This window comes from Lethenteron reissneri, chromosome 44 (assembly GCF_015708825.2).
Source record: "Lethenteron reissneri isolate LAM-NWPU_2019-01 chromosome 44, ASM1570882v1, whole genome shotgun sequence".
NCBI lineage: Eukaryota > Metazoa > Chordata > Hyperoartia > Petromyzontiformes > Petromyzontidae > Lethenteron > Lethenteron reissneri.
In genome coordinates this window covers 8,331,200-9,484,632 of record NC_083822.1, presented here as the reverse complement: position 1 = coordinate 9,484,632, position 1,153,433 = coordinate 8,331,200, and the positions used below count along the sequence as shown (strand labels likewise).

General features: G+C 49.6%; 15 protein-coding genes across 23 annotated transcripts; 3 read left to right on the top strand and 12 right to left on the bottom strand.

Annotated features, from left to right (window-relative positions):
* Positions 1-5,835: 5,835 nt before the first annotated feature.
* On the bottom strand, positions 5,836-48,588 carry LOC133353518 (rab11 family-interacting protein 4A-like). Its single transcript, XM_061569821.1, is given in 17 exon segments — positions 5,836-7,696; positions 9,359-9,502; positions 10,407-10,583; positions 11,384-11,521; positions 12,119-12,200; positions 12,542-12,682; positions 14,486-14,589; positions 15,906-16,005; positions 19,705-19,740; positions 20,085-20,228; positions 21,010-21,606; positions 25,573-25,913; positions 26,965-27,021; positions 27,023-27,106; positions 29,878-29,996; positions 40,139-40,229; positions 48,276-48,588. Coding segments are annotated over 17 exon segments (2,598 nt in total). The 5' UTR covers positions 48,402-48,588; the 3' UTR covers positions 5,836-7,579.
* A 184-nt stretch (positions 48,589-48,772) lies between these two features.
* On the top strand, positions 48,773-66,301 carry SCPEP1 (serine carboxypeptidase 1). Its single transcript, XM_061569768.1, has 13 exons — positions 48,773-49,010; positions 52,238-52,365; positions 53,063-53,152; positions 54,267-54,422; positions 55,717-55,791; positions 56,383-56,455; positions 57,164-57,201; positions 58,678-58,806; positions 60,653-60,749; positions 62,389-62,502; positions 63,764-63,901; positions 64,495-64,652; positions 65,213-66,301. Exons 1-13 carry the CDS (start codon positions 48,902-48,904, stop codon positions 65,291-65,293), a joined length of 1,386 nt encoding a protein of 461 aa, XP_061425752.1. The 5' UTR covers positions 48,773-48,901; the 3' UTR covers positions 65,294-66,301.
* Positions 66,302-68,436: 2,135 nt separating this feature from the next.
* ZNF207 (zinc finger protein 207) lies at positions 68,437-76,057 on the bottom strand. Of its 2 annotated transcripts, XM_061569716.1 has the most exons (11): positions 75,887-76,057; positions 74,676-74,802; positions 74,165-74,303; positions 73,513-73,662; positions 72,830-72,893; positions 72,602-72,681; positions 71,989-72,104; positions 71,315-71,401; positions 70,487-70,756; positions 69,982-70,096; positions 68,437-69,745 (listed from the first exon to the last, which is right to left on the bottom strand). In XM_061569716.1, the coding sequence occupies exons 1-11, from the start codon at positions 75,925-75,927 to the stop codon at positions 69,555-69,557; spliced, it is 1,380 nt and encodes a 459-aa protein (XP_061425700.1). In that variant the 5' UTR covers positions 75,928-76,057; the 3' UTR covers positions 68,437-69,554. The 2 variants fall into 2 exon arrangements, with proteins under 2 accessions (XP_061425700.1, XP_061425701.1); XM_061569717.1 differs by lacking the exon at positions 71,315-71,401.
* Positions 76,058-79,730: 3,673 nt separating this feature from the next.
* On the bottom strand, positions 79,731-110,515 carry RHBDL1 (rhomboid like 1). 2 transcript variants are annotated; one of them, XM_061569943.1, is made up of 8 exons: positions 109,539-110,515; positions 93,827-93,985; positions 93,100-93,345; positions 92,288-92,436; positions 90,939-91,051; positions 88,113-88,213; positions 82,051-82,111; positions 79,731-80,961 (listed from the first exon to the last, which is right to left on the bottom strand). In XM_061569943.1, exons 1-8 carry the CDS (start codon positions 109,734-109,736, stop codon positions 80,669-80,671), a joined length of 1,320 nt encoding a protein of 439 aa, XP_061425927.1. In that variant the 5' UTR covers positions 109,737-110,515; the 3' UTR covers positions 79,731-80,668. The 2 variants fall into 2 exon arrangements, with proteins under 2 accessions (XP_061425927.1, XP_061425928.1); XM_061569944.1 differs by lacking the exon at positions 90,939-91,051.
* Positions 110,516-114,938: 4,423 nt separating this feature from the next.
* On the bottom strand, positions 114,939-123,558 carry LOC133353450 (uncharacterized). Its single transcript, XM_061569713.1, has 7 exons — positions 123,519-123,558; positions 122,953-123,324; positions 120,974-121,072; positions 120,622-120,737; positions 119,160-119,362; positions 118,588-118,620; positions 114,939-117,545 (listed from the first exon to the last, which is right to left on the bottom strand). The coding sequence occupies exons 1-5, from the start codon at positions 123,556-123,558 to the stop codon at positions 119,189-119,191; spliced, it is 801 nt and encodes a 266-aa protein (XP_061425697.1). The 3' UTR covers positions 114,939-117,545; positions 118,588-118,620; positions 119,160-119,188.
* Positions 123,559-124,092: 534 nt separating this feature from the next.
* On the bottom strand, positions 124,093-135,679 carry LOC133353554 (differentially expressed in FDCP 6-like). 2 transcript variants are annotated; one of them, XM_061569876.1, is made up of 6 exons: positions 135,065-135,679; positions 131,784-131,813; positions 126,999-127,076; positions 125,347-125,373; positions 124,559-124,642; positions 124,093-124,233 (listed from the first exon to the last, which is right to left on the bottom strand). In XM_061569876.1, the coding sequence occupies exons 1-6, from the start codon at positions 135,131-135,133 to the stop codon at positions 124,108-124,110; spliced, it is 414 nt and encodes a 137-aa protein (XP_061425860.1). In that variant the 5' UTR covers positions 135,134-135,679; the 3' UTR covers positions 124,093-124,107. The 2 variants fall into 2 exon arrangements, with proteins under 2 accessions (XP_061425860.1, XP_061425861.1); XM_061569877.1 differs by lacking the exon at positions 131,784-131,813.
* An 8,872-nt stretch (positions 135,680-144,551) lies between these two features.
* LOC133353602 (mitochondrial Rho GTPase 1-like) lies at positions 144,552-182,995 on the bottom strand. 4 transcript variants are annotated; one of them, XM_061569972.1, is made up of 19 exons: positions 182,761-182,995; positions 181,191-181,249; positions 180,884-180,965; positions 180,722-180,765; positions 179,858-179,911; positions 179,630-179,682; positions 178,386-178,494; positions 177,067-177,168; positions 175,631-175,729; positions 174,594-174,702; positions 174,008-174,128; positions 173,111-173,195; positions 172,850-172,995; positions 171,641-171,741; positions 170,875-171,005; positions 167,554-167,634; positions 163,573-163,695; positions 160,749-160,957; positions 144,552-147,735 (listed from the first exon to the last, which is right to left on the bottom strand). In XM_061569972.1, the coding sequence occupies exons 1-19, from the start codon at positions 182,795-182,797 to the stop codon at positions 147,618-147,620; spliced, it is 1,863 nt and encodes a 620-aa protein (XP_061425956.1). In that variant the 5' UTR covers positions 182,798-182,995; the 3' UTR covers positions 144,552-147,617. The 4 variants fall into 4 exon arrangements, with proteins under 4 accessions (XP_061425956.1, XP_061425955.1, XP_061425954.1 ...); XM_061569971.1 differs by having other exon boundaries at positions 167,554-167,637; positions 182,761-182,994; XM_061569970.1 differs by lacking the exon at positions 182,761-182,995 and adding an exon at positions 181,443-181,580.
* Positions 182,996-185,074: 2,079 nt separating this feature from the next.
* Positions 185,075-191,853, bottom strand: POLR3H (RNA polymerase III subunit H). The gene is made up of 6 exons (XM_061569967.1): positions 191,430-191,853; positions 189,517-189,613; positions 189,183-189,269; positions 188,144-188,207; positions 187,111-187,351; positions 185,075-185,318 (listed from the first exon to the last, which is right to left on the bottom strand). The coding sequence occupies exons 1-6, from the start codon at positions 191,538-191,540 to the stop codon at positions 185,265-185,267; spliced, it is 654 nt and encodes a 217-aa protein (XP_061425951.1). The 5' UTR covers positions 191,541-191,853; the 3' UTR covers positions 185,075-185,264.
* Positions 191,854-192,503: 650 nt separating this feature from the next.
* LOC133353528 (DCN1-like protein 3) lies at positions 192,504-200,846 on the top strand. Its single transcript, XM_061569837.1, has 5 exons — positions 192,504-192,638; positions 195,073-195,436; positions 196,704-196,921; positions 197,953-198,107; positions 198,395-200,846. Exons 2-5 carry the CDS (start codon positions 195,170-195,172, stop codon positions 198,793-198,795), a joined length of 1,041 nt encoding a protein of 346 aa, XP_061425821.1. The 5' UTR covers positions 192,504-192,638; positions 195,073-195,169; the 3' UTR covers positions 198,796-200,846.
* Positions 200,847-202,007: 1,161 nt separating this feature from the next.
* LOC133353583 (alpha-1,6-mannosylglycoprotein 6-beta-N-acetylglucosaminyltransferase B-like) lies at positions 202,008-224,861 on the bottom strand. Its single transcript, XM_061569945.1, has 16 exons — positions 224,500-224,861; positions 221,088-221,197; positions 218,676-218,802; positions 216,884-216,975; positions 213,370-213,431; positions 211,744-211,914; positions 210,705-210,875; positions 210,344-210,513; positions 208,617-208,748; positions 207,414-207,547; positions 206,124-206,248; positions 204,813-204,959; positions 203,953-204,099; positions 203,274-203,468; positions 202,719-202,879; positions 202,008-202,311 (listed from the first exon to the last, which is right to left on the bottom strand). Exons 1-16 carry the CDS (start codon positions 224,529-224,531, stop codon positions 202,119-202,121), a joined length of 2,169 nt encoding a protein of 722 aa, XP_061425929.1. The 5' UTR covers positions 224,532-224,861; the 3' UTR covers positions 202,008-202,118.
* Positions 224,862-227,378: 2,517 nt separating this feature from the next.
* STX8 (syntaxin 8) lies at positions 227,379-239,179 on the bottom strand. Of its 2 annotated transcripts, none has more exons than XM_061569862.1 (8): positions 239,051-239,179; positions 237,167-237,266; positions 235,465-235,559; positions 232,822-232,935; positions 231,682-231,800; positions 231,498-231,590; positions 230,507-230,608; positions 227,379-229,072 (listed from the first exon to the last, which is right to left on the bottom strand). In XM_061569862.1, exons 1-8 carry the CDS (start codon positions 239,065-239,067, stop codon positions 229,008-229,010), a joined length of 705 nt encoding a protein of 234 aa, XP_061425846.1. In that variant the 5' UTR covers positions 239,068-239,179; the 3' UTR covers positions 227,379-229,007. The 2 variants fall into 2 exon arrangements, with proteins under 2 accessions (XP_061425846.1, XP_061425847.1); XM_061569863.1 differs by lacking the exon at positions 239,051-239,179 and adding an exon at positions 238,698-238,876.
* Positions 239,180-245,262: 6,083 nt separating this feature from the next.
* LOC133353561 (TBC1 domain family member 24-like) lies at positions 245,263-262,315 on the top strand. 2 transcript variants are annotated; one of them, XM_061569886.1, is made up of 10 exons: positions 245,263-245,672; positions 255,278-255,676; positions 256,072-256,310; positions 257,402-257,609; positions 257,748-258,087; positions 258,527-258,685; positions 259,302-259,365; positions 260,442-260,540; positions 260,948-261,806; positions 262,106-262,315. In XM_061569886.1, exons 1-10 carry the CDS (start codon positions 245,651-245,653, stop codon positions 262,264-262,266), a joined length of 2,550 nt encoding a protein of 849 aa, XP_061425870.1. In that variant the 5' UTR covers positions 245,263-245,650; the 3' UTR covers positions 262,267-262,315. The 2 variants fall into 2 exon arrangements, with proteins under 2 accessions (XP_061425870.1, XP_061425871.1); XM_061569887.1 differs by lacking the exon at positions 245,263-245,672 and adding an exon at positions 251,550-251,726.
* Positions 262,316-276,866: 14,551 nt separating this feature from the next.
* LOC133353685 (protein tweety homolog 1-A-like) lies at positions 276,867-305,488 on the bottom strand. The gene is made up of 14 exons (XM_061570119.1): positions 304,925-305,488; positions 300,215-300,378; positions 298,108-298,219; positions 295,952-296,178; positions 295,189-295,284; positions 292,159-292,231; positions 288,721-288,796; positions 287,962-288,017; positions 285,655-285,747; positions 284,769-284,861; positions 284,241-284,383; positions 283,224-283,418; positions 281,858-281,939; positions 276,867-281,348 (listed from the first exon to the last, which is right to left on the bottom strand). Exons 1-14 carry the CDS (start codon positions 305,045-305,047, stop codon positions 281,274-281,276), a joined length of 1,608 nt encoding a protein of 535 aa, XP_061426103.1. The 5' UTR covers positions 305,048-305,488; the 3' UTR covers positions 276,867-281,273.
* A 7,951-nt stretch (positions 305,489-313,439) lies between these two features.
* Positions 313,440-331,065, bottom strand: LOC133353466 (cdc42 effector protein 4-like). Its single transcript, XM_061569731.1, has 3 exons — positions 330,420-331,065; positions 321,001-322,211; positions 313,440-319,710 (listed from the first exon to the last, which is right to left on the bottom strand). The coding sequence occupies exons 2-3, from the start codon at positions 321,442-321,444 to the stop codon at positions 319,075-319,077; spliced, it is 1,080 nt and encodes a 359-aa protein (XP_061425715.1). The 5' UTR covers positions 321,445-322,211; positions 330,420-331,065; the 3' UTR covers positions 313,440-319,074.
* Positions 331,066-337,559: 6,494 nt separating this feature from the next.
* On the bottom strand, positions 337,560-811,523 carry LOC133353638 (protein sidekick-2-like). The gene is given in 46 exon segments (XM_061570031.1): positions 337,560-341,033; positions 357,710-357,842; positions 378,163-378,301; positions 379,852-379,992; positions 382,050-382,214; positions 391,345-391,470; positions 395,186-395,347; positions 398,722-398,859; positions 401,456-401,657; positions 410,623-410,738; positions 412,971-413,072; positions 414,214-414,270; positions 416,375-416,534; positions 417,057-417,127; positions 418,154-418,257; positions 420,395-420,596; positions 421,176-421,370; positions 423,618-423,716; positions 425,140-425,344; positions 428,873-428,988; positions 429,768-430,008; positions 432,602-432,752; positions 435,386-435,498; positions 438,745-438,866; positions 440,574-440,765; positions 448,796-448,894; positions 454,893-455,112; positions 456,353-456,468; positions 464,926-465,107; positions 467,070-467,210; positions 469,476-469,549; positions 469,551-469,624; positions 473,330-473,466; positions 477,482-477,658; positions 479,511-479,613; positions 485,153-485,311; positions 486,589-486,705; positions 490,960-491,154; positions 492,243-492,326; positions 498,341-498,579; positions 501,608-501,719; positions 522,719-522,852; positions 565,927-566,077; positions 570,719-570,825; positions 639,937-640,096; positions 809,647-811,523. Coding segments are annotated over 46 exon segments (6,702 nt in total). The 5' UTR covers positions 809,726-811,523; the 3' UTR covers positions 337,560-340,643.
* Positions 811,524-1,153,433: the final 341,910 nt, after the last annotated feature.

Below are 1,153,433 nucleotides of genomic sequence, written 5' to 3'. Positions count from 1 at the left end.
TCAGTTTATTTTGAAATGCCGCGTGAGCCAAGAAGCTCATTAATCGGATTTCATCAACAAAAACAACACCGCCGCTTCTGCAACAAACGCAACAAGTTACAGTAAAGAAAAACAATATTAATCAATGACAGATAGGAGAAAAAATATCTAGAAAGTCAATCGCAATATAACAATTATTAAAAAGAAATAAATTAAGTTAAGTATAGATTATCACCAAAATGCCATGTTTTATCTCTAAAATATAAACTTCAATAATACAGCAGGCCAGAACAACGAATGCTCCACGGCGTCGCATCATCCTGGACTCGGTCGTGGGTGTTGCAATTCCTGTGTGCAGAGGGAGAGTGAGCGGGGAGTGGGGGGGGAAGGGTAGCGGTTAGGAACTGGTAAAGAGAAGTGGCAATACTCGTGTTACTACGAGTCCAAGTGGAGTCAAAGCACGTTCAGAGTTCAGTGACTCATATCGAACATCATTCGTGGAACTTCAGACTAAAGTGGAGGGGCGTAGAGGTCAAGGTGCAATAGGGAGATCATATGACAACGATACTTATTGTGTGGCTCCATTGTTCCAAAGACGTTAAGCAGAACGTATTTTGGGTCCCGAAATCCGTAGAAGTCAGGCGGTGGTAGCTGTGCACGCCTTGCAATCCAGCCCTGTGGGGGGCGGCGAGGAGTGGTGGATCACAAACACTTTACGAAACTCTCTGTGGGAGTCGAGGATGTGGCCATGCCCTGGCTTGGCAGGAGGATGCGGCACAGCCAAAAAGTTGAACGAACATGTGTCCCTTCTGTGTGGGATGCAGTGTTCCCGCTCGAAAGCGTTGGTTTTCTCGGGTTACTCCGGCTTGCTCCCAATATGTATAAACACTCCACAACTTCAAGGACAGTGCATATCATTATCAGAGTTGTTTCTTTTGTTTCTTTTTGTTTGCATTTTGACTGCTTGTGTTGTGGTTATTGCAAACATGATGCCTTGTATAAATGTGTCAGTTTTTGTACCAGTTGAAAGGGTAAAAACATATTACTATGTATAAACACTCATTAATTGGCTGAAAACATCTTGATATGTAGAGGACTGCGGAGCTCGGGCAATCGTTGGTCGCGCCTGCTCACCGCATGGCTGCTGGCTTCCGGTCCGTCGGTGGTTCCTGAGCGAATGCGAGACGTAATTTACACGAACGACAAAGCAACATATAAAACTAAACAGTGCAGCGTTATTGGATTACCGGTGTAATTGTCTGTAATTTGACGGATTCATAGAAATTTCATGTAATAAAAAAGACGCAAATTTAAAGATTGTGTTGAATTTATTGAATTAAAAAATCCCCCAATACATCACATTGGCTCTAAATTGATAATCATCTCCCAAACGTTTTCCTTGAGAGGAAGTTTGTTGAATCGGCACTTTGATGTTGATTGGATTTTTGCATCTTGACAAAGAAACAAAATAAGGTTGTCCATGGAAATAAAAACAGGTTCGTTAAGATAAAGGCCAACACGCTCAAAATGTTTGTCCTTGCGACTTATTTACAGCGATAGCAAATGCAGGAATGATTGGAAACTGTCTTTGCGTCAAAATAAATGATAAATTCACATCAGACGGTGCCAGATCAATTCTGGGAATGAAGACATTCTCCACGAATGGATTCTGAAATGATTTCAGCCACAACAAAAATCACGGTGCATTTCACGAATTACCACACTGTGTACCATTGCAAAATCATTGTTTTTGAGGGGGTTGAGATTTCGAATCGGCGATTACAATGGTTCCTTTTTTTCAAAACCAATGTATGAGGTGGCCATTCCCAGATGGTGTTAGCGGCGTGGTGCAAGAAAGTCTACTGATTTGTGACGTCACTCGGATCCACGTAGCCCTACCCAGCGTTACACACAGCGAACAGTGTCAGGCGTGAGACACAGATCACCAACAGGACATGGACAATATAAAATGGGCCCCCGTTTTTTCATCCATGCTGATGAGCGAGTCGAGCTCTCGAAGTGACAAAATGCAGGAGGTATGGGGGGGGGGGGGTCCCTTACCGCACGTGACCTTAACGTGCACATAGCCTGGCACAAGTGCCGTGGTGGCTACGTCATAGACACTCAGTGGCGAATGGCGGTTGTTGTTTTCATGGCGTGTATATATTTTCCACGACCAGAATAACTGAATGATTGAAAAAAAGTACCGTAGAACATTTTAAAACTGCCATTCAAAAAAATGTACCGAGAGAACACTACAAAAGTTATTATTTGGTGAAACTACGTCGGCAGTGGTGCACAAGCACAAATAGCAAAAACTGCACAACGCATTCGTGGTAGTGGAGTGAGTTCATAGGTCATAAGCCAGGTTCGTAGCGCAGTCAGCAAACCGCTGCGCTACCGTTCCCCCTAAAGCAAACGTTATTACAGGTTAAGCATATTCTAAATCACTTATTAAATAGCTATACATCTTCTTGGTTCTTTCGGTAAAGTCACGTAGAAGGGAAATAATAAAATAATAAATGTAAAAACATTTAAAATTCTCACGACGTTTCGGCCACAACACAAGCAGCCGTCCTCAGGTGAAGAAACAGAGCTGTCGGAAAGACATCTTTAAATATTGATGTTTTCTTGGGAAATCCTCCACAATACCGTACAAAGAAATTCATCATTGGGTGATTCTGCGTTGGCAGTCGCGTACATACCCAACACTATAGACAAAGATCCCCCGTATAGCCTTAACAGACTGCTGGGGCGAGTGCTGTTAGCGAGCCAGCACGGCACACGAGGGGGGTGGGCGGCCAGCACCACGCCCGGCCGCCTTTGTCTCTCTAGTAGCGATATTTACACACCGCACCAGGTACTCATTTGATGCTGCGTCGACCTTGGGGAGGCCCAGGACCGGGTCAGATAATAATCATTACCGGTGTTGGCCGTGAGCGAGCATCGGATGACCGTGTTCGTAGCGCGTCGTGCTAACCACTGCGCCACTGCTCCCCACAGAGATAACCACCACCACACACACACATAGGCAGCAGGTGAATGGGGAAGACTGCCGTTGTATATCGGAGCACTGTTGTTGTGCGAATCTCTTTTAAACGCTGCAGTCCCCAACCCTCTGTGCGACCTCGGTCACTGCTTTGTAACATCAAAAGGAATAAAATAAGTATAACCCGTAAAAACAAAGTTTTTCACTATAAATCCTTTATATGCGTGGCGGCTAGAGTCCTCTCGTCCTCTGGCTTGAGATGGCTGCCACCTATGGGTCAGATGATTGTCTGGCAGCATTAAGCAATTGGTAATTAAATATTTAATATTTTTTCCTTAAACAGTGTAACATTTTGGAAAAAAAAATTTTCACGAAAATTAATTGTCACGCACAACGAGTCTGTGTGCAAAATGTCAGCTCGATTGGATCACGGGAAGTGGGTTAAAAAACGACCGAAAGATTTGCACGGTCGTAAGCAAGCAAGCAAGCACGCAAGCAAGTGAACTTAATATAAAGGATTTAAAAAGGCACCCTGCGTGTAATCACTCTGGCGGTCTGCAACCTCTGAGCGGGATCAGTGGAGGGAAGGGATCAGTGGAGGGCAGGGATCAGCAAACATGCGCCTGCGGGAGCCGCATGCGGCTCTTTAATGACTGCTTCGTGACGTTACTTAGAAAGCATCGTCTCGTATTCACACGCATTGCGGCTCTTAACTTTTACTGCAGCGCTGCACCCCTTTGGTTCACAATCGTAAACACATTTCTATAATATTAATACATACATAGGAGTTTGTTGTTCTTCTTGGTTCTTTGGTTCTTTCGGTAAAGTCACGTAGAATGGAGATAATAAAATAATAATAAAACATAATACAATTATAATGTTAAATTTTTATAAAAAATAAAACATGATTAAATTATTATGTTTTAATAAATAATTAAAAGTTTACTTTATTATTTGATTATCTCCATTCTACGTGACTTTACCGAAAGAACCAAGAAGATGAATCCCTGCAATCACGAAAGCTTTAAATCGAAAAATAAAAGTAGTTGTTGTACTTACGTGCCCGTGCTAAGTTTGTGTTTCGATGATTTACCTGCTGAACAAAACCTCGCCTTGTCTCGCATCCCCCCCACCCCGGAAAAGGAATCCGAAAAAAAAGTATCTTGTTGTTATTTTGCTTGGCAACCCCTGGTGTAGGGGAAGGGCTGGGCGTGGGGGGGGTATATTATTTTGTTCTCCCCCCCCCTCCCCACCCACAATTGTATTCCAGCTGTTCCACTACCACTGACGTCAACAAATGTCCCTCCACCCTCCACCCCTCCTCGTGAGCGCCGCTCTTTGAAGCCGTCTGGCCCACCGGCGGCCGGGGACCACGACAATCGGTGGGATTTCTGCCACGTCTCTGACCGCAGGTTGCAGTCTCTGCAGTCGCGTAACTGGTGTGGGGACTGGGGATGCCTTCCCCCCCCCCCCCCCCCAAGGTGCGACCGTGCGAGACAAATTAAATGTTGTGGCCCAACCTGACCAATTACCGCCCCCCCCCACCCCCGAGTTGATAATATAGTTACTACGCCTCTGATTCTCCATCTTACATTCCGAGAGGTTCACCTCTTTTGATCATTCTCTACCCGAACCTTCTCACCAGGGCTGTCTTTCCGACAGCCCTGTTCTTCACCTGAGGACGGCTGCTTGCGTTGTGGCCGAAACGTCGTGAGAATTGTATTTTATTATGTTTGATTTTTATTATTTTATTATTTCCCTTCTACGTGACTTTACCAAAAGAACCAAGAAGACTTCCCACCATCCTTCAACTTCCAACTCTGTCGGTCTGACCGTCCGCCAAAACCAAACCTCGCGCCCGACTACTCTGCTAGCGTCACCTCGGCACCCGGTCTCTCCACGCTCAACATTCTGCCCGAGGCGACTTACGCCAAGGGGAGGCTACGATTTCACATCGATTGATGTTGGTGGAGTTGTGTTTGTCCCGATGTCTACTCGCTTCAATGCTGCCCTTTATTTTGCTTGCTTTGATTTTGACATTTTCGTAACCCAGGTGACTCTGCTAAATAAGACAAAAAAACTTCATCACATGCATCGATAACACTGCCAAAAAATATAAAAAGCGACGTTTCGGGCATAGCCCTTTTTCGTAGAATATAGTCGAGGCCAAAGAAGTGAGGCCAGAATGAGGAATATACTCACCTTTCTCTTTCTGCTGTAAACCATTGCCATAAACGTCGCCTCGTATATATATTTTTCCCATTTTAAGACCACAGTGCTATTGACAAATGTGGTGACGTGCCCCTGCTGGACATCTGTGAAAAAGAGCTTTATAGCTCATCGGATTGGGGGGGGGGTGGGGGAGCGGTGGGTGGGGGGTGTTGGGGGGATGGTGGGTGTTGGGGGGGGGATGGTGGGTGGTGGGGATGGGGGTTGGGTGGTGGGTGGTTGGTGGCGGGTGGTGGTGGGGTGGGGGGTCTTGGGGGGGTGGTGGGTGGGGGGCGGTGGGGGGTGTTGGGGGGGTGGTAGTGGTGGGTGGTGCTTTTCCTGCATTGCGTTGTTTTTCGCGAGTGGTTTTGCTTCGTGTGGAAGGAAACGCGGAGCACGCCGAGAAAAGGCACCGCCCACACAGGGGGGGGGGGGCGGATAACAACTCCCGAAGGTGCACACAGAGCCCACTTGCCGTGCTGCCCTCTGCTGGCCACCGCACAGAGACAGCACGAACGGGGAGTTTCATTCATAAGGCAGCTCCTAAAGCAGCGGTTCTTTCTTAACCCGGGGTGCACGCAACCCCTTGGGGGTGCGAGACATGGCCAGGTTTTTTTCAGCAAGTAATTCATACAAACACAAATTAAGCACGGGCAGGTAAGTACAACTACTTTGTTTAATCAAACCCCGATGTGTTTATTAACATTATACAATTGTTTTACGATTGGAACAAAGGGGTGCAAGGCTGCAGTAAAAGGCAAGAACCACTGCTCTCAAGTGAAAACTCAACACAGGCTCGAATGTGGAAAGTGTCGGGTTTATTCTGACTCCCCACCCCCCTCCTTTGGAGTCTCAAGGTGATGGGGAGGGGGGCTCAGTGGTATGGAAAGGGTAGGTGTGGGATTGGGGGGGGGGGTCGTGCACCCCAACACATTTGTAGTCCATCTACGCCCCCCCCACACACACACAAGACGATCCCTTTTAAAAATATCTGCAATTCCGCAACGACAAAATCCCGACATTTTACAAAAACAAAATGTACATTCCTTGAACCACGTGTCCGAAGTGCACAGCTACCCGTAACGCAGTGCATTAGCCTAACATGACTGGCGAGTGATTTGATATTTATTTACTTGTTTGCCCCCACTCATTTTGCCGTCATACCGACCTCGTTAATCTCATTCGCGCTTCCATTTCCACGAGGGTCGGTGAACCGGCGAGAAAAATATGCAGGGCACCGCACTGCAAAGTTTTTACGTACAACTCTCCCCCCACCCCCCGCTCGCCGCCCCCCCTCTCCCCCCACCGAAATACAGCATCTTGCGTCGGTCTTCCAGACACGACCGCAAGTGTCGAGGAGTGGAAGAGACTCAATCCCTGTAAGCACCAGCAGCAGCAGCAGCCGCATCCAACGCAAACACAAGTCCGCCCGCTCGCTCACGTTCCTGAACGTTGGGTGTCCGTGGTTCGGGCTTCGGGCTGGTGCCTTGGTTTTGACCGCTTGAGCCGCCCATCCGACAGCCCAGGCCGCAGGTGTCTCGCCGCGCTGTTGGTCGTCCATCGTCCACGCGGCCGCCGGGAATGCCGTCGGCACTCAACGGGAGCCACGCGTGACGTCACGCGACTCCAGGGGATTGCACCGGTGACGTTAAAGTGACCGTCGCTACCTCCAGCGCTGAAGGGAAGACGCAGCCTCCCCCACCCCACCCGAACTCCTCCCTTCCCAAAACACAAACCGCTCCGATCTTGTGGATGGACACCTGTGCTGCGCGTCCAGGGCTGTCCCACACGCGGATTGAAACTTTGTTTTAATTGGATAAAAAATAAACTATAAAGTTACTATCAAGAGAACCATCGTGGTGCTCCGTTCAACGTCACGGTAATATCACTTTCGTACATTGTAAGTCGGCAAGTACCATTCAGTTCAATTCAACGATGGATTCATTCTGTCTGGAGGGTCCTCTCTCATTTGTATTGTTTGTGGTTTGCTCCCTCTCGGTTTTAAAGTTTTGTTCACACCATAAAAGCACACATAATATCGGCAGGTAGTGCAGACGCACAATTTGCGTGAATAGCAAACGATTAATGAGGACGAACGCTTCGACGAGGACGAACGTCAGTTTGCGAATCGATTCCAATGCACGAATCGTCACACGCCTGGGTCTCAACTCCCCAGAGCGGAGACGTCATCACTGCACTCGGGTGGAACGCCCGGCCCCCCATTTTAAAAGTCGTCGCGTCTCCCCCCCCGCCACCCCCCGCCACCCACGAAACTCCAAGCTCGTGCCACGCAGCACGGGACGCACGGACGGAGTGCGTCGACAAGAGCCGGTCGTGACCTCGGACTCCCATGTTCGACTCCAGGTCGGCGGTGCCGGAGTGGCCACCCGGCGCGCCGCGCGCTCAGGGCTTGATCTCCAGGATGGAGGGGTTGGTCTCAAGGATGGCGAGGATGACGCGGTCCATGTACTGCCGCAGCTGGTCGTTGATCTCCTCGACTTCGTGCAGTGCCGCCACCACCTGCGGGAGACGGGGGTGGTGGTGGTGGTGGTGGGTAACAGCCGCGCATCTCACCGTGAGCGGTGGGACAGCTTTGATCTATTCATAATCAACGTTTTTGGGATTAGATCGCGTTATTTATAAATGTGTCGTAACCCTCCACCACCCGACACGGCCAATCAGTAAAAAAGTGTCACGTTGACAAAAGACAAATAGTTCACTGCTTTAGCCCACCGGTGTGTTGAAGCGTGAAACCACAACATTTACAATTGGAGTATGACGTGTCGCTGGTAATTGCATCCAGCATCATCGGGCAATTCGCCAGAATGGTGAGGCTCTGCTCTGTCTCCCGTTCTTATATAGAGCAGCAGCAGGGTGACGTCATCATTAACTCATTAACTCATCTGGTGCAAAGATTTGAGGGGGGGGTTATTGTAATGATATACTAGATTGGTAATCAGGCTATTGTTACGATGCGAGTTGTAGATTAGTAATCATTTGGAATGTGTTTTATTGTGATTATGCTACATTAGTAATCAGTTAGTGTTAAACTGAGCTTTGATCTACTCGCAGACTCAGTCTAGTCGACGAAGGCCTGTGGAATTTCAGTCGAGGCCGAGTCTATGCATTTCACGTCGTTATTCTCTTAGTCTCGTCGTCGAACGCTCTTAGTTGGTAATTACTGGTGTGTGAGATGCAACATTTTACCAACAAGTTGTATCAGGTCAGCCAATCGGTAAATTCAGTACAGTATATATATTGTGTGTGTGTATATATAGGCAATTATAATTTTGGTCTTCCTCAGTGTACTGTAGTGTCTAATAAAATGATGAAATTATCTTAGTCTGTGTCTTCATTCAGGTTCTTACATTTCATATCACCATGGTTAGTCATGCTCTGATCTTTGGTGGCGAGTTACAATCATTGCCAGGATGATGAGGCAGTTAATGGGCAAACGACAATCGTTTAACGAGTTTTCGCTTACCGATCAGTTTTCTCGGAAAGCATCTCGCTCGTCAAGCGAGATACGCCTGTAAGATGTTATGTTTGGCTGAAAGGAGATGATGCGGTTAGCGAGTGCTGTCCATGGTTCTGAATCTCTGTAAGCGAGCGCTGTTATTGTTTCTGCCTATAGGAGGACACTGTACTTGGTGCTGAATCTATATAGGATGGCATTGTCCATGGTGCTGAATCTTACTGGTAGAAACCTCCTGGTTACACCAGCCCACAGGGGATTATTGTGTCCGTCCGTCCGCTGTGCATCCAAAAATGTGGAGGGGTGGGACTGGGTGGAGAGGGGAGGGGCTGGGTGGGGAGGGGAGGGTGGGCAGGGGCTGGGTGGGGAGGGGCTGGTCACCCCGTGGTGCCCTTATAAAACTCAACGTTTAACCTACTCACGCCGGCTTGTGCCCGCCCTCACAGTCGGCCATATTTGCGGAATACACCACGCCGCCGTTGACCCTGGTCATTGAACGAGCAACCCAACGTTCCTACCAGCTCCCTCCGCAGGAATGTGTTTATATGAGGTCGTTGTCCTTGGTGCTGAATCTCTATTGGCCGGCGTTGTCCTTCGTGTTTGCTGCTTGGAACAGAGTGTGTGCCATCAAGGTGCTGTGAATGTTGGTGTAGCTATTCAATTGTGCGCTGTGCTTGTGCCAGCGCACTGCGCTGGTGCTCGCTCGCCTCTTCGTGAGTGGCGCCGTCAGGGTTGCTCGCCAGCGCCTGTGAGCGCGTGGGCACCGACAAGAGGCTCTTGGCACCCTGCAGACTCGTGCTGATGATTTGTCCGCTCAGGTCCTCGTTCTGCTCCTGCAGACGCTGGCGTTCCTGTCACGTGTGCCACAGGATGCCAACAATGATGCACGGGGGGGGGGGGGGGGGGGGTGGGTGGGTGGGTGGGTGGGTGGGTGAGAGGGTGGGTGGGTGGGTGAGAGGGTGGGTGGGTGAGAGGGTGAGTGGGTGAGAGGGTTGAGAGGGTGGGTGGGTGGATGGATGAGAGGGTGGGTGGGTGGGTGAGAGGGTGGGTGGGCGGGTGGGTGAGAGGGTGGGTGGGTGAGAGGGTGAGTGGGTGGGTGGGTGGGTGAGAGGGTGGGTGGGTGGATGAGAGGGTGGGTGGGTGGGTAAGAGGGTGGGTGGGTGAGAGGGTGGGTGGGTGGATGAGAGGGTGGGATGATGATAGAGAGAGATCGAGAACATAGGTGGGTGAGACGGTGGGTTGGCAGGAAGGTGAGTGGGTACAGGTGGATGGGCCAATGAGTGTGTTGGTGTTTGTGTGATTGAGTCAGGGAACAATTGGAGGTTGGGTGAGGGGGTGGGCTGGTGAATGAGTGAGTGGGTGAGAGTGTTGTAGGCAATTTAGTGGGTGAGAGGGTGGTTAATTTATCAGGATGGGAAGTTGAGCGAGTGACATGGTAGGTAGTTTGGCGGGTAAGAGGCACGTTCAGTAGCTCGGAGGTAAGACGTGTTTTGGTGGCAAGGCGTGTGGGTAAGTGTATGGGCAGTTTGGTGGGTTGATAAGGTGGGTAGGTGGTCTAGTGGATGACAGGGTGGGTGATAAGGTAGATGAGTGGGTGTGTGAGAGAGTACGTGGGTGAGCGAGTGGGTGAGAGGGTGGATGAGAGTTGAGGTGGGCGACAGCGTGGGTTGGCGGTCGAGTTGGTGACGACGTAGGCAGTGGTGTGAGAGGGTGGCCATGCCAGGCGAGGAATCCCATCGCCGGCGGGGGTCTCACCTGCCGAAGGCGCCGTACTTCGTGTTCCAGCTCCACCTCGCGGGTGCGCGCCTGGTACTCCTGCAGGCCCGTGCTGGATCCGAGCCTCCTGCGCGCTCCTCCCAGCGCCGGGCCCCGCTCCGCCTCCAGCCGCAGCAACTGCAGCCCCTCCAGCTCCCGCCGCAGCTCCTCGATCAGCTGCGCGGACGCGGGCACGAGCGGGGTGAGACGCGCGAGTGGGCGTGCGTCGTCAGCGCGTGCGGCTGTTGCGTCGAGAACGCGCACGCGCGGCAGAGGTCGCAAACGGGTTTTGATTCCTTACCCGTACCCGTACCCAGCCGCACCAGGGTTGCAAACGGCTACCCGTACCAGGCCGGGTACGGGTAGCCGGGTATCGGGTAGGGTATGGGTATCGGGTACCTGGTTGCGACCTCTGGCGCGCGGTCACTCGTCGCTTTGGATAACAGCTGCGATGGGCGAAACTCGCTCCGCCACGTGTGTCCCAGTTAACCTTGCCATTAATGCTCAACCCTCCGAATCCTTACGCTGACGCTGATCCTCATGATAACGATGGTTCTAACTCTAACCTTACGACTCTCCCTTTGATGCTCGCCGTAATCCTGACCCTAACCCTCCTGATCTTCACCCTGGATGCTCACCTTAACCCAGACCCAAACCTGACTTCAAACCCAGATCTCAATAGGGAACATGATTTTAGCCGTAAATATGAATCTGACCATAACTCTGATCTCAACCCAAACACTGACCTTAGCCCTGATCTTCACCCAGACCCATATTCTTACATTTTTGTCACGAACCTTCCTCTGACTTGAACCCTATCCTTGACCCATACCTGTGCCCATGCCCTACTGGTGCCCGTGCCCTACTGGCACCCTACTGGTTTCCGCACCCTACCGCTGCATGCACCCTACCGTTGCCCGTGCCCTACTGGTGTCTGTGCCCTACTGATGCCCGTGCCCAAATGGTGCGCTGCGTGCCTCGTGTGTGGCCACGTGCTCGTGCTGGAAGCGCTGCTCGTCCTGCCGCAGTTTGTCGGTGAGCGTGCGGCTGAGCGTCACCTCCTCGGACAGACGGCACACGGACTCCTCCAGCCGCTCCGCCAGTGCCTCCTTCTCCTGCACGGAGCAAGAAGAGCATTTGGTGTGTTCAGGCCAGGCTGTGCTCACTTATGTGTACGTGCATGAGTGCGTACGAGTGAGTGCGAGTGTGCACGTGAGCACATGTGTGCATGTGCATAATTGCATGTGAGTGTGTGTGGGGGGAGCGGTAGTGAAGCGGTTAGCATGCTGTGCTACGAACTCAGCGACCTGAGTTCGATTTCCGCTCATGGCAAATGCCGGTGACGATTATCTGAACCGGTCCGTGGGCCACCCCTAGGTCGACTCAGCCTCAAATGAGTACCTGGTGCAATGTATAAACATTTTTTTTGAGAGACAAAGGCGGTTGGGAGTGGTGCTGGCCATCCACCCGCTCGTGTGCCGTGCTGGCTTTCATGTGTGCTCGCGAACAGCACTTGCCCGAACAGTTTGTTAAGGCTATACAGGGGACCTTTGTCTTTTTGTATGAGTGCTTGTATATGTGTTCATGTTTGTTCATTAGTAAGCCTTAGTGTGTGTGTTCATGTGAATGTGTGCATTGGTGTTCGTACATGCGATAGTGCGTGCATGTGGTCACGTGTGTGAACTTGCGTGCGTGCGTGAGTGCGTGCTCACCTCCGTCAGTCTGTGTGCCAGTGTTTTCAGATGTGCGACGGTCGCCTTCAGAGCAGAACCCTCTTCTTCCACCTGCAGCAGCCTGGGGTAGCAAGGCGAGGGCGAGGCTGAGTCAGTGCGTGAGTCACCATCATTGTCAGCTGCTGTAGGCTTAGCGTAAGGGTGAGCGAGAGAGGGAGTGTGCCATCATCCTCAACGACTGCCTTAGCCTGGAAGGACGATGTATATATGCATGTTGAACTTCTTTCGCACTCTACGTAGCCAACCGTGCTCATCAGAGGTGCCGGGGAAGGAGGGTGAGCGAGATCGTGAAATAGTGAATCATCATCATCATCCTCATCATTATTGTCTTCAACTGCTGTAGCATAGGACAGCGGTGAGGATGAGTTAGCGAGCGAGTGAGTGAGCGAGCGAGCCACGCACCGCGCCCGCAGTGCCTCCAGCTCCGACAGCTTGTGGCGCTCCACCCTGGCGAGCACCTCCTGGTGGCGTTGTGACACCTCGTGCGAACGCAGCTCCGAGCGGACCTCCGTCTCCCGCAGACGATCCTCCAGCTCGTTTATCCTGCGCATGCACGCGAGCAACGGGGGCGCGCACACCGCTAGAGGGGACCCGCCGCAACCTACGCAACAAAAAAGACGTTCTTCTCCCGACGCTCTCCGACCGCGTGTTCGAGGTGTGCCGCGGCGACTCGTACAGGGCGGTAGCGCCGTTGAAGCTTTGTCGCGGAGGTTCGCGGTTCAAGCTCTGCGGCCGCCCTGGTTAATATGGTACATCCCCGTTCAATACGCTATGCTTTATCGCTTGAACGCGTTTTTTATTTTATGGAATTTTTTCGCCTGACAGGCACCGCGCCCGCTATACAGTGAGTATAGCGCGTGACGGACTACTCACTACAACGCGATTCTAGCGCGTGACGAACTACTCACTATACCGTGAGTCTAGCGCGTGACGGACTACTCACTACAATACGAGTCTAGCATGTGACGGACTACTCACTACAATACGAGTCTAGCATGTGATGGACAACTTTTTTGAGCGGCGTGGGTGTTGGCAGCGTTGTTCGTTGATGCTGGGAGCTGGCACTGCAGTACTTTAGTCCTGATGCGCGCTGTGATACACGGAGTATCTTCCTCTTCCCCAGTCTGTGTTCTGGCAGCATCTTTGTGTGCGTAACGTCATCTCACTCCCTCATCTCTATCACTCGCCACATCTCTCTCTCAAACACTTTATACTTAAATAAACGACCGTAGCATATGAATAGAAATACCGTATAAACACAACACAGTTAAAAAGTAACATGCAAAACAGTGTACCGTTCTGTCAAATTGAAACGAAAATAAAATTACGAGCTGGAATGGCAACCCCCCCCCCACCTTCACCATTATTACTCACGGGAAAATCACTCCCCGCTCAACGCGGATTCACTTCACGCGGCGATTTACAGGAACGCAACCCCCGCGTTGGGCGAAGACTTGCCGTAGTTGCAGGTGTACCAACCCGTAAATATCGCGACCAACGTAACCACAGTTGTCACTAACATCCGCACTGTTTCACGTGTGCAGCGTCGCTGGACTCCCACGGAATAGAGCCCAGCGGGTTATTGTGTCCTTCCTGGTGAAATAAGTAATGATCTGTCATTGCCATCATCTTGATACTGGCAGAAAGGAGGCCCGTAGATAAATATATAATCTATCTAAATCTATCTGAAAACGTGCTTTTGCAGTGGGCGTTCGAGAGCCCGTGATGTGGTTTTCGGAAGAGAGGAGGCCACTTTGTGCCGGCGGTGTCAAGGTTCCTACTTACAAAAAAAAACCTAGGCCGGAAAATTTTCCGAATTGGGAAAATTCTTAACGATCGTCGCTCCCGAGACCGAGCAGAACTCTCCCGGGTAAATACATCTTAACTGAGCACTCGATGTCCGACGTTTCGCTTCCCACACTTGCAGCTTCTTCAAGAGCTCGACGGAGCTGCTTCACGTTCTCTCAATTTCACACCAAGTTGCCGGCCACCGCCGCCCGTGTCCCACGTAGTTCAAGAGCACGCGCTGCCCGACACGAACCCACGTGAGTCACAGAGGTGACACGGCACGGCCACGACAACCAACGCAACAGCGTCATCTCTTCTCGCCACGAGGTCAACTCATCCTCGAACGCGTGCCCGCCACGACGTACGTACGTCAGTGCCGGGGAGAGGAGGGGCGGTCAAGGCACATGCTGGAAAATCATCCCGCCCCGCCTCCCCCCGCACCACCACCACCGCGTGTCATGCAGGCCCCCTCGTAGGCGCTCGCCCCAACAGCCTGTGTAGGCCTTTACAAGTGATCTTTGCGTTCCGTCTCTCTGTGCTTAACCGCCCCTTCCTTACCTGTGGATGAGAGTCGTGTTCTCTTGCTTGATCTGCGTCTGCAGGTCGCACGTGATGACCGAGTCGCTCTCCAGCTCCAGCACCTTGCTCTCCAGCAAGCTCATCTGCGCAACGCGGGGAAGCGAGCAGGGATCGTATATCAGACGGGGTCTGCCCGGGTTCCCGGCACACCACGTCCAGTGGCAGCTGCTGGTCACGCGCCCGCTTGCTCCAGTCTACCAGTCACCCGGAAAATATGTCTGCACCCGGTACACGAGATCAAGTTTGCCACCGCTGAATGTGGGGAGAATATAAAAACTTAACGCGATGGATTTCGCTGCACCCTGCCCTACAAGCCCACAGCTTGGGCCCTTGCGGCGGCCTTTAGCGCACACGGTGGTCGCCCTTCCGAGCAAAATCCAGGCTCCAACCTACTTAGCTTGCGAGACCTGACGTGATTGGGTGCATCAGGGTGATTCGGTTCGACAACGTAACGATGGTATGAAGTCGTGGTGGTGTTGGTGGTGGTGTTAATGACAGTGACTTCTTCTTCTTAAGTTTGCCATCAAAGGCCTTTTTCATCCGAGCCACGTGACCACTTGGTCATCACAAACTCCATCCAGTCCAATCGGAATTCTCACTTTCCCCGTCTGTCCGTCACAAGGGGACAACCCTCAACAACACGGAGGGACGGCTCTTTGCTGCGTGGCTCCGCAGTCCCACGTGGTAGCGGTGGCACGCACACCAAGTCGGTGCCACATCACGGTGCCAAGACGTTCATAGCCACCACACCAGCATGTTGAGCCTGGTGCATAGCTGGTGCCCACATGCTCGTGTGGCTGACCATGGGCTGTCGAGATGTAAAACCGAGTCCAAAACTATGGACCATGTAAACTAAACTAAAATATACATGTTTTTTTTACCAGGTAAGGCCCACTGAGCTATGTAGCTCTTTTTTAGAAGCAACCTGGCCACAAATGATAGCTCAACTAAGTGGCTCTTGTGGACATTAACAGTGGCCAAATAATCTAAACTCACGTAGATTCTAAATGTGAAGGGAAAAACCGGAGGGCCCAGAGAGAAATCCACGCGACCACGGAGAGACACGCAAGCTCCAAATATACAGCAGGCGTCAGGGTCGAGATCGAACCCACAACCTCCTATATTCCAGGCGAGGTAGTTAACATCTCGCCACCGTGGGACCCTTTAGTAAACCGCTGCTGTCTGCGCCCCGTCAACCGAGAAGGAACGGCAAAATCGACACGAACTCCTGAAGCCCTCTCGTCGTAGCCAGCAGCAGCAGCAGACCTCCACATTGGCATTTATCTCCCGAACCACAGTGCCACCATGCGCAAGAATGGAAATGGAATCTTGAGTCCCACACAGTGGTGACGATAGTGACGATGCTGCTGCTGCCGCCGCCGCTGATCACTCCACTCACCCTTTGGTTGACTTCACTCCCCGTGTCTGGGCTTTCCCCAAAGAAGTCCTCCTGATTGCTGCAGCTCGCCGACTTCCTGTGTCCCCCGGGCAGCAGACGCCTGCACGGAGAAGACAACGAGAGAACGTGTGGCAGCGTCGCCGGGGGCATGAGCCAAAGGTCAGCGGCGCAAAAGTCTTCGGGACGCCTGGGTCAGATCCGCACGTCGTGAAAGAAACGGGCGACAATGTTGCCCCGTCGATGCCGGGAAGTGACGATGTTGCTGGCTGGTTTCGCTTTGTTGCTACGAAGCGAAGGGGTCCGATGTGCAGGAGCGTTCGCCATAGAAAAAAAAGGGAATCGCGTCGCACTCATCGGTTCGTGAAGAAGCCAGGCTACGCTGTTTGAAAAACAGTCGTTAACAGTGGCAGTCAGAAGCAACACCATCAAAGACAAAGACTGCTGGGGCAAGTGCTGTTAGCGAGTAGCGCCTATGAAGGGGGTGGGTGACCACCAGCACGCCCGGCCGCCTATGTCTCCCCCGGTGATGTTTTACACACCGCAACCATCACATACACCATCACACACACACACACACCACTAAACCACACGCGTAGCCGAACCATCGCATCTTCTCATGCAGTCGATCCGACACAGCGATCACGCACGGCTCAATCAGATCCCTCCCCCGTGTTCTCACGCAGTAGCCCCCCAAGAGCCACTTTGTGCACGGAACAAAAGCCAAGGCGGAGACCTCAACCACAGCCCCCCCCCCTCCCTGCCCAGACCCAACAGCCCTAACCAAAATCCCACGCCTCTCAACCTGAGATGCGCTGTCCCCCCAACCCACCCACCCATCAACCCCCTTCGGATCGCCGTCGTTACCCAGGGGGGTATCCCAGCTCGAACGCGCATCACCACGGCCCTAGCCCGTCTAATTGCTTAAGTGCTCACGGCTCTGGCAAAGGCATAAACCACAGCAGTCATCCTGTACTGAGAGCACCGCGCCAGCGCGCGTGTATGTGCGTGCGTGTGTTTCTGTATGTGTGTGTGTGTGCGTGTGTGTGCGTGTGTGTGTGCGTGCGTGTTTCTGTATGGGTGTGTATGTGTTTTCTGTCTGTGTGTCTATATATATGTGCGTTCATGTGTCTGTGTTTCTGTATGTGTGTCTGTAAATGTGGGTCTGTAAATGTGTGTGCGTGTGTGTCTGTCTGCATATATGTGTGCATGTGTGTGTATGCGTGTCTGTGTGTCTGCATATATGTGTGTGTGTCTGCATATATGTGTATGTGTGCATGTGTGTGTATGCATGTGTGTGTCTGCATATATGTGTGTGTGTGTATCTATATGTGTGTGTGTGTATGTACGTGATAAGGAGCTGATCAGCAGAGGCAAGGCCGTCTTTGTTTCATCCCATCCGCGGCACCACGAGGCCACTGCCCGTCCTCTCCCTGCCCGTGTCGCCGGCTCCCCCGGCCCCTCTGTTCTCCCTGCTCCCGGCGCTGGGCATCGCAGCCTCGGCCGCTGAGGTGTGGCGGAGACGACGGGGGGTGGTGGAGGGGGAGGAGGATGATGATGATGGTGGTGGTGATGGGGGAGGGAGGATGGCGATGGGGAGGGCATGCGGAGCCCCGTGGCCCGTGAGAGGCCCTCTCTGGGCGAGTCGCGGTACTGCAGCGAGTCAGCGACTTTTGGCTGTTTTCGCGACCAAAATCATCCACCAATATCATCCATGATACAGGTTTTTTTTGGGTTAGATCGCGTCAATATATAAACCCGCCATCACCCGACACAGACAACTAGTAAGGGTTGTCACGTAAACAGACCGTGGCTAATTCGTTACTAGTACAGCACACCGGTTGTGTGTTGGAGAGCCAAGCCACAACTGTAAATGTTGTGGCTTTGCTGTCCAACACGCCGGTGTGCTGTACTAGTACATAATTGGCATGATTCTGTTTACGGGACAACCCTGATTAATTGGCTGTATCGGGTGGTGGCGGGTTTAACGACACATTAATATATATACGCGATCTTACCCAAAGATCATCTAATACCAACGCTGGTTTCATTCATCCATTGTATGGCGAGACTCGTCCTCGCCATGCGAATGTGGAGTTTCCAACACTGGCTCGCTCGTGTACAGCCTTGCCTCTTGGGTGGAGCAGTAGCGCAGTGATTCGCGTCTATGCTGTGAAGCATCACCACGGTGGTGCGATGTTAACTACCTCGCCTGGTATACAGGAGGTTGCGGATTCGATCCCGACCCTGACTGCCTGCTGCTGTATATTTGGAGTCTGCGGTGTCTCTCTCCCTGTGGTCGTGTGGATTTGTCTCTGGGTCCTCCGGTTTTTCCCTCCAAATTTGGAATCAACATTGCGCGTTTAAGGGTCCAGTAAAACCTTGGATTGCGAGTAACTTGGTCTGCGAGTGTTTTGCAAGACGAGCAAATTTTTTAAATAAATATAAATTTGATAAACCGAGCGAGGTCTTGCAATACGAGTAGTACGTGTATACGCTTTGTTTGCCGAGCGTCATGTGATCACAACTGATATACTAGTGCTTTTATATACGAGTGCTTTGGATTACAAACACGTTTTCGGAACGAATTATGCTCGCAATCCAAGGTTTTATTGTATTTGGTTGCATTACATTTTCACATGACGACAATCCACTTCTTTGAGCTATCAATTGTGATAGGTCAGGTCGCTTATAAAAACACATTCCTGCGGAGGGAGCTGGTAGGAACGTTGGGTTGCTCGGTCAATGGCCAGGGTCAACGGCGGCGTGGTGAATTCCGCAAATATGCCCGACTGTGAGGGTGGGCACAAGCCGGCGTGAGTAGGTTAAACGTTGAGTTTTATAAGGGCACCACGGGGTAACAAGCCCCTCCCCACCCCTCCCCACCCAGCCCCTCCCTGCACGACGGACGGACGGACACAATAATCCCCTGTGGGCTGGTGTAACCAGGAGGTTCCTACCAGTAAAATATCTACGTACCTCAGTGGGCCGTACACCTGGTAAAAGTAAAAATAGCTGCGTGTTGATAGTCTCCTCCCACATGCAGAATCAACACGCGTTTACAGTATTCGGCTGCTGCTGCTGCTGCTATAAATATCCACGTGGGCGATGAGTCACTTGGTTGAGCTATCATTTGTGATAGCCAGGTCGCGTTTGACAAAAAAAAAACAACAGCGACAGTGTGTGGCTCAGTGGGCCTTTACCTGATAAAATAAAAACATTTCGGTGACGCGATGACGAGGTGGAATAGCTCACAGCGTCCTCGTGCGGTGGGCGAGTGTACTCAGCGCCGCAGGGTGAACAACACCGCGAGATTCCCATCCTGGTGCGGGTTACGGGGGTTGGGGTCGGGAGCCATGCTCACAAACAAGCCATCTGCTCACATTTGACTCGACACCCTTGGTGCGTTTCCTTTTTAAATCCTTTATATTAAGTTCACTTGCTTGCTTGCTTGCGCGCTTACGACCGTGCAAATCTTTCGGTCGTGTTTTAACCCACTTCCCGTGATCCAATGGAGCTGACATTTTGCACACAGACTCGTTGTGCGTGACAATTTATTTTCGTGAAAATTATTTTCCAAAATTTTACCCTTTTTAGGAAAAATAAAATTATATTTAATTACCAATTGCTTAATGATGGCAGGCAATCATCTGACCCATAGGTGGCAGCCATCTCAAGCCAGAGGACGAGAGGACTCTTGCCGCCACGCATATAAAGGATTTATAGTGAAAAACTTAGTTTTTACGGGTTAATTTTTTTTCAATAAAATAAGCTGTAAAAAAATAAACAAATTGTCATTTACCTCGCAAACGCTTTCGTGGATATCCTCCGCCTCGGTCTGAAAACAAACAAACAAAACGTGAATTGGCGTAAACTGTGTCGGTAGTAAACCCGTGAGCAACAGTCAGTAAGCAGCAGTAGCTGGGTGTCTACTTCCAAAGGGTGAAAACATTAAGGGCTCTCACCCGCCTCGCAGGAACAAATCTCACCGGAGCGCTGACCAAGCCTTCTAAAGCCCCCCTCCGCATCACCGCCCCCCCCACGACACATTCCCCTTGATCGCCCTTTCTGAAATCCGCTCCGGGATTAGACCCCGAGAGCGCGCGTCTGGAACGGCCTTGCGCGTCGCTTGGAGATGGCCGAGCCACGGCCCACTCCTCAGTCTCTCTCTCGCCCTCTCACCCGGTGAGGTGCAGCTGGGTGAGTCTCCTATCGAGCTCCTTGAGCCGAGCGATCCTCTGTCGGCAGCAGAGGCAGTAGGAGCCCTCGCCGCCGACGTCGCCATCCTCGCCCCTCGCCTCCTCCCTCCCGCCCGGCTCCCCCGCGCTGGGGAGACAACGGGGGGCCGCCGTTCGATCGTTCGCTTGTGATGAGCAGTGATGGTGGTGATGATGGCTGGCGATGGCTGATGATGGTGGATATAAGCCGTCCATCCTATCGCCGAATGCATTAGGGGAGATTTGTGGCATACTTGGTGTGCCAGAGCGAGACTCAACCCATTCGGTGGAGACTCACATAGACACCACGAGACTCACATAGACAGTAATAGACTCACATAGAGACCACGAGACTCACAAAGAGACCAATATGATGCACATCATCGAGTGTGCATCATATTGACGATGACATCTCCCAGCTACCTTGAAACCCAGCGGGTTTTGGAGGTTTGCAAATCTCTATGTAATCCGTCAACCCTTTCCTCCAAAGCGCTGCATCGCAGGTGTGCAATCAGACAAAGATCCCCCATATAGCCTTAACAGACTAATGGGGCAAGTGCTGTTCACGAACGTCCTATGAAGGCCAGCACAGTACACGTAGGGATTGGTGGCCAGCGACACGCCCGACCACCTTTGTCTCCCCAGTGGCGAAGTTGACACACCGCACCAGGTACTCATTTGAGGTGTGCCCAAAAACAAACCGTGCACAAACCATTCATTGTAACCTACGGATGCTAACGCGCAAAATTATACGCGCGTAGAATTTTGCTCGTTAGCATCCATCGATTAATAATTCGTCACATCCGTCGCGAGCAGCCAAAGTGTCTCGGCGTAGCGCGGTGGCACAATCGGCGCGGCGCTCTCTCGCTCTCTCTCTCCATGCCTCTCACCTGGCCGGGCTGGAGGTGGAGAACCGCGAGCCGTAGGACGGCGCCCGGAGCGACCAGGTGTCGCTGGCGGAGAGGTCGTGTCTCCGAGGTGCCCTCACCGCCGCCGCCGTCGCCTCCTCACCGTCGCCGCTATCCTCAAACTCCTCCACTCCGTTCACCGCCGGTTTCGGCTCCGGGCCGGTCCTGTTGGGCCTCCCCCACCCTTGGTCCTCCTCGCGATGCCCCAGCACCGCGTGGTGGTCATGGCGGTGGTGGTCGCTTGAGTGATTGAGACCGCGTGTTTCAGAGGGTGCAGTCCCCGCGCCAACTTCAGAAAAGTCGCCGACGCCAGTCCAGTTGTCTCCCGCCACGAAGGTTCGTTCCACCCCTATGGCGCTGGCGCCTCCGTCCTGGGCACCGTCCAGGTGCCGTCCTCTGCCGGACGTCCGCGGCTGACCTCCATCGCCAATAAGGTGCGAGTTCCGGGACCCAGACTCGAACCCGGCCTCCGGGGGGTCACCGCGACCGACGGCTCTCCGAGACTCCTCTCCTTTGCCCAAATCTCCCGTAGCGTCTCGCTGGCGGCGATCGCTGCTGCCCGTGGGTTCGGCCAATTGACTGAAATAAATAGAAAGGTTTTTTCGTTTGTAAGCTCAGCGATTTCCAGAGATGAATATGTTCGCTACGATAATGCATTTCATTCACTCATAGGCTGGTTTCGCTTTAGTTATAATCATAATAAATACAATTATTTACCCAAGAAAACCTCATACTCTTTGGTTCTTTCGGTAAAGTCCGTCCCACCTGATGATGACGGACGCTTGTGTTATAATAATAGTAGAAATACTATTATTATTTTTATTATTTATTTTTCTTTTCTACCTATGTGACTTTACCGAAAGAACCAAAAAGTATGGATTCCGGCAGTCACGAAAGCTTCAAATCAACAGGAAAACCTCGTCAAGTCTAAATAATTTTTTTGTTTTGTTTCAGGAGGGTCCTCCTACATTGGGATATTTGGTCAAATTCCATTCACGATTGCGTTTGGCTTCACATGCGAGTAAACTAAAGAACCCCGGGGGGAAAAGCCATTCATGCGAAAGGGGTGATGCTCCAACGATCCTAGCTCCTGGCAATCGTTCAGCACCGTGCCGCCAATGCCTGGCAAGCCTCCCAGGTGGTCATCCGTCTGCGTAGCAACCAAGCCGTCTGGTGCAGTGAGGCTATGTGTAATGTCACGGATCACCGTGCGGAGTCATTCCGTTCGACCTCAGAGCCACCGGGGGCTGGGTTGCCCATGGAGGTTCATGGTGGGGGTGCGTCAGGGACGCCGACTCAGGACCGCTGAGATGCTGGCCTCAAATCTGAGTCTCAGAAGCACTCAGAAAGAGAGCATGTAGGATTTTCACAATTCCACGAACGCCCTTCGCGTTAACCTTGTGAATTTAGTGGCTGATGAAAGTAACGTAAGAAGTAGTTCTTTCAGGGTCCGCAGCCATCTTCTGGGGCCATTCCTTACGACAAGGTAGTGCACTGCTCACTGCGATTGTTTCAAATGGACGTGTCTTCGTGCTACGTGACATGACCACTGGTTGTACAATGGAGATATAAAGAGAGAGAAACTAAATTCGATCGTTATGTTTAAGGAGCCGTCGGTGAGAATGTATGCAAAGAAACCGCACAGCACAGGTTGTGATGTCGACACGTGCAATACAAAACACATAAGTACAGAACATGCAGCCCACTGCTGGAAGTTGTATGACCATACTTCACCAGGACCGGTCCAGGTATCCCTCTTCAATTATGTTTGTTCACGGTGACCTACAATCGTAAAGCCTCGGCTCGCCGGGGTTCATGGCGCGGTGCGCTCACCGCTGCGCCACCACTCTCCACGTTGAATCCCGCCTGTGTTTCTTGCCCCTGTCACCGTCACGGGCTCAGCGTGTGTTGGTCACGCGCCTGAAATCCGATCACCGACGGCTCTGGTCGGCGAAATCCCGATTAATCTCGGGCACGCTCGCTCGTGAAGGCGGCGTGGAGGAGGTGACAAGCTGACAAGCCAGCCTATTAAGGGAGGCTCCGTTGTGCTACGGGATTTCAAGTTCAAGTTAATTTATTAGGTATAGCCCTGTGAGCCATTCGGCTCTTAAATCGGGTGCAACCGCAACAAACAAAAAACAAAAACATGAACAAAAAACAAATTAAAGTGAATAGAGTGCAAACAGAAAATCCAAGAAAAGACAGCAAAATATTGCCGAAAAAAAACACCGTACACTAACGCTGTGTGCAAAAATCCCAGTGGGATGCAAGTCAAACAACAACAACAAGACAACTTAGATTAAGGCCATCAGTCTAACTCTGTACTACAACAAACAAACATGGCTAAACCAATTTCACCGCGCGAAGAATCGCGTGCTGCTACGCGCGCGCAAAATGCGCGTGAGTGCGTGCGTGCATTCTAACACATGCTCCCCTCGTGTTCCAATACCCACGCAATCCTTTGGACGGACACACGCACGTACGCGCGCGCTGATGGACATGATGTTCCTCAGGCACAGCTTCTAGTACACGACCGGCTCAGAATAAAAATATAGAACCACACTGCAGCTCACAACAAGACACTCACTCACTCACCACATTGCAGGTCACAACAAGACACTCACTCACTCACCACACTGCAGCTCACAACAAGACACTCACTCACCACACTGCAGGTCACAACAAGACACTCACTCACCACACTGCAGCTCACAACAAGACACTCACTCACCACACTTGCAGGTCATCCACTCATTTACCCACTCATTCACTCACCCACTCACTTACCCACTCACTCACCACACTGCAGGTCGCAACAATATTCTCACTCACCACACTGCAGGTCTCCCACGCATTCACCCACCCACTCACCCACTCGCCCACCCACTCACTCACCCACTCACTCACCCACTCACTCACTCACCGACTCACTCTCCCACCCACTCATCACACTGCAGTTCACAACAATATACTCACTCACCACGCTGCAGGTCACCCACGCATTCACCCACCCACTCACCGCTCGCAACAATATACTCACTCACCACACTGCAGGTCATCCACGCATTCACCCACCCACTCACCCGCTCACTCACCCACTCACTCACTTACCCACCCACTCACTCACTCACCCGCCCACCCACTCACTGACTCACTCGCCCACTCACTCACCTACCCACCCACCGACTCACCACACTTCAGATCACCCACTCATTCACCCACCCACCCACTCACCAACCCACCCACCCACTCACCACACTGCAGGTCACAACAATACAGCCACTCACCATACTGCAGGTCACCCACCCACATACTTACCCACCCACTCACTTACCCACTCACTCACTCGCTTACACACCCACCCACTCACACACCCACCCACTCACTCACCGACTCACTCACCCACTCACTCACCTACCCACCCACTCACTCACCCACCCACTCACCAAACTGCAGGTAACAATGCAAATTGCTCTGCTTCTTCCCTCGACCTGCTCCACTTTGGAATTCCCTCCCATCATTTTCTCCGATAATAACTTTGCTCCATTCAAGAAACGCCTTAAGCCTGATACGTCTTACAACTTCAATCGCGCTGCTTGTTTCTGGCCGCTTCGCTATTGGGGGCCTATGGGCTCCTGAGCTCAGTAATAATTAAAAAATAGAGAACAATAAAGGCAGCGGAGCTTGGGATCGGTCACTCGTTCCCAGCCCCCATGGTGACCCCACTTCGGCAACCCCTCCAGCTGCAAAGCCGCTGTCTGCTGTCACTGCAGCAGCCACGAGGTCACGCCAAAGTCACGGTGTTGTTCGCCAAACAATCGCCGTGCTTGTGACAACACACTCGCGCGTGCGTGTGCGCGTGTGCGCGCGTGCGTGTGCCCAACTATTTTGTCGAGTCAGCCCCGAAAGGTGACCTCCACTCGTGGCTTGAGAAGCGTTCAAGTTAATACAATAGGCCGAATTCATTTAATATACAAAATTCACGCCACGGTGAACTCACCGAATAAACAACAGTTCGATTTGCACTATATATAGCGGTGGTTTTCTAAAGTCAGTGAGAAGTCTTTGTAAATAATGAATGGGCCTGTCTCTCTTCACCAATCAGCACTGAATGACACGGAGGAACCGGTCGAATTGAGGAGCTGCCGGAACGGGACGATCGCGGAGCGCGCCACAGCACCGCCATCAAAGACAGAGACAAAGATCCCCCGTTGAGCCTCAACACACTGTTGGGGCAAGTGCTGATAGCGAGCACCTATGAAGGCCGGCACGGCACACAAAGGGGTGGGTGGCTAGCACCACGCCCGGCCGCCTTTGTCTCCCCAGTGGCGATGTTTACACACCGCACCAGGTACTCAATTGAGGCTGAGTCGACCTATGGGATGCCCAGAGCCGGTTCAGAAAACGTCACCAGAGTTGGCCGTGAGCGGGAAATCGAACTCGGGTCGCCGGGTTCGTAGTGCAGCGTAGCGCCGACCGCGACACCACCACCACCGCCACCATGAAAACCTCGCCGCAGAAATAAAATTTAAAAACAAAACTCGCCTTGCATCAGAGGGGAGCGGCACCTTGCCCCCCACGCTGCGCCCGCGGCTGCCATCGGCCGCGGCGGACGGCGCCCTCGACAAGTAACCTGCGTCCGGCGCGTGGCGGTGCGGGAGGTCGCCGCGACCGACGTGGCTGGAGGCGGTCGCGTTGGGCCCGGGCGCTCCACCGTCTCGGGGCCGGTCCCCGCGGACGGGGCCCGCGTCCTCCTCTGCCCCCGGGAGTCCAACCATCTGCAGGTAGCCGAAGGCGTCTCCCAGGTCGGTGGGGGCTCCGAGCTCGGCGCTCGCCGCCTTACGACTGTGCCCGGGACGGCGGTTGTGATCCTTCGGATGCTCCTCCTGACAACAATCATACGTGCAATTATTATTGTTATAGCTATTATTTAGATTTACGAGGCCGTGAGATATCCACGACTGGTCGAATGACTCGCGAAGCCATCGCGATGTACTTTGCACGAGTTTCACTTTCTCTTCAGTGCTGTCAATGCTCATCAAGACGTTGTTCAGCTCGAGCAAACGTGAACGGAATGTGCAAAGTGAACAATTAATAACGACAAAACACGAGTTGGGCAGACTGAGCCGTGTTCAGCAAGCCGCCTCAACCACCGTCACAGCGCACGGGAAGACGGTTTTATTTGGCTACACGTTTCTGTGTACATGTGTGTGTACATGTGGGGAGCGGTAGTGTGCTATGAATCCATTGACCCGAGTTCCGATTCCCGCTCATGGCCAATACCAGTGACGGTCGTGGGTCTCCCCAAGGTCTACTCATCCTCAAATGAGTACTTGGCGTGGTGTGTAAATGTCACCACTATGGAGACAAATGCGGCCGGGCGTGGTGCTGGCTACCTATCCCCTATTGTGCTGTGCCGGCCTTCATAGGTGCTCACTAACAGCATTTGCCCAAACAGTCTGTTAAGGCTATACGGGCGATGTGTGTATTTGTATGTATGCGTACGTGTGTACGTGTGTAAGTGTGTATGTATGTAAGTGTGTATGTATGTATGCGTGGCCTTAAAGTGCACCTGGCCTGGCACAGGCCGCCGTGGTGACTGTCACCATCACTTAGTGGCGAAATGGCGGGTGTTGGCATTGGTGTGTATGCATGCGTGTGTGACACGTGTGTGTCTACGTGCGTACGTGCGTACGTGTGTAACGACTAATGTAACACAACATCTCTGATTCACGCGACAAAGGGAAGAAGGGGGAGGGCGACAACTGGGACGGGGGTGGAAGGGGTCAAGGATGTGGGGACAATCACGCCGAGAGTGGCTGGGACGTAACTCGTCATCCGCAGAGGAGAGCAGGAAGGTCTGAAGTCTGGAGGCAAAGAGGAGGAGGAGGATGAGGAGGAGGAGAGAATCGGCAGTCGGAGAAAAAGGAGCTGCACAGGAGAGGGAGCGACCTCCCACTGCTGCCACTGCTGGTGCTGCTCCGGAGTGGTGACAGCTCGTCTCCTCGTCGGGAAGCGTCTCCGTCTCGCTGGGCGCACTCTCCGAGCCCAGGTACGCGCTGTCCGTGACTTCCCCCACCTGTGCAAGGGGGGTGGAGGGGGGTGTGGACGAGGAGTCAGTAGGAGGACACGGGCTCACAGAGACAAACCGAGTTAAAGAGACACACGGGGACACAGAGACACATGGGGACACAGAGACACACGAGGTATTGGGGACACACAGGGACACAGAGACACACGGGGACACAGAGACACACCGAGTTAAAGAAACACAAGAGGACACAGAGACACACAAGGTATCGGGGACACACGGGAACACAGAGACACACGGGGACACAGAGACACACCGAGTTAAAGAGACACAAGAGGACACAGAGACACACAAGGTATCGGGGACACACGGGAACACAGAGACACACGGGGACACAGAGACACACCGAGTTAAAGAGACACACGGGGACACAGAGACACACGGGGTATTGGGGACACACAGGGTATTGGGGACATACGGGGGCACAGAGACACACGAGGTCTCGGTGACACAGAAGGACTCATAGACACTGGGGGTCACGGAGAGACGAGTTGAGGTCACATCCTCACACGGAGTCACTTAGCCACGGTGCTGGATGTGGTTCTCGGCCACTGACGTCAGCTGTGGCCAGGAACGAAAATTAGGTTTCATAAGCAGAATGCGCTAACCACTGCGCCACCGCTCCACCCCTACTGACATTCGTGTTATTGTTGATGAATATTATTTTGTACACAAGCCGGCCTGTGAGCGGCATCGCTGCACTGGGAAAGCACAATGCGATCCTCTGAGCAAGGCGAACCTGAACCGCCGGATCGTGTTTAACATCGTGAATTGTGTATGAGAAGTCACGTTGGCGGATTCACGGGGAGGGATGGAGAGACACTGCAATGTGGGCAGTGTGTTCGTAACGGTCTCATCAACATTAACATTCGGGATGATGCCACTTGTTTACCTAGGAGAGCCTCGACGAGTCTTTAGACTCCCGTACTCTGGGGCGGCAGGGTGGCGCAACATTCACTGCAAGAAGGACATGCGTCCGATTGCCGAATCAGGTGCCTTGCTATGATGTGGAGCTTGCGTGTTCTTCACCTGTTCCGCGTGGGCTTTCTCGGGCCTCTGCGGTGCTTCCCATTAGCTAAAAGCACATCCGAGCATCATCGGTGTTGGCCAAACATCTCAACGCGGCATCACCCTCCTGATAAAGACTCATTGTATGCAATGTACGTGTGTGTGTGTGTGCCGTATGTTCAACTGCTTTCGCACCGTACGTAGCCAATCGCGCTAATCGGAGGTGCGGGGAAGGGACAACACACTAAACACAAAAAGCAGTTCTACATAAATGAGTTTCCTGGGTAACTAAGCAGTTACAGTATGAATATTTTATTCTCAATTGAAAACTCATTTCTAAATTGAAGACGAATTTCTTTGGAACCAGCGTTTTACTGTTCATTTTGTTGTCCTTCCCCCTCACCTCCGATTAGCACGATTGGATACGTACGGTACAAAAAAAGTTCAACATACACACAAACATTTAGAGTCCTACTCGATTGGAATGTTTGGCCAAATTATGAAATAAAGTTTTGCTTTCTTGTAGAAGGAAAGTGGAGAAACCTGGACACAAAACAGCATGTGTACGAGGGAGTGAACACTCAGAGTTCTACAAAGGCAGATTCATGAACCCACTTGCTGTACTGCTGCTACCTCCTTGCCACCTTACAAGCCCGGCGGTGATATTTTGAGGTTTCAAAAATATATGCCACGTGTGTGAAATCTCCCTGACTTTATACTATGCAGCCCCCTGACAACGCATGGAACGACACTAGCATAACAATCCATTTGCTGTACCTCTATATTCGTGCACGTTGCACGTAGCGTACGCCGAGAAGTGGGGGCTATACATGTCTGTAATCCTACCACTGTGGAGGCAGCAAAGTGTGGACCCATATCAACTGTCCCTTCTGTATGGGATAGAGTGTTGCCCCCTTGCATAACTAATGACGACTTGACACACTTCTCTTGAGATGGCACTTTACTGAAGACACATTCACTTGACATCGGGCAGAGATCCCCACCGCACCTGCCCGTTTCTCCCGCGCATCTCCCCCTTATATACCAACCAAGGCCACGTCTCCCTTCCCGAACCTTCTCTCTGAATCTGGACGCTCGCTCTAGCGGCAGACTCTATCATCCTCTTCCGTCACCTGACCACGCTCCCTTCTCGAACATTCCCGTAGCCACCGGTCCCTTCGCACTCACAACTGACTCCCCGTTCAATACCTCCCGTGGCCACTAGTCCACTCGTACTGTCGGCTGACTCCCCTGTCATTACTTCCCGTGGCCACTAGTGCACTCACACCGCATGCAGGCTCTATTGTCATTACACATGCGTGGGTTGTCTCTGAATGCTCCGGTTTCCTCCCACACGCATAAAAAACACTCAACCATCGACTGAAAAAACCTTAACATATGGAGGACTGCAGAGCTCCGGCTATTGCTGGTAGTGGCGGGTCACTACTGTCTTTCGGCTTGCCTGTCGTTCCTTGTCGATTGTGACCCCGCGATTTGCACGAACCAAGACGCGGCACATAAAACTCGACGCGATGAAACTAAACATTATTCACAAGATTCCTGCACACGCCAGTGGCCACTACACTCACCTCGACGTGAAAACAACTCATAGACTCTCGAATCGAATCGAGACCACGAATGGCAACGTGATATTGCACCGAATCGCTGAGGTTCGTGGCTTAGGCGAGGGGGGGACTAGTCTGTGCCAATCGTTCAAGCGCTAACAGGCGATGCAATAACAAGGTGGTTACCTCATCCCAGTCCGGACCGAGGCCCCCGTTGAAGCCATCACGTCGACCATCATCATCATCGCCATCATCACAATCCTCGTCATCCCCATCCTTCTCTGCCAGATGTGCGGTTCCACCTGCTGCAGAGAAACCACACCACGGGATTATTCCTCACCACCACGTGGGAAACCACCCCACGGCATCACTCCTCACCACCACGTGGGAAACTACACCACTAAATAAACTCATTCGTACTAAAGGTATCTGCTTAAAATGTTGTCGGCGCATTGCGTTATGGGTTGAACCGTGGGAGGGAGGTCATTAAACCCGTAATTAAAAATATCGACTTCGTGATGCATTCCTCTGGGCCAGTTATCTTACGCCCAGGAATGCATAACAAAGATCACCCCATCATGGGGTAAGCAATACGACACCACTGCACGTGGTCATAGAAACCCCAGCACGGTGCAGGTAATACAACCACACAACTACTCCACCTGGTTATACCACTCCACCACGTGGTAGGTAATATGACCACACCACTACGACACGTGGTTATACCCAGGGGCGGTTTCTTCATTAGGGCGATTGGGCGACGCACCACCAATGTCATTGAACCACAGAGTCACGCTAGCCGTCACTGTGCAGCCTCTAGATATAGTCCAATCAGCGTCATGTCACGTTCTGTGGAGTACCGCCTCTTTTTGGGCGATTTCACTCCGGCTGAGAATCGCCCCGAGTGGCCCCATAGACTTACATTCAAAGATGTTTTTTTTCGAACGGGGGCGCTGCAATGCATTCTCTATGGCTTCCGGGAGGGCAAGCCCTAACGTGCTTACGTCATCATGCGTGCTAACGTCATCATACGTAAGCACGTTTCATCCAACAATATAATTTATCGCCACCTAGTGGAATCTTTAATAAAATAAACTTGAGTGGTTTGTTTTAATAGTGAGTATAGAAACAAACAAGATGTATTGTAAGAGTCACTTTATTTAAGTTGCCTTTACATGCTTAAGCTGTTAATTTATCCATTGCATGGGTGGACCTTATCCTTATCAATCATCCAGACATTTGCCCCCCCTGAGAGATTTTGCAGGAGCCGCCACTGGTTATACCACACCAAGCACGCGCATGTTTGTGAAGGCAGTGCCGGATTAAGTTAGTGCAGGCCTGTAGCATATGTTATAAAGGAGCCCTAAATAAAAAAAACACGTAAATATTAAAACACAAATTGTTAACATGCACAGTAAAGTAATTGTATTTTTTCATTTGCCATACAGCCAGATAATACGACAAATCGCTAACCTTAAACGCCCGGTCGTTCATAAAAGTTGAAGGCGGTATAGTACTATAGTAATAGAGGAAGTGCATAACCACTGCTCCGGAATTGATAGCTTGAAAAAAATTTGCGCGGGGCCCTTGAAAGTGCGAGGCCCGTAGCTACTACATATGTAGCTACTACATATGTAGCTGCTACATATGTAGCTACTACATATATGGGTGGTGGGGGGGGGGGTACCCAGGACAGCTTCACACCACGTTCACCACCGTTGTTAGCCGTGAGTCAATCATTGAGCCCAGCGAAAGCAGAGTGTTAAAGCGGAGTGCGCTAACCACTGCGCCACTGGTCCGCTCCAATTGTTGTTAAGGTTTCGCATAAATTCACGTCACGCAGATTCCACGGAGCGAGCTGTCTGTGACATTTGCTGAGATTTCACATCGAGTACCCCGCAGCCTTGCTTGGCACACACACAAACACGCAGCCACGGAAAGACAAAGATCTCCCGTATAGCCTTGAGTAGACTGTTCGGGCAAGTGATGTTAGCGAGCGCCTATTAAGGTGTGATGCTGTGGTCTCCACCACGCCCAAGCCGCATCCATAGGGGCCATCCATAAATGACGTCACGCGATTTTGGACGATTTTTGACCCCCAAAAAGTCAGACCCCCCCTCAAATATGACGTCACAAAGATCTGCCCCCCCCCCCCCCCACAAAAAAAATTAAAACATGCTTCAAATCGCTTTCAACTATTGTCATTGTAGTGCGTATTTAATGTGGCGCCACACTCTGATGTTGTAGGAGAAAACATTTATACAAAAGTATATTTAATCAAGTAGAACGCGTTGTCTATATTTATTTCAAGTTGCGCATTTTGATGTGACGTCACATTTCTCACCCCCCCCCCCCCCCCCCAGGTGCGTGACGTAATTTATGGACGGCCCCGTACCCTGTGCCTACCGATGTTTACACATCACACCGGGTGCTCATTTAAAGTTGAATGAACCGACGCTCATCATCATCATTATGTTAGTCGCTGCCGGGAATCAAACTCAGGACGCCGGGTTAACATCGCACAGTGCACGAACCACTGCGTCAACCACTGCGCCACCGCTCCCATTTAAATGTACATGTTTGCGTGTGTATATATACACACACAAACACGCACACAATGCTTTAAAGGTCATCTGTGTGCGTTATGCAATCGTATCGCCTGGAGACGGCTCGAATCGCAGCCTCCGGGGTTGAGGAGACACGAACTGCGGCGAGCGAGAGAACTCATTTCACGAAATTTCAACCAATTCTTCCTCCCACGTGCCCCAGGTGGCCGCCTTGCTGCCCCCCTCTGGGCGTGACAAGAGTGGCCGCGCTGCTGGGCAGTCGAGGGGCAGTCGATGGGCAGCCCAAGGGGGTGGGGGGGGGGGGTTTCGCCCAGCAACAACAAAAAAAACGCGAAATAGAAAAACATGAAGAGGGCTCTTGGGGTGAGGAGTAGGAGGAGGGTGGGGGGGGTTAATGCTGGGTGGGGGCATCGTGAGAGTGCCGAGTTTGTCGGTGAGGTTGAGTGCCCGCGTGTGATGGTTCGTCAGGGTTGAGGAGCAGCCGTATGGCGAGGGTTGCTGGTGATTGTTCGTCGAATACTCAAGGTATTTTGTCAAACTGCGTTTTTTTTTTACCAGGTCAGGCCCCAACTGAGCTCTGTCGCTCTTTTTTTTCAGAAGCGACCTGGCCACAGATGATAGCCCATCGCAGTTGGCTGATCGTGTGGAGATTCACAGCAGCCAACGCATGTTTCTGAATGCGGAGGGGATAAAACTGGAGGACCGGCAAAAGCCCATATATACGCTGCCAAGCCTGGTGGTGCCCATTCAGACGCTGTCTTTCCGACATACCTGTTCTTCACCTGAGGACGGCTGCTTGCGTTGTGGCCGAAACGTCGTGAGAATTATTTTATTATGTTTTATTTCTATTATTTTATTATTTCCCTTCTACGTGACTTTACCGAAAGAACCAAGAAGATGAATTGCCTGATTACCAATCTAGTATATAATTACAATAACCCCTCCGCCACAAATCGTTGCACCTGATGAGTTAAATGATGACGTAACCCTGCTGCTGCTCTATTTAAGACCGGGAGACAGAGCAGAGCCTCACTATTCTGGCGAATTGCCTGATGATGCTGGATGCAATTACCAGCGAAACGTCGTACTACTCAAAAATTGTAAACGTCGTGGTTTCACGCTTCAACACACCGGTGGGCTAAAGTAGAGAACTATTTGTCTTTTGTCAACGTGACACTTTTTTGCTGATTGGCCGTGTCGGGTGGTGGAGGGTTACGACACATTTATAAATAACGCGATCTAACCCAAAAACGTTGATTATGAATAATATTGGTCGCGAAAGCCTACGTGGTTAAACTCCTGTATACTTGGCGAGGTGGTTAACATTTCGCCACCGTGGCGCTCTAAGGCTATACGGGGGATCTTTGCTTTTATTGTGATACCTCAACTGCATAAACACGGTCATCTCAACAGCTGAAGGCGTCTTGCTGCTCACGCTCACAGCCACTGTTCATCACGGCGGGGCCCAGTCCGCCCATACCACAACCAACTGATAACTTCCCACAAAGTAGCACTGTACCCATTATAGCGACCACGGAATGAGCCCTGCACAGTTAAAACGTGTCTCGGTCGTAATAATAATCATGATGGTGTCATAGGCCGAGCTGTCACGCCTGGCATTTTACGTATTTATTTTTAGTGATTTTCTCTCTCCTAATCTTTCCCTTCTGATAGGTGTTTTTTAAATCTATGGTTTGTTGTTGTAACTTTATGACCCGCCCCCCCATTGTAAGATCTGTGGCAAAGAGCTTCATAGCTCATCGGATTTCTCCAGGATAAATGTACGTTTCTGACAACAACAACAACAAATCTTCTGATTCTGAGAAGGGGAGAGAGAGAGAGGGGCGAGACTGGAGCGTCCAGGGCCCCGTAGCTGTCCTGACGAGCGAGCGAGGCAAGCACCCGCGCCACGCGTTCAAACAAGCACGTCGGTGAGAGAGAAAGAGAGAAAGAAAGAGCGAGATAGCCGACGGTCGAGATGGTTAATCTTGCACCAATGAAACCACACGACGTCACTGAACGGCGCCTAGAAATAAAACCGCCGTGAGCGATTCGTGGGTAAGAATTTCCGTGGGCATCCTTATCGACGGGATGCATTGGGCACAAGAGGTGGAATATTTTGCCCAACGATTGCTGCTTCGTTGGGAAATGCTTTCACGATGCAGCGTCAAGCGACGTCTTCGCTTGCATTTGGCTCTGCCACAGCATAAGCATCAGAGGTCTCTCCGTTTAAGAACACAGCCAACTGTGTGTATAATTTACACACTGGTATGCCATACACTTTATTTAGCTATGACGCATGCCACTTTTGAACTAAACTGCCGAGACATAATATATATTTCCCCCCCCCCCCCACACACCTCCGATTAGCAGGGTTGGCCATGCACGGTGCGAAAGACGTTCAACATACATACATTGGGGGAATACTAAATAAACAAATCTTTTTGGATATTTTTCCCCCGAAGTGATGGAAGGGGTAATTTCCGAGAAAAGTTGCAGGTTTATTTATAAAATTCCGTGTGCACTCTGCTCTTGTTGGGAATGTGACTTGAACGGTTTCTCACTGCTGTTGTATACATAAACAAACAGGTAGCAGAAGTTGGTGAGTGAACACACACGTGACCACATGCACGCGCTATCGCATGTACGAACACCAATGCACACATTCACGTGGACACACACTAATGAACACACACTAAGGCTTACTAATGAACAAACATGAACACATACAAGCACTCATACAAGAGAGAAAGATCCCCCGTATAGCCTGTAACAGACTGTTGGGGCGAGTCATATTAGCGAGTACTTCAACTTGTTTTGTATTGAGTCTCCAACAGCAACAACAACCGCCATTCACCACGAAGTGGCTTGTGCCAGGCGATGTGCACTTTGAGGCTACGTTAAGTATCGAAGGCTCGCTGAAAGGAGGTCACGGGGAAGACCAAGGTGCCATGGGTTGACTGACTGAGATCACTGGCAGATGCACCACCTGTGCCCCCCACTGTGCTAACTTGCTCTATTTTACCTGCCCGGCGCTCTGCTCATTGTTGTTTGCGTCGCTCCTCTGCCTCCAACTGTCCAGTAGCATCCTTCACAAGCCTCCTGCACAGAGGCCTATCTTGACACCGCTTGTATCAGTCTTTGGGAAGTCCACTCAGCTCCATATCCCCCTGTACAGCATCAGTCCACCTCTTCTCCAGCCGATCTGCCCATGTTTAGCTATCTCTATTCGGCCTAAAAGAAGCTGCTTGAGCACGTGATGGCTGGGCATGCGGGCCTCATGACCAAGCCAACGCAGCCTTGTCTGCAGGAGGAGCTCACTCATGGAAATGTGTCCAGATATTTCAAGGATTTGTGAGCTCACACAATCCAGCCTGGTTAAACCCAGGATGGATCGTAGGAAGGCCAGCCTAAAAGTTTCAAATTGGGGTAGATGTTCCATTCGAGGGGTCCACGTTTCACAAGCAAAGAGAAGAGAAAGCATGACTGTGGCGACAGATAAGATATCTTCTACACAAGATTACGCAGCTCACGAAAAGATAATGATGCTCGACTGATTCGGAGTGAAACCTCTGCTGCCAAACTAGAGCTGGGGCTGATAATAAGGCTCCACCTCTTAGTGGCACGCTCCAGGTTCAGCAGCAGAACTTCCAACTCTTTATCAGAGTGAGCAGCAACCACCAGATCATCAGCATATGTAACATGGTGAACCAGCAGGGAGCCATCCCCCGACCACACCCGGGCATCGATCAGCCTTCCATTGTATATGTACCAGATAGAAATCCCACTGGTAGAGCTATGGAAAACTACGTGGTTGAAGATGATGTTAAATAATGTGGGAGCCAGAGGACACCCCTGACGCATCCTAATGTGAACAGAGAATGGCTCTGACTCCCGGCCACACAACTTTTAACCGGGCCTACCCACCATCATGAAGGTCATTAATGATCGTGGGCATAGGCTCAGGGACTCCAAAAGCATGAAGAACAACCCATATCCCTTGTCTACAGCATAGGCCTTGACGAGGTCAATAAGTGAGAGATATAGGTCCCTTTGAAATTCCATCTGCTGTAGTAGCCGGACAAAAAATATGGCATCCGCGTAAGACCGCCAAGGCCTCAGCGAGTCTGGCAAGGCGATGGGGAATATTCCTTTGCCAAGGCCTTTCCCAGCACACTGAGGAAGATGCCCTGGTAGTTGTTACAATCTGTGCACACGTACACACACCAATTGTACACACAAGACACTAACGCACATATGCATACACGGTACAAATAATATGCACGGATGTAAAATGCTCGCGCACACACACACACACACGTAGGAGTGCTGCACAAATAGAGACTCAGATTGTGTGCCATTTCCTGGCTGCGCGGTATGAAAGGGCACGTGTTTGCCCAGTTCACGACGCCACTGACTTCTACACGAAGAGAGCCCGGAGTTGTTGCTACCTGTCGCAACGTTCACGCCTCAATCACCTGGGCTGCCAGATTCATGTGTTTGGTAAATAATGCCCAAACCTCGAGACTAGCCAAGTGTGGCAGGATATATCGAAACAGCCCGTATCAGCAACAGCCCTCCGACATCAACACCTAACGTCCCTCCTCGCAAAGCCCCCTGGTGAGCTCCCTTTCCCAGGGCTCCCTCCGACTCCCGAGTTTCGTTGGAAGCCCCTTGCCAGGGGTCCCTCCTGGGAAAGCTCCCGAGGGAGCTCTTGCCGATCTCCAAGTCTCGACAGTCACGGCCGCTCCGTGCAGACACGAGGCCTACGAGGGTCTCTAGATCCAAGACAAGTTTCAAGTTCATTTATTTGGTGTAGCCATGTGAGCCATTCGGCTCTTGAATCGGGTGCAACCGCAACAAGCAAAAAACTAAAGCATGAATAATATGAACAAGACCAAGGCGACCACGGCAAACAGGGTCAAACCCAGGGTAAGCGAGGAGCCACGTGGCCACAGAGCCCTAGTTGGCGTTCCCCGTATCGTGCCAGTAGCAGCCCATGTTGAGACTCCAAATCACCTAATCGATAAGTACCCCAAGAGTCGTGCGATAGGAGGGCCAGACGTTCATTCTGTGACGAAAAAATAAGCAGACATCACGCCTAGTCCCATATTTGTCTCTACGCATATATATACAAAAAATACGCGTCATATTGGGCGCACGGCCTCCTGGGTGTACATCTCTTCAGCAGCATCGGTTGAATGCAAACACACTCTGGACCGGTTTCGACATGCATTGTCTCATCAGCAGTCAGCCTTGCTTAAGGCAATTGCTGGTGAACTGCACATTGATTAAAAGGAACCGTTTGTGTTGGAAAAAGATGGTAATAAACTAAACAATTTTTATTTAACCAGGTAAGGCCCACTGAGCTATGTAGCTCTTTATCAGATCGAATCTGGCCAAAGATGATAGCTCAACGAAGTGGCTCATCATGTGGAAAATTATAGCAGCCAAATATTGATTCTAAAGTTGGAGAGAAAAACCCGGAGGACCCAGAGAAAAGTACACGTGACCATGGGGAGAGAGAGACACGTTAACTCCAAATATACTAGCGTCAGGTGCGGGATCGAAACCATGATCTCCTGTATAACAGGCGAGGTAGTTAACATCGCAGCACACGTAAAAATAATAATACATAACACGTAATAAATCATTGCCTCTGTGCCTAATCGTCCGCCACTGCAGACACGAAGACTACTCATTGCTGTAGCCGGAATCCACCGTCAGTGGCCACGCGGGTGTCAGACTCAGCTGAGCTGTACATGAAAAGGTGGTGAATGCGAATTGATTTTAAAGACGCATCAATTCACAACCGATTAATATTGGTCCTCGAAGCTTCGCGACGCTTGCACGCGTGGATGCGACCACGTGTGTAGGAATCACCACAGTGGTGTGTTCTTTTCACCACGTCTCTGTGTTCGTCCCCACGTATTTCTCCGTGTCTGGCCGCAGCTTCACATCTATCGCAGTCATCCGTGTCTGCGTTCCCGTGTGTCTCTCCCTCTCTGCGTCGCTGTGTCTCCATGGCTCCTCTTCCCCCAACTCCACATGCACCCCCCAACCCCACTTCATGTTGACACGGCTCTATAGTAACCACCCTGCCCCCTGCCCTTCCTCTGTAGTAACCACCCTGCCCCCCCCTACATTAACCACCCTGCCCCCCTGCCCTTCCTCTGTAGTAACCACCCTGCCCCCCCCTACATTAACCACCCTGCCCCCTGCCCTTCCTCTGTAGTAACCACCCTGCCCCCCCCCTACATTAACCACCCTGCCCCCCTGCCCTTCCTCTGTAGTAACCACCCTGCCCCCCCCTACATTAACCACCCTGCTCCCTGCCCTTCCTCTGTAGTAACCACCCTGCCCCCCCCCTCTACATTAACCACCCTGCCCCCCCCCCCTCTACATTAACCACCCTGCCCCGCTGCCCTTCCTCCGCTCTCCCATCCCCCATCCCCCATCTCCTCCTGCCTCTCTAAAATGATTTGTTGCTCCGCCCCTCTGGCCGGTCACATGGCCCACACGTACGAACGTTTGATGACACGTGTTGATGAAGGGGGTGCCCAGGATCGGTTCCGATATCACTCGCCAACGATGTTGGCCAGGGCCGGGAATCGACCGGGTTCATAGGGTAGGGGCAGTGTGTTAACCACTGCACCATCGCTCCATCTCTGGAAAGACTCACGGAGCCTCAAGACTCAGTTGATGGAGGTTGCTGCCATTGGGGATACTTCGAACCCGCAGGATCTAGAGAATAAGATATCATGAACACTCGAAATCTCCACACAGATGGATCCCAGAATCCACTCGCTATACTACTGCCATCTCCTGGCCACCTCGCAGCCAGGCGGGTGTTGGAACAGTAGTGGAGCAGATTTCCCTTTGTGATGCGCGGATGCAAAGGTGCGTATAGAGATGCGCAGAGGGGCACAGAGACACACAAATTTGCAAAGAGACACACAGAGGCGCACGGTTTTAATGGGCCTCTCCAGCTCTGCGTGATCGGGGTTGCTGAGCGAGCTCCCCCACCCACCCCACCGTGTCTCGCCGCTGTTTCCCAAATCCCCCCCCCCCCCCCCCCGGCGTGCCTCGCTTATACTCACAGGAGCGCGGACTTAATCCGCACGCGGTGAGCATCCTAAACTCGCGAAGGAGGAGGCCTGGGCCAGAGGCAGAGCTGGGGGAGGCGGCTACATCGGACCGTCGTGTCAATTACGGACGCACGTCCGATGAGCACGGTTGGCTACGTGCGGTGCGAAAGAAGTTTGACGTGCGTACAGGTGTTCCCTCGCTTTGCGGTAAATTGAAACCGCACGAGACAGCTGCCTGCCGAGTAAGTGAAGAGGTGGGAGGGCGAGTTTAGGGGTCAGGAGGTCAGTGAAGAAGTGGGAGGGCGAGTGTAGAGGTCAGGAGGTCAGTGAAGAGGTGGGAGGGCGAGTGTCGGGGTCAGGAGGTCAGTGAAGAGGTGGGAGGGTGAGTGTCGGGGTCAGGAGGTCAGTGAAGAGGTGGGAGGGCGAGTTTAGGGGTCAGGAGGTGAGTGACGAGGTGGGAGGGCGAGTTTAGGGGTCAGGAGGTCAGTGAAGAGGTGGAAGGGCGAGTGTAGGGGTCAGGGGGTGAGTGACGAGGTGGGAGGGCGAGTTTAGGAGTCAGGAGGTGAGTGAAGAGGTGGGAGGGCGAGTTTAGGGGTCAGGAGGTGAGTGAAGAGGTGGGAGGGCGAGTTTAGGGGTCAGGAGGTCAGTGAAGAGGTGGGAGGGCGAGTTTAGGGGTCAGCAGTTGAGTGACGAGGTGGGAGGGCGAGTGACTAGGTAGGAGGGTGAGTGCAGAGGAGAGAAGGGGAGTGAAGAGGTGGAAGTTCTGAGTGAAGAGGCGAGTCGCTCCTCTACCTCCTCCGAACGCGGAGACCCCGCGGCAGAAGGCGTCGAAGTCGATCAGGCCCAGCCCCTTGGGGTCCAGCAGCCTCCCCAGGGCAACCGCCTGCAGTCACACAAAGACAAAGATCACCCTATAGCCTTGCGAGACGTTTGGGGCAAGTGCTGTTTTCGAGGACACGCAGACACATCGAGTATGCATAGAGAGACACACGCGCGTTCGTAGACATGCACGTGTAATAAAAACAAAGACACCCCCCTACCCCTTCCAGGCTTTAGCAGACTGTTTGAGCAAGTGCTGTTAGCGAGCACCTATTTGCCCTGCGCGTTACACGAGGGAATGAGCTATGGGTTCCCAGCCACGGCTAACATCAGTGGCGAGCGATACCAGCTGGGGGAAATGGTGGCGCACGGGCCTTGTAAATCCAGCGCTGTGCAAGGCGCGGGTTGATGGATCGAACACGAATGTTGTGAAACTCCCTTCCCGTGGATGTCGAGGATGGTGCCGTACCCTGGCTCGCCCGTGAGAAGGCAGTACGGCAAGTGGACTAATCGCCAGCTGTTGCCATCTGTACGGGGGCTGGAGTGTTGCCTGCCTCGTGCAAGGCATGGGTTTTTACCCGGGTGCTCCGGTTTCTTTCCCACGTGGTGTGGATAACACGCAAACTCATCGTTAATTGGCTTCAAGCATCTTACAAATGAAGCAAAAACAACCCAATGTAGCAGCGGGTCTCTCCTGAAAAAGAGTCCTACGACTCTTCTGGATAAATAAGTCAATTATTGGTTCTTTCGGTAAAGTCACGTAGAAGGGGAATAATAAAATAATATTTTTGTTTTATTTCGATTTAAAGCTTTCGTGACTGCAGGGATTCATCTTCTTGGTTCATTCGGTAAAGTCACGTAGAAGGGAAGTAATAAAATAATAAAAATAAAACATAATAAAATAATTCTCACGACGTTTCGGCCACAACACAAGCAGCCGTCCTCAGGTGAAGACCAGGTCTGTCGAGGCGCTGTCGCCTGTTACCGAAAGAACCAAGAAGATTTTTGTTTTATATTAATAGTATTTTATTATTTCCCTTCTACGTGACTTTACCGAAAGAACCAATAATATGAATCCCTGCAGCCACGAAAGCTTTAAGTCAAGATTTAAGTAAATTATTATTATATCTGAACCTGTCCTGGGGCTGACCAATCCTTCAGAGCAACCCGCGCTGAGCGGCGTGGCGCAGTGCAGGGCAATGATCAAACAAGCACCACCAGCAGCAGCGTGGTTGTGGTGGAGAGGCAATCATAGTCGCCCATCAGTGGGATTGAGAACAGAGGGGCCGTATCGTGTTCAACTGCACGAGCAGAACAACCAACCCGTCCGAATGTGCAGAACCAACAACGCGAACAACCCGAACCGAGAAGACACACGGACACCATGAAAGTGCGGGACAAGGCGAATCGCATTCCTTCGGGAATGCCGGCTGGTGGGGGGAGAGGCTTAGACGAACCCTAAGCCCACCCTGACCCCTCTCCCTCCCCCCTTTCCCCTTCATCCTTTATTTTCTCTGCCATCCGAGCGCATTTCATCCCATCCCCCAGACCTCCCACCCCAACACCCCTCCCCCAGATCGCCCCACCACCACCACCACTCCCCAAATCTGCCACCCTACCCCAGGTCGGCTCGTTACGCTCCAGTGCTCGCGGTGAGCGAGAACAAAAGCGACCGATGGAGCGGAACCGCCCCGAACTTTTTTTTGGGCTGAAGCGAGCGCCACAGCAGCAGAGCACTCGTGAGAGACAGAGAACATTCACATGGAGTTGAGGGACAGAGAACATCCACATGGAGTTGAGAGACAGAGAACATCCACATGGAGTTGAGAGACAGAGAGAGAAGTTAGGAGGACAGGGACAGATAGTGCCGGGCAAAAGCCACCGCCGCCCCTCTCCTCCACCCTCTCGTTCTCTCCCAGCCCTTGTGCTCTTTAGTTGACCTTGGGGTGACGTCCGAAATCTCCGCTGAAGAAGTCCTTTAAAGGGCGATAAGGTTTCCGAGGGCACGATCGAGGAGAATTGGAATAAGATGGCGAGAGACGGCCAGTGGTAGGAAAGAGAGTGGCAGAGAGGAGGAGAGTGACGAACAGAAAACAATGGCAGGGGGAAGAGTCAGGAGAGTTTAAGGTGAGACGGGAGAGGAGAGGCTATGTGATGGAAGAGAGAGGTTGGAGAGCAGTGGCGTAGCTGGCGAGTGTGCAGGCGCTGCAACTGCACGGGGGCCCATGGGCCCAGCGGGGCCACCACGAGGAGAGCCCCCCACTCCATCGGCTGCGCCCAGGGGCCCGTGCCAACGGGCCGCGTTACGCGACTGTCCGAGCGTAAAATCGGACCGTGCGTCGAGGTCTTTAAGACCCTACGGAGTCCAGTAACCCCCCCGCCCCATCCCCCACAAGCAATCTATCCGTAATTCGCTCGTTAACAACGAGACGAGCTATAGCTTGGCCACGTAAACATAAACTTTCGAACAAAATGTTTCAGTCCATCAGCCTTCCGAGCCAGCGTTTTGCAGCCGCGTTTCTTTTAAGCCGCAGGCAACATTCCTGGAACAGTTTCAACTTCGCCGGGTTTCATCAGCGAGGGTGTGGGCAGTTGAGCATCTGCCGCCAGAAAGTAATGGCTCAGGAATGAACCAAATTCCATCCGACACGCAACACCAACAACAGCAATAAAAAATATTAAACGTATTCTCATACACCAAGCAAGTGGCGGGGACGTCGCCCCGGCGCACGTGCCAGGCTAGGTGCACATTTGAGGCCACGTGGAGTGGCGTAGGCTCGCTGGCTGACAGGAGGGCACGGGACACACGCACGGATGTTGTGAGTTCACTGGCTAGAGTGACTGGAAATGCACCAACGCAAGACTAAGATCTACCGTATCGTCTCAAAAGACTGGTGGGGCAAGTGCTGTTGGCGAGCACCTATTAAGGCACACGAGGTGTGGCCAAAACCACGCCCGGTCGCCTTTGTCTCCCCAGTGCCGATGTTTATCCACTGTTCATCGTACCAAGTTCTCATTTGAGGCTGAGTCGACCGTGGGGAGGCCTCGGACCGGTTCAACTATTCGCCACTGTTATTTTGGCTGTGATTGGGAATCGAACTCTGGTTGGCGGCCGAGTTGGAAGCGCAGTGCACACACACAAGCGCGTAGACACAAAAAGACACGCAAAACAGAGACACTCAAGGACAAAATAAAAAGAAACACACACACAAAGACAAGCACGCAGACACACGCACACAAAGATACACGCACAATACTCACAAGAACACAAACACACAGCGCACACGTCTTACAAGTGCGATCAGCTGCTTCATATGGCAGTCGGGCTCGCTTCGTGTCTCAATATTGAAGCCTCCTAAAGGGCGGTAACGACCCAAAACACCACTCAGACGGCCACTCGACGTGCCCTGCTGCGCATTCTCTCACTCAAACACTCATCACGCCCGCTGGGCCTAAGGTTTCTGTTTGAGTGTCTTCACGGGTGTGGAGCGGTCGGTAGCTGCTGCTCGACAGCCCGAGTTCGACTCCCGCTCACGGCCAACAGCCCAGCGACGATTTTCTGAACCGGTCATGAGCACCGCCCAGGTCGACTCAGCCTCAAATGAGTACCTGGTGCGGTGTGTAAAAGCATCGCCACTGGGGAGACAAAGGCGGTCTTCGTAGGTGCTTGCTAACAGCACTTGCCCCAGCAGTCTGTTAAGGCTACACGGGGAATATTTGTCTTTATGTGTTCGTGCATGTGTGTCTCTGTGTTTTTCTGTGTCTGTGTGACTCAATGCGTACTGTATGTCTCTGTGCCTACGTGTGTCTTTGTGTGTGGCAGTTGTCTTTGTGTGTACACATGAGTCGTTGTCTTTGTGTGTACACATCAGTTGATGTCTTTGTGTGTTACTGACAGTGCGTGTGTGATGAGTACTTTCTTTGTAAGAGAGGTATCCACGTACATGTGCAATGGCCACAGGCGTTAGCACGTCATTCGTTGCTCGAGAAACAGGTTCTGTGCTTCGTTTACTTCCGGCAAGAGGCCCAGCCCCTCGCTCACCTGTGCCTACCTATGCCCACCTTTGCCCACCTGTGCTTACCTGTGCCCACCTATGCCTACATGGGCCAACCACTCGCAGCGTCAACACGACACTGGCGACTCGAATACTTCAGCTACCGACAGACCGTGTCTCTGTGTGCTAGTCCCAATCCACTGATGGATGAAGGACCCGTCTGTCGCCAGGACTGCGTGACCAAATTCATCATGCTGGGTCTGTGCGGGTTTGTCAAGGTCGCGTGGGACAAGAACCGGTTCTGACATCATGAGCCACTGATGTTCGCTGCGGCCGGGAATTGAACTCAGGTCGGGCGGGTGTTTTAGTCAAGAGTGCAGTGCGCTAACAACTGCGCCACAGCTCCACCCAAATGCTGTTGTTACTATATTATTGGTATGAGCACTGTACTATTAATAGAATTGCAAAAAAAACCCGACAAATTCGTCATAACTGTGGCCTTTACAGTAAAAAACAACAGGTGACGTTTCGGGCAATGTCCCTTGGCAGTGGTGGTGCTCGTTCACCACTGCCAACGCAACAGCAGCATCACCAAACCATTTGTCTTCTATTCATATTTGATGTTATTGCTCATTCAACTTCTGTGATGACTTCAACTGCCATCACTGGATCTGCTACTCATGGTTAGGTCCAGAAAGCAGGCCAACATCAAACCTCAGTAAACCTTTCGGCACCATCCCAATAAGACGATTTGGGCGTCGATTTGAAGGCGATTATCTTTACGGTTTGGTTTAGATTTTTTTTAAATGTGGCATATTTGTAGAATCGGTTAGAATGGGTTTGACACCTCCAGGAATCACTGAACGTACCATGAATTGACGTCGCAGCGTAGGATGGAAACGAGCCGACACGTCGGGATTTGCATGAGCATTTATCTCTCTAGCAACGGAAGAGGACCCATTGTTTCTAGATTTGAAGTTTTCGTGACTGCAAGGATTCATACTCTTTGGTTTTTTCGGTAAAGTCACGTAGGTAATTTTTTTAAAATAAATTCAATCACGACGTTTCGGAGGCAACACAAGCTTCCGTCTTCAGGTGGAACCGTCACAGCAAAATTTACCTACGTGACTTTACCGAAAAACCAAAGAGTAGGACACATTGTTTATGTTGTATATGATTCACGGTGCTAATTGGTTGACATAGTACTTCGGCCAAGAATAAAAAAAAAAACAAAAGACACTTCAATCCACGACCAGATGAAGGCTTCCCAAAAGTCAAATGTACAATTGGTCATAACGCGTAACACAAATTATACATTTCGATTTAAAGCTTTCGTGACTGCAGGGATTCATCTTCTTGGTTCTTTCGGTAAAGTCACGTAGACAGACCTGGTCTTCACCTGAGGACGGCTGCTTGCGTTGTGGCCGAAACGTCGTGAGAATTATTTTATTATGTTTTATTTTTATTATTTTATTATTTCCCTTCTACGTGACTTTACCGAAAGAACCAAGAAAACAAATTAATCACTTAAATAAGCCCACAAACAGTCTGCTTCATACATCGATCCGTCAACATAGAACAAAAAAACGTATTTATATGTTTACACTTCCCTTCAACTACACAACATTTGTCTTGGAGTGCTGAATAATTTGGGCAGCATTGCATCCATCCATGGGAGCAACACTCTGCTCCGGTTTCCACAGACAGCGTCTCATCAGCAGTGTCAGCCTTGCTTCAACCACTGTCAGCGTAGTGCCAGATGTTATCGGCAAGGGTCATTTCCACCCTTACGTAATGGGGATCCCGGTTCGTATCTATGTTGAACTTTTTTTCGCACCGTACGTCGCCGACCGTGCTAATCGGAGGTGCGGAAAATGTAAACATTAATGCCTAACAGAAGGTCATCACGTGCGTCTTTAACAAAAAAACTAAGTTAAAATTATATCACTATGATGATTCGTTGTTCAAATGACACACTGTGTCTCGACATCTGGGCGTGTATTGGTCGCTTCTGAAAAAAAAACAAGCACTGTACAGGTGTACAGCTCAGTGAGCATTACCTGGTCAAATAAAAGTAGCACTGCAGTAGTATTCGTTGTGTGTGCGGGCGGTACCGGTTGCTGAGTTTTGTAAAAAAATTATAGAAAGAAGAGACTTGCAAAAACACAGAGGAATGAACCCGCACGGGCAATACCAGAGAGCGTTCCTCTCTACCTTCTAGGGTTCCCACGCGACACCGGACCCTGACTGTCGTGACACAGCGAGCAAAGTGATACACAGTGCACACACAATGAGCGTGCATACACAATACAAAGATGCCCCCGATAGCCTCTAACAGACTGCTGGGGCAAGTGCTGCATAGCGAGCAACTCTGAACGCCAACCTGGCAGATGAGGGAGGTGGTTGGCTACGTACGGGTACATGTGGCAGTGCCAATGTTTACACACCGTGCCAGGGATTGTGTTTAAGGCTCAGTCGACCGGGGGGAGGCCCAGAACCGGTTCAAATATTTGTCACTGATGTTGGGAACGAGTAGGAATCGAACTTGGCTCGCGAGGGTTTGGTTAACGCAGTGGACCAATCGCTGCACTGTCACTCCCCCCATACAAAACAAAGACAAAGAGCCCCCGTATAGCCTCACCAAACTGTTGGGGCAAGTGTTGTTAGCGAGCACCTATGAAGGCCGGCACGGCACTCGAGGGGGTGGGTGGCCAGCAGCACGCCCGGCCGCCTTTGTCCCCCCAGTGCTGATATTTCACACACCGCACCAGGTACTCATTTGAGGCTGAGTCGACCTAGGGGAGGCCCAGGACCGGTTCAGATAATCGTCACCGGTGTTGGCCGTGAGCAGGAATCGAACCCGGGTCGCCGGGTTCGTAGCGCAGCGCGCTAACCGCTACACCACCGCTCCCCACACACAGACACGGAATGAACACACATACACTTAACACACACATAAAATGATCCGCATTATAGCCTGTTACAGACTACCGGGGCAGGTGTATGAATGTGTAAAGTGTGTGAACTCTTGTGTGTGTGTGTGTGCACGGATATGTCTGCAGGGACGTATTAAGGTCGCGATGGCACACAAGGGAGCGGCGTGGACAGGACCCCGGGCCGGCCGCCTTTGTCTCCCCAGTACTGATGTTCACACACCGCAACATGTACACACATAGGGACACAGTGTCCATACAAAAAGCATACACCACAGAGGAATATGGACGCACAGGGTGTTAGTTACCGAAGTCGACACCAAACACTGAACGCCACACCTGACGGCAGCGCGCGTGGGTCTACGAACTTCGCTGGCCAGGTAAATCACCTGTGAGGTGAGGTCGTCAGGGTTTGGTCCCTGTACCAGGTGCGATCACCTGTTCACTGGCCAGGTGAGTGGCTAACCAGGGGAGCGGCTGGCTATGTGAGTCACCGGTAAAGGTGAGGGCGTCAGGGTTTGGTCCCTGTACCAGGTGCGATCACCTGTTCACTGGCCAGGTGAGTGGCTAACCAGGTGAGCGGCTGGCTATGTGAGTCACCGGTAAAGGTGAGGGCGTCAGGGTTTGATCCCTGTACCAGGTGCGCTCACCTGTTCACTGGCCAGGTGGGTAGCTAACCAGGTGAACGGCTGGCTATGTGAGTCACCGGTAAAGGTGAGGATATCAGGGTTTGATCCCTGTACCAGGTGCGCTCACCTGTTCACTGGCCAGGTGAGTGGCTAACCAGGTGAGCGGCTGGCTATGTGAGTCACCGGTAAAGGTGAGGATGTCAGGGATTGATCCCCGTACCAGGTACGCTCACCTGTTCACTGGGCAGGTGATTGGCTAACCAGGTGAGCGGCTGGCTATGTGAGTCACCGGTAAAGGTGATGGCGTCAGGGTTTGATCCCTGTACCAAGTGCGCTCACCTGTTCACTGGCCAGGTGAGTGGCTAAGCAGGTGAGCAGCTGGCTATGTGAGTCACCGGTAAAGGTGAGGGCGTTAGGGTTTGACCCCCTGTACCAGGTGCGCTCACCTGTTCACTGGCCAGGTGAGTGGCTAAGCAGGTGAGCAGCTGGCTATGTGAGTCACCGGTAAAGGTGAGGATGTCAGGGTTTGACCCCCTGTACCAGGTGCGCTCACCTCCTGTTCGCTGGGCAGGTGAGACGCCGCGAGTCTCACGAAGTGCCCCACGTCCACCCAGCCATCTCCGTCTTCGTCGCACGCGGAGAACACGTCCCAGAGAGCGCCCCGCGGCCCCACCTCCATCCCTGCCGGCCGGAGGCAACAGCAGTGGCGGCGGCGGCGGTAGCAGGGAGAGCAACAGGAGGACGAGGATGGAGAAGAGAAGGGGGAGGAGGATAATGAGGAGCGAAAACTCGCTCACTCCCTCCCGCCATGCGCGCTCGCTGTCTCAAGCTTGAACTCTCTCTCTCACTCTGTCTCTCTCCACCTCTCTCCACGCACCCTACGCGACTCTTCCCCCCCTCCCACCAGTCACCCCCACAGCCGATCAGACCCCGTGCCGTCCCACGCCTCCCCTCCATCAGCGGCAGCACCGCCCCAAACTCCAACACCGCCCCAAACTCCAACATCGCCGCCGTCATCACGCACCGACGTGCTGAGGTCACTCGCTTGGTCTTCCCCCCACCACCACCACGTGCCGCCTCCTTCCTTCTTCCGCACGTTCCTCGTGACAAGCAGCTGATCGGCGCTTTTTGCTCCCTCCGCCGAGGACGGAGCGCACGACCCGAGTGAGCGCAGCAGCGATGGAGCGCACCGCGCCTCGGACCCCCCGTCTCCTCCTCCTCCTCGTGGTGCCACCGCTGCTCGCCACGCTCCTCGCGGTGCTGCTCGGGCCGGTGCGGCCATGTGCGGGTCAGTGCGGCTCACAAACCAAACCAAACACAACAAGATCCACCGGGTGGCTGTAAACATACTTGGTTTTTCGGTGCTCTTTGCTTGCGCCGATCGAAAGTCCGGCACGGCACAACGAGGAAGCGTGCGCACGGTCCGGCCGGCACCGCCACGCGCGGCCGCCTTTGTCTCCCCAGTGGCGATGTTTAACAACATTTGAGGCCGAGTCGACCCCCGGGGGGGGGGGGGGAGGCGCAGCAGAAACGGTCCAGACGAGACGAATCGTCACCGGTGTTCGGGGGGACGCGTGCGGGGATTGAATTCGGGAGGCCCGTGGGTTGTAGCGCAGCGCGGCTTAACCACGACACTACCCTCCCCCACCCCAGTCTCGTATCCTATACATACGCGTTCATCACACGCTCGTCGGCTATGTCATAATCCTATAACAAAAGGACAAAGCTCTCCTCCCGTTTCGCTGTAACGGACTTTTTTGGGGCAATTGCAGTCAGCGAGCGCCTATTATTGCCCGCACGGCACACGAATGGGGGTTGGGTGGCCGATAGCACCGCGCCCGGCCGCCTTCTTATCGCATCAGGCACTCATTTGAGGCTGAGTCGACCTAGGGAGGGCCCAAGACCCGGTTCAAACTTTCGTCACGCGGGTCGGTGCGTTCGTAACGCAGCATCACAACCACATCAGTACCGCTGCCAACCCTCTCCCCCCCCCCCCAAGCAAAAGTCTGGCTAAATCTAAATTACATTTTAAAATATATATATATACTTTGATGTTTTCCAGAAAAAAATCCTCCATTGCATTGTGCAACTTAAGCGAATTATTTGGTGATGCTGCGTTGGGAGTGGTGCATGAGCAACCTCTCTTGACCGTCGTGTGTGATGTGAAGAAGGTTCATTGCCCGAAACGTCACCTATTATATTCTCTTGATATATTTTTTTAAAGGCGGTGGTGTTATTTACGAGTGTGTTCCGCTTTTTTTGTCAAAAGCTCTTGCCGATCATTGCCTGTGCGTTGGTGGATACGTACGTGGCCGCCCATAATCCAGCCCTGTGGTGATCCACCAGCAGTTTCGACTGCATGGGATCGAGTGTTTCCCCCTCGCACGTGTTGGTTTTCTCCGGGTGCTCCGGTTTCCTCCCCCATTAAACGGCCGCTAACACCTTAACCCATAGAGGACCGCAGAGCTTGGACAATTGTCGGCGCCGGCTCACCACGTGGCTACTGTCCGCATCTCTGTGGTCGGAAGAGTCGTCCTGTCTCTCCGCACGAAAGCGAGCGAATCTCGTGGGATGACTTACACATTTAAATCACGATAATTTTTTTAAAACATGTTGGATCAACTTTTCACCCCCACATCTAGGAGGGAGATGGGGGGGGGTCCTACTTTCATGTAACTTTTTGATTCAGGCCTTCTGAAAGGCTCTTGTAATTTATATTCTTAGGTTTTTTTCGGTAAAGTCACCATATAGGTAAAAAATTAAAATTAATAAAAGTAAAATTAAAATGAGATAAAAATCACGACAGTTTCGGAGGCAACACAAGCTTCCGTCTTCAGGTGGAACTGTCACAGCACGATTGCTGTATCACTTAACGGAAGCTTGTGTTGCCTCCGAAACGTCGTGATTTTTATTTTACTTTTATTTAATTTTACTTTTATTAATTTAAATGTTTTACCTACGTGACTTTACCGAAAAAACCTAAGAATATGAATCCTTGCAGTCACGAAAGATTCAAATCTAGAATCTTGTAATTTAGTTGACGGACAAACGGAACGCCGGGCTTTTATAATAGATTTTTGTTTGTATCGTCATCATGACAATAATTATTTGACCATGCTTCACCACTCACTCGTCAGTGCGCGAGCAAAGGCAGGGAATGAATTCGCCGTGGGAGCATAGTGGAGTCGAATGAATGAATTTTGCTGCACCACCCTCTGCTGCCGATACCAACCTGTTTCTAAGCATTGTTGGTCACCCAATCCAAGCACTTTCCAGTCTCGCCCCCGCTTAGCTTCGGTCATGTACAGCGGCAGGTATGGATGCATGTTGAACTTCTTTCGCACCGTACGTAGCCAACCGTGCTAATCGGAGGTGCTGTGAGGCTACGTTGCATGCAATCGGAGGGCAGCGCAGCAAACATCCATTGTTGTACCGTACGTCTATGCTCCCACGTACATCTATGCCTCCTTCACCAAATCCGCGACGGCCAGCCTGGTGAAGTTATGGTCAGAATAACCCCTTGCACGTGGCGTGGGATGGAACTCATCCAGCAGTGGATTGAGAAAAGGCTGTATAGGTGCATTTAACATTTAGCAGACTTTCGATGATTCATAATTGATTCATAATTGATTTTGCGGATCAAATCGCCGTGTGAGTAAAGTGTGTGTCGTACACCGTCCTCCACCCGGCACAGCAAACCAATGAATAAAGGTGTCACGTGGGCAAACGTGCCAATTGATTACTAATTAACTCGCATTTTGTTTTGAGCTGAACCAAACAAGCTGCCGAGTCGTGCATTCTGTTAATAATACAACTCGGTAACAAGCGCCCACGGTCTGTGCTGATGGCTGTCATAAACAATGCAATCACCTGATCTGGGCCTCCGTAACGCACCCAATGCAACTCATTACCCCTCTACCCATCTACCCGTCGCCTCGGCTTTACTCTTTCTCCGCTGAGCCCACGTGAGTGAGCGACACGCGTGTACTTTACTATTATTGGGGCACACTCGCACCGTAAACGTTGTCCAAAAGGTCTCAGAAAGGGCCCCCGTCATAGCAACGAGGAATTTCCACCACCCCTGTCATAAGACCGCTCGCGTGGGTATAATTGTATTCGACGATGAGGTCAGAGATGATGGGGCACGGTGGCCAAAGGAGGGAACCCGTCCGAGAGGACGTCCTCCATGGAGATGGAGCTTTGCAGTTGGAACTTTTGTTCATTAACATCTCCCCTAACGAGGGAGCACACGCGTAATCTGTTGAGTCGTTGTTATTTGTGCCCGTGCACTGCTGCTGGTGCAGCATCGCAAGTCTTGTTATTTCTGCGTGAAATCATCTCGAACGCAGGAGCCAGATTGGATCGTCGCGCCGCATGGCCGTCGGAAACGGCTTGGGGAGGCCTTTGTCCAGTTGAGGACACACGATTGATGATGACCGCTGCATCTCTATTGATACTATAAACATGAACCTGACCTTAATGCTTGACCTCCACCCTGACCCCGACCCACCGCAGGAGCCCCGGCGATGAGCAGTGGCGAGGAAAAATGGGGCTATGTGGCGATCCGCCCCCAGGCCAAGATGTTCTGGTGGCTGTACCCATCGAAGAAGGCCAGTGTCCAGCCCCTGGTCCTGTGGCTGCAGGTATCACATCTTGTCCACTCCGTCTCCACAGACACGCACGCTACAAAACTATGAACTCTTAATACTCTTTGTGGTTGCTGCAGTTGTTTCTTGCTGTGGTTGTCCCACCTGATAACGGATGACGATTGCTTGCGTTGCTCCCGAAACGTCGTGATTTGATTTATTTTATTTTATACCTACGTGACTTTACCGAAAGAACCAAAGAGTATGGATCCCTGCAGTCACGAAAACTTCAAATCTCGATATAAACAATTTTTTATTTGACCAGGTAAGGTCCACTGAGCTATGTAGCTCTTTTTCAGAAGCGACCTGTCCATACATGATATCTCAACGAAGTGGCTTATGAGGTGTAAATGTATAGCCGCCAAATACTCTAAACACACGTTCCTAAATGTGGAGGGAAAACCGGAGGACTCGGAGAAAAATCCACGCGACCACGGGGAGAACATGCAAACTCCAAATATGCAGGTGTCTGGGTTGCGATTGAACCCACGGTCTGTATACCAGGCGAGGCAGTTTGCATCTCGTCACTGTGGTGCCCTAAACGTGACATGCAGAGGGATGATTGGCATTGCCTAGGGACATCGGGTGTTTTTATGATCATGCTGCAGCAGTGGGTTGAATCCATCTGTCTGGAGCTGTGAGCGTCACAGCCCCTTGCCCGTGTGTGCCGTGTCGATATCTCCGCTCACCCCAGGGTGGACCCGGGGCCTCCGGCACTGGCTTCGGGAACTTTGAGGAGATCGGGCCGCTGGATATTAACTTACAGCCACGGAACACCACATGGGTGAGGATAAAAGCACGCAAATCAATGAAACACTTTTACTCGGCTTTGCTCAGCGCGGTCTGTCAAGTTGGTTGGCTTTTTTCTGCTCAGAAGAAGGGGCATTGTTTGCTGCATTTACTGGTCTGGCACCACTGAAACCCCAACTTCGAGTCTGATTTTCAACCACCTGTGACGACATGGATTGAGTTAATGGGTCTCGGTCACATTATTCGCGTAAATTTGAGTATTCTCGGACCTCCTGACGCCCTGCCCCCAAACCACCACCAGAACTCCCCGTAGCTCTGTCCAGGAGTTACTCTCGACACCGAGAGTCGGGACCACGATCGCCACGCATCGTTTCTCTGTTCTCGGCGCCTCCACCTGGAACGCCGCCATCCCCCTCCACTTCCGCAGCGCTGATTCCTTACCTACCCCTAAGCGCCTTCTCAAACAACATCTCTCTGTTATTGGACTTTTACGAAACGGGTCTCTGAGCTGGGCTCCGCGTCTCAGGGTCTCTGCCATTCGGGCAAGTGAAAGTCGTGCGCATTACAAATTAGCATTATTATTATTATTTTCTTAACACGAAGGGATGACACTGCTCTGCCATACATCAAAAATAATTCTCCACCATGTGACTTGGCAGCAGCAGCAGCACCCTCAAGATAAACTTTGCTGGTGCAGACAATGCTCATTTTTAGTGCAAATCTTCCACAGAGCATCTTTTTTACGAGACCCATCCGTCACACAAAGCAAAGCTGACTTTATTTCGAGGGCCATACAATCGCCCATTTGGCAACGGGCTGCCGCAAATTTAACTGCGGCGGCTCGTCAAGCGTAAATCTCAGGGTCACGTCTCTCATACCCCCACTGCCCCCTCTCCCCATGGTCGTGAAGCCATGGTAGTGACGCCCTGTGCCGTGACGCCTTTGTGCTGTGACGCCGTGGTCATGATGCCGTGCACCGTGACGCCGTGGTCGTGATGCCGTGCGCCATGAGGCCGTGGCCGTGCTGCCGTTGTCGTGACACCATGGTCGTGATGCCGTGCACTGTGACGCCGTGGTTATGATGCCGTGCGCCATGAGGCCGTGGTCGTGATGCCGTGTGCCGTTCTGCCGCGCGTGCTCTGGCACAGCTGGCGGCGGCCAGCCTGCTGTTTGTGGACAACCCCGTGGGCACGGGCTACAGCTACGTCACCTACCAGGACGCGTACGCGCACAACATCTCCACCGTGGCCACCGACATGCGCGTGCTGCTCGCCGGGTTCTTCGCCGAGGCCAAAGAGTTCCAGGTGAGGGGGGCCGCGGTCGGACGCGCGACCCGCCGCCGTCTTCCCGACAGGTTCACGCTTTCAAGCAGCGCCTTCACGCGTGACTGATAGTGGCCAAAGAGTGCCTAAAGAGTCTCTGATTGTGACTGAAGTCACTGAGTCTGAAGAGTGACTGTTCAGAGGTCGGAGCATTAAGTCGGCAGCATTTGAGACCCCGAGTGAGTTTGATTCTGGCTTTCAGCCACCCGTGACTAAACCAGGTTCTCAGCCCAGTCACCAAAAACCATCCCATGAAATGTGGTTCTATGCTTAATTTGACACAAGGAGATGTGAACCGGTCTGGATTTCACTTCCTTAAACAATTGCCTCTGGATAGTATTGGTTCTCGAAAGATTATATTGGTCTGAAAAGCCAATGGGCTGATGGCACTCAACAAATAATGAACACAAGATTTAGCAGTCTCTTGAAATACGTGGTCAACCAGGTTGGTGTCTCACTGTGTTGTTGGCCGACTGGTTTGCATTCGCATTATATTTCTAAGGTTTGCTGAGTTCGCGTCTCCGATCTTCTTTATGTATTTGCCTCCAAGCAGTTTGCCGTTCTCGGTGTGCTCTCTGTGTGATGTCCCTCTGTGTGTTCGCTCGCTGTGTGGTTTACGCCATTTTCACCTGAGGACGAGCGCTTGTGTTGTGTTCCAAACGTCGTCATCTATTTAAATTGTATTTTATTTTATTTCTACATACGTGACTTTCCCGAAAGAACCAATGAGTATAGTAATTCCTGCAGTCACGAAAGCTTCAATCCTAGATTAAATAATGTATTTGTTAGTGGAGACACGGAGGCCAAGGTTCAGCTTGTGGATGTTTACTTGCTCATCTTCCGCGACCGATTTCTCGTGATCACGCAATACGTGTAGCCAGGTGAGAGCGCAAGAGACCAGGCCAAAGTTTCTCTTGCAGGAGTGACCTGCGCCATTTATTCTACCAACTGAGTTAACCCTCTCCCGTTCCGATTATGTACGTGTATGTCATCGGAACGGGATCGAATGGAATCAGAAGTAAAAAGCCACGCGGGAGGATGCGTGCGGCACAGTTTGGTGTCAGCTATCGCAGAGTGCGGTCGTGTCGCTACAGTTCTCTGCGGTGAGTGTGCAGTAAAATGTCTTTTAAAAACGGCAGCGCTACTCCTCTCTAAACAAAATGGACGCTGAACCGCTTGCGTGTTCCGAGATCCAGCTGGTGAACGGGACCCCGACGCTTCAACTTGCAGATGTCTCAAGAGTGACCCCGGGGGGTTTTCTTGCCCTTCTTTGCAGACGGTCCCCTTCTACATCTTCTCCGAGTCCTACGGAGGGAAGATGGCCGCCGCCATTTCGCTGGAGCTGCTGAAGGTGAGGGCCGAAGTTCGCCCGTTGGATTTGTTGCCGCTTCGAAAACGGAGGCGGCCGTGGGTTTTCGGGTTGTTAAGGGGTTGTTGGGGAGGAAGAAATGGAATTGAGGGGCAGTGGCGATGTGCCCTGGCCACTGGCGAGTGTATTCCGAGCAATATGAATAACCATACGTTAATCTCAAGCAAATTTGTATAAGAAAACATGTCCGTGAATCGGTTGCTCAGTTTGCTTTCAGTAGAGTTTTACACTTTCATAACTGTCTGTTTGGTCCGAACTTTATCGTAACCATTGTAGCACATATCCCTTGATCCAAACCCGAAACTTTATTCCTTTACCATAACCCTAATCTATGGGTTTAGATAGGTAGGAGGCGATGAATGTTTTCTGGTGGAAACGAATATTAATTCCCCTCTAGGGGAACAAACATTTTACAAACCAATGCGGCACTTAACTCTGACCCCTTAACCCCCAAACCACTACCGCTGACCCTCCCCTTCTGGGCATCGTGAAAAAGAGCTTCATAGCTCATCGGATTCCTCCACCAGTCTAAATACAGATTCTGATAACGCCCTCACTGACCCCCTTCCGCAGGCCATCAACAACAAGGAGATCACGTGCGCCTTCAAGGGAGTGGCGTTGGGAGACTCGTGGATTTCCCCGCTCGGTATTTGTCTCCCGTTGCCTTCATCGAGGCCAAAAGTGGTGTCAGTGTGGAGAGAATATGCGTCAGATTTGTTTCCCTCCTCTCCCCTCCCCCCCATAACTAATTGGATGGCACGAAGATGGTTGGGAGAACGGTTTAGCCCCTGTTCCCACGAGTGACAATGGTTTGGTGACATCCCCATCGGCCGTTGTCACGCTGCTTGTGGGTTGCACTTGAATTTCTCCAATTCGGTGGAAAAATAAAAAAATAGTCACTATTTTTACACAGAGATTTTTCCCCCCCTGATTTTATGCTTCCGAGCATCAAGTCACGGGATGCAGAATCCGTTTGGAGCTCTCGCAGAGCAGCAGCGTATCACCTCGTGTTGAGGTAGCGGTCCGTGGAAGGAGACATTACAGAACTACTTTTGAGAATGCCGCGAAGTGACCTCTTATCCACAACAAAAGTGTGGAACTTTTCCCCACGTACGCCCTGCTGCACCGGGTAACGCTCATCGCGTGACGGTCGAGCCGATATACCTGATATCTTCAGACGCAATATTTTTATTGCCAAACTAAGCGAAAACACTCATCCAAAATCAACTCATGACCGCATGAGAACTCATTTTAATCGAGCCGAGCGATCCGGTGGTGCCCTCTGACACCAATGAGCCACCAACGATGCTCGTTCAGCTCCGGTTTCAACGCTCGTGTCTTCTCGTTTTCGCAGACTCCGTGCTGACCTGGGGACCCTATCTGCACGCTACCGTAAGGTTCGCCTCGTTCGCGCTCAATTGGGGCGTTCGTGCCACAGTGTCCGCAAGAACTGACGAGGGTTTATGAACGGCTTCGATGCCTTACAATTGACAACGCACAAGTTGCGGGGGGATCCTTTGATCTTGCTTCACCACGCTGGCCAATATGGGTTTGTGAATTCGTGTAGCATTGAGGTGGAAACGTAGAAGCACAGTACAACGGTGGATTTTTTTTTGCACTGTCCTCTGCTGCCCACCGCATAGCCCCACAGTCTGTAACACAAGTTATGGGTACGGTGGTTGCCCATCCTGGCACTATCCAAAGGTAATATCTGATGAGATTGGACCCATTCCTGTTGGATTTGCTCTTTGGTATACACATTAACACCAGTTTTAAAAATGTAGACATAAGCACAGTTATGCGGGGCATTAACTTTAGTTCATTAATAATTAAGAACCTAAACTGTAGTAATCATTATTCAAGCTAATCAGGGACTTGAAAGCTCCCGTATATTTTTGAAGCCACGTGTTTAGATTCATGATTGCAGCATCAAATGATCTTTTCTGAAATCAGTTTCTTTGTCTGATTTAACATCGGCAACCCCGTGGACTATTTTTAGGACAAACTGTCGTGGAACGGGCGATGACGATCGGGTTGTTATTGCGTCACGTGCTAACGCGTACAAACGTGAGCTGTTTTAAAAATTGGCAGCCATGGTCACTGGTCAGGGATTTCACATGGACGTCCCTATCGTGGGTGCGTCTGCTGTGCCAAGTGATGACTCGCATGCATGCATGTGTGCGTGTCGACTCAGCCTCAAATGAGTACCTGGTGCGGTGTGTAAGCATCGTGGTTGGGGAGACAAAGGCGGCCGGGCGTGGTGCTGGCCACCCACCCCCTCGTGTGCCGTCCCAGCCTTCATAGGTGCTAGTGAATCGGTAGTGGTCAGTGCACTGCACTACGAACCCGGCGAACCGAGTTCGACTCCGGCTTGCAGCCAACACCAGTGCAGTGACGATTATCTAAACCAGTCTTGAGCCTCCCCGAGGTCGACAAGCCGGCCTTAAAATGAGAACCTGGTGCAAGGTGTCAACATCAGCAGTGGGGGGGACAGAGTCGGCCAAGCGGATATCATCTTCTTAGGTTTTTTCGGTAAAGTCACGTAGGTAAAAAAATTTAATAAAAGTTAAATAAAAATAAAATAATATAATAATATAATATTATTTTTATTTTACTTTTATACATTTTAATATAATAATATAATATAATTTTATTTTACTTTTATTAATTTAAATTATTTTTACCTACGTGACTGTACCGAAAAAACCTAAAAATATGAATCCTTGCAGTCACGAAAGCTTCAAATCTAGAACGGATATCATCTGCCCTGATAATCTGTTGTCGGATATACACGGGGTAGTGGGGCGGGGCGAATGGGTCTTTGTGTCTACGTGTTACATATACGTTTACATGTGTGCGCGTACGCAGTCTCTGCTGGACAAGCCGGGCCTCAAGCTGGTGATGGAGGCAGCCAACGCCGTGAAGGAGGCCTACGACGCGGGGCAGTATGCCAACGCCACGCGACTCTGGTCCTTGGCGGAGGACGTGATCTCTAGCGTGAGCGTTTCCCCGCCCCCCACCACCTCACGCTTGCTGCTCCTTGCAAACCACGAGTGGACACGGGGGAGGTTTTGTGCTCGTTTCTTTTAACCGTGCGAGAGCTCGAGAGGCGACGGGAAGAGTCTCCATTGGAACCTCATTTGCCAGTAAAAAATTATTATAATTGGTTTTTTACCCTTCTATCTGGCAACAAAACTGACACTTTTTTTTTTAAGTCTCGTTTGCAAGAGCGACTCTGGGGCATTCGGCTGTCAGCAGGGGGCGATGGTTGCTGCTGTGGGCATGAATACGAATTGAGTAATTTTCGCAGTGTCATTTTTAAAAAGTTGGCAAAAGTTTGGACCCCGATGCCGCCGGCACGTGATGGCCACAACAACTCTTCACGAATGACAACTGCCAAATTTGACCATATTTCATCGCGCCGGTCATGGTATAGGTTAACAATAATACTTTTATTTTATACAGCGTCATTCGTGCCAACAGCATCCCACAAAGCTGTACATTCATTATATATATCAGGATCAAATCCCACATTCGCGCAGTGGGCTACATACGGCTTGAAAGAAGCCCAACAAACACACACAAAGATCCTACATATAGCCTTAACATAATGTTGGGGCAAGTGCTGTTAGCGAGCACCTATGAAGGCCGTCACGGCACACAAGGGGGTGGGTGGCCAACAACACGCCCGGCCGACTTTGTCTCCCCAGCGGCGATGTTTTTACACACCGCACCAGGTACTCATTTGAGGCTGAGTGGATCTAGGGGAGGCGCAGGACCGGTTCAGATAATCGTCACCGGTGTTGGCCGTGAGCGGAAATCGAACTCAGGTCCCCGGGTTCGTAGCGCAGCGTAGCGCTAACCGCTACACCACCGCTCCCCTTCACACGTACGCACGCGTGCCAAGCAAAATATAAAAAAAACGCGCCAAAGCAAAAGGCACACGCAACAGCAAAAAAAGTTACCAAAAACAAATAAATCAGTGAAGACGGCGAGACGAGTAGGATGGTGGCAGAGCGGAGATTGCTGCTGCCACCGCATAGCACTGTCTGTGACAGCCTGTTTGCGTCAAGTCCATTGTTTACTTTTGTGTTTGTTTTAAACACGTGGCGCCCTTCTGGCCGCAAATTGGCTGCCAAAATAAAGCGCCCATCATCGCACTCATTCCTCAACACGTAAACACTCGACAATTCTGTGCAGTGGGAGAGAAAACGTGACGCTACATGCGGCAGGTTCAAATATGAAAATGAAAGCGAGTTGCGGCTGTGAAGTTAGTTGTTGTTGTGTGCAAGTACAAAGAGCGGAGTTATTGAGTTGTTACTGTGTAGTGACGTGTGTAATGCCAGAGGCGTGCGTGGTGGTCACCCATCGGGGCACTATGCAGCCTCAAACCTGCTTAGCTTCTGAGATCTGATGAGACTTGACGCATTTCCAGGTGATTCTGTCTAAGTGCATTTATTTATATCTGCAACAATAAATGTAATAAATCCATCCACTTAATCCACATGTATCCACCTAGTCGTACAAAAAAATGCATACTTTCTGGACACAGAGCTTTTGTGATCCGGTTATCAAGTTTGCTTCTGTCCCTAGGAAAATACTGAATTTACACACAGTAGACTGCCTTAAACGTCAACGTGACTTGATGGTTCTTTTGGAGAAAAATATTACGCGTAGAAGATTCCACTAATGCGTTTAAATAAACTGGAACTAATGCGTCGCAGTTCAATGAACCAGTGCCTCTATTCAAATAATAACCTCCAGCTTGCTCCGAATTAAAATTATGTTTTACCAGTGTGTGCACTACACTTAATGCCAGACTGCGTTGTTGTTGTTGCTGCAGTACACCAACGGAGTGAACTTCTACAACATTCTCACGCAAGACTCAACCAATCACTATGTGGACACCTCTGCTACAAAACCACGGAAAAAAACACTTGGTATGTGTATACATGGGGCAAAGTGGGGTGGGGTGAAAAAAAAAACACTGATAAAGTTTCCCCCACCCCCAATAGCCTACTCAGGCTGTTGGGGCAAGTGCTGATAGCACCAAGCAAGGCAAGCACAGCAAACCAAGAGGCACCCGACTGCATTTGTTTACCCGCTGCTGATGTGTACAGAGGCCTGAGTCAATGTAGGGGACGTCCAAGACAGGTCTTGATATCGCTCGTCACTGGCGATAGCCGTACCCGGGAATTTGAATCGGGTCACTTGGTATGTAGTGGAGTGCACAAAGAGCTACACCACTGCGCCCCACAATGCACTTGTGCAAAACAATGCTCGCATTCGATTCGATGCGAAGTGGTGGTGACATCACTATGGCACACGATACAAGCCCAGGGTGTTGTGGCTTAACTGAGATGAGAGATGCCCCACCTGTGCTGCCTACTCTTGTCAACTTGCTGCGTTTTAGCCACCTGGCGCTCAGCTCGTTGTTGTGAGCTTCGCTCCACTGCCTTCTGTTGTTGCTGGGGGAGGGAGGGGGGCGGTAGCCTCCATATCAACTACCCAGTAGCGCTCTTCACGAGCCTCCACAGATGCCCATCATCGTACACACACAGGCATATGCACAACACATTTTCAAACATTTTACACAACATGGGACAAATAACAACCGTCCACCAAACTTCTGAACCATGTGATAAACAGGCTGCCTTCGCCGCAGGGAAACGGGCCATGGGATGAAGAGTTTTTTCTTGGCGCTGTGTTCATAAGTGGCCAGCAGCGAGCAAGCCGCAAGATCTGTGCCATCACGGACCCATATGAAGATGGTCACCGTGACCTCTGCCATGTGTGCAACCCGAGCTTAGCCAAGTCGAACCGAATGCTCACGTGGCCAGGACTACACATTGCAATGTTCATTATCATCATCAGCAGCCATCGTCTTATCCACCGCTGAAGGCCTGCCAAATCCATCATCGTGTCTTTATAATTGTGAAATGTAGGCTAATGGAATGAGCAAAACTGTACCAGCGATGTAGAAGAAAATGGGGGAAAAAAACGAGACTTGGTTTAAATTACTGAAATGAATTGTGATCTCGATTCGTGACAGTTGCTGGGGTGACAGGTCAATCCGTTCTATGGCTAATTGAGTGGTGTCTTGGAAAACCTTGACATCTGGGCAAATTACTTAATTTTCACGGACATCTGATCTCCTGAGCTCAATTCCCACTAACAGCCAACATCGATGATGATAGTCTGCACCGGTCCTGGACCTCCCCAATGTCGGCTCAGCCTTCAAACAGAACCTGGTGCGGTGCGAGACCATCAACATTGGAGAGACAAAGGTTCTAGATTTGAATTCTATATTTGAAGCTTTCGTGACTGCAAGGATTAATATTCTTAGTTTTTTTCGGTAAAGTCACGTAGGTAAAAAATTTATATTAATAAAAGACAAAGGTTGCCGGGCACGGTGCCGGCCACACCAACTCATCGTGTGTGCGGTGCTGGCCTTTATAAGCACCCGCTGAGAGCACATGCCCCCGCAGTCTGTTACAGGCTACATAGGGGATCTTTGTCGTGATGTCACTCTTGCAAATGAGACTCATCCTGACTTGTGCGTCGTCTTTACTGCTGCAGCCAAACTCTACCAGACTCACGTTGGACGCTTGCAGCAGGAGGCGCTCAGCCAGCTCATGAACGGAGCCATCCGGAAGAAGCTGGCAATCATCCCGGAGGACGTACGGTGGGGAGGTATGAAAACAAAGGTCCCCCATATAGCCTGAATAGACTGGTGGGGTAAGTACTGTTAGCGAGCACCCATGAAGGCTGGCACAGAACACGAGGGTGGGTGGGTGGCCAGCACCAGGCCTGGCCGCCTTTATTCACACACAGCACCAGATACTCATTTGAGGCAGAGTCGACCTAGGGCAGGCCCAGGACGGATTCAGATTATCGTTGCTGGTGTTGGCCGTGAGCGGGAATCGAACTCGGGTCGCCGGGTTTATCGTGCAACACGCGAACCGCTACCCTTCCGCTCCCCACTGGAGATGCACCTACACCCCAGCACCCACACACCGCTCCTGTTTAGTTCATAAAAGCCAAGAGGTCATCACCATTTAGTCGAGGTGGCCAGATTCAATTTTAAGTTTCGAATATATTTTATTTAATCAGGTGAGAACTCAAGAGACCACGATGAGTATCTTTAACACGTAGCATTTCGGACAAAGGTGGCTTTACATTTGCGCGATTTCACCCAAGAGTGACCACGAGCATTAGTCTACTCGCAGGAAGCCATGAATGTCATGTATAGAGTAGTCCCAATTGATTTATTTAAGTTTCTATTTCGATAAATTTGGACGATGACACTGACATACTCTGGCCTACACTTGCGAATTACGTCAGGGGAAATGTTTTATATTTGCAACATGCGGGGCCCAGCAAACGACACCGGGAGATTCCAACAACGGGATACAACAAAAATCTGCAAGCATCCACATTCCGGCGCGCCGGGACCACATGGAAGGGGCGGAACGCAGGAGACGTCGGGGGATCTTTAATGTCCACTCTATTGAACAGGACGGCCGCCGAATTCGAACCGTGAATCTCTGCAACATGCGGGAATGTCAAGAGGGCCGAGCCGGTGCCGCCGAGATCTTGGGTTTGAATTGGTCTAGTCGCCCGTGCTTGGGCCACACACGGCCGTGACTTCGTTTCACACGGCCCAAGGCCACGTGAAGCCAACCACATCCAAAATAATAGCCGTCGCCGCAAGCATCTTGGCTGCGCTAATCAGGTTCTATAAGTGAATATTGACTTCCTGATAGAGGAAAGGAGGCAGATATCGGGATAAAGCCATAATAACATTATTCTTTGATAACGTGCACTTACGTGCAGGTCCACTGAAAGTATAACAAAGTTATGTTCTGCCCTCGGGAAGGAGCAAGACTCCGCACTCCTGCTTGAAGCGACGGCCTTCGGTGGCCACTCATTCGACCCGACCGTGTCCCCGCAGGCCAGTCGGAAGATGTGTTCACGAACATGGCAGCGGACTTCATGAAGCCGGTCATCGACATGGTCGACGAGCTGCTGTCGAGCGGGGTTAAGGTCACCGTCTACAATGGGCAGCTCGACCTCATCGTGGACACGCTGGGTAAACACTGCCGGCAATCGGGAAAAACCGGCATGGACACAGGCACATCGACGCGCGGTTACAAGGGGTGGGGAACCGTTGACCCCCACAGCCCAGCTACAACCCCGCAAACTTCATTTCATCACATGGCCCCCGGACAACCGAGGCCTGTCACTTTGAAACGACTCTCGCCATCGATGTTTTACCGATTGGGTGATAGAAGGGGATATATTGCTTTTATACTGTGTGCTCGGTAACGGCAAGCCCTAATTATAGCTATTGTTATTGAACGCTAAGATGTGTGAAAGGCATTTCAAAGTCTAATTCTACCCTCTGCAGGGGTAATGCAGATCTGTGCTGACAGGTGTATTCCAGCATGGAGCCTGCCATTCATGACAAATTCCATCTACGAGACGTCATACTAGATATATGAACAATCTCCTAACAATTTTATGTTAAAGTCACGAGTTGTGCGACTGCAGTTGAGCGCGCTGGTCTTAAAAATTCGGCACTGCCGTAGTGTCTTTAACACGTTGCCTGGAGCAGTTACATCGCACGCACGGTCCGATCACGGTCAGGTTGTGACACTGCACGCTGATCTCATGCTCCTACAGGGCAGGAGTCTTGGGTGCAGAAGATGAAGTGGCCAGGCCTCGATGCGTTCAACGAGCTCAAGTGGAGCCCCCTGTCCCTCGTCTCAAGCGACAACGTGGCCTACCACAAGAGCTACGGCAACTTCACCTTCTACTGGATTCTCAAGGCCGGACACATGGTGAGGCGAGAGGCAGTTTTACATGTCTAGAATCAAAACATCTACGTTTTATTTTCTGCTCCAAGTTAGCTGTGGGGGTTGAACTCATCTCAAGTTTATACTCAAAGATGGTGTAAATTCCACAACCCTTTGGCAGGGGCAAGCCTTCCAGTGGAGCTTATTGAGCGGGTAGGTCAGTGCACTGCATTAAAACCAGTTGTACTGTTTCTATGCTCCCCACCTTCTGCAAAACCGCACTGGTCAAGTATGAGAATAGGTTTTTCCCCTTTTTTCTGGCAACAAAAATCTATCATCAGTGTGTTTTTTGTTTGCATTCTGACCACAAGTATTGTGGTTAATGCAGACATGATTCCTTGTAAAAAGGTTTCAGTTATGTTGCCAGAAAAAAAGGGGAAATACCTATTGTTATATTTTGGTACTGGAAAAGGTCTCACGATGGTAAAGTATGGTCAAATAAACCCCACCGGAATGGGTATGCCCTCATCCAGCAAATCGATTGCCAAGATAGCTGAACACGTTCACATGTACTGTAGACGTGTCAATGTGTCATGTCCTTTCAGGTTCCGTTGGATCAGGGCGACACAGCCCTGGAGCTGCTCCGCAGGGTTACGGGTCAGGAGTCTCTTCTCCGCGAGCATTAAACGCCGCCAATAAAACACCCCAAATGGGGTTACGTTTGTGCACTGCAAAACTATGCAATAACCACATTTCACTATGCAGTCAAATTCTTGCTCCGATGCGTTTTCAGATTGTACTGCACGTGTAGTTTGGCACGTGTCGTTCCACGTGCTGGAGGAGCTTCGTCAGCATCTTTAAGTTCAGTAACTTCAGTTGAAGCAGGAAGCTTCTCAAACTTATTCTCAGAACTCCAGTTCCGAAAGCTCCCCAAAACGTGAAACTAAAGTCAAGACGTGGCACCAAATACGATGCAGTACAACCTGGAAGCACTTCGGACAGCAATAGAGAACTGGGAAAGCTGATGTAGTGTTGCTTCCCTGACAAAATATTTTTTATTTTGTAGATGTATCGTTTTAAAGCCATTTTTTAAATCATTGTACAAACACGTAATTTGCAGAGACAATGGTTCCACTTGTATTAAGTTTACACAATAAAAAAATTAAACAAGACAAATCGATCTATTAAGCTTTTATTCTCAAGTTGTAACAGACTAACAAAAACACGGATGTCCAAAATGTATTATCTTGCAAGGTAGTAGTTTTAAACCGCTTCAAGCCCTCTGCAAGGTCTAAACTATAACGTGTACGACTACAAAGCATACTATGTAAGGGTACACTCAAAAATCTGGACTGATAGGAGGCAAATATTGGCAGTTTTTTAACTTTCATTGCAAAGCAATTGTCGTTATATACCAGTTTCCTAGAGATTCCACCTGGCTGAACTGATACGCCTCACTCTGAAACGCAAGAGGAATTCAAATTGTTTACCTTCAATTGTAGACATGGGTTCATAAACACCAACACTCATGCACGGGGGAATAATAAAACAATCAAAGCACACATTGTACCCGAGTGAACTGTGAACACCGTCCAATTTTATGTTAAAGAAAAACATTTAGAAAACGTGCAAACAGGTACACTTTGTTTGATTTTGAGAATGTGCATTTTTGTGTAATTAAAAATAAAATTTTGCATTCTGTGAATAATTGTCTTTTGTGGGCTCACAGTGGCTTTAAAGAGTCATGTTGCCTTTTGGGTCCCTTCTACAATTTACATGAGCGTACTTTCTGCAACAAATAAAGTTGACTGTGGTTCACCTCAAGAGAAGTGCAATTACGTCTCTGCTCCACAAAACATTAGCCATGTGCTACGTACTTACAGCCTGTACAAACCTGCAAGGCAAAACTTCATTTGTTCTTCCATCTGCCACCACACTAAGTTATGGCTCAGACAAATATGAAAACCTTAAAGACAATGAGAGACAAGACAACAAACGAGCTCAAGCATCCAAACACGCCACACAATTTACAAGCCCAGACACGTTTTCTTCAACATGCAAAGGTAGACTGCAGCCAAATTTAGTTTTAAACGCACATTTCTATGTGAGGAGCTAATTGTCTTTAATAGTTGCTACCGAGCGAGGATGCAAAGTCAAGTTTGCTGTAAAGACTTTGGAACCTGGAAAGAGCGTTAACGAGTTCACGCAGACGCTCGCACGATTCTCTGCTGCCGAGAACAGCAGGAGGGTGGGGAAAGGAAGAAAGTTAAACTTGCCTCAAAGAGGGCAGCCCTGTGACTGCGCGCTCCAACGGCAGGACTACAAAAAACGAGAAGAGAAGCGCCACGTTACCCTGCAGATCAGCCCCCCCTCAACTCCCCCCCCCCCCCCGCCCACCCCATCCTAACCCACCACGCACCAGACTGCAAAAGCATATATAACCATAACTGATTAATCCCCCATATATAAAATACATGTTTTTTTAAAGTCCAACAGCCGATTGGCTTTCCAAGACAAATACTAACCAATATTGAAGCAAACTGCAATGTTTTCGACACTGATCTGGTGACAAGGCTCCGGTCGAAATCTGTGCAGTTTGCCTACTTAAAATGTTGCTGGGAACATGGGTCTGGAAAGCCAATGTTGGGACAAAATTTTTGTTTTTAAGTGTCGACAGGGTTTTGTTTATATTTGCTTTCGCCCATAACGTTTCACAACAAAGGACAGAGTTTGTTCATCATGCAACAGCTCAAATCAATGTTGATAACAAATCAGAGGCGATTAAGCTGTCGGGAATCGAGAGAAAATGCCCATGTTAACATGGTGAATGCAACAGCCTCCAACGTCTGCACGCAAATTGTATCGTTACACCCCTCGTAACAATGCCTACAATAAACAGCTGTAATGGCATTGACTTAAGGCTTTCGTGACCGCAGGAATTCATATTCTTTGGGTCTTTCGGTAAGTCACGTAGATAGAAATTTAAATATCATGACGTTTTGATCGCAACGCAAGCAATCGTCATCAGGCCTGAAATTTGTATTTCTATCTACGTGACTTTACCGAAAGACCCAAAGAATAGCTGTAATGGCAGTGAAGAAATCGCTGGATTTAAACCAGAAGTTGACCGACTTGTACCTGAAAACCCCAAGTTGTAATATTTCCCAATTTTTCCCAAGGGAATTCGTTAGTGATCAGAAATGCTTCATTTTCCAACAATGTCCTCACTTCCACATGAAGAAAAAACATCAACGTACACATTTTCACTTTCGCCCATTTCAAATCAGACCTCACAAACCATTTTCTGGCTTAAACACCAACTCTCCAGCAGGAAAACAGTACAAATATAACTTTACGCTGTTAAACACAACACTTACGGCACATGAACGTGATGACACCAGGGACATTAAAACTTTTAAGTCGTCAGGGTCCCAATGCAAATTCAAGTGCGGCTGTAGATTACAATCAACAAACTCCAACGTATTCCCTTTTTGACATGTATATTCGCACGTGCAGATGCATTGGTTGTTATAAATGTACTGCTTTTGCAATTATTTCCGGAGCGAAATGTGCATTACCAAAAACGTACAGGCGGGACCGCCAATCTTTTTTTGCTGGGAGGTCAGGCATCACGTTACGTAGCAACCTCATCCACACAAGTGATGGCGCAGTCACACACGTGTTACCTTCGAGCAATGTAGAACTTACTCGTTGTGGGGGGTGGCGGGATCAAGGGAAGAGCGGATAAAACTCGTGGGAAGGGGCGGAATTATTTTTTTTGCTAACCCAAGTGCAGGTGCGGTACAAACCAGTTACACGTAGCAGCGTGTTCCTCAGGCCAACGACTTTATTGGTGTAAGAACAGAATACACAACTACAGCAAGAACAGCAAGAATCGAGGTCACAAACCTGCATCCACAAACCTTTTTGCTGGTTCCCGTCAAGAGGGAGGGGGGGCAAAAGCAGTGCTTATTTACATTCTGCCATGTCTATGGGCTCTAATGTAAAACAAATCAAACTTGTTAAGTGTTTATTGTTAAAACTAGGGCTGGGTACTATACCTTTTGTTTCCTGAACAGAGGCTCACATCCGGACATACTACAACTTGGCAGTAGCGGAGAGACAGCTCGAATGTGAAAGGGGATTTTGTGCTTGGCTCTGAAGGAACAATTATGTAACCGCTATGAGCATATTCTCACCAAAATGTTTTTAAACTAGGCTAAAGAGTTCTTATAAGACAACAATCCGAGATAACAATATCAATGCACCTCGTGCCGACAAAGTTGTGTGGACCAATAACAAGTTCTCCAATTAAAACGTTGACAGCTGTCTCTCCGCTGCACACGGCAATCAGTGTAACAGAGAAAGGCCCTCGCCAAACTGTGTTTGGGGACTCTATTGATAAGAGTCCAACAGCGAGTATCGCTGTGAAAGACCTTCCCACTCTATATCGATCATCTGACTGGAGTTGCGGTATTAAAAGTTCCACTTGCCTTGGCACAACTACAAGACTGCAGCGTGTCCTTTACACAAGGCAAGTGAAGTGACTCCATCTCAGCCTAAAAACTAAACAGAAATAAGTCCAAGGGTAAACAGATGTGCTGTGTATTAGGAGAAGTTATGTTCAAGTACACAAGTACACAACCAGGTTAAATTCAAAAAGTCAACGCCAACATCGTCAAATGACAAACACAAAAATGAACAACCGACATCTAACCATATATATTCAAAAATTATGCTTTCCTTCAGATGTCTACCTACCCTGGTATTTTAAATGGCAACTTTTATGAATTGTAGAGAAATTCTGGTAGGCTGCATGCAAATGTGTCCTGGGATCAAAACACAAGCATATATTAACTTCTGTACGGGTGGGTCACATTGGTGCGATGCCACATTCTACTTAGCTGCTCCTGGCTCTGGTCGGGGACAGCTGGATGGATGGATGCCTCAGTAGCGCCCGCCATGACCCATCATGTGAGGTCTCATTCCCGGCATGCCCATGGGGGGCCGAGGAGGCCCAGGGTTATATGGCTGCATCCTGTGTGGCCCAGGAGGTGGGTGGCCCTGGCCATAAGGGGCCATGCCCCCAGGGTGATGTGGGTACCTGGGCATGCCCTGTGGACCGGGACCGTAAGGACCTGCCACACACACAAGCAACAGACACAAATCGCAATGAGCTACACTGTCAATTAAAACATCAACAGTCGTCTCCATTGACCAATCAAGTGAGGGTGGCTTTTTAAGTGTATTTTTCCAACATTCCTTGTACATCAAATGATGCTTACTGTGTGTGGAAAATGTGGAAGCCCATTTGGCGTGAGAGCAGCATGTACTGTGACACCAGGCCACTGTCGCCACAAATGTTGTTTGTTACCTTGCGGAGGGCCAGGTGGCCTCATACCAGGCATTCCAGCCATGTTCCCCATCCCGGTCTGGCCATACATGGGTACCTTACACTGGTACTTTGGTATCTGCGCCCTTTTCTCCTCCTGTAAAAGTAACTCAAATTAAATCCAAGCAAATAAGGCAATCGGATCAAAGCATTTAAGCAAATGTCTTTTATCACATCACAACATTTAAACTACAAGAGTATAGGTTTGTGAACAATAATGTGCAGCTCAAGAACACCAATCCTAAAGGAAAATGCTGTGGGGATGGAGCATGTTGGGCACACAACTCTTACCCGAGGGGGAATATCATTTCTTAATTCTTACTGCGCACTATCTCTGAAGGGGGTGGTGGGGGAAGGGGTAGGCCGCAGCACAAGTAACTGTAAGTTCACACTAGAGGACAAACGCACCAACCGTTTTTTTTTGCCAGCGCGACAATTCATCGCGACCGGGCCACGCTGCTCGTCAGCGGTGGCTGCGCCCACTGACCAGCGAGATGTCCTCGTCCGGGTGGATGAGCCGGCACGTGGCGCTGTTGACGTTCAGAGCGGCAGGCTTACTGGCCGCGAGCGTAGGCGCCTTGCACGCCGCCTCCCCAGCGTGGGCCGACGTGCTGGCGCCCGCTGTGGACGGCGCGGCGTGGTGTTGCTGCTGGGAGTACGCCGGGAAGGTGGGACGGGGCGACCCGGCTGTCGACGGTGAAATTCCGCCCAGCGGCTTAAAGTCTGTGCCCACGGGCGCAGACGATGTCGTGGTGGGCTGCGGGGGCAAAACGAGGTTGAGGTAGGTCTGGTGTCAACAATGCTCAAGTGTCGTCACACTCGTAGACAAGAGGCATTACAAATGAGGCACTGATGAAGAACACACAGATGCAAATGGAAAATGTAATCTGCACTAATTTAATCGTCAATATCACATATTAATCTAAGGCAAAGTCTACTGAAATGGAATCAAAAACTTCAGCGACCAGTTGCATAAACACATTTAGTGAATATCTAAATAGCTCAGGGAATTGTAATTCAATTTTTTTATTCAATAAACCCAAGGTAACAGAAGAGTAGTTATTTATCAACTTATTTATTGGCATTTAAGGTGAACAGTTATAAGCAATTTAGTGTAAACTTACAGTTTCTAGAATCCAATTCAGAAAAAACAGAGGTACAATGTTAGTACACAACAGTTTTATTGTGGATGGCAGGGACTTCTACACTATTTATTGCAGCGAGAACAAATCCAAACCGCAACGTTTACGATGAACATGTAACGGTTAAACTGCATGCACCACTTAGGGCTCTTCCGAGCGTGCACAAAGCTTACTTGTGATGCTGTAGGGAGGGATTTAGAGGGAGAGGCCGAAGAGGACGTAATAGAAGAAGAGACAGCGGTGGACAGGTGGGAAGAAATCTACCAGAGAGGTAGGAAAGAACAGGAAAACCTTAATTTAAAGAGGATAAGGTTCTTTTCTAGTATATAAGATACAAATTGCCTATGACCAAATCACCCAGAATGTTGCCCGACCTCATCACAGCAGCTCTTTTTCATTCCACTGCGGGGTTGAGTCTGGATGGTGCTTGGATGAGTGACCAGCTTGTACAACAGGTTGCTAAAGGCAGCTAGGCTACATGGTCGGCATAGGTCAGTGCATACAATGTCTTTGTTGTCACGGATTTCCATCATCTCGTATCTGCACTGCCCACCTTTACAACCTACAATGACCAGTATGAAGTTCAGTCGAATCAGCCCTATGATCACCACAATTGGGGGGGGGGGGGGGGGGGAGACCCTAATACAGCAGTTGGCTGAAAAATTGGCTATACATGTACAAGCTACACATTGTGCACAAGATATAATGGGAGTATTTTAAACAAATGATGCTTGATTGCTTTATGAAACGGGCCAATTCTTCAACGTTAATAAAGCCAAGGAACACAAGGCAGCATAGTCGGTCCTGAATTGACCCGGTCTTGTTGTATGCACCACTGTTCACACACCTGCCCAGCACTCGGGAAGAGAGGCTTGGTGACAGGCGGCTGCTGCAGGACCGGTCGTTGAGGCATCCCGTTGTGCTGCCCGGGAATAGGCATCAACCCTGGACGTGGTGCGTAGCCTATCGCAGACAAAAAAACAATTATTGAAGCCGACAGGGTAACCGCATCCCCAAGTGTGGATGTGCAAAAGGATGTTTTGCTAGAACACGGCGTGCTCACGTGAAAGGTGATTCACTGGATGTGACAGGGGGTGGCAACTGGGACTGAGGCAAAAGGAGTGGGTGGCAATGAATGCATGAGAAGACCAACATATAAGATTATTGTATGGGAGCATGTTGAAAAGTTCTGACTGCATGTCACAGTGCAAGTGGTATTAGTGTCATGTGATTAAGTACTCATCCGTTTGAAATATTCAAAAAAATGCACAAATTTATGTTAAAATATCAGCTGTGGGTAAAGATGAAGGGATTACATCACAAATCTCTGAAAGTGACCTCAAATGTCTCAGAAGCCCTGCTACAAAGATTGCAGTCCAACTGATTGTTTTTACTCTCAAGAGATAGAATATGGCCAAAACAAACATGCCCAATGTGATCTGAGGGTTTGGTTCACTCACCTGGAGGGGCCTGCGGCATTCCAGGCACCATCGGATGCATTCCATGCGCATGAGGCATCATCCCACCCATAGGCATCATGCTTTGAAGACCACAACAAATGCAAATACATTAGTAAACAATAGACCAAATCTTGAGCCCAATTACTCTGACCCATATGGTTGGCTTTCCATCTTGGCATTCAGATCTATTAAAGCTCAAGTTGCATTGCATGGTGATTTGTTACATACCCTGGCATCATCGGTGGCATCCCTGGCATCATGGGTGGCATTCCTTGCATCATTGCTGGCATCCCTAAACAATACAGAACACATTAGCTTTTGAAGGTGCAAAAACTAAAATATATATACATATTTAAACGACAATGTGAAAATTGTGCGAATGTCAAAGGCTGCTGCATGTATCAGGCAGTAACGCAATTTATCTTGACACAGGACACAAAACTACAAAAAAAAACAACAATTATTATTTGACTATAAGTTTAAAGTTTTGAGGCTTTGGTAATAAGAAAAACAGGATTTTTAAATCGGCTCAAAGACACTGGTGATGCAGATAGTGATTTAATAAATACAGAAAACGAATGTTTCTTGAAAGTCAGTTTACATAGAACTACCTTTACAACCATTATAAAAGCCCAATGAGACCAGATGTCTCTCTTTTGTTCAACAAAAGACATGTTAAAACAGATATCCATCTGGTTTACAAGTAGCTTCAAACTCATTCTAGATTTGAAGCTTTCGTGACTGCAAGGATTAATATTCTTAGGTTTTTTCCAGTAAAGTTTTACCTACTTGACTTCAAACTCATGTTAGCCAGCCTGGGAGACACAGCCGAGTTTAAAACGTGCAAGCGCTATTTGTTTTTAGAGTCACGCCTCAATTCTACTGAAAGAGACCAGAACAAAGTTCTTCACCTGGCATCATGTTGGGCATGGGAGCCATGGTGGGTATGGCAGGTGCGGCTTGGGGTACGGCCTCTGTTTGCCCAGAGAAGGTGCTGGGCTCTTCATCCTCGCTCTCTTCAGAGTTCTCCTGGCTGGTTTGGTTCTGCTTCTTCTTGGCCTCTGTAAGAACAAAGATAAATTGTGTCAATCCTCAAACTGGGAACCACGGAGGTCATGATTGAACTCCTTTCTTACCAGGTCTCTTTACAGAATATTGGAGAACCGATGAGATCACTTTGTGTCTAACCATAGGCTACCCCTGAAAACTAAGTGATGGCTTGCCATACACATGACACAGGAAAACCAACTAGCGCACCACTTTGGATATATGGCTTGCTTCCAATTGGTTGACCCTGCCCAGTCGGTGATCTGTGCTAGAGAACCTTGTGTTGAGGAAGAGACTGGGCCTCGAGGCTGCATCAGATCGGTCACCACTGTTGAGATTAGGGAATCGAAAAAGAGCTCGCTTGGGGATTTGGGAGCAGGGGGGATTCAATGTGTTGGTGCTGGAGGGTGTATGCTGTTGAACTTCGTTCGGACCGCACGTAGCTAACCATCGAATTGCACTTTCTGGCTGTATTTACAATGTGACACCAACACGCACGTGGCACTCTACGCTTACCCAGCGACTTCTGCTCCATCATACGCCGTCTCTCCTCCACGTCTTTATCAGGGATACCTTCCATGCCGTATATTTCCAACTCGATGTCGGTCCTCCCAGGAATAGCATTTGGCACTGCATCAACAGTTTCCTTGTGAACCTGTAAGAACCATTAGAGAAAAAATAACTACTTTTTCGTCCAGCTGCATTGTACTCCGTTATATAAAGAAGTGTTTTAATAATTATGAATGTAACAATTGATACATTCCGAATACAATTCTTGGGCCAGGACTACATACATTGTGAGAATTTAGCAAAATTAGTTACATTTGCACTTATGGGACTAAGTATTAAAATGAGACAAGATAACTAAATGATCTAATTCAATCCGGACCTCACTTTGTAACAATCCATCGAATTGCTGACAGGTTGAATAATTATACAAGACAGATTCATTTAAAGTATAATAAATAAAAAATATCTCCAAATGCAGTGCATAAAAACCGGCAAAAACAGCGCACCAAAAACATACCTGCATACAGTGAATGACCAGACCTGGCCCGGTGTAAAGCTTCTTGTGACATATGTGACACTTGAAATGCTTGGCTTTCTGATGTTGAATCAAAATCTTCTCATCGTCAAACTCTCTGTTGCAGTACCTGGGTAAGACGTGCAGTTGAGGAAAACCCCTCGCAGCATGCAACACGCCACGCATACTACCGCCCATGAAAATACTTATTCTCTTCTGAAAATTCGACATGGTCTCAAAACAGTTTGTGAATAACGCAGTGTGTGAACGTTGACTGATCGAGACCATACAATTCCTAAGATGTTGCAGGTGCATTTTGAATTGTTCATCAATGTACATATTGTACCGAGTAAATGACATACCGTTATTGGTGACAAAATGACCCACATTCTTTGTTCAATAGCCACATTCCCCTCAATCTGAACTTCCTTCACCTCATCATCCATATCTTCATACTTTTCCGCATTTCATCGGGTATCACAATCACCCTATTTAACCCCCACTGCATTCTTGTCATACCACATCACCTCATTATCCGTATTCTCCATACCAACGCCAATTGCTCTCGACCCTCCTCCATTCATCTCTCCCATTTCACCCAAATGACCCTAATCACCTCCCTCCTTCATATCTCTCAACATCCTTTATCTTTCTCCCTCATCAAACTCATTGTCCACATCGCCAGCAATCGCGCCATAGGTTCCCATTCGTCATGATGCATTATCCCCCCCCCCATCACTCTTCTTTCCACCTTCCATCCCCCTGATCATCTTCTGCCGCTTACTATCCTCCAAAACCATCTTACATGTCAGCATCCCCTGCTCATCATCACGTCCCTCCAACACAAATACGAACACTAAACTAATTCCCCTCAAACCTCCCTCGCCATCCCATGACAACACCCCCACCCCAAACAGCTCCAATCGGTAAACTCCAAAGACTCCACGTATCGCACCACGGCGCGAAAAAGACCTGCCAAGTCACCGTTAAACGCCGATACACGCGCGCGTGACACACCTTAGACAAGTGGTTAAAGTAAAAACAAAACATTAACGCGTGAGGAGTTTATTGTAGCTGCCGACGTCGCCTAGTTGCTCCCGAGGCCTCAGCCTACACGAGGCCTCAGCGGGCCCAACCCAGGAGTTGGCAACCTCCGCGTCTCAAGACTCCCCCTCCCCACCCCACGCGCCGCCACCAGAAGTCGCAAAGGATACCAGCACCAGGGCTTCACGTTCTTCTTTTTCTTCCTCCCCATGGCAAGGCGGCGAGAGAGCCCGAGGAAGCTGCGCAGACGAAGCCTCGCGATTCGTGCTAGGGGTAGCCTCGCGAAATGGCGGCGTCCCGTTCCCAGCGTGCACCGCGCGCCGGGGCCCCAACTTGACCAATCACAGAGCAGAGAGAGAGACTTTGCTGTCCGACCAATCGGAGCCGGAGAGAGAAGTGACCACGCCCCTTTTGGTTACAAGGCTCTGATTGGTCAGATGTCGGCTTGTGGGCGGAGATCAGTCGAACCGTAAGCCACACCCCCTCGAACCCCTCCGCAACCCCCCACTGCCCCCCCCCCCACAACCCTCCACATCCCCCCGCTCCCACCACACCCCCGCACCCCCCGCACCTCCCTCACCCCCCACCGCATCCCCCCCGCACCCACCCCACCCTCGCACCCCCCCCGCTCCTCACCCCACCCTCGCACCCCCCCCGCTCCTCACCCCACCCTCGCACCCCCCCGCACCCACCCCACCCCCGCACCCCCCCCGCACCTCCCTCACCCCACCCCCGCACCCCCCCCCGCACCTCCCTCACCCCACCCTCGCACCCCCCCGCACCCCCCCGCACCCACCCCACCCCCGCACCCCCCGCACCTCCCTCACCCCCCACCACATCCCCCCCGCACCCACCCCCGCACCCCCCCCGCTCCTCCCTCACCCCACCCCCGCACCCCACCCCCGCACCCCCCCGCACCCCACCCCCGCACCCCCCCGCACCCACCCCACCCCCGCACCCCCCCCCCCGCACCTCCCTCACCCCACCCCCGCACCCCCCCGCACCCACCCCACCCCTGCACCCCCCCGCACCCACCCCACCCCCGCACCCCCCCGCACCTCCCTCACCCCACCCCCGCACCCCCCCCCCGCACCTCCCTCACCCCACCCTCGCATCCCCCCGCACCCACCCCACCCCCGCACCCCCCCGCACCCACCCCACCCCCGCACCCCCCCCGCACCTCCCTCACCCCACCCCCGCACCCCCCCCGCACCTCCCTCACCCCACCCTCGCACCCCCCCGCACCCACCCCACCCCCGCACCCCCCCGCACCCACCCCACCCCCGCACCCACCCCGCACCTCCCTCACCCCACCCCCGCACCCCCCCCGCACCTCCCTCACCCCCCACCGCACCCCCCCGCACCCACCCGCACCCCCCCCCGCACCTCCCTCACCCCACCCCCGCACCCCCCCGCACCTCCCTCACCCCCCACCGCACCCCCCCGCAACCACCCGCACCCCCCCCGCACCCACCCCACCCCACCCCCGCACCCCCCCCCCCGCACCTCCCTCACCCCACCCTCGCACCCCCCCGCACCCACCCCACCCCCGCACCCCCCCACCCCCGCACCCCCCCCCGCACCTCCCTCACCCCACCCCCGCACCCCACCCCCGTCCCTCACCCCACCCCCGCACCCCACCCCCGCACCCCCCCGCACCCCACCCCCGCACCCCCCCGCACCCACCCACCCCGCACCCCCCCCCCCCGCATCCCCTGCACCTCTGCCCACGTCCTCCTCTCAATCAACGCCAACTCCCGGCAGTATTTCCATCACAGAGTCTTTTTTGGGGGGGGGGGGGGTTGTATCGCATAACTATAAATGTTGTGTCGTTAAACCCGCCACCACCCGACACAGCCAGTAAGGTTTGTCACGTAAACAAAAACTAGTTCTACACGCCGGTTGTGTTGGAGAGTTCACCCACAACACGTTAACAATTCGGGTAACGTGACGTTTTGCCAGTAAGGGGCCGTCCATAAATGACGTCACGCAACTATGGGGGGGGGGGGGTCAGACATTTGTGACGATGTGTGACGAGGGGGGGGGGGGGGTGAGAAATGTGACGTCACATCAAAATGTGCAAGAAAATTTTCTTTTGCAGGTGTGAAATCCACAGCAAGAGAAAATTTTATTTTGCAAGAAAATTTTCTTGCTGTGGATTTCACACCTGATGATGATTGCTTGTGTTGCAGTCGAAACGTCGTGAGAATTTTTTTATTGTTTTATATATATATATTATTTTATTATTTCCCTTCTACGTGACTCTACCGAAAGAACCAAGAATATGAATCCCTGCAGTCACGAAAGCTTTAAATCAAAATTTAGGTCAAAGATAGTTATGATAATTCATTTGATTGTACGCCATCTCTCAAATAGCGCTTCACAGACTGATGTCATGCTTAGGAATAGTTAAATTAATAGTGTATGAAGCTAAACAATTTTAATTTAAAAATTCAGTTCACAAAAACTATTGCAGACCACTTCAAAGATGATCATTTCTGTTCTGTGTGTGTGTTGGATACACTTCGCTGGCGCCACGACGGGATTTGTAGGCTTCTTTATAAATACTGTATATCCTCGCAGAGGGTGGAGGATTACATTAAACAAGTCCTCACCATGAGCCCTGAGTGTGAAAACTGGTGGCACGGCAGGTGGATTGGCACAACACAATTTTATATTTGTATTCAGAGGAACATAGGCATGATGTTATAAACCTGCTATAAGCTAATGTTGCGTGCCTTACGGTACAAGCAAATAAAATTACATGTTCCCATTGATGGAGTGACAGCCGAATGATTATCACACCGAAGATATCCACCGCAGAGATGGAGCGATAATTCAGCTTGTGTGCACGTAGTGGATGGATTGTTGCATCGCATGACCATGAGGTATGGCAATGGCTTGGGGAGGCCTTCAGACCGTTGTCATTCCACGGCTGAATGACAGCCTTCAAATGTCCTGTCATCCATGGGGGTTGTCTGACCATACCTTCACCACGCTGGTCACTGAATGGTGGAGAGAGATTTCACTCACCACTGACATTCGCCACGGCTAGGAATCAAACTCGGGTTTTCTGGACTCAATGTGAAATCATCCAGAGTAATGGTGCACTGGTAAAGGCATCCATGGAATGGGGCACTTAAATAAGGGCGTTAAATGAGGTCACATGGGAATTGTTTATCAGCGTATGTAAAAGTCACTTTTATGGAAATTGATGAAACTGTAAAAATGAAATAGTGGTCCAGGGGGCTGTCCTGCATTCCTTATTGCATTCGTGGGCTCCACTCTGCTCAGCGTGGCTTTTGCAACCTAACAAAGGACCGACCGACTGGCTTAACCATTTCATCGCAAACAGCCCCTTCGGAAAATCTATTGCTGTCTGGCCCTCCGATGTCTTTTCAAGTTGTACCATGGGTTGTCTGGCATGATGCCCGATGTTTCATACCAAATGCCGGTGGCTTCTACTGGAAATGAATTGGATATTGAACGCGTGGTAAAACACGAAAACGTCAAGGTTGCTCTAAAACATAACCACGCAAAACAACCTAATCGGTATTCAGCATCTGGCAATCATGTTCAAATTACAAGGGTGCTCTTTAAGCTTTTCCATGCGTTTAAATGTGTGTGTGTGTAACTTTGGGGTGCAGTGGTGGTATTTAATGTACTGCACTACGAACCTGGAAACCCGAGTTCAATACCCAGCCACAACTTCCATCATAGTCGAGTTATATCTGAGCAGGTCCTAGTCACTCACCTTCACCAGCTTGGTGAAAACAACATCTCACGATCAAAATGTGCTGTTCATCCAGTATTGTGGTGACAAAGGGTGTTAACAACAGTTTTACATTATTTAGGAATGTGTGCTAAAATGCAGTTTCAAAAATGTGGCGTATTGTATACGTCAAGGACATCAACGTTTTGCCAAAATATGCAAAACATCAAATCTCTCTGGCAGCAAAATCGTTAATTTCCCAGCACATGTGTCAAAATGTGTTTATTTTCCAAAATGGCAGTATCATGTACTTGTATAAAAACGACAACGCTGATGAAAATATATATCACACAACGAAAGCAAATAAGAACGTCAACATTTAAATATCTATATGAAAAAAAATCACTTTCATTAAATAAAACAACCATACGAAAAATAACACTATCGCAAGTATAAATTATTTAGCTTCATTAAATACCACCTCGTTTTCCACACGCCATTGTCTTTGCATCCCTTTTTAGGTAAACGTGTCGTGTGATCATCGTTCGCTCACCCACTGCTCGTAGAAGGGCCTCCACTAGAGGGAGCTCCAGGAAGCCCATCTCGAGGGTAGTTGAGTCCCAACCTCAAAGACAATTTTCTACGTTCACTGCGGGCTCACGCCACCCGCCCGTCCGCCCGTCCGAAAAGAGGCCCTCTTAATAATATCGACACGGGGCCTAGGGTTGCCACCTGTCCCGGTTTTCCCAGGATCGTCCTTCTTTTTGAGGTAGCTATTGCTAGGAAATCTGTAAAGTCTTCCTAGGACATTAAAAGTCTTAGCTTTCTTTACATATCATTTACATGTAGTTTTCCCCTCATATTGTTGCGAAATATTCTTCGTCCCATGATATGTTCTGGATAATTTTGTACCTCGGGTGGTTCGAGCGAGCAAGCAGCTTGCAATTAGAAACTTCCAGTTCTAATCCCGTTTGGGGGGGGGGGGGTTGAGTCAACTGATCCTCTCTCTCGGGTTGATAAACTAAGTACCATTTTGTAGAGGACTCCACGGTGGTTTTCCTATGGATAGACTCACCCCCGCCATATCAATGTGGAATTTCCACAACTGGCTCATCAGGGCTGTAAACATTTGAGCAGAAAATCACTCTCAATTTTCTACCGTTGTTTTCTTCCAGAGGGTGGCAACCCGAGCCGGGCCCCATCACACCCACGCGGGGATCTCACGGCCAAAAAGCAACGGTCAGTGGCCCCCTGCCGCCGCCACCTCTGCCGCCGGTGGTGGCGTGTCGGCTGACCCCGGGTCACCCATCGCCACGTTGCACGCGACGGCGAGCAGCACGGATGCGGCGTACGCCAGCGACGCGACGCGCCAGCAGCACTGGTCGCGCAGCCGCTGCTCGTAGCCACGCAGCACGGCCAGACCGAGCGTGAGGCCCACCCACACCCCGGCCAGGTGGGGCACGAAGCTGGGCTGGGCAGGCGACGGCCTCGGGGAGAGACGGAGCCACACCGCGCGGCCCAATTCGGCGCTCACTGCGACGGGGGAGGCAGCGGCAAGAGTGAGACGGTGAGTCGGGTGACAGGCCATGTGTGGTATCGACGTCAGGGTCCACATTTTAGATTTTTTTAAATACCTGGACCCGACTCGCAAATGACTCCGCTCTGTTACTGGCAGACTGATGACCACCCGTTTAACACGTAGGCTTTCGCGACCAAAATTATTCGTAATAAATGTTTTTGGGTTAGATCGCGTAAGTATAGATGTGTCGAAACCCTCCACCACCCGACACGGCCAATCAGCAAGGGATTTGTCACGTAAACAAGACAAATAGTTACTACTTCAGCCCGCCGGCGTGTTGAAGAGTGAATCCACAACATTTACAATTTGAGTACCAGCGAAACGTCGTAGCTCACTCAGCCTGTACCGCACAGGGACAAGCTGTCATCGGGAGGTCCCCTTGGCAAAACAAAAAAACTGCACTCCGAGATGTTTTGTTACATTCGTGAAGCAATTGAAATGCAAGTTGTATTACGTATCATCATCAGTATTATTAAAAAGTGTGGCAAGAGAATGAGGCACCGAGATCCGGTCCTCAGATCTAAGGTGGCATCAGAAGGAGCCAAGGCTGGATTCGACCCACGATATTTAACCATCACTGCAAACATCCTTGGGGCCGTCCATAAATGACGTCACGCACCTAGGTGGGGGTCAGACATTTGTGACTATGTGTGACGAGGGGGGGGGGGGTTTGAGAAATGTGACATCACATCAAAATGCGCAACTTGAAATAAATATAGACAACACGTTCTACTTCATTAAATAGACTTTGAAATACATGTTTTCTCCTACAACATCAGAGTGCAGCGGCACATTAAATACGCACTACAATGACAATAGTTTTAAGCGATTTGAAGCATGTTTTATTTGGGGGGGGGGGGCAGAGCTTTGTGACGTCATATTTGAGGGAGGGGGGTCTGACATTTTGTGACGCCATGTGACGATGGGGGGGGTGGGGAAAAAATTGTCCAAAATCGCGTGACCTCATTAATGGACGGCCCCTTAGCCGTACTCATCGGGTACTAGAGTGAGCGGGGCTTAACTCGAGGTGCAACGTCACTTACTGAGCAGCAGGAGGAAGGCCATCCTCAACACTCTGAAGGAACCTTTCATCCTCGACCAGTTCTAGCAAAACAAATGAGAGGGGGGGGGGGGGGCGGGGAGATTGACGGAGGAACAACTATGAAGTTTTTTTAAAGTCAGTGCTGTATCGTCAACAAACAATTCTGGTGATTTTCTTTTGAAAGTGTGTAGTACACGCGATGACAGCTGAGCTTTTGCCAACGCCTGATGATGCTGGATGTAATCTCCAGCGACACGTCGGACAAGTTTGTCAACAAATTGGGCTTGCTTTTTAACGTTCCTCCAGTTTGCTGAAAAAAACAAATCAATTGGCACATTTGCCCACGTGACGACTTTATTTGATTAGCTCTGTCGGCTGCTGGAGGTTGATACGTTAATTTCAAACATTGCATTAAACCTACAAGCCGAAATAAACGAATTATGACTTATATTGGTAGTGAAAGAATATGTATAACAGCGTACAACACAACGATCAAAATTATCTTGCTGTTCACCCAGGAAAGGTTATCTTGAGTGTTATGATTTTTACATGAGTGTCATTCTGGGATATTTGTCTTATATATTTGGGCAATTCATTTTAAAGCAGTTGCATTCAGTTCATTACGTGGCATAATAAATGAGTATTAGTTGCGTTTACCTTGGCACGCATCCACAATCAAATACTCACCACATCTGTGATGAACGCTGCCTTATGACAGAAATGTATACAAGAGGCTTGCCCTTCAGGCAATGGCTATATATCAATGCTCAAGGAATGTATAGTCCACTGGTAGATGAAGGGCTTCCAATTCCGTGTCAGTCTTGTGGGTTGTTTGATCATACTTTACCACCGCAGTTTGTCAGGGTTTTTGTGGGGTGATGTCCCAGGACCGGTTCAGATATCACTCACCACTAGCATAGTCATAGCTGGGAGTCGAAGATGATGTTACCATGTGTTGCAAGATAACACATTAAAGCAAATTCGAACATAATAACAAATGTGGCAAGCTTATATGGCACATGGCTTCAAAGTTGATCTGAAATTAAAGTCCAAGCACAACATTACATTGAGGTACTGTATGTGTATGTCAATCGCTGTTACACCCCACCACCCACCCCGATAAAAAAACACACACAAAGGACCTATTCGCAGCGTTGCCTGCCAATGGCGTAGCGATCGAGTGTGCAGGTGCTGCAACTGCACCGGCTACAAAAAGAGAGAGAGATGGAAATTTGACAGGGGGCCCTCGTTTTAAGATGCGGCAAACACACGCTAATGCCAGTGGAGTCTACCACAACAATTCAAAAATGGCAAAAGGCAATGTGCCGTTGTTGCCGGAAAGGCTGTTTCGCGTATCGTCCGCACCAAAGTGTTTTACCGAACAACCGCAAACCACGCCATTTGTATTTTATTCCGCATTGAGCAGCGCAGCACTTTCATCAACAAAGCCAACGCCCCCCCCCCCCAACCCCAACCTCATCGCTGCCGAGCCATGGACCACAAAAACACCAAGGCCACGCCACCACAAGAGTAGCACATTTAACTGTCGGTCCCAAGTGGCCCGATTAATGGCCATGAAGCAGGGCCTTGGGCCAGCTGGGCAGCATTTATAGCTGGGCCCTGCTCGCTCGCCCGCCCGCCCGCCCGTCCGCTCGTCTCTCTTTATTTCTGACACTTTTGAGAGCTTGATGGGTGGCGGTGGTGAGGGGGAGGGGATGATCCATACAATGCATGGGTGGGGGCAGGGGGGGGCAGATGGATGGCGGGGGGGGGCAGCTGAGAAGTGAGTTTTGCATGCTAATGATCGCGAGGCTCAGCGGTTGTTGCAGGCCATATAACCTTTTGTTGGCCGCTCCATACTCTCATTTTCTCTCCTTTATTGTGTGGTAATTTTCACTCTCAATTCACCAACGTAGTTTTGCATTCAAATGCATTTCATTGGGGTTTCATTGTTCCATCGTTAGCGGTGCAATAATTAAAATTAACGGCCCTTTTGTCAATTATGTGGTGGATGAAGGTGCCTTCCCACGCCATTTCGGTCATAGGAGTCGTTTGACCATACTTCACCACGCTGGTCAATTCGGGTTGGTGCAAGAAGGTGGAGGCCCGGCACCTGATCCAGACATCACTCGCCGCTGATGTAAGCCACGGCTGCAACCTGAACTCGGGTCACTTGGTTCATAGCGCGGAGCGTGCTAACTGCTGCGCCACTGCTCCACGTCATTCAGAGAAGTCATGACAATCCACGTCACTTCTTTGTGCCACGGCGATGGAATAAAGAGTAAAACGCGAGTGACAAAAATGCACTTCAGCAACCGAGGCCCATCCAGTATGTTGGGCCAATGTACGTTGGAACGTTGGGCCAACGTTGAGCCAACGGTTCCAACCACATGCCGACGTTGACCTAACATTGCACATTCACTGGGCTTCTGTCCGAGCTCCCAGTGAGAAAGATGAATCCCGACCTTGTGGCCAACCATTTACTTTCACCTGATCAATTCCATTCACCCCAAGTATCAAATGTATTGAGCAGCAATGAATTTACGTTCTGTTTTCCGTTCACGTTAAAAACAAAAAAATGTCTATTGAGCTGTCTCTCCCCATAAATCTAATAAAACGCACGTCCTGTTTTTTCTCATCGCAATCTCATTTAAAGACTTTATTCATTAAGATAGTTTTTTTTTAACTACAAGCTTTCATTCAACTGTCATGTTCTTCCATTGAGAGAGCATTTTTCCAATTATTGTAGACACATACGCGTCCATAAATAAGTTTAAGCAATTAAACGCGTCTGCGCCCAGTGAAAGGGCTTACGCACACTTTCATGAAGCTGTCTTAATAGTTTTTTTTTCCTTTCTTGAGAAATAGACTGCGGATGCTTCTCATATTTAATTGCACGTTTCCGTGAGATGCTCTTGTATCACATGCTTCAAAATTTAAGATTCGTACATCGTTATTGCCATGAATAACTATGCTCCATTGCCCCCACAGCGTGTCCCTAGTTCATGCGCTCCAATCACGAGTACCTTGAGATGTTCTAGTTTACAGATGATTTATAACTTAACCTTATCATTACTAATCTTATTTACAAGAGTGCATCTCTCTAATTGCAAGTGCTGGTTATAGTAATTGACGAATGGGTTTGTTTGTGGAGGTGCTACAGTTAACAAGTAGTAGTCGGCTTTAGCGACCAGAATGAGAATTCACATTTGGGATTTTTGGCCAGATCGCCGAAGTAAGGGAGATGGGGTGGGGGGGGGGGGGCATTTTCCAAAATTCTGGAATATTTCTTGATGATGCTGATTGTACCCCCGGCAAAACGTTGGACGAAATTGTCACCAATTTTCTTGCTTTTCAACGTTCCTCCAGTTTGCTGAAAAATCAAACCAATTGGCACATTTTCCCACGTGACAATTTGACTTGATTAGCTCTGTCGGCTGCTGGAGGTTGATACGGTAATTTTAAACATTGCAATAAACCTACAAGCTAAAAATGTGTGTGGATTGCTCCGTGCTAAAGCACAACGGTATGGAACAAACTGCCCCCTGCATGCCAAAACAATCAGCTTCACTGTCCATTGTCCTTTGTTCCCTTACGAACTCCTCTTCCCCCTGCCTTCCTCATTATTGACACCGTTGTGCCCTTTCCCAGCTTGCCTACCCGATCGTCACACTCACTCATCGTTAACCGTTCATTGTCACTTTCATCATCTTTGTTTTTTTCACGCATCATCACATCCATGTGCTGTCGTCCTTCTCATAAACTCATCTCATCACGCGCAAATGATTAATTCTTTGTTCAGCGCCTTGGTGAAGGCGCCATGTAAATTAAAATATAAGATAAAAATTGTGCACGTTTGTCCGCGTGACGACTTTACGAATCGGCCGTGTCGGGTGGAGGAGGGTGTACAGCACAAATTTTACTCACACGGCGATCTGACCCAAACATAAATATGAATATCGAGATGCTATTGTATCTCTTTAGGCGTTGTAAATGTTGTGGATTTGCTCTCCAAAACACTGGTGTGCTGTACTAGTAACGGATTGGCATGTTCTGTTTACGTGACACATCTTACTAATTGGCTGTGTCAGATGGTGGCGGGTTTAACGACACATTAATATTTACGCGATCTAACCCCCCAAAAAAAACCTGTATTATGGATCTCTATAGGCTTCATTAGTACAATTTCTCGATATTATCGTTATCAATAATAACAACAATCGTCATCACCGTGTCGCTCACACACAACGAGTGCCGGCCAGAGCATTTGAATTGTTTTTTTTATCACGTTGTGGATTCATTGGATTCTGCGTGAAATTCCCCATCCCGCCTCCTCTTAAGACAGAGAGGGCCTTGCCACAGTGGCTGTTACTACTATAATAGAACTCCCGCTATTGACGAGAGGGCGAGGCGGAGATTAACAGCTCCGCTCCACTGCTGTCACTGTCGCTGCTGCCGCTACTGCTGTCCCACGTACTTGGTGGGAGCTCCATCCTGGACCCCCCCCCACCAACCATTCCTTCCCCATCTCACATTGTCACCACCACCACCACGTGTGATCGCTATGGATACAGGCGCAGCGGCAGTCGCGCCGGCCCACACAGGCGCAGCTCAATGCCTCCCCGCTAATCCTCCGGCATTCGCGACGTCCTTCACCCCCTGGCGCCGTCGGGTATCACTCGGCGGAATGTAAAGGGCGCGCAATTCTCTCTTTCTGCCTCTCTCTGTCTCTCTCTGTCTGTCTGTCGTGCGAGCGCGCGTGTGCGTGGATCAGTCAGGTAACCCATGGCACCTGCTGGGTCTGTCCCGTGACCTCCTGCCAGCGCGCGTTCCACACTTCACGTGGCCTTAACGTGCACCTAGCCTGGCACGAGCGACGTGGTGATGTCACCGCCACTTCATGGCGAATGGCGGTTGTTGTTGATATGGGGGGGGGGGGGGCGGTAGAGTAGCAGTTAGAGCGCGCTGCGCTACGAACCCGGCGACCCGAGTTCGATTCCCTGCTCACGGCCAGCACCGGCGACGATTTATGTGAACAGGTCCTCGGCCTCCCCTAGGTCGACTCAGCCTCAAATGAGTGCCTGGTGCAGTGTGTAAAAAACATCGCCACTAGGGAGACAAAGGCGGTCCGGGCGTGGTGTTGACCGCCCACCCACTCGTGCGCCGTGCCGACCTTCATAGGTGGTACTCGCTAACGCCACTTGCCCCCAAGAGTCTGCAAAGGCTCCACGGGGGGGGGGGGGGATCTTTGCATCTTGATATGAATTGAGTTGCAACTCCAATCCCACGTCCACGTTTGGGCATTTGGAGCATCACTCCCCGATCCAAACTTCTCCGCCCGCCCTATTTCGAAGCCTGGTGCCTTGGCTCCACACCGAGCCGTGGGTCACAGCGTGCAGTTGCACCGCCTGCGCACTCGATAACGACACCGCTGGGTAATCGAGGTAGGCTGGGGCAATAAGGCATGGAGCACCCACCTCACACTCCTCCTGTTTTAAAATTACTTTTGGCAAATTATATTTCGTCTTGTTTTTACCATGTGGGTTTTTTTTATTTGTTTGTCATTGCGTTTCGGTTCATGCCGTTAGCCTGACTATAACGTAAACCGTCAGTAACCAATTAATTGCGTGTATCGTGAGTGCGAGCGTCGATTTTTTTTTACTATATAACAGATGAAATCGATGCACCAATTTCACTTTTTTTTACTTTTATCCACTAGGGGTTTTAATGCCGGTGGGACGCAGAGCCAATCATAACGCTGCCACTCAGCCACAATCTCTAAGATTGTGGCTGACCAATCTCAAGATTGTGCCTGAGCAATCTCTAGATTGTGCCTGAACATAAAGAGATGAATTATCTTTTCACGTAAAAAAAACAAGACGAGAAAAATGAACCGTCTACGGGAAGGCACCGATGGGCTCCTAGGTCAAGGCACGTCGGGCCGAGACGCGGCACTCGTGGTGCTTATAAAACAATAGGATCAGATGCGGTGGTGGTAGTGGTAGTGGGGGGCAGGCTGCAGCCAGGATTATTCATGAGTGTGGGTTCGCGCGGGGTCGTTACCATGGCGATGTTGGCCAGGTGGGCGGAGAGAAGAGCGTAGACCCCTCCCGAGGACCCCAAGAGGGGGGCCCTCCTGTCCGCCACCGAGCCCGCCAGGGAGCCTGAGCCGACACAATTCAAACGTTGGCGGATCACAACGCGAGCGACACTGAGCACAACGAGCTCGAACATCGTAAGGTTCAGGCGCCACTGCTGGACAGAGAGGGCTGATGAGAGGAGGGAATGGAAGGGAATGGGGGAGGTGTATGCACAGCAGTGGGAAGTTATAGGCTGACCACAACAACAACAATAATTTCAAATTCCACTTTTTAAGCTTCTAAAGGCCTGCTTTTTGAGCACAAGCCAGCACTCAAAATCCTACTATTGCTTTACACGATCCAAACGCCTGGTCTCGCACTACCTGCATGCTGGCCAATTCAGGCCCCAGGAGGTGGCAGTGCAGCGATGCATTGCATCCATCTGTGCAGTGTTTTTGAGTGTTTAGCCTGTTATCTACATGGCTTGTATTGTTTTCCACGGTTCTCTGTTTTACTCCTACTCAAAAGCCAGGACCGTCCTGAAAAATAGAGTCTTGAGACTCATTGAAGCCTCCCTAAGCAAATAAAAGCCACTCTTGTCACAACACCCAAACTTTGGTGGCGTAGCATAGTTTGGTTTGGGCTCTGGTGCAGGGAATGGAATTGAGCCCCCCCCCCCGATCCCTCCCCTCTGTCCGTAGCCCTTCGCTTGAGTCTCTCCAGCCGGTGGGCTCCGGTGCAGTCGCACCCCGACTGGAGCTTAACGAGGATCTGGTCATCGGTTAACCACGTACATGCAGGCTGCGTTGGCGTTGGAGTTAAAGAGGCATTTAGAGGAGATGTGATTGTTTGCTCGGTCTTTGCGAATGTAATTGCTTTTGAACTCGACCCTCTTCCACAGCTGAAATGCATCGTACCGGAAATCAAGTTATATAATCTTACCCTTAGGTTTTTTTGGTAAAGTCACGTAGGTAAAAAAGTAAAAATTAAAACAATAGAAATAATAATAGAAATAAAATGATAAATCACGACGTTTCGGAGGCAACACAAGTCTCCGTCATCAGGTGGGACCGTCACAGCTAAATTTACTGTATCAAGTGAGGAAAAATCCAAGAGACAAGCTCTTAAATACAAGTTAAGGGGGAGGGGGGAGGGGCTTATCTGAATGTGGTGACTTTACCGAAAAAACCTAAGAGTATGAATATTTGCAGTCACGAAAGCTTCAAATCTAGAATCAACCAGTCTACACAACAAAGACTCATTCCTAGCAGCGGTTTCAGCCGCACCACCTCTACATAACAAAAGGCTCAGTTCCATTTACACGCACCTTTACATCAGCCGCACCTTAACAACTCTTGGAACCTCCGAGTTCAACCAGTCTACACAATAAAGGCTCATTCCTAACAGCGTGCTTCAGCCGCACCGAACCTCACAATAATAATATCCAGGGCCTACCTTGGCTCCTCCCACCCTCAACCAGTATATATACAAGGACTGTTTTCTTGGAATTTCTCTTACTTGATACAGCTATCGTGCTGTGACGGTTCCACCTGAAGACGGAAGCTTGTGTTACCTCCGAAACGTCGTGATTTTTATTTTATTTTTATTAATTTTAATTTAAAAATTTTACCTACGTGACTTTACCGAAAAAACTTAAGAATAGAATTATATAATCTTACAATGAACTCTGCATTCTTGTTTCTTCATCAATATCTCAGCTACCAATCGCACATGGGCCGTCGCCCACCCTTGTAGGCTTTGCGATGCCACAATCCATCTCGCTGCTGCACGCAGAACTATTAAACTAAACTTTTATTTTTCCAGATAAGGCTCACTGAGCTGTATACTGTAACTCTTTTTCAGAAGTGACCTGGTCACAAATGATAGCTCAACGAAGTGGCTTATCACGTGGAAATGTATAGCAGCCAAATACTTTAAACGCATGTTTCTAAATCCACATGACCACGGGTAGAACATGCAAACTCCAAATATACAGGCGTCAGGGTCGAACCCACGACTTCCTGCGTGCCAGGCGAGGGAGATAACATCTCGCTGCTGCACACTAGCTGACGAGTCATCCCTTGAAAAATAGCTTCTCGGCTTGACGATCTTTTTTTGGGAAATACAACTTCTGATTCTGATCTTGTTGCTCTCCATACTATCAGCTCTTTATTCTTAATTTAAAAACTTATTTCTGAATGTTAAATTGCGATCACCTGCTAATTCGTTGTCCATTGTGTAAATGTTCATTGACGATGAACGTACGTGTTGCCATCGTGCACACGATGCGAGATATTTTGACCGTTGACGTTTTCTCTGGTGGTGAAGTGATTCAACCGGCACGATGATTCGATTACTCTTCATGATCCCGGTTCGATCCAAGTTTATTTTTTATTTAAACGTTGCGGTGAACGTACATCTATGTATCGGAATCAGCTCAAGCCTCCTGTAAAACACGTGACGCCTGTGTGGCCACCCCCCTATCTGAATCCGGCCCCTCTCCCCGCCCCCTATGAAAACAGATGCTGCTCCGTGCAGCAGCACCGAGCTCCTCATGCAGCCCATTCCTCCCTCATCCTCACCTCTCCTGACCCTTTGCTCCCGTTTCTCCATTACTGTTCCATCCTACTCCCCCTCATTTCTCATCCTTTTCTCTCTTCCCTTTACCGTTCCATTTTCTTTTTCCACCCTCTACTCCCCTTTCCCGCGATGTGCCACGGGTAAAAAAGTGCATACATTTAGAGAGGCGACTCAGGTGTGAGTGTCGAGGTAGTGGCTGTGAGATGGGAGCACGCGAGTCCCAGGGTACCTGCTAGAACACCGGCCATGTAAACCGCCCCTATCCGCAGAGAGCCATGGGCCATCTCCAGAGGCAGCCCCACGCTCAGCTGGGCCAGGAGGGCCAGTCCCAACTGCTCTGCGCTGTCTCGCACAGAGACACACGGTTACATAGACAACACACTTAGCTATGGATGGATGTACACAAAGATAAAGAACCCCAATTCTAGATTTGAAGCTTTCGTGACTGCAAGGATTCATATTCTTAGGTTTTTTCGGTAAAGTCACGTAGGTAAAAAAGTAAAATAAAAAAAAAATCACGACGTTTCAGAGGCAACACAAGCTTCCGTCTTCAGGTGGGACCGTCACAGCACGATAGCTACGTGACTTTACCGAAACAACCTAAGAATACAAAGAACCCCCTTGTGGAGAAAAGTGCCGTCAGTGAACGCTTGTTAACACCAACACGGCACACAAAGGGCTAGGTGGCCAGTGCCACGCGCAGGTCACCTTTGTCTCCCTAGTGCTGATATTTACACACCGCACCAGGTACTCGTTTTTGAGTCTGAGTCAGCCTAGGGGAAACCCAAAACCGGTTCAGATAATCGTCACTAATGTTGGTCTTGGGCAGGAATCGAACGAGGGTTGTCGGGTTTGTAGCACGGACACATACATGCACATGGACACACGCAGACATAAAACACTGCGGACACAAATAGATATTGACACGTGCGCGCACGTAGACACACACACATATACTCACAAATATACACACAGACAAATATCCTTCGAGAGAGGGAGACACGCGGAGATAGACGAGGGAGTGACAACGGGAGTTTATACTAGTAGTATTACTACGCTTGTTTACCCAGAAAAGCCTCGCTGAGTCTTAACTCGTTTTTAGGAGGGTCCTGCAAAGTCTTCTGCAGTGGTGGGGTTTTGGCCAACACCAGTTACATTGTGTAAAGTGGGTTGTTGTTGTTTGTTTTGCTATGGCAGGAAACCGAAGGTCCCAGAGGATACCCACGCAGAACGGGGGGGGGGGTGGGGGAGGCATAAACACTTCACACATAAAGGCACCTGAGTCGGGACTCGAACCCAGACAATTATCGCCGAATTGGCATCCACGTATTGCCAAGCGCATTCCATCCATAGATCCCCAATTCGGGAAATAAACAGAACCTGCAGGGTAAACGGCCAGAACTATGGCTGTGGGTGAAAGCCAATGTTTAAAAGGTGAGATCTCAAGACAGACTTAAATACACAGAACTGCTTTGCCTTAGATCAAGCGTAATACAACCGCGCCACCCTGGCCAATGAGAGAGAGAGAGACAGAGAGCGACGCGTGGAGAGATGGGGGAGAGCGACGTGTGAGTTTACCCGGCGTGCGTGAGCGCGTAGCTGATGAACCTCCACGCCTCGTGGCGCGTCGTGGGGGAGTAGAGAAGCGACCCATTCATGAAGTCGGCGTCGTAAGTGGGCAGAAGCCACGTGCCCAGCGTCAGCCCGTACAGCACAAACACAACGACCTGTGGCCAAAGATTCCCCAACACCCCCCCCCCAACCCCGTAGAGTCTTTAACAGATTGTTGGGGCAGGGCACTGTTAGTGAGCACCTTTTAAGGCTGGCACGGCGCACGTGCGTTGTGATGCGCCCAATACCACGCCCATCCGCCTTTGTCTATCTGGTGCTTAGCTTTATACAGCGCACAAGGCACACGCATGGTCAAGTAGATATAAATTTGGCTCTATATGTACTGTATCATATATAGGCCACGAGGATGGAATGGTGGCGCAGTGGTCTTGCCACTGATAAGAACCTGGCGAGCTGAATTTAATTCGGGCGTCGCAGTGGCAAGGACATGTTAACCACCTCGCCTGGTATACATGAGTCCGTGGGTCCGTTCATCGCCCCTGACGCCTGCTGTAAATTTCCACACGATAAGCCCCCCTTCTTTGGGCTATCATTTGTGCCCAGGTCGCTTCTGACAAAGAGCTGTATAGCTAAGTGGGCCTTACGTGGTAAAATAAAAAAAATAGTCGTTTTAATTCCTGGCTACGGCTAAAATCAGTGGCACTTGACATCCGAACCTTAATAATAATAATACTTTCATTGCATACAGCGTCATTCACGCCAACGGCATCGCACGACCTTCGTACGTCAATGCCCCCCGAGGTGGAACCCCCTTTCACCTGCGCGAGAGAGATGCTCGGCATGAGAAGGGGGGGCGGGCACCCCGAGTACATGTGCAGGAACCAGCGGCGCTCCGAGTCACGGGGCAGCGTCTCTCGCGCCACGCTCAGCAGACAGCGGTCCCCCACTCCGGCCGAGCCCCCCACAACGCCAACGCTGCTCCCCGCGATGCCCCCTTCTAACACGTCCGACCGCAGGCCTTGCGACACCGCGCACCTGAAGCTCGCTCGCCGCTTGTTGCTGAGCTGCGCGGGGTCACATCACATCCAGTATACATGCAGACGAGCGCTTGGGTGAGCGTTTCATTGCCACGTGGTGTCTAGAAATGACGTGTTACGCGTATTCAGAAAGCTCTTGATTTGAAGCTTTCGTGGCTGTAGGAATTCATACTCTTTGTTTTTTTCGGTCAAGTCACGTATGATGGACGGATTGCGTGCGGTGTGGCAAAGTGTGGTGGGGTAAACTGTGGGCCAACAGTCGGCTAAGATCTTGATTTCAGCTGGGTCTCGGAAGAAAAATACATTTCCCGGCACATCACATCCAGTACACATCTCGATTTATCTGTGGCTATTCGCCAAGCCACGTGCCGCCTTGCTCCGGTCCTGCCAGCGACGCTGCAAATATTCAGTGATACATTTAGCCTTGGTGCGGCTTCGTGAATGCGTTAGTCACGGGGGAGGGAGGAGGAGGAGGGGAGGGGGTGGGACGGTGCGGTGATGCCCTCACCGCCTCCACGAAGAGCCGATAGGAGACGGCCCCGTGCTCCTCTCGATGCAGCAGTGCGCTCAGAGCCTCGCGCCCCGCGGGACCCAGTTCCTCCCCGCGCGTCTGCAGCAGCGCACGCAGCGCCTCCTCGCTCAGGGAGCCCGGGAGTTCTGGCTCCAGCTGAGAGGGAGAGGGGGAATGGACGAGGTGACCGAGGGACAGAGGAGGGAACCCCGAGGGGACCGACCTCTCCCCGCTCGTCCAACGGACTCACCTCCACGTATTCTCCTACCTCTCACCCCACTCTACTTCTCCTCCACGCACTCTCCTCCACAACGCAACAGGTGCTATGGGGCCGTCCATAAATGACGTCACGCGATTTTGGACGATTTTTTTACCCCCCCCTCCCTCGTCACAAATATGACGTCACAAAGCTCTGCCCCCCCCCCCCCCCACAAAACCATATTTCCATTTTGAAAATAAAACATGCTTCAAATCGTATTTAATGTGGCGCTGCACTCTGATGTTGTAGGAGAGTTGTTAGTGTTGTTATAACAATTATATATTTATTTAAAGTTGCGCATTTTGATGTGACGTCACACATCGTCACAAATATCTGACACCCCCCCAGGTGCGTGACGTCATTTATGGACGGCCCCTAAGTAAGACTAATGGGAGGCACGGGACAGGTTCGTCTACCCCATGGTGCCACTTTGTATTGGATGCGACCGGGAATGGAACTCAAGCCCTCTGGGTTGTCGTGCAGGAGCATTCAAATTCACCACAAACACAAAAAGACAAGTGAAGAACATCCCCCGTATAGACTTAACAGACTGTTGGGGCAAGTGCTGTTTGTGAGCACCTGTGAAAGCCAGAACGGCACACGAGGGGGTGGGTGGCCAGGACCGCCTTTGTCTCCCTGACGGCGATGGTTACACACCGCACTAGGTCCTCAATTGAGACTGAGTCGACCTAGGGGAGGCCCAGGACCGGCTCAGATAATCGTCACTGGTGATGGCCGTGAGCGGGAATCGAACTAAGGTCGCCGGGTTCGTAGCGCAGCGCGCTGACCGCTGACCACTACATTACCGCTCCTCCCCCCAACACACTGCGTGACACACTCATTAACAGCAGCGCGCTACACACACACACTCTCTCTCACACTCACACACACACTCTCACACACACACTCTCACACACACACTCTCGCACACATACATACACACTCTCTCTCACACACTCACGCACTCACACACACACACTCTCACACACACACTCTCGCACACATACACACACACTCTCTCTCACACACTCTCTTGCACACACACATACACACTCTCACACACTCTCACACACACACTCACACACACACTCTCTCTCTCACACTCTCACACACACACTCACACACACACTCTCTCTCACACACACACACTCTCTCTCTCTCACAATCGTACACACACACTCAAACACACACTCTCACACACACACTCTCTCTCACACACACACTCTCACACTCGCACACACACACACTCTCATACACACTCACACACTCTCACACACACACTCTCTCTCTCTCTCACATTCGCACACACACACACTCACACACACATACTCTCACACACACACACTCTCGCACACATACACACTCTCTCTGACACACTCACACACTCACACACACACTCTCTCTCTCTCTCACACACACTCTCACACATACACTCTCACACACACACTCTCACACACACTCACACACACTCTCACACACACTCACACACACACACTCTCAAACACACACACACTCACACACACACTCTCTCTCTCTCTCTCACACACACTCTCACACATACACTCTCACACACACACTCTCACACACACTCACACACACTCTCACACACACTCACACACACACACTCTCAAACACACACACACTCACACACACACTCTCTCTCTCTCTCTCACACACACTCTCACACATACACTCTCACACACACACTCTCACACACACTCACACACACTCTCACACACACTCACACACACACACTCTCAAACACACACACACTCACACACACACTCTCTCTCTCTCTCACACACACTCTCACACATACACTCTCACACACACACTCTCACACCACTCACACACACTCTCACACACACTCACACACACACACTCTCAAACACACACACACTCACACACACACTCTCTCTCTCTCTCTCACACACACTCTCACACATACACTCTCACACACACACTCTCACACACACTCACACACACTCTCACACACACTCACACACACACACTCTCAAACACACACACACTCACACACACACATCATCCTTCTCCGCTCTCTCTCTCACTCGGGCCGGCATTCCTCAGCCTATTCACCTGCTGCTGCCAGAAGTAAGTATGAGATTAATCAACGTTGACGTCCTGAGCGAGATCCCAGTGCATGTCGGAGCGCTTCAACAAAAGCGGTTTTTGTTGATCAGTTCCATCCGCCGCGTGGAAGATTTGTCGCCGTGCACGCGCTTTGTCTGGCCGTCTGTGCGCGCTCGAGTGAGGAGGGTGGGTGGTGGGGTGGTCAGGGTGAGGGTGTGGTGAGGAGGGTGAGGTGGGGTGGTGAGGGAGGAGTGGGGTGGTGAGCAAGGGGGAAGTTGGTGAGGGTGGGGTGGTGAGTGTGGGGTGGGGTTGTGAGGTTTGTATGGGGTGGGGAGTGTGGGGTGTGGTTGTGAGGTTTGTATGGGATGGTGAGTGTGGGGTGGGGTTGTGAGGTTTGTATGGGGTGGTGAGTGTGGGGTCGGGTGGTGAGTGTGGGGTGGTGAGTGTGGGGTGGGGTTGTGAGGTTTGTATGGGGTGGGGAGTGTGGGGTGGTGAGGTTTGTATGGGGTGATGAGTGTGGGGTGGGGTTGTGAGGTTTGTATGGGGTGGGGTTGTGAGGTTTGTATGGGGTGGTGAGTGTGGGGTGGTGAGTGTGGGGTGGTGAGTGTGAGGTGGGGTGGTGAGTGTGGGGTGGTGAGTGTGGGGTGGTGAGTCTGGCGTAGTGAGTGTGGGGTGGTGAGTGTGGGGTGGTGAATGTGGGGTGGTGAGTGTGGGGTGGTGAGTGTGGGGTGGTGAATGTGGGGTGGTGAATGTGGGGTGGTGAGTGTGGGGTGGGGTGGTGAGTGTTGGGTGATGAGTGTGGGGTGGTGAGTGTGGGGTGGTGAGTCTGGCGTAGTGAGTGTGGGGTGGTGAGTGTGGGGTGGTGAGTGTGGGGTGGTGAGTGTGGGGTGGTGAGTGTGGGGTGGTGAGTGTTGGGTGATGAGTGTGGGGTGGTGAGTGTGGGGTGGTGAATGTGGGGTGGTGAGTGTGGGGTGGGGTGGTGAGTGTTGGGTGATGAGTGTGGGGTGGTGAGTGTGGGGTGGTGAGTCTGGCGTAGTGAGTGTGGGGTGGTGAGTGTGGGGTGGTGAGTGTGGGGTGGTGAGTGTTGGGTGATGAGTGTGGGGTGGTGAGTGTGGGGTGGTGAGTGTGGGGTGGTGAGCGTGTACCCCACACCACGCTGGCACTGCGGGTTCTTTGACCATATTTCGCCATGCTCGGTGAGAATTGATGAATGCCCAGTGCATATATGTAGGAGCGTGGAAGTACAGTACAACAATGGGTTGATCCACACTGCTGCCCACATCGTAGTTACAGCCCCGAGCAGCAGCCGCAACCTATACCACCTGTTACACGCACGGTGGCCATCCAGAGGTTACCCTCTCACCGAATAAGTTTCTGTGTTGGCTGGAAGATTGGAGGAGTTGACATGGCACGTGACGAGTGACCTCAAGCCACGGTGAGAGAACGACAGTCGACCCTTACACATCGCGGGGTTAGGGGCGTATGCCCTGGAAAAACCGCGTAAAATGTTTTGTTAGTATAGTTTAGGGCACTAAAACGGCACAAAAAGAAACGAGAAATGCGAGAGACAAAGCTCACTGCGAGATCGCTGCGAGATATCCCGTGAGAGGCTGCCGTGAACACGCTTGGCGTCCTGCAAACCAGCGCCTAGAACACACAGTTCTTTTCGCAAACGAACTTTTTTTACAAAATGTAACTTTACAAAAAAGTGTATATTTACGGTATTAAAAGATAAAACACTGTACATTAATATTATACAGTACTGTACATATATTTTATGCATTTATTGAGTGACTAAACTTTTTGTGTGTCGTCTGCTGCTTTCAGCAAAACTCCCAAATACTCCCCAAAAATTCCAATTTAATTTCCTCTGCCGACCCCGTGATATCTCGAAACCGCGATGGGGAAAGTCGCGGTGCAGAAGGGTCGACTGTGTACCCGGGAGATGTGCCGTGCCGGGTGAGATCCATGTTTGCCGGGTCTCTGACCCGGACAGACCAGTTTAAAATGAAAGCCCCTGGGAGACGGCCCGGACAGAGCACCGCTATCCAAGCTCGACGCCTTCGTAGTTTGCGAGGTCTGACGGGATGCGGCGGCGCTTTCTGGTGATTTGGTCAAAGGCCGTTTGTGGAGAGTGAAACGAACTAACGTTGATTTACAGCCAAGAGTATTGATGACAAGCGGTGACAGATGATGCTGGCATACATGACGCCGCGCTACAGCGATACGACAACTATCTTTGAAAATATCGGCTTTTGTTGCATCGTTTGACGCTGTAAGTCGCTGACCCCAATACTGGGCATCTGTGCAAAAGCGCTTCATAGCTCATCGGATTCCTCTTGCACTCTAAGTAAACATATTGATTCTGACATTTGTACAATCGTGGAAGCGGGGTTCTGGCTGAGGGGCATCCTCCCATGGGGCTTGGTGGTGGGGGGGGGGCGTGGGGGGTCTCTGTGGCCGTCTTTATCCAGATAGATTTATTTTTTCCTGCCTCTGTGACCCTTCACTGCCCCTGACACGACCCCTGCATTTTCTAAGCAAAGCTTCGGGTGTCAGGGCCTTGAGTGTGCCCCTCTCCGCGTCGCGCGCCTGCGTGCGCGTGCGTGCGCGCGACGCGAACGCGCACGCCTGTCAGCCCTGCCACACCCCCCCTCCTCCTCCACCACCCCCATGATGGGCAGAGGGTTTTGTGTCCGGACGTTTAACAACAACAAAAAAACACTGAGTGAGCTTCGGTCCTAAGAGAGATCAAAGAGTGGCTTAGATGCGAAGTCGTGGTCGTTGTGTGTGTGTGTGTGTGGATCGAGAACGCAGATCAACTCAGCCAGGATGTTGGTCGTGGCATTTTAGAATCGCGTACCGTTGTTATCTTTGCCGTGACCATGTTTTAACTGCGTTGTTATGTCTTGCGCAAAAAAAATTGCCGCCACAGTCTATTTATTTTATCTCCCTCGACTAAAGAGACCTCAAGTCCCTAATGGACCATTCATGGTCATCACCGGCCGTGATCTATCCACTGCCGGATGTATGCCTACCAAATCCGTTAACCATCCCTCGCGGTGCCGTGATACAACGATCCGTATAGCTGCTTCGAACAGACGGGTCGCATTGCTCCATCTCCATGCTTCAGTGTTCCGCTCTTTTGGCCGCCTCTCCATCATGAGCCTAGGCCATTGGCCATCCTTCCGTCCGTCCGGTAAAGTTTCCTGTCCACGGCCACTTCCATTTATTGATTAAATTTTGGCGTAACAAAAAACAAAACTCGCGCGTATTCTCTGATCCATGCGATAATCTTCCTACCTCTCAGAATAATCCCAAGTGTGCACCCTCTCGATGCGTCTTTGCAACATTTTCTGCTTTTGATCAATTTTTATTTGTCAATGTACCTGATGATGATTGCTTGCTTGGCAGTCGAAACGCGTGAGAATTTTAGTCTTTATATTTTTATTATTTCCCTTCTACGTGACTTTACCGAAAGAACCAATAATATGAATCCCTGCAGTCACGAAAGCTTTAAATAAATTTTTTATATACATGTTGATTGAAAAACGCATTGGTTTTGATGATTTTCGGTAAGTTAATTTTCTCAAAAGCACTCAAATCGGCTTTCATCTGCCTCTTCATGTCATGATTTGAATCCCCGTCCGTTAACCCTTGTCCTGCTCGAGACACAGACGTCATTCTCCATGGTGTGTTCCTCCGACGGATATCTTTATTTGGTGAATGAACTTATTGGAAATATTCTTTGTTCATAGCTATCTCGAGCCCTTCATGACAGCCTTCTTTGTAAAGATGTTCAAGCATGTCCTCTTACATATAGGAAGCAAGATAATGGAGTCTACAGACATCCTCACATTCACGCGCGCGCACACAGATGTGCGTGCATACCCACACACCAAGACACAAATGCCCCGTGTAGCCTTAACAGACCGTTGGGGCAAGTGCTGTCAGCGAACACCTATGAAGGCCGACACTGCACACGAGGGGGTGGGTGGCCAGACCCACACACTCGCGCACACGTAGCCCATCAGAAGCACTCACAATGAGTGCTTTTGTCTTTGAGAACCCAGGGTAGGAGCACTCCCTCCGCCACCCATGCGGAACCTAAAGGCTCTTTAAGGGGGTCGGGTTAATGGATGAGCAAGATAATCGGGGAAACCGTTGGATGGTGATGGAAAAATGAGGTGGCTAGGCAAGGGCATGAATTATGATTATGTGAGAACGTGAGCGGTGGTGCAGTTGTTAACGCACTGCCTTATCAACCCGGCCACCGCAGTTAGATTCCCGGCAACGGCTGAAATCAGTGGCGAACGCTCTCTGAACCGGGCTTATCCAAACGCATCCCCCAACTCGCTTCAGCAACCCGCACTGACCAGCCTTTGTTACAGTATACAATATAGTCAAACAGAAACGCCTGTGAATCCACACGTTGTGGCGAGGAGGCCTTCATCTCGCAGCGGATTCTTGACAAAAGCCTGCGAACTGCAGAGTTAGGACGACGTGGCGATGCCTTAGAGTAGTGGTTGTTCTTCTTACCCTGGGCTGCACGCACCCCCTGGGGGTGCGAAATGTCCCTTCTGGGGGTGCGAGACATGGCCAGATTTTTTTTTTAAGAAGGTAAATAATCGAAAACACAAAATAACTACTTTGTTGCATCAACCCCCCTATGTATTTATTAACATCATAAACAAAGTGTTCACGATTGAGAACCAAGTGGGTGCAAGGCTGCAGTAAAGGTCAAGATCCGCTGCCTTGAGCAAGGCGGATCAACAACAACAACAACCTCAAAACCCCTTTAAGCGGGTTCCCAGAGCTCTATGGAAGCGCCCATCGAGTCGCGTTTCAAGCAAAGAAAGTTTGATCAAACGCGGCGATTAGAAACGGAGGGTGACTCCCTCCTTCCCTCCCATAGAGCAGATTAAGGAGGCCGCGTGAGAAACTGGGCAGGCTAAGCTCCAACCACCGCACCGGGGAGGCAGCCGGGGGGGGCAGTCACACGCACGCGCACGGGAGATGAACGCGCGCGCGTGCAAGTGCGTAACCACGTGTCTGTTAATTCTAGATTTGAAGCTTTCGTGACTGCAAGGATTCATATTCTTAGGTTTTTTTCGGTAAAGTCACGTAGGTAAAAAATTAAAATTAAAATTAATAAAAGTAAAATTTAAATAAATTATTTTTTTCAATTTTATTTTTTTACCTACGTGACTTTACCGAAAAAACCTAAGAATACGTGTCTGTTACATTGCCTTCCCCACACAGTCACACACCAGCTCCTCCGTTAAGGCGATTTGAGAGCGCGAACTCACAGCCCTCTCGGCCTGTTCGCATTGCGCATGCGGACCCTTTTGCATCGTGACCGAGCCCGTGGGAATTAATTTGATGGTGAAACCACCGCCTGCCTCCTTCCTTAATCTCGGGGACATCTGCTCCTGGGTGCCGGCTGCTACAGCAGCTGAAATGGACACAATCAGTCACGGCTGACACGGCCCTCTCCTCCCGCCCCCCCCACCATGTGCGCGTGGCAAGCGTGCGGTGTGTGTCAGTGTGTGTGGTGGTGGTTAGCGCGCTGCGTTTACGAACCCGACGACCCGAGTTCGATTTGCGCTCACGGCCAACACCAGTGACGATTAATTGAACGTGTCCTGGGCCTCCCCTAGGTCGACTCAGCCTCAAATGAGTACCTGGTGCGATGTGTAAACATCGTCACGAGGGAGACAAATGCAGCCGGGGGTGGTGTTGGCCACCCACTCCCTCGTGTACCGTTGCGGTCGTCATAGGTGCTCGCTAACCGCACTTGCCCCAACCGTGTGTCAAGGCTATACGGGACATCTTTGTGTGTTGTTTGTTGTGATGTGTTTGTGCAGAGCTTGAACGCTGTGAAACAGTGGCGCAGTGATTAGCGCCACTGGTGCTACGTCCAAACCCACGGCCAACGTCAATGCTACGTTGAAGGTGTCCTGGAATCACCTCCCCAACCGCGCGCACCTCCCAGTGTCGTGAATCTCGATCGCCAGGCATGATGCCCTCCCAGCGACTCTCCTGCCCAATCCCGCTTACTTTCCTTCACACGTCAAACCAATGCCTCTGACGTCGTTTTCGCATTGTCCTCCAATCCACGTTTTTTTCTCCCCTTCCCGTCTCTCAGTCTAATTCCAAGCGTGCGTCCCTCCCTACTTCTGTGGGCGCTTGCCAGTTATTAGCGCCAATAATTACTTTTTGTTTGCCCAATGCCCGTGTTTCTCACCCACGTGTCACGGGCAGGCGATAGGCACGAGGTATAAACAACGTTCCTCCATCGGCGGGTTGGCATGTTTGCTTTTCATAACGCGGGATAAACATTACCCCCTAGTGGGTTGTGGCCAGGTCCTGGATGTTATTGGTCTCGCAGAGAGCACCCCCCCCCCCCACGCTCCAATACTCATCCCTTGTTCCACCCCCTTCCGACCCCCCCCCCCCTCCTCCCCACCCGCATCATTCTGTGTGGCCCTGCCGCAGCGTCGACCCCCACGGGAATACGGGGGCCGAGACGGAGAAAGATCAGCCGAGGAGGTGCAGATGGCGAGACCCCGGAGGAATCAGCGATGGCACTAAGAGCAGTCGGTGTGTTTGCGGGCAGGTAAAGTGGTCACGGGAAGAAAAATCCAATCGGGGATTGAGTCTCGGGTGAGGCCAGTGACACCGATACGGGCAAGGCCCCCCCCCCCCCCCATCACCAAGACAGACTGCAGGAGTCTCAAAGCCCCCGTGTGTGCAGTGTGGGCTGGTGAGCGCTGGCCACAGCGGCGCTGGGATGCTTGTAACTGCAGGGACGTGAGGTTGTGACTGGGCTCTCGGCAGCCACGTGGCTCAGCGGTAGAGCAAACGGCCCTCAATGGGAAGGTTGCGAGTTCAAATCTTGGTTGGTGCTTAACCCGACCCCTCGTCTCACCTTGGTCAATGAAACAGGTACCACTTTGTCGGGGGAAGTGAACAGTAGCTTCCCGATGGATACACTCGCCCCGCCCTAGAAATGTAGAATTTCCACCACCGGCTCAGGGCCGTGAACAGGAACTGGGCACAGCCTCAAAGCTAATTTGAGTAGAACAAAGCTGTGAGTCTTCAGACTTTTTGTACGACAGGGCGAACAATTAGTGGTGAGTCACATCTCAATTGGTCCTGCCCCCTCCTCAATACCCAGTGTGCCCACCGGCACTGACAAAACGTGGGGAAGTATGGTTAAAAACACGCACACGCGACCGGCATGACATGGGGAGGCCTTAATCCCACTGGTGGATTGAGAATGTCTGTAGTAAAAAAAATTACATACAAAATATTTGTAAAAATACAACGGTTAATGATTCTACCTGATGGTGGATGTTGTTATTTTACTGAGATAGCCGCGGCTGTGAAACGCGACCCTAATCGCGAGAAGCTGAGTGCCCTGGACACACGAGACCACTGGCTCGCAGACCTAACGGGAAATGCAACCGAGATAAACCCCCACCGGTGACCCGCAGCAGAACCTGGTACCACAGCTTACGTGTTCAGTCAGTGGATGCTATACACCCACGGTGACGTGCGGAGCTAAGACACGTATGTATGTATGTATGTTGAACTTCTTTCGCACCGTGCGTAGCCCACCGTGCTAATTGGAGGGGCGGGGCAAGGACAACAACGCTAAACACAAGAAAAGCAGTTCTCAAGAAATGAGTTTTCAATTTAGATTTAACAATGGCGAACAAAGTGAAACAAAAACTGAAAGGTGCACAAATAAGGGTTAGTTCTGGAGTTGAGTTTAAGGTTACGGGTTATATTTAGGACTGATTATGGGTTATGTATAGGATTAGGGTCAGCGCTTACGATTGAGATTATGTTTAGGACCGATGTTAGGTTAGGAGATATGTTAGGGCTAGGAATGGGCTTTCATTTAGAGTTAGATTTAACTTTAAAATTACGACTGGGGTTAGGGTTAGATATAAAATTTGGTTTAAAATTAAGACTACGGTTAGGTGTAGGGTTAGCGTTTACTTGAGGCTTAGAGTTAGGTTTAAATGGTGGGGTTAGGATGGGGTTAGGGTTACGTTTAGAGTTAGGTTTAAATGTTGGGGTTAAGATCGGGGTTAGGGTTAGGTTTAGAGTTAGGTTTACTGGTTGGGGGTAGGGTCGGGGTTAGGGTTAGTTTTAGAGTTAGGGTGAGGTTTAGAGTTAGGTTTAATGGTTGGGGTTAGGGTCGGGTTTGGTACTGGGGCAAGAGTCGGGGCAATGGCTGCAGCTGGCCACTCTCTGTCCCTGTCGCTAATTCTGACTCAACTCAGTCCGCACCCCGCGCTTAAGATCGCCACAATCCAAACGACCACCACCACGACCACCACCACCCGCCCTCTCCGCTTCTCCCCTGCACCCCCTCGGTCCGCTCCCACCCCCGCTCCCCAAATCCTGTCCGTACAGGGGGTTCCCCTCGCCCCAGCCAATGCTGCCCCCACCCCACCACCCCCATCGGAGGGGTTGTGTTTTGTGTGAACTACAATCACGGGCTGCGGGATTTTTGCCCGGACAATGACGGAGGGGGATGAGGTGGGAGGCTTCTTTTTTTTTACCAGCGACAAAGACAATGTCGGCTTCTTTAATCAGAGCGAGCACGGGCCCCGTACCCTCTGTGCTTGTCGGTCTGTCCCTCATTTAAACTGCGTCACCCCGTCTGCGTGTGTGTGTGTGGTACTGACCCACGCCACCTCCATCCATCCCTCCCTCCCTCCGTCTCTCCATTCCTCCCTCTCTCCCTCCCCTCTCTCCCTCCCTCCCTCCTCGCTCCTTCCCTCGTGCGCTGTGCTAACCTTTTTTTTTACGATCAGTGGAAACAAGAAGATGCTCGTGCACGCTAACCGCACTTGCCCCAGCAGTCCGCTAAGACTGTACGGGGGAGTTTTGTCTTTGTTATGTGTGTGTGTCTCTTCGAGGGGGGGGGGGGCGGTAGGAGAAACGCCGCTGCGCTAGGAACCCCGCGGCCAGAGTTAGATTCCCGCCCACGGCAAACGCGTGTAACGATTATCATCTGAACCTTACTGCGCCTCCCCTTGTATGAGCACCTCGTGCGATGTATAAACATCGCCACTAGGGAGACAAAGGCGGCCCGGCGTGGTACTGGCGATCCACCCCTTTCGGGTGCCGTGCAGGCCTTCATAGGTGCTCGCTAACAGCACTTGCCCCAACAGCCTGTGAGAGGCTATACGGGGGACATTTGTCTTTGCACTCGTATGAATGAGTGACCCTTGTGTGGGTGCGCTCATATGAATGAGTGAATGAGTGCGTGCCCTGAATGGAGTAGCCGGGTCACACTTTGCGGTCGAGGAGGAGGAGGTCTTGACATTCTTGTGCCGGGGGTCTCGACCCAATTCCCACACAGCCCCCCCCCCTCCTCCTCTGAATCCAACTTCAAAACCCTCCCGCCTCCTTCACCTGCCCCACCTCCCACCTGTCCACCATCTCAAACAATCCCCAACTACCTCCTACACCACCACCACCACGCCAGCTTCGTCTCCCTGCCGGCTCTGCCGATACGTGGGGAACTCCGTAAAGTCCCAGGGAGAAAGGGGTTGCTTCGATTCGATGACAGGCCAGCCTTCGTGTCAGGAGGTTACATGACAGACGTTTGTTGGATGTCACGGCGGTGGGTGGGTTATAGCGCGTAAATATATAAATGTGTCGTTAAAACCCGACTCAGCCAACTAGTAAGGGTTGTCACGTAAACAGAACGTGGCCAATTCGTCACTAGTACAGCACACCGGTGTGTTGGGGAGCCAAGCCACAACATTTACAATCTGAGTACGACGTTTCGCCAGTAATTACAACTAGCTTCATCAGGCGACAGACAGATTTGTGGAGAAGTCCACCTGTTTCGTTCCTTATATAAAGGCGTAGATGTAGTGACCACGCTTCTGTGTTCTTCTCGCCACCACCTGACACAGCCAATTGTCACGTCGACTTAAAGTGCGAATTAAGTTACTACTTCACACAGGTGTGTTGCAGAGTAAACCCGCAACGTTTACAATTCGAGTACGAAGTTTCGCTGGTGATTTCAATCAGCTTCATCAGGCTAATTACCAGCGAAACGTCCCGACTCAAATTGTAAACGTTGTGGGTTTACTCTCCAACACACCGGAGTGCTGAAGTAGTATCTAAATTGGCTGCAGGTTTAACGACACATTTATATTTAATAAAAAAAACCCCTTCTAGATAAGATTGATCGCAAAAACCTGCTCGGTGTTAAACTGTCTATTCTTTACAACTTTACTCTCCAATCGCTTTTGACGAACAGTTAAGGTTATTATGTTTATTTTAACAAATGGCCTTCGGGTTATCTTATTAAATGTTTATACACGTTTATATTAACTTACTTTTAAATTAATGCGCGCATGAATTATCTTTTGAAATTAATTTAGATTTGATTTTTTTAAAGACTTGCAGAGGTGTTACCTTTGAACGATCATAAATTCGGTTTCGTCTCAATTCATTTGGATTGAGGTAATCTAACGGGAAGAAGAAAAATTGGTATTAGGAATGATAATAGATTAAATATCAACTTAAAAAATAAACAATACATTTTTTATAATGCCGGTGTTAAAATAAAATGAAATAACCATATGTGTGCCCGGATTTTTGGGCCACCCTTCTCTAGTCAACCTCTACCTGTTTACGTGTTCGTGTAGCTTAGCTTCATGATTTGTGCTGTGATCTGGACGTTATCAGCCAGAGCCGATTTTTTGCTGCGGGGATTTGAATATTAAACTTTTTTTTTCACTTAGTTTTTCGTTTACGTTTGTGCAATATTTCGATATCTCATGCGCGACAGCGTTGTTGTTGTTGCTGTTGTTATTTGTTCTGATTGCTCTTCGCTTCATAGCTGTACTTTCTTTTATTTGTTTTTAGCTTTTGTCATTTTTTTGGAGCGACCCGGGTCACGGCAGGCTATCATGGTCGCTTAAGTTCTCACCTGGTTCAACAAGATACACTTGAAACTTGAAACCCGGAGCGAGACACTTGGCAATGCTCACCTCTGCCGTGCACACGACCACAACAGCCAAAAGGCTTCCACGTGGTATCACCGAGTTTCCGTGGGACGGCCAAATCGAGTCAACAATAGTGGAAATATGCGTGGAGTGTGTGTGCGTGGTTGTGATCGTGTGCGTACGTGCTAGTGGTGGCGTAGCGGTTAGCGCGCTGACATCCGATTATCTGAAACGGTCCTGGGCCTCCCCTAGGTCGACTCAGCCTCAATTGAGGACCTGTTGTGGTGTGCAAACATCGCCGCTAGGGAGACAAAGGCGGCCGGGCGTGGTCCTGGCCACCCACCCCCTCGTGTGCCGTTCTGGCCTTCATAGGTGCTTGCTAACAGCGCTTGCTCCAACAGTTTGTTAAGGCTATACGGGGGATTTTTGTCTTTGTGTCGGCTCAATGTAGAGTGGTGGTGTAGCGGTTAGCGCTACGCTGCCCTACGAACCCGGCAAACCAAGTTCTATTCCCGGCTCACGACCAACATCAATGACGATTAATCTGAACCGGTGGTGGGCCTCCCCTAGGTCGACTCAACCTGAAATCAGTACCCGTTGCTGATATGTAAACATCAGCAACGGGGAGACAAAGGCGGCCGGGCGTGGTCCTGACCACCCACCCCCTCGTGTGCCGTGCCGGCCTGCATAGGTGATAGAGAGACACACACGCACACAGGCATCGTGCACAAAATTACACACAACACAGAGAGATACACAGACACACGCACATTCACGAACACGTTCACACCGTCACGTATGCACAAACATGTGCACGTGCACAAAGACTTACACAGACACACACACACGGAGAGATGCAGACGCGCGGCCACGTGGGAGACAAACGCGCGCACAAAAACAGACACACACATCGCGGAAGAACATACACAAAGCACACACACACACATCCACACACTAGCAGACACGCATAAACGCGCACACACAGATATCGCGTACACACACATACCCACACATGAACACATAGGCACAGAAATACAGTGAGACTCACATAAACACACATACACACACACACAGATACGCATAAAACACACACGAACACATAGGGACAGATATATACAGTGAGACCCACATAAACACACATACACACAGAGAGACACACACAGACACACAGAGAGACACACACATACACACACACAGAGACACACACAGATACAGATACACACAAACACACACAGATACCCACACACGAACACATAGGCACATATATACACAGTGAGACCCGTATAAACACACACACACACGGAGAGACACACACAGGCACACGAACACATTAGCGGCGAATCAAAGGAGCTCCTCCGTTAACACAACAAGCAAAATAAACGTGACAGCAACAAGGGGCCCGGATCCAGAATAGCAACCACAGCAGCTGGACAGGTGTAGCCTCGCTCCTACAGGTGCGCCTCCCCCCCACTGCCCCCTATGGAGGCAATGCGCATATCTTCTCAACTCCTACGAGATGCTACGGGTCGCAACCGATAACAGTGAGCGGAATTCCACGCGTGCAACGCGTTTACGATAAGGGATGATGGGTAACGAAATGACAGCCCCCTTTGTCGACCCGCTACTGGATGAAGGCGTTCCTCCACTCGTCGTGTCAGTGGTGGGAGCGGTGGAGTGGGGTTGGACTGAATTTCAGCACGCTGGTCAGGGCATGCGGATATCTGCGTGAGAGAAAAATTAACCCGTAAAAACAAAGTTTTTCACTATAAATCCTTTATATGCGTGACGGCTAGAGTCCTCTCGTCCTCTGGCTTGAGATGGCTGCCACCTACGGGTCAGATGATTGCCTGCCACCATTAAGCAATTGGTAATTAAACATTTTTTTTCCTAAAAAGTGTAAAATTTTGGATTTTTTTTCACGAAAATAAATTGTCACGCACAATGAGTCCGTGTGCAAAATGTCAACTCGATTGGATCACGGGAAGTGGGTTAAAAACGACCGAAAGATTTGCACGGTCGTAAGCGCGCAAGCAAGCAAGTGAACTTAATATAAAGGATTTTAAAAGAGCTTAATAGCTCATCGGATTCCTCCAGTATGAATAAAGATTCTGATTCTGACTTTGTCAGAGAGGGCGCGGGCAACCCTTGTATTAATTTGACCTCTTTTCTGTAGGAAGAAATTCCCCAAATTCCAACATAAGTGTATACTCAAGTTTCGTTCACATCGGGGGTCATCTTCACGAGACTTATCGTAAACGCCACGTTGCAGACAGACGACAGACGGACGCACTGGCAGCGGTAACCCATCGACGCCTGTCAATACAACTACAGAGGGAGCAGCGTGAGAGAGCGGCGCGAAAAAGCGACTCACGTCCTCCACGGATATTGGGAGCTGGGTCTCCTCCACCGTCACCGCCTCCAATCGTGACTCTCCCAGATCTTCCTCCTCCCGTTCATTCTCCTTCTCCGGATCCCCGAGGAGGCTGGTCTCTATCGCGGCCATGCGTGCGACGTAAACCGGCAGCCAAACCGACCCTCTTCGATCGTCACACTCGGAGCGAGATCTCATTCATACGCGCCGCGCTCTGTGCGCCACTGGAGTCCCTCGCCTTCTCCCCGACCCCATCGTCTCCTCCTCCTCCCTCCTCCTCTTCCTCTCGGCCACTCGGCAGCTCCAGCAGAACAGGGCCGTTCAGCGTGCTCACGCACCTGGGCAGCGAAGCGCACAGCTGCCCAGGGACGAGCACTCCGCCGCCTCCTCCTCTTACAATCGGCTCAAGCAGAACGGCTCTCGCGTGGAGATGATTGTCAAAGAAGACACCCACGCCTGTACCGAGACGCTTACGCCTGTCCAGGAACGCGCGCGCCTATGCAGTAGAGCGCACCACCTAGTCGGTGACACACACGCCTCTTCCGGCTCGGCCACTTAACGACATCAGAATGGTGGACTACACACTCGTCCAAGAAAGCTGGCCCTTCTGCTTAGAGGCTCACCCCTGTCTCTGTGCACACACCTGCCCAGGAAACGCTCTCACCCGTCCACGCACCGGGCACATCCAGCTGCGGCTCTCAGCTGCTCCGCACGCTCGAGTCGCGGAGCTGACGAATCTCACGTGTCCCCCTCCACCGTACGCGCGCGCGCACGCACGTGTGCGACACGCGGTGTCCTTTCACCCTCGCGGGTCACCCTGGCCGCGAGGATTGTCCACCCAGCGTTACCCTGGCGCGCTCCACCGCCAGCTCCGCGAGCCACCGAAGATGATGATAAAAAAACGACGACGCTGCTGCTGCTGCTGCTGCCTCTGCCGCCGCCGCTGTTGATGCGTAGATGAAGTGCGCGCGTCTTTGTGGCGCAGCGCGCGTGTGCGCGTGGGTGGGCCTCTCCTCCATCTCTTAAGAGAGACGCAACTCCCCTCCCACTCCCAACCCCCCACGCTGCAACGTCGCTCCCTCTCTCAGCCCGCGTGCCATAGTCCCCCCCCACCACCACCACACCATCTTATAGGCAGGGTGCGATCACCCACCCACTCCAAGCAATCACCGTATTAGATTGTCAGTGCATCACGACATTATTACACTGCCTATAATAGCGTACGTGACATTGTTCGTTTTACTCCCCCCCAGTTGTAATTCAATTGTGATCTCAGCCTTGCGTAAATGGGATGAGGTGTAAGCGCTGACGCCCGCCGAGCAAGCCCCCCCCCCCCCCCCCGCGTTGGAGCCCGTGGAAGGAGATATAACGGAACTACCTTTGAGATTCAATGCGCTACAACTGGGACTTCTCCTCCAGTCGAAATGTTTCTGATTCTGCCACTCGAGAACCTGGAACGATCACGGGCGGCCGAGACCCGAATTGAACACAAGATACAGTGCCGGATTATCCTCGTAGCAAAAGTAGCTACATATGCTACGGGCCCCCCCACTTTCAAGGGCCCCGCGCTAAATGCTTTCAAGCTATCAATTGCGTTCTAGATTTGAAGCTTTCGTGACTGCAAAGATTCATACTCTTAGGTTTTTTTCGGTAAAGTCACGTAGGTAAAAAAATAAACAATAAATAAATAATAAACCTAATAGAAATATTTTCAATTTTATTTTTCCTACGTGACTTTATCGAAAAAACCTAAGACTATCAATTCCGGTTCAGTGATTCTGCACTTGCTCTATTACTATAGTAATATACTGCCTTCAACTTTTATGAACGACCGGGTATTTAAGGTTAGCGATTTGTTGTATTATCTGGCTGTATAGCAAATGAAAAAATAAAAATGTACTTTGTAAGTAAAACAATTGTTTTCATATTTGAGTGTTTTTAGGGCCCCTTGATAACATATGCAACAGGCCCTGCACTGCCCAGATACTGTATCTGCCTTACCGCAACACCTCAATGCGCTGACCTCTTAACTACCTCCGTACCTTACAGATATAATCAATCTCGACCCGCAGCATGGCCATTATAATACTCGCTCTATTGCATACCCTGTAATGGCAACAATACTAACATTGCTCTCACGATGTATCCAGAACAATATTCATTATCATCAAGACTCTCGTTTCGGATTGGCCCTGTAGTGAGACGTTTGGCCAATATTTGTCTTCATAACGAACGCTTCGGCTTCATCTGGGTGGACAGCAGAGTCACCGGGGAGAACCAACCACCACGTGAAGGGACCATTCCAAAAATCCCGCATAAGTACTTTCGCGAACCCGCTTGCTGTACTGCCACCCCTCGGTCACCCCCGCACCTCAACCCAGCGGGGGGCTTTTGTTTGCTTGTTTGAGTTTCTAAAATCTTTGCGTGATCCATCAACCCCTTTCACTGCACGCCGGCCGGATCGCAGGCGTGGGCCAACCACGCACACCTTCGCATTGGATGAGCAATGTTCACACGCGGGACGATGCAACGCGAGTTGATCTGAGAGGGCATCACAGCGTGGTGGGACGCTCCGCCGCCTGGCGGTGGAGGGGAGAATTGCAGCGCTGCACCCCATCGCCCTCGCTCAGCGTTCTGCATCGCAAGACCCACCAGCTACTTGGCGGCCCCCTGGTAGCCTTGAGTGCCCCCCCCTCTCATCCCTCGGCAATACACAAGGAGTGACCCCCCCCCCCCCACCCTCGTCATCATCATCGTGCTGCTGTCAAACACCCCCCCAACCCCCCAATGGTTCATCTTCTTGGTTCTTTCGGTAAAGTCACGTAGAAGGGAAGTAATAAAATAATAAAAATAAAACATAATAATATATAAAACATAATAAAACATATATAAAACATAATAATATATAAAAATAAAACATAATAAAATAAAATAAAATATTTTATTATTTTATTTTATTATGTTTTATTTTTATTATTTTATTACTTCCCTTCTACGTGACTTTACCGAAAGAACCAAGAAGATGAATCCCTGCAGTCACGAAAGCTTTAAATCGAAATAAAATCCCCCAATGGTTTCAAATGTGGCGGCACCGCGCACACAACAACCGATTGACGTCGTATCGGCGAATTGTGGGGACTCCCCCGCCGCCGTCACCGCCCAGCCTCTGAACATGAGCCAAGGAAACTCGGCGCCCCTTGGCTCGAGCAGTGTCGCCTCATGGTGGAGGTGCTCGGGAGGGATGCGGGGCTCGCTGAACCGCGAGGTCAACACGACGTGACCCGCTGCGCGTTCACGGCCCAATGTCTCTCCATCTCCCTCCATCTCTCTCTCTCTCTGGGAGCGCGCACGATCGGCGGACGCACACGTACGGGCACGTGGCTCTGGCAGCAGCGGGGTTGCGATGTTGGCGCTCGGCGGGACCGAGCGATTTTGCGGGAGATCGTTTTTGTCTCCCTCTCGTCCACATGTGGGACCCACGACGCCGAACGCAACGAGCTGCAGCGCGGCGTGCGATACGAGAAGACGCGTTCGCCCCCTTGGTGGAAATGCAACGGGAGAGTGTTTGTGTCGAGACGTTCCAACGCCAAACGGATTGCCCCTTTTGCAAAGAATGCATGTGACTGCGTTAACCACCACACGCAGCACCTGTGGTGAACATGCAAACCAAACATCCATTAGGGTTTTTGGGGGTTAGATCGCGTAAATAAATGTGTCGTTAAAACCCGCCACCACCCGACAAAGCCAACTAGTCAGGGTTGTCACGTAAACGGAACGTGCCAATTCGTCACGAGTGCAGCACACCGGTGTGCTGGATGATATTGGTCGCGAAAGCATGCTCTGATGTGTGCATCGTCTTTGAAACCGATTGGCCTAGACCAGAGACGGCCTTTTTATGGCCTAGTCTCACCGGTGTCAAACCAGAGGACAACGCCAAAGTGCGAACAGTACAAAGACGATGCACCCATCAGAACATTCGTAGCAGTGCCGTACTCCCGTCAGGATATCTTTAACGACTACGGTGAAGCAGACAGCGCGTAGTAGTCCGAGTTAGCATCAGGGTGCACGGTTAATACACAGCGCAGTAATAACCAGGACGGCCCTTGGGGCGCGAACCGCGACCCTCTTTCTCGGCAACGAGCAGCGAAGGCGCTGTCGCTGGGCCACTCCGAGCGCTCACCTGTCACGCTTCTCAAAGCTGTTAGTCTGCTCACCTGTGCGGCTGCTCACTGCAATCGATTTCGCCCGAGTCCAAGCGCTCACCTGTTCGCGCGCTCGCCTGACTGCACCCTCAGCTACCAGCTTCCCTATACTCTTTGGTTCTCTCGGCAAAGTTCACGTAGGTAGAAAAATAATAGATCACGACGTTTCGATCGCAACACAAGCAATCGTCATCAGGTGGGACAACCACAGCAAGAAAAAACTGCAAGAAAAACTGCAAGAAAAACTGTAGTTTTTTCTACGCGACTTTACCGAAAAGAAAAAAACTTGTTTTTTGCTGTGGTTGTCCCACCTGATGACGATTGCTTGTGTTGCCATCGAAACGTCGTGATCTATAATTTTTCTACCTTCGTGACTTTACCGAAATAACCAAAGAGTATGGATTCCTGCAGTCACGAAAGCTTCAAATTAAGATTGTACCAGCTGACCTGTCAAGCCTCTCATGTTAACCCGCTCACCTGTTAGCCTGCTCGCACTCTCCGCCGCATGCCCTCTCGCTAAATAACTATCTCACCTGTCAGTCGGCTTACCCGTCCCTATTATGGCCAATTAGCCCACTCCATTGTTTAACCTCTCACCTGTCACCAATCATACCACCCACTTGCCAAGCCACTCACAGATGTCCCAACTCACCTATATCGACACACCTGTCAGCACCGTCAACCTGTCAACACCCATCACCCCCCTCCCCGCTCAACTCGCCAGCCCTCACCTGTCCGTGGTCTCACCTATCGTCTGATCGTCGTCACTACCGCCGCGAGGTGAAACGGAGAACGAGCAGCCTCAACCACGTGCCCGATATTGATCAGAGATCAGCGAGACGAAACACTCGCCACTACCCCCCCCCCCCCCCAATCATCGCTCCACACGCACTCCTCTCCCACCCACAAGCATAACAGAGAGATGGGCGGAGACACGAACGCGATTGATGACGCATGAATACGAGACCGGCGATGAACGTGCTGTTGGAGGCGATGGAACGAGGACCGATGACACCTTGACAACCCAGGACTTGTGTTTTCAATTAAATCGATCCCCCCCTCCCCCACTTCTCCCACCCCCTCCATGGACCCGTGTCCATTTCCAGAGCTCAGCCCCGGACAGCTCCGTCCGAAATAAAACCTCGATGACAATCCTAGACCCGGCGTCATCAATTTTTTTAACCCCCATCACGAGACGTTTTCGTTTCCAGTTTATTGGAGGGTTTCGTTTGAAATCACGAGATTCGTCCATGTGAAAGTAGACCACGCGTCACAATTCCGTCGCATGGGCCCTCGTCATGTTCACAACCTTGTTCACGGCGAAAGAGAAATAGTCCCATACAAGGCTGCATAATAAGTTAATACAATAAAAACTTTGATTACAAAATACAGGCACAGCATTTTTTTTTCTTTATCATGAAACACATTTAATCATGCAGTGGGAGCTGCTGGTTCGTTGGCTCCAGGGTTGAGGAGGCTACAAAAAACGCCACCTCGTGGCTTCCACTCTCAAGTTGATAACACCACGGCGCGCGTGGATTCATTGACAAGTGACACGCAAAAGGCAACGTTCGGTGGCGATGATGATGACGACGATGCCCCAAGTGCTGGGCTCGGGTCAGACCGGTTCCCCATGGGAAGCTGCGTGCACACGTCTGTGGCTCTCCGTGTTCAACGACGGAGCCGATGGGTGGTACATGTGCCAGTCTATGGCTCGAGATTTGAATACTGTGTATGGCTCTAGATTTGTGCGAGTATGGATCTCTGTGGGTCCGCGTGCGACTCTAGCGGGGAGCGGTAGTTGCAGTGGTGAGCACGTCGCGTTCCGAACCTGGCGACCGGGATCGATTTCCACTCGTGGCCAGCAATGGCGATTATCCGAACCGGTCCTTGGTATCCCCTAGAGCAGTGGTTCTTAACCTGGGGTGCAGAGATGCCCTTTCTGGGAGTGTGAGACGTGTCCAGATTTTGTTAGAAGGTAAATAATCGAAAACACAAATTAAGCACGAGCACATAAGAACAACAACTACTTTGTTTCATCAAATCCCTATGTATTAATATTATATATATTTGTGTTTACGATTGAGAACCAAAGGGATGTAAGGCTGCAGTAAAGGTTAAGCACCACTGCCCTAGGCCGACCGTCTTAAATTAGTACCTGGTGCAGTGTGTAAACATCACCGCTAGGGAGACAAAGGCGGCCGAGAATGAATCGTGCTGGCCACCCACCACCTCGTGTGCTGTGCCAGCCTTCACAGGTTCTTGCTAACAGTGTGTGAAGGCTGTCGGGGTGGGATCTGTGAGCTTCTATGGGTCTCCATTTCAGTCTGTGTGGGGCTTCCCAATGTGATAGAAACCACTGCCCAGGTGTCCACCCCTCCACACACGAGCCAGCCTGGCTGGAACACTGGGGGCGGCCTCTGCATTCCCTTTAAAACCTGGAGTGACGAACCACCGCAGTGAAAACCCACGGCAGAGGAATATGGCTTTAGGAAGAGTGACACACGGGTCCCCGCCCCCCCCTTACACGGTAAATGCGGTCCAAAAAAACAAAGGGTGCGCACAAAGCAAAACCACACTGCCATTCTCAGTGCAGCGCATGCACTGCGCACGCACACACAATATTGTCCCACGTCCGAACGCACCATGTACAGTGATTTCCAACCGCATAGTCCAGCACATTTTTTGGTAGGAGTAGGTTCGCCGCAGGCAAGTGAAATCGCACAAAAACGAAACCCTCATACGGCGGCGCCGCAAGTTGCAGGAAGAGGAAAGGGAGCGTAACAGATTTTTTTCGAAGCTCTGGTTTGAAAGAAGTCATCCCCCCCCCACCACCCACCCACCCACCCACCAACCCGAAACATCATTAACAAGTTTACCGTACTGCATAACGACCAAAAACTAAAAAAATCCCCTAAAATTCCCCCACACCATAAACACTTTCTTCATTCCAGCGGTCGACATTCAGGACTCAGAAAGCACAGTTTGTGTTCAGTCAATGGCGTCCAGGGCTTTACATCTCTCAATGAATTATTTTCCCGGGTCACTAGTAGACTGGAGCCTGTGGCACGTGACCAGTCGTACCCGCACTGCCATAGCGAGGAGGTACAACTGGATGTGGTGTGCCGGTTTGTGGAAAATATTTTCCAAGTTGCTGGAAGACTTGAGTAGGTGGGGTATTGATGTCACGTGTATAGCCGCAGCCACAACGGGAGGTATACTGGGTGTGGTGTGCCGGGCATACATTAATTTCTCCGACAGCGTCCATGCCTCGTTTGGTGAACACTGGCCACTCTGGCACGAACATTTTATAAAATCACAGCTCCTTTCTCTTGTTTCAACTATAAAAAAAAACTTAAAAACAAGAGTCTCCGATTAAAAATGTATCAACACCGTTTGTGAATTTGTTTTAAAATAATTATTTCGTAAAAACAAAAAGTCATGGATTGAAATGACCGACTACTGTCCACGTTGTCCAATCTCGTCTCCGCCATCATGGTTTGTGTCTCGGTCACCGGTACGTTCCAAAAAAATAAAAAAAGAGACCACTTGCAGGATCGAGACACAACGTGGGCGCGGGGATTGTTCCATCTTCGCCGTGAAGTGCCGCTCACTCGCTCGCGTCCACATCCCCGCTTCACGTTGTCCATCCCGGGCGATTAAAACCAGTTTAATAGAAAAAAACACCATCAAGTCCACCGTAGCCGTACGAAGCGTCGTGATGAACAGCGAGGGCGCCAGAAGATGGTGGCGGTGGTACCGGTGAAGCCGTCACCTCGTGGCACCACAGGAAGCTGTCCCAGGCCTGCAGAAGTGAAGAACACAGCAGCAATGAGCACAAGCACAAGTAGACCCAGCCGTCTCTCCTATTACCACGTGACGTGGCAGTTGGCATGGCGTCCAAATGCGACCGCCATCTCAAGCAGCGGTTACAGGCTACGTACGATGCGAAAGTTCAATATACATGCATATAAAACACACGTGGTGACGCATTGGCACCTACGAAGCCACGGGGGCGGGCGGGGCGGGGGATCTCTATATCCTGACACGGATAGTAGAGGGAGGAGTGTCCCTTTGTGAAGTTGTTGCAGTCTCTCTCACAGGGTCCCTTTAAGGGTGCAGTGCGATTGGTGTTCATCACCATTGTCATTATCGTCAGAGATCTCCCAAATGTTTTATCCCAGCCTGAAATAATTATTTGTCTGTTAACGGGACCTTTTGCTCGCTTGTCACGGACCTCTCCTCCTATGTCAGGACACAGACATTCCCATCATCCCCCCCCCCCTCGTGCGTGCGTACGCGCATGCTCGATTGCAAAGCTGCATGCACCGAAATGCAAGGAATTGACAAATCCATCCCAAGTTCCACCGCAGTAAACTTAATGCAAACGAAATGCAGAGTTCACCAAACTCAAACCCTGGTCGCTTCAGGTCTGCTCCCCAGCGTCAAGCCTTTCATGCCCACCCATCTTTATTAATTTTATACAAAACGAATAAAGAAAGACCCATATAATAGTTTTATACAATTGCCTCCATGGATAAGATGCGATTCGAGTGCACACTACACACCGGGGAGATGCATATATATATATATACACACACACACCTCGTGGAGGCCCAGGACCGGATCAGATAATCGTCACTGGCGTTGGCCGCGTGCGGGAATCTAACTCGAGTTGCCGGGTTCGTAGCGCAGCATGCTAACCGCTACACTACCGCCACAACAACCACCGCTACCCAACTTCACCACCACTGTAGCGACCACAACCAGCAGCAGCACCAGCACCACCACCACCACCACAAGCCGCAAGCATGAGAGAGGAGCAACGGGGATCGACAGCCACTGACCTGTCCTCGCTACTTCATCGCCTCGCACAGCACCTACAGGGTAAGCAGCAAGCACAACACCTCGGTGAGATTCATCGCGACGCGACACGGCGACCAATTTTTATAGCGGCGACTGCACTTGACGGGAGTCTTGGCGACGCCCGGGAGAGGCGGGAGACATCGTTACACGATCGCCCGCGACGCTGAATCAACGGTTCAGAGCGCGGACTGCCTGCAACCAACTCCGTACCAGCCTATGTGGTCAGCTACAGCCGATCTATATTTAATCACATTAATCATGTACAGGATCTCATCGGATCATTAAAGACCTTCAATAAACTTTTGTTACGACAACAAAAGTGTCAAAATTTTGCTCGCTTTACAACGTTCCTCCACCTGCTCCAGTTTTGCAAAAAAAATCAAATCAATGATCACATTTTCCCATGACGTGCCAGGTGGTGGAGAGGTTAAATAAAAAAATTGAGACAACACGATCAAAACCAAATTCAACTAATTACGATTCAAAACGCTGGCGACCTGAAAGCTGACGTTTACAATTATCTGTACGACGCAGTACGACGAACGCCACTGACCTCTTCCAGGTCGCGCGAATCCCTCGCGTTCAACCCCACGATGACCTCGCAGCCGTGACCCCAGGCTGCGTCGACGGAGACCCCCTCGGGGGGGTCAGGGACCTCCCCCCCGCCCAGGGAGGCGGGGGCCCCGCTCGCGGCCTCGGCGTCCGTGGTGGCGCAGAGCGTCCCGCTGCTGCCGTCCGTCTCCACGCAGCCCGGCGCTGGCGAACACACGCAGAGCGCGAGCGTCAACTCTTGTATATTTAGTATACTGATGATACTATGTAGTTTATACTATAGTTGTTTACGTGGTGGTTTAGTTACTGCAGCTACATACTAGTAACATTCCTTCCCTTTATAAATGTTACCCCTATCCCCTCCCTTTGATGCTGCTAATCCTGCATAATGCACGGGCATAATGACATTAAACCCCCCACCAAACCTCCTACGCATTTCACAAGTAGTACTAATCGCATATCTGCATTTGCCATGAATATGCTAAATTACTCTTGATATGCAAATTATTTTGTCAAGGCGCTCTTCTCCCCCCTCCATCCCAGCTTAAATAGTCGCTCCAAGCCTGGGGTGTGTCATTCAGATTCTGTCTACTCGACAGACCTGTTATCCACCTGAGGACGGCTGCTTGCGTTGTGGCCGAAACGTCGTGAGAATTATTTTATTATGTTTTATTTGTACTATTTTATCATTTCCATTCTACGTGACTTTACCGAAAGAACCAATAAGACGTCAACTCTCCGTTCGCCAGGCGAGCGAGCCCGCTCTGGCGCCCGGGGTCGTGCGGTGGGGGGGGGGGGGCCCGTTCTGCCGGGGGTCGAGCTTCTTCGGTTTCCTCAATTTCACGCTCGTGACGAAGCTCTCGGCGCACGTTGGAGCGAAACGGACATCTCGCGCCGGGCAACAAACTCGCAAAAACTCGATCGGAGTAGAGAGCCATACGGCGCAACCGTGAAAAACCTTACGCGGTGAAATCGTTGATTCTCTACCACCCTCGAAATGTTAAAGGCTCATCACAGTTTGGGGGAGTCATAGTATGATGCGAGGATCTTTCTTTTGCCACTGTGTTGTGAAGATGAATCTACCCAGACACTGGAGGGGGGGGGGGGGAGGTGGGGTTCGCCTGAGCCAACCTCGTATGACACTCCTCCATTTTATAGATCCTCGGCAAAGAATATTCAATAAAAGCATAAAAATCGCTTCTCACACAGAATTTTACGCATTTATCAGAAGTGTACAAATCAATATTAACTGATGAATCGATGCACAATCACACATCTAATAAAGAGTCGCCCCTACCTTGAGAGATGGACACAGACAGTAATACTGTCTATCCATCCGTCACCTGTTTACATGTCTGCTTATCTCCCCAATATGTCTACCTAGTCCACCTGTTCACCTGTCCACCTGTGCACCTGTCCACCTGCACAGGCAGTGCCCCCTCCCGCGCCGCGCCGCCTCGTACCTGCGGTGCCGGAGCGAGGTGCCGCGTGAATCTGTCCGTGCGTCTCCTCCTCGGCCTGCGCGTCTCGGCTCCCTGGGCGCCTCCAGGAGGCTGTCCTGGCCGCTCCCACGCGGCGTCTGAAGAGAGAGCGCGAGCAGCCAGCGCCGGCGCATGGAACGCGGTCACGCGATGCACGCGACGCACACGACGGATCTCCACACACGCAGTACCCACGGAACGTTAGCGCAGCGGACACGGAACAAGGTGACGCCTGCCGACGAACGCAACGGAACGCGTGCGCGATTTTTAAAATGTATTGTTGTTTGGGGGGCAACTCTTCTGCCGAGGCGAGGAGGGGAAAGAGGCCCGGTACCTTTTGCTCCCCGACTGCCGAGAGTCAGCCCCTCAGAGCCCTGCTCCGCCATGTCCGAGAGTCCAGAGTCCAGGCTGTCTCTCTTCGTCTGAGAGTCACCTGTGAGCGAGAGAGAGCGAGAGAGTGCATGAGAGTGAGTGAGTGTGAGAGAGAGAGTGAGCGAGTGTGAGAGAGAGAGTGAGCGAGTGTGAGAGAGAGAGTGAGCGAGTGTGAGAGAGAGAGTGAGCGAGTGTGAGAGAGAGAGTGAGCGAGTGTGAGAGAGAGAGCGAGCGAGTGTGAGAGAGCGAGCGAGTGTGAGAGAGCGAGCGAGTGTGAGAGAGCGAGCGAGTGTGAGAGAGCGAGCGAGTGTGAGAGAGCGAGCGAGCGTGAGAGAGAGAGCGAGCGAGCGAGAGAGAGAGAGCGAGCGAGCGTGAGAGAGAGCGAGCGAGCGTGAGAGAGAGAGCGAGCGAGCGTGAGAGAGAGAGCGAGCGAGCGTGAGAGAGAGAGCGAGCGAGCGTGAGAAGAGAGCGAGCGAGCGTGAGAGAGAGCGAGCGAGCGTGAGAGAGAGCGCGCGAGCGTGAGAGAGCGAGCGAGCGAGCGTGAGAGAGAGAGCGAGCGAGCGTGAGAGAGAGAGCGAGCGAGCGTGAGAGAGAGAGCGAGCGAGCGTGAGAGAGAGCGAGCGAGCGTGAGAGAGAGAGCGAGCGAGCGTGAGAGAGAGAGCGAGCGAGCGTAGAGAGAGAGCGAGCGAGCGTGAGAGAGAGAGCGAGCGAGCGTGAGAGAGAGAGCGAGCGAGCGTGAGAGAGAGAGCGAGCGAGCGTGAGAGAGAGAGAGCGAGCGAGCGTGAGAGAGAGAGAGAGCGAGCGAGCGTGAGAGAGAGCGGAGAGCGAGCGAGCGTGAGAGAGAGAGCGAGCGAGCGTGAGAGAGAGAGCGAGCGTGAGAGAGAGAGCGAGCGAGCGAGAGAGAGCGAGCGAGCGTGAGAGAGAGAGCGAGCGAGCGTGAGAGAGCGAGCGAGAGAGAGCGAGCGTGAGAGAGCGAGCGTGAGAGAGCGAGCGTGAGAGAGCGAGCGTGAGAGAGCGAGCGTGAGAGAGCGAGCGTGAGAGAGCGAGCGTGAGAGAGCGAGCGTGAGAGAGCGAGCGTGAGAGAGCGAGCGAGTAAGAGTGTAAGTGGGGGAGTGTAAAATGTGTAAGAGTGTGTGCGAGTGTAAGAGTGCATGTAAGCATGAGCAAGTAGAGTGGGCGAGTGTGTAAGAGGGCGATTGAGGGGGGAAGTATGCCAATCAGTGAGCATGAGTTTGAGTGAGAGAGCGCGAGTGCGGAAGATTCTGAGCGAGTGGAATGGTGTGGTGAGCACAAGGGAGTGCGCATATCTGTGCGCGAGTGTGCATGCGTATTTTAAGGACAAAATTAGGTAAATGACGATTCTGACATTAGCATCGTCATTACGGTGAAACATTCCTGTGAAGAATGTTGATGGTCATCATAATTTAGATACTATTTAGCGATGACGACGATATTAGTAACGATGCAATGATGATGGTGATATCGATGCCGAATGATGGTCCTCATCTACGATAGAGCGTGCTGCTGACAATGACGATCATAACTTACATTGTAGCAATCACAATGACTGCTACAATGTCAATAATTATCAGGGGCGTATCAATGGTGATGTTGACGATAAAGTTCATTGTGATGACGAAGAACATTTTGACGATGGCGAGGATGATGGTGATCATGATGATAGTTACATTGTTACTGTTTACGATGACCATGATGATGACAGCTGCACGAATGGTGACCACAAAACGATGCCGAGGAATAACAGCGCCGACGATGACGATGTTGTTGTTGTTGCTGCTTCATTGTTCATTGCTACGAGATGCTCATGTCAACAGTGGGGGTTAGCACCGATGACGATGTCGCCAATAAACGATGGTGACAACGATCGTGATGACGATCGTGATGATGCGAAATGGCGGCGACGACGCTGATGGCACCTACTGTCAGACGAGGCGGTGGAGGAGGAGGAGGCGCCGCTGCAGCGGTACCCGGGCTTGATGAAGGACAGCACGTCGGCCAGGCTCTGCGTGACCGTCACACCGACGCGCGAGCCGCGTGAGCGACACCGGCCGCCTGACGACTTCATTCCCGACAAACGCGCGTCGCGTCGGGCGCTGCCGGGGGTGACGGCCGGGGCGGTGGCGGATCTGACCAGGCCCGCCGAGCCGCGCCCTCCGCCGTCTCCGGACTCGATGCCCGAGGATCGGCAGGAGCCTCCGGCCGTGCGCTCCGAGAGGCTCTTCTCCAGGCCGCGCTCCTCCTCCTCCTCCCGCAGCCTCGTGGCCTTCTCCAGGAGCTCTGGGATGTCAGTGCCTGGGGGGGGGGGGGGCACGCGAGAGCCGCGCGTCCGTTTGATCCTCGGTCCGTACAGGCGGCGCTCCTACCCCCTCCTGCTTAGGGCTCCCCCGCTGTGACAAAAAGCTTCATGGCTCATCGGATTCCTCCAGTATGAATTAAATATTCGGATTCCGATTCAGTTGGCCCGGTCTCCTTCCTCCACCTCTCACTCCGGCGGCAACTGGTCAAGTCCCCGTCTCTCCAGCTCATCTCCGCTCTTCCCCATGTTCCTGTAATCTCGGTTTGTAACACTCCGTTTGCAACGATTCCCCCCCTCATTGCGCACCACAAGACCATAACGTCTCAGTCTCGCTTTGGTCGACGATACTTCGTACCACTGGTTCCCCACCGCCGATGCCCTTTCACCTCTATTTTCTATTTCTCATTATTCCACTCACTCGTTCGTACAGGCAACGGGTGAAACGATACAGCCGGGAGGGTGCCATGTTTGTGTCTAGAATGAGTCCTGGCTGCTACGCACCTCTGATGAGCACGGTTAGCTACGTACAGTGCGAATTAAGTTCAACATCCCGTACAATTCTGGCAAAAATCGCCCGATGAAGCTGGTTGTAATTACCAACTTCATGGTTTTCTCAAATTGTAAATGTTTTGTATTTACTCTCCAACACATCGGTGGGTGCCGAAGTAGTAACTAAATTGGGCTGTGTTGGGTGGCGGTGGGGCAAATGACACATTTACGCTTATGCGATCTAACCCCCCAAAAAAAAGTAATTACGAATACACACGCACGCACCGCCGCTACGAACCGCCGCTGCCGCGTACGTACCAGGCGCACGCCGACACGCTGCGGCCAGGCCCTGGCAGCTGCATGCATTTCCACAGGAACTGGATCCAGACAGCGCGCTGCTCACCCGACGCGGCGGCCTGCACGCACGGCACACGGAGAGACGCCCTCGTCATCGTTTTCGTAAACACACCTCGCGGTAATCGTTGCCATCAAACGCACACACACACACAAGGTGATGATGTAATGCGATTGGGGTGACGCAAAGGTGACGGTACGAGGATGGCGCAATGGTGATGACACGTGTGATAGTAATAATGGTGCGGTGATGATAACAGGTATGATGATGATGACAGGTTTAACGATGACGATGATAGGCGTGATGTCGTGATGACGGCTGTGATGTCGATAATGATGTCGATGATGATGGCGATGACACAGTCGAAGGTGGTGTCCCTCTCGTACCAAGATGATGACCTTGCCAGAGCTGAGCACCACCTGAAACACGTGCTCGCGGTTCAGCGTGTTGAGTTCCCGCACCGACTGCACCTGCACGGCACGGAACCAGCGTCCGGATCAGAACAAAGCTCCCAGAGCACGGTCCCTTGGCATCGCCGGCAACCAGCGATGGGTCCAATTTACAAGTAGCTTGACCTTGCCTCGCCACTCGTGGTGGCCAAGAATCGGGTAATCGTTTTTTTAATGAATCGATCTACAATTCTCGAAAGTCAGGAATCAGCAATCGAATCACAGCGATAAATGAATGCACCGATTCGGCACACGCAAAAGGGTACACACCACACGGCGGCAGGCCCAAGTCACCGGGGTGCTACTTTTGCTCTCGTTCAGTTAAAAGGTCAAATAGGTACGGCCCTGAAATGTCTCGCTCACGCTTACTGCTGGCAGACGTGCCCCCACGATAGTGATCCCGTCAGGTGTGACAGGAGAATACCCACAGCTCACCCCACCACGTGCGGCATCCCCATCGACTGGCTGTGGCTGTACCCATTTACACCACTGCCGGGCGGACGGGGCTGGCGGGGGGAAGGGGACAGAGCGCTGTGCGCAGGGCTTCGCCTGCCACGCCGGGAGATTGAACCGGTTAGCGGCCGCTGGCCTGCAAGGCCGGTGTGTGGTGACGTTGACGCAACCACCATGGCCGGCGCCGCCTCTACGGTGCAAGCGCGCGAACGCACGGCGGGCTCCCGTCCCACACAGACACATGCGCGAGCTCTCACACACACACCACTTACCGAATGAACGTCCACTCTCCCTCGGGGCTGAAGGGAGGTGAGAGAGGGTGGATGGGGGGGGGGGGGTTGGAAAAATGGGCAGGGGTGGCAGAACGAGGAGATTAATTGCCGGAGTAATAAATCACATCACATCGTCGTCCTTGTCACCACCAGGCACGTGAACAAGGGGACGTGAGCTGCATCGTGTTGGCTCACTGAGCGACCGCACCCCCCCCCCCCCCTCGAGCGGAGCCTGCAGAGGCAACGCCTGCAAAGCTGCAGTGCCCCGCCGGTACTGGGACTGGGAACTGCAGCAGCGAGCGCCAAGGGCAAGGGGGGGGCAGCGACGGAGAAGGGAACGAAGCGGCATGTTCTAACGTGGGAGAGGGAGGCGGGGTATTAGGGGGGGGGGGGTGCAACTCGCCAAATGGCGCAGCGAGCAAACCACCACCCCCCCCCCCCCAACTCGAACGAGTCAACTGGTCACCAACATTATTCCTCCCAGATTTGAAGCTTTCGTGACTGCAAGGATTCACACTCGTAGTTTTTTCGGTAAAGTCACGTAGGTAAAATGTTTAAATTAAAATTAATAAAAATAAAATAATAAAAAAGCACGACGTTTCGGAGGCAACACAAGTCTCCGTCATCAGGTGGGACCGTCACAGCCAGATTTGATATAGCAAATCTGGCTGTGACGGTCCCACCTGATGACGGAGACTTGTGTTGCCTCTGAAACGTCGTGATTTTTTATTCTTTTATTTTTATTTCAATTTTTTACCTATGTGACTTTACCGAAAAAACTAAGAGTATTTTTCCTCCCGTTTGACCCGAACCGTAATCGCCGAGCCAAGCGGCCACTGGTAGCGGTCACAACAAAAAGGTAGCCTCTAGCTGCTCACCGCGAGCTATAAATGCTCCGATGCGTGTGGCATTGCCCTTGTACTGTTCGCGTTTTGGCGTTGGTTCTCTGGTCTGACATTGGTGAGACGAAGCCATAGAAAAGGCAGTCGCTGGTGGTATAGGTCAATCAGTTTCAAAGACAATGCCCATATATTATCAGAGCATCTTTTGTTTGCATGCTCACTGCAAGGACTGTGCGTGGTTAATGTAGATTTGATTTCTCGCAAAAGGTTTCTCTATTTGGCGTTTAAACATCTGAACACGACTCCTGTTTTATTGCCAGAAAGGGTTCAGTCTCATTTTTCATAGCAGTCATTTAATTTGGCTGAAGTAGCCAGAACACAGTTTAGAGATCTCTGAAGCAATGGTGGTGTTATTAATGATGATGGCGGTGGAATTAATATTGGTAGTGGTGGTGGTGGTGTTCGTTCTTTCTTTGTGTAAGTTGGTGCTGTTGTTGATAGTGTTGTTGTTGGTGATAGTGGTTGTGGGGAGCAGTAGTGTAGTGGTTAGCGCACTGCGCTACGAACTGATGATTATCAGGTCCTGGGCCTCCGCCCTAGATCGACTCAGCCTGAAAGGAGTAGCTGGTGCGGTGTGTAAAAACATCGCCGCTGGGGAGAAAAAGGCGGTCAAACGTGGCGTTGGCCACCCACCCCTTCGTATGCCCGTGCCGGCCTTCATTAGGTGCTCGCGAACAGCACTTGCCACAACTGGTCTGTTTAGGCTATACGGGGGGAATCGTTGTCTTTGGTGTTGTTGTGTTCACTCACCATGGGGCTGTCTCTGCTGGGGTAGTAACACAACGAGCTGTTCCTCAGCACGAACCAGTAGCGCCGCCAGTGGAAACGCTGAGGTCAGAGGGGGAGGGAAGGGGGGGACAAGGTCCACACATACGGGTAAGCGATCCGATAACTGTGACAATCACCAGCAGCAACACCATCCATACTCCTATTGTGCCGGTCACATCAGAGCCTGTGAATATGAACCTGTTCAGCCTCTTTCTTGCCAATCCAGTCATGGACAAGTGCCCCACACCACCCCATAAGATGGGTCATGCGGGTTATTTGACCATACTTCACCACGCTGGTTCATGCGAGCTGGTGAAAGCGGGGAGTGTGGATGTCGGGGACATGGAAGCAGGCCCGCAGCAGCCTATAGCAACCGGTTTGTGTGCGGCGGTCACGCACCCATCTAACGATCTATCCAGGCTCAATCCTGTTTTAGTTTCGGGGATCTTACGGGGTCTGGTGAGAAATCTGGAGCATGCCTGGATGGATTTGGTCATTTGTGATCAGAAAGGAACCCCGGAACTGACCGTCATTCAAAATGTTGCCACTTGCAACACTGACACATGACATCCACTGGATGATGATGATGCCATGTGGTTATAAATGTCCACTCAAAATACACACACACACACAGTGCCGCCCTACAGACTGTTTGGGCAAGTTTTGTTGCGTGAGCGTGCTCGTCAAGGCCGGCGCGGCGCACTGGGTATAGATAGCAGTGGTCCATCATCACACCAGGCCGCCTTTGTCTCACCTAGTGCGGACAATCACGGCCCCCGCAAGAGATGCTCGTCAAGGGCCGGCTGAATCAACCCAGAGGCCGACTCGCTGACAGACTTGGTTCAGGTCATCACTTGCCACGGACGTTGGCCTTGTCCGGTGAATCGAACTCGGGTTGCATGCTTCGCATACCTCTGCGCACAGTAGGAGGGTAGCGCATACCTGGGGCCATGCAGGTGCTTTGGATGTTCCTCTTGCATCACCACGACTAACTTCCTCATTTGAGGGACTTGCTGGAAACAAATTGTATGGCCTACATTATAAGTGTGTTAGTATAACCCATGCTAGGTGTGTGTGTGTATATACGTGAAGGGTAGTGGAGCGGTTGGCGTGCTGCGCTTACAAACCCAGCGAACAGAGTTCGATTCCCACCTTAGAAACAAAACCACGTGACGATTATTTGAACTGGTCCTGCGCCTGCCCTCGGTCGACACAGCCTCAAATGAGTACCTGGTGCGGTTTGTAAAATCATCACCACTGGGGTTTTTCAATTATACAAAATCTTCACCTCGCAATTAGCCAAACCTTGAACCTTTTAATAGACAGATTTATTTTAAAAATGTACTCATCCACTTAATCTGCATAGGTCTCAACAGAAGGCCTAATTTAGGCAAATTAAATGCTGCGGGTTGTCCAGTGTGCGTTTCCCAATGTCCCATCATTGGGATCGTTGCTGTTCAAGTCACCTCGTACTACAAATGCGAAGATGACAAATACATACATAAACAAATTCGGGGTTCTTTTACTGTAATCAACAGCAAAGCATATATGTGTAGTGGCATAGCACTGGCTGCTGGCAGAAAAGGGGATCTGCGGGGTACTGAAGCCCTGACGTCAGCAGGCCAGGATATACACGAGAGGGGGATCTAGGGGAAAGGTCACGGAAGGGGCCCACCAGAAACCCGCCGGTAGGTTCCAGAAAGGGGGCGTGACCGGAGCGAGGCCACGCAGACGGTGGAAGAGGGGCCCCCTGTGGGGGACCTCGGGACTGCTGTTGTGCTGCTAAAGTCCTTTTTAAATCCTTTATATTAAGTTCACTTGCTTGCTTGCGCGCTTACGACCGTGCAAATCTTTCGGTCGTTTATTTACCCACTTCCCGTGATCCAATCGAGCTGACATTTTGCACAGACTCGTTGTGCGTGACAATTAATTTTCGTGAATTTTTTTTTCTAAAATTTTACACTTTTTAGGATTTTTTTTTTATATGTAAGTACCAATTGCTTAATGGTGGCAAGCAATCATCTGACCCATAGGTGGCAGCCATCTCAAGCCAGAGGACGAGAGGACTCTAGCCGCCACGCGTATAAAGGATTTATAGTGAAAAACTTTGTTTTTACGGGTTAATTTTTTCTCGTCGTCTTCACCGTTCTTTTCCTCACCGTCGTCCCTACCATCTCGGGGAGCCACCAGTCAGGCGGCCTACCGACTGGCCTGAGTAACGTTGCCGGCAATAGACGGCCTAATTATTCAGAGCGTTAGCCCCGATGGTGCTTGTTAATAAAGAAGTGCCTCCAAGTCTTATCGTCTCTGAGATAGTCACGACAAATGTATTTGAAGTTTGTTTTGGTAGAACGGCATTCTTCAGAAAATAATCTCCAGTCTATTATGAGCCAGCAGTCAAACCCGCCACTCCGCTTAGCTCCGTCCGTCTTTGTCCCTCTGTATCTCTTTGTCTCCGTGATTCTGTGTTCACGATTGTGCGCGTGTCTGATGGTCCATCTCTATATTTCTCTCTCCCACCTCAGCAGGTGTTGTGACACCCCTCAGCTACACACATATACACACACAAAGATAAAGATCCCCCGTATAGCCTTAACAGACTGTAGGGGCAAGTGCTGTTAGTGAGCACCTATGAAGGCCGGCACGGCACACGAGGGGGTGGGTGGCCAACACCACGCCCGGCCGCCTTTGTCTCCCTAGCAGCGATGTTTACACATCGCACCAGGTACTCATTTTAGGCTGAGTCGACCTAGGGGAGGCCCGGGACCGGTTCAGATAATCGTCACTGGTGTTGGCCGTGAGCGGGAATCGAACTCGGGTCGCCGGGTTCGTAGCGCAGCGCGCTAACCGCTACACTACCGCTCCCCACACACACAGTCAGTCACACAGCTCCGGCTTTAGCCATCCTGGCATCCGACCCACCGAATCCAGCCTTGCCGGTTTGACACCCGCTCAGGGCCACCATGGACCCAGGCCCGCACACGGAACAGCCACGGGCAGGAGGATGACTCGAGAAGTATAATTATCAGTGGCATAACAAACATGCGGTGCGTGTGGTGTGCGCGCCTTGATTAGGATTCCCCCTTTCAAATCGGGGGAGGGCAGCGGGGGTGGTGCGGTAAATCACAGGGCGCGAGCGTTGGCGATAGCGTCACGTCAGACATGCACACAGCACGAACGGCTGTGGCGCTGCAATTATTTAAGAAGAAAAAAAACGCAGAATAAATCTATTAATAACACTGCGGCATGAAAAGGAAAAAATACATTACACCCTTCTGCATAGCACATGACAGCGGACCAGTGAAGCGCCATGTGCCGTGATGAAGGGCAATTGCCCGAAACGTCGCCTCGTGTATTAACATTTCCTTTAAAGGCCAGAGTCTTGTTGTTGACGAAAGCATCGAGGTTGGGTTTTTTTTTGGGTTAGTTGTGCTCGCATACACCACTGCCCGCATACACCACTGCCAAGGCAATAGCAGCAGCAGCAGCATCGCCACCAAATATAATCTGCAAATGCATCAATCACGCTCGGTGTCGTGTCACGCTTTGTTTTCGTCAAGTCGTCAAATACCTTTATTTTATGCGCACGCTGAACTTCTTTCACGCCGTATGTAGCCAACCGTGCTAATCGGAGGTGCGGGAAATACCGTCAATGGGAGGGTACAATTTACTCAAGAAAATGTACCGATGATAAAAACAAACTAAAAAATAATATTTTTCAGGCGTGTCCTGCCATGTAATGTCTGCCTATTTTCACGTGTTTTTTTCTGAGATAAAAATGGTGTGTTTTGGTAGGAGCACGGATGCCTGGAGAAACCCCCACGCACTCAAACTCCTCACCAAGGAAGGGGCCTTCCACTCGAGGGAGCTCTAGAGAGCCCCGCTAGAGGGTATGTAAAATAAAAATTATTTTTTTTATTTTACCAGGTAAGGCCCACCCCCGCGCTATATAGCTCTTTTGCAGAAGCGACCTGGCCACACATAATAGCTCAATTTAGTGGCTTAGTACGTGGAAATGTCTAGCAGCCAAATACTCTCAACGCGTATTTCTAAGTGTGGAGGGAAAAACCGGAGGACCCGGGAGAAACATCCACGCGACCACGGGGAGAACAGGCAAACTCCGAATATACAGGAACCAGGGTCGGGATCGAACCCACGGAACCCCTGAATACCAGGCGAGGGAGTTAACATCCCGTCCACCGTGGCAGGCACCCAATGTAGCAGGAGACTGATGGGAAAAACATACTGTAGATTAAAATGAGGCGTTAATGGCTAAACTAAAATGTTTTTTTCTTCTTGGTTCTTTTGGTAAAGTCACGTAGAAGGGAAATAATAAAATAATAAAAATAAAACATTATATTATTTCCCTTCTACGTGACTTTACCGAAAGAACCAAGAAGATGAATCCCTGCAGTCACGAAAGCTTTAAATCGAAAAATAAAATGTGTTTAATAGACATTTCTTAATCCCTTCTATTCCCTTTCGGTGAAGCGTGTGGCAGAAAGACGAAGGTCACCCATATAGCCTTGACAGGGTTTTGGAGCAAGTGCCATCGAGAGCACTTCAAGGCCGGCATGGTACACGAGGGTTTGTGGGTGGACAGCACCACGCCCAGACCCTGTGGCGATGTTTACTACACACCACACCAGGTACTCGTTTGAGGAGGCCACGTGACACACGGCACACAAGCGCACGCACGCACACACAAGCGTGGTACGAGCACACACACGCGCATGGCACGGGCAGCTGGACAAATGGGGTACCTACCCGAGACACGAGGTAATTTAAACGGCTTTGCTGTAGGAAAAACACAAAGATGGGCAAAAGGATAAAACGACAACAAACCACAAAGATTACCAGGTGTTCGTATACACCTCTGTGAATATACGTGGGGCACGCGGTCACGCAGTTCCCCTCCCTAGCCCTGACACCAAGCAGAATCTCTTATCCAAATGTCACCCCCCCCCCCATCCAAACCCTGCCCCTTATCTAATCTATAGGCCATTGTCAATCCATGGCTGGATGAAGGTCTCCACGCGCCGTGTGAGTCGTGAGGGTTGTTTGACCACACTTTAGCAAGCTGGTCAGTGCTGGTGGAAGGAGAGCCAAGAACCAACCGGTTTAGATATCACTTGCCACCGATGTTAGCCATTGCCTGGAATTGAACTCAGGACGGAGTGATAGCGCAGTGCAGGGACCACTCCACTCTTCACCCTCACCAACGCTAACCCCGACCTTCATTGCAATCCTAGCTCCTCTAATCAATAACTATCCCAAACCTAACACAAATATTATCCCCCCAATCAATTCCTCGTTCTCACCTCAAACCCCTGACACCAACCCTCATCCAAACTACATCATCCATTAACACCTTGCTCAAACATGGATATTAAACTTTAACACGTAATGTGAACCTCAATTTTAAAAACACTAAAACCCCAAAACTCCCCAACCACAATCCAAACCCCAGCACCAACCCAAACTCTCCCTAACCCCAACCCAGTGGCATAGTTAGAGTGTGTAGCTGCTGAGATTGCACCGGGGGCTAGGTGCCAGTCTACAGCGAGGGCCCCAAATGTATTCCTTGCAACCGGGGGGGGGGGGGGGCTCTTGTGAACCACGCTACGCTTCCTGGCACAACACCAAACCAATCCCTTCCTAATGCTAACCCCAAACCTTCCTTCACCTAACCCAAACAACCTCACCCAAACTATAACCACAGGACAAAACCTCGCCTGGGATTCGAACCTTCGCCAAAAATTGGGTTCCATTCCCGCTCACGGCCAACATCAGTGACGAGTATCTGAACCGGTCCTGGGCCTTCCCTAGGTCGACTCGGCCTCAAAACGAGTACCCAGTGCGCTGTGTAAACATCGCCACTAGGGAGACAAAGTCGGCCGGGCGTGGTGCTGGCCACCCACCCCCTCCGTGTGCCGTGCTGACCTTCATAGGTGCTGCTCGCTAACAGAACTTACCCCTACAGTATGTTAAGGCTATACGGTGGGGGGGGGGGGGGGGGGGGGGCTGTCTTATTTGTTGTATAACAGGCACACACACACACGCATGCGACAGGCTAAGCACGCGGTGCGCGTGGACCCTCCCCCCCCACCGCGTGCGCTCCACGCGAGGGGTGGGGGGGGGTCTACGCGCACCGCGTAGACCCCCCCCCCACCACCGCGTGCGCTCCACGCGGGGGGTGGGGGGGGGGTCTACGCGCACCGCGTAGACCCCCCCCCCCCCACCACCGCGTGCGCTCCACGCGGGGGGGGGGGGGGCGCGCATGACCGCGCACGCCGCCTGCGACTCGGGGCACGAATTGCGACACGCGCCGTCGCATCACACAAGGGTACAGCAAGACGAAGATGCCCCCCCCCCCCCCGTGGGGCATGGGGGAGGCGCAATTGCTTTTCGTCAACAGATATTTTTAAAAGGCACGCGCCACGTGGTGGTGCCACTTGCGCCTCGCAGCGCCGACGTTGACGCAACGTACCAGGTACCCATTTGAGGCCGAGTCGACCGAAGAGGGTCCCAATCCCCCCCGAGACCGGTTCGCACACTCGCCGCCCTCGCCGCTGTTGGCCGGCATCGGAGCGCGGTGTGCTAACCGCTGCGCCACCGCTCCCTTAAAAAACCCACAACAGCCGCTCAGCCCACCGCACGAACCCCACACCCCGCCGTCATCCCACACGACGTAACCACAATAGACAAAGGACCCCCCCCCGTGTAGCCTTAACAGACTGTAGGGGCAAGTGCTGTTAGCGAGCACCTATGAAGGCTGGAACAATACACGAGGGGGTGGGTGGGCAGCGCCACGTCCGGCCGCCTTTGTCTCCCCAGTGGCGATGTTGACTCCACACCGAACCGCGTACTCATTTAAGGCTGGGTCGACCTAGGCGAGGCCCAGGACCGGTTTAGATAATTGTCACTGGTGTTGATTGTGAGCGGGAATTGAACTCGGGTCGCCGGGTTTGTAGCGCCGTGCGCTAACCACTACAACTACCACTCCCCGCACACACACACACCACTACACGCACCCACACACACACACCACCGTATCACAACCCTCCCATCTCACACACCATACACAGCACGTACCACGCCAACACGTACACACACTATACAAACCACGCACCAAAAACACACCCCCCCACACACCCACCCCCCCACACACACACCCCCCTCCCCACACCCCCCCACACACACACCATACACGCCACGCGAGCTCTCGAGCGACGGATGAATGGGGATGCACGAGGCAGCGACGTTGATCGCGACGCGTGGGGGATTGTGCGCGAGGTCTCCTCGCTTCACAAGGCACAGAGAGGACCCCCCCCCCCCCCACGCAGCCACACCGACAGCGTTACGCAGTGAACCCTGCACGAGCACTCGCCATATAGAGCGCGTCGCTGTAGGAACAATAGCCCACATCCCCCCAGACCAGTAAAGCCATGCCGCTAGCATCACACAGCAATGCACAGCCAGTCCCGACAGAATTGTAGAGCACCGCACAAGCATCCCGATAACATCACCTTCTTAATGGCTCTCCGACAGCCGTAACGATTTAGGAATACACAGCACCAATAAGCATGTGCGGCATTGCACAACCACATCGCCACACAGCCGTAACAAAAGCCTTATTCGGCCACGCAGTCATCCTTCCAGCATCACACAGCCAAACCACTCGTGTCTTCAAGTAGAACCGCCTCCATGCCCCAACGCCTCTTCTCGTATTACACACCTGCCCACCCCAACCGCATCGCACCGCACGCGCCGTCCACGCTGCGGGTTCCGTGATGGTTCCGTTGAAGGTCCTTGGCCCCCATCCACCGTTTCACTCATTTCAACCTCCCACCTACTCGGCCATGCACTCGTCTACCCACCCACCAATTCACTCACTCACCGACGCACCCGACTATCAACGCACGCACACATTTCACTCACCTGCTCACCACCCATCACCCCTCGTCCACCTACTCGCTCACTAAAAACACACACCCACATCAACCCCCGCTCACCCACCTACCACCCCACTCCATCCATCTACTCACCAGTTTCTCCCTCTGCTTCTCCAGGTAGCCCTCTAAATGGAGATCCGGCAGGGAGAGGATGTCAGTCATGGTGCACGGTGCGGTCGGTCTCTGTCCTTGCTTTGCTCGAGTCGCAGGACGCCGAGGTTATCCGAGAGCGAGGGAGCGAGCGTCACGGCCCGATATCGAATACCCCCCTCCCTATACAGTACGAGAGTGTGTCTTCTTCTCCTCCTCTCTATATATATCGGCGCGTGGGGCACAGTGGCTCTGGTTTCACTCGCAGGCGTCGCACCTCGCCTCTTGCTCTTCCGTTCCACCTCGCGCGTCTCCTCCTCCGCCTTCTGCTTCTTCCTCGCTTCTTCCTCGCCCCTTCCTCTCAAGACGAAACGACGCCGAACTGAAACCCGAGCGTCGTCGGGAGTTGCTCACCACCACCACCACCACCAAAGCAGCCCGATGATCAGAGCGAGATCGCTGTTGTCAGCCGAACCCTCGTCCTCCGCAGCGCGTACGCGCGAGCGTCGATATTATTACTAACCACGTCCGTCCGTTCACACTCCCCCCTCCACCGCCGGTTCGGATTGACGACCTCGGTGTCGCCTCAACTGTGAGCGCTGTGGGGCAGCGGCAAGCGCTTTTGTGTCATCGCTCCTCCCCCCAACTCCCCCTTTCAATCCCCCCCCCCACCCCCAATCCTCCAGCTCCCCCATCACCAATTCGCCCCCAATCGCCTCTCTTCCCCTCCCGTACCCCTCCTCACCCCCTCCACCCCTCCTCACCCACCCACCCCGATGCATCCACGGACAGACGCCATAATGAGCAAATTGCTGCTCGGCTCGGAGATCCAGTCGTGCCGGTTTTTCTTGCATGAAGTCATATCGGTGACGACTCTCGCCCTCGTCGCTCTGGGCGTCGCACAACTAAATCCCTCGAGTTATCGCTGCTTGGTCTTGTGAATATGATCACGCGTCCCGATCTCTCGTGAAACAAAGCGGAGGCGATCCTCGGGGGGGCGGGGTAGAGGAGGAGGAGGGGGGGCTGTCACGAGGTAATGTCACGGTGTCAGTATGAATTGTCGTTCAATCAGAAATAAACCAATTACCTTCGTGCGCACATGTTCGTTTTTGTTTCATGACGATCTGCATTTTGTTTCGGAATATGCTCGACAGCAAGAGTCGCGATTTCAGGAGGGGTTTCTTTAAAAAATCTTTATCTCTCTCTATCTTTTGGACGCTGCCAAAGTGGTGGCCATGGTGAGCCGGCCGGGTTAGACTCCAGCTGCCGGCGAATAGAACGGGGCCAAGTTTCTTAAATCCACCCACCGACCCCCACCCCATGTCCTCCACCCAGAAGTCGAAATGTTTTACGGGAGTCTTTGGTTCTTTCGGTAAAGTCACGTAGGTATAAAATAAACTAAATTAAATCACGACGTTTCGGGCGCAACACAAGCGTCCGTCATCAGGTGGGACAACCACAGCAAGAAACCATTGCTGAAGTTTCTTGCTGTGGCTGTCTCACCTGATGACGGACGCTTGTGTTGCGCCCGAAACGTGGTGATTTGATTTATTTTATACCTACGTGACTTTACCGAAAGAACCAAAGAGTATGAATCCCTGCAGTCACGAAAATTTCAAATCTAGATTGGGTTTACCGGAGTTCATCAAACGTCAGGTCGCCTGCGATGGGGCACCACGTGGTTGACTCCCACCTCTTCCGAGACGTCCGGCCAGCGTGGAAGAGTAGGCCAAAATACCCTCTGAGCAGGCCTCTCCACATCTCGCTCGATCACGTGAGCAGTGGCGCGAGCAAGCGCTTACAGGGCTGCACATTTGCCTGTTTAAATTAAAACATTTATACCAAAAATAGAGACCAGCGTGCGTTTCTCGTCTGCCAATTAAACGTGATTTGCGGTCTCGAAGTCCCAGCAGCACCGCAACGTGGATACACGCCACATGGGGAGGGTGTGGGGGAGGGTGTGGGGGGGATGCTTTGCTCGGTTCGCAAACGCGACAGAGAAGAAGGGTGTGAGTGTGGCGGCGTCTATTTCGATTTAAAGCTTTCATGACTGCAGGGATTCATCTTCTTGGTTCTTTCGGTAAAGTCACGTAGAAGGGAAGTAATAAAATAATAAAAATAAAACATAATAAAATAATTCTCACGACCTTTCGGCCACAAAGCAAGCAGCCGTCCTCAGGTAAAGAATGAAACACCACCAAGCTTGGAGCGTATATTTAAGCCAGCACACCATACATGACTTTACCGAAAGAACCAAGAAGGCGTCTATTTCATTTCGCACGTGCGCGCACCACGCACGTGCGCGCACCACGCACGATCAGTGAACTTTGTTCGCGCGCGAAACGTATCGGGATTTTTTTTGGTTTAAGAAAAAAAAACCCTCGCCCATTATCAAATGTTGTTGGCCGAGTGTCGCTTTCTTCCCAAAGGTCCCGGGGGGGGGGGGCAGCGAAGTGGTGAGCGCACTGCGTTACCAAAATCCCCAGCTACGTTTGAGCGTAATTCCCGACCACGGCTACCATCAGTGGCATGGGAATTTGTGAACCGGTCCTGCGTGCACCCTCTCCCTCTCACCCCTACCCCCTTCCTCCTCCACCAACCCAGCATGTAGAAAGAGATAGATACAACATGCTTACATATATTCAATTTCAACTGCATCGTCTGAAGATCGAATCAAACCGGCGACCTGGAGTGCAAGTCCAGTTGCGCTATTACCACAACCACCACCACCACGGTAGCATCTACTTCTATACGTGTATGCTTTTAGACTTGAGAAGGGGGGTTACATTCGCGTGAGCTCTGATGACCACTGGTGGAGCCATAAACTGCGTTATGTAATGCTGCGTTACCACTCACGCACATGCCACGCATTCCTCAACACTCAAGTTCGTCTGTGTGTGTCTGTGTGTCTACGCACTGTGCTGCAGTTTCGCCCACCGTGAAAGGTTGAGCGGCGTGCGATTAAGGCACCACGGAAGACGCCAAAGTCCAGAATAAAAATAAAAACCTCATTCTAGACCCAACCATCGCACACCACCGGGCTTTGCCATTCCTCGAAGACGCCGGGAGAACCGTCGAACGCATCAGAACATCATTGAACGGGCCGATGCGCGCGTCTTCATGAATGGAAAATGAAAGAGAGGCCGGAGTAGCGAAATTGTGGCCATGCGACCAAATATATGGACCAGAGAGTAATCCCACAGACACGTATAGAGAGAGCTACAAAGCGATACATTAGTTGGACATGAGCATTTAGCTCATGCACATATTTCCATACGGAAGAATATAACTCCGGAATGCACCCGATCTTGTCAGATGTCAAAAGCTATTAAAGATTTTGCATTTTACCACAAATCATGGCTCAACTAAGTGGTTTATCATGTGGAAATGTAGAGTTGATAAATACTCTAAACGCGTGTTTCTAAATGTGGAAGAAAAACCCGTGACCACGAGGAGAGAGCATGCAAATTTAAAATACACAGCAGGCGTAAGGATGGGAGAATCGAACCAATGACCTGCTGTATACCAGGCGAGGTAGTTAACATCTCGCCACCGAACTACCAGGCGAGGTAGTTAGCTAAGCAAGGGGTGAGCCCTGTATAGTGTTAGCACAGATGGGTGATCATCTTAGGTATTGTAGGTTGCTGCTGGAACTACGTTGGTATAGCAGAGGGCAGTGTAACAACATGTTGTTGTACTGCACACCTATGATCTTTGCCTTCATCATCCGGCACCAACAACTCAACCTGCGTGGACAAGTACGATCCAATAACTCTCACGATCCGCACGACGCGAGGAGGCCCTCATCCAGCAGTGGATTAACAAAGGGCTGGATCAAAGACAAAGACCCCCCGTATAACCATAACAGATTGTTGGGGCAAGTGCTCATAGCGAGCACCTATGAAGGCTGGAACGGTACACGAGGGGGGTCGGTGACCGGCACCACTCCCGGTCGCCTTTGGCTCCCTAGTGGCGATGTCTACACACCGTACCAGGTACTCATTTGAGGCTGAGTCGACCTAGGGTAAATTATTACACACATGCTTGTTGGAAAACATTGATACGCCGTTTGGCCGCTGGCCTTGTGGACTTGCATTTCGAGCTGGGATATGTGATTAGTTAAGAAATTGATTGCCCTACCGATTATCGGTTCGATATCCCGACTAATCGGAAAGCACGAAATAATTGTAACACGTCTTACCCCCCGTTCCTACGGGTGCTGCGGGACGGGAGGTGATTGGCTGGGCTCAATGGCGGAGTCAGGATTTTCAGGTAGAGGGGGCAACCCCTCCAGTAATGAAAATTATAGAGGAGTTGTTAGTGAGTAAGGAGTTGTCCCTTCGCTTTTTATTCGACGCGTGTGCGGCGATGGCGCAGCCATCGATCGAGGGTCGAATTCGAACCGCGTTGTGTGATCGGCATCGCGCTCGCTGAAGGTGAATGTCTTCAGGCAAGTCGTGGACTGTATACGCAACTGCGCACAATTATGTGAGTCACTTATAACTGCTTTGCCGTTACTTATTGCCAATTGTGGACTCAGACTATTGTCCGATCATCTCATAGAGTCCCTGACACGTAATAATATGCTACACAGTGGCAGTGGGGGTCGCAAAATGCCGATGTATTACTAATAAACCCCAATGATCCGATCGAAATTAGAGATTTCGATCGGATCATTGGGGGAGGGGAGGGGGCACGTGCCACCCCACCCCCCCCACTGGCTCCGCCAGTGGCTGGGCTTTGTGACGTCATTGACACGATCATCAACTGCGTGACGCTGTTGCGTGGCACGATGTGGAGGGCGGTGTCGTTATTTTTTAAATGGGTTCCAGCGATCGATTTACAATGTTTCATTTCAATTAATTAACTTAATCGACCAATAGTCCCAGGTCAAATCTCAGAATAACTCAATATTATTATTATATGTTCTATGAAGAAGGGTAATTGCTAGAAACGTTACTCATTAAATATTTTTTTAATGCCACAATGTTCTTCACGAATGTGTTGATCTTTGTTATTTGTGCACCACTGCCAATGCAGCAGCGCTATAATCTGTCGAACATAATTGTTTTGGTCTTAAAGCAAAGCCTAATTGATGCATCTATACCGAGGTCTGTCCGTCTCTCAGCAGCCACTGGCCGAAGATGATGATCACACGTGCGGTGTCTGGGAACTGCGGGTGAAGCTAATTGGAGGGGGTCACACGTAGGCACCACGTGCCACGCGACGAGAGGTGATTTGCGCGCGGGCTGGCGTCGAGTCGCGCACCGCTGCTGCGTGCTGCGTGCAACGAGGGCTATTTAAGGATAATCTCACACCGAAACAAAACTAAAACACCTACATCGAATTGGTCCCTCCGCGATGGCCTTTCGAGGAGCGTGTGTGTGTTTGTGGGAGCGGTGGTGTAGCGGTTAGCGCGCTGCACTCCTCAACCAAGCCACCCCGAGTTCGATTCCCTGCTCACGGCCAACACCGGTGACGATTATCGGAACCAGTCCTGGGCGTGCCCTTAAATCGACTTCGCTTCAAATGAGTGCACGGTGCGATGTGTAAACATCGCCACTCGGGAGACAAAGGCAGCCGGGCGTGATGCTAACCGTGCACCCCCCCCCCCTCGTGCGTCGTGTCGGCCTTCATAGGTGCTGAATAAAGGCAATTGGCCCAATAGTCTATCAAGGATATCAGGAGGGTAGTGGTGGGGTGGGGGCGATCTTTGTCTTTGCGAAGATCGGTTGGGGGTGCGGGACTTGTGAATCCAGCCTCTTAGAGGCGATATCAATCACACCGCATCAACCGCAGCCGTAAACATAACCACAACGTAACCACACCGCAACCACCAACTTGCACCGCGACTAAATAACCCCATTTAAAAACCATAACGACAGCCAGCAAGCAAGCAAGCAGCAGGACATCCCGACGCGGAGATAGACGTTGCCAGCGCGCAGTGATTTGGCGCTCATCGTTTAAGACGAGACGCATTCTCCCGGGGGCAGGGTACCGTACGCATTGTGCGACGACAGAAGGGCTCCCAAAAGCCAGACTTCACAGAACTGCATGTGAGATGCCTTCGAGTGACCTTTTAATACGCACGCACGTACGTACGCTTGAATCGAGTGACTCGTGTGACTCACTGCCACCCCTCCCCTCCTCCTCCGGGTCGATGTTGTGAGTCGATTATCTTTCGTGACTCATTATTGGAAACCTCCGACGTCTCGTTTGTGTCGTTTCTCGATTAATTTCGGTCTCCTTTGTACATCTTTGTTCACGACCATTAGTCGAACATCATAATGTAACCTTTTGCATGCTCTTCTCACACGCGTGATAGCGTGGGAGTCTTAAGAATCGACGTTTAACAGTTATATACGATTTAAACGTATAACGCGCACAGAGCTGCGGTCGTACTTAGAGGCTGTGCGATTCCAAGTGTTATTGTACATTTCCACTCGGACAGACTGATGACAGTCTCTCTATAAGTTAAATAAGCAAAATGTACCCGCACAGCGTCCTGACATGCGGTTCCACGTAGTATATTCTAAACACAGCCACATGGTTCCGTACGGTAGAGACGCACATTTAGGTTGTGTAACATAACTACGCTGCTCACGAGACGCCATGCAAGTCCACATTTCAGGACATTGACTCACACAGACTCGGACTCACAGATTCAGACTCACCGACTTGGCCGAGAAAATAAATTTCCCAACATTTTCCTGTACAGCGTGTTGATGAGATCGCAATCGGACGCTTTGTAAACCAACATAGTATTGCATTGAATAGCAAGACAACACCCAATCGGGACATCTGAATACTGCATTTTTAAAATCCACATCGGCATTGTGCTGTGCACTGCGTTCATGGGGAAAAAAAACCCTTTATATTTCGAGCGACCAAGTGCAACGAGAAACGAATCCCTCAATTTTTTTTTCGATTTAAAGCTTTCGTGACTGCAGGGATTCATCTTCTTGTTTCTTTCGGTAAAGTCACGTAGAAGGGAAGTAATAAAATAATAAAAATAAAACATAATAAAACAATTCTCACGACGTTTCGGCTACAACGCAAGCAGCCGTCTTCAGACGGCTGCTTGCGTTGTAGCCGAAACGTCGTGAGAATTGTTTTATTATGTTTTATTTTTATTATTTTATTACTTCCCTTCTACGTGACTTTACCGAAAGAAACAAGAAGATGAATCCCTCAATGTTACTCCTCCCCGGTCCCCACGTGAACCAACACCGTGTCGCAGAGACGGATAATAATAATAATCCGGGTTGTAATAATTCTAAGAATAATCCGCCTCCAATGGTGCGTGTGCACGGTGAGCGCGTGGAGTTCACGGCGGGACGGCCGCTGTAACCACACAGCGGGGCTCATCAATCACCGACGCCGCCGATGAGTTCATTTATCCTGCCGAGTCCGGAGATATCCAGCTCCTTACACAATGACACACACGCACAATTATTCGTGCAGGAAACCGAGCAGACGGTGCGTAAACTAGACAGCGCGCCCTGGGTCTGAGATGCGTATCTGCGGTGACACACCCGGATCGCGCCCTCGACGGATGTCCGTGGAGGTGTCATGGGAGGCGGTGGCGTTCTGCGCCAAGAACCCGGCCACCCGAGTTCGATGCCCGATCACGTTCGACATCAGTGACGATATGAGATGATTATATTAGCCGACGATTGTGCAATACGCGTGTGCTTGTATCAGCATGTGTGATATTCCAGACTCCCCAGTATGTGCACGTGTGTGTGTGTGGGAAGCGGTATTGTAGCGGTTAGTGCGCTGCGCTAAAACCCCAGCGACCCGAGTTCGATTCCCACTCACGCCCAACATCAGTGACGATTACCTGAAACGGTCCTGGACCTCCCCTAGGTGGACTCAACCTCAAAAGAGTACCTGGTGCGGGTGTGTAAAATCATCTCCACTGGGGGAGACAAAGACGGTCGGGTGTGGTGCTGGCCACCCACCCTTTCGTGTACCGTACCGGCCTTCATAGATGCTCGCATAATGCACTTGCTCCAAAAGTTTGTACCGTGGGTATTTTATTTTTTCTCTGTAATGCATTTCTGTGCCATGTAATTTATCAAATACGTCAGTGATCGTGGCCTTCCATTTAGCGCTATGACTCAAGAGCTTTGCATCAGATATTCCCAGTCGCATCCAATAGTTCAAATGGATTCTTGACTTAATTCGCTGCCTTCCCCCGCCATCTTCTAACAAACAATTTCAATCATTCGACCCATAACACATGGACCTGTCCCACAACTACCTGCCAGCAAGCCTCAGGCATTTCTCATGGCCTCAAAGTGTACCTCGCAGTGGTCCGTGCACTGTGAACCCACAGATGCAGAGTTCAATTCCTGGCCATGGCTAACATCAGAACCTGGCCTCCCCGAGGACGGCTCAGCCTTAAATGAACATCTGCTACATTGTGTAAACGTCGGTAATGGAGCGACAAGGTGATTCTGGCCAGTCCGTCATAATTGTCGCTCTAAGAGGCCCTTTGCAGTGAGATGTGAGCAGGCAGACTAACAACCAGAAAGGGGGACCATATATATACAAAGTTAAAAATAATCGTACCCACTTAGTGCAGTGAAGATGCGTGCAATTATTTTGGTAAATATTTCGTATGCGGGCCCAGTCAGAAGTGGTAAGTCTCATCTGGCCGCGGGGCCGTATGAAATAGTCGCGGGCAGCTTCCGGCCCAAGGACTGTGGGTTCCCCCACCCCTCTTTCAACAGCGATCGCGTCTTCGTAGAATGGGGAGGAGCTCGCTTAATCACCGAGTGAGGGATTGCGAGATCAGGAGATGAACCAGCGACCTCTGTGACTCACTGCAGACGATGTCAGTCACGCCACAACAAAGAGACGACTCCACGACTCCCGGACTCGGTTAGGTTTTCTTCGGGTGTCATTCACGCATAAACAAATGGTCGAGATTGCGTTGGCAATAGTTTTTGCATATGTGCATGCACATACACCTTTTGTCAATCCACTGCCAGACAGGGCACTCTCCAGAGCGTGCGGCTCGTGCGGGTTATTTGACCGTACTTCACCGCACTTGCCATGGGTTGGCGGTGCAGAGGGCGGCGCGGGCATCAATGTGGCAGCATCGAAATACAGTACAACCCCCGTGAGCCGCGCAGCCTGGGGAGGACCTCATCCAGCAGTGGATACACAAAAGGGCTTGCACATGTACCAGCCACACACACACACTCCGCTCCTGTCGCGCACGTTGAACATCTCCTTTCAAGGCATGTGGGAATCAATGTAAACATTCGAGAGCAAGGGCCCAGAGAGCCATGTTTGCCAAGGGGACCCATAAAGGACGTTGAGGGAGGGGGGGGTCACAGTATATGATTTGCATCACTGCTTAATCATGGGATGGGGAGGCGCAGATCAGATGCCCCCTCCCCCCGGAGCAGTCCGCATGTTCCCACGTCCATGCTCGTGTGATGCGGGGGTTGTGAATAAAATAGACGGGAGTCACGAACAAAAGAAGAGACGTTTTTTGTATTTTTGCTCACTTCTTCGAGACATCGCAGGGCACGTCTCACCCGGGTGTGCGGTGGGCTGCTCGCGCGACAGGGGGGGCGTAATCAAGACAGCGTTCGCCAAATAAACGAGAAGAGGGAAAGACAAAATCAAGCCCAAGTCAATACCAGCGATCTGCATAAATAAACGGCCTACATTCACAAAGGTGCAATTTCAGAACTGCTCGAGGTGAGACGATTCACAGCAACTTAACAGCGTCCGGTGGCTGTGACCAGGAGAACGTTTGTTATGTACAGACAGAAGGCGCGAGAGAGCGACGTGAAATTACAGCAAACATTCTCAAGGTTTCCACATTTGATTTAAAAGCAATCAAATATGCCCCCCCCCCCCGCCCGCCAATCCCAGCATTCCATCTTCAAATGGTGAGAATTCTAAGCATAGAAAAAGCCACACGTATGGGAAAATAAGAATTTATCTTTAAAACCTAGCGCACATGTTAGCACCTCGCGCTCCCTTTCAATGGTTGTGCGCCGTACAGATTGCTTCGCTCCTCCAATATACCTATTTCCACTGGCCCATCCGAGCCGTGCCAGCGAGGGGGCCTTCGCGGTACAAGTAGTTTCCATTGGGCGACTTGCCACGCCGAACCCAGGGGCTAAGCCATGAAGCTGACCTCACAACTATTTCTCAATCTGGATCCCATCTGCATCTGGCTCGAGGGCCAAGACTGGCCAGGGGCAGTGTCAATCATTTAATTCACTGCGTGCGACATCAGTTAGTAAATTACTGGAACACAGCATCGCCACGTCACATATGCACACCGCTTGACTCGTTCATCGTGTGTTAACGTCAGCGGTCCGGCTTGTGTGCTGCTGTAGAAAAAACCTGGCGCATCCTGGGGCCGGCTCGGACATGGCTCGGTTGTACAGTGGAAAAAAAAAACTGGTATAGGTAACTGAATGCCATAGATCCTGGAAAATCTATACACGTACACTCAATATGTACAGACATCTCATTATGGCACCCGGGACTAATAGAACATTATACAGAAATTGGAGGGCAGTGTTTTTTTTTTTTAAAGAGACGTTGTAAAATTCGCACGCCCATGCGCTCGGCATAAAATAAATGGGAAAATTATTTGGTTACTGCCGGACAGGTGTGTTAAGAGGACTGATGATAACATGCATATTAACCTTGCTAAATAAAATTCTCAGCTTTACCCACCCACTCCCTACCACCACAAATTAACAGGGGTCCATCCATCGTGACCGGTTTGCATGGCGTGTTATTGTTAAAGTGTTTGCGAGATTAGCAAGCGGCCGGTTCCCGGGGGGTGGGGGGCGATATTCAGGCAATTTTAGCACTCAGGATTTAGTCTGCCTACATTTACGCGGGTAATCCAGTTCGCGGAGGGGTACCTTCACCGACTTAAATATGGCTGATGATCGTCGGTGCGTTGTGCACCTTGTGTTGTATTCAGGCTGCACTCGGCAAAAGTGAATGCGCGTTTCTCGCATTCGGAAAAAAAAACGCCGAGCCCTTCAGCGGAGTTGTGAACACCGGGGTATGTTTTTGTGCGCAACAGACAAAAAAGACTGCCGGGTGATCCTGACCTGGGCTTGGGCAGGGCTTGGCACAGCAATGGGAGTGTCTGCTGCATGCAGATATCTGTGTTTACACCAGAGCATCGGTTCACATCAGACCTGGATAGAACTTAACTGCTTTGGATCAGAGTCCAACTGGATCCTGTTGACAAGAACTACACAAAGGTCTTGATTAAGTCCGACCTCTGAAGTCGCCACTGGCGACGCCCAGCCGAACTTCTTTTATGTTTATTACTGCGCGAGTTACAAACTTGACAACAAGCCCGTGTTCGTTTCTCTTTAAACTACCTCCCGTTGTGTATGCATGTCACGATGCATCTCTTTATCGAAAGCAATCGATTCTTAGGCTCGCGACACGTGTGTAGAATCGCGTGCATAAGAATCGTTTGTTGACTACTGGTACAAGTTATGCGGGATTGGTTCACGTGACACGAGCAGCCACCAGAGTACGGTTGTCCAAACTACAGCCCACGGGCTAAAATCGGTCATTTAACATGGCTTGCTGTGGCCTTAACGTGAAATTAATACTAGAAACATTTTGAGAAATAATTAAGTGAACTGTCTTGGTCAGCATGTTGGATCTGTGGCTATGGGGTGGTGGATGGTTGCGGGTCTGGTCATGGGGAGTGAAAACATAAGTATCAATATATTCCTCTCCAATCTCTCTCCTTTCTATTCTCACATCTTCTCTGAAGGTATCTCTTTTCCTATCTCAAATCTATTCAGAGTACATCTCTCATATATCTCCCTTATGGACCTCTGCTCAATGTCTCATATCGCTGTTTTATCTCTGCTGAATACACATCTATATTCTACCACTCATGAAGACATATCTCCCTTCTCATGAATACAAATCATTTCCCTACCTCTCCTGAACAAATACATCTCTCCCATCTTCCTCACATCTCCTGTGAATACTTCTCTCTCCTATCAGCCTGTCTCAAAATATATCTGATCTCATGTTTGTGTTTGTTTAGTTTATGTCTGTGGCCTACAGCCCTCAGCAATGTCAGTCAATCCGGCCCTAAATGCACAAAAGCCGGGACACCCTTGCACTCGAGGCTCGACATTCATAAGCGGCAAAAATTCAATAATCGAGTCGTTAAACGAGCCACAACCCTGATTCGCGACCATTCATCAAATCGCGATGGAGTTGAATCATTGCATGAACAAGCCCCTTTTCCTTAAGCTTTCTTCACAGGACTAATGTTTTGTGTCTGTGCGATCACACCAAACCAACTTGTGCAAGCGCAACATTTGTTTTCGAGTCTTGGCTGTGGACTGCAACGTCATGTGTGTGTCTGCTGTGGCAAGCGTGCTAGGCCAGCCGGCTGGCCGGCCAATCGGGCGGTCGGCCAGCTGCCCAGCCGGTCGGCCGGTGGAGGGTTTGTTGGAATTCGCTCGCCAGGAAAACAGACGAGGGCACCCCCCCCCCTCACTCGCGTGAAGGCTGGGGGGCATCACCGCACCCGCGTCAGTGCCTTGTAGATCGTGATGCCCAGCACGGTGATGATGGTGGCGCCCAAGCTCACGCGCAGCCAGAACGAAGAGCTCTTGAGGTCAGAATCGTTCAGGTGTCTGTGGGGGGTGGGTGGGGGTAGGAAGGGAGGGGGGGGTTGGGCAGGGGGGTGGGAATCAAAGCGTTAAAATGTTTCTTTAATCGAGCAAAGTTGTAAAAACTTAATAAGATGATGTTTCCGAGCGGAGAAGTGCGAGGGAAGAAGCAGAAAGAGAAGTGTTGTAACCTGCAGTGTGGCGAGTGAGTGAGTGGGTGACTGGGCAAGTGAGTGAGTGTGTGGTGACCATAATTATGGTAGTTGGGACACAGCATGGTTGACAAAACAGTCTAGTTGACCCTACTCCATATGGGTGGAAGAATTAGGAATCTAGTCTGCCAGGGCAGGCTCGTGCTGGTTTTCAATGCAGCACCAACATGTTGAAGCCCGACAGCTCGATGCCTTCAACCTCGTGACCTCATCCCCTACCTATTACACCTTTAGTCGAGATGTTTGCTGCTGCTGGTCGCTTGGCGTTTTGGGCCTGCGCTTAACAACTGCGACTTTAAGAAGGTTAATTAATCAGGTGCACCATGCTATTGGAGTGAACTCTTGATTATTCACGCGTGGATTATATGGTTAAAATACCTTCAAGTGCACCCGGTTTAATTATTAGTTGCTCCTTGAGTGACCCCGCTACCCATTCAACTATAAACACGTCGCCCAAGTAAACCAATCACTTTAAGAAACAACATAAAGAGAGGACATGCTCTACACCCACGCGACATAGGAAATCAATAAAAGCAAGATACACGTGCTATAGTCTAATAAATGTTTTGCACGATCCAAATTTTTTTTTTATCCAGGCCACTAATCCCCTCCCCCATTACCCTGCAGAATATAATCAAGAGCTGACTGTAAATGTAATTTCACACTTCATTAAATATTTTAGCACCGAGGGGCCCAGTAGAACCCTATGCAATCGCGCGCAATGATTTTTAGAGGTAGGGATATCAGCTGGACGCAGTTGTCGTTCTCAAGAGGGTTTAGCTAAATAAATAATTTACCCACATAATAAATAACTAAGCGGGGGAACACACAGGGACCGACCGACCTTACAAGACGGCGCTCCAGCGGGCAGCCATTGAGCACGAGTCAGCAGAATTACACAGGAACCAGGGGACCGCCCGTCAATCAAAGCATTGACCAAAATCATTTTTACTCTCTACGGTGGGTTTGCCGACATCGCCTTGTTACATTACGTTGCGTGGGGTTCAGCGTATTGGAGAGGAATGGCAGAAGGTTGGAAAGATAAAGGACACATTTTATTGAATGACAACAGAGTAAACAACCCCGTCTGAGAGAGGCACGTGGAATGCTTCGCTGAAAACGTAGACACCCACATGATAGTTTGGAAGAGTGATGGATTAAGATGTGAATTAAAATCATAACAATATCCAGCCTGTCAATCCACTGCTGGTGCAGGTCTCCATCATAGGGGGGTTATTTGATCACACACTTCACCACATGAGTTGGTGTGGGTTAGTATGTATGTAGAACTTGTTTCGCACCGTACGTAGCCAACCATCCTAATAGGAGGTAAGGGGAATGGTGCTATGATTTGAGACTCCCCGAGTCTCGAAACATATATCCAGGAGAGCCCTGCATATTTTCAAAGTACAGGGGGGCAATGGTTGCCAATGCGCTTCCCAATTAAGTATTTTGCGAGTGATTAAAAACATTTCAGGCGTTTGGACCGTGAAATGACACTTTCTTCAAATGACATCACGGGGTATTTAACACCCACTGTGAATTGGGCGGCACGTACCAGGCCAGGTTCAGATATCGCTCGGCAGTTGCATTAGTCGTGGCCAGGAATGAAACTCAGGTGGCTGTGGTTATTAAGCAGTGCCCTTACCACTACGCGACCACTCCACAACATGTCACCTTTGATAAAAATGAATAAAAGGTCATTCATCAACTTGGTTTTAAATGAAATTACATATGCTGAAGCTGATTGTTTGTTTGTTGTGTAACTGGTAATGTAAGTTACATTCAAGAGGTTTCAAAAACGAGTAATTAGTCACGCTGACCTCATTCACGGGATTAGGATGAGTACCCGTATTCATACAGCACTCACGTAATATTGCATTTTATTAAACATTGAAATGAATGCAGGCCTCTGTGTACGTTGTAAATGCCGCTTGAAAAACTTCATTTCTGCCGTGTGTTTTGGTGTGTGGCTATAAGAAAAAAAACTGTTAAAGCCTCACACTCACATCATGTGTACGTGTACAGCCCCTTTTGCCAATCCACTGCTGGATGATGGCCTCATCACTCCGTTTAGGTTACAGGGGTTATTTAAGCGTACTTCACCACGATGGCAAGGGCAGACTGAAAGCGGGCAGCAGACGCGACAGCATAGAAATGGAGTACAACATTGTATTTTGCTGCACTGCCATATGCTGCCCACCGTGCAGCCCTGCAGCCTATAACTTCAAATCTAGATTATAACAACCTATTTGTGCATAGTGGTCACCCATCGAAGCACGTTCCAGACTCAACACCCTGCTTAACTTCCGAGCTCTCATGAGATCGGGTGCATCGAGGTAGATTTGATTACAGACCGGCCTTAATTTCAACCCCAAGTTGTCCGGGGCTGAGCTCCGGAAAATATTTCCACACCTGCGCATACCACATCCAACATACCCCTCTCTACATTGCTGTTGCAACCAGTTATGTGCCACCTCCCGGTCTACCAACACCCTGGAAAGTACTCTGAGAACTCAAGCTCCTGATTGAGGCATTCTGGCATATTGATGGTCATGATGTGCCGAGCCCGATGCCGCTGAGCGCTTGCAAAATTGATTTAATGAACCAATCCCCGACTGACGGGCAAAGTCACCCTTTGACTGTTGTTGTTTAGCACATCAAGCGCGGCGACACGAAAATACGAGCCCACAATGACTTATTGATGTTACTGACGCAGCACCTGCTGAGTGCACAAGGAGGGGACAGAGGAAAGGTGAGGATCAGCCCAAGCAGGCGGGGAAAAAAACAAAAACCCGAGACGCTGCAACTGCGGCAGCCGCACGGGCGCGGTGACACTGGCCGCACGGGTGCAGAGTCACGCGAAGATAAAAATACACGCGGCGGCGGGGAGCCATCGAAAGCTTCGGTCGCCAAAGAAGTGGAAAGCACGCGTCGTCTTGAGGCCCAGCCGTGAGACGGAATGTCAGTGATGGCCCACAAGTCGCCGAGCAGCAGCTGTGAAAGGCCGACCATACCCCGTCCCGTTTCAGATGGCACAGGCTAAGGCGAGCGCTCGTATGCCCACACGGTATCATAGACGACCCGCCTGGTCAACCCCGTCACTAAACACACAGTTGAATGTCAACTTACAAGTCCCCTTTGGTTTGATTTACTTCTGCTACATTATTTTTCTTGACGGTAGTTTTTTTTGCTTGTGTCATTTGGGTGACCCAAATCACTTTTGCAAAAACTGAGACTAACTTGGTCTCTTGATTTCTCACCTGGTTAAACAATTAAACTTGGCTTCAAACTTGACCCATTTCTTTTAAAGCCAGATAGGGATGGGGGGAAGCGGAGTGTCTGTAGAGTGTGTAGGCTACGTGTAATGCAACTGCACCAGGCCCCATGGGGCTGGAGGTACCCAGGCACAGGCCTACGAAGGGGGGCGGCGGACGGAGGGAGGGAGGAAAAAATTGGGACTGGTCAGGCCCCCATTTCATTCCATGTACCAGGGCGCATGCAAACCATGCACGTTACAGGTTGAGGGTGGTGGAAGTCGTAGTAGAGATCAATGTGTAGCTAAGAGTGTGGTGCGAGCAACGTGACATGAAAGAAGTGTCTAGAAGGTTTGTTCAAGCAGCATAGCGACACACCGCCGCGGAGGCCTCACAGGCTCTATCAGGATGCAGCAACGTGTCCGGGGGATTTCCCCTCCCACAATAACATCAACACACCTAAGCCGAAACTCACCCTTTACCTTTCAAAGAAGAGGGTCCTCCTTCCCCCCCCTATTTATTCACTGTAACCGGGCCAGGCAAATACTGACAGGAGTGATTATTAAGCTAAGCTGAAATTTACACAATTGCAAGACATTTCCAAAACACGGGACTTCGTCCTATTTTACAACAAGACGCAGTCCGTTTATGCAGCCAACCCGCCATTTACATGTTGCAATGGCACAATGTTTTTTTTTATCTAACACTTGCTATGGTCTTAATGAGATTCATTGGTATTTTACTTGTGAAATGTATCTACTGAATGGGAGATTCAGTATATTTAACGAGGACGTCATGCCAAAATGTTCGCTCTCAATTCTACATGCAAATGTGATTTTGCCCGAGCATAAACAACTTGTGAACGACCAGTCCTGACTCGCAGCACCCGACACTTGATGTTGTCATTCAAATGACTGCTCACACTTCGACACAAAGGAGATGTCATCAGTTCAAAGTGGTGCGACGTCTTAAACCGGTTTAAGCAACACCCTCCCCCTCCCCCCGTATTTCTTTTCACTTGGCAAAACTCACAAGAAGAACCACACTCCCCCCCCCCATGGCACTCGGAAAATAAAAAAAGCCTCTTACGAACACACACACGGTCAAACATTTTCAAGTACCAGTATACTACGCGAAACATTGAAACGTACGAAGGTGTGCGAGCGACGGCTGGTGCAGTGGTGGGTTTACAGGAAGCTTTTACGCCTGGCTCGAGAATGGTGATAAGAGAAAGTCTTCCGAGGACTTGCTCAGAAGAAACGAAATGGCTCCAAGCTACTTGGCCCAGTCAGCTGCTCGATTTCATGCGACAGACTCCTTCACGTCCTTAACTCCTCCTGCCTTGCTGCTGGCCATACCGCCAAGGTCTGTGCGTGCCAAAGCCAGCAAGAGTAGGCAATGAGTTTGAGAAGCAACGTGACATGACAGCCAAAGTAGGTGGGCGAAAATAAGTTATTTATAGACGCAGCAAAATAGGCGTCATATCATCATCGTCATAAGTCACATGTCTGTAGAATGGTATAAACTAATGGATCACATGTCAGATATGTTGTCGAGTTGTACCACATGTTTTACGGATTGAAAGCACATTGCAGAGCTGTACAGCTCAACCGTGAAAACCTACGCAGTGAACTATACATTTCTTAAACAAGCAGCATCATCGGCCAAGATCAATCCACTGCTGGATAAAGACTCAGCCAAGCAGACAGGAACACAATAAATCCCAGCACCTACACACATTTATTTGACATTTAAAATCAGAGCTTTTGTGTGCTTGTGTGTGTGCTCTCGGTTGAACTCAACCAGGAGCTGGTAGAAACTCCCCGTGAATTATGCCCGAGGAAGAATTATCTCACGATAGAGTAGAGTACACCCCCCCTCCATCATAAAAAAACCACCTCAATGAAAGACAACACAAAGCCCTGGTTAAACCGAAACCTGCCATTAGGATCAACTGAAATGAGATCACTGCACTGTGTGGCCGCGAGCACCGCAGGCGCTTGTTGCACGGACATGCGATTTCCTAAAATAGCCCAAAACCAAACGCCCCAACCCTGAAACCGAGATGCTCGGAACTTCACTTCAATTGTTCTTCAATATTGGAACGACGCACTTGCCCTTCAACAGCAATAAATCTGCCATCCATCAACACGCGCTGCTTTAACTTGAAAGACCGGCCGGACAACGACTGCTGCAGAGTTGGTGGGCGCTTACGTACACACACATACACACCCGCGTAGCCGCAAGGAGAATTACAACCCAAACGTGCAGGTGACATTGTATCTCATTTGCTCTCCCGCTGCGGTTTACAAAATATGGGATCTACCCCCTTGCACCCCCCCCCCACCGCCAACCACCCCCCCACCACCATCTTGGACACAGCCTCTTGAGAGTGACCTCGGGCTGAGACCCGCTGAAAGGGCAGCAACACGTCGCCCGCCCACGATCGCCCGATGACGTCGGCCAAAGACTTGCAGCTCTCCTCTCTGCAACATTGCGCCGCCACCGCGTGCAACCGTCGGCCGCAAAGCTGTAGCCGGTGACGTTGGGAGTGTGTGCTTGAGCTCGGTTAGGTGTCCCCCCGGGGTTCCACTGGACCTTTGAAAAAGCTTCACCCTTTAAAATGGATTACAGGACAATGCGTTGTGTCCGGCTGACCCAGGGGTCCGCAACCTGTGGCTTCAGCCGCATGTGGCTCTTTAAGGGCTGCTTCGTGACATTGTTTATTCAGGACCACCGTCTCGTAATCACATGCATTGCGGCTCTTTAAAGAGTGAGCTTTTTTTACCCAAAAAAAACTAATGGCTCTCCTAATTATGGTTGCCGACCCCTGGGTTAACCATTACTAACTCAAAAAACGAACTATTATTTTATTTTACGAGGTAAGGCCCACTGAGCTGTATATCTATTTTTCAGAAGCGACCTGGCCACAAATGATAGCCCAGTGAAGTGGCTTATGTGGAAATGTATAACAGCCAAATAATCTAAACACATGTACACAGTATGAAGGGAACATATACAACAACCGTTTTGCCAATCCACTGCTGTATTAAGGATTTCCCCACAGGTCAGTGTGGGAAGCATAGATGTAAAGTACAACAATGCATATTAATAATTACGCGATCTAACCCAAAAAAAATATATTATGGATGATATTGGTCGCGTACGCCTACGTATTAAACCTACAACAATGGATATTACTGAACTGCCCTTTGCTGCCCACAACGAAGCCCAGCCACAGCCTCTAACATCTGTTTAATGAATTGGGAAGGCCCATCCAAGCAACTATCCAGGTTCATCGCTGCTTAGCTTCCGAGGTACGAGTATATCAAACGTATACCGGGCGATGTCGGTAATACGCCACTACCGTAAGTGAATGCTGCACGTGAATTCCAAGATGATTGTAATCAAGTGCCTGCCTCAAAACTAGTGAGCCACGCAGGTTTGTTGTGTGATATCACCCTCCTGGGAGTATCATAGCCCCGTTCGGCAATCTGAAGTCACGCACAGACAAACGTGCACGACTTGAAAAGCCACACCTGCTACACCTGCCCAAATTGTTCCCCTTCCATGGCCACTGGCTGTGACGCAATGCCCTATGATGTGCTGCGTCCAAACCCCTTTCGCAAATTATTAATTAGGCTGAATAACTACATTAAAGGTTCATCAATAATGCATGGCTTCCATTTAACAAACAGCCACCTGCATGCCCCTGCTCTGCTTCAAGGCACCTGAATGGACTACCAGTGGCAGGCACACACACGTGCAATGGTTTTTATTTCAAAGTCAGAAAAAAAAATGATGAACAGAGTTGGAGTCACAGTCACTGCTACCATCAGCGGCTGAGTGATATCTGTACCTGGTTATGGCACTCTCCCCTTTGGTGACCTGCATGGCCAACAACCCCATGACTTGTTGGGAGGAGGGGAAATATTTTATGTGGAGGTGAATCTAAAGGAACCCCTTTCACTGTACCCTACAAGGCTCCGACAGTATATGCGCTTCCTCCTTCACAAAGCTGCCCGAACCAGTGTGGGGTAATGCATGTTCAAACAATCCCCTTGACCCACAACGGTGTGGGGGAGACCTTGCTCCAGCAGTGGATTAACGAAGCACGAAACAACAATTATAAAAAAGCTATCATTTAACAAGTAAAGCGAATGTAATTACTCCACCAGGTGACTTTTCAACTCGAACGCAACCTACTGCAAATCTGTGTCGCAAGCCACCTGATTTGACCGCAACACAAACTTGAATGGCTACTGTGGGCAGTACGACTCAACCCGTAATGGGCACACCATGGCGGCTTTAGCACCCCCCACCCAGCCCCACATCTGAAGCTTCTCTGGCATACCCCCAGCCTCAACCCAAAACCTCACCCCAACAAACAAGTCTGAGCAGGCTGCTGAAGAACAAAAACTAAAGATTTTCACTTGTGCGTGCAAAAGGAAAAATCTAAACACAGAGTGAAGCAGTGGCCAAACTGGTCTGCAGGAGTGAAAAAACACACCGACACAAACAACCAACTCCATTGTTTGGCATCCACCTTTAGCAATAAAGGATACTTGAGTGAACATTGCCTAAATCAGTCAGCACTGGGTAAGACGACGTTTTGTAAAGCATTTATTGAGCAAGCAAGCAAAGCAAGGGCTGATGGCTGGCAGCAATGTAAAAAGACAAACAGAGCCAACAAATAGCACGGGGCGGGAATGAGCCTTAATTTAAAAGCTACGAGTGTGCGTAGGGAGGCCGGATGGCTAAGAGTTTAGATCGCTGGGCTGGCACCGTTGTGATCCTACATTCGCAAACCAGACAGCCAACCGTAATTAATCTGGCTTCTCAACTTGTAGAGAATTCATGGATTTCAGCCTGGATGCCAATGACTCTAAAACAAACCTCGTCTTACCAAGTTTGGTTCCCCACTCAATTTGGCTAAATTACAGCACTGATGATTAAGAATATCGGTTTTTACTCTTATGTGATAAAACATTACTCTGTGGTAGGGTGGGTGATTAAATGCTGCCCCCTACTGTGGTGACCAGATGTCACTACTGTATAGTTATCTTAGAAAGTAGCTCTATGATAACCACTTCCATGGGCTAGTCTCTTATAAATGGGGTTGTACTCCACTGTGAGAGCTACGTATGGATTCCTCGTCTCTTGACGCAACGCCGATAACGTAATCGAGATAAAATTGCGGAAAAAGTCAAAACATTTATTTTTAACATGTCAGCGCATGACGTCAGCATCTCCATTTAGGATCTTCCCAGAGTCGCAGATGTGGAGTAAAATATCTGGAGAGAGACCGAGAGAAGGCCTCAATAGCAGCTGCAAAGAGCACAGCGCTGGCAGATATCAAACAGCACAGGGTGGCATAACTACTAGAAACACGCAGGTACAATGCCACCATTAGCACCACCACACCCATAGAATACTGCCACTATTATACTACCCCTACACACACAGATGCAATCAAGGTCAACAGGTGAACACAGCCACTTATGTTGATGCCAGCACACCTCACCACGTCTTCCATTCTTCTGTTAAGATCCACCAGTTGTTAAACATTCACCATCTCCAAGGGCTGCTCTTAGAGTATTCCACAATCTGGCTTCAGTTCTTTCCCTTCGTTGCTCAATAACCTGCCCTCATCCACCCTGCACACGTGTCCCAGACATCACAACATCAACTTCCCGACAACACCTACATGTTATCACATTCTAATTAACTAAACTAATTTTATTTTACCAGGTAAGGGCCCACTGAACTACATAGCTCTTTTTCTGAAGCGACCTGGCCACAATTAATCGCTCAACGAAGTGGCTTATCATATGGAAATGTATAGCAGCCAAATACAGATAGACCCCGAGTTACGATGGTCCGACTTACAATATTTCGATCTTACGATGGCGATAGCGATACGACAAATTGTAAAATATTTGAAATTTTGCGCGGCAGGCAAACGCAGCAGCGTACGAGGTACGATGCTGTACGTTGGGACGCTGCCGGGATGTACGCATCTCCCGCCTTGTGCGATGCAGATAGGATTGTTTCCTGAAAAAACTTTCTATTAAATTGCAGAATTTACCTTTTTTTTTCTTAACATTTTACTGTGCAATACAGTATTGTCATTAATAAATACATAATGTATATAGTTTATACAGTACGGTACTGTAAATTGCTCTGTTTTGCTAAATTATCACCATTCTTTAAGATTCCTGGGTAGGCTAGGCCATCTTCGACTTACGATATTTTTGACTTACGATGGGGTCGTCCTAACGCATCTCCATCGTAAGCAGAGGACTACCTAAACGCATGTTTCTAAATGTGAAAAACGACTAATGTACACTTTTTTTACCCTATTCTGCCATGAACGGATACATTGATTAAGCGAACCAGGTACTCCAAAACAACGTCAAAGATGCTACTGGACACAGTACAAATAAAGACAAGAAGTGCTGATACAAAACCGGAAAAGGTAGAATAAATCCTGTTGGGCCCTAACAAAAATCCAACCCCTTTGTGTCATTTATTATTTATTTTACAAGAGTGCTGCTCTATCTCCTGTTAACAACTGGTTTTTATCTGTCCTGAGTGACATGGATGACTGGACCTTCCTGGAGTCGGTTTTGTGGACATTTCAGATTAATAAACAGTCACCCCTCTGGACTGAAATGCAAACTCAACATGAAAGGCTTTGACTGTGTAAGTACACAAACATACACACACAAGTTCACGCAATGTGAAGCACCGTGTTGGAAAACTGGTGCAAGCCAGTCCAATGAATGAGTCCCCTCTTTCAATAACTAAATCCATGTGGGATGGATGTGCAATACTTATACAGCTCTGAGCAAATCCACTGCTAAACCAGGGCCTCCGCCACGATTGTGCAGGTCGCGGGGGTTGTTTGACCATACTTCAATTCGCTGGTCAATCCACGTTGGAAGTGGGGAGCATAGACATAGGAATATAACAGTAGTACAACAATATATTGTGGCCCACAACAAAGCCCTTGCTATGCATGGTGGTCAAGCATCCAAGCACTAATCAGGCTCAAATCTTCAGGATCTGACATCCAACGAGATCAGGGTGCATTCTTGATGATCTGGTCATAGGCTTCGTTATTAGCCCTGTATATTCATGGATTCTAATGTGGCATTGACATGTCAAGGTCTTGTGTTAAATTCGGCATGCAAATTCATCTTCAGGACACTTAATATCCTGAGGTCATATGGCTGTCCATGAAGGGAAAATGAAGCTGCCAATTTGGATTTATTTCAGTGATAATCGCATCTTACCAACAACTTATTAGTGGAAGCCACCTTAAAAATAAATGTAAATTGTTATTATTATCAAGTTTTGGAAAACATACGTTGACATTTATTGTTTTTGTCTGGCTTACGACAAGTGCGTCATCCATTACCACGAGCTACGCTGGGGCAAATGCACTGCACATCTCATCCCGTGCCGAGTTTCTCTGGGAGACGTCAAATGTCACGCGTTAAAACGGGACGGGTCCCACGTTTTACACGGAGGCTCATTTACACAGAGGCTTATTGCCTCTGTGTAATATTTCCAGGACATGCAGCCAGGCGCTGCTTGCACAACCACGTTCACGTGGGCACCACAAAGCCCCCAAGACCAGCAACACTGCAACCACTGCAGACAACACTGCATTGCCTGGCGCAAGCACCCACCTCTACAAAACAAAGGCTCCAAGAATGCTATCTCGCCATCTGGGAGTTGGTCAACATCTCATACAATGGAGTATTATGATAAGCTTCTATCAGTGCTGACCCGAGTGAGGACTGAGTGCAGCGTGTACATACAAATGAGGTGACTAAGGCTGCTTGTTTAAGAAAAGGATTGCTATCAGAAGGCAAACTTTCTAAACCATCTCGTAGCTAACAAATAATAATATTTTTCGATTTAAAGCTTTTGTGACTGCAGGGATTCATCTTCTTGGCTCTTTCGGTAAGACAGACTCTGTCTTCTCGACAGACCTGTTCTTCACCTGAGGACGGCTGCTTGCGTTGTGGCCGAAACGTCGTGAGAATCATTTTATTATATTATATTTTTATTATTTTATTATTTCCATTCTACGTGACTTTACCGAAAGAACCAAGAAAATAATAATATGTAGCCATTTGGCAAGCCACTCCTGGATGAAGGCCTCACCACTCCACGTTGGGAGTGGGCGTTGTTTGACCATACTTTACCGTTCTGGTCAATGAAGATTACACCACTGCTTCACCGCATAATCACCTGTTGGACTCAAAATGACTTCACCTTCCACCACCAAATATAAAAACAGTTAACAGCCTTATTAAGCTATTTCACGAAAAATAATAATCATTTCATGACAGGAGTCATAAATAATCAGCACTGCTGAAATCTCGGATTCAGCCACCTGTGATTAAAAGTGGTCGTCACGAGTTGGGAGTTGTTTCAACCCGGGTCATTTGGATGCCAACAAAAACACCAAGAAACACCCCAAGATATAAACGTTATTTATAGATGCGTTTTAAAGTTATAGATGCTAAGGGCTGAGATAGTTTATGCAAAGCGCTGTCATGCCATGTGTGAATGGAATTGCATAAAATCGAGTTTTTGCAAGTTTAGTTTTTCACTGAATTTTACTCATGACCGATATGCAATGAGCACTCTTTTGAAACCACAGCATGGGAGAGGGTTCTATTAAATTCAGAAGTAGCAGTATGAAATCATCTTCCGGGGTCATTCTTTAACACAAGGCTACAAACTGCTCGCCATGGGAGTTCCAAATGAAAATGCCGTCATCTCCTTACTTTGAAAAATCGACCTTTCAATGGGTTATAACCATGTTATAAAGGTCACCTGTGTATCGATCTACATGTAACCAATAAAACAAGACCTTTTTCCCTCTGCCAATGAAATCCTGCTTCTCTCTAGAAAATAAATATGCCCGCTATTTATTTCTGCACAGCGTCGAGATGTGGTCGCCTTTAAACAGTATGTACACGTACGTACACGTGCAGCCTTATTTGTCAATCCACTGCTGGATGAAGGCCTTCCCAGGCCATGCGGCTCATGAGGGCTATTTGTTCACAATGCTGGCCAGTGTGCGTTGGTGAAGGCGGACAGCGTTGACGTAGGAGAATAGAGAGCACAGTACAGTGCAGCAACTGATTTTTCAGCACTGCCCTCTGTTGCGCACAACATAGTCCCATAGATGCCGATCAAAAATAAGAAAACAAAAAACAAGTGCTGTGAGCGAGCATCTATGAAAGCCGGCTAGGCGTGCCAGAGGGTGGTGTGGTTCGCACCACGCCCGGCCACCCTTGTCTCCCCAGTGCCGATGTTGACACACCGTGCCAAGAACTCATCTAAGATCAAGTCGATTACAAAGGCTACAGCCCACTAACTCATTGTGGGCTTTGACAGGTGCTGACATCAGGGGTGCGGACATTGCTTACCGAGCAGCAAGGGTGAGTGCATTCTCATGAATAAATGGCAAACAACATTAGAACGAGACAAAAAAATCAACCCCAAGGGCGCTCGCGGAGCGACGAGCACGGGTGGTACGCACGGGTAAGCGGCGAGCGTGGCGAGCTTGATGAAGATGTCTCTGGCGGGGCTGTTGCCCGTGCTGCACGTGAAGGACATCGGCGGCGGCAGCCGGTGCTTGCGGCAGAACTCGGCGGGGCTCTGCAGGAAGGAGGCGCCCGAGAGCGAGTCGCGCAGGTCCGCCTTGTTGGCCAACACCAGGCACGGCACGCGTCGCTCCGCAAAGTGCTGCTGCTCCGGCGCGCGGGCACAGTTGGGGGACGGTGGTGGAAACACGAACGTCGTTAAGTGGAGGCAGGACAGGCGGCGCCACCCGAGACCTCGGGTCTCAGGCAAACGGCCGCTTTGCAAAGAGTGTATAGCACAAACTGCAAAACGTTCATTTCGCAGGAACAGGCCAAACACCCCGCATTGCCGGACCCTCCTCTGAGTGGGTCTTTAGATTGTGAAGCTTTCCTGGCTAAGTTAATGACATTTCAAAATATACGTGAACAAGTTAAATTACTCCAAAAACAAAAAAAAACATCGTATTGATTCCTAATTTCTGGCATTCTGTAAAAAAAATACATTTTATTATCATATATGCTATATTTACAGATAGGTTAAGAATGCACTCAGATATTTCTTTTACAAGGCTAATGTGGGACAAAAATACAGCAACAGCCTTTGCTGCATTTTGAAAAAAATTCACCCATAAATTTGAAAGTGAAAAACAGCGTTCCAAATTGTAAAAACTTTTGAAACAACATACAGACCCGCAAGTGCGAGTTAACTCGCAGATCGAAAACAAAGGTCGACATTCGGCAAACCAAACGGCAAAGGGACGCACATGGACACAGCCGCAGCATTCAATGCACCCCTCTGGCTCTCAGCTGTTGCTTTTAAAAAGCATTCGTTGTTTGAAAATAAAATATGCCACATGTGCAACTAAACATGCCACATGCTCAAAAGCCTTCCTAAGTCCCAGGTCACACGTGCATGGATACTTCAAATTGTTTCATGTGGAAACGAATATGGGAAGGAGGCAATATTTATTTCGTTAGCATTCTCCACAATGGCACTTAATGATTACTTTGTGTTGCGTTGTACAGCTTTCCATAAAACTAGGACCAATTTCTTACATTAAGGGTCCTTTGCTATAATGGGTAGAAGTTTTAAACAAGACAAGAGGACCACAATGCACTTCTACAGGAAGTACTGTTTTTTTTGCAAATATACAACAGCAGCACAGTGCCCTTCACATATTCCAGCCTGCACTTATAATTTTCATATGATGGGTTTTATCGTCATCCACAGGTAAGAAACATCAGGCAGTTCATCAGTATTGGTTCAAGCAGGTCTAACTCTGCTGATGAGACGGTGATGTCAAAACCAGTCCAGCATTTGCTTGTATTGGAACTAATGCAGCTGAAAAGATGCACTCCCAGAAGGCTGTGCAGCCAATAGGTTGTGCAATCTACTTATTTTATGTTGAGATACAAACGAGTTATTTGCTGTGCATGGATCTAGGATTGGTCTGTCAATTAACATAAATAAAAGGCAATCGTGACTTGGGTTAACAATGCCCCTTCACTACAAAGCTCCAATCATTTTCTTTTAAAAATATTTCAATGAGTTCCCATCTCAAAACAAGTTAGGCTGACCACACATTGCATTGTCCGAGACCGAAGGTGACTCATTCATTGTTTAACACAATGTCGGAGGTTACACGACACACGTAAGCAGCGGGGATGAAGAGATGACAATGAAGTTCTGGAGGAGATGCACAAGGGCGTACAGTGTGAGCGGTGCCAGACAATCCAGTTTCGTCCCCACCCACCCCCCCCAAACTCTCGAGTATGGAGACATTACCATCCAACATCGTGGCAGGGGTTCTTGTTAATTCATCACCTTTGACTTATTCATGAGCCTTACACAAATACCTGGATCATACAAGGAGGCAATTTTATGACACCAAGTAAAGTCCAAACAAGCTATATTATAGCCCCAGCTATATTTTAACAAAGGCACAGTAAGTGAGAGATGTCACTGACAAACACCACAACAGGGAGGTCCTTTTTATCAACATTCCCCACGCTGTTTGCCACTGCTGCATCAGGACAACCAACGTCATATCAGCAATAAGTCACCAGGCATGCTGGTTGGCTCAAGGGCAAGGGAACACGCACACATGCACAAATACGTACACACACATACGTACAGACACACACAAACACAGCCTCATCTACATGTGCCCTGAAGGACACATTGTAATTAGGGCTTGGCAACGTGCAAGCCAAGCATTTCCAAACAGCTATGCACACATATAATTGGCAAGTGTCGGGTTGACATTAAGGCCGTGGCTATGTTCTATTTGTGCCAAGACGAATCTAAGGGTCGAGTTTACGTTGAAGTTTCTTTTATGGCCAATTCTCCAACGGGGTCAACTGATCGGCAATCCGAGTCATTGCCATGCGTGGGCTTTTTGCGTCATTAATTCCCTACGAGCAATTGCTGCCAAGGCGTTATTGAAGGGATATGAGCTTGAGACCTCCAAAACACTGGATGGCTGTATGGCGTCGAGAATATTTAGAGGGGGAAAAACTGGAAACGCTGAAGGAAAAATACCTTCACCATGAGAACTGGAAAAAAAAATCTGCCAGAGGCACCACTATAAAGATCAATCAAGACATCCAACACAAAGAACAAACTCTCCGCAATTTGTTTGCACCGAGTTTTGTTCGGCAAAAATGTCCGACATTTCGCTCGACAAGCTGAGAGCTTGTTCAGGAAAGGCATTCCCGGTTCGTACAACATGGCGCAACGGCAAAAACTGGCAATGGGAGTGAAGCGAATGAGCACCCTACCTTGAAGACGGTCGCGCAGTACTCGAAGGACTTGGGGTTGTGTGCGTCGTACAGGAGGCAGGCCACATCGCACGCCGTGTCGGCTGAGGTCAGCAGATCGGACTCCGTATCGATCTCATGCAGCTTCACGGCAATATTTTCAGAATTTTATTGCATCGGGAAGGGGGGGGGGGGGGAGAGGGGGTAGAGGGGGTTTGGAGTGAGTGGCAAGGGAATCGTAGGGTAGAGGTGAAAGGGGCAGTGAAGGGCATTCGTTTGGATTGTGGCATTGCATGACAAGTGTGTGCGAGTATGCGGTTGTTTGTGTGCGCGGGGGAGGAGGAGGAAAGAAGATTAAATGTGTTACATTTCTATAAATATACTCGCGAGTTCTTTTTTGTAAAACGCGAGCATGCTGCAGAGGACAAGGCTTTCCAATCAAGTACACATTACATGTGTATAACATTCAACAAAGAGTCACTGAGTAGTTGGCAGATTTAAATTGAGCTATTCATGCATTTTCTCCACGGGGGAGGGGGTCAAACCACATTGTGCCATGACGGGGAAGTGAAGTCCATAAACACAATAGTATTTTTCCACATGTACATTTTGCAACCAAACGTGTTAAAGTAAAAACAAACATAGTTGTTTAAAAACCTGGCTAATCTCTCGCGCTAATCTAATCTACCGTGTGCGCCACCTTCCTCGTAGAGCAATGCAAGGCAATGCCCTTGAGATGTTGGCGCCTAGTGACGGATATGTTCACTAAATCAATCAAACGATAGAGAACTCGAGCGAGGCGATGCGCGGGTGACATTTCATCACCACAGCGCAGCAAACACATTTTAATTCCCTTTTAGACCCCCCCCCAATCTGCTGGCTCAAAATAAAAATAAGTATGAGCAGAACTGTGTGACGTAGGCAACTGTGCTCCCTAGATAAAACTAAGCTTTTTATAAATTCAGCTGGAACAATTTTATACCGATACCCACAGAAGCAAGAGCTCAGCTTGATGGGATGACGCTTGCTAAACGCTCGATGATGACATGGTTTATGTTGAGGCCAGTTTCGTCCCGACTTGCCCGGGGAGTTACAAAACCGTCACACCGCAGAGGGCTGTCACCGCCACTGCAAACAATAGCAGTGGTTAGATTGTCGGCCAAGTCCTGCCTTTAATCAGGACTTGAAATAATCCCCTGGGTTCGAATGACACGTATGTTTGACAACTGCCAGCCAAGTGAGGCCCTAAACTTCGTAACAGCTGGTTGTCTATTCGTAGAGATTTTAATGCTACTGACGAGCTTGACCACTACTACTAAGCATTCACAGGAACCGCGTTTGTTCGGTTTGCGTGTTTTTGATCTCTCAAGCTTGTTTCTCTCCTGCTCATTTCAAGAACAAGATGGCATCGTGGCCAAAGCCGTTGATGCCACCACACCTCGCCAACGCTCTCAACCCTCTAGCCAGATCCCGCAGCTGCTGCACCGCAGACACGGAACCTCCCCGATCTGCCCTCACAGTAGACCACAATCTGCCCTTAGGTCTTCCCCTTGGCCGCCGGATACATGGAGATCACTCCAATGCCGGTCTCGGAAACCGTGCCCTTTTCCATCCTGCTCTTTTCACATGATGCACACAGTGGGTTTTAGCATGCGACACCGGTGATCTGGTGCAAATTTCACCCACGTAAAACATTGGCGCCAGCATTTAAGAGTTATGAGCGCGAGATGTCGAATACCATAACCTTATCTAAAGGCATGTTATTACACGTTAAATACCTCCCTACACGCGTAAAATGCAAAAAACGTGAAGTGAGGCAAGATAAAGTGTGTATTTTAGACAGATATATTTAGAATTCTGAAGGTGTTGTCTATTGTGTGAGCTCAGCAGTGCATATCTTAAAATAGTACACATCCAGTTCATCAACATATTCCAGTAAAAATAAAAGGCTCAATGTCATGTATTAGAAGTAAAGAGACAGATAAAACTGTGTCTTATGTAAAGACACTCTTGTCAAAATGTTTTCATCGTGTGATCTACAAGAGCACTGCTGGATGAAGGCCTCTCTGCAGCCTTTCGGTCATGCGGGGGTTGTTTGAGCATACTTCACCACGCTGGTCTGTGCGAGTCAAAATAAAGTGAAAAGAACCGGCTCGGCAATCACTCGCCACCGATGTTGACCGTGGTCGAGAATCCAACTTAGGATGCCGGGATCACAGCACAGCTTCAGTACCACCGCACCATCCCATTGTTTTAAAGTATTTCTTAATACTCTTTGGTTCTTTCGGTAAAGTCACGTAGGTATAAAATCAAATAAATCACGACGTTTCGATCGCAACACAAGCGACCGTCATGAGGTGGAACAGATACAGCAGGAGAACTGCTGTATCGAAATGTCGTGATTTATTTTATTTTATACCTAAGTGACTTTACCGAAAGAACCTAAGAGTATGGATTCCTGCAGTCACGAAAGCTTCTAATCAAGTATTTATTAAATCCAATTTTTTTTAAATGTCCCCACATCTAAGCATTCACCATCTATTTCTCACAAAAGCCCAGCATTCAAAAGTACAATGAAAATGCTGCTCATTAAAGTATGCATTTTTTTCAAATGTGGCATATTTAGATTAAAGACCATCACAGTCATCCAACCGATGACTGTGATGGTCTTTAACATCCGCTCTTTGTCAACAGATGGCACGCTTTGCTAAAGCCCAGCAGAAATGACTCAGCTACTGCTGAAGCTACTCCTGTTGGGCCGAGGCCAAGCAAGCCAGTATGAACTGGCTCAGTGATGAGTGCAAGATCTACCCCTTTTTCCGGCTTTGCTACATCATTTATCTCTCTCTCCTAGTGGCACCGCGCCCACCCATTACACACAAATCTCTCTCTCCGTCTAAAGGCAGACAAGCCGGTTACACGAGTGAGCCATCAGACGTGTGCGAACTGACGTTTTTTTTTTCATAATTTAAACGCGTCCAGCCAGGCACGTTGTCAGTGCGGTAATGGCATCAGTGGTGATTATGTCCCAAAAGTCAATGTTATTTTCAAAAAACTTTTCCTCGGTTTATACAGAAACGAACAAGTCGATCTGCAGTGAATGGGAATCGATAGTGGAGTGTTCAATACACACAGCGATCAATGACTCCGGTCTTGGGGAACTTTACAGTGCGAGGCACGTTCAAACTCGGCTGCTAACGCCACGTGCCATTTTTTGTATCCATTCGTCACCATCATAAGCCAAGATTAATCCAATGAGCGAAGAACGCCTCTTCAGGCCATCTCTCTCACAATCCAGCCATGTAACAATCTCGCTGGCACCTGCAAATGAGCGCGCTTTACCTCTCCATAACCTCAGTGGACGTCCTCTCGGATGCGTTCCATTCAAGATGAATGATAGATTGCCTGCCCATCTCTTGTTACAGTATTCTGAAACATCGGCCAAAATCCTATGCCAACTAACTTTTTAACAGTTAGAATGGCTTTAATGTACTGATGTTCTCTAATCCACATGCTCCTCTCATCTACCTGCATCCAGCACCCTAAAATCCAACCATCAACATCTTTCCCTGTGCATTTTATCTCCCAGAATCACATTTTTTGTACGTTGGTCTCGTGGATAATTGAATCCCAGGTTACCAGCTGTTCCAAATGGGAGTGAATGCCGAGGACGTGAGGCATGACGTGGCTCTAGGTGCTGCGATCCACACAGGCTTGACTGATGCATGACTCCGGGTTCCTCTCTGAAGGTCCTGCAGCACGCGCGTCACGTGCCGTTGGCACACTATCACCTTCGTCATTACTCAAAGCATCCGGCGATGATTAAGCAGGTGCACACACGGGTCACCAGTGCAATCTCTACGCCCGACGCAGCTTGCATGAATCACCCCGGAAAGGTGTTTGGGAAGGAGGGACGGACAGATGGAAGAGGGAGTGGAAGAGGGAGAGAACGCGGTGGGAAGGGAAGAAACTTTCACCCGGGCGAGAACAACCATTACTCACCAGCAGGTACTTTTCCTGTCCGTACACTTGCACCGAGTTTATGGCATAGAAAGAACAGTGATCGCTTCTCAGTTGTTTCTGCTTCTGCACGGTAAACACACGCAGAAACAAACATGGAGGAAAACAGTAAATTCATGCATCGTGATAAAAACCAGCACAAAGTTCCCTGTCGTTGAACTGAACACCGCAGTTGCAGGACGCGCTCAGGAATTTGTGTGGTCAAATAAAAAAAGCCTCACTGAAAAAAGCACACGTCAAAATCACCGGGAATGTACCCGATCTCATCAGATCTCGGAAGATGAGCAGCGATGGAGCCTGGTTAGTGCCTGGACAGGTGGCCGCAACGCACAGCAGGTTATTATACGCTGCGGGGCTACGTTGTTGTGCTTTATTGATATGCTCCCACATCAATGCTCCTCATCTTCACAACCCGGGGAGGCCCTCATTCGGCAGTGGACAAATGGTTTGTACTTGTACAATGTAAGAAGACATTGGCATACTGGCTTCACATTGGATGCAATACTCTGTAACAAAAAGCTCTATAAGATAGTTAAATGGTGCTCCGTATACATGTGGTGACGGGATAATGCTGACTTCATATGCGTTAATGAAACTACTGTACACACACAGGTGTATTACCTCATCGCATCTTTGAATGGATTAGGAAAGCATGCCAAGCCTAAACTGCTTTACAAATGCAAACCATATATATATGCACACACACATAGACCATTAGATCATTCCCCAGCCAATGTTTTGTATGAGGTCAAATAACACCCATGCAACATTTCAGTGCATATGCATTTGTACATCGCAATTTTAGATAATAGCACAGCTTCTCAATTAGGCCATTATACCCAAAGCATGACGCTCATCAGTGTTACAAATAAAAAAACTTAATTTTATGACGCAGAAAAACACCCCACCGCTTTGGATTTTCGACTTGGTGGTGAGATGTTAACTGCCTCGCCTGGTATACAGGAGGTTGTGGGTTCGATCCTGTCCCTGACATCTGTACTTTTGGAGTTAACATGATCTCCCTGTGGATTTTCTCTGGGTCCACTGGCTTTTTCCTCCACATTTATAAACATGTGTTTAGAGTATTTGGCTACTATAAATTTCCACAAAATAAGCCACTTCGTTCAGCTATAATTTGTGGCCATGTTGCTTCTAAAAAAGAGCTACACAGCTCAGTGGGCCTTTAGAACAAATTAGTTAAAAACGAACTTGTTCGGTAGCTCACTCTATAATAGTGGTGGCTAGAGAGGCGCTGTGCATTACGTAAGCTGGCGTCACTCGCCACATTGCGCGCGTGTCCCCAGGCGCGCTGGCAAGTGAGCAGAGGGCGGGATGAAAGCCGGACGCCCTGGGCATGCGAGCTTTATTTGTTTGCGTCATCGTCGCCGGCTGCATTCGTTCAGCAACCCCCGCCCCAGTGCTCACAAGTCACAAACACCACTCAACATACTACAAACAAGTACTGCAAAGAGACACTGCAAACAAAATGCAAAATCATATATAGACCAGAAAATTGCAGAAGGCAAATGAAAAAAACGGGATTAGCCATTTACCGCACACATCAATAATACAAATCTAAGTCCCGTTCTGCGTGTATGTGCACGCTTCTGTGTCTTTGCAAGCGATCCACGTAGTGACTGATAAGGCCAACTGCTGGTGCCTGATGGTTGCCACCAACTAAACAAATATTAACGCACCGTGTGATTTGAACGTTCGTTCACTTATACCGAGTGGTTCGATCGCGAGTGAAATTCAACTTGATTCAATTATAGATTCCATGACTTTAGGAATCAATAATCGATTCTAACATCGATAAATAATACATTACAAAAAACGATGAACACCCCTAACCAGGACACATGAGCAGAGGGTTTCTGGGTCATTTCAACGTGTCTCTCCATTTGGGAGACACAAACAAGGGTTTTTACGAGCAAGCTGTTTTAACAGTGCGAGGAACACAACTGAACAATCCAAAACAGAGGACTTGTAGCGCACCCTGCTGTGAGAGGCAAGAACTTGCACTGTTACCCTCAAAATACTGCGCTAATTCAGCTTTTATCATTAGTTGCTTTATATATATAAATATTCGTATAGAAATAAAAAAGGTGAAAGAAAAGAGCACTGAAACCACCAAAAAGCAGAAGCCAGTTCTTGAGTTCACAATTAACTCCTGCCTGGTGCGTGATATTTCTGCACATTGTGAAAAACATACCAAGCAACAACAATATAGCATTGCTTTGAGCTTTGTTCAGAGTTTGAGCTTCAGAGAATTTGATTTGGAATTGTTTCCATTTATAAAAAAATATATAGGGTTTCCGCTCGATAAAATGTCGTTATATGCAGGCCATGGAAAATCCACCCAAGTTATTTTTAGTAAACACAGTAAAGCCGCTCAAAGCCTTCTCACGTATGATGGGGGAGTCGATCTGGAGCATTTATAAATTCACATCGATGTTGGCGAGTGAACCAGTGGATGGGTAGTGGTGGCGCAAGCCTGTAATCCAGCACTGCAGAGGCGAGAGTTGGCAGATCGCACAGTATGTTTTGAAGCTCCCCTTCCTGTGGGGATTGAGGCACCATACCCTGGGTCACCAGGAGAAGGCAGTACAGCAAGTGGACTAACTGGCATCTGTTTCCATCTGTACGCCGATAGAGTATTGCCCCCTGGCACGCGTGGGGAATTTTCTCTGGGTGCTCTGGTTTCCTCCACTTGTATCCAACACTCATTAACCGTTTCCCGTTCTTCCGATTCCGTTCCGATTAACGTACGTCTAAGAATCAAAAGTAAAAGGCCATGCGGGAGGGTGTGTGGCAAAGTTTGGCGCCAGCTATCATCGGGTGCGGTGGTGTCGCAACAGTTCTCTGCGGCGAGTACAATGTCTTTAATAACAACGGCGCTATGCCTCTCTAAATAAAATTAAGGCTGAGCGGCTTGCGCGTTCCGAGATTCAGCTGTGAACGGGACCCGCCCTCCAACTTGCAGACATCTCGGAACGGGAAAGGGTTCATTGGCTGAAAACATCTTAAAATTTAAATGCAATGCAGGACTCTCCTAAAAATAAAGTCCTACGAGTCAGTGTGGCAAAATATCGAGATGGTAAGTGGCGTTACCATGTCATACGGAAGGCGCTATTTGCAACTACAATTAGCACGGTTGGCTATGTACGGTGCGAAAGAGGTTCAACAAACATACATGTCATTAATTGTCCATGAGCTACTCACGATGACTGAACGGATCAAGAACAACAACGGCAGAGGCAAGGGCCACTCTCTAACGAGGGACGGGTGAACACAGGGACTCACGGCCATGTTCCTGCCCAGGGAGGCCTGAAGGAAAGCGCTCTTTCCTGATCCGCGGGCGCCGATGACGTGGCACAGAAACACGCTGCGCTGAGTCTGCCTCTTCTGCAGGTCAATCTTCTTATCCCTCATCACTGTAAATAGGATAACGCACAAATTCAAGGCCTTTAAAAAAATTGGGTAACACACATGGTAAAAACAAGTTACTAAATTTTTTGTCTCAGCTAATTACTTTTTTCTCCAAAGTGCTATTGAATGGCTACTCCTAGATGAGATAAACTTATGGTGTGCTTTATACCATTCCGAAGACATTTATGGACATATGAAAAGGCTGTAATAAATCCATCACAGGATGAGGGCCTATCTATGCCATGCCAGTTATGGGGCTTATTTGAACATGCTGGGTCAATGCAGGTTGAAGGCGGGAGACAGGAAAACCACATCAGAAGAAGGGTGATGAACATGGAAGCCCAAGGAAGGGTAGAGGCTGAGATGCAGGCCTAGGAAAATGTAGTTTAAAGTGGTGATCCAGGATATCAAAGACTGTGGAGTGGATGTGGCAATGGCCCAGGACAGGAATGAGTGGACCAGGCATGCAAACCCCACGAGTGGGGAGAAATTTCAGGAATAAAAAAATAAACATAGGAGCATAGTATAGTACAACATAACCTATTGTCAATTAATGTATTTATGAAGCTAGAAATCTACAATGATGATGCTGATAATAAAAATCTACGGCACCAAACCAACCCAAAGCGGAGCAGCTCACCCACAATGGCAGATGTCTGCGTCTCCTGCTCAGTGAGCAACGGGTAGCCCAGGTACCCCAGGTACTCCAGGCAGTGACGGACATCCAGGTAGGCAGTCAGCCTGCCACAGACAGCCTCGAGTTGCATTATATGACAAAACCACCAGAAGCATAACATTTGCTACGTCGGAGATATATATATATATATTGGAGGAACACAAGTAAAACAAACCATGACATACTATGTGCACCTTGGACGTTTATTGAAAGTAGACCGGGATTAATGTTATTAAATAAAAGCTGGGCAAGAGCAGGTTGGAGTCCTTTTGGAAAGCTGACGGTGATAAATCAACATAACTAAGCGTTGAAATGTTTTTAATCAGTGCGTCGTACCAATGTAATAATTCAGAAACATGTAACAACCTAAATGAACGTGATGATGTGGCATTAAGGTGGACAAGTGATTTGAACATCAACCTGCGAGAGGAAATTAAAGAAAAACATAACCATATTCTTGGTTCTTTCGGTAAAGTCAAGTGACTTTACCGAAAGAACCAAAAATATGAATCCCTGCAGTCACGAAAGCTTTAAATAAAAAAAACCATAACCCTAAAATATTTCTAGATTTGAAGCTTTCGTGACTGCAAGGATTCATACTCTTAGTTCTTTCGGTAAAGTCACGTAGGTAAAAAATGAAATTAAAATTAATGAAAATAAAATAAAAAAATAAAAACAATAAAATCACGACGTTTCGGAGGCAACACAAATATTGGACACAACTAAGACACATTAACGTTAGCCCTCGGGAGTGTCCAGATTTCTTAACGCATCCAACGGTGCCACCTGCAGGATGAGCCATGCTGCTTCAATGCCGGGTGAGTCAGCGTGCGAGTTCACACACACGTGCACACACGCGTGCACAAAAGATCCCCCGTATAGCCTTAACAGACTGTAGGGACAAGTGCTGTTAGCGAGCACCTATGAAGGCCGGAACGGTACACGAGGGGGTCGGTGGCCAGCACCACGCCCGACTGCCTTTGTCTCCCCAGTGGCGATATTCACACACCGCATCAGGTACTCATTTCAGGCTGAGTCGACCTAGGGGAGGCCCAGGACCGGTTCAGATAATCGTCACTGGTGTTGGCCGTGAGCGGGAATCGAACCCGGGTCGCCAGGTTCATAGCGCAGCGCGCTAACCGCTACACTACACACGCGTGCACACACACTCACGTCCACTGCGCCATGTATCCGTGCTGGGTGATCCAGCCCTTGTCGTTGGTGGGGACCGTGCTGTTGACGTCGGGACCCCAGGGCATGTACGGGAAGACGCCGAACAAATCCTTCAGCTCTTCGGGGCTCAGCGCGCCGTCGCCATCCTGGCCACAGACCGCGAGAGTGCGTCGTCCATGTAAAATATGTGATAGTTAGGCACGTGACAACGTGTCGTCTCGCCGAATAAAATCGATTTCCGCAGGCTGCGCTGTGCCTTACCAGGTCGTGCTTCTCAAAGATGCTCTGCAGGAAGAGGTAGGCGCTGTGGTTCAGCTCTGTCGTGCAGTCGTGGGGCACTTTAAGCCTATCATGGGGAGAGACACTCGCTTGACTCTGCTTATAAAACAACTTGAGACTGCTGAGGCTCTCGGAGCCAAGGGCTTAGAGCCACGAGCAAGCAGTTCGCAATTGTCTAAGAATATCAGTTCACGTTAATGCGGGGGAAGGACTAATGCAGCAGCAAGTTGGGCCTCTGTACCTTACCAAGGACCAAATAGGACTCAAATACATTTACTGGGCCAAACAAGGACAATAACGGCAAAAATAATGAGTGTCGACCAAGCATTAAGAGGCCCATACAGTGATAGAATTGACTAAATGCACTGTAATGATAAAAAAAACAATCTTTCCAAGTCAAACACAATCCCTTCGAGTACACAATCCCTCGAGTACCCGATCAGTGCAGCTAAGATGCTCGCAGTGATAGATAAATATCGTTTGTGGGCCGTTTCGCAGTGGTATGCCTCAGTGGCCATCGGCTTGATGAAATTATGTTGTGATCTCAGCCTGTGTACCGTAGGTTCTCCACCCCTCACGTGTGTTTGCGCTTCTGTAGAGTGAGCAACAGGTTCATGGAGGTCTCATTGGAGGCCCCTGCGGAACCGGTGACCACACCATACGCCGTGTGCGCCGTGTCGGCCTAAATAGCACTTTCCCTGACATTCTGTGTGGGCCGTAGGTTACCCACCCATGCCCTAATTAAATTTTAAACTCACGTGAAAGCTTTCAAGCGAGATCAAGTTACGTTTGCGAGGGTTGTCCGCTGTCGGGCAGGCTACCTTGTGGCTTTGAGTTTGTGACAGCAAGCCCAGGGGCTGTGTAAAAACTAAAACTCACAGTGGGTGCAAGTAGTCGTCCGTGAGCTCAAGGTCGTCATCGTAGCCAAACCGTCGCAAAACCGTCCACGTGGTCTCGTGCCGCCCACGCTGGATGAACAGCGTGTGCAAAAACAGGAACCCTGTTGTCGGCAATTTCAAGGGTTAATGTTCACAATGTATGAAATTATAACAACAGAATAATGACGATTCTAAAGCGCTCCAACATGGCAAGCCATTATAGGGCTGCTGTAATAAACATTAACGTGGTCCAACCAATGGTGCAAACAAGAAGATTGGAAAAAAAGCATGCATATGCCAGATTATGTAACGCTCTCCAATGTGTGCTGACTTTGTAACAACTTGATTAACAGTATCGAACATTTGCTGAGTCCCTTTCGCTATGCTTATAATACAAATAGTTGGGCAACCCTTACATAAATTTAGTAACTTTATCCTTAAGTTTGATTCATATTGGTTCAACGTTACAAGAGTTATCATACCCCCCCCACCCGCCACCCTAATTAAGGAGAAACAGAGCAAACACAATCACTTTTAACCGAATTTGGAAAGCGTTAAGGATGATGGCGTGGTGAAAGGCATCTCACCCATGAGCGTCAGACCGTTCTCTGCCACCCCGTCCGTCGTGTTTTTGCGCACCACGTTTTTGACGTCCTCCAGGGCCTGAGGCGCCAGCGGCGTGTTGAAGCATGTCCTCTGAGTGGGTCGGTTTCCAAATGTATAAACAAAAAAAAATATTAGGAGTGAGAAACTTATTTCTATATCTAAAGCAGTTCAAGCCTTCCAAAAATCACTTGACTTCTGTGTGGCCACCAACACTCCGAATCACTCTCCCCACTCCCTGTGAAAACAGACGCTGCTCTGTGGAGCGTCGTGGCCCTCATACAGCCTCATCTTTTCCATTCTTTCTCTTCTCTCTTCCAGTAGCTTTTTTATTTTTTCCATGCCATATATTCTTGAATCTACACCCCTTCCCATCGTGTCCCAGGGGTACAAAGTTGCAAGTATGAGTCCAATCGCAGATTTGATTTGTAAGGCACGTGTCACGACGCCTGAAGATATTATAAACTGAAGATATTATAAAATAATATACATTCCATACATTGAGGATAATCTACACCCTTTTGTCAATTCAATGCTGGATGAAGGCTTCCATAAGACGTTTTGGTCATGAGGATTGCTGATCATACTTCACCACACTAACATTTCATGAATTCATATTTATTCTTATGCTGACCATATACACATCAACATGAATGTATAATAATAAACTACATTCATAATTCATGCCAATTCTTTGATAAATATTGGCTGCAACATTGAGGCCAATGCAGCGCATGACCGCACAAACAGGACAATAAATTATTCACAACGCAAGTACAAATGTAATTGAATCACGACTACAAATCTCATTGAATTGTTGGACAGGCAAGGATAGATCATGACATTCGTATATTACTGTGAATGATTCAATGTTGATCATGGGTCAAGTTAATTTACTTAACGTGAAAACTGACAATGATAATTTGACCATCAAGCCTATGCTGCCACTTGCCTCGACAGGCCACCAAACTTGCACACCTGAGCTTCCTATTACTATATCGCACATTACATCGACGAGCACCTGGAAAAAGTTGAGTTCGGTGTCATTCAGGACTCCGTCGTTGTCCTGGTCCGAGATTCTGAAAATTCGTGTCAGGGCCTTGATGCATGCTGGTTTCAGCTGTGGATGGAAGCGATGCATACAAAATTCAGACAAGATTTTGTCAGTAACTGTTCTACACTGTCATTAACTGCCACGTGTATACAGGTAGTTCTCTACTTACGATGGAGATGCGTTACGACGACCCCATCGTAAGTCAAAAATATCGTAAGTCGAGGATGGCCTCGCCTACCCAGGAGTCTTAAAGAATGGTCATAATTTATCAAAACAGAGCAATTTACATTACCGTACTGTATAAACTGTATGTATTTATTAATTACAATACTGTTTTGCACAGTAAAATGTTAAGTAAAAAAAAACAAGGTAAATTCTTAGCCTACCTATATGAACTGCAATTAACTAGAAAGTTTTTTCAGGAAACAATCCTATCTGCATCACACAAGGCGGGAGATGCGTACATCCCGGCAGTGTCCCAACGTACAGCATCGTACCGCGTACGCTGCTGCGTTTGCCTGCCGTGCGAAATGTAAAATATTTCACAATTTTGTCGTATCGCTATCGCCATCGTGATCGAAATATCGTAAGTCGGGGACTATCTGGATATATATTGCTGCACTGCCATCTCCTGCTTACAATATAGCCCTGCAGCCCAAAGCAAACTTTAATCTGCTACTTAGCTTCCTAGACTTGATGAAAGGCACATTTTGGGCGACTTGGACATAGATATTGCGCAAGATAAAAAATAAATAAAACAAGGTTTTATATAAATAGAACATTGGCTTCGACCATAGACTACATTAAGACGTATTTTTCTGCATGTCATTCATTGTTAAAATACATATTTTACAATAAAACAGGACTCGTATTTAAGGCACGGGCTAAAAAAGTTCACGCATTCCACTACGAAAAGCACTACCTGTTAAAATATTCTGGCACAAAACACAATTAGCGTTGCTGTCAAGAGTTACAAATCACAACTGTGCTAAGGAGAGAAAACTATTTCAGTGTGAGACAACTTTCAGTGTAGAGCTGTAAAAATGTATCACAGACTTATTTTTTGTACCAGAATAGATAGGAAGACAACGTCTCCTCTTTTTGCGGTCGAATACTCGGGCTCATTAAATGGCAGCCGCTTCTACAAGCCCCGGCCAAGTGTAACACGCTCGATGAAGCTGTTAAAATCATCAAAAACGCTGTCCATCACCTCCCGTCCAGCGTCACACTTGAAAACATAGCTTAGACTCTCCCCCCTGCCCCACTATTTTTTGTCTTTTACAATTAGTCCAGCAATGGAACCAATATAAGTCAGTGTTTGATTACTTAAATAATCAGACAGCTTAGCTGAAGAAACCATGTGCGGTGCCGAAGGCAAAGAGAGGAATTGGGAACTGTCAGACCTCCTTGTCCTCGGTGCAGTAGAGTGGGGCGGTAGGATGCAGTACGGCTTTCTGGGCGTAATAGAAGACCTCAGAGATGTTCTTCAGCGTCTTGGCTGAGCACTAATGAAGCAAGAACAATGCGCCTGGTTCAACATCCATTCAACCTCATCGGTCATTTAGCCAAAAACTGCATACTCACATTCATCGCATCTTATTTTTATATTTATAGAGCGCCTTAGCTCAAGGAGTTTTACATCATTGAAAAACTGTAACAACAATACAGTCATTTAGATAGCGCGATAAAGGAAATTGCATCTCAAAAGACTTTACGAAAATGAACAAAAACTACAGGAAGGTAGTAAGATGGTGGTGGGAAGAATCAGGGCAGACAACATAGGAAAGATGAGAAAGCAACACCGCAGCACATGCCGGAAGAAAGCAACTGGGGCCCAACAACAATGGGTCCTGGCAACAGCAATGGGCACCAGTCCCCAGGCCACCCCCCCAAGGGGCCTCAAACCCAATAAGTCCCAGTCCCAGGGCAATGCCCTCTACAGTCCAGCGGTCCACAACATTGGGTCTTTCCCCCTTTTCAAAGAAGCTCTCCAGCGACGTTTATTTTTTACTCATTTTGGCTAGGGTTAGTTTGTAAGCTTACCAACAGTGTGACTGAGACAAGTGCGCATTGCGGGAAAGAGGCGTGGACGGAAGTGGTAAATAAAATAATGGGGGCGGGCCACGCGCAGACTCACCGCTCACCTCCTGCTGTGCGGCCTGGTTCCTAACAGACCACGGACCGGTACCGGTCCGCGGCACGGGGGTTGGGGACCCCTGCTCTACGCAATGTGTGATGTTTGCAATATTTTTTGTGATGTCTCTAAAGGTGCTCTGACTGAGCGACTGACTTAATTTTTTGTTCTCACTCACGTTAACAAAGCTGAAAATGTATGTTAAAAAAAACACATCTATATATCTAAAAAGATAGTATTTATTTAAACAAACACGTGCATTTCTGTGGGTGCCAACACACACGTGGTTACATGGGACGCAGGGGTCATAATCTCAGTGTAATTGTTTGAGAAAATTGTGATAGGCAAAGCACTTTGCTCGTAAGGAGAATACGGCAGCCAAAGGAGAGAATGCATATTAAGAGAAAATCTACAGTGGAAATGGAGAGATAAAATAAATCGGAGGTGGTGGACCAGTTGCTACATTGACGGACCATCAAACATAAGCTCATCTTGAGGAGGCTTTCATTCAGAAGTTGATTGCTGATAATACCGAGAGCTAGAGTGATGGACGCGTGGGTAGTGTCGGAGACGGGGTGTATGCGTTACCTCCACGCAGGTCTCAATCTCCGTGTACTGGTTCATGATAGGCAGGATGGCCTCCATGGTGCTGTGGTCCACCACGTCAGACTTGTTACCAACCAGAATGATGGGAATCCTGTGGAATTAAGTCACGGCCCGGCAGGCAAAAAATATGATCAATACCTTTAGAATTGGTAAAAAAAAAATCAAGCGATTTACATTGGCAGTAATGCAGACCCAATTTGTGTAAAACATTTTCTTTAACAAATAATGTATACCTATAACAATGCTTCAGGTGTGGGGAGGTCCTCATGCAGCAATGGACTAACAATAATAGTTTCTGCCCCTGTCTCCCTGCGCTCAATTTAAGCCTACTATATACATATGGATAGTTTTATTTCTCCAAAGCAGCATTGATGACAAACGCGGTTATCGATGCATTGTTGTGCCTTTGCACATTGGTAGCAATCATATTTTAGAAGAGACAATTTTTTTATGGTACGTTAAAAGGCAGGAAGGACAGTTTTGATGACAGAATGATTGGCTATATTGTACTTTGGACTGCAATTAGTTCCATAATCTATCTTTACAATGATGTATATCTGAAATTTCAGTGTTACCCCTCATACATGTTTTTTTTTTCCAGGAACATTGCTTTCTTCCAACATTCCAAATAGCAACAAGCTAAACTTGAGTGAATTTCAATAAAGTGCATACATTCACAAAGTATGACATTCACAATATACTAATTTTCAAAACATCTCAATGCAGGAACCTTCTGAAAAGTATCTGAGTGACACCATTCTTGGTTCATGAAGGGCATTATTATTGTAGGAAGGAAATGCAAGTCAATACTTTAAATTATATTGTGCAAACAAAGGCTGCGATGAGTCATTATATAATGGCAAGTGCATTTGTGGGTCAAGTCTGAGAATAGGTGCCAATCACAATGTAGAACACCTTATGCACATAAATACAAACACCAGTAATTAAGCAAGCAACATTTTCCGGACCACAAGAAACGTAGAGAAATGTCACACAAGCGGAATAACACTTTGCAATGATGCATAGCAGACAAGAAAATCACAGTAGTAAACCATGCAACATTGCATTCCACTACAGTAACACAATTATTTTCCTGGAATGTTTTTTTTTTACAACTTCGAACATGTGGTGTCAATCAGCATATTATAAATAAAGGGGTATTTTCAATTTATTATGATACCACAAGGGCATATTCACAGCTGGGCTCATATGCATTTGTGTCTCACCGCTCATCTTTCTCAATAGTTTCATTGATGAGAGGAACCCATTTACTTGTGATCTAAAAGAAGAACAAAGATTTCATTATATTTACTTACTAAAACGCATGATATAAATTCAGTGCAGGCTTAGCAAAAAACAAATATCAAAGCAAACCAAATAATGAATTGGGTGTACAGTAAACACGAAACAATATAAATGATTAAAGAAAAAACATTACGGAAAATTGCACTTGCCTTTTCAATGGAACGTTCATTGTCAACTGCATACACAATACAGATTACATGTGCCTGCAAGAAGCAATACAAACAACATTGTTTTGGCCTTGCAACCTTTTTACAAATACACACATAGCAGTGGTGATTCTGATGATATCCAAATATTCGTGCTCGTTTTGAGGTTGAATGCTTTAACTCCATTTAAAATAAAGTAACACTTTGAGATAAAATCTGCAGTTCTAAACAACACCAATTTTAACAATGTGCAATGCTACCGACAAATTAACCCACACGTTACTCCACTAGGATTATACATAACAACCATCACTCCAGGTCACTCTTGCAATTGAGACTATGCTGGTCTCTTGGGTTCTCACCCAGTTAAACAAAATAAATGTTTTACTTTTGTATAGAGTGTTGGCAACGTCAGAATACACTTCACAGTACATGGTGATATAAAACACATCGTTTGTATCGCTTTTCGCTTCCTAATTCCAACCGTGTTGCACAGATTAAGCGAGTGAACAAGGTGGGGGGTTCAGCTCAGCTGTGACCATGACCGAATTAACAGACATCCTCACAATGGAGTGTGTCTGGCAGGTGCTGGAAACTGTATTTGGACTTTGCAAAGTCTGTACATAACCTTCAAGTTACATAATAACCAGGTCAGATGCTCATCATCAGCAATAGCAGAAGACTTAAGAAGTTATTTATATGAAGGACATTAAGAGCTAATGCTATCCTAATCAGTCACATGATCCAATCTTGGACTAATCCTCCCAAGAAAAAAGTAACTCAATCGACTGTGTTCTCTACAAGTAAATGCTAACTTTGGCAACGGATAACTAAATCATGCAGCATAACACATTGAAGATAGCTTACCCTTAAAATTTCATCTTGCAAATCATCATCTGTCTGTTCTGCAGCTGCCAGAGAAAAAGGAAAACACATTAACTTTTTTGACAGAAGCAGTGTAATTAGTTTCACAACTTTGCGAGAAAAGTCGTCAACTTGACAACACGATCTCAATATAGCCCCACCTACCGGAATAGTCAACAATGTGTGTGGGCACTTTTTCTGGCGTAACGTCGGCTGGAATAGTTATCTCTTCAGCGCGGGCCGGCACCTGAAAAACAAAACAAATCAGGCCAGAAGTCAGCGTTTGAAGGTTATTGTCACCACATCTTTGGTCGCATACCACACGCAGCCAAACCAGTAAAATCTGGACTCAACTACGAAAATAACTTCAACGGAAAGAGATATTTCTAAGAAAGGTAACGTATTGTAGGTATGTGTACGTAAATTACGAGTAAAGTGCTCGGAAATGTTTAGCCGTTCGTGTTCATCTCACCTCTTCTGGAAACTCTTCACTCACAAGGGACATAATGAGTGAGGTCTTGCCCACCTTGGCTGTACCACGCATGCGACAAATGACAAACATGCAACAATGAATTACTGGGGGAGTCAATATAGACGTGCACGTAGAGCTATTGTGTGTCCACTGCTGGATGAGGGCCTTCCCACGCCATGTGGATCGTGGTGATAATGTAAAGTACACGAATACAGTACAATAGATTTTGCTGCACCACCCTCTGCTGCTCACCACGTAGCCCCCGCAGAAGCCTACAACGCCTGTCTGATTTATGCATGGTCGCTCATCCAAGTCCACTCAACCCTTTGAAGCTTTCAAGACCGGGCGAGAACGGACGCATTCCAGATCAGTTGGTCATTGGGCATGGCAGTTAATGTTCGTTACTGGACGCAGGACGAACGACTACCTAAAAATGTAATTTCATTCATTACATGCGACAATTACACAACTTATCTGTCCGTAAAAACACGGCGTTCCAAGTTTTTCCACACCAATATCACAGCGACGTAAATGATTGTGCTTCAACGCGTGCATTACAAAGTGTAAAGCCAACGATGCACTGCATCGATAACATCACGTGCGTGCACCGTGTAAGTACAATAAAGCTTGTTCAGACATGCAGACAGACGATGGCTCATCTTCGACTTATCTTGGCTTTAACGTAACAAGCGTTTAGGCCGAGTCAATTGGGTTTTAAATGGCATCTCAGGCCGCAGTAACAACCGCTTCTTAGCTGTGTGCGTATTCTTTATATAAAAATAACTTTTTATCACGGGCCATGATCTATCCACTGTTGAAAGAAGGCCTTCCCCACGAACTCCGCGTGCATGTCCTATGGAACACGTAGCATTCCTCAGAAGTCAATCCCGTCGTTTATTTATGACCATTAGCCATCAATCATCCCTTTCCGCCCGACTTACCTAACTCACAGCATATATCAGACCTACGTAAACTGTAAAGGATAGACCACGGTATACACGATATGCTTTACAATAATTGCTATATTCCCTAAATACATAAAGGAATAAGTGGACGGTATCATATTCAGGCACAATGTAACTGTTTAAGACACTGCACAAAGTTTGTTTCCAATCGATAGAATAGTGCTAAAGACAATATAGCAAAGGGGGTGAGCCGAAACGTCTACGTTGATTTTACTCTCAACTAAAAAATATTTTGATTCGTTACATGGGCAACGTAAACTCACAAAAGCGGGTCCAGCGAGTTCAAATGTAAATATTTGTACAACCGACTCGACGCATTGTGGGTGCATGAATACTGCAAAGTATGGGCACAAACGCGTTAAACCTTCCATCGTATAGAAAGGCAACCGCGTCACACAGCACGCAATTAAACTGTTCGCGGGGCAATAAAGTTCACGAGCCAGTCAGTACACGTTTCCACGAGTGGGACAGGCTGCTACGCCCCACCCTGCTCAGCCGGGGACACCGACTCCAAACCCCGCCGCTCAACTAGGCCACAACGGAGGCTGCAAAATTACGACCGCGAGGCCTACCGCCAAACGGCCCGACTCGCGACGGTCACTCACGCTCTCCCACGAGCAGGATTCGCACATCCTTCTTCATGGCTCCCGGTCGCTTTGCTGGGGGGGGAGGGTGGTGTGGGGACACGCCGTGCGGGAGCAGAGTTGGTTGGAGGGGGAGATTTCGCGATCGTCTCCCCAACCGCGCGCTTCAACGGAGCCCGCGCTGCGCGACCTCCATGTCTCCGCCGCCGAGACGAGGTTGCCGGCCAATGGGAGCGCGCCGTTGTCGTGACGTCACGGTGTCTCGCGCGGGGTCACGACCTCCCCCCGCCCCTCCCCCCCGTGGCCCCTCCCCCACCGGTCAGGGTGGTGCTTACGAGCGCCGCGACACGTGCGTGGTTGAGGCTGAGCGCGTGCCGTGCAGCACGTGTCTCACCACCCCTACCCCCCCCTGCACAGCTGTTCCCGCTCCTCGACTTACGAACAAATACGTCACCCCTTGTTCGTAAGTCGAATTGTTCGCGAGTGCAACTCGACTCTAAACACGGGGAATTGCTTTAAAGGTTGTGTAACCTCCTCTGGATGCCACTGGTTCGTCACGTTCTGCATATTTAGATGCCACCACGGACATCTATTGTACGGCGGTTGAACTTACAACTCTCGGTCAAAATAGGCAACTGTACATATGGACAGGTTTATTGGTATCTATGAATGTTCGTAAAAAGAGTCAATGTAGTGGAAGGACAGGCCCCGACTTACGAACGGGGTTACATTCCTGGGCCCTGTTCGTAAGTCGAGTCGTTCTGGAACTCAGCGTTTAATAATTTAATTGTACTGTACGTAACGTTCAGTGTTATAAAGTGTGTTATATTCCAACTAAAAATGTATTGTTAAACTTTTAAACTATAAAAAAAATTGTACATTTGCATGTGATATTGTAATGATTACTATATAGTAAATAAAACGTATTTTCACTTACAGTATCTTGAGTTCTGATGCTGGCTTTCTTGTGGGGAGCATTTCTAGAAGATTCATTACATCTCACAGAGCCGAACAAAACACATTCCTGCGGAGGGAGCTGGTAGGAACGTTGGGTTGCTCGGTCAATGGCCAGGGTCAACGGCGGCGTGGTGTATTCCGCGAATATGCCCGACTGTGAGGGTGGGCACAAGCCGGCGTGAGTAGGTTAAACGTTGAGTTTTATAAGGGCACCACGGGGTGACCAGCCCCTCCCCACCCAGCCCCACCTTCCCCACCCTCCCCTCCCAAATGGTTGTTTGTGCTGGGTGTATTGAGAACCAGTCAGAGGCGAATCTAGAAACCTCCCAAGAGGTGGAGGCAGACCCAAAATGCCAATATATAGAAATACGGCCCATTCTAATTTTAATACTCCATCGTGAACACCCCCCTTCTCCGCTCTATCCGGATCCACCAGTCGTGATGCATGGGTGATGGTGAAACAGGCATTGCAGACCAAAGAGCAGATGAGCAGATGGCGAGATGGTGGGAGACTGTCAGGGCAAACCTTGAAGGTTGCGGGGGTCTCCTGTTGCAGCAGCTGCGGGATCTGACAGAGGGTAGAACAATTATTGCCGAGGTGTGGTGGTGGTGGCATAAGTGGTTTTGGCCACAACTTCCTTGATCTAGTAGAATTGTGATCAGAGGGGTAACGTGGAAAATAATATAATCGTTTTTTTATAGAAATATAAGCTACAAGACACACCCCAAACTTCTGCCCATTACAAAGATGAAAGATCCCCCCATAAAGCCTAACCGAGATTTTGCACAAGTGCTGCTAGCGGGCACCTATGAAGGCCAGCACGATACACGAGGTGGATGGTCAGCACTACGCCCGGTCGCCTTTTTATCCCCAGTGACAGGCTTACACATTATACCAGGTACTCATTGGAGGAAGATTAGATCCAGGGAAGGCCCAGGAACGGTTTAGATTATCGTCACTGGTTTTGGCCAGGAGTGGGAATCGAACTGGGGTTGCCAGGTTCATCCTGCAGCACACTAACCACTGCTCCACCAGTGGTAAGCGCACGTGTGCCCAGTACGCATCTGGTCACACACACTTACACCGGATTAAAGACAAACCTATAGGGGTGCCTCTTATCCAAATAGGCAATTTATAGGCATATAACTTCACTGCCGTATTCATACATCACCCGGTTGGTGGAGGTTGAAGCATACACGTAGGACCATCGTGCAATACAAACGTTCCTTTTGCTGCACTGCCCTCTGTTTGCAATGAAACCCCACAGACGCCTATAACACCTGTTTTATGCATGGTGATCACTAAATAAAGCACGATCCAAGCTCAACCCAGCTTCAACTTTCTGTTTATAAAACATTTATTACTGCCAGATTTTCACTCCAGAACGTGCTGTTTATTTTTTATATAGAGTTGTTACTCAGTAGATGTTACCGTGTTATCTAACAGGTGCAAGTTAACTCAACACAGCCAAGAGAATTGAGTAAAAAAAATACTTTAATCATACAACAAAGTTAACTGCATTCGCAAATATATCGTATGTACACATTCCGTATGTTGATGAAGCACATCAGCTGTTGTTCCACCAAGACAGCAACCCGAGCCCTGGCTCACTGATGGAAGCCTGCACACAGTCAATGTGAACGCAAACATGTTACTGCACCCACCACGGGTGCCATGAATAGCACACGTGTTTAAAACCACAATACAGTATTCCCTCGTTATTCGCTAGGGATATGTGTTCTGGAGATGCTCGTGAAGAGTAATTTTTTTTGCTGATGATTTTAAATTACCTGGAATACAAAAGCTATTAAGTAGATTTTAAAAATCATTAAACATTTTTTCTAATAAAAAGTAAATACAGATATGAAAGTATTAAATAATTCTTTATGCATCAACTTACCTAAAAAGCATAATGCTGCGCTATTACACCACTTTATCTCATCACATTCTCTCTCGTCACTTAATCTCCTCACTTTCTTCCTCTCTCTTTCGATGCAGTGAATAGCGTTCCAGATGCGATTCGCGGATAGCCAAAATTGCGGATAGCAAGCTGGTGAATAACGAGGGAATACAGTACACGTGCAAAAAACATCCACAGGTATTCAAGCCCGTTCCAGTTTGCAGCACACAATCGACACGAATAGTCGTTTGTTAATCTGCTTCTGAATGAAGCCACAAATCCACACTGATCAGCAAATAGGGTCAAATAACCTGCATGGCCCATGCACAATCTGCATCAGAAAAAAACATTTCTTCGAGACCATGTGGACCACATTTTATATAATCTTGTGCTTTTTTGTATTCATTTAGCTTACACGAAAAAATAGTTTTCTATTCAATGCACTCTTTCCCTCTTTCCGTTATAAAGCATGTCAATGATTCATAACACAATCATCTGAAAACTTGTTTTTGGAGGTTATGCAATGACACACGTGTTGTCAATTGTACTTTAATAATGGTCACGGGTAGCTTGTGTTGCAGCGAACAATCGAGGAAGCCATCCAATAAACACTTAAGGCCCTGGTATGATGAAAAACATTGTCCGGAAAGGCCTATTGGACAAGGGAAATGTTACTTTATTTCAGTTTGCGGTGGACAGGTGGCTCAGAGGTCAGAGAGTTGAACCGGCACAGCTGAGATCATTGGCTTGAAGCCGTGACTAAACTGGGTTTTCAAGTGTCGTGCGTTGATGGTCTCAGCCAGATCACCAATGACTGCACAAAAATCACATTACATTGGTGTTTCACTCAATTGGCTAATGACCGTCGTGCGATAAACATTACGCTGGGTGGCACGGCGGGTTGGAAATGCTGTTCCCTACGGTGTGGATCAGAGTTCACTTGAAGGGTTCTTGAGAGGAGCTGCATAAGATCAGCTTTCACAAATCATTCTTATACACAAAGGGTTGCACTGATCTACGAGTTCTGAATACATACTTAATTTAATGACTTGATGTCAATTAGGAGAAAATAATGTTCATATATATAATTAGTTTATTCTTTTATTGACACTTCGACCACTCAGCCAATGCCACCCACCACTTACTTGTCACCACTTTCCCATCTCTAAAATAGGTTGAAGACCAAGGCATTGCCCAGCCGAAACAAGGTGTATTTTAAATTTCGATTTAAAGCATTCGTGACTGCAGGAATTCATCTTCTTGGTTCTTTCGGTAAAGTCACGTAGAAGGGAAATAATAAAATAATAAAAATAAACATAATAAAATACAATTCTTCAGACGCTGTCTTCAGACTCTGTCTTTCCGACAGCCCTGTTCTTCACCTGACGGCTGCTTGCGTTGTGGCCGAAACGTCGTGAGAATTGTATTAAATGTTTAATTTTAATTATTTTATTATTTCCCTTCTACGCGACTTTAACGAAAGAATCAAAAAGGAGGTGTATTTTGTCCGTACCGTCAGCGAGTACGGTGCTTGCTTCTTCTGGAAGTCCTCGGCCGGCACGGAAGCCGCACCGGACCCCGACGTTGCCGCCGCCGCCGTGCCGTCTGCGGCGGCCTCGGGGCCCGACGGTGTCGTGTCCACGAAGGTCTCGTCCATGACGCGGAAGCGAACGTCCTCCCCAACGTCCATGAAGAGGTCGTGGGTGCCCTCCTCCGTCTCGTACTCCCACACCCACACCTGCTCGCCGTCATCGCTGCGAGCGTGCGTCAAGGCAAACGTGCGGCGGGAACGTGTCCGTGTGTGTGTGTCTACAGTCAAATCTTAATTATCTGGGTGAATTAGTCGGTGAGAAGTGGCCCGGATAAAATAAAAAAACATGTATATTAATCTAACTGTGTAGGATTTCACAGTTGTGCTGTACAACTGTCCAATACGTGTTCAGCTCATACCATGTGTTTTTCATCACCATGTCCGATGTTTCGCTCCACGTGTTGGGAGCTTCTTCAGCAACAAAATTATTCCAAAACTGAATTATGCAGTTTGTTCTGTCCTGAGACGTCAGACATCATCCTGAACAACATGGGGTACAATCCAAAAACACCGAACAGCTATAAGGCTATAACAATGTAGAAATATTTACTTGCGTAGAATGGGGTGAGGTGATAGGATGTAATTTGTTCTTGTTGATGTCACGTAGGCTCTGAGTCACAATCCCCAGATCAGCGAGGAACAGTTCATGAGCCAGTAGCGTGTGCGTGCGAGGACATCTTATTTATTTATTTACTCTACAATACTCCGTTTGGTAATAATGGTTGTTTGCAATTTCAGCACAATTGCCAATGGTTGCTATGAATTAACGCGACTTCCATTTGCGTCGCTAATTATGCTACTGTACACGGTTACAAAAGTCCCTTGCAGGATATTACCAGGATTACACAATTATAAAAACTAGCTCATACAAGTTGTATTGAGCTGGTTGGCAAGGGTGAAAGACGAGATACCAGAATTTCAGTTGGCTTCAAGAATGACGTCTCGAGAAGGATACAACTTGGACGGTTGCTGCAACGACTCTGGGGGGATGCGAATGTCATCGAAAAAACCCAGCGACACTGAAAACAGAACAAATTCACATATGAAATTAGAAAAATCACGATAAGGAATCAACCTAACTCTAAACGTAGGCTTTCTCGACCAATATTATGATTGATAATTAGTCACTCTTGACTCGAGATCTGAGCTGTTAACCTACGGATGCTTGGATGCAATCTCCAGCGAAGCGTCATTCACCATTTTAAAGTTGTGAGATAGCTTTTCATCAACAACACCGGTGCTGCTGCCAAAGCCGTAATAAATGTGGCCCGTTTGATTCACGTGACACTTTAAAAAAATATATGAATCAATCTTTCTGTTGAAAGATGTCCAATTAAATGTACTCGAATTGCACACCTCTGTACAAGCAGCAATGGACAAACAGTACGCCAGTAAACCATAGCTGTTATATTTGGAATACACCCGACATGAGGATTTCTCAACTCGAGTTCTTGCAACCAATTATGGTACGGCTTTCCAAGTTTACAAAGTCACCTCCGTTCAAATGCAAATTAAGTATTTATCGGAATCAAATGTAGGGTGATTTAATCATGCTCCTGTCTATTTCTGCACTCTCACCTCACTCTATTCTCCTCTCATCTCCCTACTCCCTTCCATGCCCTCTCTCTTACCTGTCCCTTCTCATCTTACTCTACTACTCCCCTTCACGCAACATCCACTCCATCAACAAAAACCTTGTAAAATCCCGCAGTCAACCTTCGCCCAGTGAGGTCACTCATTCTCTTATGCTGCCGCCACATTCTAGAATTTCCTTCTCCCAGCTGTCAACTCCCAGGCAGCATCCATAAAAAACAAATCTTCTGCCTACGATTGCCTTCATAAAATAAATATCCCCACCGTTTCTGTCCAGCGCCTTGAGATGTGTTCACTTTTATATGCTGTTTAAATTGCAGTTAGATTATACTACAGGTGTAAATGCCGGGTGACCAGGACTGGGCATGCGAATGTGAAGACATGAAGTTGTTCAGACTCACCCTGAACCCCCTCTTGACTGCAACACTTGATCTTGCCGATGATGATCTCATCCAGAAATGGGCGGAACACCACGAACCGGAAGTGAACTGAGGGACACATAGCGGCAGTGTTCACATCAAGGGGCAAATGTTAGCCTTGGTGCATGTGTGTGTACTTTGAAAGTCTCCAAGTGTACCTAGTCTGGCACAAGCGCCATGGGGACACCACCACCACTTAAGAGGCGAACGCCGATTTTTGTTGATGTATGTTGAACTTCTTTCGCACCGTACGTAGCCGTGCTAATCGGTGGTGCAGGAAATCGGAGGTGCGATAAATGTGTGCGTGAAACGGCACCTTTGGTGTGTGATGCGCCATCGCCAGGGAACACGAAGGAGTCTTCCATCTTCGTAATGTCGTACAGGCAGACGCACAGCCCCACGTTGTAAACAACCTGCCGGAACAGCAATATCTGCTCATCTCCAATCGCTCCTGCAAGATTGTCTGCCTAAACAAATGCTGATAGAAAACAGTGGGTCAGTAGACCTCCTGAGCCTGTGTTCTTCATTTGCAAGGCCCGCGGGCCACTGGGGGCCCCTGGTGGCCTTTAGTACGGTCCCCAACAATACACAAATGGGAAAACACTCCCCATGATCATCATCATCGTGCTGTCAATCCCCAATGGTGTCAAAAATGTGGCGGTCCTCACAATGATGATGCCTTATCGGCGAAACTGCCCCCCCCCCTCTGAAAATTAGTGAAGAACACTGTCCCTCGGCTCATGGACCGTGATTTATATTGGTGATCACCAATAATTTACCAGACAGGAGATGGCAGTGTCGAGTGTCGCCACTTCGAATATTGTGCACGCAATTCACGGGGCAGACATTCCAGTGAAGACCCTCAAGACCAAGCGAGGCTGGCTCCTTGGTAAATAATGTCAATCATGAGCATTCGATACAAAATGCGCCCATGGTTTCCGATTCACGGGTCGCACACAGTACGCGATACGGCAACGTTTGACAGCGACGATTATCATGGAACCGAAAGATCCAACACGGATTCATATTCTTAGGTTTTTTCGGTAAAGTCACGTAGGTAAAACATTCATCTCTTGAGGAAGGCCAGCGTCTCGAGAAGCTGTGATTTCTTGTCTCGTTGTCTGTTAAAAACTCTAACAGATAGGTGGAATTCCTCCCCGTAGAGGGCATTAATTCTAGATTTGAAACCTAAGAATAAGAATCCTTGCAGTCACGAAAGCTTCAAATCTAGAATCCAACACGGATGCAGCGCCCTGGCGATTTATTTTTGGAATTGCGTGGACGACAACTCGCATAATTAACAGTGCGCTTGGGAAACAACCACTACAGCTAGAAGGGATGATGGCCAATGACGGAATGGCAGTCCAAGGATGGAACGCGTCCACCAGGGGGTAACACATACCGTGGGGATGGAGCAATGAGAATCTGCTGGTGGGCAGGTTTCTACGTGAAGCGTCCACATCGCAGGATGGCGAGAGAGATTGCGACGGCTTTGGGGTGAACCTTCATCCAGCAGTGGCTCGAGCATGAATGCCGATGAGTGGATTTGGCCAAATACGATACCCCCCCCCCCCCCCCAAAATGAGGATCTTCTCTAAAAAGTCTCGAGACTGTCAGGGTTAATAAAGTCCTGTATTTAGTGCTACAGTGTTTATTATGATTATTATTATTAAGTGGGGTGGAGCGTTGCCGATGCCCCCATGCCACGTGGCGGATTTGGGCCCCATCCTGCACCGACACCCCCCCCCCCACACAACTGTGACCAACACAACACACAAATACCCCCCCCCCCGTGACCAACACAACACACAAACACCCCCCCCCGTGACCAACACAACACACAAATACCCCCCCCCCCGTGACCAACACAACACACAAACACCCCCCCCCGTGACCAACACAACACACAAATACCCCCCCCGTATAACCTTATATCATACTGTTGGGGCAAGTGCTGTGAGCGAACACCTTTGAAGGCTGGCACGGTACACAAAAGGATCGGGTGGCAAGCACCACGCCCGACCGCCTTTGTCTCCCCAGTGGCGATGTTTTTTTTATTTTACACACACCGCACCAATGAGTCATTTGAGGCCGAGCCGACCTTGGGGTGGCCCAGGACCGGATCAGCTTATATCGACACCGGTCGCGGATTGAGCAGTTGTGCAATTGTAGCCGCCGCAACAATATAACAAAGTCTACGCGTGGCAGCGCCATCATCATCCTCCTCACCTTGTTGGCGAGCTTTTTATTGAGCTCCGAAGTCACGGCCTCGTTCAGTTTCACCCCGAAGTTCCATGGCGGGATGCGGACAGTGTCGCTCATCTCTACCAGCAGGAACATGGCCAAAGCAAAGGACACGCACGCAGCAGCAGCAGCAGCAATCGCGAAACAAACGCCGGCCTCAGTCAACCAGGGCCTGCAACTAACAACGCCACCACCACCGCCACCACCGCCGCTAACCCGACTATGACCAGGCACGGGGCTGTTACGGGAGTCTCATCTGGCACGAGAGTGAAAATGAAACCCTCCGCGTCGGCTTGTCAAGTAAGAGAAGATACACCGCGGCTCGATTGATAATTCTCTTAACACGTGCGGAGAGCGGGAAGGGGGGAGAAGTGGGTCTTACGAGCGGCCCAAACACGTGGGAGGTGGGGGGAGGGGGTGGGGGGAGGAGGTGGGGGGAGGTGGTGGGGGGAAGAGGTGGGGGGAGAGGGAAGGTGGGGGGAGGGGGTGGGGGGAGGAGGTGGGGGGAGGTGGTGGGGGGAAGAGGTGGGGGGAGAGGGAAGGTGGGGGGAGGGGGTGGGGGGAGGTGGAGGGGATGGTGGGGGGTGGAGGGAGGAGGTGGTGGGGGGAAGAGGTGGGGGGAGGAGGTGAGGGGAGGGGGGAGGTGGGGGGGTGGAGGGAGGGGGTGGGGGGAAGAGGTGGGGGGAGAGGGAAGGTGGGGGGTGGAGGTGGGGGGTGGAGGGAGGAGGTTGGAGGTGGAGGGAGGAGGTGGGGGGTGGAGGAGGTGGGGGGTGGAGGAGGTGGGGGGTGGAGGAGGTGGGGGGAGGAGGAGGTGGGGGGTGGAGGAGGTGGGGGGAGGAGGAGGTGGGGGGAGGAGGAGGTGGGGGGACGAGGGAGGAGGTGGGGGGTGGAGGGAGGAGGTGGGGGGTGGAGGGAGGAGGTGGGGGTCGCGAGCTCACCACCCCCCACCCCGATATCCGGTGACGTCACGCCGCCCCGGCCGATGACGTCAGAGGGGGACCGCGGATCTCCGCCCCGGCGTTGTTGGTGAGGCCGCCTCCTCCTCCTCTTCGTCGCGACCCCTCTCCGCCTCCTCCTCGCCCTCCTCCTCGCCCTCCTCCTCATCCTCCTCGCCGCGCCGCCGCGTCTCCCGGCACTCTTCGTCGTCTCCCGCACGCTCCGTCGTCCCGCGTGTGGCCTCGGGTCGTGGCACAGGTGAGGGATCTGCGGCCGACTCTCGGGGGTGGTGGTTGGGCCGAGCCGGGTTCCCCTACCGGAAACGGTGCGCCTATCGCGGCAGAGCTCGCTAGCACCACGGCGTGTTGCGCGTCCGACTAGGCCGCATTCGCCGGCGTTCTCGGCGGCTCTCCGCTGGGGTTCGCCTCGCGTTGAGCGGCGTCCGGAGAGACTGTCGGGGGGTCAGGGCTTGTGAATCGCGGGCTCGTGGATGGATGGTTTGAGCCCGGCTGAGCCGAGCCGGCTACCCCTACCACGACCAACACGCGCTGGCGACAAAGCGCTTTGTCTGCCCTGAGCCTCTTGTGCTGAACAATAGGGGGGCACCCGAGGGCGCGTGGACGGTCACTTTGCCGTGCGTGCTGTTGTGTGCGTCCTGTGTGTGTGTGGCCGAGTATGACCCGGAGCTTCGCATGGAGCGATAGGCAAAGGTAGCTTCCAACTGCGTTACGCAGCTGACGAAATTTAAAAAGCTGCTTGTTTGGTCGGATAGAGTGGGCTTAACAGGCGCGGCGCGGACTAGGGGAGAGGTGGGCTGATGTGGCATGGGGGATATGGAGGTGAGAGGACTTGGCGATGAACTGGTACCAGCGGTGTGAAGATCGATCTCTGCGGAGGAGGTTCGTGCGGGACGCTGCTGAGCAGTTGAGAAGCTACAGCCCTCAACAAGGGAGGGCGGTAAAAGTGTAGCAAATTGGCACAGTGAGAAGCACAGATGGTGCATCTGTAATCTCGGCCGGTCATCCCATAAAACCTGGGTCTGCTCCGTGGCCTGCCAGCGGGCCTTCGACACTTCATGTGGATCTAAAGTGCACCTAGCCTGGCACGAGTTTTGTGGTGATGCCCCCGTCACTTCGTGGCGAATGGCGGCTGGTCTGGTTGTCTGTACCGGTCCGCGCGAGTTTTATTTTGTCGTCTTTGTGTGCTTGTTTATACGGCTGTGTGCATGTGTGAATTTGTGTTGTCTTTTTATGTCTTGCTGTGTCAATTTGTCGTCTGTTTTTCGTCTTTTGTATGTACGAGTGTCTTTGTTTTTCTGTGTGCATGCGTGTGTATTGGCTTTTGTGTGGTTCTCTGTGAACGTGTCTTTTGTACGTATAAGTGCCTTTGTCTTATGTTTGCGTCTTAAGTTGTTTTCGGTGCGCGTGTAAATTGTCCTTTTGTATGTTTGAGTGTCTTCTCGTAGACATTACTGCATGTGTATTGTATCTGAGTGTGAATTTGTTGTTTGGGTGCATGTCTTTTTTGTATGTGTATTTGTGTGGCGTTATGGCTGCAAGTGTGCGGGGGTTGTCTTTGTATCCGGTCTATTGTGTACGTTTGAAGTCATGTGGGTGTGTATTAAAGTACATAGGTGTTGTATTAACATATGCGTCTCACGGCTGTAACAGGAGCTCGCTCACAATATTTGCCCCCACTGTGTCTGGCTTTTATGGGGCAGCTTTGACCGTATGCAGATGTCTGGAGAGTTGTTGGCACACTGCTCTGTGATCTTCGCTTCCCCAGGTTCGAGTCGCGGGCTTGTGTTGGCATCACTACGCCGGTGGTATTAAAATATGTTCTGGGTTTGCCCGAGTTCCACTCAGCCATAAATACGAATCTGGTGTGGTGTGTCCATTTATTTTCAGGGAGGAGACAAAAAGGTGGCCAAATGTAGTTGTCACACCACCACAGCCTCGTGAGCCGTGGCCAATTTATTAGATGCTCGCTAGCAGCGCTTGACTCAAAAGTTAAAATGGATTGAGCTGGGATCTGTGCAAGTGTGTTTATACAAGTCTGTCTCAGCGCTCATTAATCTGTGAAGTTCACTCAGGGGAGAGCAAAGCTGGCAACGTGGCACCCTCTCCAACATTGTATAGAGCACACAAACGTACACTACGTTTAATTTCTTCCAATGCGGTAAACATTGCTTGTACAGTATATGTATATATGGTTGCATTGCATAATGTTAAACAGGTTATTTTAGTTTTGATGACTTTTAATATTGCTTGTGAGCGTAGTCACCGGTGTTTGTGCTACTACTACTACATGGGTATTTACAGTTGCGCTGTATAGCTCGGATGTGTGTTTGGGTTGTGCTGTGTTATTCGGCATGAAGTCTTGACGTTACTCTCCACGTGCTCGAGACCTTGACGCTTTGAAAGCTGCCACCATTCGAGTAAGACGTCAGACATGCTGGGAGCTTGAAGATGCTAACATCACACGAAACTAAACGTCTGACATACTGCGCCTACAACCAGAAAACTCATCGGAGAGCTATATAATTGTTTTGTGTTAGATGGCATAACCTAGGTCTGTTTTATACCCTTCATTAAGATGCATTGTTTTTTTACCACTCTTTTAAAGGCAGGATGTGTCCACACCACCCGTTGGCGAGTACCCCCTCTCATTGTTCTGTTGCGCGCGATTGCAGGAAACCGATGCCGCACGGAAAACCTTAAGCGGCGCCAGCCCGACAGCTCGGGACGGAGGGAGGTGGAGGAGGTGGTGGAGGACGGGGAGAGAGCGGCATGGGGCAGTGCGTGGAGCGGTGCAGGCGGGACTCCCGTGATTCTCCACAGACGCGAGACAAAAATGGCAAGGGCGTTGGTGGTGGCGCGGTGTCGGGAGGCAAGCTGGCGTCACAGGGTGGTGGCGCTGCCAGCCCGGCGGAACGAGCGCCGTGCCCTGACAGAGGCGTGGGCACGGCGCCCTCGCGTGGAGTTCCGTCATGTAAAGATCCCGGAGAATATCCGACAACGGACACCAAAGATGGAGCAGAAAGCGTGGGGATTAAGGTATAACAATTGTTAGCAGTGATGATTTCATGATTGCGATAGTGTTGAATATTATGGTAAGCATGTTATCGTCCCTGAAGAAATAATGTAAACATGTAGCCATTTTGTCAATCCACTGCTGGATGATGGCTTGCCGACGCCTGTGTGGGTCGTGATAGTTATTTTACGACACTTCACATTGCTCAATACGGGTTGGAAGCCCTGCAACCCAACCCTGTGTGCATCGTGGTTGAATGGGTTGAGCAGATTCAGTATTTAGTAATTTCCTTCATCATGGATGGCCTAATTGAGTCTACATTCTCCTTTCTGAGGATTTAATGGGGTGAGGCAAATTCCATTTTTAATATTTTACATGCGAACGCAATCTAAAGTATCCTGAAAAAAATCCACAGCACGGATGTATCACAAACCCATTTCCTAAATTGCCATCTGGTAACCTTGCACCCGAGCAGGTGGAAGTGAGAGCACTTGATGAAATTTGCATGATCCACAAACCCTGCCTCCAGACAAAACCCTCTTGTGTCTTTTCCAAACACAAAGATCCCCTGTGTAGCCTTGAACAGACTGCTGGAGCAAGTGTTGTTACTATGTATGTTGAACTTCTTTCGCACCGTACATAGCCAACTGTGCTCATCGGAGGTGTTGGAAGTAAGCACCTACTGATGCCTGCACGGCGCAAGAGGAAGGGGTGGTGTGGCCAACACCACATGCAGTTGTCTTCGTCTATTACCATACCTTGTGCCATGCTAGGTGCATTGTATGCCAAGTGAAGGCATAGACCAAGATGTTATGACAAAAACAACCCATATTTCCTCGAAGTGTCAAATGTTAATACAGTGGTGTGTTGTGCTCACATCTACCACAGTGGCAAATGGAGGCTTTACTCTTGTGCGAGGTGTTCTTACATTTTACGACTAAAACATGGCAGGAAAAATATTTACAGATGCATACAAAGCCTCGAGCGACCATCATGTCGAAACAGGTTGTTATATATATAGTCAACTCGGAATCAGAATTTTTATCCTGGAGAAATCCAATGAGCTATGAAGCCCTTTTTTTACAGATGTCCAGTAGGAGTGGGCTTTGCAGCAAAATCAATCAATTTGATTGTACTTTTTTTGCTTCCGTGTCTGTGCTCCCTACCCCTTTAAAGTATTGTATTTCAGGCATGTGCCAACAGGACCAGCGATACAAGCCCACCCCCACCACATGATATTGGCCTTCATAAATACCCAGTTTCATTGCACATTCACTTGGTTTCGCGCAGGTCGAGTCGGGCGTTCTCATCTCTGCGCTGGAGGAGCAGGAGTACTCGGAGCAACGCATCGCCGAGATGTTCCTGCGCTACCGCGACGCCCGGGAGGACGCCGTGCTCGCCGATGGCATGGAGCGGTTCCTTGCCGATCTCCACGTGGAGCCCGCAGACTTCGTAGTGCTGGCGCTCGCGTGGAAGTTCCAGGCCGCCACCATGTGCCGCTTCTCCAGGTGCCGGCGCTGCCCAGCCATTGCCCTCCAGGCACTCGCAGTGACCTTTAAAGCTATGATGCTCTAGAGCAGTGGTTCTTAACCTGGGGTGCACGCACCCACGGGGGGTGCGAGACATGCCAAATTTTTTTAGGAGGTAAATAATAGAAACACAAATGAAGCACAGGGCACGTATGTTACATTAACATGCTAATTTTTACTTGGCAGCCCTTATTGGTGAACAACCCACCACCGCCACAGTCGCTGCCCATAACTTACATTATCATTGGCTGCTGACATTTGGGCTACGCCAATTTCAAACCTTTATAAACAGTTGTCTTTTGAAGCTAACCTCCCTTTTCCTGATGATGACCGCTTGTGTTGCGATCGAAACGTCGTAGTTTTTTTTAATTTTTTTATTTTCTTTGAACCTATCTATGTGACTTATTCTATTGTGTTTGCTGACACGCCAGATAATGGGTTTATTGCAGAGGTCGACAACCTGCAGCTCCGGAGCCACATGAGGCTTTTTAATGACTTCTTGGTGACATTATTTATTAAGCACCATCTCGTATTCACGTACATTGCGGCTCTTGAAATATCGATTTATTTTTTTCCCTTTACGGAATTTGAAAAAAACGACTCGTTATTTTGGTTGTCGATCCCTGGGTTCGCCTGTCTGCGGGGCCAAGTGACATTTTGTGACGGGTACGAACGTTTAATCACGCGGCGTCGTGGGGGTTATTTCACCGTACTGCACCCCACTGGTAGGTGCAGATTGGAGAAGGGGTGGGGATGGGCATGACTGGTTAAGATTTCGCTTGCTCACAGGTGTTAGCTATGGACGGAAATTGAACTAGTGTCACTGGGTTTGGAGCACGATGCGCGAACCGCTGCACCACTACTCCACTGCACTTTTGTATTTGTCATTGCATAATAGACCAAAGGTACAGATTAAATTAGTAACAGTGCAGTGGTCTTGAAAATGAGGTGTGCCTGTGCTCTTGTTTTCTCTCTAATCATCCTGCCCCCCCCCCCACCTCGGATCTCAGGGAGGAATTCGTGGGAGGTTGCCGAGCACTGCGTGCCGACAACACCAAAGCCATACAGACTCGCTTTCCCGAGCTCATGTCCGAGGTGCAGACGGAGGAGAACTTCAAGGAGCTCTACCGCTTCACCTTCAACTTTGGCTTGGATGCCGAGGAGGGTAATGACTGCACAACGCAAAATGTGAAACTTTGCTGTCGGGCAGTGCCGCGTCGTCCTGTGCCAGAATGGTCCTGGCAGGTGATGGCACAGAACTTCTGCTGAAGTCACTTTATTAGAACTCTGTATCCGCACTTGGAACGCACCTCTGAATGTACAACCTAAAGCACCACATTGGAGGGCTATACAGCACAATTCCAAAGACGTATGCATTCGTACCCCATTGGCTTTGTTTGTGCATGCCATGCAGTGGCTAACGAGCTTTTCTGCATGGTTGATGCGTTCCAGGACAGCGTGCGCTGCCATGCGAGATGGCGATCGCGCTGTGGCGGCTGGTGTTCTCCCAGGATCCACCTCACATCCTGAGCCGCTGGCTCGAGTTTCTGTCGGAGAACCCAGCGGGCATTCGTGGAGTGTCGCGCGACACGTGGAACATGTTCCTCAACCTGGCGCAGACCGTCGGCTCGGACCTGAGCTCCTACAGCGAGGACGAGGCGTGGCCCAGCCTCTTCGACGCCTTTGTCGAGTGGGAGCTGGAGAGGAGGCGGCGAGAAGAGAGCGGCGGCGGGACGTTGCCCGGCGGGCTTGACGATGGGGGTGGCGATGACGAAGGCGACGACGAAAAGCGGGAAGATTGTGTCGTGGGCGGAAAAGCCGACCCTTCAGGCATTGGCCTGCAGCAGGGATGAGCTGCATCAGGGAAGGTCTGTTATTCCATTGGTTGTCCTCGATTGCGGAAATTACACGCGGAGGAGAGGAAGTTAAAAACAACCGTCCCTTTACACAAACGTGGCGCTGTCGCACAGGTTACACTACACACGGTGGGTTTTCAGTGGCGACGGTACCATCGGGGCAAGGCGTAAGGCCGCCCCTTTGGCACCGCCGGGTTCCCCCGTGTGTCCTTGCACTGCCCATGTGGCCACGATGTCCGAATTCCCGGGTAGACGCCCTTCACCGCAGAAGCGCAGACGTGTCTCGTCCCTGTGCTCACAAATGCAGTTCCACCACTTGGTGCTAAGTGACCAATTTGGACAAAGGCATGAGGATAATACAAACGAAATTGTCCTTTGTAATTCTTTAACGAGACGTCCGGCTTGCAATGGCAGCCGCAGGCGCAGACCGCATGTCTGTATAAGTAACAAACATTTTGCGAAGAACCGTTTGATTTTTATTTTTACTGTGTTGCGAGACGATGTTGCATCGGAGTTAATTTTTCTTGAAACCTCAAAATACCAAAAGTGGCCATCAGGAACTAAAAGTGCTCGCCGAAAGGAATCTGTCCACAAATCACTTGCGTTTGATGGAATTTGAACGCAGTAAAGTGACATGCAGTTGATTGCAATTTTTCCCCTTTCCTTTTAAAAAACACTTGGCTTGTGGCATTTTTGCCGAAGCCACGCACTAGAGTGGGGGACATTTTTACCCACGAGTGATTCTCTCTCACTGCAAATGTGAAGTTGCACATATGCCTTCGAAGGTATGCAGGTTGACAGCTTTTGTTTTTCGTAGCATAAATGTACATTGGCTGGATGTTGATAGTGCACATTGGAGGAGAGTTTGTGCTTCGCAGTTGGCGCATGGTGGCGAGTGTTAAGGGTTTTTGACCGTTTTTTGCTGGATTTTGTTGTGCACGCCACGAGTGGCGATCTGGGCTTGCAGAGTGTGGCCGGGGCTGGGTGCCGAATCGGCCACACAGTTTACGATTTTTATGTCCCCAGGTGCGTTTCTAAACCTGAATGCACATGTTTTGTATGCGAGACTGTTTTGCTGTTGCTGGTGTGTTGGTGGCGGCGGATGCTGCCGTGTTAAACTTGAACTTTGTATTGACGTTAAGCATTCTTTTTTTTTGTGTCGCTTAACGTCGCTGTTGGCTTGTGTAGAATTCACGTCCCAAATTGAGTTCGAGAATTAAACAAGAAAAAAAAAAAAAACCTTGAGTAAAAGTCCAGCCGCACTGTTCTTTCATAGGTTTTTGTATTTATATTTATTTTTTAATATATTTCACGTTGTTTGAAATTCTGATTGACCTAACGAGTCCATTGTCTTTCTTGCCTCTGCAAAAAAAACCATCAGCACATTTGTACTTTCCCTACTTGTAGCTCTGAGGCTTCCACAGAGGCAGGTTTGAGGTCAGGTTAAAATTCCTCATGCGATTTTGTTAAGCGATTTTTGTTGTTGTTGTTGACAACACATTATAGTGGGGTCGGCAATGTCCTCAGTTGGTCTCCCTCTGACTTGATGTTCAGTGCTTCTCACGAACATCCGATTGCAGAACCAACAAATTAACTGCAAAAGTAATTGAGTACCACTCACTGTGCTGTCCAAGAGGACTTCTAATTTGCCCAGTTCTCTCCTAGATGCTGCTAGCCTCTCACTGACCCTGCCTTTGTCCAGCCTTTTCCCCTCTTACTCTCCTTTTATTTTTCAAGCAATACTTTGTGTCCTGTGGGCCCTTTCTTTTATTGCCTGTCCAGTGACCTCAGCGGTTCATGCCCAGTTGTGTTTTTTTGGCTTCTGTTCCATCGTGCGTCACGGACGAGATGGGGGCATGATATGAAGGGATTGCGCAGTTTTTTTGTACAGATGATATTTTGTTGCCAAGGAAGATCACTTTATACCATTAAATGTTTGTATTTTATATACCTGTTTCTCGTGTGGATTCTTTCATCGTTCCAAATGTGTTTTTGGTGGTATTTGCCACAGGGGTGCACCTCCATGCTGAGACATCTGTCCTGTCAGCTTCTTTTATCAGCCTTTTACAGATATTATTTTTCCACTTTGTCTTATTCACATTTTATCCTACTTGTGTTGCCATTTTCATGTCAGTGAGACAGAGTACGTTCGAATCTCTTGAGTGCATCGCACCAAATTGGAGGACCGTTGGACCTATCTCTGAGATCAATTCAAGTGACTTCTGGTCCATGACGTAGGGAGGGCAGCACTTTCTCACCTGCCCTGCCATCGGGAATAGGCTTCATTGCACGACCATAAACATAGAAATTATTATAGCTGGAATGTAATAGTCAGTTGGTGACGACCTATCTCCGCTTGAGAACCCTTTTAAATCGCAGGTCGCTGTCCGGATGTGAAATCATGATTTCAGTGGTGCCAGCTCCATTGCGGTGACCTCTTGCGACGAGTAAAGGGATTTTAACATCGGCAAACACTCGGTAAATCGCAGGGTTCATTTTTCCAGACACGGTCTTAAAAAATAATTTGAGTCCATAACGGTGGATACTGTTTTATTTAGGTTCTGTATTCCATAGAACCAACATTCAAATGCTTTTGTAAAAAAAAAAACTGCATAATGTTCGGGGCTCTGGTGTGCAGCTCTCCAATGTGTTTTTGGGTTGATCAGCAGGCGGTAAAACCCAAAAACACTTCGCTTATGTATGCATTTTTCGATTTTAAGCTTTCGTGACTGCAGGGATTCATCTTCTTAGGTTCTTTTGGTAAAGTCACGTAGAATAGGAATAATAAAATAATAAAAATAAAACATAATAAAATAATTCTCACGACGTTTTGGCCACAACGCAAGCAGCCGTCCTCAGGTGAAGAACAGGTCTGTCGAGAAGACAGACTCTGTCATCAGACTCTATCACAGAGTCTCTGTTTTCTCGACAGACCTGTTCTTCACCTGAGGACGGCTGCTTGCGTTGTGGCCGAAACGTCGTGAGAATTATTTTATTATGTTTTATTTTATTATGTATGTATGTTGAACTTCTTTCACACCATACATAGCCAACCATGATAACAGCAGGTGCGGAGGAAGGACAAACTAAAACAACAAAAAAGCATTTCTAAAAAAATGCGTTTTCAATCTAGATTAAAAGTGCATAGCTCCAGTGGCTTCCTAATATCTGAAGGAAGAGCGTTACAGACGGCCGCAGAACCGCATCTCTCCCACGGAATTGGCGACACGATTAAATACAGCGCGCGGGGGGGTTAAAATTGCAAGGGTTAAATCTTCGATTGTCGATGCTCGGCCCGCTTCGTGCCGCCACGCAGCCTGTCACAAGCAGTCCCGGCACAGCGCTACCTGGCCCCGTCGAAAGTCGCGGCAGGGGCACACCCGGGTCTCACCGGCACCGGCGCAGCTGAAGAGGAGCGTCTCCTCCTGGAGCAGGCAGTGGCTCCCGTTGCGGGTGAATGCGGGCACCAGGTGGCTCGCTCGCCTCTCCACCGTGCCGCACCGCAGGCCCAACCTGTGTGCACGCGCGTCGCAAGTGGCATGCTGTTGCCGTGGCAAGTTGCCACGTGCTTAGCAGCATCGCGGATGGTGTAACGGTGAGAGCGCTGCATTTGCAATGCAGAGGTCTGCCGGTTACATTTGATCGCCTGCTGTGGCAGTTGAAGCAATCTGCAAGGTTTTGTTGTTGAATAATTGGACACAAGTGCCTTTTGGTGATCGGCAGGTATGGTGGGGTAAAGTGCAGGCACCGCTCACCCCCTTTACATGACGTCTATCTTGGGGGAAGAGTAGGCCAAATACCCTCCAGAGCGCTCGCTTTATTTGGAGGCCCTTCTGCCAGCAGTGGTGTAACCAAGCACTTGCAGGTCTTCATACCTTTACCTCTCCTTTAACAGGAAGTATTTTGATGCGGTCTCCCACCTGGTAAAGACCTCCTGCGTGTTGACGAGGGGGAAGAAGGACGGCTCGCAAACGAGGCCACGTGCCCAGCACGCGTCCTGGCACGAGACGCCGCCCTCCGACGCCACCGCTTGCATCGCGCTGCTGGGAGGCCATCTCCGTGGCCCCGGCGAGCAGAAGTCCTTCACGAACAAACGACAATAGTTGGACGTGTCGCGGCTTGATTTAAACCCGGTGATTTAAACTAAATTTAATTATTCCATTAGGTAAATTTTAATGTAGCTGTGTGTGTCTGTGTGTTTTTTTTTCTGTTTGTGCAGTCATTTGTGGCAATCACTTTCTAAGTGAGCAGAGACCATCAACTCGCTCCACCACGGGCGGTTGAAACCTGGATTGGAGCTCAGAGTTCAGAGATGCAGAGCTTGTGCCATCTCAGTTTTTCTGACCTCTGACTTCCGTGCCACCTTGTTCGTGAGCCAGTTCAGCTCACGAGCACGTGAGTTAGTGGGCAGGTTAACGAGTGACAGAGCGATTGCCCAAGGGAGCGAGTACGAGCGAGTGAGCGAGCAGTCCCACCTGGTGAGTGAGGTAAGCGTACACCCTCTCGAGCATCCCTTGGGCTGTGAACTCGTACGGGAGGAACGGCTCCATGGCCGGCAACGATTTGATGGCGATCACGGCCGCCTCCACCTCCGACAGGTTTCGCACGTCCACCGTCCACACGTGTGGTCTACCGATGAAGCGCTCCGCGTACGGGTGCTGCGACGTTACCTGCGCCAGCGTGCCCAGCACACCACATCAGGTATACGAGAAAGATTTTCTTTTTCCACTCAATCGGTGACCCGGAGAATATTCGACGAGGAGATAAACCCTGAAAACAGTCCACAGACTCACACAGAACCCACAAGCTGTGAATAGAGACCCATAGACTTGCACAGAGATGTACACGGTTACATTCAGTGAGAACCTATGGACTGGCATTGATTCTCGGACTCATAAACCAGTCATAATTTTTTCCACCTAACTCATCGAGGCCACAATGGCTCCACGAGGAACTATGCGACAGAGCGCAGTGGACTAGCTATCGAGTGTGCAGGCGGTGCAACCGCACCGGAACCCAACGGGGCTGAATGGGGCCCTAGCTGGTGGCTATTGCTCCGGAGCCCGCAGCGACCACGCTACGCCACGTTACGGGAGAAGAAATCTCGTCTCGCGACGATGGCTGTGCCGCAAGCCTCCGAGCCGCCTCGCTCACCAGGCGAGACGTGGGCTTGCCCTTGAAGAAGGCGGTGCTGTGGGATGAGTGCGGCGGGTCGAAGCGCGGCATCAGGAAGACGCAACCGCTGGCGATGGCCTCCAGCGGCGCCGGACCCTCGTACGGGAAGCCCAGCCCCACAAACATCTGCGGCCATCATCGATCACACGGTGGGGGGGATGGGGCGGAGGGGGGTTATAAAGCCTAGGTTACATGGTTAAAGCGACTACATTTCTGGGCAGGCTCAACCGGGGCACGTGGTGTACCTGGCAGCCCCCCCTCTCTCCGTCAGCTCCGCCAACTATTGCATAGCCGTGCCCACTCAACCGCTAGAATTTCCTGACCTGTTGCTCAACTCGTGATATGGGGCAAAGGGCAGGACTACCTGAGTCGTGGGCAGGGTTGGCAGAGGAATTGGCAGGGCTACCTGATGAGCAGGTGGGGGGGGTCTTTGAGAAGTTGGTGGGGCCAATGTCAGAGCACGGAGGCCGCCACTCACTGATTTGGGTGGTGCATGCGGTTGAGTGGCTTCAGCTATCCAAAAGTGGACACAGGGCTGCCTGATGTGACAGCTGCCAGCTCATCCTGTGTCCCGGTTGAGCCTTGGGGCCGTCCATAAATGACGTCACGCGATATTTAATTAAGTAGAGCGTGTTGTCTATATTTATTTAAAGTTGCGCATTTTTAAGTGAGGTCACATTTCTCAAATCCCACCCGCCCCGCCCTTGTCACACATCGTCAAAATTGTCTGACCCCCCCCCCCCCAGGTGCGTGACGTCATTTATGGACGGCCCGCTCCCAGAAGTTTGGTAAACTTTAGATCCATACCCCCTGGCGACCTGCGGGATTGCAGCAAGCACCTTGGCCCTGCGGAGGAGGAGTTGGATGTCACGCTGGGAGAGGAGGCCATGGTTGAGCACAAAATTCGGTAATGATGTCAGGCTGCCCCCCACCGTGCCGTGCACGGCCATGTGGCGAGAGATCACCTTCAGGTACTGCTCCTTTCCCTGTGCCAGAAAAGCACACGTGATCATCGTTATAACATGACGAGGGCACTTCATTCACGATGTGTTTGTGGCTCGGCGGTAGAGCGAGAGGCTCGCAATCACAAGGTCGTGAGTTCAATTCCTGGTGGGGTGCTGATTCAACCCCATCGTTCCCTTCAGGGTAAATAAAATAGGTACCACTTTGTGTCCGATGGAGAGACTCGTCCCTGCCATAGGATGATGGAATTTCTACCACTGGCTCAAGGCTTTAAGCCTCAATGCCCAGGATGTCTGACGTCCTCCACGTGCTGGGGGCTTTTTGAGTGGTGATGCAGCCAAGAGGGTAGCACGTTCACCACGTGTTACGGAGGTTCACGTGTTCGAATCCAGTGGGCACCCTGGAAATTTAACACGTAGGCGAATCATCAAATAATACATTATTTAAATGCATGCATAGGGCAGCGTAGTTCAATAGGGTTTACCGTTGGTAGGGCTATTTTAATAAACACAATAGATAGGAAGGACAAGTTCAAAGTGCTCGCATAATGTACATTACCTTAGTAATCCCCCCCCCCTCCCACATTGTGCAAGAGCGCAGAAGGGTGGTCAACACATCTACGCCTCTATATAAGGAACAAAACAGTTAGACTTCTCCACAAATCTGGCTGTCGCCTGATGAAGCTAGTTGTAATTACTGGCGAAATGTCGTACTCCGATTGTAAATGTTGTGACTTGGCTCTCCAACACACTGGTGTGCTGTTCTCGTGACGAATTGGCCACGTTTTGTTTACGTGACAACCCTTACTAGTTGGCCGTGTTGGGTGGTGGCGGGTTTTAACGACACATTTATATATTTAAGCGATCTAACCCAAAAACCTCCATTATGGACCCTGATAATTATTACTGCCGATGTAACAACTACAACACTATACTCTTTGTTTTTTTTGGTAAAGTCACGTAGGTATAAAATAAAATAAATCACGACGTTTTTGTTATTTATGGGTCCTATTACAATGCATAGGTCTTGTGCCCATTGGTTGGACAGGACGCCTGAGTTAAAACCGCAGTGTAGACAAATGGTACAAAGCACCTTAACGATGGAGCATTTTTGAAACAATTTCCCTGCAGGAGGTCAGCCTGCGTCACTCGATGTCGCGACGCAACGCTTCGCCCCTACTCAACTACCTTCCACATCTCCTCTTTCTTGCCGTACACCATCGCCATGCGTTCGTCCTTGGGGATCGTGACCTTTTGCTTCTCGCTGATGACTTCGCTCATGAAGCCCAGGAACGAGTTGTCCGGAGTGTGCGCTGCCGATCCACAAACATCGTCACCACCACCAGCCGTTATTTAACCTCCACCGCTGGGGATTTGTGCCCACCACCTTTGTCCCCTCGGTGCTAATGTTTACACGCCGCACCAGCTGCTTATTGTTAAGCTGAGTTGACCTAGGTGAGGCACAGGACCGGTTGGGATATCACTCGGCACTGATGTTAGCTGTGGCCGAGGAACAACTTGATTGCCAGTTCGATAGCGCTGTGCGCTAACTGCTGCGCCACTATAGAACATTTGTTTAATGCAGAAAAGTGCATAAACCAAGCAGCACTGCATGTATTTACTGTACAGTAAATCCCCGTTTAACGTGCGGTCACACTACGCGTTTTCACTTTAACGCGGTTTTTCGTTTATGGAACGTTTTTCACTTAACGCGCACCACGCCCGCTGTAACACGAGCCTACCGCGTCATGGACTACTCGCTATAAGGCAAGTCTAGCATGTGACGGACGACTCGCTATAACAGAGTCTAGCGCATGACGGACTACCTGCTATAACGCGGACACATCTGACCAATGTCGGATATGGGAACATCTATAGAAAATTAACAGTTACACGTTAGACAAATAGATTACTGGGGGAAAAAAACTTAAACACAAACAATTGTACAGTATTTCAAATATCAGAATATGATGGTCGTGTTCTGCCGAGTCTTGAGGCCCCAGTTAACACATCAACCCTTCTTGCACCTCGCTGGCTCTAATAGGTGCTCGTGAACAGCAATTGCCCCAGGCGAAACGGGGGATATTTTGTCCTTTTTTAGATAATATTCGTGATGTGTTCCTGATTTTCGGATGAATCTGACAAAAAAAATCCGAAAATTTATCCGAGACTCTAAATTTTGGACGATTGGAAAAGAAAAAAAGTTTGTTTCGTATTGAATCCAAAAGTATGACCTCGTGGCAAATGACGTCACTTGTTTGGCATCACTCCTTGCTTTTCCCGAGAAAACTGGTGTCACGTGGCATCAGGTGACGCCACTTTTGTTCGCACAAATGCATGTTGAATTATGGCAAAATTTTAACGCTACGAAAACTTGACTAAAAGATTTTCGGTCTTGTCCTTGAAAACACAAAAAATGGCAAAAAATGTTGAACCAGAAACTCATGCCCGGATGAAGTGTGTCGAGCGAGGACGTACGGAACATGGTCATGTACTGCTGGGGCTGCAGGTTCCAGTGGCCCCATCCGGACTTGAAGCCGTTCTTGGTGGCGTAGGCCTCGTGGTTGAAAGCCGGCTCCGTGCCGAAAGTGTCCACCACGCGGTAGCGACACCTGCACCGCCACAGATGGACAACACAGGGTGATTAATACATGTGTTGAGTTTGTATTACGTATGCCTATTAATAATACAAATTTTAATTATCCATTTATACTCTTTGGTTCTGTCGGTAAAGTCACGTAGGTATAATTTTATTGTATACCTACGTGACTTTACCGAAAGAACAAAAGAGTATGGATTCCTGCAGTCGCGAAAGCTTCAAATATCCATTCATAATCTGTGTTTAATATTATCCCCCTTGTCAAGTCCTTGATGAACAAAGCCTTCCACCCATACCATGTCGGTCATAGGGGTTGTTTGACCATACTGTACTTGACTACAATGATCAGTGCGGGTTGGTGAAGTCGTGGAGTAGCATCCAGGACCACTTCAGATAACGCTCGCCACTCGGCTGGGTGTCGAACTCGGGTTTTGATGGGTTCATAGCAGTGTGTCCCTCCACTCCAATCAGCATTACTAGTGTTTGCATTTATCAATTACACTGGTCAACAACAAAAAAACTTTTTTTCTGGCCTGGACTTTTGCAGCTGTTCTAGACTAATTTCAGGGTGCTGATTCCAAATCTGATCTCAGATTTGCTCTATCACATCTCATTTTTATGCTATCGGCATACCCCATTTTCATTGATTTTACCCGAAATTAACTCTGTCACTTATGATTACAAGTTGTTGCGAGTCAGTGACTGCTTTAATGTTAAAATATGGTGCTGTATTTTTAGGATAGTGTGTTTATAATATCATTTTATGTAGATATCCACATTTATTTAATATTTTTCTTCTGCAGTTTTTATTGAAAATGCAATATTTGATATCTCAAAAACCCTGATGTGATAGACAAAAACTGATGCCAGATTTGGAATCAGCACCCCAAAATTACCGTAAAGCCGTTGGAATAACTTATGCCAGAAAAAGTGTATTGACCAGTGTTATTAGTTAGTGCTATCTGTGAAATTAAGAATTAATCAGTGCTGTTAGTGGTATCAATTATTACATAGTGTTATGAATTACTAATGAGCGCTATTAGTGTTACTAATTAGTGTTATTTCGACTGCATTCGACTCACGCGTACTCCCGGAAAGACAAGCCCATGCTCTTGCTCATTTGCTCGATGCCCAAGTAGTCGGTGAAGATGAGGTCAAAGGGCAAAGCCTTCTCGATGGGACAGGCACCATTGCCTGGGGGCACGCCGAGCAACCTGGAGGGCACAGAATGGGTCCGAGTTCACTCAGAGAAACATGGCACTTTTTGGGGCTCAAGGAGATTCTGATAAGGCGACCAAATTCATGGGGGGCTCAGCCTGGGCACGTGGGTGTGACTGACAGCTCCCCCCTCTGTCAGGCCGCTCACTTTGCATAGCGAGGGGAGGCTGAGCTCGTCGCTGCCTCACCTCTCGTCTCTTCCTGTATTTGCAGCCGAGCTCCGCAAATTCGGCGATTTTGACTATAAAAATTATTGGAATCGTACAGAAATTACATTTATAACACAAAATCTTTAAATTTATTTGATTCGATTATTCTTTTTTATTTATTTTCGTAACAGCTATTTTCATTGGAGCATGATAGATGAGGCTCTGCCTCCCCTGCCTCCCTGCTACATACAATAGAGTCAGTAGTATCGATATGCCTACACACCCTACATACAATAGTCAGTAGTACCTGTACACATGGGGGGGGGGAGAAGAGGACATCAGTGGGGACGACGGGCGAGGCAGGCCGCCGAAATTCTGGCTTCGCGAATTGCGTTGTTGAAAGCCCTCGTTGTTAACTATGAAATAAAGGTCTCACCCAGTGCCGGATTCTCCTAGTAGCAAACATATGCTACGGGCCCCGCACTTTCAAGGGCCCCGCGCTAAATGCTTTCAAGCTATCAAGTCCGGTTCAGTGATTCTGCACTTGCTCTATTACTATAGCACTATACTGCCTTCAACTTTTATGAACGACTTGGTATTTAAGGTAAGCGATTTGTCGTATTATTTGGCTGCATAGCAAATGAAAAATACAATTACTTTGCTATGCAAGTTAAAAAGTTGTTTTTTAATATTTACGTGTTTTTATTTATTTAGGGCCCCGTTATGGCATATGCTACAGGCCCTGCACTAGCTTAATCCGGCATTGGTCTCACCTCCCTCTCTTTCTACACCTCGTCGGAGCTCCTTTATACAACGACTCGCACAGTGTCAGCGCCCTTGCCAAGGAAAATGGGATCGATGAAAACTATCTGGCTTTGACTAGTTTAACACGTAGCAATATTATTCATATTAAAGGTTTGTGGGTTAGATCGCGTAAGTATAAATGTGTCGTAATCCTCCACCACCCCACACAGCCAATTAGTAAGGGGTTTGTCACGTAAACAAAACGCCAATTAGTTACTACTTCTGCACACCGGTGTGTTGGAGAGTAAATCTACAACATTTACAATTTGAGTAGTCCGACGTTTCGCTGGCTTTGACCACCCGAATGTGAAATTGTAGTTGTCGCTCTGCGTCTACATCAGCTGTACGAAAAAAGAGGAACAGCAAGCGTTGTACATCAACTGGTCCTGGCTTCTCCTAAGTCAACTCGGGAAAAATGTTGCCAGACGTGGCATGCTCGCCACACGGGGCTTACCTCCCAACGGGTGCCTCGGAGGGGTGATGTGGGGGGGGGCGGAATTGAAGAGGGGATAGGGCCCCATTTAATTCCTTGCTTGGGGGGCCCATGCCAACCGTGAGCATTGCGCAACCGTTGTTTATTTTGTCCCCCCCCCTTCCGCGTACGCGAGGGAGGCAGGGTGAGAGGCCCCGGCGGTCACCTGTGCAGGTCGGGCAGCGTGGCGGCGATCGAGAGCGAGTGGCCGAGGGCGTGCAGGGCGGCCAGCGCGTCGGCCCACTGCACCAGCTCCCCGAGGGGACCGCCCCGACCCGTGCCCGAGTTGAACCACCGCCCGCTGGCCCCAGTCAGCAGGCCCAGGTGCACGAGGATCTGTTGAGGGGCGATCGATGGTGGGAGATCAGAGCAGCCTCCGAAACGTTTGTCAAGAAAGGTGGGTAAGATTGCGTGTTTATGAATCACGGTCCCCAATTGGTTGACTCGCTATGCCCAAGCGTAGCGAGTCCAAGCGTAGCGAGTTAACCGATACTTGGGCATTTATTGAGCGGAGCGGGCGCGCGTGCCTTCATGCGGGCACGCGAAGTCCCGTTCGTCCGAGCCGCGAGGTCGTGCGCCGCAGTCGACCACGTCCGCTCGGTCTGCTGGAGCCGCCGCTCCATGAAGCGCACCGCTTCCATGGCTCTGTACCGCTCCGTGAGCGCGAGCAGAGCGCTCACGCTGCGTCGCATCGCCGCCTGCAGACGCCACTGACGCGGGGCAGAGCGCACGCACGGGATGAGGACGACGAGGATGGAACAAAGAGGAGACAGGTGGGTGGGGTGGGTAGATGGATGGACAGAGAGTGGGGACAGAGGGACAAAGAGACAGACAAGTAGAGAGACAGAGAAGCAGACATCCAGATGGACAGGAGATCGATAAAGATATGATCTTAAAACCGGATAAGAGTATAAGCATGCATCTCTTTGACAGGGAACGCCGTTTTTACATATACTGTATCTAAAAAATTCCCCCAAATATATTCCGTTTATTTTCTAAATATTGTATTCTGAAGTCATAGTTTAAGCTCGTGCGAGGTAGCTCCATTTGTGACGGCTACGACTTGGGGCGCCGCATCAAGCAGTGTATTGACTCTGGCTGATGTCCGCAACCATGATGATGGACGGACGAAAACAGGTTAGAGCTATACTCTCAGTTTTTTCAGTAAAGTCACGTAGGTAAAAAATGAAATTAAAATTAATAAAAATAAAATAATAATAAATAAAAAATCACGACGTTTCGGAGGCAACACAAGTCTCCGTCATCAGGTGGGACCGTCACAGCCATATTTGCTGCATCAAGTGACGGAGACTTGTGTTGCCTCCGAAACGTCGTGATTTTTTATTTTTTATTATTTAATTTTTATTAATTTTAATTTCATATTTTACCTACGTGACTTTACCGAAAAAACTAAGAGTATGAATCCTTGCAGTCACGAAAGTTTCAAATCTAGAACAGGTTGGAGCCCTTTTGGAAAGCTGAACATCTTTGTTGAACTTCTTTCGCCCTCGACGTAGCCAAACGCGGTAATCGGAGGTGCTGTGGTGGTGAGAGCTGAGACAGAACCTCTGTGTCCTTCGGGGGCTTGGGGGGAATCCCAGTTGTGTTGGGTCCTGCTTGACGACGAGGAGGGCAGAAGCTCTCCACCTGGCCCAGGTAGGAGATGATGGAGCACGTGGAGCCGTTCACTCCGTAGTGCGAGTAGCACGGGTCGCTGGTCCACCTGTTCTGCAGGTACTGGTGGACAATAACGACGACGACGATGATGATGGCACACATCATGATGGTGATGACACACATTATCATCAATATTTATCGTCACTTGGCAGTTACCATACAATATATAAACATGTTGTTATCATCAGCAATTCATCATCATCACCACCACCTATTCACATCATGGCATTCTGTGTCATAGTCATAATCGTTAAGTTATTGTCAATTTTGACATCGTCACAATTATCACTTACGATCGTTAAAGATCACACGTTTGTTGATAACACTGCCCAAAACAGAAAGGTTGATTGTTCTTTTGTGCACCACTGCCAACGCAGCATCATATTTAAAATATAAATATATTTAATTATTATCATCAAGTCATTCCCATCAGCATTATCAAAACCATAACTTCTCCGCACCATTAGCATCCAATAAAGTTGTTTTCATCCGGCTATAATCATCACTATCATCATCGTCATCATGTTGAGGATCATAACCATCGTTATTCCTCGTTATCATCATCATCATGGCAGTAATCACCACGAGACTTGTAATCATCGTTGCCTTGACGATATTAATAGTAATCCTCGAGTTTTTAAAGCCTTGCATGGGCTGGCACCACCATATATTGACGAGTCAATTCATCCGTACGTCCCCTCAAGGTCGTTAAGATCTGCAGACTCCGTCCTTCTCTGCGTACCTCGATCCCGGCTGCGTTCCTGGGGTGAGCGGGCAGCTTGCCGTGGTTGTGCCGCCACGGTTGTGGAATTCCAGACCGATGGAAATTCGTTTTTCCGACAATGTAGACACTTCTAAATCTCGTCTAAAAACACATCTTCTTAAGTCCGTTTATTCTATTTATCTTCTCTGTCTATCTTGGCCTTTCCTTATTCTTAGAAGGCGCCTTGAGACATTAGTGGAATTTCGATTTAAAGCTTTCGTGACTGCAGGGATTCATCTTCTTGGTTCTTTCGGTAAAGTCACGTAGAAGGGAAATAATAAAATAATAAAAATAAAACATAATAAAATACAATTCTCACGACGTTTCGGCTACAACACGGCTGCTTGCGTTGTGGCCGAAACGTCGTGAGAATTGTATTTTATTATTTTATTTTATTATTTCCCTTCTATGTGACTGTACCGAAAAAACCAAGAACATTAGTGGAAGGCGCCTTACAAATAAATGTAAATGATTATTATATTATAATTATTCTCATAATTTCAACAACATTCTACCGGCAAACATTTTCAACGCAGCCTTGTTTAAAAAAAAAAAACACGATCACAAGCGTCACGAACGTTTTCTAACGAGCGCCGTTGGCGACGTACGGCGCGAAAGAAGTTCACCATGCACGTGCACAGCGAATACGCGTCGATGCGTCCTGACCCACGTGGCACACCTCCGCCCGCCGGCGTGAAACCTGAAGCCCGTGGCGGGCGGGCGGGCGAAGCGAAGACGCGAGACGGACGCACCTTCACTTTCTCGCCGCACAGCGGGAAGCCGGGGTCCCGTGGAACTTCGCAGTCCTGTGAAGCTACAGGACACATTGCGACTTTCATGGCTTTTTGTTGCTGTTGTTGTTTTACAATGAGCCAGGAGACTCAACATATTATTCATTTAGCAGAAATCTGCATTTGTCTTTCTTTCATGCAAAAAACAGCGTACCAATGCACTAAAATGTCTTAACAGTTAAGTTGTGTCTGGACTACGTATTGGTTTGCTTCGAGGGTTAATTGTCTGATCTTGCAACTGGGGGGAGGGGGTCAGTTTAAGGCAGTGTCCTTCACTCATTTTCAGAGGGGGGGGGGGCACTTTCGCCGATAAGACATGATCAGTGTGAGGTGCTGTCACACATTTGACACCAATTGGGGGTTTGACAGCAGCACGGCAATGATGATGTTGGGATGTTTTCACATTTGTGTATTGTCGGCGGCCGCGCTAAAGGCCACAAGGGGGCCGTCAGTGGCCCGCGGGCCTTACAATGACGAGCAATGGCTTAAGGGGACGGGTGTTCCCTCCCCTGTGCAGAGAGCTCTTGTCCTAGGCCCTATAATTATTTACGATTTGGGGGGGGGGGGCGGGGTCGGGGAGGTGAATTTGACAGGGTGAGAGGGTTGCCTCTGAAGGGATGCCGGAGATTTTGGACGTCCAGTTTGTATCCGAGGTACTCCAAGTAGGCTCGTCGAACTTAACTCATACTTCGGGAGTCTCTTTGAAGGCCTTGAGAGATCCGGTGACCTACGAGCACTTTCCGCCGTGATTGTCCCAATCGGGATTCCAAATTTGCCGTGAGGTGACGTGATTTCTATTCAGAGCTGCCGCGGGTAAGCAGTGCACTGCCGTGTGTAGGAGAACGACTTCCGAAACGTGACATCACAAAGCGACTTACATAAATTTGAAATGGCTAGTAGAGTCTATCCGCGGTGTGAGTGGACTAGTGGCCACGGGAGGTACTGGCAGGGGAGTCAGCCGACAGTATGAGTGCACTAGTGGCTACGGGAGGTACTGACAGGGGAGTCAGTCGACAGTATGAGTGCACTAGTGGCCACGGGATGTAATGACAGGGGAGTCAGCCTGCAGTACAAGTGCACTAGTGGCCACGGGAAGTAATGACAGGGGAGTCAGCCGACAGTTCGAGTGGACTAGTGGCCACGGGAGGTAATGAACGGGGAGTCAGCTGTGAGTGCGAAGGGACTGATGGCTACGGGAATGATCGAGAAGGGAGCGTGGTCAGGCGACGGAAGAGGACGGTGGAGTCTGCCGGTGGAGCGAGCGTCCAGAGTCAGCGAGAAGGTTCGGGAAGGGGGGCGTGGCCTCGGTCGGTATATAAGGGGGAGATGCGCGGGAGACTCGGGGCCGTTGCAGTGGAGTCTCCGCCTGTTCAAGTGAACGTGTCTTCAATAAAGAAATTGTCTCAAGAAAAGTGTGTCAAGTCGTGTTAACAAATGTAATCGGATGTTGTGATATTTTGCGTCATTCAAATCGTATTTGTTGCACATCTGTGTCAAATTAACAACATACTCATCTTTCAGAGGTGGGATAAGCTGAACTTCACAATCGTGCTATCGGTGTCGTGCCAAGAGACAAATACTTAATTCGGATCTATTGCAGAAAATTTTAACCATGCTAGGGAATGCCCGTGAAAGTGGATATCAAAGAACTACTTCTGATCTATGCTCAGCACTTTCCCATCCACCATGCTTCAGACTGTGACTATCACATGTCAGTCAAACTCATCTGCTTCATTCTCAGAGTTATAAGTGTGCCGAATTAAGCGCAGAATCGTACGCACTGAGATTGTTTCTTTTACAGCCATCGGTGACCAGGCTGAAGCCATCAACTCGCTATACTTGAGAACCCGGTTTAAGCACAGGTGGCTGAAACCCAGACTTGAACCCAGGCACTCAATGGTGCCGGCTCAGTGTTCAGACCTCTGAGCCATATGACCACCTCTAACCTGGCAGTGCTCTCATTTGTCAGATTTTTACTTTCCACAGTGCTCAACTCCTCCCACCTCAACCCAAGAATCGATGACTGTGTATCGGTCCAAGGAATAATCCACATTCACTTGATCGGGAATTGGTAGCAGTAGACACCAGCACAAAGAGCTGACCAGGCCTGCTCGTGTCTGTCAGGCGCTCCTCCATAATAGCCCACTACGCGTACAGCCTTCTGCCGATCCACTGCTGGATGAGGGCCTCCCCCATCCTGTGCGCGTCATTTGATCGAACTCCACCACGTGTAGTCAGTGCGGGTTGGGTGAAGGCTGTGGAGCGTAGACACGGGAGCATAGAGGTACAGTACAACAGGTTGAATTTGCTGCACTGCCCTCCGCCGACAACGTAAACCCCGCGGGCGCCTGCAACAGCTGTTGCGTGCATGGTAATCGACCATCCAAGCTCTATCCAGGCTCAAGCCTGCTTAGCTTCCGAGATCTGAGCAGATCCGGTGCATTCTGTGTGATTTGTTCGAAGGGCGCTCCCTCGAGGCACAGACACAAATGGAGAGACACGGACTCCGCAGACTCTTGTCACTTTATTAGAACTCGAATATTTGTTTCGAGGTTCTAATGACGACCCGGCTCATTTTCCAAGCCACTACCCACCCTGGTGATGTTAGTGACGTCACCGGAGCACTCATGATGATTTTTTTTACGTTGTGATTCATAAAATCTTTGTTCTCACAGATCAAGCAGCCTGGGACGCACAAGTGTAGCTTTAAGTGGCGTTTGTTTTTGGGTTGGGCCATACCTTAAGTTTTTTATCGACTGCGATGAAATGTTACTATCTAGCTCGTGTCTTTACTTCAATGGGAACCAGTTTATTACATGCTGGCGTGACCACACTACATTATTTATTATAACTGTGTAGTGCTTTATGTTTTCCACGGTTCTGCTGCGCAGCGTTCCAACGTGTTTTCAGGTCAAACAGCGTGTTGTTCAGCGCCAAGTCCGACGTTTCGCTCCGCGTTCTGGGAGCTTGGACAGAGGCCAGGGGATTTCTGAATTCTGAAAAATCTTCCGGTACGCGGAGCAGCGAAATATCGGACAATGAGGGACAGCAGTGCTGAATTCAGTTCCCGAAGGAGCTCCCCAGCATATGGAGCAAAATGTCGGAAATCATGCTGAACAACACTTGGTACATCCTGAAAACGCATCGAACTGCTCAACAGTTTTTATGATTTGATAAACCCGGGGACTGTGTTCACGTTGTTATATTCGTCCCGTTTGTTGCAGCCGCGAATGTCCATGTCACTGTTTTCAGCTTGAATGTTGCTACCCCTATTGTGTTGCCATCCAACCATCAATTCAATTGCGGAGATCTCGTCTATTCACGAAACCGTGGCCACGTGATTCGTCCGCACCAACCTCTTCATGTGCCGCTCCGGCCGTAATAGGTCCCCACTAACAGAACTCGCCCCCAAGAGTCTATAAGGCGACACGAGGGTTATCTTTGTTCAGCGCGTGGTGTGGCTGTGTGGTCTCACCGCGAGGCACCTCTGCAGGCTGTTTCAGTGGCAGCTGAGGCGCTAATTGGACCGGGGCCTCCGGCCGTTGATCTGGCTGACAGGGGCGGCACCTGGTGGCACAGAGATCGCATCAGCACCAAGGCTTTAGATTGGGCCAGGTAAGCGCTAGCATGCCCACCGGCGGTGAATGATTTTAATCAATCTTGAAATATCACTGTGTGAGGGTTGCGTTCGGGTTTATCGCGTCTCAAAGGTGAAATTGCAAAAAAACTCAATGTCCCGAAACCCAAACGTCCTCGAAAGAAGGTCCACGGCTGCAAACAACTCAACCCCCCCCCCCCCCCCCCCCCCCGCTGAACACCAGACGGGCTATGGTCACGTCGTGGTTTTCTCGACATTTATCCTCACCTTCCAATTTGGTCAAGGTCCAATATGCAAAACAAACCGCAGTGCAAATGACACAAACTGTCGCAATTATAACGTCTCAGTAAATGTTTTATTGTTGTCTAGAACGACAGGCCGAACCGGATAACTCCATTCCATGAACAAGGGTTAAGAGAAAGTAGGACACAACCGCGTTGCCGGATTATCCTAGTAGCAAAAGTAGCTACTACATATGTAGTAGCTACATATGTAGTAGCTACATATGCTACTGGCCCCGCACTTTCAAGGGCCCCGCGCTAAATACTTTCAAGCTATCAATTCCGGTTCAGTAATTCTGCGCTTGCTCTATTACTATAGTACTATACCGCCTTCAACTTTTATGAACGACTGGGTGTTTAAGGTTAGCGATTTGTTGTATTATATGGCTGTATAGCAAATGAAAAAATATAATTACTTTACTATGCAAGTTAAAAATTTGTCTTCAAGCTTTCGTGACTACAGGAGTTCATATTCTTTGGGTCTTTTGGTAAAGCCACGTAGATATAACAAATAATAAAAATAATACAAAAATATTCTCAGCAGCTCTCCCGCGATAGTTTTCACCTGATGACGATTGCTTGTGTTGCAATAGAAACGTCGTGATATTGTTATTATTTGTTCTATCTACGTCACTTTACCGAAAGACCCAAATAATTTAGAAAAATGTGTGTTGAAATATTTAGGTTTTTTTATACTTAAGGCCCCTTTATAACATATGCTACAGGCCCCGCACAAGCTTAATTCGGCACTGCACAACCGGTGTTTGTAGAGAACAACGCCGCGAAATGTATAGGGATTTCCGTGGGTTAGAGGGATACGACACAATGCAGGTCACATAAACAAGAACGACGTCAACGGCAGGAGAAAGTACTTGGCATATTACAAACGTGATCAACACGGTCCTAATAGCTGTTGATGCCAGACTCAAGGTGCTCGGCCAAGAAATGGGGAGTGTGAGCCTTAGCTCACGAGCCTCACAGTGTCGTAGAAGGCGCGGGTTGCAAGCTCGCGGGGGGGGTGGGGGGAGCTGCCAAAGGTCTTGGGAACAAACCGAGCGGCAGGGTGCCACAGATCGCCGGGTTTGAATACGAAGCGAGCAGAGGTGCTGCGGTGTGCAAGGTTGAAAAGCAAAGAGTTGCACTGGGGGTAAACTCGCAGGTGTCTCCTGCCCATGTGTAACTCTGTACCACTGAACAGATCTCAGCCATCTCCCGTCACCGACACTGCAACATGCTGCTGAGATCGATTCTCAGGGCATTTTTCAGTCACTGACGCGGTAACGTTGTACCGAGATTTCGTCTTCGCCATTTACAATCATGGCACTGTTGTCCACTACCGAGAGGCATTTTCCAGCATTTGAACCCCCTCCTCCCCACCCTGCCCTCACCTGTCGAGCGATCCGTTGAGGTCACGCAAGGATTGTACGATGCTCTCCAGCCCGTCCAGTCTCTGCAGCTTCGTATCCATAGATGCCAAGAGATTCTTCAGGCTGCTTAGACTGGAGTCTAGGCTCTCTAAAAGATGAAGACACAAACAGGGAAAGACAATGAAGCCACACGCAGAAAGTCAAACAGGCAGGTAAACGGACATAGTACATAGCCACATATGCTTGCACATACAGGTTAGATGCACACACATACTTACAAAGACAAACATCCTCATTGTAGCCTTTTACAGGCTTGGGGAAGTGCTGTGAGCGAGCGCCTGTAAAGTTCGGCACGGCGCATGAGTTGGTGGTGTGGCGAAGACAACGCCTGGCCCTCCGTCTCCCCAGTGATTGTGTCTACACACCACACCAGGAACTCATTTAAGGCTATGTTGACCGGGGGGATGCCCAGGATCGGTTCAGATGCATTCATCACCGATGTTGGCTGTGAGTGGTAATCAACCTCAGGTGTCATTGGGTTCAAAACGTGATCACCCCCATCGCCCCTGCCTCCTTGTATCTGCCACTGCCTCCACGCAACTACAAATTGCAGAGAACACCCAAATGCACGGAAATACGTATACAAACACTTGATGGGTTGATTACTGTTGATCGCATTGTACAAACCCTTTGTCAAAAGTGATAAGTCGTCATTTGCTTTTGTGTTCATGAGATCTTAAGCACCAGGTGGGCAGGTGGAGCATTTGTGGGAGCATTGGCGCCACCGCCGCTGAGGTCAAGGGTTTTAATACCACGGGTTTCAGCCGCGAACGATTAAACCAGGTTCTCAACTGTAGCTGCTCAGCCCGGTCACCAATTATTGACCAAAAATAATAATCAATGATTGTGAAATTGAAGTGTGGTGTTCTAGTTTGGGGTGCGTGTTCAGGATTTTTGGGGAAAAAACATGTGTGGAATTCAAGCGGCTGTGAAAATGTACGAGTTAATATGGTCAAACAGTTGTTTGATTTTAAATTAGGATAATTCCTAGCTCTGAGAATTACAAATCCTTAGTTTGACATGCCATTAACATTTCTCAGTTGCAGGCATGTGGAAAAGTGCAGCCCTCACGAGTGGATATAAAAGGTCAAGCTCGAAGGGATTTTGGAAGTAGATCTGTTATGTCTACTTCTGCGGACCCTACTCTTATACAGGGTGATACGAGACAAGGTGAGGTTGTGTACTCGAGCCAGATGTATAGTTGCAAATGGCTTGGGAGGTATTTATTCAGCAGGGGACACATCACAGTTGATGCTGATAAATATAGACAACGCTCTAAAATGAACTGCACTATGATCATCCATGTTAAGGTCAGACTTGTGTAAATATACATTGTGGATTTTATAATGAAAATAAATGCACGAATGGCGTCATCCGATTGACTCTCAGCTTCGTAACGGTCACGGGTTTTTAAAAGAGCAAGCCCGTAAAGCCAACATCGTACGTGAAGGCTGCTGCCGAGAAACACATCACGTTTGAAGGAATGGAACCTTCATGACTCATCAAGGGGCTGCTGTCTGCATCAACGATACAATACTTAAAGCAGCAGATGTCCACTCAGTTCTATGTAGGTGTCCATCAGTCATATTGACTTGCATCCCACTGGGATATTTGCACAGGGTTGGTGTACGGTGATTTTTCTGCAATATTTTGCTGTCTTTTCTTGGATTTTCTGTTTGCACATAGTCACTTTAAGATGTTTTCTTGTTCATGTTTTTGTTTTGTGTTTGTTGCGGTTGCACCCGATGCAAGAGCCGATTGGCTCACAGGGCTATACCTAATAAATAAACTTTGAACTTTGAACTTTATATGGAGTTGTCCACCTGTCCAATGGAGGTGTATGTTTGTAAGTGTCCACCTAAACCTATACAGGTTCAATACAGGTGTCCTATACAGGTGTACTTGTCAGATGTCTACCTGTCTTACGCAGGCTTCCACCTATCCTGTACAGGTGTCTGCCTAAACCTATACAGTTGAGCACCTGGTCAACACAGCTGCCTACTAGTATTATCAAGTTATTGGCTGTTCAAGTTAATTCGGATATTAAATCAACGCGATATTTGGTGTGTCCCTTTTTTCAGTTTCAGTTTAATTTATTGGGTATAACCCTGTGAGCCGTGCGGCTCTTGACTCGGGTGCAACCGCAACAAAACAAAAACATGAACAAGAAACGTCTTAAAGTGACTACACACAACAGAAAAATCCTGGAAAAAACAGCAAAGTCTTCCAGAAAAAACACCGCATTTAATGAAACTGAGGCCTCTTGGGCTCCTTGGAGTCCTAAGATTTGGCATTGTGAACCACGTGAGCAACCATCTCACCTGGGTCACGTGAGCAACCATCTCACCTGGGTCACGTGAGCAACCATCTCACCTGGACCAGGCACGGCCGTTCTCGCCGCCCGCTCTATTAGATGAGCCTGCAGGAGCAGCAGCACCAGACCCGCAGACATGAAGACGGCAAGGCAGAGCCGCAGGCTTATCCTGATGGGGTTTGGGTGCGAAGGAATGAAAATTACACGAGGATTTCAATGTAGACGTTGCTTAAACGCTTCAGGAGCTCCAAGCACCGTACAAAACACCTCATCTCAACCGTTCCTGCAATGCCCTGCCACAGTCTAGTAGAGTCGAGGATCTGTGGAACAAGGTGTACTCACCACCGGGCCTGTGAATGGGCATGAGTGTACCCATTTTCGGCCCAGTTTTGTGCATGCTTTTTTTGTATGGGCGTTCATATTTTTTTGATAATTTTCGGCAATTTCAAAAATGTCATCAGTTTGAATGAAGGCACATCAACCAGTATGATGCCAGTGGAAGATCTTACAACGCTGTTAATTAACACACCACTTTAAAAAATAATAATTTACACTTATAAAGCGCCATTAAACAACCGTTATGATGGTGCTGACATCCTTTTGAAATGTACTGGATACAATTGTAATACGATGCATATTGTATGGGTAAGCTTATTAAGATAATATTAGAGAGCAGCCCGTGCTATCTTTCCCATCGGCTCAGTCCACTTCTCTCAACGACTCTGCCCTTACTGGTTTCTCCACCATCTGCTCCACCCCGCCTGTGTTGACGACTCCCGACACGACCCACGAGATAACCACCCTGGCCTATCATGGGATCTCCTTTGCCAGTACCAAAATATACTAATAGGGTTTATCCCCTTTTTTTCTGGCAACAAAACTGACACCTTTTGCAAGGAATCATGTTTACATTAACCACAATACTTGCAGTCAAATGCAAACAAAAAACAATACTAACTTATGCATTGTCCTTGAAACAGATGACGCCGAAAGGCGCCTTTTGGTGTCATCTGGTCGAACACCATATGAGACTAGGCTCTAAAGAAAGCTGTCTCTGGTGTGGACCAATCAGTTTCAAGGACAATGCATAAATTATCAGAGTATTGTTTTTTGTTTGCACTTGACTTCCTCTTATTCATTCACATTACCTAATTCAATCACACATTCCCATATTAAAGCAGTGCACTAATTGTATTATTGATGCTGTCTAGTTATTTCGTGCCTATATAAAGCCACAACATCAGATCATTCTTTCTCAATTGATAACGGACGCTTGTGTTGCGACCAAAACGTCGTGTTCTTTTATTTATTTTTTTATACTTATGTAATAAAAGGGACTCAGACGCTTCTCTCTGACTCCGTGTCCTTTATTTGGGGTTCGCGTTCTCCTTCCCACACGGCACTCCTCCTGAGACTCTCTCCCTGGCAGCCCCACATCTGCCTTCGCTCCCGTAGCCTTCCACGCTCCTGCAGCTCCGCTGCAGGCTCTTGGTGCAGCCCTCTGGCTGCTCTCACAGCAGCTCCATCGCTGCTCCCTGTTCCTCCGTGCGTGGCGATCTCGCCACCTCCCAACGTCAGCCCTTCGTGGCCTCTGTGGCTATCTCGCCATCTCCTACCTCAGCCCTTCGTGGCCTCTGTGACTATCTCGCCATCTCCTACCTCAGCCCTTCGTGGCCTCTGTGGCTATCTCGCCATCTCCAACCTCAATCCTCCACTCTCTCTTCCACCCCGCTGGCTGGCGCCGTCATGAGCCCCTCAGCCACCAGGCTGAGGCACGGCGACCACCCAACGTGTTCACCACCCTTCACTCCCCCGACTGACCCAGATAGCTTCCTGTCTCCCCGCTATAACTTCTCCCCCACGTGACCCTGACTCCTCCCTCTCGGATCGTCATATCCGCCCCGCCCATTTACGCCCGCATTACACTTACATGACTTTACCGAAAGAACCAAAGAGTATGGATTCCTGCAGTCACGAAAGCTTCAAATCAAGATTGTATTATTCATTCTCATCCTTACCTCATTCAATCAATCATTCCTTCCAGTACCAGAAACCATGCTCCCTGTGATGCTCTGCCTGGTCCAGTAGTTGCTAGGGACACCGTTGCTATGGATGCCTGTTGCTAGGCTGACTCCTGGTACTGGCGGACAGCAGATAAACATTTTATTTTTCTGAGTTTTGTGGTTTTTGTTTTGTATTTTATAGTCCACATACGGCGTTGTTTTTGTCTTTCGCACATTCTCAGGCGACGTTCTTTCAAATCTATTATAAAAGTCCGGCGTTCCGTTTGTCTGCTCGACTAAATTATAAGAGCCTTTCAGAAGAAAGTTATAGAAAGTGGACCCCCGTCCCCCGAGATGTGGGGGTACAAAGTTGATAGAACATACTCAGTATCTACATGCCTACACACCCTACACACAATAGTCAGTAGTATCTACATGCCTACACACCCTACACACAATAGAGTAAGTAGTATCTGCACACATGGGGGGGGGGGGGGAGAGGACATCAGTGGGGGCAATGGGAGAGGTGCGTTGCATTGAGAAGCCTTCCGCAAGAATTAGAATTTCGGTGGCCGTCAGCAAGCCGCCGAAATCCCAGCGATACCAAATTTGTGCAGGTAGCTATACAATTGCGGATTTGTAAAACGCTTTAAGAAAAGTTCGTGCGAACAGAAAAACAAACAGGGTAAAGTTGTGGACAAACGAGAAGGCAACCATCGAACAAAGACGGTGGCCACCTGCATCGCGCGCTTTAACAGACGCGCTTCTGCGGCCGTCTGGAACGTTCTTTGTTCCGATATGAGGAAGCCACTGGAGCCATGCACTTCTAAATCATCACCGAGATTGAAAAACAAGTATAACCCGTAAAAACTAAGTTTTTCACTATAAATCCTTTATATGTGTGGCGGCTAGAGTCCTCTCGTCCTCTGGCTTGAGATGGCTGCCACCTATGGGTCAGATGATTGTCTGCCAGTATTAAGCAATTGGTAATTAAATATTTAATTTGTTTTCCCTAAACAGTGTAAAATTTAGGAAAAAATTTTTCACGAACATTAATTGTCTCGCACGAGTCTGTGTGCAAAATGTCAGCTCGATTGGATCACGGGAAGTGGGTTAAAAAACGACCGAAAGATTTGCACGGTCGTAAGCAAGCAAGCAAGCACACAAGCACGCAAGCAAGCAAGCAAACGAACCTAATATAAAGGATTTAATAACCCAACGCTGCCGATAACATATGCACTCCAGCAAGGAAGCGCAGCCAACGGATTGTGTAAAATATGCTTTGATTGAGTTCACGTGGAGACACAAACATTGGATGGAGACGGGTTATTCATGTATTACATCTATAATCTTATTTTATAGGACGCAAAGAAAAGACTTCACTGTAATGGGACATCCAGTTGAGCGATCCACTCAATGCGAAATAGAGTAATACATACTGTGATGTCGAAAAGTGTTTGATACTCACTTCATGTAGCAGGGTGGTCTGCAGACACGCATGGTGTGTGCCCTGACGTGGAGATGGAGTCGCGGGCAGCTCGACACGAATTAATATTCGCTCTGAATTCGCTCCATCGGCGTGTCTTCTCTTCCGATGGCTATCTCAAGATCCTCGCTCACGGATGTTGATGATGAGTCTCGATCTGTTCGCACCTGGATGAAGAGGCTACCTGCTCACACCCACAACGCCTCGATGCCCTTTGTCACGTGCGGCGACTGATTTCTTAGAGCAGAACTTGTCCCGAATCAAGTGTCTCTCGCCTGCGAAACTGACACCTGTTGCAACGAATGTCAACACGAACGCTTCTCCTCCTCCACCAAACAGGCAAGTCCGCCCACTACCTTCCACCTGTTCTACCCGGACCACTGCCACTTGCGCCCCTCCCCTTTCCATTGTTCCCCCCCGACTTGACTACCAGAACGTCACCCCCCCCCCATCCTTTGTGCTCTTCGCCGTTGCTCTCCCAACTCGCCTGTGCCCTTCTCTCCCGCCCCCTTCTCTCAACTGCGGTTTGCCACGTGTGCCTCGCCCACTATTCTGCTCCTAACCGATGCCCACCTCACTCACCTATGCCCAGTTCACTCACCCATGCCACGCATCTTTCCCACATGTGACCTCTCTCCCCTCAATGATGTCCCGTCATCTCTCAAGTGACACCATGCTCACTGACCAATGCCACGAACACCTATATCCCGCCTCCTCGTTTCGAACGGGCGCTTGGATTTAACATCGAGAACTTCATCATTGATTCGAGCAAGCCCGACTCTGACGATGAGACACCGCATGTCGAAATCTGTCCAGTTTGTTCGTGCCGATTCAGATCCTGCAACAACAAAAAAATCTGCACGAAAAAAGGCAGCGCGGCCGATGGGTTGGAAAGAGATCAAGGGGCACATTGTCTTCTTGATCTGTTTTATTCTCTGCCCACTCAAATGTGCACCTTACTGTTGCCTCGCTCAATCAATGCCATCACCTGTCCACGTGTGCTCCTAGCCCTCACCTGCGCCCCGCCCACCGGCTCATAAATCCGCGTCACTCCCTCAATGAAATCCTGAGTTTCAACTCTTTTTTTTCAAGAGGCTACTACATTCAGATGTTTGGCCGGTTCCGTTAATGTTCGACTTTGGTAGGAAACCGGGAGTACGCAAAGCAAATCCATCACGCATGATGCCATCAAAATGGACATTCCGTACAATCGGGGTTAACGAACCAACGACCAATATCCTGACCACCTCGTAGCAGGCGGGTTTGGGAAGATTCACAAATCTGTGTGACCCACCATCCCTTGCTGCCATAGCCATGATCACTGGTGTGCCACCACTCCGTGACCTTATGCCATTAAGCTGTCGCATAACATTTGAACATCTGTGATCAATGATGCCAGCCCACGCCCGCTGACGCTGTCTATCACAGGATTATAACAAATGTACCGTGTCTTGCTGGGTCTGGATGCAGTCAACCAAGCTGCCGAAGGCGTACAGTCGGAGACACAACTTTGCGAAGCGAAGATACACGTGAAAAAGTTGTGCGTTCAGCACACGTGGTTTTCAACTACACTTGACTTGCATTGATGATGAGGATGTATATAATACACACGTCCTTTGATTTTGCAATTGACACGTGCTTCTTCAGCCTCATTTACTGGGAGTGTCGTGCTGCCAGCTATGGCTGCAGGTTTGGTCGTACGTGCTATGTACTATTGTTAAATTTTAAATCAGTTCTTATGATTACTGTTGTTACATTGTTTTTATAGCTTTATTTTGGTGATTCGAAAACATTTGGTTAATCTAAATTGTCTTATGGTTGTTGTTGTTGGTTTGCACCACTGATTTTTGCACACAGCGTTATAATACTTTTTTTTGGAATATTTGCTGGTTTATTCCAGAATGTTTCTGTTGGGCGTCGTCGTTTTAAGATGTTCTGTGTTCACATTGTTTGTTGCGGTTGCACCCGACTCAAGAGCCGCATGGCTCACAGGGTTATACCTAATAAATGAAACTTGAACTTCACAGCAAATAATCAAGTGACCACGTTAACAATCTGCGAGTGATGGCTGAACTACTGAGGGCCATAGTGGGCTTTGTGGTTTTGTACATGTTGAGCGCATCACCAATTCACAGATTCGAATTCTAATCTTGAAGCCATCATGTATCGTATTGGTTCGTTGGGAACGTCTGAACGTCGAGATCGTCCACGATGCACCAGGAAAGGGGCCGTCCATAAATGACGTCACGCGATTTTGGACGATTTTTGACCCCCCCCCCCCCGTCACAAAAAGTCAGAACCCCCCCTCAAATATGACATCAGAAAACTCTGACACCCTCCCCAAAAAAAGTAAACATGCTTCAAATCGCTTTAAACTATTTTCATTGTAGTGCGTATTTAACGTGGCGCTGCACTCTGATGTTGTAGGAGAAAACATTTAAAAGTATATTTAATTAAGTAGAACGTGTTGTCTATATTTAAAGTTGCGCATTTTGATGTGACGTCACATTTCTAACCCCCCCCTCGTCACAAATGTCTGACCCCCCCCCCTTTAGGTGCGTGACGTCATTTATGGACGGCCCCAAAGGTCGCACTCGAAATATGTGCCCAGTGTGCCCAACCAAGTAACAAACTGGTCACACGTACCCACCGGATAATTTACACACTTTTACTTTAAAATACAGGGGTAAAAAAAAAAGTTTATTATAATCCGAAGAATATGGTGCATGACCCAAGAAGCTCAAATGGTTATATCCATACCTGTCTACATACACTACAGTACATCACAATATAAACTGAAAAATCACAATTCAAGGAAGCTCTGAAAACCATCACTTTAAGAACATTTCATGACAACGACGGCCTCTTCCGCAATTCCTTTATTTTGAAAGAGATGGGAGCGCCCTATAGGAAGCAATGGGCTACATTCTGTGGGCCAGCTATGTACAAAACATTGGAAGTCAGATTTTTCAGTTTCACCACATATACATCAGACATTCAGAAAACAACAGCGAACACACCGCCGCTTTACCTTATTGGTAAGATGCGAATTCTTTGCAGCATGTGCAGCTTGTGCACATGCTGCACACAACACTGGTACACGGCTAGGAAGCATGTACGAAAAATGTAACTTACTTTCCTTGTGTGTTGCAAAGGGTGGCGTATATAATGTGCACACATCTATGTGGTGGTTATTATCTAGGAACATGTTGTACATGGGTCAGGTGGGCTAACAGCACAGCAGAAGCCCTGGGTTTGAATTAAAGCCACCACCCATGAATAAACTTGTTTCTAAAGTGTATTGCCTCAGCTAAGTCACCGATAGCTAACTGCACACACTATGTCATATCATAAGTTCAGTTTTCCATGATATTCCAGCTCTGAAAGGTAAAACAAGTTTTCACATGTCATGAACATTATTTGCAGAGCATTAAGAGGCCTATTGAAGTGATTCAGAAGGAGTTGTGACATCTTCTGGGGCTGTTGTGGAGTTACGAATGAAAATGTCTCTTAGCGATAATCGCTTTTTGCATATAATTGTACAAAAATTAAGCAAATAAAATTTGGTACTATTTCCGTAGCTCGATGTCTTGTCACACTACTGTTGTTTAGGGCTTGCGCGCTTTGGTTTTCACAACCACAGCTGAAGAGCCACGTGGAATGAAATACATTGTACTGAATACCTGCGATATTGAGTGCAGATAATTATCACCAATATCGATGCAAAAAAGTGTACACGTTAAATTGAATCTGAAATACTTAAAAAGGAAATAAAAATCACTTGCTTTCACACATTTCCATTATCCATCTGCTCTAAGTTCAAGTGGTATTAACTTTAAATATCATGTTGAATACATAGTCTGTTGTAGATGCACTGTGTGCATTGCCAACTCTTTGTCTGAAGTAATGTGGATGTAGGGGTGGGCCAGATACAAAAAAGCACGGATGCTACAAAACATACCTAAGTTATGCCAAACATGTATTTATTGCTTACCTGTGTAGAATGGGGGGCAAAGGTGTAACATGTGTTTTCTGCTTTTCATTGTTTAAGGTTATTGATTTACTTGCCAACAAATTTGGGGGGGGCACCGAGATACGATTGAGGAGCAGCTAGCAAATAAACCAGCGGTGCACGAGAAACATTTCATTTATTTATTCACAAGCGCGGTTAATCCATAACCCACCGATGGGATAATCGAGATAACTGTACAATTGTCTGGGCGCTATTGAATGCGTGTGCACTCTGTCATGTACAAGTTTTGAGGATTTTTTTCACTCACGCAAAATGCACTTTGCGAACACAATCATGAATGCGCCATGTATCCACGTTTAGTGAATGCTCTTAACAGACAACCGTGGCATGTGTAGCCCTTCATCATCTGATCCAATACCCAACTCATCTTCCGATCAGCCAGACAAACCGGCCAATCTTAAGTGCACGAAGCCCTGCAGTGAGACGCTAAAGATCCTCCTTACTTGGTCCGGCGGCCTCATTTGGGCCACACGGCCACCACTATGATGGCAATGAGTAGCAGCACGATGACCACCAGCATACCTGTCCAGTGACACACACAAAGTCACCGCACAAGGTCAATGTCAGCACCAGCATGTAAGTCCAGGCAACACCAAGGCACAATGACCACCTGCATGTGTGTCCACAGCTACACAGTCAACCACACACACATATTGGTATTCAGACGCTGTCTCCCCAACAGACCTGGTCTTCACCTGAGGACGGCTGCTTGCGTTGTGGCCGAAACGTCGTGAGAATTATTTTATTATGTTTTATTTTTATTATTTTATTATTTCCCTTCTACGTGACTTTACCGAAAGAACCAAGAAGATGAATCCCTGCAGTCACGAAAGCTTTAAATCGAAACATATTGGTAGTTGCAATCCTGTCATGCCCCTGGGGCAGTACAGCTATGGTGACATCACAGACTAGGGTATTTTAGGGCTGGAAAGGTGAGTCGATTAATTGACAAAATACTATAATCGATTACTTTTTTTTTAACCGATTACTCAGACCCCTTTAAAAATGTCCACCACCCGACCGACATCCTGTGTCTCAAAGGCTGGAAACCCTCTCCAAATCACACCAAACGTGACGTGCCCGATTATGTCAATGACGTCACCAAGCCCCGCCCAACACCTCCCATCGAGCAGGACAAGTGGGAAGACATTTATTTCCCAACTATATTGTCGTTGTCCGATTGAGTAATCTAAACAATAATCGGTAGAGGAATATGTTACTTAAATAATTGGACAGCCCAGCTCTAAGGCAAAACGGTGCCGAGATGTTAACTACATTGCCTGGTATACAGGAGGTCATGGATTAGATCCCAACCCCTGTACATTTGTAGTTTGCATGTTATCCCCGTGGTCACGTGGATTTTCCTCCAGGTCCTCCGGTTTTTCCCTCCACATTTAGAAACATGCGTTTAAAGAGTAATTGGCTGCTATATAATTTTCACGTGATAAGCCACTTCGTTGAGCTATCATTTGTGGCCAGGTCACTTCTGAAAAAAGAGCTACATGAATTTCGATTTAAAGCTTTCGTGACTGCAGGGATTCATCTTCTTGGTTCTTTCGGTAAAGTCACGTAGAAGGGAATTAATAAAATGATAAAAATAAAACATAATAAAATACAATTCTCACGACGTTTCGACCACAACGCAAGCAAGACAGCGTCTGAAATTCAGACACTGTCTTTCCAACAGACCTGTTCTTCACCTGAGGACGGCTGCTTGCGTTGTGGCTAAAACGTCGTGAGAATTGTATTTTATTATGTTTATTTTTATTATTTTATTATTTCCCTTCTACGTGAATTTACTGAAAGAACCAAGAAGAAGAGCTACATAGTCCAGTGGGCCTGACCTGATCAAATAAAAAATACTTTTAGTCAGTAGTTTTTACTGCAGATGTACAAGGCTGCTAGTAAATTCACGATGTTGGTCACCGCGTAACATTATCACTTGTTGGCTCTTACCGCAGTTCGCTGACTTTGTTTGCACAACAGAGACGCTTTTGGTGGTTCGACGAATCCGCCCATCGGTATCTTCCACCAGGTTGGTCAAATCGTCGATGATCTCTGCAGCACAGGGGACAGCTCGATATTTAAAAGCCATTTCAATTCATAACACGTGTCTTTCTTGAATAATAATTAATAATTATATAATGCAGCGCTTTTCATCAAGTATCTTAAAGCGCTGTACAGGATACAACAGCAGCAGACACTCAGCATAAAAACAATATTATAAATACATATTAAAATAATTTACTAAATTAACTAAACGTTTAATAAGCGGAAGCATATACATAGGTATTAAGGCGCATTTTAAAAATGTCCACAGACTCAGAGATCCTGATATCTCGTGGAAGAGCGTTCCATAGCCTGGGTCAGCCTACACGGGAAAAAGCTCGGTCACCCATAGACCGAAGCCTCGACCTGGGAATGCAGATATCTGCATCCCCAGATCTTAGCAACCTTGAGGGGACATATGGGCGCAGCATGTCAATGACGTAGGCTGGGGCAAGATGGTTCACTGCTTTGTAAGGTACCAATAAGGATGTTAAACTGTATTCTATGTGAAACTGGAAGCCAATGCAGGGAGGTCAAGACGAGTGTAATATGATGTGAAGGTGGTGTTCCGGTTATTTTTGAACCAGAAAAGTGCCACATGTTTAATCAAACATACAATTTACTTGACTTTACGATTATAAGTCTCATTAACAGGGATGCTCACCCCCCCAAAAACTAAAATGTGTTATTCTTGCCTAATTATAACATCCAGGTTCATACATTTTCAGTAGCTACACTTGGGCACACTGGATCTGCTCCAGCAAAACACGTAATTTTACGTAGATGGTGCAGGTTTGCTAATTCTCCTGCACAAATCACCATGCAGCTGTAGGAATCAAATGACACATTTGCAAAATATCAAAAAATACAACTAATATAAAAAAGACTGAATACTTACCATTCTGTGTTTCCAGCTCATTTCCAATGGCATGGCCCATCTGCTTTTGCCTCGCTATGATGGAAGAGAGCACCTCCAGCCCAGCATCCTGCTCTGTTCCACGCACGATCTGGGTTAGCAGAGCAAGCACAGGATTTTAAACATCAGACTTGCTGTTGTTACTGATTGGGTGACGCTGCCTTACCCTGGATGATGCTTTTCTGTTGCTGTCGCAGATCGGCAAAGCTGCGCCCCCTAGTGTCCTCTGGCTCCTCCTCCAGCCAGGAGCTGGCTCCAGTGGCACCACCACCCAAGAGCCCCATCCTGGGAGCACCCACACAGGCAAAAATGGTGATGAAACGAACTTAATCAGGCGAATTTGCGAATGCAACCAAATTAGCAATGTACTCTTTGCTACGATATATCATAATAATCCTAACAAGTATGGTGTGTGGTCATACATAAGTTAATAGATCGCAATGAATTGAAAATTTTGAGGCTAAACTGGTTCATGTGTGACTGCTTAGCAGCCAACCTATAGATTAAGAAATCATACGGTATTCAACATAATACCATCTCCGTCCCCAAATTCTCACCAACCTCCTCTCCCCTCCAATATTTATTCCTCCATCACCGCTACCAGTATAAATAAATGTTTGATTTACATTCGTGCTGCCTGTAACTGGTGAGTGAAGGACTCTCCACAAGGAGGCATGCTCTACCAGCTATGCCACACACCAGTATTTTTCATTGCAAGGCCCTCGGGCCACTGGGGGCCCCTGGTGGCCTTTAGTGCAGTCCCTGACGTGCTGCTCCCAACAATACACAAATGTAAAAGAAACCTTAATGAAGGTTTTTGGGTTAGATCGCGTAAATATATAAATGTGTCGTCAATATCCGCCACCACCCGACACAGCCAACTAGTAAGGGTTGTCACGTAAACAGAACATGCCAATTTGTCACTAGTACAGCACTAGTGTATAGTGTAGTGTATAGTGGAGTATACTAGTACAACACACCGGTGTGTTGGAGAGCCAAGCCACATTTACAAACCGAGTACGACGTTTCACTAGCCTACGTGTTAAACTAAAAAGACCCTCATCATCGTGCTGTCAAACCCAAACTCCAATGGTTTCCAATGTGTTGCGGCCCTCATACTGATGATGTCTTATTGGCGAAAGTGCTCCCCCCTCCTCTGAAAATTAGTGAAGAACACTGCCATAAACCAAACTTCAAACGGTGGGCTATGAGCCACAAGGCATTGCTGAACTATTAATCGACCTAATTGACTAATAGTCCCCCCTGTCTTTCGTGAGATTTCCCTTTGTTGCACTTGAGCCGGTACCTGGCAGAGTCGGTGGTGCCTCCTCCGTTGCCACTGAACATGGTGTGCAGCTGCCGATCCTTGGTCTCAAGTTCGTCCAATAAGCTTTGCCTGCGCTCAGCCTCGCGCTGGGTACTGTTGATGATGACAACAATGAATCAAATTGGGAAAATTCAACACCTATAAATGAACACGTCTAAATTACTTTCTCAGATGCCACAAAAGAACAATGAACATCATTATAACACAGGGGAAAAAACAAACGCTTAAATAGTCTCAAGGAAACAGAAATGGCAGGGATTAATTTTTTAAAAGGGCTATGTGATGAGCAGCAGAGGGTAGTGCAGCAAATTCAATTTTTAACTGTACTTCTGTTCCCGCATATATGTTCCCCGCCTACACCAAACATGCACTGGGCAGTGTGTGCCAAAGTGTGGTCAAACACCCCCCATGACCCACATTGCGTGTGGAGACCCTCATCCAAGTCGTGGATTAACTAAATGCATCTACATGCGTTTCATAATTGCCCCTATTTCTCTCAACTAGACCACTTAAACATACATCACATAGGCAAGAACATGAGAACACAAAAAAAAACCCCAAGCATGCTATAGCCAAACACTGTGTACAGGATGAAACGTCTGCTAACCGGCTCAAACCAACGCACTTCAAAAATGACACCTAAATAAACTATTACACTGGAAAAATACTGCTCTGTTTGTAGACAGTTTATTTCTGTTTATTAAACAAGCGTAACCTCACCATCACGTGTCATTCAAGTCCTGACATTACATCTTCCTGGAATCAGCCCAGTGAAAAGAAATTAGATGAAACGTTGCGTTTCAGCGCGAGCTATCACAAGCACAAAGCAATCTCGGTGAATCCACGGGGAGCGCCTCTATACACACCAATTTAAGCCAATGTAAAAAAAAAAATGAATGTAATGTAATGACAAATTATTAAACACAGGACAAATCTAAACCCTCGCCCTGACATCGTATCTAGGCCCGACTCTTTTACCCAGTTCAAGCGCAGAATCGATACATGTCGAGATGTCAAATTGGCAACACCCAGCTGCCCATAAAGTCTAGGAAATATATCTGTACCCATGCCATGATGCTTTTGTTATCTGTGTTTGTGGCCGCAATGTTGGAGGACGTGTTTTTTCGTGTCACTGACAGCGAGAAGTGTTGTCAGCTAGCAATTCCCCTAACAAGTCACTTATTGAAGATCAAATTAAACAACTGCCTGGCTTTTTCTCATCTCAAAGACACTCGACTGCAGTTAACCGTGTTAAGTGAAGTACATGAGAGGAGCGAACACCTCCTCTATAAATGGAGATTCAAGGAGTTTCCTAATTGTGACTGCGATGAAGTCCGATCCATTACTCACATCACATTGTGTTGTATAGTATAGGTCTACATGCCAGTATGATGATCTCTAGGAGTCTCTATGTAAGTTTATGGGCCTTGATTCGAGTCTCCTCCATAAGTAGGGAATTAAGGTATTGCCTAATTGTGACTGTGGTGAAGTCCAATCCTTCACTCACATCACCAATCATTGCCACACACATGCTGTTGCAGGAGGTACAAACGGAATCCATCTGGTGGCCCCGGCCAGACACCATAGAATGCCTTCTCTAAACTCCACACAAAAAATTATAAACATGGTTCGTTTCTTTTCAAATGCCAAACAATAGAGAAAACTATTAAATTCAGACTCACGACGCTCATTCTCTTCTATGTCTATGACTTTCTCCTCGAGAATTACATTAAAAAACACCTTCTTAAAATGCCACCAGCTTCCTTATCTCGCCTTACCCCACCCCCCGATTGCCTCCTCCACCCCATAAACAAATCTATTCCCTGTTCCCCTTATTATGCAGGTCAGTCTTTTATTGTAACGCATTCTGATGTGCGACTGACTGCATTAGACGCTCTTTAAACACAAGCTGTAATTATAATTGCAACAATGCAGCAAATTGCTTGGTTAGTTATTTAGGAAGTAGCAGCACCAACGGTGCCAGTACCCCCTCTCTATAGTGGTCATCTCTTTCATAGACAGTATAAAGATGCAACAATTGCATTCTCTAGCAGTGCACGTGAGCACACCCTGGTGTACGAAAAAATAATCAAAATTGCACGCTTTGCAATCACAAAGTCATACGAGTCAGTGTTTGGCAGATATCAAACACAAGTTGGTCTCAGCCAGTTGAGGCGTTGTATCACTAAATGTTTTGTACTAAACGGTGGGGCTTTATCTTCTCTTTTAGACCATTACATTGCAATAACAAGGTGCTTTATCCAAGACAAACAACAGTGATTTTTTTTATTTCCATGTAAAGTTCTCCAATTCTTAAACGAGATGTCAGTCAAGGTTCTCTATCCGTATGCAGTTAATTGAGTACTCACTCATTTTTTCGGTAAAGTCACATAGGTAATTTTTTTTATATTTAATTTAATTAATTAAAATGAAAAATTTGTACCTACATGATTTTACCGAAAAAAACAAAGAGTATAAATCTTTGCAGTCACGAAAGCTTCAAATCTAGAGTGAATTGAGAATTTTTTTACGATAAAAACACATCTTGCTGTGGTTTTGTGAGCATGTGACTTCCATTGTTTAGAGTTCAGACCAACAACAGACACTCAGCGGGTGGCGTACATGAAGTTTGACGATGCGGCTCGAAGCAGACCGTCTCTCAGGCGCCCGATGTCTCGATTCAAGTTTTGCAGGGACAATCGGATGGTCACACTAACCTGCGAAACGTTAGAAAGAAAATCCACGCAAGTTATGAGCATAGCAAGGTGTCAAATAGAGGCTACACTTGCATCAAGGTGCAGTTGCATCTACACTCAATATAAAAGCAAATCATACCGTATTGGACAGCATTTGCCAACATTGCACTTAAGCTCTGGCAACCAAGAGCATATCACGCACCATGAAGATAACATTGATACGTACATAATTTCCTCAGCAAAAGGGACAGGAAGATAACGCTCAAGTTATGAGACTCGGCTTAAACTCGACATGAAAGCATGCAGATGCAATGACAATATTTCACCGAGTGACTTTTAATATCCAGTAAAACCTTGGATTGCAAGTAACTTGGTCTGCGAGTGTTTTGCAAGACGAGCAAATTTTTTTAATAAATATTAATTTGATAAACGAGCGAGGTCTTGCAATACGAGTAGTACGTACATGCTTTGTCTGCCGAGCGTCACGTGATCACAACTGATATACGAGTGCTTTGGATTACAAACACGTTTCCGGAACGAATTATTATCGCAATCCAAGGTTTTACTGTATATGATAAAAATGAAGCCTCGCAAAAGATATAAGTAAATTCAGACGGTTCCAGCTGAAGACGGAAGCTTGTGTGGCCTCCGAAACGTCGTGATTTTTATTTTATCTTACTTTTATTAATTTTTATGTTTTACCTACATGCCTTTACCGAAAAAACCTAAGAATATGAATCCTTGCAGTCACGAAATCTTCAAATCTAGAATTAAATTCAGAAGTTTGCCTTTAACAGTTAATAAAAAACACTCCCATTCACCCATATCTAAAAATACAATGCACAGAACATTAGTTTTTTTTTCCTTTCTGAAAACTATTTACACAATAATCATCCAGTGACATGGGCTGGAATAGCTTGTTGCCCCAAACTCTGTTAGGCTTAAAGGCATAATACAAAGCAACATTTTCCATTAAATCACCACAAACACAAGTTGACCTTTAATGTTAAGTGAAAAACTAAATGTTTAAGACAAACACGTGAGAGGGTTAATATTCATTGGGCCTTACTTAAAACTTGAAATCACATGCATAAACAATGGTAAGGGGTATGCAAATTACTTTTTTGGAACTTTAATTGCGTGGAGTTTGACCTCTAAGCCACCCAGCCACATCTAAAATACTTGCTAGAGTGCTGTGCTGGCACAGCTGAGAACCTGGATTCAACACCAGGCCACTGCCTGTGATTAAACTGGACTTTCATGTGTAGCGAGTTTATGGTCTCTGCCACGTTATCAAATAATTTCACAACAAAAAAACAAATCAAATAAATTTGGTTCTTCACTGGATTTTCCCAATGCTTTGAGAATTGAAACATCGGTTTGATGGGTGATGAGACAAAAATTACCATCATGGGGCATGGTGGAAAATGCTGTACCTGCTGTGTCGACCAGAGTTTTCTTAAAAATATCTTAAAGAGGTGGATTTGTGACATCAAATGATGTGGACAATTCTAGCTATGTTCTGCGATTGATCCCAATGTATACATTTACTTCTTTCTGATACCGATTACAAATTCTGGATAGACTTTAACAGTTAATCAAAAACAGTATGGTGCTAGCACATGTACCTTGGCAGGATTGCCTCCTGTTCTCTGCTGCCGGTTTCTCTCCTGTATATTCTCTGCGATGTCCTGGGTCATACGGCACGTGGCCTCATGCTGAGCCAACCTAACAGAGAATTGAAATGCATCACTTGTTTGTATGCGTAAAGTAACAACGCACGTATGAAGAAGATAAGTCAAACAAAACTACAATGACATAAAAAAAAGTTGGATTCGAATAATTTTTCTTAACAGATAAACAGTAAACATTACGGGGCCATGTTATTACAAAAAAAGAACGCATCACCCGCCCACCGACTCTTGTGACACGTAAGTCGTGGTGCGTAAACAGTTGCTTGCCTAAACTATTTCAAATAGTCTCTAGAAAACAAGACCATATCATACCTCATAATAAGAGAGCCTCACAATTCTGGCAAGTCGCCCGATAAAGCTGGATGTAATTACCAGCGAAACGTCGTACTTAAATTTTAAATGATTCGCTCTTCAACACACCGGTGGGCTAAAGAAGTGAATTATTTTGTCCTTTGTAAACGTGACATTTTTTTTACTGTTTAGCCGTGTCGGGTGGTGGAGGGTTACGACACATTTAAGAATAACGCGATCTAACCCAAAAACCTTTATTATGAATACTATTGGTCGCGAAAGCCTACGTGTTAAACCATGTCATACCTGTCAATCCCTTATCGGTGCCCTACCTTATTACAGACCAATTCAGACCATATTGATTATCCCGTGACCTTATAAATCGAAACGCTCATATCCTACAAAGTCCCATCACAAGGGATAAATACAAAGAAAGTGTTTGCCCGTCTTGAAACGGCTGTACTCCGTATGGACTTAAAACTAGATTTCCCTGTACAAGAATACGGGTAAACCGTATGGGTTGACAGGCACACCATATCGAGAAGTGACAAGGGTGTACAGGTGTACTGTAGTATACAATTGTAATTCTGGTGGCAATGGCTTTGTCGGCAGTGTATCCACTGCCAACGCTGAGCAATATTGAGAAGAGTTCTCCATGCAGGTACATAATACGTACAAATACTGTCACGTGCAGAACTGTACTTAACTCTATTTTAAATGAGACAGGCAAATGTTGTAAATTCCACATTCCGATGACAAGAACCAGTCTATCCACAGGGCCAAGCTTGAGTTACTTCCCACAGAGTGGTTGCCGATTGTATCGATCCTGCATGGACATGCAGAAGGGTTCTCCTAACCGTGGGATTTAACCTATCTGTTGTTTGGTAACGTGGTACTTTTAAACATCGGCGTTATAATTCATTAGCGCACTTACTTTTAACAAAAAAACACCCCGACCGTGGATTTACTTTCCTGTTCAGGATATTCTGTTTACGTCAAGCGTTTCATACTTGGCGTATGTTGTTGTGTTTTTTGTTTGTTAGTAGTTGACGCTTTAACTCGAGTTCTAGGCCTCAAGTTTCCCCGTTCCTTGTTCCGCATCGAATCGCGAAGGCCGCGTGTGGTGGTGGTGGTGGGGGCAATAGAAGTACGGTACAATAATTATACTACTTACCACTCCCCCCCGGCTGCTGTCCGCAACGTAAGCCCCCGGTAAGCCTATAAACAACTTTGCTATGCCCCGTGGCTATCCATGGCAAGGACCAAGCCAGCCTCGATCCCCCTTAGCCTGCCGATAACCTGACGCCGACATGCAAACGACACGAAACCCAATCGGAATCGATTCCAAGCGCCTCGGCACGACGTCGATTCCTGTGTGGTGCCAGATAGGAATCGATTCCGAACCGTTAATATTTGTTGTTGTTGAATCGATGCGAGCCGAGCAACTACAAGCGATGTCGCCACGATAATTCGTCTCGCAAGAGTTTCCTCGCGGGGAGCGGGCAGGGGGGGGGGCGACTCCCTTACCAACTGTCCGACGCCATCCTCGTCCTCAAAGCGTGGACATTTCCTTCTCAGAGAATCAAACGGAGCGGCTCTTCGCCTCCACCAAACCCCTTGCGGCCACACAGAACCGAGACGAAATCGAGATTAGAATTGGTGCCACGGATAAGCGCGGGGTGGGGGAGGGACGTCTCACTCGGGTTGTCGCTGATTGGTCGGGGGGTTGATCACGAGGTGTGTTGTTTTCGGTGGACCCGCGGGGGCGGTGCTTATACAGACTGGGGAATGTAACGCGTGGTGGCACGTGACTTTTTGTGACACCCACCCCCTCCTCCCCGTCTCGCCCCTTGGGTCTCCTAGCAACAAGGTCACGTGATTCGAGTCACATTTGTTTTTGTTGCGGATTATAAGACGCAGGGCCCATGAATAAAGTTGTACTGCACACGCACCGGATTATAAGACGCAGGGCCCATGAATAAAGTTGTACTGCACACGCACCGGATTATAAGACGCAGGGCCCATGAATAAAGTTGTACTGCACTCGCACCGGATTATAAGACGCAGTGCCCATGAATAAAGTTGTACTGCACAAGCACCGGATTATAAGACGCAGGGCACATGCATAAAGTTGTACTGCACATACACCGCATTATAAGACGCAGTGCCCATCAATGAAGTTGTACTGCACATACACCGGATTATAAGACGCAGTGCCCATCAATGAAGTTGTACTGCACATACACCGGATTATAAGACGCAGTGCCCATCAATGAAGTTGTACTGCACATACACCGGATTATAAGACGCAGTGCCTATGAATAAAGTTGTACTGCACATACACCGGATTATAAGACGCGAGGCCCATGAATAAACTTGTACTGCACATACACCGGATTATAAGACGCAGTACCTATGAATAAAGTTGTACTGCACATACACCGGATTATAAGAGGCAAGGCCCATGAATAAACTTGTACTGCACTCGCACCCGATTATAAGACGCAGTGCCCATGAATAAAGTTGTACTGCACTCGCACCGGATTATAAGACGCAGGGCCCATGAATAAAGTTGTACTGCACAAGCACCGGATTATAAGACGCAGTGCCCATTAATAAACTTGTACTGCACTAGCACCGGATTATAAGACGCAGTGCCCATTAATAAAGTTGTACTGCACATGCACCGGACTATAAATACTGTACGCACCAAACTGCGTAAAACGTGTTAGAATCTGACCATATCGACGATCTCCACATTTATTTTTTTTTATACAGGTGGGGGAAGTGCGTCTTATAATCTGGAAAATATGTCATTAGTGTGGGAGTATACAATAAACATTCATGATAGTGACTTCGGTAGTGGGTAATCCATACTTCAGATTTCTAAAGTTTGTATTCGTGCCGTCTGGAACGCTCTTTCGATATTAAGAAGCCACTGGAGCTAATGTACTTTTCAATCTAGATCCAAAACTCGTTTCTTTAGAACTGCTTTTGTGCGTGTTTAATTTGTTGTCCTACGATAAGCACGGTTTGGCCACGTACGGGGCGAAAGAAGTTCAACGTACATATATTTCATATCTAGGTTAGGCTACTGGAACGTCGGATCTCGGAAAAGCTAAGCAGGCAGCTGAGCCTGGACAGTGCTTGAATGGGCGACCTTCATGCCGAACGGATCGTTGCTCCATTGTTGCACTGTGCATCTATGCTCCCACGTCTGTGTTGCCCGCCTTCAACAAAACTGCACTGACCAGCGTGGTGAGGTATGGTCAAAGAGCCCCCACGTGGATGTCTTATTAATTCCGCGTCTTCATTCAGCAGAGCAAAGCGATTTCATGCATACAAATGACCCGGGTACACGAGACAAGCCTGTATTGTGCAGGCGCGTAGCAACGTGGAGAGGTTGTACTGGCAAGTTATACGGCTAATTAGAAGGATCCAGAAAAGGCAAATATGTTCATTAGGCACATTTCTCAATAGGTTCTAGTTCAGGTATATTTTCTTTGACCATGTGAAAACTCACGGGATCAGTCCCATTTAGAGAATGGTCTAAGCTAAGCAAACAAGAAATCAGAGCTAAAGCTAAAACATCTGTGCCACATGTGGAATTGAAAATATTGCAAACATATGAAAGTTTGGGAGGGTTAAGGATGTTGGGAAAGAGGGTGCGGTGACATACTGAAATTGGGATGTATCAATGAAGTGTGGAAGGAGTTTGAGCCAAAGAACTGCCATCGGGCAAGAACTTAAGGGAAAATATCCCTGGGGGGGTAATGTCAGATAGCCAAGAAAGCCCTTTAATGATATCGATTGAAGGGGGCAAAGAATGTGGCAAGCAGTCAATTTGCATGAATTCGGCGGGGGGGGAGGGGGGCAGTGCCCTTCGATAGCCACACGTGCATGTCATTTTGCGACCGCTCATGAGTGTTGGAGGTGTAATTACTGAACGAGTCAATGAATCGATCGGTAATTGCTCTTAAGCTCATGCCACGTGAATTGCTATGCGGTGTGAGTATGGATTGCTTTTTTTCCCGATTTGTGTATGTTGTACGTGCTGGAGTTGGTTCACGTGAACCTTCTCACATCTAGTGGCCGCGACGTTCACGGAAATGTAAATAAAAGTAATATACGTACATCTAACTGCAACGCTGAATCGTGACAATTCACTGAATCGCTACACTCTTAATGAGCCGAGTTATGACAACGCATTCCTATAGCAGGGCATCACCTATGTCAGGACGCTAGTAAAAAAACACATTGACACAATTAGTGACCCATTTAAGACCCGAATAAGAACAACAGCATAGGTACAATAATTAAAATAGGCAGGTGAGAGGCGACCGAGATCACATACTGCTTTGCAAGGGTAACCATGTGGTGAGGTTCATTAAACAACCAGACGTTCTACAGACAACACAACTCAACATATTCGTCAATAACACTGCCTAAAAGGGAACTATATATAGAACACGAATATACGACAAAGAAAGACCATTGCCAAAAACGTCACCTATTTTATACGTTCCCTTTTGAGGTCACAGTGTCATTGACGAATGTTTTAGGGTTTTCGTTGTTTGTGCCTGAGCCATTGCCAACGTCAGAAGCATTGCCATCATATTTGTTTACATTGGACAGCTTTAAATGGCAACGTGGAAAATTCCACCAGACATGTTCCAGACAACTGACAGCAGAATTTAAAATACATAAAAGTATGCAAAACCGTGTAATTTGAGACAAAAAATCAACTCCATCTTAACACGTATACACACCCAAACAACAACACATTAGCACAGATGATAAAAAAAGTAAAATAGCCGTATCTCGACAAAAAAATATGAAACGATTTGTGAAAAACAAAAGCCACACACGTTACGGATGCACGATAAGCCGTCACGTAAATATCACTTGAATTTATCAGTGTGACTCGGTGGATGTCTCACTGATCCGGCCCTGTCCAAACGCAGCTGGTCGGCACTCGGTAACCCCGACTTTTTTTCTTATAGAAATCAGTGACACCCGCATTTGCTTTAGCAGCTTACTAAGTGGCCCTGCAACTGAGCTCATCGTCGCCTCTGTTAAGGCAGTCAGCTTAGCGAGATGCATGCGAAGTATGGGCAACGATTGGATAAATGCACCGCGTGATCTGTTGTGCTTACTTATTATGGTCTAAGATTCTAATTTCTGGTAAGGACCATCACGTAATCCATGATATGCCACATTCTTGTTTTCGTCTTAATCTAGGCCACCAGGTTTCACGAACATTTTTTACTTGTTGTATATTACATGAAAACAGTGCACGTGACAAATACAGTTTTGATATATTTTGATAGAGGTTTAAAAAGAATGCTTTTATTTTTATACAAAACTTACATTTTTTTACTATGTCGCATTACACACCTGAGGAAACCTCACAAACTAATCAATGAAACCTCCAACGATTGGATAAACGTTGACTGTATTTTATTATTAGTGACAATACCGTCCTATCTTGTCATGTTTATCTCCCCAACTATTTTCATGTTGTCCAATTTAGTCGAATACTGCTATGGAACCGATGCACATATCAGCTTGGCGCCCTGCTGGTCGACGAAATCCGTCTGCGTTTCTTTTAAAAAATTTTATATTATTTTTGATTCCACATCTTCCCACACATCATACAGTGCCACATCCTGACGATCTGGATGGCATTACCAGGGGCATCGACGGTATCGGAGGCACGCCGGACTCATCAGAGCAGGCTGTGGGGGAGGCGATAAAGAAATGTTCTTTGGGGGAGGTTGGGGAGTTGGCCATGTCATTGCCGTTCCTGGACTCAGGTGTTTTAGACGGCGTATTCTTCTTCATTGTCTCTGAGCTTATAGCTTAGATGCTACGGTGCTGAGGTTGGGCCGAATTAATTCAGCCATTGAGTATGGGAGCGGGGGGGTTCGTGATTTTTTAACGCACTCAATATGGCTTTTCCTGGCCGCTATATTGAAAGTCCTTAACGAAACGTTGTCCGTCTGCCTTTCTAATTTTAGCGCACTCGCAATCACTTCTGTCGCTGCAATGGGCCTCATTTCCAGTCGTGCGACAAGGGACGAAGCTGTGTGTGTGTGTTAAAGTCTGACAACTATATTCTTAGGTTTTTTCGGTAAAGTCACGTAGGTAAAAAATTAAAATTTAAATTAATAAAAGTAAAATAAAAATCACGACGTTTCGGAGGCAACACAAGCTTCCGTCTTCAGTCACCTACGTGACTTTACAGAAAAAACCTAAGAATATGAATACTTGCAGTCACGAAAGCTTCAAATCTAGTCTGACAACTACTTGGCTTCCCAACATAGTAGTGCGCAGATACAATGAAAGTGTAGGGGAGCGGGGGTGCAGTGGTTAGCGCACTGCAGTGCGAACCCAGTGACCCGAGTTTCATTCCCTCTCGCAGGTAATATCGCTGACGAATATCTCAACCAGTCCCGGGCCACCCCTGGGTTGGCTCAGCACTAAATAGGTACCTGCAGGTGGGGTTGTGTAAACCTCAGCACCGAGGGGACAAAAGCGGCCTGGCGTGGTATTTGCCACGCACCTCTGTGTCCCATGCGGGCCTTAAAAGGTGCTCGCTCACAGTAATTCCCCCAACAGTCTGTTGAGGCTACTTAGATGATCATTGTCTTTATTTTGTGTTAAAGTGTGGACCGCCAAGTGTATTTGAATGGCCCTATATGGCCATCGTTCAGGCAAAGGTTCTTCCACACATCAGAATCGCAATATTTGTTTACACTGGAGGAATCCGATGAGCTATAAAGCTCATTTGTCGCACTGTTCCGATGCACCTCATTTTTCTCTCTCTCTCTCACGCGTTTACTAAACAATACAAAAAAAACACACCGTGTAAAAATGCCAACGTTACCGCACAGAACGCTACGCCTTGTCTAGCTCGCTTGGGTGTCAGTCAACCCGTGCAAGCCAGATTTGAGTGGGGGGGTCATGTCACGTCGCGGCCAGGGCGCCACAAACTCGCCCCGACGAGTCGAAGGTGGTTTCATGTTTAATAGACGTCCACGCGAATGAAGAGGAAATGCGGAGGTGACAGGTGGGGCCACGAGGGAGATTCGGCGATGTCATCCCGACTGTTTTTGCGTTCAATCTTGAATCTGAAGCTTTCGTGACTGCAAGGATCCATACTCTTTGGTTCTTTCGGTAAAGTCACGTAGGTAGTTTTTTTTCTTGCTGTGGTTGTCCCACCTGATGACGATTGTTTGTGTTGCGAACGAAACGTCGTGATGTATTATTTTTCTACCCACGTGACTTTACCGAAAGAACCAAAGAGTATGTTTTTGCGTTCTCTGATAATTATTTATGTAAATCGATTACCCTGTAAGATTGATCGGTTCGATGACTCGAACAATCGAGACCACGTGAAAATAATTAAAGGAACGGGGGGGGGGGGATAATTGTAAAGCGTTTTGTTAAAATGACACTGCTGCTGAAAACAACACATTTCGATGGTAGTGATGATTGATGGAGGCTGATGATGTAATTGTTAATATTAAACGATGCCGATGATTTGATTTATGATGATGGCTGGATGATGAACATGGATGACGACATTGATGACCGTCCAAAAGTGTGATCGTTGAACGATGGTGGCTTGAAGAGTATTTAATGATGATGACCTCATGTTGAAGATGGATGTGGATGATGATGGTAATCGATGACAGGGGAAAGGTACGGAATGAGGTCTGCTCACGACGTGCCGCGAGTGAACATCCCACAAGCCGTAGCAGCTATGATGAAAAGCGTGTTTGTGAGCAGACTCTGTTTGTGGCTGACAGCACGTCCACTGGAGGCGCGTTCCGATTGGCTGATGCTGCTGCTCTTGATCCGATTTGATTGGTCTCGGTGATGGTTAGTGATGGTGACAGCTGAGGTTTGGCCGGCCCGCATGCGGTGCTGGGGAGAAGGAGGGGAGTTTCGTCGAGGACATATATAAGACCCACTATCGCTTCGCGTGGGGTCTCAGAATAATCACGGCGCCACGTGAAGAGGGCACTCCAACCGCACCCTGCCCCTCCTGCAAGGCTCCCGCAGCGTCGAGGAAGATAAAGGAGTCGGCTGGACTTGGGAGAGCAGGGAGCGTGAGACGAAATGTCATCAAGCACCATGGACGGTGAGTCGATGCTTTCGCCGAGTCGGTCACGAGTAATTGCCAGCACTGGATACGAATTTCACAAACGCATCGTTTATTGTTCCACTGAGTAGTTTTTTTTTTGGGTTGGTGAATAAATGGGGCGAATTCTGATATTGTGTCTGCGCAATGCTATATGTTGTGCGGGCAGTGTCGGTTATTCCACGTGTCAGATTTTAACATGAATTTAGTTAAACTATCTACCGTATAAAGTAAACAATCTTTACGGACTCGTAGTTGAGTGATATATAATTTACACTCCGTATCCGTGACCGTGTGACACGACTGATCCTGACGTTTGAGCCTTTCGAGCTACAGAGAGTTTACGCAAAATCATTTACAATTCCAGAGTCGGGGTGTGGTAGCGCAACAAATGGATTTCTGACCCGTCCGTGGGGCCCTCTGAGCGCGCTTTCCTCGAATGTTATGTGCGGTGGGATGTCTTCAGGTTCCCCGATTTTGACCCTCCACGCGAAGAAAAAAAGAATATCCCCTGCAACAAGTCCCCAATGGTGACGAAGCATTCATAGTAAATCAATGTCGATATGGGATCACGCTCACGAGGATTATCGTGACAGACGGACCGAGCTAACAACGTGGATTCTTTCAACCGTAGTCGAGAAAGTAACAATGATGATCATCATCATTTACAGCCCTTTGTCAATGCACTGCGTATTGATCACGGGGGGTTGTTTAGCTATACTCCGCCAAGATGATTAGTTCGGCGAAGTCGTCGAAAATATATTAACCTGATTATCGGAACTTGTCACAAAACACGTTCACTCACCTCCCGCCCATCCAACTTGTATCGGTTGTTTGAATTGCTAAAAAGCCAACGCAATATGAGACAGTTCAATTAATGCGCGAACGCGTCAAACCTTGCTCCTGTAAACCGGCGGGGTTTGCCTGCTGCTGTGGGTATAATTAGGCCTCGGCAAGGTAAGGTAAAAGTTAAAAGGTAAAAACAACGAGCCTACTTTTACCCTACCTTTTACCCTTACCCCATACTAATGACCCGATTACAGGGTAATTACTAGGGAACTGCACATCAACAAGGTTTATAACGGTAAATGCCAGGTAGAGCGCTTTATTAATATAGAATACTTGCGATGATTCCAATTTTACACGCTTTCTATTAACTCACTGTCTGTCGTTGTCGTATCCTCAAATCTTGCAACTCAATTTTTACCCACTTCCTAATGTGGTATCGACTGCAAACTTCGTATACTTATACTGATGACAATACTATATTCTATCATTAAACAAATATATATTTCTTAACATTCTTTTTTATTTGTTATGTTTCGGCTTGGGTCTAATTGTCCACGGTCAACTTACGTTGGCTGTAAATCACCACGGCCCCCTTACGTTATGGCAAGATTCGGGGCCACTTCCTGGAGTCGTGGAGTTCTGCCATTACTAGTACATTTCATAAAAGCGTAGTTTTTTTTAAGTAAGTTTTTAAATATTACTTATTAGATGGAGGCCACGGACTGCGCCACGGAGCTTTTAGCGGTAAACAAGGAACCGTATTTACCGGGTAATACTTCGCGCTACCTTTACCCTACCCTTTACCTTACCCCTTGGCATGTCGACACCTTTACCCTTTTACCCGGTAAAAAGGGTAAATTACCTTACCTTGCCGAGGCCTAGGTATAATGGTAAGCAGACTGGGCGCGCGACCCAGCGCTCTTCGATTCGACCTCCTGTCGCACACATCTTCCAAGAAGTCTGGCCAGCGTGGAAGAGGAGGCCAAATACACCCTCCAGAGGCATAGGAGCTTTGTCTTGAGCTCACGCACGTGGAGAGGAAGGACCCTTCCGCCAGCAGTGGCATGAGTCGCTAACTGTGGAGCTGCACATTTACCTGCGTAAACAAGTACACGTACTGACGGGATTTACGCAATGCACCGGGAAAACTGCCAACCCACGTTTCGCACTATGAGCGGATCATATAATGATGATGATTACAACACCTGTATGCCGTTAATCCACTGCTGGATGAAGGCCTCCCCAAGGGATGGGAATTGTTTGACCGTACATCACACCCACGCTGGTCAGTGTGAGTTGGTGAAGACTGGGGGTGGGGGGCAAGGGAAATGTTTACGACCACTTCCAATATCCTACGGTCTACGCCAATGGTTTCAACCGTGAGCGGGACTCAAACTCAGGTTGCCAGGTTCGTAGCGCAATGTGCGAACCACTGCGCCACCGCTGCGCCCCATTTAAGCAGCGTGCTACAACCACAGCTCGTTCATTAGCCGAACAGAAAATCCATTAATCATTACACATTCTCTTCTTATGAACCTTTGGTCGAAATAGCCGTGTGGCCCAGTGCTGGGAGCGCACGGCTCAGCCCATCATCCCTCTGGGTTCGGTAAAGTGCATATCAATTTTGTGACACATCGACAGCAGGCCTCTATAGCTGTTGCTGCTGTATAGCGAGCATTCATTGCCGTGGTGGGAATGTGGAATTGCCACCGCTGCAGGAATGCCAACGAAGGCGAGCGACGCGACGTCGTTCTTTTGAGGAGTGAGAAACTCTCAGTTTTTTGACTCTCGACTCTCCACGGCACAATCCTCGCTGCTCTACCTGCTTGGCAATGAAATCATTGTGCCGTGTATATAGTCTACACGGCTGTGCGTATAATAAATCCAGGTGTGTACGCACACAGGTGTGTGTACACATACTGCCATAAATGTGTGGCTGCAGTGTAATGGCCATTATCGCGTTACACAAGTGAACTTGTATAGCCCTTTACCGATCCACTGCTGGATTAAGGCCTCCCCACACCGTGCGGGTCGCGGGGGCTGTTTGACCATGCTTCACACCACGTGCGTCAATGCGGGTGGGTGAAGGCGCGGAGCATAGATGTGGGAGCATGGAAGTGCATTACAACGGTGGGTCTCGCCGCACTGCCATCTGCTGCTTGAAACGAATACCGACGTGTTTTACGCATGGTGGGTCGCCCATCCAAGCACTATCCAGGCTCAATCCTGCTTAGCTTCCGAGTTCATTGCATTGACGAAAAAGGGGGCTGTATGCGTGTACACACAGGGGGGGGGGGGGGGGGGAGCGCAGTCACCATCAAAGCTCAATTCGTTGTGAGCACAGGGAGGCGTTGAAGGCGTCACAACGGCTCTCTGATCCACGATTAATGGCGATTTGACAAGCTGCCTTTCTGGGTGGCGTGACGAGTCGCTGTTATTATGCACGCACACCGAGGTCGAGTAGAGGTTCATAAGCTGAGAGTTGAGGCAGCAGAGGATCCAAGAGGGGGAGCGGTGAGAGGACATCAACGCCCCCCACCCCCCCTGGAATTATTAGCTTAGAGTTAGATTTAGAGCTTCAATGTTAATTCGACACGAGCAAAACTGATACACTGCGTTGGCTGTAGTGCATTAGCACAAAAAACAACACAGCCCTCAAGGAAGAACATTTATTTTAGACGAAGTTTCTGGGAATTGCCCTCCTCTCTGCTAAAAAAAAGGGTCATTGTCCAAAATTTTGCTTCAGGAGAAACATTTCAGCAGGCGATGTATTGGGAAACTTTCTTCTATCTGCCATGAATAAGAATCATTGCCCAAAATGTCGTCCTATTGTATATATCTGTTCGGGCAGTGTTATTGACAAGTTGTATTGACAAATGCGTTGCGCTTATGCTCATTTCATTGGGTGCTCTCTACGCCAGGGTCACACACACACACGATGAAATCAGCTCGTGCGGGAGCGAGACAGTACTGTGAGGGTTGGCGACGGTTTGCGGAATGCCTTCACCCAGCAGTGGATAGATCATGGCTGATGAAGATGCTGATGAAAAATGTAGAAGAAATAGGCTTGTGTCTTGCATAGAACCGTGGCCCTAAACCCCGAGTAATCATCGAGTCGCCGGGTTTGGGAGATGGAATGGTTTGTGTGCGTGCGTGAATTGTTATTCGTCCGCTGGGCATGGCGGTTTTGAGTTATGCGTGACCTCCAATAATTCTATAACACGGCTTATCGCAGCGTAGATCTCAAAACTATGCCAGTTGTACGAGGTAACTAAGATAAAGTTGCAACCCTGAAATTGCTTGCTCACGCCACTGCTGTCAGAAGGGCCTCCTCTAATGCGAGCACGAAGAGAGAGCCCCTTTATATCTAGCGGATGCTTTTGGCCGACCCTTCAATACTGGTCCAGCCGTCTTGGAAGTGGTTGGAGTACCCACGCTTTACCCCACCACACGCGATCTGACCGATCAATTAACTGTGCTGTACCCATTTAAATCAAAGGCAGGGGGGATGTTTTATTCTTGGTCAAAGGCGGGGCGGGGAGGGAGTATTTAATACATGCCGCGTCGGGAGATTGAATCGAACCAGCGTGCTAACCATTACACCACTGATGCGTCCGGTGTGTAAAGTACAGCGTTCGTGATTCTAAGTTCAGTGATACGAGGCCGCTGCTGAAAAAAGAATCAGATATTGGTGCGTGGCGGGATTAAAAGTCGTCAGGTGGTGGTGATGTTGTTTTAGTTCTATCTACGTGACTTTACCGAAAGAACCATCGAGAATAGAGGCGTGGAATTTTTGTTCTCTGTCGTCGCAGAAACGTGAAGTACGGTGGAGTGAACCCCCAGCGGGGTGGGGAGGCCTTCACTCAGCATTGGATTTTGTCAAGAAATGAGCAGTTTTTTTTGGGGGGGGGGTCAGAGGGGCACGGACCTGCCATTGCGTAGAAACACTAAAGAGGAGCGACTTAAAGCAGCAACAACAACATGAATTGACTCATTGGCAACTTAATGACCAACGGGGTGGGCCGGGTGGTCATAGACCCGTTAAATAATAATAACCACCCCCCGCCGCCAGCCCAAATATCCCGTTGCGCTCCGCTTGTTATTGCAAAAAAAAAACCCCAACAACCCACGAGAGTCGCTATGTTCATGATTTACCGACAATTTGGTGAAACATTTACCAATCGTAATGACGGGGCGAGCTTGGGAGGGCTGTGATATCCGTCTCGGGTTATTTTTGTTGTTTAATCGTTTTAGATGTATGACCCGGACTCGGCGGGACCGCTGGGGAGGAACCACGGCACTGTTTCACAATCCAGTCCGCATTGTCAACATTGACCTCGTCCGATATCGTCGTCATCATCATCGTCTGTGCCGTCGGCATTGCGGCTCAGATGGTTTGAGGAGCGCACTGATCGAGCTTGTGCCCCATTTTCAATAAAGTTGTACACATTCTGGTCACAATAACAACAACGAAAGACAAATAAGCAATCCGTCTGTGGGCAGACCGTCTCACCTTGATCACACGGACCGCTTTAGTGACCACCTGGGTGTTTTAAGTGCAGGACTTTACGAACCCCCTTAAGAAAAGTGGTTCTTGGCAAGGACGCGTCGCTGGGAGGGATGGTGGCCTGGATTGACAGGCAAGCCCGGCTACAGCGTGGGCCCCACCGGCACTGTGCAGTTGCACCGCCTGCACCCTCGATGGCAACGTCACGACGTTTCGGGCGCAACACAAGCGTCCGTCATCAGGTGGGACAACCACAGCAAGAAACGTAATGGCCTGCACTTAATTTATTTCATTTTATACCTACGTGACTTTACCGAAAGAACTAAAGAGTATGCATCCCTGCAGTCACGAAAACTTCAAATCTAGATTGAACGTCACAACAGTCTACCCCCACTCCACACTCTCCCCTCATCCCTACCCAAACTCTTCTCTCCGCACGCTGCTTCCTACCTCTCTCCGCTCCAAACCTTCCTCCAATCCACGCAACTCTCTCTCTCCCACACACACGCCTGCTTCAACCACCCCCCTGCCAAAGCCTCCCTCTCCCATCCCTCTCCCGCACCCTTGCATCTCTCTCTCTCTCTCCCTCCCGCACCCATCTCATTCCATCTCGCGTGAGTGCGCGTGTGTGGACGCGCTCCCACCCCTCCTCCTCCTACCTTTTTCCTTTCGCTCTCACGGAGGAGGCGACAGACACCCTCGGCCTCTCTCTCTCTCCTCCGCAACGGCACGGAGAGTTTCCCCGTCTCTCTCGCCAGGTGAGTTGATGGTGGTTCCTCCTGCAACTCGCAAACCTCGGCACACGCACACGCGCACACAAACGTTGCCGATCTGATATCCGCCACGTGGAACAAGTTGCACGTTCGAGAAAGACGAAAGCGAGGTGGTCTCGTCATACTGGATGTTGCTGGAGAGTGTTGCGGAAATATTCTATTGGGTCTGCCGGCCCGGAGAGCACCGTCTGAAGTTAAAGGCGAGGCCAATTGTGATTCGTGAGTATTATTATTTGGTAATGCATCGCAGAGTCTCGCGGCTGGCTTTTCCAGGAAGGTCCTGCCAAGTTTTCGAAGCAGGGGGCGATGTTTGCTTCTTAATGAACCCCAGTCGAGTTGTTAGCGATGGTGGTTGCGTTAGGGGGTGCTCTCTGATATTCTTATGTTTTTTCTGTAAAGTCACGTAGATAAAAAAATTTAAATTTATAAAAGTAAAATAAAAATAAAAATCACGACGTTTCGGAGGCAACACAAGCTTCCGTCTTCAGGTGGAACCGTCACAGCACTTGATACAGCCCCCCCACCCCCAACGTCAACCCCAGCGTGTCTCGAAGCTTGTGGGTCAAAAATTTACAGCTGCGTGTCGAACGGGTTTGTGAGAAGCCGGTAGAGACATGCGTGACTTTGTCGTGTATACATTACATACGTACGCGCGTGTGTGTGTGTGTACGTAAACAACTGTGAGCACAGCACACACCACACACAGATGCCCTTAGCCCACCGTCGTGTCGGTCATCGGGGTTATCTGACCATACTTCACCACGCTGGTCACTGCGGCATGGGTGTTAGTGGTGGTCAGATATTACTCGCTACTGATGTCTTCCATGGGGTGGAATTGGAACACCGAGTTTACCGCTTGCCAACTTAATCTCTACTATATTCCTATATTTAGCATTCTTATCTAATGTTAATTAAAATAGGTGTTTTTTTGCTGTCACTGGGACCAGAGGAAATGAGTAAATTAATAATATCTTCTATCAGTCATTGCAAATAACCCTGGCAGTGTTATTCCTCGTCTGCGTTTACTCAAGCAATATTTGCATATAATTTGTTAAATTATTTTACAATGACCGCATGTGTTTTTATTTTACCTATGACGTGGGTGTGGGAAGCTAAACGGTGTTGTACCTGGATGATGGTGCTCGGAGTGGCGGCCACAAGACGTAACAGGTGTTATAGGCTGCGGGCACTACGTTTGTGTGCTGCAGTTTTCCAGTATGAAAAAGAAAAACACTTCTTACCCTTTCTGGCAATACAACAGGAGGTGTTGAGATGTTGAAAACACCAAATAGAAATTTTGCAAGGGATCAACTCTGCATTGAACACACGTACTTGTAGTGAACATGCAAACAAACATGCTCTGATAATATATGCAGTGTTTGAACATCTTAACACCTCTTGTATTGCCAAGAAAGGGTAAAACCTAATATTTTTCATGTTTTTATACCGGGGAAAAAAGGTCCTATGATATAGAGCAGTTTTCCAGTTAAGCAAAAAACACCCGTGTACTGTACATCTGTGTTGCAACGTCTACACTGCTCGACTTCAAGCCACACTAACGCAGAGGGGGCCCTCATCCAGCAGTGAATTGACGCGTGCACGCACATTTTTGGGGTGCGTCTTACTACCCATTGATCTGAATTTTTTTTTATTCCGGTACAGGAACCTCGTTGAACATAAACAATCACGATTGAACAACTGATCATTATTTACGTTGGTACACAAATAAAACACCCCCCACTGGTTTCATTTACCGAATTGTTAAAATTCCAACTTCCAAGTGTCAAGGACGCGATTATTAATGAAATGCAGTTGTAAAAAAATATATATACTTCTCGTTACACAATAACTCGACAATGCCAGCACAGACAGCCCCGGACCAGCTCTGGGACTCGACATTTGTTTTTGGTGCAAGCACTGCAGTCACGCTTTGGTTTCGGTCCAAGTGTGTCCACTGCGATTCTCAGAGTTGGCAACAAGTTCGCCCCAAGCGGATTGCATGGATAAGGAACAAACACCCATTAATCCGGTGGAGCGAGTGGCGCGCAATGTGAGGGTTTTAAGTTAACACATTCCTGCGGAGGGAGCTGGTAGGAACGTTGGGTTGCTCGGTCAATGGACAGAGTCAACGGCGGCGTGGTGTATTCCGCAAATATGCCCGACTGTGAGGGTGGGCACAAGCCGGCGTGAGTAGGTTTAACGTTGAGTTTTATAAGGGCACCACGGGGTGACTAGCCCCTCTCCACCCAGCCCACCCCACACCCAGCCCCTCCCCACCCAGCCCCTCTCCACCCTCCCCTCCCCACCCAGCCCCTCCCCACTTTCCCCTCCCCACCCAGCCCCTCCCTCCCCAGCCAGCCCCTCCCTGCACGACGGACGGACACAATAATCCCCTGTGGGCTGGTTTAACCAGGAGGTTCCTACCAGTAAAATCCTGGTGTTGGGGGTTTACTCGGCCAAATCACGTGTCCACCAGGGTTAGTTGAGAGGAGTACAACTTTGCGTGGAAGGCAATCAATGGTGCTCGTCTTATGGAGTGACTCGGCTCAGTCGTAGAAATCCCTGGTCGACTGGGACGCCGTGGGATTTCTACCACTGGCTCAGAGCTGTTTAACAAGAGATGAGTGCCAGTCACCTCAACACAGTACTCATTTGAAAAGGGAATAACTGATTCTTAGTGTGAAATACGTATTAGAGGGAATGGCTAAACATTTCAATGCAGGTCACTCTTGAAAAAGTGTTCAAGACTCCTGGGTGAATCGTTGACATTATTGTTGTGTATTTGCAGCGGGGAGCGGTAGTGTAGCGGTTAGTGTGCTGCGCTACAAGCCGGGCGAACCGAGTTCTATTCCTGCTCACGGCCAACACAGTGAAGATTATCTGAACCGGTCCTGGGCCTCCCTTGGGTCGACTTATCCTCAAATGAGTACCTGGTACAGTGTGGTAACATCGCCACTGGGGAGACAAAGGCGGCCGGGCGTGGTGCTGGCCACCCACCCCATCGTGTACCATGCTGGCCTTCATAGGCGCTCACTAACAGAACTTGCCCTAACAGTCTGTTAAAGGCTATAGGGGGATCTTTGTCTGTTTTGTGTATGTGCATATACTGTAGTTGTTTATAAATGTGCTTGTGTTTATGTTTTAAGAGTCTACATGTAGAGGGTGGGTGGAGGGGAGTAATGTGAGATGGGAAAGGTATTGGTGAAACAATAAACATTTTAATTTTCCCATGTAAGGCTCAGAGCTATATAGCTATTATTCAGAAACGACCTGACCAAACATGATGTGGCTTATGTAGAAATATATAGTAGCCAAATACTCTAAACCCATGTTTCTAAATGTGGAGGAAAATCCACGCGAACACGGGGAGAACGTGCAAACTCCGAATATACAGGCGTATATTGACATGAGAGGGGAGAGGTAGGAGAGTGCATGGAGGGGATGCGGAGTGAGAGGAGACTCCACGCAGGATCCCAACGATGACGAGCGCAATCTCTCCACACGCTCGCACGCCCCACCCCTCCTTCGGCTCGCAGTGCAAGATACGGTGGTGCCCGTGCTGGTGGTGTCGGAGCCCGGCATGTCCCGGCACGCGGACGACCCCTCCACGTGGGGTGCCGAGGAGGCCACCGATTGGACGCCGAGCTCCCTGGTCGACTGGGACGCCGTCCTGTCGGAGGAACCGCCGCCGGACCCGGACGACGACGCCGGTGCCGCCGGTGCCATCTCCGCCGCCGCGGGGTTGATCGGCGCGCTGCCCTGGGACCCCACCGAGCTGAAGCGGCTGGCCCGGCGCGGCGCGTGGGCCGGCCGGCACGGGGCGCGGGCGCGTGTCTACGCGGCCGTGCTGGACAGGCTGCCGTGCCGGCCAGGGCTCCCGGACGAGGACTCGTACCGCGGGACGCTGGACGAGGCGGGCGGCGGTCTGGACGCAGGTGGGTGCGGTGCGGTGGCTCCGTGCGTGTGGCGCCCTGTGTGTGCGTGACCCCTGTGAATGTGACCCCTGTGCGTGTGGCCCCGAGCTTCTGATTGCGAGCTATACCGCTGAACCCTCCGGCTAGTTAGCTCCCCTCTCCCCTGCCTCCGATGGTGCATCTCTGCCCGCACCTCCGATTAGCGCGGTTGGCTACGTGCGGTTGAGAAAGAAGGTCAACACACATACATGCACCCACTTTATTTCAAGGACACGCACGCTACTACTGTGTACATTCCCTTTGCCGTGAAATCGCGACCCCATGACATTTATGCGCTCTCTCTCTGGCGCGCGTCGTCGCTTCCCCCCTCCAACTGCCCCCCCACCTCCACCGCCCCCCCCCCCCCCCCACCACAGAAAAGCTGCCGCTGTTCGCGCAGGGAATGCCGTGCCCCGTGTACCACCTCAACGCGAGCGGGCAGGCGGCGCTGTGCCGCGTGCTGGCCGCCACGGGCCGGCTCTTCCCGGCGCTCACGCACTGCCCCGCGCTGCCCGCCGTCACAGCCCTGCTGCTGCACTACGCGCGCGACGAAGCTCGCTGCTTCGCCGGGGTGGCGCGCCTCCTCTCCTGCTGCTCGGGGTCGGCGCGGTGCAACGTGAGCGACGCGCGCCGCTCGCGGTCGGTAGCCGGCGGTGACGGTGCCACCGCAAACGCAAACAGTGAAACCGCGGTTGAACAAGTGACGTCGTGTGCGGTCGGTGCAGGCCCTGGCGCAGGAAATTTTTAAGCTTCTTACTTTCTTTAACCTTTTGCATGCACGTATGTTGAACTTCTCTCGCACCGTACGCAGCCGACCGTGCTAATGGGAGGTTGAGAAACCAAGACTTCAAAGAAAACAGGATAGTCTCATTGGGCCCGCGTCACCAAAGTGACGAAAGAAATAATCTCATTTGGCCCGCGTCACCAAAGTGACGAAAGAAATGGCCGACGCCTTGTGTTCACCACGCCTCTTCCTCTCGCTGTCGGAATTGCACTCCGTTGCCCAACCCAGCAGCTCGAAGTGCTGGCCTGCTTCCCAGCTCGTTCCGGCTCTCCGTTTGTGACTTTCAAAGTCTAAATGTCCAATACTGGCTCATGACGCTCGTATCTGCGTCGCCGGTGGCGGTGGACATGTTTCGCGCCGATGTCTCTCTTTGTGTCTCAGTGTTTTCTGGATTTGAATGAAACCGATATTAACTGATAACTGAATAGAAATGAAGTGAAAAAAAGGAAAGTGGTGAAGTTTTACGCGATCTCAGTGATTTTAAAACGAAGGCCGTGATTGTCCCTGCTGATTCTTAATGCCAAACCCCTAAACCCTAACACACGACACTAAACAATATTCCTAACCAAAAAACCCAAACCCCTCGCCCTAAGCCATCACTCTGTACCCTAAACCACTAACCCTACGTAAAAAGTCAATAAGCAGAGTCCCTTCATATTTCTTAAACTGAATGCGAACGAAGCGGGACTTGGAAAGGAGTGCTGATGGGCAACCCAGGGAAGGTCTGGACAAAACCTGGCCTATGATTGGATAAGCGAAAGGAAATGTGGGGACAACAGTCATGAGCACAAGAGACCGGATTTCCCTCTCCCCATTTGCACGGACGGTGGTCACCCCCCTGCCAAGAGCGACGGCTACACCGCCCTCTCACCACGTCCGTTCGTCTCCCTCTCCCCTCTGCCACCCTTCCCCGCTCCCTTCAGAAGCACTTCCTGGACCAGACGCACGTGGCGAGCACCGCATCGGCGCTCACGTTCGGCGACCTGGCACGCCGGCACGCCCCCGGCGCGCACGCCCTGCTGTCGGCTCGCGGGAGCCCCTACGCCGATTGGCTGCACTGGCTGCTGGGCGACCTGCCCTTCCCCTACGCCGTGCGCCTGCTCGACAGCTACCTGCTCGAGGGAGACAAGGGTACAGCGGCGCACGTACCCGAGGAGTGGGGGGGGGGGGGGGCACGCCACGGTTTGGGGTCAGCGCCACAAAAAAACCTCCGTCGCGGGAGATTGCTCTTCGCTCGACCTTCAACTTCCGCTCTCGCTCTCTCCCCAGTGCTGTATCGTGCCTCGCTGGGCCTCCTCAAAGAGTACAAGTCGTGGCGAGCGTCCGCCGCGGCCGCAGCCGCGACCGCCGTTTCCGACCTCCCGGCGTGGTACGGAAGCGACGGCGGCGGCGGACCCGGGCCGGATCCGGACGGCGAGGACGCGACGGAGGCGCGGGCCGAGGTGCACACGTTTGCGCGCGGCCTCGCGGCCCACGGCTGCCCCCCTGAGCGCCTCATGGAGCGCGCCTTCAACATCCGCCTCTTCTCGCGCCGCGAGATGCGGCTCCTGCACGACGCCAACGAGCGGGTGCTGCGCGAGAGAGGAGTGCAGCGCATCAGCACCGGCCGGTGAGAGCCGGGCACCCATCCAGTGCCCCCCCTCCCCATCCCGTCCCCCCCCTCCCCTTCCCCCACGGACACATTAATGTGGGGGGCATTCAGGGCTGCAGCCTGGGGGCATGGGATTTTGAGGACACGTATCGCGCCCTCGAAATAAAATTCTCGCTTGGCTGACCAGATCCATCGATCATCGGTGGTTGTTTCGCCTGATTCAATCAGGATCATCCCAGAACAGCGATCAGCCCAATGGGTAACTTCCAGTGGCCAATTCAAATGGCTAACCCGATCACGTTTTGCTTCTGGTAATGAAATCAAACGCCTAAAATTAATTCGGTAATTTGTGTTCTACAGCACATCACGTTGCTCCACTAATTTCTAATTTAAATGCGTGCCTCTCCACCTCTTGCTGGCGTGCGCTTCTCCGCGTGTGCTGCGCCTCCGCTCACAGCGAGGAGCTGCCCGGCACCGTAGACGTGTCGAGCTTCTGCTCGGCAGTGGTGACGGCGGCTGAGATGCGCTCCGTGTGGTCGTGGATCCCCGAGCGCCACGCCCTCTACTCCCCGCGCCTCCTCTTCAGCACGCTCGAGCACGGCTGCTCGCTCACGCGGTGAGGCTACACAAGCATGGAGACAAGCGATCTCCACCCACCTCCAACCCACCCACCCACCCACTGCATAGCACTTGAACAGACTGTTGAGGCAAGTGCCAAACAGCGAACTCCCAACATCAACATCATCACCACCATCAACATCACCACCAACAACATCGCCAACATCACCCCCAAAATAATCAACATCATCAACATGACCAACATCACCATCATCAACATGACCAACATCACCATCATCAACATCGCTATCACGATCGTCGCAAGTCATCATCGTTGAATCACTGACACTTAGAAAAACAGGACAATTTGTTACAATGCCGCATCATTCGTCGTCATCAAATCATCATCACTCACACCCAGGCACAATGGCATCGCCATTGCCTTCGACTAATCATCACCACTCGCACAGAGGCATAATTCACCGTTGTTAGCTCCGGCTGTGAGTGAAATTCAGGTTTCTGGGTTCGCAGTGTGCTCACTGCTGCGCCACTCCTCCCCACAATGATGTTGCATCCAGGTACAGTAATTCAGACCAGACCTTTGTGGATTTTAAAATGCAATTATTGCGCCCTTAATCGTGGTCGCGTGTTTTTTGTTTTCATCCGGGATGCAGGTTTTACGCCAACTGCAAAGAGCACGAGCCGACGATTATACTCATCAAGACGATGGACAATGAGGTGTGCATCGTTTATGTCGTTTTTCACAGATGTCCAGTTGGGGCACGGGTCAGAACGTTACAACAATCAGTATAAAAACACGATCAGAGTGCAAAAACACTAAACTATTTTATATTTACACAGATAAAGGCCCACTGAGCTACTAGCTTCTTTTTCAGAGGCGACCTGACCACAAATGATAGCTCAAGGAAGTTGCTTATCACGTGGAAATTTATAGCAGCCAAATACTCTAAAGCGCACGTTAATAAATGTGGAGGAAAAAACTGGAGGACATTGATGACAAAAATCCACGCGATCACGGGGAGAACATGCAAACTCCAAATATACAGGTGTCAATGTCAGGGTCGACGCCCACGATTTACAGGCAAAGAAGATAACATCTTGCTCCAAATGTCCCGGCTGACCCAGTGCCCTGAATACATTTTTCGTAGTTCAAGATTTTGACCCGGTTTAGAAATGTTTTGATCTCATATTTGACGTACGATACGCTCACTTTTAGCATAGCCGCACCCACGTTGATGTTGCTGTAAGAGGCCCGAGCAGCGGTTGAAGCGACTGAGGGCACCACAGTTTAGAAACACAGGTGTTCGTTCAAGAGTATTCCCCCCCTAGTGCCCGATCAGTGCGGCCAAGATGCTTGCAGTGATGCGTTTAATGTCGTTCGCGAGTCGCTTCTCAGACGCAGGCCTCGCGTTGCCGTGGGCCACATGAAATTACGTTGTGAACTCTGTTAGGTTCCCCTGCTGCTGTTTACAGCGCCTGTTATGATTCGCACATTTATGATTGAAAAAAAAAATGCCCCGAGCTTATTCAAATGCAAAAAGTGTCATCTTCAATTTTTAAATTAACTAGCAATACCCGGCCTGTGGGCCGTAGTTGACCTCCATTTGTAACAGGAAGATCGGCGCAAGCAGGGACCGCACCAATGCACTGATACTCATGCAGGTACAAACTCTACTTTTAGCACCTCTCGTGTCTGCCCGATGATGTCACCACCATCCTTATTCCCCCCCACCACTCCCCTCACCCACATTCACCCATTCCCCCGGCCCCCTCCCCCCGGCCCCCCCTTTCAGGTGCTGGGAGCGTTTTTGAGCTCCGCCTGGTCGGAGCGTAACCGCGCGACAATGAAGGCCGGCTCGTTCTTTGGAACTGGGGAGTGCTTCGTCTTCACCGTGAGTCCGTCGCCCATCGTCGTCGTCGCCCGTCCGCCGCTGGCGGGCGGCCGTGTTAATTCATTCATCAGCGATGGCATGGGTTATTGTTATTTCTCCTTTTTTCTCTTATTTTCCCAACACATTTGTTTGGCGTAGGCCCAAGGCCCAAAAATGTAAAGCGGCCGCGGGCAACAAATGTTGTAAGTTGTAAGAGTTGAGAGTTGATATCTTTGCCTGAATTAAGAGAGAGGTTGCAAGTGCTTGGGAAAGGGGAACGTTGAATGCGCACTCGAAATAAAATTAGTAGTATGCATTGTTTAATTATACATACTGCAAATTAATTACGTGTGAAAAAGAGCTCATCGGATTCCTCCGGTAAAAATGACGATTCTAACTCTGACGTGTTTTTCCTCTTGCGTGCAAAGGTCCGCCCGGAGATACGGCGTCACCAGTGGGTCGTCATCCGCTCTCCGCAGGGCGGACTCGACTCTCCGCTCGCCTCTCCGATGCCGTCCCCTTACCCGTCCCCCCAGCCCTCTCCCTACCCGACGCCCCCCTCCACCCCTCCCTCCTCGCCCGTTCCTCCGCGCCGGCGCCTCTCCGACATGATGGAGGGCAATGCGTGCAGCGGCACCGGCGGCGCCGTCGTCGCTTCCTCCTCCTCCTCCCACGAGCGCTCGCTGCACCAGCGCGTCTCGCAGGCCTTCGCCAACTGCAGGCCGCGCTCCGGCTCCACCCGGGAGGTGGCGTCCCAGCCGGGAGACGGCTCCCCTAAGTCGTCCCGCCGCTCCATTGGCGACGCCCTGCGCCTCTCGCTGTCCGCGCTCGTCGGCTCGCCCGGCCGCTCGCCCGCCGCTTCACCCAACTTGCCCCGGCGCGGCCTCGGCGGCAACGGCGGCGGCAACGGCGGCGGCAACGGCGGCGTTGGTGACACCGCCGGCGCCTTGGCCTCTCAAGTCGCGTTCGCCAGCGCAGTCTCCTCCTCGCTGCTCTTCCCTCCAGCCGCCACCTCGAGGCCACGGTCGTTGTCCACCCCGACTCCGCTGTGCGCCCACGTCCCTTCTCGTCACCACCACCACCATCACGGCGGGAAGATCCGATTCAACCCGACGCCGTCGCCGCCCGCTCTGCTCTGCGTGCCGTCGCACTCCTCCTTCGCCCAGGAGATGCAAGCACGCGGCCTGGGCCCCAGCGCCGCGCCGCTGCAGGCCTCGCAGTCCTTCCAGATGCCGGCCAAGGCGGCCTCCATGTTCATGGCCGGCACGCCGGACTCCATCGTGATTGGTGAGCGCAGGTTGCGGACGATGTGCGTCATGGGAATACACACGCGCGCGTCCCCCGCGCACTCGCGCGTATGTACGTGCGAGCATGGGGAGCGGTCGCGTATTGGTTAGCGCGCTAAGATTCCCACAAAGGTGGCTGGGCACGGTACTACCCCCCCTCCTACTGAACATGAGTCCAATGCAGTTTGGATGACAGGTCGAGTTTTGAGTCGTGTTTTTTAATGTACGCTCCTACGCATGTGTGTGCGCATGTGTGTCCATGTGCGCATGTGCGTGCGTGTGCGTGTGCATCTCCACCAGGCGGGGGAGGGGGGTTCGCCCTGTGCCTGGACGCGGAGCTGCTGCACGGGCGCAGCGAGGCGTGCGACACGTTCGCCAACCCGCCGCTCAGCTCCACGCAGGACTTCATCGTGCAGGTGCTCGAGGTGTGGGCGCTGCAGCAGGAGGACGACCAACCCTGAGCGTACCGCCGCCGCCGCCGCCACCGCCACCGGAGATGGACAGACGGAACCCCCCCCCCTCGCACACCCACCCACCCTGCCGCAGTCGGCATGGGCGACTCTCGAGTCAAGCGAATCGTTGGGGGGGGGGGGGGGGCGGCAATATCGGAGACTGGGAGCAACCACGTTGGGATTAGACCAACGTGATTAGAGGGATCGCGTGTCAACTGTGCAGCTGCCGTGGAATCTGGCAGAGTGAGTGGCATCGGTGGCATTCCCTTGAACATTACTTCTACCCCAGCCTAGCGCAGAAAAGTGCCTTTGAATTGGGGGACACACAAAGCGGAACGGGGGGGGGGGGGGGGGGGGGGTACATGGGGGAAGCGGGACACTGGTAGGGAGAGTTTTTGACTAAAGAATAGCGTAAAGAATAGCAGGGGGAACACGGGGGGGGGGGGTGGGATCTGGCAGAAGGAGGAAGCGATGAGGAGGCGTGGTGGCCACCAAATGACACTGGCCGTGGTCACCCCCTCAACTTGAACGCGAGCGTCTCTCCAGTCACCCTGATGAGCGGCGCACCTGGGGTGTGGTGGGCACAGACCCAATCGTCACTCGGTCTCTACTGCTGGATGGCCACTCCCGTCGCACCGCACTCTGAGCTCATGGGCGCGTGGGGACTCGGGCGACGTTCCATACCCAGGCGATGGCTCACCCGGCGACGCAACCTGAGGCTTCGTCCGCCCGGGTGTGGAAGAGAAGGTTGTGGCAGGGGCAGAGCGCTGGCCTAAGGTCGGCTACCTACGGTGCAAAAGAAGTTCAACATACATACGTACATACGCAAGTGCGAGCACTGTCGCGCGCAATGTCACGGCAATCGAGAGGAGAGCCCGTGGCGTTGGACAACCACAGCTGTGAACGCTCGTCCGAGTTTGTCACACATTCACCTCCAGCACGCGTGGATTCCGATGGAATGTTCCTCGACGAAGAGAGAGGGGTGCGCATCCAGAGTTCAGATTGCAAACGCAATGTGCGCGGCTCCTGTCGGATGTCGAGTGTCGCTGGATGCATGCAACGTGCTGATCGGGTCCAGCGAGAGCGTCGTGAACTTTGCATTATCACCTATGTGGAGAGCTCCGTAGTGGTCAGTGGAGGACAATGCAGCGAAATCCATTGTTGTACAGTGCCAACATCTATGATGTCCACCGTCACGAACCTGTGCCTATCAAAGTGGTGAAGTCCGGTCAAAGGACCCCAACTACTCGCCCGGCACAGGGAGGCCATCGTCCAGCGGTGGATTGTGAAAGTACATTCCACCCGGCCCTCTGTTGTCAATGTTTATCAGCATCCTGGCTTTTAAGCACAGCGGATGTCTGGACAGATGCTTTGGATGGGGTGCAAAAGGTCACCAATGTGTTGGTGGCTGTTAACGCTTTCCTGTCCTGTTCACCGCTGAATCTCAGATTAATTTTATTTAGAGAAGCGTTGCGCCGTTGTTTTTAAAGACATTGTTCTCACCGCAGGGAACTGTAGGGACACGACCGTACTCTACGAAAGCTGTCGCCAAACTGTGCCACACGATACCGATAAAGTTATTTTATTTTTGAGTTTTTCCTTCCGGTTTTGTTTTGATGATGTACACGTACGTCATCGGAACGGGAAACGTTTAACAATAGTCAGTATGTATGCACCTCCGCTTTATTAGCGTCACAGCAATTACAAGGGCCAATTAAACTGCTATAACTACTAACTACAGCCGTGCGTGTACAGCTACTGATCTCTGGGATTGGCGAGTGGCACCATGGGGTGGGGGGGCGGTCCGTTAATTGAACACCGAGTACACGCTCACTCTGGCTGTGCAACTCCAAGATGGTATTTAAAAAATAAACATTGCCACCGAGATGAAAAATAACTGCTGGGGTAAAACCACAAAGCAACAACGCCTCCGCCTGGCAGACTGTGTACCCTTACGTGAAACTGCGGTGGCTTCACCGATATCCCCGTGCTTTAATAACGGCGTGGACACTGAATGGATCAACTGGGCGGTAGCACAGTGGTGCCACACGTGCCTCGCAGCCAGAAGGAACTGGGTGCAATTCCCGACTTGGGTGCCTTTCTGTGTTGATTTTGTATGTTCTCTCCCTGTTCTGCATGGGTTTCCTCATGCAGAACAGGGGTTTTGTTTCACTGCTTAGATAAAACCATACAATGTAGCTGGTATTGGCCAAAACATCTGATTGAGAAAAAAACTACCTGCAAATTACTCAATTGGGATTACACACTACTGTGAAAACTTGGCCAGGACCCTTCTGAAAAATTGTCTTGACTCTGCGAGGATTTCCTGCAGGATAAAAGAGCAATACACACAACCACCATTATTGCTGTGCTTTGTCATTTGACGTGGACAATTAGGTCCAATTGATTTCATTTGGGCCCATACGGTTGTTTTTTTTGGGTAATGTTAAAGTGTAATGGCATCAGTTGCATCAACGCATATCAGTTTTATCTTAAAAAAAAACATCGAGTGCCTTAATTAAACACCAAGCACCTGGACCTTAACTGAGAGGGCGAGCAGGCGGATGTAAACTTGAAATTGCACGCCATGTTCCATTTCATGAGCACAATAAAGTATTTTGAAGTGGCTATTGTCTTGAGAGTATATGCGCATGCCACCATTGAAAGGTCAACCGATCGATTCCGAGGGCCAATGTAATCGCCCGTGAACCCAGAGCAGAGACCACCACCTGCCGTTACCAGCTGGGGAGGTGGCGTAACAAACTTGCTTCGTTCCATTGTCTCTCTGCGCGGCCAGAGAACCACCTTTTTGTGATAACCGTTTGAAATGACGGCTTATGAACCGATTGACTCGTGTCGGGCATAGGAATCAATTGGTACTCAAGTTGTGTTGCTTTAGGGTGGCACGACTAATGTATGCTCTGGCGCATGGGCCGATTCAAGTGACCTCTCGTCCATGTGGGCAAGGGGGAGCACTTTTACACCCGCACTGCTACAGGGAGCCGTGGCCACCACGCAACTGTCACAGTGCTAGTCAATACAGAGCTGGAGTTTACCCAGATAAAATAAGTAGTATTTTAAAAACTTTCTTAAAAATACGCTTTTATGAAATGTACTAGTAATGGCAGAACTCCACGACTCCAGGAAGTGGTCCCGATGCTTGCCGCAACGTAAGGGACCGTGGCCAATTACAGCCAACGTCAGTTGACCGCGGACAATTAGACCCAAGCCGAAACGTCACATATAAAAAGAATGTACATTTTTTATTCTATTTTTTTCTGATAGAATATAGTATTGTCATCAGTATGACATAAGTATACCAAGTTTGCAGTCGATACCATATCGCGAAGTGGATTAAAATTGAGTTGCAAGATTTGAGGATACAACGACGACGACAACAACAGACAGAGTGAGTTAAAAGAAAGCGTGTAAAACAGAGGTGTGCTACCACATTTATTGTCATGGAGTTTTCTACTTTTTCTCGCCTTCATTTATTTTGCAATTGGTCTGGACCTCCGTCTTGCCGAAGTGGATATCTGACGTGCCCGATGTGTTGCCACTGCCGTTTCGCAAGACTGCGCAAGCACGAGTCGACAAGAGTGACGGCCAGCCACAACTGCAAGCGCCCATCTGATAACGCCGTCGGGGTAGCAAAACGACCGCGGGTTTTCAGGGGGTTGGTACTTCACCTCGGGGCAGACGCGGCATTTGAAAATACATCTCTGGAAACGCTGAATTTCAGCGAGTGACAACTCGTGTGTACTTGAGCTGCCACCCTCCCCCGGCGTTCTTTCCAATAGGTCACTTGGCCAGCCATGGGGCTAAACCTGTGTCATCACCGTCTCAAAAAGGTCCAAAAATGCCACAATGACTCCCAACATTGGGCTGTAGCCCCAAGTTCTCTGGGGACAATTTTACTTTAGGGGCTGTCCCTCATTCCCTAGGTTGTGGATGGCAGACAGTATTAATTATTATTAAACCTTTTTTTTACTCTTAAATATTTCTAGGAAAGTCCGAGACTTCTTGGAGAGACCTGCCAAACTTACATAATATCTTCAGAAACTCATAAAATCGTGGACTCACTATAACAACAGTTATTAAACCCAAGTTTTCGGCAACTCGCCAACTGACGTGTAGGAGTTGGCTCAGTAGAGCAGGACTCGGTTTCTACCTTGCTTAAAACAAGCAACGTGGTGCCGATCTGGTGTGGATTCACCATGGCATGTCATCAATAGAACCACGTTTACACTAATGCTACTTTATAGCAAATATCCCTTGAGCCAGGAAATTGACCATCTCATTTTTGGGCCGTTCTGCCTAAGGATATTTGGACAAATTCATTCACGGGCAGTTTTGGATGTGGGTGGAAAACTGGCTACCTCACAAAAAACCATCGCGCATGCTAAGGGAGCTAATGCAAATTTGCGGCGATTATTCAATCTCTGACTGTACTTCATCCTTGGCCACATTGGTTTAGTGGATTGAGTTTCATAAATTTATTCTGCCAACCCTGATTAGAAAGCCACAATCGTAACCCATTATTTTAAAAGTTATTTTAAACAAAGTTGAATCCATGGCACTTTTTACGTAAGACTGCACTTAGTAAAAAAATTGGACACGCCCTACAGTACTTATGTAGAACTTCTTTCGCACCGTACGTAGCCAACCGTGCTAATCGGAGGTGTGGGAAAGTATTGACGTCAACGTATGAACTTCAGAAACGCCCTTGCATGTTCAGCGCAAGTGTAAACATTGTAAAAAAAATGTTTATGGATCCGACTGGGAACATTTAGCTCCACTTGCATGCATGGCAATAAAACCCACGGGTTATCATGAGCAGGCGACTAAGGCCCCCATCGTGCCAACCGGTGTCCATGTTTCACCACAGAGAGGGAAGCTTGCTGCAAGGTCAGGCTGGTGTCGCGATAGATCGGAAGGACCCACGGGTCTGGAAGGTGCACTGATGGGAGGAAAGCAGAGATCTGCAATGCAAGGTGTGCGGGAGGAGAGTCGTCCTCTATTCTTGCAATGTGGAATGTGGCAAAACAGCTGGAGCACCCAACTGGGTCAGAAAATGCCCCCTCGGTCAATTCCATCTCAAGTTATATATGGTGGTCGCCTTGGAGTTGTGACATTGCCCTGGTAAAATTGTGAAGCTCTTGCATCTTGGGCAACCCAACCAGAGAGATGCACAGTTCTCGTCGACCTAATAAAACTTGGTTCCTGTTAAACGCTAGCGTCAGAGCCACATGCAGATACACACGGCGCAGATTACCAATGTACAGCGCGTTGGGGAGGTTGGCACATGCAGAGAAGCTGAGGAGAAGCGCGCTCATTACTTGCCACATTGGTGAAAGACAAACGAGGAAATTGTTACTTCATCGGTCATGGCATTGGCTGCTTGAACATCTCAATTCTCCATGTCAGGTTAAACCAGGTGCAAAGTTGGCTGCACACAGGAGGCACGTGAAGTCCCAGGATTGTCCATCACAAAAACACAGGGCTCTGGATAAGGATCAAAATGCATTTTAGGTTTTGTCAGGAAATCACACACAAAAAACGTGTAGCAATGTCGTGAAGCAACACGCAAACAACGTTGAGATAACCACTGCACAAAAAGAAGCCATTATTTTGTCGTCTTGAAGATACGTAAAAAAACACGAAACACTCGTTTTTATTTACCAGGTAAAGCCCACCCAGCTATGAGTTGTTTTTTTCCCGAGGCAACCTGGCCACACGTCACGATAGCTCATTGTAGTACTGGAATATTTTCGCAATAGCCACAAAATATTAAACGCATGTCTCTAAAATGTTGAGGGCAAACATCGGAGGAAGACCCGGAGAAAAATCCACCCGAGAACACATCTACTCAAAATCCAGGTATGGTCAGGGTCGGGATCGGGATCGAACCTATGCCCTCCTGCATAGCAGGCAAAGAAGAGAAGATATTTCCCCCGCAGTTCCCCCCACCAAATTCCATCCCAGCTCTCCGTTCAGATAAAAGTTTTAAATCTGCAGGTCGACCTCTGATGCTGTAGAACATTTACATCTGAAGGCCATGTAACAAAGTGCCGTTATGGGTTCGCTAAGACTACAACCACCACTCCACCGAATATCACGGACTGCCTGGCCAAATCCTCGCAAAAAAAAAACCACGATGAAAAAGGCGAACCAATTTGAACTTCCTGTAGCGTAGCAGGCACAGCCTTGCCATCAACAGTGCTTCTCGTGGACGTTCATAAAAACCAAGAGGTCACGTGCAGGCAGGTCATTTTGTCTAGACGGCGCGTTTTCAGTTTCAGTTTTCATTTATTAGGTATAGCCCTGTGAGCCATTCGGCTCTTGAATCGGGTGCAACCGCAACAAACAAAAACATGAACAAGAAACATCTTAAAGTGACTGCAAACAGAAAAATCCAGGAAAAAACAGCAACATATTCCAGAAAAAGCACCGCATATCAATGCTGTTTGCAAAAATCCCAGAGGGATGCAAGTCAAACAATAACAACCATAAGACAGTGTAGATGAAAGTTATCAGTCTAACTCTGTACTACAAGGAACAAATATGGCTCAACCAAAACGCCTAAAGCCCTCTCGTCGTGGCGAGTCGCAGACCTCGACAGCAGCATTTAGCTGCTGAACATTTAGCGCCTGAACATGTTCCTGTCATCGAGCGCGTGGGGCAAGACAGGGCCCCCTAACGCACCGCGACGTGCGGCACAAACCCACGGCAGACCCCGGTACAAGACCACCACCACCAACAACATCAGCATCACGAGCTCCGTCTCCAAGGACAATGGCCTCTCTTGCACCTGGAGTTGGTAATCCTTGGGCATCTTTACACGGTTGTTACGTGTGGTTTCCTGCGAGCTCGTTTGTGGACTTGGCAAGGCCGGCGTTTGAACGACACTTCACACCCTTCCACAGCATAGGTCACACGCATAGTAGGTGGAGGGCAACTCCTGAGATCCAGTTTCACCGTTCGACGCAGTGAACCACCACTTCTAGCCCTCGTCTCCTGATTCACGTCTCAGTGTCTTCAAGATGCCGTCTCTCAAGTAATCGAGTAGCCTGAGCCAAGTCTGCGCGCCAATGCAGCCTGTCTTTAGCGAGTTTTGTCACGAATCTCCAGACCAATCACTCGCTGTAGATGCTGCACGAGCCATTTCCCCTGTATGTGGATGCATTGCAACAGCTCCTAACTTCATCTGGCCTGCTGCTTCGCTCCTCATCCCTCGCGAGAGGACGTTTGTCGAAAATATGAAGAGATATAAGACACCCACACATATGCGAGGGGTGCATGCGCACGGATTTCTTAAAGTTGTTGCTGCTTAGCCTCCTCCCGCAGGTTGTGTTGCTGTTGGTGGTGTTCTTCTTGGCACAGTGGAGGGCACAGGTGGTGCATCGGCCAGTAATCTCAGTCAGTCGACCCATGGCACCTGCAAGGTCTGTCCCGTGGCCTGCTGCCAGCGGGCGTTCGACACTTCACGTGGCCTTAACGTGCTCGTCGCGAATGGCGGTTGTTGTTGTTGGTGTTGTTCTTCTTAGGCCGAGAGAACTCAGCTCGGCGACGTCCCAGGTGGCGGTCGCTGTGGATGCTTTGGTCATCTCCTTCGCAGCCGATGAATCTATCACCACTTCAGGAGCCACCAAAACATCCGAAAGCTCCTAGTTGGGAGGGCTCTTCGAGGGCCTTTTCCATCAGGAGCTTCTCCACATAGGCAACCGCAGCCTTTCTGAGCTTGTCATGACCAAGAGCCCACGACATATCCAAGTCCACTTCCACTCCATTTGGCCGCACCAGCACTCCCGTGGCCCAGCCTTTGGCGAGGGCACTTCTTGAGCTGGCGATTTTAGCAATTATCCCCATCTGTGATCACCACCGCGCCTGCTGGGTTCTGCACAAAAAGAACCATCTGAGGAATATTGATGATTAGGTGTCGTGTACACGTGTTAACTACAGAGAAAACACCTGGGAGCCAAGTTAAGAACAGGAGGCAATTCGTGGACAAAGAGCTGGTCAAGGCGACCGTAACGAGGAAGTAGAAACCATCGGATTAACACGATACTATCATTGCAACCTAAACAGAATAGACATTCCGTTTCGATGGTAAATTCTTACAAAGTTCAGAATTCTTCGATCTTGTCACGTGGAGATGTCCAAGTGTTATTTTTTATTATTTTCTTTGAACCTATCTACGTGACTTTACCGAAAGACCCAAAGAATATGTCCAAGTACTCGGGTTTGAGATTATTATATATTTTTTACGCGAGCGGTAGGTTTATTGGATAAGATACATCTTGCATTCCGCGATGTATCAGTAGCAAAACATGACAATAAAAAACACGCGCACATTCTTGCTCACTCGTGTGTCACGAGCTTTATTTGTTTGTATACGAACAGATAACACAAAAAACGCGGCACATTTAATGATTTCCTATTTTATCCATTTTGCACACCGCGGGGCGTTGGTACCAACACTTTAAACAAGACGACACGCCGTGTTCAATGGAAACCCTCTCACCACCCCTCTTCCCACCCCTCCCCTCTCACCACCCTTCTCACCACCCCGCCTCTCACCCCACCCCCTCTTCCCACCCCTCCCCTCTCCCCACTCCTCTCACCACCCCTCCCCTCTCACCCCCCCTCTTACCACCCCTCCCCTCTCACCACCCTTCTCACCCCCCCTCCCCTCTCACCACCCCCTCTTACCACCCCTCCCCTCTCACCACCCTTCTCACCCCCCCTCCCCTCTCACCACTCCCTCTTCCCACTCCTCCCCTCTCACCACCCTTCTCACCACCCCGCCCTCTCACCCCACCCCCTCTTCCCACCCCTCCCCTCTCCCCACTCCTCTCACCACCCCTCCCCTCTCACCCCCCCTCTTCCCACCCCTCCCCTCTCACCACTCCTCTCACCCCCCCTCCCCTCTCACCCCCCCTCTTCCCACCCCTCCCCTCTCACCACCCTTCTCACCATCCCGCCTCTCACCCCCCCCTCTTCCCACCCCTCCCCTCTGCCCACTCCTCTCACCCCCCCTCCCCTCTCACCCCCCCTCTTACCACCCCTCCCCTCTCACCACCCTTCTCACCCCCCCTCCCCTCTCACCACCCTTCTCATCACCCCTCCCCTCTCACCACCCTTCTCACCCCCCCTCCCCTCTCACCCCCCCTCTTACCACCCCTCCCCTCTCACCACCCTTCTCACCCCCCCTCCCCTCTCACCCCCCCTCTTCCCACCCCTCCCCTCTCACCACCCTTCTCATCACCCCGCCTCTCACCCCCCCCCCTCTTCCCACTCCTCCCCTCTCACCACCCTTCTCATCACCCCGCCTCTCACCACCCCCTCTTCCCACCCCTCCCCTCTCCCCACTCCTCTCACCATCCCTCCCCTCACCCCCCCTCTTCCCACCCCTCCCCACTCCTCTCACCCCCCCCTCTTCCCACCCCTCCCCTCTCACCACCCCGCCTCTCACCACCCCTCCCCTCTCATCCCCCTCTTCCCACCCCTCCCCTCTCACCACCCTTCTCATCACCCCGCCTCTCACCACCCCCTCTTCCCACCCCTCCCCTCTCCCCACTCCTCTCACCCCCCCTCTTACCACCCCTCCCCTCTCACCACCCTTCTCACCACCCCGCCTCTCACCCCACCCCCTCTCCCCACTCCTCTCACCACACCTCCCCTCTCACTCCCCCCTCTCGCCACCTACTCTGTGCGCAGTCGTGCATTTCGTCTCCAGGGAAGAATATATTATATTGCCGACTTTGGAGGAATTTCGGGGTTTTATGCATTACTTTCCATTGTGAAGCAATTGATTCTCCCCTCCCCAGGAGCGTACGCGGGTGGAAATCGCTTGCAAGCGTTCATGCATCGTGTGCCTCGTTTTGCCCAACGCCTTTTTGCGTTAAGCTCTCGGTTTTTTTTGCGCAATTTTTTTTTTCATTTTCCGCCCATTTTAGGGTTCGCAACCCAAAGTTCACAGACGGAGATCCATTCGATTTGGCTTCCTCAAAAAAAAAAACGGTGCGGTTAGAAAAAAAAAATCCTCTGCAAACCCTTGAACCAAAACACATCACAAACACTTAACGTTGTAGAGAATCGCCTTGGTGGTAAACCACGGGCATTACATCGAACGATCTTAGACCATTTGACCGGCACGGGAAGACAACCACGTGGCGAAAAGTTGTTGTCACATTCGTACTGGAAGGTGGAACAAAGTCAGTTCTATTTACACCACAATTGAGAAATCAGACCCCTTTTCCAAAAAAAAAAAAACTCTTACCTTGTGCAGCCACAAACAAACGACAAAGATCCCCCGTATAGCCTAAACATAATTTACACGAAGGTAAGTCCGACCTATAGAATCAAGACGCGTATAAAATATGAAAATGAGAGGACATACTCAAAGAAAAGCTAAAAGGAAAAATGAAAAAACGAGTCTTGCAGAGTTTCCTGAACTGTTCTGTGACTCGGAGCCAATCTGAGGGTCCGGTGTAGAGAGGTCCACATCTTAGTTGCACCCACACTCTGCTATCGCCCAGCGTACAATGAAACATTCTCTGGTAAGCGAGCAGGGCTTGCCATCAGGAGCACGAGGTTATGTTTCTGCCAGACGTCTGGGGGGCCAGACGGGACTGCAGGTACTGAGGATCAAGGCCGTTTTGAGCTTTGTAAGTCAATACAGCTCACTCAAACCTGTCAACCCATTACACTGGTCAACACACTTTTTCTGGCATAAGGTATTCGAAAGGTTTTAAGGTAATTTTGGGGTGCTGATTCCAAATCTGGCATCAGTTTGTGTCTATCACATCAGGTTTTTGAGATATAAAATATAGCATTTTCAATAAAAACTGCAGAAGAAAAATATTAAATAAATGTGGATATCTACATAAAATTATATTATAAACACACTATCATAAAAATACAGCACCATATTTTAACACTAAAGCAGTCACTGACTCGCAACAACTTGCAATCATAAGTGACAGAGTTAATTTCGGGTAAAATCAATGAAAATGGGGTATGCCGATAGCATCAAAATGATGTGATAGAGCAAATCTGAGATCAGATTTGGAATCAGCACCCTGAAATTAGTCTAAAACAACTGCAAAAGTCCAGGCCAGAAAAAAAGTTTTTTTTGTTGACCATTGTTATCAGTGCCGACCTTATTACAGACCAATTCAGACCTTATTGATCACCCCGTGCCCCTGAAAAGTCGCAACTTTCATCCTGCAAAGTCCCATCACAAGGAAGAAACACAAATATACAAACAACATTTTTGCCCGTATTGAAACGTCTGTACGCCATATGAACCTGACTACTCAATTTCTCTGGACAAGAATACGGGGTAAACCGTATGGTGTGACACGGTTATGCTTATTCGTCTTAATTCTAGATTTGAAGCTTTCGTGACTGCAAGGATTCATACTGTTAGGTTTTTTCGGTAAAGTCACGTAGGTAAAAAATAAAATTAAAAGTTAATAAAAGTAATAATGAAAATATGATGCAGTAATTTTAGCTGTGACGGTCCCACCTGATGACGGAGACTTGTGTTGCCTCCGAAACGTCGTGATTAATTATTTTATTTCCATTATTACTTTTATTAACTTTTAATTTTATGTTTTACCTACGTGACTTTACCGAAAAAACCTAACAGTATTTATTCGTCTTCTCGTCGACGAGGAAAATCGATGAATTCTTTTCGGGGCCTCTGGGAAGATTGTCGGTGGCCATGGCGCCTCGCCTGAGTTTGTGCAGCAACAACAGCAGGGGGCGTACAGCCACCGCCGACCCGGGGACTTCTCCCAACACCCCCAAGTCCCTCGCGACTCACCCACGCACCTTCCTCCTAGAGCCGCCTCCTCCTCCTGTCTTTGACATTCCTCCTGCGCGAAGGCATCGGCGGTGGAGCCATCGACAGCATCAGAACGTCAACAGGCTGGTGCGTAGCCACTCAAGTGGACAAAATGTTCATAGGGGCCGTCCATAAATGACGTCACGCGATTTTGTACGATTTTTGACCCCCCCCCCCCCATCGTCACGCGGCGTCACAAAAAGTCAGACCCCCCCTCAAATATGACGTCACAAAGCTCTGCCCCCCCTCCCCAAAAATAAAACATGCTTCAAATCGCTTTAAACTATTGTCATTGTAGTGCGTATTTAATGTGGCGCTGCACTCTGATGTCGTAGGAGAAAACATTCATTAAAAAGTATATTTAATTAAGTAGAACGTGTTGTCTATATTTATTTAAAGTTGCGCATTTTGATGTGACGTCACATTTCTAACCCCCCCCTTCTATGTGCGTGACGTCATTTATGGACGGTCCCATATACTATCCTCATGAAATGGCCATCATCCGCCAGTGGATATTAAAATACGGAGCTTTCAAGTGAAACACTGCCAGCGAAAGTGTAATTTGCTAGTGGTGCTTTGTATGAACTAGAAAATTCTACATTTACCGTACTGTATACATTTATTATTTAGGAGGCTATTCCTGCAGATTTCTAATATGGGGTTTAAGAAATCCACTTGTGAAGGTGTTTTACCGGCGTGACATTTTCCCATCTCAATAAGATCATCGTTTCTCTCCCCCCCTCCCTCTACCCGGGTCGTCTGCACCCCCCCCCCCCATCTCCTCCATCAACCAAGGGCGCGTTGGATCCACGCACCTGGTGGAACATCCACGTGCGGTTGTTTTTTTTTTGTCGCCCAACGTTTCGCAGCGAAAATAGAGCGATATATATATAAACTTACTAGTTTTACTACCCCGGCTTCGCCCGAGACTTGGATTCCTGTCTTGGATTAATAGGCGGCCTACGCGGAGGGTTGCGGGGGGGTGCGTGACGACAGGCACACTGCGTGACACTGCCGCATGCAGGGTGACATCACAGATGGGACGTCACCGCTCACCTGGCGTGCAAAATATATCCATTATTGCGCCTCCCCCCGAAAAAATACAAAAGTATATTATTTTATACTTTTTGCATTGTGTACAGTCTGGAAGCTACCCACATGGCAATTTTCAAGTTTGTTGCTTGTCGGGAAGTATGCGAAACATTTCGAACAGACACACATTCACAAATTTCCCTTTAAAAAATGCATTAACCACAATGCAGCGAGTGTGGCCACGCGAGCCAAAACACGATGGGTCCCACCGTAGCCTGCGCTCCTTTAACGACGAAGCAGCACCCACAAACTCCACGAACACTCTCCCTTGGAGCCGCGTGGAGCCCGTTCGAGCACGTGGTCGTGACAGGAACCGCTCGCTGCAAGACGCGAGTCACAGTCCATCCCAGCGCTCAGAGCTCCGTCGATTTCCACATCAACAAGGTCGCACTCGTTAACGCTCAGGGGCTTGCTCGCCACAAATGAATCGTGTTGACCTCGGTGATTTCAAGGAGCATAAGCCGTCACGCGAACTCCCGCTTATCCTCGCAGCAAGCTGCGGGTTTCTGGCTGAAACGTCGAACAAAAGACGGCAGTCACCGCATCGCGCGCTTTCAGATGCGCTTTCACGGCCGTCTGGAACGTTCTCCCATCCGATATTAGGACGCCACTGGAGCTATGCACTTTTAAATCTAGATTGAGAACTTATTTCTTTACAAGTGCTTTTTGTGTTTCGTTGTTTTGTCCTTCCCCCGCACCTCCGATTCGCACGGTTGGCTAAGCACCGCGTGAAAGAAGTTCAACATACACAAACCAGTCTAAATTTCGATTTAAAGCTTTCGTGACTGCAGGTCTGTCGAGAAGACAGACCTATTCTTCACCTGAGGACAGCTGCTTGCGTTGTGGCCGAAACGTCGTGAGAATTATTTAATGATGTTAGATTTTTATTATTTAATTATTTCCATTCTACGTGACTTTACCGAAAGAACCAAGACGATGAATCCCTGCAGTCACGAAAACTTTAAATCGAAATAAACCAGTCTAATCTACACGGGGGGGATCTATCTTGTATACGTGTTTACCGCAATGCTGACAGCGTTCATTGCTTAGCGCGTCGCGTGGGACGTGTTTAACAATCATCGGGCACGTGCAGCGTGCAGCGTGGAGCGACTTGCTGTATGGCAATTTGAATGGGAGTAAATTGTTAACCGCGGAATGACGTCGTGGCGTGGTGATGGGTCAGGGGGACTGGGGCTGCTGGGAAACCCTGGGCATAAACAACGATTACAAACATCACCATCACCAATAAATCGCAAACACTCATTCATAATTCTACATTTGAAGCTTTCGTGACTGCAATGATTCATATTCTTAGGTTTTTTCGGTAAAGTCGCGTAGGTAAAAAATTAAAATTAATAAAAGTAAAATAAAATAAAAATCACGACGTTTCGGAGGCAACACAAGCTTCCGTCTTCAGGTGTAACCGTCACAGCACGACTGCTGATTTTTATTTTATTTGATTAATTTTTTACCTACGTTACTTTACCGAAAACACCTAAGAATATGAACTCATTCATAAGTATAAATCAACACCCGGCACCACCGTCATCACGACCAACAGCAATTGAAGGCACTATATGTTGGACGTCTTTCGTACGTAGCCAACCGTGCTAATCGGACCAGACGAGCTCACGACCGTACTTGGAAATACATAACTAGGATGTTTAATTAAAGATTTTATTGAAAAGTTTTTGCATATATCAAAACAAAGCGTGTACACATGCACCCACTTCAGAACTGCAAAACGAATTCACAACACGCAGGTAAGTATTTGACAAAAACAGACGTAGTAAGCACACTCGCATCGCATCCGACCACACCGTGTGTGGCTTTGTCGGTGCGAATTCAAGATCAGTGCTTGGGGCCTGGCCGTCACTGCAAGCGCCCGAGGCGCACTAATCGGATACCAGAGTGGCGATAAGTTTCAACCCGGCAACACAGTGTCGACCGAACTTGAACGCGATCAGTCACCCGCGCTGGCGAGCCGTGATCACGTTCTCGAGTTACGAACGCGAAGTCGGCCAGCCAGAATGCATCCGAAGGTCCTCTTCGGCTGTCGGCGAGGTCAATCTTCCCGAGCCCTGAGTTAATACCACGCTGCGGTGCTTGGAATCAAGGCACTTAAGTTTGGGGGGCCAGTCTCCCCCAGAAGGATGTTTCACCCCACACCTCCTGCCCACCCCCACCCAAAACAAAATTTAGGACAATTAACTCCTTCAAAAGAGACACAAAAAGGGGTCCACGTTGTCTCAACCGCTCAAAGCGAGCAACGGGGAAGCGCGCTCATCTCGGTCGAGCCAGCGGTGACAATTCCACACTCGCATGGCAGAGACAGTCCATCCAAGCGTTGCATTGTATTTTATATTTCAGTTATATCATGGCACTTTGCATAACTTGATTAGGTGACCGCCATGCAGAGAAACACGTGGTGTACGGTTGATGCGGGCATACGTTATCGGCAGAGGGCAGATCAGCAAGTAGACTCCACCTGGACTCTACTGATGTTCTTCGAACACTCCGTCTGTGCTTCTCTGCCTTCACCGAACAGCACCGACTGACCAGCGTGATGAAATAACCCCCCTCCCCCAACGATCCCGTACGGTGTACGTAGGTCCTCATCCAGTCGTCGATTGACAAAAGACCACTGGGGGTTTATGTACACACGGAATATACCGCAAAATATCAGAAGCCCTGGAGTTTTAAAGTCTAGAGGCGTTAGACGAACACGCCGTTTGAAACCAAACCGTACATTTCACACGGGTAAAAGAAAACGACGCTGGTGGAATTAGCTCTAGGAGTGTATTTGGCCTACTCTTCCACGCTGGGCAGACGTCTTTGGAAGGTGTGCCCACACGTATCCCCCACCACCACAACGCGCGACTTGCCCATCGACTTTCCCATCGACTTCACTGCGATTAACCCAATTACACCCCTGGGTTGGAAACGAGGCGGGGGGTTGGCGGATTTAAGAAACTTGCACCTTTATTTCAGCTGCCGTGCCGGGAGATCGAAATTTGGACCTCTAGACTTCCGGTCTGGCGTCCTAAACAATGACACCGCGGCAGCAGCATCTTCTTATTTCCACAGTGCTGGCACGAGTATAATATAAAGTAACAAACTGTGCTGCATTCTTGCGGTTTCAAGCCTCATCTCACAGCGGAGGGTTCGAATTTCAAGGCCATTTTAAAATGTATTAATGCTCCACTGTGCCAATGGGGGCGACCAAAAAGCTGTGACGACAAAAAAAACTCAAAACAGAATGGTCCCGGGATTATTCACGCCCGAGGAGTGGGGGAGGGGGGCACGTGGGGAACGGTGGCGCAGTGGTTGGCGCACGCTCCGCGATATGAACCTGCCGACCTGAGTTTGACTCCTGGGCCACGGTTGGCATCCGTCAGTGGTGAGTGAAATGCTAACCGGTTCTGGCCCCTGCCCCCCCCCCACATGCTTCTTTCACTAAAGCCTCGCTGTGACCAGCGTGGTGAAGTATGGCAAAACCACAATCCACCATGACGGGTGGCGAGGCCTGAGACCTTCATCCAACAGTGGATTGATAAAGGGCTCGACGTTATGTGAATCAAACAACATAATTTTTTTTTTTTACACATGCGGGGGCTTGAATCCATTTAAATTGTGCGTCAAAGAATCGATATTACCGCATTCTCCAGATGATGAGCCACTCCGGGAAGAAAGAATCCCAAAGCTACACTTGAGTGTTAATAAAGTTATACAAGTATCTGTCAAACAAACACACACACACATAGGATACAGAATTATAAGACGCACTCCCAACTTTTGATTTACAATACGGTGGTGGAGGGAATGCATCTTATCTGGAGAATCCGGTCATCGACCATGAATCTATCTACGCAGTTACATCTCTACTGCACAGCACTTGGTCTTTGTTAACAGTGTAATACAAGTGGAGATAAGAGGGTCACATGTGTTAGACCCTCCTCTTAAGTAATGAGGATTGAGGGAGGGGGGCATTAGAAAACGGATTCTCCCCACCCACCTCCATCACGTGCAAATATGAAACGGCAAAAGGACAATAACAATACGTACAAGGGATTATTTCATAACACAATATCAAAATCACTGAAAAAGGCCAAACCAGCACGCGCGACTATATTATTGTTCCCTGTCCATGTAGGCGGCGGCGGCTGCTTCTGCCGCTGTGCGCGCTCCGGAGGCACCGTTTTAAAGCCACCGCACATTCTGGGGTGTCTCACCGGGGGGAGGACCACACGGGCGAGCCGGGAAACGCCTCCCTCCGTCAGCCCCACGCACGTCTGCACAGCTAACGTCCAACTCGACCGCTTTCGCCACGCACATCAGCGAGCTTCCTCGTCCTCCTCTTGGCTTCTTTCCGACACCGGCCCTGCCCCCGCCCCTGCTCAGGCAGCCCCGCCCCCCTTCGCCCCATATCACGAGTCGAGGAACCGATTGTGAATTTCGCAAAAAAAGCTTCGGAAACGGTCGCGATGGACCCGCCCGGAATGTACGTCAGCTTTAACGTAATTTTGCTGCGGTGGTGGCAGTTAGCTACCAAGGGCGTCTGTGTGAAGTGACGATGGTATGGGCAGGGAGGAAGGGCAGGGATCCGACAGCACGGAAGTCTGGGGGATTTCCGGGTTCCATACCATTGGAGTAGCGGACAAGAATGAACGACATCCAGCAGCACTTGTTACTCTTGAAATCAAGGCAATTTTGACTCACCCCCTGAATTCCATCGACTGAGGGGGGGGGGGGGGGGTATCACCAATGTCTGCATCCATGACCCAGGGTGCATTCGTGTGACCCCCAGGACCCCGACAGAGCAGTCGTTTGGGGGGCGAAGTGGGAGGTGGGTGCATGGACAAATACAGCGATTGTCCCTTCCACACAGACGCTGCTCAGTTCCAGTGACGAGGAATTTTCTCCCTAGCAGGAACAAAAATCGCCACGGCCAGCAGGGCGGTGTGGAGGCGGTGGCCTCAAACGCTTTAGCGTGACGAGGGGGAGCTCAAAAACTCGGTCGTAGAAATGTAGAGCATTGAAAACAAACCCCCCCGCGTGTCTGCGTAAATCGCACATAGTTGGCGGAATAGTATAAGAATTAAAGTCATAAAAAAATATCTCAGCACTAATGTTTTTTGGTTTGATATTTGTAAACACTGATGTCGGGCAGCTTCCGGAGGCCTTCATCCAGCAGTGGACCGATTATGGCTGCGGTGATGACGTTACCGCTACTTAGTGGCGAATGGCATCTTTTGTTGTTATTGTTGTGGTTGTCGGTAGTGCAAATAGGTTGTGGTATGTGGATTTCAATGGTGCAAATATGTGTTGGTAGCACGTGCATGTGTGTGGGTGTAATTGTAGTGCATGCATGTACGTACATTGTGGTGCGCGTGTGTCATTAGTGCATATCTGTGTCAGCAGTGCACATGTGTGTTGACAGTGCGAGTTATAATAAGTACACATGCGTGTCGGTTAGTGTGTACGAGTGTTTGGAGTGCAAATGAGTTGGTAGCATGCGATGTCAGCAATGCATGCACGCATACATACATTTGTGTTGCTCATGTACGTTAGTGTGGGGAGTTCCAGATCAGCGTGGCGGTGCGAGCGAGCGTTTGAAGTTGGATGCAGCTGCCCCAGCGCTCGTTGGTGCTGCCGTATAATTATCAGAAATGTCAACGACGGCGGTGTGCGTGTGTCAGCATTGGGGAGTCGTAGTGCAACGGTTAGCGCGCTTCGCTACGAACTCGGTGACCATAATTCGATTCACCTTTACGGCCAACACCGGTGACGATTATCCAAATCGGTTCTGGGCCTCCCCTTGGTCGACTCTGCCTCAAAAGATTACCCGGTGTGATGTAAAAAACATCGCCACTGGGGAGACAAAGGCGGCCGGGCATGGTGCTGGCCACCCACCCCCGTCGTGTGCAGTGCAGGCTTTCATTAGGTGCTCGCTAACAGCACTTGCCCTGACAGTCTGTTGAGGCTATAGGGGGGGACCTTTGTCTTTGTTAGCAGTTGTCAGTCCGTGTGTTGGTGTGTGCGGATTGCGGTGACGAAGCTGCCCCGGTCCTCATGACACGTAGACTCGAGCGGAGTTCTCCCTGGGGTTTTCGAAGGGGTCGAAGTGCCTCGTGGCCGCGGCGTACTGAGCATGACAAAGAGAGACGAGGAGCAGGGTTACACGCACGCCAAAAATGAGCACGCTGGCTCGATTTTCGTCGCCAAATATACGCATATTTTCCATCATCCGTTTCGTCAGGGCCGCTCATCTACTCTTCGAAAGCTTTCCAACTAGGGTGGGAAGCGCTGTTTGTTAGCTCTGTCCATCTGCGTGGAACACCGAGATCGCGACCACTCTCATAAAGGTCATCAAATATGAACAAAACTTTATTGTAACCATGTGTTGCTTCTTAGGAACTTATCCAAGAGAAAACTGGCCAAACTAAAAATACAAGGATTCATGCCCAAAACTTGTAGACAGAAACCAGAGGAAAAAAATAACTACGTGAGAATATACAAATGCTTTTTGGCCCGGCAGCTACCCGTCGGCTTGCCTCCCGCACTATTTCTGAAAACAACAGCACCTTGCACAGAGCGCTGCATAAACCCTCCGGACTGTGCGTAAAAATGCCAGGCCAACGCGATTCGACTCACGGAGGGAGGTGGCGAGTAGCGGGAGAGCAGCGGGGCGTCCTCCATCCTGGGGGCGGGCGGGCTGAAGGAGGACGGGCGGTTCCTGCGGAGACACAGTAGCAAAGTCATCATCAGCCGTCATATATCCACTGCTGGGCGACAGCCTTCCCGCGGGCTCTCAAGGCGAACAATCCATCGAACTCCTGCACACGAGTTGGTTCATCGCTCCGTTTGTGGTGGAAGTGCTCTGGGGCGAGTTTCCCTCCTTCTGCTGCCACTCCATCGTTAGTCTCGACCACCGGCCATCGTTTATTCCCAGCCACGATGTGTGCTGCTGCCCCAGCCCGCTTACTCTTCTTCACCACGGTGGTGAGATGTTATCCACCTTACCTGGTATAAAGGGGGTCGTGAGTTCGATCCAGACCCCGACACCTGTTATTATTTGGAGTTTGCATGTTCTCCCCGTGGTCGTGTGGACATTTCTCCGGGTCCTCAGGTTTTTCCCTCCATATTTAGAATCAACGTGCGTTTAGAGTAGTTGGCTGCTCTATATTTCCGCGTGATAAGCCACTTCCCATTGAGCTATCGTCTGTGGCCAGGTAGCTTCTAAAAAAATAGCTGTACAGCTCAGTGGGCCTTACCTGCTGAAATAAAATAAAAATGCACGTTTTTTTTGTTTCCCATTCACTCTGTCCCTTAATTTCCACGTGTTCCTCTTCCAATGTCCCAGCGTAGATCCAAGCATGTTCCTCTTCGCGTGTCTCAGTGAAGTTCTGGGTTGCTGTAGACTGGCACACTAAAATAGCCAGCCATATGGTATACTGGGTGTGGTGTGCCAGGTGTGGAAATATTTTTCCCAGGTTGCCGATGCAAACAAACCCAGCTAAAATAAACCCCTGGGACACATACACTCACACAGGACTCGTTGACTCAATACAGCACTCAGACCTATACAGGACCTGATGATTTCGATTTAAAGCTTTCGTGACTGCAGGGATTCATCTTCTTGGTTCTTTCGGTAAAGTCACGTAGAAGGAAAATAATAAAATAATAAAAATAAAACATAATAAAATAATTCTCAGCCGTTGTGGCCGAAACGTCGTGAGAATTATTTTATTATGTTTTATTTTTATTATTTTATTATTTTCCTTCTACGTGACTTTACTGAAAGAACCAAGAAGAGGACCTGATGACTCAATACAGCACTCAGACCTACACAGAACATGATCACTCAATACAGCACTTAACAGGCCTACACGGGACCTGTAGCCTGGATTTAAATCAGATCTCAAACATTTAAATTGCCAATCGCCGTGCTTTACACTTGAGCATGAGAGGTCAAGGGTGGGGGGGGGGGGGGGGTGTGGTGGTGGGGGGGGGTACCCACCCATGGTGGAGGGCGGGCGACGTGGGTCGCACGAGGGCTGTTGTTCCACTGCCCCCCACACCTTGCAGGCTGCTCTGGCTCCCAAAGGGGAAGGGGTTGGTGAAGGGGGGGCTCCGTGCCCTTGCGGGCCCCCCAACGCGACTTGAGGTGGGGCTGAACGGATCTTCATCATCCACCTGGGAGTACCGCTTTCTCCTGCAGTGGCCAGGGGTCACAGGCATGGTCATGGTCAGATTGAGGGTCAGTTATTGCAAGGTCAGGTGGTCATGGTCGACATTCAGGTCGTGCTTCTTGTTATGATCTATGGAGCATTGGGGATTCGGGTTAATAATGAGTGATGGGAGGAAGAGCAAGGCTTTAGAGAAGAGGGTTGTGGGGGTGAGGATATTTGCAAACAGGCAGGGAAAATTTAACGATTCGTCACAATTCACGGTCACGATTCAATTACCTCTATTTTTTTTGTGAGATTTTTACGGTCTCATTCTTTCGTCCCGGTTGTACACTCGTCTGTGCTGTTAGTGGAAATGTAATTGGAGCAAATTATTTGCACATGCTTTTGCGTGAACTATACATAATGGATTACTTGCACGCAAAATCCAATGCATCTATCATGTGAGTACTCATATCTGTCATGGGAAGGTCAGTGTATGGTTCAGGGTTTGGTTTACGCTTCAGAGTTGAGGTTAGTTTTTGGGGTCAGGGTTAGATTTAGGGTTATGGTCAAAGTCAGAGTTCGATTCAAGGTTAGGTTCAAGGTTAGAGTTAGGGACTTATACATTGTAGTCACACTAGGTATGGGAGATTAAGAGTCAAGGTGACCTTCAGGGTCCGGGTTATGCATGTATGTTGAACTTCTTTCGCACTTTACATAGCCAACAGCGCTAATCGGAGGAGCGGGAAGGGTTAGGTATAAGAGTTAAGAGTCGGTGTGGGATTGCGGTGGTCATGTCAGCTGCGGAAGGACTGGGGTTAGAGGTTGGGACCCCGCGTGCTTGTGTGTGCGTGTGCGAGTGGTACCTGCTGCGAGAGGGCTGGCTCGTGTGCGGGATGATGGCGATGAGCACGGTGAGTGAGCAGGCGCTCACGATGGAGAACACGCACAGCCACAGCACGCCCCTCACCCCGTCGTAGCAAACACCCTGCAGCGCCTCCAACAGGTCCTAGGGGTCCACAGCGCACAAAGGTCGCGCTCTAAATGCCGGCGAGCCGGATTGTCGTCGTCGGATGGCTTCAGCAGTCTCGTTGCCGAGCTGGCAACGCCAATATCCTGGATTTGAGTTGCGGCTGTCAGCAAAACGGCGATTAAAACCTGTCCCGCAAGCGGAGATGGTTGACGGTCTTAGTCGGGTACATGACCGCACGAAAGATAACTGTGGAAAATTCCCGACTGTGGTTGCGCGATGAACGTTAATGTCTGCACCTGAGAGGTAGCTCTGTGGTATCCGTGCTCTAACACGAAGGCTTGCGTCGCTTTGTGAGATATCCGAACATGTGCTTGTATAATGGTACCCACCCATCCCCCCTCCCACACCCCCCGCCCTCCACCTGGTGTATGTTGTGGCAATCGACGAGCGCGGAGAGCTTCTGCAGTGTGAGGTCGGTCGAGTTGAGGTCATGCTGCAGCGCCAGCAGCTGGTCCTGCGCGCATTCACCAAGGGGTTAGCAGCATTCACCGTCTCCATCGTCGTCATCAACATCGTCGGCGATGATCTATCCACTGCTGCATGAAGGGTCTCCTTCACCGAGCTGTGGTCGTCGCTCTCGCCGTCCTGCGATGTGACGCTCCGTCGGGAGCGGTGGAGGCGTACTCTCTCGCGCATTTCCACCCTTGGCTGCCACTTCGTCGTTAAGCCTCGACGTCATCCCTTCTCGCCATGACCGCGTGCTGCCCATGCCCACTTAACCCTTTCCCATTCTGATGACGTACGTGTAAGTCATCCGAAAAACTCAAATAAAATAACTTTATCGGTACGTCTGTCGACCTGAAGATGTACCGAGGCTTCCACAAGGACATGCGGGAGGGTGTGTGGCAGTTTGGCACCAGCTATGCTAGAGTGCGGTCGTGTCGCTACAGTTCTCTGCGGTGATAAAAATGTTTTTCAAAACAACGGCGCTACGCTTCTCTAAATAAAATTAACGCTAAACCGCTCGCGCGTTTCCGAGATTCAGCGGTGAACGGGACACCCACCCTGCAACTTGCAGACGTCTCAGAACGGGAACGAGTAAGTTTACTTAATCATCGTGATTACAGGAAGAGGAACAAGTGGATTCGAGAGACATCACTTCCTCCACCCCCAAGAATATTACCGCAGGACTTAAAGCGTCCCCTTCCTTGTGTGGCGCACGTCGAATGTCAATTCCTTGGCGTGTGGCGGTTGCATCTCCCTTCCCGTCAAGGACAATGGTTTGCGATCTTCGGTTGTCACTTCACCTTAATGGACGGCATGATGAAGCGGGAAATCTGCAGCATCTTCTGGACGATGGACTGCATGTCGGAAATGGCACGCACGCTGGCCGTGACTTTCTGAAATGAAAATTTGGAAAGGAGAATTCAAGCAATTGTGAGGAAATTAGTTCTTATATATATATACACACCTCCATGTCTCTTCACATATAAATAATGTAATTTAGTCCATTAGCTAATCCGCTTTACGAGACCAAAATTATCAAGCAGGAAAACACTCGACTGGTTTCGACCCTCGGTCTCATCAGCATCGCTCAAACAGGTTTGAGCAGTGGCACAGGCATTAGCGCGCTATGCGACGGACTGGGCGCCCCAAGTTACATTCCTTGTCAAGGTTATGATCGATGGCAAGATCTGAAACTGGTCCTGGGCCTCACCAAAGTAAACAGCACAGCGTGGCGAAGTATGGTCAAACAGTCCCTTCCACTAACATGGCATGGGGAGACAATCACTACAGCAGTGGAATGACAAAGAGGCGGTAAAATATTATCAGGACCTTTATAAATAAAACTGTTATGTTTTGTGCTTTTCATGTACTCCCAGTTGGCCCAACGTTGCATATTTACTGGGTTGTTGATGTGTTTGTGGATTGGACCGCGCGGTGTTGTTCGGCACGATGTCCGACGTTTTGTTCCCATGGCACAACCCGAAAACACACTGGAGAGCTTGGACTGCACAACGGCAGAAAGCTACGTGGGAGTGCCGTGACGCCGTCACATTTCACAAGCTCGACTCAATGTTTTCATCGCGAGCCTCAGTGGCCAAGAGTTGCTAATTTCCAATGTTCCGAATGTTGCTGCAGTGGAAGTCACAACGCCGCTGATATTTTTGGTTCTGGCAGTGGCGAGACAGCATCCTCACCGCCCCCCCCACCCACCCACCTCACCACCCCCTGTCACAAACCCAGCGTCTCAGTGTGGCACAACGGGCCCCTTTTTTTGGAGTGTGAGAACAATTTGCGGTCCAGCTGTGCCTGGACGTTTTCCAATTATGCGTGGCAGGTAGGCAAGTCTTGTGACCGTATTTACATTTTTTTTCAAGAATTAATTAAGGCCATTTTCAGTCGACACTGTCTCTGCCGAGATAAGACGAAGCGGTACGTTTTGAGTGTCAGCGTCTTGTAGAAAAACCGAGACAGGAACTTCGTTTAAATGTTGTGGGCGCCATGGTGGCGAGTTGCTCACTCCCTCGCTTGGTAGAGGTCATAGGTTCGATCCCGACCCTGTCACCTATATATTTGCATGTTTTCTCTGCATGTTTTCTCTGCTAAAAATGTTCACGTGATAAGCCGCTTCATTGCACAATCATTTGTGATATCCAGGCCACTTTTGAAACAGAGCTATATAGCTCAGTGGGCCTTATCTGGTAAAATTAAAATAGTTCATAGTTTAATTCATAGTTTAACACACCACTGAATGTGGTGAGATGGGCAGCAGGGGCTCTGCGGCACACCGCTCAGATGTGAAATGCTACGACATTTTTACAGTGCATGTTTTGTTTTGCAATCGCGTTTTCACAATGAGGAAGGGTAAACGGAGGTAGCCGTGGGGGTGTCGGCGGCATGGGAGAGTGGAATTGTACGGGGTGGAGTGGGGTGGGGGTTTCATACCTTGCACAAGGACCCTTGCCAACAACCACTCTATGCTACTAAACTTCACTGCAGCCTTGGTGGGGGCCCGGGGAATTAAGGAGTCGCCTAAATGTGATCATCCGCCACTCACGTGACATTGTATTGGAGAGTACAGATATTTGCATTCTATCTATGCGGGTCTGGGAGTCTCTATGCGAGCCTAACCGACTTCACGCACATCGCCGACCATTGCCCCACACATGCTTTTACAGGAGGTACAAATTTAATCCATCTGGCGAGTTCAGATGGCCATCGAACGGCCTCTCGAAATTCAACACGCAGTTATCGGTCGTCTCTCATCACGCTAACACCTCTACCTCTCGTCTACATCTCTTCTGTCATCTCGCTTGCCCTTACGCCTTCAACGGAGGATGGGCAAAAGTCCATGAAGTTTCTCCTGAAGACCTCTCGTCCTGGGCAGGAGACCTCAACATTGGCATTAGCTCCTGAACATGCTGCCAACAGCATCATGGGCAACAATAGAAACGAGGAGATACATGAAAAAGGGGGATGACCCGCCTCCCCACTCACCTCCCGTCTTCTGCCCCCCTCCGTCCCCATCCCCGTCAATAATTTACGTTCTCAGTGCTCCTGCTGGACCAGCACCACGGCAGGGGGGGGGAGGGGTGGGTTTTTAGGCATACCTCCTGCAAAGGGCCGGCCGAGGATGGCGGGCAGTAGACGTAGTACTCGACGACGTCTGGAGGAGACACGGCCACAGAGGGAGGGAGGCGGCGACGGTCAGCACTTTCAAGGGGGCGGGGGGGGTACGTGGCGGAGCTCAAATAGGGAAAATTCTGTTGTCAATTTCCACCGCAATTTGACTCAAATAAATGTTCAACGGAGGAGTAAGAAGAGACACGGCTCAAGTAAAATGCGCAATTTTACGGCGGGGATGCAAGTTCACCGTAATGCTGGCAACAAAACACAGGCGGACAGGACAGAAACAGCAACACTGAGGCACAGCCCAGGATGAAGCAACCGGGGAGCCCAGTACGAACAACAATCGCCACCACGACAAAAACAAAGAGCCCCAGGGACAGCCGGGGTGGCCGGAGCAGCACCACCGTTGAGTTCCAGGGCATAGTGTTGGCTCCTTCAGGCCAGGCCCATGGGTAGAGTTGCCACCTGTCCTGGTTTTCCCAGGATCGTGCTCTTGTTGTGGGCAGCTGCGGTCCTAGGAAATCTGTCAGTGTCCTCAAGATATTAAATATCCTGGTTTGTGACAGTTGTGTAAAAACATTGATACTCCTGCACCACTCGAGATGATGCATTCGCATGCAGTTCTCCCATGACATGTCCTGTTGTTTTTGAACCCCTGAGGTGGCATCCCTACCCATAGTTGCGGGCGGGGTGAGGGGGGGATGCATCCGGGGCCCCAAGAGCCTACCGAACAGGCTCACCTTTGGGTGCCCTTCTTGATTCCTCCGTCTTGTTCACGATGTACTCTTGTGGGGACATGCAAAAGTCACTTGCAGCCTGAATGATACAAATGACAAAGAAACACGCGACGATTAAATAAGTTGAGTATATGAGCGGATTCAAGTATTACGATAACAAAAAATATATTTTAAAAGTGGGTAAAAAAAAGCAGAGGGATTGGCCTCTGTCATAATATGGAATTTCCACCACTGGCTCTCGACTGACGATTGAGCGAGCACCACCACATGCTCGTTAGATGATGACGCTTTGGCTTGATGAGTGAACAAGTGAGTGAGATCACAGAAGCTTCTGATCAAATCACCTAGAATGCGGTGGACCTCAGGCGATATTGGAAAGCCAAGCAAAGGTTCAGCCCAGATACTGTTCGGATGGGCGACGACCGTACACTACAGACGTTATAGAGGTCAGGGTGTGGGGGGGGGGGTCTACATTGCGGGCAGCACGAGGCAGTGCAGGAAAAAAAATATCTATCTTGTAAATGCCTCTCCCACATCTATGCCCCCCCCGCCCACCTTCACAACACCTACACTGAGCAGCTTGACAAAGTTTCGCCAAATAAGGACCCACGACTTGCACATCGTAGTTACTAAGTACCGATCCATTGAATCGTCGGCCATCTTACGCTTTTATGCGAGTGACACGGAGGTTATACGAGACAAGTGGAAATTCGCTTATTTTTGTCACCCACAATCCTCGACGGCGCATTTTTTATACGGTGTCGGCTTGCTGCGCTGAACATTCTTGCAATGCGCTCCGCCCCACTCGCTTGCCATCACGTTGAACAAAGACGGTCACCGCACGGTGCGCTTTTTGATGTGCTTCTGTGGCCGTCTGGAACGCTCTTCCTTCCAATATTAGGAAGTCACTGACTGGGGCTTCGTAAATCTAGATTGAAAACCAATTTCATTAAAACTGCTTTTCGTGTTTAGTTTGTTGTCCTTCCCCCACAGCTCTTGATTAGCGCGGTTGGATACATACCATGCGAAGTTAATCAACATACATCCGTTCCCGTCACAGTCAACACGATGTCTCCCATACGCGCGTTTGTTCTGCAAGCCATGCGTTCCTCTTTCTCTCGCTGCAAATTTTCCAAGAAAGGCACAGAACACCTCTTCCACGTTCTTTTGCGCACTTCTGAACTTTCATCTTTCCGTGCCGATGCTCACGTCCGTGATCCACGTCACAGCAGATAGGCACCAATAAAAGATAAAATGGTTCGAGTGCTTCTGGAAAGCAAGCGGTTCTGGAAACCAAATGCTCGCAAGTTCCGCGTCTATACATGTAAAACTGGCTGCATGATGAAAACGTCGGCGTTATTTGCGGCGACGCAGAGGCGTGCCACCAGCGTAACTCGGAGAGAGAAACGAGTTTTCCTGTGCAAAGGAGAAGAGGGTCTGGAGCTCTGGCTCCCCAGCAAGATGCTTATCTCTACTCCAGGGCTGCAGCAGCAAGATAACTGGCCGTTATAAATATTTACATGTTTCAGCGATAAACACCCCCGAATTTGTTTTGCATTTCGGTAACTCTCTGCGAGTGAGACTATCCTCGTCTCTCTTGAGTTCTCACCTGGCTTTAAAAAATGTACTTGAAACTATAAACATGACACCTAGATAATGGGTTTTCATGGGCATTGCGCATTGGCTAACACAGGTTTTATTTCTAGATCAACTGCACTCATGAAAAGTAAAACTATGGCACGATGAACGTGTTCCATAAATATATTTTTTACAAGATCCTGGCTTGGGTGGGTTACTATAAACATCAATATTGACGTTCAAGAAATGTCAGCGCAAGGCTTGGGCAGGACACTTCACAAGGAGGAAATGATGGCCGGTGGCCGACAATAACGCCCAACGCGGAGCAATGAGATAGGCTCACGCGCGCAGGACGGATCGTTGCCGCGCGAGACCGTGAGAGATGGTGACGGCTTGGGGAGCAGGGGACATCATCCAGCAGTGGATAGATCAAGGCTGCTGCTGCTGATGGTGCCGCGTATTTTGCGCCAAGAGGTCAGACAATGTGGACGGGCTTGTCGCCAATTTGGGTGAACGCGAGTGAGGGTGTGCGGTATCTGGAGGAATGCCACCATCGTTGCCGCTTAGTCCCGCTTCTTTAACAGACACTTATTAGCGACACACGCTGGTCACGCCCGGCGGAATCTTAATTAAGACGCCTCTGGGAAAATTCCCGTCGCCACAATACGGTGGCGCGCACCCAGCTGTGCCCCGTCCCAACGACGTGTAACCTCGCTCTCGGGCCAACCCCCCCTCCCCAGGACACGGTGCTGGAGAGAGCTGCAGAGCAAGTGCAGCAGAGCAATAGACTTTGCCACAATGCCCACTGCAACGCACCGCATAGCCCTGTAGGCTCTATGACAACCTGTTGAGCATGGTGGTCGCCCATCCAAGCACTCTGTGTACCTTCCGGGTGATTTGGTCACCGTCTACCGAGTTTTACCCAGTACATATGAATGTACTTGTGTCGCCTGCAAAGCGATACTTCTTACAGAGTTCTCCTTTTAACAATTTTTTTTTGCGTGAATGCGTGACATGCATGGCTGGAGCAAAAACAAAATAAGATAACCTTGGAGAAGGTCACGCTCTCAGCGTTGTCAGGCTGGTGGCCGAACCGGGTTGCGCAGCCCTGTTAGCAATCTCAGTCGCTCTCGCTAGGCATTGTGGGTTGCTCCCAGTGGCGATGACCGATTGTGTGCAACGACGTTCATTAAGATGACAAGGACGATAACGATGGCTTCAGCAGAGCCTAGCTTGCCCGAGTGCTAACTCAGAAGCTAGAACTCAAGAGATTGGTATATTTGGGAGCACGAGTTTGCTAGGAGGGTGCAAAGACTGCCAAGTCGAATCCCAATTGAGTAATTTGCGGTGCAATTTTCGAATTTTGGGAAATATGGGCCGTGACGCCGGCCCACAATGGCGCTTACTCTTGCGACTGATGATGGGGGATCTTTAACGTCCACTGTGAAGCTGACGGCGCGTGGTATTATTGCGGCTATTACAACCGCGGTATTAATCAGGGCGCCCGCTGGAATCGAACCGTGAACCTCTGAAACAAGTGGCGAACGAGCTGCTGCTGGGCCGCGTAACCACTCCCCTCCTTTCTGTCCGTGTCTGATGTTGGCGAGGAAGTGGGCAGCTGCAAGCTAACGGCTCGATGAAACAGCCGCTCTTTCTGGCGTGCTCTCGGGTTTGTTGCCGCGCATCGTTCCGCACTACGGCCCGACGTTTCGCTCCACATGCTGGAAGCTTCTCCACGTCGAACACTGTGCCAAACGCCGCGCAGTAGCAACCCCAAAAACACATCGGCCAATGGTACGGCACAACCGCTAAACCAGACAATCACACGGGCAGGATGATGAACGCCAACGAGACGAGACTCACCACGGCGCTGCTCATCTGCAGGCCCAGGGATCCCCAGGCCACGATCAGCATCACCAACCCGGTGAGCACAAGTCTGCAAGAGACAAGGACAAAGATCCCCCATGTAGCCGACACAGAGTGCTGGGGCAAGTACTGTTTGCGAGCGACTATTAAGGCCGGAACAACGCACGAGGCGGTGGCATGACCAGCACCACGCCTGGTCACCTTCGGCTCCCCGGTGTTGATGCATTGCACACGGCCCAAGGTACTCGTTAAGACTCAGTCGACCTAGGGGATAGTGCTTGGATGGGTGACCACCATGCACATGCACGCCAGGTTACGATAGGTTGTGGCGGCGCTGGGCTATGTGGTGATCAGCAAAGGTCAGTGCAGCAAAATCCATTGTTGTACTGTGCTTCTATGCAACCATCACCTTTACCAAAAGTATTTTTTATTTTATTTTTCTACCTATGTGACTTTACCGAAAGAACCAAACACTATGTATAAAAGTAGCTTATCCAAACACTACAAATGGCCGTAGACACACACACGCAAAATTCAGTTGTCACCGGCATATGCTGAAACACCAAAACGTTTGCCAAGGTCAACACTATTGCTGCGCTGTAAGCAGGACTAAACCGCTCTGCATCTGAGACTACGGACAGACGGCGACACGCGGCGAGGTGTGCGAGGTGCTCAGAATGGAATAGCTGCCCGTCGTGTGGGGGGGGGGGGGGATGCGGGAAAAGGAGGTGGGCGTGTGGATTTCCTCTGCGAGTGCACGTCTCGAAATGTGACAACTCCCCGCACCGCACACGGCCTGTCGTTCGGGGCCTGAAATGGCTGGCCGATCAGATCGTCCGTTGTCGTCACTGGGGGCAAATCGTCTGCCCAGGGCAAAACCTCCGGCCTAGCTTCGCGGCACGAGCCGATTGGTTGTTTCTTTCTTGCAGCAGTGATTTTGCTGCACCGTCCACTGAGACCCCCACCGCATGGCCCCCGGTGGTTGCCAACCCCAGGGGTCCATCCCCCCAGAGGCGGCGTCTTATTAAGCGTTCCTTTACAGGCCCCATTGTCGTAGCGTTCCAATTGGTGCAATGTAAAGAGCGCGGCGCGGAAAGGAATGCAGTGAAGTTCACTCGTGACCATATGCTTTACAGCTCACGCCGAAATATGACCATTTGCAGCCCTTCATCAATCCACTGCTGGATGAAGGCCCGGAAAAGGGGGGGGGGTTGTTGTTTGGCCATACTTCACCACGCAGGTCAGTGCGTGTTGCTGTAGCTGTGACTCGGATTTAAAGTCGAGTTGCCAGATTCATCGCACGGGGTGTTCCCTCCGCTGCGCCGCCACTTCACCCCGCACCACTTCATTCACACGACTTAATTTAGTTCCTTGAATCATGCAAAGGGCAGCAGGGGAATTATTTGATTGTGACCTTTTGCACAACTGTGTTTTTTAAAGCAATAAATAATAACATAACATTTTTAAACAACACCTATGACTTGCTGATGCTCTGGGCACTTTTCGATGTTACTTCTTAAAAAAATAAAAATTTCATTTTGCTGGGTGGCTGAACCACAACTGTAATGAATTTGCAAAGCTTCACGGCAATAATCCCCCGTTTCACCCGCGGCGGCGGCGATGTCGTCGTGCTCACCGCGGTTGTCGTAGGTCGGCACAAATGTCCCTTGGGTCGAATCGGCGGTTTGTGCGGCCCCAAGACGGGGGAGACGCTTACGCACGCGAGTGGGCGGCCGACGCTTTATCTCCACTTCCCCTCGCCCGTGACCACGGCAACAGTAACCACAGAGTGGCCACATTCGGGAATCGATTTGCCGCACTGACGCGAGCGTTTTGAGCTCACTGCTCCGCGAACAGAAGCAAATTAAACTAGGGAAGGGGCGTTTTCTGTACATCCCCATGCAAACTATTAAAACTAAACCATTCTTATTTTACCAGGTAAGACTCACTGAGCTAAATAGCTCTCTTTCAGAAACGACCTGGTCACAAATGATAGCCCAATGAAGTGGCTTATCACGTGGAAATTTATAGCAGCCACATACTCTTTAAACGCATGTTTCTAAATGTAGAAGGAAAAACCGGAGGACCCGGAGAAAAATCCACACGACCACGGGGAGAGAGATGTGCAAACTCCAAATATACACGCGTCAGGGTCGGGATGAAACCCACGACCTCCTGTACGCGAGGCGAGGTAGTTAACATCTCGCCAGCGTGTGCCTGGGTCATCGCGTGCAGGACACGACTGTCGCTGTAAAACCTTGAGGGGGGGGGGCTGGAAATTCCCGCTCAGTGCCGACAAAGTGAAACGAAACTGTGGCACAGGCAGGCGCAAAACAAAGCAATGCAGAGTGACCACAGAGGAAGAGGGAAGATGCTGACTGCAAAAAAAAAAAACAAGGTGTATTGGTCCCCGAGACATGCACCACGTGGAAAATGGGTAAAGGTGCAGCCCTGCAAGTTGCTCGCTCACACACCACTGCTGGTGGAAGGGTATTTTAGCTAAACTTCCCACGCTGGCCACTACATCTTGGGAGGTGTAAAATTATGATACAGCTGCATATTAACACTCCGTGGGAGCAAGGCCATGTGCGCTTGTATCCAAAGTAGTGGGTTTATAGCAGACGTTCCCCCTTGCCTCCCCCTTTCAGGATAATTTAAGAATGGCGTTTCCTATATCAGAGTTGTGCTTACACAGATCGTCCCCGAGTTACAATGGTCCGGCTTACGATATTTTTACTTACGATGGGGTCCTCGTAACGCATCTCCATCGTAAGTAGAGGACTACCTGTATATAAGTTGTGCGTCAAAACAGCTTTTACTGTAATATATGGGTCTCTATGCGAGTCTATGGGTCTCTGCACGAGTGTGTACCGGCATATATATGCAGGGCAATCATTTCTCACCGAATAGTTTCTGTGTGGTCATTAGACCAGAGGGGGGGGGGGGGGGGGGGGGAATGTGACTAGCCTGCCAGAGCCACGGCCACGATGAGAGGTATACTGGATGTGGAGCGCCGGGCGCGCGTACCCGACAAGCAGGCAGCGCGAGCGCTTGGCCAGTCCCAGCAGCACGAGCAGGCAGAGCAGCAGCTGCACGATCAGCAGCAGCAGATACGCGAGCCACCTGCCACCGGCACGACATCACCACAAACATACGCATCGAAAAATCAGCTCAAGCCTCCCCGTAAATCACGTGACTTCGGTGTGGCGACACACATCCTCAATCGTTCCCCTCTCCCCGCCGCCCTCTGTGAAAACAGACGCTGCTCCTTCCGCAGCAGCTCACTTCTGCACGCTCATTCCTTCTCTCTCTTCCCTCCCCACTCATCATCACCCTTGCCTCCACGACATAATCGCCCGGTCATTCCTTCTCTCTTTCCTCCCACTCGGCACTCCTTCATTCCTGCTGCTCATCTTCAGCCGAGCATTCATTGTCTGTTGTGGGGACCTCCGTCACGGCATCCCTTCTCCGTTCCCTTTTCTTTTCCCATGAATCGCATCCTTGACTCTACTCCCGTTGCCACGGGTAAAAGGTTTTCTACGGTGTAAAATCATTGCACGTACACGGTGACATCTTGGTAATCGAATGCTCAAATGAATCGATCATCCCTGCTCCGATTTATAACTGGTTTGTTTGGGTGAGGTCGTGTAAGTAATGATCTAAACAGTTTTAACCATAACCCTCGACCACCCAACAGAGCCAAACATGCCAAACGATTTGGTTAAAGAAATTTCAACAATTTTCAACTCAGCTCTGCTAGCGTGATGGTACGAGAGCAACGACGACTCACCGGTAAAACTCGGCAGACACCACGAGATCGTGAAACTTCCGGATCTCCTTCGATCCCGCAGTCGGGTCGGTCCAGAAAGAGATTCCGACGAGCTGCGCCAGGGCCACCTTGAGCTGTTCCCTGGCCTGCACGACGAGCCCCGAGAGGTTGGCGTACGGGATGGCCCCCTCCAACGCGGCGAGGTCATCCGTCACGCTGCCGTCCAGCTGCCCCTCCGTGCCCTGCACCTGCGGACAGGACGTGGGCGGATGCGGGATTTGGCCGGACGGCACCACCGCAAAGGACGGTGGTGGTCGGGGGGTGGCGGCGGCGGCAGGCGTGCGGCGAGGAGGGCGGCGGTGGAGGCGTAAAAATGGGCACGGCAAGCGGGGTGGGCGCGGCAGCGGTAGTGCCGTCACATGCGGTGACAGCGCGATACGTAGCATGGGTACGTGGGCTTGTGATACGTAGCATGGATATGCGTGCGTGTGATATGTAGCACGGTTATAAGTGCATGTGTGATACGTAGCACGGATACGTGGGCTTGTGATACGAAGTATGGATATGTGTGCGTGTGATACGTAGCATGGATATGCGTGCATGTGATACATAGCACGGCTTTACGGGCGTGTGATATGTAGCACGGGTATAGGTGCATGTGTGATACGCAGCGCGGGTATATGGGAGTGTGATACGTAGCGCGGTTATATGGGCGTGTGATATGTAGCGCGGGTATATGGGCGTGTGATATGTAGCACGGGCATATGGGCGTGTGATACGTAGCACAGGTATATGAGCGTGTGTAATACATAAGCATGAAAACTATAAGCAGACCTCCTTTCTGTGTCTCCATGCATAAATAAGTTTTAGTCATTGGCCTATTGAATATTCAGATAATATTCATCTGGAAAGGCCAATGGCTATTAAATATTGTATTTACATGCAGAGACACAGAGCAGAGTTCTGCTTGTATGTGCATTTACACGTATAATAACGCTGCACAACGACACATCGTGATATTTAACAAAGGGGACTCAGTGCAACAAGGCTTCACAGTAAAGCCACGCTCTGTGCAAAGTGTACACAGGCGCACAAATTGCCGTACCTAAACAAGTTATCACGAGTTCTGGCACATGCTGCGTGCTGTGTTCAGCGGTAAGCCACATTCGCCACTGCCTGGTTGCGTAACACACACTGTGTGTGCTGTGTTTTTTTGTCCACGTTATTTACAGTTTTGAGTTACAAGCGAAGCAGGAAATTCAACTTGCGGTGGGTGGGTCTAGCAACCGGCCGCAGAATGCTGGGATACGTCTGAGTATGTCCTGGTGCATGGATGCATCGGTCAAAATACATTCTAGAAACTGCCCGACGATGCTGGTTGTAACCACCAGCGTAACGCTTGTACCCAATTGTTAAATGTGTGTGGATCGCAATCCAACATGAACTGCTGAAGTGGTAATAAATTGGCGAGTTTTATTGTGTTGTTGGTTTAGTTATATCCAACTCATGTGTGAAAAAGATGTAAGTTCAGACCTCCATTTTGTGCCTATATAAATACAAACATCTGTTTATTCCGTTGTCCTATTGGCATTCCAGACCAATAATATCCAGCGGCATTCATTTTAAACAAGTGAATCTCTGCACTGTTTTTGACCTTCTGGGTCCCATCAGTATAGTCAACTTTGAACAAATTTCTGCTGAATTACCATGTTATTGACAAGAGCCACTCCTTCTCAACAACGGGACACTGTTCATGGTGAAAAGCGACGCGAGAGATGCATTTTGTTCGACTGGCATCGGACAACAATGGCGTGATTTTCAATTTAAAGCTTTCGTGACTGCAGGGATTCATATTCTTGGTTCTTTCGGTAAAGTCTTTAACAATGGCGTGGTTCGGAATTTCGTACCTACGCAGAAATTAATTTGCTTACAAACTTCTGGTGAGACTTTACCGAAAGAACCAAGAATAATAATGGCGTGGTTCGGAATTTTGTAACTACTCAGAAATTAATTTGTTTACAAACTTCTGGTGAGAACACGGCCACCGAAAACCGAACGCATGCGCCGGCGCAAACTCTGTAGCGGAAGCACACGAAAGATTGAAGAGCGCTTAAAAAAGCGGACGGGGTACGGGAAGGAATTCAACGGATGCAACACACCGTTCTGTGCGCTCCTACCAGAAGGGTCACTTTGGAGATGGTCTGGTTGACCCGTGCCAGCGAGCCGGACAGCTGACTGACGCCGAAGTGCGCCTCTCCGTTCCCGTAAAACCCCACAGCGATGGCCGCGCTGCGTACGGCAAGACACACGCACACACACGCGTGCGCACACACACACGCGCACACACACACACGCGCGCACACACGCGTGCGCACACACGCGTGCGCACACACACACGTGCGCGCGAACACAGGTGCGCACGCAAACACGGAAGGTGGGGGACGGTTTCAAATATCATCAATAACGTGCGCGCATGGGCAAAGGCGAAGAGAGGGAGTGGGGATAGCAGGCCATTGTCATGTACCCGTAGCAGAGAACGGGAGTCAACCGTGGTCATGAGATGGCGTCAAAGTCATCTCCAATCTTCAAGTTAAATAACAGTGATAAGTAACCCTACGATTAGGGATAGTGAACCCACCCAGGCTTTTTGTAATCTTGGTCAAGACTAACACGCTAACTGCCAACATACTTACCAGGTATGAGAAAAGAAAAACGACCCACTGCCAGCTGGGTGGTTAAACTACTACAGGGTGAAGAGGGGTTAAAAAAAAATAGAATTCTGACCCCAGTACAGCATTCTCTGCCAGGGGGGGGGGGGGGGGGGGGGAGGCAAAACACTCTTACATTGGTGCACAGTGCAAAGCTAGCGTGCCCGCCAAAGGGTTTCTCTAGAGGCACCGGGTAAAACGTCAAATGAGGCCCTCATTGACACCCCATCGACTTTTATAAGGTCCTTCTCAGATCCGAGGTGCAGGGCAAAGCCACCCCCATCACTCGGCAGTCCTGGCGAGTGGAGACATTTATCTTGGCACCAGTCTCTAAGCTGGCTGAGCAACTATAGCTGGCATCGGCGCTGGCAATATTTACAGTCGCGCATACGGCCGCGGATAAAACATTTCTTTTTTAACTGGGGAAAATGACATCCCATAAAAAACGACTGCTCCTGTAAACACCACATTTACCACATCTAGAGTGACGGTAATTACACCGGGAAGTGAAATTCTACACGGGGCCTTGGCAGATTGTAAAGTTGAGCCCTGCGGTCTCTATTAAACGCCTGCATGCCAGAGAGCTTGTACCGAGTTAGCGGTCAGGTTTCCCTGTAATTCAGAAAGCTAATGTACCGTATTCTCCAGATTATGAAGCACCATTCCCCTCTGTATTTTAAAGTAAGTGTGGTGGGGTGTGTATTATAATCCAGTAGGTGTGCGTATGCACGTGACTAAAGTTGTATAACTTTATTGACATCGGGCATACATGTTTTTTTAATCCAGAGAATACGGTAGTCGTCACCAAATCCACCAAGTGCCCGGAAACCACATCACCACCATCGTCATCGTAACCATTTATTTATTTATTGTTGACACTGTACCCTGCACAAGCATAAAAACAATGCCCCAAACTGCCAACGGGGAATCACAACATAGCACAAGCAGGCAGAAGCACACATGAACGTAGAAACACAAACTTTGCATACAATTGATGCGGCAGGGATGTTAATGGTTAGGAAACTGCACTTGCGATCCATAGGTTGCCAGTTCGATTTCCAGGTGCAGCAGTAGAAACAATGGTGCAAGAATCTCAAATCCACCACCCTCTCGCCACCAACCCCATTCCACCTCTGGTATCTTTGTCCACCCAGAAGTATAGATGGGCATGCCAGTCAGTTGATAAGACAGGTCACGTGTGGTGGTGTTACAAGTGGGTACTCTCACCTCGTACAAGAAGTCTAGGCCGGCATTGAATATTAGGCCAAAATACCCTCTCTGGAGGGAGGGGCTCTGTAAATTAATTGCACGCTTGTCTGTCTGTATGACTGTCTGATTGTGCAACTATTTGCACAACTGTCTAATTGTGTCACCGTTTGATTTCGTCTTTGTCCGATTCGTTGAGCCCTCTTCCATTTCATGACAATCTCATTCCCCAATTGACCGGACGATTCACCGATTCTCCGATTGCATGACCATCCGATTCCCCGATTTGACTGGGCGATTCCCCGGTTCCCCGATCGTTCTATCGACGGGCCTGAGTGAGCGACAGATGACGCGACGCCGCCCCGCTCACCAGCAGATGATGGCGCAGGTGGTGACGCAGCACGTGGCTTTGCGCGACGGATCGCTCTTGAGGTGCGACGCCCCGCGGCAGCACAACACCATGAAGTGCACGGCGAGGAAGAGCAGCGTGAGCAGAAGGCAGCCGCCCGCCAGGCACAGCAGCAACAGCAGCGCCTGCCACAGCAAGCGCGCAACAGACGGAGAGAGTCAGCTGAAAGCGCAGTCAACGTTCCTCACGTCCCACAAGCCAATGTCCTCGACACCAGCACTTGCTGTCGTCATTGTCGTTTTTGTCATCATTGCAATCACCAAAACTATCATCACCAGTATATTAATCTAGCATCATCACCGTCATCGCCTATATTATTGTCGTCAATGTCATAACCACCATCATCATGATCGTCATATCACCGTGATCATTGTTAATGAGTACTGTCGTTATCAACGTAACCAACCAAATTACCATCAAATTCATCTTCACTATCATCATCTTCATCGATATCAGTCATTGCCACCACTGTTATAGTCATTGTTATCATTGTAGCCATCATCCTAATCATCGTCGCCATCATCCTAATCATCATAACCATTGTCATCATCACGGTCATCATCATAGGAGGGAGGTGGGGGGGGAGTGGGGACCCAGGAGGGGGTGTGAATTGTACACACCCACGACCCACACATCCAAGACATTCCATTCCACCACCAACAACAACCTCCAACACAACTGTCTAGGCTCTACTACTACCCAGACATCTCCACTGGGCACAAACCCTCAGGGATTAGCTAAACAAGATCCACGTAATGAATGATTCACCAGCCTACCACCTAGCAGAGACTCTCACGGTTCTGGCGGTTGAGTCGAGGTCGCAGAGCCAGTTTACTTGTGTTGTTTTTAACCTTATTTCGTGTTGTTTCACATTCATTGTGCTGTGTTTGGCCAAACTTAGTATTGTCACATTTGCACATGTACAGCCCTTGTCAGTCCACTGCTAGAGGGGGGGCCTCCTCACGCCGCGCAGGTCATTGCAGGTTATTTGACCATACTTCACCACGCAGGTCAGTGTGGGTTGGCGAAGGTGGAGGACATAAAAACGGTGGAGCATAAAAGTGCAGTCCAACAATAGATGTACCTGCCCTGCTGCCGAGCACTTGGCTCCAAGGCTGGCTGTATGCAACATCTTGTATTGTGCACGACGGTTACCTTCCAAAGTCTGACGACATGGGCGCATTCCAGGTTGCTCACTTCATTACGACAGGGCTACGCTACTGTTTTGAAACGGAACACTGTACAACATTGAAGTTGCAAGGTGGAGCGGTGGTTAGCACACTGTGCTAATGCACTCGGTGACCCAAATTCGGTTTCCGGCCACAGCTTACATCAGTGATAACTCAGAAAACATGGAACTTTTGGCCCAACGCTGGCCCAATGTTGGAATGTCTACTGGGGACCAGTATCTTAACTGTTCATGCAACTATATTTCCACCCCCTCCCCCTTCACTGACCAAACAACCCCGATTAAAACCGATACAAAGCAGAATAATTTTACAATCTACCAAGTAATTGACAAATCGCTGTAAATTATGAGTCCCGTAGTATGTGTGCCTCTGCTAAGTTCTCTTCCAAGAGCAGGTCCATGGCTAAGAATTCTCTCCATCTCACCACTCAACAAAACTCGACACTCGGAGTTCGAGTCGTGACGAGGTAGTGAGGTGGTTTCCCCTTTGCCTTAACTCAACAGTGTTGTGTTTTATAGCCGTCACCGTAGTTTCAGATGGCCTGTTCGCTTGTTAACATTGCACTGTCCGGCTACAATGGACGGAAAGCGCCCGAGGGGATGGATGCCGTGGAGATGGAGTGATGAGATTAGCTCCGGTGCAGATGGCATTGGCGAGCAGAGAGCCTCCATCCAGCAGTGGATAGATCACGACTGATGATTTCCGGATGCCCAGGACAAATATCATAAAAAGTATACATTGTTAAACTTTTAATTTAACATGTAAGCCCATTAAGCTATATGCAGTAGCTATTTTCAGAAGCGATCTGGCCACAAATGATAGCCGAACGCAGTTGCTTATCATGTGGAAATGTATAGCAGCCGAATACTCTAAACGCACGTTTCTAAATGTGGAGGGGAAAGACCGGAGGACCCGGAGAAAAATCACACGACCACGGAGAGAACCTGCAAACTCCAAATATACAGCAGGCGTCAAGGTCGGGATTGAACCCACAACCTCCTGTGGCCACTCTGCTGCTGGATCAGAGTCTCGTCCTCGACACCGTGCGGATCATAGGGGTTGTTTGTGACCATACATCACCGCTATGATCAGTATGGGTTGAAGGGAGTGGGGGACCCAAGATAGGTTCAGATACCACTCGCCACTGATGTGAGCCGTAGCCAGGACACGAATTCAGGTGGCAAAGTTCATAGAGCACCACCTCGCAGCACCACTGCGCCCCCACGTAACTACCAATGGACATCACACGCAGCAGACAGGTCATCTGTCCCCACTTAAGATTCGCATCTGCTGCTGACAATATTAATTACCACCAGAGAGGCTTTTAATCAAAACAGAGCCAAGCAGTGTCATATAAAATAGGCTGGTGGAAACAAATAACGATACAATTATGCATCATCAGCCATTCTCTATCCACTGCTGGATGAAGGCCTCCTCAAACCGGAGCCATCTCTCATAGCCATGCGATTTAGCAATTATCTACCGGGTAAAGCAGTTTAATAAAATGTCACTCGTGTGGCTTTAAAAAAAATTACGATGAAAGGATTGGTATTATTCTTTGGTTCTTTCGGTAAAGTCACGTAGAAAGAAAAAACAATTTAAATAATAGCATACGACCTGGTCAACACCCTACCGTTATGTTAGCCGACTCTGTGTTGTATTGCATTATATTTCTACATTTAGTAGGTTTGTTTTCTTTCATTTGTACCTGATGATGAATGGTTGTGTGGCAATCGAAACGTAGTAGGCTATTATTTAATCTATTTTTTCTTTCTACGTGACTTTACCGAAAGCTCCAAATCAAGTTTGAAAGAATTGGTGTTATTCAGGACATGACGTTACATGTTTCTTGAATTCATCCGCGCGGAGCTTTGAGTGCGTCATTCCTTCCTATCCGTGGTGGGTTTGGACAGACATCCCAATACAGCAAGACTCGAGACTCGAAGTGGGGTGCTTTAGAGACATGCGTTTAGTGCATTTGGCTGCTAGAGCTGTACACGTGAGAAGCCACTCCGTTGACCTATCATTGGTGATAGCCAGATCGCGTCTGACAAAGAGCTAACATAGCTCAGTGGGCCTTACCTGGTAAAGTAAAAAGTTAGTTCATAGTGAAATAGTTGTTCGTAGATACATGGCTTTTACTGCATTAATCTTGAAGGCGCCCATTCTCATCAGATATTGGAAGCGGAGCACAGGACTGCGCCCGGATAGTGATGGAATGGGCGATTGTCACCACGCACGAACACCAGTCGTTGTTGTTTTAGGTTGTGCAGCAGAGAGGGCAGTGAAAGGAAAATGATCCCCCGCCTTCACCAACCAGCGCCAATAACCTACGAGGTGAAGTATGGCCAAATGTTCGCGGGCGCTCTTCCAACAGCGGCATCTCGCGTCTCTTTACACAACGACCATTTTTCGGCAGCTTTTTAAAAAAATGGACAGTAATTGCGTACAGTGAATCGCGTTGGCACGGTGCTGTAGGATGATTGTTATTAGCAGCACGCCGCGCTATGAACTGGGCCATACACGAGTTTGGTTCCCGGGCCACGGCGAGTGATACCCGGACTGATTGTAGTTACCACCACCCACCCCACTACCACTACCACCACCACCCACACTACCACTACCACCCTCCCCACTACCACCCACACCACCACTACCACCCCACTACCACTACCACCACCCACCCCACTACCATAACCACACCACTACCACCACCCACCCCACTACCATAACCACACCACTACCACCACCCACCCCACTACCATAACCACACCACTACCACCAACACCACCACCCACACCACTACTACCACCACTACCACCCACACCACTACCACCACCACCCACCCACCCCACTACCACCACCGCCATCCACACACCCCACTACACCACCCACACCACTACCACCACCCACACCACTACCACCACCCACACCACTACCACCACCCACACCACTACCGCCACCCACACCACTACCACCACCGCCACCCACCCCACTACCACCACCCACACCACTACCACCACCCACACCACTACCGCCACCCACACCACTACCACCACCGCCACCCACCCCACTACCACCACCCACACCACTACCACCGCCATCCACACCACTACCACCACCACCCACCCACTTAAACCAACCCGCACGCAGCAGCGTGGGGGGAAGTATGGTCAACAACGCCCATGACCGAGACGAGATACACAGAGACAAAGAGAGAAGGGGGGGGGGGGCTTCATCCAGCAGTAGATCGACAATGACACCTGGCACAGCACTCGCTGTTGCGCGCTTGGGCCCCAAACATCGGGGGATGCGACCGGCAAATGTCTCTCCGTGCCCCGCACACCACATCCAGTCACTCAACCCCCTCTCGGCTAGCCGCGAGTTAACCACGGCCCAAACAACAACAAACATCGATCGAGACACGAAAGCTCCCCCCCAGACACCCCCCACCAAAACAAACACGAGAGCCGCACACAACCTGTTGGTAGTCGTGGCTGTCCGGAGCGAAGTCGGACGAGACGATGGCGAACTTGAAGCTCAGGTGGGGGAAGCCGTGGAGCCAGGAGACCCACCAGGGCACCACGTAGCCCGCGGAGGACATCCCGGCGGGCGGACGCAGGAGGAGATGGAGGAGATGGTGATGGAGGAGGTGGTGGTGGAGGAGATGGTGGTGGAGGTGGTTGTGGCAGGGCAACAACGATAGCCCACGACAGCCGTTACCAACAACGACGACAACGACGGACGAATTCGCAGGGCGGACGAACGCGGGCACATGGGCAGGGAGAGAGAAGACGAAGCCAAGGTGCGGGACACGGAGTGGGAAAATGGTGAACGACGAACGAATGGGGGTGGGGGGGTGTTGTCTCCGTGTGCTCGGCCGATGCCCGACGCGGTGCTGCTGGGCCTGGTGGTGTGGCGGTGGTGGCGGCTCGGACAGGGCCGCGGCTTTGTGCGGCTGCTGCTGCCCGAGGCGGATGTGAGACAGCGCGAGCCGCCCCGTGACGGCGCGAGCCGGAGATGTTTGTTTCGCTTCGCGCAAGAAAGTTCGCCTCGGCGAATGACGTCACCCCCCCCCTACACCCCCCCCCTACACCCCCCCCCTACACCCCCCCCCTACACCCCCCCCCTACACCCCCCCCTACACCCCCCCCTTACACCCCCCCCCTACACCCCCCCCCTACACCCCCCCCTACACCCCCCCCCTACACCCCCCCCCTACACCCCCCCCCTACACCCCCCCCTACACCCCCCCCCTACACCCCCCCCCTACACCCCCCCCCTACACCCCCCCCTACACCCCCCCCCCTACACCCCCCCCTACACCCCCCCCCTACACCCCCCCCCTACACCCCCCCCCTACACCCCCCCCCTACACCCCCCCCCTACACCCCCCCCCTACACCCCCCCCCTACACCCCCCCCTACACCCCCCCACCCCTACACTCCCCCACCCCTACACTCCCCCCCACCCCTACTCCCCCCCCACCCCTACTCCCCCCCACCCCTACTCCCCCCCACCCCTACTCCCCCCCACCCCTACTCCCCCCCACCCCTACTCCCCCCCCACCCCTACTCCCCCCCACCCCTACTCCCCCCCACCCCTACTCCCCCCCACCCTACATCCCCCACCCCTACACCCCCCCCTACCCCTACAAACCCTCCCGCCAACCCCCCCACCCCTCCCCTACACCCCTCCCTCCCACCCCTACACCCGTACCGCCCCCACCCCCTCCCCCCTACTCCCCTTCCCCTCCCTCCATCTCCCTCCCCCCCTATATCCCCCTCCACCCCTCCACCCCTCCACCCCCCCTCTCCGCCCCCTTTCCATCCCCCCTCCACCCCCCTCTACACCCCCTCTACACCCCCCTATCCACTCCCCCTCTACACCCACCTATCCACCCCCCTCCACCCTCCTCCACCCCCCTATCTACCCCCCCTCCACCCCCCCCTCTACACCCCCTCTACACCCCCCTATCCACTCCCCCTCTACACCTACCTATCCACCCCTCTACACCTCCCCTCCACTCCCGCTCCATCCCCCGTTCCTGGACTTCAACTCGCGCCTCCTGCTGGCCAGGGATCGGCGGCTTCCTCCGCAGCCAACTCGGCAAGCTGGTGACGTCCCGACTACCCCCCGAGTAATCCGATAACACCTAGCCTTAATACTCACCCCCCCACCAACCCACCCACCCAGCCTTAATACTCACCCCCCCACCAACCCACCCACCCAGCCTTAATCCCCCCCACCAACCCACCCACCCAGCCTTAATACTCACCCCCCCACCAAAAAGTGTATTGGTTTAGCCATGTTTGTGTTGTTGTAGTACAGAGTTAGACTGATGGCCTTAATCTAAGTTGTCTTGTGGTTGTTGTTTGACTTGCATCCCACTGGGATTTTTGCACACAGCGTTGGTGTACGGTGTTTTTTCTGCAATATTTTTGCTGTCTTTTCTTGGATTTTCTGTTTGCACTTAGTCACATATTCACTTTAAGATGTTTTTTGTTCATGTTTTTTGTTTTTTGTTTGTTGCGGTTGCACCCGATTCAAGAGCTGAATGGCTCACAGGGCTATACCTAATAAATGAACTTGAAACTTGAAACTTGAACCCACCCACCCAGCCTTAATACCCCCCCCCACCAACCCACCCACCCAGCCTTAATACTCACCCCCCCCACCAACCCACCCACCCATCCTTAATACTCACCCCCCCACCAACCCACCCACCCAGCCTTAATACCCCCCCACCAACCCACCCACCCAGCCTTAATACTCCGCACCAACCCACCCACCCAGCCTTAATACTCACCCCCCCACCAACCCACCCAGCCTTAATACCCCCCCACCAACCCACCCACCCAGCCTTAATACTCACCCCCCCACCAACCCACCCACCCAGCCTTAATACTCACCCCCCCACCAACCCACCCACCCAGCCTTAATACTCACCCCCCCCACCAACCCACCCACCCAGCCTTAATAGTCACCCTCCCCCCACCAACCCACCCACCAGCCTTAATACTCACCCCCCACCAACCCACCCACCCAGCCTTAATACTCACCCCCCCACCAACCCACCCACCCAGCCTTAATACCCCCCCCACCAACCCACCCAGCCTTAATACTCACCCCCCCCCACCAACCCACCCACCCAGCCTTAATACCCCCCCACCAACCCACCCACCCAGCCGTAATACTCACCCCCCCACCAACCCACCCACCCAGCCTTAATACTCACCCCCCCACCAACCCACCCACCCAGCCTTAATACCCCCCCCCCACCAACCCACCTACCCAGCCTTAATACCCCCCACCAACCCACCCACCCAGCCTTAATACCCCCCCCCCCACCAACCCACCCAGCCTTAATACCCCCCCACCAACCCACCCACCCACCCAGCCTTAACACTCACCCCCCCACCAACCCACCCACCTAGCCTTAATACTCACCCCCCCACCAACCCACCCACCCAGCCTTAATACCCCCCCACCAACCCACCCACCCAGCCTTAATACCCCCCCCCACCAACCCACCCACCCAGCCTTAATACTCACCCCCCCCACCAACCCACCCACCCAGCCTTAATACTCACCCCCCCACCAACCCACCCACCCAGCCTTAATACCCCCCCCCCACCAACCCACCCACCCAGCCTTAATACTCACCCCCCCACCAACCCACCCACCCAGTCTTGATACTCACCCCCCACCAACCACCCACCCAGCCTTAATACTCACCCCCCTACCAACCCACCCACCCAGCCTTAATACCCCCCCCCCCCCCACCAACCCACCCACCCAGCCTTAATACTCACCCCCCCACCAACCCACCCACCCAGTCCTTGATACTCACCCCCCACCAACCCACCCACCCAGCCTTAATACTCACCCCCCACCAACCCACCCACCCAGCCTTAATACTCACCCCCCCACCAACCCACCCACCCAGCCTTAATACTCACCCCCCCACCAACCCACCCACCCAGCCTTAATACTCACCCCCCCACCAACCCACCCACCCAGCCTTAATACTCACCCCCCCACCAACCCACCCACCCAGCCTTAATACTCACCCCCCCACCAACCCACCCACCCAACTTTTAACACTACGAACCAGCCCACCTCCCACACCGCAAATCCCACTCATGGCACTTAGACAACGCGATTGGCGTTCATGATTATTCGAACGTGTTGATCAAACTCAGAATATTTTTTTTTAGACGCGCGGAACCCGATGAGTTACGGTGAAGCTCGTTTTTTCACTGCAGTTGAGATTACGGGCCGTCCATAAATGACGTCACGCACCGAGGTTTGGGGGGGGGGTGGTCAGACATTTGTGACGATGTGTGACGAGGGGGGGGGGGTGAGAAATGTGACGTCACATCAAAATGCGCAACTTTAAATAAATATAGACACGTTCTACTTAATTTAATACGTTTAAATAAATGTTTTCTCCTTCAACATCAGAGTGCAGCGCCACATTAAATACGCACTACAATGACAATAGCTTAAAGCGATTTGAAGCATGTTTTATTTTTTTTTGGGGGGGGGGGCAGAGCTTTGGGACGTCATATTTGAGTGGGGGGTATGTCTTTTTGTGACGCTGTGTGACAAGGGGGGGGGGGGGGTCAAACATCGTCAAAAATCGCGTGACGTCATTTATGGACGGCCCCTTATCTCACTCGAGCGCATTTCCCCCCACTCCCCCTCCTTTGGCTGTCGCTCCGTTATTAGTCTCGGCCACTGGCCCATCGTCGCTTCCATCGACGGTGTCCTTTGCCAAGCACATCGTGGAGGCAAGGGGGGCGTCCATAAATGACGTCACGCGATTTTGGACGATTTTTGACCCCCCCCCCCCCTCGTCACACGGCGTCACAAAAAGTCAGACCCCCCCTCAAATATGACGTCATAAAGCTCAGCCCCCCCCAAAAAAAAACCCAACATGCTTCAAATCGCTTTAAACTATTGTCATTGTAGTGCGTATTTAATGTGCCGCTGCACTTTGATGTAGAAAAAAACATTTATTAAAAAGTATATTTAATTAAATAGAACGTGTTGTCAATATTTATTTAAAGTTTGCGAATTTTGATGTGACGTCACATTTCTCAACTCCCCCCCCCTCGTCACACATCGTCACAAATGTCTGACCCCCCCCCCTAGGTGCGTGACGTCATTTATGGACCGCCCAAGGGTCGGTGGATCACCGCACACACATTGTGAGACTCCTCGTGTGTGCATCGCGGTGCCATGCCCTGGCTCACCAGGAGAAAAGCGGCACAGCAAGTGGACTAATCGCCATCTGTTTCCATCCGTACGGGGATTGAGTGTTGCCCCCTCGCGCGTGTGGGTTTGTCCGCGGGTGCTCCGGTTTCCTTCCGCGTGTGTAAACACACTCGTCATTAGTTGGCTGAAAAATCTTAACCAAAAACCCAATGCAGAGCCCACCTAAGAAAAAGAGTCATACTCTTTGGTTCTTTCGGTAAAGTCACGTAGGTATAAAATAAATTAAATCACGACGTTTCAACCGCAGCGAGGAACAATTGCTGAAGTGGGCAAAAGGGCTGCTATGGCAGGAGGCTATATAGGTAAGAGAGGGGGGGGGGGCCCTTTTGCCTTTTCAGCAATTGTTTCTTGCTGTGGTTGTCCCACCTGATAACGGCCGCTTGTGTTGCGCCCGAAACGTCGTGATTTACTTTATTTTATTTTATACCTACGTGACTTTACCGAAAGAACCAAAGAGTATGGATCCCTGCAGTCACGAAAACTTCAAATCTAAAAAAAAGAGTCATCCCGACTCTGTGTGTGTGTGCACCCATCTAGCTTGAAAAACGCCATTCCAATTGTTGCACAGGCGATGTTAACTCTTGCAAGGAGGAATTACCTCCGTGCCAGTTATATTGCCTGGAGGCAGTTTTGGCCAAGAGCCAAACACCATCGTTAGCTGCAGCTACAAAACGGTGGCAGCTGCCGCCGCTGCCGCTGGGTTATTCGTAAGTCTACAGATGAGATCACGTGGTGCGACAGCGGCACTGGCTGCACCACAGGACCATGCGTGTTGGGGGGGTGCCACTGATACAATCCATGCGTTTCGCTGCTGAATCTTGATCGAGTTCACGGTGCAGTGTAGTGTGATGACACCATTAGCCCCGCCGGGAGACTGCTGAGCGCTTCGTTAGTAATTGTCCTACGGTCGTAGCACGGTCAGATAACGCCCCCTCTACGACCCGATACGGCGCGGGGGGGGGGGGGGCCTTCATCCAGGAGATGATTGGCACAAGGGCCGTACCAATTAATAACTCGATGCGGGTTAATTCGGCGTTGAGTGTTCAGGCTTCGTGAACGAGCGACTCTCAGGCGCTTTAGCTGGAGCGACTGTCAGTGTGAGTCATCGGCAGCCACGATCTCTATCCACTGCTGGATGGATGCCCCCTTCCCCCCCAAACATCCACATGGCGCTCACGCACCAGCTGCTGATTGCATCGCTCCATCACTGGCACGTGCGGACGTCTACTCAGGCGCGTTCCCTCAATTGAATCGTCTGTGCGGGCTCATGCATTCTCTGCGCGTCATTGTGGTAAACCTGTGGACATTGCAGGGTTGATTGAGCTCTCGCCCCTGTGGATATTGCAAGCTCTCGGCGTTACGTGTCATGTATGCACTGCATGTTGAACTTCTTTCGCACCGTACGTAGCCAGCCGTGCTAATTAGAGGTGCAGTGCTGAGTCTATGGGCAGTATTCATACTCTTAGGTTTTTTCGGTAAAGACTCGTAGGTAAAAAGTAAAATTAAAATTAATAAAAGTAAAATATCCAGGGGCCTACCTTGGCTCCTCCCCCCTCAACCAGTATATATACAAGGTCGGGTCTCTTGGAATGTATCTTTACTTGATACAGCAATCGGGCTGTGACGGTACCACCTGAAGACGGAAGCTTGTGTTGCCTCCGAAACGTTGTGATTTTTTCTTTTACTTTTATTAATTTTAATTTAATTTTTTACCTACGTGACTTTACCGAAAAAACCTAAGAGTATGAATCCTTGCAGTCACGAAAGCTTCAAATCTAGAATCTATGGGCAGTGTTGAGTCTATGGGCAGTGTTGAGTCTATGGGCAGTGTTGAGTCTATGGGCAGTGTTGAGTCTATGGGCAGTGTTGAGTCTATGGGCAGTGTTGAGTCTATGGGCAGTGTTGGTCTATGGGCAGTGTTGAGTCTATGGGCAGTGTTGAGTCTATGGGCAGTGTTGAGTCTATGGGCAGTGTTGGTCTATGGGCAGTGTTGAGTCTATGGGCAGTGTTGAGTCTATGGGCAGTGTTGAGTCTATGGGCAGTGTTGAGTCTATGGGCAGTGTTGAGTCTATGGGCAGTGTTGAGTCTATGGGCAGTGTTGAGTCTATGGGCAGTGTTGAGTCTATGGGCAGTGTTGAGTCTATGGGCAGTGTTGAGTCTATGGGCAGTGTTGAGTCTATGGGCAGTGTTGAGTCTATGGGCAGTGTTGAGTCTATGGGCAGTGTTGAGTCTATGGGCAGTGTTGAGTCTATGGGCAGTGTTGAGTCTATGGGTAGTGTTGAGTCTATGGGCAGTGTTGAGTCTATGGGCAGTGTTGAGTCTATGGGCAGTGTTAGTCTATGGGCAGTGTTGAGTCTATGGGCAGTGTTGAGTCTATGGGCAGTGTTGAGTCTATGGGCAGTGTTGAGTCTATGGGCAGTGTTGAGTCTATGGGCAGTGTTGAGTCTATGGGCAGTGTTGAGTCTATGGGCAGTGTTGAGTCTATGGGCAGTGTTGAGTCTATGGGCAGTGTTGAGTCTATGGGCAGTGTTGAGTCTATGGGCAGTGTTGAGTCTATGGGCAGTGTTGAGTCTATGGGCAGTGTTGAGTCTATGGGCAGTGTTGAGTCTATGGGCAGTGTTGAGTCTATGGGCAGTGTTGAGTCTATGGGCAGTGTTGAGTCTATGGGCAGTGTTGAGTCTATGGGCAGTGTTGAGTCTATGGGCAGTGTTGAGTCTATGGGCAGTGTTGAGTCTATGGGCAGTGTTGAGTCTATGGGCAGTGTTGGTCTATGGGCAGTGTTGAGTCTATGGGCAGTGTTGAGTCTATGGGCAGTGTTGAGTCTATGGGCAGTGTTGAGTCTATGGGCAGTAGGTATGTATGCTGAACTTCTTTCGCACCGTACGTAGCCAACCGTGCTAATCGGAGGTGCGGGGAAAGAACAACTTACACACTAAACACAAACATCTGCCATGCACAAGACGAAGGAATCCCCATGAAAACTCTACAGCTAGCAGTGAAACCTCCCTGTGTCAGACACTGGCACCGGGGTAATGAACAGAACGACTTCTGGAGTCACTGCGAAAGTCTTGCTCCCTGCATTGACCTTGAACTTGCATTGACCTTGCACAATAATTTTGTTAATCCACTCTGTTGCATGAGATCCCCCTCCTCATTACCCACCGTGCGAGTCGTGGGGGTTGTAGGGGTTGTTCGACCATATTTCACCATGATGGTTAGTGCACGTTGGTGAAGAAGGGTTCTTGGGACCGATTCAGATATCAATCACCACTGGTTTTGGTCTGTGGCCGAGGATCGAACTCAGGGCGCTCCATTTGTTAGCTACAAAGTGGTCCAGATGTCTCATGACCTCCCCAAATTGATTGACCCCTTAAACATGTTTTCCCTTTGCTTATTCATTTAAGTTTGCACACCCATTGGTATTTAAATAAATTACGTTTTCTAGAATTAAATGGGGGTGACAAGACATCTGGACAACCCTGTATATGAGGGCACACATTTTATATTTCCCGGAAAGGGTTTTCGTCCATTCCATTCAAATATATACAGTAATTCTCAGAACTGGGATTTATTCAATTTAGGTGAAAAATATCCCACAAATGTAATATGATGGATTTTGTGTGTGTGTGCAATCATTGTAACAGGGGTGAGAACATAAACTCGCGAGACGTGAGCACCCGGTTTAATGAGTGATACACAGACACACACACAACTGGGTACTCTGAGCAACATTGCCCTTTATTTAACCACGTGTATAAAATCCACATTCTTGTATTCAACGATTTACACATCAGTGCTTTTATAGTCTCACATACCGGGTATTGGTGAAAACAAGCTTCTTAAAACCACTTCATACAAAAGTACTAATTCATAATGGAAGCAAAAATAACCTCAATGAATATGCTTACAGTAATGTAGTGCGTAGTACCTACGCGCATATGATATGGTTACAACATAGTACGTTGATTAACATTGACGTAGTAAATACAAATTTAATAATACATATTTTTTTACACATATATAAACTACGTATGGAGGTCTGCCTGCAACCCAAGTTTCCCATTCCTGCTTGTCGTACACGTTTAAGCTAAGTTACAACCATTTATCTATCCACTGTTAGATGAAAGCGGTCATGGGCAGTGTTTGACCATACCATGGTTAGTGTGGGCTGGTTGGTGGTGCTTGGTTGGGACGTCGGGGAAATAGTGGATTGCCCAGGACCAGTTCAGGTATTGCTCGCCACTGATGTTAGCCTTGGCCCGGAATTGAACTCAAGTTCCCTGGGTTCGTAGCGTTCGGTCGTAACCACTATTGGAGTTATTGTAGTGGTATCAGGGAAGATTCTCTCCCCATGTACTGGATGATAACAATACAAATAATAATTCCGAAATAATCTTGAGAGTTTCAAGGGGTTGGGCCCTGCCATGGGATGTTTGGCTGAGTCCTGTTTGTTGATAATGTTTTGTTTCATTAATATAGTGGAGGGCATTTGGAAAGTTGACCTAAATAATCGACCGGGAATAGAAACCACGTGATCAGGTTCTCGGCCCGGTGCCGGAGTAATTGAGCCCCAGATTGAGGGTGCATACGTATAATTCAGTAATTAACCATGCTGTGGCTTTTGCAAGAAAATGTGTGGCATACTACCAATACAAAAATGCGTGTATACTTGCATGTGTATTTTTTGGAGTATATATGTATGAACGGGTGGAGCGGTGGCGCAGTGGTTAGCGTACTGCGCAACAAACCGGACGATCAGGAGTTCAATTCCCGGCCTCGGTTATAAAGCCAGTGGTGGCAAGTGGTATCTGGGACTGGACCTTGGCTCCTCCAGGTCGACTCAGCCTTAAATGAGTACCTGGTATGATGTGAAACGTCCGCACTGGGGAAAGAAAGACAACCGGAGCACGGTTCTGGCCACACCATCCCATCGTGGCGCCGTTCGGACCTTAATAGATGCTCGCCAGCAGCATTTGACCCAACAGTCTGCATGTCTATATGGGGAATCTTTGCGTATGTATTGTGTATATGAGGCTACAATGGGAGATAAATATACTGTATTGTTTAAAAATGATGACTAATGCCTGCCGTTAACCTGTCAACACACATATAGAGAGAGGGCATCACAAACATTTTGAGCAATTGCCTGAATCATTGTCATTATTTCTGCTTAAATATATATTCGATGCTTTAACAGATGGCATTCATCATAGTGAAAAAGCCATTTATATGGGCGAGAACTCATTTACGGGTAAACGTGTGTGCCCTTCACGAAGGAAAGTATGAGTACAGCAAAACAAAGTGGCCACGCGAAACCAATGACGAACTGCAATGCCATCCTCTAAACCAGCTGCAGGGTAACCTGCAGTCCACGGGCTGGAAGCGACCCACGACTTTGTATCATACGGCCCCGAGGCCCATACGAGCAGCGCCGCATTACGTTTAGGTGTTGTCGCAAAGGCAAGAGCCGAGTAACTTGGGGCTCTCCAATCACTTCCTCGTCTGGATGCCATTGCGTTACATTTTGGCCATGCTTGAACGTTGAACGGAGGCGTGGAGAAATATGATTGTGCAACTATTTGGCTTTTTTTTTCATTGCTAAATTTCAACAGAGTTAGGTGTGTGCTATTTCTCCCTGCACCCCCAATTAGCACGGTTGGCTACGTACGGTGCGAAGGATGTTCAACATGCATACATTCTCAGAGTGGGCCATCTTGGCGAATATTAATTAAGTTTGATAGGGGCGCAGGGCTGGTACAGTTATTGAGGGGGCCCTTCTTTGTATATTCAATTGCTTCCCTTGACTGTTTTACCAGCACACATGTGCAATGTCAAACACCCAATTGGTATTCACCGTGGGTATTTAAGTTCTGTGTTTTTTATGAGTTTTACGAATTGTTGTAAAGGTTTCAATGAAAGTTAAAAAAAATATGTTTATTCTGCCCGTAACCAGTCGTAATTCACATTGTTATTCTATGGCTTTAATTTACTTATTTACCTGTAGAATTTATCATGACATATGTCGTTTCAACCATCTTAAAGCAGTACTGTACAAAATATTTAGAGGGCCTCAAAATCGTAAGGTTCCACATTGCAACTCTTAAAGCCCCCTGCATTAATCCGGCCCTGTAGACGAGGCTTACCACTTCTATACAGCCCTCAAACCATGGTTATCCATCACTGCAAGAACCTAAGCCACACTAATTGGATACTAGAGGGGGGTTAATTTCAGCATCTCTGTGTGCCATGTCCTATCTCAAATACATTGACAATTGTAGCCTTCCATCCATCTAGTTCCCAGTATCAGATACTCCCAGTTGCATCCAATTATTGAAATTTCTTATCTACTTAATTTGATTTCTTCCCCAGCTTCGTGTACCTATAATTGTCCTAGTTTCGAACATCCTTCCAAACACTTTTGTTGTTCTTGTTGCTTATAGTTTTCTTCGTAGAGTCTTTGTAATTGTCTAGTTTACAGCATAGCATACATGGTCACTTCAGTCACTGTCGGGGCCTCTCCTCGTGACTGGAGTGACTGAGCATGTGTGTGTGTGCGTTAACGTGCGTCCCCACCAAGTCCTATTCGAGCCTCAATAAGTTAAATGTTTCCCCACCTCTGATGTACACACCGCTGATCAACACGTATACAGCACGCGCATGGTGTAAATAAGAATAAGTCAAAGTTTGCGGTGTGCTTAAGTCCTTGCGTTTGCTCGATACATTACTGATTTTGGTACCAACAAGGCACCCAGCATTTACAAAGAACAGAAATGTTGAGGCGCTTCTCATGCTGTGTCGGTCGTGGGGGTTGCTTGACCATAATTCGCCAGTAACGGGTTGGTGAGTCGCAGACGGGAATTGAACGCGGGCGGGCAGATTCACAGTGCAGTGCGCTAACCACTGCACCACCGCTCCTCAATAATACAATAATGAGAATAGAGACTCAGCTTCCTAAATACTTTCATGAATTAACAAAAAATACATATAAATACCTGTATTATGACTTGCTCATTGTAAATTGTTATGGCTATACACAATTTGGGCTCTTTACATATCAAGGACCGGAGTAATGGTTTGAGAAAAGCATACATTCTCAACCTTTGAGAATACCCATAAAGAAACCTGCTAATATACACGGTAGTGCAATATGATTTCGTTATGGTCTAAACAGTCATCATCATTATCATCAGCCATGATCTATCTGCTGCTGGATGAAGGCCTCCCCAAGCCATCACCATCTCTCACTGTGGCGTTCATCCTCTCAGGCGTTAAGTAGACGCGTGCGGATCCATATATTAATCGATTATTATATACTTATATACTCACGATATACACCGCATTGAAAACATTGTATGCGGGACAGACCAGTATCATGGTTATTTTTGTTCTATTTCATTTTCGATTCACGTGGTGATGCATGGCATGGGTTCACCTCACCGCCTATCGTCACTAAAAGCCGCTACATTCACAGCAATTTCACAAAAATAATCGATTGCTAAATCTAATCGCAACCCTGAATGACTAGAATTGTATTGCCTGGTGTGTGAATATTAAGGCGCTTGCTCTATAGTATTTCATTAACAACTCACATGTAGCTCGAATTCAATTAAACCAAAACGGAATGTAATTTTTTTTATCTCATCAGTAAAATAAAAGTTTAACCGCTACGCACATGCATGCAATACATCCTGTATATTTGAATCCACAAATTAATGATAATATTCATGACAAATAATAATTTCCATTACAACAATTTAAATTTGTAGTTCCATTCACCATACCGGTCAATATTTTAACGACACAACACACATGCAGCCTCGAATCGGCTTCGTCTTCACCGAGTCTCTTCAGCAAGGCATGGCCCTGCCAATAGATGCATTGCTTGCCAACACGAGCACACATGCTTTTCGGAAGTTTCAGTGAATTGAGTCGAGGTGTTTTAATCCCCCAAGATTCAGATCAGATATGGGGGGCAAACATCCGGGTCTCCAGCCCTCCGGGTCCTTCACAGCCGTGAGCCCGCAAGGCCAACTCCCTTCTCAGTCCCAGACCTTGGAGGTGATGATCAGCCTGTTGCTCCTGCAGCCATGAGGACACTGGCCTCCTCCCTTGGCCTCCTCTGCCAGCTGGGCATGAAGTCCTTGATGTTGTCCTTCTCCCGCAACTCCAATTAGTATGGTTAGCTACGTACGGTGCGAAAGAAGTTCAACATACATACAAATCCGATTCGGAGCAGCTACTCTGCTGGGTCGGGCCTCTGGGAAGCGAGCCGCGTGGCCACTAAACGGCCGCAGCTGGCGTCTCCCGCAACAGGCACAAGCGGCGTCTCAGCACGGTCTCCCGAAGCAGTCGACGATTTGATACAAAAATCATGAACCCGCCCGTAACCCCAGGATCCTGCGTGGGGAGAATTGTAATGATGGCGTTCAGCCTTTCGGTGCCTTATTTCGTGTCCATGACCTCCGCCACCGCACAGCAGCACGTGCAACACCAGGGCACTGAACACCCTGCACCTTTGTCCTTCTGCTCAGTAACATGCATTAAAAAGACTAAAACAGCTCTGATCTTGCGGCTCATACACCAAGACTGCATAACAAGCTTCCTGAGTGACAAAACCGGCCGTAAAGTTACGGGCAGCAGCGGCATGATGGCACCTGAGTGAAGTAACTTATTTTCAAATCAATTTAGGTCCATAATGATGGGCCCATCATTTACATTAAAGGAAGCTTTAAACTCTTGTGGGACAGCCTAAGGTGTACAGCTACAAGGTGAGAACTGTTTGTTTTAATTGGTGGCGGAGGATGTGGTCGAATCTCCATTTAATGTGGCACCTACGCCCTGTGTGCATATTGCACGCAGGCAGGGCTTAATTTCAGTCCTGGTTGGTGACTTGGTAGTGATGTTTTCTTTGCACCCGGGCACACAACATCCAGTTCACCGTACCTCGCTATGGCTGTGGCTATGATAATCAACGTGGCACCACGTCCAGTCTATTAGCGACTGGCTACGTGTTCAGTTGAGAAATTAAGCCGTGCTCACGTAGCTTCCACGGCAGGTGCAAGTGTCTTACATGCCTCATGAATTTGTCCACCCAGCAGCACAAATGGATACACCATGGATAGACGATCGGCAGGTCCCTGTGTGCTGTTGGGGTAAAGTGTGGATACGTTGAATTCTTGCAAGCCATCTGGGCAGCGTGAAAGAGTAGGCCAAATACCTCCTAAAGCCAAGGAGGGGGAGGGTGGGGGGGCGCTGTGGCTTTTTATCGTGCCCTCCTAGTGGAGGTCCTTCCACCAGCCAGCAGTGGCATGAGCAAGCGATCGCAAGATCTGCGCCGACAGGCTTCGCTCAAAAGGGCAGAATCTCGTCGTCCTCCAGGTAGGACCCAAACGGGTGATGGTGGTGGTGCAGGGAGGCAACGAACGGCATGGTTGGGAGCGCGGCAGGGAGCGCGGCCGGGCGTTTCTCGCTCGCCGCAGCGGCCCACGCGCCACCGTCACCCTCGCCGTCACCCTGGGACGCCGCGTCGTCGGCCAGCGTGGCGCTGCTGCCCCCGCTGCTGCTGGCGCTGGAACTCCGTGAGCCGCCCCGGCTGCTCCCGCCCCGCCCCGGCGTCGCGGCGGGGGCTGCGGCGGCGACGACCTCGAAGCCCGGAGCCGCCGCGCCTCCTTCTTCCGAGCCCATCACTCCGAGGACGTCACCCAACATGGAGGGCCCCAGGTCCACGTGGAACGACATGACGGACTCGGCGTGCTTGAGCACGGGGATGGAGTGCGCGAGCGCCTGGTCGCGGCGGTCAAACAGCGGTTCCTGGCCGTCCATGGCGCCGTTCGGACGAGCGATCGCGTTGCCGCCGCCGCCGCCGGAGTAAGGGCTGAACCCTGCCGTGACCCCGGCGATTGAGCCCACAGGGGCCAAAGGGGTCCGGACGGGTCCCGGAGAGCGGCTCGCCCGCTCTCCGCCAGGCGGCGCGATGCACTGCACCTGTAACGGAGCATACCGAGGCATTGGTTAGTGCATTCATATAGATGATTTGGTTTCAATTGTTTTTTTTCCCCCTCTTGATCACTGAGCCTCCTGAAGCTCACAGCAGTGGTGGGGGTCTTCACACCGATGATCGCGATCTTCTTGATATAATTACGTCTTTCCTCTCAAACGTATCATGATTATGCTGTCGGTGTCACGTGACTATGAATGCATTCGAAACTCTTCCCAGAGGAGTGAAAACTTCCTTGGTATATAACGGCACCACGGATGTGGATGTCACAGAGCTACCTCTGATATCCCTTCAAGTGACCTCTGGTCCACACGGAAGGGGGCAGCCCTCTCCCATCCACTCCGCTCCTGAGAGTAATGTTCATCGTATTGATAGTGAAACCGATATTTGAATTCACAGTGCTAGAATTTACCCAAATTCAGTGCTGAGACCATCAACTCACTACTATTCTTGATAACTTGGTTTAATCGCAGGTTGCTGCTTGGGTTCCAACCTTCAGCGGTGTTAGCTCAGAGGTCTGACCTCTGAGCCACCCATCCACCTCACCAATGCAGAACCTCTAACTGTATTTTATCAACAAGGCAGCAGCTTAAACTGCCAAGTGGCTCAATTACACGATACTCTCGAGTCTCAATGAGAAGAGGCTTGTGAACGAACCTTGCATTGCAGTGTCTGCCCAGGATTGTCTCTAGCTCCATTGTAGCAATTCCCTCACGGCCAGAAACAGTAACAAGTGTGCTCACACAACACAGCAGGAAGGCATGCCTCCCACAATGCCTTGTGTGCAGGTCATGTGGCCACCACGTTGCATGTAGAACGCTCTCAGCCTTGTCTGGACCTTCCAACTCAAAAGAGCTGAAAGTGTGGCCATGAGCCAACAGCCTGCTCCTGCAATATGGATTTTCAGCAGTCACCCGTGCCTTCACCGCACACTGGCAACTTCGCAAAGGGGTGCCCCAGCACAACAACAATGCGTCTGTGATTAAATCACGAGCTCGTGAAATCTCGGAGGCTAAGCAGGGTTGAGCCACGCCAGTGTTCCGAATGGATTAACAGTCAAACCCATATTTCAGCATATGACACGACACCGAGAGTGCAATCACGATTCAAATTTGACTAAAGCAAGAGACAAGGAAAACATTTACCCCTACTTTTAAGTGAACTTCTTCCATCTCGTATTTACCGCCATGAATGGCCCTGACAAAGAAGATATCACAGAACCACTTCTGAGATCCATTCAAGCGACCAGCTCCACCGCCACCGCCTGATCCGCCCACCTCCATCTCGCTCCGTGACAGCGGCTGCGAGACGCCGACGGGGGAGCTCGGCGTGGAGGCGGAGTACGAGGAGGCGGAGGCCGAGGAGGACGGTGACGAGGGGAGCGGAACGGCGACGAAAGACGAAGTCGACGTGGACGACAGGCGAGCCGAGCGTCCCACCGAGAGGCTGCGCTTGCTGGCGCGCAGCGTGCGGGCCAGGAGGCTCTCCCTGCCCGCCGGGGGCGGCGACTCCCCGCGGCGGTACCTGGGATTCTCGGGAGGGGGTCTCTCGCGCAGGAACGACGTGTCCCCGAACGCGTCGCCGCCGCGACCCACGTGCATCGTGTGACGGAAATCTCCGAGCGGGGCGCTGATCATTTCCCTCGTGATCTCCAGCCGAGGTCGCCTCCTGCCCATCCTCGAGTCGGGTGAGCCTGGGGAGAAGTGTTTGCTGATCGGCATTGTCCGGAAAGCCAGGGTTGACCGATTGGACGATAGATACGTTTAGGTGTGTACGTGGGCGCGCAAGGGAGGAGGAGGCTCCGCTTATACCGCGGGCATGGTGTTGTGGACACCCGAGTGGGGGAAGTTGACGACGCGGAGCGCTCACGAGAACGCACTTGCCCTAACAGCCCGTTGCGGGCTGCGCGGGAGGGAATCTCTGCCTCTGTGTGGACTGTGGAGGAGGGCTCGTGGAAGGCGCTCCTGTTTGACCGTTGAGTTCAGAAGCGGACCGGCGACGGCGGACCGGCGGAGTAGCGACGCTCACGCCAACGGGCGGAGCGCCGGGCGGCTAAAATGCAACGAGGTGGCACAGGCGGTGCATCTGCCAGTCATCTCAGTTCAAGTGTAATCTACTTAAAATTGCACGCTCATGTTTTTTTTTTGCTACCGATAATAAGGGTTTGATTTCAATTTACACATCCGTCCGGTTAATAATGGATTTGCACTTGCCGTTCAATTTATATTTAAGTTGTTTCTTCAACTTTAGTTGCTGAATCGCGTTCACAACGCGCATTCCTTTTTTTGTGGAGCAAACAACACAAACGGGTTCTCTTTAAACTTAAATAAGATGTCGTCTGTGACTTCGTCAAGGCAGAGAAGAGTCGGAAGAGGCGCTGGTCCAAGTTGCAGGGAACCTCCACAAGAGGGCGCTCCCGTGTCGCTTACAGGAGGTCGCAGGCGACGGGGTTTGAACGCAAATTCAGTCTCATCCACGGGCGAATTGTCTGTGAGCAACACCACAGCACACAAAGACAACAACGACAACAACACGAGTGAGATTACGTGGAGTCACGCGCCCTTGGCACCAGGCGTAGTTTCAGACACAGGTACAAAGACAAAGATCCCCCCCCCTGTGTAGCCTTAGCAGACTGCTGGGACAAGTGTTGTTAGCGAGCACCTATGAACGCTTCACGAATTTGCGTGCACCTATGAAGGCCGGCACGGTACACGAGGGTGGCCAGCACCACGCTCGACCGCCTTTGTCTCCCTAGTGGCGACGTTTACATACCTGCACCAGGAACTAATTTGAGGCTGAGTCGACCTAGGGGTTGCCCCAGGACCGGTTCAGGTAATCGTCACTGGTGTTGGACGTGAGATCGAACCCACGGCGCAATTCCGTCCGCACGTTCGTGTGTTGCCAATCGGTGCATCCATTCCTAACATTCCGCTGGAAACGGTTACCGGTTCTTGACTTTCATTACCGGTTCGTATTATTCTCTGTGTTGCCCATGACGAGCTCAATACCAACGGCAAAGTCTGCGAGTGACGAGAGGGCTTCATGAGAGTTCGTCGTTGTTTTGCTGCTCCTCAGTTCACAGCCGTTTGCTATATGTTCCACGTAAGCGGTTTATCAGTTAGGGTTTTTTTTGTTACCACTTATCGTTTACCAACCAGAGTTTGCTTTAAATTACGCGAATTGTGGTTGACAGCACAACTAACGAATGCACTTCGTCAACAACACCGTGGACTTAATAACAATACAATAAAAACCGTTAACAACAGGTACATTAAATTTCGATTTAAAGCTTTCGTGACTGCAGGGATTCATCTTCTTGGTTCTTTCGCTAAAGTCACGTAGAATGGAAATAATAAAATAATAAAAATAACACATAATAAAATAATTCTCACGACGTTTCGGCCACAACGCAAGCAGCCGTCCTCAGGTGTAGAACAGGTCTGTCTGTTCATCTGCAAACTAAGACAGAGTATTCTCGACAGAAGATGAACAGGTACATTTTCGAGTAACGGACCCTTCGTCGCAACACGTAGCGAGGCCACAGCGGGTTGGGTTTATATTAATCACCTGCAGTTGCCTGGATTAGAACCCGGTGTCTATTGACAGCGGTGGCAATTTCAGCGCTTTCTCTCTCTCTCTCTGTGGCCTCCGAGTCACTCGGCCACACGTTCAACATGTATACACGTACCTGTCAAACCCCTTATCAGTGCCCGACCTTATTACAGACCAATTCAGACCTCATCGGTCACCCCGTAGCCTTGTAAATCTCAACGTTCATCCCACAAAGTCTCACCACAAGGGAGAAACGCAAACAAATTGACGAAAAAAAAGTGTTTTTGCCCGTATTGAAACGGATGTACGCCGTATGGACCTACAAACTAAATTTCCCTGTACAGCAATACGGAGTAAACCGTATGGGTTGACAGGTATGTATACACTAAAATTATATATTCATCAAGGGTTGATCGCGGTATGTTCACGCTATGGCCACACACCCTTGTCGCCCAGCGCGTGGTGACTTTACCCCCCCCCCCCAGGTCATTAGCTCGAGTTGGGCTGGGGGGGCGGGGGGCTGTGTGATGTGTGTAATTAAAGGTGCAGGTGCGCTGCACATCGCGTGCTTAGTTCCAGCCAAGTGCCAGCCAACATACAGCGCGGACCTAGCGCGTGTCTATTGCGAGCGGGACCCCTTCACCTACCTAGCAAAGGGATGACATCAAAAGTGTAAGGGCCTACCTGGGTTACCTTTAATGGATGCGGCGTGCTGTCAATAGCTGGGGCGTTGGTAGCTATGCACGCGGCCCGTAAACCAGCGCTGTGGTGGCAACGCAAGGGGGTGGATCTCATCAATGTCGCGAAACTCTTTTCGCGTGTGCGAGGAGGTTTCCATAACCCTGAGTCGCCAGTAGGAGGCAGTACAGCGCACGTATGGGCTCCGTAATAGTGGCGTTTTGGGGCCAGATTAGGCCTCGGCAAGGTAAGTAATTTACCATTTTTACCGGGTAAAAGGGTAAAGGTAAAGGTGTCGACATGCCAAGGGGTAAGGTAAAGGGTAGGGTAAAGGTAGCGCGGAAGAATTACCCGGTAAATACCCTGTTTACCGCTCGCTAAAAGCTCCGTGGCCTCCAATTTAAAAATGGAATTATCGAGAGTATTCTATATGAATAAAGAGCTCTACCTAGCATGTATCTGTTATAAACATTTTTCATGTGTAGTACCCCAGTAATTACCCTGTACTCGGGTATTTTGTATGGGATCAAGGTAAAAGATAGGGTAGAAATAGGCTCGTTGCTTTTGACCTTTTACCTTACCTTGCTCAAGGGTAAAAGGTACGGGTAGAGTGATTGTATTGTGGTAAGGTAAAAGGGAGAGTAAAGGTAGGCTCGTTGTTTTTACCTTTTACCTTACCTTGCCGAGGCCAATTACTAAGGTTTGTCACATAAACAAAACACGCCAATTCGTTACTAGTACAGCAACACCGGCGCGTTGGGGAGTTAAAAACTCAATATTTACAATTGTCGGGTGGTAGCGGGTTTAACGACACATTTATATATTTACGCGATCTCACCCAAAAAAACTCCATTATTGATAATATTGGTCGCGAAAGCCTACGTGATAAACTGACTAACCTACATGGACTCCGCCTGGTTTCCAACAACAACAACCACCGCCGTTCGCCTACTAAGTGGCCGCAACGTCACCACGGCGCTTTTATGAGACTGTACGTTGAACTTCTTTCGCACCGCACGTAGCCAACCGCGCTAATCGGAGGTGCGGGGGGGAAGGACAACAACACTAAACACAAAAATAAATGAGTTTTCCTATCTAGATTCAAAAGTGCATAGCTCCAGTGGCTTCCTAATATCGGAAGGAAGAGCATTCCAGACAGCCGCAGAAGCACATCTGAAAGCGGGCGATGCAGTGATCGCCTTTGTTCGATGGCCAGTCAAAAGCCGCTGCCATGCCAGGTGCACTTTGAGGCCACGTGAAGTGTTGAAGGTCCCCCTGGCAAGGAGGTCACGGAACAGACTCATGTGCCCATGGGTTGACTCACTGAGATGACTGGCAGATGCACCAACAGCGCTCCACACTGTCAACTCTATGCGTTGTAATCTTCCCATATGTAACCACACATTAGTTGGCCGATAATCCCGTAACATATAGAGGACCGCAGAGCTTTGGTGATTGTTTGGCGCCGGCTGACCGCGCGGCTGCCTTGCTGCTTGTTCTGCGGTTGCCTCGCGCCTCTTGAGCAATTCTTTTACATAATTATTAATGCTACTTTTCCAAAAGGAAGAAAAAAAAACCCTGTATATACAATCGGAGACGTTTCGGGCCATGCCTCTTATTCATAGCAGAGAGAATGGAAAGCGGTGCGCAGAGCCGTGTGCAATTGTAAGGGCCATGACCTGCATCGTCGCCCATGATGTACGTTTTTAATTTTAGGGCGGTGTTATTGACGAATGTGTGGAGTTTGTTTGCTAGTTGTGCTTGTGCATCACTGCCAAGGCAGCGTCTCCACGTGTTTTTGTATCATTGTACTATCGCGTGGGGGTTATTATCTTTTTTGCGAAGGAGTTTGGGCTTTGCAGCTCTCCAAATGTGTTTTTCGGGTCGTAGCGCCTGTGGAGTTTTAGGCGGACCCGACGTTTCGCTCCACGTGCCGGAAGCGTCGTCCATTCCCTAAGTACATAAGTAAGCTCGCAAAGTTTGGAGTTTTTTTGTTGTTGTAAGTTCTCGAATAAGCTCCCGGCAAGTGAAACGAAACGTTCGGGCATCATACCGAACTTTACGCGGCACAACCCAAAAACGCACCAGAGAGCTGACGACCTTAATTGTGAATAAATCTACCCTACAAATGTAAACATAAAAAATCAATCCACTCTAGGATGAATGCCTCTCCCCCCTACGTCGTATCGATCAAAGGGGTTGTTTGCTAAAGAAAGGAGAAGGAAGAACGTGGTGGTGGTGGTGGTGGGGCAAGGACCGGTTCACATATCACTTCATCACTCGCCACTGATGTCAGCCGTGGCGTAGTTGCGCGTGGCGCGGCGCGCCAACCGCTGCACCACCGCTCCCTCCCTATACTGAATAGTAATGGGGCCGCAATCTGTTACGCTCCCTGCGCTCTCTCTCTCTCTCTCTGCATAGAGAGTAGCAGATTACACGCCGAGGCTGTTGGGGTTCTCGCAATCTCTCTCAACATCTTGTTTGGTACACACGTAACATTTTTCGCCCCCTATCAATGGCGCTAATCTACTCCCATCTCTCTCTCTATCGCTCTGCTTCATGCGTTGCCCGGCAGTGTCTTTGGTTAGAGCAGAGATTACAGAAGTTGTTGGTACATGGAGAGAGAGGAGATACGGGGGCGTGGGGGGGGGGGCATCACAGGGGGGGGGGGGGGGTGATGGGGGCGCAGCCATGGTGTAACGTTGGTTGTGACAGTGATATGACTTTGAAATGTCTTCCAACCAACACCAACAGATCGTGGCTGATGATCTAATAACTTTCACTCCACGGGACCACTGGTAGCGATTAATGGGTAAAAATCCATGCAGTTAACGTGATGTGAATCTAATTGACTATTTATGATGTATGCAACGATATTCTGGACGTTTACGACCAAATTATCCCTGAATGCGCCGGATCTCGGAAGCTAAGCAGGCTGCAACCTGCCGAGCGCTTGGATGGACGAAGCGTCGACCCGACAGGGGCTACCGGCTGCTGCGGCGATTCGTGGTTGATCAGCTATAGGGGGAGTGCAGCAAAGCGGTACACTAGTTGTACTGTAGTTGTATGCTCCCACGTGTGTGCTCCACAGCGCCCACGATCCGCACAGATACATACAATGGATAGATAGGTCGATGTATGTTGGACTTATTTCGAATCGTACGTAGCCAACCGTGTTGATTGGAGGTGCGATGGGGAAGGGCAGCCAGCGAATGGATGGTTAGATATGTGTATTGAAGGATATACGGATGGATGGGTAGATGTATGGGTAGATAGGTGGATGGGTAGATGCATGAGTAGATTTGTGGATGGGTAGATGTATGGGTACATAGGTGGATGGGTAGATGTATGAGTTGATAGGTGGATGGGTGAATGGGTAGATGTATGAGTAGATTGGTGGATGGGTGGATGGGTAGATGTATGAGTTGATAGGTGGATGGGTGGATGGGTAGATGTATGAGTTGATAGGTGGATGGGTGGATGGGTAGATGTATGAGTTGATAGGTGGATGGGTGGGTATGAGTTGATAGGTGGGATGGGTGGATGGGTATATGAGTTGATAGGTGGATGGGTGGATGGGTAGATGTATGAGTTGATAGGTGGATGGGTGGATGGGTAGATGTATGAGTTGATAGGTGGATGGGTGGATGGGTAGATGTATGAGTTGATAGGTGGATGGGTGGATGGGTAGATGTATGAGTTGATAGGTGGATGGGTGGATGGGTAGATGTATGAGTTGATAGGTGGATGGGTGGATGGGTAGATGTATGAGTTGATAGGTGGATGGGTGGATGGGTAGATGTATGAGTTGATAGGTGGATGGGTGGATGGGTAGATGTATGAGTTGATAGGTGGATGGGTGGATGGGTAGATGTATGAGTTGATAGGTGGATGGGTGGATGGGTAGATGTATGAGTTGATAGGTGGATGGGTGGATGGGTAGATGTATGAGTTGATAGGTGGATGGGTGGATGGGTAGATGTATGAGTTGATAGGTGGATGGGTGGATGGTAGATGTATGAGTTGATAGGTGGATGGGTGGATGGGTAGATGTATGAGTTGATAGGTGGATGGGTGGATGGGTAGATGTATGAGTTGATAGGTGGATGGGTGGATGGGTAGATGTATGAGTTGATAGGTGGATGGGTGGATGGGTAGATGTATGAGTTGATAGGTGGATGGGTGGATGGGTAGATGTATGAGTTGATAGGTGGATGGGTGGATGGGTAGATGTATGAGTTGATAGGTGGATGGGTGGATGGGTAGATGTATGAGTTGATAGGTGGATGGGTGGATGGGTAGATGTACGAGTAGATTGGTGGATGGGTGGATGGGTAGATGTATGAGTTGATAGGTGGATGGGTGGATGGGTAGATGTATGAGTTGATAGGTGGATGGGTGGATGGGTAGATGTATGAGTTGATAGGTGGATGGGTGGATGGGTAGATGTATGAGTTGATAGGTGGATGGGTGGATGGGTAGATGTATGAGTTGATAGGTGGATGGGTGGATGGGTAGATGTATGAGTTGATAGGTGGATGGGTGGATGGGTAGATGTATGAGTTGATAGGTGGATGGGTGGATGGGTAGATGTACGAGTAGATTGGTGGATGGGTAGATGTATGAGTTGATAGGTGGAGGGATGGATCGCTGTACACGCGGTGTTTGGGGAGGCCCCTCGCTCCAGCTCGTGGAGTGACATCGGGGCTGCACGTGCGCACGGGACGCTGCCGGGTGACGTGTAACTCATCTGAGGGCCCGCAGATGGAGCCACAGCCACACGGCTCTTTTTGCTTTCGGCTAAAGCGACTTGACGGCTGCTCGCGCAGGGGGGTGAGGGGGGGCATTTTGGCTTCGTGGGCAGTAAATTCCCGAGGGGTCTTGGGGGAGGAGGGGGAGCTAAGGCTACACATCTCATTTGCGTCTGTTAACGTTATTTCCCATTGCCTAATCCTACCGAGTTGGATGCTGCCGGGGTGGTAATGGCTAAGCACAATGGATTTGGAAATCCAGAGGTCGCCGGTTTGATCCGAATTGAAACAATGGTGCAAGTTTCTTAACCGCCGTAGCCACGCGCGGCTCTGACCACCGAGCGATTTGAATTGGCACCCCACAGACGGTCGGTCGTGCGTGGTGGGGTAGAATGTGGGTACTCCAACCTCCTGGAAAACGTCTGGCGATCGTTGGAGGGTAGGCCAAATAACCTCTGTAGAGATCCCTCTTCGTGGAGGCCCTTCATCCAGCAGGGGCGTGAGCCTGCAATTGCAGGCCTGCACCTTTACCTAAAACGGAGTTAGTTCCGATCCATTGGCATTCGAGACTCGACTTCCTGTTGTCATAAATTTCGATTTAAAGCTTTCGTGACTGCAGGGATTCATCTTCTTGGTTCTTTCGGTAAAGTCACGTAAAATGGAAATAATAAAATAATACAATAATAAAAATAAAACATAATAAAATAACGTCGTGAGAATTATTTGATCATGTTGTCAGTTACCAACTCGTGCCACGCCAAACCCCCCACTCTTCCGCAGTTGTTTTTTTGCCCTGGTTTATATTTGCTTCATTGCTGTATTTAAATCTATCTTATTCGTCTTGTTTGTCATGTTGGTGGCTCAGATCTCTCTTAATAAAGATACTCTCTCCTGGTCTCTTGACGTCTCCCCTGGATAAAACAAAATACGCTTGAGACTGCTCATACGAAACTTTGTCATTATCATCATCATCATCCATGGTTAATCCACTCCTGGATGGGGTAGGTCCTCCCCACGCTGGTCGCCGTGGTGGATACTTATTTGACAAAACACTTCGCCACGTTGCTCCGTACGGTTCATATGAAGATGGGAAACACGGACGCTGCAACGTAGAAGTAGAGTACAACACTTGTCGCACTGCCCCCTCCTGCTCCGCCCCACGCAGCACTCTTAGCTTTTAACGCGTTGCTAATGAAATCACTGCGGGCTCGTGATGTGTGTAAGTAGAAACGCACATGTTTGCAACAACCCACGCTGGAAAGTACATCAGCCCTTTGTCAAATGCAATGCAGGGTAAAGAGGGCTGCCCATTCCGCGTCGATCACGTGAGCTATTTGACCATACTTCCCCACGCTGGGCAGTGCGGGTTTGTTGAAGGAAGAAGACATCCCAGAACTTACTGGTTCGGGTTATCACTCGCCACGGATGTTAGTCGTGGTGAGGAATCAAACTTGGGTTGCCGGGTTCATAGCGCACGGCGCAAATCACTGCGCCACCGCTCCGTCCTCAATAGTAACAATTCAGTAAAATGAGTTTCAATCTTGATCTGATATGTCTACCTTTCTAAAGTACGTTAATCATATAAAAAATATTTTCCCCACATCAGCACCTTTTCAGACGTACTTTTTTCATATTCTTACACACACACAGACGTACGAATGAAAAGTTCTTGATAACAAAAACGCATGGCAAACTTTTTCTGGCATCTTACTCACGTGGTGGACGGGCGCCTTGTTCGTTGGTGTTGTTTTGCGTCGGTTGATGTGAGGCACGACAGTGCACAGTCCACCGCGTTTAACAACTCGGCATTCAAAGCTCAAGAGTCCGTGGCACAATCGCAAAGAGGAGCTGTCACGCGCGCAACGCAACGCGAGTTCGTGGCGTGCATCTCCGCTCACTCACGACCGAGTCGAGCCGGGGTTGATGTGCCGGGCCCGACCGGGCTGGGTTGGGTCGGGTCCGGTTCCAAGACCCTCCCTTTCTTTCTCGTCTACTTCTTCCTCCTCCTCCCGTGGTCTCGTCACCAACCCCGAGCCCACGGGGCCCGTGACGCACGCGGCGCTGCCTTAGTGAACCCGTGTGAACGCGCTGCCGGGAGACGCCGAATCGCGGCTCTGAGTGCGCGCGACTTCGATGCCTGGGATGCGTGGCGGTCGCAAAGCAAAGCGGTGTTCTCAGTTGAACACGTGGGAGGCTTTCGCGGCCAATATCATCCATAATAGAGGGGTTTTTTTAACACGACGTTTCGATCGCGACACAAGCGGTCGTCCGCTTGTGTTGCGATCGAAACGTCGTGGTTTTTGTTATTTTCTTCGAACCTAGCTACGTGACTTTACCGAAAGACCCAAAGAATATGAATTCCTGCAGTCATGAAAGCTTTAAGTCAAGAGGCTTTTTTGGGTTAGATCGCGTAAATATATCAGTGTGTCGTTAAAACCCGCCAACACCCGACACAGCCAACTAGTAAGGGTTGTCACGTAAACAAAACGTGGACAATTCGTGACTAGTTCAGCACACCGGTGTGTTGGAGAGCCAAGTCACAACATAATGCATAATGTACGTTGCCTCAGTAATCTACGCCTCTATATAAGGAACGAAACAGTAAGACTTCTCCACAAATCTGGCTGTCGCCTGATGAAGCTAGTTGTAATTACTGGCGAAACGTCGTACTCAGATTGTAAATGTCGTCGCTTGGCTCTCCAACACACCGGTTAGTGCTGTACTAGTATACTGCACTATACACTACACTATAAACTACACTATACACTAGTGCTGTTTTAGTGTACTACACTATACACTACACTATACACTAGTGCTGTACTCGTGACGAATTGGCCACGTTTTGTTTACGTGACAACCCTTACTAGTTGGCTGTGTCGGGTGGTGGCGGGTTTTAACGACACATTTATATATTTACGCGATCTTACCCAAACCAACCTCTGCTATGGATGGACGCAGTGTCTTCTCCCTGCTTGACTGAGCAATGAGTGCGGCGCCGCTCTTCTTAGGCGGCCGCGAGTGTTTACTGCAATGCTGGCGGAACAGCTTGAACGCATCGGATCGCCTTTGGCAGAATTGGTCCCTTGATGGCGTTGATGGAGATGTATCGGCACGTTCTCGCCGAAATAAATCGGATGAAATGTTACATTGGTCACCTTGTGAATCGCACCCTAGGTGTCACCATCAGACGCGATCAATCCTCCGCTGGATGAAGACCTTGGTGCATTTAATAATAATGGAATGTGTTTTATGCTAAAGGGGAGCAGTGGCGTAGTGGTCTGCGCACTGCGTTACGCATCCGTCGTGTTCGATTCCCGGTCACGGCTCAGCGTCAGCGGGGAGTGATTTCTGAACCAATTCTACGTGCTCCCGTTCACCAACCGGCACTGCTCAGCGTGGTGAAGTATGGCGAAACAACCCCACGACCGCGACACGGCGTGGGTACATGCCTTCGTTCGGCAGTCAAACGACAAAGTTGTCGTGCGTTGGGCACTGCGCGAGCGGTGGCGCAGCGGTTAGCGCAGCGCGCCATGAACCCGGCGGCCCTGAGATCGATTTTCGAGTCGGGGCCGGGTCGCGCGGGTACACAGCGCGCGGTGCGTTCACTGCGCGCGCCACCGCTCCCCCCGCAATTTAAATTCGGGATTCTCCAACTGCATCGCCCGCCTCTGTTCACCGCCCATCATCTGCTTGACCCCCGACCCAGTTTTTGATGTGTACGCTCGGGCTAATGACACTTAATTACACGGGCTCGGTGAGTGGCTCTTAGGTGGACGCGGGCCCTGGGGGAGTACCCACTCTACGCACCAAAGTAAAGATCCCCCACCCCCGTATAGCCTTAACAGACTCTAGGGGCAAGTGCTGTTAGCGAGCACCTATGAAGGTGCCCGAACGGCACACGAGCGGGTGGGTGGCCAGCACGACGCCCGGCCGCATTTGTCTCCCTAGTGGCAATTTTCTTTTTTTTACGCATCGCATTAGGTACTCAATTGAGGCTGAGTCGACCTAGGGCAGGCCCAGGGACTGGTTCAGATAGCCGGGTTTTGTAGCGCAGAGCGATAACTGCTAGAGCCCCCCCCCACCCCCACACGTATCTACAGTAATTGGCACATACCTAATTATAGTATGTGGCCAGTCATTTATAAATCCACTGCTGGATGAATGGTTTCTCCAATGCCCGTGCAGATCGTGGGGGGTTATTTGACTGCTTCACCTCGCTGGAACTGGCCAGTGTGGGTTGGTGAAGGCGGGGAGCATAGATGTACAGCACAACGGCGGTTCAGAATATAGCCAGCCCGGCAGCCTATAACGCCTGTTATGCGTGGTGGTCGACCAACCATGGCTGGGAAAGCGTCCCCTCTTTCAGCATAGTGGAAATCCCACGTTCCCGTGACGGTGGACCATTCGGGCAGCTTCGACATCTGCTGTTGACTTCCGACAACGTGTTTCTCATTCTCGCGACATCGGATGGATGAGTCCATCGTGCGTCCCCCCAGATTTTAATTTGACGGCATTGTTGATTTTCCCAGTAAGAAAAACAACCCAGCGAAGCCTCAACTGAGAAAAAGCATCAGGGAGGGCCCTCCTGCATTGGGATGTTGTGAATCGAATTCAGGTCTCACCGGGTTTCTCACGCTCCACCCATACAATCATACAAATACAAATATCCTCTCCGTATAGCCTTAATAGACTGTTGGGGCAAGTGCGAGCACCTATGAAGGCCGCAACGGTACACAAGGGGGTGGGTAGCTAGCACCACGCCTGACCGCATTTGGCTCACCAGTGAAGATGTTTACACAACGCACCAGGTACTGATTTGAGGCTGAGTCGACCTATGGGAGGCCCAGGACCGGTTCAGATAATCGTCACTGGTGTTCGCAGTGAGCAGGAATGGAAACGCTGGTGGCCGGGTTCGTAGCGCAGCGCGCTAACCGCTGCACCACCGCTCCCCCTACATACATACAACAACAGCAACCGCCGTTCGCAGCGAAGTGGCGGTGACGGAACCACGGCCCTTGTGCCAGGCTAGGTGCACTTAGAGGCCACGTGAAGTGGCCGAAGGCCCGCTGGCAAAGAGGTCACGGGACAGACCCAGGTGCCGTGGGTTGACTGAGATGACTGGCAGATGCACCGTACATACGAAGACACATACCCACAGATGACTATTCTATAAACAATATGTGTGTGGGGGAGGGGTGATTGATTCAAGGACCTGTGGCCAGATGCCATTCATCCGCTATGGGGAAGCAGGCCAGCTCTGCTTGCACTTTGCATGCAGGGCGGATTCGGGCGCTACGCAGGGTTTGATATCTCCCGCTGAATAGTTTCCGTGGTTGCTGCTTAACCGAAGTCGGTGAGGCGTGACGACAGCAGCCACAAGCCACAGCGTTCAGGTATACCGGATGTGGTGTGTAGGGTGAGAGTATTTTCCACCCGGGTCGTAGATTGCGGTAGGTGGGCACGTGATCAGAAGCGATAGCCACAAGGGGATAGCGAGTAGGTAGGTATACTGAATGTGGTGCGCCGGGTGAAGATATTTTTTCTCAGGGTCGCCAAACCATGACACAGACACGGCTGAAAATCATGAGCGTCTTGGCAAATTGTGTTTTTCAGCTGTATCAATCGGATATCTCAGCGAGCTTCTTGAGAATTACATTTCCCGCGGAGATGGAGCTATGCCATTAGATCGTGTGCAGGTGTAAGGTGGCCTTGTTAGATCGCTATGGGGAGTGGTAGTGCAGTGGACAAAGGCTATAGGGCCCGGTGCTGGCCAGCCACCCCCTCGTGTGCCGTGCCAGCCTTCATATAGTTGCTGCTAACAGCACTTTCTCCTACAGTCTGCTAAGGCTATACGGGGGATCTTCACCTTTGTTATATCGCAGTGGGCAGCGGTAGTGCAGTGGCTAGTGCGCTGTGCTTGGAACCCGGCGACCAGAGTTCAGTTCCCGCTCACGACCTACACCAGTCATGATTATCCGAATCAGTTGTGGGCCTCTCCTAATTAAACTCAGCCTCAAATGGGTACCTGATGTAGTGTGTAAACATCGCTAATAGGGAGACAAAGGCGGACGGGCATGGTGCTGGCCACCCACCCCCCCCCCATTTGTGCCGTGCCGGCCATCATAGGTGCTCGCAAACAGCACTTGCCCCAACAGTCTGTTAAGGCTATACGGGGGGTCTTTGTCTTTGTTATATTGCACGACCGTGATAGATTGCGAGATCTGGGGAAGGCCATCATCTAGCAGCGGATCGGTCATTGCTGACGAAGATGGATACGATCTCTGCTGAAATTTGTGACATAAAAAGCTGATGCGCCCAAGCCCGTTGTTAATGAGTATAAGGCCTGATCATCACCATCATCATAATCAACCATGATGAATCCTCACCAGGCCTCACCAAGCCGCCTCCATGTAATCCACCGAGCAACTGCCCACGAGCTAATTTCATCACTCCGTCTCCTCGGTGGACGTGCTGCAGTGCGTGTTCCCTCCTCCGTCCTTAATCTGGACCCAATGTCCATCATCCCTTCTAGCGACGTCTCCAATCTTCAAAACAAAACCCAAAAGACAATATAGAGACGCACGTAGATGCAATTAAAAATCACCCACACGTTTATTTATAAATAGAAAACCATCTTAATCATACATAACATGACCTGACCTCTGACCTGACCTGACCCCCGATGTCAAAGGCAGCTCAAGGCCATAACCAAGGGTCAAAGGTCATGTGCCGAATCAGCAAATTTTCCACCCAAAGGTACACACGAATGTACATTGCATACTGTACATATTGATATTTTTTCGTAATTATTATTTACTTAGTTGTGGGGGTTTATTTTCAATCACTTTTCTCATTTTTTTGGTACGATTTAAAAGAAAAAAAAATTGCTAGCAATGTACAGATTCGCCACGCTGAAATTAAATGTGGGGTTAACTTCTTCATTGCGGAACATCTGCCCGATGTGTTGTGCTGCGCGTCGTTCGGCACGACGTCCGACGTTTCGCTCCCCGCGCTGCCGGAAGCTTCTTCAGGCAACGTCAGGTAGGCGAAGAAGCTGCGGGGGACGTGGCGCGAAACGTCAGACGTCGTGCTGAACGGCAGCACGTGGGAACAACCCGATGGAGCTCATTATTTGGAGAGCTACGCAGCACGACTCGCGAAAACCCTACGCAGTGGCTCATTGCGAATTCAGAGTGCGACCGGAGATGGCGCGCGGGTTGTTATCAGACACGCTCATACGCGGACGGAAACATCATAGGTTATACGCATTTTGTTGGAGGGTGGGTGAAATGTTTACAAATAACTTATGCTTACATTACGTACGATTTTTTGTTCGAAAAAAAAAACACCCTTGAGTGTACAAATTCGTGTTTCGAGAAATGCAATGCTCCTCTCACCGTGTTTGGCTGAGAAATTTTAAATGACCAAAATGTATTTACAGGTAAGGGTTTAAGGAGCGTACTCAAACTCTCCCACCCAGTGGCTGACGGTGGAGACCAGGGCCGGGTTAACGCGGGTGATTCAGGGGGCTGCAGCTCCAGAGACTCGGATTTTGAGCCCCTCTCTCCCTCCCCCAAAATATATAAACAAGTAAAACAAGTTAAAGGTGCAGCTCTGCAATGTCTTGCTTCTGCCACTGTCAGACGTCTTGGAAGAGTGTGGGAGAGTCTTGATTACGGTTGAAACTCAAAACTAGCATTCTGACGAACCCTATCGATAATTTTGCAATGAAATCCATAGAATGCCTGCGTGTATTACCACGATTTAGGTTCCAAAGGTAATAGCGTATTTTTGTTCGTATTTTAATCTCATGTAGTTTCACAACAATTTAGAAATGCAAATAAAAGGAAACCTAACGAACCGATGTGAATGGCAATTGGCTGTTTGACATCGGGCATGGGTGATGGCAAAGCCGTCGGCGGGGGGGGAGGGGGGTAGGAAATGATTATACAAAGAAGTTCCCCCGAAGTAATAACAGCCCCTGGCCCCCATCAAACGTAATCCATCATCGTCAAAGAGAGTCCACCGAGAGCAACAGCATACGGCCCAACTCTGGCGAAACTGAGCCGTGGCGAATCGACACGCTGTTTCTCGTCCACTGACAACGCGCGGCCACTCAGATATGCGAGGCGATGGCGCCGTCTGCACGGGGAAGGGACTGGAGAGCCCCAAGTAACTCCATCATGTACGCGCACAACCCTTTTGTAATATCCACTGTTGGGCGAGGGCCTCCTCACGCCGTTGCGGGCTGTCGTGTTTATTTGGCCGTACTTTCACCACGCTGGAGGGGGCGGTCGGGCGGGCGGGCGGGGGGCGAAGGCTGGCAGCATGGGCACGGGAGCTTGGCAGTGCAGTGCAACAACGGTGCAGTGCTGCACTGAAATCTGTTCCGTCTATCACGTGGCCCAGCAGCATGTGACACTTGTTGCTGAATTTTGTGCATGGCTCTATAATGCGCCAAATAGAACTAACGTATCCTGGCTGTCACCGAAACAAAGAGGAAGATATAGAGGTTTTGGTGACTGGCTTTCTTTAGGAAATAGTTATTTTTGTCATTAATATATATTTAGATTTTTTACTATTTTATTTTTGTCATTAATATATATTTAGATTTTTTACTATTTTCATTAAAACCTCTTATTAACTGCAGGAGGATGGGAGCACTGGCCTAGGTAGCAGATCACGCACTGCGCCATGAACCCGGCGCCAAAAGTTCGATTCCCCATCACGGCTGACACCAGCGGCGGAGTGACATCCGAACCGGTTTTGATCCGCTACCCGCACGCCCCTCCAAAACCCTTGCATCATCCCGGATTGACGAGCGTGGTGAAGTATGGTCAAATGACCTCCATAACCGGCAAGCAGCGAACTGACATCAAGGCTCTAATGGGGGCTAGGGTGGCAGTGCCTGGCTGAAGTGAAGGGAGTGAATGTCTCTCGCGTAATTCCCAGAGCCCCGCAAACCAACTGGAGACGGTCTCTCCATAGGATTTAATAGAATTATTATTATATTCCCCCTCGCCCCCACCCGTTATAACATTTCTCTCCGTGATTCCAATTTCTCAAGGAAGGATGTAAATTGTCCTCTATTAAGATAAGTCGTGCTGATATTCCCACAATTACAATAACACTTGGACTCGTGCCGTTAATAGGCTATACGGACTTGAATGCGTGAGCAAGGTCGTGGCAAGTATTAAAAACCGGCGCGGTCTCAACGCTGTCTCACAGAGGAACGCGTGATGCGGCGGGGAAGCACTATTGAGAACACTCGCGCGGAAGAGGGGGGGGGGGGTGGGGGGAGACGTGGGGTGGGGGTGGGGGGGTGCTCGCCGGCCTGAGCAAGCTCCGAGTAACTTGGTAAGGCGCCGGGAACTCGCGGCGGCGACGACGCCGCCGCCGCCGCCGTCGAATAACGGCACGACGGACGCGACCGCGGCTGTGGTTAGAGATTATGCATGGGTTAGTGCGACAGGGGTCGGGGGGGGAGAGGGGGTTCTGTACACGGGGGGTCGTGCGGCTCAGGGCCGGTGGTGAATTGCTGCACTGCAATAACGCAGCCGTCGCGTAAAGGCGCCGCAATCGTTGCGCGCGTGAGCGCTCAATCGTTGCGCAACGACAAACAATCGTTGCATAACCCTTACCGATCATTGGGCGGCGATACACAATCCTTGCACTGCACGATCATTTGTGCACCGATGCACAATCGTGGCACAATCTTTGCGCAATCATCGCTGCGATGATTGCGCGTCGATGCGCGAACACCCCGCAACGCCTCTGCCGTCGAGCGATTCGCGCTCACGCAGCGACGGCTCGCTCCGCTTGGGATGGCTCGGCGTGCGGAGCGCGGCTCGGCAAAACTCGGCGTCACGTCGCGCAAAGTTGGTCAAATTCAGCCCCGGGATTCATCTGGCGTTCGAACCGCCTCTCGCCCGATGGCCACCCACCACCGTCAGAAACTTTACTCGGCAAAATGCATTCGACACCGTGGAAACCTCCCCCGCCCCTGCCGCAGAGGCGTTCCGCGCAAGGAGTGAGAGTTCACACGTAAACCTTGCTTGCATTTTCTTTTTAAAATAAGAACGCCCGGCCAAGCGATTCCATTGTCTCGTTTTTTTTTATTCTACTTGTGTTATTGCGAAACGCCATAAATAAAGTATGTATTTAAATCTTCCGAAGGAAGCGAAAAAACGTGCGGTTGCATAAATAATGCTGTGCACACAAGAGCGCCGTAAGCAAAAAATGCGCTCATCGCAGTAATAATAATAACAAAGCTGAAAAAAGGTGAACAAATGTCACTCGGCATCAGATCGCGTCGTTTAAAAAAATCCGCGGTGGCGGCGGCACTGCGCAGATTTCCACGCAAACGTGGCCGCGACTTTTTATCACGCTGGACCCCTACGCGGTGGGCTACCCGTTCACGCGCGTGTCATTACTCGGATATTATAGATTATTACCAACCTCGTGTCCCTTAAGCGTAATAAACGTGGAGTGGCCCTCGTGATGGGCCGAAGGGTCTGAACGACGGCGGAGGGCGGGTGTGAATGGCAAGGCCCACGTTAATGACGTAAGCCGAGCGGGTGATTATATCGAGTGCCTGTGTGTGGAGACGCTGCGGTGTCCGCCTCCGAACGAACATAATTGCACGACACAAGAAAATTAATCCGCAAGTATAGGTAATCTTGAAGCGTCGTGTTGCCGGATGACTGAGCCCCAGGAAACATCTGTAGAATACTGAGCACGTGTGAGCGTGTTTGTGTACGTGTGTGCACTATATATAGGTATCTGAAATTGACACGTTCTTTTTTTTTCTTATCGTTCCATCAACTGACACGCGTTGAGCTCCTCCTGGTAATCCATACCGGGATTTGTGAAATCGCAGGTGATGTTATTGTTGATTTCTGCTTCCAAGTGGAAGAATTTCGGATCTTTCCGACAGAGTTAATCGAGAAAGTTGACGACTGGATGAATGCAGTCTGCGAGATTGAAATCCCAGCGATGTACTTCATTTGATTGTCATGGTCTCCACTATGGTCATTTAAACGCAATACATTTTGTGAACCGTTCGCTCATCCAATTGTCTCTGTTCTTTGTGGAAGGTGCATTTGTACAAAATGCATTTTGTTTTAAACCACCGTGGAAATAATCGTTGTTATGCTTTCTACTTTCACGCTCTTCACGAATGAGAATTCACGAACAAAAAATAAACGGTGGAATTTAGGATCGCAATCGGATTGTGAAGCTTCGCAGTTATTCCAGAAAGCCGACGCGATTAACGGAGAGAAATTATGTAACCTTCGTAATAACCGTCATTATGGTTATTAGGAAAAAGTAAAGAAAACACTGGCAATGAAATGTAATATTTTTCCACGAACAAAAATGTATAATCGCAGTTTGATCACAGCAAAAGAAAACAAGAAATAAACCCGTTAAGTGAGGTGGGACGTGACCAGCAGAGAATCAGCAGCAGAGGGGACCAGCGCAGAAGGGCAATTCAAGTCCTGAAGCCTGGAGTATAGTGGCACGACCTGGTGTGTCAGAAGTCGGCTCCACGTGGTTAGCAATTCCTCGTGGTGGCATAGCTCCATGTAGTTGTGAGATGGTTTGTGGCTGGGACTTTGATGTGATCTACATCTCCATGTGGTTGAGAGCAACTTGTGGTTAGCAGCTCCATGTGGTCGGGAGTTCCATGTGGTTGAGAACTGCTTGTGGGAACTGCTTGTGGTTGAGAGCTCCATGTGGTTGAGAACTGCTTGTGGTTGGGACCTCCACGTGGTTGGGACCTCCATGTGGTTGGGACCTCCACGTGGTTGGATCCATATAATTGAGAGCTCCGCCCGTGGCTGAACCTTCTCTGCACTCGCGCAGCCACCCGATTCCCGTCCCCGCAATCCCCGCCGCGAGTCCCCGCGTCGCCCAGCCGCGACTCGCTCCGGCGTCGCTCAGACGAAGGAGGAGAACCCCGCGAGCGCCGGCCGGTACCCGGGGCCCTGCAGGCCGCCGAACTCGGGCTCGGTGAGTGGGTACGGCGCGCGGGCCGTGTGGTTGGCGCCCTCGGCCTCCCCGCGCTCGGCGCGCGTCACGTCCTTCTGCTGCCGCCGCCAAGAGTTGTAGTACGTGGGGTCGCTCATGTAGTGGTTCACGAACGAGTGCTGGGGCGCGGCGCCCACGGCCGCCCCCGCAGCGGCCACCGCGGACGACGACGTCGGCGTGGCCGGCGCGGCCGAGGTGCCCTTGGACGTCGTGGTGGTGGCCGTGCCGCCGACGGACGGCGGGGAGTCGCGGTCGGTCTCGTGCTCGTCCGAGTCAGCCTCCTCCTCCTCCACCTCGCTCTGCGGACACACGGACAGAGGGAGGGGGGAAGGGGGATTAGGGGCCGGGATGAGCGGCGGTGCAGAGCGGTTGGGATGGGCCAAGGTGCTCAGAATGAAATGCCCTCCCCCCCTACCCCCTGTCCAAGACCTCCCCCACCACCATCGCCTCTTTGTAAGTCGGCGCCTGGGCCTCTTCTGGTGCACGGACCTCTCTGGCGCGTGGGCCCTGGTGCAGCGGCACCACCTGTACATTCAATGGCAATGCCACTGGAGTTGGGCTGGTGTTGGTTAGGGAGTTAGCGTTAGGATCAGTCGTAGCAGGTGCAGGGGCCTCAACGTGTATCAAGGGGGGCCTCCAGTGATGGACCACTATTAATGCCCCGGCACCCTCTCCCCACCAGATGTTAAGAGTGATGGTTGGGGGGGGGGTCCTGTCTGTCTCGTATATGGATCCTTGCAATAATCCAAAATGTGAGGACCCCCTCACAGCCCAAACATCTTAGGTGGGGGGGCCCTAAAGAGCACGTTGCAACGAGGTCCCTTGACCCCTAAAACCAGAGGTGGCTAGAGACTCGGGGACCTCTCTTGCTGATTGCATGAACAAACGTGAAGTGATTTTCTTCCAGGCTTAACTTAAATTGCTGTAAAAAAGACAAACTGAGTGTGAAATTCCATTTAGGAGTGGTGAAAGCGGAAGGCAGGGACGGGGCGGTGCGGGGGTGTTCTGTGCAACCGGCCCACGAAATTCACAACGATAATGAAGATGGTCATCAGCGATGATTGCGTTTGTAATGTGCGATGAGCGACGCTTGGCGAGTGACGGAGCGAATGTGTCTCGCCGTGACGGCGCCGCATTCATCTGCCCGTCGGGCGCTCCAGCCGGCTTCAGGGTAGGGACAAATAAAAAACCCCGCAACATGTATGGCAAGTGAATTATAATCCACTCCGATCCAATTGATTATTATTTTCTTCTTTATGCGTCTACTTTATTTTTAATCAGCCCCACGGCGTTTGCAATTCCGTATTGATGAAAGTTTTTTTTTTTTAACAAAATTTGTTTTACGGAAGCAATGTTAATAGCACCGATGGTGAATCACGCCGTTAAGCACCAACGTCGCCGCATTCGCTCTTGTGTTTTTTTTGTAAACTTCCCCCTGTTTCACGAACCGTGATTATACCGTAAAAGTACAAAGCTAAAACAACAACAACAAGACTCGCAAATTAAATGTTTAGCGCGTTCAGTTCGCTGCTAATTGCAAGTCTCCGCATGACTTCACGTTAAACAAACACAGCTTTGCTCTTTTTCTCTCTCTTTCTCTCTCTCTCTCCAAATAAGAATTCATAACAGACCATGCGCCTGAGCAAAAACAACTCCCGAGCGAGCGTGAGCGTTCAGATAAACCACTCTTTAAGCCCTGATAGTTGAGTCCACTGAAAAGAATGAGTGGGGGGGGGGAGGCTGGGAGACAGCCTTCACAACGAGAACGGCGGTGGGATTGAGGATAAACAAAGAAGGGAGCGGCGATGTTGTGGAGTAATGCTTTGTAACAAGTCCTCGGTGGCTCACGCAACCCACACGCCGAACCACCCCCCCCCCCTCCTTGCGGACATCCGCGCACCGCTCCGATGTCAATTTAAGATTCGCGTCGCAGCGCGCCGCTGTCGGGGGCCGCGCACGGAGAATTTTCTGTTTGCACTCAGTCACATATTCACTTTAAGATGTTTTTTGTTCATGTTTTTGTTTGTTGCGGTTGCACCCGATTCAAGAGCCGAATGGCTCACAGGGCTATACCTAATAAATGAACTTGAACTTGAAATGGTTCTCGGTTTGACTCGACGTTGGGAGGATTCACCGCGATAGAGCCCCCGAGTAGCTTGATGAAGCCCCAAACGCTGCTTGGTTTAAAGGTCGGAGTTATGGCGCCGATTGTACATACGACAAACAAGCCGTGGGGGAGAGGAGGGGGGGGGGTCGGGTCGCCTCCCCCCCTCCTCCTCCTCAAGCCAAGCACAGAGGATGAGGGCGGCAGTAAATATGCCACCACCACCACCCCGAGTGTCGAGCAAGCGGCGGGCAGGTTCATTGCGCGGGGCGCACGCACCGGATTAGTTTGCACGTGGAATACGCGACCAAACAACGCGGTTCGGTCCGGGTGTTTAACGACGCACGGATGCATGAGATTCAGCACATCGGTTTGAAGAGCGATATGCACTGCAGTCGAATGCGCTACACGTGTTTGTGTTGTTTGACGCGCGTGGTTTCTTGTGATGCGTATATGACAGATTTGTAATTGGGTTAACTCTCACCTGCAGCTGCTAGAGGCTTGCTTACATTCGCTACAATACAAAAAAATATAGTCTTGAATTCAATCGCGAGTCTGAATCGCAATATTTCAATTGAATCACTGGGGAAGGGATGGGAGGAGGGGGTTTAGGGGTCACTGGGGGTGTGAATGATTACACCCCCAACCCCCCCCCCCCCCGAATCAATACTGCTTGGAAGTATACACTGCATTCTTTTAAGCGCGTGTAAATTTACTGCTGTTGACTGGGGCAGGAGGGCACAGTTGGTTAGTGCACTGTGCTATCAACCCGGTCACCTGAGTTCAATTCCCGGCCACAGCTCACATCAGTCGTTGGGGCGAGATCCGGTCACTGCTTATGCCCCCCACCGTGACCTCTTCACCAATGCTTCCCATCGTCACCGACCCACATTGAACAAAGTGGCGAAGCGTGGTCAAAGAAACCCCTGTGATCGGAGGCCATCATTCAGCAGTGAATTGACAAGGGGTGCCGTAAAGGATGAAAAAAAAATATATATATATACCGTGTACACGTACTTTGTAATATACTCTGCATGTAAAACATGTACGGACACGTGTTCATGCAAACTTACACTTAAAAAAAAATGTTTAATTCAACAAACTGGGTGAGGTTTCCCCCCCTCCCCCCCCCATAGTGCAATTTCAGGAGTGTCCAATAGCGTAACTGATTGATTAACAGTTATGCCGCAGCTTACATTAATTCAATTAGCCACACCTGACATCAGCACTCAACGAAATCCGGAGTGGCCACTCAACCTGATAAACAGCTGTTGGAGCTCAACACCTCTCAGTTTCTACATATCTCTGTCTCTCTCGCTGAAATATATGAACCGAAGACATCGTCCTGCCGTATAGCCATGTGAACTATTGGGGGAAAAGTCTGAAAGCAAGCCCCTAATTAAGGCTGGTACGGGGCATCAGGGGGTGGCAGGGCCAACACCATGTCTGGTCAGTTTCCAAATGCCACTGTTATTGGACCATGACCTGGAATCGAATGAGTCGCTGGGGTTTACAATGCAGTGTATTAATCGCTGTGCCTCTGCTCACTATGTATATAGAACAAAGACAAAGGTCCCCTGTATATCCTTAACAGATTGGCGAGGCAAGTACTGTTAGCGCCCGGTCTCCCGAGTGGCGAACTTTACACACTGCACTCGATACTCATTTGGGGCTGGATCGACCTAAGGGAGGCCCAGAACCGATTCAAATAATCGTCATTGGTGTTCGGAATCCAACTTGGGTCGCCGGGATCATAGCGCAGCGTGCTAACCACAACACTACCCCCCCCACCCACTATAGACACACACACACACACGCAGGAAGATGAACACATGGATCAGATAACATACACAAGTTAGAGATATATCGACTGTTAAAAAAGGTAAGTGTGCTGTCGCAGGGCATGTCGCCAGGAGGGAATGATGTCTGATGTTCAAGACCAATGACAGAGTGGCAGGCAAACACGCCCCGGTAGGAGGGAACACGCCTGAGAGAATGTCACCATAGAGCGAGATGGATCGTTGCATCGTGAAACCGTGAGAGATACCTACGGCCTTCATCCAGCAGTGGGTAGATCAAGGCTGATGATGACGATGCAAACACACAGACAAAGAACCCCCGTTTTGCCTTAACAGACTGTTGGGGCAAGTGCTGTTAGCGAGCACCTATGAAGGCCGGTAGTGGTACACGAGGGGGTGGGTGGGTGGATAACACCACCCCTGGTCGCCTTTGTCTCCCAAGTGGCGATGTTTACACACCGCACCAGGTACTCATTTGAGGCTGAGTCGACCCACCGGAGGCCCAGGACTGGTTCAGATAATTGTCACCGGTGTTGGCCGCGAGCAGGAATCGAACCCGGACCGCCGGGTTCATAGCACAGCGCTAACCGCTACACTACCGCTCCCCCCACACACACACAGACACACACAAACACAGACACACGCGTGCGTGTGTTTGTGTAATTGTTGGCTACTGTGTTCGTTTCTTTCTGTCTGAATTTCAGCAAAGCACGCCGACGTCCCGATCGCGTCTCGTTCTCTCTAATTTCAAGTTGCATGGAGAGAGCTGCCACCTACTGTGAGGACCAGAAGCCACTTGAAGGGATTTCAGAGGTAGCTCTGTGTCATCAACTTCCGGTGAACCGATCTCGAACATAGAGGATGGAATTCAGTGCTAAATTACATCCAGAAGGTTTTAAAACACTCTTCAGGGAATTATCTTGGTCACGCCACATCCATCTAAACTAATTTTACTTATTGTATTGTGTCGTCCAGATATTCTAGGAATATGAAGTTCAAATACGACAGGATTATTATGGACAGGCATAGCTTGTACTCTGGTGGTGGTGGTGCCTAAAGCCGATAAACCATATTCCCAAGCCAGTCTAGTGGTGTTCTGGAAATTATCGAGTGAGAAATGAAGCCCTGGTTTGCACTTTTGCTCTGTGAGGAATCCGAATGGGATGCATTGTCTTGTGACAGTGATAAAAAAAAAATCAGGATAAAGTTGGGGAAAATTACAAAAATTTGTGAAGTAGTGTAGAGAGGGTTGAGAATGCATCCCAATCCCTCTCATGGGATCGCTCCATCACCATCCCAGAATCTTCACCCAGATCCGGAAGAATGCTGGCGGTGGAACAGCACGGACGTTTGGAATAAACACGTCATATGAGACCAAAACATTGCACCTTCTGGATTTGACATTCCTCCTCGAAGGCACCGGCGGAACGCTCAACCGCATTGGAACCAACAACGAGCCGACGTGCATGTCTCCTTCACCAATGGGAAATTAAAGACACGAGCCAAATTCTAGATTTGAAGCTTTCGTGACTGCAAGGATTCATATTCTTAGGTTTTTTCTGGTTAAGTCACGTAGGTAAAAATTTTAAATTAATAAAAATAAAAGTAAAATAAAAATCACTACGTTTCGGAAGCAACACAAGCCTCCGTCTTCAGGTGGAACCGTCACAGCACGATAGCTGTATCAAGTAAGAGAAATTCCAAGAAAACAGTCCTTGTATATATACTGGTTGAGGGTGGGAGGAGCCAAGGTAGGCCCTGGATAACAGCGTGCTTCAGCCGCACCGAACCTCACAATAATTAATTGAAATTTAAAATTTTTACCTACGTGACTTTACCGAAAAAACCTAAGAACACAAGCCAAAGTAATGCAACCCAAACTATGGACCAAATAGTAAACCCATAGAGACACATAGCGATACACAGAGACTCCTAGGATACTTAGAAACCCATAGAGAAACATAGAGATCCATAGAGATACATAGAGATCACATTGAGATACATAGATATCCCATAGATATACATAAGGGGCCGTCCATAAATGACGTCACGCAATTTTGGACGATTTTTGACCCCCTCCCCCCTCGTCACACGGTGTCACAAAAAGTCAGACCCCCCCCCCTCAAATATGACGTCACAAAGCTCTGCCTCCCAAAAAAATAAAACATGCTTCAAATCGCTTTAAAGTAAACTATTGTCATTGTAATGCGTATTTAATGTGGCTCTGATGTTGTAGGAGAAAACATTTATTAAAAAGTCTCTTTAATTAAGTAAAACGTGTCGTCTATATTTTTTAAAGTTGCGCATTTTTATGTGACGTCACATTCCTCACCCCTCCCCCCCTCGTCACACATCGTCACAAATCTCTGACCCCCCCCCCCCCCCAGGTGCGTGACGTCATTTATGGATGGCCCCCAAGAAACCCCATAGAGATACATAGAGACCCCATAGAGATACATAGATACCCCATAGAGACAAAATAGAGACCCCATAGATACCCCATAGATATACACAGATACCCCATAGAGACAAAATACAGACCCCATAGATACCCCACAGAGACCCCACTGAGACCCCATTGAGACGCAATGAAGACACGCCACAGCCGTGCGATTGTGTCCACGCAGCCCAAACTGTGCTCGGCAAATCCCCTCGCTGCGAGCCCCGTGCCCTGCGGCCTCCCGCAGGGCACGGGGCTCGGCCCTTCCTCCACGCTAACGAGCGAGCCGCTGGGAGTCGTGGCGAAGCAAACAACCTCGGCCGGCGCCTGTAAATATTTACACACTGCGGAGGTTAGCGCAGCGGTTGTTAAGACCGAGGAAGGAAGTTTTGCGAGCGGCGGTGCGGGGCAGCGGCGGCGGCCTCCGCATTGCAAAAATTACTTTGGCCGAAAAATAAATAAGAGGCGCGTTTGTAGTGGTGAGTTGTGGAGGGGCGCGGCAGGGGGGGAGCTGGTATGGATGACCCCCGCCCCTCACTCGGTGAGGATATCCAGGCATTTCTCACTCAGCGGCTGCGGTGTGCATTTGTTGTATCAGCAGCGAGTGCAACGGCGGAGCAGTTTACGGGTGTGCAGGCGGTGCAGCCGCACCCTCGTATCCACGATCTGGAGAGGCCTATCTGTCGCCACACCACCCATTTCGCATCAGCCACGCGGCTGAGCGTGCGTAAGCGACGCCTCGAAACGTCTGTCGGAATCGACTGTCGTCCTCGCGCGCACATCAACATTGTGCAGGCCGGGCTCGATTAGTTTCGATTCGTTGCCGAAAATCTGAGGCCACTTCTCATTGGCGAAAAGTCCGCTCGCTTCGTGAAGACTCCAGCGCGAGTGGGCACCTCCGAAACCCTGACGTCACCCCGGCACTGAGCGCGTGGGACCTTGGAGTTGTCATCGAGCCCCGAGCTCTCTGCTCACGTATCTCGATTCTGCAGAATCTCACATCTCCGTCTCCACAACGTCGGCCACAACTGCCATTTCCTTATCGCGGCTTCCGCCGAGATCTCCATCCATGCCTTCATCATAACGACTTTCTTCTCCACGACCTCTAAAATGCCAGATTATCCAATAGTCCATTGGCAAACCGCTCAGCCGCACCCATAAACGAGACGACATCACCACAATATTATTATTATCGTCACTCCACTGGCTCCCAATACCATAGTGGATCATGCCCTCTCATTTCAACTCTACTCCCTTTGGCACACTTCCCAAGACCTCTCCTGTCATCTCACTGGATAAATCAACGTGCTAATTTGCGTTGACTCAGAGAGCCACGGACCCACGTGTGGATATCCAGAGCCTCACGCAGAGGTGCCCCCGGACCCGCACAGAGACCAACAAACTCGCATAGAGACTCGCGTGGACTTACAAATGCGACACATAGAGAGGATTGCGTAGAGACACAAAGCCTCCCTGCCTAGGTTCAGATCCAGGCTCAACGCCTTCTTACTCTGCTGCCTATGACCGACTCTCCCCACCGCCCCCACATACTGAAGTGATGTCAATCGCACCTTTGCTTTCAAATCGTAAACAGCCCTCCCTCTCGTCCCCGCGACGCCGCGTGTCAACGCTCTTTTTGCGGCGTCTTAAGATGCGCTTGCATTTAGACGCCATATAAATCTAAAATTGTGTTTTATTGTATCCCCACAACAGCCCTGGTTTACCGGCAGACGAGATGCAATATCTGGATGTGCAAGCGCACGGTTTATTTCCCCTGCTATGTGCTGCCAGCTTGGCCTGTGCTCTTACCCATATTTTATTTACGTGACAGCTGATTGATATTAAGTGGATGTTCACCGCATCTGTATTGTGGGTGCTTTATATATATATATCATGGTATTCATACACATTAACGTGGAGTATTTATTTTCTTTCCCCCCTGGTTCCCCTCCCCCCCACTTCCCCGTGTACCTGTCAGGGAGAGAGAAGAAATATTTACTTTTCACAAATTGTGAAACGTGTTTTGTGATGCGTCGCGTACGCACGCGCGTCTCTTATTGTGTCTGCCTGGCGGGGCACAGTCGTTGCCCTGCGGACGTAATGTCAGCACCGTGCGCGCAAGCTCTGTAACAAATATTTAATTAAATATTAAACATTCCCCACACACCGAGAGAATGAGACATCACAAATAGAGCACAATGTGAGATCACTTGGGCCGGGGTCAGGGGTCACATGAGCTGCCTTACATGCCCTACACTGCTGTTAGCGCTCGTCGCTTACTATGTGGGTGTTATGTGTGGAAGCAAGCGGGGAGCGGTAACGTGGTGGTCAACGCAAGCACTGAGCTACGAATACGGCGGCCCAAGTCTGATTCCTTCTCACAGACAACTTTGGTGGCGAATATCTGAACTGGTTCTGGAAATCCCCCGATGTCGAATTAAATTACTGCCTGGTGCGGAGTGTAAACATCAGTATTGGGGAGACAAAGGTGGCTGGGAGTGGTGCTGGCCACACGACCTAATAGTGTGCCGTTGCTCCCTTCACAGCCAACCGATTAGAACAGTTTTCGACGTACGATGGGAAAGAAGTTCAACATACACACATACAAGGCTGTATGGGGAATCTCTTGCCTTTTTGTCGTGACAGCAAGTACTGACCAGGACCAAAAGCCTGCTTGGCTGGCTTCTGAAATCTGACGAGATCGGGTACATTCCGGGCCGATTTTGTCAGAGTCGATTACTTGTGTTAAAATAAAAGGCGAGAGGTTTTCTATTTTTAACGAGCGGCAGCAACAGAGGTCAGCGCATCGCACTACGAACCCGGGGACCTCAGTTCGATTCCCGGCTCCGGCTAACGTCTGTGGCGATGGATCGAGAGATATCTGAACCGGTTTCTGGGCAAACAACACCCGCCACCGACCATCCGCACCCCTCGCAACTTCACTAATCCACACTGACCAGCACTGGTGAAGTATGATCAATCCCCCCCCCCAACCCCACCCCCTCCTTAATCGAGGTCGACAGCGTCCATCCGGCAGTGGGTTGACAAAGGTGGCATCTCTCTCTGCTGTCGCGCGTCGCTATATATATATATTTCTCTTCTTGGTTCTTTCGGTAAAGTCACGTAGAAGGGAAATAAAAAAATTATAAAAATAAAAACATTATCTTTTATTATAATATTTTATAATATTATTATATTCTTATATTGATATATTATTATATTATTATTTGTATTTTTATTATTTTATTATTTCCCTTCTACGTGACTTTACCGAAAGAACCAAGAAGATGAATCCCTGCAGTCACGAAAGCTTTAAATCGATATATATATTGTTTCGAACCCCCGTGCGACAACCACAACGCGCACGCGGTAAAGGCGCCGCTGCCTTCTGCGTCGAGAGCTTTGCAATGACCGCGATCGCGTTTCAGACACTGGCAGGGGAGGGGGGGGGGTGTCTCCGCAGGCTCTCGGGCTCGCCGGTATTTGCCGAGTGGCAAAGCGAGCGCGCCGTGCGGTCTGGCTCCGGCCACACCCGCACCAAGCACGCGCATTGTTCGTGCGCACGCTGAACTTCTTTCACGCCGTACGAGCCAAACGGAGGTGCGCGGGGTGGGTGGTGGGGGATGGACAACCAAAAGTAAACGCGACGACAAGCAGTTGTAAAGAGATGAGTTTTCAATATCGACACTGTTTGTGTATATGGGGTGGGTCAAGCTGCAAACGCACGTAATTGCTTCCTCATGCCACCGCTGGCGGAAGGGACTTCGCTTAAGAGCGAGGTCTACGCAAGAGTCCCTCTCAAGAAGGGTACTTTGGTCTACTCTTCCACACTGGCCCAGACGTCTTGAAAGAGGCGGGAGGACCCCAAACTTTACCACAGCGCACGCAACCTGCCCATCGACTAAAGTGCCTTATATTAAGTAAATTTGTATTTTTATTTTACCAGATAAGGCCCCACCGAGCTACGTAGCTCTTTTTCAGAAGCGACCTGGCCACAAATGATCGCTCAACGGAGTGGCTTACCGCGCGGAAATGTACGCACGTTGATTCTAAATGTGGAGTGGAAAAACGGGAGGACCCGGAGAAAAGATCCAAAATGCGCAAGTACAGTGCCCGTGTCGGTTCACTCACTGCAGGTTGAGAGCTTCCCCCAGGTACCACGTGGGTCGTGGTGAATTATAGTCACATGCTACATGGTGCCGGTCAGTGTCGATGAGCAAAGGCGAGGAGTAAAGATGCATGGAAGACGCATGGAAGTACAGCACAACAATTGATTTCACCGCACTGCTCTCTCCTGCCCAACCACGGCACACCTCAGCCTACCGTGAGCGGCGGTTACCCATCCAAGCACTGACCAGCCTCAAACCCTGCTTAGCATCCGAGATCTGATAAGGCTGGGCGCATTCCGGGCAATTTGATCATGGGCCCTTTACATACATATATATATAAACAACCCTCCTCCCCCCACCGTACATATATTAATGGCTCTGGAGTACTGCCAAACATTGCATTCTTTCATGTTTTGTTGACTAAAAAGCCAGGCAGTGGGGGAAAATAAATGAAAGAAAGCAATACCTCTCAGAAATTGCTTTTCTAGATGAAAGCGCCAAACAGCGCAAAGTAGGCGGTTTTAAGAATGTCAAACCGCACACCAACAGGTCTGGCTTCGTCTCTCTGGCCGCGAGCGCGGGAACGGAGCCGTTCGCGGCCACCCAACGAGCCGGCCGGCCTCTCTAATGAGGACGATATATTTAACGTTGAAGCTGCAGCACGTGGTGGTGGCGGGGGCGGGAGGCTTTGGGTGAGCACACGAGGCTGTGGGTGAGCACACGAAGCTGTGGGTGAGCACACGAGGCTGTGGGTGAGCACACGAGGCTTTGGGTGAGCACACGAAGCTGTGGGTGAGCACACGAGGCTTTGGGTGAGCACACGAAGCTGTGGGTGAGCACACGAGGCTTTGGGTGAGCACACGAGGCTGTGGGTGAGCACACGAGGCTTTGGGTGAGCACACGAAGCTGTGGGTGAGCACACGAGGCTGTGGGTGAGCACACGAGGCTGTGGGTGAGCACACGAGGCTGTGGGTGAGCACACGAGGCTGTGGGTGAGCACACGAGGCTGTGGGTGAGCACACGAGGCTGTGGGTGAGCACACGAGGCTGTGGGTGAGCACACGAGGCTGTGGGTGAGCACACGAGGCTGTGGGTGAGCACACGAGGCTTTGGGTGAGCACACGAGGCTGTGGGTGAGCACACGAGGCTGTGGGTGAGCACACGAAGCTGTGGGTGAGCACACGAAGCTGTGGGTGAGCACACGAGGCTGTGGGTGAGCACACGAGGCTGTGGGTGAGCACACAAGGCTGTGGGTGAGCACACGAAACTGTGGGTGAACACACGAGGCTGTGGGTGAGCACACAAGGCTGTGGGTGAGCACACGAAACTGTGGGTGAGCACACGAAGCTGTGGGTGAGCACACGAGGCTGTGGGTGAGCACACGAGGTGGCGCAGAACGCGGTTCGTGGTCGCCCGTTCAGAACCCCTGGCAGGGCCCAAGAAACAAAACGCTGCGGGGAAAAAAAAAAAAGTCGCGGCTCCACTCCGCAGCGATAGCCGCCGTCGTTGCGAAATATTATTTAAGGGCTGACGCACTGCGTCACCTACTTAAGGAGCATTACATCAACTTTGATATAAATAATAATATCCAGCGTAATAACCTCGATATCAATGTCTTTATTTGCTATGAAGCAGGGCCATTGCCCAAAACGTAGAGTTTGTGTTGATTTATTTTGACATACAACTATAATAATACAGTATTAATATCCGGAAAATCCTCCCTCCCTCCCTGAGTCTCGAGACTACGTGTTCTTTTTAAGGAGGGTCCTGCATTGGAATTAATTGTGTGTGGGAGAAGAAACAAAAAAGGCGGTGGGAGCAAACCGACACATTAACGGCGATTATAACACGGAGTCGCAAAGGTGGACAACCAACTTGGCTGCGCTTTGGCCGGGCACCTCGGGAACCCAGCTCTACGTGATCCACCAACCCTTGCAGTCAAAGTGTCGGACCGCAGGTTTGAGGCCCCCACACCACGGCTCAACGCATCTCACGCACGGGTGGAGCGGTGGTGCAAGCGATTAGCGTGCAGTGCTACGAACCAGGCGATTTGAGGCACAAGCTGAGTTCGAATGTAATATCAGTGATAACTGTTGTTGTTGCCTGAGCCAACATCTTCACCAACCCGTATTGACTATCTTGGTGAAGTATGGTCAAACTACCGTTCCATGTCTGTCATGGCATGGTTAGGACTTCATCCGGTAGGGGAGTGACATGGGGCCTAATCATTACTATTTTTATTCTTATACCTTTAAGCAGGGAAAGGTCTACATTTCCTATGACAGAAGGTTAACACGCTCTGCCAGTTGCATACACGTACTCACGATTTCACATTGATTTTATTGTTTCCAACAAATCCTGGTGACTTGTTAAGGGATGGCTCTGGGTCGCGACCTCTGCCCTCACTTAACATTTCAAGTTCAAAGTTCCAACATCAATGTTGTGATTACAGCCACTGCAGCTACCAGGTGTATGCCACCAACCCCCGTACGCCACCATGCAACCCAGATAATCTTCCCTTTTCTTGGTTCTTTCGGTAAAGTCACGTAGAAGGGAAGTAGTAAAATAATAAAAATAAAACATAATAAAATAATTCTCACGACGTTTCGGCCACTACGCAAGCAGCCGTCCTCAGGTGAAGAACACGTCTGTCGATAAGACAGAGTCTAAATGACACGTCCCTGCAGTCACGAAAGCTTTAAATCGAAAAATCTTCCCTTTGTTGAGGCAGCTGCTGGCCTGGGAAATCTGTGAATATTTCTAGAACATTAAAAGTCCTGGATTTTTCTCAGCTGCGTAATAATAAACCGCTCAAGACGACGCATTCACATGTTGTTCTCCTCTCTTGCGGTATTGAGAGATCTTATTCTTCTTCTGATATGTCACGGTTAGTTTTACCTTGGAGGTGGCTAACCATAACCACCGCCAACCACTGCTGCGATTGCCACCACCATCACCACTGTGACCACCACAACTACATAACCCCTACCTCCCAATCATCAACTAGGTATTCGTAAGGAAGACACACACTGTGAGAGCTGGGATTTCCTGCTAGGTCATCGGGTCAAGGGGTCAACGGCACAGCAGAGGCTGCGAGGGATGGGAGCGGCCTTCCAAGTAAAGAGACCCTCAGGGTCCAGAAGGAATCTGGACGCTTCCTGTGTAAGCGTCCTGGCTCTACAATTAATCACGGCACTGCGAGGGGCCCTTTCTGGAAACATGCTGCGGCTGTTTTTTTTTGCGACCAAATGGATCTTTTGGCTGCAAGTGGCTTTGGAGACGTGCTGAGAGGACGTGGTGAAACGGGGGACACGTGGGGGGGGGGGGGGGGGGGCTGCGCATGTTGTCGAGGCAGACGATGCGGTGGGAAGTCAAGGAATGTTCAGCTAAGTCTCCCTTCTTTACTTGGGGTTGCCACTTCTTGATGTGCGAAAAAAATAAAAGGAAAGCAGCGAGGCGTGTCTTGTTGAGGGAAATATCTCACAATGCCAGAAGAAAGGGGGGAACTGCATGTGTAGGCATTGTTTCAAGTGCTGCGTTACTCTTTTCTTAATGTCCCGGGAAACCTTACAGATTTCTTAGGCAAGCAGCAGCTACCTCAAAAAAGAGGAGTACTCGGAATGCTCCAGATATCATCAACTCTCGGAGGGTAAACGGGGTTTGGCCTGCGGCGTGCTTGGACGGGTGACGACCACGGGTGACACATCACGCAGGCTGTAAGAAACTAGATGAACAGAACAATACTGGTGCAAATATAAACGTACTTATTTACACGAGGAAAAAATATATGGATGCCATGGGTGATTATAGGCTGCTGCAGAGTGATGCCGTAGGCCGTGCTGTAAATCCGTCTTTGTAATGTACCACGCCCATGCTTGCCGCCGAGACTAAACCCGCCCTGACCAGCCTGGCGAAGTGAAGTCGAACAACCACCTCTCACCCCCGCCGCGGGAAGTCCCTCATCCAGCAGTGGATTGACAACGAAGAGCGTACAAGTACAGCACACTATGCTACAGTAGGCACATTAGCCCATTGAGAAACTGCCTCTGTCTCTCTCTCTCTCTCTCTTGCTCGCTCGCTCGCAACGGGGAGACCGTGCGGGAAATGGGAGGAATGGAAGATACTTCTCTGTCTATCTTCTAAACCCCAGGACGGTTGCACACAACTCAGACTGGGCTCTGGAGGACCGGCGAAAGCCACTCCCAACAGGAACAAAGCTTGTTTACGATCAGAAGGAATGAGAAGACCCTCTTTAAGGAAGACCATGCTGAATGTTAAAACGCGTCAGAATGAGATGGCATGCTGCGTTTTGCTAATTGCTCGTTGAAAACATCTCGCAACTCCATATATGGGGCTACAAAGCACTTTTGATTCCTTAGATTAAAAGGAAAATAAGTCAAACAAAAGTCAATTAATATTAAACAAAATTTGGTATGCGATTTTCCAACTGCAGGGCAGATGGGAAATCTGGATAAGCCACAGAGCACTCGGTTTCAATCACCAATTTATGCGCGCCAAATGTTAGCAGTGCCTGTGTAACAAGCTGCACTGATCAAATTAAAACTACATTGGCACTTTCTTATTAGGGTTTAAAATTAATCACCACACACACGCACACGCGCGCATATATGAACATATATATAAAATAAAATAAACAACACGCTGTCGTGGTGTAATGGTTAGCACATCGCACTAGCGCTTTAGATGACGCCAGTTCTATGCTATCGCCCGGCGTGGCAGTTCAAGAAATTGGGAAATTGGCCTAAATCTCCCACCCCCCCCCCCCGACACCGCCTCTATACACGCAGCAGGATAACAGAGTAAAGCAGTTGATTGGCAGGTTGCGTGAGGTTGCGTGAGGTTGGGTAAAGTGTGGGTAACTCTCCCACCTCTTCCGAGGCGTCTGGTCAGGGTAGAAGAGGAGGCCAAAAACACAACTTTCTCAAACTCCTTCGGGTCGAGGTTCTCCGCCAGCAGAGGCGTCAATCTTTCCAAAATTATATAGATATATCCATTCCATTTATTACAAATTACAATATATTTAACTAAAAAGTTACTTGATGAAAGGCATTGCTGTGGGTATTGAAAAAAAAATCTGTTTAATTTACTATTTAAAATACATACAGGGCAAAGTGCTTCACGAAAGTAGATCAGGCAGCCACAGTGGTTCATTGCAGCACACCTGTGACTCTTAATCGCTTTTCCTTTCAAATACTATTCGGCTCCCGTTGGGGAAAAAAGGGATGGTTTTCAATTTCTGCAGAACAAACTTTCTGGTAAGCACACATTCATGGCAAACATGTGGATTGTTGTTGTTGTTGTTGTTTGTGTGTTTTGCGTTCAAATGAAAGTCGAACATTTCACGTAAAACGTGTCCGGGCTCTCGACCGCAGAGCGTTTTTTGTAAAGCGGCGCTGCCGCTCGCATACACAAAACAACGTGAATTTAATTCCCGAAACTATTTGGATGGTTCACAAAGGAATTTTAATTTGTTTGGGGAACACGTGATCATTGGTCGCGACTATATTTGGTCACAGACGCCACGCTGGACTGGGCACAGACTGTTCGACCGCAATCGTTCAGGAAGCCACGAACCATGGCGGACTTGCCGCAATGGAAGCTCACAGTAATTAGCGACAACCTATAGACGGTGACGATTAATTAAATAAAACAAATGTTATTTCCGTAATAACAATTACGGACGTTTCCGTGTCAAGGGTAAAACTAAAGTTAAGCAATACATTTTAAAAAATGTAATTTTTTAGTGATAATTCACGAAGACATTAACGATACTTGTGATAATAGACTAAAATGACCGATAATGGGCAAGATTGTCCATATTAGATTGTCCATTAGACCGTTCATCGCTCTGTCTCAATTGAGGGCCCCTTAAGGCACGGGTTGTTCCGCACATGTCGGTAATGTAAGGAAGCAGAGCATGACGATGATGACCATGGCGGGAGCGCGGTTGGCATGCGCCCTGGTGCGAGGAATAAAATGGTGCCTCCCGACCAATTTCTCTCTCTCTTTGTAGCTGAGCACATCTGGCCTGTGGGACACGGTGTAGTTGCACTGCCTGCACGCCTGATAGCACTGTCTTCTCCATTGTACAACCAAGCCACGATGGGGCCACGGGGAGGCGGCTCGGTACGGGTCGGGAAGGTGCCAGCTTGTTTTTCCATTGCAGAACCCGAGCCATGCTGCTGACGTCACATGTAGGGTACGAGTTGAGATGGATTAAATGGCGTGGCAATGACGTGTCCTACCAGCCTATTGATTGACGTCAAATGCCATGCATGTGTCATTCGCTCCGCCCCTGGCCCTGCTTGCCACTGAGTCAGATTCAGATACATTGCGAGGCCAATGAAGCAAGGTTTGCTTCTGGCTCAGCTTGGCAAATAGCCAGTGGAAGACCACCCCAACTCTGAGGTCTCCAGACTAGCATGGCTCGGATGTGCCAATGGAAAAGAGGCGCAGGGAAACAACGGAAGGGCTTGTGAGTGCAGAGGTCCGGCGGACGGTACCGGAGACTCGGGGATCTCCGAGAGCTTCTCGTTGAGGCTGCCATTGGGCTCCGACTTGGTCACCTCGCCGTACTCGGAGGGCAGGTCCTCATCTGAGTAGCGAAGGCTGCCGGGGCTGGGCCGTGGAGGCGAGCTGCTTAATCACACGCACGCACACACACACGCGCACGCATATGAATACACACATGGCGCACATGTTCACGATTATCCACCGTGATCTGCTGGATTAGGGCCTCCACATGCCGCCGCTCGCATTCTCTCGCGATGCGCGAATCCATCTCGCTTTCGGATTGTCTGCGACAGACGTAACCTTGAGCGCGTCCCCCTCCTTTGGCTGCCACTCTGCCGTCCGTCTCGACCGCCGCCCATCGCCCCTAACAGTGACGCGTCCTGCCCAAACATTGTATTCTGCCCCGTGCCCAGTTATTTTTCTCAACAGTCAATACGACGTCTTTAACTTGATGTCTGGAACCTGCGGATGATCTGTGATCCATGTTGTCCTCTTTCCTGTCCATCCACTTACAAGCGTGCACTTCTCCACACTCCTTTGTGCCCATCGTAGCGTTTGCTCTGTTCTCTTTGTCAATGTCCATGTTCAAAGCCAGCCATGTGCACTTTAGGCATATCCACACGTTGCTTTTCTGTTGGTCTTTGGCAGTTAATACACAATGCTACATGAACACACACTTTATGGAAATATTATATATATTCAGCTTGTACTCAGGCAGCTATACGTGGAGTCGCACTTAAGCACAAACACACAGATCCCCCAATAGCCTTTAACAGACTGTTGGGGCAAGTGCTGCTCGTGAGGACCTATAGAGGCACACGAGGGGACGGGTGGCCAACACCACCCCCAGCAGCCTTTTTCTCCCCAGTTGCAGATCTGTACACACCACGCCAGGTCATAATTTAAGGCTGAGTCGACCTAGGGGAGGTCAAGCACATGTTCAATATTCGTCACTGTTGTTGGCCACGAACGAGAACCGAACTCGAGTTGCTGGCGTGCAGTGCGCTCACCACTACACTACCGCCCGCCTCTGCACTCACGTACACACTCGCACACACGCACGTGTCTGAGCAACATACACGCGAGGCCTGAAGCAACTCAAGGGGGTGGGGTTCGTCGCCGCACTGACGGTGCTTAACATGACAATCCCATTCCGCCGTGACTTTTTTTTTGTCTTGGCCGAAAATCAAACAATTACCGCTTTACTTATCCTCCCATAAATCCTGCGACGGCAAAACGTCCAAACGTGTCTCTTGCCATCCCCCGCACGATTTTTCACTCACGCCGCTTGACAGTGGCATTCTTAGAACGCTGGTGAAGGAAAAACTTAAACAAAAAATGTAAGCGTGTCGATGAATCATAAAATTGCCATTTTGTGGTTGTTGTTGTATATTCTTCATCCGTCGCACCCGGCTGTAATGAGGTATCGTTGTTTGTTGCGCGTAAATGTTGAATTTAAACAATCACATGGCACTAGCAATGTTACATGTTTGGGTGCTGAACTTAATTGCCAAATTGAGCTGATTACAAAGCAAATAAAAGTCGTTAATGTATGCAGAAACACGATCACGGCATTTTCGCTAAGAGAAAACGGCCGCAAAAAAATGATAAAACGGGCGTAAACACGATGGCGAATGAACACAACCTCCGCCAACAAACACTCGCATAAGCGGACAACGTCAGAAAGTAAAACAGTCTTCGGGTGAAGACACGTACAAAGACAAAGATCCCCCCTATAGCCTGTAGCAGACTGTTGGGGCAAGTGCTGTTCGCGGGCGCCTATGACGGCCGACACGGCACACGAGGGGGCGGGTGGCCAGCACCACGCCTGGACACCTTTGTCTTCTGAGTAGTGACCTTTCCTACACACCGCAGCAGGTACTCATTTGAGGCTGAGTTGACCTTGGGACGGCTTGAGACCGGTTCAAATAATCGTCACTGGTGTTCGCCTTGAGCGGGAATCGAACTCGGGTCGACCGGTTCACAGTGCAGCGCACTCACCGCTCCACTAACCGCTCGAATGGATTGTTAACCGAACATATTTAAAAGTTCATAGCTGAAATGTGCACCCCCTTTCGTCAATCCACTCCTGGATGAAGGTCTCCTCCCCATGCCGGATAGGTCACGGGCGTCGCTTTGACCATACTTGACCACGCTGGTCAGTGTGGGCTGGTGAAGGTTGGGTGCTGTTGGGGGAGGGGTTGGGGGCTCAGAACCGTTCAGATATCATTCGGCACTGTTTGCCACGGCTGGGAATCGAACTCGGCTCGCCATCGACTGCGCAACCGCTCCACTCCCAAGCCCATAATTACTTACACGTCACGTAACAAATATACAATACACCCACGGGAAGTCTGTTTCTCTACACAACATTCTTTTTCGTCTCTGAATAGTTTTGTCCTTCGGCCCATATGGCTTAGGGAACCAATGTCTTCCAGCAGCAGCAATTGCTTTTTGCAGTCAAGAATACGAAAGAGTTTGAATGACTGTCACACCGAAAAAAGTGCGGTTCGTTTCAGTGGTGGCTCCATAGTCGTCATGCAATCGTGTATGCTGAGAGACTGCGCGAGTAACATCAGCGGTGAGCAGATATCTGAACCCGGCCTCTGAAAGTGCGGTCAACAAAGCGGCACGGCTGACGCGGCGCGGGAAGGGAGGGTCTTCATCCAGCAGTGGACTGACAAAGGGCGAAAAGATTACGAACCAAATTTATAACGATCGGAGAGCGCGATGAGACACAGGTCCCTTCCGGAGGGATCTCCGATGGAGAGCAGGGCTCACGTCGCTGCGATGTCACCAGGGTTCAATTTCAGCCAGGCCAGCTTAGCCAGTGTCGGCGCTCCAGAATAACGTTTCCTCACTGGGCGCACGCACCGCACCCGGTATACATTTTGCGACGGCTGTAACTAATCGGCACGTGCCACTTACTTAAATCTACCAGCGACCCGGAACATTTTCAGCGAGGACTTAATCCCTGAATACGACGGTGCCCCGGTAGCCACCGAGCACGTGTGTGTGTGAGAGAGCGGTGGTGTTGTGGTTAGCGCGCTGCACTGCGAATTCGGCGACCCCAGATCGATTCCCGCTCATGGCCAACACCAGCGACGATTATCTGAACCGGTCCTGGGCGTCCTCTAGGTCGACTGAGCATCAAATGGTCTACCTGGGACAGTGTGTAAAAACATGGCCACTGGGGAGACAAAGGCGGTCGGGCGTGGTGTTGGCCACCATACCCCTTCGTGTTACCGTGCCGACCTTCATCGGTGCTGGCTAGCACAGCACTTTCCCCAACAGTCTGTTAAAGGCTATACGGGGGATCTTTGTCTAAGAGAGAGAGAGAGAGAAAATAGATATATTTTTTTTCTCCGAACGTTCAGCGCAAACGTCTCCGCTTGCTCTGACAAAGCTGAGCGCTGTTCGCCACCACCCCGCGTTTGTCCTCTCGGCTGTGTGAGCCACAAAAGCACGCGCGTGCGTGCGTGAGTGCAGTGTTCGCGTGCGTGCGTGTGTGCAGTGTGCGCGTGCGTGCGTGTGTGCAGCGGGTGCGTGCGTGTGTGCAGTGTTCGCGTGCGTGTGTGCAGCGGGTGCGTGCGTGTGTGCAGTGTTCGCGTGCGTGCGTGGGTGCAGTGTTCGCGTGCTTGCGTGTGTGCAGCGGGTGCGTGCGTGTGTGGAGTGTTCGCGTGCGTGCGTGTGTGCAGCGGGTGCGTGCGTGTGTGCAGTGTTCGCGTGCGTGCGTGTGTGCAGCGGGTGCGTGCGTGTGTGCAGTGGGCGCGTGCGTGCGTGTGTGCAGTGTTCGCGCGCGTGCGTGTGTGCAGCGGGTGCGTGCGTGCGTGTATGCAGTGTTCGCGTGCGTGCGTGGGTGCAGTGGGCGCGTGCTTGCGTGTGTCACAGCAAGCCCTGAAATCCTGCGATGCCGGGGAGCACGAGGACAAGGGATTGATTTCAGCCGGGTGTGTTTGGGTCGGTGACCCAGAAAATATTTCCGCGCCCGGCACACCACATCGGGGAGACATCTCGCTTGATGGCTGTGTGGCTACTTGCTCATCACGCAAGGCGCTGCCTTGTACCAGTAAGTAAGTAAGTCTAACCAGCAACCCAGGGGAGTATTCAGTGAGAAACAAAGCCCCCCCCCCCCCACCCCCGCGCTTCCCCCCCGGTAAGCACCGAGTGAGACAAACAGCACAGCATTTTGTTTCACAGCTGCGTTGGAACGAGGCAACACAAATAAAGGAAGGAAAATCACGGAACACTCCCCACCCTCGCTCACAAACTCCCCGTTCGCCCCTCCCTGGCTTCTGAATTGTTGGCAAAAAAAAAAGATTAAGGCCAGACCTACACCGCACGGGCCGTCCTCTCCCCCCATAACACACGAGGAGGAAGGGTGAGGGGACTTGGGGAGGAACGCGGGGCAATGCAATCAGACGGAAACCATTCCCCTGCCCCCGTCGATCGCCCTTTCAGAAAGTGGCACTAATCAGATCGCCCCGTGGCAAGTCCAGAGGAGGCAGCGAGTAACAGCGTCAGTAGCTGCAGGAGTGGAATAGGAGAGGCGGTAGCAGCAGTAGCAGCGGTAGATATAAGGAGCAGCAGGAGGACGTGGGAGCAGCAGTTCCAACAGCAAGAGCAACAGCAGCAAAGAGTAAACAGGAATACTAGAAGCAGCAGCAGCAGTCGTCGTAAAATTAAGAAAAGCAGTAATAGCAATAGCATAAGTAGTAGCAGCAGCAGTAAGGAGCAGTCCACTGGGTAAATTTAAAAGTAAAACATAATTAATTTCATTTTTAAAAAAGAATGCGTTCTTAAATTGTTCATGATGTAACCCAGGTTGTCCTCGCAAAAGAGGCAGCGTTGTTATTACGCGTCTCAGTGGGTTTATTTCAGCTCGTGGTGAAATAAATAAGTAGCAGAAACATCAGTAGAAGAAGCAGCAGCAGCATCATTAGCAGGAGCAGCAGAATCAGGAGTACTTTCAGAAGCGGCATCGGTATAGCAGCTACATTAGCATCAGCAGTAGCAACAGTCGTCGCAGCAATACAATACAAACATGATATTCTGATACAGCATTGATTTATTGCGCGTGTGTGTGTGCATTCGCCGCAGTGCTCAAGCAGGCGGAGTGCGTTGCGACGTTGTACATTGCCGATGGGGAAAATGAATGTGACGCAGGAAATTTTGGGCTAAACAACATCGCAGAGTCTGAAGGAGTTCTCTATTCGTATAAACATGCGCTTGCTTGTTCATATACTCGCCGTACTTAAATTCATGTATATATTTATAGAAAAATGTGAGAACTCTGCTTTTGGCCGTTTGGGAGAAAGATTGTCTCAACCAGAATTGTGCCGGCTACAGAAAAGACCAGGAGCAGATAATAGTGAGCAAACGGAGTGGTGCAAACAAAGATAAAGACGAAGATCCCCCATATAGCCTCTAACAGACTGTTGGGCCAAGTGACCCTGGGAAGAACCTATGAAGGCTGGTATGGCACACGAGGGGTTGGGTGGTCAGCACCACGCCCGGCCGCCTTTGTCTCTCCAGTGCAGATTTTTTACTACACACTGCACCGGGGCCTCAATTAAGTCTGCATCGACCTTGTGTAGGCCAAGGAATTGATTCAAATAGTCACCACTGTTATTGGCTGTGAGCTCGGGTAGCTGGATTCGTAGCGGAGTGCACTCACCACTAAACGAGACAATTTTTTCTAAATTTTACCAGCTAAGGCCCACTGAGCTACATAGCTCTTTTTCAGAAACGATCTGGCCACAAATGATGGCCCAACCAAGTGACTTGTCACGTGCAAATGTATAGCAGCCAATTACTCTAAACGTGTGTTGATTCTAAATGTGGAGGGAAACACTGGAGGACCCGGAGAAAAATCCCCGTGACCACGATGAGGACTTGCAAACTCCAAATTTACAGGCGTCAAGGTCGTGGGTCGGGATCGAACCCACAACTTCTTGTATGGCAGGTGAGGTAGTTTACATCTCGCGACCGCGGTTCCGCATTCGTACATACAAAAGACAAAGATCCCCCGTATAGCCTCAACAGACACTTGGGGCAAGTGCTTTTAGCGAGCACCTTTGAAGGCCGGCACGGCACACGAGGGGGTGGGTGGCCAACACCATGCCCGGCCGCTTTTATTTCCCCAGTGGCGATGTTTTACACACTGGACCAGGTATTCATTCGAGGCTGAGTCGACCTAGGGGAGGCCCAGGACCCATTCAAATAAAGCGTGCTCACCGCTACCCTACCGCTCCCCATTCGTACGTACAGACACACACGCACACAAATGTAAAACAACTACATTAATCGAAAGATGCCAAATGTTTTTTTTCGTTCCCCCACCAAAAAGACGATGAAAATAAACGTATCACGTTTCAAAATAAACATGAAAAATCTCGTGCTCAAAGTGTTTTACGATAACATGCGATTGTGTTAAGATATTGGATGCCTAGCCAGGCAGTAGCACAGGATGAAATCATTACAATGATAGTGTAGTGACATCGCGGATGTCACTGTGTAATGCCGGCCCTAGAGAGGTACGGCGTGCAGGTGTAATGACATCGCTGGCACCACTATGATGTGGGTGCAGTACCAGCCCTAGAGGGGCTCGGTGAGCACTGACTGGCAGTGCTGGATGGCACCACGCTCTGCGTGCAGTGCCGACCCCTACAGGATAGGCTGTGAGAGTGCCGGCCATGGGAATGGGGTTACTAAGGGCCATGGCACTCTGGTTGACCCCGAAGGACACGTGACCGGTAAAGTCTACACAGGGCCCCCAGGTGAGGGCTAAGGGTGGTCACGTGTCAGGGCCGAGATCCTGTTAGAGGGTTCTAGAAGGTGGGCGTGGCTAAGGGCAGAGCCAGCCACGTCACGGAGGATATAAGCCGGGTCCCTGAGAGGGACCGGCTGCTGTGGTTATCCTGAAGAATCTACGTTCTACGTCCTAGAAGAGTCACCAACACGTGGACCTGGACGCAAGCTGGGGTCCTGTCCGTTGTAGCTACGCCCAGTGTGATTAGTGTAGTTAGCCTGGTGGTCCACCACCACAGGTTGTTATCTGGTTAAGGGGCAGTTACCCCTTTGTGTTGGTATCAATAAATGCGTTGCCTCCAAAGAGTACTCTGCGACTCAGTTGAACTCACTACAATGATAATACAGCGATAATAACAAAACAATCCCCAAGTGAAATCTACATTGAAAAGTCCTCTCTGGAGGTGAAGCGATAGGCAGGAGCAGCTGTCAAGTTCGTTGTTCAAGTGTTAGCCCAAACGAAGTCCTCCTTTCGCACGTTTAAAAAACAAAACAAATCCCATCTTCTTTCAAATCAAAGGATGGAGATGAACTTCGCGAATGTAATTACAGTTGTCAATGCGTAATTAACTAAAATGGATATTTGATGCGTTCTGTTGTCGGCGCAGACACAGAATCCGTGCGTTCACTTTCTTGGTAACGACCTGGATGGAGGGGGGATCTGGAGGGGGTTGAGTGAAGGTGCTGGGCTGCACATGATTGCATTTGATTTAACAGGTAGGAGGCTTTCGCGACCAATATTATTCATAATAAAGGTTTTTGGGGGTTAGATCGCGTAAGTATAAATGTGTCGTAACCCTCCACCACCCAACCAACACAGCCAATTAATAATGGATTTGTCACGTAAATAAAACGCCAATTAGTTACTACTTCATCACACCGGTGTGTTGGAGAGTAAATCCACAACATTTACAATTTGAGTAGTACGATGTTTCGCTGGTAATAACATCCAGCAAAATCGGGCGATTTTCCAGAATATTAATTGAAACTTACGCGATCTAAACCAAAAACCTTTATTACGAATGACTGCATTTGTAAACCTCACCAAGGTCCATGCGAGGTTCATGCACGGGGCTCTACAAACAGGTCACAGTCATACGCTAATTAACCCAAGATAAAAATCATTGTCAGTCTTCTTCTTCGCAAATGCTGGATGGAGAACAACCCCCCCCACCCCCCCCCCCCCCCCCACAAGCCGTCGCTAACTCTCACGATCCCGCAAAGCGATAATCCACCTAGCGCCTGCGCGCGAGCTCATTTCATCACTCCGTCTCCCCGGGAGACATTCCTCTCAGATGCGTTTCCATTCTTCGACCGTCGGCCATTGACACCCTTCTAGCCGTGATGTATGTACTGCACGCACATTGAACTTCTTTTGCGCCGTACGTAACCACCCGCGCTAATCGGAGGTGAGGGGCAAGGACAACAAACTAAACACAAAAAGCAGTTCTAAAGATATCTGGTTTAAACCTCGACTTTGTACTGCATGGCTCCAGTGGCTTCCTCATATCGGAAGGAAGAGCGTTCCCGACGGCCGCAGAAGCGCATCTGAAAGCGTGCGATGCGGCAACACGTCTTCGTTCGATGGCCCAGCCAAAAGCCGCTGCCGCGATGACGACAGATGAAGAGTTTGCGTGATGATGGTTTATGCTCCTTGACGAGATCAGCAAATGTTTTGTGGTTCATTTGTGGCGAGCACTTTGTGGGTAACGAGCGTGACCTTATAATGTATTCTGCCCAAGCCCACTTCATTTTTCCCTCGCAGTTTGAACGATGTCCTCTAATCCATGCGTCCCTCTCTCTGCCCTCCGCAATAGGAGCAGTTGTCACTCTTCAGGATGGAGTTCTCTCCTTTCCTTCTGAGCTCACCGATACCACCCGCTACCCCCATTTATTTCTCTCACGTATTAAGAGGCAACACACCTTTCACAGCCACTGCTGCATCCTACGGCATCTCCCATGTAATCCCACAGCTGTGGTGCTGGCGCTGCTAGAACATGTAAAGTCAGACGTTTTCTGGACATATAAAGACAAAAGCCTCACCCCCAGTAAAGCCTTTCACAGATGGTTGAGGCAAGTGCTGTCAGCGAGCCCCTATGGCACACCCAGGGGCTTGGTGGCCGGCACTATGCCCGGCCGACTCCGTCTCCGCAGCGCTGCGATGTTATTTACACACTGCACCCGGTACTCATTAAAATCCAAGTCGACCTTGTGGCAGGCCCAGGGCCGATCGAGATATATTCTCCACCGTTATCGATCCCGAGCGGAAATCGAACCCGGGTTCCCGCTCCCAGCGGCGCAGTGCGCTAACCCGTGCACGTGCACGCAGATTAGCCGGTTGTTATATAAGGCTGTTGCGAGCCATCTGCATGAAAGCAGTGATCGGGGTGCAAATGCTTTGGAGTTGTTGGATGTGATCGTGTCATCCCTGGAGACGAGCGCACTTCTCCCTTGTTCGTCAGATAAAAAAAAGAATGCTGCCTTCTGGGAATCTTCTAAATACATCTTTGAGAGCCAGGGCCAGCACCGTGGCATCGGGGGAGCTGGAGGGGGCTGAGCCCCTCCTCCTCGTCCTCCTTTTCCAACCCCATCCTCTGAAGGCTTAGCACTCCATTATACATTATTTGTGTCAAACAATAGTATTGTTGCAATGTAAAACAAAACCGTCGTTTGCATCTGCGGGAATGATGTTGTAAATGACAGCTCGCACAAACCACGCCCTGGCTCATCTGCTGCGGTACCATTATTTGAATTCTTCACCATCATTTGATGGGAATACAGACTGTCTGCAGAAGTTGGAGGCGGCCAGACACAATGTCAAAATCTTGGCACAATTAAGCGTTGAGCGTCGCAGCCTTGCCTCGCATGCAGCGCGCACGCACACACGGGGTCTGAGAGTGGAATGCATGCGGGGTGGAAATAAGATCGCATCTCCACCCATTCTGTTTCGTGTTCAACATTTGTTTACAGCTTGTACAACACTGTGTTGCGAGCACCCCCTGAGTGTTTTTTTTTAGTACAACCCCCCCCCCCCTCCCCGCTGAAATCAGCTCACGCGATACCGTAGGGTCGGGCCGATCTGGCGTGGGTTTCTGCTGCTAAAGGGTTAAGGGTTGAAAAGAACCCAGCTGCTCGGTAGATTGTCTCTCTCTCTCATTTTTTGTGTTTTTTTTTCGTGGTTCCGGACACGAAACGCTCTGCCAAACGAATTCTTGAGCCATCGCGAGCATCGCCCAGACTCACGGAGCCCCCTAGTAGGGGGCCAGGGCCCACACTCTCTGCAGGCCCGGGCGTGTCCGCCTCCAGAATAGGGCCCCGGTGGTCGATGGTGACGGAGTGACAGATGCACAGCGACCCGGCAATTACCGATGTAATAAGATGTCTACGAGTGTGATTGGAGGTTTCATTAGCTACAGATCTCTATGACAGAGAGTGGAGGTCTCTGTAGCTCACAGATCTCTATGAGGGTGAGTGGAGGTCTCTGTAGCTCACAGGTCTCTATGAGAGTGAGTGGAGGTCTCTGTAGCTCACAGGTCTCTATGAGAGTGAGTGGAGGTCTCTGTAGCTCACAGATCTATATGAGAGTGAGTGGAGGTCTCTGTAGCTCACAGGTCTCTATGAGAGTGAGTGGAGGTCTCTGTAGCTCACAGGTCTCTATGAGAGTGAGTGGAGGTCTCTGTAGCTCACAGGTCTATATGAGAGTGAGTGGAGGTCTCTGTAGCTCACAGGTCTCTATGAGAGTGAGTGGAGGTCTCTGTAGCTCATAAGTCTCTATGAGGGTGAGTGGAGGTCTCTGTAGCTCACAGGTCTCTATGAGAGTGAGTGGAGGTCTCTGTAGCTCACAGGTCTCTATGAGAGTGAGCGGAGGTCTCTGTAGCTCACAGATCTATATGAGAGTGAGTGGAGGTCTCTGTAGCTCACAGGTCTCTATGAGAGTGAGTGGAGGTCTCTGTAGCTCACAGGTCTATATGAGAGTGAGTGGAGGTCTCTGTAGCTCACAGGTCTCTATGAGAGTGAGTGGAGGTCTCTGTAGCTCATAAGTCTCTATGAGGGTGAGTGGAGGTCTCTGTAGCTCACAGGTCTCTATGAGAGTGAGTGGAGGTCTCTGTAGCTCACAGGTCTCTATGAGAGTGAGCGGAGGTCTCTGTAGCTCACAGATCTATATGAGAGTGAGTGGAGGTCTCTGTAGCTCACAGGTCTCTATGAGAGTGAGTGGAGGTCTCTGTAGCTCATAGGTCTCTATGAGGGTGAGTGGAGGTCTCTGTAGCTCACAGGTCTCTATGAGAGTGAGTGGAGGTCTCTGTAGCTCACAGGTCTCTATGAGGGTGAGTGGAGGTCTCTGTAGCTCACAGATCTCTATGAGAGTGAGTGGAGGTCTCTGTCGCTCACAGGTCTCTATGAGGGTGAGTGTAGGTCTCTGTAGCTCACAGGTCTCTATGAGGGTGAGTGGAGGTCTCTGTAGCTCACAGGTGTCTATGAGCGTGAGCGAAGGTCTCTGTAGCTCACAGATCTCTATGAGAGTGAGTGGAGGTCTCTGTAGCTACAGATCTCTATGAGAGTGAGTGGAGCTCGCTGTAGCTACAGATCTCTATGAGAGTGAGTGGAGCTCGCTGTAGCTACAGATCTCTATGAGAGTGAGTGGAGGTCTCTGTAGCTACAGATCTCTATGAGAGTGAGTGGAGGTCTCTGTAGCTCACAGGTCTCTACGAGAGTGAGTGGAGGTCTCTGTAACTCACAGATCTCTATGAGAGTGAGTGGAGGTCTTTGTAGCTCACAGATCTCTATGAGCGTCAGTGGAGGTCTCTGTAGCTCACAGATCTCTATGAGCGTGAGTGGAGGTCTCTGTAGCAAACATATCTCTATGCAGGAGTGCAGCTACACTTCCGAATTTGCAGAGTGCCTGACTAGCAAATGGGTTCCAAGTGGTTATTGCGTAGATTACAGAAGTTCATGCAATGATCGATCACGCTCTTGCCACATCGACACACAGCGATGCTCACAGTGGTTGCGCTGCGGGCCCCAAGTGATCTCGCTCAGCTCAAGCGCTTAAACGAAGCCTTCCATGCCCACTTCCTTCCATCCTTTGGCAACCAGACCCCAGCCCCCGTCACCGGCTTTCCTGTTTATCGCAAGCCAGCCGGCTCTTAACAAGAGTGGGTTCAGCGAAAATATCAACTCTCCAAGGAGCGGAAAGGATTGGGGTTCCTCTCTTCATACAAATCCAAGAGCCGCCTTCTCCCGATGCACCCAGTAGCATACCCAATGCACGCCCCAGCATAGCACACGCAATTAGGCAAATACATCAAGAGTCCAAATCGATTTTCGTCCTCATTATAAACTGCCACTCCCGACCAAAAAAAAAAATCAGATCGCATTATCCCGCGCGATTTAAATAGAGCACGCGTGAAAACGCACGCGCAACATCATGAGCGCGTGACGTCGCACAAACGCGCACAAGCACGCACGTCAGAGAGATGCTCGTAGACCGGGCGAAGCTTTCGAGCGTGCACGCGGTACAGCTGCAACGGGGCCCATCGGCTGGAGGGGCCAAGAAACTGGGCTGCTGGGGGAAATTGGATAGGAGAGGCCCATTTAATTCCTTACACCAGGACTCACGCCAACCACACTGATCTTCTCATTGTCATTGAAAGAAAAACATACAGACCGTTTAATATCTTCCCGATGGGATTTCGGGTTGTACTCCGTGTTGTTCGGCAAGACGTCCAACATTTTGCGACACATTCTGAGAGCTTCCTTAGGAATTAAACACGTTCGACATCGTGCCAGACAATGCTCGGTATGACCCAAAAGCCCGTCGGAGAGCTGTACAGCGAAAGGCTACACGGTAGCTTTGATAAAAGATAAAGGCGCAGCCGTGAAATTGCCTGCTCACGCCACTGCTGGTGGAAGGGCACCTATCCTGGAGAGCTTTAGAAGTGCCCCTCCGGAGGGAATTTGGCCTACTCTTCCACACTGGCCGGACGTCTTGGAAGAGGTGGGAGTACCTACCGTTGTGCCTCCACCACCACACACGATCTGCCGATCGACGGTGGTGTACCAATCTATTCTGGGTGGACAGAGGGTGGTGGATTTAAGAAATTTGCCCAGATGGGGCAGCGAGATTTGTTCCGCATCTTTCTATCCCTGGCTTTTCAGAATCGGTTTGGCTTATGTTGACGGTGTATGCGTGGGTCACAACGTGATGTATTGGGCCCGCACATTGCCTATAAAAAAATTAAAGGTGAAAACAAAATTGCCCAGAGTTTTACACTGCCACGCCGGGAGATCAAATCGACACCGGGATCCTCTGCGCTGCAAGCGCAGCGCGATGACCCATCATAACAAGCACGGCAGCGTGCGTTATTGCCAAAGTTTTAGCTTCTTGTTTTCTCTCTCAAACATCTCTCTCCAAAGTTGAGAGGGGGCGAGGGGGGGGGGGGGCAAAGCATCGCTGAAGGAGACAGAGAGCCAGACTGTGGCGATAGACGGATGGAGTCACGCCAGGGCCGCCGAGAGGCACTTGCGGAGAGCAGCAGCAGCAGCAGCATCCCCACGCAAACGACATCTCCAGACCGCGAGGGCCGCACGTAGCCGGGACACGGAGAACAAAAGTTCCCGTGTGTGTCCCTGCCCAGCGCCTTCAGGGACATCGCCGTAAATCGCCGGCTTTGTGCACCCGCGTCCACCGACGCGCTCAGAGGCGCGCGCGTGCTCGCTCGCATGCGCAAGGACAAAGATCACCCGTATAGCCTCGACGGCCTGTTGGGGCAAGTGCTGTTAGCGAGGAGCAGCTCTGAAGGCTGGCACGGCACAAATGGGGGTGGTGTGGCCAGACACCAAGCCCGGTCACTTTTGACTCCCTCGCGCTGACGTTTACACACCGCACATAGTGCTTGTTTAAGGCCCACTCGACGTAGGGGAGGCCCAGGAGCCGCTCGAATAATTGTCAATGATGTTGTTGGCTGTGAGCGGGGATGGAACTCGGGTCACCGGGTTCGTAGCGCAACGTGCTAACTACTACACTACCACCCCCACTGTGTGTAATGCGCGCGTACACGCACGCACGCGCGTACACACGCACGCGCATACACACACGAGTGCCGCTGCGCATCCTCAGGAATTCTGATATTTCTTTATTTATTTCCATGCTTTTTAGCAGTCGTGTCACATTCCGGGGCAAAACAGAAGAAGGGGAAATAGAAGAGGGAAAGGGAAGATGTGGGTTGGGTCTCTTGTCGTGGCCTTGTCGCCCGCCACAGGCAGCAGCGTGCCGCTCAAATTAAACCACGGCCTCTTTGTAATCGCGCGTCATTCTGTTGGCAAATTATTTGGTGGCGGTGATGCTGCTGCTGCTGCTGCTACCCGTGGTGCATTGGCAGTGGTGCAAAGAGCACATTTAACCACAACAAAAATCTAAACGCAACACATTCGTCAAAAACATTGTGGCCTTAAAATGATTTCTTTTTTTTTAAAATCGGTGACTTTACAGACAATGCCCCTTCTCCATAGCACACACAGAGATGCCAGCGTGCGCGTGTGGATAATGCGATTGGAGACCGCACTTTACACCGTAGGGTCTGATGAGGAATGAAAAAAAGGGTTTTTGGGAAACAGACTCCCACTTCGATAAACAAACCCTTGCATAAGCATACCCTTGAATAAACGAAGCCTTTTTGATGACTGAAAGGGTTTGTTATCCAATAGCTTCAGTCGGGTAACTAATCATACGCCAATTTCAAAGCTGGATGTCAGGCAATGGGCCCTTCTTTCAAAGCACTTATAACATTGTTGCAGCACGTGGCCATCGCGAAGGCGATGTGTTGCCCAGACTTGTAAGAGTCTGCAGTCGGTGCACAGCAAGGGGCCTTGCTGCTGTGTGGCTTCATCCAGCGGACTAATATGTGAGTAACTTAACAAAATAACATCACTTGGCAAAGTTGGACGGCGACGCTGCCACACACGTGGGCCCTACTCTTCTTCCATGTCACGGCATCCTGTGAAGTCCACTGTGAAGCAGGCCGTATGTGCTGTGTGTGTGTGTTTAATAGTCGGTGATGTATTACTCGAAGGAGCTTTGAAGCAGCGTTCATCTCCCGTCTACAGGCTCAGCTCGTGGTGGAAAAAATACATTATTATGATGGAGGGGGGGGGGGGCAATCGACAACCACTGACTCCTCCACAAAGCCGGTGCTAATTATATCGACCCCGGACAGATGATGGGCCGAGCCAACCCCCAACCGGGGCTTGAACTCGCGCAGCTTTTGCTCTCTTCCAAACCGAGTCACTCGGTGGGCTTTTTATTGATTTATTAATAAGCTCCTTGTATTAACGTGCGAGCGGTCGCGGGATTCAAAACCTTTGCCGAACAGGCGGGCAAAACGCGCCTCTACGACCGCTTAAGCCGAGTCACCGTCACTGAGGGTTGCGTGGCCTAATGGGCCCCCTGTATTTGTTTTGTGGCTCACACCAAATCTGCAAATATCACAGCTCGAGCAGAAGCAAGAAGACGCCCGCGCAGGGGCGGGCTTTGGCCCGCGTCATTTCTGATTTCCTTCAGTCTGTTTGCTTGTCATCTCTTATTTGCGTGCAGACAGCGAGAGAGACGCACAGTGAGAAGAATGTGTCTTCTGCTAATTAAACAGTTTTAATTCGTTTTATTCTCCTTTGGATGAAGCGTACAAGTTTGATGGACTTTTTTTGCAAAGAAAATCAAACGAAAATGTATTTTCATATGCTTAATGAGCAAATAAGAAAAAGACCGTATAGTTGATGTGTCGACGAGCCCCAGGATACATTTCTACAAAAGACACCCCGTAGTCAATCACCCCTGACAAACACTGCTGACTTTCTCATGTCGAATGGTTACATTCGCTTAAGCCGAGTCACCGTCACTGAGGGTTGCGTGGCCTAATGGGCCCCCCGTGGCATGAGCCACTGCCAGCAGTGGCTCATGCCACTGCTGGCAGATGGGACCCCACATCTGCAGCTTATCCATCTCATCCAGAGTCCCACAATTCTCTGCTAGCCTGGACAATGACACTGACGATGCAAGGGTGGCCCAGGGGACGGCAGGTCAGAAACGGATGCTTGAATCCATCTATTTGATATGTCTGTGGAGGCTCCTAATTGTTACTCCTTTCTGTGTGTGGTGGTGGATTTGCTCCCCACATTTTATCATCAGATGCCTGAAACTAAGCAGGGTTGCGCCTTGGATGGCCCTTGGATGGGCAGGTTGTTAGGCCAGGTGGTGGGCAGTGCAAACAAATTCATTGTTGTACCGTAATTCTATGCTCCCGTGGCTCTGCTCCCCACCTTCAACACCCGCACTGACCGGCGTGGTGAATCAGCGGTAAAATAGCCCCCACGACCCGCTTGCGCGGAGTGGGGCAGCGATCCTCGTTGAGCAGTGACCTGACTTAACTTTGCCTGCGCAGGTGCACGTACATTGCTTCCCACAATCGACGCATGTGGACCATCGCACTGAACTTGGGAATGTGCCTCGGATGTCCGCTGTCTGGCCGACCGAGCGCACGCGCGGATCACCTCCGTCAGTCAACCCACGGCACCTGGGGGGGGGGTCTGTCCACGACCTCCTGCCCAGTGAGCGTTCGACAGTTCACGCGGCCTTAAGGGTGCACACAGCTTGGCAATAAGCACCGTGGTGACGTCACCGCCACTTGGTGGCGAATGGCAGCTGTTTTGTCATCGTTGTTGTTGCTGTTGAGTGGGAGAGTGGTGCTTCAGTGGTTAGCGCGCTACGCTTTGAACCGGGCCAACCCGAGTTCGATTCCTTCTCACGATCAATAACCGTGACGAATATTTAAACCGGTCTTTGTCCTCCCCTAGGTCGGCTAAGCCTTAAATGCGTATCTGGTGCAGTGTCTAAACATCAGCACTGGGGAGACAAAGGCGGCTGGGGGTTGTGGTGGCCACCCATCTCCTCGTGTGTTCTGCCGGCCATCAAAAGTGCTAGCTGATAGCACTTGCCCCAAGTCTGCTTCGGCTCTACGGGGGGTCTTTGTCTCTGTGTAGTAAACTCCAACAGGAAATAATTAGACAGCTTAAGGGAGCTTAGGCAGCTCTTCCCCTTGTGGTGGGGGGCGGGGGGGCACTGGTTCGTGTATGTGAACTATCATTACAACCGCTGTTTACACACACATAAATGCAAACAGATGTAAATGGCTAATTGCACGCAATCGCATACAAGGTTAAATTCATCTCATGGCAGGAGGCCACGTATTCGCGTGGATTTTTCATGTTTGCAATCTCTCGGTTTAAAAGCCTGATGCTCATTAACCGCGGGGAGCCTGATCAGTGTCGAGGTGCTTTCCAGGTGTACTCAGGGCTCAGAGGTTTCCCACTCAGTAGTTTCTGGGCTACCGGTCGACTTGACTGGAATAGGTGGCCACGTGACTCGTGAGCGACAGCCATGATCACGTGACAGAGAGAGAGAGAGGGGGGCCCAGATTATGTTTGATGGGGGGGTCCGGGGCTGTTATGCTTTTGTGAGGGGCCCTCTTTCTATTTTCAATTACTTCCCCTTCTCTGTTTTTCCCCGCCACCCATGGCCGATGGCAAACACTGCGTCGCGTTATTTACCCCTGGGTAATGTTTCATTTCCGGTTTTTAAAATGCGATAGAACTGGCAGTAATTCACATTTCGATGCAACTGCTTTAATAATTATAATTACCAACAAGTGCTCCAGTGCAGTGTTGTGTTTCAACAACTCTAAACCGTGTACATTCTTTCGAGGACCCCTCAAAAGCCAAGGCCACAGGTTGCCGACGCGAAAGCCCCTGCATGAATCCGGCCCTGCTGAGAATGTATACTGGATGTGGTGTGCTGCGTGTGGAATTGCTCTCCGGGTCGGTGACCCCCCCAGGCCAAGAGTCGGCCGAAAATTAAGCCCTGGGTGTACGTCAGTTCAGTTTGAGAGGCTTTCGTTTTTTGCGGGGCTGTGTTCAGTCAATTTAAAATTCCCTCGATGGAAAGAATGCGGCAAATCATGGACTGATGGAAAGGAATCCAAAATGAATTACGGCCGTTCAGAATCGGCCCCTCGTGGTCAAACGGCCTCCACCAGTTTTATGACTGCACTGCTGTTTTATGCATGCCTTTTCCGCGTGTCTTGTCTGCGTGCATCTACGTCCAAGTATGTCAAGATACGGGACGGATTACGATGATATGGAATCCACGTACTCTATGTACGGACGGTTTGACATGTAGGCTTTCGTGACCAATATCATCATTGATACAGATTTTTATGGGTTAGATTAGCGTAAATATTAATGTGTCGTTAAACCCGCCAGATTTGGCTGTCCGCCTGATGATGCTAGTTGTAATTACTGGCGAAAAGTCGTACTCAGCTTGTAAATTTTGTGGATTTTCTCTCCAACACACCGGTGTGCTGTGCTAGTGACGAATTGGCCACGTTCTGTTTACATGACAAACCTTACTAATTGGCTGTGTCGGGTAGTGGCGGATTTAACGACACATTTATATTCACGCGAGCTAACCCAAAAAAAACCCTGTATTATCTATGTATATACGTACGTATGTACGTGTGTTACTCTTGTGTTTACCGGTATAGTTTTTTTGCAAAATAATAATAATGCATAATGAACAGACCTTTGTAAATCCACTGCTCTATGAAGGTTTCCCTATGCCATGTCACTCATGGTCAGTCTGGGTTGGTGAATGATGGGAGGCCCCAGAACCTGTTCAGGTGCCACTCACAATGTATTATCATTACTACGTTTGTTTACCTATGAAAGCATCACTGAGTCTCATTACTCTTTTTCAGGAAAACCTTGCCAAGGTTTTTCACAGAAGAGGGCGATAATTACGATGTACATTCCGATGTAGTCATTTGAGTAACTTTGCGGGTCATTACTTTCCGATTTGGACCAAGATGCTGGCACACAATTGCCTAGGCCTAATCTTGGGAATGATGTCACAAGATCCCCAACGTCCAAAGTGAATACGGTTAATACACCGGCGGTATTCATCAGGGCGGCCGCTATATTCGAATCGCGAACCTCTGCAAAAAAGTGGCAAATGCGCCCCCAATGGAATTATCCATGGCCGGTAATGAAGATCAATTCGCCGGGTTCACAACACGGCTGCGCTAACCACTGTGCAATCACGCCACCATAATCTACACGTTTGTTGGATGAAATTTATCAAAAAATGCTACCACAGCAAACGGTGAATTTGAGAAATGAACGCACTCATCCATGAAATGCTAATAACTCTATATTCGTCTCATTAGACAGCTCCAACCAGGCGGTTGCAACTAAAGCACTGGCCCACGGAACGACAAACAACGTTCACTTGGGTAACTTAGCGGCGAAATTAGCCGATTATTACGCCAAGTCAAATACGCGCGGCCACGCTGCGATTCGTTGCACAACGGAGAGCGGTCGCATCGCCTCTTCCTTCGAGATCCCCAGCCTCCCCACTGATGTCATGCGATGTTCTTTGAATGCGCGGTTGCAGCAGATAGTATATACGCTTCCCCCCCCCACACCCCCTTCCTGCTACAAAACTTCTATACGGCGATAGCCCAGCTTATCAGAAGGCTTCCAGATTTACACGCGCAGACGCGCGCACGCGGCATTGCAATTGCATTACCACCGGCGTTAAGCGATGCGGAAAATCACAGACGGCCCCAATCCTCACGCCCGGCGCTCGCGTTGCAGAGCAAAAGGGGGCTCTGCGGGGGGGGGGGGGGGGAAACCACGGTTGCTCCGACGCCCGCCTGACCGCCCTCCGTGCGTTCATGCCGCGCCGTGGCGGGAGTGAGAAAGCAGTCCTCTCCCTCAAGGTCGACTCAAGGACATTTTCTCAGCTCTCGTGAGTGGCCCTGGCCTTCGGGGTGGTGGTGGGGGGGGGGGTAGCGGGTAGCAGTATTCGTTATTGAACCAGGAGATGAAAGAACGAAATATGGAGCCGTTTATAACTCTTGAGGACCCCTTTTGCAAGGGAAACCTGGGCCGTCTTCTGTAGTGTAAATTCTCATAAAATTTTATTTCATTAAAATATACATAAATTGGCTACTCATTTTAATTGCAAAAAAAACTCCGTAAAGATTGTTTTCCCAAGATGTAGTTTTAATCAGGTTGATTAGATGTAATTTATTAGTTGTTGAGTGTTTCCAAGTATTGGGCAGTTTTGAGACTGCAACGTGAGCTTTGTTAACTGTAGCTCATCAACGTCCGAGAGGATTTGACCTTGACCTGAATTTGACCTTGACCCTGACCTTGACACTGACCTTGACTTTGGCCTTGCCGGTGGCATTGACCCTACGTTTGACCCAAAAAAGACTCCCAGCCCTGACCTTGGCCTCGTGTCTTCCGGGCCTTGAATGCAAGACTGCGAGGAAACTTGGGTTGCTGCACGGTGACAATACCGGTGACACTCGCCAGTTCGAGACTGCCCAAGAATATCCTGGAAAAAAAAACCTTCCTGACAGGCGAACGGCTGGCGTGGTGGCAGTGACGGCGTGATCCCTCGCAAACCGCTCCCACGCGGGGCGAGTGTCACGATCTCACGGGGGGCGGCGGGAGGGGGCAACCGCGGTCGTAGCCCCCGGGGCACGTGGCGACACCACCCACGAGGAGAGGCACTCACCGCGTGTGCATGCCGTTGCGCCGGCAGAAGGAGTTCTTGACGGGCAGGCGCCGCTCGCTTAACTCCAGGCTGGCAGCGAAGCGTTCGTCTAGGCTCACCATCTCCTCGTGGCCCAGCGTGCCTGGCTTGGCGCTCAGACCTGCTGATGGGGAGGGGGGTATGTCATGCCGCAGCACGTGGAAGGTTCCTTCGTCTGCTCGACTGGGATTATGCACACAGCGGAAATCGCAGCCACCTACTGGCAGGCCGATGCCCGCTTGCAGGCCCTTGTGCTGAGTCACTTTGCGCAGCAAAGGAACAGCTGCCACTGGGGGTCCCCCTCGTCGAGACCAAGTAGCCATCATAGCCCCCCCCCCCTCTGGAAGACTTAATGACCGATTGCAGGCCACGTGCTGAGTCACCTTGTGTGGCACATGGACAGCAGCTACCGGGCGGGTGACCTTTCAAATGTGTTGATGAGATGAGATGTAAGTGGCTTGTCCCGTGTAAAAAAGCTCTTAAGGTTTCTCGAAGTAAAGGGTGCCCGATTAAAAAATATATGTTATTATGACAAAATGAATTACAATGTGATGACGAACAGTGTCAAAGTATGATTCATTATTCGTTCCTTTAGAGTCAGGTCGTGGAAATGAAACGAGTGTCGTGAACCCTCCTCCTCCCGAAACGGTCCATTTCACAAACGCTCACTTGCATCAAACGTGTTGCATTTATTCGAGAATCCAGTTTCCTCAGGTTGTCAACGCATTCTATTTACACAACCTAACCCCAGCCCCCCAAAAAAGCAATTATGAATCATTATATTGGTCGTGAAAGCCTACGCAGTAAATCAGTGTCGAGGTGGTGTACGCAGTTTCCCGTTGTGGCGCACGTAAGGTGGTTTTGTAGAACATCGCAGCTCGGCGTGTGACAACGATGTGATGATGTGAGGATGTCACGTGACGCTCTAACGACGTGACACGGCGACAGGCTGGCGAACTCGATGCTGGGACGATGTGACGTGCACGTGACAGCGATGATAAAATAACCAGACCATATCATGACGCGATGGCAACGATGCAAAGGTGTGACGATGTTATCACGTGGCAATGCGATGGTTTCTCTCTGCGACGATGACGGCGGAGATCGCTCTCAACCGTGTGTCCGAATTAACGCATGGAAGAAGGTGTGGACATTTCCTCCGTGAATTCACGTCTCGCCAAACTGAGATTTCTGTGACGTGCAAACCATCAGTCATATCACTGATGACTGCCCAATACAGCACGCCTGTTAGAGTGGTCTCCACTCAGACACCATGTGGCACATGGACAGCAGCCGTCGGGCGGGTGTATGTATGTTGAACTTCTTTCGCACCATACGTAGCCAACCGTGCTCATCGGAGGTGCGGAGGAAGGACAACAAACTAAACACAAAAAGCAATTCTATTAGGCCGGGTGCCACAGAATGGCCTACAACATTAACAACACAATCGTAGCCCCGCCGCTTTTTTTCTTTTCAACACTCGCCATGAGAAAGAATGAGACGAAGAAGAAATGCGATTCGGTGACCATGCGACGACGTTCTGACGTGACGACGTTACGACGACGCTGCGACGTGACGACGCTGCCAAGGCCACTACGGCGCGGCGTGATGACGACGAGAGCGTGGCTCGATGAGGTGGGCGGAGGGGTGGGGTGTCGCTGGGCGAGATACCGGAGCTGGTGCGCCGCACGTGCTTGCCGCTCTGACCCCGGATGACGAGCACGAACACCAGCAGCAGGATGAGGATGAGGCCGCTGAGCGCCACCACCACCAGGAACCACCACTCGTCGTAGAACGCCGCGTCGTGCACCGCTGAGAAAACGCGACAACGGGACCGACAGCACGACGCGGTTGAAGCCACGGCCGCTGCGTAGGGTCTCGCGGTCGCACTGCACTGCACCGCTGTTTCCCACGTGTTCTCGTGTGGTGTCCCACCAGTAGTAGTTTGGTACGACGTCCGACGTTTCGCTGGGAGTTTCCCTTTTCTTCGCGAGAGCGAAGCTTTAAGGTGCGTGGAGCGAAACCGTCGGACGTGCCGGAATAACACGCGGTACAAACCCGAAGGTTCATTGGGGAGCGATGGGAGGAAGTGTTCTCAAGCATACGAACAGGACAAGCAAACATGTGGAGGTGGCTACGTGTTTTAGAGGTCAGTACGTCTGAAAGTCAATTTCATGGCCCGTTCTCATTAATGGGTCTGGCACATCGAGCCTAGGTGAATATGCTTGGGGGGAAATCAAGTACATCCAATCCTGAGCTGAAACTTTTTATAACAGGAAATATTCAGCCTCGAGGCTCAAATATTGGGATAATGATCTCCCATCTCCGACCAGACAAAGTTATGACCATTTATTTTTTCATATAATTTACTGATATTAGGTAATCGCCCACGAATGTGGCAATGTGAGCGACTGGTCAAAAGTGAGAGAAAGTTGGTAATCAATGCGATCATTCAATACTTTGAAATAAATAAAAGATTACACTTAGGGTTTAACGAACACTCCTCAAACTACAAATATGTCCAATTCTTCGTGTGAAACAGTTGTATTGTTTTTGTTCAGATTTTGTTTCGTGCTAAAATTTGGTGATGCAGGTAAACTCTTAGAGATGAGACTTTATCCTTGCCCCTTGAGCTCTCACCTGGTCAAACAAAATACATTTGAAATGAGTGGATAGAGAGTCCGATTCAAGTGGCGAGATGTTAACTCCGTCGCCTGGTATGCACGAGGTCGTGGATTCGATTCCGACCCTGACGCCTGTATATTTGGAGTTTGCATGTTCTCCCCATGGTCACGTGGATTTTTCTCGGGGTCCTCAGGTTTTTCCCACCACATTTAGAAACATGAGTTTTGAGTACTTGACTGAAAAAGTGCTATATAGCTCAGTGGGCCTTACCTGGTAAAAATAAAAAAGTAAGTTAGTCAGTTATTCAGATCTGTGACATCACCTTCCAGTGGCCCTCACTGACACAGGCTGATAGCCCTTGCTACCTAGAGAATGCCTTCCTGGTGTAACCCCCACAAACTTCGAATCGCTGACAGCTTCGTATTCGCCAGGAGGATTTTTTTTTGCTGCCTGATTTCGGGCCAACTGCCACCTGGGTGCTGGCACACTGGAACAGCAACCTGGCAGGATTAACCAGAGGATTAATTTGTGGCGCTCTCTCCTCTGAGGCCGCCAGCCGCCACCGTTTCTGCTCCCGGTCTCCGGCTAGGGTTGCCACATGTCCTGGTTTTGAGGCAGCTGCTGTCCTGCGAAATGTGTAAGTATTCCTGGGACATTAAAAGTGTCCACAACCACTCAAAGCAATACATTCACATGCAGTTCTTTTCTCTTCTGGTATTGTGAGATATTCTTTTTCTTTATTTTCTTGCCCTATGACATTGCGTCACATGCACAATTGGGCGGTGACCATGGCTGCCCATTGCAGAGGTTCTTGGTTTTAGTGCAACGGCTGCAACCGGTACGTACTGCGGGAGTACGGATCGTAACACATGCACCGACTTAAATTTCGATTTAAAGCTTTCGTGACTGCAGGGATTCATCTTCTCGGTTCTTTCGGTAAAGTCACGTAGACGCTGTCTTTCCGACAGACCTGTTCTTCACCTGAGGACGGCTGCTTGCGTTGTTGCCGAAACGTCGTGAGAATTGTATTTTATTATGTTTAATTTTTATTATTTTATTATTTCCCTTCTACGCGACTTTACCGAAAGAACCAAGAAGATGCGCCGACTTCTTCGCAGTGGACGTTAAAGATCCCGTGCTGTTGTTCGACGCAGACTTGCAACAAAGTGAACGGAGGAATGAGGGGGGCAGCCCGACACGGCATTTCTACGCCGGAATGACATGGGGGTGCGGGGCCAGCTCACCGGAGATGGGTTGGGATGGCTCGCTGGGCAGGCCACATCCGAAGCGGTTGAGAGCTGACACGCGGAAGTTGTAGCTGATGCCGTGACGCAGCAGCGTGGCGCTTACGGACTGCGAGTAGGCATCGCTGGGGATGTCCTTTGCGATGATGTCCCAGAGGCCTTCATCTGCGAGCGAGACGCATCAAACATGCCCGTGGCATGGTAGGCCGAACTTTTGTTTGAAAGTGAAAAAAAAAAGTGGGCGAAATTTAGTAATGATGTTTTTTATGACTTTTTTTTCACCCAACTGCGCTGTTAAACTTTGATTAAACGGCGCGTAATATTTCACAGCATATTTAGGAACCTGTGTCGTAAGGAATTTCGCGTCGAGGCACGAATCAATTTGCCACATATCTGAATTAGATTTTTTTTTTTTCACTTCGATAATGAGTGCCCCCATATTTTAAATCAAAATAATTTCCACCCTTTTGAATTTTTTTTTACAATTCTTAACTTGATTAATATTGCTCTCTCTATCCCCCTGCCGCTTTGCGAGCGGTGCAATTAAGTGAATATGGGCTTGTGAGCGTTGAGTGTCATTGCACAAAATATTTTTCAAGTGGAGAGTATAGTACGCCTGAAGCGGGGGGTGGGGAATGTATAACTTTACCCAATTCCCACGGGCAACCCAACCACGCTGAGAACTAAAACCGACAGCTCGCGTAAAAGATCAGCCCAAAAGCACGAAGGCCAGAGGTGGAATCTAACTCTTGGCCGTAAACTGAAACCGAGGCAAGCTACACGCACCCACACACAAAAGTCACAGTCTCTGGTGATTTAAAGCAAACAATGGACCAGTGCTCATCTCCATTGGCCCGGGTTGGAAATTCCACATTCCTATGGTGGGGGGAAGGTCAAGGATTTGACCTGACTAATGTAAACTTATTTCAAGTTTTAGAACAGCATCCTCGCATTACTTTTTGTACTTATGGACACAACAAGAAAATTAATTAACACGAGTATGAAGATGGTGATGTTCACACAAGATACCTAAAAATAACTGTACAGAATGCTGAGCTAAGTGCTGTTAGCGAGCACCCATGAAGGCTGCACAGTACGTGAGGGTAATGTATGATCAGCACCACGCTCGGCTACCTTTGTCTCCTCCAGTTCTGATGTTTACTTACACACCACACCGGCTACTCGTTTGAGCCTGCATCGATCTTGCGGATGCCCAAGAATTGGTTCAAATATTCGCCACTATTATTTGCTTTAAGCACGGAATTGAACTCGGGTCGCTGGAATCGCAGCGCAGTACGCTGACCGGCAGAAGTTGTTCATGCAAGCCAACTCTGGACTGGTTTCAACATTTTTCGTCTCATCAGCAGTCAGCTTTTTTAAAGAAATGCGCCCGAGTTACCAGATGTTATTGGTAATGGCACTCCAAAAATAATGGGGCTCTGTTCAAGGCAAAAAGCAATTCAGGAATCATAGGTATATAGTGCTTTCAAATGTTGCTGTTCCTGTGTTTTAAGATTGTTGTAGTCAAAGCAAGAATATACCTCTTCTTGGTTCTTTCGGTAAAGTCACGTAGAAGGGAAGTAATAAAATAATAAAAATAAAACATAATAAAACAATTCTCACGACGTTTCGGCCACAACGCAAACGTCGTGAGAATTGTTTTATTATGTTTTATTTTTATTATTTTATTACTTCCCTTCTACGTGACTTTACCGAAAGAACCAAGAAGATGAATCCCTGCAGCCACGAAAGCTTTAAATCGAAGAATATACCTGTTTACCTGACCTGGTGGTTTCAAATGAGTGGCTTGCAATCGCAAGGTCGCGAGACAAAACATTGGTTGGGGATAGACTCGGCCCATCATCCCTCCGGGATGAATACATATCCAAGGAAGTTGCCACCACTGGCTCAGGGCTATAGGCAGAAGATGAGCACCAATGCCTCAGTGCACATTGAGCATGACATCACTTTGACTGGAGACTTTTTTTTTTACTCATCATTTGCATTTTGAATGAGAAGCAATTATCTTTTGTTCACGATTTCCCATTGTTATATATGTGCGTATATATATGTATTTCGTAAAATATATATATGTCTCGCGGCACTTTCTGAGGACAAATTTAATTGCAAGGGGCGCTGCATGTAAAAACGCGGATCGGTAAAGCGATTAATTCAGCCGCTGGTCAGCGACATCGGAAAGCAGGAGGCTGAAGGTGCCTCACGCGGCACCATCTGCGCAGTGGCGAAGCTTCCAGAGGTGTCACACGGACGACACGGGGGGGTTGGGGGTTGGATTGGGAGGTTGACCTTGCGTCGCCGAAAATGCGATAACGACTCATTTTCAGATACGCACACGATTACGGGCGGCTAATTACAATTTAATCAGGAATGCACGCGCGGCGGTTAGGGAAGCCATCTAAAAGCAATTGAGAACGCGGCTCTCCACATCACGACATTATTACGGGCCAATTTCTCGCAGCCTCCACGAGCATATTAAATACCTCATCGCGAAAGAAATGTTTACGGAGTGATTAACGGGTGCCGCGCAAAAAAATATGCGGCCCGGTTTAGGCGACACTGGCTAAAAATATCCCCAAGTGCAGAAAGAATGCCTCGTTAATGTTTCCTGTTGCTCGGGTTTTTAAATTTTTTTTTAATGTTTTCTCGCGTTGTTTTTTTGCCGTTTTATTTGTTTTCTTTTTTTCGTCACCCGTTTATTTTTTCTCGCTCTCAAGCAGCGACCCACAGCTTGGGTTTTTTTTCTTCCATCATCAACCCGAGGGCACGCGCCTCATATCGACTGTGCGTGGGTCTGCCGATGGCCGGGGACGCTTGGGGCACGGTCAAAGCCTGGCACAGTGAGCCAGAAATTCCACTGCGTAGGATTTGTCCCGGTTGCGCCGAGTAACTCTCCGTACGTACGGATGTATGTCTTGTGTTTCACTTATTTTGCACAGTACGTAGACAGCCGTGCTGATCCGAGGTGCAAGGAAAAGACAAAAGAAACTTGGGCCGACACGATGTACCGATGTTTTCACTCTGCGTACGGGGAGCTTCTTCGGCAACTGAGTTCAGGTCATTAAATGCTATCCAATTGGCTCTCGGGTTGTACCGCGTCTCGTTCGGCACTATGTCTGCCGTTTCGCTCCACGTACCGGGAGTTTTATTTTTGAGAACTCGTTCTTCATCAGTTCCCGCAAAAAAAAAGTCGTCCTCCTCCCCAGCGCACGAAGCGAAACGTCGGACAACCTTACCGACCAACACGTGGTACAGCCCGAAGACACATCGGAAGACCAGGCCATAGTTTATACGTGGCGTTTCATTTTGCCCCTCTCTTTCCCCAGTAATTTCGCACAGCATTTATTTATCTTCGCGATCGGCATCCAGCGGCCCTGGCCCCACGCGCAGCTTAAAGTGCTCCCACATATCCGGACCTCAGAGAACCGAGAAACCGCTGGGCATTAAACTTTCCGCGATGACAGGGGCGCCGCGATCGACGCAGGGTGGGGGTGGATTTCGGGGGAGGTTCCAGCACTAAATAATCCCGAGCCGATGCGTAACGGTCTGCACACAATGCGTGCCGCTCGCTCGCTCCCTTACTCGCTCCCTCGCTCGCATGCCTTTATAAGGACTCCTACAGAGCACTCGGGGGAGGAGTGTGGGGGGGGGGGAGCAAGTCGGGGTGGTAGGGAAGGGTTTCCTCTAATGATGAGGGGAGTAGCTCCCACGGCCCCACGTCTCTGACGAGAGAGAGAGAGCCCAACGGACAATGGCTGGCAGAATTCGATCCCAAGTGCTGGCGTGTGAGAGAGATGTTGAATCTCTCCTCTTTTATGCCCAAAATTACGAAACGATTTAAATCTCCCACTGGAGGGGCCCTTGGTCCTCGACAGAGGTGCAGCCAAACATGGGAAGTTAGGGGTGTCCAACCGTGGACGGTTTAACACGTAGGCAGTTCTCAGTTGTTATTGGTTAGCTCTCAGATCTCTATGAGAGTGAATGAGGTCGCTTAAGCCCACATATGTCTATGAGAGTGAATGAGGTCGCTTTAGCTCATAGATCTCTATGAGAGTGAATGAGGTCGCTTTGGCTCTCAGATCTCTATGAGAGTGAATGAGGTCGCTTTAGCCCACAGATCTCTATGAGAGTGAATGAGGTCGCTTTAGCCCACAGATCTCTATGAGAGTGAATGAGGTCGCTTTGGCTCTCAGATCTCTATGAGAGTGAATGAGGTCGCTTTAGCCCACAGATGTCTATGAGAGTGAATGAGGTCGCTTTGGCTCTCAGATCTCTATGAGAGTGAATGAGGTCGCTTTAGCCCACAGATGTCTATGAGAGTGAATGAGGTCACTTTAGCTCAGATATCTCTATGAGAGTGAATGAGGTCGCTTTAGCCCACAGATGTCTATGAGAGTGAATGAGGTCGCTTTGGCTCACAGATCTCTATGAGAGTGAATCAGGTCGCTTTGGCTCTCAGATCTCTATGAGAGTGAATGAGGTCGCTTTAGCTCTCAGATCTCTATGAGAGTGAATGAGGTCGCTTTAGCTCACAGATCTCTATGGCAACGAATAAGGTCGCTTTGGCTCACAGGTCTCTATGAGAGTGAGTGGAGGTCTCTGTAGCTCACAGATCTCGATGAGAGTGAGTGGAGATCTCTGTAGCTCACACATCTCTGTGAGAGTGAATGAGGTCGCTTTAGCTCAGACCTCTGTGAGAGTGAATGAGGTCGCTTTGGCTCACAGATCGCGATGTAAGGGCACGGCCACACTGGTTCCTGGTAGATATGAGTTACATTACAGACATTATCCACGTCCTCAGGTGACGGCTGCTTACGTTGTGGCCGAAACGTCGTGAGAATTATTTTATTATGTTTTATTTTTATTATTTTATGATGTTTTATTTTTATTATTTTATTATTTCCCTTCTACGTGACTTTACCGAAAGAACCAAGAAGATGAATCCCTGCAGTCACGAAAGCTTTAAATCGAAATTATCCATGAAGTCTACCCCCCTGCATCGTCACGGATAAGGGGAGTTCTACTGCACTATAAGTACATTAAATTAACGCTACTACTCTCTTCCCCTGCTCCTACGCTACTGGGGTTATTTAACGGCTCAAATCGTCAGCAGCATTTGCGTCACCTCGTTGAAGGTCGAAAAACGCGGGCTCAAAAGCGGCCCGTGATTTTTTTTGTTGCGCCAACAAAATTACGTGGCCGTCCTCTACGCCAAATCTAACAAATCTTTCACGTGGCCATCTCCGAGCCGCATCAAAACAATGTTGCACCCGGCTCAGACACGTGTCTGGGCCATCCGCGTGTCTGGGCCATCCACGACACTCGGCGGCTGCTGAACCTGCGTGCCGCTGCTCCCCCCGTGCTCGCGGACGTGAAGTGCATGCGGAAATGTTTGGGGGTGGGTAGCGGCGGCCCGGGCCCAGTGTCTGCGCATGAAAGGGACTCTGGGTAGCGAGTAGGGCCGAAGGATTTGGGGAAAATATCTGATTGCGATTTTTCTGACAGATATTGCGATTTGATTTGCGATTACATTTTTTAAAGTCAAGCTTCAGTTCAATATTCACTGTGTAATAGATTTAAAACATGTGATTGGAGCATTACCACATGATACCATCAAAATATGAACTGCTCTATATATTCTAATGCAAAGATGAGAACTTAAAAGATATGAATTGCTTCCAACATGTATTTATTAAAATGTTTGAACTGAAATAAAACAATCAAACATAGATCAATTGTTAAGTTAAATAAATAAAGTTATAATACTACAAACTAAAACAATTCCAATAAGAAATTAATAGGACTTTTCAAATCGCAAAAAAATCGCAGCCTTTGCGATTTCATAATCGCATTGTTTCAAATTGCGATTTCGATTTTAAATCGATTAATCGTTCAGCCGTAATAGGGAGCTGCTTCTGTTGCTCTGTGCAGGCACTGCGATGGTTTGCATAGCAGCGAGAAAGTTGGACGAAGGGAGGAGTGGAGGGGAGGGAGTTTGGTGGCACAATCAGCTTCCTCTTGTCTCTCGGCTCAGCTCACAACTGAACGTTGTTGTCCAGTAACAATCTATAATTAACAGTCAGAATGACATGAATTTCAGCAATGCACCGCCGCCGGTCACACAGAGGTTGCAGATTTAAACAATTTTTCCATTGAGTCAGAATGCCGCCCTGTCTCTTGCTATTCGCATTGTGAATAAACAGCAGCGTTGCATCATAAAAACTAAACAATGTGTCCCACACATTCGCATACATCACAACCAACCCCCCCCCCCCCTTCACATAAACCTCCTGATCTCATTTTTCTACAGATGCAGCCGCATTTACAAGTTGCTGTTGGTCGCAATTTTCTTCATTTGTTCAGCTTCAACACCGTCATTGGTTTGTTTGAATGCACTTAACGGATGCCTTTTACGGAGGCCGACATCATCATCATCAACCATAATGGGTCTACTGCCACATGAATGCCTAACCTAAATGGTCGCCAACCCCACCCACGGTTCTGCGATGCGACTGTCCAGATTAGCCCACGTGCGTACCAGGAGCCGATTCCAGTCTCGCTCCGTCTCCTCGGCGGACGTTCCCCCCCCTCTCGCGCTCTCCGTTCTTTGGCAGCCATTCCGTCACTTATCTTGCCCACCGAAACCATCGGCCCCTTCTGAGCGACGTCGTCTTGCCCCAAGCCAAACTCACTCAGCTCGAATTGCATCGCACTAATTAGGCACACAAGGTGCTTGCCACAAATTGACCACAATACCTTGAGGATCTCGTCAAGGAGCATAATCCATCGCCACGCGAACTCCGGTCATCCTCGCAGCAGCGGCTTTTGACTGGGCTATCGAACTAAGACGGTCGTCCCATCGCACGCTTTCAGGTGCACGTCTACGGCCGTCTAGCACGCTCTTCCTTCTGATATTAGGAAACCAACGGAGCTATGTACACTTTTAAATTTAGATTGAAAACGAATTTCTTTAGTACTGCTTTTTGTGTTTAGTTTGTTGTCCTTCCTTCGCACCTCCTACTAGCACTGTTGGCTACGTACGGCGCGAATTATGTTCATCGTGCATACATACTCCATGGCAGAGTTACGTAAGCAAATTAAAAAGTGAGGAGGGAAATGCCACAGAGCTGCAGCAAGGAGAAACATGGCACGGGGAGATAATTAATCACGCGGGTCCTGCCTTGGACGTGCAAACGCGACGCGATGATTTCCTGCTCTGCTGCGGTCGCTTTTCTGCTCGTCAGCGTTCACAAACTCGGGGTACCTGGCTGCACGCCTACACCCGCGTCTTCATTACGCACAGACACACGCAAATGTGTGCTTAATGTAGTAGCAGCCTTTTCTTATTCGTCGGTGATTTTATTGTACGCGCGTACATAATTTGCACACGCAGCACGCAAACTTTAGTCATTCGAAGGTGCAGTTATGTTGAGGTGTTGTGTGCATCATATACTTATGCTGGCTATAGCCTTAACGGACTGTAGGAGCAAGTGTTGTTAGCGAGCACCTATTAAGGCTGGCACGGGATATGAGCAGGAGGTGTGGCCAACACCCACGTCTGACCGCCTTTGTCTCCCCAGTATTGATACTTACACCAAACGAAGTACTCGTTTAAGGCTGAGTCGACCTACAGGAGGCTCTGAATTGGTTCAGACATCACTCGCCACTGATGTTAGCCATGGTTAGTGATCAAACCCACAGCGTGCAGGGCCACTCCCCAAACGACACGCACACACACACACACACCACAGACACACTCAGTAACACATACAACAAAGACCAGCATTTGTAAAATTCCACATGCCCGGCCTGGCTTGGTACAGCTCGATAGATCGGCACCACGCATCTATTTAATACATTTCTCTGCAACTTGGCCGTTTGGGTGCCCAGTGGCTTCTCCCCTCTCCCGCGTCTCTCTCTCTATGACTGCTGCGGCAAACTCCCTCCACCACTGCCCTTGAGCCATCGACCACGGGGCAAGTTCACTGCATCATCCGTCAGCCGGATGCTCTCTGGCTTAGCCTGGCCCAGAGTGTACGTGTTTAACCTCCCCCGCCCGCTCGCTCCTCACCCCTCCCTCCCAAGGCTTGCACAAGATTACATTAGGCCTTACGCCGCTCTCCAGACTGATCGCTTTTGTAGGCCGTAGGGATCTCATCCGCATCCACGTTTTGGGGGCAAAGTAAGCTGCCGCTCTTGACGAAAGCCTAGCTCTGGGAACACCTGGCGGCGAGGAGCGAGGATTTGTGGCAGTTAAGAGGTCATGGGCAACGCTGGCCACTAGGAGGCAGTTCTCATCCACCGATGGGGTCATCCTTGCTCAGCCAATGGATGAGGACTGCAGCTTTTGAAGCCAGGAGGGAGCCAGCGCTACTTGGCCGGCACGGCCCCGTTCTTCACGTAAAGGCGGAACGATGGATGCTGAAGCGCATTGGACGGGACGTGTCCTCGCTACATCTCACGTGCATGTGTGTGTGGCACAGTAGGGGGCACAAGTGGTGCATCGGCCAGTCATCTCAGTCAGTCAATCCATGGAACCTGGGTCTGTCCCGTGACCTCCTGACAGCCGGTGTTCGACACTTCACGTGGCCTTAACGTGCACATGGCCTGGCATACGTACCATGGTGACGTCACCGCCACTGAGTGGCGAATGGCAGTTGTTGTTGTGTGTGTTAACCTGGTGGCCGTCATAGGTAGGGTAGAAATGTGCATTCAGTGGAATGAAAAACACTGAGCGTGTTAGTCAATGGCACTACAGTACCTCCAAGCAAAACATATATCATTGGTGACGTTTTAGGCGATGGGCCTGTTTCTGGCCTCTGTATTAATGTGTTGAGTGTTTTGTTTACTGTGCAACACTGCCAATGAAGCATCACCAAATAATTTGCCCTTTGCATGCAAAAAAAAGACAAAGATCCCCCGTGTAGCTTTTAACAGACTGTTTGGGCAAGTGCTGTGAGCGTGCACCTATGAAGGTTGGGGTGGCACACGAGGGGCTGGGTGTCCAGCACCACGCCCGGCTGCCTTTGTCTCCCTACTGGCGATGTTTACCCACCACACCAGGTACTCATTTGAGGCTGAGTCGACCTAGGGGAGGCCCAGGACAGGTTCAGATAACCGTCACCTGTGTTGGCCATGAGTGGGAATCGAACCCGGGTCGCCAGGTTCGTAGCGCAGCACATTATCCGCTACACTACCGCTTCCCACTATATACACACACACACGATTAGAGACACACATATGCCCGTGTGTGTATATGTGAACGTGACACGCATACCCGATGGCCGGGCCTCGATGATGTAGCTCGTGACGGCAGATCTGCCGGGGTCGCCCTCGGTCCAGTGCAGAGTGATGTCCGTGCCATAGCGGGTCACCTGGGGGGCCCCTGGTGGGCCCGGAGAACCTACACACACACAAACAATAATGACAAGTTCCTCGAGGTGGCCGGGCAAACCCAGAGGTCAGAGTCCACTTGCCCCTTGTTGCTGAGGTTCAGGGTTCGAGTCCAGCAGGCCACCCTGGTTATTACCGCGGGTGTTATTAACCACAAGGCACTACTACGCGCCGTCTGCACTTCGCAGTGATTCTGTGACGTGTTTTGCAACAGTCGGGTCATTCATTGTGTGCGAGCGTTATGGTCCGAATGTGCCACACATTCGAAATTGCCCACAAATTGATCAAGTGGGATAGCACATGGTGAGTATCGCCCCACCCCACCCCTATTGGCAGACCACAGAGCTTGGCCAATTATTGGTAGCGCTGGTTCAGCCTTCCTTCTGGCTTGTCTGATGTTCCCGATGCCCCCGTTCAAAAAAACCGCCCGTGTTGCAAATTGCGCACCACTGTGAGATGCATTTTGCGCAAATGATGCTGCGCAAAATAGCACGTTACGTCACCGCTGAGAAGCTGGGATCGAACGAAGGCGGCCGACCGTGGTGAAATTCTGATTTTAATTTGGAGTGAGTCTATGGCGTATATATGTGTGAAAGTTAAGGCCAATGCATACCCCGACAGAGTACATTCAAGTGCAGTGCGGACTAGCAATCAAAAAGGCATTGAGAGGGGTGGCCGGGTGGCTCTGAGGTCAGAGTGTTGAGCTGCCACCGCTGAGATCCTAGAAAATCGAATCTGAGTTTCAAAGTCACCCTCATGATTAAACCACGTTTCCAAGTGTAGCATGCTGATACTTTCAGCCCGGCTACTAATGACGGCAAAGACAAATATAAAGATCGACCGTATAGCCCTAACAGACTGTTGGGGCAAGTGCTGTTAGCAAGCACCTATGAAGGCCAGCGCGATACGGAAGGGTGGTGGGTGGCCAACACCACACCCGAGTGTGCCTTTGTCTTGCTTGTGGCGATGTTTAACACACCACAGATGCTCATTTGAGGCTGATTCAACCTAGGGGAGGCCCAGAACCGGTGCAAATAATTATCACTGGTGTTGATCGTGATCGGGGTTCATAGCACCGCGCGCTAACCGCGACACTACCACTCACCCCTAATGAGTGCACACACACGCATCAAAGTAAGTAAGTAAATAAATAAAACACAACTTGGTACTGTGCTTAATGTGGCAAAATTTCAGCTCTGAGAATTGACATTTCTATATTTTGTCATGTGACGAACCTTGATCTTTTTTGCAGAACGGGTGGGAAAGTGCTGACCTCAACTATGTGAAACAGAGGTCATTTGAAGAGGTGATATCTGCCTCCTTGGGATGTTATCTAACACAAAAGGCCACACTGCTCTGTGAATGATCTGCATGGGCTTTTGTTTTTGTTTCAGGAGATGATGCTGATAGCAGAATTGGGATAAAATTGAGGCTTGATTTCTCCCAGAGCTTGTTTTGAAGGTCAACGCGAGGTGGCTAAAGGAAGGAGAGTGGCGTTTTCATTGTCTACCGAATTAACTGAGTTATCACCTGAGTTGGGCAGCTCTTTTCCAGAAATATTTCTGAGTAGGACCTTCCTTGAAATACTAAAAGGTCTAGGCTGCGTCGGTGACAAAATTAAAGGTTACTTATGAAATGTTAAATAAAAACTCAAGATTTAATATTGCCACCAACTGCATTTTTTTGTTGGATTTTATCACGATTGACAATGCATTTCAAAAGACGGTGCAGGATTCTGACAATCGGGAATTCGGGCAAGGCTTAAATAGGCCCTGCGATTTCAGGGTGCCAGCTTTGCATTTGCTGCCGACTCAAGTTGAGCAAAAAAGTACAGAAATGCCCTGCCAGAAAGTCAAGTAAAAAAAAAAAATCTGAATTACGAGGTTCATGGAATTAGAGTAACAACACATTCGTTCGCGATATCAACGTTTATCAAAAAAGAACCGATTGCTCTGATCCATCGTTAAAAAAATATCTAGCATTTTGTTAAGACCTCATTAGTTGTCTAATGTCAAACCGCTCACAACTCTTGAATTTGCACTGCTGGTCGGAATTATCTTCACATTTAGACCTTGTGTCAGCAGCTTTCAATACAAAAGTGGCCCTTTTGATCAATGCGATATTCGTGGAACTGATGAAAGTGCAAGAAAACACCCCTTGCCTTTTAGAATGCAGCGAGAGAAAAATAACAAAAAAATGTTTCGCGAGCAACTGCCAAGATGGGTTACGCGAACATTAACGCAATTATATCAGCTTCACGTAGCCCGTGTCAAGCTTCACAAACGCAGTGGCAAGTCGCCCTATGCCTTGGCAGAACCCGTGGCCACCAGCGGAAAGCGTCACGTCAAGCTGAGGTCAAAGGCCTAGAGATTTTTGGCGGGCCCACCCCGGCACAAACCACGCATAGCCGGAGATCGTACGTTGCTTAATTTGGGGCAGATCTGTCCGGATTGGTGACCTGGATGAATATTCATGAACCCGGCTACACCACATCCAGTATATCTCTCACTGTGGCTGCGGCAAATACTCGTCACATATCACCTTCGACCATCTACCAGCCACTCGGAGAATATTCAATGAGGAATTAATCCTTAGATCCCCATAGACTCACGTAAAAATTCCTTGACTTACCCAGAGATCCATTACCTCATGTAGAGTGCTATACCCTTAGACACCCATCATCGTTTCACATACAGACCCATACACTCACGCAGATTCGCATAGACTTAGGCCTATAGATTCATGCCGTGGCACGCCTATCCAGATCGGAGATCTAGAAAATATCTCCACGCCCCGCAAACCACGTAGAGTATGCATATCTCCACGGCTCTGGCCGCTAGCCGCATGCCACGTGGCTAGCCAAATGCATCGAATTGGTTATTGGATAACCAACGAGCAAAGACGGTCACTGCATCGCGCGCTTTCAGGTGCGCTTCTAGCGCCGTCTGGATTGTTCTTCCTTCCCATATTAGGAAGCCACTGGAGCTACGTGCTTTAAAATCTAGATTGGAAACTAATTTCTTGAGAGCTGCTTTTTGTGTTCAGTTTGTTGTCCTTCCCCACGCACCTCCGATTAGCACGGTTGGCTATGTGCGATGCGAATTAAGTTCAACATACAGTAGTCCCTCCGTTATCGGTGACATGGGTTAACGGTTTTTCGGTTAACGTTTTTCCTCCCGTAGGACCAACATTAATGTTTTTCTATTAACGGTATGTTTACGTTGTGCACGCCGGCGGTAATTTTGGCCAATCGGAGCGCTCGTTAAGTGGGCTGAGCCACGCCTCAGCCAATCAGGGATGCCGTTTCATGAGCGCTTAGAGCTCGGCAGGCTTTGTTTACATGTTTTCTGCTGATGCAGTGTAAACAGCTCTCTTTGCAGACTCATGCAATTCGTATATTCGATGAACAGTTATTTCGGTTGACAGTAGTATTCGTGGAACGGATTAAAATCGTTAACCGAGGGACTACTGTGCACACACACAACAACAACAACAACCGCCATTCGCCACTAAGTGGCGGTGACATCACCACGGTGCTTGTGCCAGGCCAAGTGCACCTTGAGGCCACGTGAAGTGTCGAACGCCCGCTGGCAGTACGTCACGGGGCAGACCCAGGTGCCATGGGTTCGACTGACTGAGTTGACACACACACACCTACACACCTACTCGAGTGTACCTGCGACCCGGACAATATTCAGTGGAGGAATGAATCCCCGGGCTCGCACCTTCGAGCGGTGCGGTGGTGACGTTGGCGTCCGCCTCTGGCCCGAAGGCGAAGGTCTTGGCCCACACGCGGAAGTGGTAGGTGACCCCTTCCATGAGGTCGCGCACACGCAGCCACCGTGGGGCGTCCGGCCGGACCTCCACCGTCACGATCTTGCTCACGCCTACCGCACGGACCGCGCACGGGCAGGCATCGACAGAGGGGTCACCGCAATGATAATGTCATTGCGACGGCGTTTGTTTATACAGCGAAACATCTTTGATTCTCAAGACTTTTTTTAAGGGGGGGGGGGGGGGGGGCAGTCTTTTTCAAGGGTTTGGGGCCTGCCTCTGTGGGATATTTGGCCAAGTTATGTTAATTCATTATTTATGTTTAATATTAGCGTGGAATGGTGTTGGAAAAGCTAAACTTGATAATGAAAAGCAACACACCAATGTGGTTAAAGAAGGACGTCTTTGACCTATGTATGACATGTGGATCGGAAACACGAGCATGGACAATGGCCAGTAATTGAAACTCATCATGAAGTGGGAACCAAATGAGGGAACATGCTTGAGCGGACATCCACTGAAGAGATGGAAGTGATGTGATCGGCTTACGTGCAGGAGATAGACAGAAAATTAAGAGATGGTGACGGCTGTGGGGGGGGAAGCCTTCATCCAGCAGTGGACAGATCATGACGATGGGATGGCATCACTGTGTTTGGAGAGCACCAATACAATGAGGGATTCAAACTTCAACTCTGCGCTAATTGGTCAGAGGGCAACTTGCTGTGCTGCCTCCAGCAGTAGCCCACCCCCTCATTGCACTGCAGGTGAATGCATCTCCATCTCTGCGTGAGCTGCCAACTCTGCCGGCAAGTTACTGGATAACGAGCGTCAATCACCACTACCACCAATCAAAGCCTGTGTCTTAGCTATTGGAACGAGAGTCCTATTCAAGCGGCGAGATGTTAACTCCATCGCGTGCTATGCAGGAGGTCATGGGTTCGATCCCGACCGTGACGCCTGCTGCTGTATATTTGGAGTTTGCATGTCTCTCTCCCCTTGGTCACGTGGATTTTTTTCTCCAGGTTTAGAATCAAGGTGCGTTCACAGTGTTTGGCTGCCATACATTTCCATGTGATGAGCAACTTTGTCGCTTCGGAAAAATAGCTACACAGCTCAATGGGCCTTACCGGGTAAAATAATAAAAATTGTTGACAGTTTTAAAATAAATCGTTTCATCATACCAAAATATGCTGTGCCACTGACGACCACCACCACCACCACTGTGCCCGGCGGACAGTGGCAGAGACAGGGGGGCGGCTTGGTGGGTATCTCAGAAGGGATCCCGAGCCAGATTATTAACGAACTTTGAGCAAACAAGCAAAAGATCACAGCTTTTCTCAGCTTGGAGGAGCTCACGCTTGTCCAAAGTTTGCGCTCACCCCGGCATCGGCGAACGAACGTGGTAAATAAATATATTAACGCACAAAATAATAAAATCGCCTTCGCTCACAGCTTCAAGAGCAAAGAACGGCTGAGTGGGAGGCAAAGCTGGCACGGACATGCGCACAATCTGAAGGCCTTGTACGAGAGAGCTTCTTTGATCAAAGTCTTCAAAGAGTCTTCAAGTGTTACAGGTTTTAAAACAAATCTGAACACTCGCCTCTTCTCAGCAGTACATTCAAAGTGACTGCAATACGCGGGTTACGATTACTGCTCCGCACGCGTTGGCCCGGCTGTCACGCTTTGCACGGACCTGACGTCGCTCTTGACGTCGGGAATTTGGCTTTGTGGATTTGTTTAAGACTTGAAAAATGCTTTGTCTGTAAATCGTGTTTCAAAGTGCAATTTGTTACAGCGAGGTGAGAACTCAAGATACCAGGATAGTCTCATTTGCAACGGTACCCTCGTTTGCCAAAATTGCCAAAAACTGAAAAAAAATAAGTTAAACAAAAATGTAGAATTAAATTTTGATTTAAAGCTTTCGTGACTGCAGGGATTCATATTATTGGTTCTATCGGTAAAGTCACGTAGAAGGGAAATAATAAAATAATAAAAATATTAAACAACAATTTTTTTATTGTTTTATATTTTCATTATAATGTAGAATTAGTTCAAATGGTAAAGGTGCAGCCCTGCAAAAGCATGCTCAGGCCACTGCTGGCAGTAGGGCCTTCACTAAAACGGAGCTCTAGAAAGCCCCTTCTAGATGGCATTTGGCCTACTCTTCCACACCTACTCTGTAGTACCCACACTTTACCCCACCGATCTACCAATCAACTAACTGTGGTGAACTCATTCATACTGTTGGGGTGTGATGTGGGAAGATTTAAGCAACTTGTGCCATTGTTTTAAATGCCATGGCCAGAGATCACACCGGCGATCTCTGTATTGCAAGTGCATTGTGCTGACCAGCACGGTGAGGTATGGTTAAACAATCCGACGCATTACAACAGATTTGAATTGGTGCATCGTTACACATCGGCGAGTGAAAGAGGGAACACATGCATCTTGCTGACAGGCGGCGTGGGGGGCTTGGAGGGGGCAGAGCCCCCCACTGCTAAAGGCTCACACCCCCTTCTGAATACGGTGCGAAAAATAATTGATATACATACTGGGGGTTTTAGCGACTGCGGCCTTGGATTTCGTGGGGCCCACACAACTGAATATAATTACATACACTATATCTACAGCTTTACAACGGTTGGGACGCAATACTGTAGCACTGCGATAAACCCCGTAGTGTAGGTTGGTAATTAAAGCCATAGCTTCACGATGCGCATTAATACCGGAAGTGTGCTCACATTTAAATAGTGTTGTTCGTTTGCACACCTGATTTAGCTTTAAAAAATTCCTCCATTACATTTTTTAAGACCACAACTGAAATAGCCAAGATGAATAATAGTGGAGTGTTTGGCATCGGGCACGGGTGGTGGTAAAGCAGTCAAGGGAGGGAATTGAATGTACAAAGAGGGCCCCCCCTGAATCTATAACAGACCCGGGCCCCCATCAAACTAAATCTGGCCCTGCCTACTGGATTAGTGCATGCATGTGCATGCGTGTGTCCATGCGTGCGTGTGCACGAGTGCATTTGTGTGGGCGTGTGCATGCGCATCTGGTTGTGTGTGCGTGCGTGTGCTTGCGTGTGTGTGCGTGTGCATGCGTGTGCATCTGTGTGCGCGTATGCATGCGTGTGCGTGCATATGGTTGCGTGCGTGTGTGTATGTATGCTGAACTTCTTTCGCACCATACAGTAATGCACTATGAACCTGGCGACCCGAGTCCAAATCCCGCTCACGGCCAATACCAGTGATGATTATCTGAACCCGTCCTGGGCCTCCCCTATGTCGACTCAATCTCAAATGAGGACCTGGTGCGATGTGTAAATATGACCAATGGGGAGACAAAGGCAGCCGGGCGTGGCGCTGGCTACCCAACCCCTCGTGTGCCGTGCCGGCCTTCATAGGTGCTCGCTAACAGCACTTGCCCCAACAGCCTGTTAAGGCTATGCGGCAGATCTTTGTTTTTTGTGTGTGCGTGCGCGAGTCACCGTGCACCGGTGTGGTGGGCTTGTAGATGAGCTTGAAGCCCTCCAGAACGCCGTTGGGCCGCAGAGGATCTCCCCACGACACGTTGAGCGAACTTGTCGTCACGTCCTCGAATCGCACAAACTGGGGAGCTGAGGGCGCTGTGTGTGGGTGGGGGGGGGGGGGGTAAGGTGGGCAGAGGTGGGGGGCAGGGGTACAGGACACCAGCGCCGGCAGCACAGGCAGCGTTGGGAGTGAAATTAACGCAAACGCACGTCGACAGCAACACACAGGACAAGCAACCGGAGCCGTGCGGTGAAGATCCGTTTTTTTATTTGCTGTGACATTCTTAATTCCTGAGGTGTCACCGCCAGCGGAGGCTCATCACGAGCAAATTAAGTTATCCCTGTATAAGAAACTTCCATAAATGCGCGAGCAAAGAGACAATTACATTACAGCCGCCGCGCAATGTGGAAGGGGCTCTCAGCAAAGTACGGACGTTGGGAGGGTCTGTGTGTCCGGCATTTCCAATGCAGCCTTTCTTGATAAGGCCAGGAAATGAGACATTCAGGTTGCCTATCGCGGTAATGTAATATTGCATCTTAATAACATGTTGCCTGTTTGGACTTGGTTAAAGATAATTGTGTTTTATTCCAAAGGTATATTTTGTGCTTTTGAAGCTTCGATTGAATGCTTTTGATGGTCTGAATTTTGTGTATGGGCTCATTTTTCATGTTTAAAGTTTTGAAGGCCCATGGACACGATCGCTCGTATTCCATAATTCATGGGGGCCAGCTCAGTGCCTTCAAAAACATATTTGTTTTGGTCTTTTTCCTAATTTATAATCCTGGTGCCTTTTCATTTGTACACAGCAGAAGGGGCGCTTTTATAACGCCCTTTCATATGAGATTGGTATTTATGACATGACAGATATTTTAATTCTCAAGAGCTGCAATTTGAGCAAGAATCAAGTAAAATAACCACATTAAAATTTTACAGTTTGTGTGTGTGTGAGATTGTATGTATGTCGTTGGAGTCATTGATAACCGGGCTCAAAGCATCAGCATGCTACACTAGGAATACCTGGTTTAATCATCTTGGTGACTTTGAAACCCAGATTCGATGCTGGGATCTCAACGGTGGAAGCTCAACTCTTTGAGCTGTGAGCTACCTGGCCAGCTCTTTCAATGCCTTTTTGATTGCTAGTCCACACTTCGCTTGAATAGACTATGAGGGGTCATGCATTGGCCTTAACTTTCACACAAACACGTGGAAAAAATTCCATACCCGTATTCAAAGAGACAAGATGCTAGGGTTAATTTGGCCAGCATTTTTTATATCGTATTTCTAAAGTAAAAACGATTATTATTTAGTTTTACCAGGTAAGGCCCACTGAGTTATATAGCTATTTTGTAAAAGCGACCTCGCCACAAATGACAGCTCAATTAAGTGGATTATCATGTGGAACCAAACATTGTTTCTAAAAGTGGAGGGAAAAACAGGAGGACCCAGGGAAAAATCCACGCGACCACGGGGAGAACATGCAAACGCTAAATTTACAGGCGTCAGGGTCGGGATCGAACCCACAACCACCTATATACCAGGCGAGATAGTTAACATCTCGCCACCATCTGCGTCTAGCCGATGGCAAGCTGTGGCATCTTAAATAAAGTCTCAGTCTGCAGATTTCATTGAGTCATTCACTTAAGTATGGTCGACTAAAGGAGTAAAACATTTAGTGAAACACTCAGTTATTAAATGTTGGCGTGAGAGAAATTTTCACCCGTAACCCGCCACGCCAGCCATCCAGTGAACTCATTTCATCATTTTACATACGCACATTCATCCAGAGCCAATTATCACATTCGGTCCTCCTCAGTTGCGCTGCAGTCTCCGTCTGATAATGTCACTAAATTATCGCAGGCTGCGTCTGCATTCAGGCTCGTTAATTCCGTCTCGTCAAAGGAGCTCGCGCTTTGGTCCTTGGTGGGGCAGCTGCAATGAGCGTCACGCTCCGTGAGGTGCGTCCACCCTTGGTCCGTCGTTGGCTAAAATTAACAAACAAAAACGACTTCTCTCGGCGAAAAAACAATTTTTGGCCACTAATTTTCATTGACGGAATTAACGCCGAAGCGTCGCACCGGTGATCCCACTGCGGAAACAACTGAGCCATCAGTTCGCCGATTAGCGCCTTGCAGTGGACAAGCGTGTAAAGGAATGTTCATAATGTAGACACTTGCTTACACACACACACACACACCTACCCGGTCAAACATGCCGCTATTAATTTGTATGCAATTAAGGCGATTCATTAAGTAGCTAGCCAGGCGCGGTGGCGGACACCTGTACTTGCAGTGCATTGGAAGACAGTGTCGGTTATTAATAATGATTTATAAATAAGACAATAAATCATAAATGTACAACCCTTTTACGTCATCAATTGCGCTGTGAAAAATCTCAAAAGCCAACGGAGAGTGAGGTGGCTCGGAGATGACAGGACAGCAAAGAGCTACGTGATCTAAGGGTGCCAGGTGTATGAGAATTGTCCCCATGTGTGCTTGTGGGTTTCCTCCAGGTGAGTGTAGGACCATCAGCCAACCTGACTGCTTTACATCGAATTAGTCGGTGGTGAGCGTGGCTGGTGAGCACGGGTGGCGAGCACGGGTGGTGACTGCAGGTGGTGAGCGAGGGTGGTGAGCGGGTGATGAGCGAGAAAGGCGAGCGCGAGCGATAAGCGCGCCCGGTGAGAACACGTACGAGCGGGCAGCGTCTTGGCGGTGATGGCGGCGCTGCGAGGGCCCTCCCCGGCCGAGTTGTAGGCCGACACGCTGACGGCGAACACCGTGAAGCCCGTCAGGTTCTTGAGCCGCGCGCTCGTCTCCGGCAGGAAGAGCATGCGCACGCGCTCCGCGCCGGCATCGCCTCTCACCCCCGACGGCGCCGTGTCCTTGAAGTAGACCTGGGCACCAATACGATCACAACAATCATACAATGGAATGACAATACTACGTCAATATGCAAGGCCGCAATGTGATACAGAATGAAATACTGTAAAATGTTAATAGAGTAATGCAATACAATAATACGACGCAATGCTACGATGCAATACAATAATACAATACTACAATGCAATATTACAATTTATATATAAGTAAAAAATTATCTGTTTGTGGGTTTGTTTGTGGGGTTTGTGTCTGTTCGCGCGCTTGCGAAGAAAAAATAGCCAGGTACCAAGCCGTAAGCCCCACGGTGAGCAAGCGCTATTCCTTTTTCACATCTGTGAACTTTAAATTTATTTAAGACGCGTGCACTACCATACCAACTCACACGCCTTTGGTGGGGGGGATGGCCCATGCCAAGTCGCATGCCTTTCGTGGGAGTGAGGGGGACATTTTCTTTCACGTTAAAAATGTATTAAAAATACACTAAACGCTGACGTTAATTCTTCACTGTGTGATGTCCCCCCCACCCCGATGCGTTCAGTTATTACTACTATACAGTCGCTAGATGCTACAACTATAGGCCGTAGATATTACTGCAGAGCGGCCGGGGAGATCGTGGCTGGGGGGGGTGGGTGTCAAGGGTAGCAGCCCATCTCCAGCCTGCCAAGGTGCCACCTCGGCCGGCTGGACAATCTAGGCGAGGCCGGAGGCTCTGCACGGGACTAGGCCTCACCACACAACTCTGTCAGGTAAGTACTTTATGCTTTAGAGTCGATAAATGCTGCTATACAGTCAGCATGTACTACTGTAGTGATAGCAGGTATGACCACAGTCGCTATGCACTGCTGTAATCATAGCAGGTACCACCACAGTCACACGCACTGCCGTTAGATTTCGAAGAGTATTTTTTAAATACTTTTTTGGCCCCGGGCAATGCTGGGTATATAAGCTAGTATAATATAATACAACAGATTACAAGAATACAATATGATAACACAATACACCATTCCAATGGAATAATACAATAGAATACAATATAACACAATACAATGATACAAAAAAAATACAATAAGATGAGGGTTGAAAAAGTGTTTAAATGCAACACCATCTAAAGATGCTGCACAGAAACAGTGGCCCATAGATTCACTCAAAGACCCATAGACTCTCACAGAGAGACAATAATTCAGGCAAAGCTCATACACGTGTCACATTCACACAGACACGCATGGACTCACATAGAGTCCCATAGATTCGCATATAATTGCTATGAAATAAATATTGACACTGTACAGAAACAGTGAGTGTATTTATTTTCTATGGAGAGGGAGGCAGTCAGTCATATGCAGAGGATGAAAAGGAAGTCTTAAGCCTGGTCTTGGGCAGGAGGAAGTCTCGTGTCAGTTGGTTTGTCTGTGTGTGGCTAGGATTACTAGGGGGGCGGTGGCACAATGGTTAGCGCGCTGCGCTACGAACGCAGTCACCCGAGTTCGATTCCTGCTCGTGGCCAACACCGGTGACGAATTTTTAAACTGGTTCTGGGCCTCCCCTAGGTCGATTCAGCCTCAAATGAGTGTAAACATCGCTACTAGGGAGACAAAGGCAGCCAGGAGTGGGGCTGCCCACCAACCCCCTCGTGTGCCATGCCGGCTTTCACGGGTGCTCACTAACGTCACTTGCCCCAACAGTTTGTTGAGGCTATACGGGGGATCTTTGGTCTACATGTGCGTCTATGGATCCTTGAGTCAATACAAGAGTCATGCACTGGGGATTCATATGATAAAAGCGCCTAAATGTGACCGCCATCTCGAGATGCTGAGAGGTAGCGGAGGATCTTGAAGCCGAGAGGATCGTCAAATGGATCTGGGATTTGATTTCAGAGCCAGTGGTTGGGCCATTGTGGGACCACGCACAATTCACAACGTTAACGATGGGCAAGGGCCGATCCGAATGTGGCTGCGGTGATATCTTAACTGATCCCCCCATAGGCTGGAACGCCCTTCCCCCAGCTGTCAGTGCTGTCGACTCTGCCCTCATTCAAGTCTAGGCTGAAGAGCCTTACCTCTTCTTTCCCTGCCTGCGACCGAGCGCCTCTATCCATAAAATAAACACAATCACTGTTTCTGCTTCCAGCGGCCGTAAGATGCGGTGGCATTTTGACGTCGTCGTAAAGTGTGGGGTGGGAGACAAAATCAAATTCGTGCACGTGTATCGTTCATCCGCATAAAAAAAAGACAATTCCTTCCGCGGTTTCATTGCGGGGCCGATGAAATTCCCAAACGCGTGAGCGGCAGAGAGAGCTGACGCGATTTAAATAATCCATCCGGATCGCCGCGACCCCCTCTGACCGCGCGGCTTCGCGGTGCCGAGAAAGCGCAGGCAGCGGCGTCCTAAGGCAACGGCGGCGTCGCGGCCTGGCGCAGTCAACCCCCTCGACGCTTAACATTCCGCACAAACTCTTACACGGCAGCCTCCCATCACTCACGTGAAGGTCATTCATTGGCTAAGCTGGCAAGCTGCGGGCCACACCACGAGCAGTGTGCTTCGGCACAGAATCTTAATTATACATGCCGCACGTAATGCGCGTGTTTATATATAGGATGGGCGGTGGCAGCGTACGAAAATGCAAAGAGTCGAATTTGAATAGTCTGCTCGCTCCTTGGCATTCAACAACGCATGGAACAAGAGTGCACTCATTCAATTACCGGGATTGGCAGACGAGTGATGGATACGGCTTCGCAATGAGGCCGACGTGAGGTGGTGCGCTTGTCGGTGATGCGTAATCAAAGGCAATCGTTCGCCAGGGGAACCCTCGAGTGAGTCTCAAGGCGATTCAGGCAGGAGGCTCCTGCGGCATTGGGATGTTCATCCAAATTAAAATTAATGATCCTTCTTGGCCTCTCTATGGGCTGTGATGAAGGTGCCATTGCCCCGAGACGTCAACTATTGTGCACTTTTTTCCGTTTAGGTCAGTGTTGGCGAGGATGAGTTTTTGGTTGTCGTCAATCGTGCCCGTGCACCACTGCTTATGCGGCAGTCAGCAGCATCATGCGAGATGAAACCGGGCAACCTGGAGACACATCAACGTTGCCATCTCCAGGCCACACCTCGCAGCCCCACCTCTACAACACCTGGCAAGCCCTGTTGGTGGTAGTGATCACCCATCCAAGTTCCAACCAGGCTCTGACCTGCTTAGTTTCAAAACTCCGCCAAGAGATTGGGCGCCCCAAGGGTGATTTGGGCCACAAGTATCTCATTCTCAAAACCGCCAAGAACCTGGCAAACCCGGAGTTCGATTCCTCGTCACGGCTAATATCGGTGGTGAGCGAGTGGTACCTGAACTGGTCCTGGGGTAGCCACCTTTCACCCAACCCGCACTCACTGACCAGAGCGGGTGAAGTATGCGCCAAACAAACTAACCCCTCACCGCCACTGCCGTGACCTTCGGCCAGCGGTGGATTGACACAGAGGCCGTGATTTAATTAATTGAGCTCCCGGCGTTGGGGGGAGGGGAGAGGAGGTGGATGGGTGTGGGGGGGTAAGTTTCTGGCCGAGAGAACTTCATCAGCCTGTGGGGGCTCCGCTTGAGGCATTTGATGCTGAACCGAACTGACCTTGAATGAAGACTCGTTAAATCGGCACCGCTGAAAACATTCCCGAGAATTATGTCGCTTGCCCTTCGGTCGGGGGGGGGGGGGCTTGGCAGGGGGGGGGGGGGCACGATTACACGCCTGCTAATATGTTAACAGAAGCCACAAACTAATTGTGTTTGTGTTGACGGAGCGGCTCGGCAACACAAAAAAAAGCAAAAGGTTATAATCTCTTATTAAGCTGATTGATGGCGGTGATGAGAGCCAATGTCAGCGTTCTCGTCAAGACTCTTTGTGGGGGGATTCGTGAGAGGCGGTGTGGTGTGGGGGTGTGAAAGGGCTTCTCTGTGCATGACGGCATGGTCAACAGCTCACTCGGAGCCCCCCCTTCCACCCCAACTGCCAGACTCATCATTATTTATTAACAACAGCTAAGGATGCCGACAGCTTGTGTGCACGCTCGCGCTTCTTAATCTGCTGCCTCTTTCGCAGCGGGAATTATTAAATTCACACCTGAGCTGCGAGGAATTTTAAATGTTCTGCGAGCGCGGGCTCGTAATCGTGTGATCGCATCGCTTTCCCCTCTCTCTCGGTGATGTGCACGTCTTCTTCGAACGCTGGGGAGGCTGACAAGCCCTCTGTACCAGCGTGGACGGTACCCTCGTGTTCACCTTCTGAAGCGCTCGCTCGTCACCGTGGCGTGCGCGATGACCACCACCACCACGTGACTTTTATTTCGTGTTGTGTACGCTGCATTTAGCGCCACAGACAGCGCGTGGATTTATAGCGTTTATTTTATTTGTGTTGCTGGTGACTGCGTATTTAATATCGGAATCGCCTCCAGTGCTCTTGCTGCTGGCGGCAATAAAAGTTGTTTAAAAGTCAAAAGTCTCTGTATGTCACGGGCCCCCGTTGGGTTGGAGCCTTGAACAGGACACCGGATGTGAGGTCTCTCCCCCTGCCAACGTGGAGTCTGCGAGTCAGGGGGGGTGGCAGAGGTCGCAAACGGGTTTTGATTCCTTACCCGTACCCGTACCCGGCCGCACCAGAGTCGCAAACGGGTACCCGTACCCGGCCGTACCCGTACCTTACCCGTACGTGGCTGGGTACGGGTAGGGTACGGGTATCGGGTACCTGATTGCGACCTCTGGGATGAAGCCATGTTGCAGGCGCGGGTGGGTTGATTCTAGGAACTTGAATTGTGAGAAGAGACAAGACGTTGGGAAATGAGTGACAAACAGTTACTCACCAGTGACTCACAGCCTATCCGTACCCGTACCCGGCCACACCAGAGTCGCAAACGGGTACCCGGGTAGCCGGGTATCGGGTACCCGGTTGCGACCTCTGGGGGGTGGGGGGGTGCAGCCACGGTGGGAGTCGTATGTGTCCGGATACCACCAATGAATGATTATTCAGATATTTAGATCATTTTGGTGTTATGAATTGTCCACATGATGGGGCCACTTTGTTGAGCTATAATTTGTGGCCAGGTCGATGCTGAAAAATAAGTTATTACCTCAGTGGATGTTTGTCTGGTAGCATGGGGATGGTTTAGTGTTATTTGTACGTGTTTGGGTGATGTGTTTACTTTTCTTGCATTTTGCATTCCTATCGTGTTTGCGAGCTGTTTGTTGTTGTGACGTTTTTACCCGCTCCTACTGTGAAAAAAGAGCTTCATAGCCCATCGGAATCCTCCTCTCCGTGTAAATAAATATTCTGATTCCGAATATTTGCAGTATGGCTATGGGACAGTGACAACATAAATCGTGGTATGTTTTGAAATTGGTTCCCTCCCTCCCCCCACCCCCCATTCCCTCCCCCCACCCCCTCCCCCCTCCCTTTAAGGTAATGTAAATGCTGATTATGCTGGCGATGGAATATTTCATTTGCAGACACCGCATGAGCTGTAGGCCCAGTGCGCAGTCACTGGCCAGTAGTTACGTAGACTTAACACACTGTAATTGCAGCAGAGCCTAATCAAGCTCAAATATCCAGCAGGCACCGACTTAATAATGCAATAATGTGCTTGCCATGATGCATGTTTGCGTAAAACAGCGAAACGCATGAGGGTTCACTAGTCAAGAAAGATTGAAGGGGGGGGGAGGGGGGGAGAGGGGTGGTGGGTGTGCGCCCCCCTGGAGACACGAACGACTGCAAATACAAAACAGGATCGCTGTGCGCTCATCTGCCTGCTGAGTTTAGGGAAGCAGCCGGTGGGTTCTGAAACTCCCCGAAACAAACTCCCCCCCCTCCCGCCGCCTCGTGAGCCTCGGATGGCTGCCCTCATATATCAGAGGCACGCAGATTCCAAAACTACGCCGTCATCGGTTAATATCTGTCTGGCGTTCTTGGGGAGCTGTTAAACCAGTTAAATCATATTAGCTTGTCAAATGCAACTTCCTCGCCGGCCAGCTGTACTACACAGCCGCCTAATGGAGCGTGCCCGTATAAAGAATACTACTAGTAATGATGATAATGATAATAACGTGGCGCTGCTTAATGGGCCTGCGCTACGGCTGCGAAGACTTCGCGAGGGATGAAAGAACGTTGTCCCGACGTTTTTGATAAAAACGAGCTCGAACATCGGCAATATCATCGAGGGTTGTTTTTTGTTGCATCACCATTGAGGCCTCGAGAAACGCAAATTCAAGTTCCGTTTCTCTTCCGCGGATAAAGAATGATGGTGCAAAATAATGCTCGTGGCGCCGGAGTACTGGGTAATGACCGAGCGCAATCTGCTCGTTTGTGTGGGCGGGCGGGCGGGCGGGCGGGGTGGTGATGGTGGTGGGTTGGGGTGGCAGTTGGGTTGCTTGACAGGGCCCCCTCGGGCATAAACCCGGATCACATTCTGATGCTTTTGATTAATGGCAAAGTTGCCGCCTGATTCGAAATATTCAGCGCCCTCGCTCGGGGCCAAAGACGGGCCCTGGTTTGACTGTTGCACGTTTGATAAGTGTGATTGTTAAAGGCCAGTGCGCAGATGTGACTGGTTATCCGCGGCAGTGTTGCGCGCGCGCTCGCCATACGGCAAGCACTGCGCCGTTCCACAGCTGGATGATGGAGGTGTCCCCATACACCGCGTCGGTCGTGAAGGTTTGTTTAGACCATGCTTCACCGTGCTGGTCAGTGCGCGTTAGTGGGAGGGATGTGAGAGTGGAGGTGACGTTAGCCATGGTCAGGAATTGAGTGGTGGAGCGGAGGTGCAGTGGTTAGCGCACCGCACTATGAACCTGAGAGAGGGTGGCGGGCGAGTTTGACTTCCGGCCACGGCTCACATCAGAGGTGAGTGAAATCTGAAACTGCCCTCTGTGCCCCCCTTCACCAACCCACACTGACGAGCGTGGTAAAGTATGGCCAAACAACTCCGTTGACTGCTACGACACGAGGAAGCCTTCATTCAGCAGTAGATTTTACCAAAGGCTGTGTGCCATTATCATAATGTTATTGTTGTTATTGAAGTGCTATGTGGATGACAACCATGGCACGTGACGTGAACACTACGCGAGAGTACGGATGAATTCAAGATTTGAAGCTTTCGTGACTGCAAGGATTCATAATCTTAGGTTTTTTCGGTAAAGTCACGTAGGTAAAAAATTTAAATTAATAAATGTAAAATAAAATAAAAATAAAATAAAAATCACGACGTTTCGGAGGCAACACAAGCCTCCGTCTTCAGGTGGAACTGTCACAGCACGCTTTCTGTATCAAGTAAAAAAAAAAACTTGATACAGAAAGCGTGCTGTGACGGTTCCACCTGAAGACAGAGGCTTGTGTTGCCTCCGAAACGTTGTGATTTTTATTTAATTTTTATTTTACTTTTATTTATTTTCATTTTTTACCTACGTGACGTTACCGAAAAAACCTAAGATTAGTACGGATGAAGATGCCGCAACAGGAGGGGATGATCCTAGGCGCCACGGTGGCGAGGTGTTAACTACCTCGCCTGGTATTCAGGAGGTCGTCGGTTCGATCCCGACCCTGACGCCTGTACATTTCGAGTTTTCGTGTCTATCCCCCCCGTGTTCGTGTGGATTTTATCCGGGTGCTCCGGTTGTTTCCCTCCACATTTAGAAACACGCGTTGAGAGTATTTGGCTGCTATAAATGTCCACATGATAAGCCACTAGGTTGAGCTATCATTTGTGGCCAGGTCGCTTCTGAAAAATAGCTATAGAGATCAGTGGGCCTTACCTTAAAAATATAAAAATAGTTTCAATAGAAAAAAGTATCATGCCAAAATATGCTGTGCCGCTGTTCACCACCACCACTGGGCCATGCTCATCAGCAGGCTGAGAGATACAGACAAAAATCCCCCACTATAGCCTTAACAGACTTTTGCGGCAAGTGCTGTTGGCAAGCACCTATGAAGGCCGACACGGCATACGAGGGGGTGGATGGCCAACACCACGTCCAGCCTCCTTTGTCTCCCTAGTGGCGATGTTTACACACTGCACCAGGTACTCATTTGAGGCTGAGTCCACCTAGGGGAAGCCTAGGGGGAATCGAACCCGGGCCGCCGTCCGCAGTGCAGGGAGCTAACAGTTACACTAACGCTCCCCACTCGCTCACAGGCGCGCAATCACACAGGCATCTCAAATCACCACACATTTACAGTCCAAGCGACCCCTCCGTGTGAAACACAGGCTGCTGCAGCACACTCAGGATGTACGGCACATATCAAAGCTCCAACCAGGGGTTCATTTCAGCCAGGCTTGTGCCTGTATGTCTGTATGTTGAACTTCTTTCGCACCCGATGTAGCCAATCTTGCTAATCGGAAGTGCCTGTCAGTGACGCAGAAAATATTTCTGCACCCTGCATACCACATCGAGTATACCTGTCACGATGGCTGTGTGGAGGCTCCTAGTCACATGACTACTCCAGTCGACCAGTGACTCAGAAGATACTGAGCGAAAAATAAATTCTGGCATTTTACTGTACACGCAGGCACAGGGTACGTACACATAGAAACAAAGACAGAGATCCCCCGTATAGCCTACACAGGCTTGTTGGGAAAAGTGCTGTTAGCCAGCACCGCACCTCCAAGGGCTGTAATATCGCGTGCACGTTGGGAGTGGTGTGGCCAGCGCCACACCTGGTCGCCTTTGTCCCCCCCAGTGTTATTTGCGCACCGCACCATGTACATGTACTCATTTTAAGGCTGAGACAACCGCAGGGAGGCCCAGGACCAGTTGAGATGTGAGCTGTGGCAGCGCATCAAACTTGTGGCGCCGGGCTCAAAGGGCACTGCGCTAACCACTGCACAATCGCTCCCCATACACACAGAAACACCCACACGCGCAATTATCTGACAGCGGTTTCCAGAGCCTGTGTAAAAAAATAACAAAAACAGGTTTGTTAACACGCACGCCTCCAGACGGGAGCATTAGAGTCTGACCTTGTATCCCAGGATGATTCCATTCTCGGTGTGCAGGGGGGGGATATCCCACGCCACCTCCAGTTGAGTGGAGCTGGCGGCCCGTACCACTACGTTGCGGGGAGGTGCCGATGGCACTGAGGATCGGATTAGCAACAATGATAACGGGGGGGGGGGGGGGGGGGGGTTGAGAGAAGGAAGAAGAACAATTATGGTTACGACATTTATTTCTCGATTGACGGATGTTATCCAAACACTACGTGGCCCACGTGTGCTCATAATTTGTACGGGTGAGATGTCCTTCCATGGTTCTGCAGAACAACCAAGGAAAGGAAGGAATGGAAGAGGATGGAGGAAGGCCTTTGACCAGCAGCGGATGTTCACTGGACTGACAACAACAATAACAACAACATCATGCACACGTACAGCCCTTGTTGTTAATCCACTGCTGGATGAGGACCTGTCCATGTCGTGCGGGGGTTATCGGATAATGCTTTACCGAGCTGACCAGTGCGGGTTTGGTAAAATGCGACAAGCGTACACGTGGAAGCATAAATATGGAATCGTAGTAGAGTACAACAATCGCTTTTGTGGCACCGCCTCCTGCTGTCCGACGCGCAAACTCACAGCAGCCCATAGCACCTGGCATGCATTTTGGCAGCCACACAGTATCGACGGGGGTGGATGAAGGGGACTGAGTCTCCCCCCCTCCCCTCCACCTAAAGGTTCAGCCCCCCCCATCAAAATTCTTACATCAACAAGTTTGTTAACATTAACTGTGTGTATGCCCCCCCCCCCACCTCCGTCTCTTCAAAAAACAAGGTCACACCACAGACTTGCACGGTGATCAGTCACCCATCAGAGTTGCTATTCTGGAGCACACTCTCCAGGCTCAGGTCCCGCTTAGCTTTGCGAGCTCTTGACGGAACGTGGGCGCATCCCCGGTGTGATTTGGTCAGAGTCGGAAGGCCGAGATGGGCAGCAGGAGCGGTTGCCACGTGGCCCCCCTGCTGTGCGACTTCACCGTGAGAGCGGCACAACGAGCGCGCCAGAGGAGGGCAAAGAGCGTGGGACGCGGACGCCGCTGCGTTTTTAACTTCTGCGTAAATGCCGCAGCAGCTACGAATAGTCCTAAAACAAACATTCCTTCGGTCATGTTTCCTCTCCCAAAATGGAAACGGGGCAAACCGCACGAGAAAGTGGCCAGACAGCAGCTTTCAAAGAAATAATGTCCGCTGTGTTGTTATCGTTATTACAGCGCCACGGTTCAATTCAGCTCGATGGTAATTTGTCACGAGTGCACAGTGGAATCAGTGATTCCCTTTGAGCTCAGGTGATAGCCACTGGAGTTCCAGGACACATTCTGCTTTGAATGTTTGGGCTGTTTCCTTCTGCATTGCTCAACAGCGAAGTGGTTTTCCCTCCGTTCAACCAAGTAACTGAAATGACTATTCTGTTCACAGTTCTAAGCCAGATGTGGAAATGATAGATTCCTATGGCAGTTAATGAGAGCAAGTTGTTGTGCTTTTGCAAAATGTAATGAAGAGTAATGTACCGATGTGCCTCGAGAAGAATTATTTTTTTGTTATCAGCAGATATTACCTTGCAAGGATGTACGGATCAGAAACACGGACACTGACAAGGAAAATGGAACTAAAGCTGATCAGCGCGCACAGATGCGCGGAGAGGTGCACGTGTGGAGGTACGCTGATAGACCAACACATGGATGTTTAGAGAATGTCTGCAAATCGGAGACCGCATCGATTGTTAAGAAAGTAAAGTGGGCTCGAGGCAGGACACGTCGTCAGCGGAAGGGATGGTGACCGACGGACAGAGAATGAGGATGGACATCCCTTATCGAGTGTGTAAACACATTCAAAACTATGGCGACCAAACGGCTGCGTGACAGACTTCTTTCGCACCATACGTAGCCAACTGTGCAGGGATTTATACAGGGATATGACAGGGTTAAGGTCAGGGTGAGAGACAACATTATCAAAGGTTCTTGAAAAGTTCAGAAACAGGATAGGCGCAGGGTTAGACGCAGGATTAGTAACAGTGCTATGGATATGGCATTGGCAAGTCTTAGACAGGGTTAGAGACAGGGCTATGCTCATAGAGTCAGAGACAGGATTGGGCTTAGGGAGTTAGGATTATCGTTAAATATAGAGCTAGGGTTCGTGAGTTAGTGTTAGAGACAAGGTTAGGGAGAGTCAGGGTTAGGGAGAGTTAGGTTTGTATGGTTTGGTTTTAGAGAGGGTTACCATTTGAGAAAATGGAGCTACGGATCTAGGATCGGAGTCAAGGGTGGTTTGCAGCGACTCCATTGGCACAGCGGCGGTGCCAACGGTGAGGGCACGCGGACGTACCTGCCTCCCCGACGTACACTTCCCGCGGGTACGTCATGGGTCCTTCCCCGGCCGCCGTGTACGCGCTCACGCGCACCTCGTACCGCCGGTACTTGTTGAGTTCTGAGCGCGCATATCACAGGGGGCATCGGGGTGGAGGCACGGGGATATTGGGGAGGTCGATAAAGTGTTACGAGGTTACGGGGACGCGTGGGTAGCACTGGGGTAACAGGGACACGGGCGCACACGGGTACGGGCACATGGAGAAATTGTGATGTGAGACTGTGGGGACATAGGATATGGAGACACAAGGGGCGATGGAGGGATGCGATTATGGGAATGCGTTGGAGGGTAAGGGTCACAGGAACATGGGGACACATGGGTCCAGGATTGGGACACAGACATGGGGACATGAGGACATGAGGTCGTGGGGACGTGCGGTCCCGGGGCAAAGGGGTGTGAGGATATGAGATGATACTCTTTGGGTCTTTCGGTAAAGTCACGTAGATAGAAAAATAATAGATCACGACGTTTCGATCGCAACACAGGCAATCGTCTTCAGGTGAGAGAGATATGAGATGATGTGGGGGGGGATATGGAAATGTAGGAATAGGGATACAGGGTCACAGGCGAACAGATGGGTACTTGGACAGCATGAGAGCTACAGAGTCCAGGGACACAGAGATATGGTATGTTTGAGAGTAAACCCACAACATTTACAATTAGGGAGTCTCGCAACATTTGTGCGGTGATCCCCCAATCCTTGCTGCCTCCAGAGTGCTGGATTACAGGCGTGCGCCACCACCACCCGGCTAAAATGAAGACGAGGGTCCCATGTTCCGATTCCCAGCCCCACCGCGATGCTCCCCGCACTCCCTGGAGCCTGTCACCCTGGGTCACCCCCTCCCCCCCAGCCCCAGCCCCCAGCACTGTCTTAGAACTCCCAACACACAGCGCCGGCAGCTCCTGACCCTTCCTAAAGGCACCGTTGTTTAGTTAATTAAATGCCCACGATAATTGGTGTTGCATGTCCCCTGACCCCTGAAGTCTGTCTGCCTGCCATCACGTCGCCATCCCGGTCTTTCTCTCCACTCCCCTCTCCCTCCCGCAGCCCCCCCCACCGTCCCCCACCTCCGTGTCCTCGTCGTGAGATTGAAAGGAGCGCGGGGTCAGCGCGTGTGTTTTGACGTCGGGCGCGAATGATGTGCGCTGCGCGTGACCTCCCCCCCCCCCCCCCCCGGGGCGGAGCGATGCGGTCACTCACGCGCGAGCTCGTAGTGTTTCACCGCCGAGTCGTTCACCGTCTTTACTTCGTACTTGCCTTCAGAGGGGGGGGGGGGGGGGGGAGACAAGAAATACGAAGATGAAGACCCCCCCCACGTAACAGCTTCGAATGGACTGTCGGGGCGAGTGCAGGAAAGCGAGCACCCACGAAGGCCCGCACGGCACACGAGGGAGGAGGTCGCCAACACCGCGCCTTTGGTCTCCCCGGTGGCGATGTTTACACACCACACCAAGTCCTCATTTGAGGCTGAGTCGACCTTGGGGAAACCCGGGACAGTTTCAGGTATTCGTGAATGATGTTGCGCCGTGGCACAGCGTGACACACCACTGGGTCACTGCTCCTCACTACTTGAGAGGCAAAGACAAAGATCCCCCCTATAGCCTAAACAGACTGTTGGGGCAAGTGCTGTTAGCGCGCACTAATGAAGGCCGGAACGGTACAGGTGGGGGTGGGTGACAAGCACCACGCCCGACCGCCTTTGTCTCCCAAGTGGCGATGTTTATACACCATACCAGGTATTCATTTGAGGCTGAGTCGACCTAGGGAAGGCCCAGGACCGGTTCAAATAATCGTCACTGGTGTTGGCCGTGAGCGGGAATCGAACTCGGGTCGCTGGGTTTATAGCGCAGCGCGCTAACCACTACACTACCACTCCCGCACACACACACACGCACACACTCACACTCTCGTGCAGAGCCGAGCGCGCTATTCAAGAGGGTGCCTCGATGTCACGCGTAATGCAGTTTGCCAAGGGCTCCTCACCGAGATCTTCCAGCGCGCCCACACAATAAACTTAGAGTGTGCTGCCTGGGCCACTGGATGTCAACACCTGTGACCGACACGGCATTTGGGAGGCCTTTTCTCAGCCGTGGGTTCACAAAGGGCAGTGAAATAAATATAAAATTTATTTAGTTACGGGACCTCAGGCCACAGCGATATCTCCTTGTGAGAGAATGTGATGGTGTCTCAGCGTGACTCTGCGCCGGGTCCTTCTGTCAATCCACTGCTGGATAAGGGCTTCCCCACGCCACGAAAGTCGTGCGGGGGTAACTTGGTCGATTCTTTGCCGTGCTGGTTCGTGCGGGTTGGCGAAGGCGGAGGGCACAGACGTTGGGAGCATAGTACAATACGACGATACGGATTCCCAGGTGTTTGAGGTCACTTCGGCCCCCGTAGCATCGGACTGGGAGGGGGGGGCGCTGGATGGGGTTGAGCTCCCTCCTGGTGTAGCCTCACCCCCCTTTTAAATTCTTACAGTCAGGTAAGAAGAAATGTTGGCACAATATTTAACACCCGTGGCAATTAGGTAGGGGACATTGTAGCCTCACCTCATGTCCACACGGGCTGAGAGCGAGAGCTGAGCGTGCATTTGACATATATCCTTATTTTGTATACACATGAGTTAAATCGTCACCCTATATCTCCTGTCCCTATTGTGCCTATAATTTAAGTTTGCAATTGTCCTGCGATCAGTCTAAAAATAACCTGCCCGAGTTAACGCCCGCAGGGAATTAAATATTACATTTTAATTCAACATTGATTTACGTTTGGTGCGTAGTTGTAGATTCCTCACGTGTCACACGGCTGTTTTCATTGTTTTATATTGTATTCACTTAATCGCTGTATTATTATTATTTGCCTTGCTTTTGCCACTATGGTGACAGGAGTAACTCTTTGCAAGTGAGTACTCGTCAAAGGTCGTTTGAGTTCTCACCGGGGTTAAACAAGGTAAACTCGGAAGCTCAATCTGTTTGGTTTTTGACGTTCGTTTAAACTTGAAAGCTTAACACCGGGCGGCCGTGTCATGCCCCCCCCCCGCCCGCCTACGCTTTAACACGAGGCCACGCTCGCTTGCCACCGTGGGGATATCCAGCCGGTTACGGCTGTGCAAATCGCGAGGCAGCCGCTCCACCGGATCCCTCGAAGCGGATCTGAAAACTGTGAGCATCTTGGCAGCCTCTGCTGCTCGTTGCCCTGCTCGATAATAAAAAAAAATAGTAAACATTAGCATGCAGGATCGGGTTCTGTATTAATTTTCCATAATTGCCCCAGAGCATTTCTTCAGAGGCAGAGGCTGTACGGGGGGGGGAGGGGGGGAAACCACATGCATAAAAGGGGTCGAAGGGTTAAAGTGAGTTACCAAGTAACTGCGCCTGTATGGGGGATGGGTTGCCAGGGGCGGCGGTGATGTAGGGTACGGAGTAACCCCCGGCGATGACCCTTGACCCCTCCAGCGGCAGCTCGCGGTAGAGGATGCGGTAGCCCAGCAACACTCCGTTCACAGACTCTTCCATCGGAGGCTGTCGCGAGGCATGGAGAAATGTATGGGGAGGGGGGGAGGGGAGGAAGGGAGGGGGGAGGAGATGGGGGTCGGGGGTAGGCAGAGGAAGCAGGGTTAGGTTGAGGGGTTGGGCGACGGTTACATTTGTGTGAACGTTTAAAAAAAACACTTTTTTTTCATGAGGGCTGTCGCAGATATTACGGACACGAATGTGGTTGAATGGGTAAGAGGCAAGAGGAGGGGGGGGGGGAGCAGGAGGCAGATTTGTCATAACCCCTCATAAACTTGCTTTGCACACCAGCTTCTGGAAAGCAATAGGGTTTTGGTTACATGCAATTTGTTCGCGTGCTAAGCAAGGCCAGCTGTAAGGAGCCGATAAGCTACTTATTGACGTCCCGTTATCTCGCAGTAAGCAAACCTGTCCCCGCCTAAAAAAAGAAAAAACCCGCTAACCCTTTAAATTGCAATGAGATGGGTCATGTGACACGGGAAAGCCACGCCACTGGGCAAGTGGGGCGAACGTGGGACCGCGAGAACTCACCTCCCATTGGACGAGCACCGAGGAGGGCGTGTGGGGCATGACGGAGAGGATGCTGGGAGCCTTGTCCGGAGCTTCTCGGTGAAAAGAGAGGGGAGAGCGACGGTGCCGGGAGCGGAGGGATGTAGGGAGAGGAGAGGGGAGGGGGGAGATGGACGAGGGGGGAGAGGAGAGGGAGACAGAGCCGGGAAGGAGAGGAGCGGAGGGGTGCAGGCGACGAGGTTGGGAGATAAAGAGAGTGAGGCAGATCGCAGCAGTTGATTATTACTTTTTATCTTTCAGAAAGTAAATTAAAAAGGCGTGAAGTTTAACAATGATTTTTATTCCGCATCAAACAGCCCCAATCGTTCTCTGCCGTGCAATTTGAATTGTGCCCAGAATGGATGAATCAACCGGTCCTAATCACCAGCCGGTCGAAACGGTTTTCTTCAAGCAGTAATTTATTTATTCTATTCTATTACTCCGAGATCTCGTAATCACAAACCCAAATCTCCCGTCTCCCCGTGCATCAACGCAGCATTGCCCCCGCAGCGCTCCCCCCCCCCAACATCCACACTGTCCCTTACACCCTCCCCCCCCCGACCGCTGTCTACCCTGAGTTGCCACCTCAAAGTCCAGGTTTTTTTTTGTCAGCTGCGTAATAACACGCCACTCAAGCCAAATGCATTCGTGGGTAGTTCTCCCCTTTTCCAGAAGTCTGAGATAGTCTTCGGCGACTTGCTTTGATATGTTAATGGAGTTACATTTCCAGAGCCCCCATCTAGTGGTGGCATAAGACAAACTATGCAAAAGTTAAGCCCCCCCCCAAAAAAAAATAGCTCAAGGGGCCCTGTATAAAAGGGGTGCAATAAACAGATCCTACAAAACACAAACACTCGTAATTAACTTAATAATTTTACATGATTGTGATAAAACATCAGTGGCGTAGCTTATCCAGCATGTAATGTCTCCAATCAAGTGAAGCACCCACAATCATCTGTTTAGGGGCTCCCAATCGGGTGGCACCACCAGTACCAACATCGCTTCAATAAATCCACCTCCCAGGAAAAAATGTACCCCCCACTTCCACCGCCATCACCCAAACACACGCACGCACGCACCGGCTTGCAGCGTCGTCACAGCTTCCGACTCCTCGCTCCACTCGCTTTCGCCCACATCGTTCCTTGCTGCCACGCGGAACTTGTACGTGGTGAATGGCTTCAGCCTGGGAGAGAGTGGGTGGTGGTGGTGGCGGCGGCAGTGTGCACGAGGAGGTTAGAGGTCAGGAGTGGTGCTTGGCATCAAGCACATGCTTCGGGTCCCCAAAGAGCTCAAGTGGCCTCGGATTCACGGGGAAATTGGGGCGAACCAAAAGTTGTCAGCTGGAATTTCAAATCCGAGTAAATGTAAATAAAACCAATTTATGTGGTTCTCTCATCTGTCTACGTCTCTATCGCTTGTCAATAGCTTGTCTGACTTATCGCGTGGTGTTTATAAATCAAACTAATTTCTGTTTGCCCCCTCCCCTGCAATGGAGGCTAGCCCCACCACTGGTTAGAGGTTTTAAACAATTTTTTAAGAGTCCTTTCATGTGTCTGTATGTGTGTATCATCATACACACGCACATTTTATCAGCCGAGTCCAGCCGAAAATTAGGCTAAACTAAGCACTCCCTACCAAATGGGATAAAGTGCCGCAATTTTTTCTTCTCTTCTTCTGGATTTCCCTTGAGAGTGAGTGAGTGTACAGTAAGTTTCACATTTATCTTGTGAATTCACAATGCAGAGTTCCCTTTTTTGGAAGCATGAAAAAGCACATTATATACAAAAAGAGAATACTGTGTATGTCTCTTCACTGCTGGATCTTTGAAGAAGTTCCACATTTTTTTAACACAATTTTGTGAAGTCAAATTAAGGGCAATATTTCCCTTTGGTTACACTAATTGACAAGGGAATGCAAACCAAGGATGGGGGGGGGAGTCCAGATTTAAATGGGGGGGGGGGGGAAGTTGTTCAGGGCCTAAAATTCCTGGGGGCCGCTTGAAACGAAAATACTTAATTATTCAAAACTATGATTTGTTTGCTCAGATTATCATATTAATTGAAATAATATCAATACTAACTTCATTAATTGCCGCTTTTATTCGGTTATTTTAATATCATTGTCTAGTTCCCCCCCCCCCCCCCCCAGTTAATGTAGCAAGGTATAAATAATATTCTGTAATATAATAAAAAAATATATTAAATTATTCATGCGTTTGAATAGTTTTTGAATGGATTAGTACGCGCTGGGACTGCGTGCGTGTCTGCATTACACCATGCCCGCGTGCGAGGTGTGAAAGTCAAACTTGAGATAATTTCATTATTTATTGCATATATCTTTTTTCTTACCTCTTTTAAGCACAATGGGAATTTTGCACCGTTTATACGGTTTTGTGCATCTAGCCATTGCTCATGGCATAACATTGATTGTAAAATTCGCACGGTTATTTGCTTGCGTTTGAGTGCGTCTCGGCATCGAGAGTTCGGGATTTCGTGTGCGTGTGTGTGTGCGTGTGCGTGTGTACGTGGCTGTGTGTGCGTGGCTCAGTGGATCGACTCACACTTAAATGAGCAGCCTGGTGCGATGTCTAAACATCGCCACGAGGGAGACAAAGGTGGCCGGGCGTGCCCCAATCGTCTGTTCAGGCTATACGGGGGGGATTTTTGTCGTGGGTTGTGTCTTCATGTGTACGGGGCTAGGAAAAGTTGGGAGTGAGGGTCTTTTCTGATCTGGCATCCTGGGGGCAGAGACAACTACATATGGCCCCGTTGTCTCCCTGTTGGACTATTTACACTGTCAGCTTACCTGGACTTCGACGAACCTATTGGTCTACTTATTACACAGCCTCTTTGTTTTTCTAAGCTCCTGCTTATTTCTCTGCCCGTGTACCGTTGGTCTCTTTCTGTGTGCATTTTTGCTCATGATCCTTCCATTACGCGCTCAAAATAGCTCGCACGCATGCTACATTGGCTGTGATGGCCCCCCAGCTCTGGACCTCCGTACTGATCCGCCATCCCCCCCCCCCACCTGCGGTTGTGGAACTCCATACCTTTAGAGATCACGCTTTCAGATAGGGTTCACATCTTCAAATCCCTTCTAAAAACCCATCTCCATTAAAAAGTTTTTTTTTCTAATTAGTTCTGTTCCTCTTTGGCCTTTCTTTAATATATACTTTTCGTGTGTGGCGCCTTGAGACTTTTTTGTGTGAAAGGCATCCTATAAGTGCAATTCATTATCTAGCTTGGGGAAAGGGGGGGGGAAGCATCAGGGAGGGGGGGATCGAGGGGGGGGGGTGGGACGGGCAGCAAGGGGAATCTCACCCATCCATGGTGTAGGCGGTGAGGTTCGGGGGGGCCCACGGCGCCAGCGTCTCCCAGACTCCCCCGGGCAGGGCCCGAGCCTGTATGGTGTAGGCGCGCAGCGGCGAGACGCGGTCGCGCCGCACGCTCCAGCGCAGGGTCACGCTGTGCGAGCCCACGCCCGACTGGTGCACGGACGGCTGGCTCGGGCTCTCCGGGGCGTCTGCGTGGGAGAAGCGAACGGGGCCAGTTCGGCCGTTACGGCGGCGGTGGTCGGTGCCGGCGGACCGGGAGGCGCGCCGGCGACGGGCGCGTACGTGCACGCGTGTCACGCGTGTCGTATGATGTACGTGCCGGGCCGCGTGCGTGCATTTCCGTGGTGCTGTGTGCGTGCACGTTTGGCATTTATGTGTGCATCCATCATTGCCGCAAAGGAGACAAAGGTGCACAGGCATGGTGCTGGCCACCCAAACCCCCCACGTAGTTTTCTCGCGAACAGCACTTGCCCCAACAGTCTGTCAAAGGCGATACGGGGGATCTTTGTTTGTGTAGTGTGTGTGCCCATGTATTGTGCGTCTATGTGTCCCATGTGTTCTGTATCAGTATGCATGCATGCGTGTGTCCATGTGCCAGTTTGCATCCATGTGTCTGTACGTCCCATATAAAAAATATGATATGTACATATATCATATGTATATATACACACACGCGCGTCCTTGCATCTGCGCATCATTGTGCTGCGTGCCATTGTGTGCTTGCATGCTTCGCGTGCTCCGCATGTGACCGTCAAGGCAGGGCTGACCTCTGCCCTCCGTGGTGATGACCAGCACCTCGGAGGGCTCTCCCCAGCCCCGGCTCGTGCGAGCCGTCACCCGGAAGCGGTACCCCGCGTTGGGCAGCAGCTCCCCCGCGTAGAACTGCCGCGTGTCCGGGGTCACCTCCGCCACCGACGCCGCGTTCTGATTGGTCGAATCCAGCCAGAACATCATCTTGTAACCTTGGGGTTCAGATGATTCACACGGGCGGACAGACGGACGGACGGGCGGGCAGGCAGACGAGAGGGCAAAGCAGCAACGTGAAAATCCCCAAATCATTTACATCTTCATCAAGAGCAGTCGATCGTCGAGGTATCCTCCAGTGGCAGCTGTCAGCTGTTTCACAGGTGACACCTGACCTCCAAGGTCTACTTATAGAGCACTCCACCATCTGGCTTTGGATCTTCCTCTTATTATACAGGCAACACCGCCCTTTAAAGACCACTTTTACAATCTCATTACCACCATGGTCTGGCTTTAGGCTTTCCCCTTGGTCACCTACCTCTGCGTGTCGCTCCAGTGTCTGCTCTCGGTAAGCTGCCCTCCTCCACCTTGGACATGCAATATTACCAGATCCTTTTGTCTGATGAAGTCTACAGTGCTTTCCCACTAACGTTCTACATGGACGAAAACATCATCAATCATTACCCGCAACCTCGCGATTAGCACGGTTGGCGACGTGCGGTGCAAAATAATTTTAACATCCGTACATACATCATCGTTTTGTGATCATCATCATCCTCATCCGTGGCCAACCCACAGTTGGATGAGATGGACTCTCCGCCGTTGCCACCATCAGCCCCGCTGCGCGGTCACGTTTGCAGCTGACGGTGTTTTTTGTTGCAAAGTATAGATGTCTCCTTCTATACATTATTTACCTGCTCCTCCATTGACGGTGGCAATCAGGGCGTGGGTGCTGTGGAGAATGTTAACCGCGGGATAACTCGCTCGGGGTGTTGTTTTACATCGGGCCGGGGCATGGCAGTGGCAACAAGGCAAACAAAAACACATTTCTTTACCTCTGATTTGGCAAAGTCCTCGAAAATCCTTGAGTGCGAATCGAACGGGCCAGCGCAATTTAAATCAAGGGCTCTGTGCGAGTGGGATGTTTTGTGTGCTTTTATTTTTTATTTTAGAGTCGGGTTGAATAGAATGTGCGCGCAATCTCAAACAGTCCCCGCTTTGGTTTTCGTGGACGTGCTTTACAGCTCTCCCATGTGTCTTCGGGTGGGTGGGGGGGGGGGGGCTTTGAGGGCTGCTGTGCAATCTAAAATCTCTCTCTCTCGCTATGCGTAGCTTTAGATAGACAAGCGATTGTATTGCGGGCAAGAACAACAAGATGATAAGGTTTCTAAAATACAGTCAAATTGTCCAGAGCCATTCATTGCCCTCCAAGGCAACAGTGTTTAGCTTGCAAAGACCCGTCCAGGGATTTCAACATGGAGAGGGCAGCCAACCAGCATGTGTGAATTACATAGTGATCCATTGAAGTTTATAGACACACTTCGACTCATATAGTAGACCGGCAGAGATACCTATAGGTTAACATAGGAGAGCGATAGACTCAACACAGACAGATAAACTCAAACATAGACTCACACTGAAGGCACAAAGACCAACATAGAGCCCCAGAGACTCACATACATATATCCATCCAGTGGAGTAATAATTATAATAATTATAAAAGTACATGTCGCATTCCTGCCATACTCATTACACACAGGCTATCGTGAAGGCGCTGTGTTTATGCCTTGTAAGCTTTACAGAATATTTACAACTTGAGTCAACTGCAGAACCGGCTGCGGAGTCATGATAAATTGTGGATAATAACCGGCGATGAATTTTCGGTAGATGTGGCTGTACAACGCGACGGGTGGCCGAGTGATCGAGTGGCCGAGTGAGTGGCTCAGTGAGTGGTGAGGGTGTGGGTAGGTGAGTAGATGGGCCAGACAGCGCTGACCTGCTGGAGCTGTGTCTCGGTGTCTCGGCGCATGGGGAAATCTGATCGCCACAAGTCCACAGCAGCAGCATCGTAATTGTCATCATCATTCCCCCATGTAATTGTGTACGTTGAACTCCTTTTGCACCGTACGTAGCCAACCGTGCTAATCGGAGGTGCAGGGGAAGGACAACAAACTAAACACAAAAAGCAGTTCATAAGAAATTAGTTTTCAATCGAGATTATTTAAGAGTGCCTAGCTCCAGTGGCTTCCTAATATCGGAAGGAAGAGCGTTCCAGACGGCCGCTAGAAGAGCACGTGAAAGCGCGCAACGCGGTCACCATCTTTCTTCTATGATTAGCCAAAGGCCCCTGCAGCTGCACATTGGGCAGTCCGGGATGACGCAGTGGAGTGCCCTGCTGCACCCATCTCGACGAGAGCGCATTGCATTGTCACCCATCCGAGCGGAGATGGCGGGGGGTGTCTCACCGAGGATGAGGCCGTTTGGCTCGGTAGGAGGCTGCCAGGACAGGCGAGCGGACGTGAGGTGGACTTCTGGGAAGTGGAGTCCGAACGGAGGACCCGGAACTGCAAAAGCGGACGTAGACACACGTACGTGCTTATGTGTTTGCACGCGTGCATACAAATACACAAACACAAAGATCCTTTGTATAGCCGTATATGCATGTATGTTGAATTTCTTTCGCACTGTACATAGCCAACCGTGCTAATCGGAGGGGAGGGAAGGACAAAAAACCAGCCTTAAGAGACTGTTGTGGAAAGTTCTGCTAGCGAGCACCTATGAAGGCTGGAACGACACGCGAGGGGGTGGGGGTGGCCAGCAACACGCCCGGACGCCTTTGTCTCCCCAGAGGTGATGGTTACACACAGCACCGGGCTCTCAACCAGGGGAGGCCCATTACTGGTTCAAATATTCGCCATTGTTTCGGTTGCGAGTGGGAATCAAGATTGAATCGCTGGGTTCGTAGCGCAGCGCGCTAGCCACGATACTACCACTCCCACGGATATACATGCAGACACACACACAGATGTACAATATGCACAGACGTACATACAGACATGAACACAGAAACAGACGGACATGCATACACAGGCACGTGCGCACACAGACAAAGGCAAGCATGGATAAGCATGCACGCACGGACACACACAGACACGCTGGCACGCAGATGCTGAAGCGTGAATTATTTACGATTTTTTTTATCAGCATGAATATTTGAACACAATGTCTTTCAAACCCATTCGAGTGGGAGACTGCAAATAACAATATCTATAAGAAAATTAAACAAACACAATTGCACACCTTGAAATTCCAACTCAATTTCAATTCAAGTGCACACAATTTACTAAAATGTAAGCTCCAGAGAGAAAATTAATGCCCGAGCAAATTAATGCCAGCATCTCACTTTTTATTTGTAGTCTCATAGAGAGGAAGACACAAAACAACAAAGAGGAGGGGGGGGAGTGGCGGCACAGTGATTAGCAACACTGTGCTTTGAACCTGATAACTCCGGGTTTGATTCCTGCTCACGGTGAATATTTAGTGCCGGGTGATATCTGAACCGAGCTCGCAGGATGGCTCGCGAAGCATCGTACCACCACTCCTCACACACACACAAGCAGATCGCCCATATAGCCTTTAACAGACGATAGGTGCAAGTGCTGTTAGCGAGCACCAATGAAGGCCCAAACGGCACACGAGGAGGGTACGGTGGCCAGTGCCACGCCCGGCCCGTGTTCGTCTCCCAAATTCTGATGTTTACACAAGGCACCAGGAGCACATTTGAGGCCGTGTCGACCTTGGCGGAGGCCCATGACCTGGCCCAGATATCCATCACCGACGTTGACTGTTCACGGGAACCGAACGTGCACACGCGGTGCACGCATGTACGCACATGGACCCACGTGCACGGGAGACACGGTTAGGGCGTCGATTGACGATCTGTGGCTTGGTGGTGGCGGAGCGTGTGGGGGGCGCGTGCGAACGTACTCGTCTCGAGGGTGCGGGCGTTCGCGGCCGGCGCGGAGAGGGCTCCCTCTCCGGTGCGCGTGAACGCCAGCACGTGCACCTCGTACTGCGTGAAGCGGCGCAGGCCCGAGAGCATCGTGCTCCGAGCGCGGTCCCCATCCACTGCTCGCCGCGAGAAGCCAACGCCGACGGGGGCGCCGGCCGTATCCCCGGACCGGTACAGCACCTGCGGGGCAGGGCCCGGTTAGCGCAGGGGCTGCAGCGCCGGCACTCGGTTTTTTTAAGGCCCCCCCCCCAGAGGTCGCAACCGGGTACCCGATACCCGTACCCTACCCGATACCGTTTGCGACCCTGGTGAAGCCGGGTACGGATACGGGTAGGCCGTGAGTCACTGGTGAGTAACTGTTTGTCACTCATTTCCCAACGTCTTGTCTCTTCTCACAATTCAAGTTCCTAGAATCAACCCACCCGCGCCTGCAACATGGCTTCATCCTAGAGGTCGCAATCAGGTACCCGATACCCGTACCCTAGGGTACGGGTACGGCCGGGTACGGGTACCCGTTTGCGACCCTGGTGTGGCCGGGTACGGGTAAGGAATCAAAACTCGTTTGCGACCTCTGTCCCCCCACCCCTAAATATGTACACGGTGGCTCAAAAGTCAGGACACTTAGGTTATATTTATTTAAATGAATCACCGAGGGTTATTTCGAAACTGACTTACAATAACATGAATGCACGATGCATGCATTCTAATCTCAAAATTAATTCGGGGATTTTTTTTTAAAGATTACTGCTGCCTTTTTTATCATACAAAAAAAAAGACTCGTTGAGCACTTATTCAGGCCTGCATAGTTACAAGACGGGGATGGTGCGGTCACCACTGCACCATCCTTGTCTCCCCAGTGCTGATGCTCACACACTGAGCTACGCATTCAACGCTGAGTTCACCTATTCGAGATGAAATTCAGGATGAGGAAGCGGCGATTGCTGGCAAGGACTAAGGCACTGTGCCTTACAGAGCCTTACAGATTGTTGGAGCAGGCGCTGTTAGTTAGCTCCTGTTAATGCTCACTGCACAAGGGGAGGTGATCCAGCCAGCACCATGCCCAGTCATCTTTGTCTCTCCAGTGATGTTTCCACGGTGAATCAGATTGTCATTTGAGGTTTAGTCGACTGACAGGCAGGGCTGTGTGCATGGGCCAAATGTTGCCCTCCAACTCATTTAATCTAGCCCGTGGCATTACCCCAAACTTAACATTAAAAACTGCCCGTCACAACTTTTGAAATCACACAATTTACTCTCACTTAATTACTGTATTTCGCATGAATATGAGATGCAGTTACATTAAGGTTCCGTATCAATCAAATTGTATTATTATTATTATGAATTCTTATGGACCGCAAACATTCATTATATAAAAGACACGCAGATGAAAATGACCCCGATTTATTCATGTCACGCTCGTGCGTGCGTGTCTTTCTGTCTGTCTGCCAAGACACAAGCAGTCACTCCGATGAGCTCAGAGGCCAAATCAAGCCGCTGGTTCCCATCACCATCACCCCTGTCGGATACAATCCTGTGCATGCTCCGTGCCTCCGTTCATCCATAAGTAAGCAATCAAAACATTAAGTGGCCGACTATATCAAGCCTGCCTGTCTGCCTGCCTGCGTATGACTTGTGTGGGCTAACGGAGCAGTGAATGGAGATGGCTGAGGACGGAGAGCGAGTGGTGGGGTGAGACCGCTCAATCAAATGTGCCCCATCTTGACACAATCTGGCCGTCTCTCATTATTTGTCCTTGCATTTCCATCTTCCCCCCCCCCCTGCTTATTTTAAGGATTTTAATGTGTCGGCTGCTTAAATCCGTGGGCGGCTTGAAGTGCCTTGCAATCACTTCTCACGCAAACCGTTCCACTGTCCTGCTGCAGGCTGCCAAAGGGACCCCCCCCCCCAGTGGCAGCTGACTCTGCGTGGCACGAGGCGTACACGGCACCGGCTTGCAAATGGACATTGGTTTTCTCCGCGTAGGCTGTTAAGATGCTTGAATTAAATGCTTTTGAAATTCAAATTCATCATCGTATCGGTCAGCCTCGACGATCGAGCCACCATTCCACGATGCGACACTTCACCTGGCACCTGCGCACGAGCCGATCTCATCGATGCCCTCCTTCGGCTGCCACTCGGTAGTTCGTCTCACCCACCGGCCACCGTCAACCCTTCCCGCGACTTGTCCTGCCCAAAGCACCCTTGGTTTTATTGTAGTTATAATTTGACGTTTCTAACTTGCGCATGTTCTTGAATACATTCGGAAGACGATTTCCGTATTTTCCCGCATATAACCCGCGGGGTATACCACTTTTTACAAACAAAACAAGACCCTGCGGGGTGTATAGATGTGCGGGCTTTCTGAAATTTGTTTTACACAAAACGCTATTTTTGCTGGTTATATGCGTATGTGGGTTATATGCAGGAAAATACGGTATTATTCTTATAAACCCAGTCCGCCTTCCTTCTTGCAGGCTCAGTTACAGAAAAAAAAGCAACCCCTCCACCCTTCTACCCCATCTCTCTCTATCGCCCTCTCACCGTATTCACACTTAATCGTGTTCATCATTTAAACGTGTAGCTAAATGAGCCAATTCATCATCGCATAATTGCAGCATTTCCATCTCTCGCTCGTAATTTGCAACTGCGCAGGATGCAGGTCAACCTGACACAGGGCATTCTTAAAGCGGCACATTTTTTTTGTTCTTGGACCTTAATAACCACCACACGCGCCTTCGTCTCCGGCGGAGAGCGGACGGCATATTTTCATCGTTAGGCGTGAGTGGCCACGGGAACGCTGTGCTCGGCTATTAAGACCACACCGCACGTGTGAAATGTGAGCGTGCAGTCCGGGGTCTTGATTGAATAATTGATGCACTTCTCATCACTGCATCAATCAGGCCTCCTGGTGTCACATTTCGCACCTGGAATGGCTTCATTTGGCGATACTCGCAGTGCCAAATAGTAGGGTAACTTACAGCTTCATAAATTTTCAGTAAAGATCCAGGACGACTATGCCCCCCCCACCCTGCCCTCCTTCGTCCTCTTTCTGTCGACATCGGCACCTTCCATCACTCGCTACCCCGAACATCCCCACCCCCCCATCACCTCCCACATCGCTTCCTCTCACTCATCCTCTCTCTCCTCCATCTCCCTCCCTCTCTGCCTGCCTACACGTGGCGAGTTTTATCTCAACACATTAGGGTGAGTGCGTTGTGAAACAGCAAAAAAATGTGCACGCATCCTGGGCGGCTTAATATAGAAACTGTACATCTGCAATGTTAAGTGTGCGGTATCTCCCGCAGCTGTGGTGATGTCGAGGTTGCGTATGATGGAATCGTGTTGGTCAGAAACAAAATAAGCCAAGAGGCAGTGGCGGAGCGGCGGTGTCGTGCTTAGCGCACTGCAGTAATGAGCCCGATTGTGAATGATATCTGAACTGGCATTGGACCCACGTGCAGTGAATTTAAAACGTAACTTCGCTTTAACGTCGATTTATAGTTTAAATTCTTTTAGATTTTATATTTCCGTTTGTTTCCAATTCCTATTTGCTTCATTCCCTGTACTTTATTGGTTTACTGTCATTTCTCGGTGACGCAGGCCACTCTTGCAAGTGAGGTCAGACGAAGCAAACTAAAACGGGACCAACCCTGCGCCGATGCGGCGTGGTGAAGTGCGGGGTGACACGGCACCTGGCCACCGCCTCACCTTGTAGCCCAGGATGGGCCCGTTGCGGTCGGCCTCCGGCACGACGCCCCAGCTCACGAGGATCGACGTGGGGCTCGTGGCGTTGGCCGTCACCTCTTGGGGTCCCGCCGACGGCACTGTTGGGCGTGGCGGCAACGTCAGCAACCGCAGTCGCGGTGGCCGGCGACGTTTTGTTTCTGACATTCGTTTTCTTTCTCTCTCTCTCTCTCGTTTCTCAACCTCATCCCCCGACCGCGTCTCTCCGTGCCACGGGACGAACGATCCACGTGGCATCTCGCGCGGCGCAGGCACCAGACGCGGCCTACAACGAAATCTAGGGACGTTCTTCGATGGGCATGGCTTGCCGATAACGTGCAGGAGCGATTCCAGGTGTGCATTAAGGAAGCTGCATCGGTGTACGACAAGCCACACTCGGTGGATTGTCCGGTGACCTTCGGAGGTCGACCGAGCAACACCTCGTGAATTGTCGAGGATCATTTGGTGACTTTCCATTCTAAGGAGTTGGCAATTCTGCCTTGACCCTCGGACAGTTGCCAATAGGTTGGAGGGGGTGGTGTCCCCTCGGCTTCAAGAAAAACAAACCTGCCTGGTAGGATGGGGATGGTTTAGTATTATTTGTATGCTTGTGGGTGATTTGTTCACCTTTCTTGTACTTGGCACTGCTAACGTGTTTGTGTACTGTTTCTTGTCATAACCTTCCTACCCCGCCCCTGCTGGATACCTGTGAAAAAGAGCTTCAAAACTCATCGGATTTCTACGGTGTAAACAAACATTATAAATTCTGTTTGTTGACGTTATGGGCACGACGGCGATAGCGAGTCGCTGTTGCGAGCACCCCCCCCCTCCGCACCCCCCCTCCGCGTCCCCCCCCCCGCCACGCTCCCTCGCCGCTCACCCGACTCCTTGGTGCGTGCCGTGACGGGGCGGCTCCAAGGCCCCGAGCCGATGGCGTTGAAGGCCTGCACGCGCACCTCGTACTCGGTCCACGGCCGCAGGCCCTCGGCCGTGGCCTCGCGCTCCGTGGGGTCGTCCACCGCCACGGAGGGCGGCGTCTCGCCCGGCCGGCCCGGCTGCACCACGCGGATGCGGTAGCCGGCTGCCGAGGCGGCGCCGTTATACTGGGACTCGTGCAGCGGCTGGTGGCGGGGGAGAGACAAAGGCGGGTGGGGAGTGAGGAGGGGATGTTAGCACTGTCCAACGGGGACGGTCGGTAGCACTCGGGGTGGCGAATGTTGACAATGTCCACCGTGGAGAGTGTTTACCGTGAGCGGAAAGCTTAACGTATGGACACAGATTCCTATTTGGTCTCATATTCCGTCGATGTTTCAAATGACATTCGGTGTTTAAAAAAAAAATGGTATTATCTCCATTGGAACCTCCTTTGCCAGTAGCAAAATATGATAAATGTTTTTTTACCCTTTTATCTGGCAACAAAACTGACACCTTCTTTTATAAATAAATGCTTACCCCGAGCTCTCATACTCTGATGGTGCATTGTCTTTGAGTTGTGCGCCTTTTGGCGTCATCTATGAGACTAGGCTCTAAGAAAAGCTGTCTTAGGTGTGGATCAATCAATTTCAAGGACAGTGCATACATTATCAGAGTTGTGTTTTTTTTTTGCATTCCGACCGCAGGTATTGTGATCAATGCAAACATGACTCCTTGTAAAAAAGGTGTCAGTTTTGTTGCCAGATAATAGGGTTAAAAACCAATTATCATGGTATTATCTATCAAACACTAAGGTAACCTTCTTGAACAACATTTATATAGATATGCTAGCATTGTGACCTTGCTATAATAGATATTTGTGCCATCTTGAGATAAAATATTTCAAGAAAATCGTTGGTAGCACTTGCCACCATACGAGACCACACGGAGATTTAAGAATTGCGAGGAGGAGAAACACATATCCCTCAGCCTGGCGATGCGGCTATTGCTCAAGTGTCCCGATTGTGGAATCCATACGTAGATGTGTACGCACGAACCCAGTTCAATTCTCGGTCAGGGCGAACATCAGCGTCAAGGGATAATCTCTCCTTTACCAAAACCCGCGCTGACGAGTGTGGTGAAGTATGGTAAAGTACAGTGAAGCAACCCCACCCCCCATGACCAACGTGGTGTGAGGGAGGCATTCATCTAGCAGTGGATTTGACAAAGGTCTGTGATATTATTCAACACTTTTGTAATTTGTATATATTTTTTATTTAGCGATGCATCGCGCGACGATGGTAAGCAACGCTCGTTAGAGGCGTATGTCGGTGAGGATGATAATTGCTCGCGACTTCGCGTTACACGCGGGGATTTCTGTCCATCCCTCACATCTGTGTGGCCCTAATTCGAAGCCCTAAAACCCCCGGAACATTCTCCACAAATCCCATGTGGGAATGGAACCCACACTTTCTCAACTCCTGGGACCCCCGGCTTTGACCTTGGCTCTCACGCTGCTGTCTTTACACATTATTATCCTTACAAACAAGCAATCACAACAACGGCGGACAGCTGCCCGGACGGCTCTGGAGGGTGAGAGGGGAGTGTGAGGTCAAGGGGTGTGTTCGTGTTAGCTGAGGCCGAGGCATTTGTCTGTTTTCATTTAATTCATCATCATCATCATCTCCTCCATTGTTGTCATCATCCTAATGATCATCATTCCTAATCGTCTCGATCTATATCACAAGCCTTTTGCCCGTCCAAGGACGGGTGTATTGCAGTAAATTTGAAACTTGCAAGCGAAAAGCAGAGCGCTACGTGATATTCATTGCATCAATTCGTGTGCAATTTGTAAGGGCGCGGTGACACAGACCAATTTCATTTAAAGGTTATAATCCCTTGTTCATCATGACGTCCTTTTTACTTTAATGCCTCAATATCGTGACGGAGACCGCGTGACGTGAGTGTTCTGCCTTTGTAGTGAGGGTTGTGAGTTGACGCTGAGGAGGGGGGAGGAGGCGCCTTGGCCCCCCATGTGGAGTGACGTCAGCCGCTAATGATTATGAATGGGGTGGGTGTCCATTTGGAGGACGTCACCTTATAATGATTATTAATGAGGGGGGCTGTTCGATGTGGAGTGACGTCACCTGCTCATGATTATTAATGAGGGGGAGGGTGCTCCATGTGGAGTGATGTCAACCACTCATGATTATTAATGTGGGGGGGGGGGGGGTCCATGTGGAGGACGTCACCTGTTCATGATTAACGAGGGGGGCTGGTCGACGTAGAGTGACGTCACGAGCGATGCATACAGACATTCTTGGCTCATTATAGTAAGTAATAATGGGGGGGGGGTGTCCATTTGGAGGACGTCACCTGCTCATGAATATTAATTAGGGAGGCTGTTCGATGTGGAGTGACGTCACTTGCGCATGATTATTAGTGAGGGGGAGAGTACTCCATAATTAGTGACGTCACCCGCTCATGATTATTAATGTGGGGGGGGGGGGTGTCCATTTGGAAGACTTCACCTGCTCATGAATATTAATGAGGGGGGCTGCTCGATGTGAAGTGACGTCACGAGCGTTAAGGACAGACATTCCTGGGTGATTATAGTGGGTATACTTCCGAGCGAACACCACACCAACAACATCATCGCCACTACCAGCAACACAGACGTCAACAAACAGCAAAAACAACAACAAATGACGCCTGCATCAAAAACAGCAACCACAACCACCACGACCGCCAACGCACAGCACACCAACACCATCACCATCATGACCCCCCCCCAACACTTACTGCCCAGCGGACCCAGAGGCTGCTCTCGCTGGCCGTGCGGACCGTCAGGTTTCGGGGGGCCTCGTCTGGGGGGGCCGGCAGGGTCTGTATGGTGCGGGTGGCCGCACTGGGGGGGCTCGTCCCCACCACGTTGCTCTGGCGCATGCGGAACCTACGCGGCGTGGGGGAGGAGGGGGGGGGGTCAAACAATCACAACGAAGACGACGATGGCATCGACGGCGATCTCGAGCGGCCGGCGTGGGGGGGGGGGGGGTTGGAAGCGCTTTGAAAATGTAAACGGCGCGGCAAGCCCGCCGGTGGGCATTGCTGACAAAGTGAGAGCTGTCAAGACCGCTTGCCAGCGCCCTGTGTGTGCAGGGGGGGGGGGGGGGCTGGCGGTCGGCGGGGACGGTGTGGGAGGGGGGGCATCTGAGAGACGACAGCCAGAACCACATTTGGCAAAAACACTCGCGCAGCCAAAGATGCAGCCCCCTGGGGCTCGACCTGCTTAATCCCGCCCGTGCGCACGTATGTGTGTGTGGGTGTGTGGGTGCGTGTGTGTGCGCACGTGTGTGCATGTGTGTGTGTACGTGCGTGTGTGCGTGTGTGTGGGTGCGTGTGTGTGCGCACGTGTGTGTGCGTGTGTGTGCACACGTGTGTGTGGGTGTGTGTGGGTGCGTGTGTGTGTGCACGTGTGTGTGGGTGCGTGTGTGTGCGCGCGTGTGTGGGTGCGCGTGTGTGCGTGCGCGTGTGTGGGTGCGTGTGTGTGTGTGTGCGCACCTGCGTGTGTGCGCACCTGCGTGTGTGTGCACGTGTGTAGGGAGCGGGTGGTGCAATGGCTGCGCTACAAACCCGGGGAGACCAACGTTCGATTTCCTGCTCGATTCCCGTACACGGCCAACATGAGTCGAGAATATCTGAACCGCTCCTGGGCCTCCCCTAGGTCGACTCAGCCTCAAATTAGTACTTGGTGCGGTGTGTAAACATCGCCACTGGGGAGACAAAGGCGGTCGGGCGTGGTGCTGGCTACCCACCCCTCGTGTACCGTTCCGGCTTTCAATAGGTGCTCGCTAACAGCATTTGCCCATACAGTCTGTTAAGGCTTTACGGGGGATCTTTGCCTTTTGTACGTGCACACAGGTGCGTGGACATGCGTGTACATGCGTGAGTGTGCAGAGTGTGCGTGAGTGCGGGCACGGGCGCAACCGGCGGCACGTGCAGCGGCGACAGAGGAAGGCGCGCGTGCATGGCGGCTCCTCGCGTGGGCATACGGATAACGATGACGGATGATGATGGCGAGCGGATCGGGTTTATCGTACGCAAAGGCGCAAGCTGGGGTAGGCGGAGACGTTCCCCTACGCAGATTGCGCCGGGCCGCCTGATGTGTGTGCGTGCGTGCGAGCATTATCTTGCATCTGCTCCTCCCGGCTCTGGGTGAGCAGCCAACTCGAATGACTTCTCAACTCGTGTGAGAGAGCGCTCGCGAGCCTCCGATGGCAAAGTTAGCGTTCATCCTTCGCGTGCCCGATTCATCCTTCCGTTCATTAGCTCTCCGATGTGGTTCTTAGGCTGTGTCGCCATGGTGCCGCTTGGCACCGACGTCCAACGTCTCGCTCCGCGTGCTGGTAGCTTCTTCAGTTCAAATTTAGGTCACGAGGATGCTCCCGGCACGTGGAGCGAAGCGTCGGACGCCGTGCCGAGGAACGCGCCGCGCAACCCGAGAGCCTGCACGGCACAACCGCGGAAACCTGCGCCAAATTCCGATTCATTAATTCGTTTATTTGTACGCTTCAACCGTGGTGTGTGTTCGTGCGAGTTTTATTTTTACTTGTCGTTTTGCAGAACGCCCACCTCCCCCCCCTCCCGCCTCTCTCTCTCTCCTGTGAGCTCCTGCAGAGTTCACTTGGTGCGTTTTAATTTTTCTCCACTCAGGGGCGAATTAAGAAAATAAGTGCAGCGTGTGCTTAGGTCACACTTTCGCGCAAATCACTTATGACACATTCAATATTATAACCGTAGGGGCTGCAACGATGAGAATGAATGGGGGCCTCTGTAGCCTTTGCCGAAGAAAAAAGGTGTAAGGATTGCGTGGCCTCGGTAACACATGAGCCTCAGGGGTTGACTTCAACCATTTTTGACACGAATTGTTAGACCGGCCTCTCAATGTCTCATAGTGAGTTTTCCCTTCACATCTGTTGAGATATACAAAAGTTACGGCTGAATGGGCAGAGAAAGAATCGTTTTTTTTTTCATACACACACACACCGAGAAAAGCCTCCATCAGTATCAGGGCTCATTCTTTCAGGAGGGTGCTGGGTGGGGATACCGTATTCTCTGGATTATAAGATGCTCCGAAATTTAAGACGCCCCCAAAATGTATGCCGGGTGTAAGGTTCTGCAGATCCGCTTCTCACACAAACACACACACACAGTTACCGGATGCTACAACGTACCCCTGACTTTTGCTTTAAAATACAGTGGGGTGGGGGGTGTGTGAAAAAAGTGAGTCTAAATCTGGAGAATTCGGTAATTGGCCAGTTCATGTTGGAAATGTCTGTAGTGCAAGTGGGATAAGCAGGAGTGCTTGAAGAACACCCATGCTTACAAGGGGGACACATACAGAGAGGTCAGCTTTGCAGCAGACCTCAGAGAGCATTGTTCTAAAGAGCCTTGTCGCGTATGATCAGCACGCATTCATGATGGCCTGGGCTTGCAAGAGTGCGCGATAACAAATGTTCAGACTTATTAGCTCACTAGACCACGAGAGATTTGGGGTAGAGAGGTGGGTGGGGGGGTATCGCGTACCGGTATTGTGTGTAGGGCCGCAGTAGCGGCACCTCCAGGGAGCGAGCAGCCGGCAGATTGTCCAACTCGTGCACCATGATCCACTCCGCCTCCTCCCCGTCCGCTCCCGCAATCTGCTGAGGTCACACGGGGAGCGATGGTGGCCTGGTGAGACTGGCACGGAGTGTGATATTCACGTCGGGTTTTTCCGGGGTTCAGCGACCCGAAAAATATTTCCGCGCCCGGCACACCACACCGAGTATACGTCTCACTATCGCTGCAGGACGCTAGTCACACGCCACCTGCTGCGGTCGACCAGAAACTTGCCTCGTTGTTTCAAATGCCGCGCATGGAGAACCGGCCTTACCATCGCACCAGGGACAGCATGCCCCATCTGTGCTACCTCATCCTCACATAAGTGTTCACAAAATCAGAGGACTTGTGGCTTAAACTGACAGTGCAGTTTAATTAGCGGCAGGGCTGTCCCACGGATGAGATGACTTTCGAAGGCACACGCTTCTGCTTTGATGGCTTAGGGCTTTCAACTCCCATCTCAGCCACTGCTGCACTTTAGAGGGCAAGTCCTTTCTGCCAGCTTACGGATGGGCGAATGCAAAATTGACGCAAACAAAATATAACAGTGGCCAAATCGCCTACCAATTTACCGAGCCTATTCCGCTCAACGTCCGCTCTGAGAAAGCTGCGAGAATCAGTCAATCACTGGGAAGCACGCGAGCATGGCAGAGTGTGAAGCCAATTAAAATGTACTTCTCAAGGGTGTGATGATGAAATGACCAATGGATTCATTCGTATCGATTTCTAAGGTTCATGATACAGGCATCAACCTGCTTGCCTAACAATTTACGTCTTTCGATTAATCATACAAACGATGCGTGCGGGCACGCTGCTGCCGCGGCGCTGACGGTCAGCGCCCTTGGCTTGCGATGCAGAGGTTGCCGGTTCGATACAATATTTTTAAAGCGCAGCAGTTGGACAAAGAAACCAAATAATCCGGTGCAGGTTTCGTAAATCCCATGCGCCGCTTCTGTCCACCCAGTAATGTTAATTGGCACGCCACAGGAATTTGATCGGCAGGTCTGCGTCTGGTTGGGTAATGTGTGTGTGCCAGCGGTATCGTACTGACGAGTCCAAGTCATCTGGTCATTATTGCAAAATAGGCCAAACACTCTCCAATGGCGCTGTCTGGAGCTCCCTCTAATCGAGGCCCCTTCTGCCAGCAGTGGCGTGAGCAGGAAATTGCAGGGCTCCACCTTTACCTTCATGATTAAGGGTGCGAAAGATGAACAAAAAACAATTACAAAAGAGACGGTAAAATCGAGGCAACCAAAGAATACATCTGTGAATCGAATCGTGGCCATGGAATGTGAACTCTGACATGGTCCAAATAGCCTGCCACAGACTGTTGAGCAAGTGCTGCTAGCGAGTAGAAGAACTATGAAGGCTGGCACGGCACACGAGGGGGTAGCACCATGACCTCGGGGAGGCCTAGGACCGGTTCAGATAATAACAATAATAATTCCATGTATATAGCGGTGGCTTTTCATCAAGGATCTCAAAGCGCTGTACAGGACACAGCAGCAGCAGCAGACACTCACCGGTGTTGGCCGTGAGTGGGAATCGAACTCGGGTCGTCGAGTTCATAGCGCAGTGCGCTAACCACGGGGCTGACTACTCCCCCATTAAATAACACGCAAACACACGCGTCTATAAGATACAAAAAAAAAGACAAAGATCTCCCGTATAGCCTGAACAGACTGTTGGGGCAAGTGCTGTTAGCGAGCGCCTACAAAGGCTGGCACAACACATGAGAGGGGGTGGGTGGCCAACATCATGCCCGGCCGCCTTTGTCTCCCCAGCGGTGATGTTTACACACCACACCAGGTACTCATTTGAGGCTGAGTCGACCTAGGGGAGGCCCATGACCGCTTTAGATAATAATCACTGGTGTTGGCCGTGAGCGGGAATCGAACTCGGGTCGCCGGGTATGTAGAGCAGTGAGCTAACCGGTCCGCAACACACACACACACACGTTTAAAATAAACCCTGTGACAAGCACAAGGAGCTGCAAGGCAGCGGGGCTTGACAGATGCAGTCACATTGGCTCATTTCACAGGAGTACTCACGAAGCCTCCCCCCCCCCAGCCGTCGGCGCGCTAAACTCGACACCGCACGTGCAACGAAGCCCGTAAGGGAGCGAAGTGCAAGTCGCGTGAACACGCATCGTTTGACGATAACGTTCTTAATAAAAAAAAAGCGCAAAAAACACACACCGACGCACGCACGCACGCACGCGAGAAATAAATATATTTTTTGTTGTTGTTGCTTTCGCTTGCAGGAACTCAACGCGTCTCGACGCGGAGCGGTTATTAGGCGGCGGCGATTGTTTAGCGCTCGCGTACGACGGCGCGATTAATCACGCCCGGTTAGATCGACGGATGGCCGCGTGAGCCGCCGGCGCTGCACCGAGCGCCGCTCTGGGATCGGTGCCTGGGCCTGACCGGGCCCCCCCCATTCGGGGTTCATCGGTGAAGATCCTCAAAGGCGGACCCTGACCTGAAGACTCCCTGGGGATCGTCAGCGCTGCCCTGGCTGGGGAGCGGCAGGTGTCGCGGTTAGCGCTACGCTGCGCTACGAACACGCCAACCGGAGTTCCAATCTCGCTCACCAGTCAACACCAGTGACGATTTATCCGAACCGGTCGTGGGCCTCCTCTAGGTCGACTCGGCCTCAAATGAGTACCTGGTGCAGTGTGTAAACATCGCCACGGGGGAGACAAAGGCGGGCTCGTGTGCCACGCCGGTCTTCATAGGTGCTCGCTAACAGCACTTGCCCCAACAGTCTATTCAGGCTATATAGGGGATCTTTGTCTTTGATCCATGGATCTCGATGATACCATTGTTGTTTCTGGTGGTGCTGAATCCCAATTGCTTCTTCCTGGGCTGTGTGGCAGCATCTTTCTCCTCTCATCTCGTGTTTCCCATCCCTGAGCGAGCCACATCTCCACAACTTCATTCCTACCACTAATGTAGTTTATTTGACAATTCTGAGCCATCTTGAAATGTGTTTGATGGTGGTGGAGATGATGACGGACTGTTTAGATGGTGCTGGTGGTGCTGGTGGTGGAAATTTCCGTGGTGGAGATGCTGTTGGTGGAGACGTTGATGGTAACAAAGAATGCGGTCCTGGTGGAGATGGTGGTGGTTTGGGTGGAGATGTACGTATAATTGCATGTTGAACTTCTTTCGCACCGTACGTAGCCAACCGCGCTCATCAAAGGTGTGGGTGGTGGTGGTGGCATTGTAGATTGCGGTGGTGACTGCGGAGATGGTGGCATGGGTGAGGAGGCGATGTCCACCGACCTGGGCCTCCACCACCCACTTCAGGATGGACGTCTTCCCATCAAAGCCGGCGCGGAACTGCAGGGCCACGGAGCGAGGGCCAATATTGGACACGGCCACGTTGGAGGGGGCCCCGGGCAGCTCTGAGGGGTGGGAGGGAGGGAGGGAAGTAGGGCTGAGTGAAAGGTGAGAGGAGACCTCGATGTCCGTGGAGAATGTAATGGTCGCGTCGATTGTTTTTTGTTCATTCGTCACCTCCATCATCATCCCATTAATCATCACAATCGTCTCAATCAATCATCAGCACCGTATTTTATTATTTGAGGCTACAAGTTATGCACTCTGTTTTCATCATCATTGCTGCAAGCGTGAATATTACATTGTTTTCATCACCATCACCACTGCCATCATCACCAACATCGTTATCATCATTTCATTATCATCTCAATCACCACAGCCATTATTTAATCAGCTCCACTATTTCATTATTGTCGTTCATTCTCCATCATTATCTTTCTCATCACATTGGCATCGCTTTCGCCACCGCTTCCATAATTTAAATTGCAGTAAAACGATCATTAGCAATACACTCTGATTAAGTCTCAAGCTAAAAAAAGGTTTGTTAATAAATTTTCGTAAAAAATATAATTCGGTTGCCCTATGCGTTCGACAGTGAGTGAGCAGAGTCAAGAGAAGCTTCGGTTAGGATGGCATTGTTGGCAGGGTATGGTGATGTATACCGTCATACAATTCTAATAATACATTCAACTAGTGAATAGGATTTAGCGGTCTGGCTCGTGCAGCCCTCTGATGTGTTCTCGGGTTGAACATCTCGCTGGAGTGAGCTCCCACCGGGCACATGGAGCGAAACGTCGGACAATGCGTGGTACAACGGGAACACGTGTTGGAGAACTGCCCAGTAAAACTCTCGATCATCCGGGGCAATGTGGCCATGAGCAGTGGTGCAAATAAAATAAAAACATGGATAATTCAAAGCAAAATGGCAATTTGGCTCATGACAAACTTTAAACGAATGTGAAACGCTACGCAAATGAGTACCGATACACCCTCTGCGCTGTCCATCGTGCCTGCTGCTCTCGCTACCAGCCACTGTGTACATGACGCAAAGCTGCGATGTCTAATGCTGGATTGCCACGGTTGTTAAATATTGTACCAACTATTTTGGACCTGGCGATGAGCACCCTCGATGGAGAAAGTGAATGACAGGCAAGCGTGGTGAGATTTGACAGCCGAGGCATCATTGACGCCCCCACTAGCATCCAGTCAGGGGAACAAGAATGATGACCATGACGATGATGGGAGTGTAGAAAGTAGAGCAGAGCCATCAGCAGTGGGGTGGGGGGGCTCAAGGCTCCTACCAATATCCTTGTATTTTTCGATTTAAAGCTTTTGTGACTGCAGGGATTCATCTTCTTGGTTCTTTCGGTAAAGTCACGTAGAAGGGAAGTAATAAAATAATAAAATAATGCCGCGACTCTAAGACGCTGTCGCCTCGACAGACCTGGTTTTCACCTGAGGACGGCTACTTGCGTTGTGGCCGAAACGTCGTGAGAATTATTTTATTATGTTTATTTTTTATTATTTTATTACTTCCCTTCTACGTGACTTTACCTGACAGAATATCCTTGTATGTTTGTTTGTATGTTGAACTGCTTTTGTATGTTGAACCATACGTAGCCAACCGTGCTAATCGGAGGTGCGGAGGAAGGACATCCTTGATGCTACGGCGGCAAGGATAAGAGGGGGAGTCCAACTGTGAGCACTGCTATGGGGGGCCGAGGGGTGGGGGGGGGGGGGGGAGGGCGAGGAGACGGGCGTTAAGTAGGCACCTGGCGGAATTCCAGAGGAGATGGTGGAGGCCGAGGTGGGTCCGGAGCCTCGGCTGGTGCGCGCCGACACCTCGATCACGTAGGTGGTGAGCGCGGCCAGGCCCGTGACACGGTACTCGCGTGTGCTGTTGGGCAGGTAGTGCGTGACGCGCGAGTGCGTCTTGTTCAACTCCTCCCACGACACCTTGTACCCTGGGAGGGCGACGCAGGGAAGCAGCGATTCATTCATTTCAGCTTGGTCCGTCTGGGTACGGTGACCCGGCAAATATTTCACGGCGCACACCACATCAGGTTTTCCTCTCGCCGCGACTGTGGCTGGTTGTCATGCGCCACATACTCCAGTCTACCCAGTGACCCGCAAATACTCACCGCCTCCCCCGCCTCCGATGCTACATGGCTGACCCTGGGTGGATTACGGCCGTCTTAACATCATGAGCAGTGAAGGTGCCACCCGTCAGCACAGTGGGAAAAAAAACCTTCTCATTGTGTATGGCTCAGTGAATAGCAACTTATAGATCTATATCCAAGATTGAAAGGCGCGCGATGGCTTCAGGTGAGGCGGAGTGAATTGCTGCTGCGGCTCCTGCTGCCGCAGCCTTGTGTTGAAGCTGCGAAGTTGGCAGCGGTCCACCAATGTGCCCCTCCGGTTCGGTCAGTGTCTCCGCACTTCCTTTGATCCGCCACGTGTGAAGGTGGCGACCGGAATTGGCACGGGCCCAGGTGGCAACGGGGGGAAGGGGAGGGGGTAGCCCCTTTAATTCCCTGCAACCGGGGACCGTGCCAACTACGTGACGTCATGAGAAACAGGCGACCATCGGCCGCGGTCACCGCGCTCGCAGCCGCCGTCGCCGCCGTGTGAAAGTCAATTTGAGCGGGGCATGCGCTGTTGGCAGGCTTACGCTGTAAATAAAGCGTTAACCCTTTAACCCCAGACGCTCGCCACATTGCGAGCCACTGCACGCAGTCGGCCCCGGCTAATTGGAGCCAACGAATGCGGACACGCGTCTGACGGGCAGCGGATGTTTTACGCTCGCAAGAAGCAGCATTGCCGTTTTTTTTTTTAAATATCACCACCGCCGATGTATAATGTTTTTTTCGACGGGTCAGGACGGCGGTTCTGTGGAAATAATCACCGCCGTTCTACGTGTCCCGGCCGTTTAATTTCCGGGCAGTCGTATCAGAAATTGTTAGAAACCCACCCACGTCTTTTCAGCCTCCGCATCCGAGTTAAACCATAAAATCGCTCGCAGGTCGAGGTTATACAGTGCCTGTGGGATGCTTCCGATGGTGTTTTTTTCCCTCCTCCCTCTCCAGGCTTCCTGGCAGTATTAATCAGGAGCTTTCCTTATGCGGCCGTATTTTACTGCCCACCCTAAAACACTCTTTCATTAAACGCGATGGATTTTTTGGCTTCTGAGTGGGGGACCAAGCCTGCAATTTATAGATGGACTCTCACGCACTCCCACCTTTCCCTCCTCTCTCTCCTCCCTCTCCATTCTTCTTTATTTCCCAGACTTTCAGCCACCTTTTACCTTTTGCTCTTATTTTCTAGCTCCCTCTCTCTCTCCCATCTACCGCCAGCATCTCCCCCCCCCCCACCAACCCCTCCCAACTTCTGCATTTGTCTCTATTTTTGTCAGCCTTGCGCAGCGTGGAGAGACGCATGCTCGCAATGACACAGAGAGACAGGGAGAAAAGCACGTGAATCAGGGGACAAATGCAAGTCAGGAGAATCATATTTATCTTCATCCAGCAGTGGAGAGCTCAAATATGATGATAAAAACGTAGAAAGATGCATGCTTTGAATTACACCGAGATATGAGAAGGGGAAAGCATCGATCAGGAAACCAAAAAAATTGGTGACATTGCATCGATTGTTCAGGAAGCGCCGTGGGCTTGGGGAAAAACACATCGTGCCCAGAGGGGATGATCACGGCCAATGGACGAGACCTGCGCCAGAATGGGAGCCAAAGGAGAGAATGCCCTCCTTGGAGAATAGCCATCGCAGAGATGGAGTGATGAGATCAGTTCACGTGCAGGAGTGAGTTGGATTGTGGCATCGCATAACCACAAATTATGGCGACGGCGTGGGGAGGCAATCATCTAGTGGTGGATAGACCATGGCTCATGATGACGGTTATTATGAGATGCCACCTGCTTCTTGCTCTTTTCATCCACCTATCCAGAAATATCTCATCGTGCTCACTCCCCACATCGTCAGTGCGATTGCGACGAACAAGGCAAGAAGTATTCCAAGCAAAGAATGTATAAAAAAAAATACAATAAATTCAAAAATATATCCAACACATTGCGTCTGACAGCCCCTGCCATCGGCTTTTCAAATCCTGTGTAATTTAATTCTATAAACCCATCATTACAGAAATAATTATCTGCTATTTTTACAGACTTGCAAGGAACACAAGGGGGGTTTGAAGATTGCGAGGATTCTCATTGTCGCACAGCCGCAGTCATCTTATGCACTGACCTGACTGTCTGGGCCAGATTTAGTAGAGCGGGTGGGGGGTTGGAGGGGTGGTGGAGGATAGGGCGGGGGGGGAGACATTTGTCCACGGCATAAAATTTGGGCCAGATGGCTGGGCGGTTCAGTGAGCAGCTTGCAATGGGAAGGTTGCCAGTTCGAATCCTGGTTTATGGATAAACTTAGCCCATCATCCCTCCAGGGTTGATAAAATAGGGGTACCACTTTGTGGGGAAGTCAACAGCGGTTGTGCTATGGTTGTGGAATATCCAGCATTTGAGCAGGAAACCACGTTCACAGGCACCTCATTATAATTTTGTTACATGTTCTATGACGGTAAATATGACTTCTCTATTTATGTTTCATGAATGGTCGTTTTAAGTTCATTCTGTCATTCTCTCCGCGTACCGTAACAACGTACGAATAGCGTTTTGCATGGAGCAATATGCCCTGCGACTGCGCGCGTATCGGTGTATTACTGCAGGCGTATGCTCGTTGCGAAAGTCAAATTTGCTATAGTTTCATTATTTACAAATTTACGGTTTATGTGTCTAAGCGCAATAGGCGTCTGCTGGATTGTTTGGTCTTGTGCGTCTAGCTGGTGCTGATAGTGTAATTTTGATTGCACAATACGAAGTTTGGTGTTTGCATTGGACTACTTTCCAGCAGTGAGGGGTTGGGGATTTTTGTGTGGGCGTGTGTGTGTGTCCATAGGTGTGTTTGCGTATCAGTATGCAGCAGGTGCTTACGAAGAGGAATTGCCCCAACAGTCTGTAAGGCTATGCAGGGGATGTTTGCCTTTGTGTGAGTATATGTGTATGTGTGCGTGTATATATGTGTATACGTGTGCATGTCAGTTTGTGTGTGTGCGGGGAGCGGTAGTGTCGTGGTTAGCACGCAACCTGGCGACACAAGTTCGATTCCCGTTCACGGCCAACACCAGTGACGATTATATGCACCGGTTCTGGGCCTTCCCTAGGTCGACTAAGCCTCAAATGAGTACCTGGTGCGGTGTCTAAACTTTGCCACTCGGGAGACAAAGGCGGCCGGGTGTGGTGTTGGCCACCCACAACATTGTGTGCCGTGCTGGCCTTCATGGGTGTGTGCAGTGTTGAGTGAACTTCGCTATGCACCCGGCGACCCGAGTTCGATTCCCGCTCACAGCCAACATCTGCATCGGTCCTGGGCCTCCCAAAGGTCAACTCAGCCTTAAATGAGTACCAGTAGTGGTGTGTAAACACCAGCTTTTGCGAAGATAAAGGCGGCCAGCTGCGATACTGGCCACCAATCCCCGTCGTGTACCATGGCGGCCTTAATAGGTGCTCGCTAACAGCATTTGCTCCAACAGTCTGTTATAGTGTATGTGGTGGTCATGTGCTGGGGCGTGTTGGGGTGGGGGAAGGTGGGTTCCGGCCCCCCTTGTCTCCCTGTTGGACTGTCTACCAGTCAGCACCACCTGGACTTCTACAAACCAACTGGCCTATCTATTACCCAGCCTCTTTGCTTTTCTAAGCTCCTGCCTGTTCCCCTGTCCGTGTATCGGCCTCGCTGTGTATTCTTACTTACGACCCTTCAATTGTGTACACAGCATCGTGGACACACACGCTCTACACTATAATTACCAATGTCCGGTAATGGATTTGGTGAATGTCTACTGGATCCTTACGGCATAGGTGGGCTATTGTCTAAACATTGTTCGTAATTATTTTTGCACATGACTGCAATTCTGCAAGTGTCACAAGAACACATATTTCCACAAATCAATGTGCCAGCAACACTTTAGAATTTTAGTTTTTCATGTAAATTCGTCTTTTTAGGGATCGTTTTTTTTATTGTTGAAGGATGTGCTGTTATTTAATAGCTACAATTAGGCAACTATTGATAGCCAGCTTAAAAACTGGTCATCAGAGAACATTTTAACAGTCATTCTCATCAGGCTCCAAAGTGTAAAGTAACTCTTATTATCCATACTTTTAGGTTTTTTCGGTAAAGTCACGTAGGTAAAAAATAAAATTAATAAAAGTAATAATAGAAATAAAATAAAATAATAAATCACGACGTTTCGGAGGCAACACAAGCTTCCGTCTTCAGGTGGAACCGTCACAGCACGATTGCTGTATCAAGTAAATAGAAATTCCAAGAGACCTGACCTTGTATATATATTGGTTGAGGGGGGGGGATGAGCCAGGGTAGGCCCCTAGAGAGGAGTTGTTTTATGATAAGGTTGGTGCGGCTGCGACTGGGACTGGGACTTAGCTCTTTATTTATGTTATATGAAGAAGGGGCATTTCCTGAAACGTTCTCCATTGTGTATATTTTTTAATTTAACGGCAGGAATACTATTGACCAACGTGTCGAGTTGTCTTCTGGTCATTTGTGCCCGAGAAGCAACGCAGCATCACCCAGCAATGTTGAATTATCTTGCAGTCGTTTTTCAGCCAGTGTTGACGCATTGACTTGATTGCTGTACACACTGCGGCATTTTAAACTGTGATTTACAACGCTTTTGTCAGTCCACTGCTGGATGAAGGTGAAGGTCTCCCTACACACTGCCTCGGTCGCTCGGGCGATGTAACCAGAACCGGCCCTAGACCTTTGGGGGCCCTAAGCACAATTTGGTTGGAGGCCCCTTTGATGTATGATTTTTTTCACCCACTAGCTAGCAGTGACTCTAGGGGGCCCTCTGCTGGCCACGGGGCCCTTTGCAATTGCAAGGGTCGCTTAGTGGCTGGGCCGGCTCTGGATGTAACCACACCTCACCGCGTGCTGCTTCGTGCGGGTTGGTGAAGGACAGATGCCCAGGATCTATTCGGGTATCATCTCTTCGCGCTGACGTTAGCCGTGGTCGGGAACTGAACTCAGAGCGCCGAGTTTCATAGCGCAGTGCGTTGGCCACTGCGCCACCGCTAGGGTTGCCACCTCTGAGCTACAGATAAAACGGAGCATGTCACAGATAAAAGAAAGAACGTCTCACGATAATAGCAGTGGGGAGACCTTACATGCACATCCATTGCCGTGATTCGTGTATGATTATTACAATTACGACTGCTACGCAATTGACACGAAGCAGGTGTTTTCATGTAGATTTCCCAGGACAGCAGCAGTCACCTCAACAAGATGATGATCCGGTGAAAACCAGGACAGGAGGCAACCCCAGTCACTGGCCACTGTCCCCACCCCCATCCCATAAATACTGTACAAACACGATACTGTACATAACAGTAATAGCAGCAGCAATGATACGTATCCTTTCACCCAGTGAGAAACCCATTGCGACTGCAATTCACTTTTACGGACCGGGGGGGGGGGGGGTCGGGTGACCTGGGTAGATCATAGAGGTGAAGCGGTTCTCATCTCGAGAGTGACCGAAGAGTTAAGGGAATCGGGGGGGGGGGGGGGCTTAGGGGGGGGGGGGTGACACAGAGAGCCCCAAACGGGGATTCAGCGCCCATCCAATAGATGGCGGCTGCACCGCGTTTATTTATCTGTCCGCGAGGGCACCGACGGCCCGAAATGATTTTCCATGACGGGCCGGCGCTTTCAAGTGGTGCGCCTCATCAGATGGAGCCGGCAATGAAAAATGCCCGAGTCAATGTTTTTTTGTCCTGCCGCCAGGCCTTGATCAGTCTCTTGTTGCGTTTGCGTTCCGCGATAACTCTTAATTTCTCCTCTCGATCCGACGTGAGAGGCGATTGATGAGGAGGCGAGGGGGGCCGACAGCGCCGTGCGCCGATGTGGAGCTTTCGATGGCGCGCCCTGCACAACCATGTCCATTGCCGCCCCAACCGCCGTCACTACCACCACCGCAGCCGCCACCACCATACCAATAAAAGCGAAACCCACTACACTTGTCATAGTTCAGCCGGCCAGTGGGCTCAGAGGTCAGAGTGCTGAGCTGGAACTTGCTGAGAGACAGGGTTTCAATCCAGATTTCAGCCATCTGCAATTAAGCCAGGGTTGCGAGTGCACCGAATTGATGGTCTTAGCAGGGTTATCAATGACTGCACACCCCCCCCCCCCAATAAAAAAATAAATAAATTCAATGACGCACTTCATTTGGTTACCTTCCAGGTCTGAGAATGATAAACGTCGCGCAATGAACATTACTCTCCGTGACAGTGTGGGTGGGGAAAGTGCTGCCCCCTAACTGCGTGGACCAGAGTTCACGTGAACGGATCTCAGGAGTAGCTCTGTCATCTCTGCTCCCCGTGGCCTCTTCTCCAACGCCAAAGGTTGCACTGCCCTGCGAGGGATCCGAATTGGTTCGTCATCTGATGACGCAATGCTGATGGGCAACAAATGGGATGAAAAAATTGGTGGACAAAAACAAAACATGAACACAGCTGGCCGGCCTCCTTTCAGTTCCCGAGTGCTCTGTTCGAGTGATCTGCGCAGTGCTTTCCTGCATCGGAAATGACCTCCAATACCATCCGCTGTGATTTGAACCCTATTTCCCACAACGAGATTTGTGTTCATAATAATCGCAGTTATTATTAAAAACATGAGCGGTAAATGGCGCTACGTAAGAGTTGTGCGTGTTTTTGTTTTTCCCGACGGGCAGTTTCAAGAAAACGAACAGTCTTGTTTCGTAAATCTATTGGACTTTTTTTATTGCATCGCTCGTGTTTTGTTTTCTATGGTCCAATGTCTCCGTTCAAAAGCGCTCATTTTGCTCCGTGTTGACTTTTCTCTTCGTTTGATTCATGGCACTGCCCGCTCAGCGTCTGAGAGATCCTTTTTTTTTGTAATTTGACGCTAGACAAAAAAAATAAATTGTATTGCGTTGGTCTAGAGGTTTTGTTTTTCCTGACCGGGCAACACAGATGGTTTGCATTCTGCTGAATATGCTTTCCCACACGAGTACACAAAGACACACAGACACACGTTTGGTATAACGCCACCACCACACACTCACTCACTCACTCACCCCCACCGTCTAGAATCTGAGATGTCCCCAAACAGTGATTGACGCCGTTACTTATTCCAAGACCGTGCCGTCCAATAACTCGTGATTTTTCCCCCCCTCCCAAACGTGTCTTTGTGGAGGGTCCTTGTGGGCAGACTTGGTTGAGTGCTGGAGGCCCAGGACCGATTCAGACATCACTCACCACAGATGTTGGCCGTGGCTAACATCAGGTCGCCGGGTTCAGAGCACAGTATTGCCAACTACTACGCCACCGCCCTTACATACAACAAATAAAAAATAAACTGTACCTCATAACACTGGACAATCACGATAACATACGAAACAAACTATTTAATTTCGCATTACTTTTATATTTACAGCCCTTTTGTCAATCCACTGCTGGATGATGGCCTTCTCACACCGTGCGGGTCCATCGGGGTTATCTGACCATACTTCACCGCGCTGGTCAGTGGGAGTTGGTGAACTGCAGGGGTGTCCCGGGTAGAGGTGGCTCAGCGGTGGAGTGAGTGGCTCATTATCAGAAGGTTGAGAGTTCAAATCTTAGTTGGGTGATAGACCGGTTATTATCACAGCAATGTGGAACTTCCACCACTGGCTCAGAGCTGTAAATAGGACGTGAGCACCAATGCCTCGATGCTCATTTGAGCAGGAAATCACTTTGACCTGGAATCAAATCTGTAAGCGATGGGAAAAGCCATCATAACAGAGGAAAAAAGTCAATCATAACTTTGACCGGGGTAGGGCGTAGAGGTGGAGGAGCTCTCGCATCAAGAGCAAGCGGAGGGCCGAGAGAAACGAGCGCGCGACCTTCCTTACCGATCAAGATTCCGTTTTTCTCCTGCGGCTCATCCCAGCTCACTTTGAGAGACGTATCCAGAATCTCGGAGAAACCCAGATTCCCCACGGGACCAGGTACTGGGGACAAACAACCCCGACGCAGCAGTTAGCACACAGAGATATCGATAATAATAATAATAAATCACTATCATAACCGTAGCCCGGGTGCATTTCCTAGGGTTGCCGCGACATGGCAATACCACGATAATCTTGTACTATGCAGGTAAAGGTGCAGCCCTGCAATTCCTCGCTCGCGCCACTGCCGGCTGAAGGGCCTCCACTAACGCGCGGGTATTTCGGTCTCCTCTTCTATACCGAAGAGACGAGTTGGGAAAAGCGGGAGCACCCCACAATTTGACCTGCTGATGGGACCCCCTGCGGTGAACCAATTTATACTGCTGGGTGGACAGTGATGGGGGTGGGGGGGGTTTCAACTGACGCGATGAAAGATGGAAATGATCCGGTGACTGTTGGATTACAAGTCCAATGTGCTCACCATCTCACCACTGTGGCAGCATCATTTATGCGATATGCCATGCAGGATAATTGTAAATCGTCCATTAGGCAACAACATCGTCCGCGATTGACATTGCTCTTTTTAATTTCCCTTAAGTTTGACATTTTTGACAAAGTATTCACGAAATTATACCAATAATTAAAAGTTCTTGTACAATAGCTGTAACCGGTTGTCTTGGTTCTTCGTGAAACATTTTCCGGAGTAACTGGTGACATAAAATTTAATTAAATCCTCATTTTATGACAACGTGTGCCAGGGCTTATGTTGCGTGAACCGCAGTTGCCTATCTCTAAAGGAATATTTATTTGTACATGAAGGCATGAAAACAATACGAGAAAGAAATACGTTTTGAACAACCGATGTCGCGATAATCATCGTATCGTGAAAAATTACATCGCTGCAACCCAGCTAATTACACAGACATAAGCACAAAAAATATTATTAATGTTCAAATTTAAACCCAGAGAAGCATCGAACCCAGCAAAAGTTTATGGAGTATCACGGCAAGTTGTAAAATGAAAGTTCTGATGCACTCCAATCAATGGCATTAAAACGGTGCGGCCATCTCTCATAGTGGACAGCTTTAGGAGGGCCATTTGCGGGCCGGTATAGACAGCAAGGTACTATAATACGCCGGGGCTGAGTTATCATGGCTCTCCCGGCCAGTGGTATTAAGAGTTGCAGGCAGCCGTGAATGATAAGGCCCGGCCCGAGTAAGAGCGGCAGTGGAGAGGCAGGGCTTGGGCATTATAATGTCAGCAGGTCTTGAGATACGAGTTGCCAGGTGATTTCCCGGCCGAAGGTGCAAAAACTCGCACACGCACGGCGCAGCTCAATCACGCCGAGAGAGGAGGGCAGATTCTGGACGTACGTTGGGGAAAATAAAAATAATAAATCTGTGCCCTGGTTAAACACTCTGGGGCCATAGTGTGACCAGGCATGAAAAAATGCCATGGAGATGGGGGGCAATGTGCGGTCGGGATCACGGCCTGGCAGTGTGGGATGCCCGACCGGACAAACTGGAGAACGATTAATGAAAAAACTAAAAAAACACATTTTCCATTTTACCAGGTAAGGCCCACTGAGCTTTTAAGCCCTTTTTCAGAAGCGACCTGGCCACAAATGATAGCCCAACTAAGTGGCTTGTCATGTGGAAAAGTATAGCAGCCGAATAATCTCAACGCAAGTAAATTCTAAATGTGGAGGACACAAAGAAACATCCACATGACTACGGGGAGAAAATGCATACTCCAAATATAACGCCGTGCATTAGATAAGCTATCAGCACGAAGTTGGAGCAGTCTCAAGTACGAATGTGCCTTGGTGGTTACTGGTTAGGTTACCGATGCACCCTGACCCGTTATTTAGGAATGCCGACATATCTCTTTGAGACTGAGTGGAGGTTGCTGTAAGCTCACAGATCTTGTTGTCCTTCCCCGCACCTCCGATTAACACAATTGGATACGTACAGTGCGAAAGAAGTCCAACATACATACATACTGATCTCTGAGAGTGAATGAAGGTCACTTTAGCTATCCAATCTCTATGAGAGTGAACTGAGGTCGGTTTAGCTAACAGATCTCTATGAGAGGGAATGGCGGTCTCTGTAGCTCACAGATATCTATGAGAGTGAGTGGAGGTCTCTGTAGCTCACAGGTCTCTATGAGAGTGAGTGGAGGTCTCTGTAGCTCACAGGTCTCTATGAGAGTGAGTGGAGGTCTCTGTAACTCACAGGTCTCTATGAGAGTGAGTGGAGGTCTCTGTATCTCACAGGTCTCTATGAGAGTGAGTGGAGGTCTCTGTAGCTCACAGGTCTCTATGAGAGTGAGTGGAGGTCTCTGTAGCTCACATATCTCTATGAGAGTGAGTGGAGGTCTCTGTAGCTCACAGGCCTCTATGAGAGTGAGTGGAGGTCTCTGTAGCTCACAGATCTCTATGAGCGTGAGTGGAGGTCTCTGTAGCTCACAGGTCTCTATGAGAGTGAGTGGAGGTCTCTGTAGCTCACAGGTCTCTATGAGAGTGAGTGGAGGTCTCTGTAGCTCACAGATCTCTATGAGGGTGAGTGGAGGTCTCTGTAACTCACAGATCTCTATGAGGGTGAGTGGAGGTCTCTGTAGCTCACAGGTCTCTATGAGAGTGAGTGGAGGTCTCTGTAACTCACAGGTCTCTATGAGAGTGAGTGGAGGTCTCTGTAGCTCACAGATCTCTATGAGGGTGAGTGGAGGTCTCTGTAACTCACAGGTCTCTATGAGAGTGAGTGGAGGTCTCTGTAGCTCACAGATCTCTATGAGGGTGAGTGGAGGTCTCTGTAACTCACAGGTCTCTATGAGAGTGAGTCGAGGTCTCTGTAGCTCACAGGTCTCTATGAGCGTGAGCGGAGGTCTTTGTAGCTCACAGGTCTCTATGAGAGTGAGTGGAGGTCTCTGTAGCTCACAGATCTCTATGAGAGTGAGTGGAGGTCTCTGTAGCTCACAGGTCTCTACGAGAGTGAGTGGAGGTCTCTGTAGCTCACAGGTCTCTATGAGAGTGAGTGGAGGTCTCTGTAGCTCACAGGTCTCTATGAGAGTGAGTGGAGGTCTCTGTAGCTTACAGATCTCTATGAGAGTGAGTGGAGGTTGCTGTAGATATCAGATCTCTATGAATGGGTGCAGCCACATTTTAGAATTTGTTGCTATCCCACTCCTACATCTTTCCCGGTGATCACCGGTTCGAGTACAGATGCGCAGTAGTGAGCTGATATTTGCTGATGCTTTCATAAATAACTGTCGCTACATTATTCGTGGTAGGTAACTTTGACCTCCAAACACGTTTAAATATGGTTAAGAGACATCCACAACATCGTCAACAAAAATCTATTCTAGTTTCCAGTCCTAATTTGTTTTTCTCCCTACAAACGCGGTGACATAAATGCTGACTGCACAGACGACGGACCCTTAAAACACACAGTAGTACACGGACAGTTAATCAAATAATCGGTAGCCAGTAGCTACGTAGATTTAGTATCATCTGAGTACAGCAGAACTCCGAATTATCCGTGATGATTTTGCCAGACGGCGGGGGGGGGGGGGGGGGGAGGAGAGCACTCCCCCAACTTACGCAGTGCGGCTGTGCCCCTGTTGGCGGCCACACACACAAACTGCCGGGACTGATGGCGCAACTCTGAGCCCCTGAATAAAGCGACCTCCGCTTCGTGCTCCCCCCCACCGTACCGCCCCCCCTCCCATCCACCGTTTTCTCCAGTTTAATCTCAGACAGCAGCAGTGCCAGGAATGACTAAACCGCCATCACGAATGTTGCGGGAGGGCATCAATTGATTTGGACGAAGCCGCGGAGGCTCTTTCTCCATGGACCAGCGTCCAGTCGGGTCGGCAGGGGCAGCTCTACTCTGTAGAACAGTGGCCCTCGAGGATTCGCTGCTAATTAGCACAAAGCGCTTTCAAGACTCGCCGTGCCGCTCCTGGATGAGGAATTGGTGCCCCTGCCGCCCGTCTCTCCTCTTAAGCGAGTCCCCCTGGCACTCAAACCTTAATTGTAAATCCAGTTCTTCACTTGCATCAGTTGGAAAGGCTCAAGATTCACATTTATCATCTTGGCCCAAAGCCATTGATGTCACCACCATGCCTCGCTACCCAACGCCTTCCATCCTCTGACAGATTCCGCAGCTGCTTCTGCTGCTTCACAGTCGAGGGGCGACCTCCAAGGTCTACCCTTAGAGTATCTGACCGTTTGCTCGTAGGTCAGCTGACTCATGGAGTCCACTCCAATGGCCGTCTCTTTAACTGCCCCTCCTTCATCCAGAGGATGCCTTTTTGTGTTTAGTTTGTTGTCCTTCCCCCGTACCTCTTATTAGCACGGTTGGCTATGGACAGTGCAAAAATAAGTTCAACACACACGTGCCGGAGATAATTCTTGAGAGGAAAGTTTAGCTGTGGACCACCGTCATTGGCAGTGGTCACCCACCCCAATCTGTTCCCTTTCTTTTTGAAAGTAACCATTGTCTGACAATTCAATTAACTCTGTCAAGCACACACCTGGCTAGAAGCGAGGCCCTTTAAAACAAGCAGGTGGCATACTTATTTTTCCCTTTGAATTGCATTCTTTGGCGCTGCTTTTCTTGGAAAAGCACAAAAGGACCAGTGAAGTAAAATTAACCCAGGCCATTGTGTTGTTATAAACGCCACTGTGAATTCCTCACTGCCCCTATTGCATTATGTGCAGAGCCTCCAAATAAATATTGGACACTATAATTTACAAGTGCGGGAGCACATTATCTATTAATCAAAGCTAAGCTATTTATATTTTCTTCAATCCGTGATGATCACCTGAATGCCAATTAAAATTTGGCAGTGTCAAAAATATGTCGCATTAAAAAGAACCATATATATAATTTGCCTTCGCATAGTATAATTTCACTTCACACCAACGAATAGATTGTGGTGATAATAGTCATACTAGCGGTAGCAGTGGCAGTAGCAATAAAAAAAAATGGCCTTGTAATATGAGGCCACCTGAACCGAGGGAAAAAAATAAAACGTTCCAGCTCATTGTGTAAAGGTCGATCAGACACGTTCTATTTTCACAGCGTGCGACTCAAATAGGTTCACTTAGACTCACAGCCTGAGATCGAGCAGCACTAATCAGGGCAGCCCAGGGCAGGGAAGTGCCACTTTGAGGACAGGATTTCAATGATCGCACTGTGGATGACAGCTAATTAGGAGCACGATTGGGGCTACATTAAAAAAAAACTATTTTTTTTTATCGTTCAGCTCCTGCGACCGGCCACTTTAGTACCGCTCACAGCGCATCTCCGAGCAATAACCACGCGAGCCACACTGAGAATATGTTGAGCATTATCTCGCCTTTTGCTCTATTTATAAATCCCCCCACCCCACCCCCTTAGTTTTTGTTCAATGAGTAGCCAAATGAGAAAAAATATGTTTTTTTTGGCCACTTTTACACATTTCTGTGAAGCCTGGCAACTCAGGGTCAAATGAAAATAATTACTTTAATCACGGAGAAAAGTTGCAGCCAAGAGTTTCACGGGAAAGAAAAACTAATTATTTTATTGACACGACTGCGTAGGTTTTTGCAGTGGTAGAATTTCGCTTGCTCTCTGATCGTGTTTTCGGGGTTGTAAATGCTCGTCACGACGTCTGACGTTTCGCTCCAGGTGTATGATTGCGGCTTCCGTAGTGGTTTCCGAAACCACGTCCAAACATTTCGCAGGTGACTCTTGCAAATGAGACACTCTTTGAGTTCTCACCCAGTTAAACAAAATAAACTTGAAACTCTAGTTGTGACCGGGCATCTTAACAATTCACCTCTCAAGCGATTTCGTGACTTGTCAAAGGTTCAGGGCCACGACTCGATTTAAAAATCAATTCTCAATTCTCTTTCGTTATAGTTTTGCTTTCCGCCCCGAGTCCCGCACCGCACACCTCCTCCCCGTGTCACCAGCCACGATGATGATCATAGCTGGTGATACGGGGAGGCAATCAGCTACGATGATGACGACGCCACCAGTGGTGGTGGTGGTGGGGGGGGGGGGGGGCAGCTCACCGGCCTCACTGGTGCGTAGGCGGAGGGGCGGGCTGCGCGGTCCGTCGCCCGGCGTCGTGTAGCACAGCACGCTCACGTGGTACTCGGTGAACTTGCGCAGGGCCGACAGGTACCCCGAGTGCAGGGGGCCCGTGCCCCCGCCGGGGCCCGAACCCTCGGGCTGCGGTGGCAACGTCCGCACGGTGACGTCGCCGGGGCTCTCCGGCCGCCACGCCAGAAGCTGGCACGCGTGGCGGACGAGGGCGACACAATGGTCATCGTCATCATTCAATGTGCTCCATTGTTAGTCTCGCACACCAACGATGACGAATCCTGCCACGTGGCGAATGGGATGACTGCATCGTCATCATTGTCATCGTTATCGCCCAATCCACTACTGGATGAGGGCCTCCTCTTCTCTGTCACTGGTCCTCGAACGCCATGACACGAGCTTCAGCCGGTACGAATTTGCGGCTCTGAGTGCCGGAGAATTAGCAAATGAAACGTGGAGCGGTAAGAGTTCGACTGGGACGAGTGGTGACGCTGACGGAGAAGATCCGAGACAGACAACTCCGGTGGTGTAGCCAGGTGGTGGAGAGTGGTTCCGCAGGGAATGCCACGTGTGCGAGTGGCGTTACACATGCGAGCACACAGAACAAGAGGCAGGGGAAGAGCCAAGATGGGATGGATTTTACCCGGCGAGCAATGATCTCAAACGGCAGGGGCGACGAGTAAAGGACGCCGTGAATCTGGTGAAAGACGAACGTTGATGTTGAGAACTCAGTGGGTCTCATCGTCTCAAATATGAGATGGAAGGGAACTGAAGAAGAGAAGACCGCGATTCATAATCATCATAATCAGAACTGTGTACTGTCTCCACAAATAATTAAAACACTTGCTTGCCCATCGGCCTGTTGGTTTTCCAGACTGATATTATCCATCAGCAAGTTGCTTAACTCTAGATTTGAAGCTTTCGTGACTGCAAGGATTCATACTCTTAGGTTTTTTTAGGTAAAGTCACGTAGGTAAAAAATAAAATTAAAATTAATAAAAATAAAATAAAAATCACGACGTTTCGGGGGCAACACAAGCTTCCGTCTTCAGGTGGAACCGTCACAGCACGATTGCTGTATCAGCAATCGATTGCTGTATCAGCAATCGTGCTGTGATGGTTCCACTTGAAGACGGAAGCTTGTGTCCGTCACAGCACGATTGCTGATACAGCAATTGCTGATATAGCAATCGTGCTGTGACGGTTCCACCTGAAGATGGAAGCTTGTGTTGAAACCGAAACGTCGTGATTTTTATTTTATTTTTATTAATTTAAATTTTATTTTTTACCTACGTGACTTTACCGGAAAAACCTAAGAGTAAGTTGCTTAACTTTGGACTGGTGTCGCATCCTTTTGTATATCCCCATCAGAGCCTGCTAACAAGGCCCAGAAGGTTGCAACTGGTGCAGGGCACGCACGCACACGCACCTTGTAGCCCTGGTTGACGCCGTGAACGAAGTGCGAGCTGGGTGGAAACCAGGTGACGTGGATGGTGGTGGAGTTGATGGCCTCTGCTCGAACTCTCTCCGGTGGCGCCGTTGGCACTGCCCCCACGCGCACACACAAAGACAAAGGCCCCCCGTATAGCCTTAACAAACTGTTGGGGCAAGTGCTGTTAGCGAGCACGGTACACGAGGAGGTGGGTGGCCAGTACCACGCCCGACCACCTTTGTATCCCCAGTGGCGATGTTTACACCTTGTACCAGGTGCCCATTTGAGGCTGAGTCGACCTAGGGGAGGCCCAGAACAGGTTCAAATAATCGTCACTGGTGTTGGCCATGAGTAGGAGTCGAACCCGAGTCGCCGGGTTCGTCGCACAGCGCGGTAATCACGGCGCCACCGCTCCCCACACACACGACAGACAAATCAGTAACCATTACATCTAGAAACACAAAAACAAATAACCCACATTTAGCCTTTTACAACCTGTCAGGACAAGTGCTGTTACTCCTTAATATTTTCCAGACTCAAAAGTGAAGTCGTGACATTGGACCATTGCCTGAAATGTCAGCCCACCTTCGGTTTGCACAAAATTTCGCGTGAACGCAATCGCCAAATGATGGACACTTTTCGATAAACGGAATCGAATTTCCACGTGAACGAAATCTCATCACGGCACGTGCCGTGTGTGTGATCACCAAACAAGAAGAGTCCGGCCGGCCGCATCATCCATCCGCTACAGCGTCACAGGGCAACAGCAACGTCTCCACATCGCCTTGCCAGTCACTGAAACATGCAGATCTTTTGGTGAGTTCCCTGAAAAGGTGAATTATTTTCGTTTGAAATGAATTATTATGCAATCGTTTTACAATTTACGTTATTTATTGTTATGTTTGTATTGAAGTGATATAGGCGTATATTTTTAAGTGAGAAGTAGAGTTGTATTTTGCCTCAAAACTTTCGTGACTGCAGGAATTTATATTCTTGGTTCTTTCGGTAAAGTCACGTAGATAAAAAATAAAATTATTATTATTTTTTATTTCATTTTTATTTTCTATCTACGTGACTTTACCGAAAGACCAAAAATATAAGTCGACTTGGAATGACTGTCCGAATTACATTGCTGATTTTTTTTAAATTAAATTAATGGGGAAAGCCATTCCGATTTACGAAATTTCGTTTTATGCACGTAGTTTTTTTTTTTTAAAGAACGCATCCCTTTTGTAAATCGAGGGATACCTGAATTTTTACGTCACAAGGCAGTGGAGAGGGCTTCATCCAACAATAGACTGCCAAATGACTGTTATTCGTAAAAACTCTGGTTAATGTTTATTTTCGTTTTTTGCTCTCTTTGTTGGGCCTCCATTGCGACTGACAACATCTTGCACTCACTAAATGGGCTATCACCTCATTAAGTCACCTGACCCGCCTTTGCAGATTTTTTTCCCCCTCCTTTTTTACTTGAAGCCTCCAAAAAAACTACTCCACCCCCCCCTTGTGGCCGTGATTTGGCACACTGCCGGTGCCACTTCTGTGCCCACTCCCGCCACCAACCCCTTGTGCCGCCACTCTTCTTGCGTCTCTCGCCGAGGCCACCGCCATGGCGAGCGGGCGGAGGAGCGGGGGAGGCCAGGGAGGGAGGGAGCATGGGGGGTCGGCGCTTCTGGCTCCCGGAGTCACGCGCCCCGGGGAGCTGAGCCGCGCGACGGGACGGTGACCGAGCAAGCCGAGAAAACGCTTAGGGGGCAAGCAGACCAAAACCATAGGGGGTACCCCCCCACCCATCCCCCAAGCAGCCCAAGGCGGGGGGGGGGGGGGCTTCCCGATTGCCGTGAATGAACAAAATAAAGTACAATAAAATAAACAAATGTATTGAGAAATATCTGCTTCACTTCGAATGCTAATAAACACGACGTTTTGTGGCAGCTCCCAATCGTCTGAAGTGTCTCTCTCTCTCTCTATGAGAGCGAGCGAATGCTGTGCCGCGCATTACAAGTTGAACTTATTATTATTATCCTGGTGTATATTCGCAGCATTTTATGTGCAACTTCTTTTAAAAGACACTTAAAGGTCCCATCGCTATCTCCCGGCTTTTCAAGCGACACTTAGCCTTAGCTCTGTACCTTGGTCACGGACACTTATGTCCCATTCAACGCTGTGCTCGTTACAAATCGCACATTTTTTTGTATTATTAATGAACATGTAACGCCAATTAATATTGCTCATAGCACTCTCCTCCCACCTTCCTACATCGCTATCTCGCTACAACGCCTTAGTCGTGAGCTTGTTCAATTGAGCATAGGGGCGTTTAACAACTCAGAGCTCAGAGGGGGCCACCACGGTCAATGGGAACACACAACTTTGAGACTAATGTGAAAACGCTGAACACGATGAGTCGTGGTGGGATCTGCTTATGTCTGCCAGCTCTCACCCTCCATGCGTACATTGCACCGACGTCTTTTTAGACTTGAATATGGGAATGTAGTAGTGGAGGGCTCAGCCTTGAAGATGGGAGGGGTGGGGGGTGCGTTCAGGCCTCTCCTCCACCCCCCCCCCCCAACGTTATGGAGCAGTCTCACTACATATAAAAGAAAGTATACACCTGTGGTCTTCACTGACGGCCCCTGGTGGCCTTTAGTGCGGCCCCTGACATTACGCAAATAGTGACAACACCCCCCATTGTGCTGTCAGACCCAATGGTGTCAAATGTGTGGCAGCCCTCACACTGATGGCTTATCAGCGAAAGTGGCTGCCCTCTGAAAATGAGTGAAGAACACCGGTATTTACCGTCGTTGTTATCGACGCACGTAATATGTATTATCATATTCTGCAGATGTTTCATATCGCAACAGTGCTTCCTCTCCAAATTGAGATTCTCTTCCAAGCGTGTATTATCCTTCGATGGCAATACCTTGTGGAAAGCTATCACAGAGACCACGCGCGATCATGCATGCTTGCGACCTCGAGATGAAACTCTCCGGGAATATCATCGGCAGCATCGTTCGCAACGGTCGGTACCAACGGACCACGTGTGTTTGGTTCCGACGTGGTTCGAGGAACCGACATTGGGTCACGAGCGCACACGTCCCACGAATTCACCGAGCCGTCCTTCACGCGGCTCTCCGCGGCAAGGCGTCCGCTCGCCTCGTTATGCGCGCGCTGTTTACCCGCTTTGCCCGCGAAGCTATTTTGGTCTTCTCCAATAAATCCTCGCCTGCTGATGTGGCATGTGTTGCCCGGCTTAAAATTTTAATGGAACATTTTTCTTGGCGTGTAGTTAATTTTTTTTTTTACTACTCGAGCGGACGAGAACCGACTTTGAGTAGCTCAGCGCCGTTTGCATGAGTAATTGTGACAATGGGGAAATCGTGGGTGAAGTCGCGAAAGATCAGTGTACTGGAATCGAAAAAGGAATAGATGTACAGATATATATATTTTTATTCACCGCAATTTAAAAGAGTGGAGGAAGCAGCCCGCTCAATTTTATTTTGCACTGCAAAATTCTACCCAGGACAATTTCCTTTTTGATGCAAGGGGGGGGGGGGGGGGCGAGGTTCGTGGTGGTGGTGGGGGGGGGGGCTGATGAAACACATCACCAAAATCGAGTGGGGAATGAGAGAAGTTATGTCAGAAAACCGTCGAAATCTGCCACTCTCACCTTGAGAAATCAACCAATTGCAGCTCACGTCGCGCAGAAATTGTGAAGCCCACTCGGTGTAGTCCTCATTGGTATTCATTACCCTTTTCTTTTACTTTATTTTTTTGCAGAATAAGCGACTCCCCAGTTGACAGAAACTGTTATCAATCAAAAATGTCAGCCCTTTTCAAGTAGGTGTTCTTTTCAACAAGTAACGCTGCTGCTGCTGCTGCTGCTCTGGGATTCTGTATCTCACAGAAGCCAACCCATTGCCACCCAGGAAAGTGGTAACTCTGAAACTACAGCTTCCTCTCCCTCCTCCTCCATCACGCGGCACGGGAGACCTTGCCACGACTCCTACTACGCGATCATTAGCTGGCAGGCCGAGAAAGAGAAAAATGTGCAAAACAAATGTGTGTAGATAAGCCCTCGGTTCTCCGGCGGTGTTTGTTACGATCTTTGGCCAGCCGTCACTGTTGCGGGTCCTGCTGTACTTTTCCACGCACGATTTATCGATGCCAGGTCATGGGCATCGCGAGGGGCCGTGCGGGAAAAAAACGGCTCTGAATTTGCATGCCACGTCTTCTTGTGGCATGGCAAATGCGTTGCAAGTTGTTGGTGTGTCGGGTATATTGATATATATCTATAACAAACTATTCTCTGCACGTTTAATGTTATAATAACATGGATACACACTTGGAAGCGATGCTGTAAGGTGGCCAGAATAACAGCTTTGAGTGTGACTCCCCTCGTACGTTTTATTGGGGTTTCTCCAGGCACTCGGTTTCCTTCCTGCACGGAGGATAATAACTGTCTCAAGGAATTGGGCCAAACATTTCGATGCGGCAGGGCCCTCCGTGACCAAGAGTCGTGAGACTCAAATGTGGCTTTCCAAGTTGAACAAGTGGCATCGACATGATTAATAATATTATTATTATTATATTGTACCCATTATTATAATGACCTCGATGAAATGGCCAAAAACAACACAGGTTTGGCAATTTTCTCCACCATGAAGGTATTGGCGGAGTTTAAGCCGAAAAACCTTGCCAAAAGTTGGTCTAATTCACCCAGACCCCATTATTTTAAGCAAAGTGCAAACGTGTCCCGCCGTCGCTATGACAGACCGTTGCATGTGCACGCTTTTTGTTCAAATGTGCCCACTATTTGTGTGGTTGTTAACCGTGCGTATGTATTGCATGTGGCGCGCGTATGCTCTGTTTGCATGCACGCGCACGCGTTCGCACGAGAATGCGCGCGCGCCACATCTTACGAGAAGGGCCCTGCCAACTCGTACGCCATTGTGCACAGGCGATGGCTTAAAAGTGGGTGTTACGAATGTGCGCCGTGCACAACTGCGCTGCAAAGCGCGCCGAGTGGAAGCGATAGAGGACCTTTTTAACCACAAGACTTTGAAACTTTGTCACGGGCTGACAAGGTATAATTTGAATATAGCTGCTCAACGAGACACCCCACCCAGCCGACTCTTCCTCTACCCGCCACACAGCTCAGACAAGCTCCCACTCAGCACTGCCCGCATGCGCCCACACACACATCACGTTACACACACACACACACCACGTTACACACACACACACCACGTTACACACACACACCACGTTACACACACACATCACATTACACACACACACATCACATTACACACACACACATCACATTACACACACATCACATTACACACACACACCACGTTACAGACACACACACCACGTTACACACACACACACATCACGTTACACACACACACATCACATTACACACACATCGCATTACACACACACACCACGTTACACACACACCACATTTAGCACACACATGCTTTTGATGGTTGCGCCATACAGCTCTCCGATGTGCATTCTGGTTGTTACCGCGTGTTGTTCAGCACGATGTCCGACGTTTCGCTGCACGTGCTGGGAGCTTCTTCGGGAACTGAATAGATTGAGTGTATATGTCGTTTGGAGAAGCCTCTTAGGAAATTGAACGAGTGAATTAAATCAGTTTCTGAGGAAGGCCGCCCAGTATCCGTGGAGCGAAAGGCTGGACATCGTGACGAACAACGCAGGAAATAGCCGCCCGAAAGCACGGAGGAAAGCTGCACGCTTCCCTATAAAGACAAAGATCCCCCGTGTAGCCTTAACAGACTGTAGGGGCAAGTGCTGTTAGCGAGCACCTATGAAGGCCGGAACGGTACACGAACGAGGGGGTGGGTGGCCAGCACCACGCCCGAACGCCTTTGTCTCCCCAGTAGGCGATGTTTACACACCGCACCAGGTACTCATTTAAGGCTGAGTCGACCTAGGGGATGCCCAGGACCGGTTCAGATAATCGTCACTGGTGTTAGCCGTGAGCGGGACTCGAACCCGGGTCGCCAGGTTCATAGCGCAGCGCGCTAACCGCTACACCACCGCTCCCCATAGGCTATCGCTTCCCTACGCACACACAGACACACACACACACACGTGCGTGCGTGCGTGCGCGTGCGTGTGTGTGTGCAAAACATGAACGCTCAGCCCATTTTTTTTTCTAACAAAAAGAAAAAGGAGCCACTCGTGTGTTCCAAACGATAAGTCGTCCGGATGCAACGCGCAAAAGACAGGCAGCCCGAGAGCTTCCAAAAGAGGAAGGGAATCAATGGACGGACAAACACCCGCAAAATCGATGCGATGCATCGAGCCGACAGGCTGAGAAGCATTGGTCGGGGGGATTGCGGTCGAGTGCGGTGTGCGGGGAGGTGGCGGTGGTCGTGGTGGGGGGGGATGACCCCCCTCCCTCCTCGGGCTTGTCTCAGGAGAAGCACACACACGGTGGCCAACGCTGCTGATGCTGAGTGCTGAGTGGAGACGGTGGGCCTTGGTTTCTGTTTGACGTTCCGATCTGAGAAACGGGGTGGGGGGAGGGGGTGGCCTTCTCCTATGCAAACCAGGTGCAGCAGCCGCACCATCACTGAGGGCCGGGGGATCGATTGTGGGGCGACAGGGGAGTCGCCCACGCGGCCCAGGCGCCCGGCTCCTCCCACCGCGTCACCGCCGTCGTTATTTCGATCACGACAAAAACGCAATTGTGAGCAAAGTGAATTTTCTTATTTTTTTTTAAGTGCGGCAATAAACACACTTTGATAATTATCAAAAGAGAATGATGCTGTTACGTCGATGCATCGTTGTGTTTTTGTTGTTGTTGTTTAAAATTGTCCTTGTTCCCAACAATTGTATCCTGATTGTGCCCTTCACATTGTGAGAGACGGATCCAACGTGAGGGATCCCTCGCAGGGAATTGCAGCCCTCTGTGTTGGAGGACGGCCCGCGGAAGCAGATATCACAGAACGACTTCTGAGGTCACTTCAGGTGACCTCTACTCTAGCGAGAAGGGGGCAGCACTTTCCACGTTGGTGCACAGAGTAACATTCATCAGGTGACAAGTAAACTGATATTTGTAATTCGCAGAGTTGTTCACGAACGGCACTTGCCCCAAAAGTCTGTTAATTCTATAAGGGTGATCTTTGTCTCTGTGCTGGTGAAAATGGCAAATGGGGCTAACATTAGGTGTCCGTCTAGAGCAGGGGTCAGCAACCAAAATAACAAGAAGAGCCATTTCTTTCCAATTCGGTACAAAATTCAGTATTTCAAGAGCCGCAATACATACTGTACATACTGTACATACGTACATATCGTCAAGAAGCAGCCCGTAAAGAGCCGCATGCGGCTCCGGAGCCGTAGGTTGCCGACCCCTGGTCTAGAGGTAAAATGAATTACACCCCATCTCATTCAATGTCATCATCAGCCACCATCTATCCACTGCTGGATGAAAGCTTCCCCCACAAGTCATCGCCGTCGCTCATCATTCTCGCTGTGTTGGAATCCATCCTAACTCCTGCACCCCAGGCCCGTCTCACCGCTCCGTCTCCACGGTGGACGTTCTCTCCGGCGCGTTCCCCCCTTTGGCCACCGCTCCTTTGTCGGTCTCAGCCGCCAACCCTTCGAGGCGACGTGTCCTGCCCAAGCACCGTGACACCTTTACATTCGCTTCACAGCTTGAATGATACCCTTGACCTTGCTCATGCTCCTCCCAAGCGAGCTCCTCTTCTGTATCTCGGTGTGAATCCAAGCGTCGCGTCTCTCCACGCCCGCGTGCATACTTTGCGGTGGCTTTTTTCCATGTTGCATGAACGATCGCGTCCCTGAACCCAACGTCATAGCAGGGAATTACGTACTGATTAAACACTCTATTGAGGAGCATTGCTATGTTGCTCATAATCATCAAAATAAGATTTCCAAAAGCATGAAAAGCATGCTCTCGTCCCCCTTTGGTGATTGTTAAAGGCTCCTAAGCCCGAATCAATGTTTGAATCAATGCGTGCTACCTGCCACGATGCGTGCTTCAGAAACATTTACAAAATATACGGAAGAAAGCCCGAAGAGTGCCGTGGAGAGACGCACGCTCGGAAGGACATTGATGGACAGAAGGCGGACCGCATGGATTAGTGAAACATGCGCAGGCTAATGATTACAAGGTCCAAACGATTCGTACAAGTCACGTGCGGCTCGGGCAGGGCGTGTCATCACGGCTGGAAGGGACGATGGCCGACGGTCAAGAAGAACAACGGAGCGACGGCGGCCAGAGAGTGGAACGCGGCGTCCGAGAGAGCACGTCCTTCATGGGGAGATGGAACTACGATGACATCAGCTCGCTCGTGCGTCCGCTAGGTAGATCCGCACGCCCCCGAGCCGGATCGTGAGAGGTGGCGGTGGCTCGGCGAGGCCTTCATCCGCAACTCCGATGAGCACGGTTGGCGACGTATGGTGGGAAATAAGTTCTGCGTGCATACAGTACGTCCAGCCGCTCTCCAGGACACGTAGGCCCTCTAACCCTCTTCCGCCTGTGTGGCGGCCCCCCCCTCCGCGCTCACCTCCTTCGAGCGTCCACTCCTGCACGGCGGTGCTGTAGGGCCCGAGCCCGGCTCCGTTGTAGGCCGCCACCTCCACCTCGTAGCTCGTCCACACGGAGAGGTCCTCCAGGAGGTAGCTCGTCATCTCCGAGTTGGGGACGTTCTTGTACTGGTAGTCGGCACGGTCGACGGACAGCCGGTACCTGTGGAGCCGCGATGCATCGTACGGAGGGGGGGGGGGGGGGAGAGGTGGGGGAATAAAGTGCACGTAGACACCGTGAGGGAGCAATCTTGAATGTGCAAAGGGGGAAACGGCAGCGCCACGATGCCGGCAACAAAACGCACCAGCACACAGCGTGAAACGAACGGCTTCCTAAGATCCGCGTTGACTGGGGTCGTGGATATGTGATCCCTCTCTCTCTCTGTATTGTAGCCCTAGTAACCTGCCGGGGGATATGCTGCACTGGGGGGAGGGAGGGGGGGGGCGCAGGTACCGGTGGTCTTGACTGGGGGGGGGGGGGGGGTGGAGGGGGCAGCAGCGCGCCAGAAAGGTCGAGATCCACCGCGTTAGGGGTTAGGGGTGAGAGGTTGCTGGCCAGTGTCATAGGTTAGGTCGCCGACGACGCGTCGTCTTTACAAACTAAAAATGTGACAAACGACCCGAGCAATAAACGCGAGCGTAACGTGGAGCAGCATTGATTACATCCGCGTGTTGCCAGCGCGCGGTATAGATTTTACATACATTTTTTATCGTAATTCTTCAAAGCTGCTGCTGCGGCGTGTGGCCGAGCCCCAAGCTGCCCCCCCCCCCCCCCCCACCGTTTGAATGCGCGCTTTTTAAGACAGTCGGACGGCAATCAACACGTTTCGACATTTGCGAATCTGTTTGAACTCCAACCCCAACCCCCCCCCCCAAAAAAAAAAACCTCGCGAAGCCGATTTTTTGCTAGGTAGATTTTCGCGAGCGATTCCTTGAAGAGCTCGGGGTGTAATTTCAAGGCGCGCTCATCTTCACGGCGGTAAGCATTGAACCAGAACCTAAAGTTTTAACTGCGACGCTACTTTGAACTGCTGAAAAAAAATAACAAAGTTGGAACTGCGGCTCCGTAACGGAAACTTACAAACCTGAAAAGAGTTGTTGGAAAAGGGAATCTTAAAAAGAAAAAATCTGTCTTTAAAAATATATTATTCCCTTTGTACAATAGAGATGAACAATCTCCATCGTGCAATTTAGCGGAATACATTGCCTCTCATGCGCCCACCGAAAGTCAAGTGGCCACTCCTGCACCGTGCGTGTGTCACGTGACCTCAAGCCTTGACCTCAAGCCTTGATCTCAAGCTTGGCTTGAGGTCGCGTGACTCTGAGCGTTGCTGCTGCCGCTTTGCGATGACCGTCAGCGCCGCTGGCCTTGCGATCCAGACGGCGCCGGTTCGATACGTTCTCCCGGCGGGGCAGTTGAGTCAATGGCTCGCATTTCTTAAATTCCACCATCACTACCACCACCCGCCCTCCGCCCACCGCCGCTCCCTGCCTATGCCCCCCCCCACCCACCCCCCAAATGCGATGTTCTTTTTGGAAGACTTTGCTGTTTTTTCCATGATTTTTTCTGTTGCGTGTAGTCACTTCAAGATGTTTCTTGTTCGCGTTTTTGTTTTGTTGCGGTTGCACCCGAGTCAAGAGCCGCATGGCTCACAGGGTTATACCTAATAAATAAAAATTGAAAACAGTTGGTCGCGTGGGGTGGGGTAAACTGTGGGTACTCCCACCTCTGTCAAGGAGTCTGACCAGCGTGTAAGTTGTAGACCCTCTCGGAGGGGCTTCTCTCGAGCTCCCTTTCAGTGGAGGCCCTTCCCGCCAGCGATATCACGAGCGAGCAATTGCAGGGCTGCTCCTTTGCCATTCATCTTTTATCGTTGCACGACACACGTTTGCATTTCGTGCGCCAATCCGCACTTGTTGAACAATGCACACATTATGCAAACGTTACGCAAACATTACGCACACATTACGCAAATGTGCGAACACATTACGCACACGTTACACACACGTTACACAGACGTTACGCACATGTTACGCACACGTTACGCATACGTTACACAGACGTTACACAGACGTTACATGCACGTTACGCTGACTCATCTGGAGCGCCGGCTCCACCGCTCACCGGATGAGGAAGCCCTTGAGCGCTCCGTTCCACTGGCTCTCCGGCGGGGACTGCCACTGCAGTGCGATCGTGCGGTTCGTCCGCCCGGCAGCCACCACCATCTGCACCGTCCCTTCCGGAGGCTCCTCGGGCAACGTCACACTGCGGCGAGCGGTAGGCGACATCGTCATCATCGCCGCTCGTCGTCACCATCACGTTTATCGTCGTCGTCGTCATCGTCGGCATTGTCATCATCATCATCATCGCTGTCATCATCATCGTCGTCATCATGGTCATCATCATTATCGCTGTCATAATCGTTGTCATCGCTTGATCTCACAAAATTGTGAAACTCCATTCTCGTGAGCGTCAGGCGATACACTAATATATGTGACCTAATCTCCATCTTTTCCACATTGCGGCGGAGGCGCGTTACAATTCAACATTATTATTCACGTCATCATCGTCGTAGACATCAAATACATCATTGCCATCATCACTGGTGTCGCCCTGAATGGAGGTGACACCAGTGATGTCTAGGTACGAGGCTTACGATGCAGAGGGTGGCGGTGCGCATTTGCGGCTCATCATGCCGAGATCTGCGAAGTCTCAAACCCGCCGGGGCTGCGAGGTGGACACGGGACGGCAGTCTCGTGATAGGTGGGCTGGTAAACCCACCTGTGAAACTCACCCGTGCAAAACCTTTTTGAGTCTCATCCCCGTTGCTCAGTGTGTGTCTGTTTTCCTTTGGCTTCTCTGATTCAATCATCCCGATTTAGCAGAACCCTCCTGAAATAAGGAGTCCCGAGACCCGGCGAGGCTTCCCCATTTCAACAATAAACATTACCATTATCGGGCGTCCGCTCGTCTCGCCCCCAGTCGCCCCGTTCTCTCGGATTGTGACGGGGCCGGTAAATTCACGTTCCGAGAGAGCGAACCGATCGTCGCGGTAATGTGGAAGAGTAAAATCAACGATCGTACATTGCGCGCATGTGTGTGTGTGCGTGTGTGCATGGGGGGGGGGGGGGGGGAGTGTAGCGGAGGTGCAGTGGTTAGCACGCTACGCTACGGCCCCCAGTAACACGGGTTCGATTCCCACTCACGGCCAAAACCAACGACGATTATCTAAACCGGTCCTAGGTCTCCCCTATGTCGACTCTGCCTCAAATGAGGACCTAGCGTGGTGTGTAAACATCGCCACTGGGGAAACAAAGGCGGCCGGGCGTGGTGCTGGCCACCCACCCCCTCGTGTCTTGTACCGGCCTTTATAGGTGCTCGCTAACGCCACTTGCCCCAAAAGTCTGTTGTCTTTGGTGTATGCGAGCGTATGCACGTGTGAGTTATGTGTGTGTGTGTGGATGCGCACGCGTGTATGTTTTGCGCAAGAGCAAATTGTCCCGTTGCGATCATCGGGCGTCGATGAAAAGCATCATTCACGTGAAAGCGGCATCGTCAATAATTAACACAGCAATTAAACCTAACTTATACGCGTCTGCCCTGTTAATCGGCCCGGTTGTGTTCACGCCAAGGAGGGAAGGAGGGTGGGGGTGTAGAAGGGGCTGGAGGAGGGAGGCTTTGCTACCACTACCGAGGGCTGTGGCACCACGCCAAAACCTCAGTACGTCAACATAGGACGGCCTGGCGACAATCATATTGTCCGCTAGGATCCACCCAGGAGGCAGACGAGGCGACGTGCATGAGTCTGCCATGTGCGGCGTTGGACCGCTCAGCCGTCGGGCTGCACGATGATGAAGAGCGAGCGGTCCTGGCCATCGGTCGCGTGTATGGCCAAGGGGTCAGGGGTCGTGTTACCATCGAGGACGCGTAAAGCTGCACCAAGTTCCTTGAGAACGACCTTGGGCTGATGTCGGGCGGTGGTGGCTACGCTGCGCGTGGCCTCTAATCCGGCGCTGTGGAGAGCAGCAGCGAGGGTTGGTGGATGAAGGCTGTACAGCTAAATGCGGACTAATCTCCATCTGTTCCATCAGTATAAGATACAGTGTTGCCTCCTCGCACTCGTGGGTTTTCTCCCGGTGGTCCGGTTACCACCGACAAGTACAAATACTCAGTAAATGGCTGAAAACATCTTAATAGATAGAGAACTGCAGAGCTCCGAAAGGACCAGCTCACCACCTGCCTACCTTCCAGCTTGTCTGTGGTTCCTCGTTGATTGTGAGATACACTTTGTACGAGTGACGACGAGATATATGAAACTTACCATTATTATTAATGTTGCCCAGCCCTTTCAAGCAGTTAGATACTTTCAAGTTTGAATCTCATCGTCAATGTCCACGGGATCGATGTTATCAGAGCGCGCCTCCGATTTTCAACGATGCCGCCATCGCGCCCTTGCGCTACCCCCACCTCGGTGACCCTCGGTCACCGGCGCCCCAGCCGCCCGCTCGCTCGCTCCGCGCGCTCTCTCACCTCTCGGTCTCGTGGCTCGGCTCGCCCGTCCCCACCGCGTTGACGGAGCTCAGGCGGAAGCGGTAGGTCCGCGACTGGCAGCAGCCCCCCCATGGTGAAGTTCGCCATCACGGGGCCGATGTCCACCCTCAGCACCGTCCACGGGGAGTCTGTCAACGATCAGAGAGGGTGGGGAGGGTGAAGGACGGCCGGCGCCGGGATGATGGGGCACTTAAGAGGTCTTCTCCTGCTCCTCAAATCCATCGATGATCCAGACCCTTGGGCCACTTCTGCTCTGGCTCTTGCTGCCCGAGTGCGACGCTGCCTCCAAGTTTGTCGGGAGCGAGCTTCCTGCTGAGCTGTATTGCCAACGTGCAAATCGCCCCAAAGTGTGCCCCAGATCTTGCGAGCAAAACAGAGTGCGGCCTGGTTCGTACTTGGGGGTAGGAGACGGCCTGGGAAGTGGCAGGCAGTGATGGCTTAGGCTGCGTGGTGGAGATGGTTGTACAGATAATGGATTGAATTCGCTTGAGCTTTTGAGTGTTAAATCCCTCGTCAGTGTGGTGGATTTCCTCCGCTTACTTCAGGTTCCCTCCCACACGAAGCCAAACTCTCATGAATGGATTTGGCCGAACATTCGGCAGGGTGGCAGGACACTCGCGAAAACGGGTCTCGAGACTCATTTGATAATTAAAGGAAATCGATAGAATCTTATGGGGAAGGAGGCAAACAGAGAGAAGCAAAACACCAGCAGAGACAGAGAGAGAGAGAAAAAAACACGAATGGAATTTAAAGGGAAAAAAAGGCAGAAGATTAACGTCGGGATACATAAACAATAGCACGCGCATAAAACGTTAATATTTGCAGTTTTGAACAATTCAAGAGATAACGTTACACGATCTTTTTTTACGGCAGACTTTGTTTGAGCATCATCGTCGTCGGTGTTTCCTTATCGAGCAAATAAGAAAAATGGGCATTCTAGTTTGTTTACTTTGTGAACACGGAGGTAGGTAGGGAGGCAACTGTAGTGGCGCTGGCCAGATAAGCAGGGGGAGCGAGCGCGAGGCTGGGTACAGGATTAGAATGAGCATCGGTGGTCGTAGATGGGGTTAGGAGAGGCAAGAATGAGCTATTGGGGGAGGGAGAGGAGTCCAGGTGGTGGTGGTGGTGGTGAGGGAGAGGCTGGGGTGAAGGGTGGATGTCAATCAAATCCAAAGCAAACAGCAAGAACCTTCCACCACGACCGAAACCAAACTAAGGGAATCCGGGATGTGCCCACGTTAACCCGATTTAGCCGACACAGCGACGCGAATGGTGCATCCCGCGGAATGTGAAGTCAGGGGTCTAAGCCGAGCGAGATCCTCGACTTTTTGCTCGGGGGTTTTCGGTGGAGGGAGGGGGCTATATAGGAGTTGGTCCTCTTTCTGCGGGACCATGAGTCTCTGCATGTCTCTCTGCCTCTCTCCATCACTCTCTTTCTCTCTCTCTCTCTACGACTGTGTGTTTCGGTCTCTGTGTGTTTCCATGTCTTTCGACGTTCCATCTGTATTGCTCTGGAAATCTGGTGTCTCTCTGTGTCTCTGTGACTCTCTCTGTGACGTTCTCCGTGTCTTTGTGTGTGTAGGTGTCGTCACTACACCATTCTCTGTGTCTCTCTGCCTCTCTCTATTTCCATTCTCGCCTCTCTCCGTGTCTCGATCTCTCTGTGTGTCTCTCTCTCCTCCAGAACCCCATTTCCCTCTGTATGCACAATGCCCAACTAAGCGTCGAGATGCCTGAGATATGGCTGCAGTTATGCAGGATCCACGGGGTGAACAACCACCGCACACTGTTGCATCTTCACCCACTGCACACTCTGCACGCTCCGACACTGGCATCAGCGGCTCTGGTTAACCCCTTCCTGTTAACGCCACGGATAAGGGGTTAACGTCACGGTTTAGAGGTTAACCCACAGCAATTCTATTTAAAACCACGCACGTGCAAACACAAGCAACAACAACAACAGTGACAGCATTTCGCAGGCACGAGCCAAAGAGATCCGTGCAACGTAATAATTTCCATCCATAAGAGGCAAATCGCGATCATCTCGCGACGGTTTAAGTGCAACGCGGAAATCATTCAATTCATGCGCCAACTGCCCACACCCGATTTCACTCGTCTCCGCATTTATACCATTCAGCATCTATCTATAAGTCAAAATGAATCCTTCATATCGTTCATCCCTCTATCTGTGTCTGTCTCAGCTCTGAAGAAGGGACATTGCCCATAGCATAAGCTAGTTATATATATATTATATTTCTCCCCCAGTTACAAGGCAGTATTTGCTAATGACGATGACGGTGTTAAAGGGCACTTAGCCTTGGGGGTGGGGGGGAGAGGTGGGGGGAGAGGAGGAGGTGGGGGGGGCTCTGATGTTTTCATTTCAGAGCTGAAGTCAGAGCAGAGCTTGAGCGATGTAGCTGGCGGTGCTGTCCGTGGTGCTATTGTCAGGATGTTCCCCCCGTCCCCGCCCGCTTTGTACATGAAGGGAAATGCAAGGTTTCCGAGCAGCGTTTCAATTACCCAGTCATGTAAAATGAGATTAACGTGAATTATTTCTCAAAACGTTACGAAAAAAACGAACCGGAGAAGATGGAATATTCGTTTTGTTATTTAAACAAGTCGGTGAAAAATGGTGACATGACACTTTCAGTTTACACCATAAGGGATTGTTCTCCATGGAGTTGTTTTCGTCCGTAGCTGACTGATAGACATTATAATGATTTTCTGGTATGGCTATGAAGCCTAAATCTGGCACACGTATAATCGAGTCTCCACTTACAACTGGAACATTTAAAAAAATACAGATTTTTTTAAATGTGGGTGATGAAGTAGTTTCACAGGGCAGCCTAAAGATGCACACCACTTAATGTCTAGCACGAAACAGCAGCATTTACAAGACCCATCATTGTTGAACCAAGTAATTTGCCTCCTATAGAGTTTGATGCTGAAGGGGATAGAATATGGGCAAAGCTCACTGAGTTGCAAGCATAAAATGACACTTGATTACAAGCCTGCGGACCAAACATTACTCTGTGCTTATTCCAACAGAGATAATGAGACACAGCCGTTTCAGTGTGGTATGTGGTGACGTGTGCTGCGGTATAGTGGAGTGTGTTGCAATACCGAGCACGGTGTGTGTTGTGATGTGTCGTCACGTGAGGTGATGTGGGGTGATGTGGGGTGACCTGTTGTGACTTTGTGATGTGGTGTGATGCGTTGCGACGTGATGCTGTGACGCACAGGGACACGACGTATTGCGACGAGGTGTGACGCACTGCCACGTGGCGCGACGTGGTGCAATGTGACGTCAGTGCGACGCTGCGCGACGTTTGGTGACACGGTGCGACGTGACGGCCGTGACACGTGGTGCGACGTGGTGCAATGTGACGTCAGTGCGACGCTGCGCGACGTTTGGTGACACGGTGCGACGTGACGGCCGTGACACGTGGTGCGACGTGGTGCAATGTGACGTCAGTGCGACGCTGCGCGACGTTTGGTGACACGGTGCGACGTGACGGCCGTGACACGTGGTGCGACGTGGTGCAATGTGACGTCAGTGCGACGCTGCGCGACGTTTGGTGACACGGTGCGACGTGACGGCCGTGACACGTGGTGCGACGTGGTGCAATGTGACGTCAGTGCGACGCTGCGCGACGTTTGGTGACACGGTGCGACGTGACGGCCGTGACACGTGGTGCGACGTGGTGCAATGTGACGTCAGTGCGACGCTGCGCGACGTTTGGTGACACGGTGCGACGTGACGGCCGTGACACGTGGTGCGACGCGGTGTAATGTTATTCGAGTGCGACGTGGCGTGGGAGCGCCAGGAGTACCGTTCTCGGTGGCCTCCAGGATGTAGCGCAGCAGGGGGCTGTTGCCGTCGTAGGAGCGCACCCAAGACAGCACCACGGAGCGCCGTGCCGTCAGAGAGAGTCGTGCCACCACCTCCACCGGCGGGTACGGCACCTCCCTGTGGTACCATCATCATCACCACCACTACCTCCACCATCATCATCATCGACATCATCATTATCATCAACACCATCATCACCATCACCATATTCATCACCATCACCACCACCATCATCACCACCATCTTCACCTTCATCATCATCACCACCACTACCATCATCATCACCACCACCACCATATTCATCACCATCAATACCATCATCACCACCACGATCATAAATCACCACCACCATGTTCATCACCATCAATACCATCATCACCACCACCATCACCACCATCACCATATTCATCACCATCAATACCATCATCACCACCACCATCACCACCATCACCATATTCATCACCATCAACACCATCATCACCACCACCATACTCATCATCACCACCATCATCATCATCATCAGCACCATCTTCATCATCACTACCACCACCATCACCACCATATTCACCTTCATCATCATCACCACCACCATCACGGCATAACAAGTGCAGAGCTGTGACTACACATGCACGCGCTCGCACACAAAGGCTTCTCCGTGCCTGTCAGTCACGGAAGGAGTTCGGCTATACTTCACCACACTTGTCAGGGTTTAATATAGCTTGCTAGGTTCAAAGGGCGATACACTGTGCCACCTCTCCACCACCCTTAAAAATATATTTATTTAAGATCAACTTTTTTGATCTTTAAACAACGATAGTGCTGGTCAGCGCCAATTAAATGAGTACACTGGCCCTTGCCCTAAGGAACGTGGATGTGGATGCCTCTTGTCCAGCGCTTTGCAGCAGGTAAGGCACTTTTAGAATTGGGTGGCGTTGAACACGATGCGTGGAGTCAAGCTTCACCTGGAGTCGGGTTTCTTGTGGATGCAGCCCTAAGCGAGTGGTGAACTCCACCTAAGGCTAAACGTGCATTATTTAAGGGTGTGTGAGTGTTCGGGAACGCGTGTTTGTGTCGGGATAAAGTGATCATCCTGTAACACATTGTGAGTGCACCGTGTTATTATCGTGACACGCCACTGCGTGAAAACTGGCAGGGCGGCTTGTCGAAAATTAAAGACAGACCGACCCTACTGAATCGCCTCGGGTGCATGCTCTCGATTGCTCCCGCTAGACTTGACCCACAATATACACGGGAGAGTGACCTGTCTGACCACACAAATATTACAGTGACGCCGTTGAAGGTGAGCCTGGAAAGGCGGGCAAGCGACTAAGCATCACATTTGAGTGAAAAGCACCAAACCCGCTGGGCTTGCGCGAAGCCCTGGAGGTGGCAGTACAGCAAGCGGGTTCATGGGCATGCCCGTGCGTGGCGCATTCTCCGACTACTCACAGTTCCTCCCAACAGCCAAATCCTGCTCTCGTATAAAATAATTGTCCACAAATACTAGACACTCCGAACGAGAGTGCCGAGACTCGTTGAGGCTTTCCTGGATAAATGATTGAGATCTTTATTTTATTCCCACTGCTTTGTCAATCCAGTGTATACAGATGAAAGCTTCCTGCGTGCCGTGTCGGTCCTCGGGCGGGGGGGAGGGGGGGTCACACTTGGCCACGCTGCCACTGCCAGATTGGTGAAGGAGCTAAGGCCAGGAACGGGTCAGATATCACTCGTCACATATGTTGGCCGGGTCTGGGAATCAACTCGACCTCTGGTCGCCAGGTTCAGAGTGGCAGTGCGCGAACCACTGCGCCACCACTCCCCACCCCACCCCATGACATTTTAATTATCATAATTAATAGAATTTTCACCATTGTCTCAAGGTCACTGACAGAGTTGAGCTGCCACCCCATCGCTCGTTGGAATTGGTAGACACTTTGAATGCGAGTGCCGGTCATAAATTTATTGCACGCGAGCCACGTTCGCCTGCACAGGCGAGGCACTTGAATTTGATCGACTGTGCATATGCACTCGCACAGACGTACCCACACACCCACGCGCGCGTACAGATGTACCCTACCCTCCCAAGCACGCACGCGCACAGACGTACTCACCCTCCCAAGCACGCGCGCACAGAAACGTAACCAACCACCCACGCACGCGCACACGCCGCTCCGAACGCATAGTTCATTGTAATTTTAGAGAGTACCAGTTTATTGATATTTGCTGATTGATTTTAAACTAGCGTTTGCCTCCGCCGAGAGAGAGAAAGAGAGGGAGTGAGTGAGCAATAAAACACACGGGCGGCCAACTTTTTGTGTTACTCTATCTAAGAGTGGACAGGATAATGTCGATGATTTAGGGGGTGTACTTTTCGACTCAATCGAATGACGGGCTCCACGGGCCCACTCGTCGAATTGTCTGAAGTTTTCACCGCTCCGGCTTGCAGCGGCTGCTATATTATTACACCCACTATACAGTTTCCAGCTTCTAGCCACGCTCCCGTCGCCCCCCCCCCGCCCCCCCTTCGCTTCCGAAGCGACGGTGGGAATCCGACCGTCGTGGAAGCTAGCAACAGCTATAGCAAGCACCACGGAGCACACGGAGTGGCTTAACCCAGGCCAAATTGGACCGACCGATGTGAATGTTGGCAGCTGAAGAGAAGGTGCGGGAAGAATCGCGTGGCCCTGGGGTGAGCTCGTTAGCTCGTTCCCCAAAGCAGGTGTTACAAAATAAATTGGGGATGCCACCCACCCCCCGCCTCCTCCCTCCATCCCCCACTCTTCCCCCGGCCCCCACCCCAATTTTATCCCAGTTGTGCTGTCGAACGCCATGCCACAAGATAAAGAATCTATACAGAATCATAACTCTCGCAAACCTGGGAGCAACGGAGGACGTGATCTTGTTCAGTTTAACGCGTAGTTTTTCACGACCAATATCATCCATAATACAGGTTCTTATGGGTTTAGATCAGGAAAATATATAAATGAGCCGTTAAACCCGCCACCGCCCGACACAGCCAACTCGTAAGGTTTGTCATGCAAACAGAACATGCCAATTCGTCACTAGTGCAGCACTAACCGGTGTGTTGGAGAGCAAAGCCACAACATTTACAATCTGAGTACGAAGTTTCGCCAGTAATTACAACTCCGCGATCTAACCCCAAAAAAACCCTGTACCACGGGTGAACTTGTTCGTTTACTGTTTGGGGGGGAATTGTTCCCAAATTAAAGGGGACCGGTGGCTATCGGTGCCACACCAGGAGACGAAGGTTAGGATCTCTCACGGAGAGATCCGTCCTGATTCCTCTGGCATCACTGCCGTCGTCGTGATCATCATCACGATGGCGTTTAAAAAAAAAACAGTCCGCACAAGTGGATACCCCCGAGCTACCACTGATATCATCTGTCCCACGAGGTGTGGGTGCAGAACTTTGTCACCCGCTCCACCACCGCGAGTCACGACAGTCACCGCTCTCACCTCACCACTCTCAGCTCACCGCTCTCAGCTCACCTCATCGCTGTCACCTCACCGTCCTCACCTCACCACCCTCACCTCACCGCACTCACCTCACCGATCTCACCTTACCGATCTCACCTCACCGATCTCATCTCACCGCTCTCACCTCATCGCCATCCGTCACAACCACTCAGTAGCAAATGGAATGTGTTAGTTTCTGTAGTTTTTTTGTTTGAGTAGATTGTGTTCGTGGAGAGTGATGTTGTAGTGGTTAGCACTCTGCACTACGAACCTGGGCAAACAAGTTCCATCCCCGCTTCCCTAACTCGACTCAGCCTTAGAATGGATAACCCGAAAACGAATTTCTCTAGAACTGCTTTTTACGGTAAGTTTGTTGTCCTTCCCCTGCACCTCCGATAAGCACGGCTGCCAACGTACGGAAGGAAAGAGGTTTTAAATACATACACATGTCTAAACATCATCATTGGGGAAACAAAGACGGCCTGGCGTGGTGCTGCGCATCCACCCCGTCGTGTGCCGTGTAGGCCTCCTCGATGTGAATCGCTCACAGCACTTGCCTCTGCAGCCTATTAAAGTCTATACGTGGGGGTGGGTGGGTGGAGGAGGAGTGGGGGGGGTATCTCTGTCTCTCGAAGTGTCCACGTGATTTCCTCACCGCACTTCCACCCGGGCGGTCCTGGAGTCGTTGCCAGCCGCCGAGGTCACGTGGCACGTGTAGGAGCCGATGTCGCCCGACCAGGCCTGCACGACGCGCAGGAAGCCGCCAGCGTCCTGCGCGAGCCTCGGGGCCGCCTCGGGCCCGATCACGGAGCCGTCCTTGTCCCAGAACACCCTGCCAACGTTGTTAGTCGTCGTCATCATGGTCAATGATTGGTCAACATCACGCGAGTAGTCATTGTCGCTGTCGTCATCTTCGTCGTAATCATCATCATCATGGTAATCATCATCGTTATCTTCGTGGTAGTCATCATTTTCAGTCATCATCATCACGATCATCGTCTTCTTCATTGCATCAACATTGTCATTATTGTCATGCTCATCATCATTGTAGATGCATTATTGCATTCATTGCCAGCATCACCATTGTTTTAATCACCATATTTGTCATCATTATTGTCATTTGTGAAATCAGCATCATCATCATCATCACCACGTTATTGTTAGAAATGCACTTATGGTCGTCATCCCCATTGTCATTTTTGTCGCCATCATCACTGCATAATTTTTAATTGCCCCGAATTATCGTCATCACTGCCATCATGAGCATCATCATTTTCATCGCCATCATCATCACCTTCAATTGTCATTCTCACATTACTCTCAAAATAGTGATTATCATTGTAAGTATTCGAAATCATTCTCACCATCAGCGTGATTGTCAGTGTCTCGCAACAACAACATCAGCAATGTCATCATCCGTTCTCTTCTTAATCACGGCCAGAAATTGAACGCTGAGAATCCACCACACGTCTCAAATGAAAAAAAGCACAAACAGCTGTTCAACGAATCTTGGCAGCCACCCCAACTCAGAACGCCGGCCGCTCCATTCCAGGCTGCTCCCTTGGAGCGGTGAGAAGCGGCACGGAGGTGTGAATTTGCGAGGGCAAGCGGAGCGGTCCCTGGCCCTGCCCCGTAATTCCCTGCTCTTGGCAGCCTGACAGTTTCCCTGTGAAGTGGAGAGCGGCGGATACGAGCTCTCTCTCTCTTCCGCTAAGTTCATCCCCCGTCGCCCATTGACAGGAGCGTGGGCAGTGTGCGCACGTGTGTGTGTGTGTGTGCCCGTAGCGGTCAGCGCGCTGCGATACGAACCCGGCGACCCGAGTTCGATTCTCGCTCACGGCCAACATCAGTTTCGATATTCTGAACCGGTCATGGTCCTTCCCTAGGTCGACTCAGCCTCAAATGAGTACCTGGTGCGGTGTGTAAAAAACATTTCCACTGGGGAGACAAAGGCGGTCGGGCGTGGTGCTGGCCACCCACCCCCTCGTGTGACGTGCCGGCCTTCATAGGTGCTCGCTAACAGCACTTGCCCCCACAGTCTGTTAAGGCTATATGGGGGATATTTGTATTTAGACGGACCGGCACACACACACAGGTATGCACCAACAGGCTCATGAAGGACGCTACTGGGCAGTTGGAGACAGTCGCTCTCCAACAACAACGGAGCACATAGGAGCGACGCTCACAACAATAAGGGGAACGCCAGGGCGGATAAAATACAGCAAGTTGGCACAGTAGGGGGTACAGCTGGTGCAACTGCCAGTCATCTCAGTGAGCCCATAGCACCTGGCTCTGTTCCATCACCTCCTGTCAGCGAGCCTTCGACACTTCGCGTGGCCTCAAAGTGCACCTGTCCTGGCGCAGGCACCGTGGTGATGTCACCGCCACTTAGTGGCGAATGGCGGCTGTTGTTGTTGTTGCTGTGTGGTTTTCAATGGGGAGGGGTGACGCAGAGGCGAGCACACTTCACGATGGACCCGGTGGATTTGATTCCCGCTCACAGCCCAACATCGGTGACGGATATCTGAACCGGTCCTGGGCCTCCGCTCGGTTGACTTAGCCTCAAATGCACATCTGGTGCGTTGTGTCAATGTGAGTATTGGGGAGCCAAATGCGGGCTTGTTTTGTGTTGCATGGACATTAACCCCCCACCGCATCTCTGCCTCCCCCCTGCCTCCCTTTACCTGACAGCGACGGCGGGGTCATGGGTGACGCCACAGTGGAGCGTCGTGGTCATCCCCTTCTCCACGCTCTGGTCGCGAGGAGGAACGGCGATTCGCGTCCTCACTGCCCACGCACGGAGAGAGGAAGAGGAAGTCTAAGCCATGGGAGTTAGCGGTGGCCCAATTCGTATAGCGTGCAGACGTATTGCCTGTAAGGTGCTACACTATGTTCATGCCTCATAAAGCTTTAAAGAACATTTCCCGATATTAGTCAACTGCAGAACTGGCTGAGAGGAGGTCGTGAAACATTGTGGATGACGGGCAATACGTTCCACGTGGATGCAGCCGGACACCGCGGTGGTGTGCAAGTGAGTGGGGCGATTAAGGGAGTGAGTAGGTGGGCGTGGATGGGTTGGTGAATAGATGTGGGGGTGAGCGGGTTAGTGGGTTGGTGAGTGAGGTGGCGAATGGATACGTGTGTGAGTGAGTGGGTGAACGGATGGAGTGATTGAATGAGTCGGTGGGTTGGTGAGTGGCTTGGCGAGTCAGATGGCGAATGGACAAGTGACTGTGTAAACGGATGAATGGAGCGAGTGAACGAACGGGTGTGTGAGTGGGTGAGCGAGTGAGTAATTGAATGAGTCGGTGGGTTGGTGAGTGGCTTGGTGAGTGAGAATGGCGAATGGACAAGTGAGCGTGCAGGAATCGGGCAAATGGAGCGAGTGAACGGGTGTGTGAGTGGGTGAGCGAGAGACTGAATGAGCGGGTGAATACATGGGCCATACTGTGTGTGTGTGGGGTGGCCGTATCCCGGTGTCAGAGAAGTTGCTGTTTGCCGTTAGGGAGTGAGAGAGATTGGACGGGGATGGCGGAGGGATGCAAAAACGCTAACACTGTGAACTTTTTTAAAATTGCATAGGGAGAGGTGTTTTGTGTTCATATGCGCGCTTGTGTGTGTCGTAGTGTGTATGTCCTTTTGTGTGTTGTCGTAGTGTGTGTGTTTGTGTCGTGTGTGTGTGTTCTGTACATTGTGTGTGTGTTGACGTCGTGCATACGTGTCGGTGTTTTTGTGTGTCGTTGTGTGTGTGTGTGTTGTATTATGTGTGTCGTGTGTGTTTGTGTGTTGTCGTATTGTGCGTTTCGTCGTGTGCTTGTGTTGTCGTTGTGTGTCATAGCACGTGTGTTGTTGTGGCTGTTGTCATTGTGTGCGTTGTTGTTTTCCGTGATGCAGAAGAACGAGGGCGTGGGTTGGGAGGAGATTGAAAGGCGCATGTGTCATATTTTTATTGTAGTAGCCCCTGGCTGCCCATTTCAATCGCTCACATGGTCAGGGGAAGCACTCGAGATCAAATGAACGCTCTCCTCCCTTAACCCCTTTAAGGACGCCGATCCCGGCACTTTCCTCGGGGGGAGCACGTTCGACTCACACCGCGATGCCGAGCGCATTCCGATTTAGTATTTTATTTTCTACTATTAATTCGCGGTTCAATTTAACGGCCACCAAGCAATAAATGATCGCCTACCACTCTCCCCCGCCCTTTTGCCTCTGTCGTTTGAGCGAAACGCACCCCCACCCCCCATCCGCGGCTGTGACGCTTCGACGAGGAGGCTAGCGGCGGATTGAGACTGGCTAATCGTGAGAGGTGGCAGCGGCTTGCCGGAAAGGGCTCCATACAGCAGCGGATTGACCAAGGCCGATGGTGGCGATGAATCAGTGGGCGTGCGATGATTTTGGGAGATCCCTCGTTATTTTTTGACAAATTTCTCCAGTTTGGAGTCACCATATTATTATTATATAATGTTTTGGTGATTGTTAACATATAGGTGCCTCCAGTGGCTTCTATGGTTCACGTGGAAATTCCGTGCAACGCGTTTGACCTCATCGGGCAGTTTTCCAATTTCCACCGCTGAACGAAGCGAGCAAAAAACGAGCGAGCGAAACGGCGGACAAACGCGGCCGAACGCCGCGCGGTACAACCCAGAAAACAGGTTGGAGCGCTGTAGTCTACGGGGAAGGGAGCGGGGGCGGGCGGGGGCGATCTTTGTCTCGGCTCGTGAACGTGCGTTCACAAGGCTCGCGCATCCATATTTAAACGGGGATTCTTCCGCAGCGCAGCTGCTGCCTCGCGCTCGCGAGACCACCGAGGGCACTCGTGCGTGCGCGCGCGCGTGTCTGTGACGCCGTGGGGAGCGGCGGTGCAGTGGTTAGCGCGCCGCGCTAAGAACCCGGCCAACTCATGTTTGATTGTCGGTCACGGTCAATTACCGGGGACGATCATCTGAACGGCTCTTGGGCCCTCCCCTAGGTCGACTCAGCCTCCAATGAGTACCTGGTGCGGTGTGCAAACGTCGCCGCTTGGGAGACGGGCGTGGTGCCAGCCACCCACCACCTCCTCGTGTGCCGTGCCGGCCTTTATAAGTGCCCCGCGAACAGCACTTGCTCCTGCATTCTCTTAAGGCTATACGGGGGATCTTTGTCTCTGTGTGTGATGCCCCGCGAGTGCCTCAGTTTAGCCGGGGCACGCAGCCGCGCCGGGCGTGTAGGTTAAGCGCCTGGCCGCGGTAATATGCGAGGAAGCAAATAGTCCCCGTAGCTCACTTTGGAAAGAGAGGGAGGGAGAGGACATAATTGCACGTTCTGTGATTTCGATGGCGTGGATAATAGGAGGAGAGAAAAAAAAACGACAGTCAAAAAATATTACACGGGGCTTTATTTATTCCGTTTGTAAAATCCCATTAAATTTGGGAAGAAATATACGACCCTCAAGAGAGAACAAAGTGAGTCCTCTCTGTAATAAAGCCACGGGGGGTGAAGAAGTAATAAATTAAATAAACAAATATGTTACTTTAAAATCAATATTCATTCAGCTTGGGTCCTGACCCCTCTTATACTGGGGGTGAATTTGTTTTGGCCCCGCTGTATATAACATAAACTCCTCTAATAATCCGGGGGGGGGGGGGGGCTGGGTGGTCTCTTGAGGAGAGGCGGTGCGGTGGTGGTTAGCCACGCGCGAAACTCTGGCGACCCGAGTTCGGCTCACGTTCACGGCCATCCAACAGCGGTGTCGAATTCCCTAAGAACAGCTCGGCCTTACCGTGAGCACCCGGTGCAGTTTGTGATTATGAGCAGTGAAGAGACAAAGGTAGCCGGGCATTGCACTGGCCACACCACGCCCCTCCTTCCACTTGTGCCCTGTGCCAGCCTTGACAAGTGCTCGCTCACAGCACGTGCCCCAACAGCCAGCGTAGTCTATACAGGAGCAGGGTGGGGTCTTTGTATGTGGAGTGACATGGAATGAGTCACTAGCGCGTGGCGCTGGGAGATTGGTAGACAATGGGATTGGGGGTAGCAGCCCGATCTACCAGTTGGACCTGTGGGCCAAGCCCGGAGCCTTCTGGGGGATCCAGAAGGGGGCCTGTCCGAGGGCGGAACCTGGCCACGCTGGGGAGAATAAAAGGCGAGCTCCGGCTCACAGTCGGGGCTGCTGCCATCGGGAATGGAACTCGTCATGCCGCGGTCGTCGTGTTCTTCGCCACTTCAAGCTGTGGGTCTGGAAGTGTGTTGGCTGTCCAGACCCGTTATGGAGTTATCCCCTATGGCTGTGAGAGCCAGAATTAACAAGAGGGATAACGCCTCCTATTAGTGTCTCTGAATTAGTACACTACACATGTATGTATATGTTCACCCACATAGGCTGCCGAGCAGAGCACCTCCCACACGGGGTCATAAGGTCAAAGCTAAATCTGCTTTTATTTCTCCCCGTTAAATGAATACCGTCGTGCGGGAGCAGCCCGCCGCACTCTCGACTATTAGACGACACAATTTAGTTTAACTAAGAGGCCCATTAGAACACTGTCCCCCAGCAGATGAGTGTGTCTGCTGGTTAGCAACCAGATTGATATTGCACGGAAAGTCATTTTCCCCGTGCCGAATGTGCGTGTGTGCGCGTAACTGTGTGTGCGCACGCGTGTAATATGTGTCTGCTTGCGTGCGTGCAGCACACTGGAATTAACGAGCTCGTCTGGCATGCGTGCGCACGTATGTGTGTGTGTGTATATGCATGCCTGTGGAGAACGGAGGCATAGTGGGTTACGACCAATAGCGAATATATGAATCGGTCCTGGTCATCTCCCCCTTGGTCGACTCAGTGGATTGACCATGGCTGATGGTGACGATGATGAATCAGTAGGCATGTCATGAGTATCTGGTGTGGTGCGTAAACATCACCACTGGGGATATAAAGGTGGCTGAGCGTGGTGCTGGACAACCACCCCCTTGGGCCCCATGCCGGCATTAAAAGGTGCTCGCTAACAACACTTGCCCCAACAGTTTGTTGAAGGATACACGGGGGACCTTTGTGTGTGTGTGTGCGCATGCGTGCATCATTCCTCTAAGCGTGCTCCGCACAGCGTCCACCGCTGCTGCCGGGGTAGACCTCCACGCACGGCAGCGCAATTGTATCCTTGCGTCTGCGTGCGTAAATTCCCTGTGTGCACACGCGCGTGCCGCAATGGGGACCCCCTGCGGGGGGGTGGGGGGCTGTGGGGGGGGGGGACGCGTGCTCTGAGGCGTGCGTGTGCGAGCACATGCACGTGGCAGTGGAGGAGGAGTTCGTTGTTTGTGGTGATTTGTGATAGTGGTGGCACTGGTGGGCGGGTGCTGTAACCGTATTGTTGTCCTTCCCCCGCACATCCGATGAGCACGGTTGATTACGTTGGGTGCTAAAGGAGTTCAACATATGTGCTTACGTAGTGCCGGTATTGGGAGGGGCGGTGGTGTTAGTGGTCGTGGGAGTGAGATTGGTGACAGGGGTGATGGTGGTGGAAATGGTTAGTGGTGGTTGAGGTGGTGAAGATGGTGGGAGTGATGGTGGCAGCTGTCATGAAGCTGGTTGTGGCGGTGGTGGTGGCAGTGATTTTTCTCTAAACCTATGTAATGAGCTTCTGAGTAGAAGATAATGTGCCCATCTTGAATATGAAATTAATTTCTGATGACTCAAGTTCATGGGAATTTATGAAAATTTAGCACACAATTGTTGCAAATTTCATTCTTACATCGCCACTGATGGTATTGTTAAATTGTCTCTGATTACCTCGATAACATAATTATCATCCAATTGTGCATACCGTGCAGTATGGATAATAATGATGGTCACGTCACGCTATTTTTAATACGTTTCATCCCGTAGCGTACTGATTTTTGCGAAATAATTTAGTTCATCGTGTTTTATTATTGCTATCATCGCATTTTCTCCATTTCAAATGTCTCATTTAATAAACAAAGATGCCACTGGAGTGTAAATGATTAGTACACTGCACTTGCAGCCAAGACTGGGTTGGTGATTCAGTTGTGAGTGACTCGGTTAATCATCCGGAGATGGAGTCAGCGAAAGAGTGATTGCGTGAGTCAGTCATTTCGTGACCTAGTCAGTGAGTGAGTCGGTGAGTAAGTCAGTGAAGGAGTGAATCAGTGAGTCAGAAAGTGAGTCAGTGAGCGAGTGATTCAGTGAGTAAATCAGACACTGAGTTCGTCACTTGTAAGTGAATGAGTCAGACAGCCAGTGAGCCAGAGATTGAGTGGGTCAAAAAGGCTGTGATTCGGTCAGTGAGCAGTGGAGCGAGTGAATCAACGCATGGGTGAGCTCTCCCACTCGCGTGCTCACCCCATACGGTGAAGCGGGCGCGTGCCGTCGCCTCGCCGCGGTAGTTCTTGGCCAGGCAGGTGTAGGTGCCGGCGTCACGCAGCTCGGCCGGCCCCACGCGCAGCCACCCCGACGGCAGCAGGGAGAAGCGCATCGAGCTCAGGGGCACGGCCTTGCCGCCTGCAGCCGCACACGGCGCGGGCACGCCAGGGGCACGGGCATGGACGCGGTCACGGTGAACATCTCGCCCGCTCTCACGAGGACGGTCGTAGCGACGACGATGACGACGACGATGGTCAAAGTTCCGAGTGCCCCCCCCCACTCAACCTCCCCCGACAATGCTTCACATCGTGTATGGGGCGGTGACGTGGCCCAGCGGGAGCGCGTCTGACACTCGTCCCGGAGGTTCGTGGTAGTGATAATTATTTACATGATGTGTAAGGCGCAGTTCATCTGTACATCCCAATGCGCGCTGTGCATGGAAAGCAGGAAATGGACGGAACCAGGGTAAACGGCCAGAACTGCGGGGTGTAGGCCAATATAAGGCGGTGACTTTTCAAGACAGACTCAAGTATATATATATCTAACCATTCTGATTGTCTGATTGGCAAAGGCAAAGCGTTCCAAAGCCTGGGAGCCGCACTTGCACTAACCCCGGCGTCACAGTTCAAAACGTGCGAAATTCGAAACATTACACCGCAAATCACTCAACTGGGATAACACACGGGAGTCATCGCCGACCAACCGCGAGACTGCTGCAGACTTGCGCGGTGAGAACGGCGGTGACATTGAATGTTCCAATGATCCGATTTGATTTACGTTCGGCAAAAGGTGACGGTTGCAACCCTTCGAATCGCTCGCTCGCACCCACCCACAGAGATGTTCGGGAGGGCCCCTCTTGAGTGTAAATTTGGCTAACTCTCCCACGCCGGCCAGACATATGTGGGAGAATACCCACACTCTACTCCACCACACGAGGCCTGACGACCGACTCAGCCGAGGTGAACCCATTTATGCCGCCCAATAGACACGCGTAGCGGTGGCGGCGGCAGAGGGAGAGGGTGGTGTAGGTGAGGGGAGGGGGGGTGCGGGGCATTTAAGAAACTTGCATCGTTTCTGCAACTCATCAGAATCACAATCAATGTATCTACATTCTAGATTTGAAGTTTTCGTGACTGCAAGGATCCATCCTCTTTGGCTTTTTTCGGTAAAGTCACGTAGGTGAAAACTAAATTTAACTTAATTTAGTTGATTTATTTTATTTAGTTTTCACCTACGTGACTTCAATGTATCTACACTGGAGGAATCCGTTGAGCTACAAATCTATTTTCCACAGACGCCCATCATTTTCACGCATGTCCAGCGACCGCCGCATTGCTGCGAGGCTCGAATGGTACCGACGACCTCGCATGGCGTGGAGAAGGGGGGAGGTCACGCTCGAGTGGTGAGCGGCGCACCTTTGAACCAGGTGATGGCCGGCTTGGGGGCACCTGACACTTCGCACGGCAGCGTGAGCGCGGTGCCCTCGATGGCCGTGCTGTCCACGGGGCCTCGCGTGATGTTTGGGGGGAAACCTGGGGGGAGCAAAGGTTGGAACTTTGAATGCGTTCACTTGTTTTTACACCATTGGAACCTCATTTGCCAGTAAAAAAATATGATAATTGTTTTTTAACCCTTCTATCTGGCAACAAAAGTGACACCTTTTTTACAAGTAGTCATGTTTGCATAGACCACAATACCTGCAGTCATAATGCAAACAAAAAACATAACTCTGATAATGTGCACTGTCCTTGAAGTTGATTGGTCCACACCCGAGACAGCTTTCCTTAGCTTTCCATAGAGCCTAGTCTCACATGGGTATGTTTTTTGTTTGCATTATGACTGCAGGTATTGTGGTCTATGCAAACGTGACTCCTTGTAAAAAAAGGTGTCAGTTTTGTTGCCAGATAGAAGGGTAAAAAAACAATTATCACTTGTTTTTGTTTATTTGTTTGTTGAATACTTTGTTTGGACGTTTAGCAGCAACAACGACGACAGCAACGATGAACACGGAAACAACGCGATGGTGAACCGTGCGCAGGAGGGGCCGCGATGTCCTCCGGCTGCGGTGTACCGAGTGAGGAGGCGAGGAGTTGAGAAAGGAAACGAAGAGGGGGAGTAAGATAGGAGGAGATAGTAAGAGGGGGAGGACGCGGGGGGGGGGGGGGGGGCTGGGTTCCAAATAGGGGGACCATGTCCTCCTGTACCCGACCCCAGTCGCGATCCCTAAGACCTCAGTTGCTCGAGTGTCATCCACTTCTAAATAATCAGCACGTGCATTTTGTTGACCAATTTATCTCTGATTATGCAATCATCATGCGAGGCATCCGTCTGCATCTCTCTCACAGACAATTGCAAAGGTCTGTGATATACAACGCCCCTTTTGGAAGGCGATATGACGGAGCTGCCATTGGGACCCCTTCAAGTAAGCTATGTTCCACACACAGAGATGTATGTATGTTGAACTTCTTTCGCACCGTACGTAGCCAAACGTGCCAACTGGAGGTGCAAGATGCAAGGTATTCAAATTAAGCGCATGCTTACAATGAATGCATTTTTTTTCGTGTGATCAGTCACCGATGACGAGGCTGAGACCATCAACTATGGAACCCATTTAGTTTATCGCCGGTGGACGAAACCTGGATTTGAATCTCAAATGTTAGCCGTGCAGGCTCAGCGCTCGCACCTCGGGGCAGGCCGGCCGCCTCTGAAGTCGGCCACTTTAATTGCATTAGCTACTTCAAAGTCACTTCACGATAGAGGCGTGAAGGCATTAATTGATTTCATTGATTTCATTGATTCTCGTGCTCATGATACATGCATTGCATTGCGCGCAAGAATTGATTATCATTCAGAAGCGGCCGGGTGGCTTAGGGTTAATGTCACTGAGCCGGCACCGCTACAGTTCTGGGTTAGAGTCGGTGTATCGGCTGCCTGCGGTCTAAGTGTAGCAAGTTAATGGTCTCGTTTCACGAGCCATTGGCTCACATAGAGACCCTCAGATGCACGTAGAAATCCACAGATTCACTTAGATACCCATCAACTTTCACAGAGACTCATAGGCTCGCATAGAGACCCACAGACTTACACAGACTCACAGACTCGTATAGAGATCCTTTGACTCGGACAAAAACCCATACACCATTGGAACCTCATTTGCCAGTAAAAAATATGATAATTGGTTTTTTACCCTTTTTATCTGGCAACAAAACTAACACCTTTTTTTACAAGGAGTCATGTTTGCATAGACCACAGACTAGGCTCTAAGGAAAGCAGTCTCGGGTGTGGACCAATCAACTTCAAGGACAGTGCATACATTATCAGAGTTATGTTTTTTGTTTGCATTATGACTGCAGGTATTGTGGTCTAAGCGAACATGACTCCTTGTAAAAAAGGTGTCAGTTTTGTTGCCAGATAAAAGGGTAAAAAAACAATTATCAAAACCCATACGTTCACACAGACAGCATAGAATTACACAGAGACCAATAGACTCATATATAAACCGATAAGTGCGCACACAGACCTTTTAGACTCAGATTTAAGCTCACAGATTAACCTCGAGATCCATAGACTTAGACTGCGGCCCATAGCCGTGCACAGATAGACCCACGAAGATCTAGTTCTTATTAAAGTTGGTGGTCTCAGCACAGTCACCGATGACTGCTCAAGTAATAAAATAAGAATGCGGCTGTGAGAGAGTGCTGTGTCCCTGATATCTTTGCAGTGTTTAGATATGAATATAAAAAGGCTGTTAAAAAATAGTGCGAGATGGGAACATTAAACATACACCGCAACACACACTCTCTCAAATGCATAATGATATTTCATTACTCAAAATGGAATTCACAACTAAATTTTTATTAAATTTTGGCTTATTACATAAAGGCATAACTTTTATTACGTAAAGGCACGACTATTTTTTTTTATTTCTTGCTCTTACTTAATATATATCTCTCAAAATATGTCTATGCATTTATAATGGTATTCCAACTGTGCTCCCAGTATCATTGAGAACTAGATGAGGAATCCGAGGAGCAGTGCATCACCCTGTGTCGGAGAACGGTCCGGTGATGTCACGGAACTCATTCTGAGATCTCCATCCCAGTGACCTTGAGTCACCGTTATCCACGCTCACAGAGTCATAATATAGACCCGTAGACTCGCGTTAGAAACCCATGGCCTCCTTACCCAGAATCCCTTCATTGGAACAGGCTCACTTCCTGTTACTCGGTTAAAGTCGCTACTCACGTCCGCCTTATTTAAATTCGTTTGTTTGAAACGCGATCAACAATTTCTGGCTGAGTATTGTTATACTCATGACTAATTGGTTAGCTGTTTCTTGTGTCCTGCACAGTGTTGCCCTTGATTGTATACCTTTCAATGGTGAAGTGCTTACCTTGTGTTGATGTTTTAAAACATTGTTGTCGTGTACTTTTATTTTTTGTTGTTCTGTATGCAAACGATGTAACATCTCAGCCTATGACACCAAATAAAACCAAATTCAACTAACTCAAAACGTCAAAGTGCTTTCCTGCTCAAACGAGCGCTGACTCATTGGCGCTAAACTCCTGTGTACAACCCCGAGACAGTGGTGGAATATCCACATTCCTATGGCAGGGGGTGAGTCTATCCAGAACCAGTGGGCTGAGTCAAACCCCACAATCAGGATTTGATCTCACAACCTATCGAATGTGAGACGCTGGCTCTACCATCGAGTGAGCCACCTGGCCGCATATCAATATTGGGGAGTGGGGGGGACAGGAGTTACATGGAAAAGGAAGAATATCTGGCATGCTCGAGACGGAGATTCGTTGAATGGCAGTGAGATGTATAATTTTATTTCCCAGAGTTGTATTTCTTTGTGTGTTTCTGGCCAATTTAAGTCACAATCAAATTGTTGTTGCTGCACAGAGCCATTAGTGACCAGGCTCACGGCAATCAACTCCGATGCAATCTTGGCTTTGCCATGACAGACGTGAACACAGACCCAATTGAGGCAATCGTGTAGGCCTGGCATTATTCATTGTAAGGGTGACTGGCACTTGTAAACCCCGGCTTGATCAGAGTTGGGAGTCTGGAACTCAGATCCGAAGCCAGGGTCTCAGCAATGCCAGTTCAGGGATCTGACCTCAGAGCCATTGGCAGTCATCTCGTATCTCCAAGCTCTTAAACCTTGAGGGCAACAGCCTTTAATTAGTGAGAGTTCACATGGCACAATTTGTAACACTCGTGCCTCCCAGAAAAAGGGGCCTGCGTTCGATTCACGACTCGGGTGGCTTTCTGCGTGTAGATTGCATGCTCTGCTACCTGTTGTACGTATGCAAGTTGACATTATTTTGCACCGAACGTAGCCAACCGTGCTAATTGGAGGTGCTGCAGAAGGACACAACACCTGTTTTGCAGGTGTTTCATCCAGGTTATTTGGTTTCCTCCGAGAGCTAATGTCGTTGGCGCTGGCTAAATATCCCAGCGCAGGTAAAACGGGAAAAAAGGTAAAGGTGCAACCCTGCAACTGCTTGCTCACACCACATGCCGGCAAAAGGGGGGCCTCCACTCTAGCGAACGCTAGAGGGTAATTTGGTTTACTCTTCTACGTTGACGAGATGTGCTGGAGAAGTGTTGCTGGAGAATCCCGAAAAGAGAAACTCTTCCGGACTCAGTGTCGCTTTCCTGAGAAAATAAACACTAATATAAAGAAGAAACGGACGGACGAACCGACAAACAAACGTACGTACGGACAGAGCAAACTCATCAACGTGTCGTTGACGGAGCGTAGGCGCTGCACTCACTGGTGACGGTGAGGAAGGTGTGGGTCTGCACCTCCCCGGCCACGTTGCGCACAAAGCACTGCACCATGCCCGAGTCTTTCTCCTCCAGCGACGCCACCAGGAGGCTGCCGTTCGCGAGCACTCGGAACCGCGAATCCCCGAAGTGGCCGATCGGGGAGCTGTCCCGATACCACGTCAGGGTCGGCGGAGGCAAGCCTGCGATGATCCGAAGTGGTGGGGGGCGGAGGGGGGGTGCAGGGGAAGGGGGGGGGGCAACAGGGTTGGGGGGGGAATAGTTTCGTGTGAGCACCCGGCGGAGAGCGGGCGGCTGAGTAATGGGGACGTTTATATGGGACGACACCCCATGACTCGTGGTCACGGTTACACGCCAGGTGATGATTTGGATGGCTGACCTGCTGCTGTTGATGGTCTTCATGATGTGATGGTGACGGTGATGGCTGCCGTGATGGTGGTCGTGGTTTTAATAGTGGTGGTGGTAGTGTCAGCTATGATGTTTTGATAATGGTGACGATGATGATTGCAATGATGGTGCTGATGATCGTGACAATGATGATGATGATTGCAATAATGATGGTGATGATGGTAAAACATTTGGCGATATTTATGTACGTATGTTGAACTTCTTTTGCACCGTACGTAGCCAACGGTGCTAATCAGAGGTGACAACGATTGTGATAACAGTGATGCTGATAATGATAACCATGATGATTCGGATCTTTCAGATGATGATGATGGTGATGCTGACAACGATGATGGTATTGATGAAAATAATCATTACGCCGATGATCACGATGACAACGACGCTGATGCCAATGACGAGAATCTATTCTGGGCATAATTACGACAACGAGGGCGACGATGACGACAACGCTAAACAATGACGGCGACGATTATGACGCCGATCGTTTCCACGACGCGGATCATCGCTCTGGGGACGATTACATTCACACTCTCCAGTGATGACGACGACTACCAGGACAGAGATGATGATGATGACGACTACCACGACAGAGATGATGACGATGACTACCACGTCAGAGATGATGACGATGACGATGATGACGACTACCACGACAGAGATGACAAAGATGACGGCGATGACGACGACTACCACGACAGAGATGACGGCGATGACGACGACTACCACGACAGAGATGACAAAGATGACGGCGATGACGACGACTACCACGACGATGATCGTAACAATGGCAGCTGTTGAACGACAACGATGAGGCTGACGAGCAACGGTCGCGGTCGATGAATGCCGTCACCGCCGTCGTCACCTGCTGCCTGGCAGGGGATCTCGAGGGCTTGCTCCACCACTCCCATGATCCTCCTCCTCGGCTCCACCGTGAAGAAAGGCACCTCTGCGGACGGCGACAGAGCGAAAGCACGAGGGTTCATCCCGACACAGGAGGAGCTTCCTAAAGCCGTCCATTTACATAACCTTCCCACCCACCCACCCCCAACTCTCAACCTCGATATGCAGAATGTAGCATATTTTAATATCCAATTATGCAAAGCGGTTATTAAAAACAATAGTCGCAGTGTTGGGGGGATGCATCCTCGTGGCGAGAGATATAATTACGCGCACGCGTCGGCAAATGTTATTTTTAGTAATTTTTTTTTTCTTCTTGACGGGTGAAAAAAACATATATCGAGGAGGACAAGGCATCGTGTATGCAAGACCTCCTGCTGCGGCCGGGCCAGGATTCAATTAACACCTCAAATGTGTCTCTCAAAGAAGAAGAAGAAGACGAGACGGGGGGAGGGGAAGGGGGTGTTATACATTTCGGCGCGTATTTTTAATCGGTTCCCTCAAAATCCGAAGCGCTTGCTCGAGAAGACAAAACCCGCTCGGGCTCGATTTTGTGTGCGAGCCGTGAGATCACCCGTCTCGCCGCGGCCAGGAACTCCGCTAACAACGCCCTGTTAGCAGCGACGGCAATGCGTAAATGGGTTAAGCTCGTGTTGAAATAGCACACGCGCACAAGACAAAGATGTCCCCCGTACAGCTTCAGGAGACGTTTTGGGGCAAGTGCTGTTCGCGAGTAGCACCTATGAAGGTCGGCACTGCACACCACGGTGTTGGGTGGCCAGTGGACACGACCGACCGCCTTTGTTTCCCCTGTGGGGATGTTTTATACACTGCGCCAGGTACTCATTTGAGGCTGAGTCGAGCTAGGGGAGGCCCAAAACCAGTTCAGATAATTGTCGCTGGTGTCGGCCGTGAACGGGAATCGAACTCGGATCACCTGGTTCGTAGAGCAGCCCGCTAACCACTGCCCCACCGCTCCGCAAAGACAAAGATCCCCCGTATAGCCTTAACAGATTGTAGAGGCAAGTGCTGTTAGCGAGCACCTATGAAGGCCGGAACGGTATACGAGGGGTGGGTGGCCAGCGCCACGCCCGACCGCCTTTGTCTCCCCAGTGGCGATGTTCACACACCGCACCAGGTTACTAATTTGAGGCTGAGTCGAGCTAGGGGAGGCCCAGGACCGGTTCAGATAATCGTTACTGGTGTTTGCCGTGAGCAGGAATCGAACCCGGGTCGCCGGGTTCATAGCGCAGCACGCTAACCACTGCCCCACCGCTCCCCACACACGTACACATACACATATCTTGTCCCTTGCAATGTGTCAAGATGTGTCCAGTTTTTTTTGCCCGTTAATTTTCCTTCGAGGGAAACTGCTGCATGGCATTCCCAACGCAATAAAGCGAACGCATCATTGCCGCCGACAAAAAATTCCTCCGCAAATTTCTAAAATGTGAAGATTCTATCTCCATCACGAGTCGCGATTTCCATGTGAATTGCCGAATCCATCAACCTCCCTTTTTTGTCGCTTTCATGCTCCCAATTGCTTGCTATGATGGACAATAACAACAATAACAACCGCGTCGTTAAAAGAATAACACAATTGAAAAGCAACTCAATATACGGCGCGTGCAATGCTGTTGACGTCGCTATAATGCGACTGTGCTAAGGTGGGTGGGGGGGATGTCTGTGGAGATATCCTCGAGCCTCAGCTCCGGGGCTGTGATGTTCCGTGACTGAACCACGCGTGCAGCTCACTGGCTCGGCGCGAGCAAAATAACGAGCACAAATTGGCTTTCACGCATCTCTGTCTCTTACACTCACACCCACCGCACTTTCTTCCTTTCCCATCCTCCCCTTTCGCAAAAATAATTTTTGTGTTTTTACATTTTTTTTTGTCGTCGCAACGTCGCTAATTCCCCGGCCTTGTCCCCCTGTTGACAAGCGGGGCTGGCGCCGCGCGCGACTTCAGATAACCAGCCACAGCGTCCACCCCCCCCCCACGTCATTGCCGCCTGTCTCCCCCCCCCCACCCCCCCCCCCACTCCTTGTAGATTCGGTAGCGCGGCGGCCGAATTAAAATGCAAATTTGTTTAGTGTGTTGGGGCAATCGAGCGACGAGGCGTGCGCTGACGGCCTCTAAATTACCCCTGAGAGCATCTCAGTTTGATTAAAGTAATTAAATCCGCTCCTTCCTCGTGGAATACTGACAGCCCGCGTACAGCTGTGCGGAGCGAGAGTGGAACTCCGCTCGCTCGACGCGCAGACAGCGGCGTGCGCGCGTAGCGGGAGGACAGCTTGTCCTCCTCGCTGGCAGACGGCCAGTTCGTCAACAAACTTTCACCTTTTTCCCTTCTTCCTCGTCGTCTTCTTCATCGTCATCATCATCTATCCACCCCCCCCCCCTTCCTCCGACCATCCAATGCCACCCCCACCGCCACCACCACCACCCCACCAGCCTCCAAGAATCCAATTGGGGTTTCCCTCCCCCCCCCCCCCCCGGTTCAAAATTCGTGACATAACTTCCAACAGCTTCGTCTCTCTCGTAAATTAGAGCGTGCAGAATTCCAGACGCGCCGCCGTAAATTCACAATCGTTGGTGGCCGGCGTTGGTGGCTGGGGGTGTGACACCTGTGATGTCGTGCGAGAGCTCGATTTACGCCGGTAGGGTTGGAGGGAGGGGTGGTGCGTAATTCTCCTTTCTCCGAGACAGCGTCGTTAGCGATCTTTTTTTTCCGTTATGTTGTTGGCGAACACCTGACGTGAATTAATGAAGCCGTTTACGCACACTTTTGGCGTTGCGACTCAAGCGCACGTGATTCACAAGGCAGTGAGAGCTGGAGACATCCCTGAGTTGGCGACGGAGAGGAGACGAATCTACGACGGTGTCGCGATCACCGTCTCGCCACAGCACGGTGTAACGGGCAGCGCGGCCAGGACTTGCAACCCAGAGGTCGTCGCCGGTTCGATTCGGTATCCCAGGCGCGGCAGTTGTTGAAACGAGGGTGGCGAGTTTCTTAAATCGTCCACACCTCTGTCCACCCCGGCCGTATAAGTGGGGGTACATCCGCGCGTGGCGGGGAAAAGTGTGGGATACTCCGACCTGTTTAAAAAAATACTGCCAGTATGGCAGAGTAAATCCTTGGACTAGGGCTCATGGCGTACACGTAACGCCTTTGCCCTGCTTACGCCGTGGAGTAGAGGTGGCTGCTCCCTTGCTTATATCAGATCACAGTTGTCCAGCGCAGGAGCCCAAGGGCCCAACATTCCAAGCAGCCAGCACAAAACAGCACACGTCAAGTGGCAATAGATCAAAGTTCGTACGTCGCTTGGATTGAGAAGCGTTATAAATACTTGGGGAAAGAGACGACGATGGCAGGAGAGAACTTCAAAGTGGAGCAGGGCGAGGGAAGAGGCTAAACAGGGAAGTGAGGTGACCTGCAGCGTGATGAGTGGGTGAGTGTGTTGGGAGCGGGGGGAGTCAGTGGGTGTGTGCGGGTCGGCGAGTACATTGTTGTAAACTGCAGCGTAGTCCTGTCGGTGCTTGTACACAGTCTAGCAGTCTGGACTCCTTGATACGGGCGAATTAATAAATGCGCACAGTTGATGGGAACAGTTCACCACGGGGTGGAAGCAGCTTGGTATTGTGCAGTAGAGTGTCTGATTTGTGAGCGATGCGATGTTTGTTTTGTCTGTCTATGAATACGTGAAGTGGATACATTTTCTGTCGGCGGCGACGAGCACACCTTGCGCTCTGGGCGCACGCTGCGTTAGTGGGAGACGCAAATGGAATCCAAATTAGGGAAGGGCAATAAAAATGGTTACAGATCCAGAGTGTCCCATTAACGGGCAGCGCTGCGATGAAACAGAACTTAGACAATGCCGTTTCCACATCGATAGAGTTCTTCAAAAGCGACATTGATTTCGAAGTGCGATAATTTCTATTTTTTTTTATATCGCGGTTAGATGCGTGAGCGTAATTATAACCACCGCCTTTATTGCCACACCGCCGCCATCATCGCCGCCACCATCATTTACCACCGCAGTTATCGTTATCACCACCACCATTACCACCGCCACCATCATTATCGCCACCACCACCAGCATCATCGTCGTCGTCTTCATCAACGCCACCATCATTACCATCCGCAACATTACAACTCCTGTTGTCATGACCGGCACTACCACCATCATCATTATTATCATCCATTCATCATCATCATGTCCACCATAATCATTCCTACCACCAACACATTACTACTAAAATCACGACTGCAATGGTCATTATTATCGTCATCATTATTATTTCCATCACCACCACTGCCATCAACATTTACACGACTATGAACAGCATCATCATGACCACCACCATCACCACCACCATCATCACAACAGCTGCTACCATAATCATCACCACGATCATCATTATTCCTATCATCAACACAACCATCAACATCATTGCCATGATCAAAACCCCCATCATCACCACCACCATCACTACTATCATTATCATTTCAACCACCACTACCACCAACACCATCACTACTTCTACAATCATCACCACCACTGTCCTCCAGGGCTAGATTTCGATCTCTTAGCCGCAGGGGCACCTGGGCTAGTTGAGCGTGAGTGCAATGTGGGAGGGTTAATCTACATCCAATAGGGAGAACTGGAGGATGAAATTAAACAAGCCAATAAAACAGCAATTAATTAACATAGAATTGTTTTATTGTTCATATTAAACCAATTAATAATAAAGAATGTAATGGTTTTTTTTCTTCCTGAAACCCCTCTGGAGTTTTGGGGCCTTGCCAAATGTGCTGTTTGCACCTCCCCTCCAAGATGGCTCTGTCACCATCATCTGCAGTCTATGAGACTCTTAGTCCTATACATAAAATGAGTGTCTAACCGTGCGTTCATCTGTCTACTTGTGTGTATCAGTGTGTGTCCGTGTGTGTCCGTGGTAGTGTAAGCGGTTAGTGAGCCGCGCTACAAACCCGACAATCCAAGTTCGATTCCGGCTCACGGTCAACACCAGTGACGATTATCTGAACTGGTCTGGGTCCTCCCCTACGTCGACTCAGCCTCAAATGAGTATATGGAGAGGTGTGTAAACTTCAGCATTGGGGAGACAAAGGTGGCCGGGCGTGGTGATGCACATCCACTACCTTGCACTCCATGCCGGTCTTACTAGGTGCTTGAAAAAACCCTTGCCGCAGGTCCTGTTTAATGTCCAGGGAAGACTTACAGATTTCCCGGGATAGCTTCATTACAAGCAACATTGTTTAGTGATACTGGACTGGCAGTGGATCAGAAACACACAGAACAAATAATCAACGCATTGGTGAATAAGGCAGCCCTGAAGAGGAATGGTCTAAAATAATAGCAGAGTGGTAGCCAAGGCATGGCATGCGTCCAAGAGGGCATCCACCGAGGGGATGAGCGACGTTAACATGAATTCGTGCGCAGGTGCTCCGCGAAGTATTACATCGCACGATCGTGAGAGGTGGTTGTGGGGGCAGCTTTGCGAGGTCTTCATCCAGCAGTGGATTGACCATGGCCGATCGATGATGATGATGATGATGAAAGAGGAGAAAGTCAGTAATCGGTGACATTTCGGTCAATGGCCCTTCCTCAAAGCAGAGGAGTGAACAATCCTGGGGAATATTCTTAGGTTTTTTCGGTAAAGTCACGTAGGTAAAAAACTTAAAATTAATAAAAGTAAAATAAAAATAAAATAAAATCACGACGTTTCGGAGGCAACACAAGCTTCCGTCTTCAGGTGGAACCGTCACAGCACGATAGCTGTATCAAGTAATGATACCGTCACAGCACGATAGCTGTATCAAGTAATGATACAGCTATCGTGCTGTGACGGTTCCACCTGAAGACGGAGGCTTGTGTTGCCTCCGAAACGTCGTGATTTTTTTAACTTTTATTAATTTTAATTTTTTACCTACGTGACTTTACCGAAAAAAACCTAAGAATATCAATTCTTGCAGTCACGAAAGCTTCAAATCTAGAACCCTGGGAAAACCAGGACAGGTGGCAAGCCGCGAGACTCACCGAGCACGGTAAGGTAGGCCGAGCGGACCACAGGGTGCGCCGCGGCCACTCCGGACGCCGCGCCGGCGCCGCCGGAGGACGCAGGGCCCCTCGGGCCCAGCGTCACCTCGCAGTCGTAGCGGCCCGCGTCGGCCGCGGACGGGGACGTCACGGTGAGGCGGCGGCCGAAATCGCCGACGCCGGACGTGATGGCGGGGCCACTGTTGTGTCTCCACGTGACGGTCACTCGCTCCAGTGGCCTGGTGGTTGACGGCCGGCGAAAGGGGGCACACAGAGGGATTGGGGCGAGTAAAAAAAAAAAGAATTTAAAAGGTTAAAGGTGCAGCCCCGCAACTGCTCGCTCACGACACTGCTGGCAGAAGGGCTTCCCTGCTGAAGGGAGCTTCAGAGAGGGCCCCGCTGGAGGATATGTTTTGCCTACTCTTCCATGCTGATCAGACGCCTTGGAAGAGGTGGGAGTATGCACGCTTTACCTCGCCGCAAGCGACGCGCTGATTGACTGTCCCCAGGTCGTGTGAGGTGGTTATTGTCATACAAACAAGAATACATTAAACATTTCCCCTTGTCAATCAACCGCTACACGAAAGTTTGGCCACATTTCACCACGCTGCGGTCGGTACTGGTTGGCGAAGAGGCGTCGCTCCCGTATCGGTTCAGATATCATTCGCGACTGACATCCAGCGTCGCAAAACGCAGCGTGTCGAATCGCAGTATTTGCCCCCGACGTTTTGTGAACGGGCGCGCATTCAATGTTGCCAAACGTCGGCGGAGATCCGAGGGACGCAGAGCCCAGGGTGAGACACTGGGAGCTCACCGCAAAGCTCCTGTCTCTCCTCCACTTGCCCCGCGAAAAACCCGTACACCCCCCCCCCCCCTTCCTCCACCCCTCCCACCCCACCCCACCAAAGAAAAATCTAAACAGAAAATCAATAAAAACGTACATGAAATAAATAAAACAATTCGCTCTCCCGCGTAATCACATGATCAGATCGCACGACAGCTCACGGTAACGAGGGCCGACTCGATCGCGCGAGTCCATTAGCCTCGGCGCGCGCCGTTCTCATCCTCTCGGTCGCCAGATCCGAGAATTTCTTCTCGACGGGAGAGAAGTCAACGGCGAAAAGATTTAAGGGCGCGCGAGCGCTTTCTAGGAGATTACCGCCTCCGCCGCCGAGAGAAATACCCAGGCGCATGCATTTTTGATGTCAAGAGTTTCTGGCAAGCAATTAGAGTGACGCCCGTTGCCCATATGGTGCCTTCCCGTTGGCTAGGAGAAAAAAAAGGGGGGTCCTCCCCCCCCCACCCCCCACGATGCTGACATGATTTTTCGCAGGCATTTGACAAAGCGTTAAAAAAATCGCATTCGTGTAAAATGTTGAAATAATTTAATGAGCGGAGATGGTTTGCATGCATATTTAATGACTATTACCGTGGTGCGTCTTTATTTTTTGCGGGCTGGCCGCAGCATAGAAGATGTTACGCACTCCAGCACTGTCTTGAAGCGGCGCGCCAGTTGCGAATAAATAATAGAGGGGGGGGGGCGTTCCTATTCATTACTATTCATTTGGCGGCGGCCGACCGGCCCAGCGTTAGCAGACGTAACAATCGCACGGCGCAGCGGATGGGTCTCGCCATCATCAGGCGAGAACCCTAGACACGAAACGATAGGGAAGATGGATTTTAATTAGTAGCACGAGCGTGGGACACCCCACCCCCCCAACCTCCATAGCACATTCGAACCGGCGGCAGGATTTCAGACTCCCCCCCCCCCCCGTCGTGGTTTGTGAATGCAGAGCTCGGAGTTTACGAAGCCGCGGGGGGGGGGGGGTTATTCTCGTGAAGGAGACTGAAACTGCAACTGAGGATGTTTAACGGAATTTACGGACAGCCATGGCGATTCGGGGGCTCGCGGGACTCTGCGCACCGATCGCTGAGAATCAGGGCTCTCTTCTTCTTGATTCTTTCGGTAAAGTCACGTAGAAGGGAAATAATAAAATAATAAAAATAAAACATGATAAAATAATTCTCACGACGTTTCGGCCACAATGCAAGCAGCCGTCCTCAGGTGAAGAACAAGTCTGTCAGAAAGACAGGTGAAGAACAGGTCTGTCGGAAAGACAGCATCTGAATCCGACAGACCTGTTCTTCACCTGAGGCTGCTTGCGTTGTGGCCGAAGCGTCGTGAGAATAATTTTATTATGTTTTATTTTTATTATTTTATTATTTACCTTCTACGTGACTTTTCCAAAAGAACCAAGAAGATGAATCCCTGCAGTCACGAAAGCTTTAAATCGAAATCTGGGCTCTCTCCTTCATTTTTGACAGCAACTAACGACGTCACCGCCCGTCCTTAGTTTGTAGGGAAAAAAAGAGGGGGATTTGTTTGAGTGGGAAAACAGATGTAGACAATTTACAGCTCCTTCATCAATCCACTGGTGGATAAAGGTCCCCTATGCCTATGCCGTGTCGGTTACGGGGGTTTGTTGATCATACTTCCCCGCTGTGCTTACAGATGGTCATGCCACGAGTGCCCAGTAAGACATCTCGTAGAGCAATGCCATCCTGTGTGAGAGAGCGGCCCGTGTCAGCGGGTATTGCAGGGCTACCTCTGAAATATATTCATGTGACCTCTGTTCCACACAGTATGGGCGCAGCGATTTCCTACTCCCTCGGCATGGTGTCGCGGAGCGAGATGTTAACTATCTCGCCAGGTATGCAGGAGGTCATGGGTTCGATCCCGACCCTGAGACCTGCATATTTGGAGTTTGCATGTCCCTCTCCCCGTGGTTGCGTGTTTTTTTCTCTCTCCTGAGTCCTAAAGTTTTTTTCTCCACATTTAGAAATATGTGCTTATAGTATTGGCTGTTATATATTGCTACGTGATAATCCACTTCGTTGGGATATCACTTGTGGCCAGGTCGCTTCTGCAAAAGAGCTATGGAGCTCAGTGGGCCTTACCCGGTAAAATAAAAAATTAACTTTGAATAATTTTAAAAATGAGAACATTGTTTGACAGGACAGCAACACCCAGCGAGTTGTGTACCAAAATGAACGTGATGACCATCATTAAAATCAATGCATCTTCAGAACCCGCTAGCAATCACCGGCGGCTGAGTTATAGATTTGATCCCAGCATCTCAGCGGTGCTGGGCTCAGCACTCTGACTTCTGAACCACGTGACCCCGGGGATAGGGAGTATGGAAACAAACAGACAAACGAACGAACGAACACGTGACCAGTCAATCTACGGGGTGGTGCTCGGCTCACCGTGCGTAGGGAACACACTCGAGTGACACTTCACCAGCTCCTGCGACGACGCTCATGTTCCTCGGAGCGACGACAATCTCCAGGAAGTCGGACGGCCCGGGATCTTCGGCATCTAGACGCACGTACGTGTGTATGCGTGCGCGGCGTGTATGTAGGTAGGTACGGGTGTATGCGCGCGTGCGTGCGTGCGTGTGTGCGTTTGTGAGCGTTATTAAAACGAAAGCGCAGCGATAACAAAAAAAATATTAATTACAACGCAGCAATCACGATCAAATGTATAACCATAACAGCAACCAACCCTGCGTCCGAGAATAATACCGAAATATAACAACAACGATAACAACAACAAACAACAACAAACAACAACAAACACGCATAGGCGATAACGGCCGCATTTGGAAAGGACCGAGAAGAGGAGAATGGAGCACAAAGCAAGATACATTACACTGGTCACCACACTTTTTCTGGCATAAGATATTCCAACGGGTTTAAGGTAATTTGGGGGTGCTGATTCTAAATCTGGCATCAGTTTTTGTCTATCACATCAGGTTTTTGAGATATCAAATATTTAATTTTCAATACAAACTGCAGAAGAAAAATATGAAATTAATGTGGATATCTACATAAAATGATATTATAAAAACACTAATCCTAAAAATACAGCACCATATTTTAACACTAAAGCAGTCACTACTCGCAACAACGTGCAATCATAAGTGACAGAGTTAATTTCGGGTAAAATCAATGAAAATGGCGTATGCCGATAGCATAAAAATGAGATGTGATAGAGCAAATCTGAGATCAGATTTGGAATCAGCACCCTGAAATAAGTCTATAACAGCTGCAAAAGTCCAGGCGAGAAAAAAATGTTTTTTTTTTAAATTGACCAGTGTTATTTCTGGCGCCTGCCCACGGGTTTAGCAATCGTGCCCCCTCCCCCCACGTTGCACCCTTCAACTACCACCCAAGAGGCACCGATCCGACCTCTCCACCGGGACTGGACCATCGCCCCGGCCTTTTGTTTCTGCCCGCGGGGCCTCGCTGTGACGGACGGTTCGGTGTGGGGGGGGGGGAGGCACGCGAGTCGCTCGCCCGCCACCAGCACGGGGCGAGTGAGAGCCGCCAGCACGCTCCGCCTCGGTGTCTCGACGCGTCGAACGAACGCGACATCGCATCACGATGTCCATCTCGACGATTCCGATGACTTGCTTGCTGCCGTCTAGCCAAGGGGACCGCCCTCCCCGCCCCGCTCGCTCCCCCTTCCCCCGTGGCCTGCGCGGCGTGAGACAGATGCAGCCACGGATCTAAGAGTGCGCCTACAATTAGCGGCAGGTGGGCAATGTCGCTCTGCGATGTTTTTCCTAATTGAGCGGTATCGTGAGTTATTTCCATATTTGGGAGATTTGGAGCGGCACGCCGGCGCACACGTGGTTGGTAGCGAGTGGGCGGTGTTGCGAGAATTGGCTTCCACGTTCATAACCATGGATTTTGTTGCGTTGAGTAGGGCTGATTTTTAGAGTTTTGCACTGGTGATGTATGTGTGTTGAACTTCTTTCGCGCCGTACGCTAATCGGAGGTGATGACCAAATATTGTCCGATCTTAGAAGCTAAGCAAGCAGTCATGAGCCTGGATAGCGCTTTGCAACGGGGACCACCGCGTACACACAGCTTGCTATGCCGTCGCCAGCAGACGGCTGCGCAGCAAATGTTGTGCTGTACCTCAATGCTCCCCGCCTTCACCAACCCGCGCTGACCAGCGTGGCGAAGTGTAGTTAAATAATGGCTTGCCAAGCGGATCGGAGCCGTTGTTTGGCCCTCACCCTGCACTTTATTGACCCAAAAGGGGCTGTACGTGCACATTAAGGTCACGCGACAGGGAGGAGCCAGTCATACTGAAACACTTTTGAAAAACGTGTTTCATTAAAAGGTGGATTTAGAAACCTCCCAACGGGGGTGGCGGTCCTGAACTTTCAAGCATGTTAAACGGTGCACTACATTAACCGTAGTCATTAAAAAAAAGACAAACATGGCAAAGTGTCGATTTAAAGCTTTCGTGACTGCAGGGATTCATCTTCTTGGTTCTTTCGGTAAAGTCACGTAGAAGGGAAGTAATAAAATAATAAAAATAATAAAACATAATAAAATAATATAATATAATATTTTATTATGTTTTATTTTTATTATTTTATTACTTCCCTTCTACGTGACTTTACCGAAAGAACCAAGAAGATGGCAAAGTGTTTCCTCTGCCAATTATCAATGAAATACCAATGTCCAGGGCTCTCATCTGCCCTACGTGAACACCTCGAGGGGAAGGAGTGGATTATCCCCAAATCCGGGATTTCGACTTGCAGCACGTGACTCGTATTCTCTCAGCCGCATGCTGGGACGCTAACGAGTCGGTGGAGGGTGGGGGGAGGATACAAGAGCAGTGCTTCTCTCGCCGAGGAAAGGCGACGCCGTGAGCCGAATGTCCTGGCAGGGCAAACCGCCGGCTAAGTGCGATAAAGCAAGAAAGATGTCTCAAATCAAAGCATCTTAATGACCCGTGACTCGCACCTGATGGATAATGTTATAACTGGGCACTCCGCAGCCTTTCGACATCGGGGGGGCAATGGATTGTTACGAGCGAAAGCTGGAATTCAACCTGTCACGCCCCGATCTCGTGATCACGGTGCCAAAGTGAAGGTTTTATTTTTTGTCTATTTTTGTAACTCAGATGCACGTTTGTGCACGCGCACGCACCACGCACTGCGCATTTCTCTTGCCTCGGGGATTCAGTCTACACCCAACCACCCACCAATCCACCCCACCCACGCATAGGAAGGACCTTCTCAGAACGAAAGAAAGAAAGACAGAAAAAATATATATTTTGCTGCTTGGCAAATTATGAGCTTCATTTTCAGTCTCAATTAATTGCTCGGGTGAGCGAGCGCAGGTGGCGTTAAACCTAGCCGAGTGTTGTGACCTCATTATCCCAAGGTGCAGCCGAGCCGAAGAATTTATAGAGCCTTTGCGATACGACACGCGCCGGCCGTAATGCCTGGCACCCGACAAACAAGCTCCTCGCTTGCAAAAAAAATAAAGAAGAAAAAAAACCGAGATAGATTTTCATGAACCACACACACGCACGGGCGCACGCGCGCGCGCGCTAGCCGGCGAGCGCACAATGCGATCGCGCATTCGCCAAAGGTTCCCCGCACAGAGTCACGTTTGCACATGTGCTTCTGCTGCCGTCTGGAACGCTCTTTCGTCCGGTATTGGGAAGCCTCTGGAGCTATGCACTTTGAAATCTAGATTGAAACGAAATTCGTTAAAACTGCTGTTTTGTGTTTCTTTTGTGCCGAAGCACATTGATCAGTTTCATCAATACCATCATCGTTGTTGTCTGCGCCAACATCATCATCATCATCATCAGAAAGATCCGTATCACTGTTATCACAATCGTTGTCACCTCCGATTAGCACGGTTGGCTACGTACGGTGCGAAAGAAGTTCAACATACATACAGATGTCCCGTATTTCCATCCCGCCGTTACCGGTAGGGTTACATTGGTGATGGTAAAGGTGCAGCCCTGAATGTGCCTTGCTCACGTCGCTGCCGGCACACGGGCCTCCGCTCGAGTTTAGCTCGAGAGAGCAACTTCTCCAATGGTATTTGTTGCGGGCTACTCTTCCACAATGTTCAAATCTCTTGGAAGAAGTGGGAGTGCGGAGGAGCGATGTCCAAGGGGGATGAAATGGCAATGCGCATTGGACATGCTTTAAGCACAATCCGAGCATGAATTTGCGCCTCTCAAATGACGATTTACAATACATCCACAGCCCCAACATTCACACATGTGTGCTTTCTGCGAGGACGCGTGGCCTGGGAGGGGAATTTTTTACAAACTAGAGGCATCGTATCCACAAGCCGCGCCGGCAGAACGACTCGGACGGTCGACCTCTGGATGGCGAGTCCCGCGCGCTTCACCTTCACACCGACCGTGGCAGCAATCCCCACGGATTGAATTCGGGAAAAAACAGTGGAGACGTGGGGGGGGGGGGGGGGGGGTATGGCACGTGTGATTATAAGAATCAGGGGGCTGTAAGGCTGAAGCACCCTCTCTCTTTCTCTGTCACACCCGGTGCCATCGTGGGCGCGGTCCGGAGAGAGAGGGAGAGAGAGGGCACGCGGTTTGTTTTGGCGGAGGCTGATTTTGGTAGGGGGGGGGGAGACACGTGGCTCAGTGCGACCACTGTCGTGCCAGATTCAGCACCCGGTGACCGCGCGAACCGAAGATTAGAACGTCTCTGACCACGCGCTCTCTCCGGGTCGCGTGCGGTTTTTCTTATTTATATTAAAATTTATTTAAAAGGACGGAGCGTAAAAAAAACCGCGGTGCTGCGCAAATTATATTTTTTTGTTTAAGGTGAGAGACGTTGAGAAGCCGAAGGGTTAGGGGGAATTCAGCGTTTGATTTTTTTGAAGATGGCTCGGTAATTGCGGGTCGCCGAAGTTGAATGTGCTCCGAGAGGAATACCAAAGGGGCTTGGAGGAGTTTTTTTAGTGAAAGTCTTAACAATCCTGCACTGTTTCAGGCAAGGTTTTTCACTTTGTCAGATATTGAAAAGACTTTGTGAAGGCCTTTGAAAAAGTATTGCATATCCTGGGCAGTGTTTTTGAGAATTATTATATTTTAAAAAAATCATTATCCCCCCCCCCCCCCACCTGCAATCAAACCCATTGTTAATGAGTGAGAGTCTGAATGATTACAGCTGCTCGTGGTTACGATGTATTACTATGCTCGTTTCCGTGTTGGGATCGAATCCCACGGACGTGGGAGTCAACAGGGTGGGCTGTGTGTGGCAACTCGCGATGAGTGAGGATGTCAGGAATATCTGAGCGGCTGAAGAGTTGGAACGGCGGTGAGTGAGTGGAAGATTGCACAAATAGATCTCCAATGTAGCCCCTATATTGAATATCGGGGCAAGTGCTGCTTCATGAGCAGATGACAAGGTGAACAAGCGAGTGGTGTGGCCAGCACGACGCCTGCCCGCCTTCGTCTCCCCGGTGCTGATGTGTACACACCACCGCATCAGGTACTAATTTTAAGGCTGAGCCAACCTAGGGGAGACCCAGGACCGGATCAAATATTCGCCCAATGTTATTGGACGGGTCGCCGGGTTCGTAGCGAAGTGCGCTAGCCGCGACACCACCCCCTTCCCGAGGACACTAACGCAACAACAACGGCCGTTTGTCACTAAGTGGCGGTGACGTCCCCACGGCGTTGTACCAGGCTAGGTGCACCTTGAGGAGAAAAGGCAAAGACAAATCCCCCCCCCCGTGTAGCCTTAACAGACTGTTGGGACAAGTTCTGTTTGGAGTAGGTGGCCAGCACCACGTCTGGCCCCCATTGTCTCCCGCGTGGCGATATTTACACATCTCGCCAAGCACTCATTTGAGACTGAGTCGACCTAGGCGAGGCCCAGAACCGTTTCAGACAATCGTCACTGGTGTTGGCGGGCCGGCTGGGAGTTTGGCCTCCGCAGCCCACACGCACCCGCGCACGGACTCCCACCCCGACTTTTTGTGTCCTTACGAGAAGTGCTTCTTTGTCAGCCGCCCCCCTCTCTCTCTCTCTCTCGAGCACACGATCCCTTCTCAGCCACCGATGTTGAGCGTAACACGAGAGTGGCGAAAATGAAATAATGAAAGCGACGGTCCAGATGGTGTGAGTTTTATACTGTGGCTCCTGCGTTTGGCTACCCTTCAGGAGTTAGCGGGCAGGCGGGCATGCGGGCGAAATTTTTTTTATTTTTTTTATTCTTGATCGTTTTCCCGTCATAAATATTGATGACGATAATGAAGAGGGGAAGGGCATCGTGAGGGGAGCGATTGTTTGGTGGCCGTGTTGGTGGGGGTGTGGAGGAGAGAGGGGCTGGTAGTGGGTGCAGTGGCCCCTTGGCCTGAGAGGTCTTGTAACGGGAGGCATGCAGAGCTGTGGCGCACGCTCCCTGCCTCCCACACACTGTGGCGACCGCTCTCCCAGTAGCAGCGCGCTTCAGGTACCAGTCTTCTAACAAGTAGTAGTAATACGAATACTGGAGCGGCGCAGGCCTGCAGTTGCTTGTTCTACCCGCTGACGCAAGTGACTGCACTAGAGGGAATTCTAGAGAGCGCTTGGCCTGCTCTTCCACGGCGGCCAGACGGCTCGGAAGAGGTGCTGACATCTTTTACTCGCGTCACTGCTGGATGGGTTGCCCCCCCCCCCTTATAGAGAGCCCCCTATAAGGGTATTTGGTCGACTATTCCACCCTGGTCAGATGAGAGAACTGCCCACACTTTACCCCACCCACACACGACATCGCTGTAGATTCATTGAATGAATACTCTAACAATTGTCCATTTAAAACATTCCAATTGCCTCCGCATTTTATTGAAGAAGTTTGCACCAACCCGCTCACTCAAGCGATGACTTTAATTATGACTTTTATTTTCATGTATATAAAAAAAGTTAAGTTTTGTACTGTTTACCTCCCGTTAAGGCACCTAAAAATCAGATCATGCTCCTGTAAAGTATGAAGATAACATTTGAAATTGCTAAGTGAATCATGTATGTAATTGCCGCTATATGTGCCTCTTGTGAACCTGCCCGTGTAATAGTTTAAATAATCGGAGGGTTCGTCAACATCTGTCAGACTCGGCTCTCATAGCACCAGCGTTTGCAATCGACTATCTGCGCTGTCAAAAGTTATTAAGCGTCATCTTGATGATCGTCGACTGGTAATTGTAAATTAACCGCACGGCATGCCCAAGGTAAACAAAGGCGGAAAATGTTCAAACGTGACAATGTAAAAATAAATGAAATGTGTATTCCTTTTTTTCCGCGTCTCACAGCGAGATGTTGTCTTGAATCTACATCGTAAATGTTTGCAGCTATTGGTGGCACTCGGTCACACGCGTACACGTTGGCAGGAAGGCGCGTGACAGGCCATGCCGAGCTGCAGCAGGCGCGTTCGTTCGTGAGCCCGGAACGCGATTCGAGACGCGAACGACGCGTTCGTGTGTCGCAGCCTCCTCGTGAATGTTTGCGAGCGTGATTGACACGGAGGGGTTTTTTAGGGCTGTTGCGGGTTCAGCAACAATCGATTGAACGACCGACAACACTGGCAGAGCCGCCAGGAGGCTTTCGCCTCGGTTGAAACAACGGGGCACGTTTAAAAAAAAAAAATCTCGCCACCTCTGCTCACCCAGCAGTACGAATGGGTACTCTGCAGGTCGGCGAGCGGTTGGTTGCATGCGGTGGGATAAAGCGTGGGTGGGCACTTCGGCCTCTTACACAATGCCTTAGGAAGAGTAGGCCTTCATGTGGTCAAAATGGGCTCTCTCGAGCACTGTATAAAAGTGGAAGAGTTTTGTCAAGGAGGGCTGCTCCGTTAAGGTGGCGATGCGTCCAATCTTCTTCTTAAAATTCCGCACGGCTGATGTAGATGCAGAGCATCGACTGCAATTTCACATTCAGGTGGCCAAGCCAGATAACCGCGTCCGTAGTCGCGGAGCGTATCGCTGTGATGTATCTCCTTCCTATTTGCAGATCGGGCATTGCGTCGTTATATATTTTATGGTCTGTTCTGGATGACAACAGTCGCGCACTCCTGGAGAGTTTTTAATTTTACATTTTGCGCGTCACGTTTCCGCATCTTCAACGACCATGAGCTTCGTGTGTGATCAAACCCAGGGATCTTCTGCGTTGGGTCTTTGGCAATGTGTCCAGTCGTAAAACATTCAGCGACGTCGCCGCTCCAGAGTGAGCTCACGCAGCAGCAGTGCGGGTTGGTGTGTGGGGGGGGGGGGTAACCATGGCTGGTTAAAACATACATCTCTCGTCCCTGATATTGGCCATGGCCGTGGCATCGAACTGAGGCCACTGGGTACATATTCCCTACAACAGCCTCGCTCAATTTAAGAAACGTTTTGCACTCTCATCTATTAAAGCTTCAACAGTGATGTCTTTCACTGCCCCCCCCCCTTGAGTTTTCTGCCCATGGGGCTGTGCTCAGCAACTATAATAATAATAATAAATAGACATCATTAGAGAGTGAACAACGATGATTAACATCAGACGCACGGGACAACCAGTCATTAATCGGCTGCAAGCAGAGTATGCACGTACAGGGGATTTGATACTAAACATAAATCACTTAGCAATTATTTTTTGTCCCGATCGAAGCGTAACTTTTTGCCCGTGAAAAATGCCCCTTTTGGCGACAGCGGGCAAGGATGGCTTGCGCGATGACGGGACCGCTCCGCGAACTTCTGCGTGTGGGCCACTAATCCTGGAACCGGCAAGGGTGGCTCAGCAGTGGTAGGGCGAGCGGAAGGTCGCGAGTTCAATCGCGGTTTATTCGGGGTCGACTCAGCCACTCGTCCTTTTGGGAGACAATAGGATGACTTCAACTATTGTGCAAAAGTTAACAGCGGTGGTCCGAAGGATTACATCCGACCCCCCCCGCCCACCACCCCCGCCCCACTGCCATGGGAATGTGGAATTGGCCGTAATAAACAGGAGATGAGCGCTCGCGTCAATGCTCATTTGAGCAAGGGATCGCTGAAGCTATTGTCGTATTTTATACATGCCGAGGGACAAGCCCAACCCCGACTGCCTTAACGCTCTGACTCTTACCGCTTTCTCACGACACTGCCACCGTTGGATGACCGCGCGCAGCCTGCCAAGGGCAGCAACGACGGATGCGTCGGTTTGAGCCCGCGGGCGCTTGTCAAGGCTAACGCAGACTGACACCGGCGCAATTGGCCCAACGCATTTTGGCCTTTTTTTGTCATTCAGCAAATATTGCTTCCCTTAGACAATTTTAATAATGTGCAGACACACACGCACGCGCACTCACACAGACAAAGGTTCCCTGTATGGCCTAATAATAGACTGTTGGGGCAAGTGCTGCAAGCGAACACCTCGCCATGGCTAGCACGGGACACGAGGGTGTGTGCGTGGCCAACACGACGCTCGGCCGCCTTTGTCTCCCCAAGCGCTGACGTTTACACACCACCGCAACAGACACTCATTTAAGGCTCAGTCGACCTAGGCGGGAAGACCACGACTGGTTTCAAATATTCTCCGCTGTTATCGGTCGTGAGCGGCAATCGAATTCGGGTCGCCGGGCTCTAAGGGGTGGCGCGCTCACCACTCCACCACTGCTCCCCATGAACACGTTCACATATTGCTCAACGCAAGTTCACACACACACACACGCGCCCACTGTTGTCGCGCACCCACGCTCCACTGCGTTTTGTGTGCACAATATACGGCTTTGGCAATGTGTGCAGAAAAAATGTTGCTGAACTGTGTGATTGGGAGACCCCTGATCTTGACCCTGGGAATGCTCGCTAAACCGTGCCGAGCCACGTGCCAGCTTTGGCCTAAAAGCCGCATTCCCAGCAACTTAATCAACGCTATGAAGTGAGCCCTGCAGAATTTATTTTGTATGCGCGTGCATGTGTCTTAGTTGTTGTTGTTGTTTGCTCTTGACCAACAGCAATAAAAAAAACTGATGGCAAAAAAAATATTTTTCATTGTATTGCAATCAGATCATCATCATCATTGTCATCATTATCATCAGTCATGATCGATCCACTGCTGAATGAAGGTCTTCCCAAGCCGTCGTCACGATCCTGCGATGCGATTATCAATGCACCTAGCACCGATGCGCAGTATAAATTGTAATCAGATACTAATAACATTGGAAATAATTTGCAGCAATTTTTTTTAATTCACGACAAGATGGAGGGCTCCACGTGCGGTGACAGTCACATTTCACCACGCTGGTGAGTGCGTGTTGGTGTGGGGGGGTACCCATGATTGGTTAAAAAAAATTACTCGTCCCTGATGTTGGCCATGTCCGTGGAATCGAACCGAGGCCACTGAGTACACATCGCAGTGTACCAGCCACTGCGCCACCGATCGACAATTTTGATTTGACAGAATTTCTGGTGGCAAAAAAAAACGGAGAACACAATAGCCGTTGCTCGCAACAGGACTTAATTTCAGCCAGGTCAGTCTGGGCCAGAAAATATATTCCGCACCATGCACACTACATCCACCATAATTATTGGCTGTAGCTAATACTGGTCACGTGCCACTTACTCCAGCCTACCGGCGACCAGCACAATATTGAGTGAGAAATTAAAGAGCCAGCTCGTCATGTTAGTCCCGCGGGGTAATTGTGAGCCCTATAGTTTCATAACCCCATCCCCCACACCTCTCAACCTCTGCCCACTCCACAGCATAAATAAACTGTACATCGTTCGTCGATTGTGGCAGGTTGCGTATGGTGAGCTAACCATAACAGTCGACCAAATACCCTCTCGAGGCCATTCTGCGAGCAAGTGGCGCAAGCAATTACGTTACAGGGCTGCACCTTTGCCTTTCAGTAATGGTCCCTAACTAGTTAGCACTCGGCAAGAGACATAGCGGTGTAAGTGCGTGCACGTCCGTGGAGAGGAATGCTGCGTGCGTGTGAGAGAGACACATGACCAGGGCCAAACAGTCCTTATTACCACACAGCGCTCACGTAGACAAGTCCTAATGAAAAACAATTATCTGCGAAAATGGCAAAGCTGCCAATTTAACTTTCATTTCTACCCCTCCAAGACCTTTGCACCTCAAGCAAAGATAACTTTTCGATGCCCTAATGATGTGAAAAACATGGCCACACTTTGCTACATTAATCCTCAAGCCGAATATATTTGTTTTCGTACACGAGATCGCTGAACCTTCCACCCAATTAAGGAAAGGATAATAACTTTTTTTCCCATCCCTCTCTCAATGAAATAATGTTATGTTTTGCAGGGACACAGCACTTCAACCGCACATTTATCTCTGGCACTTTTCGTCGTGTCGAGATTTATTGGACAATGTTAAAAAAGCCGTCCGGGATTGCAGAACTGCACATGCATGATAATAATAATAACAACATCAACAATAAAATACGTGGAAAAAAATAAAGGCGGGGCTTAATAACAAGACAAATTAATAAGCACTAAAGCACGCTTCATGTTGAAGGCTTCGCATCCGCACTAACAATGACATGTCCTATGTTGTTGAGGTGCAAAAAAAAATACAGTCATACCAAGAGATGCATAAAATATGCATGGATATTCACACTGTGGGGGGCATTAAGGGGAGGAAAAATTTGATGTAATTTTATGACAACAGCAGCAGTGGCTTCTCTCTAAGCAATCAATCGCACTCATTAAAACTTTTAACCAGAAGAAATCTCACCTGGGACAAACTATGGCACACACCTTTCAAAAATAATAATAATAAAAACCTAGGTATATTTTGTGTCGAGTTACGAATATTTTTTTTAAGTATCTGCTCAGTTTTACGTTCGCCCTATTTTTAATGGTGGGTTGAGTGAGAGCCCCACGGATCGTCACGCGGTACAGAAGTTAAAACAACAACAACAAGAATGATTTAAGCGCATGGAGTCCTGCCGTGGGCTAACGGTCAGCACGCTTGAATTGCGATCCAGAGTGATCGCCGGCTTCGATTTGATCTCCCAGCGCCGCAGTTGAAACAACGACGCAGGTTTTGGTTGTTGAATTCCCTCTCGCCCGCCGTCTCTGTCCACCCGGCAGCGATATAAATGGGTTGCGCCGCAGTTAGTCGACGATCGCAGGGTTGTCGTGTGGTGAACAGGTGAGGTTTGGCTACTCGTACCTTTTCCAAGACGTCTGGCAAGTATGTGAAGAGTAGGCCAAATTACGAGCGGCCCTTCACAAAGCAGGGACGTGAGCATGGAATAGCAACAGCTGCACCTCGACTTTTTATAGGAGCCGATTGGATTGTCACATGGCGAAGGACTACTTCAATGATATCATTTGTAGATAAGTTGTGTATTTGCATCGCAAGGGTTCGCAGTGTTAAAGAGGCGAAGAAAAGTATTGTGTGAATTACGCTTCCATATTAATTGCACATGTTAGTAAAACATTCTACCCCCTCCTCACCCACACAGGTGACAGATTGTTGGAATGTAAGAAATTAATCTCATTTTGAAACCTGGCAATGTGAGAAATGTGAAAATGGGTTTGAGCCATGCTGTGGTCAGTGAGAAAAAAAAAAACACTTAGGCGCTTTCCGTTAAGGGCTTATTACTATTAAAACATTCAGCGCACTGATGATCACATGAACAGCTTCGATGTGAATACACAACACTCTTGCCGAGGCTTCTCAGCACAGCCACGAAGATGTTTGGATAATGCATAAATCATAATCACAATCATTACCATACCAATTATGATCATCGTCATCATAATGAATTATTCGAACACAATTCACTCGGCTAATTTCATCAGCCCCACGATCGTGTGTCTTCTGTCGTCTGTCTCAGGCCATCATCCCTTTCTCCAGTGGTCGTGCTATGGAGAGACTCGCCCCTGCCATAGCAATGTGACATTTCCACCACTTGCTGGGGGCTGTAAAAGCGGACACGTGGACCACATTAATGCTCATTTGAGTAGGAAAACCACTTTTGACTTTTTTCTACCTGTCTGGAAATACTACAGTGCCCACTTTCATTATGAACCTCCATCAGGGCTTACATTCTCAAGGAATATTTGAAGGGTCCATCAAAACCCTAGTAACCCCCCCACCCCACTACCACCCTCCTACCCCCCAAAAAGTAATTGGGAGGTGGGCGGAGTGGGGAAGGGCAAATATTTTTAGAGCTCAGCCCTGGACAGCTCCTACTGCAATTGATGCATTGGTCTCCGTTACCGCACGGGCTTAGGGATGCTTTTTTGTTGTCCACAAATGCACTGCGCACGCAACGCTCCTCTGCCCAAGCGTACACCGCGAGCGCGAGCCTCACAGACAAAGTCTGCATTCACGTGCAAGCGGTTATTGTGATAAGCGCGCGTCTTCCTCCCCAAAGTGACTCAACGACATCTTCGTTAGTTGGGACTTGTGATAAAACTGTTCACTACAAAAGCACATAAATAAAGTAAACACACATGCGGTTTTTTGTGCCAACCCTAAATTCTTCAGCCCACAATAAAAAAGAAAAAAAAGCCCAGAGCCAGAATTAAGCTCGCCGGTGTTTTATGCCAAGTGCAGCGCTTTTCATTTCGCGAGGTGAGTGAATGCCGCGACGTAAATGTTTGTGCAGGGAAACTAGGAAATGGTATTTTCGGTAATTTTGACATTTTTTCTTTCTCCCGATGCGCTCCCGCGCACGGGAGTGTGACATTGTGGTTTTATTTCATTCTTACGCGTCTATATATATATAAATGCTTTTAATTTGGAACTGTGCTATTGGAAAGTTTGTTACTAAGCCTGGCTACCAAAGCGTGGGACCATCCATTCACGTTTAGGTTTTTATTAAATTAATTTTGTCCTTTGGAGCGGAGAATGTGTTGCGTTTTTTCTCTCACTCCCCCCACCCTCCTCCCGTAAGGGTGGATGCTCGCTGTGTTTTTTTTTTGCTGAGGCCAGGTGGGGATGTCGACTGCTGCTTTATGATCCAATCAAGGGGCTGCACGGGAGCTGCGTTCACGTCGCGGGCCCAGCCACTCGCTCCCGGCGCCGGCCGTTATTCTGCCTCATTCCTCCCATTGCACATCATCCCTCCAAGCCCCCCCCGCACCCCTCCTAGCCCCCCTCCCAGCCCCCCTCCCAGCCCCCCAAACCCTCCCAGTCACCTCTTCCAGCCCCCCCACCCCTCCCAGCCCCTTCACCACTCCCAGAACCCCCTCCCAGCCCCCCTCCATAGCCCCCCCCACCCCTCCCAGCCCCCCCACCCAGCCCCCTCCCAGCCCCCACCCCGTCCCAGCCCCACCCCTCCCAGCCCCCCCACCCCTCCCAGCTCCCCCACCCCTCCCAGCCCACCTACCCCCTCCCAACCCCATCACCCCTCCAATCCACCCTGCCTTGCTAGGCCCCTCCACACCTTCGAAGCCACCCCCGACACCCCTCCCAGCCCCCATCCCCTCCGCCCCACCCATCCCTGCCTCCCAGCCTCCCAGCCCCCTATCCCTCCCCACCCACCCTCACGTGCCCCCCCCCCCTCCCAGATCCCGAGCCTCGCTGGGGAAGACAGCGCTGCTCCTCGCTTCTCTTTAATTAGAACCCACGGGAGCACGGATGAAATTGCAACTTTCTCTTTCTGTTTTCTTTCAAGATTATCATTTTTTTCCCACCTTGCCACAGAGGCGGCTTGTTTTGCTTCTCTCTACCGACCGCTCCGTTCAGTGTGGGGTGAAGCGATGAGTCTGTTTGTGTGTGTGTCCCACGACCCCCCCCCCCCGCCCCAAATATCCCTTAGAGCTACTGCCCCCCCCGCACCCTCCCCGTCCCCAACGCTTTGCCCAGATTTCGGAATGCATATCAACAGCAGAAGCCTCCTCCATCCCAGACACATTAATCAAATCCAAACCCTTTGATCAATCTGCTCGGTTTTCTCGAAGCTAAGCCCCCCATAGCAACAGAACTTACTATTACAACTACAATAGTACTGGATCATCTTTGCCAACGTTTCTAGTGGACTCCAGGTTATAGAAATTGCAGGGGGGTCGGGATTTTTTAGGGGCACTTTCTTTCTACGTGCTGATAATTGCTCGCGAAGTGACAACGATGGGTAACTTCGCGTCGAGCTGGAGGCAAATTCCTCGCTGCGAACGTTTGCTGACCGCTAATCCTCCGTGCTAAGTGGGTGACGTTGCATTGAACTCGTGACGCGATGCAAGTCCTGCTGCCGACTCAACAACAAGGCGCTTCCTGCGAGAGAGAGAGGTGTTTTAGTTTTGTTTTGCTCTCTCGTGAGTCACGGTTTACACAGTCCCCGTACACTTCTAGATTTGAAGCTTTCGTGACTGCAAGGATTCATATTCCTAGGTTTTTTCGGTAAAGTCACGTAGGAAAAAAATTAAATTAAAATTAATAAAAGTAAAATAAAAATCACGACGTGTCGGAGGCAACAGAAGCTACCGTCTTCAGGTGGAACCGTCACAGCCCGACAGCTGTATCAAGTAAATGAGAGATTACAAGAGATACCACTCCGTATATATATAATAATTTTGTATTTTTAGTTTACTTTTATTAATTTTAATTTTTTATCTACGTGACTTTACCGAAAAAAAACCTAAGAATATGAATCCCCGTACACTGTTATATGAGACCAAGAACACTCGCACACACGCACGGATTCTGTAACACGTCCAAGCACGCGTTCACCCTCTGCCGTATTCCATTACCGATTATATATTACAGATGCTAGATGGATTTTTTTTACATCACAGGATTGTGGCAGGTGACGGGGCTTTATCCAGCGGTGGATAGACCATTGATGATCCCGATAAATAATGTCACTTTAGTATCCGCACAGCGGCCAGGTGTCACAATGTTATCCGCAAGCTCCCTTCATGATTCTTAGCGAGAGTTGTTTGCAACCCCCTGCTACAGACGGACAGACGGGCAGAGATATGAATTAACAGTCTCCCAGTCTTAGTTGGAACGCATTAAAAAGTGAGTGAGTGAGTGAGCGAATAAATAATCGCACGTGTGTACGTACTTACACACAAAATCCATCTGCGCTCTGTGAGACGCAAGAGGAGTTTACGTTGCAGCTGTTGGAGTGCATTCTGGAAGCGCGTCTTTGTATTTATTTTTAAAAAAATTCATCGCGGCCAATATAACTCTTTAATTCCGAAAATAATGCGCCCAATTATCTTCATAATAGAGCACCTCACAATGACAGCAAACATCGTCCATTTAACGCACCACTGGGTACATTATAAGATTGTTGCTATTTTCGTGATGCTGTTGTTGTTACCGCTCCTGCATCAGTTGAGGCATCTGGCGTGTGTCGGTAAGTGCTCGACGCCAAAGCTGAGCCGACCAGTAAGTAGCTCAAATATGCAAAACGATGTTTTTGGCGCAGCTCTTTTTTGCCCGGACTATTATACCGGGTCCGCCCCGTATCAAAGCACCGCTACCCCCATTGCCAGCACTCATGCCGACACGGGAGGGCAGTGTTGTGCCAAGGCGGTGTCACGCGTGGTCAAGGCGCCGACTAATTAGAGGCAGGTGTCTGTGTGTGTGTCTGTGCGGGGAGCGATAGTGTAGCGGTTAGCGCGCTGCGCTATGAACCCGGCGACCCGAGTTCGATTCCCGCTCACGGCCAACACCAGTGACGATTATCTGAACCGGTCCCGGGCCTCCCCTAGGTCGACTCAGCCTCAAACGAGTACCTGGTGTGGTGTGTAAACATCACCACTAGGGAGACAAAGGCGGTCGGGCGTGGTGCTGGCCACCCACCCCCTCGTGTACCGTTGCGGCCTTCATAGGTGCTCGCTAACATCACTTGCCCCTACAGTCTGTTAAGGCTATATGTGGGATCTTTGTTTGATCTTTGTTTGATCTTTGTGTGTCTGTGCAGATGTTTGGGCATTGCACTGCTGGCTGAGCCGTGGAGGCAGTGGCTCACAAGGGCAGCGAGCAGCGTGCAGCGGCCGCGATGGCGTTAAGGGGGACCCCGTTCACGCCGGAATGCGCCCGATCTCGACGAATCTCGCGAGCTAAGGAGGTTACGCGAGCCTGGATGGAGCGCGGATGAGGTTGGACGACCTCTGTGCGCAAAACATGGGTTGCTGTATGTTTTTATTTCTTTATTTATCCGAGGCTGCGTTGTGGCCAGAACAATAATGCAGTACAGCAACACGGATTGCTGCACTGAGCTTCTGTCTTCCCACGTGGTTGGATCAATTGCACTGTATTGGCTTTCTCGTGTTGCCCTGTTATATTAATTACATTGGCCTGAAAGTCACTTTTGTGTAGTAAAAAAAAAAATCAGGATTTTTTCACGCACTGCTTTGGTTTACATATATTAGTCTTGCGAAACGCTGTTGACCTGCCAGATGTTATTGGTATGAGCACTCCATCTAAGCACGGGGCCTTGCTCGTACAATATTGCATTTTGCTCGCAAGCAGAGGAGAACATTTAGTATTGATGGAGTGAGAGAGGTACTCGCGAACGCTTCTTCTCAGCTAGATACGGGGCTGCACGTGTGACCACCAAATTAATATGTAACGCCCTTTAATTGGCAACATTATCAAAGAACCGAAGAGGTCAGTCGGAGCGAAACAACAGGACAAGTCATCGGATTAGTGTGTGTACCTCGGCTGGTTACGGCTCTGTGGATGCTTTAAAAACAAATAATAGTTTCAATTGATAATGCGCCCTTAAACAAGCGTTCTCAGGGCCTTGCTTTCATCCAGCAGTGGATGGAGCACGGCTGACAATGCTGATAATGACGATGTTACGATGGGGTGGGAACGATTCTCTACAAATACGACAGTCGCGTAAAAAAAAAAGAATTATAATACAAAATCACGAGACTGGCAGCGTGCGCCATAAGACGGCCCCTTCTCAAGGCTGTCACTCAAACGTCTTTAGCGAAAACACACGCAAAGTACGCTCGGTCTTCTCCCGAAGTCAAACATTTGCTATCGCCGATGCACTGTGAGCGCATACACACTCAAACATGACGGCATCTGACAGTGCGGTTCCCCCCCCCCCCCCGATGTCAGTGGCAACGAAGTAAATCTGCCAGTGACTCCGAGTGACTCGCAGAGGCAGCCGTCGGAATGTGGCTGTAATTTGACGGAGTGGAGGTAGAATTGAGAAATCGCATTTGCGAAGACAAGCTAAAAACTACACGTTTTTGCAAGTTATTTCTGACCGAGTGGCTGCCGCGTGATTGGAAGAATGCTGCCAATTTGCCGCAAATCTGTGCCATGTCCTCGCAGGACCCGGGGGTGGTGGTGGGTTGTGAGGACTGAAGGATTAACTATCATGCTGCTGTCATGCTTTGGTGAGAGCAAAAAAAAAAGTAAATAATTATCTACCCCACCTCCCCCTCCTTCCACCCTCCTCCCCCTCCACCGAGCCAAACAAATGCTTCTTATGCAACCAGCCCCACCACGAGGGTCTGAATTGCCAGTTGTCTTGCAGGAGGTGCTCTTGATGTTAAAGTTGCAATCGAGTGGGCGCGTTATTTTCGTGGCCGAGAGCCTAATCTGTGAGGGCGGTAATGCACGAGGCAGCCAAGCAGGGCTGATAACTTCGCAACCGTCTCTTGTTAAAGAGCTGCCCCCCCCCCCCCCACCTCCTGACCTCCTGACCTCCAAAGGCATATTGAGTCCCAACTATAAGAGACGTTGCTCCACCAGGGCTGCATTTGTATTGCAAATCGACGGTGCACCGCGTTGCGGGTTAGGGATCCCGCCTTTGGTTTGCAATGGTTGGCAACGCCGGACTTGCGATCCAGAGGTCGCAGTCTCGATCATCCCTGTCGGGGCAGTCGGAAGAAAATAAGCGGACAAGTTCTTCTGAGACCCCCCCACCCCCCACCTCTGTTCATGCAGTCCGACCAGTGTGTAAGAATCGGCCAAATGTCATCTTGAGGTTCTTTTTTTCTACATCGGACGCCCTCGTTTGTCAATGTCCTTCCACCAGCAGCGGCGTGAAGACGCAATTGCAGTGCTGCACCTTAACCTCACCCGTTTCACTTCGGTAGGTGTGAATGCCTATTGTTAATCAACTGCTGGATAAGGGCCTACTCCAAAGCCTGCGCCGGTCGTGGGTTTAATCCCGACCCTGACGCCCGCTGTGTATTTGGAGTTTGCATGTTCTCCCCGTGGTCGCGTGGTTTTTCCCTCCGGGTCCTCTGGTTTTTTTCTCCACATTTAGAAACACGCGTTTACAGTATTTGGCTGCTATACATTTCCTTGTGATGAGAAGCCACTGCGTTCAGTTATCATATGTAGCCAGGTCGCTTCTGAAAAAGATCTAACCAGCTCAATGGGCCTTACCTGGTAACATAAAATAGTTAAGTTGTAAATATTCTGAGATCAGGAATGTTACAGATGATTTGGTGACAGGCTGTATGTATATGGTTCATTTCTTATATACGCTGATGCTGAGAAACATTTTATGAAAATATATATTTTCCTTTAACATAATAACAGCCATTACGACACCAGTGAAGAACCACTGACAGGAGAGTCATGTGGCAAGCCAGATGCTATGGGGTCTACAGACTGGAGTGACTGGCAGTATGGGTGCATTGCAGGGTCGGCATGCCCCCCCTCCCCCGTCCTAATTCCACCCACCCTCTTCGTTGCCTGACATCTAATTCTCACCCCTCCGTCCCCTGGACCCCGGTGCAGTCGCACCGCCTGCACACTCGGTAGCCTGTGCACACTGCTGGCAACTGCATGCCACCTCGCTGTGTGTATCCGTGACGTTGATGGGGATAAAGGCGGGATTACGGGGCCCATGAAGATGCAGCGTGGCCTTGGCATCTGCCCCCTGTTCTGTTCGTGCCCTTGCACACCCGCAATGCCCAATTAACGCTGAGCGCAAAATTCCAGCGCATGAATCTCGCGGCTGTTTTGCATCGGTTTACGAAGCTTAATTGGGGAGGCCAGCTGGTGGCTGGACCTGGGCCGTGTAGCCTCGCTGTTATTTTCACCTACAGCGTGCCTTAATTTGACATCAACACAGCCATTTCGGCATTTCAGACCAATTTCACCAAAGCGGGCACCGTTGCTACCTCGAAAAACAATACACATTGCGATTGCAATACGAGAGAATACGATGTGGATTTAAAGGCGTCTTAAATGTCCGGTGCACCTTGAGAACGCGGGACGGGAAACGGTGGGCAGATTTATTGTTGGTAAGACGTAGCCAGATGGGACAACACAAGGACGGCGTTGAGCCTGGATTTGAAGAGGGGCCGGCAGTCGACAGCACGGATGACAGGGGGAAGGCCCTTGCGAACACAGGGGGCAGCATAGTAGAATGAGTGACCTGTCACTGAACGAACGTTGACAGAGGGGGGTGGGAGGGGCCTTCAAACGCAAGCCTTCAATGTGTACTGCTGGCCTTAAGTTGATGGATTAAAGACAATGATTTTCATTCGTTAATTCATGAACGTTAACCGCAACCTCACGTTTCTCTGGCAAGAGAGGCCAATGTAAGGAGAGCGCCGGGCTCTGAGGCTCCCTCTCACGACAATACCGCTCCATCCTCTTCATACGGCCAACAACAACAGAAAAACCACCCACTGACAATGCCATTTCCCAAATCCTAGTGATTTTCTCAGCTTGGGAGCCACCGGTAAGTAAAGGTCTCACATTTTTCACTTTTGTACAAAGGTCATCGTGGTGGTGGGGGTGGGGTGAAGCGGTGGGAGGAATCCCACGAGACTTCTTCCCCCCATCAGTGGCCGCGCTGTAGCGCGGTGCCTGCTTGTTACATAGCTTTGTGGTTTGTGCCCAGCGGCCTGTCTGGTAAATACTGCGGGTGTATTAAGCCATAAAAAATAAGAAATTCGTCTGTTTCACGGTGGATGTTGGAGATCCTGTGACGCTATTCAGAATCTGAATATTTATACTGGAGGAATTCTATGAGCTATGAAGCTCTTTTCACAGATGTCCAGTATTCAAACAACAGTAGGCCATGTGGGCCAATGTCGCAAGTTCAAGCTTGCCAATTGTATTTTAAAAAATACCCACCAATTACCTAATAGCGTAAATCCGCATAGCAACATCATCCCATGCTGGCAGACTCTTCTCGTCTATGCTATAAAATGGTAGGGGGTGATGCAGTAGTTTTATCAGTAGGGGGGCGATGTTGCTACACATAATCCCAATTGACTAACATACGGACACATTTTTTTGTAAATGTTGGCAAATTAGGCACGCAATGGCCTACCAGTTTAAGAATGAGGTCGTGGCAATCTTTACTGTGACTTCGACGGCGAGTGGCATTTTATGGTTAACAAAAACCGCTGTATTAACCCAGAGCGGACCGGCAAATTCGACTCGCTGAACCTCTGTTGTCATTCCTCCCGCTCAACCCATTAGCACGGTTGGCTACGTACGGTGCGAAATAAGTCCAACACACGCACGGCACGTACACACAAGCGGGCGGATGGGCTCTACCCCCTGGCCGCATCACCGCCCAAAGACGCAGAGAGGTGCTCGTGATTTGATTTGATCTCGGAGTCGCTTCCGACCAGCTGCCCCTATCGGCTGGCGCGCGCGCTCACCTCTCACGGTAAGCACGATGGGCGGGCCCGTCTTGGTCTCGCCGTTCCGCTCGTTCATCACCTGCGCGTGGTACGTGCCGGCGTCACCGGAGGTGGCCATCATCACCACCAGCTGGTTCTCGAGCGTGACCACCCTGCGCGTCGAGAGAGGAGGAAGGGAGGAGGTGGATGAGGAGGAGGAGGTGAGTGCTGATTTTTGTCAAGTAAAATCATTATTTGGTGATGCTGCTGCTGCTGTCTTGGCAGTGGTGCACAAGCATAATTAATAACACAAAAAACCTCAACATATTCATCAGTAACACTGTGTGGCTTTAAAATAAAATAAAGATATCATGGGCGATGTATCAGACAATGATCTTCTTAAAAGTGGATAATAAGAGTTGGCACTGTTCACCATGGGGCCTGACGAAAATACGAAAAATCATTCAATAATAAACAAACCCATTTTAAATATTAAGGGTGGTTCTGATACCCAATGGTTACTGTTAGCCAACTAAGCATTCGCCAATTTAAAACTGGTAATCAGAAAACATTTAAACAAGTGGAATTCTCATCAAGCCCCATGGTGTAAAGTGCTGTCCCCTCTTCTTGGTTCTTTCGGTAAAGTCACGTCGAATGGAAATGATAAAATGATAAAAATGAAACAAAATAAAATAATTCTCACGACGTTTCGGCCACAACTGTCCCCTATTCTTATTTTCCACTCCATCTCTGACCTCTCTAGAAGTACGACTGAACCGACGCGTCAAACATTATATATGCTGCTCAAGTAAAGTTGTTTGCAAACGTCCATTGTCGGGCATGGTATATCCACTGCTGGATGAAGGCCTTCCTCAGTTGCCATTGTCCATCACGGTCTTGCGACGCAACAATCCATCAAGCAGTCCCTGCACTTGAGCTGCTGTCGTCCCTCCCTCCGTGTCGTGACGTCATCTAAGGCAAGTGCCCTACCCTGGCATGGCCACTCCATCTTGAGTGTCGACCAGCAGCCATCAGCCCTTCAAGGTGATGTGTCCTACCAAGGTCGAGTACCATGTTTCAGACTTGAGGCACGTTCTCTCATCCACGTCTTCCTCTTTCTGTCTCTCATCTTCCCGACTCAGGCTCCTTTCTGTATGCAGTGTGTTTGTCCTTCGCCCTGTTCGGCGTGAGATGCCTCCTGGTTCTCTGTTTTTTTTCCAGAGCTAACCCCCCCCCCACCCCAATACTGAAAAATTGCTGCAAATGAATGAATTGGGACGACATTCAGCAACATGACCCCCCCCCCCCTTCCCACTGCCAAAACTTGACAGGACTCTTCTGAAAAAAAAACAGTCTTGAGACTCTATGAGGCATTCCCTGGGTAAACAAGTGGAATACAAAAAATAAAGATGTCTTGATGACAAAAGCGATTCTAGCTACCAATCAAAATGAGTTTCAGGAAATGAATGAAGGCTGCACAGTCGGCAACAATGTCAACTTTAATGAGAGGTACACAGCTGGAAACCACACGAGAGTTGTGTGTATGGCTAATAATACTAATAAGCAACATAACATCGTGCATAGAGCTGAACGTTTGCAATCGGTGTGTATCGCATATTCTAGACACGTTCATTGGAACCGTGGGCACACCAATAGATGGACACATATGAATCAGACCCTTTCAAAACACGTAGGTGACTGGTGAACAGGATGACATTTATACGAAAATGTTTTTATAAAAATGCATTAGCGAGCCTTGAACATCAGTCATTTGGGATACAATAATTCGACGACAAAAAAACAATCCCAAATCCTGAGACGTATTTTGACAGATAAGGATACATGTTTGGGTAATCCTATTCTGGAGCGCCTTATTTTTAAACAAGGTGGTCCTATTCAAAATAAGGACCGCCCTATTACATATTTCGGAGAATAGCTTGTAGGTATAAATAAGCCACGAGGGCCGACTTCTATTCAATGATGGGCAATTATTAAGAGGATTATAAGTTTGCAAATGAAGCTTAACTCACAGGACACGATGCGGGTGTCGCCGAGCAAAGCGAAACGTGTGTGGTTTGCAAAGCGGCGAATCGCTCAACGTGTGCGAATAGATTTTGACTCAAATTAAGCCGAAACATTTCTCCAACCTCGAAATAGAAATCGCCGTGAACGCTACCCACGCCGGCTGCCTCTTCCTCCTGCCTTCCGCCCTAATCGACAGCAAGTGATGCAAAAGTCCCTCCGTTGGAGGTCCCTTCACTCGGCGTGACACCGAAACAGACGTTCATTACGAACGACAAAATTAAATAATTTATAGTTCACATCACAATCACTTAATTCACGCTCTCCCCTTCTGCGTGAGACGCTTCCGTGCGTCGCAGCGGGTCGGCGATCGGCCCGTTGCTCCGTTTGCCCGGCCTCGCGACTTCGCGTGCTTTTTCGCTGGAGGGCATTAATAGCGGCGCGTGGGGGTAGGATTATGTGTGGCCATCGTCTGCAAGCTGTCGTCGATTTCGCCGAGGAGTAGACCCTCGGGGTGTACGCAAAGGGGCACGCGGCCAATTGCACGGCCGGCTCACGCGATCGCACAGCTCAGAGCAGCGATGGAAAAAAGAAACCTAACTGATGGCGGGGATCGCTCTTCCTTCTGCTCGAGTGCGAATTTAGGTTCAAAATTGTAAAGCTGCAGCTGAGCTGTGCGGAAGTAGCAGCAGTAGCAGCTTCGATCGCTGCCTTCCTCTGCGAATCATCAATTAACCCACCATCCACCTGCACGCATTTTCGCCCAAAATTGTTAGAAAAAAACAAAGGGTGAACTTTGGGCGCCTGTACAGCCTGGAGCCAGGAGTCGCCCTGCCTCGGGACCCTGTGCTGCGACAGCACCAGCAACAAGGGACGGAGATGGAGACATGGCAAAGCGTTTGTTACCCATTTAAACTCGTTGCACGGAGGGACCCGCTACAGACACTGAAGTGCCTGCCTCAACAGGACCTAGGTCGATCAATGCATTAAGTTATTCACTCTGCCAAACAAGGGCGGGGGGGGGGGGGCGTTGCGCCGACGCAACACGCATGAATGAATACATGAATGAAGGTACAAATCGCGCTGGGCCGGCCCTTCCGCTCCGAATGGCCGCTACCGCCGGCGAGCGGGCGAGCACGTGGAGATGCGCAGTGCGTGGGGAGCGGTTGTGACGAGCCCGCGGCTACCTTCCACTCCTCGTGCCCCCAGCGGGGGTTGGCTGACCCGCTCTCGCGAATAACTATCGAGGAAAATCCGGTTCAATTCACACGATGACACCGCAAAATGCCTCGAAACGACGGGGGGCGGGGCGCGGGTGGGCGGTGGATATAAGCACTTTGGCCATCGTCCAAAGCGATTTCGCCAAGACGGTGAATATTTAATAGCTGGACAAAAGTCACTCTGTACACATTTTACCAAACGCATTATTACATATATTTTCTTCTTCTTCTATTTTTATCGCCCCCTCCCTTCCTTCTTTTGTTTAAAAATTTATTGGGCCGAGTGTGGAGAGTACGCAATGAAAGTTTGATGTCCGAGAATCACGTGTGAGCGTGCACTCTTTCGGAGAGCTGCCAAAACCACGCATTGTCAAACCGCGTGCATTTTTTAAAGCGTCGAAAAAAGGGGGGGGGGCGAGCTCCGTGGGCCCCCCGCAAAAGGGAAACATCGACATCGCGAGAGAGAGAGAGGGAGGAGGTACACGTGCTAACAACATGGCTATGCTCTCACCCATCATCATCATCACGTGTTCACATCGAGCGCGGTGTGTTGTTACCAGCGTGGTAACAAGTGGATTGGGTGTAAACTCCCTGCTTGGCGTTGGTCTGAAGCTGACGTGACGGCTGCGCGGCTGCGTCTACGATGGAACCGCTCGTGCAAGCGAGCTCTTAAAGACAGATCTGTGCGGGAGGGGGCACAGCGGGGGCCCAATGCCACGTGAAAATAACTCGTGTCTCGGTGTTCATTGTGTTAGAAGGGTCTCACCGGGACGGTGACCTGGAAAATAGTTCTGCACTGGAACACCACATCCAGTATCCCTCTCGCCGTGGTCTGTAGCTACGTCTGGTCACGTGCCACTTACTTGAGTCCAAAAGAAACCCGGAAAAATATGTATAGACACGGTACACCGCATTAAATTTACCTCTCGCTTTGGCTGCGGCTACTGTGACCAAGAAAATGTTCAGTGATTATTTTGTCCTTGCTCAATGCCCCAAAACATCGACAGAACTTGTCGAACTAAGGAGGCTTTCATGCAGCAGTGAATTGGTTGACGATGATGTTGAAAGCGGCCAGTCAGTCTAGCCCCCACTTTGGGAACGGGGAATTTCCACGACCGGCTCTGGACATACTCTTAGGGGCCAATGAAATGAGTAACGGTGCCATTGATCTCTGGGGCAGTGAGACCCACGTGTTCACTGGCTGTCAAACGTGTTGTATGGTGCAGTTCAGAACCTTGGACAGCTACACGGTGTGGCGTGAGCGTGAAGCGGCCGCTTCAGTTCCTGCGGCCAGAGTCTGAACGCCCCATGTAGTTCAAGGTGCAACACAGATTCGTGAAAAACAACACGTGTGATCCAAAGGTCAACTCAAATTAAAATCCTTACAAATGTGAAATATCGAAAATGAAGACCAACTGAATCTCATCGCTACCTTGTCTGCAACTCTGTATCCTCAACTCACTACATCTCTGTCTCGTGCCTTCATCTCTCTGATTTCACTGAATTTCTATTTCATCTGTACGTCTTCTTTCTCTCATCTAGTGTCCATATTTCTCTCATCTCGCCACATCACTACACCCTGTCTAGATCTCTTCTGTCATCTTATATAATTTCTGCTTAGGGCCCGCAATGGGCTAGCAAGCACCCCCTCTTGCCTTGAGTCCGCTCAGTGAATTCCTCTGGTGTCTTGGCCATAGACCTCGGCCTCTGTTTGTATGTCTGTGCAAAGTGGACGAATCTAAAGGCCCAGCGATATCTTCAGTTCCGGCGACTTCGCCTCTTCCACTGCGCTCCAGTGCCAACGGTTCCGATTTGAAAACCAAAACATCCCCCACAACATTGAATTGTCCTTACGTAACCACGTTTAACCCGGTCTCACTTCCTCAAAAGAGATAATGAATCTCGATGGGCTCTCCCCGAGTTGAATGAAGGACATCAATCAATCAAAAACGAGCGGCGAGAGAGCGCGCGCACACGGGCACCCCGAGGAGCATTGCGTCATTCGGCAACGTTTCTCTTCCGCGTGCACTCAGACGTCGACATCGTCTCGAGCTAAAGCGAGAGCCGGTGGTGGGGGCCATGGAAGGCGAAAGGTGATGGTGTTTGGAGGCGGTTGACGGGTTAGCGTTGCTCTGGGGGTGGGGCGGGGGTCGGGTGTCGGGGCGAGGCGCTTTCGCTACAGCAAATACGGTAGCCGCATGTTAATGCAGCTTCCACAGATGCCCCGCGCTCTGCATGCAGATGAACCGCGCTCGAGCGGAGTGGACTAGCGCAGCGCGGCGTCGGGGAGAGAGAGAGAGAGGGCGGAGGAGGGTGGTGGCGTTGAGCGAGCTCTGCCTGGCGCCGCGAGCGCAAGCTCGCACCAACACGCGAGAAATCACGGTGCGCAGCTGTAGCACAGCGGCGAGGAGGCAGAGTTGGGGGCCAGAGTGGCTGGGTGTGGGGGAGTAATAACCCCCCGTTGGGCCCCCCGCCCTTCCCTATCCCCCCCCTCCCCGCCCTTCACCGCCCGCTTTGTCTCGGCAGCGGCTGACAAAACCAGCCCCGAGCGAACTGGGTCCGCATGTCGGCACCGGCAGCGATGTTGCGCTTTGAGTCTCGCGTTGAGCTGACAAGCCCAGCACAGCGTGCAGCATCCGAGGCTACGCATCGCCGAGGAGGGGGAGGGGTGGGCTAGGCGAGTTGTTTAAAATTTAAAAGGAGCCTAAGGGCTGTTGAGGGGCACGGAGATTGGGTCCTGGGAGTAGCGTGGCGATCGGAATGTCTCCCTAAGTACGTGTCGGCGGGCGGGGAGTTTTCGCCGTGTGCGGGTACCTCCGCGCGCGGCTGCGTGCTGCCCGCGTGCGCGTTCGTGTCTCTGTGCGTGCGAGCGCGTGTCGGGGTGCGAGTCACGCGCGTGTGCGTCTGCGTGCCTCTGTCTTCGCGTGTGTCCGTGTATGAGCGTGTCGGTGTGTCCCTGAGTACGCGCCGGTGTGTCCCTGTGCCGATATATTTGCGTGTGTGTTTGCGTATATGCGCGGGGGCAGGAGCGGTGGTGGAGCGGTTAGAGTGCTGAGCTACGAACACGAGTCCGATTCCCGCCAACCAGCGACGATCATCTGAACCAGATCTGGGCCTCCCCAAGGTAGACTCAGCCTCAAATGAGTTCACCAGTGCGATGTGTAAACATCGTCACTCGGGGGAGACAAAGGGGGCCGGGCGTGTTGCTCGCCACACACCACCTGGTGTGCCGTGCCGGCCTTCATAGGCGCTCGTTAACAGCACTTGTCCCCCAACAGGCTGCTGGGGCTATACGGGTGATCTTTGTCTTTGTTGCGTGCGTGTACACTTGCGGCACCCTGGAGACGGCCGATTTTGTTAATGCGACAGTAAGAGGCTGATCCCACTGGCTCGCGTGCAAGGTCCCGCTAGAGTGATTTAACGGCTGACGAGGCAGCGGCAGCAGCAGCAGCAAGCAAGCAGCGAGTGCCAACCACAAGAAGCTATTTCAATTTGTGCCGTGAACCCAGATAAAAAAGAAATATATTAAGTATGTACACAAAAAGACCCACAAGTGTAAGGCCTTACAGTCAAATGGTAGTGCCGGCCCATTGGAGCCCCTTGGAATAAATTAAGTAAAAAAAATGCGACTCATTTCTTCTTGTGTCTAGTGAGATAACCGAAGAGAGATAAAGAAGAGTTAGGGATGGCGGGAGATGAGAGGGATGTGGGCGAGAGGGGGAGATCGGTGCGATGCGATGAGAGAATGGAGATATCGATGAAGCTGAAACGTCGTGAAACGAGAGCGGGAGAGATGTCGACAGGAGACAACGGAGATGTGGCGAGATGAGAGACGAGAGCTGCACACAAGATAAGAAGGATGAAAGTGATTAAATCACGTTTTATGATTAAGTGCCTTTTATTCTATCATTATCCAAATGCGAGCCGATATTGGAATCTTCAATGTTATATTCATTATCCTCTTGTGGGTGGTGGGGGGGGGGGGTGGATCTTGATCTACTTAAGTTTTTTTACTTTGCTTATGTTTAGCAAGCACACCCACCACCTTGCTTGCAATGAGTACCACAGGGCTCAGAACTCCGGACCGGCAAAGATTTAAATGCGTCTGTCGCAAAGCGGCAATTGGCACGTGTGTTTCCCAGATGGCAATTTAAGCGACACGCGGTGGATCCACCGAACGGTACATCACGTGCCTGGCGTCCCCGGGCCCTTGATCAATATCCCCGTGGTTTTTGGCGAACTGTTAATTAGATTTACTGCTCATTCACGCGTGTGAAAGTAAAAAAAAAAACCTCACAAACGTGTATATTTAATGCGCTTTAACGTTTGCCCCCCACCCTGCCTCCAACAGGGCGATGTTTTTCGTGTAAGTCATAGTAGCAGCAGTAGCCGGAGCGGTAGCGTCGTGGTTAGCACACTCCGTGAGAGGAACCTCATACGACCCGAGGTCCATTCCCACTCACGACCAATCACATTGGCGGATATCTAAACCGGATCGGGCTTTCTCTAGGTCGACTCAGCCTGAAAATTAGTACCGCGTTTCGGTGTGCATAAAACGTCGGCACGTGGGCGACAAAGGCGACCGGTGCGCCGTTATACCGTTCACAGGCGCCGCTCGTTAACAGTACTTGCCCCCAATCGTATGTGTGGGCTACACGGGGGATATTTGCCTTTGTAGCGGTAGCATAAGGGGTTGGATCTCTCATAGATCTGAGTGGACTGACAAGAGAAAAAGAGAGAGAGGAGAAATAAAACCTCAAAGAGGGTATTTCATAAGAGCAGAAAAGGCAGGTGATTCCATTTAAGATGTGAAGCTGTCCGAAAGTGACCGGCGCTGCGTGTTATACAGCAGCGCTCGCCATCGCATCATCTCACACCGCCGCCGCTGATAAGAATTTCCCTGTTAGCGCCTACAAATGAAACTGACGGCTTCGAAACATCACATCATAGCTCGGGGCATGTCTGGGCTTTAAACACTTTCCCCTTTCACGCATCCCCCACTCCCTCCTCCTACCACTTTCCCTGCCCCCTCCCTCTCCACCCCACACACCCCGTACACTCCCCGGCCCCCCGTGCCTCCCCCCACTACCCCCCCCCCCCCCCACCGTCACGCTCATTTGTCAGATAATTGCTGTTGGAGGAGCCATGCCCTCGCCCAAGTGCGCTAATGCCAAGCCAGCCACAGCCTTTGTCTCCAGTGGAACCTTATCTCCGAGCGAAGCGGGCATGTTTGTTATTTATCAATTTAATTAGCACATTAATGCGAAGCCTATAATTAAACGCACGCGGGCAAACACCGAGAAATTAAAACATTTCCAAATGACCTTTAGCAATCGCTGATTTTGTTTAAAAAAAGAAAAACTTACAAAAAATCCGCGAGTAAAGTATCGTCCAGTTGATAAGAGTTAGAATGAAAAAGTCTGCGCCGTCTCAAGTTGTGGGTGTTAAACAAATATTTGTTTAGGGGGAGGCAGGGGGCGGTTGCTCAGACTTAGATAACTCTGCTGCATTCATGCCGGGTACGTGGATAACTCAGCGCGGCTTGGGTGACACTTGAAGAGAGAGAGAGAGAGAGCGGCGACACAGGGATGAGAGGCAGGCGGCGAGACAGCGCGAGCGCTGTAATGTTTGAAGTCACTGCTCGAGGCTAGAAACCACCACTGCGCTACAGCACATGGCATTCGTGGTGATGCCAGATGATAGAGGAGGGTGATTGTAGATGACAGCAGATGACAACGATGGTGGTGGTGATAATGACGAGGAAACATTCATATGCGGTTACGTTGATAATGATGATGAAAGTTTCATGAGCACGTATGAGTACGACGGTGATGATGATGATTACCACGATGATGATGCTGATGAAACGTGATATGAGGCATATGAAAGCAACTACATCTGAAGGCGCGATAGTGATCGTGTTTAATGATGAATAGGATGAAGTTCGAATTCTGAGCGCACAGACGATGCAGTTGCACCACCTGCAGCCTCAGTTGCTACACCGCTGATTGCTGCTCCTGCTTCCTGAGATTTGTAGTTGACTTTTATTTGTGACACGGATGATCCCGTGTAGCAAGTTTCCCCGGTTATTTAACACGTGAGTACTGCGGTGCGTTAGCAAAGCAGCAACAAAACTATAAAAAAAACATTGCAGAGAACGAGTACAATATTTCGCAGCTAACATACGAGGTGTTCGATGGTCTTGAACGGACGCACGCGCGAAACCGAAACCAAATAAAACACGAGAGCAATAAGTTTCAGCAAGCATCTACACTATGGGGACCTCATTTGCCAGTAAAAATATGATAATTGGTTCTTTACCCTTCTATCTGGCAACAAAACTGACACCTTTTTGCAAGGAGTCATGTTTGCATAGACCGCAATACCTGCAGTCATAATACAAACAAAAGAACATAACTCTGATAATGTGCACTGTCCTTGAAGTTGATTGGTCCACACCCGAGACAGCTTTCCTTCGAGCCTAGTCTCATATGGGTTGGACCAGATGACGCCAAAAGGCGCACAACTCAAGGACAATGCACCATCAGAGTATGAGAGCTCGGGGCAAGCATCTACACTATGGGGACCTCATTTGCCAGTAAAAATATGATAATTGGTTCTTTACCCTTCTATCTGGCAACAAAACTGACACCTTTTTGCAAGGAGTCATGTTTGCATAGACCGCAATACCTGCAGTCATAAATACAAACAAAAGACATAACTCTGATAATGTGCACTGTCCTTGAAGTTGATTGGTCCACACCCGAGACAGCTTTCCTTCGAGCCTAGTCTCATATGGGTTGGACCAGATGACGCCAAAAGGCGCACAACTCAAGGACAATGCACCATCAGAGTATGAGAGCTCGGGGCAAGCATCTACACTATGGGGACCTCATTTGCCAGTAAAAATATGATAATTGGTTCTTTACCCTTCTATCTGGCAACAAAACTGGGTGTCAGTTTTGTTGCCAGATAGAAGGGTAAAGAACCAATTATCATTTCAGAAAGTAGTTAGTTACGGGTGCAAGTAAAGCTCTATGTGTTAGTATCACAGTGCCGTTAACACAACGTGTGTCGAAAAAAGAGCGCCGTGCAAGCGTGTGGGAGCATGAGGCACCAGCAATGGAAAGGGGTCAGTTGTGGGATGAAGGCAAAGGCGCATGCTGAAATAGCTCACTCACGCCACTGCTGGCTGAAGGGCCAACAAGGCGGATGTTTGTTACACGCTGCTGGGTGGACAGAGACGGCGGAAGGTGGGAGGGGGGGTGGGGGCGGGGATTCAAGAATCTCGCACCAGCGTTTTTTACTGCCGCGCCCGGAAATCGAATTGAACCAATGACCTCTGGATTGCGTATTCGGAGTGCGAACCGTTTGCACCACTGCTGCGGTAGCATTCAGTTGTTGGGGGACGTAAATAAGTAAATAATAAACCCATGCATATCACGCCGCCGTTAGACGCATTCAGCTCCCCCCCCCCCATGTTTATCGCAACGTCCATATCCATGGCCAGGGTCTAAAGCTGCCGCTGCCGCTGCCGCCGCTGCCGCCGCTGCCGCCGCCGCTGTTGCCGCCGCTGCTCCTGCTGCCACTGCCGCTGCCGCCGCCGCCGCCGCCGCCGCCGCCGCCGCCGCTACCGCCGCCGCCGCTACCGCTGCCGCTGCTGCCGCCGCTGCTGCTGCTGCTGCCGCTGCCACCGCTGCCGCCGCCGCCGCTACCGCTGCCGCTACCGCTGCCGCTGCTGCCGCCGCTGCTGCTGCTGCTGCCGCTGCCACCGCTGCCGCCGCCGCCGCTACCGCTGCCGCTGCCGCTGCTACCGCTGCTGCTGCTACCGCTGCCGCCGCCGCCGCTACCGCTGCTGCCACTGACCCATGGCAGCAACACGGTTCCAAAACGGTACCGGAGCGCGGCGCGCACGAGCGGCGCGCACGAGCGGCGCGGCGCCCAGTGATTTACCTTTCCAATTTCACAGAAATTTAACGAAATGTCAGGCGATTAATATTTACACCGAGCGGCACGCGTGCCCGCACCCAGCCGGCACGCAATTGCCTCCCCCCCCGCCTCCCGCCCCCCACGCTCTCCGCTATCCGCCGATGCCACACGTTCGCACGCACCCATTGCTACGACGATCCCGCAGGGCACTCAACCCATGTGGCCCATTCACGTGGGGGGGGGGGGGGGGGTATCTAAGATCTCTGCTGCTCGCGAATCGAAAAGATGCGCATCGAGGTGAAACAACAATCTTAATGATTTCCTTCTCAAAAGAGCATTGGAAGCGATGCACATCTCTAAGTCAGTAGCGGTGGCAATTCCACGTTCCCATGACAGGGATGAGTATATCCATAGGACAACCATTGTTGTTATCCCCGAAAACAGGTAATTCGTTTTACGCGACCCCAGATGGATGATGGTGGGCTGAGTTAACCCCCAAGCGGCACTTGAACTCACGGCCTTCTGATTGACAGCCGCTCACTCACCCGCTGAGACGTGTGGCTGGATGCATACTCATCAGGAACAGCCCGTTTTCGCTGCGGTATTTTCAAGGCTTACGCATCAAAGAGGGCGTCCGCCGACGAGATAGAGCAATGAAATCAGATAGTGTGCCGGTGCTAAGCGGATTGCTAGATTACAGGTTCGTGAGAGATGGTGATGATGGCTTGGGGAGTCCTTCATCCAGCAGTGGATCGACCATGCTTACAACTGCTGCGATGTTTTTCCGGGCTTAAATTCAGCCAGGTCTGAACGGGTCAATGACCCGGAAAATGTCTACACCCGGCACACTGCTTCCAGTATACCTGGGGCTATGGGCCGTATCTTCTACGAGTCAGTTGCCATCTACTCGAGTTCTACCAGCGACCCGGAAAAACATTCGCCGAGGTATTAAGGCCTGAATATTTCATTGGCGGTGAAAAGCGAGTGCGGGGTTATTTTTCCTCCGCCTCCAAGGCCTCTTCCTGAGAGACGGTGAAGCAGGCGTGCTCAGAGTGCCGGGGCTCTTAGCGGAGTGTTCCGGCTTGAGAATTCCGTGAGTGGCGTGCTCTTTAGGCAGCGGAGAGGTGTATCTCATCTTTCATCCTACACATACAATGAGATGGCCTTGGCAGCGCATTCTCTGCAAACAGCAGTGGTGTTTTGCAATTGAACTTGGACACAATGACCTATCTGTATGGATTTTTCTCGAGCGTTAGCCCCTTGTGTATGGAGGAGTTGTTGGGGTTTTTTTTATTTACCTTTGGGTACATTTTTCAAACCGCACATAAAAAAAAGAAATTGACCAAGTTATCCCATGGAGAGCCACGATGAGAACAGAGACTTGGGAATCCGACTGCGGGTGTCTTTGAATAAACAAAAGAAGAATGTACATCTTCACATGCGTTTCATTATATGTTTAATCTTGAGTGGATGGTCAATATCGACTGGTCGGAGACTGTGGTTATCGCTGTAGAGAAAATCCTGGGCTTAATCTTATTTGGCCGTAACCCGCATTTCAATTTCAGAATCTCAGTGGTGGCGCCCGCGCCTAACAAGCGGAGGATCTCACGTGGCGGGCTAGCATGTGCTTGCGTGAATCATGGATGCGTTCCCAATCCTAGAATTTATCCGAAAAAAAATCGACGGAAACGTGAAATTGTGTGCGATCATCGGAAACAAATAAAATGCCCCGGATTGAACCGAATATGTGATGTTACGGGAAGTGATGTCGGTTCCATGGCGTTACTTCTGTAATTTTTCAGCCAGAAAATGGCATCACCAGGTGTAATCTTTGCTTGAACGTTTACAATGTTAAAGATGTGTAGATTCGAATAATTGTTTTACTGAAGGAACTTCATGTTGCCACTGCCATGGGAGGTCTTCATTAGGCAGTGTGTTGAACATGGATGTGATGATGATGGAAAGTATTAATTTGGTGCATACAATCATTACAATTTACTAAATCTAAAGTAATACAAAATTACATATATTCTCACATTTTAGCATAAAAATCCCAAATTACTACATCCAAATAGCTTTTTTGTTATTCAAAATTCATCCCGAGCTGACCTATGCACATGTAACTTTCATGTAACATTCGCGCGGGTTTTGGGGCGACTCGGGAATTAACGCCATACATTCAAAATCATCTCTCCCGAATCGGCCCATCACAATTAATTCCACCAACCCCTCCCAGATCACCAAGAGGGTAAGCGCCCATTAAAACCATTCGATAATCGCCGCGGCGAGGCCCACGCAATACGTATTTGCTTCCACAAGACGCTGCGGTTTTCTTGAGCAGCAGAAACGCAACTGCCACCGCCATCGACGAACGAACGCACTCGTGTGTCCGCGTGGTGCATTATTCATGGATTATCGACGCTCCGCAATGTTGATATTTTAAGCGGCATGAGAGCAATTATGGCCCACGCTAATGCATTTCAAGGGTCCGGATGGAGGCTTGTGTCACCTTCGCGTGCATATTTTACGGCACGGACAAATATATAAAAAAAATATTAATATTTATTCTTCTTCTCCCACTATTAAAACAAAACACGGGAGATGAAGCATTCTTTAGATAAGTGTGCTTCACGGTTGGTCTCGCTCGGTTGACACCACTTTCTCTGGTGAGTGAGATTGAGCCACGGTTCAAATGGCTCAAGCTGCCAGACTGCCCAGTGTCCTTTATTATAGGGATGCGACGAAATTCATTTAATGAGCATCGTGGTTTATTTTGTTGCTGTGTGATGCGGGAGACCTTTTTCAGTTAAGGTGTTTGTTTTCTCTATGCGTGTGCGCGTGTGAGAGCGCGTGCGTGTGTGTGTCCGCGCGCGCCTGTGTCTATACATGAGTGTGTAAGCACGTGTGTTTGTGTACACGTGCGGATGTGCATCGACGCATGTGCACACGCGTCACGCGTGTATGCGTATGTGCACGTTGTGCATCGTGAGTGCGTACGTGTCTTTGTATACCAATAGGAGTGCGTTTGGCAGTGCGTTGGTTATCGCACTGCGCCACTAACCCGGTGATTCGATACTCGATTCCCGCCCAATCACCAATATCGGTGGGAAATATCAGAATTGATGCCCTGGACCTCACATAGATCGACTCATCCTTAAATAAATACCTGGCGTGGCGTGTAAACAAAGAAATAAACATCAACATCGTTGGCCAGGCACCTCCTCGCGTGTCGTGCCGTGGCTTAAATAGGTGATCGCCAACAGCACTTGCCCCAACCCTCCGCTAAGAGGCTATACGGGGGGGGGGATCTTTGTCTTTGTATGCACTTGCATGTGGGCGTGGCTGTGTGCACGAGTACACTCACTGACCATGTGAGTCAGCAGGGAAAACCCTATTATTCCTGCGCTAACACAAAGTTCATTAGGCTAACCAACCTCGCGTGCGCCGAGCGGTAATGGTGAGGCTTAATGTGGCCGGGATCGTGAATTATTCGCATAGAGTGCAAGGGAGGGCAATGATGGACGCGAAAATTCGGCCAAATTTGCGACCGAAGCTGTAATAAACACCGGAAATCTCAAGGGCCCGCAGACATAATTTGTACCAAAAGAGGAACTAAATAAATAAGAAAAATAAATAGAGATGTTGGAGGGAAATAATGCCTGTCACGTGATGCGCTGCGCCGGGTCCCTGGTGGTCTTCGCAGGGCCAAGGTCACGCGAGATAAGCAGAGCAGCCACTTCAATCCATTTGGATTGGATCCGGATAACTCTGCGAGTTCGCATTGCGCCCAGCCACTCCGCACCCCACCTGACGCAACGCAACCCACCACACCCATTACCGCGCCAGGCTCTGCCACGCGATGTAACCATGCCCGCACCGCAACGTTCGGCAGAAATATGCGCCACGCCATGCCACATCGCTTGATACTACGCCATGCCAGGCAATGGTCTGGGACGATGAACCACACCACACGCACCCACCGCGTACCGCCCATAATGTTTCGCACCACACCATGTAATGTCACCCCATGCACCACACCAGACTACACGCCACGTTACACCATGCACCATTCTACACCCGCGCCGCGCAAACTACGCAGCCCATTATCCCCTCCACACACCACACCAGTGTAATCATAATCATGGCTTGGCTTCGCGAACGAAGATCTAGGAAGGACATCCACGTCTTCTGCAGGCACGCTGGTGGCTGAAGAGGCCTATGCGGGACAAGCAGGTCCTGCCACAACAGCTGCAAGTATAGGTCTCATCTGGGATGGGTGCTGAGGGATCATGGTTCTTCCTCCTTCTCCTTTTGTCCTCCATACGGGCCCTGCGGGTATCTTCGAAGAAGGAGGTGGCCTGGTGGACTGTGTGCCGCCAGGAGTTGCGATCAGCTGCTTGTGTTGCCCACTGACGGTGATCGATGCAGCAAGCAGTGAGGGACTTCTTCAGGGAGTCTTTGTATCGCTTTCGTGGTGCCCCTATGTCGCGATGGCCAGAGGACAGTTCCCCATACAGCACAATCTTAGGTAAGCGGTGATTCTCCATCCTGGCGATGTGCCCTGCCCAACGAAGCTGTGTCTTGAGGACCATGGCCTCGATGCTGATGACCTTCGCTGACTTGAGGACTTCAGTGTTGGCGATGAAGTCACTCCAGTGAATATTGAAGTGTCAAAGACTCGCTGACAGGAGGTCTCGGGACAGACCCATGTGCCGTGGGTTGGCTGACTGAGGTGACTGGTAGATGCACACCAGCTGTACCCACTGCTTACACCACAACATGCCACGTAGCACATACACACACCATCTACATACACACATTGCGCTAAACACCACGCAACGCACCACACCACCGCATCGCATCACCACGCACCATCCCCACCGGTCGTTACGCGCCTCACCGCATGCCCACTCGACGCCACTCACCGCAATGCGACTAATAACCCCGGCACCAGCGCACGTGTGCGTCAAGAATGAACGAGTCAGGCTGTGCGGGAGCCGGCGAGCGTGTTTGCGGATGAGCGGCGAGCGTTACAAATGATGTCTTTACGCTAAGCCTCTGAGCGCCGAATCGATACATTTCAGAAACGTCTCTCCACGCACATGACAGCGCGGCTCCACGACACGTGGCCCGCCTTCATTGCTCTGCGCGTCGCGTCACCGAGAATTAAAATCATTCGGCGGGCCGAGATGCTGACGCTTCTGCCACCACCACCACCACCGCTCAATCCACCGCTGGATGGGTTGACCGACTGTGTTGACGCAGTCAACCTTGCCCGCCCCATAATCTAGCGGCAGTGTTTGCTCCCTGTTTTTCTCCCGTGTGTGCGTTCGCTGACATGGCGGTCAGTGGTCAGTTCGAATGGACGTCGACCGTTCGATCAGAGTGTAGTGCACTCGTGGACGGCTACCACGTTCCCGCGAGGCACAAAACGCGACACATGGGAAGCCGGTAGCCCCTCTCCTCCCTGGGTTCAGCCCCGCCCATATGTGCAAAGCCACGCCCACCCGACTACTAGCCCCACACAGAGTGAGGGGGGACTGGCTCCCGACCACGCCCGCTGCTCACTAGCCCCCGCCTACTTCACAGGTAGCTCCGCCCTACTAACACAAGTGACCACGCCCACTGCCTGAGTCGCTCAACTCGAGTAATCCCTACCCATTGCTCAGAGCGCTCCATCAACTGCTCAGGTAGCTCCTGCCACTGCCCAGGTGTCCATCCCCACCTGCAATAGCCTGGACATACTTTTGGGGCAAGTGCTGTTATCGAGCACCTTTGAAGGCCGGCACGGCACACGGGGAGGTGGACGGCCAAGCTCACAACCAGGACGCCTTTGTTTCCCTAGTGGCGATGTTTCGTCCATTCAGCACCAGGTACTCATTTGAGGCTGAGTCGACCTACTCAGGTAGCCCCACCGACGACTCAGGATAGCCCCTCCTACCGCTCAGGTAGCCGCAGCCTTTGCTTGCATCAAGTCCAGCACGAACCGGCGACCTTTCGCGTTGCATCTGCGTCGTGCCAATCGTCGCAACAAACCGCGGCGATGCCACGAGGGTTCCTCGTCCTCTTCTCGTCGTTTCTGTTTTCCTCTAATGCACCTGCTGCCGTAGCTGCGGATTTTCTTTTGCCGCGCGGCTGAAGACGCCGGGAGCCGAGCGGCGACGCCGGGCAGTGCGCGGATGGCAGCCGGAGCAAGATGATAGTGGTGCAGGGATTAAAAGGTGCCCGGCCAAAACAACAACAACAAAAATCCGCAAATGCTCTTACCGAATACACGACGCTCAAGGTCACTCGAGATCCCTCCTCGTCGCCCGCAGCCTCAACCGCGATGAATTTCAGATGCACCGCGCAAGATGGTCATTGAACATGGCGATGATGGTGGTATTGATGATGATAATGATGATAACGACGGTTGGTAGGATAATGATGAGGGCGTTGATTTTGCCACTTAATTAATAACAAAATATTGTTAAAGCGGGGCTAATCGATACAATGCACATTCACCGCGGAGGCGGAGGTGATGGAATCAGGTGGTTTGATGTTGCATTGCACGACACGTGAGAGATTGCGATGGCTTGGTGAGGTATTAATCCAACAGTGGAGAGTCCAACTCCTGCTGCTGCTGCTCTGATAATACAAACAAAATAGTGGCTTACATTCCTCTGTCAATGCATCGCTGGATGAAGGTCTTCTCACTCAAGCCATGTCGGTCATTGGAATTGCTTGACCATACTGGTGGCACAGGATTGGTTGAGACGCCACTTTGTCATGACACTGAATTGAACTCAGGCAAAGTCAGCGCTCACCCGAACGCGATGCACGCCTGTACTTCCCGCACTGTGGGTGTCGAGAAGGTGCCATTACCCTGGTTCGCCAGTAGAAGGCGGTACGGCAAGGTGGACGAGTCGCCGTCTGTTTCCATCTGTACGGGGGATGGAGTGTTGCTGCCCTCGCGCGCGTGGGTTTTCTCTGGGTGCTCCCCGTTTTTCTCCCACTCGGAAACACGAAAGAATTCGCTGAAAACATCTTCATGTATAGAGGAGCGCAGAGCTTGTGCAACTGTGCGTGCTGGCTCACCGCCTGACTGCCTCCTGTGGTTCCTGGCGCCTCCGAGTCGTTCTCTCTCAAGATAAAGTACGTCATTACAGCGCTCCAACGTCGCGCAAGATACATTTTGAAGAAACGGCAATGCGAGTGAGCACGCAATGACTTTAAAGTGTTGTCCCCCCCGCCCGCTCTTCTCATTAATCAAGCTTCAATCTCGTGTCACTCGGCCTGGGACGTGCCGCCAGTGTGCGTATAGATGCAAGATAAAAGCCGCTTTTTTAGTTTGGGGGAGGTGGAGAGGGTGTGACTGTGTTTAAACGAGCGCGTGCTGCTAGCGATGATGCCGGGATCAGAAACGTGGACCGCGACGAGGAAAACTGGAAGAGAAAAAAAAGCTTGAACATTGCACAAAATTATCTTGGGGAGATTTCACGCTTTCAATTAAACACAGAGGCCGATACGAAAATGCGTGGATAAGAGGGGGGGGGGGGGTTAAGGTACAAATCAGTGGTTGTAATGTTGTCCGTTAAATGATAGCACAAGGGGCTCGGGCAGGACACATCACGAGGTGCGATGACGGCCGATGGCCAAGGTTGGCGATGGAAGGGAGGGCCAACGGAGGGAACGCGACCAATAGGACGACCTCCACGGAGATGGAGCGTCGATATCGGCGACGCGTGGTGCTGGAGCGAGGCAGTGCGGGACGGTGAGAGTGAGGAAGAGGCCTTGGTATAAAGATGATGATATAGGTGTATTTAAAATCGTGCTTACTCCAGTACAATTTTATGCGCCAACCCAGTAGGCATGCTATGACTTAAAATTCTATTTTTTCTATTCTCATTAACCGAGCTTCAGGCTCATGGCAGACAGTCAGGGACACAGAACCAAGGTGTGCATCTACAAGATAAGAAGCGTTTGATTTTTCCTTGGGATGGGGAGGAGAGGGTCTAGGGGGGGGGGGGGGGGGAAGGGTTCATCTTTTTATGAGGCGATTTGGCAATTGTGAAAGTACAGATGAGGATGGAAGATGACGACGGTAAGTTATAGCAGCGCACTTTATCCTGTAATTATAGCGAATGTGAGAGCTCTCTAACAATGACGATGATTAACTTGGCACGTGGGGAAGCAACGAGAGAGAGAGAAAAAAACAACCCGAGGCTGCTTCAAAGGGCAGCTTATCTCCTCAGACTATGCGCTAAAAAAAAAAAAACCTCACCGCACCTAACCAGTAGCATACCAAGAAGGCAGTGCCATTGTTATGCCTGTATAATTTGGCAGGCAGTTTAAAGAGAGAACGGAGGGAGAAAGAGGAAGAGAGGGGGGGGGGGATCGGGGAGGAAGTAAAAAAAGAAATCAGCAATAAAAACGATTTCAAACTATTTCGGCTCCGAGTTGCTCATTGTTTGACGATGAATCTGCCGCACGCTGCTGCCCGACTCAGCAGCAAACCTCTTTTCAGCCGTCTCTCAAAGAACCACGGCGGATCGCTGGGAGCATAGCACAATGGCCCGTTCGGTACGGACCGACGGACGTACGGACGGATGTTACGTCCTTACGCATGGCCCGTCACGTACGGACCACGGGCCGCTTGGCAGCCTTGAAGCACCCAGAGGCAAGCCCAGGTGCGGGGATGGGGTTGTGAGACCCGCGGGGGGAGACGGCGAGCTGACCTCCCCGTAAGCTACAGCTGATCGCACGGCACGGAAATGAAATCAATGGAGACGCCACGGCCCAGCCAGGCGCGCGAGTAATTAGGAATGTCACCCCACACCCCCCCGCCCCATGAACCTACATCTGCTACAAATGTGGAGTTGTTAGCTCCGGCCAAAGAACATAATAGGCAACATTGGAAATGAAATAAAATATGTAAGTTGCAAAGCACTTTGGGTGAAAGCACGCGTATACATTTTTTGCTTATTCTGCGAAATATTTGTCGAGTCGAACCAGCTGCAGGATATATAATAATATAAAATGTACAGCCCTTTTGTAAACCCACTGCCTAAAGAAGCCCCCCTCCAACCCCCACCACCCCCCCCCCATCACCCCCATTCTATATCGGTGCTCGATCATACTTCACCACGCCGGTCCGGTTCCGAGTCTGCAAACCCGGGTTCATCACCTGGGTTCAGAGCGTCGCGGTGCGCCAAACCGCAGCGCCACCGCTCCTCCTCGCTGTGGCCGTAGCAGCAAGGCGGATTGTTAAATATTTGCGGAAACATAAGCAGGTGGGGGGGGGGGGTGCGAGTTTGCGTTTCGAACCACTTTGTTAAATAAGGCGTGGAGGGAATGCCCACTGGCGCGACCGATCTCCGGCTGTTCGGTGAAAAAAATCCACAAAGTCAGACGCGCCCTCTCCCGATGGTTACCCCCAATATTCAATTAACATAATTAATGAGCCAATTAAAAGCAATTGACAGCGTCCGCCGCCGCCGCCGCCGCAAATTCACATTTTCAACTCTCGCCCGACTCTGACTCGGTGGGAACCTCGCAAGTTCCGCGCCATTGAGCACTCCGGTGGTGAGGGAAGGGAGGGAAGGTCAGGGGGCAGCAGCAGCGGGGAGTGAGAGGGCAGCAGTGGGGGGGGGGGGTGAGAGGGCAGCAGTGGGGGGCAGTGAGAGGGCAGCAGTGGGGTTGGGGGAGTGAGAGGGCAGCAGAGGGGAGGGAGAGGGCAGCAGTGGGGGGGAGGGTGAGAGGGCAGCAGAGGGGAGGGAGAGGGCAGCAGTGGGGGGGGGGAGTGAGAGGGCAGCAGTGTGGGGGGGGGGGTGAGGGCAGCAGTGTGGGGGGGGGGGTGAGGGCAGCAGTGGGGGAGTGAGTGGGCAGCAGTGGGGGAGTGAGGGGGCAGCAATGGGGGAGTGAGGGGGCAGCAGTGGGGGAGTGAGGGGCAGCAGTGGGGGAGTGAGGGGGCAGCAGTTGGGGAGTGAGGGGGCAGCAGTGGGGGAGTGAGGGGGCAGCAGTGGGGGAGTGAGAGGGCAGCAGTGGGGCGTGAGGGGGTAGCAGTGGGGGAGTGAGAGGGCAGCAGGAGTAACCAGGGAAGTGCCGAGCAATGAGCTGAGTCCTGCATTCATTTGATGAAAGTTGTGGTGGAGAGAGGCTGAGAGACTGGACTGGTAGACGTTGCGAAACAGTGGAGGCAGCCGGGCAGGCTTTCGATTTCAGGAGCACCCCTTGCCTCTAACCCAAATTACAGCAGACACGTCCGCTGTCACCACTGACGGGAAGCTGGCAAAGCCACCTGGCCGATGACGACATCCTCGGTCACGTGGCCGGGTCTGATAACGCGCGGCGAACCCAGAGGCCCCGCGGCCAATGTTGGTGCCGGCCCATTGAGGGCCCAAAGCGGAAACATTTTTAAATGGATCAACCTCGAGTGAGATTACAGAAGAGATGTGGGGCAAGAGATATACCGATGTGAGAGAGATGTGGACGTCAGATAGAGAGGTGTAGCGAGGTGAGAGCTACAGGAATGGTAATAAAACAACATCGTCAATAATACTGCGACCTTAAAAGGGAAAAATATATAATCGGCGCCGTTTTTGGCAATGGCATTCTTAATAGCACATAGATGATGTGGTATGAAGAAGCACCATTTGCCCCGTGTTTGTTTTTGTTACTTCTGCTTGTTCACCACTGCCAGTGCAGTATCACCAAATAATTCATTGGATTTTGCAGACACGATATCGACGAGGTAAGTAAATTTGTCTTTTATGATCTGAAATTTGAGCTGATACAATGGCAATTTCATGTTTACGCCACTGACACCCCTTGCACTACTTGGGGACCTCAGCCTTTGTTTGGTTTGCTCGTGCCGGGCGCCAGCAAGGCCACTGCTCGCGGCTGTCCTAACGAGTCGTCCCGCAGCGTTTTAGCTGAACCCCGCCTGCCCCCCCACCACCACCACCACCACCGCCCCAACCCCTCCCCTGGCTGCCCCCCCCCTCCCTCCACCACTCCACCCTTCCCAAGTTCCTCCCCAGCCCTATTAGCAGCTTCTCCACGGGCGCGCAACGCGGGCAGAACGGCGGATCGCATCTTAAACCGAATGCGCAAAGCGGCGCGATGAATTTTCAGACACGCGCCAAGGCTCTCCTCCTCCTCCTCTGCAGAACATTTTATCGCTTGGTCCGCTGTCCCCTAATGTAGCGTTTAGAGAGGGGGTGGGGTGGGAGGGAACGCAATGGAAGATGCGCTGTGGTATTTGGGCCATGCTATTTGCGCTACGCTCTATATTATGCATTGCGTAACCTTTGCTGCGTGTACGTCCTCGACGTCGCACACGTGTCTGGCTTTGGCAAAGCGAAAGGTGCAGTTCTGCAACTGCACGCTCGTGCCACTGCTGTCGGATGGCACCTCCGTTCCAAGGAGCTCCATTGAGAGTCCATTTAAATAATCTTCCAGACGTGTTGGAAGAGTTAGGCGTCGTCATAATAATGTTTTCATTTTATATCGCGTCTTTCATGCTAATAGCATCCCACAACTACGTACATTAATAATATCTATGAGGGCCAGATCCCAAATATAGCCACTACCAAGCAAATACAAATCTTACTAACCAAGCAAAAAAAACGAATAAACAAATTAAGAAATAATTAAACCAAAACAAAAGAGTGCAAACAACAAAAAAGCTGCCACAGCAAAGAAATGAGTCCATTATGTCTGCTACACATCCCAGACCACAATCCTAAATTCCCATCCAAGCCAAGGAACCTTCACAGGAGGGGCGGTGTGCCCACACCTTACCCCACCCGCACACGGCCTGACAAATCGACTGACCGTTGGTGGTGGTGCGCGGATTTAAGCAAACTTGCGCCAGTTGTTTCACCTTGCATCGGTACCGACCGGGGAAAAAAAAATCTGCAAACACCCAGTGACCCTCGGCCACCGCTGCCCTCGCCACGACCTGTCAACCTCGCAGGAGCCACGCCACTGAGATGAGTCGGGCAGGCTCAGAGGTGAGAGCGATGAGCTGACAGCGCTGAGGGTCTGGGTTCGAACCCAGGCAGCCACGCATCATTAAAACCGGGTTGTTTCTCCAAAGCCTTTTTCGTTCATGGTCAGAGTCTAGTCTCCACTTCGTTTCTTCGTGTATAGCCTCCCTCGATCCGAGGGACATGTCGTGAGCTCGATTAATCGTCGGCAGTTCTTGGGAGTCGTCTCATAATTAAATGAGCCCTGTTCGAGCAACCGCGTCATCAATCCACGATCATCTGGGTCGGCTACGACCTCGTTTTCCAGTCACCAACCTGACCCTAATCCATCACGTACAATTCGGTCCTCCAGTGAATGTCGTCATTACTCTCCCGCGGCAGAGCAGGTGGGATAGTGCCGTCCACCTACTTTTTGTTGCAGAACAGAGTCTCACTCGAAGGGATCTCAGAGGCAGCGCTGTGATATCCACTTCCGTGGAAATGCTCTCGAACACGAAAGGTTCAGCGCAGCCAAATCGAAGCGGATATCACAAAGCTACCATGGACCCTTCTCTGAGGGCCCCACTGCTCTGCGAGAGATCTGAGCGGGTTCCTTATCTCATGAATCGACACCGACATTGCAATTTGGTACAACATTGGGGCGCCGGGGAGGGGGGAGATTTGTATTTTTAAGAACGATGAAATAAAGCGGCACATCACGCCACCTCCCCATCCACCACGCCCCTGCGACACAACACCATGACAATCGCGCAATGCGGAGCCCGCGTGAGGCCCTCTGTGAGAGCGGGGCCGCTCCCCGCTTGTTCGCACCTCCAGCAGACCCTGAGGTTGTGCCCGAGTCCATCACCGTCAGCAACCACCCTCGCCTCCACCAACCTCCACGCTCCGTTGCCATACTTCACCCGCAGACGCCTGTCAGAGTTGTGACCTCACGGCTCTCTCCGAAGCTCACTCCTCGCGTGTTTTCTCTGCCCCCCCCCCCCCCCCCACTTATGAATATACCAGTGGGCAGCCCCTCCTCTGCACGGGGTGACGTGACACTCACATGACCCTCGTCGGACATTCACCAAGTCCTGACAACTCACCACTCACCAGTGATCACCTCAGCCTGACCCTCACCGCTCACCAGTTTTTTTTTTACATTATAATGAGGAAACCCTTTAGGTCGTCCACCGGGTATATCTTTCTCCGCTCCTGTCACCGCGTACTGCCGCTCACGGTGGAACTCTCCTCCGGCGCGTGGCTCACAACCTCCTCTGTATTCCAAGCACCAGGACCGTCGCCGCTGGACATCGTTGCTCCCTGGTAGCCCCTGCCATCTGGAATGCCATCCCACTGCAGAACTTGACGTCTACCTACTTGTAGGCGACACCTAAAGGCCCCACGTCTGTTTTTTTAAACGTCGCACCTATTTTTTTTAAAGGCCCCCACGTCTTTTTTTTAAAGGCCCCCACGTATTTTTAAGGACCCCACATATTTTTATTAAAGCCCCCCAAGTCTTTTTTTAAAGCCCCCCACGTTTTTTTAAGGCCCCCACGTATTTTTTAGGCCCCCACGTCTTTTTTTAAAGGCCCCCACGTCTTTTTTAGGGCCCCCACGTATTTTTTAGGCCCCCACGTCTTTTTTTAAAGGCCCCACGTATTTTTTTAAAGGCCCGCACGTCTTTTTTTAAAGGCCCCACGTCTTTTTTTAAAGGCCCCCACGTCTTTTTTTAAAGGCCCCCACGTTTTTTAAGCCCCCACGTATTTTTAAAGCCCCCACGTTTTTTGAAGGCCCCCACGTATTGTCTAAGGCCCCCACGTATTTTTAAGGCCCCACGTCTTTTTTAAAGGCCCCACGTTTTCTAAAGGCCCCACGTATTTTCTAAGGCTCCCACGTGTTTTCTAAGGCCCCCACGTATTTTTAAGGCCCCACGTATTTTTTAAGGTCCCACGTATTTCTAAGGCCCCCACGTCTTTTTCTAAAGGCCCCCACGTCTTTTTTAAGCCCCCCACGTATTTTTTAAGGCCCCCACGTATTTTTTTAAGGCCCACACGTTTTTTTTAAGCCCCCACGTATTTCTAAGGCCCCCCACGTCTTTTTTTAAAGGCCCCAACGTATTTTTAAAGGCCCCCACGTATTTTTCAGGCCCTCACGTAATTTAAAGGCCCCCACGTATTTTAAAGGCCCACACGTTTTTTTTAAGGCCCACACGTTTTTTTAAAGGCCCCCACGTATTTTAAAGGTCCACACGTATTTTAAGGCCCCCACGTATTTTAAAGGCCCCCACGTATTTTAAAGGCCCCCACGTATTTTTTAAGGCCCCCACGTATTTTTTAAAGCCCCCCACGTATTTTTAACGCCCCCACGTATTTTTAAAGGCCCACACGTTTTTTTAGCCCCCCACGTCTTTCTTTAAAGCCCCCCACGTATTTTTAAAGGCCCCCAAGTATTTTTAAAGGCACTCACGCATTTGTTTAAAGGCCCCCACGTCTTTTTTAAAGGCCCCCACGTTTTTTTTAAAGCCCCCCACGTTTTTTTAAAAGGCCCCCATATCTTTTTTTTCTAAAGGCACCACCTTTTGAGGAACGCCAAGCTTTGCTCGGCACCTCGGTCACGGGTCACTGATGTCGGTAGCATATATTGAGCGCGTCACAAATTTACAATGATCGTTGAGATCCATTAGCTCCCCCCTTACCCTCGCACACACCGCTGAGAGATTATCGAGGTGAAATATACCAATATAAAAAAAAAACAATGGCACATCTATCCATGGTATTATTTTGAAACGGGGTTACGTCACACCGCCAGGCAATTGTTAATAATAGAACGGATAAACATATAATCAGAATTATCAGGTTAAAGATCAAATCGTTTTAACCTCGTTCACATGAGCTAAATATAAAATTAAGTCTTCATGCTTGTGAAATTGTTTAAACGGTCTACGAGGAGCTCTCCAGACAAAGATACGTGGATATAAATAATTCGTTGATTGAAACGATAATTTATATATTACCTTTTACTGCCCATTATATTCCAAAGGCGACTTGGGCATTCCATTAAGATTTGACTTCTGCAGTCAACTGAGTTGAAGCTCTTAATCCAAACGAGGGACACAAACTCTGCATTGTGCTTCTAAGAGTCTGCTTCACCCGCATGTCAATCAAACTCCAAGCCGGCGCCGTGTTAGAGAACCGCCCTGGACAATGACGTCACGTAACTAAAGTAATTTCAATGAACACAAAAAAATACGATTGGTTGCCACGTGTCGGCCAAAGTAAAGCACAACATCACATTGTGTGCGCAGTCATTTTGTGAACGGGCTGAGACCATCAATTTAGTTTAACCATTCTGGTGAATTGCCCGATGATGCTGGATGCAATTACCAACGAAACATCGTACTCAAAAATTGTAAATGTCGTGGTTTCACGCTTCAACACACCGGTGGGCTAAAGTAGTGAACTATTTGTCTTTTGTCAACGTGACGCTTTTTTGCTGATTGGGTTACGACACATTTATAAATAACGCGATCTAACCCAAAAACGTTGCTTATGAACCATCAATTCACTAAACTAGTGAACCTGGCTGAACCACGCAATGTTATCACGAGTTGTCAGTCTACTTTTTTTTCGTGCATGGCAAAATATTCAGGAGATCAATGCCCCAGTGTCGATAGCTGTTGGTCACGACGAGAGGGCTTTGGGAGAGAGTTCGTGTAGCGTTGCTGTTCCTCCGCCACTGAATGGAGCGTAGACCACAGTGGTTTACTGTACGGTCCATAGTGTGGATTGCATGCCCCCAATCGCACAACTGTGGCTTGTCTTTAATGTTCCATTCATGAAGGGGATGTGCGTCACTGTGGAGAATACGCGAGTGTTTTAGACACTGCCATGTGGTGACCGAGGTGGATCTAGAGGGGCGGTCGCCTAATTGTCCAGCTTTTTAAAATAGGCCTCTACATTAATATTAATTTCAATTTAGAGCTTTCGTGACTGCAGGGATTCATCTTCTTGGTTCTTTCGGTAAAGTCACGTAGAAGGGAAATAATAAAATAATAAATATAAAACATAACAAATAATTTGATTATGTTTAATTCATCTTCTTGGTTCTTTCGGTAAAGTCACGTAGAAGGGAAATAATAAAATAATAAAAATAAACCATTATAAATTTATTTTATTGTTAAAATTTTATTATTTTATCATTTCCCTTCTACGTGACTTTACCGAAAGAACCAAGAAGATGAATAATCATATATATATATATAATTCAATTTATTTTCACTGTGGATATCACAAAATGACTAATAATTATCGGGGTCTTAAGGTTTTGGGGAGTGGCGCGGGGGGACGTCACCCCCCCCCCGCCACCCACCATGGATCTGCCACTGTGCATAGAAGCGGCCGGTGGAGTGACGGTGGCTTCTGCTGGGTTGATGTTTTGCCCCGTGTGGCGCGTGGTGCTCAATCGCCCGCCGCGATTCCCATTCCCCGCCCTCCCTCTTCCATCCAACGCCACTCACAGCTGTCATCAAAGCCTCAAATCGACTTCTCATGTAATGCTCTCTGGGAGGCAGCGCCATGCAGTGGTCCCTTTCTCATTTCGGTTTTATTTAATTCATCTTTTAGTTTTCTTTTGCTTCCTGGCACATGCTCCCACCACCTTCTAGCTCTCCCTTCCCACCCACCACTTTCTTTTCTGCCCCCCTCGCAACCTCCTCCCATGCCACCGCCACAGCCCCACCATGCACTTTCCTCCTGCACACAATACCCGTCATTCACATCCAGCCCACGCATAGCGCTGCGGTTCCCGAGCGCTCCACGCAATCATCTCGCTCAGGGAATTAAAATCTCACCGAATAGTTTCTGGGTCGCCGGTTAGACTGGAGCCGGTGTCACGAGCGACCGGCGGCAGCGGACAGGTATACTGGATGTGGTGTGCCAGATGCTGAAATAGTTTGGGGAGTTCCAAAGCTGGAGATCACCCGGTCTGAATCGTTCCGCAATCGTCCGCGTGCTGTCTGCCCACGTGCATAAATTGGCAGATTGGAGGTGGGGGCTTGGTGGATCGTGCAAAGACGGGGACAGTGCGTGTGTGTGTGTGAGAGAGATACCCACTTATAAGAAAAGAGGCAGTACTGTAGCTAGGTTGCAAGCTATCTGTGCGGTATTTAGTGTAAATAATAATAATCCAAAAATATTCGCAAGTAATTAAATATGAGGCATTATTTTAAAGGGGTGGAGTGGTGGCACAGTGATTAGTGCACTGAACTATGAACTGGGCCAATATGAGTTTGAATTCCGGCTACGGCTAACATCAGTGGCGAGTGATACGTGACCTGGCCCTGTTCACATTACATTTACCAACCCCCACTGACCGGCGTGGTGAAGTATGTTCCATCGACTCTCATCACCGGCACAACATGTGGGTTGACAAGGGGCTGTACATTCTATTATTGTACAATCACATTTAAACTACACAAACGAAACTAAACATTGTAATGTTGCTTCGACATGTGGGTTTCACCAGATAATGTATTCATGTTTTGACCCACGTTAAAAAAAAACCACAATATCTTTCCCTGTTTCTTTCTTGCTTCTCGTCGCCTTCCTCTCCTGTTCTGGATATTCTATTGCTTCTAGGGGCTATTACCGCAATATGTGTTTGTGCCGGTCGTTCGTAAGCTGTGTTCCCTGGTTCTTTGCTCCTTTGTACTTTTTGTTGAAAATACAAAACATTAATAAATAAATGATAATTTAAATACCACTCACGAAAGAAAACTGGAGAAAACATCCGAAACAGGCCCCTGTAGAAAACGAATATTGCCGCTCACTCACAGAGGCGTCGCCAGGTGAGATAAATTAACAACACCCGTCAGCACAACAAGCGAACGCCACCAATGTTTACCGAAACCCAGGTGGCCCTCAATGTTCACACCTCAGCATTATTATGTCACCATTATGCACAACGCTCCCACATTCTCACACATCTTGGGGGGGGGGGGGGGCGGTGAAGGCATTGCGAACCGTTCCGACGATTTTAGTTAAACAGGGGCGGTGGAATTGGCGAGTACAATTTTATTAAAATTGTAAATGTTGTGGATTTACTCTCCAACACACCGGTGGGCTGAAGTAGTAACTAATTGGCGTTTGTTTACGTGACAAGTCCCTTCCTAATTGGTTGTATCGGGTGGTGGAGGGTTACGACAGATTTGCATTTACGCGATATAAACCCCAAAAAACCCTTTACTATGAACATTTCAACTCTCTACTCTTTGGTTATTTCGGTAAAGTCTCATAGGAAAAAAAAAAAATATCACGACGATTCACAACCTCTTGTTGTAACAGCTCTCTCGCTGGTTCAGCAATTCCACTGCTGGATCGATCTTTCCGCCAGAGGACGACCGCTTGTGTTGCGATCGAAACGTCGTGATACATTATTTTTTGTTCTATTATATTTTATTATTTTTCTACCTACGCGACTTTACCGAAAGAACCAAAGAGCATGGAGTCCTGCAGTCACCAAAGCTTCAAATCAAGATTTCAGCTCTCGTTTTCGCAAGCACAGGAAGCATCCACAAACCACCGAGTCATTGGGGGGGGAGTCGGGGGGGGGGGCTGTAATCGAATTCGCCGCACGCCACACTGACCCGCGTCGCGCTAAAGCGAATTGCGACTTCGCCACCATTGTCCTCACCGCGATTGCGTGAGAACATCACGCGGATGCCTGTGGATGGAGACTGCGCGGTGCGAATTTGCAGCCGCTCTTGCAAACGAGACGGCTCTCTGCCTGGCTCTTTGTCGTGTCACCTGGTTAAAAAAAATCAACTTGGCTTGACTTGGCGCTCGGACAACTCGTGAACGGCCCTCTACTCTCGCTCATTCGCGTGTAACGTCTTTGAAATTCACGATGCGCCTCCGTGAACCTCTAATTGTACGCGCGGGGGGCTTTTACGAACAATGTGGGGTTTATCTCGGAGAGCTGAGCGTTTGTCAACACCGGATCATGCTGGATATGGATCACCAGCGAAACGTCGTGAACAATAAAGTAAAAAAAATCGCTTGGGGCTTTTCAACATCCCTCCTCCTCCGGGTTGCTGAAACAAAATACAAAAACTATCAATTCGTGCAATATGTCCACGCGAAAACTATATTTTATTGGCTCTGTCGGGTGGTGGAGGATCATCGGAAAAAAAAGACATTGTTCATCATACCTAGGCAATCGAATCCAAAATAAACGAATGATCACTTCTCGATGCTCTTGAGTACGACTGTGAAACGCTGCTGTTCTGCCACACCGCTGTTAATGTTCCTGCGAAAGTCGCCCCTCGATTCCTCCACCCACGTTGAGGACCCCACTTGCTGCGGTAGGCCGACTGCTTCATCGCACCCCCACTGTGTTCAACCAATACCCCCGCCACGGGGCACGTGCCAGGCCAGGTTGCACTTTGAGGCCACGTGAAGTGTCGAAGGCTCGCTGACAGAAGGAGGTCTCGGGACATACCCAGGTGCCATGGGTTGGCTGACTGAGATGACCGGTAGATGAACCACCAGCTGTACCAGGCTAGGTGCAGGTCTTCGGATAGACCCTGGTACCATGGGCTTGCTGACTGAGATGACCGGTAGATGCACCACCAGCTGTACCAGGCTAGGTGCAGGTCTCGGGACAGACCCAGGTGCCATGGGTTGGCTGACTGAGATGACCGGTAGATGCACCACCAGCTGTACCAGGCTAGGTGCAGGTCTTCGGATAGACCCTGGTGCCATGGGCTTGCTGACTGAGATGACCGGTAGATGCACCACCAGCTGTACCAGGCTAGGTGCAGGTCTCGGGATAGACCCTGGTGCCATGGGCTTGTTGACTGAGATGACCGGTAGATGCACAACCAATTGTACCAGGCTAGGTGCAGGTCTCGGGATAGACCCTGGTGCCATGGGCTTGCTGACTGAGATAACCGGTAGATGCACAACCAGCTGTACCAGGCTAGGTGCAGGTCTCGGAATATACCCAGGTGCCATAGGTTGGCTGACTGAGATGACCGTTAGATGCACCACCAGCTGTACCAGGCTAGGTGCAGGTCTCGGGATAGACCCAGGTGCAATGGGTTGGTTGACTGAGATAACCGTTAGATGCACCACCAGCTGTACCAGGTTAGGTGCAGATCTCGGGACAGACCCAGGTGCTATGGGTTGGCTGACTGAAATAACCGTTAGATGCACCACCAGCTGTACCAGGCTAGGTGCAGGTCTCGGGATAGACCCAGGTGCAATGGGTTGGTTGACTGAGATGACCGGTAGATGCACCACCAGCTGTCCCCCCCCCCCCCCCCCCCCCCACTGTGCTCAACCACGACCGCCACACACACACGTCACAACGATTCTCTCGCTGCTACTTTTTTCATCCTGATCAACATCAGAATTCCATCCCCGTCACCCCTTCAACCCCCCCCCCCCCGAATTCTAATAATAACCTGCTGTTTCAATACTGCTGTTTCTTGCTGGCCGCGTGTAGTTTTGTGCTCAGCGACTGTGATAAAAATCATCATCATTACTACTCCTGCAAGCGTAGTAACATTTCCTTAAAATATTAATGTCACATCTGTTACTGTGCTTAGTTGCATTAGTGTGTGGGTGTGAGGAGGAGCTGCTGCCACGTTTCGAGAGCTTTGGGTTTACACGTTATTGTGACTCATTGGAGACTTTGCTGTGTTTATATTAAGAGCGGAGTGAGGTGTCAGCCCTGGTGCAAAGTACAAAGTTAGTCACAAATTTTGAGAAAGCTGTCGTCGGGAAATCGTTGTGGGTCTTCGTGGGGTGGGGCATGCGTTTTTTAAATATTTTCTTACCACCAATTATTTCCCTAATTGTCATATTTGCATCGCAAAAGAAGACAAAGGCAATTTGGCGTCCCATGATTCTCACAGCTATGGGTACACCCAGCGTGTGTCGGAGAATGTCTCCCGCGGGATGATGTCACGAGGACAACTGTTAACGTCGTCTTCCAAAGGCCCCTTTCATTCCACACCGCGGACGCACCTTCTCATCACGAGCCCTGCAAAGGGTTGCTCCTCGCGCGTCAATCAAACTGACGCTTTCAATTACATTCTCAGAACTAGAATGTGAGACAACAGCAAAGTCAAACCCACCCACGTTTGTTGAGATTTTTTTTTACGTTTAATCTTGACAGGTTTTGGGTGACCAGCCTGAGTCCATCAACTCGCTGCACCCAGCACTGCGGAGGCAGCAACGAGGGTTGGCAGATGGCCGCAATAGCAAATTTCGCGAAAATTTCCTTTCCGTGGCCATCGAGGAGGTGACATCAGCCTGACTCGCTAGGAGAAGGCAGTACAGCAAGTAGACTAATCGCCACCTGTTGTCATTGATGGAGCGCTTCCCCCCTCCCTATTTCCACCCCCAGCAAGTGTGGGGTGTCTCCAGCCGCTCCCGTTTCCTCCCACGCGTACAATAAACTCACTCGTCATTAATGGGCTGAACACATCTTAAAATACAAAATAAAAACCCAATGTGGCAGGACCCTCCTGAAAAAGAGTCCCATGACTCAGTGTGGCTCTCCTAGATAGACAGTAAGTAATCATGAGCAATGGCTTTGACATGGAACGTGGATTTAAACTCAACATCTCAGCGGCGTCGGCTCAGCATCCCTGAAATAGTATCGGCCCTTTGAGCTACCCGTTGCACCTGACGACTGGAGTGCTCTTTTGGAAAGCCCACAACTTCCTCTGATGTGCTACAGATCTCCCCAGTTGTGATGTGCCCGAGGTGGCGACCCTACCAGGCGAGATGAGATTGCACCGTTGCGATTGCCGCGACAAGACAAGTAGCTGCCATGACAAAGGAACAGAAGAACAAGTGCCGCTAAACACAAGTGACACGAGCCACCAACAGGGCATGTGCCCTTGGCTGATGCAGAGATCGCTCCATTCTTGTTTCTTTGCTGTTGCTGGTGCCACTACTCCCGTCACCATCACGAATTCTCAACGCCAGCACCAAGTCCAACACTGACACACCACCACCACAACCAGCAACGGTACTATTGCCACCACAAGCACTGCAAACAACACTTACCAGCATGCCATTAACTGTACAATCGCCACCCCCGCTACCACTACCACCACCTATGACATGAACAACAGCACAACACTGCAAACAGTACCACCGCCACTGTAACCACCACCGATACAACCACTGCTGACGTATCACCACCACTGACACTAACCACCACACTCTTAGGTTTTTTCGGTAAAGTCACGTAGGTAAAAATAAATAAATAAAACTCAAAATAACAGAAATAATAATAGAAATATATATTTCAAAATTATTTGTTCTTTTATTATTTATTTTTACCTTCGTGACTTTACCGAAAAAAACCTAAGAGTATGAATCCTTGCAGTCACGAAAGCTTCAAATCTAGAACTAACCACCACCACCGCCGCCACTAACCACCACTACTGCCACCGCAGCCAACCACCACCGCCACAAAGAGCCACCACCGCTACCACTGCCACTCTCACTCATTCTCACAACAAGAATGAACCTGCAGTTAGATCCCTGACACGGGGCACCATTCTGCGTGGAGTTTGTATTTTATCCCCCCCCCCCTTCTTCTGCATGAGTTTTCCTCCAGATGTTCTGGTTTACCTCGCACAGTAAAAACAAAAGCAAGCAAACAGTGTCATTGGTTATTATCCAAACATCCCACTGTAGGACCCTCCTGTAAATAAGTCATTATTATACCCCCTGCCCCCCGCTGCCCGCAGGCTATTGGCGATGCCGCCACAGATCTGGGTGCAGCACGCAGCAGGCATGCAGCAGGACATCCCAGGGCCAGCAGATTAATTCCTTTCAAGGTATTGTCTGCACTGCCTCTGAAAGGGGCCCGGTGTTTCCATTTATCCTCCCGCTGATTAAATCCATAGATGAACACAACCCAATGACGGGTTCAAAAGCAGTTTTATGTGTGTGTGTGTGTGCGCGTGTGTGTGAGAGCGTCTGTGTGTTCAACTGTGTGTGTGTGTGGGGAGCAGTGGTGCCGTGGCTATGGGTGACGAAAATGTGAACCGGTTCTGGGCCTCCCCTAGGTCGACCCAGCCTTAAATGAGTACTTGGTGCGATGCGTGAAGCATCAGCCCTTGGGAAGACAAATGCTAGCGGTCGTGATGCTGTCCACACCGCCCCATCCTGCCCCATGCAGTCCTTAATAGGCGCTTTCTAACAGCACTTGTCCTAACAGCCTATATAGGTTGCACGCATGGTCTTTGTGCTACGCTTGCATTTGAATTGGTGTGTGTGTGCGCGTGCGTGTGTGAGTTCATTTGCTGTGTTTTGGCTTCCAGAGTCTCTCTATTTTCCTTTTAACCAATTCATCCTTTTATTCGCGTGTTCCTCTCTTCTTCTCGTTTACTTTAGATTCTTTTTTCTTCTCTTCACGGGAAGGGAAGAAGGGCTGCCCGGTCTCACGTCTTAAAATGCAGTACGCGTACGACATATCTTTTGCATCATTAAAACTATTCTTGGCCAAGGGTACTAATTAAAAGGGAACGGGTCAGAGCGCGGGGCAAGGCACAGTGAAAGCACTTTTAAGGGGGATCTGGCATCGCTTTGGTCTCCAAGCAAAGGGGGCGCCCCCTGCCCCCCCTGCCCCCCCCCTCCTTCCCTGCCACCCCCTTTCCCACCGTGAGTGCTGACATCAGTGCACACGGGGATGCGAAGTGTCGCGGATACGACGGGGCGAGGCTAAGACGCAGCCCGATAAGACAGTCGCTTTGGATCTCAGAAGTTTGTTTTTCTTAATCCTGGTTGGTGCTTGAACGAGTGACCGCCACACAGGGGCTAGAGTGTCTCTCTCCTGCCCCCCCCCCCTCGTATTTACAACGCGGTGTGGAGTTTTCTCCGGCCCTTCTGATTAAATCTCGCAAGCCAAACACGACTATTACGCAGGACTGGCCAAACATCCCAATGGCAGGAGCCTCCTGAAAATAGAAGAGTCTTGAGATTTTGATTTAAGAATTATTTTATGTTTAATTTTTATTATTTTATTATTTCCCTTCTATGTGTAGTGTATAGTGTAGTGTGTGTATAATAGTGTAGTGTATAGTGTAGTGTATAGTAGTGTAGTGTACAGTAGTGTAGTGTATAATGTAGTGTATAGTGTATAATAGTGTAGTGTATAGTGTAGTGTATAGTAGTGTAGTGTACATAGTGTAGTGTATAGTATAGTGTATAGTGTATAATAGTGTAGTGTATAGCAGTGTAGTGTACAGTAGTGTAGTGTATAGCGTAGTGTATAGTGTATAATAGTGTAGTGTATAGTGTAGTGTACATAGTGTAGTGTATAGTATAGTGTATAGTGTATAATAGTGTAGTGTATAGTGTAGTGTATAGTAGTGTAGTGTACAGTAGTGTAGTGTATAGCGTAGTGTATAGTGTATAATAGTGTAGTGTATAGTGTAGTGTATAGTAGTGTAGTGTACATTAGTGTAGTGTATAGTATAGTGTATAGTGTATAATAGTGTAGTGTATAGTGTAGTGTATAGTAGTGTAGTTTACAGTAGTGTAGTGTATAGTGTAGTGTATAGTGTATAATAGTGTAGTGTATAGTGTAGTGTATAAAAGTGTCGTGCCTTCGTAGAACCCAATACGTTCGCTTACCGACCATTCCCCTGTAAACGACGGGCTGTTGTGGGGACAGTAAAAATTAATTAATGCATGAATTAACCATGTTTATTTTCATATTATGGGTTTATAACGTTGTTATTACCTTCATGTATTAATATCAATTGTTTAAATGTTTTTTTTTTAATGCATGAAAACAGGTATTTTTTTATGCTATCGGAACTAATGAATTGTTGAAGGTGTATTTTCTCTACTCGCTTAACGACCAAATCACTTAACCATCGGTTTCGTGGAACCAATCGCCGTCGTTAAGAAGAGTTCTACTGGACTTGGTAGCCCCGTGAAGAGGTGGCAATGTGACTTAGGATATGAATGTTTTTTTTTGTTGGCGAAATGTGGAAAAAATTGTATTTGTATTTTTTTCTGGTGGTCGTTGTTGCTCATTCTCAGAAAGATACTTTAGTTTTTTGTCGTGGGATATTGCGGGCACGGCTTTGGTTGTGAAAGCTCGGTTAGCGATAATAAACAATGACACTTCCCCGCCCTCCCCAATTTTTTTTTTATTAAAAGCTCAGCGTCACAAATGACATTCGGAAATGATAGTTTATGAAATGCCACTTAGCGTGTTCGTATCATTTTCCGGCGTCATAATCTGTCGAATGTTTGTTTAACCCCAACGCTCAATGACGTACATTCTCTCTCTCTGTCTTTCTCAGTCAGAGCCATGGGAACAAAACCGAGAGACCTCGTGGTGCCAACGAACGAGGCACTGGCCACACTCCGCTAAACCTCATTCGAAGTGCGCCGTGCCCCAACATTCCCTACGCATATACAGATATTAATCCGGTTAATTGAAAGTTGACAGCAAATTTCAGTTTTGAACATTTAACGCGCACGCAATCAAATGTGTACCAGTGCACGCGTCCATGCATTGCGCGTGGACGGATTGCTATGTTCTCGGAATAACAATGTAGCGTAGTTAATTGCCTGGACAATGAAACGCTACGCTGATGGCGCGTCCGTGCTCGCCACGTGAACCCCCTGTTGCCGACTCGTGCTATGCACAGGGCCACGTGATGCACATATCTTTATGAGTCACGCAATGATGCGTCGATGAATCGGGGGTTGAATTCGATTATTATGCCCACGATATGTATACACGCATTGAAGTGCGCGATTAGATTATTTTCAATTGCAGTATCATCATCCTTACCATCAGCATCACAATCTGATATTATTCATTCACTGTTGAATCAATGCTTCCACCCCCCACCTCTCACGGCCCTGCCATGCGACAATCTATCTGGCACCCATGCACGAACTTAAAATTCATCGCTCCATCTCCGCAGCAGACGTACTATCGGCTCCGTTCCCTCTTTTGCTTGGCAGGGAATGGATATTCACAGCATATGTAGATGAAGAGCTAAATACAGCGAATAGAACGGTAAAAATATACAAAAAAACAATAATCTAAGCAATGGGAAGCGGAAGTGTTCCAGATGAGTGACCATCTGCGTGCAGTTGATGCAACAAAGGTCGATTGTGTGCTGATGAAACTAGTATGGGTTATCAACTCATTCCAAGACAGCCCATAAATTGCGGCAGATAGTTGCCTCTGACAATTTTCACTCGAGTTGCTTCAAGTGTATCGTCGCAGGGGCCTTTGGATAATTCCACCCGTGGAGTTTACTTGCTGCTTGCTGGAATGGAACAGTCGACTCGGTAAAAACTGGCTCATTTGTCGAGCACGTGGTCCACTACCGGGCAGCCGTGCCCTCCCTCCCCCTTAAGGGAACAATTGTGACTCAAGTACTGCACTTCACAAGTTTCTTCCTTTTCTTTTAAAATAAATATATACGGTACTCTTCATCTTGGTTCTTTCGGTAAAGTCACGTAGAAGGGAAATAATACAATAATAAAAATAAAACATAATAAAATACAATTCTCACGACGTTTCGGCCACAACGCAAGCAGCCGTCCTCAGGTGAAGAACAAGTCTGTCGGAAAGACACCTGAGGACGGCTGCTTGCGTTGTGGCCGAAACGTCGTGAGAATTGTATTTTATTATGTTTTATTTTTATTATTTCCCTTTTACGTGACTTTACCGAAAGAACCAAGAAGATGAATCCCTGCAGTCACGAAAGCTTTAAATCGAATTTTATACGCTACTCTGTTCTATCATTGCGTAGGGCATCTGCAGCAGGGCCATTCTTAATTTGGTCTTTTCACAGATCCGTTTAAAGCATGATAACCCCGAGATTATCTGTAGTGGGGTCATAGCGCACTGGGCTGCCACAGAAGGGTGGCATCTGCTGCGTGACTGTTCAGGTGGAGAGCGCTTATGGTGGGGTTTGGAAGGATTTTGTCGGAGTCTCAAGCGGCTGAAATATGCCTCCAGTAAAGTTAGATCAACTATGAAAGGATATTCTGTGTCTATAAGACAAAGGCAAATACAAAGATCCCCTGTATAGCCTTAAAAGACTGTTGGGGCAAGTGCTGTTAGCGAGCACCTATGAAGGCCGGCACGGCACACGAGGGGGTGACTGGCGAGGATCACGCCCGACCACCTTTGTCTCCCTCGTGGCGATGTTTTTTACCCACCCCACCAGGTAGTCATTTGAGGCTGAGTCGACTTTGGGGAGGCCCAGGATCAATTCAGATAATCGTCACTGTTGGTGGCCGTGAGCGCGAATCGAACTCGAGTGGCTGGGTTCATAGCGCAGTGCGCTAACCACCACTCTCTACTGTGAGACGCTCTGGAAAGTAAGATGCACTTTAAACCCCTGACACGAGAGAGAGAGAGAGCTCAAGTCACACCCCCCCCATCTAGAGGGTTTGTGCGACCTTTTCGTCCAAGCTGGCCAGTCTTGCAAGAGGTGGGAGGACCCTCATTTTACCCAGAGACACATACGACCTACCCAATTGACTAACTCTGGTGAACCCATTTATACTACCGGTTGCACAGAGGTAGGGTTTGGGGGATTCTACGAAACGTGCACTGTCGTTTTAACGACTACATTATTTAAGCTAAACTATTTTAATTTCACCATGTAAGGCCCACTGAGCTGTATAACTCTTTTTCAGAAGTCACCTGGCCACAAATGGCAGCTCAACAAAGTGACTTATCCCGTGGAAATGTTTCGCAGCCAAATACTCTAAACGACGCGCTTCTAAATGTGCAGCGATAAACCGGAGGACTCGGAGAAAAATACACGCGACCACAGGGAGAACATGCACACTCCAAATATACAGCAGGCGTCAGGGTCGGGATCGAACCCACGGCGTCCTGTATACCCGGCGAGGTAGCTAACATCTCGCAACCGAGGTGTCCTAACTGCCGCGTCGGGACATGGAATCTAACCGGCGCCCTCTGGATCGCAAGTCCAGCGCCGAGGGGTAGCCGTTTCCTTGCGCAGTGTGGAATTGTGGAAGTAAAACTGCTGACTGGCCGCCCTCCTTCGCCGGCCCGCTCGCTCTCTTTCTTCTGGTGGAGATTCACCCGAGGATTTAGGTGGGCGCGCCCCGCGCAATGCGATCAGTCGCGAATCGCTCGCTACGGATGATTCCCGACGACATCGGGCAAAAGTTACGTGCGTGCTTGATGGCAGGTCGACGCACTCGCACCCCAGCCTCATTCAGAGGCATGAGAGAGGCCAAGCGGTGGCGATTTATTCAGAGGCCCTGCCACAATGTGAGCGGAAGCTGCCACCAAACAGCAGCACGACTCGGGTTGAGCTTACATTTGGAGTGAATACAGCCCGCTAACGCAAACATGTTATAACGAGAGATATCTAAAATATGTATATATTATTTTACTTATAAATTCCATTTTCAGCATGTAATTGAGAATAATATTTCCCATTTCGCTATATTTTTCCGCAGCTGTAATTGACTGCGAGTCAAATGAGGTTTTCATTTAAATGATCAAGAGCGTGATGCGGTTCCTAGCCCAGGGAATATTGGCCGCGTCGACAAACAGCACAACGCTTGATGTTCCGTTCACTTCATTAGGGGTCATTTTTGTTCGCAATTTGATTCCAATTGAGGCTCTCGGCGCCATACCACAAGACGAAGACACCGTTCGGATCTCTCGCAACAAGCAGTGCATCGGCCCTTCGTGTTGGAGAACGGCCGACAGAAGCTGATAATCACGGAGCGAGCCCTCTGTGATTCCTGCAAGCGACCTCTGGCCCACAGACGACGGGACAACACGTTGCCACCCGCCCTGCCGCTTGACCGCAAACACCGATAGTTGAAATTCCCAGAGCAGACATCTTTCCAAATTAATTGCACAACCACGTTTGTACGTATGTATGCTGAACTTCGTTCGCATCGTACGCAGCCAACCATGCAAATCGAAGTTGCGGTGGGAGGGTAGGGGGCAGGATAACAAACTAAACAGAGTATTTGGCGAGATGTCTTCTCCACGTGGTTCACCACGACCGTGCTGGGTCCATCATCAACCCACCGTGCTTAGGAACCCGGTTTGGAACCCAGTGGCTCGGCAGTGCCGGCTTAGCGCTTTCACCTCCGAGCCACCGGCATTCATGCATTAGCTCGCTCGAACCATGGGAGGCATCCGCCCCATTCAACGCAGATCTCTCCGAGCCCTCCGAGCAACGCTTTCAGGCTCGGCACGAACAAAGGCGAGCTACGCACCGCCGCAGCCGGTACACGGACGCCTCTGAGCAGCGCTCGCGCGGCCCCCACCGCCACCACCGCCACCGCCACCGCCGCCACCAAAGGTTAAAAAATGCAAAAAATTCTCCCTGCGATTGTTAGGAATTTCCGAAAAGGCCAAGTCGGGTTCATTTTTTTCGAGACACTTGTTTTTTTTTAATTGAGGGCTTAATGGTCAATAGTGCAGCATGTGCCTATTTGTCATGTTTGGTGGTGGTGGGGTGTCTCTCTGCAAGCAGGAAGGGGGTGGAGGGGTTTATTTAACCTCACGTGACCCATGATGGTGTTTGGCGGACAGTAATTGGAAGAGAAAATTATGTTTTTTTTGTGTCTCGGCGGCAATTGCTAGTGCCGTACTCTTTTGGGAGGGGGGGAGGGGGCGGTGGTGGTCGTGCCGGTGACGCTCTGTGGTCTCCAGCTCGGCGCTGCGACCCCCGTCACGTGCAAGGGGGGCGAGCCCCCACCCCGGCACGGAACCGAGAGAGCGGTCTGGACCGCGGGTGTTTCCGTGACCGTGCAGAGGGAACGAACGAGGAATGAGTGAGCGTCGCTAGCGGGAGGGAGGGAGGACCCACGCCCACGGTAACGCACATCCGTGAACAGACCGGTGGGACTAGTCCCTGTTTTTGCGAGCACCTACGAAGGCTGGAAGGAAGAGTGACCGGCCACCTTGGATCCAGGTTACTCATGTCAGGCTGAGTCGACCTAGGGAAGGTCCAAATATTCGTTACTGATATTGGTCGTGAGCGCAATTGAAACCCGGTCGCCGGGTTCGTAACGCGGTGCACTAACCGCTATGGCACCACTCCCCACAAGTGCACACACACACACAAACACCAAATGTAGGTTAAAACTTCACTCGTCAAGATACAGTGGTAGCCCTTTAAATAATTTCTCGGCAATGATCCAGAAAACGGAATCGAGTCTCCTGCAGATTTTGTTTCTTTCAAACTGCTCTCCATCGATCATTTTTCTTAGGCATTTAATAATTAAAATCGCTTCTTATAATGCATGCGACGGGCCGTGAAAATAGATTGTTTTGATGTGGATTTTCTCCGTGTTATTACTTCACGTGTCCGTGGAATGGCGTTGGCAAAGTGGTTTAGCGAACTGTGACGTGCATCTACAGGAGTCTAAGTGTAAGAGTCTCGCCCATGGCCCGAATGGGAACTCGTCCGGTTTCCCCCCCCCCCCATCCCCTTCAATAACCCGCACTGACCAGCGTAGTGAACTATGTTCAAATAAGTCCCATGACCGGCATGAAGTGGGTAAGATGTCCCAAAAGTAGCGGATTGGCACCGTGGCCGTACATGAGCATTATGTCAAAGGGTTTAGGTGACACGTGACCAATAGTCACAGTGACTGGCATACTTGATCTTCGATTTAAAGCTTTCGTGACTGCAGGGATTCATCTTCTTAGTTCTTTCGGTAAAGTCACGTAGAAGGGAAGCAGTAAAATAATAAAAATAAAACATAATACAATTATTCTCACGACGTTTCGGCCACAACGCAAGTAGCCGTCCTCAGGTGAAAACCAGGTCGACAGAAACGTCGTGAGAATAATTTTATTATGTTTTATTTTTATTATTTTATTGCTTCCCTTCTACGTGACTTTACCGAAAGAACCAAGAAAATACTAGATGTGTGCCTGATGCGGATGCAAACATTTTTTTCGGGAGGCCAACACGGAGCCGGCTGATGTGATTGCTTGCATCTATATATACATCTAATATCAGTTCTAGATTTGAAGCTTTCGTGACTGCAAGGATTCCTATTCTTGGGTTTTTTCGGCATCTAATATCAGCTCAAGCCTCCCGTACATCACGTGACTTGGGTGTGGCCACGCATCCCTTCCCTCTCCCCACCGCCCCCTGACAGACGCCGTTACTCCGTGCAGTTCACTCTTGCTCGCTCCTTCCGTCTCTCTCTTCCCTCTCGTCTCATCATCATCAACTTCTCTTCTTGAGCCATGCCCTCTTTGTCCGCCTTGGGGATTTCTGTCTCGCGTCCCATTTTGCGTTCCTTTCCCATCCCCTTTGCCTTATTTCCCATACTTGCTGTTCTCTCTCCTTTTCCACATTAATGTATCTTTTGCCACGCATTGCATCCTTCATCCTACTGCCCTTCCCCGTTGTGGTGTAGCCTTGCTGATCTCGTCAAGAAGCATGGAACCATCACGCGAACTGCAGTCTTGCTTTTGGTTGCCCATCGAACAAAGACGGTCACCGCATCGCGTGCTTTCAATTGCACTTCCTCGGCCGTCTGGAACGCTCTTCTTCCCCGTAATCGGAAACCACTGGAGCTATGCACTTTTAAATCTAAATTGAAAACTAATTTACGTGTAACTGTTTTTTGTGTGTTTAACTTGTTGTCCTTGCCCCACACCTCCGATGAGCACGGTTGGCTAGGTACGGTGTGAAGGAAGTTAAACAAATACAAAGACAAAGATTCCGCATATAGCCTTAACATATTGTAGGGGCAAGTACTGTTAGCGAGCACCTATGAAGGCCGGAACGATACACGAGAGGGTGGGTGAGCAGCACCACACCCGACCGCCTTTGTCTCCCTAGTGGCGATGCTTACAAATCGCACCAGGTACTCATTTGAGGCTGAGTCGACCTAGGGGATGCCCAGGACCGATTCAAATAATCGTCACCGGTGTTGGCCGTGAGCGGGAATCAAACCCGGTTCGCTCGGTTCATAGCGTTGCGCGCTAACCGCTACACTACCGCTCCCCACGTACACACACACGTACATGATGATGATGAGTATTATTGTTATTATTATTTAACATCGTGTTCGCAGCGGGGACTCACACTCGGGGGCTGGGCGACACCTTGCGACCCTCCCGCAGCCACGTGACTTGGGGCGTGGGGAAGCAGCCGACGCGCGGAGCCTCGATGACGACCGCCCCCCCTCGCGGAACGCTCAGTCGCCTCTCCGCCGACTCGGAAAAGTCTCCCAGGTCTGCACGCGCAACAGCAAAAACAACAGCAACAACACACAACGCAGAGACGCACAGAGACAATGATAAAGATCTTTCCCACCCCCACCAGCCCCCCGTCTAGACTTTAACAGAGTGTTTGGGCAAGTGCTGTTAGCAGGGACGAGGGAGGGGTGTGGCCAGCACCACGCCAGACTGTTAGTAAGTTGTCAAATACACAAGCACACACGTGCATTCAATTGTTCACAGGTGCGCTCCTGCATGGTTAGTAGTACGGCTATGAGTGTGCCTGCAACTATGACGACCAGGGTACTTAGGGGCCGTCCATAAATTACGTCACGCGATTTTGGAGGATTTTTGACCCCCCCCCCTCGTCACACGGCGTCACAAAAAGTCAAACCCCCCCCCTCAAATATGACGTCACAAAGCTCTTTACGCCCCCCCCCCCAAACCATATTTCCATTTTGAAAATAAAACATGCTTCAAATCGCTTTAAACTATTATCATTGTAGAGCGTATTTAATGTGGCGCTGCACTCTGATGTTGTAGGAGAAAACATTTATTAAAAAGTCTATTCAATTAAGCAGAACGTGTGTCGTCTATATTTATTTATAGTTGCGCATTTTGATGTGACGTCACATTTCTCAACCCCCCCTCCCCCCTCGTCACACATCGTAACAACTGTCTGACCCTCCCCCCAAGTGAGGCTCGTCATTTATGGACGGCCCCTTATGCGCATTCCTATGAGGGCGGCTGTGAGTGTAATGATCAGTTTGGTGATGATATTGACAACATGAGTGGCTAATGAGGGCAGCCGCCAAGTGTGGCCGCCGCGTGACCACAACGATGAGCACGTCTATTGGAGCGTCCGCCCGAGCAGCTGTCGGCCCGGCTATTAATGTGACAATGCGGGCGACTGTGAGAGTAGCTACTGCAGAAGGGTGGCCGTAAGTGTGCCTATGAGATAGCCATGTGGCTGCATTGCTATGAGCATGGCCATGAATGTGGCCACGAGGTCACCTGTGAGAATGGCTGGGATCTTGACTGTGAGGTTGGAAGTCATCAATGCCATGCTCTCCCCAGAGTCATCGTGAGCGCGAGAGATGTCGCTATGACAGTGCCTGTTAGGGCGTCTGTCACCGTGACTGTGAACGCGGCTATGAGGACAGTTGTGAGACAGGTGATGAGATGGGCCTTGTGAGTCTGACGGTCAGTGTCACTGTGATTGCGTCTGTGTCAGTGACCAAGTGATTCTCACTCGAGTGGGCGTCCCAGCCGTTGCCTCATTACCCAATCAGCCGTCCTGCTGTTAACGACAAGCGAAGGTTCTGCCATTTTAAAATATTAGCACCCTCGGAGGATGATTATGAATTCCATGGCACGATACGGTAAGGGCAGTTGTAGGTTTTTGAAGATAATGTGGCAGGAAAGGGTTGTAGGTGTGATCAGGAAGAAAAGGTCGCGATGAGTGAAACATGCGTGCAGAGTGGTGGGGGGATTTTGTAAACAACTCGGTGGTTCTCAATAAAATGTGACATTGCAGATGCAATGCTGTAATCCGGGGGGGGGGGGGGGGGGTTGTGATGGGTGCGATGCATGTGCAGGGTGGAGGAGGAAGAGGGCACGTGACCGAGGCGGGCATTGGAGTGGCACCCAGGTGGGGGATCAAGAGTGGTGATGGTGGTGGTGACGGTGATGGTGGTGGCGATGGTGGGACTGCGAGCGTGACCCTTGAGGTTAGTTGTTATTTTTGCAAGGTCCTCCAAAAAGAATAATCAACAACACTGCATTTTTGTTGTTGTTGTTGTTGTTGTTGTTCTAAAGCCTGCACGTTTGAGCCTCACACAAATAGCTCATTGAAGGAGACAATAAATGACGCTCGTAGTCAAACTCTGCTGATTAATCGTTGAGGGATGATGGAACGGCGAAGGGGATCGCGTGATACTAATGGCTAATGCAGTTCCTAACCCAACCTAAAACACATTTGTTACCCCGCCGCAGATAACGTGCACGAAATAATATTACACCGCACGCTAATTGCGCTTGGCGATGTCGTTACAATATGCCGCGATTGCTCCACGCAATTTTCGTAATTTAATGAAAGCCACTAAACATCTTGCAGCGGATACATTTATACAAAGACGATAGCAGGGCCACACTGAGCGGTTGGAGGCGGGGGGGGGTGGGGGTGCAAGAGACACAAGCACATTTTTATTTTGTTCATAAAAAGTAATAGTTCAATATTTATTTTTCTCCCGCACGGCAGACGATTACGCGGGGCGTTTATTAGGCGCGCTCCCTGGATGTCACGCCATTAGGCCATGTTAGTAGCTCGTGATGAATGGCGTTTAGAAGTGAATTCGCTTTCTCTTCGCATTTGCAGGCTTGCCAGTAGTCGCGTCACCCCCTCCTTATATTTTTTTTACGAGAGAGGGATTTGGCACGAGGGCACTAAAGGCACTTGAAGGCTTATTTTTTTTTAATGGTCGAATGTTACGTCTCGTAGCGTGGCATTGGATTTACGTTTTAATTTTCGACAGAGCTGGTCCAGCAAGCGTGTGTATATATCTCATGCAGGTGAAAGTCCACAACAATTTTTCTTTCTTTCCAAATTGGCAGACCCTAACTTCCCACGAGGGATAATTTAATCTTGTCACTGTAATCGCCTGTCCCCCGCGTGCTGGCTTAAAGAGCCTGCGTGCATGTGCGTAGCTATTTAGTGCGCAGGATGTGCAACTGCACCGGGGACCCACGAGACCAGCCAGAGCGGCCCTTGTGCTTTGCTACGAAGCGGATGAGAGTTTGGCCAGGACGTTTTGGTTCCTTGCACCAGCGCCAATGCAGCCACCCTACGCCACTGCCTTTGCGACCAATGCCTTGCACCAGCGCCAATGCCAACCAGACTACGCCACTGGTTTCCTGACCAATGCAAGTAAAAGTTAATATCGTAGTTGTCGTCAGCCATGTCTCGTCACGTGTAATGTGCTCCAGCAGAATGATACATTTAGCGCGTTTCATTTAATGGTCACAGCGTGCTGGGACTCGCAATCCAGAGGTCGCTGGTTCGATCCAATCTGCCGATGCGCCTCGCACCAAGAAGGAACCTGGGTTCGATTCACGACTCGGGCGCTTTTCTGCGTAGAGTTTGCATATTCTCTTCCCAGTTGCTGCATGGGTTTCCTCCGGGTTCTCCGCTATCCTCCCACAGGTAACAGCACCCCCGATTAGCATGGTTGGCTCTGTACGGTGCGAAATAAGTTTAACATGTATGCAGAGGGAGGCAAAAAAAGGTACAATGCAAATGGTGTTGGAGAAATGTCTCAATGAAAGACCATTTTAGCAAAAAAGTATTTGGACTAATTGCAGCTTTCCTCGCTAAATAAGTAATTAAATGACGTTGCAATTTTATTAAACCCACTCATCCTTGTCCACCAGCAGTCCAAGTGGGCAAAGCTCAGTCAGTCTATCGGCAGGTCTTGCATGCAGTGTGGTGTAAAGAGAGAGCGCTCCCACCCTCCACCAATGCGTCTGATTAGCGTGGAAGAGTAGACCAAATACCCTGCGGATGGACTCTTTGGAGCGTGAGAGAGTGAGAAAGAGGGTTGCGATGCGAGCCGCACTTTTACCTTTTGTTACATTTTTATAGAAATTGGCGTCGGGTGTTAGAGAGGCCAGGCGTGCCGCGTGCTCACCTCTAGCTATGATTGATGACTCACTAGGGGGGGAACTGTCACTTCATAACATTTGTTTAAGGGGAAGCAAACAGCGCCTCTGAAAAAAAAACACCCATAGCGTTCTTTCTTTCTTTCTTGTGTGTCTTTTCATTTTTCTCAGTTGAGCCGGGAGTGGGCTCATTACGACGGACCGCCGAAAACACAGGTGTTGGATTTGTAGCTTCAGAATTCTGTTCAGGGATTTAAGAGAAAAGGATTGCCTCAGTGTGTGTATGTGCATGTCAGCATTTGTGTGCGTTTGGGGAGCGGTGGCGCAGCGGTTAGTGCACTGCGCTCCGAACCAGGCAGCCGAACGGAGTCCGATTCCCACTCACGATTAATACCAGTGGCACAATTTTGAACTGAATCCTGAGCCTCCCCTAGGTGAACTCTGCCTTAAATGAGTACCTGATACAGTGGTAAGCATCAGAACTGGAGACACAAAAGTATGCCTGTTTTTTGGGTTGGTCACCCACCTCCTCGTATGCCGTGCCAACCTTCGTAGGTGTTCGCGAACAACACTTGCCGTAACAGTATAATGCTGGTGTCTTATGTGTGTGTCTGTGCATAATATGGGGCACAGGCGGTGCATCGGCCAGTCATCTCAGTTAACCCATGACACCTAGGTCTGTCCCGTGATCTCCTCCAGCGGGCGTTCGACACTTCACGTTGCCTTAAAGTGCACTTAGCCTGGCACAAGTCCCGTGGTGACGTCACCACCACTTGTTGGTGAATGGCGATTGTTGCTGTGTCTGTGGATGTATGTACATACATCAGTGACATGTGCGTGTGTGCGTGTGCGTTTGTCTTTGGAGTGACCTCTTGGTACGCTGTCCCGACCTTAAGAGGTGCTCACTCACAGCACTTGCAGCAACAAGATGCCCAAACAGGGGGGTCGGGGGGTGGGTGTTTTACGTGCGGGGAGTACGTTGCGTGCCCTTCGTCACTTACATGCTACCTGCACCTCCGTCCTGCGCTGCATCAGCGTTCCCTGTCGGTTCCGAACGGCGCACTGGTAGAACCCGGCATCAGACCGGTGTAGAACAGGGATAAAGTACCTGCGCACACGCACACACACACACAAAGACAGAGGATAGGCTTCACAGACTGTTGGGGCGAGTGCTGTTTGCGAGCACCTGTGAAAGTCGGCACGGCACATGAGGGGGTGGGCACACACACACGCGCACACGCACACGCGGATACGAATTCGCATTAATAGGGCGGCTTTCTTAAATCACTCGGCAACTCTCAATGCGCCGTAATGACGGAGCATTCTCACAGCTTCTTCACAACCATCACAATGCCCTGGCCACATTCGAGACAAGGGGCATCTTCTCGTGGCAACTGTCCCCTGCGTGGCACAAAGCGTCAGTGCCGTCGCCAGGGCGGCAGCGGCGGGGGGGGGGGGGTGTCCCGGGCGTTCGCCGTGACAGTGGTAGGTCGGTGGGGGCAGGTCCGGGTGGGGGCTACGGGGGGGGGGGTAAGGGGCAGGAGGGGGCTTGGGGGTAAGGGGCAGGAGGGGGCTTGGGGAGTTCCAGGATGGCTGGAACATTTCACCAGAATATCTATCTGCGGCTCTGCGTGGGATATTTTTAAGCCACCGGGCGGGAAATGCCGCGGACGCGTGCAAGCGGGGCGCCTTCGTCTGCAGAGAGTAACGCTCAGCAGAGAGAAACGTAATGAAAGCGGACTCGCGGTTTGCCTGCGTTCGCCTGGCGACCGTACTCTGGTGGACGCGAAATGAGCTAACTGCTGGCTCGTATTGAGGGAGACGCGCTATTGAGTGCAACCTGCCCGACCCGCGGACAGGGAGGCCAGATGCGTAGACATTTCACACTCGGTTTGCGCGCAGCGATGCTGAGCTTGGCAGCTCGGAGGGCGGCAGTAATTTCCTCGGCCGCTCTCAAAAGCATATTGGTTTTCCTCTTCCAACGTCCCACCATCAATCTCTTCAGCAGGGAGCTCGCGTGGGTGCTCCTGATTCCTCCCGTATACGGACACTCATTGAGCGGCACCGTTAACACCGTCATATATAGAGGACCGCAGAGCTTGGGGGTGAAGGAGCAGGGGAGGTGGTGGAGTTTGGCGCCGGCTCTCACTGCCTTTCCGAACTTGCCTGTGGTTGCTCGGTTCATCGCTCGCCTCTTCCCTCGAGATCGAGCGAGCGATCAGCGAGCCGCGTGTTGCAAGTTGCCATTAGTTTGATAATACTATCACTATCGCGAGCATCTCGCCCGGTATCTAAATAATTGCCGCACGTCCGGCATCTCCTCCTCTACACACCATTCCACCAGTGCCCATCGACGAGGAGCCATTTAAAGCGTGTGATGTTTGATTCATGAGGTTGCAATGACGAAATAGCAAGAAAAAACCCGTTGACCATTCGCCCAATCATTCCCTGCAGGGGTGATCGAGCTTTGCCAGTGCAGCTGCCAAGCTTTGCTAATAAGACAATCAGAACGGTTAGATGTATTTACTTCTGTCTTGAAAACTCATCTCTTTTAAGCTGGCCTTTAGCCCCTAATTTTGGTCGTTTACCTTGCACGTTCTGTTTATTTTCGTGCTTGCCATACGTGGCGCATTCGGATCTAAGGATGAAATGTGCCTCATAAATGTTAATTGTTATTATAACCCGTCAGCGAATCAGTCCTTGGTATTGCTTATCAGCTCTACGAATTACAACAGCCCGGCACGTGATGTGGGGGTCGTTTCGAAATCTCTCAACGGATGGCCGTGTGCCTCTGGAGATGGGTTTGTTTGCAAGGAGGTGGGGGGGGCGTTTGATCTTTATGGCTTCCCACTCCCACTGTCTTGCATCAATTGGTGAATGGGGGGGGGGGGGGTCAGGTGAGTTGATGGCTCGCGAGACGTCAGTTGAGTGGCGAATGTCTGAAGAGGGTCAGGCGGGTGTGAAATGTCATCTAATAGGATGGGCTGCCCTCTCGTCCTATTATCATTTACGTGCCCAGCAATGGGATATTTAACAGACAGCTGTCATTTTCACACTCTGCTCACAACCCTAAACTGGGAGCACTGAAAGCAATCTGCTTTTTAAAAGTAATACAATGTCAAAATAGTACGTCGTGTATTGTGAACGTTTTAATTTTACTTTATATTATTTAGGATGTGCAGACTATTCTGGGCAAGGGATTATGTCGAAAGGAGCACAAATTGAAATCTAGAGCAATTATAAATGAGCCTTAGCAGTCGTAGGTATTCCTTACTCCCACATTGTCGGTGTCGCTGTCTGTTAACCATCTCCCGGAATTCGTCCGCCGTTTCAATTCAATCCGATGTTTATCATATATCCCCCTATAGCCAGTTACCCAGCTAGTTTTGGTGGCAATGGCCAGCGGCCATGAACAAGTCAGTTTTGGGAGAGGGGAAGGAGCCCAGCCAACGGCTCGCCAGGAAACTGGAGGTGTAGATTATTGTCAATAATAGTTTCATAATTACAACAAGAACAACACAGCAGGCAGTAAAAGGAATATGAATCCGCACTGAATTACCGGCACACACGCACGCAGGCGCAATGCCCCCCATCTGCAATGTACGGAACACAAGAAAGCAGCAGCCCAGAATGAGCGAGAATGATTAGGAGACGGACTAAAGTGTAAACATTTAAAGCCTCCACCCCGTCTTATATATTTGTGTGTCCAGTCGAGCTGAGACCATCATCACCTCGCTCGGGGCGGCCGAAACCTGGCTTCACAACTCAGACTCTGAGCATCGTTGGCTTGAGCGTCTGACCCATGGGACCACTCCCACCACCTGGTCCGTGCGAACGGCCTGGCGCGCCAGAGCGACCCAATGCGCCGTGCTGTAGCGGCCCCGGCGAGGGAGGAGGGGGCGGTGTTGGCGCGCAAGAGAAACGGGGGCGACCCCACAGCAGCACTTTGGTGGAGTGTGTACGGGGGGCGGAGGAGGTTTGGGAGTGGTGGACGCACGATGCGCTGGGGTGATAAAAGTTGTCAGGTTCTTTTAAAGACGCCCATTAATTTAACACAAGGGCATGAAAGAACAATGAGCGCTGTGGCAAGGGCCCCTCGCCTCGTGCCACTGAGGGAAGAAAAACAAACTGAGCGCCAAGATTTGAAGCTTTCGTGACTGCAAGGATTCATATTCTTAGGTTTTTTCTGTAAAGTCACGTAGGTAAAAAAAAAGTAAATTAATAAAAGTAAAATAAAAAAGAAAATAAAATCACGACGTTTCGGAGGCAACACAAGCTTCCGTCTTCAGGTGGAACCGTCACAGCACGATAGCTTTTACCTACGTGACTTTACCGAAAAAAACTAAGAATATGAGCGCCAAGAGTTGAGCGCGTCAGTCCGACTCGCGAAACGCCCGGGTGCACACGTGGTGCGCTCGCTCGTCCGCGTTCGGGGGCAGCTCTTGCTGAACGACGTCGACACGTGAACTGTGCAATTCCCAACATGTTTTCTCTACCCACACATACACACACCCCAACCCTCCCCGAGTCTCCCACCCCCCCCCCCCCGTGCCCTCCCCTGCCAACCCCACGCGTCAAACACCGCCCACATCCTCCTCTGCATCCTCGTTCCGATGTGGCTGAGCGGTAGGAGCGGTTTCGCCGCTTGGTTGCAGATGCTCGCGGTTCGAAACAAGTACACCGCCCTTGGTCAATTAATGCTCAACGTAAAAAAAAGTGATTTTTTTTCTCGAACAGTGCATTGAGGTGATGGTGCCCATCTCATGTTCGAAGCCCTGATCCCGTGGATGGCGAGTCTATAGACAGGACAAACCGAACCCTTCCTCGACACATCTGTTGGGCTTCGTCGGTTTAGGGGCGGTGACGAGGCCGAGCTGTTCGACCCCGACAGACCGCCCTGGTTATTATTTAATACTGCGGGTTTATTGACCACTATAATCTACGCGCCCGTCTGCTTCGTGGTGGAAGGTACAGATCCCCGTGACGTACTTTGTAAAGAGTAGTCCTTTTGTGGTCTGGCGTCATGGTCCACATTTTTACAAATTTGATACGGTCCCCGAAAATCACTCAAATAGTATTGAACATATAGTGATCATTGACCCCCCGCCCTTACTGCCAGACTACTACCCAATCGCAGAGACAGCTGCCATTGGGGACCACTCCGAATGTTTGAGATGCGATGTGACGTACCAATTTACGCTCCACCTAAACATGTTTTTTTTTGGTCATCATTAATGAGTTTGGAATTGTACACGTTTCCTACCAGCATCTCTTAGTGTTGTTCCACATCCCTCACTCTCCCTCCCTGTCAGACCGCACGTTTTTATTCTTAAAATAATTGATTAAAGCTTTTCAGTAACACGCAACGTACAGGGAGACACGAGGGTTAATGCACATCCTGCTGTATTCCCTGGCTGTCATCTATGAAACAGAGAGAGAGAGAGAGATAGCGCGCTAAACAATGAAGGGGGGGGGGGGTGCAGAATAGGAGACAATAGAGGAAGAAGGAAAAGAAAGGGAGAAAGGAAAGGAAGTGGTTGTCGGACAAGGCAGGCACCGTGGGGGGAAGAGAATTGAGTGAAAAGTGAATCAATAATGGGACCGTATGATCATATAGACTTGCAGCGATGGCTGCACCTCCCTCCCTTCCTCTCCACAATCCTCCCCCTCCCTCGCTGCTGGATCTCGCTCTGATTGGATCTCCGCTGCACCCACTTAAATCACCTTCAGTGACAGTCACATCTGGTCTGAATTAGAGGGAAAAAAACCCCAGTGGACTGAAAAAAAATAATAACTCTAATCCTTTGCCATAAGGTGCGGAAATTAGTAATTTCACCAGCAAAGAAAACGGAACGTATTGGAAAACATTAAAACAACGTAAATGGAAGGATGTTCTATTGCATCCAAACTAAATTCGTTTTTTTTTATAACATAACAGAAACCATTATTTTCATACAAAACGGTTCATTTGTTCTCAAAGTTAGGGAAACGAGTTATAATGAATATGTAATGCCCCCGTGCATACAATTGGTTGCCCGGACTAAGCACGCAGGGGGCTTTCATGAGCGATGCTGGCAAATACAAAAAAACGAAGCACCGTTAAGACCTGTTACTGTTGAGGGGCTGGCGCCCGTTGAGGATTAAACAACATCCCCCCCCCCGCCGTCCTCCCACCGCCCCCCCCCCTAACATCCACCTTGGCATTTGTTTTACCGCAAGTTATTAAGTCTCCTGTAACCAGAGACGAAAATTCCGCGTGCAATTTATTTTCCAATAATTAACTGCTCCCATACAAATAATTGAATTAGGCTTCGCCAGATTGATTAATTTAAACCCTTATCAGTAGCTTTAATTAAGATCGCTAACTAAACGGGGAATTGCCGTCGACGTGGTATTAGACTCTGCCTGCAATCGGTCTCTAAACGCATCGATCAGAGTCGCCAGCAAAGGGGAACGCCGAGCGAACAAAAACGAAATAACAGCAGGAACAATAAGACACACACAGAAAGGTAAAGGTGGAATCCTGCAATAACCTGGCCACGCCACCGTTGGCGGAAGGGCCTCTGCTAGAGGGGGTAGCTCAAGCGAAAGCCTCTCTGGAGGGTTCATTGGCCTGGTCTTTCCCACTCTGTCCAGACGTTTTGTAATGATTTGGGAGTACCCATACTTTACCCCACCGAACCGTACCCCGTGGTGTACCCATGTCTCCTGCTTTGGTGGGACAGAGGTGAAAGGACGTGGGTGATTTTAAAACGATCGCACCATTGTTTCGACTGTCACGCCAGGAGATCTGAATGAATCGCCGTGCATCTGGATTGCAAGTGCAGTGTGCTGCCCATTCCAACGCGGCAGCGGCATCCCAATAGAACACGTGAAGTCTAAAAAGTCTAAAAATAAATAAATATTTGTATGAAGGCACACACGAAAAAAGTTCCAAGCAATCATTTGAGATGTGTCAGTTCTGTTTAGTGGTGATACAAAAGTCAGGCAGACTGTCTAAAAATGTGGACAGCAACCATTTAGATTAACTGAAAATATGAGAAGTCTGCTGGACTTTATCAAGTCGTCATTCAAGTGCCTGGTTTCTCTTTGTTAAGCCCGTAGGGCATTCGCATGTGAAGAATGCTGCTGACAGCGTGAATGAGCAAGAGTGCTGAAGACGAGACTCGTGTTCACACCAGTGTGGAGTGTCGTGATGCACATTGGAGACATCTGGGCGCTCAGAAAGGGAGACACGAGGAGATTGGAGAGCCTTGAGACGTGGATTTTGATGTGAAATGGATGGAGAGAATGCTCATAGGAAAGTTCTAGAGAAACGTCAGCTAATCTGTCTAAATTTGGAATGATCCAGAACAGGCAAGTGATGTTGACAAAGCACATTCTCTCCGCGGTGTGTCTCACGCCATCGTTGATGTTGAAGTGTTTCGTGATGTTTAGCGTTTCGAGATGCAATATGCATGAAGCATGCAAACAAATTCTTTATTGTGATCATCATGAGTGGCGTTACCATCGGAGGTGAAAGTGCGACGAAGGAGGTTCGAGAAGGGCTCAAGGATGTCGAGGTAGAGAAAAAGTACAAATTCTGCGTGAATCGAAGGAAGGTGAGATGATGACACGCAAAATAAAAGCAAGCAGAAGAAAGCTCAAGATCAGATGGAATGGAGGGAGATTGAGCCCTGCTATCAGACGAAGGACTAAATACGAGGAGCGAGCATAGGACGTGCAACATGACGAATTTGTTCGCATGACACTTGACACAAAACCTCCGGCAGACCCCGGTTCCTCGCTCAACTCCGCCACTGGAACTTGATTTACCGAGACCCCAGGCAGCGGTTTAAAGTGTTCCCATGTTATACGCCAGGTGTGGGGTAATTGCACGGGGAGGAGGCAGTGACTAACAGAAGCCCCTCTAATGAAGACGTTCGGTCGTTACTGGAGCGAGGGATGTGGGGAGTTCTGCATGAGGGTTGCCACCTGTCCCAGGTTTCCCCAGCGTCGTCCTTCTTGTCGAGGTAGCTGCTCTCCTGGGAAATCTTGAAGTTTTCCCGGGATATTAACATTTCACATTTGTGTCCTTTGCGGAATTAATTATAATAGTAAAAACTCGAGACAATTAATGAATTCACGTGTAGTTCTCCCGTCTTGCTGCGATGTGATATACAGTATCATTCTTCGGGTGGTGTGTCCCGGTTTTTTGTACCACGGAGGTGCGAAAGATGTTCAACATGCTAACGTACAATCCTATCTGCAGTGGTTCTCGCCCTTCCGTTACGTGACCAGTCACAGGGCCATGGCGAACATCAGCGACGAGTGAAATCTGAACCAATGCCGGGCTTCCGCAAGCTCGGTTCCGCAAGCCTCACCCGAGCACACGGCGCGGTGAGCAAAACACCAGCACTTGGGAAGACAAAGACGGCCAGGCGTGACGTCGGTTGTCGAATCGTTTCCCCCGGCCGCCACGCTCGTCGGCAAGCCACCGCGGCAGCCACGGCCTCCGCCACCAGCACCGCGGGCGCTGGTCGGACTTTTATCGAAATCAACTTACGAGAGAATACGCAGCCGGGGTCAAGAGGGGTCTGTCTGCCGCTTGGAGTGAGCGCGTGAACTGGAAATGAACTTGCCGGAGCCCCTTCCCGTGATCCGTCACTCGACATTAAAAATCACCAGACCAGGAGCACCTGGCTGCCAATTTGATCTGTTCTCTGTATCCCACCGCACAAGGCACACACAACAACAAAGCGCTACGGTGGCTATGAGATGTTAACTACCTATATCGGTATACAGGAGGGCGTGGGTTCGACTCAGACCCTGGCGCCTGCATGTTTGGAGTTTGCGTGTCCTCCCCGTGGTCGCGTGGACATTTTGCCGGGACCTGCGGTTTTCCGCTCCACATTTAGAACCATGCGAGAATTTGACCGCTCTCTATATATACCCACGTGATACGCCACTTCGGTGAGCTATGGGTTGTGGTCAGGTCGCTTGTGAAAAATATATATATATAGCTGATTGGGCCTTACCCGGTAAAATAAAAAAAAATCACAGTTTTAGTTTAGATTAAAGATTTAAACGTGTGCTATGATACGGCGAGCCAGCGATGGTGACGGTGAGTGGTGAGGAACGATGGAGACCGGGGGGTGGATCGTGCGCGCTCGGTTGGGGGGTGCGCAGGCTGAGATAATGAGATGCATCCCAACGGTACTCCACGCGAAACCTTCACTTGCACAATCCCCCAAATAAGATTACGTGATCTCCTATCACACGCATTATAAATAATCCCCCTGTCGTCGCCGAGTCATCTCGGAGTTTATTGCTTGCCACTGTATTTATACGACATAACAAATACAAAGGTCGCCCGTATAGCCCACAACAGACTTTTGGGGTAAGTGCTGTTAGTAAGCACATATGATGCGGTGGGTAACCAACAGCACGCCCGGCCGTAATTGTCTCCCCTGTATTAATGTTTACACACCGAATTTATGTCAAATTCGCATACACACAAAGTCATAGACAAATATCCTCTGTATCGTCTTCACTGACTGGTGGGGTAATTTCTGTGAGCGAGCAATCATTAAAACCGGGCATGGTACACGAAGGTTGGTGGTGAGGTCAGAACCACGTCCGTCTGGCCGCTCTTTCTTCTCCCCAGTGATGATGTCTTACACACCGCACCAGGTACTCATTTAAGGCTTAGTCGATCAAGGGCAGACCCAAGATTTGTTCAGATATTCGCCACCGATGTTGGTCGAGAGAGGGATTTGAACTCACCCGATTTCGAGCGGCAGTGTGTTAAACATTACGTAGGCACACACTAACACATACACACAGGCACGCACGGGTAAACACGCAGGTACTCACAGAGGTATATACACACACACGGAAGTCTAAACGAGGGGCTAAAGTTGGACCGCAGTGGTTCAATAGCGTGATATGAACCCAGCCACTTAAGTTCGAATCCTGGCGACGGTTAACATCAGTGGCGAAAGATATCTGTGCTGTTCCGAGGTTCCACTTCACCCATCCGCACCGACCAACGTCGTGAAGTATGATCAAACACACAACCATAATGACCGATTGAAATGGCATGGAGATATATTCTTAGGTTTTTTCGGTAAAGTCACGTAGGTAAAAAATTAAAATTAATAAAAGTAAAATAAATTAATTAAATTTTATATATTATTTTATTTAACTTTTATTAATTTTATTTTTTTTACCTACGTGACTTTACCGGAAAAAACCTAAGAATATGAATCCTTGCAGTCACGAAAGCTTCAAATCTAGAAGGCATAGAGATATCTTCATCCAGCAGTGGACTGACTTTCATCCAGCCTATAAGTTCATTATCATCACCACGAATAGCGACATCATCACCTGTCATGGTAAATGTACTGCTGGATAAAGGACTCCCTGATCTCCCGCTACCTCTCGTGATCCTGTGATGTAATAATCCACCCAGTGCCTGCACGCAGACTGATTACACTCAGTAATGCAGGATTCATAATTGAGTTTTTGGTGAGGACATTCAATACACAATGGAGCATTAGAAGGCTATCTCTTCCTGAACCTTGCAGCACAGAACTTCGCACTGCCCCAAATATAAATGCGACGGCAAGGCGTGGTTGAGTGGCTGAATGGGTGAGCGGGCGGGTGGGTGGATGGATAGGAGAGCGGTTGTACAGCGGTTAGCACGCCACGCTATGAACCCATTGCAACGAGTTCGATATCCCGCACATACCCAACACCAGTGACGCTTATTTGAAATGAGTATCTGATGCGGTGTGTAAGCATCGCTACTTAGAAGACAAAGGTAGTTGGGCATAGTGCTGGCAACACACTCCTCGTGTACCAATCCAGAATTCATAGGTGCGTGCTAACAAGACTTTTCCAAACTTTATTTTAAAGGCTATAGGGGGATTTTTGTGTCAATTGCAATTCAGCTGCAATTAAATGTCTAATAGTTGCTCTTCACTCGCCATCATCATTATTATCATAATTATTCACTAGCCACCATCATTATAACTTTTGGTGTGTCCACTTAATGATCTGGCCAAATTCGTGCTGTGTAAGCTTCCTCTACCCGACAGACCCAAGCAATTTAAATTATCACGTGTACGAGCAGATTGTCATTGTTTCAGCTCACGTGATAATTTAATGTGAGTTTGGTTGTGTCGGGTGGTGGAGGGTAGCGCAACAAAAACAATTGGCCAGATCATGACGTGGCCTAACCCAGAATTTTATTATGAATTTTAACATAGGTTACAAAAACTCCGTAATCAATTATCATAACAAATGTCTATACACCAGACAATCACTCATCAATATCGAGAGGAGTCCCCGGTGAAAATCAGCCGAGTTAAGCCGCGCGGGACATTGCGAAAGTGACGGCTCCGTCGGAGCATGCTGACTCTGACCTCTGACCTAATGACCCCCAAAAATTCATCAAAAACGTGAGAGCGGGTGCATCACGCGATAGTTCCGTCACCATCAATCCGGAGGAGCTGGTGATGGAGTAAGCACCGGCTGACAGGGGAACGATGTGCCGAGTCCCATCTCTTTTGCCGGCTGGGAGGGAAGGAAACCAAATAAATAAACCGCAGCCGGTTCACGACAGACGCTGGATATTGAAGCAATTGATTAATTCCAACAGGTGTCAAACGCCACGTGCGTAACTTTTGAAATCCCGCGTCTCCAAGGCACGTTGTTCTTTTATGCGTGCCTCGGGGGAGAGCCCGCATGCGACCATGCAGGCTCGCGAGGGGTTAAATGATGACCGCGTAAAACAAAAAAAAAATCCCTGGGTATTTATTTACCTGCCTTTATTTATTTACAATTCTGTTCTTTTATTTATTGGCAGCCAAATAGGAAGTGTCTCGCTTGGGGTGCAGCAGGCCCGAGACCTGGGGTCGCTAACCATCACAGGGACGAGCCGATGGCTCTCCTGACACAGTGGCGTGTGCGTTTTTTGTTGTTGTTGTTTTTTTTTTCTTCTTCTTTTATTGTTGTTTGCTGTGGGAAGATACATTAGATGCGTCGGGTCGTGGTCCTGTCGCGAGCGCGCGAAACATCCACGGCGTCGTGTCGTGCGTAGCAAAAGAGTCGGTACTCTTTCCGTTAAAGTTTTATTAGTCGTGTTTGTTTGAAGTTTACGGATTTCAGGTCACTCCTTGCATCCACCGGAGGTGCTACTATTCGCCGCGATGTTGACAACGATGACAGTTGATTTTTTTTAACTGCGACAATACTAATCCAGTTGTTAAATGTGTGTGCGGGTCGCTCTGCAACCATGCCCGTGCTGCTGAAGCAGTGATAGATCGCACGTGTGTTCATCACGTGACAACTTTATTTATTTGGCTGTCTCGGGAGGATGAGGGTGGACGACGCAGATTGGCATACTGCTCAACGCGCAGGGATCTGACCCGAAGATGTATTAAGAGACACACTACTTTTTTTTTTTACAAACGATGCTATCTAGAATTATCCACTCTACCCATCTTATTGATATTATTATTATTATCATCTGAAAAATACGAGAAAGCTGTCATTTCCATGCGCTTCTCACAATCCTCCTGATCTCAGAGCACTAACACTAATCTGCCTTTTTTTGTACATCATGCGCATGGTGATATTTTTTTTCTATTCTCTGGGATTTAAAGACTATACTGGAAAACGAATTACATTAATAGCGGCACATCTTTGAAAGTTAGAGCGATTCTTAATGAACCGTATCAGTCTATTTTTAACCGTTACTCGCACATCATCGGTGTCGCTATCAATAACACGTCTTCCAAACTTCTTGTTCCTTTTCTTCGTCCGCTGCCGCCGCCGTTTCAATGCCACGTTTATTTCAATTTCTTCTTACCGAGCTACTGCAGCCACTAACAACAGCGTTTGTGTCGGTGTCCAGCAAAGCAGCCAGCTAGGAACCTCGAAGATGTGATTACTATTTAATAGCATGATTTCAGTTTATTTAACTCAGATGAGACGCAATATAGCGAGGAAGTCAACAGCGATCGTCCTATATAAGAAACATTCACTCCTGTCATGGGAATGTGGAATTTCCACAAGTGGCTCAAGGCTGCCCAAAGTGAATCTGAAATGCTCCACACTTGGTTGAGCAGGGAACCACTCAGAGAGCCCAGTGATAAATGTCCTGCCGTGTGCCCGTGGAGACCTGCGAAGGCATGGAAGGAGAGCAATATTCCTGCCAACATCTGCGGATGATTTTCCATTATTTTATTTATGCCATGACGCCAGCACACAGTACCCCACTCTTGTGACTTATGTCCTCGGGATCTTTTTTCCTTTCTTATTTGTCACCGTAGCACAAGAAGAAGAATCCACGACGAAATCTCACACAGCAGTCTACTCCGTGTGCGGCAGAATGGCTCACTACAGAGTAAGTACAAAGACTCCCCTTGAAACAGCCTTCAAGTGGTTACTTTACACAGCAGCGGTCGCAATTCCCTAAAGCTCCGATAGGATATCATTTTCTTTCACGACAGTCAATCTGATAATTATTTTGTTCATTCATCTGAAGTGCAAAGACGCATCTCTTATTGTCATGTGTTGTTCTTTTGTGTGTGTGTATTCATTGGTTTACGTAGCTGAGACCATCATCAACTCACCACACCTGAGAATCTGATTTAACGAAGGGCACTGGCTGCAACACAGATTCCAATCCAGGATCTCAGCTGTGCCGGCTCCAGCCATCTGACCTCTAACCTCTCGGCCACCCAGGACACGTTGATTGTCCCAGAATATTAAACTTCCATTTCACAGCGGCTGGTTTTTGTAAATGCCCCCCCCCCCCCAAAAAAAAAAAGTTACCGTGCAGCCGCAAAAATCGAAGCCACGACCCTCCGTGAACTGGCCCGGCAGCAGCAAAGCGAGTCAACCGCTAAAGCTATTGAGCCGCCAATTTATTTCAGTGTCTTCTTTGTTCCCCAGCCGTCTTGTCTCCCTCTCCTGTCGTGTCAGTTAGTCAATCGGCAGTTCGTGCGCGGTGGGGTAAAGTGTGGGTAATCCCACCTCTTCCAAGGCGACAGCGAAAGAGCAGACCAGCAAAAGCTACATGAAGCCTTCGCATCTGAATTTTACGGCGGCGTGAGCATTACATTGCTGGGCTGCACCTTTACCTATTGTGTCTTATCTATCTCCCCCCCCCGCCATCCCCCCCCACCAAAGTGGGGATTCGTTTGCCACTGGCGGCGCTGGGAGCGGCTACGGACCCCCAAGGCTCTGCCTGGAAGATCGAGCGAGCGAACAGCGAACGAATAAGCGAGCGGCCTCTACGAGGGTCTGTAGCAGCGCATGCAAATCGTGACATTTACGCTCATCCTAATAGGATTCCGTGCGCTCTGAAATAATTACGCGGGCTCCCATCTGCCTTATCGTTTTATTATGGGAGAGGGGGGGGGGCAGTGTGGGGAGGGGGGGGTGTTCCAGTGCATCTCTCCCACGCAAATTGGTTAAATTCATTGAGCTAATATTGAAAGACGAAACGAAACAAAAACAGCCCCCAATACGAAAACAAATAGATTACAGCAATTCTACAAAATGAATGACAATTACAACAACGGGCGAAAATTAAATCTCTTCTAGCAAACAATAGCGCTTTTCAAAGGAAACACAATCGTCCTCTTTGAGCGCCTGTTTAAATTCCGATTAAACAAATCCGTCCGCGCGCATTTACTCACTGGGGATGAGAAAGTGCATGGATGCATTCGCGTGCCCTTAAGGGTGGTGGAGGGGTGGTCACGAGATGCGTGCAGCAAAAGAAAGATCCCCCGCATAGCCTCAGCAGACTGATGGGGCAAGGGCTGTTAGCGAGCACCCATGACGGCCGACACGGCACGCGCACCAGGTACTCATATGAGGTTGAGTCGACCTAGGGGAGGTCCAGGACCGGTTCAGATACTCATCACTGGGTGTTGGTGGCGGTGAACGGGAATCGAACTTGGGTCGCCGGGTTCTTAGCGCAGCGCGCTAACCACTGCGCCACCGTTCCCCATGCGTGCAGCGAGACAGTAATCACCCCACATCCTTCATCACGGGCCCATTTACCACGCCGACCAGCTCTGACAACTTAAACGTGCTCTTTCTGTGCGTCATTCCTAAAGACTTTATTATATATATATAAATTATAGAAGCCTTTTGGTAAAAAAATTATAATTATTCTTTGAAACTTCGTTTCTACAGCCCACCATTATATGTGTACGCACACACGGCAGCACGAGTGGTTAAAGTAACTCATTGCCGCTTTATAGGGATTATGTGCAGCTTTACTCAAGAGAGAGTGGAAAAAAAGAGATGCTATTATCTTGCGAGCAAACAATTCGAAAACATCAATTACTTTCATTTCATTCAGCAAAAAAAAAATCCATGTTAGTACTGCGCGTGTGTGTTTTGTGTTCATAATACACCGGTGAGATTCACTCGTGCGTGGGAGCTTGTTAACGGGTGGGGGTAGTTACGTCACATAACAGTCAGAGATCGCGATGGCTTGGTGAGAGAGAGGCAGTTCATTCAGCAGTGGATAGATCGTGGCTGGTGATGAAGATGCGGACGAAGACCTCGCAAAGACGCCCTAGAACAGGAACGCCTCTTGTCCACCAATGAAGCCAGTCCCAGCCGTAATAAATAAATACAGAGACCGCGGCGGACATTCGCCAATGCTGATTGTGGATATGGTCACACGCAGCAGTAAGCTCCGTTGGCATGGACAACTTATTTTGTGAACGGTCGCTTTACGTTATGCAAACGATCAAAACTATTTACTTACCTAATAGGTGCGTTTGGAAGGCTGCTGCTGCTGCTGCTCCAGCTGCAGCTGCTACTTGGTTTGTTTATGGGCCTGATGATAAAACGGTGCCCTGGTGCGCCAGTGTGTCGCGCGCGACGTGACACGGTGGGCCTTACAAAGGCACACCTAGCCTGGCACAAGCGCCACGGTGATGCAGCCGCTACTTAGTGGCCGAATGACGATTGCTTGCTGCTGGTGTTGTCGTTGTGAAATCCGTGCCTTGTGACTGTTCCCAGCGCACTTGGGGCAATTCCTGCCTTCCCCCCCCCAACCCTTCCTCTACATCCACTCAGTCTTGAAGAAAACGGCGCGCGAATGCACTGTTGATGGCCAAACAAAAGCAGATTGGAATGGAGCTGACCACAATTACACCCCTTTGTGTGCTGCTGTGACCTTGGTAATTATTTCGACTTGTCACGGTGCCGCGCAGTGTTCGCTCGCTCAGGATGACGGAGAGCGGCTCGAAGGCACGAGGATGGCAGCAGTCACGTGGTGAGCGGACACAAACCCCCACCCCGCCCCCATTCCCTCTCTCCTCCCTCCAAGCTCTGCGGTCCTCTATATATCGTAAGGTGTTATCGGCCAATTCATGAGCGTTTACATGCGGGAGGAAACCGAAGGACCCGGAGAAAACCCACGTGGGGGGGGGGGGGGGGGGGGGCGCGCGAGCGGGAAACAGCCGCCCCCATGCGGACGCAACAGGTGGGGGTCCACACTTGCCGTGCCGCCCTCGTCCGGTGACTCAGAGTACAGCCACCTGCTCGACGCCAACCGGAGAAGGGCGTCTCACGCCGCACTCGGCACTGAGCCACCAGCCCCGGGTCTCCTCCTCCTCCGCAGCAGCAGCAGTAGCAGCAGCAGCGCTGGAATTTTAGCCGAGCGCCCCGGCCGCACGGATTTTTTAAAATCGGTTCTCAATGACGTCACTTGCACTAAAAGTCCATGATGCTTTACGTGGGAACTTTGTCGTTGTCCGTGAATCAGTGCATGTATGGGGCATAGTGGTCTTTGCGGGGCGGTGGCGTTTGCGGCTAGCGCACCGCTTTACCAAACAGAAGAGCTTAGTTCGACTTTCGGCAAAACTGCGAGCTTCGCTTGTATCAGAACCGGACCTGGGCCTTCCTGAGGTCAGCCTTGAATGCGCACCGACTGCAGTTTGTAAAACATCAGCAGTGGTGAGACAAACGAGGATGGGCGTGGTGTTTGCTTCACTCCCCCCCCCCCCTTATCGTACGATGTAATCGGTCTTAATAGGTGCTCGCTAAGAGCACTTGATGAGGGTGTTGTGATGGTGATGTTCATTGTTGTGGTGGGAGTGGTGGTTGTTGTTGTGGTGCTGATGGTGGCGTTTGCGGTTGTGTCCAGTGACAGTGGCGGTGGTAACAGGAGCGCCGTGACACGCACGCGCGCAAACACACGCACGCGATTATCGCTGCAAAGTCGGAATTTGCATCGTGGCTTTCATTAAAAAAAACCGATATATGTAAAAACAACAGCAAAATCCGGTTTTGATTATTTGCTGGAATTCATAACCCGATGTGGAGGAAGAGAGCGTGATGGAGCGAGGAGGAGTTCTATGAATCCGGCACCGTGCAAATGCCCACACGTTGGTGAGCGTGCGTGCGTGCGTGGGAACCCAGGGACGGCTGCCTCTGTCTGTCTCTGTCACGGGGAGTAACAAGGGGCAAACGTCACGCACACGGGTGCCCCGATCGCTCCGCTTGTACCTGCGTCAAGAGGCTTCGCGGCGCCCTGGAGACGAGCGCGGTGGCAGGCGAGGATGAATTTAGCAGGAGCGTGCTCGGCTGGAGATGCCAGCGGTGCAGGGCAAATGTGAGCGGAGCGAAGACCCCGGGGAGGGCTGAGACGCGGAGGATGCGGTCGGAAGGAGAATTGAGGGGCGATGGCGGACGTGACTTTGATGAAGGTTCTAACGTGTTGAAGCGCATTGCGAAATCGGTGGTTCTCAAGGCTGTTACGTTGTTGATTGCAGATGGTCTCATGTTGGTTGATTAGCGTCTTTGTACAAATATAACAAGGACAATAAAGAGTATTGTCTGAAATTCGTATCTCCCCCCCCCCCCCCAACTTAGATTGGCAAAAAATTTTGCTCACAAAAATTAAATGACGTTTTGCCTGCAATGAGAAGAACTGAGGAGGTTAACTCGGTTGGTTGCAGGGGGAGTGGAGGGAGACCGCTGGGGAGATGGGAGGGGGCGCTGGAGCGTGATGCGAGGGTGTAGCGGTGACTGGAGAAGAGGCACAGAATGGGAGCGCATGGAGAGAGATAACCGAGCATACGAGCCCACGAAATAAAGGGAATTTTGGCTTAGAAGAAGAATGAGGCTGGCACAGTGGTTAGCGCATCAGCGACCTGAGATCAATCCCCAACTACGGCTAACATCCGTGGTGAGTAATATCTGAAATTATCCGAGGACAACCAGCCCACCCAACCCCAACCCTGACGGCAAGAGTTAGGGTCAACCAACCAGCATTGACCACCGTGGTGACATTTGTGCAGTCAACCGCGACGACCCAACGTGACACATTGTTGGCCTTTTTTTTTTTTTTGATCCGGGCAGTAAAATTGACAAAGGGACTGAAAGTTTTAGCGCTTGACATTTTGGCTGCGATGGGTTGGATCCAAATAAATAATTAAATCGCGTTCACTTTTGTTTCTTTTTTTAACACTCGGTCGTTGAAAAGAGGGAATTGTCACTGGTGGACGGGCGGCACGCGGCAGCACCCTTGGTCCGGCCTAAGAAGCGACAAGCCCTGCGCCATACCAGAGGTCCGCCCAGGTAGGGCCTCTTCCCGAACATTTCTCTCGCATTAATAATGAATGCAGAGCAATGAATTATAAAATATAAATGTGTGTCACTTCTGGATGTTGCTAAAGGTCGGCTTTTTTATGACCATTCCACCACCACACCACGCGAACTGACCCACACACAGCCCCAATGTGTCGCTCCCATCCTCAAAAGTTTTTCCCCCACGGGGAAAGGTGTGGGATTCTCCCTCGCGAGGTTCCTCTGGATGTCGCCTGTGAGTTCCACCATTAGCGCCGAAACCTTAGGCGATCGTGAATACATTCATGCCGGGGGGGGTGCAGCGGATTGTGCGGTGTCAGCGCGCCGTGCCCTCAGAGCCCCAGTTCGATTCCCGGCCACGGCTAATGTCAGTGGCCAATTAAATCTCTGATCCGGTCCAGGCACCCATCCGGTGTATTAACCCCTGCGCTGCCCAGCTTGGTGGAGTATACCAATTATAATAAAACAAAAAAAACCCTGGATTGACAAAGATATATTCAGGTAAAGGGTCGGTCAATGTTTTTTTTTCTAGAATCATACACGGGAAACCAATTCGGAAAAGGGCTCACTACAAGGAGCTCCAGAGAGCCCCTCTAGGGGGTATTTGGCCTACTCTTCCACACTGACCAGATGACCCGGGGGAGGTTGGAGTATCCCAACCAGACGCGTTCTCTGAACCATAAGTCACAGCATGTAGTACGCACAGATTGCTTAAACAAAATTCTGAAAGTTGCTTCTTCGACGGAGTATGAACGCAGTAAACATGGAGCCGTTGCACCGACGTTTGCCCAACGTCGGTGCAACGTTCGGCCAACGTCGGTCCAACGGTTTCCACCACATGCCAACGTTCGCCCAATGTTGGCATGTTTACTTGGAAATGTACACGCGCGTACGCGCGCAGAGCACACGCGCGCGTACTCCGCATCCATCGCGGAACCCGCGCCGTGCCAGCGTGGAAATGAAACGTGTCACTCGGCGCAGCGGTTTCTCCTCCTTAATTTATGAGCCACTTATATTTCTCGCGCGAACGCACAACGGCGCGCAGGTGATTTGCGCTCAGGCCTCATCCTCCTCCTCCTCCTCCACCCGGTCCCGCGCGCCATCCACTGGGCTTATTGCGCTTCTCTCTCTCTCGCTTTCTCTCGCTCGCTCTCCCCCCCCCGCCCCCCCCCCCCCCTTTCTCTCGCTCGCTTTCTCTCGCTCGTTGTCCCCCCTCCTCTCTCTCGCTTTCTCTCGCTCGCTCTCCCCCCCCTCTCTCTTTCTCGAGAGAGAAAGAGCGACCTATTGGGACTAAACATCCGAGCGGCGGTTGAGCGCGAGTGGCGAAAATAGGTTTGGCGAGACGAGAGCGCTGGCACCGACGACGCTAGTTCTTCAATCGCAAACAAATAAACAAAAAATCTCCAGACGTGCACGTGCGGCGCTCGTTAATTACCGAATCGGATGGTAGCGGGCGTTCACCTAGCCAATAATTAGCTGTGAAGCCCTCATTGTTGAGCAGTTAAGCAAGAAAAATATCTACACCCTACCCACCCCCCCGAAGCCTACCCACCCTTTTTCACGCTACAAAGGTGTCGTGGGTGTAATGGTTCGCAGGCCAGACTTGCGATAGAGTGATCGCCAGTTCTCCCTGCGCGGAAGTTGAATCAATGGTGCAGGCTTTTTTTATTCTAAAAATTACCCAGCCCCGCTATCCCACCCACCTTTGTCCACCGAAGCAGTACTGCAGAAAGTAAATGGGTACAACTCCAGTGAGTCGATCGCAAGGTCACGTACGGTGGGTCAAAGTGTGGGTGCTCACATGTCTGGCCACTGTGGAAGATGAGACCAAAACACCCACTAGAGGGGTTCTCTAAGTGGAGACTCTTCCGCCAGCAGTGGCGTGAGTAGGAAATTGCAGGGGCTGCCACCTTCACCGCACCACACAGGCTGCATCTGCGTTATATTGTGTGAGAACAAAGCTAGTTTTTCATCATCAGTGTCCTGAGATGGGGCCCTGGGAGCACAGGAGGACATATTCAATCTTACAATGATTTTTGTCCTGCAAATTCTATTTATTTATTTGTTCATTTTATTTTGGGGGTGGGGTGGGTGGGGGTGGGGATTTTTGGAGGCTTCACATTCGGTTCCATTTTGCCGAGCGCAGTGGCGTGCGACTGCGATTCGGCGCTTTGGAGTCGATGGTTGGTGGATGGGGCACGGATTTGTGAGACCCACTAAGTAAGTGACCTCTGTGAAATCCATCTATGCAGAGCTCTGAATGTCTTCCCCTTGTGCACGTGGCTGGTGTTCCCCCAGGCACTCCAGTTTCTCTACCTCAAGAAAGCCAAACGCTTATTCATTGATAGTAAAATACGAATTTAGGCGTAACCCTTTCTGGCAATAAAAAAAGGTGTTAAGATGTTCAAACACCAAATAGATACATATTGCAAGGCATTAAGTCTGAATAAACCACACACACTTGTGGCAAAACATCCAAAACAAATATGCTCTGGTAATATATGCATTGTTTTGGTCTCCCCCCCCCCCCCCCCCCCCCCATCATTTTCATACTGGAAAAGTTCCCATAGACACTTATTCATTGAACTGAACTGTTAGCAAGACAATCCTAAAATGTAGTCTTGAGACTCGGCGAGACTCTCCCGTGTAATGGCATTATTAGAATTGCTGTTTCTGCATGCTCCCCGTGCTTTTGTTTCTGATTCATACCGCGCGTTGTTTTGTTTTATCTGCTTCTGTGTTAGTCCCCTGAGGTATTCCCAACAGAAGAGGCTTTGAACTTCAAAGGCTTCCACCTGATTTTACGTCTCGTAAAAGTGAGCTCAGCAATAGCGCGTATTATTATTATTTCAGCACACGAACAGCCTCGCAATGTTTTGCGGTGAGGCCATAACACGTGATTTTGGAATGTAAAAAAAAACTTAGTACCGCCGCGAATGCATTGCGCGTGACCGACTCTGGGTCATCGCGACCTCCAACAACAACAACAACAATCTATCACGCGCAGAGACCCCCCCATGCGACCGGTGGCTCAAGGCCCGAGGCAGTCCTGGAGCTGTCAAGTTGGTGTGGCTCAAATGGCCGCAGGGTCTTCTACCAAGCGTCGTTCCAGCCTCATTGCCACGGTGCATTTTGCAATAGCGGAGTCGAGGGCACTCGTGCATTCCAGGCACCGGATCGTTCACTCAATGCGGCAGACAGAGTGTTGACATCTGCTCGCCAAATGTCCAGGAAGCAGGGCTTAATTTCAACGTGGTCCAGGGTCCGCCAATTACCCCCCTCCCGCGCCTCCCTCGCTGGAACACCACATCCAGTATTCCTCTCGATATGTCTGTGGTGGCTAATCGTGTGCCACGTTCCGGCCCCACCAACTGAAGATATTCAGAATGAGCCCTTAAACGAAACTGTTTACATTAACAGGTAAGGCGCACTGAGAAACATTGCTCTTTTTTCAGAAGCAACCTGGCCACAAATGATTTAAATCTCTGCCTGAAGAAATCCTCATGGAGGTTAGCCAGTTGAGCACGTAGGCTTTCGCGACCAATATCATCCATAAACGAGGTCTTTTTGCGTTAGATCGCTTAAATACCACCCGACACAGTCAACTGGTTAGCTGTGCCGGGTGGCGGCGGGTTTAACGACACATTTATATATTTATGCGATCTAACCCAAAAAAAACCTCTATTATGGATGACGAAATCCTGTCCGACTCGTGAGGAATTGCGCGGACATCCCTAGCTCGAGAGCAGTGGTTCTTAACCTGGGGTGAACGCATCCCATGGGAGGTGCGAGGTGCCCTTGCCGCGGACAACAAGCGATGCGGGCTGCCGTAAAGGTCAAGAACCACTGCTCCAGAGCCACGGAGACCGTCCGGCAGCGCACTTACAGCAGCTCGACTGCACTGCGGGAGCGCGTGGCGTTATCCTCGCAATTCAGTCGCGTGCCCAGCGTTGCGCGTGCCCCGGCGTGCACGTCACGTCATCCGCTGTTCCACGCGCGGCGCCGCGGTCTGCCGATTCGGGCTTTCTGCCCCCGCTGCCGCTGCTGCTGCAGCGCGCGAGCTGGACAGCGAACGAGACAACTCGTTCCGGATTGGTGGACGTGTCCGCGCACGCTGACGCCGGGATCGCCCGGGGAGGGAGGTAGGGGAGGCGGGTGGGCTAACAAGTGTGAAACTGCTGCTGCTGCTGCTGTCGTGTGTGTGTTTCTGTTCAAGTGGGTGGTGGAGCGTCGGCGCAAGAGCGGTGAGCGCACGTGAGTTACGACAAACGGGGATCGGAGCTTCAAATTGCGAGCTAGGGCCGCTACACGTCCGCTTCAACTCACCGCACACTTCGTAAACGGCGAAAGTGGCCTGGCATGGTGCTGACCACGGCGCTCGCTCGTGCTCCGTGTATGCCCGAATAGCTGCTCGTTAAACGCAACCTCCCCCCCACACCCACCCAAAAAGAAATGCAGACAATGTGAGGGATCCTTGTCTTTGCGAGACGTGCTGTGCCGTGAACCCCAGCGAGATGGGCTCATCACAGCAAGCGATAACACCGGCCCTGAGTCTGCCCCGGGCGCAATGAGAGCACGGCACAGGCTGAATGAACATCGAAGCGGGTGAGAGGGGGGGGGGCAAAGGCGACTGAGTGTGGCTATGGCCACAACAACCCGTCTAGTGCGCGGTGACGGCCTTAATAGGTGCTCGCTAACACCACTTGCTCCAACATTTAATAAAAGTCAACAGGATATGTTTGTCTCTGTGAGTAGAGGGTTTTCGTTTTTGTATTCCCAGGTGCACGGCTTTGAAGCGGGCTTGTGCAGGAATCGGTGTTTTAAAACGAATGTTGGAAAACGGGCAAGGAAAACGTGTTAAAAAAATGAAAGGGGGAGGAAGTAAAAAAAAGATGTGCATAAAAGTAAAATGAAATATAGCACGAGAGCATGTATTGACAAAATAAAACAAGCCAGAGGTGGTAAAGTAAAAAAAGAAATAACAGGGCCCTTTGAAAAAAAGAAAATCACATCGTTGCCTTACTGCCGGCATCGCATGCAGGTTTGATGTGCTCAACATTCCTCTCTGGGTGGATTGTGCCGAAGTCAACACCATTTGTCCTATGGACAATGTGGAATTTCCTCTGCTGTAAGCTGGAGATGATCACCAAATGCTGCAATGGTCACGTGGGCATGGGATGAGTACCAGTGTGAGGAAATCACTTTTTCAGTCCTCCGTGTAATTTTTTAATGAAAAAAGTTAGAGGAGAGGAAGAATTACGCGCGCAACCGCGTTAACGCAGCTGGTCGCGTTCACAGGCGCGATGTCCCCCACCCCCGCCCCCATCTCTTTCTGGAGGATGCGCGTGCGTTGCGCGCGTGCGCGTGCGTGCGTGTATTTCTAGTGTCTCCAGCATCCCCCGTCACTGCGCTCGCTCCCTGACGCCCACGGCTGTTCCCGCCGCAGTTGTCACGGACATCGAGCGAAGGAGGGCACGATGTCCTCAAACAGAGCCGTCGTCTCGCTGTGGGACGTCACCTTTTCACGTCCTTCCTCCTCACACCTCCGATTAGCCACGTACGGCGCGAAAGAAGTTCAACAGACATGCATGCATACATGCATCTGCAGGGCCGAATTGCTGCTCAAATGAGGACGGGTGCATTGGTGGTCATCTCATGTTTAAATGTCTCGGCCGGTGGTGGACATTCCACATTCCTATGACGGGGTACAGGTATTTACACAGGACAACCACTGTTTACTTTCCCATAAAGCGGTGCTCATTTCACGGGCTCCCGAAGGGAAACTGGACTGAGTCAACGACCCCAGGCAGGATTTGAACTTGCCATTTGCTCTACCGCGAGGTAACCTGGCCAGCTGACGGGAACCCTAGGTGGACCTTCAAGAAGCGCACGTGTGTGTGTGGGTGTGTGAGTTGGGGAGCGGTAGTGTAGCGGTTAGCGCGCTGCGCTATGAACCTGGCGACCTGGATTCGATTCCCGCTCACGGCCAACACCAGTGACGATTATCTGAACTGGTGTTGGGCCTCTTCTAGGTCGACTCAGCCTCAAATGAGTACCTGGTGCGGTGTGTAAATATCGTCACTGGAGAGACAAAGGCGGCCGGCCGTGGTGTTGGCCACCCACTCTCTCGTGTGCCGTGCCGGCCTTCATAGGTTCTCGCTAATAGCACTTGCCCCAACAGTCGTCTGTTAAGGCTATACGGGAGATCTTTGTCTGTGTTGCGTGCTTGAGCGTGAATGCGTGAGTGTGCGTGCGTGCACGCATGTGAGTTTTGTGCGTGAAATATAAAACGAATTTTGTACACTCTCTCGTATTTTATCCTGGCGAGTGATATCTGTACCCGTCCTTGCCAACACCACCTCACCCATCCGCATCGACCAGCGTGGTGAAGTATGGTCCAACAACCTCCCAGATAGGAATTGACAAAGTGCGGTTTATAATCATAATGACCGCGGTGGCGAGATTATATGCCCTCGCCTGGTACGTAATAAGTTGTGGGTTCGATCCCGACCCTAAAGCCTGTAAATGTGGAGTTCGGCACGTTATCTCTGTGGTCGTGTGGATTTTCTCCGGGTCCTCCGGTTTTCCTCTCCAGGTGTATAATCAACATTTAGAAACATGCGTTTAGAGTATTTGGCTGTTGTACATGTGCACGTGATAAGCCGCTCAAGGAGCTATAATTTGTGGCCAGGTCGCTTCTGAAAAATAACAATATAGCTCAGTCGGCCTTACCTGGTGGAATCAAATTTAGTTTTTGTAAAATAGTTTAATTATTCATCGGATTACATTTACCACCCAAGGCAACTTCCAATTATGCAACCTAGCCCTAAAAGCGTCCAGTTGCTCACCTAGTAAATAAAGGACTACAACTTTCTACTGGAGTATGGGACTCAATGCATCTCGCGACCATTAACCCGTGTGGGTTAATGGCCATTAGGCATGAGCCGCGGGGTGGCACTAATAACTCGAAAAGTTGCGGAGTTGTGAAGTCAGAACGAGCTGTTTGGAAAGTGGAGCCAGCAAACACAAACACAATACCCTTGTTAGTCTGTACGGGGTCAGTGCACTTTTAGCGAGCGCCTATTAATAACGGCGCGGCAGAACACAAAATAAAGTAACAGATGTGCTCTTGGTTCCAGCTGAGCGTCGCACGCACCGGCCGCCTTTGTCTCTCCACTGCTAATGCTGCCATCACACCGGGCGCTCAATTTGCGTTCCGACGACCTGAGGGAGAATCTCACCCTTCGCTGCTCAGACGGGATAGCAATTGTCACTCGGATGTATTCAGCTGGGATCCTAGCGCAGGATCGGAATGAATATGTTGCCATTACACTCACGCGCAAATGCACACTTACACACGCATACATGCATATACACATATACCCGCACGCACATGCGCGCATACACACACACACACGCAAAGCAAAAGACAACGATCCCCCGCATCACCTTCGACCGGCTGCTCTTGAAAGTGCTGTTAGCGGAGTACAAAATTAAGGCCGGCAAACCACAAGCCGAGCTACCTTTATCGCCCCAATGCTGATGTTTACACACAGCAAACAGGTACTAAGTTGAGGCTGAGTCAACCTAGGGGAGGCTATACACTCACACATGCAACAACAGCCGCCATACACAACTTAATGGTGGTGTGGTCACCACAGTGCTTGTGTCAGGCTAGGTGCACTTTGAGGTCACTGGCAGGTCATGGGACAGACCCTTGTGCTGCTATGGGTTAATTGATCTGACTGGCAGATGCACCACCTGTGCTCCCCACTGTGTCAATATACCCTACACAAACATAAACATACACAAGTACACATACATTGTATCAACAAACACACACATATGCATAGTTAAAAAAGGACAAAGATCCCCCGTTTAGACTTTAACTCACTGCTAGGGCAAGAGTTGTCAGCCCAGCGCCAATTAAAACCAGCATGGCACGCGAGGTAGTGTTGTCACCAGCATTGCACCAGCTGCTCATTTCAGGCCGAGTAGACCTAGGGGGAGGCTCAGGAGGACAAGTTAAGATAATATTTGCCTCTGATGTTGGCTATGGCGGGCAATCAAATCCAGCAGGTCACTGGGGTTCGTAATGCTGTGCGCTTATCGCTACGTCACCACCGCAACCACACACAAACACATCTACTATAAAAACATTTGAAATGCAGTCTGGCTTATATAATTAAAACCTGCTTTCTTACTGCTTTCGCGTACGGCATATACAATAATGCCACTTAACAACAAGGCAATAATATTCACCTGTGCGCTGACATTTAGCTCACAATTATACGTTACATCGATTTAAGTAAGAATGGGATTAATGAAAAAAACGATTTTTCAAATTGCACCTCTGCCAATGCGATATTACTTTGACACGGGTCTTGATTTCCCACTGAATATTTTTTTACGGGTCGCTGGCAGCCTAGAGTAGGTGGCACGTGACCACAGTACCCACATGCCACGTAGAAAGGAAACTAAAACAGTTTATTTATTTATTTACCAGGTAAGGCCCACTGAGTTATATAGCTTTTTTTTACAACGGCCTGGCCACGAATGATAGCTCAACGAAGTGACTTACCACGTGGAAATTTACAGCAGCCAAATAATCTAAGTGCATGTTTCTTAATGTGGAGGGAAAAACCGGAGGACCCGGAGAAAACTCCACGCGCCCACGAAGAGTACATGCAAACTCTACACATTCAGGCGTCGGGGTCGGGATCGAACCCACGTCCTCTTGCATACTAGCGAAGTAGCTAACATCTCGCCACCGTAGCTGGCAGACCGTAGGATGCGGGATGTAACTTGGAGCCACCGGCCATAGCGCAAGGCTACACCGCATGTCAGGTGCCGGCTGCAGGAAAACATTTTCTTAGACGCTGACACACCGTAGAATGTGGCATACAGCGAGTAGCCACCGCCCGATAGCGAGACCCATCCTCGAAGTGGCGTTCCGGAAATATTTTCCGGGTCACCAACGCAGACAGACTCGGCCGAAGTTGTGCTCTGCTTTTGCTTCGAAGAGGCAAGGACTGTATTCGACAGCGGCCAAGTCACATGCTCGCACCTGCGATAGGGCGTCCGGCGCGCAAACCGTTTCCAGCGCCGTGATGGATACCCCGATCGCCTCCGTAAGCCACTAAATTATGACGAATTTTTATTTTCAAAGTTTCTAATGGCTCCCATCTGTTTCTTTAGCCAGTTTGGGGCAAATGAATTTAGGCAAGCAATGGCGCGGAGCTAATGCTCTGAATAATGATGACGGGGGGAGAAGGCGGGGGGGGGGGAAAGAGCGAACACAAAAGCTATAAAGCCAGACCCATTTATCAGGGTCAGTCCGCTGGGACCCATTCCTTTCCAGCTCAAACACTTACACTCCCGTCCTCTAGGGATCACCTCAACTCGCCCCCCCCTCCCACCCCCTCCGCAACTATTTTTTTTTGCCGGAGATGTTATTTTCGCAGGTGATCCATGAGTGACGTCTCGAGACTTTCCAGACAGCCGCCCGTGGCCCCTGTCGCTCGTGGCCACGGCTCTGCTCTTGACCCCCGGCGGGTAGCGCTGTCGATTTTAAGTGCCGGTGTTGTTTTGTTATTTTTTTATTTTTTTGTTATTTAGTTTTTATATATATATTTCTCAATTCTTTCTCGCCACTCACTGCCCGAGCCCCGGTCGTGCCCGCAGTACAGCAGTCGGGTAGGGGAACGCGTCAACGATGACAGGCGGAGCTGACAGCCGGGACTCAGAACACGTAATTGTGAAATGTCAGAGGAAGAATATATTTTTTCTCTCTCTCTTTTCCACGAGCAACGAACGCGGTTGTCCCTGCGTGGCAACACACGCACCACGCGTTCTCGTCTGTGCTATATATTATTTCTTTCTTTCTTAGCGTTGCGCTCAACACATAATCGTAATATGTCAACACATTATGAACAAAGATACATGTGTCAAAATAACACCGCCGCCCCTGCCACCATCGCTGCCACCACCCCCGTCTTCCGCCCTTGAGATGGCACTAATGCAGAAGATTCTATACACAGTATAACAGTACATTGTGCAGACAGCTCTTATGACAATCCACTGTTAAATGAGCCCTCACCACCCTGAACCATGCTGATTTTGTGGGAAGCTTATTGGACACGCTGCTCAGTGCGGGTTCTTAAAGGTAGGGAGAATAGATCTGGGAGCAGAGTACGGTACAACAACTGACTGTTTTTTTGCCCTTCACATTGCGGCCCACAATGTAACCACCCCTCAACAGCCTAGGACCACCCACCTGTGTTATGCACGGTGGACGCCCATACAAAAAACACCACTATCCAGGCTCAAACCTGATGAGCTTTTGACAACGAACGAGATTGGGAGCTTGCCGGATGATTTGGCCGTAGGGCTAGCGGAATTGCCTCCGCATTCAGGGACATTCACTCTTCCCGACGGCGCTGGCCTAAAGAGCGATACCCACGCTTTACCCCACCAACAGCACTCTCAGTACATCACTGCAGTGGAAATTGTGAAGGTGCAGCCCTGGCAACTTCTCGCTCACGCCGCTGTCGGCAGGAGGGCCTACTCGTAGACGCCGAACAGACCGTCTTGGAAGCGGTTTGAGTACTACCCGCACTTCACACCACCGCACAGCAAGCTGCGGCGAGCTCGCTTGCACTGCCGCGCTGAGAGATCAACGCCCAACTGACGCGCTCTCGGTGCGCCAACCTTTGCACCGCCGTGAAAGTGATCCCACTTGAGGATCCCGGGCGAGCCTTTGTCACGGGCGGCAAGTGTGTGAATTGGAATTGCACGCCTCTCTGCCCAGTGGAGTGCAGTGTTTGAATGAGATTCCGCGATGTGCCACGCTTGGGTGACGGACCAGACACAGACTGGGTGCATGTTTTGGGCATGTTGTCTGTAACACGACAACGAATTTATAATTACCGTATTATTATTATTCTTGTGTTCGCACGTGTATATAAGAATGGGGAGCGGTGGCGCAGTGGTTGTCGCAATGCAATAAAAACTCGGCGACCCGGTGAAAAATATTTGAACCAGTCCATGGACTCCCCTAGGACGACTCGGCCTCAAATTAATATCTAGTGCATTGTGTAAAGATCAACACTTTGGAGACAAAGGTGGCTGGAAGCAGTGTCATCCACCCCTCGTGTGCCGCGCCGGCATTCATAGGTGCTCGCTAACAGCACTTGCCCCAACAGTCTGGAATAGGTTATACGGGGGCCCTTTGTCTTTGTGTGTACGAAAGAGTCGGGTTGTGAACCAAAAGGGCACTTCACCACCAGCTTTCGAAATAAACTCTCCGAAAAATTTTGTATTTTATTTCTTGCAACATTCTTTTGCTCCTCTCTTCGTGAAAAAAAAATGAACCGTAGCAGAATTTCGCAGCAGCCAAAAAAACACATAAATTGGAAAAAAAATCACGACAGCGTTTAATTAACATTTGATGCGACGCGCACTTTAAACACAATTAAGCCGAGAGGGAGGCAGCTTTGTCTTTGTATCAACACATATGCACGCATAAGTACACGAGCACATACCTACATCTGCCAGAGCCCCAAGGAGAGTTTCCCCATGTGCTGCCGTCATTTAGCTAATTGCCTTCTCGAAGTGGGTGCAGCCGAGGACTTAAGTGTCATCGCACCATCATCATCATCATCATCGCCCACCAGCCATGATCACTCCACTGCTGACCTAAGTCTTTCCGCCCCCCCCCCCCACCACTTCTTAAAGCCGTCACCAATGTTTACGATCTTGCGATGCAACAACAATCCACCGAACACCCGTCTCAAGAAACTGTGATTGGTGTCATCACACATTCCGCACCAAAGCACACACACAACAAAGAAAAATGTCCCCCGCATGGTTTTAACAGACTTCTGGGGCAAATGCTGTTAGCGAGCACCTATAAAGTCCGACACGGCACACGACACACACAACAACAGCAACAACCGCCATTCGCCATTAAGTGGCGGTGACGTCATCACGGCGCTAGTGCCATGCTAGGTGCACTTTGAGGCCACGTGAAGTGTCGAAGGCCCGCTGGCAGGTCGACACACCACACTCTCGTACACTCCACCATCGCGAGACAATTACGTCGATTGAATTTGACGATGGGAGGCTTGGTTAGGGGCGAGTGGGTGCTGATGGCCCATTGTGGGGACTAAACAGAAATTATAATTCGCCGCCCCACCCCCACTCCCCCCCTTTCATTTTACTACCACTGAGACGATACACGAGATATTGATAAGAAATAGAGAGATGTAGCGAGACAGGAGAGATGTAGACAAGCTGGAGATGAGACAGAGCATCAATTGGTGCGTTGTGTTCATTAGGTGGTTTGTTTGGTGCATTCAGATGTTTTTTATATATATATATCATGAATCTGTGAGCACCCATTGAGCTACTTGGAATACAACGTTTTTGCGTCGTAAGCTCAATGCCTCGCCCCGCCGGTGGTGAGTGTAGTGACCGTTTTACGACCACCGCAGAGGTCCGACCACAGTCTTATGCTGATACCACATCACCCCGCCCTCGAAACCACATCCCTCCTCCCTCCTTAATGAGCAACACCCCAAGGGAGAGCGCAGGGATTCCGCATTGCAAGACCGGGGCAATTTGCATAGGGGGCTCATTTAGCGAGAGATGAATGATGTTGTTGCAAAATCACCACCCCCCACCTACAAAGCCCCCAACCGCCCCCACAAAAACACGAAAAAAAACCGAGCCTCGTAAATTAGATCACAGGAGGGTGGTGGAAACTCTGCAAATTGAGTCGGTTTGAAGACCATTACGGCTCGCTTTATTAATTAATACCTCCCACGTGGTCGCATTCCTGTTGCTCGCGCCGCCGCTGGGGCGAGTTTTGCTGAGCAGCAGAGCAACGGCGCCGTGTCTGACTGTCCGCTGGAAGTCAATGTGTGTGTTTTTTTTAGGGTAATGTACTCCTGGAGGTGGATTATATTCCGTGAAAAGGTCGGATGCGTGAACATGCCTAGAACAGTTCCACCGTGCACCGAGTAAGGTTACTGGAAAAAAAAGTACAAAAACACACAAAGCTCAAAACTAACCGCGAATGCACGCAAGCTTAAGAGTGTAGTTGAAGTACGTGAAAACGGTCGCATATGTGGTGCGGTAAAGTATGGGTGTCTCCCGCCGATTTTAAAGACAATTTAAGTTCGCTTCTATTTGACATCTTCGTTTTCGCTCACCTTGTATCATTATCCACGTGTTTATTGATCATATACACAGCGCCTTGAGCACGCTGTAGTAAGGCACTTTATATAGACAATGTATTGTGATCTGGCCAGTGGGAGAGGATGAAGCCAAATTACCCTCGAGAGGGGCTCTCGGGAGATCCTTCTCATGGAGAAAGGAATTGCAGGGGCTGCGCTTTCACCTCCCCCCTCAGTGTAACATTTACGATTTGGTTTCAACGGCTGTGCTCACGTAAGGCGAGGGCTTCCGGTATTTTTCGGTACTTTGCATGCCGTGTCTACATACACCCAAGGGCCTTTGAACCTCCAGTGGAACCTCGCTTCTGTCATCAGAGGCGTTAACAAGCAATTGCGAGGCTGCGCATTTACCCGTCGTAGAAAATGACCGTCGCCCCATGCACAACAAATAACGAGACTGGAGGTGGGACGGTTAATTGGTCAGAGCGGATATGTTACGTTTGGATATGCTACCTTGTAATTTCATTCGAAGTAATAGTGATTCATTGACTCGGAGTTGTCCGGGGATGAACTCTAAAATCTCGCCACACCACCCAGGCCCTGCCGTCAACAGTTGTCGTCCTATAGAACGACTCAGCCCCGGCACGGGAAGGTGGACTTTCCACCACTGGCTCGGGGCTGTAAACAGAAGACGAACATCGCCTGAAGCAAGAAATCACTTTAACTTTTATTCTGAAACACGAATTTTTTTTATATCTCCAAATCACTCCCCCACCCCCCCCCATTAAATACATTTTGGCATGTGGACATCATGGGCATTGGAGCGCTAGCTCTATACCCCCCCCCCCCCCACCGCGTGCTTTATTCACATTTTGCCTAAGGGCCTCCCAACACCACTTCCTCACCCATGCAAACACGCGCTCTGATGATGCCCCCCTTGCCTGCCTTTCTCTCCTCCTCGCTCCTTCTCGACCGCTCGCGCTCCCCTCCAGCAAAAGAAAAGACCCCCCCCCCCCCAGCCTTCCTCCTCCCTCGCCCACCACCTGTCCACGGGCAGAAGAGAAGCATTGCAATGCAGAGCACCTCATTAAGAGTAGTAGGGTTGGTGAAACCAAGCAGTGTTCACCCACCATCCCCGCCCGTCCCACACCGGCACGGCGCCACCCACCCACCCCCACCAACCCACTCCCCCCCTTCCTCGCCCATTCACCTTAAGAATAGAAAGCGCCTCGGGCAAAACATTGGCAAGGATGCGGCAGTCACGCGCGGGGCGCGGTGGGGAGGGTGGTGGGAGTGGGGGAGGGCAAGTGGGGGGGGGGGGGGGGGGGGACGGCAGCTCCTCGACCGAGAACGTGGACGGGGCCCAAGAGATGAAGATGTGAAATGGAATGCTCCAGTGCACGTCTGCTCGTGCAGTAGACACGGTGCCTTCATTTCAGTCCAGTCTTGGAATGTATTATTGGCACGTCACATCCATCTCACCTTCTTAAAGTGTCCTATGTATGTTCATGGGGTCATATGGATATGGGGTACAAACATAAATGATCACTCGATTCTGGACACCTTGTACTGTAGTGGTAGTGCCTTACGCCAACAATACCTACTACTCCAGAGCCAGTCTGCCGAGCATCGTTGTGGGTAATGTCACGTTGATAGATGGAGCCGAGTATGTGGAGGGTATAAGTAGATATACTGCGACTAAATGTGTCGCCATGTCTATTGCGCATGCATAGATTAATACCAGCCTGGTCTGTTTTGGGCCAGCGATCAGGAAAAAACAAGGGAAATCTGCACCCGGCACACCGCATAGAGTATACCTGCCTTCCGATACCCACCAAGTGAACTCCACTACCCTGTGACACACTGTGCATGAGAGTCATCCATCAACACATTTATCCGAGCGCAAAAACTTCTTAGCTTTCGATATCGGGCACTTTCTGAGCGATGTGTCCGTGAAAGTTGGATGACTCTTGAGCCACAACCGGCGCATGCACACACACAGGTACACGCACGGACACATCCTCACAAACACAACGATTGTTCGTTGAGCCTTTAAGATCACGGGGGACAACTCTTAAAAGCGAGCATCGATTAAGGTTGGCACAGCACACAAGGGTGTACTTTACCAGCTCCATTCCCGGCTGCATTTGTCTTCCCAGTTGCTGCTATATATTTTTTTCCACGAGGCATCAGGTAATATTCTAAAGGCGGCACGTTACCACTCCCTCTAGCGGAGGCCTCTTCTGCACCTCGGTTGGCTACGTGCGGTGCGAAAGAAGGTCAACATACACACTAGTGATTTGAGCGAGCAATTGCAGGGCCGCGCCTTTACCTGTTTTCGCCAGTCTCGAGTCGGCCCTTACAGGACAGATTCAGATGCCGATTGCCGCGACAGCTCGTGGCTGTGAATTGAACCACCCAGGTGGTGGTGGTTCGTGCCACGCTTGACGTTCAGCAAACTTTGGAGGCAAGGATCGGTGGATCACGCAGATATTTTGTGCAACTCTCAAATTCCGCGGGGCTGCGTGGAGGCCACGAGAAGGCAGCAAGGGAGTGAGCGAGGGTGTTTGAACCGATCTGTGAGCGTTGTGCTCCTAACGCGGGTGGCGGCTTTCCTCCGGGTCCTCTGGTTTCCTCCAGCATCCCACCCATAAACGGAATTGGTCAAACTTCACAATGTCACTGCACCGGTGGTTAAGTCAATCCGGAGCAGTTTGGAACTCTGTCCCCAGGAATGATTTGTGGCACTCCAAATGCGTAGCTGCTTGATTTGTCCTCATAGCAGCAAAGGAATATATAGTGGTGCAATAAGCATTATTACAATTATGAAAAAAAATTACAATTGGTTTTACCCTTCCTGGAAATAGAGCACGTGTTAAGATGTTGAAACACTAAATAAGAATCAAGTCTGCATTACCCACACGTACTAATGGTGAACATGCAAACAAACATGCTCCGCTAATATATGCAGTCTTTAATATATATGTCTGTTTGCATGCTCACCACGAGTACGTGTGGATAATGCAGACCTGATTCCTTGCAAAAGGTTTCTATTTGGTGTATGAAAATCTTAACACCTGTTTTATTGATAGAAAGCGTAAAACGTATTGTTATTTTTTCACACCTTGATACTGGCAAAGAGGTCCCATTATGACAAATATTTACGAATAGGCGTGCTTTGTACTTCAGTGGAAGTGCCTCTCGCCGAAACGGCCTTCTCCAAGCCATTCTGTTTAGTGCCGTTCCGGGAAGAAATATCGAGTGAGAATGTTAAGCTCTGAGCAGGGACCCTGCTGAAAATAAAGAGTCCAGAGACTCGGCGAGGCTCTTTCTAAATAAACAACGCATTAATGTCATCTTGTAACACGCAGCCGATGATAATAATAGGGAACATACACCCAGTAATAACAATAACAATTAAGCGTGCAAATAAATGTCTGGGAATAACACTGAGCAAGTGCATGGAATTTGAAGGAGAAATAAAATATATATATAAAATTGCAGTGAAAACAATTGCGAGAGCCCTTGGGATATGAACCGTCTGCTGAAATTACATCAAATTATCAAGAAATAAACAGCTCCTTCAGGCTGCGATTAGCAAACAGTCACTGCTGTCAGGAAAAAGTTGAGCCAAGCTGCTGCTTGTGCAGTGGTCCCAGTCTCGCACGTGTGCGTGTGTGTCGGTGCATGTGCGTCGGTGCGTGTGTCAGTGCGTGCGTGTCAGTGTGCGCGCGGGTGTGTATGCGTGTGTCAGTGCGTGTGTATGTGTATGCGTGCGTCCATGCGTGTGTGCCTGTGAACGCATGAGCGTGCATGAGTTGTGTACATATCTGTGTGGCGAGCGGTGGTGCAGTGGTTAGCACGCTGAGCTATGAACCCGGCTACCTGAGTTCGATTCCCGCTCACGACCAACAACACCCAGTGAAGATTATCTGAACCGGTGATGGGCCTCCCCGAGGTCGACTCAGCCTAAAATGAGTACCTGGTGCGGTGTGTAAACATCGCTACTGGAGAGACAAAGGCGTACCTGTGAGCGTGTGTACGTGTAGGTGTGCGCGTGTGACTGTGTGCGAGTGCGTGGTGCGTGGGCACAACGGGGAGTTGTGTATCCGAGCGGTGTTTTAATTTACCTATCACCGCACAATGACGTCATTCTCTTGCGTGTTTCTGTAAATATGTCAGTGCCCTTGCATCTGTTTTTGCAAAGCGTGTAAATTAATGAGTTTTTTTTACTGAGTACATTTTAATCTTGATTTGAAGCTTTCGTGACTGCAGGAATCCATACTTTTTGGCTATTTCGGTAAAGTCACGTAGTTAGAAATTAAACAAATCACGACGTTTCGATTGCAACACAAGTGGTCTGATGACCACCGCTTGTGTTGCGATCGAAACGTCGTGATTTGTTTAATTTTATTTTATTTCTAACTATGTGACTTTACCGAAAGAACCAAAGAGTATGAGTACATTTTGTTAAGCAATATTTTTTCTATCTTACGGTCCACATTTTCTGTACACATTCAATGTCTGAGTTTTACAAGATACTGGCTTGTGATTGTAATCACAGAGCATGTTTTGAAAATGCTATGTCAACATAAATATTTTGACGTGTTTGGATCAGAATTATCACCATCACCGTCGTCTTCATCATCATGGTCAGTCACAATGCCATTCAATTAGCTTATAATGAGCATCAAAATTATTATCATAATCATCACCACCACCTTAATCAGCATCAACATCGTCAATATCATTATCGCATCATTAATCATGCGAAACGCTCCTGGAAAAGTTGGGTCATTTCCTTCCCAAGCCAAAGGTTGCTGTGCATTAAATATGAGCCAAAGTACTTATCGTATTGATTGTGGAAGTGTACAAATTTAAATTATGAAGCACAATTGCTATTAAAATCAAATAAAAAATTAAGGGACCGCATTGGCAGTGGTAAAAAAGCGTACATCAATAACCCCTCCCCCCCCAAAACTTCATCCATCATTAATACCAACTATTCACAGAAAGAAAAGTCCCAGTGATCTCCTGCCTCAAATGGGAATTGACGCATGGTTGGTAATCTCATTTGTACTGCCCTGCAGAGCCAGTGGTGGAAATTCCACATTCCTATGCTGGGGGACAAAGTCAATCTGTAGGGTAAGAACCCTTGACTTCCCCAAAAAGTAGTTCGGCGTTGTATTGACCTCAGAGGGAGGGATGCTGAACTGAGTCAACATCCGAATCATGATTTGACCCCGCAGGCTTCTGATTTCGAGCCGCTCGCTCGAGTGCTGAGCCAAACTAGCACACACACACTCTACAGATGCTAATATGTTGGTCAATGGCCCTTCTTGCACGGAATCCACTCTGTAACGTCATTATCAGTCGTGGTCTATCCACTGCTTGATGAACGCCTCCCCAAGCCGTAACCATCTTTGAGAGTCTTGCAATGCAACGACAATCCCGTGTAGCTCCTGCGCGCGTGTTGATATCATCGTTCAGTGTCCACTGTCTGCAACATCCTCCCTGGCGAGTTTTCTCCTTGAGACTGCCAACTCTTTCATTAGTCTCGATCACCGGCCATCTCCACTCGAGCGGCGTGTCCTGCCCAATCCCGCACAAGTTTCGTAACAGTCAATATTGTGCGCGCGTGTGTTCCATCTTGCGTACGTTCTCCCCTCCACGTGTTCCTCACCCTCTATGTCTCACAGTGCTTCCAAGCGTGCCCGCCTATCCATGGCTTCTTTGCGCACTTTTCAGCTTCAGTTCCAGTTCCTCTGCTCACAAGGGCCGGCGTTTCACTCCGCAGCAACAGTGCGGCGTTAATGGTGAATGCGTTGAGATGCTTTTGATTCGATTTCCAACGATCAATATTGCTTTGTCGGACGTGTTTTGCGGCCTAATGAAAGTGAGAGGCACTGAGGTGGGAGGGGGCCGGGGTGATGATGGGATATTGGTGGTTGGTGGAGGGGGGTGATCTGGTGTGGCAGGTGGGGAGAGATAGATATGGGCGTGGGGGGAGGGGGTTCAGGTGGTCAGTTTAATTTAGCAGCAGGGCGTGGGACCAGCGAAATGTGGAACTGGGGGATGGGGGGGGTAAGAGCGAGTGCAAGCATTGTCACAGAAATCAGCGTTTAAAAGTGAAATAAATGAACAACCCCAACTCCTATTGCGTGGGATTTCGCGTTTGCGCCATACAAGCTCCGGCATGTTTTCGGGCCGCGCGTCCTTGTCCGACGTTTCGCTCTCTCGGCGTGCCGGCAGCTCCTTCAGCTCAAGTTGGCTCGACCGGGAAAGAGCAAAAAAATCCGAAACACATCGGAAATGCCGTAATATCGCAAGAAAAAAAAATGAACAAAAAAAACGCCGCAAAACGTACAGAGCGAGGCGCCGGAGATGGGGCGGGGAGCGTTCCCAGTAGCGCAGCGGGAACGGTGCCGGCGGCTTATCGTCGTTTTCCCCGAGCTTCGTCAAAATTAATGGCGCGAAATACCCGCTCCGGAGCGCTAAGTTATTCGCCAAAGTTCGGTGCTCCGGGGGATACGTGGGAAAGGTAAGCGGCTCAGCGAGGCGTCGCCGAGTTGTGAAAGCGGCGCGGCAAGCGACGCGCCAGCTCGTCGGCTCGTGGCGGTGGCGGCGGAGGATGATTCCGCGGGATGGGAAAACGACGCGATGCCAGCTTCCACGTCCTCCATAGGGCGGAGGGCTGCACCCGCCAACCGCCCTGCTACACGAGAGAAGAGTCCCAATGCCGACGGCCAAGCGAGTCGAAGGATGCCCGAAGGTATCTAAAAAAAAGTTTAATGGGTGTGGCACGAGCAATTAAATAAATATATATCCACGATTAAATCAAGAGGTGATGGTGACAGAGGGATTAAAAGTAACATCCCAGTCAACATTGGGCCGGCATTGGCATGTGGTTGCGTCAACGTTGGCCCAACGTTCCATGTTCGCCAGGAATACCATTGTGCCTTAAAAATAAAGTTACGTGCATATTGCCTGCTGTGGCGCGTGCAGGAACTAATACAAAGTGAAAAGTACTCAAATTAGCGTGGGTACATGCAGACTTGGAGCTTAACGGAGACATCGGAAGGAGGAACACTTGCGTGTAAAAAACATGCACAGCTTTTAATTGGCATAGGAAGATGGAATCCCCATCACTTGCTCAGGGACTCAGCACTTCAGATGAGCAGCCGCCACCAACACGTGCGTAAACGGTGGGGCCTCGTTGACTTTCAAAACATGTTTTTTGGGTCGAGCGGATATTTTTTTATTTCCTCACGACTTAAACGTTTAAATATTCATTCACCCACTCCTTTATGCATTGGTTTACGATTTAAACTTGACCGGCAGTGTCTGCGGTGTGGTTTTAATTAAAACCAAGTCTCTTTCCGGAACGCTCCATTCCATTTTCCAAGTCGCAGTGTCTGGAAGGCAGAGGTCATTCTTTTCACAGATTGTGCATCTCAGTGCAGTGTCTGCAGCCCCAGTGACTCCCCGTGCAGGGCCGCAGTGGTCTCATGGGCATCACGTCGCACGTGCGATGCAGAGGTCGTCGGTTCGACCACCCGGAATGCCAATTTGAATCGGTGTAAATGGGCACACCCTGGTTAGACGATCGGCAGGTCGCGGGTAAAGTGTGGGTGTTCCCATATTTTACAAGGTGTCTGGCCGGCGTGATAGAGTAGGCCAAATACTCTCCAGCGCTCATTCTAGCGGAGGCCCTGCATTGAAAGATGGGCTAAATACCATCGACAGCGGCTGTCTCTCTGGAATCGTGCTCTAGACGAATCTTGTGCCTCTGGTAGAGGCCATTCTTCCAGCAGTGGCGTTGAGCGAGCAGTCGCAGTGCTGCGCCTTTCCCTTTACATTGCAAGAATGCGTCACGAACAAACTCGCTCCGCAAAAAACAAAACAAAAACATCACGTGATCAGGTTTCGTTTGGTCGGCCCTCATCAGCCGCAGTGTTTATTGAGGGCAGGTGGTGGGAATCGAATGTTTTTTTGTTTGTTTTCTCTACGAGCTCCTACAAGCCACCAATCTCTCAAGCACGGCCACAGGAATGTGGGTTCATGGTGAGTTTCTGCCCTCTTCTAGTGTCTTGTGAATGACTGGATGAAGAGCCACTTATAACGCCATATCCAGATTGGCTCGCCGGGAAATGGCTTCAGAGGTGGAGACGTGGCCTCGCGGGAAGTGCATTAGCCAATTGTTGCCGAGATTTAAACTCTCAATTAACAATTTTTTATCTTACCAGGTAAGGCACACTGAGCTATGTAGCTCTTTTAAAGAAGTGTCCTGGCCACAAATGATAGCTGAGCGAAGTGGCTTGTCACATCAACATTTATAGGAGCCACATACTCTCAACGCATGTTGATTCTAAACATGGAGGTAAACATCAGAGGACCCGGAAACAAATCCACGAGAACCACGGGGAGAAAATGCAAAACTGCAAATACACAGGCGTCAGGGTTTGGATAAAACCCGCAACTCCTGTATACCAGGCAAGGTAGCAAACTTCTTGCCACCATGGCAACCCTTTATAATTCATCGTTTGAATGCAGCGGCCACCCAGGTTATCACTGCAGTATGCAATAACTATAACAATCCGATTGTGATCCGTAGCGGGAGGTTAAGAGATCCCGTCGCATCCTTCGCAAGAGTCGGACATTGTGCACCAGCGACATGGTTCAATTTTGCCAAATTTGAAAAAGATTAACCCCGAAAGAAATCACACAACTGGAATTATACGGAGCAGCAATCGCCCCCTGATGTCAAAACTTGGCAGGAACCTCTTAACAAAGAGCCACGAGACTCGGTGAGGCTTTGCTGGGTAAACAAGTAGAATAATTGTTGATGTGCGGTGCATTGCTCTGACGTCTCCATTGAAATCGTCGGAGTTCACAGGAATTGAGCCAGTCTCGAGAGAAAGACCATGCACCGGAACAGATGTCAATCGATAAAACTAACCCAGGTCTCCCCTTGTAAGTGAAACTCGTGTTTCAATGGGTGATCACTTTCTCCTAAGTAACGGTCATCGATTGATTGACTATTATAGAGGGGGGGAAATAATAACTGAAGAAATAAAATTGCCCATTGGCTGGGCTGCCATTCTTTGGCACACAGAGGTCATTATCGTCATCATCATCATTGACGACTGTCATCTATCCATTGCTCGATGAGGCCTCCCCAAGCCGTAACCATGTTTCCCTGTCTTGCACAGCAACGATACATGTGGCTCCTGCAGATGCTTTCTCTCCACGGTGGACTGCCATCTCGAACGCGTTCGCTCCTTTGTCTGACCACCGGGCCACCGTGTCCCTTCCAGCCATTCAGCCCAAGCACCGTTGCTTCTAAATAAAAGTCATTGTGGTTGATTGGCGTTCACAGAAGCACAACAATAATCATTGCAAGAAATTAAATTCCTCTTTGGCATGAAGAGCGCTCTGGGGATTGGCTCCAGCCAATCAGCATTGTCTGCGTGGGAGGGCTTAATTTTCAGCCGAGTCTGTATGGATTAACGATCCGCAAACCGGCGCACCAACCCCAGTGCACGTCTCGCTATAGCCGTGGCTGCTTAACACATGCCAACTAGACCGGTTATTCGGAATCACGAAAAATAAGCATGGCAAAGTTGAGCCCTGCCAGGTGGTGAAGGAGGTGATTGTGGGAAGATTCCCGGGGGGAAAGACCGCGGAAGGAAACATACGAATGGCGATGCGAGACAAGGGAGGACGTACGGACAGACAAAGAGAGCAGTCGGACCTGTCGAGGGACAAAACACACGATGATGATTGGTGGTGGTGGTGATGATGACAATGATGATGTGGCGACAGACTCGGCCAGAACACGCCGCACCACAAACCCAGAGCCGGGAAACTCCCCTGGTAAGGGGGTGCTGCTTGAGGCCGATAAAAGCGCGAGGAGAGAGAGAGCGAGGGGAGAGCGAGCGGGGAGAGAATGGAGAGAGAGTGGAGAGAGAGCGAGGGGAGAGCGAGCGGAGAGAGAGCGAGGGGAGAGAGAGCGAGGGGAGAGAGAGCGGAGAAGAGTGGAGATAGAGTGGAGAAAGAGTGAGGGGAGAGCAAGGGGAGAGAGAGCGGAGAGAGAGCGGAGAGAGAGCGGGGAGAGAGCGGGAGAGAGCGGGGAGAGAGCGGGGAGAGAGCGGGGAGAGAGCGGGGAGAGAGCGGGGAGAGAGCGGGGAGAGAGCGGGAGAGAGCGGGGAGAGAGCGCGGGGAGAGAGCGCGGGGAGAGAGCGGGGAGAGAGCGGGGAGAGAGCGGGAGAGAGCGGGGAGAGAGCGGGGAGAGAGCGGGGAGAGCGAGAGCGGGGAGAGAGCGGGGAGAGAGCGGGGAGAGAGCGGGGAGAGAGCGGGGAGAGAGCGGGAGAGAGCGGGGAGAGAGCGGGGAGAGAGCGGGGAGAGAGCGGGGAGAGAGCGGGGAGAGAGCGGGGAGAGAGCGGGAGAGAGCGGGGAGAGAGCGGGGAGAGAGCGGGGAGAGAGCGGGGAGAGAGCGGGGAGAGCGGGGAGAGAGCGGGGAGAGAGCGGGGAGAGAGCGGGGAGAGAGCGGGGAGAGAGCGGGGAGAGAGCGGGGAGAGAGCGGGGAGAGAGCGGGGAGAGAGCGGGGGGAGAGCGGGAGAGAGCGGGGAGAGAGCGGGGAGAGAGCGGGGAGAGAGCGGGGAGAGAGCGGGGAGAGAGCGGGAGAGAGGGGGGAGAGAGCGGGGAGAGAGCGGGGAGAGAGCGGGGAGAGAGCGGGGAGAGAGCGGGGAGAGAGCGGGGAGAGAGCGGGGAGAGAGCGGGGAGAGAGCGGGGAGAGAGCGGGGAGAGAGCGGGGAGAGAGCGGGGAGAGAGCGGGGAGAGAGCGGGGAGAGAGCGGGGAGAGAGCGGGGAGAGAGCGGGGAGAGCGGGGAGAGAGCGGGGAGAGAGCGGGGAGAGAGCGGGGAGAGAGCGGGGAGAGAGCGGGGAGAGAGCGGGGAGAGAGCGGGGAGAGAGCGGGGAGAGAGCGGGGAGAGAGCGGGGAGAGAGCGGGGAGCGAGCGGAGAGAGAGTGGAGAGAAAGCGAGGGGAGAGAGAGTGGAGAGAGAGTGGAGAGAGAGCGAGCGAGGAAGAGCGACGAGAGAGAGAGAGCGACAGTCTCAGCGAGTCCTTGCCAAAGGTCGCCACTCATCGCAGGTGGTGCGGCCCAAACCCCTGGGCGAGATCGCTCAGCGTTAAGTCGGGCGCTCGCTTAGCAACTCGTCAGCGATGGGCAGCTGCAGCTCGAATGAGATGAGAGAGAGAGAGAGAGAAAAAAAACCTCTAAACGAATGACCAAACAAGGGGGTCAGTGTCTGACTGGCCAGCTGTTTCCAATGAGTGAGCTCGATGTGCGCTTTCAAGAGGGCTGTGTTGTGATCTGATGGGTACAGCGTAGCTACGGGCCGCTGAGTTCAGTTCCCGACGCGGCTCCCAGCACGTGGAGCTGAAACCTCGGACATCGTGCCAAACGGCACGCCTGAAGGTAAATGATTAATGACCAAGGAAGTGGCCATAGACTTCGTAAATTAATTCGCTGCCCGAACGCAATGATGGCATTGACAATGGAAGACACCAATATTCGCTAATGCTCTTTTTCATTTCATATTGCAGAGCTTAGAAAAGCTGACTCCTGGGCGACAATAAATGTATTAATGAAGGTTTATGGGCTATTGCTTAGGTAGTTGTCGTTATCGTTTTTTTTTCAGGCGTGCTGTTTGGCACAACATCCGACGTGTCTCTGCACGCGCTGGCAGGAACGCTGCCAGCGCATGGGACAAAACGTCGGACACTCGTGCTGACTAACGCGCAGCACAACCCGAAAAACCAAGCGGAACGTCACGGTGGCAGCAGCACAACGAACACCCCCAAGGCAAAAGTGGAGCTCAGTGCTCAGAATCAGCCCACTGACTAAAGTTGGACCGGAGACCCTGATAGATGGGACTTCGTACCACAACCCATACACAGCACTTCGCAGAACAAAGATCCCCAGAATAGCCTTCACAGACTGTTGGAGCAAGCGTTGTTAGCGAGCACCTACGAAGGCGGACACGGCACACGAGGGGGTTGGATGGCCAGCACCACGCCCGGCCGCCTTTGTCTCTCTTGTGGCGATGCGTACACACCGCACCGGGTACTAATATGCGAAGCCCAGGACTGGGTTCAAATAATCGTCACTGGTGTTGACCGTGAGCGGGAGTCGAACCCGTGTCGCCGGGTTTCGTAGCTTCGGGAACGCGAACCGCTGCATCTCCCGCTCCCCACAAGCACTTGGCTCACGCGCGCAGCGCCTATCTCCGGCGTCGTGAAATTCTACCCCCCGTCATTAAGTGCGGCTTTTACTTTCGCCGTTATTGCACACACATCACCTTCGTAAAATGCACTCGCATGGACGCTATTGAGTGGCATTCGATACCATCATTGGGCAATGCGCGCCAGGTTTACAACACTTCGATTGCCACTGTTTTGTAAGCATCATCACGCCGCGACATTGTCCTTCCTGTTATTAATATCATTTTGGCCTCCATTCGTCATCATTAACGGCGCTGCAGAATTTATGAACCGTTTTTTTTTACTGTGGGCCAATGACTGTGCACACACACACACACACGCGCGCGCGTAACACAGGAACGCGTACAGGCGTTACTGCGCGCAGGAGGTCGTACGATGCTTCTGTGTTTTCTGTTCAATTTGGTAGCAAAACACAAGGGTGCGTTTTTTTACGTACATTTTTCCTCAAGTAACAAGACTCGCGGCAAAGGTGTGAAACAATGCGTTCAAAATAGAGCGGGAGGTGGGGGACATTGGCGGGGGGGGGGGGGGGCGTTTAATTAGCGACGATGAATCAATTATAGGTATAAAATTCCATAAGTGCCACTTAATTGAATCTTAAACACGCGAGTGTCATACTTTGCGCAAAGGCGCATTCATTATCGTCCGCTTCAGCGCCGTGCCCGGCTCGGCTCAAAGTGTCGGCGGGGCCACAGACGGCGCGTGGCCTCACGGAGCTCGATGTAGCGGAACGTCGCCTGCCGCGGGTTTATTTTTCTATCCACGACGTCGCACCGCGACCGATATCGACGCCAAAAAATATCTGCCTTACCCCCCTCCATAAACTAAGTAGAACGCGTGTGTTTATTTTTGAAGATTTGTGGCCAATCCCTTAGCCACTGTTGGATGGAGACTTCCCCGAGCTGTTATAATGTAACACTCCCATCCAGCCACAGCACGAGAGCGGATCTCATTCGCTCATCTCTTGCCATCCAGTGGCTTCACACTCGACGCAGGCGTCTCTGGTGCGACGCGTCGCCGGCTCATACCAAACGCACCGCGGTGCAAAAGCCACGCGCACCAACTAACCGCGCGCTTTGCCACCGACAGACAGACGACAACGCACCCGACGCAACACTTCACGCGGAGAAACTCCGTGAATGGTACTGCACATCATAGACCAAGGGCAAGTGAACAGTCACGGAGAGCACGCTCCCCGCCCCCCCTCTCGCGCTGGTAACACGTGTGGGACGTGACAACGCAGTGGTGATGAGGTCAACTCGCAAGACGCTTCCATTCTCTCCAGGCGAGAGAAGGGAGCAGCGTAGGAATGTGTCTCAACCGAGGTGTTGAAGGCACCGCTGATGACACGTGCGTGCAGCGCAGGGGCTTTGGCCCTTCCCCTCCAGTGCAATGAATGAAATGGGGGGGGGGGGGGCTCTACTCTCAAAATTCCTCCAACCTAACCCCACCCACCACCACCCTCTTCATAGCCTGTGGCCCACTGGGCCCGTGGGCTCTAGTGCAGTTGCATGGCCCGCACGCGATCGATAGCGAGACCATTGGGTGAGCAAATGCCATCGCCTGTGCAAGTACACCAACAAAGACATTTTGTTTATCCGAGTAGCCTATGAAGACTATTAAGGCAAGTGCTTGCTAGAGAGGCCGCCAGGGGTGGGTGAACACTACCACGCCCGTCCGCCTTTGTCTCTCTAGTCGCGATGTTTACACACCGCACCAGGTACTCACTTGATGCTCACTCGACATAGGAGAGGCCCAGGACCGGTTCAGATAATCGACACTGGTGATGGTGGTCATGAGCGGGAATCGAACACGGATCGCCGGGTTCGTAGGGCACTGTGCCAACCACTGCGCCACCGCTCCCCACTCCCCACACACCACAGCAATCTCGTTCACCACTAAGCAGCGGTAATGTCACCACGGCGCGTGTGCCATGCTAGGTGCACGTTGAGGTCACGTGAAGTGTCTAAGGCCCGTTGGCAGGACGTCACGGAAGAGACCCAGGTGCCGTGGGTTGACTGAACTGAGATGGCTGGCAGATGCACACACACGCACAAGTACACGTGCTCACCGCACGCGTGCACTGCTACGAGGCAAGTGTAGTGGATCTCTCTCCTTAACTCGCGCCACCCACTAGGCTTCATAGCGCTCCATCTGCTCGGCCCGTCTGTCCGGATTGGCGGGGTCTCAAATCTACACCGGACGGCCAGCGAATTCATACATTGATAACACCGGATTTCAGCCGTGGCTCGACCCTTTTTACGAGTCCAATCTCGCAGGAGCACCCCCTCCCCCGGCCCCCCACCCCCCCCCAAGTTTCTCAACACGTACGCACACGCACGTGTGTATGTGTGTGTGCGTGTACCCGGTGCGGTGTGTAAACATCAGAACTTGGGGAGGCAAAGGCGGCCGGGCGTGGTTCTGGTCACACACCACTTACACGTGCGTTCCACGTGCGCCGATTCCGGCCTTCATAAGGTGCTCGCCGACAACAGCACTGTGCCCCAACGGCCTGTTACCGGCTACGCGGGGAATCTTTGTGTTTGTGCAACACTCATAGCGGGGAGCGGTCACGGAGTGGGAAGCGCACTGCCTTACGATCAGCGACGCTTCTCGTCCCGACTTCGACTCCACGGCTCACTATCGACGAGCGGTATTCATCTGAACCGAGCGTGGTTCCTCCCCCCCCCCTAGGACAACTCAGCCTTCAATGGGTATCCCTACCTCGTGCAGTGAATTTAACGCATCAGCACTGGGGAGGCAAAGGTGGTCGGGAGTGGAGCTGGACCTCACGAACCGCCATACACTACTCGGCCAACAGTACTTTCCCCAATCGTAGGGGGTGGGGGAATATCTTGATCTCTGTACACACTCTGTCCGTCGGTTTCTCTCCACCGGGTTTGTTGATGATTTTTTTTTCGTGTGGGACAAAGTCCTCCTGTCTCCGAAAATAGAGCCGAGCTCGACGCGTGTGTGATCACGGCGTCAGCCGCTGACTTGAAAAGGCCATTACATATCTGACACATACTTATTGAAGAGCACGGCATATACCGAGTCGACCCAGTTTTTCGATACATATTTCAACCACACCCCCCCCCCCTCGCCCGTGTATGTGTGGGTCGCCGCTTGAGTCTTGAACGCTAATATAAGCGAGTAAAGTACCCGGGCCCTGCAGGTGGTTATCATCATCCCCGGCGCAAAAAAAGAAAAAGAACCCGAGCCATTTAAACACAACGGGGAATGCGCGAGGCGAAACGTCTGTATGATTGCTGCTGTCACGACGGCTGAATATTTGAGCGACCCAACGAGAAAAAAAATCACCACCACCATCACCACCAATCACCACCACCATCACCACCAATCACAGCAACCGCCGCGCGCGGCAGCCATCGGGACAGAGATGGGAAACTCAAAAAAAAAGCGAGCACCCCCCGCTTTTACTCGGGGAGGAGAGCGAGGAGCGAAACAGCCTCGCCCAGACCGATTGCTACGACGTGGCGAATCGATTAGAGAGCCACGGAGAGGCAAGACCTTCGCCGCATTATGCGGACACATCTCAAGGTCAAAACAATTTAAGCCAAGGCTCGCTCGCTCGCTCGCCCGCTCCATCCCAGCTGCTCCACGGATTAAAATCGAGCTGCTACGTTCTCTTTGCTTAATGAGTCGACACCCGGACACCTTACAAGGCAACACGACGTTGCCTTGCATCACCCCACCCTACACCACCCCGCCTCCCCCCCTCCTCGTCACTCGAAACACCGAGTGTACAGGCGGTGCAACTGCACCGGAGTCAGGCGTTTGGCTACGAACGAATGCTGTGGGTCGGGCTGGAAGATTGGTGGGGGGAGCGGGAATTTGACAGCGGGTCCCAATTCCGTTTAATTCCTTTCCTCGGGACCCATTGGGAGGGCTGAGTCGTGGCTGATGTCCACGCGTCTAAGTTCGGTGCACAGCGGCGATGCGGTGGTGTCAGTGTGGTTGGCGGGGACCTTGGTGCAAGGAGTTTACAAGTCTCTATGCACGTCTCTGGATCTATTATTATGGTTGCCACCTGTTCAGGCTTCAGGCGGGAAATTGGCATCTTTTCTCGGATGGCAGGAATTGATTTGGTACCCGGGATCTGGTGATAGTGTTTTGAGGTTTCGTACAGTATACTGCACAGTTTTGTTAGACCTAGACTGACTGGGAAACGTGATTGGGTTAGTCTCTTGGTAAGTCTACGTGTCTCTATGTAAGTCTACGGTTCCCTATGTAAGTCTAACGATTTTTGTAAATCTCTGGTTAGCATGAACCATGCTGCAAACAATACAATAGTAACCCCTGTCCAATCTACACCTCAGTGGCAACCAGGTCGTAACCATCATCTCAACACAGTCTATTTTTATTGTGTGTGGGTCTTTATATAAGTAAATGGGTGTCAATCTAAGTCTACGAGTCTCTATTCAATTCTGCAGGTCTCTATGGCCTCTGTGTGGGTCTATGGATATCTCCTAGTGGTCGAACGTCGCTGCCATGCTCATTGGCACAAGAAATGCGAATTTATCTTCCCTCGGATCTTGGTAGCTCGGAGGCTGCTTGGGCCGCTCCCTCCGGCATCACGGTGCACGGTCGCAGCTGCACCGCCTGCACACTCTCTGTAGCTACGCGAGTTGCGGCGAAGGGCTGCGACGAACGGGGCTGCGGGGGAATTCATCTGCGAGCAGCTGGCTACAAAATCCGGCGCTCATTTAATCACCTCGCTGTTCAACGGGGCTTTGTTCGTGTGTTTGTGTTATTGCAATTTCCTGTGAATTAATAGAAACAACACCCACGCCGCGTCGCTCGCAATCTCCGCGCACACACACACACACACATTTCATTTTTTTATACACGTATAAAAAAATCTCTCTGTCTGCTTGTGAATATTTACGCCGAGTTCCTCTTCGCATGAACTGGATGATAATTCAGCGCGTGTATAAACGCAGGTGGGCGCGTGTTTGTTAGGCGCTGGAAATAATTCATGGATTCATTTATTTTTTAGCACGCCTGCCTTTCCCAAACGCCTTGACACTTTACAACATGTTATAACCGATAAGGTTTCTGAATCTGCAATAACAATATTAATAATAATAAAAAACATTATTATTGAAACAATCAGTAAAGGTTCAGCTGCGAGCATTGCTCTGGCTGATTAATTATTGAACCCTGAAAACCATTATACAAATGTCATTTGCTGATAATGAGTCTTCTCAAACTTATATTGTTTTTTTTTTTCGTGAAAAAAATCTCACAGTCAGGCAAAACCTCTAATCTGATTTTACACCGGATACCGACCCCACCCTCTTGCCCCCCAGTTAATTGTAATGCGATAGTCAGAAATACCTGATTGGTTCAAGGAGACTATGTACGTATGTAAATGTGTGTGTGTGTCAAGTTCATGTGACATGCTTTCCCCAAGATCCATGACACGGTGCTCAACTTCAACCGGAATAGTCCGGAACGCTTCTCCGTTAACTATTTTGGCCAAATTACATCCCTCCTCGCCACGTTATTTCGTCCTCATAATGTGTTTAAAGTTGTTCAAAGGTCAATAGCAATACAGCACACACCACTATTGGATTGTTATATTTTTATTATTATGAAAGGCATCGCTGAAACTGGAGTGGTAGTGCCTTATTCCAATAATCCCTTCCTCAGGCCAATTTAGCAGCTTTCCAGAGATTATCTCGTGATATATGAAGCCCTGTAAATAATAATCATAAAAACTGGAGGCGGCTGACGATGTAATCACTGAAGGCGACGCGGTGATACAAACCACATCAGGCAGCCTAAAACGATTCCAAGGGTGCCACATGAGTGCCCTCCAGCCGCTCCACGTGAGCTTCCACCTTGAGCCGTGCTGTGCATTAGGCGTGGCCAGGTGGCCCAGAGGGTTCATGATGGCCGTGTCAAAAGGCCCGCCCAGTCCTGATGATCTCCTGGGTCCGAAGCCGGGTTTTGGGCCACGCGCACGCAACAGCTGGTTTGCACGAGAAAACCATCGAGTGAAAGTTGCTTTTCGAATAAGGATTACTCAATTTCTGAGAACTAAAGATGTTGGTTCGTTTAAGATGCGACGAAACACATTTATTTTGGGGCAACACGTATCAAACGTGTGCCCCTAGTGTGGATGAAGGTACCCATTGAAGCGAGTTCAGAAGTTGTTCTGTGACCCCTTCTTCCAGGGCTATTCTCTGACATTCGGTGGTGGTTGCACTTCTCGCTGTGAGCCTTCCGAATAGAAACGACTGCATTTTCATGACATATAGCCAATAGCACAATGGAAACATTACACTTAAGATAATTGTATTTAAGCATCAGAATTGTATTTTTTATTTTTTACGCGAGTGAGGCCCATTCATTGAGCTCTATATCTCCTTTTCAAAGAGGGATGTTATGCGTTGGTGGGATTTGGTGCAGGCGAGGTCCCTGGGTGAATCAATTTTATTCAAATCAAGTGACTCGATTTTCTGTGACGGGTGGCTCACCGATCCCATGCCACGGCAATGCGAACTTGATTCGTGGGTCACGGGGGTCGGACCGAATGTCAAGAAGGCAAAATTATCAAGTCGACTTTTGTTTTGCGGCAAAAATAAGCAATGAAACAGCAACAAGGACAAAAAAAGCCCCCTGAGAATAACACACAGAGCGTTCCGAAGGAAAACAATAACGGTATAATCACAGATGGAAAAGTGTTCAATCATTTCTTAATTGATATGAAAGCAATTAAAAATCTAGACCATAAAGAGCCAAACACCATTACACCTCATTAGCTAAACTGCTAACCCTTGCGATGGAAAATAGCCCAAGCACCAGTGTGGGCGACTGACACACGAATCCAAAACATTAACCTTAATTAATTGATTTCAATTTTATATTTGTTTTTTTCTCTCTCTCTCTCCCCCACACATTATTTAAATAGCCGATGCTGCTGCTGTTCGTAAATTCCAACCGACGCTCAGTAAAATCCGAAGTGCACACATTGCAAAACATTTACAGAGACAAACCAAACAGACTGACTGCTGGGGCTTGTGCTGTTAGCGAGCACCTATGAAGGCCGCGACGGTACATGAGGGAGCTGGTGCCCAGCACCACGCCCGGCCGCCTTTGTCTCCCTAGTGGCGAAGTGTATACACCGTACTAGGTAAGTCTCTTTTGAGACTTAGTCGACCTAGAGGAGGCTCAGGACCGGTTCAGACAATCATCACTGGCGTTGGCCATGAGCGGGAATAGATCCAGTGTCGCCAGGATCGAAGCAAAGTGCGCTAACCCCTACACAACCCCGAGCAAACACACACGCAGAGGGGCGTGTATACACACACACGCGCACTGCAATGCGCATAATGCACGCATTGCCGCCACAAACGGGGTTCTGCACGTAAACTCGTGGCGCACGCTCGGCACGCAGGCTTTTCGGAACCGCTGCAACACAGCAGCAGCAGCAGATAATGCGCCCCCACCACCACCACCACCACGGGGACAAGGCAGGCGGCGGGGAGAATGAAATTTGAGGGCATCATATAAATCATACCGAGACGCCTCGTGGAGGTGCTCATCCGGGGCGACTTGTATGTGGGGTGGGAGGGGAGGGGGGGCCGGGAAATAAAAATGAATTGAGACGCAAGCCCGCAAGTCTCGGTGGCGGTGGAATGGGATTCACAAATAAAATCCCAGAGACATTCTGTGGCCGTAGCGCGATGTTTTGTAATGAAATAACGCAGCCACGACATCATTACTGTTATTTTACATTTTTCACTTGCAGCGTTATCTTGTCCTTGAAAGATATACTCCACCACCCCCCCCCCCCCCCACAACTGGTTTGGTTTAGAAGAAGAAGAAGAAGAAGAGAAATCCACTCCTCGAAAAACGCACGCGACAACATTTTTACAAAAATAACGTGAGCATGCCGCAAACAGTGCCAAACGATTGCCACGGTTCTTTTATCTGACGCGGCTTGCCCTTTGTAGCTTGCGTCTCTACCAATTAATTATTCGCCGAGGTTGGTTTGTGGGAATTATTATCACGTGTTTTCTTCTGTTTGGTCTTTAACAATTGCCGACGTCGCACTGCCAACCGGCCGATTGCCAGAGAATGCAGCGGCGCTCATTAAAGAAGCCGGATTCTATCACACCGCGAGCGGTTGATAGCGCCAACACGCAAAAAAACAACAACATCGCATCTCTAAATCGCACAGCTCAATCGGGCCACTCAACTGCTTTGTGCACATCTGAGTGGGCGGTTGCGCAACGACATAAACATTCTAACGGTGTTGGCCAGGAGTATAACAACCCAAGGTGGTTAATGTGCAGCGCGTGCTGGTGATGATGATGATGATGATGAAATGCGTCGCTGCTCCAAGTCGCCGAGTAGATTGATGCTTGAGAGTAGAGTCGACATCTACAACCGGTTGGAAGGACGTTGACGGATAAGAGACTCGGTTGCGATGCAATCGAGTCGCACAAACTGATCGCTCAGGTGTGTGGACGTGGACGTAAGGGGGTGCTCAAACGCGGTCTGGTTTGCCAGCCTCAATGCCGGCCCCTCGGCTGCATCAGCCAGGAATGCGTAATCGGCACCACGAGCTGTTGATCGGCTCCCAGAGGGCTGTGCGATTGGCAGAGAACGCAAAGCCGGAATTTTAAACAGTCCTTTCTTTTTTAGTTTCGCGTGAAATTGTCAGTGCCAAATAATGTTCGCTAAACATGAAAAGAAATGTTTTGAGAAAACAGAATTATGGTGTGTGGGGGAAGTTGAGGGGGGGGGGGGGGGCAGAGCCGAATGCCATGCAAAAATCCATTGAAATGTGATTAGAGAAATTTGTGCAGATACCGTTGGTGGGGTTGGTGGCGCTGTGCTTCGTGTTGCTCTGCGCTATGAACCCAGCGAGCTCCGTTTCCCGTCACGGCTAACGCCAGCAGCAAGTTATTTGTTAACCGCTCCGAAGTATCCTCCCTCGCCACGCATGGACCGGCGTGGTGAACTATGGTCATGTGACATCCCGTGTCAAATGAGTCTCAGTTGAAGATAAGTCGGTTCGATATATTATATTTAGCTATGCCGAATAGTGGGTTAAATGATTAACATAAATTTACCTAACGACCTTCATGCCCGAATGTCAGTGGGGAGTCCTTCATTCTACAGAGGACTGATGCAGGGATGTACGTGCCATGTTGTTTAAACAGAAACAAATAAAACTCAACACGTTCGGCAAAGTTTTGATGAACGTGCTATGGTGGATTCGCACATGGCCCATAATCCAGCACTGTGGAGGGGAGGATTGGTGGATTACAAAAAGTTGTGAAATTCCTTTCCTGTGAACGTCGAAGATGATGCATATCCTGGCTTGCCAGGAGAAGGCGTTACAGCAAATATGGATGGACTCCATCTGTTTCATCTGATTGGGATTGAGTGTTGCCCTCTTGCATGCAGGGGCTTTCTCTGGGTCCTCCGGGTTTCCCCCCCACGTTTAGAATCATGCGTTCAGAGTATGTGGCTGCTATATATTTGCCACGTGATAAGCCACTTCGTTGAGTCATCATTTGTGTCCAGTACGCTTCTGAAAAAGAGCGGTATAGTAGCTCAGTGGGCCTTACCTGGTAAAATATAAAAAAAGTTGTAAAATACTTTCATTTTAAACACTCATTAAATCGCAAATAATATATAAATATATAGAGAACCGCAGAGCTTTGGGTGAGGGTTGGATATGGTGCTGACTCACCGCCTGACTGCTGCTTTCCACGCTCGTCTGTGGTTCCTCCTCTCCCTCCTCGCACCTCTCTGAGTGGTTCTCTCTCTACGAGAGCGCGTGGATACTGCGTGGCGTCAGCGCCAGCGTGTCACAAGTTAAAATTAATCTCATTATTTGTGGCTCTGCGCTGCTGCCTACGCAGAATCACCAAACATTATTTTTTCTTACTCATAAAACACACCATTGATGGCCGTTCTGCAAGCACCAAAAACTCGCTTTGGCGAAATGACATTTAGTCTGAAAAGGTAGCGTGTCATTATTATTTCACGTGTTTCTTTTAAAACATATGCACGCACACACACACACACACGTGCTAACATATGTACGCGCATACAGCCCCCCGGGAACTTCGCCGTGAATCTATGGAGATGGCCGTTGAGCGATGTGACAGAGGCATCGGTCCATGAGCCGCCGGGTCATCTCAATCTCGGCCTGAGTTTAACTCAGGAGCTCACCGCTGACAAACCACGTTCATCCACCTCTGTGCGTGAATAGCCAGGGATGCCGAATTGGCGGCTGCCACAGCCGAGGTTAGTGCTGCTGATGTGGCCTCACGGTGCCACACGCAATGCCCGAGCTGAATCACGTCACCCTCTTAGCGACGCAAGGTCACACAGGTCCAAAGGTCACACAGGGCAAATGGCCATGGAACAGAACACCTCGTGTCTGGGGGACTTATTCGGGGCGAAGCATCCCAACACCTTCGCCACCTTTCTCCGTGTACACGTGCACCGTGTCTCCGTGTTGTGGCCTCCTACATTTTTACATTTGTAACAAAAATGTCAACCTCCAGGGTTACCCCGAATGTGCCTTGTCTCGTCAGATCTCGGAAGCTAAGCAAACCTGTGAGTTGGTCATGAGATGGCAGTACAGCAAGAGGGACACTGAAGCCATCGACGTGGACATTTCAACGTTATGCTTCTCTTGCTGGTATCCAAGGCCTTAAATGGACTTGCTCTTCCCTACATCCATAATCTGCTTCAGCCAAGCAGATGCCGGCAAGATCACCAAGATCCTCAGCTTGTGCATTGCTCACTGTCCCACGGCTTCGGCTTCACACTTGGCGGTGACGTCGCCTTTGCAATTGGGGCACCTGAATTCTGGAGCCCGTTGCCCTTGGAGGTCAGGACTTCTGAGACACTCACAAACCTTCAAATATCGACTGAACAACGTATCTGTGTGTGGCTTTCTCTCTTTAGTTATTTCCAAACGTCTTTCTCGCTTCTTCTTTACTCGGTTGTTGTTGAACGATTTTCCGCCTTGCCATGCATTTCAAAATTTATATCATTATTAAATGATTATTCATTCGTAATGCATTGGTTTTAACAATGGGTACTCCAGTTGCCTCGGACGGGCAAAACACTCATTGATAGAAGTAGTAAAACACTTGAATTCAGGGCCAGCCTTGACAACAACAACAACAGCATTATTTTGAAACTCGGAGAGGAATTTCTGGATGTTTCAGATGGCATCATGTTTATTATTATTTTTTTGAGGTATCAATTTGCAGGCAGCCAACAGCGATGGTTCCATCGCAGAGATTCTTCCTCGTTCTTAGCAATGCGGAATTTCCACCAACCAGCTCAGGGCTAGCCCGCCTTTGGATGTGTCACACTACTCTACGGGACGTCTGGCAACAATTTTTTTTTACAAAGTACAACATTATCTGGCATGTCCATCCGATGCTCGCCGAGCTGCATTGGCTTCCGGTTGCTGAACGAATATATTATATGATCACACTCATTACACACAGAGTGCTGCCACAAATAACCCGCAATACCTTGCTGATATTGCCAAGAAGCATAAAGCATCACTCAATCTCTGGTCATCCTTACAGCGGCTTTTGACTGGCCATCGATCAAAGGCGGTCACCGCATCGCGCACTTTCAGAAGCGCTTTTGCGGCCGCCTGGAATGCTCTTCCTGGGAGCTGTCCACTTTTAAATCAGCTATATCAAAAACGAAATTCTTTCAGAACTGCTTTTTGCGCTTAGTTTTGTCGCACTTCCACCGAACCTCCGATTAGCACGGCTGGCTACGTGCAGTGCGCAAAATGTTGAACATTCCAGTACCTACGTTGGCTGCTTCAGCTGGAACCCATCCTGACATCGGACCGACACGGGCAGGGACACGAGGCAGTTGGTCCGCGGTGAGAGCCGCCGATGCACCTGACAGGTCAGCGTCAGTGTTGCCAACTCCTTCAAGCGGAAAGTCGCCACACGGACGTCGATAAGTTGCTGGGTGTCGCTCGACAGATCATCCAAGGTCAAGAAGAGTGTCCCTAGACAATTGATCAAATATTGAGCATGGAAAATGTACGATGACGATCATCATCGTCATTAGCCATGATCAACCAACTGCTAGATGAAAGCTTCCCAAACTCGTCACGATCTCTCACAGTTCTGCGATGCAACGTGTACATGCACACAGCATAAGCAGCTGCAACCACTCCTAATGATATATATGAACCGTGCTCGCAGTGAAAGTCGCTAGATTTGCGATCTCTTTTAAACAGTGTTTTATATATTTACATCGCAAGAAGGCATTAGATCACGTGACAGAATCACTTCAGTTGGCGACACTGCTCGGCGCTCCGACGCACGAGCGCGTCGTGAATCTGGAACGAGTCACCATGCGGACACTAATTCCCCAGCCCTCAGGGGGAGGCGGTGTCGCAGTGGCGCAGCTAGCGGCGCACCGCTTGCCACACGTTCCCATTGGAGGGCATCGGAGCTGAGTGGCGCCGCTCTGGGCAACGCGAGGCACGGACGCGGACGCCCGCGGGACGCTTTAAACGGCTCGCCGAGTCACTCGTTCACGCGCGCCCCCGCGCCACGCCGCCGTGATTCAGGGGCGAAAGGCGGCTCGCCTCGCTCGGAGTTCTCCTCCTCGTCCTCCTCCAACCTGTGATGGAGGACGGCTCCGAGTGTAAGCATCCTATTAGGGGCAGATTGGAATTCGTAAAAATAACTTAAATTATATTTCTGACATAAGCGTGCACGTTCCTTGTTCCGTTCAATTACGGTGCACAGATATGAAAAAAAAATTTTGTTTAATTCAATAAAGCGGTATTTTTTTTAAACAGTTGCTCATTTTCAATAAGCTGTGTTACTCCGCAGCTGTTTGAAGCACCGGCGGCGAGAGGAGACTCTCCCGTGTGTGTGGCGTTTCGTGTTGATGAGCTGCTAGGGGCTACAGCTGTTCGCCTCCGTCGCGAGCGTCACACACCTTGGAGCCCGCGGGTGTGGACAGAGGATTACAGCGCAGTGCCCCAGCTCACGAACAGAGCGCGAATTCCATCCCGCAGAGAACCGCGGCTGGAGAATCAGCATTCGAATCCGTCGGCGGGGCCAAGCAACAACATTTTGTATGGCTGCGTAGGTTTTTTTTGTGTCTAAAGCGGTGCTCTACGGCTCTCTTTCTATCTCTCTCTGACGGGTTCGTAACCAACGTGTTTGTTCGGCCCGGTGTCTGACGTTTCGCTCAACCGCACCACCGAGGAGCATCTGCGTTTCTGAGAGCTTCCTCAGTTTCCAGTATTTACAACCCTCATCAGCCGTGGTTAACCCATGGCTGGGTTGAAGGCCTTCGCAAAAGGGGCTGCCAACTCTCATGATACTGTGATGTAATCATCGGCAAAGAATTCGCTTCCAGCACGTCACGTGGGAAGGGAGAGTTTACAGGGGCTGCATAGAACAGCTGATGCGATGGTAGCCAGCACGTTACATGGGAAGGGAGGGTGTGCTTGTATGGGACGAAAGTAGAAACATTTTTGAAAACATGATTGATAAGCAACCACAACTGTGCACAATGGATGTCGCACTGTCACTGCTCTCATGCTAATAATCGCCCAATGCGGCTTTGTCTCTGTAGGTTGTCGCACTGCTACAAATCCGGCACGTGGCTGCCACGACGGTCCCTGGGGAGTTCTGGGACTCGTGCCCGGCTCTATGAGGTCACTTCAAGTGCAGTTGGCCACTGATGACGACGCGTTGCACCTGAATGAGCGGGTGAGCAAATGAGCGACCGATGGCACTTTTAAACATTTATTCCGGGGCGATGCCGGCACAAAGGAGATTAGAGAAATCACGAATGTTGCTACGCTCACAAGCACTTAAGCCCACTTTTGAAAATCGCCATCGTGATCCATCACCATTACAGGTCTCTAAAGAAATGAAATTCATTACGTGTCGCTAATGCTGAGAATGCAAGAGTTCTGCAAGTTTCTTTCGTGTGTTTTTTTAATTCTATTATTTTCGTTTTACAGCGGAGGCAGCGAGCGTGAGAGGGGAGGATGGATGACTGGTTTGAAGGCGATTATTGCAGAAATTGTGTTCAGAGTGGCGAGTGGTAGTGTAGTGGTTAGCACGCTGTGTTACGAACCAGTGGTTCGAGTTTGATTCCCACTTCACTGACATCCAACATCAGTAACGTTTATCCGATTCAGCGTCAAATGAGTACCTGGTGCGACGGCCAATGGGTGGTGATGGCCTCTAACCCCATCGTGTATTGCTCCGGGCTTCATAGGTACTCGCTGACAGCACTTGCACCAACAGAACATTAAGGCTATACGGGGGTAACTTTGTCTTTGCGTTGAAAGGATGCATGGGTAAGCAGACGCTCACCCATCGCTCAGATTTCTCAACTGACAGCCTCACGTGACAGAGAGGGCAGTCAGCGCACGCCCCGCGTGACCTCTCTCGTCTCCCTCGGCTGCTGGCTGAGTATTTTTTGACACCGTGAACCGAGCACGAGGTTTGTGGTCGAGCACGGAGCCCTCAAGCAGCCGACACTCGACCCGCAGGGCTGCCGGCGAAACACGGAAACTATAAACTAAACTTAAAAAAAAACATATATTTTACTCGGCAGGACCCCACTGAGTAGCTCTTTTTCCAGAAGCAACCTGGCCACAAATGGGAGCCCAACGAAGTGGCGTATCATGTGGACATTTGTAGCGGCAAAATACTGTAAACGCACCTTGATTCTGAATGAGGCGGGCGAAAACCGGAGGACCCGGAGAAAAATCCACGCGACCACGAGGAGAGAGGCATGCAAACTGCAAATATACAGTCATCGTCTGGGTCGGGATCGAACCCATGACCTCCGGCATACCAGGTGAGGGAGATGACATCTCCTCGCCACCGCGGCGCCCCATGGAAATGATGGCCCCAACCAGACCCCCCCCCCTGCCCCCCCGATAAAAACAGTCGTTCTACGCAGCCCCTGTAAACCCCTTCCTTCCCTATGTAGCGTAAGCCTGCTACTGTTTCAGCCATTTCGGCCAGGTCACCATTATAAAAAATCTAGGCCATGACCCAAAATAAATCGACTGGGACTGGCTGATATACATACGGCTCTATGATTGCTGAAAATAAATACTGTTACAATGTGGTCAATCCATTCGCTAATGCCGTTACTTAAAGCTAGAGGAGGACCACCGTGTTTATTCCTACCGGTTGCGCAGTGATACACACACGTTTCCGTGTTTGTATGCCACCCCATTAAATTGATATATGCAGAACTCCGCTCTGTGTCTGCATATAAACAAACGTGTTGTTTAGTCTATCAGCCAATTGCCGACATTCCGGGTACCGATATTTGCAAGCAGCATTTGTTAGCAAACTCTGCAAGCCGGCTTGTAACCTCGTGGTGTCTCGGCAGCAGAGGCAGGCAAGTCGAACAAAATGCTGGCGGATCACCAGATGTTATTGGCAAGAGCACCCCGTCTAAACTAGGGGGCCGGCTCAACAAGGTCATGACCGAAGGTTTGTTCCCCCATCGCAGCTGAAAGGGCAGCGGGGTCTGGAGGCTTTGCGGCCTCTGCTTTGATCTCCGTGTCAGAGCGCGCAGGCACGGTCGTCACGACGATGCGCGGGGGGAGACAGATTTATCAAAGAGGGGCTCTGTGTCTCCATGAGCAAGGGGGGTGGGGGGAGTGGTGGGGGGGGGGGCAAGCCAACGGTCCCACGGCGCTATTCACAAAGACGCGACCGGTGCGTGTCGCCCGTTGCGGCGACGCCGATGCCTGCGCTCGCATTTATCCGTCTCGCGACAGAAAGGCGGCATTCTCTCTCCGTCCGCCACGACCGCTCGCTGGCAGACAGCGGCCCTCTTGACACGAGCTGTCCGCCGGCACCCTAATGGGGGCGACGACCCTCACACACAGAGAGACTTTCAAATAGATGCGCCCGCCGCTGCACGACTTCGACATGTCGTTACCGGAGGGGTGCGGGTAGGGTTCAGAGCATTTCCTTTTGAAAAATCATGGGGAATTACAGACCAAATCCCCGCTCCCCGCACCCCACCCCCAGGCCCCTATCTGATTGTTCACCCCTCCCGCCCCCCCCCCCACAAGCAAGCAAGTACGGGCGCCCCTAATGCTGCCAACGCATTGTTCATGCGGCCGCATGAATGCGCTCCTTCTCGGGCACGTCGGGAAGGATTTCCGCACGCTCGCCGCGCAAGAGTGCGACGTGTCTCTCGAAGGGCCCGGCGCGCGGACGCGCGGGGGGATGGGGTTCACCGCTCGCTGGTTTCTCTCCTCGGCCCCGTGTTGAGGATTCGCCCCAACGCGATTGCCGAGTTTGTCCCACCCGTCACTGCGTTCGACCGCCGCGCACGCTAGAGGATTCGGTGCCCTATTTCTCTCCGCTTCAATCCACGTGCCGCTCACCCGGCGGTCAGGTGCCCCCTTATGACTCTTCTATCGCTACCGTTGTGGTTATCGTTCCCGAGGGACGGTCGTTATTTCATTGCTCCACCCATGTTGAGAAACGTAGGTTACGACACTTCTCGTTCTGCCTCTTCCCTCGCACTGGAATTGCTCCCCGCCGTATGTTTTCTCATTTTCTAGCAAGAGCTTTGCTCGATTCAAGAGACGTAATAACTCGAATCTATTGCAGCTTGGATCGGGCTGTTTGTTGCTGGCCGCTCGGCATTTTTGGGCCTCGGTGCTTGAGCTCAGCAAATCATGAAATAGAGAATACAACACAAAGACTCGTGTCAGCTAAAACATGAAGATGGCTTTCGTTTTTAAGTCCTCTGCTTTTTTGATACGTGAGCAAAAGAGGGCATTGTAATGAGCTTTAGTTTTTTTTTACAGTAGCTTCATTGTTCACTTTTGAAAGAACGTGCACACATTATTGCACATGTGAGGCATGCATCACATATTGCACACGTGATGCATGCATCACAATGCTGCCGAATTGTCTCACCGCAGGACGAGTGACCGAACGGAACGGTATTTCCCACACCGATCACAAACACGGACATTTACAGTGGAATAATGACAAGCAATGCAAGCCGAACATTTGCTACGAAGCAGAGTATGAAGTGCGATCTCTGCAAACAAGAGCTACGAAGCAAGATAATTAAGCGGCTGAGTAAAGAACCCGTTGCTGCTCCGCGATGGGAAACAGGAGACAGCTGTCACACTCACACTCTCATGATCCTCCCCGTGCTTGGAGCACGAAGAGTAATCTGCCATAAATAAAAAAAAATTACGATTAAAATGGCAAGATAATATGTATTGAGTATTTGACGTTACAATATTTTGGCGAACAAAAAATACGTGAATAGGAGCACAAATGGAAAAGTTGAAGCGATTGTAAATGAACCGTGGTCAGTCTTCTCCATTTGTTATTCCCAACTCTTCGGTGTCGCTACCGACACGTCGTCCGAACTTCTTATTGCGACGTTTCAATTGATAGTCAGTGTTTATTTGTTACACGAACAAAACACATTCCGTTTAGCCAGTTGCCCAGCTGGTTTCGGTGACAGCAGCCACTAACAACAGAGTTATTGTTGGGGTAGAAAGGAGCCCAGCCAGCAGCCAGTGAGAAAACACGACGCATAGATGATTTATTAATAGTGGTGTGATAGAGATCACTTAATGAGGCGTATTGTCTTCTTCGCTGTGTGTGTTTACACGTGAGAGTATTTTTTGCTGGAAGGCACCGTTAGTGACTGACACGGTGAGGCTTGTCATTCAATTGTGTTTGAGCACAGCGTAGGAAGGGGGCAGAGGGCACAAGGTGGGGGGGGGGGGGGTGTAGCGAGGGGGGGTAATTGTGCTGCCAGGATGGTCTGGATTAGTGGCTGTAATGAACAGAATCCGGATCCGGGCTTAACGAGTCCATAATCCGGATTTGCTAGGATTAATGTTTAATAGGGAACATGTTCGATTCGCGTGTTAAGGAATTAGTGATAATAAAAACATTACTTCTCCCAAACACACACGCAGAAAGTTTACTCTTAAAAAAACCCACCACCGCTTCCACCAGACACAATGCTAAACAATTAAGCAGAAGCCGCGCCTCTTTCACTTTCTCCGGGCAATTATTTGCAAACCTGGGGGTGGTGGTGGTGGTGGGGGTGATTTAATTCCGCGGCCCGAGGGCTCGCGCGTGGAATGCACAGCTTGTGACAGCTCCACTAGGCGGGCCTCCTTTGTGGTTTTATTTTATTTTAAACCAACGCGGGCCCCCCCTTGGGTTAATCTCCGCCGCAAAACAAGCGGCACGCAACAACAAAACAACACAAAGTCGACGTCAAAAAACAATAAAAAGCAGCACAAAATTACGATAATGGATGGGTGTCTGTTCGTTGGGCCCCCCAATGTGCTTTTAGAAGCGATTTCTCGCAGAAAAACATCGCCAACCCCCACCGCACCGCATCGCACCCCCGAAAACATAGAAAACAATAAACGACAGAGCCGAAGAAAGAGCTCCACCGATAGAGAGAGAGAGGGGGAGAGAGAGACACACACACGCACACACACGGAGAAAGAACCTAGTGGACAAATACTGCTCTCTCTCTCTGATAGTGTGGCAACAAGTGAGCGGCATTCATAGCGCGTAGCGGCTGTTAGCCGAGCACTATTCAAACGCATTTTGCCCGACGCCCCCACCCCACACAACATCCGACGCGGCCTGTAAGACGCGATTGTCTCGTTCACACGAAACCCACGGCCGGCCGGCGAGTTGCTACACAATCGGTGTGCGGCTGATGTTGGCACCTGACTCGACAAAAGCTGGGCAAAAAAAAAACGGTCCCCCCTCTTGACGTGTGAAGACGTCAGTTGGTTTTTTTTGTTTGTGTGCCTCCTCGTGGGTCTACTCAACCTTAAATTTACCATTGGAACTTCATTTGCCAGTAAAAAATATGATGATTGTTTTTTTACCCTTCTATCTGGGAACAAAACTGACACCTTTTTTTACAAGGAGTCATGTTTGCATAGACCACAATACCTGCAGTCATAATGCAAACAAATAACATAACTCTGATAATGTGCACTCTCCGTGCGCCTTTTGGCGTCTTCCTGGTCCAACCCATGTGAGACTAGACTCTAAGCAAAGCTGTCTCGGGTGTGGACCAATCAACTTCAAGGACAGTGCACACATCATCAGAGTTATGTTATTTGTTTGCATTATAACTGCAGGTATTGTGGTCTATGCAAACATGACTCCTTGTAAAAAAAGGTGTCAGTTTTGTTGCCAGATAGAAGGGTTAAAAAACAATTATCAACCTTAAATTGTTTACCCCTATGTGAAACGTCAACATCGAGCGCTGGCTGGAGGCACAATGCGGCCGGGCGTGGTGCTGTCCATCCCGCCCGCTCCCTCGTGCAACTCTTGCTGGCCCCACACACGTGATCGCTCATTTAACTTTTGCACCAGCAGATCCTTGAAGGACAGAGGAGGGATCTCTGTAGATGTGTTTTTTTTCTTTCTTCCCAAGTGTCTATGCATGGTGTTGCATTGTCTGCACTAGCAAGTTAGACTCAGCAGTAAATGAGTCCCTGGTGCAGTGTGTACACATTAGCAGGAGGGACACAAAGGCGGCCGGGTTTGTTGTGGTTCTGGCCACAACACTGCCTCGTGTGCTGTGCCACCATTCATAGTTGCTCGCTAACAGCACGTGCGCCAACAGTCTGGTGAAGTCTATATGGACGATCTTTGTATGTGTGCGCGTGCCGCACGCGAGATGCAGATTATAATGAATCGTGTGGGTGTAATGCACCCTTATTTTTTATTTCATGCATCCAGGTCGAAAGAGCATACATTTGCGATCCGAACAATCATGAGCTCGGAAAACTGAATGCGAGCTTGTCAATCTGTCGCATTTCCAACCTCTCGGATGCAAAACAGCAAAAGTGCTTTTTTGTTTATGGAGCACGTTGGCAAATTGTTAGTAATGTCTCGGGATAAAAAAGTAGAGATGAAAAAAGCATGTAAAATGTTCTGCAAAAAAACACACGTTTTAAAACACAAATCGAAATAAACATTATTATTATTATATATACGTAATCCGAACAGGTGCTTCAGCGGCAGAGCAAACGGCTCTCAATTGGAAGACTCCGACTCCAAATCTGGGTCGCGGGTTGACTCAGCCCATCATTCCTGCAGAACTGAGCAAATGAGAACCAGTTTGTGGGGTAGACAATGGTGGTTGTCTCACGGATAGACTCGGCCGCACGATAGGAATGTGGAATTTCCACAACTGGCTCAAAGGTTGGAGGGCAGGGGGTGTGCAACGCCTTTGTGCTCATTTGTGTAGGCGATCACTTTTTGACCCGACACACGGTTCACTTACCGCACCCTGAACCGAGTGACCTCATTTCGATTTCTGGTCACTGCTAATGTGGCGAGCGATATTCAAATTGAGCCTGAGCACACCTGCCTCTCCCTTCCATCCCCCACCACCGCCCGCACTTCCTTCACCAGTTCACCACCCCGCACTGACCGACATGGTGAGGAATGGCCAAGCTAAGCAACGCGACTGACACAGCATTGGAGGAAGTTCTTAATCTCGCAGGGAATTGAATAAAAGGACCTCTGTGCATGCATTGCGCGGGCTGCTAAAATGCTGTGCGAGAACATTTCTAGATAATAGGTTCTTTGTGAAAAAGAGCGGGCGGAGAAAGAGGCAGGTGCCCACTTAAATATACATACTGTTCGCTTTTTTGATCGAGAAAGCCGCATGCAGAGCTTTTAGAGAGAAAGAGAGAAAGTGGCACTCCAGCGACTTGAGCGCTGACATGACTCACGGAAAACAATCGGGAGAAAATCGTCTGTTAAACACGCCTCCTCCATTGATGTCGCGGCGAAATCGCTCCTTCTGCGGGAGTAGAATGAAAGCGGAGGTGACCTACTGACCTCCTGGGTTCGGAATCGCAGGTAGCAGCGACCTGCGATTAAAACCGGGCTCCCACGTCCAGCTTAAGTGAGTTTTCATGGTCTCGGCGAGGTCACCAGATGACTTACGTGGACAACCGTATACTCACATCGAGAGCCACACACGCACATAGAGACGCAGTGGACTCGCATTAGTCTGGGTTGTGATTAAACTGGGCTCTCGCGTGTCGAAAGTTTATGGTCCCAGCTCAGTCACTGGTGGCTGCACAAAACAATAAAACCCAATACAACGTACCCGCGTTTGCAATCAAAGTTTGGATTCGCATATATATAACAGGATTGTGAGAGCTTGATCACAGAGCGTTATTGTACCCGTAAAACAACTTACAATAGTCGACGCCAACGGTTAGAACTTTAAATACGTACATGAACTCTGCAGCTCTTTTGATTCATTAAAAACATCACCATCATCATATTCCAAGTCCGTCGTACGGGAAAACGCAACGTGAACGATGATCCACGTCGCTGAACTGTGAAGCCGCTACCCGCGCGTGCAATTGCGTTCGCACGTGGCCTGCCGCACACGTAGTGCGCTGCGGCCACAACCACGGTACCCTGCAGCACGACTGCTTTCGTTTTGACCGCCACGGACATGAGGGGAGGGGAGGGGGGCAGGGGGTGGTCTTAATGCGGCAGCCGTTGGTTAAAAGGGACAATGAATAGCTGCGATTAAGTGGCACGCACTAAACCGAGATTTATGTTTGGGCCGTTTTCTAAATGCACACCTAGGCTGTTTACGCGTCAATAACGGCTAATTCGCTCACGTTTACGTGAGCGATGTCAACTGCCGCCGCACTAAATTTACTTCGAGGGATGACGCCCGCGGACAACAGGTGCGCGATTACCTTGAGGGTAGGATTTCCCACGTGCACAGGTGGATGACAAGTGACGGTAAAGGTGCAGTTTTCCCCCCTTCTAACCCAGCTTATATATATGCTCCAAGCACGTGTGCTGTTTCATTCAGACGCTGTTGCCTCGACAGACCTGGTCTTCACCTGAGGACGGCTGCTTGCGTTGTGGCCGAAACGTCGTGAGAATTATTTTATTATGTTTTATTTTTATTATTTTATTACTTCCCTTCTACGTGACTTTACCGAAAGAACCAAGAAGAAAAAAAAAGGTGCAGTTCTTGCAAGTCCACTTGCCTACGCCACTGCTGTAGGAAGGTGCCCTCCTCCCTCGTCCGCCCAACTAGTGGGCGTTTTGAGAGAGGCAATTTGAAGGGCAATCTTTGGCCTACTCTTCCATGCTGACCAGATGTGTTGGGTGTGGCGAGATGTTAACTCCCTCGCCTGCTATTTAGGAGGTCGTGGGTTCGATCCTGACCCTGACAGCCTGTTTATTTAGAATTGACATGTCTCTCGCTCTCCTTGTGATCGCGATGGATTTTTCTCCGGGTCCTTCAGTTTTTCCCTTCACATTTAGAAACACGCGTTTAGAGTATTTGGCTGCGATACATTTCCACGTGATGAGCGCCTTTTCGTTGAGCTATCATTTGTGGCCAGGTTATGAAACAGAGCTACGGAACTCAGTGGGCCTTACCTGATAACAAAACATCAAAATAGTTCATATTGTTTAAATAGTTTCCCACCACTTGGACAGATGTACTTGCCGAGTTCACTGTCAAATTAAGTGCGTGCGATTCGGGTCCCAACAGACCGCTCCCCCACCCCACACTCACATATTACTCCATTTGCTCACACTCGCGGCACACGACTGGTTCATCGCGCGGCGCGCTAACCACCGCGCCACCGCTCCACCCCGCGATATACAGAGTGCTTCAAATGTTCACACTTCCGGGACTTTGCAACAATACCCATAGTCCCGTACAAGTGTTAGCATTCGTTTGAAGCGCCCTGTATTGTACACACGTGTACACGGAGAGTCACGTGCCACGGGCACGAGAGCGCAATTACACGAATAACAGATGGCGTGCAAACGGACGTCGGTTAGCGACGTCCGTTTCTCGGCAACAATTGCTCGAGGCCTCCGCAGTAGCGGCGGGCTACATCGATGCGGTGATCAGCAGGGACCCTGCTGGCTTCAGAGTAAACAGAGTTACGAGCGCGCGTTTGTGTGTGCAAGGCGTGCGTGCGCATCTGCCAAATCATCTCAGTCAGTCAAACCCATGGCGCACCGGGTCTGTCCCGTGACCTCCTGTCAGCGAGCCTTCGACAAATGCACGTGGCCTCAAAGTGCTCCAAGCGTGGGACAGGCGTCATGGTGACGTCACCACCGCTGAAGTGGCGAACGGCGGCTGTGGTTGCGTGCGCGTGCCCGATTGTGAGTGTGTGCGCGTGCGTGTATGCGTGTGTGTGCTGCGCTTGTGGGTGACTTTGACTTTGTGTGTGCGCGCGAGCCCGTGTATGTGTGTATATATGTATGTGTCTTTCCATAGCCTGCGGATGTCTTAATCGCAAAATTAGGGTCGTCGGTCCGTATTAAAGCAAGATGCAAAACGCTAAAGTGTTTTTTTTGATCGCACAGTACTTTCTTTCTCAGTGGAATAACAAAAGAATGCATTCAAGGTAGTATGTGACTTTACTTGCACGAACGTGGCTTAAAGAGGCATTGTAAATCGAATTGCACGATAAATTGATATCTTGTTAATTTTAGATGAAAAAAAACGCAGACTTGCAGCCACACAATACATGGCACTGCTAGTTCCGGCCACAGCTCTCTGGCTTGCCACCTTATCTGAATGATATACTGGCACAAAGTGTGGAAAAGATATAATTCTAATAATGATATTGTTTTGTCACAATAGCCTCACTGGGTCTCAAGACTATCTCTTTGCCGAACGGTCCCGTTGCATTGGCATGGTTTGGCCAGTTACACTCAGGAGTGATTGACTTAATGTGGCAAAAAAATCGGAGAGGGGCCAAACGTCAGACACCGTGCTGAGAAACACGCGGTACAACCCAAAAAAACACGTCGGCGAGAAGCATAAAGCACAACCCCGAAAAATATACGCAGGAGTTGCTCGTAAATTGCCATAAAACTGTACAAAATTGCGTTAAGCGCGGTATGGTCTGGCCAATCATATTGCGCTGCAGAGTGGAGGCTGGGAGGCACCATTGGAACCGCTGAAGGGCAATAGACCCCGCCCCGTATCAAGATTTAGAGACCGCGAGCCTCGAATATGGGTCTGGAAATGCCAATTAGAGCGAGATCAGACGTGAAATGTAGATTCCTCTGCTCCTATCCCTGTGTGAGCCGGCCATGACCCTGACGTAGCTTAGGCAGACGGAGGGTTGGCTTAGGATGGACAATTTTATTTCCGACGGAATGACATCTGCTCCCAAACTTCATCTTCTGCTACAAGGGGGAGGTGAAGGAGGATGAGTGGTGGGGGACGGTGGGGGTAAATGTGCAGGGGGCATCTGTGATAAACCTGAAGCTTCGTCTGTTGCAAGATATGCCCCATGCAACTTGTACAGGGAGATCTAATTGATGTTACTGCCCAATTAAACTGCCACACATTAATTGTGTTCAATTATACGGAGTGTTGTACCGTACTTCTGTGATTCACGTCTATGCTCCCCGCCAACCCGCAATTATCCGCGTGGTGATGTGCGAGAGAGTCACCGCACGACCCACGTGAGCGTGTGGAAGGATTAATGATGATGATTAGGGAAATAATAATAATAATGATATCGTTCTAAAAATGCAATTCTTAAGCTTTCAAACATATTGTTATTTTGCTCATTTAAATTAACTGCATGAGTTGGCTGTTTGTGTCTCGATCACACGCGCACACAAAGACGAGGACCCCCCGTGTAGCCTAGATGTAGGCTCTTGCTGCTTGTCCTGTTAACGAGCACCTATTACGTTTAGGAGCACAAGCCACGTCTAAGGGGCCAAAATATTGTCTGTCCACCTTTGTCTCTCAAACGCTGAAGTTCACACACTACACCAGGTACTCATTTGAGGTAAAGTCGCCCTAGCGGGCGCCCGGGACACATTCTGATATCACTCACCACTGATCGTATCCACGGCTGTGCATTGAGCGCAGGCGGCCCCGTTCATAGCGCAGTGTGCTAACCGCTTTGCCACCGCTGTCTGCCCACTCAACCATGCACCCACGCTCGTGTACTCACTCTCTCTTTCACACACACACACGTCTACTCACGCACATATAGACACACACGCACAAAGATCCCCCATTTGAGCCTAAACAGAATATTGGTCGGGTGCTATATCATCAGACACACACTCACACACGTTTACTCACGCACACACGCGCACACCGTGCATATCACAGCGCGAGCAGAAAATGAAACACCGAACAAGCATTAGGGGACACCAATCCCGGTGTGCTGTCGGCTAACTTTTTTTTTCATAACGGGCCGTCCGGGACGTTTCGCTTGAATTAAGTTTGCAACGCGCCCCCGCTCTTGGCAGAACTTTTCAGCGAAACGCTGCGTGGAACCGTACTGCACGTTTGGTGGGGATCGAGCTTGTACGACTTTGCTGCATGGAACCCGGTTGCGAGCGACACGGGCAAAAAAAACAACCACAACAACAACAACATCAACAACAACTGCTATCCGATGCTGCTAAGGGGCGGCGATGTAACCACGGTGCTTGTGCCAGGCTATGGTGCACTGTGATGCCACGCGAAGTGTTGGAGTCTCGCTGGCTGGCAGGGGTTACGGGACAGACCCAACCCAGGTATTATGGGTAAACCGACCGAGACCAGCAGCATTTGCCAGTGACATCGGTAATTAAAGAAATTCCCCCTTAAAGGGATTACAGACTGTTGGGGCAAGTGCTGTGAGTGATCACTTTTAAGTTTATAATAGCGCATCGGAGGGTTGTGTGCGCCCGCCCGCTTTACCTCCCCAGGGCTGATGTTTACACACCACACCAAGGAATTAATTCAAGACCGGGTCACGAATGTTGGCCGTGAGCCCGAATCGAACTGGTGTCGCTGATTTACGAGTGCTGCGTGCTCACCATCACGCCGCTTCCCGCTGCCCAACAACAGACGCACGACGCACAGACACAGCAGCACGCGCCGGTTGCGCGGGCTGGAGGTGGTGGGTGGGGAGAGGTGGGGAGAGGGGGGGGGGGATGGAGATGGGTCGGAGGGCGGGGGGCGGGGGGACACGCTGGCAGGCGTGCCAGCTACGATTTGGCGACGGCCCCGGCACGTCTTTAATTGCCCTCTAATTAAGCCAACCTGTTCTCAGGCGAGAAGGGGGCGATCTCGGTGTCGTTCACGAGCCAGCGGAACTCCAGGGGCCAGCTGCCCTCCGCCAGGCACGTGAGCACCAGCCGGTTGCCCTCCAGGTGCAGCTGCGTGTGCAGGGGCTCTCTCTTGAAGAAGGGTGGCACCTCAACTGCACGGCCAGCATGGAGGGAGGGGGGGGGGCAGAGAGAAAGAGAGAGAGGTTGATTTAATCAGTCTTAGTTTTTTCATGTTTACGTAGAAATCGATCCGTTTGTTAAAGAGTATATCAGCCGTATTTTCTTTTACGGCGGATTTGGGGGTGGGGGGTCACAGTTGTGGCTTCGATGCAAATATCTGCTCGTGCTGCGTAGGCTTTACCAGAGCGTTAGGACGAGAGCTGTTAGCGAGCAGCTATTACGGCCGGTACAGCAAACAAAGCGATGGGGCGGTGTGGTCAGTGACACTCTTCGCATTCTTTGTATCCCCAGTGCTGGCGTTCACACACCGTGACCTCGGGGAGAACCAGGGCCAGTCCAAAATACCGCCACTGATGTTAGCCTTGGTTGGGAATTGAACTCGGGAGGCTCGGTACGTGGGGCAGTGCATGAACTTACTGCGCAACCGCGCCATGCACACCCACACTGACAAAGTTCCCCTGTGGTGCCTGCACGGGCTGTTGGGACAAGTGCTGCGAGCGAGCACCTATTAAGGCTGATACGGCGCAAGGAGAGGGTGGTGTGGCTATAATCACGCCCAGCCGCCTTTGTCTCCCCAGTGCTGTATGTTGACACATCGCACCGGGTACTCATGTACACACAAACACACACACGTATCCACAGACACATAGAACTCACACAACAACAGTCGCCATTCGCCACTAGGTGGCGATTGGCACGGTTGGCTACGTACGGTCCGAAAGAAGTCCGACATTTACACATCCAAGTGGCGGTGATGTCACCACAGATATCGTGCAAGGCGTGGTGCACTTTGAGACAGCGTGAAGTGTCGAAGGCTCGCTGGCAGGAAGTTATTGGACAGACCCGGGTGTTATGGGTTCATTGATTCAGATTATGGCGGATGCAAAACCCGTGCTCTCTCACTGTGCCAGCCATACATGCAACAAAGGCAACACACACACACACACTCTCTCCATCGATACTCCACATGCAGACATGAACCTGTCACCCAATGTTTCCCTTGCAATGTAAGCGTCGCGGCCGCGTCTCATCTCATCGCCCCCTCTCACCCCCCTCCCAACCCCCCCACCACCCCCCCCCACGCCCCCGATCGGCGTACACATTCTAAATAAATGCATCGATCCCTCCCCGACCCTCTACCCCATTGATTGCAAACAACCTTTTCACACGTTGCTATAAGCGAGATATTGCATCGGCGCCACCCCTTTAATCAAATGCCTTGGCGGTTATCGTTTAAACGTCTGGCGCGCCAGAGCCGATTGCTCTCTGAGCCCCCACCAGCGCTGCTCTTTCTAAAGAGCTGCCCTGGAGCGTGCCTGCTACCCCCCGGCTAATGGTCACGGACGTGGGGGCAACTTCCACCCGGAGAAAGGTCAGCCGCCAGCCCACTCCTCCACCTCACGCACACCCCAGCCCCTCGACCCCCGCCTGCTGAGCGAAATTGCGAGAGACGGAGGATGAGAAGAGCGTGAAGTGAAGCGCGTGGCGGAAATTCCAGCCAGGAGAGGGGCAGAGCGAGGGGTCATTGCTCGGGTTCACATCCAGAGAGGCCTTGACCCCCAACGAGCGTTTTGAAAGAAACACGAAATAAATCATGAAAACGACCGGGTTTTGTTTTGTTTTGTTGCAGACACACAGAGAGAGAGAGAAAGAGACAGTCGGCAGATATTTTCGCGAATCCGTGGTCTTGCTACCGACCCTACGTTCAAGGTACAAGTTAAGCGAATCGTTTGCGTCTGTGTCGAGCACGTAACAAAGATAAACAAGGCAGACACGCGGCCAAAGCGTCTCCTTCATATATCTGCATCCTTTATGTTTTGTGAACACGTTTGTTAGTGTAACACGTAGCAGGCTTTCGCGACCAATATCATCCATAATAGAGGTTTTTTGGGGGGTTAGATCGCGATCAAACCCGAAAAAACCTCTCTTGCGTTTGTTGTTGTTGTGCGCCTACATTGGCAGCGACGCATATGCATGCCGAACAGAAAAATAAAGAATTCGTCAATGGCACGTTTAGATCGCGGTATTATAGGTGAAGGCGTCGTGGATTTTTTGTTGTTTCAAGCATTACGGATTCGTGTTCAGTACCCATTACATTTCGATTTAAAGCTTTCGTGACTGCAGGGATTCATCTTCTTGGTTCTTTCGGTAAATTCACGTAGAAGGGAAATAATAAAATAATAAAAATAAAAGATAATAAAATAATTCTCACGACGTTTCGGCCACAACGCAAGCAGCCGTCCTCAGGTGAAGAACAGGTCTGTCGGAAAGACAGCGTCTGAATGAAACACCACCAGGCTTGGAGCGTGTATTTAAGATGGGTTGGAGGGGGAAGAGCGCCTTGACAAAATAATTTGCATATCAATAATAATTTAGCATATTTATGGCAAATGCAGATATGGGATTAGTCACTACTTGTGGAATGCGTAGGAGGTGGGTGGGGGGTTTCAAAGTCATATTATGCCCATTCCATTGTTACAGGGTACAAAGCAATAATGTCACATTTGCAAACATGGCTAGGGTTATAAAATAATAGTTACTATTGCAATGACAATTTTCAGTCCATTAATCGATCCACTGCTGTATGAAGGCCTCCACACGACATGTCAGTCATGGAGGGAGGGTGGGGGTGGTTGTTTGAGCATACTTCACCACACTGGTCGGCACGAATTGGCGAAGAGGAAGCGAAGCACCGGTTCAAATGTCACTCAAACTGCCGTGCCGAGAGATCGAGTCACACCGGTGACCTCTGGACGGCAATTCCAGTGTGCTAACCATGACCACCACGGCATCGTGCCGTGGCTGAACGTATAAGCGCGGCATCACGTAGATTATTAAAATAAATTAAATAACGACGTTTCGGGCGTAACACAAGCGTACTTCTTCAGGCGGGGACAACTTAGCGAAAGCACACCCCTTAAGTGTGTCTCAGAGGTGGCTGTGACGAGTAATTATATAGTGGCGGGGGGATGTGGGGAGGGGGCATGGTGAGTGTGGGGAGTGGCTGGGTGTGGGCTGGGAGGTAGCGTTGCGTACCCCGAGCAACGATTGGAGTTCAAACTGAGGCTTTGTAATGTAGATGCTGGAAGTAGATAAAGAGTGTGAATCCTTGCAGTCACGAAAACTTCAAGTCTAGAATCACGTGTAGTGTGGCAAAACTAGGCTTTTCTAATCGGCGTCACTCCCCTCTCGGGGCTGTGTACACGGCTTCACCAGGCTTACGCGCACAATGGAGCACACACACGTACACACACGTACACACACGTACACACACGTACACACACGTACACACACGTACACACACACACACAGAGAGACAGACGCTGCCGCCTGTACAAAACAGCGCAGAGCTGTCGCGGCACTGCCCACCCAATTACCCAGGCGACTATCGCTGCATTGCGTGCGCTCGCGGGTCAGCGCGTAATCCTCTTCTCGTTTCTCTTAATTTGTCCCCCGTTTGATTCTGGAACGGAGGGGAGCGCGCACGCGCGCGCGCAGTTGAAGGGGAGCGGAGGAACGCGCGTGCGTGCGTGCGTGCATAATGAACGCGCGCTATCCCGACGGCGAGCGGGCTTACTATGGTGTTCCGCTAACTTACATTGATGTCGTATCCTTTCTTCTTTTAACCCTCGTCTCTCTGTCTCTTCTCCCCTGTTTGTGTTTTTTTTTCAATTCACGCTTCCAAATTGCGCGGTAAAAAATAAAATCGAGCGAAACGTTGCGGGAGCTCGCGGTCCTTTCGTGTCCGGCGCTGAATGAACGCCTCGCCACGCATATCTTAAGAAATGCCTCTCTTTCTTTATTTATTTCTCTCTCTCTTCCTTCCTTCCCTCACTCTCTTGCCCTCTCTCCCTCTGTTTGTCTGTCTCACGATGCGCTTGATTTGGCTTGAAATGACAAGTCTCAGCTGTGGAGGAGGAAGTGAAAAAACCACCCAAAAAGGTGAAATAAAGGTAGAAGAGGGAGCATGGTGCGATGGGGCCTGGATCCCTTTTGCTGGTGGTCACCTGCACGTGACCGCGGCAGGCACGGCAACGAGGAGGAGGGTGCAGGGCGGAGAGGGGAGCGAGAATCGTCGATGTAGAGGCCATTAGCGAGGCATGAAAGGAAGGGGGGGAGAAGAAACGCGAGAGGTCCGGGGAGATATTCGCCGCGGTGTTGTGCAGAGATGAGATAGGGAGACGGAGTGCACGCAGGTTCTGTCGGAGAGCGAGACGGAGCTTTTCAAGGCTCCGGAGAGCGCCTCAAGTCACCGAGACCCCTTTTTTCCGATGATGCCTGCGACACTGATGAGTGCACAAGGGTGTTGGGGCAAGTGCAGTTAGCGAGCACCTATTTTGGGCCGGAACCCAACACGAGGAGAGTGATGTGGCGAGCACCTTAACTGTCTGCCTTTGCCTCCCGAACGTCAATATTTAGTTATTTACCCGCTGATCTTGGCAGTGATACACAAATACAAATCATAATGTAAAAAAAAAACCCCAAAAAAGACATTCTTGAATGACAACACTATGGGCTTAAAACGAAAACCATTGTTATACACGTCTAACAATATATCACGCATATTTTCGGGCAAAAGCCCTTATTCATAACACATGCCGCGTGTGCTACGAAAAAAGGGCCACGGCCCTGAACGTCTCCAACTATCTATTATTTTATTTTAAGGCCACGGAATTATTGGCAAATGTTCTTAGTTTTCCCGTGTGCAGTAAGCCTCTAGGGCCATATCTGTCCGTCTGTAGCCTTGAGCCGGTCACATAAAATGCCACATTCCAATACCAGTGGACGGTCTCCTCTCATTATACGACGATTATTTCACAGGTAACTGGCAACGTTTTACTTTCTACCCATGGCAATAGCATGGGGAGGGTGAGTAGAGTCAAGGATATAACAATGAATGAACAGAGACAAAGTTACGGGAAACGGGAACGAGGGAAACAAAGACTGGGAAATGCGAGGAGAAGGGAACGTAGAAACGGGAGCAAACGGTCCGGAGAGATGAGGACGAGGGAGAAAGAAGCTACATCAGGGTTTCGATGCTGCGTCTGCTGCTGCACGGAGCAGCGTCTGTTTTCACAGAGCGCAGCGGGGAGACGGGAGAGAGTCAGAGTTGGGCTTGGCCACAAAAAAAGCAACGTGAATAACGAGAGGTTTGAGCTGATTTAGATAGATACGTTGCACAAATAATGCATACTGTCATTGGGATGTATGTTGCTTGTGCGCAACTGCGTGTGTCTGTGTGTGCATGCATGCCAGTGTATGTGTGGCGTGGTGGTATACTGAATTTGCGCATTTTTCTGCTACAAATCAGGCCACAACGAGTTTGATTCACGGCCACGGACAACATCACCGGCGAGTGATATGACAACCGTCGCCGCGTGTCCGATCGAGAGCGGTCAGCAGAATAAGACATCGTAGAAGTACCGCAGAGAGCCATTGAAATGACCTCTCATACGCTTTCCCCACGGGCCCTGCTAGAGGGAGAGAGAGGTGACATTTTGCCACTTAAAGTTAACAAAGACAAAGACCCCTAGGTCCACTCAGCAATTTGTAATAATTCAATACCGCGGATATGAAGGCAGTTGACCACGGTGCTGACCAAAGTACCCCTCTGTGCGCCGCCACGGCTTCGTAGGCGCTCGCTAACAGCACTCGCACCACCAGTCTGTACGGCCATGCGACGATCGGTGTGTCTGTGTGTGTGCATGTACCTTTGCGGGTGCAGATTTATTGGCCAGCATTAATGCGCTTGCATTAGTACTTAATAGCGTGTTGATGATTGTAAGAGGATGACCTCGCGTTATTAAGAAGCCAGGCTTCATACTTCACGGGTTTAGGTATGCAGAAAGACAAAGATCACCCGTACAGCCTCTAACACACCGTTGGGGCAAGTACAGCACTGTTAGCGAGCGGCACACTAAGAGGTGGGTAGCCCGCACCACGCCCGGCTGCTTTTGTCTCCCTCGTGGCGATGTTTACAGATCGCATCGGGTACTAAATGTAGACCAAGCCGAACTAGTGGAGGCCTGGGACTGGCTCAGATAATTGACACTTGTACACACCCACCCACGTACATACACACGCACACACATCCAATAGCCAACAACGCTCTGGCTTTGCTGTGAATTCGAGGCCTGGAGGCTGTGTTTATTAGAATAAATGCAGTTTATGCGTCGCTTTGAACGAGAACAATAGACAAGATAGAGAGGGGAGTTAAATGGGAGGGAAGAATCACGCTCATTACGCGTTAGAGGCTGGAATAATTTCAGTGCGTGATGAGCTTAAATAATACGTCCCATCCCGTTACGTGTCTTGTGTGTTTTTTTATTATCAATTATCGCGCAATTGTGCTCGCGGCTTCGGGACCATCGCGAGATGAAGTGCCCAGCACTCCGCACGTGCGACTGTGAGCACTGCGTCGCCGCGTGTCCGATCGAGAGCGGTCAGCAGAATTAGATGTCGTAGAAGTACCGCAGAGAGCCGTTCAAATGACTTATCATCCGCTTTCCCCACGGGCCCTGCTGGAGGGAGAGAGAGGTGACATTTTGCCACTTAAAGTTAACAAAGACAAATACCCACGTGAAGACAAAGGTCCCCCGTATAGCATTAACAGACTGTTGGGGCAAGTGTGATCACCTATTAAGGCCGGCACGGCACACGAGGGGGTAGGTGGCCAGCGCCACACCCGAACCGTATTTGTCTTCCCAGCGGCGATGTTTACACATGGGCACCAGGAACCAATTTGTGGCTGAGTCGACCCAAGGGAGGCCCAGGACCAGTTCAGATCAAATCATCTTCACTGATGTTGGCCGTGAGCAGGAATCGAACTCGGGTCGCTGGGTTCGTTGCGCAGCGGGCTAATCACTAGACTACACTACCACACCACATATACAGTTAATACGCACACAAGTAATAATAATGGCTCATTATGTGGAGTCATTGTCGATCGGGCTCAGACCATCAACGGAACTACGGGACAGGGCTTCACGTCTCGCTCGATATTTCTCGGAACGCTGCTAAGAATTAGATCACAAGAAGCGCCTATACACAATCGCCCTATATTCCTATCTATCAACCCTATGAGGACAACATGAGTAGCACAAGGAAGTCTACAATAAATTTCGATTTAAAGCTTTCGTGACTGCAGGGATTCATCTTCTTGGTTCTTTCGGTAAAGTCACGTAGAAGGGAAGTAATTAAATAATAATAAAACATAATAAAATAATTCTTACGACGTTTCGGCCACAACGCAAGCAGCCGTCCTCAGGTGAAGAACATGTCTGTCGGAATGAACAGGTCTGTCGGAAAGAACAGGTCCGACATACCTGTGCTTCGCCTGAGAACGGCTGCTTGCGTTGTGGCCGAAACGTCGTGAGAATTATTTTATTATGTTTAATTTTTTAAAATTTTATTATTTCCCTTCTACGTGACTTTACCGAAAGAACCAAGAAGAAGTCTACAATAATTGCCGGAACGGCGTCACGGATGGGGGACTCTTTTGCCTCGAAATTAAGCGGTGGCCCCATTTTAATTCCTTGCTCCAGGGGCATCATTCCAGTCGCGCCATATGTGCCCAACCGATGTACAGCACGCACCCAGCGGGTAACGGGGGTTCCATCACGCCGAGAGGCTTGCGCAACACGGAGGAGGCACGGCGTCTGCTCTTGCGAGCACGTAGCTCCGAGGGGCGGGTGGGTGGTCGTGGTGGTGGTGGTAGGTGGTATTACTCGTGGACACCTGGTTTGTCTCTGATCCAGAAGCATTCGCCGAGAGACTCCGCTTGCCACTGATCTTTCTGAAGTGCAAATGGTCACATTTATTGATGTGCAACACAATAATACGAGGCAAAACGCCGTACTGCGGATGCAGCAGGCATGCATATTGCACATAGGGCACTCATTGAGTCTCTATGTATCTCTCCCTCTCTGAGCCTACTATGGCTGTGTGAGTTCAGTATAATGGTGTCAATTTGAGTCTATTGGTCTCTGTGCGAGTATATGGATGCATGTGCTAGCCTAGGAATTTCTCTGTTAGTCCATGGGAATATTCTGAGATTGTACCGGTGTCTACGTGAGTTTATTCGTCTCGATGATGTGAGTTTATAGGTTTACATTTGTAAGTCTACGGATTTCTACGCGAGTCCATCGGACAATTTTGCGACTATTATTATCCGTGTGAGTCTATGGGTCTCGGTGAACCTATACAACGGCGATACAATGCGGAATTATACAGCGTCAAAGGCAACCTTTTCTCAAGACGCCGTACACAGAGAGATACGAATAAAATAAAAGTCTTGAATCCCAAGAAGTGACTATGGGTACATGCAGTAGACAGCACCAACGACGGGGCGAATGAGTGGCCTCTTGGGAGCTAAACGTGGGATTTGAACCCGGTTGGCACTTGAATTTGAACACTGCTTTTGGCTGTGAAATACTGGGGCTTCGTTCGAGGACCATTGGTGACGCTGGCTTCGCGAATGGTTTGCTGGGGCTCCGTGGTGATACGCGATCAGATTTAACCCCGCATGTATATATTTTTTTAAAACAGACCATTTTAGGGCACAACATTTTTTTGTTAATTAGATTTGAAATTATGAGCTCTGCTTCCCGACGGACGCTTCCCTGCCGTGTTAACAACTCGGCACGGCGGCGTGCTCGGTCCGCTGTGCGGCCACGTGGTCTGAATCTAGAAGCATTCGCTTCGGGGGAGGCGGGATGGGCGGGCGTGGAAACACGACTCTGGCTGCCAAAAGCTGAGACGTCGTGTCTCCTCGTGTTCCCGTGCTTCTTGCAGTGCTAAATTGCTGCCGGGATTTGCAACTTCCTTGATAGCCTTCAAATCGAATGGGAAGCTGTTATTAAAACGCTTAAAATAAACGCGCAATTATCTGAAGTGTTACTTTCTGCAAGTTTAATGTAACTGCTTTGCTTCAATGTTTGATTAACACGTGTGTGCGAGCTACGAAAGTGAATACATTGGAATGGTAGTAAAACACATAAGCAAACTCCCAATTACACAAACACACCCACACAAACATTCACACACCCCCCATATCGATTTTAGCAGACTGTTAGGGCAAGTGCTGTTAGCGAGCACCCACACACGCACATTAACACACACACACTAACTAGCACAGCCAAACACACTCACACAAACGCACACATATATCCTACAAACATACATAAACACAAACCCACCCAGCCACACACACACACAAACTCACAGCGACTGACACAAACACACACGCAAACTCACACACACACTTTCAAATATTCAAACAACATACAAGGAACATATACCCCGTATACCCTTAACGACTTTTGGGGCAAGTGGTGTTAACGAGGACCCATGAGGGCAACGCAAACTCACAAAGACAAAGGCACCCACATGCGATCACAAACACAAAGAAAAACATATTCATAGACACTCACACAGATACACAAAGACAAGTGCAGTTAGAGAACAGCGATGAAGGTCGGCACAGGTACACGAAAGCGGTGGTAGTGTCAGCACCACGCCCGGCCGCCTTTGTCTCCCTAGTGGCGATATGTGTAAACACTAGTTGAGATATTCGTCACCGGGGTTAGCCAAGAGCAGGCATCGAACTCGGGTGGCCAGGTTCGTAGCGAGGGGCGATAACCGCTGCACTACCGCTCCCCACAAATGCATTATTCGCTCACACATACACGCAAATACTACCCGTTCGGCCATCGCAGAAGGATGAGAGGACAGCTGTTATTCGACAGCTCTCATTCTTTTCCATTCTTGCGTAAGATGTCAACAGCGATGCTGTTCAGGAGCTGAATGCCAATGTCTGCTGCTGCTGCTGCTGCCACGAGCAGAGGGCTTCAGCCAGGGCCGGATTAATGCTGTGAGCGGCCCAAGGGTGAAAGTAAGGGCCTGAGGAGTATGTACGTCATATTGCAAGTCATCAAGCATATATGTGTATGTTTTGTTTACCTACGTACAATGTGCAAATGTATTCTACTGTAGGTAAATTCATTAAACGTATATCACTCACACATGGCAATCGCGGAGCACTCGGCGAACACGTCTGAGACACCCAAATTCGAAAGCTGGTCGAGACTTTGCTTGCTTAATGAGTGAAATTCTGCTTTGTGTACTGCGTCCTTTAATAAAGTTCTCAATTTCACACCTTGTGTCTCGAACACCCGGCCATTTGTGTCGTGTTCTGTCCACTGCGTCGGTGGTTTTTCGTCGGTAAGAAACTCCACATCCCAAATGCTTCTGCTACCTGCCCTATGTGCTACCTACCCTATCTGCAGTCGGTTCATAGTTTTGCCCAGTCGTCCTCACGCGTGTGCGCGCGTGCAGACATTACACGCCCACGCCACTGAATTTCACGGTGGCGGAGGCGCTAATGCAACAAACAAGTGCCTTGTTTGGTTTCGCGTGTTAACGCGCGCGCTTTGAGCGAGCGTAGCGTAGTAGCACAGACACGCACCTTTGCGCGCACTCGCAAATGTAAAGGCGCATGTCCTCGCAAGAGCAGCGTCTTCAGGCTGGTTGGGACAAGTGCTGTGAGCGAGCTTCACCTATGAAGGCCAACTCACGGGGCACACACAGCGGGTGGTAGGGCCAGAAGCACGCCCGGTCGCCTTTCTCTGCCCCCCCCCCCCCCCCCGTGATGAAGGTGTACTGCTTACACCGCACATGATGATGCTTCACGGGTGCTGCCACTATCACCGATGTGTCACGGCGACTAGGAGATGTTAACTACCTCGCCTGGTATACAGGAGGTCGTGGGTTCGATCCCGACCCCGACGCCTGCTGCTGTGTATTTAGAGTGTGCGTCTTCTCTCCGTGGCCGGGTGGACTTTGCTCCGGGTCCTCCAGTTTCCCCTCTACGTTTAGGTTCAACACGCGTTCAGAGAATTTGGTGGACATTTCGACGTGATAAGCTACTTCGTTGAACTATCATTCATGGCCAAGTCGCTTCTGAATATAGCTCAGTGGACTATTTCTGGTATGTAAAAATTGTCAAATATGGTTAACATCACCGACATTAACCAGGCCTCCACAGAGGTTATTACATCGCGTAATAACTTTGATATAACACACACACACACATATCTAAATCGTTGCCAATTTTACATTTTCATACGACAGAAAAACACAGGGATCAGATACTCAATTAAGGGCCGAGTCAACCTAGGGAAAACCCAGATCGGTTCAGATAATCGTCACCGAAGTTGGCCGTGGGCAGGAAACAAACTCAAGTTTTCCGGGCTTCGTAGCGCAGTGTGCTAAGCTCTGCAACTACCGCGTCCCACACACAGAGACAAAGATCCCCCGTATAGCCTTAACAGACTGTTGGGGCAAGTACTGTTAGCGAGCACCTATGAAGGCCGGCACGGCACACGAGGGGGTCGGTGGCCAGCACTACGACCGGCCGCCTTTGTCTAATTTGAGGCTGAGTCGACCGAGGGGAGGCCCAGGACCGGTTCAGATAATCGTCATTGGTGTTGGCCGTGAGCGGGAATTGAACTTGGGTCGCCGGGTTCCTAGAGCCTTCATATTTACCGATTCCCACACACGCACATATCTATATACACACACCCACGTGCCCGCATGTCAAAGGCGAAGAGACATGGATTTCGGATTAGCGTTTCCACTTGTTGTTTTCTGACCCCACAGGATAATGTATAGCGCGTTACATGGAAATCCGACCCCGCTACTTTCATGTCGATAATGACCGCTTTCCGTACATGACACGTGTCTTGTCAGCCACACCAGCCACCAACACCACCACCACCAACCTCCCATCCTCCTAGCCCTCCTCCCACCGACTCCCACCCCCACCCCCATCCCCTTCCCCACCGCCTCCCCCATCCAACCCCACTTTACCCCGACAATTACAATCACACGCGATTAATTCACTCGTGGAAGCCTCCCTCGCGACCCCTGGCCACGAACGCCAGCCCTGTTCCCAGAGTTTATGACATCAAAGTGTTTTAGCTGCCTACTCGTTTACGTACTCCCACCCCCCTACCCCGAGTAACCCCCCCCCCCCCCCCGCACAAAGGGAAATGTTCCCCACTCCTCCTCCCTACTTCTCCTTGTCCTCCCTTTCTTCCCCGGGTTCACACAAAGCATCATTTATATATTTATTTATTTTATGTTCCATTTATCATGAAGGGGGGATTTTTTTTGGTCGTGGTTGGTTGCTGGGTCTGCTCCTCCCTCCCGTCTCCTCTCCGCCTCCGAGTGTTCTGTCATTACGGGCCTGGGGCAAGCTGCTGTCTATCAATACGCGTCGATACATATTAAGTTACTCCATGTAACGTAAATTATATATTCGCGTGAGTGAGTGAGTGCTATGTGCTGTGCGGGACTGTCTGGGGATTCCGAGGCTCTGCGGGATTGGAGTGCATCTCGCGGACATCCGTGTCACCGCTCTACACGCGTGTGTGTGCGTGTGCGCGTGTGTGTGTGCTTGTGTGTATGCGTGTGTGCCTGTGTGTGGGGAGCGGTAGTGCAGCGGTTAGCGCGCTGCGTTATGAACCCGGCAACACGGGTTCTATTTCCGCTCACGGCCAACACCAGTGACGATTATCTGAACCGTTCCTGGGCATCCCCTAGGTCAACTCAACCTCAAATGAGTACCTGGAGCGGTGCGTAAACATTGCCACTGGGGATACAAAGGTGGTCGGGCGTGGTGCTGGCTACCTACCCCCTCGTGTACCGTTCCGGCCTTTATAGGTGCTCGCTAACAGCACTTGCCCCTACGGTTTGTTAAGGCTATATGGAGGATCTTTGTCTTTGTTTTTTTTGGCCTGCGCATCAGATCATCAGTGTGTGTGTGTAGGGAGCGGTAGTGTACCCGTTAGCGCGTTGCGCTACGACCCTGGCGGACCGAGTTCGATTCTCGCTCACGGCCAAAATCGGTGACGATTATCTGAACCGGTCCTGCACCTCCGCTAAGTCTACTTTGGCTCGAATCAGCACTTGGTGCGGTGTGTAAACATCACAGCTGGGGAGACAACGACGTGGTGCTGGCCACTCACCCCCTCGTGAATCGTATTGGCCTTCATAGCAGCTCGGTAACAGCACTTGCACCAAAAATATCTTAAGGTTATACGTGGGATTTTTGTGTGTCTTTTTTGGCACGGCGTTTAGCGAACTACGACACGACCCGAGCTCGACCCCCCCTCACGATGAATAACAGTGGCGACTCTCTGAAACAAATCCTGTCCCCCCTTCACCCCTAGGTCGACTTAGCCTTAAATTAGCACCTAGTGCGATATCTAACCTAGCGCGGGTTTTCATAGGTGACAGCTAACAACACTTGCCCCAACAGTCTGTTAAAGCCTATACAGGGGGGGGGATCTTTGCCTTTGTATGTAGGTGTGTGTTTCTACTTGTGTACGTGTGTTGCGTGTGTGTGTGTGTGTACGTGCGTCCGCGTGAACCCACTGCCCTGCAGCGCACCGGGGCTCCGAATCGGGCAACCTTGAGATCGATTCTGGCCCACGGCTTAACATCAGTCTCTGTGTGCGGTGCGCGTGTGTGTGTGTTTGTGTGTGTGTGTGTTTGTGTGTGTGTACGCTCACATCCACACAACACGCACGCACGCGCTGTGCAGCAGGCGCGCCGAGCCAGGCGGGTGGTAGCCGTGGTCACACCAGCACAGCAGACACGTGTTTGTTTCACATCCAAAAAGCGGTTGCCGTGGGAGCCACTTGGCACTGACCTTTCCCAAGTGCAACCGGTCACGGGTTACGCGCCCCGCGGGCTACGGGGGCAGCCAGGCGGCCTGCAATGAGTCGGCGCTGGAGCGCAAGAGCGCCTCTCGCCACCGCCGCCGCCGCGACCCCCGTGTTTGTCTCTGTCGCTGCGTGCGCAGCAAGAGGTGGTCCTGGCCACGAGGAAGGAACCCTCCCCCACCACCCCCACCGCCCCACTCACCCCACCGCCCCACTCACCCCACCGCCCCACTCACCCCAACGCCCCACTCACCCCGCCGCCCCACTCACCCCAACGCCCCACATACACACAGATACGCAGACATTTCACCCACGAGACTCCATCCACCCCTCCCTCCGCAATCCCCTACCAACACCGACTCCACTTCCTCCCTTGCAGCCTATGTGTGTATGTGCGTGTAGGGGATGGGGCGTTCAGAGCAAAAGTATGCAATTATAGACATTTCGGGAAATGGTCCCTCGTCATTGCACATAGATATCGAGGCCAGAGACGTCAGGCGAATAAGAGTTTGGTAATGGAATGTAACAATCGGTTTTACCCTTTCTGGCAATAAAACAGGTGTGAATATGTTTAAAGAAAGCTGTCTCTGGTGTGGACCAATCAGTTTGAAAGATAATGCATATACTACCAGAGCATGTTATTTTGTTTGCATGTTCATCGCAAGCACGTGTGGTTAATGCAGAACAGGATTCGTTGAAAAAAAAATGAATCTGTTTGGTGTTTTAACATCTTAACGCAAATGTTTTATTTCCAGAAAGCGTAAACCCTATAGCTATATTTTGATAGTGGCACGAAATGGAATGTTTCGAGTGTTTTTTTGTTGTGCTTGTACACCACTGCCAACGAACACAGCAGCAGCAGCATCACCAAATATGCTGTGCACATAAACTGATGCTAGCCGTGACCGGTTATCGAGTGAGCTGAGTCAGCTTCGTTGGGTTCTTCTTGGTGGAGTGTGCTAACCACAACGCCACCGCTCCGCCCCATTAACCTTCCTCCTCTTCAACTCGAAATGCAGACTGAAGCGGACCGCATCAGATCATCAGCAACAGCAACAACAGTGATCTATCCACTGCTGGATGAAAGCCTCTCCAAGCTGATGAATCAATGCATCGCTCCCCTCGCTAATTATCGTTACATCCGCCTATTGCCTCTCCGAAGCAGGCGAACTCTGGAAACGCTTTCGACTTTCTAAGTCTCATCATGAGAGTGAGGCCTGTTTACAGCGATTGCGACTTCATGTTATATTATACATGCTGAAATAGCGCCTTATTTCAAGGAGCTACATAGAAACATCAATTATAAAATTTCACGTAAGACGACAGTGGTTGAGATGAAGAAGTGGGTTAATTTACAAGTGGTGAAGCAGAGCTGTCTGTTGGCACGTGACCGGGTGCACGTGCACAGGGCCCCCGTGTCCTAAGAGGTGGGATTATACGCGTGTCTGTGTCTGTTATTTGAGTCTGTCTCTGTGTGTGTCATCTGTGTCTAGTATCCGTATCTGTCTCTGTTTGTTATCTTTGTCTGTTGTCTTTGTCTGTCTCTGTGTCTGTTATCCGTGCCAGTCTACGGTTCTGCATGTCTCTCTCTCTCTCTCTGACGTCGTGTTTCTCCCTTCGTGTTTTCTCTCTGTCTTTCTCTCTCCGTATTTGTCTCTGTCTCTCTCTCTCTCTCAATGTCACTCTATTGCTCTCTTCGTATTTATCTCCGTTATACGTAACGTCTCGAGGTGCCTCTATCTTGTATCCTTACCGTGCGAATGCCCTTAGTGGTCCTTTGTAATGTGTGTGGCTGTCAGCGGATTGCAATAATGCAATTTTAATTTCATTTATTCGTCGTGGTTTTTTAAAATGTTTTACTCCGAACATCTTTTGAATTCTAAACAGTTTTCAAGGCGCATTTGCGATTGGGATCTTGCTTTACGCTTTATGTAATCAATTGCTTGGACTGGAATAAATGGACTGTAAAATAAAGAAACCAAAGAAATCAGTGTGTCTTTGTCCACGTCTCTGTTTGCATACACTCATTCGGCCTTTCTTTCTCCCCGTAATTTTCTCTCTGCGCCTGTGCGTGTCTCACTCTATCTGTCTCCGCGTCGCTCTTTCTCCCTCTTTGCCAATGTCTCTACAAAAGCTTCCCTTCTTATAACGTCTCCCCCTCCCCACCTACCCGTCTCTACATGGCCCCGCTTAGTGTTGAGACGTCTCCCTGCGTATTTATCACAGGAGGAGAATTCGCAGATCGATCCGTGGAAGGGGCAAGGGAGCCGGTGATCCAGGAATTGTGCGCCCACGAGCACGCGCGCGCCGGGTGGTGTCGTTAATTTTAATGTCCACCCCCCCTCATTAATTCCTCCCCACCCTCCCCCCTACTCCCTAACCCACCCCTGGATTAAAATGAATATTTTACCTTGCAAGAGACACGTGGTCGAACCGTGACATTGCTAGCACGCACTTTCGCGGAGAATGCGAAACCATCGAGCGATTTGCTCGCGGGGGAAATACGGAAGCGGTATCGCAGGACGGTTTATGTAAGAGATACGCATACATACGATCATAATTCATAGCCCTTTCTCATAGCACTACAGCTTGGACGGATAAGAAGGGCCTCTCCAAGCCGTGCGGATCCAGAGAGTTGCTTGGCCATTTTTAACGCACTGTCATTTGCCTTCGGCTGACTTTGAAGTCATATGGCGCATTTGTGCTCACCGAAGCGCCACCGCTCCACAAAACCCGGCAAGGGATGAACGTTTCCGAATGGGACGGCTGGCGCGATTCTTCATTCACGCGGTTGCAACAGAGTGTGCGTGATTATCGAGGGCTCGATGCGAATGTGGCATCATCGATAATGATGATTGTGATGATCGTCCGAATAGTTGACAATGTCGACAAAAGCTTTACGATGATTGATGATGATGACGATGATAATAGGGACATTTGATTTAAGCTGAAAGAACTCGATGACCTATGAAGCTGGCATTCACACATTTGTATTCGTTTATCTTAAAAGTGAATATTTAATATTTTATAGTGATTCATATTTATTAATCTTCTTCATTTCCAAATGACGTTTACTTTACTTGACCAAAAATAATGAATGAACTGGACAAAGCATACATTGACGAAAATTCAAAGATTACGCCAGTAATCTTAAAAACGTCCTACATTTACTTCAAGAGATAATTCATGCATGCAGTAATGTTAATGGTAGTCAGTTTGAAAGTGTGTTAAAATCAATTAAATAACCCTATGTAATTGGTTAAAATAATTTGAATAACCTCATGCGCTCTGACTTTTGGGCCACTCTGCACAACAACACAATAACGTATAAACAAAGATCAGAAATAGTTAAAATGGATAAAAAACTTACCTTTGTACAAAGATACGATATATTGCATTTGCAACTTCATAATTGCCAAATTATAGTTGGAACTCACAATTGCAACTCACATTTGTAAATCACAGTTGGAAGTCACAACCGTAACTCACAGTTGCAACTGACAATTCCAAGTCAGAGTTGCAACTCACAGTTGCAAGTGACAGTTGCATTTCACAGTTGCAACTCACATTTCGCAAGTCGCAGTTACCAATGTGGCTGTAGTTGACGTCGAGTTTGCGTTTGAGAGCCATTGCCGTGATGGTGAAGTCACCAAATTGAAAGAGAAAGAGAGAGAGGGGAGGAGGAGGAGGAGGCAGAGGGATTCCACACAGTGGGTGGTGACACCGCACCATCAACAGCTTTGGTCGGTGGTGATGGTGGTGGTGGTGGTTGTGATCGATGGTGAAGATTTTGGTGATGATGATGATTATAATGATGATGACTGATCGGCTATGTGTGTGGTATTAATGTTGGATGATGCTGACTATACGTAATTAAACAAGTGATAGACAATATAATTATTCGTTTTACATAGCGTCGTCATTCATGCAAATTGCATCTCATCATCATGACATTCGTGATGATGCAAAGTGCATCTCGTGATATTCATGATGATGTAGATTTCGCGAGAGATCGTCATTGTCGATGATGGTGATGATGATAATGACGACGCTGCTGCTGCTGCTGACGATGACCGTATTTGTTGACGAGCGGGTCTGTGCTGTCTCGCCGGACGTTCATTGATAGAAACAAAACATAACAACTTTCCGCCCAACCTCAGGGAACGCGACGATGCCCAGGGGTTAGAGAGCAACCCGCGTGCCGCAGGGAGAGGGGGAAGCTGAGCGCCGGGGACCGCGCGTCCAATTACTGCGGCACGTGGCAGTGATGAATCGCATCTGCTCGGGGAGAGTCCGACCATCTCTCTGCGTGACGCGTCCCAGGGACAAGGAGGAGTGAGGAGGAGGAGTGAGGAGGAGTGAGGAGGAGGGAGATAGAGGGGGAAGCAGAGGAAGAGGGCAAGAGGAGGATGAAGAGAGCGAGGAGATGAGGAGCTGTACGTGAAGCAGCGATGCCGCGTGCGTGATGGTGCATCGTCGCCGCGAGTACGGGTGGTGCACGCAGCTCTGTACGTGCGCTCTACCGATAGGTTTGAAAGCGCGAGGCTATTCCTAACGTAGCTCTGCGCTTAACGGATTTACCTCGTGTGGTAGCAGTTCGCTGCGTACGTGCGTGGGATGGAGGGAGCGGGGAGGAGGGGGGTTGAGGGTTGGGCTGCACAACAACCGCAAATGGGAAATATTGACCTTGGATTCCTTCCGTCCAAACGGTTGATGATGCATTCCTGCCGGCGAACGCACTGTCCTTATTAATACCAATGGGCCGTGCTTATCCAGGTAAGGCTCACTTAGTTTTGAAGTGTTCGTTTTGTGTATTATCTATGTGGGTTTCGTGTGCTGGTTTGAGTGTCAATCTCCTCGTGCGCCCTTGGTTTCCACTCAGGCACCCCAATTCCTATCCACGGGTCAAACAAACCCCTCACGAATTGAATTTGTCAGACATTCTAAAGAAAGACTCCCCTTGAAAAACGGAAAGTCTTGAGACATATTCTTAGGTTTTTTCGGTAAAGTCACGTAGGTAAAAAAAAATTAATTAATAAAAGTAAAATTAAAATAAAATAAAAATCACGATGTTTCGGAGGCAACACAAGCCTCCGTCTTCAGGTGGAACCGTCACAGCACGATAGCTGAAAAAGAATATGAATCCTTGCAGTCACGAAAGCTTCAAATCTAGAATTAAGTCTTCAGACATTGATTGTCGATAGTCAGCATTATTATTTTATCACGATAATAGTCTCAATTATCTGCACAATATTTATGTACAGACATGCATTTGAAAATTGCGATCGGAACCCTCTTCAAATTATTATAGTGTAGAATGGTCCGGCTGCCTTAGAGGTCAGAGGTACGCTGAGATGACAACAGCTCGGATCTTCGTCTGGAGCGCAGTGAGTTGATCGTCTCAGCTCTTGTGACCAATGACTGCGCCTAACGTCGCCGTTATATGCAATTACGCTCTGAAAAAATATTGAGTTGAGTGTATCAGGCAGGGTAGGAGAGTGCTGCGCCATATTGCGTGCCACTCGAAGGGAGCTCAGAGGAAGTTCTCTGATCTCCACTACCACGGGCCGTTCTCAGAAATGAAGGGGTTTGCACTGCTTCGCGAGAGAACTGAGCGGATGCTTCGTCTCGTGAGTTGCCACCAATAACACTGGTCAAGACACTTTTTCTGGCATAAGGTATTCCAACGAGTTTAAGGTCAGTTTTGGGTGCTGATTCCAAATCTGGCATCAGTTTTTGTCTATCACATCAGGTTTTTGAGATATCAAATATTGCATTTTCAATAAAGACTGCAGAAGAAACATATTAAATAAATGTGGATATCTACATAAAATGATATTATAAACACACTATCCTAAAAATACAGCACCATATTTTAACACTAAAGCAGTCACTGACTCGCAACAACTTGCAATCATAAGTGACAGAGTTAATTTCGGGTAAAATCAATGAAAATGGGGTATGCCGATAGCATTAATTTGATGTGATAGAGCAAATCTGAGATCAGATTTGGAATCAGCACCCTGAAATTAGTCTACAACAGCTGCAAAAGTCCAGGCCAGACATTTTTTTTTGTTGACCAGTGTAATGCAGTCAGGGAAACAACGGGTGATGGGGGTTTGGTATGGGCGCAATGCTTGAAAGTTGATTGAACCAGTTCAAACAATTGCACGCGAGTGATTTACCGAGCCCTGCTGTCCAATGTAAAAACGTGCGTCGATTAACGCGTTTTAAAGCAGGGCCGTTGTGCGCCTAGCGTCGTAGGACAAATTCCAAACGTGTAAATTACGCGCAATTAAATTACACACGCACACGAAAAAAAAATCCCCACAGCATCCCCTCGTGGTCACGGTCACACAAGCTCCCCCTTCGGAAGCGAGATAATGAATCTCAATGGGCGCTCGACTAATTGGATTCATCTTAACGAGGCACACGGGGGTGGTGGGGGGTTACTTGTATACCCCTTGTATTTGACCAGGTTAAATTAAAAGACGTGGGATTAGCGATGTGCAGCCCGTTGCTGTGTATGGGCACGTGCGGGATGGGAGTGTGGGATGGGGAGAGCGGGAACAGGCAACTCTCAAGGTGAGAGGGGCCGCTGTGGCTAAAAGAGACGCCTCGGGCAAGCGTGGCCGCAATGAGGAGTGGTGGGACGACGGCGACCTCCCCTCCACTCATCCATCATCCGCTCGAGCCCGCCCACTTTAGCTTTCGACTGCACAGCATTCATCGTCGTCGTCGTCAGTGTCGACACTTTGTTGATCGTCTTAGTTGCGCCTCTGCCACAATGCCTTCATATCCGCCTGCCCGCCGTACCTTTCTTCATTATTGACAACTTGCAGCTCAGCACACGGCAGATGCCTGCGCAGCGTCTATGCGCCGCTTCTCGGTTGCAGCCCCAACAGTCTGGAACGATATCCCTCTGCACATTCGCAGCATCACCTCAATCGCCTCCTTCAAGAGAAACTTAAAAACTCACCTCTACAATCATGCTTTCGAGCGACTCTGAGCTTGGCTCCGCGCCTCTGAGTTGTGGCCGCTACGTCTGCAAATTTGCGCGTGTTACAAATTGAACTATTATTATTTAGTTATTAACATCACAGCGGCTCAAGAAGAAGCACATTAAGGTCCTGGAGTGGCCTAGCCAGTCTCCAGACCTTAATCCCATTGAAAATATGTGGAGGGAGTTGAAGGTTCGAGTTGCCAAACGTCAGCCTCGAAACCCTTAATGACTTGGAGAAGATCTGCAAAGAGGAGTGGGACAAAATCCCTCCTGAGATGTGTGCAAACCTGGTGGCCAACTACAAGAAACGTCTGACCTCTGTGATTGCCAACAAGGGTTTTGCCACCAAGTACTAAGTCATGTTTTTCAGAGGGGTCAAATACTTATTTCCCTCATTAAAATGCAAATAATTTATAACATTTTTGACATGCGTTTTTCTAGATTTTGTTGTTATTCTGTCTCTCACTGTTCAAATGAACCTGCCATTAACATTATAGGCTGATCATTTATTTGTCAGTGGGCAAACGTACACAATCAGCAGGGGATCAAATACTTTTTTTCCCTCACTGTATAATCATCGTCGTCGTCATCATCATTATCTGCTTAAGTGTAGTCATTAGTATCAATATCGCTTTTTTGATCTTTTTGGGTATCATTATCATCATAACCCACCACCATCATCGATCAACATTTTTGTCATGGTCATCATCATCATCATTGCTAGTTTGTCGATAATCCTTGGTAGCATCATCATGGCCATTATCATCATCATGACCATCGCCATCATTAATGGGCCGCACCATTATTGTGTTCATGCCGATGATGAGAATCATCATCATCAATTCATGAAAACTACTTGGATCATCATCATCATCATCACGACATCATTATGAATATCACTTGATGATCCATCATCTTCATGAACAAAGATCGCTCGTTTAATAAATATATCAAGCATCATCACCAATGATCTACATTATGTCGTATGAAGAAGGGACATTACTCAAAACAGTTGCCTGTTATATATGCATATTTATTTTAAGGCCTCCGTGCTATGGATGAATGTGAGTGTTTTTTTTATTTTTAACCAATATAGATAACTTTGCCAAGCATGACACTTCCAAATTCCCCATTCGGATAATTTAACTTTAGCGAATAGTCATCATTCACCTCAGCATGGTCACGTTGCCTCCAGTAATACGCAGACTCACACATATCAAAGATCCCCCCGTATAGCCTTATCAGAATGTAGGGATACATGTTATTAAGCTAGCGCCTATGAAAGCCGGCACGGCACACGAGGAAGTGGGTAGCCAGCACACATACACACGCACACACACATACACACACATAAACAAAGACAAAGATCCCCCATATAGCCTTAACAGACTGTAGGGTCAAGTGCTGTTAGCGAGCACCTATGAAGGCCGGAACGGTACACGAGAAATGGGTGGCCAGCACCACGCCCGACCGCCTTTGTCTCCCCAGTGGCAATTTTGACACCCCGCACCAGGTATTCATTTGAGGCTGAGTCGACCTAGGGGAGGCCCGGGACCTGTTCAGATAATCGTCACTGGTGTTGGCCGTGAGCGGGAATCGAACCCGGGTGGCCAGGTTCATAGCGTAGCGCGCTAACCGCTACACTACCGCTCCCAACCCACACATACACGCACACACATACACGCCCACATACACACACACACGCGCGCAGGCGTTCACAGAGGAGAGAAATGGAAATGAGCCGCTCCTCTGAGCGCGCAAAACACGCGAAACCACCCGTGGTCTGTTCGGAACACGTGGAATGCTCGGGTGGCCAAATTAAGGCTCCGAGAAGAAATGAAATAAATATACGGAAGAGTCAAAGGGCGCCCCCTTACAGCCCCGAGACTGCTGCTTGTGCGTCACCTCTCTCCGTTTCAATACATCTCACGTATTACACCGCCTCCCCGTCCACCGTTCCAAATCAGCCGGAATGCACGTGATCTGATCAGATCTCGGATGCCAGGCAGAGCTTTGCCCGGATACATCGCAGACAGATGAGTGATCGCCGCACGCAATCTGCCGCGTGGCGACGTCGATTGCGGATGTTGTAAAGGTGCTCTGCAAAAGTCCCGTTGCCCGAAACGTAGCCTACATGTCGTCATATATATGATTTAACGTTTTAGGACAGTGTTATTGATATCGTTGAGTTATTGTCGTCTGCAGAGAAGGTTGCGAATTCAATCCATTGTTGCACTGTACTGTTAGGCTCACGCGTATTTGACGCTTGCACTCCTTCACCAACACGCGCCTGGCCAACAGCGTGCTGGATAAAAATTTTTTATAGAAACCTCCTGCACAGTGTGCGTGGGGGAGACCCTCATCCAGCAGTGGATAAAAGGGCCGTATTCTACGTACGCGTTATAAAACCCGAACACACACTCCTGTTCACCCACCACTTCCCGTTCAACTCTATGCATTTCCCATCTGCGCCCGCATTGTGCATGCAATCGAGAATGATGAAGGCAATATCATTCGGGAATAAAGTATCCGGAACGAGGGAAGCAAGCCCACGATTGCGTTCCAACTACTTCTTTGTATGAGGCTCAAGGAAATAAATATACGAGCCAGCGACGGTGATAATGCCACGCGACTTTTAAACAAAGCGCGCATTTGCCTGTGAAGCGCAGTCGTGGGGAGCGGTGGTGCAGCGGTTTGCGCACTGCTCCTTACGAACTCGCCCGCATGAGTTTGCCCCCCCCCCCCACTCACTGCCACAGCTGGCTACCATCACTGGCGACAAGAGATATTTGAAACACTCCCGGTTACCCCGCCTTCCCCAACCTTCACCGATACCCGCACTGACCACAGTGGTGAAGTATGGTCAAACAACCACCATGCCCAATACAGAGGAGGATATGTGGTTGTGGGGTGGGTTCATCTAGCAGTGGATTGATAAAGGGCTGTGAATTATATTAATTCGGGTTTTGCGCCAGGCTACAACGTGTTGCCGAGGTACAGCCGGCACAAAAGCGACGGCAATTATTCCGTATCGCCCCTTCCCATCGCATCACTTCAGAGCGCCACGGTTACCGGGCTGAGCTGAACGATAACTGCTGGGTAGGGATCTCGAGATAAGCGCGCCCATTGCGACCCGGCAGCGTGAAGGAGCGAGCGAGCGAGAGAGAGACAGGGAGAATGGTGAGGTGAGGTGGGTGAGAGACCGTGGTGAATGATGGGGGGGAGGAGGAGGATGGAGGCAGGGGCAGGGGGGTGCTGTGCGCGCGTGGTGGTGGAGGAAATGGACAGCAGGCTTCTGGACATGGGTAGAAAATAATGAATCGTCGGTACACCCCCCCAACAAAAAGAGAGAAAAGAAAGAGAGGAGAGGAGTTTTAAAAATACATCTCCGTTTCTCTCTAAGCCCGGATTACCAGGGCCTCTAATCTTAACCGGATTTTCGAAATTAATTTCGGCGCGACATTGAGTCGCGGGAGGGAGAAGACAGACGGGGGGCCTGGGGTGGGAATAAGTGGGGGGGGGGGGGGCGGGGGTTTGAGGGGGAAGAGAGACGCGGTGATGATAGCTGATGATTCCACTCGTTCTCCTCTTCATCATCCTCATCCTCTTCCCCAAAGCCGCCTCGGTCCGTCCCGCCGCGTGGCCTCGTGGACCCAATCGCACCCGCACCTCCCAATTTAACTCGTCCATTATTGCCCTTATTATTACGTGCCGCTAAGATTTGTTAAGTCCATGCCCAAGCGTAATTGGATTTGCTAATCCCATTTTACGCGCCCGTAACGCCGACGCCCGCACGTCAGCAGTCTTCGACGTTTTTTCTCGCGGTTTAAAAAAAAAATAAAAAAAATAAAAAATTCCCAGGCCAAGAAAAAAAATAACGACACCCTCCCCCCCCTTACGCGCTCGCGTCATACGAAAGTAGCAGCTAAGGCTGTTAAACAAGCAAACAAACCTTGTCATCCACTTTATTTAGCCAACTTGTGCCAAGCCGTGTGTTTATATCGATGTTAATGGTCCGCGTCGTCGTATATACAAATACAAGATCCCCCGTATAGTGGCGATGTTTACACACACACCGCGCCAAGTACCCATTTGAGACTGAGTCGACCTAAGGGAGGCCCATGACCGGTTAAAATAATCTCCACTGGTATTAGCCGTGACCGAGAATCGAACCCGTGTCGCCAGGTTCGTAGCAGCAGTGCGCACACCGCTATCCCACCGCTCCCCACAACGGTATATATATCTACACGCACGCCAATTACTGTCGCGGGTGAAACATTCAGCCCACGCTTTTGTTGTGCTCCATCCTAGATCTGCGCGTGGATCTTTAACCCCTCGACACACGCGCGCACACACACACACGCGTACACACATGTACGCAGCAGGCAGCGGGTGGGTGGGTGGAAGAGATGGCTGAAGGAAAAGATCGCTCTAAATTGCTCCCAGATTTTCAATGTTCTTTTTTTGGGGGGGTGGGGGCAGTAAGCGACGCGTGAATGGCGCAGAGAGTGGCTCTGAAAGCGAGAGGCAAACAGCGTTTGGGCTGCGCAGTGCGTACGGATACGAGTGAAGACAGCCACGTGGGGGGGGGGGGGGGGGGGGGCTCGGCAAAGATCGCGACAGGCGATCCCATTGGTCTACCTGCGGTCTCGAATTGAGAAGCCAAGTTTCGCTCATTTCGTTTTTCTTGACGACCCCAAAAGTGTTTAGGTTGGGGGCGGTGCAGTTGCCCTGCCTGTCCCCTCAACGTGCACAGACCGTGATGTGCCACGCGCCTTTCGTTAGTGTCTCAAGCCACAACGAAAAAGATCCCCTTCAGAGTATTTCACGATGTATTGGGCCAAGTGCAGTTAGCAAGCACCTACCAAGGCCGACACGGCAAACGATGGGATTGGGTGGCCAACGCCATGCCCGGCCGCCTTTGTCTCGCCAGTGGCGATATTTACACATCACACAAGGTACTAATATGGGGCTAAGTATATCTACTAGAGGCCCAGGACCGGGGTAGATATTCGCCACTGTTTTTTTTTTATTATCGTAAGCGGGAATCGAACTCGGCTCGCTAGATTTACAGCGCAGCACGCTAATGACTGCGCAACCGCTAGCCCCGCACCCCCCCCGTACACCCCCTCTCTCCACACCCCCCCCCCCTCCTCCACACACACACACGCGACATCTAATACGAGCCCTTCGATGTATAAAAAAAAATTGAGAGCCGGAAGAAGAGGAACAATAATATAAAATTAAGGCACCGTGTATAAAATATGAGCGCTCCCTCCGATGTGACTTTCGTCGTGACAGTCAATTGGGTTTTGCCAGTCGGTGCAGACTGAGCGGCGCCTCTGCTCGGAGTCGGACGTGAATTTCCCAGGACTCGGTGCTTCCTTATCCTCCTCCTCGTGTTCCGCGCTCGGCGAGCGACGCAAATTTCCACAAATTAGGGACAGGGGGTTGCTCTGGAGCTGGCGCGGAGGTGACGCTAAGTGACTGCGCTGTCAAACAGTGGCTTTGTGAAGAGCGCATTCAGAACTATGATTTGAAGAATATATTTGTATTTAAATATATATATGGAGCGATGTATAGCAGCAGTATGAATTATATATATATTTTAACGAGAATATTGAGAAGCAGACGTGTATTGAAGTCGCACGTATGCACTCACGGTGTAATGGGACGGAAGGACTGTCTGTATATGCGGTAGGGATTCATTGCCAGAATTGGCCCATTAAATAAATACACTCGAAACGCGCCAGATCTGTTCGAATCTCGCGAGCTAAGCAGGGGGTTGAGCCTGGAGAATTAATGGGAAGGGGTGAGACCAGCATGCACAAACAGCTTGCTATAGGCATCTGCGTAGCGACGGTTGTGGGCAGCAGTGGGCAGTGCCACAAACACCTGGTTATTGTACCGCACTCCATGCTCCGACGTGTTATGCTCCTCTGCCTTGATCAACCCGCATTGACCAGTGTGGTGAAATATGGTCAAACAACGCTCCCTCCCCCACACTCCACGACCCGCGCGGCGTGCAGAGGCTCTCATCATCCTTCAGTGGATTGACACACAAATTAGATGTAAGCGTGCACAGTGTATCTTTCAACTTCTGGCGTGTTGTGTCCAATTGTAGAGGCAACTTAATGGGCCAGAACAGACATTTGGTAGCACATAAGGCGGCAATCACCTCTTGAGCAGCGTACCCAATCAGTGGCGTCAGAACATCTCCTCCATGAATGTAAACGCGAATACAATTCACAGCAGTGCAATTGTGCCCGAAGCAGCCCACATCATGTACCACACAGTAAAGCATTGCAGTCTGCGATCCTTCAATAGAGAAGGAACGGCAAAAGCACACCAACTCTCTTCCTCCTGAAGCTTTCTCGTCTTGGCCAGCAGACGTCGATACTGGCATGGAACTCATAAACAAATTGACGTCACGCGCAAAAAATATAGCAGGAGTACCGATTTATTTAAATGGCCAATAAAAGCGATTTATTTGATAACGTCACTCATGTCAAATAATTATCGCATAATTCACTGTTAATGGCCACGTAAATATGTTGGAATCTACTAAATCTAGGCCATCTCAGGTGGCACTGATAAGTAAGATATCTGGCCTGGACTAAGGGTAGAGTATCAACTTAAGAGCACATTTAGTTACGGCCTTAATCAAGTGAAAAAGGCAGTTTGCAGCGTCAGTATTCTATTTAAAGGGGTATAATGTCAAGCGTGTGTCAGGAAGTTGAGGTGGTGGCACAGTGGCTTTGCACACTGCACTTTGAACGCGGCAACCCGAGGTCCGATTCCCGGCCACGGGTAACATCAGTGGCGATTCGTGTCCCGAATCGGTCCAGTGAACCCACCCCCTTTCATAGAAACCCGCAATAACCATGGCCATCACTGGCACCAGGAGGCCTTCATCCAGCAGTGGATAAAAAACGCACTTTCCATTATTTAAATTCGTATTGATGCAGTGGTTTGCGAACTGCATTACGAAACCCGACCGCTTCCTGATCAAGGATGTCATCGTGGACTTTCTCCGGGTGCTCCATTGTCCGCCCACATCTAAACACAATTCTCGAATTTGCTGAAAACATCTAAATATGAAGGGGATCACGGAGCCTCGTCAATTGTTAGCGCCTGCTCACCACGTGGCTGAGGCTGTTGCCTTCCATGCTCGTCTGTGGTTCCTCCTCCTGACGCCTCTGAGTCTCTCTCCCTCTCTCTCTGTCGCAGAGTTTGCGCGATCACCATACGGCGGCGGCGCGTTACAGGTTTAAACCTTCATTAATGCCAATGTCGCCTGGCACCTAAACGAGGTGTGGACCGCCTCGATGTCGATTCAGCATTCAATGAACACGCGGTGGGGTGGGTGAACCTCACCGAGCACAACTGAGCAGACGAAGATCAGCGGCCAGGCGGTGTGCCTCTAACCACGCAGCGTTTCCGGCCTCAATAGGTGCTCGCAAACCGCACCGCCATTGTGCATTGCATGCAGACCACGTGCTCGATGGAGGAGGGCACGGTTGAAGCTTCACGAATTTCAATAAATGTTTGATAACCTTATGAATTATATAACACCCCAGCGCGAGGCGAGCTGTGTTCTAAGAGAGAGAGTGATTTAACTACTTGCTGATGTGTACACCTCCTCCTTGACAGTGTTGTTAACGGCTCCTCACCTCTCGAGACGACTCAATAACAACCTCATTTCGCTGGGAGGTTGCTTCTTCACAAATGCCTTTCTTGGTATAACGCCCACCCGCCATATCCCACCCACCGTCTCCTCCCCCAAGGGACACTCTGTATCCTCGAGGTTCACTCCAGCCTACTGTGCGTATCGACGCTGCACAGACGACATTCGGTTCGGGAGGCAATGGTTGCTGCTCCACCAACCACTTCGCGCGAGGTGGCGGTGGCAGGAGTCAGGTCAGCGGTCGGGAACCTATGGCTCGCGAGCCATATATGGCTCTTCCAGTGACGGCATATGGCTCCCAGAGAATTTTGAGTTGAAAAAAAAAATCAGTTTGGAACTGATTTTAAAATACTTGTGATATTGCTTAATAATACCGTGTCGTTTTAAAGTAAACAGAAATTAGTTTTGAAGATACATTTCACGGGTCACGCCTGCACGAAGCTCAACGTCACCAACGTATGAACCAGACTACAAGGCCATCAGCAAAACCACGCAGCACCAGAAGTCGCATTAAAAGTAAGACATATTAAATTTATTATACGTAAAAAATTACTATATGGCTCTCAATGAAATATATTTAGAAATATTTGGCTTTCATGGCTCTCCCAGTCAAAAAGGTTCCCGACCCCTGAGTTAGGTGGTGGCTTCCAGCGCTTGCCCCACAGCGGTCTACGGAGTGGAGTGTTCTTCACTTATTGTCAGAGCGGTGGGCCACGTTCGCCAATAAGACATCATCAGCGCGAGGGCCGTCAAACATTTGAAACCATTGGGTCATTGGGTTTGACAGCGTGTTGAGGTGCGTCAGGGGCTGCACTAAAGGCCACCAGGGGCCTTGCAATGAAGAGCCCTGGCGTCGGCCATGCAGGGGATCTTCGTCATTGTGGTTAATATGATTCCGTTCAACCTCCGTCACTCCCGCCTGCCGCGTTAGTTTTACGTTAAGTTAATAAAAGTCTCGCAATGTGAAAACAAAGATAACACAACACCATTTTTATTCCATCGGCCTACATGCCGCCTTCTATATTTATGACCAATGCAATATATTGAACGTGTAATTGCACTGCAGATGCGCGCATGCATCTGATCCGTGTGTCGTTCAGCGGTATAAAATGTATGCACTGCAATGCAATGCGGATTTATTTAGCATCTATATGGAACTACATCTGAAGACGCTGTACAGAAACAGTGGGCGTTTTAAATTTAATCGAGAGACGGTCTCTGCCTCCGTCTTCATGTGCGTCCATGGGTCTCTATGTAAGTGTATAGGCCACTGCGAATCTGTAAATCTATGGATATCTGAAAATCTACGTGAATCCATATCGCTCTACGTCAGTCAATGGGTATCTATGTTAACGAATTGGTCTTGATGCGATTCCATGGGTCTATTTGTAGTATATAAAACACAATGCATTTTTGGATTCATATCACGTATACACGTGACCGCATATATATAGGGAGAGAGATGCAGTTAGTCACAATCAGAGTAAAACTAGGAAGGTATTATGCCTGGGCTTGAACAGGCGCAAAGAAGTCGACAGCACGGTTGACTTGGGGAAGAATGTTCCAGAACCCTATGTGAAAGTTGACTGGGAGGGAGTTGGGGGGGGTAGCGTCTTGTAACTCACTAGGATTACACTTCGTGAAATAAACACATTCCTGCGGAGGGAGCTGGTAGGAACATTGGGTTGCTCGGTCCATGGCCAGGGTCAACGGCGGCGTGGTGTATTCCGCAAATATGCCCGACTGTGAAGGGCGGGCACAAGCCGGTGTGAGTAGGTTGATCCTTGAGTTTTATAAGGGCACCACGGGCTGACCAGCCCCTCCCCACCAGCCCCACCCTCCCCACCCAGCCCCTCCCCACCCTCCCCACCCAGCCCCTCCCCACCCAGACCCTCCCCACCCTCCCCTCCCCACCCAGCCCCTACCTCCCCACCCAGCCCCTCCCTGCACGACGGACACAATGATCCCCTGTGGGCTGGTGTAACCAGGAGGTTCCTACCAATATAAAACTAATCGTAACGTGTTGAGTTATACTAAAAATTAGTTTATTCAAGTCAATGCTTATGGTGTGTCGTCACTATAAGCTATTACAATCAGCACGCGATACGTTTGCAGTATGACAAGGCATTAGCATGTCGCCTTCGCTTTGTTGAATCTTGCCGTGGATACCGGTCCAGCTGTGTCGACGAATAAGTGAGAATGCATCAGGACGCGTCGCTCACGATGGATGATGCCAGATGTTCGAGTGACATCTGTAGGAATGAGGCATCCGAGGGGTGGCTTGCGTTCGAGAGGACGTGCCAACCAAGGAGACGGAGCGAATACATCAGCCCGTGCGCCGGGTGGATTGTTGCATTTCAGGATCGTGAGGAATCGCGTCGAACTACTTCATCCAGCAGTGGATTGATTATAACTGACGACGACGATGATGATACCGATGGTATTTGCGATCGCGGTTTAAATGTGAAGTATTTTTTCTTGCGTGCAGTCATTGATGACCGGGCGTCCGGATATGCCTAACGCTTGAGCAACAGAACGATGAATACGTGGTTATTAAAACCACATGGTGCGCTAATGCCGAGTACAGGAGAGAGAGAGAGAGAGTCCAACATTCCTGTGAATGACGCACGAGATGGGAAATTAGATTACACTTCAACCGATGAAGCTAATAACAGTGGCGGCTGTTGACGACGATGAGGATGATGATGATGGTGGTTTGGACCCAGTGATCGTCACTGATGATGATCGTGATGATGTTCACAGTGCATTGTCAATCCACTGCTGGACGAATCCTCGTCACACTGTGCCAGTCATGGTGGTGGAGCGCGGTAGGGGAGTTGACCCTGTTTCACCACGCTGGTGTCAATGCCTGTTGTTGGACGGGGCAGGACAATGAACGGGTACAGATATCACTCACCGCCGATGATAGCCGTTATTGGGAATCGAACTTCGGTGATCGGGTTTATGGCAGAGTGCTCTAACCACTGCGCCACTGCTCCTCCCGATTCTGATGATGATCAAACACGTCTTTTTATTGCAACTGAAGATGATTAAGATAATGATGGTGCTGATTGACAAAGTGCTCGTTGCTGTCAATGATAACGGGAGTTCGTCGACCAAGTTTCTGGCAGTACTATTATATTGATCATGATCGTAATAATAATGATGATGATCGACTTGAATCATAATTGTCCTCAACGGCTCCCCACCTCCCCCAAGTGCGTTCACAGCAGCGCGAGAGAAGAGTTCGTCTGTTCGATAAATCCACCACGCGTAAAATATATATAATAATAATAATAATCCCATGGATAAATCCTTTTTCTCCGCTGCAGCACCGATTGAGCGAAGCAGCAGCAGCAGCAGCAGCGAGACAGTTGATGGGTCGTGTTCGGGGGGGGGGGGCTCCGCGTGCGCGCGCGCGCGTGCGCATGGGCGCAAATAAAAAAAAGAAAGCATGCGGGAACCACGCAGTCATTACGGAATGATAAATCCGGCCGTCAAAAACACTTAGGCTTTGAATGAGCGCGCTTCGCCGAGCGGAAAATAAAGACGGATGTGAAGTCGCGGCCCGCAATAGCTGGCAAAGGGGGGGGGGGGTGAGATGAGGGCCGGCGAGATCTCGGGGTGAGTTTGATCCCTGGGTGGCTCGCGAGAGATCTCACGTCACATTTGACGAGCACGGGCCCAGAGAGCCCCCACCACCACCCCATCACCACCCCCAAGTGGCCAGAAATAAACATCGCTATCAAAGGAGTCATTGAGAAAAGTTCGTACGGTTTTTGTTGTTGTTGTTGTTGTTTTGTTTGAATTGAGTAAAGGGAACGATTGAAGTTGGGGGAGAATTATACCAAAGTCGAGCAGTGCGTGGGGAGAAGTAGACAGAGGAGTGATGTGACCTGCACTGTGGTGAGTGGGTGGTTGGTTGGGTGAGTGAGTAAGTGAGTGGGTGAGTAAGTGGGTGAGTGTGCGGTTGAGTGTGTTGTTATTACGTGTAGTGTGGTGGTTGTACAAAGTGTGGATGAGACTAAACAGTCTGGAAGGTCAATTCTTTAACACGTGGTAAATGTGTCACGGGAATAGCAACCACGGTAGCAGCAATAGAAGAGCAGTAAGGAGGCGACTGACCGTGAGTGAGTGACTGAAGTGAGTCAGTGAGTTCTAGAATCATTAATCTACGTGACTGCTTCACTCGGACATGCAAACAGTGTCTTTGGGTTAAAAGCAAAACCAGTTCGCCCGTCCCATCTCGTGAAACCACGTTGGCTCAGCCGGATGGAGCCTGGTCAGTGTTGAGATTTTTAGATTGGAAGCTTCATGGGCATATGATGTGGCCTTAGGCTGCAAGTTAGCCAGGAAATGGCAGTCTGGTAATGAATTACTTAATCGATATGTGTGGAGCTTTTAGCTTCCCCCCACCACCCCCAACGCTAGTTCGTATCAGAACGCTGTGCTACAAAACCGGCCACCTGAGTTCAATTACCGGTGACGACTTTAGGAAATAGGAATCAGTGGATACGTGGCGAGTGATGTTTGAACAGGGCCTGGCCGACTCGTGTATCCAAAACACACTCACCGGCGTGGTGAAGTATGCTCAAACAACCGCCCTTGATTGAGACTGCGTGAGGAGCCCTTCATCCAGCAGTGGAGTGACTAAAGGGCTCCACGTGCGTAAGAAGACCGTCACATTGTCATTACGTGTTTTCGAGTTGCTACCGCGTGTTGTTTGGCACGATGTCCGACGTTTCGCTCCACGTCCTGGGAGCTTTGTCGGGAACTCATTACGTCAACACACACACACACACACGTATATATGTGCGTACACCAAAGAACATTTCCACGTATGTAGACCTCGGCACACAAGATGTCCCCCCAGCACGTGGAGGGGAAACATCAGGTGACACGCGCTACAACCCACGCACAACAGAGAGGTGCAACAGCGAGCAAACACGCGGTTGGTTCTCCAACAAATTCCACGGTGACTCGGAAGAGAGGCTGCTGGACTACAAAAAAAACACACACAGATCCCGAGATTTATCAATGTTACTCGATATGCATTCCTGAATTTTGGAATTTGTACAATAACCTCTTTTTTTGCGGATGAGATGTCTATTCATATACAAATTTGATTAAAACAACCTTTAAGGTCAAATCCAGTCAAGGGTTTGATAGCGTAAACACAAGTTTCTGGGTAGCATTGGTCACGGTTGTATGTATATATTGAGAGACACAAAACTGACGTCTGCTTATAGACACGTTCACACACAATGATCAACAGCGAGTCGTAATGAGTTGCTCTAAACAGACATACACTGTATACAGAGGGTAACAAGCTTGGCGCAGTGTCAACACCTGTGCCTCAAAGCAAAGAGAGACCTGGGTTCGATACGTGACGCGGTCGTATTTCTGTGCCTGCGTTTGTTTCGTTCTTCCTCTGGGTTCTCCGCTTTTCCTCCCATCGTTACCACCCCCGCCCCCCTCTCCCCTAATATGCAACTGGTATTGGCCAAACATCTCAGTGTGTAGCACGACCCGACTGAAAATGAGTCCTCAGACTCAGTGTGGCTCTGCTGAATGAAAAAGGTAATGGTTATGATCATCTATATAGGCTTGTGCGCGAGTGTGCACCTATACCTTGTGGGGAGCGGTGTCGTAGTGTGTAGCGCACTTCACTACACACCCGAGCAACCCGAGTTCACGATCAGCGACGGCGAATATTGCAAGCGGTCCTGGGCCTCCCACTAGGTCGACTCGGCCTTTAAAATGAGCGCCCCTTGTGCGGTGCGTAAAACGTCGACACTCCGAGAGACACACAAAAAAAGTGCTCGCCTCGCCCTTCGCGGGACGCTCGGATAACAGCACTTGCCCCGACGGTGCGTCGAGGGCTATGTGGGGGATCTTCTTGGTTCTTTCGGTAAAGTCACGTAGAGTCACGTAGGAAATAATAAAATAATAAAAATAAAACATAATAAAATAATTCTCACGACGTTTCGGCAACAACGCAAGCAGCCGTCCTCAGGTGAAGAACAGGTCTGTCAGACTCTGCCTTCTCGACAGACCTGGTCTTCACCTGAGGACGGCTGCTGGCGTTGTGGCCGAAACGTCGTGAGAATTATTTTATTGTTTTATTTTTATAATTTTATTATTTCCATTCTACGTGACTTTACCGAAAGAACCAAGAAAGATGAATCCCTGCAGTCACGAAAGCTTTAAATCGAAATATGTGGGGGATCTTTATCTTTTTTTTCTGTCAGCGCACGCGCCGCGCGCTCAGAGTTGTTCCACGCGCGGCCGGTTCCGTGGGGTTGTGTTTTTTTTGTGGCGCTTGATTACAATGCACAGGCGCGCGCGCGCTCGCAATTAGGCTTTGTGAGAAGGAGAATAAAATGAGAAAAAAATTAAACGAGATGGGTTTTGTGGCCGTAATTGATTTTTGTGTAACGCTTTTTTTTTGTCGTGTGCGAGCCTTTGTGTGTGTGTGTTTATGTTGGGGGGGGGGGGGGGTAGTGGTTAGCGTGCTTCGCTACGAAGCGGGCCACCTGGGTTCGATTCCCTCTCACGGGCAACGCCTGTGATGGTTATCTTAAACCGTCCTGGGCCTCCCCTAGGTCGACTCAGTCTCAAATAAGTACATTGTGCGGTTGCGTAAACATCGCCGCTGGGGAGACAAAGGCGGTCGGGCGTGGTGTTGGCCACCTACCCCCTCGTGCACCCTGCCGGCCTTCATACGTGCTCGCTAACAGCACTTTCCCCAAAAGTCTATTACAGGCTATACAGGGGGTCTTTGTTGTGTGTGTTGGGGGAGCGGTAGTGCAGCGGTAAGTGCGCAGCGCTACGAACCCAGCTACCCGAGTTCGATTTCCGCTAACGGTCAACACCAGTGACGATTATCTGAACCGGTCACGGGACTCCCCTCGGTCGACTCAGCCTCAAATGAGTACGGTGTTTAAAGATCACCACTGGGAAGCCAAAGGCCACCGGGCGTGATGGTGGCCTCCCACCCGATCCTGTGCCGTTCCGGCCTTCATAGGTGCTCGCAAACAGTACTTGCCCCACGCCGTCTGTTAAGGCTACACGGGGCGTGCGGGAGGGTTTTTTCTCTTGGGTTGTAAGAGAACGAGAGAGAGAGAGAAGAGAAGGAGTGTGTATGTGAGCGAAGCAAGCATAACAGGCGGATACGTTTCCCATTTCATACACACGCTGTTTTGATTCAATCGCAATATCTTTCCAGGGCCGCATAAATAAAGGCAAAACAATGTTACGATGAAATTGCGGGACATGTTTTGAATCCGTATTCCGGCTCCTTTAAGGAGATAAAAAAAAGTCATACACACACAGAGCGAGAGAATGAGAGGCGAGTGAGCGAGTGGGTAGGAGGAGGGGAGTCAAGAATACCATCACTTAAGATTATTTATCTCGCTCGTCCTTCACATTACAATGCGAATGCACCCTTCACTGAATGAACACCCCCTTCAACGCCTCACGCGCGCTGGATAGAGGAACAGGGGGCTCCTAAGGTTAGGGTCTCTGTAGTTGGCCACATATCCTAACATAGGACCTCATAGCTAGGCCACTTAGCTGCGATTACCTGCACCTCTAAACGCATCGCTCTCCTCTACTTCCACGTGGCCTACTTCCCTAAAGCGTTGCTTTTTCATTGTTGCCAGAACGTCCTTCATCAAGCTTTCGCCTCCGAACACGTGCCCCTCAATCCACATCGAAATTCCTTTCTAAATGATCGTCATCATCATCATCATCACGCGCAGCATCACCACGCACACACACATATTATCACGCGACAGAGTGGCAACCAAAGGGATGAATGGAGATGACATGCATCATCTCGTGCGCAGGAGCTGAAACACATTGGTCCATCGTGAGACCGCGAGAGGGATGATGCCTTCGTCACCGAGCAGTGGATAGATCATGGCAGCTGCTGCTGCTGCTGATGATGATGATAATGAGGATGAATATAACATTATTTTAGGGCATTGCACGGGTAAGTGCGCACGCGCGTGCACGTGTAATGTATTCCTGCAGAGCAAACATCGTGAATCAACCGAGTTCACGGGGGTCAACACATTCCCCCCACGTGCCCTACTCTCTCGCGCACCAAGCGCAAATCTTTGTACAGCTGACGCTGTCCACTAATTGACGCTTCAATTAGCCGATGACAGTCATATTAAATGGGGGGAGGGGGTGGTTGGGAGGGGGGGGGAGGCGCGCGGTGGGACAGTGGTTAGCGTCCCACCTTAGGAGTTCCATGACCTTGTCACGGCGACAACCTTCAGTGCATGGACGGTGCCTCTGTGGCATTGGCCACTTCGCACCCTCCAAACACATCGCTGGCACGACGCGGGGAGGACGTCGTACAGCGGTTGATTGACAGTGAACAGTCCTAATTAATAACTGTTAATAATTATCAGCTGTTTTGTTCAGGCGACTGGTGGGCGAAGGTCTGTTGACGTAATTGCCATGAACGCACACGGGAACCTCGCTCCCGCGTGAGCCCCCACACACAGCGTTCCGTCTCCTCTTCGGTTGTGAGCTCGACCGTGTTTCTCTTAATTACGGACGTGGTAGCGATAATGTCATTATGCAGGCAGGTCTGATTAATAGACCAATTGCCAATTACACGCATCGTTGCACACACGCAATACACACACACACACGATACACACACACACATCATATGCACACACACACACATGCACACGCTGTCGCAAATATCTCCCGTATAGACTCACAGACTGTTTGGGACAAGTGTTGTTGGCGATAACTTATTAAGAGTGGCGCAAGACAAGCAGGAATGGTTGGCCAGCACCATGTCTGGCCGCCTTTGTCTCCCACGTGGCGATGTTTACATATCGCACTCGGCACTCATTTGAGGCTGAATTGAACGAGGGGAGGACAATGACTGGTTCCGAGAATCGTCAATTGTATTGACCATGAACGGGATGAGCAGCACTGCGGGCTAACAACTGCACCACCGCTCCCCAAGCATACAACAACAACCGCCATTCGCCACTAAGTGGCGGTGACGTCACCACGACGCTTGTGCCAGGCGATGTGCACGTTGAGGCCACATGAAGTTTCGAACGCCCGCCCGGCAGGAGGTCACGGGGAAGACCCAGATGCCACGGGTCTACTGACTGAGATGAGTAGCCGATGCATCACCTGTACCCCCTACGGTGTCAACTTGCTATGCTTTAGCCACCCGGCGCTCCGCTCGTTGTTGTGAGCGTCGCTCCTCCGCCCTCTGTTGTTGTTGGAGGGCGACAGCCTTCAACTGCCCAGTAGCCTCCTTCACGAGCCTCCTCCACAGAGGCCGATCTTGACACCGCTGGAACCAGTCATCGGCACGTCCACTCATCTCCAAATCCTCTTGTACCACATCACTCCATTTCTTCTCTAGCCCGTGCCGCGCCCGTTTAGCCCCCTCTATCCGGCTGAACAAAAGCTGTTTAGGCATGCGGTGGCTGGACATGCGGGCTACATGACAGATACAGACACAAGCGCACACGGACACACCGACGCACCCAGGGGACGCACATGCATACACACATGCACACATGCCCAAACAAACTCGCAGACCCATATATAGAAAGGCGCACTGGCACAATACTAACTTCCCACCATATAGCCTTGGACAGCATTTGTGGGGCAACACAGTTACACACACACACGCAGGCTCACATGCGCATTCATAGAGTATACACCAACACGTACAAAAACACATACACATCGACACGCGAATTCCCCACGCGAATTTCCCACGCGCCATGTACAGCACAGGTATTAATTTCTTACGAATCGACCTCGTTTATTTAACCTCGGCAGCGGGGGCTCGTATTCCCTTAGCCCCCCCCCCAACTCCCACCCCTCCCCACGCCCCCCACTCCCCCACCCCTCCTTCTCCCGTCATCCCGGACAGGGTCCCCAGGGTTCCGTGCGGTGCGGAATGTGGACGCGGTGAGTGGGGGGAGTAGAGGAGGATGTGGGGAGGAGGACATCGGGATCTGTGTGGGTGATGTTAGGGGGCGTCCCAGGAGGGGAGAGGAGGGGGGCGGGTTGGGATAAGGCCACGCAACTTTATCCTCAACGCGTGTCTGATTACCAAAGATATGGGGGGCCTAGGTTCACCTCGTGACAAGACGGCTAAACACGTTACCCACCACACCAACCAACCATCACATCGCCCTGGCAGTATCTGCCCGACGTTGTTTAGCGCAGACGGCAAAGGTGGCCCAACTGGGAAGTCAAAGGGCTAGCTGGGCACGGGCTACCCCACACCACCCCACCTCGTGCACTGTGCTGTCCTTAACACGTGCTCGCTAACGGCACTTGATTACAATCGTCTCCGTGAACAGGCGACGGGATATCTGTGTTCGAGTTGCGGCAGTCCGTACACCACTGGCACAATTGAGACGTGGCGACGAGACACCCACAACATGCCGAGCCAAAAGGACGGTAGTTGTGGGCCCACATTTTACTCCATTCAACAAGGTGACGTAAACACCGGCTGATTACGATTGAGACTCAAAAGAACACACATGGCCAGTAGATAATATAACAGTCCTGGGCAACAAATATAGATGTTTTTTTTTTCCTGCACTATCCTTTGTTGCCCACAATGTAGCCTCGAATCAGCCTATAACAACAGCCAGTCATGCCCATTCACGCGCATGTCCGATCTCAACCCTCCTGCGCTTGCCACGACTTTGGCGAGGTCGTGCACAATCAGAGCGATTTGGGCCGTCGGTGCCCATGGCCTCGATATCTGCCCCGAAACGCCTCCTCTCTCGTGCGCCGAACGCACGACGCTCAACACGGGGAGGACGCGTCATCATTGCTCGGGGTGGATAATTTTGTTTTTCTCCTTTCGTCTTTGAGTCGTCCTCTTATTTAAAAAAAAATCACGGTGGGGGGGGTGGTGGTCTGAGTTAGTTGCGCGTTGCTTTACTTCATAGGTGCTCGCTCACTAATAGTACTCGCCACAATACAACGTGGTACAATCACTCTCTTTGTGACGTGTCGGTCCCCACGTGCGCGTGGTTCGCGTGCAATGGCGAGCGCGCTGCGCTACGACGCCCGGCCGGCATCACAGCCGCGAACATTGCGATTGGGGGATGATATTATGAACCCATTCCGGTAGTTGGTTGCTAGTTGTGGTGGTGGTGGTGCTTGTGGGGATGGGACAGCGACTGACACATCCATTGGGCCAGTCACCAGGGCCACTCAACTCGTTTCACTCTCGAGTGCTGACAGTGGAGGCTAATTGAATGATTGATAACTCGCAGCGCCACGTCGCTTCAGTACTTGGCGGCGCGGATTTATTTTGTTTAATTCAGCCCCGTAGCGAGCTCCTTCATCATCAGCGCCACGTACACTCCGCTCGCGTTCTTCCCTCCCAACCCTCCTCATCGACCAACTCTTCACGAGGACCCCCCCCCCCCCTCTCTCTCCCTCTTCCACCTGGGTCCGATCTTATTCCGTGCAGGCTAAAGTATATTTTAGGCGATATGATTATTGTACTGTGGGGTTGTTGTATACGGGAGAGAGCGAGCGAGAGGGTTGGGCGGTGAGAGAGGACTCTACCCACGAATTAGGCGCGTGTTATTTTTAGAGCGAGCAGACAAAAGGACGAAATGAATTAGCTCATTATGCGCGTGCAATTACAAGATATCACTCCCACGCATGCTCTCGAGCGCAAGCGCGATTAATTACAAGGACGTCTGCCGCGCCAAGTGAAGGCGCGCAAACGCGGAGGGGGTTGGTGGGGCTGGTGTAGGGTAGAAGCAGAGGGTGGGGGAGGGAAGCACATGTGCCCCCCCCCCCCCCCCCACTATTCTCTTTTTCACTCCACCCCACACCGACTGTCCCACACACACACACACAACAGATACAAAGATCCACCGTGTAGCCTTAACCGACTGTTTGGGCAAGTGCTGTTAGCGAGCACCGAAGGGAGTGGGTGGACAGCACCACGCCCGGCCGCCTTCGTCTCCCGAGTGGCGATGTTGACACACCGCTCTCTGTACTCATTTGAGGCTGAGTCAACCTATGGGAGGCCCACTCCCGGCTCGGATATTCGTCACCGATGTTGGCCTTGAGCCGAAATCGAACTCGGGTGGCCGCGGCTTCGTAGCGCAGTGCGCGAACCGCGACACTACCGTGTCAACACACACACACACGTAGACACGCGCGCACAAACACACCACCATGAAGAGTCCATGGGCCGGAGCAAAAAAATCGCTACCACCTTCGGCAGTAAAACTTTAGTAGTAGCACCGATTTATTTATACGGCCAATACCAGTGAATGATTTGATAGCACCACTCATTTCCAACGGTTATCACGTAATGCACTGGTGTTGGCCGTGCAGAGAGGCTAGAACCGTCAAGTGATGTCGCCCGCAGGTGGTACCGACGAGTGAAATATCTGGCGCCGGTTCGTGGACGATCATCACTCACGCGGATACGACAGCGCCCCACTTTGCTTCCCCTCCAACCATCAGCACCACCATCCTCACCATAACTCCTCTATACACACACGCAGGCACACCTGGCACAATCTCTCTCTCTCTCTCTGCTGCGAAGGGCCGTTGCCCGAAACATCTTACGCATTTACTTTTCTTATTTCCAATCTGAGGCAGTGATGTTGACGCACGTGCTGAGTGTGTGTTTATAGTGTGGGAGCAAGTGCTGTGAGCGAGCACATATCAAGGCCGGCACGGCACACGAGGCGATGGCTGGCCAGAACTACGCCCGGCCGCCTTTGCCTCCCTAGTTGGCGATGTTTGTTTATACCACCAGGTACAGTACTTAATAGAGGCTGAGTCAACCTGGGGGTGGGGTGGGGGGGCAGGACTGATTCAGATAATAGTCACTGGTGTTGGTCGAAAGTGGGAATCGAACCTTGGTTCGTAGCGCAGCGCGCTAATCGATGTATTTCCGCCTCCACCCGCCCCCCAGCCCCCAACCCCCACCCCCAACCCCCACCCCCACCCCCACCCCAACCCCCAACCCCCACCCCCAACCCCCATCCCCAACCCCCAACCCCAACCCACAACCCTCAACCCCCAACCCCAACCCACACACATCCAGATGTAATCAACTCTACTCCTCTCCATCCACCAGCACCAGCACATGCACCCACCCTCTGCGCACCGTCTCCCAGTGCGCGCTCGCGAATTGGGACCGTGGCCGACCCGCGGTGATTGCCGAGCCCTTCCCCCAATAGGGTGGCTAGGAAGCAGCTGTTCAGCGGATTCAAGGTGTCCGCGCAATGTGTCTCCCGCCCCCCTCCTCCTCCCCCACCACCCCACCAACCGCTCCTCCTCTCCTGTCTCCTCCTCTAACTAAGCACGCGAACTAAAGCCGTTCGTCGTCGTCATTAAAATGCCATTAATTCCCCGTTGCAAAGGCGCGTGCGTCCGGCGCTCGTGCGCGCGCGCGCGCGTGGTGGTGGTGGTGGCACCGCGGCGCGATGGTCACCGCTGGGCGCCATGCAGATGACTGCCCCGTGCCAAGACAATGAATGCCTCCGTCCCTTCTTGTCGACGGCTGCGTTCTCTCTGGCTGGGGTTTGCCTCGTGTGTGCCAGCGCGCGAGTGCAGTATTTTGGCCGAATCTTCCAAGCTGGTTAAACGTTTCCGAAGAGGTGAAAGTGCCCGAACCTTACCACGTCACGGGCGCCAGTGGAGTGGTTAGCGCGCCGAGCTACGAACCCGGCGACCCGAGTTCGATTCCTGCTCGCGGCCGACACCCAGTGACGATTAACTGAACCGGTCCTGGGCGTCCTCTAGGTCGACTCAGACTCAAATTACTATCTGGCGACGAGGCGTGGTGCTGGGCATCTACGTCCTCGTGTGCCGTTCCAGCCTTCGTAGATGCTCGCTAACATCACTTGTCCGATCAGCCTATTAATGCTACATGGGGGATCTTTGTCCTTGTGTGACACTGCGTTGGTACAGTGGACATTCAAAAGATTCGTCGATATACATAAAACATACAGTAGCAGACGTTTCGGAAAATGCCTGTCCCTGCTACTAAAAAGGGTCATTGCTCGAAACGTCACCTATTATATGACCTCTTTCATAAATGCCCTCCCCTCCCAGCGTTATTGGCTGATTGTGTTCCACGCCCCCCCACCTCCGCACCCCCGGGAAAAAAAACGAGACACAGGCCATTCATGAGATGGTTCAGATTGCGAAATAAAAATAGATAGTTTTCACCTACAGCAAATTTGAGATACATTTCACATCATATACATAAAGTTAAAGGTTAAAGGACCTTCAAAAAAATACCCATCTCAACCGGAGCTCCAGAAATCCCCTCTCTAGTCGGGGGTGCCTCGGCCTACTCTTCCACGCTGGCCAGTAGGTGTTGGAAGATGTGCGAGCAGACACGCTTCCGTGTGCGCAGGTCAACCTCGATTCCAGACCGCGTGTGCGCCGCATGCGTCGTGCCGCGAGAGGAAACCGCTTCCACGTGTCCCGTTGCGTCGTGGCATCTGTGACGTGCCGTGCCGTGTTCATTCCCCTCCGTTCCCCCGTCCCAGGGTCGCTTCAGTTCTCTCGTCGGTCAACGTAACCGTTCCATCGTGACCCAAAGACCGACGTTGAAAGTTGTGTTTATTGTCTTTGAAAGCGAGTCACGTGGGACAAAATAATTAATGAATATGTCATTACCCCGCCCGACGACGCAGCGCCCCTGCAAAAATACCCCTCAACCCCCCCCCACTCGTACTCCCCCCCCAAAAAAAGAATCTGACACGAGTGTTGCATTCCCTGTGATTCATCGTTTAGCCCCGTAATGAAAGCACAGCGATGAATAATAGAAGAAAGGTCAGTGTTAACACGCGGGCTCGATACACAGCAGCAGCAGCAACAGCAGCAGCAACAACAGCAGCAGCAGCAACACCATCAGCAGTAGCAACATTATCAGCAGCAGCAGCAATATCATCATCAGCAGCAGCAACATCATCATCAGCAGCAGCAACATCATCATCAGCAGCAACAGCAGCAACAACATCGGCAGCGTGGAGAGGTGCACGTCCACACATCATATACAGCGGGGCACGTGCACTTCTCAGCTTCAAAGGCAAAGACCACCCCTCCCCGCCCCTATAGCCTGAACAGACTGTTGGAGGCAAGCGCTGTTAGCGAGCACCTATTAAGGCCAGCACAGTCCAAGATGGGGTGTGTGCCCAGCACCTACACGTCTTGTTTACACTTGCACACACAGATGCATGCGCATTCAGTCCCCTCTCTGCTGTTGTCGACAACAGCGGCAACAGACTAACAATTTTCGGACAAACCCACAAGTAAAATAAAGTGGTTTCCCTAATCTAGGCATTGCCCCCCCACTTCCTGTGGATAGCCCTGCAGGAGCCAGTGGTGGAAATTCCACGATCCCACGTCGGGGGTGTGTGTCTATCCATCCGACATTCGTCTGGTTGACTTCCTCCCAAAAGTGATACGGATTTTATCGACCCTCACGCCGTTCCAGTGGTCGTGTCTGGAAGCCCCACACGAGCAAGGATGTATAGTTTTCTCACGCAAGGATCAGTATTGATCCTTTCTATGTAATACGATGTTAAATGTCTTGTATAAGGTCATGCAAGAGCCTGCAACATGTATAGCACATACATCATCATGCCGGGTCCATTGGACGCAGGTTTGTATCGTTCAGTAAATACCAAACATAGCAGAGTAACATTTTGTATGGGAGGGGTTGACAAATAATTTCGTGAAACCAAGTTGATTGAATATAAATTAAGTGCACTGCGCTATGTACCCGTCGATCCGAGTTCAAATTCTGCTCACCACCAACAACATTGGCGAATATTTGAACCGGTACACGGGCCTTCACAAGGTCGACTCAGGCTGAATTGAGCACCTGGCGTGGCGTGTGAACAACTGCCCTGGGGAGGTGAACGCGCGGTGTTGGCCATCCACCCTTTCGCGTGTCGCGCCGGCCTTAATAGGTGCTCGCTAACATCACTTTCCGCAACAGTATATCAAAGGCGGGTTGGTGTGTGGTCGAGAGCGGTGGCGCAGGTGTTTGCGCACTGACTTTCAGTCATCCCCGGGACCAGACCGCAGTGGGTGACCAGGCACAAAGCCATCCTGCACGTTCAATGGTGGCTTGTGGCTCCAAGTTAAGGAGGCTGCAACCTCCGCATCGCGATTTCCAGCCTCAAGTGATAACACCAACGCAGGTGGATTCATTGATTGGTGGTGGTGGTGATGTTGATGTCCCAGTGCTGGGCTCCAACAGACCCGTTCCCCTGGGAAGCCGCGTGGGCTGTGTGCGCCTGTGTGGTGGAGAGATCACTGTTGATGAAGCCACTACCAGCACAATCCAGTTTCTCGGTGGCGTCTCTTTGCGAGTCCATGAGTCTCTGCTTGAGCCTTCGGGTGTCCGTGGGAGTCTCTGGATCTTTGTGCGTATACGAGTCCCTACGTGGCACTTTGGAGATGTGTGTGATCTAAGGCGTATCAATGTGAGAATAGTGGTCTCTGTGTGGAGCTGCGGGTCTACTTGTTAACTGGAAACCAGAGGCAAGGTGTGGTAATGATGTTCCACCAGTGCCGTGCTCCCACTACACCAGGCATCGTGGAAAGCAGCATGGACAGGACGCACCCATTTGCTTGAGAAAGTGCTAATCACTTAATTAACAACGTTTACTTCTCTAACGAAAAGCCCCCCCCCCCCCAGTCTTAAAAACACCGTTTTGTGGTCTTCTACGTTATTATGTTTGGCCAATTATATCGTTTGAATTATTTCCAACTAGAGCGTGAAAGCAAGAATGCATGAGCTCTGTCTGGAAGTCTGGAACGTGGGAGTCATGATAACCCTCGTTAAGATGATCCAAGATAAACAACATTGTAAGTATACATTTGTATTGCTATTTGGGATTAGCCCCATAGAAAAGCAACAAATGTCGCCAAAAGGCGTGCCCGATACGTGGGCATTTAACATATCGTGATTACCACCCTATTATCCAGTTCCAGAGGACAACGCTGCAAGTTGGAAAGCGCGTTTAAGAATCCATGCATATGCACGGTTTTTATTCTCTGACATTAGAGCATGAACAACCCCCACCCTCATTAATATTCGCAATATTTTAATTTCATACAGCGTCATTCATTCCAACAACATCGCACAAAGACTCTACATCAATTATATACGTGTGCAAGGACCAAATCAAATACACGCCGTTGACTCGGCATGGCGCGCAATAAGCCCACACACGTCCCACGCATTTCCCACTTCAAATAACGGTGAAACCCAATCCAATGCATATACCCGCACGTGTCATTAACCCGAGACGAGGTGGCGGGGGCGGGTGACTCCCTCGTCGACTTTGTAGCCTCCTCAACCAAAGGGAGCACAAGGCCATGCTCTCACCGCTGAAACTGGACAGATACAGAGCATCCTTCACTTCTTCGGTGAGGAATCAAGAAAAAAATCAACCGAGACTGCGAAATGAGATAATCCCCGTTGCAATGAAGGCGCCACGCGGGAGCGAGAAGAGTGCAGAGCAGTTACGGGATTCGGCGAGCGGACTTCATAGTTCTTCAAATCTGACTTTCTTCCATCCTGGGGGCTGACGGCTGCCCTTCTATCTCCTCCTTTCACGAGAAGGCCTCTTCAAAAGGTGCCAAAATAAAAGAGCGCTGTTACCCTACGCCTGACAGAGCCGGCAAGCCCTGCGGATTCTATTTTTTTTTTCACTTTTAGTTCTTAACTAGGACTGCAGTCCGGGGACTTTGTGTTAGCGGTGCAATGAGAGGAGGAGGAGAGGCGGTGGGAGGGGAGGAGGGATTGACTAAGCTGGCATCTATAACCACCACCACCACCACCAATCCCCTTCCCAACACGCCCCAACATCAAGGTGAGGCTACGGAGCTGCAAATGTTGAGACCAGATGGACAGCGCGCGCTCAAGCCAAACCCTGCGTTCCTTTATTTAACCACATGGGAGCTCTGGACAGACTCGTTTTGTATTTCGCGAGTGAGATCTTGGTTCACCGGCTGTAAACTACGATGTCGGTTCAATAAAATGTTTGTCCGGGGTCATTATTGTTCTGTTTATTCGAGTGCGCACAATTGATGGGCGCTGGTTGGTGACAGAGGTGCGCACGTGTAGCGAGCGACCCGTTGTTGTTGCTGTTGTTGTTGCTGTTGTTGGCGTTTCACTACGGGATGCCGAGCTACCCCCCCCCCCCCCCAACTGCTGTGTGCTGCATCTCGGCGTGGGGTGGAGGTTTTTTTGATTATGCTTCACCACGCTGGTCAGAACGGAGTTATAAAAGGCCGTGAGCATAGACGTGGGAGCATAGGAGTGCAGTACAACGATGGAGTCTGCTGTACTGCCCTCCGCTACCCACCACGTGACACCATAGGATATAAACAACCTGCCGTGCGTGCTTGGTCACACATCCAAAGTTTTTGTTTGTGTCGAGCAGCGGATTGATTGTTGCCAATGATCACCACGCGACGCGTGGGAATGGACAACGTAACAACAAAAATAACAAGAAAGCATTTACTCCGCACAGATTGATTCACGAATCTACTTGTTGCCCTGCCGCCACCTTACATCCCAGCAGCAGGGGTTGCTTGGCATGCTCACAAGCCTCCGCGTGATCCACTAACTGCCCTCCCTGCCTGCAAAGAAAAAAAACAACAACCTAAAAATGATTCAATCACTGGCGCCCACGTGATGGCATGGGCCAACATCAACACGTGCGCATCATCACAGCCAAGGGGCAGCGTCGCGTAAAGTTGCCTGTTATGTACAAAAAAAAGAACCAACTCCCGCGATTACTTACACAGGCCGGCAATGCGACGGATGGCGCGTCTCGCTTTAATTCGCATTAAAACGCCATAACTCACACAAACGACTCTCCCAGCATCTGTCGACCTAAGCTGGATTGCTCTGTCGCGGTTTACGTATATCCGTGTGCGTGTGTGCCCACGTGTGCCTTACTGTCATCATATGGAGAGCTGGTGGCGCAGTGGTCCTTAGCGAATGATATCTGAACCAGTACCCTCCCCCGCACCCACCACCACCTTTGTATCGACTAAGCCAAAATAAACAAGTACCTGGTGGCGCAGTGTGTAAAACAGAGGTGCTGATCAACACCACCCCCTTGTGTGCCGTGGCAGCCTTTGTGTGTGCTTGCGAGCGGCTCATGCGCCCCGAAAGCCTCTCTGGGATTCGTAGCGCATCGCCCTAACCACTGCACCACCGAAGCAAATTGCCGTGATGCAGCACCACCAATTAGGGCGAGTGTTGAGTGATGAAAAAATATATATGCTAAAGGCTGTATCATAGCTCATGCGACTTCATTACACAAAGGGGAACCTGACCTTTGATTGCACATTGCTTGATATTCACGCATCGTAAAAGAGTAGAGTTACGGGCTGAGTCGATCTAGGGGACACCCGGTACCGGTTCTAATGGCATTCGCCACTGATGTTAGCCGTGGCTGAGAATTTAACCCAGGTCGCAGGGCTCTTAGCGCAGCAGGCGAACCGCTGCTCCACCGCTCCCTCGGCACGCGCGCACACACACACGACAGCCCCCATTGGCCACGTCGTGAAGGTGACGTCACCACAGCGCTTGTGCCAGGTTAAGGTGCGCATCGAGTGCGCACGCGCGCACACGTGCAGACACTCACGCGTACGCTCTCCAAAAACAAAGCCAAAGATCCCCCCCCCCCTATAGCCGAGAACAGATTGTTGGAACAAGTGTTGTTAGCGAGCACCTGTGAAGGTCGGCACAGCACACGAGGGGTTGTGGGGCGAGCACCACGGCCGGCCGAATTTGTCTTCCTCGTAGCGTCGTTTGCATATCACACCAGGTACAGTACTAATTTGAGGCTGAGTCTACCTAGGGGAGGCCCAGAACTGGTGCTGATAATTGTCGCTACTTTTGTTCCCTGAGCGGAAATTTAACTCGGATTACCGGGTTCGTCATGCAGTGCCCTAACCATTGCACCACCGCCCCATAAGACAAAGATCCCCCGTATAACCTAAACAGACTGTTGGGGCAAGTGCTATTAGCGAGCACCTATGAAGGTCAGAACGGCACACGAGGGGGTGAGTGGCCAGCACCACGCCCAGCCGCCTTTGTCTCACCAGGGGCGATGTTTTTACGCACCGCACCAGGTACTCATTTGAGGTTGAGTCGACCTAGGGGGGAGGGAGAATGGGGCCGGATCGGTTCAGATAATCGTCACTGATATTGGCCGTTAGCAGAAATCGCCCAGTGCGCTAACCGCTGCGCCACCGCTCCATATACAAACACACGCGCGCACGGTGAGCCTAAAGATGATGAAGCTGTGCCAATGAGATGCTTCGTTTACACATTCTTGACCTAAGCACGTTGTAGTTTTTACCGCCGAACGCAATATCCTGACATCACTTGACCGCTAATGCTCATGTTAAACATACAATATCCCACGTCGGATGTGCCGATGTAATTTGAATAGATGAACGATTTAATGGCGAGAAGAACAAAAGAAGCACGCGTACAAACGCAATGATAGCTCGTATAGCCGTACCGATCCTTTGAAATTCCTCCTGTACCACATCACTCCATCTCTTCTCTAGCCCGTGACGTAGTTTTACCCGGGCCCGCTCACTATCATGAAGGTCCTTAATGACTGTGAGCAGAGTGTCAGGGACGCCGAAAGCACGAAAAACAACCCAGAGCCCAGGCCTACTGATAGTATCATAGGCCTTGACCAGGTCAATAAAGCAGAGATGTAGGTCTTGTTGGAATTCCCTACACCTCTGCTGTAGCAGACGGTATGGCATCTGTGCAGGACCGCTCTTTCCTGAAACCGCATTGGGGCTCCGCAAGCCTCTCCTCAGCGTGCCTAGCAAGGCGATGTTGAATAATCCATGCCAGGACCTTTCCCGACACACTGAGGAGTGAGATGCCCCTGAAGTTGTCATAGTCTCTGTGGTCCCGCTTCTTAAAAAGGGGGACCACCAGGACATCTTTCCAATCCTGCGGAACCCGTCCAGTGTTCCAGACTGCTGTTATGATTTCATGTAGGGCAGTCTGTTCACAAACGCCACCCTCCCTCAGCATTTATCTTGGGAGATCATCTCTGCCCGGTGTCTTTCCTGGTCTCAGACTCCGGATCGCCTTCAGTACTTCCTCAACAGATGGCACCTCAGCCAGCCACTCACAGGGGGTGACTTCTTCTTCCAATATTTGAGGCACCTCAGCCTTGGCAAGGTCATCCCCTCTTTGTGCCAAGTTGTTTTCCAGGCCGAGGGATATACCCTCCCCCAGGACCTCACAGAAATGTTCAGCGAATCTGCGAACCTATGTCTCCCGAGTGGCGATGTTTACACACCGCACCAGGCACTTAATTTGTGTACAGGACATAGCGTTTGAGATAGCCTCCCCTTTCCGGTTTGGTATTTAAACCGTAGGGGGTGAGTGCTGTTAACGGACACCTATTATGGCCGGAACAATGCACGAGAGGGTAACGGTGGGGCCAAGCGATGTTTACTACACACCGCACCAGGTAGGAGGCTGAATTGACTTAGGGGAGGTCCCCTACACCGGTTCAGATAATTGTAACCGGCGTTGACTGTGAGCGGGAATCGCACTCAGGTCGCCGAGTTCGTAACGCAGTGGAGCGCTAACCGCTACACTGTCGCCTCCCTCCGACACACACACACTCGTCCGCCAACCCACCCTCTCATCCACCCACGACACGTGCGCACACACACACACCCGTAAGTGCACTCTGCCCTCTAGACGTGGGCCGAGTGAAATATTTGTCCAAATTAAAACTGCCGACCTCTAAGTAAGGGTTTTCGTGGATGCGCCGCCGGCTTCTAAGTCATTGGGATTTTGCATCAGGAGTATATTTCATCAATGGGGCTACCAGCGATGGGGCAAGCAAGTGGCTGGGGTATAAGAGAGTAGCCGCATTAAAACAGTTTGTTCTGTTAGCTCGCTTATAATTAAATGGATGCATTTGTGTAATCCAGTGGCTGTTAATCCCCTGTGGGCGAGAGCCAATGCACCGGGAAAGCGGAGAACGAGATGAGAGAGATGTATGGGGTAAAGAAGAGGACAGGGAATAGGGGGGTGCTGGGAATGTCATGGTGTAGGGATTTCGAGACAGACGCATACATGGACAGAAGGAGGAAATAGACAGAGAGGCGCAGAGAAGCTTGGAACAGGTTAGACACACAGACACATATATGGACAGATACATGTAATACATAGAGAAACAGATAAATATACCCCGTATAGCCTACATAGAGTATTGGAGCAAACACTGTTAGCGAGCACATATTAAGGTCGACATGGCAAACGAGGTGGTGAAGTGACCTGATCCACAACTGATTTCCTTCGTCTCACCAGTGCTAATGTTTACACGCTGTATCGGGTATTCATGAACATGCGGAGTCGACTTAGGGGATTTCCAGTTCCAGTTCAAGATATCACTCGCTGCTGACGTGAGCCGTGGTTGTGAATCGAACCCAGGTTGTCGGGATAGTTGCACAAATGCGCTAATTACTATGCCACCGCTCCGCGTGCAATAACTATTGGCACACTGACACACACCAAAGACAAAGATCGCCCGTATAGACGTAATATACTTTTTGCGCAAGTGCTGTTCGCGAGCACCTATGAAGGCTGGAACGGCACACGAGGGGGTGGATGGCCAGTACCACGCCTGGCCGCCTTTGTCTCCCCAATGGCGATGTTAACACATCGCACCAGGTACTCATTTTGAAGCCGAGACGACCTAGGGGAGGCCAAGGACCGGTTCAGATAATCGTCACTGGGTGTTGCCGTGAGCGGGCAATCGAGCTCGAGCTGCCGGAGTTATCGTGGCGCAGCGCTGCCAACGGCCACACTACCGCACGACACAAAGCACGTACACACAGCCAACACCATAAACAGACATGGCAATTGTACCCCCCAAAAAAAACCACACACACACACAACAGAACCCCCATCTCCACACGAGCGCACATGCGGACCGGCACGCGCCAGCTGCGAAAACCCCACGTGGCCAAGGCGCGCGCCACGCGCCCGCGCGCACAGATTTTCCGGGGCAGCTGGCAGAGGCCGTAGCACGCAGCGGCTCTCGTCGGGTGCATTCGGCGGGGAATCCCAGGCGAACGTTGAGTCCTCTCGCGGATTTTAATGCGACACGGAATCTATAATTGCGCCGCGACCCCCCCTCCCCACTCGTTGCAAGCTCGGATATGCGATCTGTCGCTCGCACGTTCCCTTCTCTCTGTCTCACTGATCTGCCCTTGTTGGAAATATATGAAAAACAGAACTTCATAGCTTATTCGGATTCCTCCGGTATAAATAATCTCTGTGTTTCTATCTCTCGTTGTCTCCAGCCATCCCTACCCCCGAGCGTCAATTGCGACTCGAATGCAAATACTGTAGATAAGACGAGTGATTACCTTCTCATCTAAACGGAATGCTAAGTAACTGATTGTTCTTCTTTGGATCTATCGGTAAAGTCACGTGGATAGAAAAAATCTAAGTAGATAACAAAGAAAAACTACGATAAGTCTCGGACCGTATTCGTGAGCATGAAGCAGATTTTAAACACGGTAAGACCAACACTTCAGCCGTGGCTGATTATTATTTTAATGCGATTGGCTCACACAAAACTGATTTCTCAAAGACGACGGTACTTTGCAAGCCCTCTGGCTATCAACAAAGATTCGTTCATGAAGCCATCCATATATACAGACACGGACACAATTTCGTGCGAGAGGATGGGTACAAACTCAGCAATCATTGGAAGGACGTTATCAACCACTTTAAGTCGTGACTGGTTGTGATGTTTCTTTCTTGTCACCTTCTGTGTCCTTCTTGGTACTACTAGTACCTCACCATGGCGCTCTCTGACCGCAGGGTAATTATGCCTCGCCCACTTCGTTCTGATACCGGGACGCTTGTGCCACGTCCATTTGTAAACCTTTAAAATAACTTGGCTTCTGATGACGATCGCTTGTGTTTGGATCGAAACGTCGCAGTTTTCATTTTTTATTTACTTTTATTTTTTTCCATCTACGCGACTTTACCGAAAGATCCAACTAAAATTAATTCCTGCAATCACGAAAGATTTAAGTAGATTTTTTACTGATTGTCAGTTCACGCGCACACGGACCGCGCGCACGGACGCATGCACAACATGCAAGAGCGTTGTCAGTAATCGGCAATTATGATAAAGGAGCAGAATGTAAAGAACGATGACAACAATGCCAACGTATAGCCTTCCACAGTCTGTTGGGGCAAGTGCTATTATCTCGCACACACATGCACACCATCCTCAAAGAGAGATACATAAAGAGACAGCCTTGACAGACCGTTGAACAGGACCGGTTCAGATATTCGCGGCCGATGTTGGCCGTGAGCGGGAATCGAACTTGGGTGGCCGGCTTCGTAACGCAGTGTTCATTATCGTCGACGACAATAGCCGCCATTATCCACCGAGTGGCTGTGACGTCATCAGGGCGCTTGTGCCAAGCTGCTTGAGCTCTAGAGGTCACGTGAAGTGTCGACGGCTCGCTGGCATATACATGCAAACACGCACACTCTCCCGTTAAAGCCCGATGATGCTGGATGCAATTACCAGCGAAACGTCGTACTCAAATTGTAAATGTTGTGGCTTCAACACACCGGTGGGCTAAAGCAGTGAACTATTTGTCTTTTGTCAACGTGACACTTTTTTACTGATTGGCCGTGTCGGGTGGTGGAAGGTTACGACACATTTATAAATAACGCGATCTAAACCCAAAAACGTTGATTATGTATAAATACGTACATGCTTTTGGGAAATAACAACAGGTAATTGCAAAATTCACAACATATATAAACAAATCTCTGTTGGTCTCGATGAGTAAGTGGTGGAAATCTGACGCCACCACGATGGGGCCCAGTTCTGTGACATGAGAGCGGTCAATGAATATACCTTGAACAGATAACTGGTGCAGTGCGTGAATATATCAGTAAGAGCGGGAAACAAAGACGTCCGGGCGTGGTGCTTACCGCACACAACCCCATCGTGTGCCATTGCCATCGCAACAGGTGCTGGTAAACTCTCCTATCCCACGGCAGTTCGTATGAGTATACGGGACAATCCCTGTCTTTGTGTGTGTGTGTGCGTCATTGGTGAGACGCGGTAGTGTAGTGGTCAGCGTACTGTGCTCCGAACCCAGCGACGGCCAACACATGTGACGAATATCTGACCTCGACCTGGCTTTACCCTAGGTCGACTCAGCCTTAAACGGGTACCTGTTACGGGGGAGAAAAATGCGGCAGGGCGTGGTACTGGCAACCCACAGACACCAGCGTGTGCTGTGCTGGCCTTCAAAGGTGCTCGAAGAAAAAAATGACTTGCCCCACGAGTCTATATGGATATACAAGGAATATTGGTATGAATGTTGAACTTCTTTCCCACCGTACGTTTGTGTGTGTGTTTCTATGTTAAGCCTTATTTGAAATACAAATAAAATAGAATACAAAAAGAGTGTCCCCACTATAGCGAGAACACAGGCGCAGAAGCGTCGAGCCGTAACGCTAGAAATGGTATGAATTTCAGGGCAGAATAATAAATGGGCTCCAGGAAGGGCAGGTAATGATAAAAACGGCTCATGAAATAATGGGACATAAAAGATAAAGGAAATTAATAAAAGAGACGCACAGATATGAAGTCTTGTCTGAATAAAGGAATTGGATGAGATAATAGCGCGCATAATGGTAAGATAAGTGCTTCACGAGTTAATTTTGTACGCGGCCACTCAGTATATATATATTACACGTGGTTCATATACACGGGGGGGGGGGGGGGGGCAGCGGTGGCGCAGTGGATAGCGCCCCATGTTACAATCCCGACAATGCAATTCGTGGCTACGGCTATCACATCACCTTTCACCAAACCAGCGTGGTGGAGCATGGTCAGTTAACCCCCATGACTGATACGGTGATGGGGGTGGTGTGTGTGTGGGTGGGGCGGGGGTTAAACTAGCAGTGGATTTGCAAAGGGCCGCAAGATTTAGTATGCTCCACATACACACACACATACATCCCACCCTGTCCGTGAGACGCGTTACCGGGTTATTTTGATGCCTATTGATTCCATGCAAATAATGAAATCGTCTGCATTGTGACAGCGACTTCTCCAGTGATCACGACGCCGCAGATGATGACGATGACGACACTCGGAGCGAAGGGAGCATTGATCGCGGTTGGTGACGTCACCGCAAGGACCGCGTTTTCAATCAGTAGAATCTCTCAAGACGATAAATTAAGCGTTGCTTGTCAACGTCAAATGTCATTTTCTGATCATCTCTCGTTTTGCAGCCCCGATCCAGCGGTGGGATTTTCTAATTCCTATTGTGAGGACGAGTCTCCATCTATAGGATAACCACTGTTGACTTGATAATTGTTTTTTTACCCTTCTATCTGGCAACAAAACTGACACCTTTTTACAAGGAGTCATGTTTGCATAGACCGCAATACCTGCAGTCATAATACAAACAAAAGAACATAACTCTGATAATTTGCACTGTCCTTGAAGTTGATTGGTCCACACCCGAGACAGCTTTCCTTAGAGCCTAGTCTCACATGGGTTGGACCAGAAGACGCCAAAAGGCGTCATCTGAGACTAGGCTCTAAGGAAAGCTGTCTCGGGTGTGGACCAATCAACTTCAAGGACAGTGCAAATTATCAGAGTTATGTTCTTTTGTTTGTATTATGACTGCAGGTATTGCGGTCTATGCAAACATGACTCCTTGTAAAAAGGTGTCAGTTTTGTTGCCAGATAGAAGGGTAAAAAAAAACAATTATCATAATTTTAACTGGCAAATGAGGTTCCCATAGTGTAGACAAAGTTGACTTCCCCTACAAAGCGGCACGCCTTGTATATACCCCCGGAAAAAAATATGGGTTGAGTCAGCCAACCCCAAACCAGGATTTCAACTCGTAACCTTCCTATTGGAGGGAGCCGCTCGCTCTGTTGCTCATTCTTTTTATTCCGTACGGCTGCTGAAGTAGCTGCAGAGCATCGACTACAATTTCACATTCAGGTGGTCAAGCCCAGACAACCGCGTCAGGAGCAGCGGAGTGTATCGCCCCTGATGTATCTGTGAATCGGGCGTTGCGGCGTTACACGTTGCACCGTCTCTGTTCTGGATGACCACAGTCGCACACTGACGGGAAGAGTTTTAATCTTCTATTCGTGGAGCTCTGTTGCTAAGCCAACCTAACATATCGTCACAGAACGGGGTCCTTTGGCTATAGACATCTGGCATTTCATCAGCATTGGGTTCAAGCGAGCCACACTCTGCCGATGAGACCCTGGATGTCGAAACCAGTCCAGTCTTTTGCTTGCAATCCCAGAAGGCCGTTGGGAGACACATCTGGGTTGATTAGGGTTAGGAAAAGGATGCGATATTCATTTTAACTCTCTCAAGGCACCACACCATCGGGGGTACGCCACTCTTTATTACGAGTAGAGATATAATTTCGCTATTATTGCCGTAATTTTTTTTATATTTGTGCACAGTAATATATGCAGGGTTAGCAGCGGAATAAACATTACGCCGGGGAATTGAATCATAATTTATTCGTAATAATCAGCTCCACTTGGGACATTGTTTTTGTGTCTGTGTGTGTGCACATGTCCATATGTGTACAAGACATAGCGATTGAGATAGCCTCCCTTTCCTGGTTTGGTATTTAAACCGTAGGGGGTGAGTGCTGTTAACGGGCACCTATTATGGCCGGAGCAATGCACGAGAGGGTAACGGTGGGGCCAAGCGATGTTTACAACACACCGCACGAGGATGGAGGCTGAGCCGACCTAGGGGAGGCCCAGGACCGGTTTCAAATAATAGTCACTCGTGTTGGCCGTCAGCGGGATTCGAACTCGGGCCGCGCAGCGCCCTAACCGCCGCGCCACCGCTCCCCACATACAAAGACAAAAACCAGTGCACCATTTAAGAGACGTTCGAGAGCGCGTGCGAAGGCCTCATTCTGCGCCCACGTGCGCGCATGCTCGGCACACGGTGAGGACGAGAGAGAGATATAATTCACGGGGCAGGTGTAAGCATATGTTATGTTGTGTAGACACTGGAGGGAATACATCGCTTCCGTTTCCTCTCGTGGGCAGGTGCAGTCCCTTGTGAAGTGGTGATGAATGTACGGGTGCATCTGCGCGCAATGGAGATACGGGCAAGAGCGGCCAATTATTGCATACTCTGATTATATACGCGCGCGTGTGTGTGTGTGTGTTCAATGCGCTACGGAAACACGCTCAAAGATGTGCCTGTGTGCGTGCGTGTGTGGGGAGCGGTGGTGTAGCGGTTAGCGCGCTGCGCTATGAACCTGGCGACCCGGGTTCGATTCCCGCTCACGGCCAACACCAGTGACGATTATTTGAACCGGTCCTGGGCCTCCCCTAGGTCGACTCAGCCTGAAATTAGTACCTGGTGTGGTGTGTAAACATCGCCACTGGAGAGACAAAGGCGGTCGGGCGTCGTTCTGGCCACCCACCCCCTCGTGTACCGTTCCGGCCTTCATAGGTGATCGCTAACATCACTTGCCCCTACAGTCTGTGAAGGCTATACGGGGGATCTTTGTCTTTGTGTGGCGCAGTGGTTTAACGTGCTGCGCTACGAGCCCGGCGACCTGAGCTAGATTCCAGCTGACGGCCAACACCAGTGACGAATACTTCCAAATCGGCTCTGTGCCTCCCCTAGGTCGACTCAGCTTCAGTACCTGGTGCTCTAAAAACGGCCACGCGTTAGACAAAGGTGGTCGGGCGTGGTGCTGGCCACGCAACCCCCTCATTCATGCGCCGCTGCGGCCTTCAGGGGTGCTCGCTAACAGCACTTGCCCCAACAATATGTTGAGGCTATACGGGCCATCTTTATAAGTCGTGTCTATATGCTGCATTTAGGCGGAACATGTTGTTAAGCGATGTGTGTGCCCGTGTGTACGTAAGTGTGTATGTTGTCTTTGTGTGTCGAAAGGCCCTGTAATTTCTTGCTGCTGGCGAAAGGGCGTCCACTTAAAGGGAGCTCGAGAGAGTAAACCTCCCGCTCCCCGCGGTCACCCCGCTCTAAATGGGATTTTTTTGTTGGTATTTTGGCCGAATATTCCAAGCTAGTCAGACGTTTTGGAAGATGTGGAATGCCCACACTCTACCCCACCACACGCGGTCGCGTAGCGGTCAGCGTGCATTGCGCTCCGAGCCCGGCGACCTGAGCTCGATTCACGCTCACGGCCAACACCAGTGACGAATGTCTGAACCGGTTTTGTGCCTTCGCTCGCTCGACTCAGTCTTCATTGAGTCGCCGGTGTGATCTGCTTACATGGCCACGACGGAGACGACGGCGAACGGGCGTTGTGCTGGCCACCCACCACCTTGTGTCGTGCCGGCCTTCACAGGTCCTCGCTTGCCCCCAATAGTATGTTAAGGCTATACGGGGGATCTGTGTCTTTGTGTCCGCTTGTACGTGGGTGATCGGTGACGAAGTGGAACGCGCATTGCGGGTGTGAATCCGGTGACCCGAGTTCGATTTCACACCAGAGACAATTATGGGAACCAGTCGTGGGCCACCCCAAGGTCGACTCAGCCTCGAACGAGTACCTGGTGCGGTGCGTACACATCGCCACTAGAGAGACAAAGGCGTCGCGTAAACACAACGCAATCGTCACTGGGAAGACACGTGCATCCCTCTTAACGGGTTGCTCGTTCACAGCGTTTGCACCCCCCCCCTCCCCCCCACGTGGCTGTGTCCGTGGGCTGTGATCGTGTCTGGGTGCTAGAGAACCCTGACACCTCTTGGCCAAGGGCTACTCCCTACACCAGACGCAGGGTGCACGTTCATTGTGTGCCATTGTATTGCGGCGATTTTCGAGGTCAGAAGATATTGTGTCGCTCATTTCTTTGTTGCCTTTGTCCGCCCTAATCACTACCCCCACCATGTCCTCACGTCCCCCTTCACTCGCAATGTCCTTCAGTGCAGCAGCGTTCCCTTCTAGCCCCTCTCATCGCCCTCTCTTCAGACCATCGTCATCATCGTCATCATTATCGGCCATTTTCTATCCACTGCTGGATGAAGGCTTCCCTCCCCACGCTGTCGCCATCACCCCGCGGTTCCATCTCTGCCGGTGATGTTCCTTCTCTCTCACCGTTGCGAGTGCAGCACGCAACAAATGAATTTGTACTCTTTGGTTCTTTCGGTAAAGTCACGTAGGTATAAAATAAAATAAATCACGACGTTTCGGGCGCAATACAAGCGTCCCACCTGATGATGGACGCTTGTGTTGCGCCCGAAATGTCGTGATTTATTTTCTTTAGTACCGACGTGACTTTACCGAAAAAACCAAAGAGTATGGATCCCTGCAGTCACGAACGCTTCAAATCAAAAATGAATTTGTATTTGGACGTAAAACATTGATCGGTAAGCAGGGGTTGGGTGGTGAGGACTGGCTAATCTGAAAAACTAAAGCTGCCACCTAAAGAGGTACAAACAAAAAGCAGGGATGTGTCATGAGAAGAAGGAGATTTCACAATAGCAGAAGAGGTGGAGTAGAGACGAAGTGTGAATGTGTTGACTTGAATGATGAATTATTATACAACTGGCAACAAAAGCCCAGATGTTTAATGACCCGCGAAGACCTAGAGATATTTCCCGGGACCCATACCTCGACAAGATTACGAGCTTAGAAAATCCAAGACAGTTGGCAACCGTAGGTAGTGAGTGAGTGTACAGGTGAGTGGGCGGATGAGTGAGTGTAGAGAAGTGCACTTGTTGAACCTTCCACAAATTGTGGTGGAGTGCTGCGATATTTTTCGAGTATTCACTGTGATGCCCCTTGGTTGTGGAACTCCCTACCGTTTGCGACTGAAACACATATTTTAAAAATTGCTGTCTCCGAGTAAGCTCTGCTCCTTCCTGACTGTTATTGTTTGGCCACCCGGTTCCCTCTTTACCATAGATGTCCTGTCAGAGCACAGCGCCTTGAGACATTGCGACAAAACGCCTAATACGTGCAAATTATTATACTTAGAATTAATATTACGCAAAAAACCCGGTATTTTTTCACGTCCAGGGAAGACGTTATATATTGTTTCCTCCAGGACTGCTACCTAAAAAAGAGGACATTATGCCCTGGGAAAACCAGGGACAGGTGGTCGTCCGTTTGAAGCACCAGCCAGGAGACGCCCGTGCGTCGATTCTGAGCAAGGAAAAAAAAATCAATAGCGGCTGAACCTCCGGGTTTGGCTTAGACCACAATTTTTAGGTGGGGTGGGGGAAATAATCATCATTAGCGCGCACAATGGACTGTCTGATTAATGACAGGTGACATTGCTTTTAATGAAAGGGCAACCCCACTCGCGTTGCGCCATCAATACGCACGAGAGACTCGTAATGCCTCTGCAGGTGCAAGTGTCAAATTATTATTTTTTAAATGAACTGCGGTACATAATAAAAGTTGATTGAAGGAACGGCAGCACCGGTGCAAAATCTCATTAAACGGAGGACTTTGGCTTTATTGGAGATGGTCCCCATTAGCGTCTCGGTGACATCTCATTACGGGCTGGCCGGATAAAATAAATATTTTAAGTTGTCCCAAAGTAGGGTTATACAAAAACGCCCAACAACATTTGAAACAAACAAACAAACAAAAACCTTTTTTAAAAAAAATCCATGATGGAGACAGGATGCACGGACAGATGGTCCCGTTTGATGTTGTTGATATAGGATAAATAGTCAAAAGTTATTTGCAGCTCAAATAAGCTTTGAAGCATGGTGCTAATCGAACGTGTAAGTACAGTCCTGAGCCGGTGGTGGAAAATCCCTGCATTCCGATCATGTGGGCGAGGTTATCCATACGGCAATCCACTTTTAGTTTTACTCGCAGAGTGGTACTCTTTTTATCGAGCCCATTGAGGGATAATGGGCCGAGTCAGCCCCCAACCAGAATTTTTACTCGAAACCTTCAAAGTGCAAAAGTCCTATCGCTCCACCTGACCAAACTCCTTCTGCGTGTGGTTAGTAGTCAGCCAATTACGGAAAAGTGTATCTGTTACCAAACATCTACCAATAGTATAAACGATAATTTTTATAATTTACAAGTTCTAATCGAGAAACATGTAGAAAAAAATGAATGTTTCAGGGCCCCATGGTCTATATCAGCGGTCGGGAACCTATGGCTCGCGAGCCATATATGGCTCTTCCGGTGATGGCATATGGCTCCCAGACAATTTTGAGTTGAAAAAAAAAAGATTTTTTTTAAAAAATAAAATCAGTTTGGAACTGATTTTAAAAAAAACTTGTAATATTGCTTAATAATACTGTGTCATTTTAAAGTAAACAGAAATTCGTTTTGAAGATAAATTTCACGGGTCACGGGTCCCGTGACCAGAAGTCGCATTAAAAGTGATACATATTTAATTTATTATACGTTAAAAATACTATATGGCTCTCAATGAAATATATTTAGAAATATTTGGCTTTTATGGCTCTCCCAGTAAAAAAGGTTCCCGACCCCTGGTCTATATGGTCGTAGGCCTTGCAGTGGAGTCTCCACCATGATTCACTCAATCCATATGGCCTCTCTCTGTAATTAGAAGAGCTATTGCCTAAAACATCACCTGTTACATATTTGTTTTCCCTATTTAGGGGCAGCGTTATTGTGTTTGTTGTTGCTGGTGTTTATTGTTGTTATGCGCCTGTGGTTCGTGCGTGCCAGAGCGAAGGGCTTTGGCACGGCGAAAAAACATAAACGAGAATGCAATATCCCTTGACAGAATGTCGCGTCGCCTTTTCATCTCCTCCCATTCGCGCCTCTCGATTCGCTTTTGCTTTGTGTGTTTGCGATGGTGTCCGCACCTGGGTTAGAAGGTGGTCACAAAACACCGTGGGAGCTTTTAAACTCTATCCCAATTAAGGCTGACACCGTTAATACGCGTTAGCATAGTCGCTGTCCATGGTGCTAACGTTAAGAAAAAAAACGCCACTTTTTTCAAAAAATGGCTTGCTGTGGTTTTCACACCGGATGATGATTGCTTTTGTTGCAATCGAAACGTGGTGATAATTTGGATGTTTTATTTTTATTATTTTATTATTTCTCTTCTACGTTAATTTACCGAAAGAACCAAGAATATGAATCTCTGCAGTCACGAAAGCTTTAAATTGAAATTTGCTTTAGCGCTGTATCTGTGTGTGTAACGTGGGTGGGGAGGGGGGGGGGATACGGTACCTCTCCAAATGGATGATCCAATATCAACGTACCTTTCTAATACAGACGCGTTGTTATGAGGGACCTACCCTTATACTAAACCGACTATTCTAGATTTGAAGCTTTCGTGACTGCAAAGATTCATATTCTTAACCGAAAGAAACTAAGAATATAAACCGACTATATTGATCTCAGAGTAGCCAGAGACTTCCTCGATAAAATTACTAAACTGAAATATTGGTCACGCTATCGTTGGGTTATATATATAAAACATTAAAATACTGTGTCAACACTACCTCTGAGATGGTTAATATTTTCTACATTTATATTCATACGCTGTTTCTCAATCCAATTCTCGGAAAATACATATATTTTGTGGCTGTGGATAACCTTGGTAAGAGCGTGTCACCTTGTTTAACTTGCCGTCTGATATTATATTTATTGGCACTTCATGCAATCTCTAAGTGTAGCTGTGACATTTTTTTTCTGAATAGTATATTATTATATGTTATGGTTCTTTCGATAAAGTCACGCAGATATAATAATACTAAAAAATAAAGTGAATAAAAATATCACGACGTGTCGATCGCAACCCAAGCGGTTGTCTTATTATTAGCTGCTGATGTTAACCACAATACTGCTGATGACGCTGCCTTTGATTATGATTTGGGCAAATTGATGAAAAGTAGGCCACGTTATTTTCTCTTCGGAATACACTGCGCCCTAAAACCCGACCGTGACCTTGGGGTCATTGCTTCGTTCATCACCTCTGACGCGAGGCTTCGAGATACCCCCCCCCCCCACAAGCGAGATTATCAACCCCGAGTCGAGCGGTGATCTCATCCCCCCCCCCACACCTCACAACCCTTCTCGATGCAAATGGATTTTTTTTGTTGTACTGTGTTGACCCTTGATACAAAAGCACAAATAACACAAACACAACACATTCGTCGATTCCACTCTACTGAAAGCGAGGATTCATCTCTATCTGATAGGCGACGTTACGAGCAATGATCCATCATCATAGTAGAGATATCGAGAGGACATTACTTATTTGCTTTGAAGGGTCCATATCCAAAACGTCGGCCCATCCTTCAACTCACTGTATTTCAAAGCAGTTTCCCTTACAAGTATGAATGAAGCTTTAGGCTGGCTTAGCTTCCGATGTATGTACGACCTGGATTAGTTACACGAATCTCCACGTGATCCACCAATCCTCACCTCCAAAACCACTGGGCGACATCCGAGCAACGCCAGTGGGGCGAGTCTATTGCAGATTTTCATCAGACGCGGCAAAAACTCTATCTCGATATATGCAATGTATATTATACAATGTAAAAGGGGCAGAAAACATATTTGTTACCCGTGGAAATAGAATAAAATTGCATCTACAAATTGAATCATAGCATGTGGCCCGAGCAAGAGAGAAAATTCCTTATAAATCTCAGTGATGGTTGGAGTAATGTGACTGAAACCCCCCACACCAACCTTCCCCCCCACCCTCCAATCCCCTCCCTTATCCCACCAGTGGACCCCCACCAAATCCTTCCCCTGAGCGCGGTGTGCGTGGTAGCGACCTCCCGTGGAACGTCACCAAAATCATCGTCAGCAGCAGCCATGATTGATCCTCTGTTGGATGGAGACCTCCCTGTCATGATGCGATAATCCATCGAGCTCCTTCGCACGGGATGATGCCGTGGCTCCGAACTTAGCAATGAGCGGTGTGTGAAAAAGATAAAAGAAGTTATATATTTTTTGTTGTCATGGATTGTAAAAATGGACATTGATCAAACCGAACAAAATCTGACAACTGTGGGCAGTCAGAGGTTACCAGAGCCCCGGGGGAGAATGCCACGTGGAACCCCCTCATGAACCAACGGACTAAAACCGGTCCGTTGTAGGGCCCTCTTTCATCTCAGTCGCGGGGGGGAAATGTACCACTTTTACCGCCTTCCCCGCCCTCCTCCCCCGGCACCACCACCACCAACTTCTTCCTCTCTGACCCGCCGGTTTCGAACCGCAAACCTCTGAAACCGGGCGCAACCCTCCCTGCCACGAACGTCACCACCCCCAGTTATTTACAAACCGCTCCGATCGCCTCGACTTCTCCCTCGCCCGCTGCAAACCGCGTGGAGCCTCGCCGAGCAAATGAATCAAGCGCACGACGCCCGGGGTTTGTTCGGAAATGTCTTAATATTCCGTAAATGTAGCGCTCTGCAATTTTTTTCTCAATTTCCCACCGCAGCCTTGAGACCAGGGAATGCGGCATTGATAAATACTAATGCATGAATGTGCGTGCCGCACGCCTCTCTGTTCCCTACATACAAAGATATAAACACAAGAACTTCCCTAAATGCAAAGGCACACAAAGACAAAGCCCCTCCCTTTTGTAGCCTCCCAGAGGCTCTTATCGAGCACCTGTGAAGGTCGGCACGGCACGCGAGGGGGGCGGTGAGCATTAGCACCACCGCTGATGGTTACGCACCGCATCAGGGGCTCGATTAAGGCTGAGCCAACATAGGAGAGGCCCAGTACTGGTTTCAGATATTCGTCACGGATGTTATGCGTGAGCGAGGAAGCTATCTTAGTTGGTTGCCGCTCTGCCACCGCACTACCGCTCCCCGTGGCCAGCACGACACCCGGCCGCCTTTGTCTTCGCTGTGCTAATTAAAGACAAGAGGAGTCGGTCAACGTAAGGGAGGGAAGTCCAGAAGTAGAAACGCGTTCAGATATCCGTCACTTGATGCGAGCCGTGGCCCCGGTGCGCCAAGCACTACGCTTCCAACTCACCTTACATGTGTAGTAGGTTCAAGGAGGCTTGGACGACGTAGTCGGAGGCACACTTATTTATTGAACTTCAGTTGTATATACAGGCCGAGATATACAACACTCGAAGGGGTATCGGCCCCTTCACCCGCCTATCAGGGAGATCCCACAATCTTTGTCCCGGCTAGTCTACTCCCAGGTCCTCCACTACAGGGCTAGGTGAGGCTAGCTGACCCAGCTCTGGTCAAGCTGGGATTTGGGCACTCTGAGTCCCCAGACTGGCTCTTATAAGATCATCGGCTCTGGGCTCTCGGGGCCACGCCACTGGCTTGCCCTGGTCGGTTCTTAGAAGGACGGCGATCCAGGGGAGTCCCAGGGCCTATCTAGCCGGTCTTCTTTCTTCCGCGTGCGGGCATAACTACCCCCGATGTGTTTGTTCGCCCTCCCGTAACACCTCTACACATGCAACGTGCACACATCGGGCACACATTATACATTTGTTTGCTTGTTATTCGTGGCGAGGCGGGCTCGACGAAGCTGTGAACCCCAGCGTTATTTATAAAGGCGGCGTATTTTACCCTATAACGTTGAGTGTAAATCACATCCAGCGGTGTTGACAAGCGCGTGTGCTGTTTCATTAGTGGGAACGAATGTGATAGGGCCATGCTCGCAACACATTTCAAACTGCTGCACGGTTTTCCAGTTAAGGCGTCAAGTGCGTGCGCGTGCGGGTGTGCTTGCCTTTGCGTGGGGAGCGGTGGTGCAGTGGTTAGCGCGTTGCGCTATGAACCCGGTGACCTGAATTCGGTTCCACGCCAAAACCAGTGACAATTAATTTTTTTAACCGCTCCTGGGCCTGGTCGATTCAGCCACAAATGAGTACCTGGTGTGGTGTGTAAACATCGCCACTGGGGAGACAAAGGCGGTCGGGCGTGGTGGTGACCACCCACCCCCTCGTGTGCCGTTCCGGCCTTCATAGGTGCTTGCTAAGAGCACTTGCTCCAACCGTCTGTTAGGTCTACACGGGGGATCTTTTTGTTTGTCTTTGTGGAGCGCTGGCGCAGTGGCGAGCGCACGGTGCAATGAACCCGGCCACCCGAGTCCGATTCCCGCTCACGTCCAATTACAGTGGCAGCGAATATTTTTGAAGCGGTCCTGGGCCTCAAATGAATATCCGGTGCTGTGTTTCAACATCGCCACCGGGGAGACAAAGACGGGCGGGCGGGCAGGTGAGCGGGCGTGCATGGTGTTGAGCACCCATACACGAACCGCCGTGTGTCGTGCCGGGTGTCGTCATGGGTTATCGCTGACAGCAATTACCCCAACGGTTTGTTATAGGTTAATTGGGATGTTTTGTTTACGTGTGGTGTTGGTTGAAACGGTTCGTGCATTGTGCTACGAACCCGACGAACTGCTTTCGATTCCCATTCACGGCGAATAACAGTGGTGAGTTTTAACTGAAACAAAGCTTGGGCCTTCCCTAGGTCAACTCGGCCTTAAATTAGTACCTGGTGCTGTGTGAACGATGACACTGGAGAGACAGAGGCGATTTGGCGTGTTTCTGGCCGCACCACGCCCAAAGGTAACCAAAGTCCGGCCTCAAAAGGTCGTCAAGAATTGCACGAACACCAACAGTCTCGTGAAGGCTGCTAGATGGGATATTTTTCCTCAGTGTTTGCGTTAAAGTGTTGCCGTGGTTTGAGCACCGCACGTCAATTCCAGTGGGCCCTGGTTCGATTCTCGAAACGGGCAACATCAGTGGTATTTGGTAACTGCACCTATTGTATAATCCTCACCGATAGATCATGTCAGCCTCAAAGAAGCACATGGTTTTGTTTGTGAAGACCGATAGCTGGTCGTGGTGTTGACCACACTGCCCCTAAAGTGAGCAGCTGTTATATATTAATAGGTGCTCACGGACAGCATCTGCTTCAACATTCTTTCTTGCATTTTGAGAGGAGGACTTTGTGTGCACGTGTTGTCCGCGTGCGATATAGCCCAAATAACACTATTGTACACATCCAGCAGTTAATTTTTTCTATTCACATACCCATTTTAAAAATATAAATCAGCTCAAGCCTCTTGTAAATCACGTGACCCATGTTTGGCCATACCCACTTTCCTCTCTCCAACGCCCCCTGTGAAAACAGACGCTGCTCCGTACAGCGTCAAGGCCCTGATGTAGCTTCTTTCTCCCTCATCTCTCATGACCTTGTGCTCCCGTTTGTCCTTTCCTATGCCATCCATTTCCTCCGATTCTAAAATTGTGTATGTTTTTATTCCCTGTACCCTTCGGTGTTCTTTTCCTGTTCATTACATCCTCGACTCGACGGCCCTCCCCGTGGTGTGGCCACGGGTACAAACGTTACTCACTCCAATTAAGGTGGAACGTGTTTATGGGATTTCCTGTGTCCATCAGATGAAGGGACTCAGCTCACGCGGTGTTCAGCAAAGGTTACTTTGGTGATGACCCACGGTGAACGCAACCAGTCATACAGCAGGTGACACACGCTTCAGCAACTCCTCACTCAAGAGTAGCTGGCTTCAATAAATGCCCACGTGATAAGCCACTTCCTTGAGCTATCATTTGTGGCCAGGGCACTTCAGAAAAAGAGCTAAGTGGGCCTTATCTGGTAAATTTTTATTGTAGTTTTTGTTAGTCGATCAGCAGGTCACACGTTTCAGCAACTCCTCACTCAAGAGTATTTGGCTTCAATAAATGCCCACGTGATAAGCCACTTCCTTGAGCTATCATTTGTGGCCAGGGCGCTTCAGAAAAAGAGCTAAGTGGGCCTTATCTGGTAAATTTTTATTGTAGTTTTTGTTAGTCGATCAGCAGGTCACACGTTTCAGCAACTCCTCACTCAAGAGTATTTGGCTTCAATAAATGCCCACGTGATAAGCCACTTCCTTGAGCTATCATTTGTGGCCAGGGCGCTTCAGAAAAAGAGCTAAGTGGGCCTTATCTGGTAAATTTTTATTGTAGTTTTTGTTAGTCGATCAGCAGGTCACACGTTTCAGCAACTCCTCACTCAAGAGTATTTGGCTTCAATAAATGCCCACGTGATAAGCCACTTCCTTGAGCTATCATTTGTGGCCAGGGCGCTTCAGAAAAAGAGCTAAGTGGGCCTTATCTGGTAAATTTTTATTGTAGTTTTTGTTAGTCGATCAGCAGGTCACACGTTTCAGCAACTCCTCACTCAAGAATATTTGGCTTCAATAAATGCCCACGTGATAAGCCACTTCCTTGAGCTATCATTTGTGGCCAGGGCGCTTCAGAAAAAGAGCTAAGTGGGCCTTATCTGGTAAATTTTTATTGTAGTTTTTGTTAGTCGATCAGCAGGTCACACGTTTCAGCAACTCCTCACTCAAGAGTATTTGGCTTCAATAAATGCCCACGTGATAAGCCACTTCCTTGAGCTATCATTTGTGGCCAGGGCGCTTCAGAAAAAGAGCTAAGTGGGCCTTATCTGGTAAATTTTTATTGTAGTTTTTGTTAGTCGATCAGCAGGTCACACGTTTCAGCAACTCCTCACTCAAGAGTATTTGGCTTCAATAAATGCCCACGTGATAAGCCACTTCCTTGAGCTATCATTTGTGGCCAGGGCGCTTCAGAAAAAGAGCTAAGTGGGCCTTATCTGGTAAATTTTTATTGTAGTTTTTGTTAGTCGATCAGCAGGTCACACGTTTCAGCAACTCCTCACTCAAGAGTAGCTGGCTTCAATAAATGCCCACGTGATAAGCCACTTCCTTGAGCTATCATTTGTGGCCAGGGCGCTTCAGAAAAAGAGCTAAGTGGGCCTTATCTGGTAATTTTTATTTTAGTTTTTGTTAGTCGATCAGCAGGCCACACGTTTCAGCAACTCCTCACTCAAGAGTAGCTGGCTTCAATAAATGCCCACGTGATAAGCCACTTCCTTGAGCTATCATTTGTGGCCAGGGCGCTTCAGAAAAAGAGCTAAGTGGGCCTTATCTGGTAATTTTTTATTTTAGTTTTTGTTAGTCGATCAGCAGGTCACACGTTTCAGCAACTCCTCACTCAAGAATATTTGGCTTCAATAAATGCCCACGTGATAAGCCACTTCCTTGAGCTATCATTTGTGGCCAGGGCGCTTCAGAAAAAGAGCTAAGTGGGCCTTATCTGGTAATTTTTTATTTTAGTTTTTGTTAGTCGATCAGCAGGTCACACGTTTCAGCAACTCCTCACTCAAGAGTATTTGGCTTCAATAAATGCCCACGTGATAAGCCACTTCCTTGAGCTATCATTTGTGGCCAGGGCGCTTCAGAAAAAGAGCTAAGTGGGCCTTATCTGGTAATTTTTATTTTAGTTTTTGTTAGTCGATCAGCAGGTCACACGTTTCAGCAACTCCTCACTCAAGAGTATTTGGCTTCAATAAATGCCCACGTGATAAGCCACTTCCTTGAGCTATCATTTGTGGCCAGGGCGCTTCAGAAAAAGAGCTAAGTGGGCCTTATCTGGTAAATTTTTATTGTAGTTTTTGTTAGTCGATCAGCAGGTCACACGTTTCAGCAACTCCTCACTCAAGAGTATTTGGCTTCAATAAATGCCCACGTGATAAGCCACTTCCTTGAGCTATCATTTGTGGCCAGGGCGCTTCAGAAAAAGAGCTAAGTGGGCCTTATCTGGTAAATTTTTATTGTAGTTTTTGTTAGTCGATCAGCAGGTCACACGTTTCAGCAACTCCTCACTCAAGAGTATTTGGCTTCAATAAATGCCCACGTGATAAGCCACTTCCTTGAGCTATCATTTGTGGCCAGGGCGCTTCAGAAAAAGAGCTAAGTGGGCCTTATCTGGTAAATTTTTATTGTAGTTTTTGTTAGTCGATCAGCAGGTCACACGTTTCAGCAACTCCTCACTCAAGAGTATTTGGCTTCAATAAATGCCCACGTGATAAGCCACTTCCTTGAGCTATCATTTGTGGCCAGGGCGCTTCAGAAAAAGAGCTAAGTGGGCCTTATCTGGTAAATTTTTATTGTAGTTTTTGTTAGTCGATCAGCAGGTCACACGTTTCAGCAACTCCTCACTCAAGAGTATTTGGCTTCAATAAATGCCCACGTGATAAGCCACTTCCTTGAGCTATCATTTGTGGCCAGGGCGCTTCAGAAAAAGAGCTAAGTGGGCCTTATCTGGTAAATTTTTATTGTAGTTTTTGTTAGTCGATCAGCAGGTCACACGTTTCAGCAACTCCTCACTCAAGAGTATTTGGCTTCAATAAATGCCCACGTGATAAGCCACTTCCTTGAGCTATCATTTGTGGCCAGGGCGCTTCAGAAAAAGAGCTAAGTGGGCCTTATCTGGTAAATTTTTTATTTTAGTTTTTGTTAGTCGATCAGCAGGTCGCATGCGGTGGGGTAAAGTGTGGGTACTCTCCTACATATTCTGAGACGTCTGAGCAGCGTTGTAGAGTCCACCCAAATGCCATCGTTCGTGGAGGCCCTTCTGCTAGCAATTGACGTGAGAAGGTAGTTGCAGGTTATTGAAGAAAATGGTAAGAAACACTGGATTGAAACTGCATGCATTGATCTTGATTGATTGATTATGGCTGCTGATGATGTATCTGATGAATATGTCAAAACAGGTAAATAAATACAGATTAAACACCAAATCCTTGATGCGTATTGGTCAAAAATTTATAATAATTACTTATGACACACACACACAAAGATCCTCGGTAGAAGTTATAGATTCTGGGAAGAAGTTATGTAAGCGAGCACCTATTAAGACAGGTATTAAGGTAAGTGGTCTGGATAGCATCATGCCCGTCCACCTTTTTCTCTGCAGTGCTGCTGGTTACACACCGCGTCAGATACTCGTTAAGGTTCAGCTGAGTCGACCTAAGGGAGATAAAGGCCCGGTTCAGATATCACTCATCACTGATGTTATCAGTGGCCAGATATCGAACTCAGGATTCACATCGCAGCGGGGCGAACCGCCACGCCACCGCTTCTCTGCATGTCACTTCTCATCTGTCACGAATACCTGCAGACGGCACGTGGCGTCATCGATTCAACCACAGGCATACCACACTGTTGGGGCAAGTGGTGTTAGCGAGCACCTATTAGTACTGGTAGAGCACAAACATGCACAGACTCACACACGCGTTGCTTCCAGCGCAACTCTCCATGCAGTTGTGTCAACGCCACTGACACACGTGTAAATTAGATTGGGTCCGAAAGTGAAGTCGACCTCGAGGTCGAGAGGACGTCGACCTGATTCATATTCCACCCTAAGCGTGCAGGTGCTTATGGTGGAATATGAATTAGGTCAATTGTTCTGGATTTCCATCACTAGTTCATATTCCACCCTAAGCACCTGCACGCTTAAGGTGGAATATGAATTAGGTCAATTGTTCTGGATCGTTCCTTGAAATGGAACATCTCATTTGCAAGGGCGACCATCGGTGCAAAGTGCACGACACGTGGCGTAGCAAACGAGTGGTGACTGATATATCAACATAAAACAAAAAAAAATCTGCGGCACATATGCAGTGTATGAACATACAATGGAAATAAATAGTGGGATTCCTGAGAGATGGCAATGATGAAGGCTTTGGGAAGCCTTCATCCAGCAGTGGTTTGATCATGGCTATCGATGATGATAATAATAATTTGGGTTATCATTGTTTTTTTTTCGTCCAGGATAACTCTCGGTTGTTGGTGGACTCTCAGTGCCAACCGACGAAAAGACGTCTCGCTCTGACTGTCAGGCTGCATTGGTTGGCGCCAACACAAGCCTCAGCTTCATTGGGACCTGTCCCACTTTTTGTTGTTGTTGTTGTTGTTCTGCTGCACCAATATCCCTCTACTGGGATGTCCCTGCAATGGGACAAGGAAGACGTCCCTGGTTTTCCAATTAGGGCCAAACGTTTGTACATATATATGTTGTATTCCCTGGGCTAGATAGACCCAAACTTGTTCAGTGAGTCGGATGGAGGCATAGTTTGGGTAACGTCACCTGTGGCCATGTTTTGTAAAACGGCCCCAGAGGGCGCAAATTAATTTTCCGCTGATGCTTTCTCTACACCAGGGATACATTTCAGCTGGGTCTGTACGGGTCATTGACCCAGAAAATAATTCCGCATATGGCACACCACATCCAGTATTTAATCGTCATCATCATCCATTATCAATCCACTGCTGGATGGACGACCGCCTCCACAAACCGTTGCAGTTTCTCACATTCCTGCCATGTAATAATCCACCCGCGCACCTTCACTCGAGCTGATTTCATTGTCGCTCCATCTCCCCCAGTTGAGGTGCCCTCTGACGCGTCCCGTTCCTTGGCTGCCACTCCGTCATTATACATGACAATCGGGCATCATCTCTTCTAGCCACGCGTCTGGCCTAAACCCAATTGATGTGCTTATCACTTTAACCTGCAGATGTTTTCTAATCCATATGTGAACATACGCAGCTTAATGACATACTTCAAACATTGAGTTCACATCTCACTATGGCTGTGGCTGCTAATAGTTACATGCCACCCATTCCAGCCTACGAGCGGCCCGGGATAATATTAAGTGATATCTTAAGCCCTGCTCTATGAGATCGGGGATGCTCTGCAAACACAAAGCCTGCGAATGAGGCTACAGCAGGCATCAAGTGTGACGTAAGGGTTGGGGTCAGGGTGGACCTGGTGATGAAGTGTGGCTGGCATACATGCAAATATAGGTGGAGTGTTGTTGATTAGTGTAGCTAAAGCCCTGCTTGATCGTTTAGTCGGGTTGGGCGGTTCGGGTCTGGTTCTGGTTGACTAGCATGGTTCGAGCTGGTCTTTGGTGGGTTAGTCACGGTTAAAGTTAGGGCTAGTGTTCAGATTTGGTTGGTTCGTTTGGCTATGGTTGGGGCCAGTGTCTGGTTGTCTAGTGTTGTTCGAGTTAAGCTACGTGACTTTACCGAAGGACCCAAAGAGTATGAAGCTAGTTTTGAGATCTGATAGGCAAATTTGGTTATGGTTGTGCCTCGGGTTAGGTGAGATACTTATGTAGGGGCTAGATTCTGATTGATGAAAATGGCCATAAGCCATCTCTGTTTGACTCCTGTTGGTTGGCGTTATGGATAGGGAATGTTTGATGGTTTGGTGAAGACAGTGTTCTAGTTTTCCAGGTTGTTTATTGTAAAGAGCTCGAGTCTATTTGACGAGTGCATTCATGGCTGGCATCTATTGGGGCAAGTGAGTGCGATTAACATTCGGGCTCGTATTATCAGCTGGTAGACTAGTGTGGTTGGCACTAGGGTAAGTGAAAACATCTCGTTTGCTCGTGTGGCACGACTTCTAAAAGCATGCCCCTTGTCCTCTGCCACCCAGTCGTTGCATATTCACTTTCGGGCCCATATCACGTGTCGACCAAACGGCCAAAATGCATCATCGCGCGTCACCTCGGCGAAGCACCCCACCGTGCGTGATGAATGAGACTTTGGCAGATTTGCACGAGAAGGAACATTCGACACGTGTGAATATACTGGTCTTCGCCACGTGACTCCCCCTCTGCTCTTCCTCCTCCCCCGTCATCCACCATACTCCTTATCTTGCTCACAGCTCCCTACATGGCTCCTCCTCCTCACACCTCCTAACTCTTCCTCAGCCTTCCTCACTCATCAGCCGAACTCCCACTTGAGCGTCATTCCTCCTAACTCCATCCTCACTCTTCAATAGTTTCGAACTCCTCGACCTCCTCACTCCATCACCCTCCCACCTCGCCCTCCTCCTACTCACTCACTCACTCATCCTGCTCCCGGAAAGCACGGGAGATCACCAGCTGGTGCAGCTGGTGCAGATGTTGCACCAGTAGACACGGCGCTGGGCTGACAGCACGTCCTCGGAGGAGCTCAGAGGTAGGACGAAATTAATTGGCAGCATTTTGGCAATCAGTCAGAACCCAATTAGTTTTACAATTAAATTGAAAGCTGTTTGAATTTATTTTTCGTGAGAGAAAAAAAGGGGCATTTTACTTCCACAGGTCTAATAGGTATATCAGTCATTTCCTGCTAAAGCATTGGCTGTTGAATGATAATGTGAACACGATTAAATTGTTCCTAAAGACATTTAATCTAGTCACTTACGCGAACGTATCCGAGCTTAAACTAAACTATATAAAAGCGTGCTGCTTTAATAACGCGGATTTTCGTAATTTAGAAATTGGGTGACAGGTGACCGTTAACTTAATACGTGTCGCTTTGTGTCACCTTCAAGCTTATTTGTCAATTTGCGATGAGCTCACAGATACAACGACAAAAGGCAACTATCCCCCGAATAGCCGTAACAGACTATTTGGACAAGTGCGGTTAGCGAGCACCTATGAAGGCCGGCATGGCACACTGAGGGGTGGGTGGCCAGCACCACGTCCGGCCACCTTTGTCTCTCCAGTGCCAACATTTTAGACGTAACACAAGGTACTCATTTAAGGCTGAGTCGACCTAGGGGAGGTCCCAAGACTGGTTCAGATATTCGCTATCATTAGTATTGATCGTGAGCGGGAATCAAAGTCGGGGCGCCGAATTTCCCACAATGCAGACACAACAACAACAACCGCCATTTGCAACAAGATAGCAGTGACGTCACCACAGCGCTTGTGCCCGGCTAGGTTCACCTTGAGGCAAGCTTAAATGTCGAAGGCTCCTTGTGGCAAAGGGTCACGGAAAAGACCCAGGTGGCATGGGTTGACAGACCAACACCAATACCCCCGCCATTCGCCACTAAGTGACGGTGACGTCACTGCGGCGCCTGTGCCAGGCCAGGTGCACTTTGATGCCACGTGAAGTGTCGAAGGCTCGCTGACAGGAGGAGGTCTCGGGACAACCCCAAGTGCCATGCGTTGACTGACTGAGATGACAGACACACACACACACACAAGCGCTCCCGTTTGAAACCACGCAAAGCGTCTAGACGGGCAGCCGATTATTGTATTTAAAAACGGTCCATTATTGTTTTCTCTTCGTCTTTCTTCCGGGGGCGGGGTGCGATTTCGAGCTAATAATTAATAGCGTCGTGCGTTTGTGGGTTATCGGCAGCGCAGGGCTTGTTGTTTACGACGCGACGGGGGTGGGGAAACGCCGGGGCGAGAGAAGAGAAAATCTTTCAGCCCCGGTGACGGAGCCATCCGGCATCTCAAGAGGCCCTTATCACCTGCCGCGCTCACACGAGCACACGCCAGCAATCAATTGCAATAATTAAATTATGGCAGGGTGGCAACGGAGACCGATCGATGAATCACCCTCGCTTCCCCCCCCCCCCTCCTCACCCCCCTCCTCACCCCCCCTCCTCAACCCCCCCCCCCCCCTCCGGCCATCGCAGCGAATGCCCCAATAAATAGCACTCTCTCACCCTACACTCACTCACCCTGCACTCACCCATCGCTCACCCATCACTCACCCTGCACTCACTCACCCATCGCTCACCCATCACTCACCCTGCACTCACTCACCCATCACTCACCCATCACTCACCCTGCACTCATCCATCACTCACCCATCACTCACCCTGCACTCACCCGGCACTCAACTAAACTGTTGACAGGGGAGGGACGGGGCGAGTGGGGTTAGCAAGCACCTATGAGGGCCAGCCCAGTGCACCAGGTAGTGATGTGCCGAGCACACACGGCCAGACAGACGCACGCGTGCACGCGTACGCACGAAATCGATCAGACAGGCGTGCACACATTACGCACACAAGCACTGACCCCCGTATCTGCCACAGCAGCCTACAGGGGCAAATGTTGTTCGCGAGCACCTATTAAGGTCAAAACGGCTCACGAAGGGGTGTTGCCGCCAGAATCACGCCCAGCTTCCTTCATGTATCCCCTGTGAGTTTGCACACCGCTGCAGCAGATACTCATTTTGAAGGCTGAGTCGACCTAGGGGAGGCCCTGCATCAGATTAGAATATTCACCACTGTTGTTGACCGTGACCGAGCACGTTCGTAGCGCAGTGCCCTCTCTCACGACTGCGCTATGATCCAGCGCCACCTCCAGCACCACCAGGACCATGAGCACCACCACCCAAACAGGCCTCATTCACCCCCTCATCCTCCTACACTCCCCAAGTATCTTTCTCTCACTCGTGCCAGGTGGCGTGGGAATGGCTCAGCGTGCGGGCAGTGGTTCAGCTCCGCCGAGCGCTGCTCGTGAACGATTAGGCGCTGTTGCTAAATGATAGTACACACGCGTTGTTCTGTTGGGTGGGTTTGTTTCATCGGTGCTCCCCTCGTCTGGGCTTTGAGATCAGTCGCTGTTGTCACGTGCCGTCTGTCTGTTGGACTGGTGATGGATCAGTCTGTATCTTTGTGTGTCCGTCCATCTGTCTAACCGATCTGTATATCGGTCAGTCTCTTTGTCGATTTTTCATACAATGCATCAATGTATCTGTCCATTTCATCCGTCCATTGGTCGCTCTGTTTGTCCATCTGTTTGTCGACCTATCATTTTGCCCATCGGTGTATTTATCTGTCTGTCTGTTTGCCCATCCATCAGACTGTCTTTGCATTCTAACCAGATGTCTCTCTGTCTGTACCTCGGTTTGTTCCTAGGTCCATCGCTTGCCTGTCTGTTTGTGCATATGTTCTCCATCAACACATCTATCTGCCCATTTATCTGTTTGTCTATCTATCGCTCTGTCTGTGTGTGCATCGATCCATCCAACGGTCGTATCTCCTGATTCTCTAATTAACAACGTTGACGACAATTTCAGCTTTCAGCCCCCAAACATTCTCCTATTTGCCCATTTAATAATGTTTCGCTTTGTCGTGTTTAAGTAATTGTGATCATCGTTTATTAAACGTTGTCATGTCCTCATTATCTACCGTGTTTATTTATTCATAAAAAAATGTCTGCCACCCCCCAGAGTTCTACATCGATCGCCACGGAGCGTCCGTGCCTCCCATTAAACAACAAAAATCTTCCTTTCTGTTCTTTCCTCATCATCACCCGATCATCAACAACCTCACCGCCCGCTCGAACGATCATCATTATCTTGCACGTGCCTTCGTACGCATATGTGTGCCCGTCTGCACGTGTTAATTAATCGTCATGTTGAATTGTTGTTGGAATGTTGTTTCTCTCGTATATAGTTCTCGCGCCGTTATGTGGGCAATTAAAGCCGATGCCGTCAAGTTTCCGGCAGGCCGACGACGTGTGTTGAAGCTGTCAATTCGTAGACGATTATCCTCAGAGTAAAACAAAAATACCATCACGACACGACGTAAATTGGGCGAGCTTGGAGTTTTTAAAATATTTATATGTATTATTCACAGACGCATGTGTGTTTCTGCAGGATGAATCTTCACAGGATGTGTCTCACCCGCGTCTCTCTTCATGGCAGATGCAGAGTGGATCGGCGGTGGGGGCAGGGGGGAGATTAATCAAGATGCAAATTGTTTATTTGGAGGCGTTCGAAGATGGGTGATGGTGAGAAACGGTGTCAAATGAGAGAAGAGACATCTTCTGGACGGGGCAAGAAAGGTTGGATTCGAGAGAGGATAAGGTAGAGTGGATTCCAGAGAGGATCCGGAGGAGAGAGAGAGAGAGAAGCGTTAATTGGAACAATCCAATGAAAGGTAAAACATTTGTACTGCACTTGTATGTGTATGTGTATTATCAGAGTGGAAGGGAGAGAGGTGGGGGTGGGGACACGCAGGAGGAGTGTGTGGCGGTTTTAATTGACGTAATTCAAAGAAGGCTATGAGGTGTTAGCAGGTTGTAGTGATTTTATTTTTTAGAAAAAACATTGAGCCTCAATGGGACGAGGCATAACGATGCGTCGGGGAGAAGAGCGTTTCAAATGGGCGCGTCTCACCTGCTGTTACATACGGGTCAGACACGCGAGCATTGTACAGAGAAAATGGAACAGAACGTGGAGGCGTGAATTGTGGAGAAGAGAGGCAGATGCCTGGGATGACACTGACAAGAAAGGAAGAGGAACGCCGTGGCTCAGAGGGAATCGCATTGTTAATGTAGAGCAAGCGGGCACGGGTTAGGGGATGATTGCTGCTGAGACTCCACACGCATCTCGCGACGTGTGTCCCGAGCATTGAATTATTATCGATCACGACACGTCGGATGTGATTGGTTTTTCACGAGACCACTGCTAGAGGCCGCAATAGTCACCAACGGTTTAACTAAATACTGATTATGCAAGTTGATTTACTGGATTGAATCCCGACACTGAATCGCGACAACACGACCATCCGGCTCTTAATTTCAAACCCCTACTGGGGGGTCGGGAACAGGCACATACATTTGGCTCGTGACAACATAATCAATTAATCAAATATCTGGAACAAAATTCGAAAGCTAACCCCTACCCCACCCCACTTCCCCCAACCCCTTACCCTATTAAAATGACATTTAATTACTGGCCATGGTCTAAAACCGTACTCCCTTTGGAATCGGCACAATTTTTTTCTTCCCGTAATGAATGGCTACACGCCACGGCAAAAGCCACACAGCCCAAAACATCTCGCGAGACCCAAATTCCGATTACTCTTCAGTGTAGTTAGCGAGTACCTATTGAGGGCTGGTGGTCACACATTGCAGCATCCACATAATGATCCATCATCATCAGCCACGGTCATTCCACTGCTGGATGAGGGCCTCCCCACGCCGTGGCAAGCAGGAGACACACATTGAGTGCCTGTGGTCATACATTGCAGCAGCCACCATATGTTCATTTACATCATCATCATGATCCCATGGTCAATCCACTGCTGCGTGAAGGCCACCACAAGACATTACTCACAGGACATGCCGTTAGAAGGGAATGCTGCCAGTTGGTCAAGAATATTGACAAAAACGCAACACATTCGTCAATATCGATGCACCCTTCAAAGGTAAGTAAATATTCATAATCAACGTTTTTGGGTTTAGATCGCGTTTATTTATAAATGTGTCGTAACCCTCCACCACCCGACACGGCCAATCAGTAAAAATGTGTCACGCTGACAAAGACAAATAGTTCACTGCTTTAGCCCACCGGTGTGTTGAAGCCACAACATTTACAATTTGAGTACTGGCTTCAACACACCGGTGGGCTAAAGCAGTGAACTATTTGTCTTTGTCAACGTGACACATTTTTACTGATTGGCCGTGTCGGGTGGTGGAGGGTTACGACACATTTATAAATAAACGCGATCTAAACCCAAAAACGTTGATTATGAATAACATTGGTCGCGAAAGCCTACGTGTTAAAGTAAGTAAATATATAAGAGGCGACGGTTCGGGCAGTGGCCTCTTCTTCGCAGCAAGGAGATCAAGGATCACGATGGAGTGGCAGCCACGGAACGGAATGTGTCTGAGAGGACGTCCACCGAGACTGAGTGACGAAATCGGCTCGTGTGCCGGCGTTGTGTGGATTGTCGTTAATGTCAGAGGACGACGCTGCGAGGATATCAACTGAAAATTCATGATAGTGTGGATGTATAAAATACTGCCTTTGTTGAACGTTTATCCGCCGTGGATGTGTGGACAACGGACGACGCGCCTCAACAACTATTTTCCCAGGTCGCTGATTGACTGGAGTCGGTGGCAAGCGACTCGGAGACACAACCAAAGTGAGGGGTGTTACGGGATGTGTTGTGTGCCGGACTGGACCTACCCGGTTGAATTTAATTCCGGGTTGTCTGTGCAGAGCACCGCTACATTCAGATATGACTCTTCCACTGCCGTTGAGCCCTTACTGGGGATCTAACCGAGGCTTGAGGCGTCCATGGCATGGCGCGCTAACCATGTGTCCTCAGCTCCTCTCGTAGGAGTAAACATGTGAGGGTGTAAAAATGGAAGAAATTAAACAATAACACATTTAGCGTTACATTATTTTAATTTCAACGAAAATAAGTGCGTATTTTCATCTCGTTATGAAAACAGATACGCGCAGTGAATGAATGCGGCACGGCGCTACCGAGCTTCTAACAGCTTTGCTTTGCAGTCGCGAGAATTTAATTTGCCGTAAACATGTGTACACAGCAATGCTCAATCATCACACTAACACTTCGTGATCTTAATTATAATACATTTCCACTGAGACAAATATCATTGCATCCACAACAGCCGTCACCGTCGCCACCACCACTATTGTTTACACCACCGCTCTCCCCCCTCCCACCAACTCCCATAATAATAATAATGTCCATCTTCTTGGTTCTTTCGGTAAAGTCACGTAGAAGGGAAGTAATAAAATAATACAAATAAAACATAATAAAACAATTCTCACGACGTTTCGGCCACAACGCAAGCAGCCGTCCTCAGGTGAAGAATGAGACATTCCTTTCCTTTGTTACTGCTAATCCCTGCACCCCCCCTTGGTGCTGTTGATCCTGCATAATGCATGGGCATAATATGACTTTAAAACCCCCCCGCCCACCTCCTACGCATTTTCCATGTATATGCTAAATTCCTCTTCATATGCACATTCTTTTGTTAAGGCGCTCTTTCTTCCACCTCCAACGCAGCTTATATATAAGCTCCTAGCTTGGCATTGTCTCATTCTTCACCTGAGGACGGCTGCTTGCGTTGTGGCCGAAACGTCGTGAGAATTGTTTTATTATGTTTTATTTTTATTATTTTATTACTTCCCTTCTACGTGACTTTACCGATAGAACCAAGAAGATGAATCCCTGCAGTCACGAAAGCTTTAAATCGAAATGATGTCCATGTTCAGCTCTTTTGTAAATCCACTGCTGGATGAGGGCCTCCCCCATGCCATGCGATTCGTGCGGGTTATCTGACCGTACTTCATGCCGGCCACCACGGGTTGGTGAAGGAGCCTGGGGGGAGCTGTGGCACACAGAGCTGTGAACCGACCACGGCTAACGTCAGTGGCTAGTGACATCGGAAATGATCCCGCCAGAAGCCTTGTCAGCGGTGGATTGATAATGCGAGGAAGGAATATGTACACGGGGAAAGGGGTCACCGTTTCTCATTAGGGCGTTCGGCCAATTCGATTGTAATGAATGCCACGTGCGAGGAAAACAGACTCCACCACACGTGACCTGCCCATCGACTAACTGTGATGTTACCCATTGGGTGAGCAGTGGCAGGAAGATTTAGGAAACTATCCCATCTAAATGTAGTAATTTGCGCTCTGGGAGATGGAACCGACAACATCTGGATTGCAAATCCAGTGTGCCAACACAACCCATACGCCAGGACAGGGAAGTAAAAATTTGTCACGTTGAAGGAGACGCGCATGCAATGTGATGGTTTTTTTTTGGTGATCTGGCTGAGATGTTCAACTCTTTGTACTTGACGACCCGGACACAAAACCCAGGTTCTCAGCGATGCCGGCTCAGCGCTCCGACCCCTGAGCGACCTGGCCATCTCTCTTTCTCGACGCTCTCTCCTTCTCACTAAGAGTCGCATTAGTGTCACGTTGCACTCGCGCTAACAGAAGGGTTTCGTAAGGTGGGGAAGTTTGCGGGCGCGTGTGTCCATTCTCAGGGCCAGAGTACAATTCCCTCTGCGGGGCTCTTGAGCGAATTAATTTTAGCTGCAAGGGCCGGCTCGAGCAGCTGTTGTTTCAAGGTTTCGATGAGGGCCGGTGGTGCTGGTGGTTATAGAAAGAGGGACTGGGAACATTGCATCAACCCTGTGGGTTGTGAGTTGGATTCCTTATCCGAGTCTTGACGCGTTTGTCGTGCCGGCATTAATGAGTGCTCGCTAACAGCAGTCGGGTCTTGCACGACAAACTGTTGGGGCAAGTGCATCTATAAAGGCCGGAACGGCACACGAGATGGGTGGGTGACCAACACTGGCACGCACACGTGAATACTTACACATAAGCACACCTACGACTATGCATACACATACGTTAATACACATGGATGCACACACAGCCACACGTTAATTCCATAGCAGGGCACGACGCTGTGGTGCTGACAGCGCCACAGCCGCGCGCGCAAACACAAACACAAAGACTCCCGCCAACCCCTTATAGCCTTCAAAGCCTTTTGGGGAAAGTGGTGCTGGCGAACACCTATGAAGGTCGGCACGTTACACGAGAGGGTGGGTCGCCAGCGCACACAGCCATCCGCCTTTGTCTCCCCAGTGGCGATGTTTACATACCGCACTGGGTACTCATTTGAGGATGAGTCGACCTAGGAGAGGCCCAGGACCGGTTCAAATAATCGCCACTGGTGTTGGCCGTGAGCGGGAATCGAACCCGGGTCGCCGGGTTCATAGCGCAGCGCACTAACCGCTACACTACCGCTCCCCCCACACACACACACTTAGACACACACACAAGGCCTCACACACACACACTTAGACATACACAAGGCCTCACACACACACACTTAGACACACACACTGAGACACACTCACTGAGACACACACATACACACTTATACACACACAAGGCCTTACACACACACATTTGGACACACACACAAGGCCTTACACACAACAACAACAACCGCCATTCGCCACTAAGTGGCGGTGACGTCACCACGACGCTTGTGCCAGGCCATGTGCACCTTGAGGCCACGTGAAGTGCCTTACACACACACACTCAGACACACACACACTGAGACACAGACACACACTGAGACACACACACACAAGGCCTCACACACACACACTGATACACACACACACTTAGACACACACACGCTCACACACTGAGACACACACACACTGAGACAGACACACACAAGGCCTCACACACACACACGTGCTTCATCTCGTCACTTGGCGCCGAGCGCCAGATGCGTTGCCAGGTCCCCGAGCGCAGCCACGCGCCACGGAAACAATCCTAGCGGGATGAAGCACAAGAAGGAGCTCTTCGCGAGATCCTGAATCTGGCTCTGGCCGCCCTGTTCAGCCGGGCACTGATCCAGATTCAAAGTCCAGATGAGCAGATCCTCATCTCGAAGGATTTCCATTTCCGTCGGATGTTTTTGTTTTTTTGTGGCCAAAAAGAAAGTTTTGATGGATGCATTCTTTTTTCCATTGTAGAGCTCATCAATGATGAGGTCTACAATGGGGACCATGGCGTGTGTGTGTGTGCTTCGGCCAGTGGGAAGCGGCAGTGTAGCGGTTAGCGCGCTGCGCTACGAACCTGGCGACTCGGGTTCGTTTTCCCGCTCACGGCCAACACCAGTGACGGTTATCTGAACTGGTCCTGGGCCTCCCCTAGGTATACTCAGCCTCAAAATAAGTACCTGGTGCGGTGTGTAAACATCGCAACTGGGGAATCAAAGGCGGTCGGGCGTGGTGCTGGCCACCCACTCCCTCATGTGCTGTTCCGGCCTTTATAGGTGCTCGCTAACAGCACTTGCTGTTACAGTCTATTAAGGTTATACGGGGGATCTTTGCCTTTATTTATTTGCTTCGGCCAGTCATCTCAGACCATCGACCTATGGCTGCTGGGTGTGTCCTGTGACCTGCCAGCGGGAGTTCGACACTTCACGTGGCTTTAAAGTGCACGTGGCCTGGCACAGGCGCCGTGGTGACGTCAGCGCCACTTAGTGGCACATGGCGGTTGTTGTTGTTATTGTTTTTTCGAGTTCATTGTTTTGTCTGAGCATAGGATACCCGAAGGGTCGAAAACGCTAAACGGCTAGCAACAAACAGCACTATTGAATTTGCAATAATAATATTTCATACGTTTCTTGAATCGAGCAAGGTTGTCATGACGACTTGGCAAAGCAGGCGATGGGAGGAGGAAATTCCAAAGTTGAGCAGTGCGATGGGATAGGCGGAAAGAGGAGCGTTGTCTTCTCCAGTGTGGTGCGTGGTTGGGTGGGTGGGTGCGTGAGTGGGTGGGTGCGTGAGTGATTTGGTGGGTGACATTATATTGAGGGACTATGTGCTGTTGTCTTGGTGTGGTCTGGCACTGTTTTTTGCTGTTGTTTTGCTGCCTTGCCTAAGCTTGAGAATTGGTGTACTGTACTCATGCAATTTGAACCTCTATACTTCAACTACTTAAAGTATTATTTTTGAGTGGGTTTGCTTACCTTCCCTATACTTTGCACTCCGATAAATTTTGTTGTAAATTTTGCTCTTGTAACTTTCTGACCTGCCCTTTGTTGGACATCTTTGAAAAAAATAAAAAAAATAACTTCATAGCTCATCGCTTTTCTCCAGGATAAATAAAGATTCAGATTCTGGGTGGGTGAGTGAATGGTTGAGTGTGGTGTTGTGACCTGCAGTGTGATGGTTGAACACAGTGATGATGAGACGAAAACAGTCAATCATGGGAGGAGGGTAAGGTTCACGGAAAGAGTCACCATGGTAGAAGCTCTACAAGAGTGATAAGGAAGCCACTAACTGAAGGGGAAGGAGGTGGCAAATCGCTACGGAAATCAGATCTCGAAGCGGTGCCCGTGATGAACTCTGATACCCTGACTCAGGGGTCGAAAGGTCAAAGTCTGAACCCTGCGGTGCTTTGGCGAGGGCACATCTGTGGAGGTGCTAGGCGAGGAATTTGCCCACACACGAACTTTGATTGTATCATCATCATCATCATCATCCATGTTCAGTCTACTGATGAAGGAAGTCCTAAACAGACTGTTGGGCTAGGTGCTGTTCGCGAGCACCGTTCAAGGTCTGTACGACACACGAGGTGGTGGGTGGCCGGCTCCACGCCGTCGTCACTGGTATTGTCCGTGAGCGCTGGGTTTATAGTGCAGCTCGCTAACCATTACCTCCGACACGTACACGCGCGCACACGCCGTAATTTAAGAGAGATAGCGACCGCCTGGGATAAGAGTGTGTGTTTGCAGTGTCCTATTGTGGTTGTGTCTCGTCCCCTGCTCGTGTGGAGTAACGATATATCCCTCGTGGAGCTCACTGGTTCCATCAGCAATTCCTGGAAAAGGCTCCACGTGCCGGGCTCGTGTCAACGAGCCCCAGTGTGCTCACCACCACGTCGCTGCTACACACGTGCAGACGCAGAGCTGAATACGCAAAGACAAAGATCCCCCGTATGGATTCAACAAACTGTCGGGGAAAGCGCTGTTAGCGAGCACTTGTGAATACACACATACTTACATTCACATACACACAAATACTGCACAGAAGATACACAGACATCTACACGAACACACAAGCACCCATATTGCCGTACGGGCTCTTGGGGTAAGTCGACCCAGGATTTGCATTTCCGGCCGAGTCGCCCTTGGAGAGACCAAAGATCGATTCAAAAATCACTCACCACTGATGTTAGCCATGGTCAGAAATATGATATATTGCTCCCTTCTTCATCCACACACACACACGTACAGGCAACACACACCTCAGACTGGCAGGCATACGAGTGGCCAATGTGTGTCCGCTATGTCCCGTTGGTGTGTCTCGTCCATGCTCGAGTGGGGGTAATACAATCTTCCCCGAGGAGTCGAGGGGTTCCATCGGCTCTTCCTGGAAAGGCTCCACGTCCCAGCCTCGTGTCAACGAGCAGATTTGTGATGCTTTCATATTTCTCCCCACTCCACCCCACCCCCTCCACATCCCACCCCCACCTACCCGACCCCTCCAACCCCCAAATCCACCACCACCCTCACCACCCTCACCACCCCAGCCGTCTCCCCTCGCCTCTACGCTCCAGCGATTAGGGCAAGAAAGTTTCTGTAATTAATCCCAACCTTGATATCGTCGCTGGAACGAACCTGGCTAATCTATGCGGGGGCCATGTAATCAGGTCTATAAATCACGACGCCGTGGCGCGACAGGAGAGGCCAGTTAGGAGGGGAAATATACACAGCATTCGCTTTCTCCTCTCCTACTCCCTCTTCCCTCGCTTGCTTCCTCACTCCCTGACTCACTCGTTCATACAAACACGCGCAGCAACGCCGTCTACTGCGCACGTACACACACACACGCACACACACACACGCACACACACACGTACACACACGTGCACACACACGTACACACACACACGTACACACACACACCCGTGCACACACACACACACGTACACACACGTACACACACGAGTACACACACACACGCGTACACACACGTACACACACACGTACACACACACACACAAACACGTACACACACACACGTGCACACACACGTACACACACACCCACGTACACACACACGTACACACACACGTACACACACGCGTACACACACACACACGCGTACACATACACACGTACACACACACGTACACACACGCGTACACACACGTACACACACACGTACACACACACACAAACACGTACACACACACGTGCACACACACGTACACACACACCCACGTACACACACACACGTACACACACACGTACACACACACACACGCGTACACACACGTACACACACACACACGTACACACACACACGTACACACACACACACACACAAACACGTACACACACACACGTGCACACACACGTACACACACACCCACGTACACACACACGTACACACACACGTACACACACGCGTACACACACACACACGCGTACACATACACACGTACACACACACGTACACACACGCGTACACACACGTACACACACACGTACACACACACACAAACACGTTCACACACACGTGCACACACACGTACACACACACCCACGTACACACACACGTACACACACACACACGCGTACACACACGTACACACACACACACGTACACACACACGCGTACACACACACACACGCGTACACACACGCGCGCGCGCACGAATATAGCCACGACCAATAAACAATATAGCCACCACTACCGCAAAGACAAATATCTCCTGTGTACCCTGAACAGATGTTTGGGGCAAGTTCTGTTAGCGAGCACCTATGAAGGCCGGCATGCCGCGCAAGGGGGTGGGGGGGGGGGCAGCACGACGCCCAGACGCATTTATGTCCCGAGTAGCGATGTTTAATCATCGTAACAGAAACTGATTTTGAGGCTGAGTGGAACTAGCGGTCCTTTATCGACATTGCAATAATCGTCAACGGTCTTGGCCGTGAGCGGGAGTCGAACTTGGGCCGCTGGTTTCGTAGCGCAGTGCGCTAACCACGACACGACCGCTCCCCACAATGCACATGCAACTGCATCGTGAAATCCATCAACGCCAATGCACCCACGCAGACTCTACACACAAACACAGACCAACATGAACACAAACATTTACAGCAACATGCACACAGCCACACCACCCAGGGCGCGAACAAGAACAACTCATTATAAACGCACGAATACGCACATACACTCACACAAGCCACATACCTTCACCCAGGCGAGGACACACACAAACAAATATCAAAACCTCCCATATGGCCTCAACAGACGTTTGGGGCTAATCCTGTTAGCGAGTAGCGCCTATGAAGGCAGCAACGGCATACGAGGCAGTGGGTGGCCGGCACAACACCTGGCCGCCTTCGTCTCCCGAGTGGCGACGTTTACGCACCGTACCAGGTACTCATTTGAGGCTGAGTCTATCTAGGGGAGGCCCAGCACCAGCTCGCACACACATACAGACACACGCTGAAAACTACAAACGCGCAACCGTCCGTGTGGCATACATGTGTTCTGGCCATGTGCACAATGTTCTCGTTTAAAACTAATGCTCACCAGATTCCACTCGCCACTGATGTTAGCCGTCGCCTTAATTCAAACCAAGGTGGGGCCATTGTACGTACACACTCACGTGCGTGCATGTTTAACCAAGAGCAGACCGCTGTGGGGCAGGCCCTGTCAGCGAGCACTGCGTGGCCAGCACCACGCACGGCCGCCTTTGTCTCCCACTTTGCTGATGTTTACAACCAGTGCGCCAGGCGCTCACTCAGGGCCGAGTCCACCTAAAGGAGGCCCAGGGCCGGTTACAATATCCGCCACTGTTAGTGGTCGTGAACGGGAATTTTTATTCGGGCGGTCTAGTTCGTAGCGTAGGGCGATAACCACCACCACGCTACCCACACCCACGCGCGAACACAGACAGGTGTTGTTAGCGAGCACCTATGAAGGCCGGCACGGCACACGAGGGGGTGAGTGGCGATGTTTACACATTGCATCAGGTGCTCATTTGAGGCTGAGTCAAACTAGGCGAGGCCCAGGACCGGTTCATATAATCGTCCCTGGTGTTGGCATTGAGCGGGAATGTTCGTAGCACAGCGCGCTAACCACTACACCACCGCATCTCCACACGCACACACGTAAGCACACACACACACACACGTGTATATACAAGCTGGAGCGCGCGCTTTACCAGCGCTCGGATCTGTTTCTGGATCTGGATTGGATTCCTTGCTCGTTACAAAAGAGCCACACTTCTGTTCGCGTCCCCTTTGTGCCCACTCCAGATAAGAATCACCGCCTTGAAACCAGAGCCACGAGCTCATTCTCCTCCATCTACCCACTCCATCCCCTCCCTATATCCCTTTCCCCCCCCCTCGCTCCTCAACTCGCCACCCCACACGAACATCCATCATGCGGGGCGAAGACGTCCGTGTGGGATGGAGGGGAGAATGATGAGGACGGCGTGAACGAGGAGATATCGAGACAGGCATAGTGGCGGCACATCGCCGGTCGACGAAAATTGTGACAGACGGACATCTTGCGTCACTGCTTCTGGCAGCTCTGAGCACGTGGAGCGAAACGTCGGCCGTCGCGCCGAACAGCACGCGGCACGACCCGGAAAAAAGATCACGCGCAGAGCTGATGTCTCGCGTCGCCTCCACCAAAACAATCACACGCGCACGCCAGAGACGGGGCTATCGAGTGTGCAGGCGATGCAATTGCAATGGGGGTGGTGGAGGGGGTAGAGGCCCATGCACCAGTAGCGCATGCCAAACACACTGCACCACCACTGACTGTGTGTTGGCATAACCAACCCCTCGTCTTCCCAAAACACCTCAATAGATACTCGCGAATATAACTTTCCCTCTATGACTGCATAGGAGATCGCTGTGCATTTTGTTTTATTCTTTGGCCAATGCCAGCCACGTTTTCGCCACTGCAAGAACCCTGGCTAGGGCAAGCGAGGTATGGGCCCACAGTAGTTATGCCAACGCATCTGCTAATTGGCTGCACGTTGAATGCATAATTTGTCCAGAATGGTTGAAGTAAATTAGGGGGGTGGGGGGCGTTGGTGCTGTGTGTGTGGGGGGGGGCGGAGTGAATTAGGGGGGGGGTTGCGAGATAAAGCACAGGAGGCAGACGGACGATGCAGTCTGGGGTTGGCCAGAGTATCCGACCTGGTCGGCCGGAGGCGAGTAAGAAGAGAAATCCCTGGGGCGTGCCAGGAGATTAATAGCTCGTTGTGTTTTTCCCTTGGCCACCGCCCCGCCACCCCCTTCACCCAACGTCCCAACCGCCCCCCCCCCCTTTACTCTGTACATAGGAGGAACAGAGAAATGCACACCGACGCACACCCTTCCCAGCGGCGGTGACGGTCCCTCGAGTGTATCTCTGTGTGTGTGTCTGTGTGTGTGTCTGTGTGCGTGGACTGGGCTTCTAAAGTTACTCCCCCCCCCCCTTTCAGGCCCCCCGCCGCATCACGGGGACTGCTAAGGGCTCGTAACATCCTCGCGCGCACTCTAACCCCGTGCCGGGAACAACAACGAGGAGTTCATTAATCGCACCGATATTAGCAGGGTAACTTTGTACGCGTACATCGCAGCCAACGCACGTCTCGGCGCCTCCAAGCGAGGGCGGCTCCGTACAGCGCGCGGACGCCGCTGCTGAGACAAGCGGGGGAGCGGTGGCGCAGTGGTCAGTCGCGACTGCGCCACGCACCCGGCAAGGCAACTCCCCGAGTTCGATTCCCGCTCTCGACCAAAGGCGACGTTGATCTGCCCCGGGGCCTCAAAATGAGTGTCTGATGCGGCGTGCAAACATCAGTATTGGGGAGACAAATGGTGGACAGGCGTGTGGTGTTGGTCAATCACCCACTCGTTGCCAGCAGCACTTGCCCCAGCAGTCTGTTGAAGGCTATACGGGAGATCTTTGTCTTTTTTGCGTGTTTGTTGCCGTGCAAGAGAGTGCGTGACGCGGCATTTGCCGAGTGGACAATAGGCGGTGAGATTACAAAGTATAAAAAACCTGCACTATTGTTTCAACTGCCAAGAGGACTGTATTCTATTGCAGTAAACGTAATGCGGCATTATTTCCTTAAAAAAAGAAAAATCGGTGAAAAAAAAAACCTGTGGCGCAGCGGGTTAGCGTCGCTCACGGCTAACGTCAGTGGCGATTCGTATCGACTCCCGTCTTGGAAAACCCGAGGTGACTAACGCGGCGAACTGTTCAAATAAAGTGCGACGAGGCAACCCCCTTGCCTGACGAGGCCACAGCGTGATGGGAGAGGTCCTCATCCGGCAGTGAACTGACACAAAGTGCTTGGTAGATGTACATCGTCCCTCTCGATTTGCAGACGCATGAACATTAGCCAGACCGGGGTAATTGCCCCCCCCCCCCGCTCCCACCCCCCGAGCCCCCCCCCCCCCCTAACATAACTCTTCTGACACATGTAGATGTATTATTCAAATCGTGAGCATTGTGTTCATGCAACATTTCTTCATTGCACGTTCCAATTGCACGCAATGTCATTGAGAGTCTTGTATACGGTGTAATTTTTTAAGTTGTGTTTGTTTGTTACCCGTGTTGTTAATTAGGCGCTCATTCCCGATACTAAACAGACTTCGATCGAGCCAACCGCTGGTAGAGCCGCTTCTATCAGTTTGCTTTGCATACGACCCGGAGAGAGAGCGAGAGAGACAGGTGGAGAGGAGAGAGATAAAATAAAAATGAGAAAACCCACGGCGCGAACAACACCGGGCAAGGGCGTGCAGCAATCCCATGAAACAGCCGCACGAATTTGCGTCGTATTGTTCCAACATTGTGTAATGCACACGAGATACCCCCCACCTCCACACACACACACATATGCTTATCATCATTTGGTTGGGTGTTCAATATAATCTGGTACACACACCACAAAAAACACAACACAACTCAACACAAGGCCAGACGGGAGGAAATGCACAATTTCATGGAGAAAGACGGGGGGCCCTTTTTGTCTCATTCTAAAAATAATATGATATTTCATTTCGTGGCTTTCAGAAAGAAAGAAAATACAGAATGGAGAATATCCCCCCCTCCCTCCCGTGAAATTCTGCCCAGGCGTGACGATAATATTTGGATACATTTTGTACAAATGCTGCTGCCCTAAGATAACGGAGAGGGAAGAAATAAATAAATACAAGTATTCCGTTTAAAAAATATATATCATTGGCCGGCTCCTCTCCGAGTCTCGGCAGTAAAGCATCATACCGTTTCGCGTGCGTGCGTGCAAGGTGTGCGTATCTCTTCCCTCCGATTCAATTGTTTTGGCCTTAAAATTCGATACACACTTAAGAGATTCTCTCTCGCTACCCACACCCAACCCCACTCTCGTACAGGTTTAAAAAAAATCAACTCAACCAAAATCCGATGGTAGGGCAAGATAATTGTAATTGCTTTTAATGGCCTTTTTTGCAGGGCACTGCATTAAGGAAGGGGTGGAAAGACAATCAAATAAAGTGGAGGGTGTTGAGAGGTAGGGGTCGGGGATTGGTAGAGGGAGTTGGGGATAGAGAAAGCCCTTTGCATTACAAGCTAACGCAACACATATTGACTCCCCGGAGTAATTAGTATTTTAATTCAGTTGGTGAATTTGGGAGGCGATTAAAGCAAGCTGCATTTGTTTCCAGACGAACCAGACGCGTTGGAATGAGCCGCAACACACCCAGCCCTCCACCTACACCCCAAATTAAAGTGTAGATGGGAGAGGGCGCGTAGGGGAAGGGGAGAAAGGTTGCCGGGATTTGAATTCGGGGTTGTGTGCTGTGCCTCTGTTCTCCGGATCAAATTTCCACCTCGCGACACAAAACAAACGAAACAACGCAATGTGTGTCGCGTGCGTGTGTGTGCATGTCCGAGAGGGACGGCTACCGTGGAGATGGAACGATAAAATATAAAACAGCTCGCGTGCAGGTGCTGTGGTTGGATTGTTACATCGCTGCTGAGACGTGTGGGTTTTGCGACGGTTTGGCGAGGCCTTCATCCAGCAGTGGATCGATCGTGGCTGACATGATGGTGATATTGTGCGGATGGAGTTTTTATTTTGTCATTTCACTGCTGGATGAGTCCCTCCACTTGCCGTGTGAACTGTGGGGGGTTATCTGACCCATACTTCACCTTGGCCGTGATTATGGGTGCGGGTTGGTAAAGGTAGGGGGCCATAGAAGTACTGTACAATTAAAAGACGGATTTTGATGCAGCGCTCTCTGCTGCCCACAACGTAGCCCCACGCAAGTTCGCTCGACGTAGCGCACAGAACTGTGACAGAATAAAATGATTGAGAGGGCAGGGGAATGATTAGATGAGTGACAACAGTGGAGGGGTTACTTAGGGATCCCGCAAGGGTAGGGGAAGGACGGGAATGAGTGGAGGGGCGAGGTGAGGGAAAAGAATGGGCAATGGAGAAGAGGCGAGGCCTTGAGAGTGGAACGGAAGGAGGTTAAGGAGGGGAGCTGCTGAATCTACAACCGCTTGTGTCGGCCATCCAATCAATATATTTTTTAGGGAGAAATGATGCATCGACGTTTCGGTCAACTAGCAATGAGGCGTACTCGATTGAGGCCTCCCCAAGCCGTCGCCATCTTAATGCAACAATCCACATAGCAGCTGCAAACGGTCGTGATTTCATCACTCCATCTCCGCGGAGGAACCGCCTCCAGGGAGCGTTCATTGATATTTATGTTCTGCCAGTCTGATGACGATTGCTTGCGTTGCGATCGAAACGTCGTGATCTATTATTTTTTCTACCTACGTGACTTTACCGAAAGAACCAGAGTAAGTATTTAAGTAATTTCACGTGGGGAACAATAACAAACAACCCTGGCAAAACGCAATTATCCCGCGACAACCACCACATTGTAATGCCTTCTTAATTGAGAAATTAGCAGCGGCTCACACATGACTGGAAGCCATCGACGAATAATTGACCGACCACCAACCCAGCAATAACATCGCCCCCCCCCCACCTCCTCCCACAACAATAACAGCCTCCCTCCCGCATACAACCACCTCCCCCCTCACCCCCCTCCAACAGGTCCTACACAACCACCACAACCACCCACAACCACAACCACAACAACCACAACAACCACAACAACCACAACAACCCTCCCTCACCCCTCTCCGCTTCGGCACATCCACCCAAGCCCCCCTCCCTCACCAAACCACCACCGCTCCCACTTCCCTCTGTCAACGCCGCCCCCCCTCCCCCCACGCATTCACCTACCAATACCACCACTCCCCTGTCTCTCATCCCGCATCCGCCCCCACCCCTTCCCAAGCCCCCTGTCTCTTCTTCTCCCGCCCCCACACCCACTCCCACCCTCCCTAACCAAAGCCACCACCAGCCCCCCCCCCCCCCCCACTAAGCCGAAACTGAATTGCAGAGGGCCCCACGCGAAGTTGATAACGACCCGACGATCTCTACTGTGCAAAATAAAACGAACTTGCGCTACAAGTTGTCACGATTGTTTTATGGGCAGGGTGGAGGGAATTCCGCATTGCGATTGGTGAGTTTGTCCACGAGGACAATCATTATCGGCGTCCCCACAAAGTGGAACGAAATTTTATCGATCCCAAAGGTATGATGGAGCTGAGTCAACCGCCAACCAAAATTTGAAACTCAACTCACAGCCTTCCTAAACTATAAACAAACCCTATAAACTAAACATATTATTTTACCAGGTAAGGTACACTGAGCTATTTCGCTATTTTTGAGAAGCGATCTGGCCACAAATGATAGCTCAACAAAGTGGCTTATGAGTTGGAAATTGCACAGCGGACAAAAACTCTAAAGTGAGGACGGAAAACCCAGACGATCCGGAGACAACGGGGAAAACGCGCAAACTCCAAATATGCCGGAATCAGGGTCGAGATCGAACCCACGCCCTCCTGGAAACCAGGCGAAGTAGTTCACTTCTCGCAACCGTGGCTCCCCGATTATAGCGAGCCGCTCGTTCCGCTTGCTGAGCCATCTTGGCCTATTAATACACCGTACACACAGAAACCAAGGGACATTGACGTTCGTGGTGAGATTTGTATTTTTACGAACAACTGTGACTGAGAGTTTTAGTGTGTGTGTGTGTTAACCTCACGGGGCCATATACGGATTCTCTTTCAGTGAGGTCCTTATAAGGGCGCAGTGTTTGCAAACCCAGGCCGGTTGTGTTTTGCGGATTGACAGGGGATCGTTACATCTTTTGCCGGTCCCTGTGCTAATCCTGTGGTTAAAGCCATGTCCTAGATTGGAGCAGCGCATTGGTAGGTAAATCTTGATTTGAAGCTTTTGTGACTGCAGGAATCCATACTCTTGGTTCTGTCGGTAAAGTCACGTAGGTCGAAAAATAAAATACGTTATTATTATTTTTTTCTACCAACGTGACTTTACCGAAAGAACCAAAGAATATTGGTAAGTAAATGACAAATATGTAAAGGCGCAACCCTCAAATGTCTTGCTCATGCCACTGTAGACAGAATAGCATCCAGAGTAGGGAAATAAAAAAGAGGAAAATGTGCAGCCTTGCAAAGGCTTGCTCACCGCTGGCTGAAGGCCCTCCAGTAGCGAGAGTTCCAGATCACCCCACGTGATAATTTTTTGGCCTACTCTTCCACGCTTACCAAGACATTTGGGAGTTCTCATATTTTATAGCCGATTAATTAAGTGCGCTGTATCAGGTTATACATACTGCTGCCTGGAGAGGTGTGTGGGTGTTTAACACATTCCTGCGGAGGGAGCTGGTAGGAACGTCGGGTTGCTCGGTCAATGGCCAGGGTCAACAGCGGCGTGGTGTATTACGCAAATATGCCCGACTGTGAGGGCGGGCACAAGCCGGCGTGAGTAGGTGAAACGTTGAGTTTATAAGGGCACCACGGGGTGACCAGCCCCTCCCCACCCAGCCCCACCCCTCCCACTTACCCCCCACCCAGCCCTACCCCTCCCACCCCCCACCCAGCCCCATCCTCCCCACCCAGCCCCTCCCCACCCTCCCCACCCTCCCCTCCCCACCCAGCCTCTCCCTCCCTCCCCACCCAGCCCCTCCCTGCACGACGAACGGACACAATAATCCCCTGTGGGCTGGAGTAACCAGGAGGTCCCTACCAGTAACAAACCTGTCCCTTATGCGTCTTATCTTCCGAAGCGTCTTACTCTGCAGAGAATACGGTCGCCTATTCATCACGGTATGGGAGTGGGGGTGGAGTGGTAACATGTGGCAGGCGCTGCTGCTGCTGCTGCTGTTTCAAGCAATGCTTCCCCGCCACTCACCACCCACCTCGCGTGTGAATTCAGCCGATTGAGCCACAGTTGTTTTAATGAGACAAATATCTCACCACCCGGGCAGGTGGTGGCAACTGGGTTGTGTGCGAGTCCTGCGGGCTTGTAGCTTCACACACACGCACACACGCACATTATGTTCACTCTCTCGGGCCTTGTATTACTCACACACACGCGCACGTACACGTGGTCTTTCTCTGCAGTGTTTATTTTTTCTCTCCAGTTGAACGGGGCCACATTGTTTGTATGTATGCATGCATGCATGTTGACCTTCTTCCGCACCGTACGTTGCCAACCCTGATAATCGGAGGTGCGCTCTCTAAAACGAGCACCACTTTGTCGGGACATCAACTCGGATGGATTCACCACCAGCCGGCCGGAGGGATGTGGAATTTCCACCACTGGCTCTGGAGATACGCGCTGCCGCATGTGCTCATCTAAGTAGGAGATAATCACTTTGACATCATTTTTTTTTTGCCGAGCTGATGACAAAGCAGACAAATGGACATCACCAGCCGCACGGGGGCAGGGCACAGAGACGAGCGCACACCAATTGCACTCAAGCAAGAAGAAGAAGTGCCATTAACGGCGTGCCTGTGTTCGCCGCGTAATTGGCTGCAACCCTTCGCGTAACCCCCGGTAATAGCGCCCAATATGCCGCGCGTCTCGCGCTCCCCAAGAAAGTTCGACACTAATTAAGCGGAGTGGAACCCCGGGTCAACCTTGCCTTCTCAGCCGCGGTGTATTCGAGACCGCCGCTGCTTTGTAATTAATTAATCAACAGCTACCGCACTGAATTTGCAATCCAGAGGTTGTGTTACGTACCATTCCATTCCATCTCCAAGCGCGGCAGCTGAAACAATTAAGCAAGCTAATAGTAGGTTTTTACCCTTTTAACTGGTACAAAACTGACACCTTTATTCAAGGCATCATGTTTGCAATGACCACAACACAAGTAGTCAAAAAAGCAAACAAAAAGAAGCAACTCTGATAAGGATGATAATATGCACTGTCCTTGAAGTTGATTGGCCCACACCCGAGACGGCTTTCTTTAGAGCCTAGTCCCCATTGGTGTAGGGCCAGATGACACCAGAAGGCGTACAACTCAAACACAGTGCAATATCAGAGTATTGAGAGCTCGGGGTAAGCATTTACACTATGAGATCTCTTTTACCAGTGGCAAAATATAATAGTAGGTTTTTACCCTTTTAACTGGTACAAAAGAGATCTCATAGTGAATTAAGCAAGCTTTTCAATTTATCGCCACCCTCCCCCGAACCGCGCCTCGCCTCTTGTCTACCCACCGCAGGTCGTCTCTGGGCAGGCTGGGTGTGGCGAGGTAGTCTGTGGGTACTTCCATCTCTTTAGAGACGTCTAGGCCAGCCTGGAATTGCCGTGCTGAAATATTTTCCCCGAGTGGCTCTCTGAAGCTACCTCGTGTAGAGGCCCTTCCTGTAGCTGTGACACGAGTAAGATATTGCAGCGCTGCACCTTGGCCTTTCTCATACGCATTGACATCTAGAAACGCTGCCGAGAAACGTCTTAAAGAGAGCCAGTGATCACTCACTCTAAGGGGCATCAAGGGTATTTCATCGTCGTATCTCGATGTTCCCTCCAATCACGTGGCCTTAAATTCACACGCCGACGTGGGATTTTCACTTCTTGTCAAATACAATCCTCGCCGTGTGGATATTTTCGTTGATTCCCAAACTCTGATTTGTATGTGAACACACCCAAGTGTGGCCCCTCCTCTGTGACCCTGCATCCCGACCCCTGCTCTGTTTCGTGAAAAGTCCGTGCATTCAGTACGAAAGCCTTTGCTGCCCTGCCCATCCGCTATTTGTTCATAACAGCTCACAAACATTCATTTTAAACAAAGCAGAGCGAGGTGGGGGAGGGGGGTGGAATAAATATAAATATATATTCGTAGCGGTTAGAGTTGTAACCACATCTTTCGGCACGGAATGTTTTCAATGTTGGGTACATCGCTTTCTTCCGCTGACATAAATGGAACGAAGACGTCTGAGCAAGAGTGTGTATTATTAAAACAACGACGTGACGGAGAGGAAATGTATCGCTTTGAAGAAGCGCCCATGAAGTTCTGAGACCGTCATCTTAAACGGATCGGATGATGACCGGTAAACCGGCCAAACCACGGTTCCTTCAAAGGGCAAGTAAAAGGCTCTGCGAACGAGAGAGAGATATAATATGAAAAAGACGTAAAATTACATGCGATCTCAGCCTTTGTTGAAACAAAAAAAAAACTCAGCACTTTTCTGTCACATGCGATTACGCGTAACATTTCTTACCGCCAATTAATTCACGGTGGCATTTTTTTTGTACTCCACACACATTAATTAAAAACCCGATAATTTTAATAGGGGCCACTGTTTCATGCCCACCACGTGTGCGTAATAAACAGTAATGAATTCCGTCGTGTTGGTTAACATTCTTGGATGTGCGTTTTTTTTTACTCATTGAATCTGAGACTATTTGCAAACTGGCGATATTAAGGGGTTAATCGCCCCGTAAGTCTGTCACGGCAAAAAAGTAAGAGCCGTGACGTGGCCAAAAGGTGCATTTTGTATCGTAGCAGGCATCTCGCATCGTCACAACGGCACTTTGCCACCAACATTGATTCAACCAAGCCGGACTTTGCTGATGAAACGCCGTCTGTCAAACCCCGTCTAAAGTTCGCCTTGTCTTGAATCAATGCTCCTGAAATGATGCACTCCTCGAATGTTGTCAAGCTGACGGGATCAATGAGTACAAAAATAGCACGTGTTTTATGTTTAATGCTGAGAGACGGATATGAGAAAGAATGGAAAACAATGTACAAATGTACGGTGAACTTCTTTCGCACTGTACATAGTCAACCGCGCTAATCGGCGTTGGGGGGGGGGGAGACAACAAGTGGATACTAATGAAAGAGGATCGGCAACATGGGAGCAAAGCGTGATGGGCGATGAGGACCGAGAGGTAGAGGCTACATCAGCGTCTCGACGCTGCGACACGAAGGTAGCGGCGTCTCCTTCCACAGGGCGCGAGTTGGGGTGGGGTTGGAGAGGGGTGGCCACACACAGCAGTCACGTGATTTACTGCGAGGTTTGAGCCGACTTAGCTGGAGAGATGGACGCTAAATATACAACGAGAAAACTCCTAATGCCATCGAATCGATGGCCAAGACTCAACATTTAGCTCGGACATGATCGCAAATGCTCTTTCAGTAAACTCAGGAAAGGGAGAACGAGGGAGAGCAGTGGATACGATGGAGTGGATAGGATGGGTGGTGGTGGTGAGATTGGCGTTGGGGGGAGGTGGCGAGGGTGAGTTGGGGAACGAGCGGGAGATGTTAAGCAGATGTTGGATAGGGCAGCCATCCATATTCACTTACAGCGCACTTCCTGACTCTGTCGGTGGCGTGCGGGCAGCGGGGAGATAAAGGCGTGGGGGGGGGGGGCAGGGAGAGCGAACGCGGGAGGGAGGGAGGGTGCCTGTGTTGCGAGACTTAGAACGGGATGTGTCCGTGGCGGGTAGTTGTGCAGGGGGTTAGCGCGACCGCGCGACGAACCCAATGGCACGTATCAGAACCCGTCCCCGGCATCCTGTAGGTCAACTCAGCCTTAAATGCGTGCCCAGTGTGGTGCGTGATCGACGTCAGAAGTGGGGAGACAAAGGCGGCCGAGCGTGCTGCTGTCCACGCAACGCCATCGTGAGCCGTGTTCGCATTGTTGACATCAGTTGCCCCAGCAGTCTGCTCGAGGCTACACGTGGGGTTCTTTTGTGTACTATCTGAACGAGTGCTTGGTTGTCCCCTATGACTCAGCCTCACGTGAGTAGTACCATGTGGGGTGCGCGATAAAAAAAAATCAGCGGCAGGCAGACAAAGCCGCCCAAGCCGCCTTTGTCTCCCCGCTGCTGAGTGCCGAAAACGTCTTAAATTGTGCTCGCTAACAGGAATTTCTCAAGCAGTCGATGTGACGAGTGCAGTTCGCGAGCACTTATCCGAACAGTCTATATGGAGAAACAGGGGGTCCTTGTGTATGTGTGCACCACGATCCCGGTCACCTGAGTTCGATTCCTGCCCACGATCAATGACAGTGGCGAATATTTGAGCAGATTCTTAGCCTCCCATACGCGGGCTCAACCTGGTGCTGGAGTGCAAACATCGGCACGGGGGAGACAAAGACGGCCGGGTGTGGTGGTGTTGACCACCACACCATCTCCTGTGCCGTGCCTGCCTTCATAGGTGCTACTCGCTAAAAGAGCTTACCCCAAGAGATTGTTTAAAGTTATAGGGGGGATCTTTGTCATTGTATGTGTATGTTTCAGCCCTTGAATGGTTTATGAATGTGCGCGCGCCCGCGAGCGTTTGCGTTTGTTTCTTTTATCCAGGACATCACCATCACCCGTAATAAATGTATGCATTGCGTTGAATCTCTAAATATTGCAGTGCGCACTCGAGGCCAAGCTACCGGGGGTGGGCGAGGTGACGGGATGCGTCGAGGCGATGGGTGAGCGCGAGGCGAGGAGACGCCGACCGCCTCCGCGTTGATGGACACGCAGAGGCCGCAACGGACAGGGCAGCATACGAAGGAAGGAGGGATCGTTGGTGGCCTTGTGTAAGTTTAATGGGAGAAGCGGTGCGACGATGAATTCATCAGTTTGTTGGTTTTCGATTTAAAGCTTTCGTGACTGCAGGGATTCATCTTCTTGGTTCTTTCGGTAAAGTCACGTAGAAGGGAAATAATAAAATAATAAAAATAAAACATAATTAAATAATTCTCACGACGTTTCGGCCACAACGCAAGCAGCCGTCCTCAGGTGAAGACCAGACGCTGTCTCCCCGACAGACCTGGTCTTCACCTGAGGACGGCTGCTTGCGTTGTGGCCGAAACGTGGTGAGAATTATTTTATTATGTTTTCTTTTTATTATTTTATTATTTCCCTTCTACGTGACTTTACCGAAAGAACCAAGAAGACAGTTTGTTGTTGTTGCCTGCCCGAACTTTGTTCATTTGGTTGCCGCTCGGTGATCTATCTGCTGACGTGCGTTTCCGTGCCGCGCAATGCCACGTTGTCACATGTAAGGCTAACAAACAACACACACACGCGCCAGACCCCCCACTCTCTCTCTCTGTGTGTGTCTGGCCACACACAAACATAAGACGAAGCAAAACGTCTCCCTCCTCCTACCCCACTCTCCACCACGACTCAGTGGCGCGCGGGGAGGAATCACAGATGTGCCGGAAAGGCAGCCGGGCAGTGAAGCACAGCCAACATTCCACCACCCCCCCCCCCCCCCCCCCCGAGTTCTACGATTCTTTATATATTAAGGTGTTATCGGCCAATGAATGAGTGCTATGCACGGGTTTTCCTCGCTTCATGCGGCCGATGTGTTCATAGTAAAGGCCGCATGAAACGAAACCGCGCGAGGAAAGAGAGCTGCCTGCCGAGGAGCGCACACAGTACACACGCGACGCACATACAATCTTGTCCCACGTCCGACCGCATAGCCGCCTAGAACTGAATTAAAACCGCACATAGCGAATTTTTAGTAGATGTATGTTCGCCGCATATGCGCGAGATCGCAGCGAACGGAATCCGCACACGGCGAGGGAAACCTTTAGATGTAATAGCTGAGGTGCGCATTTGCTGCACCGCCTTCTCCTCGCGTGGACGGCACCCTCGTGTTCACCTTCTAAAGCGCTCGCTCGTCAACGTGGCGTGCGCGATGAACACCACCACCACCACGTGACTTTTCTTTCGTGTTGTGTGCGGTGCATTTAGCGCCACAGCGCGTGGATTTATAGCGTTTGTTTCATTTGTTTGCTGGCGACTGCGTATTTCATATCGGAATCGCCTCCAGTGCCGTTGCTGCTGTCGGCAATAAAAGTTGTTTAAAATGTCAAAAGTCTCCTGGCGAGGCTGGGCACGGCACCAGGTTGAGACGTCCACGGGAAAGGAGTTTCATGACGGTTGTGTGCTCCACCACCCCTCGCTGCCTCGACAGAGCTTCATTCCAGGCGTGCGCCACCAGCGCCTACACGGACTGTTGGGGAAAGTGCCTGTTAGCGAGCACCTATTAAGGCTGACGCGGTGCACTTGAGGTTGGTGTGGTCACAACCACCGGCTCGCGTTGAATTCTTCTCAGTGCTTATGATTACACAGCAGAGCGGGTAGTACATTTTTTGAAGGCCGAGTTGATCTTGTGGAGATCCGGAACTGGTTCTGATACAACTGGCGTACGTCATGCCTGTCCATCTGCCACATCAGAAAGAGTCAAGGTGCAGCCATGCAATTTCTTTCCCATGCCTCTGCTGGCGACAGAACCTCCGCTATAGGTTGAGCTCTAGAGAAGCCCTCTAGATGGTATGTCTGCCTACTCATCCACACTAACCAGACATCTTGGAAGAGGTGGGGGTTACCCACACTTGGCTGCACAATCGCGACCTCCCGATCATTTAGCTCGAGACGATTGGGTGGATTTCATCGGACGTGTTTCAACAGACAACCGCATCGAATCGGCGACCAATGGTTTGCAATTACAGTGTGGTCAACAATTACACCGCCGTTTACGAACGGCTCAAAAAGCGACTACCTAATGACTGAATTGTTTAGTCACCCAGCGGCCGATAGTTTCAGGCAGTTCAACTGCATTTGCAGTTGTCCTTAAGATGACTTGAAACATAGCAGTCGATTCTCCCGCTTTAGTACAATTATATATATTTTTTTGTCACAGTGCTTAAAATAACATCCTGGCGCAGGTAATTATGCACCTGTTTCAGGAGCCCAAATCCCAAGTGCGAACATTTTCCTGCGACCAGAAATTGCCAAAAATATATTATATTGATGTTGTCTTGCCTGTGCAATTATCCACGGCTTCCCGGCTAAAAAGACATTGCATCTTAATGGGTTCTCACCTGCCTCTAAATAAAGGAGACTTAATTGATTGAAATGAAAATGCCACGCATGCTTGCGTGCGCAGATGAGTGCTGATGTCAGCACTCACTGGAGCGAGCATGTGCGCGCACGTGTATGTATTAATGATTGCGCATGGGATGTGCGTGCGCGCGTGTGTGTGTGTGCGCGCGTGGAGTGGTAGCATAGTGGTTAGCGAAATGCGCTAACAACCCGGCGACCCGAGTTCAATTCCTGCTCATGACCAATAACATTTGCGAATATTATCATTGGTACTGGGCCTCCCATAGGTCGACGCAGCGTTAAATTAGTACCTTGCGCGGTGTTTAAACATCAGCGTTGGGGAGACGACGGTGGCAGGGCGTGGTGCTGACTTCCCACCATATCGTGTGCCGACTTTCATAGCTACTCGCTAACAGCACTTTCCCCAACAGGCTGTTAAAGGCTATACGAGGAATCTTTGCATTTGTTGACGAATATGTGTCTGAGTAGGGTGTGCAAGTGTGTGCTAGCTAAGAGCTCTTGTCCCAACGCGTTTATGTGTGTGTGCGTGCTTATGTCCAAGGGGGCCGGGCGTGGTGCTGGCCACCCACCCCGTCGTGTGCCGTGCCGGCCTTCATCGGCGCTCGTGAACTTTCCACGCAAAGTGTGTCGTGGGTATACGGGGGATCTTTGTATTTGTTTGTACTCGTGGGCAGCCGTGCAGGGATGCGCCTGCCCGGTTTGAGTTACAGGTTATGCGCTGGGCGGATCGTCAGAGATGTCAGAGCAGGGAAATAACAATCCCAGAGGATGGCCGGGCTCAGCCTCCTAACACTTGTTCAAACAGCACTATCCAGAGGGATGCGGTTTTGTGATAGGGCCACTGCCCTGACTGCCTCGGAAAAGGCAGCAATCGATCACAAAAAAGTGCTGTTATCCTTGTCAGTTGGGGCGTAAGTCAACCTGTCGTGGTGTTTTACTGCGTAATATAGTACGTCCCAGCGTGCGGGGGGGGGGGGGGGGGGGGGCTTTGTATTGGTGGTGGTTGTTGTTGCTGCTGTGGGTGAGTGGGTGGAGGGATTGGGGGATGGAAGTGGAGATATGTTGTCCGTTTATTGACGGGTCTGTCCGTGCGTGCGTGCGGCTCACGCGAGACTCGGAGACGCGAAGAGTCGCACGGGGCCTGGGCGATTTGATCCGCACGGCTTTGTCCATCCATCACACGTCGCACGTTTATTGTCCACCTGAGTGCCTCGCCTTCTAACCTTTCTCCTCCCCGTACCATTATCACCAACTCCACCACCACCACCAGGAGGGTTGCCACCGATCCCGGTTTTCCAAGGGCTGTGATATTTTTGAGGCAGCTGCTCTTCTGGGAAAATTCTGTAATTGCTGTTTTTTTGTCAGTTGCGTAATGATGATACATACAACGTTTTTTTTTAAATAAATAATAATAATGACGCACGGCATAGTAAGATATTCTTCTTCACCTAATATTGTACGTCTCTTCGAGATAACAGACCCAACCACAATCAATATCACGCCCACCAACACCACCAGAATTACCAGCAGTACCAACACCGCCGCCACTACCACGACCATCACCACCACCGCCACCATCACGATCATCATCATCATAATCACCACCACCACCATCACGATCATAATCATCACCACCCCCACCACCACCATCACGATCATCATCATAATCACCACACCACCATCACGATCATCATCATAATCACCAACACCGCTGCCGCCATCACGATCATCATCATAGTCATTACCACCATCACGATCATTATCATAATCATCACCACCGCCACGATCATCATCATAATCACCACCGCTACCATCACGATCATAATCATCACCACCCCCATCATCACAATCATCATCATAATCACCACACCACCATCACGATCATCATCATAATCACCACACCACCATCACGGTCATCATCATAATCACCACCACCGCCGCCGCCATCACGATCATCATCAGAATCATCACCACCGCCACCATCATCATCATAATCACCACCACCGCCACGATCATCATCATAATCATCACCACCACTACGACCATCACGATCATCATCATAATCATCACCACCATCACGATCATCATCAGAATCATCACCACCGCCACCATCATCATCATAATCACCACCACCGCCACGAGCATCATCATAATCATCACCACCACCACCACCATCACGATTGCCACAGCCACTCAAGCAAACAGGACATCACACGAGCGAGCTGTTTATAGAGCCGGGATTGGTAGTGGCCTCTTGAATTAAGCGAGGTCTCTCAGTGCGCCCTCGGGTCAGGCCCATTTCTGTCTCCATTTAGAGGCGGCCGAGTGCTCGCTGCCGAGTCTCCCCGCCGTCCCCCCCCCCCCCCCCCCTTCCCATCGCGTGGGAAAGGAAGCGGTCGTGGCAATTTGACGATCGACTGAATATGCAAGCGCATCTGATGGTTTTGGAAGAGCCGAGATGATGGTTGGTGCAGGCCACGCGGCTGCAAGTGCGTGAGGGGAGCGGTAGGGCAGAGGCGAGGTTGCGGTTAGCACGCTGCGCTACGGGCCTTGCGACCCGAGTTCGATTCCCGCTCACGGCTAACACCAGTAACGATTATATCTGAACAAGTCCTGTGCCTCCGCTGGGTGGACTCAGCCTCGAATGAGTGCCTGGTGCGGTTGAGTAAACATTGTACTAGAGAGATAAATGCGGCTGGGCGTGGTACTGGCCACCCACCCCCTCGTATGCCGTACCGGCCTTCATAGGTGCTCTTTAATATCGCTTGTCCCAACAGTCTGTTAAGCCTATACGGACGATGTTTGTCTGAAGTAGGCGAAGTAGTTTTTTCATGATGTGGTTGTCCCACCTGGTGACGATTGCTTGTGTTGCGATCAAAACGTCGTGATCTATTATTTTTTGATACCTACGTGACTTTACCGAAAGAACCAAAGAGTATAGATTCCTGCAGTTAGGAAAGCTTCAAATCAATAGCAAACATACTGAGATCTATTTGAGCAATTCTAAGCTATTGGGCTACGTGCTGTTCGTGAGTGTCTATGGAGGACGGTCCAGCATAATAGCGGGTGGTGTGACCAGAACAATGCCCAGGTCACCTTTGTCTCCCTGGCTGTGAAGTTGGACACACGCGCGGCCAGGTACACTTTTACGACCGGGTCGATCTCGCGCAAGAAGTCGACGAACAAAGTGACAAGAAGAGACATTTCTCTTTTCGAATTCGATGACGAAAAAAATGTTTTCAAAGAGCCACAATGCAACGTGAATAGTAGACGTTGGTCCTCATGACATAACTGCCACGACGCAGTCCTTAAAGAACCCGCATGCGTGTCCGGCGCCAAAGGTTTGCCGACCGCTGATCTAGAGGGAGGCCCAGGCACGGTTTAAGATCATTGCCACTGATGTTTAGTAGCCGTGAACTGGGAGCCGAACTCGGATCGCTGCGTTCGTAGCAGAGTGGCTAACCACGAGGCCAACACCACCCCACCCACCCAACAAAATAAAATTAACCCTATAAATCCTTAATATGCGTGGCATCGGTTTTATTTTATTATTCATTTCTGTTTTTCTTCAGTAAGAGTTTCATTTTTATCACATTGGTATTTTAAATTAAATATGAAATGTTTTTTTTCCTAAAAAGTGGAAAATTTTGGAAAAAAATTTTCACGAAAATATTTTGTCACGCACAACGAGTCTGTGTGCAAAATGTCAGCTCGATTGGATCACGGTAAGTGGGTTAAAAAACGACCGAAATATTTGCACGGTCGTAAGCACGCAAGCAAGCAAGCAAGTGAACTTAATATAAAGGATAAAAAAACAACACCATCCACCTGTTTGTGCGTATACTTGAGTGTTTTTGAGTGTATGTGTGTGCATGCACACGCGTGTTTGCAAACTATCTATGGGTGCCTGCATGTGTTGGTGTCGTGTGACCTTGATTTGACTTCTGCTCCAAGTTCGGATCTGCGTTGCAACAGACGGAGGGGGAAGCAATGTCCTTCCAAAAAAGCCTCGCGCGCCTGAGAGCGTGTGAGCGCGTGTTTACGGTAAATTCATTAACTTTGTACTTTCAACTAATTCAAAATTATGACTTGAAACAGGCCAATGATTGAACTCGCAGATGGTACTAATCTGCTGTAATTAATCCAGCTGTGCTTGATAATTTTTAATTTAGTTTTAGATTGTATTCTGAAACTGCACACACGTAAAATATAAAGGCTACGGTTAAAGGGTTAAGCAGGTGTGAGTGTGTGTGATGCTGTGTGCATACGCGCGCGTGTATGTATGTATATATTTGGGTTTGCGAACAGCCCTTGCCCCAAACCAGTTTGTATTCCCTTGTGTGTCGCTGCCCATGTGTGCCGATGTAAAGAGCGGTGGCGCTATCGTAAGCGCACTGTGCCCTGATCCCGGCAACCCAAGTTCGATTCCGGCTCACAGCCAATCTCAGTGAGGATTATCTGATCCGGTCCTGAGCCTCACGTTTGTCGATTCAGCCTCAAATGAGCACCTTATGTTGCGTGTAAATTTTGCCACTGGGGAGACATAGGCGGTCGTGCATGGTGCTGGTCACCATGCCAGCCTTCATAGGTGCTCGCTTACAGCACTTGTCCCCACAGCCCGTAAAAGGCTATATGGGTTATAGTGGCCTTTGTACTGTTTTGCCTGATTGTGTTAGCTCGTTCGGCTGTGTTCATCCTGGGCGTTGTCTAATCGTCCAGTAAAACATTCCCGTTGCTCCGATTCCAATTCATGTCACGATAAAAGAAGAATAAGAATAAGCAGCCTTAGGCAGTTCAAGTCCCGAAAGGAAATGATGGCCCGCGGTCGAGACTAATGGTGGCGTTGCAGCCAAGCAATGGGACGCGTCCAAGAGTACGTCCATCGGGAGGAGATGGAGCAATTAAATCTGCTCGTTGTTCCAGGTGCTCAGTGGATCATTAACACCGCAGAGTTGTGAGGGATGGCGTTGGCTTGGGGCCTCGTCCAGCAGTAGATTGACCATGGCTGCTGATGATGAGCATGATAGAAAACACATGAATTACACTGGTCATAAAAAAATATATATATATTTTTCTGGCCTGGACTTTTGCAGCTATTTTAGACTAATTTCAGGGTGCTGATTCCAAATCTGATCTCAGATTTGCTCTATCTCATCTCATTTTATGCTATCGGCATACCCCATTTTCATTGATTTTACCCGAAATTTGTTGCGAGTCAATGACTGCTTTAGTGTTAAAATATGGTGCTATATTTTTAGGATAGTGTGTTTATAATATAATTTTATGTAGATATCCACATTTATTTAATATTTTTCTTCTGCAGTTTTTTATTGAAAATGCAATATTTGACATCTCAAAAACCTGATGTGATAGAGAAAAACTGACGCTAGATTTGGAATCAGCACCCCAAAATTACATTAAAACCGTTGGAATACCTTATGCCAGAAAAAAGTGTGTTGTCCAGTGTTATCTCTCTCTCTCTGTCCATCACAAAGTGGTTAACAAAATCATCGTGACTGGGCACATCATTAAAACCACCATAAACAGTGGCACGGAAACACACACAATGGCCGTGGTAGAAGTCTAAATTGGCATTCTCGCGTGTAAAAATGTGCACGTGTTTTGTTGATGCGCGCATGAAAAAAAGTCGGCAAATTAATTAGCGGGCAGGCGAGTTGTGACTGAACATATTTCTAGATGTTTTTTTGCCAAAACTGTGAAAAGTAAACAGAGGAAAGCGATACAAAAAAATAATCCCCAAACAAAACGGAATGGAAGGAAGAAAAACTAAATAAATGCTCGAATGAAAAAGGTGTTGCGCGACAGTATTATTAAAAAAGTGATATAGGTTCGTGTAAACCCAGTAAACTTTTTGTCCTAATGCTATCCACAAAAACTGGAAAGTCAGCAGGAATCTCGATTTTGTTTGCGTCCCACAGAGAGAAGAAAAGACGAAAAAAAATGTTTTTTTGTATAAAAGAAAAAAAGCTTAAAAACAGACACGCACGCACGGCATCTGCCGCCACTAAACTTTTTGCGTCGGGTTCCTTCTCATTTCTTCCCGTCGTATATCCACTGACGCATCGTTCGTTTCATTCATTTTCTACTTTATTCCTTTACTCAGTTTCTAGTTACACTTTTGTTCTCTACACCCCCCCCCGCCGCCGCCGCCGCCCCCACTCCACCCTTATTTTTTGTGCTCTCAAACGTGAGCTTGCATGCCGTGCCCCATGCTCTCACCGCGGCGGGCTCACTGCTAGGCAATGGCTCTCCGGCTCTGTTGTCCAGCTCAATGCCGGCCTTTAAAAAGCCACACGTCTATTCCAGCCGGCATTCTCAGCTCTCGGTATTTTAGCACCGCGATTAGGCTGCTGAGCTGTGGTTGACGAGCAGTAGGCAGATGTGTGGACAATATACATTTGCAATGTCTAATGCGCCGTCTTTTTTCGCCTTCCCTTTATTTTGCTGTATATTCCCCCCACCCCCTCTGGCGCTATATGCGGAGCACTGAGTAGTATTGTTATATTACTCCCTCTGTTCCCTGCGATTCTCGCTTCAGTCCATCTTTCTGGCTGTATTATTCGGCTGTTTATTGGAATGTATGTGCGTCTGTCGGTTTGCCTGCCTCTCCTATTTGCCTGTTTGTCTGATTGTCTGTCCAAATGTTTCGTCTCTCTGTATATAAAATCTGACTGTCAAAGTGTCTGCTTGTCTGCCTGCCCATCTCTCTGTGTATATACTTTTATCTTGCTGGCCCAGCCGATCGCGATGATCTTGCTGCAGCTGTTACTGATGCTGAAATTTCTGCTGCTCGTTTATGAATGCTGCTACAGCTTTTGCTGATGCAGGCACCTCTTATGAGCACGGTTGGCTACGTACATTGCGAAATAACTTAAACATCCAAGCAATACATGCTGGCAATGCTGAATATGCTGCTGATGCTCCTAGCTGCTGCTACCCTACACGTCTCGCCTTTCCGCACCACCCCAACCGCACCAGAGCGTGGCCTCCAAGCGCACATCACGTGGCACTCTCAGCTTGCATCGGAATTGTTCTTTTCACAAACTTGATGGATGAAAAAAACCCCGCCCAATTGGGTTCCTGTGTCGACTTTGGCTCAAGTGACAACGCTTGCGTTGGGCCTCAACTTTTCTGCGTTCTTGCGCGGTGAAGTTTTTTTCGTCACGTGTCTGTATTGACTCCCCCCACCCCCCACCGCCCACTCAGCAACGATAATTAAAACCTGGTGGAGCGTTTGCGCAATGAATTTAGCGGATTTAATTGACATCTCCCGGGCAACAGCCGACGTTTTAAAGAGCGCTTCTTTTCAAATCCCAGCCGCAAGCGTGGGTCAGGTCAACACCGGCGCTGCGCTGGGACTGGGTCACGGCTCAAAGGGCACCGGGATGAGGATTTATAAGGAAACAAAAAGTGCCTTGCGGTGCAGCGTCCGTGCAGTGGTTGGCACTAATGCGCCGTGAACCCGGCGACCTGAGTTCGATTCCCGTTCGTGGCTAACTGTTGCATTGTACATGGGGCGAAAAGGTGGGGTTAGTGGTTAGTACACTGCGCTACGGTACCTGAGTTCGATTCGAGGCTACGCTAATGATTAAATTGTACACTGGGTGAAGTGGTGGGGTAGTGGTTAGCACACTGCGCTATGAACCCGGCGACCTGGGTTAGATTGCCAGCCGCAGCCAACAGCAATGGCGAGTGATTTATGAAATTGTCCGATGCCAGCGTGATAAAGCATTCTCAAACGATCTCGATGACCTGCGCAGAGTGGCGAGACCCTCATGGATCATTGGATTAACAAAGGGATGCGATGCGTGTGTGTTGCTCGGGAGAGGCTCTCTAAATCGCCCTCTAGTGGAGGGCCTCTTCTGCCGACGGTGGAGTGAGAAAGCCATTGCACGGCTTCTTCTTTACCCTGAATATGTTTTGTTGTTGTTGTTTTTTCACGCTGCCCGTAAAATTCAACGACGCGACGAGGTTACTGCTCATCGTGATAATGAACTCTGTGAATGACGAGAGAGATGCATTGCAACCAGAATAATGCCATCCGCTTCCCCAGGGAACTGCTGCAGTTTTTTTTTGTTTTCGTGTGCAAAAAGGCACTGCGTGTGTGTAGTTGGTTTTACACAGTGCGTGTGTGTGTTGGTTTTACACAGTGCGTGTGTGTTTGTTTTATAGAGTGCGTGTGTGTGTTTGTTTTATACAGTGCGTGTGTGTGTTGGTTTTATATAGTGCGTGTGTGTGTGTGTTGGTTTTACACACTACGTGTGTGTGTTTTTTTATACAGTGCGTGTGTGTGTTGGTTTTACACACTACGTGAATGTGTTGGTTTTACACAGTGCGTGTGTGTGTTGGTTTACACAGTGCTGCGTGGGGAGAGGCAGTGTATAGCGGTTAGCGCGCTGCGCTACGAACCTGGCGACCTGGGTTCGACTCCCGCTCACGGCCGACGTCAGTGACAATAATCTGAACCGGTCCTGGGCCTCCCCTAGGTCGACTCAGCCTCAAATGAGTACCTGTGCGGTGTGTAAACATCGTTACTAGGGGAGACAAAATCGGCCGGGCGTGGTGTTGGCCACTCACCCCCTTGTGTGCTGTGCCGACCTTCATAGGTGCTCGCTAACAACACTTGCCCCAACAGTATGTTAAGACTCTACGGGGGATCTTTGTGTTTGTTTTACACATTGCTGCGTAATCTGAAACCTAAGGTTTCCCAGCCAGGACTATAATTCCATAATGAGTGGGATTCCTCATAATTGACAGAGTTCATTGTTTGCCAGGCTAATGGGGCACGTGGCGTGGACGTGGGAACACGTGTGCGTGATACGCGTGGTTTCCAGTCGCAGACTTTAGCCGCGGTGATATTTTGGCGACCGCATTGTGCTGACGATTCCTAATGCAGGATGAAGCCGTTCCACGGTGATCTATCAGTGCCATCACGGCTGCTGTCGGTCGGTCGGTCGGCCGGTCACATTTGCTGCTCACATGTATTGTTTTACAGTCGCCCCAAGGCACCAACGAGCAGCGCAACGCTGCTGCGACACGGGCCCGCGCCAGAGCCACTTTAATTCCACCTCTCACAAAAACTAAAAATCACGCGCTCGCTCGCGTGCGTGCGCGCGTGCGTGAGGTGTCGCGATGAGAATCAAAGAGTTAACGAGGAGTCTTTCTCTCGGGCTGCTCCCCAATGCCGACATCAAAGCGAAGGTGTCTCTGTGGAGAGCGCCTTCACACACACACGCACACACATGGCTGTGTCGCATAACGATGGGAGTGAGAGACTTTAAAAAGAAAGGATAAAATAGGAAAACTAAAAAAAACGTACGCATGGGGTAAAAACTCAAAGGCATGTCCAGGGAGACGCCGTACGTCAACAAAACAGTTTTCACGGGGCGGAAGCAATTTCGCGAATTTTTTTAAAAAATGTTATTTCATCTCCAGCGAATCTTGAATGCGGCTGCGCCACGGCATCGCGTGGCTGCCACCGAGTCGGCTCCGTCTCGTCGTGCTCGTTTGAGACCGTAGCCCGTTCCTGCTTTCCGCGGGGCTCTGTGTTCATTAACCTCTTTTACCCCGGCCGGTAGAAGTGACCTTCTTGATTTGAAGCTTTCGTGACTGCAAGGATTCATTTTCTTAGGTTTTTTCGGTAAAGTCACGTAGGTAAAAAACATTAAAAAGTAAAATAAAATGAAATAAAAATCACGACGTTTCGGAGGCAACACAAGCTTCCGTCTTCAGGTGGTACCGTCACAGCCACGACAGCTGTATCAAGTAAATGAGAGATTGCAGGAGCTACCACTCCGTTTATATAATGCTTGTGTTGCCTCCGAAACGTCGTGATTTTTATTTCATTTTATTTGACTTTTTAATGTTTTTTACCTACGTGACTTTACCGAAAAAACCTAAGAATAGAAGTGACCTTGTTTTCAGAGACGGAGTGGAGGCGGGGGGGGGGGGCAGTGCAGAAACCGCACGGGACATTTTATTGTTCAACAAATTTGAAACAAGCGCCAAATGCTACTAAACTAAACTTGCGTTTTTACCAGATAAAGTCCACTGAGCTATGAGCGCTTTTGAAATCCTTTATATTAAGTTCACTTGCTTGCTTGCTTGCGCGCTTACGACCGTGCAAATCTTTCGGTCGTTTTTTAACCCACTTCCCGTGATCCAATCGAGCTGACATTTTGCACACAGACTCGTTGTGCGTGACAATTTATTTTCGTGAAAATTTTTTCCCAAAATTTTCCACTTTTCAGGATTTTTTTTTTCATATTTAATTTAAAATACCAATGTGATAAAAATGAAACTCTTACTCAAGAAAAACCAGAAATGAATAATACAATAAAACCGATGCCACGCATATAAAGAATTTATAGTGAAAAACTTTGTTTTTACGGGTTAATTTTTTCAGAGGTGACCTCGTCACATGCGTTCGCTCATCTAAGTGGCTTTACCATCACAAGTCGGAATGTCAAGCAGCAGCTAATCTGAACGCGTGTCGATTCTAAATGTGTAGGAGGACAAAACCAGAGGAGGATCCGGAGAAAAAAAAATCCACGTGACCATCACGGGCAGAGAGAGAGAGAGAGAGAGAATACGTGGACTCTTAATATACAATAGACATCACCAGGGCCTGGGATCGAACCCACGAACCTCCTGTGTACCAGGCGAGGGAGATAACAAATCCTTGCCACCGACAACATTAGTGACGATGTGCCCATCGTACAGCGAACAACTGGAATTCGTGCGAAGAAAAGGCAAATCCTCACCAATGTTAAGCACGGCATCAGCATTGTTGACGACGCACGGTGCGAAATAGTTCAACAGACATGCATCCTATTAAATATTAGCAGGTGCGCTTGAGCCTCCAGGAAGGGGGGGTCCAGATCCCTCTACCACCCCCCACTCCACCCCAAAAAATATATATTTACCTGGTTTTAAATAAACCAATGCCCCGGTCTGCCGCCTCCCAAACCTCCCAACAGGTGCCCATGGAAATCACTGTTCGGTCCCCCACCCAGATACCCTTCACCCCGCCCCCCCCTTACACTCGTTATCATTGCTGCGAACGAGAGAACAGACAGATGCACATGATCAGAGGCTCGCGTGCTCGACACGCGTGACGTTCGCCTGCAACGCAGAGTGGAGAAGAACGTAACGAGCCGGTGGTGGCCACGGCGGCGCTGGGTCGTGTCCAACGTTTCAGGCTGTCACGCAAACCGACGACTCGGGATTGCTCGCGATCGCAGGCAGCAGCAGCGGCGGCGCGCGTGCGACTGATCGAATGAGCGGGATGGGGCGGTGAGGCGACGATGGGGAATGGGGTTACGCAGCGCGGTCATACGAGCCCCACGGGAAGCTTGTTCGCTGCGTTCGGACGCCAAAGTTCCATCCCACCCGAACAACCTTTCGCAGACTGTTGGGGCGAGGTGCTGTTCAGCGATTCGCACCGACGAAGGCACTCACGGCATGCTAGGAGATTGGGGGAGGGAGCGGGGGATGATGTGGCCAACACCGCATCTGTCGCCCACTGTGTTGATGTTTTACACACTGCACCAGGTACTCATTTAAGGCTGAGTAGACCTAGGGGAGGCCAATGACCGGTTTAAATATACGCCACTGCTCTTGCTCGTAAGCTGGAATCGATCTTGGGTCGCCACGTTTTCACAGTGTAGTGCGCTAACCACTGCACTACGGCTTCAAACACACACACACACACTTACACACACACACAAACCGGTTGACTGTTGATAAAAGTAAGTTGGCTTGGGCAGGAAATCTCGCTCGAAGGGACGATGGTCGAGACTCATTACGGAGTGGCAGCCACGGTAGGAAGCGTGCCCGAGAGGACGCGCACCCGCGGAGATGGAGCAATGGAATCTGCTCCTTGTGGAGTGGGTGCTCGACAGACCGATCGCTGCATCACGGGACAATGAAGGGACGGCGACAAGCTCGAGGGAGATCTCCATCCAGCAGCAGTGGATCTATCAAGGCTGAAGACGATGACACAGGCTGGATCAATAAATTAATTAATCATGTAATTGTTTCCATCCGGTAGGAATTCATCTCCAGGTGGCTCACGCTCGCTTCCTCCTGCTCAGCGGGGAAAACGCTGACCGAGCAAGATAACCCTGGATGGAAAATTTCAAGAATTGCAGGCAGAGAGCAGGCGGAATGTTGCTTCCTCAACACCGGCACTCAGCATGCCGATTGCGCGAAGGACAAGTGTCCTTTAAAATTGAGCTGATGAAACACCCACTTTCCCCCCTAACCCCCACCAGCCCCCTGTCTGAAGGCCAGTTTCTTATCACGTCGATTACGTCTTGGCACTATCAGCGACACTCAGATGAGTCAATGAGTGTCAGCAGAGGTGGCTTTCCCAGCTCTCTGCACTCCCACTGGTTATTTCGGGTAAATGGGGTCTTGAGTGTCGCTTAGGAAATACCAGCGTGGGACTGGTGCGCCGTTCCCACGACCACATGGAAGTGAGCCGGTGGTCCGCTTCGAGAACTGGGTCAAGGACTCACGAGGCTTCAGCCCAGATTCCCGACGGTAGGGTGAGGCGGGTGGTCGAAGCAGAGCGCGAGCAACGGACATCTCGATGCGGCGGCACAAGAAACGAGGTTCTCCCAACAACCGCCCGGCTGGGCTCTGTTTTCCTAACGGCCATGGAAACGCGGTCATGGACAATCCAACCCCCCCCCCCACCGCCAAAGTCAGTCCTCCACGCGCATCACATCTTAAAACGAGCAAACGACAGTGCCAGATTTCCATGCGGATGACATCACCACGCCTACTAAATCTTTGCTCTCTGAGCGCGACCGACTGCCAGCCAGCGTTAAACCTTGGTGGATTCGCCGGCAAATGCTGCAAAAAAATCCCTGACCGTTGGAAAGAGGGGGTGGGAAATCAATTTCTCTATTACTTTAAACAGAATTAAATAACGTATAATCCCACGCCAACTGATAGACAATCACATTGCGCTAATGTTATTAAGTTGTGGCTGAAATAAAAGCCGTGTAAAAATAGTTTGTGAACGAAGTGCGAACTTACAATATTAAAAAGCATAATAATATATTTATTTTCTTGGTTCTTTCGGTAAAGTCACGTAGAAGGGGAATATTAAAATAATACAAATAAAACAATTAAATTATCACGACGTTTCAATTGCAACACAAGCAATCATCATCAGGTGTGAAAAACGAGGCAATCGAAACGTGGTGAGAATTGTATTGTTTAATTTTGATTATTTTATTATTTCCCTTCTACGTGACTTTACCGAAAGAACCAAGAATATGAATCCCTGCAGTCACGAAAACTTTAAATCGAAATATATTTATTATTATTTAATATTGTAAAGCTGTTAGCTGTCCAGAGATTTCTCTACGGAATCGCCTGATCTTGATCGCCGTCGTCGTCATCATCATCGAGACATGCTCTAACCCTTGCCAGATGCAGGCCTCCTCCCCAAGACTTCGCTGCCACCTCTCGCCATCCTGCGAGGCAACGGCCCGTCCAGCACCCTGCACACGAGGCGATGTTCACCATCACTCTCCTGGGATGCGTTCCGTTCCGTGGTTTTTGCCGAACAGCGAATTGTTTCTGACGCTCGTCCATCGTGCCCCTGGTGCATCGCGTGGATTTTAATGGGGATTTTTTTTTGGAGGCTTGTTTTTTTTTTGCTTTTATGTATCGGAAGAAAAATGTAAGCGCCGTGAAACATTAACGGAAGGGAATGGCATTGAAAGTGGTTTAACCCGCGGGTTAATTGTTCTTGCAGCCCCAGAATTTCTGGATGCATTTCCCCATAATTAAAAAGAAGGTTAAAATGCACTTTAGCAACAACAAAACATTTAAGCCGAACATTGCGATCAAGGTTTGTTATGAAACCTTTTACTGACATATAAAACAACAGCGTTTAAAATGCAATTATTTACATGAGATGAAAACGCCGAGGTGAACTGTTGGATCGTTTGTTGGCTGCTTTGTCCGTCCCGGTGGTGAGATGTTAATTACCTCGCCTGGTATACAGAATCCCGTGGGCTCGATCCCGACCCTGACGCCTGTATATTTTGTCGGTGGATTTTTCACCGGGTCCTCTGGTTTTCGCCTCCACATTTAGAATCGACAATGCGCGTTTAGAGTATTGGGCTGCCGTGCATTTTCACACGATAATGATAAGCCACTTCGTTGAGCTATCATTTGTGGGAAGGTCGCTTCTGAAACATAACTGTATCGTTTTAGTTTTTAAGTTTTCGTGACTGCAAGGATCCATACTTTTTGTTATTTTCGGTAAAGTCATATACCCTATATAAACACGTTGTCTCTTAGTAACTCTCTTCATACGCCTTAGTAATTTTGCTGGAGCAGTCAACACCTGATGACGGTTGCTCGTGTTGCTTCCGAAATGTCGTGATTTAATTTATTTGTTTCTTTATAATTTATTTTATATTTTTTTACATACGTGACTTTACCGAAAAAAAACAAAAAGTATAGCTATATCGCTCAGTGGGCCCTAGCTGTTAAAATAAGAAAAGAAAAAACATCGTTTTGTTTATCTGCATAGCGCTCGTCCGAACGTGTAAGTTGTAGCCTCTTGTTCAGATGAAGCCCCGTGGCTTGACGTCGGCACACCACGTGAGGTGGCGATCCAGAGATGTCGCCCATCCAATTCTCCCGTCGCGGCATTTGAAGCAAACGGTGCAAATGTCTCAAATGAGCGCCCCTCTCCCTCCTTATCAACCTACCAATACCAAATACGCTGCCGTTCGCCACTAAGTGGCGGTGACATCACCACGGCGCCTGTGCCAGGCCAAGTGCACTTTGAGGCCACGTGAAGTGTCGAAGGCTCGCTGACAGGAGGAGGTCTCGGAACATACCCAGGTGCCATGGGTTGGCTGACTGAGATGACCGGTAGATGCACAACCAGCTGTACCAGGCTAGGTGCAGGTCTCGGGATAGACCCTGGTGCCATGCGTTGGCTGACTGAGATGACCGGTAGATGCACAACCAGCTGTAGCAGGCTAGGTGCAGGTGTCGGGATAGACCCTGGTGCCATGGGCTTGCTGACTGAGATGACCGGTAGATGCACCACCAGCTGTACCAGGCTAGGTGCAGGTCTCGGGATAGACCCTGGTGCCATGGGCTTGCTGACTGAGATGACCGGTAGATGCACCACCAGCTGTACCAGGCTAGGTGCAGGTCTCGGAACAGACCCAGGTGCCATGGGTTGGCTGACTGAGATGACCGGTAGATGCACCACCAGCTGTACCAGGCTAGGTGCAGGTCTCAGGACAGACCCAGGTGCCATGGGTTGGCTGACTGAGATGACCGGTAGATGCACCACCAGCTGTACCAGGCTAGGTGCAGGTCTCGGAACAGACCCAGGTGCCATGGGTTGGCTGACTGAGATGACCGGTAGATGCACCACCAGCTGTACCAGGTTAGGTGCAGGTCTCGGGACAGACCCAGGTGCCATGGGTTGGCTGACTGAGATGACCGGTAGATGCACCACCAGCTGTACCAGGCTAGGTGCAGGTCTCAGGACAGACCCAGGTGCCATGGGTTGGCTGACTGAGATGACCGGTAGATGCACAACCAGCTGTACCAGGCTAGGTGCAGTTCTCGGGATAGACCCTGGTGCCATGGGCTTGCTGACTGAGATGACCGGTAGATGCACAACCAGCTGTACCAGGCTAGGTGCAGGTCTCGGGATAGACCCTGGTGCCATGGGCTTGCTGACTGAGATGACCGGTAGATGCACCACCAGCTGTACCAGGCTAGGTACAGGTGTCGGGATAGACCCTGGTGCCATGGGTTGGCTGACTGAGATGACCGGTAGATGCACCACCGGCTGTACCCCCGAATGCGCCAACTACGAATGGGTTATCACGGGGGAGTCGATCGAGTGGTGGGGTGAAGTGTGGGTGAATTTAACCACGTAGGCTTTCGCGAGCAACATTATACATTACAAAGGGTATTTTGGTTAGGTAGCATAAATATAAACATTCTTGCATTAACCCCCCCCCCCCCCCCTCTTATCTTCGGACTAGGATGGGCATACATTGGTGACGTCATCGTGCTCTGTTTAAGACCGGAAGCAGGAAGACTTCTTCACAATTCTGCCAAATCGCCTGATGAAGCCGGTTACAATCGGCAGCGAAACGTCGTCCTCAAATTGTAAATGGCGTCAGTTTACTCTCCGACACGCCGGTGTGCTGAAGTAGTCACGAATTGGCACGTTTTATTTACTTGACAAACCTTTACGAAGTGGCTGCGTCGGGTGGTGGTGGGTTAACGACACATTTATTTTCACGCGATCCAACCAAGAAACCTTCTTCATGAATAATTTGTGGATACCTCGCCCCCCCACCCCCAGCAGTGGCGCGAGCAGGCAGTTGCAGGTCTGCACCTTTACATGTTTAACCTTTCCATTGGTAGCATGTCTCCTGTGTGTGTAGTGCTTGACCTTACTTTAATGTGGCTATTTATATATATATATTTTTTGCTATCTATTTTGTGTGTGCGTTCGTGTCGGCTCCATTGAGAGATGAATATAGCGGAGCAATAAATAATGCAATCCTCCTTTTGCAACCAATTTCTCCTGAATTATTAATTAGCGAGAGGCAATAATCCGTGTTGTTCTCATCTCTAAATGTTACACGCGCACGCGCGCGTGCGTGCGTGTGTGTACACTGAAAGCATAATAAACAATGCAATAAAATACAGGTGAAACAAGAGGCGATGTCAAAATGCGTTTACAGCAACCATTCCGTTGTGATTTGTCTCCCTTAATGCAAATGTCACGTCTATCACGCCAAAGAAAGCGCTATATTATTAATAGTGTGCATGCACCCGTCGCCAAAAAAAAAATATAATCTCCGTGATATCGCGACGCAGGGCGGTACGCACACTGTTGATAATCACCGCACAAGTCCGGCCGATTGCTGCTGCTCGCTTCCCAGGTGCGCTCGTCCCGTGGCAATAGCGCCCTGTGCATTGTGGTCCTGGTTTAAAGGGATGCTACGTGGTCATATTTACCATAGGCAAAATAGAATATATACGTGTAGTGGATTCGGGCAATTGTCCTCTCTTCAGTGCATGTATTATTCTGTAAATGTCCACGTGATAAGCCACGTCGTTGATCCGCCATTTGTGGCCAGGTCGCTTCTGAAAAATAACTAATGAAAAATAACTAATAGCTCAGTGGGCTTTAGCTGCTTGTCCTTACCTTTCCTATACTTCGCACTCCCATCGTTTTGTTTTGTATTGTTTGTCGTTGTAACTTTCTGACCTGCCCCTACTGGACATCTGTGAAAAAAGAATAGCTTCATGCCTCATCAGATTGCTACAGGATAAATAACGATTCTGATATATATATAGGGAGAGACACCAGACAGATCGAGAGTTGATGAGAGAGGCGGGGACTGCACTCTGCACACCCTGGAGCCTGATGGGAATACATATATATATTCCCCGATGACCAGTGTATAAATTATTAACATTTTAACATCACCCATCTTGTCATGGTCTCACGCAGGGCGTCCTCTCTCTCTATCGGGCGTGTTGCCTCCTTTGGTTTCCATTCCATTGTTAGCCCCCCCCCACCCCCGGACATAGTCCGTGCTAGAGACGTGCGTAACCTTTCTTCAAAGTCAATGCGATGTCTCTAAACGTGATGTCTGGAACCTGCGCAGATGTTCTCTGATGCACGTGTCCCCCTTTCTATCTGCCGTGACCGGCTCCTGGTCCATTAACTTCTTCGCCAACCCACACTGACCAGAGTGGTGAAGTATGGTGAAACCACCCCGCAAGACCAACACGATGTGGGGCACTTTCGTAACCCATAACACCTGGGTCTGTCCCGTAACCTCCCGCCAGCGAGCCTTCCCCACTTCACGTGGTCGACTCAAAGCTGCACCTAGCCTGGCACAGGTGCTGCGATAACGTCACCGCCACTCAGTTGCGAAAGGCGGATGTTGTTGTTGTTGTTCGTCTGGCAGTGGATTGATAGAGGGCTATAAATATTACGATTATTATCGTTCACATCATCATTTATTTTATTTTAATGCCATCGTATAATCATGTATCCGTAAAGAGTATAAAATCTATGGAATCTGAGAAAGAAAATTAATATATAGGGGAAATGTTTTTCGTTAAGAGCCCTTCCGTGGGACCGTCAAGAGACGGCAATGAATGAGATGGGAGCCCAGCTGGGATAGTGCCGTGATGTACAATGCAAATGGTATACCCAGCACATACGAGGGCACACCACGATGCTGCCACTGAGTCATGGTTAGCACACTGCACTTTCAATCCAGAGGTCACCAATCCCAATTCGATTCAATCTCCCGGCACGCCAGTTAATTGCAGCGGTGCAAGTTTCTTGAAATCCATCCACTTCTCTCCACGCAGCGGAAGAAATGGGTTCAACCACAGTTCGTATATCCACACCCAAACTATTGACCGTAGGGTAAACCACTGTGGTATGCGCACCTTATGATGGAGGAGGGGAATACCGAAAGTCCACGAAGTCTCTCCGCTGAAAGCCCTCTCGACGTGGTCAGCAGCAGACCTCAACATTAACATTGAGACTATGGGAACCTCATTTGCCAGTAAAAATATGATAATTGTTTTTTTTTACCCTTCTATCTGGCAATTATCATATTTTTACTGGCCAATGAGGTTCCCATAGTGTAGATGCTTGCCCCGAGCTCTCATACTCTGATGGTGCATTGTCTTTGAGTTGTGCGCCTTTTGGCGTCATCTGGTCCAACCCATGTGAGACTATGCTCTAAGGAAAGCTGTCTCGGGTGTGGACCAATCAACTTCAAGGACAGTGCACATTATCAGAGTTATGTTCTTTTGTTTGTATTATGACTGCAGGTATTGCGGTCTATGCAAACATGACTCCTTGTAAAAAGGTGTCAGTTTCGTTGCCAGATAGAAGGGTAAAAAAAACAATTATCATTGTCATTGAGCTTCTGAATAAATCGCTGCCATCACACGGCAAGAATAGAGAAAGAGTGGATCAGCTGGTGGCATGTGGTGGAGTAAAATGTGGCTACTTCCAACTCTTCAAATTTAGCTTTTTTTAAAACACAGGAGCCCAACGACCCAAAACCCCAAGTGACCAGCAACAAATTGTATTGCTAAAGTTGTAATACATAGCAGTTCGTATGCGTATAAGACAAATGCATTGATTTAAATCCCCAGCATCACGAGAGTTCAGCCGCCAGAACGGGAGATCATGTGTGAGCCGAGAGACAGCACGAACTTGCAACGTGAGAAGAGGTGTTTTAAAATGCCGCGTGAATGAATTAAGAATTTAAAAAAATCCATCTGCCGAAGCAGGAATCGGTATTATCCCTCACTCACGTCAAAATGTCAGATCTACACACCCCCGCTAAAAGCCCATATATCTATTTCTAAGTTCCAAAAAAAAATTGTGGACGCACTCGCAAATTAATAAGCCGAGCGGCGTGAATGCCATCTGTGGACCGAACCAAATGTCAAAGACCGCTCGGAGGTTGGGGGGGGGGGGGGCAGAGAGAAAAAGTGGATTAGCGTGCGAGGTCTCGCACGTTTTAATTAAAACGAGCGCTCATACACAAACAATTTATTTAACGATTCGTCCGACGAACTTTCCTTACTCACCTTCACCGCTCGATTCCTTGGCAAGCCATTTTATAATTTCGTTTTGTTGTTGTACAAAGTAGGCCTTGCAGGCAAATACGGAACATTATATATTTACTAAAATCACAATTGTTAAATGTCTGCTGACTGCTCTCCAGCATTAAACACCCCTCCCCCCCCCAACTGTGTTGAAGTAGTAATATAGTTTAAAGTGTTTGTTCACGTGACGACTTTGTGTATTCGTATTCTTAGGTTTTTTCGGTAAAGTCACGTAGGTAAAACATTAAAATTAATAAAAGTTAAATAAAAGAAAAATCACGACGTTTCGGAAGCAACACAAGCTTCCGTCTGCAGGTGGAACCGTCACAGCCCGACAGCTGTATCAAGTATCAAGTAATTAATTTTAATGTTTTACCTCCGTGACTTTACCGAAAAAACCTAAGAATATGAATCCTTGCAGTCACGAAAGCTTCAAATCTAGAATTTGTATTCGGTTGCGCTGGGTGGAGGTTGGCATACGATACAAGATTGGCATGTGACTCCTCATGTTGAAATCCCCCCCACCCCAAAAAAAAACATCGTTTGCAAAAAAAAAGATGTGCGTTTAATTCCAATCATAGCTAAGATGCGTATTCACCATTTAAGTTTTTTTTTTTATTACCACGAGACACACCGAGTTGTTGGGTCACAGCCGAGAGGGCCAATTTTCTTGCCCCGGCCTGGCAGCCGAACGTCTCCCACTGTGGACGATGAAGGGATGATGACAGCGGCGTGCGTGCTCTCCTCTCTCTTCACGCTCGCTCGCTCGAGTTTAGCACGTCTGACGAGAGGCGCCCCCGACAACCAAACAACGGCTGCCCCACCTTCTCAACACGAACCGAGAGTAAGGTCACAGAGAGAGAGAGCGAGACATTCCTGTCTCGATAAAGATTGCGTCCCGGGTCGCCGGTGTGACTGCCCGGAGCGCCTGGCACGTGACTGGTAGCAGCCAGCGGTCATAGCCGGCAGGTATACTGGATGTGGTGTGCGGGCACGCAAGTAGCGTCCGTGTTGATGGAAGACGGGAGTAGGTGGCCCATGAGTGAGATTCGCCACAGCCATAGCACGAGGTCTACTGGGTGTGGTGTGCTGGAACGGAATTGGGTTTTTGTTTTCGGAAAAACCCCAAAAAGCTTAAGCAATGGTCACATAATTTGCTGCTCATGCGAAGAATATATGTTGGTTGTGCTTTTTTTTATTCTCGATTTAATTTCCCGGCGTGCAGAGGGGGCACTTGCTAATAATGTGTGGTGAAGCCAAGTGCATGCCCCATGCCTTGACTCTGCTGATGAACTTGTGTGTTTCAACAATTGCAGTGGGCTTGACGTACGTCTGGAAGGCAAACCGTTGAGCTATATCGATACGTTACGTGGAGAAAACACAAATTGATTTCGCTCTCCGACGTTTTATCGGGCAGTGCCGCGCGTATCGTTTGGCACGAGGTCCGACGTTCTGCTCCCACGGAAACCCCCGGGAGCTTCGGCAGCTGGCGAAGCCACGTGACAGCTGGAGATTGTCACAGCTGCTCGATCCAGTACCTGCGGAAGCTCCCCGTCTGAAACGTTGGAGATCGTGCGGAACAGCAAAATCGGAGAGAACTACGTGGCTTCGAGCGCGAAAAAAAACGAAAGTGATTTTACTTGAGGGATTGCCAAGACAGCATTCCGATTAGCGCGGTTGGCTACGTACGGTGCAAAAGAAGTTCGACATACAGACATACAGAGCCTCAATGCAGCGCTCGGGAACGGGTGTTTTTTATTTAATTGATAATTAAGCAGGATCTGTGGGCGCACATTGTTTGGAATCCTGTGCTTTCTTCCCATAAATCGTGTAACATTTAACAAAACATGATAGCGAGAGAGTTAGAGAGAGGGAGAGCGAGTTGAGAGAGATTGACAGAGAGTTGAGACAGGGAGGAGAGAGAGAGAAAGCCTGAATTAATTCGTCGTTTAATCCTTTATTAAATTACGCAACACTTGCAGCGACATAAAAAGGCCTTGTGCCCTTTGTGTCGCGGCGTGCCGATGCATCTGAAAGCTAAAATGTTGCTGCGATGGTAGTGGTACCCCCACCCGCCCGATCGCCCTCCCGCCCGCCCGCTCGCTCGCTCGCTGTGACATTTTCACGATGCTGTCAGTGACACGGCGCTTAAAAGGGCGCCGGGTAATCGCTGCTCGGCTGTCGACTCAAAAACAACTGCGAGTGCGTTGGTGGAGACGGCATTGGCAAGGGGGGGGGGGGGGCAACGGAGTGGAGGGAGCGAGCGAGGGTGGTGGTGGTGGTGGTGGAGGTGATCGCGGTCAGAAGTGGTGCGGCGTGGTTGCCGTGGTTGGCACGGGCCCTCGTGCACGCAACAAACGCTGGACTACCATCATGGCCACTGCCACTACCATTCATGATAGCGCCGTAGTTACACACTTGTGCCTCACAGCAAGAATGACCCTGGGTTCGATCCCTCACTTGGGTGGCTTTTCTGTGCGCAGTTTGTATGCCCCCCCCCCCCCCCTTTTCTGTGTAGGTTTGCTCCGAGTTCTCCGCGTTCCTCCCATAGCTAGAAAAAAACAAATCACATCTTGTTACTGCTACTGGTCAAACATCCCAGTGCAGACTTCGTACTCAGTATGTTAGAAACAAAGTTTTGCTTGCTGGCTGGCTGGCTGGAGGGAGGGACGGATGGACGTCACGTTCAAAAGACATGTGAATTGCGAATACTGTATGTATATAAATACACGCCCTGCCCGTGACCTCATCTTGTCTGGCAAGGGGTAATTAATGTGTGAGCGTGCGCGCGGGCGCGCGCGCGTGTGTGTATTCCCGTGCCCTGTGACATACCCAGATGTAAAGGTTAAGGTTCCAACAGGACTTAATGGAATTGCCTAAAGGCTCGGAGAGCGAAAAGTTGTACATTGCAGCCTGGCAGCATGACCGCTATGCACCATGCCTCGAGTTCAAAACGAGTCCCGTGCAATTAAATTTGCATTTACCATTTTAACTCTGCTGCTTTGCCTTGCACAGGACAAAAACGCGACAAAAATGTGCATTGCATCGCCCCGCAATTGCTCGCTCACGCCGCTGCTGCTGGCGGAGTGCCCTCCAATTAGAGGAAGCTGCAGAGTGATTCCCATCATCTGGCGGTTTTTTTTTGGTCTGCCCTTCCACGCCGGCGAACACATCTCGGTAGACGTGGCAGTGCCCACAGTTGACCTCACCTGCCCTGTTCCACTAATTGCGGTGCACCCCCTCGTACGGCCCCGTGGGCGGGGGCGGCGGGGAGGCGTTGTGGAAATGGCACATCTAAGAAATGTGCAGCGGTATTTGTAGTGCCGCGCAGAGAGATCGAACCGATCCCAGCGCGTTAACCATTGCGCCATGGCAGCATGCCCTCGTCGATTTAGTGTATGGACTTGTAGATGGCGCTTGCGATCTTGCAGTTGGGTTCGGTGAAACGATTCCGTTTTTGCAATCGGACTCTGTTGCCACCCCCCCCAATACGTAACAAGTCGACCATTACGTCACACGTAGAAGATCATAGTTAGCCGACCACGTGACTGCCGAGAGGATGACCAAACACTGGAACTCGTCGTCAACTCTCGATCGAAGCGACGCATCATAGAAGACCTCGAGCGCGCCAACGACACCTGCACCCTGAAGCCGTTGTCCAGCAAAGTGTGCAACGTTGGGTCAACGTTGAGATGTGTTTTGAACCTTCCACACTTGCTAGATATGTGACTCGTGAACCTTGAATTTTTACGTTTTTTTCTGGTGGGGGGGGGGGGGGGCATTCAGAGAATCGGGGTGATGCTGTCTCGTCTACGGGATTTCAAAACGACGCGCAGCAACGTGTACTCATAGCACTCCGCTTGTGTGCATTATGCAAAACAGAAAAAAAAATCATCAGATCATCAACCACTACATTGTCTTGTCTCACCGTCTAAATATATTTGTTGAAAATTTCACAGACTGACAGGCAGCCGTGATAGAGAACGAGACAGAATCGGAATATGTATTCATACCGGAGGAATCCGGTGAACTGCGACGCTTTTTTTTCACAGACAATTGTGGTAGGCCGGTGTCAACATTATTCGAACTCATCAGCGCGGTAAAGTCACCAATCCTCACCGCCGACACAACGTGCGCCCCTGGGAACACACGCGGACAGTGCTGTGTTCGTGGGAATCCTCACATCCACACGGTGGGGCCCATTCTCTTGACTTTCGCTTTCGTCGACGGCCTTAGCATGCGTGAGCGGCAGCGGCGGATGTCGGAAAGAGAGAGGGAGAGACAGAGAGAGAATAAAACAACCATACTCAAGCTTCTGAACTCTGAACACATGAATAGGTAATGCACGTGTGTTATTATTCAACGTTAGTTAACTATTCACGTGCCGCACGATATGCGTTGGCAATTCCAAGTGTGAGCGGAGCTGAAGATCGAATCCATGACAACTGTGTTGAGGGCCCGTAGCGAACGCGGCCCATTCATAATTGAAGCTTTCCCCCCCAAAAAAATATAATAACGGAGTTCAAGGTCGTGACGAGTGCCCGTGTCCCTATGATGCCTGTGGTTTTCTCTTGGAGTGAAAAGTATTGTTTATGAATTCGCGTGCATTTGTGCGTCTGTGTTGTTCTGTCTGTATTGGGGAGTGTCAGTGCAGCGGTCAGCTTGCTGTTCCATGAGCTCTAGAACCTGAATTTGATTCCGCCTTATGACCAACAACACCAGTGACGATTACCTGAACCGATCAGGGGCCTCCCGTACGTAGACTCAGCCTCAAATGAGTACCTGGTGTGGTGTGCAAGCATCGTCACTTGGGAGACAAAGGAGGCCGGGCGTGGTGTTGCCCACACCACCGTTTTATCCGTTATGCTGACCTGTTCATGCTGGGGTGGTGCAGGTGAGGCTTAGGATTATGGCGAGGCTACTAGTTAGAACTAGGGTAAGGATTGTGGTCAGAGTGTAACGGTAACTGTGCCACCATCTCGTAACCTTGAAACTGCCCTCTCCCATTGCCCCCCCCCCCTGCCCATTTCCCCCAGCCCCAACCCCATGCTCCCATCTCCTCCCTCTGCCAGCAGACGACCCGTGGCATTTTTTAAAAGTCCGCCACGTGCGAAATGTCATCAGGGTCCCCAGGGGACCAACCCCGGCCACTCTAAACGCTCGTGCGCTGCGGCGCACGCAGAGAGCAAAAAAAAAAACACCCTTTACATACACACGGCAACAACAGCGGCAGCAACACAACAATAAAACAGAGATGGCCCTCTTTCAGTCGCGATCTTAAAATATTCATGCGCTACCCAACCCCGCCGAGTTATAATCCACGACGAGACGGCACGGCGCAGGAGACGGAAGAAGACCACGGGCGATGAAAGAGGCGGAGGGCGGCTTTGCCGAGATCCTCTGAGCTTGCCGAGGCGGCGGCGGCGGTGAAGGAGGTTAAGAGGCGCGTGTGCTCGCACGCCGCTCGCGGTGCTACTTGTCGCAGCACGGCCACGATATCGGTCGGGTCATTGCCCCGTCACGCCGAGGAACACTCGCGGCGCGGTCCGCACGTTCACGACGCGTCCGTCTGCCCTCCCCGTCGCCGATTTTCAACCGCGCGACTCCTCTCTGCTCGCCAGCTCATCCGCTGAGCGCTAATTTCGCACCGATTTAGCGTGATTTTCTTTTTCCAACGCAACATTAAACACGATACACTGTCGCGCGTTTGTGGCCATGCAACACGAACTATGGATCGCATAGTGAACCTATAGAGATATAGGTTAGATTCTCACGGGATGGGAGTTTTCACAACGTTTGTGCCATCCACCAATCCGCGATGCCTCCACAGTGCTGGATTCGAGGCCACGTGCGTATCCACCATTGACTGTTGTGTTATAAATAAGGCTTTAATGTCTCATCGTATATTTGCCTGGTCTCTGGTAGACTGTAGTAGGCACGTCACTAGCATCCACAGCCATAGCGAAACGTATACTGGATGTGGTGTGCCGGCAGCGAAAAACTATATTTTCAGTGTTTTCTAAACCAGATAGACCTAACCGAAATGAAACCCTGGTTATAATATGAATAATTATATAATGATAATGTACAGACCGTTGTCAATCCACTGCTGGATGCAGCCCTTCCCCCGTATTGGTCATGGAGGTTTGATTGACCATACTTCACCACACTGGTCAGTCAGACCCTTTTACCAAATCACAAGACGACCTACTGCCTCTTTATAGCAAACCAATACGGCCTCAATATCTCTGCAGCGTCTTGACCTCCGGTCACGTTTTGGACGCCATACAATTCCACATCGTATCGTAAAGTACATAGCAAAGACCCACAGACTCACACACAGGCCCATAGACTAACACAGAGACCCACGTACTCACAGATAAATCCACAGGCGTTTACGGCTGCTTGCGATGCGGTCACATTTAAGATGCCCTATAAATCCACATTGTGTTGCATACCAAGCTGGGCCTGTCTCTCGACCCCAGACAAAACATTAAAATGACTGGCGACGCACATTTCAACGGCACTGGGAACATCCACGCTATCTTTGGTACTTTTAGTTTCCAGACCAGTCGGAAACATTTACGGATAAAGACGAGAGTCCTTGGCGTTATTTTCTGTGCTGGGTCTTCCTCCGGGGCCATGCATATTTCACGCCGCATTAATGAGTCATGATGCCACTGCGAGACGCGCGATGTAGCACTGCAGGCGGCGTGTTGGGGCTAGGCCCTCTGGGAAATCTGGGCCTGGCCTCCTCTTCCATGGGTCTCCTTTGCCAGAGCCAACCAGCCTGCCTGCTGGCGCGGCCACAACGAGAGACCCAGGCACGCTTTGTATGTCGGGGGGCGCCCTGTGAGCGAAAGGTTCTGGGTAGTTTTTGAAACACTTCTTTTTTTATCCCTCTCCCCTCCTCCGTGATGGTGTGTTGGCAGTGGAAACAAAGCTGAACACATTCGTAACACTGCGTTGCAACGGAAATGAATGGATAATTTGCGACGTTTTGGGTAACTGCTCTTCTTCGTATTGGTTTGATGACAGACACGCACTGGTCCGGTTCATGTTAATGCTATTAGATCTCTATGGAAGGTCGCTTTTGCGAACACATAACTCAAAGAGTTGCAATGTATTTTCTCAAACTGAGTAATATTAGAATATTTTGTATATTTTTAAAAATAAAATTTGGCAAATGTGGACGTCTACACACATGGCCTACACTCTTTTGAATAATGTCACCGGATCTTTAGGTCCACTGTGAAGGAGACGGCGCATTGTTTTTAATGTTTAATACATCCACGGTAATATAGTATCTGACAATGTGGCTCAGCAGTAGAGCGAGCGGTTCTCGCAAACAGGAGAATGTGAATTTAACTCATCGTATGGTGTGACTCAGCCCATCGGCAGGTCGTCGATGGGCAGGTCGCGTGCGGTGGAGTGAATCGTGGGTAGTCCCCCCTCTCCCAGTACGCGGGGCCGGCGCGAAAGAATAGGCAGGCCAATTACCCTGGAGTGGCGAGGCTCTTTTGGTTACAATGGCACGAGCAAGTCAATCCATGGTTGCACCAATACCAAATTTTGTATGAATTCACCAAAAAGGCAGCAAATAAAACACACACACACACACCCACCTCCCAATTCAATTTCATTTTCAACTTGTTTATTTTCTATCTTTATTTCTCTACTACACACCACGTATAAATATATATCGCCAGCAGGTAATAATCAAAAAGTGGCAGGTGCCAAGCAGAGAGGTTTTTCTTCGCTTTGACATTGGGAATCAAGAGGTGGGGGGGGGGGGGTGACACTGAACGGAGACAACTGCAGAGCGTCTCTCAACGCTCGATCAATGTTCCCGGACACACACACACACACAGAGGCTCCCACAGGAGCAGTCGCCACACGGACAATGATGTCACGGGCTGGCTGGTTCTTCACTCTCTCTCTCTCTCTGCGTGTGTAAAGATAGCACTAGCCTAGATAGATCTAGCTCGGCAAAGATGGATGAAAGAATGCAGCTTTGGGAATCTCAAGATATGTACGTAAATGCGCTGTATATATTTTGAAATTCAGCTGCAACGTCACGCGGTCAGCAACAAACAGCGCTATCAAAGTTGTGGTATATATATATATGAGGTACCACGTTTCTAAGTGGTCTACAGGGACGTGGGATGCTGCTCTGGTACAGTGGTGAGCAGACTGGACTTACAATCCAGGGAGGCTCACCTGGGACACGTGGTGAGCAGGCAGCCCCTCCCTACATCAGTTCCCGCCCACTTCAATAGCCACGCCCACTTCAATAACCACGCCCACTTTAATAACCACGCCCACTTAAATAGCCACGCCCACTTCAATAACCACGCCCACTTCAATAGCCACGCCCACTTCAATAACCACGCCCACTTCAATAACCACGCCCACTTCAATAACCACGCCCACTTCAATAACCACGCCCACTTCAATAGCCACGCCCACTTCAATAGCCACGCCCACTTCAATAACCACGCCCACTTCAATAACCACGCCCACTCCAATAACCACGCCCACTTTAATAACCACGCCCACTTCAATAGCCACGCCCACTTCAATAGCCACGTCCACTTCAATAGCCACGTCCACTTCAATAGCCACGTCCACTTCAATAACCACGCCCACTTCAATAACCACGCCCACTTCAATAACCACGCCCACTTTAATAACCACGCCCATTTCAATAACCACGCCCACTTCAATAGCCACGCCCACTTCAATAGCCACGCCCACTTCAATAGCCACGCCTACTTCAATAACCACGCCCACTTCAATAGCCACGCCCACCTCAATAGCCACGCCCACTTCAATAGCCACGCCCACTTTAATAACCACGCCCACTTTAATAGCCACGCCCACTTCAATAGCCACGCCCACTTCAATAGCCACTCCCACTGTCAATAACCACGCCCACTTCAATAGCCACGCCCACTGTCAATAGCCACGCCCACTTTAATAGCCACGCCCACTTCGATAGCCACGCCCACTTCAATAGCCACGCCCACTGTCAATAACCACGCCCACTTCAATAGCCACGCCCACTGTCAATAGCCACGCCCACTGTCAATAGCCACGCCCACTTCAATAGCCACGCCCACTTCAATAGCCACGCCCACTGTCAATAACCACGCCCACTTTAATAGTCACGTCCACTTCAATAACCACGCCCACTTTAATAACCACGCCCACTCAGCTACAAGCTCCGCCCAGTGCTCACAGGTCCCGCCCGCTACTCAGGTCAGGTCCTACACTTTGCTCTCCTGGTGAGTCGAGCATGAGGCCGTGGTGGACAAAAGCCACTGATGCCACCACGACGTCTCGCCAGCATGCATCTATCCTCCACGCGTGGCTTCTGCCTCACATAAGTCACGCGACTTCCACGATTTTGCCTGAAAGTCTCCCGCCGTGTGCCCCATCGGTCTTCTCCGTCGGTTGCTCGACTCGCGTACACCATTCATCCACGTGGTCCATGTGGCCAAAGCAGAAGTTGGTACCACCCAAGGCAGCACAACTCCAGTAGCACAGAGTTATTTAAATGGTCGATAAGAGTGAAGTACAGTATGTCATAACGCACTCATTTCAAATGGTCGCCACATAATTCGTTGCAATTGGTCACATAAAGAGCTTGGAATTGCTAATGCTGTGCCACCTCAGGTTCGAAGGAAAAGTGAAATGTCTGCTCTGGGCCGGACAAGGACACCAATTCTGGGATGAAACCATCACATTCACACGACACGTGATAAAGCATCTAAGCTCCCGGACCTTTTCTTTACCCAGACCTGTTTGAATCCAATTGGAATAAGCCCATCTCTGGCACTCAATGAATAAGCCATTTATTCAAACTGGCCTTTTATATCTATGGAAATCGGAGGCTGGGTTTCAAGAAGGCGTTTGAATGGAGGGAAGGGCTCATGCCATCATCAGGGCTTCTCTCTTGTTAACTTAGAGGCACCCGCATGGAATCCTATACGGAACGAGTTCATTAAACGTGCCAGTGTGTGTGTGTGTAAGTTAGCTATTTGTTTTAATGATCGGAATGCTACTTAATCCCACAAAAATTGAATGGCGTATATTATACAGTAACACAGACAACGATCATACTCTTCCTCCTCCACCACCCCCTTCCCCATAGCATGCACCAGACTGTTCGGGCAAATGCTGTCCGCGAGCACCTATTAAGGCCGAAATGGAGCACGAGCGCTTTGAGGTGTGCTTGCCTCTCCGTTGCTGGTGTGTACGCACACCACAACAGGTACTCAATGCAGGCAGCAGTCGACCTACATCGGGGAGACCAGAGGGCGGGTCGGGTAATTGCTACGTGCAGCGAAACGTCGCGCCTCGTGCCGTACAACAGGCGGTTCAACGCGATAATTCTCGACGGTACAGACGCAAAAAAAAGGTCGACGTCGTAGCAGTTGTAGCAATCGCCACTGACGTTGGCCGTGACGGTGAATGGACCCTCGGCTTAGCCGGGCTCGTAGCGCAGTGCGGTCGAAAGGCTGCGCCGCCGCTCCCCACACACGCGCACAAATCAGTTGTGCTAATGACTGCAAGGATATACATTTTTTTTTGTTAAATGCCCTTTATTTAACCAGGCGAGGGTGCCCTTTGAGATTCATTATCTTGCTCGTGCGAGGCGGAGTTGTCGCACAATGCGAGTCGCGAGCCGCAGTTGTTCATCTTTGTTGTGTATAATTCAATGGCGGGTAATGTTTAAATGCGCGCGGGGCTAATGGGTCTCTAAGCGGAGACCCCTGATTGTGGCGATGCTCCTCGTTACTGCTCGAGACCGGCGTCTCCAGAGAAGGGGGCAGAACGGAATGTTGGGGTTGGGGAGTCGTTAATGTAATAATCAATAAACCCCAATCGCCCTCCACCACCCTCCCTCTCTACCACCAAAGGCCCCCTCCATTTCCCCCCATCCAACACGTGGGAGAGATGATGCTTAAGGCATTGCGGGGGGAGTGTGGTTGAGGCGTTTAGGGATTGGAGGTGGGTCGTGGGGTGGGTGCATTCATGACGCTCACAGCAATGAGCGGAGCTGCGTGCGGATAAAATGCAGCAGGTTGGTGGAGTAGAGGGTGCAGTTGGTGCATCTACCAGTCATCTGAATCCACCAACCCCCTGGCACCTGGGTCTGCCCCGCAACCTCCTGTCAGCGAGCCTTCGACACTTCACGTGGCCTCGAAGTGCACCTGGCCTGGCACAGGCGTCGTGGTGACGTCACAGTCACTTAGTGGCGAATGGCGGGGGTATTGGTGTTGGCTTTAATATCAGACACCCCTCTCCCTCCTGCCGTTACCTCTCGCCACTGCAGCTACCCCCATCCAACACGTGCGGGAGGCGTGCATCATCGAATGAGTGAAGAGTGCAGAAGCAGGAGGCGCGGTGTGGGTCGTTTGGGAGGGGGGGGGCGGTGTGGTGGGGAGTTAAGTTTGACTCGCGACAAAGGGTCAATGCCCGAAACGTTCTCCGTTATACATCTATTATGTATTTCCTATTTGGGGTTCAGTATTTTCGACGACGAATGTGCTGCTCGCTTTTTTATATTTTTTTCTGCTCAGACGGCCGAAAAGGAATCACAGGAGACAGTTCCCAGAGCTCTCTCGCGGCGCTGTGATGGGGGTGGGGGGCTGTGGTGGTGGTGGGGGGGGGGGGCGGACTTTGTAATTACGGAGTCTGGCCCCGCAGCTCCGTCTCCATTCTCGCCATGGAGGGATGTAAATGACGTGCCGAGCGGGTGCAGTGATTACGCAATCGTTTTTATTTTTGCGCTGTCCGTGGTGCTGGGAGGTTAGGGCGCGGGGGAGGATTTGGGGGGGGGGATGGGACACGGATTTGGAGCGGTGGGGGGGGGTCATGTGTTTGAGAGGAAGGGAGGAGGGGGGTCTCTAGACGCGACTGAATGCGAAACGACCTTGTTTCTTTTTCAGCGCAAGACCTGGGTCCAACAGAGAGCGAGGTGGTGCTCTGTGAACCCTACCCCCCTTCCTCCTCCTGTTCCTCGCGGTGTCATCTTCCCACCCGCGCAGACGAGGGCGATACATTTATTGCACGCGGCGCGAACGCGGGTTCACGACATCGCGTTCACGCCGTTAAGGGGAGCTAAGTGGAGCTTGGGCAGCAGCACGCGTCGCTGCTATAATTGGTGATGGCCCGATGGTCAAGATTTTTTTATTTTTTATCAGCGACAGCCTGGGAATGGAACGCGTCCGAGAGGGCAGACGCGTGGCCGAGAAGAGATGGAGTGACGGAAACCAGGCCGTGCCTAGACGAAAGATGGATCACTGCATTGCGTGATCGTCGGTGGCTGCAACGACTTCCTGTGGACAGCTAGTGGATTGAGCACGGCTGGGAGTGAGTGTAATGATGATGACGATTCACCATCAGTGGCGGTTCAGCACTCGATTGAGGAGACAACAACGTTCCTTCTCGGGGTTTCCAGTCAGTGGGTGATGATGCGTGCGGGTGATTTTTTTGGCAATTGTAACACAATGGCAAGGTGTGCGATTGATGATGTCGCAATGACCAGTTCCACTGGAAAACTGCATTGGCTGAAGCCACCGCCAGCGCATTCCAGATATTCAACGTGAGTCATTGGGTCTCTCTGTGAGTCTATGGGCCTCACTTTGAGTCATTGGGTCTTACTGTGAGTCTGAGTCATTGGGGCTTACTGTGAATGATTGGGTCTCACTGTGAGTCTATGGGTCTCACTGTGAGTCATTGGGTCTCACTGTGAGTCATTGGGTCTCTTTGTGAGTCTATGATTATCATTGTGAGTCTATGGGACTCATTGTGACCCCATGGGCCTCATCGTCAGTCTATGGATCCTAAGGAGCACACACTAACAAATAATATTTAACAATTACGGCCCAAGCATTTGCAAATACTATTATATCATACGTAATAAATATTCCGACACGATTTACAAGTCGTTGCATTAATGTATAATCTTGCAATGAAGGACTCATTGCAAAAAAAAACAATATGGCCTGCAACAAGACGCAATTAATTCAAATATATTTTTAATTTTTCAAATAGCAGACCTAACCAACATCATTACGCAGCAGCACTTTGTAAATTCCACACGTTCCCACACTACGGTTCCCATGATCGTAGAGTGTTCGTGTTTACCTTTGTACACCTACAAAAGAAAAGTGCAGCCCTGCAAGTGCAGCGATGAGCCCGGCAGCGCTATTGCCAATCTGTGTATGTGTGCATTCCTCTAGTGGGGAGCGGTAGTGTAGCGGTCAGCACGCTGCTGTGCTACGAACCCGGTGACCGGAGTTCGATTCCTGCTCACGACCCAACACCAGTGACGATTATCTGAACCGGACCTGGGCCTCCTCTAGGTCGACTCAGCCTCAAATATCACCACTGGGGAGACAAAGGCAGCCGGGCGTGGTGTTGGCCACCCACCCCCTCGTGTGCCATACCGGCCTTCTTAGGTGCTCGCTAACCGCACTTGCCACAACTGTCTGTTACAGGCTATAGGGTGGATCTTTGTCTTTGTCTCGTAGACTACCCTATGCAAGCGCTAACCAGGCTTCACCTGCTAAGCTTCTGAGCTCTGGCAGGAGCGGGCGCATTTCGTGTGGTTTAGTCGCGGAGGCAATCGTCTGTAAAAAAATAAGATAAAGGCGCAGCATTGCTGGCACGAGGGCCTTTCCTGGAATGGAGCTCGAGAGAGCGCCTCTGTGTCGGGTATTTGGAACTCCTCGTCACGCTGGCGAGTACATATGGGAAGGGGTGGGGGCACCCAGGTTTTACCCCACCGCACGCGCGACCTGCCCTTCGACAAATTGCGGTGTACCCATTCACACTGGTGGGTGGAATAGAGGCAGAGGGCGGCGGCGAGGGAGAAGGTCAAGGATTTTTGCACTCATGTCATGAGTACCGTGCTGGGACATCTAAAATAGATCTGGATTACACATATCCAGCGCGATAACCATTACACCACGGTGAACAGAAGTCTGAACGTCGACAAAAAGTGTAAATGTACCTTTAAATGTAAGTGTAAATGTAAATTTACATTTTAATTTTTTTATAAAAAATTTACTTTAAGTGTAAATGTAAATAACCCTTTTGTCAATCCACTGCGAGATGAGTTAGGTGTATCCGCCATGCCATGCAGGTCGCGAGGGTCAATTGACCATACTTCACCACCCGGCAAGGCTCTTTTTCAGAAGCGACCTGACCACAAACGATTGCTCAATGAAGTGGCTTATAACGTGACAATTTTTGAGGAACCAAATATTCTTCAAGCGCCTTTCTCAATGCGGAGGCAAAACACGGAGGACCCTGAGAAAAATCCACGCGGCCACTGGGATAACATGAAAACTCCAAATATACAGCAGGCGTCAGGGTCAGGATCAAACCCACGACCTCCTGTAAACCAGGCGAGGGATGTAACATCTCACCATCGTGGCCCCGCGGCAGCCTTTAACAGCCTGATTCTTGCAGAATCGTCGTCGAGAGAGAGTCTGGAGAGGTAGTGTCTATAACGGAGATTCTGTGGACTGCCGAGTGTGCACGAGCGGTGGCGCAGTGGTTAGCGCACTGCACAATGAACCACGTGGGTGATTCAGGCTCAAGGCCAAACAGCATCGGTGACGAATATTTGAACCCCCGCCGGTTCCTAAACCCCTATGTCGACGCAGCCTTTAAACGGCTACCTGATGCTAGTGTGTAAAATATCAGCACCAGAGAGAGAAAGTCGGCGGGGAGTTGTTCAGCCCACCCAATCATGTTCACGTGCCAGTCTTGTGCTCGCTCACGGCACTCGACCGAACGGTCTGTTCGATGCTGTACAGGTGATCTTTGTCTTTGCAGAATGTGGGGCGGTAACACCGAGGAGATGGCACTGAACAGGCACGTGATGGGAGTCGGCAAAAAAAGTTTTGGTGAGATCCACGAGATTTTGTCACGAGTGCCGCGTTTTCGAAACATAAAGCGCTCCCCGCCATTGTTGTGGGCATTGTTTTAAACTAGGGCCTGCCGAGGATTCAATCGCGACACAAATTCCCGATGGGACAATCTCTCTGGCATTGTTATGAGGCTTTAAAAAACAAAAGCGATGAGAACAATGAACGCCGACATCCCTCTAGGAATAGTGGGAACATATCCAGACCGTTGTAAATCAACTCATAATTAGATTCTGGCGATGCGCTTCTGACAGAACCACGACTAGCAACAAGCACGAGATTGCAAGCTCCGACAAATCATCCATTTGCGGTAGGGAGGGGCTCGATAATATCAGTACCACATATTTGCTCGAACCAGTGCCATTCGTTCGAATACGAGTTGACTGGGAAACTGATATCAGCAATAACGGTTAACACGTTCTTACTAAAATTGCATGATACTCACAAACAGGACACACATGGACATATGGGACCGTTTTTGGCAGTATCGAAAATAATGTATAATAATAGGTTTTGCCCTTTCTGGGGATAAAATAGGTTCTCAGATGTTCGAACACCGAACCAAGGCATCAAGTCTCCATCAACCAAACAATACTTGTGGCGAACATGCAAACAAAAGGCTCGGATAGGACATGCATTCAATCTAGATTTTAAGTTTTCGTGACTACAGGTATCCATACTCTTTGGTTGTTTCAGTAAAGTCACGTGGGTATAAAATAAAATTAATTAAATCACGACTTCCCGGGCGCAACACAATCGTCCGTCATCAGATGGGACAACCACAGCAAGAAACAATTGCTGAAATGCATTACCTTTAAAACTGAATGGCCTACACCAGAGACAGCCGAAATACTGTGGTCAGTGCGAGGCCACAGTCTTATGCCTACTCTTCCACACTGGCGAGACGTTTTTTCTTGGAGGAATTCGGGGTACCGACGCTCTACCCCACCACTCATAACTTGCCGATCAACATCATGGTGGTGTACGCATTTTATAACCTGCTTGGCGGACAGAGATGGGGGCTCTGGGTGTCTCAGGAACTTTTCCAAATGTGTTTGTCAACTGCCGTGCGGTGGAGATCGAATCGAATCGGCATGCATCAGGATTGCAATTCCAGGGTGCTGACCACAGCACAGTGCAGACAGACCCCGGGTTGCGGAAGATCCGACTCACGGAAGTCCGTCCTTACGGAAATGCTCCCGTAAATCGTGAAAAAAATTTTCAATGCGCGGATGTTTTTTGCATTAGTTACGTAAGCGCAGGCAGTGCGGCACGGTGAGGTTGTGGATGCATACCGTGGAGTGAGCATCACTAGGATTGAGGCATTATGGGATGTATCTTTGATTTTGGGGGGAAATTGTTCAGTTCCGGACATACGCAAAATTCGTGTTACGGATCGTTCTCGGGAAGCTAACCCTTCCGTAATCTGGGGACTGTCCGTATTTCACGAGTGGCTTCGCTCCGTCGAGGTAACCCGGTATCGTTTAAACACATCCACCACGCAGCCCTGCTAATATGTCCACTATTCCATTCTGTCCTCCCTTCTTTCGTGCTGGCTTGTACAAGTCTCTCTTTTTCTCTCTCTCTCTCTCTCCCTTTGCGAGCAAAATAAGTCATGACAGTTTTGCATGGAAATAAAATAAAAACACAGTCCGGAGCGGCAACACTCCACAGCGACGGCTACGCGTGCCAGGAGTGATTTTAAAAAACTTCAAAGCGCTGCTTTGCAATTTTTTTTGGTATTTATATCAAATCATTCATTATTATTACTGCGAGAGTAATATGATGAATATTTATGCCACTACCTCGGCTGTGTGATCTCCCAAATCACACTCCCCCTGCAACCCCCGCCACCAGTAACCCGCCCCCCGAAGCATGTGTAATGAAAGTGACTGCAGTTTACTGGAACCATCATGGGATCTGCTAAATTAACAGAATCGCCTTTGTTCTCCGTCTCTCTCGCTCTGTGACAGTTAGCAGCACCGGACTTGCAAGGTTCGCAGCATTGCGATATGAAACGCCAGCAGTGTCGATGGGTTTCAACCGCTCGCGATGGATCGGCAGGTCGCGGAAGTGGTGAGGCGAAGTGTGGGGTCGTGCCAACCCAGCGCGGCAGAGGAGGCCAAACATCGTCCCGAGACGGACTCACTTGAGGCCTCCTCCTCTGAGATGCCCTTTCGCTCGTGGTGGCGTGCGCGAGTAATTGCAGGGCTGCACCGCTACCCTGGAGACGTCGTGTTGACCCTCGGGGTACAAACTTGCCAACCTCGAAAGTTACGCCGCAAATTACTCAATTGGGATCGTACACAGGGAAGATTGCCTCCAAACGACAGACGAATGCCCCATGTAACTCTTGCAATTTGGAATACCCTAGTCTCTTGAGTTCTCAACTGGTGAAACAAAAACGTATATTCACTATTAAGAGAGACGTCACGTGAAAAAGAGACGGCATAAGAGAATGGCAAGTGTGACGTTGGGCGGGACACGTCATGTCGAGAAAGAATGACTGCCAGTGGTCGAGACTAATAACGAAGTAACAGCCAAACGAGTGAATACGTATAAGATAATGTCCATCGTGGAGACTGAGGCAATGCCATTTGCCGAGCGAGCAGTACCCAGGCTCACACGGCACACAGAGGCACAAAAGAGCCATCCATGGTATCGGGACTTGAACGCGAGCCATGGATTTGAATCTCGGAGACTCCCGCGTATTTGTGCGGGCTCGGAAAACACTGCCTCCTCATCCACTGCTGTTGATGATGCACCTCCGATTGGCGCGGTTGGCTACGGAAAGAAGTCCATCATGCATGCATTCATGTTGCTGCTGATGATCATGCTCATGGTGAAAACGCCGATGGCGCAGATGATGGTGATGCTCACTCGTGGACACATCACCGGAGGGGAGGTTTTGATTGTCGCTCTCGTTGCAAACGCGGTTTCAAACACCGGCACATTGAATCAGGTGCAATTCATGTTTTTTTTTTTTGCCAGCCCCGTGTATTTCACGTGCACTTATGCAATTGTGGAAAATGCACAGGCAGCAGCAGCAGCAGCAACAAAACAACATCAGCAGAGGATGAAAATAACGAGGGGGTAAGGGATGAGGAGTAAAATGAGGCATGGAGGTGGTGTTGCTCATGAAAGGAGTTAGAGGGTGGAGGGAGGGGTGCAGAGGGTGGAGTGGGTGGATGGTACAGACACAACGATTGTGCTGGATTGCGCGCGCTGTGTATGTGCTTTGCATAGTGGTGAGCGGTAATGCAGTGAGTAACGAACTCTGCTACGAACTCGGAGACCCTATTCGATTCCCCCTCACGACCAATAATAGTGGCAAATATTTTTAATTGGTCCTGGGCCTCTCATAGGTCGACTTAGCCTTAAATTAGTACCTGGTGTCGTATGTGAATAACAGCACCTGGCAGACAAATGCGGCCGGTCGTGGTTTTGGCCACTCACCCTCTCGTGTGCCGTGGCAGACTTCACAGGTGATCGCTAAGAACACTTGCCCCAACAGTCTGTTAACGCTACGCGGGGAATCTTTGTCTTTATATAACGATGCACGTATTGCAGTCAATGGCAGTATGATGATTTGACAAGGGTGATGATTTATTGATTTAGATTATGATGATTATGATGATTACGATGATGATCAAAGTTGGATTTAATGAGATGATGATTGTGATTATCGTTGAGTTCGTGATTTTGACGAAAAAATCAGTGCTTGAGATTATAATAACCCTTTGTTGAGATGATGATTATAATTATAATGAAGATTAATTTTCAACTGAGATGAAGGTTATAATACTTGCTGAGATGACCATTACAATGATGCCTGCGATTATGACAATAATGGTAATGAGACTATTAAAATGCTGATGATAATTCCAGTCATTACAATTGTCTGCATCCATATAATCAATCCCATTAACACCACTGCTGGGCGGCTGCGGGGGGGGGGAGAATGAGGAATTCGCAAGAAAAATTACGTAGGCTGCTCTTGCAGGAGACCGCTTAAAAGTGAACACATTATTACGCGCCTCTGAATACGCAGTTGTATGCAAATCCGTAATATGTAAAACCCGTAATCTGATGTAATCCATGCGAGAAAAAGAAGCATTAATTTTATTATGTGCATGTTCTGGAAAGCAAAGCAAATACTGCGCGGAGGAAGGAAGGGGAGAGAAACGTGGCATGGGCAAAGAGCCAGAGCATTGCTTAGCGCGCCACCGTAATGTCAGTGCTGATGCCAATCCAGGGCTGCCTTGCATTTATGCCCCTGCGAACTGTCATTACTCTAAACTGCCCCTGTAATTGCGCCCAAACCTCTTAACCTCTCACAGGATCTTATTAATGGGTTTTTTTTCATCCCCGTCCAGCCCCAACAACCGCCAGTCGGTTCGGCAGCCAGCACAGGTTACATCACTCGGACTTGTCAGAGTGCACTGCACTGCAGTCGTGCCAGCTGAGTTTTATTCCCAGTCGTGAATTCTACACTATTTGAACTAAACTATTTTTATTTTACCCGGTAAGGCCCACTGAGCTTCATATTTTTTTTTCCAGAAGCGACCTGGCCACAAATGATAGCCCAACAAAAGTGGCTTATCACGTGGGGAAATTTACTGTAAACGCATGTTTCTAAATGTGGAGGGGAAAACCGGATGACCCGGTGAAAAAATCCACGCGACCACGAGAAGAACAGGATCGGAATCGAACCCACAACCTCCTGTATACCAGGCGAGGTAGTTAACATCTCGCCACGGAGACACACGCAAACTCCAAATATACAGCAGGCGTCAGGGTCGGGATCGAACCCACGACCTCCTATATACCAGGCGAGGTAATTAACATCTCTACGCCTGAGCGATCAGCTGTTGCGCAACAAAGTTACCGTGCAAAGAGGCTATAATTCCCGACGAAGCACTCCCAGAGTCGCAATTGGAAAGACACGAGTCCCCCATGGTTAACTCAGCCGAAATCAGTGACCTAACAGCCTTGGGCGCGGTCTTGGGACTGACCGCACTACTCACTAGGATTACCGTGCCAGCCTTTATAGGTGCCCGCTAACAGGAGGCCACTTACCCAGAGTGTGTCTATGTGGGCTAAATGGAGGAATGTTGTAGCAGGGCTCGGGGCAGGGGGTTGTGGTGTAGTGGGGGGGGGGGGGGGAAAAGGGGAGGGGGGTTCTTTGTTAATAAGGGAGCCAGGAGCAACACCTACAGGGGTTGCCCCCCCCTTACCCAACCCGGGAATTACTGACGGCTGTTCCGACTTGGCACTTCCTCTACCTTGCCTTTGAAGTTCATGCCCGAGGGGTGGGGTGGTTGTGGGGGGTGGAGGCGGAGGGCGGGGGAAGTCCGTGGTGGTGGTGTTTGGGCGGGGGTTAAACCCGAGAGATTTGACAATTCGGAAGGAAGGCGATGCTAATTGTATATAAATAAAAAATCCGCACCATTTGTTAAATTGAGATGCCTCGTTTAATGAGCTCAGGAGTTGGTGATTTTTCTCCTTCTATGTTAGCTGTGTGCGCGCGCGTGCGTGTGTGTAAATAACGCAGTAATATCCACTATTATTATAATTAGTATCTTAGTTCGTGTGAGTCTACCCACATTCGGTAGTCAGACAACACCCATTGTCGTACAGGACTATGCTCCTCTTGGATGTAACAAGGGGACGACCAGCAAGGAGATGGAGCGATGAGATCACTTCCTGTGCAGGAAGGGTGGATGGATCGTGGCAGTGCAACAACCGTGATGGATGGTAACGCCTTGGCGAAGGAGGCCTCTATCCAGCAGTGAATAGATCATGGCGAATGACCGATGCATCGTTTTTATGTTACGTATTGAGCACCCCGAATATGTGTCGTTAAGTCCCTGCACCACCCAACATCGCCAATCGAATGCAATTGCCACAGCGGTGTGCAAGCGCTTAACGACACGAAATGTTCGGAGGGTCTTAACGACAAACATTTGTCCAGATCATCGGGCTACCAGATGCGACGATCCACCGACTCGCACCCACTCCACAATGAGCGGATTCCATTGCTCCATCTCCGCGGGTTCCGTCCTCTCGGACACTCTTCCTACCGTGGCTGCCACTCCGTAATGCGTCTCGACCATCGTCCTTTCGAGCGAGGTTTCCTGCCCAAGCCAACTTACTTTTATCAACAGTCGACTGGTTTGTGTGTGCGCGTGTGTGTGTGTGTGAACAGGTCGACTCAGCCTCACATGAGTACCTGGTGCGATGTGTAAACATCGCCACTGGGGAGACAAAGGCGGCCTGGCGTGATGTTGGCCACCCACCCCCTCGTGTGCCGTGCCGGTCTTCATAGGTGCTCGCTCACAGCACTTGCCTCTAGAGTCTGTTTAGGCTATACGGGGGATTTGTGTCTTTTTTATGTGTGAGCAGTAGTGTGGCGGTAGTGTAGTGATTAGCGCACTGCACTATAAAGGCATGCGAACCGACTCATGATCAATAATATTTGAGAATATTTGAACCTGGTCCTGGGCCTCCCCTAGGTCGACTCAGCCTGCAACAATTTATTGGTGCGGTGTGTGCACAACAGCACGTGTCCTTCTGTGTGCATGTGGAACTGCACATCGCATAATTCTAACAAACACCATTCACACACAAACCAAAAATACTGCTGGAACCGGTAAACAAAATCGCGTGCAATGTTCGGACTGTTAGCAAAACAAATTTTGTTTTAATAAGCACGGGCAACGACCCTATCAGACCGAGGTGGGGACGATGTTGGGGGTGGGACGTATGGAGAGTTGAGGAGGTGGTGAGAATGTGGCACGGTTGGTCATCATCCTTGGGAAGAGTGGAAGAATAGCGGGGCTGTGAGGAAGTCAGAGTCCGACGAGGAGGTTGTCTCCTGGACATCTGTGCGAAATAGCTTTGTTGCACACCGGATTCCTCCCGTATGAAAACATATTTTGACTCTGAGAAATCGGGAGGGAGACGTATGAGGATGTGGATTAAGAAGGTGATGATTACGATGATGAGGAGGAGAAGGAGGAGTTGGAGAATGTTTAAGAGATAGAGGAGAAGGATGGGGATAGAAAGGAGTTTGTTGATGATGAGAGGGAGCGTGACTGTGAGGAGCAGAACGATGAGATGGATGAGGAGGAGGAGGAGAAGGAGGAGATAGAGAGGGAGATGCTGGTGGAAAATCCTCGGTGCCACCCCCCCCCCCAATACTGATTCAGAGTCGAGGCCACTCGACCGTAAAATTCGTCAGCGGCGCACGGAGCGCGACGTCACACAGAGTGCGAGAGGGGAGAGAGCGAGGCAGACATCGAGGGAGAGAGAGCCATGGAGAGGGAGAAATACAGAGAGAGGAGAGTGGGAAGAGAAAAAAAAATACAAGGGAGATGAAGGGGAGAGAGAGAGAATAGCAAGGAGAGGTGTGAGATGAGCGAGGTATGCATACGGAAGAAGAGAGAAAGAGGGGTGGGTGGGGGAGATGCATCAGAGATGTGTGGGAGCGAGAAGGAGAGGACTCTCCTTGTCTGTGCGAGGTAGATAAATAGGTGGATAGTTAGGGGAGGAGAGGACAGGGTAAATAAGAGTCCACACGTACCAAGTAAGAATCCACACGCACCGAATAAGAGTCAATACAAGAGAGAAAGAAGATTGAGCGAGAGTACAGAGGAGCGAGTCCGAGAGAGAGAATAAAGGGTGGATAGCGAGAGACGACAGCGAAGGGAGAGAAAAAGAGAGAGGCAGGGAAGAAAGATGGGATATCTGTGCAAGAGAGAGAGAGAGCAGGGGGGAGAGACAGAGAAAGAGAGAGAGAGAGTGGGAGAGCCAGGAAACAGCCACACAGCAAATTGCTTCATATGCTGGCCTCAGCAATGCTCCACTTGCCTCCAGCAGCGATAAGGTCATAGGTCGCACGCTGAATGCTAAGGACTCCAATGCCGCTCGGTCTGGTTTGAGCGACGCGTCCTTTTTTTTCTCCGCCACCACCGATGAATCGCAGCCGTTCCATACGAAGTGGAATGGCTACTGGGTTTGCGCACTGCCCTCCAGTACGCATGTACGTTGAACGTCTTTCGCGCCGTGTGTAGCCAACAGTGCTAATCGCAGGGAGCAGAATGTGTTATTCAACCAGGAGATGAATTTGACCCCCGTGTGACATGCATCATCTCCCTCTTGTCTGTGTCGCCCTCATGTCATCATCAACGCTTCCCTGTTTGGTTGCGTTCTACATTTCTTTATATATTTTTTTTGTCCACGTTTCTCCTATCTCAACGCGGCAATAGCCCCCTGTCTAACCAGCTCGACTGCCGTCTTACTCTGATTTTGTTTAAATTGAAATGGGGGGGGGGGGGGAGATCACCATAATGTAATTTCTCTCTTTGGCCCCCAATGGACCAACACCCCTACTGATTGAGGAATGGTAATGGAGGGGCGAGGTAGGGGGTACGGGGGGAAGGGGGCCGGGGGAGGACTTGGCATGAAAACATAAAAAAGCCTCTCTACTTATGCTCAGTAGTAGTTCCATCCCATTGAGGGTCCCTACGCATGAATGCATTATGAGGGCATCCATTTAAATTGGTACATTTCTATAGGGAGGTGAGCGAAAGCCAGGTAGTCGAGAGAGACGGAGCTGTAGTGAATTGTCTATTGGCTCGTTTTTGTTTATGAGGTTATGGATTTGAGCTGATGCTCTACGCACCCCTTTCATTAATGAATCCAGGTGTGGGGGGGGGGGGGGGGGGCCTTGAGCTACTTAGGTTCCTAAGCTATCTCGTGGCTTGCCCGCCCATATGGTGCAGAGAATGGAAGGAAGAAGGGGACATAGCCCATTGATGTTTTGACATGCGACGTTTTGTCCGAACGATGGACACCTCACAGATGAATGCAGCCTGTACCGCAGACCTTCATCAAGGCCCGCGGGGCGGTGAAACAAAGGGGCTCACGGTGATGGGATGAAGTTTGAAAGACGTGCACATAAATTAGGCGTGACAATCTACTCACTGTTAACCAGTAGGTCACGCGTGGTGGGGTAATTTCTGGGTTATTTCCCCCTCCCCCCTCTGCCCTCAACCCCCCATCTACTCCTCTTCAAAGACATCCAACCAGCGTGGAAGAGTATGATCAATACCCGTTAGTATCCCAGATAAATACCCTCAAGAATGCCAGATAAATACCCTCTAGAATCCCAGATAAATACCCTCTACAATCCCAGATAAATACCCTCTAGAATCCCAGATAAATGCCCTCTAGAATCCCAGATAAATACCCTCTACAATCCCAGATAAATACCCTCTAGAATCCCAGATAAATGCCCTCTAGAATCCCAGATAAATACCCTCTACAATCCCCGATAAATGCCCTCTAGAATCCTAGATAAATGCCCTCTAGAATCCCAGATAAATACCCTCTACAATCCCAGATAAATGCCCTCTAGAATCCAAGATAAATGCCCTCTACAATCCCAGATAAATGCCCTCTAGAATCCCAGATAAATACCCTCTAAATCCCAGATAAATACCCTCTACAATCCCAGATAAATGCCCTCTACAATCCCCGATAAATGCCCTCTACAATCCCCGATAAATGCCCTCTACAATCCCAGATAAATGCCCTCTAAAATCCCAGATAAATGCCCTCTAAAATCCCAGATAAATACCCTCTAGAATCCCAGATAAATGCCCTCTAAAATCTCAGATAAATGCCCTCTAGAATCCCAGATAAATGCCCTCTAAAATCCCCGATAAATGCCCTCTACAATCCCAGATAAATGCCCTCTAAAATCCCAGATAAATGCCCTCTAAAATCCCAGATAAATACCCTCTATAATCCCAGATAAATGCCCTCTAAAATCTCAGATAAATGCCCTCTAGAATCCCAGATAAATGCCCTCTAAAATCCCAGATAAATGCCCTCTAAAATCTCAGATAAATGCCCTCTAAAATCTCAGATAAATGCCCTCTAGAATCCCAGCGGTCCCCAAGCTATTGGTCGCGACCCAATAGTGGGGAGTAGCAAGAGGCATTGCGTTGGGTCGCATGACAAAAAAAACAACGGTGAAACATTGTTAATGTTTTAATGAATGGTAAAAAAATGCCCTCGTTACATCTTTATCTGAAGAAGAAGAAGAAGAAGAAGAAAAAAGCGACAAGGTTCGCGAGCTGGGAAAGTTTGGGAACCGTTGCAGCTCCCTCGAGTGTAGGCCCTTCTGTCAGCAGTGGCATGAGCAAAGCAATTGCAAGTCTGCGCCTTTACTTATGGCCTTGTTTTATTATTATTATTATATTACGCATTTGTTTACACGCAAATTCAAATAAAACGTGTCGTTGTTGTTGTTGTTACGGATTATCTGCTAGTTCAGGTCACGGTCATACCACAGCGAGGTCATACGTCACGCAGTGGAGTGGCACTGCCATTGCTTAGGCAGATCCCTATTATGTTTCTGCTCTCATTTCAGCCGTGCCAGGACAGCTGAATACATCATTTGCATCCCGTTTACCATACAATGCTTCCATATTCTTAGCTTGTTGTCCCCTCTTTCTATTTTTCTCCATCATCACCATCATCATATAATTTCACAAACATGAAGGGGGAGGCATCATCATTGCGGTGCACCACTCCGCTTCTCCCAAATCACTGCACAAGTGCAGTTGTTGTTCTTTGATAATTCTACACCACGATTCGACAGCGTGGGTTTTAGTGACGGCGGGCAGCATAGACGCACGAGCATAGAAGTGCAGTACAACAGTAGAATTGTTTTTTTGGCTGTACTCAGGTCCACTGCCCACAACGTGGCCCCGCAACTGCTCACGGAACCGGTTTGTTCATCGGGGTCACCCATCCCGTGACTATTCTGGCTCGACGAAGCTTCACACACCTTGCTTAGCTTTCGAGATGTGACAGAGAAGGCGGTGCTAGGGGAGTGGTGATGGTTCTGGGGTTCCTGGTTCGCATGCGGCACGTGTGGACTAAAATATACAGGGAACCCTTTCAAAGAGTCAAGGGTTAAGCGACGTGTGAAGAGTCAAGGGATGGGTCGACAGGGTGGATTATGAAGATGAACTGGATGGATTAGAATGCATGAGACCTGAATGTCACACTCTCGCGGACAGCCGGGCATCTATATTTGATGAGGGTGTCCTGGAATAGAAAGTTGATAACCCACGACATGTCGCATCAATTGCAATACGATCTATCAAGCATGTTCTGACGAATCTAGAATCGGTAACCGAAATGCACGCATATAGTGCATCGTCAAGGCATTTGCAAGTCATCGTCACTTTCAAGTGGAGACCTGGGTATCGAGAGCAAAACACAATCGCATGTGGAATGAACGATACATTTTTTTAATACGCGTACCACAATAAAAAAAATCACACATTTTCCCTTCAAAACGACACATGGCATGCATTATCAATATCTATTATTAGGTGAATTGTTACATCGCGTGATTATTAGAGATGGTGGTGGCGGCACCCGAGGAGGGGAGGGGGTGGTTGGGTGGGGGGCGGGAGGCCTTCATCCAGCAGTGGATTGACAATGGCTGAATGATGATGATAAGGACGATGACGCCGATATCGTATTCATGATTACAACGCTTCTCGTATTGTGAACGAAAACCCCCCCAGGCTGATTCCCGCAACTACCCAGTTGTACCCGCACGAACGTCCTCCCAGCCGGTACTCTAGAGGGTATTTAACTAAAACCATTTTTGTTTACCAGACAAGGCCTACTGAGCTATATCGCTCTTGTTTGCAGAAGCGACCTGACCACAAATGATAGCTCAAAGAAGCGGCTGATCACGTTAAATGTATAGCAACCAAATCATCCAAAACGCACGTAGATTCTAAACGTGGAGGGAAAAAAAATAACAACGGAAGATCGGGAGAAAAAAAATATCCACGCGACCACGGGGAGAGAGACACGCAACCGCCAAATATACAGGCGTCAGGGTCGGGTATATCAGACGAAGTAGTGAAACTCTCACCACCACCGTGGCGCCCTGATCGCTCTCAGTGCCAGGCACGCGGTAGGCTGTGCCACGGGCTGCCCTGGTTGGCGCAGAGACTGGGGCGAGATTGAACTGGCGCGTTTTTTTTTTGATTGCAGCTCAAGGCCGGATGCCATTGCAAGATTAAAGAAGCGCATTTACTGATCGCTTGCCTCAGCCATAAACAAGCCCCATTATGACCGCAGGATGACAGTTTCTGAAGGTCTGCTCATGACACCGCCGTGGCATCATTAAACCGATCATTGGCAACAAAGAATGGGGAATGATGGCACGGGGTGGGGGTAGTTGGACATAACTGTCTGCCACATGTGGCGGTTGTTATTCTTCACGCTTGCGTGGGTTTTTTTATGTTTCCCTTGTAAACAAACAAAAAAAAGCTGCGATGGATTGTACTGTCCGTGTGCTGCTTTTGAAGGAGATCATTAAAAATATATATTTTGTTTCTGCTGTTGCCGTTAACATTTCAGCCACTTTCCAAAGGAGACATCAAATGTTAAATTTTCGCTTTCGTCTATTCGTTTGCCGAAATAATCCTTATCCAATTGATGTGCGTGGCTATGCAATACTGCCATTGCTGCTGCAATACCATCACTGCTTCGTGTTAGTCTGAACTCACTATGTAGCTTGCCTTTTTTTTAGAGACCAATATACTGTCCTCAATCTTAGAGTGGGCCTCAAATTTTGGCCTGATTCTCATCGAGGGGCTCACACTGTTGCATAATTATCAGTGGAGGGCTAAAAGTGTACGAGAGTATAAATCACATTGCGGATCCCAAACCTGTGGAACATTGTTCAGAGAGCATTTGCATCTGTATCCTCAACATCAGATGTCAACTAATTATCATACAGGCGCCTCTACCTATAGCGCAAGTCTTAGGGATTCATTCTGTGGTCTGATGCTCAAATCGAGCTTCAAAGTGTGGCCTCATCCTCAAAGAGAACCTCAGACTGTGGCCTAAGCTTCAGGGAGTGCCTCAATTTTTGGGCCAATTCTCGAAACCGGCTCCAAATTGTGGCATCAATAACACGGCACAAACCTCGTTACACTTTTCCATCACGCTTATTTCATCTGAAATGCAATAGACCCAGCTGATGCTCCTTGACCCTGGATATGCTACGTGTAATAATAATAATAATAATTCCTTATTTGCTCAGGAAGCCACACTGTCCAATGTATGGGTGTTTATACACGTGGGCACGAAATGGAGCACCCAGAGAAAATGCATGCATGCAAAGGTAGCAACAGATGATATTAGTCCGCACTTTGCTGCACCACCCCATGGAAAGCCAGGGTATGTAAGGATGTAGAACTTCTTTCGCACCGTACGTAGTTCACCGTGCTAATCGGAGGTCAGAATAGCACGGTTGCTTCACATGGATTTCGCAAAACATGTGTGGGATCCAGGAACCCTCGGAGCCTCCGTCAGTGCTGGATTATCGGCCACGTGCATAGCCACCACCGCCTGGCCCGTCTCTGGAGACCCAGGACAGCAGTAGTTCCCATGGCGTTAGAGACACGGTAAGAAATAAAAGGTCTATCGCAATGGAATTAATTGTTAACAGCCCTTTGTAAATCCACTGCTGGATGATGGCCTCCCCACGCTGTCAGTCGTTGGGGTTTGTTGTTGTTGTGACTATACTTCACTCCGCTGGTCAGTGTGATTGGTGAGAGGGGTGGGTGGCGATGGGCGGAGGGGGGGGGGGGATCCAGGACTGGTTTGGATACCCCTCGCCGTTGATGTTAGCCAGGGATGGGTTGCTGGAATGGATTACTAGTGCTGCTGCTCCTAGTCACATGACCGATTGTCTTGGCCCAGCCGTCAGTATCCTGCAACACGTGCGCTCTTGGGTGTTGGCGGAGCAGCAGCTCTGGAGATGTTGCTACGGTCTACCGCTTGATGTTTCCCGAACCAAGTCTGCGGCTCCTTTTCTCTCCCTTTCTTTGTTCCTTCGATCGCTCCCTGAATGAAGTGCCGTTTCATAGATGCTGCCGCTGCTGCTCGCCCTCATGACGAGGCCAAAGCAACCAATGCAATGTTGCTGTTGTTGATGGTACAAAGGAGAGGCATCTTGAGTTCAATCGTTTGCCGTAATGTAAGGTCGTTCGATATATATTTTTTTGTTCAGATAATAAACCATCAGAATGTTACGGTAAAAAATGCATTAGGCACAGCTTAAAGTATATTGAAATATCGCTTTATTCTGTAGTTATATCGTGGCTTTGGTTTTGGACATATTTTACCCGCATATTTCGTTTTTAAGTCACATCGAATCTCCTATCCATGTTTTATATTAGCAATTATTTTGTTTTAATTAGCTCCTGCCTCTTTGATGCACCCATCTTTTCGTAGGTTAAAAGTTAATTATTTTATAATTGAAGAAAAACTTAAAAACAGCTGTTTGCACCTCACAACACCATCTGCTAGCTGTCATGAATTTAAATACACATCAAACAGTTTCGAAAATGTCCTGCTTGGATCAATCGAATACAAGCATTGCCCTGTACACCCTTAAAACGACTGTTGAGTCATAGTGAACACTTACTTAAAGTTGTGTACGGGTACACGTCGGCGTGGTGTGACCATCGCCATGCCCGGCCATATGTGTCTCCCCATCACTGAAGTTTGGGGACATATTGATACCCAAAAAACATCCACGGGTGCAAAGATTCAAGGCTACACAGAGAAAGATCCCCCGTATAGCCTTTCATAAACAACCGTTGGGCCGATTTTGCTAACGAGCACCTATTAAGACTTACATGATGCAAGCGATGGTGCTGAGGCCAGCAGCATGCCCGGCCGCATCTGCCGCCCGAGTGCTGGTATTTACACACGCGGTGAGTCAATCTGCAGACCGCACGTGGCGGTGGTGGTGGTGGTGGGGTAAAGCGTGGGCACGCCCGCCTCTTCCAAGGCATCAGGGCCAGCGTGGAAGTGTCGGTCACATGACCTCGAGAGTGGCTCTCATCCCATTCCTCTCGCGGGAGGCGCTTTCCGCCAGAAGTGACATCTGTGACGACGAGACACGTGTGGGGAAAAGAGCCGTACAGCTCATCGGATTCCTCCAGGATAAAATAACGATTCTGACTCGGATTCCGAGCGAGCAATTTGCAGCGCTGCATCTTGACCACAACCCAACTTAATATTCTTAGGTTTTTTCGGTAAAGTCAAGTAGGTAAAACATAAAAATTTATAAAAGTAAAATAAAATAAAAATCACGACGTTTCGGAGGCAACACAAGCTTCCGTCTTCAGGTGGAACCGCCACAGCCACGACAGCTGTATCAAGTAAATGAGAGATTGCAGGAGCCACCACTCCGTAGCTACCACTCCGTAGCTCCTGCAATCTCTCATTTACTTGATACAGCTGTCGTGGCTGTGACGGTTCCACCTGAAGACGGAAGCTTGTGTTGCCTCCGAAACGTCGTGATTTTTATTTTATTTTACTTTTATTAATGTTAATGTTTTACCTACGTGACTTTACCGAAAAAACCTGAGAATATGAATCCTTGCAGTCACGAAAGCTTCAAATCTAGAACCCAACTTAAGGCTGAATCGACGCGGAACCGGTTCAGATTATCTACTCGCTGCACCACCCGCACTGCTCTGCACAAGCTACACAACTCTGGCTCGCACGCCGCTCATATTGCGAGAGCACAGGGAGAAAGAGCCGGCCACAGGCTGACGGCGCGATTGACGTGCTGCGGAGAAGATATATCTCAGAGCCCATTCGAGCCGTGATTTTTGGAACGAGGAAGTAGAGAAATCCGCATTAAATTGCCTCCGAATCGTCCACTCTCACTGCCTTATTTGCTAACTCTCAATCTGCCCGGCACACACAACCAGGTCCCGGCACACACAGGCATGCAATGAATAAGCGGGACCTCTCTCTCTCTCTCTACTCGGGAGCTCTGCTCTGAGATTCCAAGCATTCAAGAATTTCTCCGAGATGCGGCATTGCGCTGCTGTCTATCATTACTACCTAAGACCACTCCGGCTTTCGGATTTTTTTTTAGCTCCGTTCAATCACTGTGAATGCAACCAGCCGCCCTGCTGTTTTTTTTTTTCTTTCTCATAAGCGGGCGTTAAGTATATACGTGTGTATATATATTTGCAGTCCGCTTTTGATTATCTGGGGTAATGGGAATGTCGGGGGGGGGGGTGGAAGTGAGCCGTGGGTCGGGATAAAAGAAAAGCGAGGATAACGCAAAACACGTGAGGAATACATAATGTAAACACCTGCGCCAACAGTGAGTGCATCTATAGATGCAGGCAATTCTCGATTATTCGGAGTGTTGTTCAAAGGCGAATTTAGTGGGGTGTGGACGAGTGGGGGGGTCTCAAAATCGGAAGCTTGTTACGGTCATAAAATAACGTATATTCTCTTTATTTTTCATAAAATTTCATGACATCAAGTTACACTAAACTATGTTCTATTTTGCCAGGTAAGGCTCACTGAGCTTTGTAGTTATTTTTAAGAAGCGACCTGACCACAAATGATAGTTAAACGAAGTGGCTAATCAGCACGTGTAAATGTATAGCAGCCAAATACTCTACACGCATGTTCCTAAAAGCACGCGACCACGGGGAGAACATGCAACTCCGAATATACAGCAGCAGGCGTCAGGGTCGGGATCGAACCCACGACCTCCTGTATACCAGGCGAGGTAGTTAACATCTCACCACGGAGAGACACGCAAATTCCAAATATACAGCAGGCGTCATGGTCGGGATCGAACCCACGACCTCCTGTATACCAGGCGAGGTTGTTAACATCTCGCCACTGTGGCTCCCAAGGTGGCGAGAGAGGATGTAGGTGGGCGGGGGGGGGGGTGCAAGGCGGGGGTGGGGGGTGGGTGGGAAGGGGGGGGGGGAGAGATCCCCCCCCCCCACCCAACCACGCCACACACATCGGATTCCCCACCGGTACTGGTGGGGAGGGCTGATCTGAATGAAATAAAAAAAGCGAACGTTGCAAAGTATGTGTTAATCGTGATATAGAAATGTCCGTACTGTTCACGCTCGGTATGCAAATTGCGAGTGGAGGTTACTGCTCAAACGAATGTCATCGGTGTACTTGCCGACGTGTGTTACGATCACGTGGCCACCGATTCGCTGACCTCTGGCTAGAGCGCGGCACGTTCATTTGAGAGTGAACCCTTACTCGCGAAAAGAAAAACACGCGCGCAAGGAAGCCAACTAATGCGTGCGCTTGTCATTGGAAACCTTAAATGGTGGACAATCGTGTTATGGTCTGAGCATCACAAGAATTGGGATGATTTCACGCGAGGCGCGTGCATGGCGTTGTGACGTGACACCTCAGCAGCAAAGGCTTATTCATTTAGCACTGGTTTGTATTTGTATAAAAAGGCTTATTTTGGACTACTCCACTTTGGACAACTCTTAAACGACTTTGGTCTGGTTTGCCACTCGGTTAAGTCCCAAAAAGGAGCACAACTTCATACTAAACTTAATTACACAATGGATCACATTTTACAATAGCTGCACGGTACTCTGTTCACAGTCAGACAGACGGACAGAAGGTCGTGCATGAGCACTTTCAACCCGAGTTGAAGAAGCGTAAAAAAGACTCACGAAACAAGAGAGAGAAAATCAATATATATTTTTAAAAAGTAATATTTGAACTGTGCGCTGACCCCCAAATTGAATGCAAGTTGACCCCATCTCCGTTTGGGAGCGATATATATTTTAGTTTTTGGTCAAAAAAGTCAAAGTGATTTCTTGCTCAAATGAGGACGAAGGCATGCGTGCTTATCCCTCTTATTTACAGCCTTGATCCAGGTTTGTAAATTCCACATTCCTATGGCGAGGAGTGAATCTAACCCAGAGGACAACCACTGTTGCCTCTGTCGAATCCAACACAGTGATACTCACTTCATCGACCCTAACGGAATGATGATTTGAGTCCATCGCAAACCATGATTTAAACTCGCACACCTACTGATTACGAGCCAATCGCTCCACTGCCAAGCCACCTGACCTCGTGTGTGCACACGCGTACACACGCACGCACACGCACACGTGTGCGTGTGTGTGTACGTGTACTACCAAACAGACTACCCGAGTTCGATCCCGCTCATTTGAAAGTGTTGGCTCTCACCTAGGTCGACTCAGCCTCAAATAAGTACAATATGTAAATATCGCCGCCGGGGAAACAAAGGCGGCCGGGCGTGGTGCTGGCCACCCGCCCCCTCGTGTGCCGTGTCGGCCTTCATAAGGCCTCGCTAACAGCACTTGACCGCCAAAAAGTCTGTTACGGCCATACGGGGGATCTTTGTCTTTGCTATGGCCACGAAACCACGAGGTCCGTTGGTTGGTAGGGAGCCTTTAAAACGCGTGACATATGGACTGGCCGGGTGGCCATGTGGTCGCGCGTGCCTCCATTGAAAGCCACGGGTTTAAGCCAATATGTATCAGCCTCGTGCGTTAATGCTCCTCTGGCAGTGTCAGTGGTCGTGTAACCTCTCTACTCCTGGGTGCAGCTTCACCCCCCATCGTGTTGGGAATGGTGCAGCCATTGAAGCCATTGCCCCGCGAATGCCGTATCGGTAGCACTGCCGGCGGTAACTGGTAATCGCGATTTTTTTCAACCATATTATACTCAGATGACGACTATTTATGATAAGAAAATGACAGCGATAGCGAGGTGTGGAGAGGCCATCATCCAGCAGTGGAGTGTCAAAGGGGCTGTGCATGAAACACGTGCGAGTCTAATCCACAGTAAGAACCACAACCCGTTATTTGTATACACCATTAGATGTCTGCATGTGAGCACGTCTTTGGCAGCGGCTGCGTGGGGAGCGGTGGCGCAGTGCTTAGCACACTGCACAGCGAACCTGACCCCCCGCGTTCGATTGCCGTTCACGGCTCAAGCACCAGTGAGGAATGTCTGAACCTGTCCTGAGACTCCCCTAGGTCGACCCAGTGTTAAAAATAAAAAACGAGTAACTGGCACCCGGTATTTTAAACATACGCACTGGAGGGATAGAGGCGGCCGGGCATGGTGTTGGCCACCTACCCACTCACATGCTGAGTCGGCCTTCACGCGTGGATGCTCGCTGACAGCACTTGCCCCCGACCGTGCGTTTGTTTCTACACGGGGACATTTCTCTGCGCGCGCGTGTGCATGTGTGCATATTTTTAAATATCGACATTTTTTTGGAACTCAATATCGAGGATCGATGGCGTGATCTCATCCGCCTGCCAGGTTTTCGGGGGTAATGAATCCTCTAAGTGGACTGGGTGTCGAATCACCGCTCTTGCTATTGAGTAGGCATCAGTTGGACTCCGACGCGTTAAATGAATCGTCAATTAGAGACGGAGAGAAGAGTCACCTTCTCCTCCCTCACTCCTTGTCCTGCAACTCTCTGCGCTGTCAGACGCACGCTGGTGGGGTTGGATATGGGTGGGGAGGGGCATGCAATCCCATTGGTTCGCCAGCTCAATTCAGTATTCAGTCACGACAGTTGAAATAATAGAATGGTTTCTTAAATCCACCCATCCCTCCCCCTCCCGCCTCAACGCAACATTATCAATGGGCACATCGCCGTTTAGTCGGTTCGTCGGCAGGTCGGCTGTCGTGGGGTTAAGTGTGGGTACTACTGGACATTTGTCACAAAAATAGCTTTACAGCTCGTCGGATTTCTTCAGTATAAAATCTTTTCTCATTCTGACTTCCTGCTTCTTCACATAGGTCTGCCCCACCAGCGTGGAAGAGTTGTCCTAAACAGCCTTCTCTCTAAAGGGGCATCTTGATCGCCCTCTCGAGTGGAGGAGCATCCACCAACAGTGTCGTGATCGAGAAATAGCAGCGCTGCACCTTTGCCTCCCACCCCCGCCCCCCCCCCCACATACACATTTTGACCCAGTTTATAATACAAGTAACGTAGGCTCATGTGGTCGAAGAGCGAGAGAAAATAATAATTCTAAAAATAAAATAAGCAATCATAAAACGCCTGCCTCCTTGTAAACAAGCATTCTCAAGATAAACGACCCCAGACGTTATAAAATGAGCTCAACTCTTCCCTAACGAGCGTATTAAACTTAAGAGCCTCTTGCACAGGAAGGCAAAAATTATCCGCCGCCAGTTACAACCTGGAGTGAGGCTAGTGGCTGGGGGTGGTGGTGGGGAGAATGACTGCAACCAGATGCGAGCATGTTGCAACTCACGAGTTCCGATTGCTCCACGAACGTTACAACTGCAATGAAGGTGCCAACATCAGCGGCGTAGCAAGGGGGGCTTGGGAGGAGCAGTGGAAATGTGTCTACCCCGGCGGCCCCTTCCTTCCGAATGGGCGAGAAGAATCGTTTGGAAAGAAAGTGAACGGTGGCGGCTCGCGCCTGCAACCTTCTACTAGTACTACGACTCGAAGCCTCCTCCAAGTCGCGGTGGCGAGATGGCAACTACCTCGCCTGGTATACAGCAGGTCTTGGCTTCGTGACCCGAGCTTGACCCCTGCTGTACGTTCGGAGTTTGCGTGTCTCTCTCTCTCTCTCACCGTGGTAGCGTGGATTTTTATTCGGGCTCTCCGGCTTTGTCCCTCCACGTTTAGGAACAACGTGCGTTTGGAGTGTTTGGCTGTGATAAAGCACCACGTGATAGCCGCTCGGTTGGGCTCTCATCTGTGGCGAGGTCGCTTCTGAAAAAAGGAGCTAGATTGCTCAGTGGGCCTCATCTGGTAAAAGAAACCCGAGTTTAGTTTAGGTTTAAGTCACTTCCCCCATCCATCCTCCTCTCAAACTCCATCTCGGACACGTGTCCCAAAGCCCAGAGCGACGATTACGATGCAAGTTGAATGCTCATCTCAACACGATGCCTTGCCACACGTGTAGGAAGCGATGCTGGTCGCAGTCCCCGAAGGGATATCACAAAAGAGATATAGACGAGAGATAGATGCGAAAAAACGGACAAGATAGAAATAATACAGAGTTGTATGTTAATTAGCTGGTTACGTCTTGTGATTGTAATTCGGGCTGTTATTTGAGGCACCCCTGGTTTGTCATGAATTAGGGGTCCCTTGAGTTACTGGGGACTCCACAACCTTCTACTTAATGTCTTAATGACGAGCGTCGCCGCTGCACGCCACTGAACACGGGGCAACCATCTACGCACCGCTGTTCCTAGAGAGTCGGTGTGTGTGTGTCCGTGGGGAGCGATAGGGGAGCAGTGGCGCAGTGGTTAGCGCGCTGCGCTACGAACCCGGAGACACGAATTCGATTTCCGCTCACGGTCAATACCAGTGCCGATTATCGGAACCGATCCTGGGCCTCCCCTAGGTCGACTCAGCCACTAGGGAAGCCAAGGCGGTCGGGAGTGGAGCTGACCACCCCACCGTCTCACGTTTGTCCGTGGGGAGCGATAGGGGAGCAGTGACGCAGTGGTTAGCGCGCTGCGCTACGAACCCAGCGACACGAATTCGATTTCCGCTCACGGTCAATACCAATGCCGATTTTCGGAACCGATCCTGGGCCTCCCCTGGGTCGACTCAGCCTTTAAAGAGTACCTTTTGCGATATGTTAAACATCGCCACTAGGGAAGCCAAGGCGGTCGGGAGTGGCGCTGACCACCCCACCCTCTCGCGAGCCGTGCCGGCCTTCATAGGTGCTCGCGAGCAGCACTTGCCCCAACAACAGTATATGAAGGCTATACGGGGGATCTTTGCCTGTGCCTTGCCTGTGGATGGTATCGCACGTGGATCGGATGACAGGCTGATCGAGAAACCGAACCAGCATCACGCTTCCTTATCACCCTCATCCTCGCACGCGCGCCGCCTCCTCGCATGGCTTGTGCGCCGCTAATTATCACAGCGCGGGTAATTAACATCGCATTATTACGCTATAATTCCGCCCCGCAATCAACGCGCCCGCGAGCACGTGTTCACGCGTGGCCAGTGATTAGGAACCGGGCAGAAGTAAAAGTGTTGGTGGTGTGCGGAGGGGAGTCGGGTGGTGAGGTGAGGGTGAGTGGGGGAAGAGGAGTAGGGGGGTGGTGAGGTGGTGAGGGTGGGTGGGGAAGGAGGAGGAGTGGGGTGGTGAGGTGAGGGTGGGTGGGTGGGGGAGGAGGAGGGGAGTGAGGTGATGGTGAGGGAGGAGGAGGAGTGGGGGAGTGAGGTGTTGAGGTGAGGGTTCGTGGGTGAGGGAGGAAGAGGAGGCGAGTGCTGGTATAACATTTGTACTGTTGCACGACTTCCATGAAACATAGCCTGGCTGCTCATTTGGCCATTCCTGTTGAAATGTTTTCAAACTAAAATCTAAATCGTGGTTTGCTGAGCTCAGAAAGCAAAGCTTCAAAAATCAAAGCGGCCAATAAGAAGCATCGTCATTAAATTTGTAATAGACGAGTTAATACTGTTCGTTTCTCTAACTCGTTACATCGCCTAACGCCATAGCACAAGCAGTGCAAATTGAACAAAAGTTTAACAAAAGTGCTCACAGAAGGGTGGAAAGATGGACGCGCGTAATTTTGCCGAGAGAAGCAACGTTGGTCACGTGGTTTCGAGAACGCGCACGAGTTCCAGACATATTAATCACTCCTTGGTTCTTTCGGTAAAGCCACGTAGAAAGAAAATACATTAAATAAATAATAATAGAATACGACGTTTCGATTGCAACACAATCAACCATCATCAGGTAATAATGAATGAGAAAACAAACATAGTAAAATTATAAATATAATACAATGCAACACAGAGAGTCGGCTAAAAAAACAGTCAACACCCCACCTGGTTGATTACGTTCTTCCAAAGATTGCTACATTTGAGAAAGAGCCAAAACACATACACGGAGACACATAGACAGACACACAAGCAGAGAGCGACACACACACACATACACACAGAGAGAGACACACAGAGACACACAAAGAGAGACACACACAGAGACACACAGAGAGACACACACACATAGTAATTCATGCAGTCACAAAAGCTTCTAATTATATTAATCGTAGAGAAGAAGAAAAAGTGGCCTTGGACATCGCTAGAAGTGATGATGATGATGACGATGGCCGTTTTGTCAGGAATAATCACGAAGTCGCATGCGAAGGAGGGAACGCGTCAGACAGAGTATGTCCGTCGTAAAGATGGAAATATGAAATCAGCTGGTGTGCAGGAACTATGGGGATCATGAGAGATGGCGACGGTTTGGAAATGCCTTCATACATCAGTGGAATCATCATGGCTGAGGAAGATCGTGCACAAGCGCGCGTTCAATCATTGGCTGAATTCAACCTTTGCGACGGGGAGATTTTTTTTTTCTGATCCTCCGCGAAAAAGAGCTTCCTCGTACAGGCAGCTCAACACTGCCCCGCGCCTTGCGCAACTTCTACACGACCAGAAGCGGTGGTAAGGAGCACGAGCAGCCAGACGCGAGACCCACCACTGACCTAACTAACTAGCCAGGCAGACACTAGCCCCACCACTACACTAACTAACTAGCCAGGCAGACACTAACCCCACCACTACACTAACTAACTAGTCAGCCAGACACTAGCCCCACCACTACACTAACTAACTAGCCAGACGCTAGCCCCACCACTACACTAACTAACTAGCCAGGCACTAGCCCCACCACTACACTAACTAACTAGTCAGCCAGACACTAACCCCACCACTACACTAACTAACTAGCCAGGCAGACACTAGCCCCACCACTACACTAGCTAACTAGTCAGCCAGACACTAACCCCACCACTACACTAACTAGTCAGCCAGACACTAACCCCACCACTACACTAACTAACTAGTCAGCCAGACACTAGCCCCACCACTACACTAACTAACTAGCCAGGCAGACACTAACCCCACCACTACACTAACTAACTAGCCAGCCAGACACTACCCCCACCACTACACTAACTAACTAGTCAGCCAGACACTAACCCCAACACTACACTAACTAACTAGCCAGGCAGACACTAGCCCCACCACTACACTAACTAACTAGCCAGGCAGACACTAGCCCCACCACTACACTAACTAACTAGTCAGCCGGACACTAACCCCACCACTAGACTAACTAGTCAGCCAGACACTAGCCCCACCACTACACTAACTAACTAGTCAGCCAGACACTAGCCCCACCACTACACTAACTAACTAGTCAGCCAGACACTCTTCCCACCACTACACTAACTAACTAGCCAGCCAGACACTAGTCCCACCACTACACTAACTAACTAGCCAGGCAGACACTAGCCCCACCACTACACTAACTAACTAGCCAGGCAGACACTAGCCCCACCACTACACTAACTAACTAGTCAGCCGGACACTAACCCCACCACTAGACTAACTAGTCAGCCAGACACTAGCCCCACCACTACACTAACTAACTAGTCAGCCAGACACTAGCCCCACCACTACACTAACTAACTAGTCAGCCAGACACTAGTCCCACCACTCCACATCCCTATCGCCACTCCATTCTGCGTTCTCTCACTTGTATCACTCCTCCTCTCTCAATGATGGCCTTGTCCTGAACTCACCTCCGTCCAGCATAGGTAACTCAACATCGCCTATGATTTAATACACATTAAGTTGTTCGCAAGACACAGTGCTGAATGATACATCGATGCTAAGCAGTGAGTTTGATGAGTCAAGTTGGTGGGTGTTGATCAATCAGCACGTGTATGCATTAATGTATGTATCGATGTGAGTGCATATGTTTGTACGTATCGATGGAGAGCGGTGGCGCAGCGGTTTGTCCACTGCGCTATTAAATCGCGTTCGAATTCCCAGCCAAGGACAACGTCAGTGACCAACGATATATGAACCGTTCTGGGCACCTCCCTTCACTGATCCACACCATCCAGCGGAGTGAAGTATGGCCAGTCAAACAACTCCCATGACTGATTCATTCTAACTTAGCAATCTTTGAAATACGTAGTCAACCAGGCTATGCGTTAATTGTGTGTTGACCGACTCTCTGTGTTGCATTACATCACATTTCGATATTTTGCCAGGTTATTTAATTTTAGTGTGCCTTTCTCCTAATTTTCAAGCTTGCGTGCCGTGCCACGTCGTCATCTTACTTGCAGCACCAGCACGTTGCCGTCCACTCATTGATATGCTAATTTTCTCTGCCCCCTCCCTCTTTCCGTCCCCGCCCCCCTCTCTATATTTAAGGGACCGTCACAGAAACGACCCCTCTCTTTGTGCCGATATGTGTTCCTCTCTCTGTGTGTCCTTGTGATGTCTGTCTGCTTGTATGTCTGTCTAAAGTTTTTTCTAGTTAGATTTTTGTTGCCATTTCTTTTATGCCTGATGATGATTGCTTGTGTTGCAATCGAAACGTCGTAATATGCTATTATTTTAATTAATTATTTTATCTTTAGACGTGACTTAACCGAAAGAACCAAAGAATAATTCCTGCAGTCACGAAAGCTCCAAAATTAAGATTTTCCCATGACTGACTTGGCACACGTGGGGAAGATGTACATCCAGCAGTGGATTAAGAAAAGACTGCACATTCGCATCATTAACCGAAAACTTAAACGGTCTATTTTCAGCGTTCAAGCCCTGCGAAACATCGCCAGAATTTAGATCACTCACTCACTTAGCCACACTCGTTCATGTGGGCTGCATGTATTATTATCCGCCTGTGCGTGTCTGCTTCAGTGATCACAGCTGCACTGCTTGATGAAGCATTAAATAACACGGTAATTATTTTTTTTTATCTTTGTGGAGCGGTGGCGCAGCGATTAGCGCAATCCGCCATCGACCCGGTGACCTGAGCGCAATTGCCACCAACGCCTATAACATCAGTGGCGAGTGACATCTGAATCGGTCCTCGGCACATTTCACCAACCGGCACTGACCAGCGTGGTGAAGTATGGTCAAACACTTTCTCCCTCCGCCACCCATGAGTAACACATGGCATGGGGAGAACTATTGGGGAAAGGCGACTCACACGTTACGCATAGATTCAATAGCGTCATGCCTTGCACAGGGAACGGTCATGGAACACGTGTGAGTAGGTCCAATCCCAATCGGTGTTAAGATTAACTTCCCCATCTATCCAACAGGTGGCGTGCTCCAGCCCGCCGGTTGCGTGTCCGTTCCTTTATTCCGATTTGCACCCTCAATGCTTTCGAGTGGATCTTCTTAGCCCCCCCCCCCCGCCTTACCGGCACAGCTCTCTCTGCCAGCTTCTCCATCCTTCTCTGTTCTCCCACCCCTCCCCCTCTTCGCTTCAACAAACGCCACGGTGGCGAGATGTTAACTACCTCGCCTCGTATGCAGGAGGTCGTGGGTTCCATCCCGACCCTGACGCCTGCATATTTGGAGTTTGCCGTGTTCTCCCCGTGGTCGCGTAGATTTTCCTCCGGATCTTCCGTTCCACCCCCCCCCCCCCTCCATATTTAGAATCAACATGGGTTCAGAGTTGTGGCTGCTATACATTCCCACGTGATAAACCACGGCGTAGATCTGTCATTTGTGGCCAGGTTGTTTCTGGAAAAAAAAGAGCTACATCGCTCAGTGGGCTTTACCTGGTAACATAAAAATAGCAAAAAATAGTCTAATCTCAATCATTGGCTTTCTTCTCGTTGCTAGACCGCCGGGTCTTCCTTCTATAACGACCTTTAATTCATCACCATCGTGCCACCGTAGCCTGCGTCCAATCCAGTTCATGTGGATAATTGGACCTTCGCAAACAGGTTAGGGTTCATACACTGCTCATCATTAACAGCCACCCGTCCGCAGGTCGTGCAATGCAAACGTATCAAGTGAGAGTTGTGACCGACTGACAAATAGAATATCTCGCAATGCAGAGGCGGTGTGCTGCACACTCCGTCGGTGGCTGGACGCATCGCAGTGACCCGTGGCTTTAGCAAAGCGTCTCTGATCTGCAGGCTCGGTGAACTAACGTGCCTTTTAATTTCCACCTCCCATCCAACCACTCTTGAGCAGTAAAGGGCGCATTAAGTGAGAGCTTGTCACACAGGCCATACTGCAGATAGACAACCTTCTCTGCTGCCCCCGCATCATCTGAAACTACACCTCTACCGGCCTTCCGTGCTGCCCCTGCTCAAGTCCCGGCAAGACATTCTCTCGTTGCTGTGCCGATGACTGACTTGCCTCTCTATCATCTATCACATACTATTGCCCACCGTGTATGTGCAGCATGGTGTTTTGTGGCCAAGTTTAGACAACGCCCATTGCATTGTGCCGTCCAGAGTCGCACAGAGACCCATAGACTGTCATGCAGAGCCTAATTTACACATCGAGACCCACAGACGCACAGAGATAACGTAGACTCACGCGTGGCCTGCAAGACCCACGCAGACATTCATACTCACATCGAGAGCAACGTACTTCCGCAGAGAGCTGTAAACTCACACAGTTCCCACCGATCGACTGGCATAGAAATTCGTACACTCCAAGGCCGTATCCATGGAGTCAACATTGGGGGGGACCACATTTTCCAGGGGGTCTGGGGGTCACCCCCCAGAAAAAATATCTAAATTTGAAAAGAATTTCCTGCCATTTCCTGCCTAAAATATTTTAAAATATGCAATAACACATGGGATTGACTTTTAATTTATTTTTAACAATAATATCTAATAGTGTATTGTATTACATTGCTCTGTTTTTTCTTTATTATCTTTTCTTGTTTCATTGTATGTAATGGCAGAGATTAGGAATTTATACAGTACCATAACCACGATCATATAAACAGAAATCTATTTTATAGCAATATATTGGGGGTACATTTTGAATAATTGAATATTGGAGGGGGGGGTGTCCCCCCCCAAATATATATTATAATTACGGACTTGGTATACTGCATATTCAAATACAAACTCAAGACCTTCACCATTCTCTGCTGCCCGTGGCTGTCTGGCTGCATTTCTCTACGAAATAAATGTGCCCACTGTTCACTCTACAGAATGTTAAAATGTAGCCGCGATTAGACTTGGCTTTATAAATACAAATGGTTTAGCATGTAATTGTATTGTAATGCACCTTTGTAAACCCCGAGGAATACAAATTTTTGCAACACACACACACTAAACATCATCACTCGAAATCCATGTCATCTCGTGCATGTATTTTTTTTTTTGTCAGAGCAAACGCAGCTTACTCTTCACTGACACATTGTGTTTCGCGTTGAAGAGGATCCCGTCGTTCTGACGGAGTGCTCGTACCAATAACGTAACTTGCAATCGACGCACAGTGTTCGCTCCACCTCGTGAGAGACGGGACGATTCAGAGGCAGCGAGGAGCCACAGACAAACGGGAAAGGTCGCCGTCACGAGGTGAGCCAGAACTAACAATTGCCCAAGCTCTGCGGTTCTCTGCATATTGAGATGATCTTAGCCACTCGATTGGGCGTTCGTACGTGTTGGAGGCAGGGTTGCGATTTCCGCATGGAAAATGCGGAAGGAGGGTTCAAATTTTCCCGCATTTTTGCTAAAGTCAACCGCAAACGGTGGAAAGACTACTCCTATGACCGCGCGCTTTTAACAACACGTTAATGCGTTCTATTGGAAAGGATACATGCAAGGCCCAGCATCACGTAGGGCTTTGAGTTACTGATTGGAATGAATATATGATTTCCGCATTTCCGCACAAGAACCACATACTTTATTCAAATGCGGAGCCGTGATTACGAGCACATGTACATGATGTATCCTTTCCAATAGAACGCATTAACGTGTTGTTAAAAGCGCGCGGTCATAGGAGTAGTCTTTCCACCGTTTGCGGTTGACTTTAGCAAAAATGCGGGAAAATTTGAACCCTCCTTCCGCATTTTCCATGCGGAAATCGCAACCCTGGTTGGAGGTAAGCCGAGCTCATGGAGAAAGCCCGCTCAATGCGAGTGGGCCAACACCTTTAACTCACGGAGATGGAACAGGTATATTCCACATATTTGCTGTGTACGTGTATGACCATATGAACGTTGAACTTATTTCGTACAGTACATAGCCAACTGTGCTAATCAGAGGTGCCCAACACACTACACACACAAAACAATCACTTCTCAAGAAATTAGTTGTCTCCTGGCGAGCAAGGACAAGGCACCTCATCGACGCCCACGGGCTGAGAGTTTCACAAACATGTTGGGTCATCCACCAGCCCTCGCTGCCTCTACAGTGCTGGATTTCAGGCCGCGTGCGTAGCGACCACGACCGTTCAACTAATCTAGCGGCAATTTGCCTAACACGCCCGACACTGCCGATGAGACCCAACAGGTCAAAGCGGGTCAATAGGTCGCTTGCTTAATTGTACGCACGCAGCTCGATGATATTGGTGCGGGACGCCAGTGATAGGCTCGTGGATTCATATCAGCGCGTACATGTGGAGCTACCGAAAATGGCAATGCAAATATTTGGTCCACGTTATTGTGTATGCTGGTTAAATGTTTAATTTATTCCTTTGGCACTAAGACTCACGCTATGCATCGCCCGTGCGCGCACTCAGGGGCAACGTGAGCTCAGGTCTCAAGTCGCGACATCGTGAGCCAACACGATGCCTCCCAATAAACATTTACACTTGACTTTACCAGCAGATTAATACGCATTATTTGCCGTATTCACCGGATTATAAGACGCTCCGGAAAGTAAGACGCACCCCAGAAATGAATGTGCCCGCTTGTCAATGAAGTCATACAAATCTGGCCTCTGGCACGCACACAGCAACTGGATTATAAGACGCGCCACCACCTTTTGCTATGATTTACGAGGGGGGTGGAGGGGTGCGTTTGATAATCCGAACAAAAGAGTGATATCGACAACCACTCCCTGTAATTCAGTTATGCGTAGAATACGCGTGATTAGAATAGATGCTATAGATCATATATATTTTTAAACATACACACACACGCACGTGAGTGTGAGCGCTCTCAGAGCGCGAGCTGACTGGAACGCTTCGGATACAGGATGTGTGTGTGTGTCCATTCATTTTGCCGTGAAGGGTGAGGGCGGTGCAAAGGGGTTAATGATGGGACGCGGCGCGCTGGAACGGCGGGCCAAAATCGGCGACGTGTGGATATCGCGCTGTGGGAAAGACACGAGAGCTCGCTTCGTCGCATTGGCATATTCGTTGCGACGGAGAGATAGACAGAGAGTCGGGCAGACAGGCACGCGGGAAGACAGGAAGGGGGCGGGGGGTCAGATAGACCAAACCGACAGGCACATATTCAGACAGAGAGACAGAAGCTTGAATATGCAGACGGCCGCACAGATGGATGAAAGACCGAGAGACAGACAAGACGGACAGTCAACCAGACACGGATTGGTGGTGAATTTGACAAACTGTAATGAAAAGACACAGCTCGATAGGGAGTCATATAGAATGGCAGTCAGGTGGAGAGAGATACTCAGATATTCAAATAGACACACAGACGAATGGACAACCAGTGAAACAGACGAACACACTCAGGCAGTCAAAGAGATCCAGATAGACAGTCAACTAGATAGCTAGCCAGGCAGTGATACAGAAAGACGGACCGTCAAATGCACAGGCTGTGGAGACAATTATTCAAACGCGCAAAACAAGCCGACAGTCTGAGAGACAGACAATCAAACTGAGAGATAGAACAAGACAGTGATTCAGAGAGACAGACAAAATGCTCACGTAGACATAACAAGACACGTCGATGAATCAGTCAAACAGATCGTGGGACAGACACGATGGTCTATCAGCCAGGACAATAAATCAGACAGACAAGCCGCCGACATCGGTCAGACAGTCCGACGAGACAATCGATCAGACGCGGACAAGACAATCGATCAGACGCGGACAAGAGGCTCCGCCTAGCCGCAAGGACAGCCTCTGCCTTGTGCTCGCCGGCGCAAGCGCGTGCAGCGAGGCGCTAATGTGCAGTGTTAGTGCAGCAGCAGCAGCAGCGGGCGGAGTGCGTGAAGGTCATTGTGCATTTGGGACGAGGCAGCGCCTCGGCTGCTTCCATCACAGCCAACCGCGGCGGCTACTGTCTGCGCCGAAATCGCTTAGGCGCGCGGGTGCCACTGCACGGCTCCCATCAGCGGACGGTGTGAGCGGGGGGGGGGGGGGATGGTGCGACGAGGGATGACTCCCTGCCGATTTATAGGCGACTCAGCGCTCATTCTTTTCACGGAGACGAAGAGCGACTGAGCGACGCAGGCGATGTTAGCCCCCCCCCGTCTATCGTAATTGTTTCTTATCCTCCCCCCCACCCACCCTATACCTGAGCATCAAAGGAAACTGAGCCACTACACATACTCAGGGTTGTGGATATTCGTGCGAGAGCGCGTCTGTGGCGGTGAGGATGGGAGTGGGGGAAGAGGCGATACCGGGGGAGGTGCGGCGGGTAGGGGGTGTGAGAAGGCGGACAGGGGGTTCGCATCACGAATCTTACGCGCGTACGCATGGACGTGCAGACGCGACACGTGCGCACGAACGCACGCGGACCCGTTGCATACGCGTACACAGACACACACGTGTTCACACATACATACGCAGGTGCGTGTACCCCCAGAAGCACACGCGCGAGTGCATCGACAGAGGCACGCACGCAAAATACGCACGCTGGATCAACCATCCATACGCGCTCATGTGTACAGACAGACACACACGCGCGCACATACATGCAGACACACACGCGTGCACACGTGTACACGTGCATTCGCACACGTTCACGTAGCGGGCAACGATCACACAGGGAAGGGAGCTTAATGCACACACTGGAACACATGCATTCGTACAGACACGTGTACATGCATACGGATATACGCACGCACATATGTACATCACATACGTGCAGACACCGAGAGAGAGAGAGAAATGATCGCACACGGACAAACACACGCGCACTTACACACCTACATACATACAGACATACGTACACAAACGAGCGCGCGCGCACGTACGTAAAGACACATGCGCATGTTCACACATCGATACGCATACACATACACACAGAGACACCCGCACAGACACGCACGTGCAAATACAGACAGACACATGCGTGCGGATACACATGTACTCACACGGACATACGCGCACACACACACGTGTACCCACCTACACACAACTCATAAGCGCACACACGAAGAAGCAAACGCATTAACCAGATGCATGCTCAGCATTACACACGCACACACACACACACGTGCACTTGCACAGCGATCAGCAACAAGCAGCCAGTGAGCGTGATGCACACACGCACATACATGTAGACTCACTGGAAGTGCGCATAAGCACGCACGTACGCATAAACACACGCGCGCACACACGCACACTTAAATAAGGAGCTGCAGCAGACAGAGACACGCTCACAAACACAGGCATTCAGACACAGAGACGAGGACGTGAACACACGCGTACACACACAGCCAGCCGCATTAACCACACGGCAAATGGGGCATGCCGCAGATACACGCGTACATACAAAGATCCCCCACATAGCCTTAATAGACTGTTGTGGCAAGTGCATTTATCGAGCACCTATGAGGGCTGGCACGGCACACGAAGCAGTGGGTTGCCAACACAACGCCCGACCGCCTTTGTCTCCCCAGGGGCGATGTTTATACACCGAACCAAGTACTCATTTGAGGCTGAGCCGACCTAGGGGATGCCCAGGACCGCTTAAGATAATCGTCACTGGCGTTGGCCGTGAGCGGGAATCGAACTCTGGTCGCCGACGTCGTAGCGCAAGCGAGCTAATCGCTACACTACCGCTCCATACAAACACAAACACACACACGCGCGCAAGCGCACACAGACACGTACGCAAGCGTCTTGACGTTTGAACACACACACCAGCAGAACACACATTTGCTCGATAACGATACCAAGCTCCACGCACGCCAATGTGCACACACAGACACAAGTAGGAGCACTGACATACGCACAAACACGCACACACACTCACAAGTAGGAGCACTAACACACGCACAAACACGCACACACACACGCACACGCGCGTGACCGAAATTCATCGACAGCAGTTTTGATGCCCCCAGCTGCACGTGAAGTTCACAAGCCCAACGCTTCGTCACGACGGACGAGACGCAATATCCGTCACACCACTCGCCGATGCAATTACTATTAAGGCGCGGACCCCCCCCCACCCTCCCGCCCAGTGGTGGAGAGATCTCGCAAGAATCTCAGCGACCACCGCTGTTTCTGGGGTGATGGTGGTGGTGGTGTCACAACACTCACGCGCACGAACGCCGCGCACTCACCGTCAGCCTCCGCGGCTCCCAGCAGCGCCGCGAGGAGGAGGTGCAGAAGGGCGCCGGCATTTCCCCCAAGACGACGCATGATGGCTCTTCCCGTCGGGCGAACGCAGAGCCGGCCGCCTTCCCACGCCTGCTCTCCCACCGGCTCAATCCTTCACCCCCCTTCGCCGGCTCAAATCCTGCAGCTACAAGCGGCTATAGTTCTCCAGCTGCCTACCGGATCAAATGAATCACCTTCCGGTCGGCTCAATCCCTTCGATTCAGATCTTCCAGTCCTTGGCGCGGCTCAGTCCTTTACCTCCTCGGCGTCTCCGATGCCCCCAGCTCTCTCGGTCGCAAACTCAAAAAAATCCAGCGCTGCTCGCGAAGTCTATACTCCCTCCCCCCCCCACCACCACCGCCACGCACGCCTCCCCTACCTCACCCGGCAAGCTGCCTCGCTTGCCCTTTGCGTGCACGCACAGCCTTGCCAATAGCTCGTATATAGATATATTTACTCGCACTCACGCAGAGAGAGAGACGCGAGCGCGCACGCTGACATTGGTGCGTCTCCGTTTCGCTGCGTGTGCCGCTTAGCTCTGCGCCGTGCGGGGCTCTCGCTGGATGCCAAGTGAAGAGAGAGGGGAGATCCCGAGGGCGGCGAGAGGAGGAGGCGAGAGGCAGGGAGAGCGGGGACGGAGAGAGAGAGAATCGAGCAGCAGAGCGAACGGAGCGAGTGAGTTGCAACGGGACTCAAGCGCCGGTCGGAGCTTGCGTCCCTGGTGTCTGTTTGGAGCCACGCGGGGACTCCTTCGCTATTCACCACCTCTTTCTTTTGCTCTTCTTTATCCTTCTCCCATTCGCCCCCACCGCAGCGCGTTGCCTTTAATATAAAAAAACTAATAATCGATCAGACGTCTCACAAAATCGTTATGTCCAGCCGAGAGAAGACTGATTGATGTCTCCAACTCATCACAACGCCTCCTTGTGTCTCGTTTCTTTTTTTTCGCTTGGTTCTTCTTTAAAATCCCCCAAAAAAGCCTTTTTGTCGGAATTGCCAAGGACGCAACAACAACAACAACAAGGTCAGCAACAAATGACACACGTATCGAATCGGGTAAAAAGTCAAGAGAGAATCAGATGCAATTGAATTTCTTGGAGTGCTTAAAAGGTGCCCGCGATGACGATAGCTCCCGGTGCGAGCCGGGTGAACGCGAACGAGGGGAGTCGAGTCTTCTCGCAGCTCTCCGTCACATCATCATTGCCACGTGCGCGCAGCCAGAGTCTTGGAGTATTCATCACAGCTCCTCGCGTCAAAGCAAATGTAGTCCCGAATTTTCTTCCTACTGTCCCTTCTCCTTTCTCGTGTCCCTCTCACTCTCTCCTTGCTTTCTCTCTCGGGCTCCCGTGATTGTATTTTTTTTAACGAAAATCCAAGAGCGAATGAAGTTTTTTGTATGAGATGTCCCGTGTCTTTAACGATGTTCGCAATTTCGTCTTGTATATGAAAGCGCGCAGCGTTAACCACTCTACGTGCTCGCCACAAAACTCCAGCACGCTGCCTTACCCGTAATCCCACGGCTTTCTACACTCGCGGTTTATCGAGAAGCTCGAGGCAATGACAAATGCTTCGCGATGATTGAGTGTATGGCTGGCCAGGGAAGCTGAGTAAGAGAGGAGAGAAACTGGGATGCCGATGCTCCTGCCGATGATGACGTTGATGACTATTCTACACTAAAACTTGCGCCTGATCTGCTCAGCCAGCGACGGGAGAGGTCGGACGCGCGCGAGAAGACATCCTTTTAATTGGGAGATCTCTTCGGGAAACGAGCGATTCGCGTGGAGCGCCCCTCCTCTCTCCTCGCACGCTGCTCGCCACACACACTCAGACTCGCCCTCTCTCTCTCTCTTCCTCTCTCTCGCTCTCTCTCTCTCACCACCCCACCACAACTCACAGAGCACACCCACCGACGAAGCGCCCACCCCCCCCCACCACCACCACCACCAAAAGCCCTTCCGAGAAAATCCGCGAAAATTGTTCGCGAGGCGCCACCCACCCCGACCCACGCCCCCCCCACCCACCACCTCCATCCCCCCCACCCCACACCTCACCCCCCCTCGCGACGTGTAACAACCCACGCGGAGGACGCCGCGATTGGCCAAACTCTTCAACTCAACCACGCCCCGGAGAAGACCGGCCGTGATTTTTTTTTTTCAAACGTTGGAATGTCGTTGGCCCCGCCTCTGCTCACATCCCATTGGCCGTGCGTCTTGCTGGCTGGCGGCGGTGCCTCCCCCCGGTGGGGTATTGGCAAGCTGGCTGCGACGGCTGCTTGTGGGGGTGCTGCTGCTGCTGCTGATGATGATCATTCCGCTGCCTCGTGCGAGGTCGCCGCCTGCCGAGAGCGGATGTAATTGAAAAGAGTTTCGCGTGCGTCAGTAAATGCGCGAGACGCGCGCGGCGAGGGCACGCAAGCCCACAGCGCTCACCGCTCTCCCCACCGCTCCTTGTGTAGCCTTTAACACACTCATTAGGGTGCCGTGGGTGTGTATCGAGCACCTATTGGGGTGGGAAAGCCGCATGCAGAGACGGGGTGCTGTGGCCGACAAAACACTCCGGGGTGATTGCTTTCGTCTCCAGCAATCTTGAAGTTTTACACACCCCCACCATGCACGTATTTAAGCTGCCTTCATGCAAAGGGTTGCATACACAGGAAACGATCACCCGTGCAGAGGGCCAGTGATGTTAGCGAGATTCTATGTAGGTCGCTACGGCACGCATGCAGGCAGGTGTGGCGACAAACGCCCGCTTGGTTTGCCCAGACACTCATTTAAGGGTGCCGTCCATAAATGACGTCTCGCGATTTTGGACGATTTTTTACCCCCCCCCCCTCCCCGTCGTCACACGACGTCACAAAAAGTCAGACCCCCCCTCAAATATGACGTCACAAAGTTCTGCCCCCCCGCCCCCCAAAAAATAAAACATGCTTCAAATCGCTTTAGACTATTGTCATTGTAGTGCGTATTTAATGTGGCGCTGCACTCTGATGTTGTCGGAGAAAACATTTATGAAAACGTCTCTTTAATTAAGTAGAACGTGTTGTCTATATTTATTTCAAGTTGCGCATTTTCACGTGACGTCACATTTCTCAACCACCCCCCCCCCCTCGTCACACATCGTCACAAATGTCATGAACTCCCCCTTAGGTGCGTGACGTCATTTATGGACGGCCCCTAAAGCTGCGTCGACCTAAGTGGATGCTCAAGCACCCTTTCTCATGTCACTCGTCATTGATGTTTCAGCCACGGTTGGCAATCGAATTCTGGCCACCAGGTTCCTAGCAGCGCAGTTCGCCAACCACTGCACCATCACTCCCCCCCCCCCCCCCCTCCGTCTAGCCTTCACAGGCTGTTGGGACAAGTGTTGGTAGCGAGCATCTGTGAAGGCCAGTGCAGCACACGAAGTGCTGGGTGGCCAGAATCACGGCCGGCCACCTTTGTGTCCCCAGCGACGGGCGGTTACACATTGGACCACGTGCTCATTTGAGGCTGAGTAAAACTAGGGCAGGCCCAGTATCGGTCCAGTAACCGGGTCACCGGTGTTGGCCGTGAGCGAGCATCACCCAGGTGTGCGCGTGCGTGCGGTAGTGTAGCGGTTAGTGTGGGAGAGCGGTAGTGTAGCGGTTAGTGTGGTGTTGGCCACCCACCACCTCGTGTTCCTTGGCGGCCTTCATAGGTGCTCGCTAACAGCACTTGCCCCAACAGTCCGTTAAGGCTATACGGGGGTGGGGGTGTCTTTGTCTTTGTAGCGGTTAGTGCAGCACTGTGCCACGGACCGGGCCACAGGAGTTCGACTCCCACGTGTACGTTCCTAAATGCGGACATTGCACGGGCCGCACGCGCGCCCACGCGCATGCAACACAGAAAAAAAGAGTGCGAGGAGAGGTCAAGCAATTTGGAGTCACGAGACACGAAATAATTCTTCGCGTCGACCCGACTGTTAGCCTTATTCCGAATTCCTTCATTTCTGCTCCGATCGCATAATAATAAAATAATAATAATACAATGCATGTCTGGATGTCACGCGTTCGCACGAATGTACGGAGAGGTGTGTGTAGAGCGGTGTTGCGACGGCAGAATGCTTCCCTTGGTCACCTCTCGGCACACCTCGATTGAACATGGACAACAGCAGCAACAGCCAGGATCAATCCACTGCTGGATGGAGACCTCCCCAAGCCGTCGCCGTCTCTCCCCGTTCTGCAATGTTTCAGTTTCAGTTTCATTTATTAGGTATAGCCCCTTGAGCCATTCGGCTCTTGAATCGGGTGCAACCGCAACAAACAAAAACATGAACAAGAAACATCCTAAAGTGACTACGCGCAACAGAAACATCCAGTAAAAAAACAGCAAAGTCTTCCAGAAAAAGCACCGTATATCAATCATGTGTGCAAAAATCCCAGTGGGATGCAAGTCAAACATTAACAACCATATACAATTTAGATCAAAGTTATCTGCCTAACTCTGCTTTACAACAAACAAATATGGCTAAACCAAAACGTTTTCGAAATCACCAAAATAAAGCTATTAAAACAATGTAACAGTGATCATAGGTACTGTGATTGAAATTTAGCAACAACTATATAAATAACATGTACTACCAAACTTTGCAGCCATATCTGGCTGCATGAGTCGCTCCATAACAGCAGGAGTATCATTAGGAATATCAACAATTTTCAATGCACCTTTAAAGATCAGCACACTATCATCAAAACACAAGATCATACTTTGCAGCGGTCTTCACACTTGACGCCCGCACTTTGCCCCGTCACCTCGGCCGGATGCGCTCCATTCCTTGGCTGCCGCTCCGTAATCATTCCCTACCCTCGGCCTGCATTCCTTTTCGCACCATGTCTTGCCCAAGCACCGCTGACTTCTCTTACCAGTATGACTGAAGTCCCGGTGTCTTCTTTAACGCGAGGATGTTTCTCTAATCAAAGTGTCCACCCCCCCCCCCCCCGGCGTTTTAATTCCAAGCGTGTTCTACCACACGCCTCGCCGATGTATATTTATCTCCAGCAAACCCACGCTGCTGGGCACTGCTGTCTTCTCGCTATGGGGGGGGGGGGGGCGTGATTGTGCACTCGCCAAATTGAGACTCTTGCTTTAATTGCGGGAGAGTAACCACGGCGCGAGAATTCGGCGAGAACGAATTAACCTTCGTGGGTTGGCCTTGCCGCTCGTGTCCAATAACCCATTCTGGGCCTCCCCATCACCGCCCCCCCCCTCTTCCCCCGCGAGGTTGACTCAGCCTCAAATGCGTACTGTTTAGAGAAAAATGACTCGGACGTGATGGTGCCATCGGTCACCCACCCCCGTCACAGGTGCTCCGTTCCGGCCTTCCATAGGTGCTCGCTCAAAGCACTTGCCCCCAAACATTATGTTTGAAAGGCCATAAACGGGGAGTCGCTTTGTCCTTGGATGTTCGTGCGCTCTGGTGTGTATTTAGCCAGACAAGGCGGCCAGGAGTGGTGCTGGTCACAACCTGCTTCTTAGTAGGCGCTCGCTGACAGCACTTGTCCCAACAGTCTCTAAAAGAGCATGCTAGGATATTCGTCCTATATAAATATATATTCTCTTATGACCTCGTTTCTTTAAAATAGCCGCCACTCACATCAAATGAGCGTTTGCTGCGGGTTTAAAGAGCGCGGAGTTAAGTCAAGGGCGCTTTAAATAGCGCTCCTCGCTCTCTGCTCCCGACGCGATGGATATATTTACACACGCAATTACGGGCAACCTACATTACGCATATATATATCTCTGTGTGTGTGTCTGTCTGCGGGAAGCTCTCTATAGCTCTATATGGCTTAGCCTGCTGTCCAAAGTGGAGCTTGCCTTGACACCTGCTTAGGTGACGAGTGACATGACCGGTCCAATGACAAAAAAAAAGAGAGCCGCATTAAAATGGTAAAACAGGTGCAGCCACTGCAATTGCTTGCTCAGGCCACTGTTGGTGGAAGGACCCCCGCTTGCAGGGAACTCTGGAGGTCTCTCTCACTCTACAGGCGACATTTGGCCCAGTCTACCACCACGCTGGCCACACGTATTGGGAGAAGACCTGGAAACAGCCACGCTCTGTCTCCACCGCACGCCACTCGTGTATGTCCGCTGGGTGTTCAGAAGCCGGTTACTCGTTTCATTGTTTCCATTGCCGCGTGGGTAGATCGAAGCGGTGACCCGTCGAGAGCAATGTCCGCGCAGACGAATGCAAAACCACCCCGACACAGCCCCGGACCTCAAATAACCCCACGCATTCGTTTGTGTAATGGCAGTAACGGTAGCCATAAGATGGCATCGTAGCAATGCATTTTTTAAAATCTATCTGTGCGGAGCTTTGAGCATTATATCCTCGTTACGCGTGGTGGGATTTTCTCCGTGCCTATCCGGCCTCATCCCAACACGGAAAACAAAACACTCATTGCAAGCCATGACATGGCCAAAACATCCGAACGTAGCGGGACTCTCTACGCGAAGGAGTCTTTCGACTCGGCGAGACTTTCCTGGACAAATAAACGCATAAATAAATAAGCAACACAAATCGCGATGAAGTGCCATCATAACAATCAAACACATGATTTGGTAATGCAAAATAAACGATGTTTAATTTTAGCAGGTAAGGCCCACTGAGCAATTTATATCTTGTTTTCCGAAGTGACCTGGTCACACATTATAACTCAACAGAGTGGCTTATCGTGTACAATTTTATAGGAGCAGCCACATAGTCTAAACGCGTGTTTCCCAATGTGGAGGGAAAATCCGGAGGATCCGGAGAAAAAATTCGCGCAACAATGGGGAGAGAGAACATGCAAACTCCAAATATACAGCAGGCGTCAGGGTCGGGATCGAACCCACGACCTCCTGTATACCAGGCGAGGTAGTTAACATCTAGCCACCGCATTTCTCCAACAACACAAAAACAACGGTGTGTGGCCTTAAAATATAATTTAAAAAAACATAACAGTCGACGTATCGGGAATAGCACATTTGTGTGCTATAAAAAGGGCCATTATTTCAAACGTCGGCATTTTTTTTCCTTTTAAGGCCACAGTGTCATTGATAAATGAGTTGAGTATTATATTTTTGTATGTACATTATTACGATCAGCGTCATGTCTTCCCCTCGGCTCATAGAGATATTGCTTCTGGATCCCTCGCAGGGAATTGGTGAAATAAAATATTAGCAGAACTCGCTTCTGCCTCCCCACACACAAATAATAATAATACAATTATCTGTTTTAGTCCACTTAAGGTTCTCGGCTTTACTGACCAAAATCACCACCCAGCAGAAACTCTAGACCGGTTTCGACATTCTGGGTCTCATCAGCAGAGTCAAGCGTTGTTAAAAAAAATGCAAGTAGATTACCATGCGTCTGCTGGCAAGAGCACTCTGCGCACACATTCATTGATGATACAGAAGTCACTGGCGGTCAATCTCTTCCTTATCACCCCTTTATTCCTACTACCATGATTACTGGTCTCGTAAACGTAACTCTCTGATCCCTCTATCCACGTTGTGCACGCAGTCTACCAGACTCACTGTGTTATCTCATCTATCACACTTTGTTTAACCACCGCACTGCAGGTCACACCAATCTCACTCAACCACTCACCAACCCACCCACTCCCTCACCCACCCATTCGCGCACTCACTCACTCACGAACTCACTCGCCTACCGACTCACTCACCCATACACTCGCCTACCCACTCACTGGCCCACCGACTCAATCAGCTACTCACGAATTCAACCACCCATTAGCTTACCCACTCACTCACACAATCACTCACCCACTCACGTACCACAACTACACGGCACAAAGCTTCTCTTTCCACTTCTTCCCTCGCACTGCTCCCCTTTTGGAATTCGCTCCTCCCATCATCTCTCCTTCTCACCAAACGCTTATCACGATGATGATAATAAGAATAGTAACTACTAACCTTGATCAATTCAAAACCACGCTCTAAATTGTTCCACCTACCACAACTTCGAGCGTGCTCTTTGTTGCTGGTTCGCTCGACGTTTAGTGTTTTGCTATCGTTGCTGTGCTCAGCAATTGTGTGCGAACTGAAACACACCCACCAACCCACCTCCTCTATCTCCTCTTTCTCCTCTTTCTCGTCATCGCGGAGGGCTTCTGCTCTCTTGTTAAACGGGACGTCCTTTACACTCTACTGGGAAATAAACTCAGGAAAGTAGAACAAAAATAATGCAACATCCACCTGATTTATGTCGACGACAACACAGCCACGCTGTAAAACCATGCTTTATGAATCCCATCGCTTTGGCCTTTTCACTCGCGCGCTCGGGTGCTTGGTACCACCTCGGGACTCAATTAATGGACTCTGGAGAGATTCAGGTTCGCGATTCGATTGGGGATTTTTTTTATGAATGATAAAGCAATCGTCATTTTTGTCGTATATATATACAACAATTGGTGTGAATATAGCGGGCTGTAGTTCGTGCAGGGGCAGTCACATGACCCCGTTACACAAGTGAAAAGATTCGCAACACGTCATTAATTGTGCTATGATGACGGGACGTTGCCCGAAACGTCACCTATTATTTCCGTTTCATTTCAAGGCCACGGCCAGTTTTATTGACGAATGCGACGAGCTTCCATTTTTCATTTTATTTCACACAAGAAGCCGCGTGCGTGTGCGCTGACGATAATGATCGGCGTTGATCAATGAATCGATGCGTCATTACCTGGGTAATCTGCAGGCGTCTGCGTCTGCCCCTCTCCGTCTATCAGCTCGTTAAGCGGGAGGTGGGGGGGGGGTTAAAGTTCACCCGCTCACATTCCCCCCCATCACCCCTTGCCGACGATTTCAGCAATTGTCGCTAATTCAGGATTATATTCCACTACATTTGCATTGTCTCGCTTTCCTTACGCCTCGTCCTTGCAGTGCCGTTCGTTCCCTCCCACAAGAGCGGAGAGTCAGCATTTCATTTTCATGCGTCGAATACCAAATCGGCGTTTACGTAACGATAATGATCACCGGATCGATGCGACGTTACACCCCGACTGCGGGTAGGGCACAAGACTCACCCCTCACCATCTTGCGGACTCATTCAACCCAAACTTACCAAATAGAAGTTCCCGCCGAGACATTCAAATTGTACTAATTAAGTGAGCGTATATAAGACGTATACTGTATCTTCCCTTTGCACACATCTCTTCGATATGTGTCCCACATCTCCCATCGCTTCCGTATATATCTCTTCGAGCACCACTGAGTGTATTTCACTGTCCTATCGATCTCTCTTGACGTTGTACACTCGCATACCCGCAATGCAGTCTGGGTACGCAGGTCAGTGAAACTCGGGGATTAGCCCCGTGTATCATCTCTCTTATCTCTTGAGAATGTGTTTCCCCTATGTCTTACATAACGTCCTTCTCAATATACATATATCTCCTAGTCGATACTTCTCATATCTTCTAAAATACATCTTCTTGCAGGTCCGTTCCGAACACAGTTTCTGCTTCTACCCCCTTACATCCCCAATGTCTCCTATCAAAGCTCTCTTCGGATTCACCATCTCTTCTATCTACACCCCCCCCCCCTCGTCTTGCATTGTGCAATCTCTCCCGGCTCCTACTTGAATACAGCATCCCTACGGCTACCCCACATAGACACGCATTCATTTCAGGGCCTGCAGCACCACGACTCTCGGCATGCATTCGTCGGCCGTCGCGGCTCCATTCAATTGAAAAGCAAAATTTGGTTTTGCGCCACCCAATAGAAGGGCGGTCGAGAAGAGGTCAGCGAAATGGGTTGATTACCCCCACCCACTACCCCACCTTGTATTTACCACTGCACACGCAAGTGTTGTGTTTTTTTTGTGTCTGTCCAAGTGCCCGTTTTAAAAAAAACAATGCTTACAGGTGGTTCACGGAGCCCATTAAGATGTCATTTAAGATAACAAAGGAGCCCCCTCTCTGCGGCGCTCGTAATTGTGTCGGTATAATGAGCGGCGGGCAGGGTCAATGATTGCCTCTCCTCGTCTCAGTGTCGACCGAGTGGGAGGTGTGGGCGGGGAGACTCCGTCGCGTCCTGACGTCGACATCGCGTCCAGCTCGGGTCTGGACAGCCAGCGCATTCTCTATCCGCAGCTGGGTGTAACGTTTTCTAGAAAGTGAATTGTGCTTGTTTTTTTACGTTGATGCATAGCGGTGTGGAACGATACAGATTGTTCTAGATTTGAAGCTTTCGTGACTGCAAGGATTCATATTCTTAGTTTTTTTTCGGTAAAGTCACGTAGGTAAAAAAAATAATTAATAAAAGTAAAATAAAAATAATTTAATTTGTTTTCCTACGTGACTAAGAATATGGATACAGATGGTGTCTAATTTGTTTGTCTGAAAAAAGAAAAGCCCACGCACAAATAGACAAATATCGTCTACAGAGCCTTCGTAGACGTTTAAGGCAAATACTTTTGGCGAGCACCTATGAAGAAGGCCGGCACAGCGCGCGAGGGGGCCAGTACCACGCCCGGCCGCCTTTGTCTCCCAAGTGGCGATGTTTACACGTCGCACAAGATACTGATTTGAAGCTGAGTCGACCTAGGAGATGCCCGCGACCGGTTCAAACAATCGGCACTCGTGTTGTCCGTCAGCGGGAATCGAACTCGAGTCGTCGGGTTGAGAGCGCACCACATACAAAAACACTCACACACACACACACATATACCACACACACACACACACACAAAAACACACACACACCGATACATACACACACTGACAACACATCTCACTCGCAATGCCGAGTAACAACAAATAACACGATCCAAAGGGCGCGATGTTCGCCACGAGATGTTGTTCTCGGCGCGCGTCATGTTTTCCCTGGCCCTGATGGCAGACGCGAGACAGTCGCAAGCAAGTGGCAACTGCGAGGAAAGCTGAGCGAGAACGATTGGATCAGCGTCTCTCATCTACAAGCACTGATCCCCCCCCCCCCCAGCTTCCCCCCCCCCTCCCTCGCCGCCGCCACCCCCCCCCCCCTCCCATCATCACGCGCACCGCGATTTAAATTTCAATTGCACAAGAAAATACGACACGGACAACGGTGCCCCCCTCCCCAACTCCCTGCCCGCTGATTGCCTGCACAGGTTGTTGTGGGAAAAGTTGCTTGTGAGCGAGGCACCAATGCAGGCCGGTACGACGCCCCTATGCAGGGAAGGCGTGGTGTGCCCAGGCAACTCACACGCCCGGCCGTCTTTGTCACCCCCATTGCTGCTGTTTGCGCGTCTTTGTCTTTGTGTTTGCATATGTGTCTGTGTGTGTGTGTGGGATTGGTTGTGTAGCGGTTAGCGCGCTGCGCTACGAACCTGGCGACCCGAGTACGATTCCCGCTCACGGCCCACACCAGGGACGATTATCTGAATCGATCCTGGGCCTCCCCTAGGTAGACTCAGCCACAAATGACTACCTGTGTGAGCATCGTCACTAGAGAGACAAAGGCGGCCGGGCGTGGTGTTGGCCACACACCCCCTCGTGTGCCGTGCCGGCCTCCATAGGTACTCGCTAACAGCACTTGCCCCAACAGTCTGTTAAGTCGAGACGGGGGATCTTTGTCTTTGTGTATCTCATGGCTAACGCCAGTGACGATTATCCCAACAGGTCCTTCGTCTTCCCTCAGTGCACCTCAATGAGTACCTGGTGAGGTGTGTAAACAGCACTCGGGCTACACAGGTGCTCGCGAACAACACTTGCCCCAACAGTCAGTGTAGGTTTTACGGGGGGGGGTCTTTATTTTTCTTCTTTGTATACATGTTTCGTAAATACAATTGCTAAGCACTGGATCGCAGGCCCGGCACATCAAGGAGCCAGCAACAGGCAGCATTGCTGAAGGTATCATACAAACGCGCTCAGATTATTTTAGTATCGACTGAGCAATTTTTATAAGTGCAACTATCAATCGCGCAGTCTGCGTTGGTATCCTGCATTTGATTTATTGTAAACAGCAACGTCTCCTGACGATCTGGGGATTGTCCATTGTAATCTAGTCAATCTTGTTCATAAATGTCTTTGTTAGGGCTTCTCCGTGTTCATTTCCTTGATTCGTTAATACTTTTCACGTATTTACAGGCCGCCAACTCGATCAGACGCTCACTTCTCTCATTTATTATTCCATCCACAGCACCACATCTTGGGCGCATGCCTGTTCGCAATCAAAACAACAACTGCCAGACTATGTAGTGACATAATCTCAAATGTAAGCCCATATCCTTGACACTAGGACCTACCGCTTGACACCTGTAAGATGGACCTGGCATTCTTCGACTGTCATGACGGGCATTCACCGATGACCGCGTCCAAATTTACGATAGCCTGGCCCTTAGCTAGCTGCTGAAAGTTGCCAGTGAGAATTTGAACATCGCTTGCGGGCTGGAGTTGGCATCTTCGTCCTCGCCTGATGATGCCGAGGGGAAATGTTCGTGAGCTTCAGGACTGTTGCCCCACGCAGCTGCAGTGTCTGCACTGGGTGCCGAGTCGTGTTGACAATCCTAGATACCGCCCCGCCCCCCCTCGGCTGATGGAGGAGGTTGTTCCAGCTTGCTGAGACGCGAGGCAGTGGTGCCCATTCTCGCAATCAACGACATCTCAGGCGAGAGTCGTTCGGCACTGCCAGTGTGGTTGTTGGTTGTCGAAGAGATGAGCACTGCTTTGATGCCCCACGATCCACACATCACTATTTATTACCAGGATTTATGAATATATATATAACTTACAGCATAACCCATATTACCATTATAATAGTAGGTTTTTACCCTTTCAACTGGTACAAAACTGACACCTTTATACAAGGCATCATGTTTGCAATAATCACAACACAAGCAGTCAAAATGCAAACAAAAAGAAACAATTCTGATAATGATAATAATATGCACTGTCCTTGAAGTTGATTGGTACACACCCGAGACAGCTTTCCTTAGAGCCTAGTCTCCATTGGTGTTGGACCAGATGACGCTAAAAGGCGTACAACTCAAAAACAGCGCACTATCAGAGTATTGAGAGCTCGGGGTAAGCATTTACACTATGAGACCTCCTTTACCAGTGGCAACATATAATAGTAGGTTTTTACCCTTTAAACTGGTACAAACACATCTTCAAATTCGTTGTGCGTTTCTGTGAACTCTTCGGGGAGAAGGGAACTCCTCAGCTCAAATAAATGTATTAGGTATTGGTGGCCTTATTCCTGCGAAGCTTGTGGAGCCTCAAAGGTTGCAGGAAGTAGCCACCTCCTGTGAGTGGCTGGCTGATGAGCCCCTTTGTCGGGGAGATTCGGAGAACCTGAGACCAGATACGGTATCGGGCAGGAGTGACCTCCTCAAAATAATTGCTGGGAAGGTAGTCCCTATTGTGTGCAGGCTGCCCCACGTGGCATTAGTAAAACTACTTGGACCACTGAAATGTTCATATAGAATTGAAAGGATGCCAAAGTTGTTCCCCTTCTTAAGTTGTGTGACTGCACTAATTGTAACAACTTACCAAGGCATCTCCTTTCTAAGTGTGCCGGGAAGGGTCTTGGCAAGGATAACGCAGTAATGCCTTGCCAAGCACGCTGATGAGAGGCTTGCAGTGCCCTACTGTGCTTTCAGACCAGGACGGCGCTGCAGAGATGCCATATTCTACGTTTGTCTGTTACAGCAGAGGTGTACAGAATTTCAACAGGACCTACATCTCTGCTTTATTGACCTGGTCAAGGTCTACGATACAATCAAGAGACCAAGGCTTGGGGTTGTTCTTTGTGCTTTAGGGGTCACTGACCCTCTTCTCGCGATCGTTAAGGACCTTCTCGGCGGAGGGCACGACCGGGTAAAGCTGCCTGGCCCAGAGTCAAAAACATTTCCCGTTCACCTTGGGGTGCGACAGGGATGTCTTCTTGCCCCAACACTATTTAAACAAAATGTTAACCAGATCGGCTGTACGGGAGACATTTTCGCCCGGTGTAAATACAATGGGAGACTGATCAATGACCGGGTGAGATAATTAGGCTGGTTCCATATTGATCAACCATACCATGTATGCTGATGCCTTTTTAATTGCTGCTCACTCTATAGCTTGCCACAAAAAAAGTGGAGTCTTTCTGCAAAACACCTGCCTGGGTACATGACACCTTTGATTAGCACGGTTGTCTATGTTCTGCGTGAAATAAGTCTAACAAACATACTCAGGGGGTGATTTAGCGAGGACCACGCCTGGCCATCTTTGTCTCTCTCGTAGAGATGTTGAAAGAGTGCATGATGAATAAATTTGTGCCAAAATTCGAACAGCACACAAAGCAGGTCCAGACATTCACCGGTGATGTTCGCCAGGGCCGGTAATCAAAGTCCCGTTGCCAGTTTCGGAGCACAATGTGCTCAACACTGCTCCATCGCACCCCGCAGTGCATACACGATGCTCATGCCAAGCAGCATAGTTGGCTCAGCGGCAGAGCGAGGCAGCTCCCAAATTGGAAGGTTGCCACTCCAAACCTTCGTTTCGGTGGGTTGGCTCGGCTCAGCGTCCATCCAACGTAATAAAAACGAGTAGCGCTTAGTGGGGAAATCAATGGTGGTTGCCAAATGGGCGGGGGGGTGGAGGGTCTCACCCCCGCCATAGGAATGTGGAATTTACCTCTGTCTCAGGGCTGTAAACAGATGAGCATGAGCACCAGTGCCTCGTTTTTTCAGAAAACCACTTGAATTGGAGCACACGTAGAGTGAGTATTTGCGTCACATACTTACGTCACACATTGAATGATAGTGTTTGGAACAACAGCCCCAACAGTCAGTCACAGCCCTGAAGTTAGCCAGAGTCCCATAGTCACAGCCCTACAATGAGTGACATCCCTAAGTCAGTCACATTCCTACAATCAGTCACAGCCATACAGTCAGTCACATTCCTACAATCAGTGACATCCCTGAGTCAGTCACATTCCTACAATCAGTCACAACTCTACAATCAGTCAATCCCTACAGTCAGTTACACCACTACAGTCACAGCCCTACTGTCACAGAACTGTAATCAGTCAACAATGATTCATCAACATATAAAAAGGACACCACACTAACCCTCTTCCCCACCCCTTCTTAAAAAAAAACCTATTACAAACAAATACCCAAAGATGAAAGGGCTCTGATGTGATACCAGACAATCCATGGGATAAAACGAAATTCCCTGAACAACACCGGGGCTCTAAGTTCCGAGCGGAAATTTTCTGAAAGAAGAACAAAAAAAAACCCGAGGAAAAGAAAATTAATATGTATGCGTGAAGTGAAGGGCGATTGGACAATTTGAAAAAAAAAAAAACACCATTGCGAAAACTGGCAGCCACCAAGACGGGTCATCTGTCACGTGGCCCAAGGTCGGCTGTCTGAGCCGAGGCGCTCCGCTCCGCGCTCCGTAATTGCGTTCAACGCGTGCCAGCTCAGCTCGCAGCACCCCGGTTCCATTCCGCGTCCTCACCCTCCTCCTCCTCCGGGTGTCAGCGTGGCTCTCTCGTCTCCCTCTCACCGCACCACCCCCCCTCCTCCTCCTCATGTCTCTACTATACATCTCTTCTCATCAACCTCCTTCGCTCGCTCGTCACCGTGGCGTGCGCGATGACACCACAACCACGTGACTTTTCATTTGTATTGTGCGCGGTGCTTTCAGCGCCACAGCGCGTGGATTTGTAGCGTTTGTTTTCTTTTGTTTGCTGGTGACTTTGTGTATTTCATATTGAAATCACCTCCAGTGCTTTTGCTGCTGGCGGCAATAAAAGCTGTTTAAAATGTCAAAAGTCTATCTCACTGCATCTGTAGCCAATGTCCACATCACTTCAGCCTCATCAACACTTATCGTTTTAGGTTGGTCAAGATTATTTTGCCTAACGCGGTGAGAGCTCAAGAGACCAGAATAGTCTTATTTGCAAGAGTGACCTGGGGCGATGATTGCTGTGTATAATCCAAAATTCAGTAATTTGCGGGCAATTACTTTAATTACCGCATCTCCGTCTCTCGTCTACTGTACATCTCTTCCACCATCTCATGACATACGTCTCATATTCCCATCTCGTGTCTCATCTCACTACATCTCTATGCCTCCTCTACACACCGTGTCGAGATCTCGACCGCGATCTCTTGTCACGCATCTTTTCTGCCATCTCACTCGCAGCAGTCCAACTTAAAACGTCAGCAATGCAACAAAACGCACGTCTACGCAGCGTAGGGGTGCAGACCGGCGACCACTTGAAAGGAGTTCTAGATTTGAAGCTATCGTGACTGCAAGGATTCATATTCTTGGGTTTTTTCGGTAAAGTCACGTAGGTAAAAAATAAAAATTAATAAAAGTAAAATAAAAAATTAACCCGTAAAAACAAAGTTTTTCACTATAAATCCTTTATATGCGTGGCATCGGGGCGGCTAGAGTCCTCTCGTCCTCTAGCTTGAGATGGCTGCCACCTATGGGTCAGATGCTAGTGTGCCAGCATTAACCAATTGGTAAATAAATATTTTAAAAATTTCCCTAAACAGTGTAAAATTTAGCAAAATTTTTTCACGAAAATTCATTGTCACGCACAACGAGTCTGTGTGCGAAATGTCAGCTCGATTGGATCACGGGAAGTTGGTTAAAAAACGACCGAAAGATTTGCACGGTCCTAAGCAAGCAAGCAAGCGAACTTAATATAAAGGATTTAAAAATAAAATATAAATCACGACGTTTCGGAGGCAACACAAGCTTCCGTCTTCAGGTGGAACCGTCACAGCACCGAAAAAACCTAAGAATATAACTTGAAAGGAGCTTAGAGGTGGCTCTGTGATGTATGCTTCTGTGGGCTAAATCTCTGACGCAGATGGCTGCACTGCTTCGCGAGAGACCCGAATCGATGTTTTGGCTAACGACGCGACGTCGATAGCCCCAAAATCCTGATACAATTGGAAGAAAAAAACAAGTGACATCGTTGAGTCATCACAAACAAAAATCAAACAACCTTCCACATGTGTGTGGGAGGGTAGCTCATTCTCCTCTGCTGTCGCTAAGGTGTGGGAATTCTACCCCCCCCGTCCTCCCCCATGGCGTTAGTTGTCTGTGACTATCGACGGAGTGGCGGGCCAAGGGAGGGAGACAAGGGGGGGGGGGTGCATCGTTAACATCGCAGCACCGCGAAGAGATGGAGAGGGCCGGTGGAGGATGCCGTCATGCAGCGGTAGCTTGATCACGCCTGCTGATTGCACGCGAGGCACCTGCTTCTGTCTCCACCGTGCGCCCCTGACGAGTTGCGTCCCAACGACGCCGCCGCTAATCTCTCCCCTTCAGCCTCAAACGCAATGGTCGCACCTCCCGCCCTTGGACCCCTTGGCGAACAAATCAGAAATGTCGCCGCCTCGATCATTGCACACTCGGGCGTGAGTCCAGCGTGAGCGTGGGGTGGATGCGACTCGGGGATGAACTAACACAGTTGCGTCACAAAGCCGCCTCTCCATCTGCCCGGCATGTGTGTGTGTGTGTGTTTTAACACTTTGAAATCGTAGAATCCCAAAGCTTTTCCCCTGCGTGTGATGGCAGCGATTGTGTTCGGGAGCTCAATGCCAATGTCGAGGTCTTCTGCTGGCCACGACGAGAAAGGGCTTCGAGAGAGAGAGAGTGAGTTGTTGTGTTGTTCCTCCTCCATCCGTCGAAGGAGCGCAGGGCACAGTGGTTTCACTGTTGGCCATAATCTGGGTTGTATCGTCTTAATCGCGCCTCTGTAGCTTGTCTTTACTCTATCTCTATGTGTGTCCATAATTATCTATGCATCGCTATGAGTCTCTAAGTACCCCTGTGTATCTCCGCGGGTTGAATATATTGTTCATAGTTTGAGTTGCATGGCCAGGACCGTTCTGCAGTTTGTATTTAATTTATCTCTATGCGTCTTAATGTGTCTCTATGGGTCTCTATGCATCTCTATGTGTCTCTGTGTAGCTCTATGTATCTCGGTGGGTTTACTAAATTGTCCATATTGTTTGTGTTACATGGTCACAATCACGCTCTGGCTTGTCTTTAATCTCTCTCTATCTCTCTGTGTCTCTCTCAACCAATCCAATATTTTAACGCACTCAGCAAAAAAAAAAAAATAGCTGAGACGGAAGCGCGGATGGCACAGAGAGAGAGAGAGAAAGAAAAAAAAGAACTTAAATGAAAACAAAACAGAAGAGAAAAGCGATGTGTTTTAGTCCGCTCTTAAAAGCACCGATTGTCACGGCCGAGCGGACTGCAGTCGGCAGGAACTTTTGCAGACCACGGGGGGGGGGGGGGGGGGAGGAGGGGGGCGGGGTAAGTGGGTGGGGGGGAGGAAAACTCCCCTCTGCCGTTCTGCGCCGAGTGGGTTTCACTCACACGCCAAATGTGTCTCTGTGGGTCTCTCTACAGGGTGGCCCAAAAAGTGAGGACAAATCGTTGTCATATGTATTTTAATACATCGCCACATAGTGTTATTTCATTTACTTTAACACATGTTCAAACTGACTTCCATTAACATGAATACATGCATATTAATTATCTTTAAAAGTTAATCTAGGACTATTTTTTAGATTGAAGGTGTCATCTGTGAACATTAATCAACTATGTTTCGTCTCAATTCCAAATATTTTCATTTCATTTTTGAATGTCATCTAAAAAGGGAGAAGACGAATAAATATTAGTAGCGATAAAAGATAAAATGTCAACTTAAAATAAACAAACTAAAATCGTTTAATGTCAGTGGTGAAATAAATATAATGTCCCTACGTGTCTTGATGTTTACTGTGTGGTCCATCGTTTTGGCTTGCATGGCCACGATGGCCTTTAATTGTCGCGCTTAGGGAAGAGCTGCGTACACACCGGCCTGCTGATGCTCTCATTCGAGGGCAACCCAACCACGCGCTCACGAGAGAGTCACCGCTCAATACGCGCATGGGAACGCACGAAGTTTCAAATGAAAAAAAAACTAGGAGGTATGATCACAAATTTGAAGTTTGATCGGCACCCGGGTACAAAGGTCACGCAAAGTCCCATTGTCGTGCATTGAAGGTCGCTCATCCAACCACTATCCAGGCTCAAATCTTCTGAGTTTTTGTTTTCTTTTCCCGAGAGCTTTCCGCGTTAGGCACATTCTTTGGGAATTGGTCAGAAGTATATTTGGAATGACTGCTTCCTGAAATGAGTAACATGTTAAGCAACCGTTGAAATTACTTCTGTTGTTTAAATGTACTGTATATATATATTGCCGCATGTGTGGGTGTCCATGTGTCCGTGTGTATCTGTCAGTCAGTGAGGAACAATAGTGCAGAGGTTAGTGCACTTTGGTAACAATCTGTTGACCTGAGTTCGATTCCCACTCACGGCCAACAACAGTGACGAATATCTGAACCGGTCCGATGCCTCTCCCTCGATGGACTCAGCCTCATATGAGTAGCGGGTGCAGTGTGTAAACATTGCCACGAGGGAGACAAAGGCGGCCGGGCGTGTCGTTGAGGGATCTCTGGGTGTTTTTTTTTTTGGTCTTTGTATACGTACGTGTGCGCTGCACCACGAGAGAGCGAGAGAAAGAGCGAGCAAGCCAAGGAGAGAGGAGGGCTTGTAAAGACAATCTGTTGGCCGACAAGCCTTGTTCTGGACACACAAACACATAATTGGTTTACGCACAATACGCATTGCATCGTCCCGGGTATATCCATTACATGCATATGAGATTGTAAAATCGTCCGGGCTGTCTGCCACTCGCCGAGCCAGCACGCGTCCACTGCAATGCACGCCCCCCTCCCACATCATCGCTTCTTTCCCTCCAAATTCAAACAGAGCGCTTAATTAATGTCTAACAAAAACCGAGGTTGAGCCGCGTCTCATATCCACTCGCACACACTCTCATCTGCACACACACACACTGTCGTATCCATGCACTCATACACACATCTGCACGCTCACCCAACAACAATCGCCGTCCGCCACTCACGTCACCACGCCAGACCAGGTGCGCTCTGAGGCCACGTGAAGTGTCGACGGCTGCCTGACAGGATGTCACGTGACAGAGCCAGGTGCGATGGCTTGACTGCGATGGCTGTGCTCCCTACTGTGTCGATACACACACAAAGATCCCCCGTATAGCCTTCACAGACTTTTGGGGCAAGTACGTTGTTTTTTCTGCAATATTTTGCTGTCTTTTCTTGGATTTTCTGTTTGCACTTAGTCACATATTCACTTTAAGATGTTTTCTTGTTCATGTTTTTGTTTTTTGCTTGTTGCGGTTGTACCCGATTCAAGAGCCGAATGGCTCACAGGGCTATACCTAATAAATTTACTTGAAACTTGAACTTGAATTCTTAGCAAGCACCTATGACGGCCGTTATATTATACGAGGTGCGTAGCCATCACCACGCCCGGCCGCCTTTGTCTCCCTAGTGACGATGTTCACACATCGTACGAGGCACTCATTTGAGGTTGAGTCGACGTAGGGGAGGCCCAGGACCGTTACGATAATCGCCACTCGTGTTGGCCGTGAGCGGAAATCGAATTCAGGTCGCCCGGTTCGTAGAACCGCTCCCGGCACCCACCTATGACAGTGCCATCACGAGACCCCCTTCCTCTGAACGGCCTAACACGCTGGCACTCAGCACAACACAGCTGATTAACAAACAGCTGATTAACAAACAGCTGATTGATTAACAAACAGCTGATTCACAACACAGCTTATTCACAACACAGCTGATTCACAACACAGCTGATTAACAACACAGCTGATTCACAACACAGCTGATTCACAACACAGCTGATTCACAACACAGCTGATTCACAACACAGCTGATTAACAACACAGCTGATTAACAACACAGCTGATTCACAACACAGCTGATTCACAACACAGCTGATTCACAACACAGCTGATTCACAACACAGCTGATTCACAACACAGCTGATTCACAACACAGCTGATTCACAACACAACTGCGGGCCACCGTGCGCTCCCTGCCGCCACGGGACGCATATTTATCAATCGGTCTCCGCTCGATAAACGAACATTTTGCTCTTCTTGCGAACAAGTAGGTCAAACATTTTCGACGTAGATTATTCCAGTAGAAAGAAGCTGTATAAGCCTTTAGCAGACTCTTTGGGGTAAGTGCTGTCACCATGTACATGTTAACGTCTGCATGGCAGACACGGGTGGATGGTTGGCACCACACCAGGCCGCCTTTGTCTCCAACCTCCTCAATGCTGATGCTTTTAATGCGGTTTTACCTACGGGGGGCACAGAACCAGATCAAATATTCATCACCGATGTTGGCCGTGAACGGGAATCGAACTCAGGTCGCCGGACTCGTAGCAACGTGTGATAACGCCATACGCCACCGATGCATTCACTCGTGCACACACGCCCACGCACTCGCAAACAAAGACAACGATCCTACATGTAACCCACACATGCTGACGGGGCAAGTAGTGTTAGCGTGCACATATGAAGGCCACAGACACACCAACTAGAGTATGGGGGGCGCGGGGTTTGAGAGCAGAGACGAGAGGGCAGGAAGGGGAAATGAGGGGAAGGATGAGATGGTGGGATATGGTCAAAGCTGAATAGAGAGAGCGAGGGAGTGGGAGATGGTTAGAGATGATGGGGGATGCAGAGGGAAGGATAAGGGGAGGGAGTTACATATTGAGATTTCGATGGAGGTGGAGAGAGAGGGAAGGAGGTTGAGGACGCTGAAAGGAAATTAAAAACGGGGATATTTGGAGATGTGAAGGAAGGTGTAGTGAGAGTGAGTGAAATATGAAGACGTGGACGGGGATTAATGAGAGGCTGTGACTGGGGAGAGAGGCGAGAGGGATGTAGAGATGCACAGATCCAGAGAGAGAGGCGGAGAGAAGATAATGTTGTGAGAGGGAGAGAGGTGCGGGAGATGGAGGGAGATGGGAGAGAGTGGGAGGGAGGGGGATGAACGGGGAGGATAGAGGAGTGGATAGTGGACAGGGATCTTCATCCATCTGGGTTCGCACCCAACTCCCGCTGGGAGGCGCCACCGTGAGTCTGCAGATTGACGCTTTCGGGTGGAGCGGGCACTTTTTTGAGGTCACGTTTGTCATTCAGCGAGTGGCGGCTCACAGCCAGCATCTCTCTCTCTCTCCCATCTCCCTCCTCTCTCCCCCTGTCTCTCCCTCTCCTCTGCCTCGCCCTCTCTCGCCCCCTCTCACTCACTCTCTCGCTTCATCTCCCTCTGCTATCTCTTCTCTCCCCCTTCCTCTGTCCTTCCCTCCCCCCCTTTCTATAACTCTCATCGCTCCCCTCTCTCCCCATGGCCCTGTCTTTCGCTCTGTCCATATCCTTGTCTCCCTCACTCCCCCCACTGTCCCCCTCTCTCTCCTACCCCTCCATCAGCCCCCTGTCTTTCTCTGTCTCTACCTCCCATCCTCGCCCCCCCCCGCCCCTCTCCCTCCGATCTCCCTCACCTCCACCCCGGCCTATATCTCCCCCTGTCTTTCTCTCTCTCCCGTGTATACTCGCTTACTTATGCCGCTCGCCTTCTCGGTCTGCCGGTCAAGGCGGAGGTCAGACCGGGCAAGTCCCATGACCTTTTATAGCGGCCTCTGTTGTATATGCGCATACGATTTGCACGTAACGTTCTGATTTGGAGAGCGATTCAATATACGCCGTGGAGCGGTGGCGCAGTGGTTAGTACACTAGATATCCAATGAAGGCTCACTGAATCTGGGATATTCGACCAATTACGTTTTGAAGACGTCATAATTTGAATTATTGCGTAGAATATAAAAAAAAAGATAAGCAGACAATACATTTAGTTCACCTATCTCTCGGTCTACGTTAATGTTAAATTATGTTTTACACATTGCATCAGTCCCACTGCCTCTTTTGGAGTGCATGATTTCAGCAGAATTGATTCGGTACAAGCTGAACTCTGGATCGTTTTCGACATTAAGTGTCTCATCAGCAGTCAGGGTTGCTTGAACTAACGCTGGTGAATTGCCAGATGTTCTCAGCAATGTCCCTCTCTTTAAGATTCGATTTCCTTTTAGAGAAGTGATTTGCTCATTTTTTTTTTTACAAAACATCTACGTAATGTTATTATACCTCTGGATGTTAAATGCTTATCCTATTCTTATTTGAACAACATAATTAAGTAGATTGTTGTACCGAAAGAAATCGCATTACAGTCAATACAATTATTCTGGTAATATATACTCAAGATATAGACCTCTTCGTGGCCTAGCCCCACCTTATCTTGAATCTCTGTCATCTCATTCCATGTTCCCTCCTCTCGTCCTCTTCATTCCCGATCTTCTTTTTTCTGTCCCTCCTCCCTGTGCCCATTCCCGTGTTCCTTCCCACTCCTTGCACTCCTCCACTGGAATTAACGTCCCTTGTACATTAATCATCACTGACCATTGACTTAAAACGGCACGTAAACCCAACACTGCCCATAGACTCAACACCGCCCATACACTCAACACTACCCATAGACCCAACACTGGCCAAAGACCCACCACTGCCCATTGACTTAAAACTGCCCATAGACCCAACACTCTCCACAGACTCAGGACTGCCCAGAGACACAACACTGCCCCTGTACATTGAGCCGCCCCCCTTAATCTCCTTCAATTTCTCTCTCAATGCCTCGCCTCTTCTCCATAGCCCATTCTCTTCCTCTTCCGTTCCCTTGCCCCTCCACTCCTTTCCATCCCCCCCCCCATTTCTTGATCTCAAAATGCCCCTCTATCGCTGTCACTCATTCCTCAAACATTGTAGCATGCCCCATATCAACTAAATTATTCCATTCTGTCACTGTTCTGTAAGCTATGTCAAGCGCCTTGAGTGAAGGTGCTCTATAGATATAAAATGATATTCGATAACCATAACATTCTTTTTTGGGAAAGTGCTGTTAGCGAGCGCCTTTAAAAGCTTGCACGGCACACAAGGGGCGAGTAGCCAGCACCACACCTGGCCGCGTTTGTCTTCCCAATAGCGATGTTTACGCACCATATCAGGTACTCATTTTGGGCTAGGTCAACCTAGGGCAGGCCCAAGACCGGTTCAGAAAATTGTCAATGGTGTTGGCCATGAGCAAGAATCGAACTCGGGTAGCCAGCTTTGTAGAAAAGTGGAGTAACCATTACACTACCAATCCTCCACTACACACGCTCTCTCACCCACACACACAAACGTATGCACTGACACACTCACACATGCACATGTGGCACTGAGAATGGATGGCATTTGGTTGGAAACGCTGGCATGGGTCACGACAAAGGCATTGGCTTGTGATAGATTCCCTGGGTCCCTAAAGGCAATGTCGAGACCGCAACGCAGCCAACGACCTCTCCCAGCATCACCAGTATAATCACAAAAACCACCACCAATACCAACACTACCACCACCACCACCACCACCACATAAATCACCAACAAAACCGACAACAAAAACTCCTACCACCATAACTATCAAGACCGCAGAAGTCGAAACGACCACCAACACCACGTACACCACCACCACCATCACATCACAACACCACAACCACCATCATCATCAACAATCTCTACCTCCATCGCCACTAACACCACTTCAGTCGTGGCCGAAAATCGAACTCAGGTTGTCAGATCCACAGTACGACGCACTAACCACTGCACTATCGCACCGCACTTACATGAATAAGTAACACTCAAACATACACTCACACACGCACTCACATACCATACATCCCACATACATTCGTGCGAGGTGGATTACCACGTTGCAGGATCGTGAGCTATTGGGACAACGTGCTGGGTGGGGGGGGGTCATCCAGCAGTAGATTTATCATCAACCATCACGGCACGGTATTGACACCGAACAGATCCCCCGGTATAACCTCCAGACAAGTGCTTTATTGAGCGTCTATAAACGGCCAACGCTAGAACCACACCCGGCCGCCTTTGTCTTCCCTGTGGCTAGGTAATTTTGTTTACACACTGCACCAGGTACGCACATTGAGCAATGTACTCATTTAAGGCTGAGTGAACCTCGAGGAGGCCCAGACCCGGTCCCGATATTCGCCAATAATGTTAGCCTCGACCTGCAATCAAACTTAGGTCGCTGGGTTCGCGATGCGGTGCGCTCATCACCACGCTACCGCTGCCCGACACGAACACCACAACTACCACCACCACCACCACCAACCACCACCATCACCACCAACCAGCTTCACCAGAGCCATGCTCCCCAGCCAAGGGGCTCCGGCCCTTAGCACGTTCATTACGAGCACGTTACATTCACAATATACGTTCTCCCCCGCCTGCTCTTTCTTCACACCTGTGTGCATACGTGTATATCTATATGTGTTTAACTGTATTCATAACTATATACACATATATACGTGCACACGTATAAAAGCAATTGGATTTGCTAGAAGCCACCATGCGCAACGTGACAAACTATATAGCTTCGTGCCTCGTTGTAAACCAAAGGGGGCCCTCGATTTTTTTTTCCCGTTACACGTTGCTGAGGTGGTGGGGGGGGGGGGGCATGGGAGAGGGCCATGGGGGTGGGGCGGGGGGGCGTTGGAGTGGTGGTTATGCATCTCGTGAGCGTGCCGAGAGGACGAGAACACGGGCGCCCCGTGTAACACTGGGGGCGCGCTTTTGAGTTATGCATTTTTCACTGCGGCGTATTAGCGCCGAGCGCGTGTATAAATTAGTGCGGCACAGCGTGGCGGCGTCTGTGCTTTAAAGCTGGGCGAAACAGGAAATAGAAAGGGGGCGAAATGCATTACAATGAGCGTGATAGTTACACAGAAGCCTTAGTTTAAAATATGGATTTGATTTTCCGCGAACGGAACGAGGTTCGCGGCTGGTTTTTTGCACGTATGTAATTCGCATCACCACCGCTACCACGGAGACAAAGGTCCCCCGTACAGCCTTAACAGGCAGTTGGGGCAAGTGCTGTTAACGAGCACCTATGAAGGCTCGCACAGCACACACGAGGGGGTGGGTGGGCAACACCAACCCCGACCGCCTTTGTCTCCCTGTTGGCGATGTTTACACACCACACCAGTTACTTATTTGAGGCTGAGTCGACCTGGAGGTCCAGGACCGGTTCAGATTAGCGTCACTTATGGTGTTGGTCTCCGTGAGCGGGAATCGAACTCGGGTCGCCGGGTTTGTAGCGCAGCGCGCTAACCACTACACCACCCCTCCCCCGTCACCACCTCCGCCCCGCCTCCCCCCAGCCTCCCCCCCGCCTCCCCCCCGCCTCCCCCCCGCCTCCCCCCCGCCTCCCCCCCCGCCTCCCCCCCCGCCTCCCCCCGCCTCCCCCCCGCCACACCACCGGGTCCTCCATCACCACGTGTTCATCCTGTAGTGCGCATGTGGTGCAGTAGATATAACCACTGTTCATCATCACCACCATCATCATCATCAGCCGTGATCTAATCACTGTTGGATGAAAGCCTCCGCAAGAATCCCTCACCGCCTTTCACCATTCTGCGATGTAAGAATCATTATTGTTATTATTACTTTTCACCCATGAAAGCCTCGCCGAGTCTCAAGGCTCAATTTCAGGAGGGTCCTGCCCAGTTTTCGCAGTATGGAATGATGCTGCTGCTGCTGTGTGACTCCAATTGAGTGTTTTTTTTTCCAGAATTGAGATGTTTGGCCAATGCCAATTCAGTTGTAATCCACCCAGGTGATTTCAAAGCTCCATCTCCTAGGCGGTGATCTATTTCGAACCACGTCCCCATTTGTTCCTTGGCTTCCAACTTCTTCTTGAACGCCATGCAGAGCAAACGTTGGAAGAACTCAAGGAAGAAGGCTGCATTGTTGGGGCTTGCGATACAATACGATATGATCTTACATATCACGATATGGCGATTATCGCAACATCAGTTTAACAAAGCGCAGTCAATTGTATTTCACATTTGTATAGGTTGTTTTGTTGTTTGTGTGCTCCGATGTACTTCCAAGTCACAAATAGAGATTTCTCTGAAAAAGTTATTTCGGCAGGAGTTCACTCAAACACAAGTTTGTCATGGGCCAGTCACAGAACGACGACGCCTTCCATTCTCCATCAAATCGTGTAACAATGCGTTCACGTAACGGGCATTTTTTTATATTTCCCCGAACAGCAATATTCATTGTGTTTTTTTCATAAACTTCAACTAATTTACAGGACTAATGTAGCCTTCGATTTTTTTTCTTCTTCAGATAAACAAGTCAACGAGAAACTATAATCACGATGTGGCGATATTTGTGCCTAACGGACCATGCGATTATTGCTGATTCTATATCGTAGTGTGACCGTATCGCGGCAACCCCAAGTAGCTAAAATACCGGTGTGTGGAGGGGCCTAGCACACGCACGGTAGACATCGTGTAACCTCCTATACTTCTCAGCATCTGTACACGAAACCACTGATAGTGGATCGCGAGATTGCGTGCGAGTGGGGTAAAGCGTGCGTAACTGCCCACCTCTCCCAAGACGTCTTGTAACCGAAACAGTTTCTTTGGACACGTGGTGTTTGCGAGAGCCCGTTCATAAGAGTCGGCCAAATGCCCATTGAGAAAATCTCACTTGAGCTTCGTCTCGTACAAGTAGACCTTTGTGCTATAGCAGTGGCGTGAGCAGCCACGTTGCGGTGTCTGCCCCTTTGCCGTTCACGCCTTGCCTTGGATGTGTTCTCGGCTAATAGGTGGTTTGTTACGAGCCTTGGTAATTCCGCGCACCGCGTGTGGGCCGGTGGAGGTATTTGAATTCCTTGCATTGCTACAAACCATTAACACGCGCGCGCGCGCGCAGCGGGAGCAGGGACAGCAGCGTGCAATGTTCTTGGGTTTGCAGGTAGCTGAGCAATGGTTGCAGTGGCGTACTGGTTAGCCGCCCGCCGGACCTGCAATCTTGAGGTCGCCCGCCGGTTCGATTCCGTCATCCGGCGGCGCAGCAGTTGAACACTGGATTTTGGCACCTGCGTTAAATATGGGGTTTCATAGGATAATCAGGGACATGCTTACGGGTAAGGTACGGCTGCGGAGTTTGTAGATTGACCAACGTATGCAAAAAAAAAAATATTCCGGTGCAAGGTTGTATTTATGTATTTGATTACCTACCAATCGGCTCCCAGCGCGAAACGTGGCTCACAGAACGAGCGGCGATTAGACTGACAATGCTGCTGTGGTGATGGCGTGATGGTCAGCACACTGGACTTGCCATCCAGAGGTCGCTGGTTTCGATTTGATCTTCCGGCGCGGCAGTCGAAATAATGGTGCACTTTTATTTGTTCAATTTGTAATGCACCCTGCCCAGCAGTATACACATGAGCACACCACAGATTAAGTCTATCGGCAGGCCGCATGTGGTGGTGGGGTAAAGTTCGGGGGGTACGCCCACTTATCCCAACACATGTGGCCAACGTGGACGAACAGGCCAAATACCCTCTATAGAGTACTCTCAAGCGGAGTCTCTTCCGCCAGCAGTTACCGGAGCAAGCAATTTCGGAGCCGCACCTGTAATGTTGGATATAAAACAGTGGGGTGCACAGACTCGCAAAAGCAGCTTACACATTATCAATCCCTCCCTAGCGGTGTGCTCCAACAGACCTTGCCTGCGGGTATGTGTCCTGTCCCTAAATGACTTACAATAACACGAAAGGTAACGGTGCAGCCCTTGAATTGCCTGCTCGCACCCCTGCCGATGGAAGATCTCCCACTTAACTCCGCAGATCCTCTCCAGAGGGGATCTCTAGAGTTTGATCTTCTCTTCCACGCTGGCCATACCTGTTGGACAAAGTGGGAGTGCCCACTACTGCATATGTAAAGACGAACATGTGAGTAATGTGTGTGTGTGTGAATGCGCAGCTGAGCGGTACTGAGGACCAGTAGGGTAGCAGAGCTACGAATCCGGCGACGAGAGTTCGAATCCAGCTCACGGCCACTAATACCACAGTGACGATTACCTGAACCGGCAGTGGGCCTCCCCGAGTCCAACGAAGTCTCAAATGAGTACCTGGTGCGGTGTGTAAACATGGCCACTGGGGAGACAAAGGCGGCCGGGCGTGGTGCTGGCCACCATGTGCCGTCCCGGCCTTTATAGGCGTTCGCCAAAAGCACTTGCCACACACATCTGTTGAGGTTATAAGTGGGTGGTTTTTGTTGGCGATCATAAACTGCTCCGCGTCTCGATGGATCTACGAACGGGGCCGCGTTCACCGAATACGCCCGCGTGACACATTGTGCCGCGCGTGCTGCTCGCTTCCCACGTGCCACATACAGCCTCGCACCTGTCACGCGACGGGCTGTCGGGTGTGTGGAGAGAGAGAGAGAACACGCAGGCCACGTGGCTCGTCGTACATGCGCGCTCGCTCGCTCGTCGTTGCGAGTTCAAACGTTGTTCGTTTGGGTAGGGTTGACTCTCAGCCCCATTATCCATTCGGGGTCGATAAAAATGAGTAGCACTTTCGTGGATAAATCAACAGCGGTTGTCATATGAATAGATTCCCCCTCTCCCCCGCCCCCACCATAGAAATGAGGATTTCTCAACATCGGGTCTACAAACTTGTAAACAAGAGATGAGCATAAATGCCTCGATGCTCGGTTGAGCAGGGATGCACGTGCATATTTGGTGTGGGGACCTCGTCACAATGGAGCGGGTGGGTGGGCACGCATGGTGAGTGGGTGTATTAATCATTGACGTTCTAAGTTTTTGTAATTTTGTATTCAGTGATGGTAGCTCTGTGAATTGTCAGAGTTAAGATCAGCGTTACGCAGGATGATCATCCCACCACTACATAGTAAACTGTCATTATAATCACGATCACCATCGATCACTATCACCGCCAGAAGCACAAAGCAACCACATCAACATGATGATCTGGATGATCATAATCTCACCACCAATAAAAAATAAACAAGTATTAATAGCAATCACGACGACTATAACCACACGCATAATCATCACCATGTCAGCCATCAATCACCATCAAATCGCCACTACCACAATAACAACCATCATCATCTGAACACAATTCAACATGTGAGTAACACTCATACCTAAACCAGCATTGTCATTATCAAATATTTTAATTTCATAAGGGCAGGCTCTGTGCGTGCATGTTTGGTATATATCACACGGCGATGGTGGCTGCTGGTGGTCACTGTGAAGATGGTTTTGGTAGCAGTGATGATAACGATTACTATGCTTATCATGCCAATGGGTTTGGTGGTAATGATCATGGTCATGGTGGTGACGATCGCAATCCACCGGGAGTGAAACAGACCGGGCGAACAGACGTGAGCTGATGCGGGATTTTTTTTTTTGTGTTGGGAGAAAAAGGATCGGGGAGGGTGTGGTGAGAGGTGGTGGGGGTAGGAGGGGTGGAGGGTGGGGGGAATGGGGAGAGGGGAGGGGGCCCACGTTTCGCCCACGGGGATTTTTTTCGCCTGCGTCAGACGGCTTTGCTGATTCCACCAGTATTTTCTTCAACTCCTCAGCACGATTCGAGCTCAGATCTGCTCTGCGCATTACTGCGCCGCACGTTCCAATGCATTCGCCTCGTACGCTGCGGCCACGCGCATCCATCGCCACGCGCGCGGACGAGCACGTGTGGATGGATGCGTGGGTGCACGCAAGCATCAATTGTGCACGTACACGTGTCGCCCTTTTGTCATTCCACTGCTGGATTGAAATATTTCGCCAAACGGAATCCCTCCCCCCCCCCCCCCAGCCCTTCGTGCCATCGAGTCCATGCCCCTGTCCATGCCCATGTTCAAGGTCGTAATCTTCGCATGTGCTTATGAGTGTGTTCGTTTCCCCCCCCCCCCCCATCTCTCTATATATATAGAAAATAAATACGTCCACTGTTTCTTCGCAGCGTTTTGAGATGCAGTCGGATTTAGACGCTAAATAAATCAACACTGCAACTGTAAATTGCATCGTATTGTATTAGAGGTTAGGTGAGCTGCATATTATACATAACGTGCATTACACATGCCCTTTCGTAAATTGCACTGCTGCATGAATGACCCCCCTCCCCCTCACTCTTCCGTTCGGGCCATTACGGGGATCATTTGACCATACTTCGCTATACGCCGTTGGCGAAGGTGGGGAGCATGCATATACGTTTGAGCATAGGGGCGCAGTACAACTATGGCTTTTGCTGCGGCGGTACGATACGACCGTGTGCGTAATGAACACGTAATGAGGCGCACGGGGCGAGCGGCAGGGGTAGGAGTAATTTGTGCGCTGGTCGCTGGGGATTTAATTATACAGCTGACGCTGAGCCCCACGCTCGCCGGCTCGCACGAAGCTCCCAGTGCGACGCAGCATGAAGCCCTGACCCGGTAAGAGAGCGGCGAAGCACCTCCGACGTTGACAGCAGCAATGCGGCGTTAGCTTCAGCTGTGGATGGTGCCGCAACTGGTAGTAATAGTAGTGAGCGCGGGGTGCGTGCGCGCGCGCGTTTGTGGGTTTGTGTGGTGGGTCGACGCAGCCTCAAATGAGTACCAGGTGCGGTGTGTAACCTTCGGCACTAGGGAGACAAAGGCGGCCTGGTGTGGTGCTAGTCACCCACGATTCTCGTGTGCCGTGCCAGCACTTGTCCCAATAGTCGGTTAAGGCTGTACGGGATATATTCGTCTTTTGTTGGGTCTGACACCACTGATGGTGACGTTATCACAGCACTTGTGCCAGGCTATATGCACACTGATATACAAATACAACGATCCAACGTATAGCCTTAACAAAGTGTAGGGGCAAGTACTGTTAGCGAGCACCTATGAAGGCCTGAGCGGCACACGAGGAGGCGGTGTTGCCATCACTACGCCCGCTCGCATTTGTCTCCCTAATGGCGGAGTTTACACATCGCACCAAGTAACTCATTTGAGGCTGAGTCAACCTAGGCGAGGCCCCGGATCGGTTCGGATAATTCGTCGTCGGTGTTGGCCTTGGGCCTGAATCGAGCACGGCTCGCCGGGTTTGTAGCGCAGCGCGTTAACCACTGCGCCACCGCTCCCCTTGCACCAACCACCCCTTACACTAAACCAGCATCGATAAGCGCGGTGCAGAATGAGTCAACAATTACAGCGACAGACACGGCGTGCAGAGGGAGGCCCCTCGAACAATGCAGCAGTGGATTTGACAAAGAGCTGTACACTTCGCGTCGAGTGGGATCCCACTTTCTGTACTACCCATTGCTACGTGCACCACTCGCTTAAATAGGCAGAGCCTAATCAGCTCACCGCGTCGCCAAATTTGCCGGTAAAACAACGCGGTGACATTCGCTGTGTCTTATACATCTTATTATGCACGGGCTGAACTTTACAAACTTTGAGCGACGAAGCACACGGACGTGATGAATTTGTATATTTAATTATTTATTTCCCCCCCCCCCTTCCTCTACGAGAGGCGCGATTTGAATGTTTAATGATTTCCATTCCCGCTACGCCTCCATCAGCACCGGGCGCTGTCCACTTTAAATAAACCCAATGGGAGATATCACGCGGCCGTCTCGAGCCCGTGGCAGTGAGGCCACCGCACAAATCGCCGTCGCTTCCTTCCTTATGCCACGTTTTGCTGATATGTTTTTTTGTTTGTTTGATGAGCATGCCCTGGTGAAGTGCTGTGTCATAAGAAATGAGTTTTATAGGAGTTACGGACCAACGCTCACCTTGACCTCTGACCCTAACACCAGAAGATTAACGCAAAACCATAAACTATGAGAACTATAATCTCTAATCCTAATCAGAACTCGAAACCTAACCAGAACTAGAACCCCTAACCGGAACCCTAATTCATCACCAGAACTCAAACCCCTAATCCTAACCGTAAAACCCTAACAACCTAACCCTAACCATTACCTGAATCATAACCATAGCCCTAACCTTACCTCTAACCCTACAAAAATCCAGAACTCTCACCTTATCGCAACCACTTTGCCGGTGTGCCTCTCCCCCGCTTCCTCTACAGAGGGAGGGCGTATATGTTATCCTCACCCGCTCTCTCAATCCCATTGCTCTCCCTCGCTCGCTCTGCCGAGATGATGGTGATGATGATGGTGATATCGACGTCAGAGACGCTCATGTCAATCCTGTCGTTGCCGGGGGGGGCTGGGGGAGTGTGGGGGGTGGGGGACGGCGGCGCGGCTCCCTCCCGGAGTGTTTTGTTGTTGCTGGAGGTGGTGACCCGTTATTGAGTCCGCAGAGCGGCGAAATTATTTACAGCAGCGATGGGGGGGGGGGGGGGGGGGTTCGTCGCGAGCGTGAATATTTATTTCGCCGGGCCGGTAAGGTTTCAAATCCGTCAGCATCACGTGACGGGGCTGTGTCATTTCGATGTCTCGACTCGCTCAATTCCAATGCAATTTGGCCGTTTTTTTGTTGTTGTTTCAAGGCCGTTCCGAAGCAAAATAAAACAAATTGCCGTAATTTGCATAGAATACGCGCTTTCTTGGTTGCGTGTCTCTGTGTGTGTGTCTATCTGTGTGTGTATGTGACTGTGTGTGTATGTGTCTGTGTGTGTATGTGGCCTCAAGGTGCACCTAGCCTGGCACAAGCGTCGTGGTGACGTCACCGCCACTTAGTGGCGAGTGGTGGTTATTGTTGTTGTGTATGTATGTGTCTGTGTTTGTATGTGTCTGTGTGTGTATGTGTGTCTGTGTGTGTATGTGTGTATGTGTCTGTGTGTGTGTATGTGTGCATTTGTATGCGACTGGGGTGGTGACGTACACACACAGACCCATTTTTCTATCACGGCCGACACCAGTGACGATTGTGTGAACCGGTCCTGGGCCTCCCCTAGGTAGACTCAGCCTCAAATGAGTACCTGGTGTAGCGGTGTGTAAACATCGCCACTGGGGAGACAAAGGCGGCCGGGCGTGGTGCTGGCCACCCGCCCCCTCGTGTGCTGTGCCGACCTTTAGAGGTGCTCGCTAACAGCACTTGCCCCTACAGTCTGTTAAGGCTATACGGGAGATCTTTGTTTTTGCGCGTGTCTGACGCTGTGAGTCGCCAGTGTGTAAGCGTCATTGTCATCATCGTCATTGTAAGCCACGGTGAATCCACTGCTAGATGAAAACCTCCCCAAGCCGCCGCCCCATCTCACGATCCTGTGATGTAATAACAACAGTCGCCATTCGCCACTAAGTGGCGTTGACATCATCACTGCGCTTGTGCCAGGCTGGGTGCACATTTGAGGCCACGTAAAGTGTCGGATGCTCGCTGGCAAGAGATCACGGGGCAGACCCACGTGTTATGGGTTGACTGCCTGAGATGACACAATAACAACTCGTTGCGATTTAGCGGCCCGAAATTCCACTCGTCATTGTGAGCGTCGCTTCTCTGCCCTCCGCTGTTGTTGGAGAGTGACAGCCCCGAACGGCCTCGTGGCGTCCTTCACGAACCTTCTCCACAGAGGTCGAAATTGAGACAACTGATGCCATCCAAAGGTAGGTCCACTCAGCTCCACATACTCCTGTATCACATCGGGCCATCTCGTATGCAGCCCGTGCCGCGCCCGTTTAACCGTAATAATCGTATGCAGTGGTTCTTAGAAGCCAGGGGCGGTTTCTTCATTAGGGCGATTGGGCGACGCACCACCAATGTCATTCAACCACAGAGTCACGCTAGCCGTCACTGTCAGCCTCTGGATATAGTCCAATCAGCGTCATGTCACGTTCTGTGGAGCTCCGCCTCTTTTTAGGCGATTTCACTCCGGCTGAGAATCGCCCCGAGTGGCCCCATAGACTTACATTCAAAGATGTTTTTTTTTTTGAACAGGCGGGCGCTCCAATGCATTCTCTATGGCTTCCGGGAGGGCATGCACTAACGTGCTTACGTCATCATACGTGCTAACGTCATCATACGTAAGCACGTTTCATCCAACAATATAATTTATCGCCACTTAGTGGAATCTTTAATAAAATAAACTTGAGTGGTTTGTTTTAATAGTGAGTATAGAAACAAACAAGATGTATTGTAAGAGTCACTTTATTTTTCATTAATATTAAAGAAGTGAAGTTGCCTTTACATGCTTAAGCTGTTAATTTATCCATTACATGGGTGGACCTTATCCTTATCAATCATCCAGACATTTGCCCCCCCTGAGAGATTTTGCAGGAGCCGCCACTGTTACAAGCCCCAACTCCTATATTCAGTGAGACTGGGTACTGTGGTTCACGGTTCACGTGCACCGATCACTGGGCGATTTGACCATACGTCACCACGCTGGTGAGTGCGGGCGAGTGAAGTGAGCGTATTTTGAGCTCGCCTCCATGCTGGGCACCTGCGTGGTAGTGCCCCCCCCACCTCTACCCCCTACCGGTAGCACAGCTACTCAGGCCTACACCGCAGTCACGATTCTCTGCTCCGGCAAGATAGTGCTCCGTCCCAGAAGCTTCATTATGAAGATTGAAAACAATTACACGTTACGGTCGGACGCTCCATCATCACACCGCTACAGCGACATCACTGCATTGTATTATGTAACGGGCATGGTGTTGGACACTCATGCCAGTAGCGGTGGTAATGGACAAGCAAAATCTTAGCACTCCAAACAGCCCAAGGGGCTCTGGATTAATATACAAAGGAGGGAGGTATCAATTATCAGCTCAAATTTAAATCGACAAAACAAGCCACTTCATCTGTCTAATCTCTATCTTGTCTGCATCTCTCTTTTCTCATCTCACCGTATGTCGATTTTGTCTGCATCACTCTGATTTCGCTACATCCATGTACAGCCGTTGTCTACAGCTCTTTTATCATCTCAATAGGAGTTCATCATTTGAAAGGGGGCCCCTTAAAATGGTGTTTGCCTAGTTCCCTCCTCGACCCCTCGATGGGCTTGGAAAACCACTGATTAATGGTATGCATTGCACCACCGTGCAATGGCCCGACTTAATTCCCTGCAACTCCGACTAGCACGGTTGGCTACGTACGGTGCGAAAGAAGTTCAACAACTATGCAGAGCTGACGGACCATTGCCTCAAATGGCAGCTGCTGGGTTTCGTTTTTTCCTAAGTACATTCTAGTGACGGATCGCGAGAGTTTTATATTTGCGAAAACTCTGCGGCGATGTCTTAATTACATGGCGTGGAGGGAGGGGAGGGAGTTGATGGGCCGGGGGGGGGGGGTAGAGAGTTATTTACGATTCTCTAAACAGCCGTGGATATTTATATTTCATTTATATCTGGAAATTGATTGAGTGCGGTGCATAATGACCCCCGCCCGTGTGAAGGCCGTTGACACGAGACGTTTAACGTCTCACTCTTTTCGAAACGACACAGGGCGTAAGTAAACAAACAAAAAATGTGGATAAATTTGTCGGACTTCGCATTGTCGTGCAAAGAAAGACGTTTGAGTTCGCATCTCGTTGAGTACCTTTGACTGGTCGGGTGCTCTCCTATCCAGCACTGTCGCTACTCATGTCTACAAGGCAGTCACAACCTTCTATGGTCTGGTATAGCTCCGTATGTATGTATGCACCATACATTGCCAACCGTGCTAATCGGAGGTGCGGGGGAATGACTTAAAAACGAAACACACAAAGCAGTTTTAAAGGAATCAGTTGTCAATATAAACTTTATTGTCAAAAGCTCCGTTAAAGAACTTCATCGGTGATGAGAGGAAAAATAATAATTACATTTCACTGTAGGATGCTCCATCATAGCACTCCAGTGATAGCGCTACATTCCTATGTACTATATAATATGTAAGTTTTGCTGGCTGGCTGGCGCGCAGCAAGCGAACATAAAAGTCGTGGTCACGTTATGTCTTGAATGTTGCTCCACTTCACTTCACCGCAGACAGCGCGGAAGCAGCCTATAGCACCTGTTAAAATCACTCTCGCCCCCCACCCTGCCCCCCTCCGATTTTCACCAAGTCACCTTGACAACAACGGCATGTAAAATTACAATTGCAGTTGCCCGTTGAAAGTACGACCTTTTTGTGTTCCCATTAGCCCCGCAAGGCCGATTTGATTCCGAAAGTGGTCCCCTTCAGTAATAGGCGCCAGGTCGATGTGTTTCCACCACCACCACCACCACCGCTGCCACCACCACCGCCACCACTCCTCCTCCTCCATCTCCGCTGATTTCGGGCAGCTCTCTAATGACGAACACTAAGCTACGAGTTCACTTGACTTTGCGGCGACAGCTGACGCGATCCATAGCGGCCAATGTGCCTGCCTTGTCTGTCTGTCTGCAAGGGATGCTTAGCAGTCAGTGGTCAGTGGCGGCGCTCGCCACAAGCAAACCAAGCAAAAGCGTAGGGGCCCCAAGTAGCTCAAGCCAGTATCACCTCGCTCTCATAACGCTCCCCCCCCCTCCCCTCGAAAACATCTAATTACTCTCTATCCCCATTCTCATGTCACAATCTTGTCTGCACGTGTCTTCTCTCATCTCACAACATCCACACGGCAGCTATCGTTCCACTGCATCTCTGCGTCTCGTCAGTTTCGCTTCTGTCATCACATTAATGACGTGACTGTGGCTACTGCTACTACCAACTCACATGCAACCTACCTCAGTCGAATAAGCCACCCCGGGGATAGTTTCGGACCCGGCACACCACGTCCAGTATACCCATCGCTATGACTGTGGCTATTACTACTACTACAACCAGTCACGTGCCGCCTACTCGTGTTCAGGAAAACATCCATTGAGTGTGTTGTATTACATAACATTTCGATATTTTGCTAGGTTATTTAATTTAGTGTGTTCTTTCTCCCTCTTCCCTAATGTTCAAGCTTGTGTAATTGACCACGCGTCGCCGCACTCATTGACATGTTAATTGTTTATCTAACCCCTCCCTCTCTCCGCCCCCGCCCCCCCTCTGTCTATTTAAGGCCTCGCCACAGAGACGATCTCCCTCTCTGTACCTGGGTTGCTCTCTCTATGTATCTTGGTGATATCTGTCTGCTTATATGTCTGTCTATAGTTTTCTGGTTAGATTTTTGTTGCTATTTCATTTATACCTGATGACGATTGCTTGTGTTGCAATCGAAACGTCGTATGCTATTATTTAATTTATTATTCTCTCTTTATACGTGACTTTACCGAAAGAACCAAGAGTAATCCATTGAGTAGTTCGGCTCTGGTGTGGATGGAGGCTGCCGTCGGTGAGCTTTCCTGCGCTGAGCGGACAGCAACTTAGAGATTAATAACCTCGGTTTGAAAGCTATGCGACGGCTTGAGTTGAGGATGTCTGAATCGGCTTCTGCTATTGCTGTTGCGCTTTCGTTGAATTCCCGAAGTTTGTTGCGGGGTTTTTCACTGTCCGCTCGAGTCACCTTTGTGCGAGTGTTTGTCTGACACACTCTCTGACACACTCTCTGACACACTCTCCCAGTGCAAGCCTATTGAGGGGTCTTTGTCACGGGATGGGGAGAGTCGCGAGTCAGGATTCACCACCCAACGCCCCCCCCTCTGCAGTGCCTCTGGGGGGGTCTCGTGGCTCAGCGGTAGCGCTAGCTCAGTGGCCGGCATGCTAAATAACAATAAGTGACATTTTTCGATTTAAAGCTTTCGTGACTGCAGGGATTCATCTTCTTGGTTCTGTCGGTAAAGTCACGTAGAATGGAAATAATAAAATAATAAAAATAAAACATAATAAAATAATTCTCACGACGTTTCGGCCACAACGCAAGCAGCCGTCCTATTATGTCCATTCTACGCGACTTTACCGAAAGAACCAAGAAGATGAAGTGACATTTTTTTTCGAATTCGTTAAAATAAAATAAACCTTGAATATTTCCAGAGCCACAATGCAATGTGAATTGGAGAGGGTCCTTAATAAAGATCGTTACGGATCAGGCCTTTCAAGAGCCTCATGCGGCTCCAGAGCCTCAGGCTCGCAATCACAAATGTTGCTGCTTCACATCCAGGTTGTGGGGGTGGGGGAGGGTATCGATCGCCCCATGATCTCTCTGGTGTTGAGACAATGTAACTTTCAGTCAGAATTGGTTGTTATATGGAGAAACTTCACTACCACGCTCCCTCCCTCCCTCCGCCGTTGGATATGAATGTGGAATTTTCACCAATGGCTCGATGCTCAATTGAGCCGAGAAAAAAAAAAACTATTAAAACCACTTTGACTGTGAGCGGTGGCGCTGGCGATGATGACTGCGCTTTCGCGAGAGCGATGATTTAAACCGCCGAGGGACACAAAAAGCCTTCCGTGGCTCGGCCCCCCGTGATCGTAATGATCGCGACAGTGATTAATAAGCGCGTCCCCCTTCACACGCACATCTGGGGGGCGGTCACGCACACGCGCGTCTTTGTATCCCTCTCGTATACGCAAACACAAGTTTACATTTTTTTGTTTGTTTTACGTGCGCCGCTGAAACGATATTGCGCGGTCGCGCAATTGACTTGGACAAACAAGAGGGCGGATTAAGTCGCGCGTCAAAACGGAGATCTCCCGCCGTCGATTACACAGCACACACCCGATTGCCGCCAGACAGACTTCAATCAGCGCCCGGCCATTAACTTCCTCTTGACCCATCAGTGTCAATCAGCTCTAACGAGCGGCCTCTCCCTCCCTCTCTCTCTCTCTCTTTATCGGCTCTCTCATCTTCATACGGCTCAATTGGTCCGGGCCATTCTCTCTGTCTCACTAAGAAGACAAAGATCCACTCCCCCCCCACTACTCCCCGTGTAGCCTTCACAAGCTGTCGGAGCAAGCGCTGTTAGCGATCACCCTACGAAGACACGGCGCAAGAGTGGGGCAGTGTGTTCAGCACAGGAGTTGACTCCCTCGCCTTGATGTTTACATGCAATCTAAATTGAAAACTCAATTATTTAGAACAGTTTGTTTGTGTGTGTGTGTGTTTAGTTTGTTGTCCTTCGCCCGCATCTCCGATTTGCACGGATGGCTTACGTTCAGTGAGGCCTAAGTTCAACTTACATACAATACAACGATTTTAGCCTTTGCCCTCCGCTGTTGCTGGAGGGCGACTGCCTCCAACTGCCGAGCAGCGTCCTGCACGAGCTTCGAGCTTGACAACGCTGGTAGCAGTCATCGGCAAGTCCACTCAGCTCCACATTATCCCGTGCCACATCAACCCAGATCTTCTTTAGCCCGTGCCGCGTCCCTTTAACCCCCTCTACCCGACCGAACAGAAGCTGCTGGGGCATGCTGTGACGGGGGGACGTGGGGCTACGTGACCCAGCCAACGCAAGCCTCGCCTGCAGTAGGAGCTCGCTGAAGGGACTCTGTGTCAAGATCTGTCAAGGATCAATGAGTTCCTCACACAATACAGCTTGGTTAAGCCCAGCGTTCGATTTCCGCTCGCGGTCAAACATTACCGGCGAATATCTGAACGGTTGTCCCTAGGTCGACTCAACCCTAAACATCACTACCCATTGCGGTGTGTCAAACATCAGCGCTGAGGATGCACTGACGGCCTGGACGTGACGCTATAGCACATAGCAACGTCACCCTCGTCGTATCGGCCTTAATAGGTGCACTCTAAGAACCCGTGTTCACCCGAGAGGCTTTGAGGGGGATTTCTGTCTTTGTGCGTTAATCCCTCTCTCGTTCTGGCCAATTCTGACATATTGCCGACTCGCTGGGGACATCTTTATATATGGGATACCTCATTTATTTGACAAGAAGCACCCGCCGGTGGTTTCTTGCCCGCCGTTGTTTGGAGCAAAGTGACCTGCCTCTGATTGATTGATACTCTTTAATTAAACCATGCGCAGGCCCCATTGAGACAGTGACATCTCTTATGCAAGCGTGTGGGCGTAGTAAGGGGCCACGCGGTGGGGGGGGGGGGATAACAAAGACGAAGATGAAAGGTCCCCTGTGTAGCCTACATAGACCGTTGGGGCAAGTGCTGTTAGCGAGCGTCTATCAATGAACAGTGAAAGACAGAGAGACACACACTGAGAGGCAGACACAGAGAGGTAGAACCAGAGAGCGATGACATGAAGAGAGATGAAGACAGAGGGGTGTGGAGAGAGACATCAGAGAGAGATAGAGAGAGTCCACAGAGACGGACACGACAATAGATGCACACAGAGAGACCCAGCGAGTTCCGGACAACGACAGAGACAAACAGACATAAAGCAGGCGAGAGATAGCCACACGGACACACACCACCCCGTCTTGTTATTAATGTCAGAAATCCATTATTGACCTTGTATGTTTTGAGCGTGTCAGTGTGTGGGCGTGTGTGTCTTTGTGTTTGGGGGGGGGTGGCGGTGGTTGATGTGGAACTTGACCACTGTCGGCTCTTAAATATTTAAATATATTCTCCTCTGCTGACGTCTCCAGCCTCGCCTGTGCAATCTCCCAGCCCCCCCCCCCCTTTCCCCGAGTAAAGCCACGCGGTGGATTCCCTACTACTCAGTAAATCTGCCCACTGCCTTAAATCTATTGACAGCTTCCAACCACTTACGGCGGGGGTGTTTGCGCTTGCGCCGCCGGATTGCTCTCCGATGGGCGTTCGTCTGAGGATCGTACCGCGTGCCGTTAGGAAATTATGTCCGACGTTTTGCTTCGCGTGCTGGGAGCTACTTGAGGAGAGCAAGAAGCTCGTGAACTGAAGAAGCTCAGGGATAAAATAAGGCCCCCCCCCAGGGAAACGTCGGACATCACACCGAACAACACGCGGTACAACCTGAACCCATTTCGGAGAGCTAGCACCAGTGTCTGGCTGACTAGTTGGTTAGGATAGAGGTTGTTTTAGTGTCTGGCTGGCTAGTTAGTTAGGATAGAGGTTGTTTTAGTGTCTGGCTGGCTAGTTAGTTATGATAGAGGCTGTTTTAGTGTCTGGCTGGCTAGTTAGTTAGGGTAGAGGTTGTTTTAGTATCTGGCTGCATGGCTCGTTGCTTAGGGTAGAGGTTGTTTTAGTGTCTGGCTGCATGGCTCGTTGCTTAGGGTAGTGGTAGGGCTCGAGCAGGGGTCGCATGCGGCTCTTTATTGGCTAGTTCGCGACATTATTTATTGAGGACACCGTCTCGTATTCACATGCATTGCGGCTCTTGAAATATTGAGTTTCTTACTGAATTCAATAAAAATGGCTCTGCTTGTTATTTCAGTTCCCGATCCCTGGGCTAATTTCTAGCTGCCTAGTCAGCGAGCGTACAGGTAGCGCTATCATCTGGTTGGATAGTTGGTGGTTTCCGGCTTTGCTGAAACCTTCGTCAGCGAAACGACCGACATCGCGCCAAACCACAATTTGCATTTTTTTTTCTTTGGGACCTGAGGCTAAACCCCTTCGGAGTGCTTGCGATAAGCAGCATCTCTTCCTTGTGATGGGATAAACTGGTATATATATATATATATATCTGCACATTTTTCATAACATATGTATCTAGCCAGGAGAGCGAACACGCCGGAGAGGACATCGAGTGAGCGAATCTGGGGATCATACACATTCGAACGTGGTACGGTACAACGGATAATTGTCTTGCAAGGCCCTCTGCTGACAGAGTAGCTTGAAAGCGACCTATAACAGCTGTTTTTTTATATTTCGTGGTCGTCCATGCAATCACTAACCAGACCAGACGCTGCTTAGCTTCCAAGATCTGACGTATTCGGGCACAATCCAGGTGATTCAAACCCAGGCCCGTGGTATATTAATATATATAGAATATTAATTCATCAAATGTCAAGGATATGCAAACATAGCTTCATTAAGGCGTCTTAAGGAAATCGAGAGCATTCGTTATTAGCAAAAGGCCAGGCTCTGGGGATTGGCGAACAGTGGTTCCAATTACCGGGGCTAATCGTTCCAAATATTTCTTCCCCGGTTCAATGTGCCATGGCGCAAAACCAATGCGTGCAGAAATTAGCACGCGTGCTCCATCAACGCTCCCACCTGTCACCCAGGCGTTGTGTATGCACTACCACCACCACCACCACCATCACCACCACTGTCAGCATAAACATTATTGTCAGACATTGCATATCCACTGCTGGATGAATGCCTCCCCAAAAAGCATTGCCATCCCTCCCGGCCGCGAGGTGCAGAAACAATCGATCTTATTCCTCCGTACGAGCTACTCTCATCGCTCCATCTCTGCACAGTGGGCTGGCCTCTGAGAAGCGTTCCCTCCACGTGTGAACATTCGATTATTGTCCGATAACACCTTAACATATAAAGGCCCGCGGAGCTTGGGCAATTGCCGAGGGCGGCTCATCACGTGGCTGTCCTCGCGCTTGTCTGTGGTTCCTCCACGCCCCTCTGGGTCGTCCTCTCTCTACGAGAGTGATCGAATGCTGTACTGCATCGGGAATTACAAGTTAAGAGTATCAGTTGTATTTGTATTATCATTGACTGCCACCTTTGTCGTCAGTCTCGACCATCGGCGTGTCCTTCTCGAGCACACTTACTTCTCTAAACAGTCAATGCCATGTCCTTGATTTGCGTTTTGTTCTCTCTGATACACTTGCCTCTCAGTGTACATCCACGCATCCGCCCCTTCTCTGCGTTTCTTTTTCTATTTAGCAACCGTTGTTCCATATTCTATATCGGTATATATATATGTAGGTCTTTGTATGTTGAACTTATTTCGCATTCATCTTCTTGGTTTTTTCGGTAAAGTCACGTAGAAGGGAAGTAATAAAATGATAAAAAATAAAACATAATTAAATAATTCTCACGACGTTTCGGCCACAACGCAAGCAGCCGTCCTCAGGTGAAAACCAGGTCTGTCGGGGAGACAGCGTCGTGGCCGAAACGTCGTGAGAATTATTTTATTATGTTTTATTTTTATTATTTTATTACTTCCCTTCTACGTGACTTTACCGAAAGAACCAAGAAGATGAATCCCTGCAGTCACGAAAACTTTAAATCGAAAATTATTTCGCATTCTACATAGCCCACCGTGCTAATCGGAGGTGCGGGGGGGTTTGGGGGACGACACACTAAACACACAGAAAAAAAAACAGCTTGAAGAAATTAGTTCTCAAATAGGTTTAAAAGTCCATAGATCCAGTGGCTTCCTATCATCGGAAAGGAAGATCATCCCAGACGGCCGCAGAAGCACATCTGAAAGCGCGCGATGCAGTCACCAACCTTGTTCGGTGGTTAGCCAAAATCCGCTGCGAGGAAGAACAGAGTTAGCGTGATGGTTTATGCTCCTTGACGAGCTCAGCAAAGGTTTTGTGGTTCATTTGTGGCAAGCACTTTGCGTGTAATGAGCACGACCTGGTGTCCGTGTGCTTCCGATCGTATGTGACTGCGGCTAATGCGTACTGATTGAAAGCTCTATTCTTCAAGGACAATCGATACGTTGGTATGTTGCAATCTTCTCCTTCTTTATTTATCTCCGTAAGTCCTTCCAGAACATGCCTCGTCATTGACTTCACTCATTCACGATCGTATGTGTTTGAGTTATGCATTGTTTTATGACCACGGTGTGTTAAGCAATTACTTTCATGCGTATGTAATAATTTATACGTATAATGTATAATTCTATAGGTTTGTACGATCAAATCACCTGGGATATACCATCGGCATCTCGGCAGCTTTGCAGAGTTGGGCCCGGGTGGTGTTTGGATGGGCAACCACCTCGCAAATGAACAAATGTTTTAGACTGCTGTGAAGCTGCTTCGTCAACAGAGGGCAGTTCAGGAAGAAAAAACAACGATTGTTGTACGGTATTATGCTCCAACGTCTATGACTCCCACTCTTACTAACATGCACTGACCAGAGTGAAAGAGGTGCAGAGGATAACAGGTCTCCTCCGGTAGACACGTGGTGAAGTATGGTGAAATAATGCAAATATCTTCTCGCAGTGGATCGAGAAAAGTTCTGCGCGTGTGACCTGTGTGTGCTCTTTTTGTGTTTTATATTCTGGAGGGAAATAGTGGACAGCCACCTCCCGTGTACGAAGTGCCACCACCACAACTATCACCACCACCAACAGCAGCCACCACCACCACTAGGCATATGGCGGCATTTAACGAGCGGTTCAAGCTTGCTAGGATCTGTCTGTCTGCGGCTATAAAGGGATGGTATTTGCGATGGAGCGGAGGGCCGTCTGGATTCATCGATTAAGACGGCCGCGTGTATGGTGGTGGTGGTGTGTGTCTGACACACGGTGCCCGCGCTAGCGAGGAGAGAGACAGCTTTATTTACGTTTTAATTGGCTGGAACATTTGGATGTGAGGTCGTATTTATTAAATTAATTCGAAGTCCCGAAGCAACATTGAGCACTGCTCAGGACTGGGGAACCCTCCCCCTCTCCCCCATTTTTTAAAATAGTTTACACTGAAGGCCGAATTAGAATGTCAAACACATTTGCCGGGGATGCACATGACAACCAACATCGCAGCTGCTTATGTCAATGCGAGCCCACCCCCTCCTCCACCCCCCCCTCCTCCACTCCCCCTCCTCCACCCCCCCCCCTCCTCCACCCCCCCTCCTCCACCCCCCCCCAGCATCGACATCGTCGATTGAGACGCGCTACAATTACGAACGCTGTCCTGTTGCCATGCTCGGTAAGAAAGCATTGTTCCTCCAGTGTCCGATTAGTGCGGCGAAGAAGAGTACATGTATTTAAAATCACAGCTGTTGAGCACACCAAGAGCCCGAAGGTCCGAAATACAATAGGCAGCCCGTTACAAAACACAGCCTTCGTGAAGGTGCAATAGATGAGAGAGTAAAGTGCGTTTCTTGGATTCAGCACGGTCTTTGCACGAACAAAAAGAGGCGATGTGTAATTTATCACTGGAAACTTTTTTTTGGTTTGGGTCGGGATCCTACTGGTAAACTGGAATCGCCACGCATCTAAGTAGTCGTAGCGAGAGGAATACTGGATGTGGTGCGCTGGCTGTGGAAATATAATTTCTGGTTGCCGACCCTAACAGTCCCGGCTGCGAGTAAAGCTCTGTGTACTGCATGGTGTCGCTCGCTACGCTTTCACCTTCATCTCTTTCTCTCCCTTCGTTCACCCAGCCATCCCAACCCCTTCTCCCGCCCCCTGTCTCCCCATCATCCATTCCTTCTGCCTCCCGCATGCCTCCCCCTTTTCCCTCCAGGAACACTCCCGCCACCCCACTCAATGCCTCCGCTCTTCCCTCCTTCCACACCCCACGTGCCTCCCTTCTTCACTCCCGCATCCATCCCCAATGCCTCCCCTCAATCCCTCCCCTCCTCCCTATACCCAACCCCCCCCCCATGCCTCCACTCCTACGTTACCTCTTCCACTCCACCCCCCACGTGCCTCCCCTCTTCACTGCCGCATCCCTCCCCAATGCCCTTCCTCCATTCCTCCCCCCACGCCTCCCTCCCCACGCCTCCCCCCCCCCCACCACCAGTTTCCTCCATCCCTCTCTCATCCACAGCGGCCACCAGAGTCCCGTGCAGAGTAAAAATAGCCGCGCACACTGGAATGGCCGTGCAAGCTAAACGCTTTATTTTATCCTGCGGGGCCAGGCATCTCGCGAGCCCCACGCGGCCGCGTGAATTGCTTCAGCGCGGGTGGCGCTGCGGTTGTACGACAGAGAGAGGGAGAGAGAGAGAGGGCAACCGGAGAGAGACTCACAATGAGGATGCGTGTTTCTCGCGTGATACTGCTCCGTTGGCAGTGGTGCATAAAAACAATCAACAACAACAGCAGCAGCAGCAAAACTAAACACGTTCGTTCATCGCACTGGGCATTTTTTTTTGTATGCGTATAGACACTGTTTTGTAATAGGCGACGTTTCGGGCAACGACTCTTCTTTATGAGTCACTTTGGGAAGGTTTGGCGTAGGGGGTTGCAATTGTGTTCCTGGTATTCCCTTGATGCTCAGTCGACCTAGGGGTGCCCGATGAACGGTTCAGATAATCGTCACCGATGTTGGCCGTGAGCAGGAACAGAACCCCGTTCTGCGGTTTTCAACGCAATTCACTACCTCTTCCGCAAGGACACACACGTGCACATACATACCGAAACAAAGTCCCCCCTATAGCCGAAACAAACTGCTCCGGTCTGTGTTGAGTCCAGGTAAACGCGCACGAGGGTGTGGCGTGGACAACACTACAAAGACAAAGATTCTCCCCTGTAGCCTCAACAGACTTGGTGGGGCAAGTGCTGTTAACGAGCACGTATGGAGGCCGGTACAGCACGCAAGGGGGGTGGGTGGCCAGCACCACGCCCGGTCTCCTTTGTCTTCCTAGTGGAGATGTTTACACACCACTCACCAGGTACTCATTTGAGTCTAAGTCGACCTAGGGGAGACCCAGGACCGGTTCAGATAATCGTCACTGATGTTGGCCTTGAGCGGGTATCAAACTCGGCTCGCCAGGTTCGTAGCGCAGCGCGCTAACCGCTACCATGCGCACACGTGCACATACATACATACATGCACGCACACATACAAATATAATCCGTATAACCTCACAGGCTTTGGGGCAATGTGCACTCTCACACACACACATGCAAGCACTCTCTCGCAAACAGACACGCGCATGCGCACGCATGAGTAGCGACGGCGCAAGGACGCACATTCGTACGATTCCCTCCCCCCTTCGCCCCCTACCCGAGTCTCTATCTTTCCAGGTAATGCGTATTGGCAGTTGGCACTCGCACAAGCGATGTAATAGGGGTAATCAGTCGATAATAACGCGCCGCATGCAGTGACGATTGGGCGATCGAGGCGGGTGATGCGGGAAGAGCAGTGGGCGGGGGGGGGGGGCACGGACTACTATTCCACTCGTGTGGCCGTTCACGTGGGCACGCAAAGGCAAAGATTCCCGTGCAGCCTACATGGACTGACGGGGAAAGTTATGTTAGCAAGCACATATTAAGGATGCCATGTACACGCGCACGAGGCTGCGGTGTGGCCAGAACTACAGAGAGACAGATCCTGCAGTGCAGCCGTAACAGACTTGGGCAGGTGTGCTGTTAGCGAGCATCTGTGAAGGCGGGCACCGGTACACGAGGGCGGCCGGCCGCCTTTGTCTCCCTATTGGCCTCGGTTACACTACGCACAAGGTACTCGATTTGAGGCTGAGTCGACTTAGTGGAAGCCCAGGGCCGAGTTGGATAATCGTCACCGGTGTTGGCCGTGAGCGGCAATACGAACAATACGAAATGGTGGGGGGTGGGGCGGGTCGTACCCGAGCCGCCCTAACCACCACATTACCGCTCCCCCAATGAATAAAAAAAGAACATGCACGCATCACACACACACATCCCACGCACACCGCAGACACTCCAAGTCTCTCCTCTCACGCAGTAAATGGTATCCCATGCTCGTTGCCATCAGCGCGACCGCTTAAAGCCTTCAAACGCGACGCTGATTTAAGCACCGAGGCGGTTACTCCGCCTGTCCCCGGCATCGTTGAAGCTCTCCCAACAACTCCGCTCTCTCCCCGCCAGTTCGAGAGAGAGAGAGAGAGGGGGGACATGGGGGGGGGGGGTAGCTGAATTTATCGGTGTCGAGAAAGGAGAAGGGGGATGACGTAATGGACTGGGTTCTTGTTTCGTCACCTGGCCAGGCGACGCGCCGTGTCAGCACGTGTCACGTCCGCTTAGGCTCGAGGCGCAGCGGAGGAGATGCTGCTAGCCCCCCCCCACCCCCCAAACCCTCCCCCCCCTTCTCCCACTGCTGCCCCATCACCCCCTCCCGCCCTTGCTTCCACAACCAGCACGTCACCCCCTCCTCCTCTTCACCACCCGTGCGCTCGAACGCCCGTGTTGCAGCACCGATGCCGTATGCCTACAGATTGCCCACATATGCCGCCCTCCCCCCCTTCATTCTCCATCCCTTCTTCTCCTCTCTCCCTCCATCCCTTCCATCTCCCCGGTCCCTTCATTCTAAATTCCTCACCTCCACCTAATCACCCATCCCTCCCCCCACCTCATCCTTCCCCCGTCAGTCTCCATCCCTTCCTCCCTTCTCTACCACCTCATCCTGCATAGGAGGCGAGCGTGCGTGGATAGGAGGAAGGGGGCAGTGAGAGAAGATACGAATACTGTTGATGGGAAGCTCGGGGAGTGTGAGAGACATAGACACGCACGCACATTCGTGCACGCGCACAAGTGACACGATGACACGAGGGTCAAAGCGCCCCAATCATCAGCATCGCAAGCCAGGGTCAATCCACTGCTGGATGAAGTCCTCCCCAAGCCGCAACTGTCGACCTCGAGAGCTCGACATCAACATCATTGTCCTCACACACACGCAAATACACGGCCTATTGTGCATGCCAGGCTCACATGTAACATCTAGGGCATGTTGCACCACGTGGCGCTGTGGCGCAATTAAAGCGGGCAGCGACGGAATCACCGATCTCGCTGAAATGAGCCAAACAAATGAAGGGGGCGTGTTACACAATGACTCGATCCATGGATCGATTACCAATGAAGCGACACAGCGATTAATCCGCAAGTTATGATCTACAATGACCAGATTTGGGTAAAAACACGCCCCTCCTGCCAAAGCCACGCCCACGTTCTTCCATATATGGGGGGGGGGGATCTCTGATCGGTGGATTTGTCGTGTGTATGATTTTTTTGCGTTACAGCGCCGCTCGCAAGAGTAAACCAAATGCAGGCGGTGTCCTGCTCAACTTTGCATTGGGGTCGGTTTCTCATGTCCCGTTCACAGGCCTCGGCCAGTGGTGTAAGCTCCACTTTCATACAGCGGAGGCCAGCCTCATCTATATTAAAGGGAATTTGAAAGATAAATTTGTGAATATGTGTGTCTTTTCAAAATGTTTAGTGTACTTCCCGACATGCAACAAACTTGAAATTTGCCATGTGGGTATTTTCCAGACTGTACACCATGCAAAGATTATAAACATATACTTTTTGGGGGGGCGCAATAATGCATATATTATTTTGCACGGCAAGTGGCCTGTGACGTCACATCTCTGTCATGTGACCCGTATGCGAAAGCGTAACGCAGTGTGCCTGCTGATGTCACCCCCCCCCAACCCTCCGCGGGTAAAGTGAAATACAAATGTGTTGCAGGTCTAAGGCGTTCTTTGCGCAGCATTGGTTTATTATTTCAATCGTTTACTGCCGTACGCACCCTGAAAGTTGTGTGTGTCTGCAGCATACGCGTGTATGTGTACCTATGGACGCGCGCGTGTGTTTGTGGGGGGAGCGGCAGTGTAGTGGTTAGCGCACTGCGCTACGAGCCCGGCGACCCGAGTTCGATTCCCGCTAAACGGCCACCACTGGTAACAATTATTTGAACCGATCCTGGGCCACCCCTAGGTCGACTCAGTCTCAAACGAGTAACTGGTGTGCTGTGTGAACATCGCCACTGGGGAGACAAAGGCGGCCGGGCGTGGTGCTGGCCACCCGCTCGTGTGCCGTGCCGGCCTTCCTAGGTGCTGGCTAATAGCACTTGCCTCCTACAGTCTCACAGGCTACACGGGGGATCTTTGTCTTTATCCTGTGTGTGTGGGGGGGGGGGGGGGCAGCCACTTACATAGCGATTCGCACGCTGCGCTACGAACCCGGCGACCCGAGTTCGATTCCTGCTCACGGCCACCACCGGTGATGATTATTTGAACCTGTCCGGGGTCTCTCCTAGGTCGACTCAGCCTCAAACGAATAACTGGTGTGCTGTGTGAGCATCGCCACTGGGGAGACAAAGGCGGCCGGGCGTGGTGAATCCAAGTCCCGGTCGAAGCCGGGTAGTAAAGCTAGTCTACATACAAGAGAGCCACTGTTGTCTTCACCACAACGTGGGTAGCCTTTTTTTGTATCGACCTCGGTGGGCTGATGGACTGAGTCAGGGTCGAGCCGCTGTGCGCTGAATGTCGGAGCCGACACAGCGCAAGGCGTGTGACGTTCGTTGGCTGCATGCAAACACGTGGCTAGAGTCCGTCTCACAAAAGGGCATGTGATTAAGCGTAAGGGGCGCTTACCTGATCATTAAATGCCGCTCAATTTGGAATTAAGATGTTAAAAACACACACACGCGCGCGCGGCTTACACCGCAAATGTATTCGACGTTTTGAGAATAATTGAACGCTGCCAACAGTGTTGCGATATTTCATACACAGGACCTGTCCCGGTTCAATTCGATCTCCCGGCATTGCAGTTTTAAAAAAAAATGTGTAGGTCACTTAAATCACTCACTCCCCCCACCCACTCCCCCCACCCACACCCCCCCCCCCTCACCCACTCCCCCCACTCACTCCCCCCACTCACTCTCCTCACCAACTCCCCCCACTCATTCCACCCACTCATACCCCCCACTGCCCCCACTCACTCCCCCCACCCACTCCGCCCACCCACTCCTCCCACCCACTCCCCCCACCCACTCCCCCCACCCACTCCCCCCACTCACACCCCCACCCACTCCCCCCACTCACACCCCCCCCCTCACCCACTCCCCCCACTCACTCCCTCCACTCACTCTCCTCACCAACTCCCCCCACTCATTCCACCCACTCATACCCCCCACTGCCCCCACTCACTCCCCCCACCCACTCCCCCCACCCACTCCCCCCACCAACTCCCCCCACCCACTCCCCCCACCCACTCCCCCCACCCACTCCCCCCACTCACTCCCCCCACTCACTCCCTCCACTCACTCCCCCCACCCACTCCCCCCACCCACTCCCCCCACCCACTCCCCCCACCCACTCCCCCCACCCACTCCCCCCACCCACTCTCCTCACCCACTCCCCCCACTCATTCCACCCACTCCCCCCACCCACTCCCCCACCCACTCCCCCCACTCCCTCCCCCCACCCACTCCCTCCACTCACTCCCTCCATTCACTCCCTCCATTCACTCCCCCCACCCACTCCCTCCACTCACTCCCTCCATTCACTCCCTCCATTCACTCCCTCCATTCACTCCCCCCACCCACTCCCTCCACTCACTCCCTCCACTCACTCCCTCCACTCACTCCCCCCACCCACTCCCACCACCCACTCCCCCCACCCACTCCCCCCACCCACTCCCCCCACCCACTCCCCCCACTCACTCCCTCCACTCACTTCCCCCAATCTCTCCATCTCCTCCCCACCATCGCTGTTCACCCAGCCAATATAAATGGGTACGCAACAGTTAATTCTCATTTAATTTCTTTAGAACTGGCCTTTTTACGTTCAGTTCGTTGTCCTTCCCCGCACCTCCGATTAGCATTGTTGGCTACGTACGGCGCGAAAGAAGTGCACAACATACGTACGCGCAATTCGGTCGGCAGGTCATGTGTTGGAGAGGTGGTTGGGGTCAAATGTGAGCACTTGCCACTTCATCTAACGAGGGTGGAAGTGTGGGCCAAAACTGTCCTCGATAAATGGGGTCTCTCTCCTACATGCTCCTACTGGACAACTGTGAAAAGGAGCTTTATAGCTCATCGGATTCCTCGAATATGAAAAAATATTCTGATTCTAGTTCAGAGCCCACCCCTCGTCCAACAGCAGCAGTTGGCTTAAGCAAGTAATTGCAGGGCACCACCTTTATCCTAATATATTTGTTACGTTGAATTACACAGAGGTGCAGATGTTACAACGAGTAAAAACACAATTTTTTGTGTTTACATATATATACAAATCCGCCGACTTAATTATCTCAGCTTTGCGAAGCATATTTTATTAAATAAAGATGTTACATTAGTAAGAGAGGAAAAACACGATTTGTCAAACCCCATTTGAATCTCTTCGTAAATGGGCCACTGAGAGCTTATATTAAACATTTACATTTCGTACTCCTCCAATCTAATAAAATTCGAAGAGCAATACCAATAATGCAATGAACCGATAGCTAATGTGCACAAGCGATGTTCTTTGGTTGTTGTTTTTTCCTCTCGCTTAGCTATGAACCCTACAATTAGAGTTCCATTCACCAGCATCCGTGACATCAGAATTGGCCATGCCTCTCTTCCCCTTCAGCAGCCCGCATTGACCGGCGTGGTGAAGTATGGTCAATCCGCTCCCAACCTCCCTCCCTCCCCCGTGGCCGACAGTGTGGGAGATTCCCTCGTAATTCTCATCCACGGATTAATTAGCAATGCGATGTATTTGATATTTTAAATGTCCGAGCGTTTGAATAAAGTGCCTGTATTGCCCTTATCAAGCGCACCCATATCTCGCAGCAGCTCGTTTGTCAATGCCCTGGTTGGATGAAGGCCTCCCCATGCCGTGTCGCACGTAGGGGTTTATATTTGTTTTCACCATACTCCAACACTCTGATCTGTGCGGGTTAGTGAAGGGATACGTGGGGTCTGCTTTAGATGTCACTCGTCTCTTTGATGGACGGGGAACAGGCAGGCAACGAGCAGCGACAACCGCGGCGAGAGGTTTACTGGACGCGGTGTTCCGAGTGTGTTGTGAATCTTGTTGGTTCTTTTGGTTAAGTCACGTAGAAGGGAAATAATAAAATAATAAAAATAAAACATAATAAAATAATTCTCACGACGTTTCGGCCACAACGCAAGCAGCCGTCCTCAGGTGAAGACCAGGTGTTAGAGTCGCGGCCTGGTCTTCACCTAAGGAGGGCTGCTTGCTTTGTGGCCGAAACGTCGTGAAAATTATTTTATTATGTTTTATTTTTATTATTTTAATATGTCTCTGCTACGTGACTTTACCGCAAGAACCAAGAAGATGAATCCCTGCAGTCACGAAAGCTTTAAATCGAGATGTGTTGTGAATGTTTTTTTTTCTTTTTTTTTCCCGAGTCGCCGAAAATGTGTTCCATCTCAAAGCAAAGCGTTTTACTTGCCACTGATGATACGGCGGTCCAACGATCAAACTCAGCTCGCCGGATCAGCTGCACGATGCGCTAACCACTGCGCCACCACTTATGTTAAGCATCACTAGGTCCTCATTTGCCACGTAATATTTTCCGTGGCAACGCTCAACCTCTCAGATCCCGCCTCTCAACAGCGTAAAGAGGGGGGGGGGGGTGTAGCGGGGGAATATTTTCCGGAGCTCAGCCTCGAACAGCTTCGGATAACTTAAGCCCCGCGGATGACCTCTATACGTGTCGAATCGGCCACGGACTAAGCCCAGAACAGAGGACAAGGGCCCATTCATCTGGCTCCCTGGCCGTTCTGTAATTGATCTAAATGGGCTGTGGACATCATTTAATTGATTTGCCGATGCGCGCGGGATATTTGGTGCGTTTATTTTTGCGAATCGACGCAAATTCAATCAGACCCTTGCCACGGGGAGGGGGTAAAAGTGAACCCTGTTACAAGAGCGGGTTTTTATTAGAGGTGGCTAATAGCAGCGGCTCGAGAGGAACCGGCGAGAGACATTCATTAGGGTCCCAAACGCGGTTACTGCTGACACCGTACGCGTGTAAATAACATTGGACGGGACATGCGGGAACACGCAGACAAAGATCCCCCGTATAGCCTTCAACAGACTGCCATGGCAAGTGCTGTTCACGAGCTCCTCTGAAGGCGAGCACGGCACACCATGGGGTGGGTGACCAGCACCACGCCCGGCCGCCTTTGTCTCCCGAGTGGCGATGTTTGCACACCGCACCACGAGCTCAACAAAAGGCGGATTCGATCTAAGAGAAGCCCTCGCCGTGGCGTGGTTCTGGCCAAGAACACCCCCTCGTGTGCCACTGTGCCGGCCTTCATAGGTGCTGCTCGCTAACAACACTTGCCGCCCAGTAAAGTACGTCTGTCCGTACGTAGCCGACCGTGTACACGCAATGTACTCGTTCAGATAACCGGTAGCCAATGCAGCTCAGCGAACACCGGGCGGACAAGGGTCGGTTACTTTGCAGTACCCGTCACGACACGTGGCGGAAAGACTCGTGCCTGCTAAGCCGACACGGGGTGATCTTTGTCTCTTGCACCTCTGAAACTGTCGGCTCGCCTCGTCTCCGAGAGAGGAGAGAGGGAGGGAGAGAGAAAGAGAGAAAGAGAGAGAAGAGAGAGAAGAGAGTGCGCGACGGGTTGCCGTGATGTGCTGCTTCGCAACTCGCGCTCCGGGCTCTCATTGATCCTTGATCTACGCGATGGCCGGAGATCGCAAATCGCTGCGGGGGTAGCGAGGAAGGTGGAGGGGGGAGGGGTGATGGGCGGGAATGGGCTGCGGTATTTGGGGGGAAGGGGGGGAGGATGTTTGGGGGGCTAAATGATAGGGATAAGGGGAAGGCGAGTGGGAGAGAGAAATGGGTGGGAGGGGGGGGGGCTAGAGGTAGGGGTAAGGGAGAAGGGGGTGGGCAAGGAAAGGAGGTGACAGGGGGTGGTAGGGGGATTTTGTGTGGTAGGGGTCAGGAGAATGGGGGTGAGGGAATGGGCTCAGGGTGAGGATGTGAGTAGGTTCTAGAGGGTAGAGGTAAGGGAGGAGGGAGTAGCGAGGAAGGGAAGTGATGCGGGTTGGGTCATCGTGGGGTGCTGTAGGGTAGGGGTAAGAACGGAGGGGAGTAGGGGAGGGGATGGATGGGGGGTGGGGTGCGCAGTTGGCTAGAGGGTTGGGGGTAAGGGGTTCGGTGGGGGTTGGTGAGAAGGAGGGGGGGGCACGGGCTATGTTCTCGATGCTGTTGCGGCTGTGATAAGCGCTCGCACGTGGCTCGTATGCCAATGTGTCACGTCGTCTCCCCTGGCTCTCACTGACACACAATCACAAAGACAAAGATCCCGCAAGTAGCCCTTGAACAAACTATTGGGGGAAGTGCTGTTGGCGAGCGACTAATTTAGGCCAACGCCGCGCACGATGGCGTGGGTAGCAAGCACCACCCCCCGGCCTCCTTTGTCTCCCCAGTGGCGATGTTTTCACATCGCACCAGGCACTCATTTGAGGCCGAGTCGACCTAGTGGAGACCCATAACTGGTTTTGATAACCGTCATCGGTGTTGACTGCGAGCGGGTATCGAACACCAACTCACACTCAGAGAAAAACGCAGACACACACTCACACATACACGAAACCCACTGTGAGTGCGGGGAAGAGCTTAGACATGTCGTGGTGGGATAGGGTAGTCGCCTTACACACTTGACGTACCCATGCATAATCTACTGCCCTTTGCCACTGCACTGCTGGATGAGGCCTCGCCAGTGCGAGTCGGTCGTGGGGGCAGTTTGACCATACTTCACCACGCTCGGCCCCTGTCGGTTGGTGACGTGGGCGCAGGATTATCGTGGTTCGGGAATCGAACCGCAGTGTCACTGTGAACGCAGTTGCGCTAACTGCTGCGCCACCGCTCCCCCCCCCCCCCCCATTGATAATTAATCTATAGTAAAGTTAATCCCAGACAACAACCGCGATTGATATGTTTACCGCTTTAGAATGTAATAGGGTTACATTCGCCAGCCTGTTCGTCATTTCCCCAATTACATTGCAATCGGCATCATGTCACGAGGTGAAGGAGTGTCCCTCGGGACACTTACACAATGCCGCGTGACGTCACCCGGCGTGAGAGAATGGTCCCTGGAACATGCTGCCGCAGAACTACGTCTGAGATCCCCTGCAATTGCCCCTTATCCACACTTAGGGGCGCTGCACTTTCGAAAGTGCCCAACTACGTATGGTAAAACAACATTGAAATCCGCTGTTAACTGACACGCAAGGTGTGTAGTTTCACACTTAATTATTTTCCGGGTCGCCCTGTAGGCTGGATTCGGTGGCACGCAACTCGCAGCCACAGACATAGCGATGGCTGCGGTGGATGTGGTGTGCCGTAATTGACTCGATAAGATGTGCAATGAGACATCCCTCGAACCCAGGTGCTTGCTGACCACGGAGACATATTGTTCTGGGGATTAATTTCCACCGCATCTGTTCTGTCCGGATGGGCGACCTCGAAAAAAAAATAGTTTTCACCCCCGGCATATCACATCCACCATACTTCTCGCGATGGCTCATAGTCTTAGGTTTTTTCGGTAAAGTCACGTAGGTAAAACATTAAAATTAATAAAAGTAAAATAAAATAAAAATCACGACGTTTCGGAGGCAACACAAGCTTCCGTCTTCAGGTGGAACCGTCAAGCCACGACAGCTGTATCAAGTATCATTTACTTGATTTATATTTTATTTTACTTTTGTTAATTTTAATGTTTTACCTACGTGACTTTACCGAAAAAACCTAAGAATATGAATCCTTGCAGTCACGAAAGCTTCAAATCTAGAATTAATGGCTCATAGTGTCTACTAGGGACGTGCCACCTCCACCAGTCTACATGCAACAGCGGCCCGGCAAATATAAAGTGATAAATAAATTGCTCCCCCCTCTGCCCAAACCCACGCCCCACCCCCCTCTCTCTCTCGTGCTGGATCTCAGAGTCCAACCACTCCGCTTTCATTCGAGTTTTTTTTTTTCTTGGGCTCCTCGCTCCGCCGCCAGCCACACAGCCAGGTAATCGCTTTGGCTTTGGTCCCAGGGTCTTCGGGGAGGTCAATTAGAATTGTTGGAGATGTGCGCCTTCGAGGCAGGAATTGAACCCGACTTGAAGGCGGCAGGTCTCCAGGCTCCCTCGTCACCCCCTACCCCCTAACCCCGCTGCCCTCCGGTCCCCTTCCTTCCCCGCTTTCTACCATATGTCGTCGTCGTCCCCTCCTCAACCCCCCCCCTCTCAACTCCCCCCCCCCCCCCCGGGGTGATCACTCAACCTCCTCGTGCATGATGAGAAAAATATAAGAATCGTCTTTTTACCCTTTCTGGCAATAAAACAGGTGTTAAGAGACTTCAAACATCAAATAGATACCCATATCAAGGCATCGAGTCTGCATTAGCCACACGTACCTGTGGAAAAAAACATGCAAACACACGTGCTCTGATACTAATAATAATACACGCATTTACACCATTGGAACCTCATTTGCCAGTAATTTCTTTTACTGGCAAATGAGATTCCAATGGTGTAAATGCTTACCCCGAGCTCTCATACTTTGATTGTGCATTGTCTTTGAGTTTTGCGCCTTTTGGCGTCATCTGGTCCAACCCATGTGAGACTAGGCTCTAAGGAAAGCTGTCTCGGGTGTGGACCAATCAACTTCAAGGACAGTGCACATTATCAGAGTTATGTTTTTGTTTGCATAATGACTGCAGGTTTTGTGGTCTATGTAAACATGACTCCTTGTAAAAAAAGGTGTCAGTTTTGTTGCCAGATAGAAGGGTAAAAAAACAATTATAATACACGCATTGTCTTTGAAACTGATTGTCCTGCACCAGAGACAGCCTTCTTCATGGCCACGTCTCACCACCCCGTCATCCACTTCCCACGTAACAAATGATAACAAACGTGACAACGCCGCCCACTCCCTGACCACCGCCATCCATCGCAGATCCACCTCCACCTCCACCGCCACCTCCCACCCATCGCCACTTTTCCTCCTTCACCTTCAGCCCCCCTCCCCGCCAACACCGCGGCGAACATTGTGGCCACGTAACGGCATTAAATCTCCCACGTCTCACACACACGCCGCTTGACCCCATCACCATGCCGCACTCCACCCCATCATCCTCCTCCACTGCATCCCCAGCCACCCTTATCCTCCACTATCACCCCGACACCACCCCCATGCATCCCGACTCCTCTACCCCAACAAGGCAAACGATAGCCCACATAGCAGTACCATCTCCCCCACTGCATGACCCCCCCCCCCCCCAACCCCGAGGTCTGCAAGGGGCATGTTATCCCCCTGTTCTGCATGGGTTTCAATATAACTGGTATTGGCCCAAACACCACAATGATGAAAAATTACCCGCAAATTACTCAAATGTTATTACACATTGCAATATAGCCCTCCCTCCCCTCCCCACTGCCCCCCCTACTGTGAAGACTTGGCAGAATCCTCGTGAAAGAGAGCTTTGAGACTTAATGAGTCTCAGCGTAATAATAAGTAATACATCATTCTCACTACTTGTTGTAAACACATTTGTTCCAAATTTGTTTTATTTTTCAAACTTGTATTCGTTTTATTATGCATTATTTGTGTTGGGATTTGAATGTGTCGTTAACCCACCACCACTCGACACAGCCAATTAGGAAGGTGTGTCACGTTAAACAAAGCGTGCCAATTCGTTGCTACTTCAGCACACCGGTGTGTTGGAGAGCAAACTCACAAGCAAAACCCCCCTTTACAATGGATATTATTTGTAGCGACAGCGTACGTGTTAAACTATTAATTATTCCGCATTATTATAATCCGTTGCGTGTGACCAGATGACATTCATGTCATTGACACTGGACACGAGTGTTGGGTGCGTCTTACTTTCCAGAGTGTCTAATAATCCCGAGGATACGTCAATATCTTCATATTTGTTTATTGTTTCGTTTGTACTGTTTATAATCTAATATCATTTAATATTTTCACAGAGCGCCTTCACTCAAGGCGCTTGCCATAGTAAAACTTAGAACGGTGACAGAATAGAATGATTTAGAGGCAAGCGCGTGCAGAGATTGACAAATGAGTTGCCACGATAGAGGGCTGTTTGTTGGCCACGAAAGGGTTAGAGGAAAGGCACGGGAAGGAGTGGAGGGGCGAGAGGAGAGAAGAGGAAGAATGGGAAAAAATGAAGGGGCAAGTCGCGTACATAACACTGTGTACAAAAACATATTTAAATTTGGTTCCTGGGTACTAAGTGTTATATTCCAATTTCGTATGCCTCAAAAGTACAGAAAATGGCTATTATTCCCCACAAACTTTGCTTTTGTGACCAGAACACAAAAGCAAAGTTAATAATCCACTCCATTCGTAACACTGTCACAAATTAACGTATTTTTTTTCCTGGTTCGTAGGTATTTTTTTCCAATTTCTTATGCCTCAAAAGTACTGATAATAGCTATTATTCCCCACAAACTTTGCTTTTGTGACCAGGACAGTGACATTTTGAAATGTACATATTTTCAATGAGAAAACGTGGTGTGCATTGGTGTCATTCATTCACGTAAAGTCCTGGTCACAAAAGCAAGGTTTGTGGGGAATAATAGCCAATTTCTATACTTTTGAGGCATAAGCATTTCCAAAATAACACTTACTACCCAGGAACAAAATCTTGTTGCATAGTGAAACCTCGTGTGACCCCTGCAGTCACCAGAGGCGCTACGATGCATCAAAATAAAACAAAAAAACTTCTAAACTAGTAGAAACTGGGAAAGAAAAGGTGTTTATGTCATCCAGACTTATATTATAAATGTCGATTTGCTCTCCAACACACCGGTGTGCTGTACTAGTAACGAATTGGCACGTTCTGTTTGCGTGACAAACCTTACGAATTGGCTGTGTCGGATGGTGGTGGGTTTAACGACGCATTTATATTTACGCGATCTAACCCAAGAAGCCTATATTATTGATCATATTGGTCGCGAAAGTCTACGTGTTCAACTTTTTTTTTGGTCGGTTGAATATTTAAATGACCAGCGTGGTGAGGTATGGTCAAGTCACCCCAGTGACTCGCATGGCTTTGGGAAGCCTTCGAGAACCAGTGAACTGACAAACGTTGAAGTCGCATTTAACACAATATTTTAATAATAATTATAATAATTCGTGGATCTGCGAGTGTGCTTTACCTGAGTAAGGAGATGGGAGGAGCTTGCATGGAGACGCGAGGTCAGGGCATGAGCCATTGGCTTCTCTTCAGTGCTGTGAAGAAGGGCCATCGCCCGAAACATCGCCTATTACATACTAATTAATTTGTAAAGCAACGTTGTTGACGATTTTTTTTTGTTTCTGGAGAGAAAAGTTGGAAGTTTACAAATCAAGAGGGATGCGAACTTTGCATTCACAAGAGGAGCGATAATGTAAACTAATTTGTAAAAATCGTTGCAGGCTTAGTAACCAAGCAATTACAGCTGTGTTTCGAGCTGCATATTTAACTTAACTTTACAAATTATTCTACAAAGGTCAATATGGCTGCCGGGCTAACGGTGTTGTTATCATATTTTAAGAGTAAAATCGAGTTCTGCTTCTATTTGCTGATATATGTGAATATATATTCTTGGTTCTTTCGGTAAAGTCACGTAGATAGAAATAAAATAAAAATAAAATAAAAAGTAAATGAAAATAAAAAATAAAAGCAAAAAAACCACGACGTTTCGATTGCAACACATCAGGCGGAGAGAAAAGAGGGGGCAAGCCTCCAAATGCAACTGTTTATAAGCTTCAAATCAAGATTGTTTATTAGGGCTTTCAAAGTGAGCAAAGCTGTGGGGCGTAATTTATTTTTAATTTAATAAAATTTCAATTTCCTCTCTACGTGACTTTACCGAAAGAACCAAGAATGTTAATTACTGCAGTAACGAAAGTTTTAAGTCAAATTTTGATATCTGTGAATATGCGAATGACAACTTTTTGTGATTTCGCTGGGCATTGTATCCAGGGGGGGGGGGGGGGTAATGATAATGGTAGGGGGTGGGATCCCGGCAGACACGAGAGGAGCTACGCCGTACAACGCTAACAATGCACGCGTAACAATTATTGAATCATCGGCTTGGTAACTGCACCATTTTATCATAATCTCCCTTATTACTGCACATCTAACTTCGCTTTGAATATCTGAGTATGGGGTGAGTGGGGGGGGGGTAGAGGGGGAGGCGATGGGGTGGGGGGACGATAAGGGGGATGTGGGCGGGGCTGTGTGGGCCGGGGGTGGGGGCAATGCGAATAGCGGGTGGGGTGGGGGGACTTACAAATGATCAAGGAGAGCTGGAGCTTCTTTGAATCTTCATTTGGAATGTTTGCAACCGCAGGTGATGCGCATGATTGATGACGGAGTGCGCGTGATCACTGATTAAGGCGTCGTCTCAATCATTAACCCAACGGGGCCGACATCTTCACTGCGTCAAAGGGAACGCTGTCTCTCTCTCTCTCTCTCTTTCTTTCTTTGTCTCTTTCCGTCATTTGTCTTTGGACGAAAAAACCCCGAGGTGGCCTGTGTCCTCAGTCCCCTCCAGACACCGTCGATCCAACGCACGCGCAACTCATGCTCACCGCAACTCATGCACGCTCATGCAGACATCCGCACAATGGCAACTCACTCACACAACAATTGGCAAGACAAAGATCGCCTTGTAGCCTTAACAGAATTTCGGGGCCAGTGCTGCTCGATTACTAATCTCAGCAGCCAATAGAAGGCATCTAATCTGTTTGTCCTCTGAACCAAAGGCTCCTTACCTCTGTCTTGCAGTGATTCCAAACATGGACACACTATATTCATATTTTCATCATCATCATCATCAAGGATGGAGGAGAAGGATCAATGGAGATAGGGAGGTAAGGAGAGGGAGGGAAGGAGAGAGGGGAGAGAGGTAGAGATAGGGGGGGAGGGAGGACCTAATAGGCCATGCACAGATGGCCACGCACTGTCATCAGCTGGGAAGGTGGCCAGCTTTCCAAGTGTGCGTCTCTCTCGCTCGCAAAGATAAAGACCCCCCGTGTAGCCGTACAGGCTGTTAGGGCAAGTGCTTTTCGCGAGCACCAATTCAGGCTGGAATGGCACACGCGGGGGTAGTTGTAACCTGCACCGCGCACGGCCGCCGCCGTTATCTCCCTAATGCCGACGTTTTACACGGTCGACATTGGAGAGGGGGCCTGCGCCGGTTGAGATATCACTCGCTACTGATGGTATCTGCCGGTCGGAAATCGAAGGCACGTCGCCGGGGTTCCATGACGCAGTGCGCTTTACCACCAGGCCACCGCTCACCGGAGATGCATGCACACGTTTGCAAACACGACACCAGAAACTCATTTTAGACTGCGCGCTTTCTCTCTCTCTCTTGAACCCGGCCACGTTAGGTTGGATTTCCGGCCACGGCTAACATCAGTGGCAAGGGATATCTAAACCAGTCGTTCAGTTATTAATTTGCAATATACCCGCTCTAATAATTTGAAGGTGTTCTAAAAGGCGAGGACGGATATGTGTGTGGGATTACATTGAGAGACAGAAAACAGGGACCGGTGGATCTGATTTCTATTTGTTTCTTGACTCAATCTTATTTAAATCGTTTTAATTTTGTCGCGTTGGTGGCCCGGGTCACTCTACAAGTGAGACCCACCCTGGTCTCTGTCACCTGGTTACACAAAATACACTCGACTAGCATCCATATCGCAAGAAACTCGGGTTTCGACAGGACACCGTCATGGTTATGAGACATTATGGCCGATGGTCAAGGCGAACCAACGGAGTGGCAGCCCACCAATGGAACACATCCAAGAGATGAAGCGATGAAACACGTCGGCACGCAGGTGCTGACGGATCATCACATCGTGGGATCGTGAGAAGTTTCTGGCGGCCTGGCGAGACCCTCATCCAGCAGTGGATAGACCATAGCTGCTGCTGCTGCTGATGATGATGATGACGGTCATGATGACGGTGATGATGATTGAATAGCGAGAAGCGACCCGTGGGAACGAGCCGTGGAGATGAGAGAGAGAGAGAGAGAAAGAGACGGAGAGGGAGAGAATTTCTCTGACCGGAGTTCAGTGTCTGTAGCATCAGGGCTGCCAATTAGTAGCGTTGGACCCCGTTTGGGCTGCCAATCACTCAGCCCTGGGGGATGCGGCAGGTGCCCCCCGCGTCTCCCCCCCCCCCCCTCCTCTCCACTGACGCAGCAGCCCAGCCGCACGCTGTGGTTGCGAGGCGCCGCCACGAGAAACCGCGATCATAATTCAGCGGTTTATTATGAATGTGGAGTGGCGGCGCAGTGATCAGCGCACCGCGCTATAATCAAGATCAAGTTAATTTATTAGGTATAGCCCTGTGAGCCATTCGGCTCTTGAATCGGGTGCAACCGCAACAAAAAAAAATGAACACAAAACATCTTAAAGTGAATATGTGACTAAGTGCAAACAGAAAATCCAAGAAAAGACAGCAAAATATTGCAGAAAAACAACCGTACACCAACGCTGTGTGCAAAAATCCCAGTGGGATGCAAGTCAAACAACAACAACAACCACAAGACAACTTAGATTAAGGCCATCAGTCTAACTCTGTAATAAAGCCTGCGACCTCAGTTGGATTCCCGCCGGCCACGGCTCGCGTCAGTGGTGAGTTAAATCCACAGCCCCGCCACCCATCACCCCCCACCGGCCTTCACCAACCCGCACTGACCAGCAGGGTGAAGTATGGTGAAGGCGCGGTGCGTACTCGTCCGAGTAGAGAAATGCCCACCACGTGTATCCCCGCTGCAATTCCCGTTGCGCATGGTGATCGCCCGTACCGCGCGCATCAAAGTCCGGCCTCAAAAGTCCTGCTCGGCTTCCCCCAGATCTGACGAGATCGGGCTGCGCCTCTGGTTGATTCGGTCGAATGTTGACATGTTTTAAATCATCACTGGAACGTATTCGTGGCGCGACGTTTGGCTGCCGAGCGTGCTGAGAACAATGCCCATCGTGTAAAATAAAATACAAATACGCAATCGATGATGATATTCAGCAATGAATGATGATGATGATGAGGGATGGATATTTAACTCGTTCGGTCCGGGTGCACAGCTCCGGAATTGGTTTTCCAAGAAAGTAAGTGGGTATTGGGGGCAGGAGGGGGGGTGTTCCAGAGGATGTTGGATTTGACCCTATGACATCTATAATGATAGCAATAATCTTTTGCGAGCACACAATGTGTGAAAACAAATAAAATATTCTAATGATGATGTTAATGATGCGAATACACGGCGCACTCGTAACGTTTCGACATTCTCACTCCCACAGTAATCGCCGTGGTTGCTCATCTATCGTGCATATCACATCACGACCGCGTTGATTTCATATCTGTATGATGTATTCCTGACACATCTTTGTTCATTTGGAAAAAAAAGGAAGATGCTCCCCGGTAAGATGAGAAGACTCCTCGCTGCGTGTGTTCCTTCTCTGTGTTTCCAAGGAGTAATGCCCCCAATACCACATCGCAGGTAAACTAATTGTCCTCCAGTGATCAAATTGGTGACCCAGTTGGTCGGGCGGGCTTGTATCGTATATCAGTGCTGCAGCGCTGGGGAAAGTGTGGGGGGGGGGGGGAATGCAATTTATTCGAGGGAAAGCGTTAGGGATTGGGGTTTTTATTTATTTCAAGTGATTCTCATTGCACGCTCGAATTTAGTTTGAGAAACACCGGTGCAGATGTGGAGCGGTGGTGGACCAGTTAGCGACCCGGCCGTGGTCAACATGATATGGGGAGCGTTTTCTGAATCGATCCTGAGCCCTCCCGTACATTTCACTTCGTCAACTCGCAATGACCAGCGTGGTGAAGTACGGTTAAAAAAAATCCCATGGGCGATACCGTACGGCAGAGGCTATTACCCAGCAATAGATCGATAAAGGATGGTCTTCATCGATCGTCATGCCCAATCCACTGCTGGATGAAGGCGTCTCCATGCGATCACCGTAACGGACGCTAAATGAGCATGCCTTGATTTATGATCAATTGCGGGCTCATTTTACATGCTCTGTTGGATGTGAATACACGCGTTCATACCCTGCACCCGCTGCTTTCATCCCTGCACTACTATGCAAAAGAGACGCTCGTCTCAATGGGCTTCTCAATTGGTTACAGAGGTCTCGTTTGTATACAAACGGGAGCTGTCCGCCGTTGAGCTCCGGAAAATACCCCGTGTAGGAGGCTATGGCTTCGGTATATACATGGCACGGATGTTGTGGATGCACCACGCACATCAATCACACTACTGTCAATGTACGGCCCCTGGGAAATCCACTGCTGGATCAGAGCCTGTTTCAACGTTGACTTCGTTTGTACCTGCGTGTGCGCGTGTGTGTGTGCAGGTATAATGCGGGGACCCGAGTTCGATTCCCGCTCACGGCCAACACCAGTGATGATTATCTGAACCGGTCCTGGGCCTCTTCTAGGTGGACTCAGCTTAAAATGAGTCCCGGTGTTGTGTGTAAACATCGCCACGAGGGAAACAAAGGCCCGCTGGGCGTGTTGCTGGCAACCCTCGTGTGCCACCATGCCGGCCTTCATAGGTGCTCGCTAACAGCACTTGCTCCAACAGTCTGCTCAGGCTATAAGGGGGGATCTTTGTCTTCGTAAGTATTTGTTGGCATGTGTGTGCGTGTTGTGTGTTTTGGGGGTGCGCGCATGTGTATGTTTACAATGAGGAGGGGGGCACGTGCTGGAGGAGGAGGGGACGGGGGCGCGCAGCGAGTGTGGGGGGTAGTTTAAGAGAGAAGGTGGGGGAGGGGGGGTTGGTTTAGGAGATGGGTTCTCTCCCGATACGACGCCACGGCGTGACTGCATCAAGGACATTAACATAACTCACATTTTATGGCCCGACCATAGCCCCATCGCTTTCCAACATCTAATTAAATCACGCCCGACAAGGCGCAACGCTTTATTGCAAAAGCTCGTGGTTATTAATGAATGTAGCTGGCAATGTTGCGGTAGAGGTGGGAGAGGGGGGAATATTAAAATAATCCACACACACACACACGCACACGTGAACGCGTGCACACGCGTACACGTGGACGCGTGCACGGTCTCACACGCGCACGCGCGCTCACGCGCGCGCACATTGCAAAGCTCCAAGGATATAACCACGCTATTAAATTTGGAAGCGTTGCTCGGTTAAATATTGAATTCGCGCACTAATAGGAAGATTTTGGCAAGTTAAATGCTGGATTTTTCCGTGCCTTGAGCGAGCCTCCAAAACTGGAGTGGCATAGCGCAGTAATGATGGAAGGATGTAATTGATCCATTAAACTGCGATTCAACTACACATACAAAACCCCCGAATAGTCTGAACAGACTTTTGAGGCAAGTGCTGTTAGCGAGCACCTATGAAGGCCGACCGCCTTTGTCTCCCCTGTCTCCCGGCCCTGCCGCCATAGTTTCCCCTGTGGCGATGTTTCCACACTGCAGCGGGCAGGTACTAATTTTATGCTGAGTCGACCTAGTGGAGGCCCTGCACCGTTACTGGTGTCGGCTGCGAGCAGGAATCGAACTCAGGCCGCCGGGTACGTGGCGCAGCGCCCTAACCACTATGGACTTATGTTGAACTTCTTTCACACCGCACGTGGGGGGGGGGGGGGGGGTGGAAGAATAACAAACTAACCACAAAAAGCAATTAAAAACAAACGAGCTTTAAATATAGATTTAAACGTGCACATTTCTCGAGTGGCTTCCTAATATCTGAATTAAGAGCGTTCCATCTGAAAACGATTCACAATAGCGGGTCGACCCTTCCTTCCCGAAGCTTACCGATTTTAGCCGGTGTACACGCCCGATGATTGTTGAGCACTGACATTGTGGTCAAATTAGTGTGCGCACACGCGTGCGTGTACACGAGTAACCAGCACGGCACATTGAGTACAAATTTAAATTAATCTGTATATAATATATCTGAGTGTATATTTTTTGGTTCTTTCGGTGGGACAAGCATCAGGTGCCCGTGGTTGTCCCACCTGATGACGATTGCTTGTGTTGCGATCGAAACGTCGTGATCTATTTTATTTTCTACCTACGGATTTTTACCGAAAGAACCAAAGAGTATGGATTCCTGCAGTCACGAAAGCTTCAAATCACGAATGTCTGTGTGTGCTGTGTGTTAGCGCGCTGTGCTACATACCCGGCGACCCGGGTTCGATTCCAGCTCACGGCCAACACGCAGTGACGATTATCTGAACCGGTGCTGGGCCTCCCCTAGGGCGACTCAGCCTCAAATGAGTACCTGGTGCGGTGTGAAAACATCGTCAAAAGGGAGACAAATCCGGTCGGGCGTGGTATTGGCCATCCACCCCCTAGTGTACCGTTCCGACCTTCATAGGTGCTCGCTAACATCACTTGCCCCTACAGTCTATTAAGGTTATATGGGGGATCCTTGTCTGTGTGTGTCCCACCTAAAACATATATCGTTCAAGCTTACACGTTAATTTGATTTAACCCGTAAAAAACTTAAGAGAGACCAGCATATGTCGATTTTGCAAGTGACCGGGGGCATTTGCCTGCTGCCAATAGGGGGCGATGATTGCTGCTGTTGGTAAAATCCCAATTGAGTAACTTGCGGTGTAATTTTCGAACGTGGCAAATTTGCACCCCCACGGCGGCGCTGAGTGGCCAATTTTTTGCGAATGAGATCAGCGGGTCCTTCACGTCCACAGTGAGTGAGTGAATCAGACGGCGTGTAGTTTTTTTGTTTTCCATCAAGGTTAATAAACTCGCAGTATTAACCAGGGGCGGCCGCTGGATTCGATCCGTGAGCCTCTGTAACAAGCGGCGTGCGCGCTACGGTTAGGCCACGTGACCGTGCGAAGCTCTGATTCCATTTCACATTCATGATGAAGACAATTCACGCCCATGGGCAAATCAGCCGCGATGGGCCCGAACTCGTCTAGGATCTCGCAAGCTAAGTAAGGGTTAGCCTGGACAGCGTGTGTACGTGTGGGTGCCGCACAGAATAAAAAAACAGGTTGCTGCTAGAGGCTTCTGCAGGGCTACGTGGTGGGTAGCAGAGGGCAGTGAGAAGCAAAAGCCATTGTTTTTTAACACTTCTATGCTCAGACTTTATTGAGAGCATAACCTGTTAAATAAAGATGATGATGATGATGGAAATTCTGATATTGCTTTCATTGGGGAGCATATAACCTGTAAAGTGGATGGTGATGATGATGATGCTGCACAACTTAAAATTCCATGACTACGATGTTGCCAGTGATGTTGGTTTCATTTAAACCATATTGGTCAAGAGTGGCCTGGGTAGCAAGAGGTTATTTATTGCTTGGCGCATGATCATAATAGTAAAGATCTACTGAATAATCATTATTGTGATGATGAATATCATGAGTGCTTGGTCAATGTATGATGATCATGATCTGTCGATTATAATGCCAATGTATTGATTGGCTGCTAATGATAATCATTTGACTTATGATGATAGTGATCATATATTCAGATTACTTTTATGATTTTGACAATAATGATTTTGATAATGGTGGTTGCTCCAAAAAAAATGATAATGATCATGATCTATCAATGACGATGTGTATTTAGTGATTTATGATGATAATTTGATTGACTGATGATAGCGATGATCTATTGATTATGATATAATTCACTATAATTTATTCAATGAGCATGATGGCTGCTATGACGATGATGTATTCATAATAGAAGCCCGTATACAGATTCACGTTTCGCTCGAGTCGAGGAAACAGCGGAGCGGAGTGGATGCCTAATGGGAAAATCCTGCAGCCTACTTGGGCAGTAAACTGTGATGGCACTAACGGCGCGAAGCCTGTTGAAGCGTGGTCTGATTACAGACTCGAGGGGAGATATATGCCAGTGGAGGAGATAGCTTGAGATGTGTGATGACTGTTGCTTGGTCTGTGCTTGGAATGGGCTCTGGTACAAGGAATCAAATGGGACCCCCCTGTCCAATCCTCCCTCCCCCCTCCCTCCCCCTGTCCAATCCCCCCTCCCTCCACCTCTCCGTATCCCGGAGCGTGCCCCTGCGGTCCGTAGTTAGCCTCGACAATTGTCCTGCCTGCACAATCGATAGTCACCCCACTGGTGTTTAAGTGTGCGCGTGTGCAGATGTGTGGTTGTGGTTGTGAGTGCAGGGGTTTGTGTACGTGTGCGTGTAAGTGTGTAATGGTGTAAATGCTTACCCCGAGCTCTCATACTCTGATGGTGCATTGTCTTTGAGTTGTGCGCCTTTTGGCGTCATCTAGTCCAACCCATGTGAGACTAGGCTCTAAGGAAAGCTGTCTCGGGTGTGGACCAATCAACTTCAAGGACAGTGCATACATTATCAGAGTTGTGTTTTTTTGCATTATGACTGCAGGTATTGTGGTCTATGCAAACATGACTCCTTGTAAAAAAGGTGTCAGTTTTGTTGCCAGATAAAAGGGTAAAAAACAATTATCATATTTTTTACTGGCAAATGAGGTTCCAATGGTGTGTGTGTCTTTGTGTATGTTCGGTCGACTCAGCCTAAAATTATTACAATATGCGCTGTGTAAAACATCACCACTGGGGCGACAACGGCGAGCAGGGCGTGGCGCTGGGTCACCCACCTCCTCGTGTGCCGACCTTCATAGGTGCACGGTGACAGCACTTGCCCCTACAGTCTGTTAACCGCTATACGGGGGGGGGATATTTGTCTTCGTGTGCTGGATCACAGCTGAGACGCAACGACAACCTGCTCATTTTCGCGTACGTGTCCCAAACGTGAGCCCACACACGGTACACACACACAGACACACATACACACGCGCACACACACACATGACCCCAGCCACTCTTTTCATGACCCTCGGGCCCAATTAACGAACCGAGCAGATAAGGTCCACGGCTGGGCACGATGAAGCTGGAATCCCACGAGGAGGTAGACGAGACTCAGGGGAGACGGGCAAGTGCAGGAGAGACGTCTCGCAGTACGAGAGTCGGCGTGGCAGGGCGACGAGAGAGAAAGGAATAAGACACCTGCCGCCAGATCACGCCGTTCAAACGCCTACGACCAGATGAAGCCAGGACTCCCTGGCACGTGTTTGGATGGGGGATCACCATGCATAACGAGCGTTGCAGACTTGGTGGGGTCTACGTTTGTGGGCAGCATAATAGCGGTGCACCAATATCCAATGTTGCACCGTACCGAGTCTGTACATCTGTTATATTACGACAGCAAATGGAAGTAAAACTTCGTTCCTTGTCCGCCGCACATGAATAGAAGCATTTTGAGTCTACCAGACTATCTTGTAGAGTCGCCTGGATATATGATGGACAACCGCGGTTGTGTAGGTGGTCGTGGTTGTCCTGTTATGCATCTATCCCTCGTATTGTTTTTGTTCTCACGTTCCTGCGTTTCGCTGCTCGTGCTGGGAAATTGTACAGAACCAGTTTAGCGGAATCACTCGCCGCAAGATGTTAAGGCTGGCCGTGGGTGGCAAGCGAACTCGGCTTCAGTTCCGTGAGAAGGAGGTGGAGTGAAACGTCGGGCAAAGTGCGTGCCGAGCAAACGCGCAGTAGAAATTACACCTCGAGATGGCAAACGTGTCTCTGAGTGTGCGCGCGTTTTTTTTTTATATTCACGCACCCATTTTTGTTCTCGTCACATTTACATTCAATCTTAAAAATGTATGCCATTTTTATTTTACTATGTATGTAACTTTCCCCGTCCTTCACAAAGGAAGGGACAATGCGGACGGTGTGTGACATTTTTCTCAAATTCTCGGCAGCGCGCTCGTGAAATTCCATTACCTCTCGCGTCCGATTGCGTAAATGGCTGGAATAAAATACCGTCTCTTCACGGCCCCCCGAAGCATAACTCCAATTCCACAAAGCAAAGCGTTAAAAACGCCAACAACAACAATAACAGAGACCTTGATGCTGCTTTGCGGCTAAACCACGTTTTTTGACAACACAAATGTCACATTCTTCGCTTTGTTTTAAAAATCTGTGCTCATTCTGTTTAAAAAAAAAAAAACATTAGCTTTGTACTTGTCTATCTTATGATGAACAAAAAATGTTAAGTACAAATATCACGCGAGGTTTTGCATGAATGCCTAACAACGGCCTTCGGCCTAACCACAGACAGCTCAGCCACACTGAATGTCTGACTCTCTCTGCATTTTCAATGGCTTTGGAGTAAGGCATCTGAACGAGCCGCTGGCTGCCCTTGCATAGGATTACATCCATGAGCAACACTTTATCTTCGGAGGCTTTGTGATAACTTTTTATACTTGTTTATGTATATATATATAGAACTATTTTTTAAACCATTTTGTTGATTTGTTTACTTATTTTTTTTCTAGGGTTTAATTTACTTAGTAATTGCTAGAAAGATGATTGAGCCCCTAACGCGATCGTGTGTTGTGACATGCAATCAGCGTGAATAACGCTGTATAAAATTAGTACTTAATTACACTTCAAGCCTCCCAAAAAAAAATTCGGTTAATTCGTGCTCATCTATAATATGCAGCCAGAGGTAGAATTCAACATTCCTATGACCGGGAGGTGAGGGCGTGAGTCTCTATATACAACTACCGTTGACTTCATCACAAAAGTGTACTATTTTAACGGCCCCTAGAGGTTGGGTGAAGCGGGGAAAAATGCAACACGATGGGGTCAGATAGCACCGTCTACTAACGTTAGCCATGTCCGGGAGTCCAACTCATTATCACTGGGTACAGAGTATAGAGTGTCTTGGTCACTTCGATAACTGCCAGAGAGATTGAAAGCAGCGATATGGAGCGAGATTGAGTGAAAATTTAGAAAACATTCACTAATTATCTTATCTAGCCTCTCTATCTCTGTGCGTCAAGTTTCAAGTTTAATGTATTAAGTATAGCCCTCTGAGCCATGCGGCTCTTAAGTCGGGTGCAACCGCAACAGACAAAATATGAACACAAAACATCTTAAAGCGACGACGCGTAACAGAAACATCCTGGAATAAACCAGCAAATATTCCAAAAAAACGTATTAAAACGCTATGTGCGTCGAAGGAGGGCCATTGCATGAAACGCCGCCGATCATGCAGTATTTGTTATCCTTTCATAGCAGCGTTATTGACAAATGCGTTTTAGTTTATGTCAAATGTGTGCTTGTGCACCACTGCCCAGGTAGTGCCACAATTTAGTTCCGTTTAACCCGGTAGCAAATAACCCGTGACCCGAGGCGGTTGGTCGGTACCACGTGGGCTGGCAGGTGGACACCAGTGTCCACTAAGGGCAGTGCCAACCAACGGGCAGTTTTTGTTTGTTTTTTACCACGGCTGCTAACAACGATATTTGCTACCTAAAGATACGACTCTTTAAGAAAATCTACCGTAGCAATTGCCATCGTGGGTGGTACCGATAGCGCATTTTTTTTTGGGGGGTGGGGGGGCAAGGGTCTATAACGAGTAAAAAAACTGGTGCCAGGCATTAGCCACAAAGTCGCGTCTCCAACAGCAGCAGCAGGAACAGGAGCTGCCAACCGCGTCGCACTCGATAGCGGGGAGGAGTGGGTGGGTAGGGACCGATTGCATCCAAATGAAGCCTCTTTAAAGTTCGCAGACACGCGGAGGTAAATGGAGCGAGGACCAGATGCTGTCCCAGCCTGACTCGCGACTTCACCGAAACGAGCGTCTCTTCTCATCACCGAGTCGGTGTGGCGATGGGGAACATATGTGTGTGTGTGTGTGGGGGGGGGGGGGGGGCTGCTAGGGATGTGGGGGAGGGGGTACAGGGAGGGGGGTAGCTGGGCGCATGCAGGGATTTGGGGGGGGGGGGGGTTGGCGATGGTTTGTTTCAAATACAAGGAATAAACATTTTAATTAATCACTTCCGACAAGTCTGTTGTTGTTTTTTTGTCTCTAAATAGCAACCCATTTAAAACAAGATAAAGCCCAATATAAGACGGTTTATATCCGCATCATCATCAGTCATTGTCAATCTACTGCTGGATCAATGCCTTGCCGAGCGAGCGCCACCTGCCACTCACGATGCCACCATGTACTGATCCACGTCGCACCTGCACATGAAATGAAATCCGTGAATTGTTTATTTGCGATGTGGTAATGTTAATCATTTACAATTTTTGTGAAGTATGGTAAGAAAAAAGCGTGTCTGACATGGCGTGGAGAGCCCTCACCTGTTGTTCGATCGAGAATTGTCTGAATATATTCACTTCATCCACCAGTGAATCGATCATGCTTGATTTTGATTATTAATATAAAACCCTTATTTTTCTCGAATGGTAAATTAAGGTGTATCCATGACATGTCTGCGGTAAGGGGTCGTTTGACCATACTTCACCTCGCTGGTCAGGGCGCGGTTGTGACGTGGAGACATGTGCCCGAGACATTCAAATATTGCTCGCTACTTATGACAGCCGTGGCCAGGGATCGAACTCTGGTCTATGGGTCCAATGTGCACGTGACGTGAACCACGCACACACACACCGAGTCACCCATACACAAGACACACGGACTCACGGACTGTTGGGGCAAGTGCTGTGAGCGAGCACCTTTGAAGGCCGGCACGACACACGAGGGGATGAGTGGCCAGCATCACGTCCGGCCGCCTTTGTGTCCCTAGTGGTGACATTTATACATCGCTCTCGCTGCTCATTTGAGACTGAAGATCAAGACCCAGGACCGGTTCAAATAATCGTCACTGGTGTTGGGGGCCGTGAACGGGAATGGGACTCGGGTAGCAGGGTTCGGTGTGTTGTGGCCTTGTTCTCCAACACACCGGTGTGTTGTACTAGTGAAGAATTGGTATGTTCTGTTCACGTGACAAACCTTACTAAATTGGCTAGGGCGGGGTGACTGCTGTGTGTGTGGGATGGCCCAGCGCCGAGTTCGATGGGGGGTTGGGAGTGGGTTGGTGGGGGGGGCTCGTCGATGGGGGGTTTGGAGTGGGTTGGTGGGGGGGCTCGTCGATGGAGGATTGGGAGGGGGTTAGTGGGGGGGGGGGCTCGTCTATGGGGGGTTTGGAGTGGGTTGGAGGGGGGGTGTCGTCGGTGGGGGGAGGGGGTGTAGAAAACGGAAGGCGGGGTGGGGGTATGTTTTTCCCCTGAAAGTAAACGCCGCGTTCGCTCATCGTAGCTCGCGGTCTCACCATCCTCGTAAATCACCAATCGCGTAAAATATAACGGGGGGCGGGGGGGGGCGGGGTGTAATGAGCACGGCTGCAAACAAATCCATCAATCGCGCAAACAAATGGAATGAACGGGAAAAAAAAATAACGAATGTCGAAATATCGGTGCTGTGTGCCGATTCTCATCGTGCTCCCATTCCCTCTCGCTGCCGTTGTTGGTACCAACACAAAGGGAGCTAACAGGTGGTGCGCAACAGGGAACAAATATTGCTAAATGAAGTGGAACACGAAACAAAACAATTAATCTGCCCGCGATTTGTGACACCCGGGTCGTATCGGAGGCGCGCAGGGTTTGCGTGCTTGCGCGCCTGCCTCTCGTGCTAATGAGGCATCTCGCACTGTGATCTACGATCAGCTGTTTCAATTCAACTTCTTCCTCTCTCGTCTGTCTGTCACTCTCTCTCTTTATCTCTCGCTCCTCTACTCAACCAGGTGATGACCTCACTCGCCACCCCCCCCCCCCTGCCGTCGCGGACCGACAGAGCAGATGTCTGGGTAAGGAATCGCAATGTGTGAGAGAGAGAGAGAGGTGCACTGTGGGGGGTTGTGCGTTGCACACGGGATGGCAAGCAGTCAGGGCAATGATTGAGCTCAGTCCCAGGCGAGAGGTGCTTTCTCAGGGGTCGTTCCTTTGGTTGCTTTGCCACACCCAGAGCGAGACTCAATGTGCTCCACGCTGACACTTCGCAAATCGATCCGAGAGTCTCCATGTCCTAAGTCGATTGGTCTTTAGACGGTTCAGGTGACATATCCTTGCGCAGATAATAATAAAACAAATCTTTTTTAAAGCCGCCGAATTTTCAACCGCAGATATCAATGCTTCGTGTATGTTAAGCAGAACGTGAACAGAACCAGGGTCAGCAGCCAGAACTAGGGGTTATAAGACCAATATGAGTGGCAGTGCTCTTGACGATTGTGTTGTGTTGATATTCAAACTTAACTAAATCTCTCCGCCATCACAGCGCCTCTGGTCACCCAGCAGAACAGGTGGCCACACTGGAGTAAACTCCATCGGCAGGTCGTGTCTGCTGGGGTAAGTAAACTGTGGGTCATAACGCTTCTTCCATGACGTCCGGCCAGCGTGGAAGAGTAGGCAAAAACAAATACCAACAAGAGTGGGGAGGAGGGGTTCTCGAGTGAAGGGTCTCTCGTGGAGGTCCTTCTACTAGCAGTGGCGTGAGCGAGCAATTGCAGGGCCGCGCCTTTAACTTCCCATGCGTGGCCATAGTGCTTAGTTTCTAACTGAATATTATCCCGAGCCGCTTGCAGATTGTACCGTGTGGATGGACAAATTTGAACATTAGTCTGATATCAACCATTTTTTCCCATCACATGCGAAATCCAATTTTAATGCCGTTGTGAGACATAAACAACCACACACACACAAAAAAAAAATCTATCAACATTGAATGTGGGCCAAGTTGGTGCATACAAACCATTAGAAAACGTTATTTATTTATTTTTGTCATTGAATTGATTTATATTCATAACAATTTCCACTGATCCCCAGCGCAGCACGCGATGAATGCAGCACTAAATTGCATTATGCGGCTTTAAAGCTCGGTCAGACTCGGAATGGTAAATCGATCCACCGATTCGCAAATTGGCAGTTTTGACTCATCTGCATTGTGTCTCCCCCCCCCCCGCCCCACAATGCAGCCTTGATAGATTGTAAATTGCCAGCCGAGACACCCTTAGTGATGAATGGTAACACTGATCGATGCTCCCGCGATGTCGTGGTCAGTACAGTGGATCTGCAATCTAGGGGTCGTTGGCTCGAATCGATCTTCCGGCGCGGCAGTTGCGACGATACAAGTTTCTTCAATTCCACTCACCCTCTCCATCCCGCTCCCGGCCCTCCACCCACCCCCCCCCCCCGTTCACACCCACCGTCTCTTTGTCCAGCCAGAAGTATAAATGGCTACGCCACAGTTAGTCGGTGGGCAGATCGCGTGTAATGGGGTGAAGTGTGGGCACTCCAACATAATGCACTCCAAGGGTCTCCTTTGGTAGAGGCTCTTCTGGTAGGAGCGACGAGTCCAGCATTGTCACCACCGCACCTCGAGAGTTACCTCTATCCGTCCAGCGACGCGCAGCGGGAATCATCTCGGTTGACAACCGCTGTTGAATTCCGGGCAAATGTTGTGTTTATTGACTCCCCAGACAGTATTAATGTTGTTACTAGTGGGCGAGTTGACCTGCGTCGACCAGGATTTGAACCCTCGACCTTCCCGTTCACATGGGGCTCTCCCCTACCTCCGCGACACTCGGACAAATCATAATAGCATTCGTGAAAGGGATCGCATGAGGGTCAATAAATAAGCAGTGGATAGAGGCTAGAAGCGGGAAGGGGTTGGGGGGCAGATGCACAGAGGCTTTCTCTTCTATGCTCCATTTCTTTAGAGACTTGAATTGTTCCCTGCGTTCCTATCACTCACCTGCCTTGGCTCTGAGCTGTACAGCGATGGCTTTTGGCCGTCGGAAGCTTTGTCAGTTATTTGTTGTTATTTTTTATTATTCTGACTTCCCTAAGAGGAGTTCAAGGTCAGTGTTTGGGGTTAATAAAGAGAATTTCACCAGCCAAGCCCAGGCCACCCCAAGGAACTATTCCCACAACATCCACACTCACACACCCAACCCCCACCTCTCGCTCCAACCACAGACAAAGCAAACGCAACGATCATCCGTATATGGCCTTTAACGGACTGTTGGGGCATGGACTGTTAGCGAGTACCTATTAAGGCCGGCCGCGGCACTCGGAAAAGTGGGTGGCCAACACCACGCCCCGTCGCCATTGTCACTCCAGTGCTGATTTTTGACACGCCACTGTTTTTGGTCGCGAGTGGGATTCGAACACGGGTCTCTGGGCTCATAGGACAGTGCGCTAATAACCACGGCACTACTGCTCCCCATAACACCACCATCCACCCATCGTCCTCCACATGCGCTCTCAAAATGCACACCGGAGCCAGAGGGAAGGAGGGATGCATTGGGGTCACCGTGCATACAATCGGCCAATAATAATAGTTCACGGCCGTGTGGTGCAAGCCGTCACGATTGTCTCAGGACTCGGACAGGTTCGAGCCACGAATTAATTTAGGGAACGTGTCTGGAGTGTCAGTCGGGATGTTTGTGGTCATCTTGCCTCGACTCACGATGTCATCGCGTGGACTCTAGTAAGCGTCTAATTGCTAAAAGCGTCTCCAAAAAAATCATGTCTTCCGTGCCTATACGAGGGATGTATTCCTTTTTGTTATTAGTACAACAATCGTTCCTTGTCTTCCCTCTGCCTGTCGTTACTTTGACTTCCTCAATACCCCTCTCCACCCCTTCTCATTCACTTGTCCCCTCGATCACACCTGGGGGCTTCCCTCGGTTTAGGGTCGTCGCTTGGAAGTGGTGCGGTCAAGTGCCACCAACGACACTCGATAAGCTCTCCAGCGATGACTTTGAGTCCCTGCATCTGCAAACCTTCGCTTTCTACCTTTACTCTCGGTCCGGGTAAAAAATTAAAAAAATCGCTCGACTCGTGCGCAGCGCGTCCGCGTGTGCTGCAGAGCACCGCCTGACGATTGCTCGCTTGCTCGCTCGCGGAGCGAGATGCGAGCGTTCGATAAAAGCCCTCGGCAATCTGTCGGCACGCGACGATTTGCATGACGATGCAGATGAGACGCGTTTACGTTTTTCCCGCAAAATGAAAGCAAAGCGGCGCCGATTATGATGGGAGATGGAGTGCTCTCCGTCTCTCTCTCTCTCACGTCGTGACGGCTCATTAGGCGTGCGGGCGTGCGTTGGCGAGCCTCTGCGCGTCTCGAGCTAAAGACTGAACGCAGTATGGCACTGCGGTGGTGGTGTGGGTAGAACACCCCTCAGAGGGTCGTGGTGTTTTTTGATGCCCCAGAGTTTGGGCCGCGTGACTCCCTCCTCCCGCCGTGCGGTTCGCGTGCCCCGCGCGAGGTTCTGCCACTGCTAAGTCAGCGCGCAACGATCTCAGCGAGTAGCCGTGGCGGTGTGAAGGCCGCCACGGCACACGTGGAGATGAGTAACCAACATCACCCCTGGCCACCTCTGTCTCCCCCAAGTATATGATTTTTTCACTCCACACAACACCGCCTCCCCTAGGCTGAGTTGACCTCTGGGAGGCCCAGCACCAGTTCAAATATTCATAATACAGGTTTTTTTTGGGTTAGATCGCGTAAATATGTAAATGTGTCGTTGAACCCGCCACCACCCGACGCAGCCAATTCGTAAGGGTTGTCACGTAAACAGAACATGCCGATTCGTCACAGTACAACACACCCATGTGTTGGAGAGCCAAGCCAAGCCACAACAGTTACAATTTTGTATCTACAACACACCGGTTAGTGCTGTACTAGTGACGAAATAGCATGTTCTGTTTATGTGACAACGCTTACTAACTGTCTGTGTCGGGTGGTGGCGGGTTTAACGACACATTTATATATTTACGTGATCACACCCAAAAAAACATGTATTATGGATTATATTGGTCTCAAAAGCCTACGTGTTAAAAATTGTTCAATAAGTATTGGTCGTGGGCGGGATTCGAATTCAAGTAGCTGGGTACGTAGTGCAATGGGCTAACACACTGCGCCACCGTTCCACCCTAATGTATATATCTAAATCAGGCAAATCCTTCCAGTACACCATCTGACGTATGTGTGGCTCCGCCCACTCTGAAGCTGCCCCTGCCGCCTCTGTGTAAACAGACGCTGTTCCATGCAGCTCACTTCTGCTCGCGCCTTCCTCCCTCCCCCTCTCAGCATCACCCTCTCATCCCGACATCTTGGTCCAGTCATTTATTCACCTCCTCCTCTTCTTGCACGAACGCTCCTCGTCAATTTTGGTGAACTTTCGTACCGGCCTCCCTTCCCTTTACCGTTCGTCTTGCCCCCTCTGTCTGCTGCCCTATTGCACAACTGACTTTGTTCCCCCTTCTCGTGGTGTGGTGCCACGGCTGCAACGTTTGAATCATTGTTTTTTTGTATTGCCGTTGTGTGGGAAGCCGGGTCCACACTCCCACTCCCACCGCTCTCTTCGCATCAAACGCAATCGCCTCCTGGATTCCGTCCTGAATTTCCCCAGCACGCGGGTTGCATCGTGTCCTCCTTTGGTGCTCCGTCTCTATGCGTGGAGCTTGACGGGGTCGTCCGCATCGACCTGGTCGATATTATTTATGGTTTTTGTTGACCAGGATTAACTCCCGGCAGATCTTTATTCAGTGCTCAAGACTACAGAGACTCGCTTGACTATTGTTTTGGCCACATCCAACGTCATAATATATCGGATATCACGCGGGTGAGAGGGGAGGGGGGTTTCATCCGCTGCTGGATGGTTTCCCCAAGCCGCTCTCACCTCTCACGATCCTGCGAGAGGACAATCCACATAGCACCTGCTTTGTGAGCCGATTCCATCGCTCCATCTCTCTCTCTCTCGGTGGAAGGAACGCCCTCTCGGGATGCAATTCCATTGCCGGGCTGCCACTTCGCCACTGTTCGTGACTGTCGGTCTGCACCGTCCCTTCTTCTTAGCCACGTGACGCCCAGCCCAAGCCCTGCACTTAACCTGCATTAACAGTTTGAATGAGGCCATTCACCTGCGCATGTTAGGCTGATGGTTACATTTATCTCTCCGCCCCCCCCCTCCCACATCCCCCCCACCTCCCAAGACTACACTTTACCAGGCGAGGCTAAATTTCCATTTGCTTTGTAGGCTGACACACGCACAGCCTGCCGCGTGAAGTATGGATGCAAACTCCCCCCACAGAGCAGCATTAACTGATCTTGTAATGAATCTGATTCGTATTGCACGCACGTTGTACATTTCTTTCCCTTCCCCAATACGTGAAAGTGATTCATGGCATTTCTGACATTTCGGTTGAGGCATTGACGCATTGAATAAAACAAAAATAACCCGAATAAAATGGCGCTGCCAGCTTTGTAACCGCACGGTGTTACCGCTCGGGCTAAACAGAACACAACGGGCAAAACTCGAATATGTTTTCAAGGTAAAGGTGCAGCCTTGAAAATTGCTTGCTCACGCCACCGCTGGCAGATGGAGATCGAGAAGGGCCCTGTCGAAGGAATGACTTTTTTTCTGGCTCTTCCCCACTGACCAGAGAGACGTCTTAGAAGAAATGGGAGCACCCGGATTTTACCCCACCGCCCGCGACCTATAAATTAACTTAATGTGGTCGACCGATTTATACTGCTGGAGTGTGGTGAGGGTGTGGTGGAGGATTCAAGAAACTTGAATCATTGTTTCAACGGTAGAACCGAGTCGTCAGACCGAATTGCGTGCCTCTCTGTATTGCTATTCCAGTGAGCTCACCATCACTCCACCGTGGCAGCGTGACAGACTGCAAGCGCGTACGCCAACGCGTTTGGTTGTGACGCGTGAGCCCTTCTGTCTGCTTCACCCGTGACCTGCGACGTCACACGTGACCAAATCACCCAGAATGCTACGAGAGCTCAGAGAACTCGCCTCTTTAAACTGGCCCTCACCCCCAGGCTCTGGCAGTTTACCCTGCGTCTGTTTATTTTCCTACTTTCCATACACGTTTGGCGCTTTGGGGGATATACGGAAGAAATGCGCCTTACAAATGTTAATTGTTATTAAATTTCGATTTAAAGCTTTCGTGACTGCAGGGATTCATCTTCTTGGTTCTTTCGGTAAAGTCACGTAGAAGGGAAGTAATAAAAGAATACAAATAAAACATAATAAAATAATTATCACGAAGTTTCGGCCACAACGCACCTGAGGACGGCTGCTTGCGTTGTGGCCGAAACGTCGTGAGAATTATTTTATTATGTTTTATTTTTATTATTTTATTACTTCCCTTCTACGTGACTTTACCGAAAGAACCAAGAAGATAAATTGTTATTCTTACGTCTCAGAGGCTAAGTAGCGTTGGTCCTGGATATTACTTGGATGGGCGACCACTGTACATAACAGGATGTTGCTGTCGGCTGCTCGTGGGCTAAAGTTATGTGCAGCAGAGGGGGTGCAGCAGCAACTTATATTTTGCCGTACACTCATTCCACGCTCCCGAGTCTTACTACTTTTTTATTTGACCAGGTAAGGCCCACTGAGCTACATCGCTCTTCTTCAGAATCGGCCTGACCACAAATGATAGCTCAACGAAGTGGCTTATCGTGTGGAAATGGATAGCAGCCCCGAAATTCTCTGAACGCGTGATGTTGATTCTAAATGTGGAGGGAAAGACCGGAGGACCTGGATAAATATCCACCTGACCATGGCGAGAACTTGCAAATTACACCAATTTCCAGCAGGCGTTTGGGTTAGGATCAAACCCACGATCTCCTGTATAATAGGCGAGATAATTCACATCTCGCCACCGAGTGTGGCTCGGTAAATGTGGGGAGCCACGGAGGTACGGCATGAAAATTGATTTTTGTTGTGGATTGACACGGGGCTGTAGAATCATCGTCTGCTCAGGTGGCTCGCAATTTGGGAGGTTGTAATTTCAAAGCCGTTTTGGTGGGTTGATGCAGCCTTTCATGACTATGAGAAAGGGGGTCGATTAAACAAGTAACATTTTTTTTGGGGGGGGTATCAACAGAGCTTGTCTGATGCATCGACTCGCTGTCATCGTAAGAATGTGGAATTTCAACCACTGGCTCTGCAGGTCTGTAAACTGGAGATGAGTCCCACTACTGAATTGAGTGGCAGGAAGTCACTTGGACGTTTGTGTCATAGGGAGAGAGTAAAACGCATCCTGTTCCATTTCTTCATTTTAAAGCATCCTCTGAGACTCCCCGCCCCCTGTAAGTGCTGTTTTAGCCTCCACTTAATCCTCTCACCTGAAGCATTCTCAAACTGTTTATTCTACCGATAATGGACCCAAGTGAATTATTCTGCCGTCTCAGAGATCCACATTGACGCATAGTCCAATAAAATATATTCATACAAAGGAAGGTGTTTTTGTTTTCATCCGTGTGAAATGTGACTGACTGCGTGCGTCAATCACAAAGCCTCCCCGAAGAAGGCCCGGTCCCCTGCAAGCGTTAAGCCCGACATGTGAGACCAGCCCTGGATTCAATAATTTTAACAAAAGTCAACACATTCATCAGTAGCACGACCATGAAAGTTGAAAACTAAAACGAAAAATAGGCGACTTGGCTCAGGCCTCATCACACAAAAGAGAACCCCACAACGGGGCCTCTCGTTGATGTGGCAAATGTGTCAGTGTGTGTGTGTGTGTTGAACTTCTTTTGCACCGTACGTATCGGGTGAAGGACAACAAACTGAACACACGTAAAACAAATGCCATATGGCAATCTGTACATAGCCTGTAGGAACCTCTGGGAGGCCCTGATTTCCCTACTTCATAGTTACATCTCTTTGCTATGAAGAACGGCCATTGCCTAAACGTCGCCTATTATATATATTCCTTTATAGCAATGTTATTGACGGTCGTGTTGGGTTATTTATGTTATTTGCGCTTGTGCACCACTGTCAACGCAGCAGTAGCAGAGAAATTGTTGTTGTTGTTCTTGTTGTTGTTCAACTCTTTAAAACCTCAGGCCGTCTTTGTGTTCTAGTGCAAACATGAAAATGTTGCAGCTGAGCCACTGGTGTCTTGGCTCAATGCAGATAATTGCTCGCTAATGTTTCATTCATATTCCTCAGGCAGTGGCTTTTTTGTGTACGGAGCAGCCTCGATCCAGCAGCGCAATGAGAATGATGGTAATGATGATGATGATGTCACTTGCTAAAGTGCGCACAACCATCTTCTTGGTTCTTTCGGTAAAGTCACGTAGAAGGGAAGTAATAAAATAATAAAAATAAAACATGATAAAATAATTCTCACGACGTTTCGGCCACAACGCAAGCAGCCGTCCTCAGGTGAAGGACGGCTGCTTGCGTTGTGGCCGAAACGTCGTGAGAATTATTTTAGGATGGCTACTTGCGGCTGCTTGCGTTGTGGCCGAAACGTCGTGAGAATTATTTCATTATGTTTTATTTTTATTATTTTATTACTTCCCTTCTACGTGACTTTACCGAAAGAACCAAGAAGATGAATCCCTGCAGTCACGAAAGCTTTAAATCGAAATTTTGCGCACAACCAGTTGGACAAATTGGATTGTTCAGACCTGTTCCGTCCCAGGTATTTTTTTAAATGGGCGATTGCACTCATTGCTCAGACAATATGAATATGCATGATATTTCAAGCGCACCTCACTCAGAATGCATCTCCCTGAAATATTAAGTCCTATTTTTTACTTTACACTGCTCAACGGTTATCCACTCCAGCAACCAAGGATTTCTGCCGAAGCACCCACCCCACCCGCCTTCCCCCCCACCCCCCCGGCCAATCAATCCCTGCTCATTGGGAAGTCGCTCCTCCTCCTTTGCAACGCCCCCCCCCCCCACCAAAAGTCTGGTAGTCTGTTTCCCCCAGCAGCAGCAGCCATCCGTCCCTCCGTCAGACTGCTCAGTTCCAGGCTCAAGAGCTTTCTGGGTGCCCAGCACAGTCTGCCTCTTACCCTCTATTCAACACTCGTGCCCTGCTTTCTGTATAGGGAGACTCGAGCATGCGCTGACGCCATTGTCCCAGATGGAATTGCATAAGAGATGTGTAATAAGAGCCATGTATGGCTCACGTGGCGATCGGCTTGCCGGTCCCGCTTTGTAGCCAATGAGGGGAGAGCCCGGGAGCATGGCCTCGGCGTGATCACGGCATGTTAGCTAAGGTGATTGGCTTGGACAATCTTGGCCTCAGCTAATGGGAAGCCGGATCAGGGGCGTGGTCCCGGGAATTGACGGAGAGTGATCTGGAGCGGTCAACGCTGACTACTGAGGATTGGCTTAGGAGTACCACGTGACCCAGGGGTTAAGAGGGGGAGAGACGGAGGAGTCGGGAGCAGACCTGGGAACGAAGAGAGCAGGAGCCACGCGCGTACGGGGCTCTGGGTGCCACGTGCGCGGGGTGCGACTTTGCTGGCCGTCTGCCCGCTTCCCATTGCCTGTCAACAACGGGGAGTTTGTGTAACTGTGGAAGTGGAAAATAAAGGACTGATTCCAGAAGCCGTCTCGAGAAGGTTTATTACAGATGCACAAAGAAGCCCACACTCGCATAGAGACGACAGACTCCCATAGGCGCCCTAAACTCACAACGAGACCCACAGACTTTGCTTAGACACCCGTAGGCTGACACAGGGAAACCAGAGACTCACATTGCCACATGTGACTTGCCTCTATTATATATAAATAGAGGCTTAAGATGTGTTGACATTTATATGCTATTTGAATCCAAATAGTCCCGTAATATGCCGCGTGTTCTGGATTGCTATTGTGATACAGGTTTCCCTTGCAAATGGACGTTTAGTTGCAATATAGTGCCACCTAGTTTACACTGAAGGATATGTGTGTCTGGGCCATTATAACAGTGATGATGATGATGACGCCTGCTCATTAAGAGCACACATCCTGCCATAACAAATTGCATGTTTCGATTTAAAGCTTTCGTGACTGCAGGGATTCAACTTCTTGGTTCTTTCGGTAAAGTCACGTAGAATGGAAATAATAAAATAATAAAAATTAAACATAATACGGTATTTTATTATGTTTTATTTTTATTATTTTATTATTTCCATTCTACGTGACTTTACCGAAAGAACCAATAAAATTGCATGTTAATGACAATACCCTCAATCGTTGAAAGATGATGGGAATGACGACGATGATTAAGAATGAAACGTGGACAAAAATGTTCAACATCAAGCGCAGGCTACGGCATGGATACAGTGCAGGAGAAATCGATCATTGTGAGCGGAGGACATTGGTGCCACGTTGCATTGACAAAACACGCAAACGCACGATACGGAACGGATTTCTTACACCAAACATACGCCTCGCTCGCTGCGCGTTGACGAGAGGCACGGACGCACCGTCTCTCGGCGTATTCCCTCCACCTCGTAGGCATACGCATGTGCTGTGAAGGATGTGAGCAAGGGACATTGCCTGAAACGTCGCCTTTTACATGTGTGTATATTTTTACGGCAGTGCTTTTGACGAGCGTGTTGCATTACTGTGTTACTTGTGTAGTGTGGCCTAGTAACTTCGGGGGGGGGCGGGGGGGGGCAGTGGTGTAAGGGGGGGGGGGGCTGGTGGTGGGGGGTTGCGCCCAGTGGTCTTGATCGGGCGAGGGAGAGTGCTGACGCATGACTCAGCAGTGTCCATCACTCACTTTCAGATGGGGGGGAGGGGGGGGGGGTCACTGTCGCCGATAAGACATCATCAGCGTGCGAGGGCCGCCACACCATTTGAAACCATTGGGGGTTTGACAGCAGTACGACGACGATGATGACAACGATGATGATGATGGGGAGTGTTTCACAAGTTGTGCATTGTCCAGGGGGATGTTGATGGGAGTGTTTCACAAGTTGTGTATTGTCCGGGGGGATGTTGATGGGAGTGTTTCACAAGTTGTGCATTGTCCGGGGGGATGTTGATGGGAGTGTTTCAAAAGTTGTGTATTGTCCGGGGGGATGATGATGGGAGTGTTTCACAAGTTGTGTATTGTCCGGGGGGATGTTGATGGGAGTGTGTCACAAGTTGTGCATTGGTCGGGGGGATGATGATGGGAGTGTTTCACAAGTTGTGTATTGTCCGGGGGCATGATGATGATGGGGAGTGTTTCACAAATTGTGTATTGTCCGGGGGGATGTTGATGGGAGTGTGTCACAAGTTGTGCATTGTCCGGGGATGATGTTGATGGGAGTGTTTCACAAGTTGTGTATTGTCCGGGGGGATGTTTATGGGAGTGTGTCACAAGTTGTGCATTGGTCGGGGGGATGATGATGGGAATGTTTCACAAGTTGTGTATTGTCCGGAGGCATGATGATGATGGGGAGTGTTTCACAAGTTGTGCATTGTCCTGGGGCATGATGTTGATTGGGAGTGTTTCACAAGTTGTGTATTGTCCGGGGGCATGATGTTGATTGGGAGTGTTTCACAAGTTGTGCATTGTCCGGGGGATGTTGATGGGGAGTGTTTCACAAGTTGTGCATTGTCTGGGGGGATGCAGGTCAGAGGCGGCGCTAGAGGTCACGAGTGGCCCGCGGGCCTTGCAATAAAGATCACCTAATGAGACGATGATGACGGGATGAAGATGGCAATGGTGGTGCTGGTGATGATGAGGATACCCGGCAGAACTGTTTAACCTTCGCAAATCCTTGATTTTCTCAAACTGCTTCCCGTATAAGTTTTGTAAATAAAAAAAAAACTATCTTAACAAGAAACAAGAAAATAACAACACAAATATCAGTTTAAAGCATAGGCTTTCGCGACCAATATCGTCGATAATATAGGTTTTTTTAGTTAGATCGCGTAAATATATACATGTGTCGTTAAACCCGCCACCATCTGATATGGCCAAGTTAGTACGGTTTGTCACGTAAACAGAAAATGCCGATTCGTTACTAGTACAGCACACCAGTGTGTTGTACTAGTAACCAATTGTCATCTTCCGTTTATGTGCAAACCGTGCTGAATTGGCCGTGTCGGGTGGTGGCTGGTTTAACGACACATTTATATTCTTAGGTTTTTTCGGTAAAGTCACGTAGGTAAAAACATACAGCTGTCGTGGCTGTGACGGTACCACATGAAGACAGAAGCTTGTGTTGCCTCCGAAACGTCGTGATTTTTATTTTATTTTACTTTTTAATGTTTTTACCTACGTGACTTTACCGAAAAAACCTAAGAATATGAATCATTGCAGTCACGAAAGCTTCAAATCTAGAATTAGACACATTTATATTTACACGATCTAACCACCGCCCCTCCCCCCCCAAAAAAAAAACCTCCATTTCAACAAAAAAATCTCTCTAACACACCAGACGCCTGGAAAAGCCGAGGCAAACTCGAGCCTGTGCGCCGTCCGTTTGGTCGTTCACTGTTTGCAGTGTCAAAGAAATGACTCCCTTGCAATTTGTCCGCTCCGTCGCGAGCTATTTCAATAATAGGTCAAGAAGAAGAGAGAGAGAAAGAGAGGGAGATGAGAAAAATAATATAAATAATTATCATTTACTACGGGGCTTTGCAGTTACCGCTCCTTATTGAAAGCTTGCGCCGGCATTTTATGAATCTGCCAAGCTTAGATATCCGCATATCATCCCGACGAGTATTACCACTTAATTCAGCTCACTCAGAAGGAAGCTTAACGCCAACACTAAAAGCACACGGGATGGTTTGTCAGCTCTGGTGGGAGAGTGGAGGAGGGGTGGGGGCTGGTAGGGAGGAGGAGAAGCTGAGTTTTGGGTGGCGGGGAGATGGCACAGATTCTAGATTTGAAGCTGTCGCGACTGCACGGATTCATATTTTTAGGTTTTTTCGGTAAAGTCACGTAGGTAAATTTCTTAAATTAAAATTAATAAAAGTAAAATAAAAAGTTTAAACGTCGTGATTTTTATTTTATTTTAATTTTACTTTTATTAATTTTAATTTTATTTTTTTACCTACGTAACTTTACCGAAAAAAACCTAAGAATAAGGTGGCACAGATCTCACGTAGTTGAACGATGCCCGTGATTTGAAACCCTCCCCGCTCGAGTATCGTGCTTTGAAATGAAATTAACTTCACGGTGGGACACGTTAAAAAAACCCGGAGCATATCACGTTGAAAGTTAGAGGCGCAGCCCTGCAATTGCTTGCTCGCGCCACTGCTGGCGGAAGGGACTCGACGAGAGAGGGAACGCTAGGGCAGACGTTCTCAATCGGGGGTCACGTCGACCCATGGGGGTTACGTGGCAATGTCCCAGCGAGTGCGTGAGGTGATTTGTAAATGTGTGAAATTATACCATGCGCGAAAGTCGTTGGTCAATAATCACGTACGGATCTGCCGATAAAGATTAACTACGGTAACCATTGAATCCGTGTGGTAATCTATAAGGATATCAAATACCTTCATAAACTCATTGGTGGTCAACAATGTTGCTTTGAGCGCGAACAAATTACATGACGCATGCAGAACGTCAGTTGTGCATCTTTGTTTGAATTCGCTTGCAGTTACTAGCTCGTCAGGATACCTCACAGAATGGACAATTGGTAAAAGTAATAAACACATTCCTGCGGAGGGAGCTGGTAGAGGAACGTTGGGTTGCATGGTCAATGGCCAGGGTCAATGGCGGCGTGGTGTATTCCGCAAATATGCCCGACTGTGAGGGCGGGCACAAGCCGGCGTGAGTAGGTTAAACGTTTAGTTTTATAAGGGCACCACGGGGTGACCAGCCCCTCCCCACACAGCCCCACCCTTCCCACCCCCCACCCAGCCCAACATTCCCCACCCTCCCCTCCCCACCCAACCCCACCCTCTCCACCCAGCCCCTCTCCACCCTCCCCTCCCCACCCAGCCCCTCCCTCCCCACCCAGCCCCTCCCTACACGACGGACGGACGGACACAATAATCCCCTGTGGGCTGGTGTAACCAGGAGGTTCCTACCAGTACCAGGAAGTGCCTACCAGTAAAACATTAACGGTCACTATTCACGCATTTATTTCTCAGAACCACGTTGGGTCAGGCAAGGGAGGTTACTCGGTTGAAACACATTTCAACAAGGTGGGGGGGGGGGGTACATTCGCCAAAAAAACGTGAGAACCACCGCTCTAAAGGGACTCCCTCGAGAAGCCTCGTGCACATTCGTAGGCCTACTCTTCCACGCTTGTCCAGTACGTGTACACGTAAGAGGTGGGAATACCGACACGCGCGGCCTGCCGATCTTCTCACTAACTGTCGTGTAGCCATTTATTATAATGGCTGCCTGTGGGGGGGGGGGGTGGTTGGGGTGAATAATCTTGCCAATGTCCTTTAGCTGCCGCGTCGGCAGATCGAATCGATCACGGCGAGCTCCGGATTTTGCCCGCCCAGTCCGCTCGCCGTACCCGGCGGAGGAATCCCTCCCGCGCGAACATCGCGTCTCGAGAAACTCCACTAGACAACTTTATCGAAGTGCACTCTTATTTAACGACGATCCTATTTCGTGCATTTCAATTTCTGTCGTTTTATATAAAAATATTGCTTTTTTCATATTAAACTGTGAGAAGGCGGTATGAGCGTAGAATTGTGTATGACGTGCCGTGCGTATTTGCTTCGTGAGCGTTGATGGTGGTGTCCTTGAGCTGTATTTTAAATATTGCGTACGTTGCGTGAGGACACCTTGGGACTCGACGAAGCAAGGCAGCAGCCGGCAGGAGGTGAGTGATGCCGTCATGATGAAGACACGTGTGTGGAATTGGTGAGGGGCTTATCGAGACATCCAAGTCGAGTTTTCTTCACCAGTTTGGTGACCAAGGTGAAGAAAAGAGCTCTAAGAGCAGATGGCGGGAGACTGTGGTGAGGACGCATCTGTGTGGTCACTCTGCGATTACATGGGTCTCTGTGTGAGTCTATGGGTCTATGTGTGAGTCTATGGGTCTTTGTGTGAATCTATGGGTCTATGTGTGAGTCTATGGGTCTATGTGTGAATCTATGGGTCTATGTGTGAGTCTGTGGATCTCTGTGTGAGTCTATGGGTCTATGTGTGAGTATATGGGTCTCTGTGTGAGTCTGTGGATCTATTTGTGAGTCTATGGGTCTCTGTGTGAATCTCTGTATCTCTTTGTGAGTCTGTGGGTCTCTGTGTGAGTCTATGGGTCTCTGTGTGAGTCTATGGGTCTCTGTGTGCGTCTATGGGTCTCTGTGTGAGTCTATGGGTCTCTATGCGAGGTTATGGCTCTCTGTGCGAGTCTATGGGTCTCTGTGTGAGTCTACGGATCTCTGTGCGAGTCTATGGGTCTCTGTGTGAGTCTTTGGGTCTCTGTGTGAGTGTATGGCTCTCTGTGCGAGTCTATGGGTCTATTTGCGAGTCTATGGGTCTCTGTGTGAGTCTATGGCTCTTTGTGCGAGTCTATGGGTCTCTGTGTGAGTCTATGGGTCTCTGTGTGCGTCTATGGGTCTCTGTGTGAGTCTATGGGTCTCTGTGCGAGGCTATGAGCAGACTGCGGGAGACTTTCAGGGCAGACATTGGAGGTTGCGTGTCTCTTCTGCAGCACCAACAGCTGCGGCATCTGGCGGAGGGGATAGAGCATTGGTAGCGGAGGTGTAGTATCAACAATTTAATTTTCGCACATATATATAAACAACCTCACAGATAACGTTTGCAATTCGCTGGAAGCTGAAAGCCATCGCAAGCGAGGCGAGCCAGTCGAAACGCGAGTTTTTTGTTGTTGTTTTAACATTTCCCTGCGAATGCATCAGCAGCAGAATTGCGACACATTCACACATGCTCTTACACAGAACAATTAAACCCGCTCTGTGTAACCTACCAGCACAGCAAAACGTTACAAAATGAATGCCATTACTCGCAGGAAACAATATGCTAACTACATCCACATTCGCTTTTTGTTTTACTTAGCTTCGCAATCAGTATTTAATGACGCCCATGTAAACGATCGCGCGCATTCAAAGTGTGTCGTTTCACCTGCGTAATACAACCACGTGACGTGACAGTCGTCGTCAGAACAGCAAGTTACACTTATTTTTATTGTTGTGTAAAGCGATGACAGCGACCCGGTTGTGGGTGGAGAGAACGCGATCTCTTCTCGGGCTCTCACAATCGACTCGGAATCTTTTGTTCCCTCGGCAGCAGACAAGAAAGAGACACCTCGCTTGGATGTACTCGCAGCTTTGAGACGGGGATAAGGAGGAGGAGGCACAAAGGAGACATTTAATGGGTACAGCGACGAGGTGCCACAACCATCACCGGAAGTTTTGCCGGCACAGTTTCACAAGCGACAGATGGTCCCCCCCCCCGCCACCTCCTGCAGAGACTGAGACGAGCGTCTACATCAGAAGGCGCGTGTGAGCTGTGTTCACGCGCATTTACGCAGGCAAGGTCGGTGACCTGAACGACAAATAAACGCGTGTTCTGGTGAATGCCTGCACCTTCGAACAACATTGGCGACACCACAAGAGACGTTGCAACAAATGCATGAATCCAGTATTGCCTTATTTTACTTCGTATAACTTTTCTTTAATATGTTATATATTTTTGGGTTTTTTTTACATGGATGTGTGTGTGTGTGGTTGCTACGTGGAAAATGTTACAATAAAGTTGGCGGGGGGGCGGGGGTGGGGTATAGGTTTTTGAGGTGCTCGTGTTCAGGTGGATATTGAAGGTGTGTGGGTAAACACCATCACCACCGCAACCACAACGAACCACACAGATACCCCCGTATCGTCTTTAACAGACTGTTGGGGCAAGTGCTGTTCGCGAGGAGCACCACCTATGAAGGTGGGCAAGACACACAAAAGGGTGGGCGGTAACCACGGCGCCCGGCCGCCTTTGTAGCCTCAAACTGATGTTCACACACTGCACCGGGTGCTTATTTGAGGCTGAGTCAACTTAAGAGGAGCCCAGGACCGGTTTAGATAATCATCACTGGTGTTGGCCGTGAGCAGGAATGGAACCCCGGTCCCCAGGTTCGTAGCGCAGCGCGCTAAAGACTACACTACCGTTCCCCACAGTACCTTCACTACCACCAAAGACAAAGATCCCCAGAATAGTCTTAACAGACTGTTGGGGCAAGTGCTCTTAGTGAGCACCTATGAAGGCCGGCACGGCACACGAGGGGGTGGGTGACCAGCACCACGCCCGGCCGCCTTTATCTCCACAGTTGCGATGTTTACACACCGCACCAGGTATTCATTTGAGGCTGAGTCGACCTAGGGGAGGCCCAGAACCGCTTCAGATAATCGTCACTGATAATGGCCATGAGCGAGACTGGAACTCGGGTCGCACAATGCACGTGATGTTGCACCTCTACTCCCCACCACCACCGCCACAAATATCATCCTTATCGTTAACGCTACAACCATTATACATCATCATCATCCATTCGCATTTAGCTGCTGAACGTACCGCCATACGCAAGAAAAATCGTTATTTTGTCATCACAACCACCAACACAATCATCGTTGTTCCCATTGTCACCACCATTATCCTCATTGTAATCACCGCTACGATCACTGTAATCACCACCATCATCGCCATGATCACTGCCAGCACCATCACCACCACCATTATTCCCACCACCACAACCACCGCCATCATCGCCATCACCACCACAATCATTGGTACATTGGCAGATGTGGATAAAGCAATGGGGAATGTCTGAAATAAAAGTGTCCTAATTAGACACCAAAACTACGTAAGACACAACACAAAAGTATAACAATAATAAGCTAGCGTACTTATGTAACATGTTAATAGCAACAACAACAACAACACAATTCGTAGCTAATTGCGGGAAGGAGATATATTTCATTATTTTCGCGTTCTCCGCCGGTTGCGCTTCATGATGATTCGATGGCTTGGTGGACGTCAGAGCGCGGCTGATGAAAATGTTGAACGCGCTCGCCTTCGTTACTTGTGGTGACGAGCAGCGCTCGTCGCAACGTCGCTCATTATTTACGATAAGTCAACCTCCGGGGGAGGAGGGAGGGCGGTGATTGGGCAAGTGAAGGGGAATCAAGGGTGTTACAAATGATCTTGACAGGTAACAATACATTCATAGCCAGACGAGATGCCCCCCCCCCCCTACACACACACCGCTCCACAACGTCAGCAGCAGTTCCAGTATGAGAAAAGTGCAGAATTCCAGAAATTGTCAACATTGTTGTGCCGTCTTGAAAAGCAAAAAAACAACAACCCGCAAACGGGCGGACGGGGCTAAAACATGAAATTGACAAACTGTCAGTGCCTACTCAAAGGCGCCGCTGCGTCTGCCTTATGTAAACGGTCTGTTTGGTCTTCGGATAATTAAAAAAATAATATATATTTCTTAGGGATGAAATTTGTTCATCTTCCGGGCAGATGTTCCTTGACTTGCTCAAACGGGGTAATAAGATTTGCGGGTTTCTCTCGCACCGCTGGCAAGAAATATTAACGTCAAATTACTTCTGAATGCGTTTTGAAATGAATGCGTTGTTATATATATATAGAAAAAGGAATCGCAATGGAACGGTGGAATATGGGTGCATATTGAAGCCAATGTTTATCATCAGTCGAAATACTTAACATTGTCTAGGGCATAATTGTTTTAAAACAAATTTCATTTATTTGAGAGAAAAAAAGGAACTTTCCATAATGGGATAAGATGTTTCGTATTTAGAAAAAAATTGTTACTTAAAAGCCCAAGTGAAAAAATAATTCGCGGTGCTTGTATTCAAAAGATACATTCATTATGTCCCCTTCCCTCCCATGCTCATAGACAAAGACAAAGATCCCCCGTAGAGCCTTAACAGACTGTAGGGGCAAGTGCTGTTAGCGTAGCACTTATGAAGGCCGGAACGGTACACGAGGGGGTGGGTGGCCAGCACCACGCCCGACCGCCTTTGTCTCCCTAGCGGCGATGTTTACACACCGCACCAGGTACTCATTTGAGGCTGAGTCGACCTAGGGGAGGGTCCGGGACCAGTTCAGATAATCGTCACTGGTGTTTGCCGTGAGCGGGAATCGAACTCGGGTCGCCAGGTTCGTAGTGCAGCGCGCTAACCGCTACACTACCGCTCCCCAAATGCTCATAGACACACACCCACACACTCGCTCACTCACCTATTCAGAAAGTGTTCTGACCAGCATTGCGAAACCACCACCAGGATACAGAGCCGGGAGGTCTCGCCAGAACCGAGCCATGACGAAGACTACGGACCTCACAGCCTCGGTTCAAATCCAGGTTCCAGTCGTATATGATTAAACCGGGTTCTCGAGTGGAGTGAGTTCATGGTCTCAACTCGGTCACCAATTACTGGACGAAAAAAAAAAAATTACGCTGAATTTGATATTTAAAAATGTAAAGCTGTGTGAATTTAAACATTCCGTTCAACCGGAACGTGACGAACATGTCTCTGTCGCAGGTTACATGTAGAAGTACAGTGTGGACTTCAACAACAAAATGCCTTCATAATCAACGTTTTTGGGTTTAGATCGCGTTATTTATAAATGTGTCGTAACCCTCCACCACCCGACACGGCCAACCAGTAAAAAAGTGTCACGTTGACAAAAGACAAATAGTTCACTGCTTTAGCCCACCGGTGTGTTGAAGCGTGAAACCACAACATTTACAATTTGAGTACGACGTTTCGCTGGTAATTGCATCCAGCATCATCGGGCATGTTGTGGTTTCACGCTTCAACACACTGGTGGGCTAAAGCAGTGAACTATTTGTCTTTTGTCAACGTGACACTTTTTTACTGATTGGCCGTGTCGGGTGGTGGAGGGTTACGACACATTTATAAATAACGCGATCTAAACCCAAAAACGTTGATTATGAATAATATTGGTCGCGAAAGCCGACTACGTGTTAAACTAACAAAATGTCTCTTGAAGGCATCTAAGTGCTAGTTCTCTGGTATCCTACTTCTCCACATCCCACATGATCTCTAAAACGTCCCTCACGACCACCGCTTGAAGTCAGACAAACGAAACTAATTATTATTGTTGTTATTGTTGTTTTTTAATATACCCACTGAGTTATATAGGAGGATCGGGGGGAAATCCAGGCGAACATGGCGAGCTCATGTAAACTACAAATATACACCATTGGAACCGAATTTGCCAGTAAAAATATGATAGTGCGCCTTTTGGCGTCATCTGGTCCAACCCATGTGAGACTAGGCTCTAAGGAAAGCTGTCTCAGGTGTGGACCAATCAACTTCAAGGACAGTGCACATTATCAGAGTTATGTTTTTTGTTTGCATTATGACTACAGGTATTGTGGTCTATGCAAACATGACTCCTTGTAAAAAGGTGTCAAGGGTAAAAAACCAATTATTACAAATATACAGCAGGCGTCATGGTCGGCATTGAACTCACGACCTCATGTACACCAGGCGAGGTAGTTAACATCTCGCCACCGTTGCGACCCACAGCCTCTTGTGGATCCAAGCGCTCGACCTTCTTCAGGGCAACTTCAACCTCGATGGTGATGATGACGCTCGGGAAGTCGAATGGAGTTCATAAGAAGTTTAACACGTCGGCAATTCTGCCAAATGGCCTGATGAAGCTGGTTGTAATCGCCAACGAATCGCCGTACTCAAATTGTAAAGAAATGCTAATGTTCAGCACACCGGTGTGCTGAAGTAATATTTAATCAGCACGTTGTGCTTAAGTGACAATCCGTACTAATTACTGTTCATGAACTCTTGGAAGTGCTTGCACAAAGGATAGTAACATCTCATCCTGTGTTCTTGGAATTTATATGTTATCTAACCCAAAACACCTTTGTCATTGAGTTCACAAGAAGTAACCAACACCTCCTCGTGAAAGACCCAACGCAGAATATTCCTGGCTTCGATCTTCCCTGAAGTTAATGCGTCACAACCCCCAACCGCATCCATGCGCAAACCATGCAAATGTGAATATTTGATGATGATGATGATGCACACATGGAAAATTAAAACTCTCAGGCCAGTGCGTGGAGACTGTGATCACCCAGAACAGAACCACTGAACATATACCGACTCAGTTTAAGTAAAATTTATTAGGATTTACCCTGTGAGCCATTCGGCTCTTGACTCAATGCCTGATTCACAAATGCAAAGCAGGAGTAGGAGGTATCACAGTGACATGCTCTGCTACTAGTGACGCAATCATTTGGTTCATCAACCACATCTATGTAAGATTACAGCTGTTGGTCTACATCATCATTATCATCATCGACAGCCTCGCGAAGAAGAAGACAGAGACCCATACATTCAAATTGACACCCGTACGCTCACAAAGGGACCCACAGACTCGCTCAACGGAGACATCGACAGGGTCCGTTACTCCTCACAAAACCAACTGGTTCATCAACCACCTCAATGTAAAATTACAGCTGTTGCTCTACATCAACATCATCCACACGAGGAGGAGGTTGACGAATACATCATGCACAGACTGCTCTCTAAATTCAGGATGATACGGCGCTCTGCAAGACTTACGATGGACACCGCGTCTCACGACACATGACGCCGCTACTATAATGGGATGATTAACGGGGAGGACAAAAATGGCATTTAAAAAAAATATATTTATAGATCACGATCGTGCTGTTGGCGTTTGGTAATAAGACGGAGAATCCTCTCGGATTACTCACAGAGCAGCGCGACTCGCTCTGTTTTACATTTAACTTCATGCGGACAGACATCGTGAATTGTTCACGAACTTGAGATGCCTTGAGAATAACATGTGCGCAGTTATCTTAATGGCCGTAAAATAATGAGTTTCCTCCTCCTCCTCCTTGAAGACAATGGTGAAACCATGAGATGCGTCAGAACATCAGCAGGCCAATGTGCACATCTGAGTTGAAATTTAAAGGATGAACCACAGTCTTGCAATTTTGGCCATGCAACCCCAGCCTCTGGTCCATATGGTAAACCCGTAGATATACATAGAGACATATTGGGATACATAGAGACCCATACAGATAAAGACAGATAGAGACATATTGGGATACATAGATAACCATAGAGATACATAGATATATGTATATGTAATGACAGGGTGCCGCCTGTCGGCCAGGATAAGTAATCACGGGTATGGGCGCGTTATATAATAACCAACTAGAAGAGGGGCAGGTCTGGGTTAAAGGTTAAAGGCGGGGTCAGTAGGGAAGCTCCTGGAACCTGCTTGAAGGTTCTAGAAAGAGGCGTGGCTGGAGGCGGGGCCTGGCCACGCCGGGAAGTATATAGGGGGATGTAACCGAAGGTTCGGGGCTGTCGCGGGGTCTCGGGTCTTGGCCGCGTCGCTGCCCACCGTCATCTCTCTTCGTCGTCCGGCCGCATGGCCGATCCTCTGCACGACAACCCATCGTCGTCATCGCTACATTAGTCAGCAAACTATGTAGTTAGACGCCGACAATGGGGCTGTGTAGAAAGGTCGGTTGTGTGTAGCTATGTAGATACGTTAATATAGATCGCCAAGTGTTTGTGCCCAAGTGCGAGAAATAAATAAGAAGCCCTCTCGGAAGTCACTCATTACACATATATATAGATCTATAGAGATACACAGATATACAGTGACATATTGTGATGAATAGAGACCCATAGAGATGCGTGAGATGCATTAAACACAAGCCAAAACGGTGCAATTATTGCCATGCCACCAAAACTATGGACCATACAGCAAACCCAGTGCAGTCTGCACTCTTTCAATGGAGGAGGAACAGCAACAACGACACAGATCTCCTGAAGCCCTCTCGTTATGGCCAGCAGCAGACCTCGATATCGGGAATCTAGATCAAGAACGCATGGCGACTGGCATCATGCACGAGAATAGAACGACGCTCTACTTTACTCAATCACCCTGCTCGATCACCACCGGGGACCCTAGCGCGTTCATCATAAACCACAGAGCCAATTGACACCTTTTCTAAACATTTCTCATCATGTCGAAGCTCACCATGTGTTTTATTCCGTCGTCGTCGTCCCCCGCCCCCCCCCCCCCCCCCCCCGTGTTGGAGTCACGTCACGAGAGGAAGATTCCAATCAGAACTGTCGCAGAGTGTTCGGGAGCGGGTCCCCAGAAGGGGATATCACTGAACTGTTGCCGAGATCCACTTCAAGTGACCTCTAGTCCGCACGCAGTGGGATGGTGGCACATTCGCACTCACTCGCTCTGCATATTAGACTAATGTTCGTCACGTGACAATCGTAGCTGTTTAAATTATCCGAGGCCTAAGTTTAGCCAAGTTCACGTGACAGATTTCAAACAGGATCTGGTCAATGCAGTAGAGGGTAGCACTTTCCCACTAATTAACTCACTCACTTTGCATATTAACAACTATAATGAGCCAATAATGTCTGTGTGTCCCGTGTGTGACGTCACTCCACATCAAACAGCCCCCCTAATTAATAATCATGAAGAGGTGACGTCTTCCAAATAGACACCCCCCCCCCTCCATTAATAATAATTAGCGGGTGACGTCACTCCACAAGGGGGGGCAAGGCGCCTCCTCCCCCCATCCTCAGCGTCAACTTACAACCCTCACTACAAAGGCAGAACCCTCACGTCACGCGGTCTCCGTCACGCTGTCGAGACATAGAAGTTAAAAGGACGTCATGATAAACAATGGATTATACGATTTCAATGAATTAGGTATGTGTCACCGCGCCCTTACAAATTGCACACGAATTGATGCAATAAATATAACGTCGCGGTCTGCTTTTCGCTTGCAAGTTCCAGATTTACTGCAGTACACCCGTCCTTGGACGGGCAAAAGGCTAGTGAGAGTAATTTTCGTCACGCGTCAGTCAGGTTATTTCAGGTAAGGACCTTCGAACAAAATAAACTATGTTTCAATAGCGACCATGTTAGAGTGGCAAGGGCATTACATGGCAGGGGACGGGTTTACAGCGGTTGCATGTAGCAATGCATAAATAATCAATAAAGAGAAAATGAATAAATGAACAGGAAACAACCATAACCATGTACAATGTAAATCTAGCAAGCAATCCAACGTAAGAAAGTTATACATAACACCAGGGAGCGGAACTCACATGTGGCATTTAAAAAAATGGCATTTTACAACAGCAAGAATCGCAATTGGATTTCCTATTTTGGAATTAACAATCTTTACAAAAATATCACGTTTTAAAGTTCAGTCAGTGCGATAAATATTAATCCTCAGATTCCTTCTGAGTGCTGCAATTTCGCCAAATTAAGTGACACGTTTTTCTTTTTTTCAAAGATTTACAAGAACATCGACAGCGGGATTTGGGGGGGGGGGGGTACACACACCACACCTGCACAGCTGTGCAGAGAACGCCACGTGGAAAACCTGGAGTTGGATGAATTGTGGACAGAGTGGCACGGGGACTGGGAGCCTGATTACAGCCTCGGGGAACAGACGCTAGAGCCATTCAGATCTCCGCACGCCGCTCACACCGCCCACTCGCAGGAAATTAAAAATCCCGCAACTCGGATTTTTTTTTACCTCCCTCCCCTGCAGTCACATCTGTCAAGAGGCATATTGTCAGCCACACATCACACAGCTGTCGTTCTCACAGCATCCCCCCCCTTCTCCCAGCCCAGAGAGCACGCGGTGCGTGCGTATAGGGCAAAAAAAACAAAGCAAAATGTTCGTAATCATATTTATGACAATTTAAATGTGAAAATGAATAAAAAAATATATAAACAAAAAACGTACTTGAATAACACGAGCATAACAGCGCAGGATTCGCACACTCTTGAAGGGAGGGAACGATTCGGATGAGTGAGGAATCAGAGAAGAGCGGGAAGGGAGCAGCAGTAGCAGCCAGGCAGTGAGCCGGTCCCGACAATTGACCAAGGTCTGCGGTCCCCTATATATTAAGATGTTTTCCGCCAGTTCATTCGTTTTGTACCATGTGCGAGAAAGCCGAAACTCCCGAAGAAAGCCCACGCGTTCGTCTGCAACCCACTTCCCACGAAGTGCCGTTAGCCAGCACCTTTTTTGGTGCAAAAAATAATGCGTTGTCACTGGCAACATCACGCATTGCCGCCTTTATATTCCCAATTATGATGTTTACACATTTGAGACCAGGTCTACTCGTTTCGCTAAGGCTGACAGTGACCTATTGCAGGCAGGCACAGGACCGGTGCAGATATTGGCCACTGATTTCGGCCGTGAGCACGCCTCGAATTCGGGTGCTGGGTGTGTTGCGCCAGTGATCAAACCACGAAATGACAGCTCCCCACACATGCCCGCTGTTTGTCTTTGATGCTTAAACAAGCAACACCAAAGACAGAGACAAAAAAACCCCGTGTAGCCTAAACTGACTGCTCGAGAAATTGTTGCTAGCAAGCAGCTATGAAGGCTGGCACGGCACACCTGCACATCATCACGCCCGGCCGCCTTTGTCTCCCGAGTGGAAATATTTACACACTGCACCAGGTACTCATTTGATGCTGAGTCGACCTAGGGTAGGCCCACGAACGGTTCAGAGAATTGAACTCGGGTCACCGGGTTCGTAGCGCGGTGCGCTAAACGTTGGACGACAACATCACACTCACACAAGACAAATACAAAGATCCCCCGTATAGCCTTAACAGACTGTAGGGGCAAGTGCTGTTAGCGAGCACCTATGAAGGCCGTAACGGTATACGAGGGAGGTGGGTGGCCAGCACCACGCCCGACCGCCTTTGTCTCCACCAGTGATGATGCTTACACACCGCACCAAGTACTCATTTCAGGCTGAGTCGACCTACGGGAGGCTTAGGACCGGTTAAGATAATCGTCACTGGTGTTGGCCGTGAGCGGGAATCGAACCCGGGTCGCCAGGTTTATAGCGCAGCGCGCTAACCGCTCCACTACCGCTCCCCACAACACTCACACACCCACATACAAAGACAAAGATCCCCCGTATAGCCTGAACAGACTGTAGGGGCAAGTGCTGTTAGCGAGCACCCACATACACACACCCACATACACACACGTGTCGACAGCTTCACGGCTGTTTACTCACAATGAAAGCGCTCGTGTGCTCGATAATAACACGAACACATGTATTAATTGCTGTTGAGAAAAGACAGACACGTTCAAGTGGCGACAAAGCACACAGGCTGATCACGTGCCGGTGTAATGTGCCGGCAGAGCCCCACTCCTCCGCTCCTGTGAGCTCTCCAAACGTCCGTCGCGCTCATAGAACGTTTCAACAGACAGGGTAATGATGCGAGTGGGTGACGTGTGAGTGGTGGCTGGGTGGTTGAGTGAAGTGGAAGGGTGAGCGAGTGAGCTCTTCAGTCTTACAACTCAATGACACTGGAACCTTAAAAGTGAATATATATATCAAACGACGCCTCGGGCAACGGCCCTTCCTCACGGCACAAGTACCCTCTGAAGACAAAAGCGCCATTTGTGTCTTTAATGAGGGGTCAATGCCCAAAACGTCGCGTGAACCATGTGCTATGAATAAGGGCCAACTCCTGACACGCCGACTATTGTATACGTTTCCCTTGAAGGCCACACGCAGTTGAGTGTTTTGTCTATTGTTAATACTCCTCGTACACCCCCACTGGTCCCTACCGAGTGCATTACGATAGCCATGTCACAGCTCAACCGACAAACACAGTAGATCGCAATGCATTGAGTCCACAAAGGTGCAATCAATCGTGAGTGCATCATCATTACATCGATGTTTGAATGAGCTCGATAATGCTACGACTACCACACAACAGCAGGTGACATTCGCTAGGAAGTGACAATGGCCTCTTCATTGAGCTAGTGGCATGCTCGGTGCACGTTGAGGCCACGTGGAGTGTCGGAGACTCCCTGGTATGATGTCATAGGGCCAGACTAACTGACTGAGATGATGGGAAGATGAAACTGGATTGAACCGCAAAGACAATGACCCGCCGTCTAGACTTTACCAGCCTGTTGGGGCAAGTGCTGTTAGCGAGCACCTATGAAGGCATGGCCCACGAGGGTGTGGGTGGCTAACACCTAGCCCGGCCACCTTTGTCTCCCCAGTGGTGATGTTTACGCACCGGACCAGGTTTTTAATTTAAGGCTGAGTCAGGACCGGTTCAGATAATCGCCACTGGTGTTGGCCGTGAGCGGGAATCGAACTCGGGTCCATATTCTTAGGTTTTTTCGGTAAAGTCACGTAGGTAAAACATTAAAATTAATGAAAGTAAAATAAAATAAAAATCACCTTCTTGCTTCGGTGATTTTTATTTTATTTTACTTTAATTAATTTTAATGTTTTACCTACGTGACTTTACCGAAAAAACCTAAGAATATGAATCATTGCAGTCACGAAAGCTTCAAATCTAGAACGAACTCGGGTCGCTAGGTTCGTAGCGCAGCGCGCTAGCCGTTGCGCCACCGCTCCCGAACCACACATATATACATGCAGACTTGCACGCGTGGTCATTCTCCCTGGTGATAGTTGGGGCAGGTGTGCCTCCAGTTTAACACTAACAACGTTTCGTGACTCTAAGTCTGAAAACTCTTTTCTAGGTTGGATATTTAGCCATCGCCGATGATGTTGACGGTATCAGTTTCATTTATTTGGTATAGCCCTGTGAGCCATTCGGCTCTTGAATCGGGTGCAATCGCAACAAACAAACAAACACATGAACAAGAAAACATCTTAAAGTGACTATACGCAAACAAAAAAAATCCAGGAAAAAAACTGCAAAGTCTTCCGCAAAAAAAAAACACCTGACATTTAAGTATGGGAGGAAACCGCAGAGCCCAGTGGAAACCAGTGCAGTACAGGGCGGCGAGGGAGGAGAGCACACGTGCTTTCCAAACGTAAGGCGATGACCCGAGTCAGGAATCGAACCCACGTTCATGTTTGCCACGAGGAACGAGTCTTGCCACTGCAGCCACCCCCACGCTGACCCCCCCCCCGCCCCCACCCCCACATTAGCTGGCAACTTCGTGATCTGCCACAGCATTTAATATTCCCGACGAAGACGGGCAAAAGATCCGTGGAGTTAATGCGAATACGCTGGCATTTGCCATTATTCAATTATCCCTGTTGGCCAGCCCGTGGAATTATAAGATCGCACCGTACAATCGCCCAGCGAGCTGTAAATCCAGCCCCCCCCCCCCCCCCGCTCTCGATTCGAGAGTGTGCGATCATTCCAGCTGCCGCGTTCACATAGCAGCCGCCCTAATGGCTCATTTATTATTCACAGACACTCCGCGCGCATATATCAAATGCGATCTTGGGATGAGATCATCTCCCCCGGTGGCCCTGAGCCAGTGGTGTTGGTGTAAATTCCACATTTCCATGACTGGGAAGAAATGTAGGGGTGTGGGGGGGGGGGGCGGCAGACTCAGTCTGTCCATCGCTCCATGCTCATTCATCAAATGTGATTTTTTTTTTAGGTGAAATAATTTCCCTGGGTGACACTAAGCGGGGTAGTGTTAAGGAGGGAGTCCACATTCTCACGACAGGGGAGGTAAAACGCTCAGTAGGATGCCAGCTGTGTGAGTTCTTGCCAAGCGTCGCTCATTGCGTTGACCGTACACGTTCTGATTTACTGAGTTGACTTGCTGAGAAAATATGAAATCTCAACAACTGGATCATTACCGACTGAAGCCACTTGTGAGCTGTTCCATGACATATGATTGCCATTGTCGTAGGGGACACCAGAATGCCAAGGTCTACTCTTGCCGTCTTCCACCGTCTGACTTTAGGCCTTCTCTTCTCCATGGTCGCTGACGTCTGAGTGTCACCCCGACGCCTGTATCGAGAACCTGTCTCCCTCCTCCACCGTGCACACGTGTCCCAGCCCAACAAAACCTCCTCCTGATTTACACCTACAACGCGTTCGATTACGAACCTCCAAACTGCCTACACTATCTCTCCCCCATCCTGCCCGTGTGCCACACCCAACACAAACCTCGTCTTCCCAATTCTATTTCAGAACAGTTTCGAGCCGAACTGTCATTCCGAACCCCCAACCTGTTTGAAGATGGCTGCCCTACCCGCTCCACGATATTAATACCTGTCGGTAAACAGTCAGCACATTGCACGGTAGGGTTTTGTGCCAGCAGGCTTCCATGCGGTTGAAAGATTGAACAACTCTTCTGGTATTTTTCATTCCGCTGGTAATTATCGCGACGCAGAATGGCGAGGTCCTCACCATCTGCGGGGGTGGGAGGCCGAAATGGATGACTCCTTGTTCATCACGGGCTTAGGATTTTGCGCGCAGATTTGTTACGTAACCCCCCGCCCCGACCCGCCCCCCCCCCAAAAAAAAGCATTTCCCAACAAGAAGCATAACGCCATTATCACATGTAAATGAACATCATCTCAAGTTTCCAGCGCGCAGTGGCAGCTTGGATGCTCAACCTACGTGTAAGAAGCAACACGCGCACACATCACTGCGCAGGACCTGGCAGAGCAGCGCTGGCGCTCATTTATTCGCCAACTCGCCGTGCGCGAGTCATTCATGAATTCATTATTATAACGATATTCTATGTTTTGTCTATATTTAATTGAAAGCTTTTATGCGTGTAAATAATTACTCATGTATTCGTTAATTACTTATTAATTATTTTCTCCGCTGTGCATATGGCAGTAATGTCCGTCGTATGGCAGTAATGTCGAAGTTTAATTATCATGGGTGTAATTTTCACAAATTTAGAGAATCGTACGTTTTTTTTTGGTTAATGTTTAATTTTGCATTATTTTCCAACAATTTGTTCTGATGCCGATAGTGCCATTGGCTTGGCGTCACGTGACAAAAGCATTCCATTCGGAAATGTCACAGAGCGATGCGACCCTTCTTCGTGTTAGAGAACGGCCCGCAGAAGTGAATATCATAGAACTACTGCTGAGATCCCTTCAAGTGACCTCTGACCCACACCACTATAGAGGGATGAACGTTCTCAGCCGCCCTGCTATATGGGAGTAATGTTCGTCGCTTGACGGTGATACCGAGATTTAATTTGCAAAGCTGGAATTCAGCCCAAATATGTGCAGCACCAAATTTTTACGTGACAGAGCTTAGCTTTTTATTGTGCTGTGCAGTCATCGGTGACCGGGCTGATACCACCAACTCACTGCACTTGGGAACTCGTTTAATCACGGATTAGTTGGTGATGCTGCATTGACAGTGCTGCACAAGCATAACGAACGAAAACAAACTCAACTCCGCTTTTTGACCGATGTGTGGAGGTTACCCACAGGTTAATTAATGGTTCACAACGCCTCTTAACTCATATTATTGTTCTGCTATGTTTTCATTATTGTGATTATTATTCACTGTCTCCTCCACCGCACAGAACAACGTGACCAAAAAAACCACAATGCAGATTACAGCACAAACGACACTCGCTTGTGCTCATGCCCAGCTGATTCATCAACGCGGAGGCTCTGAACCGCAAACCAACGGGCACATCTAACACCCTAGTCTTCTCCTCTGCATCAAACGGAGCAGAGGAATTGAATAAGATCATGCCAGCCTCAATGGAAACACTGGGTGAAAGAAGGTAATAGCTAAAGGGGCAGCCCTACAATTGCTCACTCACACCACTGCTGGTGATATCCCACCCCCCCCCCCACTGCGTCACCACCACAGACAGAAGAGGGAGCTCTAGAGGGCTCCTCTTAAGAGGTTATTTTGCCTACTCTTCCCGTTGGCCAGTACGTCTTGTGATAGGTGGGAGTAACTACATTTTAGCCCAACACACATGCCCAGCTGATCGTCTAACTCTCGTTGTACTAATTTGCCACTGCTGAGTGGACAAATGCGTTGGGGGGGGGGGGGTAGTAAACTGGCTCCATATTTTTAAATTCCACGCTGGGAGATTGAATCGAATCAGCGACCGCTGGATTGCAAGTCCAGCGTGCATTAAAGTGGGTGAAAAAAATTCGCCTTCAGAACCAAAAAAAAACACAACATCTATTGTTTCTTTCGAGTGTCGTTTCAATTGCGCTATTGGAATCATTAAACGTGTTACCATTGGCGCACCAGGGGAAGGTCAGTAGAGTCAAGGATGCATTGAATGTGGACATATAATAGGACAGGTAGAGGTATGGCGTGACGGGACGGGTGTTCTCCAAGACGGACAAAGATGAGGGCACGGCTCAAGATGAGCAGCAGCAAGAGAGAAAGAGGAACGTCCGGCAGGAAAGAGAGGAGGGGAAGGAGGATTTTCTGGACCAAGATGTCGAGGATTTGAGGGTGATGATGAGAGGGGACGAAAGGAAGGGAGAGAGAAGTGGGCCGCATGGAGCAGCTTCTGTTTTCATAGGGGGCGTGTAGAGGGGAGTGAATGAGGGATTTAGAGTTGGGGTGGCCACGTAAGTCACGTGATTTGTGGGAAGCTTGAGCTGATTTCGATACTTCTTTGGTGAACGCTTCATTTCATGATTTGCGTGTGGCCACCCCAACTAGAAACCCCTGAATACCTCCCTATTCCCCGATCCCTGTGAATGCAGATACTAAAATCTGAAATGAACATTTTTCTTTTTTACCAGATAAGGCCCACTGAGCAATATAGCTCTTTCTCAGAAGTGACCTGGCCACAAATGATAGCTCAACAAAGTAGATTATCACGTGGAAATTTCTAGCAGAAGTCGAAACGCATTTTTCTAAATGTGGAGGACCTGGGGAAGAATCCACGCGGCCATGGGGAGAGAGACATGCAAACTTTAAATATACAGCAGGCGTCAGGATCCGGAACGAACCCACGACCTCCTACATACGAGGCAAGAGAGTTAACGTCTTTCTTCCGTGTTCCTTATTCTCTTCCCATGAATTACTACATCCTTGACTCTACTCCCCTTCCCGTGATGCGCCATGGGTAAATATTTTACCAATACTACTCGAGGATATTTGTCTGAAAAACCAATAGGAAAATGGACTAAAACATATTCTTTTGTTTCACGTGGAGTCAAAAGAGAGTTCTGCTTATATTTAATTTTACCTACAGTGAGGGAAAAAGTATTTGTTCCCCTGCTGATTTTGTACGTTTGCCAACTGACAAAGAAATGATCAGTCTATAATTTTAATGGTAGGTTTATTTGAACAGTGAGAGACAGAATAACAACAACAAAATCCAGAAAAACGCATGTCAAAAATGTTATAAATTGATTAGCATTTTAATGAGGGAAATAAGTATTTGACCCCTCTGCAAAACCTGACTTAGTACTTGGTGGCAAAACCATTGTTGGCAATCACAGAGGTCAGACGTTTCTTGTAGTTGGCCACCAGGTTTGCACACATCTCAGGAAGGATTTTGTCCCACTCCTCTTTGCAGATTTTCTCCAAGTCATTAAGGTTTCGAGTCTGACGTTTAGCAACTCGAACCTTCAGCTCCCTCCACAGGTTTTCTATGGGAGTAAGGTCTGGAGACTGGCTAGGCCACTCCAGGACCTTAATGTGCTTCTTTTTGAGCCACTTCTTTGTTGCCTTGGCTGTGTGTTTTGGGTTATTGTCATTCTGGAATACGAATCCACGACCCATTTTCAATGCCCTGGCTGAGGGAAAGAGGTTCTCACCCAAGATTTGACGGTACATGGCCCCGTCCATCGTCCCTTTGATGCGGTGAAGTTGTCCGGTCCCCTTAGCAGAAAAACACTCCCAAAGCATGTTTTCACCTCCATGTTTGACGGTGGGGATGGTGTTCTTGGGGTCATAGGCAAGCATTCCTCTTCCTCTAAACACGGCGAGTTGAGTTGATGCCAAAGAGCTCCATTTTGGTCTTATCTGACCACAACACTTTCACCCAGTTGTCCTCTGAATCATTTAGATGTTCATTGGCAAATTTCAGACGGGCATGTATATGTGCTTTCTTGAGCAGGGGGACCTTGTAGGCGCTGCAGGATTGCAGTCCTTCACGGCGTAGTGTGTTACCAACTGTTTTCTTGGTGACTATGGTCCCAGCTGCCTTGAGATCATTGACAATATCCTCCCGTTTAGTTCTGGGCTGATTCCTCACCATTCTCATGATCATTGCAACTCCACGAGGTGAGATTTTGCATGGAGCCCCAGGCCGAGGGAGATTGACAGTTATTTTGTGCTTCTTCCATTTGCGAATAATCGCACCAACTGTTGTCACCTTCTCACCAAGCTGCTTGGCGATGGTGTTGTAGCCCATTCCAGCCTTGTGTAGGTCTACAATCTGGTCCCTGACATCCTTGGAGAGTTCTTTGGTCTTGGCCATGGTGGAGAGTTTGGAATCTGATTGATTGATTGCTTCTGTGAACAGGTGTCTTTTATACAGGTAACAAGCTGAGATTAGGAGCACTCCCTTTAAGAGTGTGCTCCTAATCCAAGCTCATTACATGTATAAAAGACACCTGGGAGCCAGAAATCTTTCTGATTGAGAGGGGGTCAAATACTTATTTCCCTCATTAAAATGCAAATCAATTTATAACATTTTTGACATGCGTTTTTCTGGATTTTTTGTTATTCTGTCTCTCACTGTTCAAATAAACCTACCATTAAAATGATAGACTGATCATTTCTTTGTCAGTGGACGAACGTACAAAATCAGCAGGGGATCAAATACTTTTTTCCCTCACTGTATAATTATCCACAACATCGCATACCGAGTATGTGTATTAGATTGCCTTTTTGTGTTTCAAGGGTGCCTCGCAGTTTAAATGGAACATACTTGCCAATACCATCTGGTAATCCGGAAACTGTTTTCTCTCTCTCACAAACCAGCGTCTGCTGATGAGACCCAGAATGTGGAGACCGGTGAAGAGTTGCACTTTTTAAAGGTTTAATGGCAGTGGTGCAGAAGGGCTATTTACTACAACAAACTCAACACATTTGTCAACAACACTGTCATTGTATGACAATGAACAATAGGATTTACTCTTTATGAATAGGTTTTAAATGGTGAAGGTCAATCGGTTTTAAAGCCAATGCATATATTACAGACTATCTTCTTGGTTCTTTCGGTAAAGTCACGTAGAAGGGAAATAATAAAATAATAAAAATAAAACATAATAACATAAAATTCTCACGACGTTTCGGCCACAACGCAAGCAGCCGTCCTCAGGTGAAGAACAGCGGTCGGAAAGACAGCGTCCTAAGTTCATTCGTTCATTAGGACGCTATCTTTTCGACAGCGCTGTTCTTCACCTAAGGAATTTTTATTTTATTATGTTTTATTTTCTATAATTTTATTATTTTCCTTCTACGTGAATTTACCGAAAGAACCAAGAAGATGAATCCCTGCAGTCACGAAAGCTTTAAATCGAAATTTAACAGACTATGTTTGTTTGCATGTTCAACACAAATATGCGTGGTTAATGCAGATTTGATGCCTTGCGAAATGTATTTATTTGTTGTGACTATGTTGTGTGTCTCTCTCTGTGTGTCTGTGTTGTCTCTCTCTGCTTGTGTGTCTGTCTGTGTGTCTCCGTGTCTGAGTTTTGTCTCTCTCTCAAATCTAGTTCTACCTGATGAAACGTTGCTTGTGTTGCAATCGAAACGTCGTACTCATTATCTAATTAAAACAAAAATTCTACGTGACTTTACCGAAAGAACCAAAGAGTAATCTTAATACCAGTTTTATTTCCAGAAAGGGTAATTAAAAAAAAATTATACTTTGATTCTGACAAAAATGTCCCAATGACAGCAATATAATATTGGGAGTCAGAATGGATTTCTGCACGTGTGTGTATATATAAGTTTAACACACATTGCCCTATGGCAACGCGTAATGAGTTTGTGTCAAAACGAAAGTTGCCTCCACCATCGCGATCATCGCCAGGGTCAGTCGACCACTGACAATACAAACCCCAGGAATAACACTCATCAATCATCGCAGCAAGTAATTGATTTTAAGTTGCTGTTTTTTTTTCACTGATAAATTGGTTCTCGAAATATAATTATTTTACGAATAATTCGTTTTTTTAATTGTTATTCATTGCTATGCCGTGTTATGAGCGCCGCAATTATTCGTTGAATGTGCTAAGATGTGTGTGTCTGTGTAATACAATCATGCAAATGGAACAGACTGTTGGGACATATGTTGTTAGCGAGCACCTTTTGGAGTTCGGACCTGCACACGAGCGGGTGGGTGACCAGCACCGCGCCCGGACGACTTTGTCTCTTAAGTGCTGATGTTCATACATAGCATTGTCTAATCTTTTTGGTTCTTTCGGTAAAGTCACGTAGAAGGGAAATAATAAAATAATAAAAATTTAACATAATAAAATAATTCTCACGACGTTTCGGCCACAACGCAAGCAGCCGTCCTCAGGTGAAGAACAGGTCTGTCGGGAAGGCAGCGTCTGAATGAACACCACCAGGCATGGCAGCGTATATTTAAGCTGCTGGGTTGGAGGTGGAAGAGCGCCTTGACAAAGAAATTTGCACATCAAGAGGAATTTAGCATTGTCTAAGGCTGATGTTAATATGTAGCATTTTATAAAGCTGATGTTCATATATAGCATTGTCTAAGGCTGAGTCAACCTAGGGGGAGGCCCAGGACCGGTTAATATATTCGTCACCGATGCTGGCCATGAGCGGGAATAAAACTCTGGTCTTGGGATTCGTAGCGAAGCGCGCTGACCACTGTGCCACCACTCCCCAGGGGGAGTTTTTCTCTTGCGGAATCTATGAAGGTGTCAGAAACTCTGGGTTGCATTGAGCTTGAGTGACTTGGCCAGGAGGAGGACACGTGTGAAAATGTCTCGTGTCTCGTAGGGAGCCAGCAGCTGTTGACATGTCCTCTGGCCTGGCATGTGAGCTGCCCGCCGGGACTGGAGTCTGATCCTGACTCAATAAGAATAATTTCAATTTGTAACACGCAACCGCACAGTATTCCCTCACTCTTTACAGAGAGAAGGCGATTGACTTGGAGGTTTAGCGGAGAAAGCCCAGCCAAGTGGAGAAAGGCAGCATCCACGCGGTTAGCCGGTGCTGCCTACAATTGTCCGAGCTCTGCGATCCTCTGTATATGAAGGTGTCATCGGCCAATAAGGAGGTTTCGCGTGCTCAGTCCTATCATGTTTACCAAGCGAATGGACAAAGACGTGAACGTTGTCACGTGTCCCTGATGGCAGCCGCGTTGAGATTGTGATATACAGTGTGGCCCACAAGTCAGACACACACGGTTATTATTTTTATTTTAACAAATTACAAAGGGTTGCTTTATTTAATTTTCGTAAACAAATGTTCAGACTGACTTCCATTAACATGGGAATGTCTTTTGAATTTAATTGAGGATAAAAAAAAGAGAAAACTCTTGTAATATTTGAATTTTATCATCAATGCATGCTTTGTCTCAATTTATTCGGGGTTCTTTGTCGAGGTTTGTAAAAGTCATCTGAAAAAGAAGACGAAAAATAGATGTTAATAATGTTACGAAATAAAATATTTAATTCAAGAATAAACAATACAAATGTTATGCAATTAAATCGCAACCCCCCGATTCGTGACAAGTATTCGAATCGCGGGAAGAACCAGGAGTGGGTGAAGTCAATCCCTTACGCGCCTATTGAACAAGCATGTTATGTTGTTGGTGGGAATTCCACGTTTCTATGACAGGGAACCACACATTGAGCCCCGTCGATCTGATTGGCTTAGCCAATCGAGGCGGGGTGCATTGTTGTACATACGATGTAACGTATGTTCGCGCCGTACGTCGTGGCATCAACGGAAATGGACACGATGACATCTCCTTGATCTTAACCTAGAGAAAGCGACTGCGCCTCTCCTTCACCGACAAGCAGCGACCAGCGTGGCGAAGTATGGTCAAACAACTCCTGACATGAGCTTGGGGCGGCCTTCATCCAGCAGTGGATAGACAGAAGAGCTGTATGTGCACGTACAGAAACTGCGGTGGAATAAGCAATGCGCAACGTAGTGGTCGCGGTGTTTGCGAGCAGCACAGCAAATTTGTGCGGCGCTGTAAAATCAAAAGTGGAGAATAATAATGATAATGTAAAAAAAATTAGGACAATTCATCTTCTTGGTTCTTTCGGTAAAGTCACGTAGAAGGGAAGTAATAAAATAATAAAAATAAAACATAATGCAATAATTCTCACGACGTTTCGGCCACAACGCAAGCAGCCATCCTCAGGTGAAGACCAGGTCTGTCGGGGAGACAGCGTCTGAATGAAACACCACCATGCTTGGAGCGTATATTTAAGCTGGGTTGGAAAGGGGGATGGGCGCCTTGACAAAATAATTTGCATATCAAGAGGAATTTAGCATATTTATGGGAAATGCAGGTATGTGATTAGTACTACTTGTGAAATGCGTAGGAGGTGGGCAGGGGGGGGGTTCACAGTCATATTATGCCCGTGCATTATGCAGGATTAGCAGCATCAAAGGGAGGGAATAGGGGTAGCATTAATAAAGGGAAGGAATGTTAATAGTATGTAGCTGCAGTGACTAAACAACCACATAAACTACATAGTATCATCAGTATACTAAATATACTCTCCAATAAGCTGAGCTACTAACAGTAAGTAATACATTACAATTCTATGTCGCAAAATGAGGACAATTGTTATAGTTCCGCAACATAAACTATTGTTTTTCTTTTGACCAGGTATGGCCCACTGAAGCGACCTGGCCACAACTGATATCTCAACGAAGTGGCTTATCGAGTGGAAATTCATGCAGCCCGAAAAGTCTAAAAAGCATGTTTCTAAATGTGGAGCAAAAAACCGGAGCGCTCGAAAATGATCCACACGACCACGGTGGAGAGAGACACGCAAACTCTAAATATCCAGGTGACAGGGTCGAGATTAAACCCGAGATGTGCATGACTAACGGTAAGAACTGCATACAAAAAGTAAATTCAACAATTTGCCAAATTAGTACTTGAGTCAAGAGGCTAAATTAATGCTTCCTCGCGCACTGTGTCGTTATATGACGATACTTAAACTAAATTATTAATTTCACCAGATAAGACCCACCGAGTTTTTTTTGCTCTAATTCAGAAGCGACCTGGCCACAAATGATATCTCAAATAAAGTGGCTTATCATCATGTGGAAATATATCGTAGCCAAATACTCTGAACGTATATTCATTCTAAATGTGGATGTAAGAAACCTTGAGAACCCGGATAAAAATCCACGCGACCACGGGGAGAGAGACGCAAACTCGGATTCGAAACCACGATCTCCTGCAGACCAGGCGAGGTAGTTAACATCTCTCCACCGCGGCACACAACTGCAGACCAATCCAGGTCCACTGACAATGCTTGCCTCTTTCCGCCGTCCCAGCCCCCCACCCCGCTTGTGCCAAGCTGAGTAAAAAAAAAAGACTCACACCTGCTTTATGGATCCCTTATGCGCGCTTGTCAAAAGGCAGGATCGCTGGCTCGGAAAGACTCTGCCCAAGGGAACAACACGCATTACCACGCGCCCGCGATCCTTGTCTGATTTATAAAAAAATATATATAACAGTTGTCGTTGTTGTTCCTGTCAAGAAATCTTTACTCTCTTCCTACAACAAGAACAAAAAGAATGCCAAGAACCGCTATGATGGTAAGGACGAAAAAAAAACCGATCAAGTCGGAGGGCAGTCACGTTTCTGTTCTCGCGCGTGACGGCAGCAATATTTTCAAGAGCCACATATCCAGTTATCGAGGTCCGCTAGCGACGAGAGGGCTTCAGGAGGGAGAGTTTGCGTATTTTTTCTGTTCCTCCTCCATTGGAGGAGCGCAGACCACAATAGTTTAGGTCCATGGTGTGGGTTGCACGGACACTCTCTCACTACTGCTGCCTGCCAATTTCATTTTCCATTCGTGGGTAAGAAGTGCGTTTTGGCCTGCTGGTGATGTTTTTATATCATGTTATTACCCCCCCCGACCCACCACCTTATTTACGAAACAGGTGGACTTCTCCACGAATCTGGCTGTCGCCTGATGAAGCTAGTTGTAATTATTGGCGAAACGTCGTATTCAGATTGTAAATGTTGTGGCTTGGCTCTCCAACACACCGGTTAGTGCTGTACTAGTGACGAATTGGCATGTTCTGTTTACGTGACAACCCTTACTAGTTGGCTGTGTCGGGTGGTGGCGGGTTTATCGACACATTTATATTTTTACGCGATCTAACCCAAACAAACTCTATTATGGATGTTGTTATGTGTTGACGGTCACACCGATGTCTTCGACGAGGAGGAATTTCAAATCAGGAGGTGCGATGTTTGGATCTCGAACAATGTGTCTATTAGTCCACAATGTTCCACTCTGTTCGCCAGGGTTCTTCCGGACCTATCGTTTCACTTTTTCCTTCACTTCCTGAGATCTTGTTTAGTGACGTGTACGTCACTGCTGAGGGTGGTGTGTATGTGGGTTGGTGTGTTGTAGTGTGGAGGTTAGCGCGCTGCGCTCCGAACCCGGCGGCCCAAGTTCGATTCCCGCTCTACGGCCAACACCAGTGACGATTATCTGAAACATTCCTGGGCCTCCCCTAGGTCGACTCAGCCTCGAATGAGTAACAGGTACAGTGCGTACACATCGCCGCTAGGGAGACAAAGGCGGCCGGGCGTGGTGTTGGCCTCTCACCCTCTCATGTGCCGTGCCGGCCTTCATAGGTGCTCTCTAACAGCGCTTGCTCCAAACAGTCTGTTAAGCCTACACGGGAGATATTGTATCTCTATTTTTGTTTTATGTGTAATAGCAACAGAAGTCGAGGTTGTATTGGTGTGAGTGAGTTGATGGTCTCATCACAGTCACAAATGACTCACATTGAAACCCGCAGACTCAGAAGAGATAACCACATATACTAACACACGCAAAAAAAACCTCGACTAACCTATCCAATTACGCTGAGATCTCAAGTGAAGTGAGTTGATGACCATCTTAGCCTGATAAGCAGTGACTGGACACTACGTTCTCAAGAGTCTCCTTCTCAATAGCTCGCTCAGGATAAATAGCATTGGAGAAAGAGGTTTAAATAATATATATTAAATCGTACTCGATATATTTATTTTATTTAAGGTGTCAACTTCGAGTGGGTTGGTGCTGAGTGCCTGCGAGTCCCTGGTGGTGATGATGGTGCTGATGGTGTTGATCAAGCAATGGTGATGGCGTGAAGAGTGGCATTGTTTTATGGTAATCGAGATAACCACAGAAATGCCATTTGCGAGACATTTAAGGATCGTAATCGATTAACTTTTAATTTATTTTAGAAAATTGTTTTAACGTAAATTGAATTCAATGATCCCCCCTCTCCCCAACTCGCCTTCACGAAGCCGCAGCTGATCACCAAATAACTCATACGATCCGCACGGCTTGGAGATGTCCTCATCATCCAGTACTTCACAAATTGTGGGCATTATTGTTCAAGAGATTATTAATTTATGATTGTTATTTCGGTAAAGTCAAGTAGGTGGAAAAAATAATAGAACACGACACAAGCAATCGTCTTTAGGTGGGAGAGGATTGTGTGGCGATCTAAACGTCTTGATCTATTATGTTTTCTACCCACGTGACTTTACCGAAAGAACCAAAGATTATGGATTCCTGCAGTCACGGAAGCTTCAAATCACTTATTATAATATGTTTTATGTATGCTGAAAATAAAAGTGATGATAACAATTCATGATGATGATTTACGACTGATGATGATGACGATGATTGCTGACGGCAATGATTTTACCTATGACCAGGATTTTAAACTGACGAACTTTACTTGTCAGCCAAACGCCGTGTGTCCCTATGCCACGTGTCCAGATACGACGAAGAACACGCGTCACAACGAGGGTGTTTGCTTTACAAATTACATTTTACGAAAAAAATCGGCATGACTTCCGTAGGTTTTGTTCCACGTTGCTTGGGAACTTCTCCGATAACTTTCTCGAGGATAAGCTCCCATCGCGTGCACCGAAACTTCGGACGTCAAAAGCCAAAAAGCACGCGGCACAACCCGAGAACACATTCGTAGAGGGAGCCGCAGTGCACGCGGGTGTGAGCAAGAAAATAAAAACAACAGTGATTTCCAAAACTCCATCGCGATTGGGAAATAGCAAAGCGAACCATCTGTGCAATTTGTGAAAATACTGCGAGTGACATTTATAATTCCAAAGCTTACGCGGGAAACATTAATAAATAAGAGCGTGACAAAATGGAGCTGAATTAAAATATTAAGCGTAAAGTTTCAATTTAAGTGAATGTACTGGAGCGTGCGCGCGCACACACATAATTAACGCATACCTGTCAAAATATGCCCTTCTAGTTAATTTGTCATATTTGCATTGCTGCTGTTGTTGTTGTTGCCGGGTGACGTCCCGATAAGTGTTGCTGATCAAAGGGAGAAAGAGGAGCAATTGTGACACAGGGAATGCCTTTGAAATTACAATTCACAACTTTTAAATTGCTGAGATTGTTTCATGCGGGTTTAGTTCACTATGCCACCACACAGTTGACTAGCTTTACTACCCGGCTTCGCCCAGGACTTTGATTCTTGTCATGGATTAATACACGGCCTACGCGGAGGGTGGGAAGGGCGTGACGTCAGCAGGCACACTGCGTCACGCTGCCGCATGCGGGTGACATCACAGATGTGACATCACAGATGTGACGTCACCGCTCACTTGCCGTGCAAATATATCCATTTTTGCGCCCCCCTTCCCCCAAATACAAAAGTCTATTTCTATTTTTATACTTTTTGCATTGTGTACAGTCTGAAGCTACCCACACGCTAAGTTTGTTGCATGTTCAGAAGTATGCTAAATATCTCGAACAGACACATATATTCACAAATTTCTCTTTTATATATGTAGTAGAGTTACCCACTCGATGTTCACAAACTGGGAGAGCAAATCGTTAACAAGGTTTTCCCGCTCAAACTAACGGTCAGGGTCTCACAAGCTGTGAGAGCTGACCGTAAACAAGGTTTTCCCGCGCGACCAAACGGTCAGGGTCAGATAGGGTGAATTGGGATCGAAAAGCAGATTGGGAACGACCAATCACAGGGTTCCACAAGGTGGCCGGGGATTGGACAACCCGGCCACGAACAAGTATAAAGCCAGAGCGCTCAGAGCTCTCGGGGAGTTCGACTACACGAAGACCCAAGATGACGGAAGAAGCCTAGGACCCTGGACCAAGCCCTCCAGCCCTTATAAGGGCTAGGGTTCAGAGTAACCAGTGGTCGGGGGGAGGCTTGTACGTTCTGAGTGTAACGGGTGAGGGGACCGTATACCCCTCAGTGCATAGGGACTGTGTTAATAAGACGAATAAAAGTGTGTGCTACAAAACACGTTGAAGAGTCCGTCTGTACAACACTACATATATATAAATAAGATTATATAAGTTGTGAAGGTGAAGCAACTGCAATTGCTCACTTTCACCACGGCTGGCCGAAAGGGCTTCCGCTGCAGGGTGCTACGAAAAGTCCCATTTCTCGAGGGTACCTCGGCCTACTCTTCCACGCTGGCCCGGCGTCTTTGAAGAGGTGGGAGTACCCACACTTTACCCCACCAGAACACGTGACCTCACGATGGACTTAGCCGTGGGCGTGACTATTTGGACTTGTATGTTGTCGCACGCGAAGAGAATGAAGAAACTATCCCCATTTTAACTGCCACAACGGGATATCGAATCGAACATGCGACCTCCGGAATATAAGCCCAGTGTACCATGATACCATCAGTATGATCGGCCGTGGTCAATTTGCTGCTGGATGAAAGCATCCCCAAGCCGCCACCACCTCTCACGAACTGCTTCTTGTGTTCAGTTTGATGTCCTTCAACCTCACATCCGATTAGTACGTTTGACTATGTACGATGCAAAACAAATTCACGATACCTACATATACACATGCACGTCTTGCAATATTAACAAAGACAAAGATCCCCGTATAGTCTTGACAGACTGTTGGGGCAAGTGCTATGAAGGCCAGCACGGCACACTAGGGTTGGGTGGCCAGCACCACGCCCGACCGCCTTTCTCTCTCTAATGGTGATGTTTACACACTGCACTAGGTACTCATTCAAGGCTGAGTCGACTTAGGGGAAGCCCAAGACCGGATCAGACAATCGTCACATGGGTCATTAGGTTCGTTACGCAGCGCCCCAATGGCTGCACTACCACTCCCTGTAATAATCCATCTAGCACCTGCACACAAGCCGATCTTATCACCATTTCAATGATTTGCTGCAATAAATGTCCAAGTGATAGGCCACTTTTGTTGAGCTATCATTTGGGGCCAGGTCGTTTTTGAACAATAAATCAATACCTCAGTGGGATTTGTTTGGTAGGATGGGGATGGTTTAGTTTTATTTGTACGTGTTTGGGTGATTTGTTTACCTTTGCTGTACTTTGCACTCCGATCATGTTTTTTTTGTATTGTTTGTTGTTGGGACGTTCTTACCCGTCCCTACTGGACATCATGTGTGAAAAAAGATCTTCACGGCTCATTAGATTCCTCCAGTATAAATACATATTCTTAGTCTGAGCCGTGTGCAAAATATTGACTTGCGTGTGAAAATCGTGCAATTGGCGAGTATATTTATTTAACGAGGTGATTAAAGAATTACTAATGAATTAATTACTAATTGGTTTAATTACTAATTCATTCGTCATATAATTAATTAACAGCGAATAATTCCTGCGGACTAATGCAACAGAATTAGCATTACTCGGAGCTGAACTTTAAATAATAATTAAGGGATTTTTGTAAAGCCTTCGAGATGTTTAACCCACTGTCAAAATAAATAATATCGTCCAGATTTCCATCTCTTTGTTCGACAATGCTCAACATTCTTGGGAGGAAACAGAAAAAAAATTAACCCCTAAAAACAAAGTTTTTCACTATAAATCCTTTATATGCGTGGTGGCTAGAGTCCTCTCGTCCTCTGGCTTGAGATGGCTGCCACCTATGGGTCAGATGATTGCCTGCCACCATTAAGCAATTGGTAATTAAATATAATTTATTTTTTCCTAAAAAGTGTAAAAAAATTAAAAAATTTCACGAAAATAAATTGTCACGCAGAACGAGTCTGTGTGCAAAATGTCAGCTCGATTGGATCACGGGAAGTGGGTTAAAAACGACCGAAAGATTTGCACGGTCGTAAGAACGCAAGCAAGCAAGCAAGTGAACTTAATATAAAGGATTTAAAAATTCCGTGTGTATGTGTGTGCGAATGTGCCTGTGTGCGTGTGGGGAGTGGTAGTGTATTGGTTAGCGCACTGCACTATCAACCCGGCGACCCGAGTTCGATTCCCATCCATGGGCAACATAAGTGATACATGTGTAATAAAAGGTCTCGAACACTTCTCTCTGTCTTCGTGTCTTTATTCAGGTTCACGTCTTTACCCACACGGCACTCTGTTATAACTCCTGTATTTGTAGCCCCCGGCTATTCACTGCTATTATAGCTTCCTCTCCCCTCTGACTCTCTGCTTCATCTACTGTAACCTCCTCCCTGCAGACTCGCTGCTACCCCTATGCAGACTCCCGCTGCTACCCCTATGTGCAGACCCTCTGGCTGTCACTGTATGCAGACCCGCTGCCCACCCTCTCTGTGCAGCCCCGCTGCCGACTGCAGCCTCCTCGCTGCTTCGGGTCGGTCACCGCTGGCCAACGGTGCCGATCCTCGCTCCCCCCGTGTTCGTGGCGATCTCGCCACACCCCGCTTCGCCCTTCGTGGCCTTCCTCTGTTCCTGGTTCCCCGTCACTCCCCTTGCTCTTCCGGTTCCCCTCCTTCTATACTCAACCCCTCTGCCCCTCACGTGACCTAACTCCTCCCCCCCTGACGGCGCCTCAGAAGGGCCGTTTACAACCGCATTACATCACCCTCCCCCCTAAAGAAAATCCAGCCGACCTCGGCTGAATTGCAACCTGAAAAGCAATGCGGGTGTAAAGGGCCAACACGCAAAAAGACACGAAGCATTGAAGAACATTATAACAATAACACAACACAACACAATCTAACGAAACGTGAGGGATTTCGAGCGAGTACGGGTAGCCGGGCCGTCCCGGACGGTCGGCGGCCCACCCGCCGAGCGGGAACGTGGAAGGGTTTTAGGGGCGACGGGCGCAAGTTCTTCCGTCGCCATTGGAGGCCCGCCACTGTCCCGCTCGCGTCCAGAAACATCCCGTACTCGCGTCCGCGGAGGGATAGGAAGAGCTGCAGGTCCCGTGGGTTCTGCGGCTCCGGTCGGCGTCCCACAAGCGGAAGGTCCTCCTCCCTGCGCTGTCACGGCCGGATTGTCTGTGCCGGAGGGTCTTTCTTTGGGACGTCCGCGATCGAGGCCTCCTGCTGGGGCGGCCCCGGAACCCGGGCCCAGCAGTCCCTGGCATAGTGGCCCCGACGGCCGCAGCGGAAACAGTCGACGTCGGGTCGGCGCGCAGCAGGCACCCCGTCCCGACGTGGCCGCGCCGGCGGCGGAGCCCGCAGCCCCGGCCCGCTTCGAGCCGGCCACGGAGTGGAGGCGGCCGACAGCTCCTTTGGGCCGGTCGCATCCGGCACGTACACGGCCTTTGTAGGGTCCCACCCTACGGCCCCCCCATCGACGACAGGACCGCCCGTCCACGCCGTGACTTGTTTCCAGCGGCGGAGATTGAACTGGGCGTCCAAACACTTGGCCGTGGTCCGGGACGTGAGTTTCTCGTGACCGCACGCCGGCATAGGAATGCCCAGATCCCGGGATAACTCCAACATCTTCCCCAAGATGAGAGGTTCCAGCAGGTCAGGCTCCGTCTCCGGGTAAGCGGCCATCGCGAGTTCCAGCACGGCGCCCCTGTACGCTACAGGCGACTCCTCCGGTGCGCGTTGCCGCTGCACGAAGCGGCGATGGGCGTCATCCGGTGGCTCGTACGCGTCCGCCATTTCGTCGAACACTCCACGCAATGTTTTCTTCTTCGCAGCTTTTATAGAGCGAAAAAAACGAACAGACTCATCGTCAAGGAGAGTCGGAAGCACCTCCAGCGCCTCGGCGTCCGTCCACCTTGCCGTTCGTACCGCCGCCAAAAATCGACAAGCGAACGCACTCCAATCGCCCCCGATGGAGAACTCCTTAACAGTTGTAAGGTGACGACTGCGGCTCCTTGGCCTGCTTCCGTCCGTCACCGACTCTTCCGGCGGCAAGTTCAGCAAGGCGTCGCAACGCGGTGTCGCCAAGATGGCGGACGATCCTCGTGGCGGCCCCAAAATGGCGGCTTCCCGCCTTCCGTGGTGCGCCACGCCCAAGATGGCGTCTTCACGCCGCGTGGCCGATGGCGGCGCCATCGAAGACGACCCGGGCTCCTGCCGATCACCACCATCACCTTCCAACGCCGCCCTTGGCGTGACAAGGTCACACAACTCCGTGATGACGGTTTTTAGGGTCGCCAGTTGCTCCGCCATCCGGGTCCATCTTAAATCTTCGTCCTTCAACGCAGATGGGTCGGACGCAGCGGCAACCTCCTCCACACCCGGGCCCTCACGGATCTCTCCCTCCGCCGAAGTGAAGCCGACCTCAGGAGGAAGATCGTCGTCGTCCGATGATGAAGCCGACGCCGGAGATGGGATATTCTTCTTCCTCAGTTGTTTCGCCATGCCGTTTCACTTCTGACTCCAGTGTAATAAAAGGTCTCGAACACTTCTCTCTGTCTTCGTGTCTTTATTCAGGTTCACGTCTTTACCCACACGGCACTCTGTTATAACTCCTGTATTTGTAGCCCCCGGCTATTCACTGCTATTATAGCTTCCTCTCCCCTCTGACTCTCTGCTTCATCTACTGTAACCTCCTCCCTGCAGACTCGCTGCTACCCCTATGCAGACTCCCGCTGCTACCCCTATGTGCAGACCCTCTGGCTGTCACTGTATGCAGACCCGCTGCCCACCCTCTCTGTGCAGCCCCGCTGCCGACTGCAGCCTCCTCGCTGCTTCGGGTCGGTCACCGCTGGCCAACGGTGCCGATCCTCGCTCCCCCCGTGTTCGTGGCGATCTCGCCACACCCCGCTTCGCCCTTCGTGGCCTTCCTCTGTTCCAGGTTCCCCGTCACTCCCCTTGCTCTTCCGGTTCCCCTCCTTCTATACTCAACCCCTCTGCCCCCCACGTGACCTAACTCCTCCCCCCCTGACGGCGCCTCAGAAGGGCCGTTTACAACCGCATTACACATGTCTGCACCTGTGTTGGGCCTCCTTTCCTAGGCACACTCAGTCTTAAGTGAGTATATAATCATTGGTATTGGGGAATCAAAGGCTGCCAGGCGGAGTACTGGCCAAATCATCCCCAACCCCCCTCCCCGCACCTCGTTCTGGGACTCAGTAAGTGTTTCGTAACAACAATATCACCCTTGTATTTCATTAGGCGACACAGGCAGCTGTATTCAGTCTGTGTGTGATTGTGCGCAACCTGCAACATCAAAAGTGAGAAGACAAAGGCGTCCGGGCTTTAGAGTTGACCTCACCAACCGCTCTGGCACATTTCTGGCCTCAATTGGTGCTCGCAAACGACACTTTCCCAAAGCTGTGCATCTGCAAGACTAAACCGAATACTCCATGGTGGGTGGGTTTTTGTTTTTGTATTTGCGGGGGTGTTTGTGTAGGTGTATATCAAGTAAAATAAACATCGCGGGATATATTTGAGTCGACAGACCCCTTCCATCCAGAATGAGAATGACTTGATTTACACGGCTGTCTGGTCAGCGTGAGCACCCACTTGCTATTCCAAACAGCTCCGCAGCCCAATTAAAATATTTTCCTTTGTCGCGCGTGGTACCTGTGATGAAAACAAAGCACTGGCAGAAGTTTCTTCTTTTCCGCGGTTGTGTCCAGTCAGTTGCATGGCGTGATTGGCACGGGCCTTGGTGCCAGGAATTAAATGGTGGTCGTAGCTAGACCCTTGCGCCCCCCTCCCCTCTCCCCCTTCCCCCCACTCCCCCATCGCCCGTTCTCGCCCCCCCCCCACGCCACCCCCTTTCCTCCTCCTCGCACCCCCCCCCCCCCCAGCCCCCTGTGGATCAATTTTACTGCTTATGCACTCTCTGCCTACTTTAACTGTTGTTCGGTAATACCCATTCAGAATAGTTACAAGTTGATTAATATATATTAACCAAGCTGAGTAATCAAAACGCAGCCTTTTTAATGGTGTCCTTTACAAAAAACATGGTGACATGAGTCACCAAATTGGTGAGCGCAAAACAAATAAATAGCAACCACCACAAAAAATCTAGACAAATGTAGTCGTGTTACGTGAGTAATTGAAAAATATCGTCCAACCTAATTCACCACCGTGCAAATCGTCTTGGGCAGATGAGCTCCAGATTTAGCACATTACATCATTATAAAAAAACTTTGCGACAGAAACAATCAACATTAAAGAGACATAGGGTGGTACTTATTTATGTAGATGTAGTGAGTCACTTCTGAGACACTAATAGTAGGAGCCAACACACGTTTATTCTAACACTTTTGGGCACTGTTCACACACGGGATAACTATAACCGTGTCTGAACTGCCGGCATGCTGTCTAACCCACGATGCCGGAGAAGAAGACGTAGCACCTTGGATTCAATTCCACCGACAGACAGCCCCTATCCAGCCTCGGGACTTCCCTTTTATGCCCTCGGCTACGCCCCCTTCTGGAGCCTACCAGAAGGTTCTGGGCCACCTGCCACGTGTCCCCTGCCTGGTACGCCTTGGATACGCCCCCTTCTTGAACCCATCAGAAGGTTCTGGGCTATACCTCACGTGTCCCCTCGGTCACCTTTGCCCCACATCCTTTACCCCGGCCTATCACATGCTCCACCAGCTGGCCGGGGTGCCACGTCCTCATATGCCCACTTCTGCCAGCAGTCAGAACCACGCACCCTCGTGACCCACTCCGTGGCATTACTCTGCTGGCAGAACCGCTGACACACCCTCCTCTGTCGGCAGGTCGGCCGTTACATCAACATTCCCTCTCTCTGTCAGTGACCAGCGCTACGTGCCGTAGTGACCCATTCTATGTCACTACATAAACCAATGATGATCTAAATAAGCAGTTTTCCAAAGTATTTTCACGAATTCAGGGAATATGGAATTACAATCTAACACGGATTTTCGTCTTGAATATTATACGTATTTTCTTCTAAACGAACTCTCAACAAGGGGCCATTGCCTGAAACAGTTCACGGTTATTTAGATTTTATATTTCACAATCGCGTTTAATCATGACGGTATTTTTCTTGAGTGTGCTAGCTCACCTATGCTACTGCAGGTGCAGTGATTAACGTACTCGACTCGCGATCGAAACGTCTACGGTTAGATTCGATGTCCTGGTGTGGCATTGAAACGATGGTGCAAGCGTCGTAAACACTCCAGCATCTGCCCACCAATCAGTGACAAGATGTTAACGACCTCGCCTGATATACAGGAGGTTCGTGGGTTCGATCCCGACCCTGACGCCTAGTATATTTGGAGTTTGCATGTTTCTCTCCGTGGTCACGTGGGATTTTTCTCTTGGTCCTTCTGGTTTTTCCTTCCACATTTAGAAACAACACGCGTTTAGAGTGTTTGGCTGATATACATTTCCACGTGATGAGCCACTTCGTTGAGCTATCAATCATGGACATGGTCGCTTCTGAAAAAGAAAGATATACCTCAGTAGGCCTTACCTGGTAAATAAATAAAAGTCTAGTTAGTTTAGTAATGTGTAGGTAGCCGGTCAATGTAGAGGTCGAGATGGGTAGGGGGTATTTCTACAGAACTCCCAGTCATCGAGGCTTATTTGGCCATTCAGTGGCATGAGGAAATGATTGCAGGGCTGCACCTTTACCTATTTACTACCACTACATACGCTGTTTTTTTTTTTTTAAAAAATACACATGCATGTGCAGTTGTTTTGGGGCTGGGGGGGGTTAAATGTATACGGGGTAAAAAAAATACAATATTTGAGAAGCATTACTTTATTGCCTTTAAGTAAAAAAAAACGCAGCTGTTATGCCGACGAATGCAGCGTCTCTTCAACAAATGCTAATCAGCCTCGCAACAAAACATAACTAATGTGGGCTTTGCCGATAATCCATTTGACAAGACAACTTTCTTCCCAGCTGGGTAGATGCAAATTTTCGCGCGTCGATGTGGCATTTGCACACCCGTATACATCGGCCGCTCATTAGATTATTTACGAATTGTGTAACCTCCCTCTCGCCTGTATTAACACGGAACCCCACTGCCTGTGCTTATTGCTATTTTTACTCTTTCAAGGAAAATATAACCAAGTGGCAATCATTGCCCCTGATAGGTCTAGAACTCGGGTACACTCATAACCTTTGCACAAGGTGCAAATGAAAGTTATATTGTGGTTGTGTGCGCGTGTGCGTGTGGGGAGCTGTAGTTGCGCTACGACCCGAATTCGATTCCCGCTCACAACCAACACCAGGGACGTTTGTCTGAACAGGCCCTGGGTCACCCCCAGGTCGACTCAGCCTCAAATGAATTCACGGTGTGGTGTGTAAATGTAATAATCTTTGGGAGACGGCTTCGGAATCGGTCCTCTTTATTTTCACCTCCACGATACACTTTATTCACTCACGCTCCGTTGTTGGCAGACAACAGAGAGCGGGCAGACTTCACACCAGTTCCCACCGCGCACGTGGCACCCAGAGCCCCGTACGCGCGTGGCTCTCCCTCTGTTCGTTTTCTAGTCTGCTCTCGATCGTTCTCTCTCACTCTCTCTTAATCCCTTCGTCACGTGGTCCCCCCAGCCAATCCTCCATGGACAGCCTCGACCATTCTCGATGGTTCCCTGTCACTCCAGGGACCATGCCTCTCATCCGGATCCCCATTAGCTGTGGCCCCGAATGGCTAGGCCAATCACTCCTGATGACATGCCGTGATCACGCCGGGCCCACGCTCCCTATCTCAACCCTTATTGGCTACAAAGCAGGACCGGCAAGCCAATCCCCACGTGAACCCTCTATGGCTGTTATTACATAAACATCACCACTAGGCAGACAAAAACGGCCGGGCGTGGTGTTGGCCACTAACCCCGTCGTGTGCCATGCCGACATTCATAGGTGCTCGCTAACAGCACTTGACCCCTATTGTTTGTGTGGGGAGCAATTCTGTAGCGGATAGCAGTCGACGTTTTGAATCCAGCAACCCGAGTTGATTGCGCTCACGGCCAATCAACACCAATGACGATGATCTCAACCGGTCCAAGGTCTCCCCTAGGTCGACTCAGGCTCAAATGAGCACCTGGTGCGGTTTGTACAAATTTCCACTGGGAAGGCAAAGGCGGACCAGCCGGAGTACTGTCCACCTACCCCCTCGTGTGCCGTGCCGGCCTTTAAAGGTGCTCGCTAAGATCACATCCCCATAAAGTATGTGCGGGCTATACGGGGGATCTTTGTCTTGCGTGAGTGATAGTTGGGATGGAGCGACGGTTTCACAGTTCAGTTAGCGAACAGCGTTATAAACTCGGCCACATGAGTTTGACTCCCGGTCACGGCTAACATTGGTGTTGAATGACATCTGGAACCAAACTAATTAACTTTATATATATATTTTTTTTCGATTTAAAGCTTTCGTGACTGCAGGGATTCATCTTCTTGGTTCTTTCGGTAAAGTCACGTAGAAGGGAAGTAATAAAATAATAAAAATAAAACATAATAAAACAATTCTCACGACGTTTCGGCCAGGTAGGGCCCACTGAGCTGTTTAGTTTTTTCTTTTTTTTGGAAGCCACCTGGTCAGAAGTGAAAGCACAACGAAGTGGCTTATCAGGTATACATTTATAGCAGCCAAATACTTTAAACGCATATCGATTCTAAAGAGCAGGAAAAAACAAGAGGAGCCTAGAGCAAAATCCATGCCACTACGGGGGGATAAGGTGCAAAATACAAAATACCCAGGCGTCAGGGTCAGGATCGAACCCACGATACCCTTTAAACCCGGCAAAGCAGTTAACATCTCGCCACCGTGGCTGCAGGTCCTGGATAGGGCCTCTAAATGAAAAGATACACCATAATCAGCCAAGGTCAATCAACTGCTGGATGATGGCCTCACCTATCAGCCGCTGCCACCTCTCGCGATCCTGCGAAATAACAATTCACCCAGTCCCCCGCACACAAACTGGTTTCGTCGCTCCATCTCTCTTCCGTGGACGCACTCTCGGACGCATTCATTTTTTCCCCACCAATATTATCCTTTGCCTAAAGTCCAACGATAAATACGTCAAATAAAACCGCTCGTATTATTTCAGCAATTCGAGGCGGTCTACGCATAAATTCTGGATATTATTTTGCATTGTATTTCATTACTATCATCTGCAAAGTGGGTGGTCACAGTCCTGCGTTGAGTAATGCGATAATAGAGTTCAGGCACACAGCGTATAATGAGGCAAACGGCTCGCTGTCGATGCTGCGGCACGCACTACCAGCTACGAAGTGGTAAGAGTGCAGCCCTGCGACTTCTTGACCTGCGCCACTGCGGGGCAGAGGGCTCTCTGGCCCTCTGACGAGCTCCGTCTCTCCCCTTCCACGTGGACCAGACGTCTTGGATGGCGTGGGAGTACCCACAGTTTGCCACATCACAAGCAGACACCTGCCGATCGTCTGCGGTGAAATCATTTATCCTGCTGCGTGGACAAGAGACGGATGGGGGCAGAGGGAGGGGGGAGGGGTTTTGATCAACTTGACCCATTGTTTATCACACTGCTATTGCTGTACGTGCACATACAGCTCTTTTGTTTATCCACTGCTGGATAAAGGCCGCCCCAAGCTCGTGTCAGGAGTTGTTTGACCGTACATCGCCAGACTGGTAGCTGCCTGTCGGTGAATGATAGGGTTAGTCGCTCACTGGTGATCAAGGTCAAGATGAAGGATATGTCATCGTGGCCATGTCCGTTGATGCCACGACACACATCCCGATCAGCACGGTTGGCTACGTGCGGTGCGAAAGAAGTTCAACATACATACAAATTACTTCATTCTGGTTTATTAAGTTATCATCCTGGTCACACGACGTAATCAAGCGAACGGCGCAAAGAGTACATCTCCTCATCCACTAGGAGGATATGCGAACTTAGCGTTCAACAACGCAACTACAACCCAGATGATGACAACGATGACTTGGATCTTCTGAGAATATTATGGGTACAACCCTATGGATTCATCCGCATAAACGACGGCAGTCGATGCAGATGCACGATGCGCGCAAATGTGAAAAAAACACCTAAAAACTTCCCGGGCAGTGTGCGGCGACTGTGGTGAGCCAGAACAGAACCATGGAACACGTCACAACAATTATTCTTGGTTCTTTCGGTAAAGTCACCTATAAGGGAAATAATAAAATAATAAAACATAATTTTATTTAATTTGTTATTTTATTTTAATTCTATTATGTTTTTTTTATTATTTTATTATTTCCCTTCTACGTGACTTTACCGAAAGAACCAAGAAGATGAATCCCTGCAGTCACGAAAGCTTTAAATCGAAACGTCACAAAAACTCGATGCCTGATTCACGAACACAGAGGAAAGATCATCACAGAGATACACTACGCTACCCCTGACGCAATCATCTGGCTCAGCCACATCGACACCAGCTATACGGAGGAGGAGGCGTATAAAATCACGCTGATTCTCACTGAGACCCATATATACACGTAGTAACCCACATACTATATTCACGCAAGAACCCATACACAGATATATGTAGATTCACGTTTAGACGCAGGGACTCAACCAGGTATCTAAAGATGATGTACTCTTTGGTTATTTCGGTGAAGTCACGTAGGTATAAAATAAAATAAATCACGACGTTCCGGGCGCAACACAAGCGTCCGTCATCAGGTGGGAAAGCGCCCGAAACGTCGTGATTTATTTTATTTTCTACCCACGTGACTTTCACCGAAAGAACCAAAGAGTATGGATTCCTGCAGTCACGAAAGCTTCATATCTAAAGATTGTACATGAAGACCCACGGACTTGCACAGAGATCTATGCGACAATCTCCACTGCTCCTGACACAATCACCTGGCTCATCAACCACCTCGATGACAGCGTTACATCAGTCGCCCTACATCAACATCGGCCATGCGAAGAAGACCCGGTTAAAAAAAGTACACGTGAAACCTGACGCTTCACCAGCTCTTTCTACCTTGTGCGCTCATAGCATGTGCGGATCAATCGGGAATCTTGACGCGTGCGTGTGTGTGTGTGTCTGTGTGCATATGCGCAAGTCCCTTGGGCGATAACACAACGGTATTTGGTGGCGGTGGTTTGTATTGGCGCCACATTGAAATTCCTCCGCGCGCCCAATTGCTTATTTATTGCTTCATTTTCATGGTACACGAGCAGAGATGTGTGCACTCAAATGGGCATTCGCTAAAAAGTATCTGTTGTAGTATTATATATATATAAATTATATAAACAGCAATGCCCCGTAAGAGCCCGACAAGCGGACCGTGCCGTATACAATTATAATGTGTCTTCTTCTAGTGTCACGTGGGCCGCTGTTGCTGCTGCCGCTGTTTCGCCATCACTGTGCCAGCGAGGATGACACGACGATGACCCAGGTGTGCCGGTGAAGTTGGTGGCGTTTCCAGGGACTGGTCTTCACAAGAGCGGACCCCTGCCTCATCAGCATTGCCGGAGGAAAAACAATGCAGCGCAAAGGGGTGCAGCACAGCCCCACCCGTCCCCACTACATCTTCCTTTGATTAAACACCACCACCACCACCGCCGCCGCTGCAGTAGCAGCAGCTGCTGCTGAAAGAGCCAAGGGGTCACGCGTCCATGACTGTTTCGCCTTCAGAGAAGAAAAGGGCTTCCTTTATCCCCACATGCAACCCGCTCGCTCGCTCGGTCTCTCACTCGCTCACTTATCCGTTCGCCCACTCACCCACTCGCTCGCTTTTCTCACTCATTCTCGTCGCCCACTCACCCGCTCGCTCATTCTTTCTTTCACTCACTCACCCACCCACTACTCGCCCACCAAACTCGCTCGTCCTTTACACTCGCTTGCTCACTGCCTCATCCCTTCAGCCGCTCGTCCACTCACAAACCCACCGGCTCGCTCATCCTTTTGCTCACGACATTCCGAGGAGGACGTGCCCTACGCGCGTACCCTTTTAATTACATTTGTTAAACATCGCACGTAACACTGCAGCACCCTTGTCCTCGCATCGTCTGCCCACATCCCACCGGATATGTTGAGCCATCAATAATTTTGACCCATTTGTGGTGGCTAAAAATAGATGATCGATTTAGCAAGATAATTCATAATCCAATTGTGTCCTTTGCCTGCAATGCGGGGGGTGGGGGGGTTGGAATTGGATGTTGACACAAGTCATATTTGTCTTCTCTGGCAGCAGCTAAATTATGATCGTCGTGCATGGTATATGGACGTACACGCCGCTTAATTTCAAACCAAACCAGAATGACGTTCCGAAAAACAACAACAAACAACGTGTTGTGGCCACGCCATAGCCATGTTGTCCTCACGATACAGAGGTAATCGAGTCCTCGTCGAGTTGTCGAGGAATATGAGGGATGCACAAACATAGCATTTGTTATGGATGTACTCTAGTGGCAGCGCCTCATGCCGATCATTGCTATTCCCCCAAGCCGATCCAGCAACGGCGTTCCTAGACGAACATCGAGTGTGAAATTCAGGCCTTGGACGTGCAGTAAAGTCTCGTTTTATCCATGAGCAGATAGTCGGGGTTTTGAATGAAACCGAGCTAATGAACCACCACCATGTAGGAATTAAGACGGCATTCCTCGCGCTACTTCCGATCACTGTCACTCCGCTAGCTTAATCAATGTTATTGTTATTGTTGTTGTGGTCTGCTTCTCACTCGCTGGGTGTCAGTGACATCGTGCACACGTGACCGCCAATGGGGGTGGTATTTAAATATGGGTGCCCGTTGTTTTAACTGCCGCGCCGGGAGAAAGAACCAGCCAACTTTGGAATCGCAGGTCAAGTGTGCTCTCCGTTCCACCACGTCAACGTGTAACATATCCCGCCGTATCGCCTACACAGGGGCAAGTGCTGTAAGCGAGCACCTATGATGGTCGACACGGCACACGAGGGGGTGAGTTGGCCAGCAACACGACTCTGTCTCCCCAGAGCAGAAGCCTTGGCCACTATTAATCATAATTTGAGGCTGAGTCGACCTAAGGGAGGCCCGCGACCGGTTTAGATATTCGCCACTGATATTGGTCGTGAGCGGGAATCGAACTCGGATCCCCGGGTTCAATAGCGCAGTGCGCTAACAACGGAGCCGTCCAGTAGAACTGGAGCTGTGAATTAAATATTTGGCGCCACTTTAAATAAACTGCTCACTTTCTTGTGTACGCATCAGCCGTGGTGAATCTACTGCTGGAAGAAGGCCTCCTGAGGCCGCCGCCTCTCACGAAATCGCGATGGAACAATCCATCCCGCACCTGCTACACGAACTAATATCATCCACTCCATCTCACCTCCTCGGTGGACGCATTTCATTCCTAGAATGCCGCTCTTGTTATGCGCCTTGACCCATCGCCCATCATTATCTTTTCTTAACCACAGCGTGTCCTGCTGAAACAACCCCCACCATTTGCGATGACATAAATAAACCGGCGTAATTTCTCGAATTCTCGCATTCACGTCTCCCCTTTCTCTCTCTCTCTCTGTTGTGTCTCTCACTGTAATCTCCAGGCGAACTGATACGGCAAGCGATGCACGTGCCAAAATTACACAATGTCTATAAAACCATGCATAAAGTGGGAATTATCATGCGCGCGAGCGTGGCCCGCGTGTCTACTTCCAGTCAGCAGGGATGGTGAGAGGTGATGTGATTTCTGTGCGAGCGTAGCCTCTGGGCTTAGAGGGAAGGTCTCATAAACAGGCAACACAGTAGAGCCACTTTTTGCGCGGGGGGGAGGGAGGTAGGGAGGGAGGGGGGATGGCATTCGCCCCTGCCGTGAAAATGTAACCTTACAAAGGCGCACGCAGGGGTAATAATACCATCTCCTGCCGCTTGCTTAAATAAGTAAGGCCGCCACTGCGTTTCGCAGCGAGAGCACACACACGTGTGGCTGCGTGGTGTCCAAGTGTTGAGGTCAGCGTGCTGCGTCGCGCACCTCGCCAGCCGAGTTCAATGCCCGCTCACGGCCAACGTCAGGTGGATGAATATCTGCATCGGGCCTGGGCCTCCTCTAGGTCTACTCAGCATTAAATGGGTACCTGGCGCGGTGCGTAAACCTCGCCGCTCGGGAGACAAATGCGGCCGGGCGTTGTGCTGGCCACCCACCTCGTCGTGTGCCGTTCCGGTCTTTAGAGGTGCTCGCTAACAGCACTTGCCGCGCACGTATGTTAAGGCTACCTGGGGGAATCTTTGTCTTTGTCGTATGTGTCTCTGTAGGGAACTGTGTGGTGTCGTGTTTAGCGTTGGTTGCCTGTTTACTCGGATGATAGAAGGAGGAGGTTGACACCTCGTTATATTTCCGAACGTTGTGCAATATTTACTTCACGATGCAGCATTTAACAAATGCGGTAATTCTAACGCGTCTCCGCACACTTGCGCACGAGGGGGGCAGTGGGGGATGTGATGAAATGAAAAAAATGACAACACTAGAACGAGGTAATACATATAACGAGGTCATACCTCGTTATTCCGTAGCATGGCCATACGTGGCAAACCTGCCAAAGCACCCCAGATACAGCTCCCAACGGCGCACAACAAACATTTACCAAATCAAAGGCGCCGTGAAAGTAAATTAATTAAGGTGCTCGTTCCAATTTCCCATTATTATTATTGTTTTTGTTCGAAAGTGACTCTTGAGGTTACAGGACGGGTGATGGGTGAGCGGGTGGGGGGGTTGGGTGGATAAAATACAGGGATGCATTTCTCCCTTGAATGATATTTGCAGTTGCGAGGTTATTAATGCCTCGAGTGACGTTTTTAAAATGATCACGGCCTGTAGACAGGAGACAACGTTACATCACTGTACATTACACGCGGTTAATTCGGGTATGGATATTACGTCTCTCGTGTATAGTCTGTTCCAAAACTGTTCCGAGAAGTAAAATGACCTTTGGGCAGGGCACGTCTTGGCTACGAGGAATCACTCATGGGGGTTATGGTCAAGCATGAAAACGGAGAAGCAGCCAAGTATTGGAACTCGTCCGAGAAAGACTACGTTCCTCGGGGTGAGAGAGAGCGATGAGATTGGGTCATGTGCATCTCCACAATGAATTGTTGCGTCACAAGGATCGTGAAATCTGATGGCGGCTTGGGTAGGTTTTCATTCAGCAGTGGATTGACCATGGCTAGTTCGCGATGATGTGGTTTTTATTTTAAGAGGTAAAACTGTCCGGGTTTCTCAGCGGTAGAGCGAGCAACTCGCATCCTAGTTGCGGGTTGACTCTTGCCCATCATCTCACCAGGGCCGATACAATCTGTACCACTTTGCAGAGAAGTTTAAATTATGTTTTCACTACTTTTGTATTTCACCAGGTAAGACCCACTGAGCTGCATAGCTATTTGTCAGAAACGGCATGGCTATGATTGTTGAACTAAGAAGCTTAGCCACATTTTATAAACGAATGTTTATTCTAAACGTGGAGGGACACATCGGAGGACCTGAGCACGAAATATACGCAACCACTGGGGGAGAGGCACGCCAACTCCAAATATACATGCGTCAGGGTTGGGATTGAACCCACGACCATCCTGTATACAAGGCGAGGTAGTTAACATCTCGCCACCTGTGGCACCCAAGTGATCAGTGGTTGTCCTACAAATATACTCGCCCGCAGACAAAGGAATGTGGAATTCATATCCACCGGCTCATGGCTATAAACCGGAGGATGAGCAGTAATGCCTCAATGCTCAACTGAAAAGCGCATCACTTTGGCTCTGGAAGATATCACCGCATTCTCAATTTCACACGATATGCAATTATTACTGAATTATGCAGCATTTAACATTGTGCAATTAAAGCTCATCCACACACAAGCCCAGTGGGGGGCGGGGGCCGGGTGGAGTTATAGCAAAAAAAACCCAAAAAGAAATGGAAAGGCTATTAAAATTACCACCATAATACAATACGACAAAAAAATATATCAAGTTTTTCACAATTCCAGGTGCATTTCTACGAAGTGCTAACAGACAAAAACATTCTATCAACACCCCATGGGATATACGTGGAGCCTCTTTCAGGGATTGCTGGGTCGGCAGTTAATCAGTCGGGCGCACTGCCAATTAGTGTTATTATGTTGGCAGAGCCATTAGCACCGCCACGCATAATGAGGGGGCGGTGTATTATGGGGGAAGGATGGAGGGGGGGTCGTTGTGTGTGTGTGGGAGAATGATTCAGTCTGTTCAGTCTGCTCGAAAATGAAATTTATTGTCGCACGACTTAAGATGACCCTGGCTTCCCCTTACCGCTCCTCCAAATCTCTCCTTGCTTTATTGATTTTCTTTAAGCCTACATATATATTTAGTATATATACTGGATACTGGATATGACGTCGAGACCGGTGACGGAATGGCAGCCAAAGAGAAGCGAAAGAGAGAGGGAGTACGACCACGGATGCACGTGAGGGAAAAGTGTGACCCGGAATTAGAACGAGACTGGAAAGGGTGGCACGTGGATCGGATAACGCATGCGAGTGATGGTGTTAGGGAGAGCGAGTTTGGCCCAAAGGGGGGCGATGGCCCCGTGGTCGAGACGAACGATGTAGTGGCAGCCGATGGAAGCGAACTCACCCTGAGAGAGTACAGCCTCGGTGGGAGATGGAGCATGAGTGAGATGGATGGCAAAAAAAAAAAATTGCTGGACTTTTGCGCGTTTCAGCAAGCGAGATCCTTTAACTGAGTGTGGTATTGCTTATGTATATGTCTCATTATCATCATCAGCAGCAGCATCAACCATGTCCAATCCACCGCTTGATGGATGATTCCTCGAGCCGTCAACAAGCTGATATTACTGCTCCATCTCCTCCGTAGGAGTAGCATTTTTAGTAAGTATGCGAGTGTGAAATCAACCGGGGCATGCTGATGAAGGCTAAAAATACAACGCCGGGTTAGAGAGGGCTGATGTAAGTGCCGAGAGTATCGATGTGACAGCTATTTCAATCAACGCAATAATATGTTGGTGTTTGCAAAAAAAATTGTAATTCTCCATGTAAGGTTTCTGCAGCAACAATGCCTCACCCCTGTATGGGGGGTGGGGGGCACACAAAATGAGTCAAGTGCGCTGCTAGCAATCGGAAGGTTACCAGTTCAAATCCTGGTTGGGGGTTGGACCCAGACAATAAACCCTGCAGGAGTCAGTACATTGAGATCCAACTCGTGGGGAGGTCAACAACGGGTGTCCTCAGGGGAGACTCACCCTGACCATGGGGATGAGGGATTTCCACCGCTCCCTCAGGGCTTTAAACAGGAGATGAGCACTCATGCCTGGATGTTCATTTGAGCAGTAAGTCACCTTGGAATTCTTTTTTCCCACCCATATCCACACCCTCAATGCAAAACTCTACGAGTACGATTGAGATTGGAGGTCAAATGTTGACTTTCACAACTGTTGTGGGATCCGGCAGACGGAAGGGAAGTGACGGTGATGTGCAGTGGTCGGTGGTGGCATCACGGGCATTGTCAGAGGTGCCCTTTTAAACTTGAACCTGACCTTAATGCAGGCCACGCGTGGTGGGGCAAAATGTGAGTACGTCCACCTTTTCCCCAAGACGTCTGGCCGGCGTGGAAGAGACGGGTAGGGCTGTCCCACAGCGGTAGAGTGCCGAAAGCGACCGCTGCACGGCCATGATCTCACACACACGCGCGCGGTGTGGCATATAGCTTGTTTGTTTAATTCGCCCGTCCGGCCGTGGATTAGGCCGTGGATAATGAATATTTGGAGCCGCTAAATTGCTGAATGCCCGAATGGTTCTTGACACGCCCCCTACTCCCTTCCCCATCCACGTCTCGGGCCACGGCGGTCACGGCAGATGCAGGGGCCTCATGCTCCGCTAGGCAAGGCAAATTCGGCGCGGTTAATGCGCGCGCGATTGTCATAATCGCTGCCATAAAATTAAGCGACGGCGATAAAAAAAATGCCTCGGAAAGACATTCCCCACGCTCCCAAAATTCCCACGAGATAAATTTGCGTAAAGCTCACGGATCGCCCCCCCCTCCCCCCATGTTGTGGGCAAGAGTCGATTTAAGAACTCTAACCTCTATTACTTAATGCTGTTTTCCCCGGGTCTCCATTTTTTTTGCTACGAGACCGCATCTCTCTGTGGGCCTCCCCAAGTGGTGGTGGTGGTGATGGGTGGCGTACATAATGATTTTCATTCATTCGTGCATTCATTCAGTGTCGCCTGGGTCACTGCCCGGCTCCAAACTGCTGATACGAATAATAACCTCCTTTATTTATCCGGGAAAGCCCTGGCTGAATCTCGGGACACGTTTTTATTTATTTATATTTTATTTTCCTGGCACTATTACATTGATTTGCATTTTGCTTTTGGAAAGAGATGCATTTCAAAGCAAATCGACTCTCACTGCACCACTGCGCGATCCACCTTTATATAAAAAAAAACTTTGTTGTGATTGTCATTACCGCTGCGTTTTAGCAGAAGTAATGCATTGCAGGATGTTTGTGCTGGGCAGCTATCTCCTGCGCAGTTGAGATAGAGAATGGTCGGAATATTTTTGCTGACGTGGTTGGTGATGAATATAAGCGTTGGAGAGTCCCTGATGTATGATGATTTACCTCTATCCATGGAAAGACGTGCAATTGATCACGTTGATGTTGATGTTCATGATGATAAATTATGATTATTATTGTACTTTGAGCACTACAGGACTGTTATAGATGACGATGTTATTGAGAAAACTTCATCCATCAGTGGATAGATCATGGATGATGACAATCGTGACGATGATGAATGCTATTTTTGCAGGTGGTTATAGCACAAGAGGAAAATAAAAATACTGCGATGACATCGGGAATATTTCATCCAGCAGTGGATATAAAATATATTATGATGATGATCATAATTAGCATTACGAGTGTAACACCACAGCACTGTGAGGGATTGCAAAGGTTTGAGAGACCTGAATTCAGCAGCGACAATAGATGGTGATTATGATTGTCTTGAAGTCGATTACGACGATGGTGGTGGTGATATAACAACACATTTGTGGAACAAAATCAATTAGATAATGATTGAGGAAAGCATCTTGAGAACATGAATGAAGCTCCAGTGCTGAAATTGCTCGCTCACACCACACCGGGAGATAGAACAATCGGAGACCTATTCTTTGGTTCTTTCTGTAAATTTTGATTTAAAGCTTTCGTGACTGCAGGGATTCATCTTCTTGGTTCTTTCGGTAAAGTCACGTAGAAGGGAAGTAATACAGTCACATGGATAGAAAAAGTAATAAAAAAGTGATAAAAATAAAATACAATTATTTTTTTATTTTAAAATCATTATTATAAAATTAAAATAATAACTGTAATAGTTAGTATCATTTTATTATTATTTATTATTATGAAAAAAAAAATTATATCTACGTGAATCTTAATTATGGAGCTTTCGTGACTGCAGGAATTATTCTTTGGTTCTTTCGGTTAAGTCACGTCTAAAGATAAAATAATACATTTAAATAAAAGCATATTACGACGTTTCGATTGCAACACAAGCAATCATCATCAGGCAAAAAAAGAAATAGCAACAAAAAAATCTAACTAGAAAACTATAGACAGACATACAAGCAGACAGACATCACACGGACACACAGAGAGAGGACACATATCGGCACAAATATATCTACGTGACTTTACCGAAAGAAACAAAGGATATGAATTCCTGCAGTCACGAAAGTTTGAACTCAAAATCGGAGACCTCTGCATTGCAAGTTGTGTTGTGTTAACCATTACAACCACCAAATCATCCCCGTTGGGAGGGGCGAGGAAGAAGTGAAAACGAGCGGGCAAAATGCAGTTGGAGTCAAATGTTATTTCACTTTTAGCATCAAACCCCCCGTGGCTTTTCCGGGTTTATTTATTAATATATTATTCGTAGATTTATTTATATTTGCAAAACCATCTCGCCCCGCTGGTCCGCTCAAGCCATCCCTCTCGGAGTCTGCGTTTATTAATTTTCGGCAGCACGCGCGCAATAATTATTTATTTAACCACGAGATGAAATGCCGCTCCATTGAGATACACACCACACGTTTCCTCCTCTGTCGCAAGGGCGACCTGGGGGGGGGGGGAGAGGGTGAGTGGACGGGGAGGTTACATGAAGTAATTTAACACGGAGAAGAATATTTAAGCATCCCATTTTATTTTAGAGACTATATTTTACCAATAATGCTATTTACGCAAAATAAACCAATAAAATACAAATGAATGAAGCTAAGTAGAGACGGTGAATTGCACTCTAATATATTTTTAATATTCAAGGAACACTCTGTAATGTAATTTCTGGGTAAGGGAAAGGAGGGGAAGTGACTAGATTAAGCAAGCAGCTGCAATGCTGGAAAATTGCACGGAACGTAATAATGTGTAAACAAATTGGCTTAAGGCAGCCGGAACCCATTGAAACAATCATTGTATTATCAAAAACATTTACTAAGGTTTTCATCAAAGGCATTTGCCTTCTGTTCTGTACAATAACCACTCTCAGCCACCACCAAGATACTAACTATTATCAGAATTTAAATTCAATTTCCTTGGCGGCTTTTGGAGGCCTGTCTCTTCCGTGTTCATTGTTGGTCGCGTGGGGGGTCATTCGACCTCGCTCGCTTATCTCGCACTTGCGCTCGAGAGACCGGGACTTCGTAGATTGCGTTTATTAATTTCAGCAGGAAAGGGCCCAGTGAGCCGTTCGATATTGAGTGTATAGCAGGCGTCATTGCGACGGCACAGATGCTACACAGTAGAGATATTAGTGACAATCGTGGTGTCGTCGGGCGCTACGTGAAGACAAAGTGTCGGTACACGCTTCACACGTCGGAAACGTATAAGGGAAAAAAGAAACTGTGATGAAATATATAAAGCATGAACACAGGATGTTCTTTGACGACTAAACATTAAGCTATCTGACCTCGGCAGAGCTTTCACTGCCAGTTTAGTTTTCTCATTTTGTTCTTGGTTATTGATTTGCATATCCAGGAAAACCATACTGAGTCGTATAAACTCTTTCTCAGGAGGGTGCTGCTACGTTGTTTTATTTATTTTAAGATGTTTTCAGCCAATGAATGAATCCATCACGCTGTTGGAGTAAGGCCACTGCACCAGAGCGGCGGAAGATGGTAGTGCAGGAAGTACGCCATCAGGAGGAGGCTGCAAGGTGGGCCAAGGCAGTCTCTCTTGCCAAACAAGGACAGTGGACTCGATGGGACAGTGTGGAGAAGAGGAAGATCAGCTGGAAGGATCTGTGGGCCACGGAAGCGAGGCGGTTGAGCTTCTCCATCAGAGCAACATATGACATCCTTCCAACACCAGTTAATCTTCACCAATGGTATGGTGAAGATCCGGACTGTGCCCTCTGTTCCATGCCAGCCAACCTCAGGCACATTCTCACAGGGTGTAAAACAAGCCTCACCCAAGGACGCTACACTTGGCGTCACAACCAAGTCCTTAAAAACCTTGCGTCCGCCCTGGAGGACAAGCGGGCTGCCACCAACTCCCTACCACCCCCAGCAGCATCACACCCCTTACGGACGACCTTTGTCCGCGAAGGGGCTAAACCACCGAAGAGCGGCTCTACACCAATAGAGCGAGACCAGCTGCGCTTGGCCCGCGACTGGAAAATGCTAGCTGACATTGGCCGGCAACTTGTGTTTCCTCCGGAGATCGCAACCACCACCCTAAGACCTGACGTGGTGCTCTGGTCCCGTTCGCTCAAGAAGGTCTTCATCATTGAGCTCACAGTACCCTGGGAGGACTCAGTAGATGAGGCTTATGAGCGAAAACATCTGCGCTATGCCGATCTAGCTGCCGAAGCACGGCATCATGGCTGGAACACAGAAGTCCGACCAGTGGAGGTGGGCTGCAGAGGTTTTGTGGCAACATCTACAACCAGACTGCTTAGAGACCTGGGAATTAAGGGCCAGAGCCAGCGTTCGGCAATCAAAGCTGTATCGGAGGCGGCAGAAGGCAGCAGTCAGTGGCTCTGGATGAAGAGGAAAGACCCCAGCTGGGCCCCAAAGTGAGAGGGCCAGGAGGTATGCAGTCAACAATGCTTGACTCAGGGAGGAGGACGCCCCTGCCATGCATAGTCCCATAGGATGTTGGCTACCAACAACAAGGCAACTCCTATGACTAATTGGGAATGGGACGCAAGCGTAGGATTGATCACCCTGTCGCTGGCCGCCTTTGGGGAGGGTGTATAGTATGAAAGGCCGAAACACCCTAGGAACCAAAGGGTCACTACTGACGATGCGCTCCCCAAATTTCACCAGGCTCACTGTTCATGAACTCTTGGAAGTGCTTGCACAAAGGATAGTAACATCTCATCCTGTGTTCTTTGGAATCTGAATTCAAACGCTGCTTGGCCGACGTAAGGGCGAGGTGCATAGACGTTGGAGTGCAGTACTGCACAACGACGCCTTTCGCCTCCAAGTGCTGTTAGCGAGCACATATTGAGTCCTCTGCAGCGAGTGAAGGAAGGCAATAAAACGTTGTCGCATGATTGATTATTTATAATTCACCACTCTGCTCAGTGCGGGTTGTGTTGGTTTAATGCATCAGGGGATGCGCGGTTTACACAATCACCGCTGAACGAATAGCAGCTGTTCGCAGGGAATCCAACTCGGCTGTTCGAGGAAAACGCGCAATGCCCTAACCGCTGCACCACCGCTGCCACCGCCGAAGACCAGAAGCTCGGAACGGGCAATCCCACGTGTCGGGTAGTAATAGGCCCGCGGTTCTCCGCCCGCGTTGGTAAATTGAACGGATCAAAGCGGGCTGAGAAGACTCACAGCCAGCACTGCTCACCAGAGCCACTCGTCGCGTGCGGCGACACTCTGGCGTGGCTGACCCGCTGCTAATAATTTCCGACCGAGCTCAATTTTTGCGCAGGGATATTGGCCGCGCTGTCACGACGCGAACGCTCGGTCGAGCTCGACTCGCGCTCCCAGCGGTGGGTGGTTCTTCCCTTCGATCTCCCGGCTGCCGCAGTTGAAGTCACTCTCGCGCAAGTCACTCCACGGTCTACCGCGACCGCCAACAGCAATGATGGGCGCGTTGCTAAAATCCCGTTATTTATAAAGGGGGTGGGGGATGTTTATTAGAAAAACGTGACTGTAATTGCATATAAAATGCAATCACAGTGATAATCTCGTCAAGCAGCATTAACCATCACGCGAAAGCTTGACTAGCCATAGCACAAAGACTTGTCACTGCACCGCCTGCTTTTAGATGCACTTCTGCGACCGTCTGGAACGCTCTTCCTGTCGATATCAGTAAGCCACTGGAGATATGCACTTTTAAATCTAGATTTTTATACTAATTCCTCGAGAACTGCTTTTTGCGTTTAGTTCGTTGTCCTTCCCCTGCACCTCGGATTAGCGCGGTTTGCTAGATACCGGTACGACAGAAGTTCAAAATACATACATGCACAAGAGTAGATGCACATTTGTGCAAGAATAGTGTCGTGTTTGTGTAATACTCAGCAGCACCGGATTTGCAATGCAGAGGTAGCGGGTTCGATTCCATGTCCCAGCAACGGCAGTCAATATAATGGGGCAGGTTTCTTGAATCCTCCGGCTTCTGCCGGCTCAGCATATTGAGCACGGTCGGGTCAATTGTGGGTACTCCCCATCTTCTAAAACTCCTGGACAGCCATGGAAGAGGAGACCAAAATGCCTTCTTGAGGGATGACGACTCAGCAAGTAAATTGCTGGGCTGCACAGGAGCACAGTGGTTAGTGCACTGCCCTGTGAAGACGGCGATCTGAGTTCATATCCCGGCCACGGTTAATGTCAAACTCGGAGGTCGATCATTGCACTGCTGGTAAAGTCATTGACAAGTCATCCCGTCTAGCTACGGTGTCAAAACGATCTCCTACCGGGAGTCCGTGGACCAATCAATGATGGGCCACTGATGGACCACTGCTAGGCCGTGGGAAGTGCTCCACGGAACTACGGCAGGGTTGACAGAGGTCCGCATGTCCAGAAGGTCTGGAACCACTGCCCGATAAGAAACACTTAGCAGTATGAGTCAACCATTGTCTGGAGAGAGTTGGTAGTTTGAGGACCTTGGCGATAACCAGACTGGAGTGGGTGTAGAGATACCACTCGACGAGGTCAGGAAATTAACTCAGGGAGCGGATTTACAGCACAGTGCGCTAACCATTGCGCCACCACTCCAAATACAAAGATCCTCTTTATAGCCGTAAATTGCCTGTTGGTGTAATTGCTGTTAGCGAGGACCTATGAGGGCTGGAACAAGACAGGAAGGGGTGGGTGACCAGCACCATGACGGGTCACCTTTGTATCCCTAGTGGGGATATTTACCCACTTCACCAGGTACTCATTTGAGGCCGAGTCGACCTAGGGAAGGCCCAGGATCGGCTCAGATAATCGTCACTGGTGTTGGCCATGAGCGGAAATCGAATTCGGGTCGCTGTTTTCGTAGTGCAGTGCGCTAACCGCTACACCACCGTTCCCCATCCACATAAACACACACACACATTGTACACATACATACAGAAATATGCACGAATATATAGACAGCTCGCACGGACCAATATTTTCCAAGTGTATATCATAAACTATGTGGGGTGGGCAGGACTTCAAAGAAAGCCATCCCTCTGCAGTAAAAAAAAAATGAAAGGAACAGTATTCCTCTAAATCTCATCTATAAACACGTGGCAATGTATTACACTCATGGCTCAATACTCAGAGTCAGTTTGGAATATTGACTTGTAAATTAAATTACCACTCAGCTGAGATGGGGTGGGGGGTCCTCCCCCCCCCCAACTTACCCCGCCCCCCTCCGCTCCCCCCTGCTCTCCCCTCAGCCCCCTCCAGCCTTGTGGAGTCTTCATCTGAGCGATAAAATACACGCTCCGTTTGGAGACATAAAAAGACTAATGAAATTGTGTGGAATCATAAAGGATACATTCCCGAGGGGCATTTAAAAAAAAACATTTTTAAAAAATATTTTTTAGATCTCAAGCTGCGCATGTCCAATAGCCTCACTCGGATGGCACAGAGCGGTGTTATTTGAGTTGTTGTGTTCTTGCCAGTCTGCTGAATTAAAATGTACGATCGTTGCGTTTTTGTGTTTGTTTAACAATTTAATCTCGCTGCCCGCTGCTCTAATAAGTGGCTTTTTATTGTTTAAATACAGATTTGAGCTTGAGAATAGAAAGTGCAACTTTGCAGCAATTGAAGAAATTATTTGAGTGAAGCGGAATTCAAGTTTAAATACACGACCCCTGTTGATTCGTGGATAAGGCAACATTTAGGCGTCTGAAAAACACTCATACCAAACTAAATTATATATTTTTATTTTACCAGGTAAGGCCCACTGAGCTGTATAGCTCTTTTTCAGAAGCGACCTGGCCACAAATGATAGCTCAAATAATTGGCTTATCATGATGTGGAAATTTACAGCAGCCAAATACTCTCAACGCACGTTTATACATATGGAGGGAAAACCCCTGAGGACCCAGATACAAATCTACGCGACCACGATGAGAAAGACATACAAACTCCAAATACACAGCGATCGAACCCACGACCTCCTGATACCAGGCGAGGTAGTTAACATCTCGCCACCGTGGTATACACAGAGATATCCACTAACAACGAGAGATATACCCCGCGAGGAAAGTGATATTATCGAACACCTATGAAGGCCGACTCAGCAGGAGTAGTAACTGTAAAATATGTGCCATCCGCTTGATAGCGCACGTTAAAGATCCCTTGACGCCATTCGGAAGAGTAGGCTATTGTGTGCCGGCGCCTTCGTCCAAATTATGGCAAATTTGAAGAAAAAATCTATAATGCAAATGCATTACTAAATTGAAAATCTACGTAGAGATATTGTCAGGACGCATCTGAAAAAAATGCTGATGAAAATATGAGGCTTTCCTGGATGCACAAGTCAACTGCAGTAAATATGGGCGGCCGTATGAATGTGTGCCTGTGTGCCCCTGCAAATCGCACTCACAAGGGTTGAGCGAGCGAGTGAGGAGTGTCCATTGCATGCGACTCCCATTGTCCCATTGCGAGCGTGACTGATTGGGGGCAATCGGAAAGCAGATGGGGATGGTATCGAAAAAGTATTGCCGACGTTCTGAGAGGCTTTCACATACAGCACCCATTGTTGTATCAGAGTCCTGGTGGAACACTCAGTTCGGTTTCTTCCACAGATAAAGCCAAACACTCATGGATGGAAACTCGCCCAAACACCACCAAATGCGGCATCCTTGATTATGTGACCCTTTAGCTGATTTTTTTAAGTGTTACATGAACAGGACAGGTGACATGTTATCATGTAAAGCAACCATAAACACGTGAAAATACCTCGGTTTATAATTTACGAGTGGAACCCTGCTATCTACACAATATACATAGACGTAAAATTGTATGAGCAAAAAAACTTAAATATGTTGGGAACAGTAGCCAATCAGTTGTTTTGATTGTCACAATTGAATTCAACACGTCAAAATCCATAAAAAGCAGCACATTTCATCTCTGAAGCAGACGACGTCTAAAAAATTGGACGCCACTGCTATCAGTTGGTGACGCACACAGCCCGTACATAGCCACGCTTTTGTTGCATGCAACGTTATTCATGCAGATTTATGATCCGGTACTCACAGATTCTCTGCAATCTCTCACTCACTCACCGGCGGCCAGTAGCATCTTTATCACTCTTCTACCGCTGCTACCATGGTCACTGTTACCGTGCACTTCACTCTGAGCACTCTACCCACTTTGAGGACGCTGTCTCCCAGAATCACTGTTTCATCTCATCCACAATGTATTCAACAGCCAGCAGCACCACCCACCACCACCACCCACCACCACCCACCACCACCCACCACCACCCACCACCACCCACCACTCACTACCACCGCCAATAACCACCACCCACGACCACCAACCACCACCACCACCCACCACCACCACAACTCACCACCCACCACCACTAACCACCACCAACCACAACCATCACCCACCGCCACCAGCTCCCACCACTCACTACCACCGCCAACAACCACCACCCACCACCACCAACCACCACCCACCACCAACCACCACAACCCACCACCCACCACCACCATCAACCACCACCAACCACCACCATCACCCACCGCCACCCACCACCACCCACCACCACCACCCACCACCACCCACCACTACCACCTCCAACAACCACCACCACCATCAACCACCACCACCCACCAACCACAACCACCACCACCACACTGCGAGTGGAACATTGAACAACCGAGCTCACGTTGTACCCGAAGTGCATTGGCGGTGTTCCTGCACTAGCATCTCGAACGGCCCCATTGGGCACCGTCGCCGATCGTGGCTACGATGGCCAACACGCGTCAAGCGGCCAGCAAGCAACAGCACGCTCATCAACGGTGTCGTAGTTAAGAGCGCTACACGTTTTCTTGAATCGAGCGAGGTTATTTTTGTGAGAGCCTCGGGGGAAGAAAGTCGACGGGAGGAGGGAATTCCCGAGTGGAGCGGAGCGAGGGAAGCAGAGAGGCAGAGTGGTCTGCACTGCGGCTGTGGTGGTTCAACACACCGCGGCTGAGATGAAAAAGTCAATGCTGGTTGTTGCGATTCTGGTGGTGGTGTACAGCACTGAATATACGTTTCTGGTTAATGCCATGCTATTTCATGGCGCATGCGTTGGTGTGCGGGTATGTGAGTGGACTTCGCTTTAGAATTAGTGCCTGGTGCGATGTGTAAAGTGTTTACTTCAGCACTGGGGAGACAAAGGCGGTCGGGCGTGGTGCTGGCCAGACATCGTGTACTGTTCCGGCTTTAATTGGTGTTCGCTAACAGCACTCTTCCCATTACCATGTAGAGGGCTAAAACGAGGGATATTTATCTTCGTACGAGGATGTGTCAGCCTCGAATTAGTACCTGGTGCGGTGTGTAAAACATAGCCAACGGGGAAGACAAAGGCGGTCGGGCGTATTGCTGGTCACCCACCTCTTCGTGTACCATGCACGCGTTCATAGGTACTACTCGCAAACAGCACTTGCCCCAACAGTCCGTTGAGGCTATAGTTTGCGTGGGGGATCTTTGTCTTTGTTGACGACTCGACGGTTCGTGCCCACACAGCTCCCTACTCCACTTGGTTCACGGCAAGGTAAGAAAGTGAATAAATAAATATTAAATATAGTTCCTGCAGGGGATAAAAGCGCCAAATGTGAATGTTCTATCACGCGCCAGAGAAGGGCCAAGCACTTTTGTTAAAGCCGTGTCAAAATACATTTAGCGGTCTCTCTCGCTCGCTCGCTGTCTCTCTCTCTTCCCTCGCCTCTCTCTTTTAGCTCTGCCGGTTCTCCCCACGGTTGCCGCGTTGCGTTGCCTCTCAGCGTAGGTGCTAGCTAGCTACTCCCTCGCTCCCACTCTCTCACTCGGGCGAACTTTCGAACTCTTCTTCCACTCTCTCTTAAGCAGAAAGCTGTTAGTGCTTTGAGGGCACCCCATCCCCGCCTCTCCCCCCCCCCCCCCAAAGGCCAGAGGCTTGGTGTTAACTGTAATGGACTTAAGGGCATGTTGGGGCAGCCGGAGCTATTAAAGTCATGGAAAGTGGTTATTCCCGTTTATTTATTTAATTCCCGCTGCCATAGCTGCCGACTCCGCTGGTTCTTGCGCTTGAGCCGCTGCGGCCTCTTCGTGTTTTAAGGGACACACAAACAGATACCAACACAAATACACAAACAACGGTAAGCAGCTGTTTGTCGTCGAGCTCTCCGAAGCGTCGTCTCGGGACTGTGGCAGGCGTGTCTTCTTCTTCTTGGCCGCCGGGAGCTTCTTTCGGGCGCTTTGTCGGGAGCTGCTCGGAGCCAGCTGCGAAGAAGGCAAAGCGTGACGGAACGTCGAGCTTCTTCGGCTCAGTTCCGGAAGAGGCTCCCGGCACGTGCAGTCAAACGTCGGACATCGTGGCGAAGAGCACGTGGTGCATAACCCAACGACACGCCGGCAGGGAGTGACGTAGCCGAACGACGCACGGGTGCCGTTATCGTAGCACGTTCCAGGCTACTCGGCATTTTAGTTGTTTTGCTTTATAAGTGATAATAAAATAAATAAATAAACTGATAATTGTTTTTTTACCCTTCTATCTGGCAACAAAACTGACACCTTTTTTACAAGGAGTCATGTTTGCATAGACCACAATACCTGCAGTCATAATGCAAAGAAAAAACATAACTCTGATAATGTATGCACTGTCCTTGAAGTTGATTGAAGTTGATTGGTCCACACCCGAGACAGCTTTCCTCGTCTCGGGTGTGGACCAATCAACTTAAAAAATAAATAAAGAAAACTATTTTTCTCATATTTTTTACTGGCAAATGAGGTTCCAATGGTGCAATTTAAAAACTGTTCAGTCTTCAAAAGATGTAGAGGGTGGCCGGGTAGCTAAGAGATCAGATCTCTGAGTCGGCGCCGCTTAGATGCTGGGTTCGAATCTGTGGTTAAGCCAAGTGCAGCGAGTTGATTGGCTCAGCCCGATCAGAGATGAATGGCTGTATTGAAAACAATATTGCGTTTGATTCTGAGCTCAATTTGGCTCAATTTCAACTCTGAGAGTAAAAACAAAAATCTTGTTGAGTGTCATGCGACGGACATCACTCTCAGTGGCAGTGTGTGTGTAGAAGCATTGCGCGGACAAGAGATCACCTGAAGACATCTCAGAGGTAGCTCTGTGTTGTTTGCTTCTGTGGGCTGTTCACTGCTTCTGCGAGAGATCCGAACAAATTTTTCACCCTCTGACACGACGCCGACGGCACATACGGGTCTAAATAGCGACTCGAGACGATATATATATACATATATATTCGCAAGTAGGGACATGCTGGAGCTATATAGAGACGAGTGTAAATTAAATAAACTTGCACCATTATTTCGACTGCTTGCGCCGGGAAATGAAATTAAAACCTGTGACCCTTCGGATTGCAAGTTCGGTGTGCTAACCATGAACACCACAATGGCAGCTTCCCACACGCTTGGTAGAGAGTCTAATTTTTGACTCTGACGGCAAGCCAATAAATTCACAGCCGGCGGACAGCGCTTGATATATTTTCAGATGGGGCCTTTTATGATGCCATTTGTCTCATTGGATTCAATTGATTGTGCATCATAGGAGCTTAGAGGGTTCAGCGTCCCTATGGTTTGTCATTGTCCACAAGCTACAGCGTTCGGGGCTAGGGTTAAGCGTGGAGGGATGGGCGGTGCGGTGGAGGGTGTGGGTGTGGATAACGGACACGGGACAATAATTCTAGATTTGAAGCTTTCGTGACTGCAAGGATTCATATTCTTAGGACCGCCACAGCCAGATTTGCTGCATCATGCAGCAAATCTGGCTGTGACGGTCCCGCCTGATGACGGAGACTTGTGTTGCCTCCGAAACGTCGTGATTTTTATTTTATTTTACTTTTATTAATTTTAATGTTTTACCTACGTGACTTTACCGAAAAAACATAAGAATACGGGACAATGAGTCTCGCTCGTCGATGTCATTGCCACGTTGCCGTTCGTTTGATTCGTCCGCCCGTCTGTGCCGCGGTCGGTCAAGACGGGTGCACACCTGAGCGATCAGTCGCGCGAGAAAATAGTCGAAATCGTGCGTCACCCGCAAATCGCTTTCGCCCAAATCTCCAGCGAGTCGTTCAATGGCTCAGCGGCAGAGGGAGCGGCGCATAATCGGAAGTTTGTGGGGTTATTAACTCGGCTCATCATCCCTCACTATTGGGGTAGCTAAAGTACGTACTGCATTGTGGAAAATCAGGAGTGGTTGTTTTTTGGATTAATTCGCACCCGCCATAGGAATGTGTAATGTCCACCGCTTGCTCTGCAGGGCTGCAAACACGATATGAGCACCAATGTCTCAACGTGGTGACGAGATGTTAACTACCTCGCCTGGTATACAGGAGGTCGTGGGTTCGATCCCGATTCTGACGCCTGCTGCTGTATATTTGTAGTGTGCGTGTTCTCTCTTCCCGTGGTCGCGAGCGGATTTCTCTCTGGTCCTCCGGTTTTTCTCTCCGCATTGAGAAACATGCGTTTGTAGTATTTGACTGCAATACATTTCTACACGATATGCCACTTCATTCGGCTATCATTTGTGGCCACGTCGTGTTTTGAAAAAAAATACATAGCTCAGTAGCTCTTACCTGGGAAGATACAAAACAAGTTTAGTTTATCCATAATACAGGATTTTGGGTTAGATCGAGTAAATATATAAATGTGTCGTTAAACCCACCACCACCCGACACAGCCAATTAGTGAGGTTTGTCACGTAAACAGAACATGCCAATTCGTTACTCGTGCAGTACATCGGCGTGGTATACATTAACGCGATCTAACCCCCAAAAAACTGTATTATTGATAACATTGGTCGCGAAAGCCTCCGTGTTAAACGAGACGAGTCTAGTTTAGCTCTGAGCGACTGCATCGCCATCTCTCCGTGTTATTTAAAGGCGAGTCTCAAACTATGGGGGGGGGGGGGGGGGGGTCCCGGACCGATTTATCATTTCACTCGCCACTGATGTGAGCCCTGGCCGAGAATCGAACTCAGAGGGCCGTGTTCCTAGTGTCGTACGCCAGACGCTGCACCACCTCTCCAAACCAATCCTACCGAAATGCGTTCGCAATTCTCTTTGGCGCCAGGTAAACAAAAGACGCACCATTGTAAAGGTGCAGCCCCTGCAACTGCTAACGGCACTGCTAGCGGCAATGCCCCGCTGGAGAGAGCTCTTGAATATCTGACTACCCAAGCAGATGGAGCCCCATAGGCAACGACCCCCCCTCCCTCTGGAAGGTATTTAGGCCTTCTCTGTCACCCTCGTCAGTACTTATTCGAAGAAGAGGTCAGTCCCCACACTGCACCCCATCACTCGCGACCTGCCCGAGTGATTGACGGTGGTGGCGAATCCGTTTGTGCTGCTGGGTGAACAGAGAGTCTGCAGGCAGGTGGAGGGGATTCGAGAAGAATCGCATTGTTTCCACTTCCACGCCTCGAGACTGAATGGAACTGGTGGACATTTGCAGTGCAAGTCCACCGTGTTAACCATGACATATACCGCGGCAGCATCATCACGTTATACTCTCAGCTGCTGAGGCCAATTGAACTGAGCAGCTCTGTAGCAAGGACGACCAACGACCACGTGCGTCGGCAGTGGCGGCAGCTTCACGGCACTGCAGGGAGGACACGTGCCAGCTAACACGGAGCAAAACCAATAGATCGTTTGTACACGAAACCCACGTCAGAGCGCACAGAAATGCAAGCAACAACGAGTGTACACATCGCAACTTCGACAATCGGGTTTTACGCATTTTAACCCCCCCCCCCCCCATCCGCTCACCTGCCCCCTGCACCCTCCCCTGCAACCGCCCACCTCCACGCGTCCGGGAGAGAAATGGAAGTGGCCGTTCCTGTAAGAGGTTCGCAAAACTAAAAAAACAAACGTCACGTGCGCTGCGCGGAGAGGATGGTGCAAGCGCGCGGACGGGCGCGCGCGCTCGGCTCCTCGGCCCCGCGTCCCCCGCGACGTCGCTCAGCACGCGCGTGGAACGCGGCCTCCAGCCGAGTTCCCTTCAGCGAAAGGAGCTGCCTCGAGCTCTTAGGAGGAGCGAAAGAGCACTAAGCACCCCCCCCCCCGCCGCCGCTACCCTCCACGCCTCCCACACACTCTCCCTTCCCACTCCCGTCAAACCCAAGCGAGATCTTCAGCGTCAAAAAGAAACTCCAACGCCCACCGCCAACGTGGCCACACTCGGAGCGGCGCGTTGTGGGTTTCTCGGGCAGGAAATCGTGGATATCCTCTTTTTTTCTCCTCGTTTATCACCACCACCGCTACTACGACTCAGACACTCTCTTCATCCTCACAGTAACTCTCTCCCCCCCCCCCCCCCCCACCGGCCCATTCCTTATCTCTCCGCCTCATCCCCTTCTCCTCCTCGCAGCAGTTATCTCTTCCTCCTCATCCCTCCCTCCTCGTCATCCTCACAATCACTCTCTGCTCCCTCCCCTCTCCCCACCCTCATCTACTTCCTCCACACATTCAATCTCTACTCCTCCTCCGCCTCCTCCCGTGGGCCAGTCAAAGAGTTCAGAGTGAGACACTGGGAATGGAAGCGAGCACGTGCATGCATGAATGCGCGGTGCTTGCGGGATGGATGCTGATGAGTTCCGAGATAGGTTATCAAGGGTTGAGGATAAGTGCCCCGCGGAGGGGAGCACAACTCTGAGAGGCAGTTCAACGTGGATCTTAAAATTCCAAGCTTTTAAAAAAAATTTGCCAGGTAAGGCTCCGCTGATCTAGAAAACTTTTTTTTTTTAAGAAGCGACCTCGCAACAAATGAAAGCTCAACGAAGTGGCCGATCATCACGTGGAGAGAAAAACCGGTGGACTCAGAGACAGATCCACGCGACCACGGGGAGAGCACGCAAACGCCATATATACAGCAGGCGTCAGGGTCGGGATCGAACCAACATCCTCTTGTATACCAGGCGAGGTAATCAACATCTTGCCACTGTGGTGACCTTTTGCGTCTCATAGCAAGCCAGTGAACGCACTATCGGGAAACAATATGGGCAAAGTAAATGTATAATAACTAAAGTAATTATACTTCAGAATGAGAATATTGATTTATCTGGATGAATCCGATGAGCTATGAAGCTCTTCGTCACAGATGTCCACTGGGGGTGGTCCAGCGGGTTACACGTAATCATTCGAGATACCTGCAGCTTAGAGTCGCATTGCAGAATTTACCGGAGCATGCTTGCCTGATGGCAAGGTGGACCTTAACTACCTCGTAGGACCGTGCACGAATGTAGGCCATTGTGGGCCATCTTCAGCCCATACGAAATGAGAACCACCCGAGGCTGAATTGCAACAAAGATGGCAACAATGCTCACAGCTTTTACTTGATACAGCAAGCGTACTGTGACGGTTCCACCTGAAGACGGAAGCTTGTGTCGCCTCAGAAACGTCGTGATTTTTATTTTTGTTTTACTTTTATTAATTTTAATTTAGTACCTACGTGACTTTACCGAAGAAACCTAAGAATATGAATACTTGCAGTCACAAAAGCTTCAAATCTAGAATTAATGCTCACAGCTGGCTGACCTATTTGACACAAATGCTTCCCCGCTATGAAAAATCGTCAAGAATAAAATGTATGACTGGGTCTGTATTCTGTCCTGTACGGCTCCTATGATCACTGTGACATTTGCTTTTATGGGTATATTTTGGTGATTTCGAAAACGTTTTTTTTTGGTTTGGCCATGTTTTTTTGATGTAGTACGGAGTTAGACTGATGGCCTTAATCTAAGTGTTTTGCGGTTGCTGTTGTTGTTTGACTTGCATCTCACTGGGATTTTTGCACACAGCGTTGGTGTACGGTGCTTTTTCTGCAATATTTTGCTGTCTTTTCTTGGATTTTCTGTTTGCACATAGTCACATCGTCACTTTAACGTGTTTTCTTGTTCATGTTTTTGTTTTTTGTTTGTTGCGGTTGCACCCGAATCAAGAGCCGAATGGCTCACAGGGCTATACCAAATACATGAAACTGAAACTGAAAACTGAAACGGAAAACTGAAACGGCTCTCGTGCGTGTGTGTGGGAGGGGGGGGTGCTGGTTGTTACCGCATGTTGATCGGCATGGTGTCCGACGATTCGCTGCTCGAAGCACGTGGAGAGCGAAACGTTGGACATATTGCCTATCAACACGAGGTCATAAGCAATAAAAACAAGACACAGGAGAGCTTTAAGAAAAAAAACTATTACGAATTTTAATTGATGACCACGTGTTTAAATTCAATTATTTGTTTCGTTCAGTCTGGATAAATTATTAATGCAAGTCAGGGATACTCTAACTGACGGTAGCAAGTAAAGGATGTGGGTGGTTAATGAAGTCTAATTTGTATGTCCTTGAAGTGCAGTGTAATGCCTTCACCCTCAACGACAAATACAAAGATCCCTGTATAGCTTTAATAGACAGTTAGGGCAAGTGTTGTCAGCGAGTAACACCTATGAAGGCCGGCACGGCGCCCCTGATATATATATATTTTTTTCCGAACGGCCACTTAAATTTCTCTCCCGAAAGCAAATTTTCCTGCATTTGCTGGGTTGTGTGGATGGCGGGGAATGAATAGGGAATAGAGGGTAGAGGGGACGTGTGGTGGGGGTGGGTTAAAATGTGTCAACCCCATTTGTCGGAGTTTGTGATGTCCACCTTCCTACCGAACAATATCCCTGGAATGTATATGCTCATATATGTTTAAATACCTATACACTACGGCGTGACGATGTATTTATACACCGCACCAGGTACTCATTTGAGGCAGAGTCGACCTAGGGGAGGCCCAGGACGAGTTCTGATCATCGTCACTGGTGTTGGTGGTGAGTGGGGATCACCGGTTTTCTAACGCAGCGCGCTAACTGCTACACTACCGCTTCGAACACACACATACACATTACATACACACATACACATTACATAAACACACACTCACCGGCCCCCTTTCATCACCCAGACAACTTGCAGCAGCGCAGTTGCCAATCACAAACAAAATATTGAGCTGCGATTTTAGTTTTATTAACAACAACAACAACAACGATTACGAGTAAATAAATAGCACCGCATTTTAATCAATGGCAAGAAATTAAATCCCTAGGGGAAAACAACGGCAAGTTTAGAACAGAACAAAAATGGTCATAAATTAACGCCCGGAGAGACGACCTACGCGTCAGAGGATGGGTTCTGTGCACAAAAAAAACGCATCGCTAAATTTTCCACAAATTGAAATCGGAATCCGGCCTTGGGGGAGAGGGGGAGGGGGTGGGAGGCGGCGTTGAATCTTTATAACATCACAAATAATAATCCATGGGAGCCTTACCAAATAATCATCATAATGCACGTGTTTCATATGCAGCGGGGGGGGGGGGGGGGATACACGTGTGCGGAGTGAGTGGAGGGCGAACAAAGGCAGCGGAGAGATACACAAAGACAAACATCCCCGTATAGCCTCAACAGATATATATTTTTAGCAAGTGCTGCTACGAGTTGCACCTATGATGGACAGAACGTCACACAAGGTCAGACGGGGCAGAACTACGCCCAACCGCCTTTGTCTCCCCACTGGCGATGTTTACACACCGCACCAGGTACTCAGTTTAGGCTGAGTCGACCTAGGTAAGGCCCAGGACCCGATTCAGATAATCGTCACCGGTGTTGGTGGCCGTGAGCGGGAATGGAACTCGCGTCCCCGTATTCGGAGTGCAGCGCGCGAATCGCTACACTACCGCTCCCCACCCCATACACAACGACAAAGATCCCCCGTATAGCCTTCACATGATATTGGGGCAAGTGCTGTTAGCGAGCACTTAAGAAGCCCGACTGGGCACCCAAAGGGGTGGATGGCCAGCACCACGCCTGGCCGCCTTTGTCTCCCTAGGACATCGGGGAGGCCCTGCACTGGTTCAGACAATTGTTAAAGGTGTTGGCAGGGAGCCGCACACACAAAGACACGTATACGCACACATCATTATCACTTTCTTTCCAAACAAACAACAAACCTTAGCACCTCGAATACTAATGCACCCATTTAAATGCATTAAAAACAACTTTAATTGTGTTATTATTGTTGTTTATTGCTTGGAAGCATTCCATTTAAAAATCGTTGTATACGTATTTATATGTATGTTGAACTTCTTTCGCACCATACGTAGCCCACCGTGCAAATCGGAGGTGAGTAGCCGACCGCGCAAACATATTTCGGAGGGGGGGAATGCAACGTTCCTTTATGATTTACGCATTCTAATGCATCTGTGTACATTATTGGAGCATTGATAAAGAAAATGGGAGGAAATGACAAAAAGCGAAAAGAATGTTACGGAAAATGCTCATCGTTCTTCCCCGAATTGAAGGGTGACCCTGTGCTCAATGTGTTATTATTTCTGCAGCTTCCACTCATTGATCATGCTGCTCTGGATGACAGGCGGCTCTCGTGTGAGAGAGCGGTGTGTGTGGCATGCAGCCTTCCGCGATCATCAGCGGACAATGACCAATCGTGAGCATCGCATGTGCGCTGCTGCTGATGTTGTTGCTGTTGTTGTTAATTGTCACGGTGCTTTGTGACAGCTGGCGCCCCACTCGTATGCACACACGTACGTACTCACGTTAACACCTACATGCGCGCACGCACAACGTCATATACGATTCCCCTTATAACTTTAGGATGCGCTTGGGGAAAGTGCTGTTAGCGAGCACTGATGAAGGCGGGCACGGCCCACGAAGGGGTGGGTGGCCAGCACCACGCCCGGCCGCCTTTGTCTGCCAAGTGGCGATGTTTACACACCGCAACAGGTACTCAGTTGAGGCTGAGTCGACCTAGGGGAGGCCCGCGACCGGTTCAAATATAATTGCCGCAAGTGCGCTAACCGCTACCCGACCTGCACCCTGCCGCTTCCGCCACCCCATACGCACGCACACACGCGCACGTACGCGTGCCGTTAGCTCGAGAGGGATGAACACACGTGTGATATCTTCTTGGTTCTTTCGGTAAAGTCACGTAGAATGGAAATAATAAAATAATAAAATTAAACATAATAAAATAATTCTCACGACGTTTCGGCCACAACGCAAGCAGCCGTCCTCAGGTGAAGAACCAAGAAGATGAATCCCTGCAGTCACGAAAGCTTTAAATCGAAACGTGTGAGAGTAGCAGTAGGTGCCGTAGCAGTGGCAGCAGCAGCAGCAACAGAAGCGGCAGGCAAATACACTTAAATAATTAAACACTTAACTACACACTACCCAGACGGAGGATCGCGCCGTTCGGAAAGAGACATTGGCCTCGTGGCTACGAACCTCGAGTTTAATTATTGACGTCCGGTTTGGCGAGCAGAAGGGGTTGGGAGAGAGAGAGAGAGGCGCTTCATCAGAGAAGTGAACGACACTCGAGACCAGAGGTAGGGAACAAAAACTAACAAGAAGAGGCATTTATTTTATTTTGAATTCAGTAAATAAACAAACAAAAACTATTAAAAAATACTTTAAAAAAAAACACGCTTTAATGAAATGTACCGTACGAGTAATGGCAGAACTCCACAACTCGAGAAAGTGGCCCTGAAGCTTGCCATAACGTAAGGGATCGTGGTGATTTACAGCCAACGTGAGTTGAGCGTGGACAATTAGACCCGTAAAAAATATTGTTTAAAAATATATATTTTTAATGATAGAATCTAGTTTTGTCATCAGTATGACATACCTATACCAAGTTTTGCAGTCGATACGACATAGGAAAGACGGTTGAAATTGAGTTACAAGATTTGAGGATACGACAACAGACAGAGTGAGTTAAATAAAAGCGTGTAAAACGTTTAAAAATGTGTTTTGGATTTTTAATGATAGAATATAGTCTTGTCGTCAGTGTGACATAAGTATACTAAGTTTGCAGTCGATAGCACATTGAGAAGTGGGTTAAATTGAGTTACAAGATTTGTTGAGGATACGACAACAGACAAGAGTGAGTTTAAATAAAAGCGTGTAATAAAAATCAACCCCTTCAACGTTTCGTGAGCCGCAATGCCCGGGACTAACGTCCGAAGCAGTTTGCCGACTCGTGGTTTAGAACCTGACCCCACCACCCCAACCTAACCCCTTCAGGCGTGCAGGCCAACGACTGCGCTTTGCTACGCCCGGAGTCCGTAAAAGACAAATCCTGCACGTGGCCAAGTCACGGTCATAACCAAAACTCCACACATTCGTCAATGGAACACTTTGGTCTTGAGAAAAAAAAACGTTTTCGCGCAATGAGACCTTTTTTCGCAGGACGTAAATAAAGAAGGTTGAGAGGTAGAAAGCGACGTAACTGCACTCGCAATGAGCGCGTGTGTGTGTACGTGCTGTGGTTAGCACACTGCCCTACGAAACTGGAGGCTTAGCTGCAGAGGTCGCAAACAGGTTTTGATTCCTTACCCATACCCGTACCCGGCCGCACCAGGGTCGCAAACAGGTACCCGTACCCGGCCGTACCCGTACCCTACCCGTACCCGGCCGGGTACGGGTAGGGTACGAGTATCGGGTACCTGATTGCGACCTCTGGGATGAAGCCATGTTGCAGGCGCGGGTGAGTTGATTCTAGGAACTTGAATTGTGAGAAGAGACAAGACGTTGGGAAATGAGTGACAAACAGTTACTCGCCAGTGACTCACGGCTTACCCGTACCCGTACCCGGCCGCACCAGGGTCGCAAACGGGTACCCGTACCCCTACCCGGCCGGGTACGGGTAGCCGGGTATCGGGTAGGGTACGGGTATCGGGCACCTGGTTGCGACCTCTGCTTAGCTGACATCAGTGACGAATATCTGAACCTGGTCCTGGATCTCACCGCCAAAAACGAGTACCCGGCACAAATGAACAAACATCAGCACTGGCAGAGGCCTTGAAGACCACAGGTTTCGATCGCAACGCAAGCGACCGTCATCAGGCGGAACCGATACAGCAGGACAACCCCTGATTTAGGAGAAAGATCTGCTAACGACAAGAGTTTATAAATGGTTTTGGGAGCTCAACCCCAGGGGTAAGTGGGCGGAGCTAGAGAAGGATGAAGGGGGGGGGGGCAAGGAGGGAGGGAGGGGGGAGTTGGGCACAGGTAATAAATGGAAGGTAGAGAAACAGCTGGGTTAGTCATGCTAACGTGAGAAAATTTGCATGTTAATGGTACAGGATGCTGCAGCCCTGTGAGAAAGGGGGGGGGGGGAGACAAGGAGGGAGGATCTTTCTCCTAAATCAGCAGTTGCCCTGCTGTATCGGTTCCACCTGATGACGGGCGCTTGTGTTGCGATCGAAAGGTCGTGATTTATTTTATTTCTACCTACGTGACTTTACCGAAAGAACCAAAGAGTATGGATGCCTGCGGTCACGTAAGCTTCAAATCAAGATTAAGACCACAGGTGTGGTCGTGGCGACAACACCCCGTCATGCGCCGCCTCACTTCTCGTATCGGAAACTTGAAAAGGCTATAAGGTGAAACGTTGTCTTTGCGAGTGCTGGTGAGAGCGGTGGCTTAGTTGTTAGCGCGCTTCGCTACGAACCCGGTGACTCGAGTTGGATTCCCGTTCACGGCCAACCCCAGTGACGATTATTTGAACCGTTCCTGGGCCTCCCATAGGTCGACTCAGCCTCAAATGAGTACCTGGTGCGGTGTGTAAACATCGTCACTATGGAGACAAAGGCGGTCGGGCGTTCTGCTGACCACCCACCCGCTCGTGTGCCGTCCCGGTCCTTCAAATGTGCTCGCCGACAGCACTTACTCCAAAAGCCCGTGAAGGCTATGAGGGGCATCTTTGTCTTTGCTTAGCGGTTAACACACTGCCCTATGGATCCGCTCGAGTTTGTGGCGCATTTTGCGCTGACCATCACGCCACCGCTCCACCCAGCACGCATTGACGGAGCAGCACGTAACAGGGCGCGTGAAATCTATTCCTCTTCAATTATGATGCACGGCGCCATGAGATCGGCGTTCATCGGTGGCGTCTCATCCACAGCGTGGGGACAAGTGAAGGGACACATCGGGAAGAGGGAGATCGGAGTTTGGGTTGAGCGTTGCGATGGGAGACTCCACAATCCACGCGCCAATCATCAGGGGTTTGCGCCAACGATAACCGACTGGACATCTGTGCAAAAAAATCTTCACAGCTCATCGGATTTCTCCAGTTTGAATGGATATTCTGAGATTTGCCACCGTACCTCGCCCGTCTACAGACTCGCGAAATAATGAAGCATCGAACACAGACAATGCGAGGAGTATACTGGGCGTGGTGTGCCGTGTGATGATCAATTTTTGTTCGCGTCGCTGGTGAACTGGAGTAGGTTGCACGCTGACGAGTAGCCACACCCATAGTGACATATACATATGTCCATATTCTAGATTTGAAGCTGTCGTGACTGCAATGATTCATATTCTTAGGTTTTTTCGGTAAAGTCACGTCGGTAAAAAATTAAAATGAATGAAAGTAAAATAAAAAATGAAATAAAAATCACGACATTTCGGAGGAAACACAATCCGGCTTGTGTTGCCTCCGAAACGTCGTGATTTTTATTTTATTTTTAATTTTACTTTTATTAATTAAATTTTTTACCGACGTGACTTTACCGAAAAAACCTAAGAATATATGTCCATATGTTCCCCTGTAGCCATGTCCCAAACGTTGTATCCCAAACCTTGTTCTGGTCCCTTCTCACGTCTCTATTTCCCTCCTCTATATCATTCAATAATTTTGCCTCCCACATACCCTTTCATAATTTTACTTCACTTATACTCTCCAATACCATTCCCTACGGCACAGTCCTCAATATCTCCCGCATGGCATTCAATACTTCCCGTAGAGTCTTCAACATCATTACCTCCCGTACACCCTGGAATATTGTTACCTCCAGTACAGCCTTAAATACCATCGTACCTCCCGTACAGCTTTCAATACGAGTCACCAATGCGTCACCTGGCTTTGCCGTGTTAAATCGCGAGTGAAGTTCTGTTTAGCTTTGAGCATTTCTTTTTCACGAAGTGAAATCCCATTTCATTTTTAAGTGATTATTTTTTCAATCCGTGCCTGTTCGTTCGTGTGTGTGATAGTTCCACGCTGAATTCGCACACAATCCATAATATTTGCTCGTGGTTTTCTGTTGTTGTGTTTTTGATTGTATTGGTGCGCGGAGGTGCGGTGCGGGCGGAGGTGGGGGCGGGGGTTGAGGGGTGTGGGAGCGGAAGGCGGAGGTGGATGAGGGGATCGGAGGGTGGGGCCCGGGTGATATTTGAATGGCATGTCCAGAGGCAGGCGAAAGCAATACATAACTCCCACAGAGGACGGATTGATTCGTCACAATTGATCGCGCTGAGCGCGGCAGCCGCCGTTCTAGAGGGGGCGTGCTGCAACAAATGCATTTCATTTTCGTGGCGATGTTAAGGACTCGGTAAGGGTGCAGCCCTACAGGTTGCGTGCTCGTGCCACTGCTAGCGGAAGGGGCCTCCCCTTGGATTGAGCTCCAGAAAGCCCCTCTCGAGAAAGTGCTGTGGCCACGCGCGACTGACTGATCGCTTAAGGAACTACTCAGGGAAGGCAATTGCCCGAAACGTCGCCGATCATATTCGTTTCCTTGTAGGGCACTGGCACGCCAAGGGCCTCGACGAGTGATCGCGGTCGTGGGATGATCTCTGCGATGCGGGTACGTGCTGGGCCGGGCTCCGTGCTCCGTGTGCCGAGAGCCTCGCATCCTTTAGTCCTCCACGTGCTTTTGATGTCGAGCCAGGGCGAAGCACGATACGTAATCAGTGGTACGGTCTGGCGATACACATTTGGCATTGTTATTCAAATGTAACTTACAGGAATAGAAATCGGTTGCCGTTCCGGAATTCATGTCCACTCGTAAACGGTGGCGGGGTTTGCCCACGCTCTATCGGGATTTCACGGATTAGAGCCAGTGCCCTGGCCCAGCGGTGGCACTTTTTGCGCAGGTTCGCAGTTCGAATTCCGGCAGGTTGTCCTGATTAACACTGCGGTTGCATTCACCATCATGGCGTTCAGATCGCCGTTACGTCGTTCGAGGAAGAGTAGGATATTGCGCCCCGCCTTCATGGTTCAAATTTTCCAATGTTGAAATAACACCCAGGGACTCGAGTTCGATTCCCGCTCATGGCCACCACCGGTGTCGATTATCTGAGCCTTTCCTGGGTCTACCCTAGTTCGACTCAGCCTCAAATGAGTACCTGGTACGGTGTGCAAACTTCGCCATTGGGGAGACAAAGGCAGCCGGGCGAGGTGCTGGCCAGTCACCCCCTCGCGTGCCGTGCCGTACTTCAGAAGTGTCTCGCTATGAGCACTTTCCCCAATAGTCTGTTCAGGCCATCCTGTAGATCTTTGTATTGTTATAAAAGACGCCTAAGTCGAACAAATGGGTTGAGGACTCAACACGAACCGTCGTTGGGTATGGATGCCCGCATAGGAGGTCGTGTACTTAGCACAGGGCCCTGGCACAAGGGATGACATGGGGCCATCTGCTCCATTTCCCCTTCTGCCCGTGGGGCCACGGTGTAATTGCACTGCCTGGCCACGTGATAGCTACGCCGCGGAATGCTCGTTCGGCATTAAGCGACGCCTTCAACTTGTGAGTGAAAGTGGCTCAGCTGATGGCTCGGTCTGTACATTTACGCGGTGTTGCTGTGTTCGCATAATATGCTCGAGGTGGATCTGAGAACAAAACAGCGAACCATAGGAAGAGTGTCGTTTTGACGTCAAGCATTGGAGAGCCAGTTAAAGGAGTTCAGTCAGAGTTGAAGAAAAACAAATAACGTGAAGATAACAAGCCGCTCTCCCCGAGCTAATCATGTAGTCACTACGCCACTTTTGGGCGAGATCTGATCTCAAAGAGAATGTGCGATGGAGTAGAGGGAGCCGTTCCGTTGGTGCGAGACAGGAACCGGTGGAGAGATCCCATTCGGCCCCGTCGTAAGAACGTTGAAACTTCCTTCCGTGCAGATGGATCTCTAGAGAGCGCCGCAGGAGGGTGTTTTGGCCTACTCTGCCACATTGGCAAGATGTCTTGGACGAGGTGGGAGGACCCACACTTTTACCCCCCCCCCCCCCCCACACACACACGCGACCTTTTTATCAACTAATTGCCATGGACCCATTTATATCGCTGGATGGACAGGAGTAGTTGGTTAGAGGGGGGTTACAAAACGTGTTTTGATGTTTAAAATGCCGTGTTTGGACAATTCCAATTGAATCTTTTTCTTCTCGATTCCCCTTGCATCTAGAGAGGCTGGGAGTGATACCAGTTGTATTCACGAGCACAAACAGTGACACCAGTTGTGTTCACGAGCACACACAGTGACACCAGTTGTGTTCACGAGCACACACAGTGACACCAGTTGTGTTCTCTCACACAGACAGAAATACCAATGCGATTGCTGTGATCGTGCGAGAACCCCACGGATTGTATGAATATGTGAAGCTTTGATGGAACAATAATAACAACAACGACAACAAATCTATAAAACAAGCTTGAGACAACATTTAGATATGTTAACAGACACATCTATAGATAGCTTTAAACATTTCCTGGTGAAAGCAAGTGCAATGGATTTCGACATTATCATCATAAGCTATCAGCACCCACCATTGTCGTTAATGATTCATGAGTATTATCTTAATTAATCGCCTTCATGATCATGATCAACATCGTCATTAAAGATCGTCATCATTTAAGATCAGCATCATTATCAATTATTCATCAATAATAATACTATGCTGTATATTCATTACAATTAATTATTTATCATCACCCACTGTTCCACGTAATCACCATTTGGCCACAAATATGTTCCAATAATTATCAGCGATGATTCAATAACAATAATTGTAGCTCTAATCATCCACCATCCACTCAACCTATCATATTTATCACAAGCTTCATCCACCAATGCACATGAGCATTATAAAATATTAATCAATAATGCAAATATTTATCATCACACACATATCCACTTCATGACCATGTTCAACCAATCAGCTAACTAGTCATCAAATGTAGCATCATGCACCACACCAGTACCACCACCCCGCACATCAACATCATCCCCCTATCTTCTTGGTTCTTTCGGTAAAGAATGGAAATAATAAAATAATAAAAATAAAACATAATGAAATCATTCTCACGACGTATCAGCCACAACGCAAGTAGCCGTCCTCAGGTGAAGAACAGGTCTGTCGGGAAGACAGAGTCTGAATGACACACCACAGGCTTGGAGCGTCTATTTAAGCTGGATTGGAGGGGGGGAGAGCGCCTTGACAAAATAATTTGCATATCAAGAGGAATTTAGCATATTTATGGCAAATGCAGATATGCGATTAGTACTACAAGACCACCACCCAACTGACCCACCAGCACCCTGATCAGCATCATCACACGAGGAGGTGGGTGGCCTATATGACCTTGTCCTTGTCTCAGTACTGGAACTCGATTTGGAGAGGCCAAGGACCGGCACAAGTATTCGCCAATGTTTTTGGCCGTAAGCGGGAATCGAAATTGGGTGGACAGATTCATAGCGCAATTGTGCGAACTCCTAGACTGCCGCTCCCCACACCCAACACCACCACTACCATATCCACCATCATCCGTCTTTCTCCTACATCACCCACCCATCATCACCACGACCACCCTTTTCTCCTAAACCACCCCACCCATCAACACCATCAACCACCCCTAATTATCTTACCCCACACCACCTATCATCACCACAACCACCACCACAGCTCTCCTAAACCACCCCACCCATCACCACCATCAACCACCCGCATTCTCCTGCACCACACCAACCATAATCACCACCACTGATTTCTAAATTCAACCTCCTATCTAAGAAGAAACCAGAGCCACACATCGCAAAGCTGGATGTTAACAAGACTGTGATTAATCAGAGTAACATCCCAATTTCTGACAATCTAAAAACGGTACTGGCCAAAGGACTAAATTTCGCCGTCACCCCTAAATATATACCAGTAGAGGATATGATTTCTCAGATTGATGTAGCCCTCAGAGGCATAGGACACATCCATGCGGATGTAGCAAGAGCTGAAATAGCTACTATTCTTAAGAATGCTAAGAAACCCACTAGTAACATCAGCAAAAACGAACGCTCTGAACTCGCGGACCTATAAAAGAGAGATGATATAGTCATCCTCTCGGCAGACAAGGGCAATGCCACGGTCATCATGGATAAAGATTCATACAACAACAAAATCCTGGACCTTCTTAATGATGGGAGTTACTCCAAAATTAAAAACGATCCCACTAAAAACCTAACGACAAAAACCAACAGTATCATCACGAGTTCGACTTCCCTAATCGAACCAAGCAAACGTCCCTCTCTAAAACCATCGGCGGCTAGACCTCCCAGACTCTATGGTCTTCCCAAAATCCATAAAGAAGGCACCCCGCTACGACCCATCGTGTCGACGATAAACTCTCCTAAGTACAAACTAGCCCGTTTTCTATCAGATACTCTGCTCCCCTTCACAGGCAAGACCTCTTCGGCAGTACTCAACTCAACCCAATTAGTCTCTATGGTTAAGGACATGGTACTATCTCCTGATGACATCCTCGTCAGCTTTGATGTAGTATCTTTGTTCACCAAAGTCCCAGTACCGGACACCCTAACAATAATTGAGGACTTAGTCCAACATGGATTGAATTCTGATGTACCTGCGTTGGTTAGGCATTGCCTCACCAACACTTATTTTACCTGGAATGGCACCTTCTACAAACAGAATGAGGGTACCCCTATGGGCTCACCCTTGTCACCAGTTATAGCCAAAATGTTCATGGAAAAGTTTGAATCAGACGCCATCCAGACATCTACCCTGCGTCCTTCCTTGTGGAAGAGGTATGTGGACGACACTTTCGTCATCTGGCCACATGGCCTCCCAGCATTGAACCACTTCTTGGACAACATCAATTCTAGACACCCATCCATCAGATTCACCATGGAAGTGGAGAAAGACGGTAAACTACCATTCTTGGATATTCTGTTTGAGAGGAGGCCCGACGGGTCCTTGGGACATTCTGTCTACAGGAAAGCCACCCACACAGATTCCTACTTGAAACCGGATTCCCACAACCACCCATCTCAAAAGAATTCTCTCATCAAAACGCTATACCACAGAGCCCATGGCATTTCTGACCAACACCACCTGGCCGGTGAATTAAAACATGTACATCGGGCCCTCAGGATGAACGGATACTCTGGCCGCACTATCCGCGAAGCTGTTTCTCCCACCATACAGAAACAGCCACATGAAACTCCGACCAAAACTATCACGTTGCAATACATAGCACGCGTGACCAAAAAGATCTCTAAAATTCTAAACAAACATAAGATCCAAGTCCGATTCAGTACAGTGCATAAAATCCGTGATTTGATTCCATCTGTGAAGGATGTCGTTCCTGACTTACAGTATCCTGGAGTCTACAAATTGAGTTGCATTTGTGGTGATTGCTACATTGGAGAAACGAAACGTCATGTTTCTGATCGTGTCCGCGAGCACAAGTCAGATCTGAAACACGGCAGAACTGATTCTTCGGCCGTTGCCGATCATTGCTACAACTCGGTGGGCTCTCATGAAATTGTATTTTCCGAGACAAAGGTTCTCTGCAAACCTCCTGGCTACCATCAAAGGTTTGTACACGAAGCCATACAAATATACAAACACAGACATAATTTCAACCGTGATGACGGTTACAAACTGAGTAATCATTGGAAAGATGTGATTAACCATGCAAAAAAGATTTAACTACACTTATTTGCCAATCTTATTTGACAGAGAACCATTACAGTTTTACCATGTTTAATGGTGGTCCCCTTGTCACAGGTTGCGTCACAAACCGCACATCTCCATAACAACAGGCTCAGCCTTTGTTATGCAGTCTATTCTTAGTCTTAAGCCTCACCTTACCATATTAATAAAAAGTATGCGGCCCTTGCCCCACCATCTTCTCCAACCATTATATAAACGGAGTGGTAGCTCCTGCAATCTCTCATTTACTTGATACAGCTGTCGTGGCTGTGACGGTACCACCTGAAGACAGAAGCTTGTGTTGCCTCCGAAACGTCGTGATTTTTTTTGATTTTTGATTTTACTTTTTATGTTTTTACCTACGTGACTTTACCAAAAAAACCTAAGAATATGAATCATTGCAGTCACGAAAGCTTCAAATCTAGAATCACCACCACTACTTTTTTTACGCCACACAACCTATCATCACCACAACCACCACCAACCGTTCTCTTAAACCACACCATCCATCATCATCATCATCACCACAACCACCCTTTTCTCCTAAACCACCCCACCCATCACCACCATCAACCACCCCCCATTATCTTACCCCACACCACCTATCATCACCACAACCACCACCACCGCTCTCTTAAACCACCCCAACCATCACCACCATCAACCACCCCAATTCTCCTGCACCACACCAACCATAATCACCACCACCCCTTCTCTTACCCCACACCACCTATCATCACCACAACCACTACCAACCGTTCTCCTAAACCACCCCACCCATCACCAATATCAACCACCCCCATTCTCCTGCACCACACCAACCATAATCACCACCACCCTTTCTCTTACCCCACACCACCTATCATCACCACAACCACCACCACCGCTCTCCTAAACCACCCACCCATCATCACCATCAACCACCCCCATTCTCCTGCATCACACCAACCATAATCACCACCACCCCTGCACTTACCCCACACCACCTATCATCACCACAACCATCACCACCGCTCTCCTAAACCACCCCACCCATGACCACCATCAACCACCCCCATTCTCCTGCATCACACCACCTATAATCACCACAACCACCACCACCGCTCTCCTAACCCACACCACCCATCACCACCATCAACCACCCCCCATTATCTTACCCCACACCACCTATCATCACCACAACCACCACCACCGCTCTCCTAAACCACACCACCCATCACCACCACCACCATTGCATTGAGATCTCGTGGCTGGACCAGGGCTCCTCTACGCGCCCTTCGTACCCGCGTCGTCTCGGCGACGCCCGGCTCGCTAATTGGGGCCTCCCTCTAAAGCAGCGCGAAGCGGCTGCTTTGCAATTCGTCGTGCCGCTCGCCTTTAGTTTCTCCACCTCGGCGACGAGGAGCGCAACGAGACAGTCGATGAGCATAGGCGCGTCGCCTCTGAAACCAATTAATAGAGATCCACGAGTGAATCCCACGCTGTGAGTTCTTCCCGAGCGCAAAACCCCGTGGCAGCATGAGCAGCATCAGCAGCAGCAGCAGAAACACTTTGAAATGTTTATCTTGTTTTCGTTGGGAGAGCTTTTAAAAATGAAAATAAAAGTGTCTTAACTCTACCCCCTGTCCCAATGCGCATGAGTACATTCCAAGAGTGCTGGCTCGCTTGTCCTCTCTCTCTCTCTCGTTGCTCGTGTCTTCGGAGCCTTGTCGTTAACGTGTATTGGGAGGTATGGTGTGAGTGCCACGGGTTGTATCTTCGCTGCTGTGCCGACAATACATATTGCGTATTTCTACGCGTAATTTTAATGATGAATATGATCATCCAGCTAACTCTCTCATTATGACAATCATTATGATCTTCATCATTATCATCATCGCCCACATACTGTGGTCTTCATCACCATCGTTAACCATGCTCATCATTTACACATTCATCCACTACACTCAATATCATCATCAAACTACGCTATGATCACCACACACTCATCTACATCATCATCTTTCAATCACATATCGCCTCCCACATATCTACGTAATGATTATCCTCATTCACTTATCCCCACATCGTCACCACCACAAACATCATCACCATCACCCCCCTTACCCTCCTACCCGCCAACCCTTCCGCCTTATTCACATCACACCCTATCTCCCATCCACACGGGATATGGTCGATGGGATACGATTCGCAACGGTGTCTCTCGCCTTTAAACATCATAACGGAAGCGATAAGACGCAGCGGGGGGGGGGGGGGGGGGAGGGGGTGGAAGGTGTGCGGCAAGGTTGAGCCGTCTCCTTGAGATTTCCACTTTTGTCAAAATATGATTGTGCGCGAGAGTGTATGGATCTGAGATCCACAGTAAACCTTGCTTACAACGACACGTGAAGGACACGGTTGCCCCCGTATAGCCCTTATTAATCTGTTCGGGAAAGTGCAGTTAGCGAGCACCCATTAAAAGGTGGGCACGTGCTCAACAATACCACTACTCCAGTGTCGTCAGAACCGTGCCCCGGTGCTGATGTTTACACAACGCACCTGCTACTCATGTTTTTTTTAAGGCTGAGTCGACCTAAGGGAACGTTTTGACCGATTCAGATCATCGCTACGATGTTGGCAGTGAGCTGGGAGAGAACTCGAGGTGGCACAGGTTCGTCACACGGCAGTATTCTCACAGCTGTACACGTTGAAATCACCATATTTCTATCAATGCTGCTTCATCGATCTGTTTACTTAGCTCGGAAGTTTACCTCCCATTTGCCGGCTGCAAGAGTCCACTTTATTTATCTTCAAATAAGAGAGCAACTTCTTAATCCTTGGCAAAGATTACAGGTAAAGGTTGAGCGATAAAGTTTGGACGAGGGTACATTTGTATTCCGAGCGGGTATGTTTCAAGAGTTGTGTAAGTGTTATTTTGTTATGTTTATACCCAAACAAGCAATGCACGTTTCTTAAACACTCCCAATCCGCCTCTATCCACCCAGAAGCATAACAAATGGATAACAATGGAGTTCGTCGACCGGCAGGTTGCGAGCGGGTGGGGTAAAGTGTGGGTAGCCTCACTCCAATCTTTGCCAACTTTGAAAAATAGTCCAGTCGATCGAGGAGTGTTTTGAAACTCACCACATTATTAGGCGATAAAACATTGGGAGCGGTGCACTTTGTTGTGTCCTTTTCCGCAAGCGGTGACGCGACCAATGAATTGCAGGGCTGCGCCTTGACCTCGTACTTGTGTTTTAGGGCGTCCATGCATATAGAGAGCCAGCGTTGGGAAATATGACCCCGTGTCACTTCTAGTGTGTCAACAAAACTCATAAAATATCTAAGCCAAGAACCACGGAATGTATCGCACAGCCATCCAACAGAAATAATGCACAAAAATATAGATGCTGATTCCCCCGTACATCATTCAACAGACCTGTAGGGCAAGTCCTGTTAGCGAGCGCCTATGAAGTCCGCGACTGACACACGTGGAGGAGGTGGCGTGGCAAGAACCAAGCCCGCCTGCCCGCCCGCCTTTGGCCCACTCCGACCAGAGCTGGTTGTTTATGTTTACAACAACGCACCAGGTTGTCGTTCAAGGCCGAGACGACCTGGGTGAGGGGCCCAGGACATGTTCGGATATGCGTCACTCGTGCCAGTGAGTGGGAATCGATCTCTGATTGCGGGGGTTTGTAGCGCGGTGTGTTAACCACTACACCGGCACAAGCGTACACCAACACACGCACCGAATACAATACGTTGTAGTGTCGCATGGCGCACCAATATACAGACGCACTATCATACGTGTCTGTGAATGGCCTCGGTGTTTGATTTTTGTACGCGCTATGAAGAAGGACGGTTGGCCAAAACGTGACCTTTCATATATGTTGATGTTCTTTTAAAGGCCAAAGTATAATTGTTGACTTATGTATTGAGTGCTTTTTTTGTTATTTGTGCTCCGCTGTGAGCACGAGAGCAAATGATAATAATGTATCAAGTTAATGGACTGGCTTTCCCGGCTTGTTACGTGTCTTTATATATTAATATGACATTATTTCGTAACTGCAGCTCGCGGTGAAAATGTTAACGCGGGGTCAAAGACCTCACGTATCTTCCCCTTTTATCGGAGCGGGGGTTGTGTGTGTGCGGTTTTTTTCTCTCTGAATTCTTAAAGGGAAGTAATGACTTTTCTACATTATTCTGAACGTAAGACTCTTAGCGGGTCCTTTAATGTTTAATGCGCCACGCAAAATTGGAGAGCGAAAACACACACACACACTCTCTCGACGGGACAAATTACATTTCCGAACAAAGTTTTTTAGTTTCATCCGATTCACAACTAAAAATTAGGTTAAGGAGTGCGCGTGTGTTTTAGAAGTGGTAGGAGCAGTGGTTAGCGCACTGCGCTACGAATCCAGCGACCTATGTTCGATTCCCGCTCACGGCCAACACGAGTGACGATTATTTTTAATCGATCTCTCCTAGCTCGACTCAGCCTCGATATGAATACATGGTTCGCGGTGTGTGAAACATCACCACGAGGGAGACAATTGCGGCCGGACGTGGTGCTTGCCACACCACCCACTCGTGTGCTGTTCCGGCCTTTATAGGTGCTCGCTAATAGCACTTGCCCCAACAGTATGTTAAGGCTATACGGGGGATCTGTGTCTGGTGAATTTTCTCTTGTTTTCATTCTGCTGTCACTTGAGATGCTCTTAAAAAGTCCCGGACAACATTCTAATCCCGAATCTCTGTGTTGCGATAATACAATTTGGGGTTTTAATCTGGAACCCGAGCTGCACTTCATGGAAGTAAATGGATTATATATATATGTTAAACTGTGTCCGTAGTTTAGCAGAGATTATTACATGGAGATAGGCAACGCCAGCTCGAGTTTTTCGTCTTTCAGCAAATTCCTGAATTCCCACTTTAATTTTTATTTCATCACATTTTATTACTCACAGTTTTAATTTTTGACATCAATAAAAATGCCAACCCGGGCAAAAACATCGCACCATCGCCCATTCTTATCACGAAAAGCGTCGCGCTTGCTGAGCGTAGATCATGAACATCACCAGGAGCCGTGAGCCACCAATCCACTACTGAATGAAGACATTCTCAAGGCGTCGCCATCTCTCACGGTCTTGCGATGCAACGTCTCTATGTACGTTGAACTTCTTTCGTACCGTACGCGGCCAACCGTGCTAATTGGAGGTGCGGGGGGGGGAGGTCAACATGACTAAACACAAAAAAATCCACACGTACACCGGCTGATTTAATCGCTCCATCTCCGCGGTGGTCGTAGTCTCCGGCGCGTCTCCCTCCCTTGCGTTGCCACTCCGCCGTGAGTCTCGACCACCGGCCATGGCTCCTTCCCGACATGAGCCCATGCCGTGTCCCGGTTTGCGTCCTTCCTTGAACGCAGCGATGGGAAACTTTTCCTTACCGAGGGCCAAATGGTCATTTCAATTCCTGTTGGCGGGCAACCACACGTGAACACACACACACACATAACCCATTCACGTGTGTGTCACTAGCAAAGGCTCTTGCCAGTGACACACAAGCGTCTGAGAACGCAAACATTCAGAACTCAATATTGTTGCCAGGTCCAATATTTCACCCCCTTCCCCTATAGTACTGCGGCTGAGCCTCTTGCAGTGATGGATAATTATCGTGCACGGGCTGTTGCGACGTGTTAGGCCTCACGTGGCCGCGTGAAATAAAGTCGCGGGTCGTGTCCTGCTCGCGAGACCTGGGCCCCCCAACCCTCGTTTAATAGCTTCCACCGTGGAGCAGAGGCAGGAGGGATGGGGAGTGAGGGCTGAAGGGGCAGAGTTTGGAGTTCCTCCACCCCCTCCCCTTCGTTTTATTCCCTCCCCACCCCTCGTTCCTCACCCCGACTGCCCCCCCAACCCCTCCTCCTAGGCCCCTCCCTCGGACCCATGTCAATCTGTCGCATCGATCGCGTTCAAATTGCGAGGACACTCGAATCTCGTCGCTTTTCCGAGTTCGCTCCTTCGATTCTGGCTTTGCCACCCCCTCTACTCACCTCCTCACCTGCAGCTCCCTCCCCTCCTCCCTCTTGCCATCCCCCCACCTCCCTCCCCTCTTCCCATCCCGACTCCCCTCTCCGCAATCATCCACCCCCTCCCATGGCTCCCGGCTCTCTGCGAATGGCGTCACGAGTAAATAGGCATAGGCGCAGCCCTGCAAATGCTTGCTGACGCCGCTGCTGCCGCTTGGACCTCGACAAGAGTGGGGTTTAGACGGCATTTGGCCTACTCTTCCACGCTGACCAGACGTCTCTGAAATGGTCGGATGGTCCCCACGTTGTACCCACACCCGCACACGACTCAACTGCGGTCAACCTATGTATGCTTCAGGGAAGACAGAGACGGAGTGTAATTTAAGAAACGTGTGCAAACCCTTTTGACTGCCGCGCCTGGAGATCACAAGTAAGGAGCACGCTATCGTCGGCGTGCACTTGTTAACATAAAGACTGGTGATGCAGGTGGCGCAGTGGTGAGCACACTTCGCTACAGACCCGGGCGTCCTCGGTTCGGTTCCCTGGTCACGGTGAACACGAGGTACCAGTGACGTCGACTGCCAGATGGCTATGCGATGGCAGTAAATCAATGGATACTTGATTCCATCTGTGCGGACAATGGGATGTTATAAATGGTATCAATATTTATTTGCCTTTCTGGCTTACCCCGAATCCCGGCTTACTCGAGTCTGGCTGCCAGAGATTTTACTGTAGATTAGGGGAGGATGGGTGGAGGGCGATAGATAAAACCGATGTTATGCAGCAGGATCGTCGTAGCGTGCACTCGCTCGCAGCCAACCAACGGCATCGCTCCCTCTCCCAAACACGCGACACACGCTTGCGTTCACCTCCCTCCCCCCTTTTCTCGCTCGCTCTCCAATTGCTGTGCCTTTCCCTCTCGCTTGCTCACTCTCACTCACTCCATCTCCTCCTCCTGCACACACACACACACTCTCTCTCTCGCGCACGCACGCACACAAGCAGAGTGGCGCAGTTTAACAGTACACTTTAGAGACACCAACGACCCATTAATGATGGGATTCAGTAATTGCATTCTGGAGTGGTGAGGTGGTGGCGGGCAGGGGGAGAGGTGCCGCAGTTGTTGGCGCGCTGTGAACCCGACGACCCCAGTTCGATTTCCTGCCACGGCTAACATCAGTGGCGAGTGATATCAGAACCGGTCCTGCCCTCAGCCCTTCACCAACCCGCCCTGACCAACGGGGCAAAGTATGATTAAAAAAAATACATGACCGACATGAATTTAAGGGATTTCGAGAGGGGGTGTGGGACGATTTTCATCCAGCAGTGGAGTTCTGAATAATTAATAAAGGGAGGCAATAAACAAAGCAATTTGTAGCAATTTAATTCAGAATCCACCCCGTCACCAAGCCGCAATGACCAGCGCGGTGAAGTATGGTCCAAACATCACCATGACCGACATGGCTTTCGGCGAATGGGGGATGCCATTTATCCATGAGAAGTATATCGAAGCGAATGTCTGGGTTGTTATATATATAATATTTTTTTTTCATTTTCATCCGACGACTCCGTGTCTCAAACGCACATAATCTAAATGGGCAATCCTTTACTATTATTATTAGCTGGCTAGCAAAAATATGCTGACATAACTTTTTTTTTACATAATCACTGTAATTAAAGTTGCATTCCAGGCCGGTCCCCTGTGACGGAAACATTGGGTTTAGACTCAGACGTGATTACGGCGCCGAACGCGTTGAATTCCTGGTCTGGGAGCCATAAGGTTGCTTAATTGCTCTGATTTATAATCATTTGCGTCCACGAGCGGCTAGAGCGGCACCGCGGACCGAACACGTTCGAGTTACGCGTTCAGGGTTGCGTCGCTGGGCACGGCATGAAGCCCAGAGCCCCCCTCTCATCCACAGCAATAAACGCGGTGTTTGCGCAATGCGCTAAACCAATGCAAATTTGACCAATTAGCGCCGAAACGACAGTTTTACAAGCTGCCTAGCCAGTCTGTCAAGGGGGTATCCGTGTCTTCGTGTGAGCGCGCGCCTGTGTGTGTGGTGGGTGTTTGTTTATTGCGAGTGGAGCGTTGGCGCAGCGGTTAGCGCGCTGCGCTACGAACCCGTCCACCCGACTTCGATTCCCGATCACCGGTCAACACCATTGATGATTATCTGAACCGGTCCTGCGCATCTCCCTAGGTCGACTCAGCCTCAAATGAGTACCTGGTGCGCGGTGTGCACACATAACCACTCGAGAGACAAAAGCGGCCGAGCGTGGTTCTGACCTAACCGGTCACGTGCCGTACCTGTCCCTCATAGGTTAAGGCTACGTGAGGATGTTTTCTTCGTCTTTTTTTTACGAGGAGAAGCGTTCGCATAGCAGTGGAACGCGTGCGGGTAGTTTCCCGTCCAAACCGAGGAGATGGGGCGATGATCATGTGAGTTCGATTGCATTCACGTACGATTGGGCAAGGAAGCGGGTCGCGAGAGGTCGGCCGCCGGCTTCGCGAAGTCTTCATCGAGCCAACGACTTGCACGTTGTTGGTGACTGCGACGTCGGGAGGACATTTGACTGCCTTGCAATTCAACGTGCGAAGGGGCCCCCCATAACGGCAGCCAGGCGCTTCCAAAGAGAGATCGTGCAACGTTTGACGAATTTTCGCGGAGCGACTTGTTACAAGCCGCAGAGCCAGTCGATTAAGGGAGCCTCTGTGTTGTTGTTGTTCTTAGGAGAGTGATTCATGGCTACGGTGAGTGGCAACCAAGCAATGGAACGCGTCCTATAGAGGATGTCCGTCGTGGAGACGGAGCGATACAATTGCGGCGTGTGCAGGTGCTAGGTGGAGTTGTTGCATCGCGGGATTGTGTGAGCGGCTGGAGTGGGGTGTTTTTTGGAGACCTTCATCCAGCAGTTGATTGATGATGATGATGCAGGTGCTAAATTGATCGTTACACCGTACGGTACACCTGTGTAATGTGGCGATGGTTCGGGGCTAGCCCTCATCCAGCAGTGGATTGATGATGATGATGATGAAGCAGGTGCTAAATGGATCGTTACACCGTACACCTGTGTAATGTGGCGACGATTCGGGGCTAGCCCTCGTCCAGCAGTGGATCGACTGTGGCCGCCGCTGCTAATGCCGCTGGTGCTGATGATGTTGATGATGGTGACAATTTGACTCGTTCCATCGCTGCATAGTGCGACAGAAACGTCCTTCCTCTGCTCTCCTCCAGAGCCCCCAACATCGCCATCATCAGCGTCAGCATCATCATAATCGCGGGTAATTAAGGTTTAAGCTATTTTTCTCCGCTGATTGATTTAAAATCACCCCGTGTCAATCTGGCGCGAGGGGCGCATGGATCGAAAGATGGATGAGTCGGGGGTGTAGGGGTGGAGGGGGGGAGATTGTGGGGGCGGTAGGGGGGGGTAGTGCCCCGAGGGTGGGGTGGGGGGGGCGAGTCGGTCGAGTTTACATCGGGCTCACGTGCTGAGAGCTTGGAGCCCCGTGGGGGGGCGGGGTGGGGTGATGTGGCGGGGGTGGGTGTAGTGGGGATGGGGATGGGGGAGGGAGGAGAAGGACGAGGCGGGGGGGGGGATGCTGAGATCCAAGAGGCTTAGGGCCAAGAACAAATAGAGAGAGCGACGGTTCCTCTTTAACTGCCCGGATCACGTTGACAGTGCAAGTTTGAGGAACAAACTTAATTAGAAGGGGCATGTGCTCGCGCGTGGCACGTGGGTGGGGAGTGTAGATGAGGTTTGGGCGTGGCTGTTTTGGCGCGTGTGTGTGTGTGTTCACGTGTGTGTGTGTTCACGTGTGTGTGTGTTCACGTGTGTGCGTGTGTGTTCACGTGTGTGCGTGTGTGTTCACGTGTGTGCGTGTGTGTTCACGTGTGTGTGTTCACGTGTGTGTGTGTGTTCACGTGTGTGTGTGTGTGTTCACGTGTGTGCGTGTTCACGTGTGTGTGTGTGTGTGATATTTATGGAGAGTAGTGGCGCCGTGAATATCGCAAAGCGCTACGAATCCGACGACCGGAGTTCAATTCCCGCTCAAGGGCCAACACCATTGATGGTTAGCTTAAGCGCACCAGGGCCTCCCCTATGTTAACTCAGCCTCAAAATGAGTACCTGGTGTTGTTTGTAAACATCGCCACTTGGGAAACGAAGGCGGATGGGCGTGGTGCTGGCCACCCACCCCCTCGTCTTACGTGCCGGCCTTCATTAGTGCTACTCGCTAACACAGCACTTGCCCCAAAAGTCTGTTGAGGTTTAAACAATCATGATTGTTTTTGGGATAGTACCCTGTACCCCGGAGCGTATTATAGCGTTTAGGTCGAATCAACCTCCCCCCGCAAGCCTAACCCCTACCACACTGAAGTCTGATTGTCATCATCACTGGGGAAATTTAAAATTATTTAAAGGTGTTTTTTTTTTTACCAAGTAAGGCCCACTGAGCTATATATCTCTTTTTTCAGAGGAGATCTGGCCCAACATTATATCTCAACGAAGTTGATTATGTATAGCAGCCAAATAATCTAAACGCACGTCTGTACATTTGGAGGGAAAACCTGGAGGAGCCGGCGTCAAGGTCGGGATCGAACCCACGACCTCCTGTATACCAGGCGAGGTAGTTAACATCTCACCAAAGAGAGACACGCAAACTCCAAATATATAGCAGGCGACAGGGTAGGGATCGAACCCACGACCTCCTGTATACCAGGCGAGGTAGTTAACATCTCACCAAAGAGAGACACGCAAACTCCAAATATATAGCAGGCGATAGGGTAGGGATCGAACCCACGACCTCCTGTATACCAGGCGAGGAAGTTAACATCTCACCACGGAGAGACACGCAAACTCCAAATATATAGCAGGCGATAGGGTAGAGATCGAATCCACGACCTCCTGTATACCAGGCGAGGTAGTTAACATCTCACCACGGAGAGACACGCAAACTCCAAATATACAGCAGGCGTTAGGGTCGGGATCGAACCCACGACCTCCTGCATACCAGGCGAGGTAGTTAACATCTTTCGGGGCGTGCGTGTAAGTGTTCTATCCACCCGCTCTCTCCCGCCCCCCTCTCCTACATACCCGCCTCCCCCACACCTCGGCACTTTAGTTTTGTGCCCAAAACCCACTCACTTTTCTTAACAGACAACAAGACGCAAGAACACGATGTATCTCATCTCGCTTTGTTCCCTGACCCGTGTGTTCCGCTTTCTGTCCCTCTCGGTCAAATTTTCAGCATGTGCCTCACCACTTCGCGTCTTTGCGCATTTTACCGACGCTATTCTATACCATGTCCTGTGTCGTGTAAGCTCTGATTCATGAGTCATGACGGGCGGCAATAGCGCTGATTGAAAACCCGTCCTCTTTCAGGACATTTCCACGCTGCTTTTCATCATCAGATTTAATTTCCCAAAAGCACTCCAACCTGTTCTCGGCTCGCCTCTTCATTTCATGATTTTGATCCTGATCCGCCGTCTATAAATGCGCCCTGTGGATGTACATACAGTACATCCTCTGCTGTGGTTTCATATTCTGTCCCTCAAATAATTATTGTGGATGTAATTTGTACGATCGAAGTCAGAAATTGAACACTTCATTGCAACTCAGAACTGGATGTTGATCACCTGCTGGATGGCGGCTTCTCCAAACTAGTTGGGTCATGGAGAGGGGAGGGGAGTTAGTAACCATACTTCACCACATTAGTCGGTGCAAGTTTATGAAAGGTGGGCCCTCCTCTACGAGCTGCAATATCTCGCGCTGCTGGTGACAGACGTGGCCAACAATCGAATTTGGTGAAAATTGGGTCTCAAGGGTTTATAGCGCAGTGCGCTCACCACTGCACCCCAGCTCCCCCTTGCATGCATATATATCCCGTGTCCTCCGGTTTAGGGGCCGTCCATAAATGACGTCATGCACCAAGGGTGGGGGGGGAGGTCAGACATTTGTGACAATGTGTGACGAGGGGGGGGAGGCTTGATATATGCGACGTCACATCAAAATGCGCAACTTAAATACATATAGACAACACGTTCTACTAAATTAAATATACTTTTTAATAAATGTTTTCTCCTACAACATTAGAGTGCAGCGCCACATTAAATATGCACTACAATGACAATAGTTTCACGCGATTTGAAGCATGTTTTTTTTTGGGGGGGGGGGGCAGAGCTTTGTGACGTCATATTTGAGGGGGGAGTCTAACTTTTTGTGACGCCGTGTGACTAGGGGGGGGGGGTGGGTCAAAAATCGTCCAAAATCGCGTGACGTCATTTATGGACGGCCCCTTACACGACGCTCCTGGAAGAGAGACGCAGTATGCATGGGTACACCATGGTTAGTTGATCGATAGATCACGTGTGGGGCGGGGGGGTGCCCCCCCCCCCCCAATGATCCGATCGAAATTCCTAATTTCGATCGGATCATTGGGGTTTATTCGTAATAAATCGGCATTTTGCGACCCCCACTGCCACTGTGTAGCATGTTATTACGTGCCAGGAACTATATGAGATGATAGGACAATAGTCTGAGTCCATAATTGGCAAAAAGTAACAGCAAAGCGGTTATAAGTGACTCACGGAATTGTGCGCAGTTGCGTATACAGTGCACGACTTCCCTGAAGGCATTCACCTTCAGCGAGCGCGATGCCGATCACACAACGCGGTTCGAATTCGACCCTCGATCGATGGCGTCGAACAAAAAGAAATGGACTTATTAACAACTCCTATCATTTTTCTTTGCTGGAGGGTTTGCCCCCCCCCCTCTCTACCTGAAAATCCTGGCTCCGCCATTGGGTACGCCCACCCCCACCTTTCAACTCGTAGCGGTCAAACGTGGACGTGTAAGCCAAACACCCCCTGCGGGTTCGCTCCCGTAGAGGTGCTTCCGTTCTAGCAGTGGAGTGAGCAAGTAAGCAGTTGCAGGGTTGCGCCCTCATCTGTTCCCTCCCACGAAACGTCGCGTAGACACTTACACGCGGTGCGGTGGTCTTCAGCCGCGGCTGAGGGTGGGCGAATACCTCCCTCCCTCGCTCGCTCGCCCGCTCACGTCCCCCATCACCCTACTCCGGACGCGCACTGACAGCCGTGATACGCCAGGCGATCCATCATTGCATCGTGTCCTTCTCTCTCCCTCTTCCCCCCTCTCTCTCTCTCTCTCCATTCCGTCCATCCTGATCCAAGACCACCCGCACGCCCCCCCCCCCCGCCCCCCCACACGATCCCACCCACTGCATCGCAATCTCTCCCTCATCGGGTTGTATAAAGAAAAGTGCCGGTTTTCAGAGGGGAGAAAAAAACATAAAGCAGGATGCAATTATAAGTTAGCATGTTACGTCTATTGTGTTTAACATAAATGGAGCGGTGGCACAATGATTAGCTCGCCGTGCCACAAACCTGAATTTGAGCCGTATTCGCCCACGGCTAAACAGCAGTGGCGAGTAATTCCTGAATCGGTCCTGGCCTCCCTCCCCCCTTCACCAACCGGCACTGACCAGCGTGGCGACGTATAGTCCAACACATCCCAGCAACAGCCTAAATCCAGCAGTGGATTAACTAAAAGCTGACTAACTGAACAAATGAGTAACTTGTTGGCGAAGTTGCTAGTTACCTGGTTGACTTGCCGCCTGTCTGGCTGAATGACTGACTGTCTGACGAGCTGGCGTGTTAGCTGTGCAGCTGGCTGGCTGTGTATTTGTCGAGCTCGATGAATGTCTGGCTTCGTCTTCTTGGTTCTTTCGGTAAAGTTACGTAGAAGGGAAATAATAAAATAATAAAAATAAAACATTATAAAATAATACAAATAAAACATGATAAAATAATTCTCACGACGTTTCGGCTACAACGCAAGCAGCCGTCCTCAGGTGAAGACCATGTCTGTCGGGGAGACAGACCTGAGGACGGCTGCTTGCGTTGTAGCCGAAACGTCGTGATAATTATTTTATTATATTTTATTTTTATTATTTTATTACTTCCCTTCTACGTGACTTTACCGAAAGAACCAAGAAGATGAATCCCTGCAGTCACGAAAGCTTTAAATTGAAATGAATCCCTGCAGTCACGAAAGCTTTAAATCGAAATATATCTGGCTTGCCCGCTATTTATCTGGCAAGCTTGCTGTATATTTGACCGTCTTGCTTGCTGAGCATCTGTCTGGCTGTGCATCTGGCCAGCTGGCTATATACGTGTCTGCCTTGCTGGCTGTGTATCTGAATGGCTTCATATCAGTCTAGCTGGCTGTATATCTGACCGGCTGGAATGTTGTATATCTGGCGGACTGGGCAATCCAATGAGCGATTGGCTGGTTGGTTGTCTAGCTGACCGTCGGTAGAAGAAGTGGTCGAGGGGTTCGACAGAACAGAGGATGCAATCAATAGACGCCCGACACCATCACGTCACCCTGACGGTCCCCGCATACGCTTGACTCTGTAACGCTTAGGATGCTGTAGCGATCTGCCTGGCGAGATCGTCTTCACCAGCCTACCCCGGAGGAGGAGACGAGTCTGCGAGTGTGCTTGTCTGTATGTCTGTCTGCGTGAGTGAGTGTGTGTGTGTGTGCCTGCGTGGCTTAATCAGGGCGCGATCAGATCGAGTCATGTGAGAGTGCGGGGGACGTCGTGGCTACTTTGCTTTGACAATCGACCTCCGTGACTTCTCCACGACCACGCGCTCGGCATCACTCACACGCATCGCACCCGATTCCAATCTCGCCTTAAAGGGACACGCGCTTCCTGTGTTTTGGGGGTACTGCATTTATTGGGTACATTGTGGTGGTGTGCAAAAACAGCAACAACATGCTGACGATACGCCTCAAGATGTACGTGTGCATTCAGAGCAGACTGGCTGCTAAAACATCTGCATTTGAAGCGTGGTTATTTATAGACGCAATGAATGGAACAGAGACCGGAACGGTTCACTTACAAGAAGCACGTAGAGATGAACGCTTGGAATTAGAGGACATACCAAAGGTTTATGGCAATCATCTTAAATATTACGAAAGTTTTGTTTGCTTAGAGGAATTGAGACCGATGATAAAAAATTAACCCGTAAAAACAAAGTTTTTCACTCTAAATCCTTTATATGCGTGGCGAATAGAGTCCTCTCGTCCTCTGGCTTGAGATGGCTGCCACCTATGGGTCAGATGATTGTCTGCCACCATTAAGCAATTGGTAATTAAATATTTTTTCCCAAAACAGTGTACAATTTTGGAAAAAAAATCACAAAAATTAATTGTCACGCACAACGAGTCTGTGTGCAAAATGTCAGCTCGATTGGATCACGGGAAGTGGGTTAAAAAACGACCGAAAGATGTGCACGGTCGTAAGCAAGCAAGCACGCAATCACGCAAGCAAGCAAGCAAGTGAACTTAATATAAATGATTTAAAAAGGAAGAATAACGGAATGGCAACCGAGCAATGGGACAGGTCCGTGAAACAATCTCACCGCCCGCGCGTACGAGGAGATGCACTCCGTGAAAAGTCCGCGAAACAAACGCAGTGACGAACCCACTTGCTGTACTGCCGTATGCTGACCACCACTCGTAGCCCGTGTAGAATTGCATCGTTGTCCTAGAGTCGTGGCAGTAATTCCGAGTGTCTGGACCTCACTAAAATCAAACTTATTACTTAAATACTTTTGACAACGTGTTCCCACGAGGAGTGTTATTTTGACTTATTATTTAATTTTATTGCATTTTACTTCGTGTTGTTTATTTTTTTGCGGTTTTATATATATATAACTTTAATTACTTAAATTTGAAATACCATTCGTATTCCCCCCTCCCTTTTGTACGGATATATTTTTTATTTATATTATATGTTCACGTCCCACTGGCATTGATACACAGGAATGTTATTAATGTGAATGTAATAATAATGAATTACGGACAAAATTGCAGATTTTTTTCCCAAGTGTGCCAATTACTTGCAGTGTGAGTGTGCCGTTTGGCCGCATGTGCGTGTCTGTATCTGTATATTTACGCGTGTGTGTGTATGTATGTTGCAGAAGTCTCGGGTCCAAATCTGCTGATGTAATATTGATGACACAGACATTCAGTATGCATCACATCACCACATCGAAACTTGCATTATGCCACTAATCAACAGCTCCATGTAAATTAGTATCACTGAACCCAGGCGGACGGTCGATTTTTCCACAATAGCGATGCTCCTTTGTATTTCCGTATGTTTATTGATTTAAGTGCAATTAATGCATTCATGTGCAATGTATTCATTTCATTCACACGTCACAGCGCTAAGCTAGTACTACTGGGATCCTGGGTTCGAATCCAGACGGCCGTGCATGATTAAACGTCACCAGCCCACACTGAAGTACTGTCTAACAATCTCCATGACCAACACGATGTGAGGAGGCCTTCATCCAGCAGTGGATTGACAAGGGGCTGCACACGTGATCTACTATTACGTTTCTGCTCTAAGAAGGAGTATGGTCATTGTGAAAAAAGGGGCCAGGCCTTCGGAATTTTAACTACCCCGTTGGTAATAATTAAGGTCATAAAATCAAATGCGGCCACATGCAAACTGGGGGATTATTAGTTTACATTATGATTAGACCAGGTTCTCGTGTGTAGTGAGCTGATGGCCCCAGCCCAGTCAACAATGACAGTAAAACTAAAGAAAATCTCCCATCATATGAAATGTGGTTCTGCGTTTCATTTGGGTGAATTCCAGCTCTGAGAATTACAAATATTGATCTTACCGTTGTGTGACAGACGTTACTGAATGTGGCAGAGTGCTTGAGAAAGAGTTGCCCTCTGCTGCATGTGGACCTGAGGCCAATTGAAAGGATTTTCGCGGTAGCTCTGTTGTATTCACTTCCGTGGACTGCTTTGTGAAAGATCCGAGTGGATATTTCATCTCATGAAATGACACGTATAGCACAATTGAGATCAAATTGTGGATAAAGAATAAAACAATTGTACAAGAAGTTTTAAGCAAAACGACGGCTGCTTCCTCATCAGAGTTACTCATTCTTTGTCTCACAATGGTTGATTCAGAATCTCGCGTTTAGAGTGGAGGAATCCGATGAGCTATGAAGCTGTTTTCACAGATGTTCAGTATAAATCACTCTCGCAATGTTCATGGATTGGCCACCGCTTTCCACAAAACTGTCTAAATAGATGGATGATCTGGTGATATTTATCAAGAGCTATCAAAATGTCCCTTGCCTAAAATCGTATAATATATATTTAACTTTGAAGACGGTGTTATTGACTTCATGTATTGAGTTTATGTCTTCGTAGACCAGTGATACAAAGAAGGGCCGTGGGCTCTCTCTACCCTCGAACACGACAAGCGAGTCTGAAGCAGTCCAATTCTATTTACAAAGTGCCCTGAAGCTCACCGTATTACAATAGCATGCGACTCGGACATTTCTCAAACTTGATTTCTCGTCGGCTCAACCATGCCGCATGGGGAGCTGACAGCCCCTCCCTTCATCGGCACCGCCCACCTTCACATAACCACGCCCACCCCATATGTGAACTCCGCCCACTACTCAGGTAGCCCCGCCCACTCATCTGCGAGCTCCGCCTTCTACCCAGGTAGACGCTGCCGACGCTAACATTGTTCAGCTTCATTTATCTTTGCTTTTGTCATTGTGGTGTCCCAGGTCACCCTTGCAAATGAGACGAATCCTGGTTCATGGCGTTCACAACCGATCAAACAAAATGAACGTCGAACATGAAACGTTTCCCTTATCCGTGAGTCGAGCATGAGACGAGAGTATTTTAAAATATGAACTATTTCTTTTTTTTGTTTACCAGGTAAGGCCCACTGAGCTATATCGCTATTTTTCAGAAGCGACCTGGCCACAAATAATAGCTCATCATGTGGAAATTTATAGCTGCCAAATACTCTAAATGCACGATTCGAAACGAGGGCGGTGGCGGGGGACCGAAGGACCCATATACTCCACGCGAATATATAGCAGGCGGCAGGGACGGGATCGAACCCACGACCTCCTGTATACCAGGCGGGGTAGTTAACATTTCTCCACTGTGGACAATAAATCCAGTTTTTTGTCGGGAGACACACCGACACAGACCTGGCCCAACCAAGATGTGTGTGTGCTCGATGGCTCTACAACAGCACCCGTTTATAACGCAGCCGCCAACCAGTGGAATTAATATCACAACCCTGGACCCTTGCAAGTCAGGAGCCGTCATCGCCACCCTTCGCTCGTGTAACAGCGAGCCACTGAAGGTCACGTGGAGTCGCCCGAGTCAGGCCAAGGAGGTCACGCGTTACACGTGGGTTCCTTTCCTAGTCTGCGCTGGAAGAACATACACGTGTCTGTGTGTGTTCGTCTTAGTGTCTCCGCTGTGTGTGTGTTCGTCTTCGTGTCTTCGCTGCGTGTTTGTTCGTCTTCGTGTCTCCGCTGTGTGTGCGTTTGTTCGTCTTCGTGTCTCCGCTGTGTGTGTGTTCGTCTTCTTGTCTCCGCTGTGTGTGCGTTTGTTCGTCTTCGTGTCTCCGCTGTGTGTGTGTGCTCGTCTTCGTGTCTCGCTGTGTGTGCGTTTGTTCGTCTTCGCGTCTCCTTTGTGCGTGTGTTCGTCTTCTTGTCTCTGCTGTGTGTTTTATTCTTCGTGGCTCCGCTGCGTGTGTGTGTGTTCGTCTTCGTGGCTCCGCTGCGTGTGTGTGTGTTCGTCTTCACGTCTCGCTGTGTGTGTGTGTGTGTTCGTCTTCGTGTCTCCGGGTTATACCCCGTCTTGTACCTGACACCGGGTTTGTAAAAAAGCACAAATTCTTTCCTTATTTGAACTCGGAAAAAAAATATGTATATGGATACAATATATATGAAAGCACACCTTTGACCAAAGCTGTAATAGCGTTGTCATCGGGGCTGCAGCACCCGTGTCCAATCCGGCTTCAATAGTTCGAATTCAAAGCAATGGAGTGATTGATGATCCATCACGCACTGTGTCATTCCCAGTCGCTCACTCACCGGCGACGAGTCACTTGCTTATCACTCTTCTATCGCTACTGCCATGGTTACCGTGAACTTACTTGATGCCTCGACCAATGTGATGATTGCTACTGCAATGAAACTCCGTGAACAAACGTTATGGGTACCCCTCTTCACCGAACAACCAATCAACAAACCCGTAACTGACAAGCGTGGTGAAGTATGGTTAAACAACCCCCACCGCAAGCCCGAGGTGGTGTGTGCGATGGCATTCATCCAGCAGTGGATTGACAAGAGCATTGTAGTTATGCACGCGCAATATCCGTGGTGTCACTCTTACGTGGCGCGCACCGCACCGCGATCGTCCAAATCGCCCGAGTACAACGACACGCGTTCATTTCTCGCCTCTTTACTTATTCATCACAACACGAGTTGGCGTATGGGGCAGCTTGGGAGTGGGGGGGGGGCATTGGCCAATAACGCACCGGAGCAAACACGCGGGGAGAGGACGTGGGATTATTTGCTGTGTCGAGGTTTAATTGGGAGCAAAGCAAGTGGCGGAGTTTGTTCATTCTCGATGTTACTGGTAATATGCTCGTGCCCCAAAATTAAACTCGCGCAAAGAAGACTTACTTGGCTCGGAATTACGTGCGTACGAAGGCGCTTTACCGTGCGGACTGTAGGTCACTGTAAATATACGTTCGGCGGTAGCTCTGTGAGAGTGTGTAAAGAGGGGTATAGTGATATGAGAGGGATAGGGTAGGAGAGTGCGTGGAGGGGAGTAGAGTGATATGAGAGGGATAGGGTAGGAGAGTGCGTGGAGGGGAGTGGAGTGAGATGAGAGGGGAGAGGTAGGAGAGTGCGTGGAGGGGAGTAGAGTAAGATGGGAGGGTAGAGGTAGGAGAGTGCGTGGAGGGGAGTAGAGTGAGATGAGAAGGATAAGGTAGGAGAGTGCGTGGAGGAGAGTAGAGTGATATGAGAGGGATAGGGTAGGAGAGTGCGTGGAGGGGAGTAGAGTGAGATGAGAGGGGAGAGGCAGGAGAGTGCGTGGAGAGGAATAGAGTGAGATGCGAGGGGAGAGGTAGGGGAGTGCGTGGAGGGGAGTAGAGTGAGATGAACGGGCATAGTTGAGAGAGTTTCGCGGAAAGGAGCAGTCTGATATGAGAGGGGAGATGAAGGCAGGGGCGTGTCCTAGCAGGATCTCGATAACGATCACGACATTGATCCGAGATAGGATTGTAAAGCCAGAGCGAAAATTTCACGATGAAAGCGCCTTCGTGTGGGAGCTATCGGGCACTCGTAGCGAACCTCAGAAGTCATGCAGAACTTTTCCACCGCGGTAGAGATAAGAAGCCTATCCCCCTTTAATGTCTGAGAAGATGATTCTCACTTCAATAAATACACCGATAAGGGCTTAGAGGGAGAGAAAGAGAGAGAGAGAAAAAAAAAGCACGAAGCGAGAGTCTTCTTCCAATGATGCCTTGAGTTGCGGGTGCGTTTCCGCGCTGCCCCGATAGTGTTTGCTGACAGAGGGCGGGCCGCGAGTCACACGAGGCCACTGACGCTTGCGCTCTGCTGACGGACGCCGCCGTCACAACACCCACACAATGCATCCCACCGCTCTTGGTGCGCACGCGAGGACATCTGAATGTCGTTCTGTCCGTGATGATGCGAGCGTGAGTGAGAGAGAGGCAGGGGCGCTCGGCTCGTCGTGGGGAAAATCGTTTTACTCGCCAAGGTCGTATGCGGAGAGGGGGGGGACACGATTATAATGTAGTCGCAGTAGTAGCGGCGGTGGTAATAATAGCAGCGATGGCATATTGAATGAATGCGGTTGTAGTTGTGATCATGTCTCACCACGCTTGTCACTGCGGTGTGGGGTGGTGAATGGGGAGGGGGTGGAGGGTGCAAGTCAGGATCGCGTCAGGTGTAATTCACCACTGATGTTACCACGTGGTCGAGAATCGTACCCAGGATGCCGGCAGATATCACTGGTGACGTCGGTGGAGAGACATGTGTCAACTTCATCTGTCTGCCCCCACCTGCCACTGCATCAGCCCGTGCTGACCATCGCGGGGAAGTATGGTCAAACAACTACTTACCCCCCCCCCCCTTCCTGCCCATGACCAACACGGCGTGGTGGGGAGACCTACAGTCAACAGTAGATTGACCACGTGCCATCTAATGTATTTATATAGAAATAACACACGAAAAACAAAGATACCAGTATAGCCTGTACTGTTTGCTGGGGGCAAGCATTGTTAGCAAGCACATATTAAGGACGGCACGGTGCACAAGGTGGTCGTGTCGCCTTTTCTTTACACGCTGCACCATGTAATAATTTAAGGCTGAGTCGACCTAAGAGAGGCACACGATCGGTTCAGATATACGTCACGGACGATAGCCGTTAGCGAAAATCGAACTCAAGTCACTATGCTGGAATACCCACCACAGCACAAACCTGATTGATTGAATGTAATATAACAACACTGCTCGTACCATCCACATCCATTCTTTGCTCGCCTCCCATGTGGTGAAGTATGGTTAAACGACCCCCCCCCCCCCCCCACGGCGAACACGGTGTGGGATTGACGACGAGATGTCAGTGGTATCAATAACAAAGACAAAGACCTCCGCGTAGCCTGGAAGAGACTGCTGGGGCAAGTGTTGTTAGCGAACACCGACATCAAGGCGGACACGGTACACGAGGGGGTGGTGTGGCCAATTCCACCACACCTCGGCCGCCTTTGTCTCCCCCGTGCTACTCATTTAAGGCTGAGTAAATAACGCACACACATGCGATTATCTTGTGTACTCGCTCATCACAACTCTACCATCACCATCGCTGCCGCCACCCCCTCAAAACTCCCCTTCCCCCCCTTCCTTTAACCCCCCATTCCATTGCCCCCCACCCCTTCCCCCTCCTGTCGCTCACCCCCCCCCCCCCCCCCCATAATTCCGCCCACATCAGACGCGCCCCGTCGCTATTGTGCCACGTCGCGTTACGCCGCTCGTCGACTGCCCCGGGTCAAAACAATTTACGAGACTGCGTATGCGTGCGCGTGCTCATGCGCGTGTGCGTGCGCGTGTGCGTGCGCGTGCTCGTGTGCGTGCTCGTGTGCGTGCGCGTGTGCGTGCGCGTGCGCGTGTGCGCACTCACGGCGACGCGCGGATGAATGAGAAATCCACGTCGCCGAGACGTCGCTGGCTCGCGGCGCGCGACGTTGAGCCTCTTGTACTCAATCCCTTTTTTGTAATCGAGCTGCGCAGACACTATTCTGACCACCACCAATCCCTCTATTTGAGAATCCAAAATTAATTTTCGTGGGTGACGCCGCTTTTGCTGTGTTGGCATCGGTACGCAAGTACAAATAACAATAACAACTAAACTAATAGGTTTTCCCCCTTTTTCTGGCAACAAAACTGACACCTTTTGCAAGGAATCATGCTTACATTAACTACAATACTTGCAGTCAAATGCAAACTAATAAAGCGCCTTTTGGCGTCATCTGGTCGAACACCATATGAGACTAGGCTCTACAGAAAGCTGTCTCTGGTGTGGACCAATCAGTTTCAAAGACAATGCATAAATTATCAGAGTATTGTTTTTTTGTTTGCATTTGACTGCAAGTATTGTAGTTAATGTAAGCATGATTCCTTGCAAAAGGTGTCAGTTTTGTTGCCAGAAAAAAGGGGAAAAAACCTATTAGTATTTTTTGGTACTGGCAAAGGAGGTCCCATGATGAAACAATAACAACAATAACAACAAATTCAAACAATCGTCAAAGGCGCTGCAATTATGGGAGAGGAAAATTAATAAGGTGACGTTTTGAGCAATAGCCCTTGTTCGTAGAACACTGATTCACGAATCGATTACGGGTTTTCTTTCTTTTTTAGTTGGCCGTGTGGCGCATTGCTTCAGAGCAGTGGTGCTTCACCTGGGGTGCCCGCCTGGAGGTGCGAGATGCCCTTTCTGGGGGATGCGCGACATGGCCAGATTTTTTTAGAAGGTAAATCATCGAAACTCAAATTAAGCACGGACACGTAAGTACAACGTCATTTCATAATAGAGATTTTTTTGGGGGGGTTAGATCGCATAAATATATAAATGTGTTGTTGAAACCCGCCACCACCCGACACAGCCATCTCCTAAGGTTTGTCACGTAAACAGAACGTGGCCAATTCGTCACTAGTACAGCACACCGGTTGTGTGTTGGAGAGCCAAGCCACAACATTTACAATCTGAGTACGACGTTTCGCCAGTAATTACAACTAGCTTCATCAGGCGACAGCCAGATTTGTGGAGACGTCTTACTGTTTCGTTCCTTATATAGAGGCGTAGATGTGGTGACCACGCTTCTGCGCTTCAGCGCAAAGTGGCGGGGGTGGGGGGGATTACTGAGGCAACGTAATTTATGCATTTGCATCATGCGAGCCCTTTGAACTTGTCCTTCCTGTCTATTGTGTATTGAAATAGCCGTACCAACGGTAATCCCTATTGAAGTATGCTGCCCTTTGTAGGCATGCATTTACTTGCTTTGCTTTATCAAACCTATGTTTTTTTCTTAACATTACACGCGTTTTTTTTTCCATTCAGAACCAATACGGTGCAAGGTCGCAGTGAAGGCCAAGCACCACTGCTTTAGAGGAACGAGCCGGCGAGGATGGGTGCCTTGAGTTCGAGTCCAGTTTTCGTTCTCACGTGTCACGGATTAACCGACCAATGTGAATTTACAGGCCGGTATCGCAACACCTTATCCCCGCCTTTGTCTCTCCAGTTACCCACTCTTCTGAGAAACCACTGCATGCTGTACTCATTGGTTTAACATCGCACTTTCGTGATATTCATAATAGAGGTTTTTTTGGTTAGATTCCGTGAATATAAATGCGTCATTAAACCCGCCACTAACAAAAACACAGACAATCAGTAAGGGCTTGTCACGTAAATAAAACATGCCAATTCGTTACTAGTTCAGCACACAGTTGTGTTGGAGAATAACCCCCACAAGATCTACCATTCGAGTACGACGTTTCGTCGGAAATAACAACCAGCATCATCAAGGCTATACGGGGGATCTTTGTCTTTGTCGCGCATAAAGATGCCGAGATGCAGACACAAAAGACGAGGGATGACACAGGGGCGATGCCCTCCTCCTGTTGTTTTATTTATGACACCGTTATTTTATTTCCCCCGCTTATTTATTGCATTCGTGGCACCCGCGACAATGAGTGCCCAGGTAAGGGACGCGTCAACCACCGCGCCTCGTCACGCAGTCCACATCTACCAACCCTCACTCCCTGAAGGCACCTTCATCTACCCCCCCCCCCCTCCATTCTCTCCACATCTGCCTCCCTGATTACCTCCCACTAGCTCTCTCTCTCCCTCACTCCCTCCTTTAATTTCCCCCTCGCGTCCTCGGTCTATCCCCCATCCGTCCCTCTCCCCCCCCCCCCCCCCCCCCCATTCTTCTCTTCCTACCCTCGCTCTTTATTTGAATCTCATCGCTCTATAGCTCCCCACCTCTCTTCCTGCCTCTCTTACACCTCGCTGTTCCACTTTGTCACTCTTAAATCCTTCCTCCCGATCATTCCTTCTGCTACTGACCCTCCCTCCTTCCCATCCTACTTCCCTGCTGTTACCTTCCCTTTTCTTCCATCCTTCCATCCCGCCCTCCTAATTTACCTCCATCTCTACTCCTGGCCCACCACCGCACCTTAGATTCACGCCTCTATCCCTGCTGGTCCCGTTTATACCTCTCTGCTCAGAGCCGTCCCCATGGCACGGCGAATTGGAGCTACCGTCCCGGGCCCCGCAGTTGGGGGGGCGTTGGGGGGTTGCGCGCTTCGACATCAGAGACATCCAGAGTGTCAGATGTAATACTTCCGTTTTAGTTTGAAGGTGTCGGTGGGCCCACACAGTGTGGGATTTGCCCCGGGCCCCACACCCCTCTATGGATGTCACTGTCTCTACCAGTCTACTTACCTTCCCCCTTCTCTCCCTAGGTCCCTCCTTCCCTTCCCTCACTTCGCCTCTTCTTCCTGCCTCATTCCATCCGAGCATCCCTCCCTCTGCCTCCGCGTACCTTCATTCGCTTCCTTCCCACTCCATCCCTCCTCTGTCTTCTCCATCCTACTTCTCCTCCCTATCCTTCTTTGCCCCCTCATCCCTCCATGCTCATCAGCCCTGCACAGAAGTGGGGTAACAAAAGGAGCCCACTACAGGGAGCGAACCGCGTGAGCGTGCGTCCTCGCCTATTCACCAATATTCTCCCCGCTCATCAACATCTCGTTCTGTTCATTTTCAGGGTTTGCTTATTTTTTTCGTGGTCTTTTTGTTTTGTTTGTCACGATGAATCCACGTGTTTCAGAGCGCGGGGCTGCGCGCTTTTCAAATTAAATTCGGTGACCTTGTGAGTATATTTTTTACTTAATAGCAATCCGATTGAAAGACCCCCATTGAGAAGTGAAATACCTCGTGCAGATGTTGTTTTGAAAAATGTGTCCACATTTTAAGTTGGTTTAGTAATTGATGTGGAGGTTTGTGCGTGCTTTGGAAAAAAAATAAAAAAAACATACGGTGTGGGACTAAGTATGATTGTGTTCCGTATGTTGCGGACAACTTGTGATGATAAATCGACGACGAATATGTATTGATTCCAATTACATATCGGATCACGATGATGAATCATTGTTGACGATGATCATGAAAAATTTATGATGGTGGTGATAATGACTATGTTTGTTACACTGTGCCTGAGCCTAAGCCCAAAGGCTCCAAACCGTTGAACGGCCAGTAACTAACAGCACTGTTCAGGTTATAATGCATGGATAAAGAGTGTAACACGTTGTTTAACCCGAGCAAGACTATAAGAGCTTGGGAAACGGAGACTATGCGAGGGAATTTCAACAAATCGACCATGATTATGATGATGAAGATAATAATATGACGCAATCGTGATTAATCGTTGCAAATCATTGATGACAACGGTGATGACGATTAATCGTTGACGATCGATGACGATGACGTACTACGTACGATTATGTCAAGAAGATCGAATCGCCTCCTGAACTTTAATCATCTCGGTATAGCAAGAAGCGCTTTGTTACTTACAACTCTAAATAATTTACAAACAATAACAACAACAACTAAAAACTACGCTAGATGTATGTAGCTGGCCGTGCTGGAATAATTAGATTTGTTAAATCATAATAATGAATAAATAAAAAAGCCAGTCTATTAAAAAAAAAAATCCGCGTGCATTCATGCGGTGACCCTTGCAGAACACAAATAACAAATTTCGATTTAAAGCTTTCGTGACTGCAGGGATTCATCTTCTTGGTTCTTTCGGTAAAGTCACGTAGATTGGAAACAATAAATATAATAAAGTAAACATAATAAAATTATTCTCACGACGTTTCGGCTACAACGCAAGCAGCCGTCTTCAGGTGAAGAATGAAACACTGCCAAGCTTGGAGCGTATATATAAGCTGGGTTGGAGGTGGAAGAAGAGCGCCTTGACAAAATAATTTGCAAGGCGCTCTTCTTCCACCTGAAGACGGCTGCTTGCGTTGTAGCCGAAACTCGTCAGAATTATTTCATTATGTTTAACTTTATTATTTTTATTGTTTCCATTCTACGTGACTTTACCGAAAGAACCAAGAAGACAAATAACAAAGTGAACACGAAACTGCACCGCTTACGCCCGCTTGATTCACCACGAGTCAGGTGGTATCTCATTTTCCCCGTGAACAACACCAGCTTAGAAATCGCCAACATAGGCAGACAGACGGATCGCGAGTGGAGTGGGATACGAGCATGACAGCGAGTCGATTATTCGCCATTCGACTCCGAGCGTGCAAAAATATTGTCGCGAAATTGAGTCGCAGATTAGATTGACAAGGTAGGCGACGGATGGCTGCATGCGGTGTTGTGATTGTTAAGCTCGCGTTGTTCCATTCGATCTTCCGGGCGCGGCAGTTGAACTAAGTTTCTTAAATATCCCCACAGTCCATTCCCCACTCAGCCAAATGAGCGGGCACCGCATCAATTATTCGTGTGCGGTGGGATAAAGTCGAGGTACGCCCGTCTGTGCCAAGGCGCCTTGCTAGCGTGGAAGAGTAGGCTGAATATCCTGTAGGTGAGCTGTCTAGAACTCATGTTAATGAAGATCCACCAGCAGTGCGGTGAACAAGTAATTGCAGGGCTGCACCTTTATCTCGTACAATCCCCCAGCCCTTACTCACTTATCGAATATCCTGTAGGTGAGCTGTTTAGAACTCATGTTAATGAAGATCCACCAGCAGTGCGGTGAACAAGTAATTGCAGGGCTGCACCTTTATCTCGTACAACCCCCCAGCGCCCTTACTCACTTATCGAATATCCTGTAGGTGAGCGGTCTAGAACTCATGTTAATGAAATCCGCCATGCAGTGCGGTGAACAAGCAATTGCAGGGCTGCACCTTCATCTCGTGAGACACCCCCCCCCCCCCAGCCCTTACTCACTTATCCTGGTAGAGTAAATTGCAAGGCTAATTGTCCTACACGCCTCCTCAATCCGTCTTGAAATACGCTCGTGCACAACGTAGCCAGTTCCGCTGTTCTCGAGTCCACATTTATACCTCTTATAATCGGCGCGCTCGTAAATGAGACCCCCTCCTCCCACACACCACCACCAACCCCACCCCTCGCGAAGCTACCCGCTTTTCTCTCCAACCCCACAATTTATCCCCATCGCGTAGAAAAGATGACGATGGTTTTCATGGTGGATATAAAGAATCGCGTTCTGCTGTGACCACGCCTTGTACCATCAGCAGGTCGGGTAAGATCTCTGGAGACATCCATGACCTCAGCGCATTCCAACTTGGTCTCCTGTCCATCACTGCCTCTCGGAGTTGGGGTAGAGTCGAACCCGGAGCGCTCTTCTTCACCTCGTGTCCAGCCACTTCATACGCTGGTCGGCACCTTTCTTAGACTGGCTTCTGCGATTCCAGGCATCGACTGTTCTCTCTCCAGCCCTTCGTTCCTCATGACCTGACCGACGACGGACCATGACTTTCAATGAGATGGTCGCCACTACTTGTTCCAGGATGACCCGCACCTCCGATTAGCACCGCTGGCCACGTACGGTGTGAAAGAAATTCAACATGCGTGCTTGCGATTGAGACATTTTTACCACCGATCATCACGACGTGTTCACTATATCATCCTCAACCACCATCATAATTATCATCGTCGTATCATATGATAATGACGTGATAATTATTTAAATTCGTAATTAGCATCATTTGTACAATGCATTATTATAACCATTATGATGCAAAAAACTCAATCATCATCATCTTCATCACTTGCTAACCATCACTTACTCACATCATCATCAAATATTGTTTGATCATCATCATCATCATCATTATTAATTGGTCACATCAATCACTGGTTCACTCCTATCGCCAACAATTACCTGTTCACTGCATCACCATTATCATCAACACCATCATCTAGAATCTAGATCATCGCACTTATTTGCGACTGTATCACCACCGCCACCACCAGCTCCGCTACTGCTGCTATCCGCTGCCAGAGCAGCTTAATTCACGGCGCACTTGGCAATTTACTCGAATCAGCTCGGTGTGTGTCAGCGTGCAGTTAGTATACTCGAGAGGTGCGTGAACATCGGCATTGGGGAGACAAAGGCAGCCGAGCGTGGTGGCTGTGACGGCCTTAAAATGAGTTCATGAACAGAACTTGCCCCAACAGCCTAAATCGCTACACGGGAAATATTTGTCTGCGTGTGCAAGTACAGTGGTTCGCGCATTCTGCGCTAAGAAACCCAAATGGACCTGAGTTCGATTCCTGGCCACGGACTAAGTCAGTGGCGAACATCGAAACGAGCTCCTCAGCATATCTGATGTTGACAGCCTTAAATAAGTACCGGGGATACCAAAGCGGACGGGAGTGGTTTCGACCACCAACCACCTGTGTACAATCTCCTACAGCCAAACTCCTCCTCCAACTTCCCCCCCGTGCCTATATAAAAGCCACAACATCAGATTTTTTTTAATGTTTCTCACCTGAAGACGGCCGCTTGTGTTGCGACCGAAACGTCGTGTTTTATTTTATTATGTTTTCTATCTACGTGACTTTACCGAAAGAAACCAGAGAGCATGGACACCTGTGTAGAGTATCTGCATGAAGAGTTGCTCGCTGGCTGACAGCGCTTCCCCTCTCACTCTCTGCAGGACGGACATCACGGAGCGGGACGTAATCTGGTGCAGGCTTCTGAAATACTCCCACACTGCACTCCCCACTGAACACTACAATGAGTTACTACAGTGTGGTAAAGTGTGACAACTCACAGCTGTCTTTGACATACTTACGGTGCAGAGGGCTGTCCACGATACTCCATTGTTAGACTCTATTTGTGCTAGATTTTAAGCTTTCGTGACTGCAAGGATTCATACTCTTTGGTTTTTTCGGTAAAGTCACGTAGGTAAAGAATTAATAAAAAACACAAAGAGTATCTATCTTTGCTCTTTGGTTATTTCGGTAAAGTCACGTAGGTAGAAAAATGTAATGAAACAAAAAATAATATATCATGACGTTTCGATCGCAACACAAGCAGTCGTCCTCAGGCGGGAAAAAAAATCCAGCAGTGGAACTGCTGAACCAGCGAGAGAGCTGTTACAACAAGAGGTTATTTACGTGGCGATGGGCAAGCAAGCGGGGTCTGAGCTGGAAATAAATTCCATCCCCGGACGCAAGCACGTCAGTTGTGTTAATGGGGGAGATGAGGGAAAGAGAGATTAGGGAAAGAGATTAGCAGGAAATGAGGTCACTAATCTCCCTGCATGATTTATCTCATCAACATCGTGCTAATCTCCCATTAACACTGCTGTTGTGCGCATATGCGGGCACGATACTCTTATGCGGTGACGGAAGCTCATTTCATGCTAATCTCTCTCCCTAATCTCTCTCTCTCCCTAACCTCCCCCATTAACACAACTGGCGTGCTTGCGTCCGGGGACGGGATTCCTTTCCAGCTCAGACCCGGCTTGCTTGTCCATCGCCACATATTTAACCTCTTGTTGTAACAGTTCTCTCGCTGGTTTAGCAGTTCCGCTGCTGTATTATTATTTTTTTACGCCTGAGGACGACCGCTTTTGTTGCGATCGAAGCGTCGTGATATATTATTTTTATTTTCCTACCTATGGATTCCTGCAGTCACGAAAACTTCAAATCAAGATCTATCTATGCTACAACGTCAGTGCTCCCCACACCTTCATCAATGCGCAAAACAAATATACACGTGCACATAGTGACATTATTATAATTTGATGGAGCGATGGCGCAGTGGTTAGCACACTCCACTCTGAACCTGTTCACCCGAGTTCCATTCCGGGCCACAGCTTAGACCAGTGAGGTAGTGATATTTGAATAGATTGTGGCCTCAATACCCACCCTCCTGGACCCTGTACCGAGCCAGCGTGATGAAGTATGGTCAAATAACGACACACGACCGAAGCGGCGCGTGTGCATGTGGGTGGGTGGGTGCGGGGGAGGCGTTTATCCAGCAGTATATTGACAAAGGACTGATACAAAATATAATTGTCGTTGTTTAATTGAACATTGCAGGCAACAAAAAAAAATGTACGGCGCTGCTGTTGTGAATCTCATCACAGTCACTCTGTCAGGCACGCGGATACGAGCGTGATAAACGGTTCGCGTTAGATTGACATTTAAACGAAAAAAACAGCATGCAAATTGTAACGAGGTGGGAAGACGGAGGGGGGAATGCGTTTCAGAATTTAGCGGCGCTCGCTGTGAAGAAATGCGGAAATGTCCCAATTGCTCTACAGCTGCCTAATGTGTTTTCTGATTGTACAGCGACACACACATAAAATACGTCGTCACCATCAACCGTGATCCATCCACTGCTGGATGGAAGACACCCCTACCCCACCCCCCGCCATCACATTGGTGTAATAATCTGTTCAGCACCTGCGTGAAAATGGGGGCTGTAGTGATGGTAAATCGTGCAAGGGTGATGGTAAATTGCATGGTGATGATTATGGTGGTGGGGGGTGGCGGTAGCGTTGCGACAGCGCGCGGATATAACAACGGTGATTGTCGTGCCGGTAAATCGAACGGTGATGGTAGTGGCGGTAACGCCGCATGCTAGCGGTGGTTTGTGGCGATGGTAGTGATGCTAAATCGTGAAGCTGCGGTTTGCAAACGCCGATTTTGCTCCACGCGTGCGAGCGGTGGGTCGTGTGGTGACGCGATGGTTGTTCTGGCCGCGTGTTTTTTCTTTTCGCGTCGCGTTCCACGCGGTGCCGCAACTTGTTGCTTGCAACGCGGTTAGTTGCTTCCTGCTCATTTGCCTTCTCCCTTGAAACAGCGGGGAAAAGTACGATGCATGAATAAAGGCACGCGTGATGTAGGTAAACTACTGCATGGATGTTGATGGCAATGATGATGATGATGTTGTTACGATAAAATAATATCATCAGGGTATTACGGACACAATAAACAATGCTATCTTGTCACCAGTACCATTTAAGCATTGCATAATTAATATATGTTCGTTTAACGCGTAGGCTTTCGCGACCAATATCATCCATAATAGAAATTGTAAATGTTGTGGCTTGGGCTCTCCAACACACCTGTGTGCTGTACTAGTGACTGATTGGCAAGTTCTGTTTACGTGACAACCCTAGTTAGCTGTGTCGGGTGGTGGTGGGTTTAACGACATTCACATATTTACGCGATCTAACCCAAAAAAGCCTTTATTATTATTATTATATATGTTACATGAAGAAGGGCCATTTCCCGAAACATCGCCTATTATAAAGTATATAAATATAGCTCTTAAGGCAGTGTCATTGCCGAAAGTAAGGTTGTATTATACTGGTAGGAACCTCCTAGTTACACCAGCCCACAGGGGATTAGTGTGTCCGTCCGTCTGTCGTGCAGGGAGGGGCTGGGTGGGGAGGGAAGGGAAGGGTGGGGAGGGGCTGGGTGGGGAGGGTGAGGAGGGGCTGGGTGGGGAAGGTGGGGAGGGTGGGAGGGGTGGGGCTGGGTGGGGAGGGGCTGGTCACCCCGTGGTGCCCTTATAAAACTCAACGTTTAACCTACTCACGCCGGCTTGTGCCCGCCCTCACAGTCGGGCATATTTGCGGAATACACCACGCCGCCGTTGACCCTGCAGGCCATTGACCGAGCAACCCAACGTTGCTACCAGCTCCCTCCGCAGGAATGTGTTAATTACTATCAACGCAGTACTCGTAGCGCCCACGTTTTTTTGACCTGTCCGTCCATCCACCCCGCCAGCCAGCAAAACTTGTTTAATATAGTCTCTATGATGAGCATTGCATTGTTGGCATTATCAACAAATATCAATAATCGCGCTTATTGATGATATTTGAAATATGTAATTTAAGAGGAAGACCATCACAACAGGGGCAGTAATGCAGGCTGGAGACCAATTATCATGATGAGTGCGAGTGAAGACGAAACCATATCTATCATGTGGTCCTTGTTTCACTGTGGCCAATGTTTCTCAACAGTTTTTATTTTAAGTTGATAGTTCTAAACGACAGCAAGGGCCATACTTTCAGTTTCTCGTGAGCTGGTGGTCTGGATAAGGTTGAGAGCTTTTACATATGCAATGCACACCCTTGTTCGTTGTAATTAATTAAAGATGATGATGTTAAATAGTCTTAGGAAGGTTCGGATGGCAACATTGTTTTTAAAGTGATGTCAGCAAGGCATTTATCACCACTAACAACAACGAGTTCAACACATTCGTCAATAACACTTTGTGCACGTACAAGATATATATGTACTAAATGACGTTTCGGGCGATGGCCCTTCTCCATAGCACATACGTGATCAGGATGATGATCGATGTAACGCCCATAATATTGGTTACATTGATAATGCGATATTTAATGATGATGATGATCCTGATGACATATAGCAAAGTATCGACAAAACCAACTGTTGTTGATACTGTTGCTTAGATTTCGGTGGCGCACACAAGCACAATCAACAAATACAACTCGGCACATACGCCAATAACACGACTGCGGCCTTAAAAGTAAAACAAAAATGAATACAAATCTATAAATGTAATAACTAGATAGATAGGTAAATATCGCATTGATCAAAACGTCGCCTATTATTTTATTTTTTGCTTTAAAGGCCACAGTATTTACAACGAATATGTTGAGTTCAATTATCACAATGACGACGATTATGTTGATAATACTATGGCGATCATTATAACAAAGATGGCAAGATAACAGACAATGTCTGCAATGCAGTGTCAATCACCGTCGTCATCATCATTGTGACGATTGAATCAATACCCTCGACGACGGCAGTCAGTCGGTATCTCCCATCGCTCTCCTAACCTCCCCCTAGCCCCAAGAAGGACAAAAAAAAATAACCCACAAAAAATAACCGCTGAAATAATTTCCCAGACCTCACATTTTCTGGTTGACCTCCGCTGCATGCCGGTTTGCCCGTTCCACGTATTAATGAATGTAAATGCAGTTTAAGAGACTTCCTCCTAAATATTCATGTGGCCTCTCCCTCGGTTCCGCGTTCGGCTCAGCCTCGTGGACAGAGGGGGGCGGGGGGGCGGGGGCGGGGGGGGCGGGGGCGGGGGGGGCCGGGGGGGGGGGCGGGGGGCTCGCCACAGCAATGCCAACCATCTCCCCACCACCGCTAATTTGCAGACGTTGTTTGTGTTAATCCACTGCTGGATGAAAGCCCCCCGAGACCGTGTTGGCAATGTAGCCGGGGGACGTGGATGGGGAGTCGGTGTTGTGGCCGTACCATTCCAGTAATCCGCGTACTTAAAAGAGACTCCATTTCACACATGATAATCATGAATCGTTGTGGAGAAGAAAACGTCATCATGAATAAGCAGACGTTATGCAACTTTCACAAATCGTGTCACTCCACGTAAAAAAAACGTATCACAGAATTATTTGACACATCCTATCAGACACAGAGAGTGCCTGACTTCAGCAGCATTGGCTCCAACAACAGATAAACTTTGGAACGGTTTCGACTTTCAATGTCTCGTTTGGTTTACAGGAGTGCATAATTGCAAAGGCCATTGATTTAGACTGTGTGCTGATGTAACCAGGTCGCGCTTACAAGATGGAGCTATATTAACTCTGTTAAATACATTTTACTAAGTGACTGGCTCCTCTGTACGGGTTGGTGAGGGCCCAGGAAGGCGGTTCAGATATTCGTCGCCAATGTTGTTAGCCCGTGGTCAGGAATCAAACTCAGGTTGCCGAGTTTAAAGGCGTTGTGCGCTAACCACTGCGCCACCACTCCACCCCGAATGTGGACGGTAGGAGTTGAGATTTGCCAAATTGTGGGGCGATTATTTTGGTTGTGTATAACGGAGAGGGCCATGCAGTTCGCGAGCACCTATTAAGGGCAGAACGGCACACAAGGGATTGGTTTCCAAACACCCCGTTCGTTCGCCTTTGTCTCCCCATTACTGATGTTTACACACACTGGGTCAGGAACTCGCTGGGCACAGCTATACCACATACAAAGGTAGACGAAGACAAGGATCCTCCGCATAGCCTAAACAGACTTACATAATATAGGTATTTTCTGGGTTATATTGCGAAAATATGAATGTGTCGGGAAACCCGCCACCGCCCGACACAGCCAATTAGTAAGGTTTTTTTCACGTAAACATAACATGTCAATTCGTTACTAGTACAGCACACCGGTGTGTTGGAGAGCAAATCCACAGCATTAACATTTACGTTTTGGCATTAATTATACAACCGGCATCATCAGGCAAACAGTCAGATGGCAGAAATCTCCAACACACCGGTGTGCTGTACTAGTAACGAATTGGCATGTTCTGTTTACGTGAAAAACCTACATTTTTGTCACGTAACCCAACACAAACCTATATTATGGATGATATTGGTCGCGAAAGCCTACGTATTAAACCTAAACAGACTGTTAGGACAAGTGCTGTTAGCGAGCAGCAATGAAGGCCGGCACAGTACACGAGGAGGTGGGTGGCCAGCACCACGCCCGGTCGCCTTTGTCTCCCCAACGGCAATGTTTACACACTGATGCTTAGTTGACCTAGGGGAGGTCAAGGACCGGTACAGATAATCGTCACTCGTGTTGACCGTGAGCGGGAATCAAACCCGGGTCGCAGGGTTCGTAGCGCAGCGCGTTAACCGCTACACTACCGTTCCCCACACATTCACACACACACAGATGCTCACAAAGACGCACAGATGTACACACAGACATATTCACAACAATAGCTGTCATTCGTTACAATATGGCGGTGATGTTAACACAGCGCCTTTGAGAGGCTAGGTTCACTTAGAGGTTACATGGAGTGTCGAAGGCTCGTTGATAGGTCACGTGATAGATCTAAGGGGTTTGGGTTAACTTCCTGAGATGACTGAGACACACGCTCACAGATACACAGATATACCTAAAGTCAGACACACAGATACACAACACAGACATGCACACAGATGTAAACAAGGCAAAGAGACGCACAAAGACAGACGCACACACATATTTTCATGAATTCAGATATACACACGCACACAGATTATACACAAATACAGACATACACACGCATAAAAACGCATACACATCAATGCAGAGAAACGCATACGCCGACACGAATACACACACACAGAGAAAAAAAAACACACAGACATGCACATGAATACGCATACACACAAACACGGACAAACAAATACAAAGACACACGGATACACGCAGACACACTGAGCGGAACAATAGGCGGGCCCCGTAATTGGCTCGCTTCACCGTCAATATTCAGGTGCGAAGCCAATTAAACAGCGCCAGTAATGCCATTAGCGAGCTAAGGTCTTGCCACTGAAGCGGGACATTGCGAGGGTTTGACGGCTCGAATCTCACTCGTGTTTCCTAACAAGGCCAACAACAAAAAACAACGTTTCCACATTTGTGTCTTTTGGCTGCTGGCTCCAAGTTGATTAAGGAAGCTGTCATTCCCTAGCCGCAGCAGGGTATTCGCGGTCGTGCTGTTTGCCTGTACGTAGAGCTCCCTCCCAACGCGTGCTGTTGGTGTCACCCCCGTGCGTTCTTCGGTCCCATGTCCGACGCTTTTGCTCCACGTTGCTGGGGAGCTTCTTCAGGAACTGCGTTTCGTGTTTTTTTTTGTAAATCCAGAATTAAGCAGGAGAGCGAGCCGCTCAGCCCATCATCCTCCCGGGATTGGTAAAATCGGTACCACGGTGTGATGAAGTCAACATGTAGGTAGCCAACGGTGCTCATGGAAGGTGCTGAGGACAGAATGGGAATAGCAACAGTGGTTGGTATTTCTATAGCTCAACTCATTCCCGTCATAGGAATGTGGAATCTCAGATATTTGTCTCGAGGCTGTGAACAGAATGAGAGCACCGGTGCATGCTCATTTGAGCAGGATAATTGCAATGACTTTGAATTCAGAAATTAATTAGTTTCAATGCCTGAGAAAGTTCCAGGCACGTGGAGTGAAATGTCAGATAATCAGAGTCATGTATGTGGATCGTACTGTACTATTCAGTGTTTACATTCAGCGGGAACAGTCCGAAACACTGTTCCAGAAGTTATGTTGGCCACGTGAAACCCATACATTGTATCTTAGTGGAAGTGCCTTACGCCGATAATCCATACCCCAAGCGAGCCAAGCAGCGTTCCAGTTAATATTGAGGGGGATGTTCAGACATGTACCCCCCCCCCTAACCTTTGGGTCTGTGTAATGGTTGTACAATAATTTGCAGTCCCTTGTCAATGCTCTTTGCATCATGCAAACGCAGATAAGCCTGATGTTATTTTACAAATTTGCTATCCACAGGTGTGGGTAATTGTGTAATGCTGCAAATCCATTTGGCCGTATTTCTGTTATTACCCATCGCTTCGAATGTCATTGCACAGTTGGGAGAGGTGACTTTAAATTTATAAAATAGGCCAAGCGTATTATTTTATGGAAATTCAGCTACAATTTCCCACCGCCTCTCACCCACCCACCCACCCACCTTACACGGGAATGCTTAGAATAATAAGTATATTTTAAAATGTACATTAAAATAAAAAGTCCGTGACATTTGCATGTTCGCAGGAAAGGTCCCGTGTGAATTCTGCACGCTTTCCCGTGGTCGTTGTTTTGCATTTAGGAGTTCAAGACTCTTCGAGGCATCCGATTTCATCCGGCTTCTTTGTTAGGATTGCTTACAATCATATGGTCTGTTTCGCTTCTCACCGCTGCACTATTGAGCTCGAGTCCGGGTTTGAGCCAGCCGTGATCAAACCACGAAGAGATGGCTAGCGGTGCGATTGAGCGCAATCGCACTTTGAATCCTCGCTGTCTATTAATTTGGCTAAAGAACAGCGATTTAAAAAAAAAATTAAGTGCTGCACGCCCCGACGTGGACACGAAGAAAGGCTGCTCGAATATTGCAGACGCAGTGCAGCAATACCTCCTTCCATACTCTTAGTTTTAATATTTTATTTGTATTAATTTTTATTTTATTTTTTTACCTACGTGACTTTACCGAAAAAACTAAGAGTATGAATCCTTGCAGTCACGAAAGCTTCAAATCTAGAATTAATACCTTCTTCCACCGAACCATTCTCTGAACACACACACGAGTGATGCTCTTCCCCTGCAAGACTTACCGAATGGGCCCTTCGTCTCGTGACTCGCCACTGATTGCACCAATAGGGATAACAACGCATGGGTGAAAAAGCCAAAGCCTTTATTCTTCTTCTAAACGACACGATACGGCTGTCTTTACAAAATTGCCTCCTGGGCAGGCAGGCAAGCAGACAGGCACTCGCATTCTTGTTGCAGTGTTCGGGGCCATAGAACAAGTGTGGTGGTGGTGGTGATCTGTGTGCGTGCGTGGGTGGGTGTCTCTTGTTCGAGGTCTACGTCTGCATTGGCTGCTGCTATTGTAATTAGAGAGAACTGTGGACTCAAATTTCGATTTAAAGCTTTCGTGACTGCAGGGATTCATCTTCTTGGTTCTTTCGGTAAAGTCACGTAGAATACCACAATTATTTAATTATTTTATTTTTTTGTATTTTATTATTTCCCTTCAACTGTGGACTCGTCTCGGGGCCGGAGGGTGTGGGGGAGATTCTCGTTGTCAACCCAGCTCGAGTAGCATTCGCTAGCTTTGATTAATAATTGTTTTTTTACCCTTTTATCTGGCAACAAAACTGACACTTTTTTTTACAAGGAATCATGTTTGCATTGGCCACAATACCTGCAGTCGGAATGCAAACAAAAAACACAACTGATAATGTATGCACTGTCCTTGAAATTGATTTGTCCACACCCGAGACAGCTTTCCTTAGAGCCTAGTCTCACATGGTGTTGGATCAGATGACGCCAAAAGACACCTTATCAATCAATTTCAAGGACAGTGCATACATTATCAGAGTTGTCTTTTTTGTTTGCATTACGACTGCAGGTATTGTGGTCAATGCAAAACAAGATTCCTTGCAAAAAAAAAAGGTGTCAGTTTTGTTGCCAGATAAAAGGATAAAAAAAACAATTATCATATTTTGCTACTGGCAAATGAGGTTACAATGGTGTAGATTTGATTGCTTTGACGCCCAGTGATTGATTTCAGTCGTTCTCTCGGCTCCCTTGTCACTCTTTCACTGCTACTGCGACGACCGCCGCGATCATTGCTCCCATGAATTTAGCACCTCGATGCCTTCGTAGATTATAATCAAGGAGGACTCGTTCTACCGGTTTGGCAATATCATCGATTCCATACTGCGTCCAACTCGTACAAAATACCTCAATCTCTCTCTCTTTGCTTATTTGCATGCAACTGCTCAGCCTCTTAAAATTCCCTCCGCATCGCAACAAATACAGAGTATTCCCAAGTTACCATCACCCCTGTTAAATTCAATAAACGTGCTCATTTTCTTGTCCGCTCTTTGCTATTATTAAGACAACTCTGCTGCTAGCCACATTGCGCTGTTGTCCTTTGGGCGCTGGGTATCGTAAGACGGCGACTAGAACCACGAGCGCTACAGGCTCTCCCTTGCATTATCGAAGTCCCCTCTTTATGGCCTTCATTTCAATGGAGGCGGATGCAGCTATTTGTTTTTAAAAAAATCCCCTGTAGGATTTAGCAAAAATATTTAATGTATTATTAAGGCCGGCGTGCGGCATCGGGCGACTGAATGATCCCTGGGTTTGGTCCGCCGATGTCACAACGCATCTCCGGCGCGCTTAATTGAATGATGCATGGGGTGGGGGGTAATTTTGCAATGTATACATTTTATCATTCGGCGTGAGCCTACACACACCGCGCGGGACTTGTGTAAGAAGCCAGAGGCACTTCTGATTTTTGGTTCCTTGACAAAAGAATTGAACGTTGGAACACGTGAGTGACACCCCGCCCCCCACCAACCCTCCCCCACCCCACCAACCCATCACCCCCCCACTCCACCCCCCCACTCCACCAACCCCCACTCCACCAACTCCCCCCCTCCACCAACCCCCCGCCCACTACACCAAACGTCACCACCAACCCCCCCTCCACCAACTCCCCCCTCCACCCCCCCCCCACTCCACCAACCCCCCCACAAACCCCCCCCCCCACCAACCCAACCCGCCCTACCCCCCACTCCACCAACCTACCCACCAACCCCCCCCACCAACCCTCCCCACCAACCCACTCCACCAACCCCTCCCAACCAACCCCCCCCCACCAACCCCCCCCCCACTCCACCAACCCCCCACCCTCACCTACCTACGTCCCTCCCCTATTCCCCTCCCCCTTAACACCCCTCCACCCTTCTTCCAACTCCCTCCCTCAACTCGCACCCCCCCCCCCCCCTGACAACCCCCCCCACTCACCCAGCCCCCAACCGCCGTCATAGACTAATTAAAATATAGCTCTGTGTAGTTTTACGTAAATATTTTTGTCCTCCCTCTGTGTTGTTTAAAATGCCTCCGTGTGCCTCGCAAAAATACAAGTTGCGTGAGAAATTATTTTGCGAAAGGGATTTACATTATTGCGTGTTTCTAAAGTAATTACATGGACCGGTTTAGCCCCCGGAGGAAGGGAATTAATAAATAAATTGTAATTAAGACTCGGCGTGCCATAAGATTTTGCGCATAATTGATGTTATCCTACAAGGTAACGGCAAAACAATAAAAATACGTAAAGAAATGTCATTTTGTTGATGGTGGGATCGGTGTAAGAAGACATTTTTACCATTTAAAATGCAGCAATTTTAATGACAACGGACTAAAAGGTCACGAAAATGTGATGATAGCATTTGGGCGGCAGTACCGCGGGTGACACGCGTTCATACCGGAATAAACTCGCTGTGTTATAGTCTGCATATATATACGCACACGTACACAGACATGTACGTGCATTGTACTTGGTCAATCAGCTGCTGAATTGCCACTGTGCGCGTCGTAGTTATATTGAGCATGCTTCACTCGGCTGACTAGTGCAGGTTTGGTGAAGTAGATTCTAGAGCAGCGGTCGGGAACCTATGGCTCGCGAGCCATATATGGCTCTTCCAGTGACGGCATATGGCTCCCAGACAATTTTGAGTTGAAAGAAAAAAATCAGTTTGGAACTGATTTTAAAATACTTGTGATATTGCTTAATAGTACTGTGTCATTTTAAAGTAAACAGAAATTAGTTTTGAAGATAAATTTCACGGGTCACGCCTGCACGAAGCTCAACCTCACCACGTATGAACCAGACTACAAGGCCATCAGCAAAACCATGCAGCACCAGAAGTCGCATTAAAAGTAAGACATATTTAATTTATTATACGTAAAAAATACTATATGGCTCTCAATGAAATATATTTAGAAATATTTGGCTTTTATGGCTCTCCCAGTCAATAAAGGTTCCCGACCCCTGTTCTAGAGCGACGCGAATCCGTGCTGTTTAAGAGAGACAGCAGCAGGGCACGGCGTGGCAAGCAGAAGTGGATCTGCATGGAACAGCGTCTGTTTTTAAGGGGGGTGGGGGGTGGGCGAAGACGGTGGAGACATTTGGAGTGGGCAGTGCCTACATGCAAGTCACACGCGATTGGGCTGAATGTATTCTAGATAGATAAGGTGAGTAACTCACCAGAACGTGGGGATGCGTGCAGGCTGGAAACAATACATATTTTACAACACACAACTGTGTACTGCTCACAAAAAGCAGGATGGCACGACTCCCATCATGCCTCGTGTGCATGTCATCCGGGCACCACATTGTCCGTACGATGCTCCCAGCCTTGTCTAGACCACCAATTCAACACGTTGGGAAATGTGAAAGCGGGGAACATAGACGTGGAAGGATAGAGAAGTGCCGTACAACCAGAAGCCGTCCCGAGGGTATGGCGAATTGGGTCGACCGCCTCGGGCCCCGCGCTTTGGGGGGAGGGCGCGCTTAAACGTCAGGGTGTCAGATGGAATACTTCCAGTTTAGTTTGAAGGCGTTGAGGGGCCCACCCGTACCCCTCTATGGACGGCTCTGCATACAGGAATGAATGTTACCACTCTGCACTCTCCATTCGACACACAGCCCTGTAGCCCCGTGTGCGTGGTGCACATCCACCAGAGCATCGCCCAGGCTCCAATGTGCTTAGCTTCTGACATGTAACAAGACGGGGTGCATTCGAGACGATACGGTCACAGTAATGCATGCCGCAGGAGTGTGCATGCGCGCCAGGGTGCGTTTAATTGGAATCGAATTGCAACTGTGTTTTAATGTTTGGAATAATTGTTGCCATGCGCTTTGTTAATTTGTATGGACTGTATGTAATTAATATGTATGTAACTAATTCACCATTTACAGCATTCATATATTCTTTTATTCTGCACAATAATTGTATTCTTGAATATGCGCGGTAATTGTATTGGTTCTAATTGCTCTATAATAGAGGTGACCTCTGTGCTTAAGAACGCGTGCATTGGCATGCGTGCACTTAAAGCCTGTGCCACGTGTACGTACGCAACCGCGCGTCACCATCAGCCATGATCAATCCACTGCTGGATGTACCCTCCCTCCGCCCATACACTCGTATTCCCACGCTGCCACCATCTCTCACGATGCAGCGATGTTAATAATCGACAGAGCCAACTGCACACCAGTTGATTCTATCGCTCCGTCTCGGAAGCGTTCCATTCCTTGGCTGCCACTCCGTCAATATTCAGATGATTAGGCGATGGTGCTGCTGCGTTGGCAGTGATGCACAAGCGCAATTAACGTAACAGCGCAACACATTCGTCAATAACGCTGTGGCTTTAAAAAAAAATGTATATATAATGTAACGCGTCTCCTACCGCTCTGGCGTTTCTACGCGCTGTGAAGAAGTCGCATTGTCAGACACGTCCCCTGTTATATGTTTTTTTTGTTTAATGCCACACAGCGTTATTGACTAATTTGTTAAGCGTTTTCCTGATCATTCTTGGCCATCGGTCATCACCCCTGCCCAAAGGCCACTCCACTCTCCTGGTCTGAACGCACGAGCCCTCTCCCTCTGTTCACAGTGGCACGCACTCACACACGTGAAGCGGTGGCGTAGCGTATGGTAGGCATATGCCCTGCATGGTGTAGAGATTCCCCCCCCCCCAGTCCAATTTCCCCGACCGCCCCCCCCCACCTCCCTCCCCGTAGCCCGGCGCCAGGGCTGGGACCCATGGGCCCCGGCGCAGTTGCACCGCCTGCACACACATAGCTACGCCACTGGCATGATGTATAGACGTACACGCCTCGGTGATACACGTGTGTATGTACGGCGAATTTATTTCTCACCGTGCGTAGCCAACCGTGCAAATCGGAGGTGCGGAATCTATACGTGCATGAGCATACGGAGGTAAACACAGCAACAGCTGGTATTCATTAGCAAGCAGCTGTGATGTTAGGACCGCACTCGTACCAGGCTAGGTGCACGCTAGAGCAATTTAATGCACAAATACATCCGCAAACACGTACACAGACACAGATGTTGTGGCTTAATATCTAAGTGACTGGCAGATGCACCACCCACATGACACACACACACACAGCCAAATGCGTGCGTTCGTGCGTCTGTGTGCATCACGTGCTTCAGATTCGGTGGCGCAGAGGTTAGCACACTGCACTACGAACCCGGAGACGCGAGTTAGAATCCCATTCAAGGACAAAATCTGTGAAGAATGTCTGACACGGTCCTGGGGCCTCTCCTAGATCGACTGGGCCTCATAATGAGCGGTTGTGAAAACATCAACATTGGGAAGATAAAGGCGGCCGAGCGTGATGGTGGAAACCCAGCCATAGCCCGTGTTGCCGTTCCAGCCTTCATATGTGTTCGGACAGCAACACTCGCCCAACTGCTCGTGAAAGGGTATGAGGGCGATCTTTGTATTTGCATCAGGTGCTTGCACGCAAAGCCAGAGACCCCCCACACATCCTTTAACAGACTGTTGGGGCAAATGATGGTTACACACCACACCAGGCGATGCTGAGTCGACCCCGGGGAGGCCTAGGACCGTTTGAGATAGTGATCTCTGTTATTGGTCGTGAGAGTGAATCGACCTTGGGTCTTTGCCGAGGCTTCGTAGGGCAGTGCGCTAACCGCCGCGCCACCGCTCCCCTGCGCGTTGCCTCTCCTCTCTTTCTCTCTCCGCCGTGCGGCGCGCCACGTGCTCCGAGTTGACGTGTTCATGATTAATGCGATCCCCATCCAGGCAGACCCTGACATCACCACACAGGCCCCCGTGTCCCTGCTGGGGACCCACCATTAATAATGTACACACACACACACTGTGCATTTGCGCGTTATATTTGCCACACTGTTGCGGTGGAATAGCCTTGATGCTGTTGGCGTTGGACGCGAGATTAATGGATGAGTTGGTGGATGGGCTGGCGATGATTGATGATGATGATAAAAATGATGCTGATGAAGTTGGTGACGGAATAAAATATTGATAATGATGATAATGATGGAATGATTCGTAATAAATGAATGAATTATGACTACATTTTTGGATGAATGGGAAATTATGACAGTGATGATGATTATGATTATTTGATAGTAATGATGATGATGATGCAATACTTGGTTTGATGAACAGATTATGAGTGTAATGACAGTGATGATGATATTCATGATGATGAATGAAATTAACGTTTGGCTGAATAGATGGTGATGATGATTATGATCACGATGACAATTATAATAACTTTCGATGTAAAGCTTTCGTGACTGCATGGATTCATATTCTTGATTCTTTCGGTAAAGTCACAGCCCTGTTCTTAACCTGAGGACGGCTACTTGGGTTGTGGCCGAAACGTCGTGAGAATTTTATCTTATTATGTTTTATTTTAATTATTTTATTATTTGCATTCTACGTGACTTTACCGAAAGAACCAAGAATATGATAATAACATTTATGGTGACAAATAGACACAACGAACGATAACTAATCATGATTATGAGGATATTAATCTTGATACTGATCGTGATAATAATGATCCTGATGATAAACAACGATCACGGTGGTGATGATAATACGTATCATCAGCTTGGGTGGGATTATGATGACACTTGCTCATCACGAAGACAATGATGCTATCGACTATGATGTGTTTTTTTATCGTAATCATATATCTATATCATCTCGAGCCTCCTGTAAAGCACGTGACTTGGGAGGCCACCCCCCGACTCAGAACCCCTCCCCTCTCTCCCGCTGTGAGAACAGACGCCGCGTGGAGACACGCATGCAGCCTCTTCCTCCCTCATCCTCATCTCTCCTGACCCTCTGCTCCAGTTTCTCTGTAACATTTTCCGAAATTTTCCTCCTGTTCCCCATTCCTTCTATTCTCTATTCACGTTCACGTTCATTTACTTTTCCCTCGCATCGCATCCTTGATTCTACTCCGATTTCAATGGTATAGCCACGGGCACAACAGTTGCTGGTTATCACGCGTTGTCGAGTACATTTTCCCGCATCACTGTCATCATCACCACCACGATGATGATGATGATAGTGATCATCATCATGATGATAGTGATCATCATCATCATCATGAAACATAGGTATGACTATCACAGTGACAATCAAGTGGATCACAGCTAAAATCCCATCGACGCCATCCTGACTTGCAAGGGAGACCTGGGACGCACACTTAGTCACGGCACGACTCTGGACCTCCAAGGCGGCGCAATCGATTTATCTCCTTTTTACGAACCTGCCGATGTCTTCATTACAGAGGTCATAATGCGCTCGTTTGCGAGAATCCACAGCAAGGCCCACTTACACGCGTTCGTCAATGAAATCCCTTTCAGTCACATTTCACCCAATCAGGCCAGCACACCTGCTCCCCGGACCACAGGAGTGGCGTCTTTGTCGGTCACTCCGCTTGCACCATTATTTGACGAATATCCCCCCCCACCCTCTCACGCCCCCACCCCCAGTGCCTGGTGCTGTGTCGCACCACAGTATAAGCAACATTAAATACATCGTGTACATTTGGTTCTGGTGCAATCATTATTGTTGTGCAGGGCGGGGGGGGGGAGGCTATGTTCACAAAGGCAGGCGCTGCTGTGTTTCACAGAGACGGGCTGCAGTAGTTTCACAGTAGTGGTTGGAAGATGGGGGGGGGGGGGGGGTTGGCTGTGATTGATGTGTGTATTCCAATTGATGGGTAATTGCCTGCTGATGTTTAGAATGTGGCCAATTTGGGCCGTGACGCGGGCACACGATGGCCCACTCGTTTCGAGTGACGTCTTAGCGAACGTTTTTGGTCCTCGCTGAAGCGGTGCCGCCCGAAGTGTGTCATGGCTAATAGCGTGCACACGGGAGTAATAACCAGGGAGGCCTGCCGGGTTCGAACCGCGCACCTCTGTAACAACAAGCGGCGAACGCGTTACCACCGGGCCATGTTGCCACCCCGTTCCATATATAGATTGCGTCTTCATCGGCCATCAACGAGCAGCGTTACAGCTTCATATTTTTTACCGATTTTATGGGCTAACGTTGTGCACGCGAGCATGTGCACCATGTTATGTGCCTGTGCATTGCTATGCGTTGTGGGGAGCGGTAGGGTAAGTGGTTAGCGTGCCAAGCGATTGCTACGTACGCATACGCACAGATGTTATGGCTTAACAGACCTAAGTGACTGCCAGATGCATTGCCTGCATACAAAAGATCCCCCGTATAGCCTTTAACAGACTGTTAGCAGGCATCTGTGAAGGCCCACGCGACGTACGAAGGGGTGGGTGGCCAGCAGGAAAGTCCGGCCGTCTTTGTCTCTCCAATGTTGATGTTTACACACCTCATTGAGGCACTCGTTAAGGCTGAGTCGAGCTAGAGGAGGACCATGACCGCTTAAGATATTCGTGGCTGACGTTTGCTGCCAGAAAGTATCGGGCTCGGGTCACCGTTTTAATGGAGCGGTGTGCTAACTGCTTCGCCACCGATCCCGTGAAAGTATATATGGAAACACCTTCTCTACTCTTGTCATAATTAGCTCCAGAGCCTAATGTCAAGTTGGTTTAACCAGGTGATGAGAACTCAAGAGACCAGAATTAGTCTCATTTTGCAAGACTTACCTGGATCGACAAAACGACATAAGCAAACGAAATGAATGCAACGAACACCAGTTGAGCAGAAATAATTCTGGGTAAAAACAACCGAAATGGAAATTATAGCCAAAAAAAAAAACAACTGCGTTGCAAGCAGCCGAAGCTGTCCAGGGCTAAGCTCCAGAAAATATATTTACTTACTTGGTGGGAGAGGAGGGGCGGGGGTTGACGGTTGGGGCAATGAAATAAGTTTGTGTGCAGAAGCTGGATGGATCATTGCATCGCCAGGTCGTGAGCGGTGGCGACGGCTTGGAAAGGCCTTCATTCAGCAGTGGATCGACCATGGCAGACAATGACGACGGTGCACTGTCAGCGGCAGGAACATTCTACACGTGGATGCAAATGTGCTCAGAGAAGTAGGAACGCCGTGTATTCACTGTGTGCCAGATTACGTGTCATTTACAGCTTCTTTCATTAGTGGGTCTACGAGCCTCCTACATCCAATGCAGAATTGCATAGCACACTCTGCACTACACGTAGATGGATGGTGGATATAAACAACTGGATAACACGGCAGAGTGGGTATACCGAGGCCAATTATTGAAGGCGGATCGGAATCAAAATGATGAAATAATGAGGCGAGAGACAGAGAGAGGACGATAGAGGGGGGAGATAAAGAGAGGGCGAGGGAAGGGAGAGAGCGAGGGGTAGAGATAGTAGGAGAAAGGGGGGGGGTGGGCTAACGGTGGGTGCGGAGTATTTTTTGTCAAGCTGAACCTTATAATGAAAAGCATCGCAGCGATGTTCCTGAAGCAGAACATTTCCAATCGGTAACTATGAGCGGCTATTATGCACGGGTAGCAAACGCAAGGTTTGCAGGAACACAATTGAACAAAAGCCAGTGTTCAAAAATAAGAAGCGTGTAGAGATGCAGGGCTGGGAATTGAGAGACACAAAGACGAGCACGCGGAGCATGGAACAAATGTAAATCAGAGCTGGCCCATTCGACGGAGAAGAGAAACAAAGTGTCCCTAAGCAGGGCATGCAGTGACTCGGAAGGGAGGACTGCTGGCTGACGGACGAGACTGGTGACAGAATGCCAGCCAGAGGAGGGAGCGCTCCCAGGAGGAATGACCGCGGTAGAAATCGAGCGATGACATCGGTTCGCTTGTAGGAACGGGGTGGACTGTGGGTGGAGACGCCCAGAGGGGGGCGGGGAGACTTTCATCCAGCAGAGGATAGATCCACCACCCAATTGTACAAACTTGGCAGGACCCAATCTTGATTTGAAGATTTCGTGATTGCAGGAATTAATACTCGTTGGTTATTTTGGTAAAGTCATGTAGGTATAAAATAAAATAAGTCACGACTTTTCGGGCGCAACACAAGCGTCCGTCATCAGGTGGGAAAGGCAGGACCCTCCTGAATAAAAATAAAAAGTATTGAGACTGACCGAGGCTTAGCTGGGTTAACAAATATTATGATAACACTGGTCAACAAAAACAAACATTTTTTTCTGGCCTGGACTTTTGCAGCTGTTTTAGACTAATTTCAGGGTGCTGATTCCAAATCTGATCTCAGATTTGCTCTATCACATCATTTTTATGCAATCGGCATACCCCATTTTCATTGATTTTACCCAAAATTAACTCTGTTACTCATGATTGCAAGTTGTTGCGAGTCAGTGACTGCTTTAGTGTTAAAATATGGTGCTGTATTTTTAGGATAGTGTGTTTATAATATAATTTTATGTAGAAATCCACATTTATTTAACATTTTTCTTCTGCCGTTTTTTATTGAAAATGCAATATTTTATATCTCAAAAACCTGATGTGATAGACAAAAACTGATGCCATATTTGGAATCAGCACTCCAAAAGTATCTTAAAACCGTTGAAATACCCCATGCCAGAAAAAGTGTGTTGACCAGTGCTCGCTGCCGTTGATGAGTGCAGCATTCGCAGAGGAGGTGGCAGACCTGACGCAATCCGCCGTGTCGTCTACTCACAGTGACCTTACCCTCTACAGTTCCTGGACACAGACCGGCCAAATGAATGCAATTAATTTGCACGGGGTCACTGCTGATCACGTCAGCTCGCCACGTCCTCTGCAGGCAGGTGACCGTGCTTGCGCTCCCTCGGAATAAATACATATACCCACTTTATTACATGTATGTATGTTGAATTCATTGAAACATTTATTTGGGTCCTCCGCGCTTATTCATTTATTTATGTTTTACCTCGCCGCCTTTTGCATGGGACCGGCAAGGAGGAAGAGGAGGAGACCGCTGTGTTCTTGAATCTGTGCCGGTGCCTCGCCGACGACCTCCCGAGCCCACGGAAATCTCGCGTGAGATGAACGGCGTAGACACCTCGCGTGCTGCCTCGACTGACGCCGCAGTCCATTTACATGACCGCCGCGACCTTAATTAAGGTGCAGCGGCGGCCGCATCGCTGAGAGGGAAACGGGGGCGCCAGGTAGCTCGGAGGTCAGAGCGAGCAGAACCTTGCGAGTTAAAATACTGGGTTGATTGGGACGGGAAGAGGGGGGGGGGGGCGGTTGATTCAGACCATCATCCATCTGAGGTCGATAAAACAAGCACCACTATACATCATTAAACCTCCTTTTGCCAGTACCAAAATATAATAATGGGGTTTTTCCCCTTATTTCTGCCAACAAAACTGAAACCTTTTTACTAGGAATCATGTGTGCATTAACCACAATACTTATGGTCAAAAATGCAATAACAAAAAACACTGTTAATATATGCTTTGTCCTTGAAACTGATAGGTCCACACCCGAGACGGCTTTCTTTTGAGCCTATCATCAGAGTGTGTTTTTGTTTTGCATTTTGACCACAAGTATTGTGGTTAATGCACACATGATTTCTTGTTAAAAGGTTTCAGTTTGCTTGCCAGAAAAAAGGGGAAAACCCCTATTATTAAGTACCACTCTGTGAAGAATCCAACAGTGGCTGTTTCGATAATAGATATACTCAGCCCCGTCATAGGAATGTGGAATTTCCACCACTGTCTCTGGGCTGTAAAGATGAGAAGAGCACCTCCTTAATGTTCTCTTGAGCAGGAAATCACTTTGACTTCCTTGACTTTGGAAAGGCATTTTAAAAATATATATACTGCTTTATATTTATAAATCAATCTTTATTTTACGTGGCAATATTGCCCTCAATAAAGTAGGCAGCAGGCACATAACACAAAATGTATGTGCTCAGAAGCTAAGCGGAGGTTCAGCCTGGACAGTCTTTACGTAAGGGAGATGACCAGGCACAAACAGGATGATGCTGGGCTGCGCAGAGAGATACGTTTGCAGTGTAGCCTAGGGCAATGCAAAAAAAAATAAGTCGTTGTACTATGCTTATAGGTTCCCACGTCTAGGCATCAGCATCGTGATCAAATTCACTGGATAATAAGACGCTCCAGAAAAAAACAATAAGATGCACCCCTAGTGTTGTACCCCGTGCCAATGAAGTTATATAGATCTGGCCACACACATGCACACACTCGTTATGGATTACAAGACGCATCCCGAAAACGTTTGCTTTAAAACATAAGAGGGTGGGAAGGAAGTTTCGTCATAATCCGGAAAATATGGCAAATGTTATAGTTATTTATATTGGGTTGCCACAGCTTCGTCAACCCGCACTGATCAGCCGTGGTGAAGTATGGTCAAACGACCCTCCATGGCCGGCACAGTCAATGGCAAGGCCATCATCCAGCAGTGACTTTTGTTTGTATTTATCTACACATGTTTCACCCATCAGCCCCGGGGCTGGGTTAGAGGCGTTAAGGCGCTGTCTGGCTGGCAGTGGTGACGTGACCACGTGTAACGACTACGCTGGTTCCTTGCCACAGCCGCCGGGTGCTCGTCCATCATCCTGTCTACCCCCCCCCTCCCCCAAGAGTGGCAGAGTCGCCCACTGCCAACCGCACCGGTCAACCATCCCCCCCTTCCCCCACCGTGTGCCCTTATCACACAGTGGCGATCACCCGTGCAAGCCACACGCGATCGATCTGTAGCGCCCCAGCAGTCGTGTCATGCAGAGTCACGCAGAGTCACGCAGGGACACACATCGGCACCCTAAGATACGCAGAGTCACCCAAGAGACACGCAGAGACACAACACCACTCAGTGCCAACTGGTGCGACATATTGTTATCAGTGCCTCTAGCGTCACCAAATGCCTCTCACTGCCAGCCAGTCTCACTCAATACCACCCAGTGCCACCTATTATCACTCAGTGCCAGCCAGTGACAAATTATTATCATTAATTGCCAGCCAGTGCCACCAATTATCACTCAGTGCGAGCCAGTGTCGCCAAATTCAATCCAGAGCCGTGCGCGCCTCCTCCCTGCTCGCTGCTTTACAAGGGGATACGATGAACTGCGACTTCCCATCGTGTTCAGACTCTCTTGATGGACACTCATCCCGTAGTTATGCTGCTACTTAAGACGCAGTCGCCTTTAGATGCTTTCCAAATCCGTATACGTGCATGCCTCGGCCTTTAACAGGCTGACCGATTCGTCTCATTCCCACACTGCTGTGTTCAAGCAACACACTGTAGGTCACAACCATGCACTCGCTCACCCACTCACTCACTCACCCACTCACCCACACGAAGCAGGTCACATCACTTCCCCTTCTTAGCATTCCCTCGCACTGCTCGTATTTGAAATTCCCTTCTCCCTTCGTCTCTCTCTCCCCCACCACCAAGTTGTTATATTACCTTTGCTCTATTCAAGACACGTGTTTACCCTCTTAGGTATGGTGCTATTTGTTGCTGGCCACTTTCTGTTTTTATACATTTGGTCATATGCGTAGCGACTGTGTCCATGTATTGTTCGCCCGCATTTTTTTGAGGCAGTCTACGAGTAACTCTAAAATCAATTGGGATTTTGTCTCTTGCACACCCAACCGCCTCTCATCTCTATGCCAATTGTGTCCTGGTCAATTATCCCAGCCCACGTGTTGCCCTCTATGCTCCACGCATCATGGTTGGTTGTGTGCACAACATATTGGGGGCGCTGACATGGCCAAGCAGTAGCAGGTTCACGGTTCGAAGCCAGTGGCCGCCTTAGTTATCACTGCGGGTGCAATAACAATAATAATACGCACTGCTGCCTGCTTCACTTGCAGTGGACTTTAAAGATCCATTAATGTCATGCGCAATAATAGGCCGTTGTGCATCAGCGTCGGGGTCCACATTTTGCCAAATTAGAAACATTTAACTCCAAATTACTCAATAGGGATTCTACATAGCCCCCTATGGGCTAGACGAATGCCCCAGGCCACGTCATTGTTATGTGGCTATAAGTTATGTTTGTTAGTTTTTTTTGCTCTGATTCCTATTTGCTGTTGAAAGTTATTGTTATTATTTTGTTGGCTACTCTTGCAAATGAGACTCTATTCGCGTGGCTAAACCAAACCAGAGGTCGGTAACCAAAATAACAAAAGAGCCATTTTCATGTAATTTTGTAAATAAAAACTCTTTCATAAGCATGTGAATACGAGACGATACTCCTTACTAAATGACGCCAAGAAAGAGGCCTTAGTGAGCCCTATGCGGCTCCAGAGCTGCGCATTTTTGCCGACCCCTGCGCATGGTGAACAGGACTTCCATGGTCAAGGGTTCGGCAAACCCAAAATAACAAGAAGAGAGATTTTTTTTCGTTGAATTTCAAGAACCGCACGCGGCGCCGGAGTGGCAGGTCGCCGACCCTTGAACCAAACAAACTGGAGACTACTTAATTTGGAGCTTTCGTGACTGCAGGAATTACTCTTTGGCTCTTTCGGTAAATATACTCTTAGTTCTTTCGGTAAAGTCACGTAGGTACAAAATGAAATTAAAATTTATAAAAAATAAAATAATAAAATAAAAATAAAATAATAAAAATGATTTCGGTAAAGTCACGTATAAAGAGAAAATAATAAATTAAATACAAGCATACGACGTTTCGATTGCAACACAAGGAATCATCATCAGGTATAAATGAAATTAAGGCCTCGACACAGAGGCGTGGTTTCTCTCTCTCTATGTATCTCTGTGATATCTGTCTCCACTTATATGTCTGTCTATATGTCTCTGGTTATGTGTTTTATCTCTCTCTCAAATTTAGCATTCTCAGGAAGAACGTAATTAACCAGGTAGGGTGTTGACTGTTATGTTATCCGACTCTCTGTTGTATTACAGTACATTTCTAAGTATACTAGATTTGTGTTTCTATTCCATTTTTACCTGATGATGATTGCTTGTGTTGCAATCGAAACGTCGTATGCTCGTATTTAATTTATTATTTTTTTCTTTATACGTGACTTTACCGAAAGAACCAAGGAGTAAAACTGGAGACTGTCCATCCTTTCCTAGGACGTGGTTCGCTCACTGGCCCCCCTTCCCCACCCCCCCTCCCCACCCCCCCTCCCCACCCCCCCTCCTCACCCCCCCCCCCCCTCCCCACCCACAACCCCCCCTCCCCACCCACCACCCCCCCTCCCCACCCACCACCACCCCTCCCCACCCACAACCCCCCCTCCCCACCCACCACCCCCCCTCCCCACCCACCATCCCCCCCTCCCCACCCACCACCCCCCCTCCCCACCCACCACCCCCCCTCCCCACCCACCACCACTCCCTCCCCACCCACCACCCCCCCTCCCCACCCACCACCCCCCCTCCCCACCCCCCCCCTCCCCACCCACCACCCCCCTCCCCACCCACCACCCCCCCTCCCCACCCACCACCCCCCTCCCCACCCCCCCCCTCCCCACCCACCACCCCCCTCCCCACCCACCACCCCCCCCTCCCCACCCACCACCCCCCTCCCCACCCCCCCCTCCCCACCCACCACCCCCCTCCCCACCCACCACCCCCCTCCCCACCCACCACCCCCCTCCGCGGAGAGAGTGACGCTGCGAGGCGCCTCGCCTGTGGGTGAGCAGGGCGGGTTTGCACGAAATGACTTAACTCAGTCCCGCACACAATGGCAGCTGTTCATTAAAACGAGCATAGCTAGAATTATAATTGGAAGGTCTCATTATTAATATTACTGTTATTTTAGCTTAGGGCAACTGTCGGTTAATTAACAGTTGAAACAATAGGGCATTTATGTTTTTAATCTCCCACCTCCCCCCTCCCCGACACAGCTTGTGACCACCAGGCAGTCGAAAAAACTGTGTGCAGCACTGTTACGGCTACCGGCAGGTCGCGCCTGCTGGGCTAAAGTGTCGGTACCTCTATCAAGATGTCTCGTCAGCGTGGAATATTAGGACAGGATTCAGACTCTTAGGCTTTTTCGGTAAAGTCACGTAGGTAAAAAACTAAAATTAAAATTAATAGAAGTAATAATAGAAATAAAATAATAAATCACGACGTTTCGGAGGCAACACAAGTCTCCGTCATCAGGTTCAGCCTAGAGGAGCTCCCTGGAGCGCCCTCTCGCGGAGGGAGAAAGCTATTGCAGGGATGCACCTTGACCTTATTGATCATCATTCCGCACTCTCGATTTTCGTTGCATTTCAATCGTGGTTTATATTTATTTTAATTTTATATTAAATGTTTTTTTAATAATTTATCATTATTATCGATAGCCGATTTGTCAAGTCATAACAGGGATTGTTTGACCATACTTCTCAAAGTCGGTCACTACTGGTTGGGAATATGCACAGACAGTTCAATACATTTCATCCCCTGACTGTATGAAATCTAAACAAAGCACAACTACGTAGCAGCAAGTCCGAAGACCCTTTCTTTAGAAGTCACGAATTCAGATATTTGCCATTTATATGAATGCGTCGTTGGGTTTGTGTGAGAGAAAACTGGAGTGCCCAGAGGAAACCCACCACGTGGACAAATTGTTAAACACTCAAAGGTCTACATACATCGCACGGGTGCCACAAACAGAGCATAATCAATGGCTACTTATCTACATACCTAAATCAGCCAAGCGTCCTGTAATTCACATGACTTGTGTGTGGCCACTGCCCATTCTGAGTCTCTCCATCTCTCCGCCTCCTGTAAAAACAGACTCTGCTGCCAAACATCATCAGCATCGAGGCCCGGATATAGCCTCTTCCTCCCTCTCCTCATCTCTCCTGACCCTATTGCTCCTGTTTCTCCATTTATGTCCCATCCTTTTCCTCTTACTTCCTAAGCCTTCTCTCTTCTCTGTCCCGTTCCTTTATTTTTCCCACGCATTACGTCATTGACTCGACTCCCCTTCCCTTGGTGTCGTGGCCACGGCGACACACACGCTCGTAGTTCACATATCTAGTAGCCCATTTCACAGGTGTACCAACAATGTTTGCATTCTGGGCACCGGTGCCTGACACGGATGCTGATTAATCTCGTGGCAGGAGAGGATAAGCAATGCAAAAGTCCGGAGGAGAGCGTGGCAGATAAGCGTTATAAATGTTGATTTGAAGCTTTCGTGACTGCAGGAATCCATACTCTTTGGTTCTTTCGGTAAAGTCACGTAGGTAGAAATAAAATCTAACAAATCACAACGTTTCGATCGCAACACAAGCGATCTTCATCAAGTGGGACAACCACAGCAAGAAAATAAATAATGCGCTAATAAACAACAAAAAAATTAACCCGCAAAAACAAAGTTTTCACTATAAATCATTTATATGCATGGCATCGGGGCGGCTAGAGTCCTCTCGTCCTCTGGCTTGAGATGGCTGCCACCTATGGGTCAGATGATTGTCTGGCAGCATTAAGCAATTGGTAATTAAATATTTAAAAACAATTCTCTAAACCGTGTAAAATTTTGGGAAAAAAATTTCACGAAAATTAATTGTCACGCACAACGAGTCTGTGTGCAAAATGTCAGCTCGATTGGATCACGGGAAGTGGGTTAAAAAACGACCGAAACATTTGCACGGTCCTAAGCAAGCAAGCGAACTTAATATAAAGGATTTAAAAACGGGTAGCTTTGGGTGGGACACATGTGCAGAATGGGTGAGACAGCCGAACAAGAGGAAGAGGAGTTGATGAGAACCGATGTTTTGCGAGGCTATGGTTGAGGCAGATCCGTGAATTGCTGTGCGTGTCTATGGATCTCTGTGCGAGTCCATGGGTCCCTGTGTGACTCCGTGTGTCTCTGTGTGAGTCTATGGGTCTCCGTGTGAGTCTAAGAGCAGATGGTGAGTGACTGTGGTGAGGCTAGATCTGTGAGTCTCTGTGTGAGCCTATGGGTCTCTGTGTGACTCCATGGTTCTCTCTGTTAGGCTATGGGTCTTTGTGTGAGTCGATGGGTCTCTGTGTGACTTCGTGGTTCTGTGTGAGGCTATGGGCCTCTGTGTGAGTTGAACAACATATGGTGGGTGACTGCGGTGAGGGTAAATCTATCTGTCTCGGTGTGAGTCTATGGGTTTTTGTGTGACTTAATGGGTCTCTGTGTGAATCTATGAGTCTCTGTGTAAGTCTCAGAACAGATTGTGGATGACTGTGGTGAGAGTAGATGTGCGGGTCTCTGTGTGACTCCACGGGTCTCTGTGTGAGTCTTCGATCAGACGGTGGGAGACTAATCAGGAGAGACGTTGGAGGTCGCGTGTCTCCTGTGGAGCAGCAGCAGTAGCAGCAGTGGGATTTGTCAGAAAAGTCAGAAGGCGTTGGGCGAGGTGCGTCGATGTGTGATGTCGGCACCAGCGGCATTGTCCACGATGACAACTTGATGTTGCCCACGGAAGGATCGTCACACAGGTGCAAGCACGAGGGTTCGCGCACATGCACATCTTGATGGGCACACCGGGCAGCGTGCCACCGCGATGGGGGGGTGGGGAGGGGGGAAGCGGGGCCAATCTCCGGCTCCTTGTCAAGGTTATTCCGCGCAAGATTGCTTTTAGCGATCTAGCGGGTGGCACCCACCCACCAACGCCAACCCCACCCCATCCCCCACGCGAGGCAAGCGGTGAGACGGCGGCGTGAGATGTGTCAGCACTTTCAAGCGGGAGGCAGCGGTGACTTTAGCTGGGTCGGGACGGGGAGAGGAGGACGTGTCTGTGAATTACCAATTGGGCGGGGAAATGAAGGAGTCGGAGCTTCACGGGGAAATTGTGGTCCCGGTTCGAGTCTCCCGTTATTGCACGGAGGGAGTGGAGGGACGTGAGCAGAGCGCGGGACGCGGCATGGATACCGTGCAGGAGGAGTTTTTTAGTTTTTCCAATGTGGTTTGGGAAACGTCTCCTGTCACTTTGCGGTGACAAAACGCGCTCAACGTGAAACGAATGTCCTAGGAACACACTACACACGAATACACAACACGAAACAAATTCCCTTTCCTAACATTGCATGGACTAGAAGTGTGAGCACATCGTCTTCTCTGTGTCTTGTTGCCTGGGTTACTTGGGGGGTGGGAGGTGGTGGGGGGGGACCAGTGGTCTTGAATGGGGGGCAGCCACACCACAAACATTGGAGAGCCACCGGCTTCGCGCCCGACTTAGATGAAAAAACATTTATAATTAAGGGTGATTTGCACGTGGATAATATTCGAATATTGTGGATATTTGTTTATTTTTTGTTATCTACATTCTATTTATAATTGTGTATGTGCTATGCCAAAAACCGCACGTACTATATGTTCATGTTTTGTTTTCAAGGCACAGTGTTGTTCTTGACGAATGTGTCGCGGTGTTTTTCTTAATTGTGCTTTGTGTACCAATGTCGACGCAGCAGTAGCGCCGCATAGATTTGGCTTCATTTTTGTTTGCTTAATTGGTTTGTACATGTTAACAAACTGAGACATGTATGTTTGTGTGTGCGTACGTTACAGTAAGTATTACTGGCATGTAAAAAATAACTAATGTAGTTGTTTGCTGTATTGTTGTATCAGTTTAGATTTCTCTCTTAAGGCGCGGCTCCGGCTGGAGCACGCGTACCACACACGTGTCGGTGATGTGCACGTCTTCTTCGAACGCTGGGGAGCCGGACAAGCCCCTCTCTGTACCAGCGTGGACGGCACCCTCGTGTTCACCTTCTGAAGCGCTCGCTCGTCACCGTGGCGTGCGTGATGAAAAACCACCACCACCACCACGTGACTTTTCTTTCGTGTTGTGCGCGCTGCATTTAGCGCCACAGCGCGAGGATTTGCAGCGTTTGTTTTCATTTGTTTGCTGGTGACTGTGGATTTCATATCGAAATCGTCTCCAGTGCCGTTGCTGCTGGCGGCAATAAAAGTTGTTTAAAAGTAAAAAAAATCTCTCTCTCTCTCACTGCCCCTGCATTTGCGTGGGATCAACGGCGGGGTGCGGGTGGGGGCGTGACGTCAGCACGCTCAATGCTGTGGGAATGTGGGTGACGTAATCACGCAGATGTGCCAGATGACAGCCTGCGCGCCAGCCAGCCAGCCAGCCAAACTTGTTTTGTTTGTTCTAATACCTATATGTGATATATATATGGTTGAACATTGGAACATCACGTGACCTTGCGACTCAGGGGTCAGACGATAAAGTTGACCCCGGCTGAGATCCTGGGTTCGAATTCGGTTTTAAGGTAGGTTACAGTCTGGCCACAAATGACTGCGCACAATGTTTTAATGTTACTTTGAATTAAACGTTTGTCAAGTAATTAGATCAAATTCTAGCTCTGAGAGAAAAATATACACGTATGTATTATTAATTTGACTGCCATTCTTATACGCCCTCTGTGGCTGAGCGAGTAGTAATGCCCGTCAACTCGCGTGTGGATAACGAGTCACATGATGGGGATAATGCACCGATCTGTGTGGACACGCATCGGGACATGCCGCCGACAGCACAATCTGAATTCGATTTGTAAAAAAGTATAACCCGTAAAAACAAAGTTTTTCACTATAAATCCTTTATATGCGTGGCAGCGAACTTAATATAAAGGATTTAAAAATATATTCGCCTGTGGACGACGCGGGGATCGATCCCGCGACCTTTGGCATGGGAAGCGAGGGCGCTACCAACTGCGCTACTCCGCCACGGCCTGTGGAGGGGTTACGCTCTGGGCTCTTATACTGTGACGTTCAACCAAAGCCAAGAATGAGTTCTATTTGAATATATGTAAAATAATTTTTTTTTGCCTAAAAAGTGTAAAATTTTGGGAATTTTTTTTCACGAACATTAATTGCCTGGCACAACGAGTCTGTGTGGAAAATGTCAGCTCGATTGGATCACGGGAAGTGGGTTAAAAAACGACCGAAAGATTTGCACGGTCCTAAGCAAGCAAGCCAGCACGCAAGCAAGACTCCCCAAAACAAAATCGAGAATATACCATCGCAATGGTAACACTGGTCAACAAAAAAAAACATTTTTTTCTGGCCTGGACTTTTGCAGCTGTTTTAGACTAATTTCAGGGTGCTGATTCCAAATCTGATCTCAGATTTGCTCTATCACATCTCATTTTTATGCTATCGGCATACCCCATTTTCATTGATTTTACCCGAAATTAACTCTGTCACTTATGATTGCAAGTTGTTGCGAGTCAGCGACTGCTTTAGTGTTAAAATATGGTGCTGTATTTTTAGGATAGTGTGTTTATAATATAATTTTATGTAGATATCCGCATTTATTTTATATTTTTCTTCTGCAGTTTTTATTGAAAATGCAATATTTGATATCTCAAAAACCTGATGTGATAGACAAAAACTGATGCCAGATTTGGAATCAGTACCCCAAAATTACCTTAAAACCGTTGGAATACCTTATTCCAGAAAAGTGTGTTGACCAGTGTAATGTAACTCATTGCAACAATTTCCTCTCCACAGACACGCACATTTCTGGCAATATTATTTCAAAGTTTCAGGTCGTTCACCAAATCTGTTGTTTACTTCTCAAAACATACCATCGATTTTAAAATTCACATCGACCTCCCAAGTCCTCATATGCAATAAACACTGCGGTGTTTATCATAAATTGTACAAATTTTATTATTATTATCACCATGTTCTTCTTCTTTATACGATTCTCGTTATCAATGCTTTCTGCAAGCTCGGAATCGCCGCGTCGGGTTCCTGGACGACAGTCGATATGGAGCTAACGATCAGAGAGACACTCGGGAATTCGCTCACTCAACCCTCCTCCTCCTCCTCCTCCATTCTCCATCCTCCCCGACTTCATTACACACCCACCTTGTAATGTCAAGTTCATGATTCATCCATATTACTATTATTTATAAGGACTAATGGTCTTTGTATTAATATTGATGTCTGGGGTGTGGAGCGTTAATGTTAAGAATGAAAGAAAATAATGCATCTCCTCTCTGTCAATAAACGCCGCCGCGTAGCTGAAGAAACGTAGCATTTTCTGGGTTAACGCTCTTTTTTTTTTACAAAATAAGAACGGATTGTCGTGCTCTGTGTTATTTCTAGAAGTCATTTTTAATGGCAGATGGTGTGTTTGTTCGCGTATATTGTATATACGGCCGGCACCGGCAAAGCACGCGTGAGGTATGGTCAAATCTTCCGAGGCTGTCATCCAGCAGTGGGTAGAGCATAAATTCTGCTGCTAATGATGGAGATGATGATGATGATGATCGTAGCGGAAAAAATATGAATATAATAGACTGGCGTTTGGAGCAAGAGAGACGGATTAAATGTAGTTGGAGCTTTCACGTTGCATTTTGAATACTCCCCATGTATGTACGTATGTGTCCATGTAACGGTTATCGGACTGCGCTACGAACCCGGGGGACCCGAGTTCGATTCCTGCTCACGGGCAACATCGGTGACGGATATCTGAACCGGTGTTGGACCTCACCTAGGTCGACTCAGCCTCGAATAAGTACCTGGTGCGGTGTGCGAACATTGCAACTCGCGGATATAGGCGGCCGGTTGTGGTGTTGGCCATCCACCACCTCGTATGATGTGCCGGCCTTCATAGGTGCTTGCTAACAGCACTTTTGCCAACAGCCTATTAAGACGATACGGGGGAATCTTTAGTCTTTGTTTGTCTTTGTAGCGACCCCCACATAATGTAATTGGTATTCGCAAAAACACATCCCAGTACTGAAACAGATTCCTGCAAATTACTCAATTGGGCTTACACAGTAGCAAGGACTTTCTTGACAAAGAGTCTAAAGACTCACTGAGGATGTTTTCCCCGGGTAAATAAGTGGAGATTTACAATACTAATTAATGAAATCCTCTACTTAACCTGAAGATACAACAAACCCATGGAAACATTGCGTCTCGTCCAAAGGCGACGTGGGAGAGACACGCAGGTCGGCAGTTGTTTCCGACCAACTCTCTTCGCATGGGGTTAAAGGCACAGCCATGAACCCAAAGCAGAAATTATAACAACGGTCCACGCACGGACATCGATCATTTCACATGACAGCCTGCCATTGCCGGTGGAAACATTCTCTCCAAGAGGCGACGCTAGACAGCACCTCTAGAGGGTGGCCTACTCTTCCACGGCGGCCAAATATCTGGAAAGAGCTGGGGGGATACCCCCACACACCTCATTCCACCGTAGGCGACCTTGCCGATCGACGAGCTGAGGTCAGAGGTCGCAACCGGGTACCCGATACCCGTACCCTACCCGATACCGCACCAGGGTCGCAAACGGCTACCCGTACCCGGGCGGGTACGGGTAGCCGTTTGCGACCCTGGTGCGGCCGGGTACGGGTACGGGTAGGCCGTGAGTCACTGGTGAGTAGCCGTTTATCACTCATTTCGGGTAGGGTACAGGTAGGGAACGGTTACCCGTACCCGGCCGGGTACGGGTACGGATACCCATTTGCGACCCTGGTGCGACCTCTGGCTGAGGTCTACACAGAAGAGGCGGGAGATGGAATCGGACCGGCGAATCCCCGAATCGCAAGTCCACACCGAGACAGCATCCACGACCTTCCTTCTTGGCACGTGCGGCAAGCTGTGCTCACGACCATCTCGCGACGATGCAACTCGCGCGTTTTGAGTTGTGGCTATGAGACTTTGGTTTGTGGATTGGGGGAAAAAAAAGGTTAAAGAAAAGGTGGCACCTATTTGATGTGGATTTTGCGGCAGCCGAAGACGGATCGATTCATTTGAGATTGGGTCTCGCATAAACCAATATTGTGTCATTTCAGGATAGCAGATGAGAGGAGAAATCATACGAAGAAGAAAAAACTAATTCGCATATCAATATCACAGCAGAATGCTCACAAATACAGGGCTGGCGATTTGCACACGCATTATTTATAAATTGATCGTCCAAAGATAGTTAAAATAAACCCCTGCTCTAATTAGCATTGACACATTGGTGCTAATCTCCTGTTTATAGCCCTGAACCAGTGGTGGAAATTCCACATTTCTTTGGCGGGGGCGACTCTGCCCAAACGACAACCACCGTATTTATTTCTCATTTTATTCACCACGGAAAGAATATGAGGGTGAGGCAACCCCCCCCCCCCATCTGCCCCCCGCCTACCCCCCTTCCCCACGCCCCACAAGAAAACCAGCAGGTGAACTCACAGACGTTTTGGTTGTGAGCTGCTCACTCTCGCACTGAGCCACTCGGGTTAAGAACAAAAACAGAAAAGTTTGGAAGATAGGTTCTGGCCAATGAGGGAAAAAATGTTTTAAATTGGAGAACATTATCATAAATCCTCTCTGGGAGCATAATTGATAGAATAATTGTCTTTTATTTTAAATTGCTAATGAGCACATCTGCTTAGAGTAGGTTTGCCCTTCCTTCTTCGTGTCCCCACTGACTTTACTTAATGTAAAAATTACCCGTGTTGCGAATGTTATCAACACCATCGTCCTCAGCAGCAGCAGCAACAGCAGCAGCCACAATCAATCCACTGCTGGATGAATGCCTCCCCCCCCTTCCCCCCCCCCCCCCCAACAACAAGCCCATCGTAATGTCACTACGATCCTGCCACGTAATAATGCACACGTGAGCTGATTGCATTGCTCGCTACACCATAGGGGCACATCCTCTGAAGACGCGTCCCATCCCTTTGGCTGCCACTCCATCATGAGTCTTTAACGTCGTCACATCGTCCCTCCAAGCCGTGACGTGTCCTGTCCGAGGCCACATTTTTAAATCCTTTATATTAAGTTGGCTTGCTTGCTTGCTTGCGTGCTTGCTTGCTTACGACCGTGCAAATCTTTCGGTCGTTTTTTATCCCACTTCCCGTGATCCAATCGAGCTGACATTTTGCACACAGACTCGTTGTGCGAGACAATTAATGTTCGTGAAACATTTTTTCCAAAATTTTACACTGTTTAGGGAAAACAAATTAAATATTTAATTACCAATTGCTTAATGGTGGCAGGCAATCATTGGACCCATAGGTGGCAGCCATCTCAAGCCAGAGGACGAGAGGACTCTAGCCGCCACGCATATAAAGGATTTATAGTGAAAAACTTTGTTTTTACGGGTTTACTTTTAAATCCTTTATTTATTGTTGCTGTTGACGGTTTGAATGACGTCATTACATTGCGTGTGCTCAGTCACGCGCGTGCTCTCTCTCTCTGCGTCTCTCAATGTAATTCCGGTGTTTTGCATCTCTCCACGATTCGTTTCTTGTCACACATCTCGTTTTTTTTTCTTCCAGCTGTGTTCAATTATTCTGTTGATGATGACCCTGCGGCCGCATTCGTTATTTTTTTTCTAGATAAATAAACATGTGTTTTCTGACAACTATTAATTGTTTTCAGCCACTCTACCTATCTACGCCTTTAATAATGTAATATATTATCTGCTTTCGCAGAACATTTTTATTTACCGGCAAATGCCAATGGTCAAGGTTGTTTAAAAACCTCCTTAACATTAGGGGTGGTCTTCCCTTTCCTCTACCCGTACCCCTACCATTACCCCTGCCCATACCTTAACTTTTACCCTTTCTCTCACAACCAACACACGCAACTTCCACAATCTTGGACCTTCTTTGCCAGTAGCAAAATAAGATAATAATATTTTTTACCCTTTTATCTGACAACTAAACTGACATCTTTTTTACAAGGAGTCATGTTTGCATTGACAACAATACCTGGGGTCAGAATGCAAAAACAAAACACAACTCTGATAATGTATGCACTGTCTTTTGGCGTCATCTGGTCCAACACCATGTGAGACTAGGCTCTAAGAAAAGCTGTCTCGGGTGTGGACCAATCAATTTCAAGGACAGTGCATACATTATCAGAGTTTTGTTGTTTGTTTGCATTCCGACCGCAGGTATTGTGGTCGATGCAAACATGACTCCTTGTAAAAAAAAGGTGTCAGTTTTGTTGCCAGATAAAAGGGGTAAAAAAACAATTATATTATCTTCCACAATCTGTCAACTTTTCTCCTACATCATGCCGATCGTGCTCTCGGCGTCACGTCGCGAGACAAAGAGTCCGTTCGGGAATCTCGTGTTAGAAGAGAACGGCCCGCGTAAGCAGGTATCACAGAGCGACCTCTGAGGACCATGGCAGTGACCTCTCCTCCGCAATGCAATCGAGCGCAGCACTTTCGCACCTGCCCTGCCACTGGGAGGAATGGCCCTTGCTTGACTGGTCAAACGGACATTTAATTCTAGATTTGAAGCTTTCGTGACTGCAAGGATTCATACTCTTAGTTATTTCGGTAAAGTCACGTAGGTAAAAAAGCAGCATAACAAAAGGAAGCTTAATCCAAGCTGGCTTATCTATTAATGACATCTACATTACAAAGGCTCAGTTCCAGCAGCAGTACTGACCATCTCACAACTCCTCCTCTCTCGCGGCCCTTCCTGGCTCCTCCCCCCCTAACCAATATATATAAGGTCCGTCGTACCTCTTGGGACTTCTCTCCACTTGATACAGATTTTTTGCTGTGACAGTTTCACTTGAAGACGGAAGCTTGTGTTGCTTCCGAAACGTCGTGATTTTATTTATTTTTTCATTAATTTTAATTTTATTAATTTTAATTTAATTTTTTACCTACGTGACTTTACAGAAAGAACTAAGAGTATAAAGGGACATTTACTTTAAGAGAGCTGGAATTCAGTCACGTTAACCGCAGCGCCAAATTCAATGTGAAAAACTCAACAAAATAGTCAATAACTCCGGCTTAAAATGTAAATATGATAATAGGCGACGTTTCAGGAAATTGCCCATTGTAACGCTACAGTGTTGTTGTTGACGAATGTTAGCTGTTGTTGTTTGTGCTTGTACACCACCGCCAACGCCGCATCAACAGTTCCACCAAACAATGTGTTTAGATTGTTAATTAAATAGATATATGTATTATATATATAAATGAATCCAATCTGATTTCATTTGGGTTCACCTATATATATATTTTCACCACGATTGGAATCCGGGGCTCTTTGATATATTTTGTGACGTTTAAATGTTGCTGAAGTTTGACCATTAAACAGAGCCAAAGTACCGTCTGATGCATACGCCCTTGTAACGGCTGGCCACATGTACGTCGCTTCACGAGAGCATTGTTACTTCCACGACCATCCACCCAGCTACTCGTCCTCGGGGCAATAAAGATTCTCAATGCGAATGAGAATCCCTGGAAAGCGGCTGGCTTAACGAGTGCGAGCTTCAAACGCGTGAAGCCATCCATGCTTCCCAACTCAAGGGTGGATGTTGATGGTGGATGTTACTGGTGGATGTTGATGGTGGACGTTACTGGTGGATGTTGATGGTGGACGTTGATGGTGGATGTTGATGGTGGACGTTGATGGTGGACGTTGATGGTGGATGTTGATGGTGGATGTTGATGGTGGATGTTGATGGTGGATGTTGATGGTGGATGTTGATGGTGGATGTTGATGGTGGATGTTGATGGTGGATGTTGATGGTGGATGTTGATGGTGGACGTTGATGGTGGATGTTGATGGTGGACGCTAATGGTGGATGTTGATTGTGGATGTTGATGGTGGATGTTGATGGTGGATGTTGATGGTGGACGTTGATGGTGGATGTTGATGGTGGATGTTAATGGTGGACTTTGATGGTGGATGTTGATGGTGGATATTAATGGTGGATCTTAATCCCGCACTTACTGTGTTGTTCGCTTATGGTGTTGCCGTTGCGGCAGGCATATATTAATCCAGATGAAAAGCGCGCATGTCTGCCCGTCTGTCTATACTCAGGCGTTAACACGCCACGGGTCAATGATGTACACCTCTCCACGAGGTAATTGCGCGGAAATGAAAATGTGTTTATAAGCACGTGCACGCACGCACACACAAAAAAACAAAGACCCCCCGCATAGCCTTAAAGTACTGTTGGGGCAAGTGCTGATCTATGAAGGCCGGAACGGCACACGACCGGGTGAGTGACCATCACCACGCCCATCCAGCTTTGTCTTGCCAGAGCTGATGTTTTACGCACCACACCAGCTTCTGTGTGACTTAAAGGGAGGCCAATGACCGGTTGGTTGAACTTTAATCGGCACTGGCGTTGGCCATGAGCAAGTGTACCACTCGGGTCGCCGGGATTCGTAGCGCAAGGCATTTAACCGCTGCACTACCACTCACAAATACAAAGATCCCCCGTATAGTTTCAAAATACTTTTGGAGCAAGTGCTGCTATCGAGCACCTACTAAGGCCGCCACGGCACACAAGGGGGCGGGTGGCCAACACCACGCTCGGCCGCCTTTGTCTCCCCCAGTGGTGATGTTTACGCACCGGGGTACTCATTTGAGGCTGAGTCGACCTCGCACGCACACTGTCACACAACGATCCCCCATATAGCCTTAACAGACTGTAGGGGCAAGTGCTGTTAGTGAGTACCAGTCATTGGCAGGTCCACTCAGCTCCACATCCTCCTGTACCACGTCCATCTCTTCTCTAGCCCGTGCCGCGCCCGCTTAGCCCCCTCGATCCGGCCGAACAAAAGCTGTTTGGGCATGCGGTGATTGGGCACACACACTGTCACACAGACACACTGTCGCACACACACTACCACACACACACCCTGCCACACACACAGTCACACACAACAACAACAACAACCGCCATTCGCCACTAAGTGGCGGTGACGTCACCACGACGCTTGTGCCAGGCCAAGTGCACCTTGAGGCCACGTGAAGTGTCGAACGCCCGCTGGCAGGAGGTCACGGGGCAAAACAACCTCCTACCTCCTCGCGGTGCCGGACGGGCAACACTGTCGTGGGCAGTGCTGTGGGGGGAGGGCCAATGCCATTGGCCTCTCCCCTCATGGCGTCTGTGACCACCACAGTGGCTAAACGGGGGCTCTGGAAGGGTGCGAGGGGCTGGTAACCCCTCCACCTTCAATTAACCACCACTAAACTACGAATTAAACATAAACAGTCACACACACACACACTGTCACACACACAAACTGCCACACACACACACACCATGCCACACACACACACTGTCACACACACGCACTATCACACACACACTGTCACACACACGCTGTCACACACACGCACGTGCGCGCGGCTTCCGTTTGAAGCAGTCTCGTCGCCCCCCCCCACCACTCTCCGTTCCAGCCCCCCCCCCCCCCAGTGTTGCCACTTGACACTATAGCTGCAACGTAATTAGCAATAATTAAAACTCTCTGCATCTGCCGTATTGCGGCTGGCGGTAATTAAAATAAGGCGCCTGGGTGCATTGGGGTTACGGGCATGATGGGTCCTCTCTGTGTAGCGGGCCATGTTAGCTGGGTCGGGCTCTGAGAGCTGAGTAAATACATTAGCGACGCGTGCGTCTGACGCAGCTGCTGCCGCCTGGAATGCATTCAGATCGTCTTAAATGACGTCACGCACCTGGGGGTGCGGTCAGACATTTGTGACGATCTTCTTGGTTCTTTCGGTAAAGTCACGTAGAATGGAAATAATAAAATAATGAAATAATTCTCACGACGTTTCGGCCACAACGCAAGCAGCCGTCCTCAAGTGAAGACCAGGTCTGTCGGGGAGACAGCGTCTTTACCGAAAGAACCAAGAAGATGAATCCCTGCAGTCACGAAAGCTTTAAATCGACATTTGTGACGATGTGTGACGAGGGGGGGGGGGTGTTTGAGAAATGTGACGTCACGTAAAAATGCGCAACTTTAAATAAATATAGACAACACGTTCCACTTAATTAAATATACTTTTTAAATACATGTTTTCTCCTACAACATCAGAGTGCAGCGTCACATTAAATAGGCACTACAATGACAATAGTTTAAAGCGATTTGAAGCATGTTTCATGGTTTGGGGGGGGGGGGGGCAGAGCTTTGTGACGTCATATTTGAGGGGGGGTCTGACTTTTTGTGACGCGCTGTGACAAGTTGGGGGGGGGGGTCAAAATCGTCCAAAATCACGTGACGTCATTTATGGACGGCCCCTAGCAGTGGATTGTCAGAGGGCTGTGCGTGTGCACATGGATACAAAGTCAGATTACCCACTCACTCTCGCATAGGCTTTGATAGAGCTGTGGGTTGGGGTCGGTGGTCAGCACCGCGTCTCGCCGCCTTTGTTTCCCCAGTTGTGGTGTTTTTACAACTGGCCAGGTACTAATTTGAGACTGAGTAGACCTATGGGAGGCCCAGGACCGGTTTGGACAATGGTGGTGTATGTATACATATACAGGCAAAGGTCCACCGTACATCCTTAATGGACTATTGGAGCAAGTGCAGTTAGCGAACACCTATGAAGACCGGCACGGCACACGAAGGGGTGGGTAGCCAGCACAACACGCCCGGCCGTCTTTGTCTCCGGGGTGGCGATGTTTACAACACACCGGACCAGGTACCCATTTGAGGCCGAGTCGACCTAGGGAGTCCCAGGACCGGTTCAAATGATCCTTACTGGTGTGGGCCCGTGAACGGGAATCGAACTCGGGTGGCCGGGTTCGTACTGCTGCGCGCCAACCGCTACGCCACCACTCCGTGTGTATGTATGTATGTACACGTGCATACATACACACACGCACGTCCATGCATTCATTCACGCAAGCAGCCTGCACAATGCGGAGGGAGTTTGAAATACAATGACAGGGAAACGGAGTCGCTGTGAGCAATTAACGCAGCGGGACAAGGAGGAGCAGGGATGAGTTATTGCAGATGCGTGTCGCATTACAGGTGAGAAATAGCTTCCTGAGGTTTTTCTCCCCCCCCCTCCGCCTCTGTTATGAAGCATCAGCCGTCCCGCGGAAGAAATCCGATAATTTATGGCGTGTTCCATCGGCTGCGCGTAATCACCGCCACCCATCCGAGACCGTCTCATACTGTGGCGTGTGGCAAGCAACGTGAGCTCTCATCAGAGCGCGCCTGTGTGTGTGTGTGCGTCTGTGTCGTTGTGTGCGTGTGTCAGTGAGAGCCGTAGTGTTTGCTGTGAGCACGCTGCAGTGCGAACCCGGCAACACGGGTTCGAGTCCCGCTAACGGCCAGCACCGGTGACGATTATCTGAATCGGTTCTGGGCCTCCCCTAGGTCGACTCTGCCTAAAATGAGTACCTGGTTGCGGTGTGTAAACATCGTCACTGGGGAGGCAAACGTCAGTCGGGGGCGTGTTGTTGGCCACCGAACCCCGTTGCGTGCCGTGCCCGCGTTCATAGGGTCTCTCTCACAGCACTTGCCCCAGCAATCTGTGAATGGATGTACGGGGCGACCTTTGTTGTCTCCGTGTCACCGTGCTTTTCGAAGAACCTTCGACGCCGTCATCCTCTTGGTCCGCCGACGAGTTCCGAGGTGGAATGCGCTAGCTGGCCGTGCACGTGCTCATCACGACGTGCGCGCGTTTCGCACAGCGCATCGCAGAACCGGCAACGAGGAGCCTGGACATCCACAGCGCTCAAGTGAAGCGATGTCCACAGATAAGAAACAAACTCAACGCGCGAGTCAATAATACCGTGCCCTTAAAAGGACACGCATAATGGGGCGACGTTTCGGGCAATGTCTCTTCTTCGTCGTACATATATCGACTGTCTACACACACACTGCAGTGGCTTTGCGTGGTTGCAATTAAGGAATAGAACCGGAGGAGGTAGTCCGGAACCTCTTCTCCGGTGCAGTTGCCCCGCCTGCACACTCAATAGCTCCACCACTGCTCCCCCTCAACCTCCCCTCCCTCGTGAGTGTCCCCACGCGAGCCGTGCGACTCCGAGATACGCTCCGCGCCTGCTGCCCCCTCGCCCCCCTTCCCGCAGGAACACGCACACACGTCGTCCCACCCCCACCGCCCGTCCGACCACCTTCCTCCTCTCCCTCACGCATACTTCTCACGTCTCACTCACTCCACCTCGTCGCACGTGTCCCCTGGCCCGAATGAACGAGCTGATAGGAATGGCTTTGTGATTTGTGCGCTGTGTAAGCGCTCGGGCTAATGACGGCTGTGCCCGGCGCGGCACCACGCGCCATATGGCCCGCGCGCCGCCACGTGAGACTATTACGGCTGCTTTATAAGGGTGTTTGCTTTGCTAAATCCTCCGCAAGCACCGCCGCTGCCTCGTGAAATCCAATTATGACAAGAGAGTGTTGCACTCGTGGTGGCGGTGGCGGTGTTTGTGGTGATGTTGTTTAATTTTTTTCACCTTTTTATTTCATGTCCCTACGATTTGTTGTCACCCATTCAACTCCCCCAAATCCAATCCCCAACCGCGCACCCTCGTCGCGAGTTTTTTTTAGCGCACTTGACATTTGGGCGACATTCAGAGTTGCGCGCGCGCGCGTGCGTGCTGGATGTCCGCGATTCGATCTTCCTGAGAACGGCAGTTAAAACAATGAGCATTTTTAGTTTAATCACCACCCGCGCGCCACTCGCCCCACACAACGCCTGTGCCTCTGCCCACCCACGCCGACAGTGCAGTGTGCAGAGGTGACGAGGTCAGTGGAGTGAATGGCTAATCGCGTGCGGTGGGGTAAAGCGTGGGTGACAACCATCACCACTTGCGGTCGTGGTGATGGGAATGTTTTCGGATGATGGTGGTGATGGGGACTTTGCAGGTAACCCACCACTCTTCCACGACGCGTGTCCAGCTTGGAGTAATAGGCTGTGAAGCAAATGCATCGGTTGATCCGGACAATAATGACAACGTTTATACCTTTTTATTTCGGACATTAATATTTGTTTGCTCATTATATTTAATTTAAAAACGAAATTAGCTAAACTACCCTGATTAAACTACCCTAAACTATTAGATATAAATGCCTCCCCCCCCCAAGTAAAAAAAAAACCTTGTAGTTACGCTTAATATGTTATTTTATGTTCCGGTAATATGGACGATTTTCTAATCCTGTTATTTAGAGAGAGACCTAAAGGCGTTTCGTCACCAGGAGTGGGCGGCTTGGTGGTCCGTGGAAATGTTTGCATCGGCTGAGTGCCTTGCGGGCCAAAAAACAGTTTGAGAACAACTGCGTTGGAACCTCCTTGTGTCGGGGACACCTTTCCGCCGCAGCGGTTCCCCGAGGAAACGATTGCAGGCCTCCACCTTCAACTGGTGGCCCAGCCGGTGGAGCGAACCACTCACAATCAATTCAAATCCTGCCTAGGCGCAAACTCAGCCCATCATTCCTCCAGGGTCGATACATTTAATACCGCTTTTAATCGGACGTCGAGGGATGTTGTCCGATGGGTGAACTCGACCCTGTCATTGGAATGTGGAATTACTACCACTGGCTCAGGGCTGGACACCCGATATCAACATCACTCCCTCGATTTTCGATTGAGCGGGCAAAAATGTGACTTTTTAGCTTCAGTTTTTGTTTTACGTGTGTGTGTGCGGTACGTGAGAAATGTGTTCTGTTGTTAACAGCCAGTCAATTTATTTGAGGTACTTCCCATTGAATCTTGACTTAAAGCTTCCGTGACTGCAGGAATCCACATTATTTGGGTCTTTCGGTAAAGCCACGTAGATAGAACATATTTTTTCAGGGGCGACGGGCAAGTAACATGGGAAGGGAGGGTTGACAGTGACTGCATAGAAGAATAGCAGGGTTTTGTATAAACATGACTTATCAAATAAATAATGATAATAATGTAATAAATAACCACAAATATTTACTCTGAAAATCTATTTAGCAATCCAAAATAACGTGACGCGTGACACGAGTGAGAGCAACTAAACAAATGCTTTTTAAAATTGCATTTGTAGGAGCAAAATTGCTATTACATTCCCTATGTTGAAGTTAAATTAGCATGCAGTCTTTACAAAGATGGAATTTAAAAGTTCCAGTTCGACATGGCTTTTCTCACGGCATTCGCAATCGTGACGGTAATAGTTAACAAGCAATGTCTTCACTGGAGAAAATGATGGTATGGTCAGAATAAAGATGGTCTGGTCAGAATATACTTCAGCCATTCACCCACGCACACATTCATCCGTGCACAAATTCACTCTTTCAGTCACTTGCCCACGAACTCATCCACTCACTCACGTGATCACACACTCACCCACTCACTCAAGATGCTAAGAGAGAAATGGTGAGATTCGTAATCACCTAATTCCAGAATATCGGCGCCACGATTGGGTTCTGTATTTCGGAATACGTCATCGGAATCACGTGATATGTATTCGCACATTTATTTGTATTCATTAACTCCACTGTTATCGTCATCATCGTCATCATCGTTCCTTTCTGTGTTTTTGTTTTACCTGCGCCTCTTCCTACACGTTTGCCACAGTGATCTAAACTGTCCTTTTTGCTGTAAAATAACAACAATATTATAAAAACCATTAACATGCTAAACACTGGGCTCGCGGTTATTGTGTTTGGACCAGGCCATAGCTTGGCGTGCGTCTATTACAAGGTGGCAGTTAAGGAAATGAAATATCGGCAGAGGTGAAAGGGCTAAGTGTTGTTCACTGAGCTGAATTGGGGCTCTGCTCTTTATTACACTCTCTCCGTCTCTTCAAAGTGAAATAAATGAAAGAGGAGTGGGGGGGGGAGGCTATGTGGGCGACTTACACAGACATTATTTTTACAGCTTCATTGTCCAGGAGTTGTGTGTGTGTGGGGGGGGCGATAGGGAGGTGTGGGGTATTCGGAGGCTGGGAGGGCGATTGGTGTGTGTGTGTGTGGAAGATGAGATGATGTCTATGCGTCTGGACCGCGGCTTAATTTCTCACGGAACATTTCCCAGGTCGCTGGTAGACTGCAGTAGGTGGGCACGTGACAAGTAGCAGCTCCAAGTATACTAGATGCGATCGGTGGAGAACTGTATGGCTGCATGTATGTTGAACTTCTTTCGCACCGTACGTAGCCAACCGTGTTAATCGGAGGTGCGGGGGAAGGACAACAAACTAAACCCAAAAAGCGGGGTGCGGAAATTATTTTTGGAGCTCGCTTGGAGGCGGAATGTGACCAGTAGAACTGCCCTGCAGTACACAGCGAAATGTAAACTAGATGTAGGCAGTAGTTGTAACAGCCACACCAGATCGCTAGAGGTAGACTGCATGTGAGCGCGCCTACATGCGAGCCTGGCGACCCGAGTTCGATTCCCGCTAACGGCCAACAGCGGTGAAGATTATCTGAATCCGTCCTGGACCTCTCCTAGGTCGACTGAGCCTTGCATGAGTACCTGGTGCGGTGTGTAAACATAACCACTCGGGAGGCAAAGGTGGCCGCGCTGACCTTCATAGGAGCTCGCTAATAATACTTGCCCCAAGAACGTATGCAAGTAATGGTATCCAGGAGATATTTGTCTTTTTTGCCCCGTCGCTTCTCTCGAATGCCCCGGAATATTTAGTGTGCAGCGCCTGTTGTGATATGTGTAAGAACATGCGAGCGCGTTTACTTATTTAGTGAGATGTGTGGCGCCTAACGCGAGGCTGTGCGCGCGGTTCTGTGGGAGCGCGTGCAACTCTTTCGAGGATTTATTGGCTGAAGGCAAGATGCTGTGGATAAGGATAATGCTGCTTCTGCTGATGATAAGTGACGATGCCATGAGGAGTGGTGGCATTAGTGATCTTTTGATGTTGATGATGGTTTATGAACACGACAACAATGCTGCTGCTGCTGCTGTTGCTCCTGCCAATGATGTCGCCAGTAGCTGTGTTGGTGATCATGCTGGTATTGATAGTGATTAATTATTCGGCCAGTGGCGGTGGTGGTGATGATGATGATCAATGCAACTGCTGGTGAGGATGATGATATCACCCGTAATGATTATGATACTGGTGGTGATGATGGTGATGATAATGCCAGCGTTGGCGGTGGCGAGGTTGACCATGACGGCGCTGCTATTTATGATTATTTATTAACTTAAAAATTATGCTGCCGCTGTTGCTGATGATGATGTAGCCAATGGTGGTGGTGGTGATGATGATGCAACTGGTAACGATGCCGTTGATAATGATGTACCGCGGGGTAATGAACACTCAAACGATGTTGCTGCTGAAGATGTTGATGATGATGGTGATGATTATTATGGTAGGTTATTATCACCGCTGCTGTTTCTGCTACTGATGATTTCCCGTAAAAAAAAATTCCGCTGATTCTACTGCTGCTGCTGCTGATGACGATGATGATGTATTTTACATGTGTTCTTTAGTCCGATTCGAGTTGCTTGCTAAGTCTGCCTGTGAAAAAATATAGGCTTGGTTAAACAACGCGTCACCCCATTTAATTCTTAACGACCTACGCTTTAATGCAAATTCTATTCGACTAATTGATATGCATTCATCATTTGATTGCAACTGCCACCCTGCGCCGATGCAGCGTCGGTGCGTTCCCCATTTTTCTTTTTAGGTTTCGGAAATGAAACGAAAAAATAACAAATCTTAAAATGAAATAAATAAGTAAATAGACCTCGCTCGGAATTTTTCATCACGGCTACAATGATCTCTTGTCTCAAACAAAAAATATTAAGTGGGAAGCGGCGGCATTCATTGCGCGAGCAGAAAGAAAGCACCCCACACGAGTTGCTACCGCGTGTTTGCAAGGTTCGATGTCCGACGTTTCGCTCCACACGACCCACGAAGCTTCTGCAATAGACGGGTTTCGAAGAATTCTAGATTTGAAGCTTTCGTGACTGCAAGGATTCATACTCTTAGTTCTTTCGGTAAAGTCACGTAGGTAAAAAAATGAAATTAATAAAAATAAAACAATAAAAATCACGACGTTTCGGAGGCAACACAAGTCTCCGTCATCAGGTGGGACCGTCACAGCCAGATTTGCTGCATCTTGAATCATTGCCTCACTTGATGCAGCAAATCTGGCTGTGACGGTCCCACCTGATGACGGAGACTTGTGTTGCCTCCGAAACGTCGTGATTTTTATTGTTTTATTTTTATTAATTTCATTTTTTTACCTACGTGACTTTACCGAAAGAACTTAGAGTGTGGGTTTCGAAGAAGCTCCCGACATATGGAGCGGAACGTTGGACGTTACGTGTCGGACATTGTACATTGGTGAGGTTGATTGATGATGCGTCACGCAGCAATGCACCCAGAGTCACTCGCTCACTGGGGGTCAGTCGCCTTCATATCACTCTTCTATCGCTGCTGCCTTGGCTCATTTTCCCGGTCAATTCCGCGCATTGAATCAATCCACCCGCGTTGAGGACTCGGTCGACCAGACACTCACCGTTTCGTCTCATCCCACACTGCGTTCAGCCACCACACTGCAGGTCACAAAAATCACTCACCCCCCCCCCTCCATCCACTCACCTACTCACCCATTCACCAAACCACTCACTCAACCACCCACTCACTCGTACGCCCACTCACCCACTCAATAATCCATCCACTCATTCACCACACTGCAGGTCTCAACTTTAGACTTACCCACTCACTCACGTACCCACTCACTTGTGAAACCCACCCACTCACTCAGCTATCCACTCACTTTCCACACTGCAAGTCACAACGCTTCTCTTTCTGCATCTTTCCTTGCACTGTTCGATTTTGAAATTTCCTCCCACCGTCGTCTCTTTTTCACCAAAGTTCTTACGACAACCACGCTCGATGGAACGTGCTGTCTGCCCGTGGCCCATTGGCAAACGTCGCCAAGCTGATTTCGTCCTCGCTGTGTCCCCGTTGATTTAATTTGTCACAATGAGCGGCAACAACAGCGAAAACGTGTTTAATAGCTGCCGCGGAACAAATGTGGACTCGTCGTCAGCTGTCGTGCCGGAGTTATTGAACGGCCCCGCTCCTCCTGCCAGTGGCTTGTGTAACAATGTCATCTTTTTGGTTCTTTCGGTAAAGTCACGTAGAATGGAAATAATAAAATAATAAAAATAAAACATAATAAAATAATTCTCACGACGTTTATTTCCATTCTACGTGACTTTACCGAAAGAACCAAGAAGATGAATCCCTGCAGTCACGAAAGCTTTAAATCGAAATTTAACAATGTCATGTCTGTTGAACTTCTTTCGCACCGTGCGTTGCCAACCGCGCTAATCGCAGGAGCGGGTGAAAGACAACAAACTACCTACACACACAAAAATCAGTTCTAAAGAAATTCGATTCCATTAAAACGTTAACGTGCATCGCTCCAGTGTCGTCGTAATATCGAAAGAAGGAGCGTTTCAGACGTCCCGAAAAAAATCGCATCTGAAAGCGCGCGATGCGGTGACCGTCTTTGTTCGATGGCCAGCCAGGAGCCGCTGCGGCGAGGATGACCGGAGTTCGCGTGATGATGTATGCTCCTTGGCGACATTGTGGTTCATGTGTGGAAAATAATGCACCACTTGCAGGCCAAGTGGCTTATCACGATATGTCTTTGGTTCAGTTTTCTTTAGAAAGTCGCGCCCGCAACCTGATGATGAAACGCGGAAACAGTGTCAGAGATCGGGTCTTTACCGACTCGCACGTCATGCAACATCAACACATTCAGAACATTCGAGAAGACTACTAATAATATGACTGAATATGACCTACGACCTATGACCTACTTAACATAAAACAAAGTGTGTAACTAAGCTCTGTAGCGTGTAACAACAGCATCTGTCCATAATACAGGTTTTTTTTTGGTGGGGGGTTTATATCGCGTAAATATATAAATGTGTCGTCGTTAAACAACATCTGGTCCGTCGCAGGACTCCCATGAGTCAAACAGTTCACCGGGACCTTCGTGCTGAAATAAATAGGATGAAGTTTAATTATTAATTATAAAAATAAACGTGCTCATGCACGTTTATTATTATCATTATTCGCTCGCTGTGGTGGAGAGAGAGGGAAGGAGAGAGGGAGGGAGAGAGGGAGGGAGAGAGGGAGGAAGAGAGGGAGGGAGAGAGGGAGGGAGAGAGGGAGGACGACTCAGAGGTCTCAGGAGGAGGAACCACAGACGAGGGGGAAATGGCAGCAGTAGCAGCAGCAGGCATATGGTGAGCCGGCGTCAACAAATGCCCACGCTCTGTGGTCCTCTGTATATAAAGTTGTTATCGGACAAGTGAACAGCGTTTTTATATATATGGGAGGAAACCATCCACCCTACCCACCAAAATAATGCAATTGTCAACAAGCGAAGAAGAGAAAACTCCAACCGCAATGTATCAAATAGAGTGATACGTGCTCTTTACACCAAGAGCACTTTTTTGTGGCAATTTGAGATGTTTCGAATGTCAGGATTTATGCTTAAAGTTTAAGAGATATACGCGTGATGTCGAAAATTTCACTTGCAACAGCCTTTGACATATATCCCCGTCTGTTAACATAGCAGTACTGCACTCACCCCTATATATGTTTAATATTTAACGTTTCTCTAACTTAATTGTGTATTTGAAGGATGGCCACTCTAAAAAATAATCCGCCCGAGCCGACTTACGCTGCAGGGAGCTTAATATTTAACTTCAATTCAAAATTGATTTATTTAAGTGCAAAATGTCCATGCGTGATACGGTTTGAAGTCCTTATTTTTGCGCAGAATTCTATTTGTTTCCTTGCAAGCGAGAACATGCCGGTCTCTTGATTTCCCATTTGGTTGTTCTTGTTTTTTTGCGTGACAGTTTCCAGGATGAATGTAAATGATTCCCAATGGCGTCGCTATTGAGTGTGCAGGCGATGCAACTGCACCAGCACATGCGGTCTGAATCAGCTGGGAGAATGGGTGATAGGAGGGGGCGGGGGGAGCGGTGGGGGGGGGGGTATATTTGTGGAACCGTCAAATAAAACAAGCATCGTCTTGGTTCTTTCGGTGAAGTCACGTAGAAGGGAAATCATAAATTAATGTAATTCTTTAATTTTTATTACTTTATTATTTTCTTCTACGTGACTTTACCGAAAGAACCAATAATATGAATCCCTGCAGTCACGAAAGCTTTAAATCGAAAAACAAGCATCATCCGTGTTACTCTTTGTCCGCTACCGGCAGCTTCATGCCGGTGTTTGTTGTGCCTACGCCAAGTCACCTTGTGCTGCACAGGGATAGCTGCCACTGACGAAGTGCCCCTTCACCTGTGTTGAGATGATACACGTGATACAAAGCGCTCTCTGATACGCACCGGCGAATAGGAGGCCGCTTTGTGAAAAATTAAATCATTAAAAATATATATACGTATATCATGTCACTATATTCATAATCACCTTTTAAACAATGGCAGACATTAATAAAGAAAAACAAATAGTGAACTTATATCATGGGGGAAATAACCTACATTAATCCTTCATCGTCATCGTCATCTTAAATGACCGTGGTCGATCCACTGCTAGATGAAGAAGGCCGTACCCACAAGTCGTCGCCTATCTCCCGCAATTCGGTGAAGCATCAATCCGACTGACACCTGAACAAAAGCTGGCACCGGCCACCAAGGAGGGTGGAGGGGGTGGGGGTGGGGTGGGGGGCGGGGGGCGGGGTAATGGGGGTCTATTTAGCGGTAGCTATGCATCACAACAATTTGTGGCGAAGTGAAAGCAAGAGCGTAGTGGAGCAGCATGATTTTAATGTCTGTTCTCTTAAAAGAGGGCAAAATACATAATTTCCAAACAGTACAAACGAAAAAAATAATCCATCAATAAATTATTACAAATCCGGGGCTGTTTTGCATATAAAACTGCTAAATGCCCTTATAATAGTGGTTGCTAAATCTTTTATGCACGTGTAATTACATTCTCGCCTCATGCAAATTTGGAGGTGGTGTTAAAGCCTTAATTTCAAATTAATAATGGATAAGGCGGCGACGCTGTTTAATGCGATGTTCTCCCTCCCAACCCGTTCCCTCCCAGCGTAATCTGCGCGGAGCGAAACGGCCAGAGTTATAGCGGCTTCGGTTCTAACGCGATTGCACCGGCCCCCTTTACAAACACAAAGCGGTCGCTATAGAAAGACACACAGCGCCAAGTTTCTGGTCCCAGAAATGTCAACAGTAATAATAATTAAATTAATAACATTGCATCATTACACAGTCCATCTGCTTGCGTGGCATTTAAGATGTTTCGACACCGCCGCCCCCCCCCCCAAAGCCTAGCCCCCCCCCCCCCCTGCCCCCTCCCGGTTCCCCCACCACCACCCCTCCACCACCCCTCCTCCATCACCCGCCTCTCTCATACATAGCCCATGGGCCACAGCAGACATTGAAATTGGTATCACTCAAGGTAGCAGAATTCAAGGGGTAATTATTTATTTATGTGGCAATAATAGTCAATTATTCTATCACCCCACTCATTTCAAGTGGCTATCACATTTTTCACTGTTGTTGGCTACTTATAAAATACAAATAGAACCGATAAAGATATCTCGTTATGGCTCGTGGAATATCAGCGTGCGCAAAGTGCCCTCTGTGCGTGCGTGGATTTCCACTGTCGTAGGGGCGGTGGCGTTGTGGTTAGTGCACTGCGCTCAGAATCAGATGAATCGAGTTCCAATCCAGCTCGCAGTCAACATGGATGTGTAAACTTAACCATTGCGGACACAAAGGCGGCCGGGCGAGGTGCTGTTCACCGAACGTACTCGTGTGCTGTTCCGGCTTTAATCGGTGCTCGCGAACAGCACTTGCACAAGCAGTCTGTTTAAAGGTCTTCAAGTTTGATTATTGCTGCTGCCTCAAGTCATGATGCTGGTCAATCGGGGTCTACTAAGCATACATTATCTTGGAGGACCACCAATCGGCTCAATGTATAACTAATTTAAAGAAAATAGAAGATATATATTTTAATCACAAATTCTGAGCAGAAGCCCAAAACACCAAGCGGTCAGGAACAAACAGCACGATTGATGGTGTAATGGATAAAGAGCTAATACGTGTTTTGACTTGAGCGAGGTTATTATGAGGACCTTAAAAGAGGGATAATGATGGGAATTATATCGTAGATCATTGCGAGGAGTAGAAGCAGGCAGGGAAGTGGTGTGGCCTGCAGTGTGGTGAGTGAGTGGGTGGGTGAGTGGATAGGCGGGTGTGCGAGTGAGTGGGTAAGTCGATGAGTGAGTTGGATAAGTCTGAAAATGTTGCCTGCAGTGTGGTGAGTAAGTGAACCATAATGTAGTCTTTTTCAAATTAAAGCTTTCGTGACTGCAGGGATTCATATTCTTGGTTCTTTCGGTAAAGTCACGTAGAAGGGAAATAATAAAATAATAAAAATAAAACATAATAACAATGAATGAATTCAGACGCTGTCTTTCCGACAGACCTGTTCTTCACCTGAGGATGGCTTCTTGCGTTGTGGCCGAAACATCGTGAGAATTATTTTATTATGTTTTATTTTTATTTTATTTTTTATTTCCCTTCTACGTGACTTTACCGAAAGAACCAATAAGACATAATGTAGTCGTTGAACACGTTATGGGTCAGATGACACAGTCAATGTCTGGTCGACCAAGTCCTCAACGAATTTGAACCGATATTTGATTCACCCCTATTGTTTATTTTCATCAAAACGAAGCCCCATTGAGCTTTTCGGCCCGCTACGCCTCTGCTTATTTTGCTCGTGCGTAATTACCAACGCCACTGACCGCAGGAATTGAAGCACTCGGTTCACGCTTACTCCACCAGTGGGCAGCCCGTTGACCACTCTCCACCGCTGTGTCACGCAGCTTGTCCACCCCGTGTAGCTGTCCATGGTGCTCAACTATCTACTGACACAGGCCCACGAGGACCAAATGTCAGCATCGCTGATCTGCTAAATGGTCTCGTTCTAATCCCCGGCGCCTTTGATGTCACCTGAACTTTGCTTCCGAGCCCGCAGCTCTTCTCTACACGGGCTCTTCTGCCGATGTTTCCCTGGGGAATAACAACAAAAAGTCGACAATAGACGGCACCGAGATGGAGCGATGATACCGTCTCGTGCGCTGGAACGAGCGAGACCGGCTCCGATATCCATCGCTCGCCGCTGATGTTTGCCGTGGCCGCAAATCAACCTCGGGTCGCTGGCTTCGACGCAGAGTGCACAGATCACGCAGCCACTCACCCCACCTAACACGCCATGATCGACTTCACTATTTCAAATATGTGTTTTTGCTTTCAGCATTAAACTCAACGTCGCACTATTATCGTTTGAATTGAAACTTCGCTTTTGTCCACCATTCTGCTCTTGAAGTCCACGTCTTTATTCGAGAGCCAAGGCCAATGACAAGGGTGGGCGGCATTAATGGTCACGGCTGCTTTCATGCGCACTGTGCCACGGTGCCGTAACATTACAAAAGACGCCGCCGCGGAAGTCAGTTTAACACGAGCATCGTTCGGGCAATAATCGGTTCTAAATGTCCGCACACAGCAGGTCGGGGCGATGCGTAGGGGAGCTCATTTCATCGCCGTGCCTTATGAGGCCGGACTTGCTCTTGCAATTCCGTTACCGTGGAATCGTGTTTATGTAGTGGGGAGCGGAGTTGTCGGCGCAGCTTGGCTACAAAGCCAGCTACCCGAGTTCGATCCCCACTCACGGTCAACACCAGTGACGATTATCTGAATCAGTTTTGAGTCTCCCATCAAATGAGTACCGTGTGCGGTGCGGAAACACCGCCACTGGGGAGACAATGGCATCCAGAGGTGGTGCTGGCCACCCACTCGCCTGCGCCGTACCGGCCTTAATAGGTGCTCGCTAACGGCACATGCCCCAACAGTCTGTTACGGACGATATATTTGGGATATTTGTATTCATGTAGTGGTGCAAAAGCGGCACTGCTAAAGTGTTTCGGCACCGAACGACGAGATCGACTCTCAGCCAGGGTTAGCATCAACGACGAGTGACATTTATACTGGTAGGAACCTCCTGGTTACACCAGCCCACAGGGGATTATTGTGTCCGCCCGTCCGTCGTGCATCTAAAAATGAGAGGGGTGGGGCTGGGTGGAAAGGGGAGGGTGGGGAGGGGCTGGGTGGGGATGGTGGGAAGGGGCTGGGTGGGGAGGGGAGGGGAGGGTGGGACTGGGTGAGGGGTAGGAGGGGTGGGGCTGGGTGGCGAGGGAGCTGGTCACTCCGTGGTGCCCTTATAAAACTCAACATTTAAGCTACTCACGCCGGCTTGTGCCCGCCCTCACAGTCGGCCATATTTGCGGAATACACCACACCGCCGTTGACCCTGGCCATTGACCGAGCAACCCAACGTTCCTACCAGCTCCCTCCGCAGGAATGTGTTACTAGCCCTGGGTCTACCCCGATAAACTCAGACTCAAAAAAAGTGGGGAGACAAAGACAGGCCCGACGTGGTGATGACCACATCAGCACGGGCCTCTATGTCAGGCGGCCTTAATAGGTGCTCGCTAACAGTCGATATCGATGCGGCTCCACTGGGTTATCGATATCTCTGTGTGTATACGGTCAAATCCTACGGTAACGGGACAACGAGCCCTCCCACATTTTCCATCAGCATCATTTGAGGATTTAATCGCGTCTAAATGTTCTCATTTAGAAGCTCTATACACGAGTGTGTGTGTGTATATACTCTCACACCCGTCTATGACCAAATCAGGCGGAATGAGCCCAATCTCATGAGAACTGGGAGGGCTGAGCATGATTGAGTTTGGATAGAACTTGGATGGGCGGCCATCAGGCTGTGGGGCCACGTTGCGGGCGGAAGAAGGCGGTGCATGAGCACGTGCTTTCAATCCCAGAGCCCCCCCCCCCATCCATATCCCGCCGCTGTACAGAGCCTTCGGTATGAATGGGCACAGCACAGTTAGTCGATGGGGCAGGGCGCGTGTGTTGGTGTGGGAACGTGTGGGTACTTGCACTTTTCTCCCAGCGTGGAACGGCAGGCAATGATGACTGCTGGTTGAAATGGACGTTGGGCTTCTTTCGCATCGTGCGCAGTCGACCGTTCTAATCGGAGGTGCGGGAGAAGGACAACAGACTACACACGTATCAAAAACAACTATTCTAAAGGAAGGAGTTTTCAATCTATGTAGTTGTGAGCACCAGCGATTTGTTGTAACCAAATTGTTGAATGTGCGCGGATCGCTCTGCCGCGTTATACCGGCGCTGCTGAAGTAATTGTAAGCTGCCGGTTTCGTTCATCACGTGACAGCTTTATTTATTTGGCTGTGTCGGGCGGAGGAGCGTAGACAACACTCTTTGACATCTTACTCACGCTGCGATTTGTCCCAAAGAAAAATAAAACATGTGTGAATCATAACATTGGTCCCAAGCGCCTGCACGTGTTAATAATACAATGCAGGCATAATTTTCATATGTGTCTCTCCAAAATAATCAAATCAAGGTACTCTTTACCCAACCCGTCAACTGCACGGATTTCTGGAAGTGCATCTTTTTGGCAGCATATGGTTCTGCGCAAACAAATCTCTGGAAGGGGCAGGGGCGGTTTCTTCATTAGGGCGATTGGGCGACGCACCACCAATCTCATTCAACCACAGAGTCACGCTAGCAGTCACTGTCAGCCTCTGGATATAGTCCAATCAGCGTCATGTCACGTTCTGTGGAGTACCGCCTCTTTTGGGGCGATTTCACTCCGGCTGAGAATCGCCCCGAGTGGCCCCATAGACTTACATTCAAAGATGTTTTTTTTCGAACGGGGGTGCTCCAATGCATTCTCTATGGCTTCCGGGAGGGCAAGCCCTAACGTGCTTACGTCATCATACGTGCTTACGTCATCATACGTAAGCACGTTTCATCCAACAATATAATTTATCGCTACCTAGTGGAATCTTTAATAAAATAAACTTGAGTGGTTTGTTTTAATAGTGAGTATATAAACAAACAAGATGTATTGTATGAGTCACTTTATTTTTCATTAATATTAAAGTGAAGTTGCCTTTACATGCTTAAGCTGTTAATTTATCCATTGCATGGGTGGACCTTATCCTTATCAATCATCCAGACATTTGCCCCCCCTGAGAGATTTTGCAGGAGCCGCCACTGGGAAGGGGTCTCAACATTTGGTGTCTTATCAACAGATGCATACCTGCTTCATCCAATGCTCGTCAACTTCCGGATGTTCATAAGCAAGGGGCCTCAAATGTCACATCGACGAGTTAAGGAGCTCACTGTTGGCTTGGTCGTCTCGTAGCGACGTCGAGAGAGAGAGAGAGCGAGTATGGTGAAACAGAGGTGAAATGGGTAACTGTCAACTGGGAGTTGCAACTTTCGCTGTGCACAAGTTAACTGCTAAATTACTGCGATCCGCTGGGACCGGAGCTACTTTATCAAAGATAGGACACTGACTGTGTCATTTTCATGGAGCTTTTTTTGATGCTGTAAATCCAGACCTGTGCTGCGTGTCGGACAGATGGGATTTACAGGCTGGGCTGCCACGCAAATACATATACAGACACGCATATAAACACACACACAGATGTGCACTTCATGCCCATACCCCGCATCGACGCAGGTGCATGCAAATATAAACAGAGACATGCACGAACATAAATAGAAAGTTTCTACCGAATATCATTTACCAGACTGCTGGGACAAGTGATGTTAGCGAGAACCTATGAAGGCCGAAACGGTACACGAGAGGGTAGTTATGGCCATCACCATCCCTGGCCGCCTTTGTCTCCCCAGCGCAGATGCACTTACCATGCACTTATTTCAAGGCTGAGTCGACCTAGAGGAGGCCCATGAACGGTTCAGATTTTCGTAATGGATGTTGATCGTTAGCGGGAATCGAACTCGGATAGCTGGGTCGATAAAAGCAGTGCACTTACCACAGTGCTACCGATCCCAGAATGCAAATATGCACAGACACATTGTGCGTAGTAAAACAAACAAGCACTGACTCGCACACACAGAGGCAACAACATTTCCCCATATGGCCTTAACAGACTGTTGGGGCAAGTGCTGTTAGCGAGCACCTATGAAGACACGGCACATGAGGGGGTGGGCGGCCAGCACCACGCCCGGCCACTTTCTCTCCCCAATTGCGAAGTTTACACGTTGCACTAGGTACTCAGTTGAGGCTGAGTCGACCTACTAGATGCCCAGGACAAGTTTAGATAATCGTCACTGGTGTTGGTCGTGAACGGGAATCGAACATGGGTGGCCGGGTTCGTAGTGGAGCGCGCTCACTATCTCACTACCACGCACCACGCATATACATAGATACACACAGACACACTTGCATACGCACCCACATCATAAAGATCATACTCACACACACAGGCGCACACACACGCGAGCTCATCCGCGCAGCTGCCAACACACAAATTGCGACAAAGATCAGAGCCATTCCCCCAACTGTTTTCACAGCTCCCTAAGTATACTTTGAATTGCATCCCAGGGTAATGAAATGATATTTGCCACTGAATGGGGCACAGTGGCAGCCGTGGGACAGAAATAAGCCCCCTTTGATACGGGACGATGGCAAAGCGTGTGTGACCAGTTGGCACAATAGGTCACTGAAAATCTCTGCAGAATTCTGGAATTCCCCTTAGCACCCGGAACACGTTGCATATTCAAACTGTTTACATTTTTAGTTGGTTACACAAAAAAAAATCCGCACTGGCAATGCATTCGTTTTTTTTTGTTCGCTTATCCACACAACAGACTGCGCATTAATAACCCTAAACGCAAACCGCCCCCCATCTCCCACCACGCAATATGTATTTGCCAAGCAGGCTTTTTGAACCTGCTACATTGCTTAGAATGACAACTACTAACACAGAGCAGGTCTAATTAAATTTAACGGTGGTCATGAGTTATTTATTTCCGACAAAGTGGCACGCATATTGCAACTGCGACGAGAGAAGACTTTGTGTTGTTGTTGCAATGACACGGAATTTTGAATGACACTAAGGGGGCCCTCTCTGGGTCGCGCTGTCCCGTTCGTTACCCCTCGCACAGCGAGAATCGAGACGCGAGATCTCGTATCGCATTGTGGCTTCTGACACCGGCTGGGCGCCCCTTAACCACGTCAACCGGAATGCGGCCCATCTCTTCGAACCTCACAAGCTAAGCAGGCTTGAGGCTGTAATAATAGGGGTTTTAATTAACAAGACGTCGATTCTTAACAACACAATTCCGTGGAGGTATTGTTCGCTTACTACTCGATGAAGATGATGATGATGATATTAATAGTTAATCGACACATCGATTAGACCCCAGCGGGGTATGCGTGTATGTTGAACTTGATAATTGTTTTTTTTCCCCTTTTTTCTGGCAACAAAACTGAAACCTTTTACGAGGATTCATGTCTGCATTAGCTACAATATTTGCAGTCAAAATGCAAACAAAAACACACTTTGATCATATATGCATTGTCCTTGAAACGGATTGGTCCACACCAGAGACGGCTTTCTTTTGAGCCTCGTCTCAATTGATGCTCGACCAGATGACGCCAAAAGGCGTACAGCTCAAAGACAATGCACTATCAGAGTAATGAGGGCTCGGGGTAAGCGACTACATCAATAGACCTCCTTTGCCAGTACCACAATATAATAATAGGTTTGTTTCCCCCTTTTTTGAGGCTGTGCAGCGCTTGCGAGGATGGGAAACTACTGTGTGCAGCATGTGTGTTACAGGCTGCTTCGGCGTTGCACGGTGCGCCGTGCAGACGACATCCAATATTGTGCCGTACTTTCTACTTCTTGGTTCTTTCGGTAAAGTCACGTAGAAGGGAAATAATAAATAATAAAAATAAACATAATAAAATAATTGTTCAAGACGTTTCGGCCACAACGCAAGCAGCCGTCCTCAGGTGAAGAACAGTACACGAGGGGGTTGATACGTGACTTTACCGAAAGAACCAAGAAGATGAATCCCTGTAGTCACGAAAACTTTAAATGGTACTTTCTACTCTCAAATGTTATTGTGACCCTTCATAACGTGAGCGGGTTACCACCACTACCAGGGCTTGCCAGGCGTTGCAGTTGCGGGGGCTATGAGGTGCGGTCAGGAGGTGCCAAGGCTGAGTGGGTATCAACCCCCTCGTGTACAGCAGCGCTTTGCCGGGTCTTTTCTGAGTTCTCCCTTTCCTCCTCCAACACGAAGCCAAACTCTCACTGCAACGGCATGCATGGCCAAGCATCCCAATGGAGCAGCACCCTCTTTTAAATGAGTCCTGAGACTCCCCGAGGCTTTCCTGGGTAATTGGCATTCAATTCAGTCACATTGTGATCGATAACATTTGTACCACTTTGTGGTACTTATTTCGCAGAGACCAACTCCTGCCACCCCAATGCAGCAATTCAACAGGGCAAATGTAAAAGCGCAGCCCTGTAATTTCATGCCAACGCAACTGGTGGTAGAAGGACTGTTCCCTGTAGGAGCTCTAGAGAGCGCCTCTAGAGGGATGACAATTTTGGCCTACTCTTCCACGCTGGCCAGACGTCTTGGAAGAGAAGTGGAAATACCCACACTTTGCCCCACCACCACACGTTACCTGCCCATCGGCTCCCTGTGGTGTAGCCACTCACACTGAAGGCAGCGGTAAGATGGGGGGGGGGGGGGGTGCTCAGGGATTAATACACGTGCTCATCGTTTAAAGTTCCGTTCCGGGAGATGGAATTCGAGGGGCAGCAATCCCGAAATAGCAATGCCCTCCTGACACAGAGTCTAGAGACTCAGGGCCTGATTTCATGGGTACGTAATTAGCATCATTGTCATTATTATTATGAACGCTTGCTTAATATATCGAGTACATGATTATCACGCGGCGTCTCCGTTCTCGTGGCGGATGTTCAATTATTAATGTCCTTGTGAGTGTTTTCGCAACAGATTGTGGAGTGAATTTCGGTAAATTGACGGAGATCTGTGCCAAGAAGTTGGCTTGATTTAGGCATTTTATCGGAAGATAAAAAGGGGGCACAATTGGATGTTTAATTGTGTGCGTGCGCGTGCGCGTGTTTCTGTGCGTACGCGTCCTGTGTCCGTGGTGCGGAGCGGTGCCGGAGTGGCCGACGCACTGCCCCACGAACCAACATCGGAGGCGAATATTTGAGGCGGGCCTGGACCTTCCCGAGATCGACAAAGCCTTGTAAACGAGTACCTGGTGCGGTATGTAACATCAGCATTGTGGGGAGACAACGGCGGCCGGACGAAGTGCTGCCACCCCGCCCCTCTCCCGTCGTACACCATCCTGGCCTTAATAGGTGCTCGCTAACAGCACTCGCCCCAACAGCCGTCTTCAAGGGCACACTGTAGATCTTGATCTGTGTCTGTGTCGTATGCGTACGTGCGCACTGTGCGGGTAGCTGTGGTGCAGAGCATCACACATTACTCCCTCATCTTCGCAATTATACGTCACTTACAATGGATAACGCAAATGGCATGTGATGTACAAAAATCTGTCCCCTGAACAAAGGCTTGGGTGTGGAGCAGCCCGTATTAATAGGTGCTCGCAAGCAGCAATGATCCTGTGGCGTACAAAAATAAATGTGAGGGGGGTATGTTTTTGTAGTGTGATGTATGTTGTGTTTTAAGCAGGCGTGTATTCCTGCGCGTGTATGTGTGCTTTGTGCGTGGGGAGCGGTTGTGTAACGTTTAGCGCGTTGCGCTATGGACCCGGCCCCCCGGGTTCGATTCCCGCTCACGGCCAACACAAGTGACGATTATTTGAACCGGTCCTGGGCCTCCCCATAGGTCGACTCAGCCTCAAATGAGTTACCTGGTGCGATGTGTAAACATCGCCACGAGGGAGAGAAAGGCGGGCGGGAGTGGTGTTGGCCACCCACCCCCTCGTGTGTTGTGCCAGCCCTCAAAGTTGCTCGCTAACAGCACTTGCCCAAACAGTTCGTTACAGGCTATAGAGGAATCTTTGTCTTTGTTTTTCGGCGTGTGTGCGTGTGTTTGTGTGTACGGGGGAGCGCTGGTAAGCGCACTGCGCTACGATCCCGCCTAACCACCCGGCACATACACACACAGACACCGAAGCACATTGGACCGTAGCCTTGAACGCAGCCTTCGCTCTCCGCATTTCTCACCCAATTGAACAACGGGACGCGTTTTCACACCGACTGCCGCAACTCTCCGCGCACCCAACATTAGCCGGAACGATGGCGTGGATGAATGTGTGCGCCTGGGCGAGCATCTTCTAACCACTGCGTAGCCCTAGTTAATGCGGCTGCAAATAGCTACACGCACCGGCTCCCATTGAATAGCAGCTGGGCAACGCAAGGCCGGCCTTTTACCATTGACCAGCATGGTGAAGTATGGTAAAATCATCCCAAACGATACGCCCACGAACGCGAGACATCCCAAAATGAATGTGGATCTGCCGGTACCGCACATGGTATGATGTTACCTGCCTTATTGGGAGAAGTATGCGAGGTGGAGCGGTGGGTGTTTGGTTAGCGAACTGAACGTGAATACCTGAAGGAACGGCGGGGGGGGGGGGGGTGGGAGGGGGACACACCAGAGTTTTACGAGGGGTCACGGCCAACATCAGTGGCAAGCGATATCTGAACTGGCCTTGCCTCGCATTTTCCTGGATAGTGACTGAATGTGGAGAATAAACCCCACATGAATGTACACATTTGTGGAATCATAACGTAGCGTACACACGTCCGCGCGTTGGGGAGCGGTGGCGCAGCGGTTAGCACACTGCGCTACGAAACGGGTTATGCCAATTCGATCCCTTCTCACGGCCAACGCCAATGACGAATGTCTGAACCGGCCCTGGCTCTGGACCAGACTCAACCTGGTGTGGTGTGCAAACGTCAGCACTCGTGGTGTTGGACACACCACCCGCTTGTGCACCACGCCATCCATCATAGGTGCTCGCTAACAGCACATCCCCTAACCATCTGTATGGGCTGTATGGGGAAACTCTGTTTTGTGTGTGCATGTGCATGGACGCACGGCTGCCACTGTCTTGTCAGTCGGCCACGTGGCTCAGCGGTAAGACAAGAGGCTCGCAATCTAAAAGATTACGAGTTCAACTCCTGGTTGGGAAGCGATTTAATCAGCCACAATATCCCAGCAAGGTCGACAAAATTTTAAAAAATACCACTTTGTCGGGGTAAGTCAACAGTTGTTGTACTATGGAGAGACTCACCGCCGTTGTCGGAATATCGAATTTTCACCAGGGGATCTGTAGGCCCGTTGACTCGAGATGACCACCGTCGTGATTTGAACAGGAAACCACTGCCACTCGTTCTTGTTGAGGATGACACTGGGGCACCGGACATGGAGAGGGTTTTCTCGAGACTTAATTATTTTTTCTGAAAATTTTTGTTTTCTTCAGAAGATGTTCTTTGTTGATGTAGTGCTTTTGTTTCTTTAGAAAAAAGAAACAAGCCTTGCGTTAATTGCTTAGCAAGACCAGCCCCGACTAATTGGCTGCAAGCCATGAAACAGCAGCACAGCGCGAAACTGAGCATGAGACAGAACCGCAGTTGATTTCTCCCTTCGCATATGCACTCTAATACATCCATTCATCAACAACAGCCTCGATTCATCTACTGCTGGATGAAGACCACCCCCCCCCTGCTAAGTTAACAGCGTCCCACACATGGATAAGCAATGCGACAATTAACATGGCTCCCGTACATCTAGATTTAATTTAGTCGCTCCATCTCCCTTGCGATGGAACGTCCTCTAAGAGCTACGCTCCCTCCTTTGGCTACCACGAAGGATTAGCGCGGTTGGGTACGTAAGGTGCGAAATAAGTTCAACATACCACCATTGGAAGCTCCTTTGTCAGTAGCAAAATATGATAATTGATTTTTCACCCTTTTATCTGGCAACAAAACTGACACCTTTTTTACGAAGAGTCATGTTTGCATTGACCACAATACCTGCGGTCGGAATGCAAACAAAAAACACAACTCTGATCATGTATGCACTGTCCTCGCGCCTTTTGGCGTCATCTGGTCCAACAGCATGTGAGACTAGGCTCTAAGAAAAGCTGTCTCGGTTGTGGACCAATCGATTTCAAGGACAGTGCATACATTATCAGAGTTGTGTTTTTTTTTTGCATTCCGACCTGCAGGTATTGTGGTCAATGCAAACATGACTCCTCGTAAAAAAAAGGTGTCAGTTTTGTTGCCAGATAAAAGGGTTAAAAAAACAATTATCAAGTTCAACATACACACATACCCCGCTGGGGTCTAATCGATGTGTCGATTCAACGATTAATATCATCATCATCTTCATCGAGTAGTAAGCGAACAATACCACCACGGAATTGTGTTGTTTAAAATCGACGTCTTGTTAATTCGGATACGTTGTATATTATTGAGAGAGAGAGAAAAAATAAACTCAACGCACTCGTCATTAACACTGCGGCCTTAAAATAATATATATATAACATAGACGACGTTTCAGGCTATGTACCTTCTGCATAACACACACAATCTATTTGTATATTTACGTGTGTATACGTGCGCATGTATGTGTGGGTAGCTGTGGTGCCCGATGCATTTAATGTGCTATCAAGAAGGACCATTGCCTGAAACGTCGTCCATTATATATTGTTTCCTTGGAAAGCCACTCAATGTTGTTATTGGCGACTGTGCCGACTGATTGCTGTGCTTGTGCACCACTGTCAACGCATAAGTAGCAGCAGCCGCAGCAGCAGCAGTAGCAGCAGTAGCAGCAGCAGCAGGAGCCGCAGCAGCAGCAGTAGCAGCAGCAGCGCCCAGCAGCAGTAGCAGCAGTAGCAGCAGCAGCAGGAGCCGCAGCAGCAGCAGTAGCAGCAGTAGCAGCAGCAGTGGCAGCAGTAGCAGCCGCAGCAGCAGCAGATAATTCAATTATTGGTTCAAGGTCACCTCCAGCGCTGCAATTGACTGCAACGTAAAACTAAATGAATCTCGAATTGGATTGTGATCCTGAATCCTGACAATTCATTAAACCTCGGACATACACTATAAATGCAAACGCTAAATAAAACAACACGCGTGTAGGTTTTAGCAGCTACTATCACCGTGTTAACGTCAACCTGTCTAATTGCTGATCATTCTGGCCGTGAGAATTCGTCTTCAATCGACTGGTGAGTGAACGCAAACAATCACTCCCATTTGTTTGGCTCGTTAAAAACGTGTGCACCACGTGATGGTTTAACGTGTTAGGCTACGTTGGGTGGTAGGAGGGTTACACGACGAGAACCAATATCATCAGACAGTTACGTGGTCTTATAACAATTATGAACATATGCATAACAGGTTTAAGATATATTATTAATTACATGACATTTTGTCAGCAAATTGAGTGACGATAAGCTCTCGGAATGGTAATTGACGTTATCCGTTCATATTAACATTTCAATTTCTTTTTAATGGTCGCAAAACAAAGTGAGAATGTTTTATTGTTCAATGTCTATTAACATGTATATGTCACCGACATGCTTTCAGGTTGTACCGCGTTTTGTTTGGAACGTTGTCCGACGTTTCGCTCCTCACGCCACGAACCCTTCTCGGGTACTGGCTGACGGTCGCACATGCCACCAGGCGCGACACTGCTTAGCTTTCGAGTTCTGACGAGTTCGGGTGCATTCCCGGTTCGACGGGAGCACCACGGTGGCGAGCCATTAACTCCCTCGCATGATATGGAGGAGGTGGTGGGTTCGATACCGACCCTGACACCTGCTGTATATTTGTAGTTCACATGATTATATCTCTATCATCATCATCACAGTGGCTAGGAGATGTTAACTGCCTCGCCTGGTATACAGGAGGTGTCGTGGGTTCGATACCGACCCTGACACCTGCTGTATATTTGTAGTTCACATGATTCTATCTCTATCTCTATCATCATCATCACAGTGGCTAGGAGATGTTAACTGCCTGGCCTGGTATACAGGAGGTGTCGTGGGTTCGATACCGACCCTGACGCCTGCTGTATATTTGGATTTCACATGATTCTATCTCTATCATCATCATCATCACGGTGGCTAGGAGATGTTAACTGCCTCGCCAGGTATACAGGAGGTGTCGTGGGTTCGATACCGACCCTGACGCCTGCTGGAAATTTGTAGTTCACATGATTATATCTCTATCATCATCATCATCATCACAGTGGCAAGGAGATGTTAACTGCCTCGCCTGGTATACAGGAGGTGTCGTGGGTTCGATACCGACCCTGACGCCTGCTGTATATTTGGAGTTTGAGGTGTTCTCGCTCTCATCATCATCATCACGGTGGCTAGGAGATGTTAACTGCCTCGCCTGGTATACAGGAGGTGTCGTGGGTTCGATACCGACCCTGACGCCTGCTGTATATTTGTAGTTCACATGATTCTATCTCTATCATCATCATCATCACAGTGGCTAGGAGATGTTAACTGCCTCGCCTGGTATACAGAAGGTGTCGTGGGTTCGATACCGACCCTGACGCCTGCTGTATATTTGTAGTTCACATGATTCTATCTCTATCATCATCATCATCACAGTGGCTAGGAGATGTTAACTGCCTCGCCTGGTATACAGGAGGTGTCGTGGGTTCGATACCGACCCTGACACCTGCTGTATATTTGTAGTTCACATGATTATATCTCTATCATCATCATCATCATCACAGTGGCAAGGAGATGTTAACTGCCTCGCCTGGTATACAGGAGGTGTCGTGGGTTCGATACCGACCCTGACACCTGCTGTATATTTGTAGTTCACATGATTCTATCTCTATCATCATCATCATCACAGTGGCTAGGAGATGTTAACTGCCTCGCCTGGTATACAGAAGGTGTCGTGGGTTCGATACCGACCCTGACGCCTGCTGTATATTTGTAGTTCACATGATTCTATCTCTATCATCATCATCATCATCACGGTGGCTAGGAGATGTTAACTGCCTCGCCTGGTATACAGGAGGTGTCGTGGGTTCGATACCGACCCTGATGCCTGCTGTATATTTGGAGTTCACATGATTTTCTCTCTCTCATCATCATCATCATCACGGTGGCTAGGATATGTTAACTGCCTCACCAGGTATACAGGAGGTGTCGTGGGTTCGATACCGACCCTGACGCCTGCTGTATATTTGGATTTCACATGATTCTATCTCTATCATCATCATCATCACGGTGGCTAGGAGATGTTAACTGCCTCGCCTGGTATACAGGAGGTGTCGTGAGTTCGATACCGACCCTGACGCCTGCTGTATATTTGGAGTTTGAGGTGTTCTCGCTCTCATCATCATCATCACGGTGGCTAGGAGATGTTAACTGTCTCGCCTGGTATACAGGAGGTGTCGTGGGTTCGATACCGACCCTGACGCCTGCTGTATATTTGTAGTTCACATGATTCTATCTCTATCATCATCATCATCATCACAGTGGCTAGGAGATGTTAACTGCCTCGCCTGGTATACAGGAGGTGTCGTGGGTTCGATACCGACCCTGATGCCTGCTGTATATTTGGAGTTCACATGATTTTCTCTCTCTCATCATCATCATCATCACGGTGGCTAGGAGATGTTAACTGCCTCGCCTGGTATACAGAAGGTGTCGTGGGTTCGATACCGACCCTGACGCCTGCTGTATATTTGTAGTTCACATGATTCTATCTCTATCATCATCATCATCACAGTGGCTAGGAGATGTTAACTGCCTCGCCTGGTATACAGGAGGTGTCGTGGGTTCGATACCGACCCTGATGCCTGCTGTATATTTGGAGTTCACATGATTTTCTCTCTCTCATCATCATCATCATCACGGTGGCTAGGATATGTTAACTGCCTCACCAGGTATACAGGAGGTGTCGTGGGTTCGATACCGACCCTGACGCCTGCTGTATATTTGGATTTCACATGATTCTATCTCTATCATCATCATCATCACGGTGGCTAGGAGATGTTAACTGCCTCGCCTGGTATACAGGAGGTGTCGTGAGTTCGATACCGACCCTGACACCTGCTGTATATTTGGAGTTCACATGATTTTCTCTCTGTCATCATCATCATCACGGTGGCTAGGAGATGTTAACTGCCTCGCCAGGTATACAGGAGGTGTCGTGGGTTCGATACCGACCCTGACGCCTGCTGGAAATTTGGAGTTCACATTATTCTATCTCTCTCATCATCATCATCACGGTGGCTAGGAGATGTTAACTGCTTCGCCAGGTATACAGGAGGTGTCGTGGGTTCGATACCGACCCTGATGCCTGCTGTATATTTGGAGTTCACATGATTTTCTCTCTGTCATCATCATCATCATCACGGTGGCTAGGAGATGTTAACTGCCTCACGAGGTATACAGGAGGTGTCGTGGGTTCGATACCGACCTTGACGCCTGCCCGAAATTTGTAGTTCGCATGTTTTTCTCTCCGTGGTCGCTTGGATGTTTTTCGAGATCCTCCGGTTATTATTTGTTCCCCTCCATGTTTATAAACACGCGTTTCAAGTATTGGGCAGCTATATATTTCCACATCATGATACGCCACTTCGTTCAGCTGTCATTTGTAGGCAGATCGCTTCTGAAGAAGAGCTATATAACTCAGTGAGCCTAACCAGGTAAAAGAAGAGCAGTTTCCATCTTAGTAGAATCGATCTCCTTGGTGGTGGCGCGGCAGTTGAAACAACGTTGAACATTTCTTAAATGACTCCCCCGCCCCATACCGCCTATGTCCACCCAAAAATATAAATGAGCACATCCCAGTTAATACGATCGGCAGATGGCATGTGGTGCTGGTGGTGGTGGGGTAAAGTGTGGGTACTCACATCTCTTCCAGGGCGTCTGGACCAGCATTGGTAAGCGTTGAGTCTCCCTCTGGTGGAGGAGTGGAGGCCCTTCCGTCAGCAGTGGCATGGAGCAAGAAATTACTAGGCTGCGCCTTTAGCTGTGCACCGGTGCACGAAGTCATAGTTTGAGGCAAGGTCTTATGTAAATTGTGCAACGAGAGAGAGGGAGAGAGCGAGACAGACAGGAGCTTCGGGGTCGTTAAAATGTATTTTGTTATATAAAAAAGTTAGCAATATGCATGCCACTTTGTCGGTAATGAGTAAGCCATAATTGCCGTTGAAGTGAATTAGACGTGAAACACAATAACAAAACACTCTTAAAACAAAATTAATACATTGCGAATCCAGTGCTCAAACTACAATGTCACCAATATCATTTGGCTGCATGTAAATATGGAACATGTAAAACGGTGGCGTGTCAACGTTGCAGACATCAAAACCAATTGTTATATTGTACATCTATGCCCCCCCCCAATCTATGCTCCATGCCTTCAACATCCCCCCCCTTCACTGACGAATGTGTCAAACAATCCGCATGTGGATTCCTTGATGATGTGCCACGGGTAAAATAAACACACACACACAGAAAACAGTTTCCAATTTGTTTAATCAGAGAGAACACTGAAGAGCCCATAGATTGATATGTCGGTCTTATTTGCAAGAGTGACCTGGGTGTGTCTTTCTCTCTCTGCGTCGCGGACAAAACGCAAGGGAAGGCGCTTTCGGTGACGACTGGCGTCGTGCCTGACAACCGACAGATCGCGGCGAATAAATCATCGCGTTGAACATCGCGAGAGCAAGATAAGTAGCCTCGACGCAGGATTCGCACCTCCGACGTACATTTCCAATTTGCAGGTCTTGTAGGCCTGGCTGTCCCAAAGGCATGGCACGCTTAAACAAAACAAACTAATCAAATACGTGGGAAATAAATAAGTTAACAGGCAAACGAAGCAAACAAAGAGCCACGAATTAGCATTAAAGGACTGACAAGTAATTAAGTAAACACGTACGCAATCTGGGGCCAAAAGCCTATATACTAATCATGCTGTGACCACGTTGATTCGCCATGTAATTCTAAGTATGCTTTGGTGAGCACCCTCAGTGAGATTGGTGAGCAGCAGTCCGCTGGTGGAGATGGAACAGTGAAATCAGTCCATGTGCAGGTGCTAGAGGTGGATTGCTACCGTTGCAGCAACGTGATACGTGGTGGCAGATTTCTGGAGGCTTTCTTCCAGCAGTGGATTGATCATGGCTGCTGCTGATCATCATGATAATGTGGTAACAGGTCTCTTGCGGGAAAATCGTGGCATTAATCGACTTAAAAGGCTAACGATTAAATTGGTTATCACGACGCGGGAGTGGCAATTTGATAGCAGAACAATGACATGTTTATATATTTTACCATTGTGATAAATGTAGGACCTCTTGGTTGTGGAGTGTATGTGAACAAATGTTAGGTCAAGAGGTCATCTTAGTCAATATCGTTAATGCCACCATAAATAACATTGGTGTGGTGAAACCTTCAGAGACTCATGGAATTCGATTTATTATTTTGCTAGGGAGCTGCCATTGTGGTGTGATGGTGAGCACACTGGACTTGCAACCCAGAGGTTCGCGTTGTTGATTCAATCTCCAGGAGCGGCAGTTGACACAATGGTGCACGTTTAATAACGGCCCCCCACACGCCCCCCCCCCACACCCACCCCCCGCCAGAATATATGACAAGCCAACATCGCAGTTCGTCATTTGACACGTTAAGTATGATGGGCTAAAGTGAAGCTAATCCAACGTCTGCCCGAAGTTGGAAGTGTAGGCCACAATTCCACTGTAGTAGAGGGCCCTTCTGCCAGCAGTGATGTGATCAAGGCTATTTCAGGGCTGCGCCTTTACCGTGCTCCTGATGATCCCTTTACATCCCCTCCACCTGCACCGCTGCCATCGCCAGCTTCAGTCTGCTTGTGCTGCTGCTCCTGGAAGTGTAATTATAAATAGCGAGTGGAAGACAAGATTAGATTAGGGTTTAAAACCACATCTCAGCCGCAGACAAAACCAAACACAATTCACTTGTGGATAGTAAAAATAAAATAATTAATTTAAGTACGAGGGTAACTGATAAGGAGATTAAAGTGATGCTGAGATGTGTGAAAGAAACGAGGGAAGAGAAAACAAATAATGAGAGGACATCTCGATAAAAGGAGACTGTTGATCTCAACATTCATTTTACTTGCATTTTGTGAGTCACACTTTATTCGTACAGTAATAGGTGGTACATGTGTGCACGGTGGAGGATATGGTAAGCAACTTGGAGTCTGGGAATAAACTGTGAACTATAATGAAACTATGAACTTATTATTATTATAATTTTTACCAGGTAAGGCCCACTGAGCGATATAGTTTTTTTTTTTTATCAGAAGTGACCAGGCCTCTAATGATAACCCAATGAAGTGGCTAAACCACGTGGAAATGTACAGCAGCCAAATACTCTACACTGCCAGGTTGCATTCTCAACGAAGAGGACAGCACTATAGATGTGACATGGAACTGGAGGAGGTTATGATGGGTGGGACACGAGTGCACGGTGGAGGAGGAGGGCATTTTGCCGACACAGGCAAAGCAAAAAGGAGACCTAAATTCAGGCAGTGGTGGTGACCGTGATGGTGGTGGCCGTGGAGGTAGCGGTAGGGGTGATGTTGGTGGGGAGCGACAGTGCTGCAGTTAGCGCGCTGCGCGACGAACCTGGCGACCCGCGTTTCGATTCTCGCTCACACGGTTAACACCAGTGACGATTATCTGTACCTCTCCTAGGTCGACTCAGACTCAAATTAGGTCCTGGGCCGGTGTGTAAACATCGCCACTTTGAAGACAGAGGCGGTCGGGCGTGGTGCTGGCCACCCACCCCCTCGTGTACCGAGCCGGCCTTCATAGGTGCTCACTAACAGCACTTGCCCCAACAGTCTGTTAAGGTTATATGGGGGATCTTTGTCTTTGATGTTGGGGGGGGGGGGGTGATATTGTAAGCTCAAAGGCGGTGGCATTCACAGTATTGACCGCGACGACTTCTTGCTTTTGACCTTAACATTGACCTCATTGCCATGGAGAACAACAGTCAGTTCCAATGCACACACACACGCAGCTGTGCAACCCTGAACACCCCATGGTGGGAGCTGCCGTGGTGCGGTGGTGAGCACGCTTGTCTCGCGATGATCCAGAGCTCGCCGGTTTGACGCGATGTGCGGATTGCCACGGGTTACGTGACAGTCAGTCCATTGGGGGGGGGGGGGGACGCGTAGCTCCTCTACACTTAGGCCTCTTCCAGCACGTTTGATCGGCGTGGAAGAGTAGACAAATTCCCTCTACAGCTCCCTCTAATGGAGAGAACTCCCCCGCCCCCCAGCCAGCAATGGCACGAGCAGGCAATTGATGTGCTGCACCTTTACCTGTACTTGTGTAACCCCACGGTGACCCTCTCACCGCCTCCCCCCCCCCCCCTTCTCGACCCATTCACGGAAGGGAGGGATTAAGGTGGGGTGGGTGGGTGGGAGTGCAGGAGAGAGAAGCTACCACATCTGTTCCGTAGGTCCTGAGGCTGCGCTGTCCACCTCAGCTAATTATTTGAGCCTCCTAATTTTGCCAACTTAATTCATAATCGTAATTTACTGATATATTAATGGGAGCCGCACTGAGTCATGGGGACTCTTGCTCAGGAGGGGGCCCTGCCACGTCGGTTGTTTTTTTATTGGCAAGATGTTTTCAGCCGATGCACGTTGAGTGTTCAATACACACGTGCGGAGGAAACCGGAGCACGCGGAGTAACCCCACGCGCGGGCGAGGGGGAAACACTCTATCCCCGTACAGATTGGAACAGACGGCGACAAACGCCACACGTTGCTGTACTGTCCTTCTCTTGGCGGCGAGGCAGCGCTGTGACCCCTCGTGGACGCCAGCGGGAATGAGACCCTTCACGACATTCACGTGCTGCGATCCACCACCCAACTCGCCGATGCCGCCACACTGCTAGTTCCAGCGAAGAGATGATCTGACCTCTCTGAGCGCCGGCTTAATGTGCGACGCGCACTTCTTCTTCATTCCCCCTTCTTTCGTGCGGCATCTGGTGGGAGGGAAGCGACTAATAGACGGGCACGTGCGTGGTGAATGGACGGGGACGACGAGCGGTCGTCGTTACATCTGCCCCGTGCATTGCTGGGGGAGTGAAAGACAACGTCGCGAGATCTGGCAAGCGGTGAGGGCGGCTCGGATTTTTTATTTTCGCGGCGCGGAGTGAGCCAACCGCAGATTTGGAATGGTTGGGGGAGGGCGGGCGGGGGTGATGGAGGCTCAAATTTGCTCCGTCTATCGACCGCGAGCTCACGGGCTGGCAAATACGGCACGTTTGCGGATGTGGCTCATGGACAATTCTTGGCCTTCGCAGATGTGATAGCTTGCGTTGTGTGTACGTGTGTATGTGGGTGGGGAACGTTGGTGTAGTGGTTAGCGCGCTGCTCTGCGAACCCGGCGACCCGAGTTCGATGTCCGCTCACGGTCAAGACGAGTGACGAATATCTGAACCGGTCCTGGGCCTCCCCTAGGTCGATTCAGCCTTAAATGAGTACACGGTGCATTACGTAAACATCGCTACTCGGGAAGCAAAGGCGGACGGGCGTGGTTCTGGCCACCCACCCCCTGAAGTGCCGTAAAGGCCCTCATAGCCGCTGGCTAACAGCACATTCTGTTTGGGCTATACGGGGGATTTTTGGGTAAATGTTAAAGGGTGCAGCCCTGCAAACAACTGGCTCACGCCGCTGCGAGAGGGAGCCCTAGAGATTATCCCCAGTTAGAGAGTCGTTGGCCTACTCTTTCACGGTGACTTGACGTCTACGGAAGTGACTCATTGCGGCGTGTGTATACGTGACGCCGGGTGGACAGAGGTGGGTTGCATTCAAGGAACGTGTTTCAACTGGCGGGCCGGGAAATTGAATGAGGCATGCGAGCTCTGGATTTCAAGTCCAATGTGCTGCTGACCGCTTCACCATGCGAGGGTCCTCACCGCTACGGAAATACTTTCCCAAGTCTCCGCTCGACTGCAGTGTGAGTGGATGGCACGTGACCAGTAGCCACAGTGCATATCAAGAGGCATACTGGGTGCGGTGGTCCGGTTTCAGATTGATTGTCGTTCATAACAGACGCGGTTGATATTAAGCCCTGGTGGAACCCCGCCCCTACCACCCCCACGTGTGTGTTGCTAAGCAATCCGTAATAGGCGCTCTCTGATTATACTCCCCACAACACTCAAACAAGGAAAGATAGAGGTGGTCTTTGTCTTCTGAGTGTAAAAAAAAAGTGTGTTATTTATCAGCACTCACATAAATACTGCATAATTGCATAATTATCACCCGTGATCGACAGGGGAGCGTGTTTATTAAAGCGGTGGATTAAAAGCGCCCTGGCGGCTTGGATGCAATCACTGCTTCCCACCTGTGCAGGCAAAGGTGCAGCACTGCGAATTCCACTGCTCACGACACTGCTTGCGTAAGGACCTCCGCTAGCTGGAACACTCTGGAGAGCAACCTCGAGACGGCGTATTTGGCCTACTCTTTCACAGTGGCCACAGGCAGTCTTGGACCCGTCGTCCCGTTAACGTTGGTCACACGTGGTGGGATAAAGTGTGGGTACTCCAAAGATATTCCAAGATGTTTGGCCAGCGTGGGGGCCTAGAGCTCCCTCTCGTGGAAGGCTCTTGCGTCGGCAGGAGCGTTAGCAAAGCGATTTGCAGAGCTGCACCTTTAGCAGCTGTGTTGTTGATTTTTCAAGGATGTTGTCAAATGTGGCACAATTTCCTTAACGTTCTCAAACGGTGTACCTATGTGTACGGAGCGGTGGCAACGTTAATTTGCACGCTGAACTCTGAACCAGGCGACCCAAAGTCGATTCTGTGTACCCACCCCCCCCAACATCCCCTCTCCGCCACACCGGCCCTTAACCAACCCACGCTGACGAGCGAAAGAGAAGTATTGTCAAACTATCGCAACGACTGAAATGGTGTCGGGAAACCTCAGCCCGGCAGTGTATCGACGACAAGGGAATGCAATGCATTAGCTGTGATTGTTGTTAGTTGATGACAGTGACAAAAGGACTATAGCCCTTAGGGGCCGTCCATAAATGACGTCACGCACCTAGAGGGGGGGGTGGTCAGAGATCTGTGACGATGTGTGACGAGGGGGGGGGGGTTTGAGAAATGTGACGTCGCATCAAAATGCGCAACTTTAAATAAATATAGACAACACGTTCTACTTAATGAAATAGACTTTTTAATAAATGTTTTCTCCTACAACATCAGAGTGCAGCGCCACATTAAATACGCACTACAATGACAACAGTTTAAAGCGATTTTAAGCATGTTTTATTTTTTGGGGGAGCAGAGCTTTGTGACGTCATATTTGAGGGGGGGTCTGACGCTATCAGCGTGGCTACAAGAGCTCTGTCAGTTTGTCACGTGGAGCTATAACGCTCGCAAAAGAATGCTTCATTGTGCATGCGATTTCGGCGTAAACTCGTGTCGCCTACGTGGAACTTTACCGAAGAGAAAGTCGGCCGCATCGATCCAAGGATTGGTCGAACAATTTGTCGAGAACAACAGCCGAAGCGATGACGTCATTACGTTTTAGACACGGTTAGACGGCGTCATACGGCACGCGACTCGTAGTGCGGTTAAGACCGTCGCGATGAGGGCAAAACGCGTGCAGGAAAGCGTTACAGGACAAATGCAAGTGCATGGTTTTTCTTCGTTAGTATGTTGGTGATGATCAATATTATTATTGTCAAAGAGAGGATGAAAGTGCGATCTTGCAACGTTGCATTTGGGCGTGTAAAATATTTTAAGCGGCCGGATGTTAAGGGCACTATAACCATTAATATATATATCACAATCATCATCAACATAGATAGGTTTACTCATGTAGGCGCATAAATATTTAAACAGCGCCTGTGATGGAAATTCACTCCATTTCCGAGCTGGGGCGAGAAGTGGTCCAGTGAACGTTGAGCCATCGTTGAGATGTGTGGTTGGTACTGTTGACCCAATGTCACATGTTTACTGGGTGGGAGAGTGCACGTGACGATTAAACTAAAAACTAACACATATTTTTCTTCATAATATAGGCTTTTGGGTCAGATCGCGTTATTTATAAATGTGTCGGTACCCTCCACCACCCGACATGGCCAAACAGTAAAAAATGTGTCACGTTTTTCAAAGACCGGAAGCAACAGGAGAGCTTCACCATTCTTGCCCGATGAAGCTGATTGCAATTATCAGCGAAACGTCGAACTACTCAAATTAAAAAATTATGTTGATTCTTTCTTCAACACACCGGTGGGCTAAAGATGTGAATCATTTTGTCCTTTGAAAAATGTGACATATTTTACTGTTTGGCCGTGTCGGGTGGTGGAGGGTTACGACACATTTAAATTGATATTTTTCTTTATTTGACCAGTAAGGCCCACTGAGCTATACAGCTCTTTCTCAGAAGCGACCTGGCTACAAATGACAGCTCAACGAAGTGGCTTATCACGTGGAAATGTATAGCAGCCACATTCTCTGAACGCGTGTTGGTAAATGTGGAGGGGAAAACCGGAGGACCTGGAGAAACATCCACGCGGCCACAGAGAGAAAGACATGCGAACTCCAATTGTACAGGCGTCAGGGATGGGATCGAACCCATGACCTCCTGCATACCAGGTGAGGCAGGTAACATCTGGGAACCGTGGCGCCCCATGGGCCCAGACTAAATATTTGATTTGCTGGTACCACCTGAGATGCCAACATTTGAGTTGTACCAATTCTCTTTGAAACGTCAATCAAAGCGACATAGGCAACGACATTATTAAAATCCGTACGTTATCACAAACTCCGCGTATATATAAAAAAACAAAACTTTGCGTGCTGGCATTATGGTCCACATTTGTCAAATTGGAAACAAAAAATACGAGAATTTGATTACACATAGTGATAACCGCCCCAGTAATAACGGACTAATTCCCATCCTGCTGAGTCGCATTGTGCTGCACAGGGACAGTGGCCACATGCGGTTGCCCTTCAAAACGTCGAGATGAGCCGTGATGTATAAGGCTCCTTGAGTTGCTGAGTCAGTTAAGCAATGCCATATAAATGCAAACAGTATTATATATAAGCATTATTATTATAAGCCGTAAACATAAACTGTTATCCATAGATGTCTACCACCGCCCCGTGGTAACCCAATCATACCCTGGACCCATGGACTCTGTGGCCATGACTCCTCACTCACTCACTCGCGGGCCCATAGCTTTATCTCCTCCACCCCAAGGCAATTGCGACGCGGATGTTTAGTTTATTCATAGCGGTAAACGCTGCTGGGACCGCTCGTGTCAAGCGTCTGCGAGGGCAGATAGTCAATTGCAAGGCCGCCCAGAAACTGGGAAAGGTGGGAGAGAGGAGGGGAAGCGGGGACGTTGGGGGGGGGGGGGGGGGCGGCGTGAGGGGGAGAGGGGGAAATGGGAAACTTGCCTAGGGGCTCACACAAATGAGGGCACCACGACGGGCCTGTTTTATGAGTAAGGCTAACCGAAGAAGAATACTCCACTCGTTTTTTTTTTCATCATGGAGAATATATTTCCAAGTATGTTTTTTGTGTGTATGGGGGGCGGCGGGGCGGGGGGGGGCGTTTAGATATTCACCTGCAAAAAAAGTATGTTGCTACGATACGAACGCTTCGTTTAAAACAAACGTCGTTGTCATTGTTGGAATTTATCGCTGCATCGTTGGATCGGGAGAGGTGGCCGGCAGCTTGGGACGGCCTTCATCCAGCAGTGTATTGTTCGTGTCTAATTGTGACGATGATGATTGTGATTTCACTCATATGAATGCGTGTTTTTTTGGGGGGTCGCGAAAGAAATTGGGATGTGGGTTTGAACAATGTATCGAGTGGAATAAGGGGGTCTCACTTGACATTCTTAGTTTAAAATGTGCGTGAACGTGTTTCTGCCTGTGCGCTGGGCATGCAGGCATTTGCCATCCTAATGATAAATATAATCTCAACTTGTAACACGCTGCACTGTACACCGCTCGCTGTAGAAGAGAGACAAAGAGCGACGCCGAGGCGCGAGGAAAAGACAGCAACGCGGTGAGCTGGCCCCATAATTACCACCCCCACACACTGACTCAAGCTCTGCAGTCCTCTATACATTAAGGTGTTATCAACCAATTAGCGAGTATGTTTACGCGTGGGAATAGGAAATCGGAGCACCCAGAGAAAACCAAAGCGTGCGAGGCACGCGGTACTTGATGTTATAGAAATATGGAACAGGCGGAGTCCACATTTGGTGTACTGCCTCCTGGCAGGCTGGGGTATGGCACCATATCGACGCACACGGGAAGGAAGTTGAACAGCGTCTGTGCGTTGATCCACCAACCCTAGCTGCCTCAACAGCACTAAATTAAAGGCGTGTCCAACATGCACCCTGGATACATTTGCAAACGAAGATGTTCTATCTGGAAGAGATTTTCCAGATGAAAGATTTAGATGAAATCATGAATGAATCAATAATTCTGCCTCGGTTCTACAGCAACCTTTTGGTGACCGTGGCCAATTACCCCGCTCCTGCTCACGCGGTCGTATACCCGCCATCGCAGTTGCTCACAAGAATCGGTCGTTAGCAATGAGAGCGAGTTGGCATTCCGATTGAATCGCCGGTCCTAACTTCCAAATTATTGCTTCAGCCAGGGTGTGGCCTGGTCGTGCAGAAGCGTGCTTGCAGTTCGAGCCCATCGGCCACCCTGGTTAATGCTGCGCGAGTGTATTCACCAAACATACGGGCTGTCATCATTATCATCATCATCATTCTTGTCATCACCAACTTCATAGCTATATCATCGTTGTTATCGCCCAGAATTAACACCCCATTCGAAAATTCTAGATTTGAAGTTTTCGTGACTGCAAGGATCCAACCTCGCACGCCCTGTGCTAGCCTCCACTAGCTCTGCAGCTACTCTGCTGCTCCGTGCAACCCCTGCACGCCCTGTGCGCCCCGCGCACTCTGCTCTCTCCTCACCCCGCTGGCTGGCGCCGTCCAATGAGCCCCTCAGCCACCAGGCTGAGGCACGGCGGCCACCCAACGTGGTCTCCCCTCTTCACTCCCTCGACTCCTCTAGATGTATTCCTGTCTCCTTCCTATAACCTCTCCCCCACGTGACCCTGACTCCTCCCTCTCCCACGTGACCCTGACTCCTCCCTCGCGGATCGTCACATCCGGCCTGCCCATTTACGCTCGCATTACAATCGCACCTCCTGCCTTCGACACTCCTCATCAAAGACACCGGAGGTGTAACCCTCAACCGCATTAGAACACCACCAGCAGGCCAATGGGCACATCTCCCCCATAAATGAAACCCTAAACACAAGTCACAGTAGTGCTCTTGTGGCCATGCAAGCCAAACGGTGGACCATAGAGAGAGCCACTGTACGCTCTTTCAATGGTGGAGGAGTGGCAAAACCACACAAAGTCCAGAAGCCCTCTCGCCGTCGACAGCAGCAGCAGACCTTGACGTTGGCATTTAGCTCCTGAACATATTGCTGCCATATGCAAGCAGATAATATATTCGTAAACATTATGTATTGCCATCACAATCGTCATCATCCTAATCACCATCTTCGGCGTATCCGTCATCATTATTGATATGATTATCATCACCGTCAACGTCATAATCGTTGCCTTTCATCATCATCATTAGTACCGTCGCCATTATCATGCATTAATCGTCATCACGCGCGGTGCCAACATAAGGAGCCACGGCTATTGCATACGGCGCATGTAACGTATTCCAAAGTGAATATAATTGCACTTGGTAAATGAATACAAATACCAAAAAAAAAAACTCGCAGGTTATGAGTCATTTCTCTCAAATAAAGACAATAAAGTTTGTTGAACGTCATTTTTGGGTTCACGGCTGCACAAATTCATATCCCAAGACAGCTGCTCACACGGACGCAAGGTGCAAGACTGCAATTAAATGTTCCCATATTTATGCTGTGTTTGGCATTAGGTACACCTTGTAATGTGCCAGTGTTATTATTAGTATTTTACTTTGTACTGTCATTGGTTACAGAGCAGAGTCTGAACTTGCCAGACTTAACTTGCTCGTTCAGTCGCGGTCGGACGACTGATACTTGGATTCGAAACCAGCAAATCTAAACCGTGCTTGCTGTACGCGTTGACCTATTAACCAATTCAAACTGAAATTCATAATGAAGGTTTTTGGGTAAGATCGCGTTATTTATTAATGTGTCGCAACCCTCCACCACCCGACGCGGCCAATCAGTAAAAAAATGTGTCACGTTGACAAAAGACAAATAGATCACTACTTTAGCCCACCGGTGTGTTGAAGAGTGGATTCACAACATATACAATTTGAGTAGTACGACGTTTCGCTGGTAATTACATCCAGCATAAAACTGAAATGAAACGCAAACGGCCTATTACACAGGGTGGCATCACCACATACGGTTATTTTATGTATTTTACCAAATTTTCAAATTGAATTCCATGAACATGAATGCATGCATGAATTATCTTTTTAAATGAATTCAGGACTTATTTAGCATACCAAAACTAACTGAACTCGTTCATCTTTAGTATATTTAAATTACATTTCGATTTAAAGCTTTCGTGACTGCAGGGATTCATCTTCTTGGTTCTTTCCGTAAAGTCACGTAGAAGGGAAATAATAAAATAATAAAAATCAAACATAATAAAATAATTCTCACGACGTTTTGGCCACAACGCAAGCAGCCGTCCTCAGGTGACTTTACCGAAAGAACAAGAAGGTAAATTACATTTTAAACGTCTCCTGAAAAGGAAGACATGTAGAGTATAACAACTATACTTGATAAAATACTAACGTAAAGAATAAACAATTAAATGTTGCAATGCCAGCTTTGCAATGAATTTAATAACCTGGTGTGTCCTGGCTTTTGGGCCACCCTGTAATATGTCGACGGTATGGAACGTTAAATTTCGATGTAAAGCTTTCGTGACTGCAGAGATTCATCTTCTTGGTTCTTTCGGTAAAGTCACGGAGAAGGGAAATAATGAAATAATAAAAATAAAACATTATAAAATAATTCTCACGACGTTTCGGCCACAACGCAAGCAGCCGTTCTCAGGTGAAGAACAGGTCCGTCAGAAAAACAGCGTCTGAGTGAACACCACCAGGCTTGGAAGCGTATATTTAAGCTGGGTTGGAGGGGGAAGAGCGCCTTGACAAAATAATTTGCATATCAAGAGGAATTTAGCATATTTATGGGAAATGCAGATATGGGATTAGTCACTACTTGTGGAATGCGTATTAGGTGGGCGGGGGGTTTCAAAGTCATATTATGCCCGTGCATTATGCAGGATTAGCAGCATCAAAGGGAGGGAGTAGGGTTAGCATTAATAAAGGGAAGGAATGTTAATAGTATGGAGCTGCAGCAACTAAACCACCACGTAAAAAACTAAAATATTAACTACATCAGTATCATCAGTATCCTAAATATACTCTCCAATAAGCATGGAACGTGTTGCAGAGGACGTACACTGGGCAGCTGCAGCAAGGAGATCGATCAACTCAGGTGCAGGTGGGTGCTGGGTGGATCATTCACATCTCAAGATCGTGAGCGGTCGTGACGGCTTGGGGAGGACTTCATTAGCAGCAGTTTGACCATGGCTAATGATAAGGATGATTGTGTACGGTGCAAAATAAGTCCAATATACATGATCAATTAAAACTTGATTTTCATACGAAACAACTTTTGTTTCTTGATAAGATTTTTGAACGTTATCCCCCACCCTCCGAAACATTTTTGAGCCACTATCCATTCTCAGCGAACTTCAGGCCTTCATCTATAAACTAAAACTATAAACTTGTTTTTTGTTCCCAAGTACGGCCAACTGAGCGACATCGCAATCGTTCAGAAGCGACGTGGCCACAAATGATTGCTCAACGAAGTGGCTTATCACGTGGCACTTCACAGCAGCCAAATCTCACTCGCTCTGTCCCACTGTCTCACTCTCGCGGTCTCACTCTCTCTGTTCCACTATCTTTACCCTCCTATATCGCTCCCTCTTTCTCTGCCTCCCTCCCTCTCTCTATTCAAAGTGTCTCACTCTGTCTCACTCTCTCCGTCTTACCCGCTCAGTCCCTCCTTCTCTGTCCCACTGCCCACTCTCCCTCGCTCTGTCCCACCGTCCATGTCCCACTCTCGTTGTCATAATCGCTCTGTCCTACGGTCTCTCTTTCTGTCCCATTCTCTGGGTCCCACTCGCTCTATCTCACTCGCTCATACTCTCTCACCCATTGTCCTCGGGCGCGACACACACGCACGGAGAGAGAGATTTGACGCTTGACAAATTAGGCAAAATGAGCGCATTTGCACAGATCCGTTCCCTCAAGGAAGCTTTTTGATTCGACCTTAAACAGAACAAAGGGAGACAAAAAACTGTCTTTTTGTGCGGGTATGTTTATCATTAACGCTCCCCCCAAAGATCTCATTTGTTCTCAAAATCTGAAACGTATGCGAAAAAAATAGATCAATAAGGCGATGCGAGCATAACGAACGAGCGATGCCCCACGTACAAAGATTTAATTGCCCCTTTCTCTTCATCCGAGCGCTAATGGAGACGCGTCTCTCGCAAAAACAAAAAAACTTGCCTCGACGCCAGAACACATACGCTCATCAAGCAGTAATGGCCCCGATCAGACATTACGACATAGGTGCGAATAATGAGAATCAATTAAAAGGTCATTCTATCCCCATTGTGTGTGTGTGTCTGTGCGCGTGTTATTCCTGTTGTGTTGCAAACAACGCAACGGCAATAAGCGTGACGTGCTTAAATCAGGCACGTGGCCTTATGTGCGTTGTGCAATAACCATTAGCAGCTCCGCGCTGTGTGTGTGTGTGGCAGTGTGCGTGTAGGGGGAATTCGGCCTCAAATGAGTACCTGGTGTGCTGTGTACATATCGCCACTCGTGGGACAAAGGCCGCCGGGCGTGATGCTTCCCATCCATGCCCTTGGGCGCCGTGCCGGCCTTCATAGGTGATGCTCGCTAAAGACACTTTCCCCAACAGACTGTTCGGACCATACGGGGGATATTTGTATTTGTGTAGAGGGTGGGAGCTGTCCTGTCGTGTAACGGTTACTTGGCGCCCCGAGTTCGATTCCCGCTCAGGTCAACACCAGTGACGATGATCTGAAGCGTTTCTGAGCCTCCCCTAGGTCGACTCAGCCTCAAATGGGTTACGTGGTGCGGTGTGTAAACATTGCTGCTACTCGGGAGACAAAGGCGGCCGGGCGTGGTTCTGGCCACGCACCCACTCGTGTGCCGTACGGGCCTTCACAGGTGCTCGCTCACAGCATTTGCCCCAGGAGTCTCTTCAGGCTACATGACGGATCTTTGGTGGGAAGCTGTAGTGTAGTTGGAGTCGGTTAGCGCACTCGCAGTCAGAGATGTATTTACATTCGCTGCCAGCAGTTGGTGGACGGTGATATCTGAACGGGTCGTGGGCATCCACCTCGTTTAACCGGGTTGAACACGGTGCATGTAAACAAGATCACTGGGGAGATAAATGAAATCGGACGCAGTGCTTGTCACACGACCCCTTCATGTGCCGTGGATGCCTCAAGAGGTGCTTGCTCCTCTTCAGGCATCCACGCACGGCAGCAGCCTATTAAGGCTAAATTACGGTCCTTGTTACGGTCGTTGTTTCGTTTCAAAAACTGTTCTTGCAACTTGCCGTTCGCGAGCGCTACGAACCCCGTGACCCGAGTAGTCGGGGTGGTGATGATGGTAATGATGATGATGATGATGTCATGAAGATGATGGTAATGATGATGATAGTGGCATTGCTGCTGCTGATGGTGGTGACATTTGTGAAGACGATGATGATGATGATGGTAATGATGATGGAGGTGGTGTAGGAGATGATGACAGGAGTTGTAGTGTTGGTGGTAATGCTTATGATCATGATAATGATGACAGAGGTGGTGTAGGAGATGATGATAGTAGTTGTGGTGGTGGTTCTGGTACTATTGATGTTGATGATGGTAGCGGCAGATGCAATGATGACAACAATGGTGGTTATGGATGTAGTACATTGATGACCATGGTGATGATGATGGAGGTGGTGTTTTCGGGGATGACGGGGGTAGTTGTGGTGGTGGAAAAGGGGGTGATGGTGGTTGTTGTTGTGAGTGTTGTTGTAGCCTGCTACTAGCGCTGTGGGGAAGTCGAACAGACTTTTAGTGGCAACTGGCGGCCGTTGCAGTTGGTGGTGGTTATTCCAGTATTGATGATGATGTGCATTATTTTATTGGTTCTCATTAAGTGTGGAGGCAGAAACACAAGTATAAAATTAAAATATAATCAGGTTTGTCATTAACACCGCATTATAACAGAATAAGTTTGTTAGGCTAATTGCAAGTGTGTGTGGTGAAGTGTATTTTTGTGGGCGCGTGTTTGTGTGTATATATATGCATGTACGTGTGAATGGGGAGCGGTGGCACAGTGGTTAGCACACTGTGCAACGGACCCGGTGACCTGAGTTCGATTCTCGCTCATGGCCAACACCAGTGACGATTTTCTGAACCGGTCCTGGGCTTCCACTAGGTCGACTCAGCCTCAACTATGTACCTGCTGCAAAACATCACCCCTGGGGAGACAAAGGCGACCAGGCGTGGTTCTTACCACAACACTCCCTCGTGCACCGTGTCAACCTTAATGTGTGCTTTTTAACAGAACTTGTTCCAACACTTTGTGAACGGCTATTTATAAGGAATCTTCGTGTTAGACTGTGCATGTGCATTCCGAGGCATTAGCCCAATAGTGAAGAATTGGGACTACAACCCAAACCATATTGAGGTGCTGCCAACCATCACTACCACCACCACGGTGGAAATGTGATAGGGAATTGGGAATTGAGAATTGGTCCAGAGAGAGATTGGCACGGCCGGGGTTGGAGATGGAGCAGCATTTGGATGTGACCTCCACGGACGGGTATCCGGTAAATTGGCATCCGGCGAGAGCAGAAAGACTCGTGCTGATGACCCGATAGCTTCTGCTTCCGGCAAGGGGGTGGTAGAAGAAGAAGAATCCACAGGATACATTCGACTTTTATACTCTTAGTTTTTTCAGGGAAGTCACGTAGGTAAAAAATGAAATTAAAATAAATAAAAATAAAATAATAAAAAATCACGACGTTTCGGAGGCAACACAAGTCTCCGTCATCAGGTGGGACCGTCACAGCCAGACGGTCTCCGTCATCAGGTGGGACCGTCACATGCCAGACGGTCCCACCTGATGACGGAGACTTGTGTTGCCTCCGAAACGTCGTGATTTTTATTATTTTATTTTATTAATTTTAATTTCATTTTTTACCTACGTGACTTTACCAAAAAACTAAGAGTATGAATCCTTGCAGTCACGAAAGCTTCAAATCTACATTAAACTTAAAAAAAAATCCAAGAGTTTTGGGCCCGGCAGGAGGAGCAATGCAGGAGAGCTGTGACGTGTCAATCCGTACCACGCAGCTTTAGACAGATTGCACACACACACAACAAAAAAACTGGTGATGTAATAACCGATAAGCAGCCACTGAAAGAGAAAGTGGCACAACGATGATAAAGTAGGGGGGAAAGCTTTAGAGAAATGAGACAGAATTTTGGCAGATAAGAGAGCAAGTGACAGCCCAAGACCGAGGCAATTACGGTAGCGAGTTACGATAAATTAGCATTAAGGAATAGAGACAACACGTGACAAACAGAAGTGAAAATATCATAACGATTGGAAATTAATGGGTCTGTCAAACGCGCGCCAGCGAGCGGAGGAGGAGATATGTGGCGTGGGCAAACGGAGGAAGGGGATGGGGTTGGCAGGAGGAAGGCTGGGAATGGAGGGAGGGGAGAAGAAAACATTGGCTGAAGCAAAGTAGCGAGACCCGGCTGTGGGGAGCTGTTTATGCAGAGCGATGCAGCATTAAGGGGGCAGAAGGTCAGGGCCACTGGGCTGGGGACTGCGGAGAAGTCGGGTTCCAATCCGGTTTCTTGCGTGACGGAGAGAGAAGGCACAGGGGCTCGAATGCAACGGCGGGGTTGGTCTTGTGCATTGCGAGTCCACGATATCTAGATTTGAAGCTTTCGTGACTGCAAGGATTCATACTCTTAGTTCTTTCGGTAAAGTCACGTAGGTAAAAAATGAAATTAAAATTAATCACCTGAAGACGGAAGCTTGTGTTGCCTCCAAAACGTCGTGATTTTTATTGTTTTATTTGTATTAATTTTAATTTCATTTTTTACCTACGTGACTTTACCGAAAGAACTAAGAGTATGAGTCCACGATACATTGGCAACGTTCGGAGAGAGGTGGAGGGGGGGTCTCTGTCCCACACGAGACAGATTCTGGCTGAATACGACGAGGCTAATCGTTAATTGTTGTAAATTACTGTGAATGGGCTTGATAGGCACTCGCTGGTTGAAATATTTCACGATGATGGACTAACTGATCATCATTATGGATGATGATGATGATGATGTTCATGATGATAATGTTTATAGTTATTGGTGGTGCTGGGGCATTGGGACATCTTTCAAATTATGACATCCAAGATACAGACAACATGAGGATGAGAGCTAACTTTTTTTTATGGATGTATTTTGTGAGGATCTGAATGTGTAGCTGATATTTGATGTCTCTCCTGTGTTTTTATTAATGAAATCAGGGCTCAATGAGCTGCTTGGGGTCATTGCGTCTTTGCTTGGTTTGCTTTAAGCCTCGCGCGATGATTGATGGATAGTAATGATGAAAATGATGATGAGCGACCAAGCATTATTCATTGATGATGATGATGATCTGTGGAGTGAGGCAGGCGATGCACCGTCGATTATCACGGTTTCCTACGTACAGTGCGAAAGAAGTTGAACATCAATGCCGACTTACATACGTAGGGGGCAGCGGATGGGGGAGGTTCAGCTGAGATGACGTTTAGGCAAATTGTGTAAATTGGGATCACGGCCCTGGAGACAGAGAGAGCCTTTGCCAATGTGAGCACCTGCATCGCGTCGAGCATCAGACAACCACCCCCCCCCCCCCCAATTCCACTGCCATAGGCGAGCTCCTCGCAAGAAGCAATCTCACTTGAAACGGCGTGATTGTCGTGGTTAGTGTGGCGGTTAGCACGCTGCCCTATGAACTCAGCGACCCGGGGTTCAAATCCCGCTCACGGCCAACACTACTCATCGTCACGACGGAGACAGGAGCGTGGTGCTGGCTCCCCACCCCCTCGTGTACCGTTCTGGCCTTCATAGGCGATCGCTAACCGTACTTGCCCAAATAATCTGTTAAGGCTATAGGGGCATCTATATATTTGTTTTGTTTTGTTCTACTGGTTAGCGCACTTTGATACGAACCCGGTCTTCATAGGTACTCGCTCGCAGCACTTGTCCCAACAGGCTATATGGAGGATCTTTGTATTTTTTTCCGAATAACTCTGTGCGCCGAGTTCGAATCCAGCTCACGACCAAAAACGGCGGCGACCTAGGCAGGTCGACTTTCGGGGACAAGTGCTGTTGGCGAGCTCCTATGAAGGCCGACAGGGCACAAGTGGGGTGTGAGTGGGTCCCACCTTTGTCTCGCCACTGCGAATGTTTTTTTTATTTTCACACAGAGCACCAAATATGATTTTAACGCTGGGTCAACTTGGACTGGTTACAATATTCGCCACTGTTGTTTTTCGTGACCGGGAATCGAACCCAGAGTCGCCGGGTTCGCAGCGTAGAGCGCGATTCTCTTCTCGTGCATGGAGGCAGTTGGCAACTACGCTCAGCAGCTCAGTATCAATGTCGAGGTCTGCTATCCATGAGAGAGCTTCAGCGCTCTAACCACTACACTACCGCTCCCCCCTGCTTGTACACAAAAAGAAAGATGCCCCGTATAGTCTTAACAGACTGTTGGGGCAAGTGATGTTAGCGAGCACCGATTAAGGCCGGAACGGTACGCAAGGGGGTGGGTGGCCAGCACCACGCCCGATCGCCTTTGTCTCCCTAGTGGCAATGCTTACACACCGCACCAGGTACTCATTTCAGGCTGAGTCGACCTAGGGGAGGCCCTGGACCGGTTCAGATCATCGTCACTGGGTGTTGGCCGTGAGCGAGAATCGAACACGGCTCGCCGGGTTCATAGCGCAGCGCGCTAACCGCTACACCACCGCTCTGTGTGCATACACAGACACACACACACGCGCGCATGCATACACACACACACGCGCATGCATACACCCGCGCGCGCGCAAAGCCGTAGAATTTTAAGAGTGACAACACAAACAAAATCAACAGTGTTTCATGTGCGAGTGCCGATTGTCACTGCCCGCAGTCATGACCACTTTACCCACGCGGGGCAGCAGAGATATGGACCCGTCCTTTAAGGCGTCCAATTGGTCGCCAGTGGCGTTCCTTCACATGTCATCTCGTAGCACTGAGCGCTTGCCTTCTGGGCCAACACTACAATGTGTATAAAAATTATATATATATGAAACGTAAATCCAAACACGCACAACCATCCCTGGGCAGGGCTCAGAATATAAAAAAACAACTTTCAAATGGAGCTTAAAACGGCGGAAAGAATGTGAGTTGCGATGGCTTGATTCCTGTTGTGTGTGTGTGTGCGCGCGAGTGCGGAATGAATCGACAAGGCACATGAGTCGCTAATGTTGTTGCTGTTGGGCGTCGGCTCTGGTTACCTTGCATTGTTGACGTTGACATAACTTTTGTATGTATGTTGTATTTTGCGAAATGTTAAATAACTCGCCCGGTACACAGGAAGTCGTGGGTTATATCCCGACCCTGACGCCTGTTGTATATTTGGGGTTAGAATGGCTGTCTCCCCGTGATCGTGTGGATTATTTTCTGGGTCCTCTGGTTTTTTTTTCCCCCTCTACATTTAGAAACATGCATTTAGAGTATTCAGTTGCTATAAATGTCCACGCGATACGCCACTTCGTTGAGCTATCATTTGTGATGGCGAGGTCGCTTCAGAAAAAAATGCTATCATAGCTCAGTGGGCCTTACCTGGTAATTTTTTTTTAATAGTTTATTGTTGTTTAGATATATTGAACTTCTTGGTTCTTTCGGTAAAGTCACATAAAATGGAAATAATAAAATAATATTAATAAAACATAATAAAATAACATATTATTATATTATATTATTATACAATATTAGTATATTATTTAATTATATTATTATATTATTCTTTTTTTGGTATGTTTTATTTTTATTATTTTATTACTTCCATTCTACGTGACTTTACCGAAAGAACCAAGAAGATGCATCCCTGCAGTCACGAAAGCTTTAAATCGAAATATATTGAACTTCTTTCGCACCGCCGTACGTAGCCAACCGTGATAATCGCAGGAGGGGCTCTCAATCCAACGAACGGGGAATTGCCGTGGTCGCTGTAGCTCGTCCAGTCACTCGGCCATCTCTGATGAATATTCACGCGCACCACCCCCCTCCCCCCCTCAAAAAAGTTAAATATCTCAACGGTTTTGCGTGTCCCATTGCGTAATTAAGTTAGAAGACCGCGTTGATGTTTTATATGTAGATGTATTTGAACTCTGGAGGTTATTTGACCCTGATCAGTGTGTGTTGGTAAAGGGGATAAGGAGCACAGAAGTGCATTACAACCTTGCATTTTTCTGTACAGCACCGCCGTCTCTTGCCCAACCACGTAGACCCACAGCCGATGACAACCCATGTGCCCGTGGTGGTCACCCAGCAGAGTACTGTCCTGCTTAGCTTCTGAGAACTGGCGTTAATGGACACATTCTGGGTGCTGTGGTCGTAAGAATGACGTGATACAATATTTAGTTTACGCATCTTATTGGCCACACGACCTTCTGGTAGTAAGCTTTTTCAGCAGCGTTGACTTCATGCAGGAAAAAAATCTGGAACCGGTTTCAACACTCGTTGTCTCATCAGCAGAGTCAGTCTTGCTTGAAACAATGCTGGTGAACGGGCCAGATGTTCTATAGGCAAGGACCATGTCAATTAAATAGGGGTGTTAGGTCGACGCAAACTATAAAGGCCAGATCAGAAGACAAAAAAAAACATCGAAAGGATGACCAAATCTTCCTGTACACCATCTCACAGTTGATCTACATGCTACTCAATGAAATCACGTGCCCTTTACCCACCCAGGTGAGGGCTCATTGTGATGTGACGTGATATTTTCATCTAAGACGTGCAATAATCGTAATTACACAGGGAGAAACCACTGCCTTATAGGAAAGATCAGCTGCGGTTTGTGCGAGTGTATCCCACACAGGGCGCTCACGTCGAGTACATTTTATGTTGAACTTAATTCGCACTTTGCATAGCCAACCGTAAATGGAGTCAAGTGGGGGCACATTCTCACTGGAAGGTACCGTGGACCCATGGTGTTGATGATTAGCTGTGTGTGACCCATGACCTTTGATGTAGGTATGGCAATTCATTAAAAAAAAACTAACGTGCTATTCAGATCGTATAGACCAGGGGTCGGTAACCTGCGGCTCCGGAGCCGCATGCGGCTCTTTACGGGCTGCTTCTTGACGATATGTACGTATGTACAGTATGTACTCAGATGCATTGCGGCTCTTGAAATACTGAATTTTGTACCGAATTGGAAAGAAATGGCTCTTCTTGTTATTTTGGTTGCCGACCCCTGGTATAGACAAATATCCTCCCTCTCTCTTTCTCTATCCAGATCGTAAAGACACGGACCCTCTTTTCAGAGAGGGTTCTAGTGGTGGTCTCTATTGGTCTTTCTCCTCACTCCAGGGGTTGTGCTCTTCAATTCCCTCTCTTGAAGGCCATCGCCTCCAGCTGTCGGAGTGAGCGAGCCAACGGCGGAGCAGCACCTGCAGCGTTACCGTTGTTCTTCAGCGGCGCAAGCTGCTGGAAACCAACCCCATTCAGCTGTTGCCGCCGCCGCCGCCGCTGCTGCTGCTGCCGCCCGATTTGCTCGTGTGGAGTCTACAGCTGTTGCGTAAATGACCGCGCGTGTGCACGAGGCTGTCGTGCATTGTGCACGAGTACGTCTGTGCGTAGAGAACGGAGCGAGCTTTTGTCACAGCTGCCTGTGCCTGCCGTGTGCGGGCGTGTTCGTACGTGTGTGTGAGTGTATGTAGGAAGGGAGCGGCAGGGTAGCGGTCAGCGCTACGCTGCGCTACGAACCCGGTGACCCGAGTTCGATTCCCGTTCACGGCCAACAACAGTGACGATTATCTGAACCGGTCCTGCGCCTCCCCTAAGTCGACTCAGCTGTAAATGAGTTCCTGGTGCGGTGCGTAAACATCGTGACTGGGAGAGACAAAGGTGGCCGGGCGTGGTGTCGTCACGTTAGTTATAGTGAACTGTACGTTGATGTTTACAACAACAACAACAACAAAACAATGGTTACATCTGTTGTCTTCGCCAAAAGCATCTGGCGCATGTGCATGTCGGCTCTCTAGTGCTGTTTGTTCAATGTTATCAGCGGCATCATCATCATCATCGACCACCATGGTCAATCCACTGATAAACAGAAGTCTCCCCAACGCGGCCACGCCGCCACCGCTCACGATCCTTGCCGTGTAACAATGCAGCCAAGCGAAACCTGCCACACAATCGCTCCATCTCCACGCCGGATGGAAAAAAACCCACAGACGCGTTCAATTCCTTGTCTGCCGCTCCCTCATGAGGATTCACTATCGCCCCATCGCCCCGCCTTAACAGTTTCAATAACGACATCGATGTGCATGCGTCCCTCTCGTCCACACGCTTCTCATTCCACGTGCTTATTCCTTCCAAGCATGCATCTCCCCCGATGCTTCTTTGCACAACTTTCTGTTTTTGTTCTACATTTCGCTATTCATTTTACTCACCCCCCTCCACCCACCCCCACCCACCCACTCCCCACCTCGCACACATCTCGTAACAATTCACCCGAACAGAATAAGCCTCGTCTCTTCCTACCGTCTCTATACACAAGGCGGGCCGTGAGTGCCTAGTATATAAATGACGAACATCCCCTCTGAGGCTTTTTTATTTTATCTAACACAAAGCGGAGGAAATAAATAAATGAGCAAAACGGGCGAAGTAAGTAAATAACCAAAAATAATAAACAACAACAACTCGATCCGAGGAAGAAATAAAACAGAGAAGGAGAGAGGGGAAAAAATCATCAAAAGGAACAAAGCCAAACGAGTAGCAGGGACACAACAGAGAGAAGGCCTGCGTGGCGAGCTGCCAGGCACGGAATGTAGCGGAGTAATTTGTTGTGTACATATACATACACGCAATTCTATATGTGTGTGTGTGTGTTTATGTGTATTAATTTAATTTTGTTTATGCCCTAAGAGGAATGGACTCGCTGTCAACCAGAGAGCACGCGATGATGTTTGAATTGACGGGGAAAAAGTCGCTCGACGAGGGGGGGGGCGCTGGTGTTCGTGTTCTGCGATGATTCACGCAGTGAATGTGTCCGTCTGTCTGCATTCATTCCCTCCCCACCGCGCCAACCTCCTCCCGATCTCCAACCCCCCCCTCCTCCTCCTCGTTTCAAAACATTTGTCAACAACAGCAACGGAAGATGGCAGCAGGCTTAACGCGGCCCACTCCACTGAGTGAAACATCACGATCAATGCCGTCATCAACCAGGCGACCGAACATCGATCAACGATCTCCCGGTCTCCAGAGCAGCAACACGTTGCCCACAGATTAGAATTGCCCCTAGACTAATATTGCCCACGGAATAGTATTACCCATAGTCGGACAATGCCCATGATCTAACTTTGCCTAAAGACTAACATTGCCTATAGACTAGCATTGTCCATAGACTAACATTGCCTGTCTTCTAACATTACCCGTGGACTAACATTGCCCATAGTCTAACATTGTCCATAGTCTAACATTGCCCATAGTCTAACATTGCCCATGGACTAACATTGCCCATAGACTATCATTGTCTATAGACTAACATTGCCTATCTTCTAACATTACTCGTGGACTAACATTGCCCAAAGACTAACATTGTCTAAAGACTAACATTGCCTAAAGACTAACATTTCCCGTAGACTAACATTGCCTAAAGACTAACATTGCCCGTAGACTAACATTGCCCATAGACTAACATTGCCCGTGGACTAACATTGCCCATAGACTAACATTGCCGGTGGACTAATATTGCCCATAGACTAACATTGCCCGTAGACTAACATTGCCCGTGGACTAACATTGCCCATAGACTAACATTGCCCATAGTCTAACATTGCCTAAAGACTAACATTGCCCATAGACTAACATTGCCCATAGACTAACATTGCCCGTGGACTAACATTGCCCGTGGACTAACATTGCCCGTGGACTAACATTGCCCATAGTCTAACATTGCCTAAAGACTAACATTGCCCATAGACTAACATTGCCCATAGACTAACATTGCCCGTGGACTAACATTGCCCGTGGACTAACATTGCCCATAGTCTAACATTGCCTAAAGACTAACATTGAATAAAGACTAACATTGCCTAAAGACTAGCATTGCCCGTAGACTAACATTGCCCATAGTCTAACATTGCCCGTGGACTAACATCGCCCATTGGAGTGGGAGATGGCGGCAGCCTTCACTCGGCCCACTGAGTTGAGTGAGACATCACGACCAATGCCACCATCAACCCGGTCGACCGAACATCGATGGACGCTCTCCCAGTCTTGCAGAGCAACGGCGCAAGCCACCGTAGCGGTCCACTTCTCAGGGGCCGAGCAGCAACGCTTTCAGATCGGTCCTGGAACAAGGATCACCCAACGAATTGCAGATTGTTGCTCTACATCAACCATCAAAGAAGAAGAGGAGCAATTGCGAGCCCCACCTGGAACGCCGCCTTCCCTCCTACACATTCGCTGCGCTGACGTTTTGCCTGCCTTTAAGCGCCTTCTCAAAAAAACGTAGAAATGTCGTTTGGTTTTAACTTGAGCTGACCTTTTAAGCTGGGCTCTGCACCTCAAAGTCACTGCCTTCGGGCAAGTGAAAAGTGTGCACGTTACAAATTATCTTTATTTTTGTTATTAAATAGAACACATTTTATTTTCAGAACTAAGAATATTTATTTAGACTGGAGAAGAAATCCGATGAGCTATGAAGTTCTTTTCACAGATGTCCAGTATGGGGGGGGGGGCGGGGGGCTGCATTGGACTAAGGTTAGGCAACTGGGGTCACGTGTTATCAGGCTCATGAACAGGGTTCGCAAGAAGGTGTAATCGTTGTGGTAGTATCAAGGGTCCTGTTTAATAGTGTGCTTGTGCTTGGGGTTATGGGGTAGAGTAAAGAAGAGCTAATCCTGTTGAGTGGCTCAGCGTCGGAGCGAGCAGCTTGAAGTTGGAAGGTTTCATCTTACAAATCTGGTTGCGGGGTTGACTCAGCCCTATCATACCTCTGGGGTCAATCACACGAGTACCACTTTGTGGGGAAGGCAATAGTAGGTGTCCTTTGGATAGACTCGCCCCCGGCATATGAATGTTTGTCCATGCCCGTTATCTGATGTGTGCAGTGCTTAGGGCTAATGAAGAAGTAGAGAGGACACGATTTAATTGGCGTGGATGAGAGGTGTTAATCAGTGTATTTTAGTGTGAACAAGTTGTGATATCGGCCTTGAGCCACAAACACATTACACGCTACAAAGACAAAGATCACCTGTATAGCCTTAATAGACTTGTAGGGCAAGTGCCGGCACCGTGGCACACGAGAGGGTGGAATGGACAGCCCCCTACTGTCCTTGTCTACCCCGTGGCGATGCTTTTAGACACCGCTGCCAGGTAGTCATTGGAGGCTGAGGCAACCTCGGGGAGGCCCAGGACCGCTTCAAATATTCGTCATCGATGTTGGCCGTGAGCAAGAATCGAACTCGGGTGGCCAGATTCGTAGTGCAGTGCGCTAACCACTGCGTCACCGCCCCCATACTACACACACACACGCTACACACACACAAACACACGCATGCACGCTACGCACAATTTTTCACACACTTTAGTTCAGGTAACACGATTTTGTGGAAATTCAATTACGTAGTAATTAACTCATTATTGCATTATGGTGTTCACTTATTCATAAAGCATTAGGAATCACCGAAATCCTAAAAGTGCTATTACTGCGGAATGGCTGCATTAAACATTCACAGGGAGCTCGGTTACAATGAGCGAAAACATCCATTGTGCATTAATAAATGTCAAGAAGATTGTCTTTATATAGGCTGCGACCAAAATTGAACGAGCCAATGTCTATTAATATTTATTAATGTGGCATAAACACTTCTTTATCCGGGATCTATTGCTCGCTACGTTTATATTTAAATACCCACAGGGTAGATCGTTACATCTGGAAGCGCTTTCAATGCATGTGTATACTCTCTAGACCAGGGCTGAGTTCGTGCTCGCTTTCTATTCATATTTAACAAAGAAACCACTTTTAAAACTATCTAAATATCCTCATGCTGGGAGGGGGAAGAGTGGGAATCTGAATGTAAAGGTCACACCCGTATTCAACTACTGCGTCTGCAGCTCCACAGCCACGCGTAGATCAGCAATATGCGCATGTGTGTGTTTATGCATAGCGGAGTGGTTATCACGCTTTTACGCTACGATTCAACGGCGACACGAGATCGATTCCCGCTCACGGCCACAACACCAGTGACGATTATCTCGAACCCGTCCTGTGGGCCTCCTCCCCTCGGTTGAATCAGCCTCAAATGAGTACCTGGTGCGGTGCGTAAACATCGCCACTAGAGAGACAAAGGCGGCAGATTGTTTTGTTGCACTTCACCCCCCCCCCCATGTGCCTCGTCGGCCTTTATAGAGCTTTATAGCTTTCGGATTCTTCCAGTATAAATACAGATAGTCCCCGAGTTATGATGGTCCGCCTTACGATATTTCGATCTTACGATGGCGATAGCGATACGACAAAATTGTAAAATATTTTAAATTTCACGCGGCAGGCAAACGCAGCAGCGTACGAAGTACGATACTGTACATTGTTTTTTTTTTAGCAGATAGGATTGTTTCCTTTCTATTAAATTGCAGTTCATATAGGTAAACTAATAATTTACCTTGTTTTTTTTTACTATAAATTTTACTGTGCAATACGGTATTGTAATTAATAAATACAAACAGTATATAGTTTATTCAGTACGGTACTGTAAATTTCATTGTTTTGCTAAATTATCACCATTTTTTAAGACTCCTGGGTAGGCTAGGCCATCTTCGACTTACGGTATGTTTGACTTACGATGGGGTCGTCGTAACGCATCGCCATCGTAAGTAGAGGACTAGTTTGATTCTGATAGGTGTTCGCTATCACCACTTTCCCCAACAGTCTGATAAAATCTACATGAGGATCCGTGTCTTTACATATACATGAGTATCATTACTGTACTTTCGTGTTGTTCAACACGATGTCTAACGTTTCGCTCCGTGTCCTGGGAGCTTCTGCAGGAACTGAATGCAATTCATCATAGCTCTCTTCTCAATCTTCTCAGGCGTGTGTTGAACCGCGTGCTGTTTGGAGGCAATATGCGACGTTTAGCCCCTGGAGAGAAGCTCCCAAAACACGTGCAGATGGAACGTCGGACATTGTGCCGGCTACAACAGGGCCACACATCGCAGCGAGCTGTCGAACCCGACCGCGACATTCTACGCAGAGTGCGCTATACACTGGTATATTCACACACACAGACACAGACGCACACACTGAGTGGGATACATGCAATAAATAAATAAAACACATTTGACATCAACAAAAAATGCACATAAGCTGAGGTCACGACCCCACAGAAATATTATTCCTCGCGTTATTAGATTTTGTTTTCGTTGGGAGGGGGGAGAGCGGGGGCGAGTGGCGGGGGAGGGGGCGGTATAATAAATAAAGTGTGTGATTCTTCTCAAAGACCGTCACGTTGCGGCCTCGGAGGATTGTGAGTGACGGGGCCTGTGCATTGTGGGTACACTCCTCCACGTGACCCGCAATTCGTCGATTTGAGGTCTGTGTGTGTGTGAGCGCCTGCAGTGGTTAGCGCTGCACTGCGCTACGAATGCGGCCACCCGAGTTCGATTCCCGCTCACGGCCACCAACACCAGTGACGAATATCTGAACCAGTCCTCGGCCTCTCATACGTCGTTCTCCGCCTCCAATGGGTACCCTGGTACGTATACGTTAACATTGAGCCCATGGGTTCACCTGTAACGTATGAACCCATGGGCTCAGTAGTGGGAGCGTGCCCAGGCGTTACCTTAAGAGACGCTTGGACCACGCCGATAAATAGACCGACAAACAATCCACCGAGCGGTCCTGCCGGTGTCGCAGTCATTCCCATCACCTCCATTCCACAACGTGCCCATGGCCGTGCATCCATTGGCCCAACGTAGGCGCGTGCCTATGGGTCCCTGCTCCGCGTCTGGCTGTCTCGTCTCGCCCCGCGCCTGATACCCGACGGGAAAGCTCCTCAGTCGGTCAAGAGAGGCGCGCATCAGTGAGCACGAGGGGTGCGCCATCCTCTCCCAAGATGCTCCGAGCCGGGGGTCAGCTTTCCCAAACACCGGCAGCCGTGCCTCGTATTGTTATGAAATCTCTCTCTCGCTACCTCGCTCTCTCGGCCCTCTGTCTCCTCCCCTTCCCTCCTCTCTAGCTCTCCTGTCCTTTATACCCTTCACAAATAATGCATGCCCCTGCCCTGCGCGGGAAATTCCTCCCCAGTGATGGAGCAAACGTCGGTTTTTACTGCCAGTTTTACTTACAATAATACGCCTCCCGCGCGCTTCTCGACGGAGCCGCGAGCGAAAAGAACTTGTTTTAAACTGACGGCGCCGTGCCAGACGGCTCGGATGACCCATAGACTCGGCGGAGGCGGCGTGCTCAAGCGTTACCTTAGGAGAACCCTCGAACCGGGCAGCCGTCGCCGACAGAAAAAAAAACGAGCGGACGAAGAGGCGGACGGACAAGGCGCCAAGTGGCAGCGCCCGGGTCGTCAACTTGTGTCCACAACCGCCTCCTCGTCTCCGATCTTCAGCAGCGTGCCCCAGCGCCGTGCGTTCAAACGCATCCACAACTAACAGCTGAAACGTGCGCTGAAGGCTACGGACGACTCGTCACGACCGTAATGTCACTGCGTGTGGCTTAAAGAAGGAAAACAAATATTTAATATATATGACGTTTCGGACAATGACCCTTCTTTTGAGCACATACGTAGAAAGGCCAGCGATGTAAGCCCCTCGACAGCACCACCGCTACCACCAGCACCATACCACTATCACTACCAGCACTAACATCACCGCCATCTCCAGCATTTCAGGAGCCAACCACCACAAGTGCCAACTTTTATACCGGCACAATACCACCAGTACCACTAGAATTACCACCAACATCGCCATCGCCTCCATCACCCTCATTACAAGCAGCAACAACGACAGTGATAACCCAACACCCACCCCCCCACCCCGCGTATGTATCTGCCACGGAATGTTTTTGTGGGCAAGAACTGTTATCGAGCACCTATGAAGGTTGGATTGGTGCATGAGTGGGTTGTATGGCGACAATCATGCCCGGCAACCACCATCATTCATGCATCAGGTTTGTTAAGCCAGCTGCCCAGGATTGGGCCAAAACCAAACCCGCTTTTTTCATCAAGGCAAAACTGGAGAGCAGCATAGATGAAGTGTTACTCGCCGAACATTAAAATTAACAACATCATGTTTAAAAATCACAAACAACATATGTACTGCATATTCTTTGTTCTTTCGGTAAAGTCACGTAGAAGGGAAATAATAAAATAATACAAATATAAAACAATACAAATGATCACGACGTTTCGACTGCAACACAAGCAATAATCATCAGATGTGAAATCCACAGCAAGAAAATTCGAAAAAAGTGGCGGTTTTTCCTAACGTCAGCACCACAGACAGCGATTTGGCAGTTGGTCGTGAGAATTTGTATTGTTTAATATTTGTATTATTTTATTATTTCCCTTCTACGTGATTTTACCGAAAGAACCAAGAATATGAATCCCTGCAGTCACGAAAGTTTTCAATCAAAACATATGTACTGCAGCACCAGATGCAAGCTCTAACTCCCATCTTGTCTCCCAGCGCCATATCGGATCACACTGTGCGCCAGTGAGTACACTGTTTATCTTATTTAAAATGTTTGTATTATTAACAGTATTTATAAAGCATGTATATCATCTTTATTATTATTCCAATAAATCAATACACCCCTAATGTATTGATCGTAGGTGATAAATACGATGTCGGGAACACATCTCCATAGGGCTAATGCTGTGATCATCCCGTATAGCGCTGATACACCGAGCGCTCTCGTTTCCAGGCACGCATTTCCAGCTCTAACCGTGCTGCTATTATTTATTTTTTAAAACACCATCAGCACCAAGTGAACACTGCGAGGAAACTTAAAGGCTGCACTTGAACGCCAGCGATCCGCGTGAGAGCACAAAAGGTGCATTGCTCCTTCAAATTATGCAGCAACTAAAATCTATTAACTAAAATCTCGCGTAGAAACAGCAGGACGGAGTTCCTTTAGTTCCTTTGATCTGCTTCGGAGATCTCATTTCGTGAGCCTCATTAAAGGTGCTTCGTGGATTGAGCAGGCGCCTGGGCATCCGAGATCAAACGTCTCGGGATACAAAGAGTGGACACCGCGTGCCTGCAGGCGCCCCTGGAGCTTTGAGCTACAAGAGGTCAAAGGTGGAGGTCACCATCTCATCCTGTCTGGCTACACCGCTTACGTGGAACATCGTGAAAACACGCGAAGGATGACCCCCCCCCCCAAGCCCTCCCACCCACCCACAATCCCCCCCCCCCCAACTCCCCACCACCCGTTCCCATCCTCTCCAATCTTGTCCAATCGGTGTAGGTGGGGGAGCATCTTGCCTGTCGTAAATAAATAAATAATCCCTTCCCATGAGGATTATGTCTTCGTCTTTTGTTAGTGTCAGTGCGAATACAATTGTGGGTTTTTTTTCATGAATCTATTTTACGAGCATAATTGTTTTTTATGTCCACGCTACTTTGTACGTATTTGTTTATAATTACGTAATCGCCTCCGAGTGTACAAGCCGCGCACCCCCCGCCGCCCGAGTTGTATGACGTAACTAAAATTATGAATAATTTAAATACGACTCATATAGTAGAGTGGTAATTAAATCAAAACCCTGCCAGACACGAGCTGTATCCAGCTGGGGTAGCTCGCATAGGACAGGCCAAACGTTCATGGCCGAACCAGTTTTTTTAAAAACGATTAAGGCGCAGTCCTGAAAGTGCTTGCTCGCGTCAATTTCAGTTTATTTGGTAAAGCCCTGTGAGCCATTCGGCTCTTGAATCGGGTGCAACGGCAACAAAACAAAACACAAAAACACGAACAAGAAACATAAAAATCCAGGAAAAAACTGCAAAGTCTTCCACTGCTGGCAGCAGGGGCATCCGTTATCGGGAACGCCGGAGGAGGGGGAATTGGAAGTAATTTGGTCTACTCTACCACGTTGACCACACGTGTTGGAAGAGAGAGGGATGAGAGTGCCTACATTTTACCCCGACACACGTGACCTGCCGATTGATGGGTCTAACTATGATGTCATCATGCACGCTGCTGGATGGACAAAGGAAGGAACTGGGGAGGTGGAGATGGGAGGGTTTAAGAAACTAAGAATCTATCGCGCCGAGAGATGGGACAGAAACCCGGGTAGAGGACTAAGTGTCTGTTGCTGCTGCTAAGGGGCCGTCCATAAATGACGTCACGCGATTTTGGAGGATTTTTGATCCCCCCCTCGTCACAAGTCAGACCCCCCTCAAATATGACGTCACAAAGCTTTGCCCCCCCCCCCAAAAAAAATATATAAAACATGCTTAAAATCGATTTCAACTATTGTCATTGTAGTGCGTATTTAATGTGCCGCTGCATTCTGATGTTGTAGGAGAAAACATTTATTAAAAAGTCTATTTCATTAAGTAGAACGTGTTGTCTATATTTATTTAAAGTTGCGCATTTTGATGTGACGTCACATTTCTCACCCCCTCGTCACACATCGTCAAGAATGTCTCATCCCTCCCCCTAGGTGCGTGACGTCATTTATGGACGGCCCCTAACCGTGGCAGCGATGTGGCAGCATCACGAACTCTGGAAGAATAAACAAAAAATCTACTACGTACGGTGCGAAAGAAGGTTAAACATATGTACATAAATAGCGGAACGGCGAACGGTGAAATTACCGATTAGAGCAATTCAACAATGTGCCCAGAGACACTGCGTATCGTTGAGTTGCGCGGACGTGCACTCAAACACATCGCAAATAACAGGCCGTAAATACGTTATCATTGCATCTCTTCTTACCCACAGCAAAGGTCCCTTTGAAGGTGACGGTGTCATTACGTGAAAAGTTTAACTTTTTTCCCTGGACGAGTGGGGAATACAAACAAGATGTCTTAACGCATTACTTTTAAGTTGGGTGGCTTCGGGAACAAACGTTGTTCAATACATGCGCGACACTTTATGCAACTTTGCTATAAGCGTACTGTGTATGTGTCGGCATGCCGTGTAATTTATCTCTTCTCAGAGGAGACTGAAAAGGGACAGCGAGACGGAGAGAGAGTGTGTGGGAGAATGGGGGAGAACAATAGAGACGTAGAGAGAGAGAGAGAAAGAGAGAAAGAAAAAGAGACAGAGGAATAGACATCAAGAGAGACTTGACTTTAAAAATGTAACACTTAGGCTTTCGGGGCCGTAATTATGCACAATGACGTTTTGGGGGGTTAAGTCACGTGAATATGAATATAAAACCCACCACCCAACACAGTCAAATAGTAAGGGTTAAATTCCTCTCTTGATATGCAAATTCATTTGTCAAGGCGCCCTTCCTCCCCTAACCCAGCTTAAATATACGCTGCCAAGCTTGGTGGTGTTCATTCAGATGCTGTCTTTCCGACAGACCTGTTTTTCACCTGAGGACGGCTGCTTGCGTTGTGGCCGAAATGTCGTTAGAATTGTATTTTATTATGTTTTATTTTTATTATTTTATTATTTCCTTTCTACGTGACTTTACCGAAAGAACCAAGAAGATGAATCCCTGCAGTCACGAAAGCTTTAAATCGAAATTTAGTAAGGGTTGTCATGTTGATTTGAAGCTTTCGTGACTGCAGGAATCCATACTATTTGGTTCTTTCGGTAAAGTCACGTGGGTAGAAAATAAATCTATCACATTAACATAGCCACTTCCGAGCCCTCTAATTTCTCACATTAACATCATGCTAATCTCTCACATTAACATAACCACTTCCGTGCCCTCGTCGAGGAGGCCGTTCTCCTATCTTACAGTTACATGCTAATTTCTCACATTAACATCACTAGCCCCGGCCACTTCTTTATGACCCTTGGGCTACACACATTTCAAACATTTTTAAACAGTCTGCCTCAGCAGCAGGCCAAGCTTTCCCACCTGATGACGGACGCTTGTGTTGTGCCCGAAACGTCGTGATTTATTTTATACCTACGTGACTTTATCGAAAGAACCAAAGAGTCTGTCATGTTAACAAAACGTTTCAATTGGTTACTACTTTAGCACACCGGTGTGTTCGAGAGTAAACCAAGAGCGTTTACAAATCGAGTACGACGTTTCGCTGGTGGTCACAACCTGCATCATCCAGCGATTTGCCAGAATTGTTACTTTGGCAAAATTGTGTGCAGGGTGGTGGAGTGTTGACGACACATTTATATTTACGCGATCTAACCCAAAAGACCTCCCTTTATTTTGACGTTTAAACTCCATTGCATTGCTTTCCAGCAGCAGCACAAACCATCGTTTTCCTGATCAATGTAACTAACTTAAATATTGCTTCAATATTTATTTCATTAAATATATATATGAAAGAACATACGAGAGAGAGAGAGAGACGGACAGAGAGAGCAAGAGAAGTGAGACAGAGGTGGGGGGGGGGGCGAGGAAGAGAACGGGGATTGAATTAAAATTGGTGGGGGGGGGGGCATAGCTGGGGGTGGGAGGGGGGCATATCTAAAGAAAATTGAAGATGGCAGAGGTTGCCAAAGGGTGGGAGGAGTGTCACGGGCCTGCTCTGACAGTCACGGCAACGTTGCCCCACATCCCACCCCCTCTCCCCCCCCCCACGCATTCAATGAGCCACCCTGAAGAGAAACAGAATGCCGGATTATTTGGCCACCGATGGTTAAAATGTGAAACAGACGCCCGGCTCCGATCGATAGCCATTCAGGCTCGTGCTGGCAGCGCGCTAATGTGGAGGATGTTGTGGCTGTGATGGTGAAGGAGGGTGATGGACGCGTCCGCGTGTGGGCGAGTGGGAAGTGGGGCGGTAGCGCCACGCTGCCGCTACGAGGTCGATTTCCCCATCACGGCCAACACTAGCGGCGAGTGTCTGACCCCGGTCCTGGGCCTCATCTAAGTCGACTCAGCCTCCAATGACTTACCTGGTGCGGAGTATAAACATCGCCACTGGGTTAGATAGAAGTGGTCGTGGTGCTGGCCACCCACCCACTCGTGTACCGTGCCGGTCTTCATGGGTGCTCGCTAACAGCTCTTGCCCCCACAAGTCTGTTAAATTCTTACGGGTGAAGCTTTGTCTCTGTGCGTGTGGCTACACGAGAGAGCGGTGGTGGAGTGGTTAGCGCACTGCGCGACGACGATTCCCGCAACACTCAGGCAACAGTTCTGCAACATTCTGACCATCAAACCCCCCACAGAGACGCTTTGGCTGCAACACTGGCGATCGTGTGGTCAGCCCTCACAACACTGCTACCACAAACACTCTGAACGACAACGGTGACGCATGTTGGCACCTTTCCTTGGGGGCCGTCCATAAATGACGTCACGCGATTTTGGACGATTTTTCATCCCCACCCCCCATCGTCACACGGCGTCACAAAAAGTCAGACCCCCCCTTCAAATATTACGTCACAAAGCTCTGCCCCCCCCCCAAAAAAAAAAAAACATGCTTCAAATCGCTTTAAACTATTGTCATTGTAGTGCGTATTTAATGTGGCGCTGCACTCTGACGTTGTAGGAGTGTTGTTATAACAATTAAGTGTTGTTATAACAATTATATATTTATTTTAATTTGAGCCTTTTGATGTGACGTCACATTTCTCAAACCCCCCCACTCCCCTCGTCACACATCGTCACAAATGTCTAACCCCCCCGCCCCCCAGGTGCGTGACGTCATTTATGAACGGTCCCTTGTGCCTCTCGCGAGGTGATATTTCGGGCTCAAACCGCGCGCTCACCGCACGAGCGTCATGAACGTCACTTTCCCCGTGCGCGCCAAGTAAGTGCCATAGCCCACCGGTGTGTTGAAGCGTGAAACCGCAACATTTACAATTTGAGTACGACGTTTCGCTGGTAATTGCATCCAGCATCATCGGGCAATTCGCGAATTACCAGCGAAACGTCGTACTCAAATTGTAAATGTTGTGGTTTCACGCTTCAACACACTGGTGGGCTAAAGCAGTGAACTATTTGTCTTTTGTCAACGTGACACTTTTTTACTGATTGGCCGTGTCGGGTGGTGGAGGGTTACGACACATTTATAAATAACGCGATCTAAACACAAAAACGTTGATTATGAATAATATTGGTCGCGAAAGCCTACGTGTTAAACTAAGTGCCATACCCTAGCGTGCCAGCACGAGGCGGTACAGCACAGGGCCGACTCCACCTGTTCCTCCTCGACGGGATGGAGTTGTCACTCTGGGTGCTCCGGTTTCCTCCCACGTGTTTATAATCACGAATTGGGCGAAGAACACCTTAGTATACGAAGGGCCGCAGAGCGCGGGGGTAGGGAATGTGGTTCCGTCTCATATGTACGTCGAACATCTTTCGCACACGACGTAGCCAAGCGTGCTCATCTTAGCTGCGTGGCTGCTGCTTTCCGCTCGTCTGTGGTTCCTCCTCCTATTCCTGACGCTTCTGAGATTCGTCTTCCCTCTTTCTCTCTACGACAGTGAGCGCATAGAGTGCTGCCTTACAAGTTTACATTATGTGCTATGTTATCATAACTTCTGTAGTCTTACCTAGCAATCATTGTGGCCGAGGTGTTTTGGTCGGTCTATTGTGGCCCGCGTGTTGTAGGGCTGGCCTGTTGGAGATGCAGTGTTGTGGCCGTAGATTGTAGGGCTGGCCTGTTTAGCCGTAGTGTTGCGTAGTGTTGCGGTTGGCCCGTATGTCGTAGGCCTGGTCTGTTGCAGCGGCGGTGGTGTGCCCCGCTTGTGTCGTAGGACGAGCCTATTGTAGTCGCCGCAGTGCTGCCGCAGTTGTAGTGCTGGCTTGTTGTTAACCGCAGTGTTGCGGCTGTGTGCTGCGGCCGTGTGCTGCGGCCGCCACATACAAGAGTGCCTCTCGCCAGGCAGGACATTAATAACGCCAATATAATGGGACATGGCTGTCTCTTATCCACCCGCTAATGAGGCCGGGTCGTCTTGCACGTGCGCGCGTGACAGAGCCACCGCTCAGTAACGAGCCAGCTCAGCAAAGGCCCCATCACCCAAACAATTACCCCAAGCACACAGCCAACTACAATAATAATAGATTAATATATCACAATAATGGGGGAGCGGTGGCGCAGTGATTAGAGCACTTCGGTTATGGAGGCTTGCGGTGACCTGAATTTGGATTCCCGGCCACGAGTAATGTCAGTGGTACGTGAACCGGTCCTGTTGTTTGGATTCACTTCATCAACCCGCACTGACAAATGTGGTGAAGTATGGTCAAACACAAACTCCCCATTCAGCAGTGGATTGACAAATGTATATACGTTAGTATTTCTCACAATTAAGCGACATCGTGATATACTCATTATTGTATTCGAATTATAAGTGATAACTGCACCAACAAAAGATACATTTGACCAGGCAGGTGACATTGGTTGTTGATCCGAGAATGGATGGGATTGGGCCAGATCGTGATTCTTGTTTGAATTACATCACACGGTGTGATCCGATCTACACGAATGCGGATTAGATGGGACCTGATTGACAATGCAGCACAAGCTGATCGGCTGATTAACTAAACCCTTTGGTGATGCTGCTTGCATTAGCAGTGGTGCACAGGCCAGTGTCGAGACATTGAATGATATGTTGAACAAGCTATCACTCAGATTAATCAGTTATATTGATCCACAGATAGAATCCGTAAATATAACTGTTGAACCCGGGCTATTGATGCATTGCTATTTGCATTGTTCTTGTATTGTTCGCCTTTCGGTTCGACACTGGTGAGACAAAGCCACAACACTGGCTGTACTTTGGTATAAGCTAATCAGTTTCAAGGACAGTGCACACATAAAATCATATTTGTTCGCATATGTATTTTATTTACCACAAGCATGTGTAATCAATGCAGACTTGATGCCTTGGTGTCTATTGGGTGTTTGAACATCTTCACACATCTTGTGTTTATGCCAGATAATTGTAAGCCTTTTTTATTTTAATAGTTGATCAGATTGTAACCCCATTTAACCGTATATTTTTAAAAAAATGTTTTACTTGAAACGTAAGTCGTCAAGACAGTATATGAACCTTTAACATGAGGATACGCGTCGTATTTGCTTGAATATAGCCAGCAGTGGTCTTCAAACTCCAATTTCTCTTCCAATATTCTTCCCCATTTAATATCTCGATGGGGGAGGTGACCGGATTGCTCAGAGGTCAGAGCACTGAGTTCAGGTTCCGTGATTAAACTGGGTTCTCAAGTGAAATGAGTTGATGGTCTTAGCCCGGTCACCAATGAGTGCAACCAAAGAAAAAAAAACGCTGTCATATTACATTTGGTTCTCTGCTTATTTTTCCTTCAAACTCCATTTCTGAGAATTTAAAGAATATCGTTTTCACCGTCACGCAGCCTACGCTACTATCGGTGGCAGATTGGGTGGGGAGAGTGCTGCCCGCTTATTGTGTGGAACAGAGGTCAAGTGAAGGGACCTTGGAGGTAGTTCTCTGATACCCGCTTTGACGAGCCGTTCCCTAACCGAGAAGGGTTGCACTGTCGTATAGATTTTCATCTCTTGATTAAATAAAAGGTGGAGCGAGGGAGGGGAGAAAGAGTGACCGAGAGAGTGAGCGAGAGGTGGGGGTTTACATAAAGCAAAGTAAAAAAAAAATTACGAAATGATGAACGAAGCAAAGTGCCGACTACACCGAGCATCTTCTTGTTTCCACTGATCGTAAAAAAAAAGAGAGAGGAAAGGGAGGGAGGGGAGGGGAGGGAAGGGGAGGGGAGGGAAGGGAGGAAGGCAGGGAGGCAGGGAGGGAAAACATTTGCTGCATGAAAAATGAAAAACTAAAAGTCAGGTCAAAGTGATGGACATGGGGTGAGGACCTGGGTTGAAGATCCTTTGACACGGAGCAAGAGAGATGACGCTCTCCTCGAATTGCAGATCTCCTCCCCCCGCCCTCAACGTTGCGAGTTCATCTGAATCGAAGTCCCCGGAGAGGGAGGTGATGGTAAGCAGGCCTCCATTGGGACTGCCCATTGTCATGCAGCCCTGGTGCGTGCGCTGGTCCTTCTGGGCGGGAGGCAATGAAGCGGAAAATGACTGCCGAAGAAGAGGGGTGGAGACGGATGGGAGAGTTAAACGTGTCGGTAGCCATTCGCTCTACGTCCACTCTAGCTACACTCTACATCCACTCTAGATACACTCTACATCTACTCTAGATCCGCTCTACATCCACTCTAGATCCACTCTACATCCACTTTAAATCCACTCTACATCCACACTAGCTACACTCTACATCCACTCTAGATCCACTCTACATCCACTCTAGATCCACTCTACATCCACTCTAGCTACACTCTACATCCACTCTAGATCCACTTTGCAGCCACTCTACATTCATCCGAGATCAAATTCCCATTTCCCACCGTTAAAACACCTCCTCCTTCCATCAGAAAGAGGCTTGTCGTGTTAAGAATTTCACAGGGCATGATACTGCGTTGCAAGATATGATGATTATCATGATACCAGTTGCCCATAACGTTGTCATTGTATTTTTGAGATGTCTTCATTTCAAGATGTAATACTAATTCTGACTGTATGGTATTATACTGTTTTGGTTTTCTATGTAGCGTCGTCGCTCATGCAAATCGCTTCTGCCACAATCGCTGATGACCCACAGACAAGTTAGAAGGCAGCCAGCCAACGGTGGTGAGCCGGCCTCAACAACACTTGCCCAAGCTTTGCAGTCCTCTGTATATTCAGATGTTTTCGACCAACTAATGTGTGTGTATGTGAAATCAAACAGCAACACTCGGAGAAAATGTACGCATGCTAGGGAGGGGGGTCGTGGGGGGAAGGTGGCAACACTCTATTACGCACAGATGGAACAGATGGATCGACCATGGCTGACATCACCACGCATCACCTCCTGCTCCTCCAACGTAGCCGTGAAATCAGCGAGCCACGGCTCTTTAGGTCGCGTTTGTTTATATGGGGGGACGGCGGAGGCCCTCTGGGTCTCGCTTGTTTAAACATCGGTCACGTTCAGCACGGGGCGACACTTTCAATCCCCACACGCGCGCAGCCCCCAAGGGTGGGGGGTATGGGGGGTGGGGGGGCAGCGGCGGTAATGAGGAGCAAGGAGCAGTGTGGAACTCACTCGGCCAGGCCCGTCAAGCCGCCAGTCACAGCCACCATCCGCCAACCGCGCGTGACAATAACAGCCGACTGGCATCCGGGGGATGTTGGCATGGCCCCAGAGTTAAGCGCACTCCGCGCCTGTTTGCGGAATTTCACGGTGGTTCGTTTTTTTTCCCACGCGGCCGCCCTGGTTAATACTGCGGGCGTCGTAATAAAGATTATGGAAAAACAAATCTACGCGCCCTCTGATTTTACAGTGGACGTCAAAGATCCCCGCGATGTCCTTCGCAAGAGGAGGCCACTGAACATTAATCAATCGGGATTAGACATCACGATCATCGCCCGACTACTGGCGAACAACTTTTCAGGACCTTCCTGAAAAATCACGACTCAGGGACGTTTTACCGATGGCCACGCGTGGATATCGCGTTCCCCTCTCGCACGTGTGGGATTTCTCAGGCTGCTCCGGTTTCCTCCCACATATGTAGTCATAAATTTGCCGAAAATATCGTAATATATATATAGGACTGCAGAACTTGGGTAATTGTGAATACCACCGGCTATGACTGCTGCCTACCAGTTTGTATGTGATTCCTCGGCGATTCTGAGATGCAATCTGTACGAAAAACTACGCGGTATATGAAAGTAAACATTATTATTATCACGTTCCTATAAACCACCTCCACCACAGAGACTACATTCATCACCCATCCATCAAAACCATGGCATTCTACCCACAAGCATCACCCTGCAACCACAACCATCACCTCCCTAACAACAACCATCAACCCTCGAACCGCAATCACTGCCCCCCCCTCCTCCTCCCTTCATCACAACCATAACACTCCACCCACAACCAACAACAAACTAATCGCAACCCTCATCGTTCGGCACGTGGCAAGATCACCAACCACAACCGTCGCACTGACGCCACAACTATCGTCATCCATCATCCACCAGAGCCATTCCTTTCCGGTTCATACCACCATCGCCATCAGCCTCTTCCCACAAACACTGATCCCCTTACTGCATCTCTCTCGCCGGCTTCACTCCATTTCTTTTACGCCACCCCGACCTTGCCCATCCCTCACCCCCGCCGACATCTGCCAACCTCAAGCATCACCTATTTCAACGGTGACGCGGACCAGCGGGAGCGCGTTCGCCACTTCAGAATTTGAATCTTTATCCATATAGAGGTGTTTTTTTTGGTAGGGTTAGATCGCGTGAATATAAATGTGTCGTTAAGCCGGTCACCACCCAACACAGCCAATTAGTAAGGTTTGTCACGTAAACAGAACATGCCAATTCGTAAGAAAAAACTATATTATTGAAAATATTGGTCACGAAAGCCTACGTGTTAAAAGTAGAATCTATATATATACTGGAGGAATCCGATGAGCTATAAAGCAATTTTTTTGCAGATGTCCAGTTGGGGCAGGTCAGAACGTTGCAACAACAATAAATACAAAAACACGATAGGAGCACAAAGTAGGTAAATAAATCACTTAACATATATATACAAATAAAACTCAACTATTTTTTTTCTTACCAGGTAAAGACCACTGAGCTCTTAGCTTCATTTTCAGAAGAGGCACGGCCGTGAACGATAGCTCAACGAAGTGGCCCATCATGTGGAAATGTATAGCAGCCAAATAATCTAAATAATATAGATGCATGTTTCGAAATGTTGCAGAGCGGCCGTCCCGGTTAACACTGCGGTGTGTATAAACCGTCATAACTCTACCACGCGCCGTCTGCTTCACTCACAGTGCCGGCCTCGAGGTCCAAACTTTCCAAACTTTGATGATGACATGTATAAAAGGTAAATGTGCAGCCCTGAAATTGATCGCTCACACCACTGCTGCCGGAAGAGCTCTGGGGGCTATTTTGGCCTACTCTTCCGCAATGACCAGACGTTTTGGAAAACGGGAGAGTACCCACGCCTAACCCCACCACTGCTCGATCAGAATACTGCGGTGCACCCTTTCACACTACCCGCTCGACAAAGGTGTGGCAGAGTTTAGCAGACCCAGGCCACATTACCACCACTCAGCACGTGGTCACCCCATTGTGCGTATGTGCAGTGAATCACTTCGGAGACACTAGTTAGGAGGCAACAACGTTTATTCTACACGATATAACACCGTGACACACGGCACTACAATATGCCTATCTCTTACACACCGTTACACACGGTATAACTATGAACGGGTCAGAGCAGCCAACATGCTGTTTGACCCATGACGTTGGAAATGGAGAGGAAGACGAAGAACCTCGGGTTCACTTCACCTGCAGACAGCCCCGATCTTCGATTGGGGCTTCCCTTTTATATCTCTCGGCGTGGCCTAGCTACGCTCTCGGCAACTCCCCCTTCTTGAACATTCCCGAAGGTTCCAGGCTACTTTGCACGTGCCACCTGCCCGGCTCCGCCCTTAACCACGCACCCTTCATGAACGCTCCAGAAGATTCCCGGCTACACTTCTCGTGTCTCCTCGGTCACCTTTGCCCCACATTTCTCACCCCGGACCAATCACGTGCTTCACCAGAGGCCAGGGTGACTCGTCCTCATATGCGCTCTTCCGCCAGCAAGCTCGCACCACCACGCTCCCGAGTGACCAATCACGTGGCATTCACTCGCTGTGCTGGCAGAGTGGCTGCTATCCCCTACTCTGTCGGTAGGACTCATCAGCCGCTCTCGGCCAGTGCCCAGTACCACGCACCATAGCGACCCACTGCGTGGTACTGCATGGTGTGCTCGCCTCTACACCCATATTTCCTCATTCTACTGTACTTAGCACTACGCACCGTAGTGATCCATTTTATATCACTACATATGTGTCGTGACTTCATAGATGTCACCATGCTGTGGGTGCAGTACCGGCCCTAGAGGAACACGGCGTGCGGGTAATGACATCAAGGGATGTCGCCAGGCTATAAGGGTAGCACCGGCCCTAGCGGGCAGGGTGTGTGCCGATTCGAAGGGAAGGTCGGGTAAGGCCATGACAGTCTAGTTGACCCGGGTGGACACGTGACCAGTTAAGGCAACAAAGGGGCCTCCGAGGAGGGGGCTGTGAGAGTCACGTGATGGAACCGAGGTTATTCGGGAAGGTTCTGGAAGGGAGGCGTGGCCAAGGGTGGGGCCGGCCATGCCGGAGAGAATATAAACTGAACCAGTATATATAAGTTCGGGTCTCTTGGGACTTCTCTCTTTACTAGATACAGAAATTGTGCTGTGACGGTTCCACCTGAAGACGGAAGCTTGTGTTGCCTCCGAAACGTCGTGATTTATTATTTTATTTCTATTATTACTTCTATTAATTTTATTTTTATTTCTTTTTTACCTACGTGACTTTACCGATAAAGCCTAAGAGTATAAGCCGAACCCCTAGAGGGCTCTGGGCTGTCCACCCCAGGGAAGAAACCTTTTGTCTACGTTCGCCTACGTTCTACGGTCCGCGAGTCTTTAAGCACGTTGTTCGGGCAATATGGTGTTAGCTCTGATCCACGTTAGCAGTTGTTACGTAGCTAGCCAGGGTGGTCACCACCCTAGGTCGTTGTGTTAAGTTGTCCTGTTGTGTTCAAGAATAAAATGCGCTGCCTCCGAGTTGAAGAGTACGTTTCAGTTGAACCCACTATATATGAAAAAAATAAAAAATAAATGGATGTCGTGTATAATAATGTACAAATACTATTATAACAATAGGAATAAAAACAATGGGGCAGGGCGGTGCTGTAGTGGTTAGCATACTGCACGCCGCACAATGAACGAAGCGAATGTGAGTTGGACCTTTCGGGGGGCAGGGGTGGGGGGGTACGGGGGGGGGTTCTTCAATATAAATTGGACTTTGTTTTCCATGGGTCCATGTTCCACTAAGATGAAAATGCATTGAAGGGAATATCTCAAAGTACCTTTCATCTTAATTGAATGCAAGTTTTATGGGGTTTTCTATGTATTCTTATTCATATACATATTAAAACGTAATAAAATATGAGCAACATTTTAATAGTTTGGAGTGGTTCGTACAATCATCTTTGAACGTGACTGGCCAAATTTGATTCCTGGCCTCGACTAACATCAATGGCGAGTGATTATATCAGTCCTTGACCCCCCCCCCCCCCTTTAAACCAATCCGGGATTGACCAGCACGTGACCAACATGTGGTGTATTATTTAACACCTGAATTACTTCGCTGTTCACCTTAATTGAATGCACGTTTGATGTTTCCATATAAAATAGAATATATATGTGCGCCATAAATACAGTTTAGAATGAAGCAGTGATTCAACACTACGCTCTGAACCGAACTGTAGCAAACATGGGTGGTGAGTGATACCTGAACTTTATCTGAGCACCCAATACACCAACTCACACTGACTAGCGTTGTGAAGTATGTTCGAACAACCCCGATGACTGACACGGGATGGGGGGAGGCATTCATCTAGCAGTGGATTGAGTTATAAATAGTGACAAAATGAATAATCGTTGATATTTACGACTGTGACGGTTTTCACGATTGTGCTCTGAGTTCGGGCTGCACCGCGTGTTATTTGGCTCGACGTGTGACGTTTCGCTGCACGTGCCAGCGGCAGCCTCTTCAGTATCTAAATTGGATGAGGCTGCCACGATCACGTGGGGCGAAAGCGTAGCGGAGGGCTTTTGGTGACAGCTGTTGTTCAAATGAGTCGTTCTCAAGACTTCTTTACAAGAGGGCACTGCTCGGGAACATTTGGCTAATTCCTATTTTAATGTTTTTTTTTTATTTGATGGCAACGAGTTATTTGCCAAAATAAATAAAACGTCGAAATGTTGGGAAAAAGAGAGAGTACATGAACTTAACAAGTAATCGTGTTCATAAATATCTGCCAAATGTTAATTGTGTTTTTAATTGTGGTCAACACTACGTTGGTGCGGTGTTTGCCCTGTGGTGTTTCTTCTGCATGCTCGTGTTAATTTGAAAGAGCTTCTTTTCTAAAAGACGTCAACAGTTTATATAAACACATTTTATAAATAATATCCCTTTAAAACACTCGACAATTTCTTATCGAAATACACTTACACACACGTGCACAATAATTGCTCTTCGTCATAACAACAACTACCTGCCCGTACTAGACATCTGTGAAAAAGAGTTGCATAGCCCAATGGATTCCTCCGGGCTATATAAAGATTCTGATTATGAAGAAAAGCTAAATGGCTTGTTATATATTTATATATATGTAGAACAAACGACGTAGAAAAAAAATTTGCACATAGAAGACCTGATGATGCAGGCAATGAAGAGAAGGAAACTGGCACTAATTGTATACGTGTAGGATGGCCAACAACATTATTATAATCGCGTTTAACACGTAGGCTGTAGCGATCAATATCATCCATAATATAGGTCTTTTTGGGTTAGATCGCGTAAATGTATAATTGTGTCGTTAAACCCGCCACCACCCGACACAGCCAATTAGTAAGGTTTGTCACACAAACAGAACATGCCCAATCTGAGTTTTCAGATTGTAAATGTTGTGGCTTTCCTCTCCAACACACCAGTGTGCTGTACTAGTAATGAATTGGCCACGTTCTGTTTACGTGACAAACCTTACTACTTGGTTGTGTCGGTAGGTGGCGAGTTTAACAACACATTTATATATTTACACGATCTAATAAAAAAAAAAATTAAAGTGTGGTGTTGTTTGTAAAAATCGAAGGAACGGGAGAGAGAGGAATACCTAATAGAAAATGGCTTGACGACACAAGAGATTGGCGCCAGGAAGATGTGGCACTCCTTCAGCAGACTGGCACAAGCCAGAAGAAAGTGCAAACAAATGACGAAATGTGCAGTGGACAGCTGAGGGCCAGCTGCCCATGAATCGTGTTGGATGGTACATTGCTATGAATAAAAAAAAATAGGAGCATGTGCATTGGAGTACATACGCAGGTGAATAATTCCTACTGGTTTTGAAAGTAAGGGATCTGGGGCAGAAAGCGCAGCAGGCTAGAGAGTGATGATAGACTTCAGCACGGTTGGAGACTGCACCTGGCATCATGGGGCCTGGTGGGATTCGATATTGTGTTTCCTGTTTATCTGATGTCGTTTTTTTTTTAAATGAGGCAATTGGATGTATCTCTAACCCTTCTAGAACATTATACTGACCAGATCAGCGTGGTGAAATATGGTCAAACAATTCCTTTTAACCAACACGGCATTGGCGTGGGTTGGCGGTCATTATCCAGCAATGGATTTAATGAAGGGAGTATAAAAGGTGGTTATTAACGATACCTGTTCTGATAAAGGATAGAACGTTAATTTTAAAGGACACATTTCAAAATTGCGGGCAGCACATCTGTAGCGCTCTCAGAATGGACTTGTCTGCCTTTAAGTAAAATTAAACCTGGCAATGAAGTTGTAAAATTTGGACAGATTACGAATATAAACATGACGATGTGGACACAGGAAAAATGAAAAAGTTCAAAAGACAAATTCCAACAGTATTATCTTCACATTTCAAGAGATTGAATACTCACACGATCAAAACATTGTCTTTATAGCGCTTTACAACTGGGGCTGTAAGTTATAAAGCGTTAATGCGTTAGCTCTGTTCTTCTGTCTGTAACAGGGTGGGCGGGTGGTGGTGGTGGCGGCGGGAGTCGGGAGGGGGATAGATTGGATGGGGGCCGGGTCGGTCACGATCGCTCTCGCAGAGATGATTCGTTGCTATTAGGCGCTCGCTAACCCCACAGAGGAGAATAGACGAACCGGCCACGTTGATCAAAGGGGTTGTTTCCCAAGCCCTGGGGACGTAACGCATGCGAGACGAGGACTGTTTGAAAATATGCAAATGCACGTTTGCTGTCTACCCATTGGCCGTTATACTGATAATTAGAAATGTACTGGTAATTAAATTTATGCTGACATTTTTTTTAATGTACTGTTAATAAGCATATGTGCCGCTTAATAAAGTGTACTGATAATTATACTTGTACTGCACATTAAATACGTACTGGTATTTAATCTGTACTGCTTATTTAAATGTACTGATGATAAAACATGTACTGGTGATTAAATATGTACCCAAAATAAAATAAAACGCTACAGATAACAAAAAATTACTGCGAATGAAAAATGAGGATAAACACGTGTTGGGATTATTTACAGATGCCATGCGAATGCATCATTGTTCTTCCTTATTAACCAATCCAGATGGACACACGTGGTAAAAAATTAACCCGTAAAAACAACGTTTTTCACTATAAATTCTTTATATGCGTGGCGGCTAGAGTCCTCTCGTCCTCTGGCTTAAGATGGCTGCCACCTATGGGTCAGATTATTTCCTGCCACCATTAAGCAATTGGTAATTAAATATAATATTTTTGTCCTAAAAAGTGTAAAATTTTTGAAAAAAAATTTCAGGAAAATTTATTGTCACGCACAACAAGTCTGTGTGGAAAATGTCAGCTCGATTGGATCACGGGAAGTGGGTTAAAAAACGACCGAAAGATTTGCACGATTGTAAGCAAGCAAGCGAACTTTTTTTAAAGGATTTAAAAATGACCTCTATCGTAACCATGTAGGTTGGCTTGATGTGAGAGCTGTTAGCGAGCACCTAACTCAGCCAATAAAAGCCAGAATGGACACAAAGCGGTGGTTTGGTCACAACCACGCCTGGCTGCCTTTGTCTCCCCCATACCTATCTTTCACCCAGTGCTGATGTTGACACCGCACCAGTTACTCGTGTAAGACCGATGCGACCTAAGGGAGGTCCAGGACCAGTTCAGATGTCACTCGCCATTGATATAATAGCCGTGGCCGAGAGTGCAGCTCACTTATATTCACACGGTGCGTGACACAGTTCGTCAACCATGACGCCACCGCTCACTATACACCTATCTTTGCTCAGCAATAGCAGGGACACCATTTGCCACAAAGTGACGCCGACGTCAGCACAGCGCTTGTGCCGGCATAGGTGCGCCTTGAGGCCGTCACGTGAAATGCGGAAGACTCGCTGGCTGACAGGAGGTCACGAGACAGACCGAGAGGCTTTGGGTTAACTGAGATGACTGCGCATTTCCACCAAATGTAGCTGATCGCTACCTCCGGGTGTGGCAAAGGCTACCCATACGCTTCTTAAAGTACGTTATCTCTAAATCACAGATATGTATGATAGCTAGGTCATCGATGTAGCTATACAAATGTCGACAAAAGAGTATATTTGATTCACGTGTGCAATTGTCTCATTGGAAGACGAACAATGCGACATAAAACACCTGCAGAATAAGGCACTGAATAAGAAATGTGTCCATGGCGTACACTACTCACAGTCAACACTGCCCGTGGTAGATGTGCACTGCCCGTAGTAGACACTGCCCATGTTGTGCACTGCCCGTGGTAGACACTGCCCATGTTGTGCACTGCCCGTGGTAGACACTGCCCATGATGTGCACTGCCCATGGTAGACACTGCCCATGATGTGCACTGCCCGTGGTAGACACTGCCCATGTTGTGCACTGCCCGTGGTAGACACTGCCCATGATGTGCACTGCCCGTGGTAGACACTGCCCACGTTGTGCACTGCCCGTGGTAGACACTGCCCATGATGTGCACTGCCCGTGGTAGACACTGCCCATGATGTGCACTGCCCGTGGTAGACACTGCCCATGATGTGCACTGCCCGTGGTAGACACTGCCCATGATGTGCACTGCCCGTGGTAGACTCTGCCCACGTTGTGCACTGCCCGTGGTAGACACTGCCCATGATGTGCACTGCCCATGGTAGACACTGCCCATGATGAGCACTGCCCGTGGTAGACACTGCCCATGATGTGCACTGCCCGTGGTAGACACTGCCCACGTTGTGCACTGCCCGTGGTAGACACTGCCCATGATGTGCACTGCCCGTGGTAGACACTGCCCATGATGTGCACTGCCCGTGGTAGACACTGCCCATGACGTGCACTGCCCGTGGTAGACACTGCCCATGTTGTGCACTGCCCGTGGTAGACACTGCCCATGACGTGCACTGCCCGTGGTAGACACTGCCCATGTTGTGCACTGCCCGTGGTAGACACTGCCCATGATGAGCACTGCCCGTGGTAGACACTGCCCATGATGTGCACTGCCCGTGGTAGACACTGCCCATGTTGTGCACTGCCCGTGGTAGACACTGCCCATGTTGTGCACTGCCCGTGGTAGACACTGCCCATGACGTGCACTGCCCGTGGTAGACACTGCCCATGTTGTGCACTGCCCGTGGTAGACACTGGCCATGATGAGCACTGCCCGTGGTAGACACTGGCCATGACGTGCACTGCCCGTGGTAGACACTGGCCATGATGAGCACTGCCCGTGGTAGACACTGGCCATGATGAGCACTGCCCGTGGTAGACACTGGCCATGACGTGCACTGCCCGTGGTAGACACTGGCCATGATGTGTACTGCCCGTGGTAGACACTGGCCATGATGAGCACTGCCCGTGGTAGACACTGGCCATGACGTGCACTGCCCGTGGTAGACACTGCCCATGTTGTGCACTGCCCGTGGTAGACACTGCCCATGTTGTGCACTGCCCGTGGTAGACACTGCCCATGATGTGCACTGCCCGTGGTAGACGCTGCCCATGATGAGCACTGCCCGTGGTAGACACTGGCCATGATGAGCACTGCCCGTGGTAGACACTGCCCATGTTGTGCACTGCCAGTGGTAGACACTGCCCATGACGTGCACTGCCCGTGGTAGACGCTGCCCATGATGAGCACTGCCCGTGGTAGACACTGCCCATGACGTGCACTGCCCGTGGTAGACACTGCCCATGACGTGCACTGCCCGTGGTAGACACTGCCCATGACGTGCACTGCCCGTGGTAGACACTGCCCATGATGTGCACTGCACGTAGTAGACACTGCCCATGATGAGCACTTCCCGTGGTAGACACTGCCCATGATGTGCACTGCCCTTAGTAGACACTGCCCATGATGTGCACTGCCCGTGGTAGACACTGCCCATGACGTGCACTGGCCGTGGTAGACACTGCCCATTAAGTGCACTGCACGTGGTAGACACTGCCCATGATGTGCACTGCCCGTGGTAGACACTGGCCATGACGTGCACTGCCCGTGGTAGACACTGGCCATGATGTGTACTGCCCGTGGTAGACACTGGCCATGATGAGCACTGCCCGTGGTAGACACTGGCCATGACGTGCACTGCCCGTGGTAGACACTGCCCATGTTGTGCACTGCCCGTGGTAGACACTGCCCATGTTGTGCACTGCCCGTGGTAGACACTGCCCATGATGTGCACTGCCCGTGGTAGACGCTGCCCATGATGAGCACTGCCCGTGGTAGACACTGGCCATGATGAGCACTGCCCGTGGTAGACACTGCCCATGTTGTGCACTGCCCGTGGTAGACACTGCCCATGACGTGCACTGCCCGTGGTAGACGCTGCCCATGATGAGCACTGCCCGTGTTAGACACTGCCCATGACGTGCACTGCCCGTGGTAGACACTGCCCATGACGTGCACTGCCCGTGGTAGACACTGCCCATGACGTGCACTGCCCGTGGTAGACACTGCCCATGATGTGCACTGCACGTAGTAGACACTGCCCATGATGAGCACTTCCCGTGGTAGACACTGCCCATGATGTGCACTGCCCTTAGTAGACACTGCCCATGATGTGCACTGCCCGTGGTAGACACTGCCCATGACGTGCACTGGCCGTGGTAGACACTGCCCATTAAGTGCACTGCACGTGGTAGACACTGCCCATGATGTGCACTGCCCGTGGTAGACACTGCCCATGATGTGCACTGCCCGTGGTAGACTCTGCCCACGTTGTGCACTGCCCGTGGTAGACACTGCCCATGATGTGCACTGCCCATGGTAGACACTGCCCATGATGTGCACTGCCCGTGGTAGACTCTGCCCACGTTGTGCACTGCCCGTGGTAGACACTGCCCATGATGTGCACTGCCCATGGTAGACACTGCCCATGATGAGCACTGCCCGTGGTAGACACTGCCCATGATGTGCACTGCCCGTGGTAGACACTGCCCACGTTGTGCACTGCCCGTGGTAGACACTGCCCATGATGTGCACTGCCCATGGTAGACACTGCCCATGATGAGCACTGCCCGTGGTAGACACTGCCCATGATGTGCACTGCCCGTGGTAGACACTGCCCATGTTGTGCACTGCCCGTGGTAGACACTGCCCATGATGTGCACTGCCCCTGGTAGACACTGCCCATGATGTGCACTGCCCGTAGTAGACACTGCCCATGTTGTCCACTGCCCATCGTTGCCACCGGTGGAATTTTCCATCCCAGGTGGTGCCGACCAACCCCTTCTGCTCATGGGACTCGTCTGTGACCAAAATATAAAGTTCCCCCATATAGCCTTCGCAGACTTTTAGGGCAAGTGCTGTTAGCGAGCACCGATGAAACTCGGCACACGCACAAGAGGGTGTTGTTGGCCAGCACCACGCCCGGCCGCCTTTGTCTTGCGAGTGGCAATGTCTATATATCGCTCCACGTACTAATTTTAGGCTGAGTCTACCGTGGGTAGGCCCAGAATCGTTTCAACTAATCGTCACCGATGTTGGCCGTGACCGGGAATCGAACTAAGGTGGCCGCGTTCGTGGTGACCGCACTGCCGCTCCCTCTTCTGTAACCACACGCAACACCCACGCACGAACGCGTGGCCTCAATGTGCAGCGTGCGACGCGTGCCAGGTGGTGCTGGTGTCGAGTGGCCCAGCGTGGCACCTCGGAGTCGGTGTCAGCACGTGGTAACAAGCGCCACCGTCGATGGACATCTCGGCGGGCGGGCGGCCCTCGAGGGTTTGCCACGCAGCGGGGTGTGGGGGTGGTGGAGGCGAGACGGACCCCCTCTCATGCCCCTCGGCCCCCATCCGCATCACCCACCCCCGACTCCCCCTACACTTAAGACCCCCCCCCCCCAGCTCAAATTGTATTTATGTATTAAGGTTAGCAAAACGGCATTTCCTTAGGACGTGACCGTCAGTTCCTCCCTCTTAACAGCCCCGCTGCTCCCCTTAATCCTCACGAAACCCCCACCGCCGTGTCCCCCCAAGGCGCCCCGCCCCAACCCGCGTGCAGGCCATTCGCCCACCCTCCTCCATTCTCTGCGTGGATGTTGAACTTCTTTTGCACCGTACGTAGTCAACCGTACTAATCGGAGGTGCCGTCAAAACAACTTTTTTTCGCAATATTTATCGGATAAAGTGCATGGACTATTTATTTTAATGATTCAGGGTCCTGTTTCATTCAGCTATTCAGTATCCCGTATTTAACAAATGCACCTATTGAGACACGTAGAACAACATTGCCTCCTTGGCAAGGGCTACCTGGGTTACATCCACTGATTATTAACATATGCTTCATAGCGTCAAAGCAACATCTAGAGTACATGCTAAGTGAAACACAACAGCAACACTGCTCGCGCTGTTGCCGAGGAGGTTGGTCGACAAATACGAGAACAAAACGTGCTCTGTCATCTAAAGCTGCTTTAGGAGGTGGAGACCGTGTAAATGCTCGATACTGCGTCTTTGCTGCATAATAACCAACGCGCCTTGCGCTCTACCCTCCTCGGCGACATCTCCTTTACATACGGCTTCTTCCATCAACATTGCTCAAAGATTTGGTGTAACATGCTCAATTGGGATAACACATAGCAGCATCGCCCCCTCCTGCAGAAAAGCTGGCAGGATCAGCCCCACCCACCACACACACACACAACTGTCGTAAGACTTCACTGAAGCTTCATGGGGAAAACAAGCGTAAATTTTAAATGAAATAAGATAAAAAATCGCATATAAATTACAGAAACATTACAATGGGTATCCATAACGGGGGGGGGGGACTATTTAAATCTGGCTGCCGCCTGATGATGCCGGTTGTGATTACTGGCGAAACGTCGTACTCAGATTGTGAATATTGTGGATTTTCTCTCCAACATACAACCGGTGTGCTGTACTAGTACACTCCACTATACACTACACTATACACACTAGTGCTGTACTAGTGATGCATTGGCATGTTCTGTTCACGTGACAAACCTTACTAATTGGCTGTTTCGGGTGGTGGCGGGTTTCACGACACATTTATATTTTACACGATCTAACCCTCCCCCCGCCACCCTCCCCCCCAAAAAAAAGAAACCTGTATTATACTCGTCGTCGATTCGTTTAAAATTCTGCGAGCGAAACGGAGAGAGAGACGCGGCGAGCCGAGCAGGCTGGCTGGCTGGCTGGCTTCCTCAACTGCCGCCGCCGCCACTGAAGGTCCTCACGATTCGTGCCGCGTGCCGCCACAAACGCGTCGCCGATTAATGAGACGCACGCGGCCCTGGCGTGTGCCGAGCGGCGCGACACCGCGCGACGACGCGTTCGGGAGAGGTCGGCTGTCGAGGTCTCGGTCCCTTTGACGCCGAAGGGCGAAGCCGCCGCGGACTTTCTCGGCAAGCTGACCAGACGAAAGGGGGGCGATGGTGTCCTCCTGCTCCCAACTGGGATTTTTGCACGCAGCGTTGGTGTACGGTTATTTTTTTTTTCAGCAATATTTTGCCGTCTTTTCTTAGATTTTTTTGTTTGCACTTAGTCACATATTCACTTTAAGATGTTTTTAGTTCATGTTTTTGTTTTCTGTTTGTTGCGGTTGCACCCGATTCAAGAGCCGAATGGCTAACAGGGCTATACCTAATAAATGAACTTGAACTTGACTCGTATTCCCCTCCCTTACCTCCCTCCCTCCCTACCTTACTCCCTTACCTCCCTCCCTACACGTTTTGTATACTCCCAGCGTGTGTGTGTCTCTCCCTCTCTCCCTCTCTCTGCGCCCAGTGCCACACTGCCGAGAAATAATATTTCGCGCGCATGGCGTGTGACCGTATATAAACATCGCCACTCGGGAGACAAAAGCGGCCGGGCGTGGTGCTGCTGGCTACCCACCCCCTCCTGTACTGTACCGGCCTCCATATGCGCTCGCGAACAGCACTTGCCCCAAAAGCCTGTGAAGGCTATAATGGGGCGGGGCTTGAGGGGAATCTTTGTCTTTGTAATAAATAGGTGCGGCTCACGGCACTGCTGGCGGAATGGTCTCCTCGAGCGGGAAGTCCCTCGATTGAATGTCGTCTGCCCATCCCCGTTGACCTGACGTGTTGCAAGAAGTCGGCGTACTTTACCCAACCTGCCGATCGTCGAACTGTGATTGAACCCCTTTCGTACTGCTGGGTGGAGCGAGGCGTGAGCAATGTACACAACTTTTCCCCGACGGCGTCCTTCTCTCGCACCTCCGCTTAGCACGGTTGGCTACGTACGGTGCGAAAGAAGTTCAATATAAACAGTACATGCATTGCTTCAAGTGCCGGGCCTAGGAGGTGGAATCGAAGAGACGAACCCCGCCGTCCAATGGCTCCACGACAGCTCCTTGTTATGGGTGTGCGCACTGCTGAATTTCAACAGGAACATTCTCGAAACTCTCATATGATCATTATTTTGGCACGCCACATCCATCTTGCATGATGCTGTCCTCATGCTACTGCGGTGATGTGTGGGAATCGAAGGTGAAATAATACAATCGCTTCATGGAAACGCTTACCATTCACGCGAGTAGGAGTGCCTTACGCCGATAATCAATTCAACCTCCAAAACCAGACGAGCAGCGTTTAGGAAAATACCAATCGAGAAATAAAATTGTGCTCGGATATAAATGCTGAGGGGGAAGGTGGGTGGGGGAGAGTTGTGGCGCAGCGGTTAACGCACTACGCTAGAGCCGATTATTATTCCGGGCCACGGCTAACGTCAGTGGCGAACGATATCTGAACCGGTCCTGAGCAAGCTCCATACCTACCCCCTTTCATCAATCCGACACTCAACCGGCGTGGCTAAGTATGGTCAAAGCATCGCGCATGACCCACACGGCGTGAGAGAGAAAGAGAGAAAAAGAGAGGGCTTCAACCAGAAGTTGGATTGACAACGGGCTGTTGGGTGAATGTCCCCCGCATCCTCCTCGGCTCTCCCAGTTGCACCCCCCCCCTCCCGCACACATTTTTGCACGCGCGGTGAACGGGCGCGTGGAGCACGTGGCACCGACTCCGCTCGCCGCTTTCCGACCAATCAGACGCGTTTACATTCGGACGGGTGAGCACAGTCGCACCCTGGGACACAGAAATGGGGGCCATGCCAAGGCCAAGCCAACCACTTCATTTATTTATTTTCTTGCGGGGGGTAGTGGAAGGGAGGAGGAGGGGGGGGTGCAAGAAAGTGGAAAATGATGTGTTCCACCTGACCAATTTTGGATGGTACCTGGGGAATGGCAGAGTAAAATAGAAGGGCATGCGCTCTGTAGAATTTACACTTGAGGTTTTCTAATTGTGTGTGTGTGTGTTTTTCTGCACTGGGCTCACAGTAAAATAAAAAAAACAGATAAAGGTGCAGCCCCGCAATTTCTCGGTCAGGCCACTGCCAGTGCAACGTGGCGGGGAGGGCGGCTCCAAAAGAGGAATCTGGAGAGACCCCCCTCCCCCGCACACACATCCCTTCCCCCACCCCCATCTTATCCCTCCCTCCCCACCTCTTCCAACTCCCCCCTCACCCCGTCCCCCGCTATAAGGTATGTTAGCCTACTCTTCCACGCTGCGCGTGACCTGCCAATCGCCCTCGCTGTCGTCGTTCCCATGCATACCGCCGCTGTGTGCGGGTAGAGGTGGTAGCAAGGGGCAGCGGTGGTGGATTTGAGACGCTCGCACCGTTGATTCAACTGCCGGACCGTGGCATCGAATCGAATTGGCGACCTCTGCATTTCCGGTGTGCATTGGGATCGAGGGATGAAATGCGCCTTACAAATGTAAATTATTATTATATTACTTCTGCACCGTGGGGGCACAGTAACGAGCATACATTTGGCGCACCGATGAATGCCCTTTCGTGTCCAGATGATTACGGATTGACCAATTGGCTGGCTACAGTGGAGACCACTTTGCCAAGGATCTTATAACAAGGCAGGCGCCCCCCCCCCTTTCCCCACAGTTACACACACATCGTTTAGAGTGTCTTCAAATTGTAGAGAATTAATGACCACTCGTTGTGTGAGATTGTAATGATTCATTGTCGAGTTGATGATAATGATGACAATGATGATGATGATGATGATGTTTTGGTGGTAATATCCTGTGCTTTGGCTATGAACCGCTGAATGAAGGCCTCTTCCACGCCGTGTCGGTCGCGGGATAGATAATTTGGTTATACTTCACCACGCTGGGCAGCGTACGGGTCGGTGAATTACATCGTCATTATCACGACGATGTAATTCAATGATATGACGTTCAATTTAAAAATAAGTTAATGTTGCTATTCTGTAAAATTATATTATAGTACATTAAACTATACCACGACGATTATGGCAATGGTGTAATTCATTGATACTAAATGCAATTAAAACATGACGATGATGATAATGATGATGATATACTTAGTTCAGCGATATTACATGAACACGTTCAATGATTATGAGAATATTTTAATTAAGCATTCAATTAAACTATCCAACGCTGATGCCTTTTGGAGATTGTCCAACGATTCAATTAAATGTATCCAATTATCACGATCGCAAGCAATAATGCCCCAAAGATTAAAAAAAAAAAAGTGTGGACTGAAACTGAAACACATTTCCAGCCGAACCCCATCTGCCCCCCTCTCCACCACGCACGACTGTGCCATCACGTTCGGTAAGTGGGGCAACTGCGTGGTGTCCGAGCGATTTCTTCTGGGTGGCTGAACACTCTTGTGAAATCATTGGTTCGGTGTGTTTGCTTGTTTGTTCGTGGCTTGACAAACAAAATAAAATAAATATTACACCAACTTATCAGCTGACACAGGGCTCGACGGAAGGGGGGGAAATGTATTAACTGGCGCTAATAAGTGTGGAGCGCTGCTGCTGATGCTGCTGCTGCTGCAATCGCCTCTTTGCAGCATCGTGCCACACTGCACAACCTGGCCTCTGTGTACTGCCAGTTTATTTACAGCGCCCATGTTAACAAGCATTAGCACGTTTCTCTGAATTTTTTATATATAATGCAATATGTGTGTGTGTGCGTGCGTGTGCGTGTGGTTGGACATTGCGTGGAAAATGAAATCCCCCGATGGACTGCATTTGACAGGCCTACAAATTAGTTTAACACGCGGTACGCGTCGCTTCGGCTTTGCGAGCTGCACCCTACAGAATTCGTCGGGCGCATGCTCTTTAATGAATTCATTTCGTGATGTTTTTTTTTCTCTCTCTTCAGATTTTCGCTATCGGCGTCACGATCTTCGAGAGACGAAGAATCTGTCCGCATTTTATCGCGGAGTTGAGCAACCCTTTCTTTCGTGCTCGAGATCGGCCTGCAAGAAGATTGCATCACAGAGCTGTCCTCGGAGATCACTCCAAGTGACCTCTGGTCCACACACAGTAGAGTACTTACGCAACTGCTCTGTCCATGTAAAGTGGGACTCATTTTATTGACCCCGGAGGGATGATAAGCTAAGTCAACCCGTATCATAAGCCACTTCGTTGAGCTATCATTTGTTGCCAAGTCAATTCCGAATAAGAATCCAATGGCTCAGTGGGCCTTGCCTGGTAAGATACAAAGTAGTTTATTTTATTTGTATATATTTTTAAATGATTTGTTTACCTTTCCAATTCTTTTCACCCCTATCGTGTGCTTGCATTGCTCGTTATTGTACCCTTCTCACCTGCCCCTACTGGACATCTGTGAAAAAGAGCTGCGTAGATCATCGGATTCCTCCATGTGCAAATGCACATTCTGATTCTGGAAACAACGTTTGGGACTGGCAACCTTCATGGAACATACTCGCACACCGGAGCGCAGCACGTTCTGCCAGACGCGGCTGCGGAGCAGGGTCAATAGGTCACACTGCGGGTCTCACGATCTCGCCGATTCCCCGGGGACCGATTGCTGAAACCTATCTGAGCTATGGGCGATGTCCTCACATGACAGATCGTAATGGACATATCTTAACGGACAGATAATGATCAGAACGGACGGATCATGATCTGTCCATTATGATCATAACGGACGGATCGTAACAGACAGATCTTAACGGAAAGATCGTAATGGACAGATCGTATTGGACAGATGGTGATGGACAGATGGTGATGGACAGATCGTACTGAACAGATCATAAGAGACAGATCATAACGTACAGGTCGTAAGGGACAGATCGTAATGCACAGATGGTAATGGACAGATCGTAATGAACAGATCGTAAGGGACAGATGGTAACGGACAGATCGTAACAGACGGGATCGGAAACATGGGATGTGGGTGGCATAATGCCTTTTTTGGGGTGGAGGCTGCAATCATTGTTTTTTTTTTATCTTGGAGGGGGGGAGGTGGGTACAAAATAAAAGACGTATTATATAATGTCTGTGCAATATTAAATATGTTCATGTAAATAATTATTGTCCGAACATGAGAGAGTGCAAGGTTGCCACGCGCAGTGCACGTGGTCTGATTCTCATTATGACGTGGTCGATTGTCGCTTCAGAGGCCACGAATTCACTTACGATGGCGTATGGTTCATCGTATCGCATTATACATATATTAGAATCATCTCACACGGTGATCCATACGTTTCATGGTCAAGACAACACCGCGGAAGTCCGGGAGTGAAGCTAAGGGACTCGAGGAGATAAATGCACGTGAGGCTTATCATTATTTTACTCCTCCACGTACTAATTAGGAGCCGGGGCAGGCGCTGAGAGTTTAAAGAGAAAGTATCACAAATCAGGGGTAACCATTCATGTCTGCGCGTGAGCCCAGCGGAGAGAAACCCGAGCGAGCACCGCCACCCCGGGATCAAAAACGATTAAATCAACTACAAAGGGGCAGCCCTGCAATTTCTTGTTAGTGTGTCACTTCTACAGAGAGAGAGCTTTCGAAGACGCCCCCCGACCCCATCCCTCCCCCACCCTAAGAGGGTTGTTTGGCCTCCTCTTGTTCATCCACTTGGGGGGAAGAGGTGAGAGCACCCACGCTTGAACCCAAAGGCTGCAGACACGCCGCACACCCAGGGGCACCACGTGGTCGACAAAGGTTTGCGACGCAAATTATCACCGGAGGCGCCACCGCGACCCCCCCCCCCCCACCGCGTGCTTTTTTGCGACCGTCGAACGCCCTCTTCTCGTTACCCGCCGCGCGGAAGCCGACCCGCGAATTAAATTGTCACGGCCCTCTCTACGTCGCTTCCACGACACGCGACGATTCGATGCGAATTGCATTTCAGTGCGATGTCACGCGTCGCTGCGAAAGGGTCTCTCACCCGGGAGAAAGAAACAACAACAAAAAAAAATCGGTCAAATTGAACAGAGGAGGTTGCCGTTTAGGGAGCGGACACAACACTCGTTTCAAAAAGGACGATTCGCGAACGTGCCAACGTGGGTTTTTTTTGCAACAGATTGCGGGTCGACGCTCGAACAATCGAGGTGCTAAATACTCTCTGAGTCGATCATCTTAAATCAACGCGTACAATCGCAATGTGTGTACACGCATTCATGCAAGCCACCACCCCCCTCCCCCAAACTCCAATTTAAATCCAAATTCCTCCTTCCCATGTAACGTGCTTGCTACTGTCGTATTTATTTCCATGTTATGTGCTGGCTAACGTCGTACCAGCCGTTCCGTGCAGCCCCTGCAACACATTCCTGCGGAGGGAGCTGGTAGAAACGTTGGGTTGCTCGGTCAATGGCCAGGGTCAACGGCGGCGTGGTGTATTACGCAAACATGCCCGACTGTGATGGCGGGCACAAGCCGGAGTGAGTAAGTTAAACGTTGAGTTTTATAAGGGCAGCACGGGGTGACCAGCCCCTCCCCACCCAGCCCTACCCCTCCCTCCTCCCACCCAGCACCACCCTCCCCACCCAGCCCCTCCCCACCCTCTCCACCCAGCCCCACACTCCCCACCCAGCCCCTCCCCTCCCCACCCAGCCCCTCCCTGCACGACGGACACAATAATCCCCTGTGGGCTGGTGTAACCAGGAGGTTCCTACTAGTAAAGCCTCCCTCTTCCCAAGTAAACTTGCCTGACGATTTGGCCGGGCGAGCTTCCAATCTCACTGAGCCTTGCCCTGAATAAACTAACCGACGCTCGTGGAGTCCCTACCACTGTCAGTGCGGCGGGAGTGAGCTTACTCAGGGCTACACACCCTTGTGACAATGAATGCGATGCTCACGAGACATCCCTGGCAGATTGTTTTGTGTTTGTATGACCGTCTTTTCTCAATTCACGTCTCACCTCCAGCACAACAAACGCATTTCATATTCGGGGTTGTGAGAAATAAAGCAGCGTCTAATCAAATCAAATCCGCATCACATCACACGAGGTTAGCATTCCTTTGAATCTTTGCACCAACAATGCTCGCCTGTCAACGGTCCTATTTCACAAGCATTTTTGTTTGTCATCAAGGTAAATTCGCTTAATAATTAAAAGGAACAGCAATAATTTACCACCTCATCAATATTTTTTCATTATTCCTATGTTTTGTTGTTGTTGTTGTTTTATTATAGAAGCGACATCATTCGAATTAAATTATGGCCATTTATATTCATGACAAAAAAATGTAAACGCAGGCGAAAGTCAATTAATTTCAAATGAATATCGTGCTATCGCATTACCACCAAAATTGTCACCGTTGAAGGAGGAACCCTGAAATTGCTTTTCTCGTGCCACTGTTGGCTGAAGGGCCTCCTCCACTGGAGGCAGCTTTGTGAGAGATCACACTGGACCCAGAGTTTTGATCTACTCTTCCACGCTGTTAACGCCTCTTGAAAGACATGGGCATACCGAGAATGCTCTGGATCACCACACGCGATGTGCCGATCCACCACCTGCTTTGTGTGTTTAGTGTGTTGTTGTCATTCCACCAAACCTCCGATTAGCGCGGTTGGCTACGTACGGTGCGAAAGAATTTCAACATACTTACACACATTTGTGGTGTGCCCGCTTTATACTGCTGCGTGGAGAGAGGTGACGGTGCTGGTTAACACATCTGCCCCATTGTTTCAACTGCCACGCCGGGAGTTCAAAGCCTAGCGGCCAGTTTGCTGACCGGTACACCCACTGCGACACAAATTCCGAGACTGCAGAAACAAACGATGCATGTGCTCGTGATACTGTGTCCGCGGTGGTGCGCGAGCGAGCACACATAACGGACAAAACAAACTCAGCACATTCGTCAATAACACTGTGGCCTTAAACATAACATATATAATATACATAATATGCAAAAGTTTTGGGCGATGGCCCTTCTTTATTGCGCATTGAGAGGCCGGATTGGAAGTGGTTGGGTGACCCTGGAGGTCAGAACACTGAGTCGGCACCGCTGCTGCTTGAAGGCCTCCCCCAAGCCGTCGCCATCAGAATTAGTATTTATACTGGAGGAATCCGATGGGCTATGAAGCTCTTGATCACAGATGTCTCGCAGAGCCACCTCTGCCCGTCGTCCGCTTCTTGCAGGCCGTTTGTACGAGCTCACAAGGGTAACAATCCGTCTCACTCCTGAGCACGAGCTAATTTCATCGCTCCACATTCTTCGGCAGGAGACTTTCGGGCATATTCTTGGTTCTTTCGGTAAAGTCACGTAATAATAAAATAATAAACATAATATAATAAAATTCTCACGACGTTTCGACCACAACGCAAGCAGCCGTCCTCAGGTGAAGAAACAGAGCTGTTGGAAAGATAGTCTTGTGTTGTGGCCGAAACGTCGTGAAAATTGTCGGAAAGAGAGCGTCTTAAAAAGACAGCATCTTAAAAAGACGCTGTGTTTTTCTGACAGCTGTTTCTTAAAAAGATGCTGTCTTTCCGATAGCTCTGTTTCTTCACCTGAGGACGGCTGCTTGCGTTGTGGCCGAAACGTCGTGAGAATTGTATTATATAATGTTTTATTTTCATAAATTTATTATTTTATTATTTACCTTCTACGTAACTTTACCGAAAGAACCAAGAAAATGAATCCCTGCAGTCACGAAAGCTTTAAATCGAAACTTTCGGGCATGTTTCCTTCTTACGGCCGGCAGTCTCGACCATATTGCCCATCATCCCTACAAGCAGATGTGTCCGGCCCAAGCCTATTTCAAGTTACAGTCGGCATAATGGCACCCATTATGATGCCTCTAACTTGCATTTTATTCTCGTATCGATGTGTGCTTCTCGATGTCTTTTCGATTCTAAGCACGATCTCTTCTCACATCTTCCGGCTATTGTGTCCCTGTCTTTGTCAGCATCAGTGTTATCATTTAATGGGAATCTACCAATTCAGGTAGTGGATTTCAAGGCCGACATTTTGCTAATGTCTCTGCTGGAAAAGATTTTAGACTCGTTTAGTAATTTATTAAGTAAATTAACAGGATTATTATAATGATTATTATTATTTCCTTGCCAAAATGTTTAAATCTGATAGGACACTTTCAAAACCACGGACAGTGCCCCTATACTTTTGGCTCGTCGCAACCGCTCACGTTTCGCGATCCCTATCTCGTCGCAAGCCACACGCACTGATTGAAAACTTTCTTCTCGAGACACATTCGTGTATCGTCGCTTGCGTGTGTGCGTAATGTCAAGTTGAGTTTCCCACGGGGAATTGTGAGAGCGTCCTCATTGTCAAGAGCATATCATTATCATCCGTCTCTTTCGCTGCCGAACTCTGAACTTGGAGACTGGGGGCGATAGATTTCGACACTAACCTTTACTCCTGGCCATGTGACCACAAACACGATCAATAAACTATCTGCTGCTCGTTCAATTTCTTTCAAATCAAACACCCCTTAACAAGTACGTGTGTGTGTGTACGTGTGTGCGTGTATGTTTTCACGTGTGTGGCTGTATCGGGGGTGGGGGGGGGGGCGAGCGAGCGTGGTGCTGGCCACGCCACTCCCTCGTGTGCAGGGCCGTCTTAATAAGGTGCTCGCAAACAGCAATTGCCCCAACAGCCTGTATAGGATATAGAGGAGATGTTGGTCTTTGCGGCTGGATATTCTGGTTCACTCGAGGAAAAGCGTTTCGTCTGCTTTGGATTTTGTTTCTAGTTTTTTTTTCAGGTTGTTTCTGATCCACAAATATTCGGCTCCTGAAGAAATTCCTAGCACGTGCAGCGAAACGTCATTTTCGGTCATCATGGGGATCGTTCAACTCTACTTTACCACGCTGGCCAGAGTAGGTTAATAAGGAGAGGCCACTGGTGGTGGTGGGGGGAAGATCGGGTTATGGGGGCAATGTCTGGATAGAATTCAGTCCCGCAAAAAGCTCTCGTGGCAAGATGTCCGACGTTTCGTTACATCATGCCGACCCAACAACACGATGCAACAACATTTTTCGGCAACACATCGGCTATAGAGAGAGAACAGCTCTGTCTACATGCACGCACACGCAAACACACATCGCAACCGGGAAAACCTTACGCAGTCTGCGGCTCATTTATCTGAGCGGCGAGCTCACAGCCGGTTAAACAAAGGACGAGAGATCGCATTGATCGCTCGCTCGCTCGCTCACCCTGCTCATCACCCGCAATTAATAAATAAATGGGCAGCGCCACGGTTCCACGCACGAACTTGTCAAATGGACCGAACCACCGCGGTATTGGCAACGGCGCTCTTCCATGGGCGGGTGTGGAATTAACGCTAATAGAGGCCCATGGCGCTAAGCCTGGGAGGGGGGACGTGAATGAATGAATGAATGGCCAGATAAGAAAATAAATAAACAAATAGCGGAGAGTGGGGTGTAGAAAAATAAAATGTGTTGGGGGGTGGTGGGTGAAGTATATTTGCGTGGGTTGTGCTTAATAATCTGGCCCTGGACTCTGGCCTCAGCCAGCCCAGCAGCTGTGGCTGAGTGATAATGCGGACTAATCTGTTTTCCAAATATATAGTGCGAGTGATTGCTGTGTCCAGGCAACCCCATTTAAATGGACAGAGAGCGAGATGCGGTGGCTTGCGAGATGAATGCCATTTTCACAGCATTCTCAAATTAATACAGCAGGGTCGCCGTGAATTTTATCTGGATTTGGTCTTATTATTGAACGTAATTGTTGTAATATTCAAATGTTTCTTTTGTTTTCGTTTAACTTTTTTCATCCCGTGTTTTTGCTATTTTATTATTACGTGTATTTTTTCAAGTAAATTTTCTTATCATATTTTTCTTGCAATTTTAACTTTAATCTCAATACTTTTCGTTCGGATAATTTCACTCCTCTATCCGTTTGTTGCTGTTGTTGTTTGCGGTTCAGAGTGGTGGTGCAGCGATTAGCGCACCGTGTTCTGAATGCGATTCCCCATTTCTTGGGAGTTTCTGCAGCAGGCACTGAACTCCGTAACGTGTAACGTCATCTCGTCGCACGCGTTGAGACGTAACGCTCATTATCACCACAGATCAACCCGAGGACAAACATGTGTTCTCGATAGTGCTACAGGAATCCATGCGTGTGCATGATTTATATTCCTTGTTTGTTTTGGTCGCAGTGCTGGTGCTGGTGGCGGGTGCAATTTTAGCGGCAGCGTTACCATGATAATCGATGGGCGCCGTCGCTGGAAGCGGTGACACGGGCGGTCACACGGCTCGGCGGAGGCACTTTCCACGCTTGCTGCAGCGGTTAGCGATACGAATCCAGCAGGCTGCCCTGGTTATCGCTGCCGCGGTTGCATTAGCTACGCAAACAATCGGCGGCGAACTTCACAGTGGGACGTTAAAGGTTCCCCCTGAGGTCGTTCGCAAGGACAGGACGTTACGTACCAGCGTCATTTCCCAAGTTCGTCCAATTCGACAAAAAAATGCAGCGCAGTTACTCAATTCGCATTGCAAACCGCAGCAATCAACGCCAGCCCCCCCCCCCCTCCCCACCACTGCCAAACTAATATCCGCTCGCAGGCTAGGTGCTGAGTGGCCTTGTGTCACACGGGAACAGCTGCACTGGCGGTCCCCTAGGCGAGACGAAACCGTACTCATCAATGCCCATTATACCAAACTGATATCCGCTCGCACGCCAGGTGCTGAGTCGCCTTGTGTCGCACAGGGACAGCTGCCACCGGGTGGTGACCCGTTCGAACGCGTCGAGATGCGATTCAAGTTGCTGGTCGCGTCGCAGGTGCAGCGCTTTCGAGATGCCGTCAGCGTGCCGGTGGGCGGCTCCTATCAGAAACGAGTCATTAAATTATTATTATTATTGAGAGGGGAGCTCTATTAGAGCTCAAATGAGTGTCGTTGACACTAACCGCAAGGCGCACTGCGCAATTAAACAAATTACTCCATCGGTTAATTGCTCCGACCCCCCCCCCCCCCCCGCTACGCAGCTCCCACCACACTTCTCACCTGCGTTGCGGAATGACAGAAAAAAAGCCAACAACGCTGCCTAATTATTCTATCGTGCTCGTAAAGCCGGCCTCCCATCGCACACCTATTAAGCCAACGCCGTCGATTCATATTTATAGCTTCGTTGGCAGTAAGGGAACGGAAACGCGCGCACATGCAGCCAAGCGCGAGCGCTGTGTGCAGGGACGGCGAGAGCCGGTGGTGGTGATGACGACGGCGGCGTTGTCACGGATGACGACGACCCCAGCCTGTCGCCAGAGTCGCTTGCCGAAGGAGGGGCGACACGCCCGCGAGCGAGACTATCGCGGAGACGGAGTTTCCACCCTCGCGTGTGATGGCAGTGATGTCCAGGAGATAAACGCCCACGGGCGAGATCGGCTCGCCAAGACGAGAAGGCTTCAGGAGAGATAGTTCGTGTAGTTTTGCTATTCCTCCTCCTCCGTTGAAGGAACTCAGAGACCGCAGTTTGGTTAACTGTATGGGCCATGGTTTGGGTTGTATGGCCACAATCGCACCCCTGTGGCTTGTCTTTAATACATCTCTATGTATCCCGATGGATCTCTACGTATCTCGTTGTGCCTCTGTGTCTCTGTGTTTCTCGATGGGTTTACGATGTGGTCCAAAGGTGGTGTCGCATGGCCGCAAGCGAACAAGAGTCGGTGCGCCGTCTTTAAACGTTCCCTTTAGCCTGTGAGCTCCTGAGAGATTGCGACAGCTTGTGTGTATGTACGTTGAACTTCTTTTGGAAGACCTCCATGGAGCAGTGATGCTGGCTCAATGTTCTGACTCCTGAGTCAGCCAACAATCTCTAAGAACCTGTGCGTATTTTGAATGAACCTCACATCTTGGATGGCACACGACTGGAGTATGACGATCACGATGACGACGACGATAACGAAGAGAAGCCGAGTGGTTCCTTCCTGGCTCAGTGTTCTGACTCCTGAGCCAGTAGACCATCTCTAAGAACCTGTGCGTATTTTGAATGAGCCTCATATCTTGGATGGCACACGACTGGAGTATGACGATCACGATGACGACGACGATAACGAAGAGAAGCCGAGTGGTTCCTTCCCGGTGCCAATTAAAACCAAACCCGGTGAGTGATGTTCCCGTGAACGAAATCTGTCCCAATTACATCCTCTGTGATTTTATTCGTCGCTTGTAAACCGTAGCGATCGGGGGAGGAGGAGGGGGGGTGGGGCATTCAACGTTCGGAGTGGTGGTGACGGCGTGTTGGTGCCATGTCATTAACGATTGATGTCCAATTAAACACAGAAATCCGAGCATCTACCAATTATTTCCGAGCCAGTAAGATGCTGAACACATTCGTCAATAACACTGCGGTCGTAACAAAAGAGATGTGTATGTGTAACGGGCGACGTTTCGGGCAATGGCCCTGCTCCTGCACCACTGCCAAAGCAGGATTGCCAACTCGTTTATTAAGGTGCTGCTGTAGGTAACTTCAGTCGCTTGATCAATCCACTGCTGAATTCATGCATTCCATGGCCACGTGGATTACGAGAAAGAATTCACTTATTCGTTTACAACGATACATTCTCACTTACAACGATACAATACACTTCGATGAGCTCTCACGCGTGGCCAGGTCGCCTCTGAAATTGAAAAAGCTAATAGCTTTAACTGTTAAATTAAAAAAACAGTTAAGTTTTAGCTTCATTGGCCACGCTTCACCAAGCCGGTCAGTGTGGGTTAGTCAAAGGTGCAAAGCGTAGACGTGGAAACATAGAAGTGCCATACAACAGCACGTGTTTCTGCACTCGGATGAGGAGACCACTCTGAATGAACACAACTGTGTGAGAGAGAGAGGAGAGATGAGATAATGCCACGGCCTTGCAATTCCCTGCAATGACTAACTCACGCCATTGCTAGCGGAAGGGGCTTCCACTGTAGAGGAAGCTATCGAGAACTCTGTAGGCCTACTCTTCCACGCCCTGTCAAACGTCTTGTAAGCGGTGGGGGGGGGGGGGTACCCACACTTTACCCCACAACGCGTGACGTGCCTATACTGCTTTGCTGGGTGTTTAGATGCTGCACGTGGAAGGGCGCGCGGGATATTTCGAAAAAAAAAATCGCACCACGTGCGCGTGTTATCAGTAGACCTTCGTTCGCGCCGTACGTAGCCAACCGTGCCTATCGGAGGAGCGACTGCCGCGCAGAGAGATCGGAATCGAACCGGCGAACTCCGCATTGCACGTGCGGCGTGCCGAAAGTCGCTATTGCAGCGATCACCGCAGCAGAGATCGCCGTGCGCGAGCAGCAGCAGCAGCAGCTGCTGAACACAATTTGAAAGAGTCCGTTTAATAGCGGCGTTTTGCTAATTTAATTTGATGCGCGCCTCGCGTGCGCGGAGGCAGCGCGTGGCGAGATAGCCGAGTGACCTGCGCTTGGCCAACATTAGACGCACAGAGCCACTTTGCGCTTTGCGCGGAATGGATCGTTTAAGACGTCTAATGCCACGTTCGCTCCAAGCTCATTTCACCGCCGTCTCGTGCTTCTATACTCATAACGTAATGCAACAAAATCACTGAAGTATATATATATATATACATGTCAATCTCTGTCTCTCTGCCCCTGCAAGATTTGGTAAATAAGAGACTCTGGAATTATTTTAATTACTATATTCCATTTCAACAACGCCTTCCTTCGGTCATGGATGTAAATGTTTTTTTGCTTATCTCGTAAGGGCTTTGAAACCATACGCAATTGCGGACGCCGCTGTGGTGTCATGGTGAATCCACTTGGCTTGCAATTCATTAGGTTCCCGTCTCGAGCCGATCTCCCGACGCGGCAGCTAGAACGACGGGGGTTCGTCTCTTGAATTCCCTACCCCCGCACCCCAACCCCGCCTCTGTCCACCCAGCAGTTGGAAATGCATGCAGTGAGTCGATCTGTAATTCGCGTGCGGTGGTGTAAATTGTGGGTACTCTCAATTCTTAAAGGATGCGGAAAAAACGCGCAAAATATACCCATTTAGAGGGGAATCTCTAGAGCTTCGTCTGGTGGAGGCTCATTCCGCCAGCAGCATTGTCCTTCACCCACACCCCCCCCCCCATTAGCACGATTATCTTGCGCACGGTGTGAAAGAAGTTCAACATACATACGTACACACAGTCGCGTGAGAGCGAGCAGTCGATGGTGCCGCACCTTTGCCTTTGCACCTGGCCATCAAGCGAAGTCAGCTAAAGGATAATAGGCTCTCTGGAAACGATGACTTCTTCACGTTCTGCCTTTGTTGGGCGAAAATGTAAAAGAGTCATCAGAGACTCACGCTGCGCTTAGAAGTGTAGGGGTGTTAAAAAGAGGGCCCGTTATGCATGGCAGCCTATGGAAAACAAACACAGTGGGCGGGGCTACGTAAGTGCACGAGCAAGTGCCCTCTACGACGTCCGAGCCAGACACCCTGGGGGGGGGCTGGTTCGAACGTTATGATCCCCCGGGGCCCCACCCCTCAGGGAGGGGTTGGGTATAAAAGGGGATGTTTCAAAGGGCTCGGCAGTTATGTTTAAGCTAAGGGAAGAAAATTGAAGACGTCTTAGATAGAGCCCTGGACTCCCCTGGTTCGATGTCCTTTTCAGGGCCGGACAGGATTGAGCCAGCGGCGTGGTCCCGAAAGCCAGAGCCGGTGCTCTTGTAAGAGCTGGTCTGGAACTCCGGGTACCGGGCCCGACTTACCAGTGTCGGGCCAGTTAGCCTCCCCTAGCCCATTAGTGGAGGATTCGGGGCTAGGACAGAGTTAGCTAGGGGTGTATCCCGAGTTATACGGGTGAGGGGGCCGATACCCCCTCGAGTGTGTATATGCCCACTGTCATATTGTGAATAAACATACGTGTGCCTCAACCTCGGCGTCAAGCGTCCTCACCGGTACTTCAACTGGTGTCAGAAGTAATTCGAACATGGACACGCGGAAAACAGCGCGGGCCAAAGTACCGCAGGAGGAAGACACTGCCGAGATCGTCGAGCCCGAGACGGCTCCACAAGACAAGGTGCAGCCGGGGCCTGACGCCTCCTTACCGGGGCATCGAAATGAAGAGGGGCCGCAGCCAGACGCGTTACGGCTGGCTCACGGGAGGCTGGCGGAGCTGCTGTATGCCGCTGCCGCCACGCTGGAGACCATCACGCGACTAGGGGCCGGTGATCCAACACGGGGCGAGGCGAGCCAACGACCAGGGCGCCTTCCCGCCATTTCGGAGCAGTCCGAATTTGAAATTCCCGCCATCGACGCTACAGCTGTTCGGGGCGTGGCCAGCCTAGACATCCGCTCCGACATCGCCGTCGCTGAAGCTGCAACGTCATCACAAGCGCGACAGGCGATCCCATCGGCCGTTCGCACCGACGCACAGCCGAGTGGTGGTGACATCAGCCTGCGGGAGTCCACAACGACCGCTGCGCTTCATCAGAGACTGCCCCCGCTGAAGGAGTTCATCGGCGCGGAGGGGGACTGGGCCGGTTTTCGCCGACGTTTCCTCGCCCATCAGGAGATGGCGAAATGGTCCGATGAGGAGGCTCTCTGCGCGCTGCCGGCGCTCCTCGACGGCGACGCGCTCGCCGCCCTCACATCGGCGCCGAGAGAGAAGCGGTCTACGTTACCGATGGCACTACAGCTGCTGGGCGGGGTCTATGGACCATCGGCTGAATGCCGACAGCAATTTTACGACCGCAAGCGGGGTGAGAAGGAGTCGCCCCTAGCATATCGGACGAGCCTCCTGGCGATGGCTAAGTCGGCCTTCCCTCGTATGGATGACGACGGCGTGGACGCGATGGTCATGGAGAAGATCCTCCTCCTGGCAGACGACCTTGACATCGCGGTCGTCGCCCGGGAGGACGAGGAGATGACATCGCTCCAGGCGGCGCAGCTCCTCCACGCCAACCTCCTGTCACTGCGGCGGAAAGCCAGCAGGGCATCGGCGGGGCGTGCGGTGGCTGCAGCCACCATTCCGACGGAGGAGCTCTACGCCGTCGACCACCGACCGCAACAGGCGACAGGAGCACTGTCGGGCCGGGACGGGCCGGGCCGTTTCAACCGTCCGTCTCCTCCAACGGCGCTCCCGCGGTGTTTCAACTGCGGCGTCCGGGGCCACGTCGCCTCGGGGTGCCGCGCTCCTCGACAGCGCGGGACGACACCTCAACGGGACGACGGGCCTCATCACAAGCTCCACCATCATAACCCGGCGAGTCGCGGCACCCCACATGTTTGGCCCACGCACACACCCGTCACGCACTCAAACACCGCAACGAGAGGGGGGCCGATATCGCGCACCATCGCACCATCACGCACCACCCCGGGTACTCATATCGAACCCGGCCAGTGGTCCGTGCTGGCCGATCGTGTGGTAGCCGCATCGTCGGGGTCGTCGGCCATTGTGGGGCACATCGACGGGGTTGAAGTGCGCATCCTGGTCGATACGGGAGCATCGGCGACCATTATTTCGGAGTTGATTTACAATATTCTCCCTGTCCGGAGTCGTCCTTTGATGCCTGTTAACGTACCATTCTATGCGGCTAACGGGGGCTCACTTGGCATCATCGGACAAATTCGTGCCCAAATTTGTATTGGGGAAATTAAATTGTCTGGGCCGATTTTTGTTTCCTCCTCGCTGGCGGTTCCGTGCCTGCTGGGGACGGACTTCCTGGCCAAAATGCCGATTAGGATATTGATCGACCAGGGATGTATTGAGCTCCCGTCGGGCAGACGCATGGCGTTTCTGCCATCGCCTGTTACGACTCGGACGGCGTTCGCGACGGTGCCGGCATTCGTAGAGAGAACGGTGCGCGTCCCTCCGGGGGCGCAAATGTTGATTCCCTTGAAACTTCGGCGGCCCTTCGCTAAGGGTATTGGGGCCCAAGGGGTTCTGCTGGGGCCGTCTAGGGCCGGGGTTAGTGGACCTCATTTACTTCCGGCCCAGACCATAGTAAGAGGGGACGGTGAACCCTTCATCGCGGTCCTCAATGTGGGCTCGCAGGCGGTGGTGGTCCCACAGGGGACCGTGCTTGCTCACGCAACGCCGGTGCCATGTGAGGAACCCGTCGCAAATCACGTCAGCGTTGTCCCTGCGCCGCGACCGCATTCGGACAGCGATGAAGGGTGGCTCGAGGCGCTTTGTGCGGGATCGACGGACCTGTCAGATTCAGAGCGTCAACAACTTAAAACACTACTGCGGGAATTTTCCGACGTTTTTAGTTGGAATAAATACGATTTGGGTTGTACTCACCTGCTGCGTCACCATATTGACACGGGTGACAGCGCGCCAATTCGCCAAAATCCGTTTCGGTTGAGTCCCGCCGAAAAGGACCATGTCAAATCGGCTGTTGATGACATGTTGGCCGCCGACATCATTTCTCCTTCCACCAGCCCTTGGGGAGCGCCGATCGTCCTGGTTAAAAAGCAGGACGGTTCGTTGCGGTTTTGCGTTGATTTCCGGCGTCTTAACAAAATTTCGGTTGCCGACGCATACCCGCTCCCTCGGATGGATGAATCGCTGGACGGCTTGGCGGGAGCGCGATTCTTTTCCACACTGGATTTACTTTCGGGATTCTTACCAGTGTCGGGCCAGTTAGCCTCCCCTAGCCCATTAGTGGAGGATTCGGGGCTAGGACAGAGTTAGCTAGGGGTGTATCCCGAGTTATACGGGTGAGGGGGCCGATACCCCCTCGAGTGTGTATATGCCCACTGTCATATTGTGAATAAACATACGTGTGCCTCAACCTCGGCGTCAAGCGTCCTCACCGGTACTTCAGAAGGAAGCATCTGCAACGTGCCCCCCTGTTTTTGCGCAAAGCCCCCGTCAATGCCCCCGTCAATGCCCTCTCAGTGCCTACAGCTGTGCGGGGGTCTTCTGTTCTCTATGTTTTTTTTATATTCTTCCACTCCCCTTCCTCCCACGCACGGCGAGACGATATCGGTGATTAGCCGATGGTTAGCCGAACGATGGAAGGGCGTCGAGAGAAGGATATCGGTGAGATTCTGTCGAGCGTCCTGGAAAATAACCTGTTCTCCCGCTCGCTCGCCCGCCCGCATGTTCACCCGCTCTGTCCACCACTCACCCGCTCGTCTGCTCACCCACTCGCTCACGACCCGGGCCATGTGAGCCTATGGATGTCGATGCGAAACTATGGGTCTCTGTAAGTCAGTGGTGACCGGGGCTGGAACGATCAATTCACTGCACTATAGAATCAACTTCAATCAACGGTAGGCCCTAACACCCTGGACTCGAACCCAGGCTCTCGGTGGTGCCGCATCAGTCCTCTGACACATCATTAACCCTTGACCTGCCCGGCCACCACTGGGCGGACGGCGTGGGAACATCCCAATAGGGATTCCCAGACATGTCGAGCTATCAATAAGCAACGTGTCGTGTTCATCTGAACAGCCCTGCCTAGCCAAGCACACGTTCATTGCCAAGCAAATGCAACGGCAGTGACACGCGCCACGCGTTAAATATATATTTTGTTTTCTTAAATTTCTTCTTGCTATCAGCATTCATAAAGCCCGTGTTGGTGGGGAGTCGGGCGTGTGGGACGGCTGCTGCTTGTTCGAAACAGAATCAGAATATACATTTATGCTGGAGGATGTCCGGTTAGTAGTGAACTGATAATGTATGTGCCAGTGATTTTATTTATTTATTGTTTATTCGCACACAAAAAAAAGCGAAAAACAAACAATTCAAATGAGGAAAAAAAGGTGTGCAGGTGAGGTTGGAAACCCAAGAGGGCTTATATGAAAACCACACCCAAAAAAATAACAATGTAGAAACAAAACCCATTGATCGCGAGCGTTATCGCGGATGCCCACAGGGACAGCCACCACTGGGGGTTCCCCCGAACCAAAGTGGCGCAGTGAATTCACGAGAACGGTCGGAGATGGAACGCGATGTTAAGGGCGCGGATTCAATTTAAACCGAGCTCGCTGTGCATGCGAGAGCTCCCATCTCTCGCGGGATCTGCGCAGAACAACACGCAAATTGGGCGCGACGTCACAGCGTGCTGACACCGTGCAAATTAATGCCCCTGACGTCGAGACACCCGCGTGCAGGACTCGAACCCGTCCCAGGAGAGGTGAGGACGGCTTAATCACCGCCGTGACCATAACGCCCCCCCCGCTCCCCCTCCGTGTGAGTGCCATGTGGCTCCGTGTGTCACATCGCGTGGAGTCCTTTATCTGTGTTACTAGCTGTACTACCCGGCTTCGCCCGGGACTTGGATCCACCACTGCCGGCCGCCTTTGTCTCCCCAGTGGTGATGTTCATACGCCACACCAGTTACTCGTTTTGAGGCTGAGTCTCTCCCTCCCTCACCACTCTCCCTCCCTCACCACTCTCCCTCCCTCACCACTCTCCCTCCCTCACCAATCTCCCTCACTCACCACTCTCCCTCCCTCACCACTCTCCCTCCCTCACCACTGTCCCTCCCTCACCACTCTCCCTCCCTCACCACTCTCCCTCCCTCACCACTCTCCCTCCCTCACCACTCTCCCTCCCTCACCACTCTCCCTCCCTCACCAATCTCCCTCCCTCACCACTCTCCCTCCCTCACCACTCTCCCTCCATCACCTCCCTCCCTCACCACGCTCCCTCCCTCACCTCCCTCCCTCACCACTCTCCCTCACCACATGTTAAGGGCAATCGTAAAGGAATCTACAACCTTCGATGATTCCTTTGCGCGTTTGAAAGAATCGATTCTTGGCGCATAGGAGGTTTCTATTTTTAATAACAGAGTTTTATTTTCATTGTTATGTTATGTTTTAAAGTTTTCCGGAGTTTTTAATTATATTGTAGCCCCGGTGAACGCCGGATATTTCGCATTCGTAGCAGTTTATATCAACTCTATAACCAACTTGTATTAAACGGAAATAAGGCGATTCTAAATGAATCTACAACCTTCGAATCCTTTTCGCGATTCAGAGAATCGATTCTTGGCGCGGTCGGGTTTAGAGTTTTAATTACACAGTTGTATTTTCATTGGTATGTTATGTTTTAAAGTTTTCAGAAGATTTTAAATGTATTTTTTCCCCGGGCAACGCTGGGTATATCGAGTTAATACCACAAAGTCGTCGCCTGACAGAGTTGCGTGTCGAGGCCTAGTACCGTGCAGAGCCTCCGGCCTCGCCTAAATTGCCCACCCGGCTGAGGCTGGGTACGGGTGCCGTTCCCCCCCCCCCCCCCCGCGCGCTACAATAATACTGTGTAATCGCTATAATTGTATTATCTACCGAGCCTACAATAGTAATTGCACACGTTGGGGTGGCAGGGGAGTGAAGAGGACGTGAAACTTTGATGAATTTACCTCAGAGTCGCGTGGTGGGTGTCGAGGCCTAGTACCATGCAGAGCCTCCGGCCTCGCCTAAATTACCCACCCGGCTGAGGCTGGGTATGGGTGCCGTTCCCCCCCCCCCCCCCCCGCGCTACAATAATACTGTCTAATCGCTATAATTTTATAATCTACCGACCCTATAATAGTAATTGCACACATTGTGGTGGGGGGGGAGTGACGAGGACATGAAACTTTGATGAATTTACGTCAGAGTCGCGTGTTAATGCGTGCGCCTATTTTTAACGGGAATTAAAAATGGCGTCCACCCCGCGGCGAAGGCGTCGCTACCCGTTGCCAGGGGCAACCGCCGTCCAATGAAACTGCGTGTGGTCCGGCGACACACAGACACACACACAGACAGACAGACAGACAGATTCGCGATTTTATATATATAGATATACAACACATCAACACGAACAGGGGGGTGCTGCCACGTGGTCAACGCGCTGGACCTGCAATTCAGATGTCGCCCGTTCGATCTCCCGTAATGGCAGCCTAAGCAATTGTGATTTCCACCCCCCCTTCCTCCCATTCCCCCCCCTGCCTCCGTTTGTCTAGCAGCATAAATGTGTCCACCACAGTTAGTGGTGGAGTAAAGTGTGGGTACTCACAACCGCTTGCAACACCTCTGGCCAGCGTGTGAGAAAAAGTTGGCCAACTCTGCTTTATATCTCTCTCTCCCTCTCTCCCTTCTTAGAGCTTCCTCCATCGGCAGTGGGCGTGAGGGAGGAATTGCAGGGCCTGGGGATTCACGCTGCATAGTGAACTACGTAAATGGTGCAGACACAAAGACAATGATCCCCCCCCCCCCCAACATATAGCTTTTACAGACTGTCGTGGGAGGTGCTGTTAGCGAGCACCTATGAAGGCTGGCACGGCATACGAGAGGGTCGGTGGCTAGAACCACGCCCGGCCGCCTTTGTCTCCCCAAAACTGTTTGCACACCACTTCGTGGAGGCCAAGGACCGGTTCAGATATTTGTCACCGATGTTGACCGTCAGCTGGAATTGAACTCGGGTCACCGAGTTGATACGATGGTGTGCTAATTTATCCACTCCGCATATGTGTTTATATAACCACAACAACGGCCGTTCACTACTAAATGGCGGTGATGTCACCACAGCGCTTGTGCCAAGCTAAGTGTACCTTGAGATCACCGTGAAGTGTTGAAGGCTCGCTGCTGGCAGGAGGGCACAGGACAGACCCGGGTGCCGTGGGTTGACTCACTGAGATGACTGTGTCGGTTATTAACGAGGGATTGATCATGCTTCATCATGCTGGCCTAATCCAGTTTCGGTGAAATGGGGCGATTGAAGAGCGATTCAGATGTCATCACTCGTTATCTGTGATGTGGGCTGTGGCCAGGACGCAAACTCAAGACGTGGAGTTGAGCAAAATCACTCGAAACAATATATATATTTCAGCTCGTATTTAATTGTTTCAGTATTTATAGCGAAATTCTTGAAACTTCCTTTCAATTACTCGGCGACATTTCCTTCAATGCATTTTCATCCCGGCGAGACGAGAACCGTGGAAAAAGAGACGTGGTCCAATGAATAGAAGTCGGGCTCTTTAGAAAGGAGAGAGAGAAAATATTTACTATACTCTATTAAAACTTCTTTGAAATGTGTTCACTCTCGCTCTCCCTGCACATTCTGCCCGTACCGGCAACTTTGAAAACACTTATAGGACACACACACGCATACATATTTAGTGAGTCATTCTGAGACACTAATTAGGAGGCAACAACATTTATTCCACACTTACGTAACACCGTTACACACGGGTCTAAATACACCTATTCTCACTCTTGTTATGCATAGGACTACAACACACCTATTCTCACTCTTGTTACGGGACAATCTATAATCGGGTCAGCGCAGCCACGTGCTGCCTGCCCACGACGTCGAAGACGCGGACGTAGCTCTTGGGTTCCTCTTCACACTCGACAGCCCGGATCTGTGATCGCGGCTTCCCTTTAATCCCTCTCGGCGCGGCCTGGCTCCTCCCTCGGCCACGCCCTACGTCTAGAATCTTCCCAACGGTTCCAGGCGACACTGCACCTGCTCCTTCTCTGGCTCCACCTTCAAGCACGCCTCTATCGAGAACTCTTGAGACGTACTCAGCTACTCTCCCCCCCGTGCCCCCTCGTTCACCTTTGGCCCACATTACACGTACTCACATGGCCCCTACCACCAGCCGCCCCCCCCCCCACCACACTCTGTACTCTGTGGTGATTCCCCGCGGCGCTGGTAGAGGCTGCAATCCGGGATTGCAGCCTCTACCAGCGCCAATCCCCGACTCTGTCGGTAGGACTCGTCATGCTTCCTCCTGCTAACACCCAGCACCATGCCCCTAGTGGCCCACTGAGTGGTACTGCATGGTGTGTTCGCCTCTGCACCTGTTTCACGCCACTTGGCGCTACGCGCCGTAGTGATCCGTTTAATATCACTGCACATACATACGTACAAACATACACACGTATATATATTTACATAACTGATCTCCCCTATAGCCTTTAACAGACTGTTTGTACAAGTGCTGTTAGCGAGCACCTATGAAGGGCCAATACGGCACACGAGGGGGTGGAGTGCATAGCACCACGCCCGACCGCCTTTGCTGATGTTATGCACAGCGCACCAATTACTACTAATTTATGGTTGAGTCGACCTAGGGGAGCGTTCAAACAATTGCCAACGTTGTTATTCATGAGCGTAAGCCAAACTCAGGTCGACGGGTTCATAGCGCAGCGCTCCCCACATGTATATTTACACGCGCGTGCGTGTACACACACACACACAAACATGCATACGTGGGTGGCAGGAGAGCGGTGGCGCAGTGGTTTGCAGCGCGCAATGCACCCAGTTCCATTCTCGGCTAACGCCAGTGGCGAGCGATAATCTTAGCTGATCGTGTAACTCACTCTTCACCAAGGTGCGGTAGTAACCAGGATGGTGAAGTATAGCCAACCAACCAACCTATATGGTCTTCATCCAGCGGTGGTTTGACAAAGAACTCTGTATTTGTATGGGGTTATAGTGAGAGTGGTTTTCACACAATGCACACGAGAACCTTCTTATTCCGAACGGCTGCCGATGTAGGCACAGAAGCAACAACACCAATTTCGCACTGAGGTGGTCAAACCAGACAACCGCGTCAGGAGCAGCGGATTGTATCGCCATCATGTCTCCTTCGTATCTGTGGATCGGCCCATTGCGTCGTTATGCGTTGCACGGTCTCGGTCCTGCATGACCACAGATTCCCAGTCACAGCAAAACATCAGCGGCGAGTGATATTTGAACTGCTCCTGCTTCCCACCCCCCATCCCCCAACCTCTCCATCTCAAACTCTTCAGCCCACAATGATCAGCGTTTCGCATCTTTTATTTTCAAACAACACTCTCGACCCCCCCCTCCAACCACCTCCACAAACAACCGACACGAGCCCCGAGCGGAGGGACATCATCCAGCAGTGGATTGATGCCGGCGTCGTGCGGCGGCGCTAAATATATGCGCTTGCTCTTTCAATGATTACACAGACAAAGGTTAAGAGTGCAAAGGGGGGGGCACTTTTGCTTGAGTGGAAACAAATGGACCCTTCAAACACGCGGTCTTCATTAAGGACTTGCATGGGGTCACGCGGTTGAACGATTGATGATGCATTCCGACTCCGCCAAGGCGGTTATCACAACAAGTGCTGTGTTCCAGGGGCACGGTTAGAAATATTAAACAACAACCATAAAACTCAACACATTCGTTCGTAAAGCACGTGGCCTAAAAATGGGGAAATAACATAGTTAATAATCGACGTTTCGGAAAATAATCCTTTCTCACAGCACAGGGTCAGGACCAGAGTGGTGGAGTGTAAATTGTAGTCTGTGTGTACACATATGGGAGGCGGTAATGTATCTGCTAGCGCGCTGCGCTACGGACCTGGTGACCCGAGATCGATTCCCGCTCATGGTCGACAGCAGTGACGATTATCTGAACCGGTCCTGGGCCTCCCCTAGGTTGACTCAGCCTCAAATAATTTGGCTGGTGCAGTATGCAAATATTGCCACAAGGGAGACAAAGGCGGCCGGGCGTGGTTGCTGGTCACCCATCCCATCGTGTGCCGTGCCGGCCTTCATAGGTGCTCGCTAACAGCACTTGCCCCGATAGTCTGTTAAGGCTATACGGGGATAATTCGTATTTTTGTGCTCGTATACGGTGAACTTTCCTTCGAATGGAATGACACCATGGTTACACAGAACACAATAATCATAAAATCTAACGCATTTTCTTTTTACCGTATGTGTGTGGGTATGCGATGTGTATGTCGAGCGGTAAGCACAATGGTTAGCGTACTGCGCTGTGAACCCGGTGGCCTGAGTACATTTCCCAGTTCCAGCTAACATCAGTAGCGAGTGACATGTGAACTGATTCTGAGTTTTCCCCAATCACTTCAACCGCCCCCTCCCCTCCCCCTGGTGAGCATGGTGAGGTATGGTCAAGGCATGGTCAAGGCATGGTGAAGGCCTCCGTGCAGCATGGCATGGACAAGGTGCTGAACGTTCGTAGTATTACTATTGTTATAATGTACAAACATATACAGTGAGTGTGAGGACCAGGGTAATGGGGATTGGGACACATAGCCCGTTCATCGCGTGGTTTAACACGAATATCATTTGTTTCCCATCATTCGGCTCGCTATGTATGAGGTGTGTATTCCGGATTTTTGTATTTACGTGAAAAAAAACGTCTTGCCTTGATATGGCATATGATCCGAATTTGTGTTGTTGAAACAACGGTGCGATATTCTTCAATCTCGCCGCTCACCTTTGTCCACCCAGCAGTATAAACTAAACTATTAAACACAATTAGCAGGCGCGGCCCACTGAGCTTTGTAGCTTGTTTTTCCAGAAGCGACCTGGCCATCACCAACGATAAATGTTTTACGAAGTGGCTTATCACGTGGAAAATGAGAACAGACAAATACTCGAAGCGCACGTTCCTCAATTTGGAGGGAAAAACCGGAGGACCCGGAGAAAAATCCACGCCACCGCACCGCGTGCAAGGAGACACACAAACTCCAAATATACAGCAGCAGGCGTCAGGGTCAAGCATCAAATCCACGACCTCCTGCATACCAGGCGCGGTAGTTAACATCTCGCCACTTTGGCGCGCCACAAACTGGGTTCACCAAAGTCAGTCAATCGGTACGGTCACTGTGTGGAAAAGTAGGCCGAAAACAACCCTCTGGTGGGGCTCTCTGAGAACTGCCTTCAGTGGAGGCCCTTCCGCCAGCAGTGGCGTGAACGAGACATTGCGGGTGATGCACCTTTACCTACTTTGTGTGTCTATACATTTGATTCACATCTATTTTTAAATCCTTTATATTAAGTTCGCTTGCTTGCTTGCTTGCGTGCTTGCGTGCTTGCTTGCTTGCTTACGACCGTGCACATCTTTCGGTCGTTTTTTAACCCACTTCCCGTGATCCAATCGAGCTAACATTTTGCACACAGACTCGTTGTGGAAGACAATTAATGTTCCTGAAAAAAATTTTCCAAAATTTTACACTGATTAGAGAAAACAAATTAAATATTTAATTAGCAATTGCTTAATACTGGCAGACAATCATCTGACCCATAGATGGCAGCCATCTCAAGCCAGAGGACGAGAGGACTCTAGCCGCCACGCATATAAAGGATTTATAGTGAAAAACTTTGTTTTTACGGGTTATACTTATTAGATTTGAAGCTTTCGTGACTGCAAGGATTCATACTCTTTGGTTTTTTCGGTAAAGTCACGTGGGTAGTTTTTTTTTATTTTGTATTTATTTTATTACATTTTTACCTACGTGACTTTACCGAAAAAAACCAAAGAGTAAGAATCACATCTGTCTCTCTCTCTCTCTTGGCGGCGTACGAATGTCACCGTGGAGGTCGCTCGCGTATTTACATCGGTTGTTGTTATTTTTTTGTATTAACAACGCTGCACAAATCTTTGCCAAAGCAACAACAAAACAAATCCCACCCCGCAGCACAATCTCCCCAATGTGCAGCTCACGAAGCTAATTATATATTACATTATTTACTTCCTCTTCAGCCATCGTGGCCAATTGTCCAAGCTGGAACACATCGTTCTGCCGTGACACGCCACACAAAGACAACGATCCCCCGTGTAGCCTGTAACAGACTATTGGTGCAAGTGCTGTTAGTGAGCACCTATGAAGGCCGGCACGGTGCATGAGGGGGTGGGTGGCCAACACCACTCCCGACCGCCTTCGTCTCCCCAGTGGCAATGTTTTTATTTTACATACCGCTCCAGGTACTCATTTGAGGCTGAATCGACATAGGCGAGGCCCAGGACCGGTTTCAGATAATCGTCATTGGTACTATCCGTGAGCGGGAATCGAACTCGAGTCGCCGGGTTCATTGCGCAGCGCACAATTGTGCCGCAGGCAACTAACGCCAACGCGGGAACAACCCCCTGGAGCCGGCACATTTACATCGTACTCTTAGTTTTATCGGTAAAGTCACGTAGGTAAAAAAATGTAATTCAAATTAATAAAAATAAAATAATAATAAATCACGACGTTTCAGAGGCAACACAAGTCTCCGTCATCAGGTGGGACCGTCACAGCCAAATTTGCTGTATCAAGTGAGGCAGGGATTCCAAGATCAAGTTCTTAAATACTAGTTACATCTACATAGTTCGCCGTGTCCTCTCAAGACCGTGCATTGTTCTCCCCAAAGGCATTCAACTCTCTTACAAAATGATATTTTTTAAATGTTCAAAGTTTTTTTGCTTACCACGGACGGATTAATTAGAAAGTTGGCAGGCGCCCGACAATTTAATTAAATCCTCTTTTTTGCGTTCCGTGTGGCTGGTCATCACTCGGTATAAATAACGGAGAAATCCACACGCAGCTTTGATGCGCATCGCGTGGTGCGACTTCGTCCGTAAACCTGTAGACGTCCCACAGGACCGGCCAGCCTGACACTCGCGGCGTTGTTCGCTCAACGCGAACGCGACACAGTCCGCGTCACAAGAACGGGCAAAGGTGAAACACCGCGCCCTACCACGGGCCAGGTGTTGGCCTCCATCCATCCCATTCGTGGCGTCACTCAGTCGACCGGCTTACAGCTCGCCGTGATGAACACGGGGCAGCATCTATGATTTTGGACGCGATAACTTCACTCGCCCATCACGTCCGCTATGGTAAGCTGCTATGGTACACACATATATATAGAAGTGTTAGGAAATCCAGCAGCAGTATCATAGGCCATGATCAATCCGCTGCTGGATGAAGGCCTCCGCAAGCCGCCGCCACCTCTCACGACTCCTGCCATGCAAGGATCCACCAGGCACCCGCGCACAAACTGATTTCATCGCTCCATCTCCCATGTGGACTGCATCTCAGACGCGTCCCTTTCCATTACTGACGCTCCGTCATTATGTTGGACCATCGCCTATTATTCCTACTAAGTAAAATGGAAATAATTTCACATGCCTGGGTGATTCATTTGTCTTCAAAAATTAAACCAAACTTGTTTGATTTTTAATAATTCATGAACGAGAGGGATATAAATGCAGCTTGTCATCATCTATAGATCTAAATCAGCTAAAGCCTCTAGTGAACCACGTGACTTCTGTGTGGCCACCCCCACTATGAATCCCTCCCCTCTCTCCGCCCCCTGTAAAAACAGACGTTGATCGGTGCAGCTCAACTCTGATTTCTCCTTTTCTCTCTTCTACTTCTCTTCTGTCCTCTCTCATCATCATAATGATCACCACAACCACCCTCTTCATCCCCGACATCCTGGCCTAGTCACTACATTTCTGTTGCGCGTCGTCACTTTAAGATGTTCTTTGTTCATATTTTGTTTGTTGCGGTTGCACCCGAGTCAAGAGCCTCATGGCTCACAGGGCTATACCGAATAAATGAAACTGAAATTTTAAAAAAGGTTTCTTCACTCTCTCCTCCTCGTTTTCTCCACTTCCTCCTCCTTCTCGTTTTCTCCACTTCCTCCTCCTCCTCCTCGTTTTCTCCACTTTCTCCTCCTTCTCTCTTCCCGCTGCTCATCTTCAGCCGTGCCCTCCTCTTTGTCCGTCTTGGGAAACTCCCGTCGTGGCTTCCATTCCCTCTCCCGCTCATCGTGCCTCTTGATCTTCGTTCTTCCCTTACCCGTTACTTTTACATTCATTACATTCTTGACTCTACTCCCCTTCACGGTGGTAGTGTGTGACAGGTAAAATTTTTATTTTTTTTACTCAACCGATCAGGATTGCAATCTAAGTTTGAACTCAAACGTCAAATATCTAGCGTGTTTTATTCGCATTAAATGCCCAGCACAACATATCACGTGGGAGCGCCCGTTAAACGACTCCTCTTGAAACCTGCAATCTTGAATCGATGTCACGGACGCTGACTGACCAGTCGGATCGCGCTTTGCGACGGCGGGTTTACGCCCTGCAAAATGTGAAACGAAATAAATGTTTCAATCAACCTGCCGGAGAAGTGAAACGCGGACAACTGCGCTGCTGACAGCTCCACAGCTCTAAACCGCGAAATGCCTCCTCTTGAAGAATTAATGCTTCGGTTTGTGGTGACGTTTATCCTTAAGGGTGACGGCCCAGGGTTAAACATTTACTCCGAATCCCTCTCGATTGTAAATATATATTTACGGTTAATATGCAAGCAGGTGCTCAACTCAAACGCAAGGAAGCAATCACCCAACAGCCGTGCGACCCT

Excerpts from the sequence above, each read along its gene's own strand:
- SCPEP1 (XM_061569768.1), top strand. The coding sequence starts at position 48,902 with ATGGAGCGCACCGCGCCTCGGACCCCCCGTCTCCTCCTCCTCCTCGTG. Across the intron at positions 55,792-56,382 it reads TTTCGCTGGAGCTGCTGAAG|GCCATCAACAACAAGGAGAT; the intron begins GTGAGGGCCGAA and ends CCCCTTCCGCAG. Across the intron at positions 63,902-64,494 it reads CCTCATCGTGGACACGCTGG|GGCAGGAGTCTTGGGTGCAG; the intron begins GTAAACACTGCC and ends ATGCTCCTACAG.
- ZNF207 (XM_061569716.1), bottom strand. The coding sequence starts at position 75,927 with ATGGGGAGGAAGAAAAAGAAGAACGTGAAGCCCTGGTGCTG. Across the intron at positions 72,105-72,601 it reads AATGCCGCAGGCCCCTCCAG|GCTACGCACCACGTCCAGGG; the intron begins GTGAGTGAACCA and ends TGTCTGCGATAG. Across the intron at positions 69,746-69,981 it reads GCCACCTGGCCCTCCGCAAG|GTCCTTACGGTCCCGGTCCA; the intron begins GTAACAAACAAC and ends TGTGTGTGGCAG.
- RHBDL1 (XM_061569943.1), bottom strand. The coding sequence starts at position 109,736 with ATGAGATCTCGCTCCGAGTGTGACGATCGAAGAGGGTCGGTTTGGCTG. Across the intron at positions 92,437-93,099 it reads CGAGCATCTCTCTCGCGCAG|GTCGTTGTGTTTGTGCTGTA; the intron begins GTGAAAGGGGGT and ends CTTTGGCCACAG. Across the intron at positions 82,112-88,112 it reads ACCTGGCCAACATCGCCATG|AACTGGTCGAGGATGAAAGG; the intron begins GTAACGACCCCG and ends TTGTTTTGCTAG.
- LOC133353450 (XM_061569713.1), bottom strand. The coding sequence starts at position 123,558 with ATGAGCTGGAGAGACGGGGACTTGACCAGTTGCCGCCGGA. Across the intron at positions 123,325-123,518 it reads CTTGACCAGTTGCCGCCGGA|GCACTGACATCCCAGAGCTC; the intron begins GTGAGAGGTGGA and ends CCCCCCCCCCAG. Across the intron at positions 119,363-120,621 it reads ACCTCGCTCCGGCACCGCAG|CGCCGGGCTGCGTGGAGACG; the intron begins GTACGAGGCGGC and ends TGTGTTCGCCAG.
- LOC133353554 (XM_061569876.1), bottom strand. The coding sequence starts at position 135,133 with ATGACTGACATCCTCTCCCTGCCGGATCTCCATTTAGAGGGCTACCTG. Across the intron at positions 127,077-131,783 it reads TAAATTACCTCGTGTCTCGG|CGTTTCCACTGGCGGCGCTA; the intron begins GTAGGTACCCCA and ends CTCTGACCTCAG. Across the intron at positions 124,234-124,558 it reads CTGGCAAGGTCATCATCTTG|GCCGCCGCGTCGGGTGAGCA; the intron begins GTACGAGAGGGA and ends CCGTGCGTGCAG.
- LOC133353602 (XM_061569969.1), bottom strand. The coding sequence starts at position 181,488 with ATGCATAAATCAGACAGGCGTTGTAGGCTTCTGCGGGGGCTACGTG. Across the intron at positions 173,196-174,007 it reads GACGACTACTTGCACCCACT|GCTTAAAGTGCCCCACGACT; the intron begins GTGAGTTTTAGT and ends TCCCCATGATAG. Across the intron at positions 171,742-172,849 it reads GGATACATGGCGCAGTGGAC|GCTGACTGCCTACCTGGATG; the intron begins GTGAGTGTGTGT and ends TGTCTGTGGCAG.
- POLR3H (XM_061569967.1), bottom strand. The coding sequence starts at position 191,540 with ATGTTCCTGCTGGTAGAGATGAGCGACACTGTCCGCATCCCGCCATGG. Across the intron at positions 189,270-189,516 it reads TGGCGCATCACACACCAAAG|TTCACTTCCGGTTCGTGGTG; the intron begins GTGCCGTTTCAC and ends TGTGTCCCTCAG. Across the intron at positions 188,208-189,182 it reads CAGTCAAGAGGGGGTTCAGG|TGTCGCTGGGTTTTTTCGAT; the intron begins GTGAGTCTGAAC and ends TTCTGTTTTCAG.
- LOC133353528 (XM_061569837.1), top strand. The coding sequence starts at position 195,170 with ATGGGGCAGTGCGTGGAGCGGTGCAGGCGGGACTCCCGTGATTCTCCA. Across the intron at positions 196,922-197,952 it reads ACCATGTGCCGCTTCTCCAG|GGAGGAATTCGTGGGAGGTT; the intron begins GTGCCGGCGCTG and ends CTCGGATCTCAG. Across the intron at positions 198,108-198,394 it reads TGGCTTGGATGCCGAGGAGG|GACAGCGTGCGCTGCCATGC; the intron begins GTAATGACTGCA and ends GATGCGTTCCAG.
- LOC133353583 (XM_061569945.1), bottom strand. The coding sequence starts at position 224,531 with ATGCGTGTCTGCAGACCACCCTGCTACATGAA. Across the intron at positions 211,915-213,369 it reads TGTGCGGCGAGAAAGTGAAG|TACCTGCAGAACAGGTGGAC; the intron begins GTGCGTCCGTCT and ends ATTGTCCACCAG. Across the intron at positions 210,876-211,743 it reads AGCCCCCGAAGGACACAGAG|GCGGCGATGCGACGCAGCGT; the intron begins GTTCTGTCTCAG and ends TGGCGTCTGCAG.
- STX8 (XM_061569862.1), bottom strand. Across the intron at positions 230,609-231,497 it reads TGAGCTGGAAACACAGAATG|AGATCATCGACGATTTGACC; the intron begins GTAAGTATTCAG and ends CCTGTGCTGCAG. Across the intron at positions 229,073-230,506 it reads AACAAAGTCAGCGAACTGCG|GTATGCTGGTGGTCATCGTG; the intron begins GTAAGAGCCAAC and ends GTCACTGGACAG.
- LOC133353561 (XM_061569886.1), top strand. The coding sequence starts at position 245,651 with ATGTCATCAAGCACCATGGACG. Across the intron at positions 245,673-255,277 it reads GTCATCAAGCACCATGGACG|TGCAAGATACGGTGGTGCCC; the intron begins GTGAGTCGATGC and ends TTCGGCTCGCAG. Across the intron at positions 255,677-256,071 it reads GGGCGGCGGTCTGGACGCAG|AAAAGCTGCCGCTGTTCGCG; the intron begins GTGGGTGCGGTG and ends CCCCCACCACAG.
- LOC133353685 (XM_061570119.1), bottom strand. The coding sequence starts at position 305,047 with ATGTCCTCCGCGGGCTACGTGGTGCCCTGGTGGGTCTCCTGGCTCCAC. Across the intron at positions 300,379-304,924 it reads ACAGCCACGACTACCAACAG|GCGCTGCTGTTGCTGCTGTG; the intron begins GTTGTGTGCGGC and ends TTGCTGTGGCAG. Across the intron at positions 283,419-284,240 it reads AGCCAGCCCTCTCGCAGCAG|GAGAAAGCGGTACTCCCAGG; the intron begins GTACCACTCGCA and ends TGGCCACTGCAG.
- LOC133353466 (XM_061569731.1), bottom strand. The coding sequence starts at position 321,444 with ATGCCGATCAGCAAACACTTCTCCCCAGGCTCACCCGACTCGAGGATG. Across the intron at positions 319,711-321,000 it reads TGTCACGGAGCGAGATGGAG|GTGCAGTGCATCGCGCCGCC; the intron begins GTGGGCGGATCA and ends GCTCCGTTACAG.